The sequence below is a fragment of the Aotus nancymaae genome, unplaced genomic scaffold, assembly GCF_030222135.1.
Source record: "Aotus nancymaae isolate 86718 unplaced genomic scaffold, 86718_ANA_hifiasm-v0.15.2.pri h1tg000016l, whole genome shotgun sequence".
NCBI classification, from domain to species: Eukaryota; Metazoa; Chordata; class Mammalia; order Primates; family Aotidae; genus Aotus; species Aotus nancymaae.
In genome coordinates this window covers 22,817,607-23,971,039 of record NW_026988428.1, presented here as the reverse complement: position 1 = coordinate 23,971,039, position 1,153,433 = coordinate 22,817,607, and the positions used below count along the sequence as shown (strand labels likewise).

At 35.9% G+C, this 1,153,433-nt stretch overlaps 1 protein-coding gene, 1 long non-coding RNA gene, 1 other non-coding gene and 2 pseudogenes across 13 annotated transcripts; 2 read left to right on the top strand and 3 right to left on the bottom strand.

Annotated features, from left to right (window-relative positions):
• Positions 1-24,767: 24,767 nt before the first annotated feature.
• Positions 24,768-24,867, bottom strand: LOC135275548 (small nucleolar RNA U13). The gene has a single exon (XR_010343169.1). It is a non-coding gene; the product is annotated as a small nucleolar RNA U13 (small nucleolar RNA).
• Positions 24,868-77,297: 52,430 nt separating this feature from the next.
• On the bottom strand, positions 77,298-191,878 carry LOC135275373 (uncharacterized). The gene is made up of 6 exons (XR_010342964.1): positions 191,574-191,878; positions 185,697-185,777; positions 89,131-89,297; positions 88,751-89,046; positions 83,537-83,774; positions 77,298-77,508 (listed from the first exon to the last, which is right to left on the bottom strand). It is a non-coding gene; the product is annotated as an uncharacterized LOC135275373 (long non-coding RNA).
• On the top strand, positions 86,313-88,252 carry LOC105709884 (RNA-binding protein EWS-like; annotated as a pseudogene).
• A 7,337-nt stretch (positions 191,879-199,215) lies between the features above and the next one.
• On the top strand, positions 199,216-1,053,043 carry NAV3 (neuron navigator 3). 11 transcript variants are annotated; one of them, XM_064376945.1, is made up of 40 exons: positions 199,216-199,342; positions 433,062-433,469; positions 783,300-783,417; positions 784,078-784,130; positions 806,693-806,765; positions 808,705-808,888; positions 833,818-833,886; positions 837,961-838,100; positions 849,586-850,612; positions 867,299-867,414; positions 894,310-894,418; positions 895,115-895,498; positions 903,697-903,816; positions 958,524-958,656; positions 959,742-960,012; positions 960,982-961,690; positions 963,685-964,173; positions 968,671-968,712; positions 970,188-970,348; positions 978,659-978,847; positions 982,085-982,137; positions 988,034-988,057; positions 990,608-990,685; positions 1,001,378-1,001,461; positions 1,011,708-1,011,819; positions 1,018,224-1,018,345; positions 1,019,351-1,019,371; positions 1,020,052-1,020,224; positions 1,022,415-1,022,568; positions 1,023,786-1,023,960; positions 1,028,557-1,028,654; positions 1,031,526-1,031,621; positions 1,031,885-1,032,053; positions 1,033,215-1,033,450; positions 1,040,230-1,040,384; positions 1,041,461-1,041,532; positions 1,042,112-1,042,308; positions 1,043,267-1,043,385; positions 1,047,578-1,047,781; positions 1,052,440-1,053,043. In XM_064376945.1, exons 2-40 carry the CDS (start codon positions 433,398-433,400, stop codon positions 1,052,557-1,052,559), a joined length of 6,921 nt encoding a protein of 2,306 aa, XP_064233015.1. In that variant the 5' UTR covers positions 199,216-199,342; positions 433,062-433,397; the 3' UTR covers positions 1,052,560-1,053,043. The 11 variants fall into 11 exon arrangements, with proteins under 11 accessions (XP_064233015.1, XP_064233016.1, XP_064233017.1 ...); XM_064376946.1 differs by lacking the exon at positions 199,216-199,342 and adding an exon at positions 199,828-199,845; XM_064376947.1 differs by lacking the exon at positions 199,216-199,342 and adding an exon at positions 250,575-250,590.
• LOC105709869 (peroxiredoxin-like 2A) lies at positions 972,048-978,554 on the bottom strand (annotated as a pseudogene).
• Positions 1,053,044-1,153,433: the final 100,390 nt, after the last annotated feature.

Below are 1,153,433 nucleotides of genomic sequence, written 5' to 3'. Positions count from 1 at the left end.
TCCTTTTTAAAGGGAATTTTTATTGATGTACAACACATATGTCAAAGTTTGTACAAATTGTGAATATACAGCTGGACAAATGATCATAAAGTGAATGCCCTAGTTCAGTGCTGTTCAGATTAAGAATTAGAATATTTCCAGAATCCAATTTTTTTATTTTCTCATTTTTCTACAAAGAAAATCACTATCTAGACTTTTGATAGATGGGACTCTAGAAAATTATTCTTATAAGAAGTTGCAAAGAAAAATGAGGCCTAAATTTTTTTTAAAAAAGCAACAGATTTAAGATGTGCATTTGTAAGAAGAATGAAGAAGAAGAAAAAGTAACAAATGACTTCCTGGTTTCTCATTTGGGTAATAAGATGGGTGATGTTGTCAATACAGCAAAAGGGGGTCTCTTGGGTTAGGAAAAGGGGGAGGGCATGACGAACTCACTCTGGGCAATGTTGATTTTGAGATGTCTTTGGGAAATACAGGCACATGCATGAGTATGGAGCCTAATGATACCATTAAGGGCTGAAGATGAATAGGATTCATGGGTTATCAGTTGTAGAAACCATGAAACCAATAGATAACTCAGAGGAGACAGTACATGTAGAGTGGGGAGGAGAGTGGGCCAAAGACAAGGCACCAACATATAAAGGTCAAACAAAGGGAGAGGGATAATAAAGGAACTCAGCAAACTATTATCAGAGAAGTAGGAAGAAGAGCAGGACAGAGAGCCATAATCAAACCAATGAGATAAGTATTTTGAGAAAGGAGACACAGTACTGTTAAAGTTGGAGAAAAGATTTCTGAGATAAAATGTGTTCATTATGTTTGGACATTATAACCTAATGGTTCGGTTGAGTGGAAGGAAAGAAACCAGATTTCAATGATCTGAAAAACGAATATACCTTACTCTTGATGTGTTTAGATAAGAAAAGAGAAAAATGGTAGGGATTAAAGAAACCAAAGGGTCAAAGTACATTTAAAAAATTATGGATGTTTCACTGCACGTAAGCTGGAAAGTTAGGACTGTAATGTGGAAGAAGGAACTGGGACTGGGCTGATCTTGAAGGGAGAGAGGTCAAAAGAGGGTTAATTGATTGAGAAAATTTGAAGCTGTGCTCAGAGATTGCTAGAAGAGTAACAATTCTGGCTAATTGCAGGATTCTTTGCTTTCTATATAATGCTTTTCCAAAATGTTTAAGTTTTTATAGTATAGCATTACTCATAATTAGAATAGTATTATTATAATCAGAAAAGCAATAAAGATTAAAATAAAGATGTGATGAAAAACATTGAATTTTCTGCAATGTTTTAAGAATATCGGAGGAAGAAAGGTCCTGAAAATATGAAATTAGATTATTGAATATTCTTCCTATACATTTGTTACTTAAATGAAAAACACTTATTTGAAAACCAGGAATTAATACTATTTGTGTAAGGCATCATTCTATTTTTTTTTTAAGTTCATAAAGACCATTCATTCGTAGGAAAACAGTTTTCTAAATATCTAGACCATGTAATTCATTAGAAAACACTATTCTAAGAAGACTGCATTGAAGCATTAATCATCTATTATTTTCTTTCTCTGCATAGCATTTGTGGTATTATTTGTAGCATAATCTGCTTGATTCAGTACTATGTTTAATAATTCCCAAAATAACCAATTGATTCTGGCAAAAATTTGACAAGGGAAAGGATTTGGCAGAAAGTAATGTTATACTTCACGAACCAGTGCCTTGTACCACTCAATCATTTGTTTTCCCTTTGCTAGGTTGTCCTTTTTGGTCTAGCTCTGTAGCTAGAAAATGAAACTGGAAAATGACAAACTATTCATTATAAATAAATGATTGTAAAAGCAAGACACTTAAGTAAAGTCAAAGAATATTATATAATCACGCAAAGTTCTAGCTACCTTTCTCCATCCTCCTTTCCTTTCCTTTCCTTCTTTCTTCCTCCTGCACTCAACAGAACTGGGACAGAATGTCCAATGCCTTTCTGAGCAGTGTACCAAGGTAATTGTACTAAGTCAGAATTAGTCAGGTACAGTGCAGCCTGATCCAGCCTTTGCTGTTCTGAGATGGACACCATGATACCTCCATGATCCCTGTATCCAGGATGGCCAACAGTCTTTATTTTGGTTGCAACTCTGATCACTTGGTCTTGGCTGCTTGGGGGGTACTGTAACAAATGGACTGAAGATAGTAAGAGTGTTGTGATTGTGGTGCTGTGTGGCAAAGGCGGATGGGGTAATGGTGATCTGTAAACTGAAAGGTAAATATATCAGAGCTTGTGCCCTGGAGGACAGGACACCATGGAGATACTGCTCCTTGGACAAGCACAAGCTCATGACAGGCACAGCCTGAAAGGTTTGGGATCTGGGGATCAGGGAGGGAGGGCAGGAGGAGCTTCATGGGTGGGAGAAGATGTGGCAGGAAATTCCCTGGATCTGGGCTCAAGTCTTGGTGCTGCTACCTTCCAACTGTGTGAGTAATTCATTAAATCTTTCATCAGCCGTAAAGAATGAGGGTAGTAGTTATTTTCTTGTATATCAAAAAACATTTAAAAGGATTAATTTATTCTGTATATAAATGAGACATGACTTTGTAAACTTTCAAGTACTATTCAAATTAAAAAATATATTAGTAATGTCATAGTTATTACATGTTCACAAGTAGCATTTATTGTGTTTTGCATTAAATTATAGCAATATGAGGGTTATGTAACAAGTGCTTTGAGAGATCCTTTCCTGCTGAAGAGGCAAGGAAGGCTTCATGAAGAAGGCAGCGTTTCAGCTGGATCTTGAAAGTTAGATAGGAATTTGGCAGTTGCAGATAGAAAGACTCTTCCAGTAGAGAAAACTGTGTGAGCCAAGGCCTAAATTAAGAAAATATAAGAATTAAATAATAAATAAACCATGGAAGTTATATGGTTCTTTATGATTTACAATATATTTTCACTGATTGGGAACAATAATCAATGCAATTTGGCTATGACACAGAGTGGAGATAGATACAGACTGGAGATAGATAAGGTTGGAGATCAGTTTAGGATCATATTTTGAAGAAATCTGAATGCTTTTTAAAGAAATTTACATAGAAATGGGCATCTATATAAAAAATAGAATGAAAGATTAAATTCTTAGTTGTTACAGTGGAAATACAGTATTTTGTATGTTGATAGGGTGTATATTTCATAGGTTTTATTTATATCTCTTTTCTAAGATACATTCTTATAACTGCACAGTTTGCAATGCTTTAATGATGACTTTTGTACCTAATCCTTCTTCCTTACCTGGGTACATGTGCTTCATACCTTGGCACTTTGCCAAAGGGCTGCCAGATTCATCTTACTGCTCTGATCATCCCATTTCAAATTCCTGCAAGCATTCTCCATTGCTTTCTAAATAAGGTTCAGACTTCTTACCTTGGCATTCAATGTACCCAACTGCAACTTGCCTTTCAAGTCCCATCTCTGATTATTCTAACCTGTGCCCTATATTTCAACCATTCTCTCTTTTCCTTCTCTCTTCTCAAAACACAGCTTGACTATTCATGCCACTCTCACCTATCCACACACTCCCTTCTCAGGAGACATACTTAGGTATGTCTAAGTTGTACCTATTATTTAAGAATGAACTCAAATGCTACTTGCTTCCCTCGCTCTCACATCTGGAATTGATTACTCTTGCCTTTAACCCATAATAGCAAACACTTACAGACAGCTTACTTATGTGCTCAGCACTGTCCTCAACCCTTTACATAAATTAACTCATTTCACCCTCACAATGCCTCCTATGAGGCAGGTATGATTGTTCCTAATTTACAGATGGGAAAACCAAGTCATATTACTATCTTGTCCAAGGCTACACAGCAAATAACGGGCACAGTTGTGACTTGAACCGAGACACATTGACATCACTATTTGTACTGCTAAATGGTATGTTATGCTGCCTCTTCTGCAGTCTTCTTTCTTATGGAACTTAATATTTCTTATCTGGCTGCTTGTAGATTTACCCTACTTGTCTGTTTGCCTGATCCCAGGTCTTTTACCTTGATGAATTCACCTATGGTAATTGGAAATGCATTTACTGTGAGAGAACTCTGATATCCTATTTCTGATGATGGCCAAAGTGCTTGTAATTTTTGTCGTAGTCCCACCTTGGTTCTTAACTCTTGCTTTGTGACTGCATTTACCTTACCTTTGTCTTTGTTTCATATTTTGGCATTTGTATTTGTTTCTTGTACCTGTTGACAAATTTAATTTCTCATACTTTTTTCTTCTTTTCCTTGGGTACATTTTTAGACATTTCAGCTCTTATTAAGTTGCTGTTATATCTGGCTCTAGCTCACACATCCTAGGCGGACATGGGCCCACATGGCTGGCACTTCCCCCTCATCTTTTCTTGGGAGAAAGAGTAAGAACCTGCTGGATTACACATTCCTAAAGGCAGAAATTGTGTTAGCATTGTTTCTCACACAATAAGGATGGTGTTTCATACTTAGAAGCTCAATACTCTTTTATTGAATAAAAGAATGAGCAAATGAAAGAGGAAACTGTCAGCATAGTCTTCCTTAACTGCCATTTGTACCTTTGCTGATGAGTTTCACTCTTAACCTATTTCTTGTGGTATCTTTATGTTTAACTCAGATTCAGCCTCAGATCTCCAAATCTTGAAGATCCTGCTATGACAAAGTTGAGTTAAAATAGCAGGTTTTACATTTTCACCAACAGTGTACAAGGCTTCCATTTTCTCTGCATCCTTGCCAACCCTCGCTTTCTTTTGTCTTTTTGATAATGGCCATCCTGAAAGGTGTGAGGTAATATTTCATTGTGCTTTGGATGTGCATTTCTCTGATGATTAGTGATGTTGAGTGTGTTTTCATATACCTGTTGGCCATTTCTTTGGAGAAATGTCTATTCAAGTCCTCTGCCAATTAAAAATTTTTTAAATAATTGACACATAATAATTGCACATGTATATGGGGTACAGTGTGATGTTTCAATATATGTGTATATTGTATAATAGGGTAGTTAGCACATCCATCATCTCAAACCTTTATCTTTTTTTGTGGTGATAACTTTTAAGATACTCTTTTTTAGCTATCCTGAAATATCTGATGTATTGCTATTAGCTATAGTCACCATCCTATGTAACAGGATGCCAGAATTTATTCTTCTGATCTAACTGAAACTTTGTACCCATTGACCAGCCACTCCTCATTCTCTTCTTTCCTTTTCCTCGCAATACGGTACCCAGCAAAACTATCCCTCAAATGTGAAAGAGAGATAGACTTTCCCAAACAAAAACCAAGATAATTCATCAACACCAGACTTGTCTTATAAGAAAAGCTAAATGGGCTGGGCACAGTGGATCATGCCTGTAATCCCAGCACTTTGGGAGGCTGAGGCAGGTGGATCACCTGATATTGGGAGTTCGAGACCAGCCTGATCACCATGAAGAAACGCCATCTCTACTAAAAATACAAAATTAGCCTGGTATGGTGGCGCATGCTGTAATCCCAGCTACTTGGGAGGCTGAGGCAGGAGAATTGCTTGAACCCAAGAGGTGGAGGTTGTGGTGAGCCGAGACTGAGTCCTTGCACTCCAGCCTGGGCAACAAGAGTGAAACTCTGTCTTAAAAAAAAAAAAAAGTAAATGGACCTTTTTTTTTCCATTTGAGACAAAAGAACATGAATATGTAACAAGAAACATCTGAAGGTATAAAACTCACCGGTAAAAGTAAATATACCAACAAATTCAGACTATTCTAATACTGTTATTGTGGTATGGATATTGTTATAGATTTGTATCTTGAGTATGTAGATTAAAAGAAAAAAACTATTAAAGAGAATCACTACAATAGTTGGCTAAGAAATACAAAATATAAATGATGTAAATTGAGATATCAAAAAGTCAAAAGGTCGGGGAAGGAATGGTATTAAAATATAGAGTTTTTCTTTTCTTTGTGATAAAAGTCAATAGTTAAAAATAACAGAAAGCATTCTAAAATCAGGTTGTTAGGTTTTTGCTACTGCATTCATTGCAGGAGTTCCTGATATATTTTGGATATTTGAACTGCTTATCAGATATATGGTTTGCAAAGACTTTCTCTCAATCTATAGGTTGCCTTTTTATTCTGTTGATTGTTTGCTTTGCTGTGAATATTTTTAATTTGATGTAGCCCTACTTGTCTATTTTTGCTTTTGTTTTCTGTGCTTTTGGTGTTATATTCATGAAACTATTGTTAAAATCAATGTCATGAAGCTTTTCTCCTATGTGTTTTTTAAGAGTTTTACAGTTTTATGTGTTTTGTTTGTCAGTGGAAATGCAAAAAGGTGTAACCATTATGGAAAACATGCATGGTCCTCAAAACATTAAAACTAGAACTACCATATGATCCAGCAATCCATCTTCTGGGTATTTATCCAAAAGAATTGAAATCAGGATCTCCAAAAGATATTAACACTTTGTGTTTATTGTAGCAATAGTCAGCCTGTGGAAATTCACAATAGCCAAGATATGGAAACAACCTAAATATTCACCAACAGACATATGGATAAAGAAAGTGTGGTATATGCATACAACAGAATATTAATCAGCCTTAAATAAAAATCCTGCAATGTGTAACCAAATGGATGAGCCTGGAGGACATTATGCTAAGTAAAATGCCAGTCACAGGACAAATACCACATGATTCCATGTATATGAGATATCTAGAATAATAAACTTGTAGAAGCAGAAAGCAGAATGGTGGTTGCCAAGGGCAATAGGGAGGGGAAAATGGGGAATTGCTAATCAATGATTATAAAGTTTCAGTAATGGAAGAGGAGAAGGTTTTAGAATTCTAGAGCATAGAACTCATGTGAAGTGTTCCTACCACAATAAAATAAAGAAAAGATAAAGATAAAAAAGCAGGTACGATTGAATGTCACTTTATGCAGCACAATAAAGTGGTGTAATGTCAGAGGCAGATACTAACTTAATAATTTTCTCATAATTGTCTTATTAAGACTCAAATATATAAGAAAGTTGTTATATAAAAAATGCTAAGTTACAGCTTAAAACAAAAGTAGTTGTTACAAGGAGGTACATGACTAAGCAAAAAATAGTAGTACACATAATAATTTTTGGGAAGAGGGTGGTGTTGGTTCAGGCATGGATAACTAACAAAGAATTTAAGAAAAATGCATATTTTAAAAAGAATTTCTTTTTAATATAGTGAAAATATAACACACAATTTACCATCTTAACTATTTTTATGTATATAGTTTAGTAGTATTCTGCATATTTATATTATTGTGCAAAAGATCACCAAACTTTTTCATCATGAAAACCTGAAATTCAATTCCCATTAAACAACTCCCCATTTCCCCCTCTTCCCCATCCCTGGTAACCACCATTTTGCTTTCTGTTGCTATGAATTTGACTGCTTTAGATACTTCATATATGTAGGATCATATATTATTTCTCCTTTTCGGAAGAATATAGATTTTGAGCTAGGTCTTCAAAGACAGGTGGGACTAAATAGGCAGAGATAATAGAAGCTAAATAAGGTAAATGAATTAAGATGGCATGAAAGGGTACGTTTCCCTAACATGTAGGGAGATAGGTAGGACCCCAGGCATAATGCTTCTTAGCCATTTTCCTCAGGGCAAATTTCTCTTAAGTTGTGCGTATTTTGGCTGCTGTTCACTGTGTATGCCTGTATCTGACTTTACCTGGAAGTTCTTAATTCAGGGAGAATCGTCGTTTGGGCATCAGTTATATCTAAGGCTCATTAATGTAAGTCTTGGTCTAGAGGGCAAAACAGTACCTGCCTAGGGCCAAAAAGCTTGGCTGCTTGGGTTTCTTTTATTTAAACATTTACTGTTACAGAATGGAGTATTTTGATTTGGTTTTGAAGTAATAGGTTTTGTTCTATTGTTTTAAAGAAATGAAGCATTGCTATAAGCAATCTACATAGAGATTTATGTAATAATGAATGCAGGTACATGTATAACAAATTTCATCATGTGTTTTACTCTTGGATTGCTCATTTAATCATCAATTCTATATCATTAGGAATTGGTAAATATTTTTTATCTGTGGTTTGGAAGACACAAGGCTTTGACATAGTTATGGTTCTTTTAGGCACAATATCTTCTTCTTGAGTTTTGTGCTCAATCCTATTGAACCGCTCGTGTGATTTTCCTTCATGTTTCAGCAGAAATAGACCTCACATGTGGGACTATCACAAGTTGATATGGCACCTTAGTGTGAAATAGAAAATAGGTCTTCTTTGTTAAGATGCAACTTTTATCGGATGGAACATTGTCTTGGTAGAGCGAAAACACTCGCTGCCATCTGCTAGAACATTGTATTAATAACTCAGCCAACTATGTGAACGATGGCCTCTAGGGTTACACAGTGCGTACTGCACAATTTTATCCAGTTATCCTTCAGAATTGTATCCTTCAGACAGTAAACAGCAAATGAAGCAGCATACCTGGGTTAATCTCTTTGGAGTAATGGGGATTAAGAGGAGTAGAGTTGTATCCTTTAGATGTGTCAAAGGGCAAAGACAAGATGGAAAGCCAGAACTTGAGTCTTAATATTACAGGACAGACAGAGAAAAGGAGCTGAGCATGGGATCAAAATGGGGAACCAGGATATTGAAGTTGCCAAGAGCCAGGAGTTGGCTGAATTACATTAGACAAATGTAATTCATTTATGCAGAAATTTTGAGTAAGGAATGCAGCTTGCCCAGTTAGCCCTGAATTCCATCTCTGCTCAGCTACTGCGGCAGCCATCCACATACTATCCCCACTCTCCTGAGTCATTCCAACCAGCAGACCCACATGCTGTAATCTTTCCCATCTTACAAATTCCTCCCTTGATCCCACCTCATCTAGATTCTGCCCCATTTTTCTACTCCCTTTTATAGCAAAAGTCCTCCAGATAATTGCCTATATGTACAGTTTCTAACTTCACACTCTTGAAAGCATACCAGCCAGCAAAATCTTATGAAGTCAGCAATGACCTGCATTTTGCCAATCAAATAGTCCACTCTTAGTCTGCATGTTCTTGAACCATCATGTGTAGTTAGCACATCTGACCACACCCTTCCTGGAACAATTTTTGTTTTAAACTTCTTGGCCACCACAGTCTCCTACTTTTCTTTTATTTCATTGATCCCTTCCTTCTCAACTTCCTTTCCTGACTTCCCCTGATCCACTTCACCTCAAATTTTGGGGTATTCCAGGATTTGTGTCTGGCCCTCCTGTACTCTCTGCATACATTTTCTCCAATAATTCCATCTGAATCACTTTTTGTCTTTTTTTTTTTTTTTTTGTGAGACAGAGTCTTGCTCTGTCACCAGGCTGGAGTGCAGTGGCGCAATCTCGGCTCACTGCAACCTCCGCCTCCTGGGTTCAAGCCATTCTTCCGCCTCAGCCTCCCGAGTAGCTGGGGCCACAGGCGCGTGCCACTACGCCCGGCCAATATTTTTGTATTTTTAGCGGAGACGGGGTTTCACCGTGTTAGTCAGGATGGTCTCCATCTCTTGACCTCGTGATCCGCCCGCCTCGGCCTCCCAAAGTGCTGGGTTACAGGCGTGAGCCACCGCGCCCAGCCTGAATCACTAAGTCATTTAATCCAACTTTGTAGCTTTAAGATATCACTCATTATTAACTTGCAAATGTATACACCTGGCTATAGCTCTTCCTCCACAACCCACACATGGATGCTCTACTGCCTATGTGCCCGTGTAACAGGCATCTCAAACAGCCCAGGAGGTGGTGGGGGGAGGTGGTGGGGGGAGGTTGGGGGAGGGGACTGGATATAGTACCCACTGCAGCCTGTGCCCTATTTTCCAACTACCCCAGCAACACTGGTGAAGGAATGAATAATAATTAACATTCATTCAGTGCTTACTTTGTGCTGGGTACTTTACATATAAAAATAATCCTCTCAGCAAATAATTAGGAAACATTATTTTCATCTCTGATTTACATAAGAGGAAACCGAGGCTCAGAGAGGATCAAGCCCAATGGCAGAGTCAGTGTTTGAATGGAATAATCAGAAATTAGGAAACATTTTTTGTAACGGGTTGGTTCATAGATATTTTCAGCTGTGTGGTGCATTCTGCCTCTATTGCTGCAACTCACATTTGCTCTTGTAGTGTGAAAGCAGTCACAGACAATATGTAAATGAACACACAAAGCTGTGTTCCAATAAAACTTTATTTATGAAAACAGGTGGTGGTTCACATTTGACCCACATGTGACCCACCAACTGATTTTGTTAATAAAGTTTATGAAGCTTTGATTGTAGTAAAGTAGTAGACTGCCAACCCCTGCTTGAAACCATTAATCTTGTATTACTTGGATTAAATGAAAGACTGAACAAGGGAATGGACCAATGAATAAATGAATGACCCCTCTTTGGTCTCCTCAATCCTCTCATGAGTATTCATAAGACTGCTACAGAATCACATTATTACTAGGGGAAAAAGCACCACAATCTTTCTTTAGGATGACATGAGGAATACATGAGTCACAAACCTTACAAGTGTATTGTTTCAGCTTTTGAGTTGGGTCAGGTGAGCAGTGTTCTAGCTCCCTGAGACTCTACTTCCATGACAAAGAACTGCAAATTACAACTTTCAATTTAGGGGCCCTTTTCCCCCTAGGGGAAAATATATGTGGAAAGAGCTTGAAATGATTGTGGAAAGACCTTGACTTTGGAGTTAGACTAAGTTCACATGTCATTTTTTTCCCCCCTGCTTTTTAACTTCTCTGAGGTTCTATTTCCTGATCTGTAAAATAGGGATAAGGATATATATCCTGCAAGATTGTATCAATACTGAAAGGGGTTAGAGTTCATTTGCCTTGCATAGTGACTTGATCTGGTAGGTCGTACTCACAAATGGTAGCCATAGTCATTAAGTCCTATCATAACCCTTTGATAACCATATTAAGGGACAGCAGAATCTAGGGCTGCCCACAAAGCAAAATGTCTGTCTAGAGTGAGTTTAATTACAACATCAACTTGCATCGTAACAGTAGCAACTTCACATGGAGCTTTTTTGTCTGCACTGGTGGATTTCTGTTCTCTAGTAGGGTTGAGGTGACTGTACAAGGCTCTGAAGTTCCCATAGCACATTTTCTCAAGTCGGCCTTTGCCATTTAAATGTAAAGCATTCAATCCTCCCTCCCCCAACACACCCCAGAGAATTTCTCTTTTTAATATGTTTTACCTTAATTTGCCATTGTTTGGGACTATACAAGGTGTGACACACTGATTACTAAGTCAGATTATACTTATATATACATATATGTAATATATATATATATAAAACTTATTTATTTGAGATGGAGTCTTCCTCTGTCACCCAAGGCTGGAGTGCAGTGCTGCAATCTTGGCTCAATGCAACCTCCGCCTCTTGGGTTCAAGCGATTCTCCTGTCTCAGCCTCCCGAGTAGCTGGGATTACAGGCATGTGTCATGACACCCAGCTGATTTTTGTATTTTTAGTAGAGGTGGGGGTTTCACCATGTTGGCCAGGCTGGTCTCAAACTTCTGACCTCAAGTGATCCACCTGTCTTGGTCTCCCAAAGTGTTTGAATTACACGGGTGAGCCACCGTGACCAAACAGATATTTTTTTTGGTTACAAAATAACACTGAGATAAGTGCTATTGTTACTTCCAGTTTCTCCTCTTCAATATTGAAATTCACTCAGAAGTTAATTGGTTGGCAGAAGAGCTAATCACCCGAGAGGAATGTTTGAGCAAAGGTATTCTTCCTCTGGTGGTTAGGTGCGAGGCTGGAGAGGAGAGAATTACAGGTGTTTTCCACGGTTGCCAATTTCCCTAATGTCTTGGGTGCTGCAAACTGATTTTCCTCTGCCAGCACATTTAGTTTACAAGATGATTCTTGCATAAAACACCGCTGGTTACATTTATGAGAACATATGCAAAATTAAACCAGTGACCCGTTAGTCAAATAAAACTTCTCATAAATTGTTGAGCTTGTTCTTTGCTTTTCTTAAAGCAAATGAGCACTTTGTCTATTAATTTTCCAAATAAATGCTCTTGTAACAAATATAAGTTTTATGGATCCAGAGCGGGGTGCATGCAACAAAACTACGCCTCCCAGTGAGATCAAAGACTTCCATCTGTTTACTGGACACAGGTTAGGGCTCCCATGCCTGGTTCTACTAACACAGGCCCAGCATCTGTGGCAACACCTCGGGACATTACTTGGTAAGCCAGAACTTGAAATAAATTGGACATAAGGTCTCATGATAATTTGGACTTCACCCAGGCAGGCCTCAGGTAGAACCTACTCCATATGGTGACTTGTGTTAAGCCGGTAAGATGCCTTATTTAGCACAAACAGGAGCCTCTGCATTTCTTTCTGGGCAGCACTAATAAAGAACACATGTCAGTCAACACTCTATTAGGATACTGGGGGGAAGAGAGAATGAGAACATAAAATATATAGGATATATTTAATAGTGCTATCCTGTCCACCAACCAGATTTTTCACAGAACTTTTAGTGCATGGTAAAATCTTGGGATTCTACCATTCTGGTCATCTTTGAGGAGTTTTTGCATTTGTTAACACCATCATCCTTATCAATCATTTAATGAGCTACCTGTAAGGTGTTATGGCAGGAACTGTGGAGGATCCCAAAAAAGAAATAGGAGACACATTCCTTGCCAGAGAGCCCATCCTCACCTAGGAATGGTCATTGCTGACTGGGGGGTGGTGCGGGGGCTGCAGGGAGGCGATGATGAGAAGGGAGCTCATTATTAGCTCCTTGAACTCAGATAATTTGGGATTTTGGAACGTATCTCCAAGAATCCTATTTATGCAGAACACTCATATCTCTTTGGAGAACTGAGTGGGAAGAAGGGGACTCTGGCCATGGTGAGTCAGGGTTCTAAGCCCTTGAGTATTTCTAAGGCTGGTGAATGAACACCAAAGTGAAAATACTTCTAGTGTGAGGCAGCGTATCCTGTGTATGTAGGTGTGCCCATAGGTGGCACCCAGTAGGAAGCTACATTCTGGCATTTGCTATCTGGCATTTGAGTCTATACCCAAAGGTTAGGGACTAGCCTACTGCGAACAATGCTTTGATCATGAATCAGCCTCAAATTGGCCTGGGGCCTTTTCCATCATTCAGCTTTTCATAACATTTTCTACATCTTGCACTGAAAGATGGAAGACTTTCAGGTGCCTTTTACAGAAGGAAGCTGATGTGCTCAAGCACAAGAGTAGACTGTTTCCTAGCTGTTCTCACTTAGAACTAACTTTGAAATGACAAGTTCCTTATTGTTTTTCATTTTTTAATCTCAGCATTTATAATAGTTTCTTGCACTTCTGATTTTAATCTTCTTTCTAATAAATTATAAACTGGAACTATACCTCTTTTTTTCTGCTGTATGTTCTGATTTTAACCTTCTTTCTAATAGATTATAAACTTCTTGAGGACAGGAACTGTATCTCTTTTCTCCACTGTATAGACCCAGTACCTAGCAGAGGGGAATCCTCTTTCTCCCATTCAGTATGAATTGGCATTTAGGAAGCCTTCCCAGAATATGTAAAAAGAGGCACTTCAGACCCATTCTCCCCGATTCTTCTCTACAAGTGAATATTTCTATATTATTACATGCAACTAAACGTCAGCATAAATTGAGGAGATAAGGACTGCATTGACTCTAAAATTATTATATGGCAATAGCACTGCTTTGCTTTCATAGTAAGCTTGATTAATATTAATTAACTTCTCTCTCCGGGATGCATTTCAATTAATGAAAGGAGAAGGAACTCTCAGGTGTGTTGTATGAGGGACAAACAGGACTGCTAACATTTCCATTGAAGAATTTACAAGTGTTTGAAAATCTACACTACATATACCTTGATAGAATACATGTTTACTCTTTGAAAAGTATTTATTGGCTGTTTACAGTGTGCCAAATAGTTTCTTGACAGGATATTCCCTGAATGAGCCCATAATTTACTTTAGGGGTTTGGCTGTGGATGTAATTTAATGTGATAGGACAGAAAAATGACTCCATTAATCAGATTGATGTATTTGTAAATTAAATCGGGATTTATGCTCCTATAGTACATTTATTATAGATAAATATTAGGAGTCTACATCTAGACTACATTAAACTAATGAGTATTTTAATAAAGAAGAGATCAGATAAAACGTTCACTTTCAAGTTAGCTTACAGTGTTTGCCCTAAATCTTCCCATAAACGAAGAATATATTCAATGTGTAGGTTGCGTTTTCTTTGGAATTTGACTATTGTGTTAAATGGTTAGTAATGGAAACAGTACAGAACTTCCTTTACTTTGAAGTATGTATATGTCTGGGCACATTTCTGTTGTCGTACTTTAGAGTGAATTTTTTTCCCCTTTACTCTTGCATTATTACAGTAGAATCTTTTTTTTAGTAAGAGAGGCTGGTTGCAAGTCCAGCTATAAAATAGGCAAAGTAGAACTTTCAGTGAAAAACAAAATTATTTTCTATGTGATTGACCAGAAGGAGGCTCCCTTCCACCTCACTGTGTAAAGTTAGAACAAAAGCTTCTAAACTTAAATCTTCCCAGGCAGCTCTAGTATTTCCCAAGCTGTATCTGCTATTGGTGTTGGTAGGAGGGGGCACCCTGAAATTTTCCCTGGAGGGACAGAATTTAAAGATGCATCACTGGTAAGAAGGTTTTAGCAGTTGCAAAGTACCCTTCCTTCTACCAGCCCCTTCATGTAATTTTCTCTCCTGGTTGCATAACTATAGAAGTAGAATGATAGTTACCAGAGACTGGAAACAGTGCATAGGGGAGAGTGAAGGAATGAAGAAAGGTTGGTTAATGGGCACAAACATACAGTTAGATAAAGTTCTAATGTTTGATAAACTAGGGTAACTATAGTGAAGAATAATGTATATTTCAAAATAGCTTGCTGAAAGGAATTGAAATGTTCCCAGCACATAGAAATGATAAATGCTTGAGGTGATGGACACCCTGAATACCCTGATTTGATCAATACACATTCTGTGCATGTAACAAAATATCACATGTACCCCACAAATATGTACAAATATTATATATCAATTAAAAAATGAAACTCCTCACTAACTTTGAATATCACATTATTCCTTAACTTAGTTGCTATGATGTTGTTTTTTCAAACTTGTTCTTGAATCTCTAATACAATATTTTAAAAATTAATTTTTTGAAATGAATCGAAGCAGTTGGATTTTAGAAAATATATAATTGTGGCTGCTACTTGCCTGTTTGTTAGTCTCTATGTATCTTTAAGAAACACTTCTCATGTTTATAACATAGAATAATTACAATTCACTACAAATTCTCTAATTACATTGCATTTTCCAGTGAAGAAGCCACAAGGAGATTCAGAATATTGAATAAAAAGTTCAAAATATTTGGAGAGTAGAGAGGGATGTGAATATAAACTCATCACTGTAGGCACATTGTCTACCATATGATTTCACGAGATCATTTTGAATCAATTAATCTTCCAGTTGTTGTCCTTCATAGTCAAGAAAGGCAATGCATGTGTTTATTGCAAAAACAGCATTGTTGCTCTTTTGAAAAGCCTTGCCCTTTAACAATGGAGCAGTGCTAGTTATGAAATACCCAACTGTGACTAATTTTAGAGGAGTAACATCTCAAATAAATTGTCTTCTGGAGATGCTGATGGAGTCAGTGAACAGCAGAATGATGATGAGTTTATCAGTGCTAATTGTGCCTTTGAGGGTTTGTTCATAGGCAGGGTACAGAGTGGATTGTTGCTGTAATTTAAACCTCTGTTTGGCATGAAGATTCTGGTTTTGGAGAACTATGGAAGGCAGAATAATGTTCCCCGAGAATGTCTGTGTCAAATCCCTGCAACTTGTGAATATGTTACATTACATGGCAAAAGGAGGTTTGCAGAGGTAATTAAGGTATGGTATTAAAATGGAGGTATTATCAGGGGTGGGCTCAATTTAATCACATGATTTTTTAAAAGCAGAGAATGTTTTCCAGCTGGAGGAAGATGTAGTGGAAAGAAGACTCAGAGAATTCAGAGAGTGAGAAGGATTTGGTGCATTCTTGCTGATTTTGAGAATTAACAGGTCACATGCAAGGACTGGAGAGAAGCCTCCAGAGCTAATGATGACCACTGATGGACAGCCAGCAAGGAAGCAAGGATCTCAGTCTTACATCCCCACAGAACTGAATTGAGCCAACAACATGAATGAGCTTGGATTAAATTTTCCCTCAGTTGCCCCTAGTGAAGAATGTAGCCCTGCCAACATCTTGATTCTAGCCTGCTAGTATCATGTTAGACGGGTACCCTACAGAAACTGTGACAATAAATTTGTGTTGTTTTAAGTCACTACATTTTGGGTATTTTGTTACAGTAGCAATAGAAAACTAAATCATGGGAAATGTTTTGAGGGAAATAGTGCTTGTATTGGATTATTACTTTGTTGTAGACTATTTTGATGAACCATGGCTTCATGAATTCAGTTGAATGACTCTAGGCTTTAGCCATGCAGAATTAACAAATGGAATATTAACAATTATAACAAATGGGATAAAAACCAAGGCTTGACCAAGTGTTAGTTTCCTATTTCTGTTTTTTTTTTTTTTTTTTGAGACGGAGTTTCGCTCTTGTTACCCAGGCTGGAGTGCAATGGCGCGATCTCAGCTCACCGCAACCTCCGCCTCCTGGGTTCAGGCAATTCTCCTGCCTCAGCCTCCTGAGTAGCTGGGATTACAGGCACGCGCCACCGTGTCCAGCTAATTTTTTGTATTTTTAGTAGAGACGGGGTTTCACCATGTTGACCAGGATGGTCTCGATCTCTTGACCTTGTGACCCACCCTCCTCCGCCTCCCAAAGTGCTGGGATTACAGGCGTGAGCCACCGTGCTCAGCCCTCCTATTTCTGTTATAACAAATTACACAAACGCACAAACGTACTGGTTCAAAACAAAACAAAGGCATTATTTCATAATTCTGTAGATCAGGAGTGTCATTGGACTAAAATCAAGGTGTCAGCAGGGGTGCATTCTTTCTGGAGGCTGTAGGGGAGAATTTCATTGCCTTGTTCAGCCTCTAGAGAATGCCTGTATGCCTTGGCTTGTGGCCCCTTCTGCCACTTTCATTTTAAAAACCAGCAGTGTAACGTTGACAAATGTCTTACTCCTACCTCCCTCTTATAAAATATTTTTATAATTACATTATTGGGTCTACCTGGATAATCTCAGACACTCTCCCCATCTCACCTTAATTACACTGCAAAGTGCCTTTGGCTATTTAAGGTAACATATTCGTATTTTGGAAGTTTTAGAGCATAGATGTCTTTGGGGGAGGACTTTATTTTATTTTATTCTGCTTACCACAGTAAGTGTTCACATGTTTGGTTAACACTCTTGAAATACTCATTATTACAATGCTCTTTCTTGTAACCAAATTGCTATGCTGTGAGAATTTAAGTAACAATGTAGAATGGCCTCTATAGGGCAGAACCAAGTCCTCTGGCCGATGCACCCAACTGAGCTCCCTACCAGCAGCCAACACTAGTGTCTGCTATGTAAATGAGAACACAGTAGACCTTCCAGCTAGCTCAGTGCCCAAGTCATCAGCACAGAAGCTGAAATGTCTAGTCAACCCACAGAGCCATGAGAGATAATAAGTGTTTGTTGTTGTTTTAGGCTCCTAAATTTTGGGGGGGCAGTATGTTTACAGCAATAAATAGTTAACCCTGTAGCCTGTTTCATAAGTGAGCTAACTACTAGAAATTACAGAATTCTGCTTAAAGGAATTTGGGTTCTTCAATTCATATTCAGGATTAAATTGATAACATAGGTCAAAATATCTAAAGTCCTTAGCACAGGGAGTGGCATATAGCAAGTCTTCTGAGGTATTAGTTACTTTTTTCCCCAGACAGTCTTTTTGCTGCAGGGATTACCACCTACCACTCCAACAAAAGGGAGAGGATTCCTCTCTGTTAGAGATATATTTAATTTCATACATAACACAATATAGTATGTTGTCTAATAATTTTACTTAGTGGTCTGAGATTTAAAGTTATAAAGCCTTAACCTGAACAATATCTATTTGTTCCAAAAAAAAATCATTTCTCTGAAAATATAACATTGTAACTAAATTTTATAATATAGAGTCTTATAGTTCGTATTGTTTAATTGCCCTGTCACACAAAAATCTTAGAATTTTTCTTAGTTTGTTCAATTGCTGTAAATGACTTCTGAAAGTAATATAATTATAACTTGTAATGGTAAATGCATTCATAGAATTCAAGGAGCAAGCCGAATATGTAACTGTTCCTTTGGAGCTGACTTGATTACCATTTGAAAACCATTAATGGAATAGCTGATTAGAATACACTGCAAAGAATCATGATTTAATTTTACATCACCTAGAAAAAATCTGATGCCATGCGTGTTAATGGTAGTTTTGAGGGGCATAAGGATTGGCATATTTTTCTGAGCTAAGCAATTTACAGCTATGCTGGCTCAGTGAAAAACTTTTATTTCAAAATACATGAAGTAAGTAATATAACTTTATGTGATTATACTCACAAGAGTATTAAAAGTGTGAGTGAAGTTTATAAGTAAGGTTTAAGCTCATTTAAAGCAATGCATTGTGAGATTTGGGCAGAAATCTAGTTCAATGCCGGCTTTCGAGTTTTCTATTTGAATAGCTTATGTTCACTTTGTTTTTAACCTGCTTTTTTCTTCACCACCTTGGAATCTCTACATTGAAGTTACAGAGATTTTTTTTTTTAAACCCACAAAACTCTTATGTCATTCCATGCTTAAAGTGGTTTCCCCTTGCCTCCATATAAAGTCCAAATTCTTTAACTCAGCATTAAGGCACTGTCTGATCTGCCACTGATGATCCTGCAGACTTAATCTCTTGGCAGTTTCATCATTTTCTGTGGTTTCAGTCATGGAAAAGAACTTGTAATTCCCTGAACCTTTTTTCCTCTCTAGGAAATGTGGCCTGGCTCTTTCCTACATACCTTTAAAGCCTCATTTAAGGGTCATTTCATCTAGGAAGATTTTCTTGACCCCCTTTCCCCAGTGGCAATTCCACGTGCACCTATGGCACCTGAGTTTCACTCATTTGAGGACACTGATCAAACTATATTACAATAGCATGTTTGTCTATTTCCCTTAATTGAGAATATGCACCCTACAAGAAGTATTGAATGGAGTCATAATTGAATTTAATGCCAGATACTGTACCTGATATATAGAGGAGCTCAATACAAATTTGTTAAATAAATGATGCATTTGTTCAAAGTCAGCAGAATATAAAAGAACTTTTATCAGTGCAAGGCATTTAGTAGGCACTGGGTATGTGTTCATTCATTCATCCCTTATCATGGATCAATACCGCAGGATCCATCGTTAGTTGTATGCCATTTCCCACTGGTTTGCCGTGTGTTATTTACAAAGAAGTAAGTTGTTTAGTTGTATGGTAACATCCTATAGAGTAATTTTTTGGGGCTAAGATAGGCTTGATTCTATGAAAACTGAAACTGTAGTTTCTGATCTCCAGGCTTTGGCACTGTCTTATGACTTAATGCAGTCCCTTTCAGGCTTGGCTGGCTCCTTATTCTTTTTTTATTCTTTTGTTCTGTTCTTTTTTTCTTATTCATATACATTTAAGGGTACAAGTGCAATTTTGTTCCATGATATATTGCATAGTAGTAAAGTCTGGGCTTTTAGTGTAACATCAATGGCATAATTTAATGGTGAAATAGGGCCAATCATCTGAAAAGTATACATTGTATCCATTAAGTAATTTCTGAGGTCTCACCTCCTTCCCACCCTTTTACTCTTCCAACTCGGCAATGTCTATTTTTCCACACTCTTTGTCCATGTATACACATGACTTAGCTCTCACTTATGACTATATGTGATATTTCATTTTCTGTTCCTGAGTTGTTTCATTTAAAATAATGGTCTCCAGTTCCTTTCATATTGTTGCAAGAGATATGATTTCATTTTTAAATGACTGAACAGTACTCCATTATATGTGTAATATACACTACACACACATATATAAAATATATAATTTTAAAAATCCATTCATTGATGGACACAGATCGATTACTTATCTTTGCTATTGTGAATAGGGTTGTGATAAACATATGAGTGCAGGTATCTTTTTGATATTATTATTTTTTCTTTTCCTTTGGGTAAATACCAGTAGTGGGATTGCTGGATCGAATGGTAGTTCTATTTTTAGTTCTTTGAGAACACTGCATACTGTTTTCCATGGGGCCTGTACTAATTTACATTCCCATCAACAGTCCATTAGCATCATTTTTTCCCTGGATCCTCGTCAAGATCTGTTATCTTTTGACTTTTTAATAATAGCCATTCTGGCTAGGGTAAGATGATATCTCATTGTAGTTTTAATTTGCTTTCTCTGATGATTAATAATATTGAGCATTTTTAAAATATGCTTCTTGGCCATCTATATGCCTTCTTTTGAAAAATATCTATTCATGTCCTTTCCTTACTTTTTAATGGGGTTACCTGTTTTTTGTTGTTGAGTTGTTTGAATTCCTTGTAAATTCTGGATATCGGTCCCCTGTTGGATGCATAGTTTCCCATTTGCAGGTTGTCTGTTTACTGTTGGTTATTTCTTTTGCTATGCAGAGTTTTTTAGTTTAATAAAGTCCCATTTGTTTATTTTTTGTTTTGTTGCTTGTGCTTTTGAGGTTTTAGTCATGAATTCTTTGCCTAGATCAGTGTCCATGAGAGTTTCCCCTAGAGTTTCTTCTAGTATTTTTATAGCTTCAGGTCTTACTTTTTAAGTCCATTTTGAGTTGATTTTTGTATATGGTGGGAGACAGGGGTCCTGTTTCATTCTTCATATGGCAATCCAAATTTTCCCAGTGCCATTTATTGAAAAGGGTATCCTTTCTCCAGTGTACATTTTTGTTGACTTTCTCAAATGTCAGTGGACTTTAAATGTGTGACTTTGTTTCTGGGTTCTCTATTCTATGTGTCTATTTTTATAACAATACCATGCAGTTTTGGTTACTATCCAGGGGTGTCTAATCTTTTGTCTTCCCTGGACCACATTGGAAGAGTAAGAATGATCTTGGGCCATACATAAAATACACTAATGATAACTGGTGAGCTAAAAAAAAAAAAAATCCCAAAAATCTCATAATGTTTTAAGAAAATTTACAGATTTGTGTGGAGCTGCATTCAAAGCCATCCTGGGCTGCATGCAGCCTGTAGGCCATGGGTTGAACAAGCTTGTCATAGCCTTAGAGTATAATTTGAGGTCAGGTAATGTGACATCTCTAGCTTTGTTCTTTTTATGTAGGATTGCTTTGGCTATTGCGGCTCTTTTTTAGTTCCATATGAATTTTAGAATTGTTTTTTCTAATTCTGTGAAAAATGATATTGGTATTTTCATAGGGATTGCATTGAATCTCTAGATTGCTTTGGATATTATGGTCATTTTAATGATATTGATTCTTCTGATCTATGAACGTGTGATGTTTTCCATTTGTTTGTGTCATCTACAGTTTTTTTCATCAGTGTTTTGTAGTTTTCCCTGTAGAGCTGTTTTACTTTCTTGGTTAAATATATCTTGATTTGGTTCTCAATTTAATCATTACTGGTGTGTAGAAATGGTATTGATTTTTGTATGTTAGTTTGTATTTTTAAATGTTACTGAATTCACTTACCAAGCTCTCAGCTCAAATGGTTTCTCTTCAGGCTTTGCCTGACCACTTAGTCCAAAGTCCTCCTTTCTGAGGTCTTCAACTGGTGATTTCTAGCAACTATCACATGGAGTAGTTTCAGTGTCCACTTATTACTATATAAAATGATCTTGCTTATGTATTTCTTTTACTTACTGACTTATTGGACAAGGCCTTGCCTGTTGCACTGGTACCTCTAATACTCCCTGCTATGGGTTGGATGAATACATGTATAAAGTAACCTTATAAGACAGCTTCCTCCAGTGCTATCACATGGGCCAATATTTCTTAGGATCATTTTAGTTGTCCTTAAACAAACACAAATTCTCAGACAAATATTCAGATGCACATGTGTGGTGATACACTTGTGCAAAATTTGCACATCCTATGCTGACTTTTCATCAAGTCAATAGAACAAATGGCTAATTCTATCATCATAACTATTAGTGACTGTCATTCGGAATGAGAGAACTGGCCAAGTGATTTTGTGTGACCTATTAATATTGAAAAGTATTGAGACAAAAAATAGAATTTTTTTTTTTTTAAGAAAAGAATGTAAGAGTAATATAAATACAAAATAAATTTTTACAAAATTTGTTTCTCAGGGAAATGTTAGTTGGCTTTTCTTTGATTTTCAATCCCACTCAAGGCAAGGAGGGCAGTATTAGGAGGAAAAGCACACTGATTTTTTCTATACCCCCTCACTGAACTCCCTCTACATGAAGGAGAATGACATAATTTTATGCTGAGATAGGGTCAGGAAGTTATTCATTGGCTCATAACTTAATAATAGGTAGAGGTACCATGCACAGTCTCTCTGGCATTTCACAGGGGGTGTTATACAGTCCATGATGCTCCATGCAGTTGGTTGGGTAAGAGATCTTTGCAGATTCAGATTTTCCCAAGATAGGCCCCAAGGTCTAGTACTGGGGAACTTTGCTATTGCTTAAATACAGCTAATGCCAGAGAGTGCTAAATATATTTGATAGTTTATTTTGATCCCCATTTAGTTTCCTTTCTCTGTTTTTCAACTCATTGGAATTCATAGGGAAAAGAATAACAGAGTGGGCTTTCTAGAACCTCCAGCACCATAATTCCCACTTTCTTCTACAAATGAGAAAGCTTCTTTAGTTTGGTAGGTAGAGAAAAATTTAGAGAATATGAGAAAATTCCATGTTATTATCATCAAAGAACAACATGTGAATAATGCGTTTTTTAAGTAAAGTAAAAATGTAGGATTTAGAAATGGCTTTTATGCAGAACCTGAAGTTATGGCAGTTAAATGATTCCTGTGACTCTGTGGTATTTTTGCCGTGTGAATCTGGAGCCCAGCTCAGTAAGACACTGCCTTTGGCTAGAATCAGCAAAGTATTAACAAGTAAACATTTCTGGTTGTCAACTATTAAGCAACATACTGTTTTCCTTTATTTTCACTAATTCTATACATTTCTGCAATGAAATGGTGAAGACTGCTTGTGGTAATTGTTGGGTTTCTGTATTTGTCTTAGAAATTGACACTTCATAAACACCAAAGTGCTATTTTATAGGTGCTATGTTTGCACATGGAAAGTAAAATAGAATTTTTTTTAAAATTTTCACTTTAATTTGACCCCATTGTAAGCTCCAAGGGCTCTAACAATCTCATTTGACTAAAATTCAGATTAAACAATGGGTCAACATACTTTGATATCTAAGAATAAATGGTAGAGCCTGTTGTAAGTTGACATTAATTCTTCTTGTGTATAAAGATGCTCAAGAAAAAATATCTCTTAAGCAATGAAAGGACATTTCCATTAAGAGATAATAAAGGCCCAGAAAGGAGCAAGTACTATCTTGTCTTAAGAAAAAAGCTATGGATCTTTTAAATGTCAAAATGGAATTTATCAAAATTGACTACAATTTTGGAAGGTAAAAAATTTTAATACAAATCACAGTCTTGATTGTTTCAGCTTGTGACATTTCTTATATAACCTTTAACCTTATCATCTTCTGACTATGATATGCAAGAGGACTGATAAATAATGATGCAGATCTTTGTTTTTTTATCCTAGGCTTACAGCATAAGAAGTCAAACCTACCCATTTTGTAATCTAATCAATTTTCTTTGGTTTAACACCAAGACTAAGGCATCCCCTTCTTAGGCTCTACTAGCTTATCTGAACTTAGAGTTTTAGTCATTCATGTAAAGCCTTTCATGCTGGTTTTTTATTTGAAAATGGGTCCCAGCTGCTCTGGCTTTCTTAATCCCTCTCAGAAAGGCATATGTGACAGCATCTCCCCCTGGGAGATTGCAGCTCCAAAGCTTTTTCTCCTGGATAGGGAAAGTGCAAAGCCAGACACTATTGTCATGTTTACTTCCCCAGCTGACTAATTAGATCAATATATGGTTTATATTTTGATGGATAGACAGGCATATAAGAATAGTGTGTGTGTATATATATGTGTGTATAATGCATGTAAATATATATAGAGAGATGATGGAAATTTTTATTAGCATTTTTAAAACTCCTATCAGGTTCTAGCATATAGTAAGGGTTCGATAAATATTCAATGAATACTTGAAAATGTGAAGAGATAAAAATATTATATAGCCAGTATAGGAAATTTTGTAAATTTAAATATTTCCCTATATTTCATCATTAAAATAAGATTGAAAGCTAAGTATTTGACTTATATATTTTAAATCCAAAGAACTAAAGACAATGAACTCATTCTCTAGCTTCATTTTATAATTATATAAACTTAGTTTTGAACCTGTTCCCTCATAACTTTTAAATTATTATCTATCTATATTTGATATTATTAAATCATTCACTTTTATATTTGGAAATTTTTAAACCAAAGAATTCATAGGATAGTTTTAATTTGTATACCTGTTTATAAATAGTATATAAAATTTTGTTCCCAAGTAAAGTTATTATAGATTGTATTCTTTTATCCTATATTATGCCAGTGATATATAATAATATATACTTTTTTTACACTCAGAGTAGATACTTACATTCTTTTTTCTTTTCACATGTCACAGGTAATGTGCTGATATCATAACAAGATTCGAGGGAGGCCCATCTCATGATAGTGTGAAAACCCAATTATCATGCTTATGAACCACAAAAGGATCTAGATACTCCTGCTTTTTATTTTTATTTTCATTTTTATTTTTGAGACAGAGTGTCGCTCTGTCGCCCAGGATGGAATCTGGAGTGCAATCTTGGCTCACTACAATCTCTGCCTCCCTGGTTCAAGTGATTCTTCTGCCTCAGCCTCCCAAGTAGCTGGGACTACAGGCACATGCCACCACACCTGGCTAATTTTTGTATTTTTAGGGGGGTGTCACCATATTGGCCAGACTGGTCTCAAACTCCTGATCTTGTGATCTGCCCACCTCGGCCTCCCAAAGTGCTGGGATTACAGACGTGAGCCACTGTATCCAGCCAGGGTCTAGATACTCATGTTCTTATATACTTATTTCTTATATTGAATAGTACAATTCAAATTCCATTCTTGAAGCTTAAAGATAACACTGGAGCTGGCCCAAACTAGTAAAATATATGATTGTGAATGGAATTTATTAAAATATAGATACAGTAAGCATCCTAAAGCTTTAAATCTACTTCTGAAGCAATGACAAGCAGGCATTCTGCCAGTGCTAATTTGTCTTAGTCTATTGATTCAAGCTTTATTGGGCATTCTATTGTCTCTTCTAGGGAAGGCATAAGTGGAATACAGAACAGTGAAACCTTTATTCAAGATAATGTTATACTCATGAGTCACATCACCTAATACCTGCACTGCTTAGACATGCAGAACCTAAAGCGTCTTCTCAAAATATCTCAGGAAAAGATATCTCTCCTTATATGCAAAAGTTGAAACTTGTTTTGCGCAATCACTTCTTGGTACAGTTACAACTGAAAATTCTCAGCTGTATTCCACTACTTTAAATAGATTCCTGCATCATTGAAAAAAATTTTCCAAGTCAATATAACCTTAAAAGTTAGTCAATCTTTTCAACATTTTAAATGAATAAAAGCTCATTCCTCTTATTACTACTTACTGCTGCCTGTCTGTCTCTAATTGCACACCCTCTTTGAGCACATTACTGAGTGAGGATGAAAAAGCATGCATTGTTTTTTGTGCAGCAAAAGCATCAAAATATTATATGTTTAAGGCAGAATAAGAAATTTTGTAGACAAATGGAATGGTGATCTCATTTTTCATCCTTATTATAGGCTAAGCATAACAGTCATGGTGACTATGTCTGAGCAACTGATTTACATTTCTTCTTTACTACATTTCTTGCCCTGGTTGACTGACATAAAGGGTATTTGTCCAATTCATTGCTCTCAGGAGAGTCGGCTTCTTATTTTCTGTGCAGTTAGAAACACCAAATCTTGTTTTTGCACATTAATATCATCTACTATGTGTCAATACAAAGCCTTTAAATATAGTGCTTTGCAGAAGAGGGATTTAGATCCATGGTTTCTAGAGTTTAGAAAAGCATAACCCTATATATGCAGTTCAAAAATTTACATTTGTTTCTTAACACAGGTATTGATCATGATTTTTTATTTTGGTAAACTTTAGATATGAAGGTAAAATAAGCTGACGTCTAACTTCTTTGTGTGTTTTAAAAATGGATTAAATGAGGGAGGTCTGTTGGTTACCGCAGCAGAGTGAATAGAACAGCAGGATAGCACAGAAGCTGAAAAAACATGTTCTCATAGCATCTCAGTGGGGTTGAAAATAGGTACTATTCTTTTATCAAAAAAGAAAATAGGACATCATAAGTTCATGATATCCACTTGGAGTTATCTATTATTTCTCTTTAGTATCTTAAAATGTAAATTTTTGTAAATAGATCACCAAACAGGTGAAAAATTTAAAGCTATTCCCTTTTCTTCTTTATTAAAATGAAGAGATCAAACCTAAAACAAAAATTTAAAAATAGTAATAAAAGAAGAGATGAGCCACTGCTCTTCTTGCTGAACGAGTCATTTTACTTAAAGGACAGCCTTGCTTTGGTTCTTACCTGGTTTGTTAGATCTTCCTTTTACTGATGGAAGATGCTCTCTTGTGGTAAGTAGGGTAAACTGTAAACTTAATTAAAAACCAAAAGTAAGCTGTAGATTTAGCTTTAATCAAACCACAGGACAACTTTAACTAATTATTTTTACTAGATAGTACATTTAGGCTAAAAGTAAGGACAGCCAGTATAATGGCTAAATACTGAAGCGGAGTAGACAAGAAGGGAAGAACAATCTGAAAATTCACTACTTTATGGTATAATTGTGAAAGACAGTCTTTTAGGATCACATGGTGTTAGAACCAGGTCACTTAGTTCAACCCACTGATTGTACAGAAGTAAACCCTGATCCCGGAATAATGAAGGGGCACCTACTCAAATGTGAATGGACTGGCCACTGGAGGCTGAGGGATGTAGTGCACTGTGCTCTTCTCAGTTTCAGATTATTGCTGGGAGGAAGCAAAATGGGATCAGAGCTACCAGTCTTCAAGGGAAGGCATAAATCTAGATGTTAATGTAAAATTTCCCAATTTAAAAATATTGGCTAGTACATAATTTAAAATTTTTGAAACATTAAGCCATACAATATGTCTGTGAGTCTCAAGCTTATAACTTTTGGGTGAAAACATGTGACATAGTCCATAAAATTCTTCTTTAACTAATAACTATAAACACAAACATAAGAGTTTTACAAAAACTACAGTAACCAAAACAGCATGGTAGTGCTACAAAAACAGACACATAGATTAATGGAACAGAAGGGAGAGCCCAGAAATAATGCTGCATGCCTACAATCATCGGATCGTCAAGAAAGTCAGCAATAACAAGCATTGGGGAAAGGAATCCCTATTCATGGTACTGGGATAAATGGTTAGCAATATGCAGAAGATTGAAACTGGACCCCTTCCCTGCACCACACACAAAAATCAATTCAGGATGGACTAAAGTCTTAAAAATGAAACATAAAACCATAAAAACCTGAAAACATAAGGTAGGGAATACCATTCTTGATGTAGATCCTGGCAAAGATTTCATGATGACACCCAATGCAACTGCAATAAAAAAATTGAGACATGGGACTAATTAAAGAGCTTCTGCACAGCGAAAGAAACTATCAACAGAGTAAACAGACAACCTACAGAATGGGAGAACATGTTTGCAAACTATACATCTAACAAAGGTCTAATGTCCAGCACTTACAAGGAACTTAACAAGCAAAAAGCAAACAACCCCAGTAAAAAGTGGGCTAAAGATGTGAACAGACACTTTTTGAAAGAAGACATATGTGTGGCCAAAAAGCATATGAAAAAATGTTCAGCATCACTAATCACTGGAAAAATGCAAATCAAAACCACAATGAGATACCGTCTCATACCAGTCAGAATAGCTATTAATAAAAAGTCCAAAATTAACAGATGCTGGTGAAGTTGCAGAGAAAAGGGAACACTTAGACATGCTGATGGGAATATAAGTTAGTTCAGTCATTGTGGAAAGAGTTTGGCCATTTCTAAAGAACTTAAAATAATTACCATTTGACTCAAATCCCACTATTGAGTATACATCCAAGAAAATGTAAATCATCCTGCCATAAAAACACATGCCCACATATGTTCATCGCAGCCCTGTTCACAATAGCAAACACATGGAATCAACCTAAACACCTATTAATGGTGGACTGGATAAAGAAAATGTGGTATATATACACCATAGTATAAGGTGGACATTGAAAAACAAGATTATGTCCTTCACAGTAATGTGGATGGAGCTGGAGGTGATTATTCTAAGTGAACAAATGCAGGAACAGAAAATCAAATACTGCATGGCATGTTCTCACGTTTAAGTGGGACTTAAACATTGAGAACACATGGACACAAAGAAGAGAACAATAGATACCAAGGCCTACTTGAAGGTGAAGGGTGGGAGAAAGACGAGGATGAAAAAGCTACCTGTTGAGTACTATGCTTATTACGTGGTGATGAAATAATCTATACACCATACTCCCATGATACATAATTTACCTATATAACAAGCCCTCACATATACCCCTGAACCTAAAATAAAAGTTAAAAAATTTATAATGCAATGAATAGTTGTTGAGTACTTGCTGGGTGACTTGCAGTTTTATTTGATGCTGTGGTGAATAGAGAAGAAAAAATTTCACTTATGTCTTCCAAAAGATTATAATTTGCCAGAGAAAACCCAAGTATTTGCAAAACAACCAGAAGACATAGATAAGTATATGCTTCATGACTTGAGGATGAGTGATCATGTTGCCTACACTTTAGAAAAAGTAGAGAATGATTCAATAAATGCTCAGTGATTTTATGGATGCCATATTTAGAGGCATAGACTGTGAAGGTCTAACTTGCTGTACTCTCTACAATATGTGTGTACACTCAGTACCCAGTCTGGTTACCAAGGGTTGGTTCTTTCTTGTTTCCTTGTTCCAGACTCATAAATCAAGAGGTCTAGACTCGTATTCAGCTCTCTCACAAAATGAGATTTTGTCTCATTCAGAGGTTTTGTCTCCTAAATCAGTCTCCTTCCTCTATTATTTAGGATTCTTTCTTACTCAAGACAAAAAGTTCAACCTGAGCTGGCTTAAACTCTAAGGACACTTCTTACATAACATCCTGATTGGGGATGATATGGGGAGAACAGAGGTTGTTTGATTCAGCAGATCAGTGATGTTGCCAAAGTTCCAATTTTTTCCCACTATTTTATTTGTTCATCTTCATTGGCTTTGCCCTCAGACTGGCCTCCTTCATTTTCATGAGGTATCTGCTGAAGGGTGTGTACCCTTCTGGACATCACATCCAAACTGTGTTTAGAGGAAGAAAGGGACTGTTTCTTTCTGTGTCTCTGTCTTATGAGTGAGGAAACCTCTTATGTAAGCTCTCTAAAATATTTTGCCCCAAGTCTTAGTGGTCAGGATGGAATCACAAATCTATTCCTAAGCTAAACATTAGTGAGTGGAATGAGATTATCATAAAAGGCTTAGGCCAGTAATTCTCAACAGGGATGTAGTAGTGCTTCAGGTAGGATGATTCCAATCTTGGTTTTGTGTAACTGTTTCATATATCTCAGAATGTATATCATAGTGAGTGAAAAATACCAGTAATACTTCTCGATCACTAAAAACTGTTAATTTTTAATGCAAAAAATGATGATGGAAGGAAGACCAATAGTGACCTCCCAGTCACTAAAAACTGTATAATTCTCAACAGGGGTGTATTGGTGCTTCAGATAGGATAATTCCAATCTTTATTTTGTGAGATTGTCCCATCCATCTCTGGATGTGTATCATACTGATACATATATACATCCAGTTATACCTCTCAGCAACTAAAAACTCCCCCGCTCAACATTTCCCAGTAACTCCCAAGCAGGAGGGAGCATGCCCTGTTGAGGACAGCTGGCTTCAATTGGTCGTGTCAAAGGAATGAATTGAGGGAATTAACTCTCCCCTTTGTGTTTCACCATTTTAGCATCATCGTCTTTGTTATGTAAGTCAGAACCTCATGCAGCATCCTACACACATGCTTCTTCCCACTTGTAACATCCGATAGTGACCGAGTCTGCTGAAATATACTTTAACTCTCTCATCTCGCTTGATCACCTTGGTCATCACAGTAGTCCAGGCCACTGTTATCTCTAGCTCAGACAATTGTAAGAGTTTCCTAACTGATTTCCCTGCTTATATTCTTGCCCCTTATTCTCCCAATAGCAGCAAACATGATTTTATTTTTATTTTTATTTTTTAATTTTGAGCAGGGTTTCACTCTGTCACCCAGGCTAGAGTGCAGTGGTGTGATCGCACTGTGACCTCTGCCTCCTGGGCTCATGTAGTCCTCCAACCTCAGCCTCCCAAGTGGCTGGTACTACAGGTGTGTGCCACCATGTCCTGTTAATTTTTGTATTTTCTGAATAGATGAGGTTTCACCATGTTGCCCAGGCTGGTCTCGAACTCCTGGGTTTATCGCCTGCCTCAGCCTCCCAAAGTGCTGGGATTACAGGCATGAGCCACCATGCCCAGCCAGGAAATACGATTTAAATATATTCAGTATATCTAACTTCACTAAAAATTATTGAGTGAATTCCCATCGAGCTTAATAATGATCTGTTTACTTTCTCTGCCCCCTCACTTAAGCCTAATGAGCACAGTCATGTCTTTATGATAGATTATATTATTTTCCCAAACACTTCTCTTCCTACTGTGAAAGAATTATACATCCATGTCTTTTGCCATGTGACTTTTTAGCTCCTCCCACTGGAGCAGGAACGTCTTATTTCCTTGTACTGATGTTGGGCTTGGCCATATGCCTTCCTCTGGCCAATGGGAAGTGGGTGGAAGTGACTGTTTCCATAATGTGCTGTGAGAGATATGGTGTATTTCCACTTGCCCCTCTTGCAGTCCTCTGTGTGAAGGTTGTATTGTAGGCAGCTTCTGGTCTCTGAATGAAAACATTTGGTGCTAACCAGAACCCAACACAACCTAAACTCAGGCCCAATTATACTCCAAGTGAACTCTTGGCAATCTGTAGACCTGTGAGCAAGAAAAAGAAATATTTGCTGTTTTAAGTCACTGACATTTTGAAGTTTTTTTCTTATACAGAATTATTGCAGCAATAGTTAAGTAATTATCATTAGTAATAATAATTAGCAACAATTGAACAATCTAAATAATCTTATTCAGAGTTTCAGGATAGTACATTGGCATAAGAGGTATTAAATTAATATTTATTGAGTAAATAAAAATACACTTGGCTAAACCAATTTTATGATAGATGACTACATTTGAACTTATTTGAATTATTTTTTCCTATTTGCTTTTGAATTAGGTCATGTCAGATTTCTCTAAAAATGTTACCCTGTGGATCATGTTGATCCTTCAGAAAATGGGAATTCTAAGACTTCCTTGAATTGAAGTTTACATTTTCAGGTCTACAATTCCAGTGTCAATTATATAAGGGGTGTAGCTTCATTAGGGCTGTGAAGAAGAATGTGCATTGAGTTGTTCTACATAAAACTCATCCTGAAGTTCTGCTATGCAGTATGCCTGTTTCCTACCACAAACTGTAATGCCCCAGTCTTGACTTTGGTAGACACTTCTGTATTTTGGCTTTGAAGATTATAGAATATCAGGTGTGGTGGCTCATACTTGTAATCCCAGCACTTTGAGAGGCCAAGTTGGAAGGATCACTTAAGCCTAGGAGTTTGAGATCAGCCTGAACAACATGGCAGGACTCCATCTCTAACAACAACAACAAAAATTAACTGGGTATGGTGGCACATGCCCATACTCCTTGCTACTCAGGAGGCTGAGGCAGGAGGATTGCTTGAGCCCATAAAGTTGAGGCTGCAGTGAGCCATGTTAGTGCCACTGTACTCCAGCTTGGATGACAGAATGAGACCCTGTCTCAAAAAAAAAAAAAAAGAGAAAAAAAGATGTTGGAAGGAAGACCAATCATACACATACATTCAATCCACAAGCATATTACTAAAGTTGTACTTACTAAGTGCAAACTGTGTGCCTATGTCTGGGCAGGATGTTCAATGGGAAGTAATATTAAATGCTACCTCTGCCCTTAAAGAGCTTACAAATCTCATGGACAATAAGCCCTATACCAAGGTACAGTGCAAAACAGTTTACTTGCAAAATAAAACTATAGTTTTTTCATTTGGGTGCAGCTTTTTACATCGTGTAATTTCATTACACCAATGCTGGTGACTTTGTTTAACGGGGCCCACTGTGTTTATGGCTGTCTTGTAGACAATATCAAGGGATTTCCTTATTTAATGTTTACACTGATGATTGCAGATGGGGTTCCCTGCTTCAATGAGGCTGCTGGGAATTTTGTTCAAATGGCTTCATTCAGGCATACTTATTTTCTAATTGAAGGATCAAGGGAAACTTAGCCTAGAGGACAGAAGACAGAGGGGGCATGAGAGCTGTTAACAAGTATTTGAAAGCTTGTCATATGGAAGAAGGATTAAATACAAGGTAGGGATACCACACTGCGAGTAAGTTGTGTGGATCATAGGATTCAGCATTTTTCAGGATGCCTGGAGGACTTTATGGAGGGGGAAGTGGATGATACTGTTCAATGTTCATTTGTAAGAATATAGTCATGCTTTTCACTCCTCCCTGCCCTTGGTTTGGAGTACACAAATGTCCTGAGTCTGGCCCCAAAGTCCTGGACTTTCTTTCTCACCCTTTGACAGGTAAAGCTACAGCTCTGATGTACACCTCCCTCCCTCCCTGTTATGTGTTGATGGGAAGCAACATATTCTTTAGGAGAGAGAACAATATGGTGTGCTGCAGGGGGTGACCAGAGAATTCGTGTGAGGGGCAGAGCAGAAGGCTGAGTCCCTTTTTCTGAAGTAGGGTACAGGGAGGGTCCTCTGGGCTGTCCTCATCAGGGGATCACTACAGAATCATCTTGTGGCAGTTGCAGTCCTTCCCATTGTTCATGCCCTCACACTTCCATGCCCTGGGTGAATCCCAGAACTGGTGTCAGAATGTCTGCCATCTCTCAGATTAAGAGCACCACTCCTTCTCCTTCTTCCCATCTTGCTTCCAGGGTAGCACCCTGCCACTGCTGAGTGTCACTAACTCATCCCATTCCTCTTCTCTAACAATTGAGCTATTTATTTTTTTTTAATTGCATTTTAGGTTTTGGGGTACATGTGAAGGACATACAAGATTGTTGCATAGGTACACACATGGCAGTGTGATTCGCTGCCTTCCTCCCCATCACCTATATCTGGCATTTCCCCCCATGCTCTCTCTCCCCAACTCCCCACCCCCTGCTGTCCCTCCCCTATTTGCCCCCGACAGACCCCAGTGTGTGATGCTTCCCTCCCTGTGTCCATGTGTTCTCATTGTTCAACACTCACCTATGAGTGAGAACATGCGGTGTTTGATTTTCTGTTCTTGTGTCAGTTTGCTGATAATGATGGTTTCCAGGTTCATCCATGTCCCTACAAAGGACACGAACTCATCATTTTTGATGGCTGCATAATATTTCATGGTGTATATGTGCCACATTTTCCCTGTCCAGTCTAACATCGAACAATTGAACTATTTATAAGAAAAAGTACAGAGATTAGAAACCACACAAAGCCTTACTTATTCTTCCCTTGTTGGAAGACTATCTTACAGGTTTCTCATGGTTGCAAAGAATTTCTGATACTTTACTACTAAGTAGGGAAAACAAAATAGAAGTTAAGTCTTTATCTCGAACTCTGACTCCCACATGAAGAGTTCAGGAGCTTTGGGGAAAAATTCATCCTTAGAGAAGATAATTGATTGGGTTATTGACATTTTCTTACGGGTAACAAAATATGGCTGGAAAGAATTACATGGGAGGCTTAACAAGTTGACTTGTAAGGCCTATAATTTAATGAATTAGCTGAGACTCTGGATGGCTTGTTCTGCGACTCAGCCTCTACAGGTTTATACTCTTCATACTCATTCCCTTAGAGATGGAAACCACGAGCATGCACTACTAGAGAAAGACTAGAAAACTACCAGAGTTATACTAGCATTTCTTTGGTGTAAGAAGCTTCTACATGAGGCGAGGAGGTGCTGAGAGCTTTGACAGAGGCAAGTTTAAGACCCTCAGAGCAGACACCACAGTGCTGGCTGTCAGAGATGAACAACCTGGCATTGACACCAGTGGGCATTTGCTGGGGTAACCTTGGCTCTGTTGCAATCTAAGCAGTGGTGTCACTGTTAGTGTGGACCCTAAACCGGGCTGCTGCTTTTGAGCAGTATTAAGGAATGTAATTATAGTCAATTGAAGCATGAAAGGAAGAAAATGCCATGTGCTACAAAGTAGCAAAGAAGACTTGTCCATGGAGTCTGTTTGATATCTGTCTGGGGAATCCAGCAGGAATTGGAGGGTTTTAGATTTCCTGTGGGATGCAACTAGAGTCGGAGAAAAACTGGTTTGGAGACAGGTTAGTGTGACTTAAGATGTATGAATTGCAGACTTACTCTGTTTAGCCTAACAACAGCATTAGTGTTAGTAGGTTGGATGAAAAAGGTGTTCTGATGACTAGGTCCATCCTGGTATGAAAAAAGGCTGCCTTAAACATAGTGAGTTTCTTCTATTCTTGCATTTTATTTTTTGGATTAATGAAGAGGTGAAGAGAGTTAGATTAATCATAACCTGTTGTTCATGATACCCACACCAGCATTCTAGTGCACAGCTGTAATTAATTAACCAATTAATTAAACATAAACAAGATCTGAGCTTGTAGTTACTCCAGAGCCCCAAAATGGAAGTCTGACAAAAGTTTCTCTCTCTTTTTTTTTTAAATCATAGGAATGGATCAAATAAAAGACAGCTGAGTACTCTCAGGGATATTATAGAGAGTGGGTTCTTGAATTAAATGGGACAGGAAAGGTGATCTCTAAGAGATTTTTTTTTTTTTAATTTCAGATTTTCTAGGTGACATTTAGTCATGTGGATGGAAGATGTGCTACTTTTCAATGCAATAGGTATATTTCTCATGAGAATGTCTATACACTGAAAAATTTTGCTGTGTGAAAGGACCATTGTGAACATAAATTTACCCCCAGAAACGTGTGTGCTCTACAAGTAATTAGACAACAAAATCATACTATTTAGGTTTTCCATAGAAGACAAAAATTGAATTATCCATAAAAGTGACTTATCTAATTTTGAAAAGAATTTTAGGTTAACTTTTCTTCGTGATTTTTCAGGTAGACCTCTTTCTTCTGAAAGATAAGGAAATGTAAATACTGTCCTGACATTTTAATATCTGTGACAGGTGTATCAGTTATCTGTTGGCTATTTAAAAAATCATCCCAAAATGTGTTCACCTAAGAAAATAACCATTTACTCAGCCCATGGGTCTGAGAGTTTCCTGGGAGACTCTGCAGATGGGCCAGGCTCAGCTCTTCCCAGCAGGGCTGGCTGGTGGGATGGTGAGAAGTTGCCCTATTGACTGTGGGCTGGCTGGTTCAGGATGGCTTCAGCTGAAGACGCTTCTTCCTGCTCCATGAGCTTTCTCATGGTCAAGAGTAGTAGATTCATGCAGGGTCTCTTGAGGCCTAGGTCAGAACTGTCACAGCATATGTCTGACAATTTCTGTTGGTCAGAGGAAACCACAAGATCTTCCCAAATTCTAGGAGTGAAGAAATGTATGTCTTGACAAGATAGCTAAAAATTCAAATTGGAACGAAGTATGGATACAGGGAAGAAGAAAACTGTGGCCATTTTTGCAATTTTCCATAGCATGTTATACACTGTCAAGTGCTCTCATACACAGTATCCTTTATGATCCTCCCAAATAACTCAGTGAGATAAGTAGTACAGGTATTATCATTCCCTTTTTACATAGGTGCAAACTGAGACCAGTGATAAAGAGAGACTTTTAATGGATCACACATTCTAGAAGTGGCATGGGTTCAAATCTATTTCAAAAAGCATACAAGTGAAGAGAGATGTTAGTATCATCAAAGGGACGTAAATTAATGGTTTTTAATGCTTTGCCCCATGCAGACTCATTGAGCCTTATTTAAGTAACTTTTGGGAATTGAGGCAATGGAATGTTGATTTTTTTCCTAAATACTGTTTTTCAATACTAAAGTAAGAGTGTTAAGTCCAAATAAAGGAGCTTCTTGAAGTCTAGTTAGCGTGAGGATATTGTGGGATTTCAAGGTCCTTTGACCAATCCACTTTATTTCTAACTGCAATATTTTTCTTTACAATCTCCTCTCTTGAGCCATGTGAACAAAACACTTGAAATAAAACCACTCACTAGATTCTACCTAAGCTGTATCATTCTGCTGAAGATTGGTATGGAAGTTATAATGGAGGCAGAAGTCAAAAGTAAAGAAAACCTCCAGGTCTTTTTTTTCTTAGAAGCACCCAAATTATACCTATAGACACTGATTCTTTTTCATTTACTTTCATATTTAGAAATGACACTCTCTGGACAACCATCAAGGACCAAATTTCATGCCACATGGTTTTACATAAAACACAAGTTTTCAAGGAACTGAAACCTAAATTCTTGTAGGCTCTTGGTATCTTCCTAGTTATCAAGGGACACAGGAATGTTATAAAGTGGTCCAAGTTTCTGGACTCACAAACTGATGTGTTACCTGTAGAAATTTATTCTTTTTTGAGTAAATAATTTAATTTATGTGAAATTCCTTAACATACTTTCTGATTCACATAAAAATTTTTTACTTATAAAGCAAATGACTCAGGGAAAGTTAATTTCTCAAAACATTTTTAATTTATATATTTTATCATTAACTACCATATTTGAGGCAAGATATTCAGATATTACATTTAATTTTCACAATGCCTTCCTGAGAAGTGTATTGCCTTAATTTTATGAAAGAAGAGATTGGATTTGGAATCCCCTTGAGACACATTTTTGTTTCAAACTCAATTCCAAGCTTTGAGTCAAAGCCCTAGGAAAGAAAACTGAATCTGAGGGATTCAGAGGCAGTTGGAAACAGAGGTTAAAAGGCATGTTGCAGGTGAGCATGGACTCCTTATCATAAGCTGAAGGCTAAGGTGAAGCTGTGGAATTGAGTCCTCCTCCAACACGGGAGAGAAATGGATGTCTTATGACACAAAAGGATAACTGGTAGCTATAGTTATGCTTGCTAGGATTTGGGTGCATGGTTCTTGGCTTTGGTTAACTCCCTTGGTCTTTCTTTCCCAAAAGGAAACTTCCAAGTGATGGACATCCTGTCAGGATTTGCAGAATAACTTCTCAGAACTAGAATACTGATCTAGACTTTTACACTACCCATCCCTTTTGTTCTTTCTGAGTTACAGCCAGGGATTGCTGGTTGGTTCACAGGAACAAGCAGGGTCAGTCTAAAATGTAGGCAAAAACTTAAAAACAACTAGTGAGTTTAGAATTTAATGACAAATATATGATAAGCTTTGAAACATGATTTCTGTCTCTACAGTCTTCATGTTGGTTAAAAAACAAATTATGACTGGTCATGGTGGCTCATGCCTGTAATCCCAGCACTTTGTGAAGACTGAGGTGGGTTGATCACTTGAGGTCAGGGGTTCAAGACAAGCCTGAACAACATGGAGAAACCCTGCCTCTACTAAAAATACAAAATTAGTGGGGCATGGTAGTGCATGCCTATAATCCCAGCTACTCAGGAGGCTGAGACAGGAGAATCACTTGAACCCGGGAGGTGGAAGTTGTGGTAAGCTGAGGTCGCACCATTGCACTTCAGCCTAGGCAACAAGAGTGAAACTCCATCTAAAAAAAAAAAATTATTATAGAACTGAATGGTTTGCAAAATAGACTTTAGTCTTATCATTGGCCTGATCATTTGCATAAAATGCAGCAAGAATAATTATTTCTACATAGGCCTTTTGGATTGGCTTTGATGGAACTGTGTTCTTCAGGAATCACAGATAAGACCTTTTAAAGCCAAGCCCAACCACGGGTTTGCATCCTCAGATACCTGTGAGTTGGGTGATCCTTTCCTTGTAAGGTCCACGTATAAGTTTGGAGCTCTTGGACCTCTTAGAAAGTGACATTCTTTACTGACCACAGGCCAGGAACCTTGTACAAAGACTGCATGGACAAGCGAATGAGGCCAGTTTCCCCACTGGGCTTTTATCAGCTCTGCAAGTCGAGCTTGACTCTTCCAGCCAAAGCCTTGGTAAAATACCCAGTTTTTCCAATTGCATCCTGTTGCAAAAGAAAAATAGATTCTTACTGCACTGATGCAAACAACTATATTGCCATAAGTTAAGAATACTCACAGATAGTTTCCAAATTCAAGAGGAACTAGGAAGAGAGAAACAAACATGTTTCAAATTTTGATCCCAGGAGTATACCCTACTTAATTATTAAAGGCCATAAATAGTTCAAGATAAGCATCATTGACTCTGAAAATAAAACAAGGATCAGCAATATTCCAAGTAAAAGTCAAAAGGTTGCTTTAGCTTTCTGAGTTCAGTCCATTTAGTTAACTCTGGTTTTGCCTTATATTCATGAACATTTCAGCTCTTCATGAGTCTTGTACATTTTCCTTTATTCTAATGTTACAATCTCCAAAGTTATCAGAAGTCTGTACTTGAGAGTACCTGTTAAAGTAAAAGCCTGTATTTGAGAGTACCTGTTAAAGCTTATCATAAACCATCTTTCAAAAAGAATTAAGACAACAATTTTCTGTGACTAACAAAATGTCCAGAGTAGTTACAGTTAGAAACACAATTGACATTTTCTTTATCCATTCATTTGTTGATGAAAACTTAGAAACAATTGCTTCTAAATCTTGGCTATTGTGAACAGCGCTGCAATAAACATGGGAGTGCAGTTATCTCTTCAATATACGGATTTTATTTCTTTGGGGTATATACCAAGCAGTGGGATTGCTGGATCATATGGCAGTTCTGTTTTTAGTTTTTTGAAAACCTCCATACTAGTTGTACTAATTGACATCCCTATCAATCATGTATGAGGGTTCCCCTTTCTTCACATCCTTCCAGCATTTGTTATTGCTTGTCTGTTTGATAAAAGCCATTTAACTGGGGTGATATGTGTACTAGTCCGCTTTCATGCTGCTGATAAAGACATATCTGATACTGGGCAATTTACAAAATAAAGAGGTTTAATGGACTTACAGTTCCATGTGGTTAGAGAGGCCTCATAATTATGGTGAAAGGTGAAAGGCACGTCTCACATGGCTGCAGATGAGAGAAGAGAGCAGGGAAACTCCCCCTTATATGATCATTAGATCTCATGAGACTTATTAACTATCATGAGAAAAGCACAGGAAAAACCTGCCATCATGATTCAATTACCTCCCACTGAGTCCCTTCCACAACAGGTGGGAATTCAAGATGAGAGTTGGATGGGGACACAGCTAAACCATATCAGAGCTACTATGAAACAAACTGCTATGAACATTCTTATACAAGTATTTTTGTGGACATTGGACATATATTTTTATTTTTCCTTGAAAAATATGTGGGCAATGCTGTAGGTGTATTTTCAACATTGTAAGAAACTGCTAAATGACTTTCCAAAACAGTTATACCATTTTATAGCCTTAATAGCAATATATGAGCATTCCAGTTGCTCCACATCATCAGTAGGCTTTGCTGTTGTCAGTATTTTCTGTTTTAGACATTCTCATGTGTAGTATGTACCCATTTGACTTATTTTGCATTTCCCTAATGTCTAATGGTATAGAACAAAATTTTATTTCTTATTGTCAATTTTATATTATATTTGTGAGTTGTCTAAGTCCTTTGATAATTTTTATTGGATTATTTGTATCTTATTGAATTGTAGGAGTTTCTAATATGTTCTGGATACATATACTTCATTACATGTAAGTATTGTACATGGTTTTTCCTAGTCTCTGGCTTATTTATTAATTTACTTAAATGAGATTTTTTAATGAACAGTGGTTTTAAGTTTTGGTAAAGACCAGTTTTCCAATTTTTAATTTCATGATTAATGCTTTGCAAAAAATATTTGCTTACCTTGATGTTGGGGAAATAGTCTTCTGTGTTTTCTTGTAGAAGCTTTATAATTTTAGCTGAAAAGTTTGGGCCTATTATCTATTCTAAACTATTATTTTGATATAATAATACAAATAATAATCTTGAACATGACCAAGATTCATCATTTTTTTTCTATCAATATGCAGTTATTTCAGCTCTATTTGTTGAAAATACTTTTCTTTCTACCATTGAATTGATTTTTGCCTTGGTCCGAAGTCCTTTGGACATATAAGGACAAGTCCATTCCGAACTCTCATTCTGTCCCAATGCACTATTCTTACATCAATAGCACAGTGTCTTGAATATTATAACTTTATAGAAAATCTTATACTTAGTGTTAATACTTATTTTTTACATTGTTTGGACTTTTCAAGTCCTTGGAGTATTCATATAAATATTAGAAATAGCTTGTCAATTGACACAAAACAGACCTTTCTTAATCAGCAAATTTTTCCTTTAGCATTGCTTTGAATATTGATATTTTTTCTTTCTGGAATTTCCTATTAATCAGAGGTTGAAGTACCAGTATCTATCTCTGTCTCTCTTCTTCTCTGTTTATAGTTCAAATTATTTAGGGCTTTCATGAGAGTTCTGGGTGTCTTTCTCAAATTTATTTTATAGTTTACTGATTTAATTTGCTTCCATTGTGGCTTTCATATGGTTTTTATTTTCAACTAATTATTAATCTTAGATTTGACCCTCTTATTTATTTATATTTCTCAAATATAAATCAACTCAGTGGTCCCTGGAATCTTTCTGATACATGGATTAGCTATTTTTAAAGATTATTTGATTCTGATAGCAAATCAAAAGAAGGAAGAAGTCAGGGTTGCTTTTTTTCTCTTTTTAACCTAACAAAGTGCCTAGCACATGGTAGTTGCTCAAAAAGTATCTGTTGAGTCACAGGATAAGTGTAATTTTTCTAAGTGCTTCCCTTTATTTATACTCCCCAAATTTCTAAGTGTATCATAATTTTTTCAGTGTTCTTTTTCTTCCAGAAGGTTGCCTATGCTTGCCAACCTTTGTAGGAGTTGAGTGGGTTCTGTTAGAAACTGGTATGCTTCTTGTTCTCCCTGAATGTTCCACAGAGGTTCCTCAAGTCTAGACAGAGGGAAGTACAGAAGAACAAACAACCAAATCAACAAAAATCTCACAGTATGTAGCCAATCTGAGAGGATCAGGGAGGGCGCAGGTGCAGTTCATCGTGGCTGGGAGATATGTCACTGAACATTGTGTATTAATTTTCTCCCATATTCCTGCTTCTTGCCTGCTTTGATTCTATCTGTGCTAGAAGAAAACCATGAAGCCTTCCAGTGTTGGCTGCCAGGTCTTGTGCTGTCAGTCTGGAAAGACAGGAAAGCAGATATCTACCCATGATCATGTTTCCTGACCCTGGTTCTGGATGCTTCCTGCAGTGAATTAGGGTTGGTTGATGTGTCCTATTACTTACGGCCTAATGTTTTGATCCCCACAGGATCTTTCCATCCTTTCCAATTTCTGGTATGGAGAGCTGGAGCACCCTTCTAGTGTCTGATGCTAAGGCAGTATTTTCCATTTGAATATTCTGTGAGTCACTTCAGTAGGAATTTTGGAAGAAAGCTAGACAAATATGCCCATGGTAGCTACCTTTTGCAGAAGTCACACAGACTCTAAATGCCCTCCTGTAGTATAACATATCATTTAATAGCTTGAAATGAATGTCCAGTTTTCAACTTCATGTCCCCAGCTGTTCCAGAATAATTGAGAAGTTTCCTCTGTTCCAGACCTAAAAGTATTATACTCCTAATAATAGGGCCTATGTTTTCAACCAAGTATTTTCTGAGCTCATAGTTTGCAATGTCCCTTACCAAATTTTTTTTCTTCCACAAACTATTATTTTAAATTTGAAAACACAGATATAGACAAATCAGTGACCTCTGCCACAGACGTGTACATTTAGTGACATTTGTCTGACATACTGGGAAGAGAAATAGCATCATCCTTTGCTAGGTTTCTTCGGTCAAGAAAGATTGAATGTCAGTATATTGGAGTTCTTGCTGTTTTTTTGACTTTTCAGCTCTCTTAGTACATCTGTGCTTGATGCAGTAGGAGTAGCAGCAACAAAATAAAATGACTGTGCTTTGCAAAGAAGGAAAATGCCCTGTACAGCTTCATCATAGAGAGCAATAGATGGGTTGCCTTGTAAATACTTTTAGCTAGAGAGGGTTCTGGTTTGGAGCTGCTACACAATTGCTCTGCTAATGAATGATGTCCCTGAGATCAGATACATTTTATTATCAGTTTCTGGCACCAACAAATTTAAGCAATTAGAACTTAAGCTTGGCAATTTAATTACTTGATAGCTGAAAAAGATTGCGTATTGCAGAGAGAGCAATACATCTATTTTCTGTGGCAAGTGGATGGTCTCACCCTCCATGATTCACTTACCTGCTGTTTTGTGTGAACAGTCTGTCAAAGTGATAGGTGACACAAAATGAAACAGCTAACCAACAGATATTACCAAACAGGTATTACTTTTACCACATATTCATAGACAGTCTTTGTGTTTTGTATATGCAAGTTTTCATGCAGATAAAGATCAATTAACAAGTATTTATTGAACTTCCTAGGTTATGTTCAGTGCCTTGCTAGACTCAGCAGAGGATAAAAATATGCATAAAATATGGTTCTTATAGGAACGTTAGAGACAAAGTCATTCATAGAAGAAATCTGTATAGCCCTATCTGTTCTAACACATCTCAATAAGTTAAGTTCAAATGTTGGTTGGAATTATTTTTATGTAGGCCTTTTAAAAAGCCCATAGTTAGGGTTGGGCATCATGGCTCATGCCTACAATCCCAGAACTTTGGGAGGCCAAAGTGGGGAGGATTGCTGCTTGAGCCCAGAGGTTCAAGACCAGCCTGGGCAACACAGCGAGACCCCATCTCTGCAAAATAAATAAATAAATAAATGAATAAATAAGCTGGCATGGTGGCACATGCATGTTGTCCCAGCTACTTTATAGTACTAGCTACTTGGGAGGCTGAGATGAGAGGCTTTTTCAAGCCCAGGAAATAGAGGTAGCAGTGAGCCATGATAGCACCACTGCACTCCAGCCTTGGTGACAGAGCAAGACTCCCATCTCTAAAAAAAGATAAGAAGCCAATAGTGTTTGTCTCTGGCCAGACTTTGAAAAAGTAGAATTGGACTTTTGCGTTTATTAAATGGAACTGATTTTACTCAGTTGTACTAGATAAGTAATCCCTACACTTCAATGGATTCTATTTTAGTGAGTGAAACCACAAGTAAATCAATAATTACAGTGTGATTAGTAGTTTAATAGAGGTCTGTATAGTATTTTATGGGCATATTGCCTTGTCTTAGTTTAGATTATTAGGAAAGATTCCTCACAAGCAGGGATATTTGAGCTATGTCTTGAAAGTTTAGAAGGCTATGTTCAGGATTCCATCATTTGCCACCCACTCATGGACCTCAAGAATTTGAACATACCCTAGTCTTTTTTATCTTAAGAGAAACCACCCAAGTCCTCCCCGGGTACTCTAAGACCAGCTGTTGCCCCAGCAGGCTCCTTCACTTCAAAGCCAGGCTTCCTGTGCTCCCACTGACTCTTCATTTCAGCACAATCTGCTTCCACCCACACCACTTCCCTGATTGGCGCTCATCGAGACCACCAAGGACCTAAAGACTTCAAAGGACAATATTCAGTTCCCACCTTACTTGAACTCTCTTCATATGTTTTATCAGCTCTTCCTTCTTGATAAACATGCTGTTTCTTTGCCTTCCATGAAATTAACATTTTCTGATTTTTCTATCACTTTGGCTACTTTTCTTCATTTTCCAAAAGCAATTTCTCCTTTCTAATCTTTAGGGGCTGATGCTCCTTATGGCCACATCCTAGGACCCTCTTCTCTTGCCTCCCTGGGCAATTCCATTTCCACCCCAAGGACCATACATATCATGTGTGTTTTTAAGATTCTAACCCAGACTTCTTTCCTGAGAACCTCACATAGATGTTCAAGTACTCACTTTACATCTCTGTTTGGATGTCATAGAGACATCTCAAATTAAATTGTTCAAAACTGAACACATGATCTCTGCCTTGAAATCTATTCTTCCTTCAGGTTTTTTGCTTAATCTCTCAAATGTAAAACCTTGGATTAATTTTCAATATTTCATCGCTTACTCACACAAACATCAAGTCTTGAAGACATTGCATCTAAAATATATTTTGAATCCATCTTTTATTTTCTAGTTCTGTATTCTCTACTTTGAATTTCAGTTCTTTACCTTGTCCCCTTCCTATATTGTCCTCACAGAGGAAGTGTGCTCTTTTAAGAAGACAGATCAGATCGTGTAACTTGCACAAAGCGCTTCTCTGGATTCTCATTGCGTATTGATTGATTCTCATTGCGTATCTCCTACATGACCTGGATTTGCTGTCCTGCTCTCTCTGTGGTGTTCAGAAATATAGCTAACTATCTTAAAATATCATGAAAATATCTTTCATCCATATTTTAATATACATAACCAGCAAACAGTTAGATTGAGGTTTTGAGAAACATCCTCTGAATTTACATTTTGGCACTACTGAGGGCGTGCTTACCATGTGGTTTCATAGTCTCATATATTTTATTACTTTTTCCTCTGCCAGGAACCGCCCTCCTTTGCCTGGCATTTTATCCCTGGGAAGTGTTCCTATAACATTCATGCATGGCAAAATTTCTCACTTTTGTGTGTTCAAAAACTATGCAATTAAAAAAAATCATAACTCATAGTTATTAATTCTATATCAGGGTTCATTCTAGGTGATTTAAATATATCTTCTCACTTAATCTTCACAACAGACCTGTTAATAAAGTACAGTTATTATTTCTATTTTACAGATGAAGAGATTGAGGAAGTTGGAATTTAAGTAACATGAAATTACATGATGGAGTTAGAATTTGAACTCAGACTTTCAGACTTTTACTACCTACCTGTCTGCTAACCACTGTGTTTTTACACAATCTTAGGGGTTGTAGTCACCACTAGATTATAAGCTTGCAGACTTAAGGAACTCTGTCTTATATACTGCTATACCCTTATCACCTACATGAATGTCTGGCACGTAAAAAGTACTCCGTAAATAGTTGCTTTAACAAATTGAATCAGTTGGCTGTCTTGATATTGTATAGACAGAATTTCATTTCTTTTCTTGGCTTAGAGCTCTGTGGGTATTTAGTGCTAATGGAATTTATAACCATTATGGAATGTATGTGGTAGAAAAAACCCCAGCTTCCAAAGATGACAAGTTCTTTGTGAGACATTATCCTTTGGCTGTGGTTTGCTTAGTCGTGTTCAAAGGTCTGTGATTAGTCTCCTTGCTCATCTCTTAGGCTGACTTATGCTGATGTTACAAGGGCTTTAAAGCAATCATCTTTGGCAGCTGAGCTCTTAGCTGGTAATCATCATACTATTAAGAAATACTTGGCTTGATAAGTATCAGAACAGAGGGAAGAAGTTATCAGATCTCTTGGCTTTCTAATACATATGGAAGGAAATTGATACGGTTCAAGAAGATGACTCTATGATATGTCATATGTAAGTCTTTTTAAAAAAGAACAATTTCCACTGTACTTAAAGTTTTCTAGTATTTTGGGTAAGTAAAGAAAATTAACAATGATAGTAATTTTAATGCTTATAATTACTGACTCATTCCCACTTCCTGGGAACAGTAAACTTTTACATTCTTGTAACAATGCAGAAATAGGTTGTGTTTTTCTTTAGCAATAGAACGTGAGCCACAGATGGAGAAAGAAGAAAGCAGAGGTTTTAGTGCAGAAAACACCCATTATGAAGCACTTGGGGCTAAACGAAGGCCCTAACATACACGGTAATTTATTGTAGGCAACGTGTTTCATTCTATGTGAAAGTGATTGCAGTCCCATAGCATCACTAGCGTAATGGTTTCTCTGCATACCAAAATGTTTAGTAAAGCTACTTGTATCCCTACCCTTTTATCTTATGCACATGGGATTGGTCAACTGTGAGCTGAGAAAAGAAAGACAGATTTTCATAACTAAATTGCATTTGACTTTGTTAACTTTAATTTATGAAATAGAGATTATGTTTAATTTGAGAAAGAGAGATCTAGTTTTGGAACATTTGTTCAATGAGATTAATAAAAAATAACGTCAACTGCACTTTTGTCAATTATTAAAGTGTGTCATAAGTCACAACACAGTTGTGTTCTTTCATTTATTCTTCTATTCAGTTAGGGTGGCATGAATTTCAGAATGACAACTGTCATGATACTATTATTTAAGTACTACTAAAAGGCCTCATACCACTTTTTGTGTGGCATATAAAACTAAAACCTGATCTTTTCATGCTCATTCAAATTTTCTATGTCTCTTCATGCAACACTGGGGCTTCCATCTCTGCCACTGTGGCCCAAGTGCCCAAGCAGTCCCCCTGTAGTTTTTTCTCACTTCTGTTATCACTGTGTAGTTATTATATTTGGCTGAAAAAAATGACTGAATTTCAAAATGCTCAAGGTTGGAGCCACATGAAGCAATGCTTTTCTCATAAGAAAGCTTCAAGAGAATTCAACATTAAGGATGCCTGCCAAGCAGTCGTGTGACATAGTTCAAAATGCTGATAGCCACATTAGTTAGAACGCAGGATTGCTCTGCAATGAATTCCAACATAACAATGGCTTTCAAAAGACAGAAGTTCATTTATTTTACAAGAAATAGTCCAAGGGTAAGCATACAAGGCTGAAGGCTACACTTCCTTCATCCAGGACCCAAACTCCTTCATTATTGCTCTGCTGTTCTCAACTTGTGGCTTCCATCTTATGATCTAAAACAGCTGCTTCAGTTCTCACCATCGTGTCTGTCTTCTAGCCAACAGTAAGGGGTGTAGGTAAAGTGGAGACAATGCTTTTTTTCTATTAATATCATGACAAAGAAATTGTAGCTATCATTTCACTCACATCCCATTAGTTATATGAGCTAACCTAGCTGCCAGGAAATTTGGGAAATATAGTCTTTGATTGAATAGCCTAATTAAAATCATGGGTTTTGCAACTCAAGGAAAACAGGAAAAATGGATTTTGGGAGATAATTGATGATGCTATAATCACTGCTGGTAAAAAGAAGTCATAGAGAAATAATGTGGTGCAAGGGTAAGCATATGATTATTCTTTAGTTCTGGCGACCTGTAAGTGTATAAGATACAGATAACAATTACAGTTATTTAAAGTTGAAAACCTATGTACTAGATGGGCATCAGATAGATCATAGAATTGATGAAAACGTTGGAGAACTAACTAGGCATAGAAATAGGCTCAAGACAGTCATCCAAATCACAGCCTGCAATGGTCTGCTTATAAACAGTACTACTGATGACACCACCCCTAGATTCTTGGCTTCTTGATTTTGTTGCCAACATCATCACTGGAAACTAGATAGTAGCTGTTGCCAAAGCTGGAACCAAATTTTAAACTGTTTCTCCTTCTTCAAATATTCATGCCAGACTCAAAATCCTAGATAGGACACCAGATTTGTTGAGTTTAGCACATGAGTGTGTATCCTAGCTGCCAGGGGCTAGGAACAAAAGTATTGGCAGTGACAGGTCAAATTCTGTCTCCCACAAAGACTGACCCATTCAATGGTGAACCCAAAGCATGGAAAGGGGTTCATTTTCTGAGAAACCATTTTATAAAATGCCAAAATATGCATTATAGTAACCAAAATATTTTTCAAATTGGGCAAAAATAGTGTAAGCCCTTAAGTGCATGATTTTGGAATTAGAAAAACCTGGGTTGTAATAATTGCTCTATGAAATGGGGTATTAATAATGCCAAATTCCTAGAGTTTTGTGGATAATATATGTAAAGTACATGCTAAATGAATTGTGGAAAAAGAAAAATATCTTAATCTTAAAAAAAATCTTCAGATTTGTAAAATGCTTTCTTCCTATCTGGACAGTTCTAATATTATAGTTTCATCATATGATTAACTAAGTAGCCATATTTCAATTCAGCTATCTAACAAATATATGCTAATATTCTAAAATTAATTTGAGATCTATAATAAACCAGATTAACAATTGATTTGATGCTCATCCTAAACTTACTCAGATTTATAAGCTAGGTGAAGAAAACATTATATACTACCATTTTCTTTCTTTCTTTGTTTCTTTCTCTTTCTTTCTTTCTTTCTTTCTTTCTTTCTTTCTTTCTTTCTTTCTTTCTTTCTTTCTTTCTGAGATAGAATCTTTCACTATCACTCAGGCTGGAGTGCAGTGACACAGTCATAGCTCACTGTAACATCAAATTTTTGGAGTCAAGTGATCCTCCCACCTCAACCTCCTGAGTAGCTAGCATTACAGGTACATGCCACCACTCAACTAATTAATTTTTTTTAGAAACAGGGTCCTACTATGTTGCCCAGTCTTGTCTTGAACTCCTGGGCTCAAGTGATTCTCCTGTCTCAGCCTCCCAAAGTGCTGAGATTACAGGTATGAGCCCCTGTGTCCAGTTTGTACACGATATTTCACAGTAGATTAAAGACAGCAAACTTGTACCTAAAACTGAGATGTACCAAGAATAAATCTCAAACTCATATTCCCATAATAGTTATCCAAAGATATTGTTAAACGAACGGCTTTTGTTTCCTTCTTTCAGAAGGGAATTCTCCTTGACAGTACTTTTGCCCTGATAATACAGGGCATTTGAAACTTGTTTCCACCAACTACCTTAAACTTTTACCTCTAAAAAACATCGTAAGCAGCATTAGGAAGAATGACAAAGGAAGACTTAAATACTTCTGCAGGTTGCCAAAAATACAGATTGAATGTTGTTCAGCACCTGGGAAATTCGTTGAGACCATATGGACTGTCAAAAGTTTAGTGTACTAGAGAAGAAATCTCCCTGCAATGACAGTATTTAATTAAAAAAATTATTGTAAACAATGGCTCTAGGGGATTACTGTGGTCATTCAAAAAGCTGCAGGTTCTGTTGTTAACAGAGAAATTATCAACTAAATTATAAACTCTGTTGTGGAACAGGCAACCAGAAACAGAACTGGAAAGAGTTCTTTAGGCAAATGAGATCAAAGTCCTTTTACTTTAGCTCTTAGATGTTTAGACTTAGACATATATTATGTCCTTGAATATAAAGGGGCAAAGTCAATGTAGTAAAAATTAAGCCCCTTTGATTTGCTTTCTGTTATTGTTTGAAAGTAAGACTACTATCTGTTCAAAATGTCTATAATAGTAAATAGACATAAATTACGAATGACCTAAAGTTATGAAAATATTTTAAGATATCTCAATAGCTTTTTAAAATTAGAATTTGTACACTGCAATTTAATTATTTCTGAGATTCATCAACAAAATGTAAGCTCTATAAGTATTGCTTTTATATATTTCCTAGGTGAAACTGATATTATTCATTCTGTTTAGACTCAGATGAAACTTGCAAATTGATGCAGGAAATCTACCCGCCAACCTATTTGTCTTTCTCTCATTCCAGGTAGTACATGATGTTATTAAAAGATTGAAAAATAAACCTGCTTTTGTTAAGTTTCAGAGATTATAAAAATACTGTAAATAACATATATTGGATAAGTGAATCCTTTCTCCGCTATCAAAGAAAAGTGATGAAAAATTTATAAAATGAAAGACAAAAATGAAAATGAAAGAGACCACATATGTCATGTGTTAAAGGAGAGTTTACAAAATACTTGACTGTTCAATCGAAAAAGAAATTCTAATTTTAGATTTAAAGAAGAAGCTACAGTGTAGGGTATGTGTTTATGTGTGCATTTGTATTGTTAAAGTACTAGGTGTTCTATTTCTTTAAGTGAACTGGCCAGCATCATCTCATCTTTCTCTGTTCTCACTGCAAGGATTAATAGAAATTTTTGCTAAATCCTAAATATTCTTAAGAGAATCCACTACAGGATGGTGTTACCTATAAAGAGCTTAGCCTCAAACAATGAAGAATAAGAAGATTTTTCTAATTAACTTTCTTTTCCAAGTATATGGAAAAATTTGTAATAAATAAATACATAAATAAACAAATAAATAAATGTATGTTACAGCACATTTGCCTGTCAGAGTTATCACTATTAACATTTTGGTTCACTTCATTCCAATCTCCCCACTGCCCAGTATGCATATGATGATGCAGAGCCCTTAAGACCATGTCCATGAAAAATCTTGGAAGACATGGGAAATTGCTCAGAAAAAAAAAAAAATACATGATACACAACTATGTGAACAAGTTCCAAAACAAGTTCTAACTTTGCAGATGATGAAGATATTAATATGAAATTTATCACAGTTCTAGTCATCCTTGTTTGCTCATGTGTGCCTCTGGGTAAAATCTACAATGGCTAGTTATAATTCCTCATTTATTTGGCCTTAGGATTTAGGTATCATGTAGAGCTGATATTTTCTTTTAGAGTTCTTATTTAACCCTGACATTTATCATAATAAAATTAGCCCTGGTGTTTCTCCATTTATATCAAGATTGGTTCTTTGGGGTGATTTTCTATTCTGAACTGAAAAAATTATCAGACGAATCTGGGGTTCTGTAAAATATGTATTTACAGTTTTTCTGATCTGTAGGTAAAAAATCATCACGACTTGAGGATATTATTGTTATAGAATGGTGGATTTTCTGCAGAGAGCTTTCATCACAACACAAAGATTTGAAATTCACTGTGGGAAATACTTTGATGAGTCCAAAAGAGTAACTCACAATGAATGCTGCTGTCTTGTCAAAGTGTCCTGGGATGGCACATCAGCTTAGGTTTCCTTTTGTGAATGCTAGTGATAATCAAAGCAAATTGCCTACAACAGCTGTTGAGTTCCTGAATTGTTTTCAGCTTCGTGATGGGAGGACTACATTATAGTCATAGGATGGATACCTCTTGGTTTCAGGTGCCAAAGCCATAACTCATGACCCATAAAAAATACTGATTCTACATTGAAATGTGGAATTAATTAATGTGAAATAGAGGCTCACAAAAATGAATATTCATTGTAAACCCAGGTATTTGAGGGAAGGTTTTATGGTTGAGGTGGAGACTGAACTGGGCCTGGAAGAAAGAGGGGATTTGGAAAAAGCAGAAAGAAAAGCAAAGAAAATTTTACTGGACAGATGGGCAGGGAAGGGTGTGTTTGATTTTGGAGGATTTAATTCCCCAAGAAATTTGGATTTGGTGTTGTAACACTAGGATGTTAAATAGGTATCAATTTGTATGTCAATTCTGTTTGACTCATAGTGGTTGTTTGGTGGTGGCTGTGCTAAGAAAGATTCTAAGCCTGGTCAAAGGCTAAAGGACCTGGATACTGAGATTAGTAATATCTGCCAATGGGAAGGAGGGACAAGTTTGGCATAAGTGCTACATAACTGTCTAGGATTCAGTAGAAAACACAGCAGTGAATTTTTTAAATAGCCAAGTCACCCTGAAATATAAAATCTTCAGCAAACATTTTGTATTTCAACTGTAGAAAATGAAGATGTGAACAATATTTGTTAGTAGAAATATTGTTTAACATGACGCAATGAAGTTCAAATCATTATTTCCTCGGTTGATACAGAGAACTTAGTTTTGAAACATTTTTTTTCTGGGGAGTAATTTGTTGGATACTTCTAAAATAAATCGAATTAATCAGGCAGGAAGAAAGTAATTTTTTCCAAAATTTATTAATGCTAAGATTTCATTTTGTCTATAAATTTAAAATGCTAAGTATTAAATATTATTTCAGCCTCTTTAGTAGAGTGATTGCTTAGGAAAGATATTCTTCAATTTTCAAATTATTTTCTTACTGTAATTTCTAATTCTTCATTGTGGTATTTCAAAACCTAGTTGATTTTTGTATATTGAAATTGTATCCTGTGTCGTTGCTAAGCTCACTCATGAGTTCTAGTAGCTTTTTTCTTTTGGATCTTGGATCCTTTGGGATTTTGCACATAGACAACCATGTTTTCTGCAAATAGAGAACTGAGACAGTTTTATTGCCTGTTTTCCAATCTGTATGCCTTTTAGCTGTTTTTCTTGCCTTATTTCACTGCCTGGTACCTCCAGTATCATGTTGAATAGAAGCAGCAGAAGTGGATATGCTTGTCTTTTTTAATTGTAGAGAAAGTGTTCAGTCTTTCCCCATTAAGTAAGATGTCAGCTATATCTCTACGCATTTTATGCTTACTTGTTCTATTGATCACTGAGAAAGAATTGTTGAAATCTTTAACTATAATTATGAATTATCTATTTTTTCCTTGCATTTTTAACAGTTTTTTCTTGAAGCATTGTTGTAAGGTGTATTTCCATTAGGATAGTTATGGCGTTTTGTGAATTGATCCCTTTATTATAAAACTCTTATCTTCATCCCTGGTAATATTATTGTTCTAAAATTGACTTTCTCTGGCTAGGCATGGTGTCTCACACCTGTAATCCCAGAACTTTGGAAGGCCAGTGTGGGTGAATCACTTGAGGTCAGGAGTTTGAGACCAACCTTACCAACATGATGAAACTACAAGCATGCTCCACCATGCACAGTTAATTTTTGTATTTTTTAGTAGAGATAGAGTTTCACTATGTCGGCCAGCTTGTCTTTCACTGATTCTTTTCTCAGCTGCCTCAATTATACTGATCAACTCTGCAAGGACATATTCATTTCGTTACCATATTTTTTATTTGTAACATTTATATTTGATTCAGTTTTGTAGCATTCAGCTTTCTTCTGAAATTTCCCAATTATTTATGAACATTGTCCACTTTTTTTCACTAAAGTCTTTACCATGTTAATCATATTACAAATCGTTTAATAACTGCAAGATTGAGATTATATCTGAGTCTGGTTCTGTTAATTGCTTTGTGTTTTGAAAAGGTGTCATGTTTTCTTGCTTTATTGACTGTTGCGTATTTTGTCTGAATGTTGGACATTTTATGTAGAACAGGAGAGACTGAGAATAATATTATTTATGTTTGTAAATGTCCACCTTTTCTTTTGCTAGGTTTTAGAATCGAGATGTGAGGGAAATTGAGTCAATCTAATCAGGAGTGGAGCTGGGTGTGCAATTGTGTTTTTGTTGCAATTTTGTTCCAGTTGTGAGCCTCAGCATGCCACAGGCTTGAAATTCCTTGTCCTTAGATTAGTGGCTGATTTGTTGGAGAATTTTATCAATATCTGTTCCACCTTTGGCTTTAGGCTTTCTCTTCATGCCTGTGCCTCAGACAGGGTCTCTTTCCAAGCTTTTATCCCTCTCCCAGCCATAAACTGCTATTATATACTGCTCAGTGCTTGCTATCTTGGTTGTACCGTGTTGGGTGCAGGACATTTAGGCTTGGTTATACTAGTTCAGCCTCAATTACAGTAAAGTACTTACGTTTCTGAGGATGGGATATTTTCAGTGATACTTTCACTCTCCCAGCTGTAGGAGAGCACTAATCGTTTGAGTTTAGGATGACTTCGTGCCTTTCCTGGAAGAACATAAGAATTTTTTCTATTGTCTTTCTCCAGCTGCAATAGATCTTGGCTTTTTGCCCAATAATAAGTGAGTTTGTTGAATCTTCCCTCAGCGGTGTAAGGGTTTTGTTGCTTAAGAAAGATGGAGAGAAGAATCAAGGTGGAGTTTTGTAATTTTGCTTGAGTGGATAGTATTTTCCTCCCTCAGCTGTCTTTATAAGAAAGGCTTTCTTGCCTGTAGTCCCAGCTGCTTGAGAGGCTGACGTGGGAGGAATACCTGTGCTCAGGAGGTCAAGACTGCAGGGAACCATGATCATGTCCCTGTACACTAGCCTGAGCTACAGAGTAGTGCGACCACGTCTCAAAAAAAAGGGGTTTCCTCCTAACTCTTTACTTGCCCCACACCTCTCTTGTTAGTAAGTAAGGTCCATAGAGGAGTTCCTGTGAGTGGATGCAAATTCCCTTTGTGTTTGTGATCCCCAAGGTTTCTATTCCCTCAAATTAGGGAACATGTGGCTTTTTAGCAATTTGTTAAAAATTTTGATGGTTTTCCTCTCATCATCTTATATACTGTCCAGCATATTCCCTAGATAAATAAGAACTTACACTCTTTATCTCCTGTCTTTCTTTAGATTTTGTGTTTGTTTGTTGCCCTGAGATTGTAAATGTCTGATGAAAGCTATGAATTTGTAGATTCTTCTTTTTTTGTAGAAAGATTGAGAGCAGCACTCTTTCCAGATTTCTAAATTCAAAAGAGAAGTCTAAATTCCATTTATTTTGAATTATTATTATACAAGACAAATCTCTTCTTATCATTTATTTAATCATATATACAATATATGTATTTTTATATCATTTATAATATACAATATTATATACATTAAGGGATACAACATAAAATAAGTATATAATACACATAATTAGAGATACTTGAACATGCGTTATAAATATTGTAAGTTTTGGAATCACAATGGTTGAACTAATTTACACTCCCACCAACAGTGTAAAAGTGTTCCTATTTCTCCACATCCTCTCTAGCATCTGTTGTCTCCAGATTTTTTTTTTTATTGCATTTTAGGTTTTGGGGTACATGTGAAAAACATGCAAGGTTGTTGCATAGGTGCATACGTGGCAGTGTGATTTGCTGCCTTCCTCCCCTTCACCTATATGTGGCATTTCTCCCCATGCTATCCCTCCCCAACTCCCCACCCCCCGCTGTCCCCCAACTCTCCCCCAACAGACCCCAGTGTATAGTGCTCCCCTCCCTGTGTCCATGTGTTCCCATTGTTCAATACCCGTCTATGAGTGAGAACATGTGATGTTTGATTTTGTGTTCTTGTGTCAGTTTGCTGAGAATAATGGTTTCCAGGTTCATCCATGTCCCTACAAAGGATGCGAACTCATTGTTTTTGATGGCTGCATAATATTCCATGGTGTATATGTGCCACATTTTCCCTGTCCAGTCTATCATCGATGGGCATTTGGGTTGGTTCCAGGTCTTTGCTATTGTAAACTGTGCTGCAATGAACATTCATGTGCATATGTCCTTATAGTAGAATGATTTATAATCCTTTGGATATATACCCAGTAATGGGATTGCTGGGTCAAATGGAATTTCTATTTCTAGGTCCTTGAGGAATCGCCACACTGTCTTCCACAATGGTTGAACTAATTTACACTCCCACTAACAGTGTAAAAGTGTTCCTATTTCTCCACATCCTCTCCAGCATCTGTTGTCTCCAGATTTTTTAATGATCGCCATTCTAACTGGCGTGAGATGGTATCTCAATGTAGTTTTGATTTGCATTTCTCTAAAGACCAGTGATAATGAGCGTTTTTTTTCATGTGTTTGTTGGTCTCATGTATGTCTTCTATTGTAAAGTATCTGTTCATATCCTTCGCCCACTTTTGAATGGGCTTGTTTGTTTTCTTCTTGTAAATCTGTTTTAGTTCTTTGTAGATTCTGGATATCAGCCCTTTGTCACATGGGTAGACTGCAAAAAATTTTTTCCCATTCTGTTGGTTGCCAATTCACTCTAATGACTGTTTCTTTTGCTGTGCAGAAACTGTGGAGTTTGATTAGGTCCCATTTGTCTATTTTGGCTTTTGTTACCAATGCTCTTGGTGTTTTGGTCATGAAGTCCTTGCCTACACCTATGTCCTGAATGGTTTGCCTAGATTTTCTTCTAGGGTTTTTATGGAGTTAGGTCTTTTGTTTAAGTCTTTAATCTATCTGGAGATAATTTTAGTGTAAGGTGTCAGGAAGTGGTCCAGTTTCTGCTTTGTGCACATGGCTAGCCAGTTTTCCCAACACCATCAGAGCTGGGTTTGAATCTTAGGCCTGCCATATTCTTGCTATGTGACTTTGGAAGTTTTTTTTTTTTTTTTTTTTTGGTTTGAATCTCCAGTTTTCTCACTGATAAAATGGAAAGAGAAGTACCTATACAGATAGTGCTCTTTAGGATAGTACAGAACATGTAAAAGGCGCCTATTAGATTTTTTTTTTTTTGGTCAAGGATTACTTGGTTACAAAAATAAAAAAACTTCTTGTTCAGCATTGAATAAAAGCAGTTTATTGCAACAACTAAACAATTAGGCCTCCCCTGGAAGGGTGGGGAGCAGAGGTATTTCAGTTGTAATACATGGACTTTTAATTTTGTGCTCTGCCGTTAATGTAACTGAACAACCAATTGGCTTAGTCATTATATTTCTTTAAATTTTAAGAGTGGACATCTGATTCATTCAGCTTAACCTAGCACTGGTTTCTTTTGGATTGTTGATTATCTCTGGGCTCATAGTTGTGGCTAGGGGAAGGAGGCAGGTGATATGGTTCAAATAACGTTCTGGAGACTTTGGACAGAAACCTATTTCAAAGAAGCTATGAACAGCTAGACATTGACTACTGTCTCCAGTTCAAGACTAATTATTTTTACTCTTTCATTTCAAATAATCTTTACTTAGGATGACACAGCAGATTATTTAACATCTATAAAAATTATTAAATTAATTTTATAATTCAGCCTGAACTTCTCAAATTAACATGGATCTTTTTCTAAGTACATAATACCTACATTTGACACAAATATGGCCACTTTCTCCTAAACCAATACATTTTTACTCCCAAAATACATCCTATAATAATAGAAAGGAAGCCATCTTTGATTAATCTCCATAGACCAGGCTCACTCCTTGACTGTGTGAATGCCTCAGGTGGATGAGTAGACAGACTGTTGTGTTTGTATACCAGCTCAGCCATTGACTGGCTATAAGATTGTAAGTTACTAGATGGAGATCCAAGATGGCTGATCACTAGCAGCTCGGGCTCGTAGCTCCCAGTGAAAGCGCAGAGAACTAGAGGATGCCACACTTTCAGATGAATTTTTGTTGCTCATGGACCAAGAGATTCCCAGTGGAGGAGCCCCACGGGTCGCCAGGGCGACTCTTGTGGCCGGCGTGGCGGTTTTGCTGGCGCCTCAGCACGGCAGCTCTTGGTGCAGAGTCCGGAGATTCCCGGGCAGAAAAGCACCATCAATCTTAACACCGCTGTTTTGGCTGGCGCAGTGGATTGCTCAGATTTCGGCACTGGGAATCAACAAGTTGGACGTCCACTCAGAGACCTAGTTAGAAAGTCGGTAATTACAAAGATGACAGAGGGATAAATATATAATGAAGGGAAGAAACCAGCCTAAAAAGGCAGAGAATACTCAAAATCAGAATGCCTCTCCCTCTACAGGGGATCGCAGTTCCTCATCAGCAATGGAACAAGGCTTAATGGAGAACGAGTGTGTTCCATTATCAGAAGCAGGTTTCAGAAGGTGGGTGATAAGAAACTTCTGTGAATTAAAAGAACTTGTTCTAACCCAATGCAAAGAAACTAAGAACCTTGAAAAAAGGTTTGACGAAATGCTAACGAGAATGGACAATTTAGAGAGGTATATAAGTGAATTGATGGAGCTGAAAAACACAACACGAGAACTTCACGAAGTATGCACAAGTTTAAACAGTCGAATTGATCAAGCAGAAGAAAGGATATCAGATGTCGAGGACCAGCTTAGTGAAATGAAACGAGAAGACAAGATTGGAGAAAAAAGGATAAAAAGAAATGAGCAAAGTCTCCAGGAAATATGGGACTATGTGAAAAGACCTAATTTACATTTGATAGGTGTACCTGAATGTGATGAAGAGAATGAATCCAAGTTGGAAAATACTCTTCAGGATATCATTCAGGAAAACTTTCCCAACCTAGCAAGGCAGGGTAATATTCAACTCCAGGTAATACAGAGAACACCACAAAGATATTCTTCAAGAAGACCAACCCCAAGACACATAATCACCAGATTTATTAGGGTTGAAATGAAGGAGAAAATACTAAGGGCAGCCAGAGAGAAAGGTCAGGTTACCCACAAAGGGAAACCTATCAGACTTACAGCAGATCTCTCAGCAGAAACCCTACAAGCCAGAAGAGAGTGGGGACCAATATTTAACATCCTTAAAGAAAAGAACTTTCAACCCAGAATTTCATATCCAGCCAAACTAAGCTTTACAAGTGAAGGAAAAATTAAATCTTTTGCGAACAAGCAAGTACTTAGAGACTTCACCACCACCAGGCCTGCTTTACAAGAGCTTCTGAAAGAAGCACTATACATATAAAGGAACAACCAATATCAGCCTTTCCAAAAATATATCAAAAAGCAAAGAGCATCAACACAATGAAAAATTTACACCAACTAATGGGCAAAACAGCCAGCTAGCATCAAATGGCAGTATTAAACTCACATATATTCAAATTGGATAAAAAGCCAAAACCCATCGGTATGCTGCATCCAGACCCATCTCACATGCAGTGATACACAAAGACTCAAAACAAAGAGAAGGAGGAAGATTTACCAACCAAACAGAGAGTAAAAACAAACAAATAAATAAAAAGCAGGAGATGCAATTCTCGCCTCTGATAAAATAGACTTTAAAGCAGCAAAGAACAAAAGAGGCAAAGAAGGACATTACATAATGGCAAAAGGATCAATGTAACGAGAAGAGCTAATGATTCTATAGATCAACGAGACAGAAAATTAACAAGGACATCCAGGACTTGAATTCAGACCCGGAACAAGTAAACTTAATAAACATTTATAGAACTCTCCACTTTAAATACACAAAACATACATTATCACCTCACACCTATTCCAAAAGTGACTACATAATTGGAAGTAAATCACTCCTCAGTAATCGCATAGCATTTCATAGGTTTAAATGAAATATTGGTTGGCTGCTTGTTTGTTATTTTCTTCCCTTATTCCTTCCTGTCTACATCATTAAGTATAATTATTGGTATAAAAGAGGTTTTCAATACCCATTTCTAAACTTCATTCTAGCCTGGGCAAGAAAGCAATACTCCCATTCTCTCTCTCTCTATCTCTTCCTTTTTCTTCCTCTTCTTCATTCTTTTTTTCTTTCTTTCTTTCTTCCTTTTTTTTTTTAAAAAAAAGATTGTAAGTTACTTACCTTCTCAGTTTCTTCTTTTCTAAACTGAGAATAATAATAAAACTTGCCTCACAAGGTCATTGGGGGATTAAATCAGATGACACATATGAAGTACTTAACACATTGCTCAATAAATTATAAATACATAAAAAATAAATTTTTGTTTTTATGGTAGTAGCATGCTTCACCAGAGATTACCTTTGAGTTTTCCCTCATGAACGGGGACAGAATGGTGAAAAAACCAAAGAGAGTTCATCTGCCCACCCCTTAACCCATAAGTGTGGATACGGTATGTTTGGGGTAGCATGTTTAGGGAAGACTTCATTAGAGAGTAATCACCTTTGAGTCACAGAAGGCAGCCCCATTAAGAAGTCTCCCTAGTTGGAATGAGGTAGTCATCTGTCAAATTTTAGACAAGCCACATTCTCCAAAGAAAAGAGATGCAATCACTTCTTTCATTTGTCATGAACTTGTGATTTTGAAAAATTGTCTAGACTGCTGCATGGATCTCCTGTAGGAAGAGAAAGGGGCAGTAGTTAGGGTCTTTGAAGGGTAATCATCTGATCCACTTCTAATCAAGCACTGTGAATGTTGGCCATAACTCTGTGAGATGGCGGGGAGTGACTCCTAATGAACTGATAAGGCAAAACTGTAACCCTGGGGGCACAAGTATAGGACATTCTTTGCCAACCTTAGCTCTCAAGAAGTAGAGTGGTTCTACACTGAAGAACTGAGATGTCCTGCATGTTAATGGCTGGTGGCATTTCATTGTAGAGTGGGCAGCTTCATCTGTCAGACTTTGGAGGACAAGTTTTCAACAATAACACCATGTGTCAGACAGAAGCAATATGTTAATAGTTGACATCTATTGTGCATTTACTACATACTGCACCATTCTAATCCCTTTACATGAATTGACTCATTTAATTCTCATGACATATTTTTTAGATGAGGTAACTGAAGCTAAGAGAGGTAGTAAATTAGCCAATCAAAGAAGTGACAGAACCAGAATTCAAACCCAGGCAGTCTCTCTGGGGATGGTATGACTAGCCACTACACACATATTGTGGACATAAATTATTTTTCCAATAGGGAGGGGAAGGCAGACAAATCTGTTGCACTGCATGAATCTGCAGGAATTTAGTGATTCAAAGGGAGAATGAGAGCTCCATGAGTAAGATTTCTTGCTTTTGCATCAAATGTGACCAAACTGATAATATTATTATTGTAGTCTCTAAGTAATTTTCTGCATATGATTTTCCAATTAGATGTTAACCTCCTCAAGGAAATAGACTGTTGCTAACTTGTTTTGTACTCCATCTTCTCTTTATAAGACTCTGAAGAGCATTCTCCTTATAGGAGATAAGCAAGGTTTCTGTAACAGAAAGATAAGACTAGGCCTAAAAATTAGATTTAGGTGAATTGAACGTGGGTTAATACCTAAGGACCATGATCTATTTAGGTTTCTGGTGATTGAAGCCTTCAGTTTCACTATTGCTAATAAATCATTTGTAAAGGAAATTCTTAAACCGTGGTTTACAAGTTACCCTCCTTAGAAGCACTGTAAGTGAGTAGTTTGAGTAGCACACACTTAATCTCCTTTTGTGGGTAGAGGTGACCAAATGTAAGATGAAAGTGACTATTTGTCAATACAAATCTATTCAGAATATGGGTCAACAGGTGATAGAATATTAATTTCCATGTTCCTTGTGTTATTCTGCCTCTTGGGAACATATATGTTGATGTGGAGCTTGACACCAATGTCACCTGAAATAGTTCCTGCTAAAATTATAGGGAAAAAAGCTTATTATCCTTACTTTTTCTGTGTACTGAAAGGTAATTCTTTAACTATCAATATATCCAGAGCACTGTAGTATTTTGTAAGCATTCTTAAAACAGTGACAGACCAAAAATCAAAGTATGATCATTTTCCCCAAGAGATAACAGAAATAAAAAATGGACACTTTTTTCCTCAGTGTTAAACTCTTTTAAAAAAAGTTATAAAAGAATGATAGTATCTTACTATAGAGTCTTAGAGAAAGCAGCAAATGTCACTATGCTGCAAAAGAGAAGTTCATTGGCGCTTTTAATAGTACTTTATTATTTTCTCATTATAAAAATTGTACTTTATTATTTAAAAATATAAATTGTTCATATTTATATATAAGTGAAAAAATAAAACTACTTGCAACCTCACTATGCAACAGTAACCTCTGTGAATATATATTTATCTAGATTTAGATGGAGATCTGCATTAATATCTACATACCCTTTCCCATCTAGCTCTCTCTATAGATCACAAAAGTGACATCACATGGGACATATTTTGTTATGTGTCTTCTACATAGGCTATGAGGTGAAACATTCTCCACTGTGGCAGAAATGGCTGGTTGAGTTACAAAGATAAGAGCTTCCCTTCCACAGTGTAGAGCTGTTGCTGGGAAGCAGTTGCCTAGCCAGGAACTACATTTCCCAACCCCTGGGCAGCTATGTGGGGGTTGTTACTGCTTTTGGCAAAGTGTAATAGGAACTGAAGCAATGTGCCACTTCTGGGCCAAGAAGATTAAGTATGTGCTTAACTATGTGCTTCCTGCATACTTTCATTCATTTCATTCATTTCCAATTTAACTTAGAGGCTACCCTTGTACTTTTCCATTGCCATCATGACATCTGGGTAACCTACTGGTCCCAGGAAGAGAATAAAAGACACATGGAACAGAGCCATCCCAGCCTCCCCATCAAGTGAAGCTGTACAATGGAGCAGAGCTACTCCAAATGACATGGAAACTTGTGATTAAGATATAAATGATTATCGTTGTCTTGCATTAAGTGTGCAAGCTGATGTATCCAAAGTACATGTAATTAAGTATGGAAAGAGAGATGTATCTCAGAAAGAATTATGACTGCTTTAAGTCTCTTAGCATGATGTTCTTTAGGCATGTCCATATTGTCAAAAATGGCAGGAATTCCTTCTTTTTAAAGGCTGAATGATATTCCATTTTCTTTATTCATTCATACATTGATGAACACTTCAATTGTTTTCATGTCTTGGCTATTGCAAATAATGCTATAATCCACAAAGAAGGGCAGATACCTTTATAAGGTGGTGATCTTATGTTTTTTTAAGTAGGGTGAGTATTGATCCAGAACAGAAAGAAAAATATTCCATGATCTCACTTATATGTGGACTCTAAAGAGAAAGAAACTAAATACATAGAAACAGAGAGTAGAATGGTAGTTACCGGGGGCAGGGAGTGGAGGAAATAGGAAATTGTAGGTACAAACCTGCAATTATAAAGAATGAATAAATCTAGAAATCTAATATGTAGCATGAAGACTGTAGTTAACAATATTGTACTGCACATTGGAAATTTGTCAGAGGGTACTCTTCCACCAGAAAAAGAAAAAAAAGTATATGAGATGACGTATATGCTAATTTGCTTGACTGTAGTAATCACTTTACTGTATATGTCAAGACATCAAGTTGTACACCTTAAATATATACAATAAAAATCATGCATTTTTTTTTACAAAGAGGCTTTATTATAATCAAATACATGGAAAGCCTCTGAAGTTTATGAGAAAATGGTATTGGAAAAACAAATCTAGCCTAGACTAAAACGGACTGACACTTCATGAGATATAAAATAACCCCTTAAGATTCCATAGGTAGAAAACAGGCTAAGAAAGATACTCAGGATTCAAGAGTGATGAATTCTCTACTGCTCTTTTCAGAAGTGACCAAGGAAGGGAATGTAAAAGGAAGGATCTTCATCTGTACCCATGGAGGGCTTTGTCAACGCCTTGGAAAACAAGGCCCTAGGCAAGAGACTCCCAGGGATCAGATCTTGGGTCAAATCAAAGAACATATTTTTCCCTCAGAATAAAATGGCAACACATTGACAATGGGCATTCAGAATTGCTAAGGACCAATGAGCAATTGCCATGCGCCTCTCATTCTCTCCTTTTTCAAGTGAGAGTGTTTATTGTAGGTATCTTGTCCCAGTTCCACTGTTGGATCTTGACTGCAATGAAGAACAATAACTTATCTGTTTAGATCACGGGTCTTTGGATCACACAGGACGCACAACAGGATTTTATGTAGGCCATGAGATCTTGAACTCTGAACCTAAGGTTATGAATGGACAAGACATTTTTGGAGGCTTGAGATGGGGATGAGTATATTTTGCACAGGAAAAGACTATGAATATTTATAAACAATAGAGAGAACTGTGATATATTAGATGTTTGCTTAGAAATATTTACTTACTTTCTTCACCCCGACCCTTCTCTTCATTTCAGCCTGGCCACATGACTTGTCCCTGGACATATGACTTGCTTTGGCAAATGGTACATTGCCAGCCTTGGTGCAAGCAAATGCTTGAAATACGCTGGAGTTATAAGTCTTACTTTTTGTGCTTCTGCCTTTGTTATGAGATGTACAAACCCCAGGCAATCCACTGGTCTCAGTTGAAAGATAAAGGATACCTAGAGAAAAACCACCCCAGTGACTGCCACTTGAAACAAAGCTGCACAGATCACCCACAAAATTGTGAAAGAAGCACATCTTTTGTGTCCCTATGAGTTTGAAGCTCTTCTGTGACATACCTGTGTGGTTTTGTCCCTCACCTATTTCATGTTTCTGCTAAAATGTCACCTTCTTAGTGACTGACTCATACTATTTAAAATGACAACTTTCACTCCAGGCCAACACATTCTATCCCTTTTCTCTGCTATATTTTTCTCCACAGCACTTACCACCTTCTAGTATACTATATAGCCTATTTACTTGGGGGGTTTATGATCTGTCTTTACCATCTAGAATATAAGTTCCATTGGGTTAGAAATTCATGTCTGTTTTCTTTATTGCTGTATCCTCAACACCTAGAACATTGCCTGGCACGTAGAAGGTGCTCAATTTTTGCTAAATGAATAGACTAATTAATGTAAATGTGGAAAAAATTACCAAAAAGAAGTATAGAAAATATCAATAATGGATATCTCCAGTTTCTATGAATATGGGTGATTTTCACTTTGTATTTTCTATAGTTCCTAAATAATTTACAACATATATAACTTGTTTAATGAAAACGAAACAACTTTTAAAAATTATTTTATATGGGTATAGAAATGTCAGAGAGTTTTTTCTGTTTATTATTTTTTTTAATTTTTAATGTTTTTTGAGATGGAGTTTTTTGCTATTGTTGCCCAGGCTGGAGTGCAATGACACAAACTCGGCTCACTACAAACTCCACCTCCTGGGTTTAAGTGATTCTCCTGCCTCAGCCTCCCAAGTAGCTGGGATTACAGGCATGTGTCACCACATCCGACTAATTTTGTATTTTTAGTAGAGATGGGGTTTCTCCATGTTGGTCAGGCTGGTCTCGAACTCCTGAGCTCAGGTGATCTGCCCACCTCGGCCTCTTAAAGTGCTGGGATTACAGGTATAAGCCAGTGCGCCCAGCCTTCTGTTTATTTTAATATTATTGGGATTGTCCATTTATCAGTAGGCAGAATTTTTATCCTAGCATATGTTGTGGCATAAGGATCTGTGGGCAGAGGAGGGTCAAAACAGAAGACAAGTGGGCCAAGGAGAGGAATTTGAGAAGCTGAAAGTTGAGAATGGAGACCGGGTATGGGAATCACATCCTAGAAATCGGTTCCATATGTCTCTGCACAAATCTGGGCAAATTTTATTTTTCATCCTCCTCTGTCTCAAGCTAAAGTGCTGCCAAGGACTCCCATTTCTCATTATTTTTTAGGTTTAAGATGAGTCAAGCTCTACTGCTTCTTTAGACATTTTAATGAGTTATTTTATTGCACCTATAGATTTATGATAAAGCCACATTAAGGAATCTAATAAATAAGCCCCTAGTTAAAAAAATGTTGCTGTCCTATTTCATAGGGTACTGGTCAGGATACTGATAGAGCAGCAGTAACAATTGTAGCCACAATACTGGTAGAACATCTGGTATTTGGCAAATAATGAAGCTCCAGTTAGAGGAGCTGGGATCATTTCAGGAGTTGCTTCTCCTAGACTGAATGATAGCTTTAAGTCTGAGATGACCATCACAAGTTGTAGCAGGACTATGGATGAAAGTAGCACAGGCTTACCTCAGATAGATTGTGGGTTTGGTTCCAGACCACTGCAATAAAGAGAATACTGCAATGAAGTGAGTCACATGATTTTTTTTTTCCAGTGCATATAAAACTTACTCTGCTGTATTTTATTATTGAGTAGCATTATGTATTAAAAAACAATGTACATACATTAATTTAAAAATACTTTATTGCTATAAATGCTAACGATCATCTGAGCCTCCAGCAAGGCACAGTGTTTTTGCTGGTGGAAGGTCTTGCCTCAATTTTGATGGCTGCTAACTGATCAGGGTGATGGTTGCTGAAGGGTGTGGTGGCTGTTGCAGTTTCTTAAAATAAGACAATGAAGTTTGCTGCATTGGTTGACTCTCTCTTTCATGAAATATTTCTCTGCAGTATGCACTGCTGTTTGACAGCATTTTACCCACAGTAGAACGTTCAAAATTGGAATGAATCCTCTCAAAACCTACTGCTGCTTTATCAACTATGTTTATGTAATATTTTAAATCTTTTCACTTCAGCAGTGTTTATCACATCCTTTCCAGGAGTAGATTCCATCTCAAGAAACCACTTTCTTTGCTCACTCACAAAAATCCACTCCTTATCTGTTCAAGTTTTATTGAGAGATTGCAGCAATTCAGTCACATCTTCAGGCTCCGCTTCTAATTCGAGTTATCTTGCTATTTATACCACATCTGCAATGCCTTCTTCCACTGAAGTCTTGAAGCCCTCAAAATCATCCATGAGGGTTGGAATCAACTTGTTTCAGATTCTGGTAAATGTTGATATTTTGTCACCCTCCTATGAATCATGAATTTTCTTAGTGGCACCTAGCCTTCTGATAAATTCTTTCCAGGAGGTTTTCAATTTATTCTTCTTAGCTGTATTGGGGGAATCATTGTCTATGGTAGCTATATACTTATGAAATGTATTTCTTAAATAATAAGACTTGAAAATCCAAATTACTCCTTGACCCATGGGGTGAAGACGGATGTTGTGTTAGCAGGCATGGGAGCAATATTAATCTCCTTGTACATCTTTATCAGAGCTCTTGGGTGACCAGGTGCATTGTCAGTGAGCAGTAATATTTTGAGAGAAATGTTTTTTTTTTTTTTCCGAGCACTAGTCTCAACAATGGCCTTAATCAATTCAGTGAACCATGCTGTATACAGATATGATGTCATCCAGACTTTATTGTTCCATTTATAGAGCATAGGCAGAATAGATTAGGCATAATTCTTAAGGGCACCGGGATTTTCAGAATGATCAATGAACATTGGCTTCAACTTCAAGTCACCAGCTATGTTCCCCCTCAATGAGAAAGTCAGCCTGTCCTTTGAAACTTTAAAGCTAGACGTTGACTTCCTCTCTCTAACTGTGAAAGTCCTAGGTGGCGTCTTCTTCCAATATAAGGCTGTATTGTCTACAATGAAAACTTGTGTAGTGTAGCTACCTTTATCAATTAATCTCAGTAGGTCTTGGAATAACTTGCTGCAGCTTCTCCATCAGCACTTGCTGCCTTATCTTGCACTTTTATGTTATGGAGATAGCTTCTTTCCTTAAGCCTTATGAACCAACCTCTGCTAGTTTCAAACCTTTTGTCTGCAGCTTCCTCACCTCTCTTAGACTTCATAGAATTGAAGAGTGTTAGGGCCTTGATCTGGATTAGGATTTGGCTTAAGGGAATATTATGGCTGGTTTGATCTATCTAGACCACTGAAAGTTTCTCTATATCAGCAGTAAGGCTGTTTCATTTTCTTATCATTTGGATATTCACTGGAGTAGCACTTTTAATGTCCTTGCATTCATCACTTGGCTCACCGTCTGGTAGAAGAGACCTAGATTTCAGCATATCTCGGCTTTTTACATGCCTTCCTTACTAAGCTTAATCATTTCTAGCTTTCAATTTACAGTGAGAGACATGTGACTCTTCTTTTTACTTGAACACTTAGAAGCCACTGTAGAGATATTAATTGGCCTAATTTCAATATTGTTGTGTCTCAGGAAGGCCCAAGCAGAGAAAAAGACATGGAGAGGAAGAGAGACTAGGAAATGGCTGGCTGGTGGAGCAGTCAAAATGCACACATTTCTCAATTAAGTTTGCCATCTGCTATGGGCACAGTTTATTTATTGAAACAATTATAACAGCAATATCAAAGGTGATTAATCACAGATCACCATAACAGATATAATAACAATGACATTTTTGAAATATCACAAGAATTACCAAATGTGACACAGAGATACCATATGAGCACATGCTATTGGAAGAATGGCACCAATAGGTGAGATTTGCTTGATACAGAGTTGCCACAAACCTTCAATTTGTAAAAATATGCAATATCTTAGAAGTACAATTAAGCAAAGCACAATAAAACAAAGTATGGCTGTATAGCACAGGGGTTAAGGACGTGGGAATTTGGAGTACAGTACAATGGAATTTGATTTAAATTTCAGCTCCATCAATTACTAGCAGTATTGCTTCAGCAAGTAACTAACTTTTCTGAGCCTCACTTTTATCACATGCAATTGGGAAAAATACAGTTGAAAAAAGATACCATTTGTAAAATGCTCGGTATTTAATTACTAGTAAGCACTTAATAAATTCTCGTTGCTATTACTACTATTGCTATTCCTATGTCTATAATTTTCTTAACTAATACCTGCTTAGTTTGCTAGAAGGCGGGCTGCTAAGCTGGCCTTTCACAAAATGAAGAGAGGAAGAACTTGTGAGAAATCTTTAAAAAATGTTTAAATTTAAAATTGTATGGGTACATAGTAGGTATATACATTTATAAGGTACATAAGATATATTGATAGAGGTATATATTGTGTAATAATTACATCAGGGTAAGTGGAAGATCCATCACCTCACGTATTTGTCATTTCTTTTGTGTTACAAACATTTCAATTATACTCTTTCAATTATTTTAAAATTTACAATAAGTTATTGTTAACTGTTGTGTTATCAAAAACTAGATCTTATTAATTCTAACTATATTATTGTACCCATTAACTATCCCCACTTCACCCCTCTTCTCCACTACCTTTCTAAGTCTCTGGCAACCATCATTCTATTCTCTCTTTCCATGAGTTCAATTTTTGTTTTAATTTTTAGCTCCCTCAAATGAGCAAGAACATGCAAAGTTTGTCTTTTCTTGTTTGGCTTATTTGATTTAACATAATGTCCTCTAGTTCTATCCATGTTGATGAAAATTACAAGATCTCACTCTTTTTGTATGGCTGAATAGTACTCCATTGTGTATATACACCACATTTTCTTTATCTATTCATTTTTTGTGAACACTTAGGCTACTTCCAAATCTTGGCTATTGTGAATATTGCAGCAATAAACATGGGAATGCAGATATCTCTTTATTATATGATGTCTTTTCTTTGGGGTGTATAACAAACAGTGGGATGGCTGGATCATGTGGTAGTTCTGTTTTTAGTGTTTTTGAGAAACCTCCATACTCTTTCTATGATGGTTGTACTAATTGAGATCTATACAAACTATGTATGGGGGTTCCCCTTTCCCACATCCTCACCAGCATTTGTTATTGCTTGTCTTTTTGATAAAAGCCATTTTAATTGGGTTGATATGATATCTCACTGTAGTTTTGATTTGCATTTCCCTGATGATTAATGATGTTAGGCACCTTTTCACATACTTGTTTGCCAATTGTATTTCTTCTTTTCAGAAATGTCCATTCAGATCATTTGTCCATTTTTAAATCAGTTTTTTAGTTTGCCTATAGAATTATTTGAGTTCCTTATATATTCTGGTTATTAATCCCTTGTCATATGAATAATTTGAAAATATTTTCTCCCATTCTTTGGGTTGTTCCTTCACTTGGTTGTTTCCTTTGCTGTGAAGAAGCTCTTTAACTTGGTGTGATCCCATTTGTCCATTTTTGGTTTGGTTGCCTGTGTTTGTGGGGAATTACTCAAATCTTTGCTGAGATCAAGGTCCTGGAGAGTTTCTCCAGTGTTTTCTTTTAGTAGTTTCATAGGTTGAGGTCTTAGATTTAAGTCTTTAATTCATTTTGATTTGATTTTTATATATGGCAAGAGAGAATGAGCTCATTTCATTCTTCTGCATATGAATATTCAGTTTTCCCAGTACTATTTATTGGCGAGACTGTTCTTTCCTCAGTGTGTATTCTTTGCACCTTTGTCAAAAATGAGTTCATCATACAGGAATGAATTTATTTCTGTGTTTTCTATTCTGTTTCATTGATCAGTGTGTCTGTGTTTATGCCAGGACCATGCTGTTTTGATTAATATAGCTCTGTAGTATAATTTGAAGTCAGGTAATGTGATTCCTCAAGTTTTGTTCTTTTGTTCACAATGGCTTTGGCTATTTTGGGTCTTTTGTGGTTCCATATAAATTTTATAATTCTTTTTCTTATTTCTGTGAAGAATGTCACTGGTATTTTGATAAAGGTTGCAGTGAATCTGTAGATTGCCTTGGGTACTATGAAGATTTTAACAATACTGATTGTTCCAATTCATGAACATGGAATCTGTTTCCATTTTATTGTGTCCTTTACAATTTCTTGCATCAATGTTTTGTGGTTTTCATTGTAAACTTATTTCACTTCTTTAAGTTTATTTCAAAGCTTTTTTTTAAATTTGTAGCTATTGTAAATGAGATTACTTTCTTGATTTTTTTTCAAATTGTTAGCTGTTGGCATATAAAAATGCTATTGATTTTTGTATGTTAATTTTGTATCCTGGAGAAATACATTTAAAAAATTATACCAAGATTCTCAACTTTGCACTAAGTGGTGGCTGTTGATTGTATTGTCTTTTTTTTTTTTTTTTTTTTTCCTTTTTGTGGAGAACGGGGTCTCTCTATATTGCCCAGGCAGGTCTCGAACTCCTGGGCTCAAGCTATCCTCCGCCTCTGCCTCCCTAAGAGCTGGGATTACAGGCGTGAGCCACAGTGCCTGGCCGATCATATTGTCTTTTTGAAATTTAACAGCAGAGCATTGCTATACAGCTTCCACAGTGTCATAAAATCTGGTACATCTTGACCTTAAGTGATGCTACACTAGCTCAAGCTGTTGTTCCTTGAGTGTTCTAGCAATCAGTACCTATCCTGCCTAAATAACAGCTGTATTGATCAAATCTCTTTCCCTCTCTCTCTCTCTCTTTTTAGAGACAGGGTCTCACTATGTAGCTCATGAACTTGTGGACTCAAGAGATCCTCCTGTCTCAACCTTCTGAGTAGCTGGGACCATATTTTTTATGGGGCAGAAAAGAACTTCAATCTAATATTACATGTTCTCATTCATATGTGGCAGCTAAAAAAGTGAATCTTGTGAAGATAGAGAGTAGAGTGGTTGTTATGAGAGGCTGGAAAGGGAGAAGAGAATGAAAAAAAAAGAGAGAATATAAATGTATTTATTACCACTGAACTATACACTTAAAAATGGTAAAGATAATTTTATATATTTTTTTTCCTCAATTTTTTTAAGAGTAGAGCACCACCAGGATGGAGGATTGCAGCAATTTCCCCTGATAAATATGTAAGACATAAAATTCAGTGGCTGGACAACAGAGAGTTATGAAACACTCCCCTTGACTGTGAAAAACAGTACCGGGAAAAGCTAATTCATTCACATTACACATTTGCTTTTGAATCAGGATTTCCTCAAATTAAACGTACATTGATGGGCAATGTAAACATCTCGTATGATATTGAAACAGCTGTCAACATCTTAAGGAATCAACCCCCCACCCTCCATGGTAGGCCTTTGCTGCCCTGCTGGTCTTTTTTTGTATTTGAGTCTAGCCTTATTACATTAATAGCTCAAAACCTTCTCAGGCGTGTTAAAAATAGATTGTAAGAGAACTGAATGCAGTGTTTCCCTCCTCCCTCCCACTCTTTTTCTCAACTGTAATATAATGGCACTCCTCAGAAACAGTCCACGGAAATCAAGGTTTTCTCAGTGGCTTGTGTGGGAAGTGCAGACTATTGTGTGCAAGTGTCGCAGCCTACTGCTTGGCAGGAAGTCGTTTTTCGGAAAAGTTAACTGAACAAACACCTTCCATTGTCTACAGAGGTTGAAAGTCCAATGAAATTTCCTTATTTCTATCTCTAAACCAATTTGGTGGCTGTGATTACATTTAACCCTTTGTTTCTAAAGTCTCACTTTTATGGAAGTCTCTTCCCCTCAGTGATTCTTACTTCTTCTGATTTCTCAGACTCTTTTGAGAGTTTGGTGGGACAATAAACTCATGTATTCCTTTTTCGGGGGATCCACGGTTCTTCCCCCGCTCTTATCCTGTCTCCCGTGTCAAACTGCAGCAGGTCTAAGTAATTAATTATCGAGGGAAAAACTCTAAAGAAGAGAAGGTGGGAATCCAATGCATTTCTCATTTCTCTTTTTGCAAATTAAATTTTTTTAAACGGCTGAACTTTGCTGTGAACTATTTTAAAAGTTGTTAATCACTTTCACAGTTTCATTTGTCAAAGTGATAATAATTCATAGGCTTAGTTTTCCTGCACTGTAAGACAACTGAAAAAAATTAACATTATAAATGAATATACAAAAGACTTAGACCAGGAGGGCAAAAAAAGAATAGGCTACATTAAATTTGGTGATGACTGCTTTCATACTACTCTAAATATTTCACATTGCTTCAAATGAGAACTTGTGAAAAAAAGTCTTTGCTTTTTTATTTTTAATGTTTCAGTTTAATTTAAGATTGTAAGATTTAGGTATTCCACAACAGAATTTAGTGATTCATAAGATAGTTTGCTGTCATTGGGAATATTCAGTAAAAGCATACTTAGGTTATATGCCAGGGATATCAAAGAAGGCCTTTTCGTTCTGTGGCCGCATAATTTCTATCAGTCCTTTGCATTAGAAATTCTACAAGTATAAAGAGAATTTAGTTGTTCTATAGGAAAAAAAACTTTTGAGATGTATTCCTTTTTATTTTCTTTTTTCCTAAGCATATGCCTAAGACAATGGTTTTAATTAGTGCTGAGATAGAGTTCCAACTCTCCAGCATCATTTATTTTCCGTAAGGGCTTGGATATCTATGATGCTATTACATGAAAACTACAACCTTTTCCCCAGTGTCTTGAAAGTATTCAAAGTGTCCTATTCACTGGGAATTGATTTGGGAAGAGTGAAACTACTGTGCCACCTTCAAGGAAAGAGTCCATTTGAATGAACTCCTTTTATCAAGTACCTCCATTTTTGTTCCAAGTATTTTGATTAACTATAATTTGAGAGTGTAGATATAAAAGTATTCTTTTCTCATCTAATCTGTTGTTATTTATGTTGAATGTATGAGTTGCCAGGTCAAGAAAATGTGATGGCATTTAGCATCTATGGCTGTTTTCCAAGTGGATTATTCATAACATAGCCTTTGCACAATCCAAAATTCATTATCTGAAGCTTTCCTATAGCCCTAAATTTGGTACATATATTACTCAGCTTAGGCTGCCATAACAAAATTCCATAGACTGAGTGGTTTAAACAAAAGAAATTTATTTTCTCATGATTCTGGAGGCTGAAAGCTCCCTACAGGTGCCAACATGGTTCAGTTTTAATGAGGGCTGTCTTCCTGGTTTGCTTCCTGCCTTCTTGCTATGGGCTCACATGTCCTATTCCTAGGGAAATCTCTCTCTCTCTCTCTCTCTCTTTCTTTTTATAAGACCAGCAATCCTATCAGATTAGGAACCCATCTTTATTATCTCACTTAACCTTAATTATCTCCTAAAAGCCCTATTTCTAAATACAATCACATTGGGAATTAGAGCTTCACCATATGAATTTTGGGGAGGACACAACTCAGTCCCGGCAATATCACATATGTTGATATGGTTTGTCTGTGTCCCCACCCAATTCTCATCTTGAATTGTACTCTTGTAATTCTCATGTGTTGTGGGAGGGACCCAGTGGGAGATAATTAGAATCACGGGTGCAGTTTCCCCCATAATGTTCTCATGGTAGTAAATAAGTCTCACAAGATCTGATGGTTTTATCAGCATTTCTGCTTTTGCTTCTTCCTTATTTTCTCTTGCCACTGCCATGTAAGAAGTGCCTTTCACCTCCTGCCATGATTCTGAGGCCTCCCCAGCCATGTGGGACTGTAAGTCCAATTAAACTTCTTTTTCTCCCCAATCCCAGGTATATCTTTATCAGCAGTGTGAAAATGTACTAATACAGTAAATTGGTACCAGGAGAGTTGGGTGTTGCTGAAAAGGTGCCTGAATATGTGGAAGCGACTTTGGAACTGGGTAACAGTAGAGGTTGGAACAGTTTGGAGGGCTCAGGAGACAGGGAAATGTGGGAAAGTTTAGAACTTTGACCAAAGCCTGATAGCGATATGGACAATAAGCTCCAGGCTGAGATGTCTCAGATGGAGATGAGGTACTTGTTGGAAACTAGAGCAAATGTGACTTGTGTTATGTTTTAGCGAAGAGACTGGCAGCATTTTGCCCTTGCCCTAGAGATCTGTGAAACTTTGAACTTGAGAGAGATGATTTAGGGTATCTGGCAGAAGAAATTTCTAAGCAGCAAAACATTCAAGAGGTGACTTGATTGCTGTTCAAGGCATTCAGTTTTATAAGGGAAGCAGAGCATTAAAGTTTGGAAAATTTGCAGCCTGACAATGTGATAGAATAGAAAAACCCATTTTCTGAGAAGAAGTCCAAGCCAGCTGCAGAAATTTCCATAAGTAACAGGGAGCGGAATGTTAATCTCCAAGACAACGGGGAAAGCGTCTCAAGGGCATGTCAGAGACCATTGTGGCAGTCCCTCCAATCTGAGGCCCAGAGGCTTAGGAGAAAATGGTTTTGTGGCCAGGGTCCCCATGCTATGTGCAACCTAGAAACTTGGACTGCATTCCAGCTGCTCCAGCTGTGGCTGAAAGGGGCCAATGTAGAGCTCAGGCCACAGCTTCAGAGGGTGCAAGCCCCAAATCTTGGCAGCTTCCACATAGTGTTGAGCCTGTGAATGCATAGAGGTCAAGAATTGGGGTTTGGGAAGCTCTGCTTAGATTTCAGAAGATGTATGGAAATGCCCGAATGCCCAGGCAGAAGTTTGTTGCAGGGCAGGGCTCTCATGGAGAACCTCTGTTAGGGCAGTGTGGAAGGGAAATGTGGGGTTGGAGCCGCCACACAGAGTCCCTACTGGGGCACTGCCTAGTAGAGCTGTGAGAATAGGGCCACCATCTTCCAGATCCCAGAATGGTAGATCCACTGACAGCTTGCACCGTTCACCTGGAAAAGCTGCAGACACTCAATGTCAGTCCATAAAAGCAGCTGGGAGTGAGGCTGTACCCTGCAATACCACAGGGTTGGAGCTGCCAAAGACTATGGGAACCCACCTCTTGCATCAGTGTTACCTGGATGTGAACCTGGAGTCAAAGGAGATAATTTTGGAGCTTTAAAATTTGACTGCCCTGCTGGATTTCAAACTTGCATGGGCCCTGTAACTCTGTTGTTTTGGCCAATTTCTTCTATTTGGAATAGCTGTATTTACCCAATGCCTATACCCACGTTGTATTTAGGAAGTAACTAGCTTGCTTTTGATTTTATAGGCTCATAGGTGGAAGGGACTTGCCTTGCCTCAAATGAGACTTTGGACTGTGGACTTTTGGGTTAATGTTGAAATGAGTTAAGACTTTGGGGGACGGTTGGGAAGGCATGATTGATTTTGAAATGTGAGAGCATGAGATTTGGAGGGGCAGAATGATATGGTTTGGCTGGATCCTGACCCAAATCTCATCTTGAATTGTACTCCCATAATTCCCACATTTGTGGGAGGGACCTGGTGGAAGATAACTGAATCATGGGGGCGGTTCCCCCATACTGTTCTCATGGTAGTGAATAAGTCTCACAAGATCTGATGGTTTTATCAGTGGTTTCTGCTTTTGCATCTTCCTCATTTTCTCTTGCCACCTCCATGTAAGAAGTACCTTTTGCCTCCAGCCATGATTCTGTGGCCTCCCAAGTCATGTGGAACTGTAAGTCCAATTAAACTTCTTTTTCTTCCCAGTCTCGGGTATTCCTTTATCAGCAGCATGAAAATGGACTGATGCAAATGTCTATTCTAGACCTTCTTCAGAAGAGTTTTGGACACCTGTCAATGAAAGAATGGGAAAGAATTTCATTATAATAAGATATCACCTATAATATGTTCTTGTGACATAGGCTATGTATGAAGACATCAAATATCCAATATAATTGAGACAGTTAAATATATGCAGATGAAATACAACGCACAGAGAGCATGAGTTAAATCAACAAGTGATTTTTAACTAATTTAAGTAAGTAAAGTGAACAGCCAGATGTAATGAAAGATACATCTTTCTTCCCCTACAACAAACAAAAACCAAAAAAGTATTCACTCTGCCCTCAAAGGTTTTGAATTTATTTGGGGGAGACTAAAAACTATACAAACAAATTGTATATTAAAAAGAGAAGCCCAGTTTGTGTTAAGCATTGAGCAATCAGATTAGACAAGAGGTATAGTGTTCAGAGTATCATGGTAGGGTGAGAAGGTCAGGGAAGATTCTGATCTTAGAGGATGTAGGATGTAGAATAAGCTGGGTAGTGATGAAAGTTGAGGATTTGAGGGGATCAGAGGGGGCTTTCTGGAATGAGCCCTTGGCTAAGCAGTGAGGGAAAAGAGACTGGTATGAGGGAGCAGGCAAAGCAAACCAGGAAAGAGTGCAAACAGTGTGGGGGAAACCACAGTCAGGGACTGTAGCTGGAGGGGGAAAGTCACACATGGAGGGAGAAAGAAGTGGAGTAGCTTGTCAGAGTTCGTGTCCATGAGGGCCTTGTGGGCCATGTTTTACCCTGTACACCACAGCTTTCAAACCACGGGACCTTTTCTCAAATGAAAATCTTATGTGAAAGCTTAACATACATTCCCAATAAGAGCAAAGCTACTCTAGTTAGGGCCAGAGTGGGAGTTAGAGTCTTGCCTCTTTCTGCCCACTTCTGTCTGTTGCCATCCCTGTAGCCACCCTGGTAGCTCAGACTGGCATTTTTGGTCACTTAGATTATAGCAACAGCCTCCTGCTTCCAGTGTTGTTGCATTTCATCTGCCCTCCACACTGTACCAGAGAGCTTTCTGAAAGGTAGGTCTGATTTTGTTGTTCCTGTTCGAATCCCTGCAGTGGCTCTGAACTGCCTATGAGGACAAACCTAAAATTCCTAGACCCTATCTACTGCTTCTCTTTCCAATCTTGCACCACACTTGCATTCAACTTTATGTTCCATTCATCCTGAAGGGCTTGCAATTTGTCTTGCTGAGCCCTTGGCTTTGTGCTGTCACTGCCTGGCAAGGCCTCCATACCTACCTCCCTTTAAGCCTCTGCTCGATCACCTTTTCCAGAAGGTCTTTCCTGACTTCCTTTGCCCACTAAGTGGATCTGGCCATATTTTTATTTGTTTTAACTGTATCCATGGGTACAGATCCTTTTTTTTAATTTTTGCATTTTGGCTAGTTTTTTTTTTTCTTTTTCAACTTTTATTTTAATACACACACAGATTTGTTACAAAGAGTATTGCGTGATCTTGAGGTTTGGCATAGGATTGAACCTGCCACCCAGGGAGTGAATAGTACCTAATAGGTAGGTTTTCAGTCCTACTATTGTGACTCTGTGTGGGGACAGATATGAGCAATGTTAAGAAAGTCAAACTGACAGGATTTTTTCAGGGAACGGATATGGGTGAGGGAAGGATTTGGAGGCGTCTGGGAAGACTCCCAGGCTTCTATCTGGACTGACATGCTGCACTGTCAGAGAGAACATAGGAGCAGAAGAGTTTGGAGAGGGAGAGACAATGACTTTTGCTTTGTTAAGGTGGCGTTTGGGTTGTCTGTGGGGATCCAGGTTGAGTTGAGCAGTAGATTGTCAGATCGATGAGCTTGGAGCATAGGAAAAATATCTGAAGGTGTGTATTTGGCAATCAACAAGCAGGTGGTAGGTAAATTTGTTGGTGTAAATAAGATGATTCCAGGTGAGACTTAATGTGAGAAGGGAAGGGAGATGTGGATGAAGTGGTTAAAGAAGGTGGAGTGGAAGTAGACGTCAGTGCTAATCCCCGTTTCATTTTCTTCATCGTTTTGGTCCCTGGGGCCACAGAGATAACAGTGCAACTTTACAAAAGCCCTGCAAACAGAAAAGCTATGTGCATTATTCAGGCCTGGGCTACTCCAAGGCTCAGGGAGGTGGCCAATCTTATCAATGGCCAGATGATTCATCCTGACTACTGCAATGGGGAAATCTCTCTAATCTCATTATATATTATTGCATACAATACTAGTACAATGATCATTCAATATTTAGAAAATACATAGTAATATTAAATAGGGCTTTGAGTTTTGGGAAATTTCTTGTTATTACAAGTTGATTCTTTAAGTAAGTTAGACACTATTGAAGTAGTGTCTAATTCTCTGAATGTTGTTCTTAGGCATAGAAGTACATTTCCACCAGAAATTATTTGTTTTTCCAAATTAACATATAAAAAAACATGTAATACATTTTACAGCAAGAGAAAAGTAAGTATGAACACATTATTCCAAAGATTCTCTGTTTTCTTTACCGAGAAGAAAAAAAATGTCTTCTTAGTCACAGGAAAAGAGAGAATAATAAACGTCTAATCATAATGTGAGACAAAGTGACTTCATCTTATGATAGATGAAGGTGATAGAGAATTCCCTTGATGTCAAATGTGTTAAGTCATTCAAGCTATCTATGATGGCTACATGGCTGCTATGTAATTCAGTGTGGGCATTTCCTAGAGCTAACACTTTTTATTTATTTACTGAAATACTGAAGAAGAACTTTTTTTTTTGAAATCGAGTCTCGCTCTGTTGCCAGGCTGGAGTGCCATGGTGCGATGTTGGCTCACTGCAACCTACAGCTCCCTGGTTCAAGTGATTCTCCTGCCTCAGCCTCTCAAGTAGCTGGAATTACAGGCACACGTCACTACGCCCAGCTAATTTTTTTTGTATTTTTGGTAGAGATGGTGTTTCACCATGTTGGCCAGGATGGTTTTGATCTCCTGACTTTGTGATCTGCCTGCCTGGGCCTCCCAAAGTGCTGGGATTACAGGGGTGAGCCACCATGTGAACTTTTTTTAACCAGCACAAGGGGGCTTTTTAGTTTTCTGGAGTACTATATTTCATTAAATACAAACCTATAGTGGTATTTAACTTCATACATGTGGGTTGTGAAGGCCGGTCTCAATTGTCTAGTGCACTGGACTCATTTTCTTTTTTGTGGGAGAGGGGTGCTCATTTTCTACAAGGTATTAATGAATAGGCAGGATGGAAAAACAGAGCAGCTGCCTCTCAGCCAGAGCAGTTAAATCAACCTTGGCCCACTGGGTAACTTGTCTCAGCCAAGCCACTCTTATCTCTATGTGGTCAATTAGAGGAATATCTCATGAGAAAAAAAGAAGAAAAAAGAATGATGTAATTTCCCTTATAGCCTTCCTGGCAGGATTTCTATGAATATTCATTACTGCACATGGGACATACATATTTTGTCAGATCTGGGCTTAAACATAGAGGTACCTTTGTGCAGAAAGAATAATTCAACATGGACTCTGAATTTTTCTTAAGGAGGTATGAAATATTCAGAGCTTATATAAATTTGGGACATAGGCATATGCCAACTTGTTTCCAAATGTTTATTTTCTGCTATCTACCCATAATTGTCTAATTTGGGCTGTAACTATTTTTGTCTTAAAGTGAAAATATGCCTTCAAGTCAAGCAAAAATTATTATGTGTAATACATTTCAATTATTTTATAATAGGAAATATGTATTTTCATTAGGTAATATACTTATTTTTCAAACTTTCTTGTTTTTTAAAACTGGAATTTGATAAAGATGAAATATTTATGCTGTCATTTTCATTGTACCATTTGTTTAATTGTTTATTTTTACAAAAACAAAGATTTCCCATGCCATGTTTTTAGAAATCTTGGGGGAAGAAATTTCAGAAAGTATTTTAAAGCACTGGTAAATATGTAACAAGTTATATTTTACATGTTTTAAAAATATCTAGCTGGGTGTGGTGGTGCATGCCTGTAGTCCCAGCTACTCAGGAGGCTGAAGCAGAGGAAAGCTTACACCCCATAGTTCAAGTCCAGCCTGAGTAACATAGCAAAACCTGGTCTCTATGAAAAGAGACCAGATTTTTTTAGGAATATATTTTTAGATACATTAAATCAGAGAAATTTAAATGATATTTCAAGGTCAAAGACAGAACTAGGAAGAAAATTGGGGAATACTTTTAGGTTCTCTTTAGCCTTAACCTCTCTCCAGCTCCAGGCCTATATACAAGCTCCATTTAGATGTCTAATATCTCAGTTCTGTTAAGTTCCAAGTAAAACTCATCCTTATTTCTACCAGAACTGTTTCTTCACTATTTTCTCCGTTTAGGACGGTGGTATCATTAGTCATGCAATTGATTAACCCCAAAATTTGGGTTCATTTTTTATTGTACTTTCATCCATCCATCCTGTGGCAAGTCCTGTTGGTTTGACTTTCAAATTACTTTTCACTATTTCGCTGCACCCAGACTAGTCTGAGGCACCGGTACCCCTCACTGGGATCACTACAGTAGCCTCCACAATGGCCCACTGGTATTACTTTTGCCATTCTACGATCGAATTTTTTTTATTGAAATGAACCAACTCAGAACAAATCATTGCCCCATCAGAAAACCTCTGTAGTTAGAAGAAAACTCAACCCCCTTAACCCGGCCTGAGTGGTCTGTCCTTTGCTTTTCCCTCTGGCCCTGTCTCTTCCTGTTCTCTCAAGAGCACAAGTGCTTTCTGACTTGCTCATCAATCTATCCACAGCAGAGTGCCAAGCTCACGAGTAGGCACTCAATACATCTGTCAAATTTATGAACAAATATTATACGTATATTTTTCTGAGCCTAAAAAGAAGTTCTCTTTTGCCTTGGTGACAATCAGAACTCAAACTGAATCTTTAGGTGGATGTTCCTGTGAGATTGTGGGATCAATCATTAATGAATGAAAGTTTAGTGCAGTCAGGGCCTGTTGTGTCACCGGCACTCTGGTCTTTCCTCTAGGCTTAGGTAGCTACAGCCAATGCTAAGCTAAGAATGATTCAATGGCCTGAATTTTATCAGCAGGTGACTCAACTTAATGTTTCCTTCATACCAGCTCAACCCTGATCTTACACCCTTACACTTGAATTTCTATCTCATTTCTGACCCCAAGTTCATCTCTTGAGCCTTGGTTTGGTCACTGGATTTCTGCTTGCTTCCTTCTGCCTCAACAACTGCTTAGAAATTCCTTCCTTCCTAGTCCAGGACTCACCTAGATTCTCATGTCTGCTTAATTTGACCTTTATATCCAATGTCTTACTATATGGAATGAGGCCACAGATCTTCTCTAAAACTGATCCTAGCTGGGACCTGATAGTACCAGAGCTATCTATGTGATGATGAATGAACAACCATAATGTTGGAACTAAGCCTTTAGAAAACATCCAGAGCTATTTATGCATAAATCGTGTGAAATCTCTCAAAAGTAATTAAAAAACAATTACAACAAAATCCCCATGGTGTTCAGTATTTGCATAGTCCCCAAATGTTTCTAGCTTCTTTAAAGAAAGGAAAAAAGAAGGAGGGAAGTAATGCAGCTTCTCATGTCCTGAAACCTCAGTTGTACTTATGGACCAAGTGGACAATGCTTAACACAATGCCCTTAGAAATTACTTTTCAAATATTGAAGCTCATCATTGATTCTATCAGAGAACCTGGAGCCCACCATGACAGATAGCAAATCTCTTTGTTTTTCTAGGAGGAGCTTTATATGTTTAGATGCATTCTACTGTTGGAGATATTAATTTATGCCTTATAAAGAATATAAAATTAAAAGGATATAAATTATAAGGTTATAATTAGAAGGATATACATTATAAAGATATAATTTATAAAATTGCAATTTATACAATTGCAGTTATCTTATTGAGAGTTTCTGCTAAACTTTAATGCACAAACAAACCAAAATAACAATTCTATTAGGGTTTTTAAAATTGAAATAATACTTTTGAGTATACATTTAAACGCTATGATAACTTGGAAAACACAAAAACAGTAAGTTTCAGTGCTATATTATTGGGGATATATTTTACTATTAAGGAGGAAATAGGAAAAAACAAAAATTAAAATAAATTTTATGAAAAATTTTTATTCTATCTAGTAAACTTCTCTTTCCACAGTTGATAATGTACCATCAGCTGAGAACCACTAGTCTAGAATTATTAAGTTACTATTGTGGGTTAAATTGTGATTCCCTGAAAGATGTCCAAGTCCTGACCTCCAGTACTTGTGAATGTGATCTATTTGGAAATTGGGTCTTTGTAGATTATCAAATTAAAGTGAGGTCATTAAGGTGGGCTCTAATGTAATATGATTGGTGTTCTTACAAAAAGGGGAAATTTGGACACAGAGACAGATACGTTCATAGGGAGAATGCCACCTGAAGTTTGGGGTGATTTAACTACAAGCCAAGGAACACTGAAGGTGGCCACAAACTACCAGAAGCTGGAAGAAAGACATGGAACAGATTCTCACTCACAGTCCTCAGAAGGAACCAACCCTACCAACACCTTGATCTTAGACTTCTATCCTCCAGAACTGTGAGTCAATGAATTTCTCTTGCTTAAAACACCCAGTGTGTAGCACTTTGTTATGGTAGCCCTAGCAAACCAATACGGCGAGTCAGCTAGTTCTCTGCATTATTGTGTGCAGTCTCTCTCATTTAAATACTGTTTAGCAACAGTAGAATGATTTCTTCCCCAGATTTCTACCTGAAAGTTGTGCTATCTTCTGTTTGCTCCTCCTGGTCCTCTCCCTTCCTGCCACTCTATACTCTAGGAGGCATCTCTATGAACAAAATTAATGGACTCACTCGCCTTCTGGATTTCACTTGGGGTCACCCAATGGGAGGCAGCAGCAAGTGATGCAGACACAGGGAAAAGTGAGGTTGAAGTATTCTTTCCCCTGCTTCCTCCTCTTCCTCTGGCTGCAGGTCACAGTTCCTGTCAGGTCTCACAGGTGTCCTCTCCATATAACAACATGACTCTCTGTCTGTGGCCACTCCCTCCATTGCCCCTGCAGGCCCAGCATGCTGCCCTAACCCCTGTGGTTCCCCCAACCCTGTCTTCACACATTAAACCTTCCTCAAATCATCCCACCTTCAGTAAGCCTTCCGTTTCCTGCTGGAAAGCTTGGGCTATCAACCTCAGTATGTAGAAACATGTGAAAATACTGATGATTTGGTTTAAGGTAAGAGGTATGGTCTGGGGCCAAGTTTCTTAAACTTTGAAAACAAATGCCTTTGAGGTTCTATAGTGGTTCTAGTGTTCTGGATCCTTGAAGCCTAGAATCATAATTTTAAATGCCCCAAAGAACAAGTTGGGTAGTAAAAACAAGTGGAGTACCTTGGTGGGGACAGTGGGGCGGGACTTTGTGGACTTGTGCAAGAAGCTGCGGTTGAAGGGGCTGCAGCTATCCAGATCAAGCTGACTTTTTGCCACTTGGAAATGTGAACCCAGTGTTGCTAAGACTGATTTTTTAAAAATAGAGGCCAGAAATCATCACAATTTTATGTGAATGCCCTTGGTTAGTCAATATTATCAACTAGTCAAGAAATATGAAAACACAGTAGGCTAAGAAAAATAGTGCCGCAGTCCAGATTTGGGCCACAGGCCACAAATTGGTGACCTCTATTCAGCTCAGTCATTGCGTCCTCCTGGAGGGCCAGGAACCACCTGGACCACATGATCCTAGACCCTCTGGAGGACTTACGGTATAACAATATGCCTAGGTTTTATTAAATTAAAAGTTGATATGAAAGAAACCATCCCTACCATTTGTGTAATGCCCTTTTGAAGACTTTTTTTTTTTTTACTAGATTGTCATTCTTTCCTTAAAGACTTACAAAATCAATTTTTCTCAAGAATTTACCTCCAGAAATAAAGTCTGTACTTTAGAAGGTATACGTTTTTCTGATTAAGGAAACAAGTAATAGAGTGGCTCCTATGTTAGGCATCACACTTGGTATTTTATTTAGAGCAAGCTCAGCTCTTGCTTGGTCATAGGCAACTCTGAAATCCCATTGACTAAGCACCCAAAGTTAATCTCTCACACAAAGTCCTCTGTGGGTCAGGTAACTCTCCACAGCCACTATTTCCTTTGTGATCCAAACTATCTGGATGGGGTGGCGCCACTGAATCAACATGTCTACCTCACGGAGGTGGTGTGGGGCTTGTGTGGCCTCAGTCTGGAAGGAACACGTGTTGCTTCTCCTCACAATTCACTGGCCAAAACTAGTCTCATACCCCTGTGGAATTGTAAGGGGGCTGAGAAATGTAGTTTTCCATGCACTCGGGAAGGAGAGGAGATCAGAAATGGTGAGCGCTAGCCATGTGCTCTGTAGAGACATCTTCATTATCTGAATACTATGAAAGCTATTATAATTCTCTTTCTCGCCTTTGCTAACAGAAGCTCAGAGCTACTAATGGTAGAACAGATTTTTCCTAAATATCCTGTAGACATATTTCCTTCTTCCTTCCCATATTAGATATTCTTTCTTATTTTAATGGCCTTATTGTTTGTGTACCTTTTTTTTTTGGTAAATTACTTCTGAGTCCTTGTGGAAGAATAGTAAATGAATAAATTAATGGAAATAAATAGGACAAAGTGAAATATACAGATGTTTGCTTCACAACTACCACTGATGCTTACCCAGGCTTCTTGAGTCTAGCAGGAGTCATGGATACTAACAATGATGATGGTAGCAACAAAACTAGTCTTACACTCGGCAGGGCCTTTTCTCCACTGTTTGGTCAGTGTTCTCCAGAAAAAAACAGAATCAATGGGATATGTGTGTATATATATATATATATATATATATATATATATATATATATATATGGAGAGAGAGAGAGAGAGCGAGAGAGAGAGAGAGAGAAATTTATTTTGCAAAAGCGGCTCATTCAGTTATGGAGGTTGGCAAGTCCAAAATCTGCAGTTCCAGTCTGCCAGCAGGCAGGAGGAGCCTGGGGACAGGCCCAGGGAAATGCTGATCTTGAAGTTCAAGACCCAAGGCAGTCTGCTGGAAAAATTTCCTCTTGCTTCAGGGAGGTGGGGTCAACAGCTAATGCAGCAGCACAACTGGGAAACAGACAGACATCTGTGAGGTGTCTGAGAGTGTGTTATTGCTATCATTCTATTCAGGCCTTCAACTGATTAGGTAAGGCCCAACCACATGATGAAGAGGACTCTGTTTTACTCAGAGTCCACTGATCCAAGTGTCAGTGTCATCTGAACCACCACAGAAACGTTCAGAATAATGTTTGACCAAGTTTCTAAGCACCATGGCCCCACCAAGTTGATATAACATTAACCATCACACCTACCATGCCCTTCCCTGAGATGGCCCTTGTGAGCTCACTACAGTCCTGCAGGCTTGCCTCCTTGTGGGTCCCAGTGTGCACTGAGAGCCATTGGGTGCCCCTCCCTGGTTCTGGCCTCACACTTGTACCTACTGTCTTCACTCAAGTCTCCCTTTTCATTGTAATTCTTTTCCCAAGTTCCCAAAAATGGGGGTCCTGTTCTGACAGTTTTTTTTACAGTCCTTCCTTTTCCAGAAGAATTTAATATAAGCACCTCCACAGGCTTTTTGGTACCCAGTGATAAGCATCTTGGAGGCTATTTCAGGAACCTTATTTGCTTTTTTTTTTAAGATGGAGTCTTGCTCTGTCACCCAGCCTAGAGTACAGTGACACGATCTCAGCTCACTGCAAACTCCGCCTCCTGGGTTCAACAGATTTTTGTGCCTCGCGAAATCGGAAATCAGACAGTAGCCTATTTATTATGGTCTCTTTCAGTTGCTACCACTTCTCAAATTCCCAAGCCTGTTCCAGCTCAGGATGACTTATTTGACTACAAAGTATTCTGGGGGCTTAGATCTCCTCTCATTTTGAGACCCTTGTCAGTCCTAATGAATTCTCTCTCACAGTAAACCATTAAGTTGGCATAGACCCTGGGCAACACGGCAAAATCCTATCTCTACAGAAAAAAAAAAAAAAAGAAAGAAAGAAACATGAAGTTAGCCAGGCATGGCGATGTGTATGTGTGGTCCTAGCTACTTGGGAGGCTGAGGCAGGAGACTCACCTGAGCCTGAGAAGTCAAGGCTGTAGTGAGTCATGATCTTACCATTACACTCCAGCCTGGGTGACAGTGGAGACCCTGCCTCAAAAAAAAGAGAAAAAAGTTGGCATAGATATGGAGCTGGAGGCAGGGTAGCTGCAACCAAGTGGTAAATGTTTCCAGCAGAAGAATGATAAAGGTTTTATAAGTGTTTTGTTCTAATGATCAAATGCATATTATGTGGCAGGAGCTCTTCATGTGTTATTTAATTTCTCGCAACAACCTATGAGATTTGCAGTATAACCCACTTTGCAGATGAAAAACTAAGTCTCAGAGAGGTGAATTCACTTACAGCTAAACAGCTAAGATGATAGCACAACTGGCAAGGCAACAGTCATCTGAGAGACATTTAAGAGTGCTCTATTGACCAGGCATGGTGGCTCACACCTGTAATCCCAGCACTTCGGGAGGCCAAAGTGCGTGGATCTCCTGAGGTCAGGAGTTCGAGACCAGCTTGGCCAAATTGGCGAAACCCTGTCTCTAATAAAAATACAAAAATTAGCCAGGCATGGTGGTGAGTGCCTATAATCCCAGCTACTTGGGAAGCTGAGGCAGGAGAATTACTTGAACCTGGGAGGCGGAGCTGGCATTGAGCCGAGATCATGCCACTGCACTCCAGCCTGGGTGACAGAATGAGACTCCATCTCAAAAATGAGAGGGAACACGAGAGGGAGATGAATGTTGAGAGAACAAGGAGGAAAGAGAGAAAATGGCATCCACGGATTACCGTACCTATGGCCAAGCTGCAGCGCAGCAGGGCTACAGTGCTTACACTGCCCAGCCTACTCAACGATGTGCATAGACCACCCAGGCATATGGGCGACAAAGCTATGGAACCTATGGACAGCCCACTGATGTCAGCTAACCCCAGGCTCAGACCACCACAACCTGTGGGCAGACTGCGTATGCAACTTCTTATGGACTGCCTCCTACTGGTTACACTACTCCAACTGCCCCCCAGGCATACAGCCCGCCTGTCCATGGGTATGGCACTGGTGCTTATGATACCACCACTGCTATAGTCACCACCACCCAGGCCTCCTACACAGCTCAGCCTGCATATGGCACTCAGCCTGCTTACCCAGCCTATGGGCAGCAGCCAGCAGCCACTGCACCTACAAGACTGCAGGGTGGTAACAAGCCCACTGAGACTAGTCAACTTCAATCTAGCACAGGAGATTATAACCAGCCCAGCCTAGGATATGGACAGAGTAACTACCATTACCACCAGGTACGTGGGAGCTACCCCATGCAGCTAGTCACTGCACCTCTGTCCTGCCCTCCTATGCTATTCCTCTACACAGCTGACTAATTATGATCAGAGCAGTTACTCTCAGCAGAATACCTACGGGCAGCCGAGGAGCTATGGACAGCAGAGTAGCTATGGTCAACAAAGCAGCTATGGGCAGCAGCCTCCCTTTAGTTACTCACCCCAAACTGGATCCTACAGCCAGGCTCCAAGTCAATATAGCCAACAGAGCAGCAGCTACGGGCAGCAGAGTTCATTCCGACAGGACCACCCCAGTAGCATGGGTGTTTATGGGCAGGAGTCTGGAGGATTTTCCAGACCAGGAGGGAACTGGAGCATGAGTGGCCCTGATAACTGGGGCTGGGGAAGAGAGGGTATTTGATCAGGAAGACAGGAGCAGAGGTGAGTGGGGAGTAGGACACGGTGGAATGGGCAGCGCTGGAGAGAGAGAGGTGGCTTCAATAAGCCTGGTGGACCCATGGTCGAAGGACCACATCCTTTTTTAGGTCCACCTGTAGATCCAGATGAAGACTCTGACAACAGTACAATTTATGGACAAGGATTAAATGACAGTGTGACTTTAGATGATCTGGCAGACTTCTTAAGCAGTATGGGGTTGTTAAGATGAACAAGAGAACTGGGCAACGCATGATCCACATCTAACTGGACAAGGAAACAGGAGAGCCCAAAGGCGATGGCACAGTGTCCTATGAAGACCCACAGTGTCCTGTGAAGGCTACCATGGAGTGGTTTGACGGGAAAGATTTTCAAGGGAGTAAACTTAAAGTATCTCTTGCTCAGAAGAAGCCTCCAATGAACAGTATGTGGGGTGGTATGCCACTCCGTGAGGGCAGAAAGATGCTACCACCACTCCATGGAGGTCCTGGGGGATCCATGGGTCACATGGGAGGCAGTGGGGGAGATAGAGGAGGCTTCCCTCCAAGAGGACCCCGGGTTCCTGAGAGAACCCTCCAGAGGAGGAAACATCCAGCACTGAGCTGGAGACTAGCAGTGTCCCAATACGGGTTGTGGAAACCAGAACTTCGCCTGGAGAAGAGTGCAACCAGTGAGAGGTCCCAAAGCCTGAAGGCTTCCTCCCACCCCCGGGTGGTGATCATGGCAGAGGTGGCCCTGGTGACATGTGGGGAGGAAGAGGTGGCCTTATGGCTCATGGTGGTCCCAGTGGAATGTTCAGAGGTAGCCGTGGTGGAGACAGAGGTGGCTTCCATCATGGCCAGGGCATGGACCAAGGTGGCTTTGGTGGAGGAAGATGAGGTGGCCCTGAGGGGGCCCTTGGACCTTTGATGGAACAGATGGGAGGAAGAAGAAGATGACATGGAGGATCTGGAAAAATGGATAAAGGCGAGCACGATCAGACGTGCAGAGATCGGCCCTACTAGATGCAGAGACCCCGCAGAGCTGCATTGACTACCAGATTTATTTTTCAAACCAGCATTTATAATTCCATATTTATAATGTTGGCCACAACATTATGATTATTCATTGTCTGTACTTTAGTATTTTTCACCATTTGTGAAGAAAGATTAAAACAAGTTAAATGGTTAAAAAAAAAAAAAAAAAGGCTCTATTGCCTCCCTATTTCGCTGTCTCCCAGGCCGAGGAGTAGATATACAAGATGAGCCTTCCTCCAAAACTCCAGCTAAACGGCAATTGTTCAGAAATGGATTTATTCCATATGCAATAGTTAATAATATTCTAACGATTGTCCATTTATTGGTAAGGTGTCAGTGAATCCAATTTCTCAAGATTAGCACCTTAAGGGGATTAAAGGAAAACCAGCTCTAAGGAAGGCATATTAGTTATAAAAAGCTGAGGTAGGAAGCAAATGAACTTATCTCCAGAGATTTAATCTCTTTAAGCATGAAGGAAGCACCTACCTCGATTTCTTAGTTCCTCCTCTAGAGCTACTTTCCTGACAGAGATAGGAATGTAGGATAAAGTGAGGTGGCCTCTTTCTGATGCTGAAGCTAAGATTTTCATCTTGCTAGGGTCTGCAAAGCACTCTCAGGCTCAGCAGGAAAATATCGAAGTTAAGTTTTCCCTCTCCTTGTGAGCTTTATCAGATTTTCATGCTGCAGAGAACAGTGAACATGCTGGGGAGTCCGCGATAAATGAAAAGTCCCCTTGGGTGAAGGGAAGGTGTGATCACCACCGACACTCTAGTTTTTCATTTCTGCTGAACAAAAAAGAAATGGTGTAGTAATTTGTGGGTAATTGTTGTGTCATAAGGAAAACATGCTATTGGATTTGCACTTGCTCCAGGAATACATGAATCTCTTCTTAACACTCATTGACTTCATTATTCAACTTCATCATTTTGAGTTTTCATCCTTCTTTTTCTTAAGGAAAAGAAGAGGAACAACAAGAAATAACATTTGGGTGCTCTTTTACATAAAATAATTTGATGAGACCTTTTGATAACACCTGGGAATTGACAGACATCAAGATAGTTTTAGACATCTCCCTATTATTTGCATGTACCAAAAAGCTAGTGATCAGTGCAAGAACAAAATTAATCCAAACTCAAAAAATATTATGGATTTAAAATAAAGTATTTATTTTTAAAGAATAGGTTTTGTGTGTTCAGAATGATGTAAAATTGGGCCACTAAAATCTTTTTTATTTCCTTATCGGCTAGCATTTAAAAACCAAATTTATATGTACACAAAGTTGAATTGGTCAATTCATCCTGTTGAGATTTATGAAGACCCCAGTTTCCTTCCTCAATTTAGGGAAAGCTGGTTGTATTAATAGATTTTAACAATCGACAAAAGAAGGGGGAGCTGATTAACTCCTGTTTTGTTTTCATCTTCTTTAACATAAATGATAGTCTTAAAACAGGAAAGCATTTATTAAGCAACATATAGGATAAACTACAGTTTAATATAGTTCAGATATAAAGAGAAAACCTATTTTGGATGAACTCAGATGTTCATGCCTCAACGATTTATTTCTAAGGATGCTGAAGTAACTTTTTAGGTTCATTTTAGAACTCTGAAATTCCAAGCCATCACTGAAAACCTGGAGAATGAGAAAGTGTGTAAGAAAGGTAAATGTCCTATTAAAAAAAAACAAACAAAAAAACCCCCAAAAAACAGGAAATGTCTGGTTAAATTCCAAAGTGACTTTGCAAGAGATGATTCACAGCATTTAGAAGCAAATGGAGTGGTCACTAAATGGCACTGTGATTTTCCACTCTCTGAGTTCCCAGGATATCTAGTGTGTAGGGTAGCACAGAGGGTGGCATTGCTGCCTTTCCCTCTCCTCCTCTCAGGAAGTTTGGGAGCACATGCCACAACAGTGTTGGAGCTAGCTTTCAAAAACTGTTTGAAAAACATTAGAATATCTTTGTGAATAACACAGAGAAAGTTAGGCAGAATGACAGTGTGGTGAGGCGATGCTGTGGTTGTTTGAGCACTGCTATCTCCTTCTCCTCCTCACGTCAAAAGGTTATTATAGGGAAATGTCAAGCATCCGCACAACTGAGTGAATTACAGCTGCTGAAATCTCAGGCATCAGTGAGGCAATAGGGAGATGGTTTCTGCAAAGGTCTTTTTGGCATCCCCTCAAATAATATCAAGTTGGCAACTTCTTGGTTATAGTTCCTGAGGATAATATCCCTTGAGTAAATATTTTTAAAGCTCAAAATGAGCTTTGCAAAGAATGAGAAAAGCAAAACAAAGGACTGTTTCATATTTAAGATTTAAATCTCTGTTCTTGGACCTGTGCCTAGTTCTATCAAAACAGTGATATCCATCCAACAAATCCTATACAAACTATTTTGCAGTGAATGTCTACAGAAATCCTGATTTTCCAAATGAATTGTTGAAAAACTTCTTGATTATATTTTTTAAAAGCTCTTTGAAAAATGAAATATGCCTAATAAATGTCACTTCAGAAAACTTATTTTCACCATGAGGTAAATAGGAAGATGGTTTTATTATAATATTTTTACAAATGACAAATAAAGCCCTGTATATAATACATGAGTTGGACAAGATAACTGACCGAAAAAACTGGTATCAGACTAACATTTCTCATCTCCTTTCCTTGTGTAACTTGCATTAGCTTTTCTGTAATTAAGATTTTTATTAAATAAAATTGCATGTGTTTGTATTTGTACCTGAATTTTTTTTTCTTTTTTTGAAATGGAGTCTTGCTCCATCACCCAGGTTGGTGTGCAGTGGTGCATTCTCGGCTCAGTGCAACCTCCACCTCTGGGTTCAAGTGATTCTCCTGCCTCAGCCTCCTGAGTAGCTGGGATTACAGGTGCACACCACCACACCCAGGTAATTTTCTGTATTTTAGTAAAGATGAGGTTTCACCATGTTTCCCAGGCTGGTCTTGAACTCCTGAGCTCAGGCAGTCCACCAACCTTGGTCTCCCAAAGTGCTAGGATTATAGGCGTGAACCACTGCACCCAGCTGTATCTGAAAATTTGATACTGGGGTAGAAAATGCTTCCTCAGTGTGATATTTTGCCAGATTTATGGAAGTCTTGCATCTATGCTCTGACAGTTTGAAAGGAGGAAAAAGGCAGCTTGGTTCACTGTTTAGGGTGCTACCTTGTTGGGTTGTACAGATTTAATAAACCTGCCATGTTGTGGTTCAGCTTTATTTGGTTTTGTGCTCACCCAAACTCTTGAGAATAAACGAAATCACTTTCTCTCTCTAGTACTGTGTTAACTCTGTGCCTTGAATGGAAATTAAATGCAAATGCTTTCATTGCACTATCCCCTTGTTAATTTATCACATGTTTAAACACAGCAACATATTGGAAAAACCTTGTTATTTTGTAATCTTCAGACTCTTTGCACAACGATATTAAGACAAGAATAATGAGTAAAGATAAGCCAAAGGGAAGCACATGTCTACAGGGCAACTGGCAGCGGTCCCACAGCCATTAGTCTGTGGTATCTGGTGAAATTGCTGGAGTCAGCTTGCACTCCGACTTCATGACAGAGCAAAAAATAAGGAAGAAAAAAAAATCCCCAGAATTAGAGGAAGTGAGTGAAGCACCAGTTTAGATTCCTCACTATGCTCTCAAATCGTTGATTCGCTCCTTCAAAAATGTATGTTTTAATAATGCTCATGCTGTGTAGATTTTTAGTTAAAAGTTAGTAACAAATAATAATAAAAAGCAATACGGAGTTTCAACTTCCAGGAAAGGATGAAGTGAAAGAAGTGTTTTGCAGGGTACAGCATAAACTCTTACACTAGATGGTACCCAATAAACATTTGTGGACTTGACGGATGGTTCGTGAGTGGATTTAGAGGCTGCCCTGTTGTTGTCTTGTCATACTAGGAGTAGAAGTACTAATCACAGCCAGATGTTGGGGATCATCCAAGAGGCTCAGTTTGTGGGTGAGAATAGGCACTCAGGGATGATTATATACACATGAAGAGAGAGATAAAAGGTGTTGGAAGTTCTTCCTATTTGGCTCTTCTTTCTTAGCACATCGTTTTTATCCAAAGTTGGAGCTCTGACTCATCACATTTGATTTCAAATCCTGCCTTAGAGTAAACAAACATCACTCAACATGCTTAGATGTTTTACGAATGATTGCAACCTACTTTCCTTGACATTTACCATTGTTCTGGACCTCATTCTCAAATCTCAACAATCGTGTTTCAAAAATAGCTGGTATGGTTTTCTGTATAATTTTTTGACATCAAGAGGATATTGGTGAGCTTGATTGCACATTAAGTCATAGAGACATTTTACATGGCATTTGCTGACCTTATCATCCAATTTGTTTTATAAATTTTGACCCTCTGTGATGCCTGTTTCCAATTCTTAAAATGTATTAATAGTTTAAAATCTGGATCAATGAATAAAGCCTAAACAACACCTGAGGCAGTTTTTCAAAGTGTTTGGTCTACCAAAATTCTATTTTAAAATGTTCATGTCTGTTTATATATTCCCCAGTATCATGTTATTCTCTTAGTTGTTTTCCCAACCTAATTTTCTGCCTCCCTCCTTCCTCCCTTCCCTCCTTCCCTACTCCCTCCCTTTCCTCCCTCCCTCCCTCCCTTCCTTCCTTCCTTCTTCTGTTCTTCCTTCCTTCCTTCCATCCATCCACCCACTCATGGTGGGTAGTGGTGCTATTTACTAAGATTGGCAAGACTGAGAGAAAGGGGAGAATCAAGAGTTCAAGTGTAGACATAAACATGTTATGTTTTAGATGTTAGCAAATGTCCAAGTGAGGATGTCAGGGTGCAGGCTATATGAGTTGGGAGGGAGCCCAGAGAAGATTAAGCTGTAGTTAGAAATTTGAAAATCAACAGTGAATTAATATGTTTATAGACACAAGGTTCAATAAAATCACTTAAAGAGTGAGTGCAAGTAAAGAAAAGAAATGGCCAAAGGCAAAACTCGAGGCATTCTAACATTTCAAGTTCAGGTAGAGAAAGAGGTAAAATAATACTTAAATGTGTTAATGCAATTTTATTTTAAAGAGTCACTTGTCCCTGTTGACCTGTTGTTTATTTTAGAGTTCACATGGGACATTGAGAACTTTAAAAAATTTGCTGATTTTAGTCTAGAATGTCTGATGGAAGCTGTTTGGCCCAGGACTGTGAAGGTGATCATATTAGTATTAAGAGTACTAGTTGCGAGGCCAAGTCTTAGATAATGGAGCTTTCCAAGGCTGAGTCAAGTAAGGTACATTATCAAGTATTAGAACTACAAAGGTGTCAATACCTGTCACAGGGAAAATGTAAAATGCAATTGGGGAATGAGATAGTAGTGTCTAGAACTGAGGATCTCACAAAAGTGAAGATAAAACTGGCAAGAAACAAGATAAACAAAGGTAGAACTAGTAGGTCAGAATTAAGGCCATTTGAGGTAAGGCTGGTAGTTTGAAGCCAGTTCAAGAACCAATCTCCTGAATACTTTCTGGCATATTCCTTTTAAGCTGTGCCTGAGACAGCCAAACCACATCAGACAAAGCCTTCTAAGAGTATCACTTAGATTGAATCAACATGACTGAGTGTCAGCTATCCACCAGGCTCCAGGCTGGTCAACTGCACAAACGCTGGCTTTTTTAGGGATTAACTTGTCATCTCAGAAAAGGCAGAAGTTCATTTTAATAGCTTACACTGCCGTAGCTTGGAAGCCATGTGTAAATTTCCTAAATCCTCTTGTGTGCCATATTTGCTTAATAGTTTGTCTCATCTGGAATATTTGAAAATTTAGCCCTGTATGATTTAAATGTGGTGTCAGGGGAAGTCTTCACAGTTAATTTTCTTCTCCCATGCAGAGAAGGACACATCTGACATAATATAACAAGTCACATTACTAGAGTAAGAATAAATAGCAAGCTGTAAACCAACAAATAAGAAACCGAGTCATAAAATGAAAGTGCTTTAGAAATGTGGCCAAATACTCAGGAGAAGCCTGAGTCTGGCATTAAATTAGGCCAAGTGGACCTTTGGCTATGTTATGCAGGTAATTGTCTTTTCTGAGACCAGATTTTTTTTTCCCCCTGGGTTTTTCTGGTGTTTTTTTTTTTTTTTTTTTTTTTTGAGACAAAATCTCACTCTGTCACCCAGGCTGGAATTCAGTGGCCCGATCTCGGCTCACTGCAACCTCCACTTCCTGGGTTCAAGCGATTCTCCTGCCTCAGCCTCCAGAGTAGCCAGGATTACAGGTGCCCGCCAGTACGCCCAGCTAATTATTTTTTGTATTTTTAGTAGGGACAGGGTTTCACTGTGTTAGCCAGGATGGTCTCGATCTCCTGACCTTGTGATCTACCCTCCTTGGCTTTCCAAAGTGCTGGGATTATAGGCGTGAGCCACTGTGCCTGGCCCTGGGTTTTCTGGGTTCTTAAAACCCTCAAGTGAACTAATGGGATTAGACAATCATTTTCAAAATTTTAAGAACTTAAAGAACATTTTACACTATTCATCTGGGACAAAGCTACACGTGCTCAATAAAACTTTGTATCTTTGCCCTTCCCTTTGTTTTCCAACTGTACTGTAATATCATTTCTGACAGCCTTGTCAGACCCTGAAACTTCACTGTGTTCATCTAGCCTCAGTTCTACATCCCCTTTCCAACAAGATGCTGGTTACTTTATCATGAACAAATTCTATTAATATATCTTCAAACCAACATACAGAAGTAAATTGATTACCCACAAACTGGTATGGACTCCTTGTCACGTTTTCCACTTGCAGTCGGTCTGTTCTTCTGGAGAGGCAGGTTGGGCAGGAGAGTAGCCAAGCTTTCCCATCCCCAGATGTTAAGAGACTGCGCCTCTACTGTGTCCCATTCCAGGGTTCTCCCAGTCACTTCTTATCAGGGACGCTGCTGTGTACATCAGATGAAGCAGTGTCATAGGCAAGAGCATTATTTATTACTTGACTAGGACCAGTCTGGGGAAAAGAAACTCGAGGTGTACAAGCTTTTTTACTTATGTCATCTTATTCCCCTGTAGGACAATGTTCTTTGTCTCTGGTAGAAGTTTCTCTCAGAAGACCCCCAAACCAGTAATTAAAAATATTAGATATGTATTAGAATCATCTGGAGAGTTTATAAAACTCAGCACTTTTTTTTTTTTTTGAGATAGAATCTCTCTCTGTTGCCCAGGCTGGAGTGCAGTGGTACGATCTTCACTGCAACCTCTACCTCCTGGGTTCAAGTGATTCTCCTGTCTCAGCTTCAAGAGTAGTTGGGATTACAGGAATACACTACCACACCTGGCTAATTTTTGTATTTTCAGTAGTGACATGGTTTCACCGTGTTGGCCAGACTGGTCTTGAACTCCTGGCCTCAACTGATCCGCCCACCTCAGCCTCCCAAAGTGCTGGGATTATAGGCATGAGCCAGCGTGCCCAACCATAACTCAACATTGTTTTAAAGCTCCCAGGTAATTCCAATGCTACTCTAAAGATATCCACCCCTGCCATAGGCCTTCTCCAAGTTCCAGCTAGCAAGATCAAGAGTAATTCTGCCTCTTACTATCGTCTCATTTTTAATTTGCATTTTTTTCTAGCATAATGTCATTATGATCAGGTGGGGGTAGCCAGGAGTAGAATATGTACAACTGAGTTTGACTAAGATGTTTGCCTCTACTGAGTTTGACTAAGACGTTTGCCTCTACTGAGTTTGACTAAGATGTTTGCCTCTACTGAGTTTGACTAAGACGTTTGCCTCTACTGAGTTTGACTAAGACGTTTGCCTCTACTGAGTTTGACTAAGACGTTTGCCTCTACTTGGTAAAACTGTGTTCTTGGCTGCTCCCACTCTTGGGGTTAAAGGAATGCAAACCGCTTCATGTTTCTGCCAGTTTGTTTTTGTTTTGTTCTTCTCTCTCCACATGGTTTGGCTCTCTTTCTCTCTAGAAGTAGCTCTGGCTGATCTACAGAATTTCTCCAGAATTTGATATTTAATGCTTTGATGTCCTTCCCATCAAGTATTTAAATCAAGTATTTAAAAAATACTTGATTTCCCATCTCTGATCATATTTGCCTGTCAATAGTAGATCAAATCTTATAAAACTGGGTCTTAAGGTGAAAGGGTTGGTGATTTAGAAAATGTCTGCACTTGGGTCAGTGATGGAGATTTAAATTGCCAGGTGGTAAAAGCTGAACATAGCTTGGGCTCACTGTTCAGGATAGCAGAGATAGCTCCCTGGCCTGCAATTTCTGTTTAGAGTACTTAGCAATGCCTAACTGGGGTCTTTACCAAAATCAACCTGCAAACCAAAGAGCAGGCTCCATCCCTGAAAGGAACTGGCTTGCTCTGACATTAGTGATTTTGAATTAGGTCAAATATTGCTGGCTTCTTAAGGTCTCCAACTGTAGCCGGGACCTCCACTAGTATTTGTACTGAAGTCACACTGGCATCCTTTTTGAAACATCAAAGTTAGCTCATCCTTTCTGGGCCAGGCATATTCATTTCTATGGCAATCTCTTGCTTGGCATCATAAGCTATGCCTTCCATCTGATGGAAGACCCCAAATTCACTGGTCCCCTAACCAAACTTCATTCCACGATAAACCAGCGTCTCCATATTCTCACTTTGTTTACAGAATGCTCTTCCTACTTCTTTATGAGAACTAAAACATGACTTCCTCATGAATATATGTCATTTCCATCAGATCTCCTCAAATTCAGGGACCATAAAGTCAAAAGATGGTGTCAGCCTTCTACCTTCTCTACAAAATGTAATTTCATTATTCTTCCATCTTCATAGAAAACATTCTGCCATTCTGAGGATTCTGCCCTCTAGGATGATGTCCTCTGTCTCTCATCCCCAGCATCTACTTCCCTTGGTTAGTTCCTCATGTGAATTATAAATATGGGCAACTTTTCACCATCATTATCTCCGATACGAATTCTACCATTATTCTTGCTATATTAGCTATATTTTGTTTGTGAGTACAGAAGGGTGAAAATTTATATATTATACTTCATTAGTGCAAAAACTAGGATGCTTTTAAAAAAAATTGATCTCATCTTGCACTTTAGTCTCCATTTCCTCGTAGTGGGAAAGATAACACCATAAAACCCCAAAACTAAAAAAAACCCAAATCTTAAGTTTATGCTTTTGAAGTATGCAGTCTTTTTGAACTTTAAAACATGTCTTTGAGGTTGTTTCAGATTTATCATTTGGATAAATGATTATTTAAGTTAATGTTGTATTCTTTATCTGGGCGATTTCTCCTTTTTCTTAAAAGGAGTTCTCTTTTATCCTCTTTCTCGAGACAATCAAAGTACAAGAGATGCTAATAGACCTCCTAGCACTGAAGCAGGGGGCTCCTGGTCTGAATCTCCCTGGGCCCATTTCTGGCTTTGAATGCAGTGGGCTAAGTGGATCTTACCCCTGGGCATTGGTGTTGGCTGGGTTGTAGCTTGTCCTGCCTGATGCTTTGGGGAGTGTGTCCTGGTATTCACATAAGTCAGAGGCACTCACCACAAATTCCTTGCATACTGTGGGCTCTCATCCCTACCTAAAACCCACTTCTGATTCACTGGTTCTCTTAGCACCTCTGTGCACCTATTGAGGGTTCAGAGACAGGGAACCCTCTGCCAGTTACTCTGTGCCATGCTGGAGTGTGCGGCGCTCTGCGTTACTCTGAGCCATAATGGAGTATGTGGTGCTCTGTGTGAACTACTCTTGACTGAAACAGCTAGTTACCTTCCTCAGAACCTTCTAATTCCTTGTTCACAAGATCTCCACTCACACCTCCTACCAGAAAGTAAAACAAAAGCCCTTTCTGTTTTTAACTTTGATTTCAAATACTCCAAGATTTCTGTGTGGCTTTCTGCTTTCTGCATCTTCCTTTTTTCTCATCTGTACTTCCCAAAACAGAGGCTGCTGCTCCCAACGTGTCACAGACTGCTCCTCATAAGGCCATGAGGACTCTTCTAACTGCCCAGGCTTTTCTATATTTTCTTATTGTGCCTCTCTGCTCCACTTGACATCCTGATCCCTTTATTTTCTAAATGCTGCACTTCCCTGGTTTCAGTCAGAACTTTTTGCCTGTTTCCCATATTCTTTTCCTTTCAGTGCTGGTGTTTATGGAAATTCCGTCCTTGAATTGTTTCTATTCTTATTATGGCCAAGTCCAGGAAGGGGGACATTCTCCCTGAGTAATTGCTTTTATTGTCATGTTAAAATATTTTTAATATGGCTGCTGAAAACAAATATATGTATTCCAGCTCAGAACTTTTCTCCAAGCTTTAGACTCAATATTGAACTACCTCTTGGATACCTCCAGGCCTCCTGGACTCAATATATACAAACTGAACTCATTGTTCTTCCCTGCTTTTAAGGATGTACTGTATTTTCAAATTCAATCCAGTCACCAAAGCTAGAGAACCTCATCTTTGGTTCTTTTAACTTTTCTTAATGACATATTTATGAATCATTAAATCCTAACAAGTTTCTTCTATATCCATCTGTTAATGACCTGTCAGTCATCTATCTGTCTGTCTGTCTATCTATCTATCTATCTATCTATCTATCTATCTATCTATATCTATCATCTATCATCTCTCTCTATTATCTATCTATCATCTATCTACCTATCCATCTGTCATCTATCTATCTATCCACCTATCATAGCTATCATCTGTTTTCTATCATCTATCTATCATCTCTCTCTATTATCTATCTATCATTTCTATATTTATCTATCTACCTATCTATCTATCATCTATCCATCCATCCATCATCAGCTATCATCTCTCTATTTTCTATCTATCTTTATCATCATCATCTATCATCTCTCTATTATCTATCATCATCTATAATCTCTCCCTATTATCTGTCCGTCTGTCTGTCTTCCACCATTATTTGTCTACAAAGAAAATTCCCCAAAAGTTTACATATAGTAAGATGGTTAAATGTTAACATAAATAAAAATTTCAGAATAGGTTAAATATACATTTTCTAGAAGGGGAAAACAAATATATAAATAATAAAGACCCAAATTGTTAGTTATTGTTGCTATAATTAAACCTCAAATTTAGCACCAAACTTTTGAGCAGCTAAAGTAAGACTAGGTCAGTTACCTAATTCTTCTTATTAGAGAGAACAAGGGAATTTTTACAACCAAAGTTGAAAACTCTGATTAGCTGAAGCTTTGTGCTGAGAAAGCTTTTCTTATCTTTTCCTTTTACTTAGAGGTCACCTGAAATTAGCCCTTTAGTCAATTCCCTGTGGAAAATGTCCTTTGAGTGTTAAATGCTGTCAAACCTCTCGCTGAAAGAATGATCTTTTTCAGTTTTCCCCAGTCTGACTGTCTTAAGCTGAGGATGTGTATTCTCTGTAGTAGTTCCTAGTCCTTCTGTTTGACTTACAGTTGTGTTTTGCAACCTGTTTGACTTACTGTTGCTGTTTCTCTTTCTTAAAGTTCAGGTTTCTTTGCAACTCAACATTTTCAAACCATCAAACTAATTTCAAGCAGATTTACATGTTAGAGATTTTTAGTTTGGGTCTAAGCTGTGTCCTCTTTTGAACTCAGATATGCCTAGACAAATTCATGAGCCCAATGAGGCTGACTAACTCACCAGGGCCATATTTCATCAAATGATAGGGGAGTTTGAAAATCGTGCCTGCATTAGTGCCATTAATGAGTAGTGAGAGTGCCACTTACAGTTATGATTCATGATCAAGCAATAGCTTTACAATAGATGCTTGTTAGCCTACATCTACTCTGGGAAGAGTATAGTAGTATCTCCTGGCACTAAAGCAGTGAGGACACACACAGTGTTTCTAGTATTTGTCATTCCTTCCTGGGGAATAGAGGTGGCAGTGGTGAGTCGTGACAGAGGCTTCTAAGTAGAGTGCAGTGGTGAAGAGCTCAGGCTGGGCTGGAATCCTGGATCTGCTGCTTTCTCATGTAGTGACCATGCGGCAACTTCCTTTGTCTCTCTGAACCTCAGTTGTTCTGAGGATTAAAAATAAGGCATGTGAAGTAGTTGGCATACTGTAAGTGTTCAACAATAGGAGTAATTCTTTCCATTATTAGACATTCCCATAGAAATGTGGGTGAAGGGAGGAGGAAAATGACATGCCATCAGAGATGAAGGACAACTTTGGACAGCTCAGGTGAGACACCCTGTAGGGGCTTCATATACTGATTGAGGAAAGGAGGTTTGAAGAGGGCTGGAATTCTTCAATTATATAATATATGGAGAACTGAAAAGACCTGTGTGGTCTCATTTTCTGTTGCAGAAATTGGGGCCTGACCCAGGGATATGGTAGTTTCTAAGAATTAGGATGAGAAAGTCCTTTCGTGAGCTTCTTTCCACCTCTGGATTTATTAATGTCATATAATCTGGAGTCCTTTGCATGAGGTTTAGCACTATTTCTAAGCTTGGGCTTTATCCTATAAATATTATACAGTTATATTTGACCTTTTTGTAATATTTTAGAGTTGACAGCTTCCTCTTCCTTGAGGTTGTCTCTTCCCCGGACTGCTATAAAACCAACTTCTCCTGGTTTTCCTCCAACCATTCAGATATTCCCTTCTTGGTTTTCTTCTTGGAAACTAAGTTTTTTTTTTTCCTTGGGGTTTCTCCCTCTTTAAACCTCTTAAGTATCCATATTTCCCAGGATCATATTAGATCTTTAGAGATCGAATGGTCTCTAGTAAACCCCAAGCCCGTAGCAATACCCACCATTTATAGGCAGATGACTTTCAAGTCTGTTATTAGAGCTCAGATCCTTCTCTTGAGCTACTGGTCCACACACCCAACCATGGCAGCATCAGCAAAGATGCCTGAAAAACAAAATTGTTGGGACTGAGCTGCAGCCATTGAAACCAATAGGGAGGTTTCCATTCACACAGGTGCCCACTTGGCCTCAACAATTTTCCAGCTCCAGATCTAGGTGCAATCATCTCAGTGGGAAGAGTACAGACACGGTATCAGAGAGCTGGGTCAAATGATTTCTACTGCTTTTTAATTGCATAAACTTGGGAAAGTTAACTCCAAGCAGACTTCATTTCCCCATCTTTAAGGTAGAGACAGTGTGTACTTTTAATAATTTGTTATCTTGTAGCCTAATGTATGATTCTGGGATGTACATATGTTCTTGTTCTTTGTTAGATTTTATACATTTTCTTCTTGGAGTATTTTATTTTAAAGGGGAAAGGGCTCTCTATATACAATTATGACAATGTTGAGTGGTATCTTTCCTTAGCAATATTTCATTTTAAATTCCCTATTGGTTTGATCCAGCTTGCTAGAACATGAATTGTGCTGTTACCTTGGTAACCCAGCCTTCACTCCATTGGTTAGCATGTCCCAAGGTTGTCCATTATATTCCATCTCCTTTCTTACCCTCAAGAAAGTAAATGTCCACTATATTAGAATTAGCCTTTACCCGTTAACAATCTGTTACCCACATTTTAAAATTTGGTATGGGTTTTTTATTCCTAAATTGTTTAATAGACTTTTTTTTTTTTTAACGTGGAAGCAGATTTTCCCCCCCACAGTTTTGTTCTGAATGCAGGTGTTTGTGGTTTGTAGCTTTATGATTGAGAAGTGTATTTCCTGTTGATAAAAGAAAGAATCCAAAGTTGCTTCCTTCCTTTCGGTATGCTTGCTTTAACAATTTAAGATGGGTCGGGAGATTGTCCGTCTGGAGTTTCTACTATGCTCAAGCAATAAATGGATTGAAAAAGGAATTTTAACCTGCCCTCTCCAACTGACATAAGCCAGGTTTTTCTTCTCTTACTACTCTGCCCTCTTAGGGAGTCTGGATTATGTGACCTCAGTTAAGAGATGAGCCTTTCAGACCCTCAATATTAGCTTTCCTGATGTCATTACTAAATCTTTTTGTTTGCTCTTACCCTAAGCTCTACAAAGGCAGGGTGATCTACTGGTGTACATGATCTCTATCTCATTGCCTTTGAGAAAAATCACTTTCTTCATTCATAGGTATTGGTATAATGAAAAATGAACATTAAACAAAATAAAACACCAAGTTGAAAACAATGTTCCACTGGTATATGTTTTTGAATTATGATAATACTATTAATATACCTATTCCCATTTCCTTATAAATGTAGTCTACTCGGTGCATTTTTTTCTAGTGATCTTTTCTTTTCCTAAATGAGCATATAAATTAAACTACATATAAAACAATCTCCAAATATGTATATATGTATATATGTGTGTGTGTGTGTGTATATACATACCTATATATACGTATATATAATACATATGGTAAAAATACATATATATGTTTTAAATATATATGTATTTTACATCTATTTAAGATAACTAAATGGTAAAAATACATATATATGTGTATATATATACACACACACACATATATACACACACACACACATATATGTATTTTTACCACTTAGTTACCTTAAATAGATGTAAATTTGAAGCATAACATTGCTACTTGGATTTATTAAGTAAATGTGATATTTCTAATGCTCTAAGCCATATTTTCTGTTTTGAAAAATTAAGTAGTACACAAAGGAAGAATAAGGCATACACATGGCTAAGTATAAAATTGCTTCTGAAGTTTTCTGTATTATCATGTCCTATAATCTAGAGAAGTGGGTCAATGTGGAATCACAGAAAGCGTATTGCTCTGTCAATCAGAACATCTACAGTATCCCAGCCGGGCCATGTACCAGCTATGTGACCCTGAGCCATTCCAGTCACTTTCATAGGCCCCAGTGTCCTCACTAATAAAATGAGCATAGGCTGGTTGGACATGGTGGCTCATGCCTGTAATCCCTGCACTTTGAGAGGCCAAGGTGGGCCGATCACTTGCTGTCAGGTTCAAGATCAGCCTGGCTAACATGGTGAAAACCCTTCTCCACTAACACTACAAAAATTAGCTGGGCGTAGTGGCACGTGGCTTTAATCCCAGCTACTTGAGAGGCTGAGGCAGGAGAATCGCTTGAACCCAGGAGGCAGAGGTTGCAATGAGCCAAGATCGTGCCACTGCACTCCAGCCTGGGTGACAGAGCCAGACTCCATCTCAAAGATAAATAAATGAATAAATAAATATAAATAAAATAAATGAGCATAGGCTAATAGCATATTTATCATTCATTGAAATAGTTATGAAGAATGAGTTAGAAGAACAATAGAAAAGTACTTTAACTTCATAAAGAATATGGAAAATTTAAAGAATTTCTTATGGAAACAATCCTTATTTCTATAAAGATGTTTGGCATAAGCCAGATGGCATAATAAAGAGTTTTACAAGTCCAGAGAAGAATTATCATATAACCCTTACCATGTAGGCTTTCTTGTTATTCGAAGAGGAACTGAATGTGTGTTGGAGCTAGCATGTATGTCTTTTGCTTTCAGCATCTCAACTCTTCTCAAGCTTTAAGGAGTTTTCTTAAAAACTTGTGAAACACAGGCCGGGTGCGGTGGCTCACGCCTGTAATCTCAGCACTTTGGGGGGCCAAGGCGGGCAGATCACGAGGTCAAGGGATCGAGAATATTCCTGGCCAACATGGTGAAACCCCGTCTCTACTAAAAATACAAAAAAAAATTAGCCGGGCATGGTGGCGTGCGCCTGTAGTCCCAGCTACTCGGGAAGCTGAGGCAGGAGAATTGCTTGAACCCGGGAGGCGGAGGTTGCAGTGAGCTGATGTCGCGCCATTGCACTCCAGCCTGGCGCCTGGTGAGGGAGTGAGACTCTGTCTCAAAACAAACAAACAAACTTGTGAAACACAAAGCTCTTGGCTACAGTTGCTTTTCTACCACTGGCAGAGAAAATGCCCTTTCTGTTAGTTCTGTTTGTTGCCAGCATCAGCTGTAGAGAATTTCCTGTGTTTACTCTTTTCTTCTCTGTACAACTAGATCTGTACTTGGAATGCAGAATGATAGTATGAAAAGATCACTGAAGTGATTGAAATCCATGAAGTAGGTTCTAGATACAGTTCTATCAGTAACTAGCTCAGTAGCATTTATACATCATTTAATTGATCTTTGCTTTACATGTGCAGAGTTGTAGAAGCTCCAGGTTTGAAAAGATAAACATCAACAATATAACATAGATGATTTTACCTGTCCCTTAAAAAATAAAGAACTGCTTAAATCTTTTAAACACCATCTCCAATGAAAGAAAGTATGATATAATAGACTTGGGAGTAGGAATTGAACTGAAATCCCTGTTTAGCTACTTACTATCTTCATGACCTTGGGAAAATTATTTATATTCTCCATGCCCCAGGTTCTTCCCTCTAAAATGGAAATAATAATATGCCACATAAGGCTGTGATGAGGATTACATGAGCTAATGAATGTAAAGCACTTAGTGTGGCGCCTGACACATGTCAAGAAATTCAATAAATGGTTGATGATGACAATGGTAATGATGATAACGATGATGATGATGAAAATAATAAAGATAATGTTGTTCAGACTCAATTTGAGCACTGAGTGATGGACAACTATTACTATCTAAGATAGCACACTTGAATTTGTAAAATTATAATGGCTACAAGTTTTTTCTTCTAGCAAACCAAAATGACATCTTCTTATCTCCAGATAGTCTTTTGTCCAAGTTCTGCTTTCTTGGATCATAACTGCCTTTTATACATTTGAAGATGGCTATCACATCCCCTACACTACTCTGCTGTCCTCATAACTCCTTTCATTGTTTTTGATTTTTTTCCTTCCAAGTTCTTTCGATCAACTTCTAATTAAGTCTTGAATTCTTGTCATCAACCCAATACCAACTCTTTTAATTAACATTGATACACTAAGATGTAATAGTCTCCATTTCCAAGACATTTGGTAATTCTTCAGGTTAATAATCCTTTTCTACATCTGAAGGAGACCAGAGGTTACTCAGGGCATGGGTCAGCCTTCATGTGTACTACTAATTCTGCTCATTTTGATTCTGCATCTGGAAGAAAACTTTTTTTATTTACGGTTACAGTGTACTTTACGGAGTTTATGGAGAATACAGGGTAGTATTCCCACTCCAATGATGATTTTTTAATGCAAAGAAATGTATGGAAGCACTCATAATATTTTTATGTATCCCCAAGGGTTAGATTGGCTAATCAAATTTCATTTTAATAACATCCCCCTTGAAAGTTGAGCCTTTAAAAATATTACACAACTCATCTACCAAGTAAGCCTGTGAATCAGAGAGACTGTAGTATTATTTTCTTCAACTTTATGGAGATATAAACCCAAAATTTTCTCAGAGACAATGACCAAATTGCTTCTAATTACAGGTATTTCCCAGCCACTGGCCAGTGGATGGGTTTATATACATCACGGCAGACTGGCCAATTTTGAAAACATATTTTCTCCTTTTATGCAGAGTTGTCCTTTACACAGTTGAAGACAACTTTGAATCTCACTCATTTGCCTTGTATTATTGTACTTGCCTCATCCACCCTATCAGATCATAAGCTCTTGGAGGGCAGAGAATTTCTCTTATTTTCCTTGGTGTGTCTTGTTCTCCCTAACATAGCACCCTGCTCAAACCGTCACTCAATACATTTTGTTGAATTGAATTGAAATAAAGACTGTAAAAGCTGAGTGAACAGGTGAGTTTTATTTCCGGATACAGAAGATATAAATAGCCATATAGTGACATCGTATATTCTGAAGTTGTAAGAAATTTGGATTTGAGTTTCTAATTTATATTCTTCATTTTCATCGGTTGCTTATAGGTGAGTCAATTTTGATCATAATAAGGGTCAAAATAATTCTCTAAATTATGTTAGAATTAAACATTTATTATCATTAAAGACAATTAAAATGTAATAATTATAATTGCATTTTCACTTTTGTTTTCTTCACTCATTATTAATGATGATTATAGCATTGCTTAAGAATCAAAGATGACTAGTATTGATTCTTGTTGACAAAATTTCATTCAACCATTTGTTTCAACATTTAGAGAAATACTTATAGAAAAGCCAGTGTGAAAGTAATACTTACTAATGGATAGAATTAGTTTTCATAATTAAAAAAAAGAAATATCTTTTATTTCATGACCAAGGCTATCCACTCAACTAGGAAACCTTTCTTTATTTAAAACTATTCTTACATAAAAATTATATACCAAAAGATATTTGAGTGATTGTTCACTAAATAATAGAAGGATACCATAGAAGTAATGAGGGGTGTGTAATATTTCTTTTTTTATTTTTTGAGACAGAGACTTGCTCTGTCACCCAGGCTGGATGCAACCTCTGTTTCCTGGGTTTAAGCGATTTTCCTGCTTCAGCCTCCCAAGTAGCTGTGATTATAGGCACACACCACGACACCTGGCTAATTTTTGTATTTTTAGTAGAGACAGGTTTCACCATGTTGGTCAGGCTGGTCTTGAACTCCTGACCTCAAGCAATTCACCTGCCTCGGCCTCCCAAAGTGCTGGGATTACAGGCATGAGCTACTGCACCTGGCCCATAATATTTCTTAAATGCTAGGTTTATGAGAGCTTGTTGTAAAGTATCTTCATTTTCCCAGTAATAATTCTTTGTTCCAATGAACAAAAAGAAAATAAAATTATTTCTTGAAGAGGACTAAAGGAAATTCACTGTACTAGTCAAATGAATCGAATCCCCCAAATGGATGTTTTAAGTATGTGAATAATTCTTCTCAGCTCTTCTGCACTAATTGTGCATGATCTTTTATTGTAATCCCTGTGATATTGCAATAGTCAATAGTAAATAACACTCACAGTCTTTTCTGTCTTAAAAGCAGGTAATTAAAGTAGGATATGACAGAGTGAGACAGAAAGAGAGACAGAGAGACAGAGAAAGAGGGAAAGAGACACACACACAGAGAAGGGAATTGATCTCCAGTTTTTCCTTTAATTCACATTCTGCCCCACACTTTCCTGCCATTAGGGATTAATTTGTCATCACTCCAGACTGAGCTCCAGGCAGGATTGATTCTGAGAATTAATAATTGCTTGGATGATCTGGTTCAGGATCATTTTTCATCAGCACCCCTGGGAGGCTGGGTTATTCTATTCCTTTAACATCCAACAATATCTGTTAAACACCTCCTATGTATCAGACACTATGCAACTTTAGGAAACAGGAACTTTTCTGTAGTGTGCCTGTATTATTTTTGGCTGCTCAGTATCCCTTCACAGCTCTCAACAGCATCGTAATATTTTTGAGGCACCATCTCTCTCTCATATACATTGCTTTGCAGGGCAGGAAAGTCTAGGTTGGCCCCTCTTACCACAGAGCTCAGTGGGACTAGAGACTCTGAAGAAGGCATACATCCTCTGTTCAGCCAATTGCAAAGCCGTTACTGGTATTTTGAATCTTCAGTAATTGAACCAAACATAGGACTGACCTTGGCACTCACTCATTGCAGCAGTGGTTTGATGACATGAATCTCCATAGTATGAGGCCACTGCTAAAGTTTCTTTTTCTGAGCCCTCCATACTCTCTTTTATGTCCAGAACAGAGCCTATACCTCTGACTTTCTGCCAATTCTATAAATATATTAATTCTACTCCCATATTCTTCTAATACATTTCCTATGTTTAAGTTAGGCAGAATTTGTTTCGGCCAAGGGCACTCAGTGATGCACCCTGGCCCACAGCTAGTGACCATTCCAGGATCCCCAAAGCTTCAAGGACCAAGCATTGTTTAGATTAGCTCAAACTATTGAAGATCACCTGGTTTGTTTTCATATCTGAACCCACCCAAATTGTACTAGACCCTGGATGATGAGAGCTCAGAGCTTTACATGCTATTTCATTGATATAATATAAAAATTCAGGCAATGAGTTATTTTCAATATAAAAGATAAAAAGGAGCTCTGTGTCATAAACAACTGCCAGCAGAGGGAAGGAGAGAGAGGTGGGGATATACCTTACAGGCCTGTGCCAGAGGTAAGAGTTAGCAGCGAAACCTAGTGCAGCCCCAGGATGAGAGAGGCCATAGGAAGTGAACACAGATATCCCAATATTTTCCAGATGGGAAAGAGAGAAAAAGGGAAAATGAAACTCCCACAAGCTTTGAGAGGGTGGGAATGTAAAGGAGATAACTGCCAACATTAAGTGACATGCTCCAGGCCTTATCCCAGGGGAACCCATGAGACTAATCATGCGTTCTTAGGAACATTCACGTCCACAAATCTTGGCTCCACTTATCTGCCCACACACATGCTGAAAGGCTGTCCTTATCCCAGGCCAGATCTTACAGGGATTGTAGGACAGGGTCTTCCATGCCTCTGTATGTGTGTGTGTGTGTGTGTGTGTGTGTGTAAGAGAGAGACACACACACACGACTAAGTTCTAACTTTGTCAGGACATCTTCTTAGAGAGAAATCCCTCTTTGGAGTGCCTTGTTCAGTCTCCCAAAATCCCCTCTTTCCCTTGGCCCCTCCTATTGTCTACATGTTTATTCTCGCCGCTCCTCCAAACCCAATGTATTGGCTGCTGCTTTAGCTGTGCATTTTGATCCTGTCTCCAGACCTTTCCTTTACCCCTTTTTGGGGACTTAGATGTACACAGTCCTTCTTATTTCTTCTGCAAACTAAATAATTATCCTAGTATTTTGCTCAGTAAGAAAGCTATTCTGGAAATCTAATTTTCCTTCCAAGAGTTGCATAACCAATTTGGGAGTTTCAAACATCTGTAATCCTAAGAAAATTTTGGGGATTTTTAATAAAACCCCCAAACTCAGACATACACAATTTTAAAAACCATAAAGTTTCCAGAGTGAATGTCTTATCGTTCTAGGTATTTTTATCTCTCCAGTACAGTTTCACAGGAGCGTTTCCTTACTATTCTTTTCAAAGTACTTCTTGCAGTTACTAATTTTCAGGCTCAGTGTCTTTTCAAAGATGCTTTTCTGGGGACTGTTGATTTCAGGCCATTTCAACTGCATGAGTTATGCAAGTGTGATAACTTTTTTTCATTCTAAAAAAAGATGCTCCAGCCTATTTTTTTGTGCCCATAATAAAAGCAAAAGATAAAGACCAGCATTGGGGATTGGTGTAGACTTTGTAGACAGAAAGAGCTAAGAAAATTTATATCCCAAATCAATAGCACAATCAAAGCTAGGAATAGAGGACGGCTGATAAAACGAAGCTTCGAGTCAGGCAGAGAACTACATCTTTATTACATTTATAATTACATTTTTATTAACATTATCCTTTTATTTGCTTCTTCAGATATTTAGGGAAACACAAAAAGTTATTCTGAGTTTAATAGTAAGAAGTTATGTAAGATCTAGCTAATCTAATGTGTCTGTTGTATAATAGGAGTATTTATTGAATTTTTAAAGTTCTCTTTTTGTTAGCTGATATTAGTTCCCAAGTAAGTGTGGTGTTCTGTGGACTCTGGCTGAATTTGAGAAATTTAGAATCTAAGGGGAATTTAAGATTTAACTCCTATTTTTAAATACAATCTCTCTATGTGTGTGTATACATGAACACATATTTAAATAAAACCAGAAACATATCTGAGGTTCAATACACATGAAGCAAAATTTGGTGAATTTCTATGCGTCACTGAATTCCCTGATGTCTCTTGGAAACAAAATGTCTGTTTCTAATAAACGTATTGATATGAATGCCAGATGAAACAAAATGTCATAGGAAAGACAAAGAACAGATTGAAGAGTTGGTTGAGTGTTTACCAGTGGTTTTTTTCATCTCCAGTATTACTTCTATTAATAAAGAACATGTGTCCTCTCACACTTGATTGTGGGAAACTTTATTACTAGAGGTAGAAAGAGCACGGAGGTGTACCTCTGAGCACGGTTTCCCTCTTCTCTGTTGACCAGCAGAACTTTGTCTCCTGGTTTCTCTCTTTTTCATGGTAGCCATGACAAAGTGGGCTATAACTCTCCATAAATCATGGGATGATTATAGTTTTACAGTCAAAGTCTGCATCAGGTAAGACTCATTCAGCAGCAAGTAACACAATTCTCAAGTAACAGAGACTTCTAAAATAAAGGGCTTTAAATTTAAAATAAAGGCCTTTTCACTTCTCACAGAGTGAGAAATGAGAGTAGGTGGTTCTAGATTTGGTACAGAAACCCAAAGTTCATATCAAGGGACCAGGACTTTTCTATCTTTCTGCTCTGTCATCTTCAGTTTTTCTTTATATTTTGATCTTCAAGTTATGAAGGGGCGCTTAGGAAGCATTACAGCCTCTGGCCACCATCTTTGATTCAGGGAATGGCCTGGAGGAAAAGGGCTTTTTTTGTGTGTTAGGAAGACAAGTCTTTCCCAGAACATCCTTATTAGACTTCCTTTTGTGACATATAGGCAAGATTGGGTCACATGCTCCCCTTCTCTCATAGCTGCCTAGAATACTGGCAAAAAAAAATGATTAACTAGCAAAGGATAGGGCTACTATGATTAGCTGAGACAAACCAGGAAGCATCTTTATGGACTGGGCACATCAACTGCTTTTCCCACAACAACATTGGCAGGAAAAGCTGGGAAGGCAGTTATGCAATTGAGTGTTGCCAGTTTCTCATGCTATGACTTCCATGACATCTCCCTCAGTTTCCTGTGACTCTGCAGTGGGCATCCTCAGAATGTGACTCTTACTTCACCTTGGGTTCTAACCCTCCAAGCAAAACACCTCCCAATCATTGATTCATAGAGAAAGGCAGGTTGTTTCTTGTGACTAGGTCTAACTTACCATTCAATAGCTTGTCACATATAATTCACAGTTTCATATTTCTGTGCTTTTCCAGCTATTTTAAAATTTTAAACCTAAGAGGCTCCAGCTTTAAAATATGCCTTTATCAGGCCAAGCACGGTGGCTCACTCCTGTAATCCCAGCACTTTCGGAGGCTAAGGCAGGCAGATCACCTGAGGTCAGGAGTTCGAGAGCAGCCTGGCCAACATGGTGAAACCCTCGTCTCTACTAAAAATACAAAAATTAGCTGGGTGTGGTGGTGGGCGCCTGTAGTCCCAGCTACTTGGGAGGCAGAGTTAGGCGAATCACTTGAACCCAGAAGGCGGAAGTTGCAGTGAGCCAAGATTACGACACTGCACTCCAATCTGGGCAGCACAGAGAAACTTAGCTCAAAAAAAAAAAGCCTTTATTCTTTTTTCCCTCCCTTACGGGTACTTTTATCTGGGTGTGAACTAAAACGAGATATAAGTCTGTTGCTTATCTTGTCTAATTTCCGGACCATAAGCCTCTGCCAGAGGATAGCTTGTGATGTATGGCATCTATGTTCCCGTGTTTACACTATTACATACTCTCCTGGCTGCTCCACCTCTCCCATAAATGTTTAACTAATATATATAAGGGTTCTTTCAGAATGGGCTTTTCATTATAGAAATAATTTTTCACCAAAGGTTTGTCACTATTTCTAGAATAGTATTTTAGTATGTTCATAAAAAGCAGTTTTAAACTCAATTTTTGTACTAGTTTCTTCACAGAAGAAAGGGGTAGTTTTTAGACATTTCACATCATTTATATGTTGGAAAGTATGAAACTATTCATTGGGACTTTATTTACCTTTAACAACTGATTTGAAAACAATTGAAAATGCAGATAAACTGGCATTATTCATGTTCATGTTCAAGCATACTAGGTGATGTTTTCAAATCAGTAATTTACCCTCAAAATAATACAGGTATTGTTGTCACAGATAATGAACAGTATTGAATAGTCCTGCAATCAAACATGAAGAAAAATGAAGTCTAAATGAAATTGATGTCTCAGTTTTGAAACACTTCCTTCTTCTTCTTTTTTTTTTTTTTTAAATATTAGAGGTCTTTTTCATTTGGATTTTAATTGTTCTTTCTTCTCCCATTATTTAGTCATCTTCAGTTTAGCAATCATTGCGAAATGAGTAATTGTCTCTCACAATAAATTGCCCCATTGTCTTGATCACCTAAAATCAAGTGGAGGTGTCAATTGGTTCTCAATAGGGAGGTTCAGAAAGTGGCTGGTGTTGAAGACAGAAATACGACTATAGAGGAAGAGCCCAAATTGCCTGCTATAAAAATTTAACTTAATATTTAGATATAGGTGATGGAGAGGAAGGCAGCAAATCACACTGCCATGTCTGTACCTATGCAACAATCTTGCATGTTCTTCACATGTACCCCAAAACCTAAAATGCAATAAAAAATAACTTTTACAAAAATAATTAATGCCTTCTGTAATATGGGGAGGACCCATCTCTATCCCTTATTACTCCACAAAAGAAGCACTCAAAAATACCTCCAGAAAGGAAAGAAATAACAGTTATGCTTTCTTGGGCTGAAAGTCTTGTCTGGCGGATCTTTATAATGAAATGAAGGCGGAGATAACAAGTCATTTTTTTTTTTTTACTTTGCTTCATTTTCTTAAAAGCCATATACCCCAAGATACCATAGAACTGAAGAAAATAGCTTAGATACTGATTGAAAAGGCAGACTCAGAGTCTAGAAATGCAAAATAACAGCCCATATGCCAAACCACATGCATTGTAAGGCTGGATACTTCTGAAGGAAGATTTTAAAGGCGACAGAGAATTCCAAATTTGGAACCCACAGAGACATCTGGTATCTTAGAACTTTCCATTTTCCTTTGGCAGATATTTCAGTGAATTTTCCCACCTTGGTCAGAGTGTTTAATTCTTTCTTAAGCTTGTTCTTATTTTAACATATTCTATTTCACTGTTACTGTGAAATGGCCCTACTGTCAGGACCAACTATTTAATTTTAACACTTAGGTCATTTAGTAATTTCTTAGAAGAGCCAAATAAGGAGGTAGAATTTAATTAACATAATGGGTACACTATTGACTTTTTTGGGGATCTGTGGCATTTAGGTATATTTCCAACTTTTGGTCTTCAAACAGATGCATGTGAAATAAATAACAGATGAATCAAAATACAGAAATGGCATTGCATTCCAAATGGCAATGTTCATCATCAGTGTGCATGAGGTGGCTCTACCAAAATGATCTTAAAAGGTATCATCATGATACCACTTGCTCCTTGCAAACCATTTCTTAATGGCTGGTCTGTGACTACTTGAAGTATTCATTAGTTTGGATCCACATTTGTCCAATTTGGGTAGCAGTATGGGGTGGGAACTTGAGGACGTTGATAAGGCTTGATTACTGTGAAGAAATATACTAAGGGGCGCATACAAGGATTACTAAGTAGCAATGAGGGCTCAGTTGAAACTGCATAGTATCAATATTTAGTAGTGTCAACCATATCTATTTAATGACACTCAAACAGTATCATAGAATTGTGTTCATTTTAGATGGAAAGGGACCATCTTATCTAACTCTCTCAATTTACAAGTGGGGAAACTGAGGCATAAGTAAGCTAAATAAGTGGCCCAAGTCTACATGGTAAATGGCAGGGCAATTCTAACTGCTAGAAAATGTAAGACCTGAAACAATAAAACACCTAAAAAGAAAACATAAGGGAAATGCTTCAGGACATTGGTCTAGGAAAATATTTTATGAACAAGACCTCAAAAGCACAGGCAACAAAAGCAACAATAAACAAATGAGATTATATCAAGCTAAAAAGCTCTGCACAGCAAAGGAAGCAATCAACAGAGTGAAAAGACAACCTACAGAAGGGGAGAACATATTCGTAAACTACTTAACTCAGATAATTAGTATGTAGAGACTATACATATCTACATATTAGATGTTTGAACACCTAATATATTCATTTCAACAGCAAAAAAGCAAGGTGATTAAAAAATGGGCAAATGATCTGAACAGACATTTCTCTAAAGAAGACATACAAATGGCTAACAAATATATGAATGAATGCTCAACGTCACTAATCATTAGGGAAATGCAAATAAAAAACACAATGAGGTATCATCTTATTCCAGTTAGGTTAGCTATTATCAAAAAGACAAAATATAACAAATGCTGACAAGAATGTGGAGAAAAGATAACTCTTATACACTGTTGTTAGGAATGTAAACTAGTACAGCCACTATGGAGAGCAGTATGGAGGTTGCCCAAAAAACTAAAAATAGAATTAACCATATGATCCAGTAATCCCACTACTGGAAATTCATCCAAAGGAAAGAAAACCATTATATTGAGGAGACATCTGCACCCTCATGTTTATTGCAGCACTGTTCACAATAGCCAAGATACGAATTCAACCTAGGTGCCCAATAAACAGATGAATAGATAAAGAAAATGTAGTACCTATACACAATGGAATACTATTCAGCCATAAGAAAGAATGGAATCCTGTCATTTGTGGCAACATGGATAGAACTGGGGTACATTATGTTAAGTGAAATAAGCCAGGAACAGAAAGTTAAACACCACATGTTCTCACTCATCTGTGAAAGTTAAAAAAAAAAAGGTTGATAGCATAGAAGTAAAAAGTAGAACAGAGGATACTAGAGGCCAGTAAGAGGAGGGGGAAGGGAGGAATAGGGAGATATTTCTTTAAAGGGTACAAAATTACAGCTAGATAGGAGGAATAAGTTCTAGTGTTCTATAGTACTGTGGGATGAGTATAGTTAAAAATAATATATCACATAGCTTCAAATGGCTAGAAGGAGGATATTAAATATTCCCACCAGAAAGAAATGATAAATATGGCCTGGTGCAGTGGCTCACACCTGTAATTCCAGCACTTTGGGAGGTCGAGGTGGGTAGATCACATGGTCAGGAGATTGAGACCATCTTGGCTAACACGGTGAAACCCCGTCTCTACTAAAAATACAAAAATTAGCCAGAGTGGTGGTGTGTGCCTGTAGTCTCAGCTAGATGGGAGGCTGAAGCAGAAGAATTGCTTGAATCCAGGAGACTGAGGTTGCTGTGAGCCGAGATAGTGCCACTGCATTCTAGCCTGGGCAACAGAGTGTCTCAAAAAAAGAAAAAAAAAGAAAGAAATGATAAATGTTTCAGATAATGGATATGCTAATTACCCCGATCTGATAAGTATACATTATATGTATTGATACATCACTATGTGCTCCATGAATATGTACTATTATTGTCATTTTAAAAAAATAAGAAATAACGAATATTATGTTAGAGAGACATGGTGGCCATACAATATTCAAATATGTTTAAAAAATCTAGGCGTGTAGAACTATAGATTTGTCCTGCTGGAACTTTCTCTATTAGTAAATTTCACTGACAGTACACTTATGCTTCTTATTCAGAAGGAAGCACAACATGAATTTACTGGTATTCAGATTCTCTCATTTTATTAGTGAAGCAAAAGTAATAAATTGTTTCTTGGGCAAGGTAGATTAAAAAATTATGTCTCTTTATTCTTCTGCATTTTTTTATGGGGTAAATTCCCAATTAGTAAGGATTATTAAAGTCTCAAATTGCCAATTTTGGGGCTGAAAACTGCTAAGAGCCCTGCTGTATTTGCTTTGCTTTTTTGAACCTCCTGAAGTTTTAACAGTGCTTTCTAATTGGGCAGGTGTAATGGCTGGTCAAAATACAAACACTTAGTGCCTCTTATCTTACGTCTGTCCTTCTTCATACTTTTATACCACCTGTTTGGCTCTGGTGGATACCTAGAGACAGTCTAGTGTGACTGACCCTCTGATATGAAACCTAGTTCATTTTCTAGAATGAGGAATAAAATATCTGTGGGCTAAATAAAGTGAAAACAATGATGGTAATCAATGCTATATTAAGACATGATTCAGGCCGGGCGCGGTGGCTCACGCCTGTAATCCCAGCACTTTGGGAGGCCGAGGCGGGTGGGTCACGAGGTCAAGAGATCGAGATCATCCTGGTCAACATGGTGAAACCCCGTCTCTACTAATACAAAAAATTAGCTGGGCATGGTGGCGCGTGCCTGTAATCCCAGCTACTCAGGAGGCTGAGGCCGGAGAATTGCCTAAACCCAGGAGGCGGAGGTTGCGGTGAGCCGAGATCGCGCCATTGCACTCCAGCCTGGGTAACAAGAGCGAAACTCCGTCTCAAAAAAAAAAAAAAAAAAAAAGACATTCAGAGACTCCCTTGTAGTATCATTTAATATAGAAAAGTATTTTAAATGTGGAAAATATTTTAAAACATAGATAGCCCATGCAATATCCCTTTAATTAAAAATTTAAAAGTTGATTAGTCATTATTTCTGGATATTGGGATCATAAACCTTTTTATATATTTTATGTATATATTTTAAAATGTTTATAAAATAAGTCACATTTTAAGAAAAATACAAATACACTTTTTACTAAAAGAATAACCAAGTAACTATAAAAATTAAAGCATAAAAAAAGAAGTCTCCTTGTTCAATGTAACAGAGTTAAAACATATTGTGACTTGGAGGATTTGGATGTTTTTAAATGGAGGATGGTGGTAGAAGTAAACTTGTATACTTTTCTGATTGGTGTTACAGAGAGTAAAGAGAAGAGATAACAAGTAAGAAAATGCACAGACAAAGAGTACAATAGAAATGATTTTAAGGATAATACTCATTCAAATGCTATTGTCCTCTATAACGATAAGGTATCTCTTTTTTAATGTGGCAACTGAGTTGATACTGAACTTTCAACACACAGGGAGTGCAAACAACGTAGCCATCGGATGGAAGAATTAAACAGAGTAATAATCCTTTACATTTATGAAGCATTCACTTGTCTTTATTTCCTCACATAGAATAGTTTACATATACTGTGTTTTTATAGGACATAACTGATTTAATACAGTATTTTAAGATAAGCAAGGCAGTTATTTTTAATGCCTGTTTAATACAGAAGAGGAAACATACTCCAAGAGGCAAAATGATTTGCTCAGGCTGAGATGGTGAATTGGTGTCTTTTCATAGCTTGATGGTAAAATACCTGTTTGTGGAACTACATCTTTGTAGATGGATTTAATTTTTGGCCTTGTGCAATCTCTTCTTGTCCATGGAAACATTAACCTTGTTCTTGATGTAGTTATGTTTCTAAATACTAATTTATTATTCAAATTCTTTTGATGAAAAGCAAAGGTTATATTTAAAATATTTTAACAATCGGAACAATATGCATAGCAACCAGTCTGAATGGTTGATGGATCAGGCACTGATTCATCAGGATGCCTCACAAGCAAAGGGCATATACGTATACGTGTGTATCAGCTGCAGATCAGTGCTGTGACAGAAAACCAACTCACATTGTTTTAGGGAATTCAGAAGAGTTTTTTGACATACATAACTGAGCTGTCCAGATGTGTCCTTATTTAGATACAACAGCGTCCAGGGGTGCAAATGATGTTACATCTTTCTTTCTCCAGTTCTTAGTTCTTCTTTTCTCTGCACTGACTCATGTAAGGCCGGTTGCCTCGCCGGGAGCTCGGACACACCCTCTTTCCTCAAGGGGAGCTCAGACGCTCCCCTCTCCCTTGCCGGGAGCTCGGACAATCCCCCCTCCCTTGTGAAGAGCTCAGACACACCCTCTTCCCTCGTGGAGAGCTCGGACACACCCCCCTTCACTGGGAGCCCGGAAAAAAGCCCCGCCAGGACCTACCCGATACCATTTTGTCCCATGAGGACCCCCACTCCCTGCCTACCATTTTGTCCCATCCGGGCCCCACTCCCCACCATTTTGTACCATCCGGGCCCCACTCCCCACCATTTTGTCCCATCCAGGCCCCACGCACCTTGAGCACAACCAATCAAACTCCTTCACTCCCTATAAAACCCCACGTCTGAGAGGAGTCCTGGCAACTTCTCCGGCCCCTCCTGTTGGACTGCAGACCCTCATGTGGGAGCCTGAATAAATTCCTTTGCATCAGATCTTCTTGTGCTGGCCTCAGTTTCTTCTCTTTAAGCTCGGCAAGAACAGACCTTACAACTCCATTATCAGGAGGCCTATCTTCTTGGGGTACAAGGCAACTTACAGTGGCTCCGGATTTACATCCTCTTCTCTTGGCAAAATGAGTGTCTCTCCATTGGTTGCCCCTGTAAATGCCTTGGACAAACTTTAAATTGGCTGTGATTGTTGCAAGCACAGTGGATAGCAGTCAGCTCCACCCAGACTATTAAACTAGAAATGGAGGAGGAGAGTTCCTGAAGGAAAACCAGTGGCTGTAACCCAAAGAAGGGAGAAAAGTGACGGGAAGCGAGTATGAATGTCCTATCTCCCTCCTCTGAACTTTCATACAACTTTATTACATTAAATATTTTTCCAAATTTTAAAAAAAATATTCTCATTTGGAAAATTTTAAAGATGAAGTAAAATGTAAGAACAAAATCTTTAAAGAAAAATGTAAAAATAAGACATGGAATTGAGTTGGAATTAAGGGTTTATTTCTAATTCATTATGGCACTGAGGCACATCCTGTGGAATACAAGTTTTCCTAGGATCCTTTACTAGGTTCCTAACTCCGAGAGACCCAAGACTCTACCTTCTTTTCTCAGAGAATCTCATGCAGAATTGAAGTGAAATCACAGCATGTTCAGAGGAATAGCAGAAATCTTCAGGGTATTAGCTGCTGGTTTTCTCCTTGTAGGGTTCCCATGTTAATGAGTTTTGAAGACCTGCAGATTCTTTGCTTTTGTGCTGGTATGAGTATGTGCTCAAATATTTTCTTTATATTGTATCCGGCATTTTAGTTGTTTCAATCAGTGGGTCATTTAGTGTGTGGAATCTGCCATAATGTTAAAAAAAGAAAGTGATCTTTTGTTCCTTTGTCATGTTTGCAGTTCCATCTTTTATTCCTTAGCTATTTTAAACATAATTATTTCATAGTTTATGTCCAATAATTCTGATATCTGAAATTCTCGGCAGCCTAGTCCCATGTGGTACTGTTGTTTCTGTTGATCGTTTTCTGTATGAGTCTTGTTTTTCATGTATTTTGCAAATTTGGATTGTGAAGTCATGGTTACTGGGATTTTGTATGTGAGAATCTTGGGAGGAAGCCATCCTACATGAAAGATTAAGACTTGGCATTTGTCAGGAAGCTCAGCCTTTTGTTATTCTGGGACCACTTTAAGTTAATGTGTTGGTTTGGGGTTTCTGGGATGACACACGTTGCATAAAATCAAATAGGCTTCCCAGGTCTGTGATGCAGTCCCAGCTGCAACTCCCGCCTTACTAGGTCACAATGCCTTTCTTGTTTCCTGTCACTCTAGTGGCCACTAACACCTGAATCTCCTGGTTTCAAGATCAGGAAAGGCTCCAAGATCAGCCATGACTTTAGCATCAGTCTGCTTGCCACCCTCTTTTCTAGCAATCTGGTCTGTTTAGCTTTCTAATTCTCTTCAATTTCTCCTTGTTTATTTTCCCTTTTTAATTTTATAATTAACAGATTTGTTTGTTTAATTCCTTTCCTCTAAGAATCAGCTCTTAGACTCTAATTTTTATTCCATTTTTCTGATGTATTTTGAATAATTTATTTCTGCTTTTTAAAAATTCTGCTTTCCAGTGGTTTGTTTTATTGTTATCTTTGTTGTTATTTTTTGTTTTTCTTACTTATTTTTCTTCAGGTTTTCATTTGCAAGTTTTCCGTGTCTTTCTCCTTTGGATGTCTTGTTAGCATGTATTGGACATTTTTAGTTAATAAATATATATTTAAGTTAATTCAATAATAGTATAATAAAAGATAAAAACATTAATAAAAGATAAAAAAATAAGTGACAGTAAAAGAAAAATAAAAGAAAAAAGTGACAAATCATAAAACCTAGTTTCATTGAAGGAGGAAAAGATTCATTATCTACAGATAGTAGATATATTATTCAAGAAGTTTAAATGATTTATATATATATATATATAAATATATATATATATAAAATATATATATATTTATATATATATATATATCTGATATATTTCTTCCTTTCTGTCATTCTTTTTGTTACCTTGTTATTTATTTTGTTTTCAGACTTTTCCTATTTACAGTTCATCTATTTAGACTATATTTTGTGAATGACAAGAATATGAACATTCAAAAAAATAAATATTCCTTTGACATTTGAAAAGAAATATTTTTACATAGTTAACTCTCTATTTGTTTGAGCCAATTAACTATATTATCTTCTATCTTTTTTAAATATGTCAAAGGTAGAAAGAGGTGTATTAAAGTCTCCCCCAACAACTGTATTTTTGTCTTTTTTTCTTGTCTTTCAATTTCTGTGTGTGTGTTTGTGTATGTGTGTGTATGGGGCCATACTATGCAGTCTGTTGAGGTTCATTATTTTCACATCTTTATTGAGTATTGTGCCTTGTAATCATCTAAATTTGAATTACATAGTATGTTACCTAAACCAATTATTTAACTTCTATTTATAGACAATTTTAAATGTTTGAGGTAAATCTTTTACTTTTTCTCTATGAAAAATGGGGACTTTAAACCACTTTTACTTACTTTTATTCAATTGATCGAAAAATTTGTTAATAGCTGTTATATTTCTCTAGGCACTAAGTTGTAAAAAATAAAGATAAAAGTTTCCACCTTCTTGGAGCTTAATTCTAATGGGGTAAACAGGTAATAAAATGAAGTAAATGGCTAACTTTCATGAATTTAAAGAAATAATTTTTTTTTGTCCACAATTTAACATCTTTGAGATAAGGTTGCTTCTTAATAAGTGATGATATATATATATCATAGTTTAGTTGGGCATGTATTCTTAGGTAGAATATTTTTAAAATGGTAAGCCTTGCAATTCGTGATGTCTTACATTAAATGAAATATTGTAGTATGTCAAATAAATGCTATGAAGAAAAATATGGCAGGGAAGGGGGATGAGAATTTTTAGATAAGTTTTGCATTAAAACTATTTTGATTGATCTATAACATTTATACATATTTTAGGGGTACATATATTTTGATAACTGTATGCAATGTATAATGATCATATGAGGTTAACTGTGTTATCCATTACCTTGAACGTTTATCATAAATATTGCATTTTTAAATGGTCAACGGATGTTTTACTGAGAAGGTGACTTTGAACAAAGACCTGGAGATGAGAGACTGAGTAGGACCACTGTATTAGTCTGTTTTCATGCTGCTGATAAAGACATATTCAAGACTGGGCAATTTACAAAAGAAAGAGGCTTAATGGACTTACAGTTCCATGTGGCTGGAGAAGACTCACAATCGTGGTGGAAGGCAAGGAGGAGCAAGTCACGTCTTATATGGATGGCAGCAGGCAAAGAGAGAGAACTTATGCAGGGAAACTCCCCCTTATAAAAACCATCAGATGTTGTGAGACTTATTCACTATCATGAGAATAGCATGGGAAAGGCCTGCCTCCATGATTCAATTACTTTCCACCAGGTGCCTCCCACAATTCATGGGAATTCAAGATGAGATTTGGTTGAGGACATAGCCAAACCATATCATTCTGCCCCTGGCCCCTCCCAAATCTCATGTCCTCATATTTCAAAACCAATCATGCCTTTCCATCAGTCCCCCAAAGTCTGAACTCATTTCAGAATTAACTCACAAGTCTATAATCCAAAGTCTCATCTGAGACAAGGTAAATTCCTTCTGCCTATGAGCCTGGAAAATAAAAAGCAAGTTAGTTACTTCCTAGATACAATGCGGGTACAGGCATTGGGTAAACACAGCCATTTCAAATAAGAGAAATTGGCCAAAACAAAGGAGCTACACACCCCATGCACATCCAAAATCCAGCAGTCAAATCTTAAAGTTCAGAAATGATCTCCTTTGACCCTATGTCTCACATCCAGGTCACACTGATGCAAGGGGTGGGCTCCCACGGCCTTGGGTGCTCTGCCCCTGTGACTTTGCAGGGTATAGCCCCCCTCCTGGCTGCTTTCACAGGCTGGAGTTGAGTGTCCGCAGCTTTTGTAGGCACACAGTGCAAGCTGTCAGTGGATCTACGATTCTGGGGTCTGGATAATGGTGGCCCTCTTTTCACAGATCGACTTGGCAGTGACCCAGAAGGGACTCTTCATGGGGGCTCCCACCCCACATTTCCCTTCTGCACTGTCCTAGCATAGGTTATCCATGAGGACCCTACTCCTACAGCAAACTTCTGCCTGGGTATCCAGGCATTTCCATACATCTTCTGAAATCTCGGCAGCAGTTCCCAAACCTCAATTCTTGACTTCCGTGTACTTGCAGGCTCAACACCACATGGAAGCTGCCAAAGCTTGAGGCTTGCACCCTCTGAAGCCATGGCCTGAGGTCTGTGTTGTCCCTTTTCAGCCATACCTGTGACACAGGGCACCAAGTCCCTAAGCTGCACACAGCATTGGGAACCTGGATCCAGCCACAAAACCACTTTTTCCTCCTAGGCCTCTGGGCCTCTATGGTAAGAGGGACTGCCACAATGGTCTCTGACATGCCCTTGAGACATTTTCTGCATTGTCTTGGGGATTAACATTTGGGTCTTTGTTACTTATGCAAATTTCTGCAGCTGGTTTGGATTTCTCCTCAGAAAATGGGTTTTTCTTTTCTGTCACATTGTCAGGATGCAAATTTTTCAAACTTTTAATGCTCTGCTTCCTTTATACAACTGAATGCCTTTAACAGCACCAAATCACATCTTGAATGCTTTGCTGCTTAGAAATTTCTTCTGCCAGATACCCTAAATCATCTCTCTCAAGTTCAAAGTTCCACAAATCTCTAGGGCAGGGGCAAAATGCTGCCAGTCTCTTTGCTCAAATGTAACAAAGGTCACCTTTGCTCCAGTTCTCAAAAGGTTTCTCATCTTCATCTGAGACTACCTCAGCCTGGAACCTTATTGTTCATATCACTGTCAGCATTTCTGTCAATGCCATTCAACAAGTCTCTAGAAAGTTCCAAACTTTCCCACATTTTTCTGTCTTCTTATGAGTCCTCCAAACTGTTCCAACCTCTGCCTTTTACCTAGTTCCAAAGCCACTTCTATATTTTTGGGTATCTTTTCAATAGCACCCCACTTCTGTTACCAATTTACTGTGTTAGTCCATTTTCACGCTGCCGATAAGGACATACTTGGGACTGGGCAATTTAAAAAAGAAAGAGATTTCATGGACTTACAGTTCCACATGGCTGGGGAAGCCTCACAATTATGGTGGAAGGCAAGGAGGATCAAGTCATATCTTATATGGATAGCAGCAGGCAAAAAAAGAGAGCTTGCATAAAAAAACTCTCCCTTATAAAATCATCAGATCTCATGAGACTTATTCACTATCATGAGAGCACTATGAGAAAGACCTGCCCCATGATTCAGTTCCCTCCCATTGGGTCCCTATCACAACACATGGGAATTCAAGATGAGATGTGGGTGGGGACACAGCCAAAGCATATCAATCACCATGTACAATTGGGCAAGTCATACATACTCTGCTTAACTTTAAAGGCTGCCATACATGCAGATTATGTGAAGAGACTCACGACTGCACTCAGTGGCTATGGGACAGAGCCATGTAGATATCAAGAAGGACATTCTAGGGAAAAATACTTTATGTACAAGGATGTTGAGTCTGAAGTGCACCCTGGCATTTCCAAGCACAGAGTGAGTGTGGGGGAAGAGTAGTAAATTAGGTTGGAGAAGTAAGTAGGGTCAACTTTTATGGAGTCTCGTGACAATTGTAGAACTTTTGACTTCTACTCTGAGGTGGGAAACAATTTTAAGATGTGAAAAAGGCAACTGACAACATCTGACTTACATTTTCAAAGAAGTTCCCAGAGTTTGGATAGATTTTGAAGGTGTGTGGGACCAACAGGATTTGCTATTTAATTACATATGGTGAGTAAGTGAAAAAAAGCCAAGGACATTTCCAAGGTTGGGGGGCCTAAGCAGTTATTCTCACTCCTCTGTTTCTTTGTTTATATAGTCTATACTATAAAACCCAAATGGTCCTTATAAAAATGGTTGATAACATGTATTTTTAAAAAGTATTATCATTGATACTTAGACTCAGTTTTTTTTCTTTTTTATTATACTTTAAGTTCTGGAGTATATGTGCAGAATGTTCAGATTTATTACATAGGTATACACGTGCCATGATGGTTTGCTGCATCTATCAGCCCGTCATCTACATTAGGTATTTCTCTTAATGCTATCCCTGCCTGATTCCCGTATCCCCTGCTATCCCTCCCCTAGCTCCCCATCCCCGACATGCCCCAGTATGTGATATTCTCCTCCCTGTGTCCATGTGTTCTCATTGTTAAACACCCACTTATGAGTGAGAACTTGTGGTGTTTGGTTTTCTGTTCTTGGGTCTGTTTGCTGAGAATGATGGTTTCCAGCTTTATTTATGTCTGCAAAGGACATGAACTCATCCTTTTTTATGGCTGCATAGTATTCCATGGTATATATGTGTCACATTTTCTCTATCCAGTCGATCATTGATGGGCATTTGGTTCGGTTCCAAGTCTTTGCTATTGTGAACAGTGCCACAATAAACATACATGTGCATGTGTCTTTATAATAGAATTATTTATAATCCTTTGGGTATATACCCAGTAATGGGATTGCTGGGTCAAATGGTATTTCTAGTTCTAGATTCTTGAGGAATCGCCACACTGTTTTCCACAATGGTTGAACTAATTTACACTCCCACCAACAGTGTAAAAGTGTTCCTATTTCTCCAGATCCTCTCCAGCATCTGTTGTGTCTTGATTTTTTTAATGATCACCATTCTAACTTGTGTAAGATGGTATCTCAATGTGGTTTTGATTTGCATTTCTCTAATGACCAGTGATGATGAACTTTTTTTCATGTTTGTTGGCTGCATAAATGTCCTCTTTTGAGAAGTTTCTGTTCATATCCTTCACCCACTTTTTGATGAAGTTGATTTTTTTCTTGTAAATTTGTTTAAGTTCTTTGTAGATTCTGGATATCAGCCCTTTGTCAGATGGGTAGATTGCAATTTTTTTCCCCCATTCTGTAGGTTGCCGGTTCACTCTAGTTTCTTTTGCTGTGTATAAGCTCTTTAGTTTAATTAGATCTCATTTGTCTATTTTGGCTTTGGTTGTCATTCCTTTTGGTGTTTTAGTCATGAAGTCCTTGCCCATACCTATGTCCTGAATGGTATTGCCTAGGTTTTCTTCTAGGGTTTTTATGGCTTTAGGTCTTACATTTAAATCCTTAATCGATCTTGAGTTAATTTTTGTATAAGGTGGACGGAAGGAATCCAGTTTCAGCTTTCTGCATATGGCTCATCAGTTTTCCCAACAACATATATTAAATAGGGAATCCTTTCCCCATTCCTTGTTTTTGTCAGGTTTGTCAAAGATCAGATTAGATTATTGTAGATGTGTGGCATTATTTCTGAGGCCTCTGTTCTGTTCCATTGGTCTGTATCTCTGTTTTGGTACCAGTACCATGCTGTTTGATTACTGTAGCCTTGTAGTATACTTTGAAGTCAGGTTGCCTGATGTCTCTAGCACTTTTTTTTTTTTCTTTAGGATTATCTTGGCTATGAAGGCTCTCTTTTGGTTCCATATGAAGTTTAAGGTGTTTTTTCCAATTCTGTGAAGAAAGTCAATAGTAGCTTGATGGGAATAGCATTGAATCTATAAATTCCTTTGGGCAGTATGGCCATTTACACGGTATTGATTCTTCCTAACCATGAGCATGGAATATTTTTCCATTTGTTTGTGTCTTCTGTTATTTCCTCAAGCAGTGGTTTGTAGCTCTTCTTGAAGAGGTCCTTTACATCCCTTGTAAGTTGTATTCCTAGGTATTTTATTCTCTTTGTAGCAATTGTGAATGGGAGTTCACTCTCTGTTTGTCTATTACAGATGTAGAGGAATGCTTGTGATTTGTACACATTGATATTGTATCCTAAGACTTTGCTGAAGTGGCTTATCAGTTTAAGGAGATTTTGGACTGATGTTGGGGTCTTCTAAATATACAATTATGTTGTCTACAAATAGATACAATTTGACTTCCTCTTTTCCTAATTGCATACTCTTTGAACTTCCAATACTATGTTGAATAGGAGTGGTGAGAGCGGGCATCTGTGTCTTGTGCCAGTTTTCAAAGGGAATGCTTCCATTTTTTGCCTATTCAGTATGATATTGGCTGTGGGTTTGTCATAAATAGCTTTTATTATTTTGAGATACATTCCATCAATACCTAGTTTATTGAGAGTTTTTAGAATAAAGGGCTGTTGAATTTTATTGAAGGCCTTCTCTGCATCTATTGAGATAATCATGTGGTTTTTGTCTTTGGTTCTGTTTCTGTGATGGATAACATTTATAGATTTGCACATTTTGAAGCAGCCTTGCATCCCCAGGATGCAGCCAACTTGATCGTGATGGATAAACTTTTTGATGTCCTGTTGGATTTGGTTTGCCAGTATATTATTGAGGATTTTTGCATCAATGTTCATCATGGATATTGCCCGAAATTTTCTTTTTTAGTTGTGTGTCTGCCAGGTTTTGGTTTCAGGATGATGATAGTCTCATAAAATGAGTTAGGGAGGATTTCCTCTTTTCATATTGTTTGAAATGGTTTCAGAAGGAATGGTACCAGTTCCTCTTTGTAGCTCTGGTAGAATTCGTTTCTGAACCCATCTGGTTCTGGACCTTTTTTGGTTGGTAGGCTATTAATTGCTGCCTTAATTTCAGACCTTGTTATTTGTCTATTCAGGGATTAGAGGAGCAAAATCACACAAATTCTAAAGCTAGCAGAAGACAAGAAATAACTAAGATCAGAGCAGAAGTGAAGGAGATAGAGACAGAGAAAACCCTTCAAAAAAATTAATGAATCCAGGAGCTGGTTTTTTGAAAAGATCAATGAAATAGATAAACTGTTAACCAGACCAATAAAGAAGAAAAGAGAGAAGAATCAAATAGATACAATACAAAAATGATAAAGGGAGTATCACCACTTACCCACAGAAATACAAACTACCATCAGAGAATACTACAGAGGTGTCTCTATGCAAATAAACCTGTACATCTAGAAGATATGGATAAATTCCTGCACACTTACACTCTCACAAGACTAGACTCAGTTTTGTAACCAAATCTATTATTGCGTTTACATATCACTAAGTTTAACTGGTTTTAATTCTCATCTGCTTTATTACTATTCTTGGGTTCATGTTTTTGAACTATCATTTGATTCCGAAGACTATTGCCACATCTGACCTCTGCCCATAGCTTTCTACTCTGTAGTTTGGTATTTGCAATTTCCATTTCGATATGGGATATGATTTATAGACAATGCAAGCAAGATCAATGACTTTTTTCTCCAATATCTACCCATATGATAGATAATGAGCATGACAGAAAGATGACTACTTAGTTTTCTGCATGCAGAAAATCTTTGTATTTCTGAACCAGGGGATAGATAGAAGATGTAAAAGTATCACACACCTACTCACAGAAAGGCAGGTATGCCCTTTTCTAGTGGTGCAACTGGGGTTGGTCACTGATTTGGTCTTCAATCTAGTTCCATTGACTTTGCAGAATATATATTTCCCTGATTCTGGAAACAGAGTGATTATTGAGTCTTGTTTTTAATTTTTTTTAATGGTTTATTTTTCTCTTGCTCTAAGCCTTCATATATTTTAATGGGTCAACCATGTAATGTATGTGTCAGGGATAATTTGTTAGATATTATTTTTTAAGCAGCATACAGTGCCTTTAAAATTAACATTACTAAATTTAACAAGCTGCCTTAGTTGGGGAAGACATCAACAGAGAATAAGTTAACTTACAAAGGGAATATATTTCCATTGGGTCAGCAAGGTTCTGACTTTTAATAACATTTCAAGAGGGCACCATTGCCCTCACATAGAATTATCACATGGAACATTTGTGAAAAATTGTGTCTTGTATGACATCATGTATAATATCCTACTCCTTTCTCTCAAATAGACATTCAATTTGTGTTTCTTTTGAGTGGAATTTTAAAACAAAATCCCTTCCATACATTCAAGACCATATTTTGCATCTTAATAGAAGAATATTGTTTTTATCTGGACCAGAAAGGAAAGAAGCTTACCTAGAAATGTAGGATGGAACATTCAAACTGTGATAATGTGGTTTTGGGGTAGCACCTTGCTTGGCCTTGGTTGCTTTTTGCATTGTCATGTTGAGGTATATTTGTGGAAACTGCCTGTATCTGTGTTCATGTGCACCACAGTGGAACACCAAGATGTACTGCCTCCGTGAACTTCCTAGAATAGCAGCTCTAAGAATGCAGCTTTTATAGTATATATGGGAATGACAAATTCCTGTATATTTTTATATGTATTTTTTCTATTTTATATATATATATATTTAAAATATAGGAATATACATATATATATATATGTATTCTGGTATAAGTCTTTATAGGCAAAATAATATTGTCTCTTTTTCAATGTTGGACAAGCTAGTGCCAGCCCACCAGGAAGGCCTAAAGGCTAGCCATCTGTTAGCAGAAGGAAATTAAGTGCTACCAACTGAAGAGAAATGTCCTTGCAGTGAAGGGAGTTTTCCTTAGGATATTCTGGCCATCATTTGTGAGTTTAGCTTCATTGAACAATAAAAACAAAAGCTGTTTTATATGTGATGTCCTGCTTAATCATGGCTTCAGAATTCTACAATGAAGAATTTGTTTTTTGGGTGATGGTGGGTTGTCAATATTCTTCTGAATGATATTTTAATATAATTTAAACTTAATAGGGTTACGGAATTTGTAGATGTATATCTAGCATTGTTTTCTCAGATAACTTTGACTAATAAAGTATCTTAATATCTTACAGAAAGAATGAATAGTTCACATTAACTTTGCAGTAACCACTCATCCAGAGCATAACAGTAGAAATAGAGAAAGTGGTAAAGACAACTTACTGTTATTTCTTTGCTCTTCTCCAAGAAGGACCATAAGGGGTAACTTCTGGACTTTGCCAAGGCATTTGTAAACAGTTGTGGTGCTAGTGAGAGTGTCTTCTAGCATGCTAATGCATTATAATTAGCATATAATGAGCAGTGAGGATGAACAGAGGTCACTTTCATAGCCATCTTGGTTTTGGTGGGTTTGGTTGACTTCTTTACTGCATCTTGTTTTATCAGCAAGGTCTTTGTGACCTGCATCTTGTGCTGATCTCCTGTCTCATCTTGTGACTAAGAATGCCTAACCTACTGGGAATGCAGCCCAGCAGGTCTCAACCTTATTTTACTCAGCCCCTATTTAAGATGGAGTCACTCTGGTTTAAATGCCTCTGATAATGTGACATACCTGTTTCTGCTTTGCCTTCTGCTATTAGTAAAAGCTCCCTGAGGCCTCACCAGATGCTGAACAGCTGTTGGCATCATGCTCCCTGTACAGCCTGCAGAACCATGAACCATTAAATGCCTTTTCTTTATAGATTACTCAGCCTCGGGTATTCCTTTATTGCAATGCAAATGGACTAATAAAGGGTCTCTTCTGTGTACGGCAAGAAATTAAAAGAAACAAATTTTAATATGGTAGGGGAAATGACATGTTCTATCCAAACCATGGTAGAAAACAATCAGAATCAATTTGTCTTGTCCTTCCTGTCTAGTTGCTAAAGAGATTATTCTATTTTGTTGGTGGGGAAGGGGGAGAATAATATTTTACAATCTTTCTGTAGAATGTGATTAATTTTCTTAAAAAACAACCGAAAACTTAAGAACTAATATTAAAAAAATCTGTAAATTACTTTTCTCTTTATTGTGTTCTATAAGCAAATATGCATAATCTTCTACAAATGACTTTTAACCTCTGTAATGTTTAATATATTAAGAAGTTATTGAATTTCAATATTATACTTTATATGTTTAAAACCTAATAAATAACTCGACTAAGAAAAAAAGCATGTGCCATTGGACACAGTGTGGCTTACTCTATTGTCAACATTAATTGAAAGGGTTGTGGAAAGGGGCAAATTAGACCAGATTTTTCAAAATAATGGAAACTGTAAGAATAAATTATATTTACTTTTGGAAGTATTGAGGTAAATACTTAGAAAAACAAGGCCCTTTATTTCTCTTAGTCTTCATTCTGAGTCTCTGTTGGTGCTTTTCCTGGCTGTCATGGCCTAGTCACCTGCTGAGGTCTCAGGTGGGAAAGCCACAGTTGGCCAGCTGTTCTAAATAATCTGCAGAATTCATTATCTATCTGTGAACAATGTTGAAGACTATAAGCGTAGCCTTCTTTTCGAAAAACCTGTGCTACAAAGACCGAACCTCACAAGGCAATCTCACAGATCATTATTCATGCTATAGATAACTTTTTTTTTTTGGTTTACAAAGGGAATTACCCTGAGATCTCTGTAAAAATCAATATCCTATGTGCACCAAAACACAAATTGACTACCGTAATTTATTTTGACTCAATTTTCAGGAAGACTCATTGAGAAAGTAAGTAAATTGAATTATTTCTAGGCATTTTTATGAGGGAGTTTTGATTGTAATTGAAGAAGTCCTCAAAATTGTTATTTCTCATAATTTTTTTTTGTCATTCAGATCTTGGGCAGGAGTTTTAAGTCCAGATATAAAATATTAATATGCATTTCTCTATTGAATTGCTTCCATTACCAACAAAGGATGGATTTTTCTCCTGGAAAGTGATCGTTACAGCTTTTTAGTGGAATGCTTTACTGGTTTGTAATATGAAAAGGAATCTTTGAGTATTGCGTAGCTATTCTTATAAATGTTACTTAAGAAGACAGGGGATTTTCATTGTCTAAAACTTTAATATTGATGTCAGTGGGGTACACACATGGGAATGTGAGCTATAGAATTGGGTCTTTTATTAGCAGTTACCTGATTGGAATGCTTTCTAAAGCCAGGTTTAAATCTCTTTTAAAGCAAAGGAAGATGATTACCTTAAGCAGCTAAGTCAGCCGAGCTCAATAGGAGACTGTTTGCTGCACAAATAAATGCTAATGCTGTGGAATGTTATTTGTGTCAGTCTACTCCTGAATACATTAATTTTCTCTTTTACTATTCCAAATGCTCAATTAAATTCTTCAGATTTTTTTTTCTTATGGAGAGTAACTTGAACATAGAATTAGTTATATCTGCAGCAAGACTATATTAACCTGTTATTCCTGGGCTGCATTTGTATATTTTCTATACTAGTTTTAAAATGATTTGATAATGAATTAAAATCATGACAAAGTAATTCTATTAATGCACTGAGATATGTGGTTAAATGAGTAATGATTTTTAAGCCAGTATTATGTTTTAATGGTTTATAATTAAGATTTTCCTTACTATAAATATTTTACAGCACCTTTTTTTTCTGAATCTATTTTTATATTTTATGCTACTACTGAGAGACCACACTAAATAGAAAAAAAAATGAATTTCAAATAAGACCCAGGAGTAGGTCTATGCAAATGAGAGATATAAGAGGAGGGCACAAATGTATATCTTTATTTTTAAAAAGCCAACCAAGGAATTAGACTTGTATTGTGCTTTTATTTTATAAATTAAAGGACATTATTATTTGGATAATGCTTTGGAAAACACGACTTTATTTTGAAATTTTATTTTTTCTACAAAATGGTAAGAGTTAGCAGGTTGATGTGGCAATAAACAGAAAAATAATGTAATGAAGAGCCAGCTATCATTGAAAACACTCTCCTTTTGAAAGCTTATAGTGGAAAATACAAGACAGTGATGTAAAAATTTACTATAAATGCTAAATTTGTTATAGAAATTATACATTATCATTTTTATGAAATTAAAAATCAAATCTTGAATTTGAAGTCAAGGAGGAGAAGTTTGAATTGAGCCATTGCTTCATATGGCCACTCCATTTAGTAAGACTAAGGAAGCTGATTCTTTTCTTTAGCATCTGATGAAGGAAATTCAGTGCTTTATAGAGGAATTTAATGCTCAATGCAACCATGAAATTCTTACTTATATATAAACAAAGCAAAACTTCTCTTTATAGTTTAGCTATGAAACTTAAATTCATGACAGCATTGTATGCAATTGTACATATTTTATTATTTAAAGCAAAAATACATATTGGTTAAGATTCAAAGAGCGTTCAGAGACAAATCAAGTGTGATGTGTGAACTCTGTTTGGATCTTAACAACAACATCTAAAAGGACATTTCTGAGATAACTAGGGAAGTTAAACATGGATTAGAATGTAGACAATATTAAAAAGATTTTTGAAAGTTTGTTGGGCATAATAATGTTGCAGGACTTTTCCATAGTTCAGCTAAAGACGGGGTCCTTGTCTGTCCCACGGCCATGAAAATTTAAGCTTGCAGATGGTTTGAAGGGTAAATAAAACAGGATTTTATTGGGTGAAAAGGAAAAAAAAGGGGAAACAGGGATCCTCTTCAAGTCCAGAGTCCCTGGTAGAATGCTTCCTGCCCAGCTTGAATTCCAGGTTTCACACAGGAAGAGGAGGGGCCAGGCTCCTCCCCACTGCAAAGGGCGTGAACTTCCTGAGGCTCCAGCGCAGTGTGCCTTCCCAAGGCACTGGCCAGCTGGAGTTTTTCTGGGGACCCCCTCCTACCTGGCTGTCTCAATAATAGAATTGCGTTTAGTTTTTCTGTATTTTTTTTTATCTGTTAGAGATAATTGCCAGAGTATTTCTAGGAGAAATAATAAGGATTTAAAATAGTATAGAATTTTCTTTAAAATACTCCAGGAATAAACATGAAGGGGGTTGGTAAAACAAGAACAACAGAAAGTTGATGATTGTCAAAGCTGAACAAAAATGTATAAAATCTTTCATAATAAAAAGTTGAAGAAAGTAAAGCATTTGTATAAGAACATACTCATCGAAGGGAGTATTATCCTTAAGAGTAGTCATCTTGGAAGGATTTATGCTTATTGTGTACTATTCCAGTGGTAATAGTGTTAAAATAGCTCTGAAACACATCTTTCGGAATTGTGCTTATAACAGTGGAATTCTCAGGATTTGAGCTACGTGGCTTATGTTGGTGTTTGGGTTTCAGAAGGAGCAAGGTAGTGTAGTCTTCATCAGTAAACACAGTGCATTCAAAGACCAGAGAAAATTTTAAAGTAAGAATTTATTTGGAAAAGTAGTCATTCAATCATTGGAGAAATCATTGCTAACACTTGGTTCAAAGACTCAGAGATAAAATCAAATGATGGATTCAAGATCTGTGAGTTTGGAGTAAAATGAAGATGAGATGGAGTTGAGAAATACTGTTAAACAAGTTGAGGGCGGAGGAGTATTACCAGAGAAGACCTATGAACACTGGTAGGTGTCCATTGCTCCCTTAGGTGAGCATGTGGGTGGGCAAGAGCAAAGGCAAAAAGCCCACATGGGAAAATCAGGTACCTTATCAGAGAAGTGCACCTCAGCACGGTGCCCAGATTTGATCACCCAGTTTGGTCATCTACTTTTTGTCATTGAATTCAGCTCTGAATGACTTTTGCCTATTTTTGCAAATGAGATCTACCCTGAAGAAATGATGATTTGCCACTCTTAACAATATTAAAAAATATATGCCACAGGTTCTGAAGGCCATTTCAAAGTAAGAGTTCAAAAGACTAGCCAATAGAGTCCTTGAAATAAACATATGGCTCTCTTTCTTAAAGAAGGCAAAACTTGTTTACATAATGTAAACATTCATTATGGTTGTTAAAAATTCAGCCATATTACTTTGCGGTTGTAGCTCAAAACTGCTATGGCTTTCTACCCTCTAACTTAAAGATCACAAGATTAAGTAGTATAAATTATAGTAATTCAGAGAAAAGGGAAGGGTGTATATTTGTGTGTGTATATGTGTGTGTGTGTGTGTGTGTGTGAGACAAAGTGATAGAGAAGCAGAGAGAGAATGAGAGAACTTTATTTCTACCTCTGAGCAGCCACCAGCTCTACCTTCTTATCTCCGACTTTAATGTAATCTATCTTGGTTCTTATAACAATTGACTCTGTCATTAATTCATGTGAGAAGCAGCACTGATTCCTTTAAAAGGCTGTCCATTCATTAAATGTCACCCGTATACCATGGCATGAGAGCACCTTAGCTGACCCTTGGGAAAATTGGGAATAAATGCAGTCCCTTCCTTTCCTCCTGCATGGATCCCTCACCATCTTGCCAAACAAAAATGAGGATGTTGTTGATAAATGCAAAGTTGATGTTGACGCACATTCCCACTCATACACAAAGCAGATAAACAAGGCCCCTCATGACTGCAATCTAGATGGAAATCATTGCAAAGGAGCCCTGGTTGCTACAGGATCCCTCTTCTGTCACCACCTATATGAACCGGCGATTACTCTGTTAGTGACACTACCCTGGGGAGAGAAGGGAAAAAGACATTTGCAAACATTTCTTCTTTTCTTCTTTGTAGTTCTCATAGTCATACTGTATACCTGACATCTGACACATGAATGCATTATCAAATCATTAGTCCCCATCAACTATATGGTGATTGAATCTTCTGTCAGTCAGTGCAATATAGATCCAGAAGAAAGGTAGTTAAGTGACAATAGATTTGCTTTAGGCATTTCACAACCTATTGGTCCTAAGTGGACTGAAAAAGGGTTGCTACAGAAGACTTGAAAATTTAAATAGTGCATTTTATAGTTCTCATATTTTTCCTAAACAAGTCAGCATGAACTAGTAAAAAAAAAAAAAAAGATTTCTGAAAGCAGTATTAGGTTTGGTTTTTCAAAACATATAGCTGAGGTTTTATTTGTAATTGATGATGTGGCTTAGCAAGTCTTAAAATGGTATTCTGGGCATAGTGCTTGCAAGAAGCTTACAGCATGTCTTACCTAAATGATGTAGTTGCAAAAGAAATTTGAATTGATCACTAGAAACACAAAAAATGAATTGTAGAAAAGCACAGATTTTCCAAACAAGGAGCAGGATGTGATCTGAAATCAGCATGGGTCCTATTGATGTTAAACTTGGAGAAAGAAGAGCAGAGAGGTCATTTATTACAAAAGCTTTAATGAGCTCTCTTGCAGCAGCAACAGTGGAGGTACTCTGAAATATCCAGAACCCTCAGAAGCAACATTTAGAGAGACATACAGACATTTGCAATCATCAATAGGAACAGTGGCAAAAGCATTAATTAAAGCTGCTGCAGTTTCTTGCAATCCAATGAGGTTGAGATTTCAGATAATTGTAGTACAGTAAATGGAGAAAAGAAACCAAAGCTGTTTGTCTCATATGCAGTCCAATTTTCCATGCACAATCAAAGTTTACTTCTTGTATTCTCTAACAGCTGCTGTAAACCCATTGAGGGTTTGGAAGTCATGATACAATATTAGTAAGAAAATTAGAGTGGTGGCAAATCCTAAGTTGCTTTCTGAGCAACACAGTAGGAGGTCAGTTAATATTAAATATCCACAGCCTGTGTGCACACTCACATTTCCTAGGAGAGTCTAAGCAAAATACAGCCTTCGGGGATACACACTTAGTAGTTTTTGCATAACAATAACTAAGATGCTGATGCCAGCTAATGAAATTCTAATGCCGAAGAAGGGCTCCCAAGGCTTAGAACAAAGCTCTCTAGGAAAACAAGGATAGACTCCTTGTTTAAAAAGTAAACAGTCAATCTCATGTATTTATTTATTCAACATATATTTATTGATTTTGGATAGGCCCTGGAGATGTCCTAGTGAGAAAATACAGAGGCTACTCCTTAGCTCATAGAGTTTAAAGACTAGAGGGAAACAAATTTTAATGAAACATCCACATAAATAAGTATATATTTGCAAACTGTGAAAATTACTTTGAAGTAACTGTACCTAGTACTACAGAAGCATGTAACAGAAGAAACTGACCTTAACTGGGGCGGTGGGGGGGGGTGATCAGAGAATATGAAGAGTGACTAAGAATTCTAGGAGAAGGAGAATGCAAGATAACTATTTTTAGTAGGAAATGTGCAAAAGGTCTTGACCCAAAGAAGCATAGTGCTTTAGAAAACTGTTGAAGAGCACAGAGCAAGGAGCATGATGAAATGAGATAAAGATGGAGATGAGATAGGCAGACATCAAACCCATGGAAGCCAACAAGAATTTTCCCCACAAACAATAGGAAAAATTTAGGCAGAGGGGTGTCGAAAGCCTATTGAAGCCATCACTCTGGGTAAAATATTAATATTAAAATATTAACATAAAATATTAATATGAAGAATGGATTTGAAGAAAGCAAGGAAATTGATATAGCTAGTGGTCCAGGAAAGAGGATGACAGCTTGGACAAGGATGGTAATAAAGTACTTGGATAGCCATGAACAGTTACGTGGAGAGGTATTTAGGAAGTAAGTTATACAGGAATTAATATAGTTTGAGATATGGGGGTGGGAGTAAATGAGAAGGAGGTGTTAAGGATGGCTCTTTGATTCTGACTTCCATAAGAAAATGGACAGAGAACCCTGGAAAAGTAACTGGTTTATTACAAATTCATCTGGGGGCATCCATTGAGTTTGGGGTAACTTCAGTGCACACAGATGGAGACTTTTTTTTTTTTTTTTTTTTTTTTTTTTTTTTTGAGACGGAGTTTCGCTCTTGATACCCAGGCTGGAGCGCAATGGCGCGATCTCGGCTCACCGCAATCTCCGCCTCCTGGGTTCAGGCAATTCTCCTGCCTCAGCCTCCTGAGTAGCTGGGATTACAGGCACGCGCCACTATGCCCAGCTAATTTTTTTTTTTTTTTTGTATTAGTAGAGACGGGGTTTCACCATGTTGACCAAGATGGTCTCGATCTCTTGACCTCGTGATCCACCCGCCTCGGCCTCCCAAAGTGCTGGGATTACAGGCTTGAGCCACCGCGCCCGGCCCAGATGGAGACTTTTGACTCTAGTTGGATCTAGATCTAAGACAAGAAGTCTGAGGTGAATATATCAATTTTTGTGTCATTAAAATATGGTAACTGAAGCTATGGGTGTGCATGAAATCATCAGTGGAAAGAGTAGAACGTGGAAAGAGTGGGTAGATAGGACAAAACCTGAAGGAACTATAATATTTAACACAGTTGTTCTCAAAGTATAGTCCCCTGTTCAGCAGCATGAAAATTCCCTGGGAATCTCTTGGGATTGCAAATAGACCTACAGCATTAGAAATCCAGGGGTGAGACTCAGTAGCATGCTCAGTGACAGCCTCCTGATGTTTCTAATGCCACTGGTATTGGGAGGATAGAGAAGGACATGTTTGTAAACATTACTGAGACTGAGCCACCTGTTCAATGATAAAAACAAGACCAGAAATGTATGGGGTCATTAGGGTAAGGGAAGAGAACAGTTCAAGGAGAAGATCAAGGTCAGGAGGGTCAAATGGTGATGGAAGATCAAGTGAAATGGAGACCACTTTTGACTTTAGTCAAAGCTGTTTCTTTCACATCAAGGCTTGGTATGAAAACAAATTGGAGTGAGTGGGATAGGAAGAAAGGGAATAATGAATATAAACAATTATTTGAAATTTAAATAGGCTAGAAATTTGGAGGAAAAAAGGGAATGTACTTTCAGATATTCATGTCATGAGCACGTTTAAATGGTGAAGGAAAAGATGTAAGATTGAGAGGAATATAGAAGAGACAGATGCAGTCCCTCAGTAGTGAGAGTTCTTGGGAACGTAAAGGGCATGGGTTCCAAACCCAGATAGAAAGACTGAGCCTAGGCCGGGCACGGTGGCTCAAGCCTGTAATCCCAGCACTTTGGGAGGCCGAGGTGGGTGGATCACGAGGTCAAGAGATCGAGACCATCCTGGCCAACATGGTGAAACCCCGTCTCTACTAAAAATACAAAAAATTAGCTGGGCATCATGGCGCGTGCCTGTAATCCCAGCTACTCAGGAGGCTGAGGCAGGAGAATTGCCTGAACCCAGGAGGCGGAGGTTGCGGTGAGCCGAGATCGCGCCATTACACTCCAGCCTGGGTAACAAGATAGAGACTCCGTCTCAAAAAAAAAAAAAAAGAAAGAAAGACTGAGCCTAGATCTACTTCTTTCTTGTAGCTTCAGGCATGAGTGAGCAGAGGATACCATTTCATGCCATTTTCTCCTTGCTCATCATGCTCCAGCCACATGGACCTTTGTTTTTTTCTTCCTTTTTTGGGTTCCTTGAACCTGTAACAAATATGTCCTTCTTTGGGACCTTAATCCTCCTTTTCCCTCTTGATTTTCCCCTGGCTGACTCTAGTCGTTTGAGCCATAATTTAAATGCTAGCTTCTCAGAGAGGCTTTCCCTGAGCCTCATGTCTTACGTCTCGCTCCCTATAATCACCCCAGTCACTGCCTATGCTGTTATCCTATCTTGCATTCCTTACAGCACTTTTCCCTTTCTGAAATTATCTTATTTGTTCACTGGTAGGTAACTCGAAGGGAGAGATGTTTGTCCTATTCATGAATACAGCTCTAGTTTTTAGTATAGTATCTGGAGTATAGGTGGGAAGCATTCTATAAACAAACATTTGTTGAAGGAAAGAATAAAAGAATAAGTTTAGATACATCCATACATTTGATACAGGGAGGTGGGAGAGCTTCCTTTGGCTGGATTCTGGTTTCTCTCCAAGGAATAAAAGGGCGATCATTTTCTGAAACCAAACGTAGGGGTGATGGAGATGTTGGAAGTTTGCTGATGAGTGGAGAAGGTTTGAATTAGTTCAGAAGGTGGGCGGGGGTAAGTAGACCACAGAAATCTAAAAAAAATCCCAGGCACTACTAACAGTAAATTTGAAGATGATAAGCATGAAATTTGATAGGTACAAGTTGCTCTGCTGAGTGGCTTTCCCAGTGATATTCAGACAAGTGGAAGAAGACATAGGGAAGATGACAACTGGGTACATTAGTGTTGCTATTTTTCTAGATGGTGCAACAAAAAGTCAAGGAGCCCAGGAGACTTTGGAGCGCTGACAAGCATGTGACTGAGTGTCCTAGACTTCAGGCCTGACGAGTTTAAAGGATCATAGCAGGAATAGTTGAACAAAAAACATCAAAGTTGGGAAAGTTATAACCAAAGAGTGAGAAGCCTGAATTGGAGATGTTATAAGAATCACTTCCACAATACCAGGAGGAATGTGTGAATGAGGTGGAGACGGAAGAAGTCCATCTAGAAATGAAGATCAGTGAATTGGGATTTTCACTTCTAAAATGTTTTGAGGTCCTGAAATGTTTCAAAATCCAACCAGAAATTTCAAGTCATAATACTTAACTAAAAATAAGAACAGATAATAATTAGCTTCCAAATCCCAAACTGTGAGTGTAATTAGTACATGTAATCATAATGGTATCATGTCATTTTTGTGCAGGCCCTAGAGTTGCATCTCTGAATTATGAATGATACAATGAAAGCTTATTACCTCATTACACTAATTAAGAATTAGTGATAATTTTGTTACCAGCTAGACTGATACTTTGTTTCATTAGTGAAAGAGTTATAGAGTAAGGGGAAATGAATTTGTATATTGATTCTGTCACTTTTATCTATGTGTATGGTTTTGGGCTAGCTTATTTACTAAGTCTCTGTTTTTTCATCTGTAAAAAGGAGAGAAAATTAAATGTCTTACAGCATTATTATGAAGATTAAATGAGAACATGTAGGTGAAAGGGTTTGAAAACTATAAAGCCCCATTCAAAAAGAAGGCCTTATAATCTAAAAAAATACATGTCTTAAGGAAATTCATATTACAATCCTTTTTAATAAGCAATAAATAGAATGCTTTTTAAAAAATAATTTAAAAAGTATTATTACAAATAGTATATCAAATTATAATCATTCTTAATTACATATTAAAGTAGGCCAAAAGAGAACTGCCCCATTTGCCAACCGTATATGAAATTGATAAAAACACATTTATTAAAATTAGTTTAGAATATTGATTTTCCTGATGACAAAGAGGCTCTGTTCCCAGAGTATACATTTGTTTTGTTATTTGAAAGAATAGCAATTCTAGGACTATGACTTTGCGTGTGTGTGTGTGTGTAGCATACCTGTAACTTCTATAACTTTTTTATTTTTAGAGAAAAGTACAAAGTACACACCCTTAATTATTATTTTGCAAATCTAACTGCTCATATGTATGAAAAACTACCACTGTATTCACCCTTCAGTGTGTATCTAGGCACTGTCTAATGAAGACACCACTTGAAAATTCGATGAATATTTGTTTTGATTGTTTACATCTAGGTTGTCTCAAACTATTAAGAAAAAGAAGCTATGTTCTTTATTTTCCCATCTCAACTCACTAAAGTCCAGGCTCATCTGTCTATCGAGTAAAAATGGTATTTTATTGATGGCTGCTGAGAAAGTTCAACAAAAAGTCACCAATATTATTTCCCATGCTCTGGATGGTTTCTGAATTTAACTTGCCAGGGCACCAGCAAATATGAACCAATTTTCAGTAACTATTTTGTTATTTTACAATTCTTGGAAGGAAATTCTTAATTTATGTTTTTTCCTTTACTTGTTATGGAAAACATTACTCAGGAACAATACAAATCATTGTTCCATAGGTAGAAAAAAGGGAAGTAGAATATTTAAAAGTTGCATGTAATAAAGGGGAAACAAATATAATATTTGTAACAATGATGCAAGTTTTTTTTCCCTTCAAGTTGGATACACAGTAAGAAATGTAATTAAGTAAATTAAGTTTCTGATTAATGTTGCCTCCTGATAACAAAAACACAAGGATTGGAATTCTTTTATGTTTTTCCATCTTCTGGAAGATCATAAAAGTCAAACCTGGGCCATATGGCTCACAAAGAAAACATTTTACACACACTGTCTTTCGAGGAAGAAGTCAAGACTTCATTTTTACCAAGAAATGAGGAGAAACCTCTCATTTTTACAATATGATCAACGATCACAAAATAACTCCAAGTCCTCTATGTTTTTTCCTCCACTTGTTATGGTGCACCCTTGATTACAGAGGCCGGGAAACTCATTTCCTGTCTACCCCTGAGTGGCACTGGCATGGGGGCATAGGTGTGCCAACATATTCTTTAGTGTCAGTGACAGGCAGGGACTCCTGACCAGGCAATGAACAGGAATGGATGCTTCAGGGACTCTCCAGTCAAGGAGGCTGGTGTCAAGGCAGGGCAAAGGCCAAGAAACAGAAATCCCAGATGATATCTGGCACTCTACAGTCCTTGTCATGGCTTGCCTCACTCACTATACCCTCCTCCCACTTTGATTTTTCGCCACATGGTGCTTCTTTCATTTACCAGAACAGTAGTGTATCTGGAAGCAGAAAGAGTGTGGTGGGATGAGGGGAGACACTGCATGAACACATGCTTCAAAAGCAGTGCTGTTTCAGAAAGAGAGGCAAGGAAGGAGGTGGAAGAGAGGTCCCCTTATCACATAGGGGCAGACCCTGACTACACTTATCATTTAAGAGGCCTCTCATATACTCACTCTGTCTGCCCAATCTGTCTACATGCAGTTCCTTTCCCTGTTCTCCTCTTTTATCTTGGATAACTCTTACTCATACTCCAGCCCTCAGCTTAGCCATTACCTTCAATAGGAAGCCTTCCTCTATATCCCCCAGTCGGGGCTAGGTGCTTTTCTTCTGTGTCCATGGCCCCATTCTGTAGCTCAGCATTCATCCCACGGTTTTATAACAGCCTAGTGCTTGGATCCCTCTGTAATCCAGATGCTCCCCAAGGAAGGAAGCCCTAGCTCTCGATATTTCCTGTGTCTGCCAGACCTCCTGAAACATAGTAGGGATGTGACAAATACTTTTTAAATGGATGAATGAATGATGAATGAACTGCAACAGCATGCCCACCGTCTCCAGTGGATCGGAAGTACAGTTCTGTTCTAACATCACAGTCACATCTGTGTAAATGAAACGTCAGCGCTGCAATGGCAGGGGGAAGTACATGTGTTTTGTTTTTGGTCTAACTGTTAATTAGGAGGTCTTAAAACAAGTCTTGAAATATTGAGTTAATTGATTAAAATATCAATATCTAGGTAATGACTTTATTATTTATAAAATAGTAGAAGGTACATGCCTGATGGTATAAGTTAATGTTTCTGCAGTTTCCACAATGATTATTTATGGCAGTGAGTATAAATTTAAAATGGCAAACATTATTTTAAAGTCTGAAGTAAGTAGCATACCTTCAAAGCCATTTGAGGATGGTATGGTAGCTGTATTGCTGCCTTTGTGTGAGAGTAGATGGAAAGATACATTCTAGAAGTGTTATCACTTAAGACAACACAAGGAAAATTTCTGCTGAGGACCAAATTTGAACTTAAATATGATGGGTGAAAATAAACTTTGGTAAAACTCAAGAGGGGCTAATTATAACGAATTTGAGTTTCCCTGGGAAATTCCTAACAGAGGTTTGACAGTATCAACTTTGAGTGGGTCAAAGGTTTTTATTTTAATAGTTTGTCATACATATAGAATTTGGGAGAAAGGACCATTTTCGTATTCTACTATGTCCTCAATATCTCTTTTAGGAAGAAATTTCTCAATTGTGTTAATTCCACTATCTAAATAGCTCTTTAATACACACCCCAATTTGTTTCTTCCTACCTACTACAACTAATTTGAATTGCTTTCCTTTTTTTTTTTTTTAACTTATTAGGTTGGTGCAAAAGTAATTATGGTTTTGCAATTAAAATTATGAAATAATTGCAAAAACCACAATTACCTTTCCATTAACCTAATATTGCTCGGTAGCCCTCTGATGGGCTTTTACTTGATTTTAGTCTATTCATCCTTAGTAAATTTGCTACATCCATTGAAGCAATCATCTAAAGCAGGGATTGGAAAAACTCTTCCTGTAAAGGGCTGGATGTTAAATATTTTAGACTTGTGTGCCATATGATCTATGTTGTAACTATCCAGCTAGCTGTTGTATTGTACATGTAGCTATAGATGATACATAGATGAATGAACATGGCTGTGTTCCAATAAAACCTTTTTATGGGCACTGAATTTCACATACTGTTCACATGTCATAAAATATTCTTCTTCTTTTGATTTCTTCCAGCCATTTAAAGAAGTAAAAATCATCTTGCTCATGGACTATACAGAAAGAAGAGATGGGCCAGCTTTGACTTATGGGCCACATAGTCTTAAATGTGACTGTGACTTTCTCTTGACACACCTAGGATACTGATTCACCTGCTGTGACAGGTAGCCACTATACATTGGCTTAAACTAGATGGAACTCACAATGGATGCTCTGTTCCAATGTCTTCAATCCCTGTGGGTCTCCATTCAGTTTTAAACATCTCGGAGAGAGAGAGTGACTAGCCTAATTTGAATTGAAGACCATCTTGTAGGTAGGATATGGTGGCATATTGTCAGTGATACCTCTAACAAGGTAGCATGAAGTAGGTGAGAGGCAGTTGCCCAAAGAAGGGGACACCATTGCACACAAGAAAAAAAACAGGTATTTGTTACTACAAAGGTTTGGGGAAGCTATACTAGATAAAAGTTGATATTTATTTTTGTGTAACTGTCCAAGAGTAAGATACATGTGGAACATGGAACTGGGGATGCAGAAATCTTCAGTCTAGTTGGTTCCATCCTCAAGGCTCTGCTCTCATCTACTTGATCCAAACTGCCTCACCACCACTGTGTTTCCATTTCCAGTAGAAGAGGAAGAAGGCAAGGAGAGGGCAAGGGCCTTCCCTTTAAGGGTATGGCCCCAACTTGCATGTAGTAATTTTGCTCACGACTTAGTGGCCAGAATGTGGTCATGTGGCCACATCTAGCTATTGAGAGACCCTGGGAAATGTATTCCTTATTCTTGCATTGATGTGTCCAATTTAAAATTGCAAATGCTAATGCATAAAAAGAAAAAGAATATGGAGGCAGGGACATCTGGCAATATCTGTTCTTATCTCTGTTTAGCATTCTGAGAGAATAATCTGGCTTTCCTAATCTACCATCTTTAACCATTGCGGTCCAATTTTCCATCACTTTTCAATTTGTATCTGGGTTCTAGTTTAACATGTCTAGCAGTTCCTAAAGCCAAGACAACTTCTCGCTTTTGCCAAAGTTCCTTTCTTTGCTTGGAGTACACTCCCTGCTTCTTTCTATCTGGTAAAATGCCTACGCTCTTTCCAAGAGAGTTCACATTCACATGTTACTTCTTGAAAATTCTTTCCCTAAATTTAAATTGGTATTGTAGTATCTCATTCTAGGATAGAAGCTGCTAAGTGCAGTAGTAAAATCTCAATCTATGTTTGTTGAATGAATAAATGATAGGAGTCTTTACCCAACATTATCCAGCTGAACTTTCCTGCCTGTCAAGAGTCTGTGGGATTGAGAGAGGAAATGGAGGCAGGCAGGTTCAGTAAAGGGGTAGAGGACGGAAATATTGGTTATGGTCCTCTGATTTAAAGAAATAAAATTCATGCTCAAAAACTTAAACAAAAGAGGCTAACAAACACTCACAAAACAACTGGGTCTGAGGATGAAAAGGAAGCAAAGGCACACAGGAGAGCTTGGCAAGCACTCACAATGGATGCCTGTTTCCAGTGTCTTCAGTCCCTGTGGATCTCCATTCAGTTTTAACCACCTTAGAGAGAGAGAGAGAGAGAGAGAGAGAGTGACTGCCCTAGTCTGAATTAAAGACCACCTTGTAGTTATGATATGGTGCAATATTGTCAGTGATACCTGTAACAAGTAGCATGGAGTGTGTGAGAGGCAGTTCCCCAAAGAAAGAGATATCCTTCCCCACAAGAAAAAAAAAACAGGTGTCGATTACAAAGGTTTGGGGCAGCCATAACATATTTGTGCTCCCCCACTGCTCCTTGGAGATGTTGTTCTTACTCTGCTGTGGAGGTAGCATGCTAGTCTTGGAATTCTATGCATGGCACGGTGGCCTGAGGTGGGAGGGGCTTTTCCATCCTGTGGTCTGTCATGGGAGTGTTAGCTTACAGTGTTGACAGACTCTATCTCTCTGAGTTTTTTCAGGAGTAGAAGAGTAGGACAAGGATGAAGAAAAATTCCTGATGACATTCCAAGTGGAGAAGAGAAAAACAAGAAATGTAGTCTTTTTTGTTTTTCAGAGAAAGATGTTTTTCCTGAATCTACTTCAGAATCATTGATTCACCTTTTTGATTGGTTAATCTCCCCCACAAAGGAATTAGAGATCAGATTGAAAAACTACTTTGTTGTTATTATTACTTTCATTCCAGAAACCCAAAGTAGAGGGCTTTACTATAGAATTTATATATACCCAAGATGAAAAGGGGAAGATATAGCTTCATCAAAGTTACAGAAAATATGTATCATTAAATATCTTGAACATAAAAGTGGTATTAGGGTTGAGAAAAAGAAGTATATGTAGGAATATATAGCAAATAACATGAGAAACTAAGCTGAAATTAAAAAGATTTAGGGGAGAAAGACCTTTGGCCAACACATTCCTAGAATATCTTGGACAGTGACAGAACATTGGTAGTAGAAGCTTTGGAGGAAACCAAATTATTTTGAGGGAAAATGTGAGCTGACTTTTAGGAAGTCATACTTGGTGCCTTTACCTACGAGGGCTTAGTTGAAACAGCCAGCACAGACACAGGCAGAAGAACTACATGGAGAACAGTTTAAGACACTGAAAAAGTGCATATATATCATACATTGCATTGGGCAGTGTTTAGCGTAAGAAACAAAAATACTCCATGTCTTTTAATTAGGGATTGAGTACGTGAAATTTGATGCTTATAGATTATTAGAGGGAAAGAAGTGGATTCTAAGATGGACCTCCAGAAAAGACATCTAGAAGAGTTCATAATTTATTTCAAGGTTCTAAAATCTGTCACATCATAAGGGGTGCTCTGAGTTCAAGCATACATCCCAATGATCTATAGTAAAGCAAATCTGTAATAAAGCAGCTAAAGCAGACAACATCCTCTCATCACCCAGGAATCTGGAGAATGGACCCACAGCTGTGATCCAAAGATTAGAAAGTCAGAAGAAATTGATTAAGTAAGCAATCATTTCTTAGCACCTAGACAGCTGACAAATCCTGGATCACTGCTGATCATTGCTGGTACCAGCTCCCATTTCCATGGCACTGCATGCCGACAAGGAAAAATGAAAAAGAAACAGGACAATTTCTTCACCTTAATTTTTTTCTCCCAAATGATGCATAGGTGTATCCAATTGGCATAATCTAATTTGCACCAATAATCTTAGATACAAGGGAATCTAAACATTTACTTTTAAGCTTTCTAGTCCCTCCAACTATAAGAAAGATAGAATGGAGGAGAGCCCCTCCAAGATGGCCGAATAGGAGCAGCTCTGGAGTGCAGTTCCCAGCAAGAGCAACACAGAGGGTGAGTGACTGCTGCATATCCAACCAAGGTAAGTGCAGCGGACTGGAGGACACCCCCTGTTACTGAACAGAGGCCATCGGGGAACTTTTCCAGCCACTCCAGCACTACAGTTCAGATACTGCACTTCTCCAGTGGTCTTTACAGCCCACAGACCAGGAGATTCCCACCGGCCAACAAGCGCCATGAGTTTCCAGCACAAAAACCCGCACAAATCTGGGTGGCCATTTTAACTGGTGCCTGGTACACCTGCGAGACAGAGCCACACATTCCCCTGAAAAAGAGAAGGCTGAGGGCAGGAAGCCAGGTGATCTGTCTTGGCAGGTCCCACCCCCACAAAGACCAGCAATCTGAAACGCACTGGTTTGAGGTTTTCAGCCAGTGCAGCAGTTTGCGCTTGACCAGGAATGGTCAAGCTCTGTTGGGGGAAAGGCGTCTGCCATTACTGAGGCAGTTTGCCATTACCGAAGCAGTCCGCTGTTACCGAGGCAGTCCACCCTTACTGAGGCAGTCCACTGTTACTGAGACAGTCCACCGTTACGAAGACAGTCCGCCATTACTGAGGCACTTCCAACCTTACCTATGTAAACAAAACCTCAAGGACGCTTACACAGCAGCTGAACAGAGCCCGTGGCAGATCAGCAATACCTCTGCAGGCAAACTGTGACTAGACTCCCTCCTTGCTGGGCATGGCATCTCTGAAAAAAGGCAGCAGCACATCAGGGACTTAATAAATAAAGCCCCACCTTCCCAGAACAGAGCACCTGGGAAAAGAGGCAGTTGTGAGCTCTGCTGAAGCAGACTTAAACATCCCTGCCCAGCAGCTCTGAACAACAGAGCTCCCAGCACAGCATTTAAGCTCTGATAAAGGACAGACTGCCTCCTTAAGCAGTTCCCTAACCCTCATATATCCAAAGAGACACCTCACAAAGGAGAGCTCTTACTGACATCTGGCAGGTACCCTTCTGGGACGAAGATACCAGAAGAAGAAACAGGCAGAAATCCTTACTGTTCTGCAGCCCCTGCGAGTGATTCCCAGGCAAGCCAGGTCTGGCGTGGACCTCCAGCAGCCTGCAGCAGAGGGGCCTGTTAGAAGGAAAACTAAAAAACAGAAAGAAATAGCTTCAACATCAACAGAAAAGACGTCCACTCAGAGACTCCATCTGAAAGTCACCAACTACAAAGACCAAAGGTAGATTAAATCCATAAAGATGGGAAAAAAACAGTGAAAAAAGGATGAAATCACCAAAAACCAGGACGTCTCTCCTTCTCCAAAGAATCACAACTCCTTGCCAGCAAAGGAACATGGCAGGATGAAGAGAATGAGTTTGACAAATTGAAAGAAGTAGGCCTCAGAAGATGGGTAATAACAAACTTCTCTGAGCCAAATGAACATGTTGTAACCCAATGCAAAGTAACTAAGAACCTTGAAGAAAGGTTAGACGAAATGCTAACTAGAATAACCAGGTTACAGAAGAACATAAATGACTTGATTGAGCTGGAAAACACAGCACAAGAAATTTGCAAAGCATACACAAGTTTCAATAGCTGAATTGATCAAGCAGAAGAAAGGATATCAGAGATTGAAGATCAACTCAATGAAATAAAATGAGAAGGCAAGATTAGAAAAAAAGTGAAAAGAAATGAACAAAGCCTTCAAGAAGTATGGGATTATGTGAAAAGACCTAATCTATGTTTAATCGGTGTATCTGAATGTGATGGGGAGCATGAATCCAAGCTGGAAAATACTCTTCAGGATATTATCCGGGAGAACTTCCCCAACCTAGCAAGGCAGGCCAACATGCAAGTCCAGAAAATACAGAGACCACCACAAAAATATTCCTCAAGAAGAGCAGCCCTAAGGCATATAACTGTCAGATTCACCAGGGTTGAAATGAAGGAAAAAATGCTAAGGGCAGCCAGAGAGAAAGATCAGGTTACCCACAAAGGGAATCCCATCAGACTCACAGTGAATCTCTTGGCAGAAACCCTACAAGCCAGAAGAGAATGGGGCCAATATTCAACATCCTTAAAGAAAAGAACTTTCTTTCAAAGAAACTTTCTTTGAAAGAAAGTGATTTTCTTTAGGGATATTGAATATATATAAAATATATAAAAATATATGTATTTTTTATTGCACTTTAGGTTCTGGGGTACATGTGCAGATCTTGCAAAATTGTTGCATAGGTACATACATGGCAATGTGGTTTGCTGCCTCCATCCTCTTGTCACCTATATCTGGCATTTCTCCCCATGTTATCCCTCCTCAACCTCCCCACCCCCCTTCTGTCCCTCCCTTGGACACCCCAACAGACCCCAGTGTGTGATGCTCCTCTCCATGTATCCATGAGTTCTCATTGTTCAACACCCACCTATGAGTAAGAACATGTGGTGTTTGATTTTCTGTTCTTGTGTCAGTTTGCTGAGAATGATGGTTTCCAGATTCATCTATGTCCCTGCAAAGGACATGAACTCATCCTTTTTTATGGCAGCATAGTATTCCATGGCATATATGTGCCACATTTTCCTTGTCCAGTCTATCATCGATGGACATTTGGGTTGGTTCCAGGTCTTTGCTATTGTAAACAGTGCCACAATGAACATTCGTATGCATGTGTGTTTATAATAGAATTATTTATAATCCTTTGGATATATACCCAGTAATGGGATTGCTGGGTCAAACGGAATTTCTATTTCTAGGTCCGTGAGGAATCACCACACTGTCTTCCATAATGGTTGAACTAATTTACACTCCCACTAACAGTGTAAAAATGTTTTTATTTTTCCACATCCTCTCCAGCATCTGTTGTCTCCAGATTTTTTAATGATCAGCATTCTAAATGGCATGAGATGGTATTTCAATGTGGTTTTGATTTGCATTTCTCTAATGACCAGTGATGATAAACATTTTTTCATATGTTTATTGGCCTCATATATGTCTTCTTTTGAAAAGTGTCCGTTCATGTCCTTTGCCCACTTTTGAATGGTTTTGTTTTTTTCTTGTAAATCTGTTCTAGTTCTTTGTAGATTCTGGATATTAGCCCTCTGTCAGATGGGTAGATTGCAAAAATTTTTCCCCATTCTGTTGGTTGCCAGTTCACTCTGATTGTTTCTTTTGCTGTACAGAAGTTCTGGAGTTTAATTAGATCCCATTTGTTGAATTTTGGGTTTTGTTGCCAATGCTTTTGGTGTTTTAGTCATGAAATCCTTGCCTATGCCTATGTCCTGAATGGTTTTGCCTAGGCTTTCTTCTAGGGATTTTTATGGTGTTAGGTCTTATGTTTAAATTTTTAATCTATCTGGAGTTAATTTTAGTGTCAGGTGTCAAGAAGGGGTTCAGTTTCAGCTTTCTGCACATTGCTAGCCAGTTTTCCCAACACCATTTATTAAACAGGGAATCCTTTCCCAATTGCTTGTTTTTGTCAGATTTGTCAAAGATCAGATGGTTGTGGATGTGTGGCCTTACTTCTGAGGCCTCTGTTCTGTTCTATTGGTCTATATCTCTGTTTTGGTACCAGTACCATGCTGTTTTGATTACTGTAGCCTTGCAGTATAGTTTGAAGTCAGGCAGTGTGATTCCTCCAGCTTTGTTCTTTTTGCTTAGGATTGTCTTAGCTATATGGCTCTCTTTTGGCTCCATATGAAGTTTAAGGTGGTTTTTTCCAGTTCTGTAAAGAGAGTCATAGGTAGCTTGATGGGTATAGCATTGAATCTATAAATTACTTTGGGCAGTGTGGTCATTTTCACAATATTGATTCTTCCTAACCATGAGCATGGAATGTTTTTCCATCTGTTTGTGTCCTCTCTTATTTCCTTGATCAGTGGTTTGTAGCTCTCATTGAAGAGGTCCTTTACATCCTTTGTTAGTTGTATTCCTATGTATTTTATTCTTTTTGTAGCAATTGTGAATGGGAGTTCACTTTTGATTTGGCTCTTTTTTAGTCTGTTATTGGTGTATAGGAATGCTTGTGATTTTGCACTTTGATTTTGTATCCTGAGACTGCTGAATTTGCTTAAGGAGATTTTGGGCTGAGATGATGGGGTCTTCTAAATACACAATCATGTCGTCTGCAAATAGGGACAATTTGACTTCCTCCTTTCCTAATCGAATACCCGTTATTTCTTTTTCTTGCCTGATTGCTGTGGCTAGAACTACCAATACTATATTGAATAGGAGTGGTGAGAGAGGGCAGCCTTGTCTATTGCCAGATATCAAAGGGAATGCTTCCAGTTTTTGCCCATTCAGTATGATATTGGCTATGGGTTTGTCATAAAAAGCTTTTATTATTTTGAGATACGTTCCATCAATACCTAGTTTTCTGAGAGTTTTTAGCATAAAGTGTTGTTGAATTTTGTCGAAGGCCTTCTCTGCATCTATTGAGATAATCATGTGGTTTTTGTCTTTGGTTCTGTTTATGTGTTGGATTACATTTATTACATATATTACATTACATTTATTGCATATATTGAACCAGCCTTGCATCCTCGGGATGAAGCCTACTGAATCATGATGGAGAAGGTTTTAGATGTGCTGTTGCAATTGGTTGCCAGTATTTTATTTAAAATTTTTGCATCTATGTTCATCATGGATATTGGCCTGAAGTTTTCTTTTCTTGTTGAGTCTCTGCTGGGTTTTGGTATGAGGATGATGTTGGTCTCATAAAATGACTTGGGAAGGAGTCTCTCTGTTTTTTTTTTTTCTTTTCTTTTCTTTTTTTTTTTTGAGACAGAGTCTTGCTGTATTACCAGGCGCCAGGCTGGAGTGCAGTGGTGTGATCTTGGCTCACTGCAACCTCCATCTCCTGGGTTCAAACAGTTCTCCTGCCTCAGCTTGCCAAGTAGCTGGGACTACAGGTACGTGCCACTATGCCCAGCTAATTTTTGTATTTTTTAGTAGACACAGGGTTTCACCATGTTGGCCAGGATGGTCTCGATATCTTGCCCTTGTGATCTGCCTGCCTCAGCCTCCCAAACTGCTGGGATTACAGACATTAGCCACTGTGCCCGGCCAGGATTCCCTCTTTTTGGATTGTTTGACATAATTTCAGAAAGAGTAGTACCAGCTCCTCTTTGAATGTCTGGTAGAATTAGGCTGTGAACCCATCTGGACCTGGACTTTTTTTGGTTGGTAGTCTATTAATTGCTGCCTCAACTTCAGCCCTTGTTATTGGTCTATTCAGGGTTTCAACTTCTTCCTGGTTTAGGCTTGGGAGGGTGCAAGTGTCCAGGAATTTATCCATTTCTTCCAGGTTTACTGGTTTATGTGCATAGAGTTATTTGTAGTAATCTCTGATGGTAGTTTGTATTTCTGTGGAATCTGCAGTGATATCCCTTTTATTGTTGTTTATTGCATCTATTTGATTATTCTCTCTTTTCTCTTTTATTAATCTGGCTAGTGGTCTATTTTATTGATCTTTTCAAAAACAACATCTTGTTCAAAAAAACAAATGCTTTTTTTTGAAGCATTTTTTGTGTCTCTACCTCAGTTCTGCTCTGATCTTAGTTATTTCTTGTCTTCTGCTAGCTTTTGAGTTTTTTTTCTCTTGCTTCTCTAGCTCTCAATTTTGACAATAGGGTGTCAATTTTAGATCTTTCTTTGCTTCTCATGTGTGCATTTATTGCTATAAATTTCCCTCTAGACACTGCTTTAAATATGTCCCAGAGATTCTGGTACATTGTATATTCATTCTCGTTGGTTTCAAAGAACATATTTATTTCTGCCTTCATTTCATTGTTTATCCAATGAACATTCAAGAGACAGTTGTTCAGTTTCCATGAAGTTCTGCAGTTCTGAGTTAGTTTCTTAATCCTGCATTCTAATTTGATTGCACTGTGGTCTGAGAGACTGTTTGTTATGATTTCTCTTCTTTTGCATTGCTGAGGAGTGATTTACTTCCAATTATGTGGTCAGTTTTAGAGTTAAGTGTCATGGGGTGCTGAGAAGAACGTATAGTCTGTGGATTTGGGGTGGAGAGTTCTGTAGATGTCTATTAGGTTTGCTTGGTCCAGATCTGAGTTCAAGTCCTGGATATCCTTGTTAATTTTCTATCTCGTCGATCTGTTCTAATATTGACAGTGGAGTGTTAAAGTCTCCTACTATTATTGTGTGGGAGTCTAAGTCTCTTTGTAGGTCATTAAGAACTTGCTTTATGTATCTGGGTGCTCCTGTATTGGGTGCATATATATTTAGGATAGTTAGCTCTTCTTGTTGCATTGATCCTTTTACCATTATGTAATGCCCTTCTTTGTCTCTTTTGATCTTTGTTGGTTTAAAGTCTATTTTATCAGAGACTAGGATTTCAACTCCTGCTTTTTCTTGCTCTCCATTTGCTTAATAAATCTTCCTCCATCCCTTTATTTTGAGCCTGTGTGTGTCTTTGCACATGAGATGGGTTTCCTGGATACAGCACACTGATGGCTTTTGACTTTTTATCCAGTTTGCCAGTCTGTGTCTTTTGATTAGGGAATTTAGCTGATTTACATTTAAGGTTAATATTGTCACGTGTGAATTTGATCTTGGCATTTTTATGCTAGCTGGTTGTTTTGCCCATTAGTTTATGCAGTTTCTTCATTGTATAGATGCTCTTTATCATTTGGTATGTTTTTGGAATGACTAGTACTGGTTGTTCCTTTCTATATTTAGTGCTTCTTTCAGGAGCTCTTGTAAGGCAGGCCTGGTGGTGATGAAATCTCTCAGCAATTACTTGTTTGTAAAGGGTTTTATTTCTCCTTCACTTATAAAGCTTAATTTGGCTGGATATGAAATTCTAGGTTGAAATTTCTTTTCTTTAAGGTTGTTGAATATTGGCCCCCACTCTCTTCTGGCTTGTAGGGTTTCTGCTGAGAGATCCATTGTGAGTCTGATGGGTTTCCCTTTGTGGGTTACCCAACCTTTCTCTCTGGCTGCTCTTAGCATTTTTTCCTTCATTTCAACCCTGGTGGATCTGACAATTATATGCCTTAGGGCTGCTCTTCTTGAGGAATATTTTTGTAGTGTTCTCTGTATTTCCTGGACTTGAATGTTGGTCTGCCTTACAAGGAGTTGTGATCTCTTGGAGGAGGAAAGGCATTCTGGTTTTGGGTGCTTTCATCCTTTTTGCACTGGTTTCTTCCCATCTTTGTGGATTTATCTACCTGTGGTCTTTGTAGGTGGTGACTTTTGGATGGGGTCTCTGAGTGGATGTCCTTTTTGTTGATGTTGAAGTTATTTCATTCTGTTTTTTAGTTTTTCTTCTAACAGTCAGGCCCCTCTGCTGTAGGACTGCTTGAGGTTCACTCCAGACCCTGCTTGCCTGGGGATCACCTGCAGCAGCTGCAGAACAGTAAGGGTTGCTACCAGTTTCTTCTTCTGTTATCTTCGTCCCAGAAGAATACCTGCCAGATGTCAGCCTGAGCTTTCCTTTATAAGGTGTCTTTGGATACACGGGGGTCAGGCAACTGCTTGAGAAGACAGTCTGTCCCTTGTAGGAGCACAAGTGCTGTGCTGGGAGCTCCATTGTTCCATTCAGATCTGCTGTGCAGGTACATTTAAGTCTTCTGCAGCAGAACTCATACCACCTTTTCCCCAGGTGCCCGGTCCTGGGAAGGTGGGGCTTTATTTATAAGTTCCTGATGTGCTACTGCCTTTGTTCAGAGATTCTATGCCCAGCAAGAAGGTAGCCTAGTCACAGTCTGCCAGCAGAGGTGTTGCTGAACTGCCGTGGGCTCTGCCCAGCTGCTGTGTGAACTTCCTTGCAGTTTTGTTTTCAGAGGTATAGTAATGATGGTCTGCCTCAGTAATGGTGGACTGCCTTGGTAATGGCAGACTGCCTCGGTAATGGTGGACTGCCTTGGTAATGGTGAACTGCCTTATTAATGGTGGACTGCCTTGGTAGTGGTGGACTGGCTTGGTAGTGGTGAACGCCCTTCCTCCCACAGAGCTGGACCATCTCAGGTCCAGCTACACTTGCTGCAAGCCTCTCAATCCAGAACATTTCAGATTGCTGGTCTTTGTGGAGGTGGGACCCGCCAAACCAGATCACTTGGCTCCCTGTTTCAGCCCCCATTTTTTCAGTTGAATGGGCAGCTCTGTCTCACAGGCGTTCCAGGCACGAGTTGAAACGGCCACCCAGATTTTTGTGAGTTTTTGTGCAGAGACCCACTGCACCGGCTGAAACAGCCATGCTGGAAACTCGTGGCACTTTTCAGCCTGGGAATCTCCTGGTCTGTGGGCAGTAAAAACTCATTTGGAAATTCACTCACCCTCTATGTTGTTGTCACTGGGAACTTCACTCTAGAGCTGTTCCTATTTAGCCATCTTGGATCCATTGAGAAACTCCTTTTTCATTGGTTTCAGCAGAAGGATGAGTGATGTGTTCAAGGTTTCAGGACTGGCAGGCGATTCCTGTGATGTCTTCACATGGTTGTTTCTGGCAGAAATTGCCTGTAATCCCAGCTGCTTGGGAGGCTGAGGCAGGAGACTCACTTGAACCTGAAAGGCAGATGTTTCAGTGAACCAAGATTGTGTCACTGCACTCCAGCCTAGACGACACAGTGAGACCCTGTCTAAAACACATATGTACGTGCACACACATGCACATGCACACACACACACACAGAGTCTGCTGAAATCTCACTTAAGCTGCACAGACATGCATCTGTTACAGTGAATTTGCTTTTCCAAGTTCTTAGCTTTAAGAGGCAAGGTGGTGGTGGGTACTCAAGAAAAGAAATTTCAACTCAGAATTTCATATCCAGCCAAATTAAGCTTCATAAGTGAAGGAGAAATAAAATCCTTTACAGACAAGCAATTGCTGAGAGATTTTATCATGACCAGGCCTGCCTTGCAAGACCTCCTGAAGGAAGCATTAAACATGAAAAGAAACAACCAGCACCAGCTACTGCAAAAACATACCAAATGGTAACAACCATCAGCACAATGAAGAAACTGCATAAACTATTGGGCAAAACAACCATCTAGTATCAAAATGGCCAGATCAAATTCACACATAACAATATTAACCTTAAATGTAAATCAAATAACTGCCCCAATCAAAAGACACAGACTGGCAAATTGGATAAAATGTCAAAAGCCATTGGTATGCTGTATCCAGGAGACCCATCTCATGTACAAAGACACACATAGGCTCAAAATAAAGGGATGGAGAACAATTTACCAAGCAAATGGAGAGCAAGAAAAAGCAGGAGTTGAAATCCTAGTCTCTGATAAAATAGACTTTAAACCAACAAAGATCAAAAGAGACAAAGAAGGGCATTACATAATGGTAAAAGGATCAATGCAACAAGAAGAGCTAACTATCCTAAATATATATGCACCCAATACAGGAGCACCCAGATACATAAAGCAAGTTCTTAATGACCTACAAAGAGACTTAGACTCCCACACAATAATAGTAGGAGACTTTAACACTCCACTGTCAATATTAGAACAGATCGACGAGATAGAAAATTAACAAGGATATCCAGGACTTGAACTCAGATCTGGACCAAGCAAACCTAATAGACATCTACAGAACTCTCCACCCCAAATCCACAGACTATACATTCTTCTCAGCACCCCATGACACTTACTCTAAAACTGACCACATAATTGGAAGTAAATCACTCCTCAGCAAGTGCAAAAGACTGGAAATCATAACAAACAATCTCTCAGACCACAGTGCAAACAAATTAGAACTCAGGATTAAGTAACTCAGTCAAAACCACACAACTACATAGAAACTGAGCAATCTTCTCCTGAATGACTACTGGATAAACAATGAAATGAAGGCATAAATAAATATGTTCTTTGAAACCAACGAGAATGAATACACAATGTACCAGAATCTCTGGGACGCATTTAAAGAAGTATCCAGAGGGAAAATTATAGCACTAAATGCCCATATGAGAAGTGAGGAAAGATTTAAAATCAACACCCTATCATCAAAATTAAAAGAGCTAGAGGAGCAAGATCAAACAAATTCAAAAGCTAGCAGAAGACAAGAAATAACTAAGATCAGAGCAGAACTGAAGGAGATAGAGACACAAAAAACCTTTTAAAAAGTCAATGAATCCAGGAGCTTGTTATTTGAAAAGATCAACAAAATAGATAGACTGGTAGCAGACTAGTAAAAAAGAAAAGAGAGAAGAATCAAATAGATGCAATAAAAATGATATAGGGGATATCACCATGGATTCCACAGAAATACAAACTACTATCAGAGATTACTACAAACAATTCTATGCACATAAATCAGCAAATATAGAAGTAATGGGTAAATTCCTGGACACTTACACCCTCCCAAGACTAAGCCAGGAAGAAGTTGAATCCCTGAATAGACCAATAACAAGGTCTGAAGTAGAGGCAGCAATTAATAGCCTACCAACCAAAAGAAGTCCAGGTCCAGATGGGTTCACAGCTTATTTCTACCAGATGTACAAAGAGGAACTGGTACCATTCCTTCTGAAATTATTCCAAACAATATAAAAAGATGGAATGCTCCCTAACTCATTTTATGAGACGAACATCATCCTGATACCAAAACCTGGCAGAGATACAATTAAAAAGGAAAATTTCAGGCCAGTATCTACAATGAGCATCGAAGCAAATCTTCAGTAAAATACTGGCAAACTGAGTGCAACAGCACATCGAAAAGATTATCTATCACCTTCATCCCAGGGATGCAAGTTTGGTTCAACATACACAAATCTATAAATGTAATCCATCACATAAACAGAACCGAAGACAAAAATCACATGATTATCTTAATAGATGCAGAGAAGGCCTTCAACAAAATTCAACAGCCCTTTATGCTAAAAACTCTTAATAAAATAGGCATTGATGGAACGTATCTCAAAATAATAAAAGCTATTTATGACAAACCTATAGCCAATATCATACTGAATGGGCAAAAACTGGAAGCATTCCCTTGGAATACTGACACTAGACAAGGGTTCCCTCTCTCACTATTCCTATTCAACATAGTATTGGAAGTTCTAGCCAGAACAATCTGGCAAGGAAAAGAAATAAAGGGTATTCAAATAGGAAAAGTGGAAGTCAAATTGTCTCTATTTGCCAATGACATGATTGTATATTTATAAGATCCCATCTTCTCAGCCTAAAATCTCCTTAAGCTGATAAGCAACTGCAGCAGAGTCTCAGGATACAAAATCAAAGTGCAAAAATCATAATCATTCCTATGCACTGATAACAGACAAACAGAGAGCAAATCATGAGCTCTCATAATTGGTACAAAGAGAATAAAATACCTAGGAATACAACTCACAAAGGATGTGAAGGACCTGTTCAAGGAGAACTACAAACCACTGCTCTAGGAAATAAGAGAGGACACAAACAGATTTCATGCTCCTGGATAGGAAGAATCAATATTGTTAAATAATTTATACATTCAGTGCTATCCCCATCAAACTACCATTGACCTTCTTCACAGAACTGGATAAAACACCTTAAACTTCATATGGAACCAGCAGACAGCCCACACAGCCAAGACAATCCTAAGCAAAAAGAAAAAAGCTGGAGGCATCACACTACCTGACTTCAAACTATACTGCAAGCCTACAGTAATCAAAACAGCATGGTACTGGTACCAAAACAGAGATATAGACAAATGGAACAAAACAGAGGCCTTGGAAGTAATGCCACACATCTACAACCATCTGGTCTTTGACAAACCTGACAAAAACAAGCAATTGGGAAAGGATTCCCTGTTTAATAAATAGCATTATGAAAACTAGCTAGCCATGTGCAGAAAGCTGAAATTGGACCCCTTCCTTAGACCTTACACTAAAATTAACTTCAGATGGATTAAAGACTTAAACATAAGACCTAACACCCTAAAAACCCTAGAAGAAAGCCTAGGCAATACCATTCAGGACATAGGCATAGGCAAGGATTTCATGAGTAAAACACCAAAAGCATTGGCAACAAAAGCCAAAATAGATAAATGGGATCTAATTAAACTCAAGACCTTCTGCACAGGAAAAAAAAAAAAAAAATCTTAGAGTGAAGCAGCAACCAACAGAATGGGAAAAAATTTTTGCAATCTACCCATCTGACAGAGGGCTAATATCCAGAATCTACAAAGAACTAAAAGAAAATATACAAGAAAAAAACAAACAACCCCATCAAAAAATGGGTGAAAGATATGAACAGACCACTTTTCAAAAGAAGACATTTACATGGTCAACAAACATGAAAAAAGTGCTGATCATCATTGGTCATTAGAGAAATGCAAATCAAAACCACATTTAGATACCATCTCACACCAGTAAGAATGGTGATCATTAAAAAATCTGGAGACAACAGATGCTGGAGAGGATGTGGAGAAATAGGGACACTTTTACACTGTTGGTGGGAGTGTAAGTTAGTTCAACCATTGTGGAAGATAGTGTGGGGGTCTAGAAATGGAAATTCCATTTGACCCAGCAATCCCATTACTGGGTATATACTCAAAGGATTATAAATAAATCTATTATAAAGATACTTGCCCATGTATGTTCACTGTGGCACTATTCATAATAGCAAAGACTTGGAACCAACCCAAATGCCCATCAAAGATAGACTGGATAAAAAAAATGTGGCACATATACACCATGGAATACCCTATGCAGTCATAAAAAAGGATGAGTTCATGTCCTTTGCAGGGACATGAATAAATCTGGAAACCATCACAAGAACAGAAAACCAAACACCACATGTTCTCACTCATAAGTGGGTGTTGAACAATGATGCATGGACACAGAAAGGGGAACACCACACACTGTGGTCTGTTGGGGGATGTGGGGCTAGGGGAGGGATAGCAGGGGTGAGTTGATTGGGGAGGGATAACATTAGGAAAAATACCTAATGTAGGTGATGGGGGGATGGATGCAGCAAACGACCATGGCATGAGTATACCTATGTATCAGTCCTACAAGATCTGCACATGTAACCCAGAACTTAAAGTTAAAAAAAAAAAGCTAAAAGTAAAGTCATATAAACTTGATAACCATAAAATAATAATAATAAAAAGATAGAATGGCACTTAAGAATTCTAACCTCACAGAGCACCTGGGGGAAGGGTCAGCTCTGGGTGCAGCTTCAGCAGACTTAAGTGTTCCTGCCTGCCAACTCTGAAGAGAACAGCAGATCTCCCAGCACAGCACTTGAGCTCTGCTAAGGAACAGACTGACTCCTCAAGTGGGTCCCTGACCCCTGTGCTTCCTGATCGGGAGACATCTCCCAGCAGGGGTTTACAGACATCTCATACAGGAGAGCTCTGGCTGGCATCTAATGGATGCCCCTCTGGGACAAAGTTTCCAGAGGAAAAAGCAGGCAGCAATCTTGCTCTTTTGAAGCCTCTGTTGGTGATACCCAGGCTAACAGGGTCTGGAATGGACCCACAGCAAAATCCAGCAGACCTGCAGAAGAGGGGCCTGTTAAAAGGAAATCTAAGAAACAGAAAACAGTAGCATCAAAATCCACAAAAAGGATGGTCGCACAAAAATTCCATCTGAATGTCACCAACAGCAATGATCAAAGATGAGGAAAGACCAGCTCAAAAAGACTGAAAATTCCAAAAATCAGAATTCCCCTTCTCTTCCAAAGGATCACAACTCCTCACCAGCAAGGCAACAAAATTGGATGGAGAATGAGTTTGATGAATTGACAGAAGTAAGCTTCAGAAGGTAGGTAATAACAAATTTCTTTGAGCTAAACAGGCATGTTCTAACCCAATGCAAGGAAGCTCAGAACCTTGAAAAAAGATTAGAGGAATTACTAATTAGAATAACCAGTTTAGAGAAGAATATAAATGACCTGATGGAGCTGAAAAACACAGCACAAGAACTTTGTGAAGTATACACAAGTATTAATAGTCAAATCAATCAAGCAGAAGAAAGGATATCAGAGATTGAAGATCAACTCAATGAAATAAAGTGTGAAGACAAGATTAGAGAAAAAAGAAATAAAAGAAATGAGCAAAGCCTCCAAGAAATATGGGACTATGTGGAAAGACAAAACCTAAGTTGATTGGTGTACCAGAAAGTAACTCGGAGAATGGAACCAAGTGGGAAAACACACTTCAGGATATTATCCAGGAGAACTTCCCCAACCTAGCAAGGCAGTCCAACATTCAAATTCAGGAAATACAGAGAACATCATAAAAATCTTCCTTGAGAAGAGTAACCCCAAGACACATAATTGTCAGATTCACCAACGTTGAAATGAAAGAAAAAATGTTAAGGGCATCCAGAGAGAAAAGTCGGGTTACCCACAAAGGGAAGCCCATCAGACTCACAGCTGATATTTCTGCAAAAACCCTGCAAGCCATATACACCATGAACATACTAGAAGAGAGTGGGGCCAATATTCAATGTTCTTAAAGAAAAGAATTTTCAACACAGAATTTCACATCCAGTCAAACTAAGCTTCTTAAGTAAAGGAGAAATAAAATCCTTTACAGACAAGCAAATGCTGAGGGATTTTGTCACCACCAGGCCTGCCTTACAAGAGCTCTTGAAGGAAGCACTAAATATGGAAAGGAAAAACCAGGAGTCACAGAAAAAAAAAAAACAAAACAAACAAAAAAAAACCCAAAAAACCCAAAATGTAAAGGCCATCAACACTATGAAGAAACTGCATCAACTAATGGGCAAAATAACCAGCTAGCATCATAATGACAGGATCAAATTCACACATAACAATTTTAACTTAAATGTACATGGGCTAAATGTCCCAGTTAAAAGGCATAGACTGGCAGATTGGATAAAGAGTCAAGACCCATCAATGTGCTGTATTCAGGAGACCCATCTCACATGCAGAAACACACATAGGCTCAAAATAAAAGAATGGAGGAATATTTACCAAGGAAATGGAAAACAAAAAACAAAACAAAACAACAACAACAAAAAACAGGGGTTGCAATCCTAGTCTCTGACAAAACAGACTTTAAACCAACAAAGATTAAAAAAGACAAAGAAGGGCATTACATAATTTAAAGGGATCAGTGCAATAAAAAGAGCTATTTCAAATATATATGCACCCAATACAGGAGCACCTAGATTCATCAAGCAAGTTCTTAGAGATCCACAAAGAGACTTAGACTCCCATACAATAATAGTGGGAGACTTTAACATCCCACCATCAATATTAGACACTGTCAATATTAGACACTGTCAATATTAGAGAGATCAATGAGACAGAAAATTAACAAGGACTTGAACTCAGCTCTGGACCAAGCAGACCTAATAGACATCTACAGAACTCTCCACCCCAAATCCACAGAATATACATTCTTTTCAGTACCACATAGCACTTATTCTAAAATCGACCATATAATTGGAAGTAAAACATTTCTCAGCAAATGCCAAAGAATAGAAATAACAGTCTCTCAGACCACAGGGCAATCAAATTAGAACTCAGGATTAAGAAACTCATTCAAAATTGCACAACTGCATGGAAATTAAACAACCTGCTCCTCAATGACTACTGGGTAAATAATGGAATTAAGGCAGAAATAACAAAGTTCTATGAAACCAATAAGAACAAAGACACAATGTACCAGAATCTCTGGGACACAGCTAAAGCAGTGTTTAGAGGAAAATTTATAGCACTAAATGCCCACATGAGAAAGCAAGAAAGATCTAAAATTGGCACCCTAACATAACAATGAAAAGAACTAGAGAAGCAAGAGCAATCAAATTCAACAACTACCAGAAGACAAGAAATAACTAAGATCAGAGCAGAACTGAAGGAGATAGAGACATGAAAAACCCTTCAAAAAAATCAATGAATCTAGGAGCTGGCTTTTTGAAAAGATTAACAGAATAGATAGACTGCTAGCCAGTTTAATAAGAAAAGAGAGAAAAATCAAATAGACACAAATGATAAAGGGGAAATCACCACTAATCCCACAGAAATACAAACTACCATAAGAGAATATTATAAATATCTTTATGCAAATAAACTAGAAAATCTAGAAGATATGGCTAAATTCCTGGACACATATATCCTCCAAAGACTAAAGCAGGAAGAAGTCAAATCCCTGAATAGACCAATAACAGGTTCTGAAATTGATACAGTAATTAATAGCCTACCAGCCAAAAAAAGCCCAGGACTAGACAGATTCACAGCCGAAGTCTACCAGAGGTACAAAGAAGAACTGCTATCATTCCTTTTGAAACTATTTCAAACAATAGAAAAAGAGAGACTCCTCCCTAACTCATTTTATGAGGCCATCATGATCCTCCTACCAAAACCTGGCAGAGACACAACAAAAAAAGAAAATTTCAGGCCAGTATCTCTGATGAACGTTGATGCAAAAATCCTCAATAAAACAGGATCCAGCAGCACATCAAAAAGCTTATCCACCATGAAAAAGTCAGCTTCATTCCTGGGATGCAAGGCTGGTTCAACATACATAAATCAATAAATGTAATCCATAATATCAAATCAATAAATGTAATCCATAAACAGAACCAATGACAAAAGCCATATGATTATCTCAATAGATGCAAAAAAGGCCTTCAATAAAATTTAACACCACTTCATGCTAAAAACTCTCAGTAAACTAGGTATTGATGGAACATATCACAAAATAATAAGATGTATTTATAACAAACCCACAGCCAGTGTCATACTGAATGGGCAAAAGCTGGAAGCATTCCCTTTGAAAACCAGCACAAGACAAGGATGGCCTCTCTTACCACTCCTATTCAACATACTATTGGAAGTTTTGGCCAGGATAATCAGTCAAGAGAAAGAAAGGATATTTAAAAAGAACAAGTTAGTCAAATTATCTCTGTTTGCAGATGACATGATTGTATATTTAAAAGACCCCATAGTCTCAGCTTAAAAACTCCTTAAGCTGATAAGCAACTGCAGCAAAGTCTCAGGATACAAAATCAATGTGCAAAAATCACAAGCATTTCCATGCACTAATAATAGACAAAGAACCAAATCATGAGCAAACTCCTTTTTACAATTGCTACAAAGAGAATAAAATACCTAGGAATACAACTAACTAGGGATGTGAAGAACCTCTTCAAGGAGAGCTACAACCACTGCTCAAGAAAATAAGAGAGAACGCAAACAAATGGAAAAACATTCCATTCTCTTGGATAAGAAGAGTCAGTATCATGAAAATGGCCATACTACCCAAATAATTTATAGATTCAATGCTATTCTCATCAAGCTACCACTGACTTTCTTCACAGAACTAGAAAAAAACTACTTTAAATTTCATATGGAACCAAAAATGAGCCTGTATAGCCAAGATAATCCTAATAAAAAAACAAAAAAACAAACAAAAAACAAAGCTGGAAGCATCATGCTACCTAACTTAAAACTATACCACAAGGCTAGAGTAATCAAAATAGCATGGTACTGGTACCAAAACAGAGATATAGACCAATGGAACAGAACAGAGGCCTCAGAAATAACACACACATCTACAACCATCTGATCTTTGACAAACCTGACAAAAACAAGCAATGGGGCAAAGATTCCCTATTTAATAAATGGTGTTGGGAAAACTGGTTAGTCATGTGGAGAAAACTGAAACTGGACCCCTTCTTTACACCTTATAAAAAATTAACTCAAGTTTGATTAAGGATTTAAATGTAAGACCTAAAACCGTAAAAACCCTAGAAGAAAACCTAGGCAATACCATACAGGACATAGGCATAGGCAAAGACTTCATGACTAAAACACCAAAAGCAATTGCAACAAAAGCCAAAATTGACAAATGGCGTCAAATTAAACTAAAGAGCTTCTGCACAGCAAAAGAAACTATCATCAAAGTGAACAGGCAACCTACAGAATGGGGGAAAATTTTTTCAATCTATCCATCTGACAAAGGGCTAATATCTAGAATCTACATGGAACTTAAACAAATTTACAAAAAAAAAAAAAAGAAGAAAGAAAAAACCAAACAACTCCATCAAAAAGTGGGCAAAGGATATGAACAGACACTTCTCAAAAGAAAATATTTATGTGGCCAAGGAACATATGAAAAAAAGCTCATCATTACTGGTCATTAGAGAAATGCAAATCAAAACAACATTGAGATACCTTTTCATGCCAGTTAAAATGACAATCATTAAAAAGTCAGGAAACAACAGATGCTGGAGAGGATGTGGAGAAATAGGAATGATTTTACACTGTTGGTGGGAGTGTAAATTAGTTCAACCATTGTGCAAGACAGTGTGGTGATTCCTCAACAATCTAGAGCCAGAAATACCATTTGACCCAGCAATCCCATTACTGGGTATCTACCCAAAGGATTACAAATCATTCTAGTATAAAGACACATGCACATGTATGTTTATCGCAGTACTACTCACAATAGTGAAGACTTGGGACCAACAAATGCCCGTCAATGTTAGACTGGATAAAGAAAATGTGGCACATATACACCATGGAATACTATGCAGCCATAAAAAAGAATAAGTTCATGTCCTTTGCAGGGACCTGGATGAATCTTGAAACCATCATTCTCAACAGCAGAACTAACACAGGAATAGAAAACCGAACACTGCATGTTCTCACTCATAAGTGGGAGTTGAACAATGAGAACATATGGCCACAGGGAGGAGAACACCACACACCGGGGCCTGTTGGTGGGTGGGGGAACATGGGAAGGGATAATGTTAGGAGAAACACCTAATGCAGATGACAGATTGATGGGTGCAGCAAACCACCATGGCACGTGTATACCTATGTAGCAAACCTGTACATTCTGCACATGTATCCCAGAACTTAAAGTATAATAAAAACATATATAAAAAATAGTTTTTTTTTCTTTCCAATAAAAAAGAGAAAAAAGAATGCTAGCCCCCAATATGCACTGTGTATGTGTGGTATTTATTTACATGTATTGACTTCTGGTGTTATTTATTAAGTTGACTTTGTGTAGCTTAATAATTAATGCATTTATACATAAAATATACAGATTTTTAAGAAAATTTTTCAAAATTCAATAACCTCTATGTTCTGTGTTTCTTAGACTACTTTATTTATAGATTGTCTTTTGCAGTTTCTTATTCTTCCCCTTACATCATAGAAACTCTGGCTTAATATAAAGTGCTTGATCTTTACAAGTTACCAGCTTGCCCTTTAGTTGGCAGTCTCCTTTATGCAGCAATGTAAAAAGAATACAACCACAGTGAGCTAATTTTTACCTAATTTCCTTCTCCTGGGAACAAGACAAGGCAACGTAGTTTGACCTCAATAAAACAAAATGGATTTGTATTAATGGCATACTAGAGAAAATCCATTAAAGTCATTTCTGATGATAAAAAAATTTGTTGAGAATTTTTTAGACCATATTAAGGTTTTTAATAGAAAAAAGTTTAATTTTCTTATCATTGAAATAAAATTAAAGTGCAATTCTTTTCTCATTTCTCTGGTTGGAAAAAAGTGCAAAGGTTTGGGTTAGCTGATCTACCGAGCTGAATACACACAAATACAAATGAAGCTTTTGAAGATGCCAGGGCTATTTATCTAAGATGCAGATTCATCTGAGGCCATTCTGTATTAGTGATTTTTGAACCTAAGGAAGCAGTATGTTGGGGAAGGAAGAGTCACACTTTAGGACTAAGGTTTCTTAGAGGTCCAAGATAAAAGCAAGCAAACAAACATGTAAATATTGGTCATATTTTGTAATCTGAGGGGATAAGATGATTAGAAAGAAATACTTTGTGGTTGTTGCAAATGGGGCAGATTTAAATGGATTTTTCTATTCAAGGGGATATAAAGTTCATATTTAGTTCCCTTTCTCCTGCCTAAGAGAATGTTTCATGCACCCTCTGCTTACTACAGGGCAGGAGAGCACATGAGGCAGACTCACAACAGAGGATGTCAGACTTAGAGAAAAGCCATTCCTGGTTAATAACTAATTTGTGGCCGGCATTTTACAAAGCACATTGGTTGGAGAAAATATTCTTAGGAATGAAAACCAAATAAACTAATTATAAGTTGAGTTGACATTCAGCAAGTCCATAGAGATTGAAAATAATATTTTGATGCAAAGAAATGACATCTCAGAACAGGGAAATGTGGGGCCAGGAGATGTGGATCTATGGCAGAAACTGGCTAGCTGTTTCAAATTTTCTTTTTGTGCCATTTTGGTTTTCTAAACTTCCTGACCCCTTCTTGCATGTGACTGAGTTCTGGCCAATGGAATGTTGGAAAAGAGACATAGGCCACATTCAGGCCTCGGTCCATACCTATCTCAAGAGAGCCTGTAGGGTGAACAAACAGGACTTTTATTGGCCCTGAGTACAAAGGCAAGTCAGAGGAAAATATGTTTTCATACATAGGTTTATAAATACTTTCCTTCAAGTCCCAGTGTTGAAGCAACCTTTGCGCTACAGGCATTTTTGAATGTGAGATTGAACTTTTGTTGCTTGAAAGGAAGAATGAGTCATTTTAAACAAATGACCTAGCAAAACCCCAGGGATCTTGATATAGAATCACCAAAGCATAGGGAGAAATGCCAGATATAGGTGATGGGGAGGAAGGCGGCAAATCACACCACCATGTGTGTACCTATGCAACAATCTTGCATGTTCTTCACATGTACCCCAAAACCTAAAATGCAATAAAAAAATAAAATAAAAAGAATCACGAAATCAACTTGAAATGACTATTTCACTCCCCAACAAAATTGCATAATTTTTCTTCTTTAAAGACAATATTAATTACATTTCCCTTTGACTTCTACTAGTGTTCTCCTCCAATGTCTTTACTGGAAAGAAACATTTCTCTGTATCTTGTAATTTTCCTTGCATAGGATCTTCTGCATTGAAGTTTGTTCTTCATATAGGTTAAAAACATAAAAACTTTCAAACTTTTAGTTTCTTGAATAAATACATGTATTGAACACAGTGTGACAGAAGATGTACTGATGACCACAAAAAAATTATGGTTTTTGCCTCATGAAATGGGGAAGACGATATTCATCAAAGAGTCACACAAATGTGGTAAAATTACTACTCTGATCAGTATAGTGAAGGAGAAACACATGATGAAATGAGACCTGGTAAGACCTTGGGTATTAGTCCATTCTCATGTGGCTAATAAAGACATACTTGACACCAGATAATTTATAAAGGAAAGAGGTTTAATGGACTCACAGTTTCACATAGCTGGGGAGGCCTCACAATCATGGCGAAGGACAAAGGAAGAGAAAAGGCACATCTTACATAGTGGCAGGTGAGAGAGCTTGTACAGAGGAACTCCCATCTATAACACCATCAGATCTCATGATACTTATTCACTACCAGGAAAACAGTATGGGGGAAACTGCTCCCATGATTTAATTATCTCCACCTGGCCCTGCCCTTGACACATGGGGATTATTACAATTCAAGGTGAGATTTGGGTGGGGACATAGCCAAACCATATCACCTGGTAAGAGCTTTCCTGAGGAAAGTGATCATGGAGCTGAAATTTAAAGGAAGAGGATACTTAACCAGTTAAAGAGTAGTGTATCTCTGGGAGTAAGAAATGGGGATAGATTTTCAGCATATTAGAAATACCGATGGTAGGTGGAAACAAAGACTGTGGGAGAAATCAGAGGAAGGCAGGTATGGGTATGGTGGATCACAGAGAACTGGGGAGGGAAGAGCAAGATGTCCTGGAAGGGAAGGAGATTGTGACAGCATGCGGTACCAAGGTGTAAAAGCACAGGTTTGTTTTTTTCCGCCAATAATATGAAAAGCCATTGACATAATTAAGAAGGGATTTGAAGTTGGAGAGTCCGTTTAGAATGATATAATTTGTCTTTGGCTTATTTTTTTTCAATTCGAGTTAATGCTTATCAGAAAATTAATTATGGTATTTCCTGTCATTACATACGAGGAAACACATTAGAGTATCCAAATAGGAACTGCACAAGACATAAAAAACAGGGTCAATTTTACTCTCCACAGGAACAAGAGTATTCTGTTTTCAGAAACAATAGGATTCTGAATTGAAGGATGAATGCACAATTTGCACATAATGAAACTTTCCCCCAAATAGAGATCAATCAGCCTATTCTAAAGGTATTAATTGCTTATGTGAAGGACCTTTGAGGTCTTTTTATTATTATTTTGCATAAGATCATTCAGCTTGATGAGAGACTCAGTGTTGTATCTAAAAAGAACACTTTAAAGATGGTAATGCTATATTCCCAGTGGACTGCAAGCTGCAGTTCCCATTAAATTATGTAAAATGACGTATCAGAGAAGCCTACTGTTCAGAGTGATCTATACCCACAGATTAAATTTTTAAAATCTATACATGTGCAGTACAGAAAAGGGATTGAATCATGAATTGTTGATATATCACATACAAGGAAAGGCACTTTAAATTTATCAGTTGCCTAAATGTCTGGAATGAAAATGTAAACAGGGATTGGAATCTTATGATGCATTATTTCTATGTAGGAAGAGAAAGTAGAGGGCTCCATTTCTTTGAGTTTCCCCCTTAGCAAAGGACCTTTAGTCGATATCAGGGACAATGACCTGGCAAAATGAAATGTCTTCAAATCTAATGCTTAAAACCATACGAAGCAGGTTGGGAACGCCAGAGCAATAAGTTAAATAAAGCACCAAAGAGACGAGCCTGGCACTATTAGGGACCATCTGGATTTATGTGCATAAACAAGAGGTGGTTGATCTTTTTTTACTTTTTTTTTTTTGAGCATTCGTTTATGTGTGTGGTGCATAGTTTGTTTTTTCTTTGTATTCCCTAAACTAATTTATATGTCTACATTCTGTTTTTCCTCAAGTACTGTTATATATGCAAATAAGGTGCTTATATTTTTCATGTAAATGACTTTTCAGAACTTCTATCCATTACCCCACAAAGAGTGAAAAGCTGGTTTTCAAGCCTGTGCTATTTGAGAAGGGGAATGTGTTCAAAGTCACCTTTGAATTAGCTTTTAGTTTCTTGACAGACTTTATCCCAAGGGACCTTTTACTTATTAGTCACAGTAGGTTCTCTCTGCATTCAAGGACTCAGAACTGTCTCGTTGGTAATATGAGGTGTTGTCAGAGAAAAATTCTATTCTTTTCCTTTAAAGGAAAAGTCTGTTCTTTTCCTTTGTATTGGGCGCAGACCCATGGAATCCTAGCCTCTCTGAATTGAACAAAATCTTAGAGGTATTTTGTCCAGTCTCCTGGTTTTAAAGATTAGGAAAATAAGTTTTTAGTATATATACTGCCTAATGAAAAGACCTTCGATCTTGAAGCCATAAGACTTGGCTGGGATCCACCCACGCATTCATCCATTCACTCACCATCTACTGCCTGCTTGGGTTTTAGTCTGCAGGATGCTTGGCAGTGAGGGTATTAAAAAGCAAGACAGTAATAGTCTCTCTTTTCCAGAAGTCAAAAACTAAGGGATGAAAAAGACACACTAATCTGGGTGATCCTAGACAAATAAGGGAAACAGATTCTGTTTCCTTGTCTTTTAATTGGCAGTAACAGTAATAGTAACAATAACAATCTCCTGGGGTCAAACTGGGGAGGCAGGAGAAAAAAATGAGGTAGACAGAAAGCTCCTTTTGGGTTTCCCAGATAGGTAACTAAGAAGCAGGTGCTTAACAAAGTCTTCCTTTTTTTCCCAAAACAAGGGGTGGTACTGAAAAATATACTTGAGAAAGATCTGTAGGGGAAAGCTGGTGGTCTTTCACCCTCCCCTTCCACAGTGAATAGAGAAGAGATTGCCACTGCATTGCGAATCTCTCTGTTTTTTTGCCTCTTGTCTCTTACCAATGGTTAGAGCTAGGGTTGCTTCAATGCTTTGAAAGTTTCTGTAGGAGGAAGATCATTGGTTTTGGTGTAGAGGGAATGGAGCTAGGTTTGAATTCTGGTTGCACGTATCAGCTGTTTAACTTTGGGCAATATTTAGTATTTCCTGAACTCTGTTTACTATCAGTAGAATGGGGTATTGGAGCATCTACATGCTTTGGCTAGAAGAAATAGATACACAAATTATCTCTCTTAGCCCTGCCAGTAACTCTCCTTTACTTAGCTGGGGTTGATTTGAGAGAAGGGCTAAAATATCAAATGAGACTTCTTAAAGTTCCACAGCTACGGATTATAAAATGACACCAACACTGGAAAATTCTTTTCTTAGGAAATAAATACACACTCCCTTATAACCCAGATTGACCCCCCAAAATAAAAACATGTCCACATAAAAACTTCACATGAATGTTCAGAGCAGCTTCATTTACAATCTCCTTAAACTGGAAACAACCCAAATTCACCTGCCTATCAACAGGATAGAATGGATAAACAAATGGTATATCCATATAATGGTATACTATTAGACAATACAAAGTAAAATACTGGCTGCATTTTCAACAACATAGATGAATCTCAGAAAATCGATATTAAGTGAAAAAAATAGACACAAAAAAGTGCTGTGTGATGCCATTTGTATGAACTTCCAGAACAGGAAAAACTAATTTCTGCTAATAAAAATCAGAACATTGGTTGTTTACGGGAAGTTCAGAATTGATTGGAAGTGGGCATGAGAGAACTTTTTGGGGTGGTTGTATGAATGGCTATCATATCATCAAATTTTATACTTAAAATCTGTGCAATTTCTTGTATGTCAAGTTCACTTCAATAAAAATATGTCCACCAATGAAAGACCCATTCAGCCTGGTAAGTTAAAGCTTCTGGAAGAATAAGCAGGAAGAATAGAAATCATTCTTGTCTTTTGCATGTATTAGCTTAATCAATTGCTGTCTTGACAAAGACAAATCTGTTTACAGCAACCTGAGAGTTGGAGAATCATGCTGAAACTCTGAAAACAAATATTTTTCAACTTTATACATGTATGGATCTAGAGATCCACCTAAGACATATTTGTAGTAGTGGGTCCCATCTGAGAAGTGTGTGTGTTAGCCAGGAGAATGAGCTTCTCGTATTGCAGATTGCAGGAAGCATCATTACTAAGAACCACAAATACTGGGCTCTGAAATTCATCACCAAGTCTGTGCTGAGGCCATGTTTCCCACAGCCTGCTCCTGCCAATGACTGGGCACAGCTGGGTTACTGAGGCAGGCCTGTCCATCAGAGATGAGGGCTTCCTTTGAGAAGCAACTTTGGCTTGAGGACTCCTCCTCTTCCCTTATCTCTATCCCCACAGCCTCACCAAATGGTCTTAGAATGTACTACACCCTACATCCATCCAATCTTCTTCCCTTTCCCTCTCCTTCACTTGGGGTCAGACCTGCATCAGGGTCTGAATGTTCTCCCAGCTTCTGCCCTCTTTCTCTTGCAGGTGGATCCCTAGTGTATGTCTTACATACATCATTCTGTCTTGGTATTTGCTTCTTGAAGATTCTGACTGAAAACGTGTGTGTGCAATGTGCGTGTGTGGGTGGAGGGAAGGAATCAGAATCAGGCCACGTTTTCTAACCACACCCAACCCTCTTGTCCATCTCTGCTGTACACTCATGGGCGTGCAGCAGCCTTAGCATTCAAGCACCTTGGCAAGATTACAAAACATTTACTAGGCCTTCTCATGCTCCTTTTTATAATAAATCTGTAGCAAAAGGCAATGAAGCAGCTGTAGCCCAGGAACAGTTCTAGTGCCATTGTAATATTGATACTTACGATGCTATTGCATATCATGATATTAGAACTAAACCTTCACTGCTTTGAATCTTGCCTAATTTCTTTCAGGCCCTGTGGTGGTTCTTACAGTTATAATGTGTGGCTTTATCATGATCTAGTATAAATCTGAATCTGACCTATGAATATCTTTAGGTTTTTTTCTTTAATAGGTAAGAACATAAACTGTCTTACTCCTTAAAAATCAAAGTAAAATCAAAGTAAAGGTAAGAGTTAAGTGATATCTCAAAATGCATCATAGAGAAAGCAGGGAATATTTAATTTTGAAGGAAGAGATTTGTCATTTGAAATCTGATTTTAAGAAGATAAATTATTTTGCTCTAAGAATGAATTTAAAAAGGCACAAACTTTGAGTGAGCTATGATACACAGAGCATTAAGGTCAAGATTTGCTGAATATTATTCATTAGCAACATATTTTTAAAACAGGTTTTTTTTTTTTTTTTTTTTTTTTGAGAGAGAGAGAGAGTCTCACTCTGTCTCCCCAGGCTGGAGTGCAGTGGCACAGTCTCGGCTCACTGCAACCTCTGCCTCCTGGGTTCAAGTGATTCCCCTGCCTCAGTCTCCTGAGTAGCTGGGACTACAGGCATGTGCCACCACACCCAGCTAATTTTTTTGTATTTTAGTAGAGATGGAGTTTCACCATGTTGGCCAGGATGGTCTCAATCTCCTGACCTTGTGATTCACCTGCCTCAGATACCCAAAATGCTGGGATTATAGGCATGAGCCATCGTGCCCAGCCAATAGGCTTCTTTTACCAAGTAGTGAGGTGTTGCCTACTGGGTCTAAAAATGGTAAAATCTACTCAGAAGATTTGGAGTAGGTTAGGGTTAATCTTGTCAGAGACCGTGGTCTAATACAAAAATGTGAGGACGCTATGATTAAGTAACAGTGATTTGCGCTTTGGTGAAAAGGGCTTTCTTTAAAGGGAGACTTCAGTATATATAAAATATTTCCAAAAAGATCCACTTAAAGCTATTAACACAGATCACTTTCCAGGACTGGGACAGAGAACTGGGCTTGGTTGGAAACTCACTATTTGCATCCTATACCCCTACATGCTGTAAACAAATTTTAAACTATGGACTATGTTACTTTTTAATACATAAAAAATGTTCAGATAAAATCTAGGACATGTGACAAAGTATGTAATAGGATATAATCTGGAGAATACAGATCACAGTTGTAAATGAATATAAGAAAAATAAGCAAGTGACTGGCCATCTTTATGCGAGCCTTTGGAAGGCAGAGTATGACTACTGTGAGAGAAATCAAGAAGGAGATTGTTCAGTTATGATATATTTAAAAAGGCTTTTTATACACATCATGGTTGTAATTCTATAACTGAGTCATTTGGTGTCTGCTGGTGATTCATAACTTACTGGATATTCTGGTTAAAATGTCAACATCACTAAGAATGAAAATGCAGAGGTATCAGAAAAATCAAATGTAATATTTTGGGGGAAATCAGCAGACCATTACTCTGTGACCAAGCTCTGTTAAGTGAGCATTATCTCATGGTGTTTTTGCAGAATCAGTCTCAGTATATGAGTGTGATTAATATTGTGCATTATGAAAGCAAATGCTCCATATTTCTGTTCATGACTCTATACAGATTTTTTTTTAAATTAACATGCAACACACACAGGGAGGAATTTTAAAGGACAACTTACACATTGGGAAGCAGCTTTATTATATGGCTTTATGGAGTTCCATGTTTGTTTTCTTTCACCAGGTTCCAGAAAATCTTGTTGACATTAGAAGCCTATAGCTGAGTTAAAAAAAAAAAAATCAACACAAGGATTTGAAAATCCAGCTATGTTCTCTTTTGCTTTTCAATTTCCCACCAGAACTCACTGTAAATTTTATGGTTCATACAGCAGGAGGCAAGTCAGGTGGTTCTTTCAACCATTATGCAACAGATCTGATGGAGGAAGATCCTAAACATGGACTCAAAGGTTATTTTAGTAAGTCTGTAACTCACTGACTTTCGCAAATTTGCCCTTAAATCTTTGCGTCTCATTTTCTTACTTGTTTCTTCCTATTTTCTAGAACATTTATGAATTAATGAGACGGTAGATTATCTAGAAAGTGTTTTGACTTCTTAGGAAAAGCAGTATGATCTATGTAGTGAGTTAAACGGTGGCTCCCCCAAAACACCTCTATCCAGACCACCTAGAACCTTTCTAGAGGTCTAGAGTCCTAGACCTCTGTCATGAGACTTTCTTTGTAAGATGAGATCATGCTGGATTCTTTGGTGGGACCTACACTCAATGACAAGTATCCTTATAGGACACAGAAGAAGCAGAGACACAGAAGAGAAGCCCATGTAAAACTGGAGGCAGAGATTAGAGTTATGCAGCCGCAAGTCAAGGAACACCTGGAGTCACCAGAAGCCGGAAGAGGCAAGAAAGGGTTCTCTGATAGAGCTTTTGGAGGGAAGGTGGCCCTGCTGACACCTTCATTTCACTCTGTCCTCCAAAACTGTGAGAAAAAAGTCTCTTGTTTTAAGTCACCAAGTTTGTGGTAATTTGTTACAGCAGCCACAGAAAAAGAATACACTTTGATTCAAAGTACTCATTGTTATCTGACCTTAAATCATATGATTAAGCACAGAAAAGTTATACAGATACTAGTAAAAAAGGTGGGGTGAAATGCGCGCAGTGGCTAATGCCTGTAATCCCAGCACTTTGGGAGGCCAAGGTGGGAGGAATGCTTGAGACCAAGAGTTCATGACCAGCCTGGGCAACATGGTGAAACCCTGTCTCCATGAAAAAATACAAAAATTAGCAGGACATGGTGGTGTTCACCTGTAGTCCCAGCTATTCAGGAGGCTAAGGTGGGAGTATCACTTGAGCCCAGGAAATTGAGGCTGCAGCGAGCCATCGTCGCGCCACTGCACTCCAGCATGGGTGACAGGAATGAGACCCTGTCTCAAAAAAAAAAAAGTTGGTGTAATTTATGACAGATTCTCAGCTGGGGGAATTCTGTCCCCCAAGAGACATTTGGCAACATCTAGAGGCATTTTTGTTGTCACATGTAGGGGGATGTGCTACTGGCATCTAGTAGCAAAAGCCAGGGATGCTCTAAACATTCCACAATGCACAGGGAAGTTCCCCTAAAACAAAGAATTATCCAGTCTATAATGTCAACAGTGCTGAGGCTGAGAAATCCTTGTGCACAAGATAACCTCTAGCACTGTGAGATTAAAACCATAGTTCTGCTGTGAATTTGTGAGCAAAACAATTTACCTTGGGAAGTAAACCTTTTGAAGCTTTAGTTTTCTCATCTGTAATACATGTTGATACCTGCCAGGGCTTTTTAAAGTTCCAACAAGATAATGTCAGTCAAGGAATTTTATACTTTAGGAATTCTTTAATATTAACAACGATGCTTTCATTATTACTATTCCTGTATGTCTTTACTGCAAGCAAAAGCAAATCTTTGAATTTTAATTAATATCATAGGAAGTCCACAATAGAGAAGTTCACTGAGCCACAGGGGAGCCACTTTTATATTTTTATGGTTATTATCTCCAATAGAATAGTTCTCAGAAATTTCATGAGTATTATTGTTTAATGATGTTTTTCAGTAGCAAGGATACTCCAGAGGTACTCATAAAGTTTCTCTGGGGAGCTTATAGTTTATGTCAAATTCATAACAAAATTGAAGTCAAATGGAGAGTTGGAATTTTAAAGTAATATGCATGGTAAAAGCAGGGCTAGCACTAGGTAGCCTTTACAGTGATTTTGGTATTTATCTTTTTCCTAATGATAACCCCATGAATCTTTTTCCTACAACAACCCCATGAATCTAGTTGAGAAGTTCTGTCTTCATTTGACTTAGGGGCAAACTGAAGCTTAGAGCAACAAATGTGCTTAAACAGCAAATGACAGGGCTATGATTAGAACTCAAATGTTCTCCTTATTCCACTATGAGAAGTCTGCAAACAGCAGCACATTAGAATAGGGTTTTAGTAATGATCACTGGAGTATGTCAGGAAAAGTGAATATTTATTTGAAACTCAAACAAATCTCTTTGGTAGGCATTTCTAGGAAGAAAATTTTACTTATAATACAGAATGTAAGAATTAAACTTGTTTCAGAAGCAGGCTGGAAAAATTCCTATGATGCTCAATCCTAAGCCTTCCTCTAAGAATTTTTATTGAACACCTAAAGTATACTAAGTGGTGTTCTAAATGCTATAGGAAGGGCAGAGGGGAGAAGAAATAAACATGATGTCTTATTCAGAAGGGTTGTATACTAAGAAAAAAATAAACCTTTAAAATCAATTTATCCCCAAAATTAATAGCATATATTAATTATTGATTAGTGGCAAAGAAGGAATACATTAAAGCAGGAGTCCCCAACCCCACAACTGGTACTGGCCTGTGGCCTGTTAGGAACTGGGCAGCTCAGCAGGAGGTGAGCAGCAAGTGTGAGAGAGTGAAGCTTCATCTGCATTTCCAGCAGCTCCCCATCACTCAAGTTACCACCTGAGCTCTACCTCCTGTCAGATCAGTGGTGGCATTAGATCCTCATAGGAGCACAAACCCTGTTGTAAACTGTACATGTCAGGGATCTAGTTTGCATGCTACTTACTTATGATAATCAAACTAATGTCTGATGATCTGAAGTGAAACAGTTTCATCCCAAAACAGCCCCTCTGTCCTTTTTGGCACCAGGGACCATTTTTCCATGCCCCACATGTCCATGGAAAAAATGGTCCCTGGTGCCAAAAATGTTGGGAACTGCTGCACTAAAGAGACTATTTACCAAAAATAAGATTCTTTCTATACTAGTCCATTGAGATAGTTCTTTAAAAAGTAAGGGATTCTTTTTTGGTTAAACAGTATGGAGAAAACTGTATATCCATTGATTCTAAAATGGTGTGTGTGCGTGTGTGTGTGTGTGTGTGTGTGTATGTATGTGTGGTGTGTGTAAGTAGCAGGTATGACATAGCTGCACTTGCCTACATATCAATGAACATAGTTATTATTCTTGGAATAATGGAAAGTTCTGAATGCTTCAGTCACTATACAGATCATTTGAGTCCTTGCCTCATCTCTGGAAACTTCTTTACAGCTTTTAGTCAAGAAAGTGCCAATATCAAAACTTCCAGAAAGAGGCAAGTAGCTTGGGAGAATATTCTAGGGACCATAGTAAAACACTCTTAAGAAATATTGTGTCAGCAGCACTCTTGGTGGCACAGAAAAATACTGTATTAAAAATGACAATGAATCTTAGTTTGAAAAATTATTCGAGAATCAGATTCTAAGTGTAAAATTTTGTTAATACTATAATCTTTTCCTTTTATATATGCATATGGTTGATATACAAATAAACTCTACCTATAAGTTTGTAGGCACTGTCAGTATTTAAAAAATTATAAGTGTGAAATTATAAGTGATGTTTTTATCATGTCATATTTGGCATTATTATTTCTTATTTAACAATACTCAAAATGATATATCTTAATATTATATGGCAATTTAAATTCTATGAATATAATATAATATATTTACCTCTTGTAATACTTGAAAGGATATATACCTCTACATATCAGCATATAGAAATGCTAATAATTAGGATATTAGAGGCTCTAAGAAGATTTACAGTAGACAAGTGGTTTAATTTGTACATATATTTTATGATAATTCTTCACTATAAGACTTAGGTCTTGTATGACTTAATTTTATATTTCTAATATCAATTCATCATACAACTTTGAGAAAGACATGCAGTATTGGCCTATATTAGGCCTATGTTAACTCCTAAAACTGTGTTTTTTAGATAAATATTTGCTTTCTTTAAATAAGAAGGATTATTTTAATGATTTTCAAAGGCAGGTACTATAATCCATCCACATTATTTGTGTTCTTAACTTACTATAGGTCAGGTTCATAATAAAGAAGGCATTTGAAATAAATTATTTGAAATTATTTTAATTTGATTATTGTTGTTTGACTGAAATAAATAACATATGTGTTAGAGTAGCAATAGCACTTAGGACAGTTTTATGTGTCAACTTGAGTGGGTCATAGGGTACCTAGATATTTGGTCAAACATTATTCTGGGTGTGTTTGTGAGGATGTTATTGAATGAGGTTAGCATTTGAGTTGGTAAACAGAGTAAAGCAGATTGTCTCCCCTAATGTGTGTGGCCCTCAGCTAATCAGTTGAGGGCCTGAATGGAACAAAAAGGTGGAGGGAACTCCTCCTGCCTGGCTGCTTGAGTTGGAACATTGGCCATTTCCTGCCTTGACCTTGAACTGAAACATACTCTTCTTGGGGCTCCAGCCTGCCAGCTTTTAGACCAGACCTACGCCATCAGCTTTCCCAGGGCTCCAGTTTGTTGACTGCAGATCTTGGGACTGCTCAGCTTCCATAATCATGTGAGCCATTCATACATAAATATACAACGTATGGTTTTCTGGAGAACTCTACACCCAACCTTGATAATTCCTTTCTTTTCTTTTTTTTATTTTGGAGACAGGGGCTCGCTCTGTCACCCAGGTTGGATTGCAGTTGTGTGTTCACAGCTGACTACAGCCTCAACCTTCTGGGCTAAAGTGATCCTCCCACCTCACCCTCCCAAGTAGCTGGGACTACAAGTGGGCACCACCATGCCTGAATAATTTTTAAAATTGTTGTTTGTAGAGATGTAGTCTCACTATATTGCCCAGGCTCTTCTCAACATCTTGGGCTCAAGGGATCCTCCTGCCTTAGCCTCCCAAAGTGCTAGGATTACAGACCAAACTTGATGATTCCTTTTAGCCTCTCACTACTCAAAGTGTGACCCTGGACCAGCAGCATTGACATCACCTGAGAACTACTAGAAATGCAGAATCTCAGGCCCCACCCAAGACCTACTGAATCAGAATCTGCATTTTGACAGGATCCCCAGGTGATATGTATGCACATTACATTTGAGAAGTACTTCTTTAAAGTATTTTGAAGTCTTTGCCTGTAATTTGTGTTACTAGAGTACAAAAGAATCTTATAATTATTTGACATTAATACTTCAAGGGAGCCACAATAGGAGTTTGTAACAAAGGTTTTTTTTTTAAAGAATTTTGCATAACATTTGGTGAATAATTTTGTAATGACAAGAGGAAAAAAATTACCTTTGAAATTTATAATCCTGGAAAATTTTAAGGTTTACCAATTTCCAAATAATAATATACTACAGTTGGCATCTGGTTATTCTGTAGCGATAACAAGCAGCTTTCTGTAATTCACATTACAAATAAACCTGGTAGATACTACTGTGAACATCTGCAAACATTTTAACTTTTATTTAGAGTAGATTGCACTGCTGGCCTGTGATACACTGTGGCTAACAGTAACCATTATTTAATAGTAATGTCTTGAATTTTCTCATGCAAAGAATAACAATAATATAGCACTTTAGAGTTTTCAAAAAAAGTTCCCATACATCAATAGCCTATAAGATTCTTTCAATAAGCTTGTGAGATAGCTATAGGACATTTCTTCTGAAATACTTTTATAATTATTACATTTCTTGTATGTTTACCTTTTTCAAGTCAGAAAAGCCAGTTTAAATTTAAATTTAATAAATATTCTTTGACACTGGCTCAATAATTTTATTATTTTCAATTATTAGTACTACTATTGCTCAAGCAAGACTAGATTTTGTTGTTGTTGTTGACTGAATTTTCCTCTTCTTTATATTTTTTTGTGGCAAAGAAATCAAGTACTGTTGCTTCTTTCCTTGGAAGCTCACTTGCCTCCTGAGTGCAACAGGGAAATGGCCACGTGTGATTCATTTGACGGTCTCTGCTTTTTGTTTCCGAGGAAGTAACTCTACTTAGTTATCATTACCCAAAAGTGTCTTGCTGTTGGGCAGAGATGAAGTTACTATTGTATCTGCATGTCTAGGGTAGGATTTAATTGTGAGAGAAAATGATATCCTATCACACTGAAATTTTATCTTGCCCAAGGGACATTTAGGCATGGGAGGTTAGCCAAGAGATGTCAAGAGAGCAGCTGATGTGGCTGAGACTGGATCTCAGTCCTGCAGAATTGGGCTGCTGGTGCTTAGAGGAATAAAGAAGACTATGGGTACTGTCTTTGCGTTTAGATAAGACAACATTTTACTCTGAATACAGAAAATAAACTGCCAGTTTAGAATATTGCATTATAATAACTTGGTATATTTGAAAGACAGTAATGTAAGAAATGAGAAAATTACTCTCTGGTAGTTATTCCACTTCACAGACACGTTTCTAGAATTTTTAGGCAATGTGTTAGGAGGAAAGATAATTTGAGGGTATGGAAGTGTTACTTCTATGAGATCACACTTAAAATTATTTTTACTGTATTATGTGAACAACATCCAGTTGTTTTCTTAGGGAAGATTTGAAATTCCTTCTTTGGGTTTAAAAAAATAATTCATAAATGTAAGATTGGGTGAACAATTAAGCTGATTAGTCAAAATACATATTTCTTTCTAAAACTAATTAACCATTCACAAGAATATAATATAATGAAAAAGACTTTGTTTTTAAGAATTCAAAGCCGTAAAAGTAAAGGGCAGAGAGACAAGGAGAGCTGATGTAGAAAATGATTAATTCCTTGCATAATTAAACAAAATTAACTCTTTCATAAAGATTCAAGATTGCTAATTAATACTAAAACTTCAACTTTTCAACATTTGCCCTTGGAATCACTTATCTTCTATCATATTCCCTGTAATCTCTCTCTCAAGAGGTTTCTTTCTCCCTGCCTTCAAACAAGCAGTTTGCTCTATCTTCATACAAGAGAACAAAACAAAACAAAAAATTTCTAGCTAGACCTCGCTTTTCCTGCAAGGCACCATCTTGTATTTATTGCTCACTCCTTTCCTGCCAAAATTCTCTTTCCGAAGTCATTGCTACACTCTTCGTTCTTAAAATATTTAACATGAGGAAAAGCACCTAGCATATAGCTGGTACTCAAATATTTGTACTTTTTTTCCTTTGCATAAATTCCAAAGGTTTATTTTCAGAGTCTTTGGCTCCTTCGATCTCTCCATAATAGTTAATACTATATACTTCCATCCAGTTGAATATCCCTCTTCAGGTTTTCCGTGTTCTCTCTCTCATCAGATTTCTGTGTTACACTGGCATTTGTCTCCATTCGTAAGCCACAAACCACACTGTTCTCTCTTTGACCACACTTGCCTTGACTTCTTTGATGACTTATCTTTTTCTTCCCACTCCTTCCCCTTGATGAGCTCAACCACTAGGCTACAACCCATGCTCTAAGATGTAAAAGATGTTCAACTCTGTATTGCAACTTCTAATCTCCTTACCATACTCCTTTTAAAGAAAAAAAGTCAAATTGTTTGTTAGATATTTCCACTTGGATGTCCTACTGTTAGCTCAAAACCAGTATTTTTCAGATTCTCTTAATCATATTTGATGCTAAACCAGCTGCATTAACTCCCACTTCCTCTTGGCATCAGTATGATTCTCATCACTTAAAGTCAAAACTCTTGTTTCACACTTGATTTTTTTCCCCTTATTTATTTTTTGGTTTATTAAGAAACCTAATCAGTCTCCAGATTCAGTAAGGTTTTTCTTAGAAAATGTCTTTAGTTGCTATTTCATCATTTTCATAATTTCTTTTTTTTTTTTTTTTTTTTGAGATGAAGTCTTACTCTGTTACCCAGGCTGGAGTGCAGTAGCACGATCTCGGCTCACTGCAACCTCTGCCTCCCGGCTCCAAGCGATTCTCCTGCCTCAGCCTCCCAAGTTGCTGGGACTACAGGCACGCACCACCACACCCAGCTAATTTTGTATTTTTAGTAGAGATAGGGTTTCACCATGTTGGCCAGGATGGTCTGTATCTCTTGACCTCGTGATCTGTCCATCTCGATCCCCCAAAGTGCTGGGATTACAGATGTGAGTCACCACGCCCAGCCCATTTTCATAACTTCTATAGCCAACACAAATATTATAATCTTTTCCATATCTTTATGGATCACAATGATACTTGGCAAATAGGAGACACATTTCGATTTTATTAATCTGTGCATAGAAGAATATCACATTAGAGTTTACCCTTTTAAAAAATAGTTTATTTCAAGAGTTGTGCCAAAAACTTGCTTTGGAATCACAAAAGGTATCCTCAGCTTTCATCATCCACCAAAGATATAGGGGTTCTTCCATAGTAGGGTAAGACCACCTTTGGCTGACAGAGGCCTACATTCCTTAGAAGAGTAACAACGTCGTGTTTGTAGAATTTAAAATGAAAAGCTGCCCAACACTCTGGGGAGGGAAAGGAAAAGTGGCCTCTGAGTGGCTGACACTGAACCAATCCAGACCCCAACGAACTGTGAGCCGAGAGCGACAGCACTGGAAACTCAAGTAAAACGTACCTTTGCCCTTGTGTTAGCAGGGAGGGAACGGGCTCCTGCTTCCATGCTGAACCCATGGCCTAGAGCTGAGTTATCAGGTCATTATTTCAGAAATGGGTTGGCATTGACTTTTGAATTTAATAGAACCCAGCCTCCATACTTCCAACCACACAGTAACAAGAACCGCAGTGTGCTAGAGTCCAGTGTTTGCCCTTACTGGATGTGCAAATTGGGCTGCATGGATGCTGAAGGTTTTAGTCGATGAAGGGAGGGTTCTCAAGAAAAAGATATGTGACTATCTACTAATAAAGATACTAGGGACTCAAGATACTATGCCGAAAGTGAAAAAGATTTGATTGTATTTACATTTTGAGTTTTTAAGGCATTTTTTTTTTTTTTTTTGAGACCGGGTCTCACTCTGTTGCCCAGGCTGGAATGCAATGGCACAGTCTTGGCTCACTGCCATCTCTGCCTCCTGGGTTCAAACGATTCTCGTGCCTCAGCCTCCACAGTAGCTGGGACTACAGGCATGCACCACCATGCCTGGCTAATTTTTGTAATTTTAGTAGAGACTGGGTTTTACCATGTTGCCTAGGCTTGTCTCGAACTCCTGACCTCAGGTGATCCACCCACTTTGGCCTCCCAAAGTGCTGAGATTACAGGTGTGAGCCACTGTGCCTGACCAAGGCATTTTATACTAGTTTCATATGCAAGCATACTATAATTTATAGACTATCACAAAGTTACTCAGGATAGTCTCAGTTTAAACTTGTTATCCTGGTGTAATTTTGAATAGTTTTCTCTTTATCTTTAATAGTGTCCTAGTTTGGATGATATATTATGTGGTCTCCCTTCCTATAAACCCAAAAATCTGAGGGATTGGGTTGAGGAGGGGCCTCTTACCTCCTATAATGAATTAATATTGGGAATTTGAGCCTCAGACACACACAAAAACTATGCATTTTTTGAGATACCTGACCAATTGACTTTCCCACAAAGACCACAAGGCTGCCTAGTATGTCCATTTTTATACAAACCAGAGAAGGGGCTTCCTCTACCCCTACACTTTCCCCTCAGTGGGTGAGATGTGCAACATCTGTTCTGCTGTGGTTATTCCACAGAAGCAAGAGGGACAGGATAGTTCTTTAGTGAAGGAATAGAATGCAGGCTCACTTGCAAAACAAAGCTCAGTGAATCTCAGACACTGACCAACTGGATTAGCTTCTCTCTCTCTTTTGGGTGCATGCAAGAATGTTGCTTTTGACTCTTTTTTTAATAGGAGAGGAAACTTTTACATGGACAACTCCCAAAATAAATGGTGTGACTTCTTCAGGCTATGGTTTTCTAACTGGTGTCTTTATTCCCCACATATCTCTTCTCTAATACATTTTACACTTGATCACTGCAAACACAAACATGAATTCAGATGAACTTTCAAGGCCCATTACTCTCTGGACTCTGACTCTGAATTTAACCTCATCTCTTTTGTTTTTTCATGACCAGGTAAAGTATTAACTTTGCTTCATTACAGAGCAATCTCAAATGTAATGGACAATATGAATGATCGTGGGATCCACTGAAAATGAAGATTCTGATTCATGAGTCTGTGTTGGGGTCCAAGATTCTGCACCAGCCAGGTGATGCATTTATGCTGCTCCTCTGGGCCACATTTTTAGTATCAATACTCTTGTCAGGCCTAGTTCAAAGTCTCAAACTCAGTTTAAACCTTTTTTTTCAGGATGTCCAAATTAAGAGTTGCAAAATTGTCTTTGGTTGTTCTTAATGACACACTACTCATTTTGAAGCATATATTCCCTAGGAGTTCTATGTAAGTGTTTCATTATCATATGCTGTCATCCCATGGACAGAAAACTCTTCTAGTGCATGCATGGTTTTCTATAACTTTTGCAGTCTCCAGTAGTGGAGTTACACTGCCTTGCACATGGTAGGTCAACAATAAATATTCAGATTAATTATTTTTGAGAGATGATTTCTAACTATTCTATCACATGAGACCCCAAGATACTTTTTTTTTTTTTTTTTTTTTTTTTTTTTTGAGATAGAGTTTTGCTCTTGTTGCCCAGACTGGAGTGCAATGGTGTGATCTCGGCTTGCTGCAACCTCCACCTCCTGGGTTCAGGTGATTCTTCTGTCTCAGCCTCCCAAGTAGCTGAGATTACAGGCACATGCCACCATGCCTGGCTAGTTTTTGTATTTTTAGTAGAGAGAGGGTTTCATCATATTGCTCAGGCTAGTCTCGAGTTCCTGACCTCAGGTGATCCACCTGCCTTGACCTCCCAAAGTGCTGGGATTACAGGCATGAGCCACTGTGCCTGGCTGACACTGAGATACATTTAAGTGTATGGTTTGGCAACAAGCAGATATTTTTAAAAAATTATAAAATATATTGAAGTTAGAAAATCTGACCCATCTGAAGAACATACTTATTTAAATTATAACATTACAATGATAAAATAAAATGTAAAGGTCTTTGCTATATTAAAGGTGTTATAAGCCTCAATAGATTTCAAGAACCTGGTTAGGGGAAAATACGTATTATTGCTTTGATTATACTTGTTCTAGAAAACACACAAATCACAAAATTATTGGTTATCATCCTGACAATTATTTCTAAACTCATTTGTGTAAAATTGATTTATTGGCCACAGATATAATCAACTGTTATGGGTAGAGTATATTCTCCCACAGAGTTCCTATTAAAGAGTTTTGAAGCATTTCAAAAGATAGATGATCTACAGAAATAACATGCTGTAAACACTCTTCAGAACTTTAAAACAGAGTTGGAAACCTCCCACAGACATCAGGATGTAACAGCCTGTAGAAAGGCTGGTGGAAATTTTAGGAAAATAAAGGAATAAAATGGTCATAAATCTTGACTACAGACTTTGAATCTCAGTTTTCAAATGAATATATTGATTGAGTCATCTTTTAAAATTCTCAAAGTAAGTCATATGTTCCTGAGTAAATTGTATGGATATATGTGTTTCAAAATATATGCCTTACCAAGGGTTTGCACTTGCCTTCAGCAGAAAAAATATATGTCTGCAATAACTTTAACCTTTTCCTCATGACAATCTCATCACTTCTTTGGGATATCATGATTCAGGAAAGAAATGGAAAGGACCATATATTTTCTTACCTCTACCTCATTTTCTATGGGATTTTTATTCAATTTTGTTTGATTTTCAAATTAATGAAATATTATTTGGGCATTCCCCACTTACATTCTTTTTGGTAGCATTGTTAAGAAAGAAATGGTTCTTATATAGATGTTCTTAAGATGTGTCTTACTCTGTTTTGTGTTGCTATAACAGAATACCACAAATTGGGGCATTTATAAAAAATAGAAATTAAATTCTCACAGTTGTTGAGACTGAGAAGTCTAATATCAAGGTGCCAGCATCTGGCAAGGGCCCTCTGGCTGCATCGTCTCAGGCAGAAGGCTGAGGGGTAAGAGAACACATGCGTGAGAGAGCCGAAAGGGGCCAAACACATCCTTTTATTAGAAGTCCACTCTGATGATAACTAACATACTCCCTCAATAATGGCATTAGTTCATTCATAAGGACAGAGCCCTCATGACCTAATCACCTCTTTTTAAAATTATACTTTAATTTCTGGGGTACATGTGCAGAATGTGCAGGTTACATAGGTATACATGTGCCATGGTGGTTTGCTGCATCCATCACCCCATCATCTACATTAGGTATTTCTCCTAATGCTATTCCTCCCTGATTCTCACCCCCTGCTATCTGTCCCCTATCCCCCTGCCCCCTGACAGGCCTTGATGTTCCCCTCCCTGTGTCCATGTGTTCTTATTGTTCAACACCCACTTATGAGTGAGAACATGTGGTGTTTGGTTTTCTGTTCTTGTGTCAGTTTGCTGAAAATGATGGTTTCCAGTTTCATCCATGTCCCTGCAAAGGACATGAACTCCTTCTTTTTTATGGCTGCATAGTATTCTATGGTGTATATATGCCACATTTTCTTTATCCAGTCTATCACTGATGGGCATTTGGTTTGGTTCCAAGTCTTTGCTATTGTGAACAGTGCCGCAATGAACATATGCGTGCATGTGTCTTTATAATAGAATGAATTATAATCCTTTGAGTATATACCCAGTAATGGGATTGCTGGGTCAAATGATATCTCTATTTCTAGATCCCTGAGGAATTGCCACACTGTCTTCCACAATGGTTGAACTAATTTACGTTCCCACCAACAGTGTAAAAGTGTTCCTATTTCTTCAGATCCTCTCCTCAGATTTTTTAATGATTGCCATTCTAACTGGCATGAGATGGTATCTCTATATGGTTTTGAATTGCATTTCTCTAATGACCAGTGATGATGAGCTTATAAAGGTCCCACCTGTTGACACTGTTGCACTGGGGATTACATTTCTAACACATAAACTTTGGGGGGACACATTCAAATAATAGCATTCCATCCCTGGCCCCCAAAATTCATTTCCTTCTCACATGCAAAATACACTTATTCCACCTCAACAGCCCCAAACCCTTAACTCATTCCAGCACTAACTCAAAAGCCCATAGTCCAGAGTCTCATCTAAATCAGATGTGCGTGAGACTAAAGGCAAGATTCATCCTGAGGCAAATTTCTCTCCAGCTGTGAACCTGTGAAATTAACATTACACACTTCCAAAATACAATTGTGAGACAGGCATAGGATTGATATTTCCATTCCAAAAGGGTAAAATAGACACAAAGAAAGGAGTAACTGGTCTCAAGTATACCCAAAACCTAATGGGGAAAATAACATAGTCTCAAAGATGGGGTCTCCTTTGACTCCATATCCTGCATCCTGGCACACTAGGACAGGGTTTGCACCCCAAGACCTCAGGCAGTCCTGCCCCTATGGCTTAGCTGCATGCAGCAACTCTCCCAGGCTGGAGTCTCATGCTTGCAGCTCTCCTGGACTGCAGTTGCACATTGGTAGCTCTACAGTCTGGGGCCTCTGAGGTGGCCTTTCTCCCACAGCTCCACAAAGCCTTGCCCTAGTGGGGGCTTTTTGCAGTGGCTTTACCTCTGTGGCAAGTTTTGGCGAAGACCCTAAGATTATCTAACACATCCTTTGAAATCTAGGTGGAGGTCACTTTGGCCCCACAGTCTGCACAGTTGGCATGTCTGCAGAGTCAGAACCATGTGGCCACTGCCAAGGCTTACTGCTTGTGCCCTCTGGAGCTGCAGCATGAGCCATGCCTGGCCTGCTTAGACCACAGCTGGGGTAGCCAAAGGGAGTTGAACCAGAATTCAGGGAGCAGAGTCCTGAAGCAGCATAGGGTAGCAAATGCTGAGGTCCCAAGATACCTCTCTGGAAACCTTGCCCTCCTAACTTGTCTCAAAGATCTCTGAAATACCTTAAAGCTCATTCTCCCATTGCCTTGATGAAGAGAAACTAGCTTTCTTCTATTCATATTAATCTCTTTAACAAAAGGTGTCTTGGTCATGGTCTTAGCATTCTCTCCCAAACATTCCTTATTATTCTTTACATGGCCAGCCTGACAGTTTCCAAGTCTTTCTGTTTTACTTCCCTTTTAATTATAAATTTGATATTTCAATAGTTTCTCTCTTTGCTCATTTTACTGGCATGGCTACAAGAAACCGTGCAGCACCTAGAACACGCTGCTGCTTAGACATTTCTTCAGCCAAATATCCTAGTTCATTGCTCTTAAGTTCTGTCTTATACAAAGTCCTAGGACACAGACACAATTCTGCCAAATTCTTTGCAACTGTATTGCAAGGATGGCCTTTCCTCTAGTTTCCAATATGTCATTCCTCATTTATTTCTAAGATCTCATCTGAATGGCTTTTACTCTCTGTACTTCTACTGGCATTCTAGCTATGACCACTTAATTAATCTCTAATAAGTCTCAGAATTTCCCTACAGCCCTCCTATTCTGGTCCCTTACCAGAATCGCCATTAACACTCCATTTACAGCAACCTAGACTTTTTCTTTTTTTTCGTTTTTCTTTTTTTGTTTTTGTTTTTGTTTTTTGAGACAGAGTCTCACTCTGTCGCCAGGCGCCAGGCTGGAGTGCAGTGGTGCAATCTCGGCTCACTGCAACCTCCGCCTCCTGGGTTCAAGCAGTTCTCCTCCCTCAGCCTCCTGAGTAGCTGGGACTACAGGTGTGTGCCACCACGCCCAGCTAATTTTTGTATTTTTAGTAGAGATGGGGTTTCACCATGTTGGCCAGGATGGTCTCAATCTCTTGACCTCGTGATCCACCCACCTTGGCCTCCCAAAGTGCTGGGATTACAGGTGTGAGTCACCGTGCCTGGCCTATAGCAACCTAGACTTTTTCTAGCCTGCTCCTCAAAATTCTTCCAGTCTGTACCCATTACCCAGTTCCACATATTCAAATATTTATTACAGCAACAGCCTCACTTCTCAGTACCAATTTTCTATCTTAGTTCATTTTGTGTTGCTATAACTAAATACTACAGACTGGGTAATTTATAGAAAAACAGAAATGTATGTCAGTTACTGGAGATTGAGAAGCCCAATATCAAGGTATCGGCATCTTGTAAGGGCCTTCTTGCTGTATCATTTCACAGCAGAAGGCAAAAGTGCAAAGGAGCACAGGTATGTGAGAGAGAAAAGGATCTAAATTAATTCTTTTATCAAGAAACTGCTCCTGTAATAACTAACCCACTCTCACAGTAATAGCTTTGCCTTCATGACTGAATCACCTCTTAAAGGTCTCAGCTTTCAACAATGTTGCATTACAGATTAAGTTTCCAACAGATGAACTTTGGGAGACATATTTAAACCATAGCAAGATATTAGTGGAATTTTCTTATAAAGGATATAATTATTTATCTTTACCAGCACCAGTAGCTGGCATTGTAACTGGATATTGGGTACAATTAAGGGTGGGGACTTAAATAAGCTTTGATTCTTAGGTTGATTAATGAAGTTGGTATTAACATAGGACAAACACAGTTGTTTGACGGGAAGCAGTAAGTACCCTCTTTTTAGAGAAGACTTTGCTGGTAATGAAACTGGTGTCCTAAGTGCTCACAACTTCAACAAGTTTATAAATTACTAGGAAAACCTCCTAGTCTGCAAAACATCAAGGAGACAGACATTAGCATTTCACATCTGCTCTTCTGTGACAGTTATTATAGCTATGATTCTGTATTTCACATCACATGATTCTGTCCCTATCCATTCTTGCAGTATCTTAGATTGTGGATTATGGCTTGAATCAGTGTTTATGCAGAAGAGTTACACAGTGAACAAAAGAGTTATACAGGTGGTTCAAAATGAAGTGCCACAATTTGTCACAAATAAAGTTGGGGTCCTAATTGAGGTAAATTATAGACTCCTTTTAACAATTAACAAACAGAAAATAATAATTTTTGAGAGTAGGAAATACGACTAAACCTCTGCACACACAAACTCTCTCTCATATACACATATACATACTTTTGATGCTATTTAGGTGCCAATAAGGAAGAATTTAAATAATGGATTTTAATGAAACACACGCAGATCATAACTATGATAGCTTATTCTGATCAAACATGTAGCATGAACCCTTACATACACATTTTAATGTTAGGAGCTCAGAAGTTAAGTTTTTACTCAGTAACTCAGACTTAGAATATAGATTAAAATACCTTTATATATGTATGTGTATATATAATTGTATATATACATAAAACACATATATTACATAAGACATAATATGTTTTGAGTATTGGGATCATATTCAGTGACAAGTAGCTTTGGGTTAGATAACGTCATGGAAAAAAGCTGTGTTCATGCTATTTTTAATGAGTTATTTTAGCAATTAGTACCTGTTTGCCCATTATCCATATTATTCGTAATATGTTGACTTTACTATGTTTGACCTTCCAACATCTACGGTAAAGGGAGCATTCTGTGAGTGGAGCAAACAAATCAATAAGCTTGTCTGTACTAGGTTTTTAGTTCCTAAAGGTACTTTGCCAAAAGCATTCATAGATGCCTATAACCAATAGTTGGAAGCTCATGAAATCTCTCCGCAGCTGACCCTTGCCAATCCCTTAGTATTAGAAAAAGGTATGCTCTTGTTACTATGCTTGATGGAATGAAAAGTAAAATTCTACTCTCTATCTCCTGCCAGTTACTATGGGAGTTCAGGACTATTGTTCCTTCTCTCTTTTTATTCCATATAACTTCCAGTTTAAAGCTAGGAACTTTGAATGCATGGAAATAAACAGAATTTTCTTCGGAGGAGATAAATTTTACAAAGAACTGTTGATTTGAGGCACAAAACTCAAATGTTTATGAGCTTTTCACACATTCAATTAGACTCCCTACAGGGCTGAATAAAGGGTGATACTAGCTTTCCACTTATACTATTTTATAATTATTGAGTGGCTCTGTATTCACTGATAAGGACAATTCAATGGATAATTCCTCTTCCTATATATTGAACTACTCAAGTAGAAGTTCCCTTACCTAATTCTGGATTCCTGAAAGAAAGTGGAACAACATTCTTTTCTTGGTGTCTCTACCTAGCAAGCCCCTCTTGAATTTTGATTTTCACTGTCTCTGTGTGGCAAGAAATGATTCAGTTTTTCTAACTTTATCTTTTCTCTGTATCGTCATGCACATAAAAAATTATTCTCCATTCCATTTTATTTTTATGCTAATTCTCCTATTTTTTCTGGGTTTTCCCAAAAGATAAGAAATCTGTGTAAGGGTTGACCAACCACTAACTTCTCTTTTCTCCCTACAACTACAAAATCAGGGTTGTCCTAATAGAAACAGGGCAGTTAGTTTGAAGAAACAGAATATACTTAGCTTGTTTTGATTCCATATTTATTGATTATTTATAGGAATACATGTCTGCTGGCGAATTGTAAGTCATAAAGCTTAAGGCAAGTGCCAACCTCCTCTTATTTCATTATCTCAGTTTTATGTCAGAGGTAGGGATTGTGGTAGAATTTTTAGACCATAGCATGGATTAGTGTGGTCAGCATCCATATAAATTTAGTATAAGGAAGGGCATTTTGACAAATTTAAAAAATCATGAAAATAGCTAAAGGTGATTTAATGCTAAAAAAGATAATAATCTGGATATATTGTGGTTTCAAACACTAGATATAGTGTGTCTGTCTGTATTGTGTGTACTCTATATTTTACAGAGGTTTGTAATTCTACTGTTGTAGTTTACAATACAGAAAAGTATAAATCTGCTGCTACTGGTGTTCATTCAATCAAGTACCTCTAAGGAGTCCACACAACTGCCTATAGCTCTTAAACCTGTCCTTATTGAAGGTACGTGGTGCTGCTGCTCTCTAGATCAACAATAAGTGTTGTCATGAGGCCTTTGGGAGAGAAAGAAATGTAATTCTGAGCACTGATGAGAACAGAAATGCAGGAATCACAGCTGGCCAGTCTCATTTTCTTCTGGGTTACCAAGGCTATAAACAAAGGAGAGTGGGAATGGCCCGGAAATCAATTTGCAGAATATTTAAAAGGTCACCGTGGTCCAGAGTAGTGTGCTGCATTACTTGGAATGTATCAAGTGCACAAACGTGTATGCCACATCTCTAATGACAACAATTGTGATACAAGAGAGGAACACGTTGCCAATCTCCTGCTAATGGTTTTAGAACAGACCAAAACATATTTTCAGGACTCTAATTTTAAGCTCATCTTATACTGTGTTTTGAGGTAACTTATTTTGTAGCAATTTTATCTATTCTTCTTTAAACTTTTAATTTTGCAAAAAATTTAAACCTGTAGAAAGTTACAAGTCTGTTACAATTCACCTATTTACCTATATACACCTCTCATTAACATTTTGTCACATTTGCATCCTCTCTCCTTATATATATTTACAAATGTATACATGTTCATAGATGTACTTATTATATATAGACACACTCATTCTTTTTTTTAAAAAAATTTAATGTAGCCAGGCACGGTGGCTCATGCCTGTAATTCCAGCATTTTGGGAAGTCAAGGCAGGCAGATCACATGAGGTCAGGAGTTCAAGACCAACCTGACCAACATGGCAAAACCCTGTCTCTACTAAAAATATAAAAATTAGCTGGGTGTGGTGGCACATGCCTGTAATCCCAGCTAATCGGGAGGCTGAGGCACAAGAATTGCTTGAATCTGGGAGGTGGAGGTTGCAGTGAGCGGACACTGTGCCACTGCACTGTAGCTTGGCTGACAAAGCAAGACTCTGTCTCAGAAAGAACAAAAAAAATTTAAAACTCTTAAAAAAAACCTTCTTGTAGAGATGGAATCTCACTATGTTGCCCAGGCTGATCTCAAACTCCTGCACTCAAGCAATCCTATCACCTCAGCCTTTTAAAGCACTGAGATTACAGGTGTGAGCCATTGGGCCTGCCTTCTTATTCTTACATAAAAATTTATTAATTTTTTATCCATGTCAGTGTAACTTTAGCTGAAACCGCCTAACAACAGGTATATTCTCTTATGTAACTTCACTGCTGCTTTCAAAGGCAGGTAATAATCTAATCTTAAGATTTTTCTGATGATTGGAAAATTTACCTAATATTTTTCTGATTGGAAAATTTACCTTTTCATCATTTTTTCCAAGGAGATCAATTCCATAAAGAAACAGCCTCAGATGTCTGTTTATAATGGACACTCTCCAAATAAAAGCCTCCTTGTCACTCACAGCAACCTCCTTTCCAATTACTCTTACGTGCCCTTTCTTTTCAGCGTCTTTCTCTACTTTTTGTTCCCTTTACATTTTCCCCTCACAATTGATATTTTTAAAAGCCACTTACTGCTGTTCTCTGTTCACCTAAACAACTTAATTACATTTCTAGGAGTTGCTTGGCATATTTAAGTATATATGCCTAAAAAAAAAGAAATCTAGGTGACATTTTATAGTTTGGCAATGACTGTTATTTCCTCCAGCCTTGGTAGGAGGAGATTTCAAACTTTCAGATCTTTCTAGATTTAGTAGTTCAGTAGCTGACATAGTTATTAACACTGCGGTTATTTGAAAAAGCCCAGGCAAAACAAATACTGAGAATTTACTCTTAGAAAGCCTTTTCTCTTGTCAGTAACTCAGCACTGATGCTTTGGCTGGAAGCTCCAAACTCTTTTAGGATCCTCTCCCTGGAGCCTTCCTCTATTAAGCAGAGAAATTCCATTGATCCCAAGGAAGTCTCAGAAAAAAAAATTGCAATTTAGCAGTCTATTGCAGAACTTTTCAAAAGCAATTGTCAAGTAGAGGCAGGGTCTGATACTATTAAAAGAGCTTATCCGTGAAAGATCCTCCCTCAAGGATTCAAGTTAGTAGCCTGAAATCAATTCAAACAGCTGAAAGGATGAAAGGAGATTTCATGGTCTAGGGTGTCTTCTTTTGAGTGCTCTGGTTGGGGTTTTCTTCGGCCGCTTGACTAGAGGCAAAGATTAGTGACACAATGCTGGCCTTCAGTCATCTAGGCTTCTATGTCTTTGGAACGAAGCTGAGGCTGTGCAAACTAGGAGTGCTGTTAATAGCTGTAGGTTAGGATGGACAGGACTTTCATAGTTACATTTACACCAAGTCACCAAGAAGAGCACCTGCCTTTTAAGAATAATCAGGCTCTTCTTTTTTCTTAAAGTAACCACAGAAAGAAGCATACCCTCTTTGGAAGGCAAATTGTGCTTATTTGTGTAGCCAGAAAAAACAAAGTTTTGGTTAGTGTTTTCTTAGGCCTTGGATCTGGTGGTTTGGTTTGAGAAAAAAGGCAAACATCTTTCTCCCCCACCCTGAGATTATCCTGCAATCTAATATAGTAAAGGAACTCTTTACAACAATATTCATAACTAAGGTGCCCTTAACTTTTAGTTCTGAATCCCAGTTTTTTTTTTTCTGATCAAATAAGTCAGAATAGGTAAAAAAAAAAAAAAGAAAATAATAAACTACATGCGATTTTTACATAATTTTTTAGGGAAAAGAATTTTCTAAGAATTCAAGACTTTTCTAAGTTGTTTTCTTGATGGAGCCACACTACATTGGTATTATGTTGGAATAGGTTCCTTTTGAAAACAAAATAACTCTGGCACATAATAGGACAGTGGTCCTCAAACTATGATCTCTGGACATGCAGCAGCCCCATCTGGAGACTTGTTAGAAATAATTGTTGGAAATTCCATAATCGGAGCTTGACAGATATTTGCTGAAGATAATGTGGGGTTCTCATTATGTAAAGAGGAATAATGTCACTAGTACCACATGGCGAGGCAGTGACTCCCAAACTTTCATGTGCATCAGAATCAGCAAGAAGACTTGTTGAAATGTGCATTCCTGGATACTACCTGCAGTGTTTCCCATTAAGGAGATCTGGAATGCATTTCTTTATTCTCTCAAGCTATTGCTAGGCATGATCTCAGCTCACTGTAACCTCCGCCTCCTGGGCTCAAGCAATCCTCCCACCCCAGCCTCCCAAATAGCTGGGACTAAGGTGCATGCTACCATGTCTAGCTAATTTTTTGTATTTTTAGTAGAGCTGAGGTTTCATCATGTTTCCCAGGCTGGTGTCAAATTCCTGGGCTCAAGGGATCTGCTCACCTTGGCCTCTTACAGTGCTGGGATTACAGGACGGAGCCACCACATGGGCGTCAGGAGTGCAGTTCTAATGAGTTCCCAGGTGATGTTAATGTTACAGTTTTGGGGACTCCACTTTGAGAACCATTGTTCTACACAAGTGATTTTCAACCTTACCTCAAATTAGAATCACCTGGGGTTGATTTTAAACGTTGTGAGGACCTGGCCCCACCCTAGACCAAATTAATCAGATTCTCTGTAGGTGGGTGTAGGCACGAGAACCTTTAAAATGTTTCAGGTGATTCTAATCAGCAGCCAGGTCTGAATTCCACTGAAGTTCATCTCAAAAGAAGTGGTCCTCAATCAGTCCCGGTTTCTCATTAGAACCACGTGGAAGGCTTTAAAACTCTTGTTGCCTGGATCTCAAATCCTAGAGATTTTGATATAATTGGTTTGAGGTGCAACTTGAGCATTAAGATTTTTGAGAACTCCCCAAGCGATGTAATATGCAGCTAAAGTGAAGAACCTTGCCCTAAATATACCTTCCAGCTATGAGAATTTTATGTTCTAGTATAATCCTATGCAAAGGACACAACATTCAAAGGAAACAAACATTCCTATACTGATTTAATCTGTAGACATTATATAGGGTCTAAGTTTATCCTGAGCTGATATCATTAGCTCTAAGAGATGGTATATTTATAGCAAATTAGCTTACTTTTGAATTAAAGCCTTATCCTAAATGGCCATAAAATCCATTTACCTTCTAACACACTCATTTTTTATTCAAAATATATTTTTTTGTTTGGAAAAATATCCAAAGGGAGCACAAATAATTTCATCAATCATACTTCAATTTATTCACACATTTTCTTGCCAGTCAATGGTTATCTCTGTTATAGTAAGATGTACCAGAGCAGAAATATAGACAAGCAAAGGACTCTGGCCCCATCACCATAACGGATCACTATGCTTGTCTGCTTTTGTTGACTGTTTTACAGATTTACACAGCACTAAGAGTATGGCACAAGGGTAGAGCAGGACTGTACAGAAATGACAGTCAGAGGCCAGAGGAGCCCCTGCATCAGCCAAGGAGACTGTATTTCAGTGGACTACTGAGTCAGGGGAGCCACAATAAAGCTTTAGAAGTTCCTACCCTAGGCTGTGAGTTGAACCCCTTCTGGAAGAGGCGTGGTGAGAGCTCAAGTAATATTTACCAAAGCAACAAAATACTCATGAATATTTACAGTACACATTGCAACTTATTTATACCTGTGGAAAACTGCTTTTGTGCTGCATATAGTGAAGCAAACAAATCATCCCTCCCTCAGTTCTCCAAGGAAATGGGGATGTACAGCTGTGTGATGTTGAGCAAACTACTTCACTTTTCCAAGGCTTAGATTTCTCATATGTAATATAATATTTGTCTTGCAAGGGTGTTTTGAGGAATAGATGAGATAACATGCAAAGCATTTAACCCAGTACCTGATACATACAGTACAAGGAGTTCAAAATATTAATTCTCCTATCTCTGTCCTTTCTAATACTATCATGAACTTTGTCTTTGATCATCATCACAACCATCAACAACCAAAAACCTTGTTTCTCTTCTCCCTCTCTCATTGTCTTTCTCTCGCCTGCCTGCCTCAACATATACAGAGCTTCTACAAAGTCTCAGCCAGTGTGCCAGGCCCTTGGGAATGCATGGATAAATAAGTTGCCATCCTTTCCCCTAGCACATACAGTCTAATGAGGAAGCAGACAAATAAATGTACAATTATTATACCTAATGTGTGAAAAATGGGTATAGAGGCAGCACAAAGAAATGCACTTAAACTTTGTTGTAGGATCTGAGAGTGTTTGGGGAGGCATTCCGAAGGAGTTTAGTCTTAGGGGTTGAGCAAGTGTTACCAGGATGTAGTAGTGTGGGATGTGGAGAAGAGTTGGGTAGCGAATGTGAGAGAATTCTTGGTGGAGAACAGCATGTGTACAGTTGGGGGTGAGCTGGTGCTGTATGAGAAAGCATGGCAGAGGTTAACAAGTTTGACCTGTTTGGGAACTGTGGGGCAGGTATGAGGGATGAAGCAGGAGTAGACAGTGGCTAGATCACAAAAGATCTATCTATGCCAGTGCTTCTCACAGTGTGATTCCCAGTCCAGTAGCATGAGTGTGTCATTTGGGATCTTGTTAGAAATACAAATTCTTATATATCACCCTGGACTAGACCCACTGAATGAGAAAAGTTGGGCATGAGGCATACAAATCTTTAAAAAAGTCGTACAGGTGATTGCAATGTATGCTAAAGTTTGAGAAACACTCTTTGCTATGGTTTGAATATTTGTGTCCTTCATAAATTCATGTAGAAACAATCTCCAAGGCAATAGTATTAAAAGGAGGGATCTTTGGGAGCTGATCAGATCATGAGGCTTCCTTTCTTATAAATGGGATTAAGAGCCTTATAAAAGAGGCTTCATGCAGAATTTGGTCCTTTTGCCTTTTGCCCATGTGAGGACACAGTGTTGGAAGCAGGGACTGAGCTCTCATCAGAAACAGAACCTGCCAGCATCTTGGTCTTGGACTTCTCAGCCTTTAGAATTGTGAGATATAAGTTTCTGTTGTTTATAAGTTAACCAGTCTCAGATATTTTGTAAGGGTGGCACAAAGGGGCTAAGAAACTGTTATATGCCATAACAAGAAATGTGGTCATTTTCCTGAAGGAAGTGGGGATGTATAGAAAGATGTTAGATTACGCTCATAATATTTATTTGGAAGGCTTGCTCTGCAAGCAAGATAGAAGAGCAATGTGAAGGAAGCGTGGAGGAGGTGACAGGAGTGGAGTTTAAGTTGGTAGGGAGATATAGGAAAGAAGTTGAAGACACTTGGGCTAGAATGTAGCATCCTTCCTATGTGTAGGGCTCATAAAAATGTATAGTGTAAAGCAGAACACAGAATATGAATCCTGCCCACAAGGTGTTGGTAATATAGATTGACTGTTTTCTGATAATGCCATCCATAGCTATGGAGCGTCTACTACTGTATGCCAGAGTGACTCTGGAATCAGTTTGGTTGATCTAGACAAGACCATAAGGACGGTCCCCTTACTACCTCTCCTCCAGGGGAAGGATTTGAGTTGAACCAGTACCTCAGAGACTGTTTAGTAATATAACACATGAAAGGTGATGGTTAGGACAGAAAAATAAATGGATTGCATTACAATTTCTCTGGTTCTCCAAATACGTGGTGGTCTCAAACCACGTGTATTGGTCAGCACATTCTCTTTGGGCTGCGTGTCGCAGAGAAATCTGAGTCTTATTTGTAACAGTGAAACAGTGAGAGACCTGTCCCCTGAAAGCTGTTTTTCAGCTAGGAATAGAAAAGAGCCAGGCTAGACTTTTCTTTCTGCTAGATCTTACTTATTCTCAGCAATAGAACCGACCTGTCTTTCTAGCTGCAGAGAAAGGGTGCGGGTAGGTGGGCAGGTTAGCCTGTGGATGCCTCTGGAGTAGAGGTTGGAATAGACCTTCAAGTCTGTCCTCCAGGATTCAGAGTGGGGGAGATAAAAGGAGACACTTCTTTGGCTAAGAGAGGAAGAGGAAAAAAAAAATCCAAAATATTTGACAGCTAAACCTTCCCACTACCACCTTCTTCCAAACCCATGCCTCTCCCCTTAGGGGGACATAAAATGAAGAGTGACCCTCACCCATCCCCCTTTTGTAGGTGTGTTTGGAATGAAAAAAGTCGGTGCATAAGGACGGAAACTAGAGCAGCTGAAAATAGGTGCAAGACTTGTTGAGCATACAAATCATTTCCCCCTTAGTCTCCAAGGGAGGAAAAAAAATCCCTCTTACTCTCTCCTTGCAGCCTGTGTTCTGCATTCGGGAGAGGAAGCTGAGGCTGGTCCTCAGGCGCTCCTCCTGCCGTCCCTGCAGGAAACTTTTCTCGCAGGGCCCGCTCCGTCCATCCCGCGCGGGTCCGAGACGGCGGGCCTCCGGTAGGCTCCTCTCCCGGGCAAGGGCCCAGACCCCGCGACGCGCCTGTCTCTTTAAATTCCAGCTGCGCGGCTGGGAAACAGCGCCACTCGCCGCCCAGGCCGGCTGGAGGCTGCGAGCGAGCTCGCGCTTTCGCTCCCGGCTGCGCGCCGCGGAGAGCTCGGCTCGGCCCGCGGGCTGCACGGCGGCGGCGGCGGCGGCGGCGGCGGCGGCGGCGGCGGCGGCGGCGGCGCGGGGCGGGGAGGCGCGGCCCGGCCGAGGAGGGAAGAAAGAGCGAGCCGGGCCGGGAGAGGCGCCGCGCCCGGTCCCGCGCCCGCTCTCAGCGGCCCGACCAGTTTCTTTCTGGGTGACAAGGATGTGCCTGGGTTGGCTTTTCTTTTTTTTTCTCTATCTCCTTAAGACGATTTCCATAGTAACCTGATCAAGTGGCTCAATATCGCAAACCTGAGGATTTCCGCGGCCCGCCGGCAAGACCTCGGCCAGGTAACGCTGCTATCGCCTCCTCTTCCATTGCAAACCGCTGCGCTCCTTGCAAAGTTCCTTTTGTGGAAAATCACCCAGCCCTACGGAGCCCGGGGTATTTGCAACAGCGTGTTCGTTTCCAGGTGCCTGCCACGGGTCTAGTCTCCTCCCTGCTGCTTCTCCAGGACCCAGGATCAGATTATTTTAAAAAATTGTTCTTGGTCGTCTCCCCCGCCCCCTCCCCTTCTTTATTTTTTTCCTCTTCGCTGCGCTCCTCTCGGCTTTTCCCCTGACACTAGTGATGGGGGCGCGGGGGGACGTCGGGGGTGGGGGTGGCCAGCGCGGTCCTGGGAGTGGCGGGTTCGGATGGGCTGGCTGCGGTGGGCCACTTTGGGCATCTCGTCATGGCCAGCGCCGGGGTCATGGAGAGGTCTGTCAGCGCCGGGGCGGCGGAACCCGAGGTCTCCAGACGAGTGAGGGAGGGATGCAGGCTTGGGGGTGATGGAGCGCTCGGCTGGTGGCTGGTAAGCGTCCATACATCATAGCTCTTCTTCCCACTCCCCCACCCCTCTTCTGGTTTCTCTCTTTCTCTTTCCCCGTCCTCATTTTTTCCTTCCTTTACTCACCACTTGCTTCATTCCATTTCCTATTTTTTTCTCCCCTCATTTCCTTTTTTTCCCTTTCCCCTTTAAAGAAAGGGGAATCCTTTGCAACCCTATCCTTCTGCCAACATGGAATAGCTGTGAAACCTACAGCGTGGCCACTTCAACCTGGTCGTTTTCAGACCCATCCTCATCCATCAACATATTTGTTTCCTGAGTCTATTGATTTCCGTGAATTCTGCAGAAATGCATTCTAAGCTAGGCGCCTGTATGTCAGAATCAGTTCTGCAGCTAGCTTCCGTGCTCCAAGTATGACATGTATTGTAAGGGCTGCATATGTTTTAAATCCATATTAGCCGTGGGTATTAATAAATGTAGCTTTGAAAAAATAGCCTTATTCTAGATAAACTTCCCTCTTAAATTACTGATATACTCTTCCCCCTCTTTGACATTTAATTTTAGGAAAGTTGGGAGACAGGTTCTTGTCCTCCAGTTTTTGAGGAACATGCAACTTCTATTATCTTAATTATCTCCTCTTTGAACGTCACTCACATTTGCATTACCCAGCCAGTGGAACTAGTGGGTCGTAATTAAGGTTCAGATGCTTGCTTCCAAAGTCCAAGCTGGCTGGAGTGCCAACCTCTGGTACAGGGTGCTAAGAGAACTGGAGAGCCAGGCAGACCTTGCTAAAGAATAAAGGCATAGCAACTCCTGTGTGAAATAGCGAGATCCAGACTTCAGTCCTGGAAACAAGAAAATACAATGAAACCAAGTTTTTAGTTTGTTTTTGGTTCTTAGCATGGGTACAACTAGGTAGGTATAAATCAGTACTTCTTAAAAACGATCCACTCTAGTTTAGAATCTATTCTCCCTTGTTTATGTTGAGGCACTTTCCTTACTATGGTTATATATATATTTTCTTTGAAACATGTCTGCATCATGTGAAAACAAAGGCAAAAACAGGATGACTTTCATTTGTCCACCAAAATTTTATTTCTGGTTATTTGATTTTTAAAAATCTAGTTGTTTTGCTCAAGTTTTCCTGAGATCAAAATATTTTACTTGGGAAAATGATTCTAATCAATGTTTTTCTTCCACTCTGTTTTAGAAGTGCATATAGTTTTTATAGAAAAAAGTCTCAGTTTGAGAGAGCTCTATTTGCCTCTTTTCCTTTGTCTGCACATTTGTATTTTAAATTCAACTATTAATATAGGATAAGGGACCTTAGGGCAGAGAATAGATCAGGCAGAAGGGAAACTACTGATATAATAGAAAATATGTGTAAACCAAGAGAAGTAGTTATTGGCATGCCACTCCACGCTATTGTTGTCTTTGTTTTTAGCCAATTTAAAGGCTGTACACTGAAAATGTATTATTTTCTTAATTCTTCACCTAATACTGTTTATACCCAAGATCATATTTATCCAGTTCAGATGAATATTTACAAAAGATTTAAAATTCCCTTGCCAGTGAAATCCAAATAGCATGTTTTTCTTCTAATATTTTCTTTCTAGTGAACAGTGATAGTAGTAATGGTCCTACATTATTGTTTTTATCTGACTTCCAATTTTGCTGTTTCCTGGGTGGGTGGGTTTTTCATGACACATTTACAAGATGCTCTTGGCTGGTTGGCTGGAATTCGAATGCACAACTAATTGTAGGTGAAATATAATGTTCATTTTCTCTTGTTCTTGGTTTGAGATGTCATGCCCTTTTGGTAAAACTTATATTTTGGTGTGACTGTCTTTATATGTGTGTATGTGTGTGAAGGATTTAACAAAGTCTGTTCTAATTAAGTGTTGTGTGATTTGAAGTTAAAAGGCATATTAGTGACAAGCCATAAATTTCTCTTATTTATAGTACATTTATCCTGAAACTCTTTTCCCCCTTGTGATTTCTTCCGTGCATGGATCATTTAATGAAAGGTTGGCAATGATGAGCTATTTTTTATAATGGGGAAAAAATCCCTCAAGTTTACTTAACAAGTCATATTTTTATACAGAGAGATTAGCAAATATTTCTGATCAAATATTTTAATGGACTGAATTGCTGACCACTGCTAATTACCAAGAATATATTTTCTTAATTCTGAAATTGCTCTATCTCTCAAGTTGTCTGGAGGACTCCAAGTGACTCATCTTGTAACCCATGGCAACAGGAAGTGGTTGTTCTGGGTGCAAGCTGAGGTATGGTCATACTTGGTTAGCACTCGGACTTGATATGAAAAGAATGAGTGTACTGGCTTTTTTGTATAGATGAACGTTAACTTTTTGACTTTAATCAGAACTACACATCCCAGGCCTTGTTTTGCAATGTCCCTTTGCTCTTCATTTACAGTAAGTCTTCACTTAACTTACTTGATAGGTTCTTGGAAACTGCAACTTTAGGCAAAGTGAAGTGTAATGAAATAATTTTTTCACAGTCTAATTGGTAGAAACAAGACTTAAGTTCCCATGGTATATTTCTGGTCACAAAAACATCACCAGACTTCTCAAAAACACTTTAATATTGAGCATTCAAATAAATGTAAGCTACGTATACATCTAAGAAAGATGACTAAAACCTAGATCAATATTTATCCAATTATTTTAGTTCAGGGTCATAGGTGGCTGGAGCCTAACCCAGTAGCTCAGGGCACAAGGTGGTAACCAGCCCTCGACAGGACACCCTACTCTTGCAGGGCACATTCACACATGCCCACACTCAGACCGGGACCATTTACATGCACCCATTCACCTACCATGCATATCTTTGATATGTGGCAGGAAGCAGAAGTACCTGGAGAAGATCCACACAGACATGAGGAGAATGTACAAACTCCACCCAGACAGTGGACCCAGCTGGGGATCAACATTTTGGCAACGTTATAATGAAATGACATTGACTGAAATGATGTTGTTCCAGGACCTGTTATACTTGGGGGGGCATTAGAACATTCTCAGAAAACAGATGTTCAATGCTGTCTTTTTAATGGAAAATAACTTATAGAGAAGTGTGCATGTGTGACATTGTCTGTAGCAGGAATCATTAGGAGGAGAATCAGACATGAGAGGTGGTGCCAACTTCAGGAATGTTGAGATTCAGGGAGCTGTGGATGGGAGCAGAAGCCAGGAGGCCAGGGTTAGTAGGGTCCTACTTCTTACTCAGTTATTCTTTTGATGGCCTCTTTATTCACAGATGTCACCTAGCTTTGTTTTCTCAAGAAAAAAATGAACATAATCTTTCCTGTTATGAATTCTCAAACATATGCATATTTGACACAGACACATAAGTGCACATATGTAGCAGTAATGGATACTAAATGACACACTCAGAAGAAGCAGAAAAGACTTCTGAATAGACTGGAGATCTTTCCTTGGACTATTGATGGATGGGTAATGATGTGGTTTTTCTTAAATTCAGAAGGCTAATATATTACTCTCTATGTTCTATGGATAAAGGCAGTAGATGCTCAAGGATGAATCACATAATGCGCATAATAAATCCAGCAGGTATTACCCTTTTACTTATGTGAATACAAGTGAGGAATACATTTATCCAAATTTAACCATTTACGACTTCTTTCCCTTCTCCCATTTTGTGAGCAAAAGTAAGTTTCTGAAAGGTTAAATGGACCTCAGGATGGGAAAAATCCCCAGAGCTATCTTTCTGCACAGACTTCATTTTTTCTCCCAAGTCTGACTGTCAACTATAATATCTGATATGAGCCTCTGGTGCTGATGTTTCCATAGGTCATCATCCTTCTGTGTCCCAGATGAAGTCTCAGGTCAAACATTACAATATCACAGATTCTGAATTTAATGCATCATTAAAGTTGGTTATGTAACCCAATGGCCTTGTTAAACTCCAGATTTTTAAAATTATATGTATTTACTGTTCTCTTATTTTAGAATGATTTCACAATGTTCAGAAGAAATAAGCCTGGTCCCTGCAAAGACTTTAAAAGCTGCTTGTTCACATCATTAGATTGTACAATGCTTGTACGATGACATTTTTTGCTAATCTATGCAACATTTTTGTAACAATTGTGCACATTTTAACTACGTCAGATAATCAGGACCTAGAGACTTCAAGATCTGGAAGCATTACTGGTGACATAGAGCAAAAGCTTTCTTGAGAATAGAAAGTCAGTGTTTTGACAAGAAGTGATTTATAACAGTTCAGGTATAGCCAGGAAGGTTTAAACCTTAAGTATTATTTCTTTCATCTTGATTCGTATATCTTTATATTTGATCTATTTAACCATATTAATAGAACTTTGGGTCTTATAGCCAGCTCTCATTTTTCTCTATTGGAAAAGATCTAAGTCCCCATCCTTCCTTGGTGGCTTTTGTTAGGTTTGTAGACATAGCATTGAAGAATGAATGGTACTTTTATACACTAATACTGCTAATATGACCATAAAATCATATCCCTTGGGAATTTTTTCCCTCAATCAAAAGAAGCATCTGTTATTGAATACAATCTTATGCCACCTTATTAAGATGTATCAAACACCCTGGTTGCCTTATTGTCTTGGTCCATTTTAACGCAGTATTGCCCAACAATCAAAGATGTAGCTTCTAGAGGAGATTTTGAGTTTGAATTGTTACTCTTCCACTTACTATATAGGTGATCTTGAGTAAACTTCTTAACCTGAGTCTCAATATCCCCATCTTTAAAATAGTTGCAGAGAATAATTTTTGTGTTGATTAAATGAGAGACTAATATTTAGGAGAGCTCCCAGCATGTAGCAAATATTCATTAGATATCAATTGCTATTATTATTGATGTTCCATACTGCTGATGTTGAAATGTACAGCAAGACCACAGTTATTTTCTGTTTGGATTTATTTTTCTTTTAAAGTCTGAATGTAAACTGTAATATTGTGCTTATTTACGTAGGAACTGTGATCTCTTCTCTTCCTCTCCCCCTCTCTACCTTAGCTTTTCCTCATAGTCTCAAGCTAAAAACAATGACCAGGTGCCTAAGAGATAAGAATGCTCTTTGTTTGAACTCATGGCATTTCAGTGACCTGGATGAGATTGGAAACTATTATTCTAAGTAAAGTAGCTCAGGAATGCAAAACCAAACATATGTTCTTACTCATAAGTGGGAGCTAAGCTGTGAGGATGCAAAGGCATAAGAATAACACAATGGACTTTGGGGACTCACGGGGAAGGGTGGGAAGGGGGTAAGGGATAAGACTATAAATAGGGTGGAGTGTGTACTGCTCAGGTGATGGGTGCACCAAAATCTCACAAATCACCACTAAAGAACTTACTCATGTAACCAAACGCCACCTGTTCCCCAATAACCTATGGACATAAAAAATTTAAAAAATACTGTTTTTTTGCAGGGGGCAGGTAAAGGGTGAGGGTAGACTCCGTTTTTGACTTTCCAGAAAAGTTTATCTCAACCTATTTTTTATATATGTAGTATGAAAGTTAACCAAGAATTTTTATTCAAAAGTTGAAATCAGGATTAGCTATCGTGTAATATGTTATAAAAACAACAAAATGTGACAAACATGAATCGCTGGCTTTAGTATTACAGAGCTGTTCACTTGTAAGCTGTGACTGCCTACTAAAACCCCAATGTAATCCTAAAACTACAGGTTTGCTAAAGAAAATTGTGGAATATTTTTTGTGTGAAGTCATTTGAAGTCTTATTTATGAGAAGATGTCATTTGGTAAGAGATGTAATATATCATTCTTAATTTATTTTTCTTTGTGTGCTCCAATATTCTGGGCTTCATTGCATAAGTAATTTTCTTTCATATTGAGATGTCCTTATCTTCAAAATGAATTATTGAATTATTATACCTATTTAAAAATTTTTATTATGGAAAGTTTTGAATGGACATGAAAGTAGGAATGATGATATGATGGATTTCAATGGATCCATCACTGAGTTTCCACAAGTTAGGTAACCTCTTCAGATCCTTTCCTGTTATTCTCTGACTATGAAAATTCTAATTCACTCTGATTTTGAGGATCTAGAATATCTGATTTTTAAATAATATGGATCTAAATATTATTTAAATACGGATAATATTGATGCTAAAATGATATAAACACCAAACATTTAATGGCAAGTCAGTAAACTAATGTATACAAAATGATAAGTGAAAAATGTGTTAGAACTGAGCAAATATAAGAAGTCAGGGTTAGAAAACACAAGATTAGTTTGATTCAGCATTTGAGCATCTCCTTGAAAGAGCTTATAAGATGTCATGATTAATTCCATATTATCATAAGTAAGAATACTTTTCAGGAAATTGGACAATAAATAGTTCTAAAAGTATGTTGAGCATTAATCTTTCATTAGGAAGCTCATCTGAAGATTGTAACAGCGAGCCTCGGAGATGGTCCCCAGTGATCTTTGCCTATTGCTATTCATGCTCTGTGAAGTCCCCTCCCACATTGTATATTCTGTGTGATCAATGGAAGATGATGGAAGTGATGGTGTATGACTTCTGAGGAAGTATGACTTCTAAGGCTATCATAAAAGATATTGCAGCTTCCACCTTCCTCTGTTAGATCACACACTCTGGAGAGAGCCAACTGCCATGTCTTGGGAACACTCAAGCAGTCCATGGAGATTCATGTGGCAAGAAAGTGAGGCCTTTTGCCTACAGCACCAATTTACCAGTTGTACAAAGAAGCCACCTTGGTAGAGGGTCCTCAAGCCCTGGAACTCTTCAGATGACTGCAGTCCTGGGTAACACTGTATATCCTCTTGAGAGCCCCTGAGCCAGAACCAACCAGCTAAGATATTTCTGAAATCCTTACCCACAGAAGCCTTGTGAATTATTAAATGTTTATTGTTGGAATCTGCTAAATTTTGGAGTAATTTGTTATGCAGCAGCAATAGATAACTAGTATTTATAATTACAACCCCGATGCAGTTTAAGGTTTTTGTATTAGTTATCACAGTTTTATAGATATGTAGAAGTGCCAGTTAATAGAGTTCTAGTTGACAGAATGCTATTTAAATCTGCATTTGCCACAGTGAATAGCTAACATTTGACCTTGTTTTATAGTTTTAACTCCTGGGAATGAATCCTCTGTAGACATTGTCTATAATGAGTGCAGAAGATGCAATCTCTCTTCTTTCATTAGTTGCTAACCTGGTTCTCAATCTTGACTCTTCTTTTTGGCAATATATCTGTTAAAAATTCAACTCTTTTGGAACTTTAAAAGATAGCAGTCCTTGAGGGCTGAGGACCGGGACATATTTTAGCAGAAACTTGGGTAAACTTTTGAGATGGTATTATAGTTTACCTTCAGATTATCCCCCAAGTCACCCCTGCCTCCAACATACACACAAAAAGGCCTTTACAGCATGACATTTTGTTGTCATAGAAGCTTTTCTTCTGTTATCTACTTAACAATGTAAGATTAAAGTGCCCCAAATATTACATGACCCAAATAAGGCCCTGGGTGAGATATTATGTTATATCCATTCTTCATCAATTTGTACTTTGTTCTTATATGTGTATTGCTAGGTTTTCCTTCTTAAGCCTGGTTCTAAACAATATGTATCAATCTCTTTCTCTTGTTGTTGTGTTACAAGGCTTATAGAACCTAAAAATTGGATATTACTGTGGGCTGAGACAGATTCTGTATACGTACAAAGTTCTGGTACCTCCTTGCAGGTTCAGTGGTGTGGACTGGAGAACCAAAATAGACAATGACCTCACTTTTTACTTTATGGATCTGTTTAATTTTCTGTAAACTAATTATCCATCCCATAAAAATTTAAAGGGTGCCTGAATCTTTAATACATATAAGCACCAGGAACCTTTGATAACAGATTTAAAGTTTTTGAGCCTTTAGATTGGTGAGATTATTAGGTCATTTTCATAAACGTGCCACCACTTGTCTTTTGATTTAGAGCATAAGGTTTTTGTACATTTGCTGTTTAATTTGTTAGGTAGGGTAACTAATTGGAACCTTGCCTCCAAGAGTTTTTTCAGTTCCAAGGTTATCTTGGTATAAAACAGTGATGGTGTTCACTGATCTATGCCAATATCACACTCTCTGGGAATTGAAATTGATTTTTTTCCTTTATTTTTTTGGTTCTTGACATACACATTCATGTACCCTCTGAACAAGTGTGATGCGGGAGGACTCAGGAAACCAAATAAGTAGTCATTTAGAAATTGGTTTTCAGGACATCACAAATTAGTTGCATCACAAGCCTCAGGATAAAGCTAATGAAGTCACTAGTTCTTCCTGGTATTTTTATGTTTGAGCACACAGTGTGCAAGAAGAACTACCTTTAGAATTGAGAATAAACAACATAGATCTGATTTTTCTGGTCCTTATGAAATATGTGGAAATTAAACCACTTCTAGTTCTTGGAGACAAAGAGAGGTGGCAGATGTACATAGAAACTAGGAGTGTTTTCTTAGATGTCTTTTGATAAGCATGCTTTTGTTTGTTTGTTAGAGAACAGGTCCCATCTTGTGTGTTTGTTTTATATGCATCACACATGGGGCATTGCATTAATTTACTCCATGAAGTAAACATGTTTAAGCAAAAATAAAATTTGTAGATATATAGTAATGGTCATTTATACTATGATGAAGATAATAGGTGTACAAGAATGAATAAAACATATTCCTTTCCCTTCAGAAAGTTGGAATATATTTAATTTTTAATTTAAAAAATTTAAAACTTATTTTTCAAAGTGTTTCTTATTTATAGCTAGACTTTACGATTTATTATGGCCAGGCTGTGCTCAATACAAGATTGGGCTGGATCATGTAACCATAATTGAGCATTATCCTGAGTTCTACACTGTTAATGAATTCTAATGCTCTTTTGAAGGTCTCCTCTTTATGGCCTCAATAACCACAAAGGCTTTTCTGCCTACAGCAGATAAACTTTCAATAATGCCACAGGAAGTTGCATGAGAAATTATGCCGTTACCTGTAACTTTTCCCCTTTTTGACAGCTAACTAAAAATGTTCATTTGGGATATTCCCATAGGGTAAATGTCTTTATCATACTTCAGATTTTTTTTTTTTTTTGTCAGAGTGGAAAATGCATTTCATGAACTTTTAAGTAAGTTTCTTGATATTAGTGCTTGTTTATTGTATATTAAGAACTGGGGTGTGGTTTTGATAGTAGTACGGTTAAGGTCCCAGAAATACCTGAACCTGGCCTGCCAATCACCTCTGTCTCTGTATAGAGTTTCCAGGGAAGATGCATGCAGGAAATAGCAGTCAAATGATAATCAGAATACCAATGTATTAATAGCTTGAGATGGTGCTAATTATCCATAATACAGGGCTCTTTGGTAAAAGGTCATTTGGAGCACATATTTTTGGCTTGTGTTTCTATATGTACATTTTCAGTATGGATCCCCTCTAGCCTAACCACAGTTCAGGAAAGAAGTCAAAAAGAGAAATGAATGGTCATGCTCTGAGAGGGGTTCTAATTTCAACTTACCAGGCATCTTCAACTAGGAAGTTAAAAGAAGGCAAGAGAGAGTAGACTTTAGTTTTATGTTCTTCAATGTTTAGCGACATTGTCTACCAATATTTAAAGTCCAGTCAGTGTTTTTGGATCTAACATATAAAAAGAGCAACTGCTCCTTTGAAGAGGATGGACAGAGATTGACCTGGAGAGGAGAGAAAGTTCCAGTAGGATGGATACAGGTCAGTCTGAAACTCTAGGAGTAAGAAATGTTTCACACTTTGGACTTCTTCATATTTTAGAAAAACAATAAGTTTTATGTTTTTATGTCTATTTACGGTTTTATGTACACGTATACATACGTACACACTGTACTTAATATATCAACCTCAGTGTGGCCTTGATTTAAAATGTTACTGTTTCTTTAAGAAAATACATGAAAATGTACAATAAGTGGGTGTAATGGCATATTGCCTTCGTACCCCATGTCCACATCTCAATCTCCAGAACCTGTGAATATGTCACTTTTCATGGTATATTAGTCTGTTTTCACACTGCTAATAAAGACATACCCAGAACTGGGTAATTTATAAAGGAAAGAGGTTTAATGGACCTAGAGTTCCACATGGCTGGGGAGTCCTCCTCACAATTATGGTGGAAAGCAAAGGGGAAGCAAGACACATCTTACATAGCAGCAGGTAAGAGAGAGTGTGTGCAGGGGAACTCCCATTTATAAAACCATTGGATCTCCAGACTTATTCATTACCATGAGAACAGTATGGGAAAGCTCCATTCCCATGATTCAGTTACCACCCACCGAATCCCTTCCACGACACATGGGAATTATAGAAGCTACAATTCAACTTGAGATTTGTGTGGGGACACAGCCAAACCAGCTCACATAGTAAAAGGGACTTTGTTGATGTAACTCAGGTTTAAGGCCTTGGAGATGGGGACATTATCCTGGATTATTTGAGTGGGCCCAATCTGATTACATGGGTCCTTGAAAGCAGAGGATCTTTTCCACCTGTGGTCAGAGGATATGATAGTGGGAAAATGATCAGAGGAATGTCTCCTTCCTGCCTTTAAAAATGGAAGAAGAGAACTTGGTAAAAGAAATGCAGGTGGCCTCTAGAGGGTGAAAAATGTAAGGAGACATATTCTCACTAGAGGCTCCAGCACAGAAAGCAGTTTTGCTAGCACTTTCAATTTTAGCCCAGTGAGAACTCTGTTGAACTTCTGACTTCCAGAACTATAAGATAACACATTTGTGTTTTAAGTCACTAAGTTCGTGGTAATTTATTACAAAAGCAATAGAAAACTAATACAGTGGGATAAAGAACTGTAGTCTTATTTTATTTCAGGTCAGGTTATGAAAAACTTTCGGATTTTTAGAGCTCTGGGGTTATGAATTGCATGGGATTTTAGACCTGTAGAAGGAATTGGGAATCTTGGTATTTTAAATGAATGATCTTATTGGGTTTGAATTTTTAATTCTAGGAGAGAGAGTTCCTTAGAAAAATGTTTTTTGATTGTTATGGTCCCATTACTTCAGCCTTTGCTAATTTTGTTTTTTAAAATTTGTATTAACTTCTATTGCCTTTATTGATCTTACGCTGGATGATGATTTGTCTGACCAGCTTGGCTGATCATGGACCTTGGTTCACTGTATATCAGATTAAGTAGGAAGGGCCTCACACTCTAAAGTACTGTGCAAATGTACATTGGTCCTTGTTGATTATTTTTATTATTGAACACCTGCTTTCCATCCTTCCTTCCTTCTAGGATGGTTGGGGTTGGTGGGGAGGAAATACTGCAGGGTTATTTTGTGAATGTGACAGCACTACTGCCCGTTTCTCTGGCTGCCAGAAATCCCTTCCTGTACTCAGTCTTTACAGTGCGTGTGACTCCAACGGAGGTGGCAACTGGGATGAATGTCTCACCACAAAAAGACTGGATGCCCTTCAGCTCGCTCATGCTCCTCATTGTTAGCCACCAAATTGCATGAACATTTTAAGTGAGGAAAAGATATTATCAACGTTCTGGTTCTTCTCTTGGCAGAATCCAGGGCAAAGCCCACATATGGAAACTTGCTGAGAAAATATCTCATAAAGTATAAAGCATATTTTAGCATATAGGGCAGCCATTCACATTACAAATGCAGTATTTGTTTTTCTTGTGATGCTGTGCCATTGTAGTATACTGCATTATTATGAAATGACTGTGGCTGATTCATGTTTGAAGTTTATGTTTTCAGTGATATATTTCAGAATGATGATATTACCTCTGATTCAAATTAAAATGCCAACTCTGAGCATGCACCTTATACCATCCTTAATCTGTAGCTGAATCTTCAGGAACATCAATTGTCCTATTGATCCTTTTGATGTCCTATCATTGGAGGAATGTCTCACTGTGTCTGAAAATTATGTGCGTGATTGCATTATTGTTTTTCCTTCATTTTTTAATAGAAAACTGATAGGTTTTGAGCCATAGTTTATAATCAAGTAAGTCCAAACTTCCTTGCTGAAGACATGTATCTTCTCTTTGCCTTAATATCCTCATTGTCTCTATCCCCAAAATGCTTTGTCTTCCCAATATTTTTGGTATGATGCATTTGAAATTTTTTCTTTGCTTTTGATGAAAGTGATTGCAATTCAAACACTTGCAACTTGACAACTTGCTCTAGACAAGTGATGTCTTTGTAACAAATAACAAGATGGTTGGCCAGGTGTGGGGGATCATGACTGCAATCCCAACACATTAGGAGGCTGAGGAGAAAGGATTACCTGAGCCCAGGAGTTCAAGACCAGCTTGGGAAACATAGTGAGACTCCATGTCTACAAAAAAATAAAAATAAATTTGCTGGGTATGGTGGTGCACACCTGTAGTCCCTGCTACTTGGGAGGCTGAGGTGGGAAGATTGCTTGAGGCCAAGAGGTCGAGGCTGCAGTGAACATTGATAGCACCCTTTTACTCCAGCCTGGGTGACAAAGTGAGACTCTGTTTTAAAAACAACAACAACAAAAATGTCTATTTATGTCAAAGTTTTAGATAACTTTATCCAGTTAATGGGCTCAAGTAAAAAATTTAGCATATTGGGAAGGCTGCGAGAAGTTTTCTCACCTGAAGTCTATCCTGGAATTGCTATAATACATGATTATGATTTTGTTTCAATGCTTATTGATTCCACTGATTTTTAGTTGAAGTACTTGTTTAAAATAGTTGCAGAATCTGGAGAGTGCCTTTTCTTCACCCTACAGTGTATCATGCTCAGGCTAGCTGCTGGGGGTGAGTTTGGCAAGAGGGAAGGATGTTGACCTCAGTGAGTTTATTTCTAGTATGTGAAGTAAGACTTGTGCAAAGGGGTAGTGCTATATAAAAGTATGAGTATCTGTAGAGAGGAGAAGATAAAGCTGGAGAAATCTGGGTAGGAAATGCTGAAGGCTTAATGAGGAAGTGGCATATGAACTATGAAGGGTGGCATTTGGACGTGCAGAGATAGAAGGAAAGATATTCTAACTGGGAAATGGGGTAGTAAAATATTCAGGCAAAATTCCGTTTACCCCATGCATATGAGCCTTTAGGATTCACCCTCACCCTGCCCTGCTTTGCATCCAGTTGTCTTCACCACACCTTCCGGCCACACTGAGCTATAGAGAGTGTCCTGCGGGTGTCAAACTCCACTTCGGAACTGTGTGAACAGGTAGAATTTCTGTACAATGAGACTTTCACGTGGTGTTTTTCAGTCAACTCATATTAAGGTATGGCAATTGCTCTTTGTAAATGACTTCATGGTTGTCCAGTCTGGCCAACCACGAAGTGCTAGCTTTTCAAAGTTTGTATTTAAGGGATGTGTATTGCTTGACTCCACTAATGCCACTTGTCCAATTCCTCTGCTTATTCTCAAAGCAGATGTATTCTGTTCAGTGCTGAAAAGACAAGGATGAAAGACAAAATAGTTGCTTTTGAGCTCACCGCTGATGAGAAACTAACACTTTTTTTTTTTTTTTTACTTTTTTGAAAATATAAAACATTCATAGTTGTACTAAACGTATGAAGAAGGTGCATGAAAACAGAGGTGGGTGTGACAATTCTGCCTGGTGGCTAGGCATCAGGGAAGAATGCCCAGAGAGGAGATGCTTGAGCTGAGTCATGAAAGATGAGTGGGAACCTGCCAGATGGACACAATGGAGGGGGATGTTTCAGGATGTGACTGCAAGTGTACAAAGGCAAGGGAGCATGAAAAGTTTGGGGACAGTCAGTCCACGGGAGCAGAACTGTGTGCATGGAACACACACAACATGGTGAAGCTAGAAGGGTAGGCAGCCCATGTGGTATATAAATTCTAGATCAAGGGGTTTGTGCTTTATTCTGGAGGTAGCAGTGATCATTGAAGGATGTTAAACAGGGATGCCATATATATATTACCTTTGAGAACAGGTGTCAGGATTATAACATTTTAATGTAAAATTGTTCAATGCAGAAGAAATACTAAGTGTCAGCGAAGAGCTGAGGTTTCACAATATAACCTTTTTTTTTTTTTTTTTTTTTTGAGACGGAGTTTCACTCTTGTTACCCAGGCTGGAGTGCAATGGCACGATCTTGGCTCACTGCAACCTCCGTCTCCTGGGTTCAAGCAATTCTCCTGTCTCAGCCTCCCGAGTAGCTGGGACTACAGGTGTGCACCACCATGCCCAACTAATTTTTGTGTTTTTAGTAGAGATGGGGTTTCACCATGTTGACTAGAATGGTCTTGATCTCTTGACCTCATGATCCACCCATCTTGGCCTCCCAAAGTGCTGGGATTATAGGCGTGAGCCACCGCGCCCGGCCACAATATAACATTTCTTATAGGTGCTATGAATGGGGTAAAATTAACTTCTCCATATCTCAGTTTCTTCATCTGCAAAGTGGGGATAATAATAGGAGCTGTCTCTGAATTGGTATGAGAATTAGATGAGCTATTATTGCTAAACAACTCAACTATTATAGTAAGTGCAATAATCATGTGCATTTACAATGCATTCTAATTTTATTAAGAATAGTGACTAAGTGTCCAATGAGAAGTTGGCAATGTGAGAACTGAAAGGGTCCTTGAAAGTCAATCACAGTCTGTATTTTAGCTTACTGATAAAGGCCAGAAGCTATAAGCTGAATTTTAAATTTGTTTTTTTTTTTTTTTTTTTTTGAGACGGAGTTTCGCTCTTGTTACCCAGCCTGGAGTGCAATGGCGCGATCTCGGCTCACCGCAACCTCCGCCTCCTGGGTTCAGGCAATTCTCCTGCCTCAGCCTCCTGAGTAGCTGGGATTACAGGCACGCGACACTATGCCCAGCTAATTTTTTGTATTTTTAGTAGAGACGGGGTGTCACCATGTTGACCAGGATGGTCTCGATCTCTTGACCTCGTGATCCACCCGCCTTGGCCTCCCAAAGTGCTGGGATTACAGGCGTGAGCCACCGCGCCCGGCCCTTAAATATTTCTTAATCTGAGGTTGTTTTGTTTATTGGACTGAGAAAAGATGACTGGAAAATGAGAAACGGTAGAAATTAAAAATGTATTGCTAGTGTGGCAAACAAACAGCATCTGGGACCCTGACTGGGATTAGCCTGATTCAGGTGAAGTTATTGAAACTCCACCACACAGTTAATATTAAGGTAGACTCATCACAAGGAAATTTACAAAACACAGGGAATGTTTGAGGTTGGAAGAGCTTTACCACCATGACTCAGTTGGCCCAGATCAATGTGAGCTGAAGTCTGGGGCACCAAAATAGTATAAAGGTTAGCCGTGACTTCTGCTGGCCTTTGAGGATGAATAATAAACAGTAAAATGTGGATAATCATAAAATTGTATGTTTGAATATTCACTTAAAAATCTCTCATATACTATACTTAGTAACTTAAACGTATATTTAATTAAAAAATTTCAGGAAAGAATGAGGCTCAGATTTAGTGCTTCAGCTGGTAAAAATGTATTAGTGAGTGTGTGCAAAGTATTTCACAAACTGCCATGCACATTCTAACTATATGACAACACCTATATGTTAAATATATATATTTATATCATATATTGCATATAATATCTTTATCATAGGTTTTTCTGTTATTAATCTCATTTTTAAGAAGATAGACTGATACTTCATAGCATATCTATGATTTTGTTAATTAATAAGTATGCTTTCTTTGCTATTTAAAAGATGTTTTGAATTATTTCCCTATCACTTTAGCAAACTTTTAAGGTAATAACCATTATAATTTTTGGCGGGAGAGTGATTTTATTTCCCTTCCTCTCCAGTTAATATTGAAACATTCTATTTTATTGGATAGATAAATATAAACAGCAGGACAGGACTTTTATTTTTTGTGTTTTGTTTTGTTGAGGCAGAGTCTCACTCTGTTGCCCAGGCTGGAGTGCAGTGGCACGATCTCAGCTCACTGCAACCTCTGTCTCCTGGTTCAAACAATTCTCCTGCCTCAGCCTCCTGATTAGCTGGGACTGCAGGTGCATGCCACCATGCCCGGCTAATTTTTGTGTTTTCAGTAGAGACGGGGTTTAGCCATGTTGGCCAGGCTGGTCTCAAATTCCTGACCTCAAGCGATCCACCCGCCTTGGAGGACTTCTAAATGTCCTCGGAGGACTTTTAAATGTTTGCAACTTCTCATATAATCTCTCAAATGTTATACAAAGGAGCAGTCAGACCTTGGCCCTTTTTGCTGAGCAGTTACTTAAAGATTAAATGATGAATAATTGCTACTCTCCCAGTGATATGAATCACTAGTACCAAAGGAAGGAGCAGTGGAAGTTTTTAATGAGTCGGCGCTGTTAATAAAAAAAGAAGTGGGTGGTAAATTATGTATCTAAGCCCTTGAAAATTAACCTCCAGCACATGTTATTAGTTTCTTTCTTTCTTTTTATTTTTTTTTTGCTTAGAGTTACAGTTTAATTTTTTGATAAAGCAGTTTATTGCCCTCTAAAAGATACTTAAATTAGAAAAAACCGTTTCTTTTGTGTTGCTTACCCAAAAGGAGCAATTTATCAATGGCCACATTGTGGTTGCTTTTTTCATTTGGATTCTGAACCCCCTTTTAGGGTTCTTGTTAGGAACCTGTATGGATTTATTTGCAGAGTAGCACACACTGAATTGGACTTAAGGATGAAGTGAATTCCATCAACTAGAAGGATGACCTTGTAGACAGGAAAAGATTTCATTATATGTCTTCCCTGCTATCAGTGTAATAGAATTTGTGTTGTATGCCTGATGTTCAGACCTTTCTTTTTTATTTTTGCATGGGTTCTATAAACAAAGACTGAAACGTAGCATATAGACAGCAGACGATAAATTGACTGAGTTTTAATTGTGAGGATTGTAGCACTACATTTTATTTTCCCTCCTGTCATGCTCGGCAAATAAATAATCCCATTTACATTTCAGCCTTCAAAACATGCTTGCATCTTTGGGCATGATGGGAATACCACGTGGATACATAGTTTTATGGTCAGAATCCTAGTTATGTGGATTTTTATTTCTTGGATATGCAGCCAACTAGTGTGAAGTCTGGTATCTTGTGCAGGTATTAAAGCTTTGTTAGACCCAGAGAAGATAAAATAGAGGAGGACGAAATACTTTATCAGTTTCTGTTTCTGGTAGAAACACAACCCGCTGCTGCTGTATGCTAGAGAGGGAGACTTTGGAAGCTACTTTGGAAACCACAAAATGATCAAGCCGAATGGTAGAGTTCTAACAGTTTACTGCTAATCGATTAGCTTTATGTATAAGGAGGTGCAATTACATGCTATTCCAGCCAACTCTCTCTGTGTTTAAAGTTTGTCTGACTTTCAAACCAGATTAATTCCCTTTCTGTTTGCCTGTTCAAAAAAAATTTTCCCCTTGTACAAGGGCCTGATTCATTTGACCAAGGACCTAGGCCATGACAGCCAGCTGTGACAATAGGGGGTAAATTAAAATAGCCTATGGCCAGGGTCAGACCATCTCTGAGAGATAATAGAAGAGTCCCTAAGGCCTGGCGAATGAAAGTGCTCAAATTCTATTTTGGTCTCTGGTTAAAAACAATCTATAAAAAGGTAACATTTAAAGTACATGAGAAGCAATAAATCATTTCCCCTCTCTATAAATTGGTTTAGAGAAAATCTCTAGCACAACAAAAGGATATTTTACTGTTTCTATGGCAGTTTAATATTAATAGGTAATACATATTTGGTATATATTGTGTTGTTACCTTTATATAATTCTTTTGATATTTTTTAGAAGGTGTTTAGCATATGATAGCTTCAGTTTTGGAAGGTACACATCATAGTACATGTATCTGTCACCAGTTTACATGTTACTAAACTGAGGCTTGTAGTAAAGTTCAGAAGTTTGAGTTCACAAAAATGATTAGTGGTAGAATGGAATTAGAAGTCAGCACTAATTTCTATACTTTTGAACTAACATCTATGATTCAGAAAGGCATGTAATTTATCAGTGGCCACGTTGTTGTTGCTCTTTTCATTTGCATTCTGAACCCCTTTGAGGGTTCTTGTTGGGAACCTGTGTGGATTTATTTGCAGAAAGCACATACTGAATTTGACTTAAGGCTTAAGTCCAATCCTTAATGGCAATGGGACAGAGATTCTACTACTCATTATTTCCGGGCCATTCTTTGATAGGACCTTAGTCATACCTCTACAATGTTGGGAGGGGAGATATGTATTTAAAAAGCAATAATAACAGTTGCAGGGAAAGAAAGCATAATCTACTTGTTTTCTTAGGGAGACATGAATGGAAGGAATTATTTTTACAGAAAATGCTTCCATTCCACTTAATTTGGGGTTACTGTGTCTCTTCTTTGAAATGGGCTTCTGCAAAGTCAGTAGTGATAGTAAATTAGTAGTTACATGATGCAGTATCTTCTATGTATCATAAATGGATCAGGTATGATGATTTTTGTTTCCATTCTTATTATAAATGATCATTGTGAATAATGTGCCCGTTTTTCTCAGGAGTGTATGTGTGATTTAAAGTGTCATCATGTTTTTTCATTCTCAAAATGGACTAATAAAACCTACCTCTGGAATAGATTAATTCCTTATTATAGATGTTGAAATTGTATAAATAGGAATGTTCATCCTCTCCTTGAGTGAAGATTTATTATTCCAAACACAAACATTCCCAATTGAAGGGTTTGAATGTGTCCTTCAATCAGCTCAAGATCATTTTGTATAGCCAAGGTTCAATCAAATACCACTTTTTAATCAGCTAATTACATGAAGCAGAACAGGTTTTCCTGCCAAATAAATGACTAGGGAGGAATAATTCTCTAAGTGCACATCCTTAAATATTTTCTTCCCCAACAAAATAGTCCTGTCAGGAAACTGTGCTCTCAAGGTTAAAGTGATACATGCTTTGGCCAGTTTCTCGGTTTGCTCTTAAACCTCAGTTGGAATTACATCTTGTGGGCACATGCTTGTTGGTTTTGTTTTAATTTTGAAATAGTTTATCATTATTTTAGGATGAATATGGGAACATTTGAGTGTGTTTGGGAAAGAAAATTAGTTCCTCATTACCTCCCCTGTCCCTGCCAATAAATTTATGAATCTTCATGTTTCTCTTTCTGCATTAATTTTTTCTCTCCATTATCCAGATATACTGAGGCTCACGAGGCCAAGAACAGACTCAAATGAGACAGATATTACAAGACTCCTATTGGACATCATCAGTTTGCCATAGGGACAATTTCCTGGCCCTCTTAGATAAGAGTATTCAGCTTTCCTGTGGTCGATCTTTAAAGCCATGTTCTTGTATATGGCTTTAGATATTTCTAAAAGATGTTAACTTATAATCCTACAAAGTTAATAGTACATATGTTCATCTCATGGAGGCCTAGGGAGGCAAAAAGATTTGCACAAGCAGGTTAGTTTTGGAGCAGAGGCAGGAATGCAGGTCTTTTTTTCCTGCCAGATCTTTGGATTTAATCTAGGAAATTCAAAAGTAATGCCGTTGCCAAGGTGAAATAATCTATTCATCTTTCTACTTAGAGTGCAGTCTCAGTTACAATAGGAAATCGTATCTCAGTTAGGCATTTATTACACTGAGCACACACAATAAATATTTTTAAAGCTTCAAGAGTTGAGAAAATAACAAACTGTTCCAATCCAGGGACTACTGGAAGATATGCTATAGCTTTTTTCCCATCACTTTCCATTGTTTATTGCCTATTTCTAATACTTAGTTGTTTTTTTTTTTTTTTTCTGACACCAGTAGATTTTCATTTGAGCATTAGGAAAATGGCAGAGGTTGATAACATTTTCTCATGTCAACAACCTAGCATATTGCTGGGAACCTGGGAACACACAGTATTGGGGCACACGATATAGTGATAAGGGGCTTGGTATAATGCCTGTTCTTTTCTCTCTGCATCTGCATTTTGTAGGCAGGCCTCTGGATGTGGAGGCCACATGGCTATGCTGAAGTTCATGTGGCTGGGTCAGCATTTGTGGGACAATGCATAGTCTCATCTTCAGTGAGTTTCAGAAGTCTTTTTCCGCTAGGTAGCAAGAAGCCTGTTTGGATGTTAATAGGCCAAATGGGGCTTGTCCCTAAGAGTTAAAGAAAAGGCAGAGCTCGTTTCAGGGAGGCACCGACAAGATCTTGTTCTCAAAAGTAATGGTAGTAATTACCATGGCAGGTCAGGGATGTCAGCCACAAATTCTAAAGTGTTAACATGGAATACTACAGTAAAGCTTATCAACTTGAATTACTCCTAAAAATGGAATAAGACTATAAATACATGCCCTAAGGTTCACATGGCAGTTTACAGACACAAGTAGGAAATTGTGCTGAAATCTCAGATTTCATACTAAAAGTGAACATAGATTCTGTACTTTATAATTTTTGCTATATTACCCAAAAATAAAAAATCTAGAAACCAGGACTTTATTTATACTGGGATATTACTCTTGTGTTCTCTGGTATACCTCTGTGGATCACTTCCAGAGAGTTTTCACTTCTCAGTTTTAGTCATAACTCTACTGAAGAAAAAAAAAAAAACTTAATCTAACTTTTCAAAAGGATCATACAAACAAGCTCTATGGTGTTTGACTCATATCCAAGGCAAAGAATTAGTGTAGCATAAACTAGGAAAATTATCTAGTGACAATTTAAAAATTTCCATGCTTGCTATTAGGTTTTAATGGAATTTTCCCCCTGCTGGTGAAGCAAATAAAAACAAAAAGGAAATAAGTGAACATTTTCTGTTGACAAGAGAAAAATACTGTGTAGTAGGAAGAATCTTAGGAGGCATGTTTGGGTACTGGCTGAATCTCATATGAACATAGGACCTTAGGCCAGCCTGTACTGTCTCTAGCTTGGTGACTATATAATTTAATGTATCTTTGTGGAGGTGCTACTCAAACTTACAGTGGGTCATCCAGCATAAACCTGGAGGGTCCTGATGTCCCGGGCAAATTGGGCATCGTGTCTTCAGTTCCTTTTATTTGTTGGCAAATGAAAAGGTTACATTGGGTTAGATGCTTTTAAGCATTATTTTGTCCACAAACTCAAAATTAAAACAAAGTTCAGTTTGAAGCATGAACAGGGGCAGGATTCCAGTTCCCCACCCTCTCTTCCATGCACACCCCACCCAAGAACTCTGAGGGATCCTTGGCATGGAGTTTGAAAATTATGACATTCCATGGTTTATTCCACCCATTATTACCCCTCAGTCGGAATTGCATGCCGCATCTTCATGTATAGATGATGTTTAGGTAAAAGCAAATCCTAACAGAAGGAAAAAGGATGCAATCTCATCTAAGATTACAGCATCTTCCTTTTCAACTTTGCTATTTTTAATCCTTTCCTTTCTTAATAAATATTTTGTCTATTTGGAGGATGAGTTTGAGTCGAACTTTATTTCTTGTATGCTTTTAATGTCTTTTATTTGAAAGAGTTGAACATGAAGACTATAATTTTAGGGGTGGACCCATATAGAGAGATCATTTCAAGACAAATATTACATCAGACATTCTTCTGGGTGCCCAAGAAAGCAACTGGGTTGTTACCTGACCCTCCATAATCACCAAGGTGACTATTCCAAGGCTGAGACCTTAAGCCATATGCGATGTAAAACTAAGGCTATATTCAGGAAGGTGTATGCAGGTCCTTAAGAAGCATCTCTGACTGGTATTTCCCCAGTGTGAATAATCAGTTGATTCTGCCATTTATTCTGTTCCCTTGTTTCTTTGCCGTATGATTTTCTCTTCCTAGTCTATTGCAGATATCTCATCCATCTTCCTGCACCTGATTTGGGAGTGTTGTTTCTAACACCACTCTAACCACTGTGTCTGTATAGTACTCTCAATTAAAGCTGCCTCTCCTCTACACATATAACATCTAGGCAGCAGGAAGCCAAGTCCCTTGCAGAGGGAGTGGAATGAACTCACTGCCCCCTCCCATGTCACTGATGTACTTGCAGACACACTGCCAAGAGAGATTGTAATATTCTATCCACACTGGACATCATCTGGAACAGGAGGGAGGGGAAACAGCTTTTATGATCGCTCCTGTGTTAGTGGCTGCGATCAATATTGGCTGGTGCAGGCTCTTGAAATTTTGTGTCTTACACCTCACTGGGGATTATCTGGAGGCCCCTTATTACAGATGTTATTGAAATTGTAGGATCGGTGGTCTTAGACCTGACCCAAGGTAAGTAGAAGTGCTTCTTTTTTTTTTCTTTTTAAACATTTACTGGTTTATTATAAAGGATATAGATGAAATGCACAGGACAAGGTATAAGGGAAACTTCCATGCCCTCTGTGGGTGTGCCACCCTCCAGGAACCTCCATGTGCTCAGTAATCTGGAAGCTCCCTGAACCCCATTCTCTTGGGTTTTATGGAAACTTCATGACTCAGCATTCCTTCCTCTAGGGTATGGAGCCAGACTCTCTTTGGAATGAGGGTCTCATGACACACAATCAGAAAGGCAGGGAAGAGTAGAGTGCTGCCTTGGGACAGGTGAAAGGAGGGCAGGAGAAAGTCAGAGCGGTTCTATTTTCTGAGGCTGCCCCTGAGACTTAACACACCCTCCATTATAACAAAAAACTGTAACAAGGGCTATGGAAGTTATGTGCTGTGGCTTTCTTCTGCTTAGTTACAAGACAGCCTTGGGCCCAATGATATTCCTGTGTAGATCTGCACATCTTCAGAATTCAGCTGCTTCTTGGCTGATGGTACTTCCCCTTCTGGTTCATTTAGTTGCCTGGACTATTTCAGATACAATTATCTAAGAATGAGTGGTTAGAAGACAGTATCTATCTCCAGCTGTTTGACATGCAGTAGGAAGCGTACAGGTTGCGGCAGGTAACGAGCATTAGCTGCCATGGCATACTAGAGGGCTGCTGTATTAGTCCATTCTGGCCCTGCTAAAAATAAATACCTGAGGCTAAGTAATTTATAAAGAAATATTTAATTGGCTCACAATTCTGCAGGCTGTGAAGAGAGCATGATTCTGGCGTCTGCTTGGCTTCTGGGGAGGCCTCAGGAAAGTTACATCATGGTGGAAGCCAAAGGGAGAGCCAGCACTTCACATGGCTAGAGCAGGAGGAAGGGGGAGGGGGAGGCACTACACACTTTTAAGCAACCAGATCTCATGAGAACTTGCTCACCATCACGAGAACAGCGCTAAGGGGATGGTGCTAAACCATTCATGAGGGATCCACCTCCATGATCCAATCACCTCCCACCAGGCCCCACCTCCAACACTAGGGATTACAGTTCCACCTGAGGTTTGGGCAGGGACACAGATCCAAAGCATATCACCTGTGGTTGATTGGAGAGGCATGGAGACTCCCTTAGTTACTGCCATCTCACAAATATAGCTCACCAGCCATCATTTATTCAGTACCTACTATGTGTCATGTTTTCACTACACTTTCCCATTTTATATATTAATAACGTAGTATATTAGTATCTTATTGCTGCTGTAAGAAATCCTACCAATATAGTGGCTTAGAACAAGACACATTCATTATCTTACAGTTCTAGAGGACAAAAATTCTAAAGTCAAGGTGAGGTGTAAGCAGGGATGCATTCCTTCCAAATGCTCTAGGTTCTAGATGCTGCCTGCACTCCTTGGCATGTGACTCCTTCTTCCATCTTTAAAACCAGCAATGTGCCATCTTCAGATCTCTCTCTGTGTCTAGCCTCTATATTTGTCATTGCATCCTCTTCTCTTTCTTTACCTTATAAGGACACTTGCAATTATATTGAGTCCATCTGGAATAATCCAGGATAATAATCCTATCTCAAGATGCTTTATCACATCTGCAAAGTCTCTCTTGACGCACAGGGTAATAGTCACAGGTTCCAGAGATTATGATGTAGGCCTCTTTGGGGATGGGGGCCAATCTCTCTACCATCAGTGGTAATAATTGTCACCACCAGAATGATAGCAATAGCAAACATGTATTAAGTTCATTTTATGTTCCAGGCAAAGCAATGTCTTATTGTAATCTTCACAACAACTGTAAGGAATAGGTGTCAGTATCCTTATTTTACAGTTGAAGGCACTGAAAGGCAAGTAACCCGGGAAAGGTTAAGTACCTTGCCTAAAGTCACGCAGCTAGTCAGCTGCAGGAAAAGGATTTGAATCCAGGCTGTTTGATGTCAATGCTCATACTTGTCACCACCATGCAACCCTATAATTGTTACTGCCATAGTACAGATAGGCCAAAGTGAAAAGAAGGCTCTTTCTGTAGGTCACACAGGCACTCAGCAAGGGAGGTGATATTCAAGTCGAATCTCTTGGACTCTGAAGCCCCTGCCTTAAATGCTGATCTACATGTGCTGAGGACTGTTCTACCTCTGATTTTGGTTTCAGCTGTAGTTTCTCTGACCTCTGTTTGCATCTTTGTTTTGTTTCCCTTTGTAATTAGTGCTGGTCCATCGGTGAAGTCAGCTGGAGTAGGTTGCCATTTGATCATGCTGTCACAGGGCTGAGGGTTAACAGAAGAAGCCCTTTGGCTTGCAGCAGTTGAGCTTGCTGGTTTGTGGCTGCTGCCGTGCTCTGCACAAATGGAGTTCGTTCTTGGCATGGTTTATTGTAGGTTGAGGGGACCACTAGCTGCCTCATTTGGACTACAGACCTTGACTTGCATTGAATTTTAAATATAGGCCCTGGAATAGAAAAGCTAATGTTTTATGGAACCAGCTACCATGTAGTTACCATAACAACTTGGTAACCCTCATTCTGTCTTGGCTTGCTGCCTCTGAGTGTGATGTACAGCAGTCATTCTGGCCAGCTGAAATGGGCTCTCACCTTATTCTTGTCAGGCTTATTGATAAATAGCTCGGTTTCATGACACACATTTCAAAGTCATTATTTTTTTTATGCTGCTGACCTTCCCTTAAGCTGCAGGTTGTATAAGGAGAAACTGCCTGAGCAATACTGTGATTGTGCTGCTTTTCTGTTCCTGAGATATTTTATCGTGAAATTGTATGCCTGTGATACCTGTGTATGTGTTGAGGGAGAGGGGTAGTGAGGAGGGAAATGGGTAGATGAATGAATTCATGTTTGTGGTGCAGAGTATCATAGTAGTGTATTTCTGTCATCTGCAAAAGAAAAAAAACCTTTCGAAATAATGGTAATTTAACCTCAGTCTTTAAACAGTGAATTTGACATAGTCTGAAAGAGTTGCAGGCAATACAACTGAAGAGGGGTTTCCTTTCTTTCACACATTTATTATTCACTAAACTATTTAAGTGTGAAACTTCCATGATAAGTAACCTGAAGTAGAGTTTAAATTTTGCACATGGGAAAATAATGAGGTGGGCTGGTGGGAATTTGAGGGAACATTTAGTTCATTTTTTTTTTTAATATTCTAGTAGGTAGAAGAGTGTTCTTTTCTGTTTCAGGAGGAGTTAATAGGTATTTTGGTTGTGGGGAGGCAGAGGCAGGGTGTTGATGCATTATGTATTCCTCTTTGGGAGGTACAGATCTATATTTGGCCTACATGGCTATGAAAAGGCCAGCATGGAGAAACCTATTTAACTGTTTCTTTCTGCATTTGGTCACAGAGCCCCTTTTTCAGAGAAGCGTCTGCGAACATCTCATAGAACCATGTCATAGAACAATGTTTGGGAAATGGTGCTTTAGAGGTGTAATAATAGAGAGGAAACCAAAGTCAGGATTTCACCTTCTATTCCTCACCCTCCCTGTAGTGATTGGCTGTGGAACAGATTCAGTACTTTTATTCTTTATTAAGGACTGATGCATTTTCTATACTTCCCTCCCCAAATGTTAAGAAGGCCATTTCTTCTGGTTTGTGTTAGCCAAGACTCCATCTATGCATTGATTTGTGCAATTTGTATAACATTTTATTCTGCTTCTTCTCCTTCTCCTAATAGGAGAGTATATTTCTAAGGGACATTATAAAGTCACCTTTGGAGAATTCTAAAGGAAAACAGTGACCACTATCTTTATAGGATAGCTAGAGTTCACTCTTCCAATGGATAAAAAGCACATTCACTGAAATCTGTATTTATTATTTTTATTCTAATTTGTTCACTTTAAAAAGTAGAAGTCTAGTATATAATAATAAACTCCAAGCTGTTTTTGTACACTGGAGAGAGTTTAGAATAAGCTAATTACACTTTTCTTTTTCTAACAATGAAAAAGGTCACATCTAAAGAAGTGAGAAACCCAGTGTCACCAAGTGAGAAAACTAGATGTAGAATCTGAATCTCGGACTCCCCAAGGATGCATTTCCTTGTTTTGTTCTTGGTAGTCTTAAGAAACTGAATTAAACAAAAATATTTAGGAAAAGGTTATTAAACCCCTCTTGACAGTATCCCTTCTTCTTTTTTTTTTTTTTTTTTTGAGACTGATTTCACTCTGTCTCCCAGGTTGGAGTGCAGTGGTGCGATCTTAGCTCACTGCAACTTCCATCTCCTAGGTTCAAGCGATTGATTCTCTTGCCTTAACCTCCTCAGTAGCTAGGATTACAGGGGCATGCCACCATGCCCAGCTAATTTTTGTATTTTTAGTAGAGATGGAGTTTCACTGTGTTGGTCAGGCTGCTCTTGAACTCCTGACCTCATTATCTGTCTGCCTCAGCCTCCTAAAATGCTGGGATTACAGGCATGAGCCACTGCTCCCAGCTGACAGTATTCCTTCTTTAAAAGATATGACTCTCAAATACTTTGCCTGTTATTTAAGATACACTTCCCAGCACTTTGGGAGGCTGAGGTGGGTGGATCACCTGAGGTCAGGAGTTCAAAACCAGCCTGGCCAACATGGTGAAACCCCATCTCTACTAAAAATACAAAAATTAGCTGGGCGTGATAGTGGGTACCTATAATCCTAGCTACTCTGGAAGCTGAGTCAGGAGAATTGCTTGAACCCGGGTGGTGGAGGTTGTGGTGAGCCAAGATTGTGCCATTGTAGTTAAGTCTGGGCAACAAGAGTGACACTCCGTCTAAAAAAATAAAAAGATAAAAATCTCTTATTAAGGATGAAATTTTTAGGATGATTTTCTTCATATATCCCTATCTATAATGTTATCCGGTGTTAAATTATTTTTTTTCAATACAAAAGAGCTGGAAGACAGCATATTTGAGTAATGGGGTGGGCAGAAACCAGTGACAGAAACCAGTAAATAGTGACTACTGTTTACTATATGCATGTTCTGAGATTCATTTCTGGCCCAGCTAGGTTGCTGGATATTTAATCCCTTGTGTGCTAGTGGCCAGTATATTGTGTGTGATTTAGCACAGTCAGTAGCTTTTCTAATTCAGAACAGCCTTTGTGTACTGTGGTGTCTGTCTGTGGTTAATATTATTCAAATAACAATGCCACTGGATGATTTTGAGGCAATTGTTAATCTCTGTCTGAAGCTTCCTCATGTCCCATTTGTTAGAATTTGATGTCTTTATCTTTTCTCTCTTATCTTTTCTTTAAGAATTTTTTTTTCTACAACAACATTTTGTGAAATTTTGAAGTAATCAATTTTTGCATTTACATTCTGGTTAGAAAATTAGATGTCCTAAGCAAGGGAGTTGGATTCATCCAGCGCTGTCTATATTATTACCCAAAATAATTGTCTGCTAGGAAAACTTGACAATGGAGAACCCAAATGTATAAGTTTATTTAAAATTTTCAAGCAATATTCTTTCCTGCTGATACAAAATTAGAGTTAGTGGCAGTCAACAACAGATAATAACTCAAAGTGGCATAACATGTCTTAAAATATTTTGGTCTTATACACACCGCAGGCAAAAGGAATAGTTGTTCATGTGTATTACTGCTGAAATGCTGACTTTATGTTTATTTTCTATAAACATAATAACTAGTTTCATGTGAGTACATAATTTCTAGGAAGAAATTAGAAAGAGTTGGAGTAAAGTGGAACATACATAAGAACATATTTACCCACTGAAAATATACTTCCTGGTACACACTCACTCAATTTTTATATTTAGGAAGGAAATCAGATAAAGACAATGTGTTAAATCCTTCTTGGCTTCAGAAATGTTAGTAGTTTGCATATTTTCTTAGGTGCTGTTAGCACGGTTACTCATTTTCTGGCATGATGTGGTGAAAGCATGTCTTTATGTAAAGATTAAAATGAAAAGGAAAAGAGATATAAGGATTTGGCTTTTTGAAAACCATCTCCCAAGGCAGGGCAGACAAAGAAATCATCCATCTTGCTTCAATGAAGCTATAAAAATAAGGCATAAATAGGATCAGAACCTAATGAGAATCAGATACCATAAAGACTAAAAGAAATGTGTTGACACTGTCATTTCACATGCTCCTTTTGCTGCCCTGATTAGCTGCTGAGCTAAAGATGTGTATGTCGTTAGTCTTTGGTTAGTGAGTATGAGTTGGCTTCTCCATTCTGGCCAACTCTGTCACTGATGGAATTGAGCTACTATAGAGATGATGAAATTAACTGAGTTTAAAGCATGCCCTTTGGGTGGGTATCCAGCCTTTTCTGTTCAGTACCCCACAATCTCACCAACTGAGTTCCACAGAATGAGCCATGTGCTCTGTAAGTGTGAAGAAAACACATCTACTTTTAGGTTGTCATTTCTTGACAGGTGGTGGTTGTGAGGAGGTGAGGGATTGTGTCATGGAAATCTTCACATGAGTGATGTTTGAGTTGAGTCTTGTAGGGTCTATAACAGTTTGCAGGAGTCCTGGAGAGGCAGAGTGGCATGGCATATGTAGGGTACTAAAACATAATAAAAGTGCTGCCTCCCTGGAGCCTAGAACTAAAGGTTGGAAGGGACAGTAAAGTCTTGAAGGGCAGACAGGAACTATATTATGCAGATCTCACATGCTCTGCTAAGGGTTTAGAAGGGTGGCACTGGGAAGAGTGATAGCTTGCATTTCTAAAAGAAAGTCCATGAGCAATATGGGGGTTGAGCTGGAAAAGGGCTAAGACTTGAGAATAGGAGTTTAGTAGGGAAATGCATTCATTAGTTTATGTTAAAGGGGAGGAGGGCCCAATTTAGTGTAGTGGTAGTGGGGATGGAGAGGTGAAGATGGCTGGAGAGAAATTTAGTTGCTATAATTGCCAAGAGTTGGTAACAATAGAAATGGGTAGTGAAGGATGGTAAAGAAAATTAAATAAGTATATGACATCTGGCACATAGTAAGCACAAAATAAATGGAATGTGTAATTCTGTTGTTACCCATAATGGCAATCAGAAACATCTTGGAGATTCCTGTTTGTAATAACAGTAACTCAGGACTTTACCTCTGTGTAGCCCCGTCTCCAAATACACATGCTACCTTACAGGTTTCATACTCTTGGCACTTTTGTTGCTATGGAGACTTTTCTTTACATGATGGCATGACAATAATATTGAAGTATTTTGTAGTGTCAATACCTTAATTTTCACATGTCCTTGCCCAGTGACCTGCTACATTTAAAAAATACACTCAGATGTGGATCACATCTGTTTACCTCTGTGCTATCATTAAGAAAGAAAGTCTCAGCCCCCAATTAAAATTTGATTATTTGCCTAGGGTGTTATTCTGCAAGTATTTCCTTTCTCTTTGTGTCTTTAGAGCTGTATTTTAATCCTTGTTTCAGACACAGTATTTCTGCCAATTTAGTAAGTTAGGTGATGAAGCTATTTATAACTCTCTAATAATACCAGCAAACAGTTCTCTGATAGGATATATTTAGTGTAAAACTGGGGCTGAGAAATTTGAGTCTGTTGCTTTTATGCCCTACCTTATACTCTTATCATTTATAGACCAATCTTGATTGTCTTATGTCTGTTGTTTCAGATATGTTGAAGAGTCATGGCTGATTCATTAAAGAAGCACTGAGCTAGGATTCAGAAGTCAATAAGATAGTTTTTGCCCTTAAATACTTATAAAACACAACTGTGCTTTCTAAACTGAAAGGAAAAATAAACATGCAGATTTTTATGGGAGTAATTGTCTCTTAGGGGATGGCAAAACTGGGGATGGTACCAACTAAGCATCTGAGTAAGGATGCTTTCCAAGATCACTTTCAAGGTCAATATGGTACTTTTTATGCTGCTGAAATTGACATTGCATCATGGTGCATTTCTAAGTCTGTTGACGGTGTTAATCTTCATTGCAAGCATAGATAATTTTCCTTCAGGTATAGTCCTGAATTTATAGAAAGCTGTTAATTTAATTACTTTTAGTTAGTATCATTTCTCTTTGATGCTAATAAACAAATTTTTCCACATTTTAAAATCGCTCAAATTTTTACAATTAATGATGCATCTTGGTTAATTGGCACTCTTTTCTTCCCCAGAATAGTATGTTATTCCTTGATCATTTTTATCTATTATTTCCTATTTTCTTTTTATAATATGATAGTATATTTCACGATTGGCGGCACTGAATATACAATTAATACAGTATTGTACATTACATTCAAAATTCCTGACTTACAGTTTTTAAAACACATTATGATTTCTATATTTGTATGTTGTCTAATTTTGGCTAGTATACGCTGAACCATTTGAAATATGGGACAATGTCTTTTATCTTTATATTTCATCATGAACTTGCATATAGTAAGCACTTAAATGTAGAATGAATGGTAGAATTAACAGCTATTAGACACCCAATGCATGCTTGTTGATTAAAGGCTCATAATAAATAGAAAATCACTTATGGGAAGTAGTTTCTGATTATATCATCTGTGTCTGATGATAGATCCATGCATTAGGCATTGGAACAGTACTCTTCAGCTTTTGAATAGTTATTATGTACCTTTCTGATCCATCTAGTGCTTAATCTATTAAGTTTTGATAGAATTTTGCTCTCTTTGCAAATTCTTAGATCATATTTTACTATATGACTTATACATGAAGTATATATACATATATACATTGTGTAATCTTTCTGTATGAATGAATGTTTATAATAGTTTGGGTTTTTTATAGTTCGAGTATTTTAGAGCTGTTCAAATGTGTCATTATTTCTTTAGTTTATTGCCATATGCCTAGTTCCTAGAAAAGTGTCTAGCACATAGTAGGTATTCAGGTATTGAATGAATTAGTAGTTGAAATACACTCTGTCTTCCTGAGTAGAGGAAAAATATCAGTATTTCAAAAATCTTTAGATTTGGTATATTGTTTGTAGTTTGATTCAGCTTTGATTTCCAAGTTGCATAAGTTGATCAGTTCTTAGGTTTGAAAGAGAACTTAAAGCTGTCTAGTCCAGCTTCCCTACAGCAGAATAGCTAATGAATAGGTATCATATACACATCAGTAATTAGAAACGACCAGTCACATGACTGTGAAACACCAATGGGAAAAGGCTGATTCCTTAAGCATATCCCCCCAATTAACCCACTACTTAAGGCATTGTTTATAAAGAAACTGCAGAAAATTATAGTAAAGTGATTTGTGATATCAGCTGAAAGGGCACAGAAGTGGCTTGCTGATTTGAGAGATCAAACCAGGTTTTCTATTGTGTTTGTTCAGTCTGTTCTATCTTCTCTGCCAGTGGAAAAAAGCCTAGGGATTAGAAGAAAAGAGAAATAAAGTGTTTGAGCTATGTTGGTGCCATATTGAAGGTTTAGAGTATTTTCTTGGTTCATTTGCTTAGTCCTGTTCTGATTAAAACCATATTTTGAGAAAAAGGAAACAAATGTTAGTAACTTAAATTTTGGATGACCATTTGGCATTGGCAGCAGGCAGCTCAGTTGCTGATTAGTCCTTAGAGTGTTTCCGAGTAGTGCTTGTCATTATTCTATATGTGGTTAACATTTCTAGTGATCTCATATCATAATCTATCTGGTGCAAAAGACCCTGAAGTATTATGGTGTCTTAAGTCAGACTATAACCATCCTTCTAGGTATTCTTTCTAGACAATCCTTACACAGTTATTTATGAAGCTCTTCCTATTTACAAGTCATGTAATTTTTCAAAATAAAAATTTTCATTTTAAGTTGATATCTATTTCCCTAAACTACCTAACCATTGTTGCTACTTTGGTATCTGGTGCCATCAAGAGCAGGTCAAATTCCCCTCACACATACCGATCTCTTCTGGAGTTGAGGTGACCTCCTGGGCTAGATAATCACCTTCAATGGCTTTTCACATGCCATGACCTTACCCTCCTGGTATCTAGATTAGCTGTATCTCTTTTGTCACATGCTATTTTAAAAACTTTAAGAAGAATATAATATGATTATAATCTTGGGTGTACTTATAGAGGCGTTTTCTTGAAATAAGTGAAGTTTTATGCATATGAAGTAAAACTTTTTCTTAACAAATAAAGCCAACCACTTGTGTTCAATTTATAATATGTTTGAAAATGATCACTAGGTCTCTGTACCTAATATTATAATCTTTATAACAGACTCAATGATCGTTGCTTCTCCCTCAACTATAAACATTTACAAACAAGTCATAAACCTGTAATTGTATAGGTAAGACAATACTAGAAAGATTGTTTAATAATGTATTTAGCATTTGTAAATGAGATTTAGAAATGAGAAGCTATATCATGTGTATTTGTTCCAACTCAATTCTTGTTCATTAAAATGAAAGACAGTATATTCTATCTTGGAACATTGCCATTATAAAAATAAAAGTCAATATGTTTCATACTTGCAGAATTTTAGAACTTGTCTACAAAATGCCAAAGGATGACTACACCAGTACTTCTGGGTGTGGGCAGTATATTTACAGTAGAATGACATCTATCATAAAAATGTAAGCTTCTGCTCTGTTTTAGGGGAGTTTCCCAGTTGGAATGTTTGGTTGATTACACCAAATGCCTTCTTGATCATTGTATTCTTTTTGTTTTGAGACGGTGTCTCTCACTGTTGCCTGGGCTGCAGTGCAATGGCTTGATCTCAGCTCACTGTAACCTCCACCTCCTGGGTTCAAGCGATTCTCTTGCCTCAGCCTCCCAAGTAGCTGGGATTACAGGCACCCGCCATCACACCTGGTTAATTTTTTGTATTTTTAGTAGAGACAGGGTTTCACTATGTTGGCCAGGGTGCTCTTGAACTCCTGACCTCATGATCCGCCTGCCTTGGCCTCCGAAAGTGCAGGGATTACAGGTATGACCCACTGCGCCCAGCTGATTGCCATATTCTTAGAAGAAAGGTAGAGACAGTCCATGTGTGGAAGTATTTGTTTTTTCTACCACTTACTCTCATTCAGTTCTTATTCGTTTTTCATTTCTGCTCTGGCTTTTCTAACTCTGTCTCTTCAATCATTTCTCCCCCTGCCTTGCTCTGAGCAGTGTGGGCATTACTTAGTCCCAGTGGTGGCATAGGGATTTAATAAGATTGCTGACCTCTGGGCCACAGTGACTCTTGCCTGCCTGACAGTTGTTAACTCCTAGTGGGCTACATAGGTAAGAAAAGTGAAGAGAGAGGATTTGCAGGAGCTGCTGAAACAGAAGGTGTTGAAGACTGGAGACCTCTCTGTCAACACCTTTCTTTTTTCTTTTCTAGCACTAGGTTTGGATGGGTGGGTGTTAGTTGGTTTACAATTAAATGACAGGAAGGAATTGGTAGATTTACACTCTGTTTTCCTTTAAAATGTATGTGTGTGTGTGTGTGTGTGTGTGTGTGTGTGTGTGTGTGTGTGTAATATTTTTTTTCTTTGTAGAGACAGAATCTCACAGTCTTGCCCAGGTTTGAACTCCTGGGCTCAAGTGAGCCTCCTGCTTCAGCATCCCAGAGAGCTGGCATTACAGGTGTCAGTCACCATGCCTGGCTCAGTTTTCCTTAAACAAAAATGAAACGTAAACCAGATCTATCTATCTAGATAGATAGATAGATAGATAGATAGATAGATAGATAGATAGATAGATAGATAGATTTTATAAAAGTAAAATCTCTCTATATTTATATATATACTTAATTTTTTTAGTTTTCGGTTTACAACAATATTGAATAGAAAGTCCAGAGATTTTTCATTTACCCTCTGCCCCAGCACATGCATACACTTCCTCATCATCAACATCCTCCACCAGAGTGATACACTTGTTATAATAATTGAACCTACATCAACATATCACTTTTATCTAAAGTCCATTGTTTACATTGGGATTCACTCTTGGTGTTGCACATTCTGTGATTTTGGACAAATGTATATTTACATGTACCCAACATTATGGTATCATACAGAGTAGTTTCATTGCCCTAAAAATTCTCTCTGTTCTGCCTATTCATCCCTTCCTCCCTGCTAACCCTGTCAAATTTCTTTACTGTCTCAATAGTTTCACCTTTTCCAAAATGTCAGAGTTGGAATCATATAGTATGTAGCCTGTGTAGTATGTAGATTGGTTTCTTTGCTTAGTAGTATACATTTCAGTTTCTTTCATGTCTTTTCATGGCTTGATAGCTCATTTCTTTTTAGGGACGAATAAAATTTCATTATCTGATGTACCACAGTTTACCTGTTCATCTACTGCAGGACATCCTGGTTACTTCCCAGGTCAGAAAATTATGAGTAACATTGCTGTAATTATCTGTAGGCAGTTTTTTTTCTAGACATAAAATTTCAGCTCCTTGGGGTAAATGGCAAGGAGTGTGGTGACTGCATCATATGGCAAGAGTAGATTGAACTTTCTAAGACACTTTTAAACTGTTTTCCAAAATTGCTGTATCATTTTGCATTCCTACCAGCAATGAATGAGAGTTCCTGTTGTCCCACATCCTTGCCAGCGTTTAGTCCTGGTGTCCTGGATTTTGCCATCCTAATAGGTGTGTTGTGGTATCAAATTGGTGTTTTAATTTGCATTTTTCTGGTAGAACATCTTTTCATATGCTTTTCCCCCATCTATATATGCTCTTTAGTAAGATGTCTGTTAAGGGATTTGGCTCATTTTAAAATCACATTGTTTTCTTTTTTTAAAATTATTATTCTTTTTTTTGTACTTTATGTTCGGGAGTATATGTGCAGATCTTGCAGGATCGTTGCAAAGGTACACGCATGCCATGGTGGTTTGCTGTCTCCATCCCCCCGTCACCTACATCAGGCATTTCTCCCATTGTTATCCCTCCCCAACCTCCCACCCCCTGCTGTCCCTCCCCTAGCCCCCATCCCCCAACAGACCCCAGTGTGTGATGTTCCTCTCCTTGTGCTCATGTGTTCTCATTGTTCAACACCCACCTATGAGTGAGAACATGCTGTGTTTGATTTTCTGTTCTTGTGTCAGTTTGCTGAGAATGATGATTTCCAGATTCATCCATGTCCCTACAAAGGACACAAACTCATCAATTTTTATGGCTGCATAGTAATCCATGGTGTATATGTGCCGCATTTTCTTTGTCCAGTCTATCATTGATGGGCATTTGGGTTGGTTTCAGGTCTTTGCTATTGTGAACAGTGCCACTATGTGGCATGTTCATGTGTATTTATGTTCATGTGTAACATACGTGTGCATGTGTATTTATAATAGAACGTTTTATAATGCTTTGGGTATATACCCAGTAATGGAATTGCTGGGTCAAATGATATTTTTATTTCTAGGTCCTTGAGGAATCGCCACACTGTCTTCCACAGTGGTTGAACTAATTTACACTCCCACCAACAGTGTAAAAGTGTTCCTATTTCTCCACATCCTCTCCAGTATCTGTTGTCTCCAGATTTTTTAATGATCGCCATTCTAACTGGTGTAAGATGGTATCTCAATGTGGTTTTGATTTGCATTTCTTTAATGACCAGTGATGATGAGCATTTTTTCGTATGTTTGTTGGCCTCATAAATGTCTTCTTTTGTAAAGTGTCTGTTCATATCTTTCACCCACTTTTGAATGGGTTTATTTTTTTTCTTGTAAATGTGCTTTAGTTCTTTGTAGATTCCATTTGTCTATTTTGGCTTTTGTTGCCATTGCTTTTGGTGTTTTGGTCATGAAGTCCTTGCCTATATGCCTATGTCCTGAATGGTTTTGCTCAGGTTTTCTTCTAGGGTTTTTATGGTGTTAGGTCTTATGTTTAAATCTTTAATCCATCTGGAGTTTTTTGGAGAGTTCTTTGTATGTTTTGGATAACAAGCCTTTAATCATTTGCAATTATTTTCTTCCAGTCTATGGTTTGTCTTCTCATTGTCTTAATAGTATCTTTTGCAGAACAGAAAATTTTAGTTATGATCAAGACAAGTTTATCCATTGTTTTTCATGGATTGTGCCTTTGGTGTCATATCTAAGAAGTCATTACCAAACCCTAGGTTAACTAAATTTTCTCTTATGTTATCTTGTAGGAGTTTTATAGTTTTGTGTTTTACACTAAGGTCTGTGATTCATTTTGACTCAGTTTTTGTGAAGAGTGTATGGTCTGTATCTAGATTAATCTTTTGTTTATTGCACATGGATGTCCAGTTGTTTCAGCACTATTTGTTGAAAACACTTTGTTCCATTGTATTGTTTTTTTTACTTTTGCCATAGATCAGTTCACTGTATTTATATAGATCTATTTCTGGGTTCTCTATTCTCTTCCATTGATCTATTTGCCTTTTCTTTCATCAATCCACACTGTCTTGATTATTGTAGATTTATAGTAAGTCTTGAACATGAATAATGTCACTCTTCCAGCTTTGTTCTTCATTTTCAATATTGTGTTGACTATCTTGAGTTTTGCCATTTAGGTTTTGATTACCTGTCTATACTATACTTGGTGGCTTAGTGGGGGTAGGGAGGAAATAGGTTGAGACAAAGAGAGCCTGTAAAAACCAGTGCTTTTCTTGTTCTGTTCATAAATTGTTCTAGTTGGAGGTGCGGATGTGAAGCCACCATATGAGTGGTAAGGATTGGGACCTGTAAAGTAGGTTTGGAATACCAGGCTCTGGGAATGTTAGGGCTGATGCCATAGCTTTAAGGGCAGTAGTGGAATAGAGACGTATGTAAAAATACTAGTTCACTGTTTACGCAATTAAGGCCAAGCCAACTTTGCGAGTTACGTATTTGCCTAATTTTGTTCCTGTGTAAAGTGGAGATGCTATGAGGTACATAAATTGCTTTTTAACTTTGGTACTTCTTAATACCAAATACATGGATATAGTTTTCAAAAATAATATTCTCTTATAGATGGTAATATCTTGTGACTTCTTAATACCTGATCTGCTTGTTTGAATTCTCATTCTTGTGTATCTGATTTGAAATAAAAAGATATTAGTCCCATACTTGTCTCGTGTGTACAGTACCAGTGAATTCCTAGTTGTGAGAACAGACAGATCAGATTCAATTAAATAGCTTGCAATGCTTACTGATGTATAACCATTTGTGAAAAGGAGCTGGGGGGCATTATGGATGGAGGAGGGGGTGAAAACTTGTCTGTATTTTATTGAGTTTTCTTTTCCCAGTGCAGAATCAAATAGCTAATTTAAAGCAGTCAATTTCTGCCTTCCCCCTTCCCTCAAAATATGATTTGTAATTTGAAAGTAGTTCCTGAAACTATTTGGCAAATATGTCTGTATTCCAGTTGTTTGAAAATGAGAGGTCTTTTGACTTATTTGACCTTTCCACTATCCCATTTACCAGTAAAACAAAGTAAGACTTAGTATCAAGTAAGTCTTCAGTTAAGTCAGCAATGATTTATGAAGAGCCCATTAACATACTACACATGCAGAACTTACACAGATTTGATGAATCAACAAAGCAGAAAATGGAAAATATATTTCAACTTCTGGGTTTTGTGAGTCAGGAAGAACACATCCCTGGTTATGGTTATGCTTTAATATTTTCAGAAAAGAGAGTAAATTGGTCTTCATTTGTGCTAATCTACTATGCGGTGAAAATACTGTCTGTGTTTCTTCCCTAGAAAAGATTTCTGCAAACAAGGCTCTAAGAACTGTACATAAATGCTTGTGGAGATTGTTTTATTTATCCTAAAAGCAATATCCTTCCTGTCAAGGCAAGGGAATTAGATGGCAGAATCAATAACTTGGTAGCCATGTGGGACTTGCTAATACACAAATTAGTGCACGGTGCTTATGAGCTTGATAAGTTTGCAAGACCGTATTCTCTTAGTATTTTATTGCCATGCAGTCAAATGAAAGAATGGAGAGAAACAGGGTAATAGTAGAAAATGATACATGTCATCATCTTTCTAGGCTGTTAATTCACACATGCACTGGTGACTGCTGGCTTCTATGTGCTACCTAGTTGTATGACAAACTTCTGTGACAAATGCCTGGTGGTGTGTGTGTGGTGTTTTCTAAAGCAAAAATCAGATAAAGCTGGGTAGTTTTTTATAAGAACTCATTTCCTTTGGCATATAACTAGGAAGCATTGGCAAATGGACACCCGACTGTGAGATTTATTCCCTGAAATGCTCTTTTCAGGTTTCATTGTGGAAGTGTTAGCTGTGTCAATTAGTTGAGATGAAATGACATAATTTATTGACCGGTGGTGATAACTTTCTAAATACATTGCACATTTGGCACCATATAACTGAATGCTGCACTAATTGCTTAGACTCATGCCCGCTTTTGTAATCGATGTGCTATTTGGGCAAGCCTCAGCAGAATTCATTGCCTCATTTTCTGTTGCAGACTGCTTAAATATTCACTGGGTGGTATCCCTGAAAATGACGGTCCCCAAGGAAAAGAATCCCTGTGTCAGAGGCCAGAGGTCTCCCGTTTTCATGGTTTTGGAATTACTCTTTCATATTCTAAGAGGAAGGCAAAGCTGGCAATTTGCATTTAAAGCACTGCTCTCCAAGGTTACATTCTGTTGAGTATATCTTTTAGATAGTAGACATTTATCATAGTGTAGCTCTCAAATCAGAAATAGCTGCTGAAGGTATAGCCAAAGAGCCATCACAGTCCTGGGGAACAAGGTAATAAATCAGAAGCTGCCACATGATCACTATGGTAACCGTCAGACCCTGTCACACCGCAAGCATTATTGAAGGGTAGGTGCAACGTTCAGCTCATCAAGCGTTTGTGATCATAAACCTGTTGACATTATAGATTTGATATGACCATTTTATTGTTTTTGTGTATTGAAAGGTACGGCTATCAGACCCCATTTTGGGGGTAAACTACTGTATTTAAGGGACTGTTGATTATTGTAGACCTGAACTTATTGTCAGTGTCAATTGGCATAATACAATAGTGGGTTCTTTTTCTTTTTAAAGTTGAAAACCTAGTATGGCAGCATTGAAACGGAACATATTTTCTAGTGAGACATTTTATGTTGAGCCATACATGTAGACATATGTAATTAGGTACCCATATTGATTTTAAAAATCTAAATTATATTTTAACTATTGTAACACTTAGTATTCAGCACTTGTATTTGACACAATTTCGTTATGCATAATTTTCAGAAATAGAAATATGGCATCTTGGGATAATGTTTTCTGCCTCCTCTGTTTTTAAATATATACACATAATTATGTTTTGAAAATGTTATAACATGATATTTAGATTTAGATATATGGAACATCTTGGTAAAACTGTTGATGAATTTATTGTGAAGCAATTATAAATACAATTAAATATAAGGCCAAGATTATTATTGAAGGTAATATTTTCTATTATAAAAATGAATTGTGTATTCTCAGATTTATAATCACAACTTCAGGTAAGTAAAAGCATGTATTTCCTAAAAGTGACATTCATATATCCAGTACATTTTATATAAAGGTAATGAGCATTTTCAATTACATTTACTTATAATAAGAGGTAGTTTCTCAAAACTTTTAATAATACAATTGTTTATCATTTTATTAAATCACATGTATTCAACAGTAAGGGGAAGAAAACTCCACATTTACTATAACAAACTTGTTAGTATTTTCATGATTCATTACTGAATTTTAACCTCTTTTTTCCAGCTGACTGAAAGGCATTACGAAATGCTACTGGCAGTCTCTATGGTAATCCCCTTGTGTGTGAGAGAAAAACTCATTAAGATCATAATGGGGCAGTCACTTCTACATATTCCTCATAAGGATTTGAAATTTTTTCCCTTCCTTTCCCTCTTTGCGAAAGAATGACCCAATATTAGTGTGCATGTATTTGTCATTACGTTCTTCAAAACATCATATCCAACTATATGCAGGAATAATCCACTGTAAAAGTGTTGGAAGGCAGGACAGGAGGCAGGAAGGAATGGAGGACAGAGGGAAGGATGGATGAGTACTTGGGCATTTCCTATCTCTTTGCCTGCACACTGCTTGAGTTTTGAATTAATGCATTTAGCGAGTAAATGGAGGAAGAGGCATAGCAATACTTAGCTGTTTATAAAAAAGACCTCTCCCTGCCATACTTATTTTATTTGAATAGCAGCCTGCAGCAGGTGCCCGCTGCTACTGAAATATAGTGGAAGTTGGTGATATGGCCAGCACAGCAGAGTCTGTACTAGACTGTGAGTGCTATTTCATGTGGGATGCTAAGAAGCTGTCAGATAGGGAACTACTTTGCACCACTTATGGGCTAGAGTTAAAGCAGCAGGCTTTGGAGGAAAAACTTGGGCCAGTCAGCTAACTTTGGAGGCTCCTTCTGAAAGGGTATTTATCAAGGCAGCAGTTATGTGTTACTTGTTGTTTTCACTTAGTTCACCTTTCTTTGTCTGTTTCCATTATTCTTATTACATTCGATTCCTATTCGGAGGCACTTGCTCTAGCAGTCATATACTTTATAAAAATAAGTTCAGGGAAACTATACTATGAAGGAAGGGGAGTAATATTGCTCATTTGCCAGGTGCTAGGTATTCTGGTAGGTGTTTGCATATGTTCTTCCTTTAATACTGAAGCAATGCTGGGAAGTGTTATAATTCCTATTTTACTGGTTAGGAGGCTCAGCCTAAGAAAGATTTAAATACCTTCAAAGTGGCAGAGATGGGTTTTCCACTCAACATCTTCTGACACCAAAGCCTGTGCTGCTTCCAATTTTTTCTGTGTTGTTCGCATGAATGTTGAAGAAGGCATAATTTCTTCCAGTTTCACTGGTGTATTTTTGGGTGTCTATTGTGTAGTTTGTCACTTCTTAGAATTGCACTCAGTTTAGTAAATTCTTTGATGCTGGCTATGTGCCAGACACTGCCTGGTGCTAGAAAAATCTATCAAAATTTAGGCCTTTGGAATTCTATTTGCTGTCCCTATTAAGATAACTGAAGAGAGGCAAGTATCCTTTGCTCTAGTGGAGGCAGATCGGGGTAAGAAAAGCACTCTGGCTTCATATTTGGGGTTTGATTTCAGGTCCCATTCTGTATTAACTCTTCAATTTTGAGTAAACAATTTTAACTCTTTGAACTAGTTTCCCTCATTTGTAGAGAAGAGGTGATAACAACTGCTTCACAGTGGGGATTGATAGGTAATGGATGCAAAAGACCTGGTGTGGAGTGGGTACTGCTCGTCTTCATTCTTATTGCTGGCAGTTCTGGTTAGAAAACAACTAGAGGTTTAGGTTAGAGTATGCAAAAAAAATTTAGGTCAGTATTCATCTTCATGTGACTTCACTGTATATATTCATTGATTATGTATGTAACATTCATACTAATAGTATTGTATTGGTATCTTATTTATCATTAGAGGTTCATTTATTTGAGTTTATACATTTGACACTAAGCAATTATCTTGACCACTGAAGGCAAAAATGGAAGAGCAAATGAGTCCCCAAACCTAAATCTGCAATTAAGCCTTGAGGGTTTTCCACCCTCAACCCTAGAGTCTGTGCAGAAGAGAGTCCTGTTGATTAATCAGGAAGGCACATGCTAATGTATTAATCCCTAGCATTTCTCCAGGAGTCAGGTCACACCTCCCTGTCTGTTTCTATTGATCTGCCTGCTTTTGTTTTCCTGTTCCTCTGACTGTTCAGAGCAGATTTATACATTTCACCTACCATTACAGTGCAGTATAAACCTTGCCACTCAAGGGTAGGCAGTTGTTTCATTTCACTGGATTTGTTATTACATTGGCTTTTTAAATGGTAGACTTCTGAGTCTGCAGACTTAACACCTGGGCAACTCTAGGTAGTGTGTAATAAAGGCTTACCTCTCCACTGGTTTGGAGAAAGGCAGGTGGCCTGCTGCCAAGGACCACCATACTGAGGTGTTTCAGTTACGACTTCATGTTATTGACAGAGTGATTAACATTCTTTTGAAATGTTGGCAATTATTTGATTAACTGAAAGGTCTTTCTTATAATCAAGGATCAGTTTAAAAAATATTAGAAAGGTTTCAATCTTATAATAATTTTAGTAAGTTATGTCCAGTGCTGTCAATTGGCTGTGATGGCCTATGTTTTGGGGTTTTGGTGTGTGTGTGCTTCCTATTTCAAAGGCTTATGGATGTGTGTAGAAAGCAGATAAAATTCTGTAGGTTTTGTTATTTCAGGGAATTCTTAAAGCAGAATTGCCATGGTGAAGCATATTTTTGTAGAACTTCTGATGACATTGACTTTTCCTCTATCATCCTTATTTAATTCTGAACAACAGGCAGCAGCTTGGAATTCTTGTTTCTGTTAGATGAAAACTTACCCTTTTACTGAGATGTTTTATTTATCCTGGCTTTGTGTTTCCAATAGTAAACAAATAAACATCACTGTTTTCAGAGCCAGACTAAGATTAAAGTAAGGCTTTATATTTAGAAATCTTGATGTCTTAGTCATACTAGCACATTAAATTTTGCTTCATTGCCTTCTCAGAAGTTGAAATAAAAAAATGCATGATTGATGAATTGGGGAATTATGCAGTGAAGTGCTTGGGGATGTGTGTTTTCTAGTTTCATAAGGCAGAAGCTCATATTAATGATTTGTGGCCTTTCTGTATAAGCATTTAATGGCATTAACTTTGCACTCTTCTTTAGCTGAATTCCACAGTTTTTTTGTGTGTCGTCATTTCATTTTTTTAAGTTTGAATTATAGCCTAATTTTCCTTGATGCTTCCTGTTTGACCTGTGGATTAGAAATGTGTTTAGTTTCCAAATACTTGGTTATTTTCCAGATATCTTTTTGTTACTGATTTTTGGTTTACTTCTGTTATGGTCAGAGAAAATACTTTGTGAAGTTTAATTTTTTTATTTGTAAAAATGTAAAATTTTAAAATTTTTGTTTCTTTTAAGAGACAGGGTCTCACTCTGTTGTCCTGGCTGGACTGCAGTGGCTCAATCATAGCTCACTGCAACCTCAACTTCCTGGGATCAAGCGATCCTCCCACCTCAGGCTCCCAGTTAGTTGGGACTACAGGTACTTGAGACTGTGCCTGGCTATTGTTTTTTTTTTTTTTTTTTTAATAGATGAAGGTCTCAATTTGTTGCCCAGGCTGGTGTAGGACTTCTGGTTTCAAGCAATCCTCCTGCCTTGGCCTTCCAAAATGTTGGGATTACAGGCTAAGTCACCATGCCCAGCCTTTTTGTTTGTTTGTTTTATGGCCCAAGATATGGTATCTTTCTGAATGTTCTGTCTTCACTTGACAAAAGTAGCCAGTCTGCTGCTGTTGTTATAGTGTACTATAAATGTCAGTTAGGTAAGTTTAATTGGTAGTATTATTTAGTTTTTCTGTATCTTTCCTGATTTTATTTTTTTCTGTTAGTTTTTGAGAGGAGAGTTGATATTTTCAAGTATAATTATGAACATATTCATATTTTCTGTTCTATCAGAATTTGCTGTATGTATTTTGGTGTTCAGTTGTTAGATGTATATACAATTAGACTTTTGTATCCTCGTTGAACTGATCCTTTCATCATGATCATCATCTTTCATCATCATAAAAGGATACTTTTTATCTTCAGTTTTGTTTGTTTTGATATCTATTTTGTCTAATAGTAGTATAGCTACTCCAGCTTTCTTTTGATTAGAGTTTGCATGGTATATATTTTTCCTTCTTTTCACTTTTAAACCACTCATATGATTATACTGAATGTGGGTTTTTGTAGACAGCTTATAGTTGGATCTTTTTTGTTCTTGTTCAGTCTCACACTGTATCTTTTACTTCATATGTTTAGACCATTTACAGCTAGTATAATTGCTGGTACAGTTGAATTTAGCTATAACATTTTATTCCTGTTTGTGCCTTCTGTATTTTCCTTTCTCTGATGCTCCTTCTTGCCTTCTTTTGTGTTATTTGAATCTTTTCATATTTTAATTTACCAATTGCCTTTTTGGCTCTGTTTCTTTACAGTCATGCACTGCATAACATTTTAGTTAGTGATAGAAGCATATATGACAGTAGTTCCATAAGATTATAATTATATTTTTACTGTACCATTTTTATACACAAATACTTACCATTGTGTTACAATTGCCTGCAGTGCTTAGTACAGTGACATGTGATATAGGTTTGTAACCTAGGAGTGGTAGCTATACTATCTAGGTTTACGTAAGTATGCTTTATGATATTCACACAAAAATGAAATTACCTAAAATTCATTTCTTAGAAAGTATCCCTGTCATTAAGCAATGCATGACTGTATTTTTTTTTTATTACTGTATACACAGCTGACTTTGGCAATCTACTTAGAACCCTTACAACCATGTTATTCTTTTTCCTTTCTACCTAAACAGTGTTAGAATCTTTGCTTTTGCATGTTATATATATTTTAAAATCCTTTGAGGAGAAAAATCTATCCTACTATTTGTTGCTTCTCTTGTCCTTCCTTCATTCCTGTTATTTTCCTTTAAGAACTTCTTTAAGCATTTTTCTTATCACAGGGCTGCTGGTGACAAATTCTATTTCCTTTCCTTTGTCTGAGAATGTTTTTATTTTGAGTTTATTCCTACAGTATATTTTCACTGAATATAATCCTGGTTCGAGAGTTCTTTTCCTTCAGTGCTTTATAAATGTTGTTTCATTTTCTTCTGGCCTCCATGGTTTCTCATAAGAATCTATAATAATTTGCTTTCTCCTTTATCTGTAATGTTCATTTTTTCTTTTTTTTCTACTGCTTTTACCAATTTGATTGTAATATGTCTGTGTATGGTTTTCTATGAATTTATCTTGTTTAGAGCTCACTGGGCTTATTGAATCTGTTAATCAATGTTTCAACAAGTTTGGGATGCTTTCAGTCATTTTTGTTTTTAATCTTAAATTTTTTTTTTTTCTGCACGAATATCACTTTCCTTCTGAGAATCCAATAACATAGTATCAATAACATAGTATCATAGATTCAAACATAATGTCTAAAGTTTTTATTTTGAGTTTATTCCTACAGTATATCTAAAGTTCAGAGATTAGTTTAGGAATAAACTAATCTCTGAGATTTAGATATTGTTCCACATACTTCTGAGATTCTATTCATGTTTTAAAATAGTCATTATTTTCTCTCTTCTTCAGGCTAGATAATATTTATTGATTTATTTTAAAGTTCACTGCTGATTTCTTTTTTCATTTCAATTATTCTGTTGAGACAATTTATTAAATTAATAAGTTTCAGATGTTGGAATTTTTTTTTTTGTTTATTGTTTTTTGCTCTTTGACCCAAATAAAGAGATAAAGGACAAAACTTGTATACCTTACTTCTTTTACATATCATTGTTGCTCTAAAATCTGTTAATTTTAACATCAGGATCATCTTGGGACTAACGCCTATTGTTTGTTGGTTTCTTTATGAATTGGTTACATATTTTTAATTCTTTGTATGTTGAGTGAGTTTATGACTTTTTGAATATTAGTTTATGAAACTGAGTCTCATTAAAATCCTCTTCAGAATGTTTTCTTTTCTTAAAAAATACTTTTTTTTTAACAAGCTATCAACTCATTTGGTTTCTCTACTTCTGTGGGCAGTTTGCTCATTATCAGTTCTGTTTTTAAAGCCTTTGCTGTGCTGTTTTGGGTGTACTTTGTACATTTATCATACTGGGATTTATGTGACACTTAGATGGTAGCTTTTATTCTCATAGTGGCTCTGTTCTCAGTCTTGGCTGGGTTTCTTTGTGCAAGTGCAGGTTGATGGGGTGATCCTGGGACACATAGACTTAGCTCTTCCAAGCATTAGAGGATCCACTTCTTCAACTCTTTTCTCATTGGATTTTCCCCAGTAATTCTGATTCATAGGGGCCTGTTTTACTATTTCTCTGTCTAAAAGAACTAGTGTTTCTCCCAATTTAGCACTTTGTGCTGTTGTAGAGTTCTGTCCATCTGGGTCTGCCCCTTAAGGTGAAACAACCAGACAGAGAACAGGGTGGGGTGGGAAAGAGAAATGCTGATACTCTTACATTCTTAAAGCCATTTGTGTTCATTTTCCCAGTTCCTCTGAATTAGGAGATGGGTTTTCTCTTCACATTTTTAATGCTGTAGCATAGCTGTGGTTATAGTGCAACGTTGTGACTTGCAGGTGACTTCTGAGCAGGATTGGCAGAGAAAAGAGAGAGAGAAAAATAGAAATTCCCTTCATACTGTCCTGTTTGCAGAAGTTAATTTTCTAAGTCTTCTGGACAATGAGAGAGGAGCTTTCACTTGCCAAATGTACATAAAATGCATTTCTGGGACTCAGATGCACCCATAAGTCAAAGCAGGCATATAAAGAAAGGGGAAAAATCCAGAAAACCAACACTGTACTAGCTGTCCCTAAGTTCTGACTTGTCTTTATAAATCAGCTGCTGTTATTTTTTGTCAGTTTGTAAGCAGTTTCATTTTTTGTTTTTCCAGTTTTTAGTTACTAGTGGGAAGAGGGAGAGGGTGTGGGCTTACTCCATTTTGGCCAGTATAAGAAAACCAAAATAATGTATTTGAAATTAAATATATGTTATAGAAAATTTTTGAAATATAAAAATAGAAGAAGAAAACTATCCGTATTCTTACAACTTAAAACTTAATACTCTTAACCCTTTAATGTATATCTAGTTCACTCTTTAATGTACACGTTACTTTTATAGAGGTGACCATATATACACAATTTTTTATATTGCTTTTTTACTGCAAAAATGGAAGCTTTTTTGCTGTTATTAAAATTATATATAAAATTAGTTTATAATGAGTGTGTAATAGTTCATTGTATAACTTCATTATAGTTTTTTCAATTATTTCTCTATTATTGAATTAAAAATATTTTCTAACTCAAAATTACTGCGATAACATCTTTGTGTCTAAATGTTTCCGTAAGCTTACTCTTGAGAATATTTTTATGGATGTGTAGTACTAAGCCAAAGGGTATGAATTTTAAGGAATCTGTTGCATAATTCTAAATTATATAATACCATCATCTTAACAAAATACTATTATACTAGCAATGTATAAGAGTGCCTAATCCTGATGATTGAGGGTTGCCTCACACATCTTTCAGGAACCCATATCTTAGTCATGGCTCTGTTCATACCACAGAACCCCATGGACTTAATCAGGATTCTACTTATTACCCAGAACACTCACATTGCTGTACCTTGTAAGCTACATGCTGTTTTCACCGTCTCTCTGAGATTAGGTTACTCATTGACCTGGTGCAATAATGACTTGTGCAAGAGTTGTACTATTTGAGCCAGTTACCTAGCAAGCACAATTAGGACCACCTCACTTCCATGTTTAAAACCTCGTTAGCCCTCCATTGCCATGAGAAAAAGCCCAAGTGTCTTAACATGCCATGAAGATGCTTCACCATCAGCCTTGTCCATTTGTGATGCTCTCTTTCTTGCTAGTCTTGCCCTCCGATTTCTGCTTTAGTCATACTAAACTGTTCATATGATGCTGTTTCTCACCTTCATATTTTTACTATGCCGTTTTCCCCATGTCCTCCCATCTCCTTCACTCAACCACCCATGCAACATAATTTGCAACCCAGACAGAGGCATAGACACACACTTGCAAGCTCCTAGTTGTCATTCTTCTTTCAGGGTGTTCTTTTCCTGAACAAACCCTTTGTACTACTCCTTTTACCACAGTAGTTTGTATATTTGTTTTAGTTGTATTCAAATAATCTGCCCATGGATTCTTCCCCCTCTTCAATGGATTATAAATCTACAAACTAGAAATGTCTTATTTTATAGCCTTAGAGACCAAAACAATGCCTAGTACATGCCAGAAATTTAAGATTGGTTAGTTGAATTAATGCATATATGCATAAATGAATGAATACCTCTGAAATGTCCTTGTTTCTCATAATTCTTAATGTGCTATAGTGCCTTACAGGAACATTCTATTTTTTATTGTTTTCCCAAGTGCGAGTGTCTGTCACTGGTGATGGTGGTCAGATATGTAGAGTCAGTTCTCTCAGCACTGCTATATTATTAACCATAGTTCTTGATCTACAGGGTTAAAATGGATACAGATTTATGTGGCTTGAACAGTTATTTCTGGCTCTGGAATAAGACCACATAACATAAATTTTTGTATATTTTGTGTTAACTGATGTTCTATGCCACAGAGTCAGTGATTTTTGTCTTCCTCTTTATTCCACACTTATTAGTTTTCTACCCTTTGAAGTTCTACATTTTGTGCCGATGAAAACATCAATATTTATGATTGAGTTTATCTTATAATCGGCCAGGTGAAAATTCTGAGAATCATTTGGCCTCACTCTTATAAAGTGAAAAAACAGATTAAAAATGTAAAGTACATGAGTGGCTATTTGGAAAAGGGCATTTGAGGCAATGTAATTGTTCAGCTATAAAAATGTTGCTTATGCTTTTTTTCTCTAGCTCCAGTCCGCTAGGAGAAAAACAAGGTACATCCAAACTCAGTTAAATACATATTTTAATAATTCTCAAATAGGAATTCAGTTTAAGGTAAATAAGTCATGAAATAAAATGCAGGTGAAACATAAAGGGGAAGTAAAGTGTGACAAAATCTCACCAGATTTTCCAGCTATGTGTTTTCTCTCCAGATCTTAACTCATTAATGTAGACTGAAAGTTGTAAGTCAACATTGTCATCTTCACTCTTTACCCATTTTTCTTCCAGCATTCTTTTCCATAATCATCCTTCCAGAAGTACCATATCTTAGGGCAGACGTCTACCTTTTTCTTCTCCTATTTCCTAAAATAGTTGTAGTAGCTTTGAATTGTTGTTGGGTTGCCACAGGTTGCTAAGGATCTGATTCCAGCTCATGCTGCTTTTGGATGTTGTATTAGTCCGTTCTCACACTGCAATAAAGAACTACCCGAGACTGGGATGTTTATGAAGAAAAGAGGTTTAATTGACTCACACTTTTGCAGGCTGTACAGGAAGCATGGCTAGGAGGCCCCAGGAAACTTGCAATCATGGTGGAAGGTGAAGGGGAAGCAAGCACATCTTACCATGACAGAGCAGGAGCGAGAGAGTGAGTGAGAAGGGGAAGTGCCCACACTTTTAGACCATCAGGTCTCATGAGAACTCACTCACTATCAGGAGAACAGTAAGGAGGAAATCCACCCCTATGATCCAATCACCTTCCACCAGGCCCCTCCCCTGACACGTACATATTACATCTCAGTTTAACCTGAGATTTGGATGGGGACAGAGAGCCAAACCATATTAGACATCAATGTAAGTTTAGACTTAGCATCTGCTAGGTGATTTGGACTGTAGTATCCATCCAGAAATTATTAAGTGCCTGTGATATGCCAGATATAGTACAGTCCTGGAAGATACAGATAAGAAGACAGAATATGCTCTTTCAAAACTCATATGGGAAGCAGCCCAATGAGGGTATGACCAAGCCAATGTACAGTTGCAAATCACACTATAATGTAAAGTGTACTATTAGGGCAAATGAAAGGTTCTTCGAGGGCATATAGAGAAAACTTAATGGATCAGGGATGATTTCAGTGGTGAGAACTTCAGCTGTTGATGTTACTGACACATAATTCGGGATATTAAAAATCCTTCCGTGCTTTTGGATATGGATATTCAGCTCTTGGCAGTGGGTTTCCAAGTACGTTCTTGCTACTGTATACCTTGCTAATCTAAAATCTGTCCACTCTTTCTGGCATTGCATCTTCAACATTATAGAGCATCCAAATAACTCTTCTTGGAATCTTTGATGAAATGCATAAGGCATATTTATGCAGGCTGGATAATTTGGTTCCCTTGACTCTCTGTATTTTCAGACCAAGAGGGAACAGTATTGCTATCCATGTTTGCTGAGAGTGATTGCCAGAAGGAGTATTATAGGAGGCATGTTATTAAGGTAAGGTTACATGCAGCCCAGCTAACTCTCTGGCCATTGACAAATTGTAGTTTAAACTACTCAGGAGTGAAAGAGGAAACTTTTGTCAGCAGTTTTGAATAGGGGAAAAGTGTTGTCTTTAGATAGATTAGAATTTAAAGCAGGCTGCTTTTCTATTTTGGAGCTAGTCCTTGTAGTTATGTATATTTTGTTTCTCTCCTAGCTAGGTGAATGACACTCTGAGGCACTCCAGGAAATTGGGGTGAGTCTCTTGGATCCAGTCCCATGATTATTACTGAATAACTCTAAATGCCATGTTGGTTCTACATCTCTCCTTGAACCACCCAGCTATAGTAGTAATCACATCACAAACAAGAGTCTGGTTTTATGGATCACTTCTAAGATAGGTTCTTAAGATACAGGATATTTTTTTTCTTTGTTGGGGGTATACATTTAAGCCACATAACCTATTTATTCTTTGGTGTAGTCAGGGGTAGTGTAGACTTTAGATTCAGTATGTTGAGTTCCAATTCTGGCTCTGTGTAACCTTGTTAGGTAATTTAACCTCTTTGTGTCTCATTTCTTGTGTGAAGTGGGAATACAGTAATCACTTACTATAAGAATTAAATAAGTTGACAATCACAAAATACATTAAACAGTGAAGTCATCAAAAATTAACCAAACTTCAATTACATGGCTGTATCTTTTATTTTATTTTATTTTATTGCATTTTAGGTTCTGGGGTACATGTAAAGAACATGCAGGATTGTTGCACAGGTACATACATGGCAATATGGTTTGCTGCCTCCATCCCTCCCCAACTCCCTACCTTCCACTGTCCCTCCTCTAGTCCCCACCAACAGACCTCAGTGTGTGATGCTCCTCTCCCTGTTTCTATGTGTTCTCAGTGTGTGATGCTCCTCTCCCTGTTTCCATGTGTTCTCATTATTCAACACCCACCTATGAGTGAGAACATGCAGTGCTTGATTCTCTGTTCCTATGTCAGTTTGCTGAGAATGATGGTTTCCAGGTTCATCCGTGTCCCTACAAAGGACACGAACTCATTGTTTTTTAAGGCTGCATAGTATTCCATGGTGTATATGTGCCACATTTTCCTTGTCCAGTCTATCATTGATGGGCATTTGGGTTGGTTCCAAGTCTTTGCTATCGTAAACAGTGCTGCAATGAACATTTGTGTGCATGTGTCCTTATAATAGAACGATTTATAATCCTTTGGATGTATACCCAGTAATGGGATTGCTGGGTCAAATGGTATTTCTATTTCTAGGTCCTTGAGGAATAGCCACACCGTCTTCCACAATGGTTGAACTAATTTACACTCCCACCCACAGTGTAGGCCATATCTCATATTGTTGCAAGGTAGCAAGGGAGATAGGGAGGGGCAGGAAATGAGTTAGGGCAGTGTTTCAGGCTAGGGCTTCCAGTCACATCTCCAACATCTTTTTAATACTTCGCCATTTAAAAAGGTCATTGGGATTGCTTTCAACTTCTAGCAAGTCCATGTGATCTTTCATGACCGTACTGGTTTTCCTGTCAATTCTCGTTTCTTCAGCATTCTCACATCTACTGCAGTGGGAGTTTTTACCATGATCCTCATATCTGTTTCTGACCTTCGTTGCCTGAGAGCTGCCCTGTGTTGTCTGTAGCCTGGTCTCTCTTTGCCTTTTCATCATCTCCTGTCAGGCCTTTTCTGCATTAATGTTGGGGCTGCTAAGGATTCAGTTCTGTGCCACAACTGCTACCCAAATCCTGATTTACCTTGAATGGTTACTTTGCTGTAGAACGGTTTCTAAGCAAATTGGTCACTCATGCTTCATGTTGCTATTAGTTTTAGATAGAAGAGGTCATACTTTTTGAAAATTTATCCTTCAGTATTCCCTGTTTGAATCTGTGTTTAGCAAGTAAAATTAAGTGGACCTGAGAGGAATTAGAAGTTCTTTTAGATACACTTACCTGTTAAGAAAAATAAGACCTTGCATGTACCTTAGTTGATGATCATTTGATTGTAATAGAGAGCTGTTAGTATTTCCTGAACATGTAGCATAATGTCAGCTACAGTGTTACATACTTTACCTGGATTATCTCATTTTTTCCCCATAATGGCCTTAGAAAGTAGATACTATTATCTTAATTTTATATGAGTCAGCTGAGACTCAGAAAGTTAAGTGACGTGCTGAAGATCACATAGATACCTGTTCAAGGTCACATGCTAGAGCATCCATAAGAACATGCATAGTTTGATCCAGAGAACCCAGGCTTTCATCTGTTGCTGCATAATTGAAATACTGTGCTTTAGACATTATAGGCATCTTGAGTTTGTACTGCAAACTGGGCACACGTCAATGTGAAGGCCATGATGTTTGGATAATTTTCAAATCAGATCTACTAGCAACTAAGTCTCTATACTTAGCTACATAAATGTAGCATTCATCACATTATGATTGAACATTCACTCAGAATATTTCAATAGTCCTTGAATTGCTATCAGCTAAATTTTCTATTCGTACTTTTGCTAGGCATTTTTGTTAGCTAAACTATCACTGGTAATAGATAGGGAGGGGAGAAAACTGGCCCCTTCCCTGTTACGGGTTTAGAGTCCTTCCACATATCAGAGTATAAAGTCACACTTCGCCTGCTACGGTGAGGACAGGGGCATTTGTGCAATATAATTATGAGAAATGTGCTCAAAAATGAAATGTGTGGCTATAAATAAATAAGTTAGCTACTTGGTTCTGTGGCTAAGGAGCAAAATAATAAAGATGGAAACTGAAAGAGAGGAAGCTCCAGCACCATGTCTTGGAGATCGTCAGGTTTTTGCCTGTTCAGTGTCTGTGCTTCCACTGGTGGCTCTTGGTGATGGGGCGTTATGACATGAATGGAGATGTTGTGATGTGCTGTCTACTGAGTACCTATATTTCTAACCAAAGGTTTGACCTCTGACAGCTAGACATGGGTGAAATTGGATACCAAGCTTAATGGGTAATCTTGATAGCGTACAATGCCTTTCCAGATGTATTATTTTATTTATTGCAATTCTGTGGGGTAGGCAGGGAAGCTATTATTCTCATTTAATAGGTGAAGAAATGGAAATTCTGAGAGGGTTAATTGACTTGCCCAGGGTCACAACCATAAGTGATAAAGCTGTGACTTGAAATACAATCTTTTATGTTCTAATCCAGGGGATTTTCCTGCTCTCCTATGTTCTTCATAATGTATGAGACAGTTTTGTGTACAGGTGGCAGCTGTTTCATCAGACAACTGTTTCTGCAGCCTCTTTGTTATTTTGTAGTATTTTGATGCCTCTCATCATTCTCTGTGTGTCTGGGGATCTGGATATGAGGACTTCAAATTTCCTGTGAAGGATGTCCTAAACCTATTTTCTTTAGAGCTGAGTGAATAGAGAATGGTAAATTCTTATGCAGAATCTTTGTTTGGAATTTTCCATCAAATGATCTTTAGCGGGGATAGAGAACTCTCTGTCTCAAAGGGAGAGAGAGGTTTAATTTTGCCTTTTACCAGAGCAGAGGATTCAGCACATGATTAAACTATGTTTTGGGCCTAGCAAAAGAAACAAAATTACTTGAATAAATAAAAAGTTCCTATTTCTGCCTTTGTGGAATTTAGGGACTGGTTGGAGCCTGATGGGTTCTCATTCTGGAGATTCTCTATACCCACTGGTTTGTCAGTTCTCTGTGATCAAGGCACCTGTTTTCCTCATTGTTGTGCCCTCAGCTCTTAGAAGGCACTCATGTAATTGAATCATTACGTTAGTATGGGAGAGTGCTTAAAGCAAGACTTTGGAGTCAAATGTAACTTGGCTTGACTCCTGAATTTGTCTCTTCATAATTATTACTTTACCCCTCTGAGTCTCAGTTTTCTTTTTTGTTTGTTTGTTTGTTTTGTTTTGTTTTGAGATGGAGTTTTGCTCTTATTGTCCAAGTCTGGAGTGCAATGGCACGATCTTGGCTCACCACAACCTCAGCCTGCCGGGTTCAAGCAATTCTCCTGCTTCAGCCTCTCGAGTAGTTGGGATTACAAGCATGTGCCACCATGCTTGGTTAATTTTTGTATTTTTAGTAGAGACGGGATATTGCCATGTTGGCCAGGCTGGTCTCAAACTCATAACCTCAAGCAATTCACCTGTATGGGGAGTGGGAGAATCACCTGAACCCCGCAGATGGAGGTTGCATTGAGCTGAGATCATGCCACTGCAGTTCAGCCTGATTGACAGAGACTCCGTCTCGAAAAACAAAACAAAACAAAACCAAAACCGAAAAAGGACAGATCCAAATATTGGAGACTTGGTAATTTATAAAGGAAAGATGTTTAATAGACTCACCATTCTACACAGCTGGGGAGGCTTCACAATCATGGTGGAAGATGAAGGAAGAGCAAAGGGACATCTTACATGGTGGCAGGCAAGAAAGTGTGTGCAGGAGAACTCCTCTTTATAAAACCATAGATCTCATTAGACTGATTCACTACCATGAGAAAAGTATGGGGGAAACAGCCCCATGATTCAGATATCTCCACCGGGCCCCACCCTTGACATGCGGGGATTATTACATTTCAAGATGAGATTTGGGTGGGGACACAGTCAAACCATATCACATGGTATTCAGCACACAGAAAGTTTTAAATAAATGCTGGCTGCTATCACCATCCTCAGGACTCACTTGGACCTCCATATTTTTCATAGGATGGGCTGATAATCCTAAGGTTATAATATCTGCTTCTATTTCATCTCTATCTTAAGATTTTATTACATCTCTAACCCAGAACTATTTATCTTATCACATCTCTTTGCACATTTGGGTGCCAATGCACTGGCTTTTCTCATATTCTTTGGTTAGTTTGGGCTGAAGTCTTGGATATCAATTAGACACTTCTACGCTAGTATCTACATTTATCTTACCAAATATTTGGAGAAAGCATAGGCCTGATTCTGGGCTATGCAGATGACAATAAGCAAAATGAGCTCTCTGGAAAACCTTTTTCTATCAGGGAAAAGACCGTTGCTTAATTGTTCCTACAACTATTTGCCATCTTTTATGTAAGTCTAGGGCAGGGTTTCCCAACCTCACCACTGCTGACATTTTGGGCTGGATAATGCTTTATTCTGGGAGGCTGCCCTATGCACTGTAGGATGTTCGGCAGTATCACTGGTCCCATGCATGAAACATCAGAAGTATTCCCCAACTCCCAGCAACCAAAAATATCTCCAAATTTTCCAAATGTTCCCTGGGGGACACAATTACTTCTGGTTGAGAACCACTGTTGTAAACCTTAGTATTTTGTTTCTCTGATGGATACTGCTCCCTTTTACTTATGCTTTCTCACAGCCATTCATTCTCTTGGCTCCCTCCTTTTCCCTCTTGTACTGAGAACAACCATTTGCTTAGGTTGAAGTAATTACTAAAGTGCTCTTTGTGAATGCAGAGATCTAGAATAAAAGCTATTTTAAAAGTACTCAATGATTCTAAAAGTCTCAAGGGCTGTAACAATCCTCAGAGAAGTCAAAGCAGTAAGCACTTTTGCTCTTCTTTAGCTTGTTGAGGGAATGATTAAATGTTGCCAAAATTGTGAGGGAAGCGATATTTAAGACAAATGCTACCTTTACTTTTTCTTTATTTCCTCTTGTCTCGTGATGCTCCCTTTCTAAAACTTCAAATGTATTTATCATTTATCCTCTGTAATGCACAACATTTTTCATTTAGTCCTCATCTCATGAGTCCTACATGTATTGGATCTTAGCTCATTACTAGGAGAAACAGGTGATCAATCTATTTAAAATTGGAAATAACTCCTAGGATTTACTGTATTGCTTCTCTTTGTATTTGTGTTTTGTTAAGATAAAACTTTGTAACTTAACAGGATGAGTCTCATGGACCTTACTGAAGTGAAATGAATTCTCAGCAGATGGGCAAGATAGTTTTAGACGTGAGTCTTCCTTGTAGTTCTTCAGTCATGTCTCTCAGACAACTACTTTATATAGTGGTGACCAACATACATTTCAAGAGTTTTGAAATAGAGGTTGCCCTACCTTCTTGTTTTCTTTGCAGTTCTCTGCCATTGTTTCCTGTTGGATATAACCCTCTCTTCTAAAGAAACTAATTTTCTTGTTGATGTGGTTTTTCTATGTGAAATCGTCTATGGGAGAATAAGGAAGTTAAGCAAAGTGACAAGTTGTGCATTGATGCAAGCTGCTGGAAGCTGGAACTAAGTTTCAAAATTGTGTGTGTGATTTATGTGAGAGGCTTTGGAGAGGGTAGTGGTATAATTCTGGTTGTGGGAGACAATTTATTGTGAAGATTGAAATAACTTTATAAGAGAAAAGACAGCTAGAAAAAAATTTACGTAGGAATGATGAGGACATTATAAAGTGGAAGATTTGGGGATAGATTAGAGAAACTGTAGGAAAACATTGGAAGCCTTTCATATAAGAAAAAAGCTATGTGGACTTATTTATTATCTGTAAAATGAGAGTGTTAGCTCACTCCATTCCAAGCTTATTACTCTGTTACTACTATATGACATTCTTGAGAATACTTGTTTATATAACATTCAGAAAATAAAACCAAATTCTAAGATATTCAATCAATTATATGAAAATATTTTAAATGACAAATACACTTTTGAATCCAATTCAAATCTTAGTAAGTCATAAGTCTATGGACATAGTATATACTCCAGCATGAAAGAGGAGGAGGTCATAAGTCCATGTCTTTGTCTAAAGCAACTCTTTAACAAACTTTGTCTAAACTCTTTGTGATTGTTTCTGTTACACAATGTTCACTGTAATGTGGTACACAGAGAAGAGTCCTTCTATTCTTTTTAAATAGCAAATGGTGCTGCTTTATCAGCTTCACAAGAATTCAGGGGATCAATATTCCTTTCAGTATTTCAAAAGTTTGTATGGGATCATCTTTAGGGGCATGTCAACAGAGCCAGTACAGATACAGTCAAAACAGTGTATAGGGATTATAATCACAAATAAAATGTAACACACAAAAAATACTTCAACAAACCTTTATTAAATGCCTACAATATGTGAGGCACTTTACTGTAGGCACTTAATAAAGATTTGTTAAAGAATTTTTGTGTGTGTTACATTCTGCTTGTGATTATAATCCCTATACACTTTCTGTGTGCTGGGGCTGTTAAGAAAAAAAGAGGAAACAGACACTCGAGCACAACAGCAGCCATTTCCAAATTATAGTTTTTCTCTGTTTGCAAAAGCATGGTGATTAGAATGGAGCCAATACACAACACTAGAGGCCCACCGGTCTGGAATACAAATGGCATGTGAGAGCCCTTTGCTCTGGACATATCTCTACATGGGGTCCGCTACAGAGGGAGTTACTGGGGGGGAGGGCTAGTACTGAGAAGCAGACCTCCTGCAGCTTTAGAAATGATACTTCCATGTAGAGGAGTGACCCAGAAAGCCTCTGGATTCATTTTTTGTTGTTAGGAGAGATTTTTGGAATACTCTGCTCCATTTAAATTTTTCTGGAAGATTGGCTTTGGATTCTGGAAACATCTGGGGAGTGCAGAAAACTCCTCTGGAGGTGGTACAGTTCTTGGATCCTCTATGTAGTTTAGGATTCGACACAAAACGGACTGAAATTCCAGGGCAGTCTCTATTTTCATGGAGGGCACTCCAACCTACAACTGGTTCAGCTGCGTGCTTTTGCTTTTGTGAGTTCTTCAGGATGAATCTCAGCCCTTCAATCTTTTTTAGGGATGTTCTGGGGACTATAAACGGCTTAAGGTTGGGAGACAGGTACAGGAAAGGAGGGTTGGGGTAGGCTGTTAATGATGGTTTAATGAAATCAACTTTTATGCAGCTAAAATGCCTGACTGATAAAGAGGCTTAGTTCTACCTCTGGCTTGAATCTCCCTCTGTGACTTTGGGTGAGTCACATTTCCTTTCTGAGACTCTGTTTCTCCATCCATAAATTGAGGGAATGGACTAGATAATTTCTAAACTTCTAAGTCAAGCTAAGTTGATCTAAGTTTCTAAGTTAATCAAAGCAGAAATGGTTCCTAATTTTATCTCTTCTTGCCATTTCTAAGTTCCTTAAAAAAAAAAGCAAGCTATCTCATAAAACTCCAGTTAACTGAATTTTGCTTATAAACTTTTGTTTTTGCATTAAAGAGAGTAGCCTTTCAAGGACGAAAATGAATACACACAATCCTTCTTGCAAATGAAGTACCCTAATTAATCCTGCTGCAAAGAACAAGATGGATTTTTTTTTTCAGTTTACCTATAGCATTGTAGGAAAATGGCGATGATAAACTGGGAGAGAATGGATTAATTGATTATTGCTGCTTGAACCCATACAGAAATAGGGCCTTGAAGTTGCTGGATGCCGTTGATTACTATCTTATCATTCTTACAACAACTTTAAAGAAAATGCAACCAAGAGAAGAGATATACTCCCAAGTTAGAGACACAGTGGGTAACTTCCAGCAAATATTATTTCTGTGTGGAAATTAAAAAGTAAAAATGAGTAATGATATCCATTTTCAGAAAATGCAAGACTGGAATAAAATTAAAATATTATGATGCCCAGAAAGATGATTATCCGTAAATGGCATGTCCTGACTGAATTTGTCATCAGCCACAGTGTTCAAGTCACGCCTACCTCTTTTACAGAAAAAATTAAAGACAAGTACACATTGCTGCTAGCATCAAAGAAGCAATGCAACTCAAAAGACAGAACTGGAATCTCTTTCTTGCATCATCTTCAAATCTGTCAGTGATGTAAATTATGATTGCAGAAATTTTATTATTGTAGCAATATTATAAGCAGGAAGAATATAGCAGTATTTTCAGATCCCAAGTGGAGTATATCTGACTGGCATTTATATCCCAGCTTATGATTTATAAAGCAAGAACAAAATCATGAAGGGAATATAAGTGCTGTCCCACCTAATCTGTCATTTTGTTGCGTTACATCCAAGTTTATAACTTCTTTCAGCAAAGTTTTTTCCCTTCTCTCTTATTTAGAAAAATGAATGCTATCATTTTTAGAAAGAAAATACCGGAGTTTATTGTATTTAGAGACGGTCATGAATGATCTATTTATATTAAGTATGAGAGTTTCCAGAACAGCGATTAAAAATATTTTAAAATTCCAGATTAGAAATGTGGGATTTTCCTTTTGGGCTAAACACGCTTTAAAAAGTTACAATTATACAACTCACAGGAAAGAATTAAAATTAGATGATTTGCATTTATTCTTCTCTCTTTATGGCGGTATAAACTTTATGTGTTGGTGTTTCATTTCTTCTTTTTCTCTTTTTTACATGCAATTAGAATTCTGAACATTTATTGGTATTTAAAATGGTAGTTCTCCCTGACTTAATGTAGTTGAATCCATTCCTGAGAGACACTTCTCTTATTCCCTGATTAAACTCAGTTTTATTTCTACCTTCCTCATACTACTCAAGTAAAATTAACCTTGGTGTGACTTCCACCTTCCTTTGACTACTAATCTGGAAACAGAGATGTTTAAACAGGAACCTAGCACATGGTCATCACGAGGTAATCCTCCAATTCTTCACTGGAAACATATGGAACATGACTAATAGTTTGGAAAATGGGATGTGTTAGTAAAAGTTAATGATAATTGAAAATTACTTTCTATGTAGATAAATGTGATTTTAAATATAAAATGTAATTTCACGAGGAGCAGTTGGAAAAAGGGCAGTTACATGTTATTCATCCTTTTAAATATTAAAGAAGATCATATATAACATTAAACAAGATCATATATATAAGGAGAAATTTGTGTTAGGAATAATGATGCAGGTTTGTAGAATTTGCCCATAGAGAAGGTAAATTCTGTAGTGCAAAAGAAAAAAGATGAATAGTTAAATGTCTATGAAGTGTCATGATTTTGAGCCCTGGACAAAATTGTCCCTATATTTGTTGAAAGTTTCTTTTCACTTACCAATGAAGTGGTAGATATATATTTATATTCTGAACATTTTGTCTCCATTATTCTGCTAAGGTGTAATGAGCTACAGGTTTTCTTGGAAGCAAATTTGGGATGCATAGAATTGATTGTTTTAGAATGCAAATTCCACTAATCAGGGACTATTCTGGGTTCTGAATATGTGGAAGTATTCTGGCAAGAAGCAAACTACAATAAGCTGTTTATAACTACAAGGAGTCACCAGTGTCATGGGACATGAAAAAAATGCGATGAGGGAGGCATAATTTGATGTAGAAGAATCACAAGCAAAGAGAACCCATTTTAAAACACCTTATTGGAAAATGTGAATTGTTTATTTGTCATCAGACTTCCAATGCTGAAAATATGGCCCAAACTAGGGGCTCAAATTAAAACATACAGAGCGGGAGCAATATGTTGGACACAGTTTTGAAATATTTTTAAGAAACTATTAAGAAATACAAGAAAGGTATTTCTTGATTCAGTGGTATTGTTCTGTTTATTTCTTAGAACTATATTTTATGCTGCATTCTTTTACTTTATAAGTATCTCTTTTCTTGAAATAAAATAAAACATTTGGGCTATCCAAGGCTGCCAGGTCCATAATGAAATCTGGCTTTATTTATGTGTGCTTTGAGGGTTCAGAGCGGTCAGAGCTGCTAACTGCGATGTTAAACATTGGTTGACATGCTCTTCCCTTAAATCCTTTGAAAAGAGCTGATTTTTTATGTTCATGCAAAAGAGTCCTCAGAGGATAGTGAAGGTGGAATGTGGACTGCTCATACATGAGATTGTCTTATTATATAACCTGTGCAATTGTTAGAGGAAGAATCATTCATGGGGTAAAGTAATACGGATCTGTTTCCCGTAGTGTGAAGAACAGGCGTTCTACGGCCTAGGAAATTTAGAGGAAACTTCAATCATGCCTATAGATTTCAGGACTAAAAATGTCTGACCAGTGTTTCACATAAATAGGATCACAGTATGACAATCAGATCTGAATTGTATATCTAACACATATTATTTTAATTTAACTGGAATATTTAGTATTTTTAATATCCCAAGTATACATAATGGATAGGATGATTTTTTTTTTACTTGGGGATTTATGACCTAAAATAATTTTTTTCCATGGAGAATGGATGCCTTGGTATTAAGTAATCATAGCCTTATGTTTGTACCAGGATGTTATTGATAACTGTGAGGGAAGTGGTTTGGGCACCTCACCCTTAGCAAGAGCAATATTTATACTAGAAGAACAAATGAAGTCTAAAAGGAATGTTAAGGTCCAGGAAACTATAGGGTCATTACAGAGGTATGGTATTCAAAGTAGCAAGACCCTCAGTGTAGGCATCACCTAGGAGCTTGTTAGAAATACAGAATCTGAGGCAGTGCCATGGACCTGCTGATTAAGAATCTACAGTTTAGCCAGCTCACGAGGTTGTTGGTGTGTACATTAACATTTGAGGAATGTTGGTCAAGAGTCTCAAATGGAATAGAGCCAGTAATTGAAACTGAAAAATGGAGTACAAAGAGTGAGGGATCATGAACCTGGGGTGCTAAAATAAATCAAAGGGATTAGGATCAAAGGAAGGTATAAGTTTTACTTTGTTTTAATGATGGGAGGGTGGGGTAAGAGAATGATGGTTGGTATCATGAGTGGTGGCCATAGTTAGAACTACCATTGATGCTTCGAGTTTTATGAAGTGTGCATGGGATTGCCTCGTTTATGGTTATGGGTGGAACAGACACTGGGTACCGTGGAATCTGGCAGCTATTAAACATTGAAATAGATCACAAACCTGTTAAGATGAAAGACTTGATCTGAGTCAAGTCTGGGCAAGTGATTATCATTGTCTAAGGGTGAATCAGTCTCCTTGGGGTGCAAAACCAATCATATCTTTCCCTAAAAGAAAAGGCATGGTATTGATGGGATGATTATTGAATTGGGCTTAGCTGTATTCATTTCTGAAGTCAGTTGAGTATTGCGTGTGAGTGTTCTCTCCAGATGGCAGTGACAGATTATGCAGGCAGGCCCAAAGATGGAAACACTAGTAGAAAGGATGAGGTTTTGCTAAGTTGAGATTTGAGGAGTTAGACGCACATTCCGTTGGAAATCACTGGGAAACCCAACTATCTCACAGTTGAAGAAATGTCAGTAATTATTTTTCAATTTTTAAAATTTAAATTAAATTTTTTACTAATACTAAATATTTTAACATTAATTTTTGTTGATTTTACTTGTTTTCTTTTAAAAAATTGAAATATACTCATAAAATTCAAAAGAATAAAGAACAATAATTAAAATCAATTTACAATATGCAGTATACACATATTTAGTAGGTTGTACTGATTTATTTATACCCTCCCCCCTAATTCATTCCATTTTCCTCCCCATTGATAATCATACTTATGGCTTAGTATGTCGTGTTCCATATCTTAAGAGGAATAAAGAATTTACTCATGATAGCATCTGAAATTTTTGAAAGAGAAGATAGCTTGTTTTAGTAACAACACATCTTTTGAATAAAAATTGCATAGGGCTTTTAAAGGCTATAATAAGGACCAAAATACAAGATCTTTCTTTGAACTTACAAGCACTGTAGACAGGAAATGGGTTGCAATGTATTTTAGTCCCTGCTAATTATGTCAGTGAGATCAGAGGTATATATATAATATATCTTTAGTGGTTGCCAGCACTTAAGCTGTGGCAATCCTCATCCTTCACTCTTGTGGCTTAGGTTGGCAGATCTCAGATGGGACATAAGCCACAAAGTGCTGTGAGTCTTAGGATATAATGAAGTCATGCGTTACGGTAAAGGGTGGGGAGGGGAAAAACCCCAGCATTTTCCAGTCACCAAGCTCTTTGCACATAGATACTGCACATACATTTTATTATTTCTGTATTTGTAGCTATTGAAACTATGTAAAGATTACCTTAATTTCTTTACCTGTAAACTTACTAAGTGACTTACCTTTATGCCACAGGGCTATCCAGTGCCATCTAGAACACCCTCCAAAGCAAGGATCCCTGCCTTCTCTCCATACACAGTGGGTGTTAAATTATAGAACTCTTTGTTCATGGGTATCTTGTTAGGTGCTATTGGGGCTCAGAAACAGATACCCCAAACTATGGTGCATTGGCATGCTGAACTGAAGAAGCCTCAGGGTCTTTTTGATTCCCCATTCCCACCTCTCAATCTCATGTTTCTCCCCCAAAATATGATGAAGTTGCTTTCTGAAGTTTCTTTATCTGGCTGAAGACTGGACCTGCAAAAAAGAAAACAAGTACTGCTAGTCCCTTCCCTGAGTTTTCAATAACTGAACTCGTATGACAGGAACAAACACTGAAGTCAGTAAACACACCTGGATAGACTTTTTACCAACCATTGTCAGTTCTTTGGGCCCAACAGACTTTGTCCCAGGGCTTTGTATGTTCTTCAAGCCCATTGACTTTCCCTAAAAATCATTTACTATGCCCCTAAAATCAGCCATACTTCCTCACCTCCCTTTTCCTTAAGAAGGTTAGATAACCTGTACCCCATTGCGTGGTGGGGTAATCACTCTGTGATCGTCCTTCATGCACATCAATAAATTTGTACACTTATTTTCTTTTAATCTGCCTTTATGAGTTGATGATGATTTTTTGGGCAAACCCTCAGAGAGGGAAGGGGGGACTTCCCTACAGTACCCATGGCCCCTACGGTACCCCTGGTTAGAACTTCTTGACACTTTACCTTTGCTGCTGATGTCATTTGGTTGGCTGGAGTTTGGTGAGTCTGGGCTGAGAGGTAGATGTGATGAAGTGTGAGTAGACTCTAGCTAGACTTGGGAGGGCAGCACCTATACCAGCCTTTTGTGACCAGTCAGGTGATGGCTCAGCCTCCCTGGCCCTCACTCCTTGTGATGCCATCAAATGCAGGGCATGGGCATGACAGCAGGGGCTATTGGACTATGAACAACCAGGTTAACTAGGAGACCTTTGGTTTAAGTTAACACTTCAAGTTGAAAGTCACCACCAGAGTGTAACTATCCCTAGTGAAAGGGCGTTTTGTTAAAATAAGTTAACTTTCCTTGTATTTTAATTACCTATAAGTAAAATAATTGGACATCTACTATATATTTATATAAATATAGTCTGAATTTTTAGCACTATATGTATTTGTATTACTTGCTGTGCAGTATAATCTATGATAGCTACTTGAACAGCAAATTATCATGTTTATTTTTCCTAGAAAAACATTTCCAGGTGAATATTAACAATGTATCTTTAAATAATAACTGGATTACTTCTCAATGATATATGACCATCAGAGAAAAAAAAATTAGGATTCTGTTGAATTCTCATTAGAATGAGGTCATATGTGATAATATAAAAATGAATGGAACCATTCATTTTTTGTTGCTTCCATTGTGTTTCCCATTTAGAATCATAATTATGCCTTATTAGGAAGTCTTAATTTGAATTTTTAAGAAAAATGACCACTTTCAATCCTTTTTTAAATGTGGATGCACATTGGTTTTTCTCAAGGGATAGTTCAATTGGTATGAAAAACCATCTAACCATTTGAGATATTTTCCCCTTGTATGTTTCTTATTATTTTAGCTTCATTTGACCCAGTGACATGTGCTCTGCAAATTTATGGATCATTCCTTTTGATTTGGGGCATGTACTCGGAGGCTTAAATCAATCCCAACTGTGTACATTTATTATGGGTTCAGGAAGGGGAACTGGAAACCATCTTCTGTGTAATCAGAATTTTCTATTGTTTCATTTTTTTTCTTAAAGCCACTAAAGCATTTCCTGAATGATCTCCACTAAGATCGATTTTTTTTTCTCTGATGGTCATACATAATTGAGAAGTAATCCAGTTATTATTTAAAGATGCATTGTTAATATTCATCTGGAAATGTTTTTCTAGGAAAAATAAACATGATAATTTGCTGTTCAAGTAGCTATCATAGATTATACTGCACAGCAAATAATACAAATATATATAGTGTTAAAAATTCAGACTATATCTGTGTAAATGCACAGATGTCCAATTATTTTACATTAATACCTCTGATTATTTTTATCGTTCATGTGAAGTCACAATTTTTGAATCATTTGCTCACAGAAAGGGACTTTTTATGAGAAAGAGAGGTAGTAGCCTTTTGTCTTTTGTAAGTGAATTCATGAAAGGCATTTTACAAATGGATTTTCTGTGGCAAGACTTTATCCCACACATTGTTGAAACTTTTATTAGTCAGGTCTTATCAAATTTCCCCTTAGTGCATTTCCCCCTCCATTTAAACATCAGGACATGAAGATACTTTAAATGGCCTGGAGAATTTACATATAGCTATTTGTAGAATCAAAATACTTTCTTTTAAACAGTTAATTTTGATTCTAATAAAAATTATGTGTAAAAGATGGTAATTATTAGTATGACAATGCAGAGTGACGGTACTGAAAGAGGAACAACTTCAATGTGGATTTATTTTTTAGGAGGGGTAGTATTTAAGGTTCTGTTTTCTCTAAAGGCCTTGATACTAGTTCTTAATTCATTTATGTTTGTGCCTAAAAGCTCTAGGTGTAATAAATAGCAAGCCAAGCCCAGGAACCCTCACCTTGTGTAAATACAAAGAGCCTGTGTGTGCAAGCGCACGCACATATATTTTTGAGGGTGTGAGGATAGGATCTTTGCTCCTGAAGATACTCTGTAAATATCTTTTGTTTTCATATGTTTCCCTTTCCCTTTGTCTGCAGCCAGTTGGATTCTCCTCTGCACCAGCACCCTAAGTGACAGCCCCTGGCAGTAATGAGGCTGCACACTCTGCTATAATTGAACCCTGTCAGCGCTGCCCATTAAGGCCGTGGTGTGTATGCCAGCTCATTAATCCAAAGCCCATTTCTTCTCCTCTCTCATTTCCCTTTTATACCATGGCACTGTTTCAAGTCCTGATCCCCTCATTGTGCATATGGAGGTTCAGGAATAGAGAGTAATTGGTGTTGTTGCACCCATCTTGAGGAGTAACCCTTTTAATAAAGACATGTTCACATCTGCAAACTAAGACTATTGTGCCATGATTGCGTATTGTTTGGACTTCTAGGAGAGTCTATTTGCAGAAGTCTAGATAGTCTATTTGCAGAATTTTTATTTGTGCATTCAGACCCAGCATCTCAAAGTCTCATAATTCAGTGATATAAAGGTGGATATGTGTGATTAAAGATGCACATGCATTTATAATATGTAATTCGCTTTTGTAATAAAATTAATGATGTATTTTGACTCTCACTGTGGGTGAGAGTTAATTATCTCCCATATATAAAATACAGTGGGCTTCTGTATTATCATACTCTTGGTTCATCAAACCTTCAGAGAAAAACTTTCCTCCTTTCTTCAGCTATTTTAAAGTGTTATGATATTAACATAAAATAATAGCAGATTTTTTTTTTTAATGGAGTCTTGCTTTGTCACCCAAGCTGAAGTGTAGTGGGATGATCTTGGCTTGCTGCAACCTCCGCCTCCCGGGTGCAAGCGATTCTCTTGCCTCAGCCTCTCAAGTAGCTAGGATTACAGGTGAATGCCACCACACCTGGCTAATTTTTATATTTTTAGTAGAGACAGGGTTTCTTCATGTTGGACAGGCTGGTCTTGAACTCCTGACCTCAGGTGATCCACTCACCTTGGCCTCCCAAAGTGTTGGGATTTCAGGGATGAGCCACCATGCCTGGCCAAAAATAATAGCCGATTAATAGCAGCATGCCTTTATCTTGTTTACTTTTTTGTATGTAAATAATGCATTCAAATTGTATAATTGTTTTAATTGTTGTATTTTGCATATACAATCCTTTTGCATGTTCAAATTCTGTGATAGTACAAGTAGAGATGACTTAATTATCACTTACATGCTGAAACCTTTCTAACACTATTATGTGTAACTTTGCTTAGAGCTCTTCTTTCATTTTATCTTGCTAGAGAAACCATTTTTTACACTCAAAAAATGTAATTAAATGAAATCCCTTTTTGGATAATTTTGAATCTGTAATCTAATTGAGGCTTATCTTTTAATGTGCCTTCTAAGTAGGAGTCAAAATATACTTTAGGTTTTAGTAGAGAAGGAAATTCAAGACAAGGTATCATTAAATTGAAATGCAGATGTGAGAAATTGGTCCAGCCTATAGATGGAGAAGGAGGGAAGGAGTGTGAGAGGAATGGATAGGAGGAGGTTTTGACAAAATTATTCAGAGATTCAGGTGAGTCCCCTAGAAATTAACAGCTCTAAATTGAGTCAAATTTATTTAACATTGTCACTTGCTTCTAGTGGCAAATCTTGTACAGTTTTGAGGTAGGAACACTTAAAAAAATGAATGGAAATTCTTGATATTTGGTACTTAAATTATTACTTGGTATGATATTTTGTTAGACAGTCTAACTAGGGTCTAGGAATCCTAGGATTCACTTTCTATAAAATTAAAAATCAAGAAAAACAACAATAAAAACAAGCAGAAAAAAACAAGTAAATTGCTACTTTTTGAATATGGATTGTGTTTTATTCATTGTTATATCCTTGTTTGGTTCAATGTGGTGTTTAGTTGCAATCAACATAAGTAGTTTTCAAGCAACATTTAGTCCAAAGAATGAACATCCTTTGTGAACAAAGATAACTTGTCACTTCTGGTCTGTACAATACCTGTAGTTCTCAGACTAGTGCTTGGTACAGAGGAAGTGCTCAGTAAGTATTTATTGAATTCATTAATTCAGCTTGGTATGTAGAGGAAAAGATTGCTGCTAAACCAAGGGTTTTTACTGAACTCCTTTATGCTATTTAGTATGGTGGAAAGCAAAAAGGAAGCTGTAATAGAATAACAAAATAAAGTATGTTTTTCTTATTAAGAAGAGTGTATCCAGGTTGAAGCTCAAATCTCCAAAGTAAGACTTTAAACTCTACTCAACAAACAGACTGGAATTTAATCTATTTCCTTATAATCACTGCCAACATTTTGGATTTAAAATCTTTACATTTTTTCTCATAAGAACTTGTTTCATTAAATGTCAGGGAAGATTTTAAAAATTGCATAATAATGTAAGAGCCAAATTAATCTGTATTAAAGGCAACACAACATATATCTTTCTTTCTTAAAAAAATATTTTTTTAGAAAAATGAAGTGAAGAATAGACTCATTAATGTTATACAATGAGTGTGAGTTGTATGGAATTTGGCACTTCTTTTTTTAATGACAAACCTAACAATTTTTATCTCACTTCCAGACTATGGAATCAGAAGATACTTAAGTTTTTCTTTTCTATTTCTGTGTGTGTTGCTGGTGGGGAAGTGGGAGGGGGACTTGAGGAAAAATGAAAACATGGATAGCTGTCCTAAGTAAATCCGCCAAGGAACAAGAGTGCTTAAAGTATTTTTTGTTTGTTTGTTTAAACTTGAAAAATGGATTAAGGTAGATGCGGGCATCAAGTGGACCCCGCCCTCTAATTGCATTCATTTTGGTATTAGCAAGTTAACCCTTGATTACTACCATGTGGCTGGGAATTTTTATTAAGATAGGAAAGTGGTCCAACAGTTTTTTATGAAAGCCCAATTATAGTGAAAGGAAAATTAACATGGTACGTATTTTTAAAAATTCTTGAAGAATTTGTAATCGTGAATGTTTTATACACCATTTAAATGAAAAAGTATTTGAATCTGGTGGTGATTTAAATTTTATGTAAAAGAGGATGTTAGATTATTTTCCTGCCATTCTTATTCCTCCATAATATTCCTGCAATTTTTAATATTGGCGACTTTTATACCTCCTGCAGATGTTAGCAATACAAGGGGCCTCATGTAAGTCGGTATTTCAGAGACGGAGTGTCTGGAAGCTCTTGGCAGTGTTCTCATAAGGGCTGATGCATTTTCTAATGGGTAGAGGCCATGGCTCTTACAGAAAAGATTATTAGGCTTAAAAAACATCAACAAAAGCTAAAAACCCTGCCAACTACCCCTTTTCCTGCCTTCATCTGGGCTCAATCAGAATAATACCACCAACCTCTCATTGAATCCCATTTCCTAAACTCATCACATTTCTCTTAGACCATTTAAGACCTTGGTGGCCTCCAAATCAGCTAATGGTGGTATCTTTAACAAGTGTGACCTACACCTTGGGACCCTTAGAAAGATCTTATAAATCAGAACATAACTGCTTGCTAGTAACTTCGTTGGAATGGATGGTGAGAGAGAAGCTAATGCTACCATTGCTAGGAGATGACTGACATTAGGTATAGTGGAGACCACGAGACAAACATAGGAATAGATGGAAATTTGTGTATCATGCCCTAAAGAGCTATCTTGTCCCATTGACATGAATTAGCTCAATATCTATTGCCTACATTTATGACTTAAAATTTTGATGATCCTTTTCCTCCTGAACTTTCTAGATGCTTGGACCCTTTAGTTTACTGTATTAAGGTTGTTGTTGCCGATTAACTTAATATGATATGACTGTTTTTAAAATTTTTCTGCATTCTAATTTAAAAATTTTACTGAGAATATCTTCTAATATTCTGTGCTGAGAATATTACACACATGTGGTCATCTGGACTCCCTCAATCTCAGAAAATACTGCCCTTTACTCCTAAGCACCTCACCTGTACTCCTTCAAACGTTATGTAGAACCAGACTCCATGTGAGATAAATGAGTAATGTTTCACTGTGTTATTATCTTAATACTCTCATTGGCACAACAAATTTTAAAACCCAATATAATTTTACTCAATATAATTATTCCTCTAATCAAGTTTTTCACACTGTATGAGCTCTGGGATTTTTCACCTCCTGTGTGCTTAAGGACACATCTTTGTTTTATAGTAGTCTTATATGGTTGGTTTCCTGAAAGAAAGGTTAGATTTTTGAGTCTCTTGTAGTGGTTGTCATGTTGTTATTTGATGGATGCCATTTTGTTATTTGATGGATGTTGTTGTTATTTGATGGATGCCATTTGTTGAGGTTGAGGTAGAAGGTGACAAAAGTGGAATTCTTGAGTCATAGCCTCTGAGTTTCAGTTGTAGGTTTTCTGAAATATAGTTTGGAAATTCATAAAAAAGACTCTGAAATATACATGCCCTTTCAGGAATATTACCTAAAACCAACAAAAACAAAAACAAAGGAAAAACAAAAAAAACTATTAGGGATATGTGCAAAGATTTTGCCAAAGGAATATTTCTTTCCAGACAAGAGAATCTAAGAGGGGAGAAGGAAGATATTACTTAAGTTTTCAATAGTAGAACATTTCTTAAGTTGTTTTATATATTTGCAAGTGACTATATAGCCATTTACAATAAAACTGTGTATTTTTATTTATTACCTAGAACTTTAGCAAAAATGCTTATGGAGTATGGTTTCATGTTCATTGAAAATATAAGTGTGTTTTATAGGTACCAAGGTACAAATGGATGTTAAAGTAACCTGTGAGGATTATGAGTATTTTTGTTTTGGTCTTTATATTTTGTATCTTTCTTCATCTTCCTACAAAAAGTACATGCTCAATTCATATTACAGTGTTGACATTCATATAAGAGCCTTGCATATTTATCAAAACATGTTTTGTTGAAGTCTTACTATCTGCCAAGTACTGTCCTAGGTGCTAAGCATGTACAGTATTAGTGGAATAACATCCAGTGTTCTTGGTACGCCTCATAACTATAGTGAACTTGCTGCAGCTATTATCAGTCATATCCTAAAGCACCAGCAAGAACAAACAAGACTATTACTTTTATTGACCTAGCAAAGCAAACGTGAATATTTTAATGTTAATTTAGCAAAATTAACACAATTTATTTATTTATTTTTGGCCAAAGATGTTCCTGCTGCCAGTGGTAGTTAAAACAGAAGATTTCGTTGAAGACTATCTTTAGTTTTTTTATTGGTAGAGTATGTTTCTTTTTTTTGTATAAATTTAAGGGATAAAAGTACAGTTTTGTTACATATACATTGCATAGTGGTTAAGTCTGGGTTTTTAGTGTAGCCATCACATAAATAGTATACATAATATCCATTAAGTTTTCAATATTTCATCTGTGGTCTTCAGCTTCATTCTATTTTGTTCTCAGATTCCTTAAAGCATAGAGGTAAAATTTGATAAGAAAATGAACAGATATATTACGTCCTACTAATTTAGGCACAACTTTCATATTAGTCTCTGTTTACAAAGTAAGAAAGTTTGATTTTATAAATAGAGAACTTAGGCTAATTAAAAACTTTGTATACCAATTGAGGTGGTAATATTTCATTATGGATTTCATTAGTGGGTGAGGAGAGATTCTACAATTGTAAATATGTTATCTAAAATTCTAAATTAGCCTTATAATAAAATAATAAATGATAATATGCTAAGACTATACAATACTGTAGTATCATGTCAGTGTGGTTTTTTTGTTAAACAATTATGTTTCATAGTGATATATTTAAATGCAGAAAACCATTCTGCTCTTAATAGATCAAGTCTCATCTTAAAGCATAAATAAATTTTTGCAAATTAAAGTTTCTTACTATTCAGGGTCATGGTAATGTATCACAGGTTAATTTCAATTAACAATTGATCAATGTTGGTCAAATAGCTGAAAAAGCAAGATACCTAAAATCATTTAAGAGAGCAGTTTCATACACTGGTATCCCACAAAACACTCTTCCCTGAGATGTGGTAATGGTGGTGGTGTATGGTGAAGGGTCTGATACCAAAAACACTTGGGAAATGCTGTATACTCTTTTCTCTTGGATATACAAAGGCACACGAACATATTGAAGGCTCTGAAAAGTCCTGCAGTAAAGAAGCCAATTTAATTTTGTTTCATCTAGTGTTTTTAAAATATTTAAATCGGGAAATTTTTATATTTCCTAATATGACATACTCTGGTATTCTATGAACCCTCTTTGACCAGGATTGTCTATACTCTAGAGCAGCGCTTCTGAAACTACTGTGGTCAAAGACTAAATTTTAAAATTCTAATATGTCATAACAGGCCACTAGTGATGACTAATATGCAGCTTGTACCACTTAAGTCTGACAACATTCACACTGGCCTGTATCCTGTTCAACATGTGTCCAGTGGTCATGTAGTTGGGTGTTACAACAGTGTTAATGTACTCTAATAGTTTCTAAATGCTTACTCTATTTCCTCCATTCTTACTGCTCTCCCTTTGGACCAGCACTAGCCAATGTAGCTACTTTGAATAGGACAAGTCTAGAGCCTCACTTACGCACAGTGAGGTCTGCAGACCAACTGCATCAGGATACCTGAGAACTTGTTGGAAATACAGTACCTCAGGTCCTCCAGAGACATGTGGAATTACAAATCTATATTTTAGCAAGATCCCGTGTGACTCCTGTGAACCCTATAATTCGGGAAACATGAATCCAGAACCATGCGTCCAGTCGAAGTAGAATGCAAGCCATATATGTAATTTTAAATATTTTTGTAGACATGTAAAAGAAATAATTTTAATGTATTTTATCTAACTATATATCATCATATAATTGATATAAAATAATCATCAGATATAACATATAATTGATATAAAATAATCATAAGACATTTGTTTTTTTTAATACTTTGCAATTTGATGTTTTTGTATTCACAACATATCTCATTTCTCATTGGTGACATTTCTAGTATTTAGTAGCTGCATAGAGCCATTGGCCATTACATTGTAGCCCTCAGAACCTAGGATGTTATCTGGAACATAGCACATGCTTAGCAAATATTTATAGAATTAAAGTAGTTGAGGAAGAGCATTTACTGAAGGCAAACTATGTATAAGCTACATTGTCTCTTTAAAACTTGAAGGTATTTGGGTGGAAAGACATTTAAAACTAGGTCTCTGACTCCTTGGTCCATTTATTTTTACCTCTTTACTGCTTTTTATTTGTGAATCTCTTTAAGTGCATTAAGCAGAAATTTTTAGTTAGCTCTTTAAAATCCAGTTTCCTAATACTCATATAACTGCCTCACATCCTTTCTGGAAAAAGTTCAACTGTAAGTGGATAAATAATCAAGACTGAGGTTCTGGGTTTTTTGTTTTCCCCTCTAATAATTCCCTGACCATTTTTTCCCCTTTTATTCATTTCAATTTATTATTTAAATATACTTTTAGAAAATTGCCTAGATACATATTAAGACATCCTAAAAATTCTTTTTTGATAAGAAAAGGATTCAAAAATTGAAATTTGATTGAAATGTGATGAGAGAAGGATTAAAAAGTTGAGAACAATTGGTCAAAAACAAATTTCAAATTATAGTACTTACCTATGTAATATGGGCCCAATTTAGCTTAAAATAACTATTGATTCCTGGTATCCAGGAGATCTAGAACCTTGCATTCCTTGGGCAACAGAGCAACCACAAGATGCTGAGGTAACACTGTACCTACCAGTTTTGTTATCATAGGTTGGGGCGGGTAGGAGTTGAGCTCTCCTAGCACGGGAGTGCAAATGGCAAGTGCTTATGAGTCATTTGCTCCTAAGTGTGGTGACTAGATTTTTTGAAAGAAGACAAAACATAAAATTTTTTATTGCATTATTTCTTAACTTAGTCTCCACTGTTTCTACTTTCATATTTAAGGCTAATGAAATCAGAATATTGGTTCTAGGTACCTTTTAAATAGAAACTATTATTATTATTATTATTATCATCATCATCATCATTATTTGAGTGGAGTCTTGCTCTGTCCCTCAGGCTGGAGTGCAGTGGGGCAATCTCGGCTCATTGCAACCTCCACTTCCTGGGTTCAAGTGATTCTTGTGCCTCAGTCTCCTGAATAGCAGGGATGACAGGTGCTGCCTGGCTAATTTTTGTATTTTTAGTAGAAAAGGGGTTTTATCATATTGGCCAAGCTGGTCTTGAACTCCTGGCCTCAAGTGATTCACCTGCCTTGGCCTCCCAAAGTGCTGGGATTACAAGCATGAGCTACCCCTTCCTGAAACTACATAGAAATTCTGAAACCACTTTTGTTTCTTAGTCATCCACTGCTTGACTTTTTCAGTGAAACCTCCCAACATAGCTGGTGGGACAAGTTCCAAAATTTTAATTTAGAACTCATTTAATTATGTTGACTCATATGGGAACTAGTAAACTGGGAAGAGCACGAATGTAGGAGCTGGACACCTCAGCTTTTAATCTTGTTTTTTCCTCAGCTCTACTTTTCCAAACCTCAGTTTCTTCATCTGTTAAAATGAGAGTAAGAGGAAAGTCCTAGGATCGTATTGAGAGAAGTAAATAAAACAACATGTTTTAAGATGTTTACACGGAGTTGGGCCCACAGATATTAGTTATCCACCCTTTTTCCTGAGTGACAAGGGTGTGGGGAAATAGGAATTTCACATGCCAGTGGTTGGTGGAAGCATTATTCAGAACAAGCTCTATGGAGGACAATTTGGCAGTCTTGACACAGCACTACTACCATTTGTATACTCATATAGCCAAAGGACAAATTCCTAAGAGATATGAACAAGGGTGCTCAGATGAAATTCTTTCATAAAAACCAAAACTGCAGACAACAGAAATGCGTATAAATTAGGAGCTGATTAAATTATGGTAAATCCATATAACGAAATGTGTAGCCATTACAAAGGATGACACAGATATCCTTGGGAAGATGTCAAAGACACATTAAGTGAGAAAAAAATGCAGGATGCTCTTCTTTGTACAATGTATAAAAGAATATGCAATAAATTATTAAATGGATCAACCTGAGAAGTAGAAATGAACTCTGAGAGAAGAACTTTCATTTTCCCCCCTTCTCTATAGTCTGAAATTTTTATTATAAGCAGATATTGCTTTTTCAAAGCATTTATGTCAGTATTTATGGTAGGGAATGTATTGCCTTGTGGCTCAGTACTCTAATTTTGGGATACAAAAACCAATTTGGTGGAAGGGGCTCAATATCTTACAGTGTGGTAGTTTTGGAGTTTTGCCAGGCGCATACAATAAAATCAATTCAAAAGCCTGTATATTCTGAATTTGATTCAGTATGTTAGTTTGGTCTAGAATTGATTGTTCTGACACTTTTATATTGCACAACCCAGTGTTCTCTGTTAGGATTCATAACAAGTGAGTTTACTATTTTGCAAGGATTCAAATGATTATAGTATATATGAAAAATGCAGCCTAAAAAAGAAGTCACATTAATTCAGTTTCTCCCCATCCCCCAATGTAATATAAATTATTATATTGAAGATTAAGTCTGACTTAATCTTTTTGGGGGAGGTCAGTTTGTTATTTCTTTTTTTTCTTTTTTATTTTTTTTTGCACTGCTTAAAAGAACACGAAAGACAAATTCAAATTGATTTATTGTAGGAGGGGCATATTCCAAATGAGCTTAGCTAAGTACATACTAAAACAAAAGTAGCTTATAAAAAATGTGATAATGTAAGGATTTTTTTCTAATCCTGATTAGATTTTAAATTGTCCCTTCAGTAGTTTGCATAATTATAAGGCACTGCTATAGAATGAATAACAATAGAAAATAACTCATTAATGCCTGTTTCTCTTTGGCATTGTTCCAGGGCATGCAGCTTGATGTTTGCATAGGAGGCAGTCTAGCATTTTCCAGTCTGTTATAGAATATCAAAGATTGCTTGGATTTCTCTGTATTCAGACATTCCTCATTTTGTCTGAAGTGGTAATATATTGAAGAACCAATAGTTGCATGGAATTTAAAGTATTTTGGCACTTCCTATTATTTTCAAATGTAGTTTATATTAGAGAAGTAGATTGAGATTTCTTGGCTTTTAAGCAGAATGGGTTATTACAAAATCTAGTTTTTGAGCCCAAGGTTATAAGGTAATTACAATGCTGGTGACTGAACTACATTGCTTTTTAGAGCTAGGTTTTAAATACCTACCACTTCTAAGCCATAGTGTTTGATTATGACTAGAGCATCTTTATTGTGGTGCCTAGACATTAGATATGAATCCCTAATTAATGAATAATGAGATATTGAATCTAGAGTACTGGAATTTTATTCTTCATTGTAATATTTTCTGATACAGGTTGTGCTCGGCCATAGCACATCAGGAATAGCTGTGTACATACACAGATGATGACTTGCAAATACTTACAAAGTAAGCAGTTCCTATCTTAATGTGGTTAAACTATTGACAGGGCCTGTGAGTTTAGACTGATCAGACCTTTTGATAAAAGGAAATCTTTTGATATATAAACATGAATGCAAATGAGGACCCTAAAATACATGTTCTTCTTGGAACACACACTGTAGAACAAATTCACTCATCTCCTAGTCATTCAATGTAAAGATATGGAGTAAATACTAAGACAGTCTTAATTTGCCATGTCATAAATAATTCGTCACTGTTATTTTTTATGGATAAATGTTTTACTTATCAGCTTGAAGCACTCAATTATTCCTTCAGTCTCTGTGTTTATGCCACCCTACTTTGGTGGATTATGTTAAAAAAATTTTTTTTCCTACCACATAAAGAATTTTGGGCAAGCAACAATGACTGCATGGTTTGATATTACATTTTAATGAAATATGATGTATCATGATGTGTACATAAATAGTACCTCCACACAATATTATTAAAATTTATTTTGCTAATATGTTGGTATGGTATTATTAATATTAAATTGCTATATTAGAAATATATTAATATTTTATATTAAATATTATTAAATTGGTATATTAGAAATTATAATTAAAAGATGCTAGGGCATGAATATTGAAAATTTATTTTACTGAATTACTGGAAGACAAAAAAATCTCTTTGGACAGTGAATAGTGAACCTAGATATTTGTACAATGTATCTTTGAGAACAGAAGAAAACTACCCTTTACATTTTTCACCTTGATGTGTGCTTTCTCCATGGTTTCTGACACTTTGCTGGCCACTATGGTTTGAGCTCTAAGTCAGATGGGTTCTAAGCCATAACTGGCAGAGCCCCCTAGTTACTGGTGTCTTCTAAGATTGGAGATAACAATTTCTGAGGTATGATGAGTGCTGTCCTTGTTGATCATATGTTCATACATGGAAAGGTAACAAATTCAGGGAGTATTTTTCCTTATAAGCTTTTTTATTTCTGAATTTTAAACTCACTTTTTTTGCCTAGATGCATGGACTCCTCAGTGTAGAACGTATGCTGGCTCCTGAGTAGCTTTAGCCCTTCGTTCCTCCTGTGAGGAATTTCACTGTGTGCTTTAAAGTGAAAAGAATACAATCGATATGAAGTCATATCTCCTTAAAAAACATATGGACAGTTTTAGTTGTGAATATTACGATTGTATTACTCTCAAGTCCATATTCAGGTTGGCTTAACACAAATTGATCTTGACCTGGAACTTCAGAAAGAGAAAATTCTAACAGCCTTCTGCATAGCTGTCTTTCCTGAAATGTCCATTGCAATATGTAAAAAGAAAAATAATTCTTGTACATATATTTTCCAAATGAGGAGAGTATCAGGTATAGTATATTAAAGTGCCATGGGATCATCTCTGCAGAGTTTTTTTCATTTCAGAGTAATGCTCATTAGACATTGATCTATTTTTCCCTTGGTTATTATTTATAGTCTAGATTTTATCCAAAGGATATGAATTTGATGAATGAAACTCAAAATTCAACTTGTAAAACGGTACATAGATGATCCCATTATGAAAAATGCTGTTAAAGAAAATAACTTACTGGCTGGGTGCTGTGGCTCACATGTATAATCCCAAAACTTTGGGAGGCTGAGGTAGGAGGATCACTCCAGGTCAGGAGTTGGAGATCAGCCTGGACAGCATAGTGAGATCCCTTCTCTATAAAACTTTTAAGAAAATTAGTCAGATACGGTGGCATGCACTTGCAGTCCCAGCTATTTGGGTGGCTGAGGCAGGAGGATTGCTTAAGTCCAGGAGTTTGATACTGCAGTTGAGCTGTAATTGTGCCACTGTACTGCAGCCTGCGAGACACAGCAAAACGTTGTTTCAGAAAAAAAAAATAATTTATTGTTAACGCATTTCATTATGTGAAGCCAGCATATAAAAAGGGGTGTAAAGCATGTGCAGATGTACGATTTGTAAAAGTTTCCTAGGCTTGCCAGTACAAAGTGCCTAAAACTAGGTGGCTTGAGACAACAGAAACCTATTGTCTCAGAGTCCTAGTGGCTGGAAGTCTGAAATCTGGATGTTGGCAGAGCCATGTTCTCTCTGGCAGGCTAAAATCCTTCTTTGCCTTGTCTAGCTGCTGGTGTTTGCTGCAATTCTTGTTTCTTTAGTGTCAATCACATGGCCATCTTCTCCTGGTGTATCTTCGCATCACTGTCCCTCTGTGTCTGGATTTCCTATTTATAAGCAGATTAGAGTATACCCTAGTAACCTCATTTTAAGGTTATTTACAAATAAAATTACCTTCGGCGGTACTGGCACTTAGGATTCAACATATAATTTTTTGAGGATGCTGTTCAGCCATAACACTTCTGATGCTGGGAATACAGAAGATATTTATTCATTTATCACACATTTACTGAACATCTCCTAGGCTTTAGGAATGTAAAATTGAGGAAGACGTAAGCCAGGTATGGTGGCTCATGTCACCTAGCACTTTAGCAGGCCGAGGCGGGCGGATCTCCTGAGGTCAGGAGTTCGAGACTCCTGGCCAACATGATGAAACCCCTTATCTACTAAAAATACAAAAATTAGCTAGGCGTGGTGGCAGGCGCCTGTAGTCCCACCTACTAAGGAGGCTGAGGCAGGAAGATCACTTGTACCCAGGAGGCAGAGTTGCAGGGAGCTGAGATCCTGCCACTGCACTCTAGCTTAGGCAACCGAGTGAGACTCCATCTCAAAGGAAACCAAAGTGAGGAAGTCGTAATCCTCTTCCACAAGGAGCTGGAATTCAAGTTATAGGAGACAACTAAGCCAGCTAGTTACAAACAAACCTCTGAATAATCTCTATCGTTATTAATAATCTATTCAATTATTTAAATAATAGAGAAATCTCATGGATTAAAGCAGCAGCAGTTGGGGAAGTGTGTGTTTTAGGGACACCTGGGCTATAGACTATAATCTTATGAGATATTATGTGAGAAAAGGCTTCTGTGGCAACTAAATAGGCAAAATGCTAGGTTAGTTGGATAAATGGGGTTCTTTACTGAAAGTCTTCTCAGAGCCTTGAACATACTATTGTGCTTTGCGACTATAGAGCCGGTGACTGTGGTGTTTCCCACACATACTTGGCCACATGATTCTTCTTAATGGATCATTTCCATTAAGTAATTATGTTCCTAGGAAAACACTGGAAACTAGCAATGAACCATATGATCTTATTTCAAAAACCACCACAGAGCTAGAGTAATGTAATGGTTGCTAAGATAATTCATGGCACTGAGGATGGTACCAAAGATTTTCAGAAATTTATAGACCTCTTATGTAGATATAGCCAATCCTTCTCAAGACAGTGTATTTCTTTCATAATGGTTACGAGAAAATACTGATTAGTGGATTGAATTTGGTGTTTCACCCAGCAAATTTAGTGACTTAGTTTATTAAAATCAAGCGACCTGTTCTTAAAGCAAACTAGCATGCAGTATTCATTGCCATGTTTGATACATAGTAAGCATTTGAACAGCCAATGTTAAACTCGTTTTATACACCCCATCCTGCTGTGGTTAGAAAGTGTGATACACAAAATTTATTCCGGGCCTTGAGAGCATGTACATCCTGTATGCTTTTGAGACACTACCACATTAATGATTATGTATCAACTTGAGGAAACTTGAAGCTGTGCATCAAATTCTCCTAGGAAAATCTTACAGTGAGTAAATCACTTGTATTCATAATTTACAGTTTGAATAATACCTGAAGGCCTTTTTGCTATGAGAATACTGGAAAACGAGGTGGTTGAGTGGTGGTCTTAACAGCATTAAGAGCCACAGATAAGCCAAGAGATACTCGTGTGAATAGCCTGGCCCCACCTGGCTCTGATGGATTAATGGGACTGGGGAAGTTCTAGATCCTGCAAAGAAGAGTAGATTATTTATTTATTTTTGAGACTGAGTCTCACTGTGTCATCTAGGCTAGAGTACAGTAGCACCATCATAACTCACTATAACCTTGAATTACTGGGCTCAAGCAATCATCCTACCTCAGCCTTCTGAGTAGCAGGGACTATAGGCGTGTGCCCCTGCACCTGGCTAATTTTTTATTTTTTTGTAGGGGTGAGATCTTGCTGTGTTGTCCAGGCTGGTCTCAAACTCCTGGCCTCAAACAATCCTCCTGCTTTGACCTCCCAAAGTGTTGGAATTATGGACATGGGCCTAGCCTACTCCATGCCTAACCTGGGAGTAGTTTTATTACGGTTATTTGTTCCACCTTTGGAAACCCATTTAGTGTAATGAAGTTATAGCTAATTTGAGGCATTGTAGAAACTCTCAAGTCTATTTGCTGTCTCAAAATAGGGAAATGAAAGTCAAATTTTTCTGCACCTTTCCAGTGACAGACTCTCCTGAGAATCACTGTATTTCCTTGCATATGTGTTCTTAATTATTGGGCCCTCTTCTAATTCCTTTACCTGCAGAGTTCCATACTCACAAATAAAGCTTAGTGCTGCCCCTCCACCTCAATGGTTCCATGAAAGAGGAGATGGCATATGTTCTGTCTAACCATGGGTCAAATAACCTTGCAGGACTAAACATTAGTTCTTTTCACTTCTAAATCTCAGAATAATGTTTTGTTTTTTCTAAACTTCTAGACTTAAATATCTCATTAAATGTCTGTTTTGAGTTTGGGGAATATTATTGCTATAAAACAAGAAAAGAGGACCCGCTGTCATTGATATTTGCTTTGCAGTGGACATCATTAATGCCCAATACATTCTCCGTGCCTGCCACAGTGCTTGCTGAATGAAAACATTCCTGATGTATAGGTTCATAGGGAAGCTAATGGGACTCTGTGGAGCCAGAAGACAGTTTGAAAGGTTACTAAGTTTTTCAGAAATTGAAAGCCACAGCTCTAGACTGTGGTTCTCAGTTGCCTTCTTGGGGCCGCCATTGAGTCATCCAGACTGTGGTATTATTTGTTTGCAGAGTACATCTATAGGGTTTGATGAATTCCTCTGTTCTGCCTCAGTAATGGCTCAGTTTCAAAAATGAACATAGAGACTCCTGTATTTCTTAAAGGTTTTACATTCTTTTCAGATTAATGGCCACACAGAATAGCTGTTACTGCGTTATTGTCGTTGATTATAACCTTAGTTGGAGCTACTCCCTGTTAAGAGAGAAAGCCCAGAACTTTCTATTCATTTAAGCCTATTAGGAACAAGCAGGGTTGGACAGTAGGTGGGTCTTGGGGATGGATGCAAACTTGCCTCTGCTGTGGTGAGCCCGTGTTCTCCTCCATTAAGCTCAGCCAACAGATGTTCTTCATATTTGGCTGATAAAAGGAAATGCAGTTCATCATTTAAAAAGTGCACATTGTTGACCAGTGTTCAAGCAATAGTGTCTGGGTGGAACTTGTTTTTTTTTTTACAGATTGCAGGCATTTCCTGACATTTTGGAAGTGAGAAAGAAGGCAGATTTGAGGGTATTTTAAGAAATACCATTGTGGTATATGCTCAGTTTCTCGGAGGAGCAACCTTGCAGTTCAATCCCAAGCATGAATCCATAAGACACTGTTGTTTTTATTGAGATCATATGCAAACGCTTTTGTTTACTTAAGTTATCCTTGTTTAATTGGAGCAGCTGTGAAGTGTATTTGCTTCACTCATCGAAGCTTAGAGCAAATTTTTCATTAGAAAATTTCATTGAGGACTATAATTGCTGCTTTTCTCTTGAATCAAGGCTTCCAAATTGAAATATAAATAATTAAACGGTGACTTTCAAAGCTGCAGATTTTGTTTTATAGATGTAACTTGTTGTCACCCAAGGCAGTTGTCATCAGACAACTACATGTTTCTTTGGGCAACTAATTAAGGTGCTTACTGCAAACAACTTGATGTGTCTTTTGCCCAAACCAGAATATCTTAAAGCATTCCAAGATCACTTTCCTGGGGGAGAGTGATTCTCTGTCATACCAAATTGGGATGGAACTCTTTTGTTTGGCAGAACTGAAACCATTTACACATGTAGAAACTTTTACCAGAAAGAATGTGTCCTAACGTAACCTTTAAATGTATTAAGTGAGGAAAAAAGAGGGAGTTGATCATATTACATTTAAATGATTTTTTTTTCCACCTCTGGGTCATGAGTTCTTTGAGGACAGGGATGCCTGTTATCAGCTGGTAAAGGCTCATATAGTTCAGCTTGAGTTACATTCTCAGCAGTTTTGAGGGGCTTTTTCAATAACCATGAAATTGTTTACATATGATTTATTACAAAGTTAAAACTTTAGTTACAGCTTTATAGGATATAAGTATAATTTGGCTATATGCCTGTCACAATCCTGTGAAGAAGGAAAGACATGTTCTCCTCTGTTTTTTATAAGAAGAGAGAAACAGGAACAGAAAGGGTACATGATATTATCAAAGCTGCCATTAAGATTACTTATAAAAGGAGGAATCTAAGATTCTGATTGCCTTCAGAAACTTTATCAAAAAGAATAAACTTTCCAATTGCCTTTGGGTCTTTGGATTACCTGTGAATTATGGGAAGAAATGAATTCTGATAGGTTTGTCAATGTTAAACTTGCTAAAATTTAGACAAGTGGAATGATGCCAAATTAGAATTTTATAAATGTTCTAATTTTAATGTGTTGACTTTTAATTATATTTGAAGGTCATTATTTTGCTATTTATGCCTACTTATGAAATATTTGGATGATAACAATTATACTTCCCTTGCAGAATTAAAGTAGATTAGTTATAATGCATATGGAAACAGCTGGAGAAATATAAAGCATGTAAATGTTTCTTATTTCTGGATAGTGGACATAGTGATGTCACATATATTAGCCTCAGTATGTTGTTTGGATTTAAAAACTTTTACAGCTGAAAAATAAAAAGTATAGTCATATAAGGCATTATTATGTTAATTTTACTTGGGTATATTGTACATGCACTAAAATTCACTCACTATAGTATATAATGGAATAATTTTGAAAAACTTTATAGAGTTGTGCCACAAACACTACAATTCAGGTTTAGAAAATTTCTACCAACCCCCAAATTTCTCCAAGCATTTTGGGAGTTGCCTCAGTCTGAGCAATCACTGATTTGCTGTCTTGCATTTTCTGGATACTTAATCTGAATGAAATCACATAACACGTTGTTTTTGTTTCTAGAATCTTTCACTTAACATAATGTTTTTGAAGTTCATCCACGCTGTAGCACCTGCCAGTAGTTCATTCCATTTTCTTGCTGAATGTTCTATTGTGTGGACATGCCACATTTAACTGTTGATGAACATTTGGATTCTTTCCATTATTTGGCTATTGTGAATAATACTGCTGTGATTATTTGTGTACAAGTCTTTTGTGAACATTTGTTTTTATTTCTCTTAGATTTCTAGGAGTGGAATTGCTGGGTCTTATGTGGTGTTTATGTGTAATTTTTAAGGAACTGCCTATCTGTTACCCAAGGTGGCTATGCCATTTCCCACCAGAAATGTATGTGGTCTGGTTTCTCCACATCCTCACCAGCATTTGATGTTGTCTTTTTATGTTAGGCATTTTAGTGAATATGTAATGGTATTTCATTGTGGTTCTACTTCACATTCCCTAATGAAAAAATGATTTCAAAGGTTTATTGGCTACTTCTGCTTATTTGGTAAAATATCTATTAAATTATTTTTTATTTTTTGAATTAATTTTTCGATTTATTATTTAGTTATAAGACTTCTTTATGTATTCCAGATATAAGTCCTTCATCAGACATGATTTACAAAGTAGTTTCTTACTGTCTGTGGTTTGTCTTTTTATTTTCTTGTTGGTATCTTTTGAATTGAAACGTTTTTCAGCTTCAAGTCCAGTTTATCAATTTTTAAATTTAATGATTTGTGATTTTTGGTGTCAAGGCATTATTAAGTGTTTTTATTACTATATTTGTTTAGTTCATTCCTACTAACTTCTGTTGTGACAACTGAAAAATGAAACTTAATAAAGTGAAATATGAAAGATGTCCTGGGAAAAAACTATCTTTCTAGAAAGTATTAAGAGAAAGAAGCCCAAATGGATAGTTCAAGTGCATGATTGTAAACTCTCTTATCATCTGGGATAAGTGGGCATCTGGGAACATGGTGGTGCCCCAGCACCATGCTGGTTTTTTGTAATGACTGAGTCTTTGTATTAACATTGGCTTACCTAAAAACAATGGTAAAACTTTCGTGGGGAAAAAAACCCACCACATGCAGTCACTCGAATTAACTCACTAACTCATTATGTTCTGTCTAAGTCTAATACATATGAGGTTACTTTTATACAGAGCAAAATACAGAGCTTAACACCTTGCATAGGTCATTTGGCTAGAGTGTACTGGCAAGAAGTCTGTGTTTTAAAAATCATTAGGTTTTGTATTGTTTGCATAGATATTAAGAAGAAAGAAACATGTATTAAAGATATTTGAAGCTTCCTTTTCAAAAGTAAGGTATCCTCTGATTTGATTTAACTTAACTTCCTGCATGTCTTACAGAAGACTATAGTTTTTTTGTTTTGTTTTTTTCTGTTAACAAGCAGCCTGGTATTAATCCCAGCATTGACTTATGTCATGCTAGAGAGGTCAGGAAGGAGAGTGCTACAAAGAAGAAGAAATACATTCTCTCATTGCGTCTTCTCCTTTATCCTTCCTATGCCCATGTCACAACTCATCTGACTCCCTGGTCTTTGGGTGAGGGCTTTGAGCTAACTTTGATTTGATTTCTAGCTCTTCTGGTTACTAGCTGAATGACTTTGGACAGGCAATTCCGTCTTTATAAGCCTGTAATTTCATTGTTGGCAAAATGTGATACTGATACCTATCACTGCTGGGTGGTTTCAGGAAGGAGAGAAAATATACCTAAATTACTTAACATCATCGTGCCTTAGCATATGGTAGGTACTTTATAGGGGACTTCTGCTGTTATTATGATTGTTAATGTTATTTTCTAGATTCTTCGTTATCCAGAGAACTCTTACATATAGGAACATGAAGAAGGAAGAATAATCATATTGAAGCTGGAGCAAACAGGCTAAGCATGGCAATGAAACTTTAATTTGGAAAAAGGTTTATTTTTCCCAAATGACCAGATAATTCGTGCCTTTTCTTGTAATACATATTTTTCTCCTTATATCATCAGAATAGAATCTAAAAAGTTTAGTTGGAGACGAAAAGACTCTAGTATGAATGTGGCCTATAAATTGAGCGATTTGAGTCTTCTGTAAAAGTTGAAAGGTATTCTGAGATCTACAGAATTCCTATATTTGCATTCTTTTTTTCTACTCTCAAAACTTCCAAGGTCAGAAGAGCCAAGATTCAGATGTTTGCTTTCTTTGAAATATCGCTTCATTTCTGACATTAAATATGTAGCATTTTAAAGCCTAAGCATGAAATTTTCTCTCAATGTATTATCAAAAGGTGCTAACATCTGGGAGCTTTAACATAAAATCTAGTTAAAATTGTATTGTACTAGTCAAAGTACAAACATCACTATGTATCCTAGACATGAAGTGAAAAATTTCTCTTGATATCTATGTATCATTCATTATTAAAGCTAGTAATTTAATTATTAACAGCTGCTTAAAGGATTGCTTTTTTCTGTGTCTTTCAGATTAATTTTACTGAAAGCATAGAAAACTGTAAGATAAAATGACTCTGTTCTGTGTGTTCTTATGTTTAAAATTCTTAATTTCTTTCCAACATCTATTTTCCCCTTATAATTACACATCTAAATTTCTGAACTCAAGTATAGATTCATCCACGCTAATAGAAATTGGAATCTCCCCTGTAGCTGAACTACTGCCTCGTACTAAATATTATGAGGCATTTAATTAGTTCTCATGTCTACCATTAAAAATACTGCGAAGATATCTTGACAACCAAGCCATTTTATGTGGTTAAAAAATTCCCAGTTTGTATGAATGTAATGCATATGCAGTCTTAAATACTGAAATTAGTTAATGAAACATGTGTTCCACCCAAGCAGGAGCAGGCCTTGTACAGGTGCACTCTACAGAAGGGTTGCAGGTGTTGCTTACCTGGTCTGCACACTCAAGGCACAGAATCTGAATAGTGATTTCCACTTGGCTGCATCTCCTCTTGGCTCAGGTGGCTTTCCCTAAGGATACCTAAAAGAGTTACCTTAACATTGAAAAGAATGGAGCCAACATGTATTAACTAACTATAATATACAATGGATAGGAGAATTGTTGTATTTTCTTTTATTGATAAAAATGACTAAAATTTTAAGCCTACGTTTGATATGGAATGGTAAAGAAGTATGCTAGCTTAAATGTAAAAAGCATACTTAGAAAATTAAAAGGAAAATGTAATGTGATTTTGATTTATATTCAGATCCTTTGTCTAAGAATCTGGAGATCCTCGGCCTCACTTGGGTTCATCTACTCTTGAGGCTTTTCTTTCTTTGTTCACCTGCCTTGTGTTTCTCACTGTGTCTCTTCCCTGTACCATACGATGTTTTGTTCCGGGATGAGGTTTCCTAGATTTTTACTCTCTGATATGGTAGCCACTGGCCCTGTGTGGCTACTTGAATTAGGTTAAAATTAAATAAAATTAAAAATTTAGATCCCTAGTTGCACTAACCATGTTTAAATTTCTCAAGAGTCATGTGGAGATAGTGTCTACCATTTCAGGGCAAAATAGAGCCTTTTCATCATTATAAGAATTTCTGCTGAACAGTGCTTCTCTAGGCCAATGTGTCTTTATGTTAGAGCTGAGACACAAATTGCAGAATATTTTTTGGTTTTTATTTCTTGAAATCGATCAAAGTTTAGACAGTGGTCTTCATTAACTGCTGTTTTATTGTCTTACCTGCTGCTCTGTGTATTTATTGCACTGCTCAGTGGAATGGTGGAAATTACTGTACTGCTCTGTGGAATAGTGGAAATTAAGGTTCTTCATTTTTCTCTTTGCAATGTGATTGCTGCCATATAGCCCAATGTGCCCAAGTCTCTCCCACTGGCCAGAAGAATCTAATCTTTGTTTATGCCCTGTATCCTCAAAAAGATTATCTTTCCATTGTAGAACACTTCTGATCTTTGATTTTTAAAAATAATGCTCTTAATGTGCAGCACCAGATAAAAAACCTAGGCATCATATTATATATGTTTGCTTGTAATTGGGACAGACAAAGATGGGAGAAATGAAATTGGCTATTGTAAGTAAGATGATGGACAATTTAAAAAAATGCCTTATCAGCAACAGTTATAATAAATTACTTAATATACATAAAACATTCGCATAACATGTCGGTTTCAACACCACCTGGTGGATGTCAACAGATCACTAATGATCGGTTGAACATATTTTGATAGTCCCTGCTTTAGAACATCAAATACCTCAGAAGTAGCCCAATTTTATTTAGGTTTAAAAATATTCTAACAAGGCCAGGCACAGTGGCTTATGCCTGTAATCTCAGCACTTTGGAAGGCTAAGGTGGGCAGATCGCTTGAGCCCAGGAGTTCAAGATTAGCCTGGGAAACATAGTGAGACACTGTTTCTACAAAAAATTTAAAAGTTAGCCAGATGTGGTGGTGTACAGTTGTGGTCCCAGCTACTCAGAAGGCTGAGACGGGATGATGGCTTTAGCCAGGGAGGCAGAATTTGCAGTCAGCTGAGATCGCACCAGTGCACTCCAGCCTGGGTGGTAGAGCCAAACCTTGTCTCAGAAAAAAAAGAATCTATCTATCTATCTATCTATCTATCTATCTATCTAGATATATATTCATATTCTAATGGGTTATGTAATTGCCTGCCATATTTGCAAGTAGAAATAATTTCTAGGGTGCTCACAGGAATTATGAAGCCATTCACATTGCATGTTTAATATTAAATCTCTCTGATACATTCATTTTTTTGATCTTGGCTAAGAAACTTTCTAGTTTCTTCTGAACAGTCCTATATATTTAATTTATTCTATTTGGTCAGTAGTGTGTTGGTAAGCTTTCTTTTCTTTGCTTTTTCTTTCTTTCTTTCTTTCTTTTTTTTTTTTTTTGAGACAGAGTTTCACCCTTGTTGCCCAGGCTGGAGTACAATGGCACAATCTTGGCTCACCGCAACCTCCACCTCCTGGGTTCAAGTGATTCCCCTGCCTCGGTCTCTTGAGTAGCTGGGTTTACAGGCATACACCACCACGCCTGCCTAATTTTGTATTTTTAGTAGAGATGGGGTTTCTCCATCTTGGTCAGGCTGGTCTTGAACTCCAGACCTTAGGTGATCCACCTGCCTTGGCCTCTTAGAGTGCTGGGATTACAGGCATGAGCCACTGTGCCCAGCTGACAAGGTTTCTTAAGATGACTTCTGAGAAAACACTGATGAGCTAAATGAAAGTGAAACTCAGGACAATATGCAATAAGTAACATGGAAGATATAAAATGACACCAGGAATGGCTGTGTTTTCTGTTTGTTACTGTGTAGTTGAGATTGAACTAGATCAAGCTCAATCTAGAATCACTGTTATTTTAGCCATTAAGCTTTAATATGTGATGCCTCTGTATGAAGTGTCCATTCAAGAGGAGGTATTTTAGCAAGCTTTACACTATCATGCAATTTGAGGCACGTAGAAGAAAGAGAGAACTTGATAATCTTTGTAATAGTAAGGTATTTTATTTAAAAAGCCATTATGGAGCAAAACCATAATTCTATAAATTTGGATCTAAAAAAGATGATATAGGAAAATTAAAATAATTTCCTATGTTAAATTATTTCTGGCAAAGCGAGTCAGCTTTTTAGACAGATGAGTGCAACCTTTGTCCTGAAAATGGATATTAGAGAATTAACAGAATTGCATAAAAAATGAGGTTTGCGGTTTACTGAGTAGTTAATAATCCTGTCTTGCTTTGGAAGCAGAGCCATAAATTGCTTGGAATTTATCCACTGTGTTAAAACATATTCTCCAGCAATATTCCCTAAATTTTTTGTCATTTTGGAGGAAAACGTCAATGTTTTCCTTCAAAGAAAATACCACCTGCATAGAGATGGTGCTTATTAAACATCATGTTCACAAGATTAAGTAGGAAACCAGAAAGGAGATTCCTCCAGTCAACTTTGTTCTCTGGGCTATGTACAGAAAGAATATGTAAGCAGAAATCCCTCAAGCACCTAAAACACATGCTTAAACCCAATTTATCTGCTTGTTCTTTCCCCAGATGTGGGTTTCTTATTAGTTCTAGGTTTTTGCTATAAGCACTTTCAAGAAACCATGTCTTAAAACCCATTATACTTTTCCAAAGAAACAATGCTTTTGAAATGTGTTGCATTTCTGAACAAGAGTAGATAACTGTAGCAAGCAGAAAGGTATAAATTATATTGAGGTTCAGCAAAAATTCACTGTTATTCCCTAAAATAATTATTCTTCTAAGCCTGTATACTGAATAAAAATATTGTATCTCTTAGTAATATAGAGAGTTTTAATACATTAGAACTTAAATATTCCACTCTCAAAATTTGACATGCTTAAAATAAATATGGCAGATGTGGTTGGTATGATAAACATTTGATTATTAATACTTTCCTTGCCAGATAATTTAGAAGAATGTTTTCTTTATGAATGATTTGAATTGCTCCTCTGAAATTTCTTTAAGAATTGATTATTCTCATGTACTTACACATATTCACACTATTGGAATCTCATAACAACCAAGTAAAGATGATTTAATCCATTCTGGAGCTTTGACTCAGGCTCAGAGAGAAATTCACTTAAGGTTCACATGTTTTAATCAATATTTTTTTTATTGGAATTTATTTTTTAAAAAGGCCTCTCAATCTAGCATAAGAGATATTTTTTATAATGCAACATCGTAGACATTGAAGGCTTAGAAATGGAATCTGTTTGTGCTCTGTGGTGCCTGGCCTTGTAGACTGGGAGGTGGTTGTCTGACAATATTTGGCATAAAGATTAACCATTCACTTGCCACAAACATGACAGCACTTGAGCAGGGAAGGTAAGATGGAGTCACTTACAAATAAATAAACGTGGATGATACCGCCATGTCAAAACGTAGCTGCTATAGAGTAGGACCAAAATGCATAGGCAGGTCTTTTGATTCCAAACCAAGGCCTCTTTCCACTATACATATGGTAAAATTTAAGTGATTACTTCATAATTTTAGATAATTGGAATGAGTTCATCCGATAATTTTAAGTTTTGATCATCCTTTTAAGCCAAATATTGGACCTCAACATTTGAAGACTTTCAAAATTGAAAGTGGTTTACTTTTTCTTTGACTTTATTTTTTCCCATGAATAACATTAATAAAATGAAAGTGAAATTACAAGGACAGAGAAAAGAGTTAAGATCATACTCCTTTGTCACGTGATTGTGGCTGTGGTTGTGGAGCATGTGTATAAGTTAGGACAATGGCAGGGCTATGCAATGAACATATACTTATTAACCTCCTTTGATGGAAGTAGTTCTATATCAGTCAGCATAGTCTAGAGTATGGCAATAGCCACCCCAGAATCTTAGCAGCTTACAAAAATAAAAGTTTATTTCTCATTACCAGAACATTACTATTGTGATTCAGCTGCAACTGTATTCCTCATTTTCTTCAATTGATTCTCAGGCTGATAGGTAGTAGAATACGGTTGCTTTTGTGGCAGAAGGAAAAGAGACGGTGTGCAATGCATTGGTTATTAAGCATGGAAATAGCATACATCACTTCTGCCCACATTTAATTGGCCAAATCAAATCACATAGCTCAATTAAACTAGGGGAGATGTAAAATATTCCTGCAGAAAAGGGACACCATAGAAGGTGGCATAGAATATGGGTGAACAGAAATCTAACCCATCACAACCTCCTTCTAACCTCTTCATTTGTTTCCCAGAATCACCAGAGGGAAGGTGACCTGTATTTTTCTGTTATATTATGTAGTCAAAATGTGTCTGTCACAGACACACACACAGAGTCAGCCCTCTGTAACTGAGGGTTTTGCATCCATGGATTCAACTAATAAAGGTTCAAGATTTGAAAAATCTGTATTGAACATGTACAAACTTTTTCTTGCCATTATTCCCTAAACAATGTGTAACAATTAGGTATTATAAGCAACCTAGAGATGACTTAAAGTAAATGAGAGGAGGATGTGCATAGGTTGTATGCAAATGCCGTGCCATTATAAAGGACTTGTGCATCCTCAGACTTTGGTACCTGTGAAGAGCTCTGGAACAAATCCCCCATGGAGGCCAAGGGACAGCTGTGTGTATGTATATACATGTGCTTGTATATGTGTGTATATCACATGTACATATATACATACACAGATACACATTTAACTGCTGTCTTTAATTTAATGGCAACTCTATATTAGTCATTATGCTAGATAGTTCATATAAGGCTTTGTAACAGACTGAGTTAGGTATTAGTAAACTTGTACAAGATAAGAAATTTAAGATCTAGAGTTTAAGCATTACTTCCAACCAAAGTTACATGGTACCAGCAGGAGGTACTATATCTACTAGGGAATAACTCAGGCTCTGTAACAAGCTGCCTGTGTTTGAATCCAAGCCTTGCCACTTTCTAGCTATGTGGCATTGATCAAGTTATGTAACTCTGTTTTAGTTTTCCTTTCAGTATAAAGTAGGGAATCATCACATCTATCTTACAGTGTTTGTGTAATAGTTAATGCATGTGAAATGTTTGTCACTGGGTCTGGTGCGTATTGTTGAATATACAAGATGTTAGATATCACTCAAATCCAAACATGTCAATTCTTTCCCTCTGGTAGATCATACTGATCTTGAGAAGTAAAAAGCAGTGACTTAGGCCTTAGTTGTACAGATGCAGCTGTGAGTTTTGAGAGGAAAATCTGCCCAAGTCACGTCACAGGGGATGACACTCAGTCTCCTCCAAATGGAGGTGTAAAGTAATAAAAGTGGTATATGATATAGTGTAACACTTTGAAACATATGTTGCCACAAAGAAATAATGAAGAAGGAACAGTGAAGACTGCAAATGGAGGATTACAACTCATGTCAACATAAGACACATCTGTCAAGATTGTAGTACAACTCTGATTAGCCCATGTATCATAAGAGAACCCTCATCTGCAAGCAATTACTGATGGTTAGCATGTCATTCCACCAAAGCACTTTGTTTCATAATAAACTGACAAGGGGTATCTTAATCTAATCTTTAGTTTGGGAACTCCTTTTGAAATAAGATGTAAACATCGTGGTGTTACCTATGGTCAGCCTAGAGAAACCTGAGGAGGTTCAAAACAGTAGTTGTGTTCAACATAGTAGTTGCAGTAGCTCACCTTTGTGGGGGACTTCTTAGGTGCCGGATTGATCAAGTGTTTGTTTACTCATTTAATCTTCCTAGCAGTCCTACAAGGTAGGTGCTACTAACAACCTTATTTTACATATAAAGAAACCAAGATACAGAAAGGTTAAGAAACTTGTCCTTGATCATATATCTGATAATGCGATTGTGGCTGAAATAGATTAATACCAGGATTGTTCAGGCTCTAGAGCCCATGTTTAACCATTCTTTGAGTATATAAGTTATTTTTAATCGTCTGAAAACCCTTATGGAAGTAACATATTTATCATTAGCATCGCTGCATAAACTATTTAAAATAGCCTTTTGTTTGGGGTGAAATGGCAAATTCTTTTAAAATAAAGGTCTGAGAGGGAAAGTAACATATTTGAGATCTTTGATGGGGAAGTGAGATAAAACGTTTATTTAAAGCAGGACCTCGGAATTGAAACCCATATAGACTGAATCCAGTTTGTTGAGGTGTTAGTTTACAGCTAACATGGTTAAACAAAATTAAAAACATCAACAAAAACTTGAAAGTGGGATATCTTTGGTTAAGACGCGCAGTTGCTAGCCCATCTCAGTTTCCATCCACCTTACTTCCTCCTCATTGAGTGTGTGGCCCCTGGCTTAAAAAGAGGCTCCAAATTACTTTCCTGAAGACTTTGTTGCTGTTAGTATTTCATTCAAAATCCAGGATTTCTCTTGTCCTATTTTCTGTTTACTGCACTTTCTTCCAACTTCTGTTTACTGCACTTTCTTCTGGCTTTAAATACTGTGTGTGGTATCTGGTTCTTGAGGTTAGGAAGTTGCATTCATGTCTCTTCTGCATTCAGTGTGATAAACCAATTATTATCATGACCAGCTAGTTCAACTAATTCAATAGTAGTTGATTTTGGGTTCTGTAAAAAGTTAACCTATAAAAGGGTGTTAGAATTCTGTCAGTTGAAGCTAGATAATGAATTCTCACATTCTTTCAAGGAAATGCTCCTGCTGGGTCTTGTTCATCACCAAAGTATGTTTAATAGAATGTAAATACAGTCTTAAAATTCATTAAAACAAATAAGATTTTTATGTAAAGGACAGGAATTTTTTTTTTATCACCAAGCATTTTGAATATCAATGCCCATTAAGGATATTAATACAATGAGTAGGTAAAACTATAGATGTTAACATGAAATGTGTGTTTCACTGTCATAAGTCTCATATATAAAGCAATTGATGAAAAATTCTTTGATTATGCTATAAGAAGATAGTTTCTTGTGGCCCCATGTTGAAGCTTTGACTTTATTATAGAAATGTTACTGAATAGTCTTGTAGAAGATGTGTTTTCAGGAAAGGTGTTGGGGAAAATACTGAATGATTGTAATTATAAAGAAACTTTGGCCTATTGCATGTTCTCATGTGATTCTTCAATTTAGTATGTTTGGTGGCACAGGGATGGTATTTACGGTGCTGTTGAGAGGCGTAGGTGTGGAATTAAGGGCACAGACTCGACTCCTGTTGTCTGAGACTGATTCCTGGCTTGGCCACTGCCTTGATTGTTAATCTCTGTATCTCAGTTTCTTCACCTGCAAAATAGGGATAATAACAGCATCTCTCCACATACAGTTGGGGTGAATCAAAATGACTTAATCTATGGAACATGCTTAGAACAATGTCAGGCTCTCACATCTTAAGCAGATCTGAGTGTTAGTCTTTATCATTAACATGATTCTCACTGAGAACATCCTTGATTCTTCAATACCAGAAAAAAAAAATTCAAACAAAACAAGTAGCCTTGCTTGTTTTGTTTAAAAATAGAAAAAAGAAACTTTTTTTTTTCTGGAGACAGAGTCTCGCTCTGTCACCCACGTTGGAGTAGAGTGGCACGGTCTTGGTTCACCACAACCTCTGCCTCCGGGTTCAAGCAATTCTCGTGCTTCAGCCTCCCAAGTAGCTGGAATTACAGGCGCGCGCCACAACAGCTGGCTAAGATTTTGTATTTTTAGTAGAGATGGGGATTTGCCAGGTTGCCCAGGATGTAGACTCTTGAGCTCAGGCAATCCGCCTGCCTCGGACTCCCAAAATACCAAGAAAGTATTGGCTACAGTCATGAGCCACCATGCCAGCCAATACTTTCTTTTCAAACTTTTCATATTGAAGAGTCTTTACGAAGCAACCTCTGTATAGTGCTTGAGAAGGAGCTTGCATTTAGCAAGCCCCAGTTATTGATGATGAAGTTTGAGCCTCTCCACGTTGAGGTCAAGGTTTTTGACTGTGGGAGTGTTCCCATTCATCAGGTTCACAGAATGTTCAATTACAGAAGTACTCTTTATGCTGTAGAAATGAATTGAGTCTTGTTTTTATTTTTTCCTATCATAATTAGTTTTTCAGAAGTAACATTTGATGGCAAAATACTCTCTAGTTGTTAAGTGAATGAAGTATGAAGGCAAAGACTTTCACTCCAGGCACATCCTGGAAATTGATACATTAATTGTTCCACACTGACACGGAGTTGGTGTTATTGTTCAGAGCTGAGGGTAGGTATGAAAAGAGTAGCCATTATAAAATTTTGCAGGTGTTCCCTTTGTAATTGGTAAGCATTACCTCAAGTTTATAACAGGCCTGTGATGCAGTCAATACATCTGGAGTTTGTGATTGCATATTCTTACTAAACTTTAGATTTTAGATAAATGGTAAGACAAGAACTCTGTACCTTTTGAAGATTGACAATTGTCATTACAGGTTTCTGCCAACTCCCCAATGTCCTGTATCATTATAATTGACCTTGGCCACAGCAATGCACTGCAGCTCACTATAAGAGGGATCTCTAAGTCTGTTTTTCTTTGGGCCCTGGCTTGTGTATTCAATGGGAGAAGTAAAACATTTCAGGCCAAAGTCAGTTTCTTTCTCTCTCACTGTTTCTCTCTCTTTGTAGCAAAAGCTAAGAAGGCTGCATGCTAGAAAAAATAGGAGCTCTATTTTTACTTCTGGCTCCTGGTAGGCTCTTTATAGAAACAAGGATACATGGAAAAGGAGCTCATTAAAATTATATGTATTATCCTTTTCATTCTCCATCTGCACCCTTAGGTAGAGGAGTTGAGGAAAGCCAGCAATGGCATGAAAATAACCACTATTAGCTCAAATCGTGCATTAGTGCATATTTATAGTAAACTTAGAATGTTTACCTATTTATTCCTACAGTTGGATTGGATATTCTTTTTAAGTAAATTTTTTGATATCTCAGTTGAATTTTTGTGAGACCTTGTTAATTGTGGATAGGTCAGTGTAAAAACTATGACAAATTTGTGATGCCTGCCCAAAATGGAAGTTAGAATTTTTAGAATAGTTACTGTTTGTGCTGCATGTATTTGCACATCATTACTTATATCCTTATTCCTTAGTAACTTGTTTCTGGTCTTGTTTTTGTTTTTGTTTTTTTGTTTGTTTGTTTGTTTTGCACCCAGCAAGATATTTGTAAGAAACTTGGTTAGTGTCCTGTAGGGCAAATAACAAACCTTTGACTACTATTTCATTCCTTAAAACACGTAGCACTACTGGGAATTTGGTAGGTATTCAGTAAATACTTGCTCATTAATCAATGTACTTTCCTACTTTTTTAAAATAAGGGAATAGGGATAACTTGTCTAAAACTGTATCCCAAATAACTGATTATTTCCTTTTTATTTAATTTTACTTTAAGTTCTGAGAAAAATGCACTGAATGTTCAGGTTTGTTACATAGGTATACCAGTGCCATGGTGGTTTGCTGTACCAATCAACCCATCATGTAGGCTTTAAACCCACAAGCATTATTTATTTGTTCTAATGCTATCCCTCCCTTTTTCCCCACCCCACTGACAGGCCCTAGATGTTTCCCTCCCTGTGTCCATGTGTTCTCATGGTTCAACTCCCACTTATGAGTGAGAACATGGGGTGTTTCTTGGGTTTGGTGAGGATGATGGTTTCCAGCTTCATCCATGCCCCTGGAAAGGACATAAACTCATTCTTTTTTATGGCTGCATAGTATTTCATGGTATATATGTACCACATTTTCTTTATCCAGTCTATCATTGGTGGGCATTTGGGTTTGTTCCAAGTCTTTGCTATTGTAAATAGTACTGCAATAAATATAGACGTGCATGTGTCTTTATAGTAGAATGATTTATAATCCTTTGGGTATACCCAGTAATGGGATTGCTGGGTCAAATGGTATTTCTGGTTCTAGATCCTTGAGGAATCACTACACTGTCTTGCACAATGGTTGAACTAATTTACACTCCCACCAACAGTGTAAAAGTGTTTCTATTTCTCCACATCCCCTCCAGAATCTGTTGTTGGCTTTTAATGATCACCATTCTAACTGGCTTAAGATGGCATCTCATTGTGGTTTTGATTTGCATTTCTCTCATGACCAGTGATGATGAACTTTTTTTCCCATATGTTTGTTGGCCACAATATGTTTGCTGGCCACATAAATGCCTTCTTTTGAGAAGTGTTTGTTCATATACTTTGCCCACTTTTTGATGGGGTTGTTTGTTCTTTCTTGTAAATTTGTTTAAGTTCTTGTAGATTCTGGATATTAGACTTCTGTCAGATGGAAGGATTGCAATAATTTTCTCCCATTCTGTAAGTTGCCTGTTCACTATGATGATAGTTTCTTTTGCTGTGCAGAATCTCTTTAGTTTAATAAGCTCCCATTTGTCAATTTTGGCTTTTGTTGCAATTGCTTTTAGTGTTTTAGTCATAAAATCTTTGTCCATGCCTCTGTACTGAATGGTATTGCCTAGGTTTTCTTCTAGGGTGTTTATGGTTTTAGGTCTTACATTTAAGTCTTTAATCTATCTTGAGTTAATTTTTGTATAAGGTGTAAGGAAGGGGTCCAGTTTCAGTTTTCTGCATATGATTAGCCAGTATTCCTAGCACTGTTTATTGAATAGGTAATCCTTTCCCCATTTCTTCTTTTTGTCAGGTTTGTCAAAGATCAGATGGTTGTAGATGTGTGGTGTTATTTCTGAGGCCTCTGTTTTGTTCCATTGGACTATATCTCTGTTTTGGTACCAGTACCATGCTGTTTTTTGTTACTGTATCCTTGTAGTATAAAGTTTGGTAGCATGATGCCTCCAACTTTGTTCTTTTTGCTTAGGATTGTCTTGGCTATATGGGCTCATTTTTGGTTCCATATGAAATTTAAAGCAGTTTTTTCAAGTTCTGTGCAAAAAGTCATGGTAGCTTGATGGAAATAGCATTGAATATATAAATTACTTTAAGCAGTATGGCCATTTTCAGGATATTGATTCTTCCTATCCATGAGCCTGAAATGTTTTTCCATTTGTTTGTGTCCTCTCTTATTTCCTTGAGCAGTGGTTTGTAGTGGTTTGTAGTTCTCCTTGAAGAGGTCCTTCACATCCCTTATAAGTTGTATTCCTAGGTATTTTATTCTCTTTGTAGCAATTGTGAATGGAGTTCACTCATGATTTGCCTCACTGCTTGTCTACTATTGGCGTATAGGAATACTTGTGATTTTTGCACATTGATTTTGTATCCTGAGATCTTGCTGAAGTTTTTTGTCAGCTTCAGGAGTTTTTAGGCTGAGACAATGGTATTTTCTAAATATACAATCATGTCATCTGCAAACAAAGACAATTTGACTTCCTCTCTTCCTATTTGAATAATCTTTATGTTTTCTCTTCCTGATTGCCCTGGCCAGAACTTCCAATATATGTTGAATAGGTGTGGTGAGAGAGGGTATCCTTATCTTGTGCCTGTTTCCAAAGGGAATGCTTCCAGCTTTTGCCCATTCAGTATGACATTTGCTATGTGTTTCTCATAAATAGCTCTTATTATTTTGAGATACGTGCCATCAATACCTAGTTTATTGAGTGTTTTTATCATGAGGGGTGTTGAATTTTATCAAAGGCCTTTTCTGCATCTATTGAGATAATCATGCGGTTTTTGTCATTGGTTCTGTTTATGTGATGGATTACGTTAATTTATTTGCATATATTGAACCAGCCTTGCATCCCAGGGATGAAGCAGACTTGATCATAGTGGATAAGGTTTTTGATGTGCTGCTGAATTTGGTTTGCCAGTATTTAATTGAGGATTTTCGTATCGATGTTCGTCAGGGATATTGGCCTCAAATTTTCTTTATTTGTTGTGTCTCTGTCAGGTTTTGGAATCAGGATAATGCTGGCCTCATAAAATGAGTTAGGGAGGAGTCCCTCTTTTTCTATTGTTTGGAATCATTTCAGAAAGAATGGTATCAACTCCTCTTTGTACCTCTGGTGGAATTCAGCTGTGATCTTTCTGGTCCTGGGCTTTTCTGGGGTTAGTAGGCTATTAATTCTTCAGTTCCATAACTTGTTATTGGTCTATTCAGGGATTTGACTTCTTTCTTGTTAGTCTTGGGAGGGTGCATGCATCCAAGAATTTATCCATTTCTTCTATATATTCTGTTTTTTGTTTGTTTGTTTGTTTTAGCATAAAGGTGTTTCCAGTATTTTCTGATGGTAGTTTGTATTTCTGTGGGTTCAGTGGTGATCTCCCCTTTATTGTTTTTTATTGTGTCTATTTTAGATTCTTCTCTATTTTCTTCATCAGTCTGGCTAGCAGTCTATCTATTTTGTTAATCTTTTCAAAAAACCAGCTCCTGGATTGATTCATTGATTTTTTGAAGGGTTTTTCGTGTCTCTATATCCTTCAGTTCTGCTCTGATCTTAGTTATTTCTTGTCTTCTGCTAGCTTTTGAATTTGTTTGCTCTTGCTTCTGTAATTCCTTTGATTGTGGTGTTAGGGCGTTGATTTTAGATCTTTCCCACTTTCTCATGTGGGCATGTAGTGCTATCAGTATCCCTCTAAACACTGCTTTAGCTGTGTCCCAGAGATTCTGGTATGTTATCTCTTTGTTCTCATTGGTTTCAAAGAACTTTGTTACTTCTGCTTTAATTTCGTTATTTGCCTAGTAGTCATTCAGGATCAGGTTGTTCAGTTTCCATGTAGTTATGCAGTTTTGAGTAAATTTCTTAATTCTGAGTTCTAATTTAATTGCACCATGGCCTGAGAGACTGTTTGTTATGATTTCCTTTCTTTTGCATTTGCTGAAGAGTGTTTTACTTCCAATTATATGGTCAATTTTAGAATAAGTGCTATGTGTTGCTGAGAAGAATGTATATTCTGTTGATTTGGAGTAGGGAGAGTTCTGTAGATGTCTGTTAGGTCTACTTGTTCCAGAGCTGAGTTCAAGTCCTTGTTAATTTTCTGGCTTGTTTATCTAGTATTGACAGTTGATCTAGTATTAAAGTTTCCCACTATTATTGCGTGAGAATCTAAGTCTCTTTATAGGTCTCTGATAACTTCTTTTGTTATGAATCTGGGTGTTCCTGTATTGGGTGCATATACATTTGGGATAGTTAGCTCTTCTTGTTGCATTGATCCCTTTACTATTATGTAATGCCCTATCTTTTTTTATCTTGTTGGTTTAAAGTCTGTTTTATCAGAGACTAGGATTATAACATCTGCTTTTGAATAGATTATTTCCTAAGGTTCTCGTGGCAAATGGATTTTGCTTCTGCATCTGTTGTTGGGTATAAACTTTTGCTTGTGATGATAGTCTTTTCTATTAATAACTCACAAAGGCTTGGACCATGTTCTTTCATTTGACAGTTATGCAGTTGCTTGTCTCACGAGAGTCAGTATTTAGTATTGTCTAAGAGCATGGGATAAATCTGTTTCTGCCGCTTACTAGCTATGTAACCTTGGAGGTTGTAATGTTACCTACTTGTTATTGGGAGAGTTAAAAAGATGTATATAACTTAGAAAAGAGCCTAACATATCATAAGGGCCCTATTAGTGATAGCTTTCATTAATAGCTTTAAAAATGTGAGTTTGTGGTAGTCCTTTACTTTCAGAACTATGAAAATATGTGGAATTTGACAAGCTATCTGAAGATGCAACTGCTTATTTTATTTGGAGAAGTTTGGATCTGTTCTCACTGGGTTTATTTTCTTTGACCTTGGACTCCTTTCTTCATCATAAGCCTTTTTCCTTAGAGATTTTACTCAGAAAAGATAATAATCTTTATGTCTGGAGGAGACAGGCAAAATTACAGACAAAATACTTCTTATTTTCATCAGGTTTTGTCAGCACTATATTGAATATACATAATAGGTTATTAATAGGTCTAATTATTGTCTAATAGATTGATAGGACTCTTCATAATACTAATATGTAACCAGTTAGACTTTATGTTTTTTTTTTAAATGAGAAGGGAGTTTGGGGTTTTTCTTTTTAGCTAAAACTATTTTATGTAGGAAGAACACTAACTTGCTCTTTAAGTCTTTTTTTTATATTTTTATTTTTTTATAGAGTTAGGGGTACAAGTGTGGTCTTACTATGTGGATGTATTGTGTAACAGTAAAGTTTAGGCTTTTAGTGTAGCTATCACCTGAATAGTGAATGTCATATCCATTAGGTAATTTCTCATTACTCAACTGCTCCCACATTTTCAAGTCACCAGTGTCTGTTATTCTACTCTAAATTCACATGTATACATATTATTTAGCTCCCAATGATAAGTGAGAATGTGTAGTATTTGATCTTGTTAAGCACTTTTAGACTATTATATGTTTCTTAATATTTGATACTATTATAAAAGAATTCTTCAGGCTTTAGCAAATGTGATAACATTCAAGCAAGCACTATGGAAAGATATAAGACATTACATTTTAAGACCATTAGCTAGATATTAAAAATTTGATCTCATAGGTTAAAAAAGTAACTTTTTTTCCCCATTGGGTTTACACAGATTTAATTTGGTTCTCAAACCCTGATGTTTTTCGAAATGTATTTATTCAAATCCATTATGAGGATGAGGGTTTGTAAAGCCTTTCTCTTTAATTCCAGGGAGATTGGCCTAACTTTACAACTCATCAACAATTTCAAGTTATCAATTAGCTACCAAGTTTGCTGCTTTAGAAATGAAATAACCTCTAAAATCTAACTCTAAATCTCAGTAGATTTCCTTCTAACCACATCTGAATCATAGTCCACTGTTGTAAAGTGCTGAATTAAATCAACCAGATACTATTTCTGACTCTACTCCTCACTGTCAAAATGAAACTTCTAGTGGATCAATTAGGGAACATTGATTTTTTAAAAGGCTTTTATTCTAGATAGAACTTATTAAACCACAAGAGTATCTCTGTATATTTATATACAGACTTGATCTGTAACTCAGATGGTCCCTGCCCCCAACCTTTGCCAGGGTGATGTTGGAATACAATTTGCAGTCAACTGTGGTCTATTTTTTAAAATGGGCTTCCATGAGTATTCATTGCTTAATGCAAGCGGAAAATACAGACACCACATTTAGAGTGTGCATTTTGTTTTAAAAGATGCATTTCCACATTAGAGACTGCACATGGTTTTACATAAATCTTTGCTTACTTACAATAGTCTGTTGTTAATTATTGGCAATTGTTTTCTTTCTGAATTTTGAGATAGGATCTCACTCTGTCAAGTAGGCCAAAGTGCAGTGGCCCTATCACAGCTTATTGTAGCTTTGAACTCCTAGGCTCAAAACCATCTTTCCACCTCAGCCTCCTGAATAGTTAGAAGCACAGGCATGTGACACCACACTTGGCTAATTTGGTTATGGTGTATCTTGAGTAAATCACCTCAATGAGAATTTTAGGTAACATATAATCCAAATTAGAGAAAAGATCCTGTGCTCTGTGATAGTATTTGCTTAAAAACTCCTTCAAAAGCATTAACAATCTAATCAGATTTGTAAGCATTTAAAACAGAATTTATCCAAGAACAAACTTATCACATAAAATGCAGAACACCACTGACTTGATTCCATATGTTCTACTTCCATTTCAAAAGTGGTGCTTTTTCCCAGGTGAGCTCTGGTTTTGTGCAATGACTATTTTTATAATAAAGTATCAAAACTAAAATATACAAGTGAACATCGCTTTAAGATAATCACTACATGAGAGGTGACAAACTTATTCAATAAATGTTGCTACTATTCCAAACGTTGTCCTGACTGTTTTTCAGTTGCATACAGATTTGAGTCATACAAGTTAGCTTTGTAGAATTTTTACTAAGTGCAGTATTACCCAAATTAATTACCAACCACATTCACCAACTATCTGAATGGATTATTTATATCCCTTAATTAAATCCATCTCTAAGTAATGAAACTATTTCATGTAACAGAGAGAGCCTGCAGGTAGTTTTGCTTTGGAGCCATACTTACTGCTGACTTTGGAGGCTTTTATAAATATAAACAGCTTTGCCACTGCCAGATGAGGGAGACATCAGAAAGAAAGGCAGAGGTTTGTTGTTTGCTGGAAAGGGTGGAAGAAGGAGAGATTGCATTAGTACTTACTCTCTTAACCCAGTCTTGATTTTACTTTCCTTCTTTCAGATATGTGTTAATGCTACCTTCTAAATTATCAGAATTGGTCTCAGGTTTCCTAATGAAATGCCAGCTTTGGGGTGGTAATGAAGTAGTCAGAATAAACCTTTGTATCATATGGAACTCTTAGGTGAGGAATTAATGACTGTAGAAAGAGATGAAATATAAGGTCATTTTTTCTTGTGAGGACTGTGTGATTAAACAGTTAAGTAAATGAAATAAATAAACAAATATTAATGCCAGATTGTCCTGGTTCTTGTTGAAAACTCTCATAATCTGGGAATCTGTCTTCATATAATAAACTTGAAGATGGAGATGCAAACATGTAAATCCCAGTACAAGAGCTAAATAGCAATAACTGTAACAGAAATATCACTTCATGATTTATTGATAATGTCTACATTTGTTTTGTATTCTACAACTGTTAAAGCATGTCCATGTGCATCATCTTATTTGCCTTTCACAAAAAACAGGTACATGGACTAGATATTATTCTAATTAAACAAGGAGAATCAGGCTACAGATTAGGAGACTCATGCCAAGTTGTAATTACTAAATGCAGTACTAGGGGCAAAATCAAAATCTTTCAAAAGAATAAAATAAACCCTAGGATTCAAACAAACTGACAATGCCCAGAAGAAAATTTTAGGTATTGAAATATAAGGTGAATCCTGAAGAAGAAAGATACAGGTACGATACTCTGGAAAAATATGAAAATGAGAACCATCATGCAATAGTCTAGACTACAACTGAGCAATTCATTTTCCCTGGATCAGAAGCTTTATGTGGGGGTGCGTTGATAGAAGATTTGAGGAAAGGTTGTTTGGAGCTAGATCAGTGATTTTTCAACTGGGGGTGATTTTGCCCTTCAGGCGACATTTGGCAATGCCTGGAAGACATTTTTGGTTGTCACAACTGGAGGGTTTGAAGTGGTACTGCTGTCATCTAATTGGTAGAAGCCACAAGGTTCAGAAACACTGTGTGATTCTCAGGTCAGTCCTGCACAGCAAAGGATTCTCTGGCCCAAGTGTCAATAGTGCTGAGGTTAAGAAACCCTGGTCTAGGTTAAGGAGGGCCAAAAATATAGATCCAATGAATTAGAACTTTAATTCTATAAGCATTAAGGAAGTCACGGAGGTTTTTTGTTTTAAGGAGGGAGTGGCTGTGCTCAGTAGAGGTAGACCGGAGATGTCTATCTACAAAATAGATTTGATTTTATAAATTCCTTGACAAAAATAAAACTCAAAAATGTTCTTATACATGAAGAAAACTGCAAAATCAGTTCATTCTAAGTTTTTCCAGAACACTTCGAAGAGGTGAGGCACTTGGAAGACACTGAATGAAATCTTGTAGGCAAATCTGGCTGAGTGTGGTGGCTCACACCTGTAATCCCAGCACTTTGGAAGCCTGAGGTGGGTGGATCACCTGAGGTCAGGAGTTTGAGACCACCCTGGACATCACAGTGAAACCCCTCTCTACTAAAAATACCAAAATTAGCCTGGCATAGTGGCGCACGCCTGTAGTCCCAGGTACTCAGAAGACTGAGACAGGAGAATCACTTGAACCCAGGAGGCAGAGGTTGCAGTGAGCTGAGATTGTGCCATTACACTCCAGCCTGGACAACAAAGTGAGATTCTGTCTCACACATACACACACACACACACACACACACACACACACACACACACACCCCTCTATATCTTATAGGCAAATCCTTCCTAGATATATGAGATAATGAGAATTCAGCTGCCAGGAAGATGGAATTGAACAGCAAATGAAAGTTTCCTTCACCTAGATGACTTGGGAGCCCTCCTGTTGTGTGCAGCAGAGCTGAAAGGGCACAGTCAGGCTGGCCAAGCCTATAAATCACTGAGATGGTTTACAGCAAGGGCAGTCTGCTGACGTGATCGATGCTCTCCAAAGCATCAATGGGACATTTATCACTGTGATGAGATGTGAATGCTGCCAGAGGTCATGAGGATCCTGGATTTATCAGACTATTTTCAATTCTGAATAGCTTCAACAAGTGAGTTTTCACACCCCCAGCCCCATTTTTAACCTTCCAATGCATGAGATTTCAAGTCTATGAGCTACACGTGATGAAATTTAGAGGCAAACATCTGCTCCTCTTGTAATCATCTTCTTCTAATTGCTTTTCCAGCCTTTTACTTTTCACCTGTCTAATGCTTGTTTTATTCTCCCATTGAGTTTGATGTAGTAAAAAGCTAGTCCCTCTCTTCTTCGCTGTTATGCGTATTTCTCTGTAAGACATTCTCATGTGAGAAAGATTATACATTAACAATGTAAAGTGTCTGTTGCTTTAATGGAGTATTGAGAAATGAAGGATAAATGTCAGATTGTCATTTGATGGTGTGCTCTATACCAGGATTAATGAATGCATTACTGTGCTTATGCAATACCTATTTGGGTGTGCTGTCTGGGAAGAATATGATTAACATGATGCAAACTTTTCTCCATCTAAAACCTGTGGGTTTTAAGTTATCTGGGACAGGCTACCATTTGCTCTAAGCAAAGACACACATTTGCTATAGCTGTAAACTGTCTTGAGGGCCAGGAAATATCAAACCTGATAGATTGTTTCAAACTAACTCAATTCTGGAAAAAGGTCAGTCTGCAAAAAAAAAAAAAAAAAAAAAAATTTTATTTTCCAAAATCATATGGCAGAGAGTATCTATGTCCTGAGGCATATTCATATTTGCTACCGGGCTGGGGGATCATCATCTTTTATTAATATTCTTGGTTTTATGTGGTTTTCTTTCAAGCCTGATCAGATTCATCCTCTGGACCAATGCCCATTTGCAACAAGGAGGGGGCAGGGAGTGTAAACCTATTTTTAGTTTGTTGCATGGACTCAGTCTTTAAGGGAAAAGAATGTGACTATTATTCAGGAAGCTATTTTAAACCTTTTTAGTTGAAGCATTACTCAAGAAAACCACAAATTCAGTTGGAAGATGACTTAGAAAAGCATGGAGTATGGTTGGTGACCTCATTTTATTGATTTGCTGCATCAACTCAGAAGAAATACGTTGTAAATACCAAACATTAAATATGAGATAATGCAGTTATACCTAAATTTAGCTATTAGAATGAGAATTCTTCTGAATTTCAGTTACTTTTCTTTCTTATTAAATATCTGTAGTTACAAAATATCCTTTAAATGTAAATGTACACTACCGGTTGGATGTTTTTCTTAATAGAATGGTGATGACATGTCTCTCATATTCTGAACATATACATATTAATACACACACCCGGAATTTTATGGTTAGGTTTACATTTGATTTTGTTTGCTATTTTTACTTTCTAATTTTCTAGTTCAATACATTTAAGTTAATGGTTGAGATCAAAAGCAATGTAACCAGTTAGAAATTTATAGGCCCATAATTACTTGGCAAACTTCAGAAGGAAGTGATACACATTGCATAGCCAATTTTGAGAAGATTATTTCTACCTTGAAAATAATTGAAAAAGGCTACACCTTGATCTGGGAAATATAGGTTTGCTATAAGGAAATCTGTCACAAAAAGAAAGTAATACTTGCCTAGGAGAAGTCTTAAAAATTCTTAAGAGACCTAGAGTCATTTTGGTATTTTTCAAAATATTGCTGGAGAGTTCTTTCTGAATTTTATGTCACTAGGCATGATGAGAAAAATAACAGAAGAACTTTATATAGCACTGAGGTCATATTAAATAACATTTAATTTGCTTGGTTACTGAAGTCCTTGACTTCTATAAGCTTTGGAAACTTTGGTGCTACATAGCACTAAAAATGGTTAAAATAGTTAAAAATTCTATGAAATTTATGGTAATTTCTATAAAAAGTGAGGCATTTGAACCTTTAACTTGATGAAGTTTCCAATTATCAAATAATCTTCATCTTGCTTAATTTATGATTATAGGCCCTTCTTTGGAAAAGCAACTAGCCAAAAGAGTCTGTTCTATGTATCTTTCTATTGACTTTGCTTTGGGGTTCTAAAATCTGTTATCTTACAAAAGATCAATATACTTAAACTCTGTTGGTCTGTTTGGTTTAAACTATGATAAGATGATCTAGAGCTATTAGGTAACATTGCTGTCTACATAGACCTTTATGTGTCTTGTAAGAGTCATTAAATGAAAACAAAATTTTAGACAATTTGTGCCTGTAGAGACATGATAACTTAGTTAGACAATAAAGACCAAATTGTCAATATCTCATACTTAAATAGCATCTGTCTTTCATAAATAATAGACTTTTCTATCTGATCACTTGCTAAATCATGTTTGAATGTTTGCCAAAATAAAAGTCAGTTCTGATGAAAACCTTTGCTGTTAGACTAGCTTGATTTATCTTTGACACACACTCAGTCTTTTTCACTGGGAGAAGATACTATTTTCTTCCCATGTATTCAGTTTTATAAACCAGTTTATGTAAAGCAGTTATAGGTATAATTCCTACTGACAGTAATATCATAGGCATCAGAAAACTGGGGCTTTGACCATAAGTAATAAAGACAATTACATATGTAAATTTCAGTACACTCTCCGCCAGCATATAGTATATGCTCAATAAAAAATACTTGGAGTATTTTAATTGTACTTTGATAGTACCAAGTTTAATCATCCCTGTTGCCTTTTTCTGTTGAACTTCACTCTGAGCTCCTATTTGTAATGTCTTTCTCTATGGCCAATCAACAACTGGAATTGGCCATCATCACTTTTCACAGGGATAGCTATATTTGTTTTCTATTGCTGTCATAACAAATTGTGACAAATTTGGTGACTTAAAACAGCACCTTTTTATTTTATTTTTTTTCCATTTATTTAGGTCATCTTTAATTATTTTAAATAATGTTTTGCAGTTTTCAAAGTATACATTTTGCATTTCTTTTGTTAAATTTATTCCGGTTTTATTCTTTTTGAAGGTATTGTGTCTTAATTTAATTTCAGATTATTTATTGCATTCATAGTGTTCTAGAGTCCATATTCCTTCTTGACTGTCACTGTTACTTTTTCTGCTTTCGAAAGGTTTCTTTTTTTTTTTAATTGCATTTTAGGTTTTGGGGTACATATGAAGAACATGCAAGATTGTTGCATAGGTGCACATGTGGCAGTGTGATTTGATGCCTTCCTCCCCTTCACCTATATGTGGCATTTCTCCCCATACTATCCCTCCCCCCTCCCACCCCCCGCTGTCCCTCCCCTGTTTCCCCCCAACAGACCCCAGTGTATAGTGCTCCCCTCCCTGTGTCCATGTGTTCCCATTGTTCAACATCCGCCTATGCGGGAGAACATGTGGTGTTTGATTTTGTGTTCCTGTGTCAGTTTGCTGAGAATGATGGTTTCCAGGTTCATCCATGTCAGCACCTTTTTATTACCTCATAGTCCTGTAGGTAGAGATCCAGGTCTGGTATGTCTCAGCTGGGTTATATCGTTAGAATCTCAAAAAACTAAAATCAGGATGTCAGGTGGACTATGTTCTTTTCTAGAGACTCTGGGGATGAGTTCGTTTCCAAGTTCATTCTTGGCTGTTAGCTGCATTCAGTTGCTTGAAGTAGTAGGACTGAGGTCACTCTTTCTTTTCTGGCTGTCAGTTCAGGCCAGTCCTTCTTCTGGTGTCTGTTTGCCTTCTTTCACAGGCTTTCTGTGTGTCTCCACCTTCTACCCTCAGCAGCACTGGGTTAAGTCCCTCTCACATGCCAAATCTCTTCAACTTTTTTTCCTCGCCACAACTCTCTGATTCCAACCAGAGAAAGTTCTCTGCTTCCAAGGGCTTCGGTAAGGAGATTTGGTCCTTCTGGGTAATCTAGAATTATGTTCCTGTTTTAAGGTGTATAACGACATCTTCAGAATTCCCTTTGCCATGTCACATATTCATAGTTTCCAAGATTAGGGCATGTGCATCTCTCGACTGTCATTCCATCTCTTAGAATGGCAATAAAAACAAACTAAAGAACTAGCATAAATTCTCTTTAGTCTTCTGCAATAGCTATTTATTTGTAACTGATCTTTATTCGCTCATTGGATATGATGGACCATGAAATTCTACAAGTCTTCTGGCTGTTTACACTATGAAAGCTTGAACCTATTGCTGCTTTCCTTTCTTCTCTGTCTCTATCCTTTCATCTTCCCTCCCTTATGTCATTTTATTTTTTTCTCAACCTTTTCATTTTCTATATCTACTCACTTTTTTTGCTTTTGTTTTCTGCAGTGCTTACATGCAACTCAAGCGACTGTTGAATGGTAACAGAAATGCTTTCATGTCTCATTTAATTGTAATACTAACCCCAAACTGACGTGAGGTTATTTATAGTTCTTCAGTTAATAAGTGTTGTATATTTCACTTGAGGAGTACGAAGTGTCTAATTATAGCATGATGTTCTAACCCCTCAGATGATAGAGTTGTGTGTAATATATGGTATTTGTACCCTACTACCTTTTTAGGATCTGAAAAAAATTTTTTTTTTTTAGATATAGTCTCCCTCTGCTCTTCTGTTGTCCAGGATGGAGTGCAGTGGCATGATCTCAGCTCACTGCAACCTCCTCCTCCCAGGTTCAAGTGATTCTCTTGCCTCAGCCTCCTGAGTAGCTGGGATTACAGGTGACCGCCACCACACCCAGCTAATACTTTGTATTTTTTAGTAGATACAGGGTTTTGCCATGTTGGCCAGACTGGTCTCGAGCTCCTGACCTCAAGTGATCCACCCACCTTCGCCTGCCAAAGTGCTGGGATTACAGGTGTGAGCCATCTAGCCCAGCCTGAAAAGTTTTAGCTCTGAAAGGATCTCACTTTAGTCGTCTTGGATAATGGTAGCTTCCTAAGTGCTAGAGTCCTGCATTCAGAGATATAGTGTATGGTTTTATGACCTTCTTTCCCTCTTTAAGGTGCTAGGTGTCAAATAATTATTTGAAATTTAAATGAATTATATTTGACTGTGTTTTGTTCAAAGTACTTGTGAAAAAATTGCCCACCCATTGTGCTAATAACACACATCACTTTGAGAACTGATGTCACAGAGCCCGACCACAGAAATGCAAACTCTAAAATTTGTTGCTAAAACTATTGAGAAGCAAAACGTGCATTAACTATGGAGGGAGGGGGCCGATCTCTTTCAGGGATCTGCCTGGTTTTCAGTTAACAAAAAATTCTGGGCATTGTTCCAGAGTTTAAATTTACAGCGTTGTTAGCAACACACAAATCTGAAAGTTGGAAGATTATGCTATTTGTGGTAGTTTTTCATAAGATACACTGGACCTCTCCCATGTAAGATACAAATTGTAATAGGAAAATTTATTGTGTGTATATAGCAACCTTGATAATTTACTAATTTGTTTAATTTGGTGAGAGTAAAAATAATGCTTTTCTTTAACTTAATGTTTTATCTTGAATTTACCTACTGTTAACACTTCATCTGGTTAATTTCTTCACTTGGTTTTTTTAGAAAGTTAAACAAAATACTTAAAAAATAAACCTATAGTTAACTTTTAAGTGGTTAATTTGTACAAAAGTAACAGCATTTATTTTCTGGAAATATTATAGAATTAACATCTAAACCAAAAATCTCTCATACTTTGGAGGAACTATGAATGTACTGACATTGAGTTAACTGTCTCCCAGAATAAGGGACTGTTGAGAAAATTCCCGGCTCCACTCTTGTCCCTTTTGGGGTTTTGTCAAATAAACTCCAGATTAGTTATGTTAGCAGTAAGATTCAGGCACTTAAATTTCTATCAGGAGTTATTTAGATCTGGCCCAGAGAATATTGCTTTCCTACCCAAAGGTGTATGCTCAGGGGATGAAAATGGGCTGTGAACTTATAGCTGTTTCTTATTTGTGGTTCGCCGTGATTATTATTCTTAAGATTCTTCCTTTACTCCCCTGAGAGTAAAGGGGGTGGTGGTAGTGGTGATGTCGTGGTTGTATTATTGTTTTTAATATATTCTCATTGATTGATTTCTGGTCTGAAATACTTTTATTTCGATGCCAAGCACATATATGAATTAAGATAGTCATACTGTGGTAAATGCTTCTTGCCTAAAATATGTCCAATTCAATTTGATGAGAATACCAAATCATCTGCAATTCAGTTATAGAACTTCATGATTTTCCTTTTCTCAATTGATTTTTCTCTTTCATTGGCGGTAAATAGTAAAAGGAGATAAAAATGTCTTTCTACTTGTGCAGCACATCTTCACTTCTTTTGGGAGGGGAAAACTCATGGGAATGGAAGTTTCATTATGTTCTTTAGGCATCATTATTTTATTACTTACTAATATTTAAATGTTTTTGGAATCAAAATTATCTAATTTCTTTAAATTTTTTTTTATTTATAGATTTTTTTATTGTACTTTAGGTTCTGGGGTACATGTGCAGATCATGCAGGATTGTTGCATAGGTACATACATGGCAATGTGGTTTGCTGCCTCTATCCCCCCGTCACTATATCTGGCATTTCTCCCCGTGTTTTTTACCTTGTAGTTTTTAAGTTTATCACGTTTTTGTGCAAAAAAACATATCTTTTAAGCTCTAAAAATGAGTGTGTTTGGGGTGGGTGAAAATTATGATTCTGGCATTCTATAATTTCATTAATCTTCAAATTACCAAACAATTTTAGCCTGTTTTCATGTAATAGTTTCTTACTTTTAGTCAGATTCTTCTTCAGCTTTTGAGAACAAAGAATATTCCTTATGTGAGCAGTTCTAAACATTTGGTCTGAGGACCCTTGGAGATACCCACAGTCTTCCTCAGGTCTATAAAGTCTATGGATCTGTGTGAGGCCAGATTATCTTTATATTCTTCAACCCAAACAACACATTTCATCAGAATCCAGCTGGCTTTTATGAGGCCAGACAGTCAAGAAATTTACAGAGATGCAGAACAATGCCACTCTTCTCACTAATTATTCATGGTTTTAAAAATGTTTAAATGTTACATGTTAGAACATATGTATTTATGTTCTAAGATGTAGGGCTATGGTAATGTTTTTTAAGTGAACTAACAAATATTTAAAAATGTGTCTGTTTTAAGTCTTAATAGTTTTGATAGATAGGACCCATATCAATCACTGTGGTCCTCAATTGTTTAGGGTTCACAGGAATTCCAAGACCAAAAATTTGAGAAGACCTGCCTTATACCACTTTTAGAAGATCTCTTAAACTTTCATGTCAACTATTTTCTTTGAACTATAGCATCAGAGTACGGGGGGCTTTATAAGTATTTTGTATGTAGATTCTGATAGTTATATGCGAAAACAGAGCATTGTGTCCTGATATATTTCCAGGAACATTTAACTGGCTTAAGGCATGGCAGTTGTAGTGGAGAGATTGATATAGAATATTGGATCTGAAACTACTGGAATCATCAATGATTAAAGGAAGTAGAATGGTGAACAACTACGTGCTTATCACCTAACTTGATCAAATCTCATTATTTCGTGGTGTTTGCTTCAAATTTTCTTCAAACCAGCAAGCCCTCTTGTTCTCAGAAGTAATCATGTCGTGATTTTAGTTTTTTATCATTCTTATGCATGTGTTATTTTCTTTCTGTATATAAATATATTATGTAGACATTGTATATATATATATATTTGTGTTTTTAATTCTAATTTAAAAGATAAACTAAGTTTTGTTTTGCCAAATGTTATGTTTTAGAGCTATATCTATGTTATCACATGGAGCTCTACTTATTTTCCCTGTTGCAGACTGTTCTCTTGTATGATTATATCTCAGTGTACCTTTTCCTGATGATGGACCTTTAGGTAGTTCCAAATTTTATGCTTTTATAAAAATGCTGCACTAAGCATTTTTGAATAAGTTTTCTTGTGTACATGTGCGAGAGTTTTCTCTAGACCTGAAAATGAGTATCTGAAAATGAAATTTCTAGGCAAAGGGTCGTATATTAGTTTTCTATTACTGCTATAATAAACGACCACAAACTCAGTGGCTTAAAAGAACACAGATTGGCTGTCTAACACTTTTGGAGGTCAGAAGTCTAAAATTGGTGTCATTGGGCTAAAATCAAGATATGGGCAGGCCTGTGTTCCTTTTGGAGTCCATAAAGAATTGTTCTTTTGTGACTTTCAGCCTCTAGAGGCATTCCTTGGCTTGCAGTCTCTTCCGTTTTCAAAGCCAACTGCATTAGTCCTGAATTTCTCTTTGACTCTGGCCTTCCTACCTCCTGCCTCTAATAAGAACCCTTATGATTATGTTAGACCCACCTAGATAATCTTTTCATCTCAGATTCTTAACTTACGCAAATCAGCAAAATCCTTTTGCCAACTAATGCAATTTACACATAAGTTTTGGAAACTGGGACATGGACAGCTTTGAGAGTTAATTACTCTGCCTACCATGGGTCTAAATATCTTCACCTTCACTGGATGTTAACATGTTGTTCTCCAAAGTTGTTTACCATGATTTTCCTCCACTAGCAGTATAAGAATTGGGCAACTTCCTTGTCAACACTTAGTATTTGAAGACTTTAATCTTTTTACTCTTTTTAGGTGTAAGGGTTTTATGTTTTTCTTATTGGTAATGTTGAGCATCTTTTAATTGGTATATTGCTCTTTTGCATAATATTTTTCTTCTTACCATGATTTTCCTCCACTAGCAGTGTAAGAATTGAGCAACTTCCTTGTCAACACTTAGTATTTGAAGACTTTAATCTTTTTACTCTTTTTAGGTGTAAGGGTTTTATGTTTTTCTTATTGGTAATGTTGAGCATCTTTTAATTGGTATATTGCTCTTTTGCATATTTTTCTTCTTACATTCTAAATTACTGACATACAAATATAGTTTGGATTATTTAGGCTAAGAATAATTGCTCTTATTTCTGCCTACTCACATAGCTTTGTGTAATCTTTGTGCAGTTTATTTCTGAAATTGATATTATACAGCCAGAGATATCTGGTATCATCTGGAAACTGAAAGTCATTTATTAAAATGTAAAATAAAACCAATCTTAGACTTAATACTGATTGAAGTTATTTCAGAGATTTATTAGCAAACAACCTTTGTATATAATGCTATTCTTAAGTGTATCCTTGGTGATTTAAAATGCATACATATTCTTAGGCTCATTATGGTTATACATAATTATAGCAAGGATATTGTTGCCCATTGGATTTACCCAATAGGGACTCTTGTTGAGCTTCTCAATTTGATGAAAGTGCTGTTTGCATCATTTTTATGGCACTTCTCATAGTCTCTTACCTTTCTTTTTTTCAGTATCATGTGCTGTCTACTTAATCCATATACAGTCCAGGAGACAGATTCATCTCTTCCAAGCATCCCTTGAGGGAAATTCCCCTATAGATACTCCCAACAAATTTCATAATGTTTCTTTATTCATGGACCTTTTTAAGAATTTACGGATGTTTATAAACATTATTTTCCAGTATGTATTACCCTGCAAACACACATGCAATGTAATCATAGTCTCAGAATGCTCATATTCCAAAGATGTGGTCTATGTTTCCCAAATTTAAACATCTGACCTGCTGAATAATAATGCAACAGATTAGCCTACACATCAAAGCACTATGCCATTTATGATCTGACCCCTAAGGCACCTGCCTCTCCAGATTAATTTCTCAATACTACATTCTGCATAAACATTCCACTACTTGAAATTCTTCAAACATACTATGCTCTTCTCAGTTGAAGTAAACTCTGAGATTCTGACTACAGGATTCTGTCATCTATTTCTTAATGGCTGATAAGCATATTAGTAGGTAGAATATTGTTTATGTTTTTGCCAAATGCTCTAGATAGCTTTTGGTGATTTTATTTTCTCCTTCTTTGCTCTTAGTAGCTATTTAGGTGTATGAGATTTGAAGCACTTTCATGCCAACAGCTCTGGACAAGGGAAGATTATTTCTTCTGTAACATGTTAAAACGTTTGGATAGTTATTTGCCAGTATTTTAAAATCTGTTTCTTGATTAAGTGTTTCACAAATTATAGCTTTTTAGCTTTTTAACATCTAAAAGTGCTGGGGATTATGAAGGTATAGTATAGTATAATATAGTATAGTGTTAGGGGTTATGAAGATGGGTTCCAAAGTCAAATGGACTATATTAATCAGCAACCTGACAGTTGCAAGGTTTAGAAAATACACTGCTAGTTGGTTTACTTAAGGGTATTTTTAAAATCATGCAACCAAAAGTCCAGCTGTATGTTACCTAAAGGTATGGTTTGATCTGGATTCTAACACCTTTTTTTTTTCTTTGAGACGGAGTTTCATTCTTGCTGCCTAGGCTGGAATGCAGCAGCACAATCTAGGCTCACTGCAACCTCCACCTCTTGGGTTCATATGATTCTCCTGCCTCAGACTCCCAAGTAGCTGGGATTACAGGTGCATGCCACCACACCTGGCTAATTTTTACATTTTTAGTAGAGATGGAGTTTTATCATGTTGGCCAAGATGGTCTCGAACTCCTCACCTCAGGTGATCCACCCACCTTTGGCCTCCCAAAATGCTGGGATTACAGGCATGAGCCATATGTCTGGTCCAATTATCTTTAAAGAAACAAATAAGTATAGCACATCTAAAGATAACTTTCTGACAAAAGTATTTAAGATCAAGCCAGGGGCATAGATTCTTCATACATCATTCATATCTGGACTCCTAACATTTAGACATAGTTTGATTAACAAAAAATGTAAAAATGAATAACTAGATTCCATACTTTATGTGACAAAACCTCAGTTTCTTCATCTGAAAAGCAGACATTGTAATATCTACCCTAGAGAGTTATGAATGTCAAGAGATGTGACCAGTCTAAGATTTTACCCTACTTATAAACTAATCAGTTAGCCAATCACATATTTGGCAAAAGACAGACTTCTGATTCAGATACAAAGATTTTTTTCACTCAAAACAATAGCGGTAGCAGATTAGCCCCCTCCCTGCTTTTCTGAACCCCTATTCCCACACACAATGCAAAGAAGGCTAAATGATACGTATATATGCAGCGGCTTGCATTATGGAAAAGGAGCCTCAACCAAATTAAGGAAAAGGGAATCTTTTATGATGTACTCTAAGCAAATCTATCTGACCTTTGCCTTGGACAGAAACATTATCTTTATCATATTGGACAGTAAACAAATCTGCCCTTTGCTTCAAAGAGAGAGAGTTACTATTTCTATCTTGCAAGGCTATTTTCTATCAAACATTCTTGAAAATATGATCCAGAACAAAGGCTGTTAGTGTGTTTGCTTGTAAGACAGGCATAAATATGAGGGACCAATAGAAAATTGTCTCCCAATGATATCCACCCTTTGTTTCTATACTATCTTAGTTTTTTGAATTTTCACATGAGTATGCCATTCCCTTGGCCACTCTAATTAATCTGGCTGGCAGAAGCTGGCCCAAATCTGTGTAATTTGTCTCATACAGTATTTAATTAAGGTGAATATCAATAGGATTCCAAGTGGCATGATAAGGCCAACCTGATAACCCAGGGTTCCCACTGTACCCTCCAGGACTCCAAGCCGAGCTAACCAAATAAATCCCGAAAAACATCAGGGTCTATCTTAGAAAACCTAGTGTCTTTCTTCTTGGTGTTATGCATTAACTTTTCTATTTGATTTAAGGCATTAATTCAGCCACATCAGGATGCATTAATACTGAAATGAGTAAGTCTATGATGCAGCTATCATCCATAGCAGCCTTAAACAGTAAGCTGTGGCAGACTTGAATACTTTCCAGGGCCTACCTAGGTGGTGTCATTGATGACTTCAACTAAAGTCAGGAACAAATTTCATACCACCTTTCTCATTCGATGGCTCTTATAGAGAAAACTGCCCACAGGATGTATATAAATAATAAGTCATTTATGCCTCTGGAAGATCCCCCAAGTAATAACAACAACCTCATTTTAGATAGATTTCTGCAGTTATTTGAGGGTCACACGATCTTACTGGTGGTGTTTCTGTAATTACTTGTCTCAAAACTCCCTGTGACTTCAACAGAGCTGACTCTAGATGATCTGGGCTTTGCTCATCTTTCCAGCTTTATATTGGCCCAGGCTTTCCCTTCCTCTTTATGTTTTTTAAGTCCCTTATGTTAACAGTGCTCCATCTAGCCACATAGCCCTTGCACAAGCTGAGCCCTAAGTATAAAACACTTTTCCCTACCAATCTCAGCCTAAGTAACATCCACTCACCCTTTGTCATTTCTGTCCTATCCTTACTATCTTATTGTACCATATATCTTGTGCTTTTGAGATGTCTTGTACTGCTTCATAGCACTTTCCAAAATTTTGGATTTTATCTATTAGAGTTAATTGATTAGTGCCTGTCTAATGCTAAACTATGTGCTTTGTGATGGTTGGGAGTGCATTTGTTTTTGCTCACCTACAGTTGTCTAACACAATGCCTGGGAAGTAGCCAGTATTCAGTAAATATGTATTAAATGAATTAATTTTTTGGTTTATTTAATACTGTTCAAACAGGATATTAGTGTCAAGTCCTTGGGCAGTCATCCTTCATGCATCAAAGGTGGCTCACCAAAATTGGCTATGGATTGATTGACTAGGAAAGTAGATCCAGTAGTAAAGCACCAAGTAAAAATGCAGGATGGTGTGCTTAGCAAAAGAAGCAGCCATTAAAGTGTTGGGGTGGGGTGACAGAAGCACTGGGAAAAACACAGCTTGAGACTAACAAGGATAGCATTTACTTACCTGAAATCAGCAGCAATCCACTGAATGGGCAGGCATCAATCAATCAAGAAGTGACTTACCCAGAGTAGTCAGTTATAAAGACAAAGTGTTATGGGGGGTGGGCTACAGAAAAGGGGAAATAGGAATTATTGTTTAATGAATTCTGAGTTTCAGTTTGGGAAGATTCAGAAGTTCTGGAGATGGATGGTGGTGATGGTTGCATAACAATGTGAATGTATTAATATTTACTTCCACTGAAGTGTACACTTAAAAATGGTTAGGGTGGTTAATTTTATGTTATGTATGTTTTGCTTCAACAAGTTTTTAGAAAACATCTTCAACTAAATGATCATTTTAAGATAAAATTAAATTTATATGTACTGGCTCTATCACTTGTGAGCTCTGTGACCTTAGGAAGTTATTTAACCTCTTTAGTCTCTCCATGTTTTTGTCTCTTCATCTGGAAAGCCAGATAATAATAATACCTATCTTATGGGATTATTATAAGAATTAAATGAAATAATATCCATAAAAAAATTAGAACTTTGGAACATAAGTGCTTAAGAAATGCTAATTACTGTTTTCATTTTTATTATATAAGGTAGACAAGTAAATTACAGAATCCTATGTTTTTCTTAAAAAAAGGTGATTTAACATATAACTAAACTCTAGTCTGCTTAGATGGTTTAATAGTACTTCAGGGAGCCACAGTATAGGAAATGGTGTTAAATGATTCAATTTTTCAGTTCCTCAAGTGTTCAGGTTAGGGAAGGTCTCAGGATGATGCCTATGAGTTGGATCCATTCAGTGGAATGAAGAATAGTGACAGGGTTCCCATGAAGTACCAAATTTGTCCAGTTCTTTTTTTCCCCCAGTTGTATTATGTTTTAGTTTTTTTTAGGGTAGTTCATTGAGTCCTTGAAATATCAATTATTTCCCCACTTGGCTATAAGTTGCTCAAAGTCGGGCACTCTATTTATTCTCTGGATCCCAATTGGCTAGCATAGTTCCTGGGATGTACTGAGTAGGAATCCCATGTACTTTTGTCGTGGGATCTCTGTAGAGAAACTGCTAAGTTTCAACCAAGCTCTGCATCTCCTTGCTGTATAACCTTGGAAGTTTATTGGATTTCTTCTAGCTTCGGCTTCCTCATATAGCTTTTAAAGCTCAAGGTCTTATGAGAAATATATGAGATAATGTTTAGGAGCACTTAGGAAGTGCCTGGCACATATTTAGTGCCCAGTGAATGTTAAATTTTATCTTCAGGAGCATAAAATAGCACATTCTCTCCTCATTTTGGTTAGAGATTAAGAATTGTAAAAACCAGTTGGAATATTAATAGCTACATGTGATAGAAAGTCAGAAGGCTCAATCTGGATGTTTTTCCTTCTAGTGGTGACTCAGGAATCCAGAATCCTATGATTGTGGTTCCATGTTCTAGAGCATCCTGGAATTCTTAACTGTATCCTAGGGGTCAAGTATAGGAGTAGTAGAATTTCCATATCATTCCTAACTCCCCACATTCTATTAGCCAACATTCAGTCACATGACCCCATATAGAAACAGATAAAGGAATACTAAAAAACCAGTCTTCTTATGTGCCCAGAAAATAGTAAGAGGAATTGTTTCTAGTATAATAGATTTCATCAATAATTACTAAATATCATCTAAGATTCATGTATAATAAAATCATGTTCACTGCACTTAATACAGTTTTATTAATAATGTTATTTTTATTACCTTTATTTTACAAATTGACTGGTAAGGATATATCCTGCCTATGGGTAGATTCAATCTGACAGTTGAAGAACAGTGGGAAAGATGACAGAAACAAAAACCTGCTTCCAAATACACACCATGGGATTGTTGAAGCTGTTTTTTTCTTGGAAACAGTAAGAACTGCAGATATATTTCATTATGAACTCTATTGATTTTTCTTTAAACTCTCCTTTGATTTAATTTTAGGTTTAAATGGATTTCATTTTAGGCATTAATAAGCTTCAGAAGCTTCATATTTGACTTTGAGATTCTAGTATACCTAAAGCTTTTTCTAGTAAGAACATATATAGTACATCTTATTTGTTAGCTAAATGATAAGCTTTTAGCAGTTATTTCTCAAGGGACTCCTGCTTCATAAGTCAGACTTTATCTCTGTCCCACCAAGTAGAGGTACTTAATTCTTAGAGTAAGGCAGTTTACTTTGTTGGTTTGACATCCACTACTTTTGGCATTATTTTTAGTCATTCTTTATTCTTTATGTTCTTAATTCATTTGATGAACAGGGTTTTGGATTCCCTAAGCTAAGGGGGAAAAACTGCCTGAGTGTCCTCCTTATTGCTTTTAAACCTCGGGGATTATCAGAGGCATTACAACTTTGTTGATTGAGCTCAAGGCAATTTAATAACTTGCATACTCCAAATTATAAGAACATATAAAACAACTAGGACAGAACAGCTTAAGTAGGACATTTCCTTTCTAAATACTCTAAAGTAGCTGCATTAGACTGAGTTAAAATAGCAAGACTCTACTATGCCTTACCCTTGTAATTGCTTGAGATTTTGTGAAACTATTTGTAGTGATTAGCTGGTTTACCTTTGAGTCCTATCAAGTGTTTTCTTGCATATCATCAAAAGAATATATGATATGTGTATATTGGAGAAGGGGAGGCAGAACAAGATGGCCAGATAGAAGCCACCACTGATCATCCTCAGTGGTGCAGGAACACCAGACTTAACAACTATCGACACAAAAAAGCATGAGAACCAAGAATAAAGTGAGGGATCATAGTACCTGGTTTTAACTTCAAACTGCTAAAAGGGGCACTGAAGAGGATAGAAAAGACAGTATTGAATTGTTGACACTGCCCTGCCCCCCATCTCCCAGTAGTGGCTGCATAGTACAGAGAAACTGCACTTGAGGGAGGGAAAACAAAGTGACTGCAGGACTTTGCTTTGGAACTTAGTGCTGTCACAATGGAAAGCAGCACTGAGCATGGAGGAGCATTTATACTAGCCCTAGCCAGGGGGCAGCATTCATCTCAGTGGTTGGAATCTGAGTTTCAGCAAGCCCTGCCAATGTGGGCTATAGGACTTTGGGGTCCAAAATAAACTTGAAAAGCAGTCTAGGCCACAAATACTGCAGTTCCTGTGCAAGTCCTAGTGCTGTGCTGGGCTTGGAACCTGTGGATTTGGGGGCCGTGTGACCTAAGGAGGCACTAGCCAGAGTGGCTTGCATCACCTGCTCCCCAGCCTCAGGCAGCACAGCTCATACCTCCAGGAGAGAATCCTTTCTTCTGTTTGAAGAGAGGAGAGGGAAAAGTATAGAGAACTTTGGCTTGCAATTTGTATACCTGCGTAACCACAGCATATAGGGTATCAGGCAGAGTCCTTGGGCCCCTATTCCAGGCCCTAGCTTCTAAACATCTCTAGACATACCTTGGGCCAGAAGGGAACCTGCTGCCTTGAAGAGAAGGACGCAGTCCTAGCAGGATTCATCACTTGCTAACTGAAGAGCCCTTGGGCCCTGAATAATCAGCAGTGGTATCCAGGCTGCATTCATCATGAGCCATGAGTGAGACTCTGAGATGTGTTAGCTTCAGGTGTGACCAAGCATATTTCTAGCTGTGGTGGCTATGGGGAGGGAATCCTTCTGCTTGAAAGAAAGGAGAGGGAAGAGTAAAGGGGACTTGGTCTTGTAGCTTAAGTACCAGCTTGGCCACAGTGGGGTAGACCATTAAGTGGGCTCTTGGATGGCATTTCTGGACCTGCCCTGGGCCAGAGGGGAGCCTACTGCCCTGAAGGGATTGTTTCAGGCCTGACAATATTTATCACAAGCTGACTGAGGAGCTCTTGGCCTTGAATGAACATCAGTGATAGCCAGGAAGTACTCACTGTGGGCCTGGGGTGATGTGACTGTGGGAAGACACTTCTCTGCTTATGGAAAAGAGAGAGAAGAGTGGGAAGGGCTTTGTCCTGTGGCTTGAGTGTGAGCTCAGCTGCAGTAGAATATAGCACTAGGTAGATTCCTAAGGTTTCTGACTCTAGACCTGAGTTCCCAGATAAACTTGTTGCCCTGAAGGGAAGAAGGCAAGCCAGGCTGGCTTCCCCATCTGCTGACTGTAGAACCCTTGGACCTTGGGTGAACATAGGTGGTAGCCAGGCAGTAGTTACCACAGACCTGGATGAGACTCAATGCTGTGCTGGCTTCAGGTCTGATCCAGTACAGTTCCACTGGTAGTGACCACAGAGGTGCTGTGTTGCCCACCCCCTAGTTCCCCAGCCCCAGGCAGCTCAGCATAGAGAGGGAGAAACTCCATTTGTTTGGGAGAAAGTAAGGGAAGACAGTAAGAGTCTGTCTGGTAATTCAGATAATTCTTCCAGATTTTATTCAAGACCACCAAGGCAGTATTTCTATGAGTCTGCAAGAGCCACAGTGTTACTGGGCCTCGGGTGACACCTCATGCAAATGTGGCTGCAATGATCAAAAACTTACACCAAATACCCAAGTCTCTTTGAATACCTGGAAAGCCTTCCTAAGAAGGACAGGTACAAATGAGACCAAACTGCAAAGACTAATAAATACCTAACTTTTCAATGCCCAGATGCTAACAAATATCCTCAAGCATGAAGGCCATCCAGGAAAACATGGCCTTACCAATTGAACTAAATAAGGAACCAGTGACAAGTCCTGGAGAGACAGGGATATGTGATCTTTCAGACAGAGACTTCAAAATATCTGTTTTGAGGAAGGAATTCAGTAAAAGTCAAGGTAATACAGAGAAGGAGTTCAGAATCCTATCAGGTAAATTTAACAAAGAGATTGAAATGACTAAAAAAGAATCAAGCATAAATTGAAATGACTAAAAAAGAATCAAGCTGAAAAATGCAGTTGACATGCTGAAGAAAGCACCAGTCTCTTAATAGAAGACTTAACCCAGTAGAATAAAGAATTAGTGAGCTTGAAAACAGCCTGTTTGAAAAGACACAGGTGACAAAAGAAAGAAGAATGAAAAAGAATGAAGCATCCCTGAAAGATCTAGAAAATAGGCAAATCTAAGAGTCATTGGCCTTAAAGATGAGGTAGTGAGAGGGCAGGGGTAGAAAGTTTGTTTAAAGTGATAATAACAGAGAACTTCTCAAACCTAGAGCAAGATACCAGTATTTAAGTATCAGAAGGTCAAAGAACACCATGCAGGCTTAACCCAAACAAAACTACCTCAAGACATTTAATTATCCTTTACCTTTGGGAGTTTGATTATGAAAACATTCTAAAAGCAACAAGAGAAAAGAAATAACAAAAATTGGAGCTCCAATATGTCTTACAGCAGACTTCTCAGTTGAAACTTTACAGGCCAGGAAAGGGTGGCACAATGTATTTAAAATGCTGAAGACAAAACATTTTTCTCCCAGAATAGTATATTCAGTGAAAATATCTTTCAAAAACAAAGAAGTAAGACTTTCCAGACAAACAAAAGCTGAGGATTTCAACACCAGACCTGTCCCACAAGAAATACTAAAGGAAGTCCTTCAATCTGAAAGTAAAGAATGTTAATAAGCAATAAATCATCTGAAGGCACAAAACTCACTGGTAATGTAAATACACAGAATATTATGACACCATAATTGTGGTGGGTAAACTACTCATATCTTGAGTAGAAAGATGAACCAATGAACTGAACAAATATAATAACCTTTTAAGACATAGTACAATAAGATGTAAATAAAAACAATAAAAAGTTAAAAAAGTGGTGTGCAGAATGATATTGAAGTTCAGAGTTTTTATTAGTTTTCTCTTTGTTTATGTAATCAGCATTAAGGTGTCATCAGTTTAAAATGGATTATAAGATGCTATTTGCAAGCCTTATGGTAACCTCAAATTTAAAAAATGTGCAGTTGACACATAAGAAGGAAATTAAAATATACTATTAGAGAAAATTACCTTTATTGAAAGGAAGACAAAGGAAAGAAGAGAAAACCACAAAATCGCCTTTACTAAAAGAACAACAAGAAGAAAGAAAAGGAAAAGAAAACAACAAAATGGCAGGGACTTACTATTAAGTTCTTATTATTGATAAAGACTTGTTAAGTCCTTCCTTATCAATAATAACATTGTAAATGTACCAAACTCTCCAATCAAAGGACAGAGGTGGACAAATGGATTCAAAACACAGGATCCAACTGTCTGTTGCTCACAAGAATCACACTTCATCTATAAAGACACATATAGACTGACAATAAAGTGATGGAAAGAGATATTTCATGCAAATGGAAAGCAAGAAAAGCAGAAATAGCTATACTTATGTAAGATAAAATGAATTTCATGACAAAAACTATAAAATGAGACAAAGAAGGTGTTTATAGAATGATAAAGGGGTCAAATCAGCAAGAGGATATAACAATTTTAAATATATATGCACCCAACACTGAAGCACCTAGATATATAAAGCAAATATTATTGGAGCTAAAGAGAGTCACCCCAGTACAATAACAGCTGGAGGCTTCAACACCCCACATTCAGCATTGGACAGATCATCCAGACAGAAAATTAATAAACATTGGACTTAATTTGCACTATAGACTAAGTGGTCCTAATAGATATTTACAGAACATTTAATCCAACAGCTGCACAATACATCTTCTCTTCAGCACACGTATCATTCTCAAGGATATGCCATGTGTTTGTTTAAAACATGTCTTAAACAAAAAAAAGCCAACTGGTTTGATTCCATGTCTCTGCTATTGTGAGTAGTGCTTAAAATAAAAATTTAAAAAAATGGCATAATATCAAGCATCTTCTCTGACCACAGTGGAATAAAACTAGACATCAATAATAAGAGGAATTTTAGAAACTAAAAAAACATGGAAATAAAACAATATGCTCCTGAATGACCAGTGAGTCAATGGAGAAATTAAGAAGGAAATTAAAAAATTTCTTGAAACAAATGACAAATATACTAAACCCTATGGGATACAGCAAAAACAGTACTAGGAGGAAAGTTTATTGCTCTAAGTACCTACATCAAAAAAGTGGAAAAACTTCAAATAAACAGCCTAGTGATGCATCTTTAAGAACCAGAAAAGCAAGAGCAAACCAAACATAAAATCAGTAGAAGAAAAAAATAATAAAGATCAGAACAGAAATAAGTAAAATTGATATAAAGTAATACAAAAAAAAAATCAACAATATAAAAAGTCGGTTTTTTTGAAAAGATAAAACCAAAAAATCTTTAGTCAGACTTAGAGAAAAGAAAAATCTCAAGTAAATCACGGATGAAAGAGGAGATATTAAAACTGAATTAAAAAGATCATTAGAGGCTACTATGAGCAACTATATTCCAATAAACTGGAAAACATTGAAGAAATGGATTAATTCCTAGAAACATACAACCTATTAAGATTGAACCATGAAGAAATCCACAACCTGAACAAATGAATAACAAGTAATGAGAGTGAAGCCATAATAAAAAGTCTCCCAGCAAAGAAAATCCCAGGACCCAATGGCTTCACTGCTGAATTTTACCAAACTTCAAAGAATTAATACCAAATCCTATTCACACTCTGAAACACAGAGGAGGAGGGAATACATTCAAGCATATTCTATGAAGCCAGTATTACCCTGATACCAAAACCAAAACTAGACAAACACACATCCTCCCCCAAAACACACACACACACACACACACACACACAAATACAGACAAATATCCTTGATGAACACTGATGTAAAAATCCTTAACAAAATACTAGCAAACCAAATTCAAATGCACATTACAAACAACATTTATCATAACCAAGTGGGATTTATCCCAGGAATGCAAGGATAGTTCAACATATGCAGATCAATTGATATGATACATCATGTGAAGAGAATGAGGGGAAATAACCATATATGATTATTTCAATTGTGCCAAAAAGGCATTTGATAAAGTTCAATATTAATTTATGATAAAACCCCTCAAAAACAGGATACAAGGAACATAACATAATAAAACATATACATGACAGACCCACAGCTAATATCATACTATATAGGGAGAAACTGAAAGCCTTTCCTCTAAGATCTGGACCATAACAAGGATGTTCACTTTCAACTATTTTATTCAACATAGTACTGGAAGTTCTAGGTAGAGCAGTCAGACAAAAGAAAGAAAAACAGGGCATCCAAATTTAAATAAGAGAAGTCAAATTATCCTTGTTTGCAGATAATAGGATTTTATATTTGCAGAAACCTAAAGACTTCACCAAAAACTATTGGAACTGATAAACTAATTTAGTATAGTTGCAGAGTATAAAATCAGCAGTAACACTTACATATGCCAACAATGAACAATGTTAGAAATCAAGAAAGTAATCCAATCTACAATAGCTACATAAAATTAAATACATAGTAATTAACCAAAGAAGTGAAAAATCTCTATGAAAGCAATAAAACATTGAAAGAAGTTTAAGAAGACACACACAAAAAAAATGCAAAAATATTCCATGTTCATGGATTGGAAGAATCAATATTGTTAAAATGGCCATATTACCCAAAGCAATCTACAGATTCAATGCAATCTCCATCAAAATACCATTTTCATTCTTCACAGAAATAGAAAAAACAATCCTAAAATTTATATGGAACCAGAAAAGACCCAGAATAGACAAAGCTATCCTGAGCAAAAGGAACAAAACTGGAAGAATCATGTTATCTGACTTCAAATTATACTATAGACCTACTGTAAACAAAACAGTATGGTACTGGCATAAAAGTAGACACATAGACCAATGGAACAGAATAGAGACCCCAGAAACAAATTCATTCATATACAGTTAACTTGTTTTCAACAAAGGTACCAAGAACATACATTTGGGAAAGGACAATCTCTTCAGTCAATAGTATGGGGGAAAACTGGATATCCATATTCAGGAGAATGAAACCAGATTGCTATCTCTTGCCACAAATAAGAATCAAATAAAAATGGATTAAAGACTTAAATGTAAAACCTCAAACTAAGAAACTATTAAAAGAAAACATTCTAGAAACTCTCCAGGACATTGAACTGGGTAAAGATTTCTTGAGTAATTCCTCTCAAGCACAGCCAACCAAAGCAAAAATGGATAAGTGACATCACATCAAGTAAAAAAGCTTCTGAACAGCAAAGGAAACAATTTCAATACATTGTTCAAATACAGTTTGAAAACATTGTTCAATACAGTAAAGACACAACCCAGAGAATAGGAGAAAATATTTGCAAACTATCCATCTGACAAGGGTTTAATAACCAGAGCATACAAGGAACTTAAACAACTCTATATGAAAAAGTCTAATAATCTGATCAAATGATGGGCAAAAGATCTGAATAGATATTTCTCAAAAGACATACAAATGGCAAGCAGGTATATGAAAAGGTGCACTAAATTGGAGAAATGCAAGTAAAAGCTACAATTAGATGCTATCTCATCCAAGTTAAAATGGCTTTTATCAAAAAGACAGGCAATAACAAATGCTAGAAAGGATGTAGAGAAAAGGGAACCCTTGTACACTGTTGGTGGGAATGTAAATTAATACAACCACTATGAAGAACAGTTTGGAAGTTCCTCAAAAAATCTAAAAATAGAGGTACCATATGATCGCAACCCTACTGCTAGGTATATGCCCAGAAGAAAGGAAATGAGTGTATCCAAGAGAATCTACACTACTGTGTTTATTGCAGCTATTCACAATAGCCAAGATGTGGAAGAAATCGAAGTATCCATTAATAGACAATGGATAAAGAAAATGTATTACTTATACACAATAGAGTACTTTTCATCCACAAAAATGAATAAGACCTTGTCATTTGCAACAGCATGGATGGAAGTGGAGTTCAATTGTGTTATGTGAAATAAGCCAGACACAGAAAGAGAAACTTTGAATGCTCTCACTTATTTATGTGGGCTAAAAATTAAGACAGTTGAGCTCATGGAGATAGAGAGTAGAATGATGGTTACCAGAGGCTGGGAAGGGTAATGAAGAGGAGTGGAATGGGAGGATGGTTAATGGCAATGGACCCCAACCTTTTTGGTACCAGGGACCGGTTTTATGGAAGACAAATTTTCTACTGATGGGGGAGGGGATTACCTCTTATATTTTTGATAATAGCTATCCTTACTGTATGAGGTGATATCTCACTGCAGTTTTGACTTGCATTTCCCTGATGTTTAGTGATGTTGAGCATCTTTGCATGTAACTGTTGGCTATTTTTACATCTTTAGAGAGATGTCTATTCGGATCCTTTGGGTTATTATTTTTTTATTTTGCTATTGAGCAGTGTAAACTCATTATATATTTTGGATATTAACCCTTTATCACATATACGATTGGCAAATATTTTCTCCCAACTGTAGGCTGTCTTTTCATTTTGTTAATTGTTTCCTTTGCTGTACAGAAGCTTTTTAGTTTGATTTAGTCCCATTTATTTATTTTTGTTTTTGTAGCCTGAGCTTTTGGTATGCTATTCAAAAAATCATTGCCTATACTGATGTCAAGAGGCTTCTCCCCTGTTTTTCTTCAAGGAGTTTCATGGTTTTAGGTCTTAAAGTTAGGTCTTGTATCCATTTTGAGTTGATTTTTGTGTAACGTGTAAGAGCAATAATTCCTGAATAAGGGCTAAAGTTGAAGTTCAAGTTTTCTAAGTTTTCTACTCATGGTGGCCAAGTATCTCTTTATTCAGCTGTATTTAGTGACCATGTCTAGGAGTTACAACATGTAACTAAGAGAGTCTTAAAGGAGGTTGTTTATCAGTAGGAAACTTACCATCCAGTAAGGTGTCAAGGGCATATTTTTGTCAATAGGACCTTCCTGGACTGTGGCTAGAACCCCAGGGTTCAGAAAGAATGGCAGTGTTGTTTTTCTTTTCTTTATTTTTTCTCGACATGTTGTATTTTTGTGTTTTATGTGTGCTTAGCAGCTCTGCGCACAGCTTTATTGACTTCTAAACTAAGCAAATAGAACAAACTCTGGGATAAAGTGCTAAGTGAGTGAGCCACAGGGAGCACATTATACTGACGTGCTTCACTCCATGGGCTTTGGCTGCCAATTTGCTTACAAGTCCAATTCAGGAAGCTGGTTATGGTCTGTCAAGCCCTAAATAATCTGGGCCTTGTTCACCCCAATAGTTAGCTCTTTCTTTTTGTACTATCACCACAATTAATCATGGCCCATCATTCTCATGCACTATATGGGGATGTTCTACAATACTTCATTCAATGAGCTCTTTCTACAACAATGCCCCGATTGTTTGTAATGAGAGGCAGTGTAGAGTAGTGGTTCTGAGCTGGACTTTGCAAGACTGGGGTTCCACCTTCTGTTTCAACTATTATGCAGTAACAATTGTGGGATGTTGGTCAACTTACTACAATTGTTGCTACTGTTATCTGTAATAGCAAACACACACACTACTATGTATCAGATGCTGTTCTACCTTTTAAAAAACACTAATTGTTTCAATTATTACTTCTAACCTTATCTTGCAGGTATTATTTTATCCATTTTATAGATGATAAAACCAAGAAAAATTACTGAAACTCTGATTCTCAGATTCTTTAACTGGAAAGTGAGAATAACAACAGTACTAATACTAACTTAATAATAATGTGATAACAGGAACAGAAAACTAAACATCTCATGTTCTCACTCATAAGCGGGAGTTGAACAATGAGAACACATGGACACAGGGAGGGGAACATCACACACCAGATCTGTTGGGGGGTTGGGAGCAAGGGGAGGGAGAGAGTTAGGACAAATATCTAATGCATGCGGGGCTTAAAACTTAGATGATGGATTGATAGGTGTAGTAAACCACCGTGGCACAGGTATACATATGTAACCTGCATGTTCTGCACATGTATCCCAGAACTTAAGTAAAATAAATAATAATAATAATGAGATAAGGATTAAATGAGATTTTAAAAATATACTTCCTTTTATTAAACATGTACTCAATCAATATTAGTTATTAATGTCATCATAGTGTATCTGGTATAAATATTATAATAAATGTATATTATCCCACTAAATATATATAATATATAATATATAATTTTTGCCTATTATAAAAACTTCTAAATTTTCCTGGAAAAGTGACCATGTCTGAAATATTTTGAACTGATATTTTGGGGGTTCTATTATCACTTGAGATAATATGAAACTATGTATCTTGTTTTTAATCTAAAACCATCCATTTCATCCATGTAGACAAGGACATTACTTTTTTTTTTTCTTTCTTATGTGAAAGGAGAGTCATTGTTAACTCCCAGATTCATAGGAATTTGGGCATCTGTGAGGGCTTTTGAGCAGTGATTCTATTTTGCTCTAGATATGATAACCATCAGATGAGGATGTCCATTGTATGAGTATTTGTTCTAAGGCTGAGACCTAATAGTGCAGTTTTTATAGAAAGTATATTTAATATTTGGAAGAGCTCAGATGAAACCCACACATTTAATAATCTTCTGTACTTCAATTCTTCTAGTTTAGTTCTTAAAAAAGGAGAGGAAAAATACTATTTTGAAAACTCTTCGTGTTTTATGATGCTCTTGTCACTATAATGTTGTCCAGTTATTTCAAGTTTTGGAAATGGACCCTAGGAGAGGTCATTTAACTGGCTTTGTGGACAAACATGCAACAACTATAAGGAAATCAATGTTTTATCGGGTTTTCTAAGGGCACATGATATACTTGTATACAGTTGAAGTAATGAGAAAGAAAACACTGTGATCAAAAGAAATCTGGTAATCATTTCTCATATCTGAATTTTCTGCCTCAACTTGCTTGCAAAAACTAAGGCACCTAAACATTCATTTTAACTTTGTTTGGTTCATTGTTTAGTTGCATATTTTCAGTGTTAAAGCACTCTTTAACTTAACCTCTTATGTGATAATTATCGATTATTTTTCCCAAGTTGCTTTTGGACTTAAGGATCCATGATAATACTGAGATTGCTGATAGTAAGAGAAAAAATCAGACGGAAGGATCAAATATTGAAAATTTGACTCCATATAGCAGGTTGACCTGCTTTATTGAGAATAACAATACACTATAGAGTGAAAAAATGGGGACGTCACTATCATAGACTGGGGTGGCCAGGGTAGAAAGAATATAAACAGAAATAATAAAAAGGAACAAAAACATTACAAAATGAAAAGACCTGTAATTTGGGAATTCTCTCAGTTTCTATTTTATGTTAAATGAATCTGACTGTCTCTCCTTAAATATTTCCATTAGTAATTACAAGAAGATAAAAGGTCAAAAAGACACTGATACTACATAAAATTTCTCTCTCAAATATGTAATGCCTAATTTCTCTCAGAAGCAATATGGTGCCCTTCTGTGACTTTCTCTATGTTGATGCAATTCATGTGTCAGGAATCCCAATTGATTTTACTCTGTAGTTGGCCAAAAAGAATATTGAGTTCTTCTTTTGAGACTGTGGTGAGATGCAGATTTAAAGACACAATGCTTGATGCCCCTTGAGGTGATGCATCTAATAGTTTTACCCCTTTGGCAGTCACTCTGGAAAGAATGTCTTTAGAATTAATCACTGGCTCACTGTGAGCCTTTAATGCTGTGGACCCTCTGGCGTTCAAGTTCATAGTCCTGAGTAAAGACTAATCCATGTGGTTGAAACCAAGCTAAGGGTAGATAGAGCAGAATCCATTTTTATTAGTCCTGGGTTATTTATTTATTTATTTTTATTTTTTTATTGTATTTTGGGCTCTGGGATACATGTGCACATCCTGCATCTTGCAGGATTGTTGAATAGGTATATACATGCCATGATGGTTTGCGGTCTCCATCCCCCCCGCCCCACGTTGCCTACATGAGGCATTTCTCCTGGTGTTATCCCTCCCCATCCTCCCCACTTGCCCACTGTCCCTCCCCTCCACCCCCCACCTAGCCCAGTGAGTGTTGTTCTCTTCCCTGTGTCCAAGTGTTCTCATTGTTCATCACCTGCCTATGAGTGAAAACATGTGGTGTTTGGTTTTCTGTTCTTGTGTCAGTTTGCTGAGTCCTGGTTTTTAAAGAATGTCTGGATAGAGAATTACCCCACAAATAATTGAACAAGGTTGACTCTTGCTGACCTCAGAAGTCCTCTTGACAACCATGTTTAACAAGGAACTTTGGGAAAACTGTAATAGTCTCTTCCCCATTACGTGTTTGCTTGGATAAAGTCCCAGTCCCCCAGTTTCCTAAACTTAGATGTAGTTAGGTGTATGCTCATGATGAGCAGAAACACTGTATGACTATTGGTGAAGTGAGATTGCTATAGAGATTTGAGATAGAATAAACACATTGACCCATTTTGTACACTCCACTATAATAGAGAATGATTATGCTAATTGATGTAGGTTCTTGGTTAAGGTTTGGACTCTACAGATAGCTGCAAGAAGCAGAAACCTCCCTGAAGATCCATGCTGCATATTAGCAAAGCAGTTTCTATTGGTACCTGCCCTCCTGTTACGACAATTTTGAGAAAGAAACTATTCTGGAGGCCCCTGAGGCTCCTTCCTGCCTTAGGGCCTCTGAATTTAATATTCACTTCCCAAGAAGCTCTTGACCCAGATCTTTCTCTAGGCAGGAGACTATATAGTTTGGAGATCTGCCAAAATGTCTGTTTTTTCAGAGACTTCTCCTTCCCTGATATCAAAATAAAGGAGCACTCCTGTCACTATCACCTCAGCTGTTTTGGATAACACTGTCACTCTGTTGATTTGTTTGTGTACCTATCGTCTGTCTTTCCATCTTGCCACTAGAACGAAAGATCCATGGAGAAGGAGAGAGCTTGCCTTTCTTTTTGGTGCTATATTCTCTACATAGATAATAGGTGCTTAAAAAATAAAGATTGAATGAATCCGCTGACATGCAGAAAACAGCCAGCTTGAAGTTTTCATTTATAGCTGTTTATGGGTAATAATAGTAATAACAACAACACTCTAACATATTTTGAGGGCTATGTGCCAGCACTGCACCTCAGCATAGTGGTCTACCTACATTTCTCATGTGAATTTCAAAATAATCTTAAAATCTAGATACTCTCATTATTCCCATTTTGTAGATGCAGAAACTGAGGTTCATAAAGGTTTCTACCACTTGGCAAAGCTTTTGTAGCTGGTAAATGGCAAAGCTAGCATTAAAATGCAGACAGTCTGATTTTAAAGTCTTTGTAGGCATGTACTTCAGGTCCTGAGGCATTTTTCTCTAGAACATGACACAGTTTCTGAGCATTTCTTTCAGAACTTTCTTTCATGTCAGTGATGACATGATAATACTTGATGCTTGGCAGTGTGATCTTCTATGATAAGTTACGAATTCCACTCAGACTTATATTGAATGACAAAAATCTCTAAAGGTGGTTCTTTTCCCATACAGACTACATTCCATATTCTTAACATTTTACAGCCTGTAAAAATGGTAATTTTTATTGTTCAAGTCATATGAAACATATTTCCTGTTTTCTGTTGTCTATTGGCAAAATTTTTGTGCATACATATATTAATTATTTATACAAGATGTTTCTTTACTTTCTGATACATGTGGTAGTGTCATTTCATTGACTAGCAGTTTCTTTTTAGTTATTGTAACTGTCGTATTCGGCTCAGTCAAGGGCTTTCGAAGGCATTTACCTGTGATCTCCACATATAACCAAATCAAAGGTGACATTCTCTTAGAAGTATCTCAGATCTCAATGTTGAGACATTTGCCATGTTTGTGTCATATATACACGTTAGTTTGTTCCCTAAAGGGGTGACTCAGTTTGAATGACAATGTGAAATAAACCGTCAGTTGACCCACGACATTATCTGATGCCTCAACTTTCTGTGAGGCTGTGGTTGTCAGGGGTCTTCACATGGTAGGTGTTTGATTTTGACAGGCCCCTAGAAAAATATCAAACCAGGTAGCTGCCTAGAATCACAGTCTATAAACTTAAGTGTACTAAAAATACTGTATTTCTTTGTATTTTGTCAGTAACTGAATTCCAATTTGCAGATCCCAGTGGTATGGTGGGAAGTTCAAGTTCATTTACAAATGTTGTATGCTCTCCTTCCTTCAGAGTTGTGCTGAGGTCCCAGGCTTATCCATACCCAGAAACACGATGGTGCGTCCTCACGTCTTCCTTCATTAGTGTATGGTGGTGAGGGATGCCATCAGTTTCAAACCAAATGTTTTCTTTGGATTCTTATTCCATTCATTACATGCTATAATTTGGGCTCAGGAATCTTAAAGTTGAGAATTCAGGCGCCACAGGAGCTAGGATTTTCTCTACCTTTGTGTGTCTTGAAGCAGTCTGCCTACTAGGCTCTGACCCCCTCCCTAATGAAGAGCAGGTGTCAGTCCCTAGATCTCTGTCTGCTTCCTAAACAGGCATTCGTTTTTCCCCGCCTCAAGCCCTCTCAAAATTACTTCGAGGAGCCAGTCCAAATCTCCCAAATAAGAAATTGCAAGGGAAAACAATATTTCAACAGATTTTTGTCACAGTAAAGAGTGCCATTTAGAAAATGAATTTTAGGAAGAACCTGACTTATGTCTGTAAGCTTTGTTCTCGCCGAGTTTAACGCGAAGAAACTGAGGCCAACACAAGAAAATCCAATGCAAAGGAATTTATTCAGGCTCCCGGGTGAGGTTCTGCGGTCTGACAGGAGGGGCCGGAGAAGTCGCACAGACTCCTCTTCGACTTGGGTTTTTATAGGGAGTGAAACAGCTCAATTGGTTGTGGGAGAGCAGGACTGCTATTGGGTAAGTTACAAGCCTTGACCTAGGACTTGGCTTGTTGTTGGTTGGAATTACTCGGCTACTATTGGTTGCTAAGACTCAGCTGCTATTAGTTGTTAAGACTCGGCTGCTATTGGTTGTTAAGACTCGGCTGCTATTGGTTGTTAAGAGACTATAAAGTTACAAGACCTCGTTTGCATACTGGGCTCTTTAAGCGAAGGCCAGGCTGTGTGAGCATGGGAGAAGGGAACATGCCTGAGCATGCCGGAGCATGCCCGAGCTTGTCTGGGCTTGTCTGAGCCTTTGAAAAAGATGGGGGTGGGGGTGTGCGTCCGAGCTCCTGGTGAGGCAACCGGCTTTACAATGTCCATTCATTAACTAAATAGCCATTTTGAAGGCCTGGTTTAAGATGATGTCATCATCTAAAGTGGTATGTAGGTTGGACTCTATCCAAAGTTGTTGGGAGTGGGTTTCAGGAGATTCTCTTGAAAAATGCTGTTGTCATCACACCTGATTCTCATCACGAGGAAAATGATTAGTTGGGTAGCACCAAAAAGCAAAGAAACAAAATACAAGCACAGGTCTTTTACCGGGTATGGAAGGAGGGGAGGCCTTGTGGTTCCCATACTATCTTGGCCCATCCTCATTTCTGTGAAATAGCAGACAATTAAGGAATTCAAAGTGGCTAACATTCCTCACTGATATGAAATCATAGCACGCACCGACACACTCAGAGCAGCAGGGTTGGTGAGGTGGGAGAAGAGCCTCCCAATGTATCTTCAGGCCTCCTCAGAAATAACATTCCTTAGAGGAGCAATTTTCTCCATTTGGATGGTAAAAAGGAAAGGCTTACATATATCTGACCATTATAGTACCACAAACACCAGCTGGCCATAGACAAATATAAAATAGACCTAGAAAGAGAGCTTTCCACTGGTGTTCATGCATAATTTGTTAGAAAAATATCTTTTTTTCATCTTTTTTCTTGTTACTATCATTGTGAATATGCTTAGATATTTGGTATTTGGGTAAGAATAAGTGTTATTTGCATTGTTTACTTGCAGCAGTTCTCTTGCCTTGGTACAACTGTTATTGAAGCCTTATTTCCAATTTCACTTTGAAAAGCACGTAATAATGGCATTAATTTTGCTTTGATCTGAGGCTTTCTCTGATGACTGAATACTATAATTTACCAATGCACTGACTTTGATATGTTTTTATTGATTAAGCTTACATAGGTATTGCATGTCACAACTGGTGGGACTATAATAGTTTATAGTTCACCGAATGTCAAATTAAAAATGCATATGAGATAGTTAAGGATCCTATCCCAGTTAATAATTCTCATGGGACTCCTAAAATTTTGTATCAATGAGCTGAAACATTCTGAAGACCAAATGCCTGGAATGTTTTAAAAGGGAGAATGAGAGAACCTACAAACTGGAAAATTCACATAAAGAATAACAGAATAAATCTGGTGCATTTAGCTTATTCTTCCCTTTTTTTTTTTTTTAAAATGAGACAGTTGCTCACTTTTAGGGGTAAAGAACACTCTTGCTACTAATCAGTATCATTTGTTTGTGAGGCTCAAGTCATGTGCATTGTTACAGCTTTTTGGCCAAAACAGACCTAGCTGGCTCATTGGAATTCAGTGAGTGGTAATTGGCAGATGAATGAATGAGCCAGTAAGTTATTTTTTATTCTGTGGCTCTGATTCACTCTTTAACTGATTGAAACCTGTGATTCTAGGGAAGATCATGAGCAGTGATGCCAGAAATCTCGAAATCTCCTCTTGTTCAAATCCAGGGCAAGTCATTTACTTCTTTGAATCACCATTTCCTCATTTATGAAATAAGAAAAATTATTCTTACCTCTTAGTAGTTGTTTAGGGTCCAAATAGGTTGGTTTTATATCTATATCTGTATCTAACTATCATCTATCTATCTGTCTATCTGCTGTATACATTCTAAAGTGCTCCACAGTATTAAGATTCTATCTTCCCATTTAAGACTGTTGCAATTTCCCAGCAGTCTGCAGCCATTCTAATTCAACTGAAGGAGTTTTATAGAGATTTTTTTCTGTGTGTTTGATTACTTCTAAAGGTCATTGAAGGACAGTCTGATAATTGCTTTTTCCATTTTGATACAGGAATAGTTTATTGTGAAGAGTAGCTTTAATAACCCATTTTTGGGGAGAAAAAAATAGGCTGAAAAAAGAGTATATCATAAGAATCCCAAAGACATTATGGAAAGTTTGAGCTCAGTTGTCATGGTGATAGGATTTTGCTCTAAGCAGCCAGGTGGTCCCATATGGCAGAGGACCACTCTAAATGAAAGCTTTATATTTTGAAATTGCAAAGAATCTTTATTTTAATCTTTCATTCATTTAATATATGAGTTTCCACAAGCATTACTCAAAAATTTGTAGATGCCTATGCTTGGCTAGATTTCTAAATTATACAGAATTAAAATATATAGCTTCATTCTGAGAATAAATACGGCAAATGGGTTATATGATATAAGCCTGTATTTACAGTTTTAGGAGCACTGAAGGTTTTATAAAAATTCATTTTTATGAACTCTGAAAATTAAGTAGAAACAAAAGGATAATAGAAAAGTTACATGGGCTAGAAGCATTTAGGAGGAACATGGGTAAAAGACTGATAAAATCTTTCATGTCTGTGGTTTAATGTCTCATTTAAGGAAATTGCTTGGCATCCAAATAGAAAGGAAGAAGTGAAATTGTCTCTGTTTTTTGATAACCTGATCTTTATATGTCAACAATCATAAAAACTTCACGAAAAGAAAAATCAGAACTAATAAATTTAGTAAAGTTGCAAGATACAAAAGCAACACACAAAAATCAGTGTTTCTTTAACAACCAACTATGTGATAAAGAAACTAACAAATCAGTCCCATTCACAATAGCATCAAAAACAATACTTAGGAATAAAATTTAACCAAGGAGGTAACAAAATTTATGTACTGAAAACTACAAAACATTAATAATAGCTAGAAGACAATACAAATAATAGAAATTTATTCCTGTTCATGAATTGGAATAATTAATATTGTTATAATGTGCATACAGCCCAAGGTGATCTACAGATTCATGCAATCCCTATCAAAATAACCATGTTATTTTTCACGGAAAAATGAAACAATTCTAATATTTGTATGGAACCACAAAAGACTCCAAATAGCAAAAGCTATCTTGGGCAAAAAGAACAAAGCTAGAGGCATAGCACCACCCAACTTCAAAATGTATTACAAAACTATAGTAATCAAAATGGTACAAGCATGAGAACACACATTGACCAATGGAACAGAATAGCCTAGAAATGAACTCACACATTTATGGTCAATTCATTTTTGACAAAGGTGCTAGGAACACACAATGAAAAAAGGACAGCCTCTTGAATAGATGGTGTTGGGAAAACCAGATATTTGCATATAGGAGAATGAAATTAGTCCCTTATCTTATACCATAGACAAAAATCAATTAAAATTGATTAGATTTAAACATAAGACCTGACACTATAAAACTACTATCAGAAAACAGGGGAAATGCTCCATGACTTTACTCTGGGCAAAGCTTTTTTGTACATGACCCCCGCAAAATACAGGCAACAAAAGCAAAAATAAACAAATGGGATTGCATCAAACTTAAAAGCTCCTGCACATCAAAGGCAACATTAAAGGGCAGAGACAACCTTTGGATTGGGAGAAAATATTTGCAAACCATACATATGATAAGGAGTTAATATCCATAGTGTATAAGCAACTTAACGAAAAAAACCAAGAACCCAATTAAAAAATGGGCAAAGGACCTAAATATATATTGTTCAAAATAAAACACATACAAATGGCCAACAGATACATGAAAAAAATGTTCAACATAACAAACTACCAGGGAAATACAAATAAAACATGTGATGAAATATTGCACATCTGTTAGAATGACTGTTATCAAAAAGTCAAAAGGTAAATGGTAAGGATGTGGAGAAAAGAGACTCTTTCTTTGTGTACTATTGGTAAGAATGTAAATGAATACCGCCACTGTGGAAGACAGTGTGAAGGTTCCTCAGAAAACTAAAATCAGAATGACCTTGTGACCCAGAAATTCCACTTCTGAGTATATATCCAAAGAAATTAAAATTAGTATGCCCCAAAAGATCTGCACTCCCACATTCATTGTGGCATTAATCACAGTAGCCAGGATATGGAAGCAACCTAGATGCCCATCATCAAATGAATGGATAAAGAAAATGCTGTATATTGTATCTACACAATGGAATATCATTCAGCTTTTTAAAAGGTGGAAATTCTGTCATTTGTAGTCACATGAATGAACCTGGAAGAGATTATGCTGAGGGAAATAAGGAGGAACAGAAAGCCAGATAGCACATGATCTCACTTATGTGGAATCTCAAAGTCAAACCTATGGAAGTAGAAAGTATATTGGTGGTCACCAAAGGCTGAGGGAAGAGGGATAGATGAGGGAGGGAAGATGTTGATCAAAGAATACACAGTTTCAGCTGGAAAGGAAGAATATGCTTTAGTGATCGATTGCACAGAATAGTGACTATAATAAAAATGCATTATATATTTCAAAGTTACTAAAATAGTAGATTTTAAATGTTTTCACCCACCAAAATAGTAAGTATGTGAGCTGACCAATTTGTTAATTTAGCTTGATTTATTTACTCATTTCGTAATGTAAACTTATATCAAACCATCACATTATGTCAAATAAATATATATACCATTATTTTTTAGTAAAAATTAAAAGAAAAAAAATTACTTGAAGATGTTTTTGTATAGTCTGAATTAATCTGAGAAGAGGAACCTAGCAGTTTTTGAGATTTTTTTGTGTTTAGAATATCCAGTAGCAAGTCCAGTCTGCAGATGTTCTCCATGGGCTGTTTTTCAGTGACATTAAGCTACACCTTAACCTCGATTATTGACTCTGTGGCAACTTCACTCCCTTTTAATTCACGATGCATTTTATGTTGCATGGTACTTTACCTGAATCTTCATCTTAATCTTGAATATGCCTATGGTTACCATGAAATCTTCTGTCTCTTTTTAACTTGTCTGAGAGTTTCCCTATTTGTGATTTTCATTGCGATCTTGCACTCATTTGGAGATGGATTTCCATGAAACTACTGAAGCTTCAAATTCAGGGCCCCTCATTGCACATATCATTTCCTATGCCTTTGTGGGGCCTATTGGATTTTGTATTCATAGTTTTGTCTTTTTAATGGGGACTCAAAAATTGATTAATTTTTAGATCCCACAAAACTTGGATCTGCCCTAACTTCTGTTGCTGTAGACTACTGTGATGTCAAAATTATCAGTTGTATAGGGTCGTAAGTTCTGCCTAATTGGACTTGCTTGTACAAACACTATTTGTTAATCTCTTTTCCATGAAAATCTCCTTTCTTTGGTTTCTGTTTTTCCCCAGTTCTTGTGTTTTCTTGAACATTTCCTCTTATCTCAGTTGTAAGCTGTTTTTTTTTTTTTTTGTCATTTCTACTGGCATTAACCAAGGTCCTATTGAACTTTGAACTTTCTATGTAATACATCCCTACTCAAGCCTTCAAACTATTCACAAGTCTACGCTGTATAATACTGTAGCCAGTAGCCACATATGACTACTTAGCACTTGAAGTGTGGCTAGTGCCATGTGCTAGAAAGAAACTTTGTATACATTGGGTACAATCAAATATAACTCCTTTTGTTCCTTTTTACTTTTATAAATGTTACTGTTAGAAAACGTACAACTTCTTATGTGATTTGCATTATATTATATTTCTTATGTGATTTGCACTAAAAGCTGCTGATAGCTGCAAATCTGTCTCTAGTCCAGATGCCTCACTTGGATTTCAAGCCAAGCATGAAACTCCTAGTGGATATCTCCACCTGGGCATCTCATGAGGTCTTGGACTGAACCCATCATGCCCTTAGTGAATTGTTTTTTCTATTTATCTTGGTTGGAGGAATCCACTATCTTTCAGTTCACCAAAACTAGAAAATGGCATATCATTCTTGCTTGGTTCCACCCTTTTGCTCATGCATATATCTAAGCAATCACAAATCCTAATCAATTTGATCTTGTAGTTATATTTTAGGCATATTCTTTTCATCTTCACTGCATTTAACCTGTTTGGCTCTCACAATTTCTTACTTGAATTACTATAAGAAACTTCCAAGTATTTTTTCTCCATTCAGTACCCCTAAAACATATTTTCTATTGCTGATGGTTTATATATGACAGAAAATGTAAGCAGACTTCTAAAAAAAGCCCCACCCAAAACCGGTGGCTTCTTTGGAGAGGTTACTGTAACTTTAGGAGGAGAGAAGTGCACTATTTTAGGTACAAAGCAAACACCTTATATATATATGTATGGAGTTGATTGCTGTATCACATTATCAATCCCTGCCTCCAAACTGCCAACCCCATCCATAAGATATTCAGGATTCTCAAATTTCACTGCCTACTAAAGTGACTCTGAATTCTCTAAGAATATGGGTGAAGTCACAATGATCTTACAGTTTTTTAAGTTTTTCCCTTTCCTAGTCTCTTTGATATGCTCAGACTAAATAGGCAGCTGCTTGTGTATAGGACAAGCATTCCTTAACATCCCTTTGCTGCTTACTCTTCTACGATGTCTGTTTCGGTGACTTTTAGATTGCCAACACTCAGAGTGTAGAAAGTGAATTTGCTTAAATAACCTGGTGCATGTTGGAAATTAATACATTTATTTTTAATTACAATGATTATGTTCTCATATTAATATTTATAAAGGTAAGTTCTAAGGAAAACGAACATTAATCTTCCAATAGCAGAAGGTTAGTGGTGAGACAAATTAAATAACAAATTAACCAAATGTTTTCTTGTAATTGATAATTCTGCTACATTAAAATTCCTGTCTTCTTCAGCAGTGCATGAGTTCTTCAACACCTTTACTAATTATTCTCTTTAGGGTTTGTACTTGTTATCATATAAAATTAGTATCTGGCATTTAGTGATTCAAACTTTGAGGAAGACACACTAGAGATACTATACCATTTAGCTTATTTCAAGAAGAAGGATTTTTTTTTAAATAGAAAATGCCCAGCATAGCATAAAACATTAAAGAGAAAAAGGGGCAGTCATCTTCAAATGTAGAAATAAATGATCTCGATTGTGTCATGAATCCAGTGATACATGGCTGTAATCATGTTTTGTCTTTCAAAGGTATAAAGGATCACTGTTCTCCATTGATGGCTCTCTACTTTGGTGTGATTCATTTCAATTTAAATTTTATATCAAATATGCATTCAATTATTTAGATTTCAATACAATTTATTAAGTATTCTTATGAAAGTTCTCTATTGCGAACCCTTCAATTTTACTTGTGATGCTGAACAAGGCTTGTCGGGATGATTACATTAATAATACATTGCTATCCAAAATTAAAGTGCAGGGTAGAGAACATGCTAATAGGTTTCATTGATTTCAACTTGGAAATGGGTGCAGGCAATCAGAAAGCAGGTGCAAACCTGACTAGCAATGATCTACTGTGAGAATATTGAGCCAGGATCAGTGACAAGATTCATAGCTGTGATCTGAGTTAGAAAAATGTTAAATATAATGAAGCTGGAGCAATTAAAGCCTTTTGGGAGAAATGTGAATGCTTCATTATGCTTTTCAGATGGTGGTTTCATGTGATGAGTTCTAAACTCTGAGGAATTTTATTGGTTTTCTTCTATTTTCCTTGATGTTAGCTACACATAGAATTAATTCTCATTTTAGCTTTCTAAAAAATGAAAGAGATTAAGGACACAGTGCAAAATATTCAAATGGCATTCTACCCATGCACTATTTGTTTAATTTGGATTCAATTTAAACATTTGTAAAACTGCTCTGTCATTAAGATGACTACACTATAGTTGAATATACTGCTTTATTTCTGGCATTAAATACTTGAAAGAAAAGACGATATTTTACAAAAATGTGCTTGGAGTTTTTTGGAGGGAAGATTCTCTTAAAATACAAGGCAGACAGTAATAGTATTTGTAATTTCCCCTTTGTATTTCTCCATCCTGTTTTCCCTTCTTTTTGAAGTATGCCCCTTCTGCTTGACTTGCACACTTACAGATAATATACTTCTTGTTGGCCCTATACAAGAAATAATTCAAGTGATCATTATCGGTAACCTTCAATAACACATAGAAATTGGACTTACTGGAAATCAAGAGGTTCATGTGGTTTCTTCAGACAGCATACAATGCATGGTAGAAGCAGACAATATTAAGGATTTGGCCTCTGTGTTCTACACCTGAAAACGTCACATATGGCTGAGGGGCTGCCATATGAGTGTGTCTTTGGAATTTGTAGCACATGGTTAGAATCCAGGTTGCCTGGGTTTTAATTCTTGCTCCGGCCACTTGCTTGCTATTTTACTTTGTGTCTTGGTTTTCACATTTAAGAAATGGGCTAATATTTTTACCTATCCCTAGAGTTGTTGTGAGGATTAATTAATTTATTTAAATCTCTTGGAGCAAGACCTGGCACATAGTACACATCCCATAAATGTGAACATTCGTTGTTGTTATTATTGCAAAATCTTGGCACCCACTTTCCCAAGAGTGGCCTTTTAAAGCAGGTTGTTGCCCCATACTGACATAGCCTTCATTGTCCTTTATTCTAGCTGAATCTCTTTCCTTTTGCATTCCTGCTGCAACACCATGCTGCAACTAGTTTCATTTCATTCCTTCCTGGGGAATTTGATTTTGGAGCCACTATCCACTGAATTCTTTCTTGTTGTAATTTTAAATTTTGTGGGTACATAGTAGGTATATATATTAATGAGGTACATGAGATATTTTAATACAGGCATGCTGTGTGTAGTAATTACATCATGGAAGATCAGATATCCATCCCCTCAAGCATTTATCCACTGTGTTACAAGCAATCCAATAACACTCTTAGTTATTTTAAAATCAAAATTAAAGTATGATTGGCCCTGTTGTGCTATCAAACACTAGGCCATATTCATTAATTCTATTTTTTGTATCTATTAACTTTATTTCCCCCCACCCAACCTACTACCTTTTCCAGCCTCTGATACCATCTTTCTACTATCTCCATGGTTTTAATTGTTTTGATTTTTAGATCCTACAAATAAGTGAGAACATACAGTATTTGTCTTTCCTTGCCTGGCTTTTTTGCTTAAGCTAATGACCTACAGTTCCATCTATGTTGTTCCAGATGACTGAATCTTATTCTTTTTTATGGCTGAATAGTACTCTGTGCATGTGCCACATTTTCTTTACCCATTCATCTGTTGATGGACATTTAGGTTGCTTCCAAATTTTGGCTATTGTGAACAGAGGTGCAATATGGGAGTGCAGATATTTCTTCAATATATTGATTTTCTTTATTTTGGGTATATATCCAGCAGTGGGATTGCTGGATTGTATGGTAGCTCTATTTCTAGTTTTTCAAGTAATCTCCAAACTTCTCCATCGTGGGTATACTAATTTACAACAGCATTGAACATGAGTTCCCTTCTCTCCACATCCTTGCCAGCATTTGTTATTGCTTATCATTTGTCTATTCACCAATTTAAGAAGAGGTGTGGATAATGTCAGAGCATGCGTTTTATTTACTTTATTGAATGAGAAGACTGCTCTTACTTGAGCAAGGACCACATCTACCCTTATGGCCGATTCTTATACTGGAAGTGTTGGAAGCACGTAGAAAGGACAAAAGGGACTCTCACCATTGAGGCTGCCTTCCTAAATAATCTCAACTGTTATTTTACTGATACAATTTTAGCTTTTGATGGTGTTTTGAGTTTCAAAAGAATAGATCTCTTTGGTTGGCTCATGACCCTTACAAGTTGTGTGATTTTAATCAAGTTACGTAACTTCTAAGGCTGTTTTTAAATCTACGAAATAAAGATAAAAAGGGCATCTACCTTATAAAATTACTAAAATTTTTAAATTCAGTGAATTTAATGTGCCCAGTTATATGATCCTAATAACTTATTATATGATCCTAATAAGTTTTCACTCTTAACCCAGAAATATTCTTTATGGTAGATAGTTGGCAAGATTCTGACACGTTCTTTAGGCTAGAGCTCTACTTATGACTGTAGCACTTGGTGAAGTGGCATTTGAGACACATGCGGGAAATGTACCAAGGCTTTCCCCAGACTGACGTGGGAGCAGTGCCCATTCCATGGGCCACACCATCAGCAGCTGCCTTCTTCTAGCCTACCACCTGCCCTGGGCTAAGAACTGCCCTGATTTCTTTTGCTTTCTTTACACCTGATGATGTAAATTAATTTGATTATGTAAATAAATCAAAATGTAAATTAATTTCTGCTTTCTTTATACATGATAATATAAATTATCACACATTACATGCCTGTATCAAAACATCTCATATACCTCAAAAATATGTCTACTTACTATGTACCCAGCCAAATATTGGAAGCAACCTAAATGTCCATTAATGATATAATTTGTTAGTCTGTCCAATTTTGTTGCCTGCATAAGCATTGGTTTTGGTGAGTCAATGCCCAACCTTTGATTTCTTCAGAAAAGGACATATTTTATATGTAGTAACTCGAGAAATAAAAATGTGAAGAGCAATTATAAATGAAGTTGTATCATGTTATCTCATTGCCAGTAATCTTACTTGTTCCATAACAAAGAGCAGAAAAGCAGATGCTCTCTGATCCCTGTTCTTGATTAATATCTAATTAAATGTTAGAGGCATCATGGTAAAAACATTTGCAGTGTTCTCCTGCCCATTGTATCTGCTGATGACTAAATAACAGTGAAGAATTTGAGGACATTTTTTTTTGTAATCAATTTTTGCTAAAGTGCAAAACCAGAAATTCAGCCATTAATTCACTATAATCAGATTATTCCCTTGTGAATTTCATTTTCTTTACTGGAAGGTTTTTAGAGCTATTATTGAGCAGCTTATGAAACCCTGTATCATTGTTATTTGATTTATTTGATGGTAGTGTTCATTAGAGACTTTGTGACGTATTGATAAAATGTGAAATTATCTGGTATTAAGCTGTCAATATATAATAACGAGCTTTCAATTATATAATAAACCTCCCAGTTGTTCATTTTAATTTTCTAAAGCATGGGTCACAAGGACATTTTCCTTGAATGAATAAGTTCTAGAGAAATCATTTGAGGCCACAGTGTTATCATAAAAAGCAATGGTACTTTACTTTTTCTTTTACTAGTTTAGAGAATCTAAGAAACTTTGGGAACTAACTTTGATTTTGTTATGGATATTTGAAGACAAAAAGCTTGCAAAGGACTGTCATGTATTTCATTAGCTACGTTTTGGAAAGAAATGAAACTTGGTGAATTACGAATTCATAAACTCTGCAGAAACATTGGTCTTATCAACTAGTTATTTGTAGATGTATTCTTAATTTTGTAGTACTACAGCGTATGAAATGAAATTATGGAGAATACCTCAGTAAGCCATACTCACTATTAGGAAAAAAGATTTATTACATGACTATACATATATTTATTTTCAATTTTACCTTATTAATTTGAGAGAGGGGGAGAGAGAGAGAGTGCATGTGTGTGTGAGATATGGCCTGGATCTGTGTCCCCAGCAAATCTCATGTCGAATTGTAATCCCCAGTGTTGGAGGTAGCAACTGGTGGGAGGTGACTGGATCATGGGTGTGGAGTTCTCATGAATGGTTTAGCACCATCCCCTCAGTTCTGTTCTTGTGATAGTAAGTGAGTGATCGTGAAATCTGGTTGTGTTAAAAGTGTATAGCACCTCCACCACTTCTTGCTCTTGCTCTGGCCATTTAAGACATAATTGCTTTCTCTTCGCGCCTTCTGCCATGGTTGTAAGTTTCCCAAGGCCTCCCCAGAAGCAGAAGCCACTATGTTTCCTGTACAGCCTGCACAACCATGAGCCAGTTAAACCTCCTTTCTTTGTAAATTACCCAGCCTCATATTTCTTTATAACAATGCAAGAAGAGAGAACACTGTGTGTGTGTGTGTGTATTTGTGTTCTTTTCATCACACCTAATACTGTGTGTGTGTTTTCATGTTATCTTCATCAGTTGATCCTCGATTGATCTACCTCAATCCTCAACTGAGACAGATTTATGTATCTCTGTTACCTGTTGGTATTTGACTCTATGCTTCTCATTTTTGTGATCCTCACTAGTGTTTGCAGTGGTATGACTAGAAGGTGTCATATGCAAAATTTGTTTTGTTTTTTTTTTCCTAATCATTAAATTTAACATATAAAACAACAGACCTAAAGCTGATTTGCTGGGGAAGCATTCATTGCTACAGGGAACAGATGTTATCAAATTGACTTGATGAATCATTCATCCTTCTAGCTTCCACCTCTTTTCATATTATTTGATCTTCAATTAAGAGTATATCTTGAAAAATTTCTGCACCACATTGTCTAAAGTGAAAAGAATGAGTGAGAATCTACATTGTGCCTGAATAGATTACTATTCATAATGGATTACTAGTTTTTACTATGCAGTGTTGGAAGAAAAATCCAGGATTCTGTACTTTGATATTTATTCATTCATTGAACAAACAATTATTGAGTATCTGTGTGTCCAGGCTTTATGTAGGTAAAATCATATTTGTAAAGAATGGCTACTTAACAATTTGCTTTAAAATTATTTCGGTATGTCTATTTTAGATTTAATTTACATACAACACATGCATTCAAGTATATTCTAATATAGAAAAAAATATAGGAATTCTAATACAGAAAATAGAAATATAGAACATAGAAAAGCATAGACTTCATGCATACAGTAACAATGTACTCTGACATTTTCTTGTTAAATAATTTTTTAATATGTACTGATAGGAAATTGTTATGATTGATGTAAAATTGTCACGTTTATAGATTCTAAAAACTGGAAACAATTTATCTTGAACTTTTTTCCTGTTACATTTTTATTTATTTATCTTGTAGTGTTTGTAGTTTGTTGCTTTTATTTCAGTTTCTTTGATATGAGTATCTATATCTTGACAACTACTGTTATATTCCCAAGTTCATGGATATAGATTCTATGCAGACTCTCGCAGATCCTTCAAAATGAAAATGGTGAAAATAGGAGATGATGTGTGAAATGCTGCAGCAGTATCGATTGCCCTGCCACAGAACAGAAACAAACCAAATTACTGCTGTTCTCCAGGTCTTTTAATAATTATGGGCAAGGCCAAGGTTAAGCTGGAAGGTGAATTGCATTCAGAACGTTATATGACATGGATTTTCTAGAAACGATGAAGATTTAAGACTTGGGGACGTGGTGAGCTTTGCCCTGCTATGTGGCACACATTTGTTTGACCAAGTTTAAAAATCTTTTTTATCGGGCAGACATGACTCCTTGTTAAATGCTATCTTTCGAATTGTAAACAAGGTGGTTGAAAAATCATTACTTAGGAAAGAAAGTCACATAGGTGTTAATTAATACACATTATTGACAGACGTTTGGAAGCTACAACAGTTGAATTGATATTAAAATATACCAAACTAAACACTGGGAAAATAATATTTCATCCACTTAGATCAATAGCAATTGAGACGCTGGCTTATATGCTTCTAAATGTTTCTGATTTCCTGCTTTGGAGTTTCTTCAGAATTCTTTTCTTTCAGTTCTCAAGGACTTGAATTTTTGATATGTAAATATTCCAATTGTTTGCAAGCAATTAAAAAAATTGGTCTTGTATATAAGTTTATGACATCTGAGATAATATCCAAACCATTGCTTATAGTCATCAAAATGTTGAACTTAAATATATATTTCTGTTTTCTTATAAATCAACATTTCCCCAATTGACTGAAATAGACATTTCAGTCAATTACTTTGGCACTATGTAGATATAACCTTGTTGACTCTGCTCCTGTTGGTGACATTTAGGAGAGAAATCTTGTTAGGCAGTAATTTATGCTTTAATTTTTTAAGAAGCTGTAATTATTTATAATCCACCACACACAGTTCATCACTCAATTGCATTTTTCTTTTTAATTCTGTCATTTTACATTTGAATGTCTTGTCTAATACATGAACATAAACCTCTTCAAGGAAGGGAGAATTAAAAACTCACCAGAATTATCTGCTTTTCTCAGGCCAAAGCTCCGTAATACAAATCAGGCCATTGTAAGAAAAAATAAGAAAGAAAATGAAACAATATTAACACCAACAGTGTTAGGAGGCCACATGGCTGAGTGTGAAGTCATCTTGACAGCAGGGAATGTTCTAGTCTTCTAGTACTGGACAATTCTGACAGTGACTGATGGAAAACATGACCAGGAGCAGAGAGAGTGGTGGGAGATACAACGTTGACAGAGAAAAAGAAGGCAGAGGGGGCAGTGATAGTGGAAGTAATAGAGGAAGAAGGAGACAAGGCAAGGAGCAATTGCATTTTTTTTTTAGCTCTGTAGATCAGAAATGTTAACAGGGCATGGTGGTGCGTGCCTGTAGTTCCAGCTATCTGGAAGCTGAGGTGGGAGGGCCACTGGAGCACAGGAGTTCAAGGCCAGGTTGGGCAACATAGTTAGAGGCTGTCGCCCACCTCCCCAAGAAAAAAACATAGATAAGAAATGCATTTTAAGTCTGGTATGTAATTATTCCTTATAGGTAGAAGATTTTCAAGCCCCACTACAGGATTAGGTACATAGTGAATAACTATCTATGTTGTCTAAGCTATTGATTTATATTGTCTATAGAGCACTTTTCAGTAGGAACATATCACATAGGCAATTTTAAATTTTCTAATAGCTACTTTTAAAACATAGATAAAGGAAACTAATTTGTGATGTAATTAATTTTATACATTACTTACAAAATGTTATTTCAACATGTAATCAAATGAAAATTATTAATGAGATACTCTGTAATGTTTAGAACTAAGATTTAGAAATCTGGTCAATTAACACTTAATGCATATCTCAATTTAGTGGAGTGACATTACAGAGTGCCCAGTATCTCCATGTAGCTAGTGGTGACTGTATTGGACAGTAAAGGTGTGGATTTTTTAAATATATTCTTGCCTATCTCTTAACAATGGAAGTGCATAAAGTTTCTGAGCATTTCTCATATTTTTCTATTGCCATTTATAATTTTAGAAAATATTCTTAATGTCTAGTAGAAAAGGGCATTTAGAAATTTTAACAAAATAGTCCAAGTGTTACTAAGGCTACACTGTGGTCCTTGGGATCTTACCCCAGCCATGAACGATTAGGTCTGGGAAATATCTAAAATCACAGGCAAAATTCTGTGCTTGTGTGATGTATGATGTGTACTTGCACAGGTTCTCATATGATTTTCTGCAGAGAAAGTTACGTATTTTACCCAGTTCTTAAAGAGATCATGCCCCACACCCCCCAAAAAATTAAACTATTTTCAGTACTTTTTTTCTGTTTTTTTTTTAACAATTTATGATTGTTAATTGATTATATGATACAAACTCCCTTGAGACTTGCTAGAGACTACTATAATATCTCCCAGCATTAACATAAATTAATCACGAGGGAAAATATGAAATGTGAAAAGAGCTGAAAATAAGATTAGAGGTAACATTTCCTTTAAAAAATAGAAAATGACAACAAAGGTTTTAGAGAGAATACAAGTGGATAATCTCACAGGCAAAGAAAGATGAAAAGTAGAGTGGAGAGGATTGGTAATGTGCCTTGAAGAATGAGTGGAAGGAGGAGAGAGCGAGCCAGGTTGTATGAACAGGCTGAAAAGCAGATAGAGGAAAGTGAAAACCCAGTTAGTGGATCAAAGGGTGAGAAGTCAAGTCTAATACAAAATCATTTGGAAAGGATTAGAATGCAGCAAAGATAATTGTAATACAGAAGAAAGAAAATTAACAGAATGAAGGAAGAGAAAATTCAAGAAATTGTAGCTAAGAAGCACAGTCTGGCCAGGCTGGCTGTACTGAAGCAGGGTTTGTCACAAGGGAGGGGGCTCTTGTGGCCTGTATCTTCCAGCTTTCTATGAAAGATGGAGGCTGAAGTCACAGCTGTGATGACAAGAAGTGGATTTAGAGTAATTAATGCTATTTTTCCTGCTGTAATTCTACTCGAGGGGTTAACTTTGAAAATCAGATTGAAAACAGGGACACAAACATCCTTACATTAACAAGTGCTGAGATTTTCTGGGGTTGAGTGGGTTTGAAAGGCACACCCCTTAGCGATGCTGTCATGCCTGAATCTGATGGAAGTTGATGGAGTCCAAGAGCCAGTGTAGCAGGGCTTGCCTGGAACACATGCAAACTGATTCATGGAACATTGGCTATGGATAGAAATTTTGCTCTAAGATGGTTAGAATTATTTACAGAGATATGGGCTTGCTTGATAATTTAGACATTGTTAACACCCTCACAGTATCTCTCCTCCTTACTATTCCTGTGTGGTGGTGTAAATAATGGCTTGGAAAGAAGAATGAGTAGCTACCTGTGAAATAAACCAACAGTTAGATAGATGGACAGTTTGTGCACTGATTTATTAGGAGAGATTTAATAGGCCAGGCACTTATATTTTTTATAGCAAATATTGATCTATTAGAATTATAGCCAGAGAAGTCTGAGTTCAGGTAGTTTTTGCAGGAGCAGTCAGAATTCGTGCTCTTGCTTCAAGGCAGGCAGAAGGGAGATCTGTTAGTAATAGCTCTAATAGCATTGTGCTAACATTGTCTTTACCCCTCAAATGCTGGGTTTGCTTCATTTTGATATGAGAATCCAACAGGAACCTGAACAGATTCTTTTGCAGTGCTGTCCTGGAGGTTTGTAACAAAACCTTGGTTAACTCTCCCACAATGAGCATGAGATTTGTCTGAAGCTCATGGTACCTTTAAGACTCCAACAAGGTCCTGAGAGACAGAATATGTGGATAATCTGTTACAACTCTCTTAAGCATTAATCGACCCAGCTGCTGTATATCTAGAAGTTTCCAGAGGTATTTATATGCATTGAATGTGATAACAGGATGTCAGTAAATTTTGGATTCTTTGGTTGTTTTCGTATTTCTTTTAATTGCAAATATTTTGATTTATAGATTCTTAGCATTTTCTAGAAGGTAGAGGCTTGTTGAATTTCCTAATATTATATGAACATGTCAGTAATCCTCTCCACCATTTATATATTTGGCTAAATATACCCAGGGATGGGTAGTGAAACAGTGTTTTATTTTTAGCTACTATGTAGTATTTTAAGAAAGAAAACATGCAGATGAAGTCTATATATTTTAATAACATTATAACCAAGTAGACTTCTGTTAATAACGACAAAAGTAATCAAGTTCAGATTTTCTGGTACAAAGAAATAGAGTGACCTCTGACAGAGCAGCAGAAAAGTTATTTTGTTTTTCCTGTGGTCACAAAGGCTGATGTGACCAGGTAATGTGTGTAATCTGTAAATAGTGGTTTAAGCCATAAAATGCAAAGCCTGTCCATACAATCTTTAATGTCAAAGATACTGAGTTACTCGATAAAATAGGAATTTGTTTCCTTCCTTTTTACTTGGTGAATAGAACCTGAGTAGAATATAAAATAGTCTTAATAAATAAGATCAGTGAAAGTTAGTAATAAGGGCATCCTACTCTAGATTATAAAGTTTATCAATTGAAAATTTTTCTTTCCAGTAACCTTGTCAAAATAGTATTTATTAATCTTCCTCATACCCATGGTTGTGTGCCATGGGAAAATATTTTATGCTCAATAGTGCAATAGATTACGTGTTTTCTGCTCAGCATGTGGTAGATTTTAAGAGAATATTGCTTTTGCAATTTTAAAATATCACATGTCTGTAAACAATATAATGTTTCAACTTGAGCCAAAATATTTGCATTTGAGAAATCACCCATTTGTTTTATTTATTCTCTCCTATTTCTTCCTGACTGTGTCTGGTTACAAGCTCAGGGGGAAAATTGTAATGGTTCTAAGGTCTTGGATGTAGTATATTCAAGCTGGTTGGATTTGTGGCTATTTGCAGTTATTTAAGCATACTTTTCTTTTTCATGTCCAATTGTAGAGCAAGGAATGAAAAGAATTTTGTGTGTGTGTGTGTGGCAGGGGAGAACAGGGTCTTCTCATTCTGTCATTCAGGTTGGAGTGCAATGGTGGGATCATGGCTAACTGTAGCCTCAAACTCCTGGGCTCAAGCAATACTCTCACCTTTCAGCCTCCCAAGTAGCTGAGACTACAGGCACATGCCACATTGCCTGGCTAATTTTTGTGAATTTCTTTTTTTTTTTTTTGTAGAGAAGGGGTTTTGCAGTATTGCCCAGGCTGATGTCAGACTCCTGGGTTCAAGTGATCAGTCTGCCTGAGCCTCCCAAAATGCTGTGATTACAGGCATGAGCCACTGTATCTGGCCAAATTTTAAATCTTCATAGTATAATTTTCCTTCTGAGACAAAAAGTGTGATCACTCACACAATTTTTCTTTCACTGAACAAGGAAAGACATTGAATATACTCTAAACAATTGTTGCTCAGAAAAAAGTAATGTAAGTTCACATTTCCCTTTGTGTTTCTAGATTTTTCAGGATACTCTATAGTATATTGATAATTATACTCACTGTTTTAGAGATACTTTACCCAAAATGGTTTCTGATTGAAGTAAAATACATTGAGCATGTTATGTTTTAAGTATAACTAACAAACTATTTAGAAGTAAGTTTTTCCTATGTTTTCTGACTTTTCAGGCAACCCATTAATAAATACAACTATGTTGCTTGATGCTGCAAAGTTGAAACATAGGAATAAATTCGATTTAGATAGCATGTAAATGGTAACTGTAAGTTTGAAAAATTAGCTCCAAAGATGTTCTGGACTGGCAGACAGAATCTGGTGTAAAAGTGAATTAAGGTTTAGACTAATGTTTTGTAAGATTGAGATAGAATCTGGAGGAATGGTTCTCCTGCATCCAACTACTCATATAGTTACATCTGTGTTTCCTACATGCTCTACTCAGCACTATGCAACTCCTCACAATAGGATGTTTCCAGATTCCCCCAGCTAGATCAGATATGTACCTAGAACACCTGACAGCGAGATATCCAACCAGGCAGCTTTTGTGGAGCCAGAGAGAATTCAGAAAAAGAATACACTTAGAAATTCAAGAAACAAGATGAGTGAATATAAATTCAAGAGTTAGAGTCATTTTGTGCCAAAGCTTCAAGTTCACCAGGAGTCAGTGAAGCAAAGTTGCAAACAATGGCGAACTATGCAAATTGTATTTCTGGCCACAAGGTAAGAGGCCACCCTCAGATGTCTTTCTTGTGGATGCATCTGTTGGTAATACAAGAGATTCTTGGACTTCACTACATTATTGCAAGCAATAGCATATTTCCGACAGAACATAATTTAGAATTTGGAATCAAGGTTTTTTACTTGTGTATTTTCCATCTATTGTCATTTTTAGATAATTAAGATACTTACTTGAGTAGAATAGAAAATATTTTGTATTGCAAATTATCCCACTGGGACCCTGCTCAAGTAGTGCTTAATATTAAAATCAGCAGCCTGGAAATCATCTGGAACTTTGTAAAGTGATATGAACAGTGTTCGTTCAATGAGAAAATTTAGAAAAGTGAATTAAAACTTCACATCCTACAACCCTCCTATGTAGGTCAGTGTATTTTTGGTAGCCAGATATATACTGAATGACACTGCTGCTCTGTTAAATAAAGGACTGTCTCATATGGGATGAAGTCCAAGGAGTATCTTTTATTAGCTTTTTCTGAAGAAAAAATTAGGCCAAATCTTTCGTATTGATGTTTAGTTGAAGATGTATAGGATGCTACCCTTTGGGATCATACTTGGTGTGAACTGGAATTTGCAAACTTGAGGTTGAGAGTTCCTGTTTGTCTCAGAAAGATGTTTAGCAAAATATTAAGTTCACATTTTTAAACTGTAGGTTTTAGCTTAAGAACTTGTATTTCTGACTTCCTAGAAGACTTGGAAGATCACCTATGCTGAATGTGTGTTCTGATGTGGCAATACTTTTTAAGGCTTAGTCTCACTGTCAGCATTAAAGGGAGCATGTTCTCCCTGGTTTGCTATACCCCATTATGTTCTGAGGCCATGTGTTGTGTGCTGGTTGATATTTATGATGACCTGGCTCCACAGAAAATAAAAACCCTGATTTGTGGCAATTGAGGATTTTTCACTATGGCTAATTGAAAATTAACAACAAGAAGTATGGAGACACACAGACAATCTGGCATGAGCTGGATCTAGCACATCACTGGCAGTTTTCATTTATTATCACAAATGTTGCTTTTTATGCTAAGTATTTCACCTTTCTTTGCATCATCAAAGTTGGAAATATGAAGGACAAATCAAAAGACCACATGTTTCAAGAAAAAGGGGAAGTTGCTCTGTTGTGGTCTAAATATAAATAACTGGTATAATTCACTTGTTTGTGATACTGGTCTAGGCCCCTGTAGATATTTGTTTGCTACCTGTGGCTTAAAGCAGGGGACCCCAACCCTCAGGGCATGGACTGGTGCTGATCCACAGGCCTGTTAGGAATTGGGCCACACACCAGGAGGTGAACAGCAGGAGAACCAGCATTAACACCTGAGCTCCACTCCTGTTAGATCAGTGGCAGCATAGATTCTCATAAGAGCATGAACCCTATTGTGAACTGTGCATGAGAGTGATGTAGGTTGCCTGCTTCTTATGAGACCTGCCTTTTGACCTAAAGTGGAACTCTTTTTCATCTCGAAACCACTCCCCTCCCCAGTCCATGGAAAAAATTGTCTTCCACGGAAGTGGTCTCTGGTGCCAAAAAGGTTGGGGACTGATAGCATAAAGGACTGTGAATACAGTAGAATTTGGGGGAAGTCTTAAGGAAGTTGTTCTGTACTGAAAAGAGTGCCAAACTAGTTCTCCAGAGTTTTGAGTTTCAGCCCTCTGCTGCTGATTTGCTGTCTGATCTTCAGTAGGTCATTAACCCCACTTGGATTCTTTAAATCATAGGCTATTAGAATTAGAAGGATCATAAGGATCTCTTTCTCAACAATATACTGGATCCAGCATTGTGCCTGCCTGGGCCTTGGTAACTTGCCTAATAAGAGGCCTTGCCACCATTGCCATCATCTTGTCTCATAATGCATCATTTGCTGGGGGTAAGGCTTGGCCATAGTTGCTCAACACCCAGGTCCAAACTCTAGGTCCAGATTGACAAGACCCACAGAGGACCCTCTTACTGCTCCCAGGCTTAGAAAGAATGCTGCTTGTACAGTACAAAGGTCTGGCTTCTGTCCCAGCAGATATGCAGAAGATAGGAGAATGCAAATAGTAAATATTAGAGGGTTGCCCTGTCATGGGGCAGACTCTGACCAGTGACTAGGAGATGACTGAAAGAAGGGTGTAGATTTCTCTCCTGACTGATTATTCCAAGGCAGTTTCACATGGCCTATCTGGAGACATCCCACATGCTTGAGCAACTGACTTCCTTGTGAAGCTCCATAATATCCCTATCTCATATTTTTTCTCCTTTCCTTGTTCTCACCCTTTTTTCTCTCATTCTTGGTGCCTTGGAAATTGTACCTTCTATTGATGACTTAGCATGTAGGATTTGCCTCAGACTTGGATTTTTAAGGAATCAAGATTAAGATACCAGTTTCACATTGAAATGGGAATTCTAGTAGAAGGTCAGCTGAATTCTACTTGAGTAAATATTTATGGTATTTAAAACACAGTTATTAAGTCAGGATCCCAAAAGGTATACAGAATAAGTGTAATTTCTATTTTACATGCATTTAAAGATGGAGGCAGTATTGTAAAATGGGTGGTGACTGTTGGAATCAGGGAGCCCTCAGATCAAATCCTCTTTTCAATACTTGCTAGGTGTGAGATCATGGGCAAATGTGCCAAAATCTCTCCCAGCGTTAGTTTTCTTAAAATAAAAGCCTATAACTAATTGACTCTGCATCCCTGATTCTTGACTGAATACTGCCATGGCCTCCAGGAATTGAGGGTGTTAGTGAAAGTGGAGAGCGAGGGGCTGGGAGTGAGGGGTGAATGTGTGGTCCAGCTTGCTGCCTGTACTCAAAGAGTTCAAGTAAGGAGAATGACAACAGAATCTGCACTGAGGACTGGATGTTAAAAGAAAGTTGCAGTCAAAACTTGCAACTGCATTGGACTCTCTAGCTTGTGAGCTGCAAAACAAATGAGGTTAGTAAACTGCATCCAGGAATGTAAGCCAAGATTAGATGTGACAACTTTGCCAGCAGGGCTTCTTGGGGCTGTGGATAACGCAGAAGTGGAAAAACACATTTTAGTTTCTCTCCCTCTCTGTTAGACATAGCCTAGGGAAAGCCTCTGTGTTGGAAACATCACTTCCAATACTGTTTTGTTTCTTCCAGGCAATGTACTAATAGCTTCTTTTCATTTTGAAATATTAAATGTTTATTTAAAAATATCCAAAACTCTAAAAGGAGAAAAGGTAAGAAAGAAAAAAAAAATACTGCAATATAAAGTTATTTTTCTTGCCAGCTGATGCTAGTTAAAAGGAACATTTTATTTGAGAAACATGACCTCCATTATTTTATAAGGTTATTATGGTTTATGAATTAGAGCCTTGTGATATAACAAAATACATTTGTGGTTAAAAATATCTTTCAGAAGAATCAATACATGTATGTGTGTTAATCTATAATATGTAACAAATTTTTTGAACCACTGTCTATCATTTAGTATTTGCATTTGGCAAAGAAGGAAATTGAGGTTCTAATAATACTTATTGGTTGCTAATACTAGAATGTGGTTATGATTAGGCAGAATTCTCAGGTACAAACTTTGGAATCTATTCTGGCAGAAAGGATATTAGGTGGCCCATAGAACGTTTGAGCAGCTGGAGACAGAGTTCAAGGCTAAACTTCCTAGAACAGTGACTGAAGTCAGGCTGCTTCACTGGCCTGTTGAGGAAGCTGCTGCACCAAGCAATACATGCCAGAAACGTGACCTCATTGCGCTGATGCCTCTTGGATGTCAGGAGCTTGACCTTGTAATCACTGGAGTCCCAGTAAACTGGGTAACTGCCATCCCCAAAGGCAGCAAAATGGAAGCTGCCCACAGGGCCTGTTTTCACACATTGCTCACTTTAGAATTGATGGCTCAGTGGGTGAATCTGATTAGTGAAGCATAAGTCACATATATCTGGCTGCATTTGAGTCTGACTTCATCACTGGGGCCATGGAACTGATTACATGGGAGTTCCTCCAAATGTGGAAAAGTTATTCAGAGGGAGGTGGATGATCACGAACACACCAAGTATTTAATGCAGTTGGGGAACTGTAATTTTAAGCTATGTGTCTAATCCAAAGCTTTTACTATGAACCAGGATGCTGTGCATCCTCAATACTGCCTCTGCTTTAAGCCAGTGCTTCTGAAAGTGTGGTTCTTGGACCAGCAGCATCAGCACCACTTGAAAACTTATAGAAATGCAAATTCTTGGCCACTCTCGCAGATCTACTGAATTAGAAAGTCTGAGGGTGAAATCCAACAATCTTTAACAATCCTACCAGGTGATCTTGAAGCCTTTAAAGTTGAGAAGTTTGAGACCTGCTGCTCTATGCAATACTCTACCATTTTACCATAGTAAAGTGATATTTTTCCTCTTGAGGGACTTCCAACTGTTTTGGAAGCCAGGAAAAAAATAAAACAAAACAAAAAGCAAACAATTACAAAATAAACAGTAGAAATCCAACATAGTTAGAAGCCATTAACAATCATTAGTGTACTTGTGCATGGCTCCTTTGTGATACTTACTGATGTGAATATGATTTTGTCATTTATAAAACTTTATAAAAGCATAGTAACTTACCATAGTTGAAATATATCAAATGGATTTGAGATGTGTGTACCTGAGCTTTTAAATGAAGATAATGGAGTGCCAGAGATTTTTAAAATTTTCTATGTTGCAGTCTATAATTTCCCTCTTTAATTAAAGCTTAGATGACACATCTTTTAAAGTGTATAAAACATTGGGAGGATTCTCTAGGCTGGCTACTCTCAGGTTTTGTAAAACAAAGGGCACTTTCCTCTCAAGGGTGGGTGTAGGAATAAGGGTTGGAGTTAGGCATGCCTCTTACACTGATCAGCCTATGTGCTCTGGTCTTTCTGAATTTAAAAATACTGGTTTACTATAAATTCTTAGCTATATCTGCAGTGAAGCGGAGGGGAGATATTAAAGCAGATTAAAAATTCTTCAATGATTTATTCATTTACCTATCAAATACTGATCAAGCAACCAGTATTTGGAAAACAGTGATAGTGGTAACCTTTGGGCTAGTATTGCAAAACTGAATTTTCCCCATGTATATCATACATGATTTACCCATGTCTAAAGAGTAAGAATCAAGTAAAATACTTAACCTTAAAAGCAGATGCTAAGAGCTTAGCCCAGCTTTACTTGTTAAAAGAAGAAAAGGGAAGGTATTATTTGAGGGGCACTAATAGTAATTATGGGTCTACTTTTGGCTGAGATCTCAGTTAATTTTTAGACACTGTTGAATGAGCAGACCATAGGAGGTAAGTTCATGCTGTATCATGATCACCAGTGGAACAAAGATGATGAGCAAGCTACTGCCCTTATCCTCGAGGAATTTACATCTGCAGTGGGGAAAGGACAAAGATAATTATAATATGATCTAAATTCCACAAAAATATTAGTCCATGCTGTGTTAGTCTATTCAGGCTGCTTTAACAAAATACCATAAACTGGGTAGATTATGAACAACAAATTTATTACAGCTCTGGAGGCTAGAAAGTCCAAGATCAAGGCATTGGCAGATTTAGTGTCTGGTGAGAACCCATTTCATGGTTCATAGATGGTGCCTTCTCCCTGTGTCCTCACATGCTAAAAGGGACAGAAAAGCTCTGTTGGGTCTCTTTTATAAATGCACTAATTCCATTAATGAGAACTCTGCCCTCTTGATCTAATCACCCCCCAAAGGCCCCACCTCCTAATAGTATCACCTTAGTGATTAGGTTTTCAACATATGAATTTTGGTGGGATACATATATATATTCAGACCATAGCATATACCTATAGATACATGAAGCAAAGAAGGTCACCTGCAAAACACGCCTGGCTCTCAATCAGCCTTAGTCAGGCACAATCTATTTCATTAGAATAGATATGTATGTGACTGAATAACTTGTGCAAGATCAATGTCTCAAGGGATATTCTGCTATTTGGATTCTGGACAATGAGAAACTGATGGAAACAAGTGCGGGTTCATTAATTGACATCTACAGAAGGGCCGACAATGTGTTCTGGGCCAGCCAGGGGGGTGCCCGGTAGATGTGGAACAGTGACATATTTGGGACACATTCCCAATACAGTGGGAGTCAGGGTTATAATGGATTATCTACCTATCAGGTGATTTTGGATTCAAAGGTAATAGACACCCTTCAGACACAGTAATAAAGTGACTTGCCAGAGGTTACACAACCAGCAAGGGGCAGAACCACTATGATATAATTAGCCACTGTATTAAACTGTCCGTTTAGTCACCAGAGAAATCCTGCACCCATTTGACAGAAAATGACTTTAGAGACATTAAGTTGCTTGCTCAAGGTGTTGCAGTTCTGAAGTGTTAGAGCCAGCTGGGCTGAATTCTATATTGATTTTGCTCCAAAGCCATCCTTGCTTAGGCTAATTATTATCGGGGAAAATGTTTGTCGTTCAGTTATGCCAAGTGTTGGTTATTGTTTTTGGCAGAAATTGCCCAAATTTCACATGTACAGGATTAAATAATTCTTTTCAACAGCGCAGCTGGGAAAACAACTTGAGTGTATCTTTTAGGGTTAATTTATTCTGGCAGGCTCTTCAAGAGGTGTTGCATGCTAGAGGAATGATAAAGGATATTAACATTTTCCAGGCTAACAAAATGCTTTCTTGTGTTCTCTGATAGAGAACTATGCAGCCTTGGGGTTAAGCACCAGTCCCATCACTGGAGTGATTCAAACTTTTATTTCTTTAGAAAAAGTTTGGCCTTTTCACCCAAGGCATCTCTGCTACCTTTTGAAGGCTGAAATAACTTTCTATCTGGTTATGGAACCTTCCACTGGGGGTGAATCAAGCCTCACAGTTTTGCTGTGAAACATCTATTTGCCGCTTCCTTCTCTCATTTTGGAAGGCTTCCACTCCGCTCTCAATGAACAGTACCATGCTTGTACTTTGGGCACTCACTCTAAGTGAAATCCTGAATTGACTGCTGATGAGTTCCTATGGAATATATATGAAGTCCACACAGGATTGACTATATAATTTGCAGGGCCCAGTGCAAAATGAAAACACTGAGCATTTTGTTAAAAACGTATTAACCGTTCAAGATGATGACCACAGAGTGTTAAACCCCAAGCGAGAGGTCTTCTGAGTGCAGGGCCCTGCGAGACTGCACAGGTCACTCAGCCATGAATCTGATGCTGACTTTAGCAAAATTGTCAGAGGTGGTGATTTTCAAATAGCTGTGTTGTAGTGCTATTCTGTGGCAAATCTTTCATTGTTTGTGGCAAATAGGAAAAAATGTAATGTTCTCATCATATGTTTCATTAAATATACTAAAGAACTAACGACTTAAGTTAATGTGCTGTTTCCACCTTTTCTTTTTTTAGATGGAGTTTTGCTCTGGTTGCCCAGGCTGGAGTGCAGTAGCACCATCTCAGCTCACTGCAACCTCCGCCTCCTGGGTTCAGGCAATTCTCCTGCCTCAGCCTCCTGAGTAGCTGGGATTACAGGCACGCGCCACCATGCCCAGCTAATTTTTTTGTATTTTTAGTAGAGACGGGGTTTCACCATGTTGACCGGGATGGTCTCAATCTCTTGACCTCGTGATCCACCCGCCTCGGCCTCCCAACGTGCTGGGATTACAGGCGTGAGCCACTGCACCCGGCCCTTCAGTTTTACTCATTAGAAATTCTTGATGTCTTGGAACCACAGATCTAAGATACATGATGAGAATCTGTTTCATTGCTTTTCTTTCTCAAGTAGTATCTTCAGGAAGTAACATATTATTTAAGCTTCATGAAATTATTTATTGTGTCCTTTGTGTTTATCAAAGACTGTTATAAGAAATAGTTATAAAAAGATAGTTTTGCTCTCTCATATTCAAAAGATACTTTTCATCCTGTTTCAACATCCTTCTTACATAAAAGAACCTACAAAATACATTATTTGTAGGATTTAATGCCAGCAAAATCTGCCTCTCAAATGAGCTTGCTTGCAGACAAAGAGAACTATAAAATACATCACAAAATGTAGCTGAGTGCTAAATTTGATCTTCAATTGCAGAACTGTTTTACACCATTTTCCTAGGATCTCTCTTCCCTTCCTCTAAATGATTTCTGATCTTTCTTGGAAAATTGGTATTTTACCTGCTTTTACTGTTTTAAATGTTCTTATTGTAAAACTTTTCAAATCTATTCTTTTTTAAGTAGTAGGTTGACTACATTTTGTAAATAGTCAAAAATACTAGATACTGAGCGACAAGAGCTGTATGTATAGAGAAACATTTTGATGAGCTTGTAGAGTTTTATCATCTGAAAGTGGTAATACTCAAATCAAAATTATATACCTTTTTCCCCTGATACCTTGTATATCTGCCTCATTTGCATTTTTCTCATATGATCATGCCCAATGGTAGTAATAGAATCAAGATGAGGATGACTTAATTTCTTGATGTACATGTCAATTTTAGGTTCTGTGACTTTGACAATGAGGCTGTCATTTTTTCCCCCTCAGATTTGTAGTCAGTGAGAAGTAGGAAGTATTATTTCTTTTCTCTGGAAGGTAAGTGGTTTTTCAAAGTTGTAATTTCAAACATGAAAATTAATCCTGAGTTCAGCCTGGAGATGTCCAAAAATGGACATGTCTTTGAAATATTATAGAACAGAGCCACCAGTTAGCTTGTGTTACCTCACCTACCTGCATCTTAAACATAGCTTTATGAATGCTTTCTTTCATTTACTGAATGATTTATAGTTAAATAGATCAAAATTCAGGAATCACTGCTCTATATTTTTAAGAGAAGCTGATGCATGTTTTTCATTTTCATGATGAATTGCCATGTGATGTCTATTAGGAAATGTTGTGGAATGGCAGTTACACATACCAAAAAGGAGTGAACTAACTTTATTGAGTAGCCTACTACATGTCAAGAATGGCCCACACAGGCCGGGCATGGTGGCTTACGCCTGTAACTCAGCACTTTGGGAGGCCAAGGTGGGCGGATTACAAGGTCAGGAGATCAAGGCCATTCTGGCCAACATGGTGAAACCCTATTTCCACTAAAAATACAAAAATTAGCTGGGCACGGTGGTGCATATCTATAATCTCAGCTACTCATGAGGCTGAGGCAGGAGAGTCGCTTGAACCAGGGAGGCAGAAGTTGCAGTGAGCAGAGATCGTGCCACAGCACTTCAGCCTGCTGACAGAGCTAGACTTCGTCTCCAAAAAAAAAAAAGAAAAAAAAATGCCCACACGTTATTTTAATAATAACTTTATTAAACAGTATTTATTTTCCAGATTTTAAAGAACATATCAGGAAAATGAGGCTTATAGAAGTAAATTCCTCAGTAGAACACTAGTAATTTGCAGAAAGGTTGTGCCCTTTTGCTTCACCGTCTTGAATTGAATACCAAAGGTCTTTGGGCAGCTTACAAGAAAGGGACTTGGAAGATCATAATGTTGGCTATTGTATTATTGATCTTTTATCACTAAGCTATACCTTGCAGTGCAAAAATTTCCCTACCAGAGTCATCTTTTTAGAATGTTCAGAGTTCATTTGGAACCACAATTGTCATCTTTAACAAAAACAAAGTTTGGATGCCTCATATTTGAGAGAAGGCCATTTTCTGTCATCCACTGGCCTACAGGTATAACATCTCATTTATTCATTCGTTTCACCAAAAAGGAAAATCTTACTATGTGCAGAGTACTGTGTCATACTAGGGATACCGTACTGTAATAATCAAGAAGCACACAGTCTCATTTTTCATGGAGTTCACTGTTTACTGGGAGATATAGTTAGCTAATCACACAAATAATTGGTTCATTAAAATTCTATTACATACTTCAGTGGCAAAATACAGAGTATTATGAGTGTTTGAAAAAGGAGAACTAACCAGTCTGAGGCTGAGGAGTGGTCAGCTAAATGAAGGGGATGGGATGCACTAAACATTCCAAACAGAGGGTTCAGATGGGTTGTAGAATAATCACATGGAAGTAAGCAACACATAGCTTGGGTATAGGAGGCAAGAGTAAGGGGACGATGGTTACCTGGGGTCATCAGACACTTTCAGTCAATACTGTGGTAACTCTGAATCCCATCCTTACCCAAAACTGTTTTGGAATACATAGCACAATGTTAGCACAGCACATACACATATATATGTACACATACACACATATGTATACACATATACAAATATATATGTATATATATGCATATATGTATATATGTATATACACATACACATATATATATTAGGGACCCTATATGTTTCTACTGAATCTTCAATTTATCTTTTGCTGTGTGACAAATCATTCCCATTGTTAGTGACAAATCATCAACTTATTATTTCTCATGGTTCTATGAGTTGACTGGACTCAGCTGGTTGGTTCCAAGAGGCCAAATAGAAGCAAGGAGTTTTATAATCTAGTCTTATAAATCTGAGAATTTCACTTCTGCCATATTCTATTTGTCAAAAAAAAAAAAAAAAAAAACCTATTGAAGTCAGCCCAGATACAAGAGGAAGAGAATTAGACTTCATCTTTGGCAAACACCTCTGCTACGCTGAATAAAGGAATTGGATGTTAGTCAGGATTGAGATACACTCAGGAAGACTAGTTTGTCTTCCTTATGTCTCAAGCTTCTGATTTGGTTCATATTTTAAGAGGTGCCAGGATTAGATATGTCTTCTTTCTCTAAATCAGACCTTACTCTGATTCATTTAATTTCTATGAGATAGCATTACATAATATATCATTGCCAAGTAGTTTTGGTCAACTTATCTTATTTCTCTGAGCCTTAAAAAAAAATCTACTGAAAATATAGCCTGTAAAAGCTGCCTTATCTGCTACATTAGGTTGGTGAAGGATTGCCAATGAATCATTCATTTATGCAACAAGCAATAACAACAATAATGACAGCAATGCTTAGGGTATTTAGCATGTACCTAAAACTATTCCAGTGTTCTAAAGGATTATATGTTAAATCTTCATAACATAACAAAGGCCAACTTTTTGCCAGACTGCATTCTACAGTATGTTTTGGGGACATAAATACTAATAGAAAAAGATATTGTACAGTGTTGCCCTCAGGAATTTCTAGTATAAAGGAGGGATTAGACATTAATCAAATAATTACACAAATGTAGAATTATACTTTGGATATAAAACATGTAATGGGGAGAACAACATCTTAGTTGAACAAAGATATACAAGTACCTACTTTGTGCCAGGCATGGGGTGATTTAAATCAGTAGATTATAGTTCCCGCTATGGGTGATGTGTAAATATCATTCTTTATGTGAGTGGTTTGGGGGTTTTGGAGTGACCCGAATAATTGTAAGCATCTGGCTAAGTAGAAAGAAGCTGAAATACAGATTTGATGATGAAGTTTCAAGTGGTTTTGAAGAGTTTGCTCCTTGTGGTTTTAATTTGAATGGACAGATGTAATGGAAGAATTATTGAAATTGCTTAAAAATAGTAATTCTTAGAAAATTCTGACCTTTTTCTGACAAAACAGCCCACTTTCTCCTCCTAGAGAATAAAATAAACATAAAATTATCCTTCTGGTTCTGTAAGTTAGAGAGGAATGCTTCCATCCCATCAAAGAAATAAGAAAAGACACATCTATTTGCTAAAAATACTTATGAATATTCTTCAAAAGTCACTGTGGTACAGTATAGAAAACCAAAACCTTTATATTCAGAGTAAGATCTGACTTTGAATTTCATTTCATTTCATTTATACCTTTTACTAAATAATCGTCTTTGATTGAATTATTAGTATTTCTAAGCCTTAATTTCTACATCTGTAAAGTTAGGGAAGCAATCTCTTCTTGATACATAAACTGTAAGATACTACATAAAGCATTATAATATTACCTTACAATTATAAATTAATAGTATTTGGCATGAAGTAGGATTGTAGAATATTATGCTTTCAGCTTAGACAAAAGTCTTTGTTTCTCATGTATATTCACTTTAGATCAAGACTTGATTTCAAAATAATATTGGGCCTTGAGATCAGTTTTTATTAGGGCTTGTGCTATTTTGTATATGTATCTTTTATAAAGTACTTTTGAGTAATTTACTAATTTGCTCATTTATGGTTTTAATGACTAACCAGGTTATTCTGCTCTATGATAATAATTTTAGAATAACATTAATATATAGAGAATCCTTGTTATCCACTTACAAAGTTGTGTAGGGAGCAAAAATTGTTATAACATGAAGCTGTTTACTGATATTTACCTGAAAAAGTAGTCTCCATTCAAATATTTCTCATGCTTAATGATGTCATCTTCTCCTAGATATGGTGTTAGAGTCCATAATGGCCATTTGCTGCTGAAATATAATACAAATACAGTGTTAACCATTGGAAAATGAAATGATCTCATTGTAAGTGGATCAGAAGTGAAATGAACAATGTCTTACAGTGTTTCTGTGACATTTTTTCAGAAAAATAATGCCTCAAATTTATAATTTCACCCCTTTGTAAGTCCATTTAAAAATAATGACAACTTTTTCCTTATTTGTAGTTTTTGTTTTCAAGGAGTGCTATTAATCCAGTTTTTCTCCATAATTTCTTATGAGATTACAGTTTCATTTTATGCATTTTTAAACAAAATAGGAAATTTATTAATCTACTAAGCTAGAAGTCCAAGAGCAGAATGAGCACTGGGCATGCTGGATGCTGAGGCTTAAGCCAGATTTCAAGGACTCAGGCTTGCCCTTTCCACAGCTCAGCTGTGTTTTCTTTTGTGATTGCCACATTTCCAGGCAAAGTCTCTTCTTTTATTGGAATGATGATTGCCAGCAATTCCGGGATTACATTGTTTTCTCTTGGCAACTCAGCAGAAGGAGAGATTCTTTCTACGGTCCCATTTTAATTGGCTACTTTTTGGTATCAGTTATCCTATAGTACAGTGTTGTGTATTAAATTAGAGGCTGAGATCAGTTTAGCAGAAAATTTGGTGAAGAAATGATAGGGATCAAGAAAATAAATTTTGAAATCTAACTTTATTTTTAGGAATTAAAAAATGGATTTCTATTTACTTGTTTATACTATGTGTACTTTAAAAAGTTTCTTAAAGAGACCTAGCTTAATATAAACTATTGTTCATTAATTTAGATTGTTATTCAGTAATCTGTATTTTTTGATCATGATTTGGAATTAGAAGAAGTAATGATAATTCAAAGATCCAGGGAGGAGAGGATAAAATATAACCTTTAGTTTTTCTTCTAACTGATTCTACTTTCTCATACCTTTCTCTTGTTTCAAACCCTGTAGTTAAAATTGCGCCTTGATTTCTGTTCATGCTGGTTAATGGTTCACAAAAGATTTTTATAAGGTTTAGAATCACCTGGATTACTTTGTAAAAGTACTGATACTCAGGCTCAACCCTAGTCCAATTAAATCAGCATCTCTGCAGTAGGGCTCAGGCCTGCCTAGTTTTAAAGCATGCCAGATGACTCTAACGTATGGCCAAGGTTGAGAGGCACTGGCTCAGATACTCACATAGTAGTCACCCAAAGGTGGACATGGGATGGCAATTAGCATTCCTTCCTCTCCTAAAACCTTTTGATTCAAATACATAGGCAGCAGTAGTCTCTTCTCTACCCTTAGCTTTTCTTCCCACTGTTCCCACATAGGAGATAAAGTATCATTATTTAGAACACAACTGGTCCCAGAATGCAGTTTTAGCAAGATTCCAGCTAGGCTGCCACTGTCAACTGGAATTGTTTTCTATAGGGTCAAGCTGTTTTTCTTTCAAACAACTTTGAACTTAATACCATCATAGACTGGCAAGGGTGAACCAGCTGTCTGATTTTCTCTATATCCTCAGACTTTGGTGAAGCTTTTAGCTATTATATATAGCCCTTGAAATGGACCGATGCGAGGTCATGTTGGGAATTTTGCTGATTTTACATCAAGGAGCCTCCCAGATAGGCTGTGAAGTAAAGAGACCCAGCTGCTGAGAATGATAAGGCTACCAGGAACAGCTTTGGTGCTGAAGCGTGGAACCTTGTCTGCCTTGTTCACTGCTGCTGGATCCCTGGCTCCTAGAATAGTATCAACCACAAACTGGGCACATGACGAAAAGTTGTTGAATGAAGGCATAAAGCATGAAAAACGTAAGCGCTGAATGGCTTGGAAAAGGCTTTTAAATACCAATGTGCTCTCCTTCCTCACACAACTGAATGATTACAATAGTTTATAAAGTATTTATGTGTCAGACATTGCACTAAGATTGCATACATACAGTCACATATACATGCACATATAAACATAAACATATCCTTTTCTGTTTAAAACATAACAGTTTTATTAAGCAAGTACTACTGTCCTCATGTTATAATTGCAGAAACTGAGGCTTAGAGAGGTGAAGTACCATTTCCAAAGTAGCACAGCCAATTAGTAGCAGGATTGGCATAAAAGATTAGGTCTTCCAATTCCAAGCCTTCATGATAAAACCATTGTATGGTATTAATAATAACAGTATGTCTCCAGTTTCAGGTTCCTTAAACATGCTAGTGATGACTAGCAGTTATTACTTTGAGAAGTGATGTTAACCCTGATGAACTTTCCTGCCTCTATTAGAATATAAATTCCATGAGATGAGGGGCATTCGTTTTGTTCACAACATTAGCACTTAGAGAATGGTTAGGAACATGGTAAGTAATTGTCAGATGAATGAATAAATGAGCCCACTCTTATGGGTTCATTTATTCATTCATGGCGCCCACTCTTATGGGCTCATTTATTCATTCAAGATTAGTCCTTGTTTGAATGATTAGCTCACCTCCAATTGCTCAATTGAGATATTGGACATTATCTTTGATTCATGGTTCAACCTCATTTACCACCTATAATTGATCATGTTATGTTTACCTCTCAAATATTACTGAGATCCATTTTTCTTCCATTACCTGGGCTCCTGCATTATTTCAGGTGTTGTTCACTTCATTATTTGCAGTAGCATTCTAATCCATCTCCCTGCTTTGAGTTTTACCTCTTGTGATTCACAAAACTTCTAGCATAATTGTTTTCAATTGGGGGAAATTTTGTCTGCCAGGTGAAATGTACCAATGTTGGAAGGAGACCTTTTTGGTTAGCATAAGTGAGCATTATTACTGGCATCTTGTTGGAAAAGCTAGGGATGCTGTTAAACATCTAAAGGCATAGGGTGACCCCCAACAACAAAGAATTACCTGGTCAAAATCTCAGTAGTGCTGATGTTGACAAATGCTGTTCTAGAGAAAGCTTCCTATGATCTCATTCTAATTTACGGGTAGTCAAACTCTCCAAAGGCTGCCCTCCGCTAACAGTGTAAAATACAAAGGTCATAGTATAGCATGTGGAATACATGATAACTTGCCTCCCTTTTACCATTTTAGCTGCATCTCCTCCTCCTTTCAAGTGTTTATGAAATTCCAGGAATTTTGAGCAATTTGCACATACTCAAAAGTCTTATTTTCTATTGTTCACTGTTTAAAACTCTCATGCAATCTGAGATGTCCTCTCAGACTATCCTACATAGTCATTCAATAAATACTGAGCCCCTTTTATTTGTGGTTCTGTGTTAGGTGCTGAGGATATAGCAAGACATAAACTTAGTCCTTCCTTTCTTGGAGTTTCCTATCTTCATGTACTGTAGATAGATTTTTCCCCTTTAGAACACGTGGAGCTATCACTTTGTCATTGTTAGGCCACCAAATATATAATTGCAGTTCAATTATCATTTCAAATAAAATGAGGAATACTTAAGGTCATTCTCAGTTCATATTCAAATTCACATTTACATGATTTTCTAAAAAAAAAAAAAAAAAAAAAGAGAAAATGCCTATTCTAAACAGTTGGTTTCTTCAAATCAAGCTTCCAAACAAGATCCATTCCTAGTATTTGGTTATCTCTTGCTTCTTGGGTTCTTTTTAATCAAAGAGCCACCTCTTTCCCTTCCTCCTTCCTCTCTCCTTCCTCCTCCAACCCTTCTCCATCCCTTCTTCATTTCCCCCATTTCTCCTTTTTTATTCCACCCCTTCTTCCTGTCTCCCATTCTGTTGACTTGTAGAAACGATAGGTCATTGTCCTGTAGAAAATCCCATATTTCAGAGTTTAGAGTTTTCTGATTGCTCCTTTGAGGTACTTAATTCGCCTATTTCTTCATTTAGACTAGAAGTTAGAAAGAAAATCTTAATTAGATGTGTGTGTATTTTTTGCAAGACTAATTCCTGAGTGATGTTATATATTTCACATTTCACAACATTGGTGGTAAACAATATCTTTCACTTAGTATTGCTGAGATGAAGTTCAGATGGCGATAGGTGACACCTGTTAAAAAAGCTTAATTGTGAACTTTTCTAACCACTTTGCACATAGCAGTTTTGCCACTCATTGATGACTGCTTAAGTCAGTTATTTTATTAGATGCTGGAAAATAGTGGCAGTCTAATTCTTTCATTCTGTCTCTACTGGATGAATTCTTCTATATAGAACTCATCTCATGGTTGCTGTGAAATACACTTCGAATTGGAACAGAAGCATAAATCTCAATTTTTTCTCTTAAATAATCAATTTCCAGCAAAATAAGTTGGTGCTTTTACACTCTCCAGTGTTCATACCACTCTCAATGGTATCCAGTTAGTTTTACTTTTTTCCTTCATCCTTTTTTATCTCCCCTCTCCCTGTATTACTATAAACTAATGGCCCTTTTATGCCTATTCACTCTTTTAAATACAAGAGACTCTAATATTTAGTATGGACCCTTTTATACAAGCAATAATTTTTTGCAGTTTATTTTCTAATTATTAAAACAGACCTTTATTTTAGATTTTGAGGGAAAATTCTATTACAGAATGCAATGGAGTAGATGTTGCATAAGACTCTAGGTCTTATTGTACCTGTTTTCCTGCCTCCCTCCAGCAGACACCTATTGTTGAGCACCTATTGTGTGTCAGGTACCATGCTAGATAGTATTTTTCTCACAGACTTCTTTTTGTTTGTAATGTCTATGAGTTATCTAGAGTCATATACCACTGGAGCATGAATTTACTGGATAACTCAAAGATGTCTCAGAAACTTCACCTTTTACAGGACACCTGGGTAGAATCATGGGTCACCATAAGTCTCTCTAACATGTAGGCAGACCCTTGTGTGAACAAGGGTTCAAAGTTCTTGGACAGAGGCATTTGCTAGACAAGCCAATTAGAAAGGACTTATGCAAGTTACAACAGGACTGTGATCTTGAAGTATTAACAGTTATTTCAACTTTTTGTTTTGCAACTAATTTCTTAGACTTTCTTGATCATATTTTTTCAACCCCCAATTTTCCCAATTGCTCCACATTCAACAAATAATGTGTATGCTAGTCTGCTTATCTTTGCCAAGGTATGGTGTAGTTTAATAAGTGTCATGCAGAATGTGTAAGTTAAAACTTAATCTTCGCTATCCTATTCCTGTGTCTTGCTGGCTCATATTTTAACCTGGCTGATGCACACTTAGGGCTTTCCTGTGCTGTCAGTGGATGCTTATGTAGTTAATTACAGCTTAAATTATCATTTACTATTAGAAATTGGATCACAAGGAAAAATCTGGCCATTTTACTTTTCATATGTCAATTTAAAAAATTATTATGAATACAGTAGTTACCTGAACTGGCAGTAATGATGGAATTTCTGAATGGTGCTAGTCCTTGTCTAATCACTTACCCCAGCAAAATTCTCTTTCGTATCTTCTAATTTCTTCTTAATTGTGATTAACTATATATTTGGGCTGCTTTAGAACATTTTTACAATGTACAAAATCATTTTAATACTAAAACACTTTCATGTATTGATAACTTACTATATTCTGGGTTCTGGGATGCTCTACTAAGTTATTTAATATCTTAGTTGATTTTTAAAGCATCCTAATGGGCCTTAAGAAGAAAATTGGATTTTACAGAGGTTGAATAATTAACCCAGTGTATATCATGAGAAGTAAAGTGAGAACTAACTGAACTCTGCCTGACTGCAAAGTTTATTCTCTTAACTATAATCTCTTAAAAATGCATGTGCATGCACACACAAATTCTTTTTCCATAAGGAGCTATTAAGTAATCTTTTCTAATCATGATAAATGTTTATTTATATAAGTGAGCATATATGTGTAAATATGCACATATGTGCTTTTAGTAACCTAGAAACCCATTACTGTGGATCAGAGGAGTATGTAAGAAGCAAAGTTTATAGGCCAAATAATTAAAAATACGTTATTTACTTATTCTGATCTTCAACAGACATTAAAGTAATTTAAATATGTACCTCATAATCACCATTTATTAAATTTCCCTTTTCTCTTTAATTCACAGCTCTTCTTTTTTCAAATTAATTCCCTTAATTCCTTTTTCACAATCTGCCTTTTAAAAATATAACTTTCCCTCTTTTTCAGTTCCTTAAATTTAGGAAAGAGTTCTTCTCATTTAGGAAGAAAGTAAAGGAAAATCAAATTTGTAGTTTTAGTATGGCTTTTAAACTTCCTTCAATCATCACTTAGAGAAAGAAACACATTATACTTCTAATTCAGAAAAATACACATACAAGTGAAAAGAGATGAAAAAAACTAATGTGGTGGACTCTAACATCCCCACTGTATCCTCTTGCATTTAAAAAAATTTTGATTACGACTCATCCAGTTGATTTTATTATCCATTAATGGGTCATGGGTAGCAATAAGAAACTGAATTACACAACTTTCTATGATGGGTCACAAAAAGAGGGAAGTCTGTTAACATTCCTAGATTAATCATTTTATTCTCATCACATATAAGTCCATGTCCCATTAATTTCCAGTAATTACTTTACTGAGAGTTTATATTGTGAAAAGTCATATTAAAGTAATTATAAGGAAAGAAAGCGTAGTAATTAGGCCAGAGGGGACTGAATGAAACACTTTGAAAATAATAGATTAAAATGGATTATGGATTTAGTACAATGTAGGCTGTACACTTTTTAGTATATTTTGTCTAATTGATTTGTAGAGTTACTTGACAATATAAGAATTTCACTTGGAAAGGGGAAGAGAACACATGGCCTGTCTGCCTGTCTCTTTCTCTCTCTGTCTTTCTCTCTGCATATCTAAGTCTCTGATTCTTCTGCTAAATCTCTTAAAAGAAGAGGCAATATTTACTTATTCTGTTTCCATCTGCCATTTTCCCTTAATCAATTTTACTCTGACTTCTGTCATTGTCTCTCTACTGAAGCTGTTTATGTCAGCAGTGAACTCTAATTTTCAAATCAAATGTACTCTTTCTCCTATTGGAGTTTGACAGTAGCTAAAGTATAATATATCATTAATAAATAGTCAATTACATGTTGAAGGAACTCTGAATACTCAGTTAAATATTAGACATATAAAAATACCTTTCACAGTATAGTACTTTCTTAATTTGTTTCATTTGTTGTAACTAATGATGTTTTCATTTCTGTACTATCTACTCATGCATCTGAATGGAGTAGGAATATCTGGTCTCGTTACACAATGAAATAGCTTTTTCAATGCATATCTGACTATTGTCTGATTTTAGTTAGTTCTACATTATTATTATTATTATTATTATTTTTTTTTTTTTTTGAGATGGAGTTTCACTCTTGTTACCCAGGCTGGAGTGCAATGGCACAGTCTAGGCTCATCACAACCTCCACCACCTGGGTACAAACAATTCTCCTGCCTCAGCCTCCTGAGTAGCTGGGACTACAGGCACACGCCACCACACCCAGCTAATTTTTGTATTTTTAGTAGAGACGGGGTTTCACCATGTTGACCAGGATGGTCTCGATCTCTTGACCTCGTGATCCACCCGCCTCGGCCTCCCAAAGTGCTGGGATTATAGGCGTGAGCCACCGCGCCCAGCTGTTAGTTCTACATTATTAATGTTAGTGACTAGCTTAGAGACTGTTTGGTCAGGCTGTGACCCTCTTTCTGCAACCATAGTGCCTCTTTCCATTCTACCCTTTGGGTGCCCAAAAGCAAATTTGCACCTGCTTTGAACGATAGATAATTGGATGAAGAGGCATTGTCTACTTGTCCTCTTTCCTGAGAAAGATCAGCTGGGCTCCAGGATTTAAAAAACGGGGGAGTAATGCTATTCCCTTGTCATCTAATGAAAGTAAAGAAAGATCACAGAGTCAGAAAAAGTCACCAACCATAATGGTTGAAGGTTTTGAAGCAATGTAAGTCTCTTGTTGGTCAACCTTTAACTTGAGAAATCTTTTCCCAGCCCTGAATCCAGACCCACAGAGGAGACTTCGACATCTTTATATCAAACTAAGATGTTTTTCCCAGTGGAGTTCAAGCCATGTTTGTGGGTTCCAGAGGGTCTGTTCAGTGGTTATCTTCCTTTCTTTTCTCATAACTATATCTTCACTTAAACTTATTTTATTTCTGGGCACATTGTAGAGAGCAGTGGTATAATATGTCCCTCAATAGAGAGAGGTGCCTAGCTCTCAGCTCAGTATTATTTAATTATTATTACTAAGTAATAATAGAGTAATACTAAGTAATAATAATTAAATAATACTAATAGTATTAATAAATATTAACAGTAACAGCATCAGCAACCATTTTTAAAGCCCTTCCCATGTGCTTATGCAGTCATGAAGGCATTTTGCAAACCTTCTGAGGTCAGGAATCATGTTTCTCTTATTTACTGCTGTATCCCCTGCCCTTGGCAGAGTCACTGCCACATAGAAGGCAGTTAAGAAGTGTTTATTAAATGCACGTGTTGTTCTAATCCTCAGAACAATCCTGAACAAATCAAAAATCATTTCTCTTCTATTGAAACTGATGTTTACAATTAACTAACTAGTATGAAGCCATTGAATTGGTACTTTGTAGAGTCAAATTTGAGTTGAGCGTTATGTTCAAATTTGAGCTTGAGCATATACTCAAGCCTTTCAGCGTGAAAGGCAGAAATGTTTCTACTGTATCATGATGGTGAGTAGGTAGATGGGTAAATTAATAAAAGAATGAGTGGATGAATGAATTGCTGTAGCCCTATCTGCTTGTATTTGTTACCAGCCACTCCTAGTCTACTTGGCTTGCGACATATTGTTCCTTTAACAATAGGACTGCACTTGCCACTGGAAAAATTAGGATTCTGGTGGTTTTGAATTCTGCTGTCCTCTTCAAGATACAAAGCTTCTGTGAAGGTCTTGAAAATCCAATGATACCTTTGGTCTCCAGGTTCCCAGATGTTCTCACACTATGGAGGCAGCCTGCTTAGGTAGCTGCAGATTGCAAAACCTTCCTCTTTGTGAGGCATGAGAGCTTGTCTAAAGATGCTTAGGTGCATTTTGTCACCAAGGACAGGGGATCATAGCCAATGATCATTCTGTCAGGCGGTCACTTCATTTTTTGGAACTCATGAATGAGTTAAGATTCTAAATACATCATACTTATTTAATTCTACTCTGTGCTTCATCTGGTCCAGAAATCTGGTTAGCTGTTCAAATTTGGGGAGCTCAAAAATCAAAACAGTTTCCCTAATGACCAATGATGATGAGCATTTATTTCATATGGTTTTTGGCCTCATAAATGTCTTCTTTTGAGAAGTGTTCATATCCTTCGCCCACTTTTGAATGGGCTTGTTTGTTTGTTTCTTGTAAATCTGCTTTAGTTCTCTGTAGATTCTTGATATTAGCCCTTTGTCAGATGGGTAGATTGCAAACATTTTTTCCCATTCTGTTGGTTGCTGGTTTGCTCTAATGACTGTTTCTTTTGCTGTGCAGCAACTCTTAAGTTTAATTAGATCCCATTTGTCTATTTTGGCTTTTGTTGCCATTGCTTTTGCTGTTTTTGTCATGAAGTCCTTGCCTATGCCTATGTCCTGAATGGTATTAGAGAAATGCAAATCAAAACCACATTGAGATACCATCTCACACCAGTTAGAATGGCGATCGTTAAAAAATCTGGAGACAACAGTTGCTGGAGAGAATGTAGAGAAATAGGAACCCTTTTACACTGTTGGTGGGAGTGTAAATTAGTTCAACCATTGTGGAAGACAGTGTGGCAATTCCTCAAGGATCTAGAAATAGAAATTCCATATGACCCAGCAATCCCATTACTGGGTTTATACCCAAAGAATTATAAATCTTTTTATTATAAAGACACATGCACACATATATTCATTGCGGCACTGTTTACAATAGCAAAGACCTGGAACCAACCCAAATGCCCATTGATGATAGACTGGACAAAGAAAATGTGGCACATATACACCACGGAATACTATACAGCCATAAAAAGAGATGAGTTTGTGTCGTTTGTAGGGAATGGATGAGTCTGGAAACCATCATTCTCAGCAAACTGACACAAAAACAGAAAACCAAATAGCTTGTGTTCTCACTCATAGGTGGGTGTTGAACAATGAGAACACATGGACACAGGGAGGGGAACATCACACATTGGGGTCTGTTGGGGGATGGGGGCCTAGGGGAGGGACAGTGGGGCACGGGGAGGTTAGGGAGAGATAACATTGGGAGAAATGCCCGATGTAGGTGATGGAGGGATGGAGACAGCAAACCACCATAGCGTGTGTGTGCCTATACAACAATCCTGCAAGATCCACACATGTACCCCAGAATTTAAAGTACAATAAAAAAAAATTTCCAACAAGAGTGGCCCATTTAAATTCAATTCCAGAAAGGTGCTGATATCAGAGGGAGGTCCATAATAGGGCAACTCAGACCAAAAGACTGAGATGGGCAGGGACAAGGGGGAAGGCATTTCAGGCAAAGAAAATAATAAGTTCATTAGCACACTTGGGTGACTTCAATTTTTGACCCTTGTACTTTCCTTTTCTACTTTTCTTCTAGAAATTGCTAAAGATATTGACCAGAAAGTATGGAGAAGGGAAAATGCCATAAATGATCTACATTTAATAATTTATATTGGAGTTTGAAAATTTGCTTCAGGTATTGCAGAGGCAGATTACAATATAGAAACAAACTAAAGGACCCAACAAAACCCTCAGAATGCTTTTGAGTTGTTTAGCAAAAATCAGGCTTTTGTATTTTCCCGAGTGTTGCAGATTCCCAGGCAAAGAGAATTCTAGTGCTAACAAGGTGTATTACTACCTGTTTTTTAGAGAGTTGTCATTGTTTAGCTGGAAATATAGAACTTTAGTTGCTAGGTAAAAGATGTCTATCATAAGCAATAATCCTTTTACATAAATTTATCTGAGATTTTGAGAGATTCAGCTGATCCTCATTTACATCTATAATGCTTTCCTTTTGACTGTACTGATTCTAAAACATTGGTTATGACTGTGTTATATTGTTAATTTATACAGTAGCACGCTTGTTTATACACCATTGGTTTGGTTGCCATGTGGGGCAGTTTGAAGACGACCATACTGCTATGCTTTCTATAAATTCTTGTTTAAAACAGTAAAATATTTTTAGATTGCTGAGGTAGTAGGACTTTTTCCAGATGATTGAATCTACCTTATTTACATTATGTTGTGTTAAATCATTGGTGGTTTTTGTTTTTTGTTTTCTGTTTTTTTGACAGAGTCTTACTCTGTCACCCAGGCTGGAGTACAGTGGCGTGATCTCAGCTCATAGCAACCTTCACTTCCCGGGGTCAACTGATTTTCCAGCCTCAGCTTCCAAAGTAGCTGAGATTACAGGCACATGCCACCATGCCCGGCTAACTTTTGTATTTTTAGTAGGGATAAGGTTTTACCATGTTGCCCAGGCTAGTCTCAAACTCCTGACCTCAAATGATCCACCACCTCAGCCTCCCAAAGTGCTGGAATTACAGGCATGAGCCACTGCAGCGGCTTCAGTGGTGTTTTTATGTCTTTCTTCATATACAATAACATTCAAGCAAAAAGCATTTTCCAGAATTTTGTTTTATATCACTTTATGTCTGTTCAGCTTAACTTCATATAAATGAAATAAAGCTATCTAATTTATGGGCACAGTTAATACCTCATTAATGGTGTTCTGGTAGTAGTTAAAAGTGGGTTCTGAAGATAGGCTTCCAGGATTCTCTTCTTACCTTTGCTATTTACTAGCTGTACAATTTTAAGCAACTTGTAAACTGTTTTGTGTCTTATGTTTTCAACTTTAAATGGAGATGATATTAGTATCTACCTGCTAGCCTTGCTCTGAAGATTAAATTAGATCCCTCTGATGATTTAGTTAAAACAACATCTGGGATATAGTACATCCTTGATGTTTGATAATTTCTATCCTTGATGTTTGATAATTTCTATATAGTTTTGATTGGTAACTACATTTCTACTAATAAGAGTATTTGAACTAGTCTAATTCTTGATGAAGCAGGTTTCTGATTGCTGTATTTATTTAGGGCTCTTATTTGCAATTTGTAAAGAATATGCTTTCAAAGCATCTAAAGGCATTGTACATGTCAATCATATATATGTGTGTGTGTGTGTGTGTGTGTGTGTTTGTGTGTGTGTGGGGTTTCTTATATTCCTTGTATTTATTATATTCCTTGTTTATCCAAGTCATGCTCTCAATAGATGAACACTTCACAATGATAAAATGACTGAATTAGAACAATGAATCTTTCATTATGGTACTTTGTGTTTTCAAATTTGTGTCTAGTATTTAGGATAATGTTCCAAACTTTATATAGCTTATTTTTTTGTTTTATTCTAATAAGACATGGAGCACAAAACTCAGAGATATGGTAATACCTTGATTTTTCTGACATGCTGTCAGGAAATATGCATTCCAATAAACACAGTTTTTAGGTGATTTTTTTCCTACAGTCTATTTCTCCCATCTTTGTGTTCTGAAGAAGTGCATAGTAAATTTAATATAAACTCTTTATGATACGGGGCCACAATTAGAGATGTGTATTATTTTACTGCCCAGTGAGTGACACAACACTGTCCTCAAGGTATATTAAAATATGTAGCCGCACTTGACTATGTACTAAATGGATCCAGACAGCTGTCTTTTTCAAAACAATTCTCATTTCTATTCTTATTCCTTACTGCTGGCAATGTGCCTACTTCTAGAAAGCCAATCTTTATTTACTGATTCTGATGGTAAGCCATGCTTGCCAGAATTGTGTCTACATTTCACTAGGATAGAGCTTGAGTGAGGATTTGATATTTTCCCAAGTGCAGTTCATGAGATGAGGGAGGTGTTATTGTATATAGATGGGCTACTGTCTATAGGAACTATTTTTAACTTTTGGTATACTATTCTAATCAAAGGGTTCTAAGTCAAAGGACTTATATATTTACTATTTTTAATGTATGCCTAAATGAAAAACTTGAGTGAAGATGTTAATATTATACAGATATTACTGAGTAGATTTGCTAAATCCTTAAAAAGGAAGAATATAATTCTGAATTTATAAATTAAACATCTTAAATATAATAATAGAAACAGGATATAAAGCAGGTCATGGAGGAGTCCCTATTTCTGGAGATTTCACAACAAAACTGAAAAAAATGACTGTCAACATTTTGGTAGTGAAGATTTCATGGGCTAGGTGACCATTTGAAAACTCTCTGGGATCTGCTTCTGTTCTCTACTTCAAATATAAACATTGATAGACTGATTCAGTCAGCAATTATTTGTGAATTTATCTACTAAGTCAAAGGCATTTTGGGAGGTACTGCAGAGGTGAACAAAACATACATGGGTCTTGTTCCCCTGGAAAGACAGGAATAAAATAATCACACAAATAAATATGTGTTCATCAATTACAATGTCTTATGAAAAAAAAATACTGGGTGCTGTGAGCAGTTATTAATAAGAAGAGGTGATTTAAAGTGATAATTCAGAGAGGAATTGATAGTCAAGTTGAAATCTAAAGAATGAAGATAAGCTGGACAAAAGGAATCCTCCCTAACAGAGTAAACAATGCAGGAAAATTTTTGGAGACAGGAAAAGTTTGGCACGTTGCCCAAACCAGAAGAAGACCAGGGTAACTGGATTACAGTGAACAAGGTAGAGTGTGTTGTAAGATAAAAATGAAGAAAGACGTAAGTGCTGGGTCATGAAGGACCTTGGAAGCCATTGTAAGGATTTAGGGTATTTGTTTTTCCAGTGTAAAATATTTCAGAATTTTAAGTAGGCCATTGGCATAATCATAGTTGAGTTTATAAAAATATTATTTTCTCTGCTAGTTATTGATTGATGAAAGCTAGAGAAGGAGTGAGGTGGAAGAAATACAGCTAAGGGTGACTAGGTGGCGATGGATAGAAGTGGACAGATTCAAGCCATCTTGGCCAATCCCTCAGTTTCATTATCTGTAAAATGGGGATGATTGCTATGTTTGATGTAGTTGGTATCAGTAAATGTTAGCTATTATTATTTATGTTACCTGATGAAATTTGTACTAGTTGGTTGGTTAATTGAAAAAGCTGGTTAAAGAAGGGAAATACTAAATAATATATACTTGTCTTAAATATTTCATTTTAACTTAAAACATATAAATATTTATTGCCGGTCTTTTGATGCAGCATTGGGACCATTTGTTGAATGTGAATATATAAGTTGAAGTTCTGGATTGATTTTGTTTGGTTTCATTTTATATGAACAATATCCATAGTTATTGTAAGGTTTTAATGAAGCAAGTGAGGTTTGAATGAGGCAACTGAGGCCAGTTATTGAAATAAAGAAATTTAATCGGCTCCTGGGCGAGGTTCTGCTGTCCGACAGGAGGGGCCGGAGAATTCACGCTTGACTCCTCTTGGGCGTGGGGTTTTATAGGGAGTGGAGGCATTTTGATTGGTTGTGGGGAAGCAGGACGTGGGCGGGGGCAAGCTGCCATTGGCAGGTAGGCGAGATTTCCGGTGAGTGGGCTGCCCAGCGGGAGTGGGACCTGGACAGGGCAAAATGCTATTGGGCAGGTTCTGGTGGGGCTTCTTTTAAATTTTGGTGGAGTTCTTCAACGGTTGGCTAGGTGCTGAGTGCAGAGCTACAGATTTGCGTGCTGAGTGCAGAAGTGGGTGTGGAGTGGTGACGTGGTTTCTAGGCTGGGAGGGGGGTGGGTGTGTCCGAGCTCCCGGCAAGGTGACCAGCCTTATAGTTATATCCTCTATGATTTTTAGTTTTAATTCTGTTGATGAGAAGCGAGAATTTAAAAGACATCTGTAAAGGTTTTTATGAGACAGGGATGAGGATGAGAGCCCAGAAATTTCTATTTAAATTTTTTTTTTCCCAATTTTGCACATATGTGATTTAAAAATAACTCATTTAGCAATTTTTCTTCGTGATTTTCCAAAATATTCTACTTAGTTTTTCCAGAATCAAACTTTTTAACATGCAAATTTCACCAGTTTATATAACAGTTGATTGAAAATATAATTTCAATAGTAAGTACAATTGATATAATCAGATTTGGAAACAAATACAACTGACTTCTGATAAGGATATCATTTGAATGGAAGGAGTGAAAATGTAAGTAGAATAATGCTAGAAATTAACTTCATATTATCTGCAAGCATTCAGAGTGCAGTGGTCCTGAGTCAATGTGCTCTTCTAGATGAAATGGAGGGTATCAGTTAATGTAGCAGCTACGTAGCTTTAGAATGCTTTTACTAGTATTTGGAGGTAGGATTGACAGAGCTTGATGTGGGGTGAGGAAAGGTAGAATCCCAAGGATAAGCAGCTATGGGAAGAAGAAATCATTGATCAAAATGGTCGGGAAGATGCAGATAGGGTCCATACGTAGTTTTACATTTAAGATGCCTGGAGACATTCACGTGGTAATGTTAAGTGGGCCATTGACACTGCAGCCCTAAAACTTGGAGTGGTCTTGGCTAGGCTTTCCATGATGAGCTGGAATGTGATGAGGGCTTGAACCAAAAGAGTGGTCCAGGTGCCCACCTGGAGTTTGTAGAACATGGAGTCCTGGGGAACTGAAGGCCATATGGTGAGAGGGAAGGTCTGACTTATGCTTGAGTAAGGAAGTAGAGTGATGTAGATGGAGAAATGGTGCTGATTGTCAGGTGCAAGTAAGTGTCAAGGTGGAGCCCATAGTGCAAAATTAGAAAATCACAAGTGTACAGAACTAGGAGATTGTAAAGTATGGCAAAATTAAGGTAAATGCTTCAAAGGTTAGACTGAAAAATGCCAGGGTGTTAGAACACTATTTATGTACAGTCCTGACTGAATAGTCTGTGGGCCAACAAGAGAGCTACTGATACAGTCCCCCAGGTATAAACATTAATTTGATTTTCTAGAAATATCAATGGACTTTTCATAATGCAGCCTTGATGCAAGAATGTCCTTGTAATCAGTGATACACATTTATGAACGTATTGGCCTCTGTGAGGCTGAAGAAAGCAATTTTACCTTCCTTAAAAAGGAAGTAAGCTCTTGATCTTGGCATTATTGATGATATTCTGTAACAAAATAAGCTAACTCTGATCCTACCAATTTATCAACTACATGGGCAACAATGCAGATGTTTTGTATCACCAGTGCCCTAGATTTGTATTGATATGTGAATTATCCAATTGTGGTGGAATTCATATTGAAAACACAACATGTTCAGAAACTGTGGAAATTGTAATTAGATCTGAAAATATTTTGTCAATCAAAATGAATATTGTGTTGTTTCATTGAGCTAAGTGTGAAATTGTGGTAAAGAAGGTTGTGTTTATTTTTAGTTGATAAGTATAGCAAATCTGGCCTCTCAATGTAGGTGTGTTACATTGTGATATGAGGGCTAATTTGGCTGGCTGGCCACGTGATGGCTTGTTAAGTAATTTCAAACACATGAGACTGAAGATTCCCATTGATTTCCATTTCCTGAAAGACTACAGAGCTGAGTCTTGGTGTCTTTTCTTTTGTAAAGGCAGTCTCTTAAAGAATAGATTCTTTCTTCTGATGGGAATTTTTATGTATTGAATATAAAAGCTAGAAATAGCAAACATTGATTTCTTTTTTGGCCTTACTGCTTTCCTACAACGTGAATTTCTTAATGCTTTCGTCTTTAATATACAAATATACTTGATTTCCTTTTTGTTTTTCTTTAAGCATCTATTTTTAAAAACATCCCTGAAAAGATATTGTCATATGAGAAAGCAGTTAATTTCTCATGCTTATAATATAACTTTAAAAATTTTTATATTTATAGGGAGCCAGATATTTTGTTGTGATTTACCATATTCTCTCACTAGCTGGTCTTCTTTTTAGTTCTTGTCAAGGGCTGGTGCCACCGTTCAGTCACTTGCCCAAGAGTGAAACTGGGCTTCCTTTTTGATATCCACTGTTTCTTACTGTTCAATGTGTTCTAAAATCTGTTTAGTACTTTTCATCTTTATAGCGACTCCTAAGCCCACTAACTCGCTGCCCTAGATTGTTCTAGTATGGCCTTCTACTTTGTCTCTACTACCTCTTAACCCATTCTTCCTACTTTGGTTAATGTGATATTGCTAAGTTTAACATATAATGTGCACCTCCCTCTTTAAAACATCGTGGTCTAGTCCCTTGGATAAAAAAACAAATTACCTGATGTGTCATATGAAGTGTTTCAAGTCCTGATTTTTAGCTTCAGACTCTCCTTTCCTCACATTCTAGGCTCCAGGCATACAGAAACTTAATTTATGTTCTCAAATATTACATGACTCTGTGACCCCCAAGCCTTCCCTTCCTTTGGTTCAGAACATCCTCTCCTTTCCTAAGTTAGCCTTCAACGGAGATGATATTGTATAGAGGAAAACATCTCTCAGCACCACAGATGAGGTTAGGTGCTCCTGCTATGTATACCCAGTGTGGCCACTTCAACCATATTGTGGCTCTTTTAATTATTTATTGCTACTGCATGTCTACTCATCTATACCTCCTTATAGACTGTAAATTTCAATAGGCACAAGACCACATTTCTTCTTATAATGTATTGCTATGTATTGTAGGTTTGTTACGGTAACACCCCACTACCAGAAACCAGAGTCTGTTCCAATTGCTGTTTTTCCAAAAACACCTCAAAATTCAGAGGTATAAAACTACTATTATTTTGTATGCTCGTGGACTACATGTGTTAGAAATTTGGACAGGGTGTAGTCCAAACATAGGCATGCATTGCCTCTGTTCCATGGTGTCTCAGGCATTACTCAGAGAAACTAAAAAGGCAGAGGGCTATTTTAATATCCAGGGGATGAAATCTTCTGAAGGTTTTCTTTATGCACATGTCTAATGCCTACATTGGGATATCTTGAAGACTTAGCTGGGGCTTCCAACCAGCGTGCCTATACATGGCCTCTCTATGGGGTCTGCAGTTAGTCAGAGTGTGGTAGAATTGGAATGTTTAGATATTTTACTTGGCTATTTCAGGACTTCATGAGCAAGTCAGAACAAAGTAGAAGCTCAACAGCTTTTTATGGGCCAGTATAGGAAGTCACCTAGCATCACTTCTACTGTATTCTATTGGTCAAAATAGTTGCATTAGTTTCCTATCACTGCCATAACAAATTAGCAGAAAATTAGGGGCTTAATACAACACAAGTTTATTATCTTACAGTTCTGGATGACAGAAATCCAAATAGGTCTCATGAAGCTCAAATCAAGATTTCAGCAAAGCTGTGTTCCTTTTAAAGGGTCTAGCAGATAATCTTTTTCCTTAACTTTTGTAGCTTCTAAAGATCCCCTGTATTCCTTGGCTCGTGATCCCTTCTTCCATCTTCAAAACCAGCATCATCGCATCTTCAAATTTTTGACTTCCCTGCCTTCCTGTTTCACTTTAGGGGTCCTTGTGATTACATGGCCCACGGAGTTAATCCAGGACAACTCACCTGTCTCAGGATCAGTTGATTAACAACCTTAATTACCCACAACCTTAATTCCCTCTTGCCATGTAACAAAACATATTCATAGGTTTCAGTGATTAGAACTTGGACATCTTTGGGGACCATTGCAGTCCATCCCACCCAGATTCAAACTGTCTTTTAGGAACAGGGATTAGATTCTGAGACTTGGTACTGCACAGAAGACCCTCAAATGCAGGGACACAAACTCATTGCTCACACAGAGAAAAAAAACCCACCACGGAGAGACCAGAGGTCCAGACTGGATCCTTGCCCCCACTGAACAAGGTGAGTGGATATAGCTCCCACTTCTTGATGGGAAAAGGGTCACATAAACTTACATACATATATTAAAACCACCATATATATTTTGCTCATATTACTGTACATTTCTGGCACATTGACAAATAGAAAATTCATGAATTTAATGCACTTAATATCCGTGTAGTGATAGAATTGAATAATGATAAGTATTCTGGAGGGCAACCAGAAAAGATAGTGTGAAGACTAACAGTAAAGGGGATACTAAAATGGAGTGTGTACATCTTAAGGATTCTAGATTTTGTTTAGGTTGCTAGCTCTCTGTCTAAACAAGTGTGCTCAGTGATTACGAATGAGGAGCAGTGAATACCCTAGGGAGGCCTACTTATGTGTATGTTGTGATATCTCTGGGCTATAAAAAGCTGAAGAAAATGAGAAGTAGAAAGGAATGTGTAATGACTATAACAAATATAAGATTATGGAGAAGATGAAAAGAAAGAGGAATCAGAGTGGCAATAAACACAATGAAGATTTCAAAATAAGTATGCGTTATGGAGCAAATTGTGTCCCCAAAATGCATATATTGAAGCTATAACTTCTCAATGTGACTATATTTGGAGTTAATGCTTTTAGGAAGACAATTAAGGTTAAATGAGGCCTTAAGGGTGGGATCCTAACTGGATTATACTGATATCCTTATTCAAGAAAAAGATACACAAGAGATGGATTTCTAAGTGTGCACAGAGGAAAGGCCATGTAAGGACATAGCGAGAAGGCAGTCATCTACAGGCCAGGGAGAGTGGCCTTATCAGAAACCAGCCCGGCCATCTTGAACATCAATGTTTAGCCTCCAGTACTATGAGAAAATACATTTCTGTTGTTGAAGCTGCCCCATCTGTGATATTTTGTTATGGCGGCCTGAGCAGACTAATACAGTGTGCTTAAAAAGTAGATGAATGGTTTGAGTTAAACTTTCCATAGGATTAGTCAATCTAGGACTTCATTAACTGATGATCATACACACAGTTTCCTACATGGCAGTGCTTGTTTCTTCTTCTTGAGGGTACATGGGAAATATGGACCTGAGAAGTGAGGAACTTTGCATCATGAATGCCACTGGGCCTTTAGTCATCCAGCAACAGGTCACTTCATTCAGTTAATGTGGTAGTTCCCATATGTTTGGGCAGGAAAAAAAAATCTCATAACCCATTGCTTTTCTTATTTTTAAATTAAAAACTCATGTGAAAATCCAGCTCTGGTTTTGGCATCTTCTACTAATTAATATTCACTTGAAAAGTGCCTGGAAAAGAGTTTGCTTAACTTCAGTCAAAAGCATGTAAGGGATGTATTCATGTATAGAGATCTATGGAAGTTAGTGGAGTGGTGTTTTCCAGGCAAGAAGACAAGTTATGATATATTAATGATGTTAAAATCCACCTGCTAAAACAAGCCCATTAAATCAAGTGATTGTGTAATTTGTATTTATCCAACTATTTTTTGAGAAAGCTGCTTATTTTTCATTCAAGGAGAAATCATACTAGAAAACAAGGTTAAAATCTTTAGTAATATCTTTGGAATTGATGATGTAAGTGAGGATTCTTTTTTTCAAGCAATGAAATACCGTGGTTACTTTAAGCAAATACACGAATTTGAAGTTTATGGTGTAGTTCTCAGGATGAACGGAATTCTATAAACCAAGTTTCCAATAGACAGGAACCAGGAATATCTATGTTGCTCTTGGGAGTAAAATCATTTTAATTTTCTCTTTCCTGGCAGCTTTATGGGGATAAATGAACTCAAATTGTTTATTCTGCCCTTGCATCACGCTGCTTGAATTTCTAAGAGCCAATATTTCAAGTTGCCCCTGCATGTTACCTGTATATGAATGGCAAGAGAAAAGAACCTAGAGGAAACCTTTAGGAACCTCGTAGGTGTTCATAGTGGGAGGGTAGAGTATCTTGATTTACTGTTCCACCAAGATATCACATAGGGAAGGACAGTGATTTCCTAAAATGAAACTGCATGTTATTAGCAAAGCAAATGCCTATCAGACAGCTCCAAGGCAAGACCTATCTACTACGCCCATTGTTTTATCTTCATAAATTTAGAGTCTTAAAAGCAGTCTAGGCTAGGTGCAGTGGCTCACGCCTGTAATCCTAGCACTTTGGGAGGCCTAGGCAAGTGGATTGCCTGAGCTCAGGAGTTTGAGACCAGCCTGGGTAACATGTTGAAACCCCGTCTCTACTAAAATACAAACAATTAGCTGGGCGTGGTGACTTGCGCCTGTAGTCCCAGCTACTGGGGAGGCTGAGGCAGGAGAATCGCTGAAATCCGGGAGATGGAGGTTGCAGTGAGCTGAGATCATGCCACTGCACTCCAGCCTGGGTGACAGAGTGAGACTTCATATCCAAAAAAAAAAGAAAAAAGGCAGTCTAATTTTGCATAATTAGTCTAGCTATTGCTCACAGATTCTTTTCCAATGAGTAGACACCATAAGTAAAGCTTGTAACAAAATAAATGTGTGCATTAAAACTGCCTTCATAGTGTTATGATATGCTTAGCAAAATATCTAGCAAATAAAGATTAGATCTTCAAAAATCATTATCTTTGAAAATCATTTTGGAATTGGTACCAGTTTAACAGAATGTGGGGTGAGAACCACAAGAAACTCATAAAAATGAACTGCAACGTTAAAAAAGATTTAATAATAGAAACATTAGAAAATTCGGTTGCAATCTCAATGGATAATATGTTTGCCTTTAAGAAGACACAGAATGTTCAAAAAGGATACTAAGCTAACTCATTGGTAAAAAATAGTATTCAGTAAATGGGACTGGGACAACTAGATACTCACATGCAAGAGAATGAATTTAGAACCTACTTCATGCAGAAATTATGACATATACAGAATTTAACTCAAAATATATTATAGATCTAAATGTAAAAGTTAAAATTAAGAAAACTCTTGGAAGAAAACAGGAGTAGGTTTTCACAGTCTTGGATTAGACAATGGTTTCTCAGGTATGACACCACAAGCACAAACAACAAGAGGAGAAAGAAATCGGACTTTATCCAAATTTAAAAACTGTGTTGTTTCAAAGGATACTGTCAAGAAAGTGAATCAACAAACCACAGAATGGGAGAAAACATTTACAGTTTATGTATCTCATAAGGCACTTGTACATAATATATAAATAACTCTTATAACTCAATGAAGGGACAAGTAACCCGATTTAACCCAATTAAAGAATAGACACTATATTTCAATAGATGTTTCTATAAAGAAGGTATACAAATATCTAGTAACCAACTGAGAGCAATGCTAGTAATTAGAGAAAAGCAAATCACAATAATGAAATACCACTGCACACCTCCTAGGATAGCTAAAATAAGGACAATAACAAGTGTTGTGAGGAGGTAGAAATATTAGAACACTCATACGTCACTGGTGGGATTGTGGAATGGTACAGTCATTTTGAGAAACAGGTTGGTAGTTTTTCAAAATGTTAAAGATAGACTTACCACACTACCTAGAAATTCTATTCCTAAGATAAATGCCCAAGAGAAATGAAAACCTATGTCAACACAAAAATCTGTGTGTGAATGTTTATAGTAGTGTGTGTGTGTGTGTGTGTGTGTGTGTGTGTTTCAGATGGAATTTCCCTCTTGTTGCCCAGGCTGGAGTGCAATGGCGCAATCTCGGCTTAGTGCAACCTCCACCTCCCAGGTTCAAGCGATTCTCCTGCCTTAGCCTCCTTATAGTCTAAATTGTCACCTCTGCTGACAAAATTGCTGAAGGATAGAGAACAGGAAGGATTCTCTCTATTCTGAATTTTAATGTAGTTATTATAGTATATAAACAATTAATGGGAAACTATTAATTTCTGTATTAAGAATAACTTTAGCCTGGGTAGTGGCTTATGCCTGTAATCCCAGCATTTTGAGAGGCCGAGGTGGGAGGATTACTTGAGGACAAGAGTTTGAGACCAGCCTGGACAACACAGTGAGACCTCATCTCCTCAAAAAAGTGTTTTTTTAAAAAATTAGCTATGCACTGTGCTGCACACTTTTAGTCTCAGCTATATGGGGGAGTGGGAGGATCATTTGAGGCAGGCATTAGAGTAAGTTACAGTGAGCTGTAATCCTGCTACTACACTCCAGCCTGGGTGACAGAATGAGACCTTGTCCCGGTCTCTGAAAACCAAAAATAATAAAAGGACCTTTATTCACTTTTGATTATTTAATGCTATAGTTTTAATCCTCTGATAGCTAATTTGCTGTTTAGAGAAATGTGACTGACACTAATAAATGAGCATTTTTTGGCCTACTCTATTTTGTATTTTGTATTTGCTAATAGTAGAAATAAACTACTTCTAGATATCAAAATGTTAAAAGTTATGATCTATTTTCAACAGGTATGCTCAAAATATTTCAAAAGTAATTCTACATTTGCAGTAAAATTATAACATTCTGTGATATTTTACTTGAGAGTAATTAACATCATAATGTATTGTAACTTAATTCAGCTAAAGGCAAAAATTCTATTTCGTGTGGATGGTTGCTTCCTATTGTGATATTTCCCTTTTGGGAAAATATGTGTGCACTGTTCTCAATATAACAAGATGTAAAAAGAATGAGATAAGAGTAGTTTATTTCAACACATGTATTCAGTCAATAAAATATGGTTGTCAAGGAAGGGAGTAAAAGCAAGCAGGATAAATGAGTTCAATGGCAAATAGGAAGAGCGAATTAAGATAAATAAAAAGAACAGATTTTGGGGGCCCTTTGATATATTTCTATGTTCTTGGTTCCTTTCAGTCACTATTTCTTCTAATGAAATTTTATAACTTTGAATTTTATGAATCTTTGCTATTTAGTAATATTTCTGATAAAGGTTAAAAATGAAATATACTCTTTTTAATGTGTTTTCATAAAAACTACTGTGTGTGTGTGTATATATATATATATATATGTATAGTTATTACTCTTGTCACAGGCAGTTTTGTTTAAAAATATATGAAAACCCCAGAGTAATTCTATTACTTTATATAACCACATGTCTAATTCTATAGACAAAAAGGAAAAAGTTGATCACTTATTACAGATACAAATAATTCTTCCAGGTGACTAGACTCTGTTTTTATTTATCACAATAATTTGGTTGACTAAAAATATAAACATGCCCAAAGATGCCAAATTTAATTCTTTTCTGTGGTTTTCCTAATCTGACTTACATTGATATAAAATTTTATGACATTATCATCTTTATTATGAGGCATAAGATCCCTTAGAATTTATTTGGTTGAGAATAAAAGGAAGACCTCAGTACTATTTCATTATCCATGTGATGTGATTTTTAAAATACGTTGAGTGTCTACAATTCCATAATTTACAGCAAATGTTATGAAACACACACACACACACACACACACACACACACACAAACAAACACACGATTCCCAGTTCTAGATAATTTGGCCATTATCACATATTTCTTACATAGGCAAAACATTCTTGAAAATTTTATTCTGCTTTTTTATATTGTGGCATTACTTTGGCACACTTCTTAAGGATAAAAGGTGAATTTAACTAGTAATAGAGGCCCCAAGCTTAATAGTCGATTCAAGGATGGTTTAAAGGCAGATATAAGTGAACATTTTGAGAAGGATACAAATGTCATTCTATATTTTTAATTAATGTGCTACATAATTTCTTGGATTCTGATCATGGCAATAAGAGATCATAAAATATTTTATAGCGATAAGATCAGGGGTACATTTCATATTTTTTCAACATTACTGTACATGCATATGATTTGAAGGGAAGAAGAGTCAGAGACAGAGATGGAGAGGGAAAAGGAGAAGAGAAGAGGAGAGAGATTTTATTGATCTGCGTTTTAGAGTTTAATACATGGTTATTCAATCAGATGCTATGAGGCTTGATGTATCTTAAAAAACATTATTTTTTGATATAATTGTTAGTATAAGCCCTGCAAAATTTAGACTAACCAGTTATGTTCCGGAATATATATGTTCGGTGATACCATTTTTTAAAAATGAGAATGCTGGTATAGTCATCTTTTTACTTGCTTTATTAATAAATTGGGAGATTATTGATAGGAAAAGCAAGGCATAATGTGACCTGTTATACTGCATGATATAAAGAAAAATCTTATACTATTACTCAATATATGTCTCTACCATAAATTTGCATGATAATTTCAGCTAGAAACATCAGTATTGTGAAATTTCTGATCACTCAACAGTACATTACTAAATTGCCACTTATACACTTAAGATGTATTAAATACACACACGAATTGGAAACAGAATTTTGAGATGTTTGTTCACTTATGTTTGGTGCAGCATTATTCACAATAGGCAAGATATAGAAGCACCTAAGTGTCCATTAACAGATAAAGAAAAGGGTATATACGCACGACTGAGTATTATTCAGCACTGAAAAGGAAGTCTTGTCACATGGATGAACTCTGAGGATATTATGCTAAGTGAAATAAGTCAGTCACAAAAGACTTCTCCATGATGCTGGATGACTCCACTTATATATCTGGAGTAAGAACTCATAGAAACAGAAAATAGAATGTGGTTGCCAGGGGCTAGGAATTGTCACTATGTATAGAGTTTTAGTTTTGCAAGATGAGAAATTTCTAGAGCTCTGTTGTATGACAATATGCATATAGTTAACAATAATGTACTGTACACTTAAAAATGGCTAAGATGGTAAATTTTGTTACGTATTTTTATCACAAACTCCCCCCACCCCAGTGCTCCAAATATATATACACAAATCCATACACATGCTTGTGGCATACAGAAGTAGTGTGACGTAGTATTTAGATCCAGCCATTATCCCAGAGATGAATTCAGCTGCATGCTAGGGAAATTTTCTTTAGAAAATTTGGTAAAATTATGTATTTCAGAGGTCAATAGTAAAAATAATGTGTGAATCAAACCTTATTATACAAATTTAGAACTGGAAACTTTTTACTTGACAGAGTAATGACCAAAATCAAAAGTTGTTATGCAGTTTTATTTCTCCAGGAAAATTTTCTATGATCAAAATCTGATGAATAAATAATATATTTATTTGAAAAATTATCAGATACTGACAGATAGGAAGACTTCCCTGACCCCATCTTGCATAACATAAGACAGAGAGTGGAAGATAGATGTCTTAATGAATCCTGGTAATTGCAGCCAGTGCAGGGAGAGCTTAGCTAGAGATGTGCTGCTAGAGCTCAGGAGTGACTGACTCTGCCCAAGGCTGGCACAGAAGACTTAATGGAGGAGCAAGGATGTAAAGTATGAGCAGTTGCTTCCATAGTGGAGAAGAATAAATGCTTCTAGGTTTAAAAAAATAATTAAAGCACAAATGGAGTCTTAGACTTGTGAACATGGAGCATTCGTTGAGGATGATGAAAGGCACAGCATGTCTGGAGTTCAGGGGGCATAGGTGAGAATATTAGGAGCCAAATTATGGTGCCCTCTGATGGGAAATCTTAGCATTTTGGACATTATTTTTTAGGTGTTGAGCAGTTGTACTAACAGTGATATGATAATAGCAACCACTTATTGGGACTAACCATGAGGAAATAATTGCTTATTTGCATATTTTATCTTATTCTCATTTGGTAAACAAGAAAACTGAGGCTAACAGAGGTTAAATATAATAACTAAGGTCACATAGCAAATGACTTGAGCTAGATTTGGAACCAGATATTGTCAGATTCCAAAGCTTCTGCTCTTTAACAATGTAGTACTTTGTTGGACTTTATGGCATTTTTTAAAGAGGGAAAATATAAATTGCTGTGAGATGTGTTTTAGGGAAGGTATGATAGTGATAATGTGGAAGAAGATCCTGGATGAAAGGTCAGATACAGCAATAATGCAGGTGGAAAATAATGAGTCTGAATAAAAAGCATTGGTGGGAAGTTGTTGAATCTGAAACTGTACAGATCTAAGATATCAGTGTTCTTGGAAACTGACAAGCCATAGTCATGTGTGTATACACTAATAGATACAAAATACTTGTGAATCAGAGAAAAGAACATTAAAGATAGCATCTTTGCAGCACCGGTTCCCCATGTTCCATTCCCTATGAGACAATGCATTGAGGGCAGATATGTTTATGCATACTGGGGTTGCACCAAAGGAGAGGGTCCCCAAAATTGTGAAGCTGAGAGTTTATGTAGGGCAGTGTGGCTGTCTGTATGTCCTCCCTCATGACAGACAAATCCTGTTTGAGGAAAGGAAGGGAAGGTCCCTAGATTTTTATTACCCTTACAATGTAAGTGAATACTTCTGAATAAGAGTTTAAATATCTAGAAAAAAAATTCCTTATCTCTAACTTTGAATGTTTGATCATCCTCTAACTTAAGCTTGTCCAACCCATAGCCTGTGGGCCACATACAGCCTAGGACATCTTTGAATGTGGCCCAACACATATTTGTAAACTTTCTGAAAACGTCACGAGGTTTTTTTTTTTTGCATTTTTTTTAGCTCATCAGCTATCCTTAGTTCTAGTGTGTTTTATATGTGGCCCAAGGCAATTCTTCTTCTTCCAGTGTGACCCAGGGAAGCCAAAAAATTGGACACCCCTGCCTTAAATCCAGTTGCCAGTAACTTTTCCCTAAAAAGTCCTGATTGTGCAGAAACATAAAAATATTATTGAATGTAGTTTCCTAACAGTGATATGAACAACTAATTGAAAGTGAATACAAATGTCAGACCTTTTAAAAGATGTTGAAATCAGTGTATCAGAAGCTTAGAATGCCTACATATGTAAATTGAATTGGACTGTTGTTGAGGTCAAATTACCTGTAAAAATCCACTTTCAGTGATAGTCAATCCTCAGGATTACTCAAGTGATAGTCTTAGTATGTATGGTCTTAGTTTGAGTGCCAATAAATTCAGTTTGAAAGGAATCTTGTTTCTTCTGTATTTTGAGAGATTCTAAGAAATATTGGTTAGTTATCAATAGAGGTCCAAGGAACCCTGCTTGTATTCAGAAACCCAGGCAATTATCACAATTTTTGGAATACAGCAACATAGTTCTTAAATAAATTTCATAGAATAAAAATTGCATTGGGAGTGAAATTTTAAAAAATCTTAAAATTTTAGTTGATAATGTATAAGTTTATTTAAAAAACATATAATGGCACTCAGTCCTGTTTTCCTAAAAAAAAAAAAAGTGAGAACAAATTCTTTTTGCGTGTTTCACGTAGATTGTCTAGGCACATACCAAAAAGAGGCAATCTAATAGCAGCATTGAATCAAGAGCACATCGAACCTAGCTGAATCTGACATTTTGAGAGTTAAAAAAAAATGGTTACCAGTTTCCAGAATAATACGATGTCATTTATTTCCAACGCTTTTTCTTTGTTGCTTGTGTGGGTTTTGGTTGAGGAATGATACAAGGGACACAGGGAGAACAGGAAATAAGGAGGAACCGTCCAAGGGTATTCCAGTGCTGGCATTTGCCATCAAGTAAATATTTTCATCATGAAACATACAAAATGAAGCTGTTAAGGCTTTGTTGTTACATTTCTCTCCCCTTGTCTCATGCTCAGAGATTATAGCCTTGATTCTATCAGTTACATACTAGAGAGAAGGACATCAATACTAAACAGCAAGAAGTGCAACTAGAAGACATTTACTTCAATATATAGATTTTTTACTTTTTATATTTTTAATTGAAATGTAATAATATCAATAACAAGTTGTTTTAATAGTTTTTGTTGTTCTCCCACCATAATACAGCAATTTGCTTCTTTATATTACCTTCTGTTTCTCACACATACTCACACAGATACATTTTTTGCAAAGTTCTGGTACATATCAAGTACTTAATACATCTTTCCTATTAGCATTATATTTGTTTATTTACTCAACTAGTGGAAAAGAACAAACCAAAAGACTAAAAATGAATTGGGTGCAGTGAATCTGTAAGCTCTCCAGAGACACTGAAGGCTGACATTAGTCCTGCTAGTGACAAGACTGAAGGACTAAGATGATCTCTTCTCATAGCTGTTAGGCAAGATCAGAGTGCTAATTCACATATTTATGTTGATTACCTTGTAACAGCAATTTCACGAGGCCTCTTTGTAAGCTTGTTTGTTGCCTCATCAGACTTATTCAGCTTATAATTTAGCACGTCAATTATTGAATGTATATTCCTGCATCCTTAATAATCATTTTAAATGAAATGGTTTTGCTGGGTAAGTCAAAAGGTCTTAGAACTGTTGAGAACACTCATTTATCAGTATGTATTAAGTGAAGTCTCAAATTTTATTGTATACTTGAAGATGCTGCTTCAAATGGGGGTTCTTACTCATCCTTAAGAGTCTGGTTTAGTAGTCTCATGTGAGTCTATTATATTTGTGTTTTTAATGATGCTCCAGGTTATTTTGGTGCATATGGTTGTTGGACCACATTTGAAAAACATCACTTTAGGTGGGCTTCAGGTGTGATTCAATTTGGGCCCAGCTCTAAATCTTTTTGGTCACTGGGCTCTTTCCTTCTTTTTGTGTGACACGTCACATGATTGCTTCTCATGAGTAGCAAAATGGTTGCAATGGCCACTGGAACTGCCTCCTCCTCATTCATATTCAGGAGCCACTTCGTATGACTCTCTTAATCCTCCATGAAGAGTATCAACTCATTGGCCAGAGCTGAGTCACAGATACATCTCTAAAGTAATTACTGGCAGAGCAAATAGAATAGCCATGATTGATATAGACTAATTCTTTCTTATTTATGGAGCTGAGGTTAAATCTATGATTTGCCTTGCTACTTAAGGTGGAATAAATATGGATTTTGAAAGCTACAATGCCTTATTTTAACAAAAGGAAGAATTATATTGAATTAAAATTTTGAATGAAAGTATGCAAATAGAAGTTCTCTCTTCTGCAAACACTTTTTGGTGTCATTTTTCATTCCTTTTCCAAACATTATGTTTAGTAACCTTATTCTGGAATAACACTGTAAATTCTAGACTTAAAAGTAAGTTTAATACATAAAAAAGCACAAACAAGGAACTTTAATATTATTATTTAATGAAGTTTCTATTAGAACATTTAATTAACTGTGTCACATTCATGGCACACTCAACTTGCTATTTTCAGCAAGTTTCATTATTCATTATACACTGCTTATGTCAGTGCTAAGAAAATGGTGTTGAACTCACATAGACAAGTCCCCATGCCTGTGAAGTATTTCTAGTTGTTGATGTGGACATGTATGCTGGCAATTACAATATTACTTTAGTCAATTTGGGCTGCTGTAACAAATGCCATAGACTAGGTGGCTTAAATAACACATTTCTGTTCTGGAGGCTGGAAGTCCAAGATTAGGATACCAGCATGGTAGAGTTCTTAGTGATGGCTCTCTTCCTGGTTATGTCCTCACATGGTCAGCCTTTGGTGCGTGCATGGAGAAAGAGATCTTGTGTCTTGCCCTTTTTTTTTTTTTTTTTTTGGTAAGTGCATTAATCTTATCACGGGGCTCCATCTTTATGACCTCATCTAAACCTAATTACTCCCCAAAGCTTGTCCTTCAAATACCATCATATTATGGGTTAGGGTTTCAACATGAATGGGGCAGTGAGATCATAAACATATAGTCCATGGCAAACATAGTGTGATCAGTGCTATGATAGGAATGTCAGAAAGATGCAGTGGAAACTGGGTTAGAAGGACTACCTAGCTAAGAGTGGTAGGACAGTGTGAAGAACCTTAGGAAGTAATATTTAAGTTGAGGTCTAAACTTGGAGGAGAAGTTAAAAGGATGGAAAAGAAAGTTTCCAGAAAAATGAAACAATAACATTACCTTTATTAAATCCTTGGGAGTGCCTTACTTTCTGTTGCTTGGTTTGGGAACTTGGCATTCAGCATTTCAGTGTACTTGGAGCAGATGTGGTAGGTGGATGCTTGGTTCAGACTCTTAAGGGACTTTCTAAGTTATACTAAAGAGTTGGAACTTCCTCTTAGGACAAATAGGGAGCCAACTAATGCTCTTTAAGGAGAGAAGTGCCATTATGGAATTGATATTTTCAAAGGATGACTCTCTTCTGCAGATGGAATATCGTAGAAACATAAGTCAGGGAAGATAAAACCATTTGAAAAGTTCTTAGTGATCCAGGTTAGGAATGAAGGCAGCCTGAAGTTATGCTGAAGATAGCAGAACTATAAGGAAGTCAGGTTGGAGAAGAATTTTGGAGATCGAATCAGCAGGGATTTATAATTAAGTGAATGTGGTAGGTTAGGAAGAGAGAGACCTTTGTGGCTAATGCATCAGTTTCTGACTTGAGAAACTGACCAGGTTGGTGGTGCCAGCCACTGGGATGGCCATAAATCAAATGATGCCTATGGACCCTTCTCAATCAAATAGCACCTCTGGAACATAAACATAAACATATGTGAGTCTGGCGAAGTGATATATTTTACATTGTCAGCTCTTTTATTCCTAAGTTTTATGTTTTGTCAACACTGCTAATGTATTTAAACATTTTTTAAAAGTGTTCATACATATCTTGTCAACTTTTTCTTGAAGTCTACCTAACTTTAATTACTATTTATATTATTGACTATCACTTTGACACTTAAACACGAGTTAGCACACAGTTACATCATTTTTGAAGTACATAGGGGTTTTGCTCATATTTTCATGTGTCTTTGGTTTTTGTTTTTATTACTGTTATTATAAACGTGATAATGCCTTACCCTTGATTATTTCTGTATTTATGAACATATATGAGTATATTGATTTAATACAATTTGATTGATTAAAATATATGTAACATAGTCAAAAGATGGCTCACTAGATGCAGCTAGGATGCGCCTCTTCTGTGGAGAGGAACCAAAATGTCTAGTAAATCTTCACACTTTGAATAGATATTTCAAGAAAAACACTGAAATTTGATAGAGAGGTGGTGGAAAACACCATAGTTAAAGAGGGAGAAAGTGGCGCTATCTGCTCAGTATCACTGGGTGCTGGAACTGGTTCCCAGATTGCATCCAAAGATGGGGTGAGTGAAGGAACCCCAGTGTGTGACATTCCCACCATGGACCTCTGAGATCATAGCTCTAGGAGTACCCACAACCCTCACAGACCTTTGGGCTGTCAGCGGAAGCCACCTGGAGAACACACAGAGATACTTAAACCTATGTGGAGCCCAAAAGGCTTCAGTGTGCTGGGCAGCTGCAGCAAGACACCACTCTTGGTGCCCACTCCCCAAGGCTCTGTATCCTGCATCTAGCAGCTGCAGCGCCAGTGGTTTTCCTGGCCAGAAAACAGCACCTGGGCATGGTCGTATAACCAAATCAGGCATTCCCGCTATTGCTGTGGGTTTGAGTTACATCTGAGTCATGGACCCCCACAACTGCCAGTCCCTCCCAAGACTGCATGCCTGGCCCTTTCCAATGTAGAGGGTCCACAGCACAGTTTTTGTTGCCCTTCCTAAGTGTTTTGTCATGACCCGGGAGCAGTTCACTCTCATGTCATAGGTGGTATTTTACCCTGAGGGGCCAGAGGACAAATCTAATGGTCTGGTCCTGGTTCCCCAGGACTTGAGCACACTGCTCAGGGCTATAAAGATGAGATTTGTGGCCTGATTTCAAGAAAGGGAGGAGCCCTCTTCGTCAGAACAGATATGAGTGGGGTGTAAGTTTTCAGGGTAGGCAGGAGCTGGATACCTCTAGTCTACTTCATGAGACTAGACCAGGAAGGGTATGGCCTGGTAACCATGGTTTCTGCCTCAGGCAGTCTTGTGGTCCAGAACACCTAGATTGGCTTGGTGATCTGAGTTAGCTGGTTGGGTGTGTAGCCAGGCCAGACACTGGAAGGAGACTTGCCCAGTTGGGATTGTAGAAGCTGGGTGGGCCCCATGGCAGCTTGCTGGGCTGAAAACCCTGGGCTGCCCCTCTTCCCTTGAGTGAGCTTTGTGGTAAAGGAAAGACACCTCCACCTCTACCTGGGGAGTTGTCCTGCAGCCTGAGAGCTGCCTCTAGAATTCCCATTAAGGTCGATGCTTGTGCTAGCTTCAGAGAGCCTGGTCATGGGCTTTTATGGCCCAGCCCTGCCCAGATTTTTCTCTTCTGGCTACTTTGGTAGCAGGGTACTGGAAGGAAAGCCTGGGAGTCCCATACACTGCTCATTACCAGGGGCACCCTGGTACTTTCCCTGATTAAGGAAAGCCAATTAAAAATTCCACTGCCATCACAAGTGCCTCTGGCTTGCAAGTGCTATCTATTGACTGGGAGATCAACATGCACAGCTCATTACAACTTCTGCTGATGTAATTGTACAGTGCTCAGCTGGCTATTATCTGCAAGTGCTACCTACTGACCTGTAGGGTGTGCTGCACAACCCAATATAATTTCTGTGGAAAGAAGTGCACAGTGCTGGGGAATAAGATAAGCTTCTGAAGACCTCCACTTCCATGTCTCTAGGAAACAGTGAGCCTGACCACATGCACAGCACACTGCTACTACAACCTACAAACAACTAGCATTTGAGAAAACTATTATACTAAGACTATCTGTAACCAAGGAATTCATACAGAGCTATGCCCTACTAAAAGCACATAGAAATAAAGGTAAAGTACTCCACCTATCATACACTACAGTAACACTGCTAAGAGTTATATTTGAGTACATTTGTCAAGAGTTCACTTGAGTGTCATCCCACTCAAATGAAAGTAAATTAAAAAGTAAGCAGTGACAGCTTCTACAGATGAGAAGGAACCAGCACAAGAACTCAAGCACCATAAAGAAATAGAACGTTGAGACATGCGCAGAGGACAACACTAGCTCCCTAACAGTGGGTCCTAACCAAATTGAAAACTTTGAAGTGACAGATAAAGAATTCAGAACATAGATTGTAAGGAAGCTCAGTGACATCCAAGAGAAAGTTTAAAACCAACACAAAGAAATCAGAAAAACAATTCAGATGATGAAGGTAGATATATTTTTTAAAAGAAACAAGCAGAACTCCTGGAAATGAAAAATTCACTGAAGAAATTTCAAAACACAGTTTAAAGATTTAACAGTAGACTAGACCAAGCAGAAGAATACATTTCATAGCTTGAAGGTAAGTCTTTTTATTGACCCTGTCTGACAAAAATAAATAATTAAGAAAAATGAACGAAGCCTTTGAGAAATATGGGACAATGTAAAGTGATCAAACCTAGGCATGCTGAGGGAGAAGAAAAAGTAAGTTTGTAAAAGATATTTGAGGAAATAATTCAGGAAAATTTCCTTGATCTTACTAGAGACATTGACATCGAGATACAGGAAATTTAGAGAACACCCAGAAGATACTATACAAGTTAACATCACCAAGGCATATAGCCAAAAGATCATCCAAGGTCAGTGTGAAAGAACAAATCTGAAAAGCAGCTAGAGAGCGTTGTTAAATCACCTGTACAGGAAATCTCACCAGACTAACAGTGGATTTCTCAGCAGAAACATCACAAGCCAGAAGAGATTGGGGGTCTATTATTTAACCTCCTTAAAAAAAATGCCAGCCAAGAATTTTATATTCTGCCAAACTAAGCTTCATAAGTGAAGAAATAATCTTTCCCAGACAAACATTAAGGAAATTCATCACTACAACATTAGTCCTACAAGAAATGCTCAAAGGAGTTCTAAATATGGAAACAAAAGCCAATACTCACCATCACAAAACTGCACACAAGTACAAAATTCACGGATTCTACAAAGTGGTTACACAATTGAGACTCCAAGGTGACTAACTAACAATAATATGATGAGACCAAACCCCACACAGCAATATTAATCTTAAATGTAAAGGTCCTAAATGCTCACTTTTAAAATATATAGACTGGCAAGTTGGAAAGAAAAGACCCAACCATGTGCTGTCCACAGGAGTCCCACATAATGACAAAAAACAACTACAGATTCAAAAGGGTGGAAAAAGATATATGACACAAATGAAAAGCAAAAGCAAACAAAGTAGCCATTTTTACAACAACTAAAACAGACTTTAAACCAGCAACAGTAAAAACAAAAAAGAAGAAAAAAAAGGACATTATATAATGATAAAGGGTTCAATACAATAAGAAAATTTAACTATCCTACATATATGTGTACCCAACACCAGAGAGCCCAGATTCAGAAAACAAATACTATTGGATAAAGAAAAGAGATTGACAGCAATTCTAGAATAGTGGGGGAGTTCAACACTCCACTGAAAACATTAGACATGTCATCAAGGCAGAAAGTCATTAAAAAACTGTGAACATAAACTGGGCTCTACACCAAATGGACCTAATAGACATTTGCAGGACATTCTACCCAACAACTGCAGAAGACATATTTCCTCATCTGTGCACAGAACATTCTCAAAAATTGACCATATGCTTGTCCATAAAGCAGACTTCAATAAATTTAGAAAAATTGAAATCACATCAAGTGTATTTTCAGACCACAATGGAATAAAATCAGAAATCAATACCAAGAGGAACTCTCAAAACTATGCAAGTACATGGAAACTAAACAACTTGCTCCTGAATTACTTTTGGGTAAACAATTAAATTAAGCCAAAAATAGAAAAAATGGAAACAAATAAAAATAGAGGCACAATATACCAAAACCTCTGGTATACAACAAAAGCAGTGCTAAGAGCAAAGTGTAGAGTGTTAAATGCCTACATTGAAAAGATAGAAATATCTCAAATTAACAATCTAGAGTTACCCTCAAGAAACTAAAAAAAAAAAAAAAAAAAAAAAAAAGAACAAATCAAACACAGACCTATCAGAAGAGAAGAAATATCAAAGATTAGAGCAGAACTAAATGATTTTGAGACAAAACATAATAATACAAACGATCAATGAAACAAAAAAGTTGGTTCTTTGAAAAGATAAACAACATTGACAGACTGCTAGCTAAGTTAACCAAGCAAAGAAAAAAAAAAGAAGATTCAAATAACTACAATCAGAAATTATAAAGATGACAGACAGCTGATGTCACAGAAATACAAAAAATCATCAGAGGTTACTATAAATATCTATATGTGCCCAAACTAGAAAACATAGAGGAAATAGTTAAATTACTGAAAGCATACAACTGCCCAAGATTGAACCAGGAGGACACAGAAGTCCTGGAAAGACCAATAATGAGGAATAAAATTGAATCAGTAATTTTAATAATCTTCCAACAACAACAAAAAAGCCAAGGACCAGATGGATTCACAACTGAATTTTACTAGATGTACAAAGTAGATCTGGTAATGATCTTACTGAAACTGTTTCAAAAAATTGAAGAGGAAGTATTTCTCCCTAACTAATTCTATAAAACCAGTATCACCCTGATACCAAAATCAGGCAAGGACATAACAACAACAACAAAATACTACAGGTCAATATCCCTGATGAGCATAGATGCAAAAATCTTCAATATAGTAAGCAAATTGAATCCAACAGCACATCAAAAATAATTCACCATAATCAAGTGTGTTTTATTCCAAGGTGCAAGGATGGTTCAATGTTTGCAAATCATTAAATGTGATTCACCACATTAACAGAATTAAAACCAAAACATATGATTATCTCAATAGATGCAGGAAAAAAATACAATAAAATTCAACATTCCTTCAACAAATTAGTAATCAAAATTAAAAAAAAAACCTCAAAATAATGAGTCCTCTATGACACCCAACATAGTACTGAATGGGGAAAAGTTGAAAGCGTTCCCTCTACGAACTGGAACAAGATGAGGATGCCCACTCTCATCACTTCTATTCAATATGGTACTTGAAGTCATAGCCAGATAAATCAGGCAAAAGAAAGAAATAAAAGGCATTCACACTGGAAAAAGGAAGTCAGATTATCTCTGTTCACTGATGACATGATCTTATACTTAGAAAACCCTAAAAGACTTCTCCAGAAGATTCCTTGACTTGATAAACAACTTCAGTAAAGTTTCACAATAAAAAATTAATGTAAAAAGTTAGTAGAATTTCTATACAATAATGTTCAAGCTGAAAATCAAATTAAGCACTCAGTCCCATTTACAATAGGCACAAAAATAAACAAACTTCCTACAAATACATTTAACCAAGGAGGTAAAATATTTCTACAAGGGGAACTACAAAATTCTGATGAAAAATATCGTAGTGACACAAACAAATGGAAAGACATTCCATGCTCATGGATTGGAAGAATCACTATTATTAAAATGGCCTTATTATCCAAAGCAATCTACAGAGTCAACATAATTCCTATCAAATTATCAATGTAATTATTTACAGAATTAGAGAAAAACAATCCTAATGTTCATATGGAACTAAAAAAGGGCCCAAATAGCCAAAGCAAATCCTAAGCAAAAAAAAAAAAAAGGAAAAAGAAAATCGAGGCATAACATTACTTGACTTCAAATTAGACTGCAAGGCTACAGTAATGAAAACAGCATGCATGGTACTGGTACAAAAGTAGAAACATTGTTTAATGAAACAGAATGGAGAACTCAAAAATAAAACCACATACCTATGACCAACTGATCTTTGACAAAGGTGACAAAAATAAATGATGAGGATAGAACACTATATTCAATAAGTGGTGTTGGGAAAATTGACTAGCCATATGCAAAAGAATGAAACCAGAGCTGTATGTCTTACTATATTCAAAAATTAACTCAAGGTACATTAAAGACTTAAATGTAAGACCTGAAAATATAAAAGTCCTGGAAGAAAACTTAGGAAAACCTCTTCTGGACATTGGCCTAGGCAAAGAATTTAAGACTAAGGCCCCAAAAGAAAATGCAACAAAGGCAATAATAGACAAATGAGACTTAATTAAATGAAAAAGCTTCAGCACAGCAAAAGAAACTATCAACAGAGCAAACACATAACCTATAAAATGGGAGAAAAATATTTGCAAATTATGCCTCCAACAGAGAACTAATATCCAGAATCCATGAGGAACTCAAAGAATTCCAAAAGGAAAAAACAACTCCCATTAAAAAATGGGCAAACAACATGGATGAACAGTTTTTAGAAGACATACAAGTGGCAAACATACGAAAATATATTCAACATCACTAATCATCTGAGAAATACAAATTAAAACTACAATGAGATACCATCTTACATCAGTCAAAATGGCTATTACTATAAAGTAAAAAACAGATTGGCATGGATGTGGAGAAATAGGAATTCTTACAAACTGTTGGTGGGAATGTAAATTAGTACCTGTATGGAAAACAGTATGGAGATTTCTCAAGGGACTAAAAATATGAATATTATTCAACCCAAAAATCCCACTCCTTGGCATCTACCCAAGGGAAGCCATTATGTAAGAAAGACACCTGCACTTATATGTTTATGCAGCCCTATTCAAAACAGTGAATTCATGGAGTCAAACTAAGTGTCCATCAGTGATCCGTGGATAAACAAAATGTGGAATATATACACCATGGAACCCTATGCAGTTGTTGTGAAAAAGGATAATATGCCCTTTTCAGCAACATGGATGGAACTGGAGGCCATTATCCTAAGTGAAATAAGTCAGAAACAAAATAAATATGGCATGTTCTCACATATAAGTGGGAGCTCAATGATGGGTATGCATGGACATAAAGATGGAAATAATAGGTACTGGGGGCTGCTTGAGGGGGGAGGGGAGGGGAGGGGAGGGTGGGGGTAAGGATTAAAAAGTCACCTATTGGGTACAATGTTCACTAGTTGGGTGATAGGTACGCTATAAGCCCTAACCTCACCATTACACAATATATCCATGTAATATACCTTTAATGTACCCCCGAATCGAAAATTTAATATATATATGTATAACATAAAATGAAAATGTGGATGATAGCAAGGATGAACGTTATGTAAAGTTAAAACAGCAAATACATATTACAGGCCTAAAAGGTTAAATGTGCTAGAAATTATTTCTATTCTCATCATTAATTCGTAAAGAAGTAATCATGAAATTACTATATTTGTAATTTTTGTTATATATCAACTATATGCAGAGGACCAATACATGAAGAGAGTATTTGTTGATAAAAAGCTTTTGCTTGGTAATTATTTTCTCATTACAGCAACAGATAGAACTTTCTGAAATAAATCATAATTAAGCCTCTATCAATAAATCCATACCAATCAGATTCCTCTCGTTCAACTGTTTCCTATTTCTGACGGTGAGCTGGAAATTTTTTGCCAGCTACACAAATCACAAATATTTTGCTGTAGCATGAAGAAAACTATATTAAAAGGAAATGTATGATAATTTCTTCAGCTTTCTTAGTTGGGCATAAATGTTGACAGAGCTGACAGTCTCATATACACAAACTCTTACATGCAAACATGTCTGATTTAGTAGTCAAACACTCAAGTAGTTCTATGCTCTCAAGTTTTACAATCGCTTTTCCTTAAAGGGTATCTTTTTTCATATTTGTATAGAGTACCTGGGATTCCACTTTAATTTATAGTCTTTAAGGTTTTTTAATCAATAGGAAAAATTTCTTGCTTTCCTATGCAATCAATTAATATTTAATTTTTAGAAAAACTTGCTTTATGGATACAGACTGGCTCAGTATTTAAAATTTTGAACTATAAGGTCATACTTGATATTCTATTTATTTTTTATAATGTATTAATTTAAAATAAATGTCTATGTCCTGTCTGACTTTCTGTTTTTTTTTTTTTTTTGGCCTGTATTCTTACTGTGACTCTTTAACCCTATTTAGCCCAGTTATAATCTTTCTATTAATGTTGACTTGTATTTGTTGAGTCTTTTCATGCATGTCATTATTTAACTCTGATTTAAAAATATATGAAGTCATATTTATTCTATTTGTCTTAGTCTCATCAAGGAAATACTTCTCATTCATATTGAAAAATCAATAATTTTTATATTTTTATCATCAACTCTTATTCTGGTCAACTTGTATTTTTCCTTTCCATTTTTTGGAAAGCCCATAAAAATTGATCTGTAATTTCCACTTTGAATTTAATACTTATTATTTACCATCTCTAATATTTCAAATTTCACCATACCTTCATAAATGATAGGTCATTCTTATATATAGCCCCTTGGTATGTTATTTTGACATGCCAGCACTTGTACTAATCAGGATGGAGCAGCGTATGCTGCAGGAATAAACAACTGGATAGGAAAAATAAATTCTTCATTTTTTCACCCATACAATACTTCTGACACCAGGTGTATGGGGATTTCCCCTTTACCAAGAAATTCTTTAATCCTTTGTGGACATCAACTAGGTGTCCTACAATTCAATTCAGTTCTGATACTACCTACCTGATATTTGCACAGATTCCACAGGTTAAGAGATCTGTCCCACAAGACTGCCCCCACTTTCAGTGCCAATTGCAAGTAGTGGGTGCCCAGATTACCTACAACTTCTGTCTAACTTAGTGACAAACTGGAGATTTCCACAACACTATTCTGAGATAAGATCATTTGATAGAATGCTCACAGAACTCAGGAAAACACATGTACCCATTTATTATAAGGGATATTACAAAGGATACATATGGAAAGCCAGATGGAGAGGTACATAAGGTGAGGTTCAAAAGGTCCCAAGCACAGGAGTTCTGTTCCCATGGAGTTGGGGTATACTACCCTCTGAGCATGTGGATGTGTTCACCAATCCAGAAGCTCTCTGATCCTCCATACTTAAGGATTTTTTATGGAGGCTTCACACCACGGGCTTCATAGATTATATTAACTTAATTTCCAGTCCCTCTCTCTTCCCTGCAAAATGGGGGAGGGGCTGAAAGTCCCACGCTTCTAATTTCTGGTAACCACCGGACCCTGTCCTAAAGCTACCCAGGAGCCCACCAAGGACTGCCTCATTAGAAGAAATGACACTTTTGTCTCCCAAGAAATTACAAAGGTTTTAACAGTTCTGAGTCAGGGACTAGGGGGCAGAAACCAAATATATAATTTGTGTTATGTCACAACTACTAGCCCTGAAATCTTTAGCTCAATGAAACAGAAGTGTGTTTATTTTCATGCTATATATTCAACTTGAGTTGACAGAGTATACTGCTCCACATAACCACTTGGTGATGCAGACTAATGGAGCCCCACCTCTTTTAACCACATTGTCTGGTATAGGTCACATATTTAGTCACAGCATTGTGACTTAGTACTTCTGGCTGATTGGCTGAAAGTAGTCACTTTGCCTACCAAAATGTATGTGCCTGAAAGCAGAGGAGAACCAGATATGGGTAAGCACTAGAAATCTCTACCAGAGATGAAATCAATAGCTATATTTTAAAACTATTTTGAGTACGTAAAGCAGATACTGTCTACAGTGGCAAAACTTTTTTAGAGGTATGATTGTTTTCTCCCTTTGCAGAATCTAGAATTCAGAATATCAAGATACTATGCTTTAATTGTAGTCAGTGTATTATACTAAGATTTATATCATACCAAACATTTAGTGACATCTTAAATTGTTTTCCCCAGATTGAATATTAACTGGTTGCCCCTATACCACTTATTGAGTACTTCTCATAGCTTATTGGAATTATCATCTTTGTATACTAAATTCTGGTGTCTTTTAGGAAGCTGATAGAACAAATTACTACCTATTTGCTGAATTTTCCTTATTCATATATGTTTAGCCTCCAAGTACATTTTAGAATCATTTTATTGGTTTAAATTGAGATTTGTGAAAAAATGTATAAAGTGGCTTCATCCTATCAATATTTTGCATATTAGTAGAAACTCTTAGAATTATTCTTCATGAAGTCAAATTCCTGACTTCCAGTCTCAACTTTGCTACTTAGTAGTGGTGTGACCTTAGGAAGTTACTAAGCTCTCAATTGTGTATCAATTCCCTCATCTGTTAAATGAGGATAGTAATGGCAGCTACTTTATAAGGTGTTATGAATGTGACATAATATTTGTAATGCTCTGGGTACAATGCCTGATATGTACTAAGTTTTTTTTTTAAATAGAAAGCAAATTAGACATAGAATGCCAGGATACAACAGAAATGTGAGGTTTTTGAGAATACTATATAAAAAAATCAGTTGTTCACATTGGAAAAATACATCATCTGTGAATGTAGGCAGAATCGATTTTTCTAGTGTTGACTTTCAGGGCGGATGACCTGTCAGTGTACCTGATGTGATGTGTGAGGTCATCTAAGATTAAAATTTTTGGTATTCTTAAAGAAACATTAAAATTCCTGTCAGGGAACTAGTATCCAACTCCCATCAAGAAAGGCTACCTAGCCTCTGTCCCGAAAGAATTGTTCTTCATAGAGAAGCTCAACTTTAAAAGTCTATAAAGACTGATCTTTAGCAAAAATAAACTTGTCAAAAAAGGTTTTGAATGTTTTTAGCCAAACATAGCAATTTATTAAAAACAAATTACTGTGTGCAAGCAGTCACACATATTATTCTGAATGTTCTATATTTATGACTATTAGCGTACACTAGAAATTTTATGTGATTGTAATGCTGTTTGAATATAGGGTTTTTAAATAAGACTTAATATTTGAAGAGTAATGAAATCTGCAAAGGAACAGCACAATCTGACTAATTTCCATTATAAAGTAATATTAAGACATGAAAATGTATGAACTGAAATGTGAGCATTCTATTTACATTGCTAGCTGCAGCGTCACATGAATCATCTTCATTTCAAAGTGTTAAGAATCCCTTGCCTTCCTCTGAAACAGCAAGTGTAGGAGATGAACTCTTACTGCAGTGCTAGCATCGAGTGATGCACCTTTTTTTATTACAGAATCAGGGAATAATCCTCTGAGATTCTTATTTGAAATAGAATGGAGTGAGTTTTTATTGATTTGTTATTTCATTTGAGACGTGATTTTGCCCTCTTGCTCTCTTGTAGTATGAATGTTCAATAAATAATACATTCTCTCTTCGACATGTTGCCACCTAAGAAATTGTTTAGCTCAAAAATAAGCCAGATGCTTCCACAGCACACTGTTTCGCTTCTCTGTTGTTTTGCGTCACAGCTGTAAGGATTGGTCTTCCTAATTGTTTTATGTGATGTGAATTTGAGTTGTAACATCAACAATGGTTTGTGGTTACCAGCTGAATGCCTGTTACCCTGCTGCCACATTATGGACATGTGTGCCTCATTTTGTCCCCAGTTGATGATGGTGTCTGACCTCTGCCTTTTTTGTGTGCTTGGTAACTAATTGATCAAATCCACCTGTGAGTGATGATCAATAGTCATGTCAGTGAGGCTGACAACAGCCAAATGCAATAGCAACATTGCAAGTTAGATACTCAGTTCATGGACCATTCAGCAGGGAGTATGGTTGTGACACAGTCCTTATTTTCATAATCAGGAAGACAAATGACAAGAAAAAAATCTTTCCAGAGAGGGTTTATTTATAGCTTTCATCAGTGGTTCTTTTGATTTTAATTAGAAATACTAGCAACATCACTTTTAGATTATTCTGGTGGGCCTAATAAGGCAGTGTGTACAATTTTAAAATGGTACATAATAGGATTTCTGTGGGTATTTAATTAAACTCATGATTAAATCAGAAAGCATCTTTGCTTATTTCCTGAAGCACATTCCTCTGTGAAACTGCTATCCTCTATAGAGGAACTTCCTAGATGGAAATAAACTGAAATGAAAAGTGTCACTACTTTCTCCTGTTGGCTCTCATAGTCCCCCATATAAAGCCTGCCTTCAGGTAAAGAGTGTTGATTATGGAGAAGAGGATTTGAGTGGCATTACAGTGACTGCATCAAACTAGAGGTTAGATTTTCGCTGTCAGCTAACAACATTTTGAAGTGAGTATATTCATTTATATTCTTTGTATCACACTTGGTCTTTCCTTACCAAGAACACCATTTACTATACTCTGTGCTTGATCCCTAACACACACTGGCCCAAGCCAGAAGAATGTGATTGAGTATGTGTGAATGTAAGTGAATGGTATATAAATGAAAGTGAACGTACATTCTTTTAATGACACATTTGTAATGAGGGGCCTCTCTGATAGCCTGCTTATCACAGATTACCCTTTGTTTCCTAACAAGTAGCCAATGTTGAATTCAGGCAGTAGCTTTAGATAAATGCTCATTGTACTCTGTATTTCATGTCTCAAAATTAACATGAGGCTTAAAGGTGCATGATATTATATCTTTAGAAAAAAAAAATTATTTCAACCCCCAAATAGCACTTTTGAACACAACACATATTTTGAAACTACATAGTGAATTGCAGATAATTCTCAGTAGGTTTTAAACATACAAATACCTTAGATCATGACTGCCTCAACATTTGAATTTCTTTTTTTGGATTGCACAAAGGAGGTATAAACAGATCCTAAAACACGCAGACACTGCTAACGTAAAGCAGAGAGGAGAGAAGGAAAATATATCGTGTATAAAGGAAAATGTCAGTATGCTTGCTATGAATATTTGTCTGTATTTCATAGGTTGTTTAGCAACAATTCAAAGCTCTACACATCTTTTCAAGTTGTGAACATACTAAGACTTAAAAAGATACTCAAAATAGGAAATTTTAATAAAAAGTCTCCAGCCGGGTGCGGTGGCTCACGCCTGTAATCCCAGCACTTTGGGAGGCCGAGGCGGGTGGATCACGAGGTCAAGAGATCGAGACCATCCTGGTCAACATGGTGAAACCCCGTCTCTACTAAAAATACAAAAAATCAGCTGGACACAGTGGCGCATGCCTGTAATCCCAGCTACTCAGGAGGCTGAGGCAGGAGAATTGCCTGAACCCAGGAGGCGGAGGTTGTGGTGAGCTGAGATCGCGCCATTGCACTCCAGCCTGGGTAACAAGAGCGAAACTCAGTCTCAAAAATAAATAAATAAATAAAATAAATAAATAAAAAGTCTCCAATGCCAAGTTAATAAGTATTATGATAATGAACCATATTCTTTATTAATTTATAATTTCTATTTAGCCTTTAATAGTCTCTTGGTCCTGCCTCAGATTTTATAACTTTTTTATAACATTCATATTTTTTCTAATGTAAAGTAAGTATTTATATGGAAAACATTGGAAAATATGTCAGGTAAAAAATTAAACATTTCTAATGAGATATGATAGGCTTTGATTTAAAATAGTTTCTAGTGGGAGAGGAGGTGAGGTCTAGATGAAACTATATTGACCATGATAAGGATTGAAACTAGGTGAAGAACAGAGGTTCATTATGTGTTCTCTTTACTTCTATATACTTTTGAAATTTTCTGTTAGAAAAAGGGAAAAAAAACACTTCTCAGAGACAATTAATTCTTCTCTGCATATACATATGCAGAAAACTATACTCACGCATATCCACAATTTTAATTTAAACACAGTCAGGCTACCCCACAGTTGTTAAATAGAGACCTACATTGCCCTTCTAAAATGCCCTGGATAGGTTCGTGTACAGACCATCTATTGGAGTTTATTGACTCTTTATTGGATGTTTAGGTTTGGTGAGTTAGTAAAGCTACTGTGTACTCAGTTATTGGGTTTCAAAGCACAACTGCTCTGTATACTGGTACTAAACTATGACAAAAATTTAGGATACACTTGTTTTTTGTGCTGTTTAGACACAGCTTGAGTATCTTCTATAGAAGGAGTTGTGGGGAAAACTAGAAAAGATAGAAGGAGCTATCTCATTCTCATATTTACTTTGTACTATTTATTCTCCCTTCCTTTGAGAATAGAAATGGAGAGAAAACTGAGCAGAACTTCAGAGTGGTTTTATTCAGAGGATGAGGAATTAAAGAACTGGACTGTCTTCTGCTTCTGTTTTCCCTAGCCTCTTCCATGTACTGTCACCACCCCAAGCTGAAGCATATGTCAATTTCATATGTACAAGTTTCTTTCCATTTCCCAGGCTGATAGAAAAATAGTTTTTCCTAAAAATAAAACTTTCAGGACAGATCCTTTGGTGACATGGCTCAAGGGATCCTCCAGGTGCCAATAAACGTTCTAAAAGATAATTCCTATACAGACATTTAATTATAAATATCTAAAGTTCATTTAACTTAGATCCTTGACAGAAATTCACATGATTCCAACTTTGTAAGAATGAGTTTATTTCCTGTGTGAGAAGCATTCTTGGTCAGTTGGCCCTTATCACTTCTACACTAACTTTCAGAAAACTAGAGGAAGGTACAGGTTTAGGCATGACAAAAAACAGTCACAGTGATTATGAGAAATACATGTAGCTTTTTCGTTTTGTTTTTTTGAGACAGAGTCTCGCTCTGACACCAGGTTGGAGTACAGTGGCACGATCTCAGCTCACTGCAACCTCCGCCTCCCAGGTTTAATCTGTTCTCCTGCCTCAGCCTCCCAAGTAGCTGGGACTGCAGGTGCATGCCACCATGCCCAGCTAATTTTTGTATTTTTAGTAGAGATGGGGTATCACCATGTTGGCCAGGATGGTCTCAATCTCTTGACCTCGTCATCTGCCCGCCTTGGCCTCCGAAAGTGCTGGGATTACAGGCATGAGCCACGGCACCTGGTCATACATCTAGATTTAGGAATCAATTGGCTGTATAATTTTAAAGTATTTTTTAATTTTAATTTTTATTTATTTATTTTTAATATATATTTTATTGGATTTTAGGTTTTGGGGTACATGTGAAGAACATGCAAGATTGTTGCATAGGTAGTATTTTTCTCAGTATAACCCATTTTCCTCAGAATTGATTTCCTTTGCATAGTCATTCTTGATTAGTTTTTCCAGGGCAATAGAGAGATACAAAGTTCTCAACACTCAGAGTATACCTTAACACGTAACTCTGCATTCTTTTAATGCCCATTTATTTTAAACATTTATTCCCTGTTAACATTTGAGTGCTCTTTTATTTTTCCTATTCTGTGATAATAATAAAACTTGATACAGCACCGTAAAGCAGTTTTGAACAAGATACACAAAAGAAGGGAATTATGATACTAAGCAAAAATATTTTATCCTGCGAAAGTGTCAGTGAGTCCTGTTGTAGAAGTTTGGAGCAAACATATTTGTGCATGTTCTTAAACTTGGTGACCTATGTTGGTTCACTGCTATAGGGGCAGGAACATAGAATATTTTAAGTAATAGAATATTTTAAAGTCTAACCTGGGTTTTAGAAAGCCTGGCATTTAAAATTTAGGTTTATCATGAATTATATTCTCAGGTTAGTTGACAGTTTGGTTTTGTTTGGATAGATGATATCACAGGGCAAACAAAGTATATGACTAATAATTTTTTCATTAACATCTAGTTTAAAACTTGTACTTGGTTGTCTACAACTAAGTGGTGTTTAGTTTTTAGTATTTTTATATTGTCAATATAGAATATTGTCATATTCTATACTGACTTTTGCTGTAATTTGAGAAATATTTTTCCAGTATAAGGATATATCTCAACATTTACTAAAAATCTTAATGTTTCCTCCAAGTGTTTGATGTTATCAGTGTTTTGTCTAACTGTATTTTAATTCTCCAACTTAAACCCTGTAAGAAATTAGTAAATTAGTAAACCATCGTGAGCTTTAAATTTTTATTTGCTATTTATTTCAATTTCTGCTGAAAAGTTTTACTGATTACTGGACTCATTTCTAAACTATTAATAATTTTAAAAATATTTCCAAATGAAAGTAAAATACTCATTAGCCAACTCCTCTTAGGTCAACGGACCTAGACTACTCTCAACATTAAGTTGGTAGCTTCTTAAATGTTTGCTTGAAATTATCACTGGAAAATAGGAGTTCTTATTACTTTGAAGGAGTGGATTTTTAATTAAAATCAGATTCTAAAACACCTTTGCAGGATTCTGTACTTCATTTCCATAGGTTGGATTTCTCAAACTCAGTTCCTTTACAAAGATTTCTCCTTTCTGAATTTGATTTTTCTTTACAAGGGAAAATACATTTCTTTCTAGCATTAAAAGTTAGTCTGGAAACCAGAATGATAAAGGAATAAATCTTCCTGCTCCTCCAACATGGCCAAGAAAATGGTTTTATTTTCCAATCTTGGGTCAATAACGTATTTTGTTGCTTTCACAGAAAGTGGAGCATTCTCACTTACTGAGGAATCATTTCTTTTTAACTTGCTCAGAGCAGGTACTGGTAAGAGATCTTTTCTGGGATGCAAAAGGCATACCATTTGTTTCTTAAAATTGCCTCCAGTTTCCTTAAAAATACAGGAATTTGTGGGGTATTTTAGTTATTCCCTTCTATGGCTGTGGCAACAGAAGAACAGATCCATTTAACTATTTGTCTGCCCTCTTAACACATGTTTTAGTTATATTTGTTCTGTAGGCTTTAAATCTATGAAAAGCCTTGACTGAGCATTCTCAGCTCTCTTCCTCTCGTCTACCCTCTCTCTTCCACCCCATCAGTGTCTCTTCCCTGATCTTTCCAGATCTTTTTTTTTTTTTTTTGAACCTAGGAGGTGGAGGTTGCAGTGAACTGAGATTGTGTCACTGCATTCAAGCCTAGGTGACAGAATGAGACTGTCTTAAAAAAACCTAAACCAAAACCCAAAAATCTGATTCTTCAACAAGTCATAATCTTTTTGCTGGAGAAGGTCTTACTTCCATGTTGATGGCTGCTGACTGATCAGGGTGGTGGATTTGATTTGCATTTCTATGAGGATTCGTGGTATTGAGCATCTTTTCTTTTCTTTTTTATTTTAAAGAGAAAGAGAGAGAGAGAATAGGAAGGAGGAAAAAGGAAGAGAAAGAGAATGGGGAGGAGGGAGAAGGAAAAGAAAGAGAGAGAGAGAATGGGAGTATTGCTTTCTTGCCCAGGCTAGAATGCAATTTAGTAATGGGTATTGAAAACCTCTTTTATACTGATAATTATACTTAATGATGTAGTCAGGAAGGAATAAGGGAAGAAGATAACAAACAAACAGCCAACCAATATTTCATTTAAACCTATGAAATGCTATGCGATTACTGAGGAGTGATTTACTTCCAATTATATAGTCACCTTTGGAATAGGTGTGAGGTGGTAATGTATGTTTTGTGTATTTGAAGTGGAGAGTTCTATAAATGTTTATAAAGTTTACTTGTTCCGGGTCTGAGTTCAAGTTCTGAATATCCTTGTTAATTTTCTATCTCGTTGATCTATAGAATCGTTAGCTCTTCTTGTTGCATTGATCTTTTTGCCATTATGTAATGTCATTCCTCGCCTCTTTTGATCTTTGTTGCTTTAAAGTCTACTTTATCAGAGGCGAGAATTGCATCTCCTGTTTTTTGTTTATTAGTTTATTTTTACTCTCTGTTTGATTGGTAAATCTTCCTCCTTCTCTCTGAGTCTTTGTGTATTGTTGCATGTAAGATGGGCCCGGATGCAGCATACCGATGGGTTTTGGCTTTTTATCCAATTAAAATATATATAAGTTTAATACCGGCGTTTGATGCTAGCTGGCTGTTTTGCCCATTAGTTGATGTAAATTTTTTATTGTGTTAAAGATCTTTGCTTTTTGATATATTTTTGGAAAGGCTGATATTGGTTGTTCCTTTATATGTATAGTGCTTCTTTCAGAAGTTCTTGTAAAGCAGGCCTGGTGGTGGTGAACTCTCTAAGTACTTGTTTGTTCGCAAAGGATTTAATTTTTCCTTCGAATATAAAGCTTAGTTTGGCTGGATAGGAAATTCTGGGTTGAAAGTTCTTTTCTTTAAGGATGTTAAATATTGGTCCCCACTCTTTTCTGACTTGTAGGGTTTCTGCTGAGAGATCTGCTGTAAGTCTGATAGGTTTCCCTTTGTGGGTAACCTGAACTTTCTCTCTGGCTGCCCTTAGTATTTTCTCCCTCATTTCAACCCTAGTAAATCTGGCGCTTATGTGCCTTGGGGTTGGTCTTCTTGAAGAATATCTTTGTGGTGTTCTCTGTATTACCTGGAGTTGAATATTACCCTGCCTTGCCAGGTTGGGAAAATTTTCCTGAATGATATCCTGAAGAGTATTTTCCAACTTGGATTCATTCTCTTCATCACATTCAGGTACACCTATCAAACGTAAATTAGGTCTTTTCACATAGTCCCATATTTCCTGGAGACTTTGCTCATTCCTTTTCATCCTTTTTTCTGCATTCTTGTCTTCTCGTTTCATTTCACTGAGCTGGTCCTCGACTTCTGATATCCTTTCTTCTGCTTGATCAATTCGACTGTTTAAACTTGTGCATGCTTCGCGAAGTTCTCGTGTTGTGTTTTTCAGCTCCATCGATTCACTTATATTCTTCTCTAAATTGTCCATTCTCGTTAACATTTCGTCAAACCTTTTTTCAAGGTTCTTAGTTTCTTTGCATTGGGTTAGAACAAGTTCTTTTAATTCACAGAAGTTTCTTATCAGCCACGTTTTGAAACCTGCTTCTGTTATTGGAACACACGTGTAATCTATTAAGCCTTGTTCCGTTACTGATGAGGAATTGCAATCCCCTGTAGAGGGAGAGGCATTCTGATTTTGAGTATTCTCTACCTTTTTACGCTGGTTTCTTCCCTTCATTATATATTTGTCTGTCTGTCGTCTTTATAATTACCGACTTTCTAACTGGGTCTCTGACGTCCAACTTGTTGATTCCCAGCGCCAAAATCTGAGCAATCCACTGAGCCGGCCAAAACAGTGGTGTTAAGCTTGATGGTGCTTTTCTGCCCGGGAATCTCCGGACTCTGCACCAAGAACTGGCGTGCTAAGCCACAAGAGTCGCCCTGGCGATCCGTGGAGTTCCTCCACTGGGAATCTCCTGGTCCGTGAGCAACTAATATTCGTCTGAAAGTGTGGCGTCCTCTCGTTCTTTGCGCTTTCACTGGGAGGTACGTGCCTGAGCTGCTAATCATCAGCCATCTTGGATCTCTCTCCGCATCCCTTTCCAGATCTTTGGTCTGTTTTCTCTTTTCACTTTTCTTTCTCTCTCTCCTCTTTCTGGCCATCTTGCATTTCCTCCATCTCCTTCCCCTCTACCTCTTTCTTTCTCCTCTGTACTAGAAAGTGCAATACCATGACGAGAATGACTAGCAAAGCCAATGCAAAACTATAGATCATTAAATGCCATGGCCACTTAAAGTTACTGCAAAGAGCTGACATCAAATGCTGAAACTACAAACATGAAAATGAAACTGCCAATAGTCTACCTTACTTCTCTTAATGTAGCAATTGTCTTTTGTGTTTGTAATGTATTCATATATGCTCTAGGGAAAGAGGTGCAGTGAAAGAAGGAATAGGGAAAATGTGAGATCCTAAGGCTTAGAAAAATGAGGGAAACTTCTTGTTTTGAGGAAGACTGTGAGAGCATCACAGCCATATTCAAGCTGGGACATTGCTGAGTAGTTCAAGTACACATCTAGCCAACATGATCAGGGGGATTGAAGATGGTGAGACAGAATATAAGGCCAAATCAGGATTCTAAATGGAAGCACGAAAACAGGTTTATCCAAGAAAAACTAGGAAAGAGAAATGTGGTTGAACTTTCTGGAAGTAGGGTATAGTGGGAGTAGAATGAGCCCCCAATCCAAAATAGGACAGGTCAGTCACTGGAGTACCCTTAGAGTGATGTCACATGGAGTAAGGATGAGTATCAGTTAGCGTACAGTCCAAGTTGCTGTGACAAGTAATCTTGCCCACCTCCCAAAGAGAGTAGTATTTTGGTTTGTGTGTTTCATTCTTAGGTTGAAAGACAGTCCAGGACTGGTAGTGTATTACCACTCATATAACCACCCAGAGACCTGGACTCACTCAGTCTCATTGGTATGTCCTTCTTAACATGCAGCTTTCATGTCATGGTTCACGATGGCTGCTCTGGCTCCTTCTGTAGCATTTATACTCTAGCTAGTGGGAAGGGAAAGGCCAGGTGAGTATATATCCATTTCCCCTATAAGCAGGGGAACGAATGAATTCTGCCTAGATCACATTAATGAAAAAGATGTCATATGCTCATCCTTAGTTGCAAGGGAGACTGGGAAGAGTCTGTAGGCAGTTCTTTTTCTTTTTAATTTGGGATATCCACAACTAAAGGAAGAAGGGGATGATGGATGGTGTATATTCATGAAAAAACAGTGGTGTCTGTCAGAAGTATCAAGTACACTAACCCCAAAAATCCTTTGGATGAGCCCAGCCTTCTGGTTCTTATACTCATTGGACCTGAGTAATATCATTTACCACTTGCTAAAATGTGGTCTCTCCATATTCACAGGAGGAAAAACTGATGTGCAGAATATGCAGCATAGTCTCTTCTAAAACTCTGAATAGTAAAGTATAAAAATACTCTGCTGTATCAAGAAGAAAGGATACACAAGACAGGATTTGTATGGGACATAAAATACTATTCACTGTTTTCTGAAGGCCTTCTCCCCTCCCCATCCTTTTACAAATTGTATTACCTAAAGGAATGACTCTACTGAGTGCTGGTTTCTCTTTGATCTCCTTCTCCGAAATATACCATTGGTTTCTCTAATAGAAAACTTCTACAGTTTTATATTCTGGCGAGGCTTCTTATTCTCTACTTAATTTGGAATTTTTTATATTGGATAAAAAGCATTTGCTTCTTTATTGGTGTTGGACTAGTGTCCAAAGGTTGGATATAATAGGAAGTAAAATGTAGACCACTGGGTTATAAATGGTAGCAAATCATGGCTTATGATTATCTGAAATCAAGGAAGGATGAGAACATCTCTTAACAAGGAGGGTGTCTTCCTCCTCAGAGTATCTGTTGGTTGCAGTGCACTAATCAAAATAATGAAACGCTTCAGCTAAGAAAGTGGCAGAAATTAGGAAGCAATGTATAAAATCTTAGAATATTAAATCTGTAAGGGTTCTTAAAAATTATATAACCCTTTTATTGGAAAATGGATAAATTGAATTGAAACCATGATGAATCACACATAGAAGTTTTTAAAACTTCTAACTCAAAATTTATGAAGTCCAAATTGTTTCTTTTGATATGTCATCAGTTCTTTTTTTTCAGTATTGTTAGGTTTGCTTCAATAATGTTACCTAACCTGGTCCGATTATCTATTTTGTTGCTATTGCAGTAAGAAACAGCCATGTGTCTGGGGGAAAGAGAGAACATTGCGATTGCCTTTTGAAATTATGTCGTCTGAAAGTAGCATGTGCATTCTATTGGCAACAGCATCATCAAATGGCCAGATCTTGCAAAGTGGGAAACTGGGGAATGTAGTTTCCCATTTTGAGGTCCTACATGCAGCTGAAACCTTGAGGATAAATGGATAATTGATACTGGGTGAAAATTAGTAGTCTCTGCTATCAGGAGAGTTTAAACAGATGATAGAGAGTGAGGTCATAAGCATGGGTAGAAAAGGTGAGAAAGGCTCCCTTCCTCAAGAGAGAACTATGTATTATTGATAACACTTGAGCAAGGAGACTAGAAAACAATTTTTGTTTTTAATTTAACTTCCAAAAACTTTACTTAGTGTATTTACTTTTGTGACTACTTAGAAAAATAATTGTCTATTTGCTGTTGCAGTAAGAAACGGCCATGTGTTTCAAATCTTTCTTATGGTAGCCTGTATTCTCTAAATAGCCAAGTTCATGTATAAGACAAAATGTAAGAACCTGATCAAATAATAGGTTTGATTAAAATTACATAATAAGACAATGCATGTTTGTAAGCATATATCATACTATTTATCTACATAATGTGTGCCATATCATCTGGGTTGTAACCTGAGTTATTGGGAATATTGTGTGTGTGTGTGTGTGTGTGTGTGTGTGTGTGTTTCCCTCTCTTCTGAGCATAGAAACTCCATTTAAGAACTATTACTGAAGATCGAACTGATGTCAGCCAGGAAACTGTAATTTCCTGTCACTTGGCCTTGAATTACTACATTGACTTTTCAGACAATAAACAAATTTAGCTGAAAGATGTGAGCTTTTTTCTACTTATCATTAGTACCTAAGAATACAGATGTATTATACTGTTCAATCTCCATTACACATAAAATTATTGTCTCAAAATGATATTCAACCTTCCTTGCGTCATTTTATCTTGAACTAATCAAGTCCAAACTTCCTGCTGAAAACCAATGTATGTTCTTTTAAATGTGGGCTGCAGAGCCAATTTATCTGATAAAACCAAATAGCCTACCATTTGCAGGCTACAGAAATGAAGCAGAGTAGCCGTGTTGCAAGGAACATGATGTTTTCCCCTGCTGTTTTTATTTCTCCTGTGTATCACAAGTGGGAAAGATGGAATTTTACAAGAACTTAGTTTATAAAGCATGGTGCAATGCATTTTTTAAAATTACCTTGTATGAATACTTAGTATACAAGAGAAAAACTTGTTTTGTCTTATATTACTGTTACAATTTTCTGAAAACTCACCCACAAAATTGTATTGCATTAGTGTTGACTTTCTGGTTGCTGGATTCTTCATGACACCAAAAAGAGAACAAATTTGTGTGAAGGGGGCATTTATAGGGCAACCAATGGCACTATGATTTTGTTTTAATTGTGTGCATCTGAATCAGGTGGCAATAAAAATTTCCTAGGGTTAACTCTTTGGCTGAGAGGGTGAGCTAGGAATTTAGCTTACGGGATAGGTATTGGGGCACAGCCTTATGCATCTTTCCCTTCCTGATCCTAGAACAGCCTCTGACACATAGGAGGCTCTGGGGAAAATAATATTATTAAGGAAAGGATCCCAAGAAAGAAGCCATTTTCCCATGGTGAGGGACTTGAGCTAAGACTGGGGTCAAGTCAAGTATGTTCTGAGGCAGACTGGTATGGTGGCTGTGTCTGTTAATGGGAGATCTGTAGGCAATTTTTATTGATCCTGGATTGTACCAATGCATTGCAGGACATTGATCATCTCCCTCCCTTAATAAATGCCAGCAATACTCTCCAGTACAATGAAAAAGAGAGTCCTCCAGCACATTGCCAAATGCAACATGAGAAGATCTTATCCCTGTGGAAAATCACATGCTATAGTGTAATGGTTTGTTGGTTAGTTGGTTGATTGATTTATCTATTAAAAATACTTTTACAGTCTGTAACTTTTTTTATACATTTCTTATTGGGAGCTATCTTAGGTGTTAAGAAAAACAGTGTTTTAATAATGATTAACTTTCATGTACTCAACATCTAGCTTTGCTATATTTTAACATTTTGCCTCAGAATTTTTTAAAAGATATAAAATAGTGCAATTACTAAATGGAATACTGGAATTACTAACTGTTCCTGTTGCAATTCTTTTTTTTTTATTTCCATGTACTCACTCCAGAAAACAACTGCAATTCTGATTTAGGATTTATCATTTCTAACACATTTCTAATGCTTTTACCATATCTGTATTTTTTCTAAATGGTATTTATTACTGTTTTACAGGTTTCTAAATTTAAAATGACATCATTCTCTATTCTTGTGCAACTTATTTGATGCATAATTATATTAAGATTTGTGTGGCTAGGTAGAAGTTTAATACATAAATTTTAAATATTATAAAACATACCATTATACAGGCACATGTCATAATTTACTGATCTAGATACCTGGTGATGAATATTTAGAATATTTCAAATATTTTACCGGTGCCAAAGAGGCTACAATGAACATTCTCAATCATGTCTTTTAGTGTATGTATTTCTCCCAAGAAGTTCAATGGATACATGATAAGGTCTGTTGACATTAAATTTTACTGGATTTTGCCATATAACTCACTAAAAGTATTTGCATTGGTTACATACTCACTGGCAGTTTATGGAAGTTTTAGTATTAGCCCATGTTTACCAACAGTTGATATTGGTAACGTTTAAACTTTTAATATATTGTTTAAGATTGGACTCTCTGCTAGTATCTTTTTTTTTTAAATGTGTAATTTGTCAATTACTACTTTTCATGTACTTATTGGCCATCTGTATTAACCTGTTCTCACACTGTTACAAAGAACTACCTGAGATTGCGTAAGTTTTGAAGAAAAGAGGTTTAATTGACTCACAGTTCTGTAGGCTTAACAGGAAGCATGGCTGGGAGGCCTCAGGAAACTTACAATCGTGGAGGAAGGTGAAGGGGAGGCAAGTGCATTTTCACATTGTGGAGCAGGAGAGAGAGAAGTGCTACATACTTGTAAACCATCAGGTCTTGTCAGAACTCATCCAGTATCAGGAGAATAGCAAGGGGAAAATCCGCCCCCATGATCCAGTCGCCTTCCACCAGGCCCGTCATCTGACACGTGGGACTGGAGATGAAATGTGGGTGGGGACACAAAGCCAAACCATATCACCATCCATGTTTGTTCTTGCATGCATTGCCTCATCGTATGTGTATATAAACCATATCGCCATCCATGTTTGTTCTTGCATGCATTGCCTCAATGTATATGTGTATATAAACCGTATCACCATCCATGTTTGTTCTTGCATGAATTGCCTCATCGTATATGTGTATATAAACCGTATCACCATCCATGTTTGTTCTTGCATGCATTGCCTCATCGTATGCGTGTATATATTCTGCTTCTTTTTCTACGGGGTCACTTGTCTTTGTTTTTAGTTACTTTGTAAAAGTTCTATTTTTAGTAATTGTAAAGGTATATATAATAGCAGTGGCAGCCTGTCTGCAACAGTCGCTGTGAAGACTCCGGCTGCAGTGGGGAAGACACCTCTGGGCCTGCAGCGGGGAAGATGCCTCTGGGGCTGCATGCTCTGTGGAGCCAGGGTGGGGAAAGGGGGAAACCTGCCCCCTTCTAAGTTAGCAAGACAGGATCTCTGTGCTCACTAGGCACAGGCGCAGCTGCCCAACTGCAGTACCAGACCCGGACATCCCTGCAATCTTGGGCTGGGGAGCCCCACTACCCACACAGGCTGGGAAGTGCCTGCTCCCATGGCCTGGCCTCTCCTCTCTCACAGCACCTACTCTGATTTTAGAACAAAGTTGAGGTTGAGCTGAGACACTGTCACAACCCAACTTGGTGTGTGTATGCTCACAGCAGTGCTGATACACCAGCCCCCTGCCTCCTCAGCCCCCTCTGGACTTTGGGCGCTGAGAAGCATGGGAGGCGGTCACAAGGCAGCTTGACATGCCCTCTGCTTGAACAGCCTGGGTGCTGTGGATGACATGATTGATGGTAGCAGGAGGCATACAGGCTCCTGGGCAGAAAGAGGCAGGTGAAGCCCCATCTTCAAGCCAGGGATGACCTGAAGCATGAGGCCCAGGCTGTCGTTAGTGCCATTTGGAATCTGAGTGAGAACTTATGGTGCTTTTCACGGCCCACCCATGGCCACTCATGGACCAATCAGCATGCACTTCCTCCCTTCTGAAGCCCACAGAACCCCCAGACTCAGCCAGACTCACAGAGACACTGGGACTACCAGCTATGGGGACGTGCTACCCACTTCATATCTTCTCAGCTTGCCTGGATGACCTGCCTGTGGAAAGCAGCTACGCATTCCAGGTCTCCTCTCCACTGAGAACTGCACTCATCACGACTACCTGCCTGTGGAAAGGAGCTACCCACTCCGGATCTTCTGTCCACTGAGAACTGGATACTGGTCTGGACGACCTGCCTGCAGAAAGGTGCTACCAACTTCGGGTATCCTGAGAGCTCTTCTGTCTCTCAATGAAGCTCCTCTCTGGCTTGCTTCCCCTCCAGTTGTCCATATGCTTCCTTCTTCCTTGACGTGGGACAAGAACTTGGGACCCGCCAAATGGCAGGACGGAAAGAGCTGTAACACAAACAGGGTTGAAACATGACCCCCTGCTCACCATGCTGCAGGCGAGGAGAAGGAGAGAAGAGCTGTAGCCCTTTGGGGAGCCCAGAACTAGAAGCTCCCCAGGCCAGGACTGTGACACCCTCTTTGGGGTTCTGCCATTTCTGGCATGTCCAAGCTTCCAGGTAACACTGTGTTCCCTGGTGCCCCAGTGGAAGCTGCTTTCGGAATGGCTGGTCCAGCTGCATCCTTACATGGAGCCGGCATTTGTGTGGGTACTTGGAGCTGCTTGCCCTGCCACAGCCAGCAATCCTGGCTGTGTGTGCTATGGCCAGACCTTGTGCTTGCTCACCTACCCCTCACTGCTGCAATTCTGGCTAGCCCTTGGCCAGGGCGGGATCCGGCCGGTAGCATGAGCCAAGCCCAGCCTGCTGGGCCCAGTGGGCAGAAGGAGCCCATTGGCCCAAGCAAAACTCGGGGAAAGGCGCAACCAGCCACAGAAGTTTCCACCTGGAAAAGCGACACCCTAAGGATCCTGTGACACATACACTATAAATATATCTTTCTAGTCTCCGGGTTTTCTATTTTATATGCTGACACTTTGTTGTACACACGGATACAGTCAATTGTACACATGGATATAGTCAATCAGTCTTTTTCATTAGGGTTGGTATTTTTTCATCTCATTTAAGAATTATTTTTTATTAGTCTTACCAATTGTCTCAGGATCATCTTTTTCATTATCAATTTTTTTCCTCATTGGACTGCATATTAATAATCTCTGTGTAGTATGTTTCTGTTTCTGAGCAATATAGTCTAATGTAATAATTTATTTGCCTTTCCCTTTGGCCAATCCTCCACAGTCTTAAATATCATTGTTTTTTATAAATCTTGATATCTTGAAAATCTCGAAAGCATGCATATTTCAAAATGGTCTTGCCTTTTCTTATTCCTTTTCTCCTACATATCAATTTCATAATGAGATTTTTAAGTTACATTAAAAAGTTAAATGTGGAGATCTGGATTGGAATTGAACTTGGGGAATTATGCAAGACAACTGGCACCTTTATAATATTGAATCCTCCTATTCATAAACGTGTTATATCTCTCCATTTATGTAAATACTGTTCATATCTTTCAATGAAAATAAAAAGATGTTTCTTGTAAAGGTCATATATTATTCTAGTCTTATCTCTAAAGACATTATAATTTTTGTTTCTCTTACTAGTAGAATTTGTTTTAAAATTGCATGTTATTTTACTGTTCTTATCACTGATACAAATGTATATTTTACTGATGTATTATAAAAGATAACCTTGATTATTCTAAGCAATTTGTTTATAAATGTTCCTGTATTGTCTGTAGTCAATAATATATACACATATTTTTTCTACCTTTTTTATTCTCATATTTTGTATTGATTTTTGTCTTGACATGATGATAAGAACCTATAATATAATGTTTTATTTAAATGGTAGTGGTAAGTATCTTTACTTATTCTCGACTTTTAAAGAATTTATCATTGCATACATGTTTTTATACTTTTACTACATTTGTATGTATTCACATAAATTGTTTAGTAATGATTTATATGTTTTTAAACTTTATATAAATGGTATACTCTACATGTTCTTTTTATAGTTCATTATTAAGTACAATATTTTCTGCTGTAGCTATTTGACTTTCTTTTATTCCTGTTTCTTTTTTTGTTTTTTAAAATATTTAAATCATAAATAGATGTTGATGTTTAAATAACCTTTTAAAATTATCCCTTTACAATATTTTAAAAAAAATTTTAAATATATACATTTTTGAACAGTCATATTATTCCGTTAGGTTTCTAATATTTTTACTGTGGGTAGAGCACTTTGTTACATGTAACAATGAGTCTTGGATCTGGGGCATGGTGAGAGGCAAGTGGAACTTCTGAGCCAAGGCCTTTAGTCTTCTACCAGCTTCTTAACCCTTCCCATTTGGGCTTGGAATCTTTCCTTTGCACTTTAGACATGCTGATTTAGCCACATAAAGATGAAGCAACACCTCAGCATGAGAATTTAAAGAGTAAATAATGACCATATCACCTCTGACTAATAGTTAAAATTCTTAAGGAAATTTTCAGTCAATTTTTAAATAGTTTCTGGATTTGCAGTTTGTCACTCTGTTAACTGTCTGGTCACAGGAACTGTTAATTTGTTACATTCTCTTGAATGGAGGTCACAGAGCCTGGGAAAAATAGGTGAAGTAAAATGAACTTCTTTATTTTATTCATGTGTAAACATGAAGAGTCCAGAAAGCCTGAATTAGGATATAGAATTCAGGGTGATTAAAAATTCCACTGTTTGAGTATTATTTTGGTCAATTATATGAATTGGGTCATATAAGCACAATTTTCCCCTCAATAAAGGAATAAAAAAGAATGCGCTACTGCTACTTGTAACACTACAGACACGTCTTCCAGATTTAGTGCTGAGAAAAGAGAAGAAACAAATGAGGACATGCTATAAGTACTGTAGGATTTGTTATATTGAAGTTTCAGGAACAGGGAAAATATGCAGCTAAAACTCAGAGTAGTGGATACCTTTAGGGCTATTATCAAGAGTCTTCTGGAATTTGGTAAATGTTCTATATCTTGATATGGGTGGTGGTTAACTCAGTAGATGAGTATGTCATAGGCTGTGTACTAAAGATTTTTGTACTTTGCTGTGTGCATGTACTATCTCAAAGAGAATATGGCTAAAATAATAAGTTCAGAAGGGGCCTATGGTCTTTCTAAATTATAAATGTATTTTTGGTAATTTGAGACAATTTTGGCACAACCTTTTCAGCCTTACAGGCAATGATTGGTGTGTGTGTGTGTGTGTGTGTGTGTTTGTGTGTGTGCTTGTAGAACATGGGGAAGAAAGGGACTAACTTGTCTGGTTGAGAATGGGGTGGGGATACAACGTGAAGCCTTCAGAGAGGAAATGGAGTTGAGGAGACTTTTTAAGCATGAAGTAGGAACTTTCCAAGTGGATCGTGTGACATACGTGGATCTATAAATGTCCAAGATGTGAAATCACAAGTTATATTTAGGAATTATAAGTTGTTTAGTATAGCTACAATCAAATAGGAGCTGGGAAGTTAAAAAATAGAGAATGGATAGTGTTGAATATCAGGCTAGGAAATTTTGATTTTTCTTTTCTTTTGGGCTCCAGGTATTAGAGAACCATTGATGAATTTTAATTAAGTGATATGATTAAGTTTGCTAAATTGATAGGATTAAGAACTAATTTTGAAAATAGTACCTAAGACAATTTGTGTCTTTCCAAAAGGCCTGTCTTTAGTACTCCATGTAAGTTCCATGCATGATCTCCTTTTGAGACTGATGACTCACAAATCTAAATCTCTATCCCAAACTTCTTCCTTCCTGTTTCTTTAAACTTCTTCGTAGAATTCATTGCTTCTCTATGGATGTAAATTTGGATCATATAGTTGTGTTTGTTCACTTTGACGTAGTATAAGCTTTATGATCACTGTCGGTCACAAAACAGGTTGTAATTCAGAATTGGAATAGTTTTTCCAAGATATCTATAAACACCTCTTTATTCAAAAGCTTCTTCCTCTTTACCCAAACCAAGGCCAGAGACTAATGCCCTTTTGCTACCACATTTCTGCTATTTGGAAAGGACTTTCTCCTTTCATCTCCTCCCCACTCACTAGGGTGTTTGCAGGGGAGGTGAGGAAAAGAGGAGAGATAAGAGTCTCAATGTTGTAAGGTGGCTCATTGACTATTGTCCAGGGGGATGTTTAAACTGACTCTCCTGGTTATTTGTGTGAGAATTTTGAAAACTGTACTAGTAGACCTCCCTCACCTTACCTTCCTTGACCTGGATAGTAGCCTCTCTTTGAGCCAAATATTCTGGATGTCTCCTCTGCTCCTCCTTCTAGCTGTAGTTCCCATAGCTTCCTCCTTCAGGAGTTCCCTTTCCCTGGCTAATTACCCTTTTGAGCAGGATCTCTTTTACTAAATGAATTCCGGCCAACATTTTTACCACACATTCTTTATCATGTCCCTAAGATTTGCACATTTTTGATTCACAATCAGAGAAGGCTGCAAGTTACTTCTCAGATGTGTCACTGCCCTGTGGCCACAGGCCACTTCACCTTGACCAGGTACTAGGCTTCTGTGTCCCCTCAATGGCAGAAAATATCCATCAGTCTCTCTGAGTGGTCCCTGTGAAATCTGTCAGAGGCTGAGGTGGGAGTAGCACATACTCCAATCACTCTCTAAAGTAATCTTCACAAATCCTTTCAAAATCTCATTGAAAAAATTCGTCTTTTATCTGATAAGAGACTCCTGGATGAGTCTGAGCAGTATGGAAGCCTTCTTTTAAGCTATAAAAACATGAAACTATTTTTACTTACACATAATGTCATTGGATTTCACTACCAAACCCAACCATTGTATTATATTGAATAAAAGTGGTAGAGAATTGATATTACATATTGACAATTACCTTCATATGAGTGAACAACTTTTCAATATCATCATACACATTCCAACTGCTTTGCAGTTTTAGCATAAATTATTTATTCTGCAAAAGTAAGGATAAGTCATCTTAAATTCTTCATTAATTGAAAATGAAATGAAATGAAATCATATTGAAATTAATTTTTATGTGCATAATTGTCCATAATTTATTCTGTCCACATGAAATTGCCTTTCATCATTAGTGTAAACTCATTGGTATTCTAAGGTTTTGATATTGGACAGAGTTGAAAAGAATATGCTGGTGCTCCTTTGTTTTCATTATGTCTGCCTTCCCGCTGGACTGTAAGCTGTATAAAGACAGGGATGAGTATTTTAAATCTGGTGATTTGGGGCCTGTACTGTGCTATGCACACATTAGGTGCACAGTGCTTTGTGTCTTCCATATGTCTTTTCGTATTATGGGGAAGGTATTAGGCAAGGTAGATAATTTGAAAAACTTAGAGCATTAGTAATGCTTTTGGAAAAATTATTTCATGCTAATATAAAATAGTTATAGCGTATGGAAAGTATGGTTGACAGACTGTAATACCTTACTACTCTAAAGAGAGGAGGAGATATTTTGAAAGTTAGGAGATGAATACATTTTCTGACATTTGATAAACCATGCTATTGGTAAGCTTGACCTTGTGCTCAGGCAAAATTCTGTGCCATAATAAAACAGCTGGTCCATGAACTTAAAAAATAAGAATGACACTCATAAATAACAAGTTTTATCAGTCTAACTTATTTTTTGTTGTTGTTGCTCATTGGAAAGATCATTTATGGGAACACTAAAGACAGATGTATCTGAGTTTTTTCTTAGCATTTTTTCTAATCATGAAGCATAATTTATATAGAGAAAACCATACGAAATTTTAATTTACAGCTCGGTGAATTGTTACAAAGCTAATATTAATGTATTGCCCCCCTAAGCAAAAAAAAAAAAATGAATATGGGTAACACTGTAATCAAATTGCAGTCAAAACATCATTCCCTCCCACTCACCAAATGTAACCAGTATCCTGACTTCTAACACCATAGGTTAGTTTTGCTAGTTTTTGGAACTTCATATAAATGGAATCATGTAGTATGTATTTTTTTTTTTTTTGGCTTTGGTTTTGGCTTCCTTAATATCTTAGTATTTTGAAGATTCATATATATTGATAAAAGAATCCACAGTTTGTTAATATTAACTAATATACCATTGCCTGTTGCATAAGTATATTGTAAGTTATTTATCTATTCTAATGTTGGTGAACTTTGTTTCCAGGTTGTTGTTGTTGTTGTTGTTCTGCTATGTTGAAAGTACTTTCTTGATGTGTCTCTTGATGCACATATGCATATATTTCTGAAGAGTGCATACCTAGGAGTATTATTGCTGGGTTATAAAGTATGTGTATCTTTAAACTTAGCAGGTAATACTAAATATTTTCCCAAAATAGTTATACAAATTTACATTTTGACCAGCAGTGTTTTTGTTGTTTTATGTCTTTGCTAACAGTTGATAGTGTCATTCTTTTTGTTAACTTAGGTAGATGAGAAGTTATATCTTAAGTGGTTTTGATTAGCATTGTTCTGATTACTAATAAGAATATTAGTAACAAGAGTACATGTATTTGTGGCCCATTTGTACATCCCTTTTAAAATTTTTCATGTTTAAATCATGTAAATCATTTTGGAGTGACAGGAAGTGTCAAGATAAGCAAAAAAAAAAAAAAAAAAAAAAAAGGACAGGGAAGTCCTGTGTACCCATTACTCAGATTTCTATGACTTTAACATCTTGCACAACTATCCTACAAGATAAAAACTAGGAAGTTGGCATTGGTACAGTCCACAAGTGAGCAGATTCATATTTCACCATTTTTATTGACACTGATTTATGTTTGTATGTGTATTGTCTATGCAACTTTATCACATACATAGATTCATGTAACCACCCTTATAATCAAGATACAATGTTGTTCCGTTACCACAAGGCTCCTATTTCTTGCCTCTTTTGGACACATCTCACTCTCATCCCTAACCCATGGCAACCACTCATCTGTTCTTCATGTATATTATTATTTTTGGAAGCACCTATTTTCGTCTGTTATATTTTTATTATTGACTTTTAGATGTTTTTACATGTAATTATATGTATAATAAGTATCTTTTCCTAGTCCATGAGTTGAATTTATATTTTCTTATTGGTGTATTATGATTAATAAAAGTTTTTGATATAAATACAATTATTTTTTCTTCATGTTCGGTGCGTTTGAGCTCTTGAGAAAATTTCCCCTACCCTCAGATAATTAAGGCATTCTCTTAGAAGCTTTATTTTTTGTCACATTTATATCAACAGTCCAGCTGAAATTGTTAGTACGAGTAGAAGTCAGGTTTAACTTTTTTTCTATATGGCTATCCAACTGACCCAGCATTCTTTATTGAAAAGACTTTTTCTCCATGGTTTTGCAATTCAACCTTTATACTGAATCAAATGGCCATATCTGTTAAAGTCTGGTTCAGGGATTTCTATGTGCCACTGGTTGATTTGTCTACCCTTGTTATTATCATTTTATTTACTGTTGATTTAAAATATGTCTTAACGTCCAGCAGAGCAAATAGTTTCAACTTGTTCTTCTTCATCAGTGTCTTGGATTTTCTTGGTTGTTTGCATTTCCATATACCTTTTAGAAGCATCTTCTCAAGTGATAAAGAGAAAACTGGGTTTTTGATAGGTATTGCATTGAATGTAATAAATATTTTAGGTATGAGTTATTTCTACATTATTGAATCTTATAATTTCTGAATATGGCACAGCCCTCTATTTATTTAAATCTCTATTTTCTTTTAATGTTGTTTTATTGCTTTATCATAAAGTTTTTACCATCTCTTGTGAGATTTATTCCAGGGCATTTGATATTTTTAATGCTATTGTAAATAGTATATTTTCAAAGTTTCATTTTCTAAATATTTGTTGATATTATAAAGAAATGCAAAGGATTTTTATATATTGGCTTTGTATCCAGAAACTTACTAAACTCACTTACTGATCCTAGTAATTTATCTCTTGATTCTTTAATATTTTCTGTACATATTACCATAACATTTTCAAATAACAGTTTTATTTCTTCCTTTCTGTTTATACTGCTTGCTTGCTTTCCCCACCTCCCTTTTCTCCCTCCCTCGTCTTGTGTTTTCTTGTTTTACTGCATGGCTATATTTTAAGTACAGTGCTGAACAGAAGTCATATTAGTAGGCACCTGTGTGTTATTCCTAATCATTCGAAAGTTTTTAACTGTTCACTAATATGTTTGATGTTTACTGTAGATATCAGCAGATCTGATTCCTTTATCAGATAAAGGAAGATTATGAAAGTCCCCTTCTATTTCTCATTTACCAAGATAAATTTTAGGTCATGAGTCAATGTTTAATTTATCAGATTGTATATCTACACCCATAGAGATGAGCATATAATTTTTCTTTTTTTGTTAGTGTGGTGTTACGCTGATTTATTTTTAAATCTTAAACCAACTTTTTATTCTTGTGATAGTATCCACTTGGAATTGATGTGTGATTCATTTTATACATTCCTGGATTCAGTTTGCTAATGTTTGCTTAGGATCTTTGCATCTATGAACATCAGTGAGATAAGCTTATAATTTCCTGGATTTTAGCAAGTAATTTTTGTTTTACCATGTCTTTCTCCTTCTCTTGGTCAAAGTGTGTCTCTCATGAATTTACTTTATTAGGTAGTGTTCCTGCATTCTTAAACCACACACTCACACTCATGTTCAGTCAATTACCAGTTCTGTAACCTCTGCCTCTTATATGATATATCATTCAGTTTCATCATTTTTTCCATCTCATCGGCGTCTACGCTAGTTCAGGATGCTATTGTATATTTCTTGGATTGCTCTAACAAAGCCTACAAGGTTTTTCTGCCACAAGTTTGGCTCCCTTCTATTTTCTGTATGGCAGTTCAGGTGAACTGTTAAAATTACAAACCCTATTATAGTGCATGGCTTCTTAAAATTTTGCAGTGGCTCCTCATTGGATTTCTTTCAGCTCCTCAAATTGATTGTGTTCTCTTATGCCAAAGCCATTGTCTATGTTGTTTACTATGCTGGAAACTTTCACAGTAGTGTACAAACTAAAATATCTGCATGGCAGAGCAGAGGTGTTGAAACAGAACAAGGGTTGGCAAAAGAATGCCAGATAAGAAAAAAAAAATGTATGGAGAGATGCAAAGGGCAATTTAGAAGCTGATTTTTCATGCTTATTATCATTTAATTTACTGTTGACTTAACTTATGTTCACCAACTTTTTTATGCTTGTCATGGCATGTGTTGAGGGACCTGGAGGTTAATTCTTAAAGGGAGCAAGTTGTGTTCGATCCCTGTGCTCTGTGCTGGACGGCACAGCTTATGGGCCTTGTACAAAGTGCAACCTTTTCTGAAGGAAATAACCATGGTGGTAAGGAATTTTTGAAGGTGCTAGGGATGGTTAACCTGGCAAAGGTGATACTTGAAGAACTGTCATATAGAACAAATTAAATATATTTTGTACACATTGATGACTATGAAGATTATGAATAATTACAAATGGACAGAAGTATAGAAATACAGATTTTGTCTCCAAATTAACAAGAAATATCTAAAGACCAAAACTGCCTCAATATGAACAGGGCTGCCTCCTGAGACCATAAGTTTCTTCAGGAAGTAGTTGATCTATTATAAAGGGAATTTATATATTGAGGCAGTGGTGCCAAAGCACAGTGTCTGGGGCTTCCAGTAGTTTTGGAAGCCTCCTGTGTCAGTCTAATGTGCAGAAAAGTTTAGGAAGCTCTTCATTAAGCAGAGGTTTCAACAGTGGTTTTTCTATATCACAAGTATCAAAAAGAGATGAAAAGAATACAGATGTCCAAGCACTTTTCTGTAGCTTCTAAATTAGCAGAGATAAAGGTATACCCCAGGAATTTATATGTTTATAATTATTTTCAGTTGATTCGATTTTCTAGCTGTCCTTGGAAGCCACTTTAAATTATCTCTTTTAAAAAAAAGTACTGCGCATAGTATATCTACAACCCAGTAAGGCACTTGACAGATTTGCTTATGTTATCTTTGTAAGACAAAATATGTAATATGAGTCAAGAAGAGTACAACTAGAACAAATAATGGGTTTTGATGTCAAAGCAATCTGAATTCTAATTCTAGTTCTGTTACTTACTAGACTTATAAAAATGTATTTACTCTCTCAATCTTTATTATGCCATCTTAAAATGGAGTGATAATAACCATTTTACAGGTCCTTTTTGAAGTCTAAATAATCTATGAAAGGTATCCAACTACAACACAGTATCTGGCCATATTGGTCTCTCTTCTAAAAGTCTGTGGTTCTATAAATGCAGAAATTCAAGCGTGGAACAGTAAAGCATACATACAGGTTTGATGAGTAGTTGTGTCTTCTTTGTTACTTTTTAGCTTGTTATGTTAAAGTCCATAAAGGTAGAGAATAATGTCTCTCACCATTATTTTTAAGTCAATCATTGTTTATACCTAAAATATTTTTTAATTGAAAATTTCAAATAAGAATTTATTTTACTAATTGCAACAAAAAATGGTGAAAGAGAATTAACTGTGTGCTTACTTTTTTAAATTACAGGTTTACAGGAAATCTGTCATTTTTTATTAAAATGGAAAACCGTGCAGAAAGAAAAAGATAGCAATTGAAGTTAAAATTCCTGGATGACTATTTTGCTTTCGAGGAGTCAGCATTTAAAAACGATATGCTGATTTGGAAGGTCCTGGGAGTAAACTGCAAACTTTATTTTTTCCATTCAATCAATGGATTTTTTAACCATTCCTTGGAGTCGATGAAGTTCGGAGACAGTGTGTGATGGGGAATGTGGCCGGCCAGTGTGTTCCTAGTAATTGCATCTTGGATTAGTTTGCTGCTTTTTTGAAGAGATTCCATTTTGAAGGGCAAGAACCTAATGTGATGGATTTATCTTCCGAAATGAACAGACATGGGAAGAATCCAGTGAGTCACAAGCTAGAAGATCAGAAGAAGGTAAAAGAAATCATTTCTCTTTGCTTAGTCCTTTTTGTTTATGCTTAAAGAGATTTTTTGAGATTGAAAATGAATGCGCCTTATGAGATAAAATAACATACTATTTCATGGAAATCAACCCTGCTGGATAGCAATGTGTTTCTGTGGGTCTGGATTTCATTACCAGTTGGTGATTTTGTTTCCAAAGTCCTCTGCATTTATCCATCCAGTGGATTGGCAAGGATTCCACTGTGTTCTCTCACTCTTCACTTCATGCTAGTGACCTGTTGAACTTACCTCATAGTAATAGTTCTCTGAGACCCAGAGTGAGGCATGAGTCATGGGCACCTCTGGAGTAATGGAGTAGGCTAGAGTTCTCCTTAAAGAGAACACCTGCCTTACAGCCATTAGAAAGCATAGGTGGCATTTTAAATTCTCCATTTTCATATTCTTGGGCCACATCAGCTTAGGACTTCTGAATTATACAGCTGGCCTGGAAAGAAAGTTGTGAGGCAACTGTGAGCTTTGGTTTGATTCCACATGGTGGCGAAAGAACTGATGGAAGAAAGAACTGCGCTAACTTTTTTAAAGGAAAGGGTTTAGCGAGCTTTTTAGTAAGAAGTGGGGATTGAATACTAAGGGATGTACTTCAACTTCATTTTTCTAGCTTTTTAGAAACTCCTACCTGCTGAATTGCTGCATTGGAGTGAGAACTAGCTAAGGAGCGCTTATCAGAAGGGTCACAGATGATGCCCAGGAGAGACAGCCCCACTCATACTGAAACGTATCACCTTTTATAGTGCTCTGTGGACTCTGATAGTACAGGATAGGTGTGTGGAGATGCAGTAGCTATAGCACTGGCAAGAAATGAGAGAAAAGGAAGGAAATTTTTAGTTAGATGTGGATCTAAGGACCATAATTAAGCTTTGTTTTTACATATGTCTTAGAAATATTGTTTACTATTCACTTCTCACATCCTGAAAGACAACTAGCTAGGTCTTTCCCAGTGGTGAAGGTAAGTTTGGAAGAGGCTGTGCTGAGTCAATGGCTTATTAATTTTGTTTTGCCAATATGGTCAATGCAACTAGCATGGGGCTACAGTAATCCTTTCATCATTAATAGAGGCAGAAATGCATGGATTGTTTATTCTGTTTGTTTCATTTGTTGTGCAGTATAAGTAAATATCAGAAAATACTAAATACTATAAAATTCAGGGTGCCTGAAATCAGTTTTTGCTTTAATGTGAATATAAATTTCTACACAAATACTTGTGTTGCAAATAAGTTTGTTGCTGTGTGTTCAGTCTGCTTTTTTTTTCCTGCTAGCACTAGGGTGTTATATCAGAGGAGATGGCACTGTAAATTTCAATCTAAAGCGTTCTCTGCAATTTCACTACTAAGAAGCCGTTTAGTCATCGTTTTTAATCTACATTTTTATAATGTCCTTAACTCTGATGGTAATTTTGGTACTATATTGGGTGGGTAAAGAGGGAGGGAAGTAATAAGCAAGTGATTAATTATAGAGTTATAATTTCTGATAGAGATCCTGCTTTTATGACAGAAAAGACGAGTTCTTCTGCAGGTGCTATCTTTTCATTCCCTGGCTATGAGATATTTTCTGCAAACACAGAAGGGTTTAAAGCTGAAGAATGGAATGAATTCTTAAAGTCATACTCTGAGTTTTTTTGTGTGGAACTTTAAACAATGTTTTGTAATGATACTTGGTTTCCTAGGCCAACTCACACAAAACTGCTCGGCTCATATATAATGTACTAATAGTAATAGAATTTAGACAAACCATGGAGAACCATAATTCTGTAAGAAATGCAAAAATACTACCTTGGTGATATGGCACAACAAGACCCCCATCTCATTATAGCCGCACCTTCTCATCGGTAAGGGAATGCAAGAGGAGTGAACATTTTCAATGAGCAGTATCAAGAGTGGAAAATGCAGTTCTAATGACCTCTTGGCTCCCCCACTGCTGTGGGCACCTCAAAAGTAGCCTTGATGTGTAAGATCTGCAAATAAACCAGAAACTTGATATGTATAGATAAAGATTTAAGATTCAAAATTTTTGAATCTTAAGTGTCATCAAGAACACCTAGTCTCAATAACACATTTTTTGTTAGTTTACATTAAAGAAAAAATGAAATGTAGCATCATAAATCTTGGTAGATGAAGCTCTGTCCATGGCCCTGCCAACACATCATTGCTAGTAGAGATTAGAAGGTCATTTACGTAATTACTTCAAGTGTTTATAGTCCTTCATGATGAATTAATTTAGCAGGCACAGTGTTCCACATTGATGAAACAGAATGCATTTAGCCTGACTCCAGCTTCATTGAGAGGTGAAGCATCTTTTTGATATTACTGAAAAAGTGTTATCTTTTCCTGGTGTTTGGCAGATTGTACACATTCAACAAAGCAAGATGCATTGAAATGGATTGAATAAGCACCCATTCTAAGCACTACACAACTGATCTCTTGTTCATCCTACAATAAATCACTAGCTTTTGTTCTTAAGATATGTAGATTTGTACTTATTATGTTCTATTTCTGAGTAGAAACTCTTAGGATATATGAACTGCTTGTATGAGTTTGTGAGTATGTGTTCTACGGAATGAGTAGGTGAATGTCAGGGAAGAGGTCATTTAGAGGGTGCTTACCATATGTCAGGATTGTGCATGGTCCCTTTTGGTTTATTAGGATAGTATCTTCCTACAAGATAAAAGCTGCTTTTATCTCCTTAAGAGTTTGGGTCTTCTAAAAATAATTATCTATTCCTTAAGAATATAAATATCGGCCGGGCGCGGTGGCTCACGCCTGTAATCCCAGCACTTTGGGAGGCCGAGGCGGGTGGATCACAAGGTCAAGAGATCGAGACCATCCTGGTCAACATGGTGAAACCCTGCCTTTACTAAAAATACAAAAAATTAGCTGGGTACGGTGGCGCGTGCCTGTAATCCCAGCTACTCAGGAGGCTGAGGCAGGAGAATTGCCTGAACCCAGGAGGCGGAGGTTGAGGTGAGCCGAGATTGTGCCATTGCACTCCAGCCTGGGTAACAAGAGCGAAACTCCATCTCAAAAAAAAAAAAAAAAGAATATAAATATCATTATTTAAAATTAAAGCATTCAAAAGTGTTTGAATTTATGCATTTCTTTTAAATAATGTCTCATCACCTTGCTAAATCTGAACAGAGGAGCACATATTTGAAAGTTACAAGGTGTCATATCCACAAATTCGGTTTGAAGTGCTCTTCGTTATAGATAAACTTCAGATGTGGATCTTATAGGAGTTAAAGATAATACTTCAAGAATCTTATAGGAGTTGAAGAAAATACTTCTAAGGTTCTCAAATCAACTTGGATTAGTGTAGAACTAGGTGGAATTTAATGGCTTTTTTTTTTCTTGTGATTTTTTTCAGTAGAACTTTTAGTTAGTATTGGCCCATAATCCAGCTCTTGGCATTCAGGTTCTGGAATGTCCCATATGGGAAAATTATCGTGGCATCTCAGACCTCCTGAATGCCCATAATGAAGTGTTTTATTTTTGAAAACATGACTTTTTGACCTTTGCACACTCAATGCCAGTGAGGTTAATATATTGCTGCCCACTAATTTTGTTGCTTTGTGGGATTATTTCTGCAAAACAAATGCAAAACAGTGAAAGCTCAATAGGTACAAATGATACTGTTATGTAATTAATTGTGACCTTGAACTGAAAAGCAGAGCATAGTAGATTTTACTGTTCATCTAATTGTAGCAGTTTGCAATTCAGACAGTCCTGGGACACTGTTTTATTGCTCCATGAATATTTTGTGCATTAAACCAAAACATCTGTCATAGTCAATAATTTACTAGGTAGTGATAAAAAGGTAGCAGGATACACACATCAAAATTATGGCAAAAAATTGCTATAAGTATTTGGCAATCTCTTGGTTGTATTTTGTTGCTCTGTTCTCTAAACCAGAAAGGGATCAGCAATATTATTGTGTATATGTAGATGTATTTTACTTTTATGGAAATGTTTTAAGATTAATACAATCCCAGTTTTTCACTTCCTAAAATCACATATTTTACATATTCAGTTTGCCAGAGTTAATTTCCCCTTGCCATGAAAAAGCTCAAGATCAATTCCAGTACATCACATCTGTTCTTCTGAGACAGCAATTATTTCAGAAGTGACATATCCTGGGTATAGTGTTTGAGATGTGATGAATTATGTAAAATGAGATAAATTATTGTATTTATTGATAGAAACAATACTGATATAGAAAAAGCCTATTATTTTAAGGGCTGTTCCTGTGATTTTTTTGGATTTTTAAAATCAAGTTTAAGCGGGGTGTTAGAGAAAGCATCATGTTCATGTTACAATGAATGCTTCATCAATGTCAGTTCAGATAGACCTGTTTTGTTCTTTCTCTTTCAACTGACATTAAGCAGGAGTGTGGTCCAGGCGTGCATGTCTGCATATGACTGTGTTAGGTTACTTTAATAATTTTCCTGGAAACATCACCCTCTTAGGATTACCAGAGCTCTACAGAGTAAAGGTACTTTATCAATTTAAAGCCTAGTTCTTATTTTGCTATTCATTTCATTTAGTGTGCTGATTCTTTTAACTTTATTTGTTGCATTTTCTTGCAGTGATGGTAAAATAACATCATATAAAAGTCAAAAAGTGTTCTTCAGATTATTCTTGCAGATGTAGACTATTTAAAATTCTTTATGTTGGAAACTAATTACAAATCTGTTTTCTTGAAAGGAAATATGAGCATAAGTCAATAAAGAAGAGACAGTTTAGTAAGGATAGATCTAGCCCTTCTATTTGCTGATTTTCATAAAGGTCAGCCTCGTTAAATGAGGCCATTAAATGAGGTCATTTAATTATTTTTATAAATCTTCCTGATTTCCTTTTTTAGTGTATATTACATAAGTCATAGGGACCATGAGGGATGATGAAGTTTCTGAAATAACATCACATCATTTACTGTCAGTCAATCCTCAAGCATGGCTCTAGTAAGAGTGAATTGTAGTGGCAGTTTCAGCAAAATTGGTTAGTCATCCAGTTGTTGATTATCTAAACTTTTCATTAAACATAGCCATTTTACAATGTTATTATATAAGTCTGGAATTAATGTACAGACATAAGTATAAACATCAAGTTCCCAAAGAAACTCTCTCTGCGATTGTAGCATACTGGGATGCCGATTAGGACAATTCCTAATTTCTACCTCTACCTCATTCTTCTATAAGATAATGCCACAAACAGGTGTCTCCCAGTTGTTTTACCTGGCATTCTCTAAGGATGAATTAGATGAAGTGACTCTTTTTCTACTCAGAAGTGATTCTAGAAACTTCTTTTTCAGATCTGAACTTGGATAGAGCCTCTTTTCAATTTTTCTCTACCATATCATACACATCTAAAAATTCACATGGCCATTGGCCTTTTTGTACCTGGCAGCACACATTTTTTGATCTAAAGGGACTTGGTATAACAGAAGAAACTGGAAATGAATAAAAGTGATTGGGGCATAAGCATACTTCATGTTTTCACTATCTTGTTAGACTATGTGCTTTCTCCTGATTGGTGGATTTAAGAGGTCAATAGATACAGTAAGCCTATATCTACATATAAATGAATAGATAAAATATACAGTCTCAACATATATAGCACTCAATATATTTTGAACATTTTGAAGGCATAATTACATGAAAATCTCTGAATATCAGTTACCATTATTTATGATTTTAATTATAATTATTATTAACATATAAGTTTATTCCATTTTAATTCTGATTTTTCTTAAACCCCTTCCTCTGTCTTGATATTAACAAGTGAATTCCAGCTTTTATCATTTCATAAAGGAATGAATATACTAAGACTAACTTTTTTTCTTTCAAAATATGTCCCATTTGTTTTTCTGGACAGCAGGCTGCCTGCTAGTGAGCTGGGCCATCTGATTTAATAGCAATAAGACAGGGTGGACAAAAATTTTTGTGGTTTTCTTACACAGGGACTGACTAATTGTCTCCAAGATTGATTCTATTTCAGGAATATGCAATGCCTGGGATAAGAATTAAATGAAACAAAGCAGATTTAATGATATGTTACAGAAGTGGCAGACATGAGGAATTCTGCCCATTTTGCATATAATTTTTTATAGTATGGCTGAAAAGTAAAAAAAAAAAATCAATATCTTTGATTTTATGAGTATATTCTGAGGACCAACAGCATCACTGTCATCTGGGAACTTATAGGAAATACAAAGTCTCAGGACCTACACTAAACCTATTGAATATGGGAATGTGCATTTGAAGATCTGCAGGTGACTCTAATACACAGCAATATTTGAGAACCATTGCCCTACAGATTGTTTCTGAGAGCACCCCAGGAGGATTAAGTTTTAGTTACCCACCGCTGTGATGTGCTCAGTAAGGTGGCCTTTATTTTCTATCTTCTGGTTTCTGTCTCCCTTCCTAACTCCCCTCCCAGTATTTCCTGGAATCATCAGCCAAATAAATTACTTGCACTTGGATCATTGCTTCGGGGTCTACTCTCAGGAAACCTAAACTATGACATTCTATATCTACAGTTCTGGTATTCATATTTGTTTCAGTCAGCTAATATTGGACTCTGTTAGCACAGCTGTTTGGAATTTAAACTTTTCAAGAATTCTTTCATCCTTATTATTCATTCCCGTTTTATTCTTGGATATCCTAAGTGCATACCCAGACTGATGATAATATCAACACTTGTCCAGTATGGTTGATCATTTTTAAAAATAAACAGGCAATTTATAGGTGAGCCACACAGAGAACAGCTGCTGCCATCACTCACTCCCTCTCCATTGTTGATGGCCTCTGCAACTGTCATTGTCCCAAGCAGTTGCTGACAGAGCTGCCAATACCCCTTTCCATGTCTTATCTTTATTCATTCAAAAATAAACAAGACACAATTATGAGACATTTATTGAATCAGATGTTTGATGCTTGGAATCTGGGGTGGGTTTTTAGGCAGAATCTTTCTATTCATTCCTCTCTCTTTCTTAGAGTTCCTTGTAAGGAAGCTATATATTAAATGGTGACTAAATGGGAAAAAAATGACTGGCATTATAAAAAAGAGTATGTGTATGAATGTCTCAAACTCCCCTAAAAGTGGATCATTTCTAAAAAGCTTTAGTGCCATAGGTCCAAAAGCCAAATCTGTGTTTTTGTTTTGTTTTTTGTTTTTTTGAGTCCCTCAAAACTGGAATCACCGTTTACTGAGCAGACCAAATACTAACCAAATCAGTTGTGTGGATGAAAATGGACGGAGCTTGCCCAAAGATAGCGACCCTGTTAGGTGAGCTTAGCACAAGTGAGCAATACATTGAAAAGAAGTGGTGGTGCCTATGACCTTACCTTACTTTGTTCTGTGATGCAATAACAGACTTGCTAATCTATAAGAAACAGAAATTTCTTGGCTAACAGTTCTGGATGCTGGAAAGTCCAATGCTGAGGTGTTGGCATCTGGTTAGGCATCTGATGAGGCATCTTGCTGCATCATCACATAAGAAGGAAGAGAGAACTAGAGAGAGCAAGTGGTGGCTGAAATCACTCTTTTATAGCAGCTCCAACCCCAACCATGGAGCCCTCAGTATATAATCACCTCTGGAAAGTCCCACCTCTTAATACTGTTATAATGGCAGTTAAATATCAACATGAGTTGTGGAGGAGACTAACGTACAAACCATAGTACTACCTTTAGTAGAAAACAACCACTGCCTCCTAAGGCAACATTGGCTTACTACTTCATTCAAGACCAGATGAAACTAGCAATGTCTTTGGGAAGATTCAGTAAAATACAGAATCACAGAGTTAGGAGCACAGAATGTACAGTAAGACCACTTGAGTTTGGTTCTTGAATCTGACACTTTGTCAAATTACTCAACTTCTGTCTTCCTCCAGTTTTCTCATTTGTGTTATTTCATAAAATGATAGTTACAGCTGTTGAAACAGTGCTTCACACATGAAAAACAGTAACTGGTAGCTATTGGAGGTGGACTAAGGAGTTGGTTGTGTTCTCTCTTCTGGGGGCAGAATCATTACTCCTTTCTCATCACTGACTTCCTATGGGGTCCCAGCAGTGCTAGTGTTGAATGGCTTTCTAGTTTGCTCAAATCACAGCACCTCATTTCATATTTCCCTCTCCAAACTGCATATAACAAACCATTTAAGCACTTTTAATACCAGTCTTCCCTAAATGTGAAGGCTTTCTTTACTGGGGAGGAGGGTGGGAACACACACACACACACACACACACACACACACACACACACACACACACACACACAAAGATAGAAGTGTAACCAGTAAATCAATTCTTGATTCTCCATGCTAGGTCCAGGACAGAATTTCCCTGTGGGTCTGGTCATTCTTCCTGGCTTCTATTGAGCTGCATCTTAGTGGTTCATTTTAGGCCATAGCGCCGTCTGCTGGTTCCCTCGAGAGAGTCAGAGGAGAATTAGTGCTCATAATATTTCATCCTAATATACGGATATAACATCAACCACCTGTAACCAGAACTCAACCCTAGAGCTAGTCAGAAGAGAAGTCTGTGTTCAAAGACTTTATTTCCCTTAGGATGACACATTTGATAAACCAGAATACTTTATGCCCATGGCATATTGACAAAAGCAAGGTTACCCTTAATTCATGGTACATTTAAATAGTGTTTACTCTCTAAACCCTAAATATTAGAGTTTTGTTTCTGTTTTCAAGAGGCGAAAAAGAACATTTGAACATGGCAAGGATTCTCAATACGTGAACTGACTCATATTTTATCTCCACCATTTCCAAAGTGAGATAAAGAATGTAAAACTATGTGATAAAGCAAACATAACGTTTACTATAAAATTCTTTCAACTTTTCTGTATATTTGAAAATATTTATAAAATCACAGAGAATATGTTAGTAAGATGTAATGCTTGCTTTCAAGGTATTTAGTAGCAAAGTTATAGTTTCCCTGCCCTACTCCTCCAAACTTGATTCTCCCCAAGTTACATTGTTGGGGAGGGCTTAGAGGAGTTTTGAGAAGTTAAGGAAGGCTGGCCCAGGACTGCTATTACTTGCCTTTTAGCTGTACTATGTAGTCTTTTCAGATGTACTGGAATGCTAAACAGCATTTGTTATATGATCTATATGGAAAATATAATAAGAATTTTCAACAACTGACTTAGAAACCAATTTTAGGACTCCATCACACATCTATTGATTTTTTTCCTTGACTTAAATATTTTATATATTCAATCATTTGTACATTCCATAGAATACTTTTATTGTGCTCTGATTTGAATCTGGGAATGTCAGTTTCAAGCGTTAAACCAATAAAAATAAATGAATTTTTATAGTTAATAATTCTTCATGATCAATTTTTCATCTTTCATGGGATAAACTGTCCTTTAGAAATGTTTCTTGCCACATATTACAATGACTAGTGTAGCCTGGTTAAAAATTTATTCAAAATGTGATGTTATATTGCTTGTTTAGAATCAATTTCTTATGTGTATTTTTGTATAATGGTAAAGTAGTTCTTTTGTGCACAGTATGTGTGGCTCTTTGCTAAGAATGTTCTCCAGTATATTCAGAAGTTTCTACGTATTGCTTGCTAGTTTCCAGTAAACTCACCAGGTTTTTTTTTTAAGTCATTGTTTCAGAACTTGAGATAGTTTTAATCCACTCGAGTTAGTAATTCTGTTCTTATGATGTATTTTGTATGTTGGATTTTAACATAATATTTTATTTGAAGAAAGAAATCAAAATAATTGCATACAGATTTAAATGATACAATATTTTGGCCGAACTCAATGTGTTTTTGTGCATTTATGGGGCACCTACTGGTGCTCTGTGGTAGGTAATAGTAAATCTACTATGCTAACTGCATTATTAATGGGCTTATTCATTTATACCCATCACCTCTCCTTTGCATAACAGTGTGGGTTAGACTTCTAGGTACTATTTCAATAACACCCTACAATTACAAAGCACTTTTTCTTGTATTTTCTTCCATTCTTAAACCATACAATTCTGTAAAGCTATAGGTCAGGTATTCTTTATGTTGATATGAGGGATAGAGACCTGCCCAAGATCATAGAACTCAACCAGGTTGCATCTTTTTATTTTGCTTAGTGGTTTTTTTAAATCCACTTTCATTTAGCACACTTTCTATGTGCATATAAATTACATATCAAATTATTTCTTCCTTAATGACATCTAATTTATTAATGTGTTGTTATAAGTATGTTTAAAGGACATAAGTTGGCAAAGCCTTTCCAGTTTCTCTATTAAACTTTTATGCCACATGAGTTGGCATATAGCATACTTTGTTTGTGCAAATGTTTTTCAAGAGCTACTCCCCAAACGACTTTGAAAGGTGTGAAAATAATCCAGATTTGGGAAACCACAGTTCTTTGTTGACATTAAACTGGTTTGATCACATTACACTTGTGATACCTGAGAATTTAGATTTAAGTTTTTCCTTCTGTCTTGATAAAGGTGACAGATTTCAGAAAATTGCATTAGGAGGTTTCATTAATTGTTAGGAAAATGTATTGTAGAAACACTGGTAACATTTAAATTTGATAAGCTACACAAAGAAAATTTATCAACAGTCCACACAGATAGGGCCATGAGTTTTTGCCAGCCCATCAGCCACCAGATAACCCACAAAGCTTGGCTCCCTGGTCTCTTAGTGGTGCCAGTGACACATGTGAGTACACGCATGTATGTGAGCCACCTTGCTGTCCTGTAGTGAAGCAGGATGTTCTGTTGGACCACGTTCACATTTGGTATTTGTTCACCATGGTGGAAATGAATGGGAAGTGGGGGCCTGTCACAGAGGTGAGATTGCTAGCCACCTAAGGCATATCCACATCATTTTTGAGGAAATATTAAATAAAACAAATATGTGACCATTTAAGTGCCTGATTTAAAACATGGGAAATGAAGGTAAGAATAGTATTCTAAATAAATGGCTCCTTTCTTTTTCCACTTTGATAAATATTTTTAAAAAGAGCTTCATTTGCAATCATTGCACTTTCCTAAATTTGTTTTTCAAATGCTTATAGCTTCAGAGTACTCCCCAAAATGTGTACATTCAGTTCCAAGATGAGGCTGCCTCTTAATGTCACCAAACCACATCGATATTTCTACCTGCTTTTCAAATTTTGCTGATGGTAATTAATTCCTACTTAATATTTTTCATTAAAATTAGATGTTCTCCTTTAAACTCTTACCAGCTGCTTGATTAGACAATATCGTTAGTCACGACGTAGCAGATTTATCTCATACTATGTCAGTAAGTAGGGCCTGCATCTTTTAACAGTTGCTGGTATTGGCAAATTGTAATGTTTGTAAATAACAGATAAATAACACCTTGTATGTACATGTTATTTTCTAATTAACATTGGGAAAAGATCTAAGGTTATATTTTAAAAATGATGTGAACTTCATAATTAATGTGTTAATCTGCTTTGCTCTGTAAAATAGTTTTAGGTAATTATGAACTAATGTAGTGTACCATGTTGTTTTGGGGGAAAACTATAAAATGAAGATAAATAAAGATGAACTCAGACATTTCCAAAGCACTTACCATTTTATGAATTTCTTCCATATCCATCATCAGGTTCTAAATTAGTGGTTTGACTAAATATATGACACTAAGAGTTTATGTGGATATAGCGATGACTTTTTAAATGCCTGGTACATCCAGATTTATCACTTACCTTCCTAAAACTCCGATGACTTTTTAGTACAATTCGAACTCTTTAACATGGCCCATGGGACTCTGCATAATCTCATCCCATTCCCCCTCCAACCTGGCCTCCTGCCACTCTTTCCTCAATTTATTCTCTTCTAGACGTATTAGCAACCCCTCTGGAAGTTCCCTGAACCATGCAAGTACAGTACTACCTACCTTCTTACCTTAAGGCCTTTGTACCGACCGCCCTTTCTCCCTGGAATACTCATTGCTTTATTTTTTGCTTGGGTGGCTGCTGCTTCATCATTCATGTATCCGGTATTACTGTAATTTCCTCAAGAAATTGCCTTCCCACCGCTCAGCTATTATGTTCTATTCTAGCACCTTACTGGCTGCCTTCTTAACAATGATTCAGTTTGTATTATTACTCATGGATTGTTTGTTTGCAGTCAGCCTCTGCCTGGTCAGGGACATTGCTTGTCTCAGTCATCCTCGTACTGATACCTTGACTGTGATACATTAATCAGGAACTTTTGCTATGGCACAAAGAAGAAAAGCCTATGTGGTTCCATAAACTACCATTTATTCAGCAAATGTTTAATGAGCACTTATCAAATTGGGTTGTAATTTTTTTATAAAAGGTAAACAAAAAGGATAAGCTAAATACGGAGCTTGCTCCAAAACAGCTCTCAAACTATAGTATACCAAAAAAAATGTTTTTTAAGGAAATTTTAAAGCAGAATCTCTTTATTTAGATTAAATGCTTATGGGCATGCTATCTCTACATACCCATGGGCCTTTATTTCTTCCTATGAGGGAAGGAAAGAACTTTCAAAGCAAGGCTATCACAGCAGCCACCTGCATTTTCTATTGACTCTCCAAATCCTTCCAACTCTTACAAGTGAGAAAAATGACAGGTTTAAATGTTTCACAATTTCCATTACAAATTACCTAGCTGTTTATGAATTCGTCCATGATATTCTGTAGGCAGAAGTGATGGCATACTTAGGATTTAGAATTTTGGATATGGACAGTATGTGCTATTTGGACTCTCAATCTATGTATATAGGTTGTAGAAAAAATTAAAGGCTAAAGTTATTTAACATTTAGTATTTGATTCCCTCCCCCCGTCCCCCCCCCCACCCCCACCCCCTCAAACAAAGTGTAGGGTAAAAGGATGGTCAAATTTGCTTTAGGTTTTGAAATAATTAAGCATGCCTGCAGCTACTATGTTAATACAGAATCTAGTATCTCATTCTTGAGTGGTATTCAAGAACCCTGAGGGATGATACAATTGAAAGTAGGGAGGGGCAGCATCAGTCCTGCTACACATCCAAGTCAGGATAAACCCCACTCTTACATGTCTATGCCATTGTTTTTTGCTGGCAGATGGTGCTGGCAGGTGTTTCTGCATTGCCTGACTGGTGATGCCTGTCTATTGCTGGTCCAGGATGGTCTCAGAGAGAAGATGATCCTGCTTCCTAGGGCTAAGCTGGATGATGCTTCAGCAACTGTAACTGCAGTGCCCAGTGTTTATCCTCTTCAGGTCACATACATAACCACCTCCAAGGTATCTGCTGGCACCAGAGACCCTGCATCAAACCTGTTTCCAGGGCCTTCACTCCTAAATGTCAGCTACTGTTTTTCTTTTCTACTCTCAAACACAGCACGTTTGATTGTATTTCCTTTACCTGGGTAGTGGGCTTCTAGGAAAATATCCTAGCACCCTAGACAGAGTTGGTTTCAATGACTCCAAGACAAATTCCCAGAAACTCTCTTGTTAGAAAAGGAAAAAGACAAAAATGAAAACATATTATTCTCTGGTAGGACGGGGGAGGGGTATGGATGGTTTGGGGATGAAATTGTTCTACCTCAGATCATCAGACATTAGATTCTCATAAGGATCGCACAACCTATCTCCCTTGCATGTGCAGTTCACAATAGGGATCCTGCCCACTCCTATGAGAATCTAATGCCTCGGCTGATCCTATAGGAGGCAGAGCTCAGACAGTAATGCTCCCCACCTGCCACTCACCTCTTGCTGTGCAGCCAGGTCCCTAACAGGCCACAAGCCAGTACAGGTCCAGCCTGGGGGTTGGGCACCCATGATATAAAGTACATGAAGTCAGTAGACTTTTTTATTTCCTAACCTCTGAAATACTATAAATGTCTATTCTCAAAAATCTGCTGGGAGGTTATAATTTCCACTGATAACTGGCTCCTGGTACTCTATTCTGTAATGTCTTATAATACAAATTGGCCAAGAGTATTAAGATTTTTCCCTGGAAGGGAAACTTTATTTTTGATGCTTGAAAAAGCACTTTCCCAGATAAGAAAATAAATATTATAATCAGCTTTTTATATGCTTGTTTTACATGGCAAGATTCTTTCCAAAAATCAGAAAAACTAGGGTTTCATTAGCACACACTGTTATTTTATTTTTGCTCAAAGATAATGGGCTTTTCATACACTTGTTTACAAACATAACTAAAAATGGGCTTTTGTAGAGAGGAATTTAGTTCTAATAGAGTGTTGATTAACTGAAGTGTTATTTGGTTTTTTATTAATGTCTTAGAGAGCATCTATTAGAAGTTTAGGATTTTTTCCTAAGAGAAAGTAAAGCTAGAGCAACTAACTATTGCAAAATAGGAACTGGAGCTTGGAAAAGATTCGAAAGGTCTGTCTGTGCTGACTGATACAGTATTCACTCACCACATGTGGCTAGTTAGATTTAAATTAATCAAAATTAAATTAAAAATTCAGTTAGTTGCAGTAGCTATGTTTCAAGTGCTCAGTCATCACATGTGGCTAGTGGCTGTTACATTGGACAGAACATGTATAGAACATTTTTATCTGTGCACTAAGTTCTATAGGACAGCACTGCTGAAATGTCCTGGTGAGAATACAATGTAGAATCAGAGTCAGAGTTTGATCAATGAAAGTCAGAGGAACGAGAACAGTTATGGAGTGTTTGAAAGGATTTTAGAGGTGAGTTAGACCAATTACTTAATTAGTGAATGAATTATTTATATTGCTTATGTGAAGTAACCAGAAGCTCCCAAACTTAAGAAGCATATGCACAAGCAGTGAATGAGATAATCAGTTTTGCATCATCCATGTAACAAGTTGAATTATCATAAATTATTATCTAAAATAAGTTATTTGATAATAAATTTTCACTGTTGAACTAATGTGCAGACTTTCCAAAAATGCTTTCCATGATCTCATGGGGGATGAAATGCTGTTTCAAATTTTCAAATACAATAAGGTCAGCCAACAAATTAGCATCAGGGCAAAAGTATTGAGGTAAAAAGAACCCATAAAATATGTATAAAAAATACATGCATAGTCTTTTCCATCATTTTAGCAAATGATTTAAAATCATGATTATATGCATTTGTATGATAGTGCAACTCATCTGTCACATATACTTATTGTGTTCTTGCCAAATGATAAGATCAGCAGAGCCATATGTTTCGTAAGCTCTTTTTGGACAGAAATTTTGCTAAAGCTAGGACAAGTAAAATGTTAATCAGCAAAGAAATCATTAGTTAAATTTATATTCCAAGCAGTGTTGTTCAAAAATATATATTATAGAAGTTCATTTTCATTGAATTAGACAGATGACTTTAGGTACAAAATGTGAAATTAAAGGAGTCACAGAAAAGCTTGGTGAAACCATTGCATTTGTTAAGAATGAAAGATTAGCATGCACTTTAATGATACAAATAAGATGCATGAATACTTAATTTGCCAGGAATGTTAAGTTTTAGTAGACTGAAGTAGGAGTGTTCCATGAAATAGTTACAGAATTTTAGAGCCAATGAAAACCTTAGAGAGTACATAGATCACTCTGTGAATGAGGAATCTGAGGCCCAGAGCAGCTGTGTAACCTTACTGAGGTTAACTGCTGGATAACGTTACAGTTGTGACCAAAGACACATATATAATACTTTCCAGTCCATCAAGTAGATTCTCTTATATTTAAATCAGGCTGTCCAATTTAATGTTTAACATTGTACAGTTTCCAAATATATTTTAAACATTAATTTGTGCATACCAATCATTCCCAAATTTAACATACTTAGAAAAGCTAGCCATAATGTTATGGGTCAGTAAATATATCTATATCTTGAGATGAGATCTCACTCTACCACCTAGGCTGAAGTGCAGTGGTGCGATCACAGCTCATGGCAGCCTTGACTTCATAGGCTCAAGTGATCTGTCTCAGCCTTCTGAGTAGCTGGAACTACAGGTGCACACCACCATACCCAGCTTTTTTGTTTGTTTGGTTTTTGGTAGAGAAAGGGTCCCACTATGTTGCCCAGACTGGTCTTGAACTCCTGAGCTCAAGCGATCATCCTGCCTTGGCCTTCTAAATTGCTGGGATTACAGGTGTGAGCAACCACAGCCAACCAATAAGTATTTACTTTTGACCAGTAATAGCGTAGGAGCAACTGGTCAAATATTACTGGTCAAATGTAATATTCGACCAGTAATAGGGTATAGAAGCAACCCCATGGAGCACTTAAGTTGAGCTTCGTCTGCCTTCTCGTTGGTGCTTTCTCATACTGGTGTTTACACCACACCTGATGTTGCATTTTTCATGGATACCTTTGTTTCTAATCACAAGGTTTTAGGTACCTTAAGCCCCAGGCACTAAGCATTCCTGTATCCCTAGTACCTAGCCTAGGGTCTAGTGCAGAGTACCCACTGTGTGTGTTGAATGAATAAGTGATTGTAATCTCCTCCTTTACAATAGAGATCTTATTTTGTCAAGTACTTATAAATAATGTAATTCACATGAAAAGTACAGGTATATATTGTGAAAATACCTTTTTAAGAAAAATTATAATTTTACCAAAATATTTGAGAAGAACAAAATTCAATAACTTTGATGCTGTTTGTAAAATGTTAAATCTCTTTTGGACTAAAGTTTTAGTGGGCTCTATGCATATTGAGCAGTAGGGAATGAAGGTAGTTGTCTGTATATTTGGACTGGACACAGCAAAGCTGTTCCTGGGAATGAGTCCTAAGAGTCCTGCACCCTGGACTAAGCTTCTAAGGTGTTATAGAAGCTTCAGTCTCCATCAAAGCCAAAGCAGCCTGTATTCACAGAGAATACAGATAAAATATCTAAATACTAAGACAAAAATTACTCCAAGAAGGAAACACTTTATAATTTTTCTCTTGTAGGACAAGCTTGGCAGCATGAAATAGTATGAAAAACACTTTGGGAAGAGGAAGACGATAGTTCAAATCCTGACTCCATCACTTAATAACTCTGTGAATTTTGTTCAATGAATTAATCACATTGAACTCAATTTCAGACCTCCTGTCTTCGTCTGAGCCCTCCAAACTGTTCCAACCTCTGTCTATTACCCAGTTCCAATGTCACTTCCACGTTTTCAAGTATCTTTGTAGTAGCATCCCACTCTCTGTGGTACCAATTTACTGTATTAATAGTCTGTTCTCCCTCTGCTGTAAGGACATACCTGAGACTGGGTAATTTATGAAGGAAAGAGGTTTAATTTGACTAACAATTCCACAGGGCTGGGGATACCTCAGGAAACTTATGATCATGGCAGAAGGGGAAGCAAACACATCCTTCTTCACATGGAGACAGGAAGGAGAAGAATAAGAGCTGAGTTAAGGGAGAAGCCCCTTATAAAACCATCAGATCTCATAAGAGTGTACTCACTATTGTGAGAATAGCATGGGGGAAACTGCCCCCATGATTCAATCACCTCCCATCAGGTCCCTCTTGCCCCAGATGGGGATTATGGGAACTACAATTCAAGATAAGATTTGTGTGGGAACACAAGCAAACCATATCAGACATCTTAAATTGACTCTGAATTTGATTGTCCACCAAGTATATTTTCCAAAGAGTAGAGGTTAAGAGCACAGGCTTTGGAGTTAGCTTGGGTTTGGATACCATGTATCCTTTTCCCTAGCTATATCATCTTGATCAATTTGATTAATCACATTTATCTGTAAAATTGAGACAATAAGTTTTTTCTCATAGGGTTTGTTGAGAACATTAAGAGAGAGAATGTATGTAAGCTTGGAACAAAGTACGCCTCCATTAAAGATTAGTTTTATTGGCTACTATAACTCCTGCATGTGCAACTAAAACACAACCTTAAACCTCTAAACTGAAGAAAAAGTTGTCTATATATAGATTAGATTCATCATTTTATATCATAAATGGCAAAGGATCCCCAGTACAGGCTGTGCACTTAAATTTGCATTTGACAGTTTCTGTCAGGATTTAGGATGGCAGAGATTGGATGGGTGGAGGACAGAGCCATGGATGATTCACCAGTGAGTTAGCTCCTGGCCTGCCTTTTGCTCCAACAAAAGCCTGATAAGATGAGACGGCTCAACAGCAAATTCTCTAGCAGAAGGAATGAATTTAAGACCCCCACACCGAAGTTGGAGGCCATTATCCTTAGCAAACTAACACAGGAACATAAAACCAAATACTACATGTTCTCACTTAATGAGTGGAGCTAAATGATGAGAACATTTGAACACATAGAGGGGAACAATACACACTGGGGTTATCGGAGGGTGAAGGGTGGGAGGAGGGAGAGGATCAGGAAAAATAACAACGGGCACTAGGCTTAATACCTGAGTGATGAAATGACATGTACAACAGACCCTCATGACACAAGTTTACCTATGTAACAAACCTGCACCTGTAACTCTGAACTTGAAAGTTAAAGATCCCCACACTTGTGGTGGTTATTATTCACATAGATATGCTCATTCATAGAGATTATAATCAAGATAAAAGCTTAAAAATAATTGTGTGTAGACACAAGTTTTTAGATATAAAGAAAGCAGGTTGTAGAGTCCTACAGATCTGGGTATGAATGCAAAGATTACTCCTTTTTCCTGTTATTGCAGTTCTTTTAGCTTCAGTTGACTCATTTGCAAGATGGGAATAATAACAATACTGACATCATTAGATGGTCATGATAACAAAGGTGATAAGCCATATGAAAACTCTTGTATAGTACCTGCTGTGTAAGAATGGTTCAAGAAATAGATAAAGAGGAAGTACAGTTTTCAGACAGACAACCTGTGTTCTCACCAAATTGGTTTCCCCGAGTGCTGCTAATAGTCATTCAACTGGAAAACGTTGGGAGAAAACAAAAAGTATATGAGATAAAAACTGTTTGCTTTGTGTGTATTTTGCCTAAGTTTAGTGCTCATTGAAATTTGTCTTCTTAATAAATTCCCTCAATGAATCATTTTCCATTTGAAACCTTATTTCTTAAAAAGACAGTAGTGATGTTTTGGAAAAATCTATTACTTCTATCTATCTCAAATATGGTAACATATTTATCTGTTTTATTTACTTCTATGATTGATAGGATGAATCTTAACCACCATAGTTCCTTTTTGGGTTTTTAGGATTATTCCCTATGGGGAACTTTATAGGACAAGAAATGCTTGTGATGTTCATTATTTAGTTGTTTTACACAAACTCCAAAGTTAGAGATATTTCTAGAAAGTATATAAAATACACAGTTGATAGTGTTACCTCCATACAAAAGGAAGAAACTTGTAGTTGGATAATAACTGGTTTCTTGAGTCTATAGAACCAAAGAATATAGATCAATTGAGCGACCCGGAACATTATCCATAACAATTTGATCAGCCATATTCAAGTGTGTCCATTCATTTCAAAGCGATTTAAACATATAACATGTTATTCTAGATGTGCATGTTTGAAAATGTGTGTATCCAAGGGGCAATCCCATGTAAATATAAAGATGTATGCAAATGTATTTATATTAAACTTGAATTTGTATAGGTGTATGTTTGTGTATTTATATATGTGTGTGTATGTATAGATATCCTAATGTATACATACGTGTTTAAGTGCATATGTCTTATTTACTAATGATTAATTAGAAAGTCTACCTGATATTTGGTGAAATGAAATGTTAGAAATTTCTGAGATGATTTGTAAAAACTGTAAAATATATTTTTCATTCTGATGAAGCAAAGCATCTTAAATAGAATTCAATGGTAGGTTGCTTCATTGTTGTTAGAAAATAGAAAGTCTGGGTCACTTGATGGGCAGGCACCACAGGCGCTTCGCATAGTGTCTGTCTCCAGTGCCAGCTTTGGATTCTGCCTAGCTCATTCGGCTTCCCTCCCAGGTTTCCAGATCAGAGAATTGAAGGCCAGCTGCTGCCTGTCATTAGGAAGCTTAGTGAAAGTCAACATGGGGCTGGAGACTGGCTGGCTGGGGCTGATGGTGCAATGTCTGCACACTGACTAAACAGCCACCTAGAGATGGCTTTGCTATAAGGGCTGCCTAGGTACATATGTTCCTAATCTAAAGCAGAGAAGAAATATCAGTTTCAGGATGGTATATATTTTTCGATACATGTCGTAGCTGGGGACATTTAGAACAAATTGGAATAGGAAAATGGTCACTCTTTGGTTTCACCTAAGCCTTTCTATGGCTGAAGCGAGGGACTCTTTTGGTGTCACTCTGAAGTGATGATCAAAGTAGCTCCCTGCTCTTTACTTTTCCTACAGAGGTGTAATCGTGCTCACACAATCCTTTTCATAATATTGTAAAGCCTCAAGGGGTGATTTATTTTGTAACCTCCCTTAATGGGGATAATAGTATTATGTCCTGTAGCCCAGCAGTTGTTACTAGTCATTTGGTGTGATGTCTTGGTCAGTGTGCCTGCATGTGTTGTACTTGTTCATATGCTAAATTGCTAAATTCTCTTAAATTCCTCCAAGCGTTTGGCTGAATGATTTCTTCTTGCAGTTGATTACCCAGGTTGTCTGTATATTGGGTATTCTGAATTTGTCTTCCATTTATCAGATCATTTCATACAGTGGCATATTTTTGTTTAGCAAAGCCTATTGAATAAAAAGAAAATGCTGACATTTAAATGGAAAGGCCAGAGGCCTTAGAAAATGCCAGAGGAATTTTACAACTATCTTTTCTCAGTGGCCTAGACAATTGGGATCTAATTCTTCTTGTGCAGCAGATGGAGGTGGTGAAAAGTGAGCTTCTAAATGGCATGAGTCTCTAAGTTAAAGGGCTTGGTGCTGTGCCATGTAAACAACCCTGCTTTTTTCCAGCCTGTAACAATGAGCATACAAACCAGCTTTCAGAGAAGAGTGGGCCTCTTAGAGAAGAGAAACTCGAATCAACCCATGGGTGTCTAGAAATAATTATAGTTTGAAAGATAACGAATCAGCCGAGAAGGAATGCTACTGTTACACCAAGACTATTAACACATTAATTCTATGGTATGTGCATGTATGTGTGTGTGTGTGTGTGTGTGTGTGTGTGTGTGTGTGTATGTCTGTGTGTGTATTTATCCCTTAAAATTTAAACAATATAAAGCTGATTACAGCTTATTTTAACACATATACCTTTTCTCTCTCCCCCTGTTCACTCCCTCTATTTTCTCTCCCAAACAGCCAAAATGTTGTTTCCCTTGTGATTTTTTTTTTCGATGGAGTCTTGCTCTGTCACCAGGCTGGAGTGCAGTGGTGCGATCTCAGCTCACTGCAGTCTCCACCTCCTGAGTTCAAGCAATTCTCCTGCTTCAGCCCCCAGAGTAGCTGGGATTACAGGTGTGTACCACCATGCCTGGCAAATTTTTGTATTTTTAGCAGAGACAGAGTTTCACCATGTTGGCAAGGATGGTCTCAATCTCCTGACCTTGTGATTGGCCTGCCTCAGCCTCCCAAAGTGCTGGGATTACAGGTGTGAACCACCATGCCCAGCCTCTCCCTTGTGATTTTTAGAGGGGAAGTGATTTATTTTAGGTGAAAGGAAGAGAAATTAACTGTGTAGAGCTTATTAGTTTGTCAAATGTCTTAATGTTCATTTGTCTATATGTCTCTTTTCTAATGTCACATGGTTCTAACTTTGCAACCCTGAACATGTGAAACTTAACATATATACTGGCCTCGCTTCTGTCACGTGGTGTTTACTACTAATTTTTGAACAAATTTTACATAATATATATTTGAACTCATTTTCAAAGGTCTACTTAATGCCAATGACTAAAAAATTTATCAAATGAAAATCTAAGTTCTCATGCTTCTTATAACAACAGCATAAAACCCTGGTACATTTCACATTTTTAGCAGAAGAATTATAGATATTATATCACACATTTACAATTGTAGGCACTTTATTAATTACTCCTGTTACCCATGGGGATGTGGAGGTAGAAAGAAAGTATTTGGTCTTCTGTATTGAAAATATTATCACAGAGAAAAGAACATCCATTGAAATTCTCATAGTCATCTATCTGTTCTAAGAAAAAAGAAAAAAGCAGTTTAGCCTTCTTCCAGGGCCTAAGTAAACGTGCCCAATTATTTCAACCAGTTTCCACTGACCTGTCAAAAATTGTGTATAATAACAGTCTGCCAACAGCAAGACTGGACAGAAATAATGCACAGTAATTGATTTTGTTAGTTGAACATCTGGCAGAACAGCCTGGATATTTACTTGGAAGGAATGTTCCCCAACTGGAGTAAGTTTGCTATTGGGTTTTAGGACATCAACGTGCCAGATTAGGGTTCTCTGGGCGTAAAACACATAGATGACAACAGGCAAGTGAGTCATAGAAGAATTGAGAAAGAGATGAGATACTTTTCACGTATGCACCAAAGTTAGAAGACCTGTTTTTATTTTCCCCCCCAGGATCTCTTTACTGGAGTTCAAAATGGAAACTGGGCAACATAGAGTAGAATAATCATTTTACTTCATATATTTTGTAAATAGCCATTTTTTTCTTAAATGGAGTTTTGCTTTAATAAACGCCAGTAAGAAAAAATCCATTATGAGAAGAAAATAATTCATTAGCAATAACTATAATACGTATAAATTGCTTCTGTGGTAAATTGATTGGAATACAGTACTCAGAAAAGGAATAATGATCTTACATTGTTGGTGAGCATATAAATTAGTGGCCATTACGGAAAAAATATATGGAGGTTCCTCAAAAAATTAAAAATAGAATCACTATAGGATCTAACAATCCTTCTTCCAGGTAATAAAATCAGTACCTCAAAGGGGTATCTGCACTCCCATGTTGATTATGGAATTATTCACAATAGCCAAGATATGGAAACAACACAAGTGTTCATTGTTGGGTTAATGGATAAACACATTGTAGTGTGTGTATACTATGTAAAATTGTTCGGCGTTAAAAAAAAAAAAGGAGATCTTGCCGTTTGGGGCAACCTGGATGAACATTATGCTAAATGAAATAAGCCAAACAGAAAAAGACAAATACTACATTATCTCATGTACATGTGGAATCTTAAAAGATGAAATATATAGAGGCAGACAGCAGAAAAATGATTACCAGGGTTAAGAAGGTGGGAAAGATGGGGAGATGTTGATAAGAGGATACAAAGTTGCAGTTATCCAGAATAAGTAAGCCTAGAGACATAATGTAATGACTATGGATAACAGTATTGTGTTGTATACTCAAAATTTGCCAAGAGAGTAGATTTCAGTTCTTCTCATCACACATATAAAAAAAAACTGGGAGGAGATGGAAATATTAATCAGCTTGGCTGTAGTAATTATTTTACTATGTATATGAATATCAAAACATCATAAGCCCTAAATATATAGTTTTTATTACAAAAAGGAACATATCCTACCAATTTTATTTTCTAGTCTAGTTACTTAAATATAGTAGATTTTAAATGACTTAAGCAAATAGCTTCATAATGTATACTTATTTTTGCCACATTGTTTATAGTATCTTGCAAAAGTTTATAAGGAAATAAACCAGAATATAAAAATATGAAATATATTTGCTTCACCATGTATATATTTAACTTGAATATTTGTTATGTTCACATTGTTCTAATTAACTCTATGACAGATGCATTTGTCTAGACATAAATATTATAAAAGAAGGATTTTAAATTGTATGTGTTAAGTAGGAAGATGATTACCTTAAATTAAGAACATTGTGGATTCACTGGACTTAAACTTTTCATTCAATTACCTGGTCCATTCTAGCAATCTGTGAGCAATGGGTCGTTTTAGTCAGATAACTAGTAGTGACAATGAGACTGGGCTCTGAGGCCAAGCAAATCTGGGTCCAAATCATAGCTCTGGAACTTTCCTGGCTGTTTGACCTTGCATAAGAAGCTTGATTTATCTGGGTCTCTCGTATTCAGTGAGGATAACAATTATACCAGTTTCTGGGAAGATAAATGAGGCAATGTCTTAACTTTTTTGTAAGAACTCAAAAATGGTAGTTTTTTTTTTATTATTTTATCAGATTAGCTGCTTTTCTTTTTACAGACACCTATTTAATCAAAGTTAAGCCTTTTTTTTGTTGAAGATAATTAATCTAATAAAAGGCATCTACACAAAGTCTATAGCTGACAGTATACTTAATGGTGAGAATGAATGAATGCTTTATTTACCCCTAAGATCAGGAAGAAGACAAACTTAAGCCTTTTATCGAATCCATCTTAATATTTATCGTTTGATATATTATAACATAAATGTTTACTCATTAACAGTGACACAGATATTTAAGTGTAATGCTATTGGGGTATATAAGTCATAGTTTAGATTTCTCAATATTTTAGAAATCTGAATAAAGTTTTATTCTCAGATATGTTTTTGAAAATCACATGTTGAAATAGTTTTACAGGTTATACAGGGTATATCAGAATATTTTAGCACACTTTTAATTTAATATTAAAGTTTAGCACAAATCCACCATGAAATAATAATGACACTTTCTCAGCTTGTAAGATAATCAAAGACCAAGAGAGAAAAACATTATAGTGCTTTTAATACAGAGTAATCAATTAAATAAAAGAAGTTTCTATAATTAACTATTGGAGGAATGGACTTGGGTGACTTTTTGTGGGAAAAAGTCACGGTTGTGTTTGAAGATGCAGAAACCTGAACTAGGCTGGCATTTTGGGACATCCATGTGCAGTTTGGCTTTGTCAGAAAGTAAAGTAATGGGTCGGGTGGAGAGGGGTACCATGAAAGTTGTTGGTCATAGTGAAAACATGAAAAGTCATATAGTCAAGGCTTGAGTACTGCTATGTACACCCATCGATTCCATTCTTTGCCAAGTCAGGAGAATGAAACAATGATCACGTTCTTTAACTCAAAGAGCAATATTCTGATAGAAATCCAAGTATATTATTACTCAAAATTGATGTCCATTTGCTGAATTTTAGGTATGTGGTGATGTCGGAAATGCAGTGTTGAAGACCTCATTCGAGATGAGAGTCTTGAACTAAAGTAACAGTTCCTTTCTTCAGCCTGTTTTCTCTTTGTTGCTATAAGCTTGGCACCACCACCAAGATAGCGTATGTTGTTGCTCACTTCTCTGTATTCACGTATCCCATTGCAGTGGCCTCTAATCAGTGCTACTCATATGATATGAAATGACTTGCTTCTAGACCTGTCTCTTCCAGCAAACCATAGAGCCTTGATATCCCCAGTGCAGAGTGGGCACTCAATAAATATTCAAATTCTACCTTCCAGGGCCTCGCCAAGGCTTAGTAATTTTCAGTGACATTAAGAAAAATATCACTATTTTATCAATTGAACAATATTTTGGCTAGCATATTGAGTATATAGATGTGTATAATTCAGACAATATTGAGTTATATTTTCAAGGAGGAATTTTAATAGATTTTTATTCAAAATTCATGGACCAAATGTTGGGCAAAATGTGTTAGGAATTTTCCTGGGTGCAGGGGATATAACCATGAAAATGCATGCTTTCTGATATTAAATAGCTTCTAGTTTTTGCTCTCTCATATATGCAAACAATTGAAATGGAATAAGAAAGCAGAGAGATGCACAAAGTGCAATAAGATAAAGCAGCACCCGAGTCAACTTGAGATGATTAGAAAACTGACAGAGGAGGTAACATTTTACCTTGTAGCAAGATACTAATTTTCAGGTAAGCATACAGTTTTGTGGTGAAGATAGTCTTAGAAAGGAGAAAGAAAGCTTCCCTGTATCTTTGACCAGGTGGAAGAAGCAAAAAAAGGAATGAAAGAAACAAGGCAGGTGTGGATGGAATATATTTGTGAAAAAGGCTCTGAGCACTGAAAAAAATACCTCCCTAATAATCACTCTGTTTTAATTGTATAGCAATTTATGCCACATTCCTATGACTAGTTTAATATTTAAAAAATAAATATCCATATACATTTACTGTAGCTAGTACATTGTTTTGAGAATGTTTGAATAAATTCATATGTACATTTTCAGCAAATTTGTGATACTAAGTGTTGTTTTGTCACTGGAAATTCTCATTTCATGATAAAGTATCCATATTTAAAATAAATATTAGTTTACAAGGTCATTTGAAATGGCTGAATAATCTTTGTATGGATGTATTCCAATCTAATAACTATTTTATTATTGTTGAGAATTAAATTGCTTCTATTTTTATTTGGTCCAGTAATGTATCACACCATTTACAATCTTAATAACTCAACAGTTGTTAAATCCTTCTATATATCCTGCATTTTTAGGATGCATTTGAGGAAGTACAATTGTTAGATGACACTGCACTCATACATTTGAAGCTTTTTGTAGTAGGACCTGACTGTCCTTCAGAAATCCTGTAACAATTTTAGCTTGATTGACTTTATTTATTTTCACATAGTTTTATTGAAGTATAGTTGGTATACAAAAATCTGTATATCTTTAATGTGTACAATTGAATAATTTGGACATGTGTATATACCCAGGAAACCATTACCACAATCAAGGTAATGAAAGTACACATTTTATCTGGTGTACTTACCTGTAAAGTGACTTACAAGAGTAATGCTCATTTTGATTTTATTTATAAAAATATAATTTGCATACCATAAAATTGTTCATTACCTCTAAAAGTTTACCCATACCCCTTTGGGTTTTTGTTTATTTTTGTGATAAGAGTATTTAACATGAGATTTACCTTCTTAACAGTTGTTTAAAATTGCACAATATGGTATTGTTAACTATAGGTACTACATTATACAACAGGTCTCTAGAACATATTGCATAACTGAAAGTTTGTAGCCATTGATGAGCAACTCGCCACACCATCCCTCCATTTCCCCATCTCCCACCTACCCCTACTAAGCCCCTGGCAACCAACATTCTACTCTCTGCTTCTATCAGTGTAATTTAAGATACCTCAAATGAGTGGAATCAAGTAATATCTGTCCTTTCATGACTGGCTTGTTTTACTCAGCATGATATCTGCCAGATTTATCCATGTCATCACATGTGGCAGGATTTTCTTCTTTTTTAATGCTGACCAGTATTCCATAGACTCTGTCTATACCACATTTTCTCCATTCATCCATGGATGAGCACTTAGGTTGTTTCCATATCTTGGTTTTTATGAATGGTATGACAGTGAACTGGAGTGCAGATATCTCTTTGAGATCCTGATTTAAATTCTTTTAGCTATGTACCTGAAAGTGGGATTTAGTATGTATGTTATTATAATTAAGATGATCTTGAGTTATTCAATTGTATCTTCAAGGAAAGTTTTTAATAAATTTTTATTCAAAATTTATTGAATGAATATTAGGTATTGGGCATTGTCCTGGGCGCAGGGGATACAAACATAAAAATGCATGCTTTTCAAAAGTATCACTTTTGAATATTATACTTTGTGATCTTTTATCTGGCATACTTACCAGTACAGCGATTTCTGAGAGTAATGCTGATTCTGTTTGTTAAAATACAGTTTTAATCCCATGATCTCACTGGTTTAAGATAAAACAAAATTTTGTAGGCTGAAAACCATTCCTAGACAGATTTTTAAATTTGGGTTTAGGAGAGATATATATGTGTGATATATATGTGGTCAGGTATTTTCAAACAGTTGTTTTTATCATAAGTTATCATAGGCTCTTTAACAATGGTAATTTATAAGGTTTCAATAATTTCCTTAAGTTTTCTGATTTTTAAAAATGCATTACTATTATTAAAATCAGGTTTTCTTCTTTAATAAAATGCTGTGAGATACATTTGAGACACTAAATATTTAATTCAGCTTAGTTTGCATTTTATAGAAAGTCAAACACAAACACTGAGAAATATAGTGTAGGAAGGCCCGTTAATGATTATCCAGTTTTTAGTCCAATCCTCTCACACTGTGAATAGAAAGTCAATTTGCAGAAATATTTTGCCATTAGGCCAGTATAGCAGCTTTTTAATTATTAAAGAAGCCTGTCAGATCTTTGAAGAACTGCACAACATCACAGATTTTCTTCTCCTTTGTAGCTGTGCTTGCTGTCAGAATATATTTAGAAACATTGATGCTTAAGCAAATGTGTAAAACATGTGGTCAAAATAATGTAGCATAAATGTAAGTTTACCTCAGGGAATGCAAAACTAAAGTTTTGATGCTTATGCTTAAATATTTAGTACCTGGACCAGCTCTAGGCAGAATTGGTACAGCATATCTTTGTCATTCTCATCTTCTTTTAGCTTGTTTCTATATAGAACCGCTGATGTGCTAGGCCTAGGTCTGTGACCTTATACTGACTAGCCCAGGACAGCTCAACTCTCTCTTTCCCTAAAGTTTCTAACCCAGACCCTTTTGTCTTCCTTGACTGTGTCTTCTCTCCAACCCATCATTTGTCACCTTCAAGTCTTCCCCAAGCTTCAGTTCCTCTGATGCAAGAAGTAGGTAAAACACTTGCATATGGGCAGTTCTTAGCATGGGGAAAAGCCACATTGTATATATGGTCTTGAGATGAGACCAGGAGAGAAGAGAACTTAGCAGAAACACAATTGGCAATTGCATTATTTCAGAAGGGGAAAAGCACATGTCATAAATTGGGGCGTGAGTGTGTCTCATGGGGATCTAAAGGAAAAGCATGCACTTTGGGTGACAGAGTTAGAGAGAAATGAATAGAATCATCGTCAGAGAGGGTATATCAGTCATCCCAGGACAAATGATAATGGATGACCTTTAGATAGGCATGAAGGGTCCAATTCAAGACCAATCTAGCAGGCTTTGGGATCTGGCTCCTAGCATCTTTTCAGGTAACTTTATGGGTATTTTTACACATTCTGAGCCTTAAAGTGGCAGGCTTCTGCTTAAAACTTAGTATATAATCTACACAATAATTAGTTGGTTTTAGAAATGTATCTCTATTAAATAATGATGAAAGAAGATACAAATTGTCAGTTATCTCTACTGGTCGCTCAAGTCTCCCAGGACCCTCCTGAGCCTTTCTTGTACCATTTCCTTACTGAAATGGTAATAGTGCTTATTTAGTGCTTAGTATGGCAGTGCCTGATTTAAGTGCTTTTTATGTATTAACTCATTTTATCCTCACAAATACTCTATGATGCAGGGCTAATTATCATCTGCATTTCAGGTGAGATAAGCTTAGACAGGGGAAGTGACGTGACCAGTGCCATAAGTTGATGAGTGGCAGTTAGAATTTGAAACTAATTTGATACTGTGACTTCAAAGCCTATGTGTTTTGCAGTTGCTAAGCTACTCTCTCAATGATTGCTTCTCTCTTTTATAACCAAAAGAAAGCATATATGATGGGGGAAATCCAGACTGAATGTAAGGGAAAGTTTTAACTATTTTCTATTTTCACACTGGAAGGATGCTTTCTTACATGCATTAAAGCAAACCTGTAGGCCTCCTTGAACTTTTGAAAGGTCTATTTAATCATTCAACAAATATTCACTCTTATCTAATACATGTCAGGGTGATAGAGATACGAAGTTGAATAAGAAATGATTTATATTCTTTGGAAATCTACACAGAGTTAGACATGCAAACGATAAAATATAATTTATTACTGTTACAAAATTATGAGCAAGCTGCTATAGTCAAGCACAGATAAAGAGCAATAATCTCTAATGTAAGATTTCTAAGACACTTCATTGGGGATAGGATGTTTGTAGTGGGACTTAAGGGTTAAGTAGATATTTTCCTGACCAAGAAGAGGAAAAAGCATATTTTGCTTGAAGAGACTCTGTGAGCAAAGGCATCATCTCATAAAGGCTGAGATCATTTCAGAAGTAATGGGACTTCTATGTAGTAGGAGCATGTGGTGCATAGCAAGGAATGGTAAGAAGTAAGAAGGGTTTCAAAGATCTATGTCAAGCTGAGGGATTTATTGTACTTGGTAGATAGTAGGAAACTTTCAGAAATTTTGATGCAGAAGACTCAAAAGACATGTTTTATAGAAATATTATACCTTAGGCTGCTGAAGAATAGACTGTATTTTGAGGGGTATTGCTTATGAGACTTAGGAAATTCTAAGCCAGGGATTTTGAGAGCTAGGGCTCAAGCAGTATCCATGCAATCGGACAAGAGAAAAGGAATTTGAGAGATTTTTCTCAGATAGAATTGACATCATTTGATAAGTGATTGAATACAGGGGATGACGTTTTGTGAGGAACAATGCCTTTCAAATTCTGGTTTGTTTAGCTGCTGTACCAAAGATCCAATTTAACAATTGTATTTTAAATAACTTAGTTTAAACAAGGCAGAAGTTTATTTCTCTGTCAGCCGAACACTTCAGGTTTAGCAAACTATGGATAATAGGGAGTTCTGCATGATTGCAGAGACACTTACATTTTTTCTTTTTTCTCTACCTTCCATTAGGGTGATACTCTCCCAGATCTGGTTACATGAGGTTTCATCCCCAAGATTGACATCCCCATAGTCAATGAGGAAGGGGCAAATGTGAGAAGAAACATGATCTGGTAGTCTGATCACATTCTATTGGCTATTAATTTAGTCACATAGCCATTTCTAGGAGAAAGAAAGTCTGGGAATTATAGTCTCTAGTCTGGATGGCAATTTACCCAGCTAAAACTTGGAAATTCAATTATTTAAAGAAAGAGAGGGAGAATGTAAGCTTACCTCAGGGAATGCAAACTAGAGAGAATGAATATTGAGGTAGCAGTTTTGCTGCAGAGTGTCTGATGACCACACTAACAGAGACCTGAGATGGAGGAGGTAGAACAGATTTAGAGAGACGTGGTGATATAATGAGTTTCATCTTAGATGTATTAAGTTTGAAGTTTTTGTGAAGCCATTTGATAGCTATGTCTAATAGGTTATTTGAAAAAGGATTTTGGTTGTGATAGAGAAATAGATTTAACAGCCATCAGCAATTTGAAGCTATGTCCGGTGAACTACAGAGGGCATTAATAGTGAAGATCAAAAGGACAACATTGGGAGAAATGGATAGGAAATAGGCACAGAAATCAGAAATGTTTTTAAGAGAGTAGAAGGGGAAATGGGCGGGCAGACAGGGAAGAATGTGTTAGGAGTCTCCGCCTAAGTTTTGAATCCTATTTTACTATTCCCATAGTAGCAGTCTACAACTTGCATAGCATAAATTAGCATGCTCATAAAAGTGAATCCACCCTCAGCCTCCTACCTATCAGAAAACAACTTCCAAATTCCCCAAGGGTCTAATCACAATAGCCTTCAAATATATCTTTGATCTACTGCTCACTTTATTCATGGGAATCAAAGACCGATGTAACAGGGAATTCCAAGAAATTGTGAAGCTCTTGCCCTCAATTCAGAGAATTGAATAGTATACTCTCTCTCAGTTTCTTGTAGTAATTTACCATTTAGCATCTCTAAAGACAGCCAACCCTGGCAGGGAGTATAAGCATGCTATCTTGGTATTACCTTTTGTTATTCTTCTCTCTATTTGTTATTATGAAGAGAATGGTAAAAACAATGCTATGTGCATCCTGAACCTTATGATGCTGTCCATGTTGGCTTTTAAGGATGGAGACTTTAGAATTGACTAACAGATGTGCCCTTAGAATTACCTGTAACCACAGTAATTCACTAAGAAGTGAGTGTTCATAAATAATAAGTAATAGAGAGCAAATAAGGTAATAACTAAGACTAGGCCATGCATTATGGCATGAATGAACTCTTTGGTGATTGCATCAAAAGGCATTTTAGTACACTGGTATAAGTAGAAGCCAGAGGATCATAGCTTGTGGAATAATGCATCTTGACCTATTGATTAATAAAAATTGAGTAAGTGAAGTCAGAAAACATAGATCTGCTTTCAGGTACTTTGTGGGGCAGAAGCTGGATGGATAATCATGATGAAGGGAGAGGCAGGATTGAACCTTGAATTGAGGGCAAATCTATAATGAATTACATTCTTCCTCCCTCTCTCATTCTTCCTTCCCTCCTCTCTTTCCTTTCTTTAAACGTGCTTATAGGCTGAGAGAAAGAAGTCAATACAAAGGGAGATGCTTAAGTTATACGAGGGAAGATGTTTAATGTATTGAGAAAGTCCCTCATACAAAAGCTAGCAGCAAAGGGTGTAAGTAAAGAGTCTGTATTGGATAAATTTAGAGATGGAGTTTGGGGAGACAGGTTTGGAGAGTTCTTGGTTGATATTTTATTTTTTCTTCTGAATCAGAAAGCTGATTTATCAACTGAGAATAATGGGATTGGTGGAGTGAAGGACTTAAGAAGAGTGATAGGTTACAGAGGGAAACATGAAAAGGAACTAACTAAGGATACATATGATGAGGGCAGAGCAGTGCCAAGGCCCAGATGGAGTCAGAAACCATCAATCATACCACCAATCTGCATAGACAATTTTCTTCAACATTTGCAGTTTCAATTATTCAGGACAGACTGGATACTTTTTTTTTTTTTTTTTTTTTTTTAAGCTAGGGGGAAAGGATCAGTGAGTGTAGCAGAAAGACAAAAGAAAATCGAATCAAGAATTCTGGAAGAATTGATCTAGGAAAGTAAGTGCAGTGGGAATGAAAATGAAAAAGTAATAGGAACAAAAAAAAGGATTAACATTCTCAGAAAGATGAACATTTAAAATCATACATAGAGATACCTTAATAAAACTATGAAACAGAACCTAGGCCAGGGCCTGGCAAAGAGTAGCCACAAATAAATATTTTATATATAAGTAATTATTATTTTCCTTTTTGGAACCATACATTAAATGTTATGTAGTTTTTTTAGGGGGGTGCACCTGGGAAAAATCGTTCTTTAGAATGTAATTGAGATGCAAATTGGGCATTGGATTGTGGGTTTCTTTTTCTTTGATGACTTTCCTTCCTTTGAGTGTCTAGAATACTTTTTATGTCAGCTGGTGCTGATATAATCCTCAGTTCACTTCTGTTTCTTGTGCCCTTATTTAGATAGCCAGGTTTATATGGTGCTTTTTGGTAAAGTTCCAATTAGCTTGGGGATGTTTAGGTAGCTTATTAAGATTTTATCACTATCTGCACAGAACTGTACTCTTGTGTTAACATTATACTGTTTGAAAAAAATAAACATTCTTCCTTTAAACTCTAAACAAAAACAAATGGAACATTGTGAAATGGTTTGTTTTAGAAGTTGACTTCATGTTGCTATTCTTCATTCAACACTTATTGAGAGTCTGGTTTTTAAATCTAGCTCAAATTATGAAAGATGGACTGAGGATTCAATACCAAGGGGACATAAGATAAGGGGCTATATCTTGACTAATGATAAGTCATTTCAAAAGCACCTGAATTGTCCATGCTGTAGAAATGTCCCTTAGCTGTAGCAATTCTAAATAATATAAGATAAAATAAAATTATGCCTTGCAAAATGCCCTGAAGTCATTCATTCAATCATCTCAATAAAGCTTCTGTATTCTCAGTTTACTCTTCTGTAAAATGAAAAAATCATCCCCACAAGGTATTATAGATATTGTAATAGTTATGAGAATTGATAGCACTTGCCCGATCATAATCTCCTCTAACTACCTGTAAATATAAGGTCCTTTTCCCACTTCTCTTTGTATGAGAAGGTTCAACTGATTGGTTATCAATTTATTTTTTTCTCAATGACTAAAACTTAGGCAACAAAGCTCCAGGCAATTTAGTTGTATTTGTTCAACCCTAAATAAGAAGAAGGATAACAGTTCTTTATTTCAACACATTAACGTGTATTGGAACTTCTTTTACCTGTTATTTTGCCCTGTAAGTTTAAAGATAACTTGTATTGAGAATTCTTTCATGTGTTCATTTTGTCCTATAAACTAAAGATATAATCTTAGAGGGAAGTGCACAAAATAATCATACTTCTTACATCTCTGATTGTAGTAAAAGAGTACATCCTATATGGCAGTGCATGCCTGTAACCTCAGCTACTCAGGAAGCTGAAACAGGAGAATTGCTTGAATCCAGGAGGTGGAGGTTGCAGCAAGCCAAGATTGGGCCATTTCACTACAGGCTGGGCAACAAGAGTGCAACTCCATCTCAAAAAAAAAAAAAAAAAAAAAAAAGTATACCCTAGAAGAATGTCAATAACTGGCATTTGTCTTAAGTTCCTTATAATCCTTGCCTTGCTTTCATATTCTTTATTGCATGCGATTCTACAGGAAACATTTTGCACATACAGGAATATATTTTAACATGACACCACTATTTTACTACTTTGGCTTTTTAAGACAGCAGTTAATTTTTCCCTGGCAGAATTTGTTGAGTTTCAGGTCTCTAAAGACACCTTCTGAAAAACCTCATAGGTAAAATGAGTACCTGGCAATGGCTTAAGAGTTAATATTTTGTATTTTGTCTACTGGAATGTCTTTATCATGGCATACAAGAAACGACAATTTGTTTCAAGAATAAGTTGGTTATTTCAATCAAAGGACTCAATGTTGGGTGAGAATATTAGTATTTGCCATTTAAGTCATTTTATACTGAATGTGAAGGAACAAACCATGCTATTAACTGGCCGATTATTATATATAAAATAATGGTATTGTTTAGTGTGACTTTTTAATGTTTTTTAAACTTGTTTTTGTTGTGCTAATTTAGGTGCCACTATTTCATCATGTTTCATTCTCCTCTGTTTATCCTTCTTGGTTATCACACTATATTGATTTAGTCTGTTTGCTTTTTTAATTTTTCTGCTAGAATGTGAGTAACTTCCGGGGCAGAAATTATGTCTCACTCTGCTGCAGTCCTGGAATCTAGCACATAGTACGAACTTAATAAATATTTACTGAGTTCATTTGTTATACATATATGTATGTTAGTTTCAGGTAGAAAAAAACCCCATGAAAAATGTCTTCAACAATAAAAGAATTTGATGCAATAATTTAGACTTGCTTTCATGAAGACTCCCACCATATTCTCTACAGTGCATTTAGTTCTTTACATCACACATCAAAACTTCACCCTTATGCTGGCTTCCCTTCCCTTTACATCACATGTCAAAACTTCACCCTTATGTTAACTTCACCCTTATGCTGGTTTTGCTCCCTTAAGAGAGCAAAATGGCTGTCATATGTTAGGGCAAGGGAAACAATCTGTGTCCCATACTGCTAGGAACAGTCTTGAAAGCCACTCGATTGCATTCTTTTAGGCCATAAGCCCTCTTTGAACTAACAGCTGTGGTCAGGTATAGAATATGTTGATTGGCTTTGCTGAGATTATGTGTTCTACTCTTGGAAACTGATTGGATTCAGGAGGCAAATAAATGTGAGAAAGCAATGAAAAACATTCACTATGCTAATGAATGGAATTCTGAACCTCTAGTACATTTTAATAAAGTGCATGATGTAGAGAAATGGGACTATATTTTTTCAAAGAAGGCATCTGAAAAATATTGTTCTTTAATAATTCAAAAATATTTTCACATATTTATTTAAGAATATTTAAATCTGTTAGTAATAACACTAGCTAAAGTTCAAGAGTTACCGAAGGAAAAGTTATAGTGGGCAGTTTTCTCTACACTATAATTTAGGGAGAATCTTCTACCACCCGAGACCCTACCAGGCTATCCCCTTAACTCAATTTTAGTCTCATAAAATAATGTTTTAGTCTCATAAGTGAGAAATTTTAGTCTCAACAAGGGATGCACTTTCTTTTGATAATGGGAAGACAACTGAACAACTGGATAAGTAAAAGCAAACATGGAAAAGGGAAAATAAAGGGAATCAAAATTTTCAGACCCACAATTTTTGCCTAGAGCTATCCCTGATGTTTTTGACATCTTATAAAACTTGATTTTTTTGTGTGTGCATGTATATTTGGAAAAGAGATGGACATTTCTTAAATTGCCTAAGAAGGGGGATTATAGCCAGATAGCCAAAATCATAGTATGGTGGGGGTGGTGCTGATTGTGTATAAAACTCAAGTTATCTTCTTACAGAATGTCTGATTATCAAACATTCACCTCCATGGCAGTCCCATTTTCTTCTCTCTCAATCCCATGTCATTTCTATTGTCTGATCCATTCTCCTCTTAATCCCAGACTGCCTTCCAATATCATTTAACTATTTTCATTTGTATGTCTTGTCTCCTTACACAGAATATAAACATTTTGAGAGCAAGAACTATTTCCTATCCTCCTTTGGAATCAACCCCAGCATTTTGTAATGTTGTCCAGTAAGTAATTGGTGCTGAATAAATGCTTATGGGGATTAAATCAAATGATCTGTTATTTCACAGTGATTTGTACAAAGGTGGCTCAACTACAATGATGGGACAGTGTAACTTCTTTTTGCTGAGAAACATATTAAAACTTAAATACTGATATGCAAAATAAAAGATCCAATAAGAAATGAAACTACTGAAAGACTTTTGAAGGGAATAGAACCATTTGAAATTTTTTCATAGAAACATTTGAAATTTTTTCATTGCGTTTCTAATGCCAGATTTCTAATGATTTCCAAATAGATAATAAGGAAGAAACTTTATGGGTATGTCACTGTTTTTATATTACTTCCATAAAATCCATAAAATTGTCAAGATATGGACATACTATAACATTATTCAAACATTCTTCTTAAACAGATCCAGGAAAATGAGGAAAGATGTGCAATCTTATTATTGTTCCCATATTTGTTGTTGTAAACAATGAAGTCCTTGTCTTTTTTGAACTGTCAGCGTAGAATGTTCTGCCAAAAACCTTCTAAAGCAAGTCCTTGGTAAAATTAATCACAAGTGTCAGTTGAGACAGTATTATCCTTTCCATGTAATTTAATCAGACAGTTATATCCTATGTGCAAAATATTTGCTTTTTTTTAGATATGGAGTTGGGCCATAACAAGATGCTAATAAGAGAATGAGAATCTTTTAGTCTTGCTGAGGCTCAAAATGCTAAGCAGCTGAGGTCACACCTTATATGCAGTAAAAATATTTTCTAGGTCTATACTCTAATTTGTCCAATCTGGTAGCAATATTCCCCCAGTCGCATAGATCCAAGGATTCTAGAACGAACTGTGAGTTCTCTATTTCAGTCTCTTCATCTGGTCATTTGTCAAGTCCCATCAATCCTCCCTTCAAAAATTTTGGCTATATTTTTTTCCGGCATGCAGTGTGACACAGAACTACCCCTAGACTAGGAGTCAGAAAGTCTGGCTTTAGTTTAGCTTTTTCTCCAGGCATTTGTATGACCTCCATTAAGTCACCTAACATGTATTGGCCTCAGTTTCCCTATTTTCAAGGTCTTTCTAGATCAAATTCTGTGATTTTCCTGAAAACATCTATCTTTAATATACATGCGTAGAAGTGGTAATAACTTTAATTTGGTGTCTTTACCTGATTCTCTGCCTCCTCCTATTAGGATCTCTACCCCTGGCATAGAAATATTTTGGAAACATCGCTTTATCTGCTTCAAAATCCTGCAATGCTATTTATGTTCTGATAAACCTTTGAGTTTCACAAAGCCGATTTGTGCACAATGCTATGCATGGGTGTCATATTTCAATTAAAGAGTCAAAACCAAAACTGAAAAACACTTAAATGCTTTCATTGGCCTGCTGCTGAAATCTGATTCATCAAACTTGCATTTAAGGTCTCCCTCAACAACCTGATGTCACTTTAAATTCCCTTTTAAGCTCCTGCAACTCCAGTAGTTCCAGACCTGGCTACAAAGTACTACTACCTGGAGAATTTTCTCTATGGATTAAGAGACATCAAATGTGGAACTGAAAGTTTCTTTTATTCCTTCTACCTGATTCTGATGCTGCTAACCCACTGTTAAATGTCCGAAGAGTGTTGTATTTACCTCAGTATGTCTTTATTTATGACAGTGATGCTTAAACTTCAGTCCACATCATAACGACCCAGAAAGATTATTAAAAGTTAGCTTATAGGACCCAATCCCTGAGTTGCTGATTCAATACGTTAGAGATGGGGCCTGAGAATTTGCATTTTGAACAACTTCCCAGGTGGTGTTGATGCTGTTGGTCTGCAGAAGCACTTTGGGAACCACTGGTTTATGCTAGTACCTTGCCCCGAGTGACACTTTGTAATCATCTTTACCTACCAACATATGAACCATCATTCAGATACTGCCTTCACAGGGCAGTCCTCGAGGTCTCAGGAGCTCTCTGCTCAGGATGCTGTGTTTAGGCCTTTCCTATCACATTATTACATATTTTAAACAAAGTTGAATTTGCAAGCTCTTTGAGCCCTTATTTCATTTCCCATATAATATCATATCCCCACTTCTGTGGTTCAGTGATAGGTACAAGGCAAGGAAGTTCAATATAAATTTTTGAATGAATATCAAACGTGAAAATTTATTCTTTCTTAGTCTTTTTCGATATTTTACTTGTGGCTTTACATTTCCTTTCTCAATGTATTTTTGTTCAATCTCACAAGGTTGAATAGTAATCATTTAAAATTTTGGAAGACCGCTGAATACTATTTTCAGGAGGATAAACAATGCTATTGAACTACTGGTTTCTGAGATATGCTAATACTAGCCTACTAGCCTACATTCTTTGAAATACGTTCTTTTCTTAGTCATTCTTAATTAAATTCAAGTGTTGTCACCTAGAAACATTTGTCTGAAATTATCTTCCTGCCACGTCTCTGATATGTGTGCATATATATATGCACACTTTTCGCTTAATCTCTATGTCCTCCTTGTCAGGTATATGTGTAGATAAATGGCTTTGGTATTGTATGGCATTGTGTTTAATTTGTTTGCTAATGGACAAATAAAGAGGAAGTAGCTACTCTGCTTCACTCAGAACCAGAATTGTAATGTTGAAAGAGATGTATCAGTTTGTAGAGTTCATCCCATTTCTCATTTATAGATAAATAGACAAGCCATGTACAATCAGACCTGTGCTGGTCTCACACAGGCAGAACTGGTCACAGAGCTGTAATTCTGTGGTTACGATCTCATTCTAGAGACCTGGAATCAGTTGGACTCCATTTATTGACCCTCAGAATTTTAAAGAACATTTCATATGTGACTGAACTATGAGGCTTTCTGTGTCCCTACAGCACTGGCGTAGGCAAAGTTCTGCTTAGTGAAAGTGAGCCTGGTCTCCATGTACAGAGAAAAACAAAGCAGCTCTTTTTTTGCCTTTTTATTTATAAAGTGAGATATTTTAAGAGTCTGTATATTTGATGAAGATGTGTGTGATCTGTAAACTTTGAGAAATAAAATAGACAAGAAAATAGAGTAAGAGAGAAGTAAAAACTAAACCTTTGAGAATACAGGATGTCCAATCTTCAGATAATATTGAAAAACTCCGTTAGAACAAAAAGTCCATTTCCATTAGAAAAAAAAAAAACTATTTATCTCTGTTTAATAGTTACATTTAAGTTTGCTAATTTTGATTGTTTAATAATATATATTTTCTTCATTTGAAATGCCAATGTGAAAAAAGAAGAGTTTATTTTTGTATCCAATAACCCACATCAGAGAGTAAAAAAAAATTACTTTAACTAGGGCACTGTGTAAGTCACTTCTTCCTAGCAGACTCTCCATCCTGACAAGCAATTTTGTTTTCTAATTTTCTATTTATTTCAAAGGACCATTTTGTTTATTTTTTTCTTCTTGTCAGAAAGCTTTTCCTTGAGTTGAAAAAAATTAGTTGCAAGACCTAGATTTTTATGCCTTTACTTCCCGGAAAAAAGAAATTCTGATTTCAAGTGAGTTTGGTAAGGACAGGCAAAATATTGAAATGTTAAATGTAAATTCTAGCTACTTTTTCTCCTATAAAATATTATTTTCCTAAAACATTTTAAAACCAATTTTTATTTTGAAAGAAATGTGTGTACATAGTAGAGAATTCAAATGCTTAAAAAGTAGAAAATGTAGTCTTTCAGAAACTTTTTCTCAATCACCTGTTCTATACCCTAGAAGCAACTACAGTTAAGAGGCTTTTGTGTATTCTTAAATAAGTGTAATTTATTTATATGTATCAGAAACTGAATCATGCTATATATATATGACACAGTCTTAATTTTTCCTGAAGTATTTTAAAAGTGAATACTTTACAACGATGAGCGAAAAGTGATTTAATAAAAATAAATAAATGATTTATTTATTTTTATTAAAATAATAATAATGATCCTGGAAATTATTGTGCCAGATATTAATATTTATTCATAGAATTTCATTGTACATGTTTAGTTTGTTGCTTAGTGAACCATTAGAAAAAAAATGCTTTTAGGTTATTTTTTAGAAAAGACTAGACTGCATGGGTTCAAATCTTAGAGTAGAAAGTGTGAGCAGACTTTCTGAAGTGTGGCATAATTGTTGGATATGTTATTTTATAATATTATTTTAAATGCACTGCACTACGTGACTTGTATGGAAATACAGTCATTATTGTGGAAGAATCAGTTCTCATTGATGTCTCCCATCATGATGTGCACTTGTAGATACTAAACAATTTTGAATTTTTATAAAGTGGAGATTCAATATTTGACCCATTTCTGGATAAATCTAATTTACAAGCAGAGGTAGTTATGCAAAGGCAAATGATGTGTTCTCACAGAAAGAGGGTTTATCAACTTACTTTGCACTTTTAAGTCTCTTGTCCTCAAAATTAGTGTTTATTTACACAGCCTGGAGGTGAGAGGCAGCAGGAGAGACCAGGTGTCCCTTTGATAGTAGCTGCATTGCTTTCCCTGTATAATTTGGCTTAATGAGTGTGTGCCTTTGTCTAAACTTATCACTACTCCTTGTAGATTCAAAAGGTACCACAAAAGATTTTAGAGCAAGAAGATATTTTTCTCTAAGATTGCTTTTTTAATTTATAGAATAATTACGGTTTTCCAGAAATCTGATAACCTGTTCTTTCTTCTCAATTAAAAAATGCCAGCCCCTTTAGTATGAAAAGTGATATGGTTTGGCTGTGTCCCCACCCAAATCTCATCTTGAATTGTAGTTCCCATAATCCCCACATGTTTGTGGGAGGGACCTGATGGGAGATGATTGAATCATGGTGGTGGTTACCCCCATACTGTCCTCAGGATAGTGAGGGAGTTATCATGAAATCTGATGATTTTATAAGGGGCTTTTCACACTTTTGCTTGGCACTTCCTCTTGCTGCCTCCATGTGAAGAAGGACATGTTTACTTCTCCTTCTGCCATGATGTAAGTTTCCTGAGCCTCCCAGCCATGCTGAACTGTGAGTCAATAAATCTCTTTCCTTTATAAATTTCCCAGTTTCAGGTATGTCTTTATTAGCAGCATGAGAATAAACTGAAACAAAAAGAGTCTGCCTTAGCAGCAATTATTAATCTGGTTAACCTATAGACACAGTTTGCCATGGAAACAGAATGCACCAGATTTTACTTATTTATTTATTGGCTAGTTATTTGCATAGTTTGCTAAGAATAGAATTTTAAACAGTTCAATGAGTGCATTTTATGTACATATGATTATTCTTTTCAAATTTGTTCTTTTTTAAAAATAAAAAAGAACTCAACAACTTTTACTTCACTTGACCAGCATTGCTGATGTCTAAATCAGTTGAACACAATGGTGCATAGTTTGAGGGCACTGGGAGCATTGCAGTGAAAAAAGAAGTGTGGGAAATGAAGAGTTAGCAGCAGGCCAGTGTCAGTGAGGGGTAAACAGCCTTTTTACATGAAAATCATGTTTCAAAGACTCTGGGTGTCCTCTGTCCTTGAAGTATGCCTTCTTGTTTCCTATTATTCTTCCTTGTCATTATTTGATGTTTGCTTTACAGAGTACAGTGAAGGGAAATCCTTGGTATTCAAGGCAGCAGCCAGTATTCTTCCAGCACTCATGCCTGTAAGTTAGAAAAGCATATTGTTCTCAGTGTTTGTGGGTGATGCTGGAAGACTACTGTGTGAAAAGAAGAAAAATGGCCTTTTCTTAGTATAAATCGCCACACCCTGCCATTTGTTTTTCTGTTTCCTTTGGCAATTTACTAAAGTTTTGTAACTTCCCTTTGGGGTTACCATTTTGTCCATTAGGAACTTCCAAGGTTTTAAACGCTGTTCATTTAAATACAAACCAAGTTTACCTGATAGCCCTTGCTTGATTTGATCCATGTGATGATAAACCCGGGATTCTAGTTTTCTCTTACGCCTGCTGGGCTTCCCTCCATAGCATGAAGTGTATGATTTTGAAAAGGTGGGAATTGTCTTTCAACACATATGGATGTGGGCCTTGCTACTGGACCTGTGATTCTAGCAGTGCTCCTTTGCTTTGGCCTTTCTTTTCCTGCTTTCTTTTCTTTCCTTTCTTTCTCTCTCTCTTTTTTTTTTAGTACAAGGTATCGCTCAATCACCCAGGCTAGGGTACAGTGGTGCCATTTGATGCATTATGCGGGATGCTTACTCTTAGCAGCATCACTGGCCACTACCCACCAGATATCAGCAACACAACCCTCCCAGTAGTGACAACCAAAAATGGACCCAGACATTGCCGATTGTCCTCTGGAGGCCAAAATTGTCATTGGTTGAGAATCGCTGCTCTTTTAGGAAAGGGATCCTGGGCACAGATAACCTCTTAAACACACAGCTTTCTGTAATGAAAGTGTCTCCCTTTCAATGTGGATGTTAGTAGCCCTGTATCTTCTAGGCCTCTATTATCCTCAGCCCCACTATCCTCGTAAAAAAGACACTTTTAAAAACATTTTAAATATTTATCACTCATATCTAATGTAATATATTTTAAATCATTTATTCTTGGAAAAATAAAATTGAGTTCCTATGTTGAGCAGGCACTGTCCTATGAAATCAGTATTCAAAAATAAATCAAATGAGGCAGTATTCACTTAGTATTTAAGACCGCGAGTTCTAGAGTCAGACAACCTCAGTTCAAAGCCTGGTTCTGGCCCTTCTGGCTGTGTGATCTTCCACAATGAGTGCTTCAGTTTTAACATATGGAAATGGTAGTAGGAAAATTACATGCTTTCATATACTTGTTAGGATTAAACACAATCATATATGTAAAGTGTTTAGCTCAGTGCTTGCTGCATACTAAGTACTTAAAGAATGTTCATTGAAATCTAGTAGATGTCATCATTATCTTTATCAACAGTATTATCATCAAGGATGTGCTCCTTCAGGAGAGCAGCTACTAATCCCGAGTTAAGAGGTGGTAGCAACATGTAGAGACTTATTAGAAAAGATGAGCTCTAAGCTGAGCTCTGGAGGAGAAGGCCAGCCAAAAGATAGCTAGGTGAAGAAGGAGGGCAAGGACATCACATGCAAATGTTGCTTTTTCTATGCATAATTTGAGATGGAGCAACAAATATTACTTGTTTTTTTGAAATATTTTAAAATGCAATCAGTTTTCTTCAACTTGTATTTCTGAAGCCACAACTCAATATAATTTATAAAAGCTTATTTTGTAATTAGAAAAATTTCATGAAGGATTATTTATACCATTTTAATGAAGTATTTTATTTACTTTTTATTTCGGGATTGGGCGAACATGTATAGATTTGTTACATGGGTAAACTGTGTGTCCCTGGAGCTTGGAGTAAAAATGACCTCATCACCCAGATTGTGATCATGTTAGTACCTGATCTGTGGATCAGTGTTTACAGTGTCTATTGCTCCCATCTCTGTGTCCCTGTGTAATCAGCATTTAGCTCCCACTTACAAGTGTGAAAATGCAGTATATATTTTTCTGTTCCTGTGTTAGTTTGCATAGGATAATGACCTCCAGCTGCATCCTTGCTCCTGTAAAGGACGTGATTTCATTCTTTTTATGGTTGCATTGTATCCCATGGTGTATATGTACCACATTCTCCTGATAAAGTCCACTGCCGATGGGCATCATGATTGATTCCATTATTTGCTATTGTGAATGCTGCTGTGATTAACATTTAAGTTCATGTGTCTTTTTAGTAGAATGACTTATTTTCCTTTGGATATATAATAATTGAACAAATTGAGATGTTTATAGTGTGGACTCTGCTTGTGCTGTTAATTGTCAGTCTTCTTCAATTAGGGCACAGACAAATTAATTTTTTTCTTCTTCAATTTGTATAGTTTCCACTCTCTGCTGCTGTGGGCTTTCATTTCAGCATTTCATCTTCCCTTCTTAAAATGAGTTATCCATTTGTACACTAACTTATTTGTGGAGCAGAGCGGGGCATTGTCCTCATAAACTTTGTATAGAGCATCAGTAATTGTACTGTTCTTCCACCCAAACTTCACCATAAATTTCAAATTAGTTCTTCCATTTTAGCAGAATTCATGTTGGTGTTTTTTTTCTAGTTAATGTTTTATCCTTCTTAGTGCCTCAAACTATATCCTATTCAGGCATAAGAAGTTAGCATGAAGCTGGGCATGATGGCTCACTCCTGTAATTCCAGCACTTTGAGAGACCAAGGAGTTCAGGAGTTCAAAACTAGACTGGCCAACATGGTGAAACCCTGTCTCTACTAAAAATACAAATATTAGCCGGGTGTGGTGGCAGGCACCTATAATCCCAGCTACTCAGGAGGCTGAGGCAGAAGAATCACTTGAATAGGGAGGTTGAGGTTGCAGTGAGCCAAGATCACACCACTGCCCTCTAGCCTGGGCAATAGAGACTCTGTCTCAGAAATTAAAAAAAAAAAGTAGTAGTTAGTATGAGTATTTTGGTTCAAAAACTTTAAATCCCTGCATAGTTTTTCATAGTATGCATTTTTCTTGAACTTTTTGAATACCCTTTTTATACATAATGTGCTACAATCACCAACATATACATAGGCCTCTGTGACTCACAGAATAGCCAATAAGGTAAGTAGGACCTGTTTACAGATGAGGAAATTGGGCTCAGAAAGTTAAGTTACTTGCCTAAGTTGACTTCGGTAAATATCAGAACTGAGCTGACCCAACTCCAAAGCCTGCTGTTTGTGCCCCGCCCCCCACACACCCTGCTCTTTGTACTACACACAGACATGCACACACACACACACACACACACACACACACACAAATTATGTATTAAAATATGCTCCATGCAGTTGGTTAGTCACCTCCTCTTTAAAAACCTCTTGCTAGCTGTGTAGGTGGAATGATATTCTGCAGAAAATCTCAACATCTTTTCTACATTTCTTTTATATTTCATAATCCTAAGACACGGCTAATAGACTTGAATTATTGATTATTTTAACTTGTCACTAGTTTCATAATTTTTTACAGCTGTAAAAGAACATAATAGGATTCATTATAGCGTTTATGTGATACTAAATAGTCATTTTTCTTTTCTATTTTTGTGAGCTTCCTGAGCACATCTTCTGTGACTTTAATACATTTCAGTTTTTCTCATTGAGTTTCACATGTATTGGAAGCTCTTTGAACAGCCAAATATTGTTTTGCTAGGGTATATTGGACAATTCTTAAATTTTGTGATTTTGGTGAATTTTGAAATCTGAATTTTGACATTTTAAAAATTTTGATAACTGTAGTAGACAGTCTCCAGATTTTTCCCAGTGATTCCCACCATCTGGTATTCATGCCTTTGACATGCCTTCCTAAATGGAGTAGGGCTGACTTGTCTAATTAACAGGAAGTTGCCAGAAAGATGGAGTATGACTTTAGGGCTGGGTTGTAAAACTCATTGAGGCCCCTGTCTTGCTCCTTTGGATCACTTGTCCTGGGGGAAATTTCAACTGCCATCTTATGAGGCAACTTAAACAGTGCTTTATAGAGATACATATGATAAGGAAATGAGACTTCCTGGTATAGAACCATCAGGTTTGTATGCCCACTGTGCAGTTAACATACCAATATACTGAGACAGCAGGGTTTGCAGCAGAGCAGCAGCCTAATGATTGCAGTGCAGCCAAGCAAGGAGACATGGGGGATCCTCAAACCCCCTGAGGAATTCTGGGCTGGGGCTTTTAAGGGTATTGTGGTGAGTGAGAGGCTAGAAAATTGGATCTGTTGATTGGTCTGAGTAAGAGGGATAAAATTAACCGTATGTAAAAACTACATTCTTTGATAAGCTCCTAGTGGGGTCCTTCAGACCAGCTGGTATCTGTAATCTTGCCTCAGTAGTTTCACCAGTATGTAAGACCTCAAATAGTATCTCAAACGGAAAACTTAAACTTTACAATTTTCAGGTCATTATCTACAGAGCAGTTAAGGGAAACTATAATCTTGCAACACTGTCTCTGTGATTCAGAGGCAGTAGTCAGCAAACAGCTATGAGAGAGCAGGCCAGAGAGCAAACTGACCTAGTGATTAATGCTGAATTGGCTAGGTTTGGTTTGGTTTTGTCTCTCCCCTTCTGCCCCGATTAATTGTATATAATTTTTAGAGATGATTTCACTCCTGTCTAGACCAGGTAAGTAAACCATCTAGGCAATGGATTCCCCAGCCCCAATTAAGCCTTCAGATGACTGTAGCCTCAGCTGGCATCTCAACTGCAGCCTCATGAGAGATGCTAAACCAGAATCATTTAGCAAAGCTACTAACAAATTTATGACCCATAAAAACTACAAAATAATAAATGTTTATTACTTTAAACCTTTAAGTTTTGGAATAATTAGTTACCCTGAGCAATAGTCAACTTTATGGTACTTCTTTGAAATGATTCTAAATTTCTAGATAGACACTGCTAAAACACAAATGAAATATTAATTGTTCTTCATAATGTTTTGTCTACTGGAAATGGCATACATTTTTTGTTCATGGACACTCAGTATTGTGGTTGAACAATAATTATATTAGTTGATATTCATGTTAGTAATTTAAGTTTAAAATAAATGAGATGTGGAAAGTATCAAATTAAAATGTTAGACAATTAAATACTATTTAATTAAATTTGTTTCTAACATTTTACAGTGTGTTTAACATGTATATGTGTAATTTCTCATAATATCAACAAATAGCTTGAATAGATTCCACTTTAATAAAAATGATAGTAATTCTTGAATATTACTTTTATGTCAGTATTTTGTAGAATGTATTCATTGATTTTTGTAATGCTCCAGAGAAATAGAGAAAGAAGGAAGAAGACAGGAAGGAAGATAAGAATGTAAATATTATTAGCACTCATCTACAAATCAAGAATTAAAAGTACACAAAGTCTAAATGAATGGATTGTCAGTAGGCTTCTTGAAGTTGCTTCTAATATCCAAGGGGCATATGTTTCTTTAAGTTTCATTGTCAGAATAAGCTTGTGTTATGCAACCAGAAAATATAGCTTTGAAATCTAAAGGACATGAGAATTGCCTTAGGAGATTGCTCTCAAAATAAGAATCTTATTTTTGTAATCATTGAATAGAATATATTTTTATAACCCAGGTTAGTACTATATTGGACACTTATCATAATATTCTTTCCTCATAAAAGCATTTATTATACTTTGTTGTATTTTGAAAAGTGGTTTCTTACATTGACATACTATCACTGCCAACCATGATTCTTTGAGCTTCCTCAGAAAACAGCTCTCGTCATCCCCCCTTATATTTATTAATACTGTCAGAAGCCGTGAAGCTTTCTGAAATATTTAAAAAGAATTTCCATCCATAATATTTTTTAGATTCCTTTAGCTTCTGCGGCTTAAGGCCGTAAACGATGTCAGGCAGATCCAGAAATCAGACTAAATCTTTTCTACTGCCCTTTGTTCTGACCAGAACAATTGCATTTCATTTTTCCATTTACTCTGACAATTTTCTCTATCGGTCAAGTAAATTAAACATATGTGTTAAAAATGTAGCTGTTACTCTCAGCATACTTTCTTGTCTTTGAGCTTTGGTTGCAGGTATGCTTGGCCCTGTAAGCAGGCATTGCATGGGTGCTTCAGATGGTGTGCCCTGTCAGTCTCATTCACACATGATGTATGGCATTAATTGTTTTTGGACTATTGAAGGAATAAATGCCTTTGCTATCACAGGAGACACATGGAAAAGAAAAATGAATAAGTAGAGTTGTCATGGTGTGAATTACTTTCTGTAAATCACCATTTATCTTCATGTGTGTGTCTCTTTTTTTTTAGCAACATGAGGAGATATTCCATTTTCAAAATCACTTTGGAGTGAAAGTAATTCTTTTAGGGAGAGGGAAATTGCATGTTAACACAACAAAAAAGTCTCTCTCTCTCTCTCTCTCTCTCACACACACACACACACACACATGCACACAGACACACACACTTTTTGGACATTTTCAAATGTTTAAATGTTCTATTTTAGTAAAGGTGATATTAAAGGATGTGAAAGGTAGAAAATTATGAATTTACTTCTATTGACCAAATTGTAAACATATTTTCTTCATTGTAAAATTAAGGAGTCTTTTCATTTGGAGAGGACCTTTTAGAATGAATAATAAAAATAAGTATAATTTTTAGAAAGGCTGCAAATGACATAGTCCATACTCCTGAGATTCAGCTTTCCCCTCGTCCTATCCCTAACTTTGCCACTCATTAACTGGCTATGAAACCTTGGGCAACTTGTCTCCTTGAGCCTCAGTTTCCTCTTCTTTATGATAGGGTTTTATGAACATTATAAAATGATGAAAACTACTTATCACATGCTATTTCATATATAGTAGTTGCTCAATAAATGTAATAGTTTTTGTTAATCATGATGCTGGACAGTGTTGCTGAGGAAAAAAATGTATATAACCCAGTGGAATTCATTCATGCAAAAATTTACTTATGCTTCTGTCAAGTCTTCAAATTAACATTCTTGATTTGTACATCTTTTTTTTTGAGACTAAGTCTTGCTCTGTTGCCTAGGCTAGGGTGCAGTGGCACGATCTTGGCTCACTGCAACCTCCACTTCCCTATTCAAATGATTCTTCTCCTGCCTCAGCCTCCTTAGTAGTTGAGATTACAGAAGCATGCCACGATAACTGGCTAATTTTTGTGTTTTTAGAAGAGATGAGGTTTCACCATGTTGGCCAGGCTGGTCTTGAACAGCTGACCTCAGGTGATCCACCTGCTTCAGGCTCCCAAAGTGCTGGGATTGCAGGCGTGAGCCCCAGCACCTGGCTATTCTTGGGCTGCTAGGAAAGAGGAACCAAGATAGCTGGCCTCTGAAAGAGTACAAAAAGGAAATATTTTGTCATTTATACAAAAAAGTTAAATGAAAAGTTGCCTATTTAGCAATTTACAAAATCTAATAGACATAGAGTATTTGGAATTAATTAAAAGAGCTCAGAAACATCAGTGACATTGTGGTAAAAGCTTGAAACAATGAGCAGATGTGGCAGCACAGGTGTTAAAGAAATTGGACAAACTGAGAAGGGGTGACACAAGTAGCTCAAATGTTTAACGCATTAGACAAGACATTCTTGAAGAAGGTTTGTGATTTGTTTGAGTTCATCCTGAAGCTCATTATTTCTGTGATATGTATTAAAACAGTAAGCAAACAGCAGTGTTTATCTTTTACAGGTTCACCGTTTATAAAATTATTTCTCCTGTGTTTTCTAGATCAAGCACTGTTAAATCCCACAGGATGGTTAACACTAGAGGCTCTCCTGCAGCTCTTAGGCCCTATTTTGTTACTGTGGTTACAAACTCTAACATACATAGAAGCAATGCCCTCCTACACATCAAAGTTCTCAACAACCCATCAGCTCTGAGAAATGAACCACTGTGACCTCTGAGTAAAATCTGACATGCACTTTGTTGAAATTCTGAAGAAGAATCTAGAAGCTAATACAATAGTCAGTGAACTCTACCTCTTAACCACATAGATTGATTACATATCCTTCTTGATCTCAAAAGTCCCAGCAAAGGAAAATGACATGATAATGACAGTCATATAATTAATACTTCACTACCCAATATTTTATCATTTGATATCTTAGAACCAGAGAGATAGTAAGTCTTGGGTTAATATGGTATATGGTCATCTATAATGAGGGTTGGAGATGGTAGACACATTTAAATTTAAGTTTCATGGTTTTCTGAGGAGAATGCTCTGGCTTTCTTATCTTTCTAGCAAAATGCTTGCCCCAGTTATTTGTATTGTTTCATTACACTGATGAGGAATTTGAGTAGAAGAGGCAGGAAACTCATAGCCTCTGATTCCAAGCTGTCAGTGTTTTTCTACAACACCAGATTGATCAAGGTCCATAGTGCTCTGCAGCGTGTTCACCCATATGGATTTTTTTACTGGAAGTTGGAAGAGAATGATTATGTGATTATCAAGAAAACATGAGACTTAAGCTAGTTGTACTTATTCCAAAATATGTAGAAAAGCAATAAAATCCTCATAACTTAATTCCTGGTTTTGACACATTAATCACAATGTGTTCCATTCATTAACTAATTTTGATATAGAAAATTTATTAAACATAAAGTTGAATGACATATATCAATGCATATTTATAACTTGTACAGTGTTAAAGCTTTCTAGTAAAGACATTACCTGGTATCTGAAACAATATTGAGATTAGACGCAGATGTAGTGATTCTATTGTCATCTAGATAGGTGCATAAAATGCATAATTATATGTATCCAGAGAAGGTGGTTTTCATAGTAACTTTCAGTTGGTAATACCTGTAATACAGTTTTTTGTTAGACAACTTCACATTAGAAAGTGATAGATACCACAGTATGTTGACAGAAGTATGACTTGGTGAATGTCAGGGCAGTGATAGAAGTGATTAATCAGTGTCTGTTTGGATGTCTTGGTATAGGATGGACTTTGAGACTAGAACACATTTGTAAGAGCATGAGCATGTCCTTTTCAAATTAAAATATAGTACTTTCTGTTAGTGAAAAAAGATTGATTTTTTATATTAAAATTAGATAAGATCAAAAATAAAATAATAAAATTAATTTAAAAATAAGAAAGGCCTGTTTTTACCCAGTGTTTCTTAAGGCACCAGAGAGCAATGGGAGCATCTCGATTAGAGATATACCTCTGGTTTTGAATTGGTACTTCTGGTTTTGAACTGGTAGAAGTCAGGAAAACAAAGCATCCTGCACTGTGACTGATCTGTATGACAGAAAATTTCCCATCCAAAGTGCTACACAGCTCTTGCCCAAATTGTTAACAGAGTCAGTAAGAATTTAGATGCATATTACCTAGGAGGCAGCATAATTAGAGATTAAAAAAACTTCACGGAAATCTATTTTACTCCTGTTCACCATTATTTGGGTCTAGCCTATTCTCTGAGAGAAAGGTATCTTTATACATTTGTTGTCTCACAGAATATGAAAATGCCAGGATTTTCCTTGAGTTTTCTCTTGAAAACAATGAGAAAGATAATCCTTATCAGTATTATAAAGATAAACATTTCAACCTCTAAATTATATTGACAGCATTTCCCAGGGGAGAATTATAGATGAAAGTATCTGTTAAAAACTTCAGAGAATGAATTTAAGAATCAATCTCCTTAAAGAAAATAAGATTACCAAAAACTAGATTCATTTCTTACTATACCAGTAAAATGATTATAGGAAGTAATTCTGTATCTAAACTCAACCATGCTTTCAACAAATACTTTTTAAGCATGCATTGTGTGTCATGCACTGCTCTAGGAATGGAGCATACAGTAATGTCAAGGGAACCTACATAATAAAAGGAAGGAAAAAAAATGGCAGATAGCTCAGTAAGCGCCAGAAAAGCAGGGTAAGTGAGTTGAAAATGACAGAGTATGTTATTTTAGAAGGACTAGCCAGGAAAGGATTGTCTGAAGAGCTGACGTTTTGAGTAGAAATGAAATAGAGGGCGGATGCAAGCATGTGAATATCTGGGAGGAAATCAATTCAGTAGAGCAATCACTCAGTACAAAAGCTGTAAGCATAATCGTTCATGTGAGGAACAGTACGGGATGAGGGAACGAGGGGAAAGTTGCAGGAAATAAAAGTGGAGAGGTAGCCCAAGTGCCAAACACATGGGAACTCTATAGTAGCCCTTAGAAGCAGCTTTTACTCAGAGTCACCTCAGAAGCCACTGGAAGATCCTAAGTATAAAAAGGATCTGGCTGACAAATGTTTCAAAAGGAACTCTCTGCACTCTCTATTAAAAAGCCTGTGGTCTGGGAAGAGTGAAAGCAGGTAGGCTAGTACCATAGTCTATGAATGCTGAAGTTGGACTTGGACCAAGTGGTGGGCATGTAGAAGGTATGAAGTGGCTGTTGAAGGTGGAGTTTATCGGATATGCTGCTGGATGAAATATAGACTGAGAGAGAGGGGGAAGAATGACTCCAAGGTTTATTCGTTTTCTTCAATTTATGGGATGTTCATTTGAGAAAGTAACATTTATCTCAAAATTAAAATTGACATTAAGCATCAGATTTAATCTCTTCAAACCCTTTCAAATACTGCAGTATAATTCAACACAGCCATCCCTAATTCTTAGTATTTCAGTGGCTTATTTTCCATTGTATATTTTTCCAGCCTTTGATTTTGCCTTTCATAGGTTTATAGTAAAAAAGTCAACACATACAATGAGGTTTAAAAATATGTATTTAGCTAATGGATACTGGGCTTAATACCTGGTGATAAAATAATCTGTGAAGCAAACCACCATGGCACACATTTACCTATGTAACAATGCACGTATCATGCATATGTACCCCGAACTTAAAAGTTGGAAAAAAATTTTTAAAGAAATTTAAATCTTTTAAAAAGGTGAAAATATTTGTAGTAATATCTTTAATTAAAGTAATTACTTAAGTCTTCAACAAAAAAATATATAAAATAAGTGAGGTTTAGTATCTCTAAATATGTTTAATGGTCACTTATATTTCCTCTTCAGAGAATAGCATTTTCTACTATATTTATTATTTTACTGAGTTTTTAATTAGTTTTATTCATTTCTAAAAGTACTTTATGAACCCTGAATATGAACCATATATATTTAATAACTAATTGTTTTTAGTTTTTAAAATATATATGAAAATACTTCATGGAAGAAAGAACTATAGGTGAAAGTATCTGTAAAAAGAAACTTCAGGGAGTGAAGTTAAGACTCAATCTCCTTAAAGAAAATGAGATTATAAAAACCTAGACTTGTTTCTTACTATACTAGTGAAATGATTGTAGGAAGAAAATTTGTGTCTTAACTCATCCACATCTGGCCCACTGCCACTACCACTAAACCACTAATACCCAAGGCCTGACCCACCTCATATCTCTGTACACAGCAAAGCCTTCTGCAGCCTAAGCTATGAGAAAACACAGACATCACTGATGCTGATTACAGCAGAAGAAATTATATGCAGAATACACTACTGTACCCATCCGGATTCAAAGTCAAAGTATGCTCCTCCACCAACACTATAGATACATCTGTAGGAAAAAGCTTATCCCTGTGAAATCCAATCCTTACAATTGAAAGACACAACTGTTACAGTAAGTGCTTATATATCAGCATAAGGACGCAAGAAACAGGAAAAAGCAATGAAACTTGAGACCTCCAAAGGAACACAGTTATTTTCCAATAATGGATCAACACACACAAAAAAATCTATAAAATGTCTGAAAAATAATTCAAAATAATGAAAATAAACTCATGAGATACAAGAGAACACAGATAAATAATGCAAAGAAATCAGGAAAACAACTCATGATCTAAATGAGAAATCAACAAAGAGATAGATGTCATAAAAAGAAGCAAACAGAAATCCTAGAATTGAAGAAGTCAATGGTAAAAGTAACAAATACAATAGACAGCTTCAAGAAATTTGGGATTAGGTAGAAGAAAAAAAATTCTGAACTTGAAGACAGGTCTTTTGAAATAATCTAGTCAGACCAAAAGAGTATGAAAAAACAGTGCATGATACATGATATATGGACCTATGGGATACCATAAATTGAAAAATTGTATGAATTTTGGGTATTCCAGAAAGAGAAGAGATGGGCATAGAAAACCTATTTACAAAATAATAGATGACAAATCTTTAAGTTTTGCAAGAGATACAAACATCCAAATACAGGAAGCTCAAAGATTCCCAAATAGTCTAATCCAAAAAGCTCTTCTCCAAAGTAAAATATAGTCAAACTGTCAAAAGTCAGAGAGAACTCTAAAAACAGCAAGAAAAAAAGCATCTAGTCACATATTAGGGCATTCCCATCAGACTAACAATGGATTTTTCAACAGAAACCATACAGGCCAGGAGTGAATAGTATGATATATTTAAAGTGCTACATAAAGAAGAAAAACCCCTGCTAGCCAATAATACTATTCCCAGCAATGCTATCCTTCCAGAATGAAAACTGTGTAAATAAATAAAGTCTTCCCCAGACAAGCAAAAATAGGGAACTCATCTCCACTAGACCAGTCCTAATATAAATGCTTAAGAGAATCCTACTTCTGGACACAAAAGCATGATATCTAATATCATGAAAACACACAAAAGTATAAAACTCACTAATAGAATTGATACACAAATGAAAAAGAGAAGGGAGTCAAGAAATATTACTATATAAACACACCAAATTGTAAAGCCAAACAATAAAACAAAAAGGGACAAAGGATATACCAAACACAACAATTAGCAAAATAACAGAAATAATCCTCACCTATCAGTAGAATCTTAGAATATAAATGGTCAAAATTTCCCAATTAAAAGATATAGACTGGCTGAATAGATTAAAAAAAAAAAAACAACTATGCTGCCTATAAGAAGCTCATTTCCCCTGTAAAGATGCACATAGACTGAATGTGAAGTGATGAAATAAAAAACTTCACACAAATGATAAACAAAAGTGTGCAGGAACAAGTATAGTTATATTAGACAAAATAGACTTTAAAAAATATGTATGTATGAACATATATGTTTCACTGTGAAATAGAGACTAAAAAATCAATACAATCGTTAAACAAAATATTTTTGTAAAGATGAAATTGTTAAACTACTAGCTAGACTAACCATGGAAAAGAAGACTCAAAGTAAAAAGTATAAAATGACATATTACAACTGATAGTACAGAAATACAAAGATCACTAGAGGCTATTACAGGCAACTATACCCTAACAATTTGGAAAAAGAGCCAATGGATACATTCCTGGAAAGATACAACCTTCCATGATCGAACCAGGAAGAAATAGAAAAACTAAACAGACCAATGCTAAGTAATGAGAGTGAATTAGTAGTAAAAAAGACTTCCAACAAGGAAAAGCTCAGGACTGGATAGTTTTCTACTAAATGAATAAAGAAGAACTAACACCAATTCTTCCCAAAGTATTCTTCCATAAAAAGAAGGCAATTTTTCCATAATGCCAGCATTTCCCTGTTACCAAAACTAGGCAAATACACAACAACAGAAAACAAAATTACAGGCCAATATCACTCATGAGCATAGATGCAAAAATTCTCAACAAAATATCGGCAAATCAAATCTAACAGTACAACAAAAAGATAATACACCATTATCAGTTGAGATTTATTTCAGGGATGCAAGGTAGTTCAACATATGCAAATTAATAAATGTGATATATCATATCAACAAAATAAAAGACAAAAAACAGATCATCTTCACAGGTCCAGAAAAAGCATTTGATAATATTCAACATCTCTTAATAATAAAAACTCTCAACAATTTAGGCATCAAAGAAACATTCTTTAACATTTTAAAGGTCATATATGACAAACCACAGCTAACATGGCACTGAATAGGGAAAAGATGAAAGAAAGCCTTTTCTTTAAGAACTGGAACAAGACAAAGATGCCTACTGTTACTACTCTTATCAAACATATTCCTGGAAGTCCTAACCAGAGCAATCAGGTAAGATAAAGAAATAAAAGGCACCCAAATTAGGATAAAAGAAATCATATTGTCCCTCATTGCAAATAACAGTTTTTTATGTAGGAAAAAATAACCCTAAAGACTCTCTATATATATATATTTAAAAAAACCCTCTTAGAACTGACAACCAAATTTGTAGAAGTTACAGGACGAAATCAACATATAAAAATAAGTAGTGTTTCTATAGATCAATAATGAACTAGTAGAAAAATCAAGAAAACAATCCCATTTATAATAGCTACAAAAAATACCTAGGACTAAATTTGACTAAGAAGATGAAAGACTTCTGTAACAAAAGTCTATAAAATAATGATGAAAAAAATGGAAAAAGACACAAACAAATGGAAAGACGTACCATTCTCATAGATTGAAATAGTTAATATTGTTAAAATGATACTTCCCAAAGAAATCTACAGATTCAATACAGTGCTTATCAAAATACCAATAACTTTTTCCAAATTTAGAAATAGAAAAAACAATTCTAATTTTTTTAGGAAAACACAAAAGGGCTTGTATAGCCAAAGCAATTATGAGCACAAATAACAAAGCTGTAGGTATCACACTATCTGACTTCAGAATATACTACAAAGCTATAGTAAACAAATAGCATGGTATTGGTATAAAAACAGACACAGAGACATATGTAACAGAATAGAGAACCCAGAAATAAATCCACATATTTATGCTGAACTGATTTGCAACAAAGGTGCCAAGATCATATGCTGGGGAAAGAACACCCTCTCAATAAATAGGGCTGGTAAAACTGGGTATCTATATTTAGTAGAATGAAACTAGACCACTATATCTCACCATATTAAAAAAAGGGGGATTAAAGACTGAAACATAAGACCCAAAACTATAAAACTACTGAAGAAAATAGCTGGAAAATGCTCAGGACATTTGGCAAAGATTTTATGTCTCAAACCTCAAAAGCAGAGGTAACAAAAGCAAATACAGACAAATGGGATTCCATCAAACTAAAAAACTTCTGAGCTTCTGCACAGCAAAGGAAACAGTCAACAGGGTGAAGAGACAACCAGTAAAAATGGAAAATATTTGTGACTATTCATCTAACAAGAAAGCAATATCTAGAATATGCAAGGAATTCAAACAACTTAATAATGGTAATAATAATCCTATTTAAAAAATAGGCAAAGGACATCAACAAACATTTCTCAAAAGAAGACACACAAATGACCAACAGGTATATGAAAAAATGCACAATGTTACTAATCATTGGGGAAATGCAAATCAAAACCATAACAAGATACTCTATCACCCCAGTTAGAATGACTACTATCAAAAATTAACAATTGCTGGCAAGGATGTGGAGAAAAGGAAACTCTTATACACTGTTAATGGGAATGTAAATTAGTAAATCTATTATAGAAAATAATGTGAATGTTTCTCCAAACTCTAAAATTAAAGTAAAATATGATCCAGCAATTCCACTACTGGGTATCCAAAGGAAAGGAAATCAGCATATCGAATGGTACCTCTACCCCCATGTCTATTGCAGCACTATTAACCATAGCTAAATGGAATCAACCTAAGTGTCCATTAAAGGATGAAGGGATAAAGAAAATGTGTTATGTATGTATATATATACAATGGTAAACTGTTAAGCCATTAAAAGTCTTTTGCAGCAACATGGTTGAAATTGAAGGTCATTATGTTAAGTGAAATAAGCTAAGGGCAGAAAGGAAAATATCACATGGTCTCACTCATATGAAGGAGCTTAAAAAGTTGATCTCATGGAGGTAGAAAGTAGAATGATGGCTACCAGAGGCTGGGAAATGTAGGGGGTGGTGAAGAGTGATTTGTTATTGGGTACAAACAAACAGGAGGAGTAAGTTCTGGTGTTTGATAACACAGTAGGGTGACTATAGTTAACAGTATTTTGTTACATATTTCAAAATAGCTAGAAGACTTACAATGTTCCCAACACAAATAAATGATAAATGTTTGAGGTGATGGATATCTTAAATGCTCTGATGTGATCATTACATGTTGTATGCAGGTATTAAAATATCACATGTACTCCATAAATATGTACAATTGTTATGTATCAATAAAAATATTTTAAAAACACCAAAAAATGAGAAAAGAGATGATTTCAGAAGCAAGAGCCTTCAATAACCCATGAACTGAAAAAGCCCAAATGAATAATGGGAAATAAACTACACTTAAAATGAATGATTAAAAAGTTAAAAATAGATTATTTTTACTTAACAACATGGTTTAGATTTGTAACCTGAGAGAAGAAACACAATAAAAGACATGAATTTTTCAATTGTAATTTGTATCATTAAACTGTTATTATATTATCTATTTTATTTTTTTTCCTATTTGCAAATTGCTTTTCAAGAATCCCAAATCTGGCCAGGTGTGGTAGCTCATGCCTGTAATCCCAGTGCTTTGGGAGGTCAAGGCCAGTGAATTGTTTGAGCCCATGAGTTGGAGATCAGCCTGGGCAAATGGTGAAAACCCATCTCTACTAAAAAAAAAATACCAAAAATTAGCTGGGCATGGTGGTGCATGCCTGTGGTTCCAGCTACTTGGGAGGCTGAGGTGGGAGAATCACCTGAGCCCAGGAAGTCGAGGCAGCAGTGAGCCATGATCTCATCACCACTGCAGTCCAGCCTGGGCAATGGGAGTGAGACCCTGTGTCAAAAAAAAATTAAAGAATCCAAAATCAACAGCTACTCAGGAGGCTGAGGCAGGAGAATTGCCTGAACCCAGGAGGCGGAGGTTGTGGTGAGCCGAGATCGCGCCATTGCACTCCAGCCTTGGTAACAAGAGCGAAACTCCGTCTCAAAAAAAAAAAAAAAAAAAAAGAATCCAAAATCAAAATGTATCTTCTGCGTTTTACAGAATACAAGTTTCTTAATGGCATTCTTAAATCCATTGGAGATACTAAATTTAATATGCTTAGTAGGTAAAACTTAATTGCTCATACAATGAAAATAATTTTATGTTGCAAAAAGTTGTTAAGAATGTCTAAAACAGTTTTTCAAATGTTGTCGAATATCTGTAATATGTCATAACAACTTTATCCTGGCATGAAAGCAATAAAGTTGTGAAAAATGAGAGTTGATTTACTTTTAAGCCCATAAATATTGTTTTTCTTTACAGTGTAGTAACAAGATCCCAACTGGCTTGGACATAAGTAGTCAATAAATATTTGCAGCATGATTTATATCTAATTATAAATTTTGTGTGCTAAATGAAGTGAAATAGACATTTTGAGAATGCTGTATTAATCACACAAACAGAGCAGAAAATAATGTGGCTTTTAAAGTGTAATTGTGGTAAGTGGCCTTTCATTTGACATTTTTAAGCTGACCTGGCAATGCTGAGATCATCCACAAATATTTATTCAGTGCCCATTATTTAATGTGCATTGTGACTAGCGCTAGAAAATTTCACTTGTAAAGTTTTGGGTAATATAGTTCTTTTCTATCTGGTTCTCTTTATCTCTTGCTTAGACTAGACTATTGCAATTCCTCTTCACTCTAATTCTTCCCTAAAATAAAGTCCAAAACATTAAATGTTCTCTGCAATGTGGTACCAACCCAACTGTCCAAGAATAATGTTTTATGTAGTAATATCCTATATTACTGTCATGATGTACTACATTTCTCTAATATATGCCACGTAAACTTTTATACATTAGTTAAGAACTCTCTCCTCTGCTTCAAATCACATTCTGCTTGCTACTTCTGCCTTCGGATAGTCTCAGAGTACCTATCACGTTGAAAATCGGAACAACGCAGGCTTGGGAGAAGATAGGTGGGACAAAGCCATACAAAAGATGAGTCCTTGATAGGGTACTGCAAACAAATACTACTACAAACACCTGCATCCTCAAAATTTCTATTATTGCATAACCAAGGTCTTTTCAGAGTCCGTGTTGGGGTCAGTGAATGGCAATGATGGTTATGGAATTAGTTTTTGAAAGCAGTCCCATGGATTTAATATAAGAGGCTAATGGAAGCAACATGACAGAAAAAATGGTCAGGTTCCAGACAATGGACTCCAGGACTCAACTGACTAGGGCAAAAGTAAGGTAGGGAAGCTACTGGTAGATTCTCTTACAGAAATTCTGGGGAGTAGGAGTGTGAACCGCAGGCCACATCATTTGCAAATTCCTCTCACTGGTGGTGAGGAACCTAATTCAGTGTCCCTATCTTCTTGCTGGTTGAGTTCAAGGGCAAACTGTGCCTGTAGATTAGCAACTTTTTACCGACTCTTCCTATAGATTGGCAAAGTATTACTTCTGACCACTCTGAGTACATCAGTCTGCCAGGAGTTGCACCATCCTTCAAGGATATCAACTGAAAACTATTTCCTTTAGTTTCCTGGATTTAATCTGCTTATCTTCTGTTCTCTCAGTAGAATGTATTGCTGTAACTCTTTTATGTAACCTGATACAGTTAGCTTTGTAACAGAATAAATCATGTGCCTTCAGACCAGCTTCTCCTCCTCCCCAGTACCTTGCACATAGTATGCCATACATGTCTTTTCAGTATAACTGGCTGTGTGAACTATATTAAAGCCATGAAGAAGGAATAGGGTACTTTCCTTTTTTTCTTGGTGGTATTTTCCTATTACCTTAATTGCTAATTTTTAAGGCTTTAGGCTCCAGCAAGTCTTCCATCCTTGCTAAGATAGATGGGAGAAAGACAAGTCTTTTATTACTTTATTTCAATAAAATTAGCAGATTCACACCTGAGGATTTACCCTTCTATTTTTAGGTTTCTTTCACTCTCTGCATGCTGGGTGAACAACTTGCTGCTCATTAAACAGATTGTACATTAAAAACTATAGCATACAAAAGCAGAAATATCATACGTTTGGCGATAATTAGTAGTGTTCATTTCCTCACTAAGTACTAGGGCATACCACACTGTTTCCATAGCAACCTCTATTCTGTTCAATTAACTGCCTAATGTGAATATATGAATAAGTTTCTGTGTTTAAGGAGAAACCCCCAAACAACAGGGTAATTTAAGAGTTTGCAGTTACAGATGTAAGCATGTCAAGTTTACCTTAATTTCTACTTTACTTTTGGAAACGCATTTTTGATGATTTTAGGTTCTGGACATAACTAGTAGTGAAGCTGAATAAATTTTAATGAATTTCTAAATGGCCTACTGAACCAGATTCTCCCAGTCCCTCAGCTATTCCCTGGTTGTAAATTATGCAAATATACAAGCTGCCTTAACTCTTTCGGGACACCAGGGTACCATTTGGCAAGCAGCTACTCCGGGGAACAAATCCATCATGGAAAAAGAAAAAAAGAAAAAAGGCAATTTTATAGCGATTAAATCAGTGTTGCTTTAATTTGTAAAATGTCCCTGGAAAGCAAAATTGGCATTATGTTAATTTGGGGGGAAAAAAAGCTTAGATCTCATTAGCAGAGTCTCAGAAACTGTGGCTGTCAACATGCTATAGAGGAGACCGCAATGCCTTTGGAGTCAGAGATCCAAGTTCAAATTGAAGCCACTCCACACAGAAGCTGAGACTGAAAACACCAGTTTCCCCTATTGTGGGGATGATAATAATATTTACATTGACATTCTTACTGTGTGCCACCCCTTCACATGGATTATGTCAGAGGCACAACACTTTATTATATTGTCAGCATTCAACCATTTTTAACCTTAAAAATGATAATTTCATGTAATTCAGCTTCATTGAAGGGACAGACACTGAGGCACAGAGAGGACAAGCAAGAGATCTAATGTCACAGGACTCATCAGTGGTATACCAGGGTCTATTCTATTTTCCTAAACCACCAAAATGTGCTGTTTGCCTAAATAACCCATGTTGCCTGGCGCATTGCAGGCACCTGGAAATCATTAGTACCTTTTTCTTTTCCAGTCATTGACTGGGTAATATACAGAGTAACAGAGTATGGGCAGCTGGCCTGGTATTGCTTTCTCAATTCAGAGCTTCATGGAAGAGATGAGTTGAGGTGGGAAATCAGGAAAATTGTTTTATATTCTACTCATTTCTAGAGACACAACCTGGATTGTTAATCATGCTACTCTTCTGCTTATCTAGCTATAATCAGAATAGTGATATTTGCATGTTTTTCCCAAGGGGTTGTGAGAAAAAAATGAAGTATACTTTTGATGTTCTTTGTAAAAAAGTTAATAATAGTCTATATTATCGATATATATCACCAATCTGTGTTAGTCCATTTTCACACTGCTGGTAAACACATACCTGAGACTGGGAAGAAAAAGAGGTTTAATGGACTCAGTTCCACATGGCTGGTGAGGCCTCACAATCATGGCAGATGGCAAGGAGGAACAAGTGAAGTCATACATGGATGGCAGCAGGCAAAGAGAGATAGCTTGTGCAGGGGAACTCTTCTTGATAAAACCATCGGATCTCTTGAGACTTACCACTATCATGAGAACAGCAGAGGAAAGACTCACACTCAGGATTCAATTACCTCCCACTGGGTCCCTCCCATGACATGTGGGAATTGTGGGAGCTACGATTCAAGATGAGATTTGAGTGGGGACACAGCCAAAGCATATCACTGTTAAATGTTTATTATTGCTACTATCTTTACTGGATAAGTCAAGGTAACAGTTCTAAAGTCTGTTTCTTATACTACTATAATAGTAATGAGCCTTTTAAAAGCAATATACCAATTTTTGTGTGTTTTCCTATTCTATAAAGTTATATGTATATTAATTTTTAAATAAGGCAGTTATAACTGTTTTCAGATAACTATATATTGGATTTAGGAAATACACAGATATCTCATAATTTAAAATCTTACTGATGTTTAGCCTTGTGCTTGGTAGGTACCTAGAAATGTTAACTATCATTGCAACTGGTCTTCCCTTTCATATAACACTAATTTGAACAAAATTATTTTTCTAGATATTTGCAGTTTTGATTTAGGGGTTCATATTCAGAGAGAAATGAAAAAACATTTCTATCAGAGTAAACCCAGTTGTAAGGTGAATTTTATTGATTTTTAGATAATATGCTATGCAGCACATTGAATAGTTTACAAGTATTATCGAATTGTATTCTCACAATATTCCTAGCAGTTATGTATTCTGTTATCTCCATTAGCACCTTAAGTTAGGTTGCAATTATAATACTCCTATGAATCTGTAAATATTTGACTGTATTTTTCACTTAAGCAGAATGAAGAGTTCCAAAGATTAATCATCATTACCATAATTAGACTCTTAAACACTTAGTGTTTTCATAATATTCATTGTAAAGCAAATCTATACCTAATGTAAAATAACATTATTTTTCTGAAGCTAATCTACAATTGTATATGAAGAGTTATTCTTGATGGAGAAACTAAAAGAATGGCTAAAATGGGCATTTTTCCCTTAAAATGAAAATTCTGATGAGATTCATAAAGATATTTATCAAAGAACTGTATACTGTATTGACACTTATGCCAGAAATACAATCTAAAAGATCTGTTTCAAAATATTAAACAGTTTACTTAAAATATTTAAAGGAGAAATAAAACCAATTTAAATCCAACATATAATATTTTATGTTAGCATTGAAGCTGATAATGGTAAATTGTTAGCAATAAAGTTATTTTTAATGTATTAGAGAATCCTTCTTGTAAAAATGAAGTTCAAAGTCTAGAGACATTTCAACCATACACTATAATATTACTGATCACGTAGTTTGCAAGATCACTTTTTTATTTACCACTTCTTTTGGGAAGAGTGTTAAAATATACTCATTTTATTTGGAAAATGTACTATTAGAATGCTAATTAAAATTGCATCAGATTCATGTATTTATTTTGGACAATGTAACATTTTCATGTTAAATTTTCCAATATTAGAATATAAAGTGTGTTTCTAATTACCCACATCTTATTTCATATTCTTCAAAAATATTTTGGTGTTTTATTTCTTGAAACCTTCCTTCTCTCGTTAAATTTATTTGTAAGTGTTTAGTACATTTATAGCTAATGTAAATGGAATATTTCTCTTTCCATTTTTTACTTTCTTTCTTTTTTTTTTTTTTTTTTTGAGACCAAGTTTCACTCTTGTTGCCCAGGTTGGATAGCAGTGGTGCAATCTCAACTCACTGCAGCCTTTGCCTCCCATGTACAAGCGATTCTCCAGTCTCAGCTTCCCAAGTAGCTCAGATTACAGGCATGCACCACCATGCCTGGTTAATTATTTTGTATTTAGTAGAGATAGGGTTTCACCCTGTTAGTCAGGCTGGTTGCGAACTCCTGACCTCAGGCGATCCATCCCCCTTGACCTTCCAAAGTGCTGGGATTACAGGCATGTGCCACCATGCGTGGCCCATTTTTTACATTTTTAAATATATTTTAATCTTGTCTCCAACCATCTTGACAAATCTCCTATTGTTTTTTACCAGAGTCATTTGGGATTTTTGAGAAGATTAAAATGAACACACTGTTAAATAGTTTAACTCATCCCTGGCACAGAGCAGGTGCTCAGTAAACAGTGGCTCTTTTAATAACTTCTGATTGTACTTTCAGACTGAAATGTCCTTATCTATGGATCATTGTCTCCAGAATTCATTGCATGCTTTGCTATTTTATGATTTAATGAGTTCATCTTAATTTTAAATAGCATTTGTTGATTGTCTGCAATTATGTTAGTTGATTTTACATAGAAGGTGATTTTTGACAATATTTTGAAGAGGCTTATGCAATAATTTCTTTGTTTTAAATGGTGTCATATCATAAACATTACTACAGGGGAACAACTGCAGGTTAATCTTAGTTTGGGATTGCAGTCAGATGTGAGCAAGATGGTTATGAAAATTGCTGAAAAGAAGACGTTCTTTTTATGGTATCTTGCAAGAACGTTTACATTTTAATATGTAAAACATGAAACTTCATAGTGTAAAATTTTTGAATAGGTGTCACCTTTTTCCATTTTGAAATTTTCTTAAAAATATTCTCTGTGCATATTAATGACGGGAAGTCTATGTTCTATTCTTATGTATTATAAAATTTTAATGGTAATTTTATTTTTTTAATATTTATTTTTAACAGTAATTTAAAATACATATATTAGCTGTATGACTGATAAATTTAATAAGATGAAAGTCTAAAAGGAAAACAATGAGAAAATATGTCATTTATATCTAAAGATTTATGAATAGTGAGCTTCATATTGTAACTCTAAAAAATATTATATATTTTTTAAGAAATGGGGTCTCGCTATGTTGCCCAGGCTGACCTTACACTCCTGAGCTCTAGCAATCTTCCCATCTCAGTTTCTTGAGTAGCTGGGAGTACAAACATGTGCCACAGTACACAGCTTCTAGCAAATGTGATGTTGAGGGCAAACTTGCTTTCTAAAAGAAAGGAATTTTTTATATCAAATGAGACATGTAATTTAAGTGGGGTAAATATATGTAGATAAAATATTCTCCTGAAATGTTTATATGTTTTTAAAGGTATATTCCGTTTTGTGTCAATAGCAATATTTGATGAAAATATAAAATATGGAGGATATTTTCAGATGTCCTAAGCCTTCATAACAGTGAACTTTACTTGGAACCTCCTGATAAATTGGAACTGATTAATTTATTTGGCTTACTGAAAAGGCACCTTAAAAATTGATTAAAGAACATTTACTGTAAAACTAACAATAACAACTAACATTTATTGAGCACCAACTATGTATGGTCTAGACTCTGTGATAAATATTATCCTTAAATTACTTCATTTAATCTTCTCAACAAAAATGCTGTGAGGTAGGAACAATTAGAATTCCTATTTTGAAGATGAGGAAATTAAAGCTGTGTGAAATAAAATAAACTTCCCAAAGTAACAGAACTAATATAAGGCTAGTACACTTGGATCTTAGTTGAATTCCAAAGTCAGCCTCTTATTCTCCATAGTCTGCTTTATTATAACAAAAAGAGTAGCATAATTCATTTTTTCTTTAAAAATATTTTCTTTAAAAAAACAGTTTATAAGCATATAGGAATGACTTAATGGATTTAATATGTAAAATAAATTCAAAAGAAGACATTTATGGCCGGGCTCAGTGGCTCACGCCTGTAATCCCAGCACTTTGGGAGGCCGAGGCAGGGGGATCACGAGGTCAAGAGATTGAGAGCATCCTGGTTAACGTGGTGAAACCCCGTTTCTACTAAAAATATAAAAAATTAGCTGGGCATGGTGGCGCGCGCCTGTAATCCCAGCTACTCAGGAAGCTGAGGCAGGAGAATTGCCTGAACCCAGGAGGCGGAGGTTGCCGTGAGCCGAGATTGCGCCATTGCACTCCAGCCTGGGTAACAAGAGCGAAACTCCGTCTCAAAAAAAAAAAAAAAAAGAAGACATTTATGCAGCCAACAAACATATTTTAAAAAGCTCATCATCACTGGTCATTAGAGAAATGCAAACCAAAACCACAATGAGATACCATCTCATGCCAGTTAGAATGGGAATCATTAAAAAGTCAGGAAACAACAGATGCTGCAGATGATGTGGAGAAATAGGAACTCTTTGACACTGTTGGTGGGAGTGTAAATTAGTTCAACCATTGTGGAAGACAGTGTGGCAATTTCTCAAGGATCTAGAACTAGAAATATCATTTGACTGAGCAATCCCATTCCTGGATACATACCCAAAGGATTATAAATCATTCAGCTATAAAGACACATGCACATGTATGTTTATTGCAGCACTATTCACAATAGCAAAGACTTGGAAACAACCCAAATACCCATCAATGATAGACTAGATAAAGAAAATGTGGCACATATACACCACGGAATACTATGCAGCCATAAAAAATGAGTTCATGTCCTTTGTAAGGACATGGATGAAGCTGGAAACCACCATTCTCAGCAAACTAACCCAGGAACAGAAAACCAAACACTGCATGTTCTTACTCATAAGTGGGAGTTGAACAGTGAGAACACATGGGCACAGGAAGGGGAACATCATACACTAGGGCCTGTTGAGGGGTTGGGGGGATAGGGGATGGATAGCATTAGGATAAATACCTAGTGTAGATGATGGGTTGATGGGTGCAGCAAACCACCATGGCACATGTATACCTATGTAACAAACCTGCATGAATCCCAGAACTTAAAGTATAATTTAAAAAAAGAAAAAAAAAATCAATTTCATAAATATTTGACTTTGGGAGATTACTAATGCTTGTGACAAAAAAATTGACCATAGCAATTGAAAACCATCACTGAGATGTAAAAATTATTTATGAAACTTTACTTGCAATTTTAAAGATTATGAAACTTTACTTGCAATTTTATTATAGTATTAGGGGAAAATATCCCCATGATTAGGGAAATTGCAGAAATTTTACCCTTTGTTGTCTTCAGGGCCAAACTGAAAGTAATTTATAATGTTGAAACAAAATACAAATTCTTCAAAGATATATATTTTAACGTTATTTTTATCATATAGATATATAAGCAGCTACTATGTACAAGTGATTGTCCTAAACACTTTATAAATATTCACTTATTTAATCCTCATATTTACCCCATGGAGTAGGCATTATTATTATCCCCATTTTACAGAAGTGGAAATAAGGCATCAAAACTGGCTCCTATTTTACTAGCTAGTAAGTATAGCTTTTGAATTTACATCTAAGCTAATTCCAGAGTCTATGTTAAATGCTGCCTCTCACAAATATCTTCTAAATACCTAATTTAATAATTCAGTCAGTATTCTTATTTTAAATGTATTACATTATGTTTCACAATGTTATGTGTTCTATTAAGAAACTGATCTATGCTGGCTATAATTCCAAAGAAGGTAATTACTTTTTAAATGGTACTGTGATACGGCAGTCATGCTTTTAAATAGTGCTTCCTTATTTGACTAGTGTCATAGAAAATTTCTGAATTAATTGACATTTTAATTAACACGTCAAAGGTTCTCAACAGACACTATTTGATGCATCATAAAGCAACCTTTGTGCTATGCTTTGATGGCATTTGCCATCTTATTTGTGCACTAGAGCATAGAACATAATGTCTCTTGTCTATCGGGATTTCTTTAGCAATTGATCATTAATTGAGAAACATAGTGCAGCTAAGTCTTATGAGGCAAATTAATGTCTTGTCCCAATTAGATGCATTAATTAAAAAATAGAATCTTTGAATAATTTTTATGAATTGTCAAACTTCATAATGCAGTCTCATTCTGGGAATATTGAGGGAATTTTTTCCCCCTGCTTTGTTTGAAAACAAAGGCCAAAATACTGGGATTTTCCTTCATAGATCTTACCAGCCTCAAGATAGATAGGCTTTGCTTTGCTTCATCATTACTTTTGTTGAAGACTAGAAACCCATTCAGTGTGCTGACTGTCAGTTTACTCCTTTCTCATACCTCTCCTATTCTTTGCATCTCATCTCCTTTGCTGCTCCATCCAGCAAAACAGTGTAGCATTTGCTTTCTATGAGAGGTCATAGTCTCATGTGTAGTACGTATGCGTAGTCTTCCAGAAAAACCTACAGACTGTACTGCACGAAGTGCAACTCTCTCATTTACTAAGCACTAATCTGAATATTGGGGTGATTTGGGGAATGGAGCAACTAAAGAGGATTCATATACTACTTTTGAATTTGTGACAGTTTATATAATAATAGTATTTTCATTGTACTTGAATAGATTAAACCTCTCCAAACAATAAAATCAGTAATATTTATAATGTCATCACCATAGTGATATCTCATTGTCTCCAATGGCCAGGTCATAGATATCATATGAATTTGTTAATTCTTTCCATCATGTCACTATTTGAGTAGAACTATTTGCCTTAAATGTGCTTTCTAATGTACTTAAGAGACAATGTTTAAACATTCTCTAGAAAGGATGCATTGTTTATTGAAACCATTGTATGTTTTTTACCTCCACTCTATTCCACAGAGAATGGTCAAGGTTCTATTTAAAGAACATAGGGGTAACAGTATGTATATGTAGCCAAAATGTTTTACACATTGAAAAACAATTAGAAATGGGCAGAGAACATACTCATTTTGAACTAGAGTTAGATACAGGCAAAATACCTGTTAAGATAATGTTTGTCGTAGCTGGACTATCTCCATTTGAATTTGGATTCCCAATAAATCTAGAATCTATAGACAAGTTTTTGTTTATCCTCATCTTATATTTAAAAGACTACAAGAATTTCTTTCATTCATTAACTTAGCCAGCAATTTAGTCAGATGTACTTGTCTACGTGCTAGTGATTCAGAAATGTACAAAATAGACCCATTTTCTGCTCTTATGTAATTCATAGTCTATAGTGGAACAATGAAACAGAAACTTCATTACATCATAGCACTCCTTATGATCTGACACATTATATATTTACTGGTTTATTTATCAGCCATCTCCTCTAACCAGAATGTAAATTGTACGAGGGCAGAAATTTGTCTACTTTATTCATTGCGGACACTCCCATGTTAGAACAGTGGCTGGCTCTTGCTGTAAAGTTGTTGTGAAGGAGAATAATTAAAGTACACACATTTATTATTTGTCTGTTAAGTATGAGGGTACTCAGTGTGGACTATAGAAAGACAAAGGAACCAGAGGGAAAAGGGAAGCTGGTGTATGAACATACAGTCTACTGAGAGGGGGTTACAGGCAATGGCAGAGACAGACATTAGGTTCCTGGAGAAGCACAAAGGAGAAATGATAACCTTGTGCTTCAAATGTGAGGAATAGCTTCCTAAAGGAAATGTTTGATTGCCCAAAGCAAAGCTTTAAACCTCAAGACATTGGGGTTTTGTGTTAATCCCCTCCTCATCTGCATACACCCCACATTCAGACACAGTTGCTTACATAGAAATGTGGCACAGGCACAGTTGCTCTGATGCCACAGAAGAAGCAGAGACTCAAGTCTGACTGGAGGCCTAGGAAGATTTTGACAAGGAAAAACATTCAGCCTGAGCTTTCAAAACGGGGGCACTAGTTATAGAGAAGAGTTTAGAGCAATCTCCGTGGCAGAGGGAATGACCCTAGACAAAGATACTTGTATGCAGTCTTTCTGACCATCATCCAAATTCTTAGGCCCAGAGCTTAGAGATCAAGGCTTGTTTGTGATTCTTGTATCAGACACCTCCCCTGTTGTACAGATGTGGTTGGTTTGTTCCCTTTAACAAAACTATGGTATTAAACTTCTAGGAAAGTAGAAGATTGTAATTGCCAAGTGTACTGTAAAAGAGAAACGATGCAGATAGAAAGCAAATCACAGAGACGTGCACCAGAGGGAGAGAGCGAGAGACTGTGAGTTGTGGTGCAACACACAGGAAGAAGAAATTTCTTGGTGAATGAAGGATGAGTAATTACTTTGCAGAGAAGAATTGAATAAAGCAAAACTTTCTTTAAATACTTGTCCAGATAAAATATAAATTGGTATCTTTTCACCTACTTCTCTCCATTTCCATCCCTTCTCCACCCCTGGTAACCATCGTGCTACTCTCTGTTCCTACTTATTTGACATTTTCAAAGGATTATGCATATAAGTGATATCATACAGTATTTTTCTCTCTGTGTTTGGCTTATTTAGCATAATATCTGCCAGTTTCATCCATGTTGTCGCAAATGGCAGTTCAATGAAACAAATAAGTCTAGAATCTAAAGTACAGCATCAATACTATAGTTAATAATATTGTACACTGAAAATTTGCTGAGAAAGTAGATTTTATGTGCTTTTATCACACACATAAAATGTAGCTATAAAAGGTGATTGATATGTTAATTTATTTAAATATCTCGATTTAAAGGAAGAAGCTGAGACACAAAATATAATTTAAGAGTTTACTGGAGCCGAAATGAGGATAGCTACCCTTAAGACTCACACTCAGGTAACCTTGGATATGAGCGCCATTCAATTTTTGTTATAAGCCAGGTTTTTAATGCAAAAAGAGGTACGAGGAATGGGCTGATACAAAGTTATGGATCAGAATTTCTCATTTGTTTGCAGAAATGACATTGACTAGTGATTGGCTATACATTGTTGAGCTATAGGGTATACGTTATGATGTCTGTAATGTGGTGTTGTTAGGTTAACATATAGCTACTTGGGTGGCCAGTCTAGAGTTGACAGAGCAAGCAGCTTCAAGAGAGGATTACTTAGTTTAAGCGGGGAAGTAGGATGTGACTGCTGTCTCATTCCTATGACTTTCTGGGCCTGATAATTTGAGGAATTTTACATTCCTCAGATCAACAATTTCTTTTCTTTCTCATTTCTCATTTTTGATCAAAATATTTTTTCTTAAAAGCATTGATGAGCAAAGTCTGAGTGTCAGGTCGCCTTAATCTCTGGGAAGGCTCATTCTTGGATGGTCTTGTTCTATGTTGGTGGAGAGGAGGAGACATTTCAGTGAGAAATTGAAGAGTACCCCAAAGCTGAGTTCAGATGACATCCCAGAATGGCATAAATGAGACCTCAGTCAAAACATTAATTTACAAGGCTGCCGTTGCGTGTTGAATCATCTCTAGTCTTCAGAATGCTATCACTTGAATTTTCTCAGAAGAAGTACAACAATGAGAGATACAGTTTTAATAATTGGAATACAAGAAATAAAAAACAAAAAATTATAATAAAAAAGAATTTGTATGCTAAAACAAAAAGAACTATTCCATTAGGGAGCCAACTAAAAAGATCATGAAGAAAATTAAATCCCAGTCAAAGTGGCTTCTTTTCTGATTTTTCCTAGATGAGTTTCTATTTCATGGGAAGTATTTATGTATATACAACAAGGCGTATTTGCCATTATACATATACCTCCTTCTTCAGCTCATATATAATCTATAGCAGTGCAATTGTCTAGTTCAGCCTTATCCAGTGAATCCATAGCTACATGTTGAGCTGCAATTGAGGCAAGCTGTATAGGAATATTTCCAAGTATGTGCTCATGGAAAGCAACACCCCACCAAGGCAAAAGCATTCGCCCAATGAAACACATGGTGCTATCTTATTAGTCAGAATTATGGGCAGGCAGATAATTAGCAGGTTTTCCCCAAATAGAATCTCAGTTTTAAATAGATCGGCAGCCAGGCCTAGAGAAAAGTTTAAGGGAAATAGTTTAGTGTTGGATTTCTTCAGAGCTATGTATAGATAAAGGAGTGACCAGATATTCTAAGAGACACTGCCAGTTTAGTGTCAGAAAGATTGGTCAACAGTACCTGATATAGTCCCTTCTTATGAGGTTGGAAGGAATCTTTTATTTGATGGTGTTTCCAATAAACAACGTTCCAGGTTGGAGGCCATGATCTTTGACGCCTTTGTCTCCCAAGAACTCAGTGTTTAAAACATCTTTAATTATTATTATTTTTGTTAACAGCTTGATATGGCCATGGCAATAATGAAGAATATTACCTTTCAGGAGAGTTGGTGTGTAGGCTCCTTCCATCAGGCACATAGGCTTTCCTGTTATTATTTTAAAGTGAGAATGCGGTTGTTTCCCAAATGGGATAGAATGTAAATTATGCAATTCTAATGGAAGAAACCTCAGCCAGGGAAGGTTAAAACTTTCTGTAAGCTTTGTTAATTGATTTTTCATTATCCGTTTTGTCTGTTCCCACAGTCTGGAAGACTGAGGGTGGTATGCACAATGGGAATGCTGAAAAATCAGCCATATGTTACAAATAGATCGAATTACATGACCTGGAAATGGGTTCCTTGGCTGCTGTGTGATTTTGAAGGAACTCCTCTAGAAGGAATAGGACAAGACGTAAAATGGCAATGATTAAAGACACAGTTGACATAGAAATTTGATCATTGTTTTTCTTTTGTAGTTTACTAAGAAGGTGAAGAAAAGCCTTTTGTTATCTCTTACTAATACTTCATGAAAATCTTGCTTCAAAGGGAAAACTAGATTTCACTCCTTTAATAGTATACTATCAATATTAAAGTTAATTTTAATAAAACCTTATAAATAAATCCATCTAATCACAATCAGCTTTGACCCTATAGGATACGATTTTCATAAATCTTTTATAGCCCCTTAGAATTTTTCCCGTTATCTTTCTTTTCCCAACTTTCTATATCCATTAAGTTTTATGTCATTTTTTTCTCTTCTTTCATTTGTTCTGAAACAATCTTCAAATAACCTGTAATCTAGATAAATTCATTCTTTTTCTCAACGAAAACATATTCTCATACTGTATAACCTCCTTGATAAAACATGTCTTAAATTCCTCATATGTTCTATATACAGAATTGTTTTATTTCTATGTCTAGCTTTAGTGTCATATATTAGTTAGAATTATAACTTTTAATAACCTAAATTCATATAGAAAACCTAAGAAGCAAGCAGTTTTTAACTCTTAGTCATATGCTTATGAGTTTATAAATACATATTTTATGAATTTTAGAAATAAAACCTTTCTAATGGAACAATTTTTCATTGTGGAGCAGGACATATTTACTAACAGATATAACTATCTTGTTTCTCTGAAATAAGAAGCCTAAAGTATATAAACTTAAACTCATGTTTAGTAATTACTGTCTTAGCATCGTTTCTTATTTGGAAATGATTTAGATATTTCTTATTTGGAAATGAATGATATCAAATATCATTCATTTAATTTCTTAGCAAAATTCTAATAACATAGTTACCAAAAAGATTTAAGAAACCTTATTTGCCAAAAAAGATTTGAGAAACTTCTTAAGTAGACATAAAATAGAATAATTATTAAAAGTTCATTTATAAATTTTTTATTTACATTTATTTAATTTATTCATTCTTAATAATTACATTTGAAAGATTTCAAGGAGCATTAGATAAATCTAGACATTGTGTCAAGTTGCATTTTCTATTAATCATTTTTATGTTACTGTATGTTAGGCAAGTATCGTAAAACCAAGAACCTTAAAGTTAAATACACGCATATTTTGCCAATAACTCTGAGATATAGTTGTTTTTATTAAATCAACAATATAAACTAGTCTTATTTGCCAAAAGATTTATTCAAGTCACATGAACTTGAAAGATATTTGAGCTTATTTATTAAATTACGAGCACGCATTTGTCTTTAAGTTAGTTTGGTACTATGTAGACAATGTATAAACACATGTATAGACATGCATACATATAGAGACAACATATACACATGTGGGCATATATTCATCTAAAAGTCAAAGAGATCAAGGGTTCAATGTAAAAGAAAGTAGAGCTTTACTGGCAACAAATACCTTCATATTTTGCTTGTCTGAGAAGGTATTTACTTCTTTACTTTTGAAGGATAATTTCTCAAGGGACAGAATTATAGGCTGCTGGTCTTTTTCATCTCTTTAAAATATTTTACTTCACTCAATTCTTGCTTTGAATAGTTTCTGAGGAGAGTTCAGATGTTGTTCTTTGTTTCTCAATAAGTAAGGTGATTTTCTCTACACTCTCCTTCCCCCTGCACATGGCTTCTCTTAGGATTTTTGTTTTTGTCTTCTATTTCTTTTCCTTATTTTTTTTGTTGTTGTTGCCAGTAGACCTGCCTTGCAGAAATGTTTTCAAAAAGTTATTCTGAGAGAAGAAAAATAATATAGCTCAGAAGCTTGTGTCTACAAAGAATGATCATCAAAGACAGAATAAAGGGTAAAACATAATCTTGTATTTTTCTTATTTTTGATTGGTCTAACAAATAAAAAATTGTCCAAAATAAAAAAAAATTAGAAAACAAAAAGTAGAGCTCTAGACCTGAGAGGCGCCTGTCCACCCATAATTCTTCGAGCTCTATGAGGTCAAACAGAATCCCCCCCAAAAAGAGGAAACTCTGTGGCAGCTTTTCTGTTTTCCTTAGAGGTCCCAGGAATGTTAGAAGATTCCCTTAGATTCCCTCATGTGGTATCTAAGGTGGCAAGAGAAAGGAGGGACAGATAGAAGTAACTGCAACAAATCTTGGAGAAGCCTGTTTGAGATTTTGTCTTCAGAAAAACCAATGATGTTTTACATTATTCTTAGCTAAAATCATGTCAAGAGGAGAAATAAACAGAAGGAGTGCAGAGAATTATCAGGGGCTTAAAAAGAAAGGAATTCCATAGACTAAGAAGCCTCCATAGAACAGAGGCCTCAGAAACATTGGTGTACATATACAGCCTAAGTGTCAGCTTTTAATTAGTCAACTTTTGACTATAAAGCTCTTAACAAATATTTTTATCGCGTTTTAGCTGGACAAATAACAAGCATTACTGTGTCTTGGCTTTTCTTTTCTGAAATTTACACCAAGAAGGAATTTTTGAGGTGGGGCATGTTAGTTTATTAGAGGTCTAATGTAATCATTGTTTAAACCCATTTGTCTCTAAAATGTTTCTTTTAATAAACTGAGTTCTTTATTTCTGAGTATATAGATTTATTTAGGTTAGAAGAGTAGGCTAAACAAACAAAGCAATAAGTTTTCTATTACATTGTAAATATAAACCAAAATTTTAAATCAAAGTCATATCTGAATAAATGACTAAAAACCAACACAAATAAACATATATAATACAAAATGAATAAGTTTTTCTATGGCTTTACCCAAGGTCTCTGAAGAGGGAGCAAAAATTTACAGCCCTTCCACGATCTTGACCCCTCCCCAGAATAGCTTGACCCCTCCCCAGAAGAGCTTGACCCCTCCCCAGAAGAGCTTGACCCCTCCCCAGAACATCTTAAAAATAGGGAAAGTTTTGTTCACTCCAAGTTGGGTGAAACTCACATCTGTCAGGCCATGTTTTCTAGGATCTTAGCTTCTCAGCTGACCATCTATTCACAAAGGCCAGATGGAAGATTAAAAGACAGTAAAACAGGAAAATAAAAGCTGCCAATGGGGATAGAAAGGATTAAGAAGGTTGAGAGTTACACAAATAATTCAAAACAAATAATTTATATCTCATGATTTTTTTCTTCTGAGCTAAAGGTATCCATTGAGAAATAGAATTTTATGGTAAGTCCAGAGAAATTTAACTCTGTTTCAAATCTCAGCTGGAATTCTGCTTAGTTAATTCCCTGGATGTTAATACATCAAAGACAGGGCGGGTAAGAGGGTGATCTTTACATCTCTAAGGGACTGAAGAAGACCTGGGGAAGGCTGGAGTGCCTTTCCATCAAGTAGGCAGTTTGAGCATTTAAGGGTTTTCTCGAGGAATTCATGGAACACTCTCTAAAAAACACTTTCAAACCTCTTATTTTCAGATATTAGCCAGGACAAACAGAAAGTAGTCCTCCCATCCCATTATGTTCTAAAACCAGCTTTTTCTACTTGTATGTGCAAATATATTAATTTTGGAATTTCAAAAGACCCTTATTCTTGGTTATTGAATTTTGTGGTCATCTCAAGTCATGTTTCATTTACCTAGATTATTTGCAAGAAGGGAGCTCCATAAGTGTTCAACATAAATCCAGCTAGCGTTTCCAAGAGGGTGTTGTACCTTAAGGGAAAGCTCAGTTTTGAGGATAAGAGTTTCTCGTAAGTTTATTTCCTTTTCAAAAAGTGACCAAGATCAGGACACTGTATCAGGCAGAGTGATACTTCGTGGGCATCTTGGACTAACATTTTAGGGTGGAATTGAGGGATAACCTTAGGATTACTGGATTTCATTAAACTAATATCCAAATATATATATATATATATATATATATATATATATATATATATATGACATATATATTTATTTTGTATTTATTTAAGATATACAACATGATGTTTTGATATGAGCATCATGGACAAACATCTGGGCATTTCTGTATAGTCTCTGATCACTTAGAGCATCTGAATGGGCCAGGAGTAAATGTCTCTTAATTTCAGGACAAGAGAACTCACCCTCATGCATCTTTCTGTTAGAAACTAACAAGAATTGGTCACTAATTAAAAGACAAGTCCAAATTGAAAGCAATAGGAGACAGCTGCAATTTTGAAAGCATGCTATATAATTTCAGGTTAAAAGGAGTGAAACCTGTGGTGCTTTACTGCCAGCACTGTAACCCAGCCTTCACACTGTGAGACAGAGGCAGAGAAAGCAGAAGTTCTCTGTTGAGCCGTTTGCGTGACTGTGACCCAAACCTCCTGTTCTGAAGCAGAGTTGGAGAAGACAGTCTTCTCTCTTTTTTATCTCTTAAATCCAAATCTTCTGCAGGTAGACAGAAACAGACACCTCTGTTCTATAAAGGGAGGATTGGAAAGAACAGCTTGAGCAAAGTCTAGGCCTCACCAAAAAGTAGAAAGGTGCAAATTCAGGTAGACTCACCCCGTACACCTGACAGTACTCTCAGTGGTGGAAGAACACCAAGGGTTTGGTTGGCCAGGTGTCAGTCTGGGAGGAATGCAAGATGTTAGGGTAGGGGTGTGCAGGTTAAGAGGGTCACTTTGAAGCCTGCTCAGCTGCAGTAATCATTTATTTCACTATGTGTATCAAAATATTATCTTGTATATCTTAAATAAATACAATGAAAAGTAATTTAAAATGTACATATAAATAGCAAAATCATTTTGGATATTAATTTGGGAAAATCCAGTAATCTTGAAGTGACCCATCAATTCCACTTCTAAGTACTAGGTTGAACCATCTGAGCTTGGTGATGCTTGACTTTTATAATTTTGTTTTTTAACCTATAAAAAAAGGCAGTTTCATATGGTTTAAAACATATATACATGCACATACACACATATATACATGGTATATGTGTGAACATTATCTATCTATCTATATACATACACACACACATGCATATGTACCTTAGAGAAATTTGTCCATGTGTACAAAAAATATGACAATAGCAGCAAAACTTTGGACACAATCTATGTGCCATTAATAAGAGAATGGACAAATAAGTTATGACATATTTATGCAGTGAAAATAGTTAAAAAGCTAAGCATATAATTTCTTTACAGTTAGAAAAAGATAGAGGAATAACATTTCTTGGTAAAAGGAGAGCAACTCCTTAGATGCAGAGAAGGCCTTAGACAAAATTCAACAGCCCTTTATCCTAAAAACCCTCAATAAACTAGGTATCGATGGTTCATATCACAAAATAATAAAAGCTATTTATGACAAACCCACAGCCAATATCATACTGAATGGGCAAAAACTAGAAGCATTCCCTTTGAAATCTGGCACAAGACAAGGATGCCCTCTCTCACCACTCCTATTCAGTATAGTATTGGAAGTTCTAGCCAGAGAAATCAGGCAAGAAAAAGAAATAAAGAGTACTGAATTAGGAAAAGAGGAAGCCAAATTGTCTCTATTTGCAGATGACATGACTATATATTTAAAAGACTCCATTGCCTCAGCCGAAAATCTCCTGAAACTGATAAGCAACTTCAGCAAAGTCTCAGGATACAAAATCAATGTGCAGAAATCACAAGCATTTCTGTACACAATAACATACAAACAGAGAGCCAAATCAAAAGTAAACTCCCATTCACAATTGCTACAAAGACAATAAAATACCTAGGAATACAGCTAACAAAGAATGTAAAGGACCTCTTCAAGGAGAACTACAAACCACTGCTCAATGAAATGAGAAAGGACACAAACAGATGGAAAAATATTCCATGCTCATGGTTGGGACATGTCAATATTGTCAACATGGCCATACTGCCCACAGTAATTTATAGATTCAATGCTATCCCCATCAAGCTACCAATGACCTTCTTCACAGAACTGGAAAAAACCACTTCAAACTACATATGGAACCAAAAAAGAGCCTGCATAGCCAAAACAATCCTAAGCAAAAAGAAAAAAGTTGGAGGCATCATGCTGCCTGATTTCAAACTGTACTACAAGGCCACAGTAATCAAAACAGCATGGTACTGGCACCAAAACAGAGATATAGACCAATGGAACAGAACAGAGGCCTCAAAAGCAACACCATACATCTCCAATCATCTGATTTTTGACAAACCTGAAAAAAACAAGCAATGGGAAAAGGATTCCCTGTTTAATAAATGGTGTTGGGAAAACTGGCTAGCAATGTGCAGAGAGCAGATACTGGACCCCTTCCTGACAACTTACACTAAAATTAACTCCAGATGGATTAAAGATCTAAACATAAGACCTAACACCGTAAAAACCCTAGAAGAAAACCTAGGCAAAACCATTCAGGACATAGGTATGGACAAGGACTTCATGGCTAAAACGCCAAAAACAATGGCAACAAAAGCCAGAATAGACAAATGGGATCCAATTAAACTCCAGAACTTCTGTACAGAAAGGAAACAATCATTAGAGCAAACCAGCAACCAACAGAATGGGAAAAAATTTTTGCAGCTTACCCATCTGACAAAGGGCTGATATCCAGAATTTACAAAGAACTAAAACAGATTTACAAGAAAAAAACAAGCAAGCCCATTCAAAAGTGGGCAAAGAATATGAACAGATACTTTACAAAAGAAGACATACATGAGGCCAACAAACATATGAAAAAATGTTCATCATCACTGGTCATTAGAGAAATGCAAATCAAAACCACAAAGAGGATGTGGAGAAACAGGAACACTTTTACACTGTCGGTGGGAGTGTAAATTAGTGCAACCATTGTGGAAGACAGTGTGGCGATTCCTCAAGGACCTAGAATAGAAATTCCATTTGAACCAGCAATCCCATTACTGGGTATATACCCAAAGAATTATAAATTTTTCTATTATAAGGACACATGCACACATATGTTCACTGCAGCACTGTTTAAAATAGGAAAGACCTGGAACCAACCCAAATGTCCATCAACAATAGACTGGATAAAGAAAATGTGGCACATATACACTATGGAATACTATGCAGCCATAGAAAACAATGAGTTTGTGTCCTTTGTAGGGACATGGATGTATCTGGAAACCATCATTCTCAGCAAACTGACACAAGAACAGAAAACCAAACACTGCATGTTATCACTCATAGGCGGGTGTTGAACAATTAGAATCCGTGGACACAGGGAGGGGAGCATCACATACTGCAGTTAGTGGGGGGGTGTTAGGGGAGGAACAGCCAGAGGTGGGGAGGGTGGGGAGGGATAACGAGGGGAGAAATAGCAGATAGAGGAGATGGGGGATGAAGGCAGCAAACCACATTGCCATGTATGTACCCATGCAACAATCCTACATGATTGGCACATGTACCCCAGAACCTAAAGTACGATTAAAAAAAAAAAAGAAAAAAGAGAAGGGCTTTAAACGCCTTAGCTGGTACACCAAATTACATTTTATCTTGTTTCTGCATCAGCTTAAAATCCCATTCATTTCAAGTAATTCATCTTCTGAAACAGCTCTGTGCTACAACCAGCTGCACATTTGTAGCATGCTTTTTTTTGTTTTTGTTTTTTTTCCCCAAACTAGAGGAATATTTTTTTTAATCTCAGAAATTGAGATTAGGACTTGCAATATTATGTCATTTTACCCTCCTTGTATCATTCTAGAAACAGTTGAAAAGACATGTGAACAAAATCAAGTCACTGTTTACTGCTGTTTTTGATCATATTCTACTTTATATAAAATAAAGTGATTTATTAACATTTTATATTTAGTATTATTGTTATGCTATATCAACTCTCTCTAAGGTATGGAATGATTTATTATAGATGCACCATTTTTTTTCCTATTGATACTATTCCTATGTTATGTTTTACTGTATTACTTCAGAAAAATAAAGCCTTCTACTCAGGAAATTACTTGATTTTAAAGCACAGATCTATCATTCCTATAACTTATAAAATAAAAATGTGATTTTTCTGTACTTTAATTTGCAGTGTATGTCTCAACTTCTCCTAAAACAGATGGGAAAACGCAATAATATTACATTTTGGGCCCTTCAGACCAAGGAAGAACCTGACAGCTGTTCAAAAATAATGACATAACAAAGAAAAGAAAACAGGTTCTGATTTTTCCCTGATGTTGGACTCTCTATCAATGGCCAAACAGTTTTTGGTCTATTTGAAAAATCATGCCTATTTGGAAAGTCATGCAAAATAAAATTGAATATTTCAACTTTGTCCAGTAAAAGTAAAGACCTGGTTTCAAAGAAGTTTCTTTAGGGGAGTATAAAAGCCAAGAAGCTGCTGGAATTTATTATCAAACAGAGTCTGATCCTGAATTGTGCTATAATTCAGCTGTAGTTAGAGACCTGATCTTTATTATCTTTTCAGAAGCACATACACACACACAGACACCTCTAATTTTTCTTAATTAATTGGGCTCTTGGTTGGAGACTTTAAGTCATGTATGGTGTTTTAAGTCAAAAATATCGAAGGTAGCGCACATTGTGCACAAGTAGTTTAATAGCAGTATTTATATCTCTCAAATTACAGAGTCTCAGAATAAATTACTGACTGATTATTAAATGGTACTAGTTGAATCAGGGCCAAACTGATTATTCAAGTATTTCTTCTTCCTGCTTATGAGCACAATACTCAGTGGAAGAGATCTCCTGGACTCCATATTGCTCAGTTGTGAAGGAATCTGTAAAGATATCTGTAACCAGTGGGGCTCCTAATATCTGCCATTGTAAAAATGTTGGTGACAATTTATTTTATTTGTTTTCAATAACTATCTCACTTTTGTCTCATGTGAAAGAGTAGACCTGATGAGGCCTTTTAAGATTGCTTTTAGTGGTAATTTATATGACTCTAGCATCCTGAATTTTCTACTTTTGCCATAAGATTTCATTGGTCAGGGTGCCTGTTGAGTAAATATGGGATTTCTTTTGTAGCTGATTAGAAATGCTCTGTTGTAACACATATTGTTTCTGACATCATTCATTCTTGTAGCAAGTCATACAATGAGTATGGAAGTACCAGGAAGGTGGTCCAGATAGAATCAGGCTCAGGGGGTCTGCTATAATCTTAGATTATTCCCAGTAGCTGGGCTTTTCCAGTAGTCTATTTTCAATTTCCTAAATAAAATATTATAATATAGTTTGAATGTAAGCTATATTCTTGGACTTTGTTAAAGCTGACAGCTTTACAGAGAGACCACTGTTCACAGATGGACCCAGATTAGAAATGAAATATTCATTCACTTATTCAACCAATGAACATTCCTTGAGCATCTACTATGTGGTAGACATACCACTAAGCATTGAGGATAACTTACTGAGTAATACATGGGTAGTCATTTGACCTGCGACTGTTCACAGTCTGATAGTATTTGCATATTTCTATTTCTGTATAGATTTTTAGTAGTAAGAGAGATAATTGGTTAAATGTAAACCGTGTGTAGTAATACATCATATGCTATATTATTTTTTATTCCATTGGTACCATTGGTATTTCAAGTCTTAATTTATCTTGTTTAATTAAAAGGCATAAATTAGCACATCATGCTGTTTGCATCTAATTATACAGCTGAGTTCTTGGATTATCTATGATTCACAAAGTACAACTCAACATGCTAATAAGAAGAGTAAGTCAGAAATAGAAAGATAGACTTTAAATTTGAATTTTAAAATAAAAGAATGAAATTCATGTTTACTGTAGCTATACATTATTGTGACCTTCATATTTTAAAGTTATTTAAAAATGATTTTGTAATAATAGACTAAATTTGAGCAGTTAATCTTCTATACTATGACAGATACAAGATCATTTTGCCTGTATCACTTCTTTTCTGCTCTATTTTTTATAGTCAAGGATTTTGACATATGTCTTTGAAAGTAAATGATTTAATAGCTTTTTTAAAAGTGACAGTCTCTATTTTTGTTTTTCCTTTGCAATAGTTTTATTTTATTTACAAAGAAGACCTTTAGTTACTATTTTATTTTGGTTAGGGTTCCTTCATGAATCATTTAGCCAGAAAAGCTGAAACAGCAATCATTTTGTTCACATATAGTGAGATAATGTTGTTTCTTTTCAGTGGTATGGCCCCAGGGTCCCTTCTCCCTGCCTTCTTTTTGTCTTCTAAGTTTGCTTTTTCTAGATTTGACCCATGTCATACCTTCTATTGCTCCTTCCTCTTTCAGATTTTTATCTCCTAAGTGCCTCCCAAGTGCCAGGCTTTGTATTGGTTTTTTCAGATGTAGCCATGAAGCCGTCAGTTGGATCCCCATGAAACTTGTAATAAAAATCTTCCTTACCCAAATAATCACACACAGAGTTTAATTTCTTGTTTCTGGTTTAAAATTAAACAGAATTTAATTTCTTGCTTTCATATCTTTAAAGAGAAGTATGAGATGTTTTGAGAGGTGCAGTAGGGGAAGTTAACTCTCTACTGTGGAGGAGAAGGTGGATCAAGAAAGTCTTCCCTGAAGATCAGTATTTAAGCTGAACCTTGATAAACAGTTGGAGAGACTAACAAACAATCTGAGAACAATCCTTAGTTGCCACTTCTGTGGCATGAGGTAGTTTCATTTGATGCTGAGTTTCAAGGAGGTACAGCTGGGAGCCTTGATACTAAATATGTTTAATTAACCCACTGCAGAATTTTAAAAGGGTTAAATGTAAAACTCTGATGGAGAAAAGGACATTTTACATGTATTATGAATCATTATACTATTTCTATATGTGTTTGACTTTAGTTATTTAGGGTGGTTTATTAAATTTAAAAACTATATATGTTAGAATTCACTTTTGTAAAAAGATTTTTGTTTCATGGAGATTATAAACCTGAAAACGTTCTTGGAGCCTGATGCCAGTTGTACATAAACATTAGTTAATGACATAAATTTCCTTTTTTTGGCATTATTCAATAACAGACTTATGAAGATCATGAAGAAAGTCTTGTTAATAATCTATTATTAGTTCAGTGATAGACTTAATAAAAATGAAGATACTGATAATGATACGAACAGCTTCAAAGCTCTCTACCTTGCTTTGAAGACATTGATCTGATTGAGCATGGAGGATAAAAATTCCATTTTTCATAAATATATAGCAACTATTTTTAAATCTAGATAAATTAATCCATATGATGACTCAGTTATTAAAACTGGCTGGTCAGCATTTTAAACTCGTCAAAGTACAACTATATCACACATTGCTGATATATCATCATGAAAAATGTCTGTGACTATACATTCCCTTTGACTCAAGTTAATTATAAAAAAAATTCTACTTTTCAACCTAGCTGCTTGCATGATTACTTATTTGGTAAACATTACTTCGTCAATTTCTTAAAAATTTTGGCCTTTAAAACCCAAGAGAACGTCCTATCATATTTATACTGACTTTAAAATGATTGAAGTAACATTTCAAATGCTTTTCCTCTGTGAGCCCTTAATCCTTTCAGACTTATTCTGACTGATCCATTCTTCTGTTTTATCCATTTTGTTGGTGATTTAGCTTGTTACTCCCCACATATTTTCCCATGCCTTTTTTTCTTCAACAGCTCTTACTGCTTATATGAATGATGATTGGAATAGATCATTTAATAGCTTCAGGGATTTTGAAATACTTCAAGTCAAAACAAAACAAAACCTCTTAAACCTTGTACATTTTTGGTAGAGTGCTTATCTTTGCCCTTAACTTCCTGAACCCATGTTTGTGAGACTGCTTCATTAGATAGCCAATGCTCTTTCCATATTTTAATGTCTCATGAGCTAGAATAGGAATTTTAACCAATCTAGTGGCTACGATTATCTAGTCTATGTCAGTTGTATACAACCAAGTAAAATGTGACCATTCATGGAAAAATTATACTTACTAGCTCATGTAATTAAATTGGTAACTCATGTAATAGAAGAACAGCTGAAGATCCAGGCTGTAGAAAAGAAAGAGTCAGAGGTGCTGGGCTGTGTGGAGCAACAACTGGTGTCTTGAGCTTGGGAATCTAATTTTGGAGAAAATCTGGTCAGCTTGTGTTTGGTCAATTCTCAAACTGTATAGGGAAAGGAAGAACATGTGGGAAAAGATGAAGTTTCAAAGTAGTAGTAGGGTGTGATGACCAGAAGAAAGTAGAAAAGTGGACAAAATAGTAGCTTTCTTCTCTGCTTTTTGGGCTTTAACATCTGTCTAGTGTCCTTACCCAAAAGGTTTTAATACTACTGCTGCCTATTTCACAGGTTGCTAACAGCATTGAAACTAGAAGTACTCAGAACAGTATTTAACAAATAGCAAGCACTCAATATCATTATTACCTCCATTTTACAGATGAGAAATTGTGACTCTGAGAGGTTCAAATACCCTGCCCAAGGCCACAATGATAGGGATTGGTTAAGCTGGCAGTTAGACACTCTCAGTATTGATTCATTCTAAAACAGTGTGCCATGTTGCTCCAAAGTCCATAGAGTCTAGTCCCTCAAGTTCACCTTTCTCTTTATTTTACTACTTCTGTCTCCCTAGTACCTAATAGCCATCATTTTAAAGGAACATTTTAATTCTACTCATTTGCTTTTTACAATCTTGAATCATTTTCACAGATAACATACATGTTACTTAATTTTGTCTTTATGCTTTCTCTTAAAGGCCAGAAACATGATCCTTACTTTACAGATGTTGAAAATATAGCTGAGAGAGTTTAAATATTATATCCAAGTTGACTAATCAAGTAAGGGCAATAGCTGAATTTTGAGCCCAAATTTGTCTGATTCTAGAGATTTGTTCCTCTGATCAAACTTTACTGCATCTTGGACAGCAGGAAAATACAAGGACCCTTTTACACTCCTAGCAAAAACAGTTTAAATAATTAAAAATACATCAGTCCAAAAAGAATTTATAACCAGTATACAGTGAAAGGAAGGACACTTCTAAAACAAAGTGTTATTTGTACATCCTTTGAAAATTCCAGACAATATTCTAGATCCTTCCAAGAATTCCATGAGGTAATATTAAAATTATCTTTATTGTACAGCTAGGATCATTTAACATATTAGTTTTGATATTTCCCAGAGATCACTTAATCTGTAGATGGAAGCAAACCTGTAGACTCTGTGAGGTTGTGGTTCAATGGCCAGATTTGTTTACCACTTTATGAGTGCACTCAGTAAACATTGAACACCTGAATGTCGTTAGGCCACAAATCTCAAAGTTCTACATTTTTTCTTTTTTTTAATTTCTTTTTTATTTCAATAGGTTTTTATGGAGCAAGTTCTTTAGTTGTGATTTCTGAGATTCTGGTGCACCTTTCACCTGAGCAGTGTATACTGGACCCAGCATGTAGTCATTTGTCCCTCACCACCCTCCCTCCCTTTTCCCTGAGTCCTCAAAGTCCATGTATCATTCTTATGCTTTTGTGTTCTCATAGCTTAGCTCCCACTTAGGAGTGAGAACATAACAATGTTTTGTTTTCCATTCCTGAGTTACTTCACTTAGAATAATACTCTCCAATTCCATCCAGGCTCCTGCAAATGCCATTATTTCATTCTTTTGTGTGGCTGAGTAGTATTCCTGGTGCATATGTGAATGTGTATGTGTGTTTGTGTCTACATGTATATATATGTATATATCATGTTTTCTTTATTCACTCATTGATTGATGGGCATTTGGGTTGGTTCCACATTTTTGCAACTGCAGTTGTCTACATGTCTACATGTATATATATGTATATATCATGTTTTCTTTATTCACTCATTGATTGATGGGCATTTGGGTTGGTTCCACATTTTTGCAACTGCAGTTGTGCTGCTGTTAATATGCATGTAAAAGTATTTTTTTCATATAGTGACTTATTTTCCTCTGGGTAGACACCTAGTAGTGGGATTGTTGGACCAACAATTCTATGAATTGTAATGCTACTACTATCCATTTCATAGGTTGCCAACAGCAGTGAAACTAGAAGTACTCAGAATAGTAATTAACAAATGGCAAATACCCCATATCATTATGACCTCCATTTTACAGATGAGAAATTGTGGTTCTGAGAGGTTTAAATACCCCACCCAAGTCACACTGATAGGAGTTGGTTAAGCTGGTAGTGAGATACTCTCAATATAGATTCATTCTAAAACATTCTGCCATGTTGCTCCGAAGTCCATAGAGCCTAGTCCCTCAGGTTCACCTTTCTCTTTACTGAACTACTTCTGTCTCCCTATTACCTAATAGCTGTCATTTTAAAGGAACATTTTAATTCTACTCTTTCACTTTTTACAATCTCGAATATTCTTTTTTTTTCAAAGCAATACAGATGTAAACAACTGATGGGAACAATTGAAAGCCAAACTAGAATGTTAAAAAGATATAGGCCTGGAATACCAAGAAAAAAATCGTACATCTATCAAAATGTACCCAAATTCATATGTCCAGATGCATTGCCATTAAAGACTTAACTAAATACCTGAGACAAATGTATCATAATCCTTGATTTTGGAAAAAGCTAAAGGATAGACCTAATTGATAATAAAAAGTCAATAGATCCATCTTTAATAAAATAAAGATTTTTAAAATTATAGATTGTTCAAGGTAACTTCCATCCTTCAGTACTGGATGGAAAAATAATAGAGCCCATTATCAAGCCATCAGTGTTGATCAGTCTACAAATACTGTAATCAGCATGTGTCTGTGAAGTGAAAGCAATGCTAGTTATGTCTGTTTTTCTTTTATAAAAGACTTGTCAATTTGATGCAGGGAATTTACAGTTTTTAGTATTTTTCAAAGTGTGTTCAATGGATGTTAATAGGATTATATGGCTGAAAAAAATTACCTAGTCAAATAAATTTAAGGAACTAGAATACAAAAGATAAAACAGATTTCTTTATAAGGTCAGAGCCTTTAATATTGCTGATTTTCAGAAGGGTTATAGAATGCAACATAGCAAAAGCTGCTTCTATGATGAATCTTGAGAATCTTATGTTCTAAACTGGCAAAATGGTCAGGTAAACTTACGTAAGCACCCACTTTGGCTGCTCAAGAGCAGAACCTTTCCCTGTTTTCCTTTCTGTCACTGGTACTTAGCAGAGTGCCTGATGCCGACAGGTGCTAATTGAGTATTGGTTGACTGACTGAATGAATACATAAATATTCAGCAGAACTAAAGAAAATGATAGAATAATATCTTGATTGCATGAGCAAACATGTATTTGAAAAGAGAAGGCTGTCTCAAAACTGACTTAAAATTACCCATATATTTTAATTGTTCTTTTTGATTTGAGAAAGGGAAGTTCATCGTTCTAATTGGATTTGATAATTAAATTTAAATTAACTGAAATTTAATGAATTTCTTGATATTATCATGTGTTGGAAAAATTTTACAGAACACATTTGTATAGCCGTATAACACTATTGATATGTGCAAAACAAAGTATTGGATCATTTTATTGAGTTCCTTCTTGACATGGGCTGTTGCTGGGAGGAGCTTTCAGAAGACGGTATTGCCAATGTATAGTGCAGTACTTTTGGACGAATACAGAATAAAGCTCTGTCTTTATATTTATACATCAATGGAAACATATTCTTATATATAAACACACATAATATACACAAGTGCATTACAGCTCTATACACATATATACGTATTTGTTTTTATGTTTGAGCACAGGTATATGCATATATGTGGGACGAAAAATGGAAAAAATTCTAGTTTTCTCAACCAAGAAAAAGCATGCAGATATCCCCTGAAGTAAAGAATATGAGATAGTCATCTTATTTTATGGTAATTACATATATAAAATTAATGTGACAGAAATTACTTATAGTAGGTGGAGCAAAGTTTAACTAAGTACTTTAATTCAGCTACCACCATCAGTTTAAAGGTATGGGTTGTTAAATGGAACAGAAAAATTTTACCAAGCAGATCTTATTCCCATTTTCCAATTTTGATTCAAATTTGTTTTATTTTAGAATTTAAGTCAAGTATTGTAGTATCATACACTAAATTATTAGAGCTGGGAATTTATCAAACAAAGCAGAGAGATTCACTTTTATGAACCAATTTTGTGTCTTCCAATGGATTAGACATACTTCTTCATTTTTATACCCAAGTATTTCTACACAAATTATCTAAATGTATCCATCTTATTTTAAATAGTTTTATTATAGTTTATAAACCACAAAACTCATCATTATAAGTTTATGATTTGATAATTTTGAGGAAACAGATATATATGTGCATATATACCATATATGTTTATGTATAAGTGTGTATATATGTATACCACTACTTCAGTCTAATGTTAGAAGTATCCAATTTCACCAAAAGTTCCTCTGTGCCTGTTTGAGAGTCAATTACTGTTTCCATCCCAACCAACCATGGAATAAGTTTTTGTCTCTATAGTTTTTCCTTTTCTATAAATATTGTAAAATCAAATAATACAATACACAGTTTTTTGCATGACTTGTTACACTCAGTGTAATATTATAAAAGCTCATCCATGTTGTTGCATGAAGTGGTAGTTCATTTTTTTAATTGATGAATAATATCCCAGTGTCTGGACGTGCCATTTTGCTTATCCATTTATCAGGTGATGGCCATTTGAAATGTTTCCAATTTAAAGCTATTATGAATAACGCTGCCATAAATACCCACCTATAATTCTTTAAATGTGTGTAAAATATATGTTTTAATTTCTTTTGGAGAGAGATTGTTGACTAGTATGCTAAGTTTATATTTAACTTTTTGAACAACTGGAAAACTGTTTTTCAATGTGGACATACCATTTTACGTTCCCACCAGCCATGTCTGGGAGTTCTAATTTTGCGTACCCTCAACAACTTGAGTTTGTCAGTCTCTTTATTTCAGTCATGCTAGTGTGTGCAGTGGTATCTTAATTTTGGTATTAATTTACATTTCATAATGACTAATGATGTTGAAAATGTTTTTGTGCTAGCCATTTCTATATTATCTTCAGTAAGATGTCTGCTTAGATATTTTGCCATTTTGAATTGAGTTGAAATAGTTATTGATATATTGTAGATAGAAGACCTTTATTAAATATATGAGTTGCCAATGTTTTCTCTCACTCTGTGGCTTGTCTCACTTTCTTAATAGTGTTTTTTGGAGACATAGCTTTTTTAATTTTCCTGAAGCTCAGTTTAACCATTTGTTTCTTTAATGGATCATGCCTTTGGTATAATATCTAAGAAATCTTTGCCATGCCCCCAACATTTTCTGCTATTTCTTCTCATTGTTTATAATCTTAGCTTGTACCTTTAGAAATATCCATTTTGAAGTTCTTTTTTGGTACATGGTGTGAGACTACATTCTAAGTCCTTTTTTCATACAAATAGCGAATCATCCCAATATTATTTACTGAAAAGGCATTCTTGTTCTCATTGAGTTGCCTTACACCTTTATGAAAAAGTTGATATAATGTGAGTATAGTTCTAGATTTTGTATTTCATTGTACATATCCATACATGTGTCTGTCTTATAAAAATAGCACAGTGTCTTGAGTACTGCAGCTTTATATTAAATTTTAAAATCCTCCAACTTTGACTTTCTTTTTCAAAAATATTTTTAACTATTTCAAGTTCTTTGTCATTCCATATAAAATTTAGAATTAGCTTGCTGATTTTCACAATGATGTTTGCTGGGATTTTGACAAGAGACTCTGTTGCATTTGTAGATCAACCTGGGGAGAATGATATCTTAACAATATTGAGTCTTCCAATCCGTGAAAATGGCATGTCTCACCTTATTTTAGATCCTTACTTTCCCTCAGCAGTGCTTTATAATTTTTAGTTTATGGGTCTTACACTTCTGTTAAATTGATTCTGTAATATTTTATCCTTTTAAATTATAAGTTGTTTCGGGCCGGGCGTGGTGGCTCACGCCTGTAATCCCAGCACTTTGGGAGGCCGAGGCGGGTGAATCACAAGGTCAAGAGATCGAGACCATCCTGGTCAACATGGTGAAACCCCATCTCTACTAAAAATACAAAAAATTAGCTGGGCACAGTGGCGCGTGCCTGTAATCCCAGCTACTCAGGAGGCTGAGGCAGGAGAATTGCCTGAACCCAGGAGGCGGAGGTTGCGGTGAGCCGAGATCCCGCCATTGCACTCCAGCCTGGATAACAAGAGTGAAACTCCGTCTCAAAAAAAAAAAAAAAAAAAAAAAATTATAAGTTGTTTCTTAATTACATTTTCAGATTGTTCAAAGTATATACAAATACAATTGATTTTTTTATATTGATCTTGTAAACTTGCTCCATTTAGTAGTAGTAATTTTGCAAAGCCCTTAGGTCTTAAAAAAAAAAAAAGTTTAATTCTGAAAGTCTCCCAGAAACAGACTGTATGCTACTGGGGAACAGATACTTGTGTCTAGTACTTGTTTAATAAATGCTTGTTGGGTGAGAGAATGTATTTTTGCATAAATTTGTATTATGCTTTTTCTAACAATGATTAATATGCATTTCAACTTTATAAAACTCAGACTTTACACATAGGTTTGATGATTATATATTTACATTTCCTGAGGACTGAAATTGTAAATGTTTCATGCTTTAGATACCATTCCTAGGCTACTTAGACAATGTGCAGAAAAAGAAAAAAAGAAAACAGAAATTGACAATTAAATATTAATAGATTTGTTTTATCCAATTTTATCACGTTGATGATAAAACTCACCCTTTTTTTCCCCAGAGGATGAATATTTAAGTGAATTTGTGATCAATGCTAAGTGCATTAAGGGCATTCCTTCCTGTCAAGCTTTGATTTCATTAAAGAAAAATGCTTATGCTTTATTATGTTTATTGCATAATTTGCAATTTCAACAATAATACATCAATTTAATTTCCACTTAAATGTTTTAAATTACAGTCTTTAAGAATACATTAAGCACAAAACTTTTTTATTAAGTTTTGTCATAAACTAACAATCAGAGTCATTTTAGGTCTCTCACACTTAACTAGGAGAATATTTTTTTCTTAAATAATTTTTGAATAAAGATTTTTAACTACATAAAACACAAACGTCTGTTTTCTCCACAGCAATAACTGATACAATGATAAACACACATCATATTCTGACTACGGTGTGAGGTGTGTGAAAACATCCCTCACTTTTCAAGTCAAAAACAGGTTTATGGAGTTTTCAATTTGTTAGTTCTGAAACTGAGTGCATCAGTTGGAAACTAAGGACACAAAAAGAAAAAAGTATTCTACAAAACAAACATACAAACAAAAAGATCCAATCTGCAAAGCTAACTTCTTCAGCTGAGTGAAGATTATACTACATATAAAGCAGTATTTCTTTTAAGTGTGCATGAGTGAGCCAATATATGTGTCTATATATCTACATATATAGTTATATGTAGATATATGTATGTATGTATTGTTTTGAACAATAGTGCCTGGTCTATAATAACCAATCAATATATTTTGGCCATTATTATTAAACCTGATTGAAAAGTCCTGGTGTAGTCTTCATTATAGTCAATGTAATGTAAAATATTTCTATATGTTAGCCATTTAGCTTGGTACAGTTTGATGAACATAAACGCGATGATAAACATGACATTAGCCAAAATAAAAAATTATGAAATTATGTAAGTTTTGGCATGTGCCAATGTTGAAATCCTACAGGAAATAACTAATAATATTATTAATATGTAATGGAGATGTTTGGATCTAAATTATTTTAGCAATGCAATAAAAACTGAAAATAATTCCTTTAAATATCCATGAAAATGATCCTACTTATATTTCAGAACAGTTTTCTAGTCCTGCACCAAATAATTGTGATATTCAATAAAAAATGAGATACTGCTTAATATATTATTTATTTTATTTCCTGGAAGAGTTGACTAAATATTCAATAGGTCGGTATTCAGTGCTGCCTCACAATGCTTGAGGATATTTAAATACTTTTTCTTTTTGACACTTTTAATGTGCACATGTAATTATATTAAAGTAGTAGATAATTTGACAGTATCATTAATAATGACAAATATGTTCTAGGGAAAATATATTATTTTAATAGTACTCTGCTAAAGTCACAGATAATAAGGTTTACACTTACAGTTCTATTATAACTCCTAAGTCATAAATTTAGTTGAACTTCAAAAGTTAAGTGCTGCAATAGTCAATAAATCTTTGTTCAAACTTGTCCGTTAAGATGTAATATCTTAACTGCCCTTCGATTTATTTATATTTTCTCAGCTAAAACATGAAAAAAACTCAGAAAACCTGCCCTTCAATTTATTTATATTTGTTCAGATTAAGAACAAACAAAGAAGTAGAAAACACCCTAAAATCTTAATCTGCATATAATGGATTCTTCTGTGAGAACACATTATTTTTGTACAGCAAACACAGATTATTTTACTTATTTACTTATTTGTTTGTTTGTTTGTTTTTTCTAAGAGACAAGGTCTTGCTATGTTGCCCAGGCTGGAATTGCAGTGGCTATTCCTGCCTCAGCCTCCCAAGTAGCTGGGACTACAGGTGCACACCACCTCATCTGGCTAAAAATAAATATTGATAACAGTTGTGTAAATAAATTTGCACTACTTTATTGTTCTTCACTAAAGAGTTTAATTTATGTCAACACTTTTGGAATGGGGGTATTTGACCTTTTGTAGTTTATAAACCCTTGGAACTTTTCATCTGAAAAAAGCATGTCGGTGCATATGCAAATAAAATTGTATTTACAGTTTGACTGGATTACTGGATCCCCTAAGCTTATTCAAGGACATAATCTATATTGTTAAACCCACTTCTTTAGGAAACCCAATTTTAATACTTCCATGTAAACCAAAGAAAATGATCAAAACTCCAATAATTATATTTAGTCAACATCACAAAAATTTTACTGCCATTTCTCTTTCACATGTTCAGTACAATGGACTAAATCAATGTGGGCCTATGGTTTTATTTCATGTTAATTTTTCATATTAAGTATGAAAATTAATACTTTTTAAAAAGTTATGCTTCTGAAAAATATTTTTATATGAACATTATAATATTTATTCTTTTTTGTTAGAAAGTTGTGAGAAACTATTTTGGGAAGATAAAGACTGAGGAGATCTCATAATATCTTTAAAATCTGGTGTGCTGTCTTTGAGCTATAAATACAAATTATTAAACATCTACTTAATACCAGGCTTAAAGCATCATTTCACTCATTCTCATTTTCTAATTCCTATTTACCGTTGAAGCAACTGAGGCTCAGTCAGTAATTACTCAAAGAGGACACACTGGGATCCCTGTCAATCTCTCTGACTTTATAATCTCTGATTCTAACCATTCCACTTGAAGCTAATATAGTTTGCCTGGAATCACAAAAGAAATGTTATTTTGATAATTTTTAAAATTAGGATGATTTTTCAAATTATATTTTATTTAATGCATTCTGAGAATAAATTCAAAGATTGTAAAGCAATTGGTTTGTGCTAAGTAAGTTTACATATTCTGCTCAAGGTATTAAATTGAATTAGGAATTAAATTACACATCATATGACATCTCAAAATCTTTACCCTTTCCACTTTAATTCATTTACTCAAAATTATCTATTGCTTAGGTTAAACTCTTTTTGACAGATTGCAAAAATGATAAACCTATGTAATTATGACTTTATTATCTGTTAATCATAACTTACACGTAAATTTTTTTCTAATGTCTTCTGTTTTTATAAAATTCCATCTTCCACTCTTTCAGGTGTATTCACGTAGACACACCCTAGATGCTTCCAATAGCCACTTATTGACAGTTTTTTATATTTGTTCAGTCAATATATCCCTAGTCAGGGATGTCTCTATTGAGTCTTTCAAGTCACTCATTAACAATATCTCTTCTAATTATTGGCCAAACAGTAGATCTTGGTTTCAATAACTTGCATTTCAGTAACTTCTCATTTTTAAACCAAATGCCTTGTGCATAGTAGACATGCAACAAACACTTATAGAATGAATGAATTAATGAATGAATTTCTAATGGCTAGACTATGAATAAAAATCAGATTACTTGAATTATATGAAGAGAGACAGTGTTTAATCTAATGTCTGTTAAATAAAAAGCCAAATGTTACAAATTTTATCTATTACAAAAAAAAATACTCCACAAGAAAATGGCAGATTTAATTAAATGCATTCTGAGAATAAATTAAAAGATTATAAAGCAATTGGCTTGCGCTAAGTAAGTCTAAATATTCTGTTCAAGGTATTAAATTGAATTAGGAATTAAATCCTCTTATATAAAGGGATGTATTGTGCTTTTTTGAGGTTTATGCTATCCAGATTAGCATTTTATTTAACCTAGAATTTTGCTTTGATATTCACATCAGATAGGAGGATAAAATTTGTTTCAAAGATATTCTTGTAAGGTTCATTTGATTCATCATACTTCTATTGAACATTTTCTATCTGCTGCTTATCATATTGAGTAACAAATGGCTTTCTTTTGGAAGTAGATTTATTTTATGGATGTTTCATATTTAATTTCATATATAAGTCAAAAAATTTAATGGCCACCTTGAAATAAGGATATCTTATAAATGAAACATTTGTAGTAAATTGTATGAGCCAAAATGGAGTGTGTGTGTGTATACTTTTTTAGATGTATCAGTCCCATGTGCAAATCCTAAGAATACGTTTCTAGTTGTACATTCCTAATTGTGCAGAATGTAAAGTTTGAATACAAAAATTTTTGTGGGAGATGGTGTTATGGGGATTAAGATGGCGAGTAGGAGGCCAGACTAGCTTACAGCCCCTGCTTGAACATACAGAGCAGCATGTGGAGATTCACATTATGAATTTTGCTCCAAGAGCTACCACAGGAACATACCAGGAAAGCCAAGAGAATCCACAGACCTTTTGAAGTAACTGGACACTACTACAAGCTCCCTGAGATGCCAAAAAAACTCTGAGTCAGGTTGCTTTCTCAGGTGGTCTGGGGCAAGTTGTCAGCCCTGGTCACTGGCTGCCTGGAAATAGACTCAGTGCTGTTGGTGGCACATGGTGGAAGTGAGACCAGCCTTTATGACTGCCTGCTGTATGGAAGTGGGGTGAGGCCTGTGACTGCTGGCTTCCCCCCACTTCCCTGGTAAGCTGTATGACTCAGCAGAGGCAGCCATAATCCCACTGGGAAAATAACTCCATTGGCTTGAGAACCACAACCCCACCCACACAGCAGTCACAGCAAGGCTCACCCAGGGAGAGTCTGAGCTCAGACATGCCCATCCCTGCCCCAACCTAGTGGCCTCTCTCTATCTACTCTGGCAGCTGAAAACAAAGATAAATAGATAGAACTTAATTAAACTGAAATGCTTCTGCACAGCAAAATAAATAATCAGTAGAATTAACACACAACCCACAGAGTAGGAAAAAATCTTCATCATCTGTACATTCTACAAAGGACCAATATCCAGAAGCTACAGAGAACTCAAACAAATCAGCAAGAAAAACACAAGCAGTCCCATTAAAAAATGGGTTAAGAACATGAATAGACAATTCTTAAAAGAAGATATACAAATGGTCAACAAGCACATGAAAAAATGCTCAACATCACTAATGATTAGGGAAATGCAAATCAAGTCATAATGTGGCCTACAAGAATGGCCATAACTAAAAAATAAAATGATAAAAGATGTGTGCATGGGTGTGGTAAAAAGAGAACAGTTTTACACTGTTGGTAGAAATGTAAACTAGTAAAGCCACTATGGAAAACTGTGTGGAGATTTCTTAAATAACTAAAAGTAGATCTACCATTTAGTCCAACGATCCCACTACTAAGTTCCTACCCAGAGGAAAATAAGTCACTATATGAAAAAAGATACTTGCACACACATGTTGACAGCAGCACAATTTGCAATTGCGAAAATGTGTAACCAACCCAAATGCCCATCAATCAAGTGGATAAAGAAAATGTGATGTATGTATACATATATATTTGTGGCTGAGTAGTGTTCCATGGAATACTGAGTAGTACTGGAATACTCAGTAGTATCCATGGAATACTACTCGGTCATACAGAAGAATTAAATAATGGCCTTTGTGGCAACCTGGATGGAATTGGAGACTATTATTCTAAATGAAGTAACTCAGGAATTGAAAACCAAACATCATTATGTTCTTACTCATTAGTGGGAGCTAAGTTCTGAGATCACAAAAGCATAAGAATGGTACATTGGACTTTGAGGACTCAAGGGAAAGGATAGAAGTGGGGGGAGGGATAAAAGACTACACATTGGGTAGAGACAGGTGCACCAAAATTCAGAAATTATGGCTAAAGAACCTGCTTCTTGAAAACCTATTGAAATAAAAAAGGAATTAAGAAAAAAAATTGTGGGAAAGGAGCTACTAGTTTTAGTGTAAAAAATGACTTTAAAGCTCTCTGACTATTTTGAAGGATAGCAAGAGATGAGGAAAATAACAACTAAGGGCTTCCAAAGGAAATGTTTGCCTTTTGTTCTTTTTGTTATTTTCCTCCACGTTTTTCTTGATACTCATTTGTACATTCACAACTCATAGTGTTGTAGAAATTAGTAGTTATTACTTGTATGTCTGTTCATATTTAGAAGAAATCAAGTGCATTTTGCTGTATACATTTTTATTTTTTAAAAATGTTCACACCTAAACATTAAACCAGGGATATAAACTTGTGGAAATAATCAGGTTTTTTGCTCATCTTTTTTTTGTTGTTGAATATTCCTCTCAAAACTCCATTAACAATGAATTTGGTTTTACCATTCATACATATATTACATTTGAAATTTCCTCTTTTATGATCAGATTGCATTGCAAGAGACTCATACTCGAGGTCTTGTATGAATGATTCAGCAGAGCTTAATAACCATAATAGTAATTTCTTATTATTCACTGAAAGGAGAAACATTAATAAACACTAGTAGTAACTGCTAAGAAATTTTTTAAATATTATTCCCAAAGTTTAGCTCAGATTTTCAGTTTCCTAAGTCCATTTTAAAGCATAAAATCTTTCTTGAGCTATCAGACACATTTATTTTGATAAATATGAATGATGCAATAAGTTTTTGAACACTCATCCAAGTAATCTGAACCACAATGGCATCAAGTTTATTTGAAAGCAAATATCTATTCCTGAACTAAGATTTACCCAATTAAAAAAGAAATAGGTAAGGAGGAAGTTAGATATCCTTCTCTTATGGGAAGAATTTTCTATAGAAAATACTTCATTTTACAAACTGTGAAATTCCGATAATAATTATAAGTTCTATTGCATATCTATTTTTCTTTTACTGTGTTGTGATCAGCACACCATGAACTCATGCTTTTTAAAGTGGTAATTGATGTTTAGATTCAACTTTTTTTTAAGCCAAAATAAGAATTTGATTAGCCTTCAGATTCTTAATACACTGCATATATTTTTGTTAAAAATATTAACTCCCTATATTCTCAATACCAAATTTTAACTTTCAAATTAATATCCGAGGTTATGAGATGAATCATATTTTCAAAGGGGTCTTAAAATGCTATTAATAATATCATAAAATGTTGTGTCATTTTACTGTCTTACAGAGCCATAAATCAACGTTTCTGTATAAATGTAAAAATGGCAAACAGCTTTATTAGGTTTTCTTCATACAGCACTGGCATTGGGCTATCTTTAGGTCATGTGATTTGGGTCATCTTAACTAAAAAGAGGTTTGTGATATTCAGTGGGCTGACTACCTAGACAAATCTAAAGGACATTTGGATTTCTTGCCCCTTAATTACACATTCTGAATCCTACCCAAGTGTTCTTTGGAACGTACAGCTAAAGTTCAACTAACACCAAATGAAGATATTTTCAAATAATAGTCTTTTTTTTTTTGAGCTAGGGTCTCACTTTGTTGCCCTTGAAGTGCAGTGGTACAACATGGCTCACTGGAGCCTTGACCTCCCAGGCTCAGGTGATCCTCCCACTTCAACCTCCCAAGTAGCAAGTAGCTGGCACTACAGGCATGCACCACCACACCTGGCTAACTTTTATATTTTTTGTAGAGATGGTGTTTCACCATGTTGTCCAGGCTGACCTCAAACTCCTGAGCCCATGCAATCGGCCCACCTTGGCCTCCCAAAGTCCTGAATTATAGGCATTAGCCACCACACCCAGGCTATACTCCCGTTTTAAACGCAGTGGTTTTTGTTAAATTGCATATCCATTTATATCCATGCATTCATTCAATTATTATTCATTGGTACCCCTATATGTTCTAGGCTTGATAGTGAAGATATGTTGGTGACCACATCAGACCTGACTTCTGTCTTCAAGGAGCTTAAATTTTAGAGAAGAAAGTCAAGTGCTAAGCACATATTCTGTATTTGTGTTTTAACTGTATAAGTGCTACAAGAGAAGAACGAGTGCCATTTCCCTAACAACAGGATCTGAATTGACAGATGGGTGGTCAAAGAAGGTATTTTCAAGGAAGTAGATTTTTAGGTTAGAACTGAAAGGACAGAGCATGTGGTAAGTGAATTTCAGGCAAAGACAGGGACCATGAATGAAGTTGTGAGGTACACAGGGCTTATTTACACATACTAAATAACTCATGCAACAAATCAGAAGAAAAAAAATGTAACATTTTATATTGTTCATTATTAATTCAGTCTCTTTGACAATATTCAATTGTTGCAGTCAGGTTTCAGCCAGAAGAACAGAACTGTTAGGAGAGCTATATTAAGAGATTTATTGCAAGGATTTGGCTTACATGATTGTGGGGACTGGCTAGGCAAGTTGACATCTCGTAGGGTAGGTTTTCAAGGATAGGCTGGAACTCTTCAGCAGGAGCTGAAGCTGCTATCCAAAGGCAGAATTTCCTTCAGCTCTGCTTTTAAGACCTTTCAACTAAAAGGCCCACCTGGGATATCCAGGATAGTCTCTTTTACTTAAAGCCCACTGATTATGGATTTTAATCATATTCATAAAATACCTTCATAGCAACACGTAGATTCCCATTTGATTGAATAACTGGAGACTGTAGCCTAGAAAGATTGTCATGTAAAACTGACCTTCACACCAATGCAATTTCAATTTTTCCAATTTGAACATTTACGTAATCCTTTTAGGTAAACTTCAGTCTCTCATTTAGATGCAGGGCTGTTATAGCATCATCCACTTCACATGGGAAGCCACTTTGGAGTGCTAGCTTTTTGTTTGTTTTTATTTTAAGTTCTGGGATTCATGTGCTGAATATCCAGGTTTGTTAAATTGGTATACATGTGCCATGGTGGTTTGCTGCATTTATTAACCTGTCACCTAGGCTTTAAGCTCTGCATGCATTAGGTATTTATCCTAATACTCTCCCTCCCCTTGTCCCCGGTCCCCGACCCCCCGACAGGCCCAGGTGTGGGGTGTGGGCTAGCTTTAAGGCTACTCTCTCTTCCTGAAAGGAGTGCTCTACCTTGATATGGCCACTCCCTAGATCCACAGAGGATGGTTTGCAAGGTGGCATCTTCCCATGACCCCTTCCAGGTGGATGATGGGCTGTCCTCAGCTCCCCTGGCATAGCTGACAAGCATGTCTTATGTTGGTTTTTATCTTTAATTTTCATTCCACCAATTTCCCAGGGTTAGAAAGGAGTGGGCTTTCCTTTCTTTTTACAGAACTCATCCTGTGTGGCTGGCAAGCCTACCCCTTTAAAGTTTTTTATTTTTTTACTTTAAAAATATTTTTACTTTAAGTTCTGGGATACATGTGCATAACATGGAGATTTGTTACATAGGTACACATGTGCCATGGTGGTTTGCTGCATCTATCAACTTGTCATCTAGGCAATGGGAGGGAGAGCATTAGGACAAATACCTAATGCATGCGGGGCCTAAAACCTTTAAAGCTTTTGTGAAGCACAGTTTAAATATCAATCATGTTGTCCTCCACCAGGCATGGATTGAGGAGAAAAGACTCCGTACCCCTCTCTCCTCCAAAATAAACCTATTTATGAGGGAAGGTTAATGACTTAGGGATAGGGTAAGGGTGGGGCATATGAGGAGGAAGGGGAAGTGAGAACAGCATTCTTTAAGCTTTGCTTAGAGCCCCAGAATTTAAATGTTGACCCTAGATAGACATGATAATTACATTTTAAAATGTTTCCACAGTCATTAAAAACTCCTAAACCAGCACAAAGGAACTTCAGAAGTGTATCTACCAGTGGTGGGGATGGATTCCTCATGATCTATTTATCTCTTTTTAACCAATCCCCACATTTAACCAGAGGCATTTTCAACATGAGATAATGAAGAGATGGTTTCAGTTGAGGCTAAGAAGTAATTCACTTATTCAACAAATATTTATTTAGTAGATACAGCCTATTTATTTACTAGGCACAGCCTATAATATGAAACACTGAAGGAATACATGAATAATATGAACTAGTCTCAGTTTATAATTGGCTATGTATCCATTACAAAAACTTACTCTTTGAAAAAATAATTTAGATAGATGAAAAAATGGGATGTCACATGTTCTGTGGACTGATGGTAGAGTTGGCTCCATGGATATGCTTAGACCGAGGGCCCTGCACTTGGTTTAATGCCCTGCTGTTGTGATCTTAAAATTCCTAATTTTTAAACAAGGGTCCCCACACATATTCATTTTGTGCTGAGCCCAGGAAATTACGTAGCTTGTCCTCAGCAGAATAATTTGACTTCTAATCCTGACTTCACTTACTAGCACTTAAGCAAGTTACCTAACTACTCTAACCCTCATTGTTTCAACTGTAAAATGGGCATGTACCAGTGCCTACCAGGGATCGCTAAGAAGATAAAATGAGATGTGTGAATAGAGTAATTAGTACATTGCTTCACAATTAGCAAGCATGCAGTAAATGTTGGCAGCAGCTGCTGCTGCTACTACTGCATAAATAAGTGTGTTTTGGAACCAAACTATTTTTTAGGTCTAAACAACCTGCTAATGTAATACATACATTTCACTGTTCAAAAATAAAAACTACATAAACTTATTTTTTAAAATTCAAGATATTGCTCTGAGACTGCCAGCTTTACTAGTCACTAGTCATTTTATTAGTTTTCTTATAGTAAACAGATACTTTTCCACACATTTGTTAAATTTGGAATAATTCTTTTTCTTGCAAGTTTAAGACTCTTAAATAGTATGATTTGCTAAAGGACAGATAGCAGGCTCTGATGTTATGCCTCATTAGCACTCATTTGCTTTTGGAGTTTGACAATTTTGCTTCTATTTTAAGACATTAATATTTAATATAGATTTATAAATAAATGAAGTACACACAAATTCCAATAAGTAAAACCGGATGAAGCACATGAACAAATGGAAGTGGTAAATTACGACGAAGCAATAGGTATAATATAGTAATGTTATATTTTAAAAATGTATAATCAGTCTTGTTTGAGAAAGGATTGGAGCAGAATATTTCACCTATTCAGCATCACCAGAGGAGTAGATTAATGGACTTTTTTTTTAATAACTGAAGATTAAGCACTTAAACTTTTAATATTCATTTTAACATATTTTAATGGAAATTATTGTTCTGTGGAAATCTTAGATATTGCAGGCATCTGATTCAAAAAATAGAATGTATTAAGCATTGTTTACCTTTTATTCATGACTCAAGGTCATCAGTCTATCATATCTTTATAGTGCTTTTTCTTTGGGGACTTGAAAGGATCGTAGGAATTTCCTACTTTCTTTACAGGAATTTACTCAACTTTCTGTGGAATGCTAGCTGGTGCTTGCCCGTTCGATTTGTTGGCATAGCTTCAAATCTCTAATGACCAGCTGAACTGTAGGTAGGCTGCTTTTCCTGCTTACTCCATTTTCAGGATTTTTAAAATATATTTGATTCCTGTCAGTCTCTTTATGTAGTTAGAATTAATAGATCTGTAAAAACTCAGGAGCATTATCTCAGCCATCTTATACCACATGGTGCCCTAAGAAGTAGAGAAATATAGTCCCAGAGAGATCAGAAGGAGACAGAAGGACAGAGAGGAAAGAGAAAAGAGATTAAGAGAGTGTGCTCAATTCCTGAAGGCTTTCTGGCTTCGGTTTATCTAGAACATTTATGATTCTTTAAGTATCTCATTATCCTTTGAGAGTCTTTAGGTATTTCATTATCTTTTAACTCTGAAACTTTCAAAAATGTAGTTTGAATTTGTGTTATTTTACTTGTGACCAAAAGCATCTTAAATATGACTGTGTCTACTTTAGGCTTTGTCTATGTTAGTTACTATTCAATGTTAACTCATTTCAAATTTGCAGGTCACTAACTCTGGATCTTTTTTTTTTAAACCTCAATTCAAGACTTTATATTAAGCTCTGTTAAGTTGCAATATCACTGGGGTAATAAAATACATTTGAATATCAAACTAGTGCAAGAGCCACTGAAGGCCTCTACAAGGGCACTAATAGAGGTTATGGGGAAACAATATGAAGGATAGGAAGACTTCATGAGAAGTTTTAATAGGATGTGGTGTTGACTGGATGGAAGAAGATGAATGAAAGATTGAATCCTTAGAATAACTTACAAATGAATGGGTAGAGTTTGATGCCATTCATGGAAATGGAACCCATAGAAAGGGATGAAAAGGAAGACGAGTTCCCTTCTTGTCATGTTGAGTTTGCTTCACTTGTAGCGGGGGGTACATACATAAGTCTGGATCTCAAGAGAGGCCCAGAGGACAGTTAAAAACATCAGTGAGTTACTTATTAAGTGATGGTTTGCTCCAGGGTGCTGAAAGGGCCTACGCAGCAAGGATGCAGAGTATGAAAAGGGAGGTCTGGAGATGGGACTGGGGAGCGCCAACTAGTGGAAGAAGAGGATGAACTGCTAAGAAAATTGAGACAGAGCAGCCTGAGAGGCGAGAAGAAGTAGTGGGAAAAGACAGTGTCAGAACTAAGGCAATGAAGACGCATTTGAAAAGGAAGAGCGATCCATCCGGTCAAGTGACCTAGAAAAATCGAGTTGGATTAGGAGCGCTGTGTGTCCATCATCTTTGATGACTCAGAGGCAGTTGCCAACTTTAGAGCATTGTCAGTGGATCAGTGGGTAGGAAGAAGGCCAGCTTATCAGTGAACCAGAAGTAATGGGCAGTGTGGAGGTGAGCGTCGTGTACTTGCCCTTCATAAGCTGAACTGAGTGAGAATGAAATAAGGGGATCTATAGAAATAAAAGGATGCACAAGTGAAAGGAAAACTTTTGAACAATAGAGATTGCATGGTGTTATGCTGAGGGAGGAAGACGGTTAGAAGGCACCGGGGAAGTGGGTATTGACTGACGGAGGGACAGACAGAAAAATAGGATCCAGAGTTCCAGTGCCTGGATTAGCTTCTGATAAAATTTCAGAAAAGATAATTTTATGTCAGTGGGGAGCGATGCGGGCATGGGTAGGAGGGTAACAGACTGGGAATTGAGATGTACATTTTTCCCAACCCAACCCAATGCTGATTTTTTCCTTCCATGAAGAAAGAATATCTCTTAGGGTAACACTGTTTGCTTCTTTCCACCTCACCCACACCTCCCCTAGGGGCAGAGGGAGGCGTCATCTACTTAATTTGCAAATTTGGAAAATGTATTTATAGCCTACCTTTTCTCTTTCCTTCTTATCAGGAATTCTCGATTTCTCTGTTAGAGTTATGAATTGATTAGTAAGACTGTCTAGCTTTCATTTTCAATATTAGGAGACTTACTCAGCTTTCACACTTAAGCCACAGTCACCAATGTTAGCATAAGAAAGATGATATTTTGTACTTCATTGCCAAATTCTTTTATCTTGTTTCTCAGAATTCAAGCAAGGAAGAAGAATGCCTTCTTCTTTGTGCCCCATATTGATTTTCAGCAAACTTTTCTTCTATGGTATGTGCAAAGTAGGTGACAATATAAGAAAAATACCTCTATACACATGAGAATGGAAAATTAAGAGAGTCTTGGTTTCATGTAGGAGAAAAGAACTGATGTCAGAAGTAGAAAGTGGAGTAGAATCTGAAGAGTCAAATGTGGACACTAAGAAAGAGTACTGAATAGCATTTTTTATCCGGTGGAGATGAGACTCTATTAAAATAATTTTCCCTTTTATTCCTCATTTAGGTTGACTGTGATGATGAGATCTGATTTTTTTTTTTTCTAATCTTTGTTAGATTTCTGGCCCTGGAACCTTATCTTTAACTTTTTGTGAAGTCATTGTTACACACTTAAATTAATCTAGTAGTTTTTAATCTTTATGGTTAGCAGCTTGAAGATGGCTTGATCACTTCTCTGACAAGCTCTTTACCCTATACATCTTTTAATTTTGAAAAGATTTCAGTCCAGAATTTCAGTAAGTTCTTTAACTTACTTCATCTCCCTTGTGAGCAATAAAATTAAAAGTCTTGTTAAGAACATTCAATTCAGAAAACATGATTTAGATACCTATTTGATGAAAGGCAGACAAGTAATAGGTAATTATATTGGTGATGTTAAATGTGTCAAATCTTTTGTGTATAGTAATTCTCTAATATTCCCAGGAAGTCTTTTTTAATATTCCTTTTGTTTCCTGTGAGTTCGTGGTAAAGGAGCATCAAAGCCATAATACCTAGTCCTCACTAGGTATTTTCAGTAAGGTGAATGTTATTTTATTATAAAAATGGTGGTTTTCAGATTTAATTTAAGAGAATCACACCTGGTTGAAACATCTCCATGTCAGCGACCCTTGAAGTGTGAGAGAAAGGAATTGCAAACAGTGTAGTGTTCATAATCGACTTTTTTTTCCAATAAATTTCTGACACAAAGTGTTCTGTGAACTTATTTTTCCTCCCTTTTTCGGGTGTAATTTCCAAAAGCAAGACTCACAAATCTTAAGTGTATGCTTTGATGTGTTTTTATAAAAGTGTAAACTCATGTAACTATCATCAATTAGGATTTCTATTTTTCCAATTTATAGCTCTCTTTCCCAGAGGCAATTACTCCTTTAATTTCTAGCTTTATAGAATGCTATCATTTGTTTCTTTTTTAAATTGACAAGTAAAAATGGCATACGTTTATGGTACAAAATGATATTTTGCTATATGTGCATATCGTGGAATGGTGTGGTGAAGCTATTTACACATGTATTATCTCACATGTTAATTTTTTTGTGGTCAGAACACTTAAAATCTGCTCTTACAGCAATTTTCAACTATATGATTCATTGTTATTAACTACAGTCACCAGGATGTATAATATGATAGATCTCTTGAGCTTACTCCTCCTGTCTAAAATTTTGTGTCCTTTGACCAACCCACACCCTCGCCCCCCCGACCGCCAGCGCTGACCTTGCCCTTTGTCACCACAATCCCCGGCCTCTGGTAACCAGCATTTTACTCTCTGTTTCTATGAGTTCAACTCTTTTAGATTCTGCATATGAATGAGATCAAGTGGTATTTATCTTTCTGTGCCTGGCTTATTTTATTTAATATAATATCCTCCAGGTTCACCTACATTGTCACAAATGACGGAATTTCCTTCTTTTCAAAGGCCAAATAGTATTCTGTTGTGTACAGCTATCATATTTTCTTTGTTTATCTGTTGATGGATACTTTGGTCGATTCCATATCTTGGCTTTTAGGAATAATGCTGCAATGGACATGGGAGGGCAGATATCTCTTCCACATACTGATGTAATTTCCTTTGGGTATATATACAGTAATGGGAATGCTGGATCATATAGTATATCTAGTTTTAATTTTTTGAGGAAGCTATATACTGTTTTCCATAGAGGCTGTACAATTTACATTTTCACCCTCAGTATGCAAGAATTCTCTTTTCTCCACATTCTCACCAATACTTGTTATCATTTGCCTTTTTTGATAATAGTCATTCTAACACTAGTGAGGGGATACCTCATTGTGGTTTGGATTGGCAATTTCCTAATCAGATGCTGAGTATTTTTTCAGATGTCTGTTGGCCATTTGTATGTCATCTTTGGAAAACTGTCTGTTCAGGTCCTTTGCCCATTTTAAAAAATTGGATTGTTTGTTTTCTTGCTGTTGAGGTGTTTGAGTTTCTATTAATAGTATATTTTGGATATTAAACCTTTATCAAATGTATGACCTGCAAATATATTCTTCCACTCTGTAGATTGTCTCTTTACTTTGCCAGTTTTTTCATTTGTTGTACTGAGGCTTTTAGTTTGATATAATCCGATTTGTGTAATTTTGATTTTGTTGCCTGTGCTTTTGGGGTAATATCCAAAAATTATTGTCAAGACCAATTTCATAAAGCTTTTTCCTATGTTTTCTTCCAATAGTTTTATAGTTTCAGGTTTTATATTTGAGTTCTTTAATCCATTTTGAGTTGATGTTTTTATATGGTATAAGATGAGGGTCTAATTTCATTCTTTTGCATGTGGCTATCCAGTTTTCCAAGCTATTTTATTGAAGATACTGTCTTTTCTCATTGGGTATTCTTGGCATCTTTGTCAAAAATTAATTGAACATAAATGCGTAATTTTATCTCTGGATACTTTATTTTGTTCCATTGGTCTTTGTATCTGTTTTAGAGCCAGTACCATGCTGTTTTGATTACTCAAGCTCTGCAGTAGATTTTGAAAGCTGGTAGTCAGATAGTATGATGCTTCCAGCTTTGTTCTTTTTGCTCAGGATTGCTTCAGCTATTTGAGATCTTTTGTGATTCCATATGAAATTTATGATTGTTCTTTATATTTCTGTGAAAAATGTCATTGGAATTTTGATGGAGATTGCACTGAATCTATAGATTGCTTTGGGTAATATGGACATCTTGACAATATTATTTTAAACAATATTTTAAATTATTATTTGTTCTTAAACATTGCAACAATGAGTTAGCAGTATTTGTGCTTTTATGTCTGGCTTTGTCTGCCAAGCATAATATTTTTGAGATTTCTTTCATTTACTGTATATCAGAAATTCATTTGTTTTTATTTCTTGAATATTGTTCCATTGTATAAATATGTCACAGTTGTCCCCTTCCTGCTGATGTACATTTGAGTTGTTTCCAGTTTTAGATTATTATGAATAAGGTTACTTTAAACATTTGTGTATAATATTTTGGGGGACATGTGTTTTATTATTTCTTTTCAGTAAATATGTAGGAGTAGAATTGCTGGGTCATAAGGTAAGTATAATTTTAAAAGAAACTGCTTAATGATTTTCTACAGATGTTGAACAATTTTGCACTCCCACCAGCAATATCTGAGTGATCCCGTTGATCTGCATTCAAACCTGCATTAGGCATTATTACTTTTTAATTTTAGCCATTCTAATCAGTGTGAAGTAATAATCTTGTTATGGATTTAATTTGCATTTTCCTGATGGCTATGTTGAACATGTTTCTATGTGTTTATTGACATTCACATATACTCTTCTTAAGGGTTTGCCCTAGTCTCTTGGCCATTTTTAACTTTTTGTTATTTATTATTGTTATTTAGATAATATGGATACAAGTATAATTTATGTATTGTGAATATTTTCTCATTTTGTGGGGCTTACCTCTTTCTTCCTTTCTCTCCCCCCTCCTCTCTTCTGCTCTCTCTCTCTCTCTCTCTTTCTTCATGTTTTTTGACAGTATATTACTCTCTTGTCTAGGCTAGAGTGCACTGGCAAGTAGCATCCAAATCTTGAGCTCAAGTGAACTTCCAATTTTTTTTTTTTTCTATAGAGACATGGTCTTACCATGTTGCTCAGGCTGTTCTTGAACTCCTGGCCTCAAGAGATTCTCATGCCTCAACCTCCCAAATTGCTAGGATTACAGGCACCAACCACCATGCCCAGCCGACTTTTAATTTTCTTAATGGTATATTTTAATGAGCAGAATTACTGCATTTGAAGAAGACAGATTTATTATATTTTTTTCTGAAGACATTTTTTCTAAAAATGTTTTCATAACTCATTGCCAACATATTCTTTTTATGTTTTCTTTACTGAGCTTTACGTTTTGGCTTTTATAGTTAGGTCTGTAATCTACCCTGAGTTAAATTTTTGCATATGGCCTGAGGTGTAAATCATGGTTTCATTTTTTTCTCATACAGATATACATTTAATCCAGTAAAATATTTTTTTTTAAATTTCCTTTCACCATTGAATTCCCTATTGCTGAGACCTTTGTCAGAATCATTTGGGTCATTTATGGACTCTGTAACCTGTTCCATTGATCTGTTCGTGTATCCTTATACTAATGTCATACTGTCGTGATTATTTTAGGTTTATAGAATATCCTAATGTCAGATAATGTCATTCCTTTAATTTCATTCTTCCTTTTTAAGATTCTGAAGCTGAAATTTTTAATTAGTTGCTCTGAGTGCTTATGTCAAACCTATTATTGTTTCTATGTTCTCATAGAAAAATAACTATTTTTATGAATGGGTTATTGAAGAAATCAAACAGATAAATATGCATAAATCTTTTAACCATGCTTCCTATAAACATTGTGTGACATGCCATGAAATTTGCAAAGCGCCTTGGAGCAATTCTTTTGTGCAGTGAAACAAGTTTCCTGACATGTGCGCCATCTGCTGATCGACATTTCCAATGGCATCATATCATGGTGAAGAACTCTTCACTTCCATTTCTCTTTGTTCATTCACTGTTTTCAATAACAGATTCTCCAGCCCAAATTTTTAAGATACTCCTAACACAAACACACACACACCCCATTGTTTTTATATTTCATTTATATCTTTTTTGCTTCCTATCCACTTTTATCCTTCATACCTAATTATCAATTGTATCGTATTGCCATTTTTAAGAGCTTTTTGAAATGCATAGCCCAGAAGATTCACATCTCCACTCAGTAAGCCTCAAAGAACTGTAAGAATGGCTGTTTGTCAGGTCATTGCCACACCATTTCAAACCTCATTAAATATAATTAGCTTTAGTGTTTATTAAACTGTCCTATGTAGTGTCTAAGACTAATGGAGTTCATTTACAGTTTTCAAAGTTGTGTTTACATATGATAATTTATAAATAAGAAAAATTTAAACAGTTTGAATACATTTTGCCTCGCTATGCTGTTGCCATTTAGAGTGCTTAGAAATTTTGACAAAGCTTTGAAAATATATGCTGTAGGCACAGAGCTATTCTTAGCCAGTATAGTAGTGCCTCTTTAACATTGTCAACAGAAGTGTCTAGTTTTTGAAAACCGATGTTTTACTGGAATGAAATGGATGGATTTTACTATCTAGATGTGGAATTCCTCCTCCTCCATCATACCTGATTTTAACTGTCCTGATATATCCAGAGCCTAGATATAGTGATTATGAAGGGATTTATTTATTTATTTATTTGCAATCTCAGCTCATTGCAACATCTTCCTCCTGGGTTTAAGCGATTCTCCTGCCTCAGCCTCTTGAGTAGCTGGGATTACAGGCATGTGCTACCACATCTGGCTAATTTTTGTATTTTTAGTAGAGACAGGGTTTTGCCATGTTGGACAGGCTGGTCTTGAACTCCTGACCTCAGGTGATCTGCCTGCCTTGACCTCTCAAAGAGCTAGGATTACAAGCATGAGTGACTACGCCCAGCTGGGATTTCTTTCTTTCTTATCTTTTCGTCTTTCTTCTTTTTTTTTTTTTTTTTTTTTTTTACCAGAGGCTTTGTTCTAAAGTTTGTTTTGTAGTTTGGCTCTGTTTTGACCCAGCAATCCCTTTACTGGTTATATACTCAAAAGATTATAAACAATTCTACTATAAAGACACAGGCACGTCTATGTTTATTGCAGCACTGTTCACAATAGCAAAGACTTGGAACTAACCCAAATGCCCATCAATGATAGGCTGTATAAAGAAAATCTGGCACATATACACCATAGCATACTATTCAGCTATAAAAAGGAATGCATTTCTGCCCTTTGCAGGGATGTGGATGAAGCCGGAAACCATCATTCTCAGCAAACTGACATAAGAACAGAAAACCAAACAACACATGTTTTCACTCATAAGTGGGAGTTGAACAATATGGGAAATATCACACACCAGGACCTGTAGAGGGTTGTGGGGGCTAAGGAAAGGAAGCATTAGAGAAATACCTAATGTAGATGATGAGCTGATGGGTGCAGCAAACCACCATGGCACGTGTATACTTATGTAACAAACCTGCATGTTCTGCGTGTGTATCCCAGAACTTAAAGTATAATAAAAATAATAAAAGAAAGAAACAAACAAAAAGAACAGGAAAAATGTGTTTTTTACTTTTCCTGTGTATGTAGTATTTGACTTCCCAGATTTTGATTTGTCAGGATATTGTAAGCCTCAAAATCAGTGATGCATCCATGAGACATAGCATTCATAGGTGCTCAGTACTTTGCATGTATTGTTTCATTTCGTTATTATGTCCATTTATAGATGAGGATGCTGAGTGCAGATGACTGAAGTAACTTACTCAGGTCATAAGCACATGACCTGTGAAGCTATGAGTTTATCTAGGTTCATCTGACTTTACAATACAAGGTCTTAATACACTCTGCTGCCTGTTTCTCTGTTTTAACACCTTTCCAAATAAAAGCTCCGAGGAAGCTTTCAATTAATAGTTTCTCTTTTCTAATTAAGATTTGCATTGTAATTTGCAAACAGAGTTGTAGAAGAATTTTTTAAAAAACGCAAACAAACCTAAACATGTGTGCATGTCCATGACTCAATGCTGCCTCTTGGTGGGATCTTTTTTCCATAACAATCTTTATATCTTCACTATCCCATTAGCTTCTGGGCATGTTACGTTAACTAAATCTGTAATTTCCTGCAAGTATTACTATATGCATATTTCTGCCTGTTTGCAAGATTTGATTTTTCTTAGTAACGTTTTCTAATGTCTTATCCCTGGTCTATCTAGTTTGCTACTTGTTTCATATTACCAGGCTAGAAAACTGTGAGAAAAGCTATTGTACAACATTCTCTCCTTTTGTATGACAGATAATCATTTATAAAATAGAAAGTAGCCTGGCACATTTTATTGCCTTGGATCTGATATCTGTTTTTTTTGGGGTATTATTTCATTATTTGGACACACTATGTGTTCATGTGTAAGAATGCTTGTGGGGGGGACGGGTGGTAGGGGGACATAAGAAAGCTGTGTAAGTCCATATTCATCAGTGAGTCCTTAAGTATACACTCGATTTTTCCACCTCTGGGTCCATCCCAAACTCATTTTTGAGAATCCAAGATCTAAAATGCCTGAATCTGTGGACAATCAAGTGTTTGGAAATGAACCCAGGAAATGCCTGGAGATAATGCAAGAAACTTAATTAATCAAGCTTATATCTGCCAGAGTTTTAAACGGACTGTTGAATTGCTCAATAACAGATAAAATTTGAGCAAAAAAGAACAGCATATGGAAGCATTCTAGCATAGTAAAAAGATAAACTCATGAGGAAAAACTGTACTAGTAGACTAAGTTCATAAGTAATATAAACTTAGATAGGTTCCATAAGCTCTCTCTACCAAAGAAATGGTAATGCCTCTCTTGAATATAAGCCATTTGAGGATGAGGATAGAATCTTACACATTGTGTTAAGTCTTAATAGCAAATTTTAAATCAATATATCATATAGGGATTTCAATCTTTTTGACAGAATAGTTCTTCAAAATACTTTATAAACAATTTAATCCATGTCTTGTTTTCAATGTGTCTTCATGAAGATAAAATTGTCAGTATTTTGTATATATTAGTTGTATGTTAAAGCATTATATCACACTTTTTACTGCATCCAATAGAATATAAATATCATAACCAATTAAGAGCCACAGATTTCCTTTTTAATAATGTAAGTACAAGCAGAATTTTAACAGATAAAAATATTATTCCTTTGAATTTTTGAATTTTTCATTTCAGTTTATTTCCCCCCTTAATATTAGTACCCAAAAGTTAAAAAAGAATATATTTAAAATTTGTATCATTGCTAAAAAGTTATCTGAAGCATATTTCTTAATAAGATTAAAGCGATGTCTCAAATGGTGTTTGATTAGGGGACACAGAAACTTCAAAAAGACTATCCCTGACCTCCTAGATCAGGTCAGTGGTGTAGGATTTGTGTTGTAATATGCAAACAAGAGTTGTAGAAGAAGTTTTTTAAAAAACCAAAACAAACCTAAACGTGTGCATGTCCATAACTCAATGCTGCCTCTCGGTGGCGTCTTTTTCCATAACAATCTGTGCTACTTCTTTTTTAATATTCTGATTACTTTTTTATTGTCTGCTTTCCTCACTAGGCTGTAGGTACCATGAGAATGAGAATGAGGATAAGGACCTTGTTATCTTATTGTCTTATTTCCAAGGACTAGTCTAGGGAAAGAATAATAGTGGATGCACAATAGGTATTTGTTCCAGTAAGTGAAAGAGACAGCATATGAGGTGACAGAAATATAACTAAGAGAATGGAATAGTTCATATACCAGCGGTCAAAGAACAGTTATTAGAAATAATTTATTGAAGTTGCAATTGGTGATGGGCAGGTTATTTATGACTTTGGAGGATAAAGTTTTAGTAGAATAGAGTTAATGAGAGTTAGATTGTAGAGTGTCCTAAAAACTGATAGATAATAAAGATAATGAAAGAGAGGCTGTAAAAAATGAGAAATTCAATAGATTAGAGATATATAGGTGTGAGGAAAGGGAAGATCATGACTAAGTTCTCTGAACAGTGTGTACCTGATTAATAATGGGTAAATAAAAGGATTACTAAGAAGTAATAAGCCAACTGAAATTGGAAAACCTGAATTTTCAGGTGGCCAAATTTATATAGTTTCATAACTTTCTCTGAATCAGAGCAGCTGAAACCAGGAAGTGGGTAATGGAGGCAATCCAGGATTTAGGACTCCATAAGCAAAAGGGTTAAGGAAGTGATGGAGTTGAGAGCACTATTAAAGACCTTATCAATAGGACCAAATATGAAAGATCTCAACACACTCAGCAGATATTTTGAAGCATTAACAAGTCTAAAAACGATAACATTTCCTGCTGAAATTGCTTCTTTTCCAAAGCAAAATATGTTATTCTCATGCCTTGAACATCTGCTGCGAGGGGAATAAAATCTCAGAAAGCTCAACATTATATGCCAGTGTTCAAGTCAAAGTAGCACTAAACTCACTGAATGAATCAAGATGAGCTCATCCAAAATTCCATTTTAGAACATATCTAGTCTACTACTGATGGTTGAAGTGCAGTGAAAATTGTAACTAAAAATACCAGCCTCTTTTGATGCCATATACTACCATCCAGTCTGAGATATAAAACCAATACAAGAGAACCCAAATTTCTCTAGGCAGTGACTTTTATGTTGGATGTTTCAGGAAGGTGTGTTAAGATGTCTGTGAACTCAAACTTTTAAAGGAGTAGCAGATGGTAGTTACCTTAGCAACTGCTGCAGTGCACTATACTTAGATGTTTTTCTCTGAAAGCTGATTGTAGAAACACTATTCTAGTGTTCAGTTGTAGTAAAAAGAAAAAAATTAGAAGGAACCTAAACTGAGGTAAAGGTTTATCATAAAGGTGACATTATCAAATCACCATTACAAAAGTGAAGCTTCATTTTTAGGTAATTTTTATTTAAGGCAATAATTAAAATGGGCAGTAAACATTTTACATAATGCATGTATTTTGTACTACTAGAATTTCATAAGCTTGAACATTTTGATATTTCTAGAAATCACACTAGAACTAATTATTTGCAAAGTCAGCGTTAACATAAGCATGTCAATATTAGTTGCTGTACCCATCTCTAAGAATAATGATCATATGAAAAATAAATACAATCACTAGCAGTTTTTTCCATTTTTCATTCTGGAATGAAATGGAATAATTACCAACATTAAGCTATTTTTTCCCTCTCATGGGTAAGTGGTTCTTGTACTTCAGTGTATAATAACATTTAGCTTTAACACGTTCATCAGGTCATCTGTATCAGAGTAATTTATGGCATCTGATAAAATGCAGGCTTTCCCTTCATTTTCTCAAACATCCCGATTCATTGGGGCTGAATATTTTCAGTTTTACAGGTTGTTCTGATGCCTATGGTTCCTCCACAACACTGAAGAAAAAAACTGTCTTAGCTTGTTGCACCAGGGAAGTTTTGGGTCACTTTGACAAATGAGAGACTCCAAAGGAGACAGATAAATTTAGTAGTGGTTGTGTGAGCTTGGAACATTAAAAGGCTACTAACATTTTCTAGAAAATTCATTGTTTAGAAAGGATAATATATTAATAAAAAAGTAATTAAAGTGGTATTAATCATTTAAAATGTGTTGGCACTTTGTAGATATCATTAAAATATATTTTAAATTTCTAAAACTTAACATTTTTATTTCTTCTTACTGTCAAAGACATTTTTATCTCATCTCTGCTGTAAACAGGGAAATATAATAAAATAAAATAGATTTTTGCAGTTAGAAATCTATGCATTCCAAGCTTTACTCTGTCATATAATAAGATCATAGGCAAGAGATTATTCATTTTCTAGAGCCTCAGTTTTCTCCTCCATTAAAGTGGGGATTATTTTAGACTACTCTCATGGATGGTTGTAAATGATAATACAGATATATATATATATATATATATATATATATGTATACAAACATACACACATATATACATGGTGTCTAGAATAATATTCACACAAAAACTGCCTCTTTGCTCTCTCTTCCTCATATAATAATGCACATATTCAGCGTTAACAATTTTCTGAATTTCTGATTCATTAGTTTTGACTGTTCAAGTTAAAATTAAAGTCTTACACTATAGCTAAATATTGGCAATAAATTGTGCTATTAATTTGTCTTCTATATATTTTTATGGCATCTTTTATTTCTGCTTGATTTATTTGAAACTGTGTCTTTAACAGTTTAGGTGTCAAATGGCAGTTCTGATGACAGGATCTGGCATCACTGTATGAAAGGTTGAATATTGCTATTTCTCAAGAGGACATAACTATGAAAATTATAAGATGAATGTTTCACAAAAAAACTGAAGCAATTTCATCTCATAAATATAACTGAAAAATCTTGTGAGTCTGTGGTTTGGATTTTTTTACTTACAGCTCTGGGACTTTTCTGTTATCAAATTTTTATAATGAAGTAATGATCTAGAAAATTATGGTAGAGAAAATATATAGTTATATATAAGTATGTATATATATAAATATCCATTCTTATACCTTTTCTGCTCAAATATAAATTTTATTTCTTTAACCAGAAATTATTATTTATTGTGTTAATTCTCAGCATTCTGGCCAATCTTCTCTATCATAATAATGACTTTTTTTCTTGCCATTTATTGTAAGTAATCCTTATTATAGTTATTCAATATTATGCTTTATCTCCATAATGAAAGAATGACCTGAACTTCATGGTATAGTCAGATTAAAAAATCCTTGATATGAATGACCAGACATTAATGACCCTCTATGACAAATATATTTTTGTTCCTTGAATTTTCACAAATGCTGTACCCTTATTAAGGTGTATCTTATTGTTTTCACTTTTGAGTTATTGCTTTATATTAGATATGCTTTAAGGTTGATTTCTTTATATCATAATTTATGTGTGATGATATACTATTTACATATTGAGACTCCAAAGTAACTTGTCCAATGTTACACAGCTAGTAAATAGAAGATTTGGGATTTGAACTCACATCTGTCAGAAATCAAAGCACCTAGGTTGTTACCCACATCACTTTTACATAGATATTCTTCCTTATTAAAAGAAGAGAATATTTAAATGTAGAGACTATACTTTTAGCCTTATGGTATCACCATTAGCAATGACATTATGTGTTTATCCATGGATGCCTAATGATATCCTATAGTTGTATGAAGCTTTCTCTAGGGATTCTAGTATACAACCAAGCTGGGAAATTCCTATGCTTATAATCATTGCTCAGTAAATGTTAAGATATATAAATGGGAGACAAAAATAAGAAGTACTGGGAGTACTAAGCATGACATATGTCTGTTTATACAGTGAAAATGTTATTTTCTATAGGAATACAATGATTATATTTTAATGTTGCATGATAAATCCATAATAAAATATTTTATATTTATGGTTTTACTATATAAGAATTAATTTTATAATACCATTTTGAAGAGGAAAAAGACCAGAACCCAAACACCGTGGGTCAAAGACACTGTTCTACCATTTAATAGCTTTATTGCATTAAGAAAATCATTTTCTTTCTAGCCCTCAGTTTGTCAATTCATGAGATGGCAATGGTGTCACCAGTAGACTGTACTAATAACTAATTTAATTTGTCAAAATGCTTTACTAAGCATAGGGTACGATACACTAAATTTTGCACTCTTTACTGATCATGATGAATATAAAGCTCCTTGTCTTCACCATCTAGTACCATTACTTAGTGAAGGTGCTGAGCTACTGCCAGTGCCTGGAGTTAAGCATGTTTAGCTACTTAAATAAAGATATAGTAATTATGTTTCATTGTTCATTCAGTCATTTATTTTTTGTTCTTGAGTGCTGTTATTTTACAAAAGAAATAGTAGTGTGGAAAAATATATTTTTTAAAAGGTAACAATATGTTTTTGCCCTTATAAAGCTTAATAATCCATTGAGAGAAAAAGATACATACCAAAGAAGCACAGAAATTGTAACTATGATAAAGCTGTGGAATAGAATAATATAATATTAGAAACATAACCACAGGGAGACCTGACCCAATATGAGCAGTCAGGGAAAGCTTCCCTGAACAAATTATGCTTCAGTTAAAATCTGAAGAATAGGAGTTAACTAAGCAAATGTGGTGGATAAAGATGCGAACATTCCTATTAGGGAAGCAGCATATATAAAAGCCCTCCAAAAGACAGAAAGAAAGCCAGAGTGTTGAGAGCACAGAGAAATGAGAGAAAAGGGATAGTCAGTGCCAATACATGCAGAATCCTGAGGTTCAACTTCCAGATATCTGTAGCCCATGAGCAAGTACCACCATATCAATATCTCAACCCAGCAAACCGACACTAGGCCATGATAAAACCCTGTAGTCCTTGCTATGTACAAGCTTCTGCACTTTGTAATCCAGTCTGTAACCTAGAAATCATTTGTGCTGGCATCACTTGAGTAGCTACTTTGTGAAGCTCTATTCATGCCAACAATGGAATTGCTCCTAGGTTGAGGTTTATTTTATTGACAACCTGTTACTCATTATAGCTTCTAGTTACTTGCAAAGGACTCTGAGAACATATATTACAGTTAGACTTTCATATTGTTTTGGTGAAATCTGGGGGCTAAACAAATTATTCCACCAGTTCTTCTGATATGAGGCAACACTTGTTACCATTTGCTATGCCTGATTGGCCTTGAGGGTGCCAAGTGCACAGCCTGCTGGCACTGGTAGTGATGCTCACAAAATGACCCCCTTTTTCCTCTGCTATGGACTTTCACTCTTTTCTCAAAAGTCATCATACCCCATAACTTTCTGGACCACCAAAGTCAGTTTATTTTCTTTTTTTCTGTGTGCCGTTTTTAATGTTCTTCATATACAAAGACATCTGCCTGTGTTTACAATCTTTAATCCCAACTGACATGATGATCTCATAGGATATACAATAAATACTTAGGATCTTATGTCCCTTATTAACAGAATAACTGGGAGACTTTGCATATGCCTGGGGGTTTTGCTACAATTATGCAATCCCTGACTCCATCCTTAATATCAATCTTTATGATACTTGTTATCTCTATTCCTATATATCTCTATTTTCTGTTCTGTAATCTGAGAGTCCATGATGATTGTATATCATCATGGACAATAATTTCTATCCTAGGATGATTATAAAAGCAGTCTCTTCTTCCTTTGAAGCTATAACATTTAATGCACACAAACCTTTACAACCAAGTTCAGTGTCCAGACCATGTGCAACAGACGATAGCCTACTACCAATCTACATTTACCATGACTTGAGTTATCTCCATGAGTTATCTCCAGTCTTTATAGCCCTTCTAGATACTTAATATTGTCAAACACAAAAGTATTCTAACATTTGTTAACACAGTAAGGAAGGCTTTATTCAGACCTATTGTGATCAATGTCAAGACTATCACAATAGAGAAGAGAGATTGGGCTCACTGTGAATACAACAAGGATACCAGGCAAATCTACCTTTCTTGGCTCTGTTCATAATTATGTCAAGACATTTCAGAGATGTTTTGAGTGTCAAATCCATGAGATAACAGCCTGCACATGGAAAGAGGCTAAGGTGTAGGAACTCAGGGACACAGCAAGGTACATTCCACTGGAAGTTGTTTTACCCCACTGAGTGGAGGATAATACCAATAGCTGGCATTCACTGAGTACATAAGTGTTGGAAACTGTCCTAAGAACTTTATAAGCCATGCTAAAACATTCTCAAAAAAATCCTTTATTAATTCTATTCTGTAGGTTGTCTTTTCACAGAAGGTTTTTAACTAATATGATCCCATTTGTCCATTTTTGCTTTGGTTACCTGTGCTTGTGGTGTGTTGCTCAAGCAAAGTTTTTTCCCCAGACCAATGTCCTGGAGATTTTCCCCAATGTTTTCTGTAGTAGTTTCATGGTTTGAGGTCTTAGATTTAAATGTTTAATCCATTTTGATTTGATTTTTGTATATGGTAAGAGACAGGGGTCTAGTTTTCATTCTTTTGCATATGAATATCCAGTGTTTCCACCATTTATTGAAGAGACTGTCTTTTCCCCAGTGTACGTTCTTGGCTTCTTTGTCAAAAATGAGTTCACTTTAGGTATATGAATTTGCTTCTGAGTTTTCTGTTCTGTTGCAGGGGTTTGTTTGTCTGTTTTTATGCCACTATGTTTTTATGCCATGGTATAACCATAGTATAACCAAAAACAGCTGTTTTGGTTACTATAGCGCTTTAGTCCAGGACTTGTTTAAATTTTGACTGGATGACTATTCTTTGTTCACCTGGATAGTACAAAATATGATGAATAACTTCTTAGTATGGTTTCTAATTTATCATGTACAAAACTCTAAATGACCCCCCTCCTCCACTCTCTATCCCATATATATTGCAAGATGTAGAAAGGAAGTGTAAAGCTATGTAAAGTTCTATGAGACTTTTCTCTATGACCAGAAATTATACACATACTCCCTTTTAATGTATTAAAGGAAGAACTTTTAAAAACTCCTACCCTCAGTGCCTCAAATAAAGAAAGGTGAGAATTTTGCGATCAGATGTCATCATGGCCCATACTTTCTACCCCAGAGAATACTATGAAAGTACTTTCTCCTTACTTTGAAGCTGTTATTTGTCATATTCTTGTTCTAGGTATGCAAAAATCCTTTTGTGTCCATACTTATCTTTAGAGGTAGGAATAACAGTACATCAGTCTAAGAAGAGGGAATAAAACGTACAGTAGAAAGATCAGCTACTAAATCTTACCTAGTTCAATCACACTGAGATGCATGAAACTATATGTGATGGAAAGTCTCTAAAAGGATCTCAATAATTTTTTTTTTCTTTTTTTTTTTTTAATTGCATTTTAGGTTTTGGGGTACATGTGAAAAACATGCAAGGTTGTTGCATAGGTGCATACGTGGCAGTATGATTTGCTGCCTCCCTCCCCTTCACCTATATCTGGCATTTCTCCCCATGCTATCCCTCCCCAACTCCCCACCCCCCCCACCATCCCCCCCTCCCCCCAACAGACCCCCGTGTATAGTGCTCCCCTCCCTGTGTCCATGTGTTCTCCTTGTTCAACACCCACCTATGAGTGAGAACATGTGGTGTTTGATTTTGTGTAATTTTTCCTCCTGGTACCTATGCCCTTACGTAATGCCCTTTCCTTGAGTGTCTGCTCTCTTAGTGACTTGCTTATAACAAATAGAATATGGCAAAGGGGATAGGATGCTATCTCTGTGATTGGGTTACATAAGATTGTGACTTCCATCTCTTGCTAATAGAGCCTCTTCCTCAGCTTTCATGAAACAAGCTGCTATGTTCAAGAGACTCATGTGGTGAGAAAGTAAAGGAGGCCTCTGGACAAGAGTCAAAAGGAAAAAGGTCCTCAATCTAACAACCTGCAAAGAACTGAACTGAATTTTGCCAATAACCATGTGAGTTCAGAAGCAGATTTCTCCCCAGTTAATTCCTCAGATGAGACCAAAGCCCTGTCTAGCACCTTGGAGAGACCCTGACGCAGAGGATGAGATTCATTTGGGCCTGGTCTCTTGCTCCACAGGAATTATAACATAAAAACATGGGTTACTTTAAGTTACTAAGCTTATGGCAATTTGTTAAGCTGCCACATGTAACTAATATACCAGCTAGCCCTTGGGAAAATTGGGAGGTTACATAAATAGAACAGAGTTGGCATTTGCTGAACAAGTCAGTGATGACAAGGCTTCCTATATGCATAGGCTTCCTACACTCATTCACCTGTTTATAATCTAATGCTTGAATATAAACATACTAGAAGTGATTGTACTTCCTCAATAACTTCTATGTGGTTGAAGAGTTTGACTCTTGTACATTTACTAATTATTTCCATCTACTGCCAGTACAAAATCTTAAGCTTCCATAGCAGTACCTATTTAGTTCATTAGCTTCATCTTTGGTTATATAGTTGAAGACCTTCTCTTGCTGGCATGTTCCTTCTGGCAGCTGGATGCTTCACCTTATTATAGAGCTATGTTTCTCTGCTTCTGACCCAGTTTCCTTCTCCCAGAGAAGTCAGCACATCTTGGTATCCTGTGTAAATTCTCCCAGCCTAGAGGAGCCTGGGATGTCTATTTAACTCCTTCAGCCCTGTTACCTTCTAGTCACCTTTCTCTTCAGCTTCCTGGAATCTTTCTCTCCCAGCCCTCTCTGGGCCTGTAGATGCGCGATCACCATGTAATTGTCCACCCGCTCTTTCTTCTCTCTACAGCTGTCCTCAGGCTTGTCGTGGGACATCTGCCAACAGTGATAGGCAGGTCAAAATGGCTTCAACTAACTAAGCACAGTGGCTAAAAGCACAGATGTTAGAGTAGACAGCCCTAGATATAAATCCTGATTCCTTATGGGCTACAGCCATAAGCAAGTTGCTTAATCTCTTTTTCTCAGTTTTTTTAAATCTATAAAATGAATATGTTAATGATTTATTTGTGTGTCTCTGTGTGTTTTTGCCTCAATCTTTGTTTCTCATATTAAACTTCCAACAATATTTCTTTCATTTTATATTTTTATCATTTCAGAATTGTATAGACCCATGGCTCTGAATTTCAGTCTGGATCACTTTATTAGTCACTTGTGTATTAAGTAAATTTTAGTAAGTGCTTATATATAGCAGATTGTATAACAAACACCCTGAATTAAAAGAATAATAAAATTTCATTCCTGGCCTGAAAGTGCTTACAGCCTAGAATAGAAGGAATACAATTATAAACAATGCCATGAGTTAAGAAATAAAATATGTGCCAAGAGCTTGAGAAAATAGATGTGTGAACAATTAGCTTGGAATTCAGGGATTCCCAGAATAAGTGACAATTTTACTGGAACTTGAGAGATGAGTAGGAATTTATAAGTTAAAAAGCAGCAGAGATGACAGTGTAGTTAGAGAAAACAGAATTTGTAAAAGGCACAGCATTATGCACGAACATGTCAAGTTAGAATGTTTGGTAAAGAATTGGGAAGAGAAATTTTTTATGCAGGGAGGGGATAAAAGGATGACAAAATATATCAGATTGAAAATGATCCAGGAGGTGGTATCTAAAGGTACAGAGAAGTGGAGGATGACTAAAGTTTTTAGCTTAAACAACTGGCAGCTAGTTTCTTGATTTACCTCCTTGTCATTGAGCTGCATGTTATTACCTCGGATCCTGTTCCATTCTTCTGTGAGATCCACCACAGTGTTAATATCTTGGGTAGCTTTTTTTTTTTTTTTGGCTTTGGGAGGCCTGATTGAGTATATTTTTCTGTTAGCTGGCTTGCCTGCAAATCATTTCTCCACTTATTTTTCTTGGGCTCAACTATTATTCTAATTATATCATCTATCATTGGAAGAAGAATGATTGATAGTGTCATTGCAAATAGAGCATACAGGTGGAAGAGATTATGGGCTGAGGAAGAGTGTAGATAGAAAACAAACTATTATTATGTTGAATTTGGGTAGAGGGGTCCAGGGGATCTCTAACCAAATGTGTCAACCAAACAATTGGAGATCAAAGCCAAGAGTTGATGAGGAACACCCAAGATGATTTGTAGATTAAGTAGATTCCAAGTGGGAATGCTATTAGTTGAAGCTGTGAGAATGGGTGTGGTGACCCAGAATGTAGAAAGTGAGACCATAGATGAATTAGAGACAGGGCCCTCAAGATAATATTTAATGGATGAGATTACAGTTGAGGTATCCTTCTGAAGCCTGGTGAAAAAACTCTCTACGTGAATGGCATGGCTATTGATGTTCAAGCCCTAACAGCTGGAATTTACATTTGCTAGTAAATAACTTAAAAATGATTCACCCATACATCAGCCCTATCAGATGAAGCTGGAATTGCAGGGTTTTGGTTTTTTATTGTTTACTGTTTGTCCTAGGATACTTGCACACAATTTCTTCCAAGTGTTTCATGTTAGAATGTTTCATCTCCACATAGTCAGATTATTCTAACTTAAATCATAAGCTTAACTATGTAGCATTCATATATACTCTAGATTCCGGATACCCTGTTGGTTCCTGAAGAGGCTATATATTTGATTTAGTGTTTTATCTACTTTTATTTGACATATCTAACTGGCATGGAACACAGAATTATTTATTCCCTGCATAAGAATTTTGCAGACATGAAGCAATGGAAGGCATGCTGGCTGTCAAGGGAGATAACTAACAAGGTCGTGTGCCCTTGAACTCATATTTTATTCTGGGTCTTTTTTGCCTGAATGAGGAGCAGATGTTTGAGCATTATTCTCAATGCCCTTGTTCTCACAAGTGCCTATTCATGCTGTAGTGTTCCTCAATGAAATCTTGTAGCTGTCAAATATTCTAATATCAAATGCTGCATAACAAATCACCTGAAATGTAACAGAGTAAAACAATAACTATTTTATTATGTCCTTGGATTCTGAAATCAGGAATTTAGACACAGGAAAGTAGGGATCCCTTTTCCTGCAATGTCTAGGGCCTAAGCTGAAAAGACTTGAAAGGCAGGAGTTTACTTGAATGGTTGGGGGATGGAATCATCTAGAGCTTCTTTGTTTCTAAGTCTGTTACAGATCTGGTGTGACTTGTAGGCTGGGCTCATCTGGAACTCAACCAGAGCACTGACATGTGGCTTCTATGTGTGACCTGGGCTTTATCGCCGCTCAGTGGCTTCAGGGTAGTTGAACTTGCCTCGTAGCTCAAGGCACGAAGAGTGAATGTCCCAGTGAGCAAGGCCATGCCTGTACGGCATTTTTAATGAGCAAGCCTCTGAAATCAGTCACCTCTACTGCATTCCATAGATTGAAGAAGTCTACCCAAATTCAGAGAGAAGGGTTATAGAACCGACTTGTAGATGGAACAAATGTTGAATAATTTGCAGCTATGTTCTAAAATCAGGTGGTATGAGAGCTCATGAAATTCTGACCCAGCCTGTTTTGTTTTGGCACAGACCTACAGTCTAATCTGTGGATGTAAACTGCCACATTATTTGGATACCTCATTCTTTTCTTTCTGAAATTCTGGAACTTGATTTCTGTGCTTAGATAGAAACCTAATGAGATCAAGACCTTATCTCTTGTGCTAATTTTTATTGAAATGATTGATTTTACAGTCATCTTTGAAGAAAGCGTAAAGGTGGGCAAACTCTGGCTTTTAGATAGTGTAGGATAAGCATACACAAATCTCATTCTTGAAATGACCTTGGAGTTGGAGAGGATCTGCACCATGGGCTATATTCTCAAAACAGAGGATATCCATGCTAAGCAGAAATGGGAGCATGAAGGAGAGTTTGTGAGCAGCTGGGAGACACAAGCAATTTGATGGTGAGAAAATAAAATTAGTTTTAAAGTTGTGTATATGTTTTGCCCTAAAATTTTCAATAAAAACAATCGTTTGTGAAAACAAACAGTTTAAATTCTTTCTGTCTAGTCTTATGATTTTAAAATTAATTTTTCTTGCATCACTGCACTGGTGAAGACATCTATTACAATGTTGAATAGAAATGATGAGGGCAGACATCCTTGTCATATTTATGATATTAGGGGAAAACAGTTATTTACCACTGAGTATGATTTGTACTCTTTTATCATTGAGTATGATTTATACCTGTAGGTTTTTAATGAATGACCTTTATTGAATTGAGAAAATTCCTTTTTATTCCTTTATTCATTGAGAGTATTTATTATTTATTGTGAATGGATATTTAACTTTCTTAAATACCTTCATACATCTGTGGAAATGATCATATGGCTTTTCTTTTTATTTTATTAATGTAATTAATTGCATTGATTAGTTTTCAAATGCAACTTTGCACTCCTGTAATAAACCCAATTTAGTCATTATATATTATGAACTCTTTTATATTTTACATTATGTATTATAGATTCTTTTATATTTAATTTTCTAACATTTCATTAAACAATTTTATATTAATAATGAGGAGGTCTATTGTCCAAAATATTTTCTTATAATTATTTTTTTCATGTGAGATTTGGTATCAGAATTATACCGACCTGTTAAGTGAGTTGGGAGTATTTCCTGCTTCTCTATTTCTGAAAGTTTGTGTAAGACTGATATTGTTTCTTTCTATATCTTGATAGAATTTATCACTGAAAACATCTGGAAATGGAGTTTTCTTTGTAGAATGTTTGAGTACAAATTTAATTTCTTTAATGATGTAAAGCTATTTGGATTTCTCTTTGTATTGTATTGTGTTTCTGGTAGTTGCATTTTCAGGGAATTTGACAATGTAATCAAAGTTGTCAAATTTATTAGCAGAATGTTAGCCATACTATTCTCTATAGGCTACCATGAAGATATTTGGTAATGTTGCTTCTTTAATTCCTGATACTTGTGATATGTATTTTCTCTTTTTTTCTTGACCGATCTTGCTAGAGGTTTATCAGTTATATTAATGATTTCAGGAAAACAACTTTTGACTGTTGTTCTAATTTTTATTTTTTCATGCTTTTCACTTTAAATTGTTCATTCTTTTAGATTCTTAAGTTGGAAACTTAAGTTAGAATTAAATTAATTTTCTTTTTTTTTTTTTTTTTTTTTGGAGTTGGAGTTTCATTCTTGTTGCCCAGGCTGGAGTGCAATGGCACAATCTCTGCTCACAACAACCTCCACCTCCTGGGTTCAAGCAATTCTCTTGCCTCAGCCTCCTAAGTAGCTGGGATTACAGGTGCCCACCACCATGCCCGGCTAATTTTTGTAGTTTTAGTAGAGATGGGATTTCACCATGTTGGTCAGGCTGGTCTTAAACGCCTGACCTCATGATCGGCCCATCTCGGCCTAATGTAAGAAACAAAGGTATATTCTTACTTATCCCTGTTCTTTGTGCTATTGTTATAATACATTTTAGTCTTATATACATTAGAAATTCCACTATACAATATTAATATCATCATTTTAAATAGATAAGGGCCTTTCAAATAAGTTAATAAAAGGAAAAAATAGATAGTATTTTATATTCGCCTCTATATGAAATCTTTTCATTTCTCTGTATTCCTTTCTGTGAATCTGATTTTTCATCTGGTATCAATTCCCTTTAGTCTAAAGAACTTCCTTTAATATTTCTTGTAATGTGATGGTCTGCTGCTGACCAATTGCCTCCATTTTTCTTTATTTGGATAATGTCTTTATTTTGCTTTTAAAAATAATTTTTAATGTCAGGTTTATTGAGGCTTAAGATACATTCATACAAAGCCACTCATTTTATCATGTAGTTTGATAAGTTTTATAAGTCTGTTCAGTCAGTCCTGCTCCACCACAACAATCTGGATATAGAACATTGCTTTATCTCAGTTTTCTCGTGCGTCTTTGAAGCCAGACCCCTTTTCCCTTTCTACTCCTAGCGAAAGCTGATCTCTTTTCTGTTCCTAAAGTTTTGCTTATTCCACAGTTTATGTAAACGGGATCATACAGTACATGATCGAGTGTCTGTCTCCTTTCACATAGCATAATATTTGTGAGACTCATCCACGTTGTTACATATATTAGCAGTACATTTATTATATTGTTTGAGCAGTATTCCATTGTATAGATTAACCACAGTTCATTTATCCATTCTTCATTTGTGAGGCATTCAAGTTGTTCCTGGTTTTCGGCTATTCTGAATAAAGCTGTTATGCACATTTGCATACAGATTGTTTTGTTGATAAATGTTTACATTATCATGATAAATATCTAGGAATATGCCTACTGAGTAATAATGGCAAGTTGTGTTTAACTTTCTAAGAAACTGTCAAAATTTTACAGAATAGTTATATCATTTTTCATATTCATAAGCAAAATATGAGGGTTCAAATTCCCTCCCAAGAGAACCAGTCCAATTGGTCTGGCCATATGTGCATACCTTGATCAGGAGAGAGTAAAATTCCTTTTTCAGAATTCCACAAAATTAAATTCCGTAAGAAGGTAGTCATTTTCAAAATGAAAGTAAGATTCTGTTAGCAGAAGAATGACTGTGGAGCAGATAAATATGAAGGTATCTTTTGAAACATAAATTACTTAAAGTGCTATAGAAGTGAGAAGACTGTTGGGCCACTGAATGTGTTTTTAATACAAATCCTGGACTTGCCAGTAATCATTTCATAACCGCATTTCATAGCGCATTTGACTTCTCAATGTAACATTGTTCTCACTTGTAATGCTAGAACAAGGGAATGGATAATCTTTTTGAGGTCACTACCATCTTGAGCTTCTGTGATTATTCTGAGCCATAGAATATTAATGAAATATATGTTGAGTAAACACATGTAAAAGGCTGTGGAGCCTAAGGTCTTTTCTGTTCTATTTTAATGCCTTTTGTTTACTGCCATTACTAAATTAGATAAAAAACTTTCTACTCGATTAGTTTTAATAATATTTAAAGTTATTAAAATGCTTTAGGATTACAAATAAGCTTTTGTGTGTGTATGGGTGTGTGAGTGCATGCAATAATGTGTAGCATTTATGAATAATTGGCAAGTGATTTACAATAGATCACATTAGTAGCAGTAATGCCAATCTGACGTTTCTAAGATATTAACAGAGATTACATTTTGGAGAACAAATGAAAGCTGCTGTATCCCAAATGCTACTGAGTCAAGCTGCCCTAATTCCTATTTGCTTGATTTCCAATATAGTACTGTGTACATATGGTCTAGAAATCGTATGACAATCCAGCAATTGTTGCAGTTAAAACCTTTAACAATTTTTTGCTATTCTATAAAATTTACCTCATATAAAGCAAAACACATAATCTTTTTTTCTAGTGAAAATGTTCCTGTTAATGAGTCTTCAGATTTTCCATAGTCCTTAACTGCTAAGGGAAAATAATAATTTAAAAAGCCAACATTCAATCATTGCTAAAATGGAGTGAAATGGACTCCACTTGAAGAGACTGGGCATTAGTAAATTAGAGTGGTTAAAAGGTATATTACAAAAAATAATCTAAGTAAACCAGAGAATTTATATAAATGGTTTACTTCCCACATTTTGAAGATTTGTTCATATTTCTGTTCTCTGTCTTGTCCAATTTCTTCAAAGGCCTTAGCATATGTGCTAGTTTCCCACTTCACTGTGGGTTTTCCCTAGGATATCTGAATTGCAAATCTAGTTTATATTTGTGAAATAAAAGATTTTATGATACTATTTTAGAAACATTGTATTATAGGAAATAGTAAGTCATTTTTTAAGGTGCAAGAGACAGAGAGAAGCAGGGTGGAGTAATCTCATTTTTGCTCTGAGAGAATGTGTTTTTGTAACATTTATGTATTGTATTAATCAAGACTCTCTTTTAAGAGTTAAAGAAAAACACAAACAAACTATCTCCCATTGGGTGCGGTGACTCACGCCTGTAATCCCAGCACTTTGGGAGGCCAGGGGTTTGGGACCAGCATGGCCAACATGGAGAAACCATGTCTCAACTGAAAATACAAAAAATTAGCCCGGTATGATGGTGGGTGCCTGTAATTCTAGCTACTCAGGAGGATGAGGCACGAGAATCACTTGAACTTGGGAGGTGGAGGTTGCACCACTATGCTCCCAGCCTGGGCAACAGAGTGAGGCTCAAAAAAACAAACAAATTACCTCAGACTAGCCTGAAATTAAAAGGGGATTTTATGGGCTAACTTAAAATTATGAAATGGTTTTTGACCCAGTCCCCAAAATTGTGCTCTTAGAATACTGCCTCTCCATTTTTTGGCATTGCTCTCCAGTGCATGGCTCCATCAGGCACACTTTCTGGAAAAGACCAAGATAAATATGACCATCAGCAGCTCTAACCAGATGTGGCATATTAGTTGATTTCATCTGGATTGTTTGCTGCCGCTGAGATCAAAGATGAATTCAGCCTCTCCAAAGTCACATGTGCTATTCTAAGGGCTGGTAATATACAGTACAAGTTTATGCCATCAAGGGGGTTTTGTCCTGACCATAGATTGAGGTATTACTCTCTGTTATTATTAATGAAAATTTAGTATAGCTAGATTACAGGTGATATTTTTCTTTATCTTATGTTTTCAGGTATTTTATAATTATCTTATTTTTGACTGTAAATTGCATGTTTTGTAAGGTATTTATTTATCAAATTAGAATGAACATTTGATGTGTTCATCCATTGTAGTTATGCATTTCCCTTCAAAGTTATTGTAATAGATGGTGATCTTATAGTCCATGTTATCTAAAGTTGAGGAAATACAGTTCTTTTATAAAGACAAGAAAGTTATTATTAAACAAACTCTAACTTTTATGACACACACTTCAAATTAAAAAGAGATTTTAAGTAGCTAGGAGATATGAAATAATAAAAAGTTAATGAAATTCAGGTACACTTACCACGATGCAGACTACTCCAAAGAGCCTAGTTAATCACTTTGGGAAACTAAATTAACATTAATAGATCTCCGTTATGAATGCTGAAAAAATTATGCTATAACTTTAGTGAGTAAATTAAACTTCTAGGAGTGCATACTATATTTCTCAGTAGTTATTCAAAGACTATGAGATAGTTGTCTCTTTTCCACATAAAACAACTTTCTTCAAATTGGGGATCAATTCAATACATTGATCTATGCCTTCAATCCACTATTGAGACCTACTTCAAAACCCTACTTTTCATGTGTATACTCTAATGCCTGCCAATTGATAAATTATGATTATCTTGGTTGATCCTAATCAATCATCCCACAGTGAAATTCAAAAGATATAAGGGACCCATAATTACAATATCTGGGAAAAGAAGCATGCCTTCTTGACATACTGATGTTAAATAAGTCCATGCGTATTTCATGTGCTTGGGGCGCTTTCCTTTCTCTTGTCTCCCTATGAAACTCCTACTTCCTCTTCAAAACCCAGTTTGAATTGCTACCTTACTTCTTTTCCTATCTGGTAGGTAGTTGTAATTTGTTTTTCCTCTCTGTTTCAAAGAATTTTTGTTTAGCAGTGACTAATTGCCTATTATGTGCTCACTCTGCAGGGCACCGAGTTTATAAACACCTCATGCCATTAAGAGACTTGTAGTAGAGTAAAATGGAAACATTATGTAAATAAATTTAATCAAGCATCCTGGGTGTCATGAAGATGCTTTCTAGAAGCAGGAAGGGATCATACCAAACAGTTTTTTAAATGATAAAAAGTCCCTAAGTATAAAATCTTTGCTTAAAAAATGATGAGTTAAGTATATCCCCATTTGACAACTTAAAAACAAAAGTATTGAGAAATTACATAACATGGCCGTCATCAGTCTGGCAAACAGCTTTTGAATACAAGCACTCCTTATTTGCAGTCGTCCATCTCCGTCATTAGTTGCAACCTTTGCAATATTGATTTGTATTTCCAGCAATTAATGTTATGCTTGGCATAGAAAAGGTTTATTTTCCCTTCCATATATATTTTCAAACTATCTTTTAAGCTATCTCTGTTCAGTCTGCCAACATTGAAGACTGAGCCAAGCCCTGCAGACCCAGTTATACAACATGAACCCAAATGAGCTATTATGGAATCATAAACTCTTCTAATGTGAGTCTAATATAAGCATCAGCAGAGAAAAATATCAGCTTGCATTAGTTTTAAAAGTTATAGTTGTCTGTGTCTTAGAAATCCACATTTTGAAAGCCAGTATTTAATAGATTCTAATAAAAAAGCCAATAATTATTCTTATTAGGGCATGTAATTTTTTTCTTTTAAATACCCAAATGTGTTCCAAACATAACAAACTTCAAATCATTAAAAGATTCTGCTCTCTCCAGATCACTTAAAATTATTTCAGAAACAAAAGGCTTTTGCATGGATTCTCTCAATTATGAAGCAAAATTATGAATCCTAATGTAGGTTTAGCTTGTGAATCTAAAACCATTGAGTTTTCCTGGATTTGACTCTGAACAACGATTGCCTGTGTGGAGCTCTCCCAAATAACTAGCATTTTGGATGCCCTACAGATGGCTGACTCAGTGCATTAGAAGCAGAAATAAAAAAGAAAAAAACTGAGTTCAAGTTTGAATCTGCCAGTGTTCTTGTGATGTTGAAACTCACTTGTATTCTTTATACCAATGTTTTCATAGGGAAAATGAGTGTTAATTTGATTTATGTACCTCCTCCCCCAAAATGCCAGTAGAAATTACTTAAAAGTGCTTAGAAATATAATATATGGCATAATCGTTAGTTAGTATAGTAATAGAAATGTTATGATGTGACTTTTTGAGAACTGAGTTATGGAGGAGTATTTCAGACATGCGCACAGACATGGACCTGAGTTCTTTGTTTCTGCTGTCTTGATTTTTTATGTAATTCTTACATATTAGAAAAATGACACATTATATTATTTGTATTTCTAGAAAAATATTTAAATCTTCTTTTTGTTCTAGCGTTTGGCAATAGATTAAATGAACTAATCTATTTGGCAAAATTTATTTGAGGACTTTTTGGCAGCTACATTTAAACATGATTTTAAAAAATTATTCTATGATTTTAAAGTCATTTAATTTTTGTTGGTCAGAACTTTTGTATCATGATATTTCTTGATCTCACTCCAATTCAATGACCTTATAAAACAAGCTGTATTAAAACACTCTTCAAGCATTATGTCACTTTGCGCTTCTCAAATAAATGAAGTAACTGGAAATTATTTTTGGAAATAATTGCCAATTGAATCGAGTCAGTACACAATAAAATTATTTGAGTGCTTTGAATTTTGTGAAATATCAGACCCCCTTAGATTCTCCTAGTGATCTGCAGTCTTTTTTTTTACTTTGCTTCAGAATTTACCAGTGTGAGCTTCAGAGACCCATGTGGTCTTCAGTCTTGTTAATGTGGCCTAACCCCTCACTTCTGGATTGAAGTGGAGGCTTTTTCTGCTTATGGCCTCTGCCCTGCCTTTTGCTGTCTGTGCATCTCCAGTCCCATGGGAAATTCCCAGTCTTTGTTATTCCTGTTATGATGTCCTTTCCCTGAATTCAGGGGATTGGTCAAAGCTGAGAGAATGTTGTGCTAATTTTCTTTTTAATCTCTTTATTGCTGAAAATGGGAGAAGGAGCAAGAACTTTGAACTGATCTCAAAATTATCACTTACAAACTGGAAGAAATTACAAACAGAATCTGATCCTTTTCTGGCCATGATATGGAGTGTGGTGTCAGGAGCAGCTAAAGGGCAGGCACCGTGTTGTTCTGTCAGACCTATTCAGCTGCCTTGCACGAGATTAGCCAGGGTGTCTGTGGAACAGGGGATCTCTGAGGGAGGTGGGCACCCACAGACTGGAAGATTTTGACTGGAAGCTTTTACTGCTATCCCACTAGGCACTAGCAGCCATTAAGTCTGCTTTTAGGAAATTTTCTGATTTGTGTTTGGCTACCAAGCCCCATCATGAACAATAGGATTGAGGTTCTTTCCCGTTTGTCTTGCTTTTCCTGCGTCCTATTCATGTCTCCTGTATTTGGTTTCATCATTTCTCTGGTGGGCTGTTTCTATAGCCCTCCACTTCCAGTGAACTCACTCTGCCTTCTCTCTTCTTTTTCTCAAAACCCACAACTTCATTAAGAAACAGGTTTTTTGAATTAAGTCTGTGTGTGACTGTCCTTTAAAACTCAAGTCACTTTAACCACCTGTAACTTGAGCATGTTAAAAGCAAACAGAAGTTTTAGCTGTCTTGTATTATTTTTCATTATCACATATTATCATGTCTAACTTTGGTCCACCCCTTAAGCCACAATCTCCCTTTTAGAGAGAAAGGGATATATTTTTGTGAACATAATCAACAAAAACTAAAGGGAATCCTAGAGAGAGGAAAAAAAAATCGCTGGACCAATGAAAGATGTTGCCATTTACACAGGGAAAGGATATCATTCTATGTTTATCATGTATTATTTTTCCTTCATAAATTTATTCTCCTTGTAAGAATATGCACTGTTTCCAGAAAGCACCGATTTAATACACATAGGCTCCCTCCATGGTGAAATCTACTGGAGACCCTACCCTTAAATCAAAGCTTGTGAAACAAAAAGAGGCCAGTCTTTAATGAGTTAGGGACCAACATATTTGGGGTCCACAAAGTAGAATTATTATCGTTAGAAATGAGACTTCAATAAGATAAATGTTAGCCTGATATCCTAACCAGAGCATGTTTCTAGTGACCCAACTACTGATATTTGTTTACAAATAGGGTTTATTTTAATGAATGTAAAATGTCAACCAATTCACTTCTCTCTGAGATATCAGTCATTGACTCAGAGTTATGTAAAGCAGGGTTTGTGTAGAAACAAAACAAATTCATACAAACAAATGACTCATTGATACACAGGCAAGCAAGATAGTGGAAATCACTTAAAATTACCTATGTTTACATTTCACAGATCACACTTTAAGGCTAACAGCTGATTTTCTCAGCACGGTGAGCAAGTGACTCAGTTCTTTGTGGGTGTCTGTGATGGTTGCAGCATGCATAGTCACTGTAGGTGTGGCACCCTGCTGCCTCTTTTATGTTGACCCCCTCTGAATTAGAGTCACCACAAAAGCTAGCTTAGGCCCAGATCTTTGCAGCTGGCATAGCTCGGCTTTTACCAACTGAGAGATCGCCAGGCCCAAGAAATGGCTTTTTCAATTGATTACACTTCACTTAATGGTCGCACCTATGCATGCCTGCTCTCTGTGTTTGCATATTTCTTTGGGTGTGAAAATATTAACAAGTAATTTATCTTATTACAGAGAGAGGTGGATGTGTATATGTACTGGCTTCTGAGTTTTTAAGTATTTTTGTTTCTCTCCACTTATAAAATACCATTTTCTTCCAGTGGCTAAAGTATGATGTGAGCAGAGATTATCTGACTATGCTATACATCTGTATCTACATATTGTTTTATTAATACAGTTATCAAATTTGGGTTTATACCATATATTCAGTTTTATATACTGTTTGTGACTTACATAGTGAGCACTTTTCATATAATGAAACATATTTGATAATGCATCCATTCTTAATTACACTTTTAAGTGAAAGCAAATGAATTCAGAAGTAGAAGTGGTGTTCATTGAAATCTGTAGAGTATATTAAGCTTGTTAAATGTTGAGAAGTACTACTGCTTATTGTGTTTATGTTTTCAAGCTTCCTTTTATGATCGTCCTTAAACCTTTTCTGTATAACCTTCAATGTCTTTATTTCCCCTTTTGCACCCTTGCATTTTATCTCTCTCCGGTCTAAGATGAATGATAAAAATGTACCAGCAAGAATTGAAAATAAAACAAATGTGTGTAATATCTTGTAGTGGCTAAGGTCATAGACACTGCAGATCTGAATTCTACCTCTCCATTTACCAGTTTGTTGGCTATTGTGGGCTAGGTAATTAATCATTTAGCTCCATTATTATCATTTCTAAAATTAGGGAGATAGTATTTCCTAGCAAAATTATGTGTCCAATAAACATTAGTTGCTAATATTGTCATCATTACTTTGTATAATATTATTACATTGAAGATACTTTTTATGCATGGTAGAAAATGTACTTTTTTGGAGATCAATGTATATTTTCTTAGCTTCTTCTGGGAATATAGAAGAATAATCTACACAGAGGGCATGACTTATGACTGGCATTTTGGAGAAATTGCAAGGAAATTACTGTTATAGGTGCTGTTTCTCAAAATCTTGCTCAGAGTTTGGGGATAGAAGGCACAGAGATGTCAGATCTCAGTGACTTAGAAATGTGGGAAGTGAAACTGTGAAAAAATATCCAAAGTATTTGCATGAATGGATAATGAAGAGAGTTCAAAGCAACTCTATCCTATACTAAAATTTACCCTATGAAATTCCTCAGTTCAGTCAGGCTATTTTGTTGCTGTTGTTGCTAGCTTGCTAGTTATGTGCTGAACTGTGCTGAGCCCTGTACAGAATCATAGATTGATAGATCTGGTTCCTGATCTGCCTGACTTTATCTAACTTTGTGTCCTACAGCCCATCAAATCTTTTTAGAATTAAAGGTACAGCCTTGCTTGATGTTTGGTTTCATGCCTGTCTTTCTCCTCTAGTAATTAATTCCTTTAGAGATTTCTGTAATAGGACCTTGTAAAAGGCATCTACCCATTAGATATTGAAAAATTGTTAAAAGGTATTAGATTTCCATATGATTTACCTACAGTTTTGATTATAATTAAATCTCTACTAAACATCTGAATTTCATTCTTAATTTTGGTATTAAAAGGTTTTGTTTCTAATCTTATGTCCTTCCTGGAAGGAAATTTGCAAAGACATTTAATCTATTCATTTTATATAGTATCTCTAACAATTTGGGAATCTTTGCCATTTCAAATAGAGTACAGAAGAAAAGCACATAAAATTATTAAAAGTCACACGGCATAAAGAGTTAAACATTTAAAAATACATAGCATAGGCCGGGCGCGGTGGCTCAAGCCTGTAATCCCAGCACTTTGGGAGGCCGAGGCGGGTGGATCACGAGGTCGAGAGATCGAGACCATCCTGGTCAACATTGTGAAACCCCGTCTCTATTAATACAAAAAAATTAGCTGGGCACGGTGGCGCGTGCCTGTAATCCCAGCTACTCAGGAGGCTGAGGCAGGAGAATTGCCTGAACCCAGGAGGCGGAGGTTGCGGTGAGCCGAGATCGCGCCATTGCACTCCAGCCTGGGTAACAAGAGCGAGACTCCGTCTCAAAAAAAAAAAAAAAAAAAAATACATAGCATAATTTTTAGATTCACAAATTATCTTTACTTAAAAATATATTTACTTTTCATGATTTATTTAATTCACAAATATTTAATTAGCTTAAAGTTAGGGTATTAGGTACTTATAAGTGTAGAAAAATGGCAGGTTGCATTTGGGATTGATTTGGTTTTCCCATTGAAGCTGTAAAAGCAAGAACTATAAAAACATTAGTTATAATACTATGTGTCAACATATTTGTCTTGGTAATCCAGAAATTGTGGTATTAAATCCATAGATCAAAGAAGAAATATTTAATAGGAAGCATGATTTGACAATGAAATTTGAATAAATTGGACTCAATCTTTAGTATTACCTTTAGTCAGTTAACATATTGTTGGTATACAGTGGAATCAAATCTTAAGTAAAATTGTACACATTTTAGGTATTAAAATTATCTGTATGGGTTCTATGTCTTTTTTGTATTATATCTCTATCTTGAATTGATTTTTCAACATGAATGTCTAATATTTTTAAGCATGTCTAAAATAACAAATATTTATCTATATATACATATGCATTTCCATACATTAATAAATTATTAAAATATAATTTTCAAAATTCATAGTGGATAAAATATAATTTTTACCAAGAAATAAATAGGGTTATTAAATTACTATGAGAAAGATATTATCAGTGAAATGAAATATATAATTACTGAGGACACTATTTTTAGGTATATAAAACTAAACCATTTATAATTTTTGAAGCAGAGTTCCTTTTTCAATGTCTTTAGTAGCTGTACCACAGGGTGTCTCATTACTAAATTGACACGTACAGGCTGAGTATCAAAGCTTTGCTGATTTGGTCATTTTTTTACTTCATGTTGTGTATTTTCCTGCATACTGTGTTATTTTGCTCAGAGTAAAGAAAACGTTATTGTAATCTTCAATCATTGATGCAGAATGCCATTTATTTACATCATGAGAACATGGGGTCTCTATAAAATTATACTTCAAGTACATTACAGGTACTGCTTCATACCTAGAACAAAATTTTCAGAGCTATATAGAGTTGGGGCCATTATCGAGATTTAAAGGCAAAAGGAAAATCATTGTAATTCTCTTGTAACATATAAGTTATATTTACAATTGCACAGAATCTATAATTATAACTTTGAATCTCTTAGAATTTGTCATACTTCTCAGATGAAATTTAAACAGTCTCATTTTTCAAGTTTCTGTCCTATCTATGTAAATCTAGAAGTCATAAATATTTTTTTCCAAATAAGAGTTTAAATTAAATGTCATAATATCTAAGTGTTTATGTTTTATAAGTTTTGGACTTCAAGAAATCTAATTACATTTCCAGAAAAGTAATAGCAAGGTTTCTTTTTCTTTTGTAGTTTTGGAAATTATTTGTTACACTGTACTCATGCTAGATATAAAAAGAATGAATGAGAAATGTTCTCAAGAAATGGACACAGTTGTAAAACAGAAATTATTGAAAATAAATGATACAAGTGGCATAATATTGTGCAGAGTATATTGTGTAAAAATAATCAGTAATTGTGTTTTTATAATTTTTCTAAAGGAATAATTTTAACAAACATATTTAAATATTTTTATCTTTATATAACTCCTTGAATTTATATTTATTAAATTTTATGAACTATAAATATAGAAGTTAAAATGAAGTTATTTTCTTGTCCAGGATCTCCTAGTAATAACTCAGATAACAGATAATCATAATTCCCAATTCTCTTGGCTTAAAATTCTGGATAAAATTCTAGATGTTAGAGTTTGAGATATCTAATTTCAGCCTAAAACATACCACTCTGTCTACTCTCTCTCAGTATTTTTATGCCTAATTTTCTTATCTATAAAAAGGGTCCTACAAGTCCCACCATACTAAGCTATCATGAATATTAAATGTTATATTTATGAAGCAAACATTGAGAATTAGACACCTTGTGTTGATAGCAGAAACCCTATAGAACAAATCTTTCAGGAAAGTTCCTGTAATGCTTTTTATAGGAGAGTATCATAGTAAATATATGAATTTTATATATTTATGGCAATTTTATATGTTTATATATGCCATATATATATATATATGGCAATCATGCTTTGCAGCTTTTTAAAAATTAAATATATGTCTGTGCCTGGGCTTGTGAGTGTGTGTGTATGGGGGTGAATGTGGAGAATTATTGAGCATCTCTGACCTTTTATGCTTCTTTTTCTATTGCAGTAAAAACCATATAACATAAAATCTACCTTCTTGATAAATTTTAAGTGTATGATGTAGTACCATTAATTATATTCATATTATTGTACTGCAGTGCTCTAGAACTTTTTCATCTTGCATGACCAAAACTCTATACCCATTGAACAACTTCCTATTTTCCTCTCCCCTCAGCCGCTAGAAATCAGTATTCTACTTTCTCCTTCTATGCGTTTGACTACTTTAGACACCTTATATAAGTGGAATCATGCAGTATTTGTCCTTCAGCAACTTCTTATTTTACTTAGCATGATGTCCTCAAGTTTCATCCATGTTATAACATATTATAGGATTTTCTTCTTTATTAGAATTGAATAGGCCAGGCGCAGTGGCTCATGCCTGTAATCCCAGCACTTTGGGAGGCCATGCCAGGCAGATCACGAGGTCAGGAGTTCAAGACCAGATTGACCAACATGGTGAAACCCCTTCTCTATTAAAAATACAAAAATTAGCTGAGTGTGATGGTGCATACCTGTAATCCCAACTACTTAGTAGGCTGAGGCAAGAGAATTGCTTGAATCCAGGAGGTGGAGGTTGCAGTAGATCCGAGATTGTGCCACTGCACTCCAGCCTGGGTGACACAGCGAGACTCCATCTCACAAACACAAAAAAATAAGTTGAATAATATTCCATGGTGTACATATAGTACATGTTCTTTATCCATTTATTCATCAGTGGCCATTTATGTTGTCTACATATCTTAACTAGTATGAATAATGCTGCAATGCTGCAAAATATTCATAATTATTTTGAATAAATATCCAGCAGTAGGATTGCTGGATCATATGGTAGTTTTATTATTATTTTTAAAGGAACTTTCATACTGTTTTCCATAGTGATTGCATTACTTTACATTCCCACTAAGAGCACATAAGAATCTCAATTTTCTACATCCTTACTAACACGTGTTATTTTTGACTTTTTGATAACAGCCACCCAAACCAGTGTGAAGTAATGTCTCAGTTGGTTTTGATTTGCACATCCTTGATTACTAGTGATGTTGAACAACTTTCATATACCTGTTGATCCTTTTGTCTATTGAAACCCTTTTTCCATTTTTAAATTGAACTATTAGATATGTTGTCATTAAGTTGTAGGAGTTCCTTATATATTTTGGATATTAACCCTGTATCAGATATGTGAATTGCAAATATTTCCTCCCATTTCATAGTTTGCCTTTTTACTCTATTGATTGTTTTCTTTGCTATGAAAAAGTTTACTGGTTTGATATAGTCATAATTTTTTCTTTTGCTTTTTAACCTTGTGCTTTTTGTGTCGTAATCCAAGAAATCACTACCAAGACCAAATTTAGGAATATTTCCTCCTGTTTTCTTCAAGAGGTTTTATGGTTTCAGTTCTATGTTCATGTCTTTAATCCATTTTGAGTTGATTTTTTGTATGGTGTACAATAAGGCTCAAATTATATTTTTTTGCATGTGGATTTTTTACTTCTCTCATCACCGTTTCTTGAAGAGACTATCTTTTTCTCATTGTGTAGTCTCGACACCCTTGTCAAAGATTATTTGACCACTTATGAATGGGTTTATTTCTGGCCTCTCTTCTGCTCTATTGGTTTATATGCCTGTCTTTGTGTCAGCGTCACATCATTTTGATTACTGTAACTTTGTAATATGTTTTGAGGTTAGGTAGTGTGAGACCTTTAACTTTGTTCTTCTTGCTCTATATTGTTTTGGCTATTTGGGGTCCTTTGTGGTTCTGTAAAAATTATTTTTGTCAGACACGGTGGCTCATGCCTGTAATCCCACCACTTTGGGAGGCCATGGCGGGTGGAACACAAGGTCAGGAGTTCAAGACCAGCCTGACCAACATAGTGAATCCCCGTCTCTACTAAAAATACAAAAATTAGCTGGGCATGGTGGCGTACATCTGTAATCCCAGCTACTCAGGAGTTTGAGTCAGGAGAATTGCTTGAACCCGGGAGGTGGATGTTGCAGTGAGCTGAGACAGTTCCACTGTACTCCAGCCTGGGTGACAGAGCAAGACTTCATCTAAAAAAAAGAATTTCTATGTCTGTGAAAATGCCATTTGGATTTTGATAGAGATTTTTTTTTGACTCTGCAATACTTTTGGTATTATGACTATTTCAATAATATTAAAATATCCAATTCATGTATATAGGATGTCTTTCCATTTATTTATGCCTTCATTGATTTCTTTCAGCAGCCTTTGAAAGTTTTCATGTACAAGCCTTTACCTCTTTAGTTAAGTTTATTCCTAAGTATTTTATTATTTTTGATACTATTGTAAATGGTGTTGCTTTCTTAATGTCCTTTTTGGATAGTTTATTGTTAGTGTATAGAGATGCAACTAATTTTTGTATGCTGACTTTGTATTCTGAAATTACTGAATTTGTTTTTTCTAACATTTTTTGAAATCTTTAGAGCTTTCTACATTTATGATTATAACATTTGCAGAACAGATAGTTTTACTTTTCCTTTAAGATTGGATACTTTTTCTCTCCTTCTTGCCTAATTATTTTGCTAAAAATTCTTGTACAGTTGAGTATCATTTTAGCTGTGGGTTTTTATATGTGCTCTTTATTATTTTGAGGTAATTATCTTATAGGCCTAGTACATTGAATGTTTTTATTATGAAAGGGTGTTGAATTTTGTCAAATGATTTTTCTGCCTCAGTTGACATAATCATGTGACTTTTACTTTTTGTTCTATTAAACACCATTATTGATTTACGTATGTTGAACCCCTCCCTGCATCTCAGAGATAAATCCTCCTTGGCCATGGTGTATGATCCTTTTAATATGCTGCTGGCATTTGGTTGAGAATTTTTGGATTGATATTATTCAGAGCTAATGTCCCGTAGTTTTCTTGTCTTGAACGTCTTTGTCTAGCCTTGGTGTCAGGGTAATACTGGCTTCTTAAAACAGGTTTGGAAGTGTTTCCTCCTTTTAAAGTTTTTGAAAAATTTGTGAAGAAGTGGTATTTAAAAAAAAAATGTTTGGTAGAATTCTTCAGTGAAGCCATCTTGTTCTTCGCTTTTCTTCTTTGTTGGGAGACTTTGTTTTTTAAATTACTGATTCAATCTCTTAACTAGTTATAGATGTTCAGATTTTCTATTTCTTTCTGATTCAGTATTCATAGGTTGTATTATGTTTCTATGAGTTCATCCATTTCTTCTAAGTTTATCCAATTTATTGGCACATAATTGTTCATAGTAGCCCGTTATAATCTTTCATATTTCTGACATCAGTTTCTTATTTTACCTGAGTCTTCTCTCTCTCTCTCTATCTTTTCAAGAAAAGATCTTAGTTAATTGATTTTTTTTCCTTGTTAGGTTATGTTTTCCTGTGTCTTTATGTGCCTTGAAACGTTCTGTTTTGATCTACACATTTGAAAAAACAGTCGCTTTTCCCAGGCTGTTCACAGAGGAAGACATTTACCAATCAGCTGGCTAGAGATTCTCGGGGCCACTCAAGCCTTTTCTGTTGGTGTCTTGTCTGGAAATGTACACATAAATTTCCAATTAGAAGGATCTGCTGACTTCTTTTTACAGGAGACTGTACTCTCTTTCTTCCTCTTGTGTCTGTCTGAGGTACTACAAGGTCTCTGCAGCTGCCTTAAACTGCTCAGCTCTCCATTCTTTTCAGCAGCTCCTTGGCTTCTATAGTGTGCCAGTCCCATCAGCATTTCAAGACAGGGTAACCACACCCTTGGGCAGCATCCTCAAGAACCAGAATGTTAGTTGCAAGCTCCAATTTTTTTACGTCTCCAGGAAGAAGCTGAGAGTTTTCTCCCATTTGTTCCATGTGGAACCAGTAAACAACAATGGTCAGTGAGTACAACACATTTTTCTGCCAGCTTATAGGCAGTGGTTTCATGCTCACTGAGGTGTAGCAGGAGTCTCTTAATTGGTTTCTTGATTTCTTGCAAAGGGAGTTTGCCCATGTACTATTGTTCAGTCATTGTCTCCATGGAGGGAAGGAAGGTCTGGGACTTCCTCTTCCCTAACCCTCTTCCATCATCTGGTTAATATCACTTCTCTAGTCTATGATTCTTAAAATGTTAATTAACAGAGATATTTTGCATATCAGTTTTTATTCTTCAGGGACATAGATATAAGCTCAGCAGTGTGGTCTGAGTCTGCTCTAGAATAGTTTGTGTTTTGATTTGATTGCTTATTTTTGTTTCTGGTGATGGGAGGAGCATGTGCTATTGAGTGAGAGGACTATAGTTCACATCCGAACCCAGTGGACCCACTGTAAGCTGGGAAGCTAGGACTATTCATTTAACAGCTGTGAAACTCTATTCTTTCATTTGTAAAATGTGAATATTGTCAGATATTCATCAGGACCTTTGTAAGTGCATTGTAAATCTGTAAAACAATAAATTAAGATTATTTATTATATACAATAACTACAGGATATATCCAAAAGATGTAGATGCTGTTTTTTTCACCAACCTGATTCATACAGCTGGTTCATTTTGACTGGTTGCTACTTTTTCTTAAGTATAACAAGCACAACAGAAAAAAAAGTGTATTGAAAAATCTGGGTACTTAACATCTTTGTTTTATCTCTTCTTTGTATTTACCTTAATTCCCTCATATATTTGAATGTATTTATAGCTATTCAAGATACGCTAAGATACCTGAAAATTTAATTACTTATATAAATGTCTTACACTTAAATTAGTTCTAGATTTTTGGAAGGAACATGGGTATGAAAACATGAAATAGAATCCAAGGTGAAGAGAATAGCCTTAGTTATTTATCTTATAAACCAGTAATTTTATAATTTATCTTTTATGTTGAGATAACTAAGACAATAATATAAGATAATGCAGAAAGTCATACAAGCTTCAAAACAGCCATTTTTGGAAAGTGTCTATGGGAATGTAGCAATTTACACGGCACATTTTCCCAAGGAATCCAGAGCAGTTCATGACCCTTATGTAATTTGTGGGAGGTAAAGTACATTTGTCATTATTTGAAATCCCACAGTCTGTGAACTGAGTTAAGAAATCTCTTTATAAGTTTTTCTGATTCAGGACAGCCAATCCTAACCAGACCTGGAACCCACAATACGACTCAGGATTTTTGTCAACAGGAAATTCAAAAATAGCACACCTAGAAGAACTGTGATTTTATGCTGAACCAATTGTCATAAACTGTGTGCTCCCTGTGTTTCAATGGACCTGAAAAACTCCAACTCAATTTTCTTCTGGACAAATATTTAAACTGAAAAAAGTGATGAAGCCCACAAACAACCCCAGCTGTGTGATGCACATTTTTCTTTATCTTCTTGTTGGATTGTAAGAATGGGAATTCTATACTCAAGGAAAGACATAAAAATGAGTTCAGTCATGTTTGATAGTATTATCTACCCTGCGTACTGGGCTGTGACTAACATACTTTCTTTGAAAGGAATTATAATCATCCTTTGTTCAGGTAAAGAGGAATTCAGGACTTTCTATACTTAGTATACTAGTACTCTTTCAGGAAAAGTACATGCTGTGTATTCATACCTTAAAGCAACAGGTACTATAAAAATTTTGTTGATATGGTGTGTGGTAGTTTTCGGCATTTTTTTATTGAAGCCTTTGCTTCTACAAAGTATTATGCTGGCAATGCTGTTTAGCAGTAACTTTTGATTATTATGGGCCTAGTTGTGGTAATTTTCAGAAATGGGCAGTATTCAGATTGCATATAAATTGCAGTGATAGAAAAAAATAAAAAATATTCTGTTATAGTCTGGGAGAAATTTTGTTAAATCATGTTATTATATGTGTTGTCAAGTTCTTTGGAGTCTTTTGAACAGTATCCAGGCTGTTTCCATGCTTTGTTTATATAGGAAATGATTGGAATAAAGGCATGAACTGAACTATTCTTGAATTAAGCCAAATGTTTATCTTATGGCATTATTGATAGAAATTTTGTCTTGTTCCTTGGATGTCATGTAGTGTTTATGAGTATAACAGTTTTCTAGCCAAATCTCACTCATGAAGTGATTACTCTTTTGCTTCATGCATACGTACCTGGCACAAACTTCAGTAAGGTTAGGCTCAGGTGAATATATACAGATTATCATTCTGAATATGATTGTTTGTAGGGGCATGATTGTAGCTTTCTGTTTGATCAGCTACAGTAATTTTTACTAGTTTTTTTTGCCTTTCAGGTTTTTACTAAATGTTTTTCTATGTTATTAATTTTCTGTAACATATATTTATATTGTCTCTATTCAGAGAGACAGAGACAGAGAGAGAGCACATGCTCTCTCCACGTAGAAGTGACAATGGCACTGGGCGATGGTATGATATACCAAACATTTCCTCTCAGTCCCCTTTCCTTTGCTAAGCCTTACCTTTTACTGAAGTGACTGTCAATAAAGTAAACCAAGGAGTGATCTCTATGCCTTAACAACTTTTCAGTTTTGCAAAACTATAATAATTATTTTTTAAAATTTTTGAGATGGAGTTTTGCTCTTTTTGCCCAGGCTGGAGTGCAATGATGTGATCTCTGCTCACTGCAACCTTCCCCTTCTGGGTTCACGTGAGTCTCCTGCCTCAGTCTCCCGAGTAGTGGGGACTACAGGCATGTGCCACCACACTCGGCTAATTTTGTATTTTTAGTAGAGATGGGGTTTCTCCATATTGGTCCGGCTGGTCTTGAACTCCCTACCTCAGGTGATCCGCCCACCTCGGCCTCTCAAAGTGCTGGGATTACAGGCATGAGCCACCGTGCCTGGACAAATTAATTCTTATACTAAGTGTTATTGAAAAGTTTTTTGAAAAAGTTTTGATTTATGGAGGGATTATGATGAGCATCCTTAAAGAGGCTGGCATGTCGCTTAGACTACACAGAGCTACTGAGCATATACATAACAAGTCAAGCTATATGCACAGCCCTCTGCTGGCTATTAAGAAGCCAACAATAGACAAGATAGACATGATCTCTACCAGTTATACAAATAAATTTCAAGTTATGACAGGTGCTGTGAAGGGCTGGAATCTTCTGGTTTACCTGTCTTCTCCCTGTCAGAAATCCAGGTGCAGAGCCAACCTTGTTTGCTTAATCGTCATGGAAATGAAGATCAATTGGAAGATCCTGATCCATAGTCAGTTGATGCCCTTTCTGAGTCTCTACACAGATTTAGAGGCATTTCTTCTTGGCAATCTTGACATTTTTTTAAGTATGTCTCTATTATAACAGGTCCCATGAGTTAGAATTGTTTTATTTCTACCTTCTGCAACTTAAACAGTAAATGCTTGCAGTATAGTGAAAAGCCTTTTTCATGTTGAATTGCTTCATACATATGTGATTTAAAGTGATGAATACACATATTCATTTATTCTTGAAAATATGAAGGTACATTTGAGTTTTTGTAGTTTTCTATTCATTAATTTTAAATGTCAAATAAATTATTACCTTTCCACATCCATTAAACGGGGATAATAACCCTTATCTCATTAGTTTATTATGTAACGAAATGGGATAAAGTATATAACATATTTTATTATTATTCTAGATATACAGACATGCTAGATGTTACTAATACTAAATAATACCACATTCTCTATCTAATTAGGGAAAGTATTACAAATTTCTCTTAAAATGCTTTTGTTATATGAAATTCGGGCTGTGACTACATACATGGGCACTTATGTATTTGTTTACAGACCTATCAGCTGATTCTACCTTTTCCATATTTTTTTCTGAGAATAGAAATTAAAAAAAAAAATTCATTCAGTGTCTACAAATAAATTAACTCAAAGATGTTCAATTCTAGAAGGAAACTTACAAATTATCTTGCCTGATATGCTCATATTATGAATATATAACTGGAGGAACAAAATAAATAAAAAATGTATTTAGGCTACTTTGGGAAAAATCAGTGTATTAAATAATATCTCAAGTGCTAAATAATATTTGCGATATCCTTCCTTTCAGTGCAAGAGGATTCAGCAATACACTGCGTTTGCCACCAGAAGGTGCTAAAGGGAAATAAAACCAGCCTGTTCGAATGCTTTGTACTATGATTTTTCCATTTGCTCTTGGTGGTGTCCTCTCTAGATAATTTCCTCCATTCAGTAACAGGTTTTCATATGGCGTCAATATCCTATCTATGAAATTTCAAGGAAATGACCATGGACAAAAAACAAGAGGAAATAGAGAAGTCTTTAGAAATAACATTATATGAAATATTTGAGAACATAGTAGTCATGTAATTGAAGATACTGTGTATATTTTAAGTTTTACAATTTCTCTTAAAGTCAACTTTATAAAGAAAGTTTATGTGCTATGCTAATTCAGATGGCAAATCTTTCAAAAGTGAATTTACACTCCCTTTAAAATATGGTAGAACTGAGAATGATATTGTGGAATGCATAATTCTAGAGTGAGTACATTTTATAATCTTGTCAGTAAATTCACTAACCTCAAAAAGTTTATTGTCTTCAAGCTTTCCTAAGTATAAAATATTACCAGGTGTCTGTGTGTATTTTCTTCACATAGTTTATTTCAAGATAGTTTAAGCATCTAGGCAATACTGGTATTAAACTTTTTTCCAATGAGGAATTCCCTTTTCTTTTCCGTTTGGGAAATACAACATGCTTCCCAGATTCCGAATTTCACTGCTTATTTTTATGACTACTATAAAAGGATAAGAAGAAGATAACATAGTAAAAGGGTAATAATATTATCCTAGGAGCTATTTCTGTATTTCGGTGCTAAAACCCATCAAACTATACAACATTTTTTAAAGTTCTTTTGTAATATTAATATAACGGATGAAAATTTATTCATTTATCATTTTAGCAGGAAAAAGTATGAAATTTCTCTGGATATTTGTCTGGACATTTGCCATCTAAATTTTCATTTAACATGGGCTTTGTAAGTTAGATAGTTTCCCCAGATTTTTTTTCTTTTAATTTCTTGTGCCCAGTAGAAATGTGGCAGTCATAAGCCCAATGCTGCAAGCTATACTGGTAAAATAGGGCAAAAAGCAGAGAAAGTGGTAGTTGTAGAGCACTTGCTTGCAAAACAATACTGTAAAGAAAAAAAAAGTGAATCGTTTTTTTCCTAAAAAATTTTTTTTTCCCAAAAAAAATCTGTAAAGAAAAAGAAAGTGAATTCTTTTATACTCATATGTCCTGTTGTATTAGTTTTCTGTTGTTAGTATAACAAAATACCACAAATTTGATGGCTTAAGATGACAAAAATATTTATCTTACTGTTCTGGAGTTCAGAGTCCAAGGGTCTCACTTGTTTAATTTAGGTGTCTAAGGGCTGCATTCCTTCTGGAGGATCTGTGGGAGATCTATTTCATTGCTGTTCCTAGCCCTAAAGGCTGCTCTGTCTCTTGGTTGTTTCCCTTCCATTTTCAAAGCCTTCAACAGCTGATTGAGTCTTTTTCATGCTGTATCACTCTGAGTCTGACCCTTCTGTCTCATCCTCCACACTGAAAGAACACTTTTAATTACACTGGGCATGACCAGATAATCCACGACAAACTCCTTACTTTGAGATCAACTGATTAGCAATCTTAAATTTCCCTTTCCATCAAATATATTCACAGGTTTCAAGGATTAGAATGTGGACATCTTTGGAGAGGCAATTATTTCTCTGCCTACCACATCTACCTTCTGTGCATTTTTCCAGAGTTGAAATACTATGTACGTAATTTGTTTAGCACTGTTCACGAGCATGTGTGGTTTGGATTTTCTCATGTTAGGACTTTTCAGTGACTATCTTTTTCACAGCCACAGAACGCTATATGGAAAAATTTATCATCATTTACCAACCCACTAATCTAACACTGGCCACTTATTTAAAAATATTTATTGTATACCAGTTGTGTGACAGGTGCCCTACAAATAAATGGGATTTTAGTCATTTATGGGACAAAGTTTCTGTCTTTGGGGGAACTAATGGAAAAGAAAGAAGTAAAGAAAGTGTGGGACTAGTCACAGAATGAATTTCTTAAAATGTTGATGCGGGCATGAAAATGAAGAACAGGGTACTATAAAAATGGAAAGAATATTTCTTGAATGCAAAGTCAGGCATGGTTTCCCTAATAAAGTGACATATATGCTGAGCCTGGAAGGTGGAGAGATTTATCCACTTTAGAAGGTAGGGCAAGAGTGTTTGAGGCAAAACAACAAACAACAATAACAACAAAAAGAGCAAAAGTAAAGACCCCAGGTCAGGAAGCTGCTTGGCACAGTGGAGGAGTTTGAAGTAAGACAAACTGGCAGGTGTTTGGTGAGAAGAAAAATGGCTCAGAGGTGAGAAGAGCCCATGTCATATAAGACTTTGTATGCCAAGATAACAATATTGGATTTCATGTTAAAGACAAGGAAAGCTACAGAAGAATTTTAATCAAAGGAGAAACACAATACAGATATATTCAAAATGATCCTTCTGGCTATAGCACTCATCATGAATGAAGATAGCAGAAGCAAAGGTGAGGAAGTGGGAGCCATATTGAGAAATATCCATGAGATTTGTTGATAGAGGAGATGGTCAAGATGGCTGGAGCCACTGAAAGGTTGGTGATGCCATGATTCCATTTACTAGGACTAGTATAGGCTGAGAAAAAGCTGTGATAGGAGGAAGATTGAGTTCAGTTTTGGACACATTATATTTGAGAGGCCTTTAGGTCATAAACATGGAGGTTTCAGTGAGAAGTTTATTAGTGTAGTCAAGGTCTGATAGTTTGTTGTGGGCTAGAGCTTTATATGTGGAAGCTTTGTAGACAGCAACCATAGTCATGGGAGAAAAGTAAACAGAGAAAAGGGAAAAAGTTGCTTCCTATTTTAGCTCTTAAGAGGAACAGTTTTTAAAAATTGCATGCATCATTGACCCCTTTTGCATCATTTAGAACATTACCAAGTTGAGGGTAAAAACATTTTAATGTTGAAATGAAGCTTAAATGACAAACAGGCAGACAGATTTAAGGAAGGATATTCCAGGGAGACAAAATAACATAGGCAATGGCCAAGAGGCATGGAGATGTACATTGCTCAGCAGAGGTTGAGTGCAAGATGATGGGGCCAGGTTCTAAAAATTCTGTTCTAAAAATTTTACACTTACTAAGTCAATGAGCCTGTGAGGTAATTACTATCATTACCTCATTTTATATATAAGACAACTGAGGCACTAAGAAGATAAGTAACTTGTCCCAGTTATACTATTAGGAAATTGTTATGCTAGAATTCAAGTCCAGACAGTCTGTATTATATAATGGACAACTGCTATTGCGAAGTACTCTTCTAATTACTCTTGTTTGGGGTGACTATTTCCCTTTTCATCCTAATGAAGTTTGTCAATATTATGCATCCCCACTGGCTATAAGAGTGGGCAAAACATCCAGGCTGGCCTCATCAATATTTTTTTAGAGGTTTTAAAATTGGAAATAAAGAACAAAATATTTTTTCTCCTCTGATAGCAAAGCTAGTGAAATGTGTACTCCAAACTGCAAATGGCTATGGTTCCAACCTAGCTGACACAGCCATGGTGAGTTTATAAACCTGACTGAGAGAAGCAGACACAAGATCCAGTGAGCCTCCTGGTAGTACTTAAATCCCCAGCTCACTCCAGTCCAGTCAAGGCAAGACTTCCTTTTCAGCAATTTGGTCCTATGAATCACAAAATGCCTAAGCTTGTCCAAGTTGATTGCTATGATTGGTCAAAAGTGTTTTGACTAATATAAGGCTGACTTACTAGATTTCAACAGCAAATGGCATGGGTAGACTTGTGTTTAAAAAAGCTCACACTTGCAAGGGTGTGAAAAGTGCAAGACTGGAGACAGAAAGAATAATTGGACTATTTCTATAACTCCAGTGAATACTGAGGAAGTGGACTAAAGCACCAGCACTGAGGATGCTTTAGTTCACTTCTTTAGTATTTAGTCCATTTCTTCATTTTCTCCACTGAGGAAGTGGAGATGGGCTTTTTCAACAAAAGTTAGACCATGTGTACCTGTCTTCTCTCCTGGCTCCCCTTCTACTCGCTTCACCTTTTCTGCCTCTGCTACCTCTGAGACAGCAAGACCAACCCGTATTCATCCTCCTCCCTCAGCCTATTCAGCATGAAGACGATGGGGATGAAGACTTTTGTGATGATCCGCTTCTACTTAATGAATAGTGAATATATTTTCTATTTCTTCTGATTTTATCGACATTATATTTTTATTGTAAAAATATAGTATATAATACATGTAACATGCAAAATATATGTTAATTGACTATGTTATCAGTAAGGCTTCCAGTCAGTAGTAGGCTAATAGTTGATACGTTCTGGGGGGAGTCAAAAGTTATATGTGGATTTTTGACTGTGTGGGTGGTCAGCACCCCAGCCCCTGTGTTGTTAAAGGATCAAGTCTGTATATAGGTTTGGAAATCATTAGTGTATTGGTCTTAGAATGTAGAATGTCATTATTATTCCTTCCTAAAGAAGCTTCAGTGGTAAGGAAGGAATAGAAGCCTGATTTCATACTTGAAGAGTGAAGGGAAATCTTCTACTTAACATCAAAGACTGAGTTTATATATGTGTGTTTACTTCCTCTCAAACACCACAAAAATATTAGTGAAGAATTAAAATCTACAAGAGAAAGGAATGGGGAAAGGAGGAAAAAAGTAAGGTCCATGACATTTGGAAAGTGAAATGTAAGAGAAACATGGTGATCAGAGCACAGGAAGCTTATAACTAACTGAAGAAGGAAGAGCCTGCAAGAAGTAAACAGTGTCTTATCTCCTGGCCCTGGAATTGGAGGCAACAAGAATCACTGAAACAAGCTGAATAAGAGAAGGCTGAAATTCTGCAGCAGCAATTCATCTTTCAGATTTCCTCCACAGCCAAGTGACAGCTCCTCCTAAATCCTGATGTAAGGCAGGAGGCTTACCTACTGGTAAAATTAAATCAGAAATATTCTAGACTTCAGGCTATCAGACACAATAGAAGGCCTGAAAACAACGTGGAATTCATCTTTGTACCTGAAAACAAGGTAATTGATGAAAAATCTAGATACCAAATAGAGAAGCCATCAATTCTTTCTTTACCCAGGATGCTATATCCAAGCTTTTAGCTCTCCAGGCAGGAGCATAATAGATTCCTATTTCAAGAAAGGGATGTGTATGGGGCAATAGAGGTATAAAATTAATTTTTAGATATTGACATTGAAAGCTTGTTGAAAACATTCAGGTCCTACCCAATTATTCTAAGATCTGTGAACCAGTAAACTCTCCATAGTCACATAGACTTCAATGTCTACCTTTTAAGCCTCATTTTAACATATAGATTGTTAAGCATCCCAGGGAAATTGAGAAATTCATTTAATGTAAGACAGAGACCATGGGAAATCAGAAATAATAACTCAGAAGAAATTGAAACATTCACAGTACAGTTATCAAAATTAAAACTTTAAAAAGCAATAATTGATATGCTCAGAGAAAATAATAAATGACACAGGAAAGATGAATAGGATAAAATTTAAAATGAACATTTAGTGAACAAAACAATTTTTAGAAATGAAAACACATGATTCTGGAAATTTAAAAAAATAATGATGTAAGAATTGGAAATTAAAAGTGAGAAAAACATAGAAACAGCTAAAAAGAAGGCAAAGGAGAATCATAATAGGCAAGAAGAGTGAGGAAAGTAAAGCAAGTAGTCTAGTATTCTGATTTATATCTTCAATAAATGCTTATTGAGCATTGTTATATGTCTTGCATTGTTCTAGGTGCTGAGGATATCACAGCAGAATAAAATAAAATCCTATGATCAGGAGTTCCAATTAGACAGAACTGAGAAAATGTAAGTGAAGTAATTAGGAATGAAATAATGCCAAAAGGAAAAACAAGCCTCTTTGAATTACTAAGTTTCCAGATTAAAAGTGCCCATTGAATGGGGTGGTATAGTGCTTTTTTTTCTTCTTCTTCAAAAAAGGAAGGCAAAAAGGCACATAACCATGAACTTTTTGAATACTTGGGATAAAGAGAAAATCTTAACAGCTTTCACAAATAAAGGGCACATTTGAAGTTGAATATTCTCAATAGAGGTACTAGAAGCTGGAATGAAACAGAACAATGTCTCAAATACTCAAAAGGAAAATGATTGCCAACCTAGGATTTGTATTCAGTTAATTTCTGAATGACATAAAGATTAAAAACAAAAGAAAAAGAAAAGAATTTTAGAAAACACTTGGCCTCAAAGTTCTTCCAGTCATATCACTTGCAGCTCATCAAACCAAGGGAATAAACCAAGAATGAAGATAGCATGAGATTCAGAAATTGGAGGATTCAATGCAGAAGAGGGGCAAAGGTAATTCCAAGCACAATGAAATCGAAGAAAAGGGAACACCTGAATACCAGTCCTACGGAGTAGCCAGCCCTGACTTTTGGAGGAGGAGGGAAGATTCCAGAGGAAGGTCTTTCAGAGAAAAAAAGATAAGTTACAGTAATGGAGTACCCTATATGTTTTATTGTAAAGAGATAAAGGAGAATTAATGACAAGAACATAGAAAATTGTGCAGTTTTCTTGAAGAGGTTAGTCAATTATACAAAAACAAAAAGTTGCACAAGAAATTAAATGATTTTATGATAGAATATATAACCCAGCAGGAAACACATGTAGCTAGTTAGTATAACATAAACACTCAATGTTAACTGCTATCCAGATTATGATTGACAAATTCCAGCCAGGGTGTAAAAACTAAGACTCAAAGAGAGAGAGGAATCTTCTCATTCCATATAGGAATTCAAGAGATTGTTCAACTTTGAAATAATGGGAAACAGCATGGATATAATTTATTGACTTGAGAAAAATTTGAGAAGATGTAGGTAAAAGAGTTAAAATAGTTACCTTTCAGGAATTAAACCTGATGGTGACACAGAGTAGTGATGTTCTTATTAAAAATCTTTCCAAAATTATTTACCTTTTAAAATGTCCATATGTAGAATTTTCAATATAAAATTAAAAAAAATTAATTAAAAAATAATGGTTAGGTGCTAAAGAAGTAGAGATTGCAAATGTAGCACAATTGCAGCAAGACTTAAGCTTGAAGAAAGAGAATTGAGGAACTCTTGCTGCATTTAGCATTGAGGGCAAGGTCACTTTTCATATGGGAGGAGCTTTAATAGGTTTATAGGTGACAGAGAAGAATCAGTAGAAAGGAAGAGTTTGAAAACAAAGCAAAACAACAGCAACAAACTCACAAGAAGATAAAGCATGGATTGAAATCACTGGAAAAGACTGAGATTGCTGCTAATTTATGTTCTTTTTCTTCATCAAGGATTTCTAGTGCCTTTCCCTCATCAAATTTAATGGCCTACCCTGCAGCCCATGTTCAGAAGTTGTGAAGTGGGGCTGTATCTGTTGGTGAGAGTTTTCAGAGAAAGATCATGGTGTTGGGTTGCTAACATGGAATTAATAAGAACAGATGAGGAAGGCCTTAAGAAGAGAGGTAGACATTACCTGAACTTGAGAAGAATTTGATTAACACAGGGAAAATTCCTATACAGAGGGAGATTTGAAGAGAGCCTCTTCTCACTGCTTTATAAGGTGTTTCCATGGGTGGGTGATACCAAGCTACAGGACCTCATCAGTGCATGTGAACTGCTTAATGTTTTTGTGAAATATTTCCCAAAATGGATAGAATTAAGTACTTTCTATAGACATTTATTACATATAGGTTTGGTAATCATTGCTAACATTTACTAAGAGGTTATTGCTGACCCTAATTTAATTGCTTAATATGGATTGTTTCATCTGAGTCTCACCACAAACCTGTGTAGCACAAATTGTTTTCATTCCTATTTTGCAAATGATAAAAATGAGGCATATAGAGTTTAATTGGCAGAGATCACTGAGAAAGTGAGCAGTGAAGCTGATATTTGCACCTAAGTAGCCTGACTACTAAGCCTTTGTAGATTAGTTATTATCCTATGTTTGCCATAACTATACTGTAGATGAAGGAATAGCTAATACACATGGCATTTGTTGAAAGAGCAGAGGATCACGCCTGTAATCCCAGCACTTTGGGAGTCTGAGGCGGGCGGATCACTTTAGGTCAGAAGTTCGAGACCAGCCTGGCCAGCATGGTGAAACTGTCTCTACTAAAAATGCAAAAATTAGTTGGGTGTGGCAGTAGGCACCTGTAATCCCAGATACTTGGGAAGCTGAGGCAGGAGAATTGCTTGAACCCGGGAGGTGGAGGTTGAAGTGAGCCGAGATCACACCACAGGACTCCAGCCTGGGTGACAGAGGGAGACTCTGTCTTAAATAAACAAATAAATAGCAAAGGAACTGAGAGTAGTTAAGTAGGGCTGGAGCATTGATATATGATGCACATATAACGGGTACATGTGGGGAATTGGTGGGGGAAGAATATGAAGATATAAGAGAAACTGGTTCATGAAGAGCCTTGTCATAGTGAAGACCTCTGGGCTTTAGCTTGATAGCTAGAAGAAACCATTGAAGCATTTTAAGTGGGAAAATAATATGATTGAATTTTTTTAGAAAGCACCTACTTGCAATGTTATAAAAAAAAATTGATTGGAAATATCAGAGGAAGCGATATAGCAATGAGAACATTTATGAGACTGGCATTAGTTGAGGCAAAGAATGCCAGGAGGCACAGAGAGGAGGAAACAAATATGAGAGGCATTAAGAAGGTACATTTAATCAGATTTAGTGAAAGATTGAACTAGGGCATGAAGAGTATTTGTGGCTTGGATAACTAGATGAAAAACCATTTATCAAAATGAGAAAACCAGGAAGAGGAGCATTTGGGAGATAAGGAAAATATGAATATACTTTGAGGTAGATTTTATTTGTGTGATCTGGAGAAATAAAAATACATACTTGGTTTAAAGTCAGAGAAAGAGAGAGAGAGAATATGTGTATGACCTTTATTTTCTGGCTTGGGCTTCACCATATAAATCACCTGTATAAATTGGACATGGTTGCAACCATCTCAGAGAGATACAGCAAAGTTCCAAAACATAGTCTGTGATCACTTGACAAATGTAAGCTAAATGTCGAAGCAGAATGTGGTTATGATTTCGGGGAAAAAGTTACACTTAAATGGTGGCTAGAAACAAAGACCACAGAGGAGATTGAAAAGGGGCCAGATTTCTGAGGGAAACCAACAAAGCATGGCTTCATAAAAGCAAAGGATACTGTGAGGAGTTTCAAGGAGAAAGTGATCAAATTTCACTAAAAGGCCACTCAACTGTTTGGTAATTAGCAAGCTCTAATTGATTTGGTTTAGATTTTTTTTTTAAAGGTTGATTTAAGAGCTTGTTTCTAGTTTTCTAAATAAATTAGAGGTGAGGGAGTAAACTCAATTTGCTCAATTTGTGGAGAAACTAGATACTTCAGATGTTAGACATTAGGAGACAAAGCCAGGAAAGGTAAGTCAAGATTTTTTGTTGTTGTGTCAGGATTAGAGAGACTTAAGGGAAAGAATAAGAAAAGAGAGACAAAAAGAGAAGACCCTGAATGAAAAAGAAATAGTGAAAGAACATTTTAATGGGATAGCATCCACAGTACAGACTGAACCATTTGAAGTGGGAATATTGTTCACTTATATTGTGAGGATAAAAGTATAGGTCGGTGTCGAAAATCTAGCAATCTGTCAACTTTATGGACTCTACTTTTGTTACATTCTGTTTTCGGTGAACCAGTCATTTCTTTTTTTTCTCTCAATTCTTGTATTCATGGTCTTTTTTATTTGCACACTTTTAAATCTTTATGACAACTGTGAACTTGAAATCACAGGCCTTGCCCGTTTGTCTTTCTAATTTCTAGGCTCTGTGTGTATGTTAGCCACATGATAATCTTTAAAGAAAATTTTGCAGATAGCTCAATCTATATATGATTAATACCTTGTCTAGAATGAAACTAAATTTTGAAGCATTGGCGGATAATCTTTATGGAAGTCAGACAAATCACAACAACCAAGTTTGAGGTTTTAAATGTGCGTATTTGGTTATAATTTTACAGCCTGAGTAGATGATCTACAACCTGGCCTTAAAGATCTGCATGCAATAAATTGCAAGACGGGCCTTATTTATTTATTTATTTCAACCTCCAAATGTGGAAGGGATGAGTCAGCCTGTCTGAGATTTTAAACTGCCAGTTCCAGGGACACTGCACAACCCCAAGCCATTGCTTCCAGCAAATTACCATTAAAAATATTTTCTGCTAGGCAGGACTGCCTAATGTGTTAACCTTGACCAGTTTCTTTTAAGTGAAAGTAAATATTAGAAAGCAAAAACAACAGAATTACTACTGAAGGGCAGGAGCAAGGTTATTTCCTTCATTTGCTTTTGAAAATCTTTTTTTTTTTTTAATAGCCTTGATGTTTTACAAGAAGAGTCAGATCTAATTCATTTTACCAAGGACAAGATGAAGTTGAATCAATTTTCTCTCTAAAAAAGCTAATGATATGCAAATTGATATATAAATGTCAGTGAATATACTGTGTATATGCACCTATATAGTGTTGTCTTTGCACATATATCAAAGACATGATATTGTTCCTATAATTGCAAGTATCTATATACAATAGAATGAAGAGGATATTTAAAAATATAGGAAAGTATGCAAATTTTGACAGAATATTTTAAAGACTTCTAAGATACATATTGAAAATGAGTGCACTGATCATTTATTTATATATCATTTTAGTAATAAGAGTAATAGAAAAAGATATTTGCTTCTCAGTATAAACATTTGGTTTAGTGATTCTTATTTAGAATTTAATTGCAATACAAATGGCTATGTGTAAGGAATATCATTAATAAATGAGTTAACATAAAGAGGAGTGTAGGTCACTGTTCACAGTAGGAGGTCAGAAATGGTTAGCTACATGTGAATAATTTAAAGATAAGAAAAAAAAGGTTTTAAGCCCTCCTATAAACAAAAGATGCTCCTTGCCAGCAGCCCATTCTTTCTTCTAGTTTGATTAAAAGATATTCCTAGGCTTTGGGGTAGGCATTGCCCTTCTTTAAATTTTTCAATATTTCTTCAATTTTCTGAATTATTAGATATTATTGTATCATGATCAGGAGAAAAATGATTTTGGAAAGACATACTGTAAAAATTCACTTTCTTGCATAGGATTTTACTTTAAATTTGGATTTTTCATGGAGCATGGAAATGCCCATTACTTGAATCTACTGTTATAACTACAAACACTTCCCTTAATGGAGTGAATGAAATGCCACATGCAATACATAAATGCACAACACACCATGAGCTTAAAAATAAAACATATATTTAAAAAGAGTTACTAAAATTACAATAGATTTTTAACACTGGCATTCATAGTTTTAATTAGTCTTATCTGAATCCTTTTGATGTCTGCATTTCCCCTCTGCTACCTGAAAACAGATTCTAAACAAGATTTATCAAACTTCTTAACAGTTCAGCTAACTTACATTGTCATTTCAGTGTATCTTTACTACATTTTGTAAAAACTTATAAAAATATCTGTAATTGTTGACCACTATTACACTCTGTGTGATATAGCCAACTAAATCTATTTTAGCCATATGCATTAGAAGTTATTTATTTAAAAAACAACCTTATTGGCCAGGCACAGTGGCTCATGCCTGTAATCCCAGCACTTCAGGAGGCCAAGGCAGGCAGATCACCTGAGCTTAGGAGTTCGAGACTAGCTTGGGCAACACGGTGAAACTCGTCTCTACTAAAATAAAGAAAACAATAACAACAACAAATTAGCTGGGTGTGGTGGTGTGCGCCTGTAGTCCTGGCTACTTGGGAGGCTGAAGCAAGAGAATTGCTTGAAGCCAGAAGGCAGAGGTTGCAGTGAGCAGAGATTGCACCACTGCATTCCAGCCTGGGTGACAGAGAGAGACTCCGCTCAAGAAAAATAAATAAATAGGAAAAAACCAACCTTATTTGTTCTGTCTTATCAAATACTCAGTCATGTTCTTTTAAACCAATTTTATTCTAGTGAAGGTCTATGTATACACATGCATGTATGAGGAATAGATACAAAAACCGTTCCCGGAGCCAGAAGCAAACTGTTTCAGTTTTCTATTATTTCTTAACAAATACCTCAAGACAGTATTGTCAAAACACAATCATTTTATTTGCTCATGAGTCTGCAATTTTGGCCCTCAGCTGAATGGTTCTTATATTGGTCTTGCTGGTGGTAACTTGTGTGGTTGTATCAATTCAAAGATTAACTAGGGGTTTGGGATCGACTAGCCCTTGAGACAGCATCACTTCTCTCTTTGCCCTGCTATGTAAGCCCAAAACCTGTTCTTTCCATGTGGCCACTCCAAAAGGAGTATAAGTAATATATCGATAGATATATTATACCAGAAATTTATAAGTAATATATCGATAGATATATTACTTATGTGGCAATATATAAGTAATATATCGATAGATATATTACTTATGTGGCAATTTAGGGCTCATGGGAGTGTAGAAGTTTAGGCTTGGCACTGGTTATAGTTAAAGTGAAGTGCAGATTCCTAGGGAGACAACTACACAAGGCATGAATGTTAGAAGCTGTGATTCACTGGAGGATGCCAAAGAAACTAAGTTAAAGATACAGTGTATATTTTCACTGCCCTTAGGGGGCACTATATGTCATCACAGAAATGTTGGTCATGCCCAACAAGGTGGATGAACCCATAAGTGAGTGAAATGGTCAGGCAGGTCTCTTGGACAGCCCTGTGGAGAATAAATTTCAGAACAAGACTAGAGTCAATGAGACCATTTCAACAGTAGTGCCATAATTGAGATAAGAAATGATTTGAGCCTAAATGTAGGTGACTTTTTTCACCCTAAAATTTCCTTTGGCCTCCTTCTAACTTGAAGAGGGTAAAGAAATAAGGATTTAGGGGGGGAAATTTAGCATAATTCTGTGGCTAGTACCAATATTCACTCAGATGAGGGAGGCATAGGAAACATTAAATATATATATATATATATATATATATATAAGTTTATGTTTCTGTCAGTGTTCAGGCAGAACTATATAGAAGTCAGATGGTTATGTGGGTTTAGAACAAGAGGGGTATTTAGGATGCAGATGAAGACTGGAGGAGTCATTAGTCTTTGAGGCCTTTGGAAATGCTGCACTCACCCCAAAAATGCATAGAACAGTGTTTCTTAAAAAGGAGGGTGGTATGCATCGGGGTCCATTAGGGTAAATGGCCAACTCTATGTTCTAATACTCTCCCTGGCCCCCAACATTGCAAGAGTAGCATAGGAGGCAAGCATACTTGCAACAAGCTCCTGGGTGCTGCTTTACTTTTTTCTTCCAGGGGATGTGGGCATTGACACAATTTTAAAAGTTCCCCAGGAGATTCCGCTGTATACCCGGGATTAAGAATCACTAAAGGAAAGTGAGAAGGGAGTAAGGGTAAGCATTTCATCCAGGGCAACAGAAGTCAAAAGAGCAAGGCCAAACCTTATAATACAATATTCAGAAGGCAGGTACAACTATTAAAAACCTTTCACAGATTAAAGGACAAACTTTGTATATGTAATTTCTGGTAAGATCTCATAGCCATTCACTAGGCTTTTCAACAATTGGTCTATCTTCCACCATGTAAAAATTCAACAGGCACTGTTTTTCTAGAGACTTGTGTTTCCAGTATTTCACATTGGTCTAGTGATGGAATATGCTCATATCCTGAAGTGGTTCAAACTTGCTTTTTTTGTGTTTCTTTGGTTTCCTTTTTGGTGACAATTTTACTACTTTTCGATCATGCAGCATTTACTGTGCTTGCTTGTTTCTCTTTTCCTCCCTTGACATCCCATCCCATCTTTCTTAATTTGTGCATCCTTCAACAATATTTCCTGTCTTCAAGTCATCTTCCTCCTTGGGTTCCTAGATGTCTACTTTAACTTTAGCTTCTTTCTGTTTGTTTAATAGTGAATCACTTACCATATGCATCCAGTCCAGGTCTAATTGAATGCTGTATGACAAGTTAAATTTAAAAGGATAAGGCTGGGCGCGGTGACTCATGCCTATAATCCTAGCACTTTGGGAGGCCGAGGCAGGTGGATCACGAGGTGAAGAGATCGAGACCATCCTGGTCAACGTGGTGAAACCCGTCTCTACTAAAAATACAAAAATTAGCTGGGCATGGTGGAGCCTGCCTGGAGTCCCAGTTACTCAGGAGGCTCAGGCAGGAGAATTGCTTGAATCCAGGAGGTGGAGGTTGCGGTGAGCCGAGATCACGCCATTGCACTTCAGCCTGGGTAACAAGAGCGAAACTCCATCTCAAAAAAAAAAAAAAAAAAAAAAAAAAAATTAAAAGGATAATGGCAGAATTCTTTCTTGGGTTTTTAAGATTGCTCCTAATGTCCATCCATCTTGTCATCTCTTTTTACCTCACAAACTTAATCAATCAGTTAGTGGAATGAAAACACCAAATCCTATGGATTCCTCCTAACGTCTCTGTGCTTCAGTTCTTCATCTGTAAAATTCATCTGTAAAATGAACACAATTGCAGTGTCTTCTTCATAGAGTTATAGAAGACACTAGATTAGAACAATAGCAGCCAATTAGTGAGTGCTCAATAAATATTAGTTATTATCACAACTTCTTAAAGATAACTCGCCTTCTTCTAAGGTTTAATTCACTTTTCTAAATAAATTGACCAATGTGTAATTAACATAAGGTATATGCAAAAGTGTTCAAGCACATATACTCTGATATATCTCATATCAGAGTATATGAGAAAGCACATATACACATATATCTCACATATATTCTGTCTCTCACACACACGCGTTGATTTGAATGATGATTACACAGGCATATACATTTGGTATACTCACAATTTATGTGTTTTTTATATGGAAACCGTACTTCAATAAATTACTTGGGAAAAATGTAATGAGAGACAGAATAGGAGAGTGGTTAAGACTGCAGGTTCTAGAACTAGATTTCTGTTCAAATTCTGGCTCTGGAACTAACTAGCTGTGTGATTTGAGACAAGGAATTAGCCTTTGTTATCTCAGTTTCCACAGTAATTAAATCGGGATGAAAGTATGTATCTTAAAGAGTTGATGTGAGGATTAAAAGACTTGATTTAAAATACTGCCTAGTACATCTTATACAGTATATAAATGTTAGCTATTGTTTTTATCATTCTGTATCCTGATAAACTGCAACATTACTTTGACAAATGTATCATTGCTTTAAAAAAGATAGTTTATATTTTCTTAAAGGCATTATATATTTCTGCACTATGTATTTTTTCTATATATATCCATATCTAAGATAGTATGTTTCTTCATGAAGAGAATAAGATTTGTACCTTTTTGTTAATTCTGTGTATCTCCAGCATTTAATCTGATGCCACATTTAATAAGAACAAAATTAACATTCATTGACTCTGACTGAACATTAAGGTCATACCAGATAACAAGAAGACAGTTTTTATTAGAAAAACTGATTAAATTGAGTATTCACAACTGGTAGTGAAAATTGTATCTTACTGATTTAAATCACATCCACCCAAAGCATAACTATTCCTTTAGAAGCAAATTTTAAAATTTTATGAAAATAAGTTTGTGAGAAGTAAACAGATTTTATTGTAACCTCAACTATTCTACTCAAGTCTTCAGATCCCAGAAAATTACAGTAATAATAAATTGGGATAATGTCAGATGATGGAAAATTCAGATCCACATGGATAATTGTCTCATAAGTAGAGAGTGGCTATGATTCTGGAGCTTTAAACATTCAAATCTAAAAGACAAATGTCCCAGGGTTTTATAATGACTCACTCAGCAACCTTTTTCACTATAAATTTAAATTATTTAAACCGAATTTTAATAAAAAGTACAAAATCTGATTTAACAATTATTTATGTGAATTAGAAGAATTTCATCAGTGCTTTACAAGAAAATGTACAAGCTTTGATAGTCTTCAATTAAGTTTTCAAATAACAATGTTGGCAATTCTTTCCATTTTAATATTAACTAGAAAATAAAAGGTAAAAGGATGCCACTTTACCTCCAGGTTTGTGATTCAGGACTGAACAACTACTTTTCAGTTCTTCTAGTTGGTAGATTTTACTTGTATTCTGTTATTAAAACTTTTTCAAGGTAGTTATTATTCATGTAGAAATGAGGAAACTAACAATATAGCATTCAGTTTAAAGCTTATATTTAAGCTTTAAATTGAATATGCTTTATTGAATATGTGGACATTTTCTTCTTTAATTTGACATTTCTAATGTGTGGGAAACTGGTATGGAGTATCAGAATGCTAGAGAAACAGCCATTTAGGAAGTGATAAGATTATACGCAACAGAGATAAGGGCAATTTTAGACATCAGAAAGCTTTTCCTTGGCTATTGATTGAGGGAAACCTGATTTTGAAAAAAAAAAAAAAATCCGTAGGAAAAAGTATGTGGTGATGTGTGGTGGTGGTGGGCTACACAACTTGTATTCCAGTACAAGTTGTTTTTGAGATGGTATTGTAAACATTGTAGATCACAAAAAAGAATAACAGTGGAATTGGAGCTCATCAAATACTAATAAAGGTATATTTCCTGGTAAAGGATGTATTTCACCCATGGGGGCTGTAACCAGCCCCAATACCCATGGAGTGATAAATCCCTTTATCTGGTTAAGACTACATCTGGACTATTGAATCTTGGAGCCACTTTCTAAGAGGATAAATGGGAAGATAAGAAGTCTTTAACCATTTCCAGTGACGATAGACTGCTGTAATTACCTTGGAAAAGAGAAGGCTTACCAGGGGGCTCTGAGAAGACAGAAGGAGAACAAATGGTGATGAATTAGAAGTAGAAAAAATGAGAGGCAAATACAGCTTCTAGAAGAGAAGTCTCTTACATCAACTATGCTGTAAGCTGCCCTGCAATGAAATGAGTTCCCAAATGCTGTGAGTACTTTAGCAGAGGCTGGGTGGCTCCATGCCAGGGACTGAGGATTTCTGCTTGGGAGAAAGAATAGAAGACTATGATTATCTCAATAGATGCAGAGAAGGCCTTTAACAAAATTCAACAGTCCTTCATGCTAAAAACTCTCAATAAACTAGGTATCAGCAGAACCTATCACAAAATAATAAAAGCTATTTATGACAAACCCACAGCCAATATCATATTGAATGCGCAAAAAATGGAAGCATTCCCTTTGAAATCAGGCACTAGACAAGGATGCCCTCTCTCACCACACCTATTTAATATAGTATTGGAAGTTCTAGCCAAAGCAATCAGGCAAGAAAAAGAAATAAAGGGTATTCAATTATGAAAGGAGGAAGTCAAATTGTCTCTATTTGCAGATGACATAATTGTATATTTAGAAGACCCCATCATCTCAGCCCAAAATCTCCTTAAACTGATAAGCAACTTCAGCAAGTCTCAGGATACAAAGTCAATGTGCAGAAATCACAAGCACTCCTATACACCAATAACAGACAAACAAAGAGCCAAATCAAGAGTGAATTCCCATTCAAAATTGCTACAAAGAGAATGAAATACCTATAAATACAACTAACAAAGGATATAAAGGACCTCTTCAAGAAGAACTACAAATCACTGCTCAATGAAATAAGAGAAGACAGAAACAGATGGAAAAACATTCCATGCTCATGGTTGGGAAGAATCAATATTGTGAAAATGGCCATACTGCCCAAAGTAATTTATAGATTCAATGCTATCCCCATTAAGCTACAAATGACCTTCTTCACAGAACTGGAAAAAACCACCTTAAACTTCATATGGAACGAAAGGGAGTCTGCATAGCCAAGACAATCTTAAGCAAAAAGAACAAAGCCGGAGGCATCATGCTGCCTGACTTCAAATTATACTACAAGTAATCAAAACAGCATGGTACTGGTACCAAAACAGAGACATAGACCAATGGAACAGAACAGAGGCCTCAGAAGCAACACCACATATCTACAATCATCTGATCTTTGACAAAGCTGACAAAAACAACCAATGGGGAAAGGACTCCCGTTTTAATAAATGATGTTGGGAAAACTGGCTAGCAATGTGCCGAAAGCAGAAACTGGACCCCTTCCTGTCACCTTACACTAAAATTAACTCCAGATGGATTAAAGATTTAAACATAAGACTTAACCCCATAAAAACCCTAGAAGAAAATTTAGGCAAAACCATCCAGGATGTAGGCATAGGCAAGGACTTCATGACTAAAACACCAAAAGCAATGGCAACAAAAGCCAAGATAGACAAATGGGATCTAATTAAACATCAGAGGTTCTGTACAGCAAAAGAAACAATCATTAGAGCGAACTGGCAACCAGCAGAATGGGAAAAAATTTTTACAACCTACCAATCTGACAAAGGGCTAATATCCAGAATATACAAAGAACTAAAACAGATTTACAAGAAAAAAACAAACCCATCCAAAAGTGGGTGAAGGATATGAACAGACACTTCTCAAAAGAAGACATATATGAGGCCAAGAAACAAATGGAAAAATGCTCATCATCATTGGTTGTTAGAGAAATGCAAATAAAAACCACACTGAGGTATCATCTCACACCAGTTAGAATGACAATCATTAAAAAATCTGGAGACAACAGATGCTGGAGAAGATGTGGAGAAATAGGAACACTCTTACACTGTTGGTGGAAGTGTAAATTAGTTCAACCATTTTGGAAGACAGTGTGGCGATTACTCCAGGATCTAGAAATAGAAATTCCACTTGACCCAGCAATCACATTACTGTGTATATACCCAAAGGATTATAAATCATTCTATTATAAAGACACATGCACACGTATGTTCATAGCAGCACAGTTTACAATAGCAAAGACCTGGAACCAGCCCCAATACCCATGGATGATAGACTGGACAAAGACAATGTGGCACATATACACCATGGAATACTATGCATCCATAAAAAACAATGAGTTTGTGTCCTTTGTAGACACTTGGATGAATCTGGAAACCATCATTCTCAGCAAACTGACACAAGAACAGAAAACCAAACACCGCATATTCTCACTCATAGGCAGGTGTTGAACAGTGAGAACACGTGGACTCAGAGAGAGGAGCATCACACACTGGGGTAAGTTGGGGTAGGGGAGAGATAGCGGGGGAGTGGTGATGGTTGGGACAGATAACATGAAGAGAAATGCTGGATATAGATGAAGGGGGAATGGAGGCAGCAAACCACCTGGTTATATATGCACCCATGAAACAACCCTGCATGTACCCCAGAACCTAAAGTACAAAAAAATAAAAATAAAAATAAAGAAGACTCTCGAGCAATTTTCTGATGGATAGTTTATGGGGAAAGTATTCCTTGATATATTCTTTTTAACTAGATGTAAAGAATTGGAGTCACTATTTGTTAATTTTAGAAATAGCAAAAGAAAAGAAAGAATAAGAAAAAGAAAATCCAACTGGCAAAGATAGAGAAGGAAAAGGGGGAAGGAGAATCAGAGAAAAAAGAGAATCCTTATAAAGTATTAATCCTTTCACATGTTTTTAAAAAACTTATTCTCATCAATTTACCCACTAAATTTTATTACTACAAATATGATAGTCTGAGGATTGGTATTTAGATTGTTACTAAGTTATTAAGTTTTACATTTTTACATACATTTTACATACACACACATGCACACACATGCGTGCACACACACACACATATCCTGGTTACATGTACCTCATTTTTTCCGTGTGTTGCTTTCAGTGTTCTGTTTTTTTTGTTTGACTACCTTGAAAACAGTTAGACCAGGTCATTTAACTAGTTTTTATTCTCACTTCTAGTATTCTATGCCCCTACTTCTTTATTCCAGACTTGTCAGTTTTGATTCATTACTCAACCACCTGGGGTGTATTTTCAAATACTTTGTTTGATAAAAAGGATTTGAATTATTGAAAATGTGTTTTTCTTACATTTGTATTTTAATAAAAATGTAGCACAATGTAAATAATTATTGTTTGTCCAATTATATTTCCCCTAAAATTGCATACCCTGCTCAGTATTTTTTTTTGGAATGTACTTTTAAAAATGAATGTGATGACAAATTCATGTCTTTTTTCCACTGATCACTAATTTCTTTTCCTGTCCTAATGTGTTTTGACATTAATTGATGCTTATACAAAAGAAAATCTAAGATGTCTATGGCTATAGAATCTCATTTAATAAGAATCTTATTTAATGAGGATCTTATTTAATTTGTATTCCTTTAACATGACAATCTCTTCTGACCTTCATATACAGCTTTACCAAGTTTTCTTTGAATTATTAGCATTTTATTTAATTGTTACTGTTCACTCAATTAATATTCATAATATCTTATTGCTTACTTTTATGGTTTCTTCACTAGTACACCTAAAACCTTTGATTAGTAATTCAATCTTTATCATCTGCATGAGTTGTCTTATTGCATAATTCTTAGGTCTTTGCTTTCTTTTCTCTTAACTTGGAGAGAGATTTTCAAGTTTGATATATATGTTAGGGTTTTATCCATAGGATCAGTTGTGCTCCTTTTTTATCTGGTACAATTTTAGTTTCCTTGCAGTCCTTCCTCACTGCATTTATCTCAGCATATTGTCTCTGATGGTGGCAATGTAAAACGGTGCAATATCTTCAGAGTTAATCCTTCAGCAACACACCTATGAACTGTGCAGGTCCACTTAATACATAGGTTTATTGATAAATACATTGGAAATTTTGTTTAGATTTGTGACAATTTGAAAAAATTGCAGATGAACCACATAGATTAAAAATACTGAAAAAAATAAGGAAGAGTTAGGGATGTCATAAATGTATAAAATATATGTAGATACTAGTCTATTTTATCATTTACTACCATAAAACACACAAATTTATTATAAAAAGTTAAAATGTATCACTATTTTATACACGTAAACACAGATTCTACATGGCACTATTAGCAGTCAGAGAAAAATAAGCAAATATAAAGATGTAGTATTAAATTAAAACTGCATAAAATTAACTATAGTACATCCTGTATTTCTGTAATAATTTTGTAGTTACTTTCTGTTGCTATTGAGATTAACTCAAATGTTGCAAGTGTTTGCTTAAAATGTTATGTGACCTTGATCTATTTATTTCACCAGTAAATTGCAAATAAAGCAAAAAGTGATCTCTCATGGTTCTCATGTATTTATCATCATGGTTAGAGCAATACTGTAAACCTGAATAATACCATGGGACCCAAAGTGATACTAGTGATGCTGAAAGTGCTCCCAAGAAGCAGAGAAAAGTTATGACACTATAAGAAAAAGTTGAATTGCTTGATATAGACCATAGATTGAGATTTTTGCAGTCGGGCTTTCTTGTCATTTCAGATGGATGATTCATCTTATAAACAGACATTATAAACTTACAGTATCAATAAATATAGTACTGTAAATGTATTTTCCCTTCCTTGTGATTTATAATATTTTTCTTTCCTCTAGCTTACCTTAGTATTAAATGACTGTTTATATTATTGGTAAGGTTCTAGTCTACAGTAGGCTATTTTTAATTACGTTTTTGAGAAGTCAAAAGTTATATGAGGGTTTTCGACTGGGGGTTGGTACCCCTAAATTCCATGTTGTTCAAGAGTCAACTGTGTATAAGTTAAACATATACCTATATATGATAAAGCAATTTACTCCTTGGTATTCACCCAAGGAGAAATAAAAACGTATGTCCATACAAAGAGTTGTGCTCAAATATTTATAGATAGATCATTCAAAAGTTTCAGAAACTAGAAAGAGCATAAATGAATGTTCATAAGTGAGTAGATGAATAATATGTAATATATTCATAAATGAAATACTGATCAAAAAATAAAAAGGAGTAAACTGCTAATATCCATAGCAAAATAAATAGATCTGAGAAATATACTGAATAAAAGAAAACAGACACAAAAGAGTACATCTATATGATTCCAGATTTATAAGCTATGAAATCATTAAGCTTATTAGTAAGCATTCATAGCTTATAAATAAGAAAATGATGCAATAAAAATTACAGAACACAGGAAGAGGAACATCATGCTAAAAATTAAAATAATGACCATATCTTTGTAAATCATTTACTATGGAAACTAGAAGCATATTTCTAAAATACTTGTTGGCATCATCAGTATAATATGAGAAAAAGAGATAGAAACTGTAAGGAGACATCAGCATAGATATAAGGATGGTATTACTTAATGACACATGTTCACAGACTGTCAGACTTAATATTATCAAGATGTCATTTTTAACTGAATGATCTCTAGAGCTAAAACAATACCAATGAAGATTCTAAGTTATTTTATTTTTGTAAAAATAGACAAAAAATATATGGAAATACAAACCACTTAGGATAACCAAAGCATTTTATTTTTCAAAATAAGAAAGAAAACTATTTCCATACATTATGTGATTATGAGTTACTATAAAGCTACAGTTATTAAAGCAGCATGATATGATGAAAAGATAGATATATAGATCAATGAAAGAGAGTAGAGAATACAGGAAAAGACCCACACAGATATGGTACATTGATTTTTGACAAAGATGTCAAGACAATTCTCTGAGACAAGGAAAGACTTTTCAATAAATGGTTCTCTAACAGTTGAAAAGCTTTTATTTATTTTTTAAATAGAGACTGTTGCTCCCAGAATGCATACACATTTCTTTCCCATCTTTTTTTCTGCTTGGAATTTGACTACAAATGGAATATGAAAGACTGAAGTGAAGGATAGTTGGTAAAGGACGATATTACAGGTATCTATATGATGCAAAATGGTTGTCTAGTTCTAGTTTTTTAAGATTTTGATTTTCTGAACAGGGAGTAGAGGAGTAAACTAGAGAACTCATGTATTATAAAACACTTTCAAGGAAATGACTTCTCTGTTTAATCAGGATCACATATATAAACCACTGAATTCTTTTTTGCAAATGAATTTTAAGGAGATTATAGAGTATCAAACCTCCTGTAATGTTCTAGATAGGCTCCTTGCCATAATTTTTGATTGTGGTGTGATTACTTAAATTTTTGTTTATTTAGATGATATGTTAATAAAAATCTGGGGGAAGATGTGTCAGAAGGCTAATAACAATAATGTTTAGTACATTTATGGGTTTTATTTAAAAATCAGAAGTCATGTTGGACTTTTTTTGAAGATGTTAACTTTAAAGAGTAGAACATGGATGAACCTGGAAACCATCATTCTCAGCAAACTGACACAAGAACACAAAATCAAACATCGCATGTTCTCACTCATAGACGGGTGTTGAACATTGGGAACACATGGACACAGGGAGGGGAGCACTATACACTGGGGTCTGTTGTGGGGGAGTTGGGGGTGACAGCGGGGGGTGGGGAGTTGGGGAGAGATAGCATGGGGAGAAATGCCACATATAGGTGAAGGGGAGGAAGGCAGCAAATCACACTGCCACGTATGCACCTATGCAACAATCTTGCATGTTTTTCACATGTACCCCAAAACCTAAAATGCAATAAAAAAAGTACAGTAGTTTTAAAATATATCAGAAGAGTGTCCTTTGATACTAGATAACTGCGTCTTTCTATGTAATATTTGCATTTCAAAAGGCAAGCTGTGACCTTATCTTTGTGTCTCATTTTGGACTGTGAGGTAGTGCTATGTAAATGTGATAAGGAGCACTAATGTAGCCTTATGTCATCTTAAAAACTAACAATCTAGAATCCAAGTGTTGTCTTTTGGTTTAAACCTAATGGTTGCAGTAATTTTTGCTGGTTTTAATATCTGATTATTAAATTAGTCGTTAAAACCAATACTTTGTTAATGGTAAGTATTGTGTCATTCATTCTGCATGCAACTGAGGTTTTCTCTTGCCATCTTATTATACATAGGAGTTTGGATCATTAAGTCAGGTGGCATTCATTGGTTCATTGTTAATACCGCGAATATTTGAGTCAGTTTGATGACTGAAAGAGAGAATGATGACGCAGCATAGACCAATTGATAGAACAGATTGCCTAGGAGAAGATGGCAGTTAAGCCCATGGGCACAGATAAAACATATTGCCTTAGAAAATGTGGTTGAATGTAAGGATGCATGGATGTGGAGCTAACAGATATTCAGGTGGAGAGAAAGGAGATTGTAAGATGTCATGCCCAGGACCATAATCTGGAAATTAAGAAGCAGGACCATCTGCTTAGTAAATACTCCTTGATGATTTGAAGGCATCTTGGGAGGTAAGGAAAACTGAGGATGTTTTATGACAGTAAGTGAACTTGGGGTCAATCGTGGTGAAGAATGAAATAAGGAGTCAATTAGGACTGAATCAAAAGCTTGTGAGCAATGGTGAGGTCTCGGTGGGGTTACATGTGCATTCTGAATCAATCAGCATGACTTTGTAACCCTTCTAGTAGTCCTTGGCAGAAAGGGATAAAGAACAATAAACTTCCAAAATAAATGCAATAACAATGAATTCTCAAGTTCATAGGAGACCAGGGATTTATCTGAGTAAATGGCACAGGTGTCAAGAAGGCTCAGCTCTAAAAACTTAGACTAGAAATCCAGGCAGACCCACAAAACTGTTAAAGACTTAAGGTAAAAAATAGGAATATATCTATCCTAGGATCCAGTAGTAAATAATGGCAACCTGATGTGTAGTCATCAAGCTGATAATAATAGCAGTATTAAAATAGCGGTGAAAAGAAACAAAAAATCTGTAGCATGGTTTCTACCTTTGCTGATGGCTACTCTGAGCTGTGTATTTTACCTACATCAGGAGTTGGCCAACATTTTCTCACAGGGATAGATAGTAAATATGTTTGGCTTAGCAAACCATATGGCCTCTGTCACAATTACTCAACTTACTCTATGAAAACAGCCTTAGACAATACACAAATGCATTAAAATGAAAACCACAGGTGGTTGCCAAGAAACACTAGAGGGAAATCCCCATCAGAAGTCAACACAGACAAGCTGCACCTGTTTGTTATAAGCAGTGATGAGGGCATTGTAAAAATGGGCTTCTTGGCCTACTGGGATGTTAAAGAGCTGTTTTCAGTCTATCTACAAGCACATCTATATGTGTGTATATATGTATAGGTATGCTATATTACATAACTAATACTGTGTTGGGCCCTATGAGAATTATGTAGAACTTAAATAATCTCTGTCTTCTGAGAAATGTTATTCTATTTGGAGGAAGAGGTGGAGAAAGGAGGACTGAGGAAATGGAATTATAAAATATGATATAGTGAACAGTGGATTTACTGATAAGTGACACAATGACTTTGAATATAGAAAACTAGTACATTAGGAAGGATTATTTCTCTGCCCTTGAAGTTGAGGTGATTCAAAGAAGTAGCCAACTGGGAACTCTTTTCTTACATACATCATTTCAGCTACTCTCTTTCTTTGGAGAGATGAAACAATGACTCATTTTTCCTATATTATTTCTACCTCTTAGTTCTGCTAAATGTGATGTAGTTATTAAAAATAGAAAAAAATTGAAAAATTAGAGGGACACTTGTCAAACTCATTTACACTTTGACAGGTATGATTTTGGTCTCCTGAAATGTTTTAGGCCTTGAAAATAGTATCTTGCTACATTTGATATGGACTCTATTTTTTCTTTATTTTAAATAAACATTTTATTGAATTATACATTTGCAGGACAATAGATTCTTGAGTCTGTTGTTTATGTTTTATAAAATTTATCTAAAAAATAGTGTGGTGGATAAGTTTTACTTACAGTTTGCCAGATTAAAACATTATTTTTAAGTTTTAAATTTATATTTCAAAAGTAATCAGAAAGTAGCATATCATCAAAAACAACAATGGTATAAATTTGCTTCATTTTCATATCGTAGAACAGTATTCTGGAAGGGCCCAGTGCATCTCCTGCTACTGCTGATTTTGTTTTGTTTGGTTTGGTTTTGAGATGGAGTGTCACCCAGGCTGGAGTACAGCCCAGGCTAGAGTACAGTGGCACCATGTCAGCTCACTGCAACCTTCGCCTCCTGGGTTCAAGCCATTCTCCTGCCTCAGCCTCCCCAGTAGCTGGGATTACAGGCACACACCACCGTGTCCAGCTAATTTTTGTATTTTTAGTAGACATGGGGTTTTACCATGTTGGCCAGGCTGATCTCAAACTCCTGACCTCATGATATGCCTGCCTCGGCCTTTCAAAGTGCTGGGATTACAGGCATGAGCCACCACACTTGGCCTCTCCTGATACTGGTTATTTTATAATAAAATACAATCTGTGATTTTAGATAGAAAATTATATCAGTCATTGAGTGTCAGGGTGGTTCCTCTATAAAGCTGCTTGAGCAATTTGGTTGCCATGTTCATTGTGCATGTTCCCTTTGTGGTATGATTTACTTGCTATCAAATCCAAGATTTATATTGTTCCAGATGACAAAAATAAATTTTTACATCAAGCTTTCACGATTGTGGATAAGATTGAAATTGCCCTTTTAAATTAAGTTAAATATTGGCAAGACACAAAAACAACCTCAGTGATGTTAATGGATGAATGGATGAAGAAAATGTGGTGGATATATATACAATGGAATATTATTTAGCCGTGAAGAAGAAAATCCTGCCATTTGTGACAGCATAAATGAACCTGAGGGCATGATGCTAAGTGAAATAAATCAGACAGAAAAAGACAAACACTGCATAATGTCACTTAGAAGTGAAATCTACAGGCCGGGCGCAGTGGCTCACGCCTCTAATCCCAGCACTTTGGGAGGCCGAGGCGGGCGGATCACGAGGTCAAGAGATCGCGACCATACTGGCCAAAACGGTGAAACCTTGTCTCTACTAAAAATACAAAAAATAGCCGGGCATGTTGGCACATGCCTGTGGTCCCAGCTACTTGGGAGGCTGAGGTGGAAGAATCGCTTGAATCCAGGAGGCGGAGGTTGCAGTGAGCCGAGATTGCGCCACTGCACTCCAGCCTGGTGATAGAGCAAGACTCCATCTCAAAAAAAAAAAAAAAAAAAAAAAAAAATGGAGTCTACAAGTGTCCAACTTAAAGAGTAGGATGGTGGTTGCCAGGGTCTAGGACATGGGGAACATAGAGAGATGTTGGTCAAAGGGTACACACTTTCAGTTATAAAATAAATAAGTTCCAGAGATCTACTGGGCAACATTGTAACTATAATCAAGGATATTGTATTGTGTTTTTGAAACTTGCTAAGAGAATAGATCTTAAACGTTCTCACCACAAAATAAAAATAAAATTGATAACTGGGTGAGGTGATGTCTTATCTAACTGTATAATCATTTCACAATATTTATGTGAATTAAATCATTACATTACATATGTTAAATGTATACAATTTTATTTGTCAGTTATACTTCAGTAAAGGGAGAGAAAAAAGATAAGTGTGATGTACAAACTCATACTAGAAACCATCCACGTTGTTGGAAATGAGCCATCCATGCCACCAAGTGAAGTAGGAAAAATACTCCCACTTTAGTTTTACCCAGAACTACTGGAAAGTTGCGGCATTCTTCAGCAATGACAGATATGATAAAGGAAAACTTCATATAAACTATATTTCTAAGGATAACAGAATTCGATGAACAGAAAAAGAAATAACATTGTATATGGAAGGGGAATGTCACATTTCTAACAATTCTATTATGTTGAGAGACATTCAGGGACCAGACTGAGAAGGATTCAGCCCTGTAATGGGCTTAACATTTAGAACAATTTAAAAATAGTAGAACTTAGATGAAGTTATAAAAGATGTTACAGATGATAAAAAGATGAGAGTATTAATATGATGGGTGGGAAAGGCTGTAATCAAAGTTAAGCTGCTGAGCTGACGGATTGCGTCAAAATTATTGGACTGAATTCAAATGTAAATATTTTTAAAAATCAATTTAGACAATTTAAGATGGTGAAGATATAGCTTGATAACAAATATTTTTTGGAAAGGTTTAGCTGAGATTTATTTTTTAAAATGTCTGTAAGTTTAATCTGAGCCAGAAATATGAAGTGGCTGCTAAAAATAAAAATAAAAACCTTAGGCATAATAGACATGTGGTAAACATCAAAAGAAGTCATGTACGCTTTGCACTCTGTGATATTTAGACCACATCCAGTGAGTTGTGCTGCTGTCTTTGGGTCATATTCTAAGAAAGTGCTCTCTCTATATATCAGAATGGGTCCAAAAGAGGCAGACCAGTTTTTTTTTTTTTTTTTCAAACATTTGAATTATCAATGGAACAGATGCTGGAGTTCTTTTCTTTCCAGTTAAAACTTTAAGAAGTAGACTTGAGTCCCCTGGGAAGCCATGGGCAGCTGCTACTAGAGAGATATATTTCAGGTGATTCTTCATTTCAGTAAAGTCAAAGATGCCAAGTTATTTTAATACAATATGAATGAAAAGTATGGGAAGGCATAAAGTTAACCGCTGGTGGTTTGCACCTATAGTCCCAGCTGCTTGGAAGGCTAAAGCAGGAGGATTGTTTGAGGTCAGGAGTTTGAGTCTGCACTGAACTATAATCATGCCTGTGATAGCTATTGCACTCCAAACTGGGCAATACAGTGAGATGCTGTCTCTGAAAAAAGAAAGTAAGCAGAAAGAAAGATGAAAGTTAATCCTGGGTAAGTACAGAGGTGGGTGGGTTATAGGACACGACTGTCTGGTTTGGCTTTCTGGGCCTTGTAAAGAAAATTGGGTGGATCTTGGGGCTCCATTTAAAGTCTGAAGTGCACTTTAATAATTGTGATATACAGTGACAAGTGGTACAGTAGCATATGGCAAGCCATGCTGTTAGCATTAAATGGGGAAAGATAAATACTTTCATACTGATTATATTTCAAATCTGGCAAAAAATTTTTAAGGCAGAACACAGCACTCACAAGACGTGATAGTCAATCAGTTTTCAAAGTTTTTAGAAATTAACAGAATGGCAGTTTTTAAAACTATAGTTTGCTTAGAATTGAAAATGAGGGTGCCTCTGGTTACATGAATTGTTCTGATTTGCTATAGATTCCTGCAGTCTCACAACTAACTAATTGTGAGAATTTTTGTTTATTCTTTTTGTTTTATTTATTAACGGAGATGATCTAAAGAACTTTTTTTATGTATAGTTTCATAAACATATAGATCTTAGTTTGAATGAACTGGTCCTATTTCTTTAGAATCCTTTAAGCATATGAAAGTTTAGTTTGGTATTGGTCAGGACAAGGTAAACATAAGTGCACTGGATAGCAAAAGACACAAAAATATTGACTAACGGGTTATATACTCTTATGAGCTTTTCTACTTCAAAATTACTAGATTTGCATAGAGTTATATTTGAAAGGACATCTTTTTCTCCTCAAATCCAGTATCTACCCTTGCCTAGGCATATCCACCTATACAAATTGATATGGTTTGGCTGTGTCTACATTCAAATCTCATTTGAATTGTAGTTGCCATAATCCCCATGTTTTTTGGGAGAGACCTGTGGGAGGTGATTTAATCATGGGGACCATTACCCCCATGCTGTTCTCATGATACTGAGGAAGTTTTCTTAAGATCTGATGGTTTTTTAAGGGGCTTTCCCCTCTTTTACTCACTTCTCTTCCTGCCATCATGTAAAGAAGGAGGTGTTTGCTTCCTTTCTGCCATGATTATAAGTTTCCTGAGGCTTCCCCAGTCAAGTCGAACTGTGATTCAATTTCCTTTATAAATTTTTCTTTTTCTTTATAAATTACCCAGTCTTGGGTATGTCTTTATTATCGGTGTGAGAATGGACTAATACATACACTGTTCCTTTATAATTCTTTATAATCTGGAAGCATTATATCAAAGTAAGCATACATTTTGTATTCTTAAATTACACAGTTCAGCTTACACATCGTTCAATTGAAGTTTCTTTCTTTCATAACTGAGCTTATAGTCGGTTGTACTGTGACATTAACACATTGAAGTTATTCTTGGTTTGTTATTTAAGAAAATATTGGAAATATTAGACATCTTCAGGGACATATTTTTTAAAACATATTACCAGATGGGTGAATATTTCTCCTTTCCAAGAATATAAAATTGGTGACTCATTTTTATCTTTGGTTTTCCACTGTAAAGAATGGGTGTCAGCTTCCTATGTAATTTTGATTTGTTTATCCAGCAGTTTTGTTTGTCTGTGCAGTTTTCTGTGTGCCAGTTGTGGTCAATATTTGGTTTCCATAAAAGGTATGAGTTTTCTTTGAGGCTATCTTTTCTTACTATTGCCAAACCCACAACTGATGCACCATTACTTTGACTTTTGTTCTTAATTTAAACTTGGCACAGATCCTGTCTTTGGCGTAAAACATAAGACATACTCCATTTTGACATGGAAGCTGGGAAGGAAACTGTTTGACATTTTCTAAAGGAATCTATAGACAGGATGTTTGTGTTGCTTTTATAGGGACATGATAACTACCTGAATGTACTAGTACTCGCAAGTTCAGGGTTGGTACTGCTATTAACAAAAAATCTAGCCAAGAGTCCATTTTTCTTAGTTTATAGGTAAAAACAGATACAAGACATATCAAAATCACTCAGTTTAATGGACTGCAGAGCAATCAGGACAGACACTAGCCTCAAGTCCAGTGGTTTTTCACTGCTGCAATTCTACAGGACTGACTCCATATTGTATAGGATTTATATCCAGACCACCTGAGTCTGAATTCTGGCCCTACCACTTATATGCCTAGGCAGATTATTTAGCCTCACTGAGCCTTTCCTCCTCAAGTGTAAAATGAACTATTAATAGTCTCTATAGAGCTCTTATAATAATTAAATTAAGCAAGACACTTAGTACAGTAACCAACAGAATATCATGCTCCTCTTCCTCCTCCTCATCTCTCAAAATTGAATGCACAAAAAATATAACTATGTGACAATCAAATTGAATGCACAAGTTACATCCCTTTTTGGTGAGCAGGCTTTGGGCATTCTGGCTTCATTACCATAAAGTTCCAACTCACTAAGCCAAAGATATAGTCTTACACTTTGTATAATGCAAACTGCACAGGAACTCCATGACCTGAAGGTGCTACTAAACCTCTAAGCTGTGAACCTTCAATCATATTTTATGAATAATTTAGGTTTTGTAAGCTCCGTTCATCCATATTTTGGAAGTTTTTCAGACCATCTTCTGTAAAAATTGTGCAGCAAGAAACTGAAAACACATAGAAAGTAAAAAAAGAAGTCCTACAAACTTTTACCTGCCAAATCAATCCATGTATTCATATTTATTGAGTGTCTAGAATCTGTGCAGTGAAGAAAACTACTTGCCATTCTCATGAGCACCCTGTCTTGCACATTGTAGGCACCTAATAAATTTTTTTCCAATTGAAATTTATGACAGTGTTTTTCACAGTAAACGTTCCTTTTCAAAGATTCTCTAAATCACTTCTTTTAAAGAAGATAACCAGTCAAAAGTGGAGCAGTAGCAACTGCTGAACTTAGCAGTAGCCAAAAGCAAACTTCGTCCTTAAGTCTAATGACAGCTTCTTGGATGCAGCACATGTATGTTCCGTCTCCATCTCTCTTTTTAAAGGCAATCCCTAGGTCTGCATCTACTGCTGATTTTGCAGTTTTTACTGGTTAGGTCATATTGAGAATGATGATAGCATTAAAAATGAGGTGTTGTATTCTGTTTTATCTTTTGCCATAGTTGAGTAGAAAAGGGAAGGGGAAGTAGGGAAGCCCATTACTATTGTTCTACAGCACTGAAATCATTGCTTTCCAAGAAATGGCACAGAAATGGTACCATTTATCAAGTGGCACTATTTATGTCATTATAGGAAAAATTCCTGTCTAGTGCAAAATTGTTTTACAGATGAAGATAATTGGTGCTTATTGAGAAAAGTGTAAGTTGTATTGAATGAAAGATGCTTTGTCATTCTACCAATGGTTTACCAACCAAGATTTAAATTGCTTCACAGTAATCAGACTGCCACTTTTAGTGCAATTAAATGTCACATAATTGACTGTTATTTTGAATCTTGTCATATAGAAAAAGATAGGCAAGGTATACCTGAGTTTGTTTAAAAAGATAATACTTTTAAATTATTAATTAGGCTTATCACTGATGTTATTTTATACATAGCTTCTCCAAAGCGATTGCAGGCATCTCATTTCATGTAATAATGACCATACCTTTCTTCCAGCTTCATCCATTTAGAGCTCTGATTTTGGCCATTTACTCTCAAGTGTTCCACTATCCCTCAAGCTAATATTGGCATGAGATTAGGAATACCAGTGCCCCAGTCACAGGGAGCCAGTGTTGAAGAGACTAATTGAATTACTTGTTGGCTTAATTCCCCTTACATGCTAATGTGGGGTAGGGATAACAATATATGTGAAAGACCAAAGTCCTCTTCAAGCTACACTCCAATACAAGCTATCGCTATTACCATTTCCCCACATTGGATTATTATGGTGAAGCTTCATTGCTCCTAAAGGACTACTTTACTTAGTCTTCTTCTTTCATGTTATATCAATTCACAGCATAGAATTATAGTTCTTTATTTCTATGTAGCCCAGAATTTAAGTTTAGTTGAATTTCTCATTCTTACTCATTAAAACTTGGACAGCTGCAGAAAACATGTGTCATAATACAATTTTGTGTTTCTTGCTGTTACTAAAACAGGAAGATGGCAGCCCCATTGACTAGTATTAGTGAGACTTTGTGAAAATCCTACAAAGACATTAATGTTCCTTTTGGCTGTGCTTCCAACAGCTTAACTGTTTATGCGAAACTTGGCCTGGATTTCTTATAAGACCAGTGATTCTATCAGGTTTTGCTTTCCTCTGCCTTGGGACAGAAGTGTTGCCAGAGTCATATTCCTTATAATGCTGTTATTTCACCCCTGGTTTTACACTAAAACCAAGGACATAGTCAGGTAATGATTGGTGAAAGAAGAAAATACGCTTATAATAGCTGGCACAAAGAGAGAATCTTTTATCAAAAGATTTAAATAGGATATTCTGAATAATTTTTATCAATATCAGGGAAAGCTTTCTTGCTTAATAAAAAAAATCTAAAAACCCAATAATTTAATTTTCCTTCTTTTCTCAGTTAGCTAGGAGGCTAAACCTACAGATGGACCTCTTCATACACACATGAATCTCACATTTTCATATTTCCAGTCTTTTCCTTTGTTCCTGAAATCTCTCATGCTTACAGGTTTTTTTATCTCAGTAAAGATAATTTCTGAAATTGATATAGATCTCTTAAATCACAATTAATAATTTCTAGTTTATAGTTTTCTAATATGGCTCTTCTAAGATGTAAAAGAAATACATTAATTTAATGGAGGCAGCATATATTTTGAGCTCTTTGCTCATTCATACCTACTCTGTACCAACTGTGTGCTGGGGATACCAGGGGGCACAAAGCCCTCTGCTTACAGTTGATGGGAGCTGCATTTTCTCTCTCTCTCTCTCCTCTCTCTCTCTTTTCCTCTTTCTCTCTTTCTTCTTTCTTTTCTTCCTTCCTTCCTTCCTTTCTCTCTCTCTCTTTCTTTCTTTTCTTTTCTCTTTCTTTCTATTCTTTTTTTCTTTTTTTCATCAGGGTCTTGCTTCCTTACCCAGGCTGGAGTACAGCAGTGTGAACACAACTCAGTACAGCCTCAGCCTGCCAGGCTTGAGCGATCCTACCACCTCAGCCTTCCAAGTAGCTGGGACTATGGTTAAAATAATGTCGAATTCAAAATAATTTCTTAAAACTATTTGAAGATAAAATGTCACTTTAAATATCTTAATATCCTATAGGAAAACACAGAAAAAGTTGTAAAATACTAACTTAACATGGTCTTTGAAATAGATCAACTTTTGAATTCTCACACTTTACTTATTGGGCACAAATTACACTTATTTTTTGCACTCATTTTGTTCTCTTTTAAAAATAAAGATAATGAAAGTATCATCCTCCTAGAGATGAGTGAGGACTATATGATGTAATATACATGAGGACCACCACCAGGTAGTTTCTTAATGTCTGTGCCTTTTATTATAATCATTATTGTTATTATTATTGTTATTAAAAGGAAGAGCTTATAGAAATCGGAGTTATAAAAATTTTAAAATCATACGCATAAATACACTTTAGGCTGTGGCTCAGATGGCTTTCGCAGTTTATGCAGATCATGCTGATTTAACTGTCAAATATTTTTTTAAAAATTTCAATTCCTTCTCCTGTTTTCAGTGAGATATATTTTTATTTTTCTACTGAGTGTGTTTTCCTACTCATTATTCTTTAACATATGAATCAAGGGGTGCTTGGAAATGTCTAGATTATCTTGGCCATTCTCTTGTTATATTCAGTGATGTCAGTAAGACATGCTCCTTCAGGGGTTGTGTGGTTTATGAGCCTGGAATGTCATATAAAAAAAGAAATATTCCTAACTCTATATTTTATAGCTAACGGTTATATAAGGATTATTAGTTGATCTTCTTTTGAGATTGAGTATTTTAGTCATGGTTTAAAAATAAAAATCTAAATTAATTTTAATGTTCTTATTTGAAAGTAAATAGTTTCTAATAACTATGGATGTACTTTGTAAGTCTGAGATACACAGTATCTGTATCCACCTCTATTTTGTTGGTACATTTCAGCTGGGCTATTTATTGAACTATTCCTTGCCATTAAAAAAATTATATATAGTAGATTTTCTTTTTTACCCTAAACAGATTCTTCTTAGTCATTCAACTTGCTAGAATCCCCTAATCTTGCCCATAGCATAAGATTTTAGTTACTACTTCCATAACAAGAAAACCTTCCCATTTTCAATTTATTCAGTTTTCACCTTTTACCTTTTATTAGGTGGCACTTGCTAGGTATAACAGTAACAAACAACCCCATTAAGGCAAAGTTTTATTTCTTGCTTATGTTCAGTATTATTTGAGGATCCTCTTAAAGTCTTTTTCATCCTGAGACTCAAATTGAGGAATAATCCTTTTACTGGGGCATGCCAAGATAATGGCAGATGGAAAGAGAGAAGTCGTGAGACTGCGCATCGGTTCTTGCACGTTCTGCTCAGAGAAGGCACATGTTTCACGTCTCTCCTATCCAAATGTTATTAGCCAAAGTTTGTCACATAGTCAAGTCTGAAGATAAGTTTGTGGGAAAGTAGAATATGCCTATAGCAATGGGCCTGTGGGAGGGTTGACACTATAATATTTAGACAAAACCACAGTTTACCATACTACCTTCATATTGCTATCCTTACACACTGAAATGCGCCTTCTTCTTTCTAATTCTACAATATCATTTGTTCATTCCTTAAACATATATTGAGTGTCTATTACAGGTGCCACATAATTAGTAATTGTGCAAACCTTAATATCAAGAATTGTAAACTGATAAAATCTACTGACATTCTTAACTCTTCTCCTGGTGTGTCTATGAATACTTAATAATTTTCATAATGTTTTCCATGAAAGTTTCACCTCGCTCACCTTTTATGATGCCAAATTTCAGAGATGATTTGGACTTTTTAAGTAAAAGAGATATGACTGGAATTCTAACTCTGTGATATATTGGCTATGTGATCTTGGTCAAATTATAGATTTTCTTTGATGTTTCATTTTCTCAACAGGAAGTTGGAACTATTATAACCTCAGGCATTAAATTGCATAAAATATGTGAATCACCTGGTGCAATGCTTGATGCAATATAAAGCCTTATGCAAGTCATATCTTGTCTCACTTTCATCAAAACCCTCTAAGACCCATTTCACTTAGAATTAAGTAGAAGTTCTCTTTGTATCCTACAAACTTCAAAATGATCTGACTCTATAACCTTTTCCTTGCTTACTTTGCTCCAACTGCCTTGGACTTCTTGATAATCTAAAATGCACAAAGCACACTCCAGGCTTGATGTCTTTGCCACTGTTGTTCCCAGTAGAATATTTTTTCTTAAGTTCCTATGAATCATGCTTTATCATTTTATTCTACATAAATGGCATTTTGTCAGAGAGGCCTGTGACCACTGTATTTAAGATATAAACCTTTTCATTACTCTCTATCCTTTTACTTGGCCATATTTTTTCTGTTTTGATTTCTTATCACCTGACATGCATATTTGTTTGTTTACTGGTTTATGCATTGTTTCCCTCTGGAAGTTAAACTCCAAAAAGCAGAGACTATTTTGCTTATTGTACAGTCTAGTACCTACAATGTTAGTTGTCCCTTAAGTGGGTGGTTAATAAATTATGAGTCAATAAATGAAATAGATAATCTGTCACTCAAGAAAATCAACAACATTTTTAGCCAGAGAAAACAAGCAGGGACCCCATATCTTCTTTTTATCACTGTATACATCAAACTTATCGTAGGAAAGTGGCTTAATACATAATTTTTGCATGTAAACATTTATTACCCAAGTAACTAGCCAGTTATACAGTCTAAATAGCTAGAAATTGCTGATAATACAAAGAGCTATACAAAGTATGTTATTTTAATACTTTTTCAAAAAAGTCCTTGAAATATTCTTTGTTATAGGCAGAAATTGTATTTTATATTTTAAATTTAAAATTTAAAATATAAAATATGCTTAGACAAATGAGCTAGAGATAGGAGGAAAATAACCTCTTTTGGGGAATAAATAAGAGAAAGAAATCCAACTTTGAAATAAGAGCAATGAATTCAATAGTAAAGAAGTGAAATAATTTTGCAATATTTGAAAAGTTTGAGGATTTATGGTTTTTTATTTAAGATGCTAGGGTTTTTCATTTAAGCCAAAGCATCATTTCAATATGTTCTTAATCTAAACATTATTAATGAAATCATTTACATTTTTTCATAATTATTCTTTCAAAGTCGATGTGTATTTACACCTATCACATGTCTCAGTTTGGGCTGGCCCCATTCCATGTACCCAGTTGCCATTTGTGACTAGCAGCTGCCACACTGGACAGCACAGTCCACTGCACCCTGCCACACCAGTCTATGAGAACGATTCCTCATGACATCTTTCATCCCTATATTGATTTTTTTCTAAGTTTAGTAGACAAAACCAATGTTTCATTGTTTTTAATTTACATTTTTGATTGGTATGAAGATTTGTCATAACTGTTATTGATTGAGAGTCACCTGTGTGCTAGAACAGTAGCAATTGCTTTACAAATATTATTTAGCTCTTCACAAAAAACAAAAAGATGTTATAGGGAAATGTGATCCAGAAGGGTTATAAAACTTTCCTAAATTCATGTGGCTTAAAAGGTAGATCTGGCCTTCAACTCCTCAAGTCTTTCTTTTTGACTGATTTAGGAATATGTGTAGGGCCAATAGGCCTGAGATTCCCGGAAACTATAAATTGAACTTTATCCGATAATGAAACTGTGTTAATTGAATAGATGGAAAGCTTTAATACTGTCCTCTGATGCCTAGATAACTTATTGAATGATTCTCATCACCAAAGGTATCTGAAGTTAACCTGATAAGTGTGCTTTAAATGGATTAAATTTCATTAATATAGTTGCCTGTTATGTTTGTTCAGTTGAACAAATATTGACTACCAGGGTATGGGTTAGTAGAGTGGGCCATTTAGCACTCTGCTAACCAATGTGCACGTGTTAAATAAAGTTGCTTATTGATAAAGGCAGTCTGATTTTTTTTTTTTTTTTTTTTTTTTTTACCATTTCTGGATCATACTCCAGTTTCATTTCAAAAGAACTAATGACTTTTCTTTTTTTTTAAAGTAAAATAGTTGATCTGCCCCTTATTGCTGTTTTCTGGATTCTGAAGATCTGTATCATAACTTTTGGTCAAAGTTATGATTCAATATCCACTGCATTTCTGCTTGCAGCAGATACCCAAAGAGAGGAATTATGGTGTCCTCTTTGTATATTAACACATATGTGTTCCATTGGTCTATATCTCTGTTTTGGTACCAGTACCATGCTGTTTTGATTACTGTAGCCTTGTAGTATAGTTTGATGTCCGGTAGTGTGATGCCTCCCGCTTTGTTCTTTTTGCTTAGAATTGACTTGGTTATGCAGGCTCTCTTTTGGTTCCATATGAAGTTTAAGGTGGTTTTTTCCAGTTCTGTGAAGAAGGTCATTGATAGCTTGATGGGGATAGCGTTGAATCTGTAAATTACTTTGGGCAGTATGGCCATTTTCACGATATTGATTCTTCCTAACCATGAACATGGAATGTTTCTCCATCTGTTTGTGTCCTCTCTTATTTCGTTGAGGAGTGGTTTGTAGTTCTCCTTGAAGAGGTCCTTTACATTCCTTGTTAGTTGTATTCCTAGGTATTTTATTCTCTTTGTAGCAATTGTGAATGGCAGTTCATTCCTGATTTGGCTCTCTTAAAGTCTGTTATTGGTGTATAGGAATGCGTTGGAGGCAACACAACATATCTACAACCATCCGATCTTTAAAAACCTGACAAAAAGAAGCAATGGGGAAAGGATTCCCTGTTTAATAAGTGGTGTTGGGAAAACTGGCTAGCCATATGCAGAAAGCAGAAACTGGACCCCTTCCTGACACCTTACACTAAAATTAACTGCAGATGGATTAAAGACTTAAACATAAGACCTAACACCATAAAAACCCTAGAAGAAAACCTAGGCAAAACCATTCAGGACATAGGCGTAGGCAAGGACTTCATGACCAAAACACCAAAAGCATTGGCAACAAAAGCCAAAATAGACAAATGGGACCTAATCAAACTCCACAGCTTCTGCACAGCAAAAGAAACAGTCAATAGAGTGAATCGGCAACCAACAGAATGGGAAAAAATTTTTGCAGCCTACCCATCTGACAAAGGGCTGATATCCAGAATTTACAACGAACTAAAACAGATTTACAAGAAAAAAACAAACAAGCCCATTGAAAAATGGGCAAAGGATATGAACAGATACTTTACAAAAGAAGACATACATGAGGCCAACAAGCATATGAAAAAATGTTCATCATCCCTGGTCATTAGAGAAATGCAAATCAAAACTACATTGAGATACCATCTCACGCCAGTTAGAACGGCAATCATTAAAAAATCTGGAGACAACAGATGCTGGAGAGGATGTGGAGAAATAGGAACACTTTTACACTGTTGGTGGGAGTGTAAATTAGTTCAACCATTGTGGAAGACAGTGTGGAGATTCCTAAAGGACCTAGAAATGGAAATTCCATTTGACCCAGCAATCCCATTACTGGGTATATATCCGAAGGATTATAAATCGTTCTACTATGAGGACACATGCACACGAATGTTCATTGCAGCACAGTTTACAATAGCAAAGACCTGGAATCAACCCAAATGCCCATCGATGATAGACTGGACAGGAAAAATGTGGCACATATACACCGTGGAATATTATGCAGCCATCAAAAATGATGAGTTTGCGTCCTTTGTAGGGACATGGATGAACCTGGAAACCATCATTCTCAGCAAACTGACACAAGAACACAAAATCAAACACCACATGTTCTCACTCATAGGCGGGTGTTGAACAAGGAGAACACATGGACACAGGGAGGGGAGCACTATACACGGGGGTCTGTTGTGGGGGAGTAGGGGGGACAGCGGGGGGGTGGGAAGTTGGGGAGGGATAGCATGGGGAGAAATGCCAGATATGGGTGAAGGGGAGGAAGGCAGCAAATCACACTGCCACGTATGCACCTTATGCAACAATCTTGCATGTTTTTCACATGTACCCCAAAACCTAAAATGCAATTAAAAAAAAAAAAAGAAAGAAACAGATTACTTCTCCTCCACACACATTAAAACAAAAAAAAAATACATACGTGTTTCCTTTCTAGGATCAATTATAAATCTGAGAGTATTGGAACCTTTTCAGTGGTGGTTTGACTATCTGAGACTTTTGAACATTGTCAGCACCAGAACGTCTCTGGTGTAGAACATTCTTAATATTTTGAATCTCATTTTGAACCAGTATTAAATCCAGATATGGCAGGAAATATCTGTGTGTATAAAACAAGCAGTGTTTTTAAAGTCACTAAGTAGCCATGTAAAAACTTCCAAATAATTTTTCAATTGTCAGGATTTTAGTTTCACATCCAGGTGGAGATCATTTTTATGCTGAGGCAATATTTTGGCATTGGTATCACTGTCCTAAGTGGAGTGGAAATGGGAAAATTGAGTTCTGGAGAACCACAGAGCAGCATGCAAGTTTGCCTTGGAGACAGAGTTTCTTGCTATACATGTGAATTTCAAAGTAGAACACTAAGCTGCATTAGCACCTGTAAGCCTTCACTGTTGATTTTGGCTATTGTTCAGTCACTTGTACTAGTAGCAGTTGGAGAGTTTGAAAAGGCATCTGTAGGTTTTTTTTTTTTTTTTTTTGAGACAGAGTCTTGTTCTTGTCATCTAGGCTGCAGTGCAATGGCACAATCTCAGCTGACTGCAACCTCTGCCTCCTGGGTTCAAGCAATTCTCCTGCCTCAGCCTCCTGAGTAACTGGGATTACAGGCGCCTGCCTCCACGCCTGGCTAATTTTTGTATTTTTAGTAGAGATGGGATTTTGCCATGTTGGCCAGGTTGGTCTTGAACTCCTGACCTCAGGTGGTTTGCGCTCATCAGCCTCCCAAAGTGCTGGGGTAACAGGTGTGAGCCACCGTCCCCAGCGCCTTGTTTTTAATATTGCTCTAGCTGTCAGTAAGTAGAACTTCAAAGCCATGATTATGAAGAAGTTGCATTGAAAATGAACTCCATTTTAGATGAAATTCTTGGTATAAACTAAAGAAACTATCAGTCATATGAGGCTTAGTATGTGACTTTTTTCAGTGTTGACTTACGGGGTAGGTTTTAGTGCCTATCTGGGACAACACACAGCATACAAAGAGGGGGAAGAAGATAGAAAATTGCTCTGGGCCACAGTGTTTCAAAACTTTTACCAAGCTCAAGTGTGAGTCAGGCAATTATGAATACTAGGAGGCAGGACCTCCATAACTTTTGAGTAATAGATAGCATTTTGCACAAAGAACTGAATTTTTAGAAAATAAAATTAAATAATGTTAAGTAATCTCTAACCACTTTAAAAGATAAAGAAACCCCATCCTACTTCTGCTGTCTCTCCACTTTGGGAATTCCACTCTCTCTTACTGAAAGAGGAAAGATCTAAGACCAGTCAGCAGCATCTGATTTTAATTAATTAATTAATTAATTTTAATTTTTTGAGATGGAGTCTCACTCTGTCACCCAGGCTGGAGCGTAGTGGCACGATCTCAGCTCACTGCAACCTCCGCCTCCTGGGTTCAAGCAATTCTCCTGCCTCAGCTTCCTGAGTAGCTGGGATTACACGTGCCCACCACCATGTCCGGCTAATTTTTAAAATATTTTTAGTAAAGATGGTGTTTCACCATGTTGGCCAGGCAGGTAGCCTCAAGTGATCCACCCACTTCAGCCTCCTAAAGTTCTGGGATTACAGGTGAGAGCCACTGCACCCAGCCAGTAGTATTTTAAAGATCATCTATTTCAAACTGCTATACAATTCTGCTGTTATCTCCCAACATTCTTTATATTTCATCAGCATTGATTAAATTCTCTTATCATGGAAAATATTTAAAAGATGTCTATTTCACTTTCAAACAGAGATCATGTTTACAAAGTTGTATTTAGTCCATTGAACTCCTTCCCAAATTTCCATCCAGGCTTCATGTTTTTTTGTTAAATATGTAATTCTGACTGATTATTTTCCACTGTGAGAAAAAGGTAGTAACGTTGTTACTACTCTCAATACTACCACTCTTCAGAACCTATTTATATTGAAGCAATATGGACTTTGCCTCTCCAGTGAAGTCTTCCGGTGGCTCTCTGAGAGGTTGTTCCTGCGCACAGTTATAACCACACAGGGATTACTTAATTCAGAGTATGGAGGGAAATGGGAACTTTAATTTGTTTCTAGTCATGTTACATTTCTCATTCAGAATTTTAGAGCATGAACATAGATTAACACATTTTCCAACCATATCTTGAAGCTTTTTTGGGGATGCTTTTATGGTGTGCTTCAAACTCAGACCGGAACTCAGACATAATTAGGAATAGGTCCCACACAGTTCTGGTCTGAGTTTGAAGCACCCCAAAAATGCCTACCCAAAAAGGTTTAAGATGTTGTTAGAAAATATATTATTCTATGTTAATCACTGCCTTCATGGAATGAGATGTCTTTAAATATAGACTGTACCCCTGCCTTTTACATAGTGTCTTCAGGAGAGAAGAGGTGACTGACCCTTGGGTGGAGAGAGAAGAGTGATCCCATTTATGCAAGGGATATTGGTCCCTTAACCATACAAATTATAGGAGGTAGGAGAGGACATTGATCAAAAGGGCCATCAGCAGTAAAGAAAAATGATTTTGAAAAGCCTCTGAGGAGTAGGTAGACATGATTATCACCAGAGAACTTGCTCACTGTTAGCACAGAACCTGCAGAACAGGAGAGGTGTCCACTTTGGTTTTTGTGGATCAGGGGCTCACAGGATAAAGAATGCCTGCTTCAACCCTTGCTACCCTCAACTTCTGTAGACTAGCATCATCATCATCATGGTTAGAAGATGGGCAGATCGGAGCTGATGCATGAACCCACCAGGCTCAAACCCTAAGACCAGTAGTGAACCATTGGTTGAGCAGAGGCCTGAACTCATCATCCTCTGTCCAACCTGAATGAACATCAATCAAAATTAATTATGTGTGTTTCATTTTTGCAGCCTAATTTTGTGTAGTTCTCTGAAAGAAATATTACACTGCCTTGTGGGAGGGACCCCTTGCCAGGATGCTCTCCTGGAACTAGGGCAAGGTCACCAAATCCTGAGATAAGTGTGTCATTAAGCCCCTTGGAGCATCTGGTTGACCTCATACTTGGAATAAAGTGTTGGAGAGGGCTCCAGACCTAATTAGGTATGGGTCCCACACAGTTCCAGTCTGAGTTTGAAGCAACCCACTCAGAGAGTACTGCAGATCTTGGCTGGTCCAGCTATCAGAGAGGGTCAATGACTATATCAAGTAAGGCACTCCAAGCAAGAAATGCTCTGAGGTCTGGGATCCAGGTCAGGGGCCTCACTTTACTGGTTGGGAAGGGACACTCCTGCTACAGATGCTCAATTGTGTGGAAGCAATTTCCGTCTCTGCCCTAAGTCATCTTATCTTTCTGCTAAATTTGTCCTTCTCAACTTCTTTATTCCCACACGTGGATGAATGCCTTCTGAAGTATAACATCATTTTTTGATGCAGTTCTCTTATATGTGTGACCATTTGTGCAGAGGCAGTGTCTCTTCTAATTATGTTATACACTGTATCATCTGCATTGTTTATATGTTTATTTGGTATTCATATACTGAGTAATAGAATCTGTTCAAAATCAAGAAAATCACCCCGACTGCCACTTGTCAAATGCAAATGTTACCACATAGACAATAATTGTCATTTTGTTGCATGTTTTAAGGTTCATGCCTAGGACCCTGGGCATCCTGTAATTGGTACCACTCATTGGTGATTTTGAAAGGAATAAGAAAATGAACTAGTTTTGAGCAATTTTGATTTAGGAATTTAAAGACAAATTTAATTTAGAAACCTTTCAAGATCACTTTAATCAAGTTCCAAAATGGAATTCACCTACATTTAAATTGATATATCATTGATTTGAACATAAAATTAATTTTCTTTTTCACATGATGGGATTTTTAAAAAGAGACAGAGAGCCTTAGTTATTAAATTGGTTCTACGGTGTTTTTAAAGCCAATAGAATGTTTCATTATTGTTAACTTCGCTGAAATTTATTATTCCTTAACTATTTTACTCTGTTGGAGTAGATCTATGCTTGTGAATCAGCTAAGAGATCTGGGGTGGTTAATTACATAAATTTATGTACATTCATGTCAGTGTATAGGTGACATTTGCGACAGCAAGTCTGGGTCATTGTTTTGGAAGAGAGTTTGTGTAACACATATCCATCTGGAAGGGATCCATGCTAGGAAGCATCTGGGTATGGAGATGCAAGGCAGCCCTCCCCATGCCCTCTTGTAAAAGTCCCTTAATGGTGTGTTATCAGTTATGTTATACAAACCTGCTTAAAAGGTTTCATGAATCATAAAACATTATGAAGACCATTAAATTTTTAAAATGGTATTTGGAAAGTGGAAGTCCCCAGAAATCCTGATCTTCTCAACTTCCTTCTCTACTAAAATCTTTTAGAAAGAACATAATGTTTTCATAACCTGGGCTGAAGGAGACTCTGACTTCAGTTTTGCTGTCATATCTGCATTCCTCATGCTCCAAGGTGCTGTGATATCTTTGAGACCCTTTGCCAGCCAATTTGGCCTCGGTTCTGTTCTCCAGTGCCTCTCAAAATACCACTGTCTGCTGCTTGCTCCATACCTCCAAATTTTTTCACTGATCAAAACCTAATTGTGAAAGTATCTCCTGAAATCTAGGTACCATGCCAGTTACATATGCTATGAAGATGAATGTTCAGTTTCAAAGAGGTGCCTTTGAAGCACACATGCTACTGGAAGAGAAGTCCAATTACAAAAGAATATAGTAGGTGATGCAGAGACTCACAAGAGCACAGAAGCAGCAACAGATGACTATTTGAGGCACTCAGTTAAGATGATTCTTAAGCTAAGTTATCAGGAAGCCAAAGATGAAAGGGGCCATCCAAATGAAAGAAAGAGCATGAACAAAGACATGCAGTCCTGAAGGAGCAGGAGGCACTGAAGAACAACTATGGCTAGAGCCTAGAGTTCAAATGGGGGATAGTGAGAACTGAGACTGGAAAAGTAGAGAAAAAAAAAAGTTGAAGAAAATGAAATGAAAGATCATTCAAGTTAGGCATGCAAATTGGGAGTAGAAGTCAAAGAAAGAAGCCTTGAAGAACCCAACTAGATAAGAAAAGAACACTGAGATCAAAAATTAAAGAAGAGGGACAACCAAGATAAAATTATAACACAGAAAAAAGAAGAAAAAAGATATTAAAAAAGAGATGTCAGTGGTGAAATTTGCAAGAGGGACATGAAACCAAGTGAGAAATGTGAAATTATTGTGGAATTTCAGAGCGATATCTGTCTGAGCTGATGGTGGGGGGAGGGGGGGAGGCAGAAATTGCCATCAGTTAAGAAATTTAAGGGATATAAGCAAGAGGAGATATTGAATGGTCAAATTTCTTGACAGAGAAAAGAGAGAAAGGAAGTGGCAAATGAAGACTTACCCAGGCCATCGTCTATTTTTCCTTCTCCCAGCTAATAAAAAAAACTTAGATCACGTTTTTCACACTAGGGAAAAGAAAAAGCTGGAGGAAAAGGAAGACAGTGAAGATACAGGAAATAGAAGGGATTGTAATTACTTTAAAAGAAGGTGTGGAAAATCTTTCAGTTCCTTTCACACATAAACACCACCTTTTTCTTTCTCTTCATTTCCTCTCCAAGCAAAACTTAACTCCTGCTTTGGCACAATTCTAAGTCACCAGCAAAGCTATTCTTTTTATCTCAGTCTCAGAATTTGGCTCACACTTTGCCTAGGGGCTGGCCGATTTTATTTCGCTGTTATCTTGACCTAAATATACATTTGTCAGTTTGCTAACTAATGGGGATAATGGCCAAGAGAATGCTTTAAATATTAAAAGAGGATAATTTCAGGATTTAAAAATGTATTGATAGATTTGTATTAAAAAAAAAAAAGGATAGTTACAGGGCATCTGACAAGTCACTTAAATTTAGCCTCTTTCTATTGATGATCTTGACCAGATCATATCTCGGGTTTATTTCAACTTAAAAATTCTGGAATTCTAAAAACAGGCAATTAAGAACTTTTAACTTTTTTTTAGATGGAGTCTTGCTCTGTCGCCCAGGCTGGAGTACAGTGGCACGATCTCGGCTCACTGCAACCTCTGCCTCTTGGGTTCAAGCAGTTCTCTTTGCCTCGGCCTCCTGAGTAGCTGGTATTATATAGGTGCCCACCACTACACCTGGCTAATTTTTATATTTTTATTAGAGACTGGTTTTTTGCTGCGTTGGCCACACTGGTCTTGAACTCCTAAGTTCCTGTGATCCACATACCTCGGCCTCCCAGGGCTGAGATTACAGACGTGAGCCACCGTACCTGATCAAGAATTTTTTACAAGGAAAAAATGACTATTAAGAAGTGTAATGGAAAGTCAGAGAGTCAGAGAGGTAGGCCCAAATCCTGTCTACTTGTATGATAGTTTTGTATCCTTATCTGTTACTTGAACTAAGTCTCAACTTTGATCTTTTCATAATGGATAGACTTAGGATTTCCTAAAGGATTGTTGTAAAAACCATGTGAGATAATATGTGTAAAATAGGCAGCTCAAATGTGATGTATGATAGATTTCTAATGATGTCATAGGATCCTTAGGGTGTCACTTTTCCAACTGCAAATCTCTGTGTCCAGTGGCACCTTTGCTTGACTTTTGCTCAGGCCCACGGAGCTAGTTCTACCCACTTGGCCTGGTATCCTGCACTTGGGTAGCACTACCAACCCGGATCCCATGCCTCTGAAGACACTGGAGTGTGGGGTCCTGCCACTGCACACAATCAAGCACACTGGCCACTGTGGTGTGGTGGGCAGCTCCAGGTGCCAACACAGGCACCAGCTCTGTGTAAGCCTGTGGCTAGATAAGATGCATGGCAAACAGTTTCAGCTGTGGGCACCCACCTCTGGATGAGGGAAACATGGTGGCACCCAGAATCTTGGAGACACCAGAAACAACAGAGCCCCTAAGAGGGGGTCATAGCCCTGGCTCTGGAAGCCTCTAGGTCTGAACTCCCCAAAAACCTACAGCTCTTTTCTCCTTGTTGCCAGCAATGTGGTGAGCAAGGGAGATATGTGTCAGCTCTATTTGTGTTACAGCTCTTTCAGTTCCACCATTTGGCAAGTCCCAAGTTCTTGTTCCACATACAAGAAGAACAAGGTATGCAGACAGCTGGAGGGTGAGCAAGGTGAAGAGGTGCTTTATTGAGTGACCATATAGCTTTTAGGAGACCTGAAGTGGGCAGTTCCTTTTGTCAGGCAGGTTGTTCCGACAAGTGTGCAGCCCTTAGTGGAGAGGAATCCAGTAGCACCTATCCACAGGTATGTCATCCTATCATCTGCCTGAGTCTGGCTGAGTCAGGGGTTTTTATGTGCTTCAGAGGGAAGGAAGTACATGCTGATTGGTCCATTGAAGGCCATGGGCTGGCCTGAAAAAAGCATGATCAGTTCTCATTCCAGGCCCTGGGCTCCATCTGGAACTGACAGACTACCAAGCTTCAGGCTGTCCTTGGCTTAAAGGTGGGGTCTCACCAGACACCTGACCCTTTATGCCCAGGATCCTGTCTGCCTCTTGTCACCATTTACATGTCATCCAGGGTGCCCAGGTTGTCTGTGCTGGAGGACACCTGCAGGCCTGCACCAAGCTGCTCTTAGCACCCCCTCAGAACTCCCTTCCATGCTTAGCATCACCCAAAGTCTGAAGGGGGCTGAGGCAGCAGGGGGCTGGTAAGTCTGCAGTGCCCCAAGCATGTGCACACCCAGCTGGGGCAAACACAATAGTACCTGTGCTTGGCTTCAACTTTGCTCTGAAATCAGAGTGGGTGCTGGGAGTGGGGAGATGCCAGGCAGAGGGAGCAGGAGCTTCTGAGCCTGAGGGGGAATGGGGGCTTCTAGGCCAAGAGCACAGGAATGCCAAAGTCCACAGCCATGGCTGGGGAGCTACGGCTATACCTGGGATGGGAGGTGAGGGGCTCCTGCCCTGCCAACTCAAAAAGAAGCAGGCAGGGCTCCTACCTGTTCTTGGTTCCTGCTGGCTCCATGAACCACACAACCCTGGCAGCACCTCCCCTACTGCAGCCAGTGTCTTTGCAGAGGCTGTTCCAGATGGGCCACCATAGCCAGCAATGACTATTTATTACTCTCTTCTTCCTTAAATTAATTTTACTCCTCAATATTGCCCTTCCTCAAAAAACAATAGTCAATCAATATCACCCTTCCTCAAAAAATAATAGTCAACACTTAGTGAATCTTTTCTGTGAGTCATACATTCAAGGAGGTTGGTATTTTTTCATTGCCATTTTATAATTGGGAAAACTGAGGCTTGGAAAGGTTCAGTAATTTGCCCAAGGTAAGTTATACAGTAAATGGCTGAGTCTAAATTTAAATCAAGGCAGGTCATTTCCAGGGTATGTTTTAAAATATAATTCCTACATGTTTATGAAATAATTCTTAGTCAGGTCTGTCTTTGATGTAAATTACATTTGATAGAAAGCTCAGCCAAATATGACTTCCAACCTTTCAAATATAATTTCTAGTTTAAACTTAGATATATATAAAATGCCCATTTTATCAGTAATAGCTAACAGAACAGTGCAGCTCCTAAAGTGGTCTTGCAATCTGTCAGAAGCATTTTCTGATAGCACAGTAGTTACTGTATTTGAAAAGAGGAATGTTGATCTGTTTTGTGTAGTTGGCCAATAAATACTTAGACATTGGAGGCTTTTTCTCTACATTTTCTTGTCCTAAAAGAGTCAATAGTATCCATCAAATAAAGTCACGGAAATGTTTGAAGATATAATTCTGTATAACAGAAGTTATTACAGACTTATAAGTTAGTAAACTTGAATCATTAAAATAGTTTGGGAATTATCTCAAGTGGTTTACTTTTGTAATTTAATTAATGTCTTTGATGCCAAGGTATGAAATAAACTGCCATTATGTAAAGTCAGATTTGTCAACAAGGAAGTGAACAGTTATGGTCTTTTTTGTTAGACAGTAATAGAGCAGATCCTCTATTGATCTCCTTTAGTTAACTAGGCAGTGAATATTATTAATTTAAAAATTCATCAGTTTCTATTATGAGAAAGTTACTTATTAATAAGTATGTTTAGTAAAATGAATGTTTGACCAGGTAACTAGGATATTTGTTTTTTCCTTTTTCAGATACACAAAAAGAATGTTAAATTTATGGGTCATACATTTCTGCTTACAGAGTTAGAGAAGTAAGTAAGCTGAGAGGAATATCTTTTTAGAAAAAAATGGTGGCTTTGAATTTGGGTATGTTGTATTTGAGATACCAGTAGGCATATGAAAATGTAAGACTAGAGCTCAGCAGAGCATTTGGGGCTAGAGATCTAATTTTGTTTTGTTTCACTTTTTTCCACCAGTGGTGTTAGAAACCTAGGGGAAGTGGTTCTTTACTTTATGAGAAGGAATAATGATACTGAGGAGAATATTAGTAGGAGTGATGGATGAAATCCGAAATGAGGATGCTAAGTCACCTGCGGCAGGAGAGTAGATTGGGAGCTTGCAATCTCAGAGGTAGAACACTTCTGGATGAAGAGACAGCTGAGTTAGAGACCTCCCAGAGGTTTGCTGCTGAAGTAGCCTTGGAGATGGATGGCATTGAGTTTGGGCTTGTCATGGAACCAGGCCAGTCAAAAAGCTGGCCTTTCAAGCAGCCAGAAGAATATTGTGAAGTAGTGACTTTTGTCTAAACTTCTTTAGCGCTCTTAAGAAATAGACCCAGAAAGCTGAACTTACTTTAGAGACAGCTTGCCCCAGTGGTTGCCAAGAACATCAGCTTCGAATAGTTTATGAGAGACTAGCAATCACACACCTACACTGCAGCTTTTAGAGCTTACTCAGCTATTCCCTGCTTTTATATGAAATCTAAAATATAACCATTTAGATTTAGGTCATTTCAAAATATGACCAAGTATGAAAAATTAATACTATATATTTGATACCGGTATCTACCAATAACAGCTGATATTTGTCATCTTTTTATAAGGTACTAAACTTGATGCAAAGAATTTCAGTTAGACCTTATGTCAACTCTAAATTTGATAAAATTATTAACTCCATTTATAGATGGGGTTACTGGGGCTTAGAAAGGTTGTGTAGCATGGTCCAGGTGACAGTGCTAATGAGGGACAAAGCTAGTGTTAAAACTTAGACCTGTCTGATTTCTATGTCACACTGATTCTGTCAAGGCATATCAAGAACTTTGTATGCTTTGGATGCTCTGATTAACAGATGATAAAACAGAAAGATTATTTAAAATAAAAAATAAGGAACAATTTATTTTAAAATACTTTAATTAGGAAAAAGCAATGACTGCCATGAAATTAAATATTTTAATTCATAAGCTTTTGTATTCAACTCTACTTGGCACCTCTTTTAGGAATATATATCTTTTAATAAGGATAAAAAATCATGCTCAGAATTAAATTCAAGTCAAGACTTATGATAAATAGTGCTACCACTGACACTGACTTCACTGAACAAAACTAGTAAGGAGATGCTAGTTAGCAAGTAAGGATTTTTATATTGTTTGGAAGCCAAACTTATTTTTTGGTTTGGTTATCCTTTTATTTTAAATTTCAAATTCTCCTTGGTTGGGTTGAGAGGTTCTATTTCTATGGGTAAACTCACAGTTACATGAGAACCTGTTTTAAAAAGAAATTCCTTGATGGCTCAAGCAGTTGGAATCTGTGCTGAATTTTTACTGAGGTTTAAGATGACCGTCAATGGCCACAATGTGCTTTTGGGACATGTATGTTACATGATATCACTCAGACCTGACTTAACTCACTAAACAGATTGCTAGTCTTTCCTACCAGCTGTTCTTCTCTCCTTTCATTGTTTGCATTATGACTTGTCATGAACAACAGATAAATCTGGACATTTCAATAGCATATATATTATGTGAATAAATGGTCATAGTGAAAAAGTAGCTTAGGTTCTGAGATTCTGCCATCCCAATTTTTCAATCATCCTCAATGACAGAAACAGATGGGTACTCTCATCAACTACAGTAACATATACATGACATCATTCTGTGAGATTTGTTTGGTCAGCATGCCCTTCAGTAATAAGCACAATCAGAAATTTTGTTTTTCCCCAAAAGCATTGATCATTACTGAATCATCTTATCAGAATTCCCTTTGCTAAAAGCATCAGTTTTTTTGTTGATTGGTCTAGCAATAATTGTCACATATAAAAAATGTGTTGAAATGATTGTAGACAAAAGCGAAAGGGCTATGATTGTTGGCACAAAAATCTCAAAAGAAAAGCAATATCAACAATAACATCTTCCACTGGAGAAATTTTAATGTCTCTATTATTTGTGACATACATTTTAAGGAAAACCAACTGTAAATTATTTGCAGACATTTATCGAGTACTCACTAAGTAAGAGGAACATTTATAAATGCTGGAGATATACAATCTTGGCTCAGAAAAGTAGAAAAATAATTCTTGTCCTGATGGAATTTAAAATTTAGTGGTGGACTCAGCAAAAAATGAGAAAAATAAGTAAAATACATAGTATGTTAGATAATGATAGGACCTATGAAGAAATTATAAAGCAGGAAAGGCAAACAAAGAATGCTATTGAGGCATATGAGGATTACAATTTTAGTAAAATACATCTCACTGATTAACCCTCAGATATGTATTTTGACAACTTTATATACAATTTTCCAAGTGTATATAATACATGGTTTTAATATATTCATTCACTTAGTTGTGTAATTGTACTACTTCTTGCTTTTTTATGTCAGCTAATCCCTGTGTTCATTTAATGGATAAAAAAGCAGTAGGATCTGATGCATTCATAGGCAACTCTTCTGTATCATGAACTAGTGGACATTAGTATGATTATTTTAGTATTAATCACTATTGTACGTTTTATTATGTGCCAACAAAATCAGTTTTTTATACTTACCTTCCCTGATGAACTCATAATCAAAAATTACACATGAGCTAAAAATGCTTGTGTTTACATAATATTTTTACATTAATACTACTGAGCTCATATGAATGACATGATTTTCTTTGAGGATTACATACCAATTTACAGTTGTGATTTTTATGCCCATATAAACAGCATGTGTAAGTTGCCCATATGTCGAGAATAGAAAGAATAAACAAGCTGGCCAGGTGCGATGGCTCACGCCTGTAATCCCAGCACTTTAGGAGGCCAAGGCAGGTTGATCACCTGAGGTCTGGAATTCAAGACCAGCCTGACCAACATGAAGAAACCCCACCTCTACTAAAAATACAAAATTAGCTGGGCGTGGTGGCGCATGCCTGTAGTCTCAGCTACTTGGGAGGCTGAGGCAGGAGAATTGCTAGAACCCAGAAGGCAGAGATTGCAGTGAGCCAGGATCGCTCCATTGCACTCACTCCCACCTGGGCAACAAGAGCGAAACTCTGTCTCAAAAAACAAAACAAAAAAAATAAAGATACCATCTTCAGATACTCAGTTGGTTAGGCTCTCCCAAATTAGGAAAGGCCTAATAGGAAGTACCTTCCATTAGCTAATCCTTGCTTCCTTTGATCCACGCCCATGGAGTATTTTGGCCTTCACAAGTCGATGCTGATTATATCCCTGCCTACTTTTCTGTATAATCACTACTCAATCAGCAATAAACAATAGCTACATTCAAGGCACTTCTTGGACAATATTATTTTGAAGTCACTTCTCCAAAATGGTCATGAAAAGTTGAAATGAGATGGGGTACTTATGGAGGATTCCTTGAAAGAGATACAGGGTACACGCCCCTCTAGATTGGGGATTATAATCTCAAAGGACTAGAGAGGCCAAAAAAATAACAAAATTGAATTAAGGCAATTGTATGACCTGTGGCATGCTGGAGAGCAAATACTTACCTAGGGAACTATCATCTCTCAGCTCCAAAAAACACTCCTGCAGATCAATTCCTGAAAGCAGATGAGCACTTTGCAACCCCATGTTGAAATGCACTATAATCTCCCTCTGATTAAGATGGGCTGGCAAAAGAATATATATCCAAACTGTATTATTCTAATCTCTCTTAAAATATATATTTTTTGAATTGTAATTGTAGTGTAAATTCAATAGTCTGTGTGGAAGATTAGGAGACAAAGACTTACAAAGCCAAGGGTCCCATCTAGTATATTTACATATCATAGCGTCCTCCTATGAGGACTCATTGGATAAATTTCTGACTGGTCTTAGTATGAGGAAGTTGTGCTTCCACTGTGAACAAATGGCTGACTTTATATTAAGGATAAAATAAGTAGACATGGAAGCTACCATTTTATATCAGGAGCTAGTGGTCTTAGACATGGATATTCCATTTAAAAGTGTGTCATTTTGCCCAGGCGCCGTGGCTCACACCTGTAATACTAGCACTTTGGAAGCCCGAGGTAGGCAGAACACCTGAGGTCGGGAGTTCAAGACTAGCCTGACCTACATAGAGAAACCCCGTCTCTACTAAAAATACAAAATGTAGCCAGGTGTGGTGGCGCATGTCTGTTATCCCAGCTACTTGGAAGGCTGAGGCAGGAGAATTCCTTGAACCTGGGAGGCAGAGGTTGCCGTGAGCCAAGATCGCACCATTGCACTCCAACCTGGGCAAGAAGAGCAAAACTCTGTCTCAAAAACAAAACAAGACAAAAAAAAAAAAAAAAAAGGTATGTCCTTTTTTGGCTCTTTAAGCTGTATCTTGCAAAACTTAATCTCAATTTATGACCAAGATCTAGCCAATGGAGTTTATCGTATAATATATATTCTGTCTTCAATTTCATTTCTGACTTTATCTTATCCTTTCCTCATCCTTTTTTTTTAAATGTTATAGTATCCTGTTAGTTTATCTTGTTTTATTGTATATAAGTATGCATACTACGTTACAACTTTTTAGAACAGGTGAAATTAAAAATAAATAGAAATACAACTTCCAAAATCTGTAGTGGTTAAAATTTTTCTTCTCACAATGTCATTGTACATTAGTATATTGTGAGGTAAGTCACAAATGACAATCTTTTTTTGTCACCAAATATAATTAAGCATGGTTCTTATAATGAGATCTTAAATGGCACCATTGTTTACTTTCTTGAGTGTGATAAGAAAGGTAAATTTACATTTCAAACTGAGAGTAGCATGTAAATAGAAGTTGATCCTTTGTGCATATGCATGATTGGCATGAGACTTTGTAGTATCATTTCATGAATTAAGAAAAAACATTTTATCTTCTCAATGGAGATAGTCCAAGATCAGTGTTCATGCCTTTGTACTCAGAGCATGGCAAGGATCGTAGCTCCCATCTCCCTCAGGCCAAGAGTTATTAAGTATTGGGGAAGGCACAACCTGCTGGACCATTAACAGAAGCCCAATTAATGCATTACTTGTAAAATTCATCTGTCACATGTGTCTGACCAAGAAAAATAATATTGACAATCAATGGGTTAAATTCTAGGTATTTATTTACTTGTTTTTACATTTAAAAAATGTAAAACATTTTAAAAACAGGTAAATAAAAATAAGCAGCTCTAATCTCACGTAAAAGGAAGATAAGACAATATAAAATGAATATATGTTACATGAAAATGTCTAACATTTTTTGGATACCTGTTGAAGTCTTCCTGTATTTAATAGCTCTATACATTTTAATTGGTCACAGACCACTTGAGAACCTAATGAAGGCTGTGGTCCTTCTATAGGAAAACACACAAAGGCATACACAAACTATTAGTTATAGAGTTTCTGCCAAGTTATCCCATGTTAGGTAACAAATTCCAGCTATTAACTATAGAGAGCTCATTTATTCATTCAACTTTTTGTTCAGTAGAAGGATGATCTTCTTATGAAGTTCTGCACCTCTCTTGCCCTGTACCTCAAAACATACTCATATCTAAGCTCACTAAAAGCATGCTCTGTCATTGTACTGCTGACAAACATGGTTTCTAACCAAATCTAAACAAATTAGACAGTTTTACACTACTCAAACCATGATTAATAGGAATGAATATGCAGATTCTTTTCCTTATAATCCAGCCCAGTAGTTGAGATTTTGCTTAGTATACTCTGATGCTTAAGCATGTGTTTAATAGGAAAGCAAGAATTAAGTAAACCATTATACATTTACTCAGTGAAATATTACGTAGTAACGTAAAATGATGTTTGAAAAAAATTAGTAATCACCTAGAACAAAAGCTTTCTTATAAAGTAGTCTCCTTTTATCTGTGGGGGGCTTGTTTCAAGACCCCTAGTGGAAACCCAAAATTGCAGATAGTACCAAACCTTATATATTTGCTTTTTTTCCCCTACACATACATACCTATGATAAAGTTTAATTTATAACATAGGCACACTAAAAGATTAACAATAATAACAAAGTAGAACAATTGTAACAATATACTGTAATAAAAGTTATGTGAACGTGATCATTCTCCATCATTTTCTGTCAAAATATCTTGTTATACTATACTCACCCTTCCTTGTGATGATATGAAATAGAATGCCTACATCATGAGATGAAGTGAATGGAGTAGGCATTGTATCATAATGTTAGGCTACTATTGACCTATTAGGTGTGTAGCATCTGTAGTGTGGATACACTGGACAAAAAGATGAGTCACATCCTGAGTGGAACACAGCAGGATGGCCCAGGATTTTATTATGCTACTCAGAATGGAGTACAATTTAAAACTCACGAATCATGTATTTTTGTAATTTTCTGTTTAATATTTTTGGGCTGAGATTGACCATAGATAACTGAACCACAGAAACTGAAACAATGGATAAGGGGTACTACTATATCGTTAAGATAGTAAAGTAGACTACAAAAGAATTCCATCGGTATGACTGCAACTTAAACAAATACTACACAGAGAGGGGAGAAAACACTAAAAGGTTACTCACCAAAAATGTCAGTAATTTTCTTTGACAAATTCCCTCCTGCCCTCCTGCCCACCGTTTCCCTCCCTCCCGTCCATCCTTTCTTTCTTCCTTTCCTTTCCCCAGTTTTGTTTTCCAGATTTCTTTCTTTCTTTTTTTCTTTTTTTTTTTTTTTGAGGCAGAGTCTTGCTCCATTGCCAGGCGCCAGGCTGGAGTGCAGTGGCACAGTTTCGGCTCACTGGAACCTCCACCTCCCGGATTCAAACAATTCTCCTGCCTCAGCCTCCCGAGTAGCTGGGATTACAGGCGCACGCCACCACACCCAGCTAATTTTTGTATTTTTAGTAGAGATGGGGTTTCACCATGTTGGCCAGAATGGCCTTGATCTCTTGACCTCGTGATCCGCCGGACTCGGCCTCCCAAAGTGCTGGGATTACAGGCGTGAGCCACCGCACCCGGCCCAGATTTCATAATGAAAATGTATTTATATTAGCAATGAGAAACAGACTTTATTTTTTTTATACAGAAAAAGCTTTGCTAGAGAACAGAAATTATATCTATCAGTCAAATGGAAAATTGTCTTTAAGCAAAGAGTTGTCAATCCTCACTAATAAATGTTCACATAGTTATAAAACATCAAGTATTCTCTTTGGTTAAAGGCAGAATATTTATGCAATTTGAAAAATAAAAAGCGGAGGATAAGTATTGTCTTTGAGACAAAAAGAAACTGAATCCATTTGTTTAGTGATTATTGAGATTGAATGTCTCAAATGACTAAGTTGTGGTATGTAATGTGCATGTTGGAATTTATAATTTTCTCAAGTCATTAAGGAAAACACATTAATGGAATTTGAAAATATAAATTTAAAAAATGTTTTACTTGTAAGCCTTGTGCCACTCTGTAAGTGTGAAAATAAATTATTGGCATGCATAATTAAATGTTGTTTTGTAATGGCACATTTGTGGCAATCTGTCATGTTTCTTGTTTCCGCTACAAATATTGGATTGGGATAGATGTTATGAAACCATTGAGATTTGTGGTTTGCGTTTGAAATTTTGTCACAACACTGAAAAATCTCGCCCAAAGGGTATAAATTAGATTTTTGGTTTCTGCACATCGGTTTGGTGAAACCGACACTAAAATAACATCTCAAAGGGTATAAAACTAACCATTTCAGTAAAATGGACATATTCCAAAACTGAACTCTATAAAACTTATATATGTTCAGGTCATCTAGGACTGCAGAAGAGAAATTTCAATTCCTTCAAACTGTTAGTAAGAACTAGTAAGTACAGGTAGGCCACCATGTTGCACAGCTCCATTAAGTTCAATGTGAATAAAGTATGAATGGGACCCCCACGGAACTGAGCAAACACGGTGCTGTGCATCACAGTTTTCCTTTTTCAGATTTAAAACTTATTTGTATAATTTAAAAATTGTACATTCTAATAATTGAAATCATTTGAACACCAAAATATGGCACTCTGACTAAACTGTATTTTTATATCCTTCAAGACACCTTGGGCCAGCTTGGTTGTTATTCTAGATTTCACCGTCATCCCACCCAGCTTCTTCCTTCCCCAACATGCAAGTTCTTTTCTTTCTCTGCCAGCCAAATAAGCAGATAGGAGAAGCAAGGGAGGCCTGCGTCATCAGTAGTTTTCAATTATTTGATGTGAAAGGGGAAGCATGGTCTTTTAAACTTGATCCAGCCTCTTTGCATCTTAAAAAGCTGCATAGCTTAAAAAAGTAAAGTAAGAAGGCAATGCTTGTGGAAGGCACAGTGCATGTTGTTGGTACATGCCCCATTACGACATGCCCGCTTGTGTCTCCTGTCGGGTAGTTTCTTTGGAATGCAGTGTTAGGTTTTGTTTTTGTCTTATCTGATGAATCTTTCTTTTTCTTTTCTTTTTATTTTTTCTATCTTCCTTAAATTTATGCTTACTGAATTTCTAGATTTCAGCCATATGGGGTTTGTCAGAAAAGTTGCAGAGGAAGTAGAGCAAGATGCACGGGTGAGCGGAATCTGTGCAGTAGACACCGCCTAGTCATTGTGATTTTCTGTGGTACTCTCCCTGGTCTTAATCAAAGCCAGTATTCCTAAGGACAAGGGGAACACTTTTGTACCCCTTTTTACAGAGCCCTCACAGATTAGGCAAGAGCCATTATATTTCCTTTTATCAAACCCTCTTTTTAAGAACCTCAATATGTTAAAATCTTCTTATAAATCAACTTCTCATTGTTTTGTCTATCTCAAATGTCAAAATGTTCAAAAAGTAAGATCGATTTTTTTCAGAATGATTGCAATAAGGGTCAAGACATATTGCACCAAGATTATACAACCAAATAGATTGTTTCAATGCCACTAAAACCAAAGACAAGAGAGATTTTAAGCTCAGGAGCTAGTGGGAAAGTCTTGGAGCCAGTTGGTGAGAAGGTTGGTCAGTGTATTTGCTAAGTGGAAACTCACTGAAGTTAGGCTCCTATGTCTCCCACCCCCAACAGGGACTGTGATAGGGGCCTTATCTTTCTTGATGATTGCCTTACAAAGGGATGGCTCCCAGACCCTTCACAAAGGTTCTTGGTTTGTAAAACTGGCAAGTGTCCAGGAAAAGCTTTACATCTCAAAGGAGTAAGTTCTCTTAAGTAAATTCTCTAAGAAAAGGGAGGTCAGAGGCCTATAGGGGAAGAAACCTGTCTAAAATTTAGCCAGGCTGAGGGAAGGTTTAAGGCTGTTGGGTTACATTTCTTTTCCTGGGAGGCAGCATGGGAATTGAGAATTGTAACCATGAGGAGTGGTTGTGTCCTTGGCTCTGGCTCAAGTATACTTCTTAGGTGTTGGTTCCCTATTATTAGTTTTCTGTGCTGCATAACAACGACCACACATTTAGTTGCTTGAAACAGCACAGATTTATTTGTTTCATGGTTTCTGTGGGTTAAAAGTCTGCTACGGATCTCGCACGGCTGCAATTAAGGTGCTGACCAGGAACAAGTTTTCATCTTGTAAACCAAAAATAAAATTCTGATGCCTCCCAACCATCTGAATGGACCTCTCTTCTCAGCCAAGGGCATTCCAAAGTTGACCTGGAAAATGGAGTTCCCACTGTGATGAGAATAGGGGATGGAACATGCCTCTTTTTTTTTTTTCCTTTTTTTTTTTAATTGTATTTTAGGTTTTGGGGTACATGTGAAGAACATGCAAGATTATACTCTCCTCCCTTTCAGAATTCTGGATAAAACAGACTCTTTAAGTCTGATAAGAAACATTTACAGTCTGTTCTCCCTGAAGCGTGCTACCTGGATGCTTCATCTGCATGATAAAACCTTGGTCTCTGTAACCCTTTATCATAACCCAGACATTCCTTTTTATAGACAATAACTCTTGCAACCAATTGCCAAGCAGAGAGTCTTTAAATCTACCTATGACCTGGAACCCTCCCCAACCCCCTGATTTGAGTGTCCTGCATTTCCAGACAGAACCAATATACACTTACATGTATTAATGAATGTCTCATGTCTCCCTATAATATATAAAACCATGATATACCCTGACCACCTTGGGCACATGTCATCAGGACCTCCTGAGGCTGTGTCATGGGCATGTCCTTCACCTTAGCAAAATATACCTTCTAAATTGGTTGCACTGTGTTTCAGACACTTGTGGTTTACAGTCTGGAAGTTCAATTAGGGAAGCATCTTTGTGCCCACTTGCGTGGTTTTTGGGAGTATTTAGTGAATTCATGGCATCTGCTTCTTCAAAGAGAGCAAGAGAAGAGAGAGTGACTAGGACAAGCTGGCTAGCAAAAACAAGTTTTCTGTAATATAAAATAATCATGGGAGTGACAGTGCATCACTTCTGCTATAGGCTATTGATTAGAAACAAGTCCCATGTCCCATGCATGCTGATTGGGGACCATTTACATAAAGATATAAAGAAGAGGAGGAGAAGATCACTTGAAGCCACTCTAAAAAAATACATGTGGAACATTCTTCATTTGAAAAATTAAAGCAATATTATTAGTAATATTTTTCTTAGATTCCTAGCAATCTCCTGACAAGAGTCACATCTGGAGCAATTTGTTGATTGAGGTAGGCATTCTCATGTTATAGAGCTCTGGGTCCCTATGAGATTCCTCATGAAATCATTCCCCTCCCCTCCCCTCCCCTCTCCTCCCTTCCCCTCTCTTCTCCTTCCTCTTCCCTCTCTTCTCCTCCCCTCCCCTCCCCTCCTCTTCCTTTCCCTTCTTTTCCTTCTTTTCTTCTTCCCTCCTTCCCTCCATTTCTTTCTTCCTTTTTTTCATTTGATACAGGAGTTCCATTTCTTTTAAAAAATTAAAAATGTATTAGATCATATAATAATCACGATCACATTAGCTAGAAAAGCTTATGATTCAAATAAAAATTTTAAATTAAAAATTTGCTTTATGCATTAAAGCTTAACTTCATGAATTTGACCTTGGTCATGATGCGACTTGTCCTAAGGAGAACTTGGATTCCCTGTTTGAGCAAACAGCCTGTAAGCTGGTAGCTTACTTTGCACAGAGGCACATACACACCGATTCAAACCTGTTTTTACAGAGTTTTTATCCTCTGCATACCCTTAAGTCTTTCATAGCTGTATCTATTCCAAAGGAATTGTCTCACTTATAATGGGAAAGTCTAAGAAAATCCTAGTGACCTTAAAGTAGTATCCATATGAAACAGGAAAAAATAACACTTTGCTGTTATACTGGAACATTTACTACTTATTTGGGATTTCCACATTCGAAAGAATAATTTTTTTTTTCTCTTTTGCTTTGCAAAGTTATCTTTCCCTTCTTAGTGTGAAAATTGAACATATGCTGATGCAATGTCACAGGCTGTGCTTACAGGCTCTCTGAGGGTGAGGTGAAGGTGGGAGGGAGCATGGGAAGAAGCAGTTCCTTAGCAATTGTTTTTCTCATTATGTTGTTTGGCATCTCATCACAAGCATCCTTGAAACATATTTTTAAAATTCATTCGTACCTTCAACTCTATATACGATTGCTTTTTCTTTCCAATTTGTAGTATTAAGAATGCCATTTAAAAGGTGCTGATTAACACAAGTATTGGCTATGGATTCCAGTTGCTGTTTGATGTTTTGCTTATTAGAACAGCCAGCACTCTCCTTTGTATTTGTAAAATGTAAGCATATGACATTACCAGGTCCAGCGGGGAGTCTCCCAGATGGGGTACATGGAGCCTGCGACTGTGAAAGATGAGGAGCAAGTGCAGATTTGGTGGCCTCTGATTGCCAGTATCTGGCAGCCACATTCTCTTCCCACAAGATGTGCTGGAAATGTGACCAGGCAGAAGTTCACTTAAGTGAATCCAACAGTTAAACCTACCGTGGGAGGGTGTGGTGCACAGAGGGTATGTGGAGAAGAGAAGACCACAGTGGGAATCTCCAAGGAACTAACATCTAGCTGGGAATGAGGGGAGATTTAGCTATGCAGAGAGTAAATAAAGTGATATGAGAATTAAAGTAAGGGGCCAGTTATTTCCAAAGGGGGAAATGGGACAGGCTTCATGGAGAAGGGAACATTTAATCTGGGTCACATGGAATGAATAGGACTGGAAATGGAGTTTATAAGAATGAGAATATTTTACTTAGAGGAAGCTACACTTAAAGAAAGGATGGCCGTGTAAGTGTATTGCTTTTTTGCAGATACATACAATTTAATATGCCTGGAATTCAGATTCTATATGACTGCAGTACGTAGGGACAAAGGGAGAGATAACTTAGAAGGGCAGATAGAAGGAAATCATGCAGGGCTCAATTTCTAGGATAAAAGTTGGTGACTTTTTCATGGGCATGTGTGTCAGGGAAGAGGGTAAAGTTATAGTGGGTAAAAGCACAGACTTTGGGATCAAAGTAATGGGTTCCCATCATGACTCTGCCACCCACTAGTGATAGCAACTTCTGTGAATATGTAATGACTCTGGCCTTCAATAATGATAAGCAATAATGCTAATTTAATAGAGACTTACTGAGGAACAAATAAGACTATGTACCCAAAGGGCTTAGGCTAGGACCTGCCACTCAGTAACAACACTTTGTAGTTGTGATTATGCTAAAGAGCCCACAATTCCACTAACCTCAGCACAGGCACTCTCTTTAGCTGCAGTTATGGCATCCCCTCTCCCCTAGATAAAGCAAACTGATCCTGCTGGGAAGAATCTATCAGGACACTTCACTGGCTCTCCTATTACTATGTAATTGTCATTCTGAATAACAGCACATCATGATTGGAGGATCAGATTATACCTTCCTTAAAGCCAGGATCTGAAAGTATGGTTGCTGAGCAGATGTAACTACTAGAACTGAGGCAGGGAACACAAAACCAGGACAATACTTCTAAAGGAAGGACAGTATAACTAATATTTTGTCATAGAAAGCAGGAATTTATCTGCTAAGCGCATGGCAAGGATATAGGTATAGGAAAGAGTCAGCAGTAGAACTCAGTCCACACCTGATTCAGCCCTTTGGTCACTGAAGCAGTTCTGTGAATTAGAATTTTGTGCTTTCTAAGGTTCTTGAATACATTGGAAGGATGAATTTTGGTACAGTTGACATTGGGGGAAGTATCAGTCAGGGATCTTACCATTAAGTCACAGAAGCTGACTCACAAAAGTGAAATGGGTATTAATAGGAATAATGCAGGTCAGTGAATCTGTGGAGAGCTGGAGGTTCAGACTTGGAAAATAGACAGGAGCCACAGGCACACCAGGGGGTAACTACAGCGAATGTCTTATAGTCCTCATGCCTCCATGCTGTGCTCCAAATATTAAGCATGATATCACTTATTCAGTGTTTGAAAAGACTCTCAGAGAGCCTCAGATTGACCTGGACTCTGCCCATGTTTGGCTCTGTCCTGAAGAGGGCAATAAAGATATGACCCCTTTGACTTCTTTTGTGGGAGATGCTATTTCCCAGGACCATGTACAATGCCAGGAGGTCTCCTAAGCAGAGATTAGGATCCTAACTGTAAAAGGGTTTGGATGTTAGGCAGACAGATGTCTTCCTAGGAGGCACTAAGGTGAAGAAGTAGGAGGAGGAGGAAGGGGACAAAAGAAGGTAAACGGACAGATAAAAAAGTGAGCTTCCAGGAGCTTAATCCCAGTACTGATAACGAATTGCTGTAATAGGGATAGGTTCAAGGAGAAGGCAGAAACTGAGCTGATTTTCAAGGGTCAAGAGAGAATAAACAAGAGAACATTGCAGATATCAGGCCAAGTATGAGTAGAAGCACAAAGTCTCATGACAATTGCTACCTTGTTTGTAAGCATTAATGTTCTTGGAGCGGTGATAGGCACGGGCTGCTTGCTTCATGGTCTTTCTCATGAAAGGAATAATGTGGGCTACTGTATTAATTTCAAGATGGTTTTTATGAGAAACAATTTGCAAATGACATGCTTTGGAAACCCAAGAAACCTGTGGTCATTCCTCCTCCAATTTTACTTCTTGTTACAAATTTCTTAGTAATAGAGCCCAAATATGTGAGATGAGGAGATATTTGTCATATTCAACCTTAAACAAGTTATGGCTTAGCAGGAGCTGAGCAATCTTATTTGGTGAGTGTAGATTTATAAGAATTTTGGCTTGGGGATTTGGGATCAAATTCTCTCACCTAAGCTGTGGGAGCCCATGAAGTCTTTCCAGTAAAAATCACTGCAGTTAAGATTTTTTGCCAAATAGAGCCCTTAAAAAAATCCCTATTTAAGTCATTTCTTCAGAGTAATTGAAAGTGTCTATTTTATTATGCCCCTAACTGCTACGTGGTACTATTTATTTCTTTTAGAAAGTATGGTAGAGAATAAGATAATTCTGATTACAGTGAAATAAGAGAAGACTGATACTATGTTTTTTTCTTAGTTAAAGCTTGATGTTTTTGAATTGTTCATCATATACCCCTTTGCTTGCTATCGTTTCCAAATGGTGACTGTTACACGTGTATTTTAATATTCTTCATATGTCATTTTAATATTGTACATATGTTAAAAATGAAGTGACTCTTTTTGGTCTTTGTAACACTAGGATAATTTAAAGGGTATGTTTTTGAAACATCATTCTATTTCATGGTAAAGTGAGCCAAATATTTTTGTTCATTTGGGCAGCATGTCAACAGCCATGTAACTCAAGCAATAAGCATAATTTCTTTTAACATTGTGAAGCAGTTCAGACGGAGGTAGCATATGAAGTGGACACTTGTAAAAGGTATTCTTAAAATTGATGTTGAGAGTTGAAGTAACAGATGGAAGGGTTATGTGGAAGAAATCCCTGAATTTTTAACTCGCCCTCTTTTCTACTCCCATATCCAGTTAGTCACCAGCTTTCCTCATTTCTGACTATTCAGGATCTCTCTTTCCCACTCACACCACCATCAGAATTAAGGCCTTGAAGCCCACATTGTTCTTCAACAGGATGTCCTGACCTTTAGTCTCACTGCACTTCATCTCTAGTGCTGTCATGCCTCTCCATTCCTCTGCTCAGATTTCACCCATTGTTCCCCATTACTTAACACTATTCAAGAAAAAGATCATTGTTATTTAATAATTATTAGTTACTATAAGTTGGTTGAAAAGTACTCCCTTTAACCCTCTGTCTGCTTGAACCTCTGATCTAATATCCCAAAGTTGAAGAGAGGATAAATGCCATGACAGAGGAAGAAGCAGATAAGTTCTTAAGTGGCTCACCTGTCTGACTTGTCCTTTAAGACCAGCAGCTATTGCTTAGTTGGCCAGAGAGTCATCAACGTACAAACACTGATGTGACCAACATATTTTACTGGCATTGCATATTTCATGATGTATTCAGTTTTGAATGGACCTGATTTCATAAGCTTCCACCTACTAGCAATTCCTTGAGCTAAGTTAAGTAGTTTTTACGAGCAGTCTTCTTTATTATTTAGAAATTGTGGGGTGTATTAGTCTGTCCTCATGCTGCTAATAAAGACATACCCAAAACTGGGTAAGTTGTAAAAGAAAGAGATTTAATTGACTCACGGTTCAGCATGGCTGGGGAGACCTCAGGAAGCTTACAATCATGGCAGAAAGAGAAGCAAACATGTCCTTCTTCATATGGTAGCAGGAAGAGAAGTAAGTGCTAGATAAAGCGGGAAGTCCCTTAGAAAACCATCAGATCTTGTAAGAACTCACTATCATGAGAACAGCAGCATTGGAGAAACCACTCCTATGATTCAATTATCTCCACCTGGTCCCTCCCATGCCAATGGGATTATGGGAACTACAAGTCAAGATGAGATTTGGACACAGCCAAACCATATCATAAGGGAAACTGTTTATTTTATGTAAATACGACTTACTTAGTTTGCTTTGTAAATCATCAAAAAGTTAACACGGGATGTACAGTCTGATAAATCTGTAAATATGTACATTTCAAAATTATTCACTGACATCATGACAATGCTTAGGTCTAGATTTAAGTGGCAGCATATTTAAAAATATTTTCAATATTATTACAATGTTTTATTAGCCCTGTTATTTGGAAACAAACAAAATTGGTGATTAAGAGACAGTGCAGTATAGTGGTAAAAAATACAGACTCTGGTGCTGGATTACCAGTGTTTGGGTCTTGACTCCACACGTTATTACTTCTGTCACCACAAGTAAGACATTTCACTTCTCTGTGCCTTGGTGTCTTCATCTATAAAATGTAAATCATTGTCATGGAATTATAGTGAATATCAACAAACCCAAATAACATCTTTATGGTGGACTTAATTGAATCATATAACGTGTATACCTAAACTTTGCTTTCCTTTATGAGAGATTATTCAAAATGATGTTGAGATGTTTATAGTAAAATCAGAAATCCCGAATGCAGTGCAACAGGTATAAATGTGTGGTGTTCAGTTCTCCTCTGTGGCAGTGTTCGCCTTAAGTCAGTGCTGAGTGTGGCCAGGAGATGCAGCAGTAGAGCCTACTGGGACGACAGTCCTATGATGGGCTCCCTTGTGTGATCTTGGCCAAGTTTCTTAACCTCTCTGCACTCCTGTGGCCTCATCCATAAAAATGCTAACTTGGATCACATCATCTCTAAGGTGTCTTTCAGCTCTGAAAGTCTGTGAATCTGTCAATATACTTTGACTTAATGAGTTTTGCACATGGAATACTCTTAAAAGCATTTGACTTTTTTTTATTCTAAAAAAAGACTTTTTCAGGTGTTTCCTCCTCCTCCTTCCCACCCCCCCTTTCTTCCTTCTTCCTTCTATTATGTAGAATTTGTAGAGATTCCAGGCATGAGTACTGCTGTCATGTTGGAGAAATAATAGGATTTCCATTTCTAAGACACAGTAATTGAGATTCCAAAAGATTGAGTTCTTGTACTAGGTTAAAAAGAAACAAAATAAAAACAGAAAGGAAGCTTGATTCTGTCTCTCCTAACTGAACTCACTATCTTCTCCATTCCTTAGCTTCCCAAACTTATTTCTTCATGACCAGTTTCTACCCCACCCCACCGAACAGGAGCTCTGAAAACCAACGGAGATGCATTCCTCTTAATCCCTACCCTACTCATAATAATGCATTAACGAAGTCAGCCTACTTGGTTAACAAAGATTCTTCTACTTACCTAACGTATCTAATCCTTCATCCTCTCCTTTCCATTTGATTGCCGCTGCCTTCGTTCAGGCTTTACTCATTGTTATTTGCTTGGATTATTCTAACTAAACAATATCTCTTGTCCAGATCCCAAATCCCTGCAATAAGTTCTCCACTTCTTTGCCAGAGTGAGATTTCCCTGAATGTATGTCTGATTGTTTTGTCCAAGTTCTTATTGACCCTATAATGGCTGCCTCGTGCCCACATCACTTGGTTTATTAATCTTTAGCCCTTCCTACCCTTGACCAATGACACTCCAGCTACTGCTGAACTTCTTTCTTTTCCCCAGAACTCCTTGCTAGTACCTGCTGCCTGGCTTTATCCCCCTGTTGCCATTGTCTAGAACAGGAGTGTCCAATATTTTGACTTCCCTGGGCCACATTGTAAGAAGAATTGTCTTGGGACACACGTAAAATACACAGTGGCTCATGCCTGTAATCCTAGCAACTTTGGGAGAAAAAGGAGAGTGGATTACCTGAGGTCAGGAGTTCAAGACCAGCCTGACCAATGTAGTGAAACCCCATGTCTACTAAAAATACAAAAAAAAAAAAAAAATTAGCCAGATGTGGTGGTAGGCACCTGTAATCCCAGCTACTTGGGAGGCGGAGGTTGCAGTGAGCCAAGATCCTGCCACTGCACTGCAGCCTGGGCAACAAGAGTGAAACTTTATCTCAAAGAATAGTAATAATAATAATAAAATAAATAAATAAATAAAAAGTCACAAAAAATCTCATAATGTTTATGAATTCATAATAAAACTCATGAATTTGTGTTGTGGCACGTTCAAAGCTGACCTGGGCCAAATGTGGAATGTGGGTTGGACTAGCTTGGTCTAGAATATATTTTTCTCATCTATCCAGTGACTACCTGATGAGTAGCCAGTAACCTTTTGAGACATGGTAAGTCTGTTTAGCAGATTCTACCTCTGTGAAACTTCTCTTACCATCACAGCAGCTTACACTACTAATGAAAAGCCTTTCTTTGGTGCCCCAACTGTCATTTCTAATACAAATAACAATTTTACAAAACAGCAAATTTATTCATACTACAACTGAGATGCACAGCTGGCATATGTTATATTAAACTGAACTGGGTTTCTTCACAAAACTTCACATATTCTGACTCACCAGAAAAAAACAGATACGGTATGTTCAACTGGCTTTTTAGGTAGTACTCAGCATGTCTAAGAGAACACATTCAATCTCTGATTTCTTAGTCATCTGCCCCAGTTTAGACTTCTTTCCTAGACTGTTCTGGGTATAAGGTGTTACGGAATGAGTAATTTTCATAATCTTGTTAAGAAAGAATTAGAGTTTTGGATACAGAAGCACTTGTTTCCTCTTATATCTGGGATGATGATCCTTGTCCAGCTTGTTGCTGATCTTTGCAGGTGAGATCAATGGCTTGTGTAATTTGCAATCTGGCTTCATGGTTTGATCAGAGCTTACCTATTTACTGTAGTTGACTAGGACTTCTCTTAGCTCTTGCTTATGTTGGAGGGTTGCTAGACTTCAGGTTTTGCAACATCTTTCTGGCTCTGAGAACCTGTCCATTTACCTAAACCTATGGGATTCACCATTAAGAGGGGATTTCAGCAGGCCCAGTGACTCTCAACTCAGTGTCTAGGTAATATAAGAACATTCAGGAGTACAAACCAGAGCCTATCCTCTCTCACCTGACCACTTCACTCAGGGAGACCTGTGCTGACTGAGATCTACTTACCTTCACACTTTCTTCCACTGATGGTGTTAAGGGTATCCTCTTATTACTCTCTCCTCCCTACTCTGCATATACCCTTTTAATGTTTTCCCTCAAAGGAGAAGAACAAAGAAACAACAACAAAGCAAGAAGTGTGATCTCAACTTGGTGCTTTCTTTGTTCCTGTAGGACAATAAAAATATTTTCTTTTCAGCTAGGCACGGTAGCTCATGCCTGTAATCCCAGCACTTTGGGAGGACGAGGTGGGTGGATCACGAGGTCAGGAGTTCGAGACCAGCCTGGCCAATATGGTGAAACCCCGTCTCTGCTAAAAATACAAAAATTAGCCGGTTGTGGTGGTGGGCACATGTAGTCCCAACTACTCAGGAGGCTGAGGCAGGAGAATTGCTTGAACCTGAGAGGCAGAGGTTGCAGTGAGCTGAGATTGCACCACTGCACTCCAGCCTGGGTGACAAGAGCGAAACTCTGTCTCAGAAAAAAAAATTCCTTCATTCTGTTATTTTTTTCTTCTTCACTCATTCTTCTCACTCTTAGGGTGGGACCTAATGATAAAATTGGGTATTTTCCTGGCTTTATTAAACAAGACCTGTGATAAGATCCAATAGGCTTAGCTCTTAGAAATATATATTGGTGGTTTGAACATATTGTCTTGTTTAAGCCTTATAACTCCCCTGTGGCATAGGTGCTATCTTTTTTCCTATTTTGCAGAAGAGGAACTGAGGCTTGCAAAGAGTAATACCTATCCCATTGCTGACTTCAGGCATATAGCAGGGCCTAACACTGCTTACCTCTGTATATATAGTAAGGCCTCCATGTCCAAGGACTCCCCATTCATAGATTCAACCAATCATGGATAAAAAATATAGTTAGGCCTATGGTGGCTACATCTTTATTGAACATTCACAGACCATTTCGTGTTTATTCCCTAAACAATATAATAAAGCAACTATTTGTATAGCATTCACATTATGTGAATTATAAGTAATCTAGAGATCATTTAAAGTATACAGTAGGATATTTATAGGTTATATGTGAATACTATATCATTTTATATCAGAGACTTGAGCATCCATGGATTTGGTATTTGTGGGGGTCCCGGAACCAGTCCTCTATGGATTTCTGGTGACAACTGTACTACTACTCTAAAAACCTGCTGAATACAAGGTATCTTACATCTTTCATCATTATCTGTGATTATTCCCATCCTCACTCTGTATGCTACAACCAGGTTTGTTTTCTTCCAATTGCTCCAAATTGTCTTTTTATTAAAAGAAGTCTCTGGACCATCTGCTTTTCACTCTGTTTTGAATGCTGTATCCTCCTCCATGTAGCAAGTGTAAAGCTCAGTTCACAAACTCAGGTGGGCAAGAAATAAAATAACCTTTGTTTTATAAGTCACTTTATATTCTGCTTTAACCAACATTCTGTCAGGCTGGCAGAAAATTAATCTTAAGCCTTTTTAAAGGCTCTTTTATATGCCCACCTACCATGGTGCCAAAATATCATGTCGGTCTGAGGTATTGGATGTCAATCATAACAGCCATGAATATGCATCACTCAGGCCACAAGCTAAAGGGAGCATCACCCAAGGATTCTGGTGCCCTGCTCTGAAATCCACTGCCCCATTTACACATGCTTTCCAGTGGCTGCTCCCAGTCATATGAACCATGGCTAAGGGATGTTATGGCAAGTCTATTTCTGGAAGACACAGGATTCCTTTCATGGTCAACTTTGGTTCAAGTACTCCCTGAAAATTTTTCAGAACTTTCCTTAGATTACACAGTAGCCTGAGACACATTCATTCCAGCCTTCTTTCCTGCTCTCTTCCTTTAGGATCAGACTTGCATTACAATCTGAAGGCATTCTCCGTATTTTCTCTTATGGGTGTTTTCCTTAAAATCTTTGTACATTTAATCTTATATTGATGTCTGTCTCTAAGAAACCCACCATAATAGATGGGAGATTTGGCCAGCAAATAATCGGATCCCACCATTACTGCTGAAAAGCATGTCTCTCAGTGGTCATGTTACTGTGGCCCTTCAAGTCTGCTGGATCGAGGCTACTTCATTCCATGATTTCTGTGCAGGATCTTTTGAGAGGCTTTCCGTGGTCCCATGTGCTTAAATCCCAGGAAGCTAAAAGCTTTCTTAAGCCTTGCAGATACCAAACTTCTCTCACCCACACAGTAGATAAAAATGCCTTCACCGAGTATACACTGTAGTGAGAAAATAAGAATAATAATGGCATGAGTGAATGAGTAAATAAAAAATATTACAGATAGTAATCTTAGAAGATAAAAAGTAATAGAGTTATAAAAAATTGGGTAATGTCACGTTGAGATCAGGAAGGTTTCATTAAAAAGGTGGTATTTTGCTTAAGATTTGAAAGAGAAATGGTAATTATTTCTTTACTTTTATTTATTTATTTTTTGTTATACTTTAAGTTCTGGGATATATGTTCAGAACTTGCAGGTTTGTTACATAGGTATACATGGGCCATGGTTATTTGCTGCACACATCAACCCATCATCTAGGTTTTAAGCCCTGCATGCATTAGGTATTTGTCCTAATGCTCTCCCTCCCCATGTCCCCCCACCCCCTGACAGGCCCTGGTGTGTGATGTTCCCCTCCCTGTGTCCATGTATTCTCATTGTTCAATTCCCACTTATTAGTGAGAACATGCAGTGTTTGGTTTTCTGTTCCTGGGTTAGTTTGCTGAGAATGATGGTTTCCAGCTTCATTCATGTCTCTGCAAAGACATGTACTCATTCTTTTTTATGGCTGCATAGTATTCTATGGTGTATGTGTGCCACATTTTCTTTATCCAGTCTATCATTGATGGGCATTTGTGTTGGTTTAAGTATTTGCTATTGTAAATAGTGCTGCAATAAACATATGTGTGCATGTGTTTTTATAGTAAAATAATATATAATCCTTTGGGTATATACCCAGTAATGAGATTGCTGGGTCAAATGGTATTTCTGGTTCTAGAACTTTGAGGAATCACCATGCTGTCTTCCACAGTGGTTGAACTAATTTGCACTCCCACCAACAGTGTAAAAGCGTTCCTGTTTCTCCACAGCCTCACCAGCATCTGTTGTTCCCTGACATTTTAATGATCACCTTTCTAACTGGCATCAGATGGTATCTCATTGTGATTTTGATTTAAATTTCTCCAATGACCAGTGATGATGAGCTTTTTTTTCCATATTGGCCACATAAATGTCTTATTTTGAGAAGTATCTGTTCATATCCTTTGCCCACTTTTTGATGGGGTTGTTTTTTCCCCATAAATTTGTTTAAGTTCCTTGTAGATTATATCATCTGTTTAAGATATAGATGTGTTATACTTTGCAACTTATTGTATTAGGGAAGAAAAGCACTGAATTTGAGGTCAGAAATTTGCTCATAGCCATCCTGTTTTCTAGCTGTCAATAAAATATTAATCAAATAAGTAAACTTTTAGGGTCTTCATTTGCTTATTGCACTTTTACTAAGTCATTTTCAAGATGCCCCCACCCTTAACAGCCTCTAGTAAAGATCCCAGTCAATTGACAGTTAATCTAGAAGATTAATCTAGCCAGCTATGTATTTGAATCCGTTATTTTAATACCAACCTTAATATTTTTCAAAGCACAATGCAGCAAAGCCAGAGATACAGGTATACTTTATTGTATTGTGCTTTGCTTTATTGTACTTCACAAATATTGCATTTTTTATAAAAACAAATTGAAGGTTTGTGGCAATCCTGCATCCAGCAAATCTGTGGGTGCCATTTTTCATCAGCATGTTCTCACTTTGTATCTCTATGTGAGAGTTAGTGGTTCTCACAATATTTTAAACTTTATCATTATTATTGTATCTGTTATGGTGATCTTTGATCAATAACTTTTGATGTTGTATTGTAATTGTTTTGGGGCAGCACAAACCATGCTCGTAAAAAAAATGGCAAACTTTATTGATAGATGCTGTGTATTTCTGACAGCTCCACTGATCAGCCATTCTGCCATCACTGTCCCTCTCCTTGGGCCTTACTATTCTTTGAGACACAACCATGATGAAATTAGGCCTATTAATAACTTTACAGTGGCCTCTAAGTGTTCAAGTGAAAGGACAAGTCACATGCTTCTCACTTGAAATCAAAAGCTAGAAAAGATTAAGCTTATTGAAGAAGGCACATTGAAAGCTAGACAGATAGACTGAAAACTAGGCTTACTGAGCCAGTTAGCCAAGTTGTAAATGCAAAGGACAGTACTTCAAGGCAATTAAAAGACGATTCCAGTAAATATATACATTATAAGAAAGCAAAACAGCCTTATTACTGACTTGAAGAAAACTTTACTGGTCTGGGTAGATCAAACCAACCATAACATTCCCTTAACACAAAGCCTAATCCAAAGCAAAGCCCTAAGTGTCTTCCATTGTAACAAGGCTGAGAAAGGTGAGGAAGATGCAAAGTTTGAAGCTAGCAGAGATTGGTTCATGATGTGAAAAGAATGAAACAAACTCCACAACATAAAAGTGCAAGATGAAGCAGCAAGCGGTGGTGTGTAATCTGCAGCAAGTTATCCAGAAGATCTGATGAAGATAATTGATGAAGATAGCTACATTAAACAACAGACTTTCAATGTACAGTAAATGAAACAGTCTTATATGGAAGAATATGCCATCTAGGGCTTTCATAAGAGAAAAAGTCAATGCCTGGCTTCAAAGTTTCAAAGAGTAGGCTGACTCCAATGTTAGGGGCTAATGTAGCTGATGACTTTAAGTTGAAGCCAATACTCATTGATTATTCCAAAATTCCTAATTCCCTTAAGAATTATGCTAAATCTACTCTACCTGTGCTCTATAAATAGAACAACAGAGCCTGGATGGCAGCACGTCTGATTATGGCATGGTTTACTGAATATTTAAAGCCTACTTTTGGGACATACTGCTCAGAAAGAAAAGAACCTTTTCAAAATATTACTACTCATTGACAATACACTTAGTAATTCAACAGCTCTGATAGAGATATCAAGAAAATTAATGTTGTTTCCATGCATGTTAACACAGATTCCTGTCAAGATCAAGGAGTAATTTTGACTTTCAAGTCTTATTATTTAAGAAATACATTTCACAAGGATATAGCTGCTATTGATAGAGATTCTTCTGATGGATCTAAGAAAAGTAAATCAAAAACCTTCTGGAAAAAAATTGTCATTCTAGATGCCATTGATAACATTTATAATTCATGGGAGGAGGTCAAAATATCAACATTAATGAGAATTTGAAAAAAATTGATTCCAATCCTTATAGATGACTTTGGGGATTTCAAGACTTCAGTAGAGTAAATAACTGAAGATTTGGTAGAAATAGCACAAGATCTAGAATTAGAAGTAGAGCCTGAAGATGTGACTGAATTGCTCATGATAAAACTTGAATAGATAAGGAGTTGCTTATTACAGATGAACAAAGAAAGTTGTTTCTTGAAACATAATCTACTCTGGGTGAAGATGCTGTGAACATTCTTAAAATGACAACAAAGGATTTAGATATACAGAAACTTTGATGATAAGGCAATGGTTGGGTTTAAGATGACTGAGTCCAATTTCGAAAGTTCTAATGTGGGTAAAATGCTGTCAACATTGCATGCTACATAGAAATCTTTCGCAAAAGAAAGAGTTAATCAATGCAACAAACTTTATTGGTATCTTATATTAAGAGATTACCACAGCCACCCCAACCTTTAGCAATCACCACCTTTGCTGATCAGTCAGCAGCCGTCAATACTGGGGCACAACCTTATACCAGCAAAAAGATCAGAACTTGCTGAAGGTTCAGATGACTGTTAAGAAATTTTAGCAATGAAGTATTTTTAATTAAGTTATGTATATATTTTTTGACATAATACTATTGAACACTTTATAATAGACTACAGTGTAAAAATAACTTTTATAGGCACTAGGAAAGCACCAAGTTTGTATGACTCACTTTATCATAATGTTTACTTTATTGTGGTGGTTTTGAAATGAATTCTCTGAGGTATGCCTATATCTGGATTTGAGCAGTCTTGCTTTTGTCTAAGAGGTATAGCCTTGGTAAAAATTTAACTTTCTCTTGTTATAAAATGAAAATAAAGATCCACTTTCATGCTATCTGTGAGAATGGAGATAACGGGTATACAGTGCCTACCACAAACAAACTAAATAGTAGATAAACAGTATGTCTTACTGTTTTTTATTCATTTGCTCCTCATAAAATTGTCACTGAATATGCATTATTGTCTCCATTTTACTAATTAGTAAACTGAAGCAAAGTTCTCAACTTGCCCAGCTACCCAGTAGCAGAACTAGTAAGAGTATTACTCAAGTTCTTAGACTCTCATTTGTTTTTCCTATAATTTACATTCTACATATGGTTTTATATAAAAGAGCTCATTTGTGCCTTTCAATATATTCATGTATGTATATATTAAACTTATTAAAAGTTTGTTATTATATATTTTGGGTAGATAAATTGGTAAACACATTAGTTCCCTTATTTACTCTTTTTTACTTAAGTCTTAAAGATAGAATCTTTAAAAATATTTATTAAAAGTAGCTTAAAGATCACTTATTCAAATAGCTTTGTTTGACCCTGTACAGTGGCTCACTCTGGTAATCCCAGTACTTTGGGAGGCCAAGGCAGGTGGATTCCTTGAGGTCAGGAGTTTGAGACCCTGGCCAACATGGTGCAACCCTGTCTCTACTAAAAATTAGTGGTGGCAAATGCCTGTAATCCCAGCTACTAGGGAGGTTGAGGCAGGAGAATTGCTTGAGCTCAGGAGGAGGTTGTAGTTTGCCAAGATCGTGTCACTGCACTCCCTCCGGTCCACAGAGTGAGACTGTGTTTCAAAAACAAACAAACAACAAAAACAAAAAACCCAAAAAACAAGTAGCTTTGCTTGATGAGTGAGAAAGAAGCTTGTTTCAAGTAGGTAACACAAACTGGATATTTAATTAAATTTACTTGAGTAAAGAAAAGATGAAATTAAGCATTTCCACTACTTTTGAAACTCATTGTTATTATGATATATAAATAAATTAGTAAATGTAACTTAATATAATTTTACAATTATAAACTTACTGGAATACATAAATGAAAAAAGTGTAAAACTTCATAGCAATTGTGAAAATATTTAATAGCTGTATAATTTTAGACAAATTATTTAATCTCTTGAGCCTCACCTTCCTCATGTGAGGAAGGAGAATAAGAGTAAAACTTCTTTTATGGGCTGTTGTGAGGGCTAAATGAAATAATGTGCCTTAATACATAAATGTTAGTTTTAAAATTCTTTTAATTTAAATTGTAACAATTGCTATAATGATTGTTAGAGGAAATTTCCTATTGTCTGACTTCCTGTTACTATGAGGAGGTTCTCGAGGACAAATTCACATAGGATTAGGCTTTGTTTGTTACTGTGTATATTACCAGTGTTGGTGTGACATAAATATGTACCAATGAAGGTACTAATAAAATGGAAGTACTATTTCATCCAAATGATTTAGAAATTACTTACGTGGAGGAGAAATACTGTGTTAGCTTTGCTACAAAACAAAACACCCCAAAACCATTTATTAGGAAAAGTTCTGTGGTTGACTAGGATAGCTTTTCTCTGCTCCATGTATTTTGGTTGCACTCCTGCATTTGCAGTCAGTTGCTGGTCTCACATCTGGCAGTTGGCACTGGATTTCAATTGGGCCACACATCTACAGCAGCCTATCTTGAACCTGAGCAGCAAGAGAGGGGGACACCCCAAAGTTCAAGTGCCACGAAGGCATCTCTTTGTGTGGTATTTACTGATTTTCCATTGGCCAAGGCAAGTGTGGGAGGAGACACTGTGAGAGGAGACAACACAGGAATGTAGATAATGGGAGAAATTACTTATTGGGGCTCCTTATTGTAATAATCTACCACAAATATATCTTTTAAGCTTCCCTCATTTTAGTGGATTTTTAATTTATGTGAAATGCTTTAATATTTAATATTAAATATTAATATGATTAATATTTAATATTCAAAGAATATTAGTATTTAATATTCAAGCTTATGAAATGGGCATACCATGGAACCTGATTTTAAAGCTTTTCATCAACATACTTTCTTATTTAGAATTATTGTCCACTTCTAACTTTTATGTCAGAATGTGACTGAGACAAATATTAGTAGCTATGATTGGTGATGAATACTGAGAAGGCTTATTCCTCCCTGATGATGATGCTAATGATGGTGATTACAGCTAATGTTAAAAGAGCCCTCAATGTGTATCACACACTGTGCTGAATTCTTTACTTGCTATCTTATTTTGTTCCCACATAGCCTTATATATTTTTTTTAATTAAAACAAGAAAATGAAATACCAAGAGGCTAATGAACTTCCCTGGGTCACACTAGCAGATGGTGGTGATACTTGATATCTGTTGTTTCGATGCCAGAACACATACTTTTGACCACTATACTGTACCGTATCACAAATGTTACATATGTGGATGTGAATGTAGTTATCTTTACATATATATATAATGTTAAATTTATATATATAATTATAATCTTTTATATTATCTTATTAGTTATAATGCTACTGTAGTTTTTGATTCCCCAGAATCTCAACAGTAACTTCAATGAATACTGGGAATTGATGTCACAAAAATTACACAATTAGATGAATGTCCTAAAATCTATCATTTTTGCCATAGCATCTACTTGCTTTCCTAAAGATATAACTTAGTGAAAACATTCAAATAATCAGTGAATAATAGTTTAATAATAATAGTCTTATCCTGTCGTGGAATATCAATGGTGATATTGTGGAATGGCTCTTGAGCCTTGAACTTGGCAACCACTTTTAAGATTCCATTTGGCTTGTTAAGCATAGTAAAGGCCAAAACGGAGAAGGGGAGAGCAGGAAGGGACTTTGTATTTATGGGTGGGCTTTTGAAATGAAAGTGTTCCTAATGCAGAAATGGAACATAGAACTCAATTTCCAAAGGGAAGATTTGAGGGTTTTTAAACCTACAAATCATACCAACTTTAGTCAGGCTGTGGTTGTAGGAAAGTGTTTTCTCCTATTTAGTAAAGTAAATGGATCCTAGTGATTGTACAATGGCCCAATGTTCTTGGGGCTCACATTCTTCCTGGGGAATGTGGATTTTTGATGGCTACTAAATATTTATGAAATAACTAGAGCATTTGCATCATAAAAGTCACCGGCTTCATTTTAGTCTTACTTTTTAAATATTTGCAAATGAAAGAAAATAGACTTTTTTCTTATGGATTTTAAATACAGTAGAAGCTACTATAGTTTACAAGTAGTTTACTGTTCTACTTAGAATTGATTGTGTAACTGCATCTTTACAACACATTGGCATCTGTAGAATTGGCCCATATATATGAGCTTATACAAGAATGACTTGTGATGATTTAGTTGGGGAAATATTTTTAAGATCTGCTTTTTAGGAGATACAGTTTTGTGAAATAAAACACACAAATAGAAAACTTCTCATTTCTTTCTATGCTCTTTTTGAAAGCGAGATGGTAGCATTTATTAGATTTTTCTTTACTTTCAAGTCCTTTATTCATGTAGGACACTTTTCATCACTTTGTAGAACATTAGAACTATTCAGAGAAGATTCTAAGATTTTATTAAAGAAATAATTAGGGAAAATATCACAACCACCTTTTCTCACTAGAACTGATATCTGTTTCTTTGCTTAGAGATTAAGAGTCTACAAATTATTATCTAATTCAGATTCTAATCCAGATATACCTCAGGTACAATACTTAATCTCATAGTTCCCACAACAAAAACCTTTATGATAATGATAAGCTATCTCAAAGTGTGGTGGTAAGGATTCAATGAACCTAATATATTACAGCAATGTGGCACAGTGGCTGTCTCATAGAAATTTCTCAATTAATATTAGTTTCTTTTTCCATTTACATTATTCCATAGCATATATTAAATATACTGTCTTTTATAGCAAAATTAAACCTTAACTGATAGTAGTTTTAGATACATGATGGGTTTTTAAAAATAATTATTACATGAATTTTGATTTCCTCTTCTATTTTTAAAATTCACATTCTTAACATTTATTTGCATCTCTCATACTATACATGCTGAGAAAGAGGGGAGTGTTTGTTTATTTCATTATTTCAGGATTTCTGGAAATTTCTGTTTCGATAATATTACAGTACTAATTTTCAAAGCTGTGCAAAGCAATAATGTATTTTTTTCATTCTTTCTTTCTCTGGTGCATAAAAATGGAACTTGGGATATATTTTATTACCCTAAGACCCTAAAGAAGTAGTGTGCCCCATCCAAACTGGAAAACTTAGTATGAAAAACTTAAAATATTTTTTCCTGGGTTTTGTTCCAATGCAGAACCCTGAAACTTTTTCAGTAACTCGACCTGCAATGCCCAGTTTATTGCCCAGAAAAATTAAGATCTATTCCTGATGTCCTAGCTACCTCATTCCCTGACTCTCTCTGCCTGTAACTGACTTGATACCTCAGAGACATTTATCTTTATTTTTTAATTATTTCTAAACAAACTGGTTCTTGTCTCAGCCTTCTTTTCAGTTACTGAGTGAGAAACACCAGGTATTACATCTCTCTACTCTTCATAGCATTTTTGTTTATAGTTGCTGATGACTAAATATTTGATGAATTAATGAATAAATGAATGATCATGTAGTCTTTTAGGGGCCCCATTGTGAACATCTTTGGATTATACATAGATACAAAAATGGGTTAAATCATTATTTGAAAGAAGATATCTTTTAGAAGTAGCCTTTGGCCTAAAGTATTTACATAAATATAAGAATATAAGAAATAATTCTAACTCATAAACTTTGGTATATATTTCAGTATTTATTTTATGTATCACCTTTTTCTCTCATTCTTTCCTTTTACAACTTAGCCTACACATTCAGGTGTTACTGGACAGGAACTGGCAAAAGAGACACGAATAACTTTCTAAAGCAATACAATTTGCCTTTCACTATGATTGACTCTAGGAGAGACAGGCATGAAGTGATTTGAGAATTTAGATGTATCATGAATTTTATATTAGGTTAATTGTGTGGTTTACATTTGTAGCTTAATACCTGATTAATCAGGGTCATCTATGATTTTTAGGAAGAAAAGACAGACAACGAAGAATTGTGTTTGCTGTTAACTCTAAATAGTTAAGGAAAAAATAACTCTTTCCTGAGAGGTTCAAGTAATTATTCTCTAGAAATAAATTCTAGAGTAATGTAAGTGTGTTTCAAGTAAATATATAAATAGTGCTTTTTTAGTTAATTATATATCTAAGTTATTTAATCTTCTACATTTGTCAGAAGGGGCTACCTAAGCTTTCCCAGCACCTAACATAGCGCCCAACACATAGTGGGTATTTAATAACCATTTGTTGACTGAATGACTGAATGAATATAAAATACGACATAAGCATTCAGAGAAGTTGACTTGGGGTTGGAATTGTCAAGGAAGGTCTTAAGAGAATGGTATTAAATTGATACTAAAAACGGGAAAGAAGTGAATACGTGGAAAGAAGAAAGAGAAGCATTTTCTGAGAGTAGGGTAAAATAAGATAGCATAACACAAAAATAAGCATTTTAAAGTGAACAATTCAGTGACATTAATACATTCACAATATTGTGAATTCACCAACTCAAACTAGTTTCCATTTTTACCACCTTAAAAGGTGCTGCTATCGCCAGCCCTGATTCCATCATCACTATATTTTTATTTACCTTCACCCTTGACAATTGTTCATCATAATCAGCAGATGAGTAAATATAAGGATAGATAATTTTATTCTATTCTTCTTGGGTTCCTTTACTCAGTGAGATGTACTCTGTTTTTCATTGTGTTTCTTTACTTGCCTCTACTTTGAAACAGCAGCCTATATCCTATTGCTAAACTCCATGCTGTTCAGATTATTTAATTGAAACAAACTTTAGCTTCTGCTCCTTCAACTTACCTTCGCCCTCCTTGGACTGAAAGTATCTAGAAAACTCATTCTGATGGGAACTCAATTAATGACTGAAACAAATAAATAACTTAAAAAATAGTGTTTATTAAATGACTTTCATTCCCTCCTCTAAATTTTCATGATCATTTCAGAGATCAGAGATTTAGTCCCAATGAAAGACTGAGGAATTTCATTTCTTTCTTTTTTTAAAAAATTTTTATTTCTTGAGGCAGAGTTTCACTCTGTTGCCGAGGCTGGAGGGCAATTGCGCTATCTCGGGACTCACTGCAGCCTCCGCCTCCTGGGTTCAATTGATTCTCCTGCCTCAGCCTCTCAAGTAGATGGGATTGCTGGCACCCACCACTATTCCTGGCTAATTTTTGTATCTTTAGTAGAGATAAGGTTTCACCACGTTGGCCAGGCTGGTCTCGAATTCCTGACCTCTGGTGATCCACCCACTGAGGTGCTCCTGCCTGGCCTCCCAAGGTGCTAGAATTACAGGCGTGAGCTACCACGCCCAGTCAGTAATTTGATTTCTAATGTGATAACAGTCACACGTGATCATCGAGCAAATCTCAGGGATTGACACAGCTATTCTTTGTAAATAAAACATCAACAAATTATTTAATTAATTAATTTATTCAGAGACAGAATCTCACTCTGCTGCCCAGGCTGGAGTGCAGTGGCATGATCTCGGCTCACTGCAACCTCTGCCTCCTGGGTTCAAATGATTCTCATGTCTCAGCCTCCTGAGTAGCTGGGATTACAGGTCCATGCCACCATGCCTTGCTAATTTTTATATTTTTAGTAGACATGGGGTTTTGCCATGTTGGCCAGGCTGGTCTTGGACTCCTGGCCTCAAGTGATCCACCTGCCTCAGCCTCCCAAAGTGCTGGTATTACAGGTGTGAGCCATCATGCCTGGCCCCAAATACACCAAATTCTTATAGGTAATAGAATTACTCTCAACCTATCAATGCCTGTTTAGAGTTTACATATAATCAAGGAGCCTATGTGCAGTAGACACTATGATTTTCCCAGCCCAACATTGATTACTCATTCATTTGCTGAGTGTACAATCATTTTGCTTTGGAGAACCAGCCATTTTGCAACTGATTACAGTCTTGTTGGAACTATATATCAAGGTATTCTGTCTATGTTGTTGGGTAGGTATGTGAAGCAAGTTTCATGAGTCGAATTGCTTTTCCAGGAATGTAAACTTTGAGCAGAGTAACAAATCTGGAATTGATCTTAGAAGACCCTGCAGAAATTGCCTATTAGTTCCTGTCATTCAGATAACCAGATATTATGGATTTAACTTATCCCGCAGTTTTCTGTGTAATTCTGCATCACCTCCCAGTAGCTATATTTACACTTGGAGGGCCTATCCCAAATCCTAGAGTTATCTCACTGATAATATCCTGAGAGAAAGAAAAACTCATCAAAATAAAAGGGCTTAGGGTAAACATAATAAATGTGTATCTAAGAGAAAGTTGTCCATAAGGAAGCAGAAGGATAGAATGGGTCAGAAACCACACAGTAGGCATTAGATTGCTTCATATGGCTAATAGCACGTACTCAGATTAGAGCCTGTCACTGATTCAAAATATTTCAGTGAAGAGCGGCACACTCTAATACTTTAATGCCTTTATTTATTTATTTATTGCATCTAATGTTAATACATCTCAATTATTTTTAAAAGTAGACTTCTTTTTTGCTCTTGCCCTTGTAGCGCAATACAAAACAGTGATACACGGAGTGGGGTCTACCCATGTCATCATCAGTAGCAGCATTTAGAAACTTGATAGAAAAGCAGATCCTCAGGCTGCACCCCAGATCTGGTGTTTCAGAGACTGGGATGTGGAGCCTAGCTGCTGTGTTTTGGCAAGCCCTCCAGGTGATTCTGAGATGCACTAAGAGTAAAGGACCACTGACCTAATATTCTGCCACAGGTTCTCAGACACACACAAAGCTAATCTCCTAAAGGAGAAAATGTATCAATGCCCACGAAGACTCATGTCCCTTCGTATGTTGAGAAAAAAACTCAGATGTTGATGCAACATCCCATCATCTCCTAACATTTTCTGCCCTATGACAAATTTCACAAGAATCTTTTCAGAAGATGTGGCCTCCAAATAAAATATTCTGCTTTTCTGCCATGGTTTGATATTGAACTCTACTTCTACCAAAGTCTATAACATACAAATTAAAGGAGAAATAAATAAAGTGATGGAGGTCTTTATTTGAAATGTTACCCCAAGAAAACAACAATAAAGAGAGGAGCTTGAATTCAAAGGGAATGACTGGGTTAGCGCCAATCAAAACAGCTGATGTGTGGTAAGCAGAGACAGAAAGAAGGGCAACATAAACATCCCTTGGGAGGGTCTGTGGAGTAGCAGTTTGTAAACTGAGAAATTGACTTCTTAATAGCACAGGCCTACTTTCATCCTTAATTAGACTGAAATTGCCCATCAGTGGCACTCACCTGTGATTAAAAACCAACAGGCAAAAAGTAAAATACTGGATATGCCAACTTTAAACCAAATTTAGACTGTATCTGTGCTTTTCACTATGTCCATGGTTTTAAGACACTAATTAGTAATGCTGCTGTTAATCAGTGAGGTCGGGGACTTCAAGATCTTCTTGAGTGTGCAGCCCCAGTTTCAGGGGAGGAAGAGATATTTTTTCTTTCTCCTCAAGAGTGGAAATGTATGCAGCTAGGTGTGCTGACTTTATCATCACTTACATTGGCACCATTCATGGAGGGGTCCTAGAAAACTGCCAGGAAATGGAACTATCTTGACCGTCAGAGTAAAGAAGTTTGATAGACAGCAGGTGAGTCCCAGTGGTGAAAGGGTTACGTAGTCTTTGAATTTTAGTTCTGGCTCTATTCACTACCAGTCAGACATTCTTCATTATTCCCAAGTAAAGTTTTTAGCATAAATAAATCGGTAAAGCAAAAAGTAAATAACTTGCAGATAGTAATTTTAGTCATGACAAACTATTTAACTTCGTATAGTCTTAATGATGGAATTACAGTGGCTTATATTGTTTATATTAAAGCAAATGAGGGTCTGTCTTGATCAGGAGGATACTGGTATGGGCAGTGATGCAATTACTTTAGAAATCCTCTTGGTGAAACTTGAATATCTTGCCCTGTGAAGATACTGTTATGGTATTATGCTACTATTTTTTTCTCGTTATTAGAATTACAGCATATACATTTTCAGGAGCACATAGTAAATATTGACTTTTTTCCTAAATATTTGGGCAGGCTAAGGGTCTCTGCTATGATTAAATATAAGTTAAACATAATGTATTTAAAATCCTGATATAGCTCCTGATGAATGGCTTTCCAAATTATCATGTGTATCATCTCCAATAAGTTGAAGCTTTTAAAATTACATTGTAGTCTCATATAATGATCACTTTATAGTAGAACATCATAGCTGTAATATAAAGTGTGGTCATGGCTTACTGAGATGTCATAATTCATCAAATCTTTTTTCCCCTACATTGCATCTCCACTTCCTTTCTGAACTGTACACTGTAATTTTTAGATTGCCAAGTATGATCTATCAAAATGAGAAGTTGGGTGTGGTACTTAGCAACTTTTAGATGTACCAATAAAATAACAATCTAATGCCTAAAGAAAACTTGGTAATTTTATATTAATATTATATGGTAATTTTGGAACCTCATATGAGTATGCTCCAAAGGAGGGTGAGAAATTGAAATGCATTATCATATGTCAAGCTGGTATCATATATCAAATGATTTTAGAGGACAGGGAGTTAAGGGCAGGAGTACTGGGAAATACAAGATAGAATTTCAAAGGCAGGAAGAAGCCCAATGGGAAAAAATTAAGAATGAATTGGTTGAAATTCATGGATAATTGCAAGAAATGCTAAGGGAAGGTGAACTTTATATTCATTGGAAGGGGTTAAGAATGAAAAGTATTACAAATGCTAGATGTGGAAGGTCTGGAAACATAGACCATGATTATATGCTGGATTAATCTATATTTTCAGACTTGTTCACCATCCTTCATATATGATGGATATGTAAATAAGTGTTTTAGCTCACTAACAGGAGAAGGTTCATTTTTAGAGAGAAGACTTGACAGCCTCCAGTAAAGTGAAAATGGGAAGTCACTGCTTTCAATTTGAATAGGATTGATATTGGGACAGTATTTTCAGATAGTCTCTGAGATGATGGCTTTTGACTCTCTTTCCTTTGAGTTGATTATTAAGGACTATCCAGAAGTTCTTTATCCAATGCAAGTACAAATCACTAGACAAAGCACAGGTAAAGTAACAAGGTAGCCTCTGAAGAGCGTTGTTATCTGTAGCCTTCTTACATGGTGCCTAGTTGTGGACTCCACATGTGCTCAGTTATCATCTGCCACTACCTCTCTGCAGCTAGTAGGCTTTGCACTTTATTTATAGACATGACGTCTTGTGCCTTTTACCTCCATGTGTACTCTTTTTTGTTACCTCTCACTCCTTTACCTCTGCTTTCCTAAACCAGAATGAGAGGGGGGAAAAAATGTGTATCAGTATGAAGATATGCAAAAAGTTACTTGAAATAAATAATGTTGGTTTAGGACTTTATGTTTTAGCTCAATTCTAAGCATCCTGATGATTCCTAAAGTATGGCGTGATAAGCTTGGGTGAAGGCGTGGCTGAATGGCTGATATTTCACCTGCAACTATCAAACTGTGGTGGTTCCTTTTCATTTTGAGTTTTATTCTCTTTTCCAATCTAGTATACTCTTTCTGTCTTCTGATGGTTATCTGTTGACCTTTAATCCTAACTTACTGTGTACACTTTGGTGATCAGTTTATGGAAGGATCTTTGCTGGGGCTCAGGTGCTGAGGAAGACATGGCATCAATAAAATGTAAATAGGAAAGAGAAAATGAGAGCAAGCAAGCTTTAAGTTTTATCTAAATGGAGCAGACAATTTTAAGTTTGGAATTGCTGCAACCTCTGTAAGATTCACATGTAATCTTTTACTTTCATTGAATATTCTGCAGTGGAAGAATAAGCCCTGCTCTTTGCCAGAGATGCTTTGTTTAAATCAAATCCTTTGGAGAAAAACTCAAAAGGAATAGCTGCTGAGTTTACTTAATATAAAAAGTGTTTTTTTTAAAATTTAAAGTTTCCTTAACAGCATCACTTCTTGATTAAAAAGCTCTGCCAATTTCTTCTAGTGATTCTGTTCAAACCAAACTATACTTATTTTTTTTAACTGTAGAAGCAAATGTTAACTTCACCTGAAGTTTCTCTAGAAAAGCATTTTCTTCTTTTCAGAAGCTATTAACATTGCCAGATGTGTAATGAAATGGTCATTTCACCTTTATTATAATTTTGTGGCATGTTATTTCGATTATTTTTCTTGTTTATGTACAGTGTAGCAGTTATGGTCACCATATGCTTGTTATGTAAGACAGCTCTTAACACCCAGCTGATAGATGCAAGCTGTTGGGGAAAAAAATCACCACTGGTCTCCTATTTATCTAATTTTAACCCTCAAAGGTAAATTCAGCTGGATAAATGTGTTCCTAAGCATCTTTCACCTGTCAGAAAATATTTTTATGTAGTTCTAACATGAAAGAAAAAATCTGCGTCTCTAGAACTTGATTTTGCCACTAGTAAGTTTGTGCTATTGAAATAGATAGTACTTTTGAGATAAAAGATACAGTAAGCCAGTGAATTAGAAGCTAAAGTGTGATGATATAAATACATGTAAAACGAGTTTTTTTTGTGTGTGTTGGGGGAATAGATGGGATAGGTGGAAGAGTGGAAGGTAAGGACTTCTTCCTGATGAATATAAACAAAAACAATTTCAGGAAAATGGAATTTTAGTAATTTAATGAATACTTAGTAAGCCATGCAGTTGAACTTATTTTCCCTAAAGTGATTATCCTATAAATAACAAATATTTTATTTTATAAGAATCTGAGATCTGTACAATAGAGAATGCAAATATATTATTATTTTAGAAAAATGTACACAAATAAAATGCCTAGAATGTATATGCTTTCAGTCATGGTTTTTAAAACTATCCTATGAAAATGATACAGTCTGTAATGAGCAATTTTAATGTTTAATAGGAAACAGGGAAATTGTTTTTATGGGAGAAAACTCCATCCCATCATATTAGAATTACAAAACTTTCCATTTATGTTTGTTCAAAGTTTTTTGTTTTGTTTTGTTTGGTTGGGTTTGCCTGTTTTTGTCAGAAAGTGTGGAAAATTGGCAATGCCTTTCCAGGGATGAAGAGTATATGATTGCTAACACACTTAGCTTTCAATGACCTCATGTAAATAAATGTTAGGAAAATCTGGAGGAAATCAATGCATTTACAAGAATCCAGGTTAGTATCTGATGGTCTCCACTAGAAAAGTGTTTAGAGGGGAGGAAACAACCCATTACTGTTCATCTTTCATATTTAATATTGTATCCATTCTGCATTTGAGGAAAGCAATTTCTGTTATTCTATTCCAGAAATATGTGTGAGAGATTTTATTTTACTTATGATAAAGAATATAAAAAGAAATATATTAACTAGCATTCCAAGTTTAATTAATGACCAAGTCAGATTATTTTAAAAGTAAACAAATAGCTCATTTCCCAGATTGTATATATTACATACTTATGTGTAATATGTATTGTACCAGTTGTTGATAGATTTCAGCCCATCCCATTTTCAGTAAATCTGATGAACTTTATTCCTTATATTTTTGGCTATGCAAACTTCTTTCTTTAATATTATTAAAATGCATTGCAGGCATTTCCAGTGACTAAACATATATGTGTCAGTGAGAAGGAAACTGATGGATTTTAAATCTTCTTGTAGCTATTGTAGAAATTGAGAAAAGGAGAACTCATGAGTACAATAGATGTTTCTGGGAATATTTTATGAGACTAGTAGGAACCTTATAAGATTTTTTGTGTTTATCCTTCACTCACCCCCTTTTTTCTTCATGACTTAACTGAATATTAACATAACTAAACTATAAATATGCTGCTCATCCTGAAAGTACAAGTATTGACTAATAATGAGGATTTTAAGCTGAGGTCCCTCAGGGTCAAACTTCTTTAGATGAAAATCTAGTTTATCCCTAGCTACTTAAAGGTTATCTACAAATTTTTATTCTCATTTCTTTGAATGTGAAACCTCTTCAGTTCACTAAAAATGTAGCTAGTGAATAAAGTAAAATAAAAGTTTTAGATGCCAAACTTAGTTGTCCATTTTTTCTACTCTCACTCTTGCTCTGTACCCAAAATCTGATAAATACTTTGGGAAAGCATTGAGGAAGGGATTAAAAATAGAACGTTTTATGAAAATATTTAGCGAGAAAATATGGACACAGGAAAAATGAAGAAGTTCCTCATATATATGTTATGTTGATAATGATATAAAATTTTGTTTGAAAAATCATATTTACAGAAATCTATTCTACTTTTCACCATTATGCTTTTCCAATCAGCAATTCTCATGGTCCACACATTTAAAACAGGAAAGAGGAAGATGTTCTAGGGCAACAGATATATGGTTCATAAAACCAATAAGCAAGGTATATGCAAGAAAGAGCTTGGCAACTACTTCTGTTGCTGTCCGAAATTATCGGGAAATTTCATGAAAAGGAACCTTGAGACTATGATAATATGGGAGTAAAGGGGAATGTATACATAGAAATTAATATTTTTGTAAGAAACATTATTGGCTAAAGAAAATGGATGGTGAGGTCAGTATATGAATAAAATGTCACACACAATAAAATGAAGTGTGTGTGTGTGTGCATGTGCGTGTGTGTGTATGTGTATGTGCTATTCTGGTAAGAAGCAGATAAAAAAGAAAAGGTAAACTCTGAAGGGTTCACTTAGACTTTTTGATCACTTTCCATCTTTTATGGTAGGTTTTCTATATGTTTCTGAATCTAAGGTATTAGATGCCTGTCTTATTCCATTAGTGCTGTTATAACAGAATACCACTGACTGATAATTTCTATAAGAGCAGGAATTTATATTTCATAGTTCTGGGGCCAGGAAATCCAAGATCAAGATATTAACGTGTTGAGGGTCTTCCTGCTGCATCTTCACATGTTAGAAGGTGGAAGGGAAAGAGAGGGGTGACCTTCCTCTATCAAGTCTTTTTATAAAGGCATCTAATCTCATTCATGAGGGCAGAGCCCTCACGATTCAATCGCTTTCCAAAGGCCACACTGCCAATATTGTTGCATTGAGGATTAAGTTACAATGTGAAATTTGGAGGGGACAAAAACATTCTAACCATTGCAGTGTCTGACAGAGAGATATGGTTTTGAAGTTAATGGTCTCATTTCATTTCTGGGCTATTAAGAATATGACCATTGTATACAGCTTGGAAGATCACACACTCTACCCCTGTATGTGTGAAAGGCACTATAACCTCAAGTAGTTGTTGACCCTGAGTCACTGCTTTTGTTCAGTAGAATAGGTAGATATTAATAATGTATATGTAATTTTATGTTGCTGCCTAATTAAATGGTGCCATAAGAGTTCCTTAAAGTGACTTAACTGTATTTTATTTATACTTACTAAATACAGACCCAGTACTGACAAAATACTCAAAACAATAGAAGAGTCACAATCAGGTCTTTCATCTTAATAAAATGAATGTTTTCATTATACTTTAATGAAAAAGATATGTTTTCATTATCATACTTTCTAATTTTCCATTCTTTTATGACTTCTGGTAGATTAAGAGGTATCTAGCTGAACTTCTCAATATTCCTCTCTCTCTTTCTTATTTTATGTCTCTGTCTCTGCCTGTCTCTCTCTCTCTCTCACACACACACACACGTGCATGCACACACCCACAGCTGTTTTGAATTATCCTCAGAGTTCCTAGTAAAATGCTACATGAGCTGATAAAGACAAACTTTTGAAGCTATCAACAGGGTAGCTTTTCTGGGTGGTTCCTAGAATGGATCTGGATATTAGTTAGATCTGAAGTTTAGAGCCTGTACTGGACCTGGGAACTGGAACTGGTTACAAGCAGTAACTACTTTAACTCATTACTTAGATTAAAATCTCACAGACTAATTATAGTGTTACCCTGTGTTAAAATATAAGAATAAAGTTTACGTGTTTAAGAAAAGATTTGCTCTCAATCCCTGAATGAAACCTAATGCACACTCAGAATATCTGAAATAAAGCAGGAGATCATTAACATGTGGAGTCTGAAAGAGTAAGAGCAATGGTTACATTTTGAGTCCAAGAGGCTTGGGATGTGAAAATGTGTATTATCCCAAATGGTCCTATAAATCTTTCACAATTACAAGTTACAACCATTGCAAATGACATTTTTATGATACCCGTTGAATGGCTTTGCTTTGGTGTACCATTCTTTTATATTTTACCCAATTTCATTTGTATATAACCTTCAAAAATATATGAAAATAAGAAAATTGGCAGGGAAACAGTAGTGGAAATGATACCTTTATAAAACAGTGTTATTGTACATCGTTACATCTAACATTTTTTGGCTGCATTTGCCAGGACCAAACTGTTAAAACTTGTCTGAGATGGCTTCCTTTATCTTTCTGTAACAGTATATTTGTGTACCCATATACCAACAAGAATGGCTCTTTCAAGTGTAACTATTTTTTAAGCTTTTTTTTTTTTTTTTTTTTTTTTTAGCATTCATTTGGATTTTTAAGGGTCTACTGTCTTACTGGAATACTGAAATTTATCTGGCAAGAATATCCAATGATTTTGTTTTAATGGAATAGTTGTCCTTTTTCCAGATGTGTATTTTTTTTCACTCAGGGAACTGATATCCTTAAAAGAAGGGTATTAACATGCAATGCCATTCCAAAGCTGACTACATTTGCTTTTCATTATACTTTATGGTTAAGAGACCCTCTGAATTTGATACATTTTATTTGCTCAACTAACTATATCAGTAGCATATTGTAAGGAAGCCTGTAGGGTGATAAATGCATGCCATAGAGCATATATAAACAATTTCCACCTCTGCTGAGAAGTTCCTCGTTTTAAGTGGATATTGTGTGCATTCCTTAAAAATCCGTTAGCTGTTTTATTATTTAATCTTTTGTACTCATCACCTGCTTTTATGTTTTAGCCAGCTAGTTTACCCTTCTTTTGTCTGATTCAATACCACATTAAAGGCACATCTTGGCATCGTTGCCCTTTGCCTCCACAAATACACTGTATACCTAATACTTCTCTATGCATCCATTTTTTTTTCTGAGATATCCGAGAAAAAATGATTTCAATGGGAATACTGGTAAGAAAAATTCCAAAACAGATCTTAGTGTCTTCAGTGTTAGAAGCAAGGTCTGGAGAATAGTTTTAACTTCAGCTCAGTATATCTTATCTTATTTTTTATTATTTAAATTTCCTTATTAGGCCTGAAGACAATCTATCCAAATCATTCAAACGTTTTGTAACTTGTTAGTACAAATCATTTATTCTCTGGGTTTTAAGGGAAGTTCTTACCTGAATGGAGGACAATTTTTAAAAAATGAAGGTTCTCAAGGTCTATTGTGAAAGTGATAATGCACGGTACAATTTCAGAATGGATTGGAAGAAAAAGAATGATTAATAATTTGACTCTTTACTTGTGCTTCCATTATAGACTAACAGGGATTATATTGACTTCCTCCCACCTTAAATATCAACTGATCAAAAGTATATAAAAGGACATTATTAAGCCATTGGACAACAGATAATACAGGTCGATGGTTCCTGAAAGAAGGGTACTCAAAGGGGAAGGCTTACAATTGTGCTAGTTTACTTCCTGGTGGCAATATCCAGACCACAGAGTAGAGATGGAGAACCCAAATAGAGTTCACAAGTTGTGCTGAGTTTTAGAAATAGAGATCAAAGTTTAGGAAAGCCTCGAGTGCTAAAATTTTGGAGTCAAAGTACCAGAAGGGAAGAAACTGCAGAGAGAGGGAGAGAGAGAGAGAGAAAGAGAGAGAGAGATAAAATGAGATAGATAGACACACACAGAGAGATACAAAGAGATAGAATGAGGATGAACATTAGAGACTTACAGAGGTGTTTCGTCTAATCTTTGGCAGAGGACTTACCTGTACATATATTAGAGGAAACAAGCACATGTCAAAGAAACGACAAGCAGAAGGGAGTATGATAAGTAATTGTTAGCACTCACACAAGGTTGGGAATAATTGATATTTTCCCCAGCCAGAGTGAAAAGACCACGAGGCATGTTAGACCCACAAAATTGTATTTCTTTACAAGTGGTGCATAATTATCTCTAGGGAATCTGGTCTGTACCTTCTTTAACAATTTACTTAAAGTGCTCAAGAGCTACTTAACTGTGTGCCATTACAAAGTCAAACACTACTTGAAATCCACTATACAAGTGTATAATTACAAATGTCTACCATCCAGTAGAAAATTACCAGGCATGTTAAAAAGCAATATAACATGACTTATATCCAGGAAAAAAAAATCCATTATTGGAAACATACTTAAGAAATGGCAGAAATGATATAATTAGCAGACATTATTAAAAAATTATTATAAATATGCTCCATATTTTCAAGAAGGTAGAAAAACATTAATGTGATAAGGAGAGACACGGAAGAAATAAAAGATATCCAAATAGAACTTATAGAGATGAAAAAATATAGTGTATGAATTAAAAATACATGAGATTGGATTACAACAGATTAAATAATATAGAGTTAAGATTAATGAACTTTGAAACAGTAACAGAAGTTAAGTGAATGGTATATGAAGCAGAGAGAGTAAAATTTTTTAAAGCCTTAAAAAATTAATTGCATTAGTAAACGTGAAAGTTTCATGTGGCATGAAAGCAGGTGGTCCCACATACATAATTGGAGCCCTAAAAGGAAGAGAGAGCCAGAAATTAATTTTAGAAAAAACTCAAAAGTTTCCAAAATTTGATAAAAATCATAAAAAAGACTAATGAACATAACATGACCTGAAGAAAACATTTTAAAAAATTCAGTTGCCAGCCAGGCGCAGTGGCTCGCACCTATAATCCCAATACTTTGGGAGGCCAAGGCTCGTGGATTACCTGAAATCACGAGTTCCAGACCAGCCTGGCCAATATGGTAAAATCTCGTATCTACTAAAAATACAAAAGTTATCTGGGTGTGGTTGTGCGTGTCTGTAATCCCAGCTACTAGGGAGGCTGAGGCAGTAGAATGGCTTGTACCCAGGAGGTGGAGATTGCAGTGAGCCAAGATCGCACCACTGAACTCAAGTCTGGTGACAGAGCAACACTCTGTCTCAAAAAAAAAAAAAAAAAGAAAAAGAGAAAGAAAAAGAAAAAAGAGAAAATCAAATTGCTAAAAATGGGTGATGAAGAATATCTTATCAGAAGTTGAATAATACAGCCAGGATACATAGAAAGGAATAAAGATCAGAAATATGATGGACTTCTTAGAAAATACGCAAATGAAAATACAATTATGCGGCATTTTTACTGAAGAAAAGAAATTGTTAACTTAGAATTTTGTACCCAGAAAAAAATTCTTTCAAAACTGGAGGCAAAGCAAGCTGTTTTTCAGCCAAACAAAAGCTGAGACTGACAGTTAATTGCCAGCAAATCTACAATTTGAAAAATATTATAAAAGGTTGTTTATAAAAGGAAAATGATACCAGATAAAAATTTACATCTACACAAAGGAAATAAGAGCACCAGAAATGGAAATTGCGTGGATAAATATAAAGATTATTTCTATTCAGCTTTAAAATTTTAAAACATAATTGATAATAGAACAAAATAATGTACTCTGTTAATATATGTAGATGAAAATGTATGCTAACACTAGCACAAGAATGTGAACAGGAATGTAAAATTAAATACTGTGAGGTTTGTAAATTATATTTAAAGTGGCATAATATAATTTGAAGGCATATTGTAATAAGTTAATGGTTTATATAGTAAATCCTAGAGAAAATAGAAGAATAAAATTAAATACATGTCACCTACTAAGAATCCACTTTATAAAGAAACAGATAAAATGGAAAGAATGGAAAGATGATACTAAACACTCATCAAAATCCTTGGAAAAGTAGTTTAACATAAAGGAACATTTAGGATCCCCACTCACGAGACTGAAAAAATTTGAGAGATATATGGAGAATCATCTAACAAAAACCAAGCTGAAGACTAGGACAAAATTTATTCAAATATATATCTAAGATAGGACCTATGTCAAAATATATAAAGAACTGTTAAAAAAAAAACTCAAAAATATTGAGACAAAAGGTGGACAGAATTTTTTTTACAGATATTTCACCAAAGATGATATATGAATGACAAGCACACATGAAAAGATAGTCAACATCAAAAAATTATTAGAAAAATTTGAATTAAAACTAAAGATACACCCCTACACCTGAGTAGAATGGCTAAAATGAAAGACTGAAGATATGGAGTATCGAGTATGTGGAGCAACTGGACCTCTCATACATTGCTAGTGGGAGTTCAGAATGGTATGTTTTGGAAAACAGTGTGGCAGTTGCTTACACAATTAAATATATAGTTATCACATAACTCAGAAATTCCATTTGAGTTATTTATCCATGAGAAAATAAGATAAATATCAACATAAGACATATATAAATATTTATAGGACCAGGCACTGTATCTCAAGCCTGTAATCCCAGCACTTTGGGAGGCCAAGGCAGGTGTTGTCACTTGAGGTCAGGAGTTCAAGAACAGCCTGGCCAACATGGTGAAACCCTGTCTCTACTGAAAATACAGGCATGGCAGTGCACAACTGTAATCTAAGCTGCTTGGGAGGCTGAGGCATGAGAATCGCTAGAATCCGGAGGTGGAAGTTGCAGTGAGCCGAGATTGCACCACTGCACTCCAGCCTTGGTGACTGTCCAGTGCAATTCTGCTCCCGTGTCCCCTCAAAAATTATAGACCTTTATTCATAATATCCCCAAAATGGAAACAAATCAAGTGTCTTTACCAGATAAATGAATAAACAAATTGTCCCATATTCAAACAATGGAATACATTTGAGCCATGCAAAGTAAAGAACTAATGATACATATAACACACAGATAAATCTCAAAAGCATTATGCTAAGTGAAAACAGCCAAAAACAAAAATACTAAATGATTTCATTTCTATGAAATCCTAGAAAAGGCAAAGCTAGCATTAGAAATCACTTCAGATATTGTCTGTGTTGTAAGACATTATCTACAGTGGGCATGAGAGAACATTTTGGGTGAAGGGAATATTCCACATCTTGATAGTGGTGCTGGCCACGTTGAATTATTTCCTTAAATTTGTTGAATTTTACTTATGTGTAAATTCTACTTCAATCAAGCTGTTAGAAATAAGAATTTGAGACCAGGCGCGGTGGCTCATGCTTGTAATCCCAGCATTTTGGGAGGCTAAGGTGGGCAGATCACCTGAGGTCAGGAGTTTGAGACCAGCCTGGCCAACATGATGAAACCCGTCTCTACTAAAATACAAAAATTAGCCAGGCATGGTGGTGTGCGCCTGTAATCTCAGGTCCTAGGGAGGCTGAGGCATGAGAATTGCTTGAACCTGGAGGTGGATGTTGCAGGGAGCTGAGATGGTACAACTGTACTCCACCCTGGGGGATACAGCAGCAAGACTCTGTCTAAAAAAAAAAAAAAATGTGACTCTCCTATATTTTCAGCAAATGTCAGAGTTGACTATCCAATCATATTTTTCCTTTCAGCAAGCATGCTTTTTTGTTGACAGTTGAATAATTTTTCTCTCACTTTTAAAAATCATGGTTTGCAAGTTGCCATTTTATGAGATTTTATTATTTATTTTTTAAATTACTAATATTAAAATTTAGCCAGGTTGGAATTCTCTTATTGCCTAAAACTCCAGCTTAGCTTTAGAAATTACTTCAAGGGTCATTGCCTCTTTCCTATTAAATTTGATGGGAATAAAATGACAAGTAATTTATTTCATTTTAATTTTCAGAATTTTTTTCCTGAGTTCAGTCCTATTAATCCTTATGATAATGGCTGTATTAGGCTTCATGACTTTATCTCTCTAATTCTTATGACTAGATTTCCTGTAACATTTATAGCTTACATTTATAGAACACTTACTATGTGGAAGACTAACAACATCATATATTTACTTCCTTTAATTCTCACAGAGCCCCTGTGAAGGAAGTACAGCTATTTCTTTTACCCCATTTTACAGATGATGAAACTGAGACACAGCAACTTCCAAATTCATGTAAATAGTAAGTGAGGAAGTGGAGATTTGCTTATAAGCAGTTCTACTTGACAGACCATTGCCTGACCTATCAAACTACAAATCCTATAATTTACAGATTTTAAATTCTAATATTTAGAAGAATCAATTTACAGACCTTTCGCTCTCCCTCATGATAGTTTCAAAGTGAGTTTTGCTTCCCTTCCAAAAACTCATGTTGAAATTTAGTTGCCATTGTGAATAGTAGTAAGAGATGGTGACATTAAAAGGTGATTAGGCCATGAGAACACTACTTTTATACATGGATTAATACTGTTATTGTGGTAGTGGGACTATCATGAGAGTAGGCTGTTATAAAAGCGAGTTTGGCCCTTTCTGTCTCTCTTATATGAGTGCTCTTTTGCTCTTCCACCTTCCACCATGGGGAGATGCAGCAAGAAGACCCTCACCACGTGTGGGCCCCTCAGCTTTATACTTCCCAGCCTCCAGAACTGTAAGAAGCAAATCTCTTGTTATTTATAAATTACCCAGTTTTAGATATTCTGTTATAGTAGCAAAAATGGACTAACCCAGTGGGTCTGAGATGAATGCAATCATCTATATTTTTAGCAAGCACTGTATTTTTTATCTATATTTTTATATTTCATCTATATTTTTAGCAAGTCACCATCACATCTGATTTGTTGAACTCAGGTTGAAAAACCTCGTTTTGAACTTCATCTATAAAATAACAGTGACCGTAAGCTAACTATTTACTTTCTCAGTGCCTTTGTCTCTAGGTCTCAAAATGACGTGGTTCTTTTAAGATAAATTGAGATGACAACTCCTGGCACACAGTATATTTTTTATAGTAAGTTAATTTGGTTTTGTTGCTTTTGGTGGTAGATATTATTGCAAAAAGTTCATTGACAGTGGCTACTAATACCAATCTTACATTTCAGTTGGAGTGAAAGATATTGCCTAATATGCAAAAGGCATTTCAAAGTGAAAAGACATCTTATTGAATGTGAACCCTTTTTTAAAAATTCAATCTAATTGTTCCAGGAATTACAGCACATCCTCCTCCAACATATGTTTCTAAAATACCAGTTAGCTCCTTTGCAATTGGCAAATAGGAAATATTATATTAGTATAATATGGAAGTTGTATAGCTTTATATACAATATACTCTAGGCAAAGGGAGGCAGAAATAGTCAGAGTAGAATTATAACCTTGGGTGGGCAAAGAAGCCCTCAGTTTGAATGTTATATAGTCAGCAGGAGCCCTTTTGGCTCAGTTTTAAGAAAACGAAAAACAAAAACAAAAATGAATGCCTGCATCGGGGGCTTCCTCTTCAAAGGGGCATGCTCCTGGCCTTGTGCAGCTCTTAAATATTTGCAGTTGCCCTGACCCTGTACCCATTTCAGTGGCAAGCGTACTGGCTTGGAGTTTGCCTTCCAACTGGATTTCCTCCACCAATTCTAGTTAAAGTGTTGCCAGCATTTATGCTCATTTTTATTTTTGATAATTCTGAGTCACTTCCTTGGGTGGTCCAAATTACTGTCTGAGGTGCCAATATTATTTTTGCTAGCAGTATACTCCCAAAGTTGCATATGTTTTGAGTGGTCTTCCTAAGTCAATGTTTCCCACAACTTCTATTATTAAGGTGCTATTTTGTTTTGCATTGTGAGGATTACAAGTTGCATATGTCTTATCATGACCTAAACCTCATTTTAGTAGCATGAACTTCTCCGGCTTTGTATTATCTTATAGTTTCTGAAAGTTACAATGTATTGAATGGTCTGCAAATAATAACTTACTTCCTCAGAGACATTATTTCATTTCTTTGATATCACTAGTGTTGTATTTTCATATTATCCCATTGTGTAAAGCCCACTTGGGTTACTTTTTTAAAAGTCTGCAAAATTTCTAACTTGCATTTCCTGTCTTCTATGCTGAGTCAGCAAGAACATCTACATTTTATTTTAGTTATTGGCTCTTTCATCTATAAATTACTCTGTCTTAGATAAAAGTACGTAATAATTTAAAGGCCAAAGATGACTATTTCTTCACTAAAAAAGGCATTTTCAATAAAAATCGTTATTTAATAATTTCCCTAATTTATTGTGTCTATACAAAGTATCCACTCATTTTTCTAAGAACTTTGATTGCTTTATTACTAATTTTTATAATATTTAGTGAATATAATTGCTCTCTGTATCCATTATCTGAGTATAATCACTTTCAGAACAATAATGCATAGTACATTAGATATTTTCTTTAAAGTTTACCCGTTGTTATTTTAAAGTTCCTGACATGCTTTAGGCAGAAATAGAACATGATATGATTATAATAAAATAATTCTATGGATAGGCACATCATCGTTCATTGTCATTGAGTATCTGTTTGGATACTTTTGAGAAGCTTGGGATTTTAAGTTGGACTTAATAAGCTTGAATCACAGTGTTATATTCAACCATTTTAAAAGGTGGGTTTAAAAACTAAAATTAAGAAATAAACTAAAAACTTTCCCCCTTTCTAGCTTCATGATTTTAGTCAAATTTTTCTGTGTATCCAAGTCATAGCTATTCTTTCTATAAAGGAAAGAAAATAAATGTGCTTATACTTTGAGTCATTCCAATGATTAAAGGTGATAATTCATAAAATGCTTAGCTCAATAACTGCTTTGTAATACACTCCACATAAGTATTATCTTTGAATGTTTTTATAATCATGACTTATTAAATTTGGGAACAATCATTACTATATGTTTAGTGTCCTGTTCCCTGTGTTTACTTTATTTTCATAACCTAGGCAGCTATGGTCCGATGAATGATTTAACTGCTTTAGCTGGTTGCACGATTGCATGATTTTAGCCTGATTTCATGGGATGCAACAGAATGAACATCGCGGCTCATGGCTGTCAGTAGTGAAAAATAGCTGGAAATCAGACAAACAACTTTATTGCTGAGATTGTTTCCGGGCTAAAAGTTCTTCCAACAGCTGTTTGTTTTGGCCATTAACATGTCCATTCTTTTTTTTTCTAAGCTGGGGGAAATACAATTTTCTTTAAAAAGAGAATGCAGGCTGGTTATTTCTGAAATCAGGAAGAACTCCTGTCCTTCCACTGTTGTGGTATTTTGGCTGCTCTGACAGCTGGACTGAAGGGTTTTTCCTTTTGTTTTTTTCCTCTTTTTTACTCTCAAAGTTCAGACTCAGACTGCTTTAGTGAGAAAAAAAGGAGCTTTGTGGCAGTTACCTTCAAGAAAAGTTTACTCCCCAAAGGATATTTAGTATTACATAGATACTGAGTCACTGAACAGAGAGAGAAAGAGAGAGAGAGAGAGAGAGAGAGAGAGAGAGAGAGAGAGAGAGAGAGAGAGAGAGAATGAGAATGAGAATGAGAATGAATCCCAGCCAGCAAAACAGAAAGATACTTAACTAAAGATGCAGGGAAGTTTTGCCTCTTCCTGAAAATTATACTATTAGGTTTTTAAAAATCAGGATGACTGCTAGTTTTGTTTAAAGTATTTGTTCTGGAAATTCTAAAGCTGGATTCTACAAGACTGAGGTTAGAAGCATTTTCTTTGGCAGCAAGAAGATACTTTTATAGAAGCCATGCCTGTTCTTGGGGTTGCCTCAAAACTGAGGCAGCCAGCTGTTGGGTCAAAGCCTGTGCATACTGCTCTTCCGATACCAAATCTTGGCACGACTGGGTCACAGCACTGTTCTTCAAGACCTTTGGAACTTGCTGAAACAGAGAGCTCCATGCTTTCTTGTCAGCTTGCATTAAAATCAACCTGTGAATTTGGAGAGAAGAAACCCTTCCAAGGAGAAGCCAAGGAGAAAGAAGACAGCAAGGTTAGTGGCTGAAGTTACCTGCAGACTTATATAGCTAAAATGTACATTTCTTTTTAAGTGCACTATAAAACATGTTATGAAATGGTGAGTAGTAGAGGAATACCAGTGTAAGGATATAAGTAGTTAGAATGGCTGAAAAGCTGAACATTTTGCTTACGTAAAAATCGTATTCTTAGTTTAGAGTTGTAAAAGTCATGATCAAAATTTTCTGAATATGCATATGTTGTCATTATTTAATACTACTTATTGATGAATGCCTAGTTAGTTCCAGATATTGTTCTATTACTAAAAACCATAATCAATCACAAATGTGAGGAAAAGAGAACCTATTTTCATACATACTGCAATATAAGTATGAAATGTATACATGCTGCAATGTATGAAAATAGGTACTTTTGATAAGAGATTTATTTGTAATAATCCATGTAGACACCATCACTTTTCTCTAAATATCATTTGCATTTCAAACAATTTCTGTTTGAATATTTGTATCCTAGGCTGCTTAATTCATTACAATATGAAGGAAAATGAAATTTTATTTTCCTTGATACTGTACCTCTGTCTGGATTTTCACTTGTAACCTGAAACCCTACTCTTTTACTTATTACTGATATATTTTTCAGTCATTTAATTTCGGATATTTTGTGAGTAGTTGCTCATAGCCCCTGGTTTCTAAAGCATACTACAGCCGTTTTCTCCAGTCACTGAATGCTAGCATGGCCCTGCAGCTGCTGAACTTGGTGGGGATACATTTGTACCTTGATAAGCACCACTTTTGTTTAGTTTATTTTTATTTTTATTGGTACATATCAAGTGTATATTTATGAGGTTCATGAGATATTCTGATACAGGCATACAATGTGTAAAAACCACATCAGGGTAAATGGGATATCCATCACCTCAAGCATTTATCATTTGTTTGTGTTGCAAACATTCTAAATATAAATTCTTTCGGTTATTTTAAAATATAGAATAAATTGTTGTTGACAACAGTCATCCTGTTGTGCTATCAAATACTAGATCTTATTCATTCTACCTAACTTATTTTTGTACCCATTAACCACCCACACTCCTCCTGGCCCCCCTCACCACCACCCTTTCCAGCCTCTGGTAACCATCATTCTACTAAGCATCACTTTTTAATGCAGCATTAACCATAATGTCAAGCTTTCCAAAGTCAGTCTCATCCCTGGCTTCTTAGGAAATATTTTGGTTTTACTCTGCTATCCAAATGTTAATTTAAAATAATTTAAGGAAAAAGCCTTTATGTAAAAATCAACTCTAGAAGTGAAAAAGAAAGCCACTCCTTTTTCTGCAGTGCCTATTCCACCTTCACCTGTTCAGATCCTTTAAGCCTCATCCCAGATGCAACTTTATTCATAAAGTCTTTGCTAAGCTATTCTTCTCCTCCATTCCTCTTTCCCGATTCCTTGTAGAAATGCTTGTGTGTTTTAATTATCTGAATAATTTCTTTTAATTATCTGGATAATTTCTTTGCATCTTCACTAAGTTGAAAATGTATAGAAGGCAGGTCTCGTGTCATATTCTGTGTTCCAGCTCTCTCCTTCTACAATACTTTATGCATAATAAGAATTAAATAGTAGTTGGATGAATGAATACAGGAATTAATGAATCAATGAATGAATAAACAGTTATTTTGAGAAAGATTTAGTTAAGTTTGCTCATCTTTTTTGATCATTTTGAAACGGGAAATGTTCCTTTGTCCCCCTCATAGGGCGTGTGACAGCGGGAGTGGTTCGCTTCTTCAATGCCCTGATGCTGAAAGCTCTAGGGGGAGCATGCAGATGGGCAGGTTGTAGGGCTTCAACCCCACAGCAGCATCTAGGGTTGAGTGTTTACAGCTCCTGAAGCCCCAGTGGGCATGTGTTACAGTGTGTTCTTTTAGTTTTGCTGTCTGAAGGTGGATTGTGTTAATCTGCTTAATTAGACCCTCTGCCTTATGGCAGGGACAGAGGGCTTTCTGTATCCTGGGCTCCTGCCTTGGTGTACCGAAAAAAAGAAAATGCAACATTTGGGCATGAAAACAGAAATGCCTGTCCTCACTAGGTCCTTGGGCACAGGCCAAGGGGTGGAGCCCTAGCCAGGGACCCCATCTTTCTCTACCCAGCACTTCCCTTCCCCCTTCCCATATCAATTTTATCTATGAAACAAGAGTTTGGGAATGGATGATTTGTGGAGTTCTATGTTTAACAAAGCATTTTCCATGTGAGAAAAATCAGGTAAAAGGAAGTACTTTTTGAGGGTTTATAGTTCTCAGTCCAATGTGAACAATATAGAATAAAAAGCAGGGAAATTTAAATTATCAACAAAAGGCTAAAACTGATTAACTTTTTGCAAATAATTAAAAGAAATGTCATGCAAATGTATTCTAATATTCTATGTATCCACAAGTCTGTATGGATTCAATGGAAAGAATAGAGACACATTTTCTCTGCTGACCATTGCTATCTTTTCTGCAGTTTTAGTGAAACTTTCAGTTTGCTAAATGCCCTTGGCCTAGGACTTGAGCACTATAAGCACTGTTTTCAATATAATTTTGGTTGATCTCTTTGGTTAGCAAACATATTAATCAAGCATCCGATATCCCAATAAGCCTTTGTGGTAAGCAAAGTTGTATTTATAGGGATGTTTTTACCATGCCACTTATCAGATTAAAAATGTTTTCAAACAAACGTAAAGACTGCCTGGTCAGCAGTTCAGAATATTTCTAAATGTTAAAAAGAAGTATATTTGGAGTTATTTTTGCTTTTGAAAAAAGAACAGAACTGAATTGAATAGCAAAAATGTTCAAGGTAGTTATATTAGAGAGAATTAGACTTGGCTGCAAAAGTAGAAAAGTCAACATAACAATAGCATAAAGAAGGTAGAAGTGTGTTTTATTTTCATATAAAGAAAACCTGGAGTTGAGCAGTCCATGTATGGCTGGTAGGGAAACTTCAGGAAGTTGTCAGGGAACCAGGCTCTATTTTGGTTGCCATCATCCATTTGTGGCTTATACCTCAGTCTTTATTTATTTATTTTTTTGAGACGGAGTCTTATTCTGTTGCCGGGCTGGAGTGCAGTGGCGTGATCTCGGCTCACTGTAACCTCTGCCTCCTGGGTTAAGGCGATTCTTCTGACTCAGCCTCCTAAGTAGCAGGACTATAGACATGCACTGCCACGCTCAGCTAATTTTTGTATTTTTAGTAGAGATGGGGTTTCACCATGTTGGCCAGGATGGTCCCAATCTCTTGACCTCATGATCTGCCTGCCTCAGCCTCCAAAAGTGATAGGATTACAGGTGTGAGCCACCACGCCAGGCCTACTTCATAGTCTTGAGTAGATAATTGAGCTGCACTCAATTAAAAAGATATACCCTGTTTTATTAAATATTCTTCCACATTGGCCTATTTATAGTTCCAAGGCCTTACCTTGCTGCAATGGAGACTGGAAAATGTAGTATTTGTTCTAGGCAGCTATGTGCTCAGCTGAAAATTATAGGTTCAATTTCTAGAAAAAGGCACCATGGATAGTACCCACAATAGATGACTGCCATTAAAAAACATTTATGTGGGGTACACTGCTAGTCCTTGTACCAAACAGCTTAGCTTCATGATCTGGTTTGAGAGAACAAATTTACATAGGACAGTGTCAGAAATGTGTGTTCAGTTGTTGCTCCCTTCACCTATTGTTGTTTCAATTAGTGCAAATGCCATCATTCCAGTCATCTAATCCCGAATTCCTAGACTAACATCTGATGAAGTACATCATCATTTTACATCCCACAATTTGCTAGAAATTGGAAATTTTACTTCTGTATTATAGCTTGGGTTTATCTTCTTCTGCACTTTCCCATCCTTTGGTGGCCTTTTAAAGTTTTCTATCAATTATTTCAATGACTCTAAATTGGTATCCTCTCCTCTGTGTCTCTTCACTTGCAACCATGCAACACATTCACCATCCTGCTTAAGAAAAAAATTTATTTGCTTCTCATATCTTATAGTGTCTTCATTCAGGCATTCTTGCCTCCCAGTTGTCACTTTCTCTGTTTCTATCATAGCTCCATCTAGGAACTACATCCCAGATGTCTTCTTCCTGGGTGTCCCAATTTCTTCAGAATGTTTAGTCCCACTGTCCTTTAACAAATAAATAATACTAGTTCCAGACTGTATGTCATATGCAGTTGGAAAGTCTTCCACAATATTTCAAGGGCTTATGTTTTCCTTAGCTATATCTTTTTCTGATTTCTTTCTTATCTCAAATTTTCTATTCTCTCTCATATGGATTTGTTTTTCCATTATTCCTGGGCATACACCCAAATGAAGAACAGAGTCACTTTGCCTTGAAACCTTTACTTAACATTCTGGAGGTTAAGATTAAGAAGGAGTGTTCTATTTTGTCACAGCTCAGCAAAGAACATCCAATTAAGCATCAGACATCCCTGTTCATGAAAGTTTCTTGGCCATGCTGCTGCGGAGAACTCCCTGGCTTTTACTTCTCAATCCCCAGTCTCTTTCCAACTTGATCTGCCACCTTTATTTTACTCCTATTTTCATTTCCAACTTTTTTCCAGTCTTGGTCTCACTCATTCCTTCCCTCTCAGATTACTTGTGCAAACTCAAGATTCTGTTTTACATTATTATAGAAAGCAATTATTTTTTGTGGACCAGCCTTGTATTTTATAGAAATGTTTTTACTTTATCCCGAGACCATTTCAAAGAAAGTATTATAATCTACATTTACAGAGAAATAAACTGAGTATCAGAGAGAGTAGGAGTCATGCATAGGATCAGACAGTTAACTAGTAACCAAATCCATAATGTGAATTCAAATTTGTTCCTAGGAAGGCTTTTACTATGTTACTTTATTTATACTTTCTCTTAACGATATAACAGCAATATTTTTTTCCAGATTTACCCTATCATCCAAATCTTACGCACTATTTAAAATTATTTCAAAAGTCAAATAAAAGTATAGACAAATTACTGTAAATACTAAAAGGATGGAGAGATTGCATCCGCTTGGAGAGAGCCAAAGAAATTTCTTGAAGGAGTAGAGGCATTTATGTCCACGGTAGAATGTGTGCTTATTTAATTTTCCTATTTGCTAGTTAAGGGCAAGCATGGTAGGAATTATTTCTTAATACTGTGTTGACACAGGGCTGGCACTAATGCTTTGGAAACAGAAGATTTTAAAAAAAGAAAATAAACATAAATAATAATATTATTAAGCAAATATATTGTATAAATAGTATTGCTAATGTGGGCAATTCTTTTGTAGAATTTTAGGGCTGAGAGAAATCCTATTTGAATGAAACATTCAGAAAAGACTGAATTTTTGGAATTTAATGAGCAGATAGGACTCAGATGTAGGCAGAGAAAACATTCTTTTGAGGAAAAGTTTACATTTCATACTTTTTAATTTTTTTGAAATCTTCAGTATTTTGTGTACATTTGATGCTAGTTTGCTGAACACATTCACATTCTTCTTAGTTTCTTTTTTTCTTGTATCATAGCCATCTTTCTTTCCTTTAATAAGCACTAAGACGTTACATATATTGTTTATAGAAACATAAAGCCAATAGATATGTCATCAATTTTCAGGCAAAATAATTGCTACACGTTTGGTATTTATGCTATCAAATCACCAACAATTATCCATAGTCAATTTTGAACTTGAAAGATTAAGTGGCATAATTAAAAGAACATTGTATTAGGAGCTCTAATTTTGAAAAGTTTACGTAACTTATCCTCAAAAGGGAAGTAAACCACTATAAATGAAGCATAGTATTTATGGAAAACAGCAGGTAGACAATGGAGAAAGATCTTATGTAAGAACGAGACCAAATGACACTGGTAATGATATTTAGGATAAATCATTGCAGAGAGGGTCTAATATTAACTAATGTTTAGAGACTGGTTATACCTCAGGTACTGGGCCAAACACTTCATAGAATATTCCATTCAGTCCTCACAACAGCCTTATGACATTGGCATTATTATTCTTCCCATTTTACAGACGGAGAAACTGCAGCTTAGAGAGGTTAAGTTACTTGCCAGTATCTCAGTGCTAGAGTGTGGTAGAATACAGATTCAAACTAAGGCTATATGATTACAGAAGACATTATTCTTAACCAATAAACTACATTGCAATAATAAATACTTCTCCCGGGGTTAGGGGAAGGGAAAGAGGACTCCTGATTGACCTAATTTTTATGTAGAATAGTAGGGTTTGTTTTAGGTAATAAATTAGCATTGTTGGTGAATCGTAAATCAATCAGTGGCTGTGTGAAGTGCCTAGAATTATCAGGAGAAGACAATTAAGTTGACACATGGTCTCTACCGAATTGTTTGAATAACAGAAATAAATAAAAGGAACCCCATGATAGAAATATAGCAGCACATGTCAATAAAGTAGATCACGGCTTTGGCCTCCAGCTGTTTCCTTCTTGGAGAAGTTGCCTGATTGCTGAGGACTGACAATACTCCTGTTGGCTTGCTCACTTGGTAGCATTTCCAGAGCTGGCCAGGCCTACAGCTGCATAGGTCAGCTCTTGGGTCTCTAGACGATTCCGCCTTCTTTGCCTGTTTCTGCTGTGCTTGCACATTTAGTTATTTATATTTAAAGAAACACGATTATTTCTTTTTCTAGTTATAACTCTCCAGGTATCACAGTTAAACTGTTATGGTCATTTTAATTGTTTTTGCTTTTGTGGTAGCAATGGTCAGAGAACATTGAAATAAAGCTGGAATTTTAACATTTTCTCTACTGGCAGAAGGCTCAGCTTCTCATTATTATACATTTATTGTTCTTGAGTAATAATTGGTAGAAATGTGACCATCGATATTATTGTCTATTATTTTTGTTCATGCTTTACAGTGTCTTTATAGAGTTATATTTCATGCTTTGAACTAAAATGTATTAAAATTTTTGATACCGATTACTTGATTAAATGTTACTGAAGATTTCATACTTTTAAATTTTTTTGAAAGTTTCAATATTTTGTGTATATTTGATGCCAATTTAATGAACACATTCTTCTTCATTTCTTTTTTCTTGTATCGTGGCCATCTTTCTTTCCTTTAATAAACACTAAGACACTAAATATATTGTTTATAGAAACATAAAGCCAATAGATACATCACTAACTTTCAGATAAAATAATTGCTACATGTTTGGTTTTTATGCTATCAAATCACCCACAATTATCCATAGCCAATTTTGAACTTGAAAGATTAAGTGGCATAATTAGAAGAGCATTGTGTTAGGAGCTCTAATTTTGAATTAAACTTCTGCTAGAAGTACAATTGTTTAAGCATAAATCATTTAAACTCTCTGGAGTTCAATCTCTGTATCTGTAAAAAATGAAATGAAACAAGGATAAAATAACTTACAAAACTTTTCTAAGAGTAACATTTTATCTCCTCCCTTTCTCTTTCTTCCTGATTTTGTCCCATCGGTTATCCCATTTCTCATATTGTCAGTGTCTTCATCCCCAATGGATCACTGGACCAGGATATTTCAACTTTTGCACCAGTGACATTTAGAACTGATAACTCTGTTTTGGGCATAGGGATGGGGCCTGTTGTGAGCAGCATAGGATATTTGGCAATATGCCTACCTCTATCCACCAAGAACCAGTGGCAAAATCAAACACAGCTGAGAAATGCTGCTTTAGAATCAGCTTCCAATAATATTTTTGTCTTTACTAATTTAAATCATAATAACAACAACAATAATCATTTTCATCACTATATTTAAACTGCTCCTTATTTCCTATTTCACAGAGACATTTCTTGAAAGTGTAGTTTGTGTTCACGGTCACTGTGTCAAGCTTTGCATTTGCTTTACTTTTCTTGATCTCTGACTTTTGGAAAACTTTGACTTTTGGAATATTCCAGTATTTACTAGCAAAATGACTTTAGCAAGTCAATTAATACGTAAGTCTCATCTTCTTCCTCTTTAAAACGAGGATAATAATGTAAACAAGCATATAGAATTTTTGTGAAGATGTAAAGAGACATTGGATATAAACTGTATGCCAGTAGAGGGCCTAGTATAGTTGGTGATCAACATTTATTACTCACTATTACTATAATATTATAAAAGTATCTGGTATTGTCATATAAGAATTAATAAAATTAAGAATTGGTAGTAGAATAGAAGAAGCAGTGATTACTTCTCCATAGATGGGAAAAGTAACATTTCAGCCATTTCTTGAAGGCCAGGCATGGTGGCTCATACCTGTAATCCGAGCACTTTGAGAGGCTGAGTCAGGCCAATCACCCGAGGTCAGGAGTTTGAGACCAGCCTGGCCAACATAATGAAACCCCATCGCTACTAAAAATATATAAATTAGCCGGGCATGGTGGCAAATACCTGTCATCCCAGCTACTCAGGAGGCTGGGGCATGAGAATCACTTGAACCTGGGAGGTGGAGGTTGCAGTGAGCCAAGATGGCACCATTGCACTCCAGCCTAGGGGATAGACCAAGAATCTGTCTAAAAAAAAAAAAGAATTTGATTTAGTCAAGTAAATATGAAAAAAAGAGTATTTCATATGGAATAGCATTTACCAGGCTATGGAGTAGTGTGTTGTGTTTATAAACCTACAGATTACTCACCAATCTTAGGATGTAGGATGCAAGCAAGAGAATGTAGGCTAATTTAAGGCAGTGGGAAGATGGGCATTAAATGCATTGTAAAGAGTTAGGATTTATTCTGTACAGAATGGAAGAAGTATGCTAAATATCAAAGTGACATGACTAAGTTCATATTGTGAAAGCTGACAACAAAATAAAACATATAAAGAGCCAGTAAATGGGAAACATTTTCAAAATGCAGATGAGGAGAGTGTGAAAGAGCAAAGTTCTGACTAAAGTTTGAAGCTCAAGAGCGATGGAAGAGGTACAAGTCCTGTAAAAGAAGCTATAGATGTTTGGATTAAGTTACTAATTATCAACAATCCAAAAATTCTTTGTCTTGAAAGATAAAGACATTTTCTTCACACACAAAAAATGTGCAGTTTAGTTGGAAGTGCTAATTAGTGTGAACTTAGTAGCAAGTAGTAGTTAAAACTAAGGATTATTACTAACACTTTTTGAGTACCTACCACATGTTGAAAGCTATACCCAAGCTATGATTCCAGTCAAACAGCTGTAGCAACTGATCTCAGAAGGATGCTAGGGTGGAGTTGGAATTCCAGTCTAGGTCTATTTCACTTCCCTGTCCTTACTCTCCAAGTCTCTGTCTCTGATGTTTCCTCACAACAATGTATAGACAACCAACAGTCAAAATCAATGTTATTCTTTACTGTCTTTGTGGATACTGAGCCACGTAATAGAAAAACAAAGGAAATAATATATTCTTACTAGGAGCACTGAACTAGTCTTTGACAAATTTCACTTTGAACTCTTCCTTCTCTAAATCCCACTATTACTTCATTTTTGCTTTAAGAATCGTTTTCCTTTGGGTTACTAGTCCCTGGGACCAATAGAGAAATTAAGTATCTGTGGTAGAGTTCATTAATTGGTTACATGGCAGGACTTTCCCACTGCAAACCATAGAATGATTTGTTAAAATGTATTGCAATTCTGCCTGGAAAAAAGTTACCAGATGAAAGAGTCATGTAAAAATGGAACATTTCCCCAGTATAACAGCATGATGCTATCTCCATAAACGAAAAGCAAAAACCAATGAATAAAAACTATGGGCCATCTCTTCTTTTTGCTGTATTTGATATTGTATAGAACTTTTTTGTAAAACTGAAAACCTGGGGTGGGCAGGTTCAAAATTTTTCATAATAAAATGTGACGAAGCAAATTTTATATACAATCAAAATGGCATTGCACTAGTTAAGGTCATGCTAACTTCTGTAACAGATAAACCCTAGGTCTCAGTGGCTTAACACAATAGAAATTTCTTCTTCACTATTTTAATGGTCCCAAATAGTTAGGGGTTAACAAACTCTGACCCATAGGTGAAATCTGGCCTGGTGCCCATTTTCCTAAATAAAATCTTGTTGGAACACAGCCCTGACACTGGTTTATGTGTTGCCTGTGGCTGCTTTTATCCTGTAATGGCAGAGATCAGTATTCACAATAGAGAAGACATGGATTGCAAAGACTAAAATGTTTACTATCTGGCCATTTATAGAAAATGGTTGCTGACACATATATATAGTAACAAAGAAACCAGGTTCTCTCCAGCTTATGGTGTCATCATCTCACCTCTAGCCAGCCATCAGTGAAACAGAGAAAATGGAGAATTGCATAAGAGGCTTGGAAATTCCACATATCACTTTCATTCTATTCCATTGGTCAGAACTCAATCAGATGATAATACCTAATTGCAAGAAAGACTAGGAAATATAGTGTAACTCTGTACCCAGAAGTTAAGGGAGATAGTTCGGTAAACTATTAGCCAGCATTTAGTTAGTTAGCCAGAAACTGGCTAATTAGTCACATGTTCAAGATTAAGCAAAAATTCACCTTTTAAAAAAATAGTCTAAGGTGCTCAGATTGTCAATAAGTTGTCCAGAATTACAGGGATACATCTTTAAAAGCAAAACACTGAATAAGATAAGAACCATGATGATACTTAAGTTATAAATAAAGATCTTGCAGTTAACGCAGCTGTTAAAAGTAGACCAGGTCCATGTATACACAAATACCATATAAAAAGCTCACTATGGTCTTCAGACTCCTCTGGCTGTTTCCGACCTCAGGATCTTTCTAGCTATTTTTAATTTCTCCTCTTCCAACCTGCTTATCCAGTCTCACATCCTCCTGGAAGCAGGTCTCTCTCTTGGTCCTGCACCCTTGCTTCTACTTGCTTCGGTACTCTGTTGTTAACGTTCTTTTCCTTGCTGGACCTGGAAACTCTCCGTCAGAGCTGGGAACCAGAAAGGCCAAGACAATGTGAGATCTAAATTCTAGAAAAGAAATTTAACAAATCAGGTGAAGTCAAGTGTCTTGAAGCAAGAAAGAGGCATTTGCAGGATTTTAGATGATGCCAAATAGGTGACTGCATAGTTGTGTAAGGGAATGTCTTCTCTCTTGGCTTGGAGATACTGTGAAACTGCTGTCAGCTCATTGCAAATTGGTTCCAAGGGGCAATGAGTGGGAATGTGTGACTGGGTGATTGGAAAACTCAGCATTAAAAGAAGAAAGTCATATTACAGTCCTTTTAGAGCATGGTAAGCACATATAAAGAATATTGCAGAGAACAACCTCTTCAAATGCAAGATGAATTTCTAAGGTAATTTGTCTGTAGATTTAGTTGTGATGTAATACTGTCTGTCTCCAGGTTTCTCCTTCTCTTTAACAGGGCTCACTGTTTAGCTTCAGCTTGGATCAAGTTAAATTGTTACTTTTTAGAATCTTAAAAAATATACAGATTATATATTTCCCTTTATTGTCCCTGAATGCTCACATCTTTCATATAATCTTGCTGTGCCTTTTTTGGACAATTTATTGAATTTCTACAGAGTGATATTTTTGCCAGAACTTTTTATGTTATTGTTTTGACCCATATATTATTTGGATTCTGTTTCACATTTCTTTTCTTTTCAAACCATCTGCTTTTTATGGCTATTTCTTCCTTCCTTTGGCTGGATTTTTGATATCCACACTTGTGTGTTGCCTTCGTCCATTGAATACAAGGTTTATTATTATCTCCAACAATATGTTCTCTCAGCTATTTTCTACTGATTCCAGCTAGACCTATTGTATTATACAAAAAGACTGCATTTCAGTAAACGTAAAACCTTTCAGTTACCACTTCTAGATCTGCACCATGGACCCTAGGTAACTTTCCTTGTCATTGTTAATCAATGTGGGTATGTGTGTGTGTGTGTGTGTGTGTGTGTTTATCTTATAGGCATTATGGAAAATATGCTTAGAAAAACTAGGATTCTTTTTAGGATCTATATTCATTTTTGCAATTTTAAATTCCTGTTTAATATGACCTAGAAGTCACAGAAATGATTATAATGCAGATTTTCAACTATCATGGCTTTTTATTATAGGTTTGGATATAATTGTTTTATTTAAAACAGGTTTCTACTCTCTAATTGTGACAATTAAAAATATATGCAGACAATGCCAATGCCAAATGTCTCATAAAGGGTAGGGGGCCTTGCCCCAGTTTACAACTAGTTTAGACCCTGTCTTGTTTGAAAAAAAGATTTAGAAGAATTAAAAAACATACATAATATATAACATTTCAAAAAATATGCAAATAAAATGGGATTATAAGAAGAAAAGAACACTAAAAATGGATAAAACTAGAGGAAAGCCCGATATATACAAATTTTGCTGTGCAATTGTGTACAGTGGCTAGGGAGTCCTCTACACACTTGGATCTGAGCTGCTGAGCTGCGGATACATTAAGATTAAGTGAATGATGTTGCTTTAATCAGTGAATTTGTGCTGCTGCGATGGAATACTATAGACTGGGTAATTTAGGAACCAGAGAGATTTATTTCATACAGTTCTGGAGGCTGGAATGTCTAAGATGAAGGTGATGGCAGGTTTGGTGTCTAGTAAGGCCTAAATCTCTGTTTCCAAAATGGCACCTTGTCTCTCCGTTGTCCACAGGGGAGAAATGCAATGTCTTCATGCAGCAGAAAACCAAAAGAGAGTGAACCCACTCTTTCAAGCCCTTTTACAGGGGCCTTACTCCCATTCATGAGGGCTCCATTTTCATAACTCAGTCACCACTTAAAGGCCCAACTTCCCAAATCTAACACATTGGTAATTAAGTTTCAGCACATGAATTTGAAGGACCACATTCAGACCATAGCAATGCCCAAAACATGAGCTAATATTTGCTCAGGAGATTCTCAACTTTACCTATTTCTAGGGGTGTAATAGATTTTTCTCATAGAGATGATACAATGTAGTTTAAATAAAAATCTTCTCAGTAACATTTTTATTGCAGATTTTAGCTACTGTTTTCTCCCTTTATTTCTCTATTCTATATGGATTTATTTTAAATTTGTATTTTAATGGTTCTATTAAATATTTTTTCATTGGGCAGAATGAAAAAATGTGTTCAAAATTTTTCACAATAAAATGTGACTAAGCAAATTTTATATATAATCATAATGGCATTGCACTAGTTAACAGATAAACTCTAGGTCTCAGTGGCATGTGCATGTATCATAGGTAGGTATATAGACACATATACCTACCTATGATACATGCACATGCTTAATCATCCTGTAATCTAAATATGTAGAGTATATGTTGCATACAGCATTACAGCAGCAGTAGTTAATATGAAATGACTAAACTTCTAGTCAGATGGCCTGAATTGGAGTTCTTTACTCCAACTGTGTAATCTTGCATGTTATTACTCAGTCTTCTTGACTTTAGGATTAGAACAAGAATAGCAACCTGACCTAACTGTAGTCAGAAATAAAAGCATAGTGTTATAGAATCATAATAACGTTAAAGCATTACCTATCTTTATTGGAAGCAGATGAGACCTACAAACATATAATTTTTAGCACAGGCTATTCTTTTTTAAGAATATCAATAAGCATAGACTAAGAAACATTTACATACCGTTTATATAAATATATATATGTGTGTATATGTGTATGTGATATTAAATAGCACCTGGCTCCATCTACTTTAATAAAATGAATCTTGTGGAATACAAATACAATTCCCAAATTCAGGCAGTCTTGTTTTGAAGAAAAACGATCTTAGTAGTGATTTATGAGATAGAGCTCAGATGTGTTTGTGCTTAGATTCAGGCTCAATGCAGTCTGGCACTGTCTTTAAAAGAGATGACCACTTGCTCTTAGACTTTGACTAAGAACCTATAACATCCTAATATTGAATGAATTTATTTCAGATTTTTGCTGCAGCACTTAAAAGAACCAAAGTACTTTATTTCTTTTATTGGTAGAAGAAGCATATCTACAAATCACCTTGCTTTGCTTCACCATTATTGAATGATTTTTCATCCTATATTTAAGTAAATTTTTAAAAATAATGTAGAATACATAGAAATTTTCTCATCCATTGAAGTTTTATATATTAGTTGATATCTTTTAGAGGTTGGCTATTTTTCATTTTGTCATTAGGTTTGATGAGGCTAATTATTCAAACATTAAATGGACAAAAATACTAGCTTTAAAATGCAGTGTGCTCCAAAAAGCGCATAAGGATTACTGACCTTTGAGTCAGGTCCCCAATTCTGGTTAAATGAAGATTGGGGAGGAAAGGGATAGATTTATGTAGCTGAAGAGATAAGCACCAAAAATACATCCAATACTAAATGACAGAGTTTCTGTAATATCAGACCCTCCTCCATTAAAATCTATTAATAGAGATTCAGATTTTGCATTTACTGCTTTAGGTATGAAATCTCAGATAATTCACTGTCAGAAAGTTTATTCCCTGAAAGTTAATCCATTTTGTCTTTGCTTAATGAATGAACCCAAGATATTTAGAAATAGTGAGGATGACATATACAGGAAGATAATTCTAACAGAAAAATCTCTTGAAGGATAAATAAGAAAATGTTGGATGAAGAAATGGGTTATCACATAGGATGACTAACTGTACTGGTTACCTTCAGACTGTCCTGAACTTAGTGCTCAAAGTCTCTTGTTTCAGAAATTCTTCAATCCCAGGCAAACTGGGATGGCTGGTTATCAAATTATGAGTCAAATTTCCTTGATTTTCTCTTTGATTTCATTCTAGTTTTATATAATAGTCTAATTATTAATTCTAATTTTATAGTAGTTGGAGATTTTATATTTATCAATTTTAAAATATATTATTGTCTTGTTTAATTAAGAATTCATTGTTACATGGTATCAGTTATCTATTTCATATTTAATGGGATATGTTCTTTCTTTAACAGGAATTATTCACATTAGAAGTAGCTTCTTTGGAAGTTTTAGTTATCCAAAGGAGAATGATTTTTGCAACGAGGTTCAAAATGTACATTTGCTCTTCATTCCTTATCGCTACCATTTTAAACCAGTGTTGGCAATGAAAATAATGCACTTTCCTTTTATGAAAAAGGCTTTGATTTGTCAATAAAACAGACATGTCTTAGTTCCATCAGTTCATCATCAGGCAATTTCCAACCTAAATCTTACGGACCCTGAGTTGAAAATAGTGATATCTTGAGGTACTGCAGTGAATTTGTTTTTTCTATACCTTCAGAGACTACATGCAGAGATCAAGACTTTCATTTCACTTCAACAGTATGCTTCTCCTCTGTAAGACAGACAGGATGTGGTCTAGGAGAAAGTCCACACTTTAACAATAGGCCATTGACAGAATGTTTGGGGAATACAAAGAGGAAGAGAGTATCTGTCTACACCCAAAATTATCAGAGACATTTCTATGTGTAATAATCTTCTATTTCAAAAATATGTTTTTTAAGGTCACCCATTTTCCTTCTCTGTTTTTATTGGATGAGGAAATTTGCCTTCAAGATAACAAAACATTTTAAATGCAGAGAAGGAATTGCATCACATTTTGTCTAGTTATCCCAGGCAGAAAATGAATTCTCTCAGACACTAAACACATTTTATTTAGCTCTTATATATGGTCTATGTGAATCAAGCTTAGAAAATGAAAAAACGGGTGGGAAGATGAAATCCAACTGAAAGTAAAGGTGCAGAGGATTCAACAGGCAAGAAGTCCTTCTAGGAAAAATAAATGGAGAGTGCCCCAGTTGCTGACTTTATCTACAATTAATTCTGTATAATATTTTCTCATTTATTCTGCGTGAGCAAAGATGCTATGCAGAGTATAAGCATCACAAATACCACTATTTTTCTTTCTCTTCTGTAACCTTGATCAAATAGTAGTTAAATTTTGATTAATTTCCATATTTCAAGGACTTACAAGGAAATCTCTGATGTCTTAGCCCTGTGTTTATTGTCTGCATCTCTAGCTTGTTATAGTTTTCAGAGGAAAGATCTCATATATAGCACCCTATCACAATGTTGACCTGTATGAACATCCAGCTGGTGCAGCTGCCATAAAGCTGAAAGGAAAGTTAGAATGAGTCCAATGTCTGCCTTGTCTTTTACTTTCTTCTTTTGCATGCTGTTGTGTAAACCTTTTGTTCTAATGTCTTGCCACCTGGATTCTCTTGTGGATGTGTTGCTACTCTCGCCAAAAGACTTGGCAGAGGGTGCTTCCTGTTGTACAGCAGACTTCTATTTACAGAACATCTATAAAACCACAACATGAATAGTCAGAATATAAAAGACGGCCTTCTAATGAACATAGTAAAACTTCAGAGCACATTCTTTAGCCAGGAGAAAGTGCCACAAAGATGTGATTTAGGATGAGTAAGACATAAGTCAAGGTGTGGGTCTTTTAGTTTCCACCAGAAAACAACACTTGGATTTCCTGGCAATGTATTTATGTAATGACTGTGGTTTCTTTTTGTAAACTGTGTCTCAGACAGTGAGGAAGAATGAACCAACTGGATTGTGTAACTTTATAAATAGAAACAGTCATGTTAAAATAACAAGACTGCTCTGGGTAAAGGCAATGAATTTTGCTACTAGCTATAAAGCTAGGTCACTGAATGAATATAAGATCCATCCTGCAGAGTAACTTCTAAGGCTTGCCCAAAAACTGCTTAATGGGAAAAATCCATGAGAACTTCTTGCTCCCCTTCTATTGTATTTCAAGTGTTTTACTCCAAATAAATCAAAACCTTTTCTCTGCTGGATATAGTCAAGTTGGAGACACTCAGCAACTTTGTCCTCCACTACAAATATTGAATGATGTACTCATATCATTTTTAATGTAGCACATGGTTTACTAAACTTTGGAACAGTTCATCCATCCTGGCAGTGGCATACAGGATAAGGAGGTACCTGTCTTATTATCTGTTGAACAAGATATATGCTACCTTTGCCATAGGATCTGGAAAACTAAATGATTTAAATTTCATTATTACTCTTTGTTTTTGGAGGAACAAACCCAGGTGAAAGAAAAGAAATCTCCTTAGTGAGGACAAAAAAAATTAGTATCTTCAGTGTGATTCCATGCAATTTGATATGTACTTATATGCTGTGTTTACAAGTCAGTCAAGGTTTATAGATCATAGCTTTTGAGTCTTTGGGGGATTATTGCAGAATAGTGAGGTTTTATTTCAGTGGCTAATCCTTCATAGACACGGTTAGGAAACTAATCTTCCTGAGCATAGCAATAATCTTGGGAATCATTCAGGGTTCCCCCAAGATAATTAAAATTCAGTTTCATTTCAACTCTTTAATAATTTATTTAAAATTTCTTTAATGAGAGGCCAATTTGATTTGTGTGTATATCTCTTAAGTTTCCCTAACACAATGTCTTGCATGTAGTAGTGGCTTAAACATATGTGTTGAATAAAAAATAATTATTTTTATGATTATATTGCTTTATTCATGATTTGCCTCATGTCTATATTTCAAAAAGAGCCATCCTAGAGCCTATTCATGATTTATTGGATAGAAATGCCAGCTATGCTATTTCTGTACAGGTCAAGTATCCCTAAACCAAAAATTCAAAATCTGAAATTCTCCAAAATCTAAAATTTTTTGGGTGCCAACATGACACTGCATGTGGAAAATTCCATACCTGATTTCAGATGATGGATTGTAGTCAAAACACAGACAAAACTTTGTTTCATGCACAAAATTATTTATTGTAAAAATTACCTTTAGGCTAAATGTACAGAGTGTATATGAAACATAAATAAATTTCTTGTTTAGACTTGATTTCCATCCCAAAGATACCCCACATTATGTATATGCAAAGTTTCTAAAATCGGAAAAGAACATTCAAAATTAGAAGCACTTCAGGTCCCAAGAATTTTGGATAAGAACTACTCAACCCATGTCAGTGATCCGAAGTCCAAACCTTAATAATTTTGGCCTTAGCAGAGTATACTAAGTCTACCTCGAGCAATGCTACCCCAATCCAGTGGTAGCCACATGTGTCTCCAAACTTATCTCATCAAACATAGACTTTTAAACGTAGAAGACAGAGTGGATGATCTTCTAACCCAAGTGTCTCCTTTTTTTACATGATTAAAATTAAGACTTGGTAAATTGAAGTGGATTGTCTCAAAGCCATGGCATTTTAAAAAGTGGATATGAAATTCTATGCCCATGTCCCAAGCGTCCCATTTGTTGATAACTATTCTCAGGTTACCCTAACAAACCTGCTTAGAATAATAAATATGACTTTAACATAAAAGTCAAGACTCATACTCTTATGGAAAGCCAGCAATAGCCTTGTGCTAGAGAAGGAGGTAGAACATGTTTGAGTCATCCTCCAACACTTACAAGTGCTTTTGGCATTCTTTGATTTCCTTGTACATATATACATATTCACATAACTGGTGAAATTCCTCTATTCAATAACAATATCCAAACTCTATTGCCAGGGCATGTTTATGGATGTTAATAGAGTTTTCCTTGTCGAGGATGATGTATGATATGGATCTTCCTCTAAGTAATCATAAGTCCATTCTACTATAGTAAATCAGCCAAGTGCATTGTAATTTATATGTTTTACTTACAGGGATTTCAGACAGGATACTTCTCAGATGTACAAGAGAATGTAACTCAGTATTTTCTGTAACATATCTCTTCTTGCTTTCAAATCTCCTTCCCTGTTGGTGGTGGTTGCAAAGGAGATGGTTATTAAGGGGGAAACCTAAGCCTAAATTAGACTTTCTTTTGGTTTGAGAAAGCCTCATTAGAGTAAAAGATTAGTAAATTTCAAGGTCAACTTCTTTTCAGTGCCATTTTTCCCTTTTCTATGTAGATTCTCTCATTTTTAAAAAGGCATCTTCAGATGAATGGATACAGTGTGTGTAGGGAAGTTTTCGTGTCCTCAGGGTAATGGTGGATGGAGGGAGAAAAACTCTCTGGTTTTCTTGCTACCCTCTGGGTCCTTGCTGGTCTCTGCCGAGTTGTCCCCATCCAGCCTGGTTACAGGACATATTGTGCTGTGAGACTTGGGACTTGAGTACTGTGTGGACACCCTCTGTTGGCAACCATTGTTCATATTCTGCACCTGTCCTGATGCCAGCTCTCTTGGAATACTAATCCTCAGAGCATTCCTGCATACCACCACTGGGACACATAGGAACTTCTGGATCGTACATATCACATACACTGTCTCAAGCCATATCTACTTAACTGTGTCTTATCATTTTTCTTCTACTGTGGCTATTTTATATTGGCAAGGAGCACCCCTGCATTCTGATACCCCCAGCTATTAAATGGGAAGTGGAACAAATTCTTTCAGCTTTCACCCTGGTCTTTAACTTATCTTGAAATTTTTTAATGTAGCTGTCGAGCCTGAGCCTATTCCCAAGGGTATGGAAGCACCAGATTCTTTCTCAGAGATTCAAATTTTATCTTATCTTTAGACATACCCCATTCTCAATCCCCTTGCTTCTTTCCTGCTATTTGAACTTTTATTTATCCTCACTATCACAGGTTCTCTGTAGTCTATCTTGTACCCTATGCATTGTGGTTAATAGTGCCACTATATTCTGGGTTAACCAAGATATTTTATTTGATAGATAAAGAAAATTTTAATTTGGAATTTGGAAATTAAATTTTGAATTTGGAAAACACTTTTGTGCTCAGTGAAACCTAACTTTTGAGACTATTTTGTCACAATGAACTTAAAAATATTTTCAATAATGTTAAACAAGAAATTATTTGTTATAGACTGTATTGTCTTCTTGTAATAATAAATGTCATTATTTCAATGAATAGGGAAACTTTAAATCAACTAAGAAACAGGAACAAAAACATGCTATGTTATTATCAAAAATGCATACTCCTTCCTACTTAAGAATCATGAATTTATATATTATGATATGGTAAAATTCATAACTAATTGTAATTTTTCCTAAAATGTTTAAAGCATTTTCTAATACCAGCTTCAATGTCTATATTACTGTAACTTCATGAAAGACCGCTAACAATAATGGCTATCATTTATTAATATTAAGTAGTACTTGCCAGACACTGTTAGAGGTGCTTTAAATGCATTATCATTTATCCTTAATGTGTACTACCATTATCTTCACTTTTTAGATAAGGAAACTAAAGCATAAAAGAGCTAAGAAACATGAGAAAGACGACCTAGCTACTGCCTGTTTTGTAATTCCCATGGACTTAGCTTGGAGGAGTAAGAACTGTGACTACAATAGCAGAAATTGAACAGCTTCATTTAGGAAATCTGAATAAAAATATAAATAAAATGATGACCCTTAGGAAAAAAAGCAGTTTTTGAGTGTAGGGATAGATGTGGCCTGCTCATCATAAAGTTCATGTGTGGTAATAGATAACTGATTTTTAAAATAACAATTCAAACTCTAAAAATTCTGTTATACTGCCTGGGCACAGTGGCTTATGCCTGTAATCCTAGCACTTTGGGAGGCTGAGTCAGGTGGATCACCTGAGATCAGGAGTTTGAGACCAGTCTGGCCAGCGTGGCAAAACCCCATCTCTACTAAAAATATCATTCTCAGCAAACTGACACAAGAACAGAAAATCAAACACTGCATGTTCTCACTCATAGGTGGATGTTGAACAGTGAGAACACATGGACACAGGGAGGGGAGTATCACACACTGGGGTCTGTCGGGGGGAAATTGGGGAGGGACAGCAGGGGGTGGGGAGTTGGGGAGGGATAACATGGGGAGAAATGCCAGATATAGGTGATGGGGAGGAAGGCAGCAAACCACACTGCCATGTATATACCTACGCAACCATCTTACATGTTCTTCACATGTACCCCCAAAACCTAAAGTGCAAGTAAAAAAAAAATAGACTGTCTGGACTAAGGCCCTGCATTGATTCATGGAATAGCTAACAGTTGGCCATATGGTCAGGGACAATGCTACAGTTTTTAAAAAGGTCATATATAATTAGTCTGATGTATTAAAATGTATATATGTACAATTGAAACTTAAAAAAAAAGATAAATAGGGTTGATGGATATTCCAATTACCCTGATTTGATTGTATGAATGTATTGAATTCTTACATGTGCCCCCAAAATAGTTACATCTTACCTGTATCAATAAATAAGATGGGGAGAATAAAAAATTATAAAAATTGGCCGGGCACGGTCACTCATGCCTGTAATCCCAGCACTTTGGAGGCTGAGGCAGGTGGATCAGGAGGTCAGGAGTTTGAGATCACACTGGCCACATGGTGAAATCTTGTCTCTACTAAAAATACAAAAATTAGCTGGGTGCAGTGGTAGGAATCTGTAATGCCAGCTACTTGGGAGGCTGAGGCAGGAGAATTGCTTGAACCTGGGAGGTGGAGGTTGCAGTGAGCTGAGATCACGCCACTGCACTCTAGCCTGGGCGACAGAGCAAGACTCTCTTTTTCTCTCTTTCTCTCTCTCTCTCTCCCTCTCTCTCTCTCTCTCTCTCTCTCTCTATATATATATATATATATATAGATCAATCAATTCTGTTATACTTATGAAGAATAACAGTACATGTGTATTACAAGTTTGTGAAAATAGCCTAATAAAATATTTTAAAATTGTTATTGATGTATAATATACACATACCAATAAAGAACATATATCATAAATATGTTTCATGAATTTTTTAAAAATGAACACATTTTTCCAGCTAATAGTTAAAATTACAATTTGGATTGCTTTTTCTCATGGATATATATTATTCCAGTATATAATTATATACTAGAATATATCATTATTATATTATAATTATATATAATAATTATATATAATTTATATAATCACAATATATATAATTATAATATAATAATATATATTAATATATATAATATAATTATATATATTATATATAATTATATATAATATATATTATTCCAGTATATATATTATTCCAGTATGTAATTCTCCCACAATTTATTTTTTATTTTGTTTTTAATATGGACATTTGGATAGTTTATAGCTTGAGGATTTATGAATAACGCCACTGTGAACATTCCTGTACATGTCTTTTTGTGAACAAAAGAAACAATATCTGTTGGGTAGATCCCTAGGGGTGAAACTTCTAGGTAATAGGCAAGATATTTACTCAGCTTTGGTGAGTATGATTACTGCCACCATTTCTAAAGTGGTTGTACCAGATTGCTTTCTTACCAACATGAATGCAGATTTGGTTATTCCACATCTCTGCCCCCAGGTATCACCATTGTTATGAGGCCACAGATCCTTAGCCTTTTCAATGTAGTGGGATTTGGTTGTAGTTTTAAGTTTCAATATCATTATAACTAATGGAATTGATCATCCTTTCTATATTTAACTGGCCATTTGGATATCCTACATTGTGGAGTGTCCATTCATGTTTTCTGCCCATTTTTCTAATAGTAGTGAGCCTCTTTCCTTAATGGTTGATAGAAATTTTTTTCAATATCTTCTGCATGTGAATACTTTATTAGATATGCACTTTGTGAATATCTTTTCCCACTCCATGGGTTATATTTTCCCTCCCTTAACAATGTCTTTTGGGAAACAAAAATTCTTAATTTTAATGTAATCCAATTATCTTGCTTAAGAAACTCTGCAGTTCAAAAATAATAAAACAATTCTTTGCAAAAAGCACTATTTGAGGTAAAAATTGAATGTATGCAATACATTTGACAGCTACATTTTAGTATACCCAATAAAACAGGCAGAACTGGTCATTGTACAGAATAGAGATAATCTTAGCTATTTTTTTAAAAAAATTAATGTCACATTTTATCTCAGATGATTTCTGAATCCAGTAAACCTTCTCACTCTAACATATGTATACATTTTACATTCAGTTTGACAGACTTCTAAAAATCAGGAGTTAGTATCTCATAAGGTATCAATTTTTCTTATTCTGAGGTAAAAATCATCTCTGTGTTACTTCCACTTACTGGTTCTAGTTTACAAACGTAGTCTTTTGTTCACTTATCTATTCAACACATTGTATGAACTCTATGACTTCTAAGTCTTGGAAAGATTCCAGGGATAATTAAAGAACTCAGAGTCGACTTGGGAAGCAATCTGTCAATAAGTGTACATTTTTCAGAGCTCGTAGTCATAGTAGTTGGTAGGAAAATGAAGAAGCCTCACCTTTTTGTCTCTTCTTTGAGTAAAGACTTTCAACTATTCCACACGTTATATAAATTTCAGAACTTTTATCATCATGATTATTCATTTTCAGACATAGCCTAATTAGTTACTGACATAGTTAACATTAAAATTAAAAATTAATACAAAGCAATAGCCCACGTGATGTTTTATCAGCAAAGAGACTGTGGTTCCATTAGTTTCTAGAACTGGAAGGCAGCCTGTTTTTGTTGATTCAGCCTAGAGCAGCTCTATCATATTTTTGGCAGTGCCTCATATCGTGTTTACATACTAAACTTGAATTTGAATCTATCTGTGTAAATCCCCAAAATTGCACTCACGATTATTATCAAGCAAGTGTCTTCCAATGTTTTCAGCTAATTTATGAATGTACAAAACTTGCTGATTATTATTAACTTTGTTTCCAAGAAAATTTTATGATACAGGACTATGTTTTGTTTTTGATGCAAAGGTAACTGAAGAAGGTAGGATATAAAGCTGTATATATGATCATGATAAGTCCATCTGTGTAGGGGGGGTGTTAAAATATTTGGAAATAAATGCACCAGAATATTCGTAGCACTTATCCTAGATGACAACATATCCTTTTAAATCAATTTGTGCTAATTTCAAGTTCATTGCCTTATCAATCATACCACCTCTTTCTACAATCTTTTCTAAATCTTTAAATGGAATTGGATACCATCTAAATATTTTAAGTCTAAGCATTTATTCCTTAGAAATGCTGGCTAACATCCTTTTGCATGTCTTACAAAAAGTTCAGGTGGATAGTGATCTTTTAATCAACATTTAAAAATTATAATTGTCTAAATATTTGTACAGTTATCCAACTGTTCCTTTGTATAGCCTAAATTTCAATATTTTTGCCAAAAATAGTAAAAATCATCATCAAATATGGTCTGAAATTGAAATTCTAAGTCTTTGTTTTCTTGGTTTCCAACTTAACACTGTTACAAAATGAAAGAAGGTCGATTTGACAGAATTTATTCTTAGTGAATCCGTGATGCCTCTAAAGAGTATTACATTACTTTTCTATTTTCTCAAAAGATCTCTGTTCAATGACATTGTGATATATTATAAGAATTCTATAATACTTTGCAGTTCCTTCCATCAAGGTGGGTTACAGAAGTGTATTCACTTCCATCTTGAATCTGGACTGGCCTTGGAATTTACTTTGAGTGATAGGATACAGTTGAACAGATAGTGTGAGAATTCTGAGCCCAGACTCAAGAGGCCCAGAGCTTTCCCTCTTGCTGCTCCTGGGGACTCTATATAAATAAGCATGAGCTAGTCCACTGGATACTGAATGGCATACGATGCAAGGCCCCAACCAACAGCTAGCTAATGCCAGACGTGAGTGAGTCCTTGACTGCCTGCACTTTGCAGATACATGAGGGAGCCCAGCCAAACTCAGTAGAAGGACCTCCTGGCTGAAATTGTCACCCTACAGTATCATGAGCTAAAAAGTGATTGTTATTTTAATTCTTTAAATTTTTGGTGGTGTATTTTATTTAACGAGTGGTAACTGAGACAGATTTGTACTGCACTTTCATAATAAATGCTATAATGTTTATTTCCATGTAAGTCTATTATTAGAATTTACCGTTTATATCGGTTTTAGAGTATTATTATCTTCACATCAATATAATTTTTAAGAAACGTACTTTATCCTTGTACATATGTAATGGAGTGAAAATGATCACTATAACTGGTAATTCTTTTTACCAATGGATATATGTATAAGAGCTTTCATTCCCTGCTGTTTGTTCTCTTTCAGGAAAAAGTAGGGCTGGCAGCTCTTGGCTGTCTAGGAAGTAGAGTATTCTCATTATTATTTGTTCTTATGACATGTAGTTATCTAAGTGTTAGAATAAATAATGCTTTATGAAATGATAATGACAAGGTGAAAATTAAGAGGAAATACTGATAACTTGCTCACAAATTGTGCACATTGGCTGTTGGGCCCCAAGGGGTGTTTTCTAACACAGAAGGTCCACCCAAGATTTGTTTCCTATGTTCTAATTTGTAAAAATATACTTGAGAAATAATTATTTATTAGAATAAGACTATATTTGGTTTAACTCAGTCTTTGAATTTAAAATCTTAAGTCCAAAAATAATTTTAAATGTGATATTTTAGAAAATTTTCCAGTGGAAACAATGCCACAGAGTTTTGAAATGATGTAATCAAAAAGTGAAATAATAAAATAACATTCTTAATATTAAATTATTTTACAGTGGTTGTGAATGCATAACATTAAAATGTTAACTGGAAAGGAGGAAAAATACAGCTAATTATCCACATTTCTAAACAATGTTTGAGTATTAAGAAATGGCTTTTTAAAAACATTTTACCCAGACATTTAGAATTATGCTCTTTAAAATTTGAATGGTTTCAATTGAAAATACGCAATTATTGCTTTCTGAAAATAAGCTTTCCAGATCTTGAGTCATTCTAAATTTTTAGACATACTTTGGACAATGGAAGGCTAAGAATGATAAAATACTAATTGTTTAGACTTGATTTAGCAGTATCAAATATCTAAAACTATTTTTATGGCTTTGCATTGAATAAATCTGTTACTTTTTACATCAAATGCATTCATTTGGCTGATCTGAAAAATGAGATGCCAGTCAAGGGAAATTCAAACCTACATATTTCTGATACATTTGGAGGGGAATTCAAGCATGAAAGTTGGAATCCAACTGTTTTACATACAAATTTTAGCCCTCTCTTTTAATGAGGGAGTACAGTTGAATATGTTACTTAATCTTTCTGAGCTCCAGGTTCTTTGTCTTTAAAATGAAGATCATAATATGAACTTCTTAGAGTTTTTGTAAGAGTCAGACATGGTTTTTCAGTGCCTGGAATAGCATGCATCTTTAATAAATGATAACTATCATCTATTCCAAGATTTTGGTTTTAATTTTTTTTGAAATTATATGATAATTGTAATATTTCTTTCATTTTTAGTGTTGATGGTTGCATGGAATAAGAAGTTTGAATCTTTAAGTTACTAAAAATCTCATTAACTTAGGAAAAGTAGGGCTTTTCCTAACTAAACTAAAAATGTAATGAATTCTATTTCTTTCAAGTATTCAGCAATACTTATATTGATAGATATTAAAATATCATCATTTTGGTTCCTAACAGTTCCCTTTGTCTGAATTTTAGATCATTATCTGTAATTATATTTATGATATTTCTTTAACATGAAATAAAATTTTAGCAAAAGTCTGCCTTGGGTAATATTTTCCTAAAAAGAATAATATTTTAATGTTCTTATAAAAAACTAATTAAATATCTATATATAAAATAATGTCTAAAAACTGGGGATAATAAAAATATGCATCATATGGATTAAAATGGGTGAAAAGTGAACCCCCCAAACACATTTATGTTTACAATGCCATGGAGTTTCTTATGTTTTTATGACACAAAGTTGATTAGTGTTATTGTTTTGTTTGCTTATTTGTTATCAGTATATTTGTAAGGGCACAGATTACATGAGTAAGAAGGAAATTCATTTCAATTACCAAATGATATCCATGCAATTTGCCAAGAAAAAAAGTACTTTTTGCATTTGAGACAAAATACAATCCATATTTATTTCATGAGCTTAGGAATTTCAAGGGGTCACTTCTATAGGAGAGTTCCAAGGGAGTTAGGAATCTGGCCTGTGATTTTTACTTTTGGCAGTGGCTTCTGAAATAAAACACAATCAGTTATAATATTTCAAAAAGTTATCCATCATCCACAATGTGAAGTATAATATTTTAAGCTCTGGAGTATGGCTTGAAAAATTCACTGTTCAAGGGAGGTGGAAAACATGAAAAGAAAATGAAAATGGGAAACAGGGGGTTTAAGCGGAGTTGGGTTCCATGTGGATAAGGAATTTGACTCAAAATACAAATGTTCCAGGAAATATTTTGTGAGGACTGTGTTGTTAATTAAGATTTCCAGAGGTTCAACAGTACCTCAGGTTCTCAGGAGGTATGATGCATATAACCACCAACTTAAAGTTAATATCTAAAACCAGCTATTTACATACAATAGTTTAATAGAGATTTACCAGAAGAATTGGTGAGAAAACTGTTCTGTTGAAGATAAATTGGGAACTCACGGCCGTATTTTATTAGACTATCTCATTGTGGTTTTTCACACTGTGGGAATTCGACTTCCAGAACTAGGGGAGCCTCTCCACTTTTATTTTAGTCTGACCACTTTTCTTCAGGGAAGGCAAAGGTTCACAAATCAAGTTTGTTCATGTTAAACCCCAGGAAGAGATTTAAAAAGAAAATCTTGCTACATAGGCATGCTTATCCATGTAACAATAACTGTTCTACCAAAAGCACAAGCCAAACAAAATCTAACAAAGTCTCATTAAGTATTCAATTGGATCTGCAATGCTTAGCTGAGAAGTTGCCTTGAATAATTCTGCTATGATTTCCTACTGAGGGAGATGCAGGGTTCTTTACCCTGACCTAAGCTCACAAACTTTTTGTGTTGACTGACTGGCATTGTGAGTTGGCACGAAATTTCTTCTAATTTACTTTCACTGCAGTTATAAAAAGTATAGATCCTCACTCTTATTTTTAAATGAACAAGAGTATGTCATTCACAATAAAATAATTTTAGTCAGCCTACCAAAGAATGAGAAGTCAGTTTCACAACTAAATGAGATCTCTTTTCAGTCTTTTGGAGAGGGGAGGATAAATTTTCAGTGCAGTTATAATTTCCTTTAATTCATGGACATCTTAGCATATTTTATCATATTCATAAACTTTCCTTGAGATTCAGTTAATTCCTAAGTTGCCACCTTAGATACTATATTCTAAGGCTGTGGAAACTATTATTGTACACATGTCTCAGAAACAATCTAACATTGCACACGTCTCATAAACGATCTAACATATAACTCCTACCTTAAAGTATTCAGTTTTGTCTAAGAGAAATATATAGTCCTTTAAGATATGGCTTTTTGTCTCCAGGGCAGAGGTTTTATGACAGTAAGTAGTTTTTCAGCCTTAGGGAAATCAGATGTGGCTTTCTCAGAACAACAGTTTTTTGGGTGATGAAAAGACTAAATTGATCATCTTTTTGCTATGTCTTTCTAATTTTCAAGAAAGTACTTAAAATGATAAATTTGCTGTAAATTTGAACCCTGCCATCTCATAATTCTTATTTGTTTATTTTCTCTTTTTCACACTGTCACAATTATTATCTTTTGTACTTAATTCCATGACAAGTTATATCAACTTCTGCTAGTAAGTAAAGCACAATTAATACATTTTCCTGTATATTAAAAAGAATGTGGTCGCTCTATATGAACTGATAATGAGTTAGCCTCAAGATTTATTAGGTGGAAAAAGCAAAGCGCAGAACATTATAAGTAGTGTGTTTCCACTTTTGTAGCCAAACACATAAAATATATATTTGTATGTATGTGTACACATATGCAGTTATTTATGCTAAATCATCTTTGCTAGGATACATAAGAAAATGGTAACAATGATTGTCTCCAGGAAAGAAAGGACAACTAAGAAACTTAAGAATCAAGGGTAGAGATAGGCTTCCTTTACTTTTATATATAATATATATATATATATTATTTATATACAAAAGACATATATACATTGTATGTTTATATTTTATTTATAATTTTATATGCTATATGCACATATATACATTATGTATACAAAAGTGAAGTATATATATAAATATACACATGTATATATATTCACTTTGTATTGTTTTGTATTGTTTAGACCTTTTATCATGTATATTATTAAAAATTAGCAAACCTCTATTAAAATGTTGCTGAGGTTCAAATAATAACTGTTACATGCTTTTCATATTTAATCTAGAAATAGCCATCTCCAAAGTAGTGCTACACCAGAGCAGATAATTATAAGTATACAAACAATAAATGCTTACATTTATTTTTTATTTTTGCTAAACAAGATTGCTAGATAATATTTCTTTTTGTTCAATGTGTTCTGGGTATAGGTCACAAATTGCCATTATTCAATAAATTAATACTTGGAGGCTAGAATACATTGGCATTATTTATTTAAATAAAATAGAATACTCCAATGAACTTTGACATTCATTGAATAAAGTCAGTCTTTACTGTCAAGACATTAGATGCAGATGTGAATGCTTCAAGTCAGATTTAAAATTTTAAACAGAGCTCTGTATGGTTTTAAAATTAAATGGGGAGGGTTGCTGGCAGTATCTCAGACAATTTTGTGTGGCAATGAACTTAGCATTTCAGTAATTCTTAGTTAATCTCTTTTAATTGTTCTATAAAAGGGAAATAAAGGGCTTGAGGATCAAAACTATCCTTCATAGAGTGAGCAAACTTGGTCATTTTAGTCTGAATTACTTGGTTTTACTCTACAGTATTCATTTGATGTGTATCTGTCTATGAAGACATGCAAAAGAGTCACTTAAAAGCATAACACTAGAAAATCCCATTAATTCCTTTCTTCAGAGACATTTGTCCTGAGCATTCATGTGTTTCAGCTGAGAGTTCAGCTTGAACCCATAATCATGATTCTCTCCCATATAATAGAGATATAATTAGCAATGGTTGCAAAATCATATAACTCTGTGGTATTTACATGGCCATAATTGATTACAGTATTTCTCAGATTAAGAAGAGGAACTTTTTATCTTTCTTCTTTTTTTTCCATTTGTACAGATGATTATATACAGCTGTCTACATGACCCTCTCTTGCTTAGCCCAACTTAACCAGAAGTTCTGTGACTTTTTGTCTATTCTCTATTATCATATAGCATCTGTTATGAAGACACTATTTAGTGAGTTAAATTAATGCCATTTATATTCTGGTTGAATGCTAAGAAATCTGGAACAGTTGAACTAATAAAACCACCTTGTACATCTCTCTTAAAAGCACACTAAGCAATGTTTCAACATTGCAAGTAGAGTGTCATGTTGTCTCGTGAAAAAATGAAGGAGAGAGAGTTAAATAGCAAATGAAATACGGCTTCTGCTGAATTCCCTGGACATTTACAATCTGCTATATAAGCAATAGGATGCATAATTTAGAGTTGCTGTTACCTACTGTCCAGATATTCACAAAAGCCTATTTGGTTTTAAATTGTTGGGGCTGGGAAGAGGGTAGATTATTGAAAAAACAGAAATCTTAGAGGAGGCTATAAAGAAACTTCCTGAAATCTTAAGTAATTTTCATGAAGCTTTACTATTCTATATTTTATCATTTTCTATGTTTAGAGTCCACAACTGTAAAAATATAGTTATTCTTTTCAGCAACTAGAGAAATAGCCCCTACTTTCCAAGACTAAAATCAATGTGAATACATATTAGGTAGGATTTCAACCGTTTCGGTCAATTGATATAAATTTTTGTGTCTAAAATACCTTTAAAATAAATGCTATCAAAAATCAAGAAGATATTTCATACCTACGCAAAGAAACTTTTCTGCTCTCTCATTTCTGGCATGTTTTCTAATTTTTCCAATAGATAATATTGTGATAGTTATTTTAAATCACAGGCAAATGTAGTTCTGAGATTTCTACAGATGTGGGAAACACATTAAAATGAACAGTTGTTTTGGTCATGGGTCTTTGAAGAGTGCTGAATAATGTAACTCTCCTCTAATTTCATTTTCTGTATCATGAAAATAATGTTTTTTAATGCTTTCAAGTTAAATATATAGAAAAGAGCAGTTAATCAGTTAATTCAAGGAAAATTTGGTGTGATGTTTTAATTATCTAAAGTTTAATAACAAAGATGATGAGATATCTTGCCTTTCTTGAATCAGTTCTGCTTGTCAACAAGATGAATTTGTTTTGCGTTTTGTAATGGCAGAAGAGTTTTGGGGGAGGTGAAAGGAAATTTGGAGGATCATCTATAACTGATGCTGAATCCACTTCTGCCAGGCTGCAAAATTGGTTGAATAATTTGAGAGTGTTTACTTTGGCTTAATGTTTTGTTCTGAGATGGAATGAAAGAAGAAAACGTTTATTAAATTAATAATCCTTTCTGTAATCCTTCCCAGCAAGGTCTCATGGGTGTGCTGAGCAAATGATAACAAAAAATTATAAGAAAGGGAGCATCATTGTTCTCTGTTTGTTTGAATTTATCAATACATGAAAGCCCAAAGGGAAAGTATCATTTCATTGGTGGTGATATGTGACCTTCTTCTTAAAACATTATTTTGATTAAACAATAGCTTATCTAATGTTTCCATATTAATCAGGCAGAAGTTTCTTGGATGAAGCAACTGTTTATTTTAGGACCTGAATAGGGAAAGGATGAAGGAGGATACTGTCATACTCAATTTTAGAAGGTCATGTAAGCTTCATCTTCTTTTTTCTCTCATCTTGGAAAAAAAAAAAACAGGAATAAGGTATTCCATTTCGTTATTTCTATACTACTAAAGCCTGCAAGTTACATTCTGAGTTACCATTCTTCTTGGTTAATAAAAACTTTTTGTCCATGACTTGATGAATTGTATGTATATACTTAAGGAATTGATGTCTTAAAAATCTTTGTTAAATTACTTGCAGCTGCTCAGACCAATCCAACAGGTTTATATTTAAAAAAGAAAGGGCTGGGGATGCCAACTGTCAAATACTACAGAAAGGAAATGTGAAGTGTAGAAAAACAACAATTCTGCCATAGATATGCAGATCAGAATACATATTTGTATGAAAAAATTAATTTTTAAGTTAGCTAAGGATTATTACAATAAACCATCTGTATTTGATATTGCAGAAGTTCAAGTCTCTTCAGCAGATGTTGGGAAAATATTTTTTGACTACTAGTTTAGTTTTTACAGAGCACCAGGTAGTTTTGATCACTTCGTATTTCCATCTTTATGGTCACTATTTGATGGTCAACTTTTGAAGTCTTCATAATTATTTCAACTATTATTTCCTACAATATAAATAAATAAATAATTAAATTCTTCTATATTTTCTTGTAACATAAGTCATTCCACAGGACATTTTTGCAAGATACTTTTAAAATCTATTGGATTGGGTCTTGACACATTTAACTCTGCAATTTTCTCTCTGGTATTATTTCTTGATTCATTGACAGAAATGTTTATGGAGTTCATTCAGTTAGCAATATTAATATCATCTTTAACTCCTCTTAAGTGAAGAAGTTTGAATTTCTAACAATGGAAAAAAAAATCTCTCTTACCACAAAGAGGCATGTTTTAAGGCTACTCTGAGGATAAGACAATCCTTTGAAAGGTAGGGAAATTTTGAGTGAAGACTAAAATAGTTACTTAAAGATGGTTTACTCAAATTATTTTCATTTTTTATTTCTATAGCAGGGTTATAAAATCAGAAAACAAAAATGGAAAATGAAAGTTATTGGAGGGAGTTATGCAGTGTAATCACGTTAATAGTAAGATATCTCCAGTTTCGTCAAATACTATATTTTATCTCAGCTGCAACTGTAAAAATATAAATTTTATGGCAGAGATTATAATATAAATTGGGAAAGACTGGTGTACATTTTGGTACATCATTAAAAAAAACACCTAAACATGAAGATTTATTTAAATCCTGTGATTAGAGCACCCCCAATTTGTTTTGTATTTTCATCATTCTATAGCCTCTTCCTTTATATATATTTTCTTTTTCTTTCCATTTTCAGTATTTTCCTGCATTCTGCCAAGTTACATTTTTCTAACCTGTAAACCCCCATCTTCTCAGCAGTAGGGCCCAATGATTCACAAATGCATTTAACTGTGATAGTAAAATTTGTTGAAAACATACCTTGTTATGATATGGCTTTGGATGCGTTTCATTTCAAATAATTCTGATTTAAATTCGCTTTAAAAGTATCACATATACACTGGCATATATCCACTGTAATAATTTCCCTGGTATAATAGGATGTAGGGCCTTGCTGTACAAATGTCACCCTACAGAGTAAATAAACATTTATAGAGCTTTGGTGCAAGGAGGCATAGTTTCTGAGATGGCTGAGAAGCAAAGATTATGTAAATTATTGAGGCTAACCTGAATAAAAATAGACTTCTCTCAGGAATATATTCAATAAAGTCTCTGCCCACTTTTTAAGCAACCTTTTTTCCTATTTGAAGTCCCCTCTGCCCATCCACCGTGCATCATATTGCCCGGTTAAATTTTCCTCAGTGTATGTGCATCAATCTGTAATTCTCCTATTATTTGTTTTTGTTGTCTTGTTGTTTCCTTTCTTTAAAAAAAAAGAATGTATGCTTGATGAGGGGAGAAGTCTTGCCTGCCTTGTTCTTTTTAATTCTTGATGCTTATATGTTTGGAGTAGTGTCTTTCACAAAGTTAATGCTCAGTAAATATCTATTCAAATAATGAATTAATAAATGAGCTGACCCAGAAGTATTTCCACAAAGGTAAAGAACATTTACTCTTCTCTAGGATTAGCCTCCTGGCATCAGGCATATTTTACGTTTTATTCTAATCATTTATGGGCATTAAATGTAACACTGTGAGATCTATGAGAAAAGCATTTGTATTGGCAATAAATGAGGAATTTAGGTAAAATATAAATAGTGACTGAGAGAATCTAAGATGTGTTTATTTACATTAGCTTCATCTGTAAAAATAGGTGATTTTACTAAAATTTATTCATTCTACATTTCAGAATTCTTGTAGTTTATGTAGATGAGTCTGTATGCTATTATTCTACTTTTATTTTACTTTGAAGTGAGGGAAAAAACTGATATGTGAAATGTTCCTATTTAGTAGAAAAGAAATAGATGATTTCCTTTACCCTCATAATGTCTATAAGGTACCACATATTTCAAGCCCTTTTCTAACACATATAATGAAAGTTTTTTATTGTCCAGTCATCTGTTATTACAATTATATTTTCAAAGTGAGAAATTGAGGTTCTTTTAAACTATAGCTATCTTTGAAATATAAGAAAATGTCCTCATTATTTAATGTTTGGCCCCCTTAAAATCTCTGTGGTTACTGCTGTTTGCAGTAATTAAAAAATCAATGTTGTTTGAGTTTTCTACTTATTATAATATAAGGCAATATTGTTAAGAATGATATTTAGGATATTTGAAAGTTCTAAGATAATGTATTTAACAACAAACAAATGAACAAAGTTTCTATATAACTCCCTACAATATAAAATAATTGGTTGCTTCTCTTTATATACAGATACATGGTCATTCTAATATGTTTAGTGGCTATTGTGAAACAAACTTTGCCATTTCCTGCTTTTCCTAAGATTTGTGATTCTTTGTACATACTGGGCAATCAAAACACTTTTAAAAAAAAAAAACATGAATAAACAGCCTGGTGCTCTTATAATGTTACCAGTTGACCTCACATTATTTCAACCAGCCACCAAAAAAGTATGTGATGACATATTTCAATAATAGTTTACCAAATATACCTTGCACAGAGTAATTAGTAAAAATTCTAAGCATGTATTTCAAAAGCAGAAAATACTTTGTCAAAAAGCAAAAATCCAAATCTACAGCAGAAAAATAATTATTGAACACATTTATACTATTTTTAAATGATTAGTCAAAATTGATAAAATAGGAATAGTGGTAGAGGAATTCAGTGGGTGTTAGAATATTTTCTTTTTATATTCTATTGAATAATTGAAATTGAATACATTAGCCTTGAGGTTTAATTTGAATAATTTTGAAAGTTCATACAATCTTAGTGGATTTAAGAATGCAGTTTTTAAAGAGAACTTACTACAACACGAATGTGTTAACTTAAGCGGCTGCTAGCTCATGTAGACTGCACAGGCCCCCTGGTCTATGCAGCCACAGAGGTTACTGATTTGAATCAGAAAACTCACATGATCCAGAAATCACAGAAGGCTAAACCAAACATTTCCTCCTATCCCACATCAAGACCAATAAATAAGATTTTATAGTTTAATTATAATCACACATGAATTTTAAGAAGTGACTCGTAACAAATTTACTCTGCTAGTGTTACAAGAAGTGTGCCTTTTGATTAGGACTTAAAACCTCATATGTTTGAAACATGAATGGTATATAATAACTGTATATTGTTCTTGAATAACTTCATGAATAACTTGAATAACTCATTTAAATGGAAAAAAAACCCTCTTATCATCCAAAGCTTTGACCTATAGTCAAATTCTTCCATGAAATAACATGAAATGTCCAACCCTAATGAAAATAAATTTTTGAAAACCTCTCACATATACTTACTTTTGTCTTTAATGTAACTAGGATCATACTTCTAGAATATTCTAGAGTATTAGAATAAACTGTTAAAGGCTCCAAGCATGATAAGGAGGCCATCTGTAGAGTTCTTACACTAAACACTTTAGTTGACACAATGGTGAATCAAAGCTAAAACACTAAAGTAACTAGTTTGAGTGACTGTAGTTATGGTTTGGCTGTGTCTTCACCCAAATCTCATCTTGAATTGTAGCTCCCACAATTCCCATGTGTTATGGGAGGGACCTGGTGGGAGATAATTGAATCGTGGGGGCAGTTTCCTCATACAGTTCTTATGGTCCTGAATAAGTCTTATGAGATCTGATGGTTTTATAAGACTGCTCCCTTTTCTCTTGGTTCTCATTCTGTCTTTCCTGCCACCATCTAAGATGGACCTTTTGCCTTCTGCCATGATTGTGAGGAGTCCCCAGCCACATGCAACTGTGAGTCCATTAAACCTCCTCTTCTTCATAAATTACCCAGTCTCAGGTATGTCTTTATCAGCAGCATGAGAACAGACTAATACAGCAGTATAGAAAAAATTACTTTCATTGTGTTGTAGTAGTTGAGAGAGAATTACTGTGACCCTATGCCTCAGGCTCCAAACAGTGTACAAAGTAGGAAACCTGCAGTTCTGGACTGCACTAACCTAGTAGATTGCTGAGTGAGGGCCACTCAAGTATGGACGAATCTAAGTAAATCACTAGGGAGTTCTAGAAAGGGAAGTGGACTCACACCTGATACTGTTCCACATCTCAGGCACATGCTCTGAGTTGTAGATTTGGTGGTTCTATTATAAACGAAAGTGGAAGTGATCTTAGCCAAGTTTGAGTCATTTCTTCTAGTCAAACCTTGCTGTTGGTTCTAACTCAGCTATTAAAATCAGGAAGAACTTGAGAATACAGGAGCAGTTTACTAGGATTAGAGTGTGAAGAGATATAACCAGGGGATATGTTCCTCTAGACTAAAAATGGGCCACCCTAAAACAATAAGTAAATAAATAAATCTTAACCCTTGCATGTAACCTGGTTAAGTAATTATATGAGTACCTTAAGTCTCACTTAATGTATGTTAATATTGCTAAGATAATAATGTGTGTTATTCTATTTTTATTTTATTTTATTTTACTTTGAACTAAGAGAAAAACTGATATGTGAAAAGTTTCTCTTGACTAGGAAAGAAAAATTGATGATTCACTTTAATAGATGTGAAAACTATCATTGCGAATCAGTTCAAGCCATATGTATTATGGCTCACACCTGTAATCCCAGCACTTTGGGAAGCTGAGGCGGGCGAACCACCTGAGGTAGGAGTTTCGGACCAGCCTGGCCAACTGGTGAAACCCTATCTCTACTAAAAGTACAAAAATTAGCAGAGCATTGTGACGTGTGCCAGTAAACAAAACATAAAAGAAGTTAGAATGCTCTGCTCTACTAGCTGAGGATGAAAGAATTAATATGGGTGAAACAAGCACAAGTGGAAAGAAAGCTGGGCTGTAGGCACGGCTGATTCAGTTGTTAAATTTACCTCTTAGCCCTGTGACCTAGGGTGAATTGCTTAACCATTCTAAACCTTGATTTCCAAACTATTATGAGGGTTCAATCAAATAATAATATAAAGTTCTCGAGAGATAGTAAGTAAATATTCTACTGGGGCAAGATTTTTGAATCATTAATAAATATTAAGTCAAAACAGTTTTGAATTGAAAAATGTGTTATGGTAGTAATAATTTTTATAAATATATATTATGCCCATTATAACTGGGCATTATGGATCATTGAGTAAATGAAAATTTGTCTTAATACTCATGTCAGCCATTTTGAACATGACATACCCCCTCCCTTCTCAGAGTTTTTGGAAATGACATTTCTGGAGTTTCCTTCTCTTTCTCTTAACCTGGTTAACTCTTACTCACTTTGAGACCTTAGTTCAAGCTTTACTTTCTCAGGGTCAGTTTCCATGACTACCTGTCCCCAGCCCCCAAGTCTAGATCAGTTCCTTTTGCTTTATGTTCACTTGTAATATCCCATTCTTTTCATTCAGAGCCCTTATTCAATTTTTAATAATATATTTATTGTCATAATTATCTATTGAATATCTTTCTTGTCCTTCAGACCATATGCTTTATGCGGAGAAAACCTGGTTTGACCCACTAGTGTATTTCTAATGTTTAACACATACTAGGCATGCAATAACTATATCACGAATGAATGAATTAATGTATGATGCATATGTTCAATTCTGTTTTACCTATCATTTTTGCATTGAATTAGGATATAAACACATGCACTTTTGTTATTACTTAACTCCAATTGTATGTCTACAAAGTTTACCAAGGAATGTTACTGCAGTATAAAAATGTAAAAGTAGTTGTATAAAAGTTTCTAATAATTTCTACATTTCTTTAATTTCAAGCAAGAATATGTAGGGGACAAATTGACATGCTTTGAGAGATTAAAGTAGCCAGAATAAACCTTAGAAAATTAGAACATTTTGTTTTGTATTAGTGAGACATTTAGGAATCAGGATAAAGGAGAAATATTGGGGTTAAAATGAGATTTTAACAACTCAGAAAATCAATTTGTCTTGCTGCTGCTGTTACAGATGCTGGAGAATGTGTGGACATGAATATTCCACACACTGGGGAAAGGAAAGGAAGTGAGCAGAGTGAGAAAAAGAGACATGTTTAAAGAGAATTGGGAAGAGAAAGAAAGACAGTGGGATATTTGGCAAGAAGTATCAAATCCATGAGGATCTTATAAACTGAAAAACGGGGAGGATTTAAATTGAATTGTGAAAAGCACAGGTTATTTTCATGAAATTCAAGGATAGTCATCATCTATAACTTAGAAGCAAGGTGAAAGCCTAAGTAAACATGGCTTCATTTTAACACCAAGGATATATTATATTCTTAAAATTTTCCTGGAGACAACAGGGAGAAAACAGATTAAAAATTCACCCATGGATGCACAAGCATATACACGCTCACACATAAGACAGAGATACATGAAGTATGAGATCATGAAGCACATGAAAGTAACTGGCCCATAATAGAAGATCCATTTATTTTAGCTCTTGAATCTAAGTGTTTACAAGGGTATCAAAACTTGTCTATGCTGAACTTTACTCCCTAGTAGTTTATAGTTAATTTAAGAAAGCAAAATTTACATAAAATACATTCTAATACAGATCTAAATGGATAAATTTCATGTGAGAAATAACTTCCCTAAGTAGGTATATAAGTAGAAGATAAATTTTAGTAAAAGATTGCTTTTGAAATTTTCTTAAATTAAGAATCACACACATGATATTCCTGTATACTGTATTAACTTGCCACTTATTGGTCAAGTTTCTTCTCTAGCATGGGAACAGGTTGCCATTTCCTTAACTGAACATTGAAATAAAGTAGGCTTGTGTGTAAAACTAGCAAATATGGAAAAAAATGTCATCTAACTCCATGTGAAGTGCTATGCTTCTGAAAAACAAAAGCATTAAGAGAAAGAAGAGACCAGTGTAAGTAGTAGTTGGTGGAAATGCAAGAATTAGAGCTGAAAGTGAGCCTTGAAGTGATGGTGTTTGGGGAAAGACCATGGTCTTGGGCAGGAGTGCTTATGCTTGGGGAAGTTCTGGTTGGAGAGTCCAGGATCCAAAATCTAGTCCTAGGACAAAACCACTATTTCACGACAATCCCAGGAAATAAAGGAAATGTCTAAGAGAGGCACAAGTACTGAGAAAAATGGATTAAGGCTTTTGGCATGGCATCATTTTATTTAATTTATGTTTACCAAGATTTTAATATCCCTCCTTTGTGAATATTTACATTTCAGAACTCTAAATATGTGACATTGCTTTTAACCAATGTGGAGCTGTTTTAATTTACATCATTTTTTTCATATTTTATTGTGTTGAATAAATGCAATGTATGCCCTTTAGAGAATTTGGAAAATATAGAAGAAAGTTTTAAAAAGCCTTCATTTTCTAGATGGTTTGGCTGTGTCCCCAACCAAGTCTCATCTTGATTGTAGCTCCCATAATCCCCACATGTCATGGGAGGGACCCAGCAGGAGGTAATTGATCATGGGGGTAGGGCTTTTCCCATTCTGTTCTCATCATAGTGAGTTAGTCTCATGTGATCTGATGGTTTTATAAAGGGTAGTTCCCCAGCACATAGGCTCTTGCCTGCCACCATGTAAGACATGCCTTTGTTCCTTCTTCACCTTCCACCATGACTGTGAGGCCTCTCTAGCCATGTGCAACTGTGAGTCCATTAAACCTCTTTATCTTCATAAATTACCCAGTCTCTGGTATTTCTTCATAGCAGTATGAAAATAGACTAGTATAATCCCCATTTCTCAGATTTGTTTTTTAGTAAATTTAGTATATGTACATCCAGTTTTAATGTATGTGAAGATATAGAATTCATACATATAATATACTTCGTAACAAAATGCTGTTTCTTAAATATTTTTCTATGTCCACATATATTTTGATAAACTTAATTTTTAATGATTGATATTGAAATTATAAATCATTATTTGACTATTTCAATACATTTCTAGTGGTTACCATTTCTGTTATATGTAACTTTTTTTGCCTTTTTTTTTTTTTCTTTTTTTTTTTGAGTTAGTCTTACTCTGTTGCCCAGGCTGGAGTGCGGTGGCATGATCTCAACCCACTGCAACCACCCCCTCCTGGGTTCAAGTGATTCTTCTGCCTCAGCCTCCCAAGTAGCTGGGACTACAGGCACGCGCCACCACACCTGGCTAATTTTTGTGTTAGTAGAGACGGGTTTTCACCATATTGGTCAGGCTGGTCTTGAACTCCTGACCTTGTGATCTGCCTACCTCGGCCTCCCAAAGTGCTGGGATTACAGGCATGAGCCACTGCACCTGGCCTTTTTGCAGTTTTTATAATGTCTTAGCAAATGACCTTACTATTTCTTTTTTTTTAGGAGAAATTTTTAGATGAGCAAATCATGTTAACATATATATAAATAATATATAAACATTGTGTGTGTGTGTGTGTGTGTGTGTGTATGTATATATATATATATATAACAGCCTATTATATTATGTGAAATTTATCTCTAGATATATGGTGTCAATTTATTCTTTCAAGAATAACATGTAAGAATGTCCATTTTTGGCCGGGCTCGGTGGCTCAAGCCTGTAATCCCAGCACTTTGGGAGGCCAAGGCGGGTGGATCACGAGGTCAAGAGATCGAGACCATCCTGGTCAACATGGTGAAACCCCGTCTCTACTAATACAAAAAATTAGCTGGGCATGGTGGCGTGTGCCTGTAATCCCAGCTACTCAGGAGGCTGTGGCAGGAGAATTGCCTGAACCCAGGAGGCGGAGGTTGCGGTGAGCCGAGATCGCGCCATTGCCCTCCAGCCTGGGTAACGAGAGCGAAACTCCGCCTCAAAAAAAAAAGAATGTCCATTTCTCCATAACCTAGCCCAGGGGTCCCCAACCCCTGGGCCATGGACTGGCACTGGTCTGTGGTCTCTTTAGTAACCAGGTTGCACAGCAGGAGGTGAGTAGCAGGCCAGTGAGCATTACTGCCTGAGCTTCACCTCCTGTCAGATCAGCAGTGGCATTAGATTGTCATAGGAGAATGAGCCCTGTTGTGGACTATGCATGTGAGGGGCATCCAGGCTGTGCATGCCTTATAAGAATTTAAGGCAGAACAATTTCTTCCCAAACCCCCACCCACCTTGGTCTGTGAAATACTTGTCTTCCATGAAACTTGTCCCTGACGCCAAAAAGGTTGGGGACTGCTGACCTAGCCAACACTAGGTGTTGGTATTCTTTTTATTTATTTTTATTTATTTTTTTGTTTATTTTGGAATGAGATCTCACTGTGTTGCCCAGGTTGGAGTGCAATGCTGCAATCATGGTTCACTGTAGCCTCAACCTCACAGGCTCAAGCAGTCCTCCTGCCTCGGTCTCCAGAGTAGCTAGGACTATAGGCACACACCACCATCCTCAGCTATTTTTTTTTATTTTTTGGAGAGATGGTGTCTCACTGTGTTGCCCAGGCTGGTCTTGAACTCCTGGACTCAAGCAATCCTCCTATCTCAGCCTCTTAAAGTTCTGGGATTGTACAGGCATGAGTCAGTATGCTCAGCCAGCATTCTTTTTAATCTTTGCAAATGAGATGGATATATTTTTTTAAATATCTAAACTTACTTGCATTGTTTTATTACTAGTAAACAATTTCTTGTGGATAGTAAAAAAATCTAATTTCATTCTATATTTTCTTATTGATGAATGTGTGTAAAGTGTAAGAACAGCTCAGAATGTGTTTATACATTTTAATTACCACTAGGGAGCTTGTGTGGACCTAGTTGCACAGGTCTGTGATGCACTAGATTACTGATCTTTAAAATGGGGTTAATAATACCATCCTTACAATGTTATTATAATGAATAAATGAATTAAGCATCAGAGACATCAGGATCAATAAAAAATTATTTTATTCTGTATTTTTTTTTACAGATTTGTTACTCTGAAGTTTACAACTTCCATGAAATATGTACAGAAGTATACATTAAAGGAAATGAAATAAAGTGGCATAATTAATCTGTATTTCATTATAGCAAGAATGCATTTATTTGAACTTATTAATACAAGCCAATTAACAAGATTAAAGTTTTGTATGGCAAGACATTAGCTGCTATGAGTAGAAGCCAAAGGGAGATCTTTTTGGACATTTATTTGCTTTTATGCAGAAGGGAATATTTTAAAAATATTTTTGAGAAAGTCCTTTACCTTTACGCTTCCAACAGGCTACAAACATTTACATTGTTATTCTTGAATACCTCATTTGTGATGGCCTCAGGGCCTTTACACTTATTGTTTTTCTATCTAACATTCCTTTTTCTTGGTATTCACAAGGGTCATCCCCATATATTATATTTCTTTCTGTCAAATGACAACTCTTCAAAAGGTCTTCTCTGACCACACTTCTCAAAAGAGCACCCCATCACTCCTTATTCATTATCTTGCTTCAGTGTTTTTTATTTTATTTAATCCTTTGTAATTATCAATTAATATATCAATTACAACATTGGTTCTGTGAAAACAAGGACTTCCTTTCATTCACGACTGTGTTCTCAATTCCTAAAATACTGCTGGCATATAGAATACACACAATATATATTTGTTAAATTAATGAATTTATGAATTAATGAACATATTGAGTCAATTGATGAGGAAAACAATTATAATTTGATTATCTAAATAGATAGCATTTTTATTATATTCATGTTCTTATGAGTTCTGTATTTAGTTGATTATATTTAACCTATATGCAAATAGAATGCTAGGTCATACATTTCAGATACATTAGCAATAATTAGTCTGTAATGTGCTTTTATGTCTCCACTCATGTTTTTCTCTAAATATGTTCTTAAGAAGTATTTTTGTCTATATTTCTATTCATGTGTTTATCTATCAACAGGCAATACTTAAGAGGATCCATAATAATTTCCTCCTTGCTCTTGTAGTCTTTTGAGAAAAAATACAAAATTTTCAGGTAGCAACTTAGTGGCTCGGGTCCTCAGCCCTTTTCCAAGGCATAGGCTAGAAAGAATGACACTGAGATCTGTTATTGTCCTTATTTCCATCTAAATACCAAAATAGTTAATGTAAATATAAATCTGTAGTTGAAAATATAATTGATTTATACTTCTGTAAGCATTTTATAGCCATATTTTAATTATATCATTATATCATAAATGATTTTATAGTCTATCATTTTGGACATGAAATTCATACCCGAACACCAAAGTTGAAGTGAACATTCCCACCATGTTTTATGCTTACATGAACTGGGCATTAATTGTCTTCCCATTTCTCCAACACTGAAAACATGAGAGAAAGCTAATGTGCAATAAGACTTCTATATAGCTCTAACATTATTTATTATTATTATACTTTAAATTCTGGGGTACATGTGCAGATCTTGCAGGATTGTTACATACGTATATCATGCCATGGTGGTTTGCTGCCTCCATCCCCCTGTTACCTGCATTAGGTATTTCTCCTAATGTTGTCTCTCTCCAATCTACCCACCTGCTGCTATCCCTCCCCTAGCCCCCTTCTCAATGTACTCAAGGCACTTGACCAGGAATATGGGAAGTAAGAGGAAAAAGGATAATAATTTGAGATTATACATTAAATAAATGGAGAGGTGTTTCGTCATGAATGAGTTCCTTTTTGCTAGTTTCTTAAATTGTTTTAAAAATAGTTCATCATGGTAGTCAATTCTGCATACACCTGTGCATTTAATTTAGTTGACAGGACTCTGTCACTAAGTATGATGAATTGTATTTGTAATGTCATTTAGACATAAAGAGGAAGGTGCTTTTGCAATTAGTGGAATCTATAGAGAGTTAAGAAAAAAACCGTATAGTTTGGAGCAAATGCTTCAATTGTATTTCACGTGATAAAGTATAAGAAATATTGATGATGTACAAGCCAAGTTTTGAGTCTTTCGTTTAGTGTAAAAGTTAAATTTGCTAATCAAGCTCAGTCAAGGCTTTTTGTTAGGATTTAGGATTAAAATTTGGCTTAAGATTGGGCTTCCTACTTACTTTTTCCCCCTGCTTTTTATGTTTCTAATGGAAAGTTATTTTTCTTCCCTTGGCTCTCTGTCAAAATGAACATAAATTCTCAGTATATATTTGAAAGTTATGAGAATGGACCCCTTTGTGCTGTTATTTACAGTACTTAAGAATTGTCTTAATTTTAATTGTAAAATTTCATATGTTCCTTAAACATTAACATCCCTTAAAGGTATGCAGAAAATTCACTAACAATTTTTAAGTAATATTTTAAATTTACTTATTGTCAAAATCTTGATTTGCTACATTTTAAGTTTTATAAGAAATGTCAAAATAAGCTATAAAAAGTTCAAAAAATGCATAAAAACAAAAAAAAGAACATTCCCTTTTGTTTCTTTCCTACCCTGCTGATTCCATCTCTACATCAATATAATTTGAGATTTTAGTCCCAGTTATTTTACTATTTAAAAAATAATTAAATTAATAATTTCAATGGCTCTTACTTACCAGTATTTCTTTTACCTATTTTAATAGATTCAATTTAAAAAATCTAAGATAAATTCTTTACCGATTATTTCTAATATGCTTTTGTGTCAGTATATTTCGAGAACTTGCATGTCTAAAATCCATTTTATATTGCATTTATAAGTAACGAATAGCTTGGCTGGATATAAAAGAGTAGATTTATAGACATTTTTGTCAGAGCTTTGTTGGCAACACTTCTGGAGCATAAAAGTGGACTATCTAAATAGAAGCAAGAAACTGGCTGGTATCAGGTTTCCCATTAAGAAATATATAAATGGGGATAATATAGGCTAATTTATATCAGTCTGTATTATCATAAGAATTCCAAAAAAAATGATGAAAATTCTCCACCTAAGGAAGGGGAGTATAACTCCAAACTCCTTAAGAGCGGGCTATATATAGTGACTGTCTTCCAAAGAGTACAGTATCATATTGAAAGTGACCATGGTGTGAGGGTGGGGAGGAGGAGGGAGAGGGGAAAAATAACTTGACAGTGGAGAAACCTGACAAACACTGTGTCAGCCTGGTGAGCAGGATCAATATCATATGGATAGTATTTACCTCTGATGATGTGAGGAAAGGCACTTTATCTGTGGTCTTTTTCCCAAAAGCTGATAACCCCAGTAAGATATGAGAAAGGTATGAGGCAATTTTCAATAAATGAGCATTCTACAAAGTACCTAATCAGTGCTCCATAAAGCTGTCAAGGTCATCAAAAACAAGGGGAGTCTAAGCAACTGATAGGAAGAGAAGCCTAAGGAGATATGCCAACTACATATAATGTGGTGTCCTGAACTAGAACCAGGGACAGAGAAAGAACATTAGGTAAAAAATCAGGAAATCTGAATGAGATAAGGACTTTAGTAATGTATTTGTACTATTATTTTTTAAAATTTATTTATTTATTTATTTATTTTGAGATGGTATCTTGCTCTGTTGCCCAGGCTGGAGTGCAGTGGCAGAATTTCAGCTCACTATAACCTCTGCTTCCCGGGTTCAAGCGATTTTACAGTCTCAGCCTCCTGAGTAGCTGTGATTACAGGCGTGTGCCACCATGCCCGGCTAATTTTGGGGATATTTATTTAGTAGAGACAGAGTTTCCCCATGCTGGCCAGGCTGGTCTCAAATTCCTGATCTCAAGTTATCTGCCCACCTAGGCCTCCCAAAGAGCTGGGATTACAGGTATGAGCCACTGTGCCTAGCCGGTAATGTGTTAATATCAGTTCATTAACTATAATATGCACAGCATACTTACGTAAGATAGATATGTAATAATAGAAGACACTGAGTACTGAGCATATAGAGACTGTATTATCTTCTCAATCTTTTGTGATCCTTAAACTTCTAAAAAAAAGTCAATTTTTTAAAAAAGTTAATGTGATCTGATTGTGAAGTTTCTGGTGGCAGGTGAGCTTAGACATGTTGATTACATCTGCCTTGTTTTAATTCTGTTATTTTTTTAGCGTTCCCATTTTTGGCATCCCCAGATTTACTCTTTCCTTTTGAAATAGTCTTTGGCCATCAAATTCTGACCTTAATTATTTTCTCAGAATGGCTGAAATAAACTAACCTTCTTACCAAACTCATTGCAGTCCAGTAAGATGTTTATAGGAAGTAGAACCAAATTTGCAAATTTTTAGTTCACAGTTGAGCACATTTGTGTCTGCCGCCTATATGCACTTTGTTCTAGACAGTCATTTGTTTATTTTTACTGACCCTTGAAGAGGGGAAGCAGCTCTAAATATAGGGAACCTGCAGTGGATGTTTGTAACCCTATGCCACCTAATACAAATGCTGCTGCAAGAACTATTTATGAGTAAGGGAGAGTTGCAAATCTGCTTGAATAGCTACCCTGAAAACTCTCAGGCTCAAAAATGTCTCCTCTACATCTGCACTACACTATGGGATTTTAGGACAGCAAATTGTTTAGTAGATATATAAATAAACTCTTTACACATTATAACATTCATGTCCACAGAATTTATATTAAAGTGGAATTAAAATAATATTTGTATCAACAGAGCTATATAGGCTGAATAATATCATGCTTATGAAAATTATTTCAGGCTGAGTGCAGTGGCTCACGCCTGTAATTGTAACACTTTGGGAGGCCAAGGCAGGTGGATCACATTAGGTCGGGAGTTCGAGACCAGCTTTGCTGCATCCATCACCCTGTCATCTACATTAGATATTTCTCCTAATGCTATCCCTCTCCTATGCCTGCACCCCCAACAGACCCTGATGTGTGATGTTCCCCTCCCTATGTCCATGTGTTCTCATTGTTCAGCACTCACTTATGAGTGAGAACATGCAGTGTTTGGTTTTTTGTTCTTGTGTCAGTTTGCTGAGAATGATGGTCTCCAGCTTTATCCATGTCCCTGCAAAGGACATGAACTCATCCTTTTTTATAGCTGCATAGTATTCCATGGCATATGTGTACCACATTTTCTTTATCCAGTCTATTATTGATGGGGATTTGAGTTGGTTCCAAGTCTTTGCTATTGTGAACAGTGCCACAATAAACATATGTGTGCATGTGTCTTTATAATAGAATGATTTATAATCCTTTGGGTATATACTCAGTAATGGGATTTCTGGGTCAAATGGTATTTCTAGTTCTAGATCCCTGAGGAATCACCACACTGTCTTCCAGAATGATTGAACTAATGTCTTCCAGAATGATTGAACTAATTTACATTCCCACCAACAGTGTAAAACCATTCCTATTTCTCCACATCCTCTCCAGCATCTTTTTTAATGATCGCCATTCTAACTGGCATGAGATGGTATTTCATTGTGGTTTTGATTTGCATTTCTCTAATGACCAGTGATAATGAGCTTTTCAAAATATGTTTTTGGCTGCATAAATGTCTTATTTTGATAAGTGTCTGTTTGTTTCCTTAGCCCACTTTTTGATAGAGTTGTTCATTTTCTTCTTGTAAATTTGTTTAAGTTCTTTGTAGATTCTGGATATTGGCCCTTTGTCAGATGGGTAGATTGCAAAAATTTTCTCCCATTCTCTTGGCTCTTGGTTCACTCAAATGATAGTTTCTTTTGCTGTGCAGAAGCTCTTTAGTTTAATTATATCCCACTTGTCTATTTTGGCTTTTGTTGCCATTGCTTTTGATGTTTTATTCATGAAGTCCGTGCCCATGCCTATGTCCTGAATGGTATAGCCTAGGTTTTCTTCTAGAGTTTTTATGGTATTAGGTCTTAGGTTTAATTTAATCCATCTGGGGTTAATTTTTGTATAAGGTGTAAGGAAGAGATCCAGTTTCAGCTTTCTGTATATGGCTAGCCAGTTTTCCCAACACCATTTATTGAATAGAGAATCCTTTCCCCATTGCTTGTTTTGGTCAGGTTTGCCAAAGATCAGATAGTTGTAGATGTTTGGCATTACTTCTGAGGACTCTGTTCTGTTCCATTGGTCTATATCTCTGTTTTGATACTATAGCCTTGTAGTATAGTTTGAAGTCAGGTAGCGTGATGCCTAGGAAATACCCTTTCTGACATTGGGCTTTACAAATAATTTTTGGCTAAGTCCCCAAAAGCAATCACAACCAAAACAAGAATTGACAAGTTGGATCTCATTAAACTAAAGAGCTTCTGCACATTAAAGGAAACCATCAACAGAGTAAACAGAACCTTACAGAATAAGAGAAAATATTTACAAACTATGCATCCAATAAAGGTAATACTTAGAATCTATAAAGAATTTAAACTGTTCAACAAAACAAATAACTCCATTAAAAATGGCCAAAGGGTATGAATAGATTCTTCTCAAAAGAAGACATATAAGCAACCAACAAACATATGAAAAATGCTCATCATCACTGATCATGAGAGAAATGCAAATCAAAAACCCTATGAGATACCCTTTCACATCAGTCAGAATGGCTATTACTAAAAAGTCAAAAAGCACAGGTGCTAATGAGGCAGAAGAGAAGAGGAAATGCTTACACACTGTTGGTAGGAATGTAAATTAGGTCGGCCACTGTGGAAAGCAGTTTGGAGATTTCTCAAAAAACTTAAAACAGAGCAACTAGTCAACCCAGCAATCCTATTGCTGGTTATATACCCAAAGGAAAATAAATTATTCTACCAAAAAGACACATGCACTCATAAGTTCATCACCATCCTGTTCACAATAGCAAAGACATGGAATGAACCTAAGAACACAGGATGTCCATCAACAGTGGATTGGTTAAAGAAAGTGTACCTATACACTGTAGAATACTATGCTGCTATAAAAACGAAATCATGTCCTTTGCAGCAACATGTATGCAACTGAAGGCCATTATCCCAAGCAAAATAACACAGGAATGGAAAACCAAGTAGCTCGTGTTCTCACTAACTGAGAGATAAACATTGAGCACACATGGACATAAACATGGGAACAATAGACCTTGCTAAACTACTAGATAGGTTATACAAAAAGGAGGGCAAAGGCTGAAAAACCACATATTGGGTACTACACTCAACAACGTGGGTGACGGGTTAATGTGCAAACCTCAGATTATGCAATATACACATGCAACAAACCAGCACATATACTCCCTGTATCTAAAATAGTTTTTTTTTAAAAAAGCTATTTTCTTCTAACATGTTTACTAAATGAAAGAGGCAAAAAGAGTGTGAAAGTGAGAGAGCATATGAGAACATGCATACTAACTAGCTTATTTCATGATAAAGAGTTATTTCCTCTTTTCTTTATCTTGAAGATGGTCTTGCTCCATTAGGTTATTGCTGTCACTGGTTGTTTCTTTATTGGTTTTTCTCTTTCTCTTTTGTCTTTCAGTTTACCACAGGGAAATGGAAAGTCAGGTGTCCAGATGAAAATCTTTCCTAGAAAAAAATGTGATTGTATTTTCTTGACATTATTTTATAAACAAGACACAAAATGAACTGTATTTGGCCAAATGAAATATTTGTTTATATTATCCTGTTATAATTTAAAACAAAGCCAACAATAACCTCTCTGGAGGTAAAGCACCCAACTGTAGCTTTGATATGTGTTTCATTCATTCAAGTAAAGAAAGAAAACCTGGCCCCTAAGTCCTGTTGGTTTATTTAATAACTGGGTGATCTTTAGAATGGTACCTAGAAGCAGTGTCAATTCTTGAAAAATGGTCGTGTTTTAGTCAGTATTCTCCAAAAAGATAGAACCAGCAAGATGGATGGTTGGAGGAAAAGAGAGAGGGATGGATGGATGGATGACTGACTGGCTGGATGGATGAAGGGATTAGATGATGATGATGATGATGAATAAAGAGAGAAAAAGAAAGAGAGAGACAGACAGACAGACAGACAGACAGACAGACAGACAGATAGATAGATAGATAGATAAAGATGGGATGTATCCTGGGAATTCTCTCATTCAAATTATGGAATTGAAATCCCACAATAGGTATCTACAAGCTGGAGACTCAAAGATGCTGGAAGTGTGGCTCAGTCCAAGACCAAAAGCTCCAGAACCAGGGAATCCAACAGTATAACTCACAACTCACAGTCTGAAGTTAAGGCCTGAGAATCTGGGGTGCCCTATTCTTATTCCCTGGAGTACAAAAGCTGGAGAACCTGGAGTTCTGATGTCCAATGACAGAAGAAGGATGCCTAGGGCTGGCGTGGTAGCTCATGCCTGTAATCCTAGCACTTTGGGAGGCTGAGGTAGGCGAATCACGAAGTGAGGAGTTCAAGACCAGCCTGGCCAATATGGTGAAACCTTGTCTCTACTAAAAATATAAAAAAATTAGCCAGGTGTGGTGGTGTGTGCCTGTAGTCCCAGCTACTTGGGAGGCTGAGGCAGGAAAATCGCTTGAACCTGGGAGGCAGAGGTTGCAGTGAGCCGAGATCCTGCCACTGCCCTCCAGCTTGGGCAACAGAGTGAGACTCCATCTCAAAATAAATAAATTAATTAATTAATAAAGAAGGATGTCCCAGCTCCAGGACAGAGAGAGCAAATTTACCTTTCCTTTGCCTTTCGTGTTCTCTCCAGGCTCTCAGTTGTTTGGATGATATCCTTACATTGATTGCAGATCTCAGTCCCTTAATTCCAAAACCAGTCTCTCCAGAAACACCTTCACAGACATACCCAGAAAGAATCCTTTCACCAGCTATCTAGGCATTCCTTAATTTACTCAACTTGACACCTACAATTCCATCACCAGTACTCCTGATTATTTCATTGTTTCAGCAATTCTGAGGTTCACCGTTAATTTAATAACACTTAAGAGGAAGGAAAAGAAAGAGTGACAATTCTATATTATTACTGAATTTTCCCCATTTTCAAAAATATTATGAAAATATGTCTTAGAGTAAGTTATGTTAATAATGATATCATTGATGATGGTTGGAGCATTTATGGAATCTCATCTTTTATTGTTGGAAGAGTCTACATTCATGGAAGACAATACCTATCAGGGCTACTATATAATGTTGTCAAATTTTGTATCATTTGCTTTTAGGTAAATAAGTCTCATCATTTGCTTATCATTGTTCTTGAAAGTGAGATTAGTCCTATATGGGTTAAGCAATTAAAATATTAAGCTTTTTAGGAGTTAATAAGTCTTTTAGTGCACTGAAGTGTAATTGAGTGTCTTTATTTATGTCACAGAGTCACAGAGCTGGAAACATTCTTAAAATGTAATGGTCTAATTATACCAATTATTAATCTGAAGTCTAAGGAAACTATTAAATTTGCCAAAGGTTGTACTGCTACTTTTTTTGGAATATATATCTCCTATTTTCAGAAAACAACAACAACAAAAAAAAAAAAAATAGCGATTTCCAATACTACCCTTATGTAGGGTAAGTACTCAATAAATGCATGTTGGTTTGTTGTACAATAAACACCCACATAAAAATAAAAGTTGTATTGATTACATATAGAGGTTCCTTGCTTTTCACAGGTTGTTATCTGCCCTAGAGAAATATTTATGTGAATCAAAAATTTTAAGAAAATATTCTGATCTTAAATTGGAAGTGACTTCCAGTATTCTTCTAAATTTCTTTACCTGTGCCCGTTTGCTTCTCTTAGATTCTCTGTTGAGTAATGATCTGTTAACATGCACTTGAATACGTTAGAGTGCCCACATTCTTAAAGGAACATTGCTAAACCAAAAGAATCCATTTGAAATTTGGGTTATTCCCTAACTGTCTTGTTGCTTAAGATGAGTTTAAATCCTACTGGAGATATAGCTTTAGTTCTGCCATCCTTCTCACCTTTCTTGATAATAGTAGTAACTAACTAAATCTTTCTAATAAGAATAATTTTATTTAAATAAATACAACCTTTTAAGGCAATTCCTCCTGTCTGTTAAAAGAAACATCATTTATTTATTTATCTAAGCCAAGCATCAAATCTTCAATTTCCCCCTTGTCTATCTCTATTAACACTGCCCTAGTTTCAATTATTATCATCTCTTTCTAAAGCTGCCTTGTTGATAGTCGATAGTCCCAATCCAGTCTTACTGCCTCTTAACCAATCTTTCAACTGCTGCCTAAGAAATGTAAATCTGACCATTCTGCATCCGTGTGAATGCTCTCTATTGCCACATGGTGAAGTGCTGCATGGCATACAAAAATGCCGTGACCTGGTCCTGCATGCATTTACAGCCTCATTTCTCTGCTCTAGTAACACTGAATGGCTTTTCCTCATACATCCTGCTGTTTAGTGGTTAAATTATTTTCCTCCAGCTCCTTTGAACTCCCATACATTCTCCACTGTTACCACCATGTATGCGTTGGTCTGTTTGCTAAACTTAACATGTTAAACAGAACATACATCTTGGTCTAACATGTTAGAATACAAATCCCTCAAGGATAGGGACTATCTTACCTTTATGTATTTTCAATGGTGAATTGGTCTTGAATATCACTTAAGTGTTTTGTTGTTTCCACCCCTAGACAACCCATTGCTGAACTCATCTTTCTCGAGGATGTAAATACAGACCCCATTTTTCCCGATATTCTTGATTTTAACTATTGTAGCTTACTGAAAAAAAAGCAGCTAAATTTGATCCATGTTTAATGTAATTTTCATCTTTCTGGACTTAAAAGGGTTTTATAGAAATTTTTTTTCTTAAATAAATATCTAGAACAGTGCCTATCAATAAATAATTGTTGGGCTGAAATAAGCTATATAATTGTGGTTCCAGTTGGATGTTTCTTTCTACCCCTTGATTTTAATCATCATAGTCAATTTAAAATGCCTCTGTATGAGATTTTTCACTTGTTTTCATTTAGTGCAGTGTGGATTCCAAGCTCTATGAGAGAACATTCTTTTCTAGGTTAATGGGACTTTGACAAGAGTTTGTCATGTTCACTAAATAAACATTCATTAGGTTCCAGGTATGATGTTAGCAGCTAATGATACAAATATTGACCTTGCATTAGAGAAGATCCTATTCTGGAGAAACAGAGGAACCTCTCACAGTGGTGTTTCAGCATAGGTGCATTTAATTAGGAAATTCAGTGACAGGAGCTGATAAGAAAGGGAGAGAGTGAGGGTAGACTTAAAGAGAAAATAATATAAATGCTATGAAAAATTCTGCCACCTTTCCATTTAGTTTTGCTCTTTGGTAATCATGAGATGGTAGACTTGAATCCATCAGTTGGCTTTAATTTCTACACAACTTTATAGGGTTGAATCCTTAAAACTATGTGTCTTCTGCTTCTGTGGGAACTTAAGGATTTTCAAGGGAAAATTCAAGTGTGAGTACTTTTTGCCTTATGTGGTAACTTCAAAACCAGTATCCAGGGAAAGATCGTGACAGTATGTTTAGGTCTGGGGTTAAGTTTAATTGAAATTTATATTTATTTTTGTGATTATGTGACACTCCTTTGTCTCCACTAGATTATAAACTACATGATAACAAAGGCATTATCTACTTTGTTTATTGTTATATGATTAGCATTTTGCAAAAACCCCAAGATTCAATAGAATATAAATATTTGTTGGATGGTCGGGCGCGGTGGCTCACGCCTGTAATCCCAGCACTTTGGGAGGCCGAGGTGGGTGGATCACGAGGTCAAGAGATCGAGACCATCCTGGTCAATGAGGTGAAACCCCGTCTCTACTAAAAAATAAAAAAATTAGCTGGGCATGGTGGCGCACGCCTGTAGTCCCAGCTACTCGGGAGGCTGAGGCAGGAGAATTGCCTGAACCCAGGAGGTGGAGGTTGCGGTGAGCCGAGATTGCGCCATTGCACTCCAGCCTGGGTAACAAGATTGAAACTCCGTCTCAAAAAAAAAAAAAAAAAAAAAAAAAAATTTGTTGGAAGGATAAGTGGAGTTACTCCATGTTAATATCTCTTTTCCACTTTAAGAGACCTATTTAGATAGTGCTAATATTTTTGTGAAATCTTTTTAGAGTTTTATATTAATTCAATGTATAAAAATTATTTTAAAATAAATAGTGAACTTTAAAATAAATAAACTTCGTTTAATAGACAAAATTCAGTGAAGGTTAGAAAAGGGTTTTTAAGGTATGAAACACTATCCAACAGAGCAATAAAACTGATGTTATCAGCAATTTTTAAATCACAAGATTATAATTATGCATTATTTCAGTTTTCAGATATCTAAGAGGGAAAAGAGAGATAATGGGAATATGTTGAATATTATAGTTATTATTATCTAATAAGGCAAACAGTAAAGCATATCTAAAGGCACAAAAATTGTTGAGTTGTTTTTTTCTGGAACTGAATTTCTTAAGGGCTTTCTGGTCATGGTTGCTTAAATGGGAAATATAGGGTAACATATGACGATTTTAACCATGGATTTGCAAAAGATTTGGGAAGGTTATTTAAATGTACATTTTATACCCATTCTCTAAGTAAAGTGTTGATAATTGTATACAATTATGCAATAGGCAAAGCATGGTGGCTCATTCCTGTAATCCCAAGGAGGTAGAGGCAGGGAGATTACTTGAGACCAGGAGTTTGAGACTCACCAGAAATCCCCATCTCTACAAATAAATTAATAAAAATTAGCCTGGCATAGCAGCACGTGACTATAGTCCAAGCTACTGGGAAGGTTGGAGCAGGAGGATTGCTTGGGCTTAGGAGGTCGAGACTTCAGTGAGCCATGATCGTGCCACTGTACTCCAGCTGGGACAACAGAGCAAGACCCTGTTTTAAAAATTGATAAATTAAATAATATAAATAAATTTCTGCAGTGAGCTTAATGACTGATTTTGTTTTGAAATACTTTATCTTAATACAGTAAGGTAAAGTAATGAAGAGAAGCGTAAGTTTATAGCCTCATTAAGTTTGGCCTTCAAATATCATGTCCCAAGTAAGCCTTAGGGTTGTAGTCAATTCTAGTTGAATTATCTGACATGTATCTGAAGATCTTATAGTTTATGTTGATTAAGAATGATCTGTATGTATTAAGCATTGTGTATGTGGGATGTAGAATTGGCATGAGTCACTGAATGTTTGAAATTTTCACAATTTTTATCTTTGTTTTCTCAGAGAGGTGAGTCATATGTGTGTGACTGTGGATAAGGCCATGAACAAATACTCAGTGGGAAATTCATCTTGTTCTATATAATATGGACAAGGGATTTCTTCAAGAAAATGTTAGGGCATATTTGGCCAATTGAGTGTCTTAACCTCAGAATAACCTCAATGCCCTCCAAACGGGCATCTGCTGGCCCCAGCACGATGGTGAACATCTACCCTTTGTGTGGTGCAGTGATTTATTCTATGTGTCACCTTGACTGGACCACAGAGTACCAGGGCTTTTTGTCAAACATTATTTTGGGTGTGTATATGAAGGTGACTGGATGAGATTAATGTTTAAATCAGTAGCCTGAATAAAGTAGATTGCCTTCCCTAATGTTGATGGGCTTCATTCAATCAATTGAAGATCCAAGTAAAGCAAAAATGCTGAATAAGAAGGAACTTTGCCTGCTTGAATACTTGAGCTGAGACATCTGCACCATCAGCTCTCCTGCTTTTCATACTCTCAGACTTGGACTGGAGCTATACCACCGTCTTTCCCGAGTCTCTAGCTTGCTGGCTATAGATCTTGGGCCTTTTCAACCTTCATAATTGGTTCTGTTTCTCTAGAGAGCCCTGAGTAATACAGGTAGATATATCTATGGCTAAAATGCTGGACAATTAATAGTAAATGTGACTATCTCTACTACTGTAAATTAGTTCATTAGTAACTCAGTAAATATTGTTTTACTCTACAATGGTTCATGTTATGCTAAACTCTTGTAAGTTGTTATTTTGAACAAAAATTAAAGTACTTTATCATTCATATTCATGACCATTAGTTTCAGTTTAGGATTAATGGCTATTAAGTAGTTGAAACACAGTTGTTATTATTAGAGATATAAATTAATTAATAACTTTGGATTCTTCTCAATATCACTCTGAAGTACAATTTATATGTATAGAGTGAAAGAAGATATTAGTCCTCACATTAGCATAAGAATATATGTCCAATAGTTATGATGTTCTTATGCATCAGGTATATTTTTCAGGGTGTACATAGATCAGCCATTATAAGTTCGAACACTGTATAAATACATACAGTAGTTATCATTCTTGGCCTATAGCTGTCTGAAACCCAACTTGAATAACCAGTCAAAACTAACACCAAAATCAGTAGGCGAGGGAAATAAGGAACAGTCCTAAGAAGTTGAACTGAATTCTTGAATTATATCTTATGTTAGACTCATAAGGCTTTGTTTCATAAATTCTTCTAAACAAATTATAATTCAAATTTAATCAAATCTTAGTTCTCAGTTGATCACTACAACCTCTGCTCCCCCATTCAAGCACTCCTCCCACCTCACCCTCCCAAGTAGCTGAGACCACAGGTGCGTGTCACTATTCCTGCCTTTTTTGTTATTATTGTATTTTTAGTAGAAATGGAGTTTCACCATGTTGCCCAGGCTCATCTCAAACTCCTTAGCTCAAACAATTCTTCCACCTCTGCCTCCTAAAGTGCTGGGATTACAGGTGTCAGCCACTGCACCCGCCTCAGTTGAATTTTTTGATAAATGCATTTCCTGAGCCCTCTGCTATTAGCAACATATTTCAATTTCTTTAATTTTAAAGAAATTATGTAATAAATATGATAAGTATGGTATTTATACATTAGCTTATATTTGCTTCCTGTATCATTATCAATAGTTGTTTCCATGTCTGTTTCTTACCTTTCATTAAAAACATAGTAAGAATATTTGTTTTTACTTGATATTTTTATGATACTTCATAGAGTAAATGCCTGCTCTATATTGACTCAAAAAATCCAGAAATTGCAATGTAACAACTATAAAATTAGAATTTAAAGTATGTAGATGGCTTCTTACACAAAGTAGGTACTTCACAATAAATATACATTGAATACATTTAAACATGTCTCACACAACTATCTGTAAATTCTACAGGAAAGCTACACAAGTTCTCCTGAAAGTAGATTCAAGTTATATATAGCAACATCTGAAATGTCTATAATGTGGCAAAAACAAGTTCAGAGAGAGGAATTGTGCATGATGTTCTAGTATGATAAACGATTTAATAGTTTCGACAAAAGGTAATTCTCCAAAGCAGCCTGTGGTTAGTCAAATATTTTCCACTCCTTTTTTTAAAGTAAGATTGTCCCATTTCATAAGTAGGACTCCCTGTTAATTTAGCATTTGTGATGAAATATTATAATTTTTTCTGGTATTTCTGTCTTAAATGTTGGCAAATGAAACAAATTCAAATAACAAAATAACTTAAATATAATTATCCCAGTAATTTAGATAGGGCCTTTTGTATCTATGCTGTGATTTCATATGGACTTATTACCAAAAATTATTTTGATACTAACTCAGTAAATATTTCTGTGGTAAGCATCTTTTTCGTATTATGTTGAACCCAAAATATCCTTGAAAGTGCCTTGTCTTTATATCTCTTTGTTTATGTCTTCAGCAGATAAGTATTTGTGGTCTTTTTGGACAAGTGGCCATTTCACTTCTTTTATTCTCAAATCCATATTTTCTTCAGTACCTTTAAATAACTTTCCAGTCCTATTATTTATGACTTGATACATTTTTTTGAACAGCAACAGACTAAATTAAAGTGACTTAATATAATGTACTAGGTCACAGAAATCACAAACAGGGCTACTAATTCAACAAACACTTGTTCAGTGAAACTGCAGCCTAGAAAGTATAAGGACTTGTGTATGACCCCAAAGCCAACAGCTGTAGAGACAGTATTGAAGTCCTGCTTTCCAGTGTAATGTTCTTCTGTGTTACACTCAGCTGCCTTCCAGAAAGAAACTATTCATCTTAAGTGCTGGTTCCCTTGTCCTTTTATTTTATTCTACCTTGAAGGTATCATTGAACCCTTCATTTTTTCCCCTCTTTGCTCCGGGACCAACAGCCTTGCAGGTGTGGTTCCTCATCCACTGCTCTAGCAGGAGCCACTGAGAAGGGAAGTCATTCCTGTACTCTTTGTCAGTTTCATGGGTTTAGAGAAATTGAACTACACAGAAATTTCTCAAACTTATTTGACCATGGAACACTTTTATAATTATTTTGGTCAGATCCTCATATTGAAAAGATACTCACAGGTAATCTGGGGAAATAATTCAAACTGACATTAAATAGAAGGCAAATGCTCTCACAAATTAATTGCTGAAATAAATAATCAAATATTGACTTATGTTTATTGTGCAGTGAAGATGTTGAAGTTGTAAGACAGGGTCCATGATAAAGTTATAATCATTGAGTAGAAACATTCAATGCAAAAGTGAATTGGCAAATGTTGTATGTATCTTCTAGCTGATGGAAAATTATGTCTTTGGGCATTAGGTGATCACCAAGGGTTTCCTCAAGTAAATCTACCTCAGGAATGAGGTAGATAACCAACTACAGCTACATGATGCTGTATTTTTTTCTAATCACAAAGTTTATAGAGGATACATTCCATCAAAGTAAACCTTTTCTTTGGAATTTATTGGTGAATCAGTAAAAGTAACTGACCAATATGCTACGCTGACTAATATGAAGTTTTTCTTCAAGCATAAAACTGAGAGAAGAGATTGAGATTGTTAAATAAAAAGGACACAGTTGAAGCTTATAATACTATGTATTGATATTAGAGTTGAAATGCATAGAGTACTTATACTGACATTGTCATATGTGCATATTAATAGATAGCATCTTATTAGAAATAAATTGATTAAAAAGAAAGTTTATTAATTAAAGAACTCAGCCAAACTAAAAAAAGGTGGGAGGATTGTAATTGTACGCCAGCTTATTCTGACTTTCAAGGATAACTTTTACTCAAAAACAAAAATCAATAATAATAAGTAGGGTTAGTTGGCAAGAATAATACCTTGCTTAAATAAGGCTTTGGAACAGTGACTACAGCAACTTCCATGCAGATTTTTTCCAGTGGTGGTTAAAGCAAAACGAAGCAAGAGCCAGAGAAATATCTTCACGTTGCTCCAAGAATTTCTGTTTAATTGTTGATGTTAAAAGTATAAGTGTACTACTCATATATTGCTCTCCTCTATGGAGTTACATAATGTATTCCAAGAAAACTAAAGACTAAAGTCTATTCATTTTCAGCAGAAAATACCAAGGATGACACAGGACAAGTTATTTTTGCCTATCCGTGAGGCAACCTTCCTCTAATGTACTCCTTGACCCTTACCTGGTTTCCTCTTTCAAATGCATGATTTGATCTACTCAATTCCAGAACTTCAGCTTCCTCCTTACCTCCTGACTTCCAGAAACTAGAGCAGATGGACTTTGGTTTGTTAATACTGGAACTCTGCCCAGCACTTTCCCAGATCTTTTTTCAATTGACTAACAAGATGGTGTTGTCACCACCTCCCACCCCAGCATGACAATTGTGAACATACCCTCGAGAGATTTCTATCCCCAAAATAAGATTACAAATAAAGTTTATAAGCCAAGTTAAAGGTTAGAGAAAATATACATCTGTTATAGTCTTTAAATCTTGGTCAAGGTGACATTTCATGTTAACATAAAAATTTGAATGATTTAGATTTGCAAAACAATAAGCTACCTATGGTGACAATATGAGAGATTTGATTAGTAGAAAAAAACAAATTATTGAGATTTGATTACTTTAACCAACCCTAACTAGCTACTACCAGCAAAATTAGAAGGAACTAGCCAATAGCTACCACAGGAATTGCAAACTCAAATAAATGTCTACGGAGATAAGGCAAGATCCCTATCTTGAAGAAGAGTAAATGAGTGAAAAGAGCTGAGTAGTAGCAACAGAGTGTGGTTAGGAGAGTTGGGTAACTGAAGAGTACAGGCTCTGTATGAAAGGCTTACTGCTGACATGCAAAAGAATGTGGACCTAGTGTAGACAGATCTTCTCATTTCTCAAAATAAGCCAGAAACCTGGAATTTTATGTAAAATGTTTTGAGTTTAAAAAATTGGCTAAAATCTTTTTGAAACACTGTGCTTGCCAAATACAGCATCTTTGGAGAGCTTCATCCAGTTCACTACCATGCTCTAGCAGATATTCCTCCCATATCTCTATTTTCTTGACTCAAATGCCCTCATCTACAGAGGAGTAACTCATTAAAATATTTGTAACTTAAAGCACATTCAAAAGAGTTATGTGATGAATCTGAAAGAAGAAAGAGATATAGAAAAAGAACAGGAATGTTTCTTGAAAAAGGCATACTCTCACGGATTCATCTAATGTAGGCTTTGCATTCCTGTGACACTACTGACAGAAATGCAGATATTCAATATGAATAGAGTAATCAACAAAGGAAGATAGAAAGTCAATAGAAAATTAATTCCTGGTCTGTCTAAGGACATTTCAATTTTAAAATAGGTTTAGAATGACATGATGGTGTGTGTGTATGTATGTGTGTGTATTTTGTGGGGAGCAGGGAGGTGGGGAATAGTAGATTGTGAGTGATACAATTTGTAAAACTTGCTGGTCAGCCCTCTCATGGTAAACAAGAAAGGAAACATTACTTGAGTTTTGGGCATGCAGCAAGATATAAAACTTAGAAACTACTCTCCAAATAAAAGCTAAGTATGATGATTAGACCCTACCTTCTATTATTTTTGCTTTGATTTTATGCTATTAGTAGTCTCAAGAATTCTCTTTTCATTGGAAACTTTACTCCTCAGCTACATATAAAACATGCTAAGTTTTGTATTTTCTTAAACACTTAAAAGTGTCTGTGTTAAATAGTTATCATGACTCTGTTTCAAATCTGTTTTCCTTCTATGCTACCCCACCCTCTAATACCACATATATGTACCCTCTTGTTTGTTTTTTTATAATCCTGTCTGGAAACATTTACCGAAATGATCCTTTTTAAACAAAATACACAGATCTGATAAAAGGAGTCATGTTTCCCACTCCTTTTCAAAGAACTCATATAAAAGTATAAATTATCATTTATAACCATGGAAAGGAGGATCTAATTATATTCTGACCTTTTATGGCATTTAGACTGCCTTTTGATCTCAATTTCCACTAAAGAAAAAAAAAAGGAAGAACTCTTTTATGCTATTTTTTAAGAGAGTGAAAATCTGCTACAAAAATGAGAAAGTGCCAATGTTAGAAAATTAATGAATTAGACAATTTCTTAAAGATGTATTTTAAAATTATTATCTCTGCTACCACTAACCACAGTCATTTTTAAGAGATCACTACCACCTTATCCTCTGGTTTAATTGTCAAGCCACAAAGTTAATCTAAAGATTAACAGTGAATTCTGAGGTTCACTATAAGCAGATATACTAAGATAGCTTATGGGTCTGCCTGCAGTTATCTTATGTAACCAGTTTCAGTATGAAATTATATTAGAGTAAGATAACCAGTTTCATAGTGAATATAGTAATGCAAGAAAACAGGATACCACAAAAGGATCCCAAACAAGGGTTTTTAATTCTGAGTCTCTGTTTTCCTTAGAAGTGTTTTTCATTAGAGATTCAAATTCACAGTACTGTATCCCAGACTTTGTCTTAGGTGTTAGAAATTGAGAGATGGATAAGACCAGGTGTTACAAAGTCAAAAATTTAAAGAAGCTTAGCAGGTAAATATAAATAATTGATGTGGAAAAAGTATAGAATATGATTGAACTTGGTCTATATTTGTTTCTTCTTAATTTTGACAAAGACATGGGAGAATATGGAAATAAATTTCTCTGCTAAACAAGTGAACATAATAATTGCATGATGAATAGCAAATGGTCTCTGCCTCACTCAGGGATTTACTTAGTAGTGAAGGCAGCTGTGGGGGATTGGAGGGAACATGCTTCCTCTATAGGGATAACTCTCACTCAGCTCCAGTTGATGGTTGCCAGGTAAAACTTCAGGCTGCTCAATGCCAGTTGTCCTAAGTATTTTAAGAGAACCAGAAAACCCAATCTTGATGTGAAACCCTTGCTTTTTCCATGTAGAATCTAAACTGTCTGGGCCAAACAGAACAAAGCTTTAGGTCATGGCCTGTGGGAGGCAAATGAACAGTCACAAAAGATCTACATTAGACTCTTCAATCCCTCAGCCTTCTGTACCTCCCTGATCAAAGTGTGGTCTTTTGACCAGAGCTATGGGCATCACCTAAGAGCTTGTTAAAAATATCGAATCTCAGATCCTGCCCCAGACCTGGTGAAACACAATCTGCATTTGAACAAGCCTGCAGATGATTTGTGGTCTCATAATATATTTGATAAGCACCAGTGTAGGAAGGCATCTAGAAGAACAAATTGATTTTTCTTCAAAGACCATGACTTTTGAATCCTCCCTGGTGATTTTCTCTTGTGATTTCCCATGTCCACTGTTGATTATATCATGGATACTTGGTCTGTTTTAGAAATCAGTAAATCTTAATTCTCATGACAGTAAATCATTGGTACCCATTACCAGCAGTTTCAGTAAATGGTTAGTGCACACTAGCATACACATCATATGCCTCCTTTCATGTGATAGGTTTGAATATTGACTGGCATTTTCTTTGTAATCCTAGAACTCTGACCCTATTCTCTTTTGCACTTTCACCTCATCTCTACTTTTTGATATTTCCTATGTCCATTAACAAAGAAGTCTTTTCCTTGCCAGGCCTTGGTTATACTTCTGTTGGCTTCAGTTTGAAGTTACTTCATCACAGCAATTTGAATTGCAAGCTGGTAGGCTGTCCTAGGCTTCATACTCTTCTGGCTCCTGTAGCTCCGTCTTTGAATTTTTTTTCCCCATGAGCTGTACCTATAACCTCTATTGGCCAATCCTGGCTCTTATGTTGTCTTTTTTTTTTTTTTTAATTTTAGGGGTGGGGATTGTTGACAGATGTCTTTGGGGGTATATATGTGTAATATGTCTTTATTCATTGGCATGCTTGCTCCCCAAGCATTGTGAGAATTGCTGCCATGCTAAAGAAGCCTCAAGAGGCTTCTTCTCTTGTTAAACAGAATTCTACTCTTGTTAAACGAATTCTACTCTTGTTAAACAGAACTTCCAATCACGTATTCTTTTGTTTCTTCACAGCTCTACCTCCACGTGGTTTGCCTTTCAGCTACACTCACACTGGTTGGCTTTAGGTCACCAGAAGTTTTCCTTCTAAGTACCTCTATTTGTTTGATGATTTGCTGCTTTTGTTATTTATATTCCATTTGTTTCTTAGAACCATTACAGATTATGTATTTGTATTCACATTTTATAGAAGAAAATGAGATAATTATGGAAATTGCCTGCCTAGACTCATCACACACTTGAACAAACACTGGATTTTTGACATTTGGTATTTTTATGCTGTATCATGATTTCTTTCCCAAGCATGAGAAAGCCTCTTATAATTCATTTGCATTTCATTTCATTTTAAATATCATCAAACTTGTCAAATAAGTTTTTATCAGAGACTTAAGCATATTTAAAACATATTTCAAATTGGCAAAAATGTAATATATAATACATGATCCTACTATGTTTGCAATAAGAGAAAATAGATTTGGAGAGAATATATAAATGCAAGAAATTGAAATAAGATATTTAACATTTTTCAGAAAAAAATAGATAACTTTGATGAAGATGTAGGTCACTTTAAGTAAATAATTGAAATGATAAAAGAATGTGCTTTTTCATAGAGCAATTATTGATTGTGTCTCTTCAGTATTAGTCTCTGTCTTAGGATCAGTGGAGGATGACAAACATAGGCCTCCTAATATCATGGGGTCAAAATCAACTTAATTTCCTGTCAAAATGGTTGTCTGTTCTACAAGTAAAAATCACTATAATTTTCTAAAACATGGACAAATATAGATGAACTTACTATAGCTTTCAAGACTTTCAATTCTTATTATATAAGAAATACATTTCATAAGGCTAGAACTGCCATTGTGATTCTTCTGATGAATCTGAGCAAAGTAAATTGAAAACTTTCTGGAAAGGATTCACCATTATAGACATCAAAGAACATTTGTGATTCATGGAAGGACATCAAAATGTTAACATTAACAGTTTAAAAGAAATTGTTTCCAACTCTTATGGATGACTTGGAGGGGCTCAAGACTCACCATGGGAAGTAACTGCAGATGTGGCAATAATAGCAAAAGAACAAGAGAACTGAAATCAGAAATGGAGTCTGAAGATTTAACTAACTTGCTACAACCTCACAATAAAACTTGAACAGATGAAAAGTTGCTTCTTATGGAGAAGCAAAGAAAGTGGTTTCTATTCTTGAGATAGAATCTACTCTGGATGAAGATGCTGTAAACATTGTTGAAATGACAAAAAGTATTTACAATATTACATAACTTAGTTGATAAAGCAACAGCAGAGTTTGAAAGGATTGAGTCTAATTTTGAAAGAAGTTCTATTGTGGGTAAAATGCTATCAAATAGCATTGCATGCTACAGAGAACTCTTTCATGAAAGTCAATCGATGCAGCAAGCTTCACTGTTATCTTACTTAAATTGCCACAGTCACCCCAACTTCAGTAACCACCAACCCAATCAGTCAGCAGCTGTCAACCTTGAGGAAAGAACTTCAACCAGCAAGAAAATTGCAACTCCCTGAAGCCTCAGATGATTGTTAGCACTTTTTAGGAATAAACTATTTGTAATTAAGGTATGCGCATTTCATTCTTAGATATAATGCTAGTGCACACTTAATAGACTACAGTATAGTATAAACATAATTTTTATATGCAGTGGAAAACTAAAAATTGTGTGATGTAATATATAATACATATATAATTATATAATTAACATCTATAATACATCTTTACATATACTATACATATGTATACACATATGTAATTATAATACATAATATGTATATAATTTGGTTTAATGTAGTTTTCTGGAATGGAATGTGCAATATCTCCAAGGTGTGCTTGTATATAAATTATAAAGTGAAGCAAATTTTACATGTTCAGAATTTAAAAGTTTGTATGCCTTTTTCAAAAAACAAACCGTTCATTCACTAGCTACAAGAAACCCATCATTTAATCAACTTAATTTCTGTTAGTAATGCATATTTCTTTTTTCCTCAATGTGCTAGTACTTTATTTATTAATAATTTTAATTTTAGATTCAGGAGGTACATGTATACACTTGTTACATGGATATATTGTGTGAGGCTGAGGTTTGGGGCACCAATGATCCTGTCACCCAGACAGTGATAATAGTATCCAATAGGTAATTTTTCAACCCTTGCCCCTGTCCCTCCCTCTTCTCTCTTGTGATCCTCAGTGTCATTGTTCTCATCTTTATATCCATGTGTACTCAGTGCTTAGCTCTCACTTATAAGTGAGGACATGCAGTCTTTTTTTGTTCCTACATTAATTCATTTAGGATAATGGCCTCCAGCTGCATCCATGTTACTATGACGTACATGATTTCATTATTTTTTATAGCTGCATAGTATTCCATGATGTATGTGTGTGTGTGTGTGTGTGTTACACTTTCTCTATTCAGTCTACCATTTATGGGCTTCTAGGCTGATTTCATGTCCGTTATTGTGAATAGCACTGTGATGAACATACAAGAGCGTATGTCTTTTGGTTGAATAATATCTGATCCTTTGGTTATATAACCAGTAATGAGATTGCTGGGTAAAATTATAGTTGTTTTAAGTTCTTTGAGAAATCTCCAAACTGCTTTCCACAGTGGCTGAACTAATTTATATTACCACCAACAGTGTATAAGCATTCCCTTTTCTCTGCAGCCTTTCTAGCATCTGTTGTTTGTTGACTTTTTCATAGTAGCCATTCTGACTAGTTTGAGATAGTATCTTACAGTGGCTTTGATTTGAATGCCTCTGATGGTTAGTGATGTGAAACATATTTTCAGGTTTGTTGGCCCCTTGTATGTCCTCTTTTGCAAAGTATCTCTTAATGTCCTTTGCCACTTTTTAATGAGGTTATTTGTTGTTTGCTTTGATTTGTTTAAGTTCCTTATAGACTCTGGATATTAGACCTTTGTTGGATGCACAGTTAAAGAATATTTTCTCCTGTTCTGTAGATTGTCTGTTTACTCTATTGATAGTTTGTTTTGTTGTGCAGAATCTCTTTAGTTTAATTGGGTCCTACTTGTCAATTTTTGTTTTTGTTCCAATTGCTTTTGAGGACTTCTTCTAGGATTCTTATAGTTTGAAGTTCTTACATTTATATCTTAATCCACCTTAAGTTAATTTTTGTATATGATGTAAGGTAGGGTTCCAGGCTGGGTGCGGCATTTTGGGAGGCTGAGGTGGGTGGATCACCTGAGGTCAGGAGTTTGAGACCAAACTGGCCAATCTCTGGGTTTCACCATGTTGGCCAGTTTAGCCATCATTCAAATCTAATCTTTACTAAAAATGTAAAAATTAGCCAGGCCTGATGGCAGGTTCCTGTAATCCTGGCCAACATGGTAAAAGCTTGGCCAACATGGTAAACCCAATCTCTACTAAAAATATAAAAATTAGCTAGGCGTGGTGGCAGGTGCCTGTAATCCTGGTCACTTGGGAGGCTGAGGTGTGAGAATCACTTGAACCCAGGAGGCGGAGGTTGCAGTGAGCTCACATCACACCACCGCCAGCCTGGGCAACAGAGTGAGGCTTTGTCTCAAAAAAGGAAAAAAGAAAAGAAAGGTAGGGGTCCAATTTCACTCTACTTCATATGACCTGTGGCTGCCTGTCTCAGCTGAGCTACTTTGGCTCCTGAAAGAGGAGGCACTCTTCCTCATTAGTTTCTGTTTGGAGTCCCTGAGTTTGCTTCAATATGCAGCTCTGAGATGCCCCAGTACTATCTTTCTGAGTAACATGTTAAGGGTGTCCACCATATGTTTATGCTTAATGGTAGTTGGGGAAGAAGATAAAGGAATTTAATAAATAGTTTCATCAAAATTGTGTCTGCCTTTGTCCTCTGAAACCACTGATTTATATTCATAATTTTTGTCTGACATTAAATTTTAATTGTGATATGTTGTTTTCAAAAATTATCTCCTGAAACTTTAGTCGACGAGTCAATTTATTGGTAGTGGAACATCTCTTACTTATCTCTCTTACTTAATCATTTCTAATCAGGATGCTACTTTACCTGAAATTGGTTTATAGACTCATTGTTTTCACTCTGTGAATAGTTCAGTTCCATAAAAGCAAGGGTTTGACTGGCTGACCAGCCATTTCATAGAATGAACTATTTTGTTTTTTAATGTTGTGCAGACAGAACACAATGTTGAAACTGAGCCTATAAAATATGCGGTAATGATTATTCCAAAACGTAGGTGGTCATGAAACCCAAGCTAACAGGGAACAGAAAGACACAGCAGTATTTATTAAATTTATTTCAGAACTACTGCCAGATTCACTTTAATTCTATCCCATCTTATTTTGGGCTTAAGATCAAAAGTTGTTTTCGTGACTTTATCATTACACATATGTCTACTCTAATTTTTCTTCTGCACTTTATCTGTGTAAGAGTTGGTGTTTGCCTTCTGCAGTGCTGGTCATGCCATATGGTTGCTTTAATTTAAGCAAGTACCTTATTTTTAAAAATACTAAGAAAGAGATCTGAAATGAGTATGCATTTAATGCAGAAATCAGCTATTCTCATGCTTACTACTTTGTGATAGAGAAGTCAGTATATTCTCCCCATAGTCTCCAAATGCCTTTGAATACATCTCAAATTATTTCATTAAAAGCTCACCTTTCGACATGCAAAAATGGTATGGATGTCTTCAGGGATCTGGCGCTTTTCTAATACCAAAATCTTGGATTTTGAGATTCAAGATGAATGGATGTATTACAATTTATAGAAATTACTTTAGGGGAAACACAAAATATATTGCCTCTGTATTTATTACTAGTAGTATTCAAGTAGAAAACATGTTTTTTCTTTCCTATGCATTCTTTATATCATTAGTGATTCATTTTGTTTGAAAGGAATTATTTTTAGATTTAGATTATTTTTAGATCATTAAACTACTCTATTTATAGGGAAAAAATACTATAAAATTTTAAAAGTAGAGAAGACCTTCAAAATACATTAGTCCAATGACCCTCACCTTTAGGACTGTTGAGAACCTAGAGACCTAGAATGATTTGTCCAAGAATATGGGTATTTGGCGCCATAACTTCCTGTATTTGTTTTTCTTTTTTTCACATTTACTTTCAGATATATTCAGTTTATATTTTCTTTCTATATATTAAGTTATATATTTACATCCACTGTATTTTATGTCCAAATTTAATGCATTTCTCACTCTTGGAAGTTTTTGGAATAAATGACAATACAACCCAGAATCCAGAAATAGTGTGTTTAGCTTTCATAATAGTAATTATCTTGTTTTATAAAACATATCAAATATGGCTGACCAGACCCCATAAAAATATGAGCACAAAAATTACCACAGTAATTTACTTTCGTATGTTGCATACAGTGGGAACATTTTGAGCTAACTACAACATTTAGATTGCTGTTAACTACTGGACATGACATGGTAGCCTGCCCGCTCCCATCACTTCTGTGAGTACTGTTTCCACGATCTACTGAATAGTTAACTGTCACTAGACCTTGCTCCCTCTGGTCACTTCTGATTAGACAAACGGTGAACTCTGATTCAAGCTATGCCAATTCTGTTTTTTCTCCCTGAAAATTGTGGAGGATACAGGAAAGGTAGATAGCTGATGGCTGGATTGATGAACTCAGAAGTTATCAGAGCTGAACTTGCCGCAAACTTGCAAAGAAAACCAGTTTATTCACAGTGAGAGAAGAATAAAGCAGGGAAAAGCAGGCATAAAATACGTTAGAGATACACACACACACACACACACACACACACACACACACACACAGAGAGAGACAAAGAAAAATGAGAGAAAGCAAGCAAGTTTTTGTTTCTCAATGCTTTCCAATTGATTTCTAATAAACTGCTTATTGGAAAGGTCAAGCAGACCACCCTTAGGAAAGACAAACCTCTGAATCTTTACTATAAATTTCATTTTCGCCTAAATTTTCCTTGCATGAGTTTATGTTTATTACAGTCAGTGTAAAAAGAACTCTGTATTTTGTATCTGAATGATACATTGAGACAATTGTTAATACTTCCAGTAAAGAAAAAAAAAATACTGGTGGGAATGGACTAGGTTTGCGGGATTAGAAGATAATCTCCAGGTATTTTGCAAACTATTTAAACTCCAACTGAGCCACACAACCTGAGTTCAAATCTCAGTGGCACCAGACACTAGCCATGTGATTTAGACAGGTTTATTGATCACTCATCCTTAGTAAAATGGAAATAATAATAGTACCCACCTTACAGGGATGTTATGATAACTTAATGATTTAATTCATATAAATGTTCAGATAAATGTCTGGCACATAGTACATCTGTAAAAGTGTTAACTATTGAACTACTAACGTTTTTATTGACTAGGAGTAAAACTGCTAACCCTATATAATTTTGAAGAAAATAAATATTTCACCTATATGAAATATTTCAGTTGCTAACTTCTGTCATTACTTGGTAGTTAACATCTTTTTTTTTTTTTAATTCTTCGTCACCATCCTGATCTATCTATATGACTTCAGCGCCCTTCAAGCAGCCCTCCCAGACTCCATTATCTCTACTTTCTAAGAAGCTACCATGATTGTCACTCATCCATCAAAAACTCTAAAAGCTGATTTCAAATCTGACATCCTCTGTCCAGTTTCCTGTTTGACAGTTTCGTGCTAGCTATTCAGTAAACAAAAGTAAATCACAGTCTCTTACATCATGGAGTTTCAGGGTGGTGGTGAAAGCACAGACACATTGTACACTAGCATGCACACAGTGGTAAGTCCTTCCATGTACAAGGACAGGCTTGTAAACTGTATAGATAAGCTAGGAAGAGATCACAGAAGTAGGGTGCTTAATTTGGGAGGAGTGCTCAGTAGTCACAAAAATCTCCCCCGAGAAGATCTGACTTAAGGAATGAATTGAAACTTGCTAGCTGACCAAAAATTAAAAGGGGCATTCAGGTTTGAAGGAACAGCATGCACAAAGGCCTGGCATCAGGAGAGATGATAGGTCATTCATGTAACATGTGTGTATTCCCAAGTCTGTGTCTTTGCCAATTTTATTCATCTATGTGGAAAGCCCTTCCTCATCGTCTTTCTACAGGTTGAACTTTGGTTGAAGGAGTTTCCAGTTGCCACTGGGTGAGAGTTTGTGGTAACCTTGTCATGTCTCAAGATCAAGCTCCATTTCATCTCCCCTATAAAATTTACCCACTTCAGACTTTCCGATTCTTTCCTTTTAATAATTAGTAACAGAAGTCACTAGTTATCTCTATCATATAAATGGAAAAATGCATGAATACTCTTAGGGCAGTGATGTGTCATTTCAACCATTCACTTTCGACTAACTAAGTAGCCACATGTTTGTGGAAAGAGAAAAGACTTTTATACAATCTTCAATATTTTATTTATCTATTTTATATGTAGGAGTCCTCATAACGACCCTTTAGAAGATACATCATTATACCTGATTTTTAGTTAAGAAAGCTAAGACTCCAGTGCCATTTCCTAAGTCTAAACACCTAAGAGCAAGCTAATTTATCAGTATGTTGCACACACGCATGATACTGAGCCAGTGAACAGGTTTAATAAATGTTAGCTGACTCTACTGTTTCTTGTCTACATAGAATTACATGTGTATCACATACTTGTAAGAATGTGTGGATGTTTATGAACTTTTCTTTCTCAGCATAAATGGCTGAATAAAGTTCGTGGCCTGTGTATTAAACACCAAGTGACTGCCACAGAATTTTCTTCCATAATATTTTTGAAAGCTGGAACTAAACCACGTGGTTTACAGTGGTTTTTAGCATATTTTCTTATATTTTATTATTTTAAATCATAATGAGCTGTTGCATGTAAGTAGCAATCACAAATTATATGTTTATTTGTCAGCAGGATGTTCCAGAACAACTTATATTCAAAATTGCTTGTTTTCACATAGACTACTAATTACATATTGGAAAATAAACATAAATATTAAACTCCCTATATTGTAAATATAATATGAAGCCAAAAACACATGCCTCAAGAAAGTATTGGAGCTGACATATGGTTTATAACTTCTTAGGGACCAAATATATTGTGTTTCACTGAAAAGCATAGAAGTCTTTTATTCATTTATTTAAGGAATATAAAATGGTTTCCAAATGGGCATCACTTACCAAACTGCACATAAATGTGTTTTCTGGAAGGAGGAAAAACAATGATATGGATATTTTTAAGAGAAGATAAAACATTTAGAAAGAATATATTCCTGTTATTCTTTAGCTTCTGATGTCTAGTTTTTTATGATTGTATTGATTTTATTATATAGTAATGTTTGAATTTTCCATTTTTTTTTCCTAAATGTATCACTCATCTGAAGGCACATTGCTTTCTTTGATAATTGGCTTGGAGATCATTAAAATATCTGATTAATGAGTAGATTTTTTGACTGCTTTACTATTCTCAATATGTCAGAGAAACATTCATCGTACCCTTTTGAGAGATTTTTCTGCTTTGCATAATTTATAGATCAGATTGTTCCTTCTCTATAGTAATGGTGCTTAATTTTTTCCTATGAAAATAGATTGGATAGTTGTATTTAAATAATTTAAAAGTTTAAGCAGGTTAATTAAAATCAAGCCATACATTTTGTCATTCAGTAAAAATAACATAGATGTGGAAGTAGGCAAACTGGATCCAAATCATGATTCTTTCATTTGTTGTTTGACCCTGCTCATGCTACTTAATTTCTCTCAGCCTCAGTTTCTTCATCTGTACAATGGAGATAATAATGTTTGCTGATAGTTTTATGGAATGATTAAATCAGATACTGAATATAAAGCCCCTTATATATGTCCTAGGTTTTACAAGTACTCAAAATATGGCTACTGTTATTGTTAGATTTACATTTTTTGGTATAGAATTTTATAATAATTTAATAATTAAAGATGATAATCTTTTAAACAGGAAATAAAAGTCATTATCTGTATTTTAACATATATAGTAGAGAAACTTTGAGGAACATTTTTCTTCTCTGATCTTACTAAAACATCAGTTCAATTTGGGGAAAGCTTTTTCTATCCAGGTAACAACTGTTCCACTTTGATCTAGGTTGATCATAGTGAATGTTCATAGGAAGCAGAAACATAAGAAATACCAACTCAAAACCTTTAATTACAAAAAAAAAAGGAAGAAAGAAAAGAGAAGAAACAATGTTTTTAGAAAATTGTGGCACTACATCCTGGTGCCATGTGAAAAAAAGGCAGATTAGCTTGTTATTTATCTTTTAGGTAGAACTAGTTCTTTACTAAAATATTAGCTGATGCAATATACTTTTACCTTTTAAAATAAGCTACCGGATGAAGTTCAGCCACCTTTTGAATACATTGCCCATTATCTTATAAGATCCAATGGAAATGGAGAATTTATTTTATGACCTACTTATACAAATGCTTCTTCATGAATGCTTTATATAAAGTATAGTACTATTGTCAAATTTGTTTTAGACAAAGTCTTGCTCTGTCACCCAGGCTGGAGTACAGAGACACAATCTCTCAGCTGACTGCAACCTCCACCTCCTGGCGTTCAAGTGATTCTCCTGCCTCAGCCTCCCAAGTAGCTGGGACTACAGGTGCCCACCACCATGCCTGGCTAATTGTTGTATTTTTAGTAGAGATGGAATTTCACCATATTGGCCAGTCTGGTCTCAAACTCCTGACTTTGTGATCTGCCTGACTCAGTCTCCCAAAGTGCTGGGATTACAGGTGTGAGCCACTGCACTGGGCCAATATTGTCAGTTTTTATGACTATTAAAGATTTTATTGAAATAATTAGACTAGCATGAGAGTCTATAGTTAGAACATAAAATCTTAATGGTATCACAATTTAGGCACACAGAATGAATGTCTAAAAATGCATTTCACATACATTTTTCATGGCAGAATAGATACCTTTAGAGAACTAAGATGTGTCATTAGATATAGGCAATCATTTAAATGTCTGTGTTGTTGTCATATATGAAACATCTTTAAAATGTTCCTAATATTGTGATATTAAGGTTCTTAACAAAATAGTACTATTTACTCTTAATGCATACTTAAAATATGTCTTTTAGGGTGTTTAATTAGACAGGAAATTGCGGTATTTTTATGTCTATTATTTTGTTTTATGTTTTTATAAAGGATTACTTAAGACTGGGTAATTTATAAAGAAAAGAGGTTTATTTTGGCTCGCAGTGCTGTAGACTATACAAGAAGCACAGTGCCAGCATCTGCTTTTGTTGAGGGCCTCAGGAAGCTTCCAATCATGGTGGAAGGTGAAGGGGGAGCATGCAGGTCACATGATGAAAGGAGGAGCAAGAGAGAGAGGGGAGGAGGTATCAGACTCTTTAAACAACCAATTCTTCCATGAACTAACAGAGTTAGAATCCGCTCATTACCATACAGAGGGCACCAGGCTGTTCAGTAGGGATCTGCCACTGTGACACAAACACTTCCCATTAGGCCCTACTTCCAGTATTGGGGATCACATTTCAACATAAGATTTGGAGGGGACAAACACTTATGTTTAATAGATTGCTGAAAAGGTATCATTATTTAAAAATGATCTTTTGCCTATGTCTGAGTTGATGTTTGACCTGAACTTCAGCAATTGACTAGTGTCTGGCCACCAGAAGCATTCCTTATCTCCGAGGAGCTGCAGTTCCAACAACTCACTCTGTACCTAAGATTGGTGATAAGGAAAGCCCAGGCATCCAAACAAGTCAGCCCTTGTAAAAAAAAAAAAATAGGGCTGAAAGCATACAGGCTGCACCTTATATTCTATGTTCAGGAGATTCCCCTAGACACAGAGAAATAATGTACCCCCTAGTAGGTTGGGGGTATGCTGCCAAAATAATCTTGCTTGAAAGCTGAAGCATGAAAGAAAAGAAGTGAAATAATAACCTAAAATGTGAAAAGAGTGTGAGATACTGAAGTACCATAAATATTAAGCAGTAGAAACAAACAGCAGACGAGCAGAGGGGTAACTTTTAAAACTTTTGTATTTGGGAGAGAAGTGAATGACCATCTTTTTATAACTCAACCAGCCAGTATGGTACTGTACCTATGAAATACTTTGTGTACAATAGAGATCATGTCTGAATGGAAGAATGAATAAATAACCTTAGGGCAGTGCTGTGCCATTTCAACCCAACATTAGCTTTAGAATAACTAAGTAGCAGTGTATTTGGAGAGGGAGTAAAGAGCCAACTCCAGATAAAAAGAGATCAAATCCTTCCGGACTTTTTGATAAAAAGGCAGCCAGAAACAGATGATCTATCCTAGTGTTTGAAACTTCCAGAATTCCCTTAAAGAACTGGATTAGAATCTGTCATTAACAAAATTAATCTAACCTGTTGTCCAATAAAAGGATAAAATATTCCTGCCAGTTAAATTTATAATGCAGTTCGTCCATTATGCCAGAAATGTTTAAGGTTTTCAATCTCAATCTTATGTCTGTGCTTCTATTAAAAGATCAACTGATAAGTGCATATAACAAGAGTATTTTGGTTTGTTGTCAATGCAAGAATCAGAATTGCATCCTATGCTGGACTTTTCCCACAATATCTTGGCAAATGATCATCTTTTCTACATGCAAAAACACCATATCATTCTGCCAATGCTTCTTTAATTTTTTAACTTAAAAATATCTTCAGATGGATTGAGTGAAAAATTACTCATAAGAGTTTACCAAAACTCAGTCTTCTGAACTTGAAAACATATATTTGAAGTATGAATTATTTATAGTACCCTATGTAAATTTTGCATTCTATAACCAAATGTGTTTATTTTAGTATAAAATTAATGGTTTAAATCATTTGTCATTAAAGTAATTTTCAAGCAAGTTGGGCCATACTAATTAGAAAGATTCTTATACCACTGATCACATATTTTTTAACTCCAGGGTGTTCATACCCCAGTTTCAGAAACACAGTCTTTATTATCAAACAGTTCTATGCTTAAATCGAGCCTTTGCCTCACATTTGCTTTGTCATTCTGGAAAAGTAGCTTAACCGTAGCAAGATTTGTTTTTCACTAAGTTAAAAAAAAATACCTACTCCATTGAGTTTATGGCAAATATTCCTTGAAGCAAAGTAATGTAAATTTCCTGGAATATAATACTGTTTGGGGTTCAATTGTGCCCACCAAAAAAGATGTGTTGAAGTTCTGACCCCACCACCACCTGTGAATGTGACCTTATTTGGAAATGGGTTTTTGCAGATGTATTTAAAGATCATACAGAATTAGAGTGGACTACAATCCAATGACAGTGTCCTCATGAGAAGAGAGAAGTTTGGACACATACGCACAGGGAATGTGACAAGTAATTATCCAGGCAGAGAATGAAGTCATGTGTCTACAAGCCAAGAAATGCCTAATAATCTGACTGCAAAATATAGTGGTCCTTTGAATTGACTTGTTCCCAGTGAACAAGGTCTGGCTGCTAAAATTATCTTTTAATTTGAAAGTGCTCACACATGAATTACTCAGTAATTTACACAGATTATTTCCTTATATTAACATCAAGATAGTGATCTACATATACACATTTGTCCTACTTTTAAAAATTGGAACAATCTCTACTTTTGAAACATACTATTATTATAGTAGTAGTATTATCTTTGTAGTTTTGTTTTGAATTTTTTGGGGGGTTTGTTTTGTTTTTTCTAGTTGGAGTTTTGCTCTTGTTGCCTGGGTTACAGTACAATGGCACCATCTCAGCTGACTGCAACCTCCGCCTCCCGGGTTCAAGCATTTCTCCTGCCTCAGCCTCCCAAGTAGCTAGGATTACAAAATTAATTTTGTATTTTTAGTAGAGATGTGATTTCACCATATTGGTTAGGCTGGTCTCTAACTCCTAACCTCAAGTGATCTACCTGCATCGGCCTCCCAAAATGCTGGGATTACAGGTGTGAGCAACCTTGCCCGGCCATCTTTGTAGTTTTTAAAACACGCATTTTTCAAGAACCAAGAAATAGATAATAGTACACTTCAAGTGTTTTCAGAATTCTTTTTACTGTCTTTTGTCTTCATTTATTTCAATTACCCTTAATAATTTTCAGTTTTATGTTACTAGCTACATTTGAGACACAGTTTTGTTTGAGGTAGCTTTCAAAGTCAATTTGTGATGTGAAAAAAAATGCATGGTGAAGAAATCCTTAACATAGCATACTTGGCCCAAAACATGGTCTATATGGTTTTATGTTACATATACACATACTTTTACTTCATATCTCATGTACACAGCAATTCTTTTGCTAAGAGGAAAGTCACTTAGCTAGACTGAAAGAAGGAATAATGCCAAATACATGGTTAAATATTAGATAAATGTTAGCTATGATCATATAATACCTTTATTCTCATTATAAAAATATATTAAACTTTAGTAGCTTATAAAAAAGAGTCAATGTTAGAAACTGTTTAGAATTTTCTACTCTATAATCTAATCATCATAGCTAACATTTATCTAATCTCTTTTTTTTTTTTTTTTTAAACACAGAGTCTCACTCTTTCGCCCAGGCTGGAGTACAGTGGTCTGATCTCAACTCACTGCAACCTCCCATATTAGGCATTACTCTAAGAGTTGTATACATACTATATTAACATAATTTTATTTTTTTAAGTCATTCAGGATAATTGAACCTAGAGAAGTTATGATTTCTTGGAAGATTGAACCCATAATTCAGGGAGTATGTGTGAGAATGATACAAACTCTGCTGTACTATCCTTGGTTGAGAAGCTGGAAGCAAAATAGGAATTGAGTATTTTTACAGTCTCTCACTTAAGCTCTAGCTTCACAATATAACCAATTAAAATGTTTACATAATTCTTAGCTTGTGCTAAGCTTCAGACAGAGGATTTTAAAAGTATGTTTCCTTAATTGTGTTTCCCTTCTTTCTGATGATTGTACTTGATACTTTTTCAGTCTGATCTGGATTTAGAATTTCTCATGCAAGTTTTTTAAAGCACTGTGATGAGTGTAAAATACAGATTCATTGAATGTTGACTGTCTTTTTTTTCCTTATTCTTTGTGGATCTTAATCATATTCAGAGCAGAAGTCCCCCTTCACCTCTTAGCCATGACATTTTAAGGAAGCCAAGTAGAGGTTTTATGACACGCTCTGCTTTTAATTGAATGAAAATTTCAGCAGATGTTTAACTGGTTAATGCTTCCCATAAATTCCTATTTTGTATCAATGCCAATTTTTAAACTGCTTTAAGAGAGAATCATCTTACAATCTCTTTTGCAGACTAATACTGTTGGTTTTACTGGCACATAAAGAGATCATGCCTTTGATTCACTGTCACAAGCTTCATTCATTTATTCACACATCAAGCAGTCCATCAGTCAATCATTTGAGAATGTGCAAGATGTATTTTGGAGCTACGCAGTTGATTTATACTGTTTGTGCTTCAGCTGGCCTCTGAGTTTAGCAGTTACTTTGATATCTTAGTGAGGGGTGCTCTCTAGTGTCTTCCTGCAGATGTTTCCTTGTCATGAAATGGCAAGATAAATGATTTTGCTTTTATCTAAAAATCACATTTGAAGGGCAACATTTTGTTTTGGGGATTCCATTAAAATAAATTATGGTTACAGGCATGGATTAAATTCCCTGGAAGGATTTGCTAGTGCTCTTTGGGATAACCTATACTTCTTGCCTTTTTCTCCTTTGCATGATTATGGAGTGACAATAAATGTGGTTTTGTCTAGTCTATTGGTTTTGTCTAGTCTACTGTGAAGTAAAGTTAATATTGAATAGCTTATAAAAATCAATTTTCAGATTTCTGTTTTTATCTTGTAAACAGACATCTTAAGCTCAAAACAATAAACACAAACATTTTGCCAGGTTCAGAAATGCACAGATTCTTTGTCTTTCTTTTTTTAATGACCTGGTGTTTTCAGTTTTATGTCTAATGCCTGTGTTTCAGTATGCATATTATTTACAAAATAAATCACTTAAATGTCTTTAAAAAATCCAAGCCATTGCAGCTCCATTAATTTTTGAAGATCTTTTTGTTTAGTTACAAAATATGTATTTAAATGATATGTTGCATTTTTTGGATTCCAGTTGTCAGATCCCTGAAAGCACACTAACAACATCTGAATGTCTTCCTTCATGCCTTATAAACTTCTTCTCTTCCTTCTCTGCAAAAATTTCTCCACCCTGTTTTTACTTCCTGACCAGCTGCACATTTTCTTTGGCTTTTGCCTCCTCCCAGATTCAAGTGGCCTAATTTTAGAGTGTAATTAATTTTTATTTTTTAATACAATAGTGGACAAATCACAAGTTTCACTTTTCATGCTATGCAAGAGAAAGCTTCAGTAGTTATTGTGTGAATGATTAAATTAAACCTAACATTTATATAGTGGTAAAAATCCTTCCTGGCATTGTAAAGAGCAATGGAGATTGTTTAGGGTTTCTCTGAAATGTCTACTTGTATGGCCCTCCAGAGATCTGTCAAATAAATAACAGATGTAGAAATTATCAATTATTGTTGAATGTTTGACAAAAACAGACAGGCAAGCCAGGGATTTCCCACTGGATATCTTCGTGTTAAAAGAAAGAAAAGATCTTCTAGCCAGAATCAAGTAATTCATCTAGATAGTATATTATTTGCATCTTTTAAATATAATTTTGCTATGTTATACCTGCAAAATTTTGCAGGATGAGGAAGGTACATTTTCTATATACCTGAAGGTAGATATTTTATCTCTAGGAAATAATTAAATTCATGGCATTGTTATGGTCTCTAGTGGAGCTCAAAAGAGAAAAAAAAGTTGCAAAATTGGTAATATCATTGATATGTGTATTCTGTGGCTTCATGAATTCCTCATTCATTCATTTTGTCCCATCAGTGTTTATTGATCATTTCCTGTGATCTAGACCCTGTCCCCACAACTGACCATAGAGCAGTGAGCAAGACAGAGTGCTGAATGACATGAAGCTTACCTTCCAATGAGATGAGTGAAAGTAATCAGGAGTCAAAGTTATGGTATATCAGGTGATGATAAGCACTTGAAGAAAATAAAGCAATGTAATTGGTTAGACAGTGATGGAATTGCAGTGGGAAGAGACTGTTTTATCAAGAAATTTAAGACAGGCCACTCTGAGGTGGTGATATTTTATCAGAGGCATGACTGAAATGAGTAATTAAGCTATTTGGATATTGGTGAAAGAGCATTATGAGTAAAAAGAACAGAGAATGCAAAGCCCTGAAGTTGGACTGGAGTTATATAGGATTTAGATTGCTATATCCTAAAATAAAAAATAAAAATAAATAAATATTAAAAAAACTTTTAAATAATGTTTTAAATAATAAAATAGAACTATCTATTATTTGAAAGACATTGGAAAATATGGACAACTGCTCCAGTGTTTATTTCAGAGGGGAGGAAAGAACAAATCCAGAAACAGTTTTGAAAGGAAAGACTAAACATAAGCCTCTTTTTGTTGTACTTTGTGTAGTCCATACCCTTCAACTAAAAGGTACAGAAACAAAGAAGGAGTGGTTAATCCTACCAACAGAGGAAAAGATGTAAAGAGACAGCGGAAAGGCTACTAGGCATGTGTCGCAATGTGGGGAGGGCAGTGGCACATTTTCCGTAGATTTTACTGTATATTTTCAATAAAGCTATAAAACACAAGATCTAAGTAATGTCTTTTTTTCCTGTGGTATTAAAAGTTATCTTAACCTATGAATGGCATTCTACCTATAATACTCAAAAACAAGGCATTTGCAAAGACACATTTGATTGAATGCACATTTTTCATCAGGCTTTTGAGTTGACTCGGAAGAGGTGCTGATGTTCATTATGATCAGACAAAAGAAATTAATGAAAATCAAGATACAAATGTTGATCTCTTTTTAATCCTCAGAACACCACTGTTTTATGGTTACAATTAGTGTTAATAATATAATCTTTTCAGAGTGATGAAGTTTTTAATGTGAAACATTAAAAAAATACCAAATACATAGAAGATAGAATTCAATACCAGGAGACATAAAAAACAGAATTTAGTCTCTTCTCTGGCGATATCACATCAATAAGATTTTGCTGTTAATTTAGTGTTAAGTCAAACTAGTCTTATAAACATAGTGTTATCATAGAAAAATCATGATGAAAAATAAAACTAGCAATTGAAAAATCTGACAGATTAAGTTTCTGTAACTTGTATTTCAATATATAAAAGTTAATAATGTGACTGAAATCTATCGTTGGTCTATTCCAAACCAGATGCTGTGGAAGAGGTTTGTCTTCGTTAGTACTTTAACCTTCATTATAACTAAATGACACATACACTATTATTACCTGTGACTTAATTAACAAATTTGCCCAAGATTATAAAGGTATAAATTACCAGAACCAGGATTGCAGCCTAGATAAGCTGTCTCCAGAGCCCATTCTTTTCATCATTATTTTAAATATTAACTTTATACTACTATTAATAACCTTTTTCAGAACATTTGAAAACACCATGTAAAAAAGCAAGAAAGGGATGAAATGTGCATCTTTTAAATCATCAGTTTCATTCAGTTATTTATGTATTTTACCAAGGGTTATTTCCCTGCTTAAGATTATGTAGCAATATGTCTAATGTTTTGTATGTGTAAAAGTCCTATTTTCTACTATTGTCTTTCTTTAAGTGCCTGAGTATTGCCTGTTGGCCCTCATTTCATTCTCTGACCTTCTCTTGAAAGCTATATTTTAATTTGCCAATGTGTGCAGCTATGAATGGCACTAATGGAAGGTTGAAGGGCAGGAAGCAAAGAAAGGCCAGAGTGTTTCTTTTTCTGGTGATGGTGGATTCTTGTTCTTGCTAAAATCTGGATTATTTAAACATTAACTATTTGTTTGTTTGAAGACAAACATTTCAGCCCATAGTCCCAAATTAAATGCTTTCTATTTAAAATACTTAGAAAGTTTTCTATTTTTTTTTACTAGCCCCTGACTCATACAGTGACTTTTTGCTTCCAAAGGCAGTGACCAAAAGGATCCTTATAATTGATAACTTCTATTCTTAAAAGTTGAAAATGGAATGGCATTTTTAAAAACTTGAATTCACTTGCACATAGTCAGCAGCATTGTTTTCTAGCAGTAGTGTCAACAAACTAAATCCAAATTGAATTAATCAAAATAAAGTGTTAAGACTTGAGTTTATACCAATGCACAGTGTTTTGGCATCTCTCCTTCCATATGGAATGGTTAGTTGTGATACTACACTCTTCCCTCTCGATGCTAAGTATTCTTCTGGCTGTTGTTACTAAACCTCCTCCTAAATAAAATGCATTAAACACTGCTTTGTGACTTTCCTTTTGGACAAGTTTTCGTGGTCAGGGCTATTTTCCTTTAGGAAATGCATTAGCTTGCATAATTGCAGATACATTCTATTAGATCCATAAAGGAAACCCACCTGGCTGAGTATCATTATAGCTAACATTAGAGGGACATTTTTAAATCAGCCAGTCCAGAACTGTTAGCTACTGATTGTGTTAGCACATCCATACCTAATAGAGTTATAGGAAAATATATCAGGTAGCCTTTGCTAAAATACAAACTCAAAGCTTCATGTTTTAAGAGAACAACCATTTATTTAATTTACAATTTTGTGGGTTGTCTACTTGGGCTGAGTTCATCAGGGAAATTCATGTCTGCTCTACAGGCTCATTCAAGTTTGTGGTCAGCTTCCAGTGAGCTAGGTGATAGTTTCTGTGGGTCATATGGCTCTCAGCAAGCTGGTTTATGATGGTCTCATTTGGTACAGCTGGAATGACTGGAGCTTCCCTCTCCATGGTCATCATCCAGTAGGATATCTCAGGTTTGTTCACATGTCAGCTCAGAGTTCCAAGAGCAGCAAGTAGGCAAAAGCCATTGTACAAATGATTTTCCAGGGTCTGCTTGTATCATGTTTGCTATCGTTACACTGGGCAAAGCCAGCCAAATGCCAACCCAAATTCAAGATTGCAGAAATAGACTCCATATCATTATAAGAAGAAATAGTTTATATCGTTATAGGAAGGGTAGACTGTGTGACCGTTATTAAAATCCACAGGGAATATAAACAACGGGCAAGGAGAAAGAATGAACCAGAGAGCTAAATTTCAAGAGACCATATGAGAAAAAATACTTTCAAAGACAACAAGATAGAGGAAGAATTAGAAACATTTTTTTAGGCTTGGAGTGGGTACAAATACCACAGAAAGAGAACAAACATAACAAATATTTTATGTATGTGAGCAGAGAAATGGATGCTTTGAGAGCAGGCACTTAGACCAAAGTGTGGTCAAGTATTTCTTTGCTTTGTTAAATCTTGCCAAGGTGTCCATGTGAATTACCATATTAGTCCCACCAAATGAAGGAAACCTATGTAAATTGATATATTTAGAGCTTCCTTATCAGAAGTCTCAATTATATGTTACTACATTCTTACACTGGAATGTAAGAGTTAGGTATCCAGCTTAACTTCTGAAAATGCTCAGACAGTAATCATTGCAACTCTGTATCTGTGGACATGGGAATAGTAAGGAAGACACCATGTCACGTTAAGCTATTTTCTTTGATATTTATGTACTTTTTAATCTCCCATTTTACTAAAATATATATGTAAGAAAAGTATTCCAAAATCTGTAATTTAGCTTATTTCTTAACCTCAAATATGTTACCTAGCAACCATTGAAGGACATCTTTATATTTTTCAAGGCAAAATACTTCATATTAATTTAGCAAACATCTGTTTTCTTATGAGAATAGGCCTGCTTTCAGTGAGACAGTCTGCATGTACACTGCTCTCAATGGCAATTATACTCCCTTCGCTTGATAGTTGATCAGAGTAACAGAATTCTAGCTCTTTGAGAGACACTATTTATTCGAACCTTTGAAAATTTAATCAAGCTTTGATTGTTTGGTGACCTTTTGTCATTGTGGGAGCTATGAGATTGGAATTTGAAGTGAACAACCCATGAGTTCTTCAGAAGACTGAATTATCACTCATATTTCAATTTTGAAAATGGTACTGTAATTAGGCATGTTTAGAACTTACCACTAATTGAAGCAATATTCATCAACTGCACGTAAAATAGAGCATGGTGTTAAGAGGTTGTTAGACTTAGTTCATAATCCAGGTTCTGCCACTCTTTACTGTATGGCATTTAGCAAATTGCTTAGTATCTTTAAATCTTAATTTCCTCATCTGTAAAATAAGAGCAACAATAAAACTTTCTTTAATGTGTTGTTTTGGGAGTCACATTAGTTTCTAAAACTCATAATTAATATTAGTGCTCTAAACTCCATAATTAATATTTGAATAAAGAATACCGTGCTATACATTATACTTAATTTTCTCAGTTGCTTTATCAAAATCAACCAGTTTTATTTTGTTTGAAAACAATGGATTTAGTTTTACCAGTGGGTTAAAAAATGGACATGAAAAAAATGGAAAAGTCAGATTTTAAAAATACAACAAAGAGCCCCCAAACTGTAAGCTGAATTAAGTCCTTCCTACCTGACTTTTTTTCTTATAAATTTTCTAGAACCAAAAAAAGCCGTCATAGCATTTTTTCTGGAAGTGCAATTAACTTGCTATTGTGAAAAATTAAAATAAATTTTGAGGGAAATATGTATTGTGAAAATTAGAATTATCAGAAAAACAGGTACAAGCCTTTGAATTTACTTTTAGGTACAATACTCAAATATTCATGTGGGCAAATATTTGTCATCTCTTTCCACTTGATTCTCATGTGTGAGTCCAAATGTTAACTAGCAATGTTTGTTACAAAAAGAAAAGGAAGTTATCAGAAAAAAATATTACTCTGGAGATGGCTCTTGTCTTGAGAAAGAAAAGATTATCAGAAAGTAATGTCAGATTGATGACTGATTTGTCTTGTGAATGTGGGCCTTTCACCATTTGGATTCATATGAGTTATTTATTTATATCTTTGTCACAAAAGGGAATAAAATGGCTTTGGGTACTTTCAAGAAGAGAATTTTGAAACTGTTTGAAGATTTGGATTTCTAACGATCTCATCATAAGAAAATAAAAAGCATACCTATTCTTAAGGCTCATCTGCCAGTGGAGAAGCTGAAATTTAAGTCAAGTGGTATGTGAACTATTCACCAGACTTTCTCAAAGGCTTAACTTTAAAGCTAGGGTAACTATTTTGAGAAAACATGAGAAACATTTTTTGATCATGATAAATCTAGTGACTGAGGATATGCATATTCAAGATATGGAATTCTGAAAGTGTTAATATTTACTCAAATTTTAACTTGGAATTTTTGAGACTAATGAATGTTCTTCAGTTAAGGCAATACCAACTGTAACATAGTTCATGAAGTCATAGAGATGCAGTTCAAAATTCTATTTTTGTTATTGACAGAAATGTTCAAGAACATGGATTAGCCGTGTATAAACAATGCACTTAAAATCCTGAAACCCAGTAGTAGCCATATTTACATAGACATGGCAGCTTGGAATAACCAACAAATTATGACTATTATTAAAAGAATATATTAGAGCTGGAAATTAATGCCATTTTTAAGAACTGCAGTTTGGAACTGATGGGAAAAATTGTCATATAAGTTTTCTCGTAGCTAAATTCCTTTTTTTTGGAGTTAAAATGAGAGTTACAATTTCTAATCTGAAAGATGAAAAATATACTGGAAATAATAGGGTTAAAATAATATATTTTAATGGGGATACAAGACAGTACTAGACCAAACACCTTGAAAAATGTTAGTGCTTCCCTTTTTATTGTTTATACCAACAAAGAAGGTAGTATGGTGCCACTGAAAATGTATGGGTGTTAGAGAGAGGGAGAGAGAGAGAGGGAGGGAGAGAGGGGGGGAGAGAGAGAGAGAGAGAGAGGGAGAGAAGCAGTTTTAAACTTATCTCTGTGACTTGCTGCTTAATGACTTTGGGCAAATTAGTCAATGAATCTGATCCTCAATTGTTTCATGTGTAAGATGGCTATAATAATGCCCATTTCACAGGGTCCTTTGGAGGATAAATGAAATAAAGTCTGTAAAGAGCACAGCACATGGGCAGAGAATGCTATACAGGGTAACCTTTATGACTTAGTGGAAACAGTGGCAATTATATCAAAGCTCTATCTCTGAATCATTGTGTCAGTGAACTGGAAATGCAAGACTTCTTTTCATAACAGAAGCTACTGCCTTGGTCAGCCCTGACAACACTACGATTTAGCCATCACTTCCAATTAAAAATATTAACCCAGAAGATGTCAGAATAGCTACCTTGGTATGGTTCCCTGCCTCTGTTTTAAAATCTTCAAGTTGTGAACCAGAGAGGTTAATTTTGTTTGTTTGTTTTGCTTTTTTTGTTTGCTTGTTTAATTTTTGAACTTTTGGAGGGCCAGTGCTTCTCCTCCATTTCCTAACAGCTTTTCTGGTCACTCAGGCTCTTGTGAATGTTTTGGTTCTTGACTGCTCTCTTTATTTTTCAGTTATTCTCTGACCTCCACTCCTCTACTTTTGGGAAAATCCCTCATAAACGTTTATTCAGACTTTTGCAATTCCTGTGTGCCCTACTCCATTGTTATCCTGCAGAGGTGTTGGTCAGACTTTCTGGAGTGACCTGAACAGGCCACTTCAAAGTGCCTTGCCCTTTCAGACCACAGTTCTAGCTTAGGATCCTACCTTTGTCCAGTGTTGATTTTACTCTTGTCCCCTTGGCCTATGTTCCTCAACCAGAAACCTCTTCTTGTTACTTGTGGTTCTCTCTTTGGGAATAATAATGAGTGTTTTCATGATTGACGTGAATCCTAAGTCTCACTGTACCTTGCTTTTTTAGAAGACTGAAAAATGTTCTTCAACTGTTCTCATTAACTTCTTTAGAATACCAATAAGGTAATGCTTTGAAATCAATTTTAATTTTATAAGGCATATAATAATCCAGAACATTTTTAATTATAAAGAAAAATATCTGAAATCAGATCACCCTTATTATAAATACTATTACACCCTGAATTTGCTTTTAGTATTTATATATATATATACACCTCAATTTTCTATTTTCTATTCTATTTTTTTGCCTCATATTTTTGATTTTACTATACAAGTATCATGATTTTTATTTTTGATGGCTACTTAATATTTTGTAGAGTGAATAAACCATTATTTGATAATAACAATTTCCCTATCGCTATGTGTTTTATTTCCAGTTTTTTAATATTATAATTAATGTAAATTCCACTTTTAGAATATCAATTTACATAAAAAGAGAATAAAGGAATGTCATAGTGGTATATGGTAAGTCTAAGGTCAATTTAAGAAAGAAAAAGCACATTTTCTATCACTCTAGTATCCTACCAGCTTGATGATGATAGTGAAGAATTTTGAATTTAAAAGTCATTGCTTATATTTTCCATAGATTTTAAGCTATGAAATTTAATTTCTCACGCACACACACACACCCCAGAGCTAAAATAGGAGAGAGAGACAGAGTGCTAGATTTAGAAAGTGATCATCTTCCATATTTTTAAAAAATATAATTTACTGAAATCTGGAAACATCATCACTGTAGAAATAACGTGATAAATGATGGTTAGTTTTCTTGAACAGCCCACCTAAATTTGTATCACCTCTTCTGTAGATTTATAAAGTAGGACTATAATATCTATTGTATATACCTCAAATGAGTATAACAAACAAAACAACCCATTTGTAAATTGTAAAGCAAAATTAGGATATTAGATACAATCAATACCTAGTTCTATTTTTAATAGAGAAAAAAAAGGTTATATGAAGTTCCAAGGATCCCAGCAGTGAAAACTTGACCAATCAGTGCTCAAACTACCACCCCAGAATCCGTAGTAAAAAACTGAACGGAACAGCTGGGAAATCAAGCTCAGAGCTTTGTAAGGAAAAGAGCGGAGTTTCTAGTGAAGAGTCCGTAATAAGTGCTCAGAAAATGCTATTAAATTAGTTAATAAAAAGATAACCAGAAAACTGTAGGTACAGCACAATGGTCTCTGCAAGGGAAATAGGGATTTGGGAAACAGATTTTAGGTCTCTACAGGAGTTGTAATTGAATTCTTGTACATAAGGGAGTTGTTCTGCTAAGGGTCTGGCTGCAAGGAGAATCTCTGTAATTTAAATTAAAACCAGCTGCTCTAACAAACTCCTGAATTTCAATGGCTCTGTACACAGTAGACTTTTAACAGTCCACAATGTTTCCTGGGGTTGGCTATGGAGTTGAGATGCTTTGTTTTGTACAGTCACTCAAGAACTCAGACTAATGAAAACACACATTTTCATTATGTGGCCTCATTGTTTTACCTGAATATATACTCCCAGGTGGGCTACAGGCAAAACAAAGAAAGAATACATTAGAGTATATTTTTATGGGCTAGATAAGGAAGAGGTGCACAATACTTTATCTCTTATTTCATTGATGATATCTCATCCATATTTATCCACCTAAAGGAGAGGAGAGCTGGAAATGAGGTCCTTGGTGAGAAGCTGCTTTCTAGAGAATATTTGATGCTATGGAAGGTGGAGCACAAACTTCGGTGAACAGCGAAAATGTAACGGGTTCTCTGGTGAGGGGTGGCAGAAGGGGGACTTCCAGTCATGAGGAAGCTAGAAGTGCATCCCTGGTTGGGTCAACTCTTCATAAAAAGTAGTTTTTGCATAGTCATTCATTTTTAACATAGGTATCTAAAGTATAATGTTCCTTGGAATATATCAGGTAATACATCAGATAAGACAAAGAAAAATATTTAAAATAAGGACATTCTATGGAAATAAATTAGTTTCTGTGTCTTTATACTATTAAAAAGAAAGTAGTTGATCTAAATATTGACATGTGCAATGGTTATTTGAAATTACTACACATTTGTTTTGGGGTAATGTGTTTTTAAATGTAATCCATGAGTAAGCATATTCCATTGATTATAATAATGATGGCTTATATTGTATAGTGCATTTTGCTTCTGCAAATGTTTTCTATTACAGTTAATCCTCACAATAATCCTATGAGATAGGCAGGGTAGATAAGGGTATGATCCCCACATGAAAGAGAAGATTCAAGATCCAGTAGTTAGTGGTGGAACTTGGAAGAAAGCCCAGAATTTCTGACTCCATACTTTCTCCACTGCAAAAACCCTTCAAAAATTTAACTTTACTTTTTTGAAGGTTGGGAAAATGATGGAGCGGGTGAAGGGTTGGGAAAAAAGCAACATTGACTTATGTCCTCTTCACTAACTAGTGAGAATTTTTACTTCTTGAGTCTTGCATGGTGAACCATGTTTCACATATCTTTTGAAGAACAACTTTAATCTTAGGTTTATAAAAAAAGAAATTCTCTAAACTCTGGTTTGGAGGCTTGAACTTGAAATTTGGGGCTGATTTAAAGTCTTTAACTTTTATTTATTATCTTATATTTGTTTATAAACAGTGTAAAGTCATATAGTGAGTAGTCTGTATATTTTCCATTTTTATTTTCCTTTACCTAATATATTCCAGAAACTTGTAAGGGATTCAAATCGAATCCTTAGCATTCTAACAATTGTACATTCTAGCAATTGTGCAATTGTGGTGCATTACAAATGAAAGGATTTTAGGATGAAATTTGGGGGTTTTAGGGTAGCTCTTAATGCGATAACTTCTAAGTCTCCGTGCTTTCTTAGTGGTTGGCTCATTATTTGAGCAGTGTCACTTTGCAATTAGACGAGGCTGAAGGGCAGCAGCCACTGTTAGCCAATGGTCTCACAGGTATGTGGATCTAGCTCCTACCCATGGTGATTTGGAGCTACAGCATATCACTGGAGAGACACCAACTGCAGAAAGCTGATAAATAATTGTGTATGATTAGAATACAAAATGAGACCATCAGAGAGTCCTTAGCAAATATCAAACTAGATGACAGATCTCATCAATATGTTCTACTATAATTTATTATAGTTTTAAAATCTTCAGATATTTATGAAAATAGGATGTCCTCTAGTGGAGATAACAGAATCTTCCAAGTAGTTTAATATTTGCTCAGAGTTGATGCAAGAAGAAGGAAAGTTGGTGAAAAAACGAATATTTTTTGAAAGTTCCTTATTTTTTTCCTGGATATTTCTCTACTGCTCCCTATCAATTGATGGATGGATTAATACTCTCCGGGCGCTGCGTTTTTATTTCCATTACTTTCCACAGAGGCTTTTAAACACAGCAGGCAGTGTGTTCTATCTCAGCTTCCAAGTTCTATGTTTCTAGCCTGAGTGAAAGTAAATCATCCCTTGGCCGCTTCCTTCTAAATTAATTAATTAATTAATTAATTGTATCCTATCTTGAAACAACTTTGAGGTAGATATCTATTTTTGTCACTAACAATTTAAAATATTTGAAACATAGGAATGAATGCTTTGCAAGGAGCATTGTTGTAGGCAATGCTTACCTTATGCCTCTTACCTTCCCTTACCTCTCAAAACTCTCTTGCTATGAAGAAAAGAGTCAAGAGAGTTTTAGAAGATAAGGGAAGATATATATATATATTTATATGTGTGCATGACTGTTTTATTAATAAATATGTATTATATATTAATTTCATTATATATTTCATTAATACATATACATAAATGTATACATATTAACATATGTTATATATACATATATATGCACCATGGCTGTTTTATTACCCTTCACTTACATTAAAATGCATATTCTTTACCTTGAAAGACAGTTTAAGGTATTATAATTAAATGTCTTTTAATTTGTGAGCAGCATTCATCCATGCCAGAGGTTCTCAAACATTAGCACACTTCAGAATCACCTGGCAGGCTTTTTAAAACTCACTTCTTGGGCCCCAGTACTAGTCTCTGATTCAGTAGATCTAGGATGAGGCCTGATAAGTTGCATTTGTAACAAGTTCCTAGATGATTCTGATGTGTTGGCCAAGAAACTGCATTTTGAGAACTACGGTATTTGCTAAACTAACCTTTCCATCACTCAGTTTTCCTCTGCTAATTGCAGGAAAGTGAGGGGAAATACTCAGGTCAGAAGCCTAGAAACTGAACTGCTAAGGCTTAAATGGGTTTATTCTCTTTTAACTTTGTGTTTTATTAATAGTATTTTCTTATGCACATTTATGTCATGTTATGTGGTCTTTGGAGGATGGTAACTGATTTTACTTTGAATGTACTTGTACTATTTACATCAATTTATCAGACTGACACAAGAAGAAGGTAAAAGAATCTCCAGTATTCTCACTCATTTTCTTAGAAAAGGGTAGTGATAAAAAGTTTTCATAACTCTTTTTTAAAACATACTCTGTGGTATTTTTTACTATTTAGATTTTAGCTCATATTGTCTCCCGCATTATTAGACTTTCAACTGTTAAGAGGAATTCCCCATGGAGCTCTCTATTAGTGCTAGATGTTGCAGCAGTCAAATAAAGGAGACTTTTCTCCATATTTTGAGATGGACATAAGATGTAACAGAAATAATGTTGACAGCTGGAGTTAAGAAAGGCTCATAAATAAAACATTTCCTTTTGTATGAGCTGAGAGTGCAAATCTTGAGACAGAAAGTATGGGTTCCATGTAGCACTAACTGTTGCCACCTTGAGAAAATACTTCACCTCTCTGTTTTAGAATCCTCATTTTTTAAAAAGGAATAGTGGTACCTTCCTCTTAGGGAGCTGTGAGGAGTGAATGAGTTAAACTACTTAAAGTGTTTAAAATAGTGCTTACTCTCAACACTGTTATTAGTAGAAACTACATCTTGGAGAAAGAATGTTATGTAGCTCTTTCTTGTCATACTGCTGGAAGCAGTGGAAATGCAATTAAAGTGAAATAAAATTTAGGTTACCACTAGATTGTACCTCATAATTATAACATCCAATTCCTTTTTTGAAAATGTATATAATACCATCTTTTTCAGAAGAAAAGATCATTAGTCAGGCCCCATGCATTTAAGACCGGGTAACTCGTTCTTCATTGTATATTTTATTTCTGTTGGAGTGTTTGATTGATTGTCTACATTGAAGAACAATGAAGATGCCCAGGATTACTACATCACTTAAAGGTTAGAGAAGGAAAATGCTGACTCAGTTGCCAAAGTATTCAGTACATTTGGAACGGCAAGAAAGATTAGAGAACAACACATGTGGCTTCAAATGAATGCTGAGGGGTTCTCACAGTGATGATCTGGACATGAACTAGGTAACTAGGATGCCAGAGGATAAGGGATATAGAGAAAAGACAAGGCAGTTATCATTGCAGAGAACCCCTACTAGGTATTCAGAATTGTCTGACCTGTTCCCTACACCCTTCTTCCCTTCGTCATTTAGGAAAACCTGTGTGCCTTATCCTTGCTGGTATTGCCCACGGTGCCAAGCACAGTACTGCCCAATGAATGTTGGCTGGTTTGATTTGACTACAGATGACATGGTTTGTTTTATGGCCTCAGCTCTTTTCTCTCTCTATTAAAAAATGACATGCAAGGAAAAGTCAGAACATACTCTACTTAGCATAGTAAATCCTATCCTTTATTTTCCAATCAGTGTACATGTATTTCTGTTCATCTTAAACTTTCCAATCTCATAATAGAGATATGTGACTAGATTCTAAACTAATGAAATGTGGCTACAATTTTAAACATTAAATACAGTTGCAAATGAAAACAATGTAATTTCATCTCTGATAAAATCTGAAATTGGGTTAAAGGGTGCACTTGATATCTGCATAACAAAGTGTCACTGGGATGGGTAGGGGTGGGTGCAGGAGAGTTCAGGAGGTCGATGTTGATTATTCGTTTCATCTGGTTTTATAGTCAAAAAAGTACAGTCGCCTGCTGAGGTGGATTCTCTGTTTGTATAGGAAATAATGCTCAGAGTACTTGAAAAGTTAAATGCAGTAATAATAAAAAGTGTTATTTATGCTTATCAATGTAGTTTATTCATTTTGTCTTAGGAGAGTTAATCTCTTCATGTGAAATATATTGTTAGTAATATATGTGACATGTACCAGGAATTTCATATATTGATTAAGGACTTGTATTCTTTGCAACTAAAATCAAACCTTTGTTTAAAAAAAATTAGGAGATAACGTGTACTTTCTCAAAACCTTAAAACAAATGTTTAGAGTTCCATTTTTAGAGTTCCATTCCATTAGCTTATCAAAGCCACCACATTGCGTAGTTTTGGCCGCACCATGAACAGAGACATGTCATTGGCCCTATAAGCTATAAGCTGGGCTTTATTGAGTGTCTACTAAGTAGGAGACACCAATATCTAGCTAATCCAAACCAGAAATTTGGATTTCTCTGCCTCAAGTCAAATCTGTTTCACTTCCAAGTCCTGCTGATTCTACTCTGTAAATATGGCTTTTCTATATCCCTACACCTTTGGTTTTCTATATCTCTACCGCATCATCTTTCACTCAGACTCCTTTTATAACATTATTTTTATTTTTATTTATTTATTTATTCATTTTTATTTTCTTTTAAGATGGAGTCTCATTCTTTCACCCAGGCTGGAATGCAGTGGCATGATCTCGGTTCACTGCAACCTCTGCCTCCCTGGTTCAAGTGATTCTCCTGCCTCAGCTTCCCAAGAAGCTGGGATTACAGGTGCCTGCCACCATGGGCGGCTGATTTTCTTTCATATTTTTAGTAGCAATGGGGTTTCACCATTTTGCCCAGGCTGGTCTTGAACTTCTGACCTCAAGTTATCTGCCTGCCTCAGCCCCCTAAAGTGCTGGGCTACAGGTGTGAGCCACCATGCCCAGTCTACAACCTTATTTTTAAATGAATGATTTTTGTTATCAGACTATTAAAATGAAATAATATGTAAAGTTCTACAGCTAAGCAAACAAGAGCAGTCCTATATACTCCCTATCCCTACCTACCTCCCTACCTCCTCTCCAATAAAAGAATGAGTTTCTACCATTTAGCAGTTTCTTATGGTGATTGTTTTTGTATTTTCAAGTAATATGCTTTAATATGCTACTTTATGAATTTTAGAGATTATCTATTGGCTTTTAGGATGCTATAAAAGGACTTAGCTTCTTTATAACTCCGTTCTTCTCTCCTTACCCGCAATATATTTAGATCATAATTTTCAGTGAAATCCACATTGTTTTGATTATTGCCATGTAAATATTATTCACCGCTGACCAAATACTATCCTAGGATTAAAGTCTCTTTCTCAAACAGAGTTTGTTGTTTTTTCCATAAAACTAATAATTGCCACACTTTTTTATTTGTATAATTTATATTGACTCTATGGCTAGGTTTGTCTTTTCTTTTAACAGTTTTCACAGATCTGTAAACTACATCCCAAGACATTTTTCCTTATAATCCAATTCTCAGAGAGTATATCAGTTCTGTTATTTCCCTAGTGTCAACAATCCTGGAATCATTTCTCTTTGTTTCTTGTAAAATGATTGCTCTCTAGATCTGTTACGTAGCAGTTAGACTGAACTTTATCATCACCCGACAATCTTTGCCTCTCTAACATTTGGTCACATGTTTGTTTGATTCCATTATTTTCTCTTCTGATAGCCTCCTTATAAGGGATGTAAGAAAGTAATTTTTTCTTTTAGAATGTTTTTGTATAGTATCTTTTATTTTCTTATCCCACTTGTTGGAAAGTTTGTATAGGCATAGAGTTTGAGATTGAAAATCAGTTTCCTCCAGAATTTCGTAGGAATTTCTCTATATCTAGTTGCAGTGTCGCTGTAGGGACTTGTGATGTCATTATGATTTCTGATCCTTTGAGGGTAACTTGAACTTTTTTGATTTGTTTCTTTGTGCCCCACCCTCCTGAAGCTTTCAGAATATTCTTTTTTAATCCATATTGTTAACAATTTTTATCTTCTTAATCATAATGAACAGTTTGAAAATTATTTTCTATAATTTTTTCTTATCTTATTTTTTGGAACTAATATTTGACATTTGACTTACTGAATCTATCCTCTAATATGACTATATTTTTCTATTATTGCTCATCTTTTTCAATTTTGATCTCTGTTCCAATAAACTTTCTCAATTTAAACTTCCAGTATTTTAACTTTAAAAAGTCAATCATATTTGAATTTACAAAACTTCTACTTAATCCTTAGATCTTCAAATACATATGTGTATATGTATGTGTGTATCTGTATGTATGTGGGGGGGTATAAATGTGCTTACATGCATGTGTGTGTATATATTTTTCTTTTTCCTCTGTACCCTCTGATGAATACAACCTCTCCTTTCTAGCCCAGGGTATTAATTTTAATTTCCCTGAAGTTCTCTTATGCTTCTGGCTTTGTATTTTAGTATGGCTTCTTTTTATGTATTTTGATATCTACATTATATTTTAGAGAATTTTATCAAATATCTGGTAAACCTCAACTCTCTGTATCAAGAATGAGACAATAAAAAGCTACTTGGAAGGGGTGTGTGTGTGTGTGTGTGTGTGTGTGTGTGTGTGTGTATGCAGGCACATAATTGTTAATGCCTTTTGTGATTCATTACAGGCCATCCTATAATGATGGCCAGCTGCTTGATTCACTGGGTATCATGAGTGTCAATATCTGTTGATCTTACGGATGATCATTGTTGTGAAAGACAGATTTTTAAATCTTATGACTGGAGTGAGGGTGGAGGATATGAAATCCTATATTCCTGAAGGAGAGGGTGCCTGAGAAGCAATGTCAATTACTGGGGTCTCAACATAAGTATACATAATTTTATTTAATCTTTTTAATTCCCATGCCTTTACCTTTTGTCTTCCTGATAACCCTAAGTTCAGATTTTCCCTAAAATACATCCTGGCTTTTGCTGGGATGATCAGGCCAGCAGTAATATAACTCTTGAATTTGATTCATCGTACTTTCCATTTGATCTGATGCTCACACTTTCTGAGCCATTCTGGGGTTCTGTGGGAAAATCTGTTTGCTTTACTCTATCTCCCTCTGCAGGCTTCTGTGTGTTCGATCTTCCTTTTCTACTCTGTTACATGTGTATCATTCTTTCATCTGCTTTCTACACGTATATTGTGGTCATGAAAGATAGAATTTGAGTTAAGATTTTTTGTTCGTGCTGTCTTGTGGACAATTTCTTAGTAAATAAAGGGCAGAAACTATTTATTTCACCATCTAGAACACAGAAGACTTTAAAGTAATCTCTCTTTACTTTCATGACTCTAAACTGTCCTTCATAGCTGCACTCAAGTTCAAGTTTAGTAACAGAAGCATGGCTGTCACTTTTACCTTCCCATGTGAAAATAAATTTTCATCTAAAAAATTTAATAAAGCCTTAGCTTTAGATATGATTTCTTTTTGCTCAACCCTTACCTGATTCCTGGCCTCTTCCTCCTAGTCTTTCCATGTGCTCTTCCTCATGCTCTGGTCAAATAGAATTATTCCGAATTCTCTAAAATCATGAGGCTATTTCATAGCTCTGTTCCTTTGTAGATTTCATTATTTTTGCCTATTCTGCATGGAATATGCTTTCCTCTTCTTTCTGCTTGTTGAAGCTCACTCTTTTATGTGTCATTTCTCAATCATCAGTCATTCTTCTATAACCTTCATAGTTGTATTTTTCTCTTTTTTTTGCCATTTTTATTAAAATGAATTTTCTCTTAAAAATGGAATAAATTGACTTCATAGGGGATGTTTTCTGAAGTTAAATGGGGGCTGTTTTGTGATTTTTTAGGAAGACGTTAAATTACTTCATCAGATTTGCATTTTAAATCAATCGCTATCTGTAGTGTATAGAATAGTTTAATGCTTAGCCTGCCTGCAGTCAGAAACTGTTTCTAGGACTCTAAGAGCAATTGAGTGAGAGATGATGAGAAGCTACCCAGGGCAATGATAGTAGCAGTAGAGAAGTAGAAGGCTCAACAGGTGTTAAGGAGATAAAATTAACAGCGCTGGGTCAGAGATTGGATGAGAATTAAAGAAAAATGTTAAAGGCAATGGTCAGACTTTGCTTTACGTTTACTTTATACTTGACTTGGCTTCATAGACCATCTACTGATCTTATGGGGTAGTTAACTCATTAATATTCGCTTTTAAATCAAACTCCAAAGTTGAGCTTTTTGAAAAACTTCATGCAGTGTCAACTTTAACCTTGATGTGAAAATTGAGAACTATACAAACTGAAGTGAACTAACTAGTTGGTGAATGTGTTATATATATTGTGATGATATTGATGTTACCCAAAACTTTTAAAGGATTCAGTTCACAATTATATCACATGAGCTATTGAAATTTCTAGAGGGCCAGCAGGAGTCATGAGATTGGACTCATTCACAGATCTCTTGGTCATATCAGTTCTGTAACAACAACTGAAGATCCAGTCTGTGATCAACTTTTCAAAATGTCTAAAAATAGTATGTATTGTGTCTTAAACCCACACTGTCATTTTGCAACCTTCTTTACCTGGTGTTGCCTACCATTTTTTAATTTTTGAGTCTTAAAACTGTGGTGTGCAAAATTATATCTTTGAAAAAATATATAACTTCACCTTTTAAGCCTTTTTCTCTGCATAGTATGAGAAAATGTATTTCTCTTAATTCAAAGTAACATAATCACTGCTAGTTAAGTCTTTGAGGATTCCGGATTCTTCCTTTTCTTTCTGCAGTGATAAGCTGGAGAGGGTTGTTGATTGTGGTTACTTATTATCACGGAGCCAGGGGTGACACATCTTGCTCACTGACATTGGTACCCACCAAGACTGCTGTTTGATGAGTCCCCGAATGCAGGATGCCTGTCATTTTAACCTATCTTTACATCTTCTGGGCCCCTTTTGCTTTTTTGTACCAGGTCTATGCATCCTTCCTGTCCTGATTTCAAGTGCTCTCTAGGATCACTTCTTCCTCCCAGAAAATTCCACATGGCTCTTAGGGGATTAGAAAAAAATGTGTGCTTTCCTATACTGTTGTGGTCAATGCTGTGCTGTGTGATTCCATTCTCAAGTCCAAATGCTACACTGAAACTCAGACCAGAGAAGTAACCTCTTAGGTCTGTTCTAGAACTCCTTTTCCTTCCAATTCTCTTCCCTATACTAGTTTTTCTTTTTGTAGGAAAACCATTTACCTCACTGGTCACTCTTCCCTAAGATAGATTACTGGTTTTACTTTATATGCTTAGTCTTTTGCTGATTTTTAAGATATAGAAGTTCAGCTATTGTTATAGAAATTCTTGGTCTTTAACACAACTTCTGTTATGGCTTAGAAGAACCTATTTAACTTTACAAAGCCAGTAATTTGGACATACCAGGGAGCAGTGCTTATGGAAATGTAATGCTACTGCTTGAGTGTTGAAGGAAACTAATAATGTTTTAAATAAGTACAGGGTTAAAATTAGCTCAGCTAATATTTTTAAATAGTCTGATTATATTCATAATATTTTCTAATCAGATTACCGGATTACTGTCTTTTTATTCAAATACAATTTTATCTTCAATGAAAAGGCAGTCTTTCTCTTGTCTCTTCTCCCCACATCTTCGATTATTTAGGATTCCTTAAAAATAAGTTACTTTATCCCATTGAAACACATATACCTTAATGTAGTATCTGAAATAACAAAAATAGTCATAATCATTTTTATATAACTGAGTGCTAGGTTACTTATAAAACACCAACCAAATGATAAATAATGTTAAAAAATGTAGGAACAACTTGCTGTGATAGACAAAGGAAGTGTGTAATACTGCCAGTAGTAAAAAAATAAAAAATCATCAAAAAAGTTTAGGACTTCATGGAAAATCAGAGTAGATCTTCTTCTGATGTTGCTTCTTTGTAGCGGTTACTGCAGAAAAGCAATATGGTGTCATATACATTGCCTTCTATTTCATCTTCATATTTGTAACGAAACATGAGCACTGTGAAAGAAATATCACAGAGGCTAATGATGAAGCTATGAAGTCATTACAACTTCCAGCAATTTTCCTTAGTTAGGTAAACTATATTTGGATGAATATCTAAGATTTAAGAGTTTCACAATAATGTTTCATAATATTAATCAACTCATGGTTGATGGAAATATATTTCACATTAAAGCAGTGAGCTAAGAATAATAATATTTAACATGTAGCAAATATATATTTTAAGTGAAAGGCCATATTCCAAAGTATGAATTTATTAAAGCCTCACAATAATTCCGTCGGTCGAGGTATTAGTCTGTTCTCACATGGCTATAAAGACATACCTGAGACTGGGTAATTTATAAGGAAAAGAGGTTGAATTGACTCACAGTTCTGCAGGCTGTATAGGTAGTGTGGCTAGGAAGGCCTTAGGAAATTTACAATCATGGTGGAAGGTGAAGGAGAAGCAAGCTCATCTTAGGTGGTGGGAGCCAGAGGAAGAGAGAGCGCCAAGGGGAATGTGCTACACACATTCAAAAAACCAGATCTTATGAGAACTCTATCAGAACAGCAAGGGGGAAATCTGCCCCCATCATTCAGTTACTTCCCACCAGTAAATCCAATACTGGGAATTACAGTTCAACAAGAGATTTTGGTGGGGAGGCAAAGCCAAACCATCTCAGTAGGTTATAATGTTACTGCCTTTTTACAGACGAGAATACTGCGGAACTTAGAGAAAATAAATGTTCAATCAAAGTCTGCATGAATATCAAATGCGGAGCAGACATTCCAACAATGTGAATTGTTCCTCAAAGAATACGTGCTATTGCATAATAGGCCTTCAAGTTCAGGCTGATAAATGTAAAATATACCATGATACCTTTAATTTTCATCATTTTTGATTATGGTAAGTGAATGATTATGCATACAATTGTACTAGAATTTCTAAGTAGCCCTCTAGTAAATGCAGTCTCACTAATCCTTCTGAATTTCTTGGGATTAAGTGATTAGATGGGATGATATGTATGTTCATAACATTAAAGTTCATCAAAACAGTTGAAGACTGGCTTCAGATGTTTAGAGATAAATCGTATTTGAAGCTTTAGCCAGAACGTTCATGATTAAAATCCTCAATGAGCCTCTTACAAAAATTACCAAACACTGAATTATGATTAGTTTGATATTGCTCCCAATTATACCAATTTCTTCACCAAAAACACTATAATTAATTCATAGCATAATCCTGCAAAATACATTACTGCACATTTTGTAACTCATTCAGCTGAAGCTAAGAGGTTAAATATGGTGATTATTATTTTTGTGATAATGAACCAAGGGCAATTTTGGAGTTCAAATCCAATTTCAGGACCTGATTTCACCATCCTGTTGTATTTATTTAAAGAACACATTCTAATGACAGTTGACAAGGTTGTTTATGTTCTCTCTAATCAGAACATTACAGTAAATTTATTGATGAGTTTTAAATACATTTATATACCATATGTCCTTTGCTTGAAGTCTCCTTAAAGACACAATTTATTTTTCCACCTTTTTATTCAGCTTACACATATACAATTTTGAAAGAGATAAATATGTTTGTATATAACATTTTTTTTTTTTTTTTTTTTTTTTTTTTTTTTTTTTTAGAGAAAGAGAGAGAGAGAATAGGAAGGAGAAAAAAGGAAGAGAAAGAGAGAGAGAGAGAATGGGGAGGAGGGAGAAGGAAAAGAAAGAGGGAGAGAGAATGGGAGTATTGCTTTCTTGCCCAGGCTAGAATGCAATTTAGTAATGGGTATTGAAAACCTCTTTTATACTGATAATTATACTTAATGATGTAATCAGGAAGGAGTAAGGGAAGAAGATAACAAACAAACAGCCAACCAATATTTAATTTAAACCTATGAAATGCTATGCGATTACTGAGGAGTGATTTACTTCCAATTATATAGTCACCTTTGGAATAGGTGTGAGGTGGTAATGTATGTTTTGTGTATTTGAAGTGGAGAGTACTATAAATATTTATTAAGTTTACTTGTTCCGGGTCTGAGTTCAAGTTCTGAATATCCTTGTTAATTTTCTATCTCGTTGATCTATAGAATCGTTAGCTCTTCTTGTTGCATTGATCCTTTTGCCATTATGTAATGTCATTCCTCGCCTCTTTTGATCTTTGTTGCTTTAAAGTCTACTTTATCAGAGGTGAGAATTGCATCTCCTGCTTTTTGTTTATTAGTTTATTTTTACTCTCTGTTCAATTGGTGAATCTTCCTCCGTCTCTCTGAGTCTTTGTGTATTGTTTCATGTAAGATGGGCCCGGATGCAGCATACCTATGGGTTTTGGCTTTTTATCCAATTAAAATATATGTAAGTTTAATACCAGCATTTGATGCTAGCTGGCTGTTTTGCCCATTAGTTGATGTGAATTTTTTATTGTGTTAAAGTTCTTTGCTTTTTGATATATTTTTGGAAAGGCTGATATTGGTTGTTCCTTTATATGTATAGTGCTTCTTTCAGAAGCTCTTGTAAAGCAGGCCTGGTGGTGGTGAACTCTCTAAGTACTTGTTTGTTCGCAAAAGATTTAATTTTTCCTTCGCACATAAAGCTTAGTTTGGCTGGATAGGAAATTCTGGGTTGAAAGTTCTTTTCTTTAAGGATGTTAAATATTGGTCCCCACTCTTTTCTGACTTGTAGGGTTTCTGCTGAGAGATCTGCTGTAAGTCTGATAGGTTTCCCTTTATGGGTAACCTGAACTTTCTCTCTAGCTGCCCTTAGTATTTTCTCCTTCATTTAAACCCTAATAAATCTGGCAATTATGTGCCTTGGGGTTGGTCTTCTTGAAGAATATCTTTGTGGTGTTCTCTGTATTACCTGGAGTTGAATGTTACCCTGCCTTGCCAGGTTGGGAAAATTTTCCTGAATGATATCCTGAAGAGTATTTTCCAACTTGGATTCATTCTCTTCATCACATTCAGGTACACCTATCAAACGTAAATTAGGTCTTTTCACATAGTCCCATATTTCCTGGAGACTTTGCTCATTCCTTTTCATCCTTTTTTCTGCATTTTTGTCTTCTCGTTTCATTTCACTGAGCTGGTCCTCGACTTCTGATATCCTTCCTTCCGCTTGATCAATTCGACTGTTTAAACTTGTGCATGCTTCGCGAAGTTCTCGTGTTGTGTTTTTCAGCTCCATCAATTCACTTATATTCTTCTCTAAATTGTCCATTCTCATTAACATTTCGTTAAACCTTTTTTCAAGGTTCTTAGTTTCTTTGCATTGGGTTAGAATAAGTTCTTTTAATTCACAGAAGTTTCTTATCACCCACGTTTGGAAACCTGCTTCTGTTATTGGAATACCGGTGTAATCTATTAAGCCTTGTTCCGTTACTGATGAGGAATTGCAATCCCCTGTAGAGGGAGAGGCATTCTGATTTTGAGTATTCTCTACCTTTTTACGCTGGTTTCTTCCCTTCATTATATATTTGTCCGTCTGTCGTCTTTATAATTACCGACTTTCTAACTGGGTCTCTGACGTCCAACTTGTTGATTCCCTGCGCCGAAATCTGAGCAATCCACTGAGCCGGCCAAAAGAGCGGTGTTAAGATTGATGGTGCTTTTCTGCCCGGGAATATCCGGACTCTGCACCAAGAACTGGCGTGCTAAGGCACCAGCAAAACCGCCACGCCGGCCACAAGAGTCGCCCTGGCGACCCGTGGAGCTCCTCCACTGGGAATCTCGTGGTCCGTGAGCAACTAATATTCGTCTGAAAGTGTGGCGTCCTCTCGTTCTTTGCGCTTTCACTGGGAGGTACGTGCCCGAGCTGCTAATCATCAGCCATCTTGGATCTCTCTCTGTATATAACATTTTAAAATATATTTACATGTTGCTTTGTAATTTTTGAAATATTTCACCATCTAGATTATATTTTTTTGGAAGGCACTGGTTTCCTCTCATCATTTCCTTGGGGGATCTCAAGTATCTTTTACTTATGGAAGACACAGCTGTTTAATAGAAGGAATAAATAAAGTGTATAGGAATTATTTTTAAGGTGGGACATTTACTTTAAATTTCTTTATATAGTAATTGCTCTCACTGATTGCAGCTAAAGTGAGAACTGTGGCCTGAGGAAAGTTTCAGATATTAGAGATGCTGGACATATGAAAGCCCTTAAGCTTGGGATTCCTCTGGAAGAAATACTGGACCAAATAAAAAATGTGAGCTAAAACATGGGCATTACCAACAAGGTCTCTTGAAACCAGTTAGCTGGCCTCCCATTTGTTTTGTCACCTAAGTCCCAAGAGGAATTTGGATAAAGGCTAAGGAACTGTTGACATGCATTTGGAGAATGAAAGTATTCTTATTTTTACTTTTAGTACATATCATTCTGTTTTTATTTAAATAAGTATTTGTGTATAATTGATGGCATCATGAAACAAAACCAGTGCAACACAATTTGATGGAAGTGGTGTTACAATAGAGACATTACAGGCCTAGAGGAGAATATGACAGCCTTAATCTTTTACTTAGATTTCCCCGAGTTCAGATGGTAGACAGATTCATGACACCTGTGAATTAGAAGGCAGGCGGAGTTAGTGACAGGAGTAGTGTCAGAAGCAATCAGTACAATTTCTTTAGTCTTCTGATTCCAGCCCTCTCAGTTTTTTTAACCTTTGTGAAATTATACTTTTAACAAGTCTTTGTTAGAAAGGTATCACAGCAAAATAAAACTGATGCCATATGATGATAATAATAGCAAGCATGTTTTTTTTATGACTAGCTTTGTGACTATCTTATTTAGTCCTGGCACAATCCTATAATGTAAGTGTTATCATTATCCTTGTTTTATAACAACAGGTTTTTGGTTTTTTTTTACAAGAGGAATCTGAAGGTTCAGTAACTTGTACAGGGTCCCACTGGTAGTAAGTGGTCTGGAGTCAGATCTGTCTGACTCCAGAACTCATTATCTTCACCATTATGAATCCCTTTCCAACCCACGGCCCCACTCTTTGTCTATGGTCATATCAGCACAGCTCAAGTCTGACTCAACCTGAAGTTTCTACTAGAAGGCTATAAACAATTCTGTCATTTAAATGATGTGTAAAGAAGGGGAGTGTGCTTAATGTTTTAAAGTCTAAGCGGTATAAAATCCTTACCAAAAAATGTATGATCATACAAATATAATAAAATCTTAATTGAGAAAAATTAGCACCAAATAAAAGCATCTCCCTAAAAATCATGTGTTTGTGTGCTAATTCAGGAGATAGTTATACAAGTAATTTTTCTTACCCTTCAATATCTTCAACATGGAGATCATGGATATTAATAAAAGGAGATGCAATTTCACTGTCATAGATATTTTTCTTATGCGACTGGATGCCTCCAATTGTTTACATCTTACAGGAAACTTAATCATCACCAGATATGTATTAGTCTTCTGATGCCCATAGGACTACTTTGTATTTTCTGATAGAAAGGAACACTTTTTCTTCTGTGTTGTAATTTTGTGATATTTGGACCCAAGATCCATTTAAAATGCTTAGCAGTCCCATGTCTAGGTTTTTGCCATATAATAATACTAGTATATGCATTCAGAAAGATACATGTATCAGGGTGTCTCTTACAATGTTAGATGTAATAGAAACATTTAATCAAGTTAAATATCAATGGGAGATTGATATTATGTATAATATAATATTTAAAATAATGAGATAAATAAATATAAGTGAAATGGCTCTTAGAAAAGCTGTTAAAATATTGTTACATAAAAAATTGAAACTGCAAAATAATATGTAAAATTTGAGCCAGATTTGGTTAAAAATCTCATCTCATGTTTGTGTGAGAGTGTGTGTGTGTATGTGCGTGTGTTATGTGGTATAGTGTGAAGTGGAGTATAGGTACATAAATTCTAAAACTCTTCATACCAAATTCAAAACTGGACAGGGTTAGAAGTTGGGGGAGACTTTCACCTTTTAGTTTCTATATTTCTGATTTATTATTACTTTTTAAAATGTGTATTTGCTTGTTAGAAATGTTTAAAAAGTTTTTAATAATATGCTTGGCATTCAGTGTCTATGGCAATAAAATGCAACTTATCTTCTCAGCCTGATATTCCCTAATTTTAGACATTCTGCCTCAATTATAGATTTTACAGCTGTGTCGTAGCTTTCTTTGCCTCTCTCCTTTCCTATATGTCATATCCTCTGCAAGGAAGGTCCTTCTCCTAATTTCTCATGCTCAGGTTCTATTTTATTCCCAGTTCTAATTCCAGTGCTTCTAATAACACTTTTTACAAGCATATTTCTTATTTTCCTTCTATTTTCATTTCAAATATTTCATTTTTTATTACATCACATCATCAGCTGCCTTGTATTAAATCCACTACTATATCCATATGTACCACCCATGAAGCTGAAATCTTCACGCTTATTTTTCCCTTACAATTACATTAGTAAGTATTCTATTCAATTGAAAAAATTAATGATTTATTTTTGTAAAATTTTTGTGTAGTTTCAGCTTTTCTGTATATCATTATCTGCTGTTGAAAAGACACCTCTATTCTATGTCAAATTGTCATTTTGTGCCTTACAATCCACTTCTGAGTTCTACATCATAATTTCTATGTAATAACTCCATTTACTGCCTCTGTTCTCTCATATAAACATGTTTCAAGAGGCTTAAATGGAAGATGACAATCCAAATAAAATATCTTAGACAGGAAGGTATTTGCAATTATCTCATAAAATGATGCCAAAATCTTGTCACATACAGTATCTCACATGACAAATTCAATAGTCTTCTCAGAGAAACACAAATTTTTATAGCAAAGTTTCTATGTAAATCAGTCCAGGTGCCTTTTTTAAAAATATGAACAGGCAGGATTGTTTTCTAAATAATAGAAACAAGAAAGAGAGAGAAAACCCAAACTGATTTGCAACGGGAATTTCCTCAGTAGTCATCCAGGAGGGAAGTTTTGCTTTGTCACAAGTGACTAGCCCTTAATTTTGAGAGTGAATCATCCCCTTTGAAATGAGAGATAAGTTGAGAAAAGAGCTGTTTAAAAATTACTTTACAACTATTTCCTTTAGAGCTATGACTTCTTAAACTGGAATGTGATCCAGAATAGCTTCCCTTTGAATCCAGCATTTGTCTTCAGCATTTTTATTGTCCCTCTTTTCCCTCACTCCATCTCACTTCTTCCTTTTGTCTGTTCAACAGATTTACACTGACTGGGCCAACCACTACCTTGCAAAATCGGGCCACAAGCGGCTGATCAAGGACTTGCAACAAGACATTGCAGATGGAGTACTCCTAGCAGAAATCATCCAGATTATTGGTAAGAACTACCTTCTGAAAGAAAGCATGAAACTCTCTGCTCCCACCTCTTTGGTAAAGCACAATTTAAGTTGAATGTCTTACTGAACTGGTCCATGTGTCTCTGAGATTCATGTAGCTCTCCCCTGATTTAATTAAAATGTTTACGTGAGGATGTTTGAAAAAGGCAGTTTGGTTGTACTTTTAAATAACTAGAACTGTACCTATATGTACATAAACTTGCTAACCTTTATTGAATCATTTGAATTGAACTGTCAGAAATGAATGCTTCATTAAACCATGTGTCCCCCATGTGCGCATTTCATTAGCTGGAGCAACTCATACACTCTGAGATGCCTTGAAACTGTATCCTGATCCAGCAGGGACAATTGTGAAAGGTTTCATGTCAGCAGTCATTTGGCACAGGCTAAAGAATTAGCAGCAACTTCCTTCTCACTCATTTTTTTTTTTTTTTTTTTTTTTTTTGCCGGACTTGTGCATATAGAATTGGTGGCTGTTAACAAGTGTGTCTTCTTGTACACAGCCTGGAAGACAGAATATTTATGTAGCAGGAGCATTTTTGCTTGGTATTTTTTTTTCCTGTTTTTGTGTGTGTGTTTCACTTCATTGCTTAAGCATGTCGTTCTTTTTTTCTCTCTTTTATTTTATCTCTTGGCTTTAGCAAATGAAAAAGTTGAAGATATCAATGGATGTCCTAGAAGTCAGTCTCAGATGGTAAGAATCATATTTATTCTCAATATGTAATGCTGATCTCCACTTCCAGAATCAATTATATTTGTAAATGGATATTATTTTTTCTGCATGCCCTCCTGCTTGTCTAAGAAACCATTTGATCCCATTCTCTCATATGTATCTGTGTGGGTTCACTTTATGCACATCAATATCATTAAGAGACTCCTATATACACATGACATATTTCCAGATGTTTTATTAGATCCTTGACTTTTTTTTGTTCTGCTGTTCTATATAATTTAATTTAACACGGGTCTTAATGGTAGTAAATTTCATTTCTACTTTTAAGTGTATTATTTTTGCCTGAACAGCTGGCTTAAAGAACAGGCCTTGCAATGTGCATTTTAAATATATATAAATAGTATTTCCTTTGTTCATAACAAAGTTCCACTGTAAACACATGGACTCTTCAACACTTCTGGAAATAGTTCTCAAGGCATGCTGCTGTAAGTTTGCTAAGCAGTGACTGATTTTGAGATATGATTCATAGTCTCTTCCAGAAAGCCTTCAATCTGGAAATCTGCCTCTCCCCTAGCTATCTCTTATCTTTATCACCTAATAAAACTTAAAGTTTTATAATAAAATCAAAGAATCATCAACTACGAGATAAAAACCTATTTCTTAATTAAAAGCCACTTAGTTTTATAGGAAAACCTGAAATATAAAATGCCATAACTAAAGTTACATCAAGCAGATATAATCAGGAATGACAGCCAAAATCCTCAAGAGAAAGCTTTCTCCAAAACTCTTCAGCACAGAATAGGCATTTTAAATGAACTTAATGAGTTCTTACTTGTCAGACTTGGAAGAATGAAAACACCTATTAACTTTTAAAATCTGCTGACCTGCTTTACTTAATGTCAGAAAACTGAAATCCAAAATAATAAACAGAATTTATTTTTAAAGAGTGATTAACTATCATGTCAGTTTTTAAAATAATTACTTCCAGGACCTATTATAATGTCATGAACTCTGTGTATACGGTTGTGAAAAAAAATCACTATAAAAGAAAGGATTTCTATACAATCGTTCAATTTTAAGAAAATTTCCTGATCTAATTACTCTGGGCTCAAACATGACTCTGTGGGAATTAATTGCAGTTGTTTTCTGAAGTTTTACTAAGACCAAGCCAAATCAGAATACATTTACACCCAGTTACAGTAATAAGCTGTGTGATGTTGATAAAAATATGCAACTTCTTTGAGCCTCAGCTTTCTTATCTGTAAAATGAAAATAAATTAGAATGTGACAAGATATGTAAATGAACATTGTTTATTAAACAACTAAAATGCAATGCAGAATAGTATCGCCACAAACTTTGTAAAGGACACATGCATGGATTAACACCTATTTAAAGATATTTAAGGCTTTCAGTTAAAAGCATAACAGTCCCCCAAAACCATAATTATGTTTCTTAAAAACCCAACATGGTTGCTTTTGTTTTCATTATTTTTACCATGAGGAAGAGTTGAATAATATAAAACATTTTAGGTCTAGAAACTCTCACCTACTTGGCTATCATTCCAATTTGATTCTGGGATTACAGAGAATTTAATCAACAAGCAAGCTTATACTTAGTGATGGAAAAAAAAATTGGAAAGCTCATAACAATGGTTAATAGAGATGCTGTTTTTACCTGCTGATCTAAAACAGCTGTACCTAGAGATTCTACAAATGTGTGAAAAGATTCTCTTGAGTTTCAGACTCTTGTTATTTTTTTGTTGCTTCTTATTTTTATTAACTGCAAAATATCATGATACAGCTATTATGCATGATATGTTGATATTTCCTCTTCTGATTAAAACAAAATAGAAAGACCAAAGTCTGAGAAATGCAAATGCTATAAAAAAGGTAGTTTATCCAGCCAAAAAGTGTTAGTTGGAATCATGTTGAATATTGACTAAGAATGACTTAGATCCTCATTTATTTAAGATGTGGTTGAATTTTGAATCTGAAATTGGCATGCCCTCGATGTGTTGATTCAGAAGACTACATGTGAAATAAACGTAACTTTTTTGGTTGACTTATTTTTGCCTCTGTTCTTAAGAATTTGCATAAGCAATGCTAGTGAATACAAATTCCAGACTGTAACTGAGACAAGAAAGTAAAGGAAAAATGATTATTGAAGCATGATTAGGCTTATGAATTTCATGTATCTACTCCAAACAGGATGTGGCCTGTTCCTTGATTGCATAACACTGGGAGGTGCCACATTAGTAACAGTGAGTGGCATACTTGCTCGTAGTATTTCTTTGGCCAACTCTTTTTGTATAACTGATCTTTTGTGGCCTTTGGTTGCTGTTGGTGCTTAATAACAAAAGATAAAATAAAATTAGGTCTGCTACTACGTTTGATCACAAATCATTTTAATATAAATTTTGAACTTGCTAACCTTTATTGAATTATTTTAAGCCTTTAAGAATAGAAGATCCCTTTTGTGGTGTGAATCTACAGTGTACTGATGAATTTCCATAGTAGCCAGATAATTCACATTTAATCAATATTTACTGAGCACTTAAAGTACAAGGTATAATAACATTTGAATAAACTACACTTGAGAATTGGAGGAGCAAATGTTTAGATAAATAACAGCAACAGTTACGTAGGCAAGAACAAAAAGGATTGAGAATGGAGTAAGTTTGGTACATTCCACAGTTAGAAGACCACTGTGGATTAAGCACAAGGAGAGTTGTTTGAAGGGAATAAGGAAGCCTGATAGTGTAGGGCCAAAGTAAGAAGTTGGTGTGTATTCTAACTCAGGGAGCCTTTGGAAGACTTTTAAAGCTGGGCTGTGGTATGATCCAATATAAATATTTTAAAAGATTACCCTAGATGCTTTATGAGGATTATAAAGTAAGTAACTGTTGGTGTCCCATTGAATTTGGGTGATGGATAGTAAGTACAGGGAGCTTAAAATGACCCCAGTTTTTTAGCCTGCATGGGTGATTACTGTTAAACAAAATAATTATTATAGAAGCAGAAAAAACGGTTAAAAAGGTGGAGTGGAGAAGGTGGTGAATTTGTATTTTAACATGTAGAGCTTGATGTATCTATTAAAACATCAATTTGGAGGTAACTTTAGGCTATTTGACATGTGTTTCTGAAGTTCAGAAAAGAGTGTTGGTTAGAATATACTGAGAGAATAGGTAATAGTTGAAGCCATGGAGAAAAATGGAATCTTACAGGAGGTCTGCATAAAATCACAGAAGAAGAAAGCTGAGGTTTTTCACTCTAGGAAATATAAATATTGATATGATACAGGTGTAGGAGTCAGGAAAGGGAAAGAGGGTTGAGCCAGTGAAACCAGGGTTGAGGAACAGAATCAGAGATGTGGACTGCTAATCCTTAGAGTAGATGCACTAGTTCAAGTTATAATACTTGGACTACTCAAGCAAGTTAGGGCAAAGTAAGATGTGCAGAATGTGTCACGTGCTATCAAATGTTGCGTAGCTAAATAGCTGGTGTACTGGAATGAGGTATTTATTTCTAGTAATTGGATAGGCATTGATTACCTGTATATGAACATCTTCTGTAGAGTGACAGTGTGTTAAGAAGTAGTTGAGAAGCGCTGATATCCATTGAGTCATGAATAAACTTTCTAAGAGTGTCCTGTTAAGTCAGTCTTAGAGAAGAAAAAATAAATAGCTTGAGAAGAAGACAGAGTTGAGGAGAGTTTTTGCAAGGGGGGAAGTAGGCACAGAAGAAGGAAGCAGTAGAGGGAGAGGAAAGGGTCCAGGGGAATGAAGTGGTAAGTGACTATACCAATTCCTAAAGGAAGTAGAAGAGGAGAAAATTTTGGTCTGTGTGGAAGATTTGATATTAGAAAATAATGGGGATACATTTGCTTCTGTATCATGTCATAAAAGGTTATGACTGGGTCAAGATACAGATACTTGAAAAAAGTATATATGTAACATATTTGTATAAACAGAAATATCTATATAGTAGCTATCACTGAAAGGTTATGGGTGGGACAGGGAAAAAAACACATAAGTAGAGGCAAGTTACTTGGAGAATTCTATTTCTGTGGGGTATAATGCACTATATTGTTCTGTTTTTACAACTTACATAAGTGTTAAATGTATTATTTTGTGTATATCAAATATACAAAATAATTTCAAAGTAGAAAAGAAAGTATATTAAATAGAAATTAGAGGAATTCAAATTAATATAACAACTTCAGAATTTTAGATAATATTAACATGCTTTCTTTTTATGTGATTCTCTAATGGTTACCTTATAATAAAGAAAAGTTCAACATATATATTTGTGTGTGTGCCTTATAAAGAAAATTCAACTCTCTCTCTATATATAATATGTGTATATGTGTGTATATATATATAATATGTGTATATATAATCCCAAGAATTATTCTTTTGAATAACACAGTCCAAATAGCACATATTTAAGAAAAATATGAATTCGTGCTTTTAGCAGTTTATTAGTATAATTATTGAGATATTGTGATTCATCTTTATCCTAAATTTCAAAGTCATGATTATTTTTCTTTAATGAGCTTGAGACTAAACTGGTCCTGGAAAACAGAACTTAGTTTGTTGGAGCTTAGTCAACACTAAATTTAACCTCATCCAAAGATGAAGTTACTCATGTGGATGGCACCTGTTGAGTAATTCCTAGGTGGGTGGTATCAGGATTCAAAATACATACTGCATGTCCCAACTTTGGTGAGCTTATATGAGGAAATAAATTAGCAAACTATAAATACCAGGAATGTCCCAAATGCCCAGCAAATTAAAAATAGCAAAACAAAAAATGCCCAACATTTATTTGAAATGCAGAGACACAAGTGCAAGGTTCTTAGACAAAAATGTTAGACATGTAGGGTAAAAGTTGTTTCAAAGACAATTTTTTTTTTTAATTTTAAAATAGACCATTATATTTAAGGGTCTTCACAAATGCACAGAGGAATGAGGACATCTGATTATGTGAAATAGCTGCAAACCAAGTATTAGACTATGTAAGACAGCTAAGGATCTGGCAAACGTGGTTCACAGCTTGTCCTTCCTCTTTCTTGGCTCTATTTTACCATAATAGCTCAATTGTTTTCCAGTCACAACCTTCAATCTAAGTTTTTAGTGTAAAATATATGTTGTTTACAATTTGCTGATATGAACATTTTTGGCCTCTTATTCCTTTTTAATTCCTAGCAGCTGGAAAATTAGATTTAAGTCATTTCTTTTTAATTCCAACTCCTTTTTAATTCCTATTAGTTGGAAAATTAGATTTAAGTCTTTTCCACCTATTTAATTCCATAGGGTTGTGGCTCCCAGAATCATTACTGTTATGGATTTCACATCCTTATCCCATTTGGGATAGAGATTTATTGATCCTATTTCTCTTGTTTATATTTATCTGGAAAGTGAAACTATTCTTAATAGTAAAAATATCCCATGCTTTTATCAGTAGCCTGTCCTTTGACGTCTTAATGTTTTCAGCTACTGCTTGTAATCACTGTTCTTTTAAAGGATTTCTTTTAAAGTTAGGATAAGAAGATGAGGTTCTTAACCAAATAGGGAAGAGATAAAATACTGGAATGCTCTTAAAGGTTTAATAAAGTCTTATACAGGGCACATTGCAAGATTGTAGCACTATGACTCAGAGGAGTGGAATATTGCTAAGTTAGTCTAGTCACATGATCCCCTGACTTTGAAAATATTCATCTTCTAGAATGGCTAGAAAAAGATAGCTTAATGAAGACAAATGCTTTACTATAAATAGAGCTCTGATCTATAAAGAAATACTAAATGAAAATCTTTACTTTGTGTTTTTCTTAATGATTTCATTATATTTATAGAGACTCAAACTTTGCAAAAATATGTACAAACTATTAGTGTTAGGGAATTTATATTTAAGTGATTAGCGTATCACTTAAATGGTTTTTAAATCTGCTTGTCACTAGAGATTGCTCCACACACTAGTCAAGTTCAAATGAAGTAACTGACATAACATGGAGGCATTAAGAGACAGTGTGTTGTTTTGCATATGTGACCCAGGAAAAGGCATTCAGTAAATGCTCAGGGCCTCTGCTTATTTCTGGAATGAGGAAATTGGACAGATGAACTCTTTTTTTTTTTTTTTCCAATGGATGAGAGCTCTCTATGTTGCCCAGGCTGGCCTCGAACACATAGCCTCACCTACTCAAGCGTCAGGACAACTGACCTGAGCCACCACAGCTCCCAGACAGATGAACTCTAAAGTCAGCTGGAACTCTGATTTGCTACCTTGATTTTTAAAAATGCCAAAGATCATGATTTCTCTTCAGTTTTAGTAAGTCTAATTTACAAAGAAAAACAATAGCAATATGAAATAATTTTGTTACGGGAATTCTTTGGTCTGCCATTTAGAAATTAAATAAAAGTTAAAGATACAAGAACACCTTGTTGCATTAACTTTATATTATAAATAGCTTAAATATTTTTCTTATTGTTGTCAATATTTATACTTGTTTGTATAATTAACATGATAAATAGAAATTGGAATAAAGTAACTTGTTTGAATTACAGATTTTTTCTTTGTGAAGAGAAGACATAATTTTTAAGGACATTAATAAGCTTTATATATGCATATATAAACATTACAAAATGTAGTTGATATTTCTATTATTTCTTTGAACATTGACCACTCTAATAAAAATTGGCATGTTCTTTATCCTGATTTTTTTTTAGTACCTAAAATGCTACAAATTGTTTTCTCCTGGTAGCCCAATATTATTGTAAACACAAAATACAATCAAACATGATATTTGAAGACATATTTCATAACAATTCTTGTATAATTTTAGCTTTTTACATTTAATAATTTGGTATTTTTAAAGAACTTATTTCTCCACCTTTTTCAATTGCCCCCCTACTGCCAAACGTAATAAAATTATCACTTATAATAATCAGTGAAAAAATATTTAACAATAGGGCAATTTTAACAATCTTAGTTCTGGAAACAATATGTTAAGATCTGAGGTCATTTCAAATATGAATTGTGATACTCCTATCGCAAAAAATCTGATCGTTTATATATTTAAAATTATTTCAATAATAATTAAGAAGAAAAAACCAAATAGGGGATATCTTGTTCACTTAACCTCAGTGCAATAATTTGCAAAATTTATCTTTGATCAGATAAGTGTTTTGGAATTTAGTAGATATGCCAAAACTAGTTCCTTCATGAAATTATATTTAAATTATTTTAATATAAATTCAGTTACACTGAATTGTATGGATAGACACAGAAAAGAAATATTGACATTCCTTGTTAAACTTTGAAAAATCATATTTCCCACCTGATTAGTATTAGCCACATTTCAAACATAACAAGAAATACTGGGAAATCATTACATAGAAACATACAATTTTAGAGAAAGATCTGAAAGTTCAACAATGTCATCATCAGTTACTTACTGAACGTCAAGGTTATATACCTGGTGCTGTTGTAGATGTTTTGCTTATACTTTTCATTTAGCCATCTCGGCAAACCTGTAATAGAACTGTGTCTCAATGAGGTGATCCGTGTCCTTTATTTAATATGTGGCAGATTTACGGTTTGGAGTCATGTCTATTTAGTGTAGGTCAGATTGCCTTTAGACTTACTAACAAATAAATTTAACAGAATAAGGCCTGGAATTTAGGTCTTTGGATCTTCAGCTCTTTCTTTTCCTTCTCTTCCTTCTCCACTTCCTCCCCCTCTTTATTTTTTTTTAAACTACAGTTTTTAGAGCAAATTTGAGTTCACGGCAAAATTGAGGGAAAGGTACAGATTTCTCATCTACCCCTTTCCCTCACACATGCATAGCCACCCCCCAATATCATCATCCCCCATCAGAGTAGTATATTTGTAATGATTAATAAACCTATATTGAAACATCAGTATCACCCAGAGTCCATGATTCACATTAAGTTTTGCTCCGGTGTTGTACATTAGACAAATGTATACTGACATGTGTCTACCATTATGGTATCATACAGAGTAGTTTTACTGCCCTACACATCCTCTGTGCTCCAACTCCTGGTAACTACTGACTGTTTTAATGTCCCTATGATTTTGCCTTTTCTAGAATGTTTTATTGTTGGAGTTATATAGCATGTAGCCTTTTCAGATTTGCTTCTTTCACTTTGTAATATGGATTTAAGGTTCCTATGTGTCTTTTCATGGCTTGATAGCTCATTTCTTTTAAGTGCTGAATAGTATTCCACTGTCTGAATGTACCACAGTTTATTTATCCATTCACCTACTGAAGGACATCTTAGTTGCTTCCCAGTGTTGGCAGTTATGAAGAAAACTGCTACACATTTCCATGGGTAGATTTTTGTGTGAACTTAAATTTTCAACTCCTTTGGGTAAATACTAATGAGTGTAAATGATGGATCATATGACATTTGCTTAGTTTTGTAAGAAACCACCAAACTGTCTTCCAAAGTGTTCCATTTTGCATTCCCACCAGAAATGAATGAGAATCCCTGCTGCTCCACATCCTCACTAGCATTCGGTATTGTCAGTGTTCTGGATTTGGACCATCCTAACAGATTTGTACTGGCATCTCATTGGGACTTTAATTTGAATTCCCCTGATGAGATATGATGTGGAACTATGTATATTTTCATATGCTTATTTGTCAACAGTATGTCTGTTTTGATGAGGTGTCTGTTAAAGTCTTTGACCCCTGTTTTAAGAACCAGGTTGTTTGTTTTCTTGTTGAGTTTTAAGAGTTCTTTGTAAACTTTGGATGACGACTGTATGTTTTGCAAATATTTCTGCCGGTCTGTGGTTTTATGATTCTTTTGATACTGTGCTTTACAGAGCATAAGTTTTTAATTTTTATGAAGTTCAGCTTATCAATTATTTATTTTATAGATGTTATCGCTATTATAGATTTTATAGATGTATTTGGCATTGCATCTATTTTTGTTTATATTTTTTGCATCTAGTTTTTCAGCTCTTCCAGCACTATTCATTGAAAAGGTGATCTTTGCTTCATTGTATGGCCTTTGCTTCTTTGTCAGATATCAATTGACTCTATTAACCTGGATCTACTTCTGGACTCTCTATTCTGTTCCACTCCTTATTTTCCCATTTTTTTGCATCAATCCCACACTGTCTTAATTACTGTCTTGATTACATGACTTACTTCATGTAGGTCATGAAGGTGTGTTGTCAGTCCTCCAATTTTGTTCTTCATTAATATTCTGTTGGCAATTCTAGATCCTTTGACTCGTTATATAAAGTTTAAAATTATTTTGTTGATATTCACAAAATAACTTGATGAATTTTTATTGAGATTGCTCTTTTAAAAAAAATAATTTGGCTCCTCTCTTTCTCCCTCCGCTACACCCTAACTTGCAATATAAGTAAGAATTATTGTTTAATTATTATACTTGTTCCTTCTTTCTGTGGCAGGTGTATAAACTCTTGTGTAACTAGAAGAGAGAGTGGTTTTGTGAGACAAATAATGATTTATAAATTTTAGGGTGAAATTATGAATTTGGTAAGTAATCAGTTGTTTTATGTAACCTTAGGTCTTTATATATATAAATATTTTTAGGTTTGTTTAGGACAGTTTTATAACTTTATAATAAAACAATAAATTCTCTTGTTTGGTTTTGTTTCCTGGAACAAACTTAAAAGGAGAAATTTATTAAAAAATCAAAATGATATATCTTCAGGTCAATGAATACTGATGTTAATTTTAAAAATTTATATTTGTAACACTATATATTGTCAATTATAGCTTAAAATGAAGACTGATATCATCTATAACTGATATAAAATATTAAATGATGTTCATAATTCTCCAATTATCAAGTAAGTTAAAGAAGAATAGTAGGGTTTTGAACAAAAGATTTTATCTGATTACATCCTCAGGAACTTTTCATATTTATGTCTATTCAGCTAGTTACATACACACACAATTCTATTCCAGCATACATGTGTTTATAGAACTTAGCTCCATATTAGGAAGAGTATATATACATATAAATAATCAAATATACACTTCTCCATTCCTAGTATCGATATATGTGTGTGTACACACACACACACACACACACACGCCTAGTATGGAGCCAAGCTACTTATAAGCATCATTAATCCTCATATAACATATTGATGTGGGAACTGGAACTCTTTTCATTACTACTTCACAGATGAGGAAGCTGAAGCTTTGAGAGAGCAAAAACTTCTCAATTTCTTGCAATGTGTAAATTGCAATACCGTGATGCAAATCCATTTTTATTTGACTGCAAATTTTTAAATTACAACACTATAGGATCTAAATAATAAACATAGTCCTTGTATCTAATCACAGATCAACCAGACAAACAGAAACCAAAGAGCAAAACAAAATTACTGTCCCCTATTCCTCTCCCTATTCTGCAATGCAAACACATGTGAGATGGGAAAGTAAAGCCTGCAAGGCATTGCCTTGCAATGACACAGGGGTAACTAATTAAACTGCACCTCTCCTCTCCACCCCCCAGTTCTAAGACTTAACAACGCCAGAGGACAAGGCCTGGACTTATGCATACTCACAATGATCCCTGCTCACCTTTGGGCTTGCCCAAGTTTTTATTTCTACTGCTTTACTAAGTAGATACTTGTATTAGTTTCCTGTGGCTTCTAAAACAATTACCACCAATTTGGTGGCTTAAAACAATAGAAATTTAACTTCTGACAGTTCTGGAGGCCAGAAATCTGTATCACAGGGCTGGAATCAAGGTGTCAACACTACTGTATATTTTCCAGAGGCTGTAGCGGATATCTATTCCCTTCTTTTTCTAGCTTATGGTGGATGCCAGCATTCTTTTGCTTGTGGCCACATCAATCATTCTATATGTTAATCTACCTGCATATAAAATGCATTGGATATTTGAGAAGTAATATGCAAGCAGTTAAACTTGTGAACTTATGAAATGTGTGGAACAAGTGGAATTTGCATACCCATTTCTGTCTTTACCTTTATACTACACAGTTTTCATTCTTACATTCAACCAAATATTTGTTGAGCCCCTATTTTGTTTGTACCTGGCACTATTTCCTAGCCATCTGTCAATTTTGTGGTGAGTCTAAGTCAGAGGCTGGAACTAGCTTAGTGAGAATGTTTAAATTACAGTGGTAGCAAGCATAGTGAAGCAGAAGAGCAAGTACGTTGCAGACTGACAGGTTTAAGTTCTGGCTTTGCTCCTTATTAATTTTGTAAGCTTATGTAAACTGTGCTACCTCTCTGAGCCTCTAGTGAATAAGAAAAATAATACTGACTTTACTAAAACTTAACAGTGAAGATGAAAAGGATTTTGCATTTGTTGTAAGTAGCATACTTGCTTAAGACTCTGTATAAACTTCTTTCCCATGCTTGGTTGTTGAGTGGTGGAGGAAAAAATAGAAAAGCCCCAAATCATTTTCCCTGCCTCCATTCTTTACATGCATTATAGAATTTTTCAAACTGCACCTTGCTCAAGTAGTATCTTATGAGTGTGTTGCAATTGAATTTAAAAATGAAATATACTGGGCCGGGTGTGGTGGCTCACGTCTGTAATCCCAGCACTTTGGGAGGCCGAGGAGGGTGGATCACGAAGTCAAGAGATCTAGACCATCCTGGTCAACATGGTGAAACCCCGTCTCTACTAAAAATACAAAAAATTAGCTGGGCACGGTGGCGCGTGCCTGTAATCCCAGCTACTCACGAGGCTGAGGCAGGAGAATTGCCTGAACCCAGGAGGTGGAGGTTGCGGTGAGCCGAGATCGCGCTATTGCACTCCAGCCTGGGTAACAAGAGCGAAACTCTGTCTCAAAAAAAAAAGAAAAAGAAAAAGAAAAACAAGAAATATACTAAAATAGGATTTTTAAAAAATATTAGAGTGTATTTCAGATAGAGTATGAGTAAAAATTGATTTGTGAAAATTTTATTATCTGTTAATAAATCTGTGTATATACTGTGTGGTCATTTAAATGGATGTATTCAATGCAACACGGATCATTTCTTTTTATGGTTACAGCACACGTTTAGATATCTGAGCTTAAGATCAGGCCTCTGACCCTTAGCAAGGCATGGAAGATGTTCCTCACTGAGCCCCCACTTATCTCTGTGGCCTTGTCTCCTACCACTATCTTTCTCTAGATCTCAAGATTCATGCTCTGGAGCCCCTTCTGCCTGATCCCTTCTACACATTTTCTTCAAACGGATTTGAAGGCTACCAACCTCTTGAGCAGTTTCACAATGGTAAACAATGGGAAGTTATGGAGAAAGAGTTAAATGGGAGTCAACTCAATATTCCTGGCTATTCTGAACTCTTACAGATCCCTCAAACTATGCTATTTCTCAACCATGACCAGTTCAATACAGCTCCTTCCCACGTTCACCTCTTACCACATCCCCTCCTCCAGCAAACACTTCCTAACCTCTCAGGGACTAACTTGGGCTTCCCTTAAAGCAGCAAAATGTGAGGGTTAGGAACATGGGCTCTGTGTGACCTTGGGCATATCAATTCAATTCTCTGATCGACACTTTTATCATTGTAAGATGGTATAGTAATGACAATTTCAAAATAATATATCTTTGTTACTATGTTAGGTAGGACTTAGTTACTAATAACCTTCTCCTTTCCTAGTTTTCTTGGACTCTGATCAGAAATAGAACCTTCTAGCCGGCCGCAGTGGCTCACACCTGTAATCCCAGCACTTTAAGAGGCCGAGGGTGGTGGATTACTTGAGGTCAGGAGTTCAAGACCAGCCTGATCAACATGGTGAAATCCCATTTCTACTAAAAATACAAAATTTAACTGGGCATGGTGATGATGCACACCTGTAGTCCTAGTTACTAAGGAGGCTGAGGCAGGAGAATCGCTTGAGCCCAGGAGGCAGAGGTTGTAGTGAGCTGAAATTGTGCTGCTGCAAGCCAGCCTGGATGATGGGAATAAAACCCTTACTCAAAAAAAAAAAAAAAAAAAAAAGAATAAAAAACCCTTCTGCATTCTTTTCTAGGAGTCTATGTTTCTGTGATCATAACATTTATTACATTAAATTGGAATTACCTCCATTGCCTGTAAAACTATATATTTTTAAGGGCTTGGAAATGTCTCAGTGAATCAATAATTGTTAAATGAATGAAGAAAACCAAACATCCTACAAATTTTGACCAAACCAAAAATATTACTGTATTTTACTTTAACTCTCCAGAAATAAAATTCAACTCTAGTTAAAATCTTAGGATAAATTCTATGTAATTACTTTAATTCATTGTTAGCATTGGCATTTGCTCACACTAAACCATCTTATCTATTTTAATTGAAATTTTATTAATTTATTTAATTTATGTAATGACACTAGTATTACCTGTTTATTGTGAAAAATGAGAAGTATAGTTCATCAAAAATAGCACAAGTCACAAAAGAATCTACCTTCCTGAAATAGCCAAAGTTAGAATTCATTTATGTTTTTTAGATATTCTCTATGTATGATTTGCATCAGGAATATCTAGCACTTTAGCCATGTTCTAACTTGGATGCATTACTTATATAGAGAGAAATAAATCTTTGAGGTATTATACCTGTTACTTGGTTTATGATTATTTAACTTTTTACATTGTAGCAGGGTTTGAGTCCAATGGGAAACACAGTGTTTTAAATCACAGGTCAAAGTCAACCCTATAAGCATAATTGCAGAATGTAAGGACTGGCGCCATCTGTTCTCAAGCATCCTTGTGAACAGTTTTCCTTATAGTTGCTCTAGTTGGCATGCACTGTTCCTCCTTCTGATACTTGTCTACCAGCATGGCTTGCTTGCTTATTTATTTATTTATTTATTTATTTATTTATTTATTTATTTGAGACGGAGTCGCTCTCTGTCCCTCAGGCTGGAGTGCAGTGGCGCGATCTCGGCTCACTGCAACCTCTGCCTTCCGGGTTCAAGCCAATTTTCCTGCCCCTGCCTACCAAATAGCTAGAATTACAGGCGTGTACCACCACACCTGGCTGATTTTTGTAGTTTTAGTAGAGACTGGGTTTCACCATGTTGGCCAGGCTGGTCTCAAACTCCTGACTTCAGGTAATCCACCCACCTCGGCCTCTGAAAGTGCTGGGAGTACGTGCGTGAGCCACTGCGCCCAGCCGCAACTTAACTTTTAAATTTAAACGACACTCTGTGAAATTTTCCCCGTATCTGTAGTGGAAATCAATAATTCCATTCTCCTCGCTGCTCTACAGAGTTGTTTATAATTCTTTTTTGAAATTTATCATGTTATGCCTTACGTTATGACAATTTATGAATCTTTTCTGTCTCCTCAGCTATTTTAAAGCTCGCAAAGGCAAAGATCTTACCATTCATTTTTATATCCCTTCATCATTTAACAGAGTTCTTTGACCATAATAAACAGTTGATAGTTGATGTTAAGTGTTGTGCCGTAGTTTAGATTTAATCACAAACTATAAGGAGGTTATTAATCATATCTTGATATTTAGTACCAACTGTAACTTTCATCAAATATCCATAAGTAAATGTAAAAAATATGTGAATAGACAAAGTACTACTTTGTTAATATTGTGATAGATGCTTCCAATTACATGTCCTGAAACAGGTTATATTTGCAGTAAAAAATGCTAAAAGGCTGGCTGTCATAAAACACACAGCTGATATAGGTGATGGGGAGGAAGGCAGCCAATCACAGTGCCGTGTGTGTACCTATGCAACAGTCTTGCATGTTCTTCACATGTACCCCAAAACCTAAAATGCAATAAAAAAAACACAGCTTAAAGTGTATGAGTACAACAAAGAACTGTGCTAATTAAAAGCCCTACATTTTTTAAATAGTATATTCAACACTGAAATGAATAAATTGAAATGAATACATATTAGATTTTTTTCTTTTTTGTTTTTTTGTTGTTGTTGTTGTTTGAGACAGTCTTGCTCTATGCCCCTGGCTGGAGTGCAGTGGCATGATTTCAGCTCACTGCAACCTTCACCTTGCGGGTTCAAGTGATCCTCATGCCTCAGCGTCCCTGGAGTAGCTGGGATTACACGCACCTGCCACCACATCAGGCTAATTTTTGTATTTTTAGTAGAGACTGGTTTTGCCATCTTGGCCAGGCTGGTTTCTAACTCCTGACCTTAGGTGATCTGCCTGCCTTGGCCTCCCTAAGTGCTGGCAATACAGTGTGAGCCACTGCACCCTTGCCAATACCAGTATTTCTAATACATACTCTCTGGTTGACATGTCAAGAACACATGTTAATCCTCAGATTTAAAACAAAATTGAAGTTAAAATTATACTGTTATGTCTTGAGTTTTCGTATGAGAAGGTCATGAAAACTCTCCCTTTTCTCATCTGAAACCCAATTTGTAATTTAGCAATTAGACATGCTCATATTTAGCAAGTATGTTAGGGTCAGTATAAATATACAACTACAAAATTAGACAATCAAAAAAATTTCTGCCTTGAAAAATTTGTTTCATTTTTCACATGAGTAGTTGAAATAATCCATTGCCCTTTAGAATACATGAAAATAGTGGCTGTGTCTTTAATTTGATGCACTGAGCACATTTTCAGGTATAATCAGTTTAATACATTTATGATGAATAAATAAATAACTGGTTTGTTTGATAGTACACAAAAAATGGTAGTGCTACAGGAAGCTAATATTAGTTATATACATAGAAGCTATCCAATTCTAAAAATATGGATTAATTTCTATTAAATTTGTTTAGTTTCTATAATAATGAAAATGACAGTCCATTTTAAGAATTACTCTAACAAAACTGTGTTTTTCTTTAGGGCATTATGATAGCATTAAGTATTTTGATGAAATATCAAAACCTCAAGGCTCAATGTATCCACACATTTGGATACTTCTGAAAATAATGACTGGATCTAGCTCTCAGAAACTTTTCATTTTATTTTCATTACACAGCCAACATTTTTATAGTTATCAAGCCATGCTTAAATTTAACATGAAAAAGAGAGGGAAAGTAGGTGTTCCATGAAATTGTGCTTGACATTAAATTGTGGCTGACATAATAACGGTCAAATAAAAACCCTGAGAGTGACTGTCTGTAAGCTACAGAATGTGATTGTGACCTGAGTCAAATGAGAAATGTGGTGTCCATTGAAATCATAATGAATTTCTTTGTATTACTGCTCTAAAGGAATGTATGTTTTAATATCACAGGAATAACACATGAATTATATAGTATCATGGTCCAAATAAGAAAAATATGTTACTCTGTTGTGAACAGTGCAATTCCTGCATCCGCATGGCAGTAAACTGAAACTGTCTCCAGTTACTTTCTTGGAAGAACATAGTTTGAAGTTGTAATTTACAAGTTTTGCTACAAATTGGAATCACTTGGGGATTTGTAACATATACTGAAAGCTGACTCCTATCCGCTTTCATTCTGCTTTAACTTATGAGAGTGTAAACTGGGCATCTATGGTTTCAAAAGATCCTCAGTTGATTCTTAAATGTAGCAGAGTTTAGGAACCACTGGAATAAAACTTTGGGATATGAGTTTAATAGGATGTGGATAATTCTCAGGAAAGTCTATGTAATGCCAAAAGTGAAAGAGGCTATGTTGTGAAACGGCAACATGTATACCATTACAGCATTGTTACCCTCCATTAATATTAAAAACTGTTATAATAATAATAATAATAGGTATTTTTTGTTTTGAGTTATTGAATTCCTACTATGTACATTGTATTGTGCTAAGTGTTTTACATGTAAAATTTAACTGAATCTTCTAAGTAATTATGTATATGATATACTTTTATTTTTATTTATATTTCTCACTCATTTGCCTGTTATGATCAGGTTTGGGTTTTCTTTTTTCTTTTTTTTTTTTTTTTTTGAGACAGAATCTTGCTCTGTTGGTAGGCGCCAGGCTAGAGTGCAGTGGCGTAATCTCGGCTCACTGCAACCTCCACCTCCCGGGTTCAAGCAATTCTGCCTCAGCCTCCCAAGTAGCTGGGATTACAGGCATGCACCACCACGCCCAGCTAATTTTTGTATTTTAGTAGAGACGGGGTTTCACCATGTTGGCCAGGATGGTCTGGATCTCTTGACCTTGTGATCCGCCTGCCTCGGCCTCCCAAAGTGCTGGGATTACAGGCGTGAGCCACCGTGCCCAGCCTAGGTTTTGGTTTTCTACTCTCATCAACATCTTTCTACTCCAGAGTAGAATTTCTTCCCTGACCCTACAAAAGAAAAAGACCAAACGCTAAGTTTTGGAACATATAGCAGGCCAAATGCTATTAGAGCTTATATAACTGATACTATGTGTCAATTTATTAATTCATTCAGTCAACAATAATGCATTAAGCATTGATTTTGCCTGGCATGGTGTGAGATCCTGGAGATAGGAGGGTAAATGTGATAAGAGAGTTGCCTGTTCCCACCAGCAGAGATGAGTTCATGTACTTCAGAGGAAAGGCTTAGGATTCCATAGAAGTAAGTCAGCTCATCAGGGACAATGTTAAGGAGACATAATGAATTTGACTGCTAATATTATTTCCAATTAGAGTTTAATTATTCCTCTTTTTTATTTGACTGCTTCAGGCATGAAAACACTGTTTTATCCTTGCTGTAGTTCATTTATTTCCTCAGCAATTGTTTGTGGATCACCTGAGACATACACTTAGACTGGGGAGAGAGCAGTAGACAAAATTAAAAAGAATCAATACAAAGCATACATTCTGATTAGTCATATATATATATTACAGATTATTAAAGTATACATCATGATATATACATTAATATACGCAATGTATATCACAGCATATACTTTAATAACACATATAACATATATGACACACATGTAATATACATTATATATTATATATGTTAATGTATATTACACATGTATTACATATATAATTATATTACATATTAGTTATATACATTATTAAAGTGTGTATATATATCATAAAATATATATACCTAATATACATATATGTATATATTTTGTGTATATGTGTAGATATACATATTCCATGGAATGTATATATTATATGTATATACACAAACATAATATATACACATGCACATGGAGCTTACATTCTGGCTAGTCCTCTATGTATATATTTTACACACACAAACACACATATGTAATATGTAATATATAGTTTAATAATTTATAGGTGTGTATATTATGTTATATACTTTAATAATTAATTTATATATTTGGGATTTGCTATTTGATAAGCACTATTATGAGCACTTTTATTGAGTTAATTTATTTAATTCTAAAACTAGTGGTCAGCTCTTAGCTGTTGTCTTAAATGATTTGTCAGCAGCTTTTGATAGAGCTCCTCTCCCTTGTTTTTAAAATCTTTCATTCAGGTAGTTTTCTGTACCCCATTCTCTCCTGATTTTCCTCATTCTTCCCAGTGGCTTTGTTCAGTCTTCTCTGTTTGTTCCTCCTCTTCTTTCCAGTGATAATATCCTAAGGCTCAATGTTTGTTCCTCTTATCTTTTATGTAGACATTCTTTTGTTGATAATACAGCCTCAAGACTTCATTCACATCATCAAAAAATTTGAATTTAGATTTTCACTCCAACCTCTCAGTTGAACTCCAGACTGTGTGTCCTACTGCCTACTAACCATTTCCTTTTGGATGTTTGATGGACCAGCCAACACGTCAAAAAATAAACCTACTTCCATTCATGATCTTTTCTATCTCAGGATAGAGACTTCATCCTTCTTATGTTTAAAGCCCAAAACCTTAGAGTTATTCTTGACTCTTCTTTCTCTTAAATGCCAAATCTTCCCATACAGTTCTCTCAGAAAACATCCAGAATCTGCCCATTTCTCATCACCTTCATTGTCACTTTACTACCCTTGTCACTACCCTTGAATATGCCCCCTACTGCATACTCCCCGCTACAAACCCCGCCAGAAAAGAGGCAATGTGGGCATGACAATACTCTGGTCTTCTTTAGGGCAGTATTTTTCATATTGTGGATTACCATTCATTAATGGACGCTGAAATCCATCTAGTGGATTTTAAACATCTAAATAGATTAAACAGAAGACAGTACAGTGCACTAGGAAGCATCACAGTAACCTGAATTTAGTAAGGTAAAGTATTATTCTGTGAAACTTTGTCTCCATTATAATTATGAATATGCATATTGGTTGTGCTATTCAATGTATTTCTTTCTATGGGTCACAGTCAATATTTTAGAAAATATTAAAGCACATCAAGTTATTCTAATTAAAATTTCACCCAAATTATTGGTGTTAAAATATAATTTGAATTTTGGTAGTTTGATATCCGACTCAAACAATAATGAAGAAAAATAAAACAGGTTACAATTATTTGGCTCAATTTGATGGTAAAATAACTTTTATCTGTTTGTAAGTTACCAAAAAGTTTTAGAGGTTTTTAGTTTAAAGAACAATTGTCATTTAATATGGGAAAACACAATTAAAACAATGTTTATACTAGGTCTATTTATGATAACTGGGAGATATTTAAGGGAAATCTATATTTAAAAAAGGAATGATAAAATAATCTCTAGAATTTTTCTTGAAATAAAATTATTAACCAGAGAATATTATTTTATTTTTTAAAAATCCACTCAAATTATTTTAAACTATGCCTCTGGTAAGAAATTCAGCATATAAATGACATTTAACAAAATATCTTAAAACCTCTTCTTTTTACTGTAAAACATATAGCATAGTATGTACTAACAAATGTGATTGAATTTATAGAATGACTAGAATTAAGTGGGGAAAAGATATTATTTTATTAAAAGTCATGTTTATTATGCTGATACATTGTGAGAAAATAAATTTTGGTAAATTGTTAATAACATAAATATTGTTGAATAAATAAATGAACTCTAATGGACTAGCCTTTAATACTCATATTGGAAACTATGTATTCAAGTACTTATTCTGTTGCTATTACATACCTTCTCAGGTAATAATGGGGAACATAATTATCGTAAATTGTCGGTTCTCATAATCAATGACTATGAGAGAATAGTACAAATGGTTGAATGCTCCTGATAAATAAATTTGAAAATAAAAAAGAATGTATTTTCAATAGTTTTTTGTTGTTCTCCTTCTTTTGGAGCCCTTTTACCTTCCCCTCTGATTGTGGTGCAAGGTGAGAGAGAGAGAGTTGTGTATAACACCCAATCTAGAAATCAGTTTATTTTATAGGCTGGTTATATGATAGATAAAAATTATCTTCCAAGCTTACTTACAGACTCGACAGGCCTTTTCTGGATTTTCAGTGAGCTAACCTGTTCCTATATAATATGAGTAACTAAACTTTAGGTAATGATATCCTATTAACTTTTTTACAGCAAATCACATTTGGGTCAGAAATCTTCCTTTTTTCTGTAGAAGGTATATAATTGCACAGAAATCATGGACTTTAGTACTGCTCTTGCAAACATTTAAAAATATTCCATCACATTCTCTTTCTTAATATTAGGCCACAATAATTATTGGCATTTTTCTTTTACCAATTTTTAATGGGTCTGAAAGAAATACATTTAAAAGAACACTTTGGATGGATAGAGAACGTCCAATTTGCCTCATTTCTTGTTATCATTCCTCCTCCTTTCTTTCCTTATGTAATCTTATAGCTAGTAGCAGAATGAAATATGCTGAAAGGAAAGAATTAATATACATCTCAGCACTATAGCCCCATTGGATATTAAGATGCTGATGGGCAGAACAATCAGATTTATTGTATTATGTTGTATTCAGCATGTTCAACTGTATTTATTTTTAATTTTTTTTTTGGATGGAGTCTCACTCTGTCACCAGGCTGGAGTCCAGTGGCATGATCTTGGCTCACTGCAATCTCCCCATTCCAGGTTCAAGGGATTCTCCTGCCTAAGCTTCCCAAGTAGCTGGGACTACAGGCACACGCCACCATGCCCAGCTAATTTTTGTATTCTTAGTAGAGACGGGGTTTCACCATGTTGGCCAGATGGTATCGATTTCTTGATCTTGTGATCCACCCACTTCGGCCTCCCAAAGTGCTGAGATTACAGGTGTGAGCCACTGTACCTGGCCTCTATTCTTTATTCATTAGAATAATTTCAGTAAAACTTACTTTGAAGTTAATCAATGTAAAGATTTTTTTTTTCCTCAAAGCAAATACGTATACCTTGGCTGTGGTCATTATTAAGCAAAAAGCATGTCATTGGGTAGTATCAATTTTCATACAAAATTACAATTTAAAGGAATGTAAATAGTTTATTTTATAAGGATAGATTTTGAATCCATTGTTTCTTTTTATTTTCTTTAAGAGACATTTTGACCTTACTATGAAGCTAAGCTAGAGAAGACATTGGCAGAACTCTGTGGGTCCTCATGCATAGCTTTTGATGAGAATTTAGTAAGACAGACAATAATACCTTGCCAAGTTATTAATTTCAATTCTCTTCTTTACTGTAGAATCTTAAGATTTATAGAATACCTCAAAATCTAGGGAGATGGATCGCAAAGAGTTGGAACTTTTTAGCTTTCTATACTCTAACAAGTCTTAGTTGTGTGACTGCTATATAATGCCATGATCAATATTGAGATCAACATCTTAATTAACATATTGTCATCTTTTTTTTTTTTTTTTTTTGCTTCTCACCACAAATGGTTATAAACTGGTAATCATATTGAAACCAATTATTTAAAAGCCATGGGACCTGGGTGTGGTGCCTCACTCCTGTAATCCCAGAACTTTGGGAAGCCGAGGCAGGTGGATCACTTGAGGTCAGGAGTTCGAGATCAGCCTAGCCAACATGGCGAAACCCTGTCTCTATAAAAATACAAAAATGTAGCCGGGTGTGGTGGCCCACACCTGTAGTCCCAGCTACTTGGGACGCTGAGGTAGGAGAATTGCTTGAACTTGGGATGTGAAGGTTTCAGTGAGCTGAGATCGTGCCACTGCACTCCAGCCTGTATGACAGAGCAACACTCTGTCTCAAAAAGAAAAAAAAAAAAAAAGCCACGAGAATCACCCTTTTAAAATAGCAAAGACAACACCTATATTTAATCAGAAGATAATACACCTCTAGAAATGCAAATACATTTTTTAAAATAAAGAATTGCTAGGTTTAGGATGAAAATATGCTTCATTTTCATATCATATTAATCCTTCGTCCCTCTTATCTATCTTTTGACATACCTAACAAATATTGGTGGCTGAATCTAAATTACCCACATCCTAACATTCTAAGACTCGCACATGCAACAATCTCAATCTGTATGGATGCTTTCACTGGGACTTATTTGCAAAGTACAAAATCCAGTTTTATGTTAAGTAGGTGGGTTGCTAATCTGCAAGAATGCCATTCTTGATCAGGCCTTTATGAATTGTTTGTAAGTACCAGCTGGACAATGAAAGCTTTATATTCATTCTGCAATTAGTCAAAATAATTCTAGTTAAACTCTGGTTAAGACTTCTAGTATGAAATGAATGTAAACTATTCATTCTTTATCGTTCTTTCTGGCTTCATTTTGGCACATGTCTTTATTAAAATATAATCCTCTAAATTTCTTTTTCACTGCTTTTCATGTTGCAGATTGAAAATGTTGATGTCTGCCTTAGTTTTCTAGCAGCCAGAGGGGTAAATGTTCAAGGTCTATCTGCTGAAGGTAAGAAAAAGAATGGCTGAATTGTCACAAATGGCATCAATGTTTTAAAATTATTATTTATAAGTAAGAAATGTACCATTGGAGTATACAGCTCTTTAATATGATAAAGGAAATTGGTGAAGTCTTCAAGAGAACCAAAACATAAACATAATGGTTATTAATATGTGCTTTAAGTGTTTAAATGTTTCCATATTCTGCCAGAACTGTTCTTGTCATAACCAAGTATATGGGAGGGGAGTGAATCAACAAGACATCTTTATGTTATTACTCGTGTGTAGTATAATTAGATTTCTTAAGTAGATAAGTAGATAATTAGACAAGTGTTGGATGGACATAAATATAGGTAAAATATTTTAATTAAGTCTTAAATATCATTTTATCAATAACATTTCTATAATATATTCAAGTTGGTAGTAATAGTCAAAATACTTGGTAAGTTTAAATAAGTCACTATGAGTTTTTAAATAAGTAGAACTAACAGTATTAATCACTGTTATATATAAATGTTTTAAATCATTAAAGATGCAAAAGATCATCACTAAAATTGAAATATAGCAAAATGGGAAAACCTTGAACAAGTTTTGACATTTATCTTTTTCTGAATTTATTTTACTTTCACATATAAAGGGTGGCAAAAGTTTGCAAAAGGTTGTTATAAGGTAAAATTTGACATACTTGAGAACACTGACATTTAAATTTATTTTATTTTAATATGTTATGATATATAATTAAATTACACATTTAATAGCCAAGGAGTTTAGGTTAAAACCTAACTGGTAGTTCTGTAACTTAGAATAACATTTGAATAAAAAAAGCAGTTCTTCAGTATGACAAAAACTGTGAGAAATGTGATAAATTTTGGGGGAAAAATAGAACAACTCAGAGGGTCATTTTATATGAATTATTTTACTGCATAGTTTGAGTTATGTGATAAACCATCAGAGAGCAAGAAATCCAAAGAATTGTTTAATTTTCCTAAACTCCAAAAGGGGACATAAACCTTGATGTCAGAGGAGGATGTATTTTATCGCCAACAGCAAGTTTTACTTAAAATATAATTACAGGTTGTGTAGCCTGCTTTCAAGGTTTACTTCCTTCTCTTTTCCTATTTTTAAAGTTATAATTACAGGAGAAAAAGGTAGGCTTATGTGTAGTCTTGCTTGTAAATTTAATTTTTTTATTCAATATTTGAAAATCTTACACAGGAACTTCGTTTGTTAGAACAAGGATTTCTACTTATACTTATTCAGTTGTGTAATCTAATATAAGCTGATCTTCATTATTTATTAATACATGGCACAAATTAAAAATAAAATAATTGGAACATTAAAAATTGATATGTCTGGTTTTTGGAAGATATACATACACACATACATATTTTGATACATATGGATATATATTTGGAAGATAGATACATACATAAATATGCATAAATGAGTTGGTGATTTAGAAATTTGACTGCAATGAATTCAGTTGGTATCATGAGGTGCATCCACGTCATCAACATTTATAAATGCAGGATAACCAACATTTAAGTGGCTTTCTTTCTCCAGTTCATTGCCACTACTATGATGGCAACAGTTGTAAGGAAAACAACATGCTAAATCATATGGTTAGCACAAGAGAGAGCTCATTTATTTCCAAGAAGCACCTAACTGGAGAAAAATTGTAGTTCAGTGTCAACAAAGAATATCACTTCTGAGTGCACTTTGTTCTTTTTACCCTTTATCCTTTTATTCTCTCCCTGAAATTCCACGTTTTTGGAAATGTTAACATGTTTCAGAAATTCAGGTTTGTTTGAATCAGTGACTGAGTGAATTAAGTTGTATTTCTGTCTTCATAGATTCATTTCAAGATGATTGCATCTAGAATTTAATTTATTAAAAGGGACATTCAATACATATGATGCTTTTGTGTGTGTGTTTTTCATTTCATACAGAAATAAGAAATGGAAACTTAAAAGCCATTCTAGGGCTGTTTTTCAGTTTGTCTCGCTACAAGCAGCAACAACACCATCAACAGCAGTACTATCAGTCCTTGGTGGAACTTCAGCAGCGAGTTACTCACGCTTCCCCTCCATCGGAAGCCAGCCAGGCCAAAACCCAACAAGATATGCAGTCCAGGTAAGGAAAAAAGTAGGGAATGTGTTTCAAATAGTTTGTGTAGATACATCTTGTTTTTAACAAATTATTGTCCACGAGTTTGAAAAACATACTTATGTATTTGTATCAGTGTGATGGGTTTATTTGACTCATGTAATAGAAATTAAAACCACTCTTCTTTTGCTTGGACAAGCAACATCTATCATCTTTTGGGTGACATATTTGGTTTGCTTTCTAAAGACTGTTGTTCTGTATCAAAGTGTAAAATGTCTTTGGTGTAAGTAATGTGGCATGGCTACTTTCTTTTACAAATGACTTAAGTATTTAGAATGTGCTATTGAGTTCTAGTCTCCTGTCGTGTAGTTACCTTTCATTGATGCTTTTGATTAATTAAGTCTGTCAAGAATTTCAGGTCTGTTAAACATAGGAGTTTGAGGTTTGGGAACATACCGTTTTTGGTGTGTGTGTTTGTGTGTGTGTGTGTGTATGTGTATGCACATACATGTATTATTTGTCTGACTTGAGTCTTTTGGCACATGTAGACAGCCGGGGGTGGAGTGCTCACAAATCATAGCACCTTCCTTTTCTCTTTCTTTATTGACTTTTTTTTTTCCAATTTAGAATTATATTAGTCAGTTTTCAACTAGAGGAGCCAAGCAAGTAAAAGATATATAACAAGAGATTTATTGTGAAGAATTGGTTTAGCGTGATTATGCATACTGGTTAGGCAAGTATGAAATCTGAAGGGCAGCTCAGCTGGGAGGGCAGGCAAAACTCTTGTTGTGAGCTGAAATTGCAGTACACAGGTAGAACTTCTTCTCTCAAGGAAGCCTCAGTTCTGCTTTTAAAAAGCAGAACTTTTGGCCAGGCGCTGTGGCTCATGACTCTTATCCCAGCGCTTTGGGATGCTGAGGCGGGTGGATCATGAGGTCAGGAGTTCAAGACCAGCCTGGCCAATATGGTGAAACCCTGTCTTTACTGAAAATACAAAAAGTAGCTGGGCGTGGTGGCAGGCACCAGTAATCCCAGCTACTCGGGAGGCTAGGGCAGAGAATTGCTTGAACCCAGGAGGCAGAGGTTGCAGTGAGCCGAGATCACGCCACTGCACTCTAGCCTGGACGACAGACATTACCCAGATTATCTAAAATAAACTTTACGGTAAATCAATTGATTATAGATTTTTATCACATCCTCAAAATACCTTCATAGCAACAACTAGATTAGTATTTGATGGAATAACTTAGACTGTAGTCTAACATAGTTTCCATATCAAAAAATAATGATCAAAGAATGAAGTTTCACTTAACAACTTTCATGCAAACTGCTACGTTTGTTCCTGAACAGTGACTGGGGTATTGGTTAGTTAGCTCTATTATGTAAATAGTATCTATGTGTTAGAACTAATATAATTAATGCAGAAAAAATCCTAGTGACAAATTTATTTTCATTTGCTGCAGGTGTGAGTTATAAATCATGATTTATGATGCCTTCTATTGATTTCAAAGTTCCTTCCAAGTAAATAGTTTAAATGACAACTTGCTATACTTTTCTGGATATTTGGCCAGAAAATGTTCTTATATTTTTCTCTGTAGACTAACAAAAATTTCTTAGGGTATGTTGTTTCAGTTCTGTGAAAGTGTTTCTGTTTTATTCTCTTTGTTTAAAATAAATTGGCATAATTCTACATATTTCCACAACATTTATTTTATACATTATTAATTTTTAATTTGATTTTGCTATTTTGAAAATAACTCCAGATATTTTTACTCAATTTGAATAGCTTTTATTTAAACATAAATTTGGATTTAAAGGTTGACAAGTGAAATATTTAGGAGAAAAAAATTAAACATTAACCAAGAGGAAAGAATAGAGCAACAAACTCTGCTCTCCTTTCTCTCAGCTCCTTCTCCACCTTTGTGTGTGCATAGGTGCATATGTGAGCTTGAGTGTGTGCGTGTGCACAAGTGTGCATGCATGTGTGTCCTGCTCAAGTGGCACCTAGAACTCTAAGTATTAAGAGTTCTCTTCTGGAATCAGACTGCCAGGACTTGGATCTATATTAAAATAAAGGTGGGATTCAGATTTTAAGTTTCTTAAATTCATTACAAGGAATTATTTGACTGTATTTGGAGTGACAAAGACTTGATTAACCAAGTAATCAATTGTTTAAAATTTAAATATATTTAATATAAAAATTAGATTTTTATCTGTGTATTTGTGGATGGACTTTGTGTGAGTAAAGATTAAATACCTTGCTATATTCCAAAACATTAAGCATCTTATTTGCATTTATTTAATATAAGAAATAAAACTAGTTCACTGTATAGTCCTTAATTTTCTTTTTATTTTGAAAAATGTAGATAAAAATTCTTCTCTCCAACCAAAAGGGGAAATGAGAAGTGTTTTAATATAAAATGCTAAAAAGTCATATATGAGTGTTGATATCATAGTTATTTTCCACAGGTATTAATTGGGAGATGAAGAAAATCCTGTTTCTTATTCTAGGAAACAATATAAAAATAAATCCTATAATTTTAAAACTCATAAAATTCATTTTTATCCTAGGCTATTTCTGTGAATCTTATGTTTTCATATGTCACATTTTGACAATTAGAGCTCTAGTTGACGTGAAAGCTAAAGAAAATTCCATTTCATTAAAACCCTATGCGGTACCTGGCACATACCAGCCAACAATACTCAGTAAATGAATGCATGATTTTCCTAAGAATATCTTATAACAATCTTTCAGTGCAGAAAATAGAAAATGAAATTTGATTTTTCTTATGTACTGACCTAGTTATACACAAGATGTTAGGATGATAGTCCATGTGAAAGATAAAATTTTTTGTTTGTTAAAAGCTTTTTTAAAAGACATGCTTTTTCTTAAAACACATGCATTTATCTTATGAAATGACTTTCCTTTCTTTTATCAAATAGTTGATGAATTTTACCAACTCACAGCTAGTGGTTATTAAATCACGTGAATAGTTTATGTAGTATACAATTAAAACACGTATAAAGAAGAAAATTGAATATGAAAGTAGAGGTAAGAGATTACATAGATAGATGATAGAGGGGGCAAGGCCGGTGGTGATAAATCTTTCTGAATTAAAAATAAAATTATTTGGGGAACTTGAAAGATCATGATCTCTGCAGATGATCATATATCCTTCTGCTTTTGATTTTGTAGGAGCAAATCAAGAATGTGTCCACTTTCAGTTAAGATGAACGTGCTCCTACAGGACTCAGAAGTTAAATTGTGAAATCCCCGGGTACATGTTTTCTGAATGACTTGTCTGTTCCCTTGCAGCCCCTTTCCAAGGTTCCCGTGACCCCTACCACACACGTTGTTCTTGGAACCCCCTTACCATAGAGGACATTTGCCTTCCAGGGTATCTTTTCCAGGAAACGTTATTTCTTTCTGGGAGATTCACTCTGAAACTGGATGGTTTACAGCTTTTTGGTCAAAGGTTATAAATCTGGAGGAGTATATAAGGAAGTTTAATTTAAGATGACAGGAAGGCTCTAGTAATTTAAGCCCCTGTGAACCTGGCTTCAATTAGTTGCCTAATTCAGTTCTATGTTGTGGCCTATCATGTGCTCTTTAAAAAAGTCAGTTAATCAATTAAACTTTAAACAAAACAAAAAGAAAACCTAAAAGAAGAGGGATATTTATAAATCATCATTTGAAGCAGGATTTTATTTGTAGAGATAAATAATAGAAGAAGAAATTATTCTTAAATGATCGCATTTGGAAACATACAATATGTAATATTAAGAGAGAAAGTTAGTATGTGCATGAACACACACTTTTGTTGTGTTGTAACACCAGTGTTTCAGTTGTTATAGATGAAGATTATATTAAAGTAAAGGTAGGACTCAGTTTTTAAGTTTCTTAAATTTATTACAAGAAAATATTTGGCTATATTTGGAGTGATAAAGGCTTGATTAATCAAGTAATCATTTTTTTAAAATTTAAATATATTTAATATAAAAATTAGATTTTATCTTTGTCAGTATTTTTGTTTTATTTTGTTTTGAGACAGAGTCCCACTCTGTCTCCCAAGCTGGAGTGCAGTGGCCCAATCTCAGCTCACTACAACCTCTGCCTTCCGGGTTCAAGCGATTCTCCTGCCTCAGCCTCCCTAGTAGCTGGGATTACAGGTGCCCACCACCACTGCCAGCTATTTTTTTGTTGTTGTTGTTGTTATTTTTTGTGGAGATGGGGGTTCTTCATGTTAGCCAGAGTGGTCTTGAACTCCTGGCCTCAGGTGATCCACCTGCCTCGGCCTCCCAAAGTGCTGGGAATATAGGCATGAGCCACCACACCTGCCCCTATGTCAGTATTCTTGGACGCACTTTATGTGGGTAAAGATTAAACATTTTGCTGTATTGGTTATTTCAGAGTCAGGCAAGTATGGGTTGGAGTCCTGCTAGCCTATTCCTAGTGGAGTGGCATGACCAAGTGATTTTGGTTATTTTAGCGTCAGGCAAGTATGGGTTTGATTCCTGTCTGCAATTCCCAGAGGAGTACCATAGCCATGTGATATTAACCTGGTCAAATCCCAGTGTTCTTCCTCTAATATTGGAATGGTGGTAACTTTCTCATAAGGGTGTTGAGGAGACCAGATGAAATGATTGATGTATAAAATGCTTACTTAGCACAACACAGCATATAATAGACACTCAAACCAGCTATTTCCAGATTTCCTTCTCTGAAGATACTAAAATTAATTGACCCACATTAAAAACCTTAAGTCAACCTCATTACTGTTTTCCCTCTTCTCTCTTTCTCTAATCAAGTCTGTCCATTCTACTTCTAAGTTTAAATATATAAAAATTAAAAAGTAATAATTTCCCATCTCACATGCAAGGATACACAAACACTCAAAACAAAGGGATGGAGGAAGATTTACCAACCAAATGGAGAGGAAAAAAAAAAAGCAGGAGTTGCAGTTCTTGTCTCTGATAAAATAGACTTTAAAGCAACAAAGACCGAAAGAGACAAAGAAGGACATTACATAATGGTAAAAGGATCAATGCAACAAGAAGAGCTAACGATCCTAAATATATATGTACCCAATACAGGAGCACCCAGATACATAAGGCAAGTTCTTAATGACTTAGAAAGAGACTTAGACTCCCACACAATAATAGTGGGAGACTTTAACACTACATTGTCAATATCAGACAGATCAACGAGACAGAAAATTAACAAGGATATCCAGGACTCGAACTCAGACCTGGAACAAGTAAACAATAAACATTTACAGAACTCTCCACCCCAAATCCACAAAACATACATTTTTCTCAATATCACATCACACCTATTCTAAAAGTGATCACATAATTGGAAGTAAATCACTCCTCAGCAATTGCATAGCATTTCACAGGTTTAAATGAAATATTGGTTGGCTGCTTGTTTGTTATTTTCCTCCCTTATTCCTTCCTGTCTCCATTGTTAAGCACATTTATTGGCATAAAAGAAATTTTTAATACCCATTTTTAGACTGCATTCTAGCCTGGGCAATTGAGCAAGATTCCCGTTCTCTCTCCCTTTTTCTCTTCTTCTTTCTCTCTCTTTTTCATTCTTTTTCTTCTTTCTTTCTTTCTCTTTTTTTCTTTTCTTTCTTTTTCTTCCTTTTTTCTCTTTCTTAAAAAAAATAAAAAAATTTTCCATTAAATATACAAAAATAATAAAGTAATAATTTTCCATTAAAATAGTTTAATAATGTTCAGTCCTTTTCATGTCCAGTCTAAATACACAGAATAATGCCTTTAATTATTTTAGGTATGTTCTTTAGTAGTTACTTCCATATAGCTAAATACAATGCTTCTACCACTAGTTTCTATTCATCAATTTGATGATTATCTTTTGATTTACACTTCCCTATTTCTCCCCACCCTCATTAATTTAGTCTACAGATTTTTATTAAGCACATAGTATGTTCTAGACAATCTTCTAGGCACTGGAGAGACGCAGAAGACAAAAGAGATTTAAAAAATCTTTGCTCTCTTGAAGCTTTCATTCTAGCGATTAGAGCTAATACAAAATTAATTAAAATATTTACCAGTAATTTGACAGCTAATGGAGAAAAATAAACCAGAAAAGGGCAAATCAGATGTGTGGGAGCCATTATTTGCTCATTTAAATTTAATGAGGACCGAGTAAAGTCCCTATGAGATGAAACATCTAAGAAACATCTATATCTAAGTGGAAATATTGAGGAGGCCATTGGAATTGCAAGGCTGGGGTTTAAGGGACAGATGGAGCCAATAGATAAAAATCATAGAAAAATAAGCCCATAGAAACAATAAAAAGCTATGAGACTAGGCATAATTAAGTCAACAAAATCTGTGCATAGATGAAGAAGAGAACTGAGGCCTTGGATCAGGAGCTTATCAATGTTTAGAGATCAAGGATATAACAAGTCCTGATAAAGGAGACCATAAAGAGAACCTGTAAAGTAGGAAAAAAACTAGAACTTGATGTCCTGGAAAGCAGGTGCAGAAAGTGTTCACAGGAGAGAAAGATCAATAGTCATAACTTACTTACATGGAGTCCCTTCTAAATCATTCTAAATAGTTTATACATACATTTACTGTCTCAATCCTCATGACAATCCTATGATGTAGGGATCATACTCTTAATATTAATTTTCACATAAGGAAACTGAAAATGGAAAGATCAATTAAATTGCACAGTTTAACAGAGACTAGGCTGTATATGGGATCTAGTACAGAGTTTGTGTTTCTAACCATTATTTATAGAATGTCAACTACATGAAATGTTGCTTGTAAGTAGGATAAGGACTGAGAACTGACCTGTGGCTTTTGCTATGGAGACTTTGATGAGAGCTCTTTCATTGAGGTAGTTGCTATGATAACTTCATAGGAATCTGTACAAAAGAGAATGAGAGGGAGGAATTACAGATGGAGATACACAATTTGTTTATGTCAGTTTAAAAACCTAATAAATAAGGCAGATCTTTCTTGGAGCGCTACTAACATAGTTATACTCCACTATCTTTAGTTCTTTTATTGGTTGACTTTGTATCTTTATATAGTAGAATAACATCTTTCTTTTTCAATCACCTGTAGAGTATCTTTTGGTATTCTATTTTGTAAAACCTGGATATTAACACTTCGGTTCGGTTCTCCTCTATCCATCAGCAATTTCCAGTCTCTATTATCGGCATTTTTTCTTTTTTGTTATCAATGTTCATAAGATTAATCTATTTTGTACACATACCTGATTCTTCTGTGCTTTTAGGATAGGTTGATTCTAAAAGTTAAAAATCAATAGAGTGTTTAGATAGGAGCTATTGTGTGTGTGTGTGTGCGTGTGTGTGTGTGCGCACGTTCTTCAGAATGAAGACATATAGTCTGATTCTTCCCTACTAAAGGCCTTTCTCAAAGTCTAGTGAAAGGTAATATTTGTTTGAATTTATGCATAAAATAGTAGATAATTTGAATAAGGGCCAGAGCTCATTTTGTGACAGTTTGGGGACATCAGTCCAAGTAAACCAAGGAATCACTATATGCCAGCATTTTTTTGTTCTGGGATTATTCAGTCATTATAGTTTAAAATGCTTTTTTTGTTGTTGTTGTTCAGGTAGTTAGTTAGTTGGTTTTGGTTTAGTTTTGTTTGTAAAAAAATTCTTAATTTTACTTTTCTTAAAAAAGTCAGAATTAATTTTCTAGGTATAAAATAAAGACATCATAATTGTATATTATTTTTCCAAAAGAATTGTGAGAATATAAATACAGTTAAAAGTATTAGACTAACCCTTAATTTAAGAATTTAAGGCCAGGCGTAGTGGCTTATGCCTGTAATCCCAGCACTTTGAGAGGCGGAGGCGGGTGGATCACCTGAGGTCAGGAGTTGGAGACCAGCCTGGCTAACATAGAGAAACCCGGTCTCTACTAAAAATAAAAAAATTAGCCGGGGGTGGTGGCATATGCCTGTACCGTAATCTCAGCTACTCAGGAGGCTGAGGCAGGAGCATCACTTGAACCCGGAGGTGGAGATTGCGGTAGAGCCAGAGCCAAGATCATGCCATTCCACTCCAGCTGGGTAACAAGAGTGAAACTCTGTCTCAAAAAAAAGAGAGAGAATTTAGGACACACTTTTTGCCCTAAATACCTAGATTTAAAAAATGATGAGCCAGTATTTGTCCTATCAAACTGTTTTTAAAATATGAAATGCGTATTGTAATAGAGCTGTGACTCATAACTAATTTATGATTAATTCATTTAAAATTTTATCACAGGACATTCTGATGGCCTTGTTAGATATTTTCTACCAAACACTAGAAATTTGATTCTAACCACAGGTACTAAGTATTTGGCATGCATGAGACACTTTCTTTTCAAATAGAGCACCAATAATATATGTAATTATTTCATTTGCAGTTTTATACCATATAAAATTATTTATTAGTATTTTCTAGTAAAAGCTAACATCAAAAAGTTACAATTTATTAAAAATTTTTTAAATGTATTAAAGTCAATAGCTATTGATTTTATTAATCTGTTTTCTGAATTTATTAATCTGTTTTCTACTAAAGACTAACCTTATCTCAACTTTTTGAGGTTAGTCTTTAGAAGAAAACAGATTAATAAAGTCAGTCTTTATAATTTTTAATAAATTTTTTAATTTGTAATTAATAAAGTCAATAACTATTAACTATTCATATTCATTTTTCTATGCTTCTACTTCTGAACATCCTAAGCCTCCATCTTTGTGATTAAGCTGTTGGTCTTATAAGATGTTAAAAAGATAACTATTGAATTTATTAATTGCGGTTTTCAATATGGAGTAAAATTACATCTCAATACATTCAGAGCTTCAGCCTCAAAGAATTGAGGTTAGTCTTTAGTAGAAAACATATTATTAATTATGGGCCTTTTTTCATTATAAGTCAATAACTTTTCAAATTACTGACTTCTAGTAAAAACTGCGCTGTCTCAAAATTCATAATTGTCTGGGCATGATAGCTCATGCCTGTAATCCCAGCACTCTGGGAGGCCAAGGCAGGAGGATCACCTGAGGCCAGGAGTTCCAGACCAGCCTGGTCATCACTGTGAGACCCTGTCTCTACAAAAAGTGCAACACAATAATAATAATAAAGTTAGCCAGAGTTGGTGATATGTGCCTGCAGTCCTAGTTACTTGGGAGGCTGAGGTGAGAGGATGGCTTGAAACTAAGAGGTCAAGACTGCACTGAGCCATAATTGCACCCCTGCATTCCAGCCTGGGCACAGAGTGAGATTCCACCTCTAACAAACGATAGAAGAAGAAAAAAACCACTAAAAATAAAATAAAAAATAAGCTGTAATAATTATGTCAGTGGGATCATTAAATTATTTTTTTGTAGCCAAGTCTGTGGAAAACCAAATTATAATCAGGAGATAACTGGGTGAGCATGGATATAGATTTAGGAGATTTGCATGTTTCAGCGACCTAGTCTTGCTTATGAATCTTTAACCATTAGTCAAGGGCACACTTTCAACATATACCTCTTCATATACCCTTTTTTTGCTTTTATTTCTGACCATCCCAAATGCCTCCCTCTTTCTGATTGATATCTCAATCTCATAAGATTTTTTTTAATAAAAAGCCTTCTCTTTTTGCTGTGCAGCAGCCTCTAGACCAATGCTCACCCATCAGAGATATACTGTGACCCCAGCCACTTTTTTTTTTTTTTTTTTTTTTTTTGAGATGGAGTCTCGTACTGTCACCCAGGCTGTAATGCAGTGGCACATCTGAGCTCACTGCAATCTCCGCCTCCTGGGTTCAAGCGATTCTCCTGCCTCAGCCTCCTGAGTAGCTGGGACTACAGGTGTATGCCACCACTCCCAGCTAATTTCTTTTTTGTATTTTTTTTTTTCTTTTTTTTTTTTTTTTGAGACGGAATTTTCGCTCTTGATACCCAGGCTGGAGTGCAATGGCGCGATCTCGGCTCACCGCAACCTCCGCCTCCTGGGTTCAGGCAATTCTCCTGCCTCAGCCTCCTGAGTAGCTGGGATTACAGGCACGCGCCACCGTGCCCAGCTAATTTTTTGTATTAGTAGAGACGGGGTTTCACCACTTTGGCCAGGATGGTCTTGATCTCCTGACCTCGTGATCTCCCTGCCTCCCAAAGTGCTGGGATTACAGGGGTGAGCCACCGTGCCTGGCCAACCCCAGCCACTTCTTACTAATATTGTTACTGAAAGGCCAAGTATTTGGTCTAGATCCTACTGTGCTCTGCACAGAAAGCCAATTATTGAGAGAACGAGTATTGCCAGGGAAGAAGCCTTTCATTGGATGCTACCACTCAGGAGAAGAGAGACCAGTCTCAAATTCAACTAAAATTAGGGGTTTATATGGCAAGGAAGAAATGTAACTATGTGTGGGAAAACAGGAATTATGGAGGGATAAAGGAGTTGGTCAACAGGAAGCAGGTGGTCAGTTAAGCAATCATGACAGATGGGGGGCCTGGTGTCTTATTGTCCAGATACAATTATCTGGTAAGTTTCAGTTCCTTGACACTATTTGGGATGCCTGATGGTTGGTTTCCTGAGGAAAAAATCCCAGATAATAGAACCGTAAGTTTCTCAAGTTTTAAGACTAGAAGGGTTAATTTCTATGTTTATTCAAAAGAAACCATAAATATCCAGGCTCTGGGACAGTTGGGCTGGTTTGAATATGATTCTATTGATGATTATATTTTTTTTGCAGTAAATGGAGAGCGGCCCAATTATAAGGACTTGATAGAATAGATTTTCTCACAAATCTTCATATACTTTATTCATTTTATAAATATAATAAATGTCGTTTTCCAGAACATATGTACTAAGAAATAATTTAACATATTTTGTGATGACTACAATGCTTTTTAAATTTTTAGAAGTATTAAATAATCTGATTTTTCACTGATCCATGTGGTCTTTGCCTAAGTTTGTTTAAATTTTTAGTTTGACCAAATAACTTTTTCTACCAGTATTCAAGCTCCAGTTTTTTAAGGTGGTTACATTCAAATGAACTTTTGGAATGAAGCTCTGAATGTATTGAGATGTAATTTTACTCCATACTAAAAATTGAAAATGGAAAAACATCCACAGACCAGCATCGTAGCATAGTACTTTGAGCTATGTGTAAGTAAAAGCATTGTGGAAAGTCTAATTTATGGTGATATTGTGAAAGAAATATGACCCTGTTTCCTGCATTGTCCTTTATCTTGAAGTTTGACATTCCTAAAAGAGCAAGAGACTTTGATGCCGTAATATGTTACACAGGCCTGTCCCTCTTTAGTTACTGTTTTCAGATCTCACAAAAGCAGACCCTGCAGGTGGCCTTATTAACTGTCTGTGGAAATTTAAGTAACACAGAGGTTATAACATATTTGCATACCATATTTTACTAATGACATAAGTTATCACAATAACCTGTCCCAAATGCAATTCAGATGATATTTCAGCCACCCAGTCACTAAAAAGAAACACATGGGGATAAAAGCTGTTTCTGACTTATTTATGGATTAGGCAATAACTGTTTTCAGTGAACTCTTGGCAAACGGAGAACATATTTTATGATATACTACTCTGCAGCAAGGAAAGTTTTTGCAAAATGTCTTAAATATTTTTAAGGACCACATATAGTTTTGAGGTACCAATGATATATTTGCAGAAGTGACTAGATACGTCTCTCTTTCTTACCGCTAATAGCTTGTTAGTTATCATTTTATAGCAGTTCACAAGGAGCCTGCAGAAGGCTTTAAATAAATAATTTGGTTTAAGGAACTCTTTTAATCTTAATTCTGAATATATGGTTTCATTTCTATCCCAAGCAATCATAGGACATATAAAGAAATTTATTTCCATCTGTCTCAGTCTTAAAACCTTTAGTAAATATATTTGTCTTCAAAGAAGTTTGTTCTTTTGTCTAAAATTCCTTAACATAAGACATTAAAAAATATATATCATTATAGTATATCTTGGGGACTTTATTCCCATGCTCAAGCCGTTTTCAGTGAATTTAAAAGAAAATAATTTCTGTCCTTTAAACATAATACAGTATTATTAAAGAGAAAATTGGGAGATAAAAATTGCCCACTAAAACCCAAACCCAAGAAATGCCTTATTTTATACTCTGAGATTTGTTTCTTTATATTCCACATTGTTTCCTTGTGAATAATGTTTTTTAAAAAACAAACACGATATTATAATTAAACATGGTTTTCTCTTTCTTAGGGAATCAAGAGTACTAAATGTGTCACTCTATAGAGCTTCTGAATAGGGATTTCCTCTCTTGTGATATATTTATGTAACTCTAAGACTGAGGGTAAATAGATAAGGCTGGAAACAAGGATGATTCTAAAATGATTTTCTATAAGATTTCTTAATATAGATAAAGAGTTATAAAAACCTATGTAATGTGAGAGATTGCCTTTATATTCTGTTTTCCTCTGACAAATATAGCTTATTCAACTACTTTGTATTAAACACATCCATTTAAAAATTACTGTTCTCTACCTGAATTTTGTTTTGATGAACCAACCACTGTCTACTTAGGCAGAGTCAATGCATACCATATGGCTTAATGAAATATATTATTTCTACTGATCATTTATATATTAGATTAGAACCTTGTGTTCTTTTCCACTGGTGATTTGAAAGTTCAAATGTGATCTTTTCACAAATAAATTGACCCTCACCATGTGCCAAGAGATACGTTGGACATGTGGCTAAGATAAAAATGATAAAATGATGTTACTTTTCAAATTGCCCACAACCTTATAAAGGACCTAGATATTTAAGCAGATCATTTAATAGACATGTTAATTAATTCAACAGAACGCAAGTTACTCAGTGACCAATGTTAGAGAAAAGAGCACATATAAAGGGATTGTCGATGAAAATGCCATTTCATATTCAGAAAACCATAGTTATTTGGCCAAGGAGAAAGTTAAAGTAGAAATGGGTTCTGGGTATCTACTGCTGCTTTACAAAAGCACCCCACAACTTAATGTCACAAAACAATAACCATTTTATGATGCTCATGGATTTTGTAAGCCAACTAATCAGACGGGGCACAGAGAAGATAGCTTGTCCTTGCTTCACTATGTCCAAGGCATGAAATGGAGAAGGATGGAATGACGGGCATGTCACAAACCAGTGACAGATAGAATCTCTCTGGTTGGAGAATAGACTTCCCAGTTGACTTCTTTACTTACAGGTCTAGCAGCTTAACTGAAATTCACATAGCCACTACATCATGGCAGCCTTAGTGGTATCATATTCTCACATGGTAGCTCTAGTGGTTAAGGCAGTCTCAAGCCCAGTCAGACTCTAAGACATGGGTGGATAGCACAAAGATCTCACCTCCCAATGGAAGAATGAGCATAAATTTATTTTATTCCTGTGTTAAAATTGTCACAGCATATAATGAGAGAGCAGACTGGAGAAGTAGGCAGAGGTCAGTTTGTGGAAGTTGTGAATTCTATGCCTAGAGGCTGGGACTTACTTGGTAAATGTAAAGGAATTTTTCTTACTTTGAGAAATTTTTAACAGAGGAAATGTGAGACTACTTATAACTTAGAAATATTGTCCTGGTGTCAGCGTAGAGAAAAGATGTGCTTTGGGCAGAGGAATAGGGAGGGACACTGCTATGGTGGCAATAGAATGAACAATTTAGTGTTTGCAGATATGAAAGTTGGACTGGAACAATGAATTTGGTAACTGATTAGAAGTAAAGGTAAAAGATAATCAACACATGTCTACTTTCATTGATGAATTGAAATATGATTTATTTCAGTAAGACAGAAAATATAATACAATAGTAGAAACAGATGAGAGGAAGGAGGTGGAGAGAAAACAATTTAGCTTTGGCCTTCCTAGGTTTAAGATTTTAATGGACCTTTGATGACTAGTATGTGGCTCTGGAGCCCAGGAGAGTTAGCCATAGTCAGAGATGTGGACCTGGGAACATTAGCTTAGCTATGTTTTATTGATTGAAACAATAGAAATGGAAGAAATAGCTCAGAAAAAGAGTATAAAGATAGGGGAAAAAAGGAGAGCTCAACATAAAACTCTGGGGACCACAAACATTTACAGGTGAAGTGAACAAACAAGGAGAATGAGAGAATGTTCTTTTTGTTTGTTTTGCAATGTACTGAGTTATGGTAACTTTTTGCTAAATTCTTAGGTGCAAATTGTTTTTCTATTGAGAAATACGTCATCTTCTGAGACATTTTGTTCTTGTCTTTCAAATTAATCCCGAAATCTAGATACAAATGAAATACAAAACTCTGGTTGAAATATTAAAATAAATAAACTATATTGAACATATTTTCATCTAATCACTGTGTCACAAAACAAAACATTGACTCAGTCCTGAATTTAAGACACTTTTGGATTCTGTGCAGTGTTGAGATTTATGTTTTGGAAGGCTCACCTATGTGTATTACTTTGGGAATGGTGGTTCTTTTGTGTCCCTTTGGGACAGTTTCTGATGATTTCTTACTGGGCTGAGTCCTGTGGGACTTGTATTGTTGACTTTGGGAAAGAAGAATAATGAATAATATGCATAAAATATTGACGGAGAATAAGACTTGATTGTATTTGATTTCAATGAATCACATTCCCAAAGTAATTTTAAACTGGGAGAACAAGAGCCATGGTTAAAAGCCCAGCCTTTGTCCTGAAAGAGCCATGCTTATGGGCTTTCATGTAAGAATAAAGTAACATAAAAAGTGGTGAGAACCAAGGGAGGTAACATTAGGAAGACTTCCAAGTGCAGGTGTGCAGGGTAATAGTGGCTAAAAAATCACACAGGATTCAGTACAATATTTACAAGTCCTCCAGAGACCGTCAATTGTGCATTTTTTTTAACCTGTTATAGCACTTATCTTGACCAGACACCCTTCTAAGTGATCTGCAATTTGTTCCTCATAAAAACCTTTAGGTAGCTGTCATCCTCATTTAATAGATGAGAAACTAGGCACAGAAAGCAGCTGAGCTGACATCTGGCTCTAGATTCCTTGCTATTAACCAGTGAACTAGAGATTAGCTGCTGGCATTTCAACATATTAATTCACAGAAGATAATTTCATATATCATTTCTGCACATCTGCAAAATACTTTTGTTTCTCTTTCCAAACTTGAATTTGATTTCCATTAAATATAAAATTATACTTTTTATGAAGAATGTGAGTTAGTGTACATGGTTTTAGGGGTTACAATTCTCTGAAAAAAACAATAATCTCTGTACACTTTAACCAAATTTTTCCAAGTTAAATCTTTCTAACACAGTGCCAGTACATGGGAGGTGGTCAATAAAAGTCTTTACATTGATTCATTAATTGGACAACCGCATAATGAGTCTTCATGTTTGTCAGAATAAGGGGAACCCTGAACTAAGTTTAGTGTTTTAATATCCATGTGTATGTGCCACTTTGAAAATGATAGGAATGTGAGGCTGCTTTTCTATTTCTTCATTAATTAAATATCCAAAAGTATATACTATATAAGTGAATCATTAGAATAAGATCATTGAGGGCGCTTCAGTGTATCACCACTCTAAAGGTGGGATTACTTACTCCTGAATATCAATTTCCCCAGTGTTTCCTGTTTCTCTCTCCACTTTTTGCATGTAGAAGTAACTTTGAATCGCAATTTTCTCTTCTTATACTATACAAAGGATGTTCAGCCTCATTTTCCCAGACTCTTTTCTATGTAACTTTCTTGTGCATAGAACAAGTCAAGTCAGATGCCCAGGAGTTGTCTTAAATTCTTCCCTTTCTTTCAATTCCCAAATCCACTATTTTAACTTATTTTAATCATTTCCTTCTATTTCCTGTGCCTCTGCCTTCATTCAGGCCTATATCAAATCCTGCCTGAATGTTAGCCATGATTTCCTATTTGGTCTGTTTCCAGCCTTGTTAACATCTCTCAATCTCATTTCTTCCTCAGTTACTCTTACATGTCTAAAGAAAGGAACTATCTAATCTAAGAATTTAATACTTCTTCTGCAATTAAATGTTTTGGTAGTCTCCCGCTGCAATCAGAATAAAGACCAAACTCCTTTGCAAATTGATGTGGCTGTCTAGATTCTAACTTGGAAAAAAATTAGGTGTTAGAATAATATTTGTAGAATGAATGAATAAGAAAATTAAAAATATTTATAATTACCACAATATATAGGCATAAGTTTGAAGAATTCAAATACCAGCTTCCTCAGCTGAGATTTTTTGGAAAAGCTTGATAGAATCCAAAGAGATAAAATTGATATATTATGTGAACTTCAGGTATTATGTTTTGGTGATTTGTAGAATTCTGTATGTGTATCATGTTGAAGCAAATTTGATTTTTGAGGTTGAAAACTAAAACTAAGGAATGAGGTCATATGTACATATATACAGTTGTACATATATACATACACATATACACATATATATGACCTCATTCTGCATGGAAGTCTACCATTAGAATAACTACAACATAAATAGATCGTCTACAAAAACCTTACATGAAGTTATTCAAATTTTTTAAACTCTGTGTTTATGAAGACATAGAGAAGAGATACAAATATATTTTAACTCTCATTCTAATTCCTGTTGAATAATAAGGCTCTTTGAATCCTGGCCAAGGACTGTGAGGCTACCATAGGAAAAAAAAAAATTCGTGATTGATTAGAGCTGTCTGTAATGGATGGGGGAGTGGCTAATTATAATTATGTCCCATATTTATTAAGTCTGAGTAAAACATTGCTAAAAAATTTAAATGATAATGTTTGCTTGTAAGACTATGAGAACAGTTGCTTAAATACGACAATTATTTTACCCCTTAAAGTTGTTTTGATTGTTTATTCTTGATTTCTAGGTAGAGTGGAATAAAGTTGTTTAATGTTATTTCTCTGTACGTCAAATTGTATCTTTTGAAAGTAGATTTGTTGGATACTTGCAGAGATGATATTCTGTATCTATACAGATTCTATAATATCTTGGAAATCTTCACAAATCTATGGGGCAATAAAAATATTTCAACTGATAATTTATACAGACAATATGGTATAAGAGAACAGAGTACAGCTTATGGGATCTTAACAAATTTAAGTTCAAATTTCAGCACTGTAATTTACAAAATGTGTAAAATGTGCATGAATTAATGTTTAAAGGCTTAATTTTCATATTTGTCAGCTGGGTATACAGTATAACCTTTGCAGGACTGTTGTGAGGAATGAATAAGATAAATGTTAATTGCCGCCAGTTAATAAGGATATAATAATGACTAGTGTCTTTCTGTTCCCTCCTTTAACATACTTCTGATAATTCCATTCTTGGAACAATTTTCCTTGCTTAGAAGGTGGAGACATAACATGCCATAATTTGACAATGCCACTCAGTAAATGTCAATCAATTATTTAGTTATTGAACATATACCAGCCCCATGATAGGGACTGAGAATGCAAAAAATAAACATAACGTAATTCTTGCCCTGGAGAACAACACAGTCTGTTTAGGAGACAGATACTTAACCTGATCGATAACTGCACCATCAAGATACAATATTCAAGAGCTATCAAAGAGATATTAGAAAGGAGATTCTGGGCCAGGCGCAGTGGCTCACGCCTGTAATCCCAGCACTTTGGGAGGCCAAGGCGGGCGGATCATGAGGTCAAGAGATCAAGACCATCCTGGCCAACATAGTGAAACCCATCTCTACTAAAAAATACAAAAATTATCTGGGCATGGTGGCACGCAGCTGTAGTCCCAGCTACTCGGGAGGCTGAGGCAGAATTGCCTGAACCTGGGAGGCGAAGGTTGCAGTGAGCCAAGATCATGCCACTGCACTCCAGCCTGGCACCTGGTGACAGAGCAAGACTATCTCAAAAAAAAAAAAAAAAGAAAAAGAAAGAAAGGGGATTCTGAAGTTCAGGATTGAGATTGGGGTTTGAAATATACATTTGCTATAAAAGAAGGAAGGAGTAAGTTAGCTGATATCTGAGATTATAATTTTGAAAATATATGTGATAACAGCATGAAGTTTTGTGGTTAGTGACAATGAGTGAACCTGTATTTGGGAGGTAGTAGTAATAGTTGGAGATGTGGCTGTTGTGTCAGAAATGCTACAATGATGAAGTCTATAATAAGGAGGCTGCTGACATCTAGAGAAGAGGCATGGCTTGAGATTTTGGAATATGCTGTTTGACTTTGGAAGTGTGAGTATTCTCCTTCCGAGACTTCTGTGGATATTCTGTAGAGCACAGTATCTCCAATTCTATTGTGCATAGGAATCACCTGGGGATTCTGTTTAAATGCAGATTTGAATTTAGTAAGTCTGAGATAGGATCTGAGGTTCTGTATTTCTAACAAGTCCCAGGTTATGTCAGTGTTGTTGGTCTACAGACCCCATTTTGAGTAGTGAGGCTCTAATGGTTAGTAAAAACGGGTAACCACAGATTCGGCCCTGTTTACCTTAAGAATCTTTCTTTTCTTATGATGGATTTTATAATTCCACATGATGATTTACACTAAAACTGAAATAGGAAGATCTGGCAGTTTGGATCCTGCTGTGTTTCGATCACCAGATGAATTCCATACTTTAAAAATTGTTGACTGTGTACAGTTTTCTCTTCTTCTCTTCCATGTTGGGAAAAATAAAAAGCATCCCCTTGATATTCCACTTCACTAGAAAGATGATCACATACTTCCTTTAGGAGGATCACAGTGAGTCTCAAAATACTTCTTTTGTGCTTTTGTGTCTGACATCTTTTGCCCACCCATAAGCTAGAAGGAGTCTGATGGTACAGGATTTCAGGAAAAAAATGCACTGTTTAATTCAGAAATCTAAAATCCCTTAGTTTACTGGCTTTCTGACTCAGCTTATTTTCCCCCACTTGCTTGAGAGCTGTCTATATGTCACCTGTGTCTGTTTTCCTGCGACTCTGCAAGTTGGCTATGCCTACTCACCTGCTTTGTTACTGTTATGTTATAAACTTGAAACCTGGGAAATGGTATTACAAGCACTGTGGAGGATAAAATGCTTTTCTGCTGTCCAGTGAGGCATAGACAATAATGTTTAGAAAAATAAAGCTATTAAGAAAGAAAGATTTAGATCAAACAAGTAATGAAAGAAATGGGGAGAGACTGATTTTGTGAAAGTTTGAAAGAAAAATAAAGAAAAGTAGAGGCATATTGATATAGAAAATTTGATAGTTCTGTCTACCGTAGATTGCCAGTGATTTTTAAGGTTACAGTAATAGCTTAATTTTTAGATAACTGCAAACGTTCAACTAAACCTACCTTGCTCTCTTTTTGACTTTTTTTCAGATGAAAAGACAGAAACAGAGAGAGGTAACAGATATTTAAGTGTAGTTACTAAGAAAGTAAAAACAGGATGGCAATAATACTATAATTAGAACCAGAAATTAACAAATTTCTCACTAACTTACACATATACACACATACATGTGTGTACAGTGCCTTTAACATCACATAATATTACATAAATGTTAGGTATTATGCCAGACCAAATACTTTGCCCATTGGGCTTCCTGTGGAAGCAAAAGAGATAGCTAAGACCAACCAACCAACCAAGCAAACAAAGAAAAAGATGTTGTTCTTCCAAGGATTCCAAGGAGTCTATGCCTCTTGATCTATAAACATCTGAGAGTGGTAGACCCTTATGTAGCTACATGCCAGTGACTTTTGACTTGGTGCCTCTTAGAAATAACTGGCACCATATAGTCTGTTAGTAGCTGAGATCATGAAAAATAAAGGACAAAATCATGAAATTTATGAGACCAATGGGTTAATTGGTGAAATAATATTTATTCTCTATACTGGAAAATAGATGAATAGAATGGTGAAGTTCCCTTATAAATAAATCAAATATAAAGAATATTAATTCTTTTTGTTATACTAGGCATTTTTAGCAGTTGTATTTTCTAGAGGATAGTAATAAATAAGAATAGTTTTTATTCTACTTTTTGTAAACATGCTGAATTCCATTTAAATTTCTCATGGACCCATCAATCTGACTTAACCATTATCACCTCACAATTTACCTTTTTTAAAAATTATATCCAACCCGTCTAGGCTCCTAATTTCACTATTGACTTTTTTGAATCAGCTATTCGCCTCATTTTATTTAAAAAATAATTTAAAGATATGTCTGTGAAAGATAGAGTTTATATTTAATGTACCTACAATGTTATTCAAACACCAGGGGTTTAGTCTAGATCCTGCTGTCTGTTGCACAGAAAGCTAATCACTAAAATAACAAGAATTGACCAGGAAGAAGGCTTTACTCAGTTGCTGCAGCTGACAAGAATGGGAGATCAGTCTCAAATTTGTCTTCCCAAGCAACTAAAATTGGGGGTTTAAATAGTAGGAAGAAATATGGCTATATGCAAAAAAACAGGAATTAGGGAAAGGTAAGGTGGAAGAGTTGATCAGTAGGAAATAGGTTATCTGTTAAGAAAAGAAAAAAAAAAACAGGAATTAGCAGAGGATAAGAAAGTAATCATGACAAATGAGGGGCCTGGCATCTCATTGTCTAGATGTGGTTATCTGGTAAGTTTCAGTTCCTTAATACTATCTAAGAGGGCTGATGGTCAGTTTCCAGAGTAAAGGAACTCAGATAAAGCAAATGTAAGTTTCTCAATTTTTAAAACTGTAAGGATCGATTTCTGTGTTTATTCAAAAGAAACCATAACATCAGTTCCATGGGACATATGGGCCAGTTTCAACAATTCAAAATAATTATCACACTTAAAAATATAAACGTTAATTACTTAGTTTCATTTAACATCCTAGTGCTAGAATTTTCTCAATTTTCATCCTAGTGTTAAAATTTTTTCAATTTTCTCATAAAGCTTAACAGTTGTTTATTTGAGTCAGAATTCAGATAAACTTCTATATATTACAATTGGTTTTAAGTTCTTCTAAGACTCTAGGTTTTCACTTCATAATTTTTCTTGCAATTTATTTGTTAATGAAACTGGGTTATTTGTCCTGTTGAGTGCTCCACTATCTATGTTTTTATTATTGTATTTCTGTAATATAGATCTTGGAAAAATTGTCTCTGTTAATTGTGTTAATAATACACTTCCTACTATAACACTTATGGTTCTGGTTTGGTGACATATGACATTACGTTTTCAAAATGTATTCATTTTATTATTTATTTATTTATTGTTTTCTGAGACAGAGTCTTGCTCTGTCACCCAGGCTGTAGAGCAATGATGGAATCTTGGCTCACTGCAACCTCCACCTCCCAGGTTCAGGCAATTCTCCTGCCTCAGCCTTCCTAGTAGCTGGGATTACAGGCACATGCCACCAGGCTAATTTTTGTGTTTTTAGTAGAGATAAGGTTTCACCATGTTAGCCAGGCTGGTCTTAATCTTCCGATCTCTTGTTCCACCCTCCTTGGTCTCCCAAAATGCTGGGATTACAGGTATGAGCCATTGTGCCCAGCCTAGTTTTGTTTTTAAGAGACAAGAGTAGGCCAATTTCCAATATCTATGACAATATTGGTACATTTGATTGAAGAGATTGCCTTGATGAAATCTTGTTATGTTTATAAATATAAATAACTAAAGTTAAATTAAAATTTTTCATCACATAAAAGGGTACAAAGCATAGTTGTGAAAGCTTGGAGATTTAATATGTGTCTAGAAGGTGATAAGACGTTGCATAGACTTGTAATTGAAAAATTTAAAGCGATACTTGAAAAATGGTTAGAATTTGATATAATAGACACAGGTAGGGAATATTCCTATAGGAGTTATAGCGTGAGTAAAGGCACAGAGAAATAGAAAAGTACAAGTGAAATAAAAACCCTCTTGTGTTTTATCCCATGACAAAGATAGTAGAACATAAACATAGAAGCATAAGAATATTTTATCAGGCCGTGATAAGTGGGTCACGCATGTACTCCCAGCACTTTAGGAGGGTGAGGTGGGTGGATCATGAGGTCAGCAGTTTGATACCAGCCTGACCAACATGGCGAAACCCTGTCTCTACTAAAAATACAAGAATTATCTGGGTGTGGTGGTGGGTGCCTGTAGTCCCAGCTACTCAGGAGGCTGAGGCAGGAGAATTACTTGAACCCAGGAGGTGGAGGTTGCAGTGAGCAGAGATCATGCCACTACACTCCAGCCTGGTCAACAGAGCAAGACTCTGTCTCAAAACAAACAAACAAAAAAGAATACCTTATAGAGGTTCTTGAATATCAAAATATACTTTGAATCTTCACTAATTTGCTGCATGTGTTTGAAAATTTATTGTATGTCTTTGGCCTTTGCTTCCTTCACCTGTAATTTCACTTCTCCATTTAAGACAAACAATAATATCAAGACACAAGCCTAGATACATTCATTTCAATTCTAAAGAATTAATTAGATAAGCAATACAATATTTGAATTTCTCTAGGTCAGAGGTGTTGTGGGAAGTATTAAAGGCTTGAGTTAGAGAGATAAACATGGGAATTGATGGAAAACATAGGTACAAATGGAGTTGTAGAGGTTGAATTAGCATGAATAGGTATTGATTTCTCCTCTGTAATAATTAAAAGGGAAATGGAAAGAGTCAGCTATTGAGATTTTCAGGCTACATTATTAAGAAAATTGTGGTAATATAGATAGAAATGGAGAAATTTAAGGAAGGAGCTTATTGAGACCTGGGGAATTAAAAAAAATGAAGAGTTTGATGTGGTGAGCTTGAAGCTCACGTAAATGGACAAATCTTTCATTCAGTTGGTATTGATGGATGGGAATATGAACAGAAGCTAATTTTGGGGGTAGAATTTTAGTTTACATCTTAGTAGAAAATAAATTACTAAGTAAATAATGCATAAAAGTATTTAAGGAATGAGGACATACTCTTGAAGGAAAAATACCATGCCTTTAAGAGATGGGGAAATGAGGACCCCATAAAGGAAAGAGAAAAGGGGACAGAAATGATGGTTGACTAATTGAGTCAGCTTACTGGAATGCCAGTCTATGAATAGGAGAGGCTCAAAGAGGCGCAGGGACCAACATGGTCAAACACAAAGACTTTAGAACACAGTGAGCCTTGAAGAAAACACTGTGTCTTGCATGATAACAGCTTCACCAGTGGAATAAAGCAGGACAGAAGCTGCCTTTTAAGGAGATTACTGTGAGAGGGTTTGGTGTAAGAATGCAGGTAAAAGTAGAGTATTCTTACATAATAAATCAAACAACACACATGGACCATAAAATGAAACTGATTTTGGGCAAATCATTCAACCTTTCTGGACTTTGTTGTTGCTCTACTTCTATTCTAAGAATTCTATTGTGGTGCTTCTTTAAAATAATGAGGAGCAGGGGTACCAATAAGGTGGCTTCAACTCCCTAAAAGAAAACACATTGTTTCATTGTCATCTCTTTTGCTATTATTTGTGTTCAATTTAGAGAAAATAGGGTAGATATAGTGGTTAACAGATAGTTCTCTTATTCTTGAATTGGCAAGTAGACTGAGAAGTTCACAAAAGGTTTTTCTTCATTTTGGATGTTTTTATTATTCAATTTAATTTTCAAAAATGTAATTTCACCGAACTGAGACAGTTTGAGTTTTTTTCTAAAGTACTCTTTGATAATATTGTTACTGAGGTAGCTTAGCTGGTTGTGGCAGTTGTTTTGGTGCCCAGTGTAATTAAAATAAAGAATCATTATACACAAATAATACATCACATGCCAAATGTGCTCTGTGAATCTGAAGAAGCTCCCTGTACATGAGGATATATTCCCCTCAAGCCAGGCAATATTAAGGACTTGCAAGCTCCTACCCCAGACTAGCTCAGTGTATGAAAAGTTAACTTAGTGAACACATCATCATCCTAAATAATCCTTCCCTTGACTAAAATACCCTCTGCTTGGCAGAGAAGCAATTGGATCAAATGCAGCAGGGCTCCAAGTGATCCCACCTTGATTCCAACACCCCCATGTTGTTCTTGTTTCCTTGGAGCCCTTGAAAACTGTACGTGCACAGCAACTGGGTTCATGTAGAGCCATCACAATTCATCTGGGAAGTGATTCTCCAATCAGGCATCAACCCATGACCATCACAGGGTGTGTGAACATGTCCTAAGTTTATCGGGTCTAGCTATATCCTTCCAAACACTGATTCCAGAACTCTTAGGTAACTCAGATCAGTTGAACTTAATGTATAAATGTGCATTTTGTTTATAAAGTATCGCTCTTCAAACTTAAATTATGCTTTCTTGTGTGCCTTTGAACAAAGATTTTTGTTTAAAAAATCATTAGGAAATGTAATTCAAGAATATCTAGAAATTGTCATCAGTATTTGTTGTTTGTTTATGAAGAACTTAAGCCCACTTTAATATTGGTTTTTATATCGATCTTCTCTTAGACAAAACATCTTTTATTGTTTATTTCCTCGAAAAAATAATCTAGTACTAGAGACTAGCAATAACTTATTAGACAAAAACAGATTATTTAATCACTTGGCTTTCAAAATAATATTTAGATTGAAAAAAGCAAATTAGAAGAGTTTACTAAAGGAACTAGTGACTGTCATCTCAAACTCTTCTTTTTCATTTTAAACTTTTTAAGACAGTGATCTTTCATCATGCCAGTGAAACTTTAGTTTCCATGAAGTTTCACATTTACAAAGGTTGAGTTCTTTAATGAAATAATATTATTTTTTAAATATTAGTAATATTACACAGCCATAATTGTAAAGTCAGTGATAACACATTCTATGACTAGGCGTGCACTGCATTATTTCATAGTACATTCACAACCAAAGGTCATGTTGGACATATAACATTACCATAATTTTCTAATTAATTTTTTCTTTATGCATGTTTCTACGTGTTCCAATTGCATTTCATTAATTCATAGTTTTCTTGTAAGTTTGTGCTTTCTTTCCATGTTCAAAGAATCTCTTTAATTCAATTTCTCTGTTTCTCCTCATACAGTCTGGCAGCCAGATATGCAACTCAGTCTAATCACAGTGGAATTGCAACCAGTCAAAAAAAGCCTACTAGGTCAGTTAATATTCTCTAATTTATTGCTTGTTAGTGATATTCAAGTAAATACCCAGTGATATTTTGTCCTGTCTTTTTTTTTTTTTTTTTTTTTTTTAATGACACACATCTGAATGAGAAGTTTAGAGCACTAAATTTTTCAGGAAGATTTTCATACATAGTCTCAGGGATGAACGTGTTTGTGTTAGATAATTAAGTGGGTTTTGGCATCTTTTTAGATTCATTATATGTAGTACTATGACTGGGCTGAAGTCTAGGTTCTAGGCTTAGAATAAATCAGGAAAACCATTACTTTGAATGCCCAATTCTTTCCAAGTCACATAATCTGGAAGTTATACAACAAAATTGTAATTGCTTTTTGAGATGGGCATGCATTAATTATTGCACATTTTAATGGAGAATTGAGAAACATTGGTAGATTTTAGTGGGGAAGTTAGTACCAGGTCAGTCTGGACTGTTCTTCTATCTGCAATAGTTTAATTATTTTTTACTTCTTTATGACACATGTATAATAAAGACAGCCTGTTATAATAAATGACAGTGGATTATATACTGTTTGGAAAATAATGACCTATAAGAGTGTTTTGAAAGAGTTTGACTTTTTAAAAATGTTAAGTTGCTGAAGGCATGATGGTAGCATGGAACAGCTGAATAAAGCCACAGCAAAAGAGTTTTACACCTCTGATTAGTATGAGATTCTTTGTGTCATCTCACTCACTGGGGCAGAATCCAGCTGTGGTTTATTAGTTTTTGTTCTATTGAGAAATCATATTATGCAATGTTTGACCACAAGGACTGCTTCTGATGCTTTGACTTGAGGTAGGTGCCTTTCCCCTTGCCTTGGCTTTGTAAGTTATGTTCATTTTCAGAGTAGACAAAATGATTCTGGAGAGAAAAATTTTAAAAGACAAATTTTAATTGTAATTAAAAGCTAGATGAATGATATAAATTGTGATCGATAAAGAACAGTGACCTGCCATACACAATGAGCATTTTTACTACACCTTCTAAGATTTGGGCATGTAAAATATTTTAAGTACTATATTTTAACAGAACTCTCTCTCTCTTGCTCTCTCTCTCTCTCTCTCTCTCTGCTCTCTGCTTCATCTCATTTCCCTTTTTATAACTTTGATTAATAATCTGAAGGCCTGCTCTGGCCGCCTGTCAAATTAGGATAATGAGAAGAGCAAATGTACTTTTAAATTTGTTTTAATTTGTTCTTCTGAGGAGTGAAGATCATTTGATTTCATGGGTTGCAGTGAAGATTAAAATGTATTTTAATTATTTTCTGGCAACAGGTCAATTTGCATTACAAGCAGGGCAAGTTTTGTGACAAAATTTGTTTATATGTGTGAGTTTGGGATGACCTTTCTAAGTCTATGCCTATGTCTACAGGAATAGATCTCAGATTTGTGATGATTAGAACACTTGGCCAAATTCATTAGCTGGTTCTTCTACAGAGTGCAATCACTGGTCCTTTAAGTTCCTGGCATCTGTGGTTATTGTGCTATATTTACAAACCCTTGTAGATTAACTTGAGCAAAAGTTAAATGCTGGAATCATTTGGAAAAGATTCTAATCTTTTGTATGACACAATATCTAATTAGCAAAATAGCTAAAGGGACTTTTTTTTTTTTTTTTTTGAGACAGAGTCTGGCTCTGTTGCCCAGGCTCAAGGGCAGTGGCATGATCTCCGCTCACTGCAACCTCCACCTCCCAGATTTAAGTGATTCTCCATAGATGAAATTATAAGCACCTGCTGACACGCCCAGCTAATTTTTGTATTTGTAGTAGAGATGGGGTTTCACCATGTTGGCCAGGATGGTCTCGATCCTCTGACCTCGTGATCTGCCTGCCTCGGCCTCCCAAAGTGCTGGGATTACAGGCATGAGCCATTATGCCCAGCTGAGACTATTTATCAGCCATATGTATTTAAATTCTAAAATATAATTCACATTTTGAAGCTATTAAGCTTTCCAAGAAATCAACACTTTTATTTTTAAGTTGGTATTTGTTTTTTTTTTCCTGATATTCACTCTATTTTGTAATAATTGTTACTATTATAAAAGCACTTACATTTTTTAAAGGTGGTTTGAATTTCTAATATTCTGTGAAAATAGTATGGTCAAGTAGTATTTAAAGGTAAGTTAAATTTTGAGCATGTAACAACTGGATTGTGAAATTTTGATATATTGGATACTAATATGAGAGACATTAATAATCTTTGCTTAAAAATTTTATAAAAGATGATTATAAAAATTAGTGCTATATTTGTGGATTTTGAATTCTTGTTTCTCTTTTCAAGTAAAAATTTTCAGAGTAGTACACAGTGACATTCACATGGTGGCAGCAAATACTAAACAAAACTTTCAACGTCATATTTTCTAAGTAGATCTTAGAATGTCAATATTAGTTCTTGGCCGGGTGTGGTGGCTCATGCTGGCAATCTCAGTACTTTTGGAGGCCAAGACAGGCAGATCACTTGAGGTCAGGAGTTTGAGGCCAGCCTGGTCAATATGCAGAAACTGTATCTCTACCAAAACACAAAATTTAGCTGGATGTGGTAGTGTGTACCTGTAATCCCAGCTACTCGAGAGGCTGAGGCAGGAGAATCGCTTGAACCTAGGAGGTGGAGGTTGCAGTGAGCTGAAATCATGCCACTGCACTCCAGCCTGGGTGGCAGAGTGAGACTTGATCTCAAAAAAGAAAAAAAAAAATGTCAATATTAGTTCTTAATTTCTAGTTTTTAATTTATAGATTAAGTGTACCTATATAATATATATTAGCATTATAAAATCAAAATCTAATAATTGCACATTTTTGGCACAATTCATGACATAATTGGTCATTGAAATTTTAATGTGGAAATTGCTTGACAGTGAAATGAATGATCCAAACTGTTGTTTAATTATAGTTCATATAAACCAACAGTAAGTTATAACCTCCAGTCAAACTACGTCTAATTATAAGATAGTCTGTTTATATTTCCTCGTAACCTATCCTTTATACACAAAGAGTAGTTAAAGCTCTTGTCACTATGTGTAAGCATGTTTTAAATTATCATCCAGCTAACAGTGATTTTCTTCTGAGATCTGCATCCTTTCTTGTCATATCTCGTCTGTGATGAGTTGGCCAAACTTGTTAGATAACCAGCTAAGTCTGGATGCTTATTTCTGGCAAGTAAATGAAAGACGTTTTTGTTTTTGTTTTCTGTTGCCCAGGTTGGAGTGTAGTGGCGCGATCTCCATTCACTGCAACCTCCGCCTGCCAGATTCAAGCAATTCTCTTGCCTCCACCTCTTGAGTAGCTGGGACTACAAGCGCGTGCTACCACACCTGGCTAATTTTTGTATTTTTAGTAGAGACGGGGGTTTTACCGTGTTAGGAAGGTCTCTATCTCCTGAACTTATGATTCTCCCACCTCAGCCTCCCAAAGTGCTGGGATTATAGGTGTGAGCCACTGCGCCTGGCCAAAAGAGGTTTTTTTTGTGAGGCAGACCAGTCAAATATAACTTAACTCATGACCTGGGTCTTGGTACCATGTTTTCATTAGTGTAGCTAACTAACTTAGATATTCAGTGAGCATTAGCTGTTCCCTCTTTTGTGATTAATATCCAAGCAAACCTACTACATAACTACCTACAATAAAAACGAATGCCTTATACATTGAAAAGAACAACTTAACAACTGAAATAGTTGATTAATATGCCGAGAACATAAAGCTAAGTGTTATTGTTTCCTTTACATTTTACATAATTCTTACAGTACTTTTAAGGCAAAGTTTTATTCATCAGGGATGGGGTGAGTATGACTTTTTTAGTTAAGGTTTATTTTAATTATTCTACATTATTACAATTTTGGGGGGACATGTTTATTGAAAAGCAAACAAGATTTTTCTGAAGATCTTTGACATTGTGCTTAGCTATTTGTCACTTCAGTCGCCTTTTTCTGCTAAATAGATTTCAGAACATTATATATTGTGAATTTCTGACTTAGATGTCCCTACTCAGCACCTCCTCCTCCTTACCTTTTTGTAATGTACAATAATGATGTAATTTTTCTTATACTATTTCAGGCTTCCAGGGCCCTCTAGGGTACCTGCTGCAGGCAGCAGCAGCAAAGGCCAGGGAGCCTCTAATTTAAACAGGAGAAGTCAGAGCTTTAACAGCATTGACAAAAACAAGCCTCCAAATTATGCAAATGGAAACGAAAAAGGTAAGTGTTTGTTACGTCATTATGACACAAGTCTAACATGAGTCTTGTGAATTACATGCTAAATCTAATATCTAAGCAGGGTAACAGCTTTGGACCTAGAGGTGTTATCAGTGGAGTTTCTTTGTTTCTCACCTGCCCCTCCTGACTGCCAGCTTGCTTATCTGAAGAACATTTAAACAAATAAACTCATTTGTTTTAAAGTAGTTATATATGCAACTGTAAGAATTGTTTCTCAAAAACAGGTCCTTCCAAATTCATGTAAATCACATCTTCTTATGCCTTTTTATGTTTTTGAAAATGTATCCTGAAATCATAAGGCCACATTGAATTTATCTGAATCCTTAGCTTCAGTTATTAAGGTAAGAGCCGTAAGTGTTTTTTGACAGTTAAGGTTGGAACATCAAAAGTGGAAACATAATTATGGTAGATTTTTATCTTTGCGAGCAGCAGATCCCAGAGATACTATAAGTTTTCATATATAAAAAGGTAAATTATTCGTATTTGTTTTCTTTTCTTGAAATAGTGCATAACATAAATATCAAATCACAAAATCAAGGACATTAAGTGAGAGTGTGTTAAAGGCATATCATAAATGAACTGTATACCACATAGTCCTCTGTGATGTGCAAAGTGGGCATTTAAACAGGTGCTGATCTGATGCTTGTCACCGAGTATCAGAGAGGACGGGGCAAAGTATGTGTAATTTACACCTCAATCATGAGGAAATGAAGAACTTGTGCTGTTATAAGTAGTATGGCTGTGTGAGGAACTAGGGTGTTCTGCTGGATTTTGAGGAAATATTTTCAGATCAAAAGAACTTCAGACTTTTCTTCAGAGTGTTGGGCTCTGCAAGGAAAAACACATGAAATTAAAAAGTGGCACAAATGTTTAGTTTGTAGAACATTTGGCAAATTGGGATTGAATAATTCAACCATGCGGGAACATTTTTGCTCAAAATAGATAATTGCAAATTGTTTCATATAGGCAAATGATTAGACAACTTCCTCTTACTCAAATGTGAATGGACAGATATGATCTAGAAATTAGTAACACATTGTTCTGTGAGAATGTTCCTCTCCGCCTAAAGCAAAGGTGGACAGACTTTAAAATTCTGAGAGCAGAGCAGTGTGTGTTAAGATTGCAATATCCTGAGCTCTTGAGTTAAATGGAAAATGAAAAACAAAAGTGTATATTTGGAAGTTAGGAATGTTGTCTTTAAAATGAAGTTTTAGATTTAAGATCACAAGAAATATTACTGAAGACTTATACTCCTCCTGAGGCTAAGGGAGATGACAGTCCCTCATCAGAAAAAAAAAAAAAAAAAAGTCAAATGCCCTCATTTCCTGACTTTTCTGGAAGGTAGTGTAAAAATTCAAGCTAATATTACCTGTATTTGCTGGAAATTTCTAGGATAAGCTAATTGGCTTAGAAATAAAGATATGTTAATTGGACTGCCGAAGTGTCCAATTAAGCAGTACCATACACCATTATTAATATTCTTGCAAGAAATTACTAATAATGTTTGTGAAGAGACTTAGAAATGCATTAGATGAACTTACACTTTTATATCATAATTTATCTGGACTTTTCTGTAATGTGAAAATACTTTATTTAACTTATTTCTGGCATCTAAAAGTAAAAATCCGATGATAGACAAGCATAATATTTTTCCATGGCCACTCAATTCATACATACCTTCCTGACCTGTGCGTAGAAACTAGTGCAAAATTAGAAAATAGCAATATTGATAATCACCACAAGGTGGAGACAGATACCATGTAATATGCAGTCTGCTCATATAAAGCACATTTCCTTAGAATTTTTATATAATAAAGACATCTAAAATTTGTCTTACATGCAATATGAAAATTGCTATTAAATGTGGAGTTAAAACTTTATGTCAATGCATTCAATACCAATGTTTGTAAGTTACTCCTTATATTGTACTGTATTTCTAAAATATTATCTTAAATTATAAGAGCAAACTAGATAATAACATATTACATATAAAACACTTTATAATTTATTCTGTATTCAAATGGTACATCTTTTATATGAAGATTTCTATTTCTAAAATAATTTTTATAAAAGTATACAAATCCATCTTCTGATGAGTTGATCTCTATTACAAACTGGTTTGCATATATATCTTGGGTGTGACCAAGCAAGATGAAATTTAAGAACTTTTAATAGTTATGGGATTATGTTGATAGAATTCAGAAGGTACTAACTTGAATATCCTTATTCTAATTGCTTTTTCCTTTTAGTTACTAAAAATCAGAACATTTAAATTAATAATTTAAGATATTTTATTTGCAGGATTAACCAAATTATCTGTGATGTGTTCCTCAAATGCTTTTAAGTGGAAATATATTTTATACATTCTTTAACAAGTCTGAGGTCATAAGTTACATAAATTGATTCAGGAATCTATAGAATCTGTAATACATAGTAAAGGTTTATTCACAATTAAAACAATTTCACTTCTATATTATAAAAAAAAAATTGTTAAAGCACAGTGGCTTTTCATGTGTATGATTTGTAAAACAAATTAGCTTTTTTAAAGTGATATGACACTTAATGAAATCAGTAAAGAATTACAAACCACACTTCAAAAGATACATCTAATATTTTAATAATAATGACATTTGAAAAAATAGTGTGCTCATTTTACAATTTCATTAAATGAATTAAAATATCAGTGCATATTATAGTCGGTTATCACTGGCAGAGAGGGCTGAAATAGAAATATTGCAATGGAATGCAATGCCATCTGAGCATTCTGTTGAAGTGGCACGTGGAAACAAATTTCTCAGCACAAGTGAGGAAATGGAGACAGCATCATTTGTAAAGCATATCTTTTGAGGGTCCTTCACTTTCTTCTCCTGATGACCTGTCATTCAGAAATTGACAATGAATAATACACTCTGACACCAGCATTTGTCAATTTGCCCAGCAATATATGGGAGTATTCTAGACAGACAGACGTTCTGAAGAAAACCAAATACCTATTAACTGGAAATCAAATCTTGTAGAAACTATGCCATGGTTCATTTGAACATATAATTTGCATGCCTGAAGCAAGTTTCCTTAAGAAATCATTCTCGTTTCATAAAATTTGTATTAAAAAATCTAAAAATGCAAAATACCTTCATATTATTAGGAATTTATCCATAGCTTTATTTGGTATCCAGTTTCAGAATTGTGATCTATAAACATCAATCATTTGACCGAGTTCCTTAGTGGAGAGGTGTTTTAACATGTTGCTAAGAAACATGTCCCAGCACCAGACAGGATACTACCTACCATCTTTTTTGCCATTTCTCACATGTGATTCTTATGTTGTACCCATTTACTCACTGAACAGGGCTCCTTTCTCTTTGTCTAGATTCTAATCAAGTATCTTCTGGTGTGAGAGCTTTTGCTTTTATTTACACACAGTATTAATAAGATAGATGCCAAGGATTTAGACACATTTTAATTCAATATTATACAGCTATCAGAGTTAATGAGAATTATATATTAGTCATTAAATTTGGGTAGCTTATTCAGCTAAAACATGGATGTCTGGCTCTTAAATACTTTTTTTAATTACTCTGAAATTACAATAAAGTCAAAGAACTGAACTGTTTTCAAGCCAATGCAAATGTGCTTTAGTTATTATATTGCTTTACTGGTGATTTAATTATGCTTTATTAATATTTATATAAGCCTAAAATACATTGTCAATGTCATAATTTCAGGGATCTTAGGGTTCTTTCCATGAGTTACCATATCTAGGTGCTTATATTTAAATATATGTAGTATCTATCTATCTATCTGTCTATATCCATGTATATATCAAGTGATAAGACTAAATATACTTGGGCATATGTGTTGTTTGTTTATGCATACATGCACACGTATTGAGGTTTCCACAAAGTGTATATGCCTGTACATAAATTACATACTGGCTGGTGGGTGAAAGTAAGCTTTTCTAAATTGCACAACTCTCCACAGAGCGGCACTCTAATATTGCAAATGGTACAATATAAGCATGTGCAGAAGGAACAGCTCCTCCAGGATCCCTATAAAACACCATCCCATGTTTCTGTTGAATCACTATCAAATTGATGACTGAGGCCATACACAAGCGATTATTTATGTAAAGCAGTGTGGTGAGTTGCATGAGGAGCCGCTTAATTCCAAGACATATTTAGATTTGAATGCCACTTTTCTTCAACTCAATTTTTTTAAGTATTTTGGTATGTTATTGCCAAATTAAAGTCTAAATTATTTATCGAAGTAAGTGGCATAGCCACATTGCTTAATCATTTTCCTCTTTCCACCATGATCTGTGATGCTTAAAGTATCCTATATTCCGCAGGGACCATCTATATCACTGAGCACAATGCCTGCCATGCAGGAAATACTTTAAAAACCAGTGGTAGCTGGTCACGGTGGCTCACGCCTGTAATCCCACCACTTTGGGAGGCTAAGATGGGCGGATCACGAGGTCAAGAGATCGAGACTATCCTGGCCAACATGGTGAAAGAAACCTCGTCTCTACTAAAAATACAAAAAAATTAGCTGGGCGTGATGGCACGCTCCTGTAGTCCCAGCTACTTGGGATGCTGAGGCAGGAGAATTGCTTGAACCCGGGAGGCGGAGGTTTCGGTGAGCCAAGGTCGTGCCACTGCACTCCAGCCTGGCTCCTGTTGACGGAGTGAGACTGTCTCAAAAAACAAAAAACAAAAAAAAATGAATGGTGCTTTTGTCATCATGTTTGTTGTCGCTTCATATATTTCAGAGTTGAAAGCTAGTTTGCTTATCAAAGCAACATACTATTCAGTGAGGAAAAGAGATAAGCGGATTAAGAACCATTTCTATGTCCTTTCTCAGACTAATAGCACTCTTGGTAATATGGTGCTAACTCTACAGCTAACTGAGGTTCCAGAAAGAAATGTCCCAATCTAAACTTTCCATATGCCTGCTGTGACTGCCACATTTACATCAATGTACTAATTTTAGAACTAGGTTGGCATTGTTCTCAAATCATCAATATTATTTATTGGCAAGATAACTAGACATTACCTCTGTGAATTTAGGTGTTTGGCAAGCATGAACTAATATCTATTCTCACATCAATGCAGAGGAATGGGAGCAAATATGGTGCTAAAGAAGATGGTATATAGCACCTGAATAAAGTGTCTTGTGTGATGTTCTCCCCATCTATATTCTGCTCACCGAGGAAGAAGAAAAACAAGGAGTTACCCAATTAACTTGACTGTGTGACAAATGTGGCTTGCTAGAGAGCCATTTCAGCAGAATTTCTGGCATGCAGTAACCCTGTGGAAAGAAGAGGGTGAAAATCTTCCAAATTTTTAAGTCAGATAAAAATGAGTTTCAGTTTTGATTTTGTTTTTTATAAGGTTTGCTATGTGTATGATTGGAGGCAAGTTACTTTATCTTTCTAAGATTTCATTTCCTCATTTTTAACAAGAGATACCATAAGTATATTGTAAGTTATTATGGGCTTACATGAGATCCCATGTATGACGTACTTACAAAGTACTTGGAATCAAGTAAGCAGTAGATGAATAATATTATTTGGTTATGGTGGAGTTGGCAAAGGTGAATGTAGGTGAGGTACAAGAAGAGAAGGCAGAGGAGAGGGAGTGGAAGAAAATTGCTATTTGGGAACCATACATAACAAGTAAGGCTATAAGCAGAGGTAGCCCATAAAAATGCAAGATATAAATCGATTTTTTGGAATGCCTCTAAATATCTGCATTAGAAATCTGTTATTTTCTCCATTCTGAGATTCATTCATAGTCAGAAGGTGAGTTATCAACATTCAGAAATATGACATTGAGACCAGGCTACTTATTACTGAATATATAAATGGCAAAGATTATAATTTGTGACCACATTTACTCTGTAGAAACTACAGGTGCTGCCATTTCAGCTGCTGTTGTTTAATCCTTACAGTGAGGAATCCAGAGAGACTCTTATTATTCCAGTGCCTTCCTGATGTACAACAACATATGATTTGCTCTCTTAATGAAATCGGAAGCACCTCATTGCCTCTATATAGGGACAGGCTGTGGACAGATTTAGAGCAGAGCTTCGGGAAGTGTCTTATATGTGTGTAGTCGCCTGAGAATGATTTTACAGCTGCTGTTATGACCATTACTGTGGGTTGGATGTGAATGTCCTAATTCAGAGTCCCTATTGTTTCATTTCTGGGTGCAGTGATGTTGAAATTCCTCTTCTGTACCTGAACTGCTATAGCAGTCTGTTTAGCTAATGTCCTCAACTTGTTTCTCTTTTCTGAGAAAAGAGCACCTTTTCTTATTTTCCTTGTTAATCAGCCACTTAAAAAAGCATCCTGACTGGTTCTTTTCTACCCTCTCTGCTCAACCCCACCAAAGCTCCCAGGCACACTCTTACTTCTTAATTTAGTTGCAGATGCACAGAAGATACACACTAAGTATGTGGCCAAAAAGATGAGAAAAAATGACATTAGGAAAGCCTGATGAGTTTGTTTTGGTTTTATAGATTATTTGAAGCAAACTGCTAAACATCCAGGTGAACTCAGAGCTGGCCAAAGTTCTGAAAGTTCAGTGAAAAACGTTAATCCTGCATAACTATGAAACAGTAAATAAATTTAGCAATTTGGGGGACTGTCATAGAAACAGTCCTTTAAAACTAAAAAGGCCAACAGTTTTCAGAATTTGTGAGTCTGTTAAACCCTTGCTACTCTAAGATGATTTTTGTGTGAGCAGCACCGGCATCATCCAGAAGATAGTTTGCAATACAGAAACCTCAGGGCCGACTGCAGACCTGCTGAATCATGATGTGCATTTAACAGGGTCCTCAAGTGTTGCATGTGCACATTAAAGTTTTGAGAACGACTGTGTTAACCACTTAGAATGTTTGACATTCTAAGAAAATTATAGAGCATGGGCTGTAGAGTGACAAAATGTGGGATGAAAGCCTAGCTCCACCACATACTTCTCATTAGATATCGAAATCACTGAATGAGACTTACCAAGCTCTGTTTTCTACAAATGTGAATTAGGAATATGAGCCCTTCCCACTTCACTGGTCTGTTGTGAAATAATGCAGTTAAAGAACCTTCAATAAAATGTCAATTAGCATATTTATATTTGTAATAATTATTAATATATTCATTATAGAATACAAAACATCACAAATAACTTTTTGTTGAGGCAGAGTCTTACTCTGTCACCAGGTTGGAGGGCAGAAATTAAATCTCAGCTCACTGCAACCTCTGCTTCCTGGGTTCAAGCAATTCTCATGCCTCAGCCTCCCGAGTAGCTAGGATTAAAGGTGTGCACCACCATGCCTAGCTAATTTTTGTATTTTCAGTAGAGATACGGTTTTGTCATGTTGGCCAGGCTGGTCTCAAATTCCTGGTCTCAAGTGATCAATCCGACTTGGCCTCCCAAAGTGCTGGGATTATAGGTGCAAGCCACCGTGCCCAGCCACAAATGACTTTTAAGATCAATGTGAGTAAGGATGATTTCAGTCGGATGTTATCATGTTCTGCTTAAGAATACGTCCAGCAGAATAGGCTTTGAATTTGGGGACTTTGTTTATCTCCAACTCTGTGTCCATATATATGTGTGTGTGTGTATATACACATATATAATTTTATATGTATATAATTTTTAAATGTTAGAAAAAGAATAAATTTTTATATAGCTCCCTAAAAGCATGTGTAAATGTTTCCCCGGCTCAAAAGCCTGTACATCTCCCTCCTACCACCTGTATCGATCTTATTCTGCAGCCGTCTGTGAGCCCTGGCAACTCTGATCTTCTCTACCATTTTTTTGCCACATGACACTCACCTGACATTTAATATATACAGTGTCATTTATCTTTTATGAGTCTATTTCTTTCCCTTCTACAAGATTATAATGTGTCCTGGAATGTCTTGTACAGAATAGTCGCCCAGTAAATATTAACTGATGATGTGCCTAGATTTGTGTTCTGTAAACAGTAGGAACTGAATAATGTTAATTTTCCTGTAAATAGGAGAAAAGTATCCATACACGTTCAACAAAAATCAGCAAAACAGTATCTCCACTGTAGGAAGTGCACAGGTATGTACACAGTTCATTGAATCTGAGAAAATTCATTTTGTTCAGAGGAAAAATTCTTAGTTTCTAATTGAATCTGGGTAACTGAGAAACAAAGTTCACCTAATAAAATGCTATTCAAGGCATTAATTGGACACTTACTATTTTCTATGTTTCTATATTCAAGGGAATGTTGTAATTGATAAACCAGTGAACTTACCCTTCTGCATTTGAGGAATAGTATGATACAGTGGTTGATAGGATTAACTTAGAATTCAAGCAAAGTTCAGTGCTTAATTGTATAACCTTGGCCAGATGACTTAACCTTTTTGTGTCTCAGTTTTTTTATGCATAAAGTAGGGGAAGTAATAGAAACTTCATACTGTTATTGGGAGGATTAATTGAGTTAATATATGTGAAACATTTCAGTGCCTGGTATGTAGCAGGTACTATATACACGGTATAAAACAGAACAATACAGGCATGGTCTTTGCTTTCATGGAATGCACAGTATTGTGGAGGTAATAGGCAGTTACAATAGAGTGATAATGATTATAATATAGGGAATGGTAAGCTACAGGAGAGAGTAGAGGAGCCACCTAATTTAGACTTGATGTTATGGGGTTCAGATGTTGGTGTGGGAGTAATTTTTTCCCTCTGCGGAAGTAAGGTCACAGCTGACACTGATGAATAATGTGCTTCTACCTACAGGTAGTCAGTGTGCTCTATCTGCTACCAAGAATCATTTAAATTATGAGGAAATGTTATTAGTCTCTGAAAGGGACCTGTTGGTGAAATAATCTTGAAATTACTTGTACTCATAACATAGATAGTAAGCAAAATATTGGAATACAGTCACAGAAAGTGAATGTATTTGAGTAATTGAAAGCTTTCAAGCTTGCTGGATTGGTCTTGGATCAGTCAATATATCCGTTGTTTTTTAGAACACCTTGGTGTTTGTGTATGAATCTAATGAATTTTCATAAATATTCCAAACAGCACAAATAGACTTTACATGAATATTTGAAAAATATCAATTTCTCATTATATGCTTAGAATTTATACCACATAAGCATTTCAGTGTTTCAGTGAATGGCAAGATTGAAATACAAAATATATAGGTAGGGTTTTGTGTTATATTATTAGTATTAGTCTTTGCTAATTGAAATGAGGAATTGCAGAGAGATAGTAAGACTTAGCAGTCATTGTTAATCTACCAATTTGTTTAAGAAAATGTAATATAAATGTATTTGTATGGAATATTTTATTGTTAAAATCAGTTTCAAATATCAACTATGTTATTTTAGGCACACTTAGTTTTTTTTTAGAAAATAAAACCTGTCTAACACGCAAAAATTCATGTAACCATTTGACCTCTTTTCCACAACTTCTTTGTTAATTCCTTCTGTTGTATGTCAATTTCTTTTCCTGAAAAACGAGTTAAGACTAGTATTCTGTACCAATTGGTTTGATTACATATGGTTTATCATGTGATCTGACTTTTTTAAAGAAGACATTTAAAAATAAAAGCATTGTAGTTTTATATTTATAGGTTTTTAATAAAGTGGAATGAGCTCCAATTCCTGGATATTATTAAAATGATATCTTTACATAACATTTCATTAAACATTCCATCAAAAACAGATTTGCATGTTTTTTCAATATCTATATCTTAACAGTATAACTTAAATATCTATTTCAATCATCCCCTCATCCTCAAAAACTGAGGATAAAAGAGGGAGGCATTTGTGGTTGATTAAACTTAAGATAAATATGACTTGACCAGAATTACACAGTTACCAAATTTGGTACACATCTGGATGGAAGTCTTTTAATTCTAAGCTCGGTTCTTTCTTTTTTCTATACCATACTGTAGCGTCTGTCCTTTAATTTAGTTTTATGTTCTTAAAAATAAGACTGTAATCAAGCATTAATTAGTACTAGAGCAGTCATATAAAGATTCACACCATAATGTGACTTCCAAGTGGAATGTAAGCAAGCAAACACTAGTGCCTTGTAAAATACTTATATGACAAACGGGTTTATTTTCCTATAACTCCTAAAAAGTAGCTTGATTTTCTATTAGAACTTAGTTTATTCTGATCATTATGGGAAGCTATAGGTGTGCTGATTAAGAGCAGAGTCTCTGAAATCAGTTCAAATCCATGCTGTCTGACCATGAACAAGTTATTCTCTCTTTGCCTCAGTTGATTTATCTGTAAAATGGGGATGATAATATTAGTAAGAACCTTGTAGGATTATTATAAAGATAAATAGATATAGATTGCTCAGTAGATTACCGGATCTATAGAAGCATAAATTACAATAATATCCAAATAAAATAAAATTAACAAAAAGCTAAATTATTATATATAAGCATATTTAATCAGAAAAGAATTACCTAAACAATTAGCTAAATATACAATAGCTTAAGGCACTTTTCAATATTCATTGTACAACATATTTTTATAGGGCAAGGTGAAATATCCATTTACTGGTATGGGCTACAATGGTGGTTGAAAAAGAACATAGAGAATTGCTTAGAAGAGGGATAGTGTTTTATTCATCTTTAGATATCTGTGACTAGCAAATTTATTTGGGTACAAGTAATTTCAGAGGGGAAAATAAAGCACATTCCCCACCCCCACCCCCAGAATCAATACCTCTCAAACACTCTGCATTTTTTTTTGTACTTTGGGTTCTGGGGTACATGTGCGCATCCTGCATCCTGCAGGATTGTTGCATAGGTACACACGTGCCATGGTAGTTTGCTGTCTCCATCCCCACTTCCCATCACTTACATCAGGCATTTCTCCCGGTGTTATCCCTCCCCACCCTCCCTGTCCCCTACTGCCTCTCCCCTCCCCTCCCCTCCACCTCCCCCACTCAGCCCTGTGAGTGTTGTTCCCTTCCTTGTGCCCAAGTGTTCTCATTGTTCATCACCCGCCTATGAGTGGAAAGATGCAGTGTTTGGTTTTCTGTTCTGTGTCAGTTTGCTGAGAATGATGGTTTCTAGATTCATCCATGTCTCTACAAAGGACATGAACTCATTGTTTTTTATGGCTGCATAGTATTCCATGGTGTATATGTGCCACATTTTCTTTGTTCATTCTATCATTGATGGGCATTTGGGTTGGTTCCAGGTCTTTGCTATTGTAAACAGCACCATAACAAACATATGTGTGCATGTGTCTTTATAATAGAACGATTCATAATCCTTTGGGTTTTTTAAAAATATGGTCAAAAAATTCACATCAGAGAAGTGATAGATGCCACATGTCTCTTTTCAATTCAGAGGAAAGAGAATTCTATGCATCAATAGTTTGGAAATTTTCAATTATGCGGTATAAATGATGATTAATCACCTTTTCTTTATTTTTCCTCTAAACAATGTCCAGATTCCTCCAAAGGACCTCAATCGTCTTCAGGTGTAAATGGTAACATGCAGCCTCTGGGTACTGCTGGGCAGCCCCCTGCCTCTGCCATCCCTTCTCCAAGTACCAGCAAGCCCTGGCGCAGCAAGTCCATGAATGTCAAACACAGCGCCACCTCCACCATGCTGACTGTGAAGCAGTCAAGTCCAGCCACCTCGCCCACACCATCTTCAGACAGACTGAAACCACCTGTCTCAGAAGGGGTCAAAACTGCTCCCTCAGGACAGAAATCAATGCTTGAGAAATTCAAGCTAGTCAATGCCCGGACTGCTTTACGCACCCCGCAGCCTCCCAGTTCAGGACCTAGTGACGGTGGGAAGGATGACGATGCCTTTTCTGAATCTGGTGAAATGGAAGGTTTTAACAGTGGCCTGAATAGTGGCAGCTCAACAAATAGCAGTCCCAAAGTGTCACCTAAGTTGGCGCCTCCAAAAGCTGGAAGCAAAAATCTCAGCAATAAAAAGTCTTTGCTACAGCCAAAGGAAAAAGAAGAAAAGAACAGGGACAAAAATAAAGTTTGCACTGAAAAAACAGTCAAGGAAGAGAAAGATCAGGTGACAGAGATGGCTCCAAAAAAGACCTCCAAAATTGCAAGCTTGATCCCCAAGGGCAGCAAGACGACGGCAGCCAAAAAGGAAAGCTTAATTCCATCTTCCAGTGGGATTCCAAAGCCAGGTTCTAAAGTGCCAACAGCAAAGCAAACCATTTCACCTGGCAGCACAGCAAGCAAAGAGTCTGAGAAATTCAGGACTACCAAGGGGAGCCCTTCCCAGTCCTTACCTAAGCCTATAACCATGGAGAAAGCAAGTGCATCTAGCTGCCTTGCTCCTTTAGAAGGAAGGGAAGCTGGCCAAGCTTCTGCTTCTGGCTCCTGTTCCGTGACAGCAGCACAAAGCAGTGGGCAGAGCACAGGAAATGGTGCTGTCCACCTCCCTCAGCAGCAGCAACACAGCCACCCAAATACTGCGACAGTGGCACCATTCATTTACAGGTAAGGTGGCCTCTGCTGATCCACAGTTGTAAATATATTTACGGGCCTACCTACTCAGAGTGTAATAAGGAAGGCTGGTGAAGTGGAGCTTTATGTTGTCATTTTGGAACAATATTTCATGCTAAACATAGAGGCCCAGAATTTAATGTGGCATCTTAGTCTGGAAAAAACTTGCAATAGGATCTAGTCTTATTCTCTCTCTCTCTCATTCTCTCTCAGAAATTGAGACCTTCCAAAATTAAACTACTTGTTTTCAAAAGCCAGGAAGAAACCAGATGCCACAACTTTCTCTTGTATTTATTCATATTGTTGCTACTATTCTACTGCTTCTGTTACTAGTAGCAGTCTTTTAAAATAATTCTCACTTTTACAGAATTTACAGGTATTTTTGTAGTCATAATAAAATATACCATAACGGTTAAAGGAGCAGCCTCTGAAATGATAAAGTTGTGGATTTCGTTCTTAGTTCTGCCACTTTTCAGCTGTAAGACATTAGACAAGTTACTTAACATTCTTTGATCTCATTTTCTTCAGCTGTCAAGTAGGAACCATGCACTACTTTGTAGAGTTGAGATTATTAACAGAGGTCATGCATGTAACATGTTTACTGTATATTCTGAAGTATTACTTATGTTCTTCAAATGTTATTTATAAGGTGTTACTTTCTCAAGGTAAATTTTATATTAATTTCCCACAGCAAGACATAGGTTTCTAGGTAAAGGGGTTACTTATATAATTTGAATATTTGTATTTTACTTATTTGTATTTATCTTTTACATTGTGTTTATTATTTATTTTACTTTGCAGTTTTATTTTGTAGGTGTTGAAATACACAATATGAAAATTTTAAGGTGGGACATGGTGGCTCATGCCTGTAATGCCAGCACTTTGGGAGGCTGAGGCAGGTGGATAACGAGGTCAGGAGTTCAAGAACAGCCTGGCCAACATGGTGAAAGCCGTCTCTACTAAAAATAAAACAATTAGCCAGGCGTGGTGACGGGCACCTGTAATCTCAACTACTTGGGAGGCTGAGGCAGGAGAATCACTTGAACTCGTGAGGCAGAGGTTGCAGTGAGCTGAGATTGTTCCATTGCACTCTAGCCTGGGCAACAGTGACACTGTCTCAAAAAAGAAAAAAAAATTTAAATGCATTTTTTATGTTTTTAAAAATATGCATCCCACTAACCAATCTGTAAAGACAGAGCACTTTGCCCGTTGTTCTGTGATTCGTTTTAACTGGTTAGAGATATGTCAGTCACTGTTGTGTCCCCACTTTATTCACTGCCTGGTTAATAAGAAGATGGACTGAGGAGCAATAATGTCTGCTTTGACCCTCCTTCAGGCAGGCTGTCATTTTAACTACAGAAAGAAATAGGAAGTAGGACCCACTATAATTAAGAAAGGCTCAACACTATATAGTTTAAAAATTTATGAGATTTGTTAAATATAAAGGTTTTTTAAATAAAGCAATTGGTTATACTAATTTATTTTTCCTTAGTGAAAAACCTAAGTGCTTTTTTCCTGAGGTTTTTATACAGTCAGCAAAACAAAATTATTATAATTGTTACATTTAAGGTTTTGGGACATTACAATTGAATGTTGCTATTCTGACTTCAGTAGTACTAATTCACTTAAAATATTTGTATTTGGATCAGATGGGAGTCTGCAGTTCCTTCTGACTCCAGGGTCCCTATCTCACAAAGCAGAATTTAAGATGTCAAAATCATGATCTACATTTCAAAAATGTGAGAAAAAATCATGATGTTTTAAATATGTCATACTCAGCACCCTTGTGGATTTCAAATATATTCTGTAAAAACATCAATCATTTCAAAAGTCACAAGTGAATTTCATAGGAAAGTGCAAATCTAGAGCCGCTAATTTAGTAAGCTTCTTTCTATAAGTAGCAACAAGCTTTTAAAAAAATTGTTTGCAATAAAATATCCAGTGGATACAAATTTAGTGGTTTCCATTTGAAAATATAACTTTTAAGTATCAAAAAGAGGAAGCAGCTCAGCAGAACAGCTTAGAAGTTATAGTGTGGATCCGCTGTGTGACCCTGATTGAGTTCTCCACCCTCTTTGAGTTTCTGTTTGACCTCTTTAACAAGAAGATTATAAAAGTGAGGCAATGTAGCCTCACTTTTTAAAGTAAAACTGTCTCATAAAATTTCACATTGTAGTCTATATGTAAAGTAAATAGCTAAGAAAAGAGACGATAGGGAGGCTGAGGCTGGAGGAGAATTGCTTGAACCCAAAAGGCAGAGGTTGCAGTGAGCCAAGATTGCGCTGTTGCACTCCAGCCTGGGCAGCAAGAGCAAAACTCTGTCTCAAAGAAAAAACCCAAAAAACAAAAAAATAAAGAAAAGAAGCGATAGAATATGTTTTACCCTACCATTATTCAGAAACAGCATCTTGTGGTGGTTGAGACAATGGCCCCTGGAGCCATGTTGAGTGGGTGGGAATCTCAATGCCACCACTGATTAGTCGTGTTACTTTGGGTCGTATATTTCAAGATCGTGAACCACCATTTCCTAATCTGTAGAACAGGTATAATAACAGTAGAAGCTACCTCATTAAGCTGTTTTGAAGATTGAGTTGATATTTATCTGCAGAACAGTATGTGCCACATAATAAACAGCCTTCTCTAAACTTTACTTTCTAATCCTATGAAGTATGATTGATAAAGGATACCTACTTTAATTTGTTGTAGTAAAGATTAAAGAAAATAATCCCATGTAAAATTGTTAGCATATAGCCAGATTTTGAGTAAATTATATTAATGTCAGTAATTAATTTTATTATCAACAATATAAAGTAGTTAAAATAAATAAAACCGTGGCTGGCATGGTGGCTCATGCATGTGATCCCAGCACTTGGGAAGCCAAGTTGGGAGGATGGCTTGAGGCCAGGAGTTTGAGACCAGCCTGTACACCATAGTAAGACCCTGTTTCTACAATCAATCAATCAATCAATCAATAATGTAACACTGTCTCATTAAATTTCACATTGTAGTCTATATATAAGGTAATATTTATTCAAAGTTTTTAAATTAATGCAGAACAATTTTACAAACAATAATGTAAATTCTCAAAGGGCAGAGTGGGTTATCATTCATTCCTTTCAGTTTTCAGTGAAAGATACTTGTTTATAGAGTCATGACATTTGGATTATGTAACATTTGATGCCCTTTCTGACTTTCACTCTTCTATCCCTATGTAAGAATCCCTCCTATAAAATCCCTGACAGTTATTTTTGGAGTTGCTCATCATTTGATGAGATAATATGAATTTACTGTTTTATATTGGTATTATCACTTGTTGAATGGTTGCTTAGTGAAAATCTTTGTGTCACAAAATGTATATGAATTTTCTCATTTAAACTTCATCATCAACTCATAAGAAAGAATATTATCCCCCATTTTCCAAGTAGAGATTTCAAGTCAGAATAGTAATAATCTCTTAAGATTACAAAGCTAGTAGAAATTTGCTTTGCTTATCAGTTCTATCTACGTGAACTAACAGAAATAAGATGTATTGTTACTGGGAAACTTCTGGTTAGGAAAATGCCAATAGTACACTTGCAAAATTCTCAATCAGAACTCATTTATAATTAAAAGTGGTTATTCGCTATTAACTAGTATAAATTATATAAATGTATATAGATATATATATGATATGTAAAGATAATTAACTTTTATATAATGGGAAGATTGATGGCTGATAGTGATTTTTTTTCTCAGCTCAATTCTAGGTTAATACTTATTCCTGCTGAGACTCTAATATATGCTTCATAATACTCTTTGTTACAAACTGAATGTACAGGGTTCTAGATATATAATGTAGATATATAATGTAGATTCTGGAATTTAATAGATTTCATATTAGCCTAACTTCCTATCTAATAATGCAAATAACTCTACATAAAGTTTCAGTAACTCAATTATCTCTACAGAGTGATAAAGTAGTTTTGAATTTGTTGTTATTCATATTCACTTAACAAATAGATATAACTATGATGAGAATTTAAGAAAATATTTTATTTCAGTTTACGAAGTTCCCAATAACTAGAGCTATCTGAAATTGGAATAGGCTACTTTTTATAGTGTTAAAGTGACCATCAGAAGTACATAAGAAGTGGTAAAGTGACCAGTTATTATAGTTTAGGCAAAGAGAAATTACGCATACTTTTTCATTTATGTACTCATCACTATTCTACAAATACTGTGTAACAGAAGATGCAAAGATTAAATATAATAATCTCTGTCCTCTGGAGCTTAATCTACCAAGGTTAATAAGAATAATATCATCAAAAATATAAAACCATTACTGTTATGGAAGTGTATGCAACATAAAGAATTAATGTAAAAAAAAGAGAGTATTGTTGACAAATCTGACAAAATGAAGTTAACTAATGCATCATAAAGAAGCCAAGATATGGGTGTGACGTAAATGTTGTCACATGGAGGGAAGAATGTGCTATCATCCAAATTTGATATTCTACAATTTTATCATCCAGGCATGATGAGAAAAATAATAGGTAAATTGTGAGTTGCTATGTGAATACTGGAACTACTATAGACACTACAGGTTAGGATTTGTAATTATATGTATGAGAGACTGTATTAGTTCGTTTTCACACTGCTATAAAGAAATACCAAGACTGGATAATTTATAAAGAAAAGTGGTTTAATTGACTCACAATTCTGCATGGCTGAAGAGGCCTCTGGAAACTAACAATCAAGGTGGAAGGTGAAGGGGAAGCAAGATAAGTCTTACATGGCAGCAGGCGAGAAAGAGAGGATGGGGGAAGCTGCCGCACACTTATAAAGCATCAGATCTCGTGAGAACTCACTCACTATCAGGAGAAGAGCGTGGGGGAAACTGCCCCCATGATCCAATCACCTCCCAGCAGGTCCCTCCCTCTACACGTGGGGATTAAAATCAGGTTACACTTTGAGATGAGATTCGTGTGGGGACACAGAGCCAAAGCATATCAGAGACTAAAAAAGGAGGAAAAAAGGAAATAATTTGGATTTTGTTTTTCTCTTTCAGTGACTCCTTCTCCATACATCACATATCCAGCTAGTCCTCCTAACCCTTCTTCTAAAACATACCCTCAATCAGATTTTCTTTCCGTTTCCAGCCCTTGTCTCCTGGTCCAAGCATTGCCACCAATTCTCACCTAGTTTCCAATGAGTCTCCCAGCTTCCACCCTGGGCTCCTTACAGTAACAGCCTTCACACAGCTGGCACTCGGCCTTCTAAAGCATGTATCTTATTGTAATTAATGAATCCGTCTATTAGATCTCAATTGCATGTAAGAAATAAAACTCAAACATTGCACTGTGACCTTTGAGGTTCTAAGTAATCGAGTACCTTGTTCATGATTGATCCCCACAGCTACACGCAGTCCCCCCTTCTCCCAGTACATTGTATCTCAGCCTTCATCCTCTTTCTCAAAAAACCAACCTATCTTGCTTTAGAACATATCTTTGACATATGTGTTTATTAATGCCTGTAACAACTGTCTTCTAGATCACTACAGGCCTGTCTTGTTATTAGAACTCTGTTGATCTCCAACCATCTCCAACCATCTAATCCAGGGGGATATGTATTATGGCCCTTGTCAGAATTCTATTTCATCATCCTCTTGTATTTTCTTTGTACAGTTTATTATCATCTGTTCTTTTTTGGTTTACTTATTGGCTAGTGTGATTTCGGCCACCTCCTACTGTAATATCAGCTCATCAAAATTAAGAGTCCTGTCTTTCTTATTTAGTAGCAGAATTGCCCAGGACTGAGCCTACCCACGGTAGATATCAAATACAAATTGTTGCATGAAACACTGTCACCCTGTGTTAGAATCACTTGTTATAGAAGAATTTTAAAACCTGCCAAAAATGTACACTGGCACAAAAAGATATTCTGAAGTCTCTCACTTCCTATAAATGGGAGGGCTTGACTGAAATACAAACAGCTTTAAAGTAGTTAAAGAATTAAACAGTATCTTGTCTTCAGCATATTCATTCACTTATTTTTTATCTTCTTCCAACAACTACCTACTAAATATCTCTTATGCATGAGACATCAAGGATTTAGTGAAAAAATCATACATCTTATGTCATTTTCTTTTTATCATCCACAATGTAATAGACAAGAGGCAGGCTGAAAGAGAACTATAAAATGCAGCTGGAAGTGTAAAGCTCCTCAGGAGTGAACTAGATTTGTTATTCTGAGGTTTCAAAAAAGTGGAAAATTACTTTTAGCAGTTGGAATCAGGGAAAGTGGCACTTGAACTGAGTCCAGAAAGATAAGTAGGATTTGGTAATGCAGAGATGAGGGGGATAGGGAGGGAAACTAAGGCTGAAGGAACCACATAAACAAGGTCAATACAAGATATGTAGGGTGGTCAGCAAATGGATCAGTTTCTTCAGACACTGAAGACTGATTGGAGCCTGGTTGTAGTTGAAATTATTGAATGTCAGAAATTGGACTTTATGTATGTATATTTGTGTGTGTATACCTATGTGCATGCATGCACATAAACGTGTGTAGAAAGCATCATCAGAAATTTACTTTCTTCAGTATGTAAAATGGATTGTTTGTGGGAGAGGTCAGAGTAGGATGAACAAGGTTAAATGTATAGATGAAGGAGCAATTTACTGAATTTAGGCAGGTTTGTTAGGTCTCAAAGGAGGTTCCAGTTATTGGAAATAAAGAAGAGAAAGGAGAACAGCAAGGGTTTTCCATTCTGTTTTTTTAAAAACTTCTTTTTTATTGTCCCTCTTCTTTCTTGCTGTCACTCTGAGCTGTATTATTTGAACCTGTTTTTCTTGCCTGGGGTTCAAAAAACATTATCATACATCCTCTGACTTTCAAAAAATACCTCCCCTTTTTCCTATATGTCATTTTTCTTCCATTGCTTCTGCATACATTACATCACAGCTATATTCTACATGCTTCCAAGGACATGTGAAATAAAATAGTACAGTAATTGGATAATTATGGAGAAAAGAGAGACCTGTGTGTTTTCCCTAAACCTGTCTCTTTAGAAGTCTCCAACAAAGTTTTAAAATAACGATTACCCACATTTATAACATTCTGTTTTGAAGTCTACATTCTTTCTTTTCTGACCATTGGTAGTAAATGCCAAGAAAACAATGCATTGGACATAAAGCAAACATGTAGAGGCAACGAGAGCAGAAACAGGGGTTTGAGCAGTTCTCAAAAAAGAAAAATACCTAACCCTTAGATAAGGCAAGGCACTATTCATAAGGAGAAAAGTATCAAGCTTCTTAAGCCCATTAAATAAATATAAGCAGAGACCTTCTATACACACTTGACTTCTAAAATTAGATTAAGAAAATCTCAATTTAGAGTTTTTCCTTCTTTTGATATAATATACTGTATTTTACATGACCACATCATGGATTCTCAGAAGATATTTTTATTATAAAATATTTCCATGAGACTACAGATTTACCTAGGATGTGATAGAAAAATTGACATTTTAATATACTATTTTCCAAAAGACAAAGAATGCAAAACATTAGTTTTGAAAATGCTTACTCACAAGGTTTTAAGTTTGGCTTATTTGTTGAGCCAGTACAATAAGGATGAGAAGGAACTGTGAGTTTACAAAGATTGAAATGTGGAGCCTTTACCGTCATTCAGGTAATGCTTTTGTAAGCCCTGAAGCTGCTTCTACATAATATACCACAGTAGTGGTTTTATGTGAACTGGGCATAATTGGCTATCAGTTAAAACTAGAGCTTATTGAATGCTTGGCTTGCAAGCTTGTCTTTTGCTAGGTTTGATATGTTACGTATCTGCACGTCAGGTAGTGGTTTACGTTTCCTCATACTGCAGTATTTTATGGAATATGGACGCACTGCTAGAAGGGATACTTTTGTGTAGAACACTACCATGAGTTGGCATTTTCCCAGCAGAGAGGTTTACAAACTACTTTTTCTGTGCTTGATTACAAGGTTCCTGGCAAGATTGCTTAACCAAGCCATTGTTGTTTCTTTTCTTGATGTTTTATTTTATGTTTTCAGAAACAGTTTTAATCTTACAGATAATTTGCAAGAATTGTGCAAAAAACTCTCATGTACAATACTCCCAGAGCACTCAGAGAACTTATTCTAGTTTCACCAAAGATGATCACTTTTAGTAATTCAGGATAAATGTTGCGTCCAGTTGACACGTCTTCATAATATCCTTCAATCTGGAACAATTGTTTAGCCTTTCTCTGACTTTCATGATATTGATATGTTGATGGCTAGGCATTTTTTTTGTTTTTGAGAGGGAGTCTCGCTCTGTCACCCAGGCTGGAGTGCGGTGGCGTAATCTCAGCTCACTGCAACCTCTGCCTCCCAGGTTCAAGTGATTCTTCTGTCTCAGCCTCCTGAGTAGCTGGGACTATAGGTGCACACCACCGTGCCAGCTATTTTTTGTATTTTTAGAAGGGATGGGGTTTCACCATATTGGCCAGGCTGGTCTCAAACTCCTGACCTCATGATCTGGCCACCTTGGTCTCCCAAAGTGCTGGGATTACAGGTGTAATAGCTAGGCATTTTATATAATGTTTCTAATTTGGGTCTGTCTTATAATTCCTCATATTAGATACATATTATATATATATATTTGTCTGGAGTGTCATTGAAATGATGCTGTGTTTTTCCCATTACATTTCATTGGGTGTTTCATGATATGAATATCAATATCTTCCATTTTGGTGGTGTCAAATTTGATTGCTTGATTAAGATAATATCTGCCACAGTCTTATATTCTAAAATGAATTTTTCTCTAGTTGTATGTATATGTATTTTTGTGGGAAGATATTTTGAGACTGTGTGTAAAATTTCAACTTTTTATCTACTTTCACGCACAAGTTTTAGCATACATTGAGCTTTCTTGCCTGAATTAATAATGTGCTGTTATAGATGGCCACTGATTTTCTAATTCCATCCTGTCTCCTGCACTTGCTCTATGGCATTCTACTTTATGTGGGTAGGGATACTGGGGAGGGATAACATTAGGAGAAATACCTAGGGGAATAGAGGCAGCAAACCACCATGGCATGTGTATACCTATGTAACAATCCTGCAAGATCTGCATGTGTACCCCAGAACTTAAAGTAAAATAAAAAGAAAAAAAGAAGGATACATTTTGTCCCCATGATCTATTTAAATTGTATGCACAAATAGATTTCTACTGTATTCGTTATAATTCATTGCTATTACAACTTACTTCGGTGCTTAATTTTTCAAGATTTGGTCACTGGGAGCTGCTTCAAACTGGCCATGACTCCTTTCAATATGCCCTACTACTCATTGAGAATTTTCTTTTTTTATGGCTCAAGGTGTTCTAGTCTCATCTTGTACATTCCCTAACTTGGCTTTAGATCCTATTCTTTTATTTAAAAAGCTCATATGTTTTTTTGTAGAGAGTGATATTAGAAACCAAGATCTCATTGCTCCTAGGTTTTCTTAGTGGTCCAAACCAAGAAATATATGTGTGTGTATACACACATACATACATACACATTTAATCATTATTTATTTTAATATTATATTTATAATTTATTATAATTCAACACAATTATTCACATATACACACATTCATAATACCTCCAATTCCATCTCAACACCACAGAGTTTATTTTTCTTTCCATACCTGTGCCTCCTTTTGTCACCCACGAGAAACCTGACTCGCATTATTCTCAATGTTTTCTTATTTGGTCAACTCCCCTGAATCGAACAAATCTTCCATCCACACTAGACTTCTGTTCACTCCAACATTTTCCCGGCCTTGGCCCTGGCTGTCACCTGTCTGCCTCTTCAAAATGAAGGAAATAGGAAAGCACGCACATTACTGGTTTTTGAAAGATATGTGCTTTTCTTTCCTTTTCGTTGGGTTTATAAACAGGAATTACAATACCATTAGTTAATGTTTCTGACTCAAATAGTTCTACTTGTGTCTACATTTGTGACCCTATCTATATCAAGATGAATACATGGGGGAAATATTTCTTGAATATAAATCAATATGCAAACATTCATATTTATGACATTAAAAATTAGAGGTTTGATGGTGTCTAGGATTTATTACTGAGTTTCTTTTAGTGATCAGTACATAAAGAATAACATTTAGGTTAGACCAGTAGATATATCACATTCAAAGACGGAATGACTAAGCTGTTAGTTAAGGGAATCTCAAATGCAATAAAATACTAAGTTCAGAGGCATTTTGGTGGAGTTAAACTGTAGGGTAGTAGTTAATAGATCAACATTCACATGCAGCATGTTCAAGTACCGGTTAAGCATCTATCAGATTGTTACCTACGACAAGTTGTTTGACCTCTTTGCGCTCCAGTCAGGGCGACAGAGTGAGACCCTATCTCAAAAAGTAAATAAACAAATTAACTCTAGGTAAAGTGTTTTTACAATGTTATATCATATAGTTTCAGTAGGTACTCATAACATGATGACCATTTGTAAATGCAGAGTAAGATTGTCTACATAGGACCATGTTGCTGAAGATTTTGAGGGAATATTATGGTATATATTCTTTTCTTTTTCCATTAAATATGAAGCGAATGCATTATCAGTTTATGTGGAAACAGTGAATTATGCCACTGCAATATTCACTATATCTGTCAAAATGTACTTTCTGATTAGAGAACACTCTTGATTCTGAAGTCTTTATAAATTGTTTCATGCATCGACTTGAATGTTTTTATTTTACTGGTATAAAGTATGCATAAAAATAGAGGGTATGTTGTGAGTCTTCAGATATTTAATTGAATTTCTTTGATCATTTCTATAAAAGCTACATCTTTACCAGTTGGCATTGATTGGTCCCCTATAAACTGGAATTAAAATCTAATTTTGATGAAACTAATGATGAAGTGAAAATACTACAGAAATGAATGGCTTGTAACATTAGTGGATATTTCTGGTCACATTTACATGTGAATATAAACCAAGGATGACATCGAAGTCCTTTTTATAATGATTTCAAGTTTACCTTCACCATGTTTCTCTCATTGATCAATCTGTTTCCATATCAATGCTAATGTAGATCACTCATATAGTGAAGTTGATGGAAAATACACCAGAGAAATTAAATGAGTCTCTTGTGACTTAAACTAAAAGACAAAAAAGAGTGAATCAGCCAAAAATATGCACTGCCACATTAATAAAGATTTTTAAAAGGCTTCCAAGACATGACTGAACTGTCACAAGTAGGAATATGCGTTTTTTTAAAAGCATGTCTCAGACAGGGGGAGTGGGAACTTAACCAGTGGAATTAAGTCTGAAGTCTTACATACTGAGGAAGATAGCTACAAGTCAGCTCCTGAAGAAACTTTTTTAAGAGCTGTTTTTTTTTTAGTAAAGCAAAAACTATACTGCTAAAATTCATTCCGAATTTTCTTTTACTCCAGATTTTCTTAGAGGGAGATAGAATGTTTTTGTTTGTTTTTATTATTATTATACTTTAAGTTATAAGATACATGTGCAGAACGTGCAAGTTTGTTACATAGGTATACACATACCATGGTGGTTTGCTGCACCCATCAACCCCTGATCTACATTAGGCGTTTCTCCTAATGCTACCCCTCCTCTAGCCCCCGACCCCTCGACAAGTCCCGGTGTGTGATGTTCCCTTCCCTGCGTCCATGTGTTCTCATTGTTCAACTCCCACGTACAAGTGAGAACATAGTGAGAACATGCAGTGTTTGGTTTTCTGTTCTTGTGTCATTTTGCTGAGAATGATGGTTTCCAGCTTCATCTATGCCCCTGCAACACCATTCTTTTTTATGGCTACATACTATTCCATGGTGTCTATGTGCCACATTTTCTTTATCCAGTCTATCATTGATGGACATTTGGGTTGGTTCCAAGTCTTTCCTACTGTGAACAGTGCTGCAATACACATACATGTGCATATGTCTTTATAATAGAATGATTTATAATTCTTTGGGTATATACCCAGTAATAGAATTGCTGGGTCAAATGGTATTTCTGGTTCTAGATCCTTGAGGAATCGCCACACTGTCTTCCACAATGGTTGAACTAATTTACACTCCCACAGCACTGTAAAAGTGTTTCTATTTTTCCATATCCTCTCCAGCATCTGTTGTTTCCTGACTTTTTAATGATTGCCATTCTAACTGGCATAAGGTAGTATTTCACTGTGGTTTTAATTTGTATTTCTCTAATGACCAGTGATGAGCCTTTTTTTGTATGTTTTTTGACCGCATAAATGTCTTCTTTTTGAGAAGTGTCTATTCAAATCCTTTGCTCACTTATTGATGGGGTTGTTTGATTTTTCTTGTAAATTTGTTTAAGTTCTTTGTAGATTCTGGATATTAGCCCTTTGTCAATGAAAAGATTGCAAAAATTTTCTCCCATTCTATAGGTTGCCTGTTCACTCTGATGATAGTTTCTTTTGCTGTGCAGAAGCTCTTTAGTTTAATTAGGCCCCATTTGTCAATTTTGGCTTTCGTTGCCATTGCTTTTGGTGTTTTAGTCATGAAGTCCTTGCCTATGCATATGTTCTGAATGGTATTGCCTAGGTTTTCTCCTAAGGTTTTTTGTGGTTTTAGGTCTTATATGTAAGTCCTTAATCCATCTTGAGTTAATTTTTGCATAAGGTGTAAGGAAGGGATCCAGTTTCAGTTTTCTTCATATGGCTAGCCAGTTTTCCCAACACCATTTATTAAATAGGGAATCCTTCTCCATTGCTTGTTTTTGTTCAAGTAACATGGCCACAAACATTCTGGCTCCTGTGACAGCTGTTGGTCTTGTTCTCATAGGAACCAATTAGTACTGGTCTTTGAACAAATATTTCAATGAAATGCTTAATGTGACTCAGCTTCTGGAAGATGAATCTGTGAATACAAAGTCTACAGGACTAGAGGTTAACCCTGGCTCCCAGCCAGTTCAACAAGGTGCTGTGCCTCTGTGACAGTTCTTGGCAGGCAGCCAGTCAGCGTTCCCTGGGGTCCACAATCTCACTACATACTCTCCATTTAAACTTGTTCAGCAAGTAATAAAAATCCTTAGAACACTTCAGAGGATTGTTTTTCCCTTCATTCAGAGACAATAGCCTAAGGAAGAGGTCTGCGGGGGTAGAGTAGACCACAATGAATGAAGCCAGGTGGAAGAACAGACTTTAGCAGACTTTAGAAATGAATGGAGAGGGACTGTCAGGAGATGGGGGATAATCAAGAAATTGGGGTCCAGAAGAGAAAGAAACAGACTACACAAAGAGCAGATATATTTGCTCTTTTAATGTTGACCAGAATTTCACATGCTTCAAGAGAATGCCTTTCCAGTCTTTTTGTAACAACAGTTGATTTCCCAATTATTTTGTAATGCAGGCATTTTTTCTTATTTTTACAGATGAACAAACACGTTCAGAGAGGTGAGGTAACTTACCAACATCATATGAGCTTATAACTGTTTCATGATGGAACCAAGTTTTACACCCAAACCCAATATTTTCACACATATGCTACTCTTCCTTGCATATGCTTTACCCACCAATAATTCTGTTTTACTATTATGGCTAATATGATTTATTCATATTTTAATAAAAAATTTGTTGACTGAAACTTATATTCTGACACAAGACTGGACACTAGGGATACAATGGTGAGTTCAAACATGAAGAATAGGGTCTAATCTGGGAGTTAAATATTAATCAATTAATTGCATTGATCCCATATCACAAGACTATGAAGTGCTGTAAAAAATAGGTCCAGGGAGTACTAAGTACCAAGTGCTTATAATTGGAGACTTTGCCTAATCAGTGAAATTAGGGAGGATTTTTAAAGAAATAGTCACTTGAGCTAAGACTTGGAGGGAAAGAGTCAACTGGATGATGTGGGGAGGAAAATACTCAAGTGTAAAGACCTTGTTTAGGCTGGAAGCTATGGGAAGTGGGTAGAAGACCCTTGTGGCCACAGCAAAGAGAAAAGATAGGAATCTTGTATGAGATGATACTGGAGACCATCATCATCCCATGGGTTGCACAGGACCAAACCATGCAAGGTCTTGTAAGTTCCATAAGGGTTTCACCAGAGGGCTTTGTGAATCAGGACCAGGTTTGTTAATAAAATATTATGACTTCAGTTCTATAAATGATAGGTCCGAGGTATTTTTGTGACAACCAAGAAGAAATGTCAAATAGACAGTCTTTATACACATCTGGAATTCAGAGGAAAGTGCTGGGTTAGAGTTAGAATTTTAGAATTCAGGCATAAATAAATAATAACCAATATAATGAATATGATTGAGATCATCCAGAGAGACTATAGACAAAAACTAGAAGAAATGTAGGATGTTCCTTTGCTGAACTCCCAAGTTTCTGCTCTCTGTATCCCCACTTCTTTTTCTGTTACCCAGAACCACAACATTTAGTGATTATGTAAAGGAAAAAAATAAAGTGGATTCCACAGAATATGGGAAACATACTGGAGAATTTTTGCCGTAAAAGCCAAGGTAGGAAAGTTTAATAAAGGAAGGAATGTGTCTGCTGTTCTAAATGCTGTCAATATGTCAAATGAGTTGAAGACTAAAATATCTTTTAAATTTAGCAACTTTGGGGTTTTTTTTTCTGGCCTTAATGGTATATCCTATAATCACTTGAATAGTATATTTTCTTTCTTAATTTTGTTATGGTCTTTATATTCAGTTTTAGGCTAGAATAAAATAGGAATAGTCTGTCAGAAATTATTGGAGGCCAAGCCACAACTTTGTATAGGAAAGTTTCTTGCATGGTTCTTTCTTTCATATATTAATTCACATATATAACACATACATCCATACATACAACATGTAGTTTTCCATACTTTCTTAAAACCTAAGTGAACTTTTCAGTTTCTAGTCCTGTCAGTTAAATATTGACTATTTCATATATAAATGATTACACTTATTCTCTCAAAACTCAAGTTTAGAATAGAAGCAAAATGTTAATTAAACATTGATTCAAAAATATAATGAATTTTTATTACACATAAACATTCTTTTTAAATATTCTTAAAGTAGTAAATATTGAAAGATCACTTGTCATAGCCCACACCTGCTACTAGAAATAGGGCTCTAAGTAAGGCAAATGATATGTATATAAAGAACACAGTTCACTGTGCAGTCCTATATTATATTAGCTTGCCTTCTTCTGTGTCTTAGTAGTTCATACTGTGAACATTTAAAATGTGTGTTAGTTTGGGTCAAATATACATTGATTTTGAAACTGCATCAAATAGAAAGTGTATCTTAAAACATTTCTCTGTGCATAAAGGGAAGAAACAATGCATGAAGTAAGATTAGAATATCAAAAGTAGGCTAGGTGTGGTGGCTCATGCCTGTAAATCAGCACTTTGGGAGGCCAGGGCAGGTGAAACACCCAAGGTCAGGAGTTCGAGACCAGCCTGGCCAACATGGTGATACCCCATCTCTACTAAAAATACAAAAATTACCTGAGCTTGATGACAGGCGCCTATAATCCCAGCTACTCATGGTGCAAGACTCTGCCTCCAAAAAAAAAAAGGAAAAAAGAATATCAAAAGTATTGAGGTCCTTTGTTGAGTGCTTTTCTTTTCTTCCTCTTTTTTTTTTCAATAGCTGCTTTTTTTAATTGTATTTTAAGTTCTGGGGTACATGTGCAGATCATGCAGGGTTGTTGCATGATCAAACCACATGGGAAGGTGGTTTGCTGCCTCCATCCCCACGTCACCCATATCTGGCATTTCTCCCCATGTTATTCCTCCCAACCTTCCCACCCCCTGCTCTCCCTCCCCTAGCCCCCACCAACAGACCCCAGTGTGTGATGCTCCCCTCCCTGTGTCCATGTGTTGTCATTGTTCAACACCTGCCTATGAGTGAGAACATGCAGTGTTTGATTTTCTGTTCTTGTGTCAATTTGCTGAGAATGATGGCTTCGAGATTCATCCATGTCCCTACAAAGGACACAGACTCATCGTTTTTTATGGCTGCATAATATTCCATGGTGTATATGTACCACATTTTCCTTGTCCAGTTAACTAGACAAAACGTTACAACTTAACCACACACATAAATTCATACCCATGTACGTACATAGACAAATGTGAGACAGATGATATGAAAGGTAATTTTAGGAATGAGAATTTGTTTCTGGCTGACTTTAGCTGTTCCTAAATCTTTGTTAATTAAGTCATCATAGTTATATATATAGCCCAGAGCAAAATTATTTATTTTTACATATATTTTATATTTTAAAAATATTTTATAGAATTTTCATGTAAAAAAATAATTTTAGGCATGGTTTTAATGCTTTCATTATTCTCACAAAAACATAATTTGGCCATATTTCCTCTAAAATAGCAAAAGAAGTTGTATCTTTTTAAATATTTTTCCCCAAAATTTTAACCAACTATTGGTAGTTATAAGCTTCCATATTTAGACGAGTCTAAGAAATCTAATTAAGCATCTTACCACTCCCACTTAGGTTATATATGAAAAATAGTAAAATTCTCCTATACATAGACAGGTCTTAAACATGTTAGTCATAAAGAAATACTTACCTTGATGAAAAATTTGTAATTAATATTTTCTTGTACTGTAGAACTTCCACTTTGGTGAGTGACTGGTGTCTATAATTGCTATTTCTTTCTATTTTCATGGTTAATTTCAGGGCACATTCAGAAAATGAAGGTACCTCTTTACCATCGACTGACTCCTGTACCAGTCCTACAAAGATGGACTTATCATATAGTAAGACTGCTAAGCAGTGCCTGGAGGAGATATCTGGTAAGTGACCTCATCAATGCATAGGTCAAACCTAGGAATTTCTGTATTCTCTCTATAAGACTTTTTATTAAATTAGGTTTGTGGTACACTGTTTTTTATGCAAAGAAGGACTGTGTACATCTCATGCTTCAGAAATCTTTAGATATTTGGCTATTCTGCTTAGGATGATCTCTTTGTTACTCTAAAAGGAATGGTAGTCCTTTCAGAAGTGAAGACTGTAAGTCATTTTGCCCTCAGTCAAGTTGAATAAAATCCAAGAAAACCTGGATAATACACTTGCAGACTGAAAATAAACTAATGATTGACCATGTATATTCTCTATGGCTAATCCAGCCTACTCTGTCATCAATTCTGTATTATTGAAAGCATTTCTACAAGGTGGTTTCAAATGACTATTCCAAAAATCTCTAATTAGGAAAATATTTTATTATATATTGATGATGTAAAAAAAAATACATATCCCAGACACCGTTATCAGGTTTTTGGTGTGTATACAATGGGATGCTGAGCCTGAGAGCAGTGTTTTCTCTAGGGTCCTGTAAGCCTAGACATATTTGGAAGGCATCTGGTATAATTTCATTACATATAGCTCTATATTCATGAGAACCAAGTAACCTCCTAGCAAAATACATTGCCCTTAAAGGGTGAGAGATTTAAGAGTACTTTATCTGTTCCTAAGGATAATAATGCATGAAAGTGGAGGTATGTCTGTTGTAACAGTAAATCTCTGGCTCAAGCCTTGTGTATTCACAGCTGAATTCAAATGAAGAAAACTAAATAAATTATTTAGCTTTTAAAAACTATTGTGTACTCCAAATACTGAAAGTATAAGTATTGCTATGAAGCTCATGATGACTGTATCACAAATTTGGGGGTGAAGAAACTTCCCCACTTCGGCAAAACTAAAAAACTTTTGGCAAGCATTAGACATGACTACATTATCCTGCAGTGGATATTGACAACATTTACAGAACAGCATCCCAATGGTACCTTTTGGAATCAACATTAGTTGATAACATTAGGCATTGGAGGTTTCATATAGAGATTACAACAAAGGGCCAGTAATAGGTAGGGGTAGAAATGGTAATGCCAAGGCATACATATGCGGATAGTAATTGTAGATTTTTCAAATACATGGGGGATGTGTTGACTTTCCATTAACTCTGGGTAGTACCATCATCAAGATGATGCTATGTGTGTATTATGACCAGATTTGTATAAAATTAGCATGGCATGAAGATGTGTATGCCTCATTTATTTTTTATACATAAATGTCTTCAATATGCATATTAAGTACTAGAACTCAAATCTGTGGAAGAAATTAATTTGGTAGAGTTTGAATTGCAGTTTTATGTGAATTTCACCAAGGAACACTGTTTTCAGAAGCTAATATATCACAGTATATCTGATTGAATAAATAGTCCATATTTGATTTTTTTCTCCACTTTCTTTTTTTTTTATTGCATTTTAGGTTTTGGGGTACATGTGAAAAACATGTAAGGTTGTTGCATAGGTGCATACGTGGCAGTGTGATTTGCTGCCTTCCTCCCCTTCACCTATATCTGGCATTTCTCCCCATGCTATCTCTCCCCAACTCCCCACCCCCTGCTGTCCCCCCCCAACAGACCCCAGTGTATAGTGCTCCCCTCCCTGTGTCCATGTGTTCCCATTGTTCAATACCCGTATATAAGTGAGAACATGCGATGTTTGATTTTGTGTTCTTGTGTCAGTTTGCTGAGAATGATGGTTTCCAGGTTCATCCATGTCCCTACAAAGGTCGCGAACTCATCGTTTTTGATGGCTGCAGAATATTCCATCATGTATATGTGCCACATTTTTCCTGTCCAGTCTATCATCGATGGGCATTTGGGTTGGTTCCAGGTCTTTGCTATTGTAAACAGTGCTGCAATGAACATTCGTGTGCATGTGTCCTTATAGTAGAACGATTTATAATCCTTTGGATATATACCCAGTAATGGGATTGCTGGGTCAAATGGAATTTCTATTTCTAGGTCCTTGAGGAACTGCCATACTGTCTTCCACAATGGTTGAACTAATTTACACTCCCACCAACAGTGTAAAAGTGTTCCTATTTCTCCACATCCTCTCCAGCATCTGTTGTCTCCAGATTTTTTAATGATCGCCATTCTAACTGGCGTGAGATGGTATCTCAATGTAGTTTTGATTTGCATTTCTCTAATGACCAGTGATGATGAGCATTTTTTCATATGCTTGTTGGCCTCATGTATGTCTTCTTTTGTAAAGTATCTGTTCATATCCTTCGCCCATTTTTGAATGGGCTTGTTTGTTTTTTTCTTGTAAATCTTTTTTAGTTCATTGTAAATTCTGGATATCAGCCCTTTGTCAGACGGGTAGGCTGCAAAAATTTTTTCCCATTCTGTTGGTTGCTGATTCACTCTATTGACTGTTTCTTTCACCGTGCAGAAGCTGTGGAGTTTGATTAGGTCCCATTTGTCTATTTTGGCTTTTGTTGCCAATGCTTTTGGTGTTTTGGTCATAAAGTCCTTGCCTACACCTATGTCCTGAATGGTTTTGCCTAGGTTTCCTTCTAGGGTTTTTATGGTGTTAGGTCTTATGTTTAAGTCTTTAATCCATCTGGAGTCAATTTTAGTGTAAGGTGTCAGGAAGGGGTCGAGTTTCTGCTTTCTGCATATGGCTAGCCAGTTTTCCCAACACCACTTATTGAACAGGGAATCCTTTCCCCATTGCTTGTTTTTATCAGGTTTGTCCAAGATCGGATGGTTGGAGATATGTTGTGTTGCCTCCGACACCTCTGTTCTGTTCCATTGGTGTATATCTCTGTTTTGGTACCAGTACCATGCTGTTTTGATTACTGTAGCCTTGTAGTATAGTTTGAAGTCCGGTAGTGTGATGCCTCCCGCTTTGTTCTTTTTGCTTAGAATTGACTTGGCTATGCGGACTCTCTTTTGGTTCCATATGAAGTTTAAGGTGGTTTTTTCCAGTTCTGTGAAGAAGGTCATTGGTAGTTTGATGGGGATAGCGTTGAATCTGTAAATTACTTTGGGCAGTATGGCCATTTTCATGATATTGATTCTTCCTAACTATGAACATGGTATGTTTCTCCATCTGTTTGTGTCCTCTCTTATTTCGTTGAGCAGTGGTTTGTAGTTCTCCTTGAAGAGGTCCTTTACGTTCCTTGTTAGTTGTATTTCTAGGTATTTTATTCTCTTTGTAGCAATTGTGAATGGCAATTCATTCTTGATTTGGCTCTCTTTAAGTCTGTCATTGGTGTATAGGAATGCTTGTGATTTTTGCTCATCGATTTTGTATCCTGAGACTTTGCTGAAGTTGCTTATCAGTTTCAGGAGATTTTGGGCAGAGATGATGGGGTCTTCTAGATATACAATCATGTCGTCTGCAAACAGAGACAATTTGACTTCCTCCTTTCCTAATCGAATACCCTTTATTTCTTTTTCTTGCCTGATTGCTCTGGCTAGAACTTCCAGTACTATATTGAATAGGAGTGGTGAGAGAGGGCATCCTTGTCTAGTGCCAGATTTCAAAGGGAATGCTTCCAGTTTTTGCCCATTCAGTATGATATTTGCTGTTGGTTTGTCGTAAATAGCTTTTATTATTTTGAGATACGTTCCGTCGATACCTAGTTTATTGAGAGTTTTTAGCATAAAGGGCTGTTGAGTTTTGTTGAAGGCCTTCTCTGCATCAATTGAGATAATTATGTAGTTTTTGTCTTTGGTTCTGTTTATGTGGTGAATTACATTTATAGACTCGCGTATATTGAACTAGCCTTGCATCCCCGGGATGAATCCTACTTGATCATGGTGGATAAGCTTTTTGATATGCTGTTGTAATCGGCTTGCCAGTATTTTATTGAAGATTTTTACATCTATATTCATCATGGATATTGGCCTGTAGTTTTCTTTTATTGTTGAGTCTCTGCCGGGTTTTGGTATTAGGTATTGGTATTGGTATTAGGATGTTGGTCTCATAAAATGATTTGGGAAGGATTCCCTCTTTTTGGATTATTTGGAATAGTTTCAGTAGGAATGGTACCAGCTCCTCTTTGTATGTCTGGTAGAATTCGGCTGTTAACCCATCTGGACCTGGGCTTTTTTTAGGTGGTAGGCTTTTAATGGCTGCCTCGACTTCAGACCTTGTTATTGGTTTATTCAGGGTTTCGACTTCTTCCTGGTTTAGGCTTGGGAGGAGGCAACTGTCCAGGAATTTATCCATTTCTTCCAGGTTTTCTAGTTTATGTGCATAGAGTTGTTTGTAATAATCTCTGATGATGGTTTGAATTTCTGTGGAATCTGTGGTGATATCCCCTTTATCATTTTTTATTGCATCTATTTGGTTATTCTCTCTTTTCTTTTTTATTAGTCTGGCTAGTGGTCTGTCTATTTTGTTGATCTTTTCAAAAAACCAGCTCCTGGATTTATAGGGTTTTTCATGTCTCTATCTCCTTCAATTCTGCTTTGATCTTAGTTATTTCTTGTCTTCTGCTAGGTTTTGAGTTTTTTTGATCTTGCTCCTCTAGCTCTTTCAATTTTGACGATAGGGTGTCAATTTTAGATATCTTCTTTCTTCTCATGTGGGCACTTATTGCTATATATTTTCCTCTAGAGACTGCTTTAAATGTGTCCCAGAGATTCTGGTATGTGGTGTCTTCATTCTCGTTGGTTTCGAAGAACATCTTTATTTCTGCCTTCATTTCATTGTTTATCCAGTCAACATTCAGGAGAAAGTTGTTCATTTTCCATGAAGCTGTGCGGTTCTGGGTTGGTTTCTGAATTCTGAGTTCTAACTTGATTGCACTGTGGTCTGAGAGACTGTTTGTTATGGTTTCCATTCTTTTGCATTTGCTGAGGAGTGATTTACTTCCAATTATGTGGTCAATTTTAGAGTAGGTGTGATGTGGTGCTGAGAAGAATGTATATTCTATAGATTTGGGGTGGAGAGTTCTGTAAATGTCTATTAGGTTTGCTTGTTCCAGTTCTGAGTTCAAGTCCTGGATATCCTTGTTAATTTTCTGTCTCGTTGATCTGTCTAATATTGACAATGGTGTGTTGAAGTCTCCCACTATTATTGTGTGGGAGTCTAAGTCTCTTTGTAAGTCTTTAAGAACTTGCCTTATGTATCTGGGTGCTCCTGTATTAGGTGTATATATATTTAGGATCGTTAGCTCTTCTTGTTGCATTGATCCTTTTACCATTATGTAATGTCCTTCTTTGTCTCTTTTGATCTTTGTTGCTTTAAAGTCTATTTTATCAGAGATGAGGATTGCAACTCCTGCTTTTTTTTTGCTCTCCATTTGCTTGGTAAATCTTCCTCCATCCCTTTATTTTGAGCCTTTGTGTATCCTTGCATATGAGATGGGTTTCCTGGATACAGTACACTGATGGGTTTTGGCTTTTTATCCAATTTGCCAGTCTGTGTCTTTTGATTGGGACATTTAGTCCGTTTACATTTAGGGTTAATATTGTTATGTGTGAATTTGATCCTGTCATTTTGATGCTAGCTGGCTGTTTTGCCCTTTGGTTGATGCAGATTCTTCATTGTGTTGATGCTCTTTACCATTTGTTATGTTTTTGGAGTGGCTGGTACTGGTTGTTCTTTTCTATGTGTAGTGCCTCTTTCAGGACCTCTTGTAAAGCTGGTCTGGTGGTGATGAAATCTCTGAGTACTTGCTTGTTCACAAAGGATTTTATTTTTCCTTCACTTATGAAGCTTAGTTTGGCTGGATATGAAATTCTGGGTTGAAAGTTCTTTTCCTTAAGGATGTTGAATATCGGCCCCCACTCTCTTCTGGCCTATAGGGTTTCTGCTGAGAGATCTGTGAGTCTGATGGGCTTCCCTTTGTTGGTAACCTGACCTTTCTCTCTGGCTGCCCTTAGTATTTTCTCCTTTATTTCAACCCTGGTGAATCTGATGATTATGTGCCTTGGGGTTGCTCTTCTTGAGGAATATCTTTATGGTGTTCTCTGTATTTCCTGGACTTGAATATTGGCCTGCCTTGCTAGGTTGGGGAAGTTTTTCTGGATAATATCCTGAAGAGTATTTTCCAGCTTGGATGCATTCTCTTCGTCACATTCAGGTACACCTATCAAACATAGATTAGGTCTTTCCACATAGTCCCATATTTCTTGTTGACTTTGTTCATTCCTTTTTACCCTGTTTTCTCTAATCTTGCCTTCTCTTTTTATTTCATTGAGTTGATCTTCGACCTCTGACATCTTTTCTTCTGCTTGGTCAATTCAGCTGTTGAAACTTGTGCATGCTTCGCGAAGTTCTCGTATTGTGTTTTTCAGCTCCATCAATTCGCTCATATTCCTCTCTAAGTTATCCATTCTCGTTAGCATTTCATCAAGTCTTTTTTCAAGGTTCTTAGTTTCTTTGCATTGGGTTAGAACATGTTCTTTTAGCTCACGGAAGTTTCTTATTATCCACTTTCTGAAAGCTGGTTCTGTCATTTCATCACACTCATTCTCCATCCAGCCTTGTTCCCTTGCTGGTGAGGAGTTGTGCTCCCTTGTAGCAGGAGAAGTACTCTGGTTTCGGGTGTTTTCATCCTTTTTGCGCTGGTTTCTTCCCATCTTTGTGGATTTATCCACCTGTTGACTTTGTAGTTGCTGTCTTTCTGATTTTGGTAATTTTAAGTCTGCAGCAGCAGGACTCATAAACCCCCCTTTTCTTCCCCCCAGGTGTTCTGTCCCAGGGAGTTAGGGCTTTATGATTTTCTGCTGTGCGGCTGCTGTTTTCCCTGACCACAAGGTGGCAGCCTCGTCGCACTCAGCCTGCAGAGGCTTTGCTGAGCTGCTGTGGGCTCCACCCAGCTTCTGTGTGAACTTCCCTGCAGTCCTGTTTATATGGGTGTAGTTAGAACTGCTTCCACTATGTTGGCCCACCCCTGTAGTGACAGAGTCTCTGTAGTGGCGGGTTGCCTTGGTTACGGCAAATTGCCCTGGGAACTGCAAGGTGCCTCCGTAATGGAGGATGCCCCTCCTCCACAGAGCTGGACCGTCCCGGGTTCAGTTGTGTTTGCAGTGGCGCTTATTTTGCCTGGGAATCTCCTGGCTTGACTCCCTGCTTCGGCTCCCCTTGCTCGCTAAGAGGGGACACCATCTCATCTGCTCTGCCTCCGGAGCTGCTGCGTCGGCTGAAGCCGTGGCTCTGAGATTCGTGGCGCTGGCCTGGCTCCCCATTTCAGCTCCCCTTGCTGGCTTAGAGGAGACTCAGTCTCACTCACTCTGCATAGGGAGCCACTGCCCCTGGGCACAGGCCAAGCGGCCGCGCTGGTCAAACCAGCGGTGCTGGCCACCCGTGGGGCTCCTCCGCCTGTGAATCTCCTGGTCTGTGGGCAGTAAAAATCCATCTGGAAATGCGGCGTCCACTCACCCTCTGCGCTTTCTCTCGGAGCTGCAATCCCGAGTTCCTCCTAACCGGCCATCTTGGATCCTCTATCTCCACTTTCTTATTATCTACCATTTGATTACTTTTTCATTTTTCTAGTTGATATGTCCTTTAACATTCTGATTTTAATATTATACCTGAAACTCAATAAAAACTAGCAATTAATATAATTTAATGGATTTATTAGAGAGCATAACATTTTGCAGCAATAATGAATTGTTTACATATTATCATAGATTTCAGTCTACGATTTAGATAAGAATACAGTAAAAGAAAGAAAACAAAAATAAATGATGTGATGAGGCTTATCTAATTGTGTCAATCCCACTATCATCTGTTTAAAATCAGCCTATAGTGGGATAGTGAAAATGTCTCTCAATGCTAACTTGAGATTTCATGGAAGAATTATGATATTATTTGCAGTTAGTAAGTTATAACTTGAGTACTATAATTGAAGAAATCTAGATAAAGAAATATGAGCAGGCTAGTGATAAGATGACTATCACAGAGAAATTAGATTACATATTTTCATCATTTTAAGATTTTAGTTTATGAATCACTATCACTCTCTTACCATTTCTGCCTTAGGTTTTAGTGATTTTAGTATCTACATAGATGCTTTTTCTAACACTTTGGCCTCTCCTCCCATGATCTTGTCTTAAAATCCCTCCTGAGCTTCTTATTCTCATGATCATACCCTAGATCTAGACATCATCAGAAACTGCAACTTCTCTATGACCTCACTTTCCTGCACTGCAGTCTCACTGATTATAAACTCCTATCACTTCAATATTCTTCCTTTTGTTCCCTGACCCCAGCAATGATTCCAATAGGATTTCTAATTCATTGATCCTACCACTTTTTACTGTTCCACACCAACCACTGCATATTTTTCTTGTCTCCTTACTCAGCTAAATTCCTGTAATAAGTGAATGTAATTTTAGTTTTATATACACTTAACTCCCTTGCCTCTCTCACTTTATTGTACTCATTTGATGTAATCATTACCTGATTACATTTAAATCTCCACCTATTCTATACCCACAATGAATGAACCAGGAAAAAACACATCACATGTCAATGCAACTCACTTTACATTTGTGACCACCAACCTCAAATGAGTATGTAATCCTCCTGCAGTCATTCTATATTTTTTACACCTTTTTTTCTCAAATGTCCGACATCACCTGTCCCATCCTTTCTCTTAACTGATAACCTTGATGTGTACATCACTTAAAAAAGTAAAGCACAAAGAAACTTTCACAAACCCCTGTTATCACATCTACCCAAGTATAACATTTATACCCATTTAATACCTATTTACTCTGCTTTTACTTGGATTACTCTCTCTTCTCTTTAATAGCTACCTCTCAACCAAATCACTTTTTTTTAGCCCATGGGATACTATCATTTCTCCAACCTTAATATTAAAAAAACAACTTCCCTTGACCCCAAATTTGTTTTCAAGTACTGTTTCCATTTATCTCCCTCTCTTTATGGCACACTATGGAAAGAGTAGGCTTCAATCACAGTCTCTTGGGCTTTTAGCTCCACTTCTCCACTGGAACTTCTCTTATTGAAGTCACCATTAATGTCAACATGGCCAAATCCGAGGATCAAGTCTCAGGCCTCATCTTACTTCACCTTGCAGCAGCTAGTTGTCCTCTTCTAAGAAGGTTTCTTCCTTGATGCTAGAGTTTGGATACAGTTTGTTTGGCCTTACCAAGTCTCATGTTGAAATTTGATCCCCCGTGTTGGAGGTGGGGCCTCGTGGGAGGTTTTTGGATCCCAGGGGCAGATCCCTCATGAATGGTTTGGTGCCACTCTCCTGGGAATGAGTGAATTTTCACTCTTAGGTTCCACAAAGACTGGTTGTTGAAAATAACCTGGCAGCTTCTCATTCTCTTGTTTATGCTCTCACCATATGATCTGTGCACAACAGCTCTCCTTCGCCTTCCACCATGAGTGGAAGCAGGCTGAAGGCCTCACAAGAAGCAGATGCTGGAAGCAGTTTCTTGTATGGCCTAAAGAACAGTGAGCCAGATAAACCTCTTTTCTTCATAAATTTCCCAGCCTAAGATATTTCTTTATAGCATCACAAATGGACTAAGATACTTTTTAGGGTTATATATCCCCTTTGTTTTCCTCAAACTTTGCTGTTCCTTCTTGGTCTCCTTTTCTAGTTATACTTTTTTTCTTGATTATTTCTTATGATTTGAATGATCCAGGTCTCTGTTTCTAGATTTATCTGCCTATAAATGCTCCCGTGGTGATTTTATATTAATACTATCTCATGGCTTTAAATTTCATCTATATTCTGATAGGTTAAAGATGTCTCTCTCTGCTCTAGTTCTTTCCACTGAACTCTGGACTCAGATATCCAATTGTCTACACAATCTTTCCACTTCAATATCTCATAGACATAACATATAGTATATCCCAAACTGAACGTCTAATAATTTTTTTAACCTAAAAAATTGTATCCCTCAAAAACTCTTTACCCAAGTCTTCTCCATTTTGATTAATAAGAATTTCATCCTTCCAGTTGTCCAACCCTAAAACCTTAGATTTATTCATGACTCCTTTTTAATGCCTCACATCTGATGCCCTGATATTCTATTCATTATAATATCCTGTTGACACTAGAAGTATTGTTTTCCATTTGAACTCAGAGACAAATGGTGTATATCAATCAACTTTTGGGATATTTCTCAGTATTTGAATTCTTGCTACTTTTGTCAGAAATTTAGAAACTGAAAAAATTTAGATGACACAATATCTAACTAACTATAACAAATAAGGTACTGAGATACCCTAGAATAATTGTGTTTTCAACATATATCCAGAATTTGCCAGTTCTCCTTTTTTCTACTTTTGTCTGTTTTATTAACTGGCATATTACCAATGGTTAATTGGTACATAGATAGCACTCAATAAATGCATGTAAAATGAAATTAATATAATGGAAGTAGCATTAAAATGATAACTACAATGAAAAAGGGACCTAATAATTTTCAGGTGAAATCAATAGACAGAAAAGGTAGGAACTATACCTTTGGCTTTGGAAGACATTCAGAAAATAATCACAGTGAGCTTATGATAAATTTTACTCAACTAAAGGGGTTGATATAAATAGAAAAAAACATTTACTTTTGGTTATGCCATCACTGAATAATCAAAGAATATGAGGAAGAAAAGATTTAGTCATTCTATAGAAGTAGTATTACAGTTCAGAAGCTCTCCCTGTTGCTCTGAGATTTGGAAACAGCAGATTAAAAAATGGAAGAAGGCCATGAATGGTGGCTCATACATGAAATATTAGCACTTTAGGAGACTAAGGTAGGAGGACTGCTTAACTTCAGGAGTTCAAGACCAGCCTGAACAACATAGTGAGACCCTGTCTCTACAAAGAAGGAAAACTTAAATTATTCAGACATGGTGGTGTATAGCACATGTGTAGTCAAGTCTACTCAGTAGGTTGAGAAGAGAAGATTGCTTGAGCTCAGGAGTTCAACACTGCAGTGAGCCATGATCATGCCACTGCACTCAAGTCTGTGTGAGGAACAACAACAACAAAGAAAAGCAGGGTAGGGGGGAGATGGGCAGAGAAGAAGGATAAATTTGTAACACAGGTTGAACATCAATAATTTAAAAATCCAAAATTTAAATGGTCTCAAATTTATAACTTTTTGAGTGCCGACTTTTTGAGTAATGCCATGAGTGGAAAATTCCAAACCTGACTTCTTGTGAAAAATTGCAGTCAGAATGCAAGTGTACAGCATGGTTTATTCAGCATTCTCAGGACAAAAAATAGTCTCCTAGCCCCCTTTAGTTGCTATGTATCTTTTTCATGCACACCCAGATTCTCCCATACATGCACACCCATAAAGGGTAATACAATGGCATGTGTGCAGAGTGGATATGCCAATGGCAGGTTCCCCACAATGTCCCACATTGGGCCAAGAACTATATGCATTAAACTGTGGTTTCTGTTTGGTTTTTGTTTGTTTGCTTATTTTTCACTGTGTGGCATAAAGATATTGTTGAAAATGTCAAAAAGGCCTGAAGATACCCCTATGGCTAACAGCGATAAGAAAAAAAGGAAGCATTTATGTTTCTCTGTAGCACAGAAAGTCAAGTTGTTGGAGAAACTAGACAGTGGTGTAAGTGGGAAACATCTTACAGAGGAATATGGTGTTGGAATGACCACTGTATTTGACCTGAAGAAACAAAAGGATAAATTGTTGAAGGTCTCCATTGAAAGTGATGACAGAGTTAATGAAAAATAGAAAAAATATTGTATAAAGCTAAAAATGAAGATCTCAATTGTGTATTGAAAGAGTGGATCCATCAGTGTCACGGTGTACACATGTCACTTAATGGTATTCTGATGGTGGAACAAGGAAAGATCTTCCACTATGAACTGACAATTGAAGGAAACATTCAATAGGCTGGTTGTAGAAACTTAAGGAAAGACGTGACATTAAAATTTTAAAGGTTTGTGGTGATAAATAGTAAAGACATTCATTGATGAGTCTGCCAAGATCATTGCTGATGAAAATCTGACTCTGGAACAAATCTTTGATGTTGAAACAACACCACTTTTGATGCCTGAGTCAGAAAGATACTGACCCAGAAGATGAGACAGCCTCTGCAGGAAGTAAGGATGCCAAGAACAGAATAACTGAGTTTGGATGTACTTATGCAGCAGGAACCCATAAATAAAAACTTGCTGTAATAACCAAAAGCTTGTGTCCTTGCTGTTTTCAGGGAATGAATTTCTTACTGGTTTATTATTATACCAACAAAAGGGCTTAGTTCACCAGGGACATATTTCTGATTGGTTTTACAAACATTTTGTATCAGCAGTTCTTGCTCACTGCAGGGAAGCTGGACTGGATGACTGCAAGAATGTATTTGATGACATTTATTCTACTCATTGTCTAGGTGAAATTATTGTCAAAAACAATGTTTATGCCATGTACTTTCCTCCAAATGTGACTTCACTAATTTAGCCAAGGGACCAAGTTATCCTTTGATCAACAAAGAGTAAATATAAAACACTTCCTTAAATAGCATGCCTGTACCAGTGAACAGAGGAATATGTGTGGAAGGCTTTCAAAAGTTTAGCATGAAGGGTGTCATATATGCTGTGGTCAAGCTTTGGAATAAAGTGACTAAAGACATGGTTGTACCTGCCTGGTATGACTTCTAGTCTGCATCTATGTTCAGTCGATGATGAACCAGGTGGTGACTTTGAAGGATTCCATATGTCAAATGAGAAAAACAATGATGTCTGACCCCACATATGCAAAACAACAACAACAACAACAACAAAAGAACCTGTCAGAGTCCTAGTGGGCTGGAAGAAGTGGATATCGAAGAAACTTTTAACACTGATATTGAGGCTCCAGTTGTTCATTCATTGAACAATGATGACATAGCCAAAATGGTGCTGAATGGTACTATGATAATAGTAATGATGAAGATAACAGTGTTAACACTGCAGAAAAAGTGCCTAGAGACAACATGATGGAAATGCATGATGGTCTTAGAGAAGAACTAGAACAGTGGCATTAACTACTGAATAAAAAATTATGCCAGTCGATAAAAATCAAAGAGATTTCTAAGACAAAACTTGTTAATGAAGCAGATGACTCTAGAGGAAACATTTTAAAAAGCTACCCAGCAGAAGGCCTCCTCCATCCCAGGGGAACCATTTCCTGGTCCAACTGCTTCTGGTGTTTCTTGTCACCTAAAAAAAAAAAAAAAGAAAAAAAAAAACATACAGTGTACAATAACCTTTTAATCCAAACACAGCATTGAATGTAGAGATGGAAAGCTTGCAGTTATTTGTGGTTGCTGTTGTTTCACAGCTGATACAGATATTCTGGTAATGCTACTGTGTTGCTTAGTGACCCTGAATACATTATTTTTTCACTGCATTAATGCTATATCACATTTTTTACTGGTAAGTACTTATGTATAAATAATTGCAATAAAATAATTGCTTATTAGTAGCATATAAACTCAGTCAGGAATGATGATGATGCCACAAAACCACAGATTGTCTACATAGGTAACTGAGATAGAAACACTTTTGATTTCTGATGGTTCAATGCACACACACTTTGTTTCATGTCCAAATTTTTAAAAATTTATATAATTACCATCAGTTTTTGTATATAAGGTGTATATGAAAAATAGGTGAATTTTGACTTTGGTCCCATCCCCAAGATGTCTCACTATGTATAGGCAAATATTCCAAAATCTGAAAAAATTCAATATGCAAAACACTTCTGGTCCAAAGCATTTCTAATAAGGGATATTAAACCTGTAATAGAATAACCCTATAGAAGAATGAACCTGTCAGAATTCTAAAGCTCATGAGATGTTTTCTATATTAATGATGCCTCTCTTTCTCAGAGTCTCCATCCCTTTCTCAGTTCTTGTCTTTCTGATTTCTGTTGTTGCCACTACATTCTAGATGCTAGTGAAACCACAAAGCACATAAGCACCTGAATTTATTGCTAGGCCCTAGCTCAGAGTGGCCCACAGAATATCCCTTCCATGATTGTTTGAGACGTGGAAAGAGAAATGTTGTAGGAATTGGAAAAAATACATTTTGGCCTCTGCACTGCGATTATTTAGCTGTTTGATTTGCTCCTTGGTTCCCTTTTCTGTGTAGTGACTATGATGATGCTTAATAAACTCAGAAGATTGTTGTGAGATATGGTATTATTCTTCCATCAGTCTTTTCAGTAACTATCACCTGGCATCCTATACATGCCAGGCATCTCAAAATTTGAGAAAACAAATGTGACAAAGATGTGAGCTCTCCTATGAAAGAGTAAGAAACAAATAGATAAAATGACACCACAAAAAAGTGAATAAACAGGCATGTGGAAACAACTTAGTTGTAAAGAGTCATGCAGAACTTAAAAGAAGATCAGACATGTATGTTATAGAATTCTAATGAACAAAGAAATTGTGGAATAACATTCTAGGAAGAAACAACTTCATGAAAATAATTTGAAAGAAATTCTTCTTAACTTACTAGTTTCTTTTTGTAAAATTGGGCATTTCTCTTAAATTCACTGGGGTTCTGGTAGTTCTCTGATTTTCTGTAACCCCAAGCTTCAATGCTCTTGTTATTGTTGAATTTTTATTGCTTATGGTTGGTGTAGGGGCCTCAATGAGGAATAATTATGTCCTGCTCCCCGAGTGAAATGGCCCTCATCATATAGAATTCTGATGAAGCTAGTCTTGGCAGGGTAAGATGCAGGCTTTATATATTTATGAAGTCCATATAATTTTGGGAAGCCTGGAAAGAATACAGAAAATAGAATGTACAGTGTCTAGAAAGGGGTTTAGGTGAGTTAGGAGTTCTATAGCTTAAGCTCTATTGGTTGTATAGTAAGCCTACCTGAAAGTCCTGGTGTAGTTTTGTGTGGCCAGTGTCTGTTGCCCCATCTTCTGATAATAGCACCTTGATTTTCTTTGGGGATCATTCTCTGCTCAGGTGATCCAACTGAAATTGACCTAAGTGGAGCCAATCAGGACAATATATTTATTTATTGCAGTGACTCTTTGAGGACTGAATGTGTAACCCCATTCAGTTTGATCAGAACAAATAAGACTCAATCTCAGGACTTTTCCTGAGGTTGTTATACAAGAAGTGGTCTCTTTTTCCACTTGACCTAAAACTAATAAAAGGAAAAGTTGGAGTTTCTTACAGTGACCTCCACCCTCAAATGAAACAAACACAGAGGAAACAGGACCTAAATCAGGAGAGACCAAATTCAAGGTCATTGTTGGAAATGTCTGAGCCCCTGAAAACTCCATGCCTGAAACTATCTCTCCTCTACTTTTGAGTTATGTAATCAAGAAAAAAATCTTGTTTGCTTATACAAATGGGAAAATCATCCCTATTGCATGAACTACAAGATGCATGACATATAAAGATTTATCATATTTGCCATACTATTAAGGAGCAAACTTGAATGGTTCACAATGCAGATGTGTTAGAGGGATTTGCTAAGTTAGTGGGAGAGCTTAGCTGCTTAAATTTTCATCAGTGCAGTAGCTCACTTGATATTATGAAAATACTGTCTTTGCCATTAAATGGTAATGAAAGTTTAAAAAGATAATAAATTACGGTTTGAAGATAAGCATCAGAAATGCATGAGATTCAATAAAGTAGTATGCTGAATAGAAGACTTTTTTAATTTGGATATCTTCGTAAGTCTTCATGTATATCTCCAATATGTTTAAGTAAATGACTTAAATTTGCTTTTGCTCATTATGTTCTTTGTGAGGAAGCCTAGTCATATTTACCCAATCTGATGATGATAGCGCCAATAATTATTATAGTCAAGTAAAATATATTACATAATTTCTGGCATTGAGCAAGTAGCTTATTGCTTCCTGTCTTTCCTCTAAGATTCATATGATGACCTCAATATTACAGTGCTGGCTGAATTAATGGTACAGATTTTACTGCTTTGGCTTGAGTTTTGGTCTCACATTCATTGACAGAAAGAATTTGTCCTCAGAGGCCATCCCTATCTTTATGTGCCAAGAGATTCTGACAAACGTAAAGCAAGCCCACATTTTCATCCCACTGATACTCAAGAAAGTTTTTTGATTTTTTTCTATAGGTTCACATTTGCCCTTTTTTTTTGCATAAGACTATCTACTAACATGTATAACATTTATTTAATTGACTCCTTAACCTTTATCTGGAATTTATATTCAACTGACAAATGTTCATAGATGCCAGACTGGCTCAATATCAATAAAGCTGGTATGTCATTTGTAAAACAGTAATATTACAATTATTTGATGAGTTCAGGAAACCATTTTAGAAATAAAATAATTTAGGTTAAACAGAAGTTATATAAGCAAACGGTTACATGTGCTTTTCTGACTACCAGACGTTATATTAAATAATGGAAAATATCTGACGTTTACAATCTCTGTAAATGATCACTGAAACTGCCTTTTCTTGAATGTTTATAAAAATTAAGAAGATCAAGCTGGGATAATTCAAATCAGCTTAAGTCCTTTACTTATATGGCTACATTATAATTATGTTTACTAAAGAGCTAAAAAGATTCCATTCTAGCACATTGTAATGGCTGTAACTTATTTTAAGTCTTGGCAAAATTAGAATGATTCACGTTTTTCCTACCGACTGGGCATGTTTGTCTCCTTTGCATTGTAGCTTCCTCCTCCTCCTTGTATAACATACATTTACATGTGTGAATACAAACAAATATAAAAAAGTCCATATATGAATGTACACCCAAAGCAAGCAGGATGACTGTCTCTAGAGAAGCAATAAGTGGGTTCCCCACAGTTGCTCAGGGTACGTGTGGACTGATATAGTTCTGGGACAAACCTATTATAAGCACAAGTTAATAACAGTATCTTTAAGCAAAGAAACAGACAGAAACCCCCTTTTGATAAGCACTTTCTACAATCCCCTCCTTGTTGGCTCCATTGGACTTAGTCCACCCTTTCCAGGTTCACCCATCCAGAAGGATTAAATTTCCTGTCTTACTGAATCCGGAAGAACCATGTGATTTAATTGGACAAATGAAATACAAGTGGAAAAATGACATGGGCTGTTGCTGAGCAGAAGCTTAAGAGACATTGCTTTATTCTCTCATCTCTCTTTTCCTTTGGTCGTGAAATCAACATGTCCCAGACTGGGGTTATTCTTTCAGCATGGTTGTTAGAATAAAGGATACCTGGGATAGAGCTACAACAAACACAGAGTGGACATTAATTTCAGCAAAAGTACATCTTCGTTTTGGATGCCCCTGAAATTTCTAAACCATTTGTAAATGCAATATAACCATCTTAGTCAGGATTTCTCAATCTTTGCACTATTGGCATTGTAAAATGCATAATTCTTTTTTCTGTGGGACTGTTTTGTCATTGTAAGATGTTTAGCAGCATCATTGGCCACTTCCCCTTAGATGTCACCACCACACCCACAGTTGTGACAACAAAAAATGTTTCCAGATATTGCCAAATGTTCCTTGGGGGAAAAACCATCCCCAGTTGAAAACCACTAATCTCAGCATGGTAGTTCTCAACGTGGATTTTCAGAGCCAGCCATATCTGGAAATACGTTAGAAATTCAAAGTCTCAGGACCCTCCCTGTCCAGCTGAATGAGCAGTTATATGGCTAGGGCACAGCAAAGTGTGTTTTAATAAGTTCTCCAACTGGTTCTGAATATATGAAGCTTGAGAACCGCAGGTTTAAACTGATTGGTATATAAGCAGTTTTAAATAAGGAAAGGGCATAAATACTGCTTTTATTTACATATGAATAAGGTCAACTCTTGATATATAAAGCATTAGAATTCCATTTTTTTTTGTAAATCTGTAAGGCTTTAGGGTATATTAGCATATACACTAGTGAAATAAATGTTAAATAAGTTGAAATTGCATAATTTGAACAAATTTCACTATAGTCTCAGAACTTGGAAATTCACTGAGTTACAGTAACTCAAAATGAAGAAGAAAAATGTTCTGCTTAGGAATTCCAAGGGAAGTGTCATTTTGATCTTCTAAAAATACTTTACAAAATTATGCTTTTAGAAGCATAACTGTCAGTTTTAATGATCTGTTACTTGTACCCTCATTTTATTTAAGCATATTTTATATACACACAATTAGTTTTCAAAAAGTGTAGAATTGAGAATAAGTATCAATAATTCACAGATTTCTTTATTGCAAAATTTTGCCACAAATAATTGCTGTTCTTTTCATCTAATTTCCTTTGGCATGTCTAGAAAATGGATCTAAGTCTGATCTACCTTGAAAGGTGGGGCATAAGGAATAATTAACTTTGCAAAGTAAGTGGTTATTTGTGAAGTTACAGGCAATGCATATTATAATGCTAATGTATATAGTTAAGAGATTGGATATTTCCCTTAGTTGAGATTACCAATAGAAGGTAGAAAATCAGAATTAATTTTATCATATTTGCATTGAAAATGATGAAGGTAATGTTTCTGCATAATTTCTCTACTTTCCCTCATTTGATAAAGAAAAAAATCCCTATTTTTCTGTTTGTGGGCAGAAAATCTTCAAAGTTAAATACTAAATGTTTATACTTTTCTTCTTAACTATAAATGGTACTCGTGATTTCTGCTATACTATATATTTGTTTTTAAAAGTTTCCTAAAACCAGAATTTTATGGTGGTGGTATATAGTGACACAATGACACAGTGCAGCATATTTTAATATTTAAAAAATTAAAATATTAAAAAAGTAAGAGCTGATTCTGCTGTGATAGGCTTATGAAATAGACTTGGAAAAATGCAGTATCAAAAGACACAATGTGCGTGTTGTGTTATCTGTGACATTATTATGTTCCACACACTTGACCATAAACTTTCAATTGTATACTTTGAGTCAAAATATCAGGGAAAAACCCTTTTAGGTTATCTTTTTTCTTTTCCTTTCATGTTTTTGCAAAAGATAGTGAGAAATCTTGTTTTTTATGTCACATTAGGATTTTACTAAATAAATTCAAAATAAAAAGCTTTTGACTTTGTTCTTTAAAAGATGAGGGAAAGTCTTTCCCTTTAAAGCATTATCTCCTAGTGGGTGGAGAGTGTCATGCTTCGTTTTTTAGGTCCTTTACACGCTTGAATTTGATTTGTGCTTTTACAGCACAAATCCCAACATTCAGAAAGGAGATCTGCCTGCTTCAGCTGCCTGCAGCTACAGAGAATTAGTCTGTCATTCTCGGCATTGGCGAGTGTGTGTTGTGTATGTAAGTGTGTGTGTGTGTGTGTCCGTGTCTGAGACTGGGTGCATTTAAATGTGCATGAGGTTAATAGTGGAACATCTCATACAGGCTTGGCTCTGAAACCTGTGGCATTCTAGGCTGGATAGCCATTCCCGTGCCTCCGTTTTAATTTAGCAGGATATTTGCTGCCATGGCAGCCAGCAGCATCCACTGCAGCAGCAAGGAAGAGCCATAGATCTGAGAATGCAGGTGGAATACTAAAATGCAAGCGGCTCCTGCAGGGCTGGGCTTTAATGCTTAATTCCTGCTCTTCCTGGGCTCCTATGGTGAGGCTGTACTTGCTGCACTCTGTCAGCTCATTAGAGTTAAAGGGTTACAGACCTAGGTCAGTTAAGGGCTGGTGAAAGGCAGGGGAGAAAAAGAAAGCAAAAAGCAAGAGACCTCAGCTCGTGCTTCACCTTCTCGCGTTTCGGAATACAGAAGGAATAGAGGGAAATGTGGACCCGTCCTCCTGCTGAGACACGTGATTGGATGAAGACGGGCAAACGTAGTTGGCTTCCTGGATTACTTTTCAGCTGGAGGAGAGTCTTTGGTGAACTCTTTTCTGCTTCAGCTATATTTGAGCAAAATATTTGTAAGTATTGCTGATTAGTAAAATGATGTGTCAAGCTAAATTGTGGGCAAACCATTATATATACCACATCTCCAGAATCTTCTGTGAATGTGTGAGCTTGAGCTTTAATTGAAGCGCATGTGGTAATTAAAATCAAACGGATCCATTACAATCACAGTGTAAAAAGACATTATGAAGTGCAATTGAAAGGAAGAAGCCACTGGGAGAATCATGCAGCGGCCTGCTGAACTCTCTGTGTTCCGGAGCAAAGAAGTAAGAAGAAAGGGAGCTTGCCTTCAGAAACAAAAGTCTCTGACCAATCTTTCCCTCACCAGTGATGGGGAGAGGAGACCCACGGTGCGCATTTCCAACTGGTTTGGAAATGCTGCCAAGGCCAGCCAGAGAGAAGCCAACTATGCAGAGAGGCGCTCGCTGTCCAGGTTTCTCTCCAGGTCTGTGCAGTCCCTGTATCACACCAGCAGCTCAGCCTGGAACCTCCTGCCTGCTGGGGGCAGCCAGTCAGACAGTGAAGACTTAGAGGAATTGTCTGCAAGAAGAGGCTTAGAAGGTGAGAGTGATGAAGATAGTAGGTCCGAAGATGAAAATGTTTCCTCCAAGTTGAGCAGCATCAGCAGAAGCTGGGCTGAAGAGGAGGGAGAAAACTGTTTGCGGGAAGGGACAGCTCATCTGGATGAGGAAGTGATCCTTACGATGCTGGGTGATCTGGAACAGGCGCTTTACACTGACTTATTAGGTAAGTCCAGTTTGCTCCTAAAAATGTGTGTGGGATATTAAGACATTTCGTAGTCTCTTTTGAAATTATTTGCATTTGCCAAGTAACTTTCATTTTTTAGACTGATTTTTAAAAATAAATAGTTACATTTTTAATTCCTGTTTATTGAAATGATTTTTTTTTTTTTTTTTTTTTTTTTTTTTTGTAAAACTGAGCTATGAGCAGCAGTGGTAAGGTTCATTTGGAGAAAGTAAATTCCAAAAATCTGCTGTGAGCATTATTAGCCTAGCCTCGTGTCCAGGACCTTCTAGACATCCATAAATAAGTGTTCACATTTTCAAACCCCAAACATGTTTTTTACCTAGTCATTAATGGGGCTTATTTGTTCAACTTCTCTCAAGGTGACCTCATTACAGATATGAGATGAAGAATGAAGGTCCTCCTGGGCAAATGTTCTGTAGAGTTAAGTCTCTTCTGCTGCCTTCGTGCTACCTGAATAGATGGCTTCTTCAATAACTCAATGACAAGTCCTGTGCATTGCAGTAACACTTTCAGAATTGCAGAGGCCTCTGCTGCCTTCTACCTTTTCCTTTCTTTTTTTTTTTTCAGTGTTTGAAAAAAACCGGTTCTTCATGTGCACATTATAAGTATTTAAGCTACTATGTAGATGACTATGAACTGTTTTTATACTTTATAAACTAGACCTTTATGATGTCATGACTTTATAAACTAGACCTTTTTGATGTCATGAGTTTCAGTAGTAACTTCTAGCATAATCTTTAATTAGCTAGATAAGAAGAGATCGAGTGATTCGATAGTTTATGACTAAACTTTAAATGTCAACTTTGCCACCTACCTAAACAGTTAACATATGAACATTTTAGTTGTTATTTCTGAATTCAGTGTTCCACCAAAATATATTTACATCATACAGTTTCTTCTTCCATAAGTATTAAACTACTGGCCATATCATATTTTATGTCAATGTGTATTTCCACAAAAGACTTCATATAGGGCTCCTTAAATTGAAAGAAATTAAAACTTGCCAGTGATCTCTTTGTTTCTGATCCATGAAACTAATGCTAAATGCAGGTTTTTTTTTTTTTTCTTAATGTAGACCCTCCTGTTACAAGATGTTTTATGAGGGTTTCTGGATTCTTTTAGTGAGCCAGCTGTAGAAGAAGAAAGCTTAGACAGATAGCAGAGGCAAATGTTGTTCAATATTTCATGTCAGTTTGGTTTTAAAAGAGTAATGTTTCCACAGTTGTTAGAATAGTGGTTTCTGAATCTGAATGCACCAGGTGCTCCAACACTGAAGATTTACTTTTGCACCATTGTGTGATTTCTATGATCAACTGCATCTCATAAAGGGCTATGTGCAGCACAAAGGGGAGAGAAAGTCTTAACCTTTATGAAGCTTTTTCTTTTTTGGATCCTCTGGAACTGTAGAATCAGATCAGATAATATTCTTCTTTTGCTTTTGAAGTGGTATCATGTATCTTGTTCTCAGTATTTTTTAAGTATTAACAAAGATATGAACAGAGTGCAGTTCCCTAACAGTATTTGTTGCTTACTCAGTTAAATTATAGCATGCTGTGGGTGGGTATATATATGACATGTGCCTTTTTGTGCATAAATAACTTGGAGCATTATTGTCAGAGGGTAACCTCTCAAAAGCAGCCGATATGCCTTGGCTTTTCAATAGGAGCATCTGCTTATTGTATTTATGGATTATTCTTTTTTATGTTTTTTTTTTCTACTTATGCCAGTATTCAAAAATGCAAGTGAAAAAGTAAGGGGAAGTTTATTCAAATAGCTGTGATATGAATAATCATATCTCCAGATAATGAAGCATCTGATGCAATTCCCTAAATAATGAAACATGTTAAGTTGTTGAATGTAACTACACCCACTGCACACAGGAATTTCAGAATTTCTGCCACGTGCTTGAATAGGTTCTGCTTATGACTCAAAATGGCCTCTTCCAAGTTAGTTTTTAGGTGGAGTTCCTTGAGTTTAGCTCTTTACTCTTAGATATTCTTCTAAACCAGACAGATTAAGGTTTGTGCTATAACTGCATAGGAGGATATTTTAAAAGTAACTATAAAGCTTTTGGCCATATTTTGCTTTTTTTCTCCAAAGTGTCAAGATTAACCAGAGGAGGGGATTAAAATTTTTCATGCAAATCACTATTGAGGTCATCCACAGAACTGGAGTTACTTCACACAATAAACCGGGAAGCTGTACACTAAATAACGTTTGTAATATGGATGGAGTAGAGGGCATAATTCTCTGAGAATAAAGTTCATTCAGATAGATTTGATTTTCTATTAAAATATGGCAATGCTGGCAGTGTTAATTACAATGTGTATAATTCAAGCCTAAAAATTAAGAGCAGGATCACGGATTAAATGGTCTCTCTGCCACCAAATAGTAATGTAGAAGTACCAAATTGACACTGTTACTTTGTTCTCTGCTCAAAGAACACCTTATGAGCAATGAGAAAGCACTTTGCACCAACGTTAAAAACTCAAGTAGATTTCAGAACGTACCATTCTGGAAAATGTGTGGAAGTCATTCCATTGTGTTTGACACATAGGAAGCCTCTTTCAGGAATAGTGGTTGACTTTGAGATTATGAGAGTAGGAGGAGACACAACATTATTGTGATTAAATGCATTTCTCATGTGCAATTTCTGATAATTTTTATTGTTACTCACGTTTACTTTTATTTGTGCTTTTATATTTGGACTTTGCAGTTGTTTTTGTTTCTTCCAAAGCCTCTGGATCTCATTCAGATACAAATTTACAGGATATTTAGGACTGTGCAATCAGTCTTTAGGGGGTTTGTAAGTACACTTAGTTTTATCTTGCCTTTTGTGGGTCATTGAAAACATTTACTGCAATAAATTCTGCTTTGGGTATTATCTTTCATGACATGAATAAGGCAGCAATTATTTTGCTCAATAAGTGTTGGGAGGAAATGGTCCATTTGTCTGACTGTCATGAGGGGTGCAATGTCATGAGTGGATGTCATGATGAAAAAACACCTAAGGAATGAGGGAGACTATGGTTCTAAAACGTGATAGAAACCACATAAACAGTGAGTTCAGTTAGGAAAATCCAAAGATCTAAGATAGCTGTTGGGTTGAAAAAAGAAATTGAAAAGGAGATGAAGTAGATGTGAAAATATATTTAGTGAAACAGCAACATTCTTAAAATTAATATCAAAAATGGAATATAATTCAGATATCAATGTTAATATTCCAGTTGGCAAGTGGTTGAGATGCAGCTGGATTACAGCTTAAAAGTTCTCCTGGGGGAAGGGGGAAGAGGGAAAGGGACAGGAACGTGTAGTGGTGTGTTCTGGGAACCTGTATGAGATCAGTTACTTTTACCTCCCCCAACCCACCAAAGAAAGGTCATCTCAACATACTGCTTCTTTCAAGACTTTTTATCTTCCACCTACAATCCAAGATGACTATAACTGTATGAAATCTTTCATACTGAATCTTGGGTTTAGTGCTTCTCCAATTTTGTTCCTTTCACTACCCATTTTGACCCAGTTTGAATAAATTTCTTCTTTGCCTGTCTTTTCCTTGACTGTAATAAATATTTTTCCCACTCTGTACGGTTTTCTCTACAAAACTCTTCTTTTTCTTCAATGTTCTATCAGATTACTTGGAAGTGAAAGGTAGACTTCTTTATAGCCATTTCACAAGTACCCTCTATTATATGTATGAGAAGTATGGGGAGAATTTCCAGGAAGAATATGATCAGTCTCAAGAGTTATTAACAGTTCTGAGTTCTAAAATAATAATATTAATCTATAGGATTAGTGATTGCGTAAATTTAATTAGTGTAGAAAATGTTTTTGTCATGTGCATGATATCCCAACATGTGTTTTTTTATTCTTTAGAAATATTTACTTCAGGAAAGTTTCTTAGGAGTTTATGTTTGAAATCATGATGTTATTATTAAGTACATTTTAATTGTTTAAATCATTTGTAAATTCAAAGGAAGAAATTAACAGGCTGGCAGCACAATGGTGGCTATTTTGGCAACCACCCAGAGTGAGGAATAATGAACAAAGTAGTAATGTTTGGCTGAAAAAGATAAAAAAGGAATTAGCAGTTGTCTGCCATGGTAAAGATAATGTAAATTTGTTCATTTGGTTTCAGACCCACTGGAACCATGGGGTGAAAGTTTAAAGGAGACAAATTATTGCTAATCCCCCATAAATGTTTCACATTTTGACCTGCTACTGGAAGGAGCCATCTCTTACTGCTGAGGTGGAGGCCTTTCCATTGTGGGCATTTTCAGGCAGAGGCAGATGGTCTTGTCTCACGTGAGACAGATGAATGCTATGGCTAAAAGCTAAGGCAAGACAACTTCTGAAATCCCCACCAACTGTATGATTGTGATGATAAGTGTTAATGGGACACATTTGTTATAGATTTGTAAAAATCTGGCCTGAATATTAAGGAAGTAAATTAACAGGTTAAACAGTTAGCTGTATTCTTAAAACAGATTATAGATATGCATCTTGACTTCTCTGACATTTTTCATAGTGTAATTTAATATACTATTTTTTGCTTTTCTTTCCCTTCGCTTTCTTTTTCTTCCTTCCTCTTTTCATTCCATTTCCTTCCCAATCATCCCCTTTCTACTTCCTTTCTCTCTTTTTCTCTGTCTCATCTCCTTCCCTGTCCTTCTCTTAATCTGTCCACTCCCTACTTCCTTTTTTTTCTTTTTTAATGAAAATGCCCATCATTAGACATCCTGTTTAGTCCAAATTGAACAGAATAAAAATTCTGCTACCACTACTCTCTTTTCACGTTCTTCCTATTGTCTAGACTCATTCGCTTCAGAAGACCACTGGCTTGGGAAGTATTGTATAACTATAAACAAAATGGCTTAAGGTCACTTCTGCTAGGAGTTGATAGGTGCTGATTGTATCAGGCCAGCGTTAGTCCTACTTGCAGAACTATTTGTTGCATGCTCATTAGATACAAACATTTTGGGTTTAGATGCTTAGGGCTTTACTTGAACTCTAGTATTATTGGTAGAACTATAGAAATTGGAGAAGTAATTAAAAATAAAACCATCTAATGTTGTCGATCTTTGTCCATGAGTCTAATAAAAGACTTCAAAAGCTATTGCTTTCATAAGAAAAGGCCTCAGCCAGGCATGGTGACTCACACCTGTAATACCAGAACTTTGGGAGGCTGAGGCGGGCGGATTACTTGAGGTCTGGAGTTTGAGGCCAGCCTCACCCACGTGGTGGTACCCCATCTCTACTAAAAATACAAAAATTAGCTGGACGTGGTGGCAAGCACCTAATAATCAGCTACTTCGAAGGCTAAGGCAGGGGAATCACTTGAACCCCAGAGGTGCAGTGATCCAAGACACTCTAGCCTGGGCAACAAAGTGAGACTCTGTCTCACAAAAAAACAAAACTAAGCAAAACAAAACCAGAAAAGGCCTCTAGTTTATTCCCCAGAGTCCCAATGTGTATCTTCTACATAAGGCAAGTTTACCTCGAGTATTCTGAGTACACCTAGAAACACCTTGAAATAATTAGGATCCTAATAATCATAGATTTTTTATTATACTTTAAGTTCTAAGATACATGTGCAGAATGTGTAGATTGGTTACATAGGTATACATGTGCCAAGGTGGTTTGCTGCACCCATCAGCCCGTCATCTACATTAGGTATTTCTCCTAATGCTATCTCTCCCATGCCCCCAGTGCTCCAACAGGCCCTGGTGTGCGATGTTCCCCTCCCTATGTCCATTTGTTCTCATTGTTCAACTCACACTTACGAGTGAGAACATGTGGTATTTGGCTTTCTGTTCCCGTGTTAGTTCGCTGAGAATGATGGTTTCCAGCTTCATCCATATCCCTGCAAATGACATGAACTCATTCTTTTTATGGCTGCATAGTATTCCATGGTGTTATATGTACCACATTTTTTTATCCAGTCTGTCATTGATGGGCATTTGGATTGGTTCCAAGTCTTTCCTATTGTGAACAGTGCCACAGTAAATATACATGTGCATGGGTCTTCATAGTAGAATGATTTATAATCCTTTGGGTATATACCCGGTAGTGGGATTATTGGGTCAAATGGTATTTCTGGTTCTAAATCCTTGAGGAATCACCACACTGTCTTCCACAATGGTTGACCTAATTTACACTCCCACCAACAGTGTAAAAAAGTTCCTATTTCTCCACATCCTCTCCAGCATCAATTGTTTCCTGACTTTTTAATAACTGCCATTCTAACTGGCATGAGATGATACCTCATTATTTTGAGGATAGTAAATGTCATGAATAGCAGATTTATCATGTTGCTTTCCTAGGTGAAGACCCTGAAACAAGAAGAATGAGAACAGTTAAAAACATAGCAGATTTGAGGCAGAATTTAGAAGAGACTATGTCCAGTCTTCGTGGGACTCAGATAAGCCACAGGTTTTTTTCAATTCCATATATCTTTAAGCCAATAAAGAAAAATAATTACAAACAAACATTTAACTTTTCTTATAATGACAGAGATGGGATTTCAGTTTCCCCTTACTATTTTCTCTGTCTTTTTTATATAAAAGTTGGTAATTATCCTTAAACTGAAAATTCACAGCATATGCCTATTTAGCTCTTATCTCTAGCTCTATCTACTATGTCTTTTTCAATATAATCTCCAGTTCAATGGAATTAGTTACTACAACTACCACCATCACTGTTAAGTGGGTTTTTAATGCCTGCCCTAGAAAATAGTGGCACAAATTGCACTTGAAATTCATCTGGGCAGGGTAGTAGGGGCACATTCAAACATAATTGTGGTTAACTTCCAGAATAGGTCTTGGAAGTTTACACTGTGTAAAGGATTGTTGAAAATGTAAAACAATATGTCATTTTACCCAAGATGTACTGATGGCCTTTCTTTTGAAAACAAACAAACAAACAAAGAGCTGTAAATGAATGCTCTTTCCACATTTTGACTTCTACAGAGGTGATTAGAATCTCAAAATGAACATATAATTTAGCTTTCAGGAAGATGACATGTTTCTAAAAGACAGTCCTCAACTCTAGCCTTTTCTGTCTTCATGCATTCTAGGTTATGGTCCTAAGTGAACCAGAGTATAGTTATTTATCCATTTTATTTGGCAGCACCCTGGAGACAACATTTGATAGCACTGTGACAACAGAAGTGAATGGAAGGACCATACCCAACTTGACAAGTCGACCCACTCCCATGACCTGGAGGTTGGGTCAGGCTTGTCCACGACTTCAGGCGGGAGATGCTCCCTCCCTGGGAGCTGGCTATCCTCGCAGTGGTACTAGTAGATTCATCCACACAGACCCCTCGAGATTCATGTATACCACGCCTCTCCGTCGAGCTGCTGTCTCTCGGCTGGGAAACATGTCACAGATGGACATGACTGAGAAAGCAAGCAGTGACCTGGACATGTCTTCTGAAGTCGATGTGGGTGGATATATGAGTGACGGTGATATCCTTGGGAAAAGTCTCAGGACTGATGACATCAACAGTGGGTAAGTGGCCCTGTTCTCTATCAGCGTTGTGTGAAGAGGGGAGGTGGTCTACTAGCATGCATTCACTACAAATAAATGTGTAAGTTTGCTCAGAAAGTCATGAGAAAATATGAAGTTTCTGAGGTTATTCAGGGTGTTGAAGGGCCCTTCCTCTGCTCATTCATGGAGAGTAAAGAATCCAAAATTTCTGTAATTTCAAGCCACTAAGTTTTTCTGTTGTTGAGAGAAACACATGTGGTCTCTGTTTTTCAGAGTGATTTTCACATGCTTCTTAAGTAACAGATTTTGTAGTCAAGGACGTGGGAAGGAGACAGGAGGAGTTTTGCTGATCTGCTTGAATTTTTTTTTTTTTTTAGCTTGTCATAAGCTGCCTGTAACTGCTTTAAGGAAAAAATATTTTCTTGCTGTGTTCAATTATGTACCCCTAGTTTAACTTGAAGGAAAAATCACTTTGGAGTTGAAAGTTTCAGTCTATTCATTTTCTTTTGGTGGTATCAGATTTTAATAAATCTCAGACCTTGTTTTTCTTCTGTCTCCTATTACATTCTAAAACATGTTGTGATTGTAAAACTCTTAGAGTATATTAACAGTTCGGGATATTTGGCTTAATCAGAGAATAGGCCCAAAGGGAGGCAATAGGATATTCTACTAATTGCCATTTTGAGTATTTCATGTTATGTACTATGCCCTTTTTAAGTGCTTTGAAGATATTGTTTTATTTTACCTTCTTACCACCAGCAATACTTATAACGTGGATGTTTTGTACATGTTCTATGGATAAGGAAACGGAGTCTTATTGGCCCCAACCAGGGCCTAACACTAAGGAAATGCCAGACCTGCATTAGAACTCAGCTATGTCTGACTGCAAAACATAGGCTCAGTAATATGTGGAAAAGCTTCCCGATTAACTTTGTCTATAAACTTTATGTGAATCTGGACTTTGACTTACTCTTTATGTGAATCTGGATTTTATGCACCTGACAGGACCCATGTAGGAGATCATTCTTGTATATAAGTGACTCTTCCTGATTTCATTCATGAAAAGCTTATATTTGAATGGTGACGCCACCTAAAAAGAGTACAAAATAGCTTTTGATTAGAGTCACAGCTTTGCTCTGATGTCCTGATACCTACCAGTCCATTCCTGGTACCCACCCTAACCCAGTTTCTAAAAATGTAGAATTATAGAGACCAATTATGATAAATTGAGATAGGTTGTTGTTCAGTTGCCACTGCATTCAGAGTACCTCGTTTGAATCTCTTCCATTTGCTATGTGTGGACCCCTTGGAGACATAACATATCCAAATTATTTTTTGTCATCTAGAATAAGGATAAAATTGTACCACCTTCATGAAGTTGTTAGGAATGAAGAAAATTATCCACAAATTTTGGTTTGCATAAAGCCTAGCATGATATGAGCACTCAATAAATTGATCATCCTCCTCTTTATCATCACTATTATTAATTAATATCGCATTTATTATCATTAATAACAATACCAATGTGTGGTTGTTGTTAGTTATAATTATCATTTTTGTATGTATTTAACATAGCCTAGGAGGCAATGCCCCATTCAGAGAACACGATGGCAAAGCAGGAGTGTCTAAGGTACACTCTTTTCCCCATCTCTCTCTTCTTTTTTCTCCATTCTTTCCACTCTATCCCCTCCTCTCTTTTCTTTCTCAGTCTTCTTAAGTGTGGACTCATGTGTGAATTCAGTTTTATATTCACTATTCAAATATATTTGGATGGCTAATTACATACATAAATATACACATAAAGACATATATACACAGGTCGGGCATGGTGGCTCAGACCTGTAATCCCAGCACTTTTGGTAGCCAAGGCAGGCGGATCACCTGAGATCAGGAGTTTGAGACCAACCTGACCAACATGGTGAAACCCCCTCTCTACTAAAAAAATTAGCCGAATGTGGTGGTGTGTGCCTGTAATCCCAGGTACTTGGGAGGCTGAGGCAGGATAATCGCTTGAAATGCAGGAGGCAAAAGTTGCAGTCAGCTGAGATTGCACCACTGCATCACTCCAGCCTGGGTGACAGAGTAAGACTGTGTCTCAAAAAACAAAGAAACAAACAACAGCAAAAAATATGTGTGTGTGTATGTGTGTGTGTGTGTGTTTGTACATATATGCAGTCTATATCATTATTCATGGTAGTTATGTTCTATGAAGTCATCACAAACACTGTGTTAGTGAATACTAAACTATTGCTTCCATAAGAAATATAGGTTTTGGTTCCTATGAGCTTTTAATCACAATATTTTTGTCAACTGATCAATAAATAACTTGCTATATGTGTGTCTCTCTTTAAAGATACCTTATTTAATATGTACTGTCGATTCATTCACATGGAACTCACAGCCAACAGCACTCTCACTCAGGCCTCAGTGAAGCTTGTCTAATGCATATTTTCTCGTGAGACACATTGAAGACTTCTTGCAATTAGGAACCTCAGATGGCACTTCAGCACCAAGTTTGGGGGGCATTTTAAACAGCACAATTCTCAGCATAAAAGCACACATACAAAAAATGTGAAAAATGTGACACTAAATAGACCATAGAAGAACCTTTGTTGCGGTATTAGAGCTTTTACAAGAAGGCAGAGTATCACTTCATTTAGCCTTAGCTGGAAACCTCTGAGACTCATTTTTTTCACTGTTCTGTTCATATCTGTGAATGGCGGTGAAAGTGCTATGAGTTTAGATTTTGCAGCTACATATAAATTTTAGCAAGTAGGCAAATTCACGAATATAGAATTTGTGAATAATGATGATTGACTATATATACTTACACTCATGTAGAATGTTTATCTTGAGAGTGACAGCATATCTTGGGAGCATTTGAATAAGAAATCAAGGGACATCTACAAAGCAATATGTTGGGAATTTCAAAAGGAAGGGGATAAAAATTGAGCTAAGAGTTCAGAATGAGGGGAAAGGACTAAATTCTCACATGAAATAGAAAGGAGAGAATAAGAAAAAAATGTTTTAGTTTTATTCCTGATTTAAAAGCTAGAGACAAAGGAAATATATATATATATGCACATACATATGTATAAATTAGAAATGTAGAAGGTATAAATTATTCAGTAAGCTGGCATAAAGTGTGATTTTCAGAATCAGAGGGACAGTGGATTAGATGATATTGATGACCTTTCTCTTAACTGAGAGTCATGGAATGTGAGTATTTAAAGATAATATTTGAGAGATAGGCACTATTTTGACAGACCTTAACATCGTTATGCTGAGAAGTTTAAGCCACACTATAAACTATGTAAAATCCTATCTCTTAGAGGTTACAAAATAGTCATAGAACATAGCATGAGGATGGTGATGGCTTTTGAAAGGCTGCTTTATGGGAAATATGCAAAATGAATTCAGGGGAGAAACCCTGGGGTTCGACTTCAGGAACTATTGCAAGAGCTCAGGCTCAGGCTCATCAAAGGAGAAATCTGGTAGTGGCATTTGTAGGGATAAAGTGGAGAAAATAATGGATGTGGGGAGCACTGCAAAGGAAAAGTTTATAGAGCCAGAGATGGACTACCCACGAGGGCATAAGGGAGACAAAGAATTTAGATAACTGCATTGTAAGCACAGGAGATGAAAAATTATACCATTAGAGAAAATCTGCAGAGCGAGAGAGTGGGGATTCTTAATGAGAAAGCAGAGAGAGGAGATGATGAATGTAGAGTTAGCGATGTAGAGTTGGAGATGGCAGGATATGAAGATTGTTTGGCCAGGATAGAGATCTGTTGTATCTCATCTCATCAATAAAAGAGAGTGGGAATTGTGGGAGGCATTAGGACTCCTGGGAAAATAATATGGAAAGAAGAGGGATCATAAGCTGAGTTATATATATGTGTATGTATATATGTATATGTCTATTAAAAATACTTATTGAGTTCATGCTATGTGTCAAGCAACATTCCAGACGCTGTGCATTCATTAGTGAATAATACAGACCCAGTACCTGTCCACATGTGATTCACATGATGGTGTTTTCATAGTTTTGTAGCTGTCCAGTTATTCAATAAATTAATTATAATATTCACACATACATATGCATATACCTCTGCAGAAATATTCTTAGATAAGTAGTTGTTTTAAATGTTTTTTAACAACTGAGTTCTGCACATAATAATATATGTTACAGGCATACTGTACTCAAGAGCATTTTGTATTTTCCAAGATGCTAGTGTTATAACCGAGCGAGTTATAGAGAAAGCGCCACATTCTGAGATGAATCAGGAGTCCTTTATTGCCGGCAACTGAGAGACAACTACTGCTCAAAATGCTCTCAGCCGTGAGGAAGGGGCTTGATTCCTTTTTATACCTTGCTCAAGATAGGGGAGGGGGAGTCTAGCTGAAGCGGAATTTTTACAGAAGCAGAACAAGCAGGTTAAGGGAAGTGGCTGCCGGCCAGGGTATTTCCATACAATCACCAAAAAGGGGGGTTGTCACAACAGCAGGAGGGCTTGCCGAGCGGGATGCTGTTACATCGGTTACAGGTACTGAGAACAGCATGACCCAAACCTCAAGGGTTCAAGGCTCTGAGTACAGCGTGACCCAGTAATGCACCTGAGGGGGCCGTGGCAGGGAGGGAGAAGCTAAAATGGAGCTTATCAGGCTCAGAGCTAAGATGCAATCAGGCTAGCACAAGTTAGGCTAGCACGCCAGCTATATTAGTTAACATTAATTTCTAAAACAGAAATCCCAAAATCTCAGTAATGTAACACAAAGAAGCCAATTTATTCTTCACATAAAACCCTCACTGGTGTTTCTGATCTTCACTTGGGGAATGCACTCCATGTAGTCTCTCAGAGAATAAAGATGGATGGTAATTCTGTTGTTACTCAATCAGATTTCCAGTGTTACTATGGACATTGATATTCAACAGACAAATGGCAAAAGAGAAGAGGAACTAGGGTGTGAGACTGTTTTGTACGGATCGGGCCTGGAATTCATGCATTCCTACATTCCTCTGTCTAAAACAGCTGCATGACCCCAATATGACTGTAAAAGTGCCTAGGTTATATGGTTCAACTGTGTGCCCGGGAGAAGAGGGAAATTGGTTTGATGACATCTGGCTAGTATCTGCTGCACTCACTAATTTAAAAAAAAATACTGTTGTATCCTTTGTCCTTATTTGTTTCTGCTTCATTTCAAACCTGATTGAGATTTCTTGTTTCCTCTATTTTTGTTCCCTAACATCTTTCAAAGAAGTCTTGGACAGTCTCACAAATGAGTCCCCTTAACTATGCATTGATGGTCCGTATGTCTTATGTTGACCAAGTAAAAATACCAAAATCCTACATGAAAACTTCCCCTAGTGTTGTTTACCTGTTTACTCACATATATTTGCTTTTTCTAATGGTAGAGTACAGGACACTGAAATTTGTCATGACTCAGTTCTCTTACCTGTGTGGAAGATGGTAATACTGGTCAGCAGGTGATGGGGCTGGGTCTTAACTCAAGGATGATTGTGTGAGGATACCCAGGATGTGCTGGACTTACTATTTGGTCATCAGCCTATGCAGTGTGCCCTTGTCAGCTTAGGTAGGAGGCAGCCCCAATATCCCCAATATCTCAACTTAGAATTAAAACATGAGAAGACAAGAGGGCTGGAGATATCCCAGGAAAAGTTTAATTCGATGGTGTTTTCTTTAATTAAGAAAAGGGGGCTTAGAAATATTTATGCTGACCAGGTGTGGCAGCTCATGCCTCTAATCCCAGCACTTTGGGAAGCTTAAGCAGGTGGATCACCTGAGGTCAGGAATTCGAGACCAGCATGGCCAACGTGGCAAAATCCCATCTCTAATAAAAATACAAAAAAGTGGTGGTGCACACCAGTAATTCCAGCTGCTTGGGAAGCTGAGGCAGGAGAATCGCTTGAACCTGAGAAGCAAAGGTCGCAATGAGCTGAGATCTTGCTACTGCACTCCAGCGTGGGTAACAGAGTGAGACTCCATCTCAATAAAAAAAGAAGTGTTTATGTTACAACTCATGAAAAAGTTGAATCGTAGAGTTAACTTTCTTTTCAAAGTGTTTAATAATATGTTTTACAGATTAAAGGAACAGAAGGCTCAATAATGTAGTAATGAATTTAGGATTTTCTCAAATAACCACAAAGAATGTCATGCAGTCATTTAAATGGGAATAAAGTTTCATTTTTTCCATGTACTCTAGGTATAACTCAGAAAGTTAGTTAATCAGCATTCTGAGAATTCAAAATTTCCTGAAGCATGCAAAGGCTTATCTCTTTCTCCTCCTTTTTAAAATTACTTTAAACCCTGGGGGATATGAATCTGTCAGTAATTAGGAATTAGTCAGAAAAATGCCTCTTATTCATTATGAACCTCTATGAAAAGTCTCTATGAAGTAAAAAAAAACATTCTGGAAAACTGGGATAAAAGTTCCATATTTTAATTGGGTGGAAATTGAAGTTTTCTTCAGGTGTCACAGTAATAAATAGGCCAAGAATATAACCTAAATTTATACTTTAAGTCACATGACCAAACACAAACTAATAATTCTGTTGAGTAAAAATTAAAAATAAGGCAAAGGAGTGAGGGTAGATATACTGTAATCCTGCTTCTGCCTTGATTCTCCCTCAATTCTCCTTTAGTAAACTTTGTGATGACTGAAGTATGCCTAACAGTGTGTGAAAGATCAGGGTTACTTGAGCTGTGTTAAAAAGATCCATCTTTAGCACCAGACATTCCTAATCTTAATGCTGCCTTTAATTTTGTATTCAAGATATGAGGCATTTTAGTGACTATAGAAATGCTAATGCATAAAATAGCTAGTATTTTTAAAGATAGTATTTATATAGCTCTTACAATGTGCTAGACAATGCTCTATGCATGTTATATGTATATTAACTCATTGATAGCTCACCATCACTGCAAGAAGTGAGCATATCATTACTGTCTCCATTTTACAGATGAAGCACTTTAAGCATACCTTGTTTAAGTGACTTATCTGAGCCCGCATAGCTTGTAAGTAGCAGCACTGTAGCTGAACCTAAGCAGTCTGACTCCAGTCTACACTCAACCACTCAACCATCCTTACACGCTGACCTTAGGAAACTATCTACATGTCTACATGCAGATAACGGCTTCTCCAAGGTGCCTGATTTTTTTCCAAACAATCATTTAAAAAGGTTCACAGCAATCATTCCTTATCAGCATGCTTTTTTTTTTTTTTTTTAGCTTGCACATTTAATCTAAGGGGCATTATCTGTGCCGCACTAAAGGAAGATACTGAACTGGAGTTCCTTTAAGGGAGTGGTGAGGATCACTTTAGATTCTCTGTGTGTGCATGTAATTACAAAGTAGCTAATTGTGACAGACAGCAGCTGATATGAGATGTTAAATATAAAAATGAAGATGGCTGTATTAGTGTGTCCTCACCTTGCTAATAAAGACATACTTGAGGCTGGGTAATTTATAAAGGAAAGAGCTTTAATTGACTTACAGTTCCACATGGCTAGGGAAGCCTCACAATCACAGTGGAAGAGCAAGGGACGTCTTACATGGCACGTGCCAGGCAAGAGAGCTTGTGCAAGGGAACTCCCGTTTATAAAACCATCGGATTTTGTGAGGTTTATTCACCATCATGAGAACAGTATGGGGAAAACTGTCCCCATTATTCAGTTATCTCTACCTGGTTCCGCCCTTGACACATGGGGATTATTACAATTCAGGGTGAGATTTGGGTGGGGATACAGCTAATTACAACAGTGTTGTGACAGCAGCTGATATGAGATATTAAATATAAAACTGTAGAACTCTAGGAAGATGGAAGATATAGTGGAAGCATAGGTTTTGATCCATTACTCCTATGAACTCTTTAAAACAGTATTTTAAAAATGAAATTTTCTTTCTCTTAATTTGCTAAGAGTTATATTATCTGCAAGTCTATTCATAATATTGATAACAAAAGAGAAAAACGGGTTCTATGATAGACTAGTTACTTGTTGCAGTCAAGAATATTGATTTCCTAATAAACTTGAAAAAAATGTTCTAATTCTTCCTGGTGAGTAGAATGTTTATGCAGAAAAAAATGATAATAGAACATATTTTAGTAATCATTGAAAGTTGTGAACACCGTTTGTTTATTAAGTTAAATTGTACAGTTGAGTTTAATTTTCTGTGGATTAATTAGGCATTTCTTTTCAGGTACATGACAGATGGAGGACTTAACCTATACACTAGAAGTCTGAACCGAATACCAGACACAGCAACTTCCCGAGATGTCATCCAGAGAGGAGTTCATGATGTGACAGTGGATGCAGACAGGTAATGCCATCAGCACATATGATGGGGAGGAGGGCATGAAGCAATTTCATAATTAAGACCATAAGAGAAAACTGTTAAACAGTATAAACCAAAGGATACCTTACTTTGAGAAATAATTATTTAGGGATATTTTAAAAACTAGGATGATTTTCTTTACAAGACCCTTTTAGCTCTGTAATTCTGAAAATAAGTGTGTGGCTGGGAGGTTTTTTTTTTTTAATTTCGGGTTACATAGTTGAAAATGTTAATATCTGTAAAAGCAAAATTATACACATGTAAACATTTTTCTTATTAGAAAGAAACTCTGGTTAATAAATTTCATTCAATTCAGATATCCTCAGATTTACCTGGGTGCTAATTATATAAAGATTAAAACATATTTCAAATCATCTAGTATAATAAGCTTGATGCTTTTTTTTTTTGAAGGTGTTGTAAACATAGAAGAACTCTTACTTTAGGCTTATTTTTGCTTCTTTGTTGCCTCAAGTTTTTTAAAGATTTGTGTGTTTGTGTTTATGTGTATGTGTTATGAACTAATTATTTTGCAAAAAAATGCTCTGCTGATTTTGTTAGAATCATCACTGTTTAAGAACATTGCTTTGGTAAGATAATGTTGTAATATATGTTTCGGACTTGATTTTGCTCTCTCTTCACTCAGAATTTTGACTTTGTTGAGCAGGAAAGGATTGCATATTTCCAGAATTATTATATCTAAATACCTAGAGTAGTTATTTAATTCAGCATTCATGAGAAAGACAAAAGGTTAAGATGCAATATACTCACATTCTGAAATAGGAACTGTGTACAATTCATTGTGTATTTTTGTACAGCCAACCCCAAAAGCTTGACACCCAGTAAATTCTAATATTAGTCTTCAGTTTCTCCTTACCCACAGGTTGTTTATATCCTAATGCATAATGGTTAGAACAATCTCAGCTCCCACCCTGTATGTATCCTACTCTCCTAGCCTATATACTCATGAGTGTGTATGTGAAGAATCTCCCCCCTGTAATGTAAGTCCATGAGTGCAGAATTTTTGTCATATTCTTTACGTGTTGAGTTTTAACAAATGTTTGTGGAGTGAATGAACAAATTAATGAATATAGGCTTGAACAAATTAATGAATAATTTTATGAACAATTAATGAACAAATTAATGAATAATTAGGCTGTATAGTCACACAGGCTGGCAATCACATCTAATTAGCTAGAGAAGCAAATGAGGCCCAGAGAGAACCAAGGTACTACAAGGATATTATGAAAGAGAAAAATGAGTTATGTGAAAAATAGGAAACAGTGATAAGAGGGAAAGGATCCCAAAATGTGGGCCACATTTTGAAACTAATGACCTATTATTCTATTATCGTTAGCTGAAGGTGGAAAACGTTATGGGAGGGAAGATCTGCTAGTGTTTGGTAAAGGAGGTTGTGATGGCAGAAACAAAAAATGAACACAAGGTGACTTCCGTTTGCAGATAGTGCAATAATCAACTCTCCTTCCTCCATCAGGGGCCCCAGATTGGGCTCTGGCTGAGGAACTCAGAACAAAATAAAGACCTAGATATGTATCTAATAAATTCGGACCTGTGAAAACAGTGCCTCTTAAAGTATGGTACCTGAACCAGCAGCAGCAGCAGGAGCAGCAGCAGCAGCCATAGAAACTTTATAGAGAGACGGATTCTCAGCTCCATCCAAGTCTTACTGAATGAGAATATATGAAGGTAAAGCCTGGCAATCTGAGTTTTAACCAGCCCTCCAGTTGATTCTTACGTACATTAAAGTTAAAACATCACTATATTAAATTGAACAAATAGATGCCAGGCCTACAAACACATGAACAGCTAGCATAAATATTTAAACATTAAAAATGACATTTCAAAGTTCTTATTTACTTTATTACCTGTGTTCTCTCAAGAGAATGAGAATATTGAAATGTTAGAATACACTGATGGCACTAATTTTTAAATTACATCAAATAGTGACTTGTTATACCTGAAATAAATTGGTTCAGTTTGGTAGATGCAGTTTTTGAGGATTATATAAATGGTTTTTTAAAGAATTATATAATTTTAGAAATATGAAAACCACTTGAGCTTCTTGTATAAATTAAACTGCAATAAGGTCATAGTATAAATCCTCCTATTAGCAGAGAAAGAAGGTTTTTTTTTTTTTTTAATTACAGATAAGTCTGAATGTCTTTTAAAAATCTTATATTCAGGAAGTGACTTGGGATATACGTCGTTTTAAAATGCATGGTCTTAAATGTTGCAGTTATGTGACTCTTTCAGTTAATTTAAAATACCTCCTTCTATGGAATGTTATTTCACAAAATTTTCTAAAATTTATTACCATTTTAAGTAGAATAGCAAGAACAGATATAAGATATTACCATTTTGTTTATGTTTACTCAAGAAAAAGAAAATTACTTTTTCTTTTTTTTGAGATCATATAAAAATATGTTTTCTATCTATTTGCCTTAACCTTTTAATCCCAGCACTTTAAATTTGACTTAGTAGGAATGCGAAGACAATTGCAGAAAATGTCAATTGGGGAAATTTTATTGTGCTAAAAACTATATCCATACAACAGAGCAAATCACACTTTAAAGGCCAAAAATTCTTTCATAGCATTTCTTTCTGATCATTTTCAAAACATATCTTCTCTCTGCTCCTGCAGCATGTTGATTTTTCTGTTATGCAGTCACATAATTACATGTTTACATGTCTATTTCACTCATAGAACATGAAACACTTAAATGTAGAATAATATCTACTTCATCTTTTTATCACCAGTAGCTAGGATACTGTAGGAACTCAATAACAATGTTAGATAAATTGTAGAAATAACCATATCATAACATATAGAAATGTGAGTTTAAAAAGAAAACAATTATACGTATCAAAAAAAATTTTACACCATTTTTTGAAAGACATTTCAGATGTCATATAGTTTGGACTTTTCTAGTGTTTCTTATACCATGAGACAATAGTAGATACTCTAAGTCAAAAATCAGCTTTCCGGGGTATACATTTGATAAAAACTGAATAGCATATCTGTTCTTAGAGAGTCATGATGGATATTAACGTATGAAAGGTACAGAGAAGTCCTGAGGTTCAAAGTAAAATCTGCTTAATTTTATTTAATTCAGTGCTCCATGAGTGTTTTTGTCACTGATTCCTTCACTTTTTTCTCCTTTGATAACAATTAACTTATTTCCATAGCATTTTAAGAAATGCTGATTTAGTTGAATGCCTTCACTTGGCCAATATAATAACAGAAACTCAGAAAAATTCATTTACCCAGAATCATGTAGCTAATAGTACAAGGATTCAGGTCTTTTACTTCCTCTTCTGTGGTTCCCAGTTATTTTGTCAAAGGTATTTTAAATAATATGAAACAGTGATTGATTCATTATATTAAATGGTTAAATGATAAGGCTTGCAGTAGTTCACTAATAAGAAAGCTTAAAAGCCATTTTTCTAAAAGCTGTGTAAGTGCAAAAGCAAAGAGGCCTAGCACAATGGCAACCAGCCAGCCAGCTAGGACAGCAATGGACTTGAATTGTTTGTATTGCTACAGTGAAGGCTATAGCTTTCCCCTTTGATCAACTTCTGGTTAAAATGTGATGGACAATAAAGAACAACTGAATTGCTCTTACCAGCACATTAAAAATGCCCCAAAAGAAAAAGGAGGATTTTCAGCAGCCATCTGTAGTGTATTTTTAAATATTTTATTGCTTAAAGATATTGCAGTTCATTTACTTTCCTTATCAATCCAACATCAACCCCATTTCTTTATTTACTTGACTAAAAAAAGATTACAGAATGGGTATAATCCTTGTAGACTTGTTGGAGACTCTCCAGCAACTTCACAGATACATTTATAGCAGACAGTTAAATATGTGGGTTTTATACATTGTGTGGACTATGTTCAAATGGTACATTTTGGGGGACTGGAGGATGATGTGGTTTTGACCTTTATTAACTCCTATTATTGTTCTTACTGTAGCTTCTCTGCTAACAATCACAAATATTTGATAAAGAAATATATGATTACTTCCTAAGTGCCCATCATCGTAATATCACCTTAGGTAAAAATAAAACAAAACAATATAGGTGAAAGTTCCTGAGTTTATAATAATATAAACAAAGGCGACTCATAATAGATCTCTATACAAAGTGCATTAGAAGCACCAAAGAGAAACAGTTACTCCTACCTGAGAGTATAAACGAAAGACTTCAAAAAGTGGTAGCACTTAAGCAGGGGCTTAAAGAAAGCATATAACTTTTTGACATCCAGCCTGGGAGAAATCAGAAGGAATGTGGGGAGTGAGAGCATAAAGGCATAGCAGAGTTTGGTGTGAGGAACCTGTAATGGGATTCTCAAGTGCACTGGGAATGTGGACAAGGAGACAAGGGACAAAGGACCTGGGGACCATACTAGGATGTTTGGACTATAGGTGACAAGGAGCTATTTTACTAAGTTCAGTTAGTTTTATTTCATTTCATAGCAAGAGCGCATGGTATAAAGATTGTATTTTAAAAGGAACTCTCTCAGAGCAATGTAAGAATATCGAAGAGGGATGAGATAAAGACAGTAGAGTGCTTAGAAAGTGACTAAAATTAACTAGACGAGACCTAACTAAAAAATGGTAGTGGGGAAGGGGGCTGGGGACACCATCTATTTCTAGAGGAACTTGGGTGTGTATGATACTCCTTGGCTGTCATAACTAAATACCACAGACTGGGTGGCCTAAATAATAGACATTTAGTTTTTCACAGTTCTGGAGGCTAGAAGTTCATGATCAAGTTGTCAGCAAATGTGTTTTTGATGAGAACTTTTCCTGGCTTGCAGAGAGTGGTTTTCATACTGAATCCTCACATTCCCTTTCCTCTGTGCTCCTGGAGAAATCTATCTATCTATCTATCTATCTATCTATCTATCTATCTATCTATCTATCTAATCTATCTATCTATAGAGAGGTTTCTGGTGTCTCTTTCTCTTATAAGGGCACCAGTGCTATTAGATTAAGATTCCACCCTATGAATTAGTTTAACCTGAATTACCTCTGTAAAAATCCTCTTTCAAAATACAGTCCCATTGTGGGTTAACCCTTCATATAAATTTGGGGGTGGAGACACAATTTAATTCATAACCCTGTGCAACTCCCAGGTGATTATATCCTTGGGAATATAAGGACAGACACTATATATGTGCTGGATTAAAGTATGAGTATGTATAATCTAGAGGTTGTACACAATTGTATACAAAATTAGCTTGTATACAAGCTCTAGATTATATATATGCATATTTATATTGTAAATCGCTGCCTTTAGAAATGAATAAATGGGGAAAAGAGAGCCAAGGATTGCCAAACCATTTGGTTTTTTTTTCAAGTGAAGCCAAGAGTCTGGACTCTTATGGGAAGTTTCCCAATTTTTAAATATTAGAACTCTCCTAACAGATACATAAGATCAATAAATACAGTTAAAGACAAAAAACTTTTAGTGGCAGAAAATCTAGAAATTCACGGACATATTTATATAAAGCAGGAGACAGTGAAGCTTGCACTCACAGTCCAGTAACTGTCCTAGTTCCTTGAAGTTTCTCACAGAGATAGAGCTGCTGATGATACCACCCGTGCAGAGTGAAAATGCCGCCAGTCATGAGAAGCCTGCCCAGCAGGTGAGTTAACTGTAGCAAAACTATCCAAGCTCTTTTTGGAGATTTTAATGCAAGACAGTAAGAATCTAAGGTCAGCTTCCCAGCCATAGCATCACTCAGTGGAGCTGGCCTCCTGCCTGCCTGAGGCCTATTATGGCAGTAATGAATTAAATTTAGTTTAAACCACTCTGTGACTTTGCTCTGTGCAAACTAGGAACATATTTGTATCTCAGATGTAGAGTAAGAAAACAAGCCCTGAGAATGAATTCTTAGCATTGAAAAAGTGAATAAAGGAAGAACAACCATTAAAGAGACAGAAGTCAGCTTTAACACAAAGATCAAGGGACAACTAGGGCTAACTGATATTTTTTGAAAGAGAGAGAAGAGGACATAGGCAATAATGTCCAATTCCTTGGGTAAGTGGTTTTTGACAACTGGTTTCTTATGAGTGACTTTATCAAAGTTAGTTTCAATGAAATACTGAAGGAGCGTGCTAGGTTATAAGAAGATGAAGAAGTTAGGAGGTTGAAACAATGAAAGGAGACCTTGAGGAAAGTTGCAGTGAAGATAAAAAGGGAGATCAGATAGAAGTCAACACAAAGGACAGCATGAAGATTATTGCCGATTTGCTCTGTTTTTTGGGGATAGGGGAGAAAGGAATTTGATCTGGTACAGAGAGTGAATTCCTAGACAAAATAAGATGATAAGTCTTAAGGAAGGTAGAAGAATCTGGAAAAAATTATAGGTCTGCTATAGACTTAACATTTATCTCTTTTCCAAAATTCGTATGTTAAAACCTAGTCCCCCTTGTGATGATATTTGGCGGTAAGGTCTTTGGAAAGTGATTAGGTTACAAGAGTGGAGCTCTCAAGAATGCTGTTAGTGCCCTTAGAAAAGAAGCCACCATCAAGGACTCCTTAGACTCTTCTGCATTTGAGGTTACAGCAAAAAGTCAGCTGTCTATAAGCCAGTAATTAGGCCCCCTTCAGACACAAATCTGCTGGCACCTTGATAAAGGCTTCTGAAAACATTACCTTGAAGTCCCTGAGCATGTTTAATGAAGGGAAGGGAATCAAAGAGGTTTGATTAGAGGGTTTTTGCCACAAAAATTAATGAATTAATAATAAATTTCACATTTAAGAGGTAGAGATTTACTGGGTGGTTGAACAAATTGCAAGCTATAACCTGGGTTACTGAAGTAGAATGATCTAGAAGTCAAAATTAGATTACATAGATGATTCATACAGGTAGCTATTCAGTCAATATGATGGCAAAATGTGCTTCAAAGGAGAGAAAGGGAAAGCTCCAGATAATATATTATATTGAATGTTAACAAAATTCCACAACTTGTAGTAACAAAGATGCCTTTACCAGCTATATTTTGGGTTGTCTGTCACGTTGTTATCTAAACTATATTCCTAAATATAGAGATTACTAATTTTAATTATAAACTAATCAATATAACAATATTTTTTACTGATTTTTATGTCTAATCATGCTCAAAGTATAAAAGCATAATATATCATAGAAATTATATTTCTATTGTACTACTACCTGATGGATTGGCTTTGTTCGTATAACTATAATCCAGAGGCTGAAATCACAACCAATGACAGAATTTCCAAAAGATATTAACTATTGTCATGATTTTATATGACTCTGAGGTTGCCATTGTAACTCATCATATATTGAAGGAAGCCTAAGTTCAAATCTAAATACATAGTTAACACTAAATATCTAAATTTGCAATTGTTAGCAATGTGCAAAAAATTACATTGCATGTCAAAAGGCATCATACCAGTTCTCATAAAATCATGGTGGCATCAGTTATAAGTGTGGGAGACCTTTACTATTTCTAAGCCTTTTCCAACTAGGAAAAGTAAAGCCAACAGAGATTTTTCCTAAGCCACAAAACAAATATCTCAGGGATCAGAGTTATGATGCTTGTCACTAGTTTGTGTAAACTAATAACTCATTTTATCCATGTTGATTTGTTCCAGAATAATCACAGAATCAGTATATTCCCATGTCTTAACTATTTCCTTCATTAGCTTACTGGCTTTCCATAGTAATTAAAAGCAAACACAATAAAGATTAACAGGCTGAGATGGAAAGAGACAAAGTAAATATAATTACTTCATTTTATAATCAGATGGCCTGTCTTTTCTGCACACATTTCTTTACTCTAAGTAGAGAGAAACCAATGCAAAACATTAGGGAAGTGGAATAAGTGTTATTGATGCCCTCTCAAATTATCTTTGCCATTCTGATCATGATTGCGAGGATATGAACTGGTTCTGGACTTCTCTCCAAATCTTAAAATTAACTGTGCCCATTGTGAATAACCTCAGAGGCTTCCAGTATTTTTTTATAATGCCCCTTAGAGAATTAATTAATACCATACCCACATGTTGAGAACCTACTCTCTGCCAATCACTGTGCTCAATCCTGGGCTTTTTACTCAAGGGTCTTATATTAGAAGGGCATTAGAGTAGGGATTGTTAAACCCCAATTGCCGTTGAAATTCCAAAGATGCATCAACAATACAGCAAGTTGTAGATTATAGCTGTAAATGCTATTTTTTAATAAGACTCACCTTGACATTAAAGTTGATCAAGTTTTAACTTTACCTTTATGGAATTATTCTCCCAATACAAGAGATGGTTCCCAGGACTCTTATTTATGTATTATTTTAATCTTATCTGCGTATAATAGAATTTACTAATGAATCTTGTGAGGATGCTAAAAATACGGAGAAAAAAGATGAGGAATAGGAGAAGGAAAAGAAGAAGAAGGAGGAGGAAGAGTAGTCAAGTTTATTGTAATAAAAATAGCTATAATAGATATCAGTATTGAGGGCCTAGTATGTATATCTAAAATACCACATTACTTAAATATGTTATTTTACTTTATCTTTAGGTTTAATTACTACCATTGAGGCAAATAAAACTTAGATCAAGTAACTTGCCCATAGGCACTTTGTTAATAAATAATAATTACAGAATTTAAATTCAGATCCTATGTTTTAAGTGTTATTCATAAAATTATTAATTTAGATAAAGGTTTTTACCACACCTGGATGAAATTTTTTGACTTAGTAAATTATTTACCATTTTCAATTTTGACCTAAACATATCTACACTATAAACAGTTTTTTTTAAAATATAGCTTCAAAAAAGTTGATACATTAATTCAATGTCTAATGGTATCTATTTCTATGGCAGATAGTCAATAGATCTGAAAACACAGATGACAGAACAATCATTTCACATGAATGAGAGTTTCTAAAAAGCTAGCTCAGTTGCTAATATCAATAAAGCAATTTAGCAGTGTTTCGTTCTTTTTTATATATATATATAAAACATAATTATATATACATATATAATTGCATGTTATATATAATACATATAATTATATGTAATACATATATTTTACACATAATATGTGTAATATATATAAATCTGTCATTATCTTGAGTTCTAATTCTTATTGAAATATCTGTTTCTAATGGGCTTAAGGAAATAGTAGAAAAACGGAAAGGGTAAAAATATATTTGGCTTATAAAATGAAAAATACTAAAATAGCATTTATATAAGAGAAAAGGGATTTGGTCGTTTTATATTACATGATTAACTTTTCATAATGAGAGATGTTCTAGCTAATTAAATTGTTAATTTTGATTTAAGAAATTACATCTGTACATGAAACACTTGGTTATTTCCCCTTCGAGAACTAGTCATGAATTTTTTTTTAAATAGGGTGACTAATGGGTTCAGACTTTCAACTTGGGATCATTAAATTGAGGGCTTTTGGCTGGCAGCTGATAAATACTTCTACATCTTCTCCACTCTGGCTGCATAGAGTGGGCGGCATGGACTTATTTATTAGAGTCATATGAGTTCCATTTATATTTTTTTCTTGCTTGACTCAATTTGCATTTGAAATAAAATTATTTCCAATAAGCTTGATTTTTTTAAAGTCTTACCAGAGCTTCCATATGTTTTTGTAGGATAAGTTGTAAATGAAAGTGTTTTCATTATAAATGAGGGCTTATTTTCCAAACTAGTTTTTTATTATAAAACTTTTCTGTGATTATTGATAAAAATTCACAGAATATATAAAAGTATAAAGAAGAAGAATCTAAAAAGAATCTATAATCTAAAAAGAATCTATAATCTTCTCATCCCCAAGACAACCAAGAATATTGCATTAAGATATTTCCTCCTAGGCTTCCTTACCCTTTCTATTTGTGTGGTTTGGGTTACATCCTACATATAGTATATTATCCTGCTTTCTTCACTGTATTTACATAATAAATAATACTGCATAGTGTTAAATATTATTATTTTTGAATATGACTTTTAATGATTGTGTGTCCTTCTATTAATGGAATAAATTATGTATCTAAAGAGCTAGTACAATTAACCATTAAATTTAAGACATTCATCACATTTCTGATTTATCTGCAAAACGATTAGAATCTTATCTGACCTGGTTGTATGACTGTATTCGTGTATTTATTTTCTAAAAAGATCAAATTTTGAACTTACTAGAAGATGCCTCACGTATCTGTGTGTGCATGTTTGTGTGGGTATGTGTGTATGTATACATATACATACACATATTTGGTATTTAATTTTTCTATATAATTCTCATTTGGTGAGATAAAGATTTATAATTTAATTTAATTTTAGATTTTAATTTCAAGTATGTATTTGTAAACTATCAGGAATTATAGTTTGTTGTAATTTTAAAATATTTTTTTCCAGTTAGGCTTTCCTGCTGCCAAGATAGCTGATAAAATCTTTTTACTGAAACTATGCCTCTTCATGAAGCTTAATTAAATATCCAGAGTTCCTTATTTTTTTACAGAACAAAACCCTATCATTTGTTTCTCTATGAGTATATTTTACTCTGACCTCAGACAACTTGGACTAGTCACATCTACCTGACTGCTCAAATATTTGCTAGGTAAAAATAAACATATTTATAATAATAGTTTCCTTATTGAATGTCTGGATGGGGCCACACATATTACTAAATATTTCACATGTGTGAATTAATTTAATTCCCATAACGTCCTTCTGAGTTTGGTACTATAATCATTGCCTTTTTGCAAATGAGGCATGCAATGCACAAGAGATTGCAGAACCTTCTCAAAGTTACACGACTAGTAAATGTCAGATGCTGAGATTTATACCCAGGTGAAGTTTTGTTTTAAAGTTGATAAAAATAATGACATCAATAGTAACTTGATTATTTTGAAATTGTTCCCAGTTTCACTCTTGATCCCAAGCTCATTTTATTGAGATAGTGACTGGAACAGGTTAATCACAGTGAAAACTAATAGATATGCTGTTCAAATTTCAATTCAATACTACATTTGTGGAATATGTTGGAACAGTTGACGATTTTATAGCAGAGATATTTTAATAGTCAAATATTATACTAGCTTCACTGCTTCTGAAACAGTACAAATATATTATTGAAAAAATGTCTTAAATGTAGAAGTCTGTAAAGTCCAGAATATAGAAGGAAATAATAGCAATAAAACTGTGAGAGTGGCAACACTGAGGAGGAATTGTAACTGATTTAGCAGGCCCACAAAAGCACTGAGAACACTGTGGGAAAAGTCGAGAAGGATGTAATTTATGCTACAGGAACCACAAAAAGGCTTGGGAATTTTAGGATCAAGTAGGTAGAACACAGTGCCTATCCTTGGATATTTTATAGGCTTCTGGAAAAGGCAGACACAGAGTCCTCAAAAGTAATATCACGGATTATAAGATTGACAAACAACTAGGGTGTAGAGAAGGGGCCCTGAGCCTATAAAGTTTTGAGGAGAGTTTACAGAGAAGACAATACCTGAAGTGAGTCTTGGAGGATAAGTAAAAGATAGGGTATTGTGGTTCATGCCTGTAATCCCAGCACTTTGGGAGGCCAAGGTGGGTGGTTCACCTGAGGGTCAGGAGTTTGAGACCAGCCTGACCAAGATGGTGAAACACCATCTCTACTGAAAATACAAAAATTAGCTGGGCATGGTGGCTCGCACCTATAATCTCAGCTACTTGGGAGACTGGGGCAGGAGAATCACTTGAGCCTGGGAAGCAGGGGTTGCAGTGAGCTGAGATCACACCATCGCACTCCAGCCTGGGTAACAAGAGTGTAACTCCATCTCAAAAAGCAATAAATAAATAAATAAAAATAAAAGTATTCTAATTCTGATTTGAGATGTAGGAGTGAATATGAAGTAAAAACTGGAGGAATTAGATCAGAAGCTTTTTAAAAGTGGTCAGACTTCCAGGTCCCCAACCCAACTCATGAAAAGTAGATAACTGTCTCTTTTCTGTCTGAGCGAAAGACTAGAGATTTTCCTCTGGGAAAAGAAAAATAGAAAGATAATCTGGATAGGACACACGGCACAGTTGAGGGCTGAACACGAGGTAATTAAGCATTGATAAGATCTGTCTTCTCTCCTTGTATCCTGTAATCCTGGCAACCTGGTGTGAGTCTACCTGATCCGGACTATCACTGATCCCTTACTTTCCCCATATATCTGTCCCATGCTTACTGATTGCAAGTCTGTACATCTCTGTAAGCAGTACATATTGAAGAAAACAGTGTTGTGAGAAATAATTTACCGTAATTAATTATAAAAAGGGAATTTGGAGTTTAGATTCATGGTTTACGATCCCATCTAAGCCATTGGCTGATTGTGTGAGTCTGGAAAGTTAGCTCTCCTGGTCTCATTTTTATACTTACAAAATGAATGAAACTAAAGTTGTAAGAATATTCCTCTTTAGATTGTGACAGAAAATCATATTAAAACTGACTTAAGGGGAAAAAAAGGTATATATTTTTTACATAACGGAGAAGTCTATAGTTACTTGAACTTTGATGTGGCTGGATAGAGCAGTATTCGGTTACCTTCATCTCTTGGCCTGGCTGTAATATTTTTCCTAGATAGGATTTGGGTGCTATTGCATCTTACATCCAATGCAAGGATGGACTAGCACAAGAATTCTAAAGAAGACTTTATTTTTAAGTGAAAAGATAGTATGAGATTTTTAGATATAAAAACTTAGATTTATAGCTTAATTACTTGAAACTGTTTCAGGGAAAACTAGTTCATAGTCATCAATTTTGAAAGAAATGCACTTTAAGACAAAGCATAATTATTGCCTCTCTCCAAAGCTTTATTAACCTGTCATTGATCTATCCATTATTTTCATGACTGCCAACTTGAAATGTGAGGCTCTCCTGATTACAGCAATGCACTCTCAGTTCTATATAATTCAAGGTTCAGATCCAGTGGGAGAGAAACAAGCGTTTGCAAGGTTCCCAAGAGTCAAGTGGATTGAACAGATTAGGACATCTTGCATGTTCCTGAACCACGAACCAATCACAAAAGCACAGATGCATCTTCACAGCCTAAGTCTTTACCTACCTCTCAACATGCTTACTCTATGGAATTCCCAATACACTTTTTCTCTACTCTCTCCCTTCTTGTTTTCCCAATCTGAGCATCCTAGCATCTGGCACGCAGGTTTACCTTATCTCTTGGATTGCTTTGTGTCGCACTTTACAATATGAAAATACATAACTATTTGTTGATGTCCACCACCATCCTAAAACCTGCTATTTCGTGACATTGCTTATGCCTGAAAGCTCATACTCAACCTGGAATACCAATTCTGGCTTCCTTCATAGCTCTTAATTATCCTCCAAGACTCACTTCAGGTGTTGTCTTCTCTGTGAACGCTCCTCAAAACCTTATAGACTCAGTGCCCCTTCTCTGAACACTAGTTGTGTGTCGATCTTATAATTTGCCATATTATATTGAGGACTCTGTGTATGTCTTTTCCAGAAATCTAAGAAATATCCAAGGATAGGAACTCCCAGAATCAAATGCAGTTCTCATCACAAAATATACATGTGATGTCCAAAAATCCAATGCCATCATTTGCATCTTTGTTATAGTGTTTCCCATATTATTTTGAAAGTATTTATTTCATGTCTTTTCTGATTTTTATAGTCTTAGCATCTAGAACAAGGCCTGATTCACCATTTTTACTCAATAAATGCTTATGTAAATAAATGAATGACATGCTTTCTTTTGAGAGCTTCTTTAAAAAAAAACAACACAAGTATAAACAGAAGCATGTGGCTAGGGTATTAACATTTGAAATCATTATGGAGGAGAATTTATTAACTGTGAAAGTCTATAAAGATCATATAATCCAAAATATTGCTATCTGGTTTTACTTGCTTAAGAAATTCAAGACTTTCTAGCCTGTGGGCTTGTGGTAATTTAAAAATATTTTGACCAAGATATTAATAATTTTTTTTGAGACAGAGTTTCACTCTTGTTGCCCAGGCTACAGTGCAGTCGTGCAATCTCAGCTCACTGCAACCTCTGCCTCCCAGGTTCAAGCAATGCTCCTGCCTCAGCCTCCTGAGTAGCTGGGACTACAGGTATGCGCCATCATGCCCAGCTAATTTTTTTGTCTGTTTAGTAGAGGGGGGGTTTCACCGTGTTGATCAGGATGGTCTCGATCTCTTGACCTCATGATCCATCTGCCTCGGCCTCTCAGAGTGCTGGGATTACAAGCATGAGCCACCACATCCTGCCCTATTAATAAATTTAAATAGCAAAGTTTAACTTCAGAAATTCTGCTTAAAGTATCTTTGGATTGTGTCTATAACATCAAATAATTCTTCTCTGAGTGTAGAAAATGTGTTGAGTGAAATGCTAGACTTCTAATATTTGTTGTATATGTAATTTATACACATATTTCTGAAAAATATAATTATATGTATAGACCTTTCCATATTTCTTAAGTTTTTTCATAGTCTTCATTTTTTGTTTATTCATTGATATTGATTCTGTAAAATAAGGAAAATTGTTAGAAAGCTCTGTTCTACAAATGAAAATATGAAAGTGCAATAATGTTAACCCAAATTTTAACTAAATTAAATTGAATTTGAACTCAGCTTGATTCTTATGTGGTCTGGAGTTTACAAACATTTTTCATAAAGGACCAGACAATAAATATTTTAGACTTTATGGGCAAAGAGGCAAAATTGAGATATTTTGTATCTATTTACACAATAAAAGAAAACAAATTGTCCTCCCCGATTTTTCTAACTATTTAGAAATGTAAAAATCATTCTTAAATAACAGCGTACAATTTGGATTTGTTCCATGGCCATAGTTTGCTGACTCCCATTGTGGTGGAACAAATCCAACTGCTAACTGTTAGACTCTTAAGTGTAACACTGATTTCTGTGTTAGTTTCCTAGGACTTCTATAACAAAATACTACAGATTGAGTGGCTTAAAAAACAGAAACATATTGGTTGGGTGTGGTGGCTCACACTTATATTAATACAGCACTTTGGGAGGCCGAGGTGGGTGGATCACATGAGGTCAGGAGTTCAAGACCAGCCTGAACAACATGATGAAATCCCCCTCTCTACTAAAAATACAAAAATTTGCTGGGCGTGGTGGTGGGAGCCTGTAATCCCAGCTACTTGGGAGACTGAGGCAGGAGAATCACCTGAACCCGGGAGGTGGAGGTTGCAGTGAGCTGAGATCATGCCATCGCACTCCAGCCTGGGCAACAAGACCAAAACTCCTTCTCAGAAACAAGCAAACAAAAAACCCAGAAACATATTGTCTCCCCCTTCTGGAGGCTAGACATTAGAAATCCAGGCTTTGGAGTTTTCCTTGGACCTCTTCAAGGAGGACTACAAACCACTGCTCAACGAAATAAGAGAGGACACAAACAAATGGAGAAACATTCCATGTTCAGGGTTAGGAAGATCCAATATCATGAAAATGGCCATGCTACCCAAAGTAATTTATAGATTCAACACTATCCCCATCAAGCTACCAATGACCTTCTTCACAGAACTGGAAAAAAACACCTTAAACTTCATATGGAACCAAAAGAGAGCCCACACAGCCAAGTCAATTCTAAGCAAAAAAAACAAAGTGGGAGGCATCACACTACCGGTCTTCAAACTATACTATAAGGCTACAGTAATCAAAACAGCATGGTACTGTTACCAAAACAGAGATATAGACCAATGGAACAGAACAGAGGCCTCAGAGGCAACACAACATATCTACAACCATCCGATCTTTGACAAACCTGACAAAAACAAGCAATGGGGAAAGGAGTCCCTGTTTAATAAATGATGTTGGGAAAACTGGCTAGCCATGTGCAGAAAGCAGAAACTGGACCCCTTCCTGATGCCTTACACTAAAATTAACTCCAGGTGGATTAAAGACTTAAACATAAGACCTAACACCATAAAAACCCTAGAAGAAAACCTAGGCAAAACCATTCAGGACATAGGCGTAGGCAAGGACTTCATGACCAAAACACAAAAAGCACTGGCAACAAAAGCCAAAATAGACAAATGGGACCTAATCAAACTCCACAGCTTCTGTACAGCAATAGAAACAGTCATTAGAGTGAATCGGCAACCAACAGAATGGGAAAAAATTTTTGCAATCTACCCATCTGACAAAGGGCTGATATCCAGAATCTACAAAGAACTAAAACAGATTGACAAGAAAAAAACAAGCCCATTCAAAAGTGGGCAAAGGACATGAACAGACACTTTACAAAAGAAGACATACATGAGGCCAACAAACATGAAAAAATGCTCATCATCACTGGTCATCACTGGTCATTAGAGAAATGCAAATCAAAACTACATTGAGATACCACATCACGCCAGTTAGAATGGTGATCATTAAAAAATCTGGAGACAACAGATGCTGGAGAGGATGTGGAGAAATAGGAATACTTTTACACTGTTGGTGGGAGTGTAAATTTGTTCAACCATTGTGGAAGACAGTGTGGCGATTCCCCAAGGTCCTAGAAATAGAAATTCCATTTGACCCAGCAATCCCATTACTGAGTATATATCCAAAGGATTATAAATCGTTCTACTATAAGGACACATGCACACGAATGTTCATTGCAGCACTGTTTACAATAGCAAAGACCTGGAACCAACCCAAATGCCCATTGACGATAGACTGGACAGGGAAAATGTGGCACATATACACCATGGAATACTGTGCAGCCATCAAAAATGATGAGTTCGTGTCCTTTGTAGGGACATGGATGAACCTGGAAACCATCATTCTCAGCAAACTGATACAAGAACACAAAATCAAACACCACATGTTCTCACTCATAGGTGGGTGTCGAACAATGAGAACACATGGACGTAGGGAGGGGAGCATCACACAGTGGGGTCTGTCGGGGGGAAATATGGGAGGGACAGTGGGGGTAGGGAGTTGGGCAGAGATAGCATGGGGAGAAATGCTAGATATAGGTGATGAGGAGGAAGGCAGCACATCACACTGCCATGTGTGTACCTATGCAACAATCTTGCATGTTCTTCACATGTACCCCAAAACATAAAATGCAATTAAAAACAAAAAAGAAATCCAGGCTTTGGTAGGTTTGTTTTCTCTTGAGAGTCATGAGGGAGGGATCTTGTCTCCTTGTCCTTTAGTTGGCTGACTTCTCTGTGTCTTCACATTATCTCCCCTGTGTGTGTTTGTGTCCAAATTTCTCCTTTTAGTAAGAATATCAGTCATGTTAGATTAGGTCCCACTCCAATGAGCTCACTTTAACTTGTAAATACCCTATCTCTAAGTAAGCTCATATTCTGAGGTTCTAGGGTTAGGATTCAACAACCAAATTTTAGAAGGTACACAGTTCAACATTCTTATTCTCTTTACTCTACATCAAACCTGATTTCCACGAAGTCAAGTAACAAGGATGAGTGTTGCATTCCATTCTTTCCAGTCTTCTAAATTTAAAGCCATAGCTTCTCTTTCAAATCTCACAGCACAATAATAGAACTAGAACAGCATTGAAAAAGTTCTCCATGGAAAGATGACTCTCTGATATTTGCTTTTCCCTCCCTTCAAAACACCCAGAAGATAATGTGGCATAGTGAAATCATCTGAATATTTAATCACTTTAGGAAGAGAGAAGCAGTATTTAGAAAAATCAAATTATAAAGAAAAATATTAATTTTGATCATATTTCTAACAAATATTTTGGTGGTTTTTAACCACTTAACTTGGTGATTCCTTAAATAGATCAAAAGGCTTATACACAAATAACATCCTCCTATGTCCTAGCAGCACTCTGAATTGACTCCAAAATAAAACTGTATTTGAAAACCCCAGCTGTGAATGTGGCTTGGTGTTAGGAAGTGTCACACCTTTTGTAGCTGGAATTGTCACAGCATGAAGAACTGATGTGCCATTGAGTCCTACATCCAGCGCAAGGATGGGCTAGCACAAGAATTCTAAAGGTGTCTTTTTTTATTTTTAAATGAAAAGATAGGGTGAGATTTTTAGATATAAAGACTTAGATTTATAGCTTAGCTATCTGGAAATGCTGTGGAAAAAAAAATAATGTAGAATCATGAATTTTGAAAGAAATATGCTTTAAAACAAAGCGTGATATTTCTTATCTCTGAAGTTTTATTAGCCTGCCATTGATGCATTCATTATTTTCATGACTGATAACATTTTTATCAGCAAAAGGAGGCAGTATTTTTTTGACATTTTTAATCTGGTATTTGATATCTGCTTCACAATCCCAAATCTGTTTTAAAGGGATGATTATAAAAAATACATAAGATAATACACCATAAGTATATTATATAGTGCCAGTCACAATTCTCCTCTTCATAGAAAAAAATTATTAGCAGAAGTCAGAAATCAGTTAATTTTTTTGAAAACTCTCACTTCTTTACAAATAAGAAAACAAACAGGAGGCTTCTTTATTTAGAGAATGGCTAAATACCCTAGTGCTCTGGTCTTATATCTGGAATGAAACCATCTCCAAAGAGAACACTGTTCAGACGACTAGGCCTATCCTCTAAACGGAGTTTCTATCAATTCCATGCAAGATAAGTAATAGCTACTCTTTCCTTATATAGGACAGGAGAGAAAGGAAAGATCACTTATACGTGTTTAAGTAATCATATGACATATATTGTGCTAAGTGATTTATGTTCATAATCAAAGATATTGTATCTTGCATTGTGTAAATGAGGCCACTGAAGCATGGAGAGTTAATATATTAACCATAAAAATACGTTTCATCTATATTTTAATACGTTATGAACCTGTTACCCTCTTCCCCACCTATTTTATTTTATTAAGACAATAAAATCTTAAATTTTATTGTCAATGGAATATTGTCCATCTTGTCGGCATTCCCTTAAATTATTGCCATCTAGACATTCTTAAATGTGACATTTCAGACAAAAATAATTTGGGGATAGGGTATAGTTTATGCTTTTCCTAATTTAAAAGTTTTATCTCTTGCACAGTAGTTACTCATGTGGTATCATTGAGGCACAAAAAGTATAAAAGTACAAAGGACCAGTAGAAAGTGGAAAATGAAAGTTTTCTGTTCCCTTAGCAAGGGAATAGAAAGACTAAGTCAAGCGTTCTTTTCTCATTTTCCAAAGATCATTAAAAATCATTTTTTAGGCCAGGCATGGTGGCTCACGCCTGTAATCCCAGCACTTTGGGAGTCACGAGGAAGGCAGGTCATGAGGTCAGGATTTCAAGACCAACCTGACAAACATGATGAAAAAATAATAAATCATCTCTACTAAAAATTTTAAAAAAATTAGCCAGGTGTGGTGGCACATACTTGTAGTCCCAGCTACTCAGTAGGCTGAGGCAGGTGAATCGCTTGAACCTGGGAGGAGGAGATTGCAGTAGGCCGAGATGATGCCACTGCACTCCAGCCTGGGCAACAGAGTGAGACTCCATCTCAAAAAAACAAAAAATCATTTTGTAACATTAAGTTGTCTGTGTGATATACAGAGAGAACCTTAAATTATCTTGTAAAAGTTTTCTATCTTGAAATATACTTTTAAAATAAATTTTCACCTGTATATATGTTCTCTTTGGATTAAAGACTTAATCGCCACAATTTCGAGAGATATTTTTCCTACCCTTTTGATTCCATTGTTATTGTAATGACAGAAACTCATTAACACGGTGGGTGTCAGCATTGATTATGACTTTTAGATTTTACTTTTTCCCATTATAGTTTAATTTCTATCTAAAATAGATCATAACTCTTGGTCTGCAACTGCTTTAGAGTTTTTCTGAGATATTGGACCATTTACTCATGGTGAGATAATGGTGTTCAAATTGACACTGGTAGTCACGAGGTACCCTGGACTCTTTTCTCTTATTTGATGCTCTGTTTTGTGGAATACAATGGTATGTGTAGCCTTCAATGCAGAATTAATCATGAGAGTCAAGTGCATACTGCAGGTCCAATCAGCACCATCTAATTACCTCAGACTTGCTTGTCTTAGGACTTTATTTAGCTGAGCACGTGCATTTGATAATAACAAACAGGCTAATTCAAAATCCTGTCAACCATAGGTAATTTAGTCATCATAAACGAAGTCTGGTGTGTTTTAGAGATTGTATCCATTTGACAAGCTAGCACGTATGAACAGGAAAGGCATAAGACAGGAAATAGGGAAGTCAGAATTTGATGTATTAATTTTCTAAGAGAAAACCTATCAAGCTATATGAGTCTTTTGAGTCTTTATTTAATGTGTATGTGAAATATTCAGTTAGGTCTATTGTTATAACACCTCTGTTATCTTATGAACTACAGCATGATAATACATTGAGAGAGAGAGAGACAGACAGAGAGACAGAGAGAGAGAGAGAGAGAGGTTGATTGTTCTGACTACCGGGAACATTGTTTTCTTGAAAGAATCTCTTTTGGTCAGAGTCAACAGGCCCTCTTATGCCTTTTATGATTCTCCATGTGTAGGTACAACTAATGAACCTGGTAGTTCATTACTGTAAAGCTCATGGAGACCCCAGTGAAGGCTGAGTATAGATTAAAGGTCTTGGTGCTCAGCATGGCTTGAGGGCCCTGGATTGCAAGCCTTTACAGCACATGAATGGCAAGAGATGAGTATGGGAGGTGTGCTGTGCCTGGATGCTCCTCCCAGTTTGAGTCAGCTGTCCATCTTGTTGGCAGTCTCTTGCAGGCTGTCACCATTTCCTCTCACTTTCATTCTTGCTGTTTTTTCTCCTAAAATTCTGGCCTAGATCTATTTACCCATGTAAATAGGCAGGGGCAAATCTGGAAGTGAGAGAGAGGCTCGTCTGAGGTGTTATGCTCTTCTTCCTCTGTGGAAATGAAGTTTCTTCCTTTTCAAAGTTAGGGGCCTAAGGCTTTGGTTATCTTCGCTGGAGTTAGGGATCCTCAGTGCTGAGCCTTCCACACTCACCTGTCCCTTTCCCTTTGCACTTACATGTGTATTTCTGAATCTGCCCACACCACAAAGATAAACTTGCATCACAAAATACCAAATAGTCCCAAAACAGATTTTTAATTAGATCTTTCCCTTGGTGCCCTTTCATTGATCTAATTCCCTGGCTGATATGGTTTGGCTGTCTCCCCACCCACATCTCATTTTGTAGTTCCCATAATTCCCATGTGTTGTGGGAGGGACCCACTGGGAGGTAATTGAATCATGGGGGGTGTCTTTCCCATGCTGTTCTGGTGTTTAAGTCTCAGAAGATCTGATGGCTTTATAAAGGGGAGTTCCCCTATACAAGTCCTCTTGCCTGCCACCATGTAAGATGTGGCTTTGCCCCTCCTTGCCTTCTGCCATGATTGTGAGGCCTCCCCAGCCATGTGGAACTGTGAGTCAATTAAACCTCTTTACCTTATAAATTACCCAGTCTCAGGTATGTCTTTATTAGCAGCATAAGAACAGACTAATACACAGGTATATGCACATTTTCAAATATAAATAATATAGTCTGATGAATTATTTTGTCTTCTTTTGTCAATTTAATGATCAATTTTGAAGATATCTGTGCACGTGTTTTTAGAAAATCTTGTTTGTTAAAATGATTTATCTCAGAAATTTTCACTTGAAGGTAGTCAGTGTTAAAAATTTTGATATTTAGTTTTAGGCACACTGTGTGTGATTTCTGTTAGTCTATTGTTAAACAAAATCACCGTGTGATATAGCTCTCCTACCATTAGCATTTCCATAGAACATAGCTAATTGGAAAGGTATGTTTTGACATATATCAACTTTTTAAGACAAAAGGCTATTCCTGATACCCATACCCCCACAAACTTATAGTTCTGTAAATTTTCTACTTTTAAACCACATTTTTCATTTTTTCCCAATACCTGAAACCCCTTTACTATGCTGCCTAGAATTCATAGTCCACTGTTGGCTGAATTGCCTCTACTGGTAATTTCTTCTTGAAACATGCCCTTCACATTCTTCTCTTCACTGAAACCTGCCTCTCCCCTGAGGACTCCCTGTAGTCCTTGTCCACATTCTTTTCCTCCTGGGCCTGGAGGTGGGTTAAATGTCCATTTTCATCATCACCTCCTTCTGAAAGAGATACCTATGTTGAAGCCTGTCTTAGTCCATTTCTTGTGACTATTAACAGAAGATTTGAAACTGAATAATTTTTAAAGAAAATAAATTCATTTCTCAGAGTTATGAAGGCTGAGAAGTTCAAGGTTGAGCAATGCATCTGGTAAGAGCCTTCCTGCTAGTGGGGCTGCTCTGTAGAGTACCAAGGTAGTGCAGGGCATCACATGGTGAGGGGAAGCTGAGAGAGAGACAAACTGGCTTTGATAACTGACCTACTCACACACTAGCCCATTAGTCCATTAACCCTCTAATCCTTAAATGGGTTAATACATGATTTCTGTTAGTCTATTGTTAAACAAATTCACCGTGTGATATAGCTCTCCTACCCAATGACCTCATAAAGGTCTCACCTCTCAATACAGCTGCATTGGGGATTAAATTTTAATGTGAGTTTGGAGGGAGCAAGCATTCGAACCATAGCAAAGCCCCTACCATCAATCTAGACCACCTGCTATCCCTCCTTGTTATTATTTCAAGAAACTTAAGTTACTCTCCCTGGGTTACAGAAGATATTAACTCTAATATTTTGTGACTTGCTAATGCTACTCTTATTGTAATTTATTGTGATATCTATATCCACTGACCCATAGCCTCCCTTCTCAGAACTTTGACACCATATCCTTTAATTATCTTGCCTTCCATTCAACTCATACTTTAGTCACACACTCCCACTGTTATACCCTGGAACTTGCCCTTAGTAAAAACTTCACCTTGTCTTTTCAAACAGGGTTGATTATCGTGCTGTCTAACAACTACCCCTATTTTTCCAGTTCACTCCTTTCTTATTCTGGTTCCAAGAATAATATAATCTGACCAGTACCTGCAATTAATTGATACCTAACTTGTCAGAATCCTAAATTCTTCCTGTGTTGTCATATATTTCTTTGTGTAAGTTAGGTTCTATGGGTTCCATGATTTATCAAAAATAACCAGCCAAAGAAAAAAACCTTTCTTGGACTTTTTTTTCTACTCTGCTACTTCTTTTTCTTTTGCTTATTTGACTAGAAAAGTATCAACTTCAGTTAAAACCAACATTTCATCTACTCTGCTCCTTCCCAGCTGAATATGATTGGAGAAAATTACAAATAGCATGGAAGCTGATTTCATAGAATGTTCATGACTAGTAATCTCAAGTGGACTAGTGGTGTGCACAGAAATCCTACAGTTCGCTGCTCCACTCTTTCATTCTCATAACATAACTCACAACTATTCTTTCTCCTCAAATTTCCAATCTTTCTTTCCCCTTCTCAGTTAGCATGTTTACAATTTCTCTAAGAAAATGGAAGAAATACAAATATCAGTCTCATCATCCCAGCTACTTCTCTACTGATGATTTACACTTGTATCAGCCTTACCTCCTGTTACTGTATATGAACTGTCTCAGTTAATATACAAGGCTAAACTCTCCAGTTAGGCACTGGATCCCATTCCCACTCAGTGATCAAAGTTATAGCGCCAGTTATTTCTAAACTGTCTTGCATCACCAATTTCTTTTCTTTTTTTTTTTTTTTTTGGTCTTTGCTATCAGCACATCAGCATTTTGAGGTTTCTCTGTCATTATAAACAAACTATACAAAACCCCTAACACCACCCCCTTCCATATTGCCCTTGAACCACCTCTCTCTCTCTGTTCTCCTTTGCAATAAATCCCTTGAAATATTTTTTAAAGTTACCTTGCTGTCATCAGTTTCTCTCTGTTGTCTCTTGAATCCACTCCATTCAGTCTTTCACCCCATCACTCTTCTAAAACTGTTTTTACTAATCAATGACTTTCTTATTAAGATTAGCAATGGCTTTCATTGACATAAAATCAACTTTGCTAAATTCATCATTTAATTTTTATTTCTCTTCTGACTTGACCTATCAGGACTCTTTGATATGATTGATTACTTGGTCTTCTGTGAGATCTTTTTTCCCCTTAAAAAATTATTTATGATGTTTGAATAGAAGAATAAAATGATAAAATTTCACTTCCAAGAAAAGTCTTCTTGATAGAACAAAAAGAAAAAGAGAAAAAGACATGTTAAAAGAATTGCCGTCATCAAACGGACGGGTAATAATTAACAAAATTAGATTGTGTTCCTATAAAAAGAAAGTATAGAAATATATTTTAATTATAGAACTAATACAGATAGCAGCTGATTTGATATTAAAATGAGATTAAACAAAACCTGTATTTCAAGTAACAAGTAACCCTCTAATGTCAGTGGCTTACAGTAATAAGCATTCATTTCTTTTTCGCAATACATGGCACAGCTGTGAATTAACTGCAGTGGCTTGACTTTACTTGTTTTCTTATTACTAGTCCCAGACTGAAGAAGCAACCTCTGGGATATCTTTTCTTGAGACAGAGGGGAAGAGCAAAAGAGGCAGCAGAAACTTGCACTGACCCTTAAAGGTTTTGCCAACACATGTATGCTCATATTCCATTGGCCAAAATCCATCATGAGGCCAAGGCCAAAAGTCAATGAGATAGATATGTACAATCCACAAAAAGGGAAAGTAGATAGAATATTCGCAAATAATCATACAACTTACTATACTGGCAATTCACACTAGTTTCTTTCCTTCTAAAGCGATTGTGAAAATAATGAGCAGAAATAGAAGATGTAGTAAAAGGGATGGATTTGGGAAGGGAGAAGATGAATTCAGTAAGAAACATATTGTGTGTGGGCTGAACATTCAGGAGATGTCAGGCAGGCAGTTTGAAATGGAAAACTGGCACTTAGGAAAAAGGACAGGCTAAGAATTTTGAGTAGAGCCAAGAACGGATTATTTGAGAACACAGCATTTTGGCAAAGGAGGATGAGGAGATATAACTACAGGAAACAGAGTAGCTGGTTCACAAACTGAAATGTTGAGTAAAATGCATCTTGATAATGTCAATTGGTGATCTACTACTAAGTCATCCAGACTCATTCAGCAGTGGGTTTTGAGTTCTATACATTTGTCAGAGACAATGTGGCATAGAAATTAAAAGCACAAGATCAGGAATGCAAAAACTGGCTTTCCCTTCCTGCTCAGCCATTTTGTAAATCTTAGCCAAGATTGGGCGTTACTTCACTTCTCCAAGCCTGTTTCCCTTTCTGAAAAACAATAGTGTTTACCCTTGTAGGATTGTTGAGAGGATTAAATTAGATTATGCCTATGAAATGTTCCTGGCTCATTTTAAACAATGAATTTATATATGTAGTATTGCTAACAAAATTGCATAAAAGAAAACATTAACTCTGGCTTTGTTTATCTTTGTTTTAACAGGAGTCCCTTCTTGAGGCATATGTTCTCTATTTACTAGTGTTGAAAATGTTATTGACAACTTAACAAGAATGTCTGGGATATGTATTATTAGGCAATTATGTAAAAATGCAAATAAGATTAATTTCAATTATAAAACATATGCAGCATTTTAAGTAATAACATGTTTATTTTTGGATTTATTTTGCCCAAATGCTCAGGTCTTGTTCCTTGCAAGAGTATGGCTGCATAGCATACGTATTTATTGCAACCAATATTTTTATCACAGCGAATGTATCAGAGTCTGTTTGGACAATGTTGATACTATTTACCTGCAGCCTCTTAAATTTGTATGCCTAGTGAGAAGTCGTATGGTAATAAACATTATTTAAGGGGATTAATCATTGCTGAGGGATCTTTTTATTTAGCCAACCTTGGAAGCTGGCTAGAATTAAAGACTTGGATAGGTATATTTATTCTACTGCCAGCATTTCTGCAGCTTCCCTGTGGTACAGATTCACTTTGAATTTTATTGTTTCTTCTATTATCACTTCTTTCCATCATTAACATCATCATCTATGTGTTGGGATCTCAATGGTTTCACTGGGTTTCTTTCATAGTAGTAAAAAATAATCTTTCATGAAGAAGACACCAATATGACACCAACACATTTTTCTATTTTTGAATTAAGTTGTCAATGAAACACTATGTTTTCTAGAGCCTGTAGACCATATTTTCTTTTATGTTATTTTTATGGTTTTCCTGTCAAATGATTTTTGGTGTTTATTTTCTTTAAGCATCCATCACTAGTGATTTGTTAGGCTGCAGGGCTGATTAAAATCCAGACTGCCATATGAGATGTACAGATGTTGTAGAATTAGAGAAAATTAGCTTCAGGTCTGGCAGTGATTTTCTAAAAATGGTTCCATTGATCTCACTGAAATCACGGATTTCTTTCCTAAGCTGCCAAGACACATAAATATTCTATGAGAACTGATTTTGTAACAGACTTTGACATGTATGATCTAATTCTAGAAACCAAAATTTTACCTGAAAATCAACAGCCTCAAGGAGGATTAAATATTTTGTTAGTATCCACATGTATATTTTGTCCTGTACAGCACAGAGGAGTAGGGGAAGTCATTGGACACATTTAGGAGGACCCCAGATCATCTAGATGTTACCAAAGTGACCACCCTGTATTGCAGTGTACAGCAAGAAATGAGTATTTAAGAGATGGGGTTGTAACCTGTGTGGGATTTAAAGCCTTGTTTTATGTCATTTGACTTAAAAAAAATTATGACAGCGATGTTAGTGAGTAATAATCTAGCAATGGTCAATGAGACAATTATCATAAAGTGTAAGCTCTAATCTTGTATTTTTCTAGAAATAGTGGTTCATAAAATGAAAGTGCTGAAGTGAATTGTCTTCTTTTGAATTTTGTCCTATACATATGCCTTGAGTGTTTTAGAATTAACATGACTAATTATTTTTATGGTCCTATGTATATTTTTGATTTAATTAGGGATCTATTTATTTGTCCTAGTTTCATAAACTATAATAGCAAATTATAGCAGATTAATTTGAATCTTCACTTACAGATCAACATGATTAATATGAACTATTATTTTTATTGCAAAAGCAATATCACAGAACAACATCACAGAAAGTTTTTGCTAAATTCAAAAAAACACACCTCTCTTCCAAGCATAATTGATATGACCATTTTTTCCTTTCCAGTGTTTCTTTATACACACACACACACACACACACACACACACACACACACTACATATATATTTTAATCTGTGTGATAACTTATGAGGGTCATTCAATTTTATACATTATTCACTTAACATAATGGTTTTTATAATTTTTGTTAGCAAGTCTTTATTGTTTTAACTATACAATTCACATAATACATAAAATACATTAAAATGAATTAGTTGACAGTTCTGAAATGCATGTGAAGAAAAATAAGTCTATAAATGATATATCATATACAAAATATAATAGGTTAAATTATAAAATTCATTCATTTATTTTTTCCTTCCAATGTCTTTCGAACAAAGAATAAAACACTGTTATTATAGAATGTGTGAATAGATTATCACTGCAAACAGTATTATCTCAACTCGGTGGACAAAGAGAAAAGAGCCAGTGATCACATTAGTCTTGCAATTTTTCCTCTCACTTTCATCTTCCCACACTTTGTTGACATGAGCTATCGTATAAAACCACAGACGATGCTAATAGTGTCCTCATTCGAAGAGAAAAATAAAAAAAAATCTTCATTCTACTTTTTTCTTCTTTTTTTGTCCTCTTAAGAGAGAAGATCAGGAAACAACTAAAAGAAGTAAATCTCTAATCCAGAACTCTACATAAATGCTACTATTCTTGTGACCACAGCAGCTCTCTAAGTCTTACTTATATTAGGCAGCAAATACATACTTTTACAGGGATCCCCAGAGAATTTGAAGATGGGCTGCTTACCCAGAATCTGAAAGCATGAGCTGGAAAATCACCGTGTGTCCTACATCACTGTATAATGGGACCAAAAATAGACATGTCATACTAGCAAAGACAGGATCCATGAAAACACTGACACATGTAAACGTTTATTAAAGCCCCAAACATCTTCTCTTATCAGCGTTTGGATTAGTAATTTTAACTTGGGATTTTCACTAGGAACTATACAGTTTATTGCTAATAGCTGCTCATTGATCTCTTAGCATTTGGGATTATGAAGGGATTCTAGTCTCCAAATGTGAAATCAACATAATAGGAATGTTTACGCCTTGCACTGTCTTTGCAAATATGGCAGGTCAGGTAATTTATATTTGTTATGTAGTCAATTACTTTACTATTTTTTCCATACCACCATTCCTCCATGCCTTTTCCTGAAAAAATCAATTTATAGAATTCAACCAATTTGTAAGTTCAGATTTCTTTCCTTTGAGGTTTTAATTCAAGTAGAGAAAATAAGTGAATACAAGTGAAACAAGCAAGGAAAAGATACATGCTACACCATAAAGTATTGCTATAATTATTATGAAAGCATTCAGATGACCATTTTAACATATTTTTAAAGCTACCATTTTAGCATATTAAGAGAACCACGACACTTTGCTTTGTTTAAACAGGCATACATACTGGTATTTCTGATTTATCAATAACTAACCTATAAAGCCCCTGAATATTTAGGCTTGTCGAAAATCTACTGTATTTAACTTTCCAGAGGTTTCTTTTCTTGATTTCTAAGATGAAATAAACTTCAGTTATTTTTATTAGTTTGGATGCTGAGTTTTAGGTTTACCATTAGGAATGATTTTTAAAATTTTTATTCAGTTTGAATGTACCAGTTAGTTACAGGATCAAGAATGGAAATTAAAACTCAAGGTATGATATTAGTTGGTTCCCCTCTACCTTTTCACCATGTGTAAGATGATACCCATGATAGCTAGTATACATCTATCCTGTTGACGGTACTGCCTTAGACACTGCATCTAACTCATGAAGAATAATTTATCATCCCAAGGGCTCTGGTGTATCTATCCAACTTCATCTTCCATTCTTCTTTAACTTAAACTTTGATCTACAGATGAGCTGATATCCTAATCTCTAAGCTTTTGCTCTGCCTTCAAACTCTACTCAGAATTATCCACCTCTCAAACTTGGATCTAAGCACTTTCTTTTCTACTCTAGACTGCCTGACTTTTATATGATCTTGTTTGCATATTTACCTCTATCGCCTTGTTGCAAAATTAGAATCATTATCTAGGTTTATCCATCTCTTTTGTCTCCAGTATGCCCTTGATTCAGGCATACTGGAGATCAAGCAATTCCTACTATACTTTGTATGTGGCTTCCTTCCCTTGCCCCAAATATATATGTATAAAGTTGAATTAAATTAAAAGTGTTCCTATACACATACTTCTTTGATTTTAGTACTACAAATGATTGTGGATGGTGTAAAACCAAGCAATAAAAATTCAAAAGTGTTAAGCAGTTTATCTAAATTCTAATTTAAGCTTGTTTGAATTTAAAACCTTTTCTACTAACATTAACCATATTGCCTGAAGATGCCTGATGTCACCACAGAAATTCTGTCGTAAATGATTCCAAGTTGTTAGATTAATGTAAAGTGGATGATGAGCTTTTTGGAATATTTCCCCAATGATCATGGTGCCATCAATGTTAAATAGAATCTTGTTGCCAGTATATTGTGAACCTCATTACAGAGTAACCCTGGGCACTTCTTTTGTAGATTCTGCTTAAAATTGACACCATATATATTTTCAAATATGTTTTAAGTTTCTCTGGAACAAAAACTGCTATAGTTGACACATCATATCACTGTCTTCATGACCTATCTTTAAAGTGATACAAAGAGGTACTATAATAGTTGCTTTAATATTTCTAAAACTCATTGACTTCAAAGACAAAAGTCAAAAAGATGTGAAAGTTCAATAACAGTCTTTTCATGGGATCTATCTTTTCACTTTCAAACTATACCAATACAAGTGAGAGATGAATAGTGTTTTGCAAGCTGTCACAAGTACTTCTGTGCTGTGCTGTATTCCGTGTATGTGTATGTGTGTGCATGTGTGTGTGTGTGTGTGTGTGAGAGAGAGAGAGAGAGAGAGACAGAGAGAGAGAGAGGGAGAGAGACAGAGACAGACAGACAGAGAGAGAGAGAGAGACAGAGAGAGAGAGAGAGAGAGAGAGACAGAGACAGAGAGAGAGAGAGAGAGAGAGAGAGAGAGAGAGAGAGAGAATGTCCAAACAGATAAAAGTTTTCGCTTTTTAGTCAAATACAATATTGGGAAATGATGTAATATAATTCCAAGGCATGTAGTTTATAACTTACAATATATGCTTAAAGGGTTCATAATCATAGAAATAATACCTGTAATTTCTATTGATCTTTTTGGATTGAAAAGCTCAGTTGAATATAGTAATAGTAGTAACCATACTTTTGTACTTACTGTTGACTTCAGAATAGAATTATGTTGGATTCCTGGAACGTGCATTATTAGCCCTATATTTCTAAAATGCATAACTCTTTGATTAATGTTGATAGTTTTAATTCATAGAAAATCAGAAGTTCAGGAATTTATCCTATGATAAATATCCACTACTCAGCATGTTCAATTGACCAATAATATAATTCAAAACAAATGTTAACTGAAAAGAGTGTATTAATCAGAGTCCATAAGATTCACCCGTTAATGGGCTACATTTCTTGTGCAATTTTTCCTTTCCTATTTTTATTTTTAAATAGACACAACATATAGAATCATTATCCTGCAGGGTATATTCTCAATAAAGCGCGCACATACTCTAAACTAAAAAGTTGTCATAATGGAAAGAAAGAAAATGGTAATTTCATTTTGCTAATATTTCTTACCCCAGAATTCATTTATTAATCATTCAGCAAATATCCATACCTAAAGTATATGGCACTGGGGACACAATAGTGCACAAGGTAAACCAGGACACAGATTTCATATAAACTAGAACTTTGCAAAATTTCTTGAATTCTTGGAAAGTCAGCATTCAAATTGATGGTTACTTTAAGTAACATTGCAAACAGGTACCTGTGCAAATTGGAAGAAATGCATGCAAATAAAAATAAATCTATAAATGGCATATTATAAACCAAGTATAACAGTTGTAAATACAAACTCACTCAATTACTGTCTTTTCTTATCAAACAGAAAGGATGTTGGAGGGGTGGGTAGAGGTCAGCCTCACATAAAATAGTTTGTTGATATTGAGGGAGGGCCATAGTGTATTAAATAATAGATCTTTAAACATTTGCTCACACTTAGTATGGTAATATTTTCTAATGCCAGAAAGAAATTAATTTTACCCTTTGAAAGTGTTAATTATTTTCTAAACTGTTTCATCCATATTCACTCAGGTCTTTGCCAAATTTTAAGGCTATTTTAGGCGAGGAAATACAGACTTTTTGTTTCTCCCTGCTGCAAAGCACAGAACAATGTATGTACTTGGCTTTCATATACTAGGTATTAGCTGGTTGGTTGGTTAAATCCTCTGGGGAAACATCCAAATCATGTCTACTTCCTGCAGTAATTTTCATTTGGTCAAATCCTGGTGGGCAGATTTTGTTCTGTTCATCTTTACAAGCCCAGTAAGCACCTAGCAAATTTCTGAAGAATAAATGAATAAATAAAAGAAGAGTGAGTTAACAATATACAATGAATATGAATCATTAACATTTTCAAGTTTCTATGACAGTCTTTACTGTGAACAAGCAAATTGAGGTATAGGTTTTACATAATGTACTTTTATTTATTTGTTATTTGACAATTAAAATGGGCTAAAATTAAGAATCTCAGTTACAGATGATTATTCATCTTTTTCTACATTTCATATGCTCACTGAGGACAAAAGCTAATTTTTACTCTATACCTTTCTATAATCAGCAATTAGTACAGAGCCAGAAATACAGCAAGCACTCAATGAACCAATTATGGAGTACAAGAACAGAGAGAACATTTTGATCTCTGGTTAGGAAATCCAAAGTGTCCTTCAATCTCATGGGGCATGAGGTTATAATGGAAGTAATACAGCAAGGCCAGATATTATATTTAGAAATAAAACACATAACACTATATGTAAAGATTTGTACAGCAGTGGAAAAGCTATAGGGAATAGAGACTCTAAACCCTCTGTTTTAGTTTGGCAAAACAAAGATACTCTGGGATAAAAAAAAACAAAAGTACAGCATTAAGTAGAAAATCAAGCCCTTACAGAAAGTAGAAATAAAATGTACAAACTTCTTTACCAAGTAAAATTGTTTCTTACCCAAAATCATTTTTAATTTTAAATGTAGAAAACATATTGATCCCAAAGTACTGTTGTTTACAGAGACAAGTCTTAAAAATAATAATAATTTTATTCTTTTTTTTTTCTTTTTTAGAGATAGGGTCTCACTTTGTTACCCAGGCTGGAGTGCTGGAGTACAGTGGTGCCATCATAGCTTAGTGCAGCCTCAAACTCTTGGGCTTAAGTGGTCTTCCCCAGCATCTGGATCTATAGGCACACGCCATCATGCCTGGCTAAATTTTTCATTTTTTTAAGAGATGGAGTCTCATCATGTGGCCCAGGCTGGTCTCAAATTTCTGGCCTCAAGCAATCTTCCCACTTTAGCTTCCCAAAGACCTGGGATTACAGGCTCACACCATCATGTCTGGCCTATTTTGTTTTTTAAGGAGAATTTCTAACATATCAATTTTGAATACAATCTGAGGACTAGATATTCATGCTATGTGTCTCTTGATTTAAGAGTTGATCTGAAAGCTCTGTAAAAAAATGGTTTGTGAAATCTTGAGCCAGTTGAAATCAACTTGTCTTTTATCAGGCTGAAAAAAAGGCTGCTAGCAAAAGACACCTAGAGAATATTTATTTCAAATGCCTGAGATTTAACCTATGTCCAGGTTGTTAAATAATGGACTGATTATTTTTAACTGAAATAAGCCGATGGATATAATGGTGTAACGTTTTAATGAGAAGAAAGTAATTCACCAAGTCAAAAAAATTATACTTTCTAAAATTCAAGAAATTACTAAGATGATTGCAAATTGTGTATTTATACTTTGAGGATATTAACAGTGTTATAGCATCAAGAATATCCTAAAGCATTTAACCTAATTATAAGACTTTTAAATATACAATTATAAATGTGTACTATTTTATTTACTTAGGTTTTTCTTTTTCTTTTTTTTAATTGTACTTTAGGTTCTGGGGTACATGTGCAGATCATGCAGGATTGTTGCATGGGTACAAACATGGCAAGGTGGTTTGCTGCCTCCATCCGCTTGTCACCTATATCTGGCATTTCTCCCCATGTTATCCCTCCCCAACCTCCCCACGCCCTGCTGTCACTCCCCTAGCCCCGCTACAACAGACCCCAGTGTGTGATGCTCCCCTCCCTATGTCCATGTGTTCTCATTGTTCAACATATACCTATGAGTGAGAACATACAGTGTTTGATTTTCTGTTCTTTTGTCAGTTTGTTGAGAATGATTATTTCCAGATTCATCCATGTCCTACAAAGGACACAAACTCATCGTTTTTATGACTGCGTAGTATTCCATGATTTCCTTGTCCTGTGTAGTATTCCTGTGTAGTATTCCATGATTCCACATTTTCCTTGTCCAGTCTATTATTGATGAGCATTTGGGTTGGTTCCAGGTCTTTGCTATTGTATACAGTGCCACAATGAACGTATGTGTGCATGTGTCTTTATAATAGAATGATTTATACTCCTTTGGGTATATACTCCATAGTCGTATTGCAAGGTCAAATGGAATTTATATTTCTAGATCCTTGAGGAAATGCCACGCTGTCTTCCACAATGGTTGAACTAATTTACACTCCCACCAACAGTGTAAGAGTGTTCCTATTTCTCCACATCCTCTCCAGCATCCGTTGTCTCCAGATTTTTTAATGATTGCCATTCTAACTGGTGTGAGATGGTATCTCAGTGTGGTTTAGATTTGCATTTCTCTAATGACCAGTGATGATGAGCATTTTTTCATGTCTGTTGGCCTCATATATGTCTTCTTTTGAAAAGTGTCTGTTCATATCCTTTGCCCACTTTTGAATGAGTTTGTTTGTTTTTTTCTTGTAAATTTGTATAAGTTCTTTGTAGATTCTGGATATTAGTCCTTTACAAGATGAGTATCTTGTAAAAATTTTTTCCCATTCTGTTGGTTGCCAGTTCACTCTAATGATTGTTTCTTTTGCTGTGCAGAAGCTCTGTAGTTTAATTAGATCTCATCTGTCTATTCTGGCTTTTGTTGCCAATGCTTTTGGTGTTTTAGTCATGAAGTCCTTGCCTATGCCTATGTCCTGAATGGTTTTGCCTAGGTTTTCTTCTAGGGTTTTTATGGTGTTAGGTTTTATGTTTAAGTCTTTAATCCATCTGGAGCTAATTTTAGTGTAAGGCATCAGGAAGGGGTTCAGTTTCTGCTTTCTGTACATGGCTAGCCAGTTTTCCCAACACCATTTATTAAACAGGGATTCCTTTCCCCATTGCTTGTTTTTGTCAGGTCTGTCAAAGATCAGATAGTTGTAGATGTGTGGCATTGCCTCCTAGGCCTCTGTTCTGTTCCATTGGTGTATATCCCTGTTTTGGTACCAGTACCATGCTGTTTTGATTACTGTAGCCTTGTAGTATAGTATGAAGTCAGGTAGCGTGATGCCTCCATCTTTGTTCTTTTTTCTAGGATTGTCTTGGCTATGTGGGCTCTCTTTTGGTTCCATATGAAGTTTAAGGTGGTTTTTTCCAGTTCTGTGAAGAAGGTCATTGGTAGCCTGATGGGGATAGTGTTGAATCTATAAATTACTGTGGGCAGTATGTCCATTTTCATAATATTGATTCTTCCTAATCATGAGCATGGAATGTTTTTCCATCTGTTTGTGTCCTCTCTTCTTTCCTTGTGCAGTGGTTTGTAGTTCTCCTTGAAAAGAACTACATTCTTTGTTAGTTGTATTCCTAGGTATTTTATTCTCTTTGTAACAATTGTGAATGGGAGTTCGCTCTTGATTTGGCTCTCTGTTTGTCTTTTATTGGTGTGTAGGAATGCTTGTGATTTCTGCACATTGATTTTGTATCCTGAGACTTTGCTGAAGTTGTTTATCAGTTTAAGGAGATTAGACTAAGGAATATGACAAACATTGAGGAAACCCTAAAGATGTTTTTAATTACTGGGTTATAAATCTAAAGCAAATAATATCTAACATAGTTTCTTGTACATGAAAAATATTTCTTGAGTTGATAGCATATTTGATGTGTTTCATGTAATGGATTTACTTTGTCAGTATACTACCATAGCACAGTGCATGAAACCTCAGTACCAGAGCATCTTACAAGTTATTTTTATATAACCATATAAGATATCCATAATAAGATATTCTAATTTCTAAAATTGACTTCTATTAATGTCCTCAACTGGTTCAAACTCAACTCATGAAGAGAGAGCAAGAGAGAGGAAAAGATAAAGAATATGAATATGAATATAAACACAATTAAAGTACAAACATATTTGTACATTTTTAACAAGAAAGCGAACAGTTGAAGAAGTACAGAGTAGCTCAATGTGACTATATGTAGGTAAACAATGGGAAATTAGGCTAAGCCTTAAGCAAAGATCAGACTTTCAAGAGTCTTTGTACCATGCTAAAGCATACAGAATTTTTATTCCTGCTCTTTGATGGGTGCATTGCAAACCCAGGCTAGAGGGAGAGATACCAGTTAGGAGAGCACAGCAATAGTCTACTGGTAAATGGTGAGGTGTTTCATTAAGATAATGGCAATACAGATAAAGAGATGCAAATGGAGGAAATAAAGATCCAGTTGAGCTTGGTACCCAGTTATAGATTGAGATTATGCATGGTGGACCAATTTGAGTTTTTGCCTTCGGTATGTGCTTCCATGATAGTACTCAGAATGAACCATGTATAATTTACAGGTTGAATCTCACCCATGTTTGCACAATAGAGTGGCTGTCTAGCTGAAATCCAGATGACACTCTACATTGTAAGCTATGCTTCATGGAACTATACAAAGGTACTGCTGCATAGGCTAGCAGCAGATCTGGAAGTAACCTATATGGAATATAGGAGATGAGGTAGCTTTTGTATATAAACCCAAATTTGGATAAATTTTATTTCCTGATCCTATTATTTGACTCATATTAGCCCGAGAAGAGTATTCAGCATTTCATTTCCCTGAAGGTAAGCCAGGGTAGTATCAGATTCATTATTTGGCAAATAAAAGGATAAAGCTAGCTGGGCGCGGTGGTTCACACCTGTAATCTCAGCATTTTGGGAGGCTGAGGCAAGCGGATCACGAGGTCAAGAGATCAAGACCATCTTGGCCAACATGGTGAAACCCCTTCTCTACTCAAAATACAAAAATTAGCTGGGCATGGTGGCACGTGCCTGTAGTCCGAGCTACTCGAGCGGCTGAGGCAGGAGAATCGTTTGAACCTGGGAGGCGGAGGTTGCAATGAACAGTGATCGTGCCACTGCACACTCCCCAGCCTGGCGACAGAACGAGACTCTGTCTCTAAAATAAAAATAAAAATAAAGCCGTAAGATCAAGCCCATGAATTGACACCTTATAGAATATATCCCAATCAATTATACAGCTTCGCCTATAAATTCTAGTTCTCTTCTCTGGAGAGGAATAGAGAATAACGTCATAACCTATGCTACAAACTACCTGAACAGGATCTACTTTTCTCCAAGGCTTTATATCATTCTTTCTGGCAGACCCCTCTTTTGTCGTCATCAAATCCTGGGAAATTTATTTCTGCTCTAGTGATATAAAAGTTCTGTGTTTGAGATGAAGGAATGCTCGATGTATCAGGTCTGTATTAGTCTGTTCTCAGGCTGCTAATACACACATACCTGAGACTGGGTAATTTATAAAGGAAAGAGGTTTAATTGACTCACAGTTCCACATAGCTGGAGAGGCCTCACAATCATGGCAAAAGATGAATAAGAAGCAAAGTCACATCTTACGTGGCTGCAGACAAGAGAGTGTGTGCAAGGGAACTGCTCTTTATGAAACCATCAAATCTTGTGAGAGACTTATTCACTATTCCAAGAACAACATGGGAAAAACCTGCCCCCTGATTCAATTATCTCCCACCGGGTCCCTCCCATGACATGTGGAGATTATGGGAGCTACAAGTCAAGATGAGATTTAGGTGGGGACACAGCCAAACCATATCAAATTATTTCTTTGTTACTGGGTATCATATCCCTTCTGTCGAAGTTCTGAGCCTTTGCAGTTACTGCAACCCCTCTATCTGCTGTCTGTGCTGACTCAGTGACTGCTCTCTGGCTCGGTTCTGCGTTGTCCTGACCCTTTCTGTGCATGCACTCACTCTAATTTGCCCGCCTGAGGTGAGACATGGTCCAGGTTAGCAACAACAATCTGTGGACCGAAATCCTCTTCAGGGAGTAAGGAACATTCAAATGGAGGTTACTAAACAAAGCTCAGAATCAGAGACTAGGGGATTGGAAGTGAGGCAGTAGCCTGTGAGCACCTAGCAATGTTTTAGACCTGGAGATAGGTTAGGTCACCAGCAATGAGGAGACTGCCTGGAAAATCCTAGAAAATTAAGACATCTGGTCAGGCAAGGGCGTATCACCAGCCCACATCCCTATTCAAGTTGAATCCCTTTCCTCTGTTAAGAGGATTCAAGTGTCATTCTTGCATTTTTGTCTTCTCTTCTATATCCATGCTTGCAATATAAGGAGACAGCAGTTGGCTGTTTGTGCTAGAAAATATAAATGGCCATTTTGAAAGTGTGCCAGACAGGATCTGCGGCAAGTTTTCAATGTTACTGCTGCCATCTGTTGTTCTTCAGTGCTGGGCTGTGAATCTCTTGGCAAACATCTCTCTAATTCTGAACTATCTTTCACCCCCATCTAGAGATATTCACTTACTGAAGTGCCTTTTTAAAGCAATGTCCTTACCAAGGCAATGTTCTGAATGTTTGAAAATGGAAGAATCTGGAATGTTTATATTACAATACATTTTGTATATCTCAGAGCCAAAAAAATAATTCTTCATGGTTAATAATTTTATTTGTAATAACATTTACTTTTAAAAATAAAAATATTTTATTGAATTAATACTTTAACGTATGCTGTTTCAAGGAAGATAGAACATTTTGGTTTTCAACCTTGTTCACAGTTAGCTCTGTAACTAAGTTGTTGAGCTTTATCTAAACTTTTTTATATTTTTACATAACGTTTCCCTTTTCACTTAACCTTGAAATTATGGTAATTTGGATACTTTCATTCCTCTGAAAGAGAAAGCTAATGCCAAAGATATTTCAAGTGAGAAAGAAGGTTTTTGAAAGAAGAGACAGTTTAGCTCAGACTTAATAGTGGTGATTGCTATTTATTAAGTAGAATGCCTAGACTAAATGCTCAGATATAGAAAAGATAGCCTGTATATTCTCAAAAGTGAAGACTACACATTTTCTAAGTTAAGGGAAAAGTTGTGTTTCTATAGCATCTTACTAATTTCTGTATTCTCATCTGCCATAATAATGTCACTAAATAAATGTTTGATGCACTAGTAAATGAATAAAACTATGCATGGTAATCATTGTTTAGAAAAACAGCTAAGTTTTATAAATTTTTAAATTAAAAATTTAAATATAAAAACGTTTTTAAAAGGTTTGAATTTCTAGTTAAATGTACACATTTTAAGTTGTAGTCTGTCTTTTAAAATAACCTTTCCACACACCATAATATTTAAAACATCGTGATATTACTGTAAAATATCAACAAATAGGCCATTGTAAAACATTGTATAATCACTGAAAATGCTCGGATATCATATATTAAGACTTGATAAGTAAACCACAGTAATAAATAGAAAATAGTTATTTTAAAAAAAGGATTCTCACCTTTCTCACCTTACCATAAAAATGGAATATAAAAGAAGGAAGAGGAAGAGAAATCAAATTATATCACAAAATTTTCTGGGAGAAAATATGACAGATTTATAGAGTTGACTATACATAAAAAAATTCTACATGTAAAAGTATCATTAATTAAAAGGGGAAAAGAGACAGATTTGGGAAATATTTGAAATTTTTTTAACATTTAAAAATAGAATACAAGTGGATTATTTAAACTCCATTGCAAAAATACACAAAGGACATTAACAATGTCTGGAAATAAAATTAGCTAATTAAGTTATAGAAAAATTCAGTCTCACAATCTGACAAATGTAACTTAAAACTACTAATATAATTAGTAACCATTTTTACAAGTCAAAATTTTTGACTTAGTAGAGGAAACCACAATACATAAAAGTATCCAGGGTTTTTTTTTTTTAGTAAGATTTTCACTGTCATAGGGGTGGCAGGAATTGAAGTGATGTTTCTTCAGTTGTTAAGTTGCATCCGCAGTGTTTCAAATGTCCAAATCCCGTGAATCAGTAATTCTCTTTTTGGATATTTATCCTAAGACAATAATTCTAAACATAATCTCAATATGTATATACAGAGTTATTCATTGCAGTGTTATTTACAATAATTAGAAAATTGTAAAATGCTTTGTGCATCTTAAAATACAAATTGTTAAACAAATAAGTCTATGTGATGTAATTATATCATTATTATAAATAATGATTTAGAAAATAATTTAAGGGGATTAAAAATGATTATAAAGTAATATAAAGTGAATGATAAGGTACAGATACTATAATCAGAGGGGTGTCAACTAGATAAATTTTCGTGTGTGTATAATACTTCCTAAAAATGACTAGACAGAAATCATCAAAATGTTAATGGCGTTTACTTCTGGGTGGGATTACAGATAATTTATTTCGTTCCTTTTATGTATTTCCGCACTGCCCAATCTTCCACAGTGAGCGTATATTGGTTTTTACATTTATATAAGATGGAAAAAGATACCAATGGTCTTCAATGAATCCTGGAGTTAACTTTCATGGGTGTCATATGCTATATTCTAAACTTATCGCAAATAGAAGACTTTTAAATAAACTTGTGCCTATTTCAACTATATAACAGCCTATTAAAAATTAGCGTTAAATTAAACTAGCAAAACCATCATGAGGTTTGTTCCAGTAATGTGTTGAAACAAAATACATTTTAATAAAATTACTTTATCTCCATTGTGATTTCGGCCCGTATTAAAAACAAATAGATGTTCCTACTCTCCTTCAGATATCAGTAAAACATAAATGTCTATCTGACTGCATAAATCCATTTTAAACTAATATTACTTATTACATCTAGCAAAGTCTACCTAGGGCTTCCTTTTATAAAGAACAAGGACTTTCCATTTTTTTGTTTACCTAGTCCTTTCTGATGCCAAAATAGAATAGCTGTAAATCTTCATTATTCGTATTCTAGAGAAAATAAAAGAAAATTAAAAGGTCAGTGTATAAAGTTTATTCGTTGTTCTCTTTACTCAAAACCCACATGGTATTGTTAGTCTCTATGAATAATTTGTGGATAAAATCAGAGCACCGTGTGCACACTGAAAATAATAAGAATGAAAAGGCTTTAACCTTACGTTTATATGAATTTCTAGTTTATCAAGAAGTTTATGGGCTATAGGCTATCAAATATTAGGCTATAGTATAATAAATTCATATAGACTTCCCTTGATATATGAAAAAAATGGTACTAAGTATAAACAGAAGATGAGGTTAAATTATGTTTTGAGTCCTCTTGATGGATTCTTTTTTCCCACACTTTCCCCAAAATCCTTTCATGCCTATGTTGTAGGAAAGCATAAAAGAGACCTAGTCTTTTTTTTCTCTTTCACTGCTCTCCAATCAACAGCAAATTCTATCATTTTTACTGCAAAATACATCTTGAAACTGCCTAATTTTGATTTACTTGAACTCCCTATCAAAGACTGAAGAATGTCACAACACTTCATGAAGCTCCTCACTTGCACACTACCTTTAGTATATTCATAGCACTAAAATGTTTTTGAAATGTGTATCTGCTTATGTCATTTTACTGCTCAATACTATTTGATTTTCTATTGCACTTCTGAGATACTCTCATTTCTTACCAGTGTCTATAAAATCCTTTAAGGGCTGCCCTGCTCACCTTTTCAGCTTCAGAACTACACATTTCCTCTTTCCTGCTGTACTTATACCACTGGTTTCTCAATTTTTGTTACTTCCAGGTTTTTACACTTACTTTTACAATAAATGTAAAATATACTTCTTTACAATATTTAAAAATATTTCTTATTTTTCTTTATTGCTCTTTCCTCTAGTTTTTAGTCTTCACTTGCCTGCTTAATGGCTGTCTGAAGTTGTCTCCTCAAGGTAGCAGTTCTTAACCAAGTGTTGTAGTCACTCTCTGGAGTTTTCTTCTCACTTCAAATTTTTACCACAATTTGTAATAATTTGCAATTGGGAATGTTAGGATAAGGGAATGAATCACAGGTAATGAGTATAGTTTGTGACTGTGTAAGACTAGAATCATTATTGATTTATTCCACGAACAATGAGGCACTGCATTTAGACAAATGCCAATCTTGGGCACTGAGACTCTGAAAGAAGCTACTGTCCTTGCCGTAAACCACAAATACTCAGAATGCAGATACATTACAGAGTAGAAGCACACTAGAAGTAAATGCAGATATGGAAGAGGTAAAGTGTCCTTGAAAATCATGGAAAGATTCATAAAGGGAATGACATTTCAACTGGATTCTAAACCAGTTATTCAAGCTCCACCAGGTTGCACAGTTAATGAGCAGTGACAGGATGACATACCTTAGAAGGTAAAAGGAATCTTTTTTAAACTGCTATAAAAATTCTGTACATATACATGTTATATAGGTTGAGATTAATGTATTTAATATAAAATCATTTTAGCATATCAGTGTTGATAGACTTAGGTATTTCAGATTCAAAAACCTCTTTTAATGATTTGTGCTTTTCTTCATGGCAATAAAACATTTTCCTAGGGATTGCTGAATAAATCTTTCTTGAAATACATTTTATGGGTTCCTATCAATGACCCTGAAGTAATACAGAATTTACACTTCAGTGGTTGCAATGCTCAAACTTGACAGGTACTGCATTGTGTTTGCTGATATATAAAAGGTATGATGTAGGGCTAAGTGGTTCTGGGCTCATTTAGTTTGCAGGAGAAAATAATTGACTTAAAGTTTTGATACTAAAACTGAAAGCCTAACAGTTAATTCTTGATATTTTTAATTATTATTGCAAAGATAATTTTGCCTAATAATATGGAAATATTCTATATCATATTTTAAAAAATATATCTCCTTCTGGGTATTATTTAAATTACCATAAAAATTGGGGAAACATTTATACTGAAATGTGATAGGATGTTTTATCAGTGGTGCCTTGATTTTGTTATGCAAGCATCACCTACATTTCCCCTGAAAACAAGAAGCATACCCAGAAGTTTTCACAAAATGGTCTCACAAATATCTAAAGTTACTTCATTTTACTTTCCATGAAGCAGTTATTTTTGTCTTAAGAAATATTTTGTAAAATTCTTAAAACACTTATTTTATAATATATTATTATACTGTTGGCCAACTTGTAGGTTGGGAGAGAACATATTATTTTTCTGGGTATGTTGTATCTCATGAGAATGTTGACATTGATCCTTTGGTATGCCAATAAAATTTTAGAAGCTTCTACCCTCTATTCCCCAGTCTTTATAGTTTTCCTGCTTCTGCTACTTCACTTATACCTTAAATATACTCATTTTATGATAGACACTTGTGGAATAAATGTAAATCTTTCATCTAAGTGTCTATGTCTAGAGACATTTTATGTGTCATCCTAAATATTTGGTGAATGCTCACAGGTTCTAAGGACTGCAATTAACACTTTAATTAAATTATCTCCCTTATTTACCAATGGAAAATCTAAATTCAGAATTTGTCTTTTTCACTTTTTGAAGTGGCAAAAAATAAAACCAAGGATATGTGAGCTTTAATTTGGAGTTTAGAGTGGGAGTTGGGTGGAGGAAGGTAATTAAGACCTGATTCAAGAGCTGTCCAATAAATCAAAGTGTTGTCTCGAGGACTAAGATACAAGCAGGGGTGGCATCCAATAATCTAATTCAGTGTACAATAACCTAGTCATGGTTGGGAATCTAGAGTGCAGTTAGGTAACTACCGTCGGCATTAAGAATCTGGCAGGCAGGTGGCCATTACTAATTGATTTATTATGCTAGTGTTGACTGCGTACCTATTACATGCAAGGGATTGTTCTCAAAATTGAAAATATAGCAGTGAACCAGACACAAAAATTTCTAACTCTCTTGAATTTTCATATGTTCTTTGACAATAAAAACGATAAGCTAATTATATATGTAGTATGATGAATGATGATAATTGCTAAGAGACTAGAGCAAGAAGATAAGAAGTATGTGTGATAGGGAACCGTGGTGGCTCAGGCCTGTTTTCCGGGTGCCTGAGGAGGCAAGGCTAGGTGTTCAAGACCAGCCTGGGCCATATAGAAGCCTCTTATCCATTAAAAAAGGAAGAAGAGGCCAGGCGCGGTGGCTCAAGCCTGTAATCCCAGCACTTTGGGAGGCCGAGGCGGGTGGATCACGAGGTCAAGAGATCGAGACCATCCTGGTCAACATGGTGAAACCCCATCTCTACTAAAAATACAAAAAATTAGCTGGGCATGGTGGCGCGTGCCTGTAATCCCAGCTACTCAGGAGGCTGAGGCAGGAGAATTGCCTGAACCCAGGAGGCGGAGGTTGCGGTGAGCCGAGATCGCGCCATTGCACTCCAGCCTGGGTAACAAGAGTGAAACTCCGTCTCAAATAAAAAAAAAAAAAAAGGAAGAAGAAGGAAAAGGAGAAGGAGAAGAAGATTGAAACACATTCTGCAGTGGGCAGGTCTATGCAAACCTACCCTCAAAATTCTAGTTATCTGAGAGGCCAAACAATAGGGTGACATATTCAGCTCTTCAGAAAGAACATTTAATAGAGACTTACAAAGAGAAGCCATGTCTGTGTCTCAGGCAGCAACAAGACAAAATGGTGGTTCCCTGCACCAGTATTCCCCAAACCCAGGGCTTATATACTATAGCAAAAGGGTATGTGTAATTCAAAAGGACTGTGCAGAACAATTAAAATATGATAATGTCAAGGCAATTTTGACCTAAGAGCAGGATTTATGGTAAATAGGTGTTCTTAAACAAGGAGCAATACATGAACGGCAAATGTCAGATGCCTTCCCAGAACAGGGGTTAATCAACAAGTCAACATGGTGGATTAGCATCCAAGATTGAGTTGCTTGAGCCTCCACAAACACCATTGTATACCTCAGGCTTTTGTTCCCCAGTGTTCCAATACCATTGGCCTAGAGCTCTCAGAAGACAAATGTCATAATATCTATAGTTATGTTCCTAAATAACAATATATAATTAAAACGTTCAAGAGGATACAGAAACAGTGTTTACAGGGACTTACTGTGTTAGTCCATTTTCATGCTGCTGATAAAGATATATCTAAGACTGGGAAGAAAAAGGAGTTTAATTGGACCTGCAGTTCCACGTGGCTGGGGAGGCCTCAGAATCATGGTGGGAGGTGAAAGGCACTCCTTATGTGGTGGTGGCAAGAGAAAATGAGGAAGATGCAAAAGTGGAAACCACTGATAAAACCATCAGATCTCTTCAGACTTATTCACTACCATGAGAACAGTATGAGAGAAACCACACCCATGATTCAGATTACCTCCCACCAGTTCCCTCCCACAACATGTGGGAATTATGGGAATATAATTCAAGATGGGATTTGGGTGGGGACACAGAGCCAAACCGTATTATTCTGCCTCTGGTCCCTCCAAATCTCATGTCCTCACATTGTTAAAACTAATCATGCCTTCATAATGGTACCCCAAAGTCTTAACTCATTTCAGCATTAACCCAAAAGTTCACAGTCCATAGTCTTATCTGATACAAGACAAGTCACTTCTACCTATGAGCCTGTAAAATCAAAAGCAAGCTAGATACTTCCTAGATACAGTGGGAATACAGATATTGGGTAAATACAGCTGAATCAAATGGGAGAAATTGGCCAAAACAAAGAGGTTACAGGTCCCATACAAGTCTGAAATTCAGCAGAGAAGTCAGATTTTAAAGCTCCATAATGATCTCTTTGGACTCCATGTCTCACATCCAGGACATGCTGATCCAAGTGATAGGTTCCCATTCTCTCAGGCAGCTATGCCTTTGTGGCTTTGCAGGGTACAGCCCCCGTCCCAGCTGCTTTCACAGGCTGGTATTGAGTGTTTGCAGGTTTTCCAGGCACACAATATAAGCTGTGAGTGGATCTACCATTCTGGAATCTGGAGGACGGTGGCCCTCTTCTCACAGCTCCACTAGACAGTGCCCCAGAAGGGACTCTGTGGGAACTCCAACCCCAGATTTCCCTTCTGCACTGCCCTAGCAGAGGTTCTTCATAAGTGCTCCACCCCCACTGCAAACTTTTTTCTGGGCATCCAGGCATTTCTATACATCTTCTGAAATCTAGGTGGAGGTTCCCAAACCTCAATTCTTGACTTCCATGCACCCACAGGCTCAACACCATGTGGAAGCTGCCAAGGTTTGGGACTTGGACCCTCTGAAACCATGGACTGAGCTGTACCTTGCCTCCTTTTAGCAATGGCTGGAGTGGCTGGGACACAGCACCAAGTCCCTAGGCTGCACACAGCATGGCACCCTGGGCCTGGCCCACAAAACCATTTTTTCTCCTAGGCTTCTGGATCTGTGATGAGAGGGGCTGCCATGAAGACCCGTGACATGCCCAGGAGACATTTTCCTCACTGTCTTAGGGACTAACATTGACTCCTTGTTACTTATGCAGATTTCTGCAGCCTGCTTGAATTTTTCCTCAAAAAATGGGTTTTTGTTTTCTACTGCATTGTCAGGCTGCAAATTTTCCAAACTTTTATGCTCTGTTTCCCTTTTAAAATGCAGTGCTTTAACAGCACCCAAGTCACCTCTTGAATACTTTGCTGCTTTAGAAATTTCTTCTGCCAGATACCCTAAATCATCTCTCTCAAGTTCAAAGTTCCACAAATCTCTAGGGCAGGGGCAAAATGCCACCAGTCTCTTTCCTAAAACATAACAAGAGTCACCTTTGCCCCACTTTCCAACAAGTTTCTCATCTCCATCTGAGACCACCTCAGCCTGGACCTTATTGTTCTTATCACTATCAACATTTTTGTCAAAGCCATTCAGCAAGTCTATAGGAGATTCCAAATTTTCCCACATTTTCCTGTCTTCTTCTGATCCCTCCAAACTGTTCCAACCTCTGCCTGATACCCAGTTTCAAAGTTGCTTCCACATTTTTTGGGTATCTTTTCAGCAGTGCTCTACTCGACTGGTACCAACTTACTGTATTAGTCTATTTTTACACTGTTGATAAATACATACCTAAGACTGGAAAGGAAAAAAACATTTTTGTTTTCTTTCCAGTCTTAGGTGTGTATTTATCAACAGTTTAAAAATGAGGAAGCCTCCCCAGCCAGTTCCACATGGCTGGGGAGGCTTCACAATCATGGTGGGAGGCAAAAGGCACTTCTTACATGGTGGCAGCAAGAGAAAATGAGAAAGATGCAAAAACAGAAACCCCTGATAAAACCATCAGATCTTGTGAGACTTTTTCACTACCAATAGGACAGTATGGGGGAAACCGCCTTCATGATTCAAATTATCTCTGACCAGGTCCCTCCCACAACACATGGGAATTATGCGAATACAATTCAATATGAGATTTGGGTGGACACACAGAGCCAAACCATAGCAAATAGATTTCTTATAGTTTTGCTTCTAATAACACAAACAAAAAAAATACATCATTAAAAGGTTAGAAGTGAAAAAGTGTTTTTATGAAAATCAAAAATAATATCCTTGGTAAACAGTATTCTTATTATTGTAGTTATAGAGAGCAGAGTACATCTAGAAGATTCATTAGTGAGTGTATTTCTTGGATTAATGGAAAATTTTGAAACTGAGGTTACTGTTAAATGCCTGAAGTATAACAATTGGTTGTTTATGTAAGCAAACTATCTCTTTTATATGTACATGTATTAGTAAGACAGTTGAGCCCCAGTAACATGAAATATCAAAGAGCACAACTTGAATACCTGCTATATTAAGTGCTATTACATCAGAAAAGAGGAGTGTGCTAAAAAATTACCTACAAATTGCATTTTTCTTGAATCAATTTTAAATATTCATATTTCATTTTAATAATTAGTTAATATTGCAGAATTCCTCATCATAAAAAACAGGCAAAAGACCTTGGATCTGTAACACATTTGTTTTAAGGCAAGTCTGCCTCTAACTGTGAATCCAGGAGTGAATCCAGAACTCTAAGTGCACTATTGTATTCAAACAATAATCTTCCAACAGGCTCATTAGCTACATTTTTATTTACTTAATATCATGTAAAATGTGTGTTTTATTATTGTTCAGTTCTGAGTTTTGACATATGCATCAAGCCATGTAATCACTACCACAAGTCTTCCTGATCACTGATCTGTCTTAAATCCCTATAGTGGTTTTTCTTTTCTTAAATATTACATAAATAAAACCATACAGTATGTGGCCTTTTGAATCTGGCATCTTTAACTTAATATAATGCATTTGAAATTCATCTGTGTCATTTTTTGTATCAATGGTTCACTCCTTTTAATTGTTAAGAAAAAAAGTATACTGGGATAAATATCTTTCTAAATGAGTTTTTGTTCACAATGCTGATTGTTTATTTTGGATAGATTCCTAGAAATAGTATCACTAGGTAAAACATTCAAATAATTTAAAATAGTTGATACATATTGCCAAATAATGTCAAAATTTTTGCCAGTATTTATGACACTATTTAGTAAATGTGTCTTATACCAACTGACAACATTAATTATAATACTTAAGATATTATTTGCTAATTTGATGGGACAAAAATGGTATATCATTATTAGCATCTTATTATTGTGGTTAAATGACTGTGCTATGCAGCCAGAGACATTTGGTTCAAAACTCATCTCCAATATTTACTATATATGAGAATTAAGTGAGCTATTTAGGTGCCTCAGTCTTCTAATCTATAAAGTGGGGATAATTGTACCAATCATACTGAGTTGGTGTGAGAATTAACTGAATTACTATAGAAAATGTTTAGAGCGGTATCTAGTCACTAGTAAGGGCTCTCTCTTTATTAATTGTTTATTATCTAACACCTTTAATTATTAGTGAAGCTCAGTTTCCTTATATACTTTTGGGATATTTGAAACTTTTCTTAGTGAATTTTCTATTAAAAATTTTTGTCTATTTTTCTGTGGACAAGATAGTATTATTATTACTGGTTTGTTTGAGGTTCAGATAGCAAGAATTTTAAGGATTTTCCTACACACTTTAGCAAACCTTTTCAGCATTTTATCTTTTCTCTTCAGATAATGTTTGCAACATATAGAAAAGGTTTTTTAGTCAAGTTGGTATCTTTATTCTCTTTTTTATTGCTTTATGATGTGAAAATTCTTTCTTGTCTAGAGAACAAAAATATATATTTAATGAAATATTCTCTACTTTTATTCATTCTAAAGTCATTTGGAATTGAATTGAGAATATGATATAAATACTAATTTTATATTTTATGATATTACAAAATTTCTGACAAATATTAATAATCTAATCTATGTTTTTATTGTTTCTTCTGTTTCCTTTTAATGCATTGTTTCTGAAGTTATTTTTCCTAGACTTAAATATTAGGCAATAATCTCATCACAGAGGAAAATCTATCTGTCAGGTATGAATAAAAGGCTTTCATCTTGTTGATGCATTAATATATTTAAATGTATTGTAAAGAAAATACAGATTAGAAAAGAAAAAGTATAATTACCTTCTTTCAGAGTTGACATGAACATGTATAAAGAGAAGACAAAAAGATCAATACAGCAACTAGAACTAGTGAATTTAGCAAGATAATAGCATACAAAACCAAGATTCAAAATTCAATTGTATTTATCTACTAACAAGAAAAATTTGAAATTTAAAAATTTAAATATACCATTTATGATAACATCAAAATATTGAACCATGAAATAATTAGGAATTTATAAAATGAAATCTCCTATAGCAGGAATTACAGAGCATTGCTGAAATAAATTAAAATGGAGGGTAGGAGGGAAGATGAAGAGAAGAGAGTTAAAATATATAAACATACAGTTAAAAGAATTAAATTCAATGCTTGATAACAGAGTACAGTGACTACAGTTAACAAAATGTGTTATACTCAGATGATGAACACCTAAATACTTGAACACTATGCATTATATACAGGTAAAAACATTTCATGTATTACCCATAAATTTTTACAAATAAAAATAACATGCTAATCCAATATCATTCACTGACAATGTTAACTCAGATGGATAGACATTAAGTCAATACTACTATAAGAACCACTTCTTGTTTATGTTAATGCCATATAGAATGAAATAAAATTCACTAAGATACTAAAAATCAAAAAATTGGAAAACCTATTAAAACTCATTAATGTTAAGACAACCAAATAAAAATGTGGTCAAAGGATTTGAACATACATATCACCAAAAATATATTCAAATTTTTAATAAATACATGTAATAATGTTCAACATCATTAGTCATCAGAGAAATGCAAAATAAAATTGCAATGAGATACTACTTGATTGGCTATTACAGAGACTGACAATACCAAGTATTGACAAGGATATGGAACAACTGATAACTCTCATTCTTTTTGGTAAGAATATACAATTTTAAAACCACTTTGAAAAAAAGAGTCTCCAATTTTTTTATTCACTCAAAATATGACCCACCAATTACATTTCTAGGTATTTACCCAAGACTATCAAACTGTCTTCCAAAATGTCTGTACCTTTTTGTATACCAAAAAGCAATGAATTAGAGTTATAATTCTCCACATCTTCACCAGCATTTGGTGGCAGTGTTGTTTTGGATTTGGCTGTTAATGGGTGGGGCATTTCATTGTTTAAATTTGCAGTTCTTTAGTGACATATAATGTTAAGCATCTCTCCATATGCTTATTTGCCATCTATATGTCTGTTTTTTAGTGAGTTATCTGTTAGGTTGTTGGCCCATTTTTAACCAATTTGTTATTTTTTTAATTGTTTTTACAGAGTTATTTGTGTATTTGGATAACAGTCCTTTATTAGATATTTCTTTTGGAAATATTTTACTCCTGTTCAAAGGTAGTCTTCTTATTCTCTTGATATATGTCTTTTCAAAGAGCCTGAGCTTTACCTGAGGCAATGGTCATCAAAGAGTATATATATGTGTTTTTATAATTTATATGCATATATTCCTGTGAAAAGATATTGTATGCATTATTCAACATACACAAATATAAAAAAAGATATAGTAAAGAAATATCTATTTTTAAATTTATAAATGTATCGGGGCTCCAAGTTACTAACTAAATAATCTACTTTGGCTAATTTAAGGAATTAAACTATATTAGAGGCTCTCATTTATTATGATGACTATAGAACCAGTCTTTTGAAGGCTATTAGTGAATCATAACCCTAGGGCTTCATTGCTACCCCCACTGACACCTCTGACACTTGAAACTAGAGGCTGGATATCTGCCAGTGCTGATAGAAAATAATTGAATAACTTTGCTATATAATAGAAAAGAATCAAATGACTCTGCCACCTTGCTTACCAGAAGATTGTGTTTCTCATTTGTGACCTCTTGGCTATAAGTGATAGATAGTCCCTGTGCTACATGTTATAGGTGTCCATAAAGAGTCTGGAAATGTGAGCTTTTTATATCCTATTTTTGGGTGATAAAGGTCATTGTATTAGTGTGTTCAAAACACAGTCATGACCCTCTAACAGTCCCTCCAAAGTCTTAACTCATTCCAGTATTAACCCAAAAGTCCAAGTCTGAAGTTTCATCTGAGACAAGGCAAGTCCCTTATGCTTATTAGCCTGTAAATCTGAAAGCTAGTTAGCTACTTCCTAGATACAATGGGGGTACAGGCATTGGGTACATACACCCATTCCAAATGGGAGAAACTGACCAAACCAAGGGGCTATAGGCCTCATGGAAGTCTAAAATCCAATAGGGCAGTCATAAACCATAAAGTTTCAAAATGATCTCCTTCATATCTCACATCTAGGTCATGGTGATGCAAGAGGTGGACTCCCACAGCTTTGGACAGCTGTACCTCTGTGTCTTTGCAGGGTGCAGTCCCCCTCCAGGGTGTTTTATAGGTTGGTGTTGAGTACCTACAGCTTTTCTAGGCACATGGGTGCAAGCTGTAGGTGGATCTACCATTTTGTGGTCTGGGGGATAGTGGCCCTGTTTTCTCAGCTCCACGAGGCAGTGCCCCAGTGGGGACTCTGTGTGGGGGCTCCAATCCCACATTTCCCTTCCATACTGTCCTAGCAGAGGTTCTCCATGAAGACCCCACCCCTGCAGCAAACTTCTGCCTGAACATCCAAGCGTTTCTATACATTCTCTAGAATCTAGGTGTAGGTTTCTAAACCTCAATTGTTGACTTCCATGGAACTGTAGGCTCAACACCACATGCAAGCTTCCAAAGCTTGGGGCTTGCACCTTCTGAAGCCATGGTCTTAGCTGTACCTTGGCCCCTTTTAGCCACAACTGGAGCAGCTGAGTTTCAGGGCACCAAGTCTCTATAGTATATACAGCAAGGGGGCCCTGGACCCAACTCACAAAACCATTTTTCCCTCCTAGGCTTCTGGTCCTGTGATAAGAAGAGTTGCCACAACCCTTCTCATGTCCTGGAGACATTTTCCCTATTGTCTTATCGATTAATATTTGGCTTCTTGTTCGTTATGCAAATTTCTGTAGCAAGCTTGAATTTCTCCTCAGAAAATGAGTTTTTCTTTTCTATTGAATCATCAGGCTGGAAATTTTTAAAACTTTTATGCTCTGCTTCCCTTTTAAAAATAAGTTTTAATTCCAAACCATATCTTTATGAATACATAAAATTGAATGCTTCTAAGAGCACAAAAATCACATCTTGAACACTTTGCTGCTCAGAAATGTCTTCTGCCAGATACACTAAATCATCTCTCTCAAGTACAAAGTGCCACAGATCTTTAGGGCAGGGGCAAAATGCCACCAGTCTCTTTGCTAAAGTATAACAAAAGTCACCTTTGCTCCAGTTCCCAACAAGTTCCTCATCTCCATCTGAGACTACCTCGGCCTGGATTTCATTGTCCTTATCATTATCAGCATGTTAGTCAAAGCCATTCAACAAGTCTCTAGGAGGTTTCAAACTTTCCCACATCTTTCTGGCTTTTTCTGAGGCCTCCAAACTGTTCTAACCTCTGCCTGTTACCCAATTGCAAAGTCACTTTCACATTTTTGGGTATCTTTACAGCAGTGCCCCACTCCTGGTACCAATTTACTGTATTAGTTTATTCTCATGCTGCGAATAAAGACATACCCACGACTGAGTAATTTATAAAGAAAAGAGATTTAATTGGCTTACAGTTCAGCATGGCTGGGGAGGCCTCAGGAAATAGAATCATGGTGGAAGGGGAAGCAAACACATCCTTCTTCGCATGGTGGCAGGAAGGAACCCCTTATAAAATTATCAGCTCTTGTGAGAACTCACTCTCATGAGAACAGCATGAGGGTAACCACTTCCATGATACCATTACTTCCCACTGGGTTCCTCTCACAACACATGAGGATTATGGGAACTACAATTCAAGAGAGGATTTGGGTGGGGACACACCCAAACCATATCAGTTGTGATATGAGAAATTATCAAATTAATTCAAAAGAGTTGAGCAACCACAAATGACAGATGAGTGCTGTGTGTAAAATACTGTTTTGCTCCTATTAAAAATATAATTGTTATTGATAATCTGATTTATAAATATTTTTAATAATTATGATGAATAATGCTCTCAGAAGCTAAAACTTCAAGCAAAATACACACCTAGGGAGGAATCAGCCTTAATAATTCCATAAATTTAATTTTCAAATTCTTTCTGATAATTACGTTTTAGTTGACTTCATATGTGATCTAAACACATTATCATTATTTTGGACTCATGATGTAGCTCTTACAGTACATATAGAAGAGCAGATAAAAGTGTCAGTTCAACGTTTCTTTGTGGTTTGTGCTTTCATGATAAATATTGTCTTATCTTTTATCCATATACAATATGTTTATTCATTTTGCATAGATTAATTTGAGAGAACACAGGCAAGGGTATCTTTACAGCAGTGCCCCACTCCTGGTACCAATTTACTATATTAGTTTATTATCATGCTACTGATAAAAACTATACATCACAATAAACTGAGAACCAGCCAGTAAATGAGAGAATTGTGGTCCACCTTTTCACATTGTGGAGTTCTCATTTTCCTTCAGCTTACACTGCTTACTCAACATTATTTCTGCATCATCTGATGCACTGACTAAATGAAGGTGCCTGTGTTAGTCTGCACATGATATTAATTCAGCCTATTTTGTTTATTCTTCTTTAGATTAAAAATAAGTATGTAATCATTTGCCACAGAATGACATTTCAGTCATTTGGTCAATGAAGGACCACCTATATTACTGTGGTCCCATAAGATTATAATAACCTATTTTTCCTGTACCTTTTCATTGTTTAGATATGTTTTGATACACAATTGCTCACCATGGTGTTAGAGTTGGCTGCAGTATCCAGTACAGTAACATGCTGTACAGGTTTCTAGCCTAGGAGCAACAGGCTGTACCACATAATCTAGGTGTGTATTTAGGTTATACCATCTAGGTTTATGTAAGTACACTCTGTGATATTCTCTCAATGAACAAAACCACTTAATGATGTGTTTCTTAAAGTATGTCCCTGCCATTAATACAGTACGTAACAGTTAGTTCAATATGTAATACATGACTGTATTCAGACTTTTAGCTATTTCTCTTATATTTCAAATGGATTTCCTTGTGCACTGTGTGGCACATGGGCATTTCATTTTAGCAACCACTGTTTGAGAAAGGAAAAGTCTTTGAAGGATGTTGAGCAAGGTTGTGACATGGCCAGATGTGAAGTTTTGATCAGTGATTCCATGTTAGCAGATAAAGTTGTATTGGGAAAGATCAAAAGCATGAAGGCCAGATAAGAGAATACTGTATGTTATCTGGGATGGAAATGTGAGGGATGTCAGGACAGATGCTATGATTGAATGAATCTCAATATTCTTGGTGACTGAAGAATAATGAGACTCATCTAATAAGACTCTGTGTATGATTGAAAATAGTTACTAAGCTAGGAGGAAGAATGAGGAATGACTTTCTGGTTCCTGACCACAGTACAAGTTTTTGATTTTTAGAACAAAGAATAAATTTTTACATGGTTTATGATTCCTGGTTGAATTTTTAGGGGTAAAAAATGTCAGCTGTAATATTATTCTTTCCTGATACTATGCAGTATTTGTATCAGTGTTTTCACTCATTTCACACACATTCTTCTGGAACCTGGACACTTCTCTAGATACTAGTTCTTTCCAAATATCAGGTAAGGTTATTCTCAGGTAGACCCTCAGTTTATATGAACATGATTTTCCCAAAATGGGAAGTAAGCGACTTTTCATAAGATTAAAAAAAAGATTGTCTTACTAATGCATTATCAATGTTGTATGGAAATGTAGGTGACTTGCATTGTGCATCCTGTATTTGATTCATTGCTCCTGCATGTCTTGCTTTTAGCTGGGATGACAGCAGTTCAGTGAGCAGTGGTCTCAGTGACACCCTTGATAACATCAGCACTGACGACCTGAACACTACATCATCTGTCAGCTCTTATTCCAACATCACGGTACCCTCCAGGAAGAACACTCAGGTGAGAATTACTGCCTTTCTTTTTCCAGTGCTTTAGGCAGTTTCTTCCCCAAAATAACTTTATATTAGATTAAGGGATAGCACACAGTCTTAATCCAAAATAATTACAGAAACTGGAAAATGCAGAGATAACAAGGACTCTCTTTGCCACTCCTGAACCCTGAAGTATCTTTAAACTTAGTCTTTCCTAAAATCACAACCCTTTGGAGGGGCAACAATGTGCACTTCAGATTATTTTGAATAAACAGAAGCAGCTTACATATATATATGTGTGTGTGTGTGTGTGTGTGTGTGTGTGTGTGTGTGTAATATGCATACAATATAGCCTGGGGGTATAGTTATCTACACAAAAATATTAAATATTGAATAATGAATTAATATATTTGCATGATGATAATGAATTAATTGATATATTTGTATAGATAACTATACCCTAGGCTATATGGTATGTATATTAATAATTAATTCATTATTAATATATTAAATATATGTGTGTAGATAAGTACACACCCAGGCTATATGATATATATAAATTAATATATTACATAAAATTATATATTAATATAATACATTAATATAATAATATAGTAATATATCTATAATATATATATTCAATTGATTATAATCTAATTCAGAAAGATTTATATTAGCATCTCTCCTTATAATATTGCTATATTTGTTTAAAAATCTAACAATTATTTTCATAATCTAATTTTAGATACTTCTTGATCAATTTTATATTGATCTCTGAAATACATTACTGGATCTCTTGTGAATGGTAAATCAAAAATGAACATTACATCATTAAGTTGTAGTTCTTCTTACTTTTTCTTATTACATTTGATATAGAAAATTTCTACCTTTCTCTAGCCTTTAATTGGGGTTTTCTGCATATGTTTATTCTGACATTCTCTAATATCTGCAAGTGGGAATTATGGGCTAAAATTAACAAAACGTAAATGAAGATAAATCAAAATAAAAGAATCTCTGGATTTATCCAGTTATCAGAAAGTGCATTTCATTGCCTTAAATCACACTTTATTAATTTTTCTACATAAAGTTTTTCTGTAATACTTTTCTTTATAGCTGAAGACAGATTCAGAGAAACGCTCCACAACAGATGAGACCTGGGATAGTCCTGAGGAACTGAAAAAAACAGAAGAAGATTTTGACAGCCATGGGGATGCTGCTGGCAAGTGGAAGACTGTGTCCTCTGGACTTCCTGAAGACCCTGAGAAGGCAGGGCAGAAAGCTTCCCTGTCCGTTTCACAGACAGGTTCCTGGAGAAGAGGCATGTCCGCCCAAGGAGGAGTACCATCTAGGCAGAAAGCTGGAACAAGTGCGCTCAAAACTCCTGGTAGGCTTGTTGTTTGGCAGTTCTTATGCAAAAGTGCTTTACTGTTTCCATTCAGTCTTTGTTTTCTCTAACAATGGCATTTCTAAAACAATCAAATTATTATCCAATTAAACATGGAGTGAAATAGTTAAATCATTTTTCTGTGTACATTTCACAAACTTCATTATAGAAACCCAAATAGGGCTTATATCTAGGCATTCTCTCGAGAGCCCCCTCATAAACTGGGGGTGCTGGATGCCTTACTTTACCACAATTATTTCTGGTCATGGGAAAATAAGATTAGGTTGCTAAAGCAACAATAAAGTTTTTTGTTGTTGTTCTGAGTTTTTAATGAAAGTTTGGAATTTTTACTTTAAATATGCCAATCAATTTCACTTCAAACTCTGAAAGGCAAAAACAATGACATGAACCAACTGGAATGCTGGAGATTTGAAACATTGCTTGTTCATTAGACTTCATGAAAGAAAAGAATGAAATAATTCTTCAAAATTGTACCATACTTTTTTTAAAAAAAAAAGCCTCTTCCCCTATTTTTAGAGTAGTGCCTAAATATCAGTAGTCCCACTGAAGTACTAATTAACAGGATACTCCAAATATTATCATCACACAGATATTCAAATGAATTCTTTTTCTAGTAATTAGGAAAAGAAACACTTTCTGAATCTGAGAAAGTGTTGATAGGATTAAGTTCTATCCTTATAAAGAGAGTTTCAAACTACAAGACATTAACAAATAGCAAAAAATATGTTTTCATTTTATCTCTTCCATCTCTCATAAGATTTCTTCTGACAGCCAAAGTTTTGTAGCTATGCACTCAATCCTCTCAATATATTAGAGTTTTGATCTAAGACAATACAGGTAAGAAAAGAAGTAATGTAAAGAAGCATTGACATTTAACACATTGTTTCAAGAAGTGTTGTGATATTAAATTGTACAGGTCCACATATTTGTGTATTTCTCATTAATTAGGGAAAACTGATGATGCCAAAGCTTCTGAGAAAGGAAAAACTCCCCTGAAAGGATCATCTCTACAAAGGTCTCCTTCAGATGCAGGAAAAAGCAGTGGAGATGAAGGGAAAAAGCCCCCCTCAGGCATTGGAAGATCGACTGCCACGAGCTCCTTTGGCTTTAAGAAACCAAGTGGAGTAGGGTCCTCTGCCATGATCACTAGCAGTGGAGCAACCATAACAAGTGGCTCTGCAACACTGGGCAAAATTCCAAAATCTGCTGCCATTGGCGGGAAGTCAAATGCAGGAAGAAAAACCAGTTTGGACGGTTCACAGAATCAGGATGATGTCGTGCTGCATGTCACCTCAAAGACTACCCTGCAGTACCGCAGCTTGCCCCGCCCTTCAAAATCCAGCACCAGTGGCATTCCTGGCCGAGGTGGCCACAGATCCAGTACTAGCAGTATTGATTCCAACGTCAGCAGCAAGTCTGCTGGGGCTACCACCTCAAAACTGAGAGAACCAACTAAAATTGGGTCAGGGCGCTCAAGTCCTGTCACCGTCAACCAAACAGACAAGGAAAAGGAAAAAGTAGCAGTCTCAGATTCAGAAAGTGTTTCTTTGTCAGGTTCCCCCAAATCCAGCCCCACCTCTGCCAGCGCCTGCGGTGCACAAGGTCTCAGGCAGCCAGGATCCAAGTATCCAGATATTGCCTCACCCACATTTCGAAGGTAAGGATTATAAAATGATGCTGGAAAAACATAAAAGATAAATATGTATTAGATACATATATTACATATAAATGTGTATGTGTATATATATGTATTCTAAATATATAAGGTACATATATATCTTAGAATTCTTTAAAGTACACAGTGAGCTCTATGAAACTTACCACATAAACAGCAAAAAAGGTTCCCATTTTGAGAAATGGCCAAACTTCAAAGTTTCACTGTCGTTGTAATATTAGCAACACAAACAACAGCTAAAAGACCTAAAAGTAGATGGTAACACCTAAGTGTAGTGATAAAGCAAAGTAATAGCTTGTAAAATTTCTATAGATTTCCATCCCTCCTTTTCACGTTAAAAAATAAACCAAAGTAGGTCTCTATGACTGTTGACATTCATTTCCAGCATCATTTTCATGCTGGCCCTTAATGAGTTGATGATTATAAATGTAGATGAAGTTGTTTTCCTTGTAACAGATTACACTGGACAGATTTCTGCAGTATCATATCTTGACACATTAAAGACAATCAAGATATGATAGGGTTTGAAAATATTCCAATGCTTGGTACAGTATCACAACTGAAGAGTGGGCTAAGCTTTTTAATTCTTCATCTGCTTTCTTTGACATGACTCTGGTAAAGATCATGACTTGGTTTCTGTTCCTGGATTGTTTTTACTATTAAATATGTGGAGTTCTACTCTAAGATATCACTGTTTTTAAATACCCATGTGTTTTTAAGTGGTAGGAAAATAAATGCAGTTAAAAATTGGGGACAAATATCTAAACCTCTCTGGATCTGTTTTCTCATCTGCAAATTGGTAGAATATGGTTTATTGTTCATTATGAGTTCAATATTTTTAATGTTTGTTTTTATTCTATTGACTAAACCCAGAACTTTGATATCTTGGAAATGAAGGATTTTGAAACATTTATTTTTTATATTAAAGCAGTCTCAGATACCCGATTGTTTGAAAAACCTAAAGGTTTTATTCCTCAGTAGAAATATTAATGCTGCAGAACTGTCTTTTTAAAATACTGGCTCTCATTGGGAAGAATGAATTATGGCTTAGAGGGAGAGTAAATCTTTGTTTCTTAAGTAAAAGCCAAGAGTGCCCTCCTGTGGCCCATTACCTATGAAACAATTTCTCATATTCGTCATAAAATATTTCACTGTAGGAAATACGGATTTCATTGCAACTTAATTAGTAATCATTATGCCATTACTTCATATCATTGTATTTCCATATTTACATAAATTTGATTCTACCATCTGCTTCATTTACAAAACTAAAATGTTTTCTGAACTAAACTCCAAAATCTAACAGCACCAGCTCTGGTTCAAATTACTATTTTAAAAAATGTATTTGAATAGCACTGGCTACTGACATAAAACCCTCTGGCCTCTGCTGGGAAAATCCAGACAAACTGACTTGTTGCCAACGATGTCCAATATTGTTTCCAACCAACTGCTCCCTGACAGTCACTCAGACCACAAGATACTAGCATAACTCCCTAAACTTGCCTTAAGCATTCCTTCTAGATTTTGAATAAAGTGTTTTAAAAATTAAAAAAAAAAAAAGAAAACATAAGAGAAGAACTCATTTAAGTGTTGTCTATCGAATGCGTAGAAGTTGTTTCATTATAATGGTTCTGTAAATAGGTAACAGCAAGTATGGTCAAACTTGAATTTGAGTGAAAGTCTCATGATCACTTAAATTATGAAAAACGGGGGTTTTCATGTTTGACTTACTTTCGTTTCAGCCACTTCTCCTCTTGCCCTAGTAGCAGCCCAGTACTGACCTAGTCTTATATGAGAGATTTTCAGCATTTGATTAAGAAGTCCAAGCTTATAAACGTTCATTAACATAGAGACAGGAAGTGCTTTGTAGTTCAGTACACCAAAGCACACTTGGCTCTGTGTACTATAACCCTAAATATTAAATGTGGATATTAGCTTCTTGGAACAACTGAAGTTGTTATTTGTTTTTCTTTTAGGTTGTTTGGTGCCAAGGCAGGTGGCAAATCTGCCTCTGCACCTAATACTGAGGGTGTGAAATCTTCCTCAGTAATGCCCAGCCCTAGTACCACATTAGCGCGGCAAGGCAGTCTGGAGTCACCGTCGTCCGGTACGGGCAGCATGGGCAGTGCTGGTGGGCTAAGTGGCAGCAGCAGCCCTCTCTTCAATAAACCCTCAGACTTAACTACAGATGTTATAAGCTTAAGTCACTCGTTGGCCTCCAGCCCAGCATCGGTTCACTCTTTCACATCAGGTGGTCTCGTGTGGGCTGCCAATATGAGCAGTTCCTCTGCAGGCAGCAAGGACACTCCGAGCTACCAATCCATGACTAGCCTCCACACGAGCTCTGAGTCCATTGACCTCCCCCTCAGCCATCATGGCTCCCTGTCTGGACTGACCACAGGCACTCATGAGGTCCAGAGCCTGCTCATGAGAACGGGTAGTGTGAGATCTACTCTTTCAGAAAGGTGAGCTTTCCTGGAGGCATTGATAACATCCTCTCCCTTCTTCCCTGCTATATGCCTTAACCCCCACCCCATTAAATTTCCTTGATTTCACTGTGAGTGCTCCTGTGCAAAAGGATGTAAGAGTGATGAAACTGGGCCTTTCATTTGCTCTTATTACCAAATTTACAGAGGAATAAAATCATTAGGGGTAGGGTGAGTGGATAATTTTGTTAATATGAATGCATAATTTATCCCCAGTAGGCAATGTGAGTAAAATTCAAAGCATGTATTTAGATATTGAATCAGATCTCCTCAAGACATTTTAATGACTTGGCTTAAGCTTCAGAACAATGCTAGCTCCTTATGGTGACTTAAGCATTTTCAAAGACCAAATTGAAATTATTCTACGGTTATGCTTAGAGCAATATGTTAAATTTGTTTCATTTGTACTTCCATGAAAAAATAGCAGATGAATTTCTTGGAAATCCTGGTTGGCCTGGTTAAAAAAATAATCAATTGTCAGCCATGAATTCTTAGAGAAAATTATAGTGCCAGTGCCATATTTAATAGACCCCTTGAAAAGTAGTCATATTACAAAGCATTTCTCATTGGTTATACACACACACACACACACACACACACATACACACACACACACACACACACACACATATCTATTTTAACTTAAAGTGGAGAACATAACAAAGCATTTCTTACCTAATATGCTTATGGCAAAGCATCCCTACAAGCAAAATTACTCTAAATTTTTTTCCTCAAAGTGATCCTTTCTTGGATATACTGGTATTGACTCTTATCACCAGGAAAATATCTTAAAACCACTGCTTTTTCCCTGATAAATGCAATGCTATTTGTTTCTTGGCACAAGTAAAGCTTTAAATATGGTCTTGGCCACATGTGGAAAGAAACACTGGTCACTGAAAATACCTGATATATCTTTCTATATCTTTCCCTAAGTTTTTTTTTTTTAATCTGATATTGATGGTGGCAGTTCTTCTTTTCTAGACTTTCAGCTTTACTCCCAGAGTGATATTTTAAAATATCAATTAAAGCCCTTGACTAGACGCTGTCTGTGTTACACCGGTTTTCCCTTAATCTAAGATTCCTCAATTTGAAATTACCCATTTTCTCTTGACTTTGTGAAATACAAAACCCAGAGCAAAATATTGCTTCTATCTCTCTTTACTTGCCTAATAATGAGACAGGGACAGCCATGCAAATGGGGCTTTCCAGTGAAAAAAGAGTTTTAGTACTAGCTAAAATATTGGTGCTTGCTATGGTGGGCTGCTAATTACAAAATAAATTTTTCCTCATAAAGAAAAAAACTGGGCCAAGACAAACATCTGGATGATAGCGACTAAAATGTAACCATTTCTCTTTGGTTTTGCTGTGATATGCTGCTATAGACAGCATACATTAAAACCAGTGAGGGTTCATTTTTCCATCTAAAAAGTCAGGCTTCCTGTAAAATCTTTTATTCTAGTTTCAGCACTTCTAAGGTAAATGGGCCTCTTCACATGTCATTTATAAAACTACTAACAAATAAGTTACATTAAAATATATTAGCAACCTATAGTTTTAATGAATGTATCCTAGTTTGTATGCTCATGTTTGAGGACTCTAAATATCAAGTTGATAAACAAACCAAGCATACTACAAATAGTGTATTATTTATTAACCATAACCACCTTCCACAATACTGGTTATTTTTTAATTATAAAGATAATCCACAACAAGTTGGCCATTTAGCCATCAACCTATTTCTTTAGCATTCAGACATTAATCCCAGATTCAGAAATATAGTCGAGTAACTATTTGTAACCAAGTACCTCTCAAATCAAAACTAAATGATAAAATTGGTTAGTTGCATAGCTATAACCAAAATGCAGTTTTAATATTTTACTCTATATTTTAACTGAAGTCAATAAAATTTTCACTATAGAAATACACTAGAAAATATGCAATTACTTATTTTTAAACATATTTATTTATTGTACATGTTCAACCTTTGAAATAGGCCAATTTTATTTATGTTATTTATTTATTTTGAAATGAGGAGTCTCACTCTGTTTGGAGGCTGGAGGGCAGTGGCGCCGTCTCGGCTCCCTGCAGCCTCCGCCGTCTGAGTTCAAGCAATTCTCATGCCTCAGCCACCTGAGTAGCTGGGATTATTGGGGCAGACTACCATGCCGGGCTAACTTTTGTATTTTTTGTAGAGATGGGATTTTGCCACGTTGGCCATGCTGGTCTCAAACTCCTGACCTCAAGCGATCTACCCACCGCCTTCCAGTAAATTACTAGATTAAAATAAATTTTGATATAAGACACTGAGCTTTTTGTCTTCTTGACAACAGAACTGTAAGCAATAGTTAGTTAATCCTTCCAAGTATATTTAAGAAAGTTTATGACCTATTAAAGAGAAAAGTAGATCTAGTGGGTGATACTGGCTTAATTATGATTAATTAATTGGTTAGTGAAGTGTCAGAAATCCTAAGAAAACCAAAAAGCTACACCCAAGAAAAAATGTATTAATGTAAATATTTAAGGCAAATTAATTAGTGATATATAATAAAGATGCATATATATTCATGATTTACCTGTTTGTCTACAATTTTAGATGATTTCTTTGATATTTATATTTAAATCAGTAGATTTTCCTATAGATTTTAATTTTTGTTTAAATTGTTCTTCATTAAATTAAATAAAAGAATAAAATACATTTGTAACAGTTTTCTCTCTGCAGCTGCTCTAGGTCATTGGTGGCCATTGACCCATAACTAGTCTACATTTGTTCTTGGTTTTGTTTTGTGTGTCTGACTCAACCAAATTTTTTTAATAATTTGTAGTAACCACTTTGCAAATTCTGGGTTTGTTTTTAAATGTCAAATCTTGCAATGCTGCCTTGACATTTCTGCCCAGAGACTATTGGCTCTAGGCAGACAGTGCCTGTCTGCTTCAGACTGTTGACTAAAATCTCCACTACATTCATTTCCACGCCCTATCTGGCCCTTGCTGGCGTATGAGTTTGCAACCTTTGTGGGTTTGCAGTAACTGTCTATGTTACAAAATCATTAATATCTAGATTCAGACATATTTCTAAATAAAGCTTTAAACTTTTTGGTAACTTTAAATATATTCTATTTGTTTTCATTAAATTGCTCTGCATCATAGATATATATATAATTTTTATACAACTGGATGAGTTTGGCAAAAGAATACCAACTTTTCATTTTCTTTGTGGCATTAAACTTTTGACTTGTACACATGGAAAGAGATAATCCTTGAAATGGCTTATGATCACATAAATGCTTTAGCACATGTGGTTCATATTTAGAGATTTCTCATATTTATTCATTATGATTTCTTTTGTTTATTCACACTACTAAGAAAACTTCTATAGTCAACATATATACTGTAACTGGCCTCTACATAATATAGCAATTACTTTTTGTGGACATTCCCAGTAAAGTTAAAGCTGTATGAAACCTTTGGATGCTTTCGACTGCAGTGCTAAATAATGGAGTACACATAAAAGAAAACATTTTAGCTTTGGTTCGAGTGACTAAATTTTAAGTCAGCCTGTTTACATTCATGTTATATCATCCCCATTATGCATATCCTGTGTATTTAATTTTGATCATTTGGGTTCTAAAGGAAGAAAGCTATAATTCTGCAATTAAAATTAGTTTTACACTTTTGCTTATCCACATGCCAGAGATCATAAAAGAAATCCCCAGACTTGTCCCACTTAGTTGTTGGTATCCTCTTCCTGTATTTTTAGAGAGGCCATTTCTCATTTTCCTTAGACACACATTTTCATCCCCTCTTGTTACCTATAGTGAATTCCATAAAATAGAGATGATAAATTTATAGCACTTAAAATACCTAATTTATGATTTCTAAAAAATGGTATATCTTAGTTTCATTAAAATATTTGAATAAATGATACCAGAGTCAATTAAGTTTTAAGCAAACACTCATATACCTTTCTTCACATGTGTAAATGGGCAATAAATATGCCTTTATTTTTATTAAAAATAATTCGGAGACAAAAGATAAGTATTAAATGATGTTTTATACCATCTCTGTCCATTGGAAGTTGTCACTCTAACTAGTTAAGCTTTAATAGCCAGAGCAGATAGATCTCATTTTGCATGTGATATCACAGCAAAAGTCTTGTCAGTTGCATAGACAAGGGAAAACTAAGATAGCATTTAATCAATAGAATTCAAAGGAGAATTATGCTAACTAGATTTAATCTATTTTCTAGTAATCCTATCACTAAACTATCATTGAATGGTATTGTGTTAGAAAGGAATTCAGCATGTGTGACAGCAATGGATATTTGTCACCCTTAGTTGGCCTTTTTCAATGAGTTAAGCATTTTATGTGTGTTACCAAAAAATTATTTTTTATAGTTCAGAGAACCATTTTTGTTGGATGTGTAATTTGGAAGTTTTGTTTACATTATGTCCTTAGGGGTTTTCTTTGTTTTAACAGCATGCAGCTTGACAGAAATACACTACCCAAAAAGGGACTAAGGTATATATTTCTCTCAGCACAATTGCTGCCTCTCTCTGTTGTTTTGTAAATTTTGTGTGCTGTCTCTCTTCCTTCTTTGTTTGTTTGCAATGTAGCACCTGACACTGAGGATGGAATCACTTTTAATCTTGATGGTTTCTCTGGCCTGAACAGTTGGCAAAATAGCCTCTTGGGTAAAGATACTAGTAGAGGTTGAGGCTGTTACTCAATTTAAAATTCCAATATGAATACTACTATTTTGAAGAAATAATTATAAAAGAAATTTGTCCCAGATATTGCTTTTGGGGGGCAGCAACTTTTGATAGAATGCAGAGCTCACTTCTACAAATTAAAATAAAATTAACTCTCCTAACATTTGCATATTGGAGGCATATGGTTGCAAATCCTCAAAACCCAGACCATCTACAGATGTGGGCCGTTAACATTGAAAGGTTGAAGGATGCTGCAATTTGAATCAAAGAAAACATATTTTTATCATCATAGGGCAAATACTGTAATTAAGGCATGATTTTTATAAAATCCTTTTGATAAAAATCTCAAAATTATTTCAATTTCTATTTTTCATGGGTGCTGCTATCACATCAATTTAAATCTGAATTAATGTAATATCATTTAATAATCTCAAAATAATTATTCCATCCATAATAAAAATAAAATAAAAATGTAACTTGTGGCCGTCTTTTACTGTGCACTTTTATCTGAGGAGGGGACATAGAATGAACTACTAATAGAGGTAGGTCACTGAATGCATATGAAAAGTCGGCTACTTTTGGTGCTAAGAATTTGCTTACAAAAAGAAAAAGAATTTACCCAGTCTGCTGAAACACAGAATAATGGCAAAACTAGGTCTTTCTCCATTATTATTTTTTTTCTCTCCAATGTTTTAGCAATAGCAGTTAGCTGGCAATCATTCCATTTTAATATTTTGTTCCAGAAATTTATTTTCCAGTAAAATGAATACATCCCCCTCCTTATTTTTGTAATCTAGGCACGATGTCAAGTGGTAGTTTAACAAAAGAACTATTTTTCCTTTAATAATAATAATAAAAAAAAGCTGCCAGTTAGTATTCCATTTCCCTTTGCCTTCTGTGACCATCACTTCATTTCCCTCGGCCCTGGCCCATCACTGTCCTCCATTTGTAGTCCATGTTTTCACCCTCTTTACATCCTTTCTAGCCCTGTGTTTTCGAGTTCTTCTCAATTAACTTGGCTGTCTGCTCACTGCGTATGATTTTCAACTGCATATCTGATAGAAGCATAATTTTCTCCTCAAATCCTTTTATTTTACTTTTTCCTATGAGATTCAAACAGATGGTGTAAGATCATCTGGAAGAACTGAGCAATTATAATTAGATTCAATCTGTTTGAAGTTGTTGTTCATTCTGAACAGTAACCTCCTCTCAATTGTTTTCCTGTCCTGGCATTGCCTTGCTCTTGTAGATGTGCTTAAGTGTCTTAGCTGTGCTGTTTTGCAGATATACCCCATCATCTCGGCAGGCCAACCAAGAAGAGGGCAAAGAGTGGTTGCGTTCTCATTCTACTGGAGGGCTTCAGGACACTGGCAACCAGTCACCTCTGGTCTCCCCTTCTGCTATGTCGTCTTCTGCAGCTGGAAAATATCACTTTTCTAACTTAGGTAAAATATTCTAAAATATCATTTGTTTTGTCTCTTTCACCACCCACTCTCACAGAAGCACTGGAATCTCTCCATAACACAATACATTTTCATTTAAAGGGAGGGATAAAGGCACTTTAATAGTACCTTCCATTTACTTGTCACAGAATAATTTCCAGACATTGTGCTGTATATTGCTCATGACAAATGCTTAACATAGGTTAATACTGTGGTTACTTTCCAGTCTAGGCTCCAGAGGCTCAGAGAGATCATTTGACTTGAAAAAGTCTTACCATGACTAAGGGTTCAAGGCAGTACTCAGTTCCAGAACATCTGACTTCCCATTCATTTTAGAATCCTCTTAAATAACAGGAAAGCAGTTCCTTATTTGTTTGAAATGTTTAAAACATCCTTAAAAAATTAATACTCTTTTGCAGAAAAACAGAAAATAGAAACAATTGGGAAGAAAAATATATGTAATTCTATGACTCCAAGTTAACTTCTTTTAACATTACTAAAGTTAAAACTCCTTAAAATGCATACAAGAATTTCTGTTAAGACAATACTCTGAATATTTTCAGGTAGATACAATGAAAAGTAAATTACCACCTTAGTCATTTGGTTATTTTGTATTTAGCATTATTTGTATGAAATACGATATCATTTACATAAATGTTGTTAAAAACACTCTGAGTGACAAAATAATTAAAGAAAGCTAAACATGCCAGATACCATTTAATAGATTCAATGACTTTAAAAATAGATGTATCTTCTATAAAGTCACATATAAAGTGGTGGCATTATTTTTATGGTAAATATTTGTATTATTAGTGTCTGGTACATAAAGCTGATTTCTGATATATAATCTTATTAGAGCCAGAGATGATCATTTCTTATAGAAAAACTTATCTCTAAATTTAGGTTAGAAAACAAACAAGAGATTTCACTTTATAATATGCCTTTGTCAAACTATCCCAGAGAACATCAATTCCATCATAAAAATATTACTTTGACATTATATAAAAAATTAGTAATAGAAAACACACAAGACAAAACCTTATATTCTCTAAACTTCAAGCCGATCATCAACTTCTACTAGATTTTTGAACACCTGAAAATAAGCATAAAGCACTCAAACCATTTGTAATGAGGCACAGCAGTGAATTTTTTTTTCTTTTCTTTTTTTTTTAGATAGAGTCTTGCTCTGTCGCCAGGCTGGAGTGCAGTGGCGCCATCTTGGCTCACTGCAATCTCCGCCTCCTAATTCAAGGTATTCTCTTGCCTCAGCCTCCCGCGTAGCTGAGACTACAGGCGTGTATAACCACGCCCAGCTAATTTTTGTATTTTTATTAGAGATGCGGTTTTACCATGTTGGCCAGGATGGTCTCGATCCCGTGACCTCGTGACCTGCCCGCCTCAGCCTCCCAAAGTGCTGAGATTACAGGAGTGAGCCACTGTGCCCGGCCTAGCAGTCAGTTTTAAGCCTTGTATTTTCCAGGTTTCAGCAGAATAACCTTCACCGGTTTCTTAGCTTTTTGCCAGTCTTATTTTGCCTTACTGGGCCTAAACAGTATAATACTGAAATATGTTAATAAGCCATACTGAGAACAGGATAAATGCAGGTTTCTAACTCCTTAGGGATACAAGTGGGAACAACACATCCAATGAACACAGGTGAATGAATGTCCCTAGTTATCTCTGATTTGGTAGTTTCATGAGATCATTTTTTCTCTGAGGCTAAAGTCTCTAGTTTAGGTCTTCTAGCAGCTTCCAGAACAGAAAGTGAGTTTACTTTTTCTCCATATTCTTTTTCTCCATGCTCAAGAATCCCCTGCTTTCCTGATCCCACTGAAAAAACTCCCCTGAGAATGAAGCCTTGTTATTCCAGGTTTCCAGGGAAGCCTTGATTCCAGGCTGGATATAGTTGTACCACATTCCCAGAGGGCTAAATCCCATAAACAATATCTTCTGTCTTTATAGATCATAGAACTTTTTATTAGCATCCAGGAAGATTTCTCTTTTGAAACGAGGCTGGACAACCTTTATGTCAGTCCTGACCTGCTCGTTAACCACTGCGTAGAGGAGGAACCCCAGCTCGTCCAACTTGAGTTTCAGGGAGAACAGCTCTGCAGTTTCTTCTTGTCAGAGAAAACAGCCCGGCACAGCCACAATCACAGCTTCATTTTCCCCCCCATAGCTCCTTTACTTTGAAAGTTGCTGGTTACTTCTCCAGTGTTTTCAGGTCTGTATTCTCTAGGTACTCCAGCACCTCCTTCCAGGGCTTGGACAAAAACACATCTGTATTGGGAGCAGCAGTGCCAAGGCAGTAGCCTCCAGGCTCCTGTACCAATGGACCACATCCCCACAGAGAAGCACTTTGGGTTTTCAACTGCCTCTTTCATCTTATCTTCTCCCAAGCCAGAAGCCCAGACACTAAGGGGCCAAACTCTCCTGGGCCCCTAGAGTCCCAAGGGCCTCATTACTTTTTCTCTTTTCACTGGAAAAAAATTCTAATAATGCACCTACAGAAGATTCACATTTTTCAGTAATTTGGACTTTGCAACTTTCAACCAAGACAAGACTCAAAGCTATTTCTTTCTTTTCTATTGCAGTCCTTCCTGCTATATTGAGTAGGGTTTTTAGCAATTGAAAACAATTATTTTGGTCATGGTTTTATATGAGCTAATGAATTCATATCAAACACCAAGTTTTTGTTGCCTAATCTATATAGTGATGAGAGTCTTTGCCTATAATGCCAAAGAATGTATAGTTTTATTTAATTTAAGTTGCAATTAGTTTTTTTAAAAAGCAAAAAGCCTAACAACTTCAAGAAAATGAATTTAAAATGTTTGTGTAGGTCATAGAAATATGAAACAAAATAATTTTTACCAACATCTGAAACACACTCAAATCACCTAAAGTGCTATAAGCTTGCTAAGTACCTCATGTCTCCTATCAATTCTTTTCATTAATTAACATTAATTTGATTCGTTGACTCTTTATTCTGTTTTTCCCCACCATTATTTTTCTGATTAAATCCACCTTTATTATTCTTTAGGAACAAAAGGACTCACCACTTCCTATGTCTGACATTGGTAAAGTCATTTAATTTACTTACCTTTTGAATGGATACATAATACCTAGGTCACATTATAAAAAGTGATGGATATAGTGTATGTAACATGGAGAAATGTGTAAGACTTGATAGATTCTGCCAAATCATTATTTTTATTGAAAAACATGTCTTACACTATCAGAGAGTAGCACTCATCAGATACGCCTAAGCTTTGTCTATATTTAATTGAGTAGTAATTCACAAGACAGTAACCACAGGATTTTATGTGAAGGAGATTCAGATTTTATTTTTGGAAAACTAGTACAAAACTATGACATTTTTATCGAGGACTCATTTACCACAAATGTCAACTATTTGTGCAAAGATAAGTTTATTCTAAGATTTGCATAAACTAAAGTTAACAGGGCAACTGAAGCCAACATGTCCATGGCCACAATGTGTTAAAAATAGTGATTATATAGCACACTTAGGAATGTATTTTATTACGTAGTTTTCAGAGTTAAAACACAATTAATAAATGAAATATGAATTACACTTTTACTGATAAACATATCTGTAGAGCTTTAATGTTCTGATGAACTAGAAAACCACTGATCAAATACATCCCTTATGTTTCATTCCTATAGAAACCGAGTCTGAAAGGTCAAGTTTACCATTCTAGAATGTGGGTTTTCCCGCTTAATCTATTATGCTTTATATCAGAGATCTCTCAGCTGTGTCCGACAGGCCATGACTTTAGTGACACTGCCCTCTTGATTCTCTTCATACTTTTCCAACTACAATTCTTTCTCCTGGGGTTGCTCATCTTAGCATAGCTGTATCATTTATTGTAGACACAAGGTCACTTTTGAGAGTGAATGGAACTATATTAATAATTGTTACAGGCATTAGGTACAAACCCTGGGCAATGCAATTCATCCTCCTTCTCCTCATGTTTATGTGTTTACCAAGTTGTTTTTCCTTTAGACTTTTTTTAATCCTAAACCTTTTTCTATGTTCTTATTCACAACTTTAATTCTGAGCTCTCAAATGAACATTTCACTTTCTGAGATCTTTTTCAGCTCTAAAACTAAAATCCAATCAGTAATGCTAGACTGTATAGGCCCCTCAAATCAGTCATTTCTTAAGTTATTTTCTTCTATTTTTCTTATAATTTCATGTACCATCCTTTTCTCTACTCTAGTGTAAAAATCTATGCAATCAATAGTCTTACTTGAAACTGTGCCCTTCATATTGTGTTTTCAGTACAGAGGGACCTGTGATTTTATTTTCACAGTATCTCCTAGATTCATCTCTCATTTTCAGTGATATTGTCCTTGCTGAAGGGTTTTTAACAGTACAGAATTGCGGTAGATTTGAAATTGATCTTACTGTGTTGACTCCCTATGTCTCAACATTTCACCTATTGGGAGATATAAAAAAAGATATTCCTATTCATGTGAACACACTCTTGTGTACCTCCCCAGATCTTAGAAACACAAATGGCTTCAAATCAGGCATTTTGAGACCTTTATGCTGAATCATTTCATAGTGGAAAAAAATGACTAATTTCAAAAACATAAAAATAATGTTTAAAGAGTTTCTATTGTATTTACAGTTCACCTGAACATCTGTTTATTGGGCAAGAAAATAAGTACTCTTAAAATGCAATCATAAATTAAAGTTACTTTATTATTAAATTTTATATATATATATATAATGTATAAATACTTACCTTGAATAGGTCCTATTGTTGTCTTCTGACATCACCCATTTTTGATTTGACCATTGTATTTTCTGGATGATCAGTACAACACAGGATTATGGTTAATATTCAGGAATTGCAATATTCATGTTTTCTTTATTCCTTCTACCAATTAAAATGTGTCAATATATAAAAGTTTTAGAAATAATACTGTAAAAATCACATACAACATACATTAGAAGTTTAAGATCGCTACAATTATGTCATATTAGGGAGACTACTATGAGCTACTGCCACAGTCACCTATAGTTTGTGTGTAGTTCCCAACATGCTGGCTCTAATAGAAACCATTTCCCTTCATGAAAGAATAACAAAATATAACTTTCGTATATCGAAAAGTCTTTGGATGAAACTTTATGTACTATTGGTTGTAGTTCTTGTGAGGCATCTCATAACCTGGTAAGACTCATTGTCACGTTCCCGTGAGTGATAACAATTGCTCACATTCATTTTTCACCTTGCCACGAGGGTTACATGCAGGAACATTAATGTCAACCTGTCACTTCTAATATCCATCTAATATAGGAAATATTAGATGGATCCTTTTGCATGCAGTGATTGTTAAAAACCTTCCTCTACCTTGAATCCCTTCCCATCTTCGTGTTCATCCTTCAACCTTCTCAGAATAAACTCCTGTCTTCCTTTCTTTTGGGAGCATAGAATCTCACAGTCAGAAGAGACCACATCTGGTTCAACCCTTCATCTCTTATGTAAAATTTTATGACATCTCTAGCTTCTTCTTTAAACCCACCAATGTTAGAAACTAGTTAAATCTAGAAATAATACTTTTGGAATCCTTCCTTTAAGAGATCAAATTAAATTTTCCTGAATCTTCAGCTATTGTTCCTAGTGCACCTTGCATCACTAGTTAATGTCTAGCTGTAGATGCAAAGGTAGAGAGTGACTTGGGAGTATATAAAAGCCCAGTCCAGCCACACACATTGAATCATGCCTGTAATGTCAGCATCACTCAAGAGGCTGGGTCAAGAGGATCCCTTGCCCAGGAGTTAGAGGCTATGGTGAGCTATGATCATGGCACTGCATACTTCAGCCTGGAAGAGAGAGTGAGACCCTGTTTCAAAATAATAGTATTTAATAGTATCATAAAAACCCAGTCCATATTTATATCAGATCCTGTTTTCCTCAAGTTACTACAAATAAATATATAATCTTAATAAAAGATTAGTGGCTTGGCCAAGATAGTAACTTGGCTATGCAAATGCAATTTAAGGCAAGGTTAGTAGCCCTCTTTTTCCTGATAGATTGCCACATCTGTTTCTCTTCTATTTAGAAATTCTTGTGTGTCTCCTGGCTTTAAATGGATCTTAGAGGCCTTTTATTCTTCCATTTTTTACTCATAAAAAAGTAAACGGTAGTTATTGGGTTATGTGCTCAAAGCAGATGGAAAGCAAAACTACCACTAGAAGCTCTTTACCAATTTGTGTTTTATTCAAAAAATTATTTTTGTCTATGTTACATTTGTCTTCTACAGTATAGCTTTTACGTATTAACTTTTCTCCTTTTTCAGACATCTCTCCTACTGGCTACCCTTGCAATCAGAGACTGTGTCATATTTTTCCTTCTATTCAACTACAACATCTAAAAGTAGATCTGTCATAGTTATTAACTTAATTGTACACTCTTAAACAGTTGGGTGTCATTTCCTATGGAGACGTTATCAGAAGTGTTTGTACATGCAAACTATTCCCTTTAAAATCTGTACTAATCTTCATTAATGTTTCATCTTGATAGAGCTAAGTATTACGTATTGAAATTGTAGAAGGACACTTCACTTGGAATCCTTGCAATCATTTTGGTAAGAATTTTACAAAGCTGAAAAGCAAATGAAGTATCCTTCTAACCTTTGGGATATGTATATTAAAATGATGCACTTGCAAATATATTGAATACTTCATTAATTTAAACAAGAGTAAATTCATACTGTGAACCAAGAATATGGTGACTTACCCCAATCTTGCCACCTTAAACACAAACATTTTAAGTCTTGAATGTCCTACAGTGTACCTACCCGCTGTTGTCACTAATCAGACCAAAACGTACTAATGGTCACTGCAGGTTGAAGGAATGTGCTTGAAAGATAGGCAGGTCCTCTCCCTCTCCCTTTCTGCTTTTTTCTTCTTTTCATCCTTTCTTCTTTTTTTCCAATAGGTTGTGCACTTCGCAGATTTATATGTTCTTCCTTTTCCATTACATTTTAAATATGTGATTCTTAGTCCTATGCTTCCTTTTATTCCAGTCAATAACTGGCTCTATCAGAGGGTTGTTCTGTATGTTAATTCCGTTAATACCAGAATTATCAAGCATAGTGCCTTGCAAATACAAGATACTTCTTTCCAGTTAACTCTGGGTACACTTTTTCTGTTTTATATTATTTTAAGATCCAATACTTTTATTAAGAAGAAGTTTAGTGCCTGTGTCAAAGAAAAAAAACTTAGCAAATTTTGAAGTGATGTCAGACCAACTCTAAGCCACTGACAGATTCCCTAAGATTTTGAAAATATTCGGTAGTGCCCTTTATATCTTAAGAGGCTCTTGTGTCCCTTCTCATATACCAGTAACAAACTTGCTTTTCTTAAATGTGAGCATTTAGAATATCTTTCTTAACTTTTCTTCTTTGCTTTTATTCCATATTTCACAACTGTATTGTTTTCTAATGCAAGTGTACATACAACCAACCAAATCTTTTATTAAATTGATGACTACCAGATGACCCAAAAAAGATGAATTTCTTTAGGACTATTTGGCAATAAGCAATAAGAAAATGAATTTTTCTTGAAAATTACAGACTTAAGATACTTCTTTGGAAATATAACACGTTTGTCACTTTTGACCATCTCATTGTGATATGCTCATTTTAAACATAGTAGAAAATCATTTCATGTGATTAACTTTATGGTGAACTACAGATACCATGTACATTACATTGTGTTTAGTTATAAAAATCTTTATTACACTCTATCTTCTTATGACATAACTTTGATAATAATGATGGTCCTAATCATGAACTTACATCAATTAAGAGCTTAACGTGACTGAGAGTATTTTCCTGGAAGTATTTAAAGGCCCTTCTTAGGAAATTCAGATTTTTTTGTATTTTACTTTCTTTTTCATTTTGCTTTTTCCATTAAAGTAATGATTATTTTTTAAGAGAAAACCAAAAACTCTAGAAAGACCATCTTTTCTTCATAACAGGCAGCAGAAAATACCATGACATTACATTTCTAGCGAGAGCAGTAGAGGTGACTTGTTTGTTTTGTTTACTGTTGCTTTAGAAATTGACATAAGGCTTGCCATGAAAGTGCCAGAGAAAAAGAGGGACTCAATGAGATCTGTTATTGAACATTTTAGAGGCACACTCTTACCTTAAGTACAGACTCACTATACATTCATGTTTTCATAAGAATTGGGATCATGTTCTTACTTCCTATCAACCTGCTATTTTCATCTTTCAAGCTTCACAGTAATAGGCTTTGTGCGCTTTGTTTTTCAGTGAGCCCAACAAATTTGTCTCAGTTTAACCTTCCTGGGCCCAGCATGATGCGCTCAAACAGCATCCCAGCCCAAGACTCTTCCTTCGATCTCTATGATGACTCCCAGCTTTGTGGGAGTGCCACTTCCTTGGAGGAAAGGCCTCGTGCCATCAGTCATTCAGGCTCATTCAGAGACAGCATGGAAGAAGGTAAGCATCAGGGGGAAATGAAGACGAAGTCACTTTATTGAAACCCTGAGAGGGAAACCATTGTATCACTCACATCACAAAGATTCCTGAAGAGGAAAATAAATTAGTATAATTATCATTTGGGAAACTAGAAGCTTGGAGAAGTTTTATTCTGTATTACCTTCTGTTTCTTTATGCATTTGGAAATATGCCAGAATTTGTTTAGATTAACACTTGGCTGTAGAAGAGTTTAGACTAAATCTACTTTTCCAATGTAGAAATATACATGAAAACTATTTTCCCAGGTACATCAAACATCAGAGCAAATGTTTTGTTTGACGTTTTGCTTAAAGGCCCATAAAGATACACAAACCAGAAATGTTATTTTATGAAAATACCACATGTTGCTGACTTTTATTCCCAGAAATTCCTTCTGGTGCTAGTTTTTTATCATATCATTTTAGAACTCATATTGTACCTACTTTGTTGCTTTATAAGTCATTATTTCTTCATCCAATGGCAATAAAATTCCCACCTAACCTAACAAATATCTTTTTAGTTATATAGGTCTATGTGAATACTCTAAATAAATCAGCTTGAAAACTTCAGGAAGCTGAGTTGATGCTCAAATATATATATATATATAAAAATTTTAAACTATAGAAGTTCAAATGTCAAATTTAACAATAATTTGAGAGACTTTTTTCTTTAATTTAATAAATTTTTTAAGTATCCATAAAGAAAAATTATGGCACACATATTATAAAAAATGTCAGCTAAGGATAAAATAAAACTAAACATAAAAAATTCAAACTGATTAGAATGAAATTATTAACCTTAATAATTATGTATAAAAGAAAGGACTCCAAATCTTGAAACATATCAGAGTTTAAGCCTTTAGCCATCCATTTATTTGCCATATAAACTTAGGCAGGTTTCTTAACTGTATTAGCCTAGGTTCTAGATCTGTAACTTCATAGGTTTGTCACAAAGATGAAATATGAGAATAAAGAACAATTCTGTACCATTCTCTTTTATCTTCCTAGCTTCTTAAAGTATTTTCTGACTGAAGGTTTAGACAGCTATGAAAATTGACTCATGTTTTTCAGGTCACCACTATGGATTTAATATGCTGGCACTAAATCAGTAGAGAGGAGTTGTCATTGCCTTTTATAATATTAACCAAACCACTAAGTTCACTATGACAAACATTGAATTATATCCAGTGAGTCCACTGATTACTGCCATGTAGATAGACAAAATATAACTATTCTCAAATGTAAGGACACTGCTTTCTGAAACGAAATGATTCTGTTGCTCTTTTCACAGATAGGCTTTTTTTTTTTTGAGACGGAGTTTTGCTCTTCTTGCCCAGGCTGGAGTGCAGTAGCGCTCTTGACTCACTGCAAACTCCACCTCCTAGGTTCAAGCGATTGTCCTATCTCAGTCTCCCAAGTAGCTGGGACTGCAGGCATACACCACCATGCCCAGCTAATTTTGTATTTTTGTAGAGATGAGGTTTTGCCATGTTGGCCAGGCTGGTCTCAAACTCCTGACCTCAGGTGATCTACCTGCCTCACCCGCTCCCAAAGTGCTGAGATTACAGGCATGAGACACCGTGCCTGGCTGATAGGCTTCTTATATTACTTTAAAAATAATTTGCTAAGCATACAGATGGCTTTCTAGAGTGTGGCATTTACAAATAAAGTGATTTTTTATATACTGGGAAATTATGGCCTTCAGTGTATGAGGATTAAATAATTTGAATTTCTAAAAGCTAGCCTAAGGGGGCAAGATGGCATTTTTGTGTTCATGCATTGAATACTGAACTATTCTAGTTCTTAAACTGTGATCTAGACTCAAGATTTATTGAATTAGATTGAAGGAACTTTATTGATATCCTACCTGATCTTCACACTGACAGATGAAGAGATTGAACCACATGTTCTAAGGTCATAATCAAACAGAATGAAAATGAGATCGCCTGATTAATTGTTCACCTTTCTTCTGGTACATCAGGGTAACACTTTAGTTTATGAAGGTATTATTAGATTAAAATAATTTTTTTTAATTATTGACTCAAATACTGACATTTTGCACATTTTGTACATCACATAGAGTGGTAGAGTGGGTAACTGCCCAAGTTAAAAAACGGGTTGCTCTTTATTCCTCTTTTGACTGCATCTATTTTAAAAAGGTTCTTTTTGGTATCTTTCAATTTCATCACCTTGTTTTCATCCATGTTGCCACCAACCTAGTGCAGCTATTCCAGCCCTCTCCTGATCGGATTTTAAGCACCTCCCATATGCCCTTGTAGTACACACCACATTGATCTCAGTAGCATTCATAGAACTCTGTTGTAAATATCTTTTAAATTATGTATCTTTCCTTCTTTTTGAGCTTTTGGGATTGTATCTTATTTATTTTTGTAGTTCTAGGATCTAGCAACATCTTGCCACATTGCTTGTGCTCAACTAATGTTTGTTTAATGCATAATCAACAGAAATAATAATATTACTCCATAGTAAAAAGAGGATGAACTTTTCTACAAATATAATTAAGCACCATTTTATCCACCTTTTGGGTTTAGCACATTGGAAGTACAGAAGTATAAAGCAGAATGTCAAATGTTTACAATGGTATTTTGAAACAGACAAAAGCCGGTGTGAAATTTCCATTCTTAATTTCTCTGAGACATCACCTTAAAAAAAAAGTATTTTTCTGTTACTAAAATTATCAAAGAACAATAATTCCACATTTATAAGAGTATGATCAACACATAACAGATAATGTTGTAATAACACATTAGATTAAAGTGCTTATTTCCCTGAACTTATATGGAGAAAAAAATCTGAAAATGGACCTTTGTTGTATACAAATGAAATAAACAAAATACATACTTTTTTAAGGTTTAAAAGTTTATGGAAACTTTAGTTTAGATTTCCATGCTATTCTATTTATTGTATGGGAATTTATAGTAGCTTTCGATATGTACAAAACAGGCTGGTAGGGCTCATGCTTGTTTACTTCTCTCTAATAACTTGGCAACTGAGGTACTTTAGGGAATCTGGATGGGGCTCTTCCATGTCTCAATGTTTTGATTGCCAAAAAATTATAGCAGGCTGGTTCTCAGAATCTTATAGTTAGTTGTTATTATTTAATTTCCCTAGCCACTCGTTCTTTACGTTTTCTGTTAAGGCTGTGGTTTATGCATAGACCTCACTATCTTAACTCTGTTGTTCTCTTTGTTTTCTCCAGTTCATGGCTCTTCATTATCACTGGTGTCCAGCACTTCTTCTCTTTACTCTACAGTAAGTAATGGCTGTTAAGAGAAGGCTTGTCCTTTTGCCTTGCACACAGTTGATGAAATATATGCTTTTACTATGAATAGATCACATTCATCTGTGACTTGTACACTGGAGTTGTGTAGTGAAATAAGGGCATACTGTAAGCTACTCAATATCCAATAAAGTTCCAGATGCTTCACCAGCCATTCTGTGGTCACTTACATGTGCTTTCACTTGACTTTTGTGCACTCATTATAATAAATGAATGGATGTAGAATTCAATTTTATAAAACCTATTGAGGTAAGACTTGGAGTCTCTGAAATCATGCAGTCTGCTATACTCTAATTTCATAGTCCATGTTTTGTTCTCTGAGCCATGACTGTTAATTGTTCTATAGTATTTTCTCCTCATTTTTAATTTTTAAGTTTACTATTGAGAGAATTATTGAAGGGTAAAAGCAGTAAGGGTAAGGGTAAAAGTCTAAAAGAACTAGAGATTTTTTTTTAATACACCTTTTGAAAGAGGGTGATTTCTAAAACTTTTTTTTTTTTTTTTTTAGTCAAGGTCTTGCTTTATCACTGAGGCTGGAGTACAATGACCATAGCTCACTGCAGCCTCAAACTCCTGGCCTCAAGTTATCCTTCTGCCCCAGCCTACCAAGTAGCTAGGACTACAGGCATGCACTACCATGCCCAGCTAACTTTTAAATCGTTGTAGAGACAACGTCTTGCTATGTTGCCCAGGCTGATCAATACCATGGCCTCAAGCAGTTCCTCCTGCTTTGGCCTCGCAAAGTGCTGGGATTACAGGTGTAAATGAGCACACTTGGCCAGAAACTTTATTTGTTAAAAGAAGAATACCAGTGTTTCAACTTCTTTTGCCAATGTGTGAAATTATAATTCATTTTTGCCAAGAAGAGATTTTCTTTGTTAAATACAATTATGTCTTTTTTTTAAAAAAAAAAAAAAAAAAAAACAAAAAAACAGGCTACAGGAAGTTATGTTTTATGAGTGAGTCACTTTAGAGCTGGTTAACAGTGAGGTATATTTAAAAGCAGCTTACTGAATCTCAGTGAGACTTGAGTACTATGAATAAGCCTTAATCCTGTATTGTAAGGTTCATGAAAAGTTCATAGCCTCTGCTGTCACTGATTAACTGAGCATCATGGGCGATAATCTTTTCACTCATTTTCATTAGGTTCAAATGTTGTAGCCTTCTGTTTATAGGTTAATCTCATATATTTACTGCCTTACATAGTCATCCAAAATCAGACTGTTATTAACAGAGGTAATATTTTGCTTATTTTTCCTTTCGATGATTAAAATTGCCAGTAGCTTCTAGAAATTAAGGAATCACTATTAGTGTTTAGGTAAATGTACTTTTTGTGCAAATGGATAAAGTAAAGAATGTATAAATATGCCTGGAAAAAAACGCATAAAAGAAATATATTAAGACTTAGTGTTCCTCCTGTTGGGCCAGTACTGCCGTTTGTTGGTGAATTGTATTCTGATTTAAACCATTGCCATTTAAATCTCTGTGTAACATCAAAAGATATAGCATCATTATCATTTTATTATAAATATACACAATAATAAATATTTGAATAAAATTACCTTTATGAAACCTAATAAAAACTTGAAAAGGAAGGAAGGAAGAAAGAAAGAAAAAGAAAGAAAAAAAGAAAGAAAGAAAGAAACTTAGAAGAAATAAGATCTAGTGTCTAGTAGCACAATAGAGTGACTATAGTTAACAATTTATTGTATATTTCAAAATAGCTAGAAAAGAACATTTGGAATATTCCTAACATGAAGAAATGATATTCTTCCTAAATGAAGAATGGGACATCCAACTTACCCAGATTTGATCATTACACACTGTATTCTTGTACAGTACCATATGCACCCCATAAATATGTACAACTGTTGTGTATCCCAAAATTAAATTTTCTTTTTGAAAAATTTATTCTTCAAGAAAAGGATCATGAGTTTGAGGAAAAACAGATGATTAGTCTACCAGTGTCCACTAGGCCTTTCTGTATTAATAAAAGTGTTCTGTATCTACACTATCTAATATAGTAACTATTAGTCACATATTGCTATTATTTGAAGTGTGTCTGGCACACAGAGGAATTCATTTCTTTATTCGAAGTAATTAAAATTTACATTGGCACATGTGCCTAGCAGCTACTAGGTTGGATAGTGCAAGTTTATAGAGAACCCAAGGGGTACGTTTGTAGATAGGAGTGGGATGTCAAAACAATGAGGGTAATTAGAAAGCACACATGAGAAGTATTGTATTAAGAGATAATATGAAATGGGAAGAGAGATTAAAATAGAATATGTACATATATTTATAGGCCAACATATGGAGGTAAGATGGATCCTAGCTTTAAGTGAGTAAAGAATGGATTACATGATCGAGCCACATGAGAAGGTGATACTATTAGAAAATTAAAAGAGTTGTATTTGAGATGATGAAAATGATATATTTGAATTGACAAGTAAACTGTAGTAAAGTAATTCGAATAAATGCATACTTGGGGAACTACTAAAGCAAAAAATCATAAAAGATGAGGAGTCATTCTTTCCCCAGTCCTCTGTGATCAGGAACTGGGATTTAATTGGCAATGAGAAAATATCCATGAAAATGCTTCTTTTTAAACTATGAGATGAAAAAGCAACTTATTATTTTTCATACTTTCTTAATAAGTCTGGTTAGAGATTTAGTTGATTAGCATTCTTGCCTGGCTCAATCAGGTGATATCAGGTAAGTTGCCAAATTTCTTTGGACTATAACTATAAAATAAAATTTGAAAACATTTGCTAGATCTGTCCCATTAGTCGCAGGACATCTGCAAACTGGTTGGAAATCACAAGCCTAATCTGATCTGCCAGAGGTGTTACCTTTGGCAAACTTATGGTTTGTGTGTTTGTTTTGAAATCTAAGACCAGGCACGGTGGCTCATGCCTGTAATCTCAACACTTTGAGAGGCCGAGGCGGGTGGATCACTTGAGGTTAGGAGTTTGAGACCAGCTTGGCCAACATGGCAAAACTATATCTCTACTAAAAATTCAAAAATTAGCCCAACATGATGGTGCATGTCTGTAATCCTAGCTACTTGGGAAGCGGAGGCAGGAGAATCACTTGAACCCAAGAGGCCTAGGCTGCAGTGAGCTGAGATGGTGCCACTGCACTCCAGCCTTCGTGACAGAGCCAGACACCATCTCAAAAAAAAAAAAAAGGAAGGGAGAGGGAGAGGGAATCTAAGCCAACACTGTAAAATATTGTGAAATGTGGAGCTTTTAACTAAAAATTTGAAATTTGAAATTCTTTTTTAAAATAATGGGAATATCTGTGGAATATCTAGGAACACTACGATGAAATTCCTCTGGGTTTTTAGTTATCTGGAATTGACTCCTTTAGATGTTGGCATGGGCTCTCAGGAAGCCACAGCCCCCACCTTTGCTTTTCTTCCTGACAATGAAGCTAAGTTCAGGTGGCTACTTACCATTGTGCTGTTGCTTTCCTCGTGAGAAAAAAATATCCCTTGCTATCTGTATTGCTATCAAATGGGAAAATGAAAGACAGCCAAAGAAGGCCCTGTGACTTTTTAAATATCTAAAGTCCATTTATTCTTTATAAGTCTTATCCTGTTAGGCATTTAAATTTTTGATCCCTGCAATAGATGTTTTTTGTTAGCTGTACATTAAAAACTTTATTTAACTTGTTTTGTATTTGAAATCTAATTTGTATTTTTTTATGAGAGAAAGTGTCATTTTTTTATTCATTGTGGATCCTTTAACATATTGCCTAACACATACCTAATACTAAAGTCATAATTTTTCATTAATAAATTTGAATGGATAAATGGCTAGTTATTGGCTTACAGAATAAAAAATTAATGGATATGTTTCTATTCAGTCAAGTATTTTATATTTTTTATCATTCTTTAGGACATTGAGCTTGCTCAAAACCATTGTAAAAAAAATGACAAATGATTCATTCCATACCTAAGCCACTGAAAACATACATCAATATTTTGTCTCATTGCTTTATTTTTATGGTAACACCTACCTGGTATTAATAACCACAGAGTATGAAAGAAGGCAAGGATTAAAGCAAATAATAGGTTTGAAAAATTGGTAGTGAGAAAAGTCATGCTATATAGTATATATAGAATTAATATTTAATGATTATGCTTGCTACTAGTATATGTAACAGAACTATTACAGTTTAATAAAAATGTGGAGTATGTTTCTTGATTATTTTTTAAAAAGAATACATTATTATAAAAAATGAATCATTTATTGATTCTTCAGTCTTTGACAGCCTTCTATAGTTCTAGGAAGCCTCAAAGCAGGATTGGGCAGAATAAACTGACAAAAAACATACAAAGTAAGCCAGGTACCATGGGCTGCAGTGAGTCGTGAATGTGCCGGTGCACCTAAGTGGCAGATCAAGATCCTGTCTCAAAAAAAAAAAAAAAAAAAAAGAGAGAGAGAGAGAAAGAAAAACAACAACAACAACAAAACCAAAGCACTAGGGAAAACTAATAGACACAGTTACATAGTTAATTGTGCCATATGTTTTAAGGCCATGAAACTTTCATCTTAAAATTCGTTGCTAACTTTTTATTCGAAAACCAAACTGTGTGTAAAAGCTTAAAATCATTAGGATCTAAAAAATAAAATCTTTTCTTAAAAATCTAAAGTTGAGGTGTAAATTATTCAAGATTCATGTCAACATTGCTTTTTAAAACAGTTTTCTTATAAAGGCTAATCCACTTAGCTACTTTATTATTTAGCTACTACATTATCAAGTTTACATTTTTCTTAAGGTAGAGAAAATATAAGGAAGATATAACTCAGGTTAAAAGAGTTGCTGGCAAATAAAATGTGTCCTGATCATTAGGCTACTTTGCTTTATGTTTTCTGAAAGTAAAGCTATAAAAAACAGTTCAGGTACTTTTGTATCAATTAATCTAGAAGTATCCTAAAAATAGACCTAGAAGATAAGAGATTGTTTTTCAGCTTTGGAGCTGCTTATGGCAATAAACAGACTTGCACTATTCAACAAGATTATACATTCTTCAGCTTTTCCCAGAATAAGGGAGCTTCCTAAATATAATGGTGCACATAACTCATTTTCTGGCATTTTGCAGCCCAGCATGGAGAAGAAAAACAGAGCTAGGAGTTCTCTGGAACTCAAGTCAAAAACACCCTACAAATTCTTACGGCAGTCCTCCTTTCTATAAGCCGTGTAGTCAGAGATGTTTGTCAGACACTTTTATCACTGGGTGTTTCAGTGTTTTATTCTTTTGCTGACTTCTGACCCATTAAAATTATTAGTAATCATTAAAGAAAGGAAGAAAATAGAAACAAACAATGTTAACTATCTGTGGTTATCAGTAGAGGTCTGTATGTTACCCCAGCTTTATTTGGCATTGTTTACGATCAGTAAATCACAGAATAAAATTCTGACGTCTAAACCTTGGCTAGAGATCTCTATAATTTTATGGAGTCTGTTTCCTACAATCTGTATGAAAGATACTTCAATATTTTAAGTTTTCATCCACCCATATTTTTTAGAGTATAATTTTATAACTATTTGGTATACGTTGCTTATGATTTCGGTTTTAGAGTCTTAATTCTATCTTTTGCTTAAAGGAATATTATGTATCTTTGGATCAAATGACCTATATTTTAAGAATATCTTATGGTTTATATATTAAGAAACATTTATTTTAAATTCTAAAGTAACTTGTTTGTACTATTTCAACTGAATAACTTTATGTATTTCATTCCATTCTTCTCATAGTAATTTAAAAATATATATCATAACTATTTTATACATTTACACTTGTGAAATAAATTGAAAATACTTTTTGTAGTTAAAATCTTTCTTTTTATTGTTTTACAGGCTGAAGAAAAGGCTCATTCAGAGGTAAAAAAAATATTGGAGTATTTTAATACTTACTATTTTGGTTTGCATTCATGATGAAATTAGTGTTGTTACCACTAGAGGGCTCTGTGATATAATAGCAGAACTCTACAGGACTGCCGAAGTGATAAATGGTCTTTGATATTGCTTCTTAAAAATAAAATGAAAGGAAGTTTGTATAACAAGCTCTGCTCTCACATTCTAGATTGAGTCTTAGCTCAACACCTAATAAATTGTCTATAATAGTAAGCACTCATTACATCATTGATAAATGAAGGCCTGTAGTCTTCCTATTTTATTACAGCCATTCCCCCACTACCCGTGAGACCATCTACAGAGGATTAATGGTTGAATCTTAGGCAACAAGCCTCCACAACACAGGATACCAGCATCTCAGACTATCTATTCTGTGTCATGATCCTGTTGCCTCTAGTTGCTGTTTTATGTCTGATGTGTCAGCTATTGTTCTAATAACACATATTTCACAAATACATATTTTGTTGCACACATGAACCAATCAGACTGCACCAGGAGAGAATGCTATTTTAATTTCCTTTGGCAAAACATTTGTCCTGGCCAAAGAGAGCAGGAGGACTTTAATTATGACTTTATTTAAGGTGAGGTAATGACTGATTGGTTTACACTGAAGCAATCAGACAACAGAGGGAAAAAAAATGCCTTGAAAGTAGATTTGCAAGAGTACTCCTTTCCTTTGAAGACTTATTTCATTAGCCTTTAAAAGTAAAATTTGTGCTATTTTAAAAATATTTGAAAAGTATTGATTAAACCAATTTGTCTTTATAATCTCTGAACAAAGTAGTGGATATGATTTTTTTTAATCAAAATGATTTTATCTACATCATATGGACATGACAGAGCTTCTAACATTGATCATAGTACAGCGACTGAAGCATGGAAATGCTACATCTATTTGCCTTTGTAAAAGTTATTCAACTCCCTTTTATCATTTATGCTCTATCATGGGTCATGGTTTAAAAAAAATTCAATCACTTTACAGTTCTCTGGATTATATTTTAAAGATACTGGAATCATGTAATAGAGACTATTTATTTTGAGAAGTGCTCTCTGAGTCTGTATTCATTTAAAATAAAATAGAAAAATATTTTCAGAAAAATATTTTCTGAAATCATTCATGATCATTATCTTATATATGTAAAGCAAATGTTATTTTAGACTAGGGTCTCTCTGTTTTGGAAAAAAAAAACCCAGGAATGAAGTAGAATCACATTTGGTGAAATTATATAAATGTCTACTATGTCTGTTTCTGGCTGAGAGTTCTCTTCTTTGTTAGAGTTTTTCAGTTGACCACCATTTCTTTTCAACAAAATCTAATGTCCAGGGACAAAAACTAGACAGTTAATAAACTATGTCAAGAATGCTCTTTCAAACTGAGACAGCATTCCAGATGTTCAAGTACAACAATAGAAGACTTGTTTTAGAAGAAATGAGAAGCATCAAAAGTAGAATGTTTAACATCCAAGTAACTAAGGTTCCTTGAGACCAGATATGCAGTTGTAGAACCTAGTGTCAGATTGTTATAAATGATCTATCCATTTAGTCATGACATGAGACATACAGATTAAACTGCAGAGAGTGCTTAAATTAAACTTCAAACATGATATAATATACCATCACTCTTTTCTTTTTCAGTTTTGTTGGAGCATGAACTTTACTTAAAAGAAAGACACTTTAGGATATTCATTATACTGGTTTATCTAATTAGTTGCAATTATTATTGCCATTTTCCCCTTATTTTTAAGCTACAGATACGCTATAAAGCATCTATGAGCTAATAATAACTCACTAAATAAAGGCCATGATAATACACATTTGGAAAGGCTTCTCTGTAGTCATCAAAACTCCAGCCAATAAAATTTCAAATGTGAACTGATTAAATGTTGAATTGAACCCAAGTTTTAGTGACTGAAGGGTATTCTATAGCTTTTGAGATGTTTTCAAACTATGAGAAATTAAAATGTACGGAGGAAAAAAAAGACACCCTAATATTTTCTGAAAAAGAACATGGAGTATCTTTTACTAAATAAGACCAAAAAATACATGTGTGTATATAAATGTGTATATATACACATATATACACACATATGTATATGCACACACATATATATACACATATATATATATATACACATATATATATAGTCAGTTTTTACAAAGAAAATCTTTTTCTACAGTTTCATTACCACAATTTTTCTAGAGGGAGAAGAACCAGTACAGCGGGTAAACTGCTCTTGAGTCATTTACCATTTGAGGGATGGCAAATGGAGCAAGTAAGCGTATTTTGATTTGCAGATTTGAGTACCAGCTTTGAAGTTCAACATGTAACCCTTCCCTTTTGAATGATACTCGCTTGTTACTGTGGAGCTAGTGTTCATGTCTTTTATTTTCAGGAGTTGGTGCTGATACAGTGGGGTTCGAATGAGCTATAGTATTTGTTTTCTTGGTTTGAATTCTTGGTTTTAAGTAAAAATCTACTTGCATATTCCATTGTTTTTTTTTTTTTATTGCATTCAGCAAATTCATAAGCTGCGGAGAGAACTGGTTGCATCACAAGAAAAAGTTGCTACGCTCACATCTCAGCTTTCAGCAAATGTAAGTCACTTGATTTTTAAATATATTACAACAGATCTTTATATTGTAAAATGGAGTCATTATAGTAATAAACTTACAAACTCTCAGTGCCCGAAATGATACAGCCTTAAATCACTGACTAGTGGGACTCATAAAAAGTTAACATTTTCTGCATACTCAGTAATGAAATGTAAACCCAAACTGGGGAGGGACAGCAATGTGGTTAAAATGCCCTGTTGTTTCTAATAAGATTGGAAACAACAGTAACAGCCATATGGGTTGCTTCTTTTCTTGTTTGTTATTTTTGTTACTCATCATACATAAGACTCTTTGACAATATAATAGGGGTTATTAGTGTTTGACTTTAGAAGATAAAATATTCATATACCCAGCCTGCTTCATTTCAATTTATTGAACAATTAGTTAAGCATCCAGTAAATTCTAAAAGATGAACTTAGGTCTAAATCGGGATAGCATAGCTATACTGTGGATGAGCTGTGGTTCACTCAAAAAAACACTGGCAGCCTTCATAGCAGTTTAAAAGGGTACTCTTTTACTGACACCAGAGCAGCCCGGGATGGCAGAAATGATGACAATGAAGACCGTCAATTAAATTAACATTTACTGAATATCTTCCAATGTGCCAGGGAGCACTCAGAGTAGATGCAGAATGATAAAGGAGAACATGTGGCACTGTTCCCAGTCCTGAGGAGCAGTGGTGTTAGGAACAGCAGCGAGGGGTAAGGAAATGCCTGCTATTTTACCATATGTCTTGCCTCTCTCGCTCAACAGTCCTTTGCTCAGTTCTGCTGCAGAGCTTTGGGCCTGCTCTGTGCCTCCCCACCCCTCCTTCCTCTCCTCTACTGAGTTTTTGTATCTCTTAGACAAAACATGACATATCAGGAGTGAGCAGGTGCAGGCCCAACAGTGTAAGATTTGAATAAGAGTCATTTTAGGTCGGGAGCGGTGGCTCACGCCTGTAATCCCAGCACTTTGAGAGGCCAAGGCGGGTGGATCACGAGGTCAAGAGATCGAGACCATCCTGGTCAACATGGTGAAACCCCGTCTCTACTAAAAATACAAAAAAAAATAGCTGGGTACGGTGGCGCGTGCCTGTAATCCCAGCTACTCAGGAGGCTGAGGCAGGAGAATTGCCTGAACCCAGGAGGCGGAGGTTGTGGTGAGCCGAGATCACGCCATTGCACTCCAGCCTGGGTAACAAAAGCGAAACTCCGTCTCAAAAAAAAAAAAAAGAGTCATTTTAAGATTTTTTAAAAAAAGTTATCATTGTGCAGTATAAATTCTAAGTATTTGTGTCATTTCATTCACAATGTATTCATTTTAGCACTGTATTTGAATTTACTTTCTTTTTGAAATTTGGGAGAATTAAATTAATTTTGGATTTATTCTGTTTATTTTTTATAGATGTTGTTAGGAGATTCCTGAAAATAATAGCAGGTTTTACAGAATTGTTTAAGTGATACTGGAAAATAATAATATTAACCTTACTGTGTTTTTTAAAGAGATAGTCCAGAGGTAACTGTACATTTTATAATATAGCCTACACGTATAGAAGTATGAAATATTGGCCAGACGTGGTGGCTCACGCCTGTAATCCAAGCACTTTGTAGGCCAAGGTAGGCGGATCACCTGAGGTCGGGCGTTCAAGACCAGCCTGACCAACATGGTGAAACCTCGTCTTTATTTAAAAAATAAAAATAAAATTAAAAAAAAAAAGAAGCATGAAATATTGCAGTCTAGGTTCCTGAAATTGTACCCAGAGGAAGTAGAACCATGAAAATGCCAGAACCTCCTGGGTTATGTTTATCTGTAGTAAGGAAGGCTCAATGGCAGACCCTATTTATTAGATTGTCAAGATACTTGCAGATGTCTTGAATGATTACTCAGGGTTCCATTATATTTTTAATGTCTCTTGGTTGATCTCATCATATAATTCAGATACTGAAATAACAAATGACTGCTGGACAGAATGGAAGGTGGGCTAATACTTTCCATTTAAAAAGTAATGATGCTTATTGTATAATAAGAAAAAATTAAAATGGCGTTTCATTTTATTTATTTATTTTTTTTTGCTCTGGGAATATCATTCTTATTATTATTGGTTTCTTGTGTATCATTTCAACATTTTTCTATTATATGCTCATGTATATACTTAATACACATATGCAAAAGCTTCCTTACACACACACACACACACACACACACACACACACACACACACACACACAGAACCAAATTTTAACATAGGGGAATAGTCTTGGGGGTCAACTCTGCGCTACTGTTTGAAAATAGAGCAATAATTTTAGAAAGGTGCCAGCAGTTGGCTACCCACCCCGTCTGCACTAATTGTGCATGTCATACTATTTTCACTGATGTGTTTTCATGACTTTAGGGCATGAAGTCTCAGCTGGGTGTTGATATGACAACAAAGGGTGAAAATTGGTTCTTGTGTTTTTGTGGGTTAAGTACTCTTTTTATGTGAGAAGCACAGATATACAGACAATACATAAATGAACATCCAGCTTTTCTGTGGCTTTAAAATGTCATAAGGGAAGAGCACAATTAGGGAAAAAAAATATCTATAATGATTCCCCTGGGGGACAATAATGAAAAAAAAATAAAAGTAAGGAACACAGACTTAGAAGCAGCTGTGCCAATAGATGATTTCATGCCAGTCTCTGTGCTAATTTAAAAAGTGCTAGTCTTGGAGACAAATACCCAAAGTGCTCTAGGTTCCACTCAGCTGTACATGTTATCATTAGTATTAATTTTTGCACACTAATGGGAGACTGATATATATATATCCTATTTTTATGCTCTTTTAAACAATTTATAATATAATTTAGAAACCTTCTCAAAACACATCGGATTCTCATAAAAACCTGTACATAGCGGCTTTATTTTTTTTTATAGCCAAAAAAAAGGAAACAACCAAAAATATCCCTTAACAGGCTGGTTAATAAATAAATTCTGATACATCTATATCATGGACTACTACCCAGCAATACAAAGAAATGACTACTGATAGATACATGCATCAACTTGGGTGAATCCCAAGGGCATTATGCTGAGTGAAAAAAGCCAGGTATAGAAGGTCAAATTTTGTATAATCCCATTTATATAACATTCCAGAAATGGCAAAATTAAAGAAACAGACAACAGATTAGTGATTGCTAAGGATGGAGGAGAGAGAGAGGTAGCGTGACTATACTAAGAGGGAGATCTTTAGTTTTATATCTCAAATGAGATGGCCGTTACATGAATCCACATATGTGAATCTATTAATGTAAATCAATATTGCATTCTCAGCTTTGATATATAATATAATTATATAAGATAAATGATCATTGGGCGAAACTGGATGAAGAATACGAGGGACCTATCTGTACTATCTTTGCAACTTCTTGTGTATATAATTATTTCAAACTGAAATATAAATCACCTAAAGATCTACCACAGTTCTTTTGAAAAAATATCTTATTTTTAGTTTCCCAGGAGTTTCAACCTTAATCCATTATTTAGTGTTTATTTGGTGGTGATAGGGACCTCAAAGCTTTTCATCACCAAGTAAATTTACTAAGAATAGGAAATTTTTTTACATTGTAAAAATGCACAAATTGAATGAGAGTCAAAAAGTACAGGTAATGAAGCTATGGATTACCATCTACTTTGTTAACAAAAAAAGTTTATTAAAATTCCATTTTAGACTAAATATTGCAGTATCTGGGAAGTTATATAAATTGATATGTATGTAAATGATTATAAAACAACTTTAATATCAGTTCTAGTTTAAACATTTTAATAATATTGTTATAAATACGGGGGTATAATTTTGTATATCTCTGGCCACTTGTGTTCTTAAGGAAATAATCTATTTTACACATTCAGAAATTTGAATTACTTGCAAGTCACCTATTAACTACAAGTCATTTTAAACTTATTCATTTTCTTTGTGTTTGGTTTATAATGTCATTTTAGATTTCATACATCATAATGAGCCATCAAATAATTTAGTTAATACTTGATTTTTCCTCGCTTATAAGAAGTGCTGTGTTTAAATTTCATTCAGAGTGTTTCATTTCATCTGAGTTAATATCTGTTAATGTATGTAATATACACATGTATTTTTAACATGCGTGTACTTAAATTGATTATAGGGATTTGATAAAATTATTTATTTATAGGATATTTTAAATATAATCAATGATTTTTTTAATGTACAGTTCCTGTTTGAAAGTAGAAGTCTTTGTTTAATAGTTTGTTCATGGTACAAGTAAACTTTTTACCTTTTGGTTAAATGTGAGTGCAGCTTCCACAACTAGAAATTGTTATATTAAAAATCTAATAGCTATAATTTATAGGGATGATTTCAATGAGTTTGGTTCTATGAAAAAATGAGATGTTTCTAATGACATTTTTAAGTATCAAATATTCATCTTTACTCGGTATATGAAATGTTCTATCATAACTTACATGCTTTTCTTTTATTTGGGGTATTTTTGATATATTAATTTGTATATCACACATTTGAACTTGGCATAATTACATTTATATGGATTCCAAACAATTATCTGTATTTTAAGTTTTAAATATGAAATGCATCTGTGTCTCTGCTAAAATGCATTTCTTTCCCTTTGCTCAAATGGAGAGTGGTAAGTCAAAAGCATATCTAGTTAGCTCACCTCTCATTAGACTGGCAGAGTAAAGCCTCAGTTCAGTAGAATGTATATTAAGTTTTCCCTCCCTTTTGTAAAGTTGTTATGAACAGAGCTGCATAAAACCACATGAAAAGTGTTAAGCTGATTCTACCAATGTGTTCTTAGAAAGGAGAGTGGGTATATTGGCAGGTGCTATTGCCTGGCTTTTCTGATCAATAACCTACCAACAAACAGAAAGAAAACAGAAGCCATACACGGAAAGGTAACTGCAGATGCTTGGTCATAGCGCACAATAAGCTGGGTAGCCACTGGCTTCTTGCCCACATCTTTAGGCAGCTGGGTCAGGTGGGATGCTTTTGTTTGTCTTTTAACGTGTTTTCTTTACAAATCTCAGCCATTACATTATTTGGAAATGGACACCAAGGCTAGTTATTACTAATATTTTTCAAAGACGTTACTGAATGAATATGTAAGAAAACAAAGGTGCTTTTTTTGCCTTTCAGCAGATAAGTCTTTTAAACAAAAATCTCTTGGGTATTATTTTCTTTGAGATTGTGTTATACTTCTTTGCTTATTTAATATTTTCATATAATCTGCTAGTTAATCTTGCTTTTTTACATCTCTTCTGAGGGAAATCTATTTTGTACATATTAATGACAAACACTTCAGTGTTTGGACAATTTTTATAGTGTAAAAGAAATGTGAAACTTTATGTTGCAGAATAATTCTTGGTTCAACTAACTACTAATTTTAAAATATAAAGTCATATATATATCAAGTTTATATTGGCAAATATACATTACATATAATATATATGTTTTATATGTGTACATAATACATATATTTTCCCATATAAATATTAAAATGTTCTAGGAATATATATATATCTGTGTACATATATATATGCCTTCATAATATACATATATAAAATACTATATAATATGTATACTCTAGGCATACATATATGCCTATATATGCACCTGTATATTAATATATTGCTATATGATGTATGGTATATATATTGCTATATTATATATATATATAAATATATATATATGCCTAGAGTGTTTTTAATTTGTCTGTGGTCTGTCTCTGCATTCTTTATGAAGAAATACAATGTAGACGTTATGTATAAGATATTTCATCTTATTGTTTAGCATCATAGTAATTCTCTTTACATGTCTATTCAGATTACATTTGCACCAACCTAATACATTGTATGATTCCAAAACCAAAGACAGTATGAATTGAAATGATCTTCCCTTTACTAATACTCAGTCTTGTCTATTTTATTACCTTGACAAACCATCTAACACAAATCAGGGGATACTCATCATCATATTAATACAATTTTACTCTGACCTTAAAGTTATGCAACTGCTAAAGGAAAAATCAGAACCAAGTAAACTATGATTAACAACTCCCCTGAAAATCCATATTTTTTAAAAGTCATTTTTAAAAAATTTCAGACAAGATATGTTATTCTATAAGTTTAATCAGTTTTATTTTCCATTTTCTCTTCCTTAAGGTGATAAAGATCATCAGTAGAAAAATGTTCCCTTGTTTGCCTCCTTTTCCGTTTACCTTATTTAGTGAGAAATTTAGCCTCTTATAACTTCTAAAATAACAATGTGAATCTGATAAACTAGACCGAGGTGACATAAGTTTAAGGCAATACTTTTTTTCTTCAACTTTTATTTTAAGTTTGGGGGTACATGAGCAGGTTATGCAGACTTGTTACAAGGGTCAACATACGCCATGGTGGTTTGCTGCACAAATCAACTCATCGCCTAGATATTAAGCCCAGCATCCATTAGCTATTCTTCCTGATGCTCTCCCTCCCTTAACTCCCACTGACAGGCCCCAGTGTGTGTTGTTCCCTACCATGTGCCCATGTGTTCTCATTGTTCAGCTCCTACTTATAAGTGAGAACATGTGGTGGTTGGTTTTCTGTTCTGGTGTTAGTTTGCTGAGGATAATGGCTTCCAGCTCCATCCATGTCCTTCCAAAGGACATGATCTCGTTCCTTTTTATGACTGCATAGTATTCCATGGTGTATATGTACCACATTTTCTTTATCATTTATTGTTGACATTAAATGTCAACATTTGGGCATTTGGGTTATTTCATGTCTTTGCTATTGTGAATAATGCTGCAGTGAACATAATGCAGCACTATGTTTATAGTAGAATGATTTATATTCCTTTGGGTATATACCCAGTAATGGAATTGCTGGGTTAAATGGTATTTCTGCTTCTAGATCTTTGAGGAATCACCACAGTGTCTTCCACAAAGGTTGAACTAATTTACACTCCCATCAACAGTGTGTAAAAGTATTCTTTTTTCTCTGCAACCTCCCCAGCATCTGTTATTTCTTGACTTTGTAATAATCACCATTCTGACAGCTGTGAGATGGTATCTCATTGTGGTTTTGATGTTATGCTTTTTTTCATATGTTTGTTGGCTGCATGACTGTCTTTTAAGAAATGTCTATTAATGTCTTTTGCCACTTTTTAATGGGGTTTTTGTTTTTTACTTGTGAATTTGTTTAAGATCCTTGTAAACTCTGAATATTAGACCTTTGTCAAATGGTTAGGTTACAAAAATTTCTTCCCATTCTGCAGATTGTGTGTTCGCTCTGATGATAGTTTCTTTTGCTGTGCAGAAGGTTGTTAGTTTAAGTAGATCCTGTTTGTTAACTTTTGCTTTTGTTGCAATTGCTTTTGGAGTTTTTTGTCATAAAATCTTTTCCCTTATCTATGTATTGAATGATATTGCCTAGACTTTGTTCTAGGGATTTTATAGTTTTGGGTTTTACATGTAAGTCTTTAATCCATCTTGAGTTAATTTTTGTATAAGGTATAAGGAAGTGGTCCAGTTTCAATTTCTGCATATGGCTAGTCAGTTCTCCTAGCATCTTTTATTAAATAGGAAATCCTTTCTCTATTGCTTGTTTCTGTCAAGTTTGCTGAAGATCAGATGGTTGTAGGTGTTTTTCACTAACATAATCGTGACATACTTTTCATTGAAAACAACACGACTCAAGTTAAAATACTCTTTAGTAACCAGTTATAAGTTTTTTGTGCATAATTACAAACTGCCTTTCTAATGATAAATATTTTGTGGTTACTTATAGCTACAAAATGTAAGTAATACAGTTTATATAAAGAGTTGTTCTGATATATTGAGTTTAGTAGATGTATTCTCTACAAATTGTTTTTCTCCATCTTGCAGTGTCAGGTAAAGAAAGGCATCCCAAGACGGATTCAGAGATAGAAACAGGCACCTTTGTTTTAGATTGCTAATGGAAGCATATGTTTTACAATCACGATTTCTTTGTCATATTTTAATTCATATTAAACTGAAAAAGTATGCACAAAGGGTAAAGGAGAATATTTCCCTTCAAGTTTACACACTTAAGGACTCATAGTACAATGATTAAACCTTACATATCTCCATTTTAGGAGAATTAAAACCTTGAAATAGTAAGTAAAATCTAACATTTCATTTAGTAAGTGCTATTAAAGAGTTTCTGTTATAATTTTCCTTATTTTAAAAGAAAACACACAATTTCAGTTTTAGGTTTTAGTAACCAATGTTATGGGCATAGTGGTGTTATTTCTAATAGGCTAAACTGAAATGACCATCACAGACATATATAGTATAAATTCACATATATGAATGCTGTACACTAAAGACTAACTTCTGCTATATACCACATGGAGGAATCTTAAAACCCACAGTAAGCAAAAGAAAACAACAAAAGAATTATGCCATTTGATTACACTTGGGTAGTGTTTAAAATAGGCAAATCTAAACATTGTGTTTAGAAATGCAAGCTTAGGTAGTAAAAACTATAAAGAAAAGCAAGAAAATAATTACTGCAGAAATTATGTAGTGGTTATCTTTCGGGAAGGAAGAGGGAATGATGATAAGAGAGGAGCAAAGAAGGGCTTTTTGGGCCTTGAAATATCCTATTTCTGGACTTGGCTGGTGAATGCATGAATGTTCACTATGTGATAAGTCAATGGGCTATTTTTATTTTGTTCACTTTTATGTATGTGTGGATTTCCCACAGTTGAAAAGTCAAAGTTCACGTGTGGTGGCTCACACCTATAATCCCAGCCAGCACTTTGGGGTGCCAAGTTGGGAAGAATCACTTGAGATCAGGAGTTAGAGAGCAGCCCAGGCAACAGAGTGAGGCACTATCTCTACAGAAAATTAAAAAAAAAAAAAAAAAAAGGATCTGGGCATGTTGGTGCATGCCTGTAGTTCTTGCTACTTGGGAGGCTGAGGCAGGAGGATCACTTTAGCCCAGGGGTTTGAGGCTAGAGTGAGCTAGGATTGTGGCACTGCACTTCAGCCTGGGTGGCAGAAAGACACTGGCTAAAAAAATATAAATAATTAAAAGTAAAAATGTAAGAAAAAATGAGCATAGCCTTATGCTAATTTTTCCGTTACTAGGTCTGATGTCATCACATTTCTTGCTTGTCATTGAAAATTTTTTAAGCTATAAGATACTTTTTTTAGTGGTATTTATCCAATTAAATTTGCTAACAAATTTTGGTGTGTAATTCTCATGGGTAAAGGTATGCGGAGTGTGTGTGTGTGTGTGTGTGTGTGAGAGAGAGAGAGAGGAGGGGGAGGAGACAATGAAGGAAAAGGGAAGGAGTAGAAAAAGAGAATAAAGAGTTGTTCTGATAGATTGAAGTTTAGTAGCTATATTCTCTACAAATTGTTTTTCTCCGTCTTGCAGTGTCAGATAAAGACATCCCAGGATGATTTCAGAGCTAGAAACAGGCACCTTTCTATTATAATGCTAATGGAAGGAAGGTGTACATTCTAACTGTTACCAATAATAGGATATATTTCCATTATTAAGTAATGAGCCTTAATTCTTTGAATTTTTGTGATCCATTTGGTAGTAGGTGCCTCAGCATTTCAGCTCTGCTATATGTCCATGGAGATACGTTTTATTTAAGTCATCTTATCCATGTGTTTCAAAAAGAAATCAATTTTTGGCCAAGGGTTGCCAAATTTGCCCTATATATAGTTATAGTTTATTACAGACTTAGGTTGTAAAATATTAAATCCTTATGCCCTTTTGGGGCACAATACAATTTTATCAGTTTGAGATAATGTACCTCTAGTTCTACCTCAAGCCATGGTGAGAGATTGAAGTACCACTTCATCTTAATATTTTGAGTTCAAGCTGTTGCATAAGGGCGTGCAAATGGAAGTTGGCCTATTTTTGAGCTTTAATAAGATTGTCAAATACTTCTTAATCATAAGAGTTATAGTTATGTACTACAATATGTATAATTCTCTGAATTTTAAAATAAAACCCGAAAGCCACAAAGCTTACCGTAAAATAAAATATGATGGAATATTATTTCTAACTGGCTTATCTGTATTTCCATCATTGAAGGGAATCTGAAATGAATAAAAAAAGAGCCCTTTTATTGAAAAGAGTTTGGAAGGTAAAGACAACTCTTTTTCTATTCAATTCTTTGTAAGTAGAAAAAGAGGAAAGATAATGTTATAGCTGTCAGCAGATGTCTGACACTTGAAGGAGCGTATCATTACAATAGATGAGCTAACAATATCTTCAAAGGTCATCATGAAAGTCTAAAAATGAGGAACACTTGTCCATTGACTATTTCAGTGACCTCTTCTTGGGCTTTAAATCTAAAAAACTTGGCAGATCAGAACTTTATATTTGGCATTTTGAGGGTCAAATCTCTACATGACGTGCAAATCAGAAGGAGTTATTACTTGCAAAATACCATCTTCTTTCAGAAGTTAAACTCACATTAAATGTCAAGAGACTGAAACACTGATTTTAAGAAGACACAATTTAGAAAAGATAAATGAAAACGTGTGTTAGAGAAGTCACCAGTCAGAGCTAACTGTGATGGTCATAGTATTTAAAGAGTTGGAACACATGAAATTAAGCATTTTGTAAAATGAAGGCTTTTCATCATCCACATAAGATTCTGATATTTAAACCATGTTTCTTCCATTTTGTTCACAGGCTCACCTTGTAGCAGCTTTTGAAAAGAGTTTAGGGAATATGACTGGCCGATTGCAAAGTCTAACCATGACAGCGGAACAAAAGGTATGTTCAGAATTTGCCACTGGAGACTGAAAGAAGATAGCAAATTGCATAGAATTCTTAAATAATACCTGAAGCTCTTTAAAAATAATATTCCAGGCTGGGTGTAGGGGCTCATGCCTATAATCCTAGCAAATTGGGAGACCAAGGTGGGTGAATCACTGAAGGCCAGGAGTTCAAGACCAGCCTAGCCAACATGGTAAAATTCCATCTCTACTAAAAATACAAAAAAAAAAAAAAAAAAAAAAGTGCTGGGTGTGGTGGCAGGTGCATGTAATCCCAGCTACTCAGGAGGCTGAGGCAGGAGAATCATTACTCAGGAGGCTGAGGCAGGAGAATTGCTTGAACCCAGGATGCGGAGGTTGCAGTGAGACAAGATCACACCACTGCACTCCAGCCTGGGTGACAAAATAAATAAATAATAATAAATAATAAGATTTCATTCTGTACTAAATTAAAACAATGATAATACATTTCTTTTCAGATTTTAATTTAAAGATGTAATTATTTTACTTCATATTAGAACACACAAATATACACAAAATTCTTTCTAGGCAGTCTATTAATTTACTTCTGGATGGAACTAGTAAAAGAATACTGAATGTTAAGAAAGAAAAACAGTCACGTAAGGGAATATTCTGAGAGCAAATTGTTATGCAGTTGACAAGAATTCTTCTTTGATAAGAACCTTCACAAATATGTGGTCACTAAATCCAGCTATAGAGCATGGCTGTAGGCTAAGACACACAGAAAGGATGTCTGGGACAGATGTTAGGACTCTACCAAGTAAGGGACTTCAGGTTACACCATCTGTGAAACAGAGGCCAATCCTGTGTAATTTTGAAGTCACAAGAACTTGTTTCCATCTAGGGATGTTGCCATTGAAGAAAAGTGATTTGTTATATCAAAATGTTTAAAATGAACTTAAAAGATTTTATGGTATGAGAAAAGGAATACCAAAAAGAAAGGAATGGGAAATGTAGTTCACAAAGACAAATGCATTAAAAAGGTCCATACTGTGTGGAAAGCCTGGTCACCTTTCCTGTGATGACCAGTTAGCTTACTTCTCTGCTGTTAGTCCAGCGGCCTTAACTTCTTTGGATGGGTGTCAGAGATAGATGAAGCCTCTGGAATTGTATGGAGTGTGTGTGTGTGTGTGTGTGTGTGTGTGTAAAAACTGTAAATGTGTATAAATGATCAGGTGTCCAGAGTTCTCATCTAATTCTCAAAGAGACCCATTATATAAAATGTTTGGGTATTTTCAGGAATGTATTCCTCTATCTATAGGAATGGCTTCAGTTTTGTCTTCAGATTCTGTAACGTATGTGATTAGCTTTACAAAACTAGTATGTATCTAAATGTTGTCAGTTTATAAAAGTTTAGTTTTAAAACACTGAATGAAAAGTTCGATGAAATCAAATGAGAAAACCTAATATTCTTATAATTGCCTAGTGTTACTAGCACATTGTATTCTCATATTCTTCATATACCTGCCTGTGAGAGAGAGCACTATCCATTCCTGTAAAATCTGTTCTAGGGCAGCGAAACTCCTTTTGAGTCATAAATTTTCCTTTCTTCCTTCCTTCCTTTTTCTTTCTTCCTTTTTCCTTTCCTTTCCTTCCTTCCTGCCTCTTTTCAACCCTTCCTTTCTCCTCCCTTCCACCCTTCCTTCTTTCTTTTCTCCTCTCTCTCTTTTTATTTTTATTTTTGCTACAGCTTGTCACTTCACTATGTAACATAAGAATCCAGAAAATAGAATTACAAGGCTTTTTAGAGCAGCTAATGGGAAACAATGAAAACACTGGGGTCCATTATTCTTGAATGAGAATTCTGGCTATGTCCGTTAAAAGCTGGGTGATCTTGAGCAAGTTTATCTTACCTTTCTTGAATCTCAAATTCACCTTTTTAAAAGTGGGGACGACAATAACTACCTTGTAGGATCACCATGAGGAGTAAGATACTCTGATCATGTCACATGCTAGGGCCTGTCAAAAAATATTACCTTCTTTTACAATTTTCATTTTCCCTTGAAAATTATAAGATAACACCAAATTCCTCACTGGGCATATACCAAGCATATTGCTGGAAATGAGTGTTAGAATTTAAGTCTCGATATCTTTAAGAAGTCAAAATTAATAGAAATTTTGTCCTCCACCCAATATTCTCTTGAATTCTATTATATTTGTAAGTAAATTTTCTCATAGAAACTGAAAAAAAATGCAGAAGTTAATTTAATGTCTATGATTAATCCCTGAATACTTAAAAACTTTTCTGTAACATGAGAGATTTTATAATGTGCCTACATTATACTTAAAATAACATTGCCAACCTTTAAAATTTTCTCAGAAGATATCAGAATGTCTCATATTGCCCTTACCATTTTTTTAACTGAAAATAAAATCACTTCTTTTTGAATTGCAAACTGTATACACACAATAGTCTTGGTTAACTAGTTTATTAATTTGAGATTTTAATGTGCTTATTCTCAAAGTGATTTTTAAAAGCCCGTGAAATTATTTGCAGTATGAAATGGTATAATTCAAGGACAGAATCTAATGAAAGCCAGTAGAGTAATGTATATAACAATGTACCTCAGCCTAGATAATTACTACTGCAAGGCACTGAACTGAATTGAATTTCAAGGAAGCTAAGGTATAAAGGGAGATTGCTTGGTGTGCTTTATTCTCATTTTCTGGCCAGAAGAGCATAATGTAGACTGAAAAGACAAACTCTTTGGCACTAAATTCAAGGACAAATTTATTGCCAAGGTTTTTAAATTAGGGTCATGGAATAACAAAAGACAAAATCAGTGTTCAAATAGACATTTCTCTAAAAGCTAAGGGCATAACATTTAATCATATTTCACTAAAGACATTTTTTCAGGGAGCTGAGATAAAAGGGTATATTGCTCTCTGGTGATCCAACAATCCTGAGAAAAGGCTTGTGAAATATAGAGCAGAGATTCCTAAACTCCCTTCCCTGAGTTACAAGCCTCATTTGTGTACTTAGTCATTCATCAAGTTTACATTGAATTTGTGCTGTTCTAATGACAAAACAGTACAGAAAATATAGCTATAGAATGATAGATATGTCTATATCTATAGATACAGATGTCTACTACAACTCTAAAAGTATATTATACATATAATATTCTTCATGTAGTTTATATTTCTCATATATATGTATCTCTTTATCATGGAGTTATGACAGAAGATAATAAAAATATATTAAAACAGGCCAGGTGTGGTGGCTCATGCCTGTAATCCCAGCACTTTGGGAGGCTGAGGCAGGAGAATCACCTGAGGTCAAGAGTTCGAGACCAGCCTGGCCAACATAATGAAACCCTGTCTCTACTTAAAAACAAAAATTAACTGGGTATGGTAGCCTGCACCTGTATTCCCAGCTATTCAGGAGGTTGAGGCAGGAGAATCACTTGAACCTGGGAGACAGAGGTTGCAGTGAGCCAAGATTGTGCCACAGCACTCCAGCCTGGGTGACAGAGCAAGACTCCATCTCAAAAAACAAAAAAATACATACACACACACACACACACACACACACACACACACATATATATATACATATGTGTGTGTATATATGTATTTTTCCCATATATATACACATATATATACATATATATGTGTGTGTATATATACATATATACATATATAAATACATATATACATATATACACACATATATAAATATATATGTATGCATAATACATATTTTATTATTTTGTATTTATATATGTGTATATATGTATACATGTATTTTTATATATGTATGTTTGTATATACACACATATATGTGTATATATATTTAAAAATACATATATACACATATATATGTGTATATATGTTCACACATATATATATATATGTGTGTATATATGTTTTTTTTTTTGAGATGGACCCTTGATCTGTCACCCAGGCTGGAGTGCTGTGGCATGATCTTTTTATATATATATATATATAAAACATATAGGATTTCAAGTGATGATAACCACTACTGAAAAAAGTAAAGCAGAGAATGAGGATATTGGGAAGCTGGGTGGGAAGCTAACACACTAAGTAACCAAGGCCAAGGTGGTTACATGTTCTTGATTACATACTTTAAAAATGGATAAACTAAATTAAGACTCTAATTCTAGTCTTTGGGCTTCACAGTGTGATTTTCAGCAATCACATGGCATTAATAGCCTGAAACTACATCAAACTTTTTGTTTGATTTATAGACCAAAATAACTCCTTTAAATAGAGAGGCATTCACTCCTAACACTTTTCCTATTTCCAGATGCCAAACAACACTGAATCTCTTGCCAAATTTGTGTGCCAGAACACTGGTTTTATACACTTATAGCCTGGTAAGAAAGAAAAGGCATGTATTAATAACCCAGAAGGCAGAAAATTATCATGCTATTAGACTGAGTACAATGTCATGTGTATTCTCAAAGAAAACTCACATCTGCATGCTGCCTGCAGAGTAGAGGTGGCACAGAGGGCACTCCTCAGGTTTTGGGAGGATAAAGAAGATTAATTCAGGGGAAATATAGAAATGTATGCCACAGAAAAAGGAACAACATGCATGAGGATGGGCAAGAAAGAGAAAAATTATAGAAGGTATTAAGGGAAAAATAGAGAATATGTGGGAAATGTAAGACTAAGCTAGAGACTAAGGCTAGAAAGAAGTCTAAGGAATTTGGTCCTTGAAAACAAGAAACCATTTAAAGGTGTTTGACACTGGACTGATATGATAAAAGTAAGTTGGTGATTGGTCGGGTGCAGTAACTCACACCTGTAATCCTAGCACTTTGGGAGGCTGAGGGGGGCAGATCACTTGAGGTCAGGAGTTTAAGACCAGCCTGGCTAACATGGTGAAATCTGTCTCTACTAAAAATACATAATTAGCTGGGCTTGGTGGTAGGCACCTGTAATCCCAGCTACTGGGTAGGCTGAGGCAGGAGAATTGCTTGAAACCAGGAGGTGGAGGTTGCAGAGAGCTGAGATCACACCACTGCACTCCAGCCTGGGCAACAGAGTGAGACTTCATCTCAAAAAAAAGAAAAATTAAAAAAAAAATGTTAGTGATCAATCTGGCAGCATTTTCCAAAAGTTAAACAGTGTTTCCAATAGCTACTAAAAGAAGACATGTTCTATATTAGTAATGTATAAGTAGCTAAAAATTAAGAGAATTGTTAAGGTGCTTGCTGGGGGAGAATTGCTTGAACCCAGGAGGCGGAGGTTTTGGTAAGCTGAGATCGTGCCACTGCACTCCAGCCTGGGTAACAAGAGCGAAACTCCGTCTAAAGAAAAAAAAAAAAAAAAAAAAAAATGCTTGCTGGGGAGTGAAAGTATCTCTAGGCATTATTCTATACCTAACTTAGGGCTTAGTAGACTATGAAATTGACACAGTTTGATCAAGAATTTTATGTTGATTTCAGATCCTTATCATTTTACCAGTACTTCTTCACCAGGATTATATGAAAAAAAAAAAATTAAACCTGATGCCCTGAGGCATCCATTATATTTGCTGAAATAACTTCTTTTCTCACCATCTAGAATGGTACTAGATATGTACCACTCTTGTCAGAATCAAGGAAATCGCTACTCAAATTATTGTGCAGAGCTTAATTTTCTCACAGAATGCCAGTTGAGAAAGGCTCAACTGAAAAAAATCCAGCAAACTATATTTTTATAAGTAACATTTTTACAGAACTACTTCCAACTCCTTGTGTTCAAATTTACTAAAGCTATACTCACTGCTAAATATTTAGGAATTTAAAACTGAGAAGATTTTCAAATTAGTTCCCTGTAGCTGTCATGGCAAGGCAATTAGAACATATGTTAAGGTATGATAGTTTTTTCTTGTCAAAAGGTCAGAGCAGGGCAGAGGAATATCCCCTTGTATGAGTGATGAAGCTCAGATATAGACTCCTATGCTAACCATAAAGCCTAGTGTTTGCTTGTTTGTTATTACTCTGAAACTATTTTTGGGGGTGACTACAGAATAGAAATCAAAACCTTCAAATGAGGAAATTAGAAGCCAAATCTTTGAAAATAGATAATGCTGCAGCTAAAAATGTAGTTGAATATGATTTTTACATTAACTCTCCCCAAGTTATGTTATGGTATTTGCCCTCTAGAAGTGTTTTTGAAAATGTATCACTAGAGTCAGATGGTTTATCCATTAATCTTTAGGGCATAGAATAATGTGAATCTGTAATTTTCAAGTTATTTACACTACTAGTATTTGGTGAAAATATATGCAGTAGGGATGGCCAGGTTCTTTTAGTAGAACAATTCGGAAGACCTCAAATGTAAAGTGGAGTGAGGAAGGGAGGACCTGTTTGAGGAAACTAGAGCTGGGAAGTGTAAAATTAACCTAGTGCCAACGTGAGAACGCAAAAGACAGATGTGGTGGAAAATTGAAAGAGCCTTGCCTAGAAGGTAAGTTTGGTTAATGAGATTTGTTGATGAGATTGTCCCAAGCTTGTGGGATTCTCAACAAAACCTTTATTAGTGAGAAATTTGGAAAGAGATCAGGTATAGTTGAGAAAATGGATTGGAAAGACCACCAGGGCAAGCTAGTATTGTGACACAACATTTGATCTTTTATTTTGAAACATTTCAGGCCTGACCTTAATAAATTATTTAGCCTCAGAGACATGCATAAAACTGTGAAAAGAGACATCAATTCCATTCAGCTTGCTTTACATGAGAAACTTTCATGGAAAACTAGAACTTTACAAGGTCAGCAGGTGTTGGGGTATCATTATCTTGAATAGCTCATTGGAAGAAAGTGAAATCTTACTTTGGTTCTCAGATTTTAAAATATCTGTCATTTTCGAAAAGTGTGAAGTTACAAAATATGATCGGATTATCTTATTCCTAAAACCTTTTGCAGAATTATCCCAGTCTCAATCTTTTCTGCGGTATTTAATGAGAATAAGAAACTGGAAATGACTGAATTGAAAGAGTAGACTAAATCCCTATGTTGATGGCATATACATTTTTTTAGTTTTTTTTTTTTTCTGAATGATTGATAGGGATTCTCAAAACTTTAGTATCTTCTATAATTTCCCTTCAACTAAAAAAATTTATATGAAAATATTTTATAATATTTAATCATTTTATAGTTAGCTACCTCTGGAATTCTAATCATATTCCTGATCCAAACTCCCCACTATGGACAAAAAATAAATAAAAATTCATAGTTGTGTCTGGAGGCCACATTATAATTTCTATGCATTATAGAAACCTGAGAAGCATATAGCTTAAAATATAAATGTGAACAACCATAATTATGAAGAGGAAAAAAGAAGACTAGAAATAAACTATTGAAAAATTTCTATGTCTCAGTTAAGTTTTTATTTAAAAATCTTTTATGCTCATCTCTATAACACTATTGGGAAAGAGAGAAAGGAAATCCTGACTTTGTTCCCATCCAAAGGAGGTGATTCTACTGATTTAGTCATAATAAGACTTCCTTGTTATAATAAATAATAAAGTGGTACTCCACTTGTTAGGTGATCAGCAGACACCCTCTTGCGAAAAATAAATAAATAAATAAATAGAAGTATGCAATAAAGTTGAAGTTTTATGTTATTCTTTCAAGGGGAGAAACATCCGTTTAACACAGACTGGAACACTTCAACAAAATCATCCCAGTTAATATGCAGCTCATAAATCAGGTGAAAAAGTATATTCATCAACAACTAGACAAGCTAAATACATTAAATAATCTCGAAGCACAGCTTCATTTTCTTTCTGACAAGAGAACAGGTTTTCACAAGTGTGGAGACATTTTACTGTGGCTTTTAACAGTGAGGAAGGATATTTAAAGTAAAGGGAAAAACTATATGAAAAGACTCAGAGAAAAGAGATGAGAGAAAAGAGATGAGTGTGGCTTGAGTGACAAGGTGAGAGCTGATCTCATTAACTGAAATGAGAGAGAAGGAAGAAATTTTGCAAATATGAAAGATAACTAGTACAGGTTTGAACAGATTATGTCACTCAATGTAGAATTTGGCTATCTTTTTAATCAAAGACTATGAATATTTTATAGGTATTTGCTTATACTGATAAAGTTCTAAAGAAATAACAGTATGAATTTGGTTGAACTAATTTTTTCATAGATATGATTCTCTCAAATTATATAGAAGATATATATCTTAACTAGTTATTCTTCCTTTTACATTTATTGTGCCACATTGAGTAACAACTAACTTGCTAATATCTATTGCTTTTTAAAAGACAGTTAATATTAGAACATGATCATTTTCTATGGCATGTTAAACATGATATTCTAAAAAAGCAACATTCCCTGAATGTTCTACTTTTTATCTTTTTTGAAAACAGGTTTGAGAAGAGATTTCTCTTGAAAAACTGAATGTTTTGACACATAAGTCAGCTAACTCAAAGTTAAGCTTAATTTTTTGACATTTTTGTCACGAGATCTCATTTCCACTTTTTTCCTTTAAAGCTCCAGGCAAATGTTTTAACAGATTCTAATCCATAGTACAAGCTTAATTGATCTTAAATTTAAGAATAAAAATCTGATTTTAATTAAAATTTAATATGCATTCTAGTATTTATGTTGTAAAATTAGTATTTATATGATTCCATTAACTATGTACCATTTATTCCTTTTTTAATAAATTTTCAGTAAGAGCAGAATAAATGCTAATTTGGCGATGGACAGAATATACAAATTGTAGAGACCGAGTCATTGTTATGAATTGGGTCTGACTTTTGTCATGACACTGGAAATTTTCCACAAATATTATATTCTTCTTTTATAATAAATATAGTGCAAATGAATTGCAGTCAATATTTGAAAACCCATCTATAAATTTAGGAGGTTACTATTGATTTTTCATTATGATAAATTCTTCAACTTGTAAGCTACTAAAAGTCCATGAGAAGGTTTAGTTGTTTTAAATTTAACTCTTCTCTATCAGGAAGATGTCAGGGATCCAATGAAAATAGTTATATGAGGTGCAGGTATCCATTCCAAACTTGGATATCATTTCAATTAGCATCATCTGTCGTTTTCTTTAAGTGTCTAAGGTTAGAATAGTCACAGGATATTCCCATGTATGAAGCAATTTTCTGCAAAGACTGTTGTTGATGATCTTTTTAAAATATATATTCTGGGAGAAATGATTTACCAGAGAATGAAGAACCTAAGCCTGAGTCTTTGGCTTTCTGCCAAAGATGCTAGAGAAAATGATGCATGACAAATACATTACCAAGGAATTCTCCCTCTAAGAGACTGACAAAGATCTGATTTTTAGGATTTTATTGCCACCAAGAAAGATACCCCTTGTATCTTTGAGCTGCTAATGGCAATATGGTCTATACTGAAACAACACTCAGTTCGTTTTCTTTCTTTCTATCTTCTTTGAGTTATTTTATTTTATACATAATGAGTTATTTCTGATAAAATAATTTACTTAAATAGCTATGAAAGGTCAAATGTGTACAAGTATTTTTATTGGGACATATCTTAAGATTACTCTAAATGCAATAAGAAAATATATGCTTTATTAAAATTTGATTTATAAGCTGCTTTGTAATTTATTATTTTTTAATTGTATAATATATATATTTTTTATTTACTTTATTCCTGTTGCTTTGGCTTGGTGAGACTAGGTCTCTACATTAGGAGTTTTATTGAATGAAAAACTATCAGAATGAAACATGACCTTGATGTGGCATCAGAATTTAGTAAGATGACATTTAATAGGAATTTAGGATAAGTTCCAGGTTTTACACTTAAATACAAAGAATCAATTTTGCAGGCACAAAATACTTCAACAAAATCTGAAATCATTCATTTGATGAAAACTCAGGTTTCCAGCTGACAATAAATACAATGCAATGCAACAGTCCAATACTGATTATATTACATCTAATATAATCATAGGTAATGTTAATAAGTATGTTATCTGAAATGAGTGATGGGATATCCTGTTTTACTTTGTACTGGTGAGTTCTGGGTGCCACCCTATGAAAGGAATAAAAACTATTCATATCACTTTCATAAGATAATAACTAAGAAAAAAAATCTCCTTTAGCTAAAAAAGAAGTTACTAAGTAGAACTTTGCAAGTTCAACTAAGCATCCACATCTTCCAGGAGGTTGTTACTACATAAAATCAAACCTTTTGGATAGTCAACTATGAAAAAGCAGATTTTGTTTTTCTTTCTAGGTATTGAAGTTTCCAAACTCTGTTTATTTTACAGGAGTCTGAACTTATAGAACTAAGAGAAACCATTGAAATGCTGAAGGCTCAGAATTCTGCTGCCCAGGCGGCTATTCAGGGAGCACTGAATGGTCCAGACCACCCTCCCAAAGGTATATTTATAAATATTTTCATTTCCACCCAATATAATAGGCAACTGTTTTAATTATTAATTACAGTAAAACTGCATTTACTCAGTGTCACTGCCTTTTATAATGAATAAGTTGGTATTAATGTGGTCAGAATCCTAGAATTTTAGAACAGGGACTTGCATTATCAAATAATTTTTAAACTGATATTAAGAAATTTGCTTCTATAGTTATATACACATCTCCGTATTTGATACAGTGGAGATGGAGATGGAGTGGTTGGTTAATACATGCATATCTTAATTCAGGCAAAACAAACCCATTAATAAGTATAATAATCCAGATTTGTATATAAAAATGAAATAGTCAATATGATGAGATAACAAGCAGTGGGAATTGGGAGCAACTTTTCCTGGATTGAGGCTATGAAAAAGTACATTTCCTATAGATAATTTTAAAACAACTTTAATTTAAATAAAAACAATGGACAAAAGGTAGGTCTGTTTTATATTATTCCTATGCTTCAACAATTCTAAACATGAAAATATTTAGAATTTTCACTGTCCCTACTTCTTGGTTCACCACTGAGAAAATGCTCATTATTAATGTCATGTCATTTTTTTCTTTACATCGGTTCTATTTACTCATTTCCTGACACTTTTCAAAATCATTCGACGTGCTCAACTCTTTCCCAGCTTAAAAAATCCTGTGCTAAAATATGAATGCCTTATCTCTCTTTTCATTTCCAGAAGACTTCTGAGAAAAATTTTATGAAATCTTTCGATATCTTCAGCCATCAGCCATCTTTAGACCACTGGAGTGTAGCTTCTCTTCCTTCCACTCCACCAAAACAATGCACTCCAGGATCAGTAGAAACTTACGTGACACTAAATTTAGTAAAACATTGAAAATATTTATTGTATGAGACAGACATAGAAACAGCATTTGATGCTGATGTTTATTCCTTCCTATGTGAAACATTTGGTTTTTCTAATGTTCATGACATCATACATTTTTGGTTTTTCTTCTGCTCCTTTGAAAATATTGAAATATTTTTCAGTATTTCTTTTGTAAATTCACTCTTTTGTATCCATTTGTTAATTGTTGATATCCTAAGCTCTCTTGCATTATGATTCTGTACATTATGATTCTATTTAAAATTATATAGAAACTCATCTCATACACTAGCTGTAATTTTCATTAATGTGCTAATAACTAATAACTGTCAAATTTAGGTCTCGAGACCAGGCTCTGTATATCCAGCTACTAAGAAAGAACTCCATGTGGATATCTTTGGATTTCTGTTTCACATCTTAAATCCAACATCTCCAAGCTTAAATTTGTCTTCTGTCTCACACCTGCTTCTCCTCCAGTGCTCATTGCCTCAGTAGATGGCACTGTCACCCTTCCATTTAGCCAGAAATCTAGGTAGTCTTCATAATTCCTCCTCTTCCTTATTGAATAAGTCACCAAGATCTACTGATTCCACCCCTTAAATATCTCTTGGATCTAATCACTTTTCTCTGATTATACTCTCACCATCCATCATCTCTCTTCTGAACCATGACCACAAACCCCTAAATAGCCTTCCTCTTCTTAATCTTATACTACTTTACACTGGTCTTCAGACTGAAGCCAGAACAGTCATTGAGAAACACATCCAGAGGTATCCCATTGCCTTTAAGGTGGAATAGACTCTTCAACATGACATAATCTCTCTTCACCAGCTTCCTTCATTCAATAAATATTTATTCATAACCAATTATGTGCCAGATGATGCACATACAGACGTTATTTCTTGTTCTGTTATTCTACATTTCAGCTATCCTGATATTTTTCAATTCTTCATAAGTTCTTTATAAATTGTGTTCATTCCATTTAGAATATTCTATCTTGTTTGAAAAGCATAAAAGCTTTATGAGACACTGCAGCGGTTAGCCAAAATATGCTTCCTTGACCCCTACAGAGAATGAAGTTCCCTGTGATATGTTTCTGGAAGTAGCTATACTTCCCTTCTTAAAATTACATTATACTTTGGGGCTTTTATTTAAGGCATATCTTTCCTGATTGACAATAGTAGGGTTTGTTTTCTTACCCTTTTCAAAGACATCAGGGTGCCCATGATGATGTCTTGTACATAAAAGGGCATATTTGAATTTTTAAAAGAAGAATAATATAATTTTTTAAATGAATTTCAATTTAAACTTTAAGAAAACAATTATATAAAGTGAGATATACTTAAATTGAAGGACAAAGTAGTTCTGCAGGGGCTATTTGTCTCAGGAACTTAGCAACTTTCCATGTGGAGGAGTGATTTACGTGATGCATGGAAAATTACTGCATATTTAAAGCTTATCTTAGAGCTATAATAAAGCAGCTTATGTTCTAAATCTTCATGTCGTAAATAGGTCCAGAAGGGATTTTAAAAGGCTTAATCCTTACTTTAACACAGCACAAGTCACTGAAGTGAAACTTTCTGAAAGGATTCCTTTTATCTTAGGCAATAGGTAGCTTAATATATCTACTGAAATTGAAAAATTGGAATTCCTTTGCTCAGAAATGTGGGAGGGGTGGAGCTTAAGATGAAAAATCACAGTTAATATCTAAATTGATCAAGAAATATTTAAAAATAATTTTCTAGGTTTTAAAACTAATAAAAACAACTGGCTGTAAAGGGTTGAATGTATCCAGGATAGTTAGGTTGTATTTCTGTAATATTAAAACTCAGTATTAAATTTAATGAACACAAAGTGTGATTCTTATCACATTGATCATTGACATTACATGGAAAAAATAGTCAGTTGGACTAACTGTGTCTTTTCATGAGTTATTAAGGTAATTGTATGTCATATAAATTTATATTTGGAAATCATATTGAAATTCACTTTTAGAGACCCTTAAAATATTTATGTCATGTGTATTTTTAACATATGATCTTAAAAGATATATTTGGAAGAAATAACAGTTTTATAGACAGGTCAGAGTATCACAAAATCACACACCAATTTGTGAATGTATATTTCTATTTTCTCTAAATTAATGCATCACATTCATTAACAAAGTCTGATAAATAATTATTGTCTATAATAAAATATTTTTATATACAAACATCTTTAAACACCTGCTATTAAGTACTAGGAATTATCAGATCTTAAAATATAAAGATTTTAAAAATTACCCTGTGCTCATGGGGCTCACAATCCACTGCAAATATAATAATTGTGATAAGAAATTTGAAAGTTGAAGGTAATAGAAAATTATACTTTTATTTTTCAAAATGTAACATTGCGTTTTAAGTCACTACTTCTGTGTAAATATGGAATTGTTTTTCCTTAAGATATACCAAATATAGTTGGATAACACATGTATTAAAGTTCTGTCAGCACTAAATATTTTTTAGAAATAATGATGGGCAAACATAGTTATATTGAATGAAAAAATAGACTAGATTTGTTTAACAGCTATGTATTGATTGATACCACATGCCATATGCTATACAAGGTTTGAAATATATAATGGTAAACAAAATAGATATGGTCTTTGTCTCCATAAAACTTAGTCTAGTGGGAGAGCAGAAGGTAAATGAACATATGTGATCATTGGTGTACCTGAACACGTATACCAAAACAGTTACAAGTTCTAAGATGGACAATAATGGGTACCATAGGGAAAGAGGGTACCAAGGAACCTACTGGAGGTTGCATTGTCAGGGAAGATTATTCCAAGGTAGTAATATTTAAGTGAATATCCAAGGAATAATTTTCAATCATAAGTACTGAGGGAGGAGCATTTCAAAAGAACTTTGAGGCAGAAAATAAATTAGTACCTTTATGGAACTAACATAAGGAAGATGTTAAGCAACTGTTTAATAAGAACACAGTGGATGAGTTATGAACTGACAAGATTACTAAGGGATTGTAGGCCATATTTAGAAGTTGGATTTTTTAATCTATTCTTTTTAGAGTGAGAAGTTATTGAAAGGTCTTAAGTGGGGGAGTGTTGATGAAGTTTTCCTTTTAAAAAAGATTTTTCTAGCGATTGTTTATAGAATGGTTTGAAGATGAGTAAGTTCATAGCTATACTTGCTGTAAGGGTTATATTGGTAGCTTGAACTGGGGCCGTGGTGACACAGAGGACAGGAGGTGGAAAGTGATGAGTGAACAAACACATACCTGAAATCTTCACTTTAAAAACAGGTTTCTCCATTCATTCGGATGGCTGATATTCATGTGGTTAGCCGTTGCTTACTGAACTTTATGATGCCCCATGTACCAAATTAAATATTTACAAGCACTAAAAGGAATTGTTAGGGAACGGTAAAATACATTTCCTTCATTTCAAAAATATTATTAAAATTATGGCTTTGCCAATCTTTATTGGTGAATGCAGTCATACTTGAAAGTAAGTGATACCTCCAAGGACTGCTTTTGACCTATGATTATAATAATTTACCTATCTTTTTAAAAATTTAGTATTAAAGAAGTCAAACACAATTTATTAATTCTGGATATAATAAAAATTCTGAAATACTTTAATACTTTGTGCTTTCCTATTTGTGAAAATCAGTTATTAGGAATGGGCTATCAAATGCTACATCTTTTTCAAAAAGCTAATGGCCAATCACAGCAAAAATTTAAAACACGAAGAAATACACATATTCTTCTATTGTCTATTTATGTGACTTCCATAATAGTTGATTAAAGGATACCAGGTTCCTTTATTGTTGAATTAAAACCTCCTAAATGAATACCTTGATTTAGGTTTAGGTGTTGGTAATATTTTGGCATGCAAAACCAGTTAATGTTCTCGTCATTACTTTTTAAAATAATTTTAAGGGGCGATCTCTAGGCATTCTAAAAAACAAAAAGCTCTATGTGTTTTCTTCCTATAAAATTTTTCAGCATGATTTCCTTAGTAGAAAAATTAAGGATCCTACTGATATATATGTAAATGAAGGTGAGGATAGATATATACATACATACATATGTATGTATATGTATATACATATATTGCATGTCTATTGATATGTACATACTCATTTATTATATGTTTTGAAAGCAACCAATTATAGTTTTGTTGCCGTAATCATTTTTACTATTCAGTACATCAGTCAGTTGAAAAGGCTTCATTTTATGGTATTAGTTTTATGGAAACTTTATAGTAAATTTATAGTCTGCCTTATAGTAAATTTTGACATCTTACAACTTTCACTGAGATTTTTTTTGGCTTGACTAATATGCCTTGATGCCAATAAATATATTAATGGAAATGGACTAAAGGCAAATGTGACCTTAAGTACAATTCTGTAAATTTTCTTAGTGTCTTACTAATATTTAAAACTAGTGCATTATAGGTAGGAAAAATTTCAGTTTGTTTTGCTTTTAATAACTATAAATAAATCTCACAAGTTGCTTGTATTAAAGAAGTAGATACCTTTAAATATGATTAAAAAGCAAATGCTATTATCTTCAAAATATCTTAACTAAAGAAACACTGCTTGCTTTTAGAGTATAGCAAGGCCATACCATGTGCTGCATACATGGTAGTTAACACAGTGGATATTGGAATCAGTCTAGGGCTGAGCCTAGCTCCACTATTTTTCATCTATGTGACTATGTGCAAGTTACATTTAGTAATTAAACTCATTTCAGTGGTTTGCTTTAAGAATAAAGTTAGATACTCTGGAGGCATATCTAACATATTGTAAAATCTAGTTTTATTATTACTATTACTATTCTATAATAAGTCATGGGCAGGGAGTATGGGTACATTGGAAGAATTGCACTGTCTTAAATATGTCCTCTGTTGAATTCACAAACTCATTCTACCTAGGCTTTCTTTGGAGGATCTGTCTTTCATGGCTGTTTGACTGGCCAAGTTACTTAACTTCTTTGCACTTCAGTTTCCTCATCTGTGAGATTATGTGCTTACATGACTTCCAGGGTTTGTTTTGGCTCTAATATGGTATGATTCTATGAAATGGAAAGTTAATACATTTGGCTCTAGTAACTGTATCTGAAGCACAAATATTAAAAAGGCACAATTAATTCTCATTCTATTATGAGTTTCCATTTACTCCTGGAAATTAATCATTCAGAACAAATCATTTTGGAAGAGCTGTTTGATCCAGGTATTCAGTAGAAATCACTAGCATAGCATTTAATTTTAGACAAAACTCAGAACTCATTAAACTGCAAGGGCTACAGACGTATATGAGATTCCCATTAAATCTTAATGTAGATAACTCAGTTAATTAAAAAAAATGGTTGTACTTTATTAAACTTCTAAAACCAAAACTGCATTGAAATTATCTGTACAAAGCCTTGTTGACCTTTATCAGTGAATGTCCTCTCAAAAGACCTAAAAGACTTATTTGTTCAGATTGAGACTCTTCATGAGCCAATGTGATACTCTCTATCTGTTGCTAGATCTCCGCATCCGAAGACAGCATTCTTCTGAAAGTGTTTCTAGTATCAACAGTGCCACGAGCCATTCCAGTATTGGCAGTGGTAATGATGCCGACTCCAAGAAAAAGAAAAAGAAAAACTGGGTAAGCCACCATCCTTCACCTAATTCAGAAGCTTATTAATGCATAATAAGTTAGGCCTTTTTCTTTGGGGCTTTAGTGATCTGCAGCAGTTTACAAAGTGTCCTACTCAAGCTACTGACACCTCAAATGCTGCATTCATCACCAAAATTAGAGTGGCATGCACTGAAAAGCATGTATTTTAATACCGAGACTAAACTTGGGTTTGAATCGCCACTGGATCTAGGTCAGTTTAACTCACCTTTTGAGGGGCCTGAATTTCCTTACCTATAAAAAGATAGTTAATACCAATTGTATTTATTTGTGGATACAATTTATTCACAGATGGTATCTTATTTATCTATAGTATAACTATAGAAACTAAAGAAAAATAAGATAACATCTGTGAATAAATGGCTTAAAATAGGGGTATATTTTGGGGATAGCAATGAAGGAAAAGTGAAAAAATGATGATGATTATGGTGATGATAATGGTGATAGTGGTGTTGGAGGAAAAGGAGAAGAACGGAAATCAATAAAGGGAAAGAAGAAACCGCGAAAGCTCTCCTTCCGCCCTTAGAATCAACAGGGCTTACAGTGTGAATAGTTTCACCCTAAAAGAAATCAACCACATTAATGTCTGCTTGATTTTTTAAAACAAGAGAATATAGCAGAAATATAGAAATGTACTTTAATAGAACTGTATCTTAAGTTTGCTAGAGATATAATTTATGATGTTGATCAATAGCTAAGTAGCCGAGGGGAAGATACTATTACTGCAACAAAAATTAAAAACAGTGGAGTCAAGGATTTCTTTTAACACCAAAAGACAAAGGTAGATTTTAAGAAAATACAACTCTTGATGCAATTCAAACGTAATTATCAGAGGATTTTACTGGAGTGCTTTCTACAAATAATGGAAGAAATATCTTTTTGTTTTAAAAATGTTTATACAGGTAATATTTTAAAATACTGATCAGCCTTCATTCCCTTGATTTGTAATTCCACACTCTTTCATGTTTCTGCAAGGTGAACTCTAGAGGAAGTGAGGTGAATATAAACCGTGGACAATTTGGCATGCATCTATACAAAAACCCTACCTTGGCATGAATGCTATTCATTTTGGCAGTAGGCTTTTATAGCTTTTAAAACAGATTACCTTGTATGTCTTTTCTTTATGTCTTTTCATTTTAATCTCAAATTTTAAAGAGATGTAAAACCACTTTCTGAATAGAGCTGTAGGGGATACCAATTCTGGTTTTGAGTAGTCTGGGATTGGAAAATTTGAATAGAAAATCACAATTAATGAAGTGTTAGGTGAATTTGATTTCATTTTGCTTTTTAAGTTTGTACTGTCAGCAGGACATGACTTGATTGTAGCGCTAAAGTGGCCATTTAAAACAAATTGCCTTGAAGAGAGAAGCATTGGGAATGGAGATCCCTTCAAGGTACTTAGTTTTAAATGAGTGCTCTGACAGCCATGCCCTTGACCTTGCACTATTTAAAAGCCTTCCATGTTTGCGCTGCGCTGGATTAATACAAGAATAAAATGAACACACAAAACACGGTATCATTTTTTTTTTAGAGATACCGTGCTGCAACTGTTAATACTCTGCTTATACATACTGACCCCAGGCAGTGGCTAGGATGGCATCTGCAAACTAACGCCCCAAAGCAAAAGCTTGCCAAGTGCAAATAGACAAGAAGGGTAATTTCTGTCCTTCTTTCAGCTGAGAAGTTCTTTCAAACAAGCCTTTGGGAAGAAAAAGTCCACCAAGCCTCCTTCATCACATTCCGACATTGAAGAGCTTACTGATTCATCCCTTCCAGCATCCCCCAAATTGCCCCATAACGCTGGTGACTGTGGCTCAGCATCCATGAAGCCCTCACAATCTGCCTCAGCGTAAGTCACTCCTTCTGCAAAATGCAGAAATATTTTTAAAAAACAATTTTAGATCAAGGCCATATTTAAGCTCCAATCATATCTGTGCCAGTTATTTTCAGATTTTTCTGAGAATGATGGGCAGCATTAGTTTCTCTTTTCATTTTTCTGTTTCATTTTCATATGTTAGAATTCAAGTGTTTCTTGATCTCATTCTTCATTTTTCTAAATCATAATTCTCACTTCTTTCCATGGGCATTTGTCCATGTATCTGTCTAACTGTATGTACATACAGGTCACCCCTTGTCTGGCCACCAAAGAAACGACAAAATGGCCCTGTGATCTACAAGCATAGATCTCGGTAAAGTGGAGTGTGATGCATGAAAACTGCAAAGATCCAGGTTCTAACCTAAGTAGTGTTTGCTTTTGCTTTTTCTAAAATCACTCACATGCATTTCAACAATAAATGCCTTCTCTTTCTGTATTTTCAACTAAAATTTGGTTTCCTAAAATTGATCTGCTGTCCAGTTTTCTTTGATCCTGTTAGGTAATCTAACATAGCATTTTTATGGTACCCACTTTCTGGTAGTACAGTAGCCTCCCCTTATTCATCAGGGATATTTTCCAAGGCCCCCAGTGGATGCCTGAAACCATAGATAGCACCAAGCCCTATGTATACTATGTTTTTATTTTCTGTATACACATACCTATATATGATCAAATTTAATTTTAAAATTAGGCACAATAAGTGATTAAGAGCAATAATAAAACAGAACATTATAATAATATTTTGTGATAATAGTTATATGACTGTGGTCTCTCTCTTCCTCAAAACGCTGTAATTTTTGTTATTGTTGTTGTTGTCGTTTGAGACGAAATCTCAGTCAACCAAGCTGGAGTGCAATGGCAGGATCTAGGATCACTCTGCAAACTCAGCCTCCTGGGTTCAAGCGATTTTCCTGCCTTAGCCTTCTGAGTAGCTGGGATTACAGGTGTGCACCACCACGCCCAGCTAATTTTTTGTATTTTTAGTAGACGGGGTTTCACCATGTTGTCCAAGCTGGTCTCAAACTCCTGACCTCAAGTGATTCACCCGCCTTGACTTCCCAAAGTGCTGGCATTACAGGTGTGAGCCACTGTAACTAGCCCAAAACACTGTAATATTTTTGGACCATGTTTGACTATAGATAACTAAAACCACAGAAACTAAAATTGTGGATAAGGGGGGGCTTCTATACAAGAATGAACACATTTTGAATGTGGAAAAGTGTTATGATGAGATAATTCTCTTTGTTTTATTTACTATTTAAAACTAATTTCCTTGTATGCTCATGACAACAACTAGCACAGAACTCATATAGCACAGGGCCATTGTGCTTTGCCTACATAATTGCATCATTTATGTAGAAAGGAAGAATATGTCACTGTCATTTTGCAACCAGTAAACTTGTCCTCCAATTTTAAATGAAAAAGATGTTAGCTAATATAAAACAATATTTTGACAGATGTCCTGCACACAGGAAAGCTGTCCACAAAACAATAAAACAGCACAAGGATACAATGTGTATCCTTCAAACAGGCCTCAGCTAACCTGCTAGTAGCATTGAAACCTGTGATTTAGCTGTGATCTCCTTAATCAGCTGAGCCTAATAGGAAGGTTATGTAACTCACCTATTATTTAAATGTCCAAAATTAATCTCTCTAATTTATTTTTTACAGTGTTTATACTGGATTTTTATGGTAACTTAAAGACAGTATTGTGGCAAAGTTATTTTTTGCACAATTTTACAAAAGAAGAAATGAACATTTTAATAATGCAATAACTGCTTTTATAAAAGAAGAGTCACATATTGCAAATAGAGGTTTAAGTCCCTTGAAAATGTTGGAATGAAATGTAGTAATCTATGAGTTTTCTGCCTATAAATATCACCAATAAAATAATTTTTAGGATCACTTTATACTCAGTAATAGTAGACTGTTTTTAAACTTCAAAAAATAGAAAAAAAAATTATTTAAAGAAAACGATATTTCCGTTTTGAGCCTGTGAGTGCATCACTGTTTGTAAAACTCTCCTTTTCTCTAGGTTTTGCCAGCAGCACATCATATCTGTACCTGCTGGATAATATTGCAGTTCAGCCTTTAAAAGAGGCAGTGCTTTTCTTAATCCTCTGGCTTCCCCAGACCACTCATTTTGTTTGTTTCCTTCTTCAGGATCTGTGAATGCACAGAAGCTGAGGCAGAGATAATTCTGCAGCTGAAGAGTGAGCTCAGAGAAAAGGAATTAAAATTAACGGATATTCGGCTGGAGGCTCTCAGCTCTGCTCATCATCTTGATCAGATCCGGGAAGCCATGAACCGGATGCAGGTTGGTGCTGAAGCACTTTCAGGGAATAAAATGGAGAAACAACAACATCAACGAAAATGCTGCTTATTCTGTTCTCTTGGTTAACACAGAACAAATTCCACTTGAAAACCCACCTTAGAAATGTATTCTGTTTATTCAGTCTTTGCAACTCATTTCTTAGTACTGAATTGAGAATTTTGTCAAATCCAAGTTTGGAAGTAGGAGTGCAAACTGGCAGGTTGTATTCAAGAACCACTCAGGATACTTGTACTAGTGACTGGATTCAGGTTGAGAGCTAAGTTTTTAGAGAGGCTACTATAATTCTTGCTTCTTCACTTTTCCATCATTTACTTTTATTTTGGCTTTTGCCTGTCCTTTTGAAATCTGATTTTCAAATACTTTCACAAGTTTTCTACAGAAATACAAAAGTAATGAGGAAACTGTAGAAATTCAACACAGGCTTTCTGAATATGGAAGTAAAAGTGATTTAGAATGCCATCTGTAAAAGCGAAGCTTTTGTATTTTTTAAAAAACATCTAAAGGCTAAATTCAGAACCAGTCTGTGCTCAGGCATAGTTTTCATTTTATTATTGTAAACCAGTAATCACTTGGTACCACAGATGACTGACATAAGAAAAGTTCATTGCTGAGCAGATTCATCTGCTACCGTATATATTCATCTAAAGGATTTTATTGTTTTTTTATGACCTTAGGGTCCCTTTTGGAAGAAACAAAAACTGTTTCAGATGTTAGATAAGATTCTGGAGTAATTTTAAATTACCTTATTTACATTATTTTTGTTTTGCTCTTTTTTTCAACTGTCCACAAATTCATAGTAATATTACACATGGCATTATATGCCTATAAGATTTTAACATCACTTTTAAAATGAGAAATGTTATAAATGATTCCATCATATTTTTCTTAATTCAAATGAGACCAAGTCCTGGAAAAATTCTCAAACACATGATTTAGTCAAAAAATAATGATAAAAATGTTGAATGGTTAATTTATCTATATTTGTGAATTCGGGAATACATAATGGGTGAGAGACAGAGAAAAAGATTAAATTTCCTTCTTTGGAAGGAAACCTTATTTCATATCTTATATTTGTTTGTTTAACGTATTACCACCTGCTTTATTTAACAAACAAGCTAATTAATTCTGGTAAAAGACTTGGTGCTGTTTTCTCACTCAAACCGACTGAATTTTTTTCATGTTTTCCATCTTCACGACAGAATGAAATTGAAATACTGAAGGCTGAAAATGACCGGTTGAAGGCAGAAACTGGCAACACAGCTAAGCCTGCTCGGCCACCGTCAGAATCCTCAAGCAGCACCTCCTCTTCATCTTCCAGGCAGTCGTTAGGACTTTCTCTAAACAATTTGAACATCACAGAGACTGTTACCTCAGGTGACTTAGTGCAAATGCTTGCCTGAATCACAGCATGTCCATGAGTTAACGGGTGGGAAGCCTGGAATTTGGAGAGCTTTACATATTCCTAAAAATGCTGCACTCGAGAAATAGTCCTATTTTGATCTTATAAATCTATTCTACTTAGTTATAATTATAAGAGCATATTCTGTGTCCAAAAATCAATCTTAGAGATAATGTCTTCATAATATTTTTAAGAAATCACTTTTGCTTAGGAAGTACTTTCTCCATGATTATGATGATGAAGAAATAATACTCTCTCAGTGATGATACTTAGTACTTATGGATATAATAATAATAACCCCATGTAATTTTATTCTGTTTTAAGTGTGCAAAAACCGATTTATAAGTGTAGCGAGCTTTATTTTCTAAATTTGACTAGAAGACCCTGCATCAGCCTGCCTAGAGAGAACATAATGCTACTCTGTCACCCAGTCTGCAGCTATCTTAAATTTTCAGCAAACAAAAAGAATATACTGGATTCTGTTATTTCCATCAAGGGTACAGTTTTTATTCAATTGCAAATAGAATCATATGACGTAATGTCATCTTAATATCTGATGAACCATCCAGTCATAAAGTTTAACTGTTTCTGTGGAACAGTTCATTCAAGAGAATCATTTCAAGGATAGAGAATTTAGCCTAGGGAATATTTACATGAGGCTCTGTGGTAGTTGTAAAGCACGGCCACCAGATGACGCTTGGAAACCAATAATATGTATGTTTGTAGCCAACGTTAGATTCCATTATAGAATGGAGACAATACACTGCTTGCCTTAAAACATTAAAATACAGAAGGAGAAGGGAAATGACATGGCATGTTGATATTGATACAATTCCAATGAATCACATCTCTTCTAAAAAGTCAGAATTTTAAAAATTCTGATACTGTGGCTGCTCTTCATAATATAATATTATGGCCTTCATATTATATGTAAAAGGCAAGTGGGCACTCCCTATAATTTAAGAAAACAACTTTTATAAAATTCTGGTGGGGATTAGAGGAAGAAAATAAATTCTGAGAATAAACATCAAGTAAAACTAGTATCAGAAGCCAAGTAAAAAAACAAGAGATTTTGGAATTAAATGAACTTAGAGATCATTAAGTAAAATAAGACTATGGAAGTAGACGATAATCTGAGTGTGTAAATTGTACATCATGTTTTGTTATCCACACTTAAGAAAATAGTCTACAAAGGAAAGAGCACAAATGTTTAAATGTATACAATCTGACAGTTCTGGACAACATCCTCTATGTTGGCTTGTTGCTGATGAACCTGACAGAGAAGTGAAGTAAGGTCTACATCTCATGGTAACCAATGCGTTTCTGGATCCCCAGGCTTGGCTCCTAGGGAAAGACAAGGGCCGGTATCTTACCGGTCACCAGTCAAACTAATGGCAGGATTGTACTGCCTTTTTAAATATAATTCTGTTTTATTTTATGAAAATATGACAAAGTTTGAAGGAGGCAAGTTTTAATACTGAAGGTGGTTTAGAAAAAATAGACACATATATATATAAACTTAATGTCTGGGAAAAATAGAACTCATAAAGATAAATATAAAATCAAAGAGTTTAAATTTACAATTTCTATGTTTATTAGGCTTAACACATTTTTGGCCGTGATTAAGCATTTGAGGCAATTTTGGGACAGGAGGCAAGCTTTACATTTTTTTAATGCCTTTTTTGTTACCCATTCCCTAAGTTATTTTTGATATATCTTATTTCCTTCATTATTTTTCAGTAGTGATACTTACGTCTGAACTAAAAAAAAAAAAACAAAAAAACAAACAAACAAAAAAAAAACTTAAATCACACAACTAAGATTGTTTTCATTACCTTCACTCTCGTGTAGTGGGTTCAACACTTGGAAAACAAAATGTGTTTTTGCTGGGTCTTTTTGACAGAGAAACTTTCTAGGTTTCATGATTAATCTTAAGAAAAAGAAAGTAGGCAGGAGAGAGGATAATTGGCAGATATTCAGTTCCTGAAATATTAATTGCATGTTCCATGCATCCAGTCAAGACAGATGTTTGAGAAGCCTTCCGTTTTTGGCCAAAATTTCACTCGATTATAGTCAGAATGACAGACCTTTTTAATTCTTCCTTGAAAATGTAGCCAGAGGACCATGACCTTTTTTTTTTGAGACAAAGTCTTGCTCTGTCACCGAGGCTAGAGTGCAGTGGCACGCACGATCTTGGCTCACTGCAACCTCTGCCTCCCAGGTTCAAGCAATTCTCCTGCCTCAGCCTCCTGAGTAGCTGGGATTTCAGGCGCCCACCACCACACTTGGCTAATTTTTTGTGTTTTCAGTAAAGACAGGGTTTCACTGTGTTAGCTAGGATGGTTTCGAACTTCTGACCTCATGATCTGCCCGCCTTGGCCTCCCAAAGTTCTGGGATTACAGGCATGAGCCACCACGCCTGGCCAACTTATTTTCTAGTTAAAAACAGAAACAAAACAAGCAAACAAAAATACAGAAGCCTCTCACATTAAACTTGCTGTCAATCTCTGGACTTGTTTCATCAGGTGACTATCCTGTCAATATACTCTGCCCAGGGGAGATTCAGAGTCATGATGTGACCCTCCCACAGTCAACAGAAGGAGTTAGAACAAACAGAAATAATGGTTAGAAGAGCAAAACTTAGTATACACTGAGGATGAAGTGTTTTAAAAGCATTATCTTTTATGTTCTCAATAACTCCACCAGGAAGGTGCTTCTTTAAGCCCCATTTTACAGCTAAGGAAAGCAAGACTTGGGATGATGACTATAAGAATTTGTTCAAGATCATGAAACTAGTAAGCAGCAGAACTAATAATCAAACCCTGGTTTGGATGAATCCAGGACCTGGACTTTTCACTATTACATTAATGTTGCCTTAAGTAGACACATAATAAAAGCAAAGAATAGTTATTCACTCATTTTTGGTAAATATTTATCCTACTATTGTCAGGAGAAATTTCATATTGTAAGCATAGTTTTTAGATGTAAATATGACATGAAATGAATAACATACTCCCAGGCAAATTTAAGCAGATTATATGGATCAACAATCAGGCCAACCCCCTTTGCCATGGACTACTTGGCCATGTGTGATTTGGCCCTTACTTATTTCCATCCACATCATTTCATACCACTCCTCACCTTCCCCTTGTCTCTGCATTTCTGCTACCCCAAACATCTCTCTGTTCCTTTAACATATCCAGCTCACACATCTCAGGCTTTTGTACTTTGAATATTTTTGAACATTTATGAGTAATTAAGACAAGTACGAAAGTAACTTGATCATGAACTGCCGGAAGTCTAGATGTGAACAGCCAAAGGTAAACCACTCTAAACTTCTGAGACAAGGATCAAGAGAATTAAAATGACTAAGGAAGAGTTTTATTTTTGAGTGGAGTAGGTGAAAAGGTGAAAGACTATTAAGATGTTGACTTGGAAAATAATTAAACTCCAGTGCAGGAGATTATCTTTGATGATTTAAAAATTAATTGCAAAATTTTTCATTTCTTCAAGCTCTAAAAGTTGTTTTAAATTGTTATGATCTTAGAGTACTTTTTACTGGTTACTTTCAAAATTATATATCCTTAATTACTAAGATAATAGAAACCATTCTAATTCCAGAAGTCATCTTATTAGAGCATTGATTTCTATGATGCTATAGTCATAACCTTTTATCTATAAACTTATTGTCAGAGCAGTTGAGTTCTCTTTTCACCAGGCATATGAGCTCTTTAGCATGTAATGGAGTTTCATTTATCCACAGAACAGTGTCTTAATATTAATCATGGTTCTATAATAGCATTATTATCAAAGGAAAACATATATTTGGGATAGTTTGCCTTCATAATTCTCCAAATTGGAAATGAATCTGGTATAATGTATTTTGAAAGTTAATCTTTAATCACCATTTAAAGGCTGATATTTTAAAGGTTAGCTAGCTTTGTCATGCTTCTGTAACTCTTAGCTGATTACTAAAAATACTATTTTGGTTTTGAAACTATTAGCATAAAGGATTCAGGAGAGCAATCATAATGCCAGTATAATGCCATGGTTGAAATTCAGTAACAGAACCTAATAATTATAAAGATAAGGTGAGTAGTTATATAGCTGGCTGTGTTGAGTGGTTGAAAATAATTTCGGTTGACAGTCAATCTCAGCACCTTTACATTTATAAATTACATGGATATTGAGCTTGGATATTTTAGATTGGATAGAAAAATCAGATGGCTTGTCAGTTTGTCATGCTTATAATGGTGACTAAATATTACTCAGGTATTACTCAGACCTATGTGTAATAGAAAAAGAAATCTCTTATTTCCTCATCTAAAGGCAGTGAGTGGCCCAACACTTGAGCGAAGATCTTTGCAAGCAGAAATAAATTCTTAGATTGAAACTTTAACCCAGCCACAGTAATTCATCTTCTTGAAAGCTGAGGCTTTTCAAACCAGTTAGGCTAGAATGGGAAGCAAATCCCATTGAAAGATATAAAACTATGAGGGAGAAAAGAATGACAGTAAACAAATCCGAGCTAATGTTACTCTGTTGTGTTTGTCTCTTTTAAAATTTGGTAGATATTTTGCTAGATGATGCCGGTGATGCAACTGGACACAAAGATGGCCGCAGTGTGAAAATTATAGTCTCCATAAGCAAGGGCTACGGTCGAGCAAAGGTACTTCTTTATTACTAACAGATGAGAATTACTACAAGTAAAATATATTTAATATGTGAATATTTGATCTGGTAAATATCCTACAACAGTTGCGGATTGGCACTAGTTTAATATGTCACATAAACACGAAAGGGACAATAAAGAGATGACATCATCCTAGAGGTAGAAATGTGTCTTACATGGACCTCACATTCATTCACTGAAAATAATCATTAGCCTCTCATTTCTGACACTTAAAAAAATAGTTATTTGTTTGACAAACATCTGGTTTAACATATTCTTTTGGTTTCACTTGTTGATTATAAGTAATGTTTATGATGTGCAGTAATATATTACTAGAGCTGTCAGTATGGTCTTTATACAAAGAGAAGACTGTAAGCTAAATGAATATTCTAGAAATCAGAAAGACTCGTGTTTTACTAAACTCAGTAGGACAAATTCCATTGATGTTACATGTCTATTTAAGCAAGGTCCTAGATGACCAAGCAAGTATTTTAATTTTTTGCAATAAATATTGCCTTCAAATTGTCAATGTCATTCTATCCTTTTCTTAACGAAAAGAAACAAACAAATTTTAAGTTAAATTTTTAGTTGAGTGGCCAAAAATACACGTTTCTAAGTATCCTATTTTTTTTTTTACATCAAGCAAATAAAAATCCCTTAGAATTTTAAAGTACTTAATTAAGTTTGAAAGGTAAGATAGCACTTATGAATTCCTACCTTGAGCCAATATTCCAAGGATTCCAATGCCATCAACTTTCTGCTTGAGCTGCATATTTGTACCTACTTTTCCAAGTGGGTCTTTATGTGAGATTCTGTAATAGTCTCAGTGAAACATAAACTAACTTTAATTTAAAAGCAGCTTTTTATAAGGTATTGCATAAGCAGCCATTGCGACTGCATTATGAACACACTGAAAACAAGATTTTCTGTTCATGATAATTCTAACAGACAATGTCTTTGAACATTATTTCTTTTTCTTTTTCTTTTTTTGAGACAGAGTCTCTCTCTGTCACCCCAGCTGGAGTGCAGTGGCCAATGGCATGATCTCGGCTCACTGCAACCTACAACTCCTGGGTTCAAGTGATTCTTCTGCCTCAGCCTCCCAAGTAGCTGGGACTACAGGCGTGTACCATCACACCTGGCTAATTTTTGTACCTTTAGTAGAGATGAGATGTCACCATATTGGCCAGGCTGGTCTCAAAATCCTGACCTCCAGATACGCCCTCCTTGGCCTCTCAAAGCGCTGGGATTACAGGCATGTGCCACCGCACTGGACCTGAATGCCTGAACACTTTCTCTTAAAAAGCTTCCATGAAAGTAGTTGTCTTACTCTACCTGGACTACCATAACAAAATAACAGACTAGGTGGCTTAAACAACAGAAATTTATTTTCTCACACTTCTGGAGGCTAGCAAGTCCAAGATTAAGGTGCTAGCTGATTTGGTTCCTGGTGAGGGCTCTCTTTTTGTAATGCAGGTGGTGGAATTCATGTTCTGGCCCCACACAGTCTTACCTCAATGTCTGTAGGTAGGAAAAGAGAAAGACTACAAATCCTGAATTGTTTACTTTACCCAGTAATCCCATCATGAAAGTCCTACCTACCATTATGACCTCTAATCCTAATTACCTCCCAAAGACCTCATCTCCTAATACCATCACTTTGGGAGTTAAGGCTTCAGTATATGAATTTTGAGGAGACACAAATATCATTTCATAACGAGTAACAAAAATCACAATCATCAGCTGTGAATTTCTCAACTTATTCTCCTAAAGGTATTGTATTGTAACTCAGATTTTATCTGAATAATGGTGATAACCATTTACCCTTATGGTGCTAAATATTACAGATTAAGAAATTGAGGCTCTGAGCCAGCTAATTGGTTTATCTAAGGTCACATTTCTTAATTAGGTGGTAGGTATTATGTTACAGAATCCATACCTTCTAACCCATGACTCAGTGATTATTCTACCACCCCTTAATGATAACATACTTAGTGACTAGAACCAGGACTGTAATATGTCAACTATCTAATTATATCTACTGGTATCATAATCACTATTTCACTAACCATTTCTAGTCATCATAACAGAGGCTCTAGCTAGATTATGAATTCTGAATTATTTACTTTTCTAATATATGTAGAAATTCCTCAAAATCCCATCCTGCAAAAAAGATAGATTTGGGACGATTATTCATATTACAAATGAATTACTTGCTTGATAAAACGAGTCCTATAGGTTTCTCTGGCGAAGTCTTTTAAACAGAGAATTTCTGATACATTCAAAATGGAACCTGTTTTGTAAGTATGCAAATGTCTTAAATTATCATAGCTAGTACTTTTTAAAGTGAGATTGGATTCTAGATTAAAATTGATAAAACAACTGAGTTTTGGATTTCTCAAAGATCAGATCACAAAATAGTAAGATGAAGTTCTATAATTCGCATAATATGGTTTTCCTCTGTCTCTCTCACCATTTCCCTCCTACTAAGCGGCTTCTTTTTAGAAAGTGTCCACTGCCTTATAATGCAAGGCTATTCTTTCCGATTCCTTCACCTTTGCCTTCTGTAGAACAGGTCATGAATCAGTTTTCCTTGACATACTGCTTTATCTCATCTCTTTCTTACTTGTTGCTGTTGCTATTACTGCTAAAAGTAAAGTTGCTATTGCTGTCGTTTGTTTGGTTGATTAGTTGGCTGAAATACGTTTTATTTTATATAATCGACCCAATGTGTCTATTGTTATAGAAGCCATAGGCTTAATAAATATTTTAGTCTTAACAACTACATTAACAAATTTTAGTAGAAAACATAGTAATAAAAAACATGCACAGTTGTATTTTATCTTACTTTATTTTGTTCTTATTTAGGATCAAAAGTCTCAGGCATATTTGATAGGATCCATTGGTGTTAGTGGAAAAACCAAGTGGGATGTCTTAGATGGTGTAATAAGACGTCTCTTTAAGGTACGTTGTGCAAGACGCCCTAATATTAATTTTCAAATGTGTTTCTCTTCAGTTGTTTTCCTTAACTTCAATAGCATAGACACATCTTTTCCTCTCCTCAAATAAAGAACGCTTTCTCTTTGTGCTATTTGATATTAACAGTTCTTATATTACACATTTCTAATATTCTTGACAACTAGCTCTGTATCCCTATGGGTTATGTATTTGTTGTAGATGAGTTGAACCTCTGTTTTGACTTTATTTTTTTGTGTGTACCATTTTAGGAATATGTATTCCGAATTGATACATCCACTAGCCTTGGTCTGAGCTCTGACTGCATTGCTAGCTACTGTATAGGAGACTTAATTAGATCCCATAACCTAGAAGTGCCTGAACTGCTGCCTTGTGGATACCTTGTTGGAGATAATAACATCATCACTGTGAACCTCAAAGGTAAAAAGAAAAATGAAGAGAAAGGCACAAATTTAAATTTTAGCAACATTTTTTCTCCCACCCTGCACCTTTTTAGCCAGTTTCCCTTAAAATTTTTCTATTTGAAAACTATGTAGTATTAAAAAAATCAATATGACTCATTTCATACCAAAGTATTAAATCCTAGAGTCCTACTAAAAGCAACAGAATCTAAGGAAATTAAGTTCTTTGAGTTCTGGGATTTAAAGATTTATCAAGGCTCACACAAAGGAATGTGATTTAGGAACTTCAAATTTCTGGATTTTCTTCATTATCACCTTTTATTACAGAGAATTTAAAACATTTGTGTGTATTCCAAAGTAACATATTCATTGATGAATCTTTGGCTTTAAAGTACATATACATAATAAATACTCTCTATGAATAGGGAATAGAAATTTAGAATCAAGGATAGGAAATTCTGAGAATTTTCTTTGCTTTGGATGATGTGATTAATTATAGGGTAATGTAATTTCTGAAGTATCTTTATCTTTATAATTCCTTGTTTGTTTGTATTAAAGAATCAGAATACATCTATATGTACTGTGAGTTAATAGAGGAATTTGTCAATATTTGATTTTATGATGAACGTAATTGGGTTAGTAAAAGAATATACTGTTGTTCCCTACTTAATTCCTTGCCAAACATAATAACTTGTATTCTTCAAAAGCTTAAGTGATTGTACAGCTAGGGTGCATAATGAGAGATAGAAGAGAATAAGGAGGTGGGGAGTAGATAAACTAAAATAAAGAACACACAGAAACCATTATATATACACGTGTATAATCTTCACATTTATACTTAACATACATAATCATCTTTGATAAAAGGTATTATGATAGAATTTATAATGCTTCCGTTTCTTTCTGGAAACATAAGTGAAAACAAGAAGTAGACAGTGAAGTGGAGCTTGAACAAAAAGGAACAGCTTTCTTTTGTTTAGATGTTCACTCTGCCATATTACTGATATATTTTCTTCCTTAAAATGGCAACACATATTTATAGGATAGAAATATCTAGGAAATTGTTTTGCAAGGACTGTATTCCTATGACTAACCAAGCTGTTGCTGGTTGGCATGATATTTTAAATTCTGGCTAATATGGAACAATAAGTCATGCTATTTCTTTTGTTTCTTCTTTTAGGGGTAGAAGAAAACAGTTTGGACAGTTTTGTTTTTGATACGCTGATTCCTAAACCAATTACCCAAAGGTACTTTAACTTGTTGATGGAGCATCACAGAATTATACTCTCAGGACCAAGTGGTACTGGAAAGACCTATTTAGCAAATAAACTTGCTGAGTATGTAATAACCAAATCTGGGAGGAAAAAAACAGAGGATGCAATTGCCACTTTTAATGTGGACCACAAGTCAAGTAAGGTATGTTACAGAATTCTAAAAGAACAGCTCCAATTTATCCATAAGTGTTTTAAGCAATCAAATTGTAAGATTGTGTGAGACTTCCATGTTGTACATGGAGAAGAATATCTACCTTTCCTTTTTTTATTTTACTGGATCTGTAACCTGGTAAGTGACCAAACTCTGGTTCACGAATTTGAACAAGACTGCTATTTTCAGTAACATTCAGTTATCAAGTACTCCACCAGGCATTGGGAGTATACAGAATAAAATGGCAGGGCCCCTATTGCATGGTTTCTCTTAGACATCCACCTAGGAGAGTAGAAAGAGGTCTGTGCACAAGCAAGAAGGAATAGCTTTTCTTGGAGGAATCAGAGCTTTATAAAAGGGTAATACTTGCTTGGGTCTTACAGACAAGCAGGAAATAACATGGGTGTTGCAGCAATGGAGATTTGGCAATAATCAGAATATTCCAAGCAGAAGTTCTGGGAGCAACAATTTGTTTATGTCACATCTCCCTAGAATTTTTGTTTAGAAACCTTAGGAAATCTAACAACATTCAGTTTCACCACCAACTCAGGTCTAATGTGCCATAGTAATCAGTCTGAACACTCAGATATTAAAAAGGTATGAGGGTCTATACAACATAGCCAGTTATTTTTCTGAGTAAAATTTTAAAAATCCTACAAAGGAAATAGTCGGTGGCTAACGTATTTTTAACACTAACCTAGTTTTACTTGTAATTATTTATTTAAAGTCTGAATCAATGAAACCTAAAAGTTTCTCCTTGGAAACTGCAACTATTATAAGCAGTACCTTGAGGGAATCTCAATTATACTAGGTCATATTACTCTTTCAAGGATAACCTGGTTCAGTAATCTAAACTGTCCCAGTTTCTCAGAAACCTCAGGTCTGCAAATTTTCAGAAATAAACGTGACTCCCAAATGCAGCCCTACCCCATTAGATTCTTGAAATAAACCAGGCATATAGCTTAATGAACAAAAAGTATTAATTTTCTCACCTGTAAATTGGAGGAAATGGTAGGACTATTCTAAGAACTAAATAAATGAGTCTGTGTGTGTGTGTGTGTATGTGTGTGTGTCAGAGAGAGAGAGAGAAATAGCACAAGTAGCAAGCACAATATAAGGGTTACTTGCAATTTTTAATCATAGTCCTTGACTCCCAATGAAGATTTCTCTCATAAACACACACACATATGCACAGTGCACGCGTGTGCACTCACACACACACACACATATCTTTGTTCAAAACTGTCTTATATGTATCCTTCAAGAACAATGATGTACATAAAACACAATGGGCTCTCTTAAAGTTAAATAAATACAGTACATAAATTCCGACTATTTCCTTGGAACTCAGACCTATTCAAATTGTGGTTGAACCACCATCTAAAGAAAAGCATAGAACCTGAGGTAGAATACTTGATTCTTTGAGCAAAAGTAGGAAGAGCACCATTGTTTGTTTGCTTCAGCTGACATGTTGTTTACTGCTTACTGTGAATTCTATCTCCTCATACCTTTATATAAAAGCCTTTTAGCGCAGTTTTAAATATTTCCATCCAAAAAACTATGAAAGGTTTTGAAAGGCCTCTCTAGTCATCCCCAGTATTTTTTTCTCAGTGTTGGTATGAGAGAACTCTTCACAAGGTACTTCTTTTATGGCACAAAAAGTGTTTAGAAAACAAGAGCAAAATAGATTTATTGGAGAAGACCATGTCATTTTGATAAAGTGCCTGTAAAATGGGGAAAATAGTAGAGCTATTCTAAGGACTAAATGAATGAGTGTGTGTGTGTGCATGTGTGTGTTTGTGAGAGAGAGGTTCACTTAAAATCAAGTTTTGAATTTAACAGATGACGCTTCATTAGAATATAGTTGGCATGCTAAAAAAAATAGGTAATTCCCATTTATTGTAAAACATAGCTTTCCCTAAAATATGTATGTATGTACATATATATATATATAATATTTATCTGTTCTTTTTATTTCAGCTTAGGAAAGAAATTTATTGCTTAGACATGTTCTATTAAGAACATGTTAGTGTCCTTTTAACATTTTTGATTAAATATTTCCAACACTCTATTTTTTGCTTTTTCAGAGGATAATAATTTGTGCCATTATTAGGTCAGTTCAGTATTTTCTTGCAAATTAATGGGCAGGGAAACAACATTGCCAAGCATTGGCGGAGCTAATGATGCTAGGAAACAGTCATAGGAAGAAACTCGTGAACAAATCACAGTAGCATTTGTTCCCAAGAAAGCACAAAGTATAACTGAAAAAAATGTTTATTCTTTATAGTTGAAGATATGAACCAGCTATCAGTAATACTGAATACCAACTCATTGCGAGAGAATTTGGCCAATTTTTGCCAAATTGACAGAGAATAGCCACTATTTTCTTGGGAGTTGGGATAAAGGTGAGGACAAATATAAAAAAAAGAGGGGATGACAACTTGAGATGTGTTAGGGATACTAACAGTGTCGATTTACTAAAGTAAAATGCTAATGAGGCATGCAATAATAAATCCTGTTCCTGAAAACCTGGAGCTGTTTAACTGCTGACGCATTTTATGCTGTGCCATAGATAGCACTGAAGAGACAAATCCAAAAAGCACTTACTGATTCAAAAAACAAAAAACAGAGAAAGAAAATCGAATGACAAATCATCAAATGAAAAACATCTTTTCGTGTTTTCGGTACCTCTGCACTTTACATTCTGTTCCTCTTCCCGCATTTCAAGCTCTCCCTCAAGCTGCCAGCTGGAATATTTTGATTGAGAGCAGCACACATAAACAATTACACTTTGTGACATTCGATTTAGTAGGCCCAGAAGGCTAGAGATGGATTTAGTAGAGAATACGTGGCCAGCTGAAGCCATTTGGAATGTTAGGTTGGAAAAGATCAGAAAACTGGACTTGATAGATTCCTTTTTAGTATGTCTGGTGTCAGAATCTGAGAAAACAGTGATCTACCATTTTAATATAATTGTGGTGTTCCACCTACAGTTTCAGAATATGGAATTCATCTCATTGCCAGTGTCTATCTGGAAGGTATGTCTATTTCCTTCTACCTGAGTAGATCTGGAAAAAAGACTTTTAATAACAGTCATCAGTGCCTCAATCTAAGATTTCATTTTCATCAAGCTGAAGTGGATGTCATGAAGTTATTTCAAGGGAATCTATGAACAACTCTTAAGTTAGATAAAAAAATTATATTTGTGTTTGCTGTTTCTACATCCATTGGTTCATACCTACCATCAGATTCCCAAGGGATCTACCATCCTCTCAAGATGAAAGAAAGCCACACTAGAGTTAGAATCTAAAGGCTCTGATTGTCAGAAAATGACCCAGTGACCTGCTAATTATGAAATTCAATTCCTTTGTGCCCGCCCCACTCTTTCTTTCTCTCCCCTTCTGACATTCATGATTATCATTCTCTCTTTGCTTGTTTCCTACGCCCTGGTAAATTCCCTTTCAGTTTTTTTCACTCTCTTCTCTTCCTTCTCTTCCCAGTAAATCAAACTGTTTTTCTCTGTAATGAATTACTCTGTTCACTCTCACTTTTGTTCTTTGTATGACTCTCATGACTTCAACTTGTGTTGACTTCCGTGGTCGACTCCAATTAAACACTATCAGCCATGCCCACTCTCCCAATTTTGTAAGCTTTCTGTTATGTTACAAATATGTTTCTATTCACCTACTAAACATACATGTTGAAAATTGACAATTTCAGCCCCAAACACATATTATAAATCCATCCTCTTTCATTCCTCTCCACCATAACCACCCTACCCCCAGATTCACATCCTCCTCTATTTCTTGGATTTCTACAATTAATTTGTAACTGCATGATACACAATCTCCCTTAAATTTCCCTTCTCTTTTTTTTGGGATATCTTCATTCACCTCATGGAACATAGAACATTTTTTCATAATTAAAATCTGAGCAGATTAAAATTTTTCAATAGTTTCTTATTGCTTTCTGTACTAGATCAAAAACATCACACTGTTCCTTGTTCAGTCCCTTAGTATCTCTAGGCTTCAATAATTTCAATATTCTCCTGGCTGGTCTCACTTCTTCCTTTCAGTATGTTTGCCACATGTTAAATCACAGCTTTGACTACTTACTTAGATCACTAGAACAATGTTTCTTCACTGCCAATAGGAAATGTTCAATGATCTTACTAATCATTAGGGTTGCAAAGTTTCCTTTCCAATTTCATTACCACCATTTCCTTTCACAAAACACACACTCTTAGCTTTTTTCCTATATGGATATCATATTTCCATGTTTCTGACTGATTATTCTGTTTTTGGAAAGCTCTTCTCTCATGTTAAACATCAAGATATTACCAATCTTAAAAATAATAATAGCAAATAAGGGAATAATAGCAAATAATACTGCCACCAAAAAGCCTTTTTTAGAGGCTAGAAGCAATCTTTGCATACCATAAACAAAATCTTTGATCTATACTTTTTTGAAGTAATGTATTATTTTGACTGAGAATTACATAGGTATATGCCTGACCTTCTATTCCAGGAAGGTAATAAGATTCTTAAATGCTATTTCCATTTCTAATTAATTCTTATATTTTTCACATTTCTGTTTCCTTGGATAAATAAATTGCTTTTCTCTACTGAAAACAGAGAAGCAAATGAACATATGAATATTTGACACTTGTTTATATAATACAATGCAACTTCTTTTGCATGGATTCAGCCTTTTTTCTTTTTTATTGCCACCACCACTGGCATGTACTATAATTTTCTGTAACAACAGAACACTTATTTCCCCAAACACATCATACACATACACTTTTCAACTTTCACTTTTTATTCTTTAGACTTCAATCTTTTTTTCTTTTTTTCTTTTTTCTTTTTGCTTTTTAACCAATGTAGTCTGTTGTTCTGTGAACCTTAAGACTGGATTAGATGCTTCTCTTAAGTCTCCCTATAATGTTTTGTGCATTTCACTTAGCACACTGTATTGTGAAACACTTGCTGGCCTGCTTCCATGCTTATCAACTCTAAGTTCCTGAAAAACAGAGATTATGTTTTATCTCTAAATCCTTGGTGCCACCTGGATGCTTCAGTTGGAATTAATCTCTTTCCCTCCTGTAGGCCACATGCCCCCTTTATCTTCTCTCATGGAGTATTTTACCTTGCATTGTGTAAATTCATCATTATTTATGTGTGTGCCCACCACCCCTCTCAGGCTCCAGCGTTACTTCCTCCAGAAAACCATTCTTGACACCCAGCCAGCATCTAGGCTAATTCTCTTTCCTTGACTTCTCGTATCTCATAATGTATTTATGATATTATATTGGAATCATTTGTCATATTTAAATTCCAGTCCCTAATGTGACAACTCTTAAAGCTTACAGGGGAAGACAGCCTGATTACCCCTTTTTAGTCCTCATGTCCAGAAAAGTACTTGGTGCAGTTCATAATAAATGTTAAACCTACTTAAACACTATTGATAGCAGGAATAATACTTCACTATTTTTGTATACCCAGGGCTTAGTCTGAGGCTGTGAACACAGTAGATAGATAGTGAGCATTTTATAAATAAATAGATGACTTAATGTAGCTAAATTCGTGATATAAATTTTATTTTTTTCTTTTAAAGTAAACATAATTCTCCAGAATATTCAGCAGTTTTAAACATATATTTCTGCATTCTCTGACTTAGACAAAATTTATTTTATGTGACTAGCTCAATAGAAAACTAATAGTACTTTATTTCTTTAATAAATTTTATATTTGAACATAAATGAAAATTACTAAATGCCTCAAAATCCTGGCCATTGTTTTATCTCCTACTTTTAGTTCAGCAGTGGTATGACAGACAGAGAGCGGTTGCATCTAGAGTGAACAATTCACCTATTTACCTGGCTGCCAGAAACTGGAATCATGGAATTATTTTATAAACCTGAGCACGATTTGCAAATTGAAAATGTCATTGTAAATATGCAAATATTATGGAAATGTTCTTACTGATTAGGATAATTTTAAGAAACTCAATTATGTTCCTGGCCTACCCATCTGTGAGAGCAGTCAATCAGCAAACTGGCTATCATATTTAGATTAAAAGCTATTAGACAGGAACAATACTTGTAAAAGAACCAAGAAACTCAAGAGATACTAAATGCTGATGTTATATTTCACCAGGTGAAATAAAACTAATTTTTGTCCTTGTTTAAAATTACAGCAGTTGCATGCAGATTATAAATAAATAAATAATTAAGTACACTTGTATCAGGGTCCTATGGCTGCAGTTTGAGATATACCCAATCTGCATGAATTAGAATTAACACATTAAAAATATTAGTGGAATCTGAGAAGTGCTGTTTTCAATTTAGTTCATACTTGAAATATTGAAGTTGCTAAAATTTACTTTTATCATTGAATACCAAAACTCAGAATAAAATCTCAATATATATGGTTTATCATAAGAGTTTATAAGAATTCATTTTGGCTTTTCTTTCAGGGAGAAAACCAATGAGAAATAGGCCTTCATGTTTATACTTTCAGGTTTGCTGCAGGTGTTTGGTACTGGATCTTCTATTGCTTTCCTTTTTCTCTCTTTTATTTAAAAAATTTATTCTGTCAGCAATATATGATTTTTGATGTGTAGAATAAGAGTTTATATTAGTTGAATAATCTATGACTTTAATGAAAGAAACTGAATAGAAGACAAAGCGTGCTACTCCTAAAATATTAACTGCTTACCATTAGTATATATTTATCATTGATGTATCTGTTTTCTTCATTTTTTAAAAGGAATTGCAACAATATCTAGCTAACCTGGCTGAACAGTGTAGTGCTGATAACAATGGAGTAGAGCTCCCAGTTGTAATAATTCTTGATAATCTTCATCATGTGGGCTCTTTGAGTGATATCTTCAATGGTTTCCTCAATTGTAAATACAACAAATGGTATGCTTATCAAATTTTTTGAATAATGAAATATGAAATAATTGTCATCAAATTTGCTCTCTTGTGCCAGTATGCATTTTGTTTTTTAATTTTTTTAATTTTTTGAATATTTAATTTTTACTTTTGAAGTTGACACATAAAATTTTACATATTGATTGTATATAACATGATGTTTTGAAGTAAATGCACACTGTGAAATGATTAACTCTAGCTAATTAACATATGAATTACCTGAGTAGTTCTTATTTTTAGACTTACAATAAATGCCATTAATTTGAGAAGCCCTCTTTAGTATTATAGCATAGTTTTAAAGAATCCATATGCATTCCTTAGAATATCTATGTATTCATTCAACAACCATGTCCCAGGCACTTTTATGAAAACATTGCTTCCTTAATGATGTTAGCTTCTGCAGACATGATGAACATTTGTGAAACCAGTATCAATGATGGAATAGTTTTAATCAGGGAAATTAAAGCTAAATGGAACCTTTACAGCCCTGGTTTCATTCTCAGTTTATATCAAAGTTTAAATTTAACCTTTTTATAGAGATACACAATACATTCAGATATAGCTCCCTCCATTAATGAGTATGATTTTTAAATATTTACAATAAAAGGAAAGCTTAAAGTAAGGTATTAAAACCCACTGAAGAGTCATTGTGGCATGGCCTCTAAAGAAAAGACATAAAAGAATATCAACATAAATTAGTTTTAATAGTGCCAAATATTCCAATTGTCTCTGCTAGAGATTTTCTTGACATTACAAACAGATGTGGGACAAAACTTCTGTGATTTTTCTAACTAAACTCTTTACTGAAATAATGTAAATTACAAATAAACTAAGGCTCAGGGAGAGAAAATACCTTGCCTTGATGCCAGAGCTAGAATTAAAACTTCAAGTATTAATTTCTAGTCCAGTGATTTTTGTCATTTTCCATTACAAAATTACCCTTTAAAAGACAAAAATTAAAATAGAATAATCCATATCTATCCTAGTTGTTTTCTAAAATAATTTTAATGAATTAATTGCTTTTACCTCCAGTAAATTAAAATTTTCTATTTATTTTTTTGTAGTCCGTATATTATTGGAACAATGAATCAGGGAGTTTCTTCATCACCAAATCTAGAGCTGCATCACAATTTCAGGTAAAGTTAAATTGAAGATTTTTTGTTGTTTTTTGTGCATGGGGAGAGGGATGACATTTTGTTTGTTTTGGGGGGTTGTTTTTCCATTTTTACTTTGACAGATCTTGCCAGGGATGACCCGTAGTGTGAAAGTAATTCTCACTTCTGGCACTCTTCATCAAGTGAATATTTTGTAATCTTCAACCTGTAATCAAATGTGTTTCTTTAAACAAAAAAAGAAAAAATAAGAGAAAAGAAAATGTTTTTTTCTCTTCACTATGTCCCTGGTTAAAGTAGAGCATATTCCTTCTAAGTGTGAGAAATGTGAAGAGAATTCCTATTTCAGGATTCGTGATTCTCCTACAGAAGAGTGTTCAGCATGTAGACTCCCACTCACTTCTGACGCACATGCACTTCCTTTTAGCTCAAAAAGTAGAGTGAGTTACATTATAGCTCTCATGCTAGTAGACCTCCTAGCACCTTTGATCATCAAAATGTGGCCACCAATTGAAATGAGAACATAATTATTTTCTACTGGAAAAATAATCACAGTGAATGTAAAATGTAATTTATATAAAAATTTCTGATTTTTTTTTGTAGGTGGGTATTATGTGCAAATCATACAGAACCGGTGAAAGGCTTTTTAGGCAGATATCTTCGAAGAAAACTGATAGAGATAGAAATTGAAAGGAACATACGCAATAATGACCTAGTCAAAATTATAGATTGGATTCCTAAGACATGGCATCATCTCAACAGTTTTTTGGAAACACACAGTTCTTCTGATGTTACCATTGGTGAGTTCCAAAATTACAATATGCCATTTTCCAGGAACTAACAGTACTTAGTAAAGATGTCCAGATTGGATGGTAGAAAATAACAAGCAAAGCTAATGTTTTTTCAAGATTCCAAAGATTTAAATTTATTTTTTTTCCTCCTGAAAGTTTACTTACTTCTTAGCTTTGTATCTCCCATTAAATCCATTTTGTCTGACAGTTAAATATCACTGAGATATTTAATATTTGATATGAAATATTTGCTAATATATTACTGAGATCAAGTAAGTTCAATATGGACAAATATCTAAAAATCAGATAACCACTGGAAATGAATGGTATCTTTTGAGGATAATTTTCATGCTAAAAACAAATTTGGCTAAATAGCTCATGTCAAATAAAGTTGTGAGAAAAGATTTTAGTTACAGATAATTTAGATATTTTGTAGATAATTTAGGTGTTTTGTGTTTTTCATGAAAATAAAACTGAATTATTTCTCTTTAGTTCACATAAAGATGTTTACATTTGTATTCCTTCTTTAATTGCACATACAGAAGTCTCTTTCACATTGTTATAGATCATAAAAATGTACTCACTGTAAGCACAGTTTAGATTAGAAAGAAGAATTCTACGTGGGGAACAAAACACTCATGCCAGGTCCCAATTCTGCAAATAATGATGTGTTTTACATTCAGCAATTCATTTCAGCACAGCTTTGTCGTTTGTAAAATGGGACAGGATGACTGGATTATGACTTTTATGATTTCTCCTAACTCTAGTATATTGTGTCCTAGATTAATATTTATTGTAAAACGATAGAAGAGGCTAGGATATTGGGTCTTCAATATAATCAAGCTGGCCAATAATATAATTTTCTAGGAAATTTGCAAGAAATATATTATATTCCAAAATGGTGTCTAGATGTTTTTAGATTATTAAATATAATTCTTAAAATATTTTGTTATTTGTTCATTCTCAGGTCCCCGGCTTTTCCTTCCTTGCCCCATGGATGTAGAAGGTTCTAGAGTGTGGTTCATGGATCTCTGGAACTATTCTTTAGTACCTTATATTCTGGAGGCAGTGAGAGAAGGTCTTCAGGTATAGTACTCAATTTTCACTGCTATTAAAATAAAGCAAAAACAATTTATTTTAAAAGCAAAAAAACCCAAAATTATCTGGGTAATTATGCAGAAAACTAAAGGCATGAACTATATAAATAGAGCAATAAAGTTTTCAAGGGCAAACAGTTTATAATATTTTGTCTGTTCTGAGAACAAATATGTAAGAGAAAGAAAAGGCATAGTTATTTCAATAACTACACATTTAACACATTTAAGTCCAAATTGTTGCCATGGATGTTTACAGATTGTTTTTATTAGATAACTAATTAATTGCACAGTTATACATCTTATATCACAGCCATGTTTACATGACCCTTGACCATTTAAACTCTTATCACATAATTTCTTTTATCTTTTTTATTTCTCCCTCCCTTTTCTCAATCCCTCCCTCCCTCTCTTTTTCCCTCCCTCCTTCCCCTCCTTCTTTCCTCCCTCCCTCCATCTCTCCCTCTCTCTTTCTCCATTTCTTTTTCTTTCTTTCTTCATATATATATATATATATATTTTTTTTTTTTTTTTTTTTGAGACAGGGTCTCACTCTGTCACCCAGGCTGGAGTGCAGAGTACAACCATGGCTCACTGCAGCCTCGAACTTCTAGACTCAAGTGATGAAGCTTTCCATGTATCTGGGAGTATAGGCACACATCACCACACTCCACTATTTTTATTGTTGTTGTTAATATTATTATTTTAGAGACATGATTTTACTATGTTGCTCAGGCTGGGCTTGTTTTTTCTTTTTTTGCACTTAATTTTTGACAAGTAGCTTTTGCTTGTTAAGTTTCCTGTTTTTAGTATACTTCATTGTTTGAAACCCTTTAATATTACTTGCAGGATCCTTTACTATTTTGGAGGAAGTACTCTAAATTCTAAGGCAGTCAGTTGGTCTTTTGATCTATGACAAATTGGTTTAATAGCATCTTTGCTCTTCCTCATGTGCCTGATATCTCGAGGCCCTGTAACCAAGGCCCTTTTGTCTTTTCTTAATTAAAAAATGAAAATGTATCACAAAAAGAAATCCATATTTCTCCAAGAAAATGCATTGTCATTTTTCCATAAGTCTTGATATTTCCTTAAGTTGAATTTGAAATTGTGGAATTACAAAACTCTTTAAAATGTGTGTAACTTAATCACCCAATTTATTGAGGACGAATCTTGTCTCCTTTTCAGTAATTCAGCTGAGGCATCTATATTTATGGTTTTTATAACTACTACTAGAATTAAGATACAGTTTATGTTTTACACATTCTATCATCTATAATGCTGTGTTTTTATTTTACTGTCTAAAACATTTTCCATCTATTTTTCCCTCTTGCACTCCCTTTTAATATCTTGATCTCTTATGCTAGTAGAATGGCATTCATTTTACTATCATTTAGAAGTAAAATGATAGTTCTGGTGAATATGATGAATTTTATTAGGATATCCTGAAGCATCAGAGATAAAGCTAAGATCCTAAAGAATGCTATTGATTGGTTCTACTCTACATTTAAATAATCAAATTTAACACTTTTAAGGGTATGAGTCAATCTACCCCAAGCAAGTACCTCCAACAAAATAAAAGCTTATACAAATGTTTTCATTTTTCAAGTATAACATATCTTGTTTCAGGAGTCTTCTAAAACTATTATACTACCTAGGATATAAGTTGGATGTTTCATTGGATGTTTCAATGTTGATTATTTGTACCAAAAAAAAAAAATTATTTTATGAAAATTTTAGAACTCATAATTGTAAAGTTAATATTTAAATACATTATTTGTTCTCTAACTATGGTTTTGGTATTAACAAACCATTATCCAAGTATTTACAAATTAAATTCTCCTTATTTAATATTTTCTTGCTAATAGAAAGCAAAAGAAACTTCATAAAAACTCCAAAATGATAATGCCTAAAACTGCTTAGCTTCCTTAGATCTCATTTCAAAAGGTGCATGGGTTCTTTGTTTCATATTTAAATTAATATTATTTATAGAATATTATGTGGAGAATTATAATTCTATGAAGTTTCCATTTGGGCAAAAGTATAATCACTTAAGGATTAGTTTTTCAAACTAAACTGAGAGCTTCTTCAAAATTATTTTTGAAAAGGGATAAAAATGTCTAATTTCTTGCTATGTTTCAGGATGTTTGGTAGTAGGTTAGTGTGAAAGATGAATCAACCATGATGTAGGGGTTGTTGGGGAAGGGGAATTCAGCACATGGGAAGGGAAAAATAGGAAAATCCTTTGGTGGATAGACAGTTCTCATTGCTATTGAAGACTATGCTGGGCTAGAAATGTCTATCAGCTGAAAGTATTTCTAGGGGAGCAAGAAGCAAAGGAATCATATCTGTCAGAATCCATTCTCATGGATCTACCGGGAACAAAGAATCTTCAATTGGAGGAAGAGGTGGAGAAACAAAGCCTGGTAGAAAAAATGGCATTCTAAGTTCAGAGTAATAAAAATAATATCTTCAGATAAAGGCTGATTTTTGTGTGTGTGTGTGAAAAACCTTATAGGGAATGCTCTCTGCCAGATGTTCTAGTTGGAAAACATGTTGGTGATACAATGGATTTTGATTTTTATGCTGGTGATTCTTTCTTAAAAAGTCAACAATCAGTTCATCTCATTCTGAATATTTATATTTCTATTTGTTCAATTCTTTTTCTACAATATGTATTTCACTCTGAACTGGGCCCATTTAGCTTTTCACTGGTCATTTCCAATTTTGCTCTCCTGGCTGGTTCTTTAAAAGCCTGGAATCAGTTGACTCTAGACTTACATTAAACCAAACGTAATTAAGCTTTCCAAGAATTATGCATGTTTTGCTTCAATTGGTTTAAATTGTGTAGCATGCTGTATTTTATACCTATAAAGTTTGTAACTGAGAGGAAACTTTTGCTCTAAAACAAGATTACTATTTTTTAAAAAGTCTAATGATTGTCACCTCTCTTATCATCTCCTAAAGAAATGCACAAATATCAGTAGCTAGACTCCCTTTTATTTTAGGTAAGTCCAACTTCTCCAGAAGAAACTCAAAAGAAAACTCCAAGGCAGTCCATAAAGTTTTTGTGGTGTTAATGTCCATCATTTTGCCTTTTGTCTTACTGAACCAAACAAACTATACAAAACAGCCATCTGACAACAAACCAAAGTATGTCATCTGAGACCAAATATGCACCTGCTAACCAGGATTGTCCTTGGCAAAGCAAGTCAAATGGGGAGGGAAATTAATGTAAGGAACAAGTGTCCCTATGTTACTGCCCTTGCCCCCTTCTCTTAATTTTCACTTTTTTATGCCCCCTTGTAAAATTATACTTTTTTTTTTTCAATGTCTCATTCTTCTCTTCAGGGTGCTCTTTCCAGTTTGGGTTCAGCCTTGCTTCCAGCTTAAAAATGTTTAACATTCAAGAGACTGGATTCATCTTAACTGGATTCATCTTAAGTCTTCTATTCCACTGCCAGTACTTTATTCTTCTTTTCTTCTATTCCAGCCTGGTTAAAGTAACCAGGCTATATCATCTCTTTTTTACTGGGCAATTTGCCCAATAATAGTTCTTGTAAAGTTGATAATTCAGTTTCCTATTTTTTATCTTCTTTTACTAGTGGCCTGAAACACAAAAATCTAAAAAGAGTTTTTACAGAATGCAATGGGATTAAAGAGGAAGTTGACCACAGGAAAACTGTTATCAGAGAAAGTATTCTTACTCTAGAAGAAAGTTTGAGTAGAGTGCATTAGGTAGAGAGAAATAAATTTCTTTACTTCTGTTTCCATCTTTCCAAGGTGCACTTTAGTAGAGAACTCTAATGTCAAGCACATTTTTTAAAATCTTCCATAATTGAAGCTTTTATTTTTCACCCTTTAGTTTTCTCTTTTGTAAAATTACTAGTAAAAGTAAATGTGGGTGATCATTTCTATGTGTATTTATAATATACCTCCCTTATATTCTCTCCCAAATGCTGACATCTGTTCCAGATGTTCAGCTTTATTTTGTCTAGTCTTCGGGTTTAAATTGAGCTATGTAGACAGATAAGTGTTTAAATCTGAAAAATTGTATACAGATACTTAATTCCCTTGAAAGTCTCATAAGAACTCAATGTGTCAAAAAATCACATCCAACTAGTAGTCCCCTTTTTAACTGAATAGAAATGCATTTTATGTATGCTAAACATGTGGTCAACTTTTAGATGTATGGGAAACGCACGCCGTGGGAAGATCCTTCAAAGTGGGTGCTTGACACATACCCATGGAGCTCAGCATCTCTGCCTCAGGAGAGCCCAGCCTTACTTCCGCTGAGACCAGAAGATGTTGGATATGAAAGCTGCACATCCACTAAGGAAGCCACAACCTCAAAGCACATTCCACAAACTGACACAGAAGGAGATCCCCTGGTAAGAATCTGGTGTTCATTTCTTCCTATAGAATATGACTATAGTGTTTACTCATTAGTATTTAGTCATTTCTATCAAAGACATTTGTTATCCTACGCAATATTTGGAACAGTTGTAACCCTATTATCTTTGGCCTGCTTTCATTGGATGATAATCTTAAAATGAAAACAAAACTTGTATGTTTAAAAAGAATCAAGAAACATTACAACCAGAATGAATTCTTAGACTATAATTCTTCCCTAATTAAGCATCAAATTGTGTATATAATTAAATATAATTTTCAAATACCATGACTCAATTCAATAGGCATTTGAGAGAAAACTCAATCTTGTTCTTAAATAGAAAAACAAAAAATTATGGTGTAATGTACACATGGAGAACTAAAAAATATTTTGCCTATATCAACTAACCTGACTAACAGTATAGAATGGGTCTTCTGTTCCCTACTATAGAGGATGACCTGACTTGGAAATCAAATGGAAGTTATGGTTTATTTACTTTTTAAAATAGTGGAATAATTGAAATAAAAGTCTGTAAAACTCTATAAAGTATGAATATTCTGAAAATATTAAGTACGTAGTATTATTAGGAACAAACACTTTTTATATATCTATTTTTTATTTGTATAGATTACTTTCAATATATTGATATCAAATGTAAAGTGTATTAGCTCACCATTCTATGACTAAAGAGCTTATTGGACTTGTACAACCAATACAGAAAGAAAAGATACTGAAATAAAAGTCATTATGTTGCTTAAATCAAACAAACACAAAACAGAAATAATTAAAAATAATAACCTATGACTATACCTAAGAACATAAAATTACTCAATATTTTAGGGAATATTCTTACACTAACAACCTTGACACATACACACCATCATCATCTCAGCTAATCATCCTTAACATTTTGGGAGTTTCTTGTGGAAAATCTGATAAACTTTCAATATCCTCTCCCCAGAAAAATGCATGCACACTGAAAATTTGGCATACAATTTTAAGACTTTCATAAAATCACTGAAGTATATACATAGACCTACTTACAGTCCAGGGATTTCCTGTTGATTTCTGATCTAGTCAATATATTCTTTAAGAGCCCAGACTTATAATTTTATAACATGGTACATGGTCTTTTAGGTGATACACAGTTAGAAATCAACAGTGGTGGGGAAATTGGTTTGGATCCAGCATAATTGTGAGCATACACTAAATAATTGCTGATAGAATGATTAATAGAGTAAATATAAGCTTTAGAATATGAGTATGGATTATGTTATATGAATTTCTCAAAAAGTCCAGTCCTACCGCTGCAGTTTTTATATAATGTGTTTGTTTTATAAGGAGAGGTGTTTATAAGATTTGTTCTCAGTTTTAGTCTGTAGAGTATTAAGCCCTTAGGAAATGCCCCCAACTTTCCCAATTCTCCTAGTCCAGGTCAGCTAATTCCATAAAGACCCTTTTTCCTGGTTCTGAATGCACTTGTCTTCTAGTACAAGAAAGAAATTCAAGGTTTCCCATTCTGGCATGAGAATTGGAGTAAAAAAATTTCTGGTTCCTAACCTGGTGCTCTATTTAACATCCTAAGAAACTGCGTGTTACGATGTCTTGCATGCTAAATGGTAAGACATCATCTAAAACTAAATCTTTGGATCAGGCATTCTCTGATTTAAAAAATAAATATTTTCTGTCTGTTTTTATGTCTATATATTTCTGTAATTACTAACATGAAGCCAACATATATTTTCAGTCATTCTAAATCAGAAATCCTAGAAAACATCCACTATTTAGGGTCAGAAATCACCATAGCAATGAGTATGGTAAAGAAACAGGAAAGAAGAGAGGAGAGACTTTCTGAATCTGAACGAGGATGCAAGTTTTTGGTATATCTCACATTATTTTAAAAATACAATGTGTATTCATCATTAACAACAAATGAATGTTAATGAGTACGTCCTTGGTGCTATGACCTGGTGATCAGGAGATAAATACGGTATTATTTCTGATCTCAAGAAGCTTAAATTCCAGCAGTGAAGAGAGGCTTCTACCTATATAAAGTACAGTAACATAATAGAGGTACATGTTAGGTAAAATTGTGCGTTCATTGAGGACACAGTTAGAATACATTTTTACAGAGGAGATGCTTGAGCTGGATCTTGAATGATTAATAGGAGTTCATTATATGGTTGGAGGGAAAACATCCAAAATTAAAGAAATAGATTGTAAAACATTAGAGAACAGTATAATAAAAATGATGAGTTTAGGGAATTATACACCAGTTGATGGTAGGAATTAAAACTGTGGGAGTATAAAATTGCTAGATCATTCTGACCTTGTTATCATTGCAGAAAGTTAAAACTTTATCACACAGACAGTGGGAAGTATCAATGGGGTTTGAGCCATGATTTACCTAGTTAGATCTGCAGTTTTTAAATATCACTTTAGAAACAGAGTAGAGAGAGGACAGATTGAAGAAGATAGGATGCAATCTGGAAGCTTAGCAGATTTGTAAGTAGCAGTGATGATAAAAACCTGATCAACATGTTAGAAATGATAAACATTAGATTTATGACTATAGATGTCCTCTTCCATTTAATGTTGCTATAACAGAATACTCGAGGCTGGGCAATTTGTAAAGAAAAGAGATTTATTTTGCTCATGGTTCTGGTGGTTGGAAAGTCTAGGATTGGGCAGCTACATCTGGTGAGAGCCTCATTCTGCATGAACTTATGGTGGAAAGTGGAAGAGGAATGGGAGTGTGTGAAGGAGTGAGAGAAGAAACAGACTCTTTTTAACAACCCGCTCTCACACAGGAACTAATCCATTCCCTCTAGAGTGAAAACTCACTGACCTCCAACCAGAATGGCATTCATCTGATCATGAAGAATATGGCCCCGTGACTCAACACCTCCCACTAGGCCTTACATCCCAACACTGTCACGATAGGTATAAAACTTCAACAAGTGTTTCAGAAGGGGCATGTTATATGCAAACCGTAGCATGAGTATGGGGAAGAAGCAGGGAAGAAGAAAGGAAAAATATTAATACTTTTTGAAGGATTCCGATGTATCATTATAATGACTAAATCATACATAATCTTCTCTTGTAATCTCCCTTGATTTGAATGCACAAAATAATACTATGCAAAGGCAAAGTAAATCACACTCTATACCTTTATTATGAATCTGAGATGTGGACTGTATTACAATGAAACATATTTACTATATGGCAAAATTAAGACTTTAATAATAATACTATTAAACAATAAAACTTTTACAACATCCAGCATTCAAGTGATTTCAAACTTTTGTGTCTAATATACGGTTGTATCATTTTACAAATATATTATTTACCATTTCTACTCTTACTAAATCACCAGGATGCTCAACACTCAGTTTTGTTTTACAGATAGTTTGACCCAAATGCTTGAACATATAGGCAATTGCTAATGAGTGGTAGATTGATCAAAGAAATTGGAGAAAGAATATGAATGGACATGAAGGTAGGAAGGTGGGGGTGTGAGTGAGAGAAAAAGAGAGCAGAGTAGGAGAGAAAGAAACTATGTTGAAGGAGACATTTGATTTTCTTGGCTTACTGAGTTTGAGAAGTTATCACTACTTTTATTTCATAACCTTATGTAGCTTATTTAATAAATTCAGAGAGTTAGATTGAAAATTAGGTTAAAACAAATTGTCCTGAAGACTATTAAAATGACTTCAAATTCCTTTTGTCTGAAAGGAATTCTTGCTGAAATTGGTGATTACCAGTTTATCATTTATTTCACAAGCATTTATCAAGCACACATTTAAAAAAAAAGAAAAAGTCCATTTCTAACAGTGGTGCTCCAGAGCTGTCAAGATTCAAGCAATGTGACTGCTTTTTATTTTATAATACATGGAAATGCTAGCTGCCTTTCTTCCCAGGTGCTTTCATGCATATGTCCCTTTTGCGAGAACAAACATTACCATTCTCCTATAAGGCTGGGAAATGAGACAGCTGCTATTGTTCCAAATGATGGTTTTTGTTTTCGGTGATATATCAATCATATTTTAGCCAGAAATCCAACTACACAAACTTGACAGTAATTCTTTCCTTCTCCCTCTTCAAACACTCACGGTTCGCTTCATTCAGTCACCTCCTCCCGAGGTCAGCTCCTAAACAGCAGATGGTGTGCTTGTGTGCAGCAGCTGGCTTCATTCCACTCCATCCCCTCCTTCTCTCAAGGGACTGTGCGTGTGTGCCTGTGTGTGCATCTGTATGTGTATGAACATTCACGACTTTCAGTTGCCATTCAATGCTTTCTGCTTCTCCCAGCCAAAAGGCTGGGAAGCTTGGCGTACTTTCCAGCAATGAACCCAGATGTCCAGCTGTGATACAGTTTCCTTTCCAGTCTCCCTGCTGGAGCAGTATTCATTCACAACCCCAAATAAAAGAGCTTTCTAGAGGCCCTATTTTGTCCTTCTGGTTTGGTGTTGTAGTCATGTTTGGGAGAAACAGTTTAGGAGCCAGGGGCAATGAGCGAAAATCTAAAATTGTTTTCCTGTGTCACTTGGATGGCATAAGACGCCTCTTCGGTGTGGCTCAGGGCCTTGTTTTTTATGGGCTGGCTTACTCAATGCATCATTGCCTACATCGATGTCTCTTTTTTTGTTTCTTCAGATGAATATGCTAATGAAACTTCAAGAAGCAGCCAATTACTCGAGCACACAAAGCTGCGAAAGCGAAAGCACCAGCCACCATGAAGACATTTTGGATTCATCTCTTGAATCTACCCTCTAGAGGATGAAAAAAGTTAGGGGAAAAGACTGCTTTTAAAAAAATGTTTTAAAAGAAAGGTATTTTCACTAAACCACTGCCAGTATAAAAGCACCCTGTCAAGGGCCCTGACCCAGAGTTGTGGTCTCCAAGGAGGCAGCAGAACTAAGTCTGAACCGCCGAGATGCTAAATTGCAATGGAAGCTTAACTTTAGTTAATTTCTAAGCATTTTTTATATCTGTGGAGTAATAGAAGGCTCCATTACTCAACTGGAAAGGACCCTAATGCCAGGGCAACTGAATAGATTGCACATGGGATAGCCAAACTGGACTTTCTTTGTTTCCTCTTTAAAAGTTTACAATGCAGACCATTTTTTTTTGTCCTTTCCTTTTGTTTCCTCTGAGGGGCTGTTCCTCCCCAGGCAGGGTCCATCTTTCTGATCCGTCCAACCTCCTTTGTGCCACACGGTGCTGGTCCCAGTGCTTCAGTAGTGTTTGTGTTGTGCGCTCACCCCATTCCAGAACAAATCCAAGAGGCCAGTCCTCCATAAGCACAAATGGAATTGTGCAACCACCAGAAAAACACTACTATGGCAAACTGGACAAGTGCCAGTTTGATTCTAACTGCCATGTTCTCATGATGTGCTCCACCAACTTTTTAGTACGCGAGTCACCGGTTTTATAAGGTTGTTTTTACCACAGTGGTCTTTTTAAACCACCTGCCCACTCCCTTAACAAGAGTTTTATACCAATTATTAGTCAACACTGACAAAAGGCTTTTTTAGGGCTTTATTTGTTTGAGCCTTTTCAGTGAAAGAAGGAACATTTCCTATGGTGCTGTCTCACTGCCTTAAAACAGATTTCTACAACAGTTTAACAGTTGGTTTGAATCCTAAACCATTGGTAATTTCCACTGTCTTTTCATTTACAATCAAGCAACACCAGTTAACACAGTAGCCTCATCTCTATATATCTTTCTCTTTTTTTTTTTTTTTTGAAGAAATGGGTAGGAGAAAGATCAGTATTTTTAACCTTGTGAATAGATTGCATTGCCTATCCTCCAAAATATTAAAATAACCCAGAAACGCTCTTTGACCGTCACTTAAAAGCTAAGACATGGTGAAATTCCATCCAGTTCTAAGTGAAAGAGTTTCAGAAGGCGGGAGATTTTGAATTATCATCCAGCAGGGCTGGAAGCACTAGATGCAGCATGAGCACAACTATTTGGCTTTCCTTCCCTATTTTTTTTTAATTAGTTTTGACGCATGTTGTTTTGATTGCTATTGTTGTACATGAGAAATTCAGCATTAAAGAACACTGAAGCAGTAAAGTCACTGTGGAAGAGGAAGCGTTTATACTGTAAAAGAAGGTTAGATTTGCACAGTCTACTGGGTAGGTATTGTAAATAAAAATTTTTTAAACTTGCACAAATCGAAACAAACACAAACAAAAGTGTATTTTATCCTGTTGGTGTTAAGAGGTGTTTCACTTGCTGAGATTTCCTGTACATTGCAAACAAATACAGAATGCAAACCCTCAAAGCTGTTATTATCTGGTGTGTTTGTCCTGTATTTACAGTTGTTATGACTATGCAGGAGCTATCAGTGCTAGAGTGAGCATGCTTCAAAACTGTACATGAAGCCAATATATTTTTGGATAAGTAAAACTGTCTGAAAGTACATCTGTCATGGCAGGCTTTAAAGAGAGTGCATGAAAACCGATCAGTCATTGGAGAAGTTACCACCATACACAAAGGACAGGTTTTAAGTTTACGAGACCCAAGGGCTAGGCCATGGTATAGACTTGTTCTATGAGTGTGTGAAAATATGTTGCTTTTAGGACGTGTAATTGGTGCTACTCTCTGTGACCACCAATGGGTCAGTTGTTTAGAACACCACCACCACCACAAAACATCTGTGCAGTTTTCAGAGTGTCACTAAGTCTACAGGTCCTTACACGGTGCTATTGCCCTAAGGGAAATCCGAACTGAATTTATGCACATAGAATTGTTACCCTGACTTTGAAGCCTCAAACATGGATCAAATCTGTTGTGAAACATCAATATATGTAGCTGGATGAGTGACTAGTTGCCCTTGTATAATACGTGATCAAAGAAAATTGCTAATCTTTCCCTGCCATTTTGAGAAACACAGTCCAGACATGAGCATAAACAGAATTTCCTGCAATACATCCCAGTAGGTCCACCTAGTTTACAACTTAAACTAGTTTGTGAAACATTTGTCTGTATACATTTTATATTTTGTACATTTTGATGTAACATATCATGTAAATAGGCAGAAACAGTGAAATAAATCATCTGAAAAGTTTTGTAGTCTTTGTAAAGCCCCAACAATAAGTACTTGGTGTCAATGGACTTAACTGGATGATGTATTTTCTATTGGTTTATTGTTCCTCTAGCTTGTAAACCAGCTTGCATATATTTTTTTGCAAATGTGCACCCTGTATCCGTCTAAATTATTACTTTGCCATTAAAGTGGAATTATTTATTGACAACATGGTGTGGTGTCTATGTATGGAAAAAAGTGAAAAATTATACACCAAGAAGTGTCAAGCTTTAAAATGTTGCTTGCACTATTAATATGACTTCAATAGGACTGTATGCAAATTTATATTTTATAAACATCATAAAAAGGGCTTCAAAGCTTTCAAGTAAATAAAGGTAATTGGTTTAACTTTTTAAATGGTAATTATTCAGTGAATATTTTAGAAAACTCTGAATAGTTTTCCTAAATACCCGATGATAAAATAAGAATATAAAATAAGATGTTGAGATTCACTGAGTCAAATTAACTCAATAAATGTTTCTTTGTTTATATTCCATTAAATCCTCTTTTGAACTTTTAGCTCTAAACATTATTTTAAAGCAAACTAATTCTTTGGGTAGTAGTTTATGTTTATTTTTATTAGAGAATATTATAAAAGAAAAAAGAATCCCTTTTAAATTATGATTTCTTTTAAAGTAGCTTGGAAATCTCTTTAACCTCAGTAATTGGAATATATATTTGTGATGGTATAAGTAGGATTTTAATTCTAAAAGCAGGAAAACTTCTGAATTAGAATAGTTATAGAGCAAAGAAAGAAAGGTATTAGTTAAAATAGACTAATCATCCATAATGGATTATAATCAGTGCATTTGTTCCTTTACTCAGTTTAGGAGATAAGGAAATTTCCACAATTCATCTTGTTCAGATAAACATTGAATTAAGCCAAAACTTCAATACAGTTCTGCTAAATACAATTTCAGGCTGCCTAAGTATAAATCCCAACATTGTCATTCTTTGTGTGACCTTGGCCAATTTACTCAAACTCTGTGTGCCTCATCTTCCTCACTTATAAAGTGATGATAATAATAGTATCCGCCTCTCACAGATTACTCTGAAGATCATATGGGTTATTACATGCAAATTCCTTGAACAGTGCCTAGCCCTCCATAAACTGTAACTTCTTGAACAACAATTGTAACAAAATAATAAGAAATATTTATTATTTTTTTCAAACATTCTCGAGAATAAGATGTAAATAAATTTATTTTAAGGTTTTGAAAGAATATATATTTTAACTCAATTTCCTCATTTATAAAATGGACATAGAAAACTTACTCATACGGCTGTGAAGAGGATTGAGTTTAGATCTGCAAAGTACTCAGAATAATAGCTATCACTCAAGAAACTTTCAATAATTGTTAGCTTCTATATTAGTACTGCCATTACAATAAATGAGTAATATCAGTAATATAATATACTCAGGATCCAATCTACTCATCTATAAAATGAGATTATTATAGTATCTGATCATAAGATTAGTTTGAATAATGAATTTTTAAAAATATGTAAAATACTCAGAAAAGATTCTGTCCTGGCTTAAATGTTACATAAGTGTTAGCTGTCATTCTACCTAATATGTGCCAGGCAACTTTCTTAGAAATCAGAGCCATTGAGACACAGGCTATGGTCCTAAAGGATTTAACATTTAGTAGAATTGAGTCTTTGTCCCCTTCACGTCTTACTATGATGAATCCCTAATTTCCTTACTATAAGGATGCCTATTAAAAGCCCAGTGAATAGTCCACTGAAAAATTGAACAGGATATATTTTCAGATTCTGATAGAATCAATGATACCAGTGAATTATGTTTATATTTGGAGAAATTCAAGTACCCTCTTTATTTCAGGCCTTGGACTTTCACAGTAAAAAAAGAAAAATATCTTTATAAATAATAGGCCACCTTAAAAATGTCTAGTTCTATGTCTTTGATCAGTGAAGATGTTTAAAAGGAAGCTTCAATTATGTTTTTATTTTGTTTTGCCTTTTGGGGAGGTATACCAATTAATAGGCAAAATACTGCATTGGTGAATTAACTATTCTTTTTAATTCAGTGAATATGATTTGGATAAGTCATTAAGAGGATCTCTTCTCTACATAAAGTATACATTATCTCTCAATTACCCAGGAGCTCGTCAATAAGAAAACACATTCATAGAAATTAAAAAGAGCACATTCCAAACATTTTAGAATTTAGAATTCTTTAATAACATTCTAGAATTTTATTAGAGAAAAATGAAAGTTCTCAAGCTTTATTTTTCCATGAAATTGTAAAAAAGTACGCTAAAATCAAATAAATCTTTCTTTATCATTGCAATTTTTACTTTATTTTTTGAGACGGAGTCTCTCTCTGTCACCAGGCTGGAGTGCAGTGGTGCAATCTCTGCTCACTGCAACCTCCATCTCCCGGGTTCAAGTGATTCACCTGCCTCAGCCTCCTGAGTAGCTGGGACTACAGGGGCCCACCACCATACCCAGCTAATTTTTTTTTTTTTTTTTTTGGTATTTTTAGTAGAGATGAGGTTTCACCATGTTGCCCAGGATGGTCTTAATCTCTTCACCTTGTGATCTGCCCTCCTTGGCCTCCCAAAGTGCTGGGATTACAGGCATAAGCCACTGCACCTGGCCTATCATTGTAAATTTTAACACATGACCTTAATATTCCAGAAAGGCATGGTAGAGTTGAAGTTGATAACAGAGTAGATACTTTTTATATTGATTACATGTAAAAATAGTAATATTGCCAATATATGAGGCTATATTAACTATAGTATTAAAATCAATTCATCTGATTCTTTCTCTTTTTTGTTTATTTTTATTTTTATTTTTTGAGACAGAGTCTCACTCTGAAACCCAGGCTGGACTGCAGTGTCATGATCACAGCTCATTGCATCCTTGACTTCTCAGTCTCAATCAATCCTCCCACTCCAAACCCTCCAAGTAGCTGGAACTACAGGCACATGCCATCACACTTGGTTAATTAAAAAAAATTTTTTTGCACAGACAAGGATTCACTATGTTGCCCAGGCTGGTCGTGAACTCCTGGGCTCAACAGATGCTCCCACCTTGGCTCCCTAAAGTACTAGGATTACAGGCATGAGTCACTGCACCTGGTCTTTAATGTGGCTGCTACTGGAAAATTAAAAACAGTGCTCATATTTGTAGCTTGCTTGATATTTCTATTAATTCTGCTATAGAAAGACTCATCTTCAGAAAATATAAATGTGATCATCTCTCTCATCTCTTTTGTATTTTGTTTTTAAAAATAATATTCAAATACCAAAGGACAACAGTTCCATACTTAAATTGAATCTTGCTTATCCCTTGGCTTCCTTTTATCACCATGTCCACCACCCCCATTTTTGTACATTAGCCTAATTGTAGAACCTAGAAGTAACTGTTGAAACAAATACAACAATAACTTTATAACTTCCCAGACACGTAGCTATGAGCATATGTCAAAGTTTTGTTATAATCTTGCAGCATGCTAAAAAGTCTCTAGGAGGCCAATTTAAAAGTTTCTCTTAAAATAGAGACAACTATAGAAAAAGGAAATTATAGGAAAGAAAATTTTTTTATCCCCAAACTCTTGACTGTCAGATAAGTGAGTGAGTGACTAGTTCCTTGGGACAAATGTCATCTCATAATTAAACAGTTATTTTAAATTGCCAAATGTTTTATCACAAATCAAATGTATTGAACAAAGGAGATTACAAACTACATCAAGCGATATATAATGTTTTGTTCCAGACCAGGTTTGGTACAATATTTCCTTTACAGTCATTTCCTTTTTCTTACCCCAAGACCTTTATACAGTCTCAAATGTCATTTCCTTAGACAAACCTTTCTAATCCCTCAGACTAGGTAAAAAAAACTATGTTATTTGCTTTTCCATTAATATCAAAATAAAAATATATATGCAATATTATGGAATTATATTCCAGAAAAATATATACATAATTATTCCATATAATACTGTGGAATAAAAATATTTCTGAACATGGAGACCACAACTGAACTTTAGCATATGTTAAGCAAATGCATTAAATTTGAGCTGAATGACTTTTACAGGTGTAGCGCTTCCTGGGAAGCCAGATTAGTAATTAGAATGCTGATTGGTGACCAGGGAAGAAGCAAGGAACTTGAGGACTAGTGTTATTTAAAGCACTGCCTCATGCTGGGGAATTTTTTTTTTTCTCCTTTAGATATAATGTGTTCCATACTTTCTATCAAGTTTTCTTTTTCTTTCAGCTTTTCAAGTTTTTTTTTTTAAGACACCTTAGTTATATATGGTGCAATGTAAATGTGTGGGGTTTTCTGGGGAAACAAAGAAAATACATCAAGCGTAGAAATGTAATGCTAGAGCCTAGAAGACAGGTGGTGGCTGGAAAACTCAAAATAGGAATCTTTGGCAGAAATGAGAAGTGAAGATGTGAATTTCACTTTGGGATGATCCCCCACAAGACAGACCTTGACCAAGAAGAGACTGAGAATAGAACTTGAAGAATATGGTAAGAATCTTTATAGTTCTTTTAGCTTTTATTTGTCAATTTGCCTAATATATTTGTGCACATTTAATGCAACATTTATAAAGGAATATAAGGGGAAAACCATTGAATTAAGAGTCAGAAAAATCTGTATCCTCGTTATATTTTGTGATTTCTTCTAGAAAAATCATCTGATCCATTTATGTTCTTGTAGATTTTATACCCTAAGATGATGACAGATATTAAAATTCACCCAATGTCACTGGAGTGGTTCTATATGTTTTTTTGTGATATAAATATTGTATATCTATCAGATATTTTCAGGGGAGAGTAAAACGTCTAGATATCTGGTAATAGCCCAACCAAAACCACTTGAGTACAATTGTATTCAGTGTAGTCTGATCCTAACCTGATAAACTGTGCAGAGGCAGCTGAGTATATCAGCAGGTTTTGCAGGGTAATGTTCAAGTGTAGAAGCTGGACTAAACTCCTTATAGACTCTTTGACTGTAGTAGAGTGGCAATTTGCCTAATATTAGCAACTCTTGACGGGGCAGGGATGCCTACTTCCCAGGCAAAAATGTTCCCTGATTATCTATTTACATTCCCTGGTTCAGCCCTTCCTCTGGTTACTGCAGAATGTAGGCCTAGGGATTCTCTTCAGCTTCCTACTGGTGGTGCTAGGATGAGTGATGAAGCAATGCTACACAGAATCCAGGTTTTGGTGGAACTTCTGAGGCTGAAAGCCAGCACTATGAGGAGCTAGAGTCAGGTAGATGGTGTTTGGAGAAAAAGTCTCCAATTTGGCTACCACAAAAAAGCTAGAGAAGAATCTTTTCCAATATTAGTGGTTTATCAAGGGAGGGAAATTCACCTGGACTATATTCCCATCGTGAGGTTTTATGATTTTAGACTAGAGCAGCACTTTCAGTAGAAATATGAGTGCTATATATGCAATTCATTTTATTTTTTAGAGCAAGGTTCTTCTCTGTAGTGGCTCAATCAGAGTTCACTGAATTCTTGATCTCCTGGGCTCAAGCAATCCTCCTGCTACGTAGGAGTAGCTGAGACCAAAGGCATGCATCACCATGCCTGGATAAAATGCAATTTAAAATTTTCCAGTAGCCACATTGATAAAAGTAAAAAGAAAGAGGTAAAATTAATAATAATATATTTTATTATCTGAGTATGCATTTCAACATAAAATCAAGCTAAAACACTTTTAAATAAGATTCTTTAAATATTGTGCATGCTTTTTTCTTTTTGTGTCCTAAAACTTCAAAATCTAGCATGTATATTACACTTACAGCTAATGCAAATTCATACATTAAATTTTCATCAGAACAATTTGATCTGTATTTAGAACTGAAAATATTTACAGTTGATAGATTGGCATGCTTAAGTTGTTTCAAATACACCTAAAATAAATTACCAGTTTTAAATGTAAACTTAGGTAATTACTATGAAATAAGGCTGAAAATTGTGTTCCTAAATTGATACAGTCATCAAATGCTAATCATCCACATGTGCCCAGTGATTGCTACTAAATAGGGTAGCTCTAGCCACACTTGGTAAGCAGCTTTCTCAGATCCCTTGTAGAGCATCTTCCCAGCTGAAAGTGCTACCCTGGGGCTTTGACTTGGAACTTTTTCAACTTACCTAATACAGAGACAACATACCAGGTTTCCCTTCATATCCAATGCTGGCTTCCAGTGGTTCATTGTAACTACTGCAGGGATTCTCTTACCCTTCTTTATTCTCAAGCTAAGGTAGAGATCACATTGGTCTGTCTTTTCAAACATTTTCCCTTAACTTCAATTATTAGGTAAAAACACATGGACTTCATAATAAATATGTCCACCACTTCTCCAGAAAAACTCAAAATTTTATATATGTAATTTTCTTACTCTGTAATCCCAGGACAAAAGTTTCCTACTGTCTTAGTCTATTTGGATTGCTGTAACAAAATACCATAAACTGATGGCGGTGGGGGTGGGAGGTGTTATAAACAACAGAAATGTATTTCTCTCAGTTTTGGAGGCTGGGAAGTCCAAGACCAAGACTCTGGCAGATTTAGTGTCTGTTGAGGCCCCATTTCCTCATGGAAAACGGTCTTCTAGCTGCACCTTATCACGCGTGAAGGGATAAGAGAGCTCTCCAGGATCTCTCGTGTAAGGGCACCCAATCTATCCATAAGGACTCTGCCCTCAACACCTAATCACCTACCAAAGGCCCCGCCTATTAATACCATCATAGTGTAGGGTTAGGATTTCAACATATAAATTTTGTGGGGACACAAAATGTTGGTTCATGACACCTACTCATTCTACATTTGGATTAAAAAGACCCTTCTCAAATATTATTTTGTGTGATAGAAATGATTCTCTTCTCTAGATTAAAAAGTAAAAGGAACAGTATGAAACACAACTACCCAAAGCCATTTGAAATCCGATAATGACTCCCAGAACAAGATCAGATCACCTCTGTGACTTATCAATAAATACAAAGAGAGACGGTTTTAAAAAGCAGAATAAGAGAGAAAAAAATCTACAGATACACTCAATGGACATGCAGACTGAATATGACAAACAGGAAACAGACTAAAGCGGTACTTTTCCTGATCTGGATAAAATGTCACACAGGGCTGTCAGCTGCTTTTGTCCACATTCCCTGTTCGCCAAACAACATGCTAGTTGCTAATATGATTTTCTAAGAACCCCCAAAACCTGTAAGGCTACTTCTAAAATGTAATGCTTTTTCTTATATATTATTTTCCTTACATATTAAAATGTAGTAGCTATTTCTTTCCAAAATCAAAAACTCCGTATTTCCTCAACAATATACATTTTCTTTAATATCTGCTACTAGAAATTTTGCTCATCTGCAGAAGCCATAGGGCTGACTATAGAAAACACGCTGTAAGTAATCCCTCTGTGAATGCAATACAGTCATTAGCCTTTTTATCTTCGGTGTGCCCTTTAGCTGTTTGCTTTTTTTTTCAGCATCAACTGAGAGTTTTAGTAACTAGTTGGAGAAAAAGAAGTCTGTTATACTAGGGTCACATTAGAAATTTGAAATTATTAATATCCCCAATACACAGTTGCATTAGGATTTGAGTAAAATAATTATCCCATCAAATAACATTATAATTGGTACTAATGCTATCTAAATTGCCAACTTGAAAATAAAATGTTTATATGCCATTAGTATAGAACAATAGTGGAGGAAAGTTTCTGGGTGACCAGCTGGTGTACTAACTACATGAGGGCGGACTCCCACATTACTCCTGCAGGACACCACGGATTTGCAGTCTGCTCTGGAAATTTCCTTCTCTCACAATGAATTGCAAAAGATATGCAAGACCTCAAGAGAACTAGAAAATAGATCCTGTGCAAACAGATGGAAATATTTCTCCAGCCAAGCAAATATTGATACTGTTAGAATCAGACCTACAGTTACTGTGTGACCATTAATTTCAAAGAAAAGTCAAGTTTCAGATCTCAACATCATCAGTAAGGCAAGAATGGAAGAGAAGTTTAAAAATAATCATAAGAAAATGTCACAAGTAATTTCCTTTTTTAGGAAATCAACCTAAGTATTAATTAAAAAAAAAAAAAAAAGCTGGGCACAGTGGCTCACACCTGTAATCCCAGCACTTTGGGAAGCTGAGGAAGGTGGATCATGAGGTCAGGAGTTCAAGACCAGCCTGACCAACATGGTGAAACCTCGTCCCTATTAAAAATACAAAAATTAGCTGAGAATGGTGGTGTGCACCTGTAATCCCAGCTACTCAGGAGGCTGAGGCAGGAGAATCACTTGAACCCGAGGGGTGGAGGTTGCGGTGAGCCAAGATCATGCTACTGCACTCCAGCCTGGGTGACAGAGTGAGACTCCCTCAAAAAAAATAAAATAAAATAAAAGACTCTGGTTAGCAATAGTAACTTCTAGCATGTCATAATGTTAATAAGGCCATAGAGGTATAGCTACTAAATATTGTAACCAATTTTCAGAAAATACACAAAACTATTAAATAACCTTATATTATTCTTCAAATAGAACATGGCTTGTAAAGTGGAGAAAAGTTGTCTGGAATCCCAGCTTAAATACACTGTGCAATCAAAGTTAAATGCATGCATTATTTAGTATATATAGGAAGTTAATTGGAAAATTCCAAAAAATAAAAACAGGGTTAGTAATATTTTAACATAAGCTTTGGTATTTTCTAGATTTTAATAATCATCTGTGGCCTCTAAAGATAAGGCATTTGTTTGATTTATGAACATACATTATTTTAAATTTCATTGAATAGATAAATGGTTGAATTTTAAAGACCAAATAAGTACTAATGAAAGGGAAATATTTTGGCCCCAGGCCATATAAAATAGAAATTTCACCAGGAAAGAGCCATGGAGGGATTGTTTGTCCATCTCTATCCCCAAAGCAAGGGGATTGTACAGATGACAGGGCCTGGGATTCTGGAAAGGAGAGGTGAATATGTAGGGGCCCAGGGTCCAAACATCTTGCATTTGTAAAAATCGCATGTAAAGAACATTTATCATATTTTCCCCAGATTTTCTCTAGGGCCCTAGCCTGCTCTTGAAAGCCCTACTCCTTACTTTAAACTCTTCCAGAGCAGGAGGAATGAGTTACATGAATGGTAAGGAATGCAAGTGGTCACATGTATCCACCATGGAGGGCAGAAGGGTAATCCAGCTTACCAGTTTTTATGTAGTCAGCATCCCTAAGCAGATTTCTCTAGCCATGAAGGAGATGGAAAGCTTGCCAACCCTCTGCTTTACCTGCAACTAAGTGGATTCAACTGCCTTTTTCAAATTGGTGTTTGTGTGTGTGGTTGGTGGCAGAGGAAGGGTGACTAGGAAATCTCAGTAGCAGCTTTAATAAAGCTAATACATATCTACTTCTTAACTATAACAGACAGATTTTAAAAGAGGAGATAGTAAGCTACTTAAAGCTAGATGGCTATCCTTTTTGGCCATCTTTGTTCTTAGTATTCTCTTTATAACACAGTGGCCTCAATATAATAGATGTTCAATTAATGTCGAATATACAAAGATAGTCTTGTGAGAGCTACAAAAGACAGTAGTTACTGATTAACTGTTTTGATAGTTAAGAACCACTTTGGTTGAAGAATATTATTGGGGCAAGGAAAAGAGAATAAATTTATTCTCTAGAAATAATCTTTCAAAGTTTGTTTACTAAAAGGGAAGGAACATCTTATAGAATTTCTGAACTTGCACTACTTTTCCTACATGCAATTCAAGCTAGGGAACCTTTGGGAATGCAAATATTTGCCCTCTATTTTAAAGAAACATCCTCAATAATAAACTAAGCAGATTTATGAAGACATACAAAGAATTTTAAAGAAACAATTATACTGGAATTATTTTTTGGAAAAAATGATAGAAAAATTTCCTTTTTCTTGATTTACCTAGATTACCTCAAATTGCCAAATGCAAAAAATATCCAGAAAGCAAATAAATTGTCTCTCTTAATGCTCTTACATATTTCATCATTTTATGTTCTCACCCATCATCGCTTTGTGAATTGTATTTTCATTTCAATCAAAAGGTATCCATTTAATCAAAGGAATTCAATCAAAATTTATTTCAGGCTGACTTTTAATGATGACCACTAGAAGCACATGGCACAGTTGGTTACTTTAGAAGATGAAAAAATGCTCAGGATCCCTTTCATCTGAACTCTTACCTTACCTTAATTATGCCAAAGATTGTAAACTGATGCTTCATTAACTAGTATGTGCTAATTTTCCCAGCAAAGCTTTTTAAATAATTTTAAATGCTCACTGCATTATATGGCTTGGCTCTGTGTCCCCACCCAAATCTTATCTTGAATTTTAATAAGCTCCACGTGTTAAAGGCAGGACAGGGTGGGAGTAAGGTAATCATGGGAGTGTTTCCCCAATGCTGTTCTGTGATGAGTGAGTCTCATGAGATCTGCTGGTTTAATAAGTATCTGGCATTTCCCCTGCTTGCACTCATTCTTTCTCCTGCCACCCTGTGAAGAGGTGCTTTATGCCATGATTGTAAGTTTCCTAAGGCCTTCCCAGCCATATGTGAGTCAATTAAATCTCTTTTTCTTTATAAATTACCCAGTCTTGGGTATTTCTTCATAGCAGTGTAAGAATGGACTAATATACTGCATTACTTTTCTATTGCTGGATAACAAATAGCCATATATTTATCAATGTAAAACAACACCCATTTATTAGCTCATAAATCTTTAAGTCTTTAGTTCGGTCGAACTCCATTGGATTCTCTGATCAGGTTCTCACAAAATTGAAAAGAAAGTGTTCGCTGGGATGAACGCTTATTTGAAGGCTTTCAGGAAGAATTTACTTCCAAACTGATTCTGGTTGTTGGCAGAATTCCGTACCTTGTGGATGTGAGACTAAGGTCCCCATTTTCTGGTTAGCTTACCAGCCCCAGACTGTGCTCAGCTCCTGGAGGCTGAAGATAAAGCCTCCTGTATCTTCGAAGCCAGGAAAGATCTGTGATATGAGTCTTGCACTTTCCTCCTCTGATTCCATGGTTAAATTGAGCCCCTGAGATAATCTAATCACCCTTTTGCCACATAACAGTCACAGGCGTAATATGTCATTGTATTAACAGATTCCACTCACATTCTAAAGGGAGGGGTCACCCAAGGAAGAGAGCCAAGATAAGTCATTCTTAGAATTCTGCCTACCATACTTACCAATATTTAAACATCAGGGTATTTCATAAAGATATCCCAAAGTTTGGATTTTCTTAAAAATGAGGGTATCTGTCCATGTGGGCTACATTCCACCATTGCAACAATTGGCTAGACCTGAGAAGTGACAGTACCTGTTTTCTGAGGAGCATTCACAAACAGAGTTTGCCATTCCCTGTTAAGACACACTCACCCAGTTCACTCTATACGTACTTTAGTTTTCAGCAACAGCCTTACACCATCACAATACTGCAACACAACCCTTCTAGCAGAGCACATATTCACACCTCTTCAAATCTAAATTTATCCAGGAAACTAATCATCTCAATAATATCTGCACTTTGAAGATAATGAGAAAATCTTAGGCTAAGTACTGCTGTTCCTTTTGCCTCTCAAGACAAATTCTTGTAATAACATTTCAATAAACTTAGTAATGCCGAGCATGTACTGTTTTTTGGTCTAATAAGTGAATAATATTGCACAAATTAAATCCTACCACTGGGTTAGTCCATGCAAAAGACACAAACGTACTCTCAGTGGACAAATGTCTTCCCGTGTAATCATGCCAGCAGCAGAAAATGGAATCTGTCATAAAAAATAAATTATCCAAGAGTCTGCCCATGTCCACATAGCTTGGCACTAAATTTCATTTTTCTTGTTCTTCAGCTGAGAACCTAAATAAACACTTATAAAGCAGTCGGAAAGATTACGTTGCTTGTCAGTGTTGGATTCTACAGCCTCAGCATTCAGATGTATGAGACTGTAGCAGTCGGAAGGTCTGCTGCTTTTTATGTGTTGGTTTCCCTGTGATCACACCTTTATTTCGTTAGGTTTTCCAGTTTCAGGAGACATAAAGGTGCAGAGGGAGGCAATACAAACTCTGCAGGCTGCATGTTTTAGGGGACTATAAGAGAAGTTGCTGGGGTTTATAAAAATTGAAGTGATGGAATAAGAAAGATTGTTGTGGGCTAGACCTTGGGAGCCTTCCATGTCAGGGTAAGACATTTGGAAATTTTCTCCTAGTGAGAAGGGAACTCTTTCATTCAGAGCAGCAGAAGAACACAACAGTTAGAAGCACAGCCTTTGGAGCCAGACTATGTAGTTTCAAACCTTACCTGCTGTGGTATGAATATCTGTGTTCCTCCAAAATTTATGTCGAATCTTAATCTCCAAGGCAGTAGTATTAAGAGGTGGGGCCTTTGGAGCTAGTTAAGTCATGAGAGTAGAGCTCTCATGAACGGGATTAGTGAATGTATAAATCTGTCTGGAGGGCACTAGTGTTCATTTCCTTTTGCCCTTCTGGACACAGCCTTCATCCCCTTTGGAGGGTGCAGCAACCAGGCACCATTTTGGTAGCAGAGATCAGGGTCCTTATCAGACACTAAATCTGCTGGCACCTTGATCTTGAACTTCTCAGGTTCCAGAACTATGAGAAATATATTTCTGTCGTTCATATTCTTTTTAATTTATCCCCACTTTATGAACCTAGACAAAGTGATAAATCTACCAGCGACTTCCCAGTTAAAAGGATGGTATTAGTGGCTATGAACTGAATGTTTGTATCCTCTGCAAATGTATATACTAAATCCCTAACCCCCAGTGGAACTGTATTTGGAGGTAGGGCCTTTATGGAGGTAACTAGGGTTAAATGAAGTAGGAAGTGCAGGGTCCAGATCCAATAGCATTAGCATCACTATAAGAAAAGAGACCAGAGCTCTCTCTCTCTCTCTGGACTTGCCAGCATGTTGATCTTATCATCTCAGCCTCCAGAACTGTGAAAAGTAAATTTCTGTTCTTTCAGCCAAAAAAATAAATAAATAAAATTACTCAGTTTTGGTATTTTGTCATAGCAGCACAAATGAACAAAGCTGCTACCTCTGCCACTCACTAGCTGTTTGACAGGAACCCAGTTAGTTTGATACTGTGTCTTCATATCTTCATATAAAGGGAGAAATGTAACAGACATGCCAGTATAATTCACCAGTTAGGATGGTGTTGATACCTAGTAACCATCCAAGAAATGTTAGCTCTGGTTATTACTGTAGCAACCAGGTTAGGGCTGACATTGAGGTAAATAACCATATAAATAAATAATAAACCCTAAATAAAAGTTGTTGAAAGATAGAAAACACGATTTATATCCTTTTTAGTAGGTACATAAGATCCCTCCTTTGCAAGGAAGAGGCACACTTGAGTTGTCTCAGTTAATTAGATTTTGTTTTAAACTTAGTTTTCTCTCTTGTCACTACTCAGGGCTAATGTTCACACAAGGCTTACTGCCTTATAGGCCTTCATCTCTAGGCTGCTGCTCTCTCTACTCATTTAGTTCCTTACCAAGTATTTCACAGTCAAATTTGCTAGAAAAAAAAAAGGCTGTGAGGGGTTTTCTCAGTCACTATGAACTGTGGATCTGTCAGTCTGGACCATGCTTCTGCAAGCCACTTCTCAGATTCCTGCTTAACCAGCAGATAGCTGCCTTTATGTCAGACACCAGTTTCTAGTCCAGTCAGCTCCATCCTGAATGGCAGAGAAAATAATCATGTAGATCCCCCTTCTCCCTGACTGCCATGAAAGCTTGTGGATTAGTAGATTATTTTGCTGTCTCTTTTGCTCTTATGGTCATTGATATTGTGGGCTGTGGCGACAAAGAGTCTGTGCGTGAAGAAGCAGGAAGGGCAACAGCCCCACTGCCAAATTCTTCAGCAAGAGTGGGGAGGAAAGCATAGTTAATCTACTTCTGAGCAGTTCACAGGTCCAAAGAAAGACGTGTGAAAGCACACATGGTGGGTGGAGTGGGAGAGGCGGAGAAAGTGGGGCATGGGATGGTGGAGAGAATGTGAAGCATTCTTTCCTCAGAAGGATGAGAGGATCTGGGGCATTCCTTGGTATTTTGGATTTTAGTAAGAAATCCTGTCAACTACGTACTTGAATCACCTTTATTGTTTTTTGAGAGATCAGATAAAGACCGCAAACATCATTCAAACTGTGCTTCCCTGATTGTACCACTTCCCTGAGCGTAACTACATGAGGCGCATCTTACATAGGATTATAGAATGGACTGTAAAGAAGAGTTTGGGCATGGCTGTTACTCTGAGGTTTCCTAAAAGGGAGAAGTTTACCTGGAATTTCCAGAAATAGATACTGGAATACCAAACAACTTGCTGGTTGCTTTACCTTCTTTCTGAGATTAATATCTACCCAATTTCTTAGGAAAGAGGAAAAGTTTCAAATGATGAACTGTCATTTCAAATTACACTTGGGAACTTATAAATAGATTTTTGAAATGCTACATCTTTTTAAAATCAAGAAAATTTAAAGTAGATACTTACATTTACATTGCATTTGGTTTCTAAATGTGTTCTCAAGAGATAATGCATTAGAATATATAGTTGTCCTAGGCCCTGGAGAGCTGTAATTAAAACACTGGTTCCAGACTAAGACTGAAATAAATTCTAATGCAGGCCTTTCCACTTATTAGTTCCATTGCTTTAGATAAATTAATATGTCTATGGTAGATTTAAATTATGCACACAAATTCTCTAATATTCTTGCCTTCAAGAGATGGAGCCTAATTTCTTTCCTCTTGAGAGTAGGCTGAGTGTAGCTACTTCTTCTAGTAAAGAAAGTGACAGGGTGTGGATTTAGAGATGATATCATAAACAGCACTTTGACTTCCTTTCTTGGATGGCATACTCTGGAGGAAGCTTGAATTACATGCTTTAGGGGAAGCTAGCTGCCATGTTGTATGGTCACACCAAGGAGCCCCCTAGAGAAATCCACCTGGCAAGGAAATGAGGACTTCTGCAACAGCCAGCAATGAACTGAGGCCTTCTGCCATCAATTGTGAGTGAGGCATTTTAGAGTTAATCCTTCAGCCACGGTCAAGCCTTCAGACTACTGTTAGCCCACACAAACATCTTGGCTGCAGCATCATGAGAAACCCTGTGTCAGACCCACCCAGCTAAGCTGCTACCAAATTCATGACCTATGGAAACTGTGTATGCTAATAAATGTTTGTTCTAAGTTACTAAATTGTGAATATTTGGTTACACCATGTTGTTTTAGTAATATTTTAGAAAGCCAGTATTTAATGAGGGTTCAATAAAAAATACAGCAGTGCTGATCATTCCAGTAGCCACTATCCCTATTTGGCTATTTAAATTTAGTCAAAGTTAAGTCAAATTTAACATTCAATTTGCCAGTTGCATTAGCTATGTCTGAAGGAGCTATGTAGCCAAATGTGGTTGTGGCTACTGTATTGGATAGTGCAGATATAGAGCATTTTCATTAGTGCAGAAAGTTTTTCATTTATTTATTTGTTTTTAGAGACAAGGAGAGCTCTGTCATCCAAGCTGGAGTGGCACAACATAACTCAATACAACCTTGAACTCCTGGGCTCAAGCAATCCTCCCTCCTAAGCCTCCCAAGTAGTTGAGGCGAGTGCCACCAAACCTGGCTAATTAAAAAAATATTTTTTTTAGAGACAGGATTTTACTATGTTGCTCAGGCTTGTCTAGACCTCCTGGCCTCAAGTATTCTCCCTCCTCAACTTTCCTAGTACCTGGAATTACAGGCATAAACCACTGTACCTCGCTGATTGCAGATAGTTCTATTAGACAACATTGCTCTGTAGAAATCTAGTTTAAATTGGAGCCTGCAAATGCTTTGGTAAACATGAATCTATTTTTCAATGTCGTAAATTTTATTTGAATTTAAATATTTAAGATTTTTTAAAAAATAAACATATTCTGGATCATTTGGACAACCATCTTAAAACCAAGTTTTGCTAGTTGATTTCTGTGCTCGATTTTAGACCTTGAATTTGTGTGTTTATAATGGAGTTACAGTCAGACTGTGCTACTCTGACATATTGAAAGCTATTGTTAAAAGAACAGAGTCAAAATTATTGCATAAACAATAGGTGCTTAAAATCTGTGTGATGCATTTGATCCATGATGTCAAGCATACTGTCTGAGTGAAAATTCAGTAGTGGAAAAATTCACTCATCATATGACTCATTAAGCATTCAATGATTCACTTTAAGCAAAATGGTATTGCCTTTATATTAATATTAAATTTATACTACTCATTTGACTATTCTCGATTTTATAATTTTATGAGTATTTGTAATTGCCTTTGATCTTACCGATGCATACGGGTTATAAATTCGAATACATTTTTAAGGCTACACATGCTTTAATACATAATAATTCTATACATAATTCTCTCATGCCACCTTATATGAATTAGGAAACTTTACAAAGAAGAAACCTGGGGAGAATACCCCAAATTTGCCATCTGCAGTGAAATTAACCATTACAGATAAGGATCAGGCCTACAAAGGAAGTCGAGTTTTTCTTTTCAGTTAACAGACTTGTATTTTAACCTTGGTCTTTAAAGAAAAGGATGCCTACACGTGAAAGATCCTGTTGGAGGAAATTTCTTTCACATTGGCAGGTCACTGAAAAAGGGATTTTAAAATGGGGTAACTTCTTGCACTTCACAGAATACCCAGTAGGTGGCCTCAGCTACACTTTTGCTAATGCATGTGACTATAAGTACTTCTTTGATGATGCATTTCATTATCTCTGTGAGACACCTACTATTGCGAAGAACAGGCTTTTAAACAGAGAAAGGCTTTTGATGAATGCAGTAGAATTATATTAAGTAATCGGCACATCTTTTGTTATGTTGATTGTGTCCTGGTTTTTATTTGAACTGGGTGAAAAGTAAAAAGGTCTGAATTTCTCCCTCAGCTATGCACATGTTAATTGCTTCCAGCAGCACGCAGAGCTAGGTCAACCCTTTCTGAGTAAAACAGTTTGGCCTTGGGACCTGCTGTTTTCTCCAGCTTCCTTTTCCCCTGTGTCATGGAGCGGCCTTGAGAAATGCCTCTCCCTGTTATTGAAGAGAACAACCAAACAGCCTTTAGTAACTGCCAATCTTGCTTACTTTTTTCCTTCTTCTCTCCCTCAAGTCCATCTCCTTCCACTTTGTCCTGTCATCTCTGCACAGTCTGCATTCTTTATCCTCATTTCACTTCTTTCTCTCTTTAATTACACTAACCTGTAAATATTTTTTACCTAGCTTTCTGAGAATCTCTGCACGTTTTTCATCTTGAACATGTTGCAATTAGCTTTTTTACTGAGTGCTACTGACTTCCTATGATGGTATTCATTTAAATGGTAATGTTATCTTTGTGACATATGCATTCAAAGAAGAAGCAGGGCTTGCCTTCGTATGTCTGAATAAAGGAAGTGCCTATTTTCTCAATAGATTATTTTCTGAAGTTCAGAGAATAAATTAGATCTCATTGAAACATAACATATTTCTCAAAGGAACAATTTTATGACTGGGGAAGTCACGTAATCTGACAGTGGACATTTAGTTAGGTATAACAAATTTGCATCACATCCCTGATCAAATGCTTACCTATCTTGTAAGAGTTAGAGCAAATATACCTAATTCTCTGGGGACCCCCAATAAGCAATGAAATTTTACTATACTTTATATACCATCTCATTTCAGTTCTTTTACAATAATATTGTTTGATATGTGTGTCTCAACACTCATAATTGCAATAGAAATACTCGAAGTGTTTCTAGATTAATCACTCCGCACAGTGACTTCTACCTTGATTATAATTTAAAATAGTAAAATTAGGTGACACTGCTCTAAATGGCCACAATTGCATCATACTTGTTTCTGTACAAAGGTCTTTCCTATTCCTTAAAATGTTAAAAAATAAAATTCTACTCATTTGTATAGAATTGGGTGATTGAGTAATGAACGACCTATTGAAATCTCATATGTTAACTAAAATAAACATCAATTTAAAGTTATGAGATTGGTCTCGAACTCCTGATCTCAGGAGACCAGCCTGACCAACATGGTGAAACCCTGTCTCTAGTAAATACAAAAAATTAGCTGGGTGTGGTGGCACATGCCTGTAATCCCAGCTACTTGTAAGGTTGAGGCAGGAGAATCGCTTGAACCTGGGAGGCAGAAGTTGCAGTGAGCTGAGATTGTGCCATTGCATTCCAGCCTAGGCAACAAGAGTGAAACTGTCTCAAAAAAAAAAGTAAAAAAATAAATAAATAAAATAAAATAATCAGATTATATTTTCCTTGATATTTAAATTATGGAAGTGAGGGACTATATTAACTTCTTTTCCCAGGTCCATAAGGGCCGTGGTTTCAAAGGCAAGAACTCCCCAGCGCTGTGCCTCCATCCACCTCCCCATCTGGAAACCTAGAGTTCTTTGACTAACTTTCCCCAGAGGGGCTAGGTAAAATTCCAGGTGAGCTTCCTTTGTTCAGAAAGCCCACCAAAAGCCCTGCAAGGCAGGACTCTGTTGTAGGCCCAAGCAACCAATCTGGAATAAAGTCAAAAAATCAATCACTCCAGAGAAAATTTGAAAGAACTCCTCTCATTGGAAAAAAATATGAATGGGGCGGGAATAACTTCAAAGTTAAAACTCCACTGCCCCCTTACCTGCGCGGATTTCCCTCTCTGGGATCCCCTCCCATGACAACGTGGGAGCTCTCTCTGCTTTTCTCTCTTTCTCTCTCTACCTAATAAATTGCTCTCTGCAAAACTCTTTGGGGTGGGGGATGTCAGCCCCATCCCATCCGCAACCTGGTTACAGGTTTATTTTAAAAGGAAATACCTTTTTCTTGCTGATTTCTTTTTAAAGAGGTAACCAAGGAAGTTTGTATAGATAATTTCCCCATAGCCAATCTTCAAAATCCTTTCATGGATCCTTTAGTAACATTCACATCTGTTCTCAAGCTATTTAAAATAATTCCTGAAAGGCTGGATATATTATTATTTTAATAGTTAATGTATTTTAATGCCTTTTAGCAAGGAACATACTTTTATATTTTACAGTTAAATTGATATTCAATTTATTAGGGTTACAAATTCAATAACTACATTTGCCTTAGGTTTTCAAGCTATGTTTTATAAATTTTATCATGTCATTCAAAAGTTAAAATAAATTTTATTTGAGAAGGAACAGTCACTTCTACTCTTTTACTTACTCTTTATGAGGCAGGAAAATAGGATCTGGAGGCAGGGAACCTAAGGTGGATTCACACTTCAGCCAGGACAGAAAATATCTTCTCCATAGGAGGTAGGCTGTAAATGACTTTGTAACTTTACTTCATTCTCTTCATTTAAATAGGGCGTACCCCAACTAACCAATGGAATCCTTTAGGGGGTATTTAAACTCCCCAAAATTCTGTAATGGGGCATTTGAGCCCCCCATCCTCAGGCCCAGTCCCACACTGTGAAGTGTACTTTCATTTTCAATAAATCCCTTCATTCCTTCCTTGCTTTGTTTGTGCACTTTGTCCAATTCTTTGTTCAGGACGCCAAGAACCTAGTCACCCTCTACCATTAACATTTAATTAACATTTGATCAGCTCAAGTTTAATGGCTTAAACTCTCTCCAACAAGTAATCCCTTGAATAAATGAGTTAACTAAACCCCCTTAAATATTTTAAACTGAATTTCTAAATTTAATGTTGTAAGCACTGAATTTATTTTAAAGTACTGGCCTGACAAACTATTAGCACTTGAGAACCTCACAAATAATCTCTGCTTCTTGCCTGAATTTGAAATGTAGTTATTTATTTTACAATTCATTAACGTGCTTACTCTGTCTCAAACTGCCCCACTAAGCTGGCCACACAGACCAGTTTATTGTTCCCAATGTTACCAAGTAGCTAATTCACTCCTCCCCTGAAGAGGAGGAGATGGGATAGTTCTCTCCAGAAACTTCTGCAGATAAGAAGGCAAAACCGAAGAAAAGATGTGTCTAATTTGCCAGCCAATGCGTTTGTGTGCATGCGTGTGTGTGTATACACACACACGCATGCACACAAACACAAATACCCTCTAGTTTTTGTGTTCTTGTTACCCTTGGGGCCTAATTATTAAAACTATGGCCCAAATAGGGCTGTGACTGTCTCCATCAGTGGAGAATATCACCCTGTGACTTGTCAAAGAAAAATTGTACCGGATGCAGTTAAACAGGCAGAGAAGACTTCATTAAGTCCTGCTGTTACAACAGGAGTCAAGACTGTTGGAATAAAGAGAGAGAATGAATTCAATTCCACTGAAACAAAAGGCAGGAGAGTTGTTAAACACTGGGGTGAGCCTTTGGGAAAATACTTGAAGATCCAGGATGGGGTATTGGACAATATGATTAGGCCATCTGTGTTTGCTAATTGTCATTTCCCCCAGGTTAGGGTCTTATACTCTCATAAAGACTAGGAGATTGGGGCTCTATTTTTCTTGATGTTTCTATTTCCTAGGTCTTAGAGAAAGTCATGACTGGGTTGTAGAACATTTACATTTCAAAGGGATTGAGTAAAAATTAACAGTTTCAAGTTTCCTAAAGTAAATAAGAAAGGGAGGTCAAGGGCCTATACTTGGAGATTAACCTGTCTAAATTGTAGTTAAGCTGAGAGAAAGTCTTTTTGGTCTAACTTCAGTTGGCTGGTGTCAGTTTTGCACCCAAAGGCTCAGATGTAGATAAAAACATTAATCTAAGGAATTAAAACTGATCTACTCTGTACCCAAGAAAGAAAAAATGAGGAAAAGGCAGTCATTCTCTCCTCTAGTCCAGTATCTGGGGTTGTCTAAGAGCTATTTGTATAATAGATCAGACTTAGATCTATGCTAATCTCTTCTTTAATGTGATAAAAGGTATAATTACATCCTTCTGCTTCTTCCTCCCATCCTTTAAATGCGACTTCATACTCTTTTAGGAGGCACTTAAAGAACATAATACGCACAGAAATATGTATTGATATTTCCTATTCTATTTAGTGAGCATTATAAAGGGTAGACTTTTGCTTTTTGATTGTAATGCAGTACTACAAATCACCTTACAAAGCTCTGTTCTGATGAAGAGGATGAACAATTCATGTTAAGAAAAACTCATGCTTGGACAGTTTTATTTTGTTGAGAAATACAGATTTATTTAGTAGTCTTTTTCTTGATGGTCTGGGCTTTTGTACCAACTCATAGTTCCCAATTCTTTCTAAGGCTCGGCATCTAAACCTAAGGGCAAGTTTACTAGCTTTGAATGAATGAAAGCGGTTAGTATCACATAGAAGGGAAGACAAGGTGGACTCTATTATAAGGAAGAAAATTAAATTCTCACATTTTGATTGATTCTGGAAATCCATAGTTTTGGTGATAAATTAATAAGGTATTTTACATGATGAAAAATGAATTTTAAAAAGTGCAAATGTAAGTATGCTAATTGAAAAAAATTGGAGAACATTAGAAAATCAATTCATTTTCTAAGAGCACTGATGATTTAAAAAAAGGTGCGGCAAGGGGATTGATGTAAATGTAGTGAATTAAAACATTTATCTTGCAAACTTGATAAACAGCAGTAGGTACTTTAGAGGGTGAAAATAATTAGTTCCTCAGCTCCCACGTGTACCTGAATCATTGTTACAATTATATTTGTTTATTGCTTCAAAATGACTTTTTATTTCAGTGCAACACAGACTTAGAAACCTATCATGAGATGACCTTTTTCCTATTAACTTTTGTTTTCATTTACTGTAGGAGATAGATTCTCATCTTTGATGACATTGTTATCCCTTTTCTCTCTCTCCTTAAGACACAGTAACCCTGAGAGTTATCTTATTGTAGCCAAGATCATTTTAGAAACAACTATTTCTCTTCCTAGCCCCTCTCCAATACATTATTTAAATTGCAGTCTCTGATTAGATTTTAGAGTAAAAATATGACCTTGTCACTCTTTTTCTTAAAATCTTTCAGTATCTTCCCATTATCTAGTATAAAGTTCCCATGAGGCATTTTCTAATCAACTCCTGCAGCCTAATCCAAATTCATTCTACACTAATTGCCTCTGCATTGAACTTTACATTTTCAGTCATGCTGAACTATTATTTGTCCCCTTAACATGTTATCTGTTTCAGGCCAATGTTTTGTTTTTGTTATTTCCTCTGCCTTGAATAATCCCTAACGAACTTACATTGCTGACATTCCAAATTCCAAAACTTCTTTTAATTATGATTAAATTCCATAAGTCACTTCCATCATTAAACTGATACTGTTGAGTACCTACTATAGGCCAAGCAGTATTCTGGGTCCTGGGATAGAATGACAAACACCCTCTCTTCTCCAATACACACACACACACACGCACACACATGCATGCACACACAAGTTTTACCTATGGAGCTCATATTCTAGTGGGAGAAAGGCAATACTTCAGTAAGGAGGTAAATTATATCAAGTTAGAAAAAAAAGCAGGGAATGGGAAGTGAAGTGTGTGTTGTGACAGATGACAGATGGGAGCAGGAAATGTTTAACTGGAGTGGGGACTTTTAAGACCAGAGAAGTGACTGGGTCAGTCATGTGGATACCCAAGGCTAAAGTCTTCCTGGCAGACAGAAGAGCGAGGGCAAAGGTCCTAAGACTGGGAGCATGCCTAGACATGCAAAAGTAAAAGGCGGGAAAACTGGTAGGAGGTGATTGCAATAATCTAGAAGAATGGTAATAAATTAGATCAGAGTGATAAATGGAGTGGATGGAGTCGGGAAGTGGTTGGATTTTGGGTAAAGGAAAGTCAAGGATGAATCCTAAAATAGTTAATTTTATGTCAACTTGGCTAGACTATGGTGACCAGTTATTTGGTCAACACTAGTCCAGAAGTTTCTATACAGGTATTTTTAAAAATGTGATTAACATTTACAATTAGTTGACTTGAAGGAAATTACCCTTCATAATTTGGGTGATCTTCATATAATCAGTTGAATGTTTTAAGAGCAGAGACTGAGGAATTCTGACAATAGACTGGAATATAAAAAAATTCTGTCAGAATTTCCAGCTTTCAGATTCTAGACTAAAACATCAACTCTTAACTGAATCTCCAGCTTCAGCTGGCTTGTCTGTAGAATCCAGACTCTCCCACTTGTAATCCCAGCATATTGGGAAACCAAGGCACGTGGATCACCTGAGAGCAGGAGTTCGAGACCAGCCTGGCCAACATGGTGAAACCCTGTCTCTACTAAAAATACAAAAAAAATAGCTGGGCGTGGTGGTGGGTACCTGTAATTCCAGTTACTCTGGAGGCTGAGGCAGGAGAATCTCTTGAACCTGGGAGGTGGAGGTTACACTGAGCCGAGATCGCACCATTGCACTCTAGCCTGGGTAACAGAGTGAAACTCTGTCTTGGGAAAAAAAGTTAAAAAAAGAATCCAGATTCACCAACTGCCACAATTGCTTCTGAGATAAGCTCTTAAAATCTCCATCCCTCTCTCTTTGTATTTACACCCATAGAGTGTATGTCTCTGTGTGTGTGTGTGAAGCGGGGAGTGGGTTGGGCTTCTCTGGAGAATCCTGACTCCTGACTAATACAACTCTAAAGGTTTTGGCCATATAAAGATGAAATGTGAAATGATGACACTACAGTTAAGCATTTGGCAGGTGGGTACTATTAGGAGTTTAAGTTTGACATACTAACTTTGAGATGCTTGTTTGATGTTGAAGTAGAGATGTCGAGGTTACATGTATGATCCCGAAGTTCTGGAGAGTGGTCTCATCTGGAGATTATGAAATGAGGCACTCTTTATTCAACAGAGTTTCACATAACCCGTTTTACACATTAAAACAGTCACAAATAACAGAAAGATACTCTGTTTTACTCACTTGGTCATCTTGATCATTTAAATAATGTTCAATCTTATATTCCTTTTTGATCTGAAAAAATACTGTTTTCCCCATATTTTCACTTGTATATTTGACTACTTTTCAAACTAATGCTTTCTTTCAAATAGCTTCTTTTAAGTTTGTTTATCTGTGAGTTCAAGGCCCTGCCTCTTTTGTGAGTCATAAAGCAGTCCTTGGTGCATTTGTGTGTGGGAAGTAGCTAGGTAGTGAGAGATCTTGTGCATAAAAGAAAGCATAAAAATTTTGTGTGAGATAGATAGCAGCTTCCATATAACACAACATTTAAGTTTTAGATCAAAATGTGGGAGTTTTCACAGGGTAGATGGTGTGTGAAGCCATGCCAATACCACTGGATGAGCTCATATAGAGAATAAGTGAGATAGAAAAGTGATGGTGTCCAAGACAAAGCCCTGGGGACTCCAAGATTTAGAGTTCAGAATAGGCAAAACATATTTAACAAAGGCACAGTATACTTAATAAGAGAATATAAAAAGGTATAAAGAATACCAGGTAGATGCCAAGATAGGAAATTATTGTAAGGAAAATGTGATGCATAGTATTAAATGGTATTGACAATTTCTCTTCCGTATTTCAGTGGTAATGCAACTTCATGGTTAGCCTTCCTAAGTCTGGTGCATTTCTACCAATTCCATATCTTTGTGAAAGAAATCTCCAGCAATATAGGTGCTCAAGATAGTAATGTAGGAATCATTTTTTAATTCCTACTTCTTTCTGTCTCGTCTCCAAGTCTTATCCGTTAGTGAAGCCTGCCAATTTTATCTTTCAGATTTCTCTTGAATTCACCTACTTCTCTCTACGTCCTCTCAGACTGATATAATAACATCTGCTCTATCAGTAGCCAGTTTACAAACTTATGGATATATAGCATCGCCTTCACTCTCAAAATACCACTGAAATACAAAACGAAACAGATATTTGAAGATAAAGTTTGGAAAAAGCACTGCTATACTTAACACAAAAGAGTTAAAAAATTAGTGTTGTGGGAAGAGATCAATTGCTTGCAACTGGATTCATGAAGGGTTTACATTAATGGTTATTGGGTCTATATCATCATATCTGTTGTTGCTGATGTTTTTAAATTAAGTCCCATACTTTATTCGGATTACTGTGGTTTTTGTTGTTTAAATCAAAAAGGTTCAAAAAAAAAAAAGGTCATACAAACATTACAGCCCTTATATAATACTGTATTTGTCTGCGTGCCTGTCTTCTGATCAAAGTATGAGATTCTACTGAATGTGTTCACATTTGCCTACCTATGTTTTTACAAATTTTATTATTTTTAAGTGAATAAATGATTGTCTGCTGGGTAAAAGAAAATGAGCAGGAGGGTAAGATACTTGGACAAATTTTGGTCTTTGTAATTTTTCCTAGTTCCTAATCTAGACCTATCGCCAAACATATTTGCATTCTAACATTGGCCTGTATCGAATCGTGGAATGTTTGCTGGAAGCTCATAGAAAGAGAAGGTACTTTAGATTTTCATTTTTTTTTTTTAATTCTGTTGAATCCCTGGTAAGACAGAAATGCATGAGGGGCCACAATAGATGGCAAAAGCTTCAGAGAAAGAAATGAAGAGAGAAATGAATTAGAAAATTGGCGTTGAAGATTCAAAATGAGAAAATACAACATGCTAGTGAGTAAACACTTCCCACTCTATTTGATGTCATTCCGAGATTCAGATAGAGTGGTGTAAAAGTGACTTCCAGGCAGAGTCAGACAAGAAGTTAAGTCATAGCACATTAAAATTAAGAACAGTAACAATTTTATCAAATGTGAATATTTTCTTCCTTTACCACTTCTGACTACATCCTTGTATTTTAAATTAAAAATTTCCCTAAATTTCATCACGTATTTCAGTTCTTAAGACAATAAGATGTCAGCATTTTGTATTAAAAGAAAGAAAAAGATCACATTGGACTCATTTTAAATTTTTTCCTTCAATAAATTTTCCACTTGAACATCGAAATGTTAAAACTTGAAATAGATTTGAAAGTCTATCCTTTAAGCTAGCCACTGACAATGATGTTTCTTTGATTACATCCAAATAGAAATTAACTTGGGTTGTCTTGAAAAAAAAAGATGGGTAACTATGGAATGGCTGTACACACACTCAAAGAAAAAGCTGAATAACTGGGCCTTCTAAAGGGTAGGTCATAGTGTAGTTCCAAAAGTAGATCATAGTGTAGTTCTGAAATTTTGGGTGGCAAGAAGAAACAATTAGATTATTTAGGGCATTACTGTTGAGATAAATCAGACCAATTTTTTTAAAAAAGGTTTTTAAATTTGAAATAGTTTTAGACCTACAGAAAATTTACAAAAATAGCACAGAAAATTTTCATATAGCCCTTATTTATAACCCTTAACTGTGTTGCAACTATCAAAATCTAGAAATTAACATTGGTGAAATACTATTAATAGATGCATGTGAATTGTCTTTTACACCTTTCTTACATGAAGATAGCATACTGTAGATATTTGTTTTTTAAATTTAGCAGTATATCCTAAAAATCCGTAACCATTTACAGAGAATATCCTCATTCTTTTATTACAGCTGCATAGTACTCCACTGAGCAGATAAGATAGTTTATCCTATCATTTTTCTATGTATAAATATTTAGCTTGTTTCAATATTTTAAAATTTTGCAAGTAACATATCAATGAATGATGCACATTTGCATATGTATTTCTGCATTCTTGGAGGTGTCTTTTTCTAAAACTGTGATTGTTAGGTTGAAAGGTAATTGCATATGTAGTTTGTTACATGTTGTTAAATATCCTTCTAGAAGGGCTGTACCACTTTGCATTCCTACTGGTAATGCATGAGAGTAATTTTTTCCCCTCGGAGGCCCATTTCATTTCCTCTGGGGGAAAAAGTTATATTCTGTTATGTTTCTATTTTTTTTTCCAGTCTGATAGGTGAAAAGTGATTTCTTAGTATTATGTTCTCTAATTACAAGTGGCTTTGAACTGTTTTGCCTCTGTTCAAAAAGAATTTTTGTATCATTTTTATGAGAATGGTTCATTCAAATATTTCTTGACATTTTCCTTGGGTTTTTATTTTTCTCTCTCAATTTTAAGAGTTTTATATATGCTAGGGATTTTAATCATTTGTGGTACATGTTTCGATAGATTCTTCCACTTTGTTAAATTTCTTTAGACTTAGTGGGGTTCGTGTGTGTGTGTGTGTGTGTGTGTATGCATACTAAAATACAAATTATATTGTCATATTCACCAATCTTGGGTTTTACTTCTAATGCTTCCATTCATTTATTGTTACCTTTGTTATTTGAACTCTCTAAAATTATTAGAACCAATTACCCAATATCCTCCAGATTTTGTAAGTGATAGTGTCACCTTTAGTTAGTGGGCAGAGTTTTATAAATCGTATATAGAGTTAGATATCTAAATAGGCTGTGTTCCTTGAGAAAGTCAACCCTGAGATAAGAATTGAGTATAAGTAGTTTATTGAGGGGGTGGGGGATGATCTTAAGAAGCGCTGATAGGGAAGTGGAGAAATGAAACAGAGAAGAGCAAGAAATCAAGGCGAAGTGCATTTATGAGGAAGTTAGCGCTGAACTAATATGCATACTTTGCACATGAGGACACTGAGATACCATGCATTGAATAGATTTGCTTAAAGGGAAGTTTAAGAATAGAATCTAGAATTGTTTGATCTAAGCAAAAAATGTTCTTTCCACACCAGCTGCCGTCCTCCATGTTAGTGAGGAAGAGAAGGATCTGCATAATAGAGTCATTGTCCGTGGTGCAAAAACACTAGAATGCGAGTTCTCAACTTAGAAAAGAGGCTAGCACCAGAGGAGGTGCTGAAAAACATTGAAATAGTATTGAGTGATTCATGTACACGTTTAAACTGCAAAACCACCTGATCTTCAGGGCACCAAGAAACAGGTGGAAATTGCAGGCTGGTAGCTCATATGCTGGCTGATATTTGTACCAACTGGGCAAACCACTTCTAAAGCTTCCTACTTTCCCTATACTTAGTTATCTGTTGTTGTTGTTTTTCTCTTCACTTCTGTTCATCACCCTCCGTTTTCCTCCAAAAGACAAATCCCTTCCTGTCAAATGATAACCAAAGCTTTGTTGGAGACATGAGGTTAAGCTAAGATTACTAATCAGAGAAGTGGTTTAGGATTTGCTCAACTTGGTTGTTTTGAATATTTATTAGACAGAGGAAACTCCTAAAAAGATCCCGAGGATTAGGCCCTGTAGCAAAATTCATCTACATTTCTTTGTTAATTCATCTCTACCTCCAAAAAGCATGTAATGGGGCAGGAAACATGGTTAGGGACAAGGGGGCAGAAGTAACCAAATAATTGTGAAATTTAAACTCTACAGATTTTTTACTCCCTCTTGAAGTTTTAACGACCACCTTAAGTACACAAACCTGTGTTGCAACTCTCCAGTCATTACATTTGCCTCTTCTCACTTGTTTGGGCACTTTACTTGTCCACTGCTTACTGGGGAATGAATGCATCTGGAAATGTAGATGCTCTGTGCAGTGAGATAATACATTGAAATATTGAACCCACACTTCCTCATGTGTGATCCTTCCCCCTAGGTAGTCAGAAGCATGCACATTGCCTGGAGAATTAAACTGTGGTGGCAGGAATGCAAAGAGAAAGAGACAAGGTTTAGTTTTTGACTTCCAAATTGGCTCTCCAAGCCCACATCAGAAACAATAGTTATCACCAGGAGACTGCTAAACACTGTCAGGCTCCTGTGCCAGGAAGCAGTGTGAGATAAAAGCCAAGGCTTGCAGGCCATCCATGCCATTTGAGCAAGCTCTCTGTGTTCCCAGGGCTGGAGAGCCTCATTAACAGTTCTTGTCTGTGTCAGGTGAGTTTTCCATCCTAACAACAAAAACTGCCTGAACTTATCCAGGTGATGCCCACCTGTGCTTAAAGGCTTTGAGGGCATCTATTTGACTAGCCTTATGTAGTCAGCCCCTCCTTTTCTCCCCTATCGCACTCCACTTTTTAATCACCTAGGATATTTGTACATCAAATGCTCAAAAAAGAATGCATTGCCCAATAAAATCCAAAGATTTAATAATGCTATAATAAGAATGGTACATTACTTGGAGCAGTGGTGAAACCCTCAACTTCTATGTTGGGGGAAAAACAGACATTCTGGAAATCTTGGCTCTTCAAATTCTGATGATTTAGAATAGAGAAATTTTTCAGTAGGTATATGTGATTTGGGTGGAGTAAAGAGAAAATTCGAAAGGAATTTTAACACTGTCAAAAGGTTGTAGCAATGTCTGGAAAAGGAGTCAAACACTTTGGCATTTCTAATGTATTCACCTGAATGGATTCTTCACATTCGCTGTCTCTCACCTTTGAATAAAATCTTTACAATGGATTTCTAAGCTATAGCTCATTGGCTGATGCACTCTGTTCCTGGACCCTCTTCCTTGTCTCTCTGACCTCATCTGCTTTCTGTTTACTTGCTTTACTCAGTTCACACAGGCTTCCCTTCCAATCAAGCGCCCTTCCACGGGCGCTTTTGAAATGCATCCTCAAAACTTCTGTAGTTGGCATTCTGTGTGCATGGAATTATCTCCCCTACACACAGCTGCATGGCTTGCTCTTTTACTATCTGCTGGTCTCCATTTTGGCCTCCAAAGGCCAAATTCACAGGTTCTGGGGATTAGAACTCACGGGTTAAGTTAAGGATCTTGAGATGAGGAGAGGAGCCTAGATTACTCAGGTGTGCCCTGATTGCAATGATTAGCGTGCTTTTTCAAAGGAAAGCAGGGGGAGGTTTGACGCAGAGGAACGTAGTGCAACTGCTGAAGCACCACGCTGCATTGCTGGCTCTGGAGATGGCGGGAGGCCCTGAACCAAGGCGTGCAGCTCTGGAAACTGGAAAAGGTAAGAAAATGAATTCTCTCCCCGGGCCTCCAGAACAAGTACGGTCCTGCCTACACCTCGATTTTCTCCCAGGGAAACTGGTTTCGGACTTCTGATATCCAGAACTAGAAGAGAGTAATTGTGTGTTGTTTTAAGCCACTAAGTGTGTGAGAATTTGTTAAAGCAATAATAGTAAACTAATTTCCCCAACATTTGCTCATATATCAACTCGTCAGTGAGCCCTTCTCTCACAACCTTATTCAAAATTGCAACCCACTCCACTTACTACTTCTCTGTGTTTTAAATTTTCTCGGTAGCTTTTTTCATCATATTATAAAATTTATCTGTTTTTTCTTGTTTCTCTCTTACCCCAGTGAAGTGTGTTTCATGGGAGTTGACTTTTTTGGTAATCGCGGGAAATCATTCAGCAAATTAGGTGGAACAAATGGCTATCTCTTGGCAGAAGGGGTGTGAAAAAGGAAAGGAATACAGGACAGGAAGTCATGGAGGATACAGTGGACTCTGAACTCAAGAATGTGGATGTTTCGAATATTCTGGAATAAGAGCGAGAGAGAGAGCGTGCTTAGAGGAGGGTGTAATAAATCTTTTGGATGTAGCGTACGGAGATGGAGCTGGTGACAGGTGAGGTAGTTCTCCAACTAAAGGTTCCTACTTTTCCTTTTCTATTTTGCAAGGACTTCTGGAGGAGAGAACAGACTAATGCGGGAAGATGAGGATAAATCCTTTGGGGACAAAAACAGGAGAAGTAAAATAAAATAAAACACTTTTTTTTTATTATGAGAATGTGACAGTAGAAGCACACAATTTCTTTAATGTCGAGTCCAAGCATACAGGCTTTAAAGTAGCAGAAGGAGAAAAAATGTAATACTTTAAGGTCTGGTACAGAACTCCTCCAGGGAGAGAAGAGTCCTATTCAGTCATAAATATAAGGATGAGACCTGTGGGCATGAGCAGATGGTTTCTAATAAAACAAAGCGTTCGCTCAACCTTGCTGCAGCAGAAATTATCTGAAACCTTGGGTGGGAGATACGGCTAAGTGAGCTTGGTCTGAGGAGAAAAAGAGTCAACAACATGACGCAAGGCTGTGATTGTCATAGGAAAATTACCACCACAAATCCCCTAGGTAGCTTTGAAGGCCAGGGGTGTCCAGTAGTCAGTGTTAGGATGTTTGTCCTCCTGTGTAGCTAAGTAAATTTACCTCTCACCTCCTCTCTAAATTGTTTCTTTTGTTTTTTTCTGTTTTTTGTTTTGTTTTGAGACCGATTCTCTCTCTTGTGTCCCAGGCTGGAGTGTAATAATGCGATATTGCCTCACTGTAACCTCTGCCTCCCTGGTTCAAATGATTTTCCTGACTCAGCCTCCCGTGTAGCTGGGACTACAGGCACATGCCACCACACCCAGCTAATTTTTTTGTATTTTTAGTAGAGATGGGGTTTCACCGTGTTAGCCATGTCTTGATCTTCTGACCTTGTGTCCACCCACCTCAGCCTCCCAAAGTGCTGGGATTACAGGCGTGGGCCACTCGTCTCTAAATTCTTAAGTACAATCTGAAATATATATAGCCTTGAGTTGGAGAAATTTGGAAGATAAAGGTATCTGGGTATGATTCAGTGGGGCAGTGGGGACTGCACATACAGAAACTCACTTGGAATAGAGATGGAGAATAAAGCTCAATCAATCTGGAGAAACACAAGCTTGCCCACCCTATCTCTACTGAAGTAATCATAAGGGATTTGAAGAATTTAAGTCAATTTCGTGCAAATATTAAATATATTACCACCGCAGCCAACTGGAGAAATTAAGTCTGTCCAGGAGGCAAATGTTTGGATTATAAATTTAACAGGAAACATTTCTATTATATTTATTTTTTCCTTTTCTTTCCCCTTTCTCCTCTCAGTACCAAAACATTTCTGGCCTGTATAGGAAGACATACCCAGCACGAAAGTCAAAAGGATTATGAAATCTTACATTGGATATTTTAGTCAACATTTTTCCTTCTGACCTTTCTTCTTAAAAACTGAGCTCTGGCACATTGTTGTGGGTTGTTTTCTTTCTTTCTTTCTTTCTTTCTTTCTTTCTTTCTTTCTTCCTTTCTTTCTTTTTCTTTCTGTCTGGCTGGCTGGCTGGCTGGCTCTGTCTGTCTGTCTGTCTCTCTCTCTCTCTCTTTGGCTCTGTGCAGTGCTGTTGCTTTTGTATTCCTTCTCAGCAGTGCGTTCTCTGACAGCTATATCAATCAGAACCTTCCTTTAAAAACAGAGCCAATGTGGAGAGGATCTGGAGGTCCGTACTGGAGTCTCCCTTTGAGATGGGCTTGGAAATCAAACAAGAAATGCAAACCATATTATTAATCAAAATGGGCTCAAAGGAGATTTGTCTGACAGCACTGCAGAGAGCAGTAATAAAATTAAATAAGTGTCTGTGAGTAGTTACACAGGAAAAAATGTTTCTTTATTTGTAGGACGACAGATAAATGGTAAAGCACATTAAGGTTTGAAAGCTTCTTTTGGAGGAGGGCTGTCAGAGTGGCCATTTACATACTTCAGCTGGGCGCCAGAGTCTTCTGTGCATCCTAATAGCTCCTGCGCTGTGCCTGCCAGGACTGTCATTCAGTAATCATAAAATAAGCAAAGAGTCAGCATCTCTTCATTGTTTCAAATCAGAGGGTAAACATTTTTACAAGCAATGGGACTAAGTATTGTGCCTGGAATTTGGAACATAGGTGGTTTGGGCTCTTTTGAGTCTTTCGTTGGTTCATTTGGCCAACAGATTCTTACTGAATTCATGGTAGGTGCACACTATGGCGTGGTACAAAAATGATTTAGAGACGTATTCTCAAAGGAACTTTTCATTTTAAATGGGTGAAAAGGCATGTACAAACATAGTAAAAGTGATACAGGCCAAGAGTGTAAGTGCTGTGAAACTGTTACTTTAACTACTTTACTATCTTGGTTTTTGTCCTTCAGGAATTGCAATGGATGAGGCACTGTAGATAAGAGTGCCTTGTCAATACTTCTTGCTTCAAGGTTCTTCACCTGTTACTTACTATTCAACTCACTATCATCTGATATTCACCCCCATCAACCTGTAGAAATGGACTTTCCAAACATCACCAATGACATCCTACTGTTGAAAAGTTTAATAAATGTTCAGTCTTCAAGCAACTTGGTATTCATACATCCCTTTACTTATTCCTTTATATCCTGCTCGCTATGATGGAGCAATACTCACATCAAAAAACTAAATTTATCTTAAATTTCCAAGATAGGCCTCTCTTGGCTATCCTCTTCCCATGAGGACTTCCCAGATCTTCCACTTGCTCCTCTTCTTCGGCCTACACCATCAATGGAGATGTCTCCCAAGGTTTTATCCTGGCATAGTTTTCTACTTTATTTTATTTTTTCCTTGAGACCAAGTCTTGCTCTGTTGCCAGGCTGGAGTGCAGTGGTGCGATCTCGGCTCACTGCAACCTCTGCCTCCCAGGTTCAAGAGATTCTCCTGCCTCAGCCTCCTGGGTAGCTGGGACTACAGGCATGTGCCACCACACCCAGCTAATCTTTTTGTGTTTTTAGTAGAGACAGGGTTTCACCATGTTGGCCAGGATAGTCTCGATCTCTTGACCTCAGGATCTACCCACCTCGGCCTCCCAAAGTTCTGGGATTACAGGTGTGAGCCACCATGCCCGGCCAACTTTTTTCTTTTAACCTCTTTCCTTATAAAACCATACACATAAAATAGCTCTTATCAGGTTTTTGTAATTGACTCCCAGATTTCTATCTTTAATTACAACATTTTTGGGGGGTGCTCTTGATATCAAAATTTCCAGTGACTATAACCTCTTGGAAATTTCTTAGGCATTCCAAACTTAAATTTCTGAAATTAAATTTATTAAATATTCTCTACATACATTCCCCTCTCCCAAAGTCAGTCCTCATCCTGTCTTCTTTATCTCAGAATAGTTCTACTAAAGTATAATGGTATTCAGTGGCTCAAGCCAGAAACCTAGGGTCACCCTTTCTTCCTTCTGCTGCTTGACATTTTCCAGATTCTTATCATCTGAACTCACCTCTTTATCTAAAAAGTTAACACTGTCACCCATTATATTTGACCTAAGCCTTCTATTTAGTCTTTCCATTTTTTAGCCTGTCTTCCAGTCCATCCTCCATACTGGTAACATAATTATCTTTGAGCAATTACAGCTAGTTGAAGACAATGGTGGCTGTTTATGTCTCTATCTGCCAATATTTTCTCAAAAAACAGCACAGATAAACAAAGATGGAAAAATAAAACTACACTTCCAAAGTCACATTGTCAGCATAATTTAGAGACACAGTTAAACAGTACAACATCTGAGTCAAACAACAGAAACTGCAAACTCAGTCCAGGATCTCTCAGGCTACCTTCCAGCCCCTCTGACAGCAAGGTCTTCAGTGAGCAAAGGGGACATGAGCCATTGAGGGAGAAAGAAGAGGGGACCCAGGATTGGCCTAGAGTTGGTCTAAACCAGAAAGGCTACCCTTGCAGGTCTGGAAATACTGAAAGTGTGTCTGGTAGGTGAGAACATGGACCACAGGAAGGAGTTTAAACATGGGTAGAATTTGGAATTACTCTTAGAGCCTTTTGTTGAAAGGCATAGGTTCTGAGGAGGAAAAAAAGGCAAAAAGGAAGGAAGGAAGGGAGAAAGTGCCACCTGGCAATCAGTGGTAAAGGGGAATGAGCAAAAGAAAAATTAGGAACTGAAACATCAGAGGACATACAACTCTACTCCCTAACCCAACCTAAGGAAAAAAAAATTCACCAAACAGACATGTTTCTTTCCTGCACAAAAGCTAGACTCACAGCTACCCACATGTTAACAGCTACACTCAGGACATTCGAGACTCCCCACAACCTGCCATTTCCTACCTCTTCCATAACAGGAATCTTTTCAGGTTTTCTCAAATATAATTCCTTGGTGGGATTACCACATTGCAGGAGCTTATTCTTACTTAGAAGGCTTAGAGTTACATTTTAGGCCTCTCTTTATATGATTAGATGTCATTAGAGTCATAGGTAAATTGAGTCTCTTCATTCAAATTCATAAAACACTATTGGACAAAGTAAAAACAAAACCATAAAAACCTAAGAATACCATGCAATTACCTTGGGTGCACGCATTAACAAATGGGACAAATTGTATTAGTTTTATAGGTGAATCTATATGAAAACCAAGCTACAAAGTTTTATATACAAAAGATGAGACCAGAGTAAGCATAGCTTTTCTTGGATGATTTGAATGATTTGTGACATCAAACTATGGTATAAGTAGATTCGTCTACCTCTAATACAGCAAAATTAACTAGATGCTTGTATTCACAGGCCATGATGTCCTCTTCCCTGGTTACAGTTGAAGTCCACCTCACAACATCTGTCTCTCTGGACACCCATTTTAGAGTTGCAGTTCAGTCCATCTTCCTATTATTGGCACCTCAGTATATGACTTGAAAATTATTAGTCAACTTATTACTAGTAACTATTATCCCCCAAATTTGTAAATGACCTCATAGAGTACAATGATTTTGGACATGTTTATATACAAACATTACTGTGGTAATAAAATGTTAATACAGTAAAAAATATATGTACAAAACATAAATTTGCAATACCATCTTTTGATGATGAATCATACTTAGTTGCTCTCACTATGAGAGACATGCTGGAACTGAGAGCTATCAAGGGTTCTACAGATTCATATCTCTCATTGGAGACTCTCTGTGGGCACATCCTCTTTGAATAGAAGGATGAGCAAAACCACTTGAACTATTCAAATTCTCTCTCTCTGTTTCTCACTAAAGGAATATAGTAAAATTTGCATATACTAAATGTACGTAGGCTGTCATCAAGTATATATTTCCTTAAATATGTCTATTATGGCAGTTATTCAACAAAAGTTGCAAAAGGAGCAGGTAAACAGACGGATTAATATAGATACATTCTCTGTAGAAGTGCACAGTTGAAAAACCTAGATTTCGGATTTGCATAGAAATGGATTGCACTACAGGTTTCCTGTCTCTTAAGAACGATCTGGCTCTTGAGACCCTTAAACTCCAAGTATCTGTGAAGCAAAAGTAAGAGTATATTACAGACACTGGCTGATATTAAATCACATATATGTTAACAATTATGAACTATAATTATCTCGTCTCTTGGGAGTCTTATCAGTAGATTTACTCACAATGTGCTAAGTTATTTTATGGTACTATAAGGGAATTAATAAACATTTTCATGAATCTCCATGATATAAAATGTGATTGGAAATCAAAAATGAATTTGGCTTTATAATAGTTGGAAATGAGGTGGGCATTCACCGTATGAATTTTCGAAACGATTTGTTTTTCTATTCAATTCTACAATATAAGGATAATCACTGCATTTATTTTTAAATCATTTGTGAAGGTTGAGGTGTTGAGGGGTATAAGTAGTCTCCCAAATTAAAAGATGATGTCAACATTAGAAGTGAGGAGAAAAAATATATACATCAGTTGAATCAAACTGCCAACTTGGGTTGTGGGTTGTAGAGAAGCTAAATTTTCTCCACGTTTTTATGACCTTCATCTATATGATAACATTTAGATTTCTATGGTTTACATAAAAATTAACTGACAAGATTTTTTTTTCTGAATTAACTCTAAAATGTTAACTGATACATATCAGGAGGTCTGACTGTGAATCTCTTGAAACTGTAAAATTTTTGTATGACTGTACATGTGTACTTGCTTTTCAGAGAGAGAAGTACACATGTACATTGATTTTCAACTGCGTTTCTCATCAGATTCTCACAAATATCCATTAGCCAGAACCATTTAAGAACCTTTGCTTTTGATAGAGGTAGGACAAGTCTGTCAAGATATGTCAGTGCCTTGGGGAAAAGACTATTAAACAGAAAAACACCATATGTGCTTTAGAAGGCAGTGAATGAGTGGGAACTTTTATTGCAGATGGTCAGGCAAAAAGTAAACACAAACAGACTAATTAGACTTAATTAAGGTGTTATCAGTGAGAATTAACATATATAGAATATCTGATAAAGTCTAGATTATTTCCTTTAGAGGATAATGAATCATGAGGAAATAACTTCAAGCTCCAAAAACAAGAACTAACCAGGGAGATAAGTTCTTAGACCAAATGATCAAAGGTTGAGGGAAGGCATCAGAGTTCCTCATCCAGAAAATGTATTACAGTATTTGCTATTGAACTAGGGCCCCAAGACAGAGTTGGGCAATTTTCAGTACTCTTTCAAGGAATGGATTTTACATGACAGATTCATCAAATATAACATTTGTTTCTTAGTTTTTGCTTGTTTTGCTTAATGTGGAAAGTTCTTATTGATCTAATAGCATAGTAAAATAATTGTTATTTAACAGTTTAAAAAATATCGTTATTTAGTAACAATATCTTATAGATACCAAAAACTTAACTGTAGAACTTTTGTATCTAGTTTTATTATAACAACAGAGCTAATAATTATTTGCGTCATGTTCTTACTTTACTTATATAAACTGTGGAGTTTATATATATATCACCAGATTGAATCTGTAGGAAAAGCCCTTATGTAACATATGCCATTATTACATTAGTTTTAGGAAATGGGAAACTGAGGCCAAGAATAATTGCCTAAGATGACACACATCTAAGTCTGTGTGTTGCTGAAACCCATTCTGCTACTATGTTTTCAGTAGTGTATTTCCATTTTAGATTTGAGAGAGCATTAAAAGAGAGAGTTAGCATTAATAGAACCTGGCACCATTTTCTACCTGGAAGCAGTGATTCAGGATAATGTACACTCTCCAAAATGATAAAAAACATTGATTATGATTTGCATCAGACCTCAAAAACATAGCAAAGAGAAAAATGCAAACTGAAAGAGACAGAAAAGGGAGACTAAGAGGAAAAGAGAGAAAAGGAAATGCTGGTCAAAATAGAGGAAGGCAAATCAGAAAGCAGAGACCAAACACTTGAGAAGAACAGAAACACCTCTCTCCTTCAATCTCCACCCACATAGGCACTTGTACTAAACTATATAAAAATCTGCAAAGTATTGAGGAAGTACCCACATTTCATTACCATCTCTTCTCATTTCTTTATTGAGAATTGTTCTGGAATTCAAGAAAACTATTTTCCTTTCCTATCACTGTAGTTTTCTGCAGTTTACTAGCTTTGAATCCTTCATTTAATAAAGAAATCAAATTTTTAATTCACTTACAAACCCTCCAATGTACAATTTTTAACTACTGGCTTTAAGTTTTTTTCTAAGTATTTTGTCTATGACATTTTTTTGATTCATTTTCTTTAACATTTAATCAGTTCCAAGTGGAATAAAGAAATTTGCATTTTCCAGAATCATAGATAATTTCTTTTTAAATGTGATTGTGTATTTTAAATAATAGAAACTAATATCTCTGCTGTCTCTGGCAGTTCTCTAACAGTAGTAATTGTAGCCTCTGGGTGCTGACGTGTATCAGGCACTGTGCTAACATGTTAGGAGGTATTAACTCGTTTAATCTTCTCAAAAATTCTGTGAATAATGGGGCAGAGACACCTGGTTGCCGATCAATCTATTTCTCATTTATTCCTCATGACCAAAATGTTATGCAAAGTGACAAAGACTCCATTTGCAGGCCTATCTTGTAGCTTCTTGCAGCCATTTGACTGAGTACTGGCCAATGAGATGTACACAGAACTGTTATGTGGAACTTAGGCTGTCGGGAGGTATTTCCTTTTAACCTATCCCCCAACTCCACTTTCTCCTTTTTACAATCTAAAATGCAGGTATGTCTAATGATTTGGCTGCCAGCATGATTCATGGTGGCTTCAGGATGGAATCCAGTGCTGAGCATGGGGAAGCAGAAGTAGCCTGGGTCCTGGAGGCCTTCCTGGAGCCACCTTACCAGCTTAGACTGCTTAGATCTGTACTTTGTTTATAAGAAAGACTAAACCATATGTATTTCAGCCATTCAGTTATTTTGGACAGGTTGTTCTATGCTACTCCACAGAATTCTTAACTGTGACACAGATATTGTTATTTTCTCAATTTTACAAATGAAGAATCTTGCAGTTTAAACATGTTAGGTAACTTTTATTACAGATAGTAACTGGTAGTGTTTGGGTTCAAACTGGGATTTGTATGACTCTGGAACTCAATAATTTACTGCCAGATTTAGGTTAATATATGGATAGAGTATTTTTATTGTGAATATCTAAATTACGCAGCATTCAACATAATTATTTTCAACGCAGCAATAGTAATTCATAGTGGGTAAGAGACCAGAGCTAATCAAACTAAAGTCATAAGTATCTTTCCCAAAGGAGTCATATAATTTCTATAGCCACAACCTAATGGTGCCTCTGACCATTTCTTAGATCCTGCTATATTCTATCCAGTAATCACTCAGGGAGCTGGATTAGTGTGTGTACAGCTTTTCATGACCAATGAGAAATGACAGGGAATACGGCCCATGATTCACTGCATATGTGTGTACACAAAAACACCTGTATCCTAGACATGCCAATCAACTCACCTGCTACAATTCACTTTTTCTTTCTTTGCTTTTCCTTCCTGACCATAGCCACAGACGTTTGCTTCAAGACACTCCCTGCTCCAACTGCACTCATAAGTGGGTGTTGAACAATGAGAACACATGGACACAGGGAGGGGAGCATCACACACCGAGGCCTGTCGGGGGCTGGGGGGGCTAGGGGAGGGATAGCAGGGGGCCGGGGAAATAGGGGAGGGATAGCATTAGGAGAAATACCTAACGAAGGTGATGGGGTGATGGATGCAGCAAACCACCATGGCATGTGTAAACCTATGTAACAAACCTGTATGTTCTGCATATGTACCCCAGAAATCAAAGTATAATTTTAAAAAAACTGATAACCCACAGAATGGGAGAAAATTTTTGAAAATCATAAAAAAAGAGATACTCCCTGTTCTACCTTCCCGATAAAACCTCACCTCAAGTTGATTAGGCCATTAGTGGCACCTTATAGAAGCCAAAGCCTCCATAGACCAGGCTGTCAGTTAAATTCCCCATTTTGACAACAGAGCCATGTGTATGTTTTTGTAATCTCCACATTTGAAATCATGTATATTTTAGGTCTGTAAAAACCTTATGAGTAGCCAAAAAAGCTGATAGAAGAATGAAGCAGTTATATCAAGTGATTTTAAACATGTGATTAAACAAGTGATTTTGTTCGATTTTACTATTTAAAACATTTTAAATAATTGGTTTAATGTTAATATCTGTGCTGTGCCCTAAATTGTAAATGCCAAAAGGGCCGAGATAATTTCTCATTTATTTTATGTGGCTAAGACAGTGCCTGGCACATAGATATCACTCAGTACATATTTATATAAACTCTGACTTGAGAAGAAGGGCTAGTTGCCTTAATCCTGGAGGCAACTTCCTGATGTGGCCACAGTTAGATACAATTGTACTTTGGATTTTATATCTAAGTGTCCAATAAATTATGTTTTTCATTATAATAACGATAACCTCACTGTTTCTTTCTTGGTTTTGCTTAAATATATTTCTGTTTCTTGAAAATGAAGAAAAGATAATTAGGGAGAATGTGTAGAAAGTAAGTGGTTAGATGAACAGAGAAGGGAAAGGGCAATGATTTAGAAAAGTAGAAACTGCGTCTGGTAAAGTAATAATAGATATTTAATCATTCTTTGCTATATCTTCTTAAAGTAAGTGTAGTTATGATTCTTATGATTAATATATCAACTTTCTGTTTTGACCAGAAATTAGAATATCCTTTAACACAAAACAATTTTTAAAATAAGTGGTGAAAATTCAAATTGAATAATGTAGTTTTTTTCATTGGCATTTGTTTTTAATCCAAAGAGGAAGAAGTATAAGATTTGGCATTGCCAGAAGTAAGTAAAGAAAACTTATGGGAAGGAATGTTTTATTGAAAAGCCCATTTAGGTGTCTGGCATATTCATTAGAACCTCCTGATTGAGGAAAATAATGGTTTGAAAACCTACTGTTGAACCTGTCAACTCAAATGCAAATTTCCCCTATATTTTGTGAATGTATTTAGATGTAAGATACAAAAAAGATCATAAATCATGATGGCAGACAGGGAATAAACAGGTTTCTGTCTAGCACTTTGGAAGGGGTGGTTGCCTAGAACAATTTAAGCTAAGAGATGCCACACCATTGCTTTCCCTGAAATCATGCTTCATAGGTGACAGATGGCACGAAATCAATAGCTGATCAGAGAATAGCACTTGGCATCCTGTCCTGTGGGTGGTTAGAAAAGGGTGTTTAAATTTTAAGGGAAAAACATAGTGCACAAGCATGATTGTCATAGAAAGACTGAGAATAAGGCTAAGGAAAAGAGCCATTTTCTTTCCATTTAATGACCAGGAAAGCAGTGAACTGAAATTTGGCTTGCAGCTTGTCAGAGTTCAAGTCAAAATGATCATTTTATTTGGCCTCATTTCCCTAGAATTCACTGTTTAATTTCAAACTACTGCTACTATTACTCACATATTCCCTCCTTTCTTGGGTAAAGTCTAGGACCATTTCTTTACATGAGTTTATGTGTGGTAGAAAAATCAAGGGCTGGGGAGACAATTGGCGTTCAAGCCTCTTCTAGGTACTGATTGTTGTTTTACTAGTGTTCTCATTATAATTTATTAATCATCCAGAAAATATCCTATGATGTTATCTCTCTGTCCTTCTCTTCTCATATCTCAGGCTAGTCATGCTAAGCTGATGTTGCCCAGGGCCTGCGGGTCTGTTGCACTGGTGCCATTTCATCCCTTTGCAACTTGACTTGATCTGAGTGCTCCCACCTGTGCTCCAGATCCACTGTGGCACACCTTCACTCTGTACTGGGTAGGCCACGAGGGTGGTTACCAGACATCAAACATAAGAGAGGATACACACAAATATTGAATGAGAGATGGCCTGTGGACTTGCTCATATATGTGTGTGTGCACATATATGAAAGGTGTGTGTGTGTGTGTGTGTGTGTGAATTCGAGTTACCAAAAAGCACTGACATTAGTTGATGTTAATAAAACTCAGCAAAGCCCAGAAGTTATTATATGAATAAGGGACAGTTTATATAAGAACCTAGAAACTGTATATGGTTAGCACTGACTTCACGAAGAGAACATTCATTACACCTATGCAAGGCATAAATCACATTTCCACTCTAAGAAATGTGGCAAGCGGCCAGATGTTTGTCTGTAAAATGGAGATGGGATGTTCATTATGTGACCAAGACAAAAGGACAATCAAAATGTGCATGAACATGCATGCCTCTGAACAAAGCTCAGGCTTTGTTCAAAGCATCCTCTTCCTACTCTATTCCTAGAGCTAAGATTGGTATGTTTTTCATAAATAAACATCCTTTTTTCAAAACAAAAATGCGTATGAGATGCTTCTACTATAAAATGCCCATCCTGTTTATATAGAGCTGAAGTCTGTCCTGGCTGAAACATCAAATCCTGAGTTTTGTACCTGCAAGCTAATGGTGGACAGAGTTTAGCTCGTAAGCCCAGCAGATTTCAGAGTTTACTGTTAATACCTTCCTTTGCATTGTATAGAATTTATAAGAATACTCATTAAAAGGCTCTCTTCTTAGTATGCACTTGTATTTTCCTGCCTTTTGACGGGCAAGGAATACTTTTAGTATTATATAAATCATGTTTTGATTGTCTCTAGGTGTAAACCATATTGACTTAGGGAAGAGTTTCATGGAGTCATGGGATTTGAAGAGGTTTATTTCATCTTACTGCCCTGAAGTGAGATTATAGCTCACTGCACTGTGGTGATAAAGTCTCTATTGTTTTAAAGATCATTAGCAGAAAAATCCCAAAACTTGGTCTATACCAGTGCATGCTCTGAGACTAGCAGAGATTTTTAGAAATGCAAGTTATCTGACCAACAGAATCTCAAGTTGTAGGTCAGAATGTGTGTTTTAATAAGTCTTCCAGGTGATTTCTATGTCTGTGAAGTTTGAAGAGCATTGAGCTATACAGTTGAAGGAGTTGCACAAGGTCAATGGTTAAGAGTATAAAATCTGGAGTCAGACTACCCAAGTTTAAATCCTGTTTGGAAGTCTTACTAAGCTATGTGAACTTGAGTGAGTTCTCTCTCTCTGCTCAAATATTCTCATCTATGAAAAATAGGATAAAAGTGCCTCACTCCTAGGTTTATTTTTGGGATAAAATGAGTTAGTAAAGATAAAACATTTAGAATTGGACTTGATGCATAGTAAACACAAATATGTATTATTCTCTACCATTAGAAACTTATGTTATTGTACAAAAATCTCTGCAACAGTTTTTGTGTTCACAGACGTTTTATAGGATTCAAAGCCAAACCAAAACTTTACTGGAAATCCAAAGAAATCAGATTTTGAAGTAGGAATAATGTTTTGTCGTTACTTATTCTAATTGAGAATTGCTTTGTTTCTGCATATTCTGAAGTTGACATGAATTGGAGAGAAAAAGAGTATATGAGAGAAAGTATATAATGTGTAATGTTACAGATTTTGCCTTGGCAGTCAGAGTATGTTTGGATACAAGCTCTGTAATTTATTGGCTGTAAGATGTGACCTTTTTTCCTTTATGAAAAGTACCTTTTATGTGCTAAGAAGTACTTGTTTATCTTCTAGGTTGAAAATATTTTCTTCTAATAATTTTATAGTTACAACTTTACTTTTAGATACATAATACATTTTGAATTAATTTTAGTATATGGAGTGAGATATAGATTATTTTTCATATTTTTTTCTTATGAAGGTATAGTTCTTCTAGAAATATATCCTGAAAAGAGTATCCTTTATCCACTGAATGACGTTTGCCCCTTTGCACCCTCAGTTGACTAAAGTGCAGCACAGTCTCTGAACTCTTTGTCCTGCTCTAAAAGTTTTATACTAAATCTTGAAATTCAGTAGTATAATTCCTCCAACTTTGCTCTACTTTAACATGGTTTAGCTACTCAATGCATTTTATCTTTTATATACATTTTAGAATAAGCCTCCCAAATTCTATTTTTTAAAAAGCCTACTGAGACTTGATTGAGTTTACTATCAATCTATAGATCAATGTGGGAAGAATTGATATCTTAACAATATTTTATCTTCTAATCCATAAACATGGCAAGTATCTCTATTTAAGTCTTGTCTAAGTCTCTCAGCAATGTTTTATCAGTATACATTTCATATGTTTTGTTAAACTTTCCATAATATTTAATATTTGGGGCACTACAAAATAGTAATTTTAAAATTTTATTTTCAGATGTTTTTACTAGTTTACAAATACAGTTTGTTTTTTTATATAGCTGTTTATTCTGCTAACTTCTTAATCTCATTTATTAATGCTAGTAGCCTTTTGGAGATTTCTTAGGATTTTCTATAAATACAAAAATGTCATCTATGAAAAGACAATTTTACTTTGTTCTCTTTCCAGTATGTAATTTATTTCTGGCTTGCTGCACTTGCTAGGACCTTCAGTATAATGGCCAATGAAATGGCAAACAGATATCCTTGGTATCCTTACCTTAGGGCATTTTTTTTTTCTCACTACTAAGCATAATATTAGGTCTAAACTTTTTAAAAGATACCCTTATCAAATTAAGGGAATTCTCTTTTGTTTCTAGTGGAGACTATTCAGCATGAATTTGTTATATTTTATACAATGCTTTTTTTGCACTATTATAGTAATCTTATAATGTTGCCCTTCTCTTCTTTAAAGACAGTAAATTATACTTGATTTCCCAGTGTTAACTTTGCATTTCTGGGATAAACCTGTTCATGGTATACCTTTTACTAATCCGGAAGTGTTCCAATGTGTGCTAAAATTTTATAGATTTCTAAAATTTACCCCCTTGAGGTATTTTCTTTTTATTAAATTTTGGTAACTGAGAGGGTAAATTTTTCTTTTTGGTAGAAATGTTTTTATAAAGAAGCTGCAATCAAAAGTCAAGCAAAATGAAAGGTGGCAACAACTTATCATGTATCTAAAGCAACAGTTATTAACACAGTCTCTGCTGACACCCACGCATGATGAGTCCACTCCCTTTGCCGTTTTAGAAAGGGAAAACAATTTGGAAACTTCAGACCTATAAGTTGTTGTAGGCATTTAACATTCAACATATTTCACAATCAATTAAGACAACCTAATTAAGCCATTGCAGTTGATAACCACAATTTAAGATAGGAATTAAATATTTATGCCATGGAGTATTTATAAATTCACAACAGGCAGTATGGTTAAAGAGAAAAATAGAATTTTGGCATATTACTGGTAAATTTGGTATATACGTACTAGTATATTGCATATTAACATTCTCTATTCTCAGTTTATGTAGAAAAATAATACTCAACTTTATCATTTGTAACTGTTGTCAAGCCATTAAGAACAAGCAACAACAACAAACTCTTAATAGATGAGAAACTGAGCAGTGCAATAATCCAAAAAACAAACCTTTCTTCAGACTGATACCAGTTAATCTATATGTTGTCATAGATTTGCTGAATTCCATTATATTTATCTTCACCATTAAATAGAAAGGGACTCCAAAGAGAAATAAAGTTAACTTTCAAATAGCATGATGTGACTTGTGTTGTCACAAACCACCACTTTCTGTAGGTTAAGTAATAAGCAGATTATAAATGCCATGAAAGTGATAACTAGATCTTCTGGGTCTTTCTTTTCATGACTGTTTCTTTAGCACTCACCACAATGTCCTGATATATATTGGAATTATAACAAGTATTTGTTGAAAGATATAAACAATTTGTTCTTGTTTTATTTTTAAAAACGGAAAATCATTTGCTTTGCTAAGTTTTATGTTCCCAGAATCCCCTCCATCACTATAATTCTTTTTTTTTATATTTATAATATTCAAGGGCATGCACACAAAAATATAAATAATATGAATATCCATGTGCCTTCCATCAAGAATATAAAAGAAAACTTAGTTAAGACTGAGTTAACTACTGTGTTGAATATGTCTTAAAATTTCATTCATTTAAAAGTAGTTTACTACATACACAAATGCCTATAAAATAAGTAAGCATTATTATGACTGGCTGAAATTTTTTTAAAAATTATAAAACTGGTATAAAATGTTATAGCCCTCAAGCAAATCGTTTTCTCTTAACATATTTGAAGGATTCATCTGTTTATGGCTTTATACAATTCCTTTGTATGGGTATTCCACATGTATTTATGCTTCTCTCATAGGTTGTACTTCATTTTTTTGCTATTATAAATAATGCTGAAAAAACATTCTTGTACATATTTTCCTAGGTTAAGTGTACAAAGGTTTCACTAGGCATTTAAAAATGTGTATCATTGCTAAATCACCCTTCAAATAAGTTGTACCAATTTGCACTTTTATCAGCACTGCATGAGAGTCTGTACCTTCTTAAAAATGTGTAGAATCTTTAAACAGCTTACAGTTTACCAAATCATTATTGATTAATTTTCATTCATCATCATTAGAAAAAGTGAATACCTTAATTTGTTTATTGAACATTTTGGTTTTCCTTGTCTTCAGTTTCCTGTATATAGTAATTGTCCATTTCTCTTTTATTTTCATTTTCATTTTCTTATTAATTTAAAAGCTTTATTAAAATATATTTTTGATAGTGATGTGTTAGACAAGTCATTACATATGCATTCTACACTGTTGCTTGTACCTTCTATTTCTTTTGGTTTCTTTGATTGTACAGAAGTTTATAATTGTTAATGTAGCACAGTTTATCAGTCTTTTCCTTTATTCCTGTGCTTTTGTTTCCTGCTGAATTAACACCTCTGTTTCGTTTTGATATGTGGTAGGACCAGACTCCAAATCTTGTTCATTTTTTTTTCAAATTTGTCTTGGTTATTCCTGTTTTCCTGTACTTTAACATTATAGAATTAACTTTTTAGGTTCCAGGAAAAATCTTACTGTAGTTTTGATTAAAATTTTATTAAATGTATATATTGTTGGTAGAAAAATTATTTACTTTGTGATATTGAGAGATCTTACCCATTTGCCATTTCTCCTCATTTCTATAGATTTTCTTTACTGTCTTTCAAGAAAAGGTTTTCAGTGTCCTCATAATGGTCTGGAACATCTACATACTTTATGATGACTTCTTGCTAATGTGCATATTATCTTAAAAATCTTAAATTTTTGTTTGTTTATGATATATAGAAGTATAATTTATTTTATTTTTATTTTCATTTATTTATTTTGAGACAGAGTCTTGCTCTGTTACCCAGTCTGGAATGTGGTAGTGTGATCTCAGCTCACTGCAGCCTCAAACTCCTGGGCTAAAGTGATCCTCCCACCTCAGTCTGCTGAGTAGCTGGGACTACAGGCATGCACCATCACATCCAGCTAATTTTTGTATTCTTTGTAGAGATGAGGTTTCACCATGTTGTACCAATATAATTCATTTTTAATATACTAATATTAAGATCATTGACAGAAATTATTTTGTTTTAATATTTTTTGTTCATTCTAAGATTTTTCTATATATGCAATCATATCCCTAAATGAGTTTTCCCCTCAATTTTTAATATCACTGTCATCATTTTTATCTTCTTCATCACAGTATGACAGGCAAAATCTCAAATACAAACTTGAAATGAAGAGGCTACGATAGATTGCTACAAAATGACCCCCAATAAAAGACACATCTCTATATTCATGCCCTTGTGTAATCTCCCACACTGAATCTGGCCTGGAATTTAGCTTGATTTAAGCAAAAGAATAAAGTAGATGGGATGGTGTCTGAGTTTAAAAGCCTAAGCTTTATGACACATAGCAGTTTCTACTTTGAGCCTCTTGAAATCCTGAGATGTGATATAAAGAAACTTGAGCTATCCTACTGAAGAAGTCATATGGAGAGAAAGATCCCAGTAAATGAAAGAATATTGGTGGAGAGAACTCCTGGAGTATAAAAATCTAAAGAAGAGAAAGATAAAGGACCCAACTATCCTAGCTTAGAAACTAGACATGTGAGAGAGGCCATCTTGAATTTCTCAGCCCAAACTGAAGCCACATGAGCAAGCTCCAAAGGATTTAAACAAAATGGATAAGTTATCCCATCTTAGTCCTGCTCAAACAATTCAGAGATTCATGAGAATTAATAAATCACTTTTTTAAAATAAGATGCTAAGAAGTTTTAACATAGTTTGTTTCACAGCAATAGGTAACTGTTACAGTGATGATGGTAAGATCCTTACCTTTTATTGACTTTAAAATTAATTCTTCTAATGTTTTCAGCATAACAGCTTATGTAGTTTTATTGCTTATAGTTAAATGTTTTCTGTAGATTTCTGGCAGATTTCTGTAGATTTCCTGGTGGATTTTTTTAACCTCTCACAGGTTAAAAAAGTTTTCATTTGACAATTTTTTTTTCAAATTCTTTTTCCTTAACTGTTGTAATGATGTTAATTTTTTCTTTCATCTATTAGCATGATTTGTTTCATTTAAAAATGTTAAATAATCTTTGAATACCTGGAAAAACCTTAATTTTATGCTATTTTATGTTCAATAACATTCTCTTTGCCTATGTTTTATTTAGGATTATCATCTTCATGAACACAAATATAATTCACTATTTTTCTTTCCTTGATAGTTCATATCTATATTTCTATTAGGTTTTATTGTTTTCGTATAATGATTGTAGTATATGCATCCTTTGTTATCAATATTTAATGTTTACCTGAAAATATGTTGAACAGCAAATTTTTGCATGTTATATGCCTATTATATTTCAGTTTTTAAATAGTGCAAATGTAATTCTTAGGCCATCTAATGCTCTCAACCAGTTTCTCCACTTATTACTAAAACTTTCTTAATATTAGTGTTTTTATATATTGAAAGCATTTAAAGCCATTTATTCTATGATTTCTCACTATGAAATAATGATCCAATATCAAATATAAATGACATTTGTAACATATGTATACAAAGAACATGTCTACCATGTAAATAACCAATTAAATTGTAGGGTAAAGATACCAATTTCAACTGAACCCAGGTGGGTACTGTGCTTATTTGCTCAGCAGCAGCAAACCCTGGGGCCCAGGGAATAGGTAGGAATATGTAATGATAATGTAGAATCCTTTAAAATGATGAGATCAAAATACTGTTTTGGGGGAAAATTCCAGAATAGACTGAAGTCACATTGCATTCTCTGGCCCTGGGTCATATACAAATTCAACATTTTTCCTAGTATAAAAATGTAGATTTGTAATGGGAATTTTCGATTCAGATAGGGAATTTGGTAAATATTTGCAATTCATTGTATTGATTATTCATATCAAGAAAGATTGGGTAGTGAAAGATATTTGTAATGCTTATTTCACTTGTTTTAACATGCAGCACTTTTATATTTGATTAAGTTATTCTAATTTGTTACTTTCTGAGTTACGATCTATTCAGAAATGCCTTTTAAACTTTTCTTTTCACTTTTTTGAGTCAGAGTCTCATTCTGTTGCCCAGGCTGGAGTACAGTGGCATGATCTTGGTTCACTGCAACCTCCACCTCCTGGGTTCAAGTGATTTTCCTGCCTCAGCCTCCCCAGCAGCTGAGATTATAAGCATCTGCCATCACGTCTGGCTAATTTTTGTTATTTTAGAGAGACGGGGTTTCACCACGTTGGCCAGGCTGATCTCGAACTCCTAACCTCAAGTGATCCACCTGCCTTGGCATCTCAAAGTGCTGGGATTATAGGAATAAGCCACCATGCCCAGCTCACCATTTCAAATGTGTTTCTTCTTTTGTTATTTTTTAAATGAACTATATCTAAATGAAATGGTTTATTATTCAAGAATATGCTTTACATGTTAACTTTTGGTTTTTGAAATTTTTTAGTGCTTGGTGCTTGAATTGTTTATAAATGAATCACATGCACTTGAACAAATTGTGCAGTCTTTAATTCTGGCATGCATGATTCTGTATATGTAGTATCATACCAAGTTTCGTAATTGGTATGTTCAAATTTTTTATGTTCTTATTATTTGTTTAATGTGCCTATTCAAAAATAAGTGAGCCATTAATTTTAAATTTCCCACTATGAAAGTAACATTTTTAATTTCTCCAGATAATTATCTCGATTATAGGCTGAGATTTATTCTTGCATAAATGCTGGCTAAAATTGTTGTGATTTCCTAAGTATTATGTTTATTAATAAGTAGAAACCACTTTTTTTTTTTTTCTAATTGTGCTTTTTGCCTTAAAGCATAGTGTGCTTGTTATTCATACAACCATGCCAATCCTCTGCAGGTTAACATTTTCATGATACTTTAAGATCGTTTCTCAGGTTTTGTATTTTTTTTTTTTTTTTTTTTTTTTTTTTGAGACGGAGTTTCGCTCTTGTGACCCAGGCTGGAGTGCAGTGGCGCAATCTCGGCTCACCGCAACCTCCGCCTCCTGGGTTCAGGCAATTCTCCTGCCTCAGCCTCCTGAGTAGCTGGGATTACAGGCACGCGCCACCGTGCCCAGCTAATTTTTTGTATTTTTAGTAGAGACGGGGTTTCGCCTTGTTGACCAGGATGGTCTCGATCTCTTGACCTCGTGATCCGCCCGCCTCGGCCTCCCAAAGTGCTGGGATTACAGGCGTGAGCCACCGCGCCCGGCCAGGTTTTGTATTTTACTTATTTTTTTCATCCAGTTCTTCCTTATTGGTCAAAATCAGGTTCTAAATAATTTCCAATGGTAAATCCTACCCTTCTCTGGGACTTCAAATTTTCAGGAAAAGTAATATGTGTAGAACTTGTCATAAACTCTGTTTTGAGTCCAGTGATTCTCAGTATACTACTCTACTTTGCTTTTGTACAAATCCTTTTTTTTTCCTTTTCTTGACTTTTATTTTAGGTTCAAGGGTATACATGCATGTTTATCACATGAATAAATTGCATGTTGCTGAAATTTGGTGTACAAATGGTTTCATCACCCAGATAATGAGCATAGTGGTCAGTACTTTTTAAACTCTCATCCTCTTACAACCATCCCCACTCTATTAGGCTCCAGGTTCTATTGTTCTCATCTTTGTGTCCAGGTATAGTCAATGTTTAGCTCCCACTTACATAAGTGAAAACATGTGGCATTTGGTTTTCTGTTCTTTCGCTAATTCACTTAGGATAATAGTCTTCAGCTCCATCAATGTTGCTACAAAGGACATGATCTTGTTCTTTTTTATGGCTGCATGATATTCCATGGTGTATATTTCCCATATTTTCCTCATCCAGTCTACTGTTGATTGGCATCTAGGTTGATTCCATGTCTTTGCTATGGTAAACGGTGCCATGATGAACATACACATGCATGTGTCTTTATGGTAGGACAATTTCTATTCCTTTCAGTGTGTACCTAATAATGGAATTGCTGGGTCAATTAGTTCTAAGGTCCTTGATAAATTTCCAAACTGCTCTCCACATTGGTTGAACTAATTTACATTCTCACTAGCAGTGTATAAGAATTCCCTTTTCTCCTCAACCTCTTCAACAACTGCAAATTTTTTAGTTTTAATAATATCTATTCTGACTGGTGTGAGATGGTATATCATTGTGGTTTTGATTTGCATTTCTCTAATGATTAGCGACATTGAGCATTTTTTCATATGGTTTTGATTTGCATTTCTCTTTCAGGTGGTTTTGATTTGCATTTCTCTAATGATTAGCGACATTGAGCATTTTTTCATATGGTTGGCTGTGTTTATGTCTTCTTATGAGAAGTGTCTATTCATATCCTTTGCCATTTTTTAATGGAAGATTTGTTTTTGCTTGTTGATTTCATTTCCTTATAGATTCTGAATATTAGAACTTTGTTGGATGCAGAGCATGCAAATATTTTCTCTAATTCTGTAGGTTGTCTGTTTAATCTGTTAATAGTGGGGTTTTTTTTTTGCCATGCTTTTTTAGTTTAATTAGGTCCCACTTGTCTATTTTTGTTTCTGTAACAATTGATTTTGGAGACTCTGTCATAAAATTTTTGCCAAGGCCTATGTCCAGAATTGTTTTTCCTAGTTTTTTTTTCCCCTGAGGGTTTTTATAGTTTTAGGTCTTACATTTAAGTCTTTAATTCATTTTGAGTTAATTTTTGTATATGTTGAAAGGAAGAGGTTCAGTTACATACAATATCTGCATACAGTTAGCCAGTTATTTTAGCACCATTTATTGAATAAGGAGTCCTTTCCACATTGTTTGTTTTCCTCAACTTTGTCACAGATCATATGGTTGTAGATTTGTGGTTTTAATTCTCGGTTCTCTGACTTGTTCCATTGGTCTGTGTGTGAAACTGTGTTCTTGATTTGGCTCTTGGGTTGGCTGTTATATTGGTGCATAAAAATGTTAGTGATTTTTGTACATTGATTTTGTATCCTGACAGTTTATTAAAGTTGTTTATCAGTTCTAGAAGTCTTTGGGCAGACATTATGGGTTTTTTTAGGTATACGATCATATAATTTGCAAACAGATAATTTGACTTCCTCTCTTCCTATTTGGATGCCTTTTGTTTCTTTATCTTGACTGATTGTTCTGGCTAGGATTTCCAGAACTATGTTGAATAGGAGTGTGAGAGTGGGCATCCTTGTCTTGTTCTAGTTCTCAAAGGAAATGCTTCCAGCTTTTGCCCATTTGCTATGATGTTGGCTGTGGGTTTGTCATAGATGGCTCTTATTATTTTGAGGTATGGTACTTTGTTGAAGGTTTTTAACATGAAGGGATGCTGAATTTTATCACAAGTCTTTCCTGTGTCTGTTGAGATGATGATGTGGCTTTTGTTTTTAGTTCTGTTTATGTGATGAAGTCATATTTATTAATTTCTATGTTGAACCAACCTTGCATCCCAGTAATGAAGCCTTCTTGATCTTGGTGGATTCGTTTTTTGATGTGCTGCTGGATTTGGCTTGATAGTATTTTGTTAAGGATTTTTGCATCTATGTTCATCAGAGATATTGGCCAGAAGTTTTTTGTTGTTGTTGGTGGTGGTGGTGTTTTTCATTGTGTCTCTGCCTGGTTTGGGTATGAGGATGATGCTGGCCTCATGGAATGAGTTAGGAAGGAGTCCCTCCTACTACATTTTTTGGAATAATTTTAGTTGGATAGGTACCAGCTCTTCTTTGTACCTTTGGTAGCATTTGCCTGTGAAATCTGTCTGCCTCTAGGGCTTTTTCTAGTTGGTAGGTTTTTTATTACTGGTTCAAGAATGGTACTTGTTATTGGTCTGTTCAGGACTTCAATTTGTGTGTCTGTGTGTGAATTTTGAGACATTGTATGTTTCTAAGAATTTATTCATTTTTTTCTAGGTATTCTAGTTTGTGTGTATAGGAGAGTTTGTAGTAGTCTCTGAGATTTTTTTTTTTTAATTTACATGGGATCAGTGGTAATGTCACCTTTGTCATTTATGATTGTGTTTGAGTCTTCTTTTTTCTTTATTGATCTAGCTAGTGACCTGTCAATGTTGTTTATTCTTTTGAGGAACAAACTTTGGTTTTGGTTATCTTCTGTATGGATTTTTGCATCTTGATTTCATTCAGCTAAGCTCTTATTTTGGTTATTTCTTTTCTGCTACTAGCCTTGGGATTGGTTTGCTCTTAATTTTCTAATTACTCTAGGTGTGATGTTAGGTTGCTAACTGAAGATCTTTCCAAATTCTTGAAGTAGCCATTTAGCACTCTAAACTTTCCACATAACACTGCTTTAGCTGTGTTCCAGCTATTCTGATATGTTGTATCTTTGTTTTTATTAGTTTCAAAAATTCTTGATTTCTGCCTTAATTGTATTCTTTACCCTGTGGTCATTTAGAAGCAGGTTGTTTAATTTCCATATAATAGTATAGTTTTATGAGAACTTCTTTTTATATTTTTATTGCACTGCAGTCTGAGAGAATGGTTAGTACGATTTTGGTTTTGTAGATGTCTTTTAGGTCCATTTGATCAATTGTCAAGTTTTGGTCCTCAATACCTTTGTTAGTTTCCTACCTTGATGATCTGTCAATGGGATACTGAAGTCTCCTGTTATTATTATGTGTTTATCTAAGTCTCTTTGCAGATCTCTAAGAACTTGTTTTATGAATCTGGATACATCACTGTTGGGTGTATATATATTTAAGATAGTTAAATCTTCTTGTTAATTGAACCCTTTATCATTATATAATGCCCTTCTTTGTTGTTTTTGATCATTGTTAGTATAAAGTGTGTTTTGTCTAAAATAAGAATAGCAACCCTTGCTCTCTTTGGTTTTCATTTGTTTGGAGATTCTTCTCCATTTCTATATTTTGAGCCTATGGGTATCACTGCATGTGAGATGGGCCTCTTGAAGACAGCATACAGTTGAATCTTGCTCCTTATCCAACTTTCCACACTGTGCCCTTTAAGAGGCACTTTTAGCTCATTTATGTTTAGGGTGAATATTGATATGTGAGTATTTGATTCTGTCATAATGTTAGCTGGTTCTTATGTAATCTTGATTGTATAGTTGCTTTATTATGTTAGTGGGCTATGTACTTAAGTGTATTTCTATGGTAACATATATCAGTCTTCTGTTTCCATGTTTACCACTCTCTTAAGAACCTCTTGTAAGGTAGATATGGTGATAATGAGTTTTGTTAGCATTTGATTGACTGAAAAGGATTTTATTTCTCCTTCACTTATGAAGCTTAGTTTGGCTGGAAATGAAATTATTGTTTGGAAGTTTTTTGTTTAAAAAATACTGTATATAGGCTTCAAATATTTTCTGACCTATCAGATTTATGATGAAAGTTCTGCTGTTAGATTGATGGGGCTCCCTTTGGGTGTGACCTTTCCACTTCTCTCTAGCTGCCTTTAAAATTTTTCTTTTACATTGACCTTGGTGAATCTGATAATTATGTGTCTTGGAGATGATCATTTGTATAGTATCTCACAAGGGTTCTTTGAATTTCCTCAATTTGCAAGGCAGCCTCTCTAGGGAAATTGGGGAAATTTTTGTGGAAAATATCCTCAAATATGTTTTACACGTTGCTTCTCTCTCTCCACCCCTTTCAGGAATGCCAATAAGTCATAGGTTTGGTCTCTCCAAAGTCCTGTATTTCTCAGGTTTTATTCATTGTTTAAAATATATATTTTTAAAATTTCTGTCCACGTGCATTGATTTGAAGGAATTGTTTGAGCTCTGAGATTCTTTCTTCAGCTTGGTCTATTCTGTTATTAATGCTTCCAATTGCATTACAAAATTCCTGTTGTGAATGTTTCATTCCTAGAAGTTAACTCTGGTTGTGTCTTAAAATGGCTTTGTCATATTTCAACTTTTGGATCATTTTACTGTTTTCTTTGAAATGTATTCACATGTCTCCTGGTTCTCACTGAGCTTCCTTTCACTCCATATTCTGAGTTCTATGTCTGTCATTTCAGTCACTTTAATGTGGTAGAGAACTATTGCTAGGGAGCTAATGTGATCATCTGGAGGTGAGAAGACACTCTAGTATTTAAATTTATTTGCCAGAATTCTTGCACTGGTTCTTTCTTATCTGTGTGGGCTATTGTTCCTTTACTCTTTGAAGTTACTGTCCTTTGGATGGGTCTTTTTGCTCTTATATTCGTCAATGTCCTTGAGGGTTTGATAGTGATATATGTTGGGTGATATGCTTTGGCTGTGTCCCCACCCAAGTCACATCTTGAATTGTAGCTCCCATAATCTCCACTGTTGTGGGAGGGACACAGTGAGAGGTAATCAGGAGGGTGTATTTTTCTCGTGCTGTCCTCATGATAGTGAATAAGGCCCATGAGATTTGATGGTTTTATAAAGGGCAATTTCCCTGCACATGCTCTCTTGCCTGCTGCCATGTAAGATGTGCCTTTGCTCCTCCTTCACCTTCCACCATGATTGTGATGCCTCCCCAGCCATGTGGAACTGAGAGTCCATTAAACCTCTTTTACTTTAAAAATTATCCAGTCTCAGGTATTTCTTTATAGCAGTATGAAAATGGACTAATACAGTAAATTGGTACCAGGAGTGGGGCACTGCTGTAAAGATACCTGAAAATGTGGAAATGACTTTGGAACTGGGTAACAGAAAGAGGTTGGAACAGATTGGAGGACTCAGAAGAAAATAGAAAATATGGGAAAGTTTGGAACTTCCTAGTCACTTGTTGAATGGCCTTGACCAAAATGCTGTTAGTGATATGGACAATAAAGTCCAGGCTGTGGTAGTCTCAGATGGAGATGAACTTGTTGGGAAATGGAAGTAAAGGTCACTCTTGCTATGCAAAGAGATTGGTGGCATTTTGCCCCTGCCCTAGAGATCTGTGAAACTTTGAATTTGAGAGAGATGATTTAGGGTATTTGATGAAAGAAATTTCTAAATGGCAAAGTTTTCAAGAGGAAGCAGGGCATAAAAGCTTGAAAAATTTGCAGACTGATGATACAGTAGAAAAGAAAAACCCATTTTCTGGGGAGAAATTCAAGCCAAGCTGGCTATAGAAATTTGTATAAGTAACGAGGAGCAGAATGTTAATCACCAAGACATGGAGGAAATGTCTCCAGGGCATGTCAGAGACCTTCAAGGCAGCTCCTACCATCACAGGCCCAGAGGCCAAGGAGGAAAAAATGGTTTTGTGGGCTGGGCCCAGAGCACCCCTGCTATGTGCAGCCTTAGGATTTGATGCTCTACTGCTCCAGCTGTGGCTAAAAGAGGCCAAGGTTCAGCTTGGACCTTGGCTTCAGTGGTGCAAGTCCCAAGCCTTGGCAGCTTTCATGTGATGTTGAGTCTGTTGATACATAGAAATCAAGAATTGAGGTTTGGGAACCTCCGCCTAGATTTCAGAGGATTCATGGAAATGCCTGGATGTCCAGGCAGACTTTGCTTCAGCGGCAGGGTCATCATGGAGAACCTCTGCTAGGGCAGTGCAGAAGGAAAATGTAGTTGGAGCCCCCACACAGAGTTCCTAGTAGAGCATTGCCTAGTAGAGCTGTGAGAAGAGGGCCAATATCCTCCAGACCCCAGAATGATTGCTCCACCAACACCTTGCACTCTGTGCCTGGAAAAGCTGCAGACACCCAATGCTAGCCCTTGAAAGCAGCCGAGAGTGGGGCTGTAACCTGCAAAGCCACAGAGGTGGAGCTGCCAAGACCATGAGAGCCCACTACTTGCATCAGTGTGACCTGGATTTGAGCCATAGAGTCAAGGGGAGATTGTTTTGAACTTTAAGGTTTAATGACTGCCTTATTGAATTTTGGACTTGCATGGGGTCTGTAGCTCCTTCATTTTAGACAATTTCTCCCATTTGAATGGGTTTATTTATCCAATGTCTGTGCACACATTGTATTTAGGAAGTAACTAACTTGCTTTTGATTTTATGGGCTCATAGGCAGAAAGGACTTGCCTTGTCTCAGATAAGATTTGGACTGTGGACTTTTGAGTTAATGCTGATCTGAGTTAAGACTTTGTGGGATTGTTGGGAAGTCATGATTGGTTTCCAAATGTGAGGACATGAGATTTGGAAGAGCCAGGGGCGGAATAATATGGTTTGCCTATGTCCCCACCCAAAATTTATTTCGAATTACAGCTCCCTTAATCCCCACATGTCCTTGAAGGGACTTGGTGAGAGGGAATTGAATAATGGGGTCGAGTTTTTCCCATGCTGTTCTTGTGATAGGAAATAAGTCTCACAAGATAGATAGTTTTATAAAGGGCAGTTTCTCTGCCCATTCCCTTTTGCCAGCTGCCATGTAAGATACATCTTTGCTCTCCCTTCATCTTCCACCATGAATGTGAGGCCTCCCCAGTCAGGTGGAACTGTGAGTCCATTAAACTTCTTTTTCTTTATAAATTACCTTGTCTTGGGTATTTCTTCATAGAAGTATGAAAATGGACTGATACATTGGGTTTAGTCAGTTGGCTTCATTTCTGGATGCTTTGATGGAGCTAAGGCTTAGTTCAGCATTCCTTTGCTGTGTGCTCTATCTCTGGGGCTGACCCCAGGCTTGTGGCATTGTTCTCTGGCCCCTACAGGTCAAACACCTGCTTCACTGGAGGGTCCAAGGTATTTCATCTGCTGGCAACAACACTTTAAAGGGGCCTGCCAGCAAAAGCACTATGGCAGAATGTCAAGGGTCTGAGAGAGAATGCTCTGCAGTGGAAGCAGCAGGGGCAGGCAAGTGCATACCAGTGGGTCAGTGTGAGGCCACCAGTGAGTGTGAGCCAATGGGGGCAGGGGGAGGTGGGAATGAGAGGGTGGCTGCAGGCATGTATACACCAATGTGAGGCAGAGAGGCCATGGACATGTACATGCCAATAGGGCAGTGAGGGGAGTTTATAGGTGAGTGTGCACCAGTGGAGGAGGGCATGCTAGTGGGGTTCCATCTGCAAAATTGCTCCAACAGGAAGGCAGGGGCTTCGAGCAAAATGCTATGGTGGTCATCTCTAGGAAGTGTTTTGGTGGGACAGCTGAGGCTGTGCTCCATATGGGTGAGGCTAGGCAGCGGCCCTGGGAGAGGCCAGCAGACATTGGGGCATTCAGATTAGATTGACCCTGTCCTAAGAGCAAGACAGCCCTGATCTCTTCAGGTTTGGCAGTTAACAAGGGCTAAAGCCACCTAGAGAAGTACGGCAAGCCTTGGTGTATAGGTACCCATGGCTGTGCTCCACTCAGTTTGTTCACTTGCCAAACCCTCTGGGCTTCATGCAGACTGATTTCTGTCTCTTCCAACTCTCCAGGTGGTTCTCCCTGTTCACTCAAATGTCTGTGGGGGTTATGGGTCTCCTGCAGCTAAGATCCTGGAGGTCCATGCTTACAGTGTGCCACTCCATGCCTATCTCATTCTCCTTCCTGCAAGAGTCACTGCAGGGCCAGGAACAAGTCCTGCTACTTGGCAATCCTATGTAGGGTTTCCAGCTTCCTCCCCTTTTAGTCCTGGGGTCTGTATTCTCTATCTAGTCTCAATGCCTTCTTTCTGAAGATCTGTTCAGAGTGTGCTAGTCTACATGACGGTCTAGTATCCCAGGGGGAGTAGCTCTTCCTCACTCCATCTAATTGAACATCTTGGCTCTTCTCTCTGCAAATATCTTATTCCCTATTTGGTATTCCTTAATCCTAAACTTCACTCTCAGACTAACCCTCAGACTAACCCTAACCATTATAAAAGTTCTAATCCCATAGTAAAATATATCAGATTAACCTTTTCTTTTTTAAAAAACAGTATCCTCTAGTCTCCAGTAATCTTTACCTTTCAGAATCTTTGGTTTCTAGGTGGGCATAGTATTTGTCACTCTATACCACTCTTCCACTATTTCGTAGTAGGTATATACGTCCTAACATTGTAATCTCCTTTTATAAAAATTCATCAAGTCTACATTTTTAAAAATCACTTTTTCTCTCAAATTTAAGATTCACATTACTTAGAACTTGTATAAGGATGTATATTTGCATTTGGTGTTATAAGCGTTATCACTGATTTTGGGTTCAATTGTTTTCTCATATGACTCACTGGTACTACCCACAATATTTTCCTCTTTGAATGTTATAGCTACTGTTTTCCATAGTAAATTGATTTACATATTTATCTGTATGTTTTTCTCCTCTGTCATCACATTTAGTTTCAATTCCTCTTGATTAGTATAGCTTGCCTCCAGGCAAATGCATTCTCCAAGGAGAAGATAGTGTTTGAGCTAGACAAAGCTTTGAAAATAAGATGAAAATAAGAAAGGCATTCTAGGTAAAATGAATAATGTGGAAATATAAATATAAATATGTGACTAGGGAATATTAGATAATCGCAGGATTTGTGATAGGAAACAATAAGAATTTAGGTAGAAATGGTAGGTATAGGCCACAAAAATAGCTTTGAATTTCAAGTTGAAAAGTTTGGATTTCATTTGTAGATTTATTTATTTTATCTAAAGTTGAGCAGTGTTTCTCAAAATTCAAGACTATATTACTGATATACTTGGAAAGTTACATAGAAAAAGTAATTGGGGGATAAAGGATGAGTTTGTGTTACACATGGTGGACTAGAACTACTTTCAAGTAACCTTGGATGAGAATTCTGTTCAATGAAGACATTTTGTGATTAATAAAAGACTGAGAGTCACAATCAGGCTGTTCTTTATTAGTAAAAATGTGTGATAGACAAAGAAGAATGCTGTATTACTGTGTTTTCAGTTGTAAATTATAGGAAACTAACTTGAATTAGTTTAAGCAATAAAGAAGATTTATTGGAAGAATATTGCTGTAGCTCAGACTTGGACAGCTCTAGGAGCTTAAGGAACAGGAACTTGAACTTGGCCAAAGCCAGAACTTTTTCTCTCAGTCCCTCCATTTCTCTCTGCTTATTGATAATTGGCTCTACATTATTTTCTTCTATGGCAGGCAAACTTTCCCCATGTGTTAAAAATTGTGATTGCTGAACAACTTTGGAATCACATCATAAGAGTTCTCTAAAGAGGAACTAATAGCCCCAGTTACATAAAATCTGTAAAAAAAAGATCTGATTGGCCTGGTCTAGGTCATGAATCTATTATTGAACCACTCACTGTGGTCAGAGGCAAGGGCCACTATGGTTAAGATTCACTTCTATGGATAGGAAAATGGGATGTATTACTAGAAGTATGGTAGAGTGAAACATTGTGACTACAGAGAAAAGAAACCAGTTTTGATTATACCTCTCAATTTTATTATTAAATAATAATTAAAATGTATATTTACAACTATGTAATTGTGCTACATGCTAATACTGATACATGCTACAGCAGTAAACTGGCCAACATCATCAGTGATGATTGAAAATAAAACAAAGCCAGACGTGGTGGCTCATGCCTGTAATCCCAGCATGTTGGGAGGCCAAGGCAGGTGGATCAATGGAAGTCAGGAGTTTGAGACCAGCCTGGCCAACATGGTGAAATGCCATCACTACTAAAAATATAAAAATTAGCCAGGCATGGTGGTGGATGCCTATAATCCCAGCTACTTCAGAGGCTGAGGCACAAGAATTGCTTGAACCCAGGAGGCGGAGGTTGCAGCGAGCCAAGATCCTGCCACTGCATTCCAGCCTAGGTGTCAGAGCGAGACTCAGTCTCAAGTAAAACAAAAAATTGTTGGGCTGAAACTGAAATTAAAAAAACTTTAAATACAGGCATATTGTGTCTTAAAGGAAACTATATGTCTGTAAATGAAGTAAATATATCATCAAAGGCATTGTCTTTCTCTGAAATAATTGGAATAAAACATGATTAAACATCAAAGGTAAAGTTTCAAAATAAGCAAAGGAAAGTCTGATTGCTTTAGGAAGAAAACTGCTTGGTATATGCCACTGGAGTAGGGTAAAGTCAAAAGCATGAAAACAATAAACCATCAGCCTGCAACAACTTGACTCTAAGTTGGAAAGCTAATCATGTTTTAAGTTGAGCTCATCTATAACAAAAGTCATGAGGCAATTGATGTCTGAAGAAAGAATTCATGAAAAAGAGTGAGTGTAATCATAGCAGAATAGGAAAAAGCACTTGGAGACGGAAAATAAAGCTAACTAGTTACTATTATGGTCAGATAGAAGATGTTTGAATGAACTAGGGTGCTGCCCAGAGGGTAACAGGATATCTGGGCTTTGGAGCTGCTGTTACACATGGCATAGTGTCTCAGTTCTCCATAAGATTTGATTATGCGGCAGTTGGAACTGCTTCCAATTTGTTTTACTTTCCCATGTCTCTTTAAGATGGATCCCAAATAACTGAAACAATCTCTCTGTATCTCTTTTCCTGGAAATGTCAAAACATAAAGGATCCTCATTTTACATGTATCTTTTAGATGAATCTTTTGTTTAAAGACAATAGGTTCTGAATAACATCCAGGAATTTTGCAGTGCTGAATCTTTGATTAATTTGTGTATATTTTTATATATTGGTAAGATTTGCAGCAAATTCAAATTGAGTAAAACTGAATTAATTTCCCATAGGATGTTCTAGTTTAACAAGAGCGTTCTTGCGGAAGCAATATAAAGTATGTTTTCAGAGCACATGGACTCTGAGGTCATATAGCCATGCCTTTCAATGCTAGAAGATTTCTATGTTCTCAAACGGGGTTCTAAAACTTGAATTTTAACATATTTAAAGTATAGATAATGATAGTTCCTCTCATAGGACTGTTTTGAAAATTAAATAAGATAATATGTCTTCAGTAGTATTATTATCACAGAGTATTCAATAACTGTTAGCTATTAACCATCATTTGTTTAATATGAGAACCATTATTATCTTATGTTAACTTATTGCTCTGGGATAAATTAACTTTTACAAATGTAAATGCTCTGTTCTATATTTAATCAGGTTATTCATATAGTTTCCTTGTTATACTAAAACACTTGTGTGATACGCTGACCAGCTGAAAACAAACCTGAGGAAAGAATGGGTATTTGTTAAGTTACTTGATTGTTCCAAACATACAGTTATGATCTTCGGATTATCCCTTCTATTAAGTGGTAGATGAATTAAGAAAGATATAATTTCTTCAAACGTGCAGGGATAGGGAGTCTATGAAATGAAACTATCAATGCCCTAACTGTGTTCTGAACAACTGAAATATAAGACAAAAGACTAAAACAGATGAGGATGGAGAAGTAACATTGTTTATCGATGATGTTAATACTGCAGATGGTGGCTTATATCTACAGGAAGATGGTATATCTAATACAGAGCCAGAGAGTTAGACCCAGTCACAGGCCACAGTGGCTTGGGGTTAAGTCTTCATGCTTAGGGTAAGAGCATAGATGAATAATGCAGAATGTATCTTTTCTTCTAATATCCTGTCTCCAAAATGAAAGAGAAGAGGAAGTGACTGGTCTCCCCAGTTTTTCACTGGAAAACCATCAATTAGTTAAGTAATTATTTATTCCTTGGGAAAAGTGAGACATAGAAAGCCTAGGCTGTTATCACACTGCAGTCCCCTAAAAGATTGGAGTATCATTCCCAGTCTCTTCCCCCAAATAAAATGCATTTATTTACTGCTTTAGTCTTACTTTTTAAAAAAAAACTCAATGTATCATGTACTATAGATATTAGTAATTGTCAGAAAATATCATAGTGTTATTTTTTTAGACCAGCCTGAAAGATTAAGTCTAACAAAGTATTAAGCATTTTTTAATTTAAAATTTCAAAACATGCTTAATTCACTTGTAGACAGTATGAAGAAAAGAAGATAATGGTTTAGGGAAAATGAAAGAGGATAATTGTGTTACTGGCAGAAAATAAGGCATTCCTTTTGCCATGTAGATTTCGGAAAGTTAAAGAAAATAGGACCAAAACATAATAGCCTTGAAACGGATGTATCTCCATTATGAAGGAGGGTGCAAACCCATGAGTGAGCCAGCTCATGGGTTCTGCTGAGCTCCTACATGAGGTTTCAGGAGGTAAAGCTAAACCTAGATCATCTGGAGCATAGTATGGAAGGAGTGTTTGAGAGATATCCTTGGTCTGAATTTTCTTATTAAATTCCTTAAAATATGATAATAAATTTTAGGCTAATCTTTCTTTCTCATCAAAAGCTGCCAAACTATCCCTTTCTTCTTAAGCCAGGACTCTAGCAGTAGGGTAGATGGCTGCTAACCGGACTCTGGATGAAATATAGAGCAATTTGCACACAAACAGAAGTAATATTTTAAACAGACTGGTATTCATGCAATGGCAGGTGGCTAACAACTATTAATTGCCACTTCTTTGATTGTGACATTTTTAGACTCAGAAAAGCTTGGTGCTTCTTCCACCTAACAAGCACTGTCTTTTTTATAACTTGAGAAAAATGTGATTAGATGGTGAGATCGCAGCTGAATGAGGCCTAGCTTCAATGAAGTCACCCCAGTGACATGGCATTTCTGTTTCAGACCTTGATGGGAATCATTAATAAGTGAACCTCTGTACTGGTGGTTAATATTCGTACTGCATCTGGCCATAACAGCTTAAGTTTTAGTTCTCCTCCAGTGAACTCAAATCTGAATGGCAAATTCATGGAGAGGAAAATGGAAAGATTCTAAATTGTGAAATATATAAATTAGAATATAAATTAAAGTCCAATTTATATAAATATATAAATTAGAATATAAATATATAAATTAGAATATAAATTAAAGTCATTTAACTAAAATGAATTTTTCATTTTAGTTAAAAATATTTTTGGTGACAGTTAAGCTGTTACATAATTGCTATATTGTAGCAGAATGATATTGGTACAATGTGCTTCCCAGAAACTCATGTTTATTACAGAGGAAATTGTGGCCACTGCAGAAAAACAAAACAAAACAAAAAAAACACTACTAGAAAACAATTAAATCTGAGAAGAAAAAGATTTAAAAGTCACTTTTAAAAAAAAAAAAGACAATATGCTTTTCACTGGTATTTTTCTTTGCTGATGAATTCAGGATTCTAGTTCTTTGGTATGACTCATGATTTTTATTTTAGAAGTGTACTCTGTTTAAACATAGAATGCAGAGAATTGTCTTAAACTAACGCAGTTGTCTAACAACTGCATTGATGCTGAGAATTATTATGACTGCTTTCTTTAACTTTAATTTTGATAATGTTAAATGTTTCTTTTTATTCCCCCCCTCCAGATCAAATAGGCTTTCTTTTTTTTTTTTTTTTTTTTTTTAAATTGCATTTTAGGTTTTGGGAGTGAATTAAAGTATGACACAGCAGGGACTCTCCTGAGAGCTTCATGAGGAATGGAGATGTAGTTGTTATGCATCGATTCTAGTTTTATGAAAGAATAATAGACACTATTTTCAATGTAATAATTATTTAATTATACAGTATTTGGGATTATTTCAATTTCTTGGAAATGTAAATTTCCTAGTGTCTGAATATCAGTCTCTAGGTTCACAATGCTGTATTGAAATAAATGAGAATGCTTGGCTGATGAGTAGTGTATGAAACGTGCCTCTTTATGTGTGTCTAAAGCATTCTATTTGATACAACTTCTCATCAATGTTGGTGGAGAAGATACTTAGCACTCAGTCTTCCAGTCTTCAAAGTTGGAAAGGACTTTATTTTGGAGAAATTTTTAAAGAAACCTCAAAATATAACTTTGCCACATTGATGTGTTGTCTCAGGGGCCAGGTGAAATAATTCTGCTGCAGAGAATACTTATTTAGACTCTTGTTTCCTTTTATGAATCTCCCAAAGATAATTGGAAGTTTGACCTTTTAATAAGGCCAAAATACAAAACAGAGATGGTGGGGAGGGTTATCAACCTCAACTTGGTGCTCATTCACTCATTTATTCATTCATCAAGTATGTATTTAAGCTTTTTTTCTAGGGTAGAGAAATAGAGATGGAGTTCAATATACCACAGATTTATTATTAATAATTAGAAAATGTGTTTCAGATATATAACTATAAGGCTTCCTAATATTTTCCCTATACAATAAAATGCATAAACTCAGAAATGCAGGCATTAACAGATACAGAGGCTGCTTTCAAAAAAGCAGAGGAAGCATGTACCTTGAGACACAACCACTTTAAAGAAATATAGAAGCAGGAATTTACAGTCTTTTGTCCTTCCCCTAATTAATCAATTAGACGTCTCTTCTTTTTGGGAAGGAGAAGACCGCATGTTCCCACATGCTTTTGTCTCCTAAAATGTGCACATTTTCTTTTCTCTATGTGAAAAGTTTGGGATAGAGTACTATCTCCACCTTCCTCCATCTTCACCATTCCCAGAAGTATTTGTTCTGGGTGGGTAATTGGCTAGATGCTGTGAGATATACACAGGTAGAAGGGGAGCTGATACCCAAAGTGCTAAGTGCCAAAGAGACATATATCATTTCTTTTGGTCTCATTCACAGGAAGAACATTAAGGTTGGGAGAATATTTAAACTGGGTTTTGAAAGATATGTAAGATTTAGCCATGAAGACACAGATGGAAAGGCATTAAACATAGGGAAGAATATGAGGTGATGAAAAATCATAAAATAATACTACTTGGATTAAGAAAAATATTTGCAAAATGTTTTGAAGGAGAAGTAAGGTAGATTATGCAGTAGAAATGGGGAAGAGATAAAAACAACTTAGGAAAGAGTGGGGTTTTAGAATCTATATATTTGTGATTTTAATATTCCTCAATTCAGCTTTTTATGAGCCACTCTCAAAATTTCATGAAAATTTTTAGAATGTTAACTCAGTCACATGGTTGACTCTAAGGTTTACACATGCTTATACACGTAAAACCACTTAAATATTGATTGTGTGGGTTGTGAGCTTGGATTCAGGTCACTTAGCTAAAGTCCAAGTCCAGAATTCATTACCAAAATAATGGTTGATGTGAAACTGAAGATTTTTGAAAGTCTTGAGAGGTATCAGTTTTACAATTTAAAAAAGTCTACTATACTGAAAGAACATTAGGATCTTAGTCCCTCAAAGGCTCTGAGCATATTAAGTCTTCTGTCCTTTGCAAAGTTTTAAAGTTTGCATGTAAGAAAGAAAGAAGGAGAACAACACCTTATTAATTTCCTTCAGTTTCTTGAATACCCCAGTTTTGTTTCCATTTTGAGCCCTTGCCTTCTTCATGGGATGTTCTCACCTGAACTTTTGCGTATCCAGGTCCTACTCATAATTCATGTCATAATTCAAATGACATTTTCTTAGAAAATCCTTTCTTGCATATTCTAAAGTAGTTTCTCTTCTTCCTTAGACACTGAATTATGTCATTTTTTTTGTTTGCTTGTTTTATTCGAACATTAATGGAATCTATGCATCTATGTTTGTCAAGTTATGTATTTTCTGCTTTTATCTTCTAGATGGAGTTTCTTTTCATCTTCCTCTAGATGAAAATTTCTTGGTGTTAGAAACTATTACTATTCCTGTATATCACTGTATTTTTGGCACATGAAAGGATGCTTAAGAATCAATGTGTTATCAATAAATATTTGTTGAATGAATGAATGAACATATTAAGGGGCCATCTGTCTATTCTGAAGAACTTATAGGTATATACCCCAAACCTCGACCATTTAGGGTAGCAATAAACCAATCTTTGATAGATTCTTGTGGAAAATATAAATCTCCAGAGTAAATAACTTTATTTGCTTGATTTTGTTTTCAAATAAGAATAGTGAAGTAAACCAAAAAGGTAAACTGAATATATTTCTATTCTTACTCTGTGATTTTTCCATTTTTGTCTGTCAGAGACTTGCTTTGCTTTGGCATAGGTAGTTCCTATCATACATGAAGAATTGGTGAGTTGATGGCTATATCAGGGAGTACTTGGCTAGTAAGAGAAAAAGCCAAACAATTAGTTGCTTTCTGAACGTGATGCAGAATTTTGCCATAGTGGCCACGTTCACTTGGTCAGTAGAGTACTGCTACTACTTTGTCCTCCTGGTGGAGAACTTCCTCTGAAAAAACTATAAGAAAACATGCAAAAATAAAGGAAAAACAATAATTTTTAAAACCTGAGTTTTCGAAAATTTTGTTCTTATATTCTCTCTCTTAAGATAATTATTTAAAAATCTGGTAACTTTATGAAGATTTTAGACATATATTGTGCATTTTTGAGCACTTCTACTCTGACACTAATGCCATACCTATGTGGAGAAAACACAGATTGGAAAAAAGGGAATGCCTGGCATCTTCAGCTGTTTTTTTTTTGTTATTTGATTTTTATAATACGCATTTGTGTTAAAAAGGCCAAACACCCACACTGACCCTAAGTGGGTCAGTTCACAGTCACTAGCCGTTTCATGTTGTTCCTTACTTTGTTTGAGAAATTGAAGATAATGATTGTGGTACTGCAGTTACAGTTAAAAGCACCTGAAGCTAAACTTTCATGAAAAAAGACTCCTTTTCACATTGAGTACAAAAATATGAGAATTTTCTGTTAACAAAGCATATTTTTACAAAACATACATAGTAGCAACTTTACAAAAACATTTTCTGATGCCTGCAGTTTTAAAACTAAGTTTTAAAACTTATTTTTCTTTTTGGCGTTATTTCTTAAGTCTTTTGATTTGCCATTGGGTAACTAGTAATGTTTTTGCTAAATTCTTACAAATTCTAGCAAAATGCTAAACTATCCTGATGTGTCATGATGTGAATCCACATCTCTCAGAAAAAAATTATATGTATATGAGATAGATTGGTAGGAAGAATATATATTGGAAGGAATAGAAAGAAATGTTAATGTTAGAATGCTTGAGGTGATTTGAAATTGATTTTCAGTTCAAAGAACACTGAAATATGCATTCTTAAAGTATAAGCAACAAGAATAATGCATCTAAGTAAAAATGTTTCAAAAGCCAGAAAAGATAATACAAAAGAAAAGTTGACAAATATGTTTTTGACCAATGCAATTTCAAAAAGCAGTAATGGAATTACAAGAGTTTATAATAATGGGATATTATGTGTAATTTCACCATTTACTAATTTTCTATAACTAAAGGGAGAATGAGAAGGCATGGTTTGTAAAAAGAAATTTATTTCATTCATGGAATAATTTAATTGCAAAATGTTTGCTAAATTCAAATTTACCGAGAGCTAAAGTTAGCTTTTAGTTGTTCATACTCAATATCCATGGTAATCTCTTAGATTAATTGGAATTGTAATTCTTACGCAAGAAGAATTTGCTAGGAAATGCAATTTGGATGAGAAGTTTAGAAATCAATGTGCTAGCATTAAACCAGGTCTTATTTCTCTTTCCTTAAATTTTTCTGTTCTATTTCCTGTTTTCCTGAACTTCTTAGTTATGGTTCTTATTTTATTTGGACTTTTTGTTTACTTATGGAAACAATAGTATTAGAAGCAGCATTGCTATGCACATTATGCACTCCTGATTCAGTTACACGAGCTTTAGAGTCAGCCTGTTCTCGGCTCTAAAATTATATTTGCTTCACTGAATTATTTCTCTTTCACAAGGCCCCTGATTCCAAAGTACAGCCCTAAAATGGAAGTTTTGAAAGAGCTAATCGTGAATCATAGTGGTTGCAATAACTTGGAATACATTGATGAAAAACATATAGCAGGCCTTTAGGTTATGATAGAAAAAAAAGTCTTTATTAACCCCAGTTTGATGACTGGTTTCAACATTGGTTGGTAACAAAACAGTCATATAGCTAGAGAGAAAAAAAAGATGAAGTTTTTCCCATAACATCTTGACAACTTCAGGGAAGAAACTTTGTATTCCCTTTCAGTATTCATGGGAAGGGATCCTGACTTGCTCAGAGACTGGTTTTTATTTTACAGTCCATTAATCATTGAGTACTAACGGGCTGTGGAGGAGTAGAAGGAAGCTGGGGTCAGCCAGCCAGAAGACTGCCCATAGTCATGACAGCATGGCAGAGTTCTTCAGCTGACGGTGGCCAACCCAGTGACAGGGAACCTTATCATTAGTCATCATAATGAGTTTAGTTTGACATACCCTGAGCTTTCAAGGGAAGCAATGTGAAACTTTTAAGTTCCCTGATGTAACTAGTCAATGCAAATGACATATTTTTCTAGGTTTTTTGAGTTATGAAAGGTAAGAAAAATATAGAATAACTATTTCAAAATGTACAGTAATGTTCCCTCTTCCTAAATAATTTTCAGCTAATACTACACAAATAATATAGATTTGACAGAAAAATACTTTTTCAATGTTAAACTTGCATTCTCAATTAGTGTAATACAGTTATTTTTATTTTATTGGTTGCCCTCCAATTCTTCTCTTTTTCTTATTCCTCCCTGAACTCAATCTGCAGATTGGCAACAATAGATGTTATGTAAACTTGCTTTTCAGAATTTTTATGGTCACAAATCCTGTTTGTAAATACAGGACAGAAGAGTACTGTAACATGATCTATATAATAGTTGAGTATTGCTTATAAAAACAACTTTAAAAATCTAGTGCTTTGTTTCTTTGTAAGAAACATATCTCTTCTTTCAGATGGAAATTATTTGTAAGTACCAGAAAAGTGCCCAGAATTTAATGTCTAACAGACAATAGGAAAAATTTTGTGATATTTGACAGTTTTATTTAATAGTTTTGGTGATAGTTTCAACGTTTTAATATTTTACCACCAATAACTTCTATTTTTTTGTTCTTAAAGATGAATAGAATGTATTTATAGAAAACTCAGTATTTAAGTTTTAATATATTTAAGTTGATATTTTTATTAATTTAGAATATATTGTCTTTCGTATAGCACCTAACAGGAAGCTTACTTATGCAATCTGTCATGACAAGTTTGGTACACAAAATGAATTACACAAGGTAGATTGCCAAGAAAATATTCTAAAAGAATTAAAATATAATGAAAATGCTTTTGGAGATCCTTATGAACTTTGGAAGCATCCAGTAATTACAAATAATTTATTTCTTAATTATAAACCATTTTCCTATTCACATAAATACATCTAAAAACCCATAATAGACCATGTTAACCTTTTGTTTACGATATAATTTTTTGATACATGCCAAAATTCTGACATTTCTCCTATTTGGATTAATCTTCTTCCTCATTGAACATCCTACTAACTACTCTATTCAGAACCAAATCTGAAACTTACTTTGATGTTTTGTGAGGATGAATTGGCCCAGATGAAAACCAAAACTAAGGAATTGTCCATTTAGATTTGTTTTGGTTCCCCTTGAGAAAATTTCTTTGACTATGACAGTGATAGTTTATATTGTCTGGTCTGCTCTTTAACATTTATGGTCCTTATGTAACACCATGCAGACCCTGGAGGACTCTAGGCAGAATCAAGGCTTGAATCAGATTTTCCATTTGCCAGAACTTTGACCATCCCCTAATCCACATGGAGGCAGGATCTGATAAAATGGAATCTGTGTACTTAAAATTCAAAACTTCATTGATACAAGGAGGACCATAACCAACCAGAAGAGATACAGATTTATATAGGGGATGAGCATTACCTAGACCACGGGTCCCCAACCCCTGGGCCAAAGCCTGCTGGAAATTAGGGCTGCACAGCAGGAGGTGAGCAGTGGGTGAATGAGCAAAGCTTATTCATCCATATTTATAGCCATTCCCCATCACTTGCATTACTACCTGAGCTCTTTGTCCTGTCAGATCAGCGGTGGCATTATGTTCTCATAGGAGTGTGAACCCTATTCTGAACTGGGCATGTGAGAGGTCTTGGTTGCATGCTCCTTATGAGGATCTAATACCTGATGATCTATCATTGTCTCCCATCACCCCCAAGTTGGGACTGTCTAGTTGCTGGAAAACAAGCTCAGGGCTCCTACTGATTCTATATGATGATGAGATGTATAATTATTTCATTATATTTTACAATGTAATAATAATGGAAATAAAGTGCATAACAAATGTAATATGCTTGAATCATCCTGAAACCATCCCCTGACACCACCATCCATGAAAACATTGCCTTCCATGAAACTGGTCCCTGGTAATAAAAACGTTGGGACCTCTGACCTAGATCGTAACGTGACCTCTAGACCATAGGCAATGCTAGTCAGTAGATCAAGTTGCTTCCAGATAAAACCACCTTGTTGACTAAAATTCACTGGAAGAGTTTTAGCTTATTTTTTGTTTATTTATTATACTTTAAGTTCTGGGGGTACATGTGCAGATCATGCAATTTTGTTACAAAGGTATATATACATCTTGGTGGTGGTTTGCTGCATCCATTTTTTTTTTTTTCCCAGAGTTACCTTTTGTCTCTCCCATCTCCCTGACAACTATTTCAATTGCTTTTGGGCATCCTAGTTAAAGCTTATATAACTCAAAATTGCAAGTGCTGGTATGTTACAAAGTCTGCCTAAAACAAACAAAAAGCTCAACAGATAAATTATAGGTGAATAAAGGAATAATTATTATATTTGTAAAAGGTTTCACCACAGGATTTTTCTAAATACTGTAATTCTCCAATGCAATTGAGATAATTCAATTAACTTAAAAAAAAGACCTTCAGAAAGATATCCATATTTAGTTATAGTTAATTCTTTTCATGTTGCTATTAGTACAGTGGCGATATTTTGAATTACTATGAAAACTAAGAGCTTTCCAAGTCCTCTCAATGTTTATAATTTGTTAGAATTAGATATTTCATGAAATTACTCAAAATTGTTAGAGTATCTAAAAAGTAAAAAACACTGACAGAATACAAAAACAATATGCCAACATTAAATAACATTTGTGTAGTACTTTATAATTATATATTATTTTCACATGCAATAATTTGGCCTCTTAGAAATATATATATATATATATATATATATATATTTGGCCTCTTAGAAATAAGAGGCCAAATTGTCATTGTCTCAATGGGAGACAATGACAATCATATATATATAATTGAGACAATGGCATTACATATAGAGAGAGAGAAAAAAAAGAGAGTAGACGATATAAGTGCAAATAATTACTTAGAGGCAAAATATATGAACCAAAAATATATAAGAATTAGAAAGATGAAGATAAGTAAGAATTATTCATCTTTGAAAATATGAAAAATGAAAATCTACAGAACTGGAGATGTGTAAATGTGAAAACTTTTCAAGAATATACAATGGAGATCCCAAGTATCTTTTTTTCTTTTTTCTATTTTTTTCTGAGACGAGGTCTCACTCTGTTACCCATGCTGGAATGCTGTAGTGCGATCTCAGCTTACTGTACCCTTGACTTCCTGCTCTCAAGCAATCCTCCTGTGTCAGCCTCTGGAGTCACTGGGACTACAGGAATGCAACCGCCCTCAACTAATTTTTGTATGTTTGGTAGAGGTAGGTTTTTGCCACATTGGCCAGGCTGGTTTCAAATTCCTGCGCTCAAGCAATCCATCTGCCCTAAGTCTCCAAAAGTGCTAGGATAACAGGTGTGAACCACCGCACCCAGTTGATTCCAAGTATCTTAAAAAATAGTAAATTAATGTTGACTTTTGGCAGAATTTTAGGAAAGACTGTTGAACATATTCTTCATATAAGTTAAGATGGCTGTAAGTAACAAATATAACTATTGTTACTTAATGCAATAATAGTTTATGGTGCCAAAAGTGATCTGGCTCCTTTTAACGGTCATCCTCATTTGTGCTTTGTTCTTTATATTTATAATATTGCTGCTCTACTTCCAGGCATCGTGTTGGTGAAAATTGCTTACCAATTCAGTGGGCCCATTTTTATCAGGAAAATAAAACAGAAGTAATGTGCTTACATGTTGTAAGCCAAGACAACATCACGTGGTCACCCTTCTGACACACATCATAGCTTCTCACTGACAGCTCACAATTTTCCATTTCTTAACCTCTGCTTTGTCTTGACCAAATTTTAGTGAGGCTTCTCTCTTTGCCACACGCTGCTGTACATCAGCTTGCCCCCAACCCTGAATGAGCCCTAAAATGTAGAACATGCCCTATTATCAGCATATCCTGAGAAATGACTGACCATAACAAGACATATTTCTACTCAGACCTCCAAACCAGTGCTTATCCTCTCTTTTGCCTCACTTCCCCTTACCTACCACTTAGGCCTCCCTATGAAAGATGAGACGTTTTCTTTTTGATTTTGAGATTCTTTCAGATTTCTAAAATCTGAGAGTTCTCCATTTTGCAGTAGTCTTTCTTGAAAATAAAGTCTTTCCTCATCTAAGTTAGGATTTATTTTTGTTGGTTCAATTTCTGGTCTTGAGAGTAATTAGAAAGGGAGAAAACATAATTGGATATTGAAGAGTCCACATGGAATGTCTCAAAGTTCATAAGAACTTAGCAGGGTTTAAGCAGAAGCTGCCCCAACTATTTACCAGCATTATTTTGTAAGAAAGTCATTTATTCTTTGGAAAGAGGCTTGACCTAAATCATCTGCATGTTCCCCTCCAAATCTAGCAGAGTGTGATTCTAAGCATGGTTCACACAAAACCTCAACTCAGCTTGCAGTTAGAGATTATATGTCATTTTAATCAGTCAGTTTAGAAACAGTAAAATTTAAATTGCACTTTAATGATGTGCGGAATTTTAACAGTTAACAGTGGTAAGTAGACAAAAATATTCAGGATTTGCAGATTATTGTGATGCTGTCTGTGGATTTTGTGTTTAACCACCAATGCTTTCTCAAGTCCCCATATTTTATGAAGGGAACAACTAAACTCAAGATGAACAATTAAATTCAAGATTCCCATATGTGTTGGCTTTGAGCCCAAAAGACACATCTTTTTTTTTTTAATAAAACTTTATTATTTCTTATTTAGTTTAGACTTGGCAAGAACATAAAACTAATATGTAATTTTCTTTCCTCTTGACTCAGGATGCAATGTGATAAAACTGTTACCTTGAGCTAATCAAAAATAATTTAAGTCATCCAAAAGTGTCAGATATCTAATAATATTTGGAAATAGGATGAGAAAATAACCCCTCACTAATTATGGAAAAATAATCCTGCTTTATGGATATGTTGAAAGGTGTTAATAACTACATTCAGATAGAAAATATATATGATTCAATGTCTTAGATATGAATCCAGTATTCAAGAATCCAACAGTGACTGCTAAAGAAAATACATTAAAATACTTTGAAAAATATTATTTTCCTCAAAATTCACTTCACTTTGCTTCATAAATATTTTTTAGTCATGATAGCTTATGGTTCTGTTTAATTGCTTTCCAAATAATTGAAAAAATATTTTTCCTAATTTTATCATACACCTATCTTGATATGTATATATTGATATAATTATGTTAATAAAAAGGAGAGCAGAAAATAATTCTGGTAATTTTTAAGGATTTAAAATCCACTGTGTAATTCTCCTTGTATACTTTTAAACACTCTTTAGTATTTCTGAGTCAAAAAGCAAATGTTTTTAGACAGATATTCTACAAGAAAAACTTTAGCTTTGATTCAAAGAACTTATAATACTTGTGGCAAACTTTTACTTATGAAAAAGTATTAGGAAGAAATTTATTTCATTGATTCATGAAGGAAAATGTATTTTTCTCTGCAGAAAAACACAGCTTTCGTATTGATTTGTCTTTGTTTTGAAAAGTTAAAGAAAATACCGGAAGTTCAGCAAATATGACAAATACCAGTGTACACAGAATTGGCCAATATTGACATGCTATAGTTTTGCTTTCTATATAAATATGAATCTATTGTATTTCCCCACTTTTTCACATTCTCTGTACTTTAATAACATCTTAAAATTTTTTCTTTGGAGGTCTTATAGTTTTTGTTTGTACTTTAATAACATCTTAAAATTTTTTCTTTGGAGGTCTTATAGTTTTTGTTAACTTTATTCCTAAAGGTACTACAGATAAATTTAATTTTCATTGCTATTGTGAATGTTTGCATTTTGCACAGCATTTTCAAATTTATTACTGCTATGTATAAGAATTACAATGATTTCAATATGTTGGGTTTTTATGCAGCAAAAGTACTAAACTGTCTTTTAGGTTGAATGCCGTCTATGACTGACTTAGATTTTCTATGTAAATAAAAACAATTTTGTAATTCTTTTACAATTTGTATGCATCACTTTTATTTTTCTTGAATTACAATATTGACAAAGACATTTAATGCAATGTGCAATAACTGAATGATAATGAAACACTTGTTTCATTTCTGACATTAGTAGGAATGTCTCTTACGTTTTACTTTTAAGAATAATATTCCTATGGATTTCTGGTAACACTTTATTAAATGAGGATGTTCCTTTTGACACCCAATTTGTTAAGAACTTTTTCATAAAGGGATGTGAAATTTTTTGAATGACTTTTTCTCTGCCTGACTTTTTTTAAAGCATACATTGTCAGTTGTATAGATTAACATTTTATATGGATTTGCTAATTTAAACAAACATACTAATCTTTCATTCCTAGAATAAATACTTTTTTGGTATTTTTGAGTCTTGTTATTTTGTCTATTTTTAAAGGTGATAGTTAACAATGAGTTAATTTTTCTACTGTTGCTGTCTAATTTTCTCATATGTTAGGTTCATAAGTAAAATAGTTTTCCATAATTTTCTTGTTTCTAAACTATATTGGAGTTGTTCCAGGGACCTGAAGTTTCAGCTGTGCTAGATGAGTAAGTTTTGGAAATCTACTGTACAACATAGTGCCTTTGGTTTACAATGAAGTGCTTTAGCACATTTCAAAATTTGTTAATTTTGAATGTCAAAGTGTTCTTAGTACAAAACATTTACAAAAACAGAAGTGTTTTTACCATAAAAAGAAAGACAAAGGGACACTAGAAATCTCTGGGAAGTATTCGATACATCCGTTTCCTGGTCTGTAGTGATGGTATTACTGGAGTTTGCATATGTCCATATTCACTAAATTGTACACATTAAGCATATGCAGTTTTTGTATGTCAATTTTACCTCCATAAGCATGGTAAAAATTTGTTTTGGTGATACTAGGTTTATTTGTGCCTTCAAGATACAGTAAAACTTACCTAAGATATGGTCTGGGTCTATGGCCTATGTTAGAGAAAGATTTTTCTTCTCCAACTGATACAATGTTTTAGTGAATACTAGTTTATTCAGTTTTTTATTTACTAAATCATTTTTGGTAATTTACTTTTTTTTCTACAAAGTTGCCTATTCTTATTTTTTCAGTTACATTGGCATAAAGTCGTTTATAATACATTTTTATAATTAAAAAAAAACCTAATATACTGTCATTGCATTGACCCTTTAAATTGCTAATACCATTTATTTGCACCTTCCTTTTTTGTTACTATTACATATTATTTTTTTCTTGATTAGTCTTACTAGAGGAACCCAAGTCTAAGATTGTACACATGTAATTCTTCTAATCATAATAATTGTTTCAGGAGTTGGGCACATGCCCAAATGAACAGCAGTGAGTAAGGGAGAGAAGTTTTCTTGAGCATCTGGAAATTGTGGCCTTTCCTGTAACAGACACAAAAGGAAACGGACTCTTTTCTCTGAGCATTTTTTAGTACAAATTTGTGCCCCCAACCTACTCTAACTTTATTCATATCATCCTAATGAGAAAACGTACCTCAGAAAGATTTTTAAAAGCCAGATATAATTCAGGGATATTTAATTTCAGTTAGTAGGTTAAATCAAAGATCTGCCTTTAAACTGAGATACATAGGTCAAAAATTTATTTATTGTTTGAGCTATTTCATGGTAGGGTTTTGCTTATTTAAATTCTAACTGTTGCATCTATATTATTTCCTTTCTTATATGTTCTTTAGGATTGCTTTATATCTTTGTCCTCAGATTTCTTTGGTAGAGTTTCCACGTAGTTCATTCTCTGTATAATAAATGTGTACTCAGAAATTGGTCAGCAAATGTTTTTCATGAAAATAAAGAAAACCATTATTTCTACTTCTCTTTAATTCCCATGTGTTTGTAAATTCTACTTCAATGCCTCTGAAAGCCACTGGCTATTCTCCTTACCCTTCTAGATAAGGCAATCTCAATCTCTAGTTTGGTTGATTGTAAACTCACAGAAACAGATTCTTTGACTCCAAGATAGCTACCCTCCTTTCCATTATCAGTGATGCAGCTAGACAAATTGTTCTAAAGTACATTTATATATCTGCTTAAAATCTTTTAAAGACCAAGTTGTCAGGGAATTGGGTTGAAAATAAGAGAAACCAACTCTGGCTAACTTGAGCAGAAATGGAATTCATTTTAAGAGTATTGAACAGTTGATACAATCAGGCTCAGAAAATGTGTGGAGCAAAAGGAAAACAAGGTGCAGTTAAGACCATATCACAGGCAGTGTCTTTGCAGATTGACTGAGTTTTGATCTCTTGTTGGATACTAGCCATTTATGGTTTAGGAGAAGGAATATCTGCCTGTTGTTCATGTTAGACATAAGAGTCTTTTATTTGTCAAAATGGCAAATAAAAATTAACAGGTACTCAATTTCTCCAGTACAGACTCTATCAAGTGGCCTATAGAAGAAACTGTATTGAGTTACCCATGTTTTTCTTTTTTCTGGAATGTTCTTCTGGCTGACTGTTGCTCATCTTCCAATTCACTTCCTCTTCTGTAAGCTTTCCCCATCCCTTGTATTCAGGTTGGGTGTTCTATGTTCTCATAAAACAAACTGTGGTTAAAATGTCTTATTATTTTCCACATGTAGTGGCTCATGCCTGTAATTTCAGCACTTTGGGAGGCCAAGGCAGGTGGATCACTTGAGGTCAGCAGTTCAAGACCAGCCTGACCAACAGGGTAAAACCCCGTCTCTATGAAAAATACAAAAATTAGCAGGACATGGTGGCATGCACCTGAAATCGCAGCTACTGGGAGGCTGAGGCAGGAGAATTGCTTGAACCTGGGAGGGGGAGGTTGCATTGAGCCAAGATGCACCATTGCACTCCAGCATGAGTGACAGAGTGAGACTTTGTCCAAAAAGAAAAGGCTTCTTACTATTTTACGTATAGTTTTACATTTCTTTCACTGGACTTGATACTCTCCTCTATTCTGCCTCATTTTCTTTTGGTACATGGCACAAGTAGACACTGAATAAACATGTATTGAATAAATAAATAATGCATGTGCAGGCATTTAATGAAATTCTTAGAAAAAATCTGGTGTATAATAATGCTGTATTTTCCTGTTCTTTTCTTAGAAAAAATCTGGTACATAAGAATGCTATATCTTCCTGTTTTTTTTCTCGTTGCTAAAGTAGAGTGTTCTTTAAGATTTGTTGACAATAAGACCTGGATTCTGATGTACTGAAGGTGAACCTAGGGCATAAATCCTGACAGCCTTTGATACTGACTGCTCTTTTGCTACAACAATAATTATATTTTTGTAATGCCTCTTAGGATTTCACTTTCCATATAGCTGGAAAACCTACTGTGAACTCAGGATGTAGCTGGAGTGCTTGATAGTATACATAATGTAATAAATAGGCTTTGTTCTCTGAAATTATAGCTCCTTGTGTACTGGTCGGCGGGGGAGGGTCACACCAACTGTGTACAAATTTCCCTAAATTTATCATTTTGATCCCAACATGTCTGGACTGATTCACTGATAAATGATAGCCTTTCAAAATCTTACTACATGAACATTCAATTCTTTTAAAAGTGAATTAATTGGAATATTTCTTAGTCAAAAACTATTATTTTAAAAATAGAACTTTTTTCTATAACTTTGAGTGTCAGACTGTCTAGTGAATAATTATGTCATCTATTTGTTCAGCCAAGTTTCACTTAATAGGCAGAGATTGGAATAGGCACACAAATGATACCAAGATAATAAGATCTGATCTCTTCCTTGAAGGAAGTTACAATGTAGTGAAGGAGACAGATACATAAACCATTTATTCTAAAACCAACAAACAAAACTATGAGTAAAAATGGAAGCACCAAGGAAGTGCTTATCGCAAGATAAGAGAGAAAGTGGCAATTCTGTTTTTTGTGATAATCAAAGACAGATAATTAATAATAGAGGACAATTAAAACAAATTTCTCTGATGTTCCTTAAGTTGCCTAGTACAAAAGAGATGAGACATAGAGCACTGGTAAAACAAATTATCAGTTGTATTTACCTGTGGAAATCAGATTATAATTGTGAAAGCTTTTACCTAGAGGTACCTAGAAAACATAATACATTGAAATTTACAGTGATTTATGGTGACTAAGGACATAATTTCCAAAGTAATTTAGTAATTGTAGATATTACTTTAAAGCCATTAGGCATTAATTTGAGTAATTATAGAAGAAAGAGTTTCCTGAGAATGACTAAAAATCTCTTTATTTCCTTATTTTAAAAGGAATGGTTTAAAACAGGAAAAAAACTAAATGACTTGTGTTAATGGATGTATTAACCAGAGAATGGCTAGTAAAATTGAATGAGAATGATCAGAAAAATTGCTAGGAAGCCAACTATTTTATTATGCTAAAAGGATAAAATTTTAGTGTATATACAACTTAAACATCAAATATTTCATTTATTCAATGTTTATTTTACAACATTTTTTATGAGTGCTGCTTCAAACTGTATTCTTTATCTATAATTGTTTCTTTCTTCTCCTCCCTTTCATGATTCATTGTGGGCTAGAGTACTTCCATGCCTCATTGACTTTGGGCTTTGACAATAGAATGAGGGTACGGTGAGAACGTGCCAGTCTTCAAGAAGCATTAAATATTTATGCTTAAGTTTCTTGAAGATTCTTCCATCTGAAATGAAAAGTACTTGCTATGGGTGTCTAGTGGACTAAGATAAAAAGAACGCATGGTTTTGGACATGATCTCCAGTCCAAAGCAGAGCTTTTCCTAGCCGACTTACAGACCTGTAAGCATGGAAGGTTGTTTTAAGCCATGGAGATTTTGGGGTAGCTGTATGTAGCCTATGTCAGTAGAAACCTGACATATGCAAATAGTTATTTCACTGACTCTCAAATCTATCTTTGCATGAGGAAAATGAAGAGAAAAACAATTACAATAGTACTTGCTCTGTGGTAGATACTTTTAGATATGTAAGATATATATTATGTTTTGTATAGTTCAGTGATTAAAACCTCAGTTAATTTCTCAGCTTCATCACTATCTGTGTGTCCTTAAGAAAGTTACTTAATATCTTAATGCCTAGTTTCTCTTTATTAGAAAAAAATGGATTCTATTTTACTGGCTTTTATTAGGATTTCTATGAGATAAGACAACTATTTGCCAATTACATAATAAGTACTCACCAACTGGTAGCAAATATTACATTAATACTCTATCACAGGCTAACGAGGCAAGTTTTATTAAATCAGTTTTAAATATTTACAAAATGAGTAGTCATATTAACTATTATTACATTATTTTGAACTCACTTTTGTTAATGATAAGGTTTATACTTGTTCTGCACACTTGTGAGTTGGAGATATCTTTCTCCTACAGATCCTACATTAAAAGAAAATCTTTTAGGGTTTTTTAATAAAAATTTCTGGTTGTTTGGGACAAATATTTCTAATTATATCAATATGTTCTAAAATATGTGGAAAAAATTAATAATGAAAATTTCTTATGAGACATGTAAAAGGAAATAATGTTTAATTTCAGAAAATGGAAAGGAAAATGTGGATTCTCTTACTGATTATATAAAACAAGTTAAGAAAGTTCTGTATTTTTGTAAACATACAAAGGTAAAGAATATCATAAACCCAAATATACCTATAACCCAACTTAGCAATTATCGATATTTTCAAAGCATTTATAAATTCAGAGGTTAATCACAAGATGTAATAAGACAAGTTAATTGCACAAGTAATAAAAAGGTAAGTTATCTATTGCTATAGAGCAAATTGCTGCAAAACTTAGTGGCCTAAAACAACAATTATTATCTTACAATTTCCCTCGGTGTAAAATCTAAGTTTAACATTGCTGGTTGCCTCTGCCTCAAGATCTCTCAGGATGTTCCAGTCAGCCTGCCATAGAGAGTTGTAGTCACCTCTAAAGGTTCAAGTGAGAGAAGATTTAATTCCAAACTCACTAACATGGTTATTGGTGTAAGACTTAAAGAGGAAATAATCATGAAAAGCAGTTCAACAGTCAAAGACAGGTTTATTTTGGAGAATAAACCTGAGAGGGGTTTATGGCCAATTTTGGTCAGGAGTGCTCTCTCTTACAGACTAAGAGTATTTACTGGTTTTAGGGTGAGAATGCTTATGACAGACTTGGAATGTTTCTGTGTGGAGTAGAAGTTTTTTGCAGGGTTGGAATGTCTCTGGTCGGAGGGGAGATTATGTTGAAGCTGACATCTCTTCGGCTGGAGAGTGGGTTATCTCAGGGCTGGCATGTCTCTGGTCTGAAAGGGGTTTGTCTTAGGGTTGAAATGTTTCTGGTTGGAGATGTCATTTGTGGTTTAGGGTCATGTTGACCTTAGCCATTAGGCTGATACCCTTTGGATTTAGGCAGTTTTTGATCAAGGTGAACTTTAAAACAGCAGTGATTGTCCAAGATGGTGAAGCTCCTGCTCTGTCAATTGGTAGGATTCATTCCTCAGAGTATTTAATTGTTTGATGGCTGTTGGTAGGAGACAGTCCTCATTTCCTTAGTTTCTTACTATTCTCTGACCAGAGACCTTTCTCATTTCCTTGCCACCTAGCTTTCTCCATAGTGCAGTTTGCAACATGGCAACTGGCTACTCTCAGAACAAAGGAGTAAAAGAATTAGAGAAAATAAACACCCAATATAGAGGCCATAGACTTTTTCAGAACCTAATCTCAGAAAGGACCTTCTCATTACTTTTCCTATATTCTATTTATTAGAAATGATTCAGTAAGTCTAGTTCACACTCAAGGGAAGAGACACCAGGGTGTAAATACCAAGAAGCAAAATGTTGGCAGTCAACAGAGGCTGGCACCCACAGGTTAGGAATCATGTTAAAGTAGAAAATGTCTAATATACCAGTTTTACAAATTCATGGAATGGGCATTAAGCAAGATTCTCCTCTGACCTATGTAAAGAACTGTATGATTGACAGGTGCAACAGTACTCTGGGCCTAGTTGTGGAATTACAGTCACAAAACTCTCTATAAAGTACATGTTTGTCATTACTCAACTAGTGTTTTTCAATCAGGGATCCATAAAATGTCAGGCTTTAAATAAATACTTTTAGAAAATACTAAAAGCAAAATTCTTTGCTTTTAGAAACATGAGGCTAGTCTACTGGAATTGGGAAATTAGATCATACATATGATTACAAAATTTTTAAATATGTGGATAAGAAAAATTATGATTCATAAAATCTTTTATTGGCCTTTTAGACAGTTGCATCCCAAAAATCCTGTTAAATGAATCACTATATAAATGAATAAATGAAACTTACTCATTTGCCTATTACACATGCCAATAGGATGGATATCATTTAGAATTTTTATGTCTGGCATCAGTCATCTGAAGAATGAGGTTTTTCTTGAATTGAAACTAATTATGGCTGCTATGTACTCTCTTACAAATTTTCCAGGACTGAAATATCTATTAATTGGCTCTGAGAGGTTTTTTTAAAGTATTTTTATTTAAAATAAATACAGATTTTCTACTTATATTCCTATAAGTTGTCTTTCAAATTTATTGACATTTTGGTTGCACTTGAATAACAAAAAGGTTTCTTTAAATTGTGAATTGGTAAGTTTGCATCCAGGCCTCAATGCAGAGAAATAATTATTCTATTACATATTTTTCCAATGACTGATAACATTATGAAGTTAGATTTTCACTTTCCAGTGCAAAATCAATTTTTGAACTAGAGTAACCTGCAACTATAATCAGTTTGGAAAAATCTTTTCTGGTTTCATGCTGGGATTCCATTAGCTGCATTTAAGATTGCTATATACACAGATGCACAGTACCAGTGGAATGCTGTTTTTTGTAGTTGCCCCAAAGCATTTAGTGGCATAAAGTTTGAATGGGTATCCTGAAATTACAGACTTTGGAGAGCCGTAAAAGTCTAGGAACAAATGTTATAGTGTCAATGAATGTAGATGTCTTCAAATCTGCAAGCTTATTTCTCCAGAGTAAATATTTTGCTTGAGGAACTTCCATAAATAATAGACTGTGGATTCTCCAACTAAAAGTGCTCCTAAAATGTCTATGTGTAAAGGAAGCTAACAAATTTTAGTGTTTATTTTTATATTCGACAAAGCCCAAGCAAAATATATGTAGCACATTTCGAAAACTAAAAAGAAATTAATATTAAATCTTATTTGAAAATTGCAATATGTTAACAGAAATAATTTGATTTATATTGCAGTATAGTGTGAATTGCTTCATTTAATATTCAAAACTGTCAATCAAGAGTTTTAAAGTAATATTAATAGTAACATTTATAATGCCCATGAAAAATAAGGAGTGAAATCTCAACTGTCTATGGTTATGATAAAATCATTTTATACAATATGTTTTCAATCTCTTTTCTAGCCTGTATCTTTTTGGCTGTGTTCACATGACACTAAAATGTGTTTCAAAGCAAAATAAATTACTTCATCAATGTATCCCATTGCTTATGTAATGACAAGGGATCCATGGATATCTTCCACAAAATTTCTTGAAATCACCACTATTCATTTCATATATTCACAGTGAGAATGTTTACAAAATTGTTCTGAAGTTGAAAAAAAGGGAAGTCAATTTAGTACCTCTTGGGGAAAAAGAAATCTGAAAAGCATGCAATGTGAAGGGAAACTCATGAAGAAATAATGTCAAAATATCCAGAGGTGAGAGCAGAGAGAAAACTGTATATGACCTTGTATTATCCATCTAACTATAGCAGGGCTGGACGAAATGCCATTGAGATTTCCTAATGGATACAACTCCATCGTATTACCTATTAGGGAGGTGACAGACTTTCTATTTATGTTGCCCTTGTGAGAAACCCCCTAGAGTATTAAATTCAGTCCAGGACAACTCAATACTAGAGAAATAGAAAGACTGAAGGGGGTTTTAAGAAAACAACATATTGTAGGAAATATCATAGACTCATAGGGCTGAAGGAGACCCTGAAAGGTCATCTAATCTCCCAGCCTGCCTTTGAACATGATTTAAACCATTGAATCTGAGAAAGGAAATTGTATAGAATTTCTAGTGTTTTAATATCTCAGATATTTATTTGGGATATTTAACCTAGAATCATCAGACCATAACTCTTGCTGTAAACTTTCTTTTTCCTTAATTGCAGGGAAGTACACACATTTTAGGCTTAAACTCTATAAATGTTTGTAAATGCAGCAGTGGAATTACAACCCAAATCAAAATGTACGGCATTCCTAGCATTCCAGAAGCCTCCTACAACTCCCTGTAAGTCAGTGTCTACTAGACATACACACGGAACATAGCTACGGTTTTTATTTCTATTTTTACTAATTTTTCTTACATTTGAAATTTATGTCAATGAAATCATGTATGTTGGTGTTTGTTTCTGGTTTTCTTCACTCAATTTTATATAAGTTAGCCTGGAATAAAAATTTTGTTCTTATTGTTTTATGAGATTTCATTGTGAATATATCATTATTTACCTATTTTACTATAGATAGACTTCTTTTCTGCTTTGTCTATTATCAATAATGTCGTTTTGAGGATTTCTGTAGATGCATTTGTAAGTGTATTTATGAATTTCTGTTGGTTGGGAAAATATCTAGGAGTAGAATTGCTAGGTTATAGAGTATGTGTCTAATTTCCTTTAGTAGTGCCATCAAACTCTCTCAGTTTACCTTGTTACTCTCCATGTATAAGAATTTCTATTGCTTCGCAATCTTGCCGGTACTTGGCATTGTGAGGTATTTTTTTCATTGTAACCATTCCGGCAGAAGTGTAATGGTATTCACCGAGGTTCTAACTTGCACTTTCTTGATTACTAATGAAGTTTACTAGCCTTTTATATCCTTACTGGATATTTTGATATCTTCTTCAGAAATACCTACTCATGACTTCGGCCATTTTAAATTGTGCAATAAGAAATATATATCTACACACCCATATATATGCATGTGTGTATATGTTTTTTTTAAGATATGTCATCTTTAAGCAGAGAATCCAAGTTTGCATTGCATTGCATATCAGTCTGTGATAGCTGGGCTAATAAATAAAGAGAATGGAAAATCACATGAGGATATATTTACAGGGAAAGCTTGAACTTGATGTGCATCACTTATATACGCATTATATTGATTAAACTTTAATTTTGCTGTAAGAAGTTTAGCTACCAAAAAACATAATCTTGTTGATTGAGCAGGAAGTGGAAAACACAGGTTTTGTTATCTGGCACACAATAAAAAACATTTTATAGAAAAGGCTTTTTTTGAAAGCAAGGCATCTCAGTGTCATAATTGAATCCGCCTAACCTGGTAACAAATGTTTAGAATGTCTCTTGGTTAGAATATAAAACTATAATGCCTGTGTATAACCATTCATTTTAAGTTTTGATATTAAAAAAATATTTTTAAGGAATTCATTCATCTAACTTTTTTACATTGAATTTTTAATATAAATTATTCTTATATTTATTTCTCAGTCTTCCATAGAATCCCAGAGGTGAAAAATGCCACAGAGGTCATCTGGTCCAGCCCTTATCCAATGCCTAAATCCCCTCCAGCTGGTTAAACTCATTTTTAATTCTGAAGCTATTCTCCAAGTTTCTAGTCATTTCATCAGCAAACTTAATTAACAGAGACTCTATTCAATCTATTGACTCATGAGGCCAGCTTAACAAAATTAATAAATATATAATTTGGCTGACTGCACAGTGAGGTGAAAGATGTGGGAGTACTGTGCATTACCTCAATGCCTATAATTCCTTTCACAACATTACCAAGCAACATTAGCTAATCCTAAATTCACTTTGCTCTGAAAAAAAATAATGTAGTTACAGCAGCATGCTATTGAAAGATCAAAAATAAAATATTGTGCTCATAAATTAAACTGTGCTAGATGGAGAAATTAACATTTCAGATGAACCACAGGAAGCAAAGAACACTTAATTCAGTAACTTTATGAAAGTTTTCTTGAAAATGTACTGTTTTGGAAAAGTTACTATGACTGTAGTAATAAGAGTGGCCAAGCTGCTAATCTTGGGGTGGCAATATTTGTATAAACTGCAATATGAAAGATACTCTCTAGGGTTGGGCAGTCTACAGACGTTTGGTTCTAACGAGTCTAATCTCAATGAAGAGAAAAATAAAAAGTTTAAATATGTATCATGTGATGTTTGAAATTTAAGTATGATAACAAAGATACCATTGAAAAGATTTGACCTCCAGTTATGAGATTAAGTGACTTTATTCATACTGATAAATGTGAGCTCCTTTATCATTACCACCATAATAGTTTTCATAGTTCATACCATATCATACATACCAAGTGAAGATCTCCAAGTGATGAATTGTGTGTAATAACTGCATGCTTGTTTTCCTAAAAGAGGCACAATAAGAACCAAACAATAATTGATAATATTTGTTGAGAATTACCAATAATTCAAATTTTGATTATCTAGAAAACCTCATCAACTTTTAAGTTTTATATTGTTAAAGTGAATTTTTGGTGCCTTCAAAGGTGGCTTTCACAGACACAAAAAATTATTCAGAAATCCAATTTGATCTTAAATATTTATATTTGATTTAATAAAGAAGCAAGTTTTTTTCTTAAGATTTTAAGCATAGTTTGTAAATATTGCTATTGTGGTTTTAAGTGTAGCAAATGCGAACAATCATTTTTAAGGGGAATTTTAATATTTCGTAAACTTAGTAAGTTAATTAGCTTTAAATATTTTAAATTGTAATTATAAACTTTAGAACATTAAATTTCTCGTTTATGCACTTCTATTACCTAAGTAACAAATCATCTCATTCATTCCAATTAATTTAGGAGTGTCTCCACAAGGGAGTATGTCAGGGTGATTTTCTTAGTTAACTGACATGGCTTATCAATCATAACTCTAATGTAATCTAGGGCTACGAACTGGCGATGGTCAGAACTCGGGTGTCTTTTGTAGTAGGTACATGACAATTATGGATAATTAAATGAAGTTCACCAAAATATTTTACAGAAAAAAAAAGTGTTGTTTATAAAGCATAATACCATAATAGCAACAGTCAAAATAACAAAAATTGCTTGAACCTTATTTTAAGGTTAGCTTTAGAACTACATAAAAAAGGTTCCATTCTAGACTAGTAAATGATGATTTTTTCTTAGGTTGTTATTATTATAGCTATAATTAAACTATTGTAGAAATGTCAAATTGTTTTGTGTCAGAAAGAGGCAGCAAAACTCAAAAACATTCTTACTAAATAATGCTATTTAATTACAATTTGAATGTGGTGGGAAACATTTATATGAAAATAAATGACAGACTATGGTGAATTTGACTGCATTTTATAGTTGGATTATATCATTGTTATGGTCTGAATGTTTGTGTCTCCCCAAAAGTCATAGTTGAAACATAATTACCAATGTGGTGGTATTAGGAGGTGGGGTCTTTTGTGGTGATTGAGTCACAAGGACTGGCAGAGTCCGTATGAGTGGGATTAGTGCCCATATAAAAGAGGCCCCAGAGAGCTGCTTTTCTCCTTCCATCATCTGAAAATCAGGCAAGAAGGTGCCCTCTGTGCACCAGTAAATGGGCCCTCAATAAACACTGATTTTTGTCAAGACCTTTATTTTGGACTTCTCAGTCTCCAGAACTGCGAGAAATAAATCACAGTTTATGGTATTTTGTTATAGCAGTATGAATAGGCTAAGAGCAATACTAATATGAATTATTTGTCCATTGCATTTGCTTTTGATATATTTTAACAATGGTATCTGTGAAAACATAAAAATTTACAGAATGATAGAATAAATTACTTGGTAAAGAAAAACATAGGGCATATAATGATGATTTATTGATTCTTCAAAAGTCTCATTTGTTGAGAAAAATAGAGGTAAAATTTGTATTAAAACAGACTGTGGGAAGGGTAACCCACATTAAGGTTATTTTATACCCTATTTATCTTTCTTCAATATTGTTTGACTATTCTTTTTTCTCTGCATCTTGACAGAATTTAAAAAATCAGGTTGTCAAATGCAAAGAAAAAAATATTCTGAGTTCTTAACTGAGGTTTCATTGAAATTATATACCCCTTTGGCAGAAATTAATATCTTTGTATTATTGAGTGTTCCAATTCATATAATTCTGTTAAACTATGCATTATTTATATATCACAATAATGCTTTATAGTTTTGTATGTACATTTATTTTCTGTATTTTGCTTCCTTTTGTGGTTTATGCTTTAGATCTATTAACCTGCCTTCCAGTGAATCCCTCCTTGAGCTATGTCTAATCTGCTGTCAAATTCATCTGAGTTATTTCTTTTTGATATTTCATTTATTGTATTCTTCAGTTCTGGATTTTCCATGGTTTTCACAGTAATTCTGCTTCATAGATCCCAGGTATATGCTGACTTGACTTTACGTATCTCAGTTTTATTTAATACATTAACCATAGCTATTTTGAAGTCCATGCTTGATATCTCCAATATTAGAATCTCCCGTAGGTATCTTTCTTTCTTTCTTCTGTTTGTGGTAATTTGGTATTTTCACCTGATGTATCAGGCAATGTTTGACTGAATGCTGAATATTATGTATAAAAGTTTATATAAATAATTTGAGTATTTTGAAGATGTCATCTTTCTTCAGTGTCGAGTTTCCCTTTCCTCTGGCAGTAGACTTGGAGAATATTATGTAAGCCAACCATGGGTTAAATTTATTTGAGGTTGAGTTTGTCATTGTGAAGACTCTCTATTCCTGCCTCTCCATTAATTCTCTGGTATAACCTTTCAAGCATCTCAAATGAAAATTTGGAGGTTTTCCCATGCCCTTACCTCATTAATAGTCTCTGACGGTATATTTTTTTTCTTCCAAGCCCCTTGAAATTGCTAAAAGCTACTCAGTGGTGCATACGTCACTAATGTGTTCATGAATGCTTCAGGGACAAAAGATACACTAAATGTCAGACTGTCCCTCTGTATTTTTCTTTAAGATCTTGGCTATAAGTTTAGATATTTTGGTAGCTCTCCCATGCCTTCAAACTGATGGTTTTAATATATATTCAACATCTTTTTATGTTGTTATTGGTAAAGACAAAAAGTTATCTTTTTATGTTGTTATATAAGACTGATAAAAGCTAGTTTATTATAGCCAGAATTAGAAGTGGCACTCTTCCCTCTTTATTTGAAAAATCCTTTAGAGAGTATTTATATGAGATAGTCAAAGTGACTAAGCAATGAATCCTGGACACTTAGCAACTTTAAGCAGCTTCATTGTCTAACAAAATGCACATAAAAATTTCCTTTAGTGGTGATCTATTTTATGCCACCTGTTTGACAGTGCTCTGAATATTTCTCCTCCGTGATCACATTAATTTGCTCATCAACTGGTAAAAACCTCTTGACTTTTTTTCCCATATATTAAAATTATACTGTGTCTAAAATGACATTAATTTTAAGAAATAATGTGTTCTCTATCACCATATAAAGAAAAATATCAATTTTAATTGTAAGGTGACAAAGATTATTTAAATGTTTCTTGATTTCAAAAATGACTACATATTAATATAAAACTACATAAAATAAAATTTTAAATAGTAAGAAACAGTTTTTTAAGATTAAACTTGATATCTGAAAATATTGGCAAAGAAGGAGAAAATTTGGCTGTCATAACAATATGATATACAATGTGGGTTTTTCTCAATTCAGTCATATTTCTGCAGTTGGTAGGCATATTAAAAAGTACATTAATTAGTGGAATAGATGAGAAACTGAATTTTTTAAGATATAAATTATTTATAATTTAAAATATGTGAACACAGACATATTACATAATAAGGTACACAAATTTTTTAACATGACATATGAAAAGTTATTTTGTGAAGGGTATGTGAATTACTAATTGAGAGTAATGGATAAATTTTGCATCCTTTACCAATTCTTCAAAGTAGATGTCTTTTAATATATACTGAGTGCTGGCTAGTTAAATGTTATTATATTACTGGTAAGTGAAAATATTTCTGAAAGATGAATAGAAAGAATGACATTGTAAGCATGCACATATCTTTCAGTTTCTGAATTTCATTAATTCAACATTTAGTGGCCCTGTGTGAAGCAGTGAGATGAACACTTACATTACAGTTCTCACATGGTACTGATGATACACCCTAATACATAATTATGGGATAATCATAGAGAGTAAATATGTCATTAAAAAATACATGATACAGGGCATAATGACAAGAACAAGATGGCAAGACTAGAAGTACACAGAAGACACTCTTGTTCTCCACTGGCATGTGAAATATTCCAGGCAAATATTCTTGGCTTTCAGGGTTCATCGCCTCTTTAGGGCCCAAGATATGAGAACACATGGCATATTTAAAGTCTGAGATAGTTTTATTTGGCCAAAATATTAGGTGGTTTTAGGGGGAGAGCTACAAAGCAGTGTTAGGGGAAAATCACAAAATACATTCAGTTTTGTTAAGCATGTCAAGGGGTTAAGCCATGTAGGTTTAGTAGGGCTGTCGAAGAAGTGTAGTAAAAAGAGTGATATGATCAGTGTCTTTGTGTTGCTATGAAGGTAAAGGGGGACACATGAGGATGGGTAATTTATATAGAAAAGAGGTTTATTTGGTTCACAGTTTATGCAGATTGTACAAGTAGCATGGTACCAGTATCTTCGGGTGAGGGCTTGAATTTGCTTAAATTCATGGTGGAAGGTGAATGAGAGCCGATGTATCCAGAGATCACATATTGAGAGAAGAGGTTAGAGAGGCAGGGAATGTGGCAGGCTCTTTTTAACAGCCAGCTTTGGGGGAAACTCTCATGGGAACTGATAGAGCAGGAAAACTCATTCACTACCATGAGGATGTCACCAAGCCATTCATGAGGGATCCATCACCATCATCCAAACACTTCCCATTAGGCCTCACCTTGAAAACTGGGCATTAATTTCAACACGAGGCTTAAAGGATCAAATATCCAAACTATAGCAATAAGATACTGCAGGCATTTTCTGAGATTTGTTGGTAACTGAATTTATGCCATGTAGTAACACAGCTTTTGTTCAAAGAACCATATAATACTGCTAAAAATTCGTTAACATCCTCATCTGTTGCTTCTTCATAAGAACTGTTATTTATTTATTAAGGGTTTATAAGTATTAGAGACATTCCAATGTGCTTTACATGTAGAAACTCATTTGTTGTCCACTACAATCCAGTAAAATAGGCTCCCCACTTCTTGTTATACCATTTAAAAGATAAATAAACAGGCTTCAAGGATTGAAATATATTGTTCCTATTTACACAAGTAGATAATAGCGAAGCAGAGATTCAAAGGTTATGACCAGAGCCTGAATTCAGAGCCTGCGTTTGAAGCTGTTGCTACTCAAGTGTGGTCCACGAACCATCAGTGACTGCATCATCTTGGAGTGCATTGGAAATGCAAACATTTTAGGTCTTACCCAGATCTGCATTTTAACAACATTGGCAGGTGATTTATAGGCACATAAAAATTTGAGATGTACTGTATACTGTTTCTGAACCCAAGACTTTTTTTTGGAAGTTCATTCTGGGTTAAAAGTCTAATTTGCTTTATGTCCCTAAGATCTTTGTTACTTGGGGTTTTTCAGTTATGGACAATTAATACCTAAATCAATAAATCTGGATAAAAATTTAAAAACTCAGTTTTGATATTTTGCCTGCACAGTAAAATGTTTGTGATGCTTCTGTGTTACCCATTCAAGTAGGGGCATCAGAATTGAGGCTACACAGCTCAAGAGATATATGACATAAAAATATAGCACTGCTGTGTTTCTCAGAAGATAAGAAAAATATCACTGGATATAAGAGAAATATTTTAGGTGGTATATGGACAAGGTGTCACACAACAATGACAAAGCATAACTCCATTTTAAATTATCTCTTCAATCCTCTGATCAAGACCAAGTAGTTTTGATACTGTTTATTGCTTTTAACGCTTTTCTACCATTGTACTTTATAAAAGGAAATAGAGAAATGGCTTTAGCACAGGCAATTATAACAAAGTAGGAATAGGATTTTTACCATCGTTTGGTTTTTGTTCCATTTCTACTTCTAATCACTTTATGTTGATAAACTATGTTACATTTTAAACTTCCCTTAAAATACATTTATGTAAATACATTTGTCAATTAAAAATAATCAAGGTAATAGTACAGTTGATACATGCCTATGGCAAAAACTGTGATGAATGTACATTAATACTGAAGATTAACATCACTGATGTGTAGAATAGTTTTTTTAAAAATGGTAGAAACCTAAACACACAAAAGCAAGAATTTTCAAGAGTTTTAAGCAAGTTTAAGAATCCTTTTCAATTTATAGCATGTTTTATTACCCTTTCTTTATAGTAGTGTGTTAGCTGAATGCCCTTCTAGGAGAGGAAAGGGTCTGGATCATCTTACGACTCCCGACTCTTCCCTCCAACCACCATGACACCTAGCTGGAAGGAGGAACATGATAATGTTGTTGGTTGCGATTGGGACACATATTTCCTTTTGACAGGAGAACAGATTTTTCTTCTCTGGGAAGATCCCTAAAGACTGAAGCTAGTCAGTGCTCTGCTTCAGCTCTAATACATTCCTGACCTTGTCCCTTTTGGAGGAGGACCAAGAAATTCCAGAATGAGACAGATGTATAGGATACATGATATAAAACCTCTTATTAAAAACTATACAAATATTAACAACATATATCAGTATAATTAAGGAAAAATTATCTTTGCCATACACTGTCGCTAAATAGAATAAAGGGAAATTTGGATTTTAACTCATAAGCTTTTTCTTTTTTTAATCCAAAGCACATTTAAATAACAACTAACTCCTCCTGAGACCCACTAAGATCTATAAATCACTACATTTTTTAATGCTGAGGAAAAGGAAAGATTACCTCTAAGTGCTTCAAATCCCAGCAGTATTTTTAATGAACCAAGTGTGTTTTTAATCAATACTTAAGCTGTGAGGTTTGTATTTTTTTATGGTGTTGCTTTTAGATTTCTGTGCCTGCAAAGAGATAATAGCAAATGTCATGCTTGAAGAAAGGAAGTGACTTGGATGCCACAAATCAATAGGAAGCATTGTTCAGCTAAATATGGCAGATAAAAGTGAAAACAAATGCAATCTTCCAATCTTAAAGAAATCACCATAATGACGCATCACCTTCAGTTGGACATTGGCAACAGTAGCCTCTGAGCCTGGAGCTTTAGGATGTTTATAGAAATCTTTTCAGGCTAATAAGAGTTGTGGATAATGCATTCCAAAACATTAAACCTATCTTTAATTGTTAATCTCTTTTATTTGTAGACAATATTATTGTGTCCATAATGCTTTTACCTCACATTATATTGTTTAAATCTCAGAATAACCCTGACAGGCTGGCAAAGTAGGTTTTTATTATACTCATCCTACAGATGGAAAATGGGAGACTCAAAAATATTAATTAGCCTAAGGTCATACAAAGTGGTGGCAGAGCACAATGGGTGCATAATTCTTGTAGTGTGAGGAGAGAGAATCTGTCCATATTTCCTAGTCAAAAGTTTCTCAATGGTTATGTTAAAGGGAAGGCTCTAAAGGTTGCCCTCAGTGTCAAATAAATAACAAATTAAATGCCAATTAAACTCTTTAAATTTAATCTAAGCAATATAAATTTATTCAACTAATATTTTTTGTGTGTCTAATATATGCTAGTCATGGTTCTGACACTGAGACTAGGATAAAATCCAAGAGAGTAGCAATCCCTGAAGTTGGGAAAATTTGCAGTCTAACAAACTATGGTTAAGAATTTTCCCTGAATATTTATATCCAGGCTTCCTATTTGAGTGGTTTGGCATTATGTATTTATTTTTTGTTGTTTTTTATTTTTAATTGGCACATAATTGTACATATTTATGGGGTACATTGTGATGTTTCAATATAAGTATACATTGCATAATAATCAAGTCATGGTATTAGCATATCCATTACATCAAATACAGATCATCTCCTTGTGGTGAGAACATTTCAAATTCTCTCTTCTAGATATTCTGAAATATGCAGTATTGTTAACTGTGGTCACCCTCCTGTGCAATAAAACACCAGAATATATTCCTCCTATTTAACTTAATTTATACTCATTAAATAATTTTCCCCCATTCTCCACATACCCCTGTCCTGCATTCTGCATAACCCCTGGTAAGCACTATTCTACCCTATGCTTCTATGAGATCAGCTTTTTTAGATTACATAAATGGATGAGATCATGGGTTATTTCTCTTTCTGTGCCTGGCTTATTTTACTTAACATAATGTCCTGTAGGTTCATTCATGTTGCCACAAATGACAGTATTTCATTTTTTTTCCTATGGCTGAATAGCATTCCATGTTGCTTGTGTTGTGTATGTGTAAATATTTTGTATATCACATTTACCCATTCATCCATTGGACACATCATCTTCAGTTGGACATTGGAAACTTCATTCATCAAGGGAAATTCATCCATTGATGAATGGATAAAGAAATTATATTAATTTCATACCTTTGCTATTTCATACCTTGCTGCAGTTAACAAAGGTATGCAGATGTCTCTTCAATGTATTTTATTTTCTTTGGATAAATATTCGATAGTAAGATTGCTGGATCATATGGCAGTTCTATTTTACACTTTTTTAGGAATTTCCATGCTATTTTCCATAATGACTATACTAATTTACATTTCCCCAGTAATGTACAAGGATTTCCAATTCTCCACATCCATGGCTGACTTTGTTATTTTTTGTCTTTTTGATAATATCCATTCTGATTTCAGGGAGATGATATTTTATTGTGGTTTTGATTTGCATTTTCTTGATCATTAGTGATGATCAGCATTTTTTTTCATGTACCTTTTGGCCATTTGTATAACTTCTTTTGAGAAATGTCTATTCAGGTTTTTTTACTCATTTTTAAATTTGATTTTTTAATTTTGCTACTGAAGTTGGGTTTCTTATATATTCTGGATATTAACCCCTTGTCACATACATAGCTTGCAAACATTGTCTGCCATTTCTGTGGGTTGTCTCTTCACTCTGTTGATTGTTTTCTGTTGTGCAGAAGCTGTTTTGTTTAATGTAATCTTACTTGTTTATTTCTGTTACTTGTTCTATTGAGTTCTTTATCCAAAAATATTTGCCCAGACCAATGTCATGACGTGTTTCTTCAATGTTTTCTTCCAACAGTTTTATAGTTTTATAGTTCTATTTCCACTCTTTTGCATGTGGATATTCAGTTTTTCTAGTGCCTTTTTTTTTTTTAAGAATCTGTTCTTTCCCCAGTGTATGTTCTTGGTGCCTTCACTGAAAATCAATTGGCTTTAAGTGTGTGGACTTATTTTGTGTTATCTATTCTGTTCTATTCATCTACTTTTATACCAATACCATTCTGTTTCAATTACTATAGTTTTGTAGTGTATTTTAAAGTCAGATAGTATGATTGCCTCCAGCTTTGTTCTTTTGGCTTGGGGTTGCTTTGGCTATTTGGGTCTTTTGTAGTTCCACACAAATTTTAGGATTTTTTTTCTATTTCTTTGAGAAATGTCCTTGGTATTTTAAGAGAGATTGCATTGAATCTGTAGATTGCTTTGCATCTGTAGATCACTTTGTATACTACAAATATTTTAGCAATATTAATTCTTCCAAGCCATGAACATAAAATATCCATTTATGTTCTCTTCAATTTACTTATTTATTTTTTTGGTTTATTTTTTGTTGTCATTGTTCTCTTCAATGTTTTACATCAGTGTTGAAAATACATCAGTGTTGAAAATACAGTGTTGAAAATGAAAATACATTTTAGAGATCTTTCATGTTAGAGATCATTTTAGGTTAAGTTTATTTCTCGATATATTGCTTAATTTTTTGTAGCTATCTTAAATGATATTATTTTATTGATATCTTTTTCAGATTGTATGCTATTTTCATACAGACATACTGCTAATTTTTGTGTTGGTTTGTTGATTTTGTATCCTACAACTTCACTGAATTTATTTTTTAGCTCTAGTTTTTTTGTGTGTATGTGAAGTCCTTTCCAATTTGAATCCCTTTTATTACCTTCTCTTGTTTAATTGTTTTGGTTAGGGCCTCTGGTACTATGTTAAATACAAGTGGTAAAAGTGAGTATCTTTGTCTTGTTCCAGGTCTCAGAGGAAAAGCTTTCAACTTTTTCTCAATCAGTATGATCTTAACTTTGGGTATGTCATACATGGTCTTTATTGTGTTCAGGTACAATACATTCCTTGTATACACAATTTGTGAGAGAGTTTTTATCATAAAGGTGTATTGAGTTTTATCAATTTTATTCTTGATTCTGTCAACATGATGTATCATGTAAATTTATTTGGCTATATTGAACCATCCTGGCATTCCTGGGATGAATCCCACTTGGTTATGGTTAATAATTTTTTGAACGTGTTGTTGAATTTGGTTTGCTAGTGTTTTGTTTGGGATTGTTACATACATGCTTATCAGAGATACTGCCCTGTAGTTTCATTTTTTCTTGTGTCCTTGTTTGATTTTTGTAACAGGATGCTGCTAACCTTGTAGAATAATTTTGGAAGAATTTCCTATTCATCAAATTTTTTTGGAATAGTTTGCAAATAATTGATATTATTCCTTTAAATGTTTGCTGGAATTTATCAGTGAAGCTATCAGGTCCTGAGCTTTTCTTTGGTGGGAAACATTTTGTTATTGATTCACTTTTGGTATTTTAAGAGAGTGTGTTGTATGTGTAGATCAGTGCAATCTTCTTATTCATTATTGCTCTGTTCAGATATTCAACTTCTTTCTGAATCAGACTTCATAAGTTTATATATCCAGGAATTTATTTCTTCTAGGTTTTTCAATTTATTAGTGTTTATAATATCAATAATCTCTTATGATCTTTTGTATTTCTGTGATACCAGATGTAATGTCTCCTTTTTCAGCTCTGGATTTATTTATTTGAATCTTGATATGATTTGGCTCTGTGTCGCCACCCAAATCTCATCTTGAATTGTACTCTCATAATTCCCATGTGTTGTGGGAGGGACCAGGTGGGAGATAATTAAATCATGGGGGTGGTTTCCCCATACTGTTCTCATGGTAGTGATGAAGTCTCATGATATCTGATGATTTGATCAGGGGTTTCCTCTTTTGCATCTTCCTCATTCTTTCCTTGCCTGCTGCCATCCACGTAAGATGGGACTTGCTCCTCCTTGCTTTCCCTCATGATTGTGAGGCTTCCCCAGACACATGGAACTGTAAGTCCAATTAAACCTCTTTATTTTGTAAATTGTCCAGTCTCAGGTATGTCTCTAACAGCCATGTGAAAACAGACTAATACAAATCTTTTCTCCTGTTTTTTGTTTGTTTTTTTGCCTAGCTAAAAGTTTGTTGATTTTCTTTAACTTGTCAAAAAAACAGCCCTTTGCTTTGTTAATCTTTTGTATTGTTAGTGTCTATTTTGTTTATTTCTGCTCTAATTTTTATTTATTTTTTTACTATTTTTGAATTTATTTTTTTATTTTTTAAAAATTTAAAGTATAACATTAGGTTATTTATTCAATATGTTTCTAATTATTTGATATAGCTGTAAACATTCCTCTAAGAACTTGTATCCCATAGGTTTTTGTCTGTTTTATTTCCTTTTCCACTTGTCTCAGGAAATGTTTAATTTCCTTTTTAATGTATTCATTGATTCCTTTGCTAGTCAGAAGTGTGTTGTTTAGTTTCCAGGTAGTTGTGCTGTTTCCAAAGTTCTTCTGTGATCGATTTCTAGTTTCATGCCATTGTGGTCAGAAAAGACACTAGATATGATTTTGAATTTTTAGAATTTGTTGAGACTTCTTTGGGGAACTAACTTATTATCTATCCTGGAGAAAGTTTCATGTGCAGCTATATTCCACAGAGCTATTAGATAGACTGTTCTGTAAGTGTTTCATATGTCCATTTGATCTACAGGGCAGTTTAAATCCAATGTTCCTTTGTTTATTTTTGATTTGGATGATCTATCCATTGCTGAAAGTGGGATGCTGTAGCCCTCCACTATTTTGTATTGCAATTTTTCTCTTCCATTAGATCTAATAAAATTTGCTTTATATTTTTGTGTTCTGGCATTAAGTGAATATTTAAAATTGATATATCTTCTTGCTGAATTGACCCTTTCTTCATTACGTAATGACTATTTTTGTCTCTTTTTACATTTTTTGAGTTAAAGTCTATTTTATCTGATACAAATATTGATTACTCCTGCTTTCCTTTGGTTTCCATTTGCATG

Coding starts and splice junctions, on each gene's coding strand:
- NAV3 (XM_064376940.1), top strand. CDS start 678,060: ATGCCTGTTCTTGGGGTTGCCTCAAAACTGAGGCAGCCAGCTGTTGGG. Junction 808,889..833,817: donor CAACAAGATATGCAGTCCAG/GTAAGGAAAAAA, acceptor CTCCTCATACAG/TCTGGCAGCCAGATATGCAA. Junction 988,058..990,607: donor AAGAAAAGGCTCATTCAGAG/GTAAAAAAAATA, acceptor TATTGCATTCAG/CAAATTCATAAGCTGCGGAG.